Genomic DNA, 1,153,433 nt, shown 5'->3' with positions numbered 1-1,153,433 from the left:
CTTTGTGTTGAGGCCCTAGAGAGCCTAAGTGCTCTAACGGTAAGTTTGCCATAGTAATTTGATTACCACAAAACTCAATCAAATTTGAGAAAGCAGGGTGGAGGAATAAAATTAAATTACTTAGCAGGTCTCCAAAAGTGAGGAAAACACCAGGATCCAAGGATGTGGGCCATCAAAGAAGAAAATTAAAGAATTTAATTAAAAGTATGAAAAGAAAATAAATCTTTTAACAAATAGTGCTCTTTCAAATCACATTGAAAAATTTCTCTCTCGATAACAAAAACTCAGGTCAAATGAACTGAGGTTTTTTGCTATATTTTATTACCCAAGGGCAAAAACTGGAAAAAAGTCTTTAAAGATACTTAAACATTTATTTTATTTTATTTTTTAAATTTAAATTTTTTTTTTTTGACGAAGATTAGCCCTGAGCTAACTGCTGCCAATCCTCCTCTTTTTGCTGAGGAAGACTGGCCCTGAGCTAACATCCGTGCCCATCTTCCTCTACTTTCTATGTGGCATGCCTATACAGCATGACTTGCCAAGCTGTGCCATGTCCACAACCAGGATCAGAACCGATGAACCCTGGGCCGCCGAAGCGGAATGTGTGCACTTAACCGCTGCGCTACCAGGCCAGCCCTGATAGTTAAATATTTTTAATGTTTTAAATCAGATTTAAATAAATTTGGAGATTATTCAATATTACTTAAGTATTTCCATGACATTTCATTTCTCCCTAAATTAAGATCTAATTTAATTAGAAATTTCTTGATTTTCATTCGTTCCCCCTCTAATGAAAATAGTTTTATTTTTTTCTGATTATATAAGTAAGACATTTTTAAAAATCTGAAGACAATACGTAAACAGATAAGCAAGAAAATAAAAATGACCTGAAATCTCATCACCCTGCCTGAGGTAAGCACTATTAACATTTTGGTGCCCATCCTTTTATGCATCTCATATGTCTATATTTATACAAATTCATGTAAATGGAATATCATATGTGCTATTTTTGTTGTGCCACTTAAAAATTTAAGTGGTTGGTTGTTTTTTCATCCTAGGGGATCAATATAAAAATATGATGTGGATATATCCTTTTCTTTCCCATGCTCACAAAATCAGATACATTTATTCTCTGTGTGTGTGTAACAGACACTTGTCTGCATTTCATCTGTCTCACATAAACTATATCATGGAGATCCCTCCAAGAAAACTGGGATAGTTCTCAACTCATTCTTTTTAATGACTGCATAATTTTTTCATTGTATAGATGAACCGTATTTAGTTAATCATTTTTCTACCTAGAACCTAATTTTTAAGTTTTTTTCCAATGGCAAACAAAGATACAATAAACATCCTTGTATGTATTCCCTTTCATGCTGGTGCTTTTATTGAAATGGGAAAATTCTTCCTATGAGTTGGACTGCTAGGAAGAAGGTATGTACATTTTTTCATTTTGCTTTCCAAAATTCTGTAACAATTCACATTTCCACTAGCAATTTATGAGACTGTCCCTTTCTACATGGAAAGCAGTAGCTGTTATCTCTTTTTTATTTTTGCCAATCTGCTGTCTGTAAAGGGATATCTCATTGTTACTTTAATTTGCAATTCCCTGACTCCTCATGAGGTGAGCATCTTGGCATCTTTTTCTGTGTTTAGTGGCCATCTTGGATTTGCTCTTACATGAATTGCCTTTTTACGTTCTTTGTCCGTTTTCTATTAGGTTACCTTTTTTTTTAACCTTTTTTTGTAGAGTAAAACTCCTAACCCTTCATTTTTCACGTACAGTGGAAATATTTTTCTTAGTCTCACATTTGTCTATTGAATTTGTTTGTGGTATTTTTTCCATACTATAAATATTTCTTATGTTTGAATTGTTACCTATCTTTACTTTTACAGTTTCTGGGTTTCCTGCTAAAAGTTTCTCCAACGTCTAGGGCTAAATGTCCATTGTTACATTTTTTACATTTAAATCTCAACTCCATCTGAAATTTATGTTTATATAATATAAGGTAGTGATCTCACTTTGTTGTTGTTGTTGTTGTTGAGGAAGATTGTCCCTGAGCTAGTATCTGTGCCAATCTTCCTCCTCTTTGTATGTGGGACACCACCTCAACATGGCTTGATGAGTGGTGGGTAGGTCCACACCTGGGATTGAACCCACGAACCCCAGGCTGCAGAAGTGGAGCTCTCGAACTTAACCACTACACCACCAGCCTGGCCCTGGTCTCATTTTTTATTCTACCACATGTATAGCAAGATGTTTGTCAGTCATATACGTGAAATAAATCATCCTTAAGCACTGTATTGAAATATTGCATTTTGCATGTACTAAATTTCCATAGGTCCTGGGACCAGGGTATATTCAAAATACAAGCAGTCAAAATAACATGGGCACAGAGCAGTCAGAACAGATGCTGTCTGTAAATCACTGCTACAGGGACACCATGCAAACCTAGTGGATAGCAGTCCTGCCTTGAATCTATTTCTGGGTTCTCTATTCTGTTTCAATGACTTATTGGTCTATTCCCGTGCCAAGATCATATGACATAATTTCTAATTTCAGAAATCATTAAAATTATTAGAAATAATCATCAGAATAATAATAGCTAACACTTATATAGGACTTACTATGTGTCATGTATGTTCTGGGAACTTTGTATATATAAACTCATTTAATTCTTATAAGAACCATATAATGAGGTACATTAAGCCATTTTATAAATGGGAAAACTGAGGACCAGAGAAATTAATTTAGCTTGCCCAAAATAAGAAGTGAAGCCAGGATTGGACCCTAGGCAGTCTGAGTCTAGAGTCAATTAGAGTTAGAGTATTCTTTACCACTATGCAATAAATATGCACTGAAAAAATCATCTCAATACACTCAGTAAAAAACAATAATAGCTTTTCTTTATACTACTAGGGGTTCTAATCACAGAAGCTTTATGTTAATTACTCTGGGGAACTTTCTATCTCCATACATTTGTTAATGAAATAATTAAAATTTCTATGTTTTAAATCACCTTTAGGGATTTTAGTCATGGAAATTTCTAGCAAGAGCCATCACAGTCAACAGATGGTGGGCATTTTGACTTTTTAATTAAATTCAAAGGCTTAGGTATTCTAGATGTTATGGCAACTTGGTTATTACTCATTAGAAAAGGGTAGGTAATATGATAGTATACATATTCAGCGTCAGTACAACAAGGTTTATTTCTCATTCCACATGTCCATGGTGAGTTAGCAGGAGTCAAGGATGAGAAGTGGACCTGCTCCAGATAGTCACTCAAGGACCCAGGTCAATGAGGGCTCCATCATTGTATGATACTACCAGCTCAAGCAGTGTCTTTACGGGAAGAGAGACCAGGGAGAATTCACATCCACTCTGAAATAGCTTGCACTAGATATCACATGCAGTGCTTTGACTCACTGCCCCTTGACAAGAACTAGTCATGAGGCCTCACCTAATTGCAAGAGGACTGGGATGTATATCCCTCCCGTGTTCCCAGGAGAGAGGAGAACCACGCAGAGGCAAAGAGTAGCCATCTCTACCACATCCATTCACCTCACTCTTTGCAGTGATTTCAATCTGTTATGATGCTTTCTGTCCACTAATTCTTTAAAATGATGATATAATGGAGATAATCAGAATTTGGATAAAATTTGTCAATACGAAAAGTATTATAGTTGGGGTTTATAGTCTTGGTAAAGGTCATATCACAATTACGTTAACAACAGCAAAGATAAAACAACTACAATTTGTTAAGGATTTATTATTTAGTCAAGAACTTCTGAATTATCTCACTTTGTGAAATACTTCCTAGTATTATCTGAATTTTATAGATAAACAAGTGAGCCTCCGACAGCTTAAGCAATTTGCCCAAGGTCACAGGTGGTGAGAAGCAGGGCCAGGAATTGAATTTATGAGGGCTGAACCCAAAGTCCAGGTCTTATCCATCAGGCCAGAGAGTAGCAAGTGGCTTGCAGCTGTGCCCAATGATACGCTCCATAAACACAGCTATCCTTCAAAGCCTCTGTAACCCTTTAAAGAGGCACAATTAGGCTTTGGTTCACATACGTTAGCGCTGGGAAGCTTCTTGGCGATTATCTGGTAGAACTCTTCTTGAAAAGAAACTGTGCTCATTAGGATAAAGTTAAGCCTCATAGTGGCTTAGAAGTTTCTTTTTCTCTCATGTAACAGTCTCAGTGTGAATGGTCCAGGTCTTCAGGGCAGCTTTGCTCCTCACGGTCACTCAGGGATCCAGGTCCCTTCCAGGGAATTGTCGTGCCCTCTCCTAGGGCTGGTCCTCAAAGCGAGGCTGCCACATCCAAGTTCCAGTCGGAAATTAGGGCGAAAAGAACACGCACGAGGTACATGCAGGCTCAGGCTTCCAAGACACTAAAGAAAACTGAGGGGGGCAGGAGAAAGAAGACCCAAAAGACACGATGCAGGTAAAGAAAAGGGAAAATGTCATTCCTTTGTTTCTGCAGTAGGAGGAGAGATTATGGGCTCAAAGAAGGGAATTTTATCAGCCACAGGTTAAAAAAATATATGTGAGAGGACAGTACCATTTCCTGCCTATTCCCTCTTTTTCCTCTCTCTCTGCTTTCTCTCATTACAGGTGGACTTATGAGGAAGGAAAAGCCTGGAAAGTGTCAGTGAGCTAGTACCCTCATCAGTCAGCAGAGAAGACGCCTCAAGAGTGGGACAAACTTGTATCCTGACATAGTTAACCAGGATGCCGGGACTGAGGGATTCTGGTTAACGGAACTTTCAATTTAACCCTTAGTTAATTGGAAATATCTTTTGCTTGCTTTGTATTTTAAATTAAATTAAAAATTTTAAAGTAGGCAATGTAGCCACATGGTTTGAAAATCAAAGTGATACAAAAATGTTTACCCAGAGAAATCTCCCACCCCTGTTCCCACGCCTGTTGTGAAAATGCACCCGATAACGGTTACTATAATAGGGAGAAGATTGATTTTATTCTGGCTACTACAACAGGGAGAACATTCGTTAATGAGGGATGTCTCAAAGAAGAGGAAGGGGGCAGAGAAACAAAGGAGCCACGAAGAGGGGGTGAAGATACGTCTTATTTCAGGCAGCAGGGCCGTCCTTTGCTGTTTCCTGAAACACAAAAAAGTTGAGGGATTTCTTAACATTCACTGTTTTCCTGGAACACAGAGCTCATGTAAAGTTCAATATTGTCACTATTTACCCTAAACTTCCTGTGCCCTTTATAGGTGACTACTTTTATTGGTTTCTTGGGTGTCGTTACAGTATTTCTTGATACGAACACAAGCAAATATAACTATATATTCTTATTTTTAAAGAAAAGACTTTTTTGGAGTAGTTTTAGGTTCACAGCCAAATGAAGGTGCAGAGATTTCCCATATACCCCCTGCCCTCATACACACACACACACACAGCCTCTCCCTTATCAATATCCCCCACCAACATGGGACATTTATCACAACTGATGAACATACGTTGACAGGACATAATCACCCAGAGTCCATAATTTACATTAGGAGTCAGTCTTCGTGTTGTACATCCTATGGGTTTGGACAAATGTATAGAGACATGGCTCCATCATTATAGTATCGCTCAGAGTAGTTTCACTTCCCTAAAAACCCTCTGTGTTTCACCTATTCATCCTTCCCACTCACCCCAACTCCTGGCAACTAGTGATCTTTTTTTCTGTCTCCATAGTTTTACATTTTCCAGAAGGTCATATAGTTGGAATCATACAGTACATAGCCTTTTCAGATTGGCTTCTTTCAGTGAGTAATATACACAAGTTTGTTGCATGTCTTTTCACAGCTTGATAGTTCATTTCTTTTAGTGCTGAATAATATTCTATTGTCTGGTGAATATATATTCTTATCCTTCCCTTTCTTACACAAAAAGTAAATAGTAGTACAGTATATATACCTTCTGCAACTTCCTTTTATCTTTTGTGTGTGTATGAGGAAGATTGGCTCTGAGTTAACATCCGTTGCCAATCTTCCTCTTTTTGCTTGAGGAAGATTGTTGCTAAGCTAACAACAATGCCAATCTTCCTCTTTTTTATGTGAGATGCCGCCACAGCATGGTTTAAGGAGTGGTGCTGGGTCCACCTCCAGGATCTAAACCTGTGAACCCTGGGCCACCGAAGTGGAGTGTGTGAACTTAACCACTATGCCACTGGGCTGGCCCCATCCTTTTTTCCTTTTATAATATATCCTGGATATCTTTTCATTTCTATACGGAGAGCTTACTCTCCTCATTTTTTTCCACTGCATACTATTCCATTTTGTGGATAAACCAGAGTTATTTAACCAGTCCCCTAAGACACTTAAATTACTTCTAATATTTTGCTTTTATAAACAATGTTTCAATAAATAACTTTGAATGTATATCATATTGTGTATGTACAGGTAGATCTACAGGATAAATTCCCAGAAGATTGCTGGGTCAACAAGTAAATATATTTGTAATTTCTGTGGATTTTGCTAAATTGCTCTCCATAGGGCTTGGATCATTTTCTCCTCCTACCCACATTGTATGAGCATGCTGTGCCCCCATAGCTTTATCAGAATGTGTCATCAAGTGGAATTTCTCTAATCCTGTTGGTGAAAAATAGTAGTATCTCATAGTAATATTTGAATCTCTCTTAAAAATGTCTTTTGATTCAACAACTATTTTGAAAAATACTTTAGAAAATAGACTCTACTGAAGAAACTGACCCCTTGAATAATCAGCGACCAACTTCCTACCCCACCCCCTTACTGGTATAAACTCCACTGAGTATTGTCATTCTACATGGTGGAGAGTAGCAGGTCTCCAGGTTCATTCTACAGATATTACCAACAGTTCCTCAAAAGAGTTCTGTGCTCAAATAAACTTGAGACCCTGGGGCCAAGAAGGTAAAGAGGCTTCTTTATTGAATGACTCCTCAGAACCTTCGTAAGACTCATGTTCACTGTGAATTTCTAGCAGGCAAGAATCCTAGACTTTGTCAATGGAGCGCTTTTCTCAGAGCATCTGCTGGTAGATTTTTGGAACATATGTCTGGGAATGTTGATGGAGAAGCTTTAGAAGATTAGATTGGATTTATAGCTAGTCAGTGGCCAACCTGAGTGACGGTTCTGGTTTTTTGTTTTTTAACTAAAAATCCCTGTTGCTTTCTTAAAAATTTTTTTCTAAAAATTGAAAAGGGCTGAGCATCTCAATTATTTGAAGGTTATTAATTAACAGGATATTAATATTAATTAATTGGATTAACTGAGGTACAGGAATCAGAATCTAGACTTGGTTAGCTTCCCTGGGGGCCAGCGCAGGGAAATAGGGACATTGGTAAACTGCTCTTTACTAGTCCTCTTTCCCTCCTTGGCTGCTTGCTCAATCCTCCATTGAAAATAGGCTGACAAGCAAAGACCTCAAAACTCATTTGCTCTAAGATGCTAAGTGTTGGTTCATTTGTTCAATTACTCATTGAACACTTCACTGTTTTGTGCTGGGTCCCTAAATTTGTCCCACAAGAAATGTAAGATCCTGCTGACTCTCTAGCAGCCTCTAATCCAGTTAGGAAGATAAGACATCCCCAGCAGTGAGGTACAATCTAAGTGTTGTTAAGCGATAAGATGAGAGGTAGGCTAATGGTACTTCTCCCAGGGAGCTCCTCTCTTGGGAGTCTGCTTTTTAAGCCACTGCTAATGCTTTCCTGGGAGTTCTCCCTGTGGAATTTCCCCGATTCCACAAACCAAGATAAGGAGGCATTTTCTTTCTTTCTTTTTTAGGAGGAGCTGTTCCCTGGCACTCTCCCTTCTTAGTTGGCTAGCTCTGGTGCCTCCTGCAGTGGGACAAGCCAGATGCGGTGGGGACTCCCAGAGGCCTGGCCGGCCTGAGTGCAGTGGGTATTTCTTCAGCAGCCTTTGGCTCCACCTAAGGTTTTTCTCTGTTAATTGCAATAATATTGTCAATAATGGGGGGCGGGGGTGGAGGAGTGAGTCTACCTTATTATTTTTTTCCCCAAGACCTCTTTTCATATCCAAATTTGTCTTTAGTTCATAGTGGCCACAAAATCCTTTTGCTGAAGGCAAAATAACCAGGTTCTCAATTTGAGCACTGGTGAGGAGCTTTTTGGAATCTGTTTTTGGAGCAGTCTAAAAAGAAACATGGTTTTTCAGAGCAGCTAAAAAGAGGACATATTAGAAATGCCAAATTGCTGTTATAAAGAGCTGGCTTCCCACAAGGGACTTAACATTTAGGACTTCAAGGAGATGTCCAAAAATTCTGAAAGTACTTGTTTAAATGTGGTTTCATGAAGTCAGGAGCAGTAAGTCAAGCAAACTGAGTGAACTTTACATATGACCCCATCTTGAATTCTTAACCATGAAAGCAGCTCTATAATCAAATACTACAACCACATACTTAGTCACAAAGATATTCAGCTTAGCATTATTTATAGTGGTGAAAAATATGGAAATAATTTTAATGTCCAATAGATAAATGAAATTAAAAGTTAGGGTTCTGAAGAATTCTTAATGGAATTGATAATGTTTAATGTAAAGTAAAATATAGAATATGAAAGTGATTTCTATTTTCTTTTTGCTTTTTGCAGAACTTCTACAGTGAGCATGTATCATTTTCACAATCAGAATTTTTAAAAAATAACCATTCTATTATAAAGAACAATGTGAATTAAATACAATTAATTGTTATTGCATTTTGGATGTAAACATTGTTCCTGTCCTTGAAAAGGCTAAATATATTTGTAGTAAAGAAAGCATATGTTTTTGTTTTCTGTACTTCTGCAACATACAGATTTTTTTCTTACTTTTGGCACTTATCTGAGGCAATTGAAAACCTGTGCTCCATCACTGTTTATCCCATTTTCACAAATCCCTGTTGGAAAAATTAGTTGAAATCACGGTCATGCTAAGAAAATCTAATTCTCCTTCAACTAACTCTCCTGGGTTTAAAAATAAAATTCAACACTAGGCTGTGTGATCTAAAAAACCCCTCCAGGGCGAAAGATTAAATTAGGAACTCTGGTTTAGTTACCCAGCAAGACCAACATAGGATAGCTTTGCTACTGTTACAGCGGAAATAAAAGTGGAAGAGAAGAGAAAAACCTGGGCAGTTCATAATTAGACAAAGCAACTGGACAAATTCAGCACGTTCTAAATAAGTTAAAAATACACAGGGCCCTGGTCAAATTATCTGGAAAATGCCACTTACTGTCTAAGGTTTTAAGTCAGTATCTCCAAGTTGGCGCCTGGCAATCCTATTTCTTTAAAAAAAGGCACCAAAATCTTTTTTACACAGTTCAAGCAGCAAGGCTGGGGGAGCGTCTTCCATGTGTAGTGAATTCCAAGTGCTTCAGTTCAGAATTAAGTCACTCACCCCAGGGTTCCAGACAGTCTGGAACCCCGAAGTAAGCCCTTCTCCTGGGTGGCAGCTTGGAGTAGAGAAAAAAGAGCTTGGAAACTCAAAAGCAGCCTACAAATATAGGAGCTTGTTATCTTTCTTCCCCAACTATGGAGCAGTCTAGAGAAATTAACCCTCTCATTTGTTAACCTCAATAACAGGCTTTACCAGATCTGTAGCCACGGATGGCTCAGATAATTGCCCTAATTAGTTTGGTATGGAGAGGGAGGCAAGGGCAGGGGGGATTTGGACCTGAAGTAATTAAGCCTAAATTAAAAGGAAAAAAATGAAGAGTTGATGCCTTACAGGTTTGACATGTGGATTCCAGATGTTATGGAAGAAATTTTACTGCTAAGGCTTCTGGGCAACGTATTGTAGTTAAGAAGAGGACTGGAAGGACCTGAGGGCAGAGCATGGTAAGAAGAGTAAAAAGAGGTGCAGAAGGTTCTGTTGACTGTTAAAGCCTCAGGGTGTGTTTGTGTGTGTGTGTGTGTGTGTGTGTATGTGTGTTCAGACTAAAAACTAGCAACAGGGTCTTAAAAATCCCCCTCGCACGTGAGCCTCAGAGGAGTTATTTCTGAGTTGGCTTGCTTATAGCTTTGCTGGCAGATAAGTCACCTCCTTAGGTGGAAGTGATTGTTTTGGTATTTCACGGCAGTTTTTCTCCGGAATTCTAAATTTAAAATGTTAACACAAACTCCCCAGTGTGCCAGGGAAGGCTGCTAGAATTTCGGTCCATTTAGAAATGGAGACAGGTAATTATGCCAGGAATAGAGCTACACTTTACTTGAATAATATGCACCAAATTCTCCGTACCTTCTCCTTTTTCAGAAAATGGTAAACACAGGGAAAGGAAGACGACTTCCAGACCCTGGGAAACCAAAATATGACAGACATACAGGAAACGACTTTTCAACTCCAGCCTGTAAACCTGTCATTTTGTAGGCTGGTCTGTGAGCCTAGAAAAGAGGGGCAAGGATCACACGGAAGACACTCCTATGTTCTGGGAAGGCTGTCCTGGAGGCCTTCTGGAGGCCTTCCCACGCCCAGGTGTTCGGAGTCAAATCTAAGCCTCATTTGAAACGTTAGAGAAAAGCAATGAAATTTGAGGCAAAATTTGTGGCTTAGAGCTACCTCACATTACTTAAAAAAATGTAGACTTTGAAAAACAAGTAAAAAGCTAAAACATATTTTGGGAGGTAGCAGGGTATATCCTCACCTCTGTTGCTTTATTTTAAGGCTTTCGATGAAAAACATTCCAAATATGATACATAAGCTACTAAGTCATTGAAATATGCATTAACTTTCCTAAAGCATTTACATATTCACTTTACTTTTACATTAATCTATCTGAAAGATGTTTCTGGCATATTAAACAAATGCGGTGCTTCTGGTTAGTGAACTGGTTTGGGGTTCATTAGTTCTCCAAATGTGTATTCTGAGTGCCTTCTAGGGGTGAGACATTCTTTGAATCAAACACACAAACTGATAAATCAATCTATTGGCTTGTGGGGGCGCTCCTTCCTCCCCTCCAGCACAGAGAGGAAGCACACTGGGCCTGGAGCCAGACAGACTGACTCTCCCAGCTCTGCCACCTTGAGCCAATCACTTCACCTCTCTGTGCCTCAGTTTTCTCCCTGAAAACTACTATTGCTAGTAGTAACAGCACCTACCTCATCAAATTAAATAAGTTAATACATATAAAGTGCCAAGAACACCACCTGGCACAAAGTAAGCGTTAATAAACGTTGGCTGTTTCATACTGAACATGGAGAAAAGCTATGTCCAAGTGCAGATACAGAGATAAACAGAACAAGGTGCATCCAGGAGGGATGCTTGAACTGCTTCCTGGAGCATAAGAGGGAGTTCACTCAGTAGATGGAAAGGGCCAGGCCAAGCAAATGGTACAAGTGAAGGCACAGAACTATCAAACTAAATAGCGTACCTGGGGAATTGTAAATGGTTCGTTAGGGCTGGATTAAGAGGTGTGTGAGGATGAGGACAGAGAACCCTCTGCCACACTTCCCATCATGTGGGTTTGGTCAGTAAATCCTGAGGGTTCTCTCTCCTCACTCTCACACAAATCCGCCGCTTCACAAGAGCTTTCTGGCAAGCTACACAGTTAGGGAGCCATCAGAGTGTCCCTGACTGTGGTAGCTGTGAACTTGGCTGAAATCCTCAAGAACCAGCTAGAGAATGAGAAGCGAACAACGTAGGCTATGCGGGCATTCGAGGGTCGTTGGAAGAGGAGCCAGAGAGAAGAAACAGAACAGAACCAGCATGCCACGGGGCCCTGGGAGAAAGCTAAGAGTAAAAAGAGTTTCACATCAACTAGGATATGTTTGATGGAAAACGACAGAAAACTTAAACTAAGGTTTAAATTGTCAAGATTTATTGGCCCATAACTGAAAACACAAACCTCTGGAGGCTCACTCCCAAGCTGGGGGTGAGGAACTTGGTTTACCATCAACCCTGAGCAGTTCTATCCAGTGCCTACTATGTGCCGAGCATCGTTCCAGCCAAGGAACAAAACAAGCAAAAAGTCCCTCCTCTGCAGACTGTACATACAAGTGCTTCCCATTGGGAAAACTAAGTGGAGGGAAATGAAGACAGAAAGCTTTAGAATTTAATGAAAAGTCCAAAACATTGGGAATTTAACACCTTTTTGTAGGACTGTCTGGAACCTCTGCCCTAAGTGATAATGGAGGGGTGAAATGTGGAAGCAGTTATGTATGGATACAAAACACTAAAATCCAAAATACCACCAAGAATACATTTTCAAGTCCAGTTGTGGACGTAGTCAAAGTTTTTGATTTATCGAATTGAGTTGCTACGTTCATTCAGACACCTGTAAAAATAATTACATTTTTCAAATCTCTCTGTAGGGCTTTGATTGTGTGGTAACATGTTTTATACGTAGATCATGTCCAAACCCGAGTTAGTCCATTCATATTTTAATTAAAAAATAGTTTGCAATAAAAGAAAATCTCTCAGCCACTATATCCACCCGAGCACTGCCAGTTCCTCATAGCCCTTTCTTCGATGCCTTATTCAGACACATCACTCTGCTGGACTATTGCAGTGGGTCTTTCTGACTCGACCTCTTCCCTATATATCCATCCTCCCCACGGCTACCAAAGGTGATTTGGCTGAAATGAAGATGGATCCTTTGTTCCTAAAACAATACTCTGCACCAGAAAGCACTCTATAAATTGTGCATGGAACAGGATACAGATTCTAGCGTGAGCTCTGAAGCTAACTCATGGTCTATCGATGGGTATGTTGCTTCGTCGTGGGGGCCTATTTTCCATTCTCTAATTTGGAAATAAAACCTACCTCATTAGGTTTCTGGAAAATAAACTATTAGTATGTGATTGAACTATGTGAACTCAAAAGCATCACACAGCATTAAGGGTTAAGATTAGTAAGACAAGTTTGCAAATAATTTCAGATAATATTAGTATTTTAATGGCTAAAAAGCAGTTTTAAAAAAGCAATTTCCTCAGTAATGTTCTTTGATTCCAGTCAGAATGTTTTCCATAAAACTCTACAAAGCTCTTTACACTTTGAATTTTAAAATATGGCCCACAAATGCTTAGTTCTTTTCTCAAATTTTACCCTCGTAGGAAAGAAAGTCATTCATGCCTGATATGGCTCAACTTCTTTATTTTAGAGACAAGAAAACAATCAGAAATATCAAGTGACTTTATTCCCTAAAAAGGAAGCAACTTGGATACAGGATTTTTCTTATCTATATGGATTTTGTAAGATTCTTCTCCACTGGGTTTTCGCTAGCTGAACCAAACAGCTCCTGACTTCAGTACCCACATGGACACTTGTTTCACAAACGTGTTCCCAGGACATCTCTGAAGAGAAGAACCCATTCTCTAATGTGGTGATGGGTGTAGAAGAGTGACATGAAAGTACATTTTCCAACCAGGGATACTTCTGCGGAAGGTTAAGCAATCCATGAGCAAGTTCCTTTTCCCTTCCATTTTTTGGCCATATTTTGAAAAGAAACCCAACGAAATACAAATGGCTGAGTCAGACTACTCCAAAATATTTAGCCTCCTTCTTCCTGAATTCTCTTTTCCCCACTTAAATTAAAACTAGCCTGACCTGTACTAGCAGAGGTGCACATCTTCCAGCAGTTGCTTAATAATCTCCCAAGTGTAGCCACTACCTGTCCTAAAACACAACATACACCCTGCCTGCCAAAAAGAAGTGATGTTTGTTTGCCCTTTCTGTTACCATCTAGAAAGGAGGCTCAAAGCACCACTGTGATTGATTTAGTGAGCTTTTTGTTTTCTGCCATAAACTATTTGATCTAAGTTGGGAGTTGAACCAATGAATGGTAAACGGAGGTTAAAAAGAGTTTCAGGCAGTGGCTTGCTGGACTTCTTGTATAAGGGTTGCTTTCATGCTAATTTAAAAACCTTGTAATATTTCAGTAACTTCTGAGATATCTGCTCCATCAACACATGCATCCAGACTACAGATTTCTCCAGATTTAGGAATCACAACCTCATAATTATCACTGTTTGTTTAGTTTGATGTCACACTGGGGTCATGCTTTACCAGCATAGGATTCCAAAACCCTCCAAATTCTTCATATACAAAGACTTCAATCTTACAAGTTTCTTGATCAATTTCAAGATTCATATACAGTCATGTGTCACTTAATGATGGGGACACATTCTGAGAAATGAGTTGCTAGCGATTTCGTCATTATGTGATCACAGAATGTACTTACACAGATGATATAGCCTACTACACACCTGGCTGTATGGTACTAATCTTATGATGGGGCCACTGTTGTATAAGCAGTCTGTCCTTGACAGAAATATCATTATGCCACGCACGACTGTATTTGTAAACTTAGAGGAGGAGCAGCTGGAGAATTAGTTTTTGTGTCTGAGATAGACTGGAAGCCATCATACTGTTATGTTCCTTTCTCATTCCACAAAACACCACGGCTGGCACACTCACTCTTAATGACTTTTACAAATTTTAATCTACTTGATCCATGTTCTCAACCAAACAAATTTTATATAGTTTTTCAAATGTTGGCTTCCAGCATGTGGGAAAATAATTAGATTGGGAACTTTTTACAACTCAAAGACTGATGTCTTTAATTTTTCATATACACTAAATGTGCAGTGTCCTGAAATGAATCTTAAAGGCATAAGAATCATGGAAAGATTGATGCAGTGTGCAACCTCTCCTTTTTTATCATTCAAAATGTTACAAATAACTGCACTGCATTTTGGACTGTAGAACTCAAATCAAAGATTATATCTTCCAACTACCTCTTGTTCATTTTCTTGAGTATGATTATATGCAAAGCATTAAAATAGGAACTGGGTAGAGAAAACATGTAGAAATAGAGTAGCCAGATAAAATAGAAGATGCTCAGTTAAACATGAAATTCAGAAAGACAAATTTTTAGCGTAAGTACGCCCTAAATACTGCATATACTCAAACATTATTTGTTGTTTATCTAAAATTCAAATTTAACTGGGTGTCCTGTATTTTTATTTGCTATATCTGGCAACTCCTTATAGAAGATTCCTTATCTACAGCAAACCTATTTAACAGGGAATTTAATGAGCAATCATAATACAAGGCATAGATGGTAAGTGCAGTAATACAAACAACCAGGGGAGGAAAAGATCTCCACTAACTGCCACAGCAGAGCACCTGGAAGAGGCAATTACAGTTACTAAAGGCCAAGTCAATTGTGATTGATGGACGGGAGGGTTCAGTGCGATGATTTTGGAGTTCAAGTGTCCTGAGTTAAATCCCAAATTCATATCTCACAGCCATGTAACCTTGGACAAGTTCATCTCTCTTTAATACAAAATGAGGCTACTCATACCTGCTTTACTAGGCTCTCTGAGGATCAGAGACAACATGCACAAAGCACCTGGAACACACAGGAGGCACTCCAAAAATGGTAATACCTACTATTAAAACGTCACATGGCAAAGAGCATACTTGTCACAAATATTTAAATGTTAATGTTATGCTGTAATAGTAATATTGAATAAGTAATTTTATTTCCATGATCTATTTACACTGTACAAACACTGTTGAAAAGCACCCTACAAGTTCACAGTACATTACAATATATTTACTTTAAAAATAGATTCCTTTATAAAAGGTTCATAGAACATTGGCATTTCAACATGTGACAAAACTCTCAAAGCATGTCACCAATTCTGTGATACCAAGAATGCTTCCGAGTATTGTCAATTGCACAATCACAAGTCACCATTTCAGTTTTAAATACAGAAAGTTTTAAATAAGAAATGAATTCTACAGTGGAAAGTTCTTGCAGCAATACTTATAGTTAATTGACACGTACTTTCATGGAGATGTTGGATCACAGTAATTTACAATACCAACTTAATCTGCTGAAAAAAACCCACTTCAATAAGTTTTGCAGTCCAGAAATTCTTGTCATTTGTTTCCTATTTTTTCTTCTTTGCTGTTTCTCCTGGTTCTACTTTGCGCTTTTTAGAAGTATGCTCATCTTTTTCATCATCTTTAAATAGGAAAGGAAAAGTTTCAATCAGTAACTTTAAGAAAACACAACAAAAAACACATTAGGTATTAAAATTTCATTGACGTCACATCAAAATCATCACCCTCATCAACTACTGTTTCTTTCAAAGATTCCCGATAAAGACCAAAGATTAACTTTTAGAACTCTGATTTAAAGTGTAAGTAAAAATAAAGATTTTCTTCAATTGTAGTGTTACATAAAATTCATAAAGTAAGCCTTCAGTACTGTATTAAGGTAGCTTAAAATGAAAAAAATCATATTTCTTCTGAAAAAGCTGCTCCCAAATATTCTACGGTATATATCTTGCGTATATTTAAATATATAATCTACATTTTGTAACAATGGAACATACTCTGTTTTCTTTTTTCCAAAAACTATTAATTTAACCATGACATTTACATGGCTATCAGCTGTTCTTTCCTTTTCAATCTGCTTTCTCTTCCTCCAAAACAACTCCCCTCCCTATCTCACCCCCCTTTCTCCCAGTCCTTATATTCTGAAGTTACAAAAGCGCTCACAGGCACAGACATTTCACTGACACTTTATTTTCACTTTTGTCCTATGTAGTTAGTTCTACTCCTGCTGACCCCCATTCCTAGGAGGGTTGAAATATTCTAATGGCAACAGAAAAACTGACATCTTCCTCCTCTTCATATTATGGAGAATTTGGGGGAGCGAGAGTGGAGAAGAACCTCACACTAAAACAATGTCCTTTACACTTTCCCAAAATGTTATCACTGTCTGTAGCCACAGAAAATTTCTAATTAATAAAAACGTCAAACCTGAAAACGTGGACCCTTTTATTCAATTACAAAAATCCAGCTACATGATGGTGCAATAAAATGCAGGGTAGCACAGACCAGCTGCTAATTCCCAAGTCCCTCAAGAAATGAGTGGCTTTATTTTAAGAATACCATACAGACAAAAAAAATGTAGAGGATGTTATGATTTATAAAATACAAATTTATTTTAAGCACATTACTGAATTCCTTGTAGCTTCTGACTTTATTTTCTTGATCAACAGATACTCAAAGTTCAACAAATGTCATGTGGTGGCCTATAAAATATTTTGACATTGAAAGGGGCCCAGATTAGAAAAATCGGGCAACCAGTGATATGAGATCATGAACTCTTCATGGAGGTAATATATTTAAAACCTTAAGCCTTCAATTCTCTTCTGTGGACTGTACCACACTCAGAATATCTCCTTTGTTGGATGCGGACAATAACTAGTATCAACAGCAGGGGATTCACCTTCACTCATCTTCAAACACAGCATGGTGGTGTTATCCATAAATTTCAAGGAGCATTATGGATTTATGCAGACAGGAAGATAACATACAATTCAGAAGAATGACTCACCCCAGGAGTTTACAAACCAAAGTTTTAGTCAGTAGTTTATCATGTACACACAAAAATATTGGCTCTGGAAACCAAATGATATGGCACATATACCTCAAATACGCCAAGGTTTTTGTTTTCTAATTGGAGTTTAATTACCACCATGCTTGACTTCTGAGATTATTTTCAGTAGCAATAATACAAAAATTGAAATTACTAACTCTACTATAAAATCCAGTTAACGCATATTAAAAAGATGATCTTGAGACATTTCTTGTTTGCCACTTATTATACGTAAAAATGTACTAACAATAAAACCACAAATCACTGAGTTTGGAAAAATAACTTCCTAACAGTGATTTGAACAGAAGAGCTAATGCCATCTAGTGACATAACAAGGCATTGCCTTAAGAAACAGTGCACGAAAAAAATCTGAAATATTCATTCACCAACTTTACTGATGTGCCAATTTACTACCCATGCACTAGTAAGCAAACAATTTTTTTGCTATGGAACTCACGTCACCTAAGGTAAAGAAGTTTAAATTATTAATACGAACTAACTTTCTAAATTCTTTTTTTTTTTTTAAGATTTTATTTTTTCCTTTTTCTCCCTAAAACCCCCCGGTACATAGTTGTATATTCTTAGTTGTGGGTCCTTCTAGTTGTGGCATGTGGGATGCTGCCTCAGCGCAGCTAGATGAGCGGTGCCATGTCCACGCCCAGGATTAGAACTGATGAAACACTGGGCTGCCTGTAGCGGAGCACACGAACTTAACGACTTGGCCACGGGGCCAGCCCCATAACTTTCTAAATTCTTAAAGAAATATTAGCTACTTTAGCTAGCATCTCAGGATTAATTACATGTTAATAAAGCTACAATTAATATCTAAGTCTTACTGATCTACATTTTACCAAAAAAACAAGAAGTGCTGATAAGTAGCAAGACTCAACGACGAGTTTTGAATCTTTCCCAGCTCCTCCTCTAAAATATTTGGAAGATGCTAACTGGCAAAAAAGGCCAAAAGGGAAAAAATGGAAAGAAAAAAGTAAAAACAAATCTAATATAAAAATTAGATAACTTAAAGAGTGTGGAGTTTCCAATACAAAATACTTTATGAATTTAAAAAATGAAGTATGGGGCCGGCCTAGCAGCAGTTAAGTTCGCACGTTCTGATCCGGTGGCCTTGGGTTCACCAGTTCGGATCCCGGGTGCGGACATGGCACCGTTCGGCAAGCCATGCTGTGGTAGGCGTCCCACACGTAAAGTGGAGGAAGAGGGGCACGGATGCCAGCTCAGGGATAGTCCTCCTCGGCAAAAAGAGGACTGGCAGCAGTTAGCTCAGGGCTAATCTTCCTTAAAAGAAAAAAAAAATGAAGTAAAAACGATGTCGGGGAAATTGTCTTTACAGTGATTTTGTGAACATGTTATGGGAATCTGAATTGGTAAAAGCCACTTCTAAAAAGGAGGTACTTATTACAAAAAGAAGACAGTTATGTTCAATAATCAACATTAAAGTCAAAATTGAAGATTCCAGAATTCTTTTAATTTTATGATCCAGCTTTAACCTGGTTCAGCATTGGGTCCTTTTGTTTTTTGATACTGTCTACATTCACTTGCTGATGGAGAACTATCAAATGATCAAAAGGAGAGAAACTATCTATGGGAAGAGCAGTGTGACTTGCACATATTTGGAACTCCGTGTAATTGAACTCACTAGGCAAGCTGGAAAAAAGAGAATTCTCTCCACTTGTTTGTCCTGGTATATAATCCCAGCCTTTTCCACACAGGGACAGACAGAAGAGCAGCAGCCTATGGCAGCCTAGTCTGAGCATCAACTCTAGTGCCCTTACTGCCATTCTCCCCTCAGGACAGCTACTTCTCAATTACTCTAGTCTGGAAAACATTAAGAGACTACCCCAGTTTAATAAGGTATCACTTCGGCTTAAAGACCTGAATTTGAATGCCTATTCTGCCTCTTCTAGCTGGGTGAATTTTTTTGGGCGAATTCTTTAATCCGAGATTGTTTTCTTATCTGTAAAATAGTAATAATGAATCATGTACCACTTCTGTAGTCAGTTGCTAAATAAAAAACTTGTGTGAAAGTACCTATTTTACAGCTTGGCATTTTCTAGTTTTGTGAGCTTGGACAAGCCACACAAGCTCTCATTTCCACAGTTCCCTGTCTGGTTTCACAATGTGTCATAAGGTTTAAGGATTATTTATACAAAGTATTTTTATTAATTATATCAAATACTATACAATTTGAGGTAATATAAATGACTACTTCATTTGGCGTCTCCAAAAAGAAGTCATTTACTGAAGTTAGGCCTTCCTTACTGACTTCTAATCCACATTGGGAAACCAGTGAAATAAACAGAAAAACCAAAACTGGAATAAGAACTCCTACCAGTGAGTTACTCTTTCTCTTAAAACAAAACTCTCTCCATGGTTGTAAAGGGAGGTAAGTAAGTAGCCCTTATATTATGACAAGATCAGAAATCTGTGTAACAAAAATGGTACACACTTTTATAAAAATGATAGTCCAAAATACATAGTTCAATTCAACAATTATCCACTGAATACATACAACGTACTACAAACTGTGATACAATCTTAAATAAGACCTGGACCTTGCTGTTTAAGGAACTCATACACTTATGAATAATCCCATTAAAGGTGGTAAGTGCAATCAACAGCATTAGCACATACAAGGTAAGGAGGAGCAAATAATTCATCAGAGGGAGGTCACATCTTAGATTTTCTTTTCTTCCGAGTTGGATATTGAAAGATGAATGAGTTTGACAGCCAAAAGGGAAGGGAGAATATTCCAGACTAAGCTGCAACATATACTGAAATGCACGGAACCATAAAATAGCATGGCCTACTCACTTCTGAATTCCAAGATCTTAAAGTGCTGGAAAGAGGGCCATGCGAAATGAGGGTGGTAGGGCCCATCACAGAAGGCTTAGACTCTACCCTGTTGGTGAAGGGTTTTGAGTAGACATGACTTTTAGAGAGTGAACACTAGCTGCAGTGTGAAGCGGAACTGGGGGTGGGGGCTAAAAGTGTGGAGGTAGAGACACTGCGATTACTTACAGTCCAAGTAAGAGAGGAAATTACAATATTATGAACATGACAACTAAGTCATCCTCTTCCTATTACTATGTAATAATACTCAAATTCATTTTGTCACACTAATTTTAGCTCTAAAGCACACTGTTTTATTATAAAATGAAGCCTTCAGCACTTTACAGCTGCAATCCCAAGAAGCTGTGAATTAACTCCTGTTGTTCTAATAACAAAGCATCATAAATCACATATACTACTAGTTGAGATACCGACGATTTCACTTTAAAGCCTGAATAATTTACGATCTTTCTCTAAAAGATAGCAAATGCTACTGGTTGAGATATTAGCCTTCACTTTAAAGCCAAATATATACGATCTTTCTCAAAAACACACCAGAAAGTATCTAAAGACCATCAAAATAAGTTTGTTAACTTGCTAGATTTAAATTCATTCATTAAATATCTCGTTCCTTTTAAACCCATCAAAGGGACTGAAAGGTATTACCGCCGAGGTCGGACTCTCCTTACCGGATTCCACCGTCTCCTCCCCTTCCGGTAGAAGCCTAGCTTTCTTAGCATTCTGTGGGGCATCGTCACCATTGTCCTCATATATGTTAGACCATTTTATTGCCATATCCAGCTCTGGAGGCGGAGGTTTCTTCTCGGTAGTGTAGGTCTCCGGAGGTGGTACATAGTTTGACTTCCATATTTTGAATTCCTTTGGAGGCTGTTAAGCAAACACATTGAGAAGCACTGTGACGAACCGAGGTTCCTATAATCTGTATGGGCACATGCACCTCCCTGCCGTTTGCTTATTGTTCAGGCTGATTTTTTTTTTTTTTAAGGTTTAAAGACACATTTTTCCATCAAAAAATCACAATACTGTTAAGTGAAAAGCCAAAGGGTTCCCTATACGAAGAAAGCTAATAACTTTTAGTTACCAAAGAAGCATCCAGTCTCAGAGATACTACGCCAAGGCTGACCCCTTCAGGAGGTTGCAGCAGACACTGTCTTGGAGGCAGCACCGCAGGCACTTCGGCGTCAAAGGGAAGGGGTCTCGGGGAGAAGCTGCAGCGGGGTGGGGCGGGGAGTCACCACCGTTAGTCCTCGCAGCGCGGGGTCGGGGCACCGAGCGCGGAGGATGGGGTCTCCTCACAAGGGGGCGGGGGCTGCGGGTCGGTCTGACACCCCCCAGGCTGGGGTGGGGGCTAGGGCTCCCCAGGGCTGGGGGTGGGAGGGGCGGCGCGGCATCCCGCAGGGGGTGACTGCGTGTGGGGGAATGGACAGCCGGTCCCCCAGGAGGGGGCTCGGGAAGGGGGGGCGGAGGCCGGGACCGAGATAGGGAACCGGGGTCGGGGACCTCACCTCCTCCGGCGCCTTGACGACGTGCCTCTCCCAGTCGATCTGTTTGTTGAGCGGATTGTAGAGAAAGGCCGGGCGAGTCACGCTCCGGAACAGCTCGTCGGGTCCCGGCAGGCGCTTCTCCGCCTGGTTCCCACAGCCGCTCGCCGACTTCGCGGGATCCGGGGCCCTGCGACTCGTCTCCTCTGGCTCGCTGTTATCCTCCTCGTCCGAGGAGCCTGAGCTGCTGCTCCCGTAAGCCGCGAAATAGCTCAACGGGTCCTTCTCCTCCGCTGCCATGACGGCTGCGCGCGACGACCAAACGCTCCGCCGGAAGCCGGAAGCTGCTCCAGGGCCCGCCCCGCCGTTGGCCCCGCCCCCAGGCTCGCAGATGCGCTAGGGGCTTGCGCCCCCTGGCGGCTGTGCCGAGATTCCGCTCCCCCGCGGAGGGATAGAGGCTGGAGGCGGGGCCGCGCCCATCCCCAGGCTGCGGCTTCTTTTGCTCGTTCCTGAGGAGCCCTGAGGTGAGAGAGATCCTGAGCCAGTGGTCCCAACCAAACTTTCAGCGTTCAATAAGAATTTATTAAAGGCACAGAGGAGCTAAGGATTTTGTCTTTTCGCTGCCGCCTCACTTAAGCTCTTGCCCAGAAAGACTAGGCATCTCCTCTTCAAAATAAAAATTACTTTCAGTGTGCTTCCCTGGGTCGTCATGGAAGACGTCTACGGGCCGTGGACTCATCAAGTCACAAACTGAATCCTCTCCTGCTTGACCTCAATCTAGCGCGCTCCGAACAACCTCTCTTTGATGAAACTGCTCTTGGATTGCATCCCACCACTCTGGGGGGTCCTCCAAACTCTGGCTTCTGTCAGCCTCCTTCGATGCCTGTTTTCTCTGTATGACCCTTAAACGTTGGTGTTTCCCAACATATACCTTCTTTCAGCAATACTAACATCTTGTAGAGGGTGTTACAAAGCAAATCAGCCATCTCTTTCCATGGCATTAACTACCTTATGCTTGTGACTCCTAAATCTGGGTTTCCAACCCCCATCTGTCCCCCCAAGCTGTGGACTGGACCTCCACCTGGCTCTTAAACTTTCCCTATGGACATCCTGCTGGGGCCTCAAACCCTCATTTATTGGATCTGTAACTAGTCTTTCCATATAACTTGTTTCTGCATTTGTGTTCCCCCTCTTAGTAAATGACACAACCATGTGCCTAGTTACCAGGGAAACTAGAAATCTTTGAGGATTCCTGGTGAACTAAGAGGGAATAATACTCAAATGAAAGTGATAAAGTTTTGGTATCAGAGAAAAGCTTTATAGACCCTATGTGAAGATACCTGCTAATTCAGATGATACTCCCACTCATTTATAACTTGCCATTCCTGCTGGAGGTAGGCTCCTGGGGGGCAGAGCTATGTCTGTCTTGTTCACTCCTCTTTCCCAGTCCTGTAGCACAATGTCTGTGAGCTCCTTGAAGGGAGGAGCTGGACTGTACTTTGGTCATTTTTAAACTCCTGGTACCCAGCTCAGTGCCTGTCACTAAACAGATGATCAATGGATATTGTCTATTATAATAATTTATGAGAGGGGCTGGCCCCGTGGCTGAGTGGTTAAGTTCGCGCACTCCGCTGCAGGCAGCCCAGTGTTTCGTTGGTTCGAATCCTGGGCGTGGACATGGCACTGCTCATCAAGCCACGCTGAGGCAGCATCCCACATGCCACAACTAGAAGGACCCACAACGAAGAATATACAACTATGTACTGGGGGGCTTTGGGGAGAAAAAAAAATTTTAAAAATCTTAAAAAAATAATAATAATTTATGAGAATGTAGGTCTAGATAAATGTTTCTCAAATTTTTCCATCCAAGTGCCTATGTTGACCAAGGAAAATGATGGTTCCAAAGTGCAAAATTTGGGAGTACCCCAAACCATCCTCACTTTGACACCAATTGCAAATTTTTCTGGAAGTGCTCACAGAACTCACTGAAAGCTGTTTTGCTCATCATTATGATTTATTGGGGCAAAAGGATATGGGTTAAAATGAACCACAGGAAGAGGTGCATGGGGCAGAGTCTAGGGGACTTCCACCTGCAGCTTCCAGTTGTCCTCTCCCAGTGGAGTTGTAGACAGTACTAACTTCTTGCAGCAAAGGTATGTGACAATACGCATGGAGCTTGCCAACAAAGCAGGCTCACTGAACCTTGGTGTCCGGAGTGGGGCTTGGTCATGCAGACATAGTTGCTTGCCTACGTGGTTGACCTCAGTCTCAGTCCCTCCATAGGTCAAACTGATACCATGTGGCCCAAAGCCCCATGAGCATAAAAATTTGGGGGAATACAGCATAATATCTTGCAGATGTATGCAAATGTTATATCCTAGTGGCTAATATAGCTTTTATTTTCATATACAAAAATATTTAAAATTACTTGAGTAAAACCGACACTCTAAGAAGATAATCACATTTATTCTGTTGCTTTTTGAACTGGCCCACTGTTGAATGCCTCTGGGGTTGGAGTACCCCAGTTAGATAGCATGAGTCCCCGTTTTCAAAGCCACCAACAGCCTCCATGTGAGCAAGTCCAAGAGGCACTTCTTACTTGACCTTTTAACAAGATAGGCCTCCTTCATGAGACGCTTTTTTCTCTTGCCTTTTGCTAGATCATAGCCCGTTTAGTTCTCTTTCTATTTCACAGCGAGGGCGCTGTTCAGTTTCCTCTGTTGCCTTCTTCTCTGTGTCACCTCCAGATGTGAGAGCACCTCAGGCTCAGTCCTGGACCTTCCTCTCTTTTCTGTCAACCCTCCGTTTCAAGCTGAATGCATCAAGTACCATGGTTTTAAACATCATTTTACATTAAGAACTCCCACATTTATATAACCAGTCCAGAGGCCTTCCCTGAACATCAAACTCCCGTATCCAATTTCCAACTTCGATGTCTAACAGGTCCCTCAAATTTAACATATTTGCAGTACGTTATCCACCAAGATGGCTGCCAACAATTCCTGCCATCCCTGTGCATGCATGCCGCTCCTTCCATGAAGAGGTGGAGTCTATTTCCTCTCTCTTTGAACCTGGGCTGGCCTGCGACTTGCTTTGATGAATAAAATGCTTCCACTTTTGTTCTCTTGGGAGCCCTGAGCTGCTATGTAAAGAGGTCCAGCAACCCTGCTGAAGATACCATGAAGAGATAAAGAACCTGGCCAGCTCCTAGCTAGTGCATCCATGCCAGTAAGTTGCCAGACATGTGAGTGAAGTCATCTGGAATTATCCAGTCCTAGTTGACCCTTTAGAAGATTCCAGGAATGATGCCATGACAGACCATCAGAAGAACCACGCAGCCAAGTCCAGCCTAATTTTCAGGATCATGAACAAAGAAATGGCTGTTATTTTAAGCCACTAAATTTTGGCTGGTGTGTTATGCAGCAATAGATAACTGAAAAACATGTCCAAAACTGAACTCTTCATACCCTACCCTCAATACTTCCCACTTCCCAGTCTTCCCCATTTCTCTAAATTGTACCATTATTAATCAGGTGCTCAGGAGAAAAATCAGAAAGTCTTGTCATTTCAAGTTTAAAATATATTCCAAATCCAAACACTTTCTACCAATTCTACCTCTACTACCCTCATCTTTCGCTTGGACGATGGCAGTAGTCTTCTTTCTTTATTGCTAATTTTTCTTGATGTTTAATAATCTTTAAATTGGTTCGGATTCATGGATTGCATATAGTGGTCACGTGTCTCAGTCTCCTTCAACCTGGAATGGTTTCTCAGTCTGTAACTTTTATGACCTTGATATTTGGAAGATTGTAGGCCAGTTATTTTGTAGAACATGCCTCAGAACCTAATCCTAATGATTAGATTCAGGTTACGAATCTTTGGCAGGAAGATCATGGAAGTGTTGTGCTCTTATTGAACTCTGTCAGGAGGCATGTGATTTCCATTTGCTCTGCTACTCATGATTTTAACTTTGATTTGTTTGTTTAAGATGGTATGTGCCAGGCTTCTCTACTATAGTTTTTCCTCCTTTCTAATCGATACATATTTTAGAGGGAGGTACTTTGAGACTATGTCAATATCCTATTCTTCGTCAAACTGTTACTTGTTCATTTATTTATATAAGCATTGACTCATGGTTTCTTATTTCATCCAATGAGTGGCAATCTGTTATTATCATTAATTATTTTGATGTTGAAATTGTCCCAGATTTAGCCTGTGGGAGCCCCTTCAAGCTGGCTTCTATGCCTTTTGGACATGCTCCACCATGCTTTGAGCATTTGCCTGCTTTCTGACACAAGATATTCCAGGCTTATCTTATACGTTGCCCTGGAATTAGACATTTTGCCAAGGAATTCTGATTCCTTTTAATGGAGAATGGTACTCAGAAGCCAAGATCTGGGTGCCTAGTGTGCTCACTGATAATGAGGTATTAATGTTCCAGGTTCTCTCAGGGCACAAAGTTAACGAATGTATTTATTTCTGTATCTATTGAAAACTTTGAGTTCACACTGATACTTCTAATTTTAATCCAATACTACTGGATTCCTTTCAGTTTTCTCTCTTTCCATACTCATAACTCAATTTCCAGATTGAGAAATGTGGCTCCCATTATCCTAAATATGTTTTTATTTGATCAGTCCCCAAGTATGAAGCCAATCTTCCATCTTCGCTGCTGGCCCTTCCCTCACATGGATGCCCTGCTTACCCTACTTTGGATCTGATATCCTGCACTGGACTGCCCTTCTACAGATGCCCTCCTCACCCTGTTCCTACCTACAACCTCAGACTCTGATGTTGGACACCCCTACAGACACCTTCTTCACCAGGCTTGGGCTCTGACATCTTGCGAGTGGACACCTTACTCTGGGCCCTGACACTCTGCTGAGCCATGTCTACACCTTTCTTACTGCACTCAAGCTGACAGCCTTTGCCAGGCTACCCATCAGAATTGATACTCTCATTCCATTTGAGTCTCAACACCCTATATCCACCCCCTACCCCATGCCATCCACATCCTATTCAGCCTCCTACACTCTAATCTGGACCCCTACTACTTCTCCCAAGCCCTGCTGGTGCAGACACTTACTGCGCTTGGCCCCACATAACGAATGGCTCGTGGATTGAATTGTTAAAGAAGTGCAGCGAAGAGAATGAAAGGTACAATTAGAGGAAGGGAAAGAGAATTGAAATGTTGCAATAACCTTCTATTATCTCTCTGCTTCCATCCTGTCCCCCTCTAATCCATTCTCCATATAGCAGCCACAGTGTACTTTAAAACACACATCAGTTATCACTCCCTTGCTTAAAACCCTCCAATTGTTTCCCAATTTAGAAGAAAATCAAACTTCTTACAATGATCTGTAAGCCCTTCCACATTTGATCCTATCTGTGAAACGTCATTTCAATCCAGGCTCCCCTCTGTCATCTCTCACACTTCCATTCCAGCCACATAGGCCTGTGTGGTCCTCACTAACTAATTCCTGCCTCAGGGCCTTTGTACTCCATGTTACTTCTGCCTTAACTTTCCCCCAGAACTTCACACAGCTGGCTTCTTCCTGCTTACGATTTAGGTCTCGGCTCAAATGTCACCTGCTCTGAGAAGGCTTCCCTGATAATGCTATCAATACTTTTTCCCAAGTTACTTTGTAGCTCATACATGCCCTATTTTGTATCCATGGCAAACAGAATTATCTGGGTTTCCTTGTTTATTTTTTAACTGTCTCCACCAACTAGAATGTGAGTTCTCTGAGAACACAGACTTTGTTTTGTTTAGCACTGTATCTCCAGCACCTACAATAGGTACTCAATAATTATTGAATGAATGAGTGAAAAAATAGATAATCTCTGCTCTTTCTGTCATTTAATAAACGCTAATAAGAGAGCAAGGACTTGTGGAAAGAACATTGATCTTGGAGTCAATCAGTCCTGGATTTTAATCCTAAAGAGCTGTGTGATTTTTGAGTCTTTTACTTTATTCTGAGTTTGTTTCTCATGTGTACAAAAAGGTGACAATAAAACCTCCCTTGCAGGGTTATTAGGATTAAAAACAAGATTACACATGTGGAAACACCAAGCACGGTATTTGGCATCCAGTAAGTCTGTGGTTTCCAAACATTGTTGCATGTTGGAATCACCAGGAAATCTTAACAAACTTCAGGTGCCTACCTTCCACACCCAAACATTCTGATTTAATTGGAATGGGGTGTAGTCTGGTCTTTGCAATCTTTAAAAGCTCTCCAAGTGATTCTAAAATGGGCAGCAAAGCACGGTATTTGGCATCCAGTAAGTCTGTGGTTTCCAAACATTGTTGCATGTTGGAATCAAACTTCCGGTGCCTAGCTTCCACACCCAAAACATTCTGATTTAATTGGAATGGGGTGTAGTCTGGTCATCGCAATCTTTAAAAGCTCTCCAAGTGATTCTAAAATGGGCAGCAAAGTTTGTGAACCACTGCAATATAGGACAATTGTCCGATAATTAAATTAAATAGCATGGCAAATTCAGAGTGAGGATTTCAGGAGCAGCACTCAAGTTATCCATGTACTATCTGTGCTTAAATTCAGCTCTCCCTTCAGAAAGCCCTCATAAGATTACATTTAACAATTAACCATTGATTTGCTTCTTGGCTTGCTTTTCCCCCCCAAAGTCAACATTTGTACATCTTTATCCAGTGATACAAGATAAGGCCAGACACTGAAACTTCCCGCTCCATTTACATTGCTTAGGCAAAAGACAGCTATGAGACTTGACTTCCACCTCATACCATACACAAAAATTTCTTTGCAGGGGATCACAGAGCTAATTGTGAAACTAACGCAACTACATTTCCAGAAGAAAACATAGGAGAATATCATCATATTGGGATAGGCAAAAATTTCCTAAACAGGAGACAAAAATCACTAATCACAAAAACAAAAGATTGATAAATTGGAATTAAGGAACTGTTTATCAAAATAAACAAACCAAAAAACTCCCAAACAAAAAGATTCAAAACAAAAAAACTGAAAAAAAAAAAAAAAACCCCTAAAAAACCTGCCATTATCCTGGCCTGCCCCTAATTTGTCAGTGTTTGACTTTGCACTAAGAACAACATGCTGACCAAAGATGAATAAGCACCTCACGAAAAAGAGAGCTCACCACGAAAAGACGTGGAGGAACCCTAAATGCATATTGCTAAGTGAAAGAAGCCAGTCTGAAAAGGCTACATACTGTGTGATCCAACTCTATGACATTCTGGAAAAGATAATACTTCAGAGACAATAAAAAGATCAGTGGTTGCCAGGATTGGAAGTGGGAGGAAAGAGGGAGGGATGAATAAATGGAACACAGGGGACTTTCAGGGCAGTGAAACTACTCTGCATGATATTATAATGGTAGATACACGACATTATGCATTTCTCAAAACTTATAGAACTGTACAACACAAAGAGTAAACCCAAATGTAAACTATTAACTTCAGTTAATAATGTATCAAGACTGGGTTCATCAATGCCAACAAACATACCACTGTAATGTGAGATATTAATATGGAAAACAGGGCAAGAGGGGGCATATGAGAACTCTGTACCTTCTGCTCAAATTTTTCTGTAAACCTAAAACTGCTCTAAAAAATAAAGCCTATTGTTTTAAAAGGTAATAAAAGAAGTGAGCTCAAAGGTGTTTGTTTTTACTAACTGACAATACAGTATCTGTGAAGAGTAACTTTTTCACTGCTGCATTAATCAACTTAGTAACCAATTCTACTGTATCATGTTAGTCTATCATTACTAATTGATACATTTTTAGCAATGGCTGCTTTTCAGTGTTTAAAGGAAAAAATTGACTTTATAGGATTCAGAAAACCCAAAAGCCTACGTCTGTTAAAACTGTAATTTTATTGTCTATATAGTTAGCCAACAGTTTGAAAGAAAAGTCAGTTTTATAAACTATAAATATAGGTGCTACAGCATCTCTAAATTATGATCTTCGATTGTGAGTACATCCTATTTAAGTAAAAAAAAAACTAACCACATATCAAATTTCATCTTAATGAAATGAAAAGCCTGCTTCTGTTTTAAAAGGGATTTCTTTAAATGTAATGCCCTTATTTTCTTATGCTATGCTGGAGGTGAAACATGTTTCTCTATAACTCTTATAAAATGTTTATACTGCAAAAATCACCCAGTCTTTAAAAATTTTTAAAGCCGATATGCCAGTTATCTTTAGGATTGATAAATTTATCAGTCTATTCAGAAATACAACTAGATCTCACAACCTGAAATAATATTTTCTATTAAAAATGTGTTTTAGATATTTATTTCCTATTGAAAAATCTGAAACTTCCAAAACTTAACAGTATAATTTAAAAACTTTTATTGTTAATATTCCATCTCTGCTTTTTGCAAGTAATGGAAATATATATGAGATGGATTATTAGGAAATAGGTAGAATTATAATTTAAATGAAAATAACAAAAGCATAACATTTATAAATGCATAAAGTTAGTGAAACTTTGTTATGTAACGAAAAGACAAATCTGGCTAATGGCCTGCTTGTTCCAAATAGTTTTAAAAATAGAATCATCACATACACACCAAAAAACCCATTTTCTTCTAGTTATTTCAACTGTACAGTAGTCCTCATTAAAAGAGAACGAAAAGTACAGAAAGAGTATTTTTTTGAAACATCAAATTCTACATAATAACTAAGGTTTTTGCCAAGATTTTTCTTTAGGAATGAAAATGATAAAGCAAAGAATGTGAAAATCTTAGGAAAGTGGTATTAATTAGTAAGGTTAATAAGAAATGTCTCTTGGCAAACTGAGATCTTCAGTGGCTCAAATTCCACTAGATGTTCCTCCGCATCAGAAGGGGACTCTGGAAGTGCCTGTGAGCCTGACTGAGCGGGGAAAGATTCTTTTCAGTACACTGGCAGTTTTCCCGGGAGTGACTGGCTTTGTTACCGAATGGGAATAGCTTAATCCTGAAAACTTACTGCTGAATGGTTGGAAAGGACTAATAGATTGAAAATTACTAGCACAAATGCACTGGGAAGAAACACTATTCCCAGTCTCAGACCCTATTCTCAAATAGAGAAATGTTCCCTATTAAAATTAGTCTTAAAAAATGTGAAAACACTAAAAACCTGAAAAGTGAAAGAAAATACCAAAAAGTACATGATCAACATGACTAGCTATCTAAAAGTATGCTTTATTCTAAAAAATTCTATTTACAAGGTATGTTTACATTGCATTTTAAAAGACATATATCAAATGTTAATAAGTCATTATAGCAATTTTATAAAAAGATTCATATCCTTTCAAATATCTTCTGTCATTATTTAAAAAATGAAAAGGCAGTAAGCTGTCATTGCCGTGAAAGAGCGCGTGATCTTAAGGGAAGAAACATCTCACTCGAGTTTCCACAGGTTCCTTCTTCTAACTGCAGCTCCGGTGGCAAAGGAGGAGCCCCAGGGTCCCCAGGTCTAGGGAGCGTAGTGGAAGAGAAGGTGGGATTTTCAGTTCTGCCTACTTCTAGAACAGGCAAATTCAGAGAAGAATCAGTAGAGAAAAAGGGGGCTGTGCTGGACTCTCCTTCTGGATGGTATATGACAGTGGATGCTCTCAGTTTTTCAGAGAAATTACTCTCATCTGAATTTGATCTAGAGAGGTTGTTTGTGGCTCCATCTGGAAAAGGCTCACAGCTGTTACATTTCAGTCCTACAATAAAATTATTCAGATGTAAGTAAAAAAGTAATTTAAAAACTCGAGACCATGCCCATCTTGTAACTTTTTAAAGATTACAAACCAGTTACCACACAACCAAAATTTAAATAGTAATTTATAAATTCTGTCATAATCCATTTCAAATTTCATTTGCTTTTCCCAACAATCATGAAATATACTGTTATTTACATTTTCTAGATAAAGAGAAAGTCTCAAGTAAGCTAAACAACATGCATAATTCATATTTAATTTGCATACTTATATTCTTAACCACTGAAGGACCTGGAAAAAATTAAGTAGCACCTAAAATTCTTCATAAATTAAGAAATAGCTTTCACAGCTAATAAATATTCTTTAGCATTCTGGCACAAAAACCATTACCCAATAAAAACAACATTTAAACAGGGCATATGCTAAAATTCTATTATTTAATTAACATTCATTACTGATTCTTGGATCATAGGGTGTCAGAAGTGGAAAGGATTTTAGAGGACATCTGGGATAGCCTCTCGCTATTAGACATGAGAAAAAAGAGCACAGAACAGTTATGTCACGTCCAGCATTCCAGGACTACTTCCTGGGAAAGAGAACTAGAACCCAGGTCGCCCCTTCACAGTACATAGATAACTGTCCTACCTCAACCTAACAGTTTAGTTAAATGACAGCGGTTCTCATCAAAGAATTTTACCATAGTCAAAGGGTAAAGCCAACAATTAACCTCAGGGTGGAAAGAATAAACATATACACAATTTACTTTTCTGTTAGGCTATCTATTGGACTATCTATAGGCACAGAATCTTATGAGTTGACTAATTTTATGTAAAACCTGCAGTCTATAAAGTACATTTATATATCATTTTCCCCACTAGTTCTTCAATTCCACAATGCATTCAACATTTCTGTCCCATGCTACAGAAACTATTTTCTTAAATATGGCTCAGGGGAGGAAACTTCCAGTGTGTTCCAGTATGGACTTACAGACTGAGTTCCTTAAGGGCAGAGCCCTCAATTTACTCATTTCTGTGCCCCCAGTGCCTACAACAGCTGGAGTAGAGCTACATCGCATGCGTGTTTATCTTAAGTGCTCTGGAGAGAGAGACAGAGACACAGTGTGAGATTTAGAGGAAGTGGGGGATTTAAAAAGTAGGGGCAATATGATGCAAGATTCCAATTAGTGAGCTTGTGCTCTGGGGTGAGGGTGAAATGAGAGTAGTGAATTCGCTATTCCTTTAATCACAGTCCCCAGGCCTCTCTCTTCTTGCCAGACCGAGTGTGGTTCTAGTGTTTAAAGTTTTATACAACACGATTCGTATAAACATAAGCTAAGCACTTCAGCTTGTGATCAACTGGTGGGGAAAAACTATCAGAAGTGGACTTATTAAAACACTTTGCCTAGACACTATTCATGATGTGTGATGAGCATTTTCAGGGGCTACTTTTGAACAGATTAATCCTACATTCTGCTGACTTTAGAAACAAACCCCTGTGTATACTGGGATTTCGCTATAGTCAAGTTTTCTATAAACAGTATTATTAAATGAACATAAATACAGAATATTGAGTCATATTCCACTTTTCTAATGTAATGACATCAATATAAAATTAAAAAATGCAAATGGAGTGTAATTCTGAAGCTTAAACCTTTTGAATAAAAAAGTTTATTGTTTTGGATTTTTTGTTTTGTACTTTACTTTTAAAAGCATTGTTACACTTACATGAACTCTTGGATACCTGAGATAGCTTACCTTTCAGATGTTCCAGTTTTATATTTCTAAGTTTCAGCACTTCATCTGTAATCTTCTGTATCAGGAAGTTCTGTGTTTTTTCTCGCCGAATAGATTCAACGAGGGTATCTAGTCCTTTGGGGTTTTCTTGTAAGTAGTCTAACAGTTTTCCAGCCCTTTTTCTACTTGATGTTCGGCAAGAAATTTCTTCAGTGTCTTCTCTACTGAGTATTTTTTTTGCACGTAGATGATCAAAATGTCTCTCAGCTATGATTTTTTCACACAAGTAGACACGCAAATTTTCTAAAGCCTGAAAGACACAAAATATGCTTCAATATTATTTTTTTTAATACCTAAGGAAATCACATAGGTGACTGATTATTAGTTACGAATCTTAGCTGGTGTGAGAAAAGGTCCTGAAGTCAGGAGGATCATGCCTACTATGCATGCTAATTAAGATGAAGGGCCAAGTAGACAGAAGTAGGTCCCAGACTAGACATTCCTCAGAGATTCTGTCCTGTTCTGATCTCATCTTCACATCTATAAACCAAGACCAGGCTACTCTGAGGAGGGGCCAACCAAAGGTAGAGGGCCTGGGTCTGTGGAGATAGGGAGGTCTGCTGAGGGCCCTCGGGGGTAAGGATGAGAGCAGAGGCCATGGACATTTTAATTAACATTTACCAAGGAATCCAGGAGTGGTCAGGACCAGAGAGGGTAAATTAGTGAGAGGTCTCACAGTTTACAACTTTGTCATGTTTGTTACTAATTTTCTATCTTTCGAGAGTAAAACCATGAAAAAAAAAGAAGAAGAACCTAAACTGAAAGGGTCCATAATGTGTCTTATCTTTGGAGTCAGTTCAAGAGACTACAACCTAACTCAGTCAGTCTTGGTGGAAGGGGGATGGAAAGGTGTGGGGGGAAATAAATCTAAAGAAATAGTGATTACTGGAAGAAATTAAAGAAATGAAGAAAAGGAAATCACAGAAAACAAGCCTAGACCTGAGAACTGCTGAGGGTGCTTAATTAGCAGAATATCGATGTGGGTCCCAGTAAACAGCATTAATAATTTGACGCCTGTGACTGTATTCGAGCTCTTCCATGTACTAGATACATGATCTTGGGTAAGTAAGTTAACTTCTCAGTGCCTCAGTTTCCTCATCTGAGTGTTATGAGGAATAAATTAATACATGTTAAATACTTAGAGAAGGACCTGGTACACAGTAAGTGATCAGCAAATGTTAGTGACGATGACAGTGATGACTAATTTGACTTACATTTACAGCGATGAGCTATAGGCAATAGAAGATCTCAGAAGTTCTCTAGTAGTACATGGTGGCAGGAAAGTAGGCTAGGTGAAGGGTTCCTATGGTCCTCAGTCATTTATTTATTCACATGACAAACATTTCGCATATCTAAATACCTAATATGACAGGTGCTGACCCAGGATGTGCAAATATGAACAAGACTTGAATCCTGCATGCAAAGGGCACATGGTCTAGCTGGAGAGTACACATCACACACAAGCCAATAATTATACAACAATGTGGTGTGACTGGGGAAAAAAGATTATAGGTCAAGTACTGGGAAAGCATAGAATAAGCAACTAACTGCCTCCAGGACCTGGGGAATTTACAGAGGCTACACTTGAACTAGCGGCATGAAGGGGCACAGTGGGGAAATACGGAGAAGTATTGGAATTTCTCATTGGAAAGCAGAGTACATGTAAGAAGGCGGCGAGAAATGAAGTTGGGAAGGCAAACTGGGGTCGGATCATGGAAGAATCTTCATAACTTGCTGAGGAACATACAAGTCCCCGTAGCCAAAAGGAAGAGTCATCAAAGGGTTATAAATAAGAGGCAATAAAACTTTTGCAGAGTACTAGGGGAAGCAAAAACTGGACTCAAAGGAGACCAATTAGAAGACTGCTAGGACATCTTACATAAGATACACTGAGTGCATGAATATGAGTTGCAGGGATGGGGAGAGAGGAAACCAGCTTTAAAAGATGAACTCCTTGAAAACCTCGTCTGTTGTCATTTCTACTCCCTACACGCTGATGATTCCTAAATTTGCACACGTGATCAAGACTTTCCCCACCTAGGGGCTTGCCCGGTGGTGAGGTGGTTAAGTTCTCATGCTCCGCTTCAGCAGTTCAGCGTTTGCGGGTTTGGATCTCGGGTGAGGACCTAGCACCGCTCATCAGGCCACGCTATGGCAGCATCCCACACAAAGCAGAGGAAGACTGACAGAGATGATAGCTCAGTGACAACCTTCCTCAAGCAAAACAGGAAGATTGGCAACAGATGTTAGCTCAGGGCCAATCTTCCTCACACACACAAAAGACTTTATCCACCTAGACATTGCAAAGGTCCTTCAAATTCAAAGTGTCCAAAACCAATTTTCTTTTTTCAAAAAAATTAAAGTACAGTTGACATACAATATCATGTTAGTTTCAGGTGTACAACATAGTAATTCGACATTTATACATATTACAAAATGATCACCACAATAAGTCTAGTAACCATCTGTCATCATATAAATACACTACAATATTATTGGCTATATTCCCTATGCTGTATATTACATCCCCGTGCCTTATTTATGACTGGAAGTTTGTACCTCTTAATCCCCATCACCTATTTCACACAACTCCCCACCCTCCTCCTCTCTGGCAACCACCAGTTCTCTGTATCTCTGACTCTGTTGCTGTTTTGTTTTGTTTGTCCATTCATTTTGTTATTTAGATTCCACGTACGGATGAAATGATACAGTATTTGTCTTTATCTCACTTATTTCACTTAGGATAAAACCCTCTGATTCCGCCCATGCTACCTTCTCCTATCCTTTTCCTCTGATATTCTCAACTCATTTGGGAGTATGGCCATCTATCCAACCATGCTATAAATCTGCAACTCATCCTTGACCTTTTTTTCTGCTTTCATTCATTTGCCACATCCAATCACCTACCCACCAAGTTCTGCCTGTCTACCCCTTGTATTTATCTAATCTGCCCCTTCGCCTCAGCTCTATTATGAGCACTGCCCTAGTTCAGGTCCCTACCATACCTTGCATGGACTATAAACAACAGACACCTAGCTATACTTCTGCCTCTTCTCCTCGCCAATTTCTCCTTCACACATCCATCAGATCTTCCCATTTTTCAAGAGAAAATGGAAATCTGGTGTGTTATAAAAATTCTATTAATATTGAAATGTTGTTTGTTAATTTTTAAAAAATTTTAAAACACTATGTTCCACCCCAACTTCAAGGATAAAGTTCCTCAACCATGGCAGAATAGTAGAGAAGTTAAGAGCACGGCTCTGGACTCAGACCAACCTCAAATCTTCAAATCCTGAATCTTGAATCTCCCACATACTCCTGTGAGAACTGAGGCAAGTTATTTAAACTCTCTGAGCTTCAGGTTCCTCATTGGCAAATAATGATTAGTACTTACCTCACAGGACATGTAAGAAGACAAAATGGGACAGTACATACGAATGCTTGACAGTCCCTGATACACACGCGGTGCTCAGTAAATAGCTATTTGATAATGGCAGACAGGGTGCTTCACAATATGGGTCCTGCCTGCCTCTTCTGCTTGATCTCTCACCACTTCTATATGTTCTGGAACTTTATGTTCTACTTAAAACTGCTGTTTGTCACTACATTTCTTTATATTACCTTTGTATTGGTTTCTTTTCTCCTAGCACATGTCCCTATTCATCCTTTAAAACTTAGGACAGTGGTTATCTCCTTCAGGTAGATAAACCTAAACTCCCCAAAATGAGTTAGGGACCCCTCTCCTCTGTCTGTGTAGCACCTTGTGCATACATTTCACTTTTTTATATACCAGGACTCAATTTCTATCTCCCAACTCATTCCCAGACATTTCCATTCTGTCCCCCTACTCTTCTCAAAGTTGCCAGTGATCCCCTTATTGCCAAATCTGATACTTTTCAGTCTTCATCTTACTTCTCAGCAGCATGAACACAAGTGACCACTCTCTCCATGAAATATTCTTTTCTTGTCTTCTCTTAATGCCAACCACACTCTCCTGGCTTTCTTCCCATCTCTGTGGCTATAACTTCCCACTTTTAAAAACTCTTCTACAGTCTCCCTCTTCTCTTCTAGCTCTCAACTTCCTAGGTGAACTCATTCAATCCCACACTTACATTTCCAGCTCAGATTTCTCTTCTGACCTTCAGACTTGTGGGTCTGATTTGGCATTTCCACGTACTAATCTGACTTCACTCTCTTCCTCAGCTCCCACACTCAATCCATCACCAAGTTCTATCATTTCTATTTCAAAAGCGCATCCGGAGTTCTGCTGTTCCAACCATCTCCACTGCCCTCACCCTGATCCACATCACCTGCATCTCTCAATTATATAAATTCCAAGAGTCTCCTCACTGGTTTCCCTCTTCTCACTTTTGCTCTCCTTAGTCCACAGAAGAGGTAGAGGGATCTTTATAAAATATAACATAATTCTTCAATAGGTCCCTACTACACTTGGGGAAAAAACCAAGCACTTTACTACCATCTATAAGACCCTTCATGATCTGGCTCTAGCCCACCTTCCTAACCTCACCTCAGGGCACCCTCTGCCTTCTTCCAAATTCCCCAATTCACCGAGGCTTTGCCTGTTTTAGGTCCTTTGCAAACTCTATTCTGCCTAGAACGCTCTTCTCCCAGTTATGTCATATCCTTCAGGAACCAGTGGATTACTTTTTTTTTTTTTTTGAGGAAGTTTAGCCCTGAGCTAACATCTGCGGCCCATCCTCCTCTTTTTGCTGAGGAAGACTGGCCCCGAGCTAACATCCATGCCCATCTTCCTCTACTCTATATGTGGGAAACCTGCCACAGCATGGCTTGACAAGCAGTGCGTAGGTCCACACCCAGGATCCGAACTGACAAACCCCGGGCTGCCAAAGCAGAATGGGCAAACTTAACTGCTTCACCACCGGGCCGGCCCCTAGAACCGGTTTAAATGTAACCTTCCCTGACCATCCTATCTCAAGTAGATTTCCCCTGTTAGTGTCTCAACAGCTGTTTGTCTCCTTCATAGTACTCACCATAATTTGCAATTATACATTTGTTTTCAACCCTAACGACCTATATGTTTGAAGTAGGCAAGAACCAGGTATGTTTTGTTCAAGTCTGTATACCTCACACTTAGCGGAGTGTCAAGTAGATAGTGTTTTAGATGAATGTAAAATTGCACTTATTTTGTGATTGGCAATTTTCATTTTACACATGTCTCCTCCTGCCCCCTCCCCAAGAAATCAGGCTCTTTTCAAAGTAGGATTGTGTCTTAGTTTTTACTTTTCGAACTGTTAGAATCAACTACAGTATCAGCCTCACAACAGCATCTAATTCATATTTATGAAACTGAACTGAATTCAACCAAAAAGATGAGGCAAACAACTAGATGGGGCCAGTGAGGAGGAGTACAGCGAAGAAGCAGGAGTTTCCAGGCCGCGTGGTGGTACACGGCGAGAGCTTCGGGGGAGGAGGATAAAAAGTTCAATTTCAAACAAGGTGAGGGATCTGAAGGAGATAAAAGTGGATTTCCAGTAGATATTTGGAAATAAGGGCCTCGACTTGAGAGAGAAGGAAGTCCAAATATGTGGATAATAAATTTAAAAACTCCTAAGGTCATAAATCACCCATGATTCCCCAGGGCTATGAATTTCTTATATAGCTGTATAAATTCAAGTCATGGAGATGGATACTATCAATGAACTGATAGAAAAAAATAAAGGCCTGGAGGCCACTGTTCACATCTGTGTTTGTGTACAAACGTGAACAGTGTAACCTCGCACTGCCTGTTTTCTCAGCCGTAAAATGGCAATGACAATTATCTGCCTTAGAGGTTGCTGTAAAGATTAAACGGGAACAATGTAAATGGTGTGACACACCATCTGGAACACAGCAAGCCTAGCTCTTGAAGTTCATGGCTTTACTGGCACAAATCTTGAATAAGACAATGCTCATTTACTCTATGGTAGTTATCAATGTCCCAGTTTTATCTCAACTAGAATGTAAAGCAGAGGCCTGATGGTCTTTTTCTGTATCTTTCCAGGCCCAAGAACGGTTACTTTCCATATAGTAAGTGGTCCATAAATATCTGCTGAATGAGGAAATAAAGGCACAAGTCCCAGTCATATCTAGTTTCCTTCTGCTAATGAGTCATACCAACTGTAAAGATGAGTACAGTGTAATAAACCTTACAGGGGAGGGAAAAGGAAGGGATCTGAAGCAGATGAACATTACATTTAAAAAGCAGCTGTCCTGTCCAGTTCACAAAGATGATTTTGTACAAGCAGAGCAGTGTTAAGCCAGAACACACTTCATGTGGAGTTCCTGCTTTGAATTTCAATTAATATGAAGCATTTTAGTGGTACTCATATAGGCCTCATATGGCAAAACAAGTAACTAAAAGCAAAGGAAAAAGAGAAACAAGTCATACTTCAAGAAAGCCAATCTTTAAGAATAAACACTAAGATCTGTGCAGTTCTGCAGAAGAGCATTAATTTAGCTGCTGAATATTTTCAACGTTTACTTCTAAATTAATTCTCGGCTACATGTATTTATCCCCTCCCTCAATTTAAATATGTGGGCGTTTGCTTACTAGGGGAATTCCAGGTTGTGCTTTCAGCTGTTGAGCTTCCCCCAACCCCCTTTGCAAAAGTTTCACACATCTGCTCCACTGCTTGGGATCCTCTGTCTGGTCCGGCTTTTGCTCCAGGTTGAGCCAGCAGCCAAGGCAATCTGACTCAAGGACGCACTTGAGCCGTCGATCCCTAACAACGCAGCCCAAAGTGCAGCGGGGACAATCACCAGGGCACGGGCGAGGAGTGGGCAAGGAGCTGGCGGCGGAGAAACGCTCCACCGAGCAAGGTTTCAGAAACCCAAGCCCTGCATGGAGCGATTTAAAACGTCGATTAACAGGTCACCCGGGGATCACTTCCACCGAGGTCCCTCGAACTCAGGGCTCGCCGCGGCGCTGCGGTGCCTGGACCTTCCGCTCCTCCGACCCGCAGGCTCCTGCTCGGACTCGGACTCGGACTCCGGGTTTCCGCTTTCCTGGCCCGCTGGGCTGCAGCCCGACCCCGCCCGCCCCCGGCCCACCGCGGCGCCCAGGCTGTGCTGTGCTACTCACGTCCTTCTTCACTTCAGTCAGGTCCTCCTCGGTGAGGGACGGCGCAGTGGGCTCCATGGCGGAGGCGGGAGATGGCGCTTCTTCCGGGTCTGGGAGCTCGGGCTGCGCCGCCCCGCCTAGGCTGGGGGCTTCGGCCTCCGGATGAGCGGGGAGAAGGGGAGGTGGACAGGGCCGGGAGGAAGAGGGCTGCCCCTTCGAAAACAGAAGGGCTCCGGGGTCAAACCGTGGCGCTTCCGGCTCTGCCTCCGGGGCCGACGGCGCCGCAGACCTACGCGTCCCGACGCAGAGCTCGGAGTCCCACTGCCTCCTTCTCCTAGAGGCCCAGGCGCAGGCACCGCCCCTTGGTGGGGCGGGGCCATCCGCAGAGCCCGCCCCGTCTCTGCGGCAGCCAATCGGGGCCAGCCCGAGAGCCAATCCTGTCCCCGCCCTGTGGCCGGAATCTTTCAGTAGTGGCTTCGCCCACAGCCTCCAGGTCGTTTGCATGTGGCCTCCGGTTGGCCTCCCCGAAAGGAATCGTTTCCGTGGGTGGGACAGGTCGCTGCTCCGCGGGCGGGCGCTCCCCGCCTTCGCAGACTGCTGGCTGATGGAGTCTGGTCGCGGCTTGTCTGTACCTTTGGGTTCCTCCCCTTTTCTCAGACCCTGCCCTACAACTTCCTGTTGCTGTGTTTGCCCGCACAAGTCTTTAAATTATTTGGTCACACACCGACGGTCGCGCTTACGCGCTAACTCATACACACACATACGCCCAGACACACACACAGATAGCCTAACTACAATATTAAAGAAATTTTGCAAGATAAAAACCACCTACGATCCCACCACTTTAACATCTAATTTAACGTCCGCATACTTTTTGGTCACTGTTTATTATAAACACACGTATTTCCTTATTAATTCATCTGTGTAATGATATGTCTCCCTCATAGGGCTCCTATGAGAATTAAATGATATGTGTATGTAAGGTTCTTAGAGATAAGTTGGCACATAGTACGCACTCAATTTGTTATTTATTATGTTGCATTGCTCAAACATTTGTGGAGTCCTTGCGAATGTGCTCTAGGCGTCTTATCCTGTAAGAGTTCTCCCATTTTGTTGGGGGAGACGGATGAACAGACAATTATTCCCAGAATGGTATTCTAACAGAGGTGTATGCAAAGCAACGTGAGTAATGCGGGTGAGAAGCTCAAACAGCCCTGGCCCAACGGTTGTTTGGACAGCGTGCAAATTAATCGAGGTGGTATTCGAAGCTACAAGGGAGATAAAAATGAAAAAAGGATGGAAGACAAACTTGGGAATCCTAACATTTTAAAGGAAGAGAAACCAAAAGAACCAGAAAAGAACAGTGTTGCCAAAGCCACACCAATGTAGTTTTGATCACAACACAGGGATTCTGCTTTTAACATTAACATTACATCGTATGTCTTTTTCCACGTTGATACACCGCATTTTTTCTGATTGCTTAAGCTTCCGTCACCTTGGTATAACCCAATTTACTTAACCATTTGTTCTTTCATTTCACAAATAGTTATTGAATGTCAACTATGTGCCAGACACTGTTCTAGGTGCTGGGGAAACAGCAATAAACAAAGTGGATAAAAATCTCTCTCCTCCCAGAGTTTAAATTCTAGTGTCTGTGTGTTTGGGGCAGGGCAGATAGACGTTTGAAAAATGTTATGTAAATTATTTATTATGTTAGAAGATGATAAATATCAAGAGAAAATATAAAAGAGGTAAGTAGGATGAGGCGGTATGAAGTGGTAAAATTTAAAATAGTTGGTTAATGAAGACCTCACTGAAAAGGGGAGATTTGAGTTACCATTTGATGGAAAGGAGGGAATGAGCCATACAGACATATGGAGAAAGAATATATGAGTAGACAGAACAGCCAACGAAAAGGATCCAGTGTGACTGGGAAGGAGCTGAGGTCCTTGTAAGAGTTTACTCTGACTTTGCTCTGAGTCATACTGGCTTACTCTGAGTCAGACAGGGAAGCCACTGGAGGGTTCTGAGCTGAGAGGAGTGACATAATCCGATTTATGATTTGAAAAGGAGCACTTTCACTGTTGCCTTGAGGGGAAGGAGGATGGGAAAGGGGAGACTGGTTAGGGAGCTACACCATAATCCAGCCCCGGAGGTGGGAGCTCAGACCAGGGTTGGTGGCAGTGAAGGTGGTGAGAACGTTTTGAAGAGTAGGGGAGTGATTTCATTTCCTTTTAAAAGGATTGCTCTGGCTCCTGAGTAGAGAGTAGACTGTAGGTGTGAGGGCGGAAGCAGAGAACCCACCCGGGGACTACCACAGAGATCCGGGTGAAGATGAGGGTGGCATGACTGTGACCAGGAGGGCAGCAGTGGAGAGCACTCTCCCATGGTTACCTTAAGTTATTCCCAATTTTTCATTGTTATAAATTTTTTCTCATCTACATAGTCCTCATTCTTATTTCTTTTGAATTATCATTTGTTTTGCATAAATTCCCAGGAACAAGAATACAGCGCCCAAGGAAATGATTATTTTCTGTCTTTTCATAAAAATTTCTACAGGTTCTCTCCAAAGTATTGGTCCATCCGAGTGTGAGAATGAACTGTTTTGCAATAGCCATAGCAGCTCTGCTGATGAAGATGGGGATTCAGGACTCATCAAAGCAAAGTGCTTTGAACAATGCCAACTTGACACCCCCTTTTTGATCAAGCCATTATGAGGTCGCTGTTCTATTGTTGTTCTTTTTTAAATGAAACATTTCAAACACACTAAACTGTAAGGAAAAAATAATATTACAAACAACTTATGTTCATTACCAAGATTTAACAAATATTGATATTTTGCCACATTTGCTTCTGTTATGGCTTTTGATTACCACATTAATGGCAGACGTGTCGGATTCTTGAGCCTTCTTTGGCTCAGAATCCCTTGCTATACATCTGACTCTTTCCTTGTTCTTGACCATCATTTAATTTCTGACATCTCCAACTTTCTTCCATCCTCAATATTCATTCCCTTATTTATTTATTCAACTAAAAAGTTAAGTGTCTGCTATGTGTCAGAAGTAGGAGTTATGGAATGAGGATCAGGGATTGGGTGGGACTGAATGAAGCACTTAGGAATTTTTAAAGGCTGAAAGTTTAATATTTTGAGGCCATGTCTCAATGTTCCCAAGTCAAACTGTGTCAAAGTAGCTATACCTGAGTGTCCCGTGCCTAATCAGAGAGCTAGTTCGTAGCAGGCCTTGCAGTTCCCAATCCTGCTTTCTTTCTAGTGCATTATACTTTCTTCATAAGCAAACTCATTTCCCCTTCTCTGCTAAATCACAGGGTCAGACTGCTATGAAGGTTGGGCATATTTTCAAGAAAATAGCCCTGTCCATTCTCTATCTTGTAATAATTCTCCCTCCCCCAACCTCCAACCCCATCCCTACTTCTAGGTGCACCATCTGCCTCCTACTGTGAAATATGAGGCATCTGAGAAATATGCTGTGAAGGATACAGTTTAGGTGCTAAAAACATAAGGCAGCATATCACAGTGGTTAAGAATGAGGATGTTTGGCATCTGACAGACCTAGGCTGGGGAATTTGTTTCCCAGGGCTGCTGTAACAAATTACCACAAACTGGGGGGCTTAGAACAAGAGAAATTTATTCTCTCACAGTTTTGGAGTCTAGAAGTCCAAAACTGGCAGGGCCACGCTCCCTCCGAAGGCTCTAGGGAAGAATATTTCCTTGCCTCTTCCTAGCTCCTGGTGGTGGCCAGCAATCCTTGGCATTGCTTGGTGGGGGCAGCATAGCTCCAATCTCTGCCTCTATCTTCACGTGGGCTTCTTTTCTGTTTTCCTCCCATGTCTCTGCCCCCAAATTTCCTTCTTCTTGCAAGGACAATGATCACTGGATTTAGGGCCCACTCTAATCTAGTATGACCTTATCTTAACTTGATTACATCTGTAAAGATACTATTATCAAATAAGGTCACATTCTGAGTTTCCAGTCGACATGAATTTTGGGAAGACACTGTTCAACCAGTACAGTTGGATTCCAGATTTGCCAATTATTAGGTCTATGAGCTGGGAAAAATTAATAAGCATTCAATAAAGATAACTATTATAGGAATGCAGAGGGAGGAAATAGGAAAACCATTTCTGACTGATAGACAACATAGAAGAGGTGTATTTAAACCGGGCTGGAGTTTTTTAATAGGTGGAGCTCTAACTGCTGTTTAACGATTTATTTAAAACTTCCTGCCGGATACCAAGTGATGTGTTAAGCAGTGAATTCTATTCCAAGTGGTTGTGAATTACAAACTTCCTGTAAATAGTAGGAGGACAAAAGTGGCCAGTTCTGAGACAGACGGTCCTAGGTTTTAATGGCAAGACAACATGTGGTGGAATTCAGACATTTCAGCTCAGAGACTTTGTGAAGACTCCAGATGATCCTGTCCCCAGGAGTGACTCCAAGCTCTAGGAAGGAAGGACCAGGAGGATGCAGGGTGGTGAGCATGGGCCTGAGCAAATGCTTTGAGGACATTCACAAATGTTCCCTAAAACTAGGACATTGTTGGGGCTGATGAGGGAACCTAAGAGAAGGGACTGTTCGCTCTGCCTTCCTCCTTGAAGACTGTTGGCTTGGAGAGTGAGGACAGGAATTTGGTATTAAAGGCTTGCATGTTTATGGAACAAGGTACCTCGAATATAGTTGAGGTGAGGCGATATCCCATATAGCAGCAGGAGAATCTTGACGGAGGGGCTACATCTCCCAGTCGTACAACTTGCCTGGGAAGAAATCAACACTAGCAATTTATTTCATACCCATTCTGAGCCAAGCACCTTACACCTGCTGTTGCAATTTTATCCCTATGTCAGTCCTTCCAGGTAGGCTTTATCATCCTCACTTTACAGATGAGAAATCCCAGGCTTAGAAAATATGATTTGCCCAAGGTCACTCCTCTCCCAAATAGTAGAATCAGGATTTCAACTCAGCTCTGTCTGATAACAAGGCCAGTGTTCTTAATTACTAGACTGAGCTTACTGCTTCAGGACATAGCGATTCAGAGGAGCTGGGTTAGTCGAACATTTCCTGGGACAAGGAAAGATGTAGAACGCATTCAGGTCTGTTCTCCGTGCCTGAGCTAGGAAAAAGCAAAGCCAGAAAACTTATTTTGGGACTTTCCACATTCCTAAATGCAAAAGAGAACATCCCAAGATTGCTGGAAAGGGAGCTCTCAGGCTCTTGATGGACCCTGAACTTGCAGCTTTATAAGAGCATCCTGCAAGGTGGAGAAGGTCCAGGAATGGAGCCCCTGCTCTAGGCCTAGGGATGTAAGAGACAGAGCCGGACTCTGAAAGGTAGCATCAACCTAGTTAAGCTGAAGCAGAAGCTCAGGAATGTAGTAAGAGGACTTGTCTATACTGAGTTTCTGCAAATGCACTCTCCCCTGGTGAATGAAGAGATGATAGAACAGTTTCACAGGAGTTCGAAGGTTCGTGGTTCCGTCAGATGGTACCTTAGAGTATATAGAAGGAACCTTGTAAATGAGAATGCCTGCTCTTGTTGAAGATCCATGAGGCATTGGGCACCACAGTGAGCCCGAAAACCAGGAATGGTTAAATAATACAAGTTGCAGTAGGAGGAAGAAGGTGATACTTGCCATCTCCAGCTTGGGCTCGATCTCAGGCATAATTCTGGGAAGGAATGTTAAAGGAGTAGCTCGTGAGTGCCTAGAGCGGCAGGGTGGGGTGATCACTGAGAGGCGGCATGGCTTCCCTCAAAGTCAGTCCTGCCCCTTCCGTGAGCCACGGCTAGAAGCAGTGGTTCTCAGACTGGACTGCTTATGAGACTCACTTGGGAGCAGATGTCCAAGTCCCACCACAGACCAATTTTTAAAAAAAATTTCTGGAAACCTGAGTAGCAGTAGGTTTTTAAAAATTTTTCTAACAGTTTTACTGAGATATAATTCACGTAACATTCAATTCACCTGTTTATAAGGATATAAGTCAATGGTTTTTAGTATATTCACAGAGTTGCGAAACCATCATCACAATCAACTTTAGAATATTTCATCACTCGTAAAAGAAGCCTGTACCCTTTAGCCTTCACCCTACTCCTCCCATCTTTTCCAGCCCTAGGCAACCATTCGCCTACTTTCTGTGTGTATAGATTTGCCTATTCTGGACATTTAATATAAACGAATTGATATAATATACGACCTTTTGTGTCTGGCTTCTTTCACTTAGTGTAATGTTTTCATGGCTCATAAATGTTGTAGCAGGAATCAGTACTTCATTCCTTTTTATAGCTGAAAAATATTCCATTGTATGGATATGCCACATTTTATTTATGCATTGATAAATTGGTGTACACTTGGATTATTTCCACTTTTTGACTGCTGTGAATCATATTATGAACATTCGTGTACAAGTTATTGTGTGAACATCTGTTTCCATTTTTCTTGGGTATACACCTAGAAGTAGAATTGCGGGGTCACATGGTAACTCTCTGTGTACCTCTTGAAGAGAAGGGGTAGTTTTGAAAGCTTTCCAGTTGATTCTGATGAGATCATGAGGATCATAGTCAGGGCTGAGAACCAATGATACCGACAGAATGGTGAAACCCAGGACACACTCTGACAACTGTCAGGGAGACATTTGCAGCTTCAGGGAGACATTTCACATTCCTTGGGGATCCAGGTAGGACAGTGAAGGTGGGTCATAGATGGTTTTCCAGTTATACCTGAGATACTAATGATTGCTGTCAACATGCGAGGAAGCGTAGAATGCCTTGGCGCCCTATTCTCAAGTCTTCGGTTCACTATTTATATTAACGACTTTGAGGGATGAATATCTGGGGCAAGAGTTCTCAAATTTTTTTCTAACTACATAATCTTTTCTTCCAATGAAATCCTCTGTGGAAGCTTAAAAGATAAAACAGATCAAGGGGGAGCTGCTCTAGGGACCACTGAGAAGAGGGCGGGTTCTCAAGGCCTGGTCTACTTCCTCTCTCACCTGCCCACCAAGCCCCACCACCTCTGAGCCCTTCCTCACAATACCCAAGGCTTTATAGAGCATTGCTTGAAAACCAGTGATGCAGCAGTTACTTTTAAAATTAATTTGTGGATAACCCAAAACTGAGAACGTAAAATACTTTTAATGGTAGACTCAGGCTCAAGAGGAACTCTAACAGGGATCAATATAAGGTAAACAAAACAAAACAAAAACTGAACTTCTCTGGGGAGGTTTGTATTAAGAAGCAAAAAGTTTTCTTGCCTGCAAGGTATCAAGCATATCCTAGACAACTTTTTCTATGAAGGAATTCAAAAACCAGAAGGCAAGGTTGTTGGCCTAAATGGTTTTGACAGTGGTCGCAGCTCCAAGCCTTTGGAAGACCACGTTCACACTGCCAGAGCCACTTGCATCTTGAGGATCTCTGCTAGCCAGGGCAAGGGGCTTGGCCTGCAGCGTGGGAAGTGGTTGTTTTTCTCCTTTATCTTCCTCCTAATTTTCCTAATCCAGCTCCACTGAGGTTTTGCCTTGAAAAGAGCTGGCTATGATAGCAGAGCATACTGGATCTACTATTTTCATTGTTTAATATTTAATCTATTATTATTCAGCTAGATTGTAACTTCAATAAGGCAGCACATTATCTACTTTTTCAATGCTGCTCCTAGAACAGTGCCTGGCCTAAAGTAGGTGTTATGGACTGAATGTTTGTGTCCCCCCCTAAGTTCAGATGTTGAAATCCTAACCCTCAATGTGATGGTATTAAGAGGTGGGGCCTTTGGGAGGTGATTAGGTCATGAGGGTGGAGCCCTATGAATGAGATGAGTGCCTTATAAAAGAGACCCCAGTGAGCTCTCTTGCTCTTTCTGCCAAGTGAAGATACAACGAGAAGTCAGCAGTGTGCCACCTGAAGAGGGCTCTCACCAGAACGGGACCATGCTGACACCCTGATCTCAGACTTACAGCCCTAGGACTGTGAGAAATAAAATTCTGTTGTTTATAAGCCCCCCAGCCTATGGTAATTCATTATAGCAGCCCGAATGGGACTCAGACACTACATGTACAATAAACACATGTTGAATGACCGACTGACTAAATAAAAGCTATTTGACGGGTATGAAGATTCAGTCAGATATGAATTTTCAGTCGTGCAAGATGAATATGTGCTAGAGATCTGTTATACAACATTGTGCCTATAGTTAACAATACTGTAGCGTACACCTAAAAATTGCTAAGAGGGTAGATCTCATGTGCCTATAGTTAACAATACTGTATCGTACACCTAAAAATTGCTAAGAGGGTAGATCTCATGTTAAGCATTCTTACCATAATAAAATAAAATAAAATAAAATAAATTAGAATAGAATAGAATAGAATTCTTAACCTCTTTATGTCAGCATACTCTCCCCTCCCCCATCGAGTCCTGCATGGTTCCTCTTAGCAGCCATTGGTATTCTATGACATACCAGGACACAGCTAAAGGAGAATTCAGAATCCTGTAACTCCTCCTAGCCTTAGCTCTAACCCTCTTGCCTCTACCCGTCCCTTCCCTTCCTCCAACCTGACCTCCGTCTTTGCGGTGTCTGACTCACACCTCATTCTCTGGTGTTCAGCCTTACTTCACTTGGGCTTGAGTCATTTCTTTACTACTTACTGTTCAAGTTCAAGCAAGTTTCCTAACAGCTCTGCGCCCCAGGTTTCTTATCTACCCAGGAAAACAGCCTATATATGTGAAGAGAAGAGGAGTAAAAGTGGAATGTTGGGAAATACTAACATATAAAGGATATGAAATAGCAGCATCTTATCTCAGAAATTGACTGGAAGCATGTGAACTGCTGAGTTTCTTGCATATACCATGCAGGCAATAAATGTCAGCAATTACCACTTTTATGACTTGAGACTTACTGTCGTTAGGAACTTGTCCTTCAGATCTGATGCTTGTCAGCACCTTCTTGATGATGACCTTGATTCCTCTCAGCCACAGGCAGTTTCTCCCTCGACTATGCTGCCTTGAGGAAATTCAGTCCCCAGGCTGCCTGTCTGGATGCCAGTTTCCTCTGGGCAGCACCCACACCGTGGACGTAGCTTCAGAGCAGAAATCAAACTCACTATTGCTGAGGAGTAGGAATTGACTCAGTGCTTCTGGTTGGGCAGGGTGCCTAGCTGGCTCTCAGTCATGTCAAGCTGCTGAAGGTGAGGATTAACTTGCAGCTCCACAACGTCCGGGCAGGGAGCTAGCTTCACATGCTTTAAACTGCCTGGTGATGGCTCTAAAAACCCCAAACCAACCATTTGTGATTATCTGGGTTGCTGTCAAGATTGGTTTAGCTTTATCAACCACTCGTGGTTTCTCAGAATCTTGCATTTGTTTCAGATACAGGTAGTTCCAACAGCAGTGAAAAGTGTGTAAACCCTTTTAAAATAGCAATAGCATTTTACCCTTGTTTTGAGGGAAAAAAATGATTCCACTGTGCTTTTTCTAGGTAGGATTCTAGTGACAAATGAATCGGTGTCTCTCGGTGTATATATTATCAGGGGATCTTTGGTAAGCGTATTACCAATTTCAGGAGGTCTATTTTAGGAAAAAGACAGTGACAGGATTGGTTTGTATTTTAGGGGATGACCCCTTGGAAGCAATATGGGGGCAGAGTGGAGAAGAGTAAGACTGGATGGAGCTGGAGAGAGAAGACAGCTTGAAGGCTGAGGCTCTGAACTCATACAGGGGGCAGCTCTGAGAGACACGGGGTGTGGGTTTGAGAGAACCAGCAAAATTGCCAGACCTAGAAGTGAATCAACACTCCCAACTTTGTTTTGCACAAGAAACCCAATTGCACTCGGCATCTTGTGATGCAAGGGGGCTATTTGGGGATACTTAGGGGACTGGTGCTTACTGACTGTTTGGGGATGTACTTTAGGTGAAAATCACATGTCCCCCTCAGCTTTCTGTCATCTTCAAACCTCTGACTCACACGCTCCAGCCTCCAAAACCCAAGTCCTTTCCTTTGCTATTCAGAAAGGGCAGATTGGTCTGCATCTTCCAACATACTTCTATGATTACTGAGGCTTCTGGTTTATGGTGTCTCCCCTGCTATAATGTAAGCTCCATAAAGATAGAAGTCTTTGTTTTATTTTCTGATCTACCCAAGGTGCTTGTAATAGTGCTCGGTTTATCATAGGTTATAAATATTTATTGAATTGGAATGAACAAAGAAAAGGTTATTCAATATGTTGAAGGCTACAGAAAATTCAAGCAGAATGAGAAGGGAGAGAGGACCCCCGGTTTTAGGATAAGAGGTGACCTTAGCGAGAGTAATTTCAGTAGAGTGTGTTGTGGAAGCCAAAATGAAACGTTGCTATTGTTGTTATTTTAAATTCCCTTTTGGAAAAGGTAATGAAGGTACATGGTTTGGGGAGGTAATGAAATAAAGCTGCAAGGTTAGACTAGTTTTCTGCATGATATTTTGTTCATTTGTTACGTCTGACTCATGGAAGTTGAACCACGTTGGCCTTTATTTGGTGCGGATGGTGGCTCAAGAAAAAAATGTACCTGGAGATATACAACCAGGTTCTCAAAGGACCGCTCCATTCTGCCTAAGCAAATGGGAGACAGAGTACAAATAAGCAGGAAGGAATTTTCCATTTTCATTAGATAAACGTACAAGAAAAGATTATGCTAATATATGTAGACATTTTGGGGTCAGGCTTCTTCAAGGGATATTTTGGTCCTTGCTCACGTAAAATTGCTCTCTCATCTTAGCTCCACACCCTGATAGAGCTGTTTTCTGTGTTAAGTTTTGTTTGACGTCATTGTAAGTCATACTTTGACTCCTAGAAACAGGCGCCTCTTCTGGGGGACTTTATGAACAGCACGAGAATCGATCTAATTCTCAACTAGCCGTTGTTTTCCTTAGCTGCTTTCAGAGGTATGGATGGAGGATTCTCTGAAGTCATTCTGACTGAGACAGCAGATTGAGACTTAACTCACATGTCACCCAGGTGGTCTACATTTAAATTTTCTTTGAAATATAAAATTGTGGTAGTTTGTGTATTCTTCCCTTGGTTTGGTGGCTGGAAACTGTCCTCTGGCCTGTCTGAGGGTCCTCAGGGCCATCTTGTGTGACAGCAAGTGAGTGCCTTGTGTTCTTCTGTCCCAGCCTCCTTGTCATTCAGCCACACTGCTGCTGGTGACCCTCTTGAAATTGCCCCTCTGCTGGGCACAGCTATGAGTGCTATTGCTGCTACCACCATTTTGGCCTCAGGAGAGGGGACACTGTTCCATCCTTTGCTATTCAGGCTGAAGAATGGACAGACGCTTCCCTTAAGTTGCCACAGCATAGAGCACACCTTGCTGTAACTTTTAGCATGTGTTTCTTCCACGTGAAAATAAGAGAAGGAAAGTTCAAAATTGGGAATATCTTAACAACTAATATGAAATGTGGCTACCCTTAGAGCTCACAGGATTAGATTCCTCATGTCTTAGATTGTGTACCCCAGAAGCTGAGTAGGAGGCACGGATTTGAGTGCAAGTAGTTCATTTGGCAGATGACCCCAGGAAGCACTGTAAGAGAGTAGAGAAGTCATTCGTGGAAGAGAAGGACGTCTAAATAAGGGTGCATAAATAAGATGATTATCACTGTGGGCAATTGAGGCTTAATCCCATTGGGAACCTTTGAGAGAGGGTATAGAACTGCCCTGGCCAATATAGTAACCACCAGCCACATGTGGCTACTGAGCATTTGCAATATGGCTAATCAGAATTGAGATGTGCTCTAAATGTAAGATATACATCGAGTGTTTAACATGTAGAACAAAAAATGGTAAAACATCTCACTGATAATTTTTATATCGATTACATACTGACATAATATTTTAGATATATGGATTAAAAATACTATTTTTTATTTAAAATTAATATTTAAATTATTTAAATATAATTAAAATTATATTTAAAATTAATTTCACCTGGGGGCTGCCCTGATGGCATAGTGGTTAAGTTCGTGCTCTCTGTTTCGGTGGCCCAGGGCTTGCAGGTTTGGATCCCAGGCATGGATCTAGCACTGCTCGTCAAACCATGCTATGGCGGCATCCCACATAAAATAGAGGAAGACTGGCACAGATCTTAGCTCAGTGACAATCTTCCTCAAGAAAAAGAGAAAGACTGCCACAGATGTTAGCTCAGCAACAAAATCTTCCTTAAGCAAAAAGAGGAAGATTGGCAACAGACGGTAGCTTAGGGACAATCTTCTTCACACATACACACACACACAAAATTAATTTCACCTGTTTCATTTTACTTTTTCTTTTTTTAAAAGATTTTATTTTTTCCTTTTTCTCCCCAAAGCCCCCCAGCACATAGTTGTAGATTCTTCGTTGTGGGTCCTTCTAGTTGTGTCACGTAGGACACTGCCTCAGCATGGTTTGATGAGCAGTGCCATATCCGCGCCCAGGATTCGAACCAACGAAACACTGGGCCGCCTGCAGCAGAGCACGTGAACTTAACCACTCAGCCACGGGGCCAGCTCCTCATTTTACTTTTTTTCTTTTTTTACTTTTTTTTTTCCTTTTTCTCCCCAAAGTCCCCCGGTACATAGTTGTATATTCTTCCTTGTGGGTCCTTCTAGTTGTGGCATGTGGGACGCTGCCTCAGCGTGGTTTGATGAGCAGTGCCATGTCCGTGCCCAGGATTCGAACCAACGAAACACTGGGCCGCCTGCAGCGGAGCACGTGAACTTAACCACTCAGCCACGGGGCCAGCCCCTCATTTTACTTTTTTAAATGTGATAACTAGAAAATGTAAAATAACATATGTGACTCACCTTATATTTGTATTGGGCAGCGCTGGTGTAGAATATGCCTCAGAATTTTCTGACCTGAGGATTGAAGGAACTGGGTATATGTATATGTATCCACTTGCTCCAAATCATCATTGGCCAAACAGTCTCCTGGTGGTGATAACTCCTTGGTTCTTCCGGTTCCATGTGCAGAGCAGTGTGTGATAAGCTGGAGAGAGCCCTAGGCAGGGAGTTGATAATAAGCTGTGGGTGCTGAGGCATTTTTTGGGGGGGCACAGACAGTACCTGGTACACTCTCTCCTTTTTTTTCTTTGTGAGGAAGATTGGCCCTGAGCTAACATCTGTTGCCAATCTTCTTCTTTTTGCTTGAGGAAGATTGTTGCTGAGCTAACATCTGTGCCAATCTTCCTCTATTTTCTATGTGGGATGCCACCACAGCACGGTTTGATGAGTGGTGCTAGGTCTGTGCCTGGGATCTGAACCTGCGAACCCCAGGCCACCAAAGTGGAGCTTGAAAACTTAACCACTACACCACCAGGCCTGCCCCTACTCTCTCGTTCTTACCTCCCATAGCAGAGGCCATCTTAAGCACCAAACTCCACCTCCCCAGACAGGGGGCTCCACTCACATTCATCCTCAGAATCTAGGCCCGACCTGCCCAGGGGAGAAGGAGAAGGTATTTGTTTATATTTTCCCCTTGTCTCAGCTTTAAGTCAGCTTATCCAAGAAATGGTTGACAGGGACATCCCTTCAAGCGAAAAACATACCTTTATTGCTGGAGGTGAGGTCTGGCATTATGAGCTTCAAAAGACAAAAGAATGGAAGGCCTAACATCAGTACATTTCCCAAGATCTGGGTTCCTCGGTCAGTTGTGAAGCAGGACATCCCCAGTTCTGCCCAGATTGTTCTAGATCAAGCCAAGTCCAACTGCTTTCCTTGCTTTCTCCTCTGTGTAAGAGCCACGTATCTGTCCTACAGCTCTGCAAGAAACCATGTAACCAAGAACATACAACTCCACAATAACAAGCCTTGTATTATGGGTACAATGCCTCATCCATGCGGATTGGCTAATCCAATTCTTTAAAATATGTTAAAGAATTATTGCTGTGTTCTCACCCGCCCCTCCACCCCCGCAACCCTTCCAACTCTGTGTTGTCTGATTTTCTTCATTTGCACCCTGAGGATCTTCCTTCCAGCCCAGAAAACTAGAGATGAGTCACCCTCTGCTTTAGGGGAAGGATGTCACTCTTGAACCTGAGAATAAAGGAGGTGAATATGTAGCGTTTAAGTTCAAAAGTCACTGGTGCAGTTGTAGGACAGAAAGAGCCGGATGTGTAACTGCATAATTATGGAGAGAGCTCTGCCCCCAGACTAAAGATTCCACAAGTGGGGGATGGGGAAAGAGGAAGGACCTCAAGGACAGAGAGAGAGATATCTGTGCTCCTCTGGAACACAGCCCATGGCCCATCAGCTCACACCTTTGGAGACCTCCACGTGTCCTGAGGACAGAGGTTAGCAGTCCTGTTTGCCCTTGGTATGTATTGCTCATGGGCTGTAGTCACAGTGATAGTCAGCTAGGTCTGAAGACAACTACCTGAGTCCCAGGATTTTGTTCAGTTCTCTGCCCCACCCATGCCCTGTGGGAAGCCCCCCTTCCAACAGCTCAGGACGGTTAGCCCCAGGATAGAAGACTTGGTCACCTAAAGGGTCTTCATGGAGTAGGATCTGGGCAAGTAGTACCATGGGCCCAGCGAGAAAAGGCCCCACACTTCTCAACAAGCCAGGACAGTGGCAGACACACACCTGTGTTACACTTCTTAAGGTGAGAATATTTCTCCAAAGGAAATATCACCTTGGGAAATATGTCTCTGTCTGCAATTACAACAAATCTTACATTGATGTGTACAGCAGCTTCTCTCCTTGAAGCTACCTTATTTTATGTGCCCCTTCCCCAGGGGTGGGGGGGTGGGGGTTTATCGAGTAGGTTTCCCGTAACAGAGGAGCAGTTTGCTCTGAAGTAAATCAATTGAAAATTACCAAGTATTCAAAAAACCCAAGATATGACCTCACCTAGTGTCATCTTGTATCACATACACCTGGGCTGAATAGCCAGAAAACCACTTGAATGAGTCAGAAATGGTCAGCAAGAGGGGCATAAGCTGTGTGAGCTGGCCTCAGAATTACCCATGGAAAGATGTGTTTTGGGTGCATTCAGGAAACACTGTCTTGTTTTGTTGAGGTGGTTAGACTCAGTGGGCACATTCCAGAAGTTGTTTTCTCAGGCCCCAAAATTGATGAAAGAGGAAGGTGGCACATTGCCCACAGAACTGCTGTAGCGGTTGGCTTCCTTAGGCTAATGTAGGGCAGTAAACGTTTCTCTGTCATTGACTCATGATTGCTGCTTTAGATCCACTATCACTGGAAACAAGTGTTTCATGCCCTAGTGACCCAGCAAATATTTCAGAGGGCAGCCTTTTATATTTTATGCTTCCAGTGCTAAATGATTGTGAGTTAATGACAGAGGAGACAAATGGAAAATATCTGGACATTTGAAAGGAAACGATAATAAACTTTTTCTCAGATATCATTGGAGTCTGGAGCATACCATCTGTTGACTAAAGCAAAGACAGTAAACAACTTTTAGGGTGATCCCCAGCCACATCTCCCCTTCTCTGAGCCTTGTACCAGCTGCCACTCCCATACAATGTGACCCTCCCTCCCATACCTGATTGGAAAGGGTGTGGACTCCTGACCCAAGCTGGAGCCATCAGATTCTCCCCTGTGGAATTGGCAAATTGGCCTCTCAACCTCTTGAGCAGCCATATTTGGCTCCTGTGTACAGGGCTGCAGTGAGAGGGGAGAAGGAAACATGCACAGAGCAAAGAAGAGATGAGGACAATGTGCTCAGATGAGCAGCAGCATTGCAGCCTCCGGCTCTTGGCTTTCCAGGTCTGGCTCCAGGCCCTCCCAAGACCTCATTTTGCCACCTGTTCTTGGGTGCCATAATATATCTGAAATAAAGCTTCCCCTGTTCTTAAATGCCACGAGTGCCTGTGCAAACCTTGTTCCCCATCATCCTATCAGAAGCTCAGTCTGTCCTTTACTGTACACAGGCAGTGTGGCTGGAACTGTCTCTAGGACGGCTCTGCATCTCTGGATCGCCACATTCCCTACAGCATCCTTCCTTTGCATCTTGAAGGATAAATGACTTGAGATCTTTCTCACTTCCCTCATGTGTTCTCCCACTCAAGATGCCCCCAGGGCCCTGCAGTCCACGTTGAAGAGCCAGGGAGTGGGTCAACAAAGGGCAGAACAGCTTCCTTTTCCTCTGTGGAGGTTCCCACCGCTCTGCATTTTAAAGTTGACTAAATAGGACAAAAGGCAGAGGGGAGACACTCCCTTCCTTCCTGCTTCTCTTTCTCCATTAGTCATTCAACTGAAACTTGTTAGGCATTTTCCATGTGTTAGGCACTATTTATGACACTGTGGCTATAATACCTCCTGGAGCTTACATTATAGTGCAGAGAGACTGATAGTTTATAAAGGTACAGCTACAACAGTTTCAGATAGCCACGAGCCATAAAGCAGATAAGACAGGGAAGGAAGATAGAGAGTGACTGTGTATATATACATGTATGCCAGTGTGGTGGTTCCTTTAGGAAGGATGTCAGGAAAGGACACTTTGAGGCGGTGATGTTGAATGGACATAGGAATGCTAGAGCGAGGAGCTGGCCATGGGGAAATGTGTGGAACAGCTTTCTAGAGAGGGTACTAGCATATTTCGGGTTCGGAGGCCCCTCCCTCCCCTCCTGACCTCTCTCACTTCTTTCCTTCTTTTACCTTTTCTCAAATATTGACTGAGCTCCCACTAGGAGTCAGGAGCAAGCTGGAACAGATCAAAAGAAGAATAGAACAAAGTTTTTACTTTAGAGGAGTTCACCGAACAGGTGAGGAGAAAGCCAGAGAGGCAAGTCATTAAAATACGAGTGGTGTGTACATAGCAGCGGGAAGTATAAAGTGTTATTGGGAAGATGATGGGAGCCCAGAGGATGCTGCAACTACCTGTCAGGTTTTTTTAAGCATCTGCCCAGAAGCTGAGTCTTCAAGGGAGAGGGCTGAGCCTCAGAAGGATTGGAAAGTTTAGTTCCTTTCCAGTGTGATGCTCTTTACTTTAGAAGCCTTTGAAATAGAGTGTGAAGCTTATTGGAACAGTCCAGCAAACCACGCACACCAAACACTAACAGGGAAACCCAGTAAAAAACTGGAATTGATTCAAGTGCTGAGAAAACAGGAAAGGTGACTTTTATTCGCAGGACTAGGATGCTGACATTAAAACACACGCACACACACACACAGCGCTCAGAGAAGGACTGAAGGCAAAGGGAGGAGTTGGCAGTCATCCCTGGAAATGTGTAATCCAAGAACGAAAGTTTTACAGAATAAGGAAAAAACTTTAACCTCACACAGGGCCAGAGTGAACTGTTTGGTACTTATGTAACTGATTAAAGGCTTAAAGGAAACTGTGTGCTTACTTAATGGTATGACTCACTTAAATGGAACTGAGTAAAAAAACCCCAAACACAATGATTAGGTTTTCCATTTATTGTTGTTGTGGGTCCGTGTGACACCTAATGACATTGAAGTCCAAAAATATGGAAACTGCCAATGGAATGTGTCTATGTAAGGACAAAAGAAGGACTGGTGGTACCATTTAAACAGTTGAAGAGGAAATGCTAACTCAAGTCACTACGTCCCGTGCGCCCTCAGACTACAGCTGGTGGAGAGTAGGTGCTCGGTGGTGTGAGGTAAACGGAAGAAGTAACTGTGGTGTTGGGAGGTGTGAATGCCAGAGGGCAACCTGGGTTTGTGGTAAACACCAGAAAGAGCATGGAAGAGAGGTGTTCAAATGCTGTCAGAATAGAATAGATCATGGGGTTACCAGATGTCTCTCTTGAAGGAAATTGTCATCCTGTAAATATTTGTGTCAAGAAGACTTTGAAGGGAAAGAACAGTTGCTGGCTAGGACTGGTCTATGGCAGAGTTCCTTCCACTTGGTGAATTGGGAAGAAACAGTGGGAAGTTGGCTCAGTGCCTCATTTTTTCCTCTTGGGAGCAGGCTCAGCTGCCATGAGTGTGTGTTCGGCTCAGCTCCTAGGGGTGGGCTCTCCCTGCAGGGGGCGGCTTGCTCTGGTCCAACACTACCTTGAGAAGCTCATGCCTAAGCTGAGGCTCCATTTGCCAATAGATACAAGCTACGTCTTCCACACTAACCTGTATCAGTGCTAAATGTGATATTTTGGTCTGTAACTTACTTGGCTTTTGTTGTATTTCTCAGTAGTTTTAAGAACTCAGGCTGGGAAGCAAAATATCATCACTGAGCCCCCAACAGCGCCCTGGAGGCATCTCGAAGAGTCCTCCAGAGCAGCTGAATTTGAGATTCAGTCAGAGGCCCATGCACCTGCCAGTCTGGAGAGAGAAATCTTACGTGTTAGGAAAAGGAAACACGCCGTAGTTTCTGAGATGATCTCCAAATCAAAAGTCACAAGGACAGACACTGCCTGCCAGGTGTGAATTTGTAGCTGAGCCCATTCTCACCTGAGCAAGTCTATGTAGCATGCTGCAGGGTGAGAATTATCTCTCAGGAGAATCATGTCTCGACCAGCTAGGCTTTTAAAATACCACTAATTCCCTTACGGGCTGGAATGCGCACAGAAACTAGAACAAAAACCAAAAAAGCAAAAAAACCCAAAACTAAACAAAGAAAAAAACCCTCAAAAATAAATAAAACCAGCACATTAACTGGTGGTGTGTGACCCATATAGGCTAGTTCCCGTACTGAAAAATAAAACAATAAAACATTACTTCTGTACTGCCCTTTACAGTTAAAAAAGCACTTTTAAACACATCTCCTTTGACCTACTTAACAACTTCATGGTAATTACTATGATCTCTATTTACATGAAGGGATGAAAGGTAGAAGGAGAGTGGAAAGGCATGGGGGGGCTAGAGAGAGGGAAGCTGGAAGTGAGTTAGCCCAGACCGTGGAGAGAGATGCCCAGGACCACCATATGCAGTTGTGCCAGGCTGTGTACTGCACAATCCCATGTGGAGGTCTCAGAGACATCTGCCAGGTTAGAAAGACCAGAAATTGTGAAAAGGAAAGAAATGTGAGATCATTGTCTTTTATATCTCTAACCACATCAGATTCCAAAAATAACTTACGCTACCGAGTGAGGCAACAATTCTGCCACTCAGCAAGTCACATTGCTCAGGACTCGTGTGAGGTTCTGGGCCTTGAAAGTCTTGCTGTGCCAGCACTGGGGCTTCTCCCCTTACCTGGGCCCACATGCCAATGCCAGATTCTTCCCATATGTGTCCACACGGAGCTCTCTGGGGGCAGGCCCGACCAGGGTGGAAGAAAAGTTCCATCTATTGAATGCCTCCAATGTACCACAATGCACAGAACAGGAACGTGCATACTGTGCTCTGATATTCTCTTAATGACAGATGTGGTAGGTACATGCTATCCCCATTTTATAAACGGAGAATGTGAGCCTCAGAGAGGCTAACTGATGTATCCAATCCAACTTTTGCATCAGATGGCATCTGAAATCTCTAGGAGAACTGGGCAAACATTAAGATTAATGAAACGTGTTTGCAACAGGAAGAGAGAACACTTGCTGAAGATAGGGAGGACCTAGCTAGAGAGAAAGGTGCAGACACATGGCGTATGATGTTATACTTTGAAAGACTAGGAATAAAATTATGTGAATGCTTGCCAATGACTGATGGAGTTTGCAGCAATTCAGTGAAGAGTCTGTCTGAGAAGATAGCTGCTCAAGAGGGAAGTGTCTCCGAGAAAAAGCCACTGAGGGGGTAGTGCCATCAAGACTGAGACCCCAAAGGCAGCAACCACTCAGACACTCAGAATGGGGAAACTTTTGCTCTTGATGTCATAGTGTGGGAAATGACCAGTTCTTATAGAATGCAGAATGAAATTATAGTAATATGGAAATGGGGTATATCATGAGGCAGATTAACTGAGATAAGCAAGTAGTTTTTAAAAAATAACTTTTACTTTTATTTTGGGAATTAAAAAATATGCAGAATTAGAAAAGTGTAGTGGAATCCCATGTGCCCATCGCCGGCCTTAATAACGATCAGCATTTGCCATCCTATTGTCATCTATCTCGCCACACTTTTTTTCTGGAGTATGAATCCCTGTCATCATATCACTTTACCCGTAAATACCTCAGTATGCACTTCTATGAGAAAGATATTTTCAATATAATCACAATGCTATTATCACACCCAACAAAACCAACAATTCCTTAATATCATTCAATATATGTTAAATATCCAATATCCAATCTACGTGAAAATTTGCTGGATTGTCTTATAAACGTCCTTTTATAATTGATTTGTTTGAATGAAGATCCAAACAAGGCTCCACATTGCATTTGGTGGTCATGTCTTGTGGTGGAACTTTTCACCTATATCCATTGAATCCTCACTGGACTACAGCTAAAACCAAAGACCCCAAGGCAGTCTGGGGTCAGGGCACTATAACCTACTTAAGCTAATCACAATGCTACACTAGGAAAGCAAACACTTGAGGTTAAGAGTTTTAATCAATTTAAAATGATGGATTTTTTAAAAAAAGGCTAAGTATTGCACCCAACACTACTTACCAACTACAAATGGAAAGACTGTTGCAGGGGAGAAACTCAGCAGACACCAACTTAACCAAGTGATCGATATAAACACCTCCAGTGATAAGACGCATTAACATTAAGAGTCCTTTGATTTGATGAGAAGAACACAATATCAAAAAAGCATTACATGATTCCAGAAACATCGGGCAAACCCAAATTTTACAAAATAATCAACCAGTAGTATTCAAAAGCGTCATGTTCATGAAAGACTGAGAAACTGTTGCAGACTGCAGGAGATAAGAAGACATGACAACTAAATGCAATGTGAGGTTCTGGATAGGATCCTGAAACAGACAGAGGGCATTCATGGAAAAAATGGTGAAATTCGAACAAGGTCTGTGGTTTAGTTATCATATTGTACTGATGTTAATTTCCCATTCTTGATAATTATGCTATGATCATGTAAGATGTTAACATTAGGGGAATGGGGTAAGGGATATAAGAGAATTCTTTGTACTGTGTTTGCAACTTTTCTACAAGTGTAAAACGAATTCAAAATAAAAAGTCAAAAAAAAAGAAGTCGAGGTCTAGCCCCCTGGCCCAGTGGTTAAAGTTCCACATGCTCCACTTTGGTGGCCCAGATTTGCAGGTTTGGATCCCAGGTGTGGACCTACTCCATTCATCAGCCATGCTGTGGAGGCATCCCACATATAATGTAGAGGAAGATTGGCACAAATGTTAGCTCAGAACTAATCTTCCTCAAGCAAAAAAAGAAAAAAAAGAGGAAGATTGGTAACAGATGTTAGCTCAGGGCAAATCTTCCTCACCAAAAAAAAGAAGTCTGACACATTCTTTTAATGTGCATATTGGTTTCTGCAACTACGAAATCAACCATAAGTGGTCAACAGTTCCTCTAGGTAGTGATAAGTCAGTATTCTGTTTAAATAATTCGGTTTGTTTTTCCTCTTTGCTGGCTTTTCTGATGTATAGGCAGCATGGATCATGATCTCTTTCTGCTGATAGCATGCACTGCCCCACGTCCTTCTCATGGTCACCATCATCATTGGCACATGCACATGCTTTCTGATGAAAAGCTTTCAGATCCAATTCTTGAAGAATTTCCTGTGTGTTTTGCTTCCCTACATCTAATCATTCTACCACTCCTTCGCCAACCCCAAGCCCCCAGGCCCAGGGCTAGTCATCTCCAGTCTTCCCCCTTTCAAGTTAACCAGGCCTCTCCCCACTTCTTACCTGGTCAAGGTCAAGGAGACTCTGGGAGACAACCACCACCACCACACTTCAAATGGCAGTGGGTGGTGTGAGCGCCTGTGTCCAGGGTCGGACAAGAGAAGCCTTGTGATGTGATTTCTGTACCCACTTTCCAGCCAGCAGCACATGCAGGAATTCCCTGCAGGCTGGACTCTGAATTTCATTACCCTGCAGTAATGGCAGCCCTGCCAGTCTTTCAGCAGACAGGAGAGAGGGGAATGGAGGTCTTTAGGGCAAGGCTGGTTTGTAGATGAGGACAATTCTGGCATTTCCATTCCCCCGCCGGACAGGGGTATGCTGATTCTCTGCTTCCACCCTCAAGTCTCTCCTGAGCGGGGCGGCTGTGCTCCCCACAATCTGCTCTCTCTTTGAGGTGGGGTCTCGGGGTGGGCAGAGGCTGTGATCAGGAGAAGGGCATGGGATAGTCCATAAACTCACTGAGGGCAGGGACAGTGTTGTAATCTGTGACCTTCTCTATAACACCAGCACTTCGTCGAGTGCTGGCATATAGTAGAGTGAATGGTGAAGAAAGTAACTTCCATTTAGTGTTGTTTCCTTAGCAACTTTTTCAGTTCATATCTTCAGCGGTCCAGTGCCTGTCTCCCAAAGTCAGTTTTCCCAAAGCCAAAGGCTTTTTGAAATCCTCCAACTCCCTGCTTCCTAAAGTTTGGGGAGTGGCCTAGGGATGCCCAAAGAGGGACCTGTTCTTTAATGGGACTTTGCAGTCCCTTGACTTACAGAGGGACAGTCCCTGAAGAAACTGGCCAAGCAGAGTGAACCCTTGTCTTTCCCTGTGGGTGCCCAACTCTTGCTCTTTGCTGCCAGAACTCTTCCTGTTTTGGGGAGCTCAAGATTTACAAGCCTTATTACTCATTCAATTAATATTCAAGTCAATATTTATTGAGCTCCTTCTGTGTGCCGGGCCAAGAACCATGGACACAGTGGTGAGCAAGCCAGGTCCTGTTTTCCCCAGCAATGAGCTATTCTATGGATCACAGCTCTTCTATGAGCTTTGGGAAACATCATCTGCATCACCTTGAACTTGGACCCAGATGTCTGGGAGGGTGGTTGTTCCTCTTTGCTCTCTCTGATGGGAGCAGCTCATCTCCCCTTACACCTCAGCCATTTTCACCCTGAGCCCCAGAAACCCATGCTCCTTCCTCTGAAACCCTGAGAACTGGTCCCATGATCCCCCAGAGAAGCCCTAGAGCAGCTATCAGGATTTCTTTGGATTTGGTGACCTGCTGTCTGGGATTCTGGCTAGAGTAATCCCATTCTCGGACCTGGATGTTGGGTTCATTTTGGACGATTGACAAATGTGTACAGGCTATGCTGCTTTAACCAGAGAACCAAATAGTTAAGACAAAAGTTTATAAAACCCTCAAGGAAAAGTCCAGAGATAAGTGAGTGGCCCAGGGTGAGGTCATCTAGGAAGCAAGACTCCTTCTATCTTGTTGCTTCGCCAACCCCAGGGGCTTGCCTTTGTCTTCATGGCTAAAGTTGCCTCACCAGGACCAGGTCTGGGCTTCAGCCCATAGGAAGGTAGAAAAAGAAGAGGAGAGCATATGGCCCGTAGATTGTTCACGTCACTTCCATTCATGTCCCATTGGCCAAAGGCTACTCCCATGGCTATAATAAGCTTTAAGGGAGGCTGGGAAATGTGGTCTCTAGCTGAGTGGCCATGTGCCAGGTAAAATTTCCAGGGCCTATTACTAAAAGGAAGAAGGGGAGAATGGATACAGCTGGACAGTTACTAGTCTCTATCACACACTCCTTTAGGCTTTTTATCCACTGCCCAGGTTATTCCAGCATCTTTCCATTCCCATGTTCCCGAAACCTGTGGGTCTCTCTGGATTCTTGGGCCTGGCCTGCTCCAGATTCCTTCTTTCTGCTCTTTCTCTAAGTTCCTGGTAGGAACTTGCTTGGGGTGAGGAGGCCTTCTGATGGTAGGGGGAGTCACCAAGAGAGAAACGAGATGCTGGCAGCCAAGACTGGGGCCATCCAAGGCCAGATCTACCCACTCTACAGGTGTTGCAAGTCCTTCTTTACTTCAGCAGTGTATGGATGAACAAAATGTATGGAGACATTGCTGAAACATTTCAGGTCTTATGGTTGGAAAGGGAGGCAGTTGAGTGTGGGTCCAAGTATAAGGTAGACCCTCTGCCCGCCAGGAGCCATGATTAGGTCTTCCTCATCTTCATCTTCCCTCTCCACCTCCTCATCTGCAGTCTCTCCAGCATCACTATAATCATTATAATTAGCATTAATTGAGCACCACCAGTGCCAGGCAGTCGACACACACCGTCTCTTGTAACCTCCACTCCAACTCTAAGAGGTAGGCTTTATTTTCTCTATCTTACAACTTGAGAAACAGAGGCACAGAGAGGTAAAGGCCGACTTTATACTGTTGTTGTAAAGATTAAATGAGATAATTCACATAAAAACATCTAGCTCATTGCCTGGAAAATGGATAGTACTCCGTAACTAAATTAGCTTTTATTAGTTTAACAGAGGAGGACACTGAGGCTTACAGAAGACAAGTGCTTTGCTAGTATTATATATAGGAGAGCATTAGGGTAGTGGTCCAGTTGGGGGTGTTGCGGGAACTGCTAGAGGACTTGCCTTGAAGCTGCGTTTGCATAAAAAGCTATCGTGTTAACTTAGCTTGTGAATTACAAAAGCACCGTGTTCTAATGTGGTTAGATTCATACTTTACATAAAATTGAGACTACTTCAACTGTTCATTACAAACGATGATTATTATCATTGTTTGGAACAGCTTGAGGTCTGATGGACATCATGGGTGGCTAAAGTCCCTCCAAGCGACCTTTTGGTGACACCACCGTAATGGCTCAAGCTGGTAAATGACAGAGCCAAGATTGGAGAGCAGTTCTGATTCTAGAGCCCAGGTCTTCACTGCTACCCTATACCACCTCTGAGAGCTGGCAGAAGACGTGACCAACTGGGGGTGTGGTTTTCCCTGAGCCTGGCCTCCCGCCTGAGGAGTTGGGGCTTGATGAGCTCCTCATACTTCTGTAACTCTCTGGGACCACAATCACTGTTTCTCACAAGCAAAATCAAGACGCAGAAACTCAAAAGGTAGATTCCTCTTTCTTGCGTTTCCTGAATAGCAGAGACTTACAGTAGGTAAGATGAACTTGGACTGGGTCTCGTCACTCTTTTCCAAATTGCTCTGGAGACGCGTCTCACAGCATTAGGGCAAATCTCCTGTCAGCCGAGCAGGCTTGCTGGCTCTGACAGTCTTCATCTAATCAGAATTTTCATTCTCCCCTGGAAGGGCTCGGGGTGCTGTCATGGGCTCCTCACAGACGGCAGTAATTGTAAAGCCTTCCTGGCTTTCCCCCAGGGCATCTGACGGGATTTCTACAGTTTCTGGATAACTGTGGTGACAACAGGGAAGGCTGAGATTTTACAAACAAGGCTTCTCAAATCTGAGGAGAATGTCAAAGATACCAGCTTGCAGAAAGAAGCCTGTCTCCGATTCTGAGCTGAGGTGAGAGTGGTTCCCCGCACCCCCCCCTCCCCCCGCCCACCCAGAGCTCCAAGTGAAAGGCGTAGCCAGCCCCGCCCTTAGGGAGATGGATGGATGGCTGTTCTCTCACTCATTGACTCCTAGGTCACCAAATACTTATTGAGCACCTACTATGTATCAAACACCACACTAAACGCTGGAAATGCAATGACCTACATTCTCCCTAACTCAGAGCTCACTGTCCTCTGTAGAGGACACAGGAGTGTAATGAGACAAGTACTATATATTTATGTTGGGCCCAAATCTATGACTTCCTTCATTTATTTATTTTTACACTTTTCTTTCCTTTTTTTTGAGGAAGATTAGCCCTGAGCTAACTGCTGCCAATCCTCCTCTTTTCACCGAGGAAGACTGGCCCTGAGCTAACATCCATGCCCATCTTCCTCTACTTTATATGCGGGATGCCTACCACAGCATGGCATGCCAAACAGTGCCATGTCCGCACCTGGTATCTGAACCGATGAACCCCGGGCTGCTGAAGCAGAATGTGCACACTTAACCACTGCGCCACCGGGCTGGCCCCTATTTTTACACTTTTCAAACATCCAGAGCACTTCCTGTGTTCAATGCTGGTGCTATGATGCCAGAAAGGCTGTTTCTGCCTTCAGCCTCTACTGACTAGGGTGAGAACAGCCTGGGCGCCAACAACCAAAGAGCAGTGTACTGACATACGCTGTTCCAGGTATGACGGTTAATCCTACACGTCAACCTGACTGGGCCGCAGCGAGCCCAGGTGTTTGCTTGAACGCTATTTCTGAGTGGTCTGTGAGAGCGTTTCTGGACGAGATTAGCATTTGAATTGGCAGAATGAGTTAAGCAGATTGCCCTCTTCAATGTGGGTGGGCCTCAGCCAATCCCTTGAAGGCTCGAATAGAACAAAAGGCTGAGTAAGAAGGAATTCTCTTTCTCTGCCTTGAGCTGGGACAAAGGTCTTCTCCCGCCTTCAGACTTGGACTCAGACTGGAACTTACGCCATTGCCTCTCCAGGTTCTCAGGCCCTTGGACTTGGGCTGGAACTATACAATCGGCTCTCCTGGACTCCAGCTTGCTGGCTGCAGGACTTGGAGTTCTGAGACTCCATAATCACAAGAGCCATTCCCTACAGTAAATCTATCTATCATCTATCTATCCATCTGTCTATCTATCCATCCATCCTATTAATTCTGTTTCTCTGGAGAGCCCAGACTATACACCAAGCAATTATGGGAGTCCAGTGGGAGCCAGTGAAATGTCTGGTGCATTGAACAAAAATGCCCTTGCAGGTTCTTGATGCTTGCGAAGGCTGGGGCAATGGGGACTGAGTCAGACTGCAGAAGGGTCTGGGCTAGCCTCCTGCCCTCCCTTCCTCTTACTCTCCTCCCCTCCTCTCCCCTCTCCTCTCTTCTTGTCACCTCGCCACCTCTCCCTGCCTCTTCTCTCCTCTCTGATTCTTCTTCCTTTCTTTATTTCTTGTCTTCCTCACCTATGCCCAGCTCTCATTATCCTAAGGTTCTTTCCTTTTCCTTAAAGTATCTGATCCAGATAGGGGTCAGATGGACATATTTCACATGAAGATGTGAATAACTAATAAGAATTAAAGCGTTGCCATCCCCACCCCTACCCCAGGGGTGGTGATTTTTTTCCAGCACTGGAACAAATCCTTAGCTAAAGAGCTGATGCTCCATGGAGGAAATGCAGACGTGGGCCAGGAGTGGGTGGCAGGGGGGCAGATCCCTGGCCATGAAGCTCTCAGACCTTCCCAGATTGCAGTGTATATGGATCTTAAACACCCCTGCAGTGACTTTGACTCCATTTCTGGTTTCAGCCACACTGGGAGAGGCCAGGCCACAGAATCCGCCCAGGCCGGCTCCACAGCCAGGTCCTAGGGAGCTCAGTTTACCCAGGAGTCACGCATACCACAAAGGGCGCTAGGTCGGCAGCCACAGCATTGGTATCCCTTCTCCAGGCCAAGAGGCCTCATGAGAAAACTCAAATGACCACCTGAGGGCGCTGTTACTCCACAATTTTTCAGCAAGAACTGCTGTTAGCAAACAAGGTTGTCAGATTTCCTTTGTTTCTGAGGCTCAGCCAAGGGATGCCTCTGGGAAAGAGGGACAACGCACTCTCCCAGATCTGCATCAATACAGAAAAGCAGAGGTAGGAAAACTGCATACATTCCTAACATGCTTTGATGTGCAATAATTTAGGAATTTTAGTAGGCCACCTGTTTTCAATGTGCAGCATAGACTCATGCTGAAGAGCACAGGCTGAGCTGCCCAAACGGAGGGGTTTGAGTCCCAGAGCCACACCCACTAGCTGTGTGACTCTCTTCAGTGACTGAGTCTCTCTGGGCTTTAGTTTGTCATCTGCTTCACAGGGCACTTGGGAGGGAAAGAGGTGAGTTAACACTTCCTGGCACCATGCCAGGCACATAGAGCTAAAAAAATGTTTTTAAAAGCTCTTATTATTAAATACTATTTACAAAATTCAAAAAGAGACCAAAAAGGTATCAGCTGCTTGCACGTCAAATGGAGGGTGGGCTGGGGTCCAAAGCTGGATAAATGTATGAAAAAGGAAGCAGTGTTTAGACTGTGGGATTGGCCAGGCCAGGCAAGGGAAAGAACATGCCACCAGAGAGGGGAACTTGATGTCTCCCTCCCTTTCTCATATAAAAACGCTGGCTTGGTGCTGCACTCAAGGGCTCACTTGGCCAAGAACCAGTTTCTTTCACTGTTACTCTCATCCTGGCCATTCTGAGCAATTTCTTTCTTCTCTTCTTCTGCTTATTCAGACTGCTGTTCACCCCAACTCAGAAGAGCAAAGTACGGCCAAAAAATAATGCAGGTTTTGGGAAGTCTAGAGGAAAGGAACAATTTTGTTGTTGTTAGTGCTGTCCAGTGGATTCCAACTCCTAACGACCCTGTGGACAGCTGAGCAGAACCCTGCCTGCTCTTTTTGCGCCATCCTCTCACCTTCTGGCGCTGTATCAGACAATCCTCTGCTGCTATTCGTAGGGTTTTCATGGCCAATTTTTTCGGAAGTGGGTGGCCAGGTCCTTCTTCCTAGTCTGTCCTAGTCTGGAAGCTCTACTGAGACCTGTCCACCATGGGTGACCCTGCTGGTATTTGAAATACTGGTAGCATAGTTTCCAGCATCACAACCACCACAGTATGACAACCGGCAGACTGGATGGTGTGGTTCCCTGACTGGGAAACGAATCCAGGCTGTGGCAGTGAGAGTGCCAAATCTTAACCACTAGACCACCAGGGCTAGCTAAAGGAACAGTTACCAGTTAGCAAATTATTATACAGGCCATGTGGACTCCAGGTTGACATAACGAGGAACTTGGTATGTGTGGTAATTATGTGCACTTGAGCTGAGTTTTAGAAAAACATATAAAAGAAACGTTATTTCCTCTTTTAAAAGGGCTGTGATGGTAAGAAGCATTCCATAAGCAATTATTATGCAGCACTATTTCAAGAGTTGGACTCTGTCAATGAATTTTAACCACTAAAGAAAAGGAAATCTAATTGGAGGCTAAGGTAGTTTTAGGAATGGGAGCTTATGAGTTTGTACTGACAGGTGCTGGTGAAAAGCTCATTAATCCCATTCAAGAACATAATAGGCCACATTTGTATAGCACTGCATAAGGTACCACGTACTTTGGTATAAATTCTCTCATTTAATGTTGCCAACCACCCTTTGAGATATGAAGAAGACAAAAAGTATTATTACCGTCGCTAAGAAAATCAGCTTTATTGAGATATAATTCATATACTAAACAACTCACCATTTAAAGTGTAAAATTCAATGGTTTTAAGCATGTTCACAGATATATGCAATCATCACCACGGTCAATTACATAAAAAAAACCAAACCTATCCTTTAGTTATTTCTCCATCTCTCCCTCCTCTCTCCTCCCCCCACTCCCGGCCCTAAGCAACCACTAGTCCACTTTGTGTCTCTACAGATTTGCCTATTCTGGAAATCTCACATAATTGGAATCATGTAGCGTGTGGTCTTTTGTGACTGGCTTCTTTCACTTGGCATAATGCTTTCAGGGTCAATGATGTTGTAGCATGTGTCAGTACTTCATTCTCTTTTATGGCTGAATAATATTCCATTGTAAGAAGATAACACATTCATCAGTTCATATCCATTTAGGTTTTCTCCCCCCTTTGTTCATTTTGAATAATGCTGCTATAACCCATGTACAAGTTTTTGTGTAGACACATGCTTTCATTTCTCTTGGGTATGTACCTAGGACTGGAATTGCTGGGTCTATATATGATAACTCAACGTTTAAATGTTTGAGGAACCGCCAGACTGTTTTCCAAAGTGGCTGCATTTTACATTCCCGTCAGCAGTGTGTGAGGGTTCTGATTGCTCCACATCCTTGCTAATACTTGTGATTGTCTGACTTTTTGGTTCTAGGCATTCTAACAGGTATGAAGTGGTAGCTCACTGTGATTTTGATTTGCACATGCCTGATGACCAATGATGTCAAACATCTTTTCACGTGTTTATCAGCCATTTGAACATCTTCTTCGTAGAAATGTCTCTGCAGTTCCTTTTGCCCATTTTAAAATTGGTTATTTGTCTTTTTTTTATTATTGAGTTGTAAGAGTTCTTTCTATATTCTAGATATAACATCTTATCAGATATATTATTTGCAAATATTTTTTCCCATTTGGTGGGTTGTCTACTAACTTTCTTGATAATTGCCTTTGAAGTACAAACGTTTTCAATTTTGATGAAGCCCAATTTATCTAGTTTTTCTTTTGTTACCTCTTGGTGTCATATCTAAGAATCCAGTGCCAAATCTGAGGTCATGAAGATTTTCTCCTATGTTTTCTTCAAGGAGTTTTATATTTTAGCTCTTACGTTGAGGTCTTTGACCCACTTTGAGTTAATTTTTGTATATGGTGTAAGGAAAGGGTCTAACTTCATTCATATGCATGTGAGTATCCAGTTCTCCCAGCAGCATTTGTTGAAAAGACTATTCTTTCCTTCATTGAATGGTCTTGGCACCCTTGTTGAAAATCAGTTGACCATGGACACAGGGCTTTATTTCTGGACTCTCAATTCTATTCCATTGATCTATATGTCTATCCCTGTGCCAGTACCACACTGTCTTGATTACTGTTGCTTTTTAAGTTTTGAAATTGGGAAGTGAGTCCTCCAACTTTATTCTTCTTTTTCAGTATTATTTTAGCTATTTGGACCTCCTTGTGACTACATGTGAATTTCTTTTTTTTGTGAGAAAGATTGACCCTGAGCTAACATCTGTTGCCAATCTTCCTTTTTTTGCTTGAGGAAGATTGTTGCTGAGCTAACACCTGTGCCAATCTTCCTTTATTTTGTATATGGGACGCTGCCACAGCATGGCTTGATGAGCGGTGTGTAGGTCTGCACTGGGGATCTGAACCTGGCAAACCCGGGCTGCCAGAAGTGGAGCACACGAACTTAACCACTACGCCACCGGGCCAGCCCCTCCATGTGAATTTTTGAATCAGCTTGTCAATTTCTACAAAGAAGTCAGCTAGGATTCTAATGGGGATTACTTTGTAGATTAATTTGGGGAGTATTGCCATCTTAACAATATTAAGTCTTCTAATGTTTAAACATGAGAGGTTTTTTCTATTTATTTAGATCTTTAATTTTTTTCAACAGTTTTGTAATTTTCAGAGTATAAGTTTTATATTTCTTTTATTAAATTTATTCATAAATATTTTATTCTTTCTGATGCTATTGTAAATGGAATTCTTTTCTTAATTTCATTTTTGGATTGTTCACTGCAAGTATATAGAAGCACACTGTTTTTATATTCACTTTTTATCCTAAAATCTAGTTGAACTTGTTTACTAGTTCCAATCAGTTTTTAGTGGCCTCCTTAGGATTTTCTATACATAAGATCATATCATCTGTGAATAGAGAGAGTTTTACTTCTTCCTTTCCAATCTGGATGCCCACAGTTAGCCTTTATCTTCAAGGAGTCTACCAATCTCTTTGCCAGTGCTTTTCACTACCACCTCCACTGTTTTTGAGAGCACCCTTAGACTCGAACTTCTTCACACTCTGTTCCAAGTGCAGTCAGTTCTTTGGTGAGGAATTTGGAGCTCTTTGTTCTATAACCTGCTTCTACCGCTGGCCAAAATCTGTGTGGCATGGATCTGTAGCAGGGGGCAGGGACAGTGGCATCCTCCTCTCTGAGTGACATCTTTGCTTTAGCTGTTGAGTGCTAGATGGAGGCAAGGCAGTAGCCTCAGGTCTTTTCGGCTTGTTTCTCCTGGCTAGAAATCCTGCCATATGAGCCAGGGCAAGGGCATTCAGGGTCCCAGTACTCTCCTTGGTGCCATATTCAAGTTAGGGCCTCTATCCCACGAGTAGGGCTGGGAGGAAGGGGGAGCCCCCATCTCCCGGCCACACTTGCTCAGAACTTAATCTCAGCACCAGGTAGTTGAGGGCAGGTTGAGCAATGCTGAAATGATTGTGATGGCTGATGTGATGCTGAGCAGGGCTGCTGGGAGAGACGGCCTTATGTTCTTAGCTCCACCAGTCCAGAGTGGAGGTCTGTCTCACGGAGCTGGGAGGAGAGGAGGAACAGCGCTGGTTCACATATCACAGATTCTCACTGATGTTACCAAGTATAGTAGATTTTCTTGAATAAATGTTTCTTCATTTGCTGTATATACTCATGACCATTTCCAAAGACTTTAAATGCTTTTCAAAAATAATCTTCATCAGCTTTACTGGGGAGCCGGTCCACAGATCTCATGCTGTCATGCTGGACAAGGAACCCTTATTACCATTATTTAATAAATGAGAACAATATTCACATAATTGGGAGACCAGGGGTGGCAGAGGGGAAAGGAAAGTCACCCAGGATCAGAACAGTACAAATACCTAATCATAGAATTCCAGGGTGGTAAAGGACATCAGATGGCATCTATATCAGATTTTACTGGATAGAATAATCTTTCTACACTCACTCTTAGATGTGGTCCTTCAGTGTCTACTTGAACACTCCCAGTAATGGGGAACTCACTACTATGAGTTTACACTGAATATTATCCCCACGAGCAACATAACTATGTAAAATCAAAAAACCTTGTGCCTGGCAAGGCCTGCTGTATGTGCAAACACAAGGGGAAACAGAGAAAATAGGTTCTTTGGAATCCTAAACAACTTTATGTCACCAGCAGGTCATGGGCATGCTGTAAAAAGGCAACTAGCTGTTTTTGGACACCAGGTGCCCCAGAGACTGCACTAATTTTAGAATTAACATAGTGCTTACTAAAGAGGTCCAGGACTCATGAGTCTGGAATGTGATGTTCTTTCACCCTGGGGCTGTGCAGACTCATGTTCTACCATTGGTTCTGCTCCAATCATTTTCTGATATGGAGAGAGGGAGAGCCAGACCACAGAACTGGCATGTGCCTGAGGAATTTGCCAAGAAATATGATTTAAATGCCAACCTTGAGAGATAGAGTTGGTGATGGCTACTCTCTGACGGACTAAGAGCTCATTTTCACAGTGGCATCGTGCTGATTATCCTCTACCCTCTCCAGATCCTTTCTCTGCCCTTCTCTGCCAGCTCCATGCCCCAGGAAGCTGAACCCTGCAGGCAGCATCAACTGGGCCCCATCAATAGCCATCTTGCAGTTGTGTTCAGTCAATAGGGAGCACCAGCACTTCACAGAGTGAGAAGAGAGAGGCTGGGGTACTGCTTCCCTGCTCTGGAACCCGGTGCTGTGGCCCCTCATCTGTCCTAGATCCAGTAGCACGATTTCCTGTCCTTGTCCTCTTGGGCCTAGGGGTGCAGCTGACAGCTGGTTGCTGGGTGTCTTACCACCTCCTGTCTGTACCCTTAACATCCACGCCTTTGAAACAGACCTTCACTAAAAAGCTCTTCATTTGATTCAAGTCGGGGTGAATCCTATTTCCTATCAAACAGATTCCTTGTTATCATCCTTCCATGGCAACAATGTTCCTTCCATCCTCCCCACTTATTATCAGGCCTAGAAAGCAAGCAAGACCCAGGTTGACATCCAGCATTAACTCTAGTGGAGCTCACATGCTCATGTGGGTCCCATGTAAATAAAACAGATGACTTTGTTCATATCCCGCCCTGGAATTTTAAGCCTCTGTTGGATCCATGAATCTGTTTATTCCACAAGCTCTTTCCAGAGGTTGAAGAGCTAACATTTCTACATAGCTCAACTGTTGCTTGGAATCAGAATTTGTTTAATGCCTGAACTTTTCCTGCATTATGTGAAATATGCAGTCTTTGTACTCTTATGGGATAGTGGGAAATTTTGACACGTGTTTTCCTAGTTTAATTTTGAACAGTTGTCCTGAGCTCTGCCCCAAAGTTCTAGCTAATCAGTAAGTCTCCTTGTCCGTGAGCAAGAACTTAAAAATACATATTTAAAAAATTTTAAGCATAGGAAAAAGCAAACTATCTTCTTATGTCTGTGTTGATTCACTCAAGCTCTTTCTTTGTACTCATAGCCAAATGACTAAGCCTTCTATTTATGAATAGAGGGGGCTTCCCAAGACCTAGATACCCACCATTGCTTTTAGGCATTCATGTCACAAGCCAGCCCAAGCTATATTTTACCAAGTGGTTAGCTGGCATACTGGTTTGAATCTTTTATTTATTTATAGTGACAGTAACATATTTGGCACTTACATGCTCTACAAAAAGCTTGATAATCCCAGGTATCTTGTGCTATAAGTGGCCCAGCTTTCACAGTTAGAAATGAGTGTTTGGAGGGCAAGGGAGATGGGGAACATTCCAATTTGCCAACAGTTCCCTAATGCAAGTACGTCTTTGGAGCAGCTGTGTCGGCTACCAAGGAAACCTGTGAATTCGCCACAGGAGCTGTCAGGCCAGTTTAGAGGCATCAATGGTGAACATTAGGAGTTATTTCTGGAGTAGGTGATTGATGTTTCAAATAGAAGATGACATTTTGATGGGATCCAGACTTGCTGTGATAGGAGTTAATGAGGATAATGATGACGATAATGATATTTACATTATACATTTCTTCCAAAGAACCCTTCAGTCCTTTTATCTCACCTGTGTTGAAATTGTCCCTTTGGAGTTGGAAGAGGAAGGTGTTATTAATCTGTTTTTCAAGACAGAAAATACAGAGTTAATTGCCCAGCTTTCAGGCTCCATTTTGGTGGTGAGAAGAGATGTTTAAATGACACGTTAAACTTGGAAAAGTTAAACTTAGAGAAACACTAGTCTCCCTTCCCATCCATCCTATATAATGCTGCTATATCAAGCTCCAGTAATATCACTCTCTAACCCAAAAGTCTTCAGGGGATCCTCACAGACTGCCAAATTCAGTCCAAACCCTCTACCTTAGCAGCAAGCCCTTGACATTCCACCCACATTGTCTCACTATGCTCTTATATTTGTCCCATGTTTCAGCCAAACAAATCCACTTGCTTGCCCCTACCATCTGCTCTGAGCACCCATTCTCCTTTCATAATATTCATCACACTTGCTGTACCTTGTTTAATGTCCATCTTCCTATTTGGATGTAAATTCTAGAAAAGCAGGGACTGTCACCATTGCATGCCCAGGGCCTAGCAGAGTTAACTGGTACACAATAGGTGCTTCTGAAGCGCACACTATGCTCTCCCACCTCCAGGGCTTTGCTCACGCTGTTCTCTCAGTGTCGAATTCCTGCACTCACATCCAGCCTAATGAAGCCAGCGCCGTCCTTCCAAGCCAAGTTCAAATGCTGATTCCTCCGTCTGGTCTCCCCTCCGTAGGAACCTCTACGGCACTGTTCTTTTTAGTTCTTACCTTACCTTCTGTTGTGTCATAATCGTCTGTGCACTTGTGTAGTCTTCCTTCCCTGCCCCTCCCAGACTGTGGGCTCTCGAAAGACAGGAGCTGAACCCGGAGCTGGCAGGGTGTGGGCACTTGTTAAACATGTGCTCACTTGTCTAAAACTATTGTTGACCAGCATTCTTTGTTCAGCAAAATTCCCATTTCCAGAATCTGCAGCTTGTCACGAGAGGGGATTTTCCTCATTCTTTCCTTCCTCCATTCTTCTGGAACGCTGTGAGGAAAATCAGTCAGGGGACCCTTGCCAACTCTTCCTTTAATAAGTGTCTCCCCCTCCTCTGTGTGGGGCCCTCTGGCACTTATGTGGAGGGGTTCCATCTGCTATGGGGGCCCAGAACAGGTTTGCAGGGCTGACTGTTGGCATTTTGTAGCTTCATCACCCATATCCATGCCAGTCTAAACAATGGAGAACTAACCAATGCACCATCAACTGAGGCAGTGTGATTAAATCAATGACCTCTCCCAAGAATTTTAGTACTGGTCTGTGCTTCTGGTGAGCATTTGCATATACCATTCAGTTACAATAAGAAGATACCAGATTGGACTAACTCTGGGTGTGTGTAAAACCTTATAAGCAGCATATTTTCAACAGCTTGAAGGCCCCAGCAATGTGGGCATACCAAACATCTGTGATATAAACACTCCAGATAAACTAGAAAGAGCCACTTCGACAACGGTGTCATGGAATATTCAGGGCTATTAACACTGATGATGTAAGTCTATACCTACTGACATGGAGAGATGCTCACAATATATTGCTAAGTGAAGGAAGCAAGCTACAGAACAGCAGGATTATGCAAAATTATTCCATATTTGCACCTATTCATAGATATGTGGATATTCTCTGAGATGTTAATAGTGGCTATCTCTAGGTGATGAAATTTGGGTTAATTTTTTCTTTTTACTTTTGTGTTTATAGATTCTTTTGTATTGTGTGAATTTTATTTTTACAGTGAGCAGTTATTTTTACAACTTGAAAAAGAAGCCAATAAAGCTACTTTCAGTTAAAAAAAAATTGTTGGAAATAAAAACCCTCATTAAAAAGACTTTCAAGTTTCCTAAAAGACACTTACTGTAAAACAAGCAAAAACCAAAACCAAACTCTTGCATGAAGGAAGAAAAAGATTGATCAGCTGCCTCCATCACTGAGCCATATAATGTGCTGACCAGAGTTATGAGTTAAGGGAAGAAGGGAAGCCTTTTTTTTTCCCCCTGAGGAAGATTCACCCTGAGATAACATCTGTGCTAATCTTTCTCTATTTTTTTGTATGTGGGACACCTCCACAGTGTGGTTGGTGTGTGGAGTAGGTCTGTGCCCGTGAACCTGTGAAGCTAGGCTGCTGAAGTGGATTTCATGGAACTTCAACCACTCGGCCATGGGGCTGGGCCCAAGGGAAGCCTTTTGAAGGAGGAGCATATGTGAAATCAAGATCTCCTGACCTAGCATGGAGAGTATGCATCCTTTCTAAGTACCTGAAGCATGAAGTACCACTGCAAATATTATTTGAATTCAAGCTTTATGATGGTAGCCAATTTACAGGTACAGTATTTCTAATTCCACAGCTCACAGTACAAGAGAGAAAACTTCCCATCTCTGATAGCAAGGAAACGGCGACTTCATTCACCTCAGCAGTTTCTATTGCAAAAAAAAGACATACGCTGTTGATCACAGTACAACTCACACTTTATTCCATCATGATTGGTACACTTGTAGGATCAGGACAGCAAGAGACTAAAATCAGTGCAGGACTTCTCTGGACTAAAGGGCCGTGAAAGGCATTACTGGTTTTGGCACACAGAGTGGATAACCATACATTGGCTGGAAGAAGATGGTCAGTAAAATAAAATGCACGAATCTAACACCATGTGGAAATCATGTCTGAGGTCTGTAGAATGTTAAAGAGTAAATAATGACAAAGTCTAACATGCAACTCTATATAAGTCACATTATTCATCTATGGACTATCTTCCTGCCTTAGAGATGAAGAGATGGTCTTAGTAATCTGTTCACAGTAGCTTAAAAGAGCAATCAATACACATTAGAGGGCTCTGCCTGCTGATTTCTATAGCAATCCATCATATTTGGAGAAATAATGCTAAATAATGTACTTTCTCTATATTATCTTTATTAAATTGAGTCTTACTGGCCAAGTAATTCTGACTCAACTTTTACTTACTTAAATAGATATTATAATATGTTTATAATGTTGAAAAGCAGTTTCCGTTAGTGTATCTACCCTTACACATCACAATAGACAAGAGGGTTATCTTTCCTCTTCAAAGATAATGTTATGCTGATGAGAACATCAAAGAAGTAATATTTTAGATCTTCACATCATCCTATCACATACGGAGTCCAAAGAAGCCAGTCTAGCAGCTGACGCAGCAGTGCAGAGTAAGATTCTGTGGAAGAGGCACACAGACTCTAAGTGATTTCTTGAGACAAAGGCAAAAGGGAAAGAAGTAAAGAAAAGTGAAAAACAGGCTTCTGTAGAACAAATTGTTCCCCAAAAAATCTATTCATTTGCAATTGACTAAACCCACTAGAGGAAAGTTCTTTAATGTGGAAGGATAGAAGAAAAGATAACGGAAATTTTGTCAGTTAACTTTAATATTAGGCCTAAACTGGTGGATTGGGGTAGTTTTCCCATGGTTGTTTTTGAGATGAACTCTCACAAGGAGACTTTCTGCTTTTGCCAGCACAGGGCCAGATTTAACCTAAAAGGGCAACCATCACTGCAGGGGACAATTTTTCTTTATTAACTTGGCATGTGGGTAACATTCATTCTCTCTGGTAAAAATATATTATTCACCCACAATGAGACAGTTGGAAATATGACAGTGGTCAAGATATGATTCATTCATAGGATGCATATAATTAGACATTTGCATGTGAAATGAATTTTATTTTATTGTATTTTGAGGAAGATCAGCCCTGAGCTAACATCTGCCACCAATCCTCCCCTTTTTGCTGAGGAAGACTGACCCTGAGCTAACATCCGTGCCCATCTTCCTCTACTTTATATGTGGGAGACCTGCCACAGCATGGCTTGATGAGCGGTGCCATGTCTGCACCCGGGATCCGAACCGGCAGACCCTGGGCCACCAAAGTGGAACGTGTGAACTTAACTGCTGTGCCACTGGGCCAGCCCCACAAATTTTAAAGTTAAGCAAAAAGGAAGAGAAGGAATTTCTTCAAAGTCTGGCATAAAACCATCAAATAAATGAAAAAGGCAGATAGTGGTTAAGGATGTCTTGGCTTTCTCAGACGTTTATCATTTCCATTTGCTAAGGGGGAGATGAAATTAATGAAAATCATTCTCTCTTGGTCACCAAACATAAGAAATGTTTGATAACAAACACACAGGTGAGCAGAGCAAAGCTTGAAGCAGTATTTCTTAATCTCCCTGATTCTTAATCTTAAACAAGCCACAGGCAATACAGGAAACGTAGAGATGACCAGGAAGTTTGATAACATGCCTGGATCAGTCACCATTCCTTCGAAAGTACCATTTCCCTGGCTTGCTTTAAAAGGCTGATTCTTTCAGGTTTAAGTAGAAGACAATGATCTCTCCCATCCCTGCGGGATTGTTCTTTGCAAGTTTAAGGTCGTGTAATTTGAAGGCTAAAGAGGAAAGAAGTCTTAATTGAATTCCACAGTAAATATTCATGGATATTTGAAAGCAGAACTGTTCATTATCTGCGGTTGGTTTCAAGCACCAAGCTGATCACTTCCTGAACATGCTCCATCTGGCTTGCACTAGACCATCAATAAACATTTTTAGATGTGATGTCTATTTTGAAAGAAATAACTTTGCTAGACCAGGATAACTGCAGGGAATAGAAGGCTGGAAATAGGGTGAGTCATGATGGGGGAAAACAGAAAGGAGCTGAAGGAAAAAATAAGACTATTCCCCAAGGTCTGGATATGGCTAGTAATGAAGCAAAAATTCATGGAATGTGACTTAAAGACTTTCTAACATGTTGTACCCACGGGGTGTTTCCAAGCTTCTTGATCTACGATCCCCTGGCAAACATGTGAAGCCAAATTTACCTTCCTAGGTGTGGTGCCCTACTTCTTCTGGAATTTAGATTTCTGGAACAAACCCCATCAGGATGTGCCTCTGTGTAGTTAATTCTCCCCCAAACAGTCGCTCTGATTTTGGTCACAGTTCAGTTCTGCTGGGGGGCCCATTTGCCCCTCTGGGGGAGAGTGGGGGTGGTGGCAAAAGATGTCAAGAGGGAGAGGAGACCAATGGCAGGCAGGGTGGACTTGCAGCAAGTTATCCAGAAGGCATTTCACCCTGCATTTTACCCAAGGCCAAGGTGACTGTGACAGCAATGGAAAAGGCAAAGGAAAGTAACTGGAAAGAAAGTCTCCAGAGTTCAGAAAGAAAAAAGAGGGAAAGGGGGGGATCCATGGACCAGGGAATTTCACAGGAACCAAAGATGATTAATGATACAGAGAAAAAAAGACCCAGCTTATCTGACTGATCAAGAAGACATACTTCAGCATATATTGGCAACTAAATGATTTCACACTGATAGTACAAACACCAAAATGAGTGTTTCCTTACTATTATTAATCACATTTCAATAATTCATTAGCTCTATATTTTCTAAATTGCTTAATTCATTTAGCAAATCCATAGCTTGGGTACCACTGTGAGGGGAGGGAGGAGAGGGTACAGAACGAAGCAATTAAACTGAGAATTAAACTTCCCTAAACCAGAGTTAGTGGCACAGTGGCACAGCAGATTGTCAACGAGAACGAAAGGAGTGGGTACAGTTATCGGCCTGTGAGCGCAGTGCTGCCAGCTATGAGGGAGGGACTGCGACTCAGGAGTCTGCTTTCTTGTTAATTAAAATGGAGCAGCAGGTGAGCAGCCCGTCCACCTTTTCCATTTCAGAATGGCTCACGGGGATCAGCATATGGTCCTTCAGCTTTTCATAAACCTACGGCAGGAATCAAGGAAAGGTAGAGTAGAAGGATTATGTTTCTGCCTGTCTTACCCCCTCCTCCCCATCTGGTATAGAGAATTAATTTGGCTTGTGAATTTAGGCTTTTCACTCATTTAACCCCAAGAGATGCATGCAATTGAGACCACACACATGCCCACAGCCATACCCATAGAACTAGCAGCATTGGTTAACCACGAGCTCTATGCTTTAACCTCAAAGCCAAAGATGTGTCAGAAATGTGGTTGTTACTAGAGATGCCTTCACTCTGCCGTTGTCATTGCTAGATTAAGTGATACCCGAAAGTTGGTGGCCGTGTTTTCAGTCTGAATATTACTCTTTCTCCACACTTTAAAACCCTCTCAGCTATACTTAGGTTTCTTTCCTTACCAATGCCGTTGGAAAAACTTGACAAAATAGAATTTAAGTGAAGTATTTCAGGTCAAACTGTTTTTAAATTACAGGTGTGAATTTTATAGCATCTTTTGACACTAATAGAAGGCATGTGTCAACACTTAACAGTCCACAGATTTTTCTCTGATGATCAAACGAAGCACATTTTTGGAAAACAAAATCACTTGAAAACATGGTGTCTAAAAACAATCTACCATGCTTCTTTAGGAAGCACTTTGTTCCTTAAAATTTGGTACAGTGGTTAATTAAGAGTGCTGGAGCTGGACAAAGTTGGGTTCCAAAAGCAGTTCTGTCAACTTACTATTTAAAGTGTGACTTTAGTCAAGTGACATCGCCCCCAGCCTCAGACTACTTTTCTGTGAGAGTGGAAGAATAACAGCGCCCCCACAGGGCTGTTGTGAAGTCAATAAGAGAATGCATGTAGCATGTTGAACTCAGTGCCTGGCACAGGGGAAGCCCTCAGTCAACATGGATGTTTTATAGTTATTGTTGACAGACACAGGGCTGAACGCAGAAGCAGTTAATGATCGTCTCGTTGTCAGATGACCCATGTGGCTGAAGAGGCATGAAGAATCCAGAGCTGTGTTTCTCCAAGTGAGTTCTATGACCCGGGTGTCTGTTGATGCTGCAGATTCTAGGGTGGGGGCCCAGGAACCTGTATTTTCAACAACTCTGATGCACGTTAAAGTATGAGGGCTGGTTAAGCCCCAGTGTGGGGTCAGGAGTTCTATATTTTCCTCATGCTCACACTTTCAGCCATGGAAACAGAAATTATCTACATAGCCCCCACCCTTCTCCTTTTATCTGTCAAGAGGGAGACTGATTATGAAAGTAAGCCTGGTAATTATACAGCATTGCATTCTTAAAAGATGGCATAAAATATTTTTTAAAATTTTTAAAGCTTAAGATGTGAAACAATTAAGATCAGTTATTACTAAAGGCTCTTCAGTAATGCTTAGTATAAATATCTTGTTCCTCTGGCCAGAGATGAAGACGCCCAAATGCCTAAAAAAGATATGGACACTTGAAGGATCTGTGGATAAGAACTTCCTATCTGCTCGGTGGGATTAAATTGAAATTACTAAAGTACACAGATGAGACTACAGAGTGCCCCGAAAGACAAGAAAGGGGGTCTCAGACCAGGAAGAATTCCGTATAGAGGGGCAATGCCCTTGCTGGAACACAAAGGCAGAGACTCTTAGAGGCACCAGTTGGCTGATTCTAAGTGTACTGTACTTTTTCCTGCTCTATCCTTTTGATCCTTCACTACCTAGAATGTGCAGCCTAAAAGCCCTTCTTTTTGCAGCCCTGATAAGGGCACTCACCTCTTTGGGTCATTCATACTTCTCCGCCTTAAGAAACAAATGACCTTCTGATGAAGGGAAGCTCTGATTTGTCAGAAAATAATGATACAGTTGACCATCTAATTGGAGGTCTCTATGCATAAAGAGTATGTGAGTGTGGGGCAGTACATTTGATCAGAGCTGGAGCACTGACTTGTATGATTCAAGGACTTTTTGAAAAGCTCTGAACACCCGGCGTGATCATCTCCATTACTGTGCATGCATTAGTGACCAAGGACATGAAGGAGAAGAGTGAGTTAAACAAACTTTCCTTGTGCCCTAAACTATATTATCCTTTCTGCTTTCTGAATGATTTGATGTGTGGAGAGGAAAGGAAGCCCCTGTTATTTGTCACACCATCATGAAAACCCCCCAGGCAGGAAGGCTGTCAGGGAGGCCAACCCAGCTGCAGTGGCCAGGAAGCTTGTTTTTTTTTTTTACCTTTGCACTTTCTGGATACTCTTCCGGGGTTCGGTGTAGCAAGACATGGCCTTTGCTGGGGATATTTAGATATATACAGTTTGCAGCAATGTCATCAGGCACAGTGAGTTTGTCGTAGCGGTGGTCACTCATCTGTTGCATGATCTATAAAGAGAAACAAAGCAGGCTTAAACAGGTGTCTCGCCACACTTTCAAACAGAAGGAAGGCAGGGCGATGGCAGATAAGCTTGCAACTGATGCCTAAGAACATTCCTCCATGTTGAGGTTCCTGTCTATTACCTCTTCACTTAGAATCAGAAGAGGAGGGGCTGGCCCTGTGGCCAAGTGGTTAAGTTCGCGTGCTCCACTTTGGTGGCCCAGGGTTTTGCTGGTTCAGATCCTGGGCACGGACCAAGCACTGCTCAGCAAGCCATGCTGAGGCGGTGTCAGAGCACAACCAGAATATACGACTATGTACTAGGGGACTTTGGGGAGAAGAAGAAGCAGGAAAAAAAAAAAAAGAATCAGAAAAGGAAAACCTGATTCATTGCAAGAACTGCAAGGGTTCTTGTTGTTCTTTGAAAAGTATGTGTTTATCTCTAATTTTAAAAAGGTTTTAAAACTGTCTATAATTTTTCTAATTTTTGTTCATAAGACCTATCAGTAAGACACAAAATGGCCACATATACAAAAGGCCCAGTTGGGGTTTTGATGATATTCTTGGCCAAGTAAGCAGGGCTGCCCTGGTCTATAGGAAAAAAGGACCAAAGCAGTCATCAGAGTGGGCAATAATCTGACTTTGTTATAAATACACACACACACACCCCCTCTTGTAGGTACATTTAAAGTGAATTCACCTGTCTGTTGGCAAGTGATGCCCTTCATACAATAAGCATAAAAATCACGTGGGGAGAATGTTAAACTCACATTCCTAGGCCTCGCCCCTACAGACTCTGGTCTGGCAGATTTGAAGTGAGGCAGAGAAATTTGCATTCTGAAGCTCTCCAAGTAATTCTGAGGCAGATGGTCTTTGGACCACACTTGGACAGAAGCCGATTTAGCAGGTCTATTCATCAAATGACAGGTTTATTAATGCCTTAGTATGAAATAACTTTAAAAATAACTGAAAAATGAACTCTGAACAAAATTTAAATTATTGATACCCGATCCTCTTCTCCTCAACAAATCAAGACAAAGACCCAAAAAATAATACACTCCTCCACACACACACAACAAAAATATCCAAATACCGAAAACAAAAACAAATATTATTTTGGGCTTAGTTACGTAAACTCTTTCTATTCTTTATCAATATCCACATGTTTTAAGGCATCTGCTGAAATGTCATGCCATGAAGGTCTAACAATCTTTTCCACAATCTGGTTTTAATCCACCTTTCCAGCCAGGTCCCCATTTACCCTTCAATATTTGTGTGGAAATATGTTTCATATTACTAGACCCCAGAGTTAGTAGATTTGCCCACTCAGTCCTGGTGGCATTGGACAGTAAGATTTATGGTACGAAAGAGGAGAAGAAACTGCATGCTTCTGGTAGAAAATTCATTCCCAAGAGAACATGAAGAGTGGCACATAGTAAGCCCCTCCTGACTAGTGAATCAGGTAAACCATTCACTTCTCCTAGTATGGAATATGTCAAGGGCTGAGAGAGGCCAGGAGTAACCTGACAATGGAATATCCTTCACATAGGAGGAAAAATCAGACATGGGGAGGAGCTTAAGTACTATATCAAAGGCTGAGAGACACAAAGATGAGCAAGACATAGATGTAGTTTTTGAAGAGATCACAGTCTAATGTTGGAGACTGTCAGACAAATAGATAATTACATTAGAATAAGTACAAGCAGGGCGCCGTGCTAAACATTTTACATTTATTACATAATCTCAAAATTCCCATTTTATAGATGAAGAAACTGGACTTAGAGAGGTGAAATAACTTGCCCAAGGCCACACAGGTGGATTCAAGCCCAGATCTGTGCAACTTGAAACCTTGATTAATCATCTTACTCTGCTTTCCTTCCTGACCTCTATAGCCGCAGATCTCTGCTACACACTACCATAACATCTACTTTGCTGCACACAGTTGGTACTTATTATTCATTCTCCTGTGGTACCATTAATTCTCTTTTCATATGAAATCCTATTATGACACGGTTACAGTTTGGTGTAGCTACAGGACTTGACTGGACATCTTTCCTGCACTTTTTAATTTAAACTGCTCCCTGAAGGGACAGGCCCAGAGAGTGAACCACCTGCAGGGTAGGTTCTTTAGAGCCCTGATTGAGAAACCTTAGATCTACTCAAACATGCGGGCAATTAAGAAGTTAAAGACACTCCTAAAGACAACTATTTTAAGCAAATTGACAACTTAGCCCTCTTTATAAAATGGATATGTCCAGAAATAATATGAAGAGGCATATTTAAGAGAAAAAAAATGCAGACCCAAGTCACTCTCCTATTATGAATTTCTATTTAATATGCCTTATGCACACTTTCTTTTTGGTTGCTTTCAAAACACGATAATAGGAGCCAGCCCCGTGGCCAAGTGGTTGGGTTCACGTGCCTTGCTTCAGTGGCCCAGGGTTTCAGCAGTTCGGATCCTGGGCGGACACCTAGCACTGCTCATCAAGCCATGCTGTGGCAGCATCCCACACACCACAACTAGAAGGATCCGCAACTAAAATATACAACTATGTACCAGGGAGCTTTGGGGAGAAGAAGGAAAAATAAAATCTTTAAAAAAAACCCAATAAAAACAAACACAGTCATAATAGCTTCTGTTTATTATTGTGTGGACAGGGCACATTAAGACCATCCACTCTGGAGTAAGACCTGAGTTTGAGTCTCAGTTCTAACCTTTATGAGCTATGTAAATTTAAATATCTTGGTCCATCACATTTAGGCTAGTTGCTCCCACTGTTCATAAGCACCAGATAACTGCCAGTTGGTTTTCCAGTTTAATTCATGAATTCACAGATAATTCATGAACTCTTTATCCATAGATAAAGAAATCACCTATGGCTCTCAGTAGATCAGCTGAAAGAGAAAGAAGCGTGGCAATTCCACATCTCACAGGCCTGACTGTACCTTCAATGGAACAGCCTGGGCAAATTCCCCACATCTCAGCCTGACTCATGCATGTCCGGTGGTGACTATGAAGCAGAAACACGGAATGTTGTACATTCCAGAGGAAGTGTTATGAAGGATTGTTATCAGCGCTGACTTCTTGTTTATCAGTGAGGAACAGAATAAAATCTTCAAGGTTGTGCTTACCTCCGTTACCGTGGAGTAACGGAGACCGTCTATTTCCTTTCCCAGTGTGCTTTATTTACTTGGGCTCCAGCTCTCTCCATGGTCCCTCCCATCCCCCACCTGCACGTCCTTGAGTGAACACTCCTCTCCACCCCCATTGGTTCCTATGTGTTTGATTTGTTGTTCTTCAGTTAATGGAATTTATATGAAATTCTAAGCGCTGTTTTTCCTCACTGTAATGTTTCTCTCTTTTCCGGGCCTTATATTTATAATTTATAGCTTCTGGTGGGAGCATTCCTAAAATTACTGACAGAAGGGCCAGTGTCCAACCTAGCATTATTTGAGGATAGTTTCATCTTTTCATTACTGTGGGGAAAGGAATTATCCATAGTGGGGAAATAATTTAACACTGGGAATATATAAAGTAATTCACTGATAAATTCTACTGAGAGTTACTCTTAAAATAAATGTCTTAACAAAACCACTAAAGTCACTTAGGAGAAGCTTTTCAATTAATTTATCAAGGCCCCATGGTTATCATTTTAAGACAGGTTAAAAAATGTGCCAAAAGAAATGACTTTTAATAATAGAACAGGCTCCATTTGGAGCAGTGAGTGGTTCTGCTTAACTGTGGGAAGGAAAAAATACAAAAGCTATGTCAGGTGTAGTCTTTCGAAATGAAAAGGATTTAGGAAGTGGTAACTGTAGATAAACAAAAAATGCATTTTTTTTCCATGAAAAAGCTAAAAGGTGCTTATTCTAAACACAAAGAGTCTCTGTCTTTCGGGACAAAGAACAGGGTTCTTTTCTCCTGTCAGAGTGATCATTTCCCTTTCTCTCATATGTTGTTGTTGTCTGAATAAGACAGCTTGCCATTTATTTATAGCTGTTTCAGGAGACACATGTATATACACAACCCAGGGCGCTCGCCATTCAGAGGGGAACACACAGGAAAAGATTCAGGAGACTGTGTCTCTCTCTGACATCTTTCCCTTGTTGTGTTGGAACCGGCACTGTGGGTCCTCACAGAGCCCGCCCAGCAGGGCATCACCTCAGCTCCAGCTTCAGAGGACCAGGACAGAGCCACCGCATGGCAGAGGAACGGGTTTTGTTTCCCCTTTGTGGACGCACAGAAGCCTTTGTTAAAAGATGAGCATCATTTCAAATATCTCAAGAACGTGGTTGTTGGGCCGTTTAGTCCCATGTTCCAACATTTTTTTCTAAAAAAGGATGGAGGAGGTGTATTGCTCCAGAGCTCTGTGTAAAGTGCTCTTTTAACCCCAGGGGCTGTACTTCCTGCTTCTCACCGTGCCCCAAGCGAGAAGATAAAGAAGGCAGCTGACCCTCAACAGCCACTACACAGGCCTGAGAGGCCCCAGAATGGATGATGCACACGACTTCTCCTGGCCTTTAGGGGAAGATCTGAGAAGTCAAACTGCTGCTCTCAATGCCTTTTCTGACTCGTCATTTCCCAAAAGTTATTCCACTTTATGGAAAATAGAGTAATTATTATTGAGACTGGATACAGTTGGTGGTCCATTCAATTCAACAGTCCTTTATGGAGCGCTCCCTTTGGGCCAGGCACAATGGTGGTGGGAGGTGGGAAAAGGAAAGAGATGTAAAGGTAACTTGTCAAAGGCTCTGCCTTGAGGATAGGATAATCTATAATTTAAGGCAGGACAAGCAGATGAAGGGTATGCTAGCAGTAAAAACGAACTCAACCTCGCTCCTATCACAGGGAGCTCCTTAGTGAAGAAGGCACTCCAGAGAGAGGAAACGGCTCTGAGAATCATCTTGGCCACAATACTGTGGTCTGTTACACAGCTGCTGGTTTGGAGGAACCCGCCTTGCTCCCCAGAGTGGAGCTGTCACAAAACAGAGTGGGAAATGTCTGGCTTTCAGCCTGAGAGAATTTGCATGGCTAGTTGCATTAACAACAAGGCATTTCCGGCAGTTTCCAACAGTTCTGGGAATTTTCTCATCCAAAGGACTGGAAGGCAGCTCCCACTTGTTACTCATGGTTTCTTTGAATTACATAAATTATTAAAAAGAAAAAAATTCCTGGGTTAGGTTGTTTCACAGAACAATTTAGGACTTACTGGTCAAATATTGAAGTGACGGTGTATAGAAACGAAAGATATTTAGAGATGTTTAGGAAATATTCAGAGTACCTTTTTGGCTCCCTCAAAATTGATCTTCCTATGGAATGTACCCATCTCAACATATAAAAACTAAGCCGATATTAAAAGCAACTGATTATCAATTCTATTGATATATACAATATATGATGCTCAAGCATACTTATCGCTATTGGATATCTAAAATCATTCATTTATTTATCCATCCATCAAGAGTTTATTGAGAGTCTGACAATATACCGGGCATCAAGCCACGGCAGTCCTTTTAAGACTGAGCCAACATAGCCATGCCTAACACTCTAGAATTTATAACATGTTTTCATTTTTTATAGTCTTTCCAAGAATCAGCTCAAAATGAACAGGACCTGAGAAAGGTCATCTTTTAAACATCTCCTCTGAATTGATGGGCTGCACAGATCCTAAGAATGAGGTTACACGGCTCTTTTTAGTCAAATCTGGGTAAACCTTCAATGCCAAATATTCCCTTTGAACTAGCTGCCATTTCCTCCACAAATTTTCTCTCATACTTGGTGCTGCTGATTTTGCACAGGTCAAAGGGCCCACGTGAACATGAGGAGGGAAGACTCCTTCTCTTATGCAAACTCCAAGCACAAGTCACATGAACCATTTCTGGAGGGGACCCTCAAAAACAACGGTTTCTGTGGAAGGCTGGGAAAACCTCCCGCACTCTTAGCGGACTGCTCTGAGCTCTGTGGAGGGCTGGGGAGCAGGGCATGCACAGGAGGCAGGAGGGGTGCTTCTCTGGGTCAGTCACAGTCCTGACTATGTTTTTGATTTCAGGGGTGGAGAGGAAAGAAATTCAGACCAAAGCACCCCTTCCAGAATGTAAGACCTGGGCTCCTACTCTCCCTTCTTACCCCTGCCCATGCATTCTCTAGTTTTATTTTTCCCTAGCTTTATTCTTCTATCTTGTATGTAAGTACATTGGACAGCTGCCTACTCGGCTATGGAGGCCAAGCACTGGCTATGCTTCCCCAGATACCTGCACCCTAAATCTCACCATCAAAAATTAACTCCCTCAGGTATTGGGGGCTTGGAGATCTTTTAGGTTCCCTTGGGTCATTCAAAAGCAAGAAACAACTGGAGCATTTATTGAGCTATCTTCTATTTATTGATGGTTCATCTATTCTTCAATCGTTTCTCACAATAATCTATTTTTACAGATGAGAAAGCCAAGGTTCAGAGAAACTCAGAAATTTGGTCAAGGTCATACATTAACACAGTAAATCCAGGATTCAGGTCCAGGCACACCAGCCTCTAAATGCCCACCTTTTTCCTGTCACACTAAACTATACCTTGCCAATATCCCTTGAAAGACCAGACTCAGAGCTCACCAACTGGCAGCCTGTGGGCTAATTTTTCCTGTAGATACAATTTATTTGACATGTACATATTTTTAAAAGTTTGCACTTAAATGCATTTTAGACAGAGAGAGTCTGGCCCCTTGAAGCCATATGAGTTTGCTAATGGACTACCTGGGTTGGTTTCCTCAAACCAGTTATTATGTTCTTTAAGAAAACGAAAGAAGGGCAAAGCCTTTGGTAATGGAAAAAGACAGTGGGTGAAGAGGTTGTACTGCTTCTAGAACAGCAGAGAGGCAGGCTCCAGGGTGACAGACGAGAAATGACCAAACACGCACTTCGCAATGATGTCCAGACCCAGCCTGTTCACTCTGACCCCACCACCGGTGGATTAAAGCTCATTCTCTGAACGAGCAAACAATTCCTTTGTTATCTCATCAGTAGGACATGAATTTATTTATTTATTTGCAATAATTGTGATTGCTTTGCTGTAAGTCATTCAGAATTCTGTGCCCAGTCTGCTTGACCATTTGTGAAAGCCTCGCCTGGGGGTTATGGAAGAGTCTGTGCCCACATAAGAGTGTTCTTTCATCATTACAACGACGAAGAAAATCATCATTGGGACCTCCAATTCTATCACTCTACATAAGTGTACTCAGGCTAGGCAGCTAGGAAAAAAGTCTTTAGCACAAGTTCAGTTCCCTGAGATCTTCCTGTCTAGGCAGTAGTGTGATGGTAAATGTGAGGGAAAATATATGCATAATATATCCATGTAAGTTTACTATAAATTTTACCAATATAAAGGATATGTAGCATATAATATATAAATAATACTAAAATGTTCAATACTCTTGACTGTAAATTTCATATTGCCCATCGACTCTCACAGAATGCTTCTGTTGATTTTTGCAGAGTTTGTGTATCTGAGGCAAACCTATAGTTACAATCGACAAATCAGTGTGGTTCCAACATGGCTGTTGGTTGCTATTTTTGTTTACACTAATGAGACAGACCAGTGAAACAAGGAAGACATATACTGGAACTTCACTTATTTGGCAATATCGTGAGCAATATCTTTGCTGAATTGCATAATAGCTTTTGAATACTGGAAGAATATTTCCTCATTTTTCCCTCGATATAATGGCCACACACAACACACTTTTAAGTTTAATCTGCATGATTAAAATTTTCTATCTCACTTTCTTATGTCTAGATAATCAATAAAAGGATAAATAAAGCCCTGTTTTGTAGCATTTGCTGGTTCCTGTGGTATAAACATTCACACCATGGCCAGTTTCAAGTTACCGATGTGACATTACTGAATATGGAGTTGGGAAGGGATGGCAATGGCACGCTGTTATATAATATTACCATCACACACATACAACAGATGTAAATAACTTTAAGAGAACAACTGATGGTAAGATGTAGTAACATAATTAGGAAGTGACGAGTTTTAAATATTTATGACCTTTGTTTTTAATAACGTTTATTTCATTGTAAGTTTATGTAATTTGATTTTTAATAATGGGTATGTTCAACAACCAGCTGTCAAAATTCCTGAAAATTTAACTGGCCCGACTAAGCTGGTAGGAGCTGGTTCCAGCAAACCCCTGCTCTACGCAGGAGATTTCACAGTCTTACAACACTTGGTTCCCAGATTTCAGGGTAAGTTGGCCTTTCATAGCAAGTTACTTTAAGTCGACCTCCACCCTCTTTGTTAATGCCATGGATAATTTTAGCTTTAAAATTTGGCTCATGTAACTTTTGCTTCCTCCATGGGCAGACAATATTTGGAGCTTAGCTCTCAATGAACTTACGAAATACACTGAAGCGATCATAAATACTCAGAAGAGAGGATGGCAAATTGGATGTGCTAAACAGGAGCCTAAATTCATTGACGTCCTCAAACATACAAGAGAAGATGATTAAGTTTCCCTTTTCACACTGACTGATTGGAAGTTTACAGTCTGATCGTCCCACAGACTTTGTCCTGTGGGTAAAAGGAAATGAGAACTCACGGTCTGCATTTTTAAACTCGGCTCCAATTTAAGTCATTGTTTCCCTTTTACATCATCTTTCCCTTTTATTTCTTGTTATGTTATTTTGCTATACTTTATGCATCTTTTCGAGCTGCTTTTACGAAATGAGGTGAGGTATGATTACATATCCTCAAACAGTTCTTCTAAAAAACATGTTTTTAAATTATAGACAAAAATACAAATTATAAACAAAATTATAAATATGAGCTTCTTGTAAAAGATTCAAATATGAAAAGTTATTCTATTGGACTTAATGCAACTGCATACATTTGTCGAACCTCACTGAACTCACATTGAAAACCTCGTGAATTTTATTGCATGGAAATTATATTTCAATAAAGTAGATTAAAAAAAAGTTGAAGTCCTCTTTCTCCCTGCTCTATCCCATCTTTCTCTTTTCTCTTCCCCGTTTCCCTATGGGTAACTACTGTTAAAAGGTTGATACAGGTCCTTCAGACCTTTTTTTTTACACATGTACACATTCAAAACAAAACCTGTTCCACCCACTGAATTTGTCAGTGAAGGAGCCTGAACACCCCAATTGAGAGACCCCAAACTCCACCTCTCTCAAAGGCTGGTACTGAAGGCCCCCGGAGGCTTTGCACCTATGAAGGTAGTTACATGCTGCCTTGTTACTCAATTTCTGTGACTGTTTCACATTGACAGCATTTTAGCCCACATATACTAAGCAGTTCCAATGCCTGAAAACAATGTTACACAAAAATATAATAAATATTGGGACTGTATATAGCTATTTAATGCCCTGCCACTGAAAAACAGTCTTGCTGGCGTGGGCTACTTGATGTCCAGGAGTCACTGCTGTCCCTAAAAGCATCGGGAATGCGCACCTTAACTGTGATATGCACAGAAGTTGAAGTTCTGTGAAACAGGGTTGACGAATCTCATTTATATTTTAGCATGAGGTTTCTTAACCTCAGCCCTACTGACTTTGGGCTCGGTAATTCTTTGTTGTGGGGGCTGTCCTGTGCATTGCAGGATGTTTAGCAGCATCGCTGGACTCCACCCACTACATGCCAGTAGCACCCGTTTCCCATCTCCCATATTGTGACAAAGATGTCTCCAGACACTGCCTAATATCCGCTGGGGGGGCAAAGTTGCCTCTGGTTGAGAACCACTGTTTTTAGGAGAAAGCCATCAAATCTATTCATATTTTAGAAGATGAGCAGATACTTATGGGAAACAGGAGGAAAAACCATAAAAAGAGAGAAAGAAATCAAACTTCCAAATAAGCATACCATTTACTCTTCTATTCTTCCTCTGAATTAATAAGATCCCTAAAAAGAAATGGATTGGTGTTTAAGAAAACAGCTGTTGACCCCACATATCTTTTATAAGGAACCAAAATCTTCTGTAAATGACTACAAACTATGGCTAAGAAGAAAGCAGCCATCTCTACTTTGCCTGCTCTTGTTTGGGGAGTTACCTGGGCTCTCTGCATTTCAAGTTTTACATTTCTGAAGTGGGGAGGAGAAATCTTGGTTTCCTTCTGGATACGGCCTTTGTGTCAGACAGTGCCAGACAGTGAGTGTTGATAAGGGACTCTGAGTGCTGGGAAAGTGATGTCATTCTATAGAAAACTAAGAATCATAAGTTTGAGAAATAGGCAGGCATTTGGAAATCATCAAGCCTACTTCTCTTTTACAGATGCTCAGATAGATGAACAATTAAGTGATTTACTTAAAATCACACAAAAGTGGTGCACTGCAAAGTCAGGACTAGATCCCAGGTCTCTAGACTCAGTCCAGGCCTTTTCTATCGGTCCTGGTTTGGCGGAAAGAATTTAAGTGGGACAAGGAGGAACAATGTCAACTCCTCTTCAGCCCTCTCCTCCATTCTAAGTTAAGGGGTCTCTCTTCTCCTCAGGATCTAAATATGACTGTCTTGCACCTCTACTCCTTGATTTGTGCAATGTCCTGGGCCAGTGATTCTCAACCCTGCCTACAGCTTCTGAGGAGCTTTTAAAAAAAACTGAGATTTCTGGACCCCAACGACAGAGATTTTTTTATTTACTTGTCTTGAATGGGGCAAATACCTGTATTTCTTTTTAAATGCTCCCCGGGAAACTCTAATACATAGATAGGATTGAGAACCCCTATTCTGTGACGTCTCCATAATCTCTACCAATTTTGGGGGCGGGGGGAGAGGAAGCTTATATTTTCATGTTATCTCTGGCCCCAGCTTCCACTGAATTAGATCCATTTGGAGACACAATTATTTTACAGGTGCTATCCCTTTTTCAAACCATGTCAACATAAGCAGGGACCTCAGTTGTTCTTTGATTGCCTGAAAACCCCTCTCCGCCTAGGGTAATAGATTTTTCTCAAGTTTGGCGGGTTGGAGTAGTGCAGTAATACGAACACTTAGACTCGAATACTAAACGCTGGTGTTCTTCAAAGACCTGACAGCTCTGCTTCGTGGTTCAGACCTCTCCTCACTCCCTTTTCTCTTCTTGCCCTCTCTCCACACTCCTGTTGCTTCTAATGAAGGACATTTTTGCTTTATTGTCTCCTGCTGACCCTAAGCCTTCAAGGGTCTCACCTTTCACCCCAAAGGACTTGTATTTTCCTAATCAAAGACAATTCTTCCCCTAAGAGGAATTCAGGGTTTAGTTCTTCCAAGGGCCTAGTGGACATTGTGGTTGCTTCCCCCATATCTATTCCTCCCTTTCTTAGTAACCACCCCAGTTTTCATTTGTATAGCCACACCTCCCAGTGCAGCCCACCCAATCTGGGGGAAGCTAATTCCACCCCTGTCTCCAGGTCTGAGGCTCTAGGCCAGAGGCTCCTTTCTTGGTTCACAGTACCTGTAGTGTCTCAGTAATGTTTTTATGGTGCCTCTGGCCAAAAAAACCCAAACCCAAACCCAAACAAACAAAAATCAAAACCCCACAAAACCCCCAATCTAACACTTTTGCTTATTAAGTAGTTAGATCCAAACAACTTTTTAGTAGAATTGTGTGTGATATCTGACAGGCATAGCTGCGCTCTTTTTGAAAATTTGAAATATGCCATGGTGCCCCTGCATGTTTGCTGCAGTGCCCCAGCAAGCCTGGAGGCAGTTAGGCAATTGTAGCTCCAGGGTTATTCACCTCCTGGTTACAGTTAGTGGTTCAGGGATGGGCAGGTGACTGATTCAAAGTAATAATGGACAAGACCTGAAAGAAGCTTCCTTACTTTTTTGAGACGACTGATGTCCACTCCCTAAAGGTGGGTGGGGAAGCATGGAGCCAGCAGGTGCTGGCAGTCACTGTGCCTCCCTGAATAGGAGCCAGCTTTATGATGAAGCTCACCCGTGGAAGGTGGAGAAGAGAGACAAAAGAATCTGTTTTTTTGATGGCATCACTGAGCAGACCTATCAAACCTACTCTAAAGTTTGCGTTGCTTCAGAACTATATGGACCAACAAATCTCTTTCATTGTTTCCATCAACTTGAGTTGGGCTTTCTGTTAATAGCTAGGGAAGACAAACAGTCTTTATCAATTAGGACTAAATTTGGCTGTAACAGAAACTTACCTGACCCCAAAAGTGACTTAAAAAAGTTTATTTCTCTCTCATGTGAAAGGAGTTTTGAGGTCATAGTGTAGGGTAGTGACCTGCCTGTCACCAGGGGTCCAGGTTCCTTCTAGCCTTTTGCTGTGCCATACTTGGGATATAACCCCTTGTCCTCATGGTATAAAGTAGCTGTTGGTGCTCCAACCATCACATCCTTTTTTCAAGTAGCAAGATTCAGGAAGGGGTGAAAGGCATAACTCCTTCCTTTCAAATCCAGGCGTCCTGGATTTCATACCCAGCACTCCTACTTTCATCTCATTGGGCAAACCTTAGTCTTATTGTTATACCTAGTAGAAAGGAAGCTGAGAAATGTGGACTTTATTCCAAGTGGAAATGTGCTTATATTTGAAACTCAAGGTTCAACTAATAAGAAGAAAGAGTGGAAAGGAGGCTGGAGAAGGCAACTGGCTGACTGTCATTAACTGATTCAGAGAGTAACATATGTATATATTTTCTTAGGTGAGGAAAATTGTCCCTGAGCTAACATCTGTGCCCATCTTCCTCTATTTTTTTGTACGCGGGATGCCACCTCAGCATGGCTTGACGAGCGGTACGCAGGCCCATGCCTAGAATCTGAACCTGCGAACCCCGGGCTGCCCAAGTGGAGCACGCGAACATAACCACTATGCCACCAGGTGGCCCTGAGACGTATTTCTTTTACATCCCCACTATACATATTTTGACCACTGCCCCTTTAGGTGCTTGACATACTATCTGAATTCAATTGAGTAAAGGTATCCAAGCCATCCGGGAAGGACTGATGATTTTAAAGCTTCCAGACAGGCCCCGTGGCATCACTGGCTCCTCGTGCAGGGCTTTGCAGTTCTGCTTGGCAGGCGGTAGGCACTCAATGCCATTTGTTGAATGTTGAATGAATGAATGATCTTTTAGCAGTGCATTTCAGTAATTCTTAAAATCTCCTGATACAATTTCCTATAAGATACACTCACTCAGAGCTCAACCTTCAGTGAAGAGCAAAGAAGAGCTGCCAATGGGCTCTTGGGCCATATCTTTCTGTGCAGTCAATACTGGTCACTGAATCTCTGACTTTAATCAGCTTGGGTGCTCTCCAGAGGCCCTTCTCCAATCCTCCCTAACAAGCTCAGGGATGGGACCAGACAAACTTTTTACTCAAGTAGAGATCTGGGGTTCTCTCCTCCTTCCACTATTCCTACCTGAAGAATTTAGTATCATGTTTGTTTTCAAGACACAGGACTTCAGAGCTAGGAAGGAATGCAGACTTTTCTATGCAAGTCTGAGGGCCTATGTGCTTAATGAAAATTGGAGCAATAAGCACTCACTGCAGATACATTGTATTTTAATATGCAAATATTATCAACAGAGAGGCACTAGATGGAAGACAATGATAAATATCTTTTATTCTGTAAGCACTTCCCCCTAAAAAGATACGGGATTTTAGAGAAAAGTTAGCTCTTCATAAGCATTTATATTTCAATAATTTACTGGAGTTCTGCATGGTCTTCTTTCATATGAGAGCTATTTCCCTGAAGTGCCAGTTATTTTACTCAATATGATATTATTCTGAGTGCTATTAGGTGGCATTTTCTGTTCAAGGACACACAGCAATTTACTTTTGGAATGAATTTTCTCCCCACGCCCTCAGATGCTAATGCAGGAACTGAAGTCTGGTGAATTCCAGACAGAGCCAGTGTTTCTCCCAGTGTGGTCTACAGATTACCTGCATTCGAATCATGCCGTTGTTCCTGGGCTCCATCCCCATTTTGTTGAATCAGAATTTCTCGTAGTGAACCCAAGAATGTGCTGTGTGTTTCAAACGTGCACTCAATGTGATTCTCGGGTACACTAAAATTTGAAAACCACTCATTGGAGACTTTTCAAATTAAATTAACATGGGCTTCACACCTAAAAGGTATTATTACTGCTATTGATGTTGCAACTACTAACTAGTAGCTAATCTATGTTCAGCTCTTATCATTTGACAGCATGTGGATGGAAAAAAGAAATGAAGGACTAGAAAATGGGCAAAAAATGTAAGAGATTCGACACCTTTCAGTTAGCTTCTAACTGGTTTCTTTTGAAACTCTGTACCTTGAGTCACCTCTGGATATGTGGCCACAGCTTTGAACTGGTCCCATTTCAGAAAGAGATAAAAGGCGATGGCTATTGTAATCTATCTCCAAAGCTGCCTTTTCCATCTGTAGACAAGATAGTGTTTGAGTAACACTGGGCCACAACTGCAGCATCCAGTGACCATAAATGAAAAACAGATTTAGAAATATTCTCAAAGATTGCTGGACTCAGATGACATTTTGAAAGATGGAAACCAGAAGAAATAGTAAGCGATTATTCAGAGCAGGGTAATACTATTGGAATGCTTTTGCAGAAGATGGTGGCAAATTTAATTTGTTTCTCTTGTATGTCACTATTTCTGAGGAGGTCCAAATTCCAGTGTTGTATCAGGTAGTGCTTTCTTCTCCTTAGAGGCTGGAGAATATTTCATGGTTAAAATGTCACTTCTGATTTAGTGTCTATGTTTTACCATATGCTTTATTAACCTTCAGCCAAGCAATAGGATACTCATCAACACGAAGGCATTTAATACATGTGATTTCCACGGAGAAACAGTAACCCAAAACTCAACCATCCTCCCTCCAGCTCAACTGACACATTTCCTAATCCCTTCATATCAAGGGTACTGGTGATGGCATGGCCAACAGGTGTCCCACAGGTCATGCTGTGATGTACAATTTCAGCCCAAGAGGCAGAAATCATCCTGGGTTTTTTTTGCAGTCTTTTGCCAACTCAATTCAGCCAAGAAACAATAGGACACTGCTGGAGACGGAGGGCATGCAAATGTTAAAGTGATTTTTTTGATGTGCCTCAGGAGTGAGTAGATAAAGATAATAAAAAATAAACAGAAAAGGGTGAAGGATAGACACTCCAAATTCGGATGAGCCAGTGGCTGCTGCCAATGGAAACTGAAATGAGAGCCAACCCCATTAGCATCTCACAAGCTTAAACATCGGATGTCTACCAGAGCTGCTGTCAGTTGGATGTGGCCGAGTATAGTTTAGTTACCAAAATGTGAGTCTAGGTCAGTGAAATCCAGCAACGTACTTTTGCTCACCAGTTTTCTATGGTTTGTTCCTGTGTTGTTGGGGAGAGCTGAGTTCATGGTGACGAGGAGAGTTTGAACTCTTTTCCAAAAATTAAACCAAAGGCACCCGTCTGGTAGTCATTTCTGAAGTCATTTTGTTCATCCTTGTTGCCTAGGGCCTAGTACAGTGCCTGGTAGAGAACAGCAGTTCTGTATATACCTGTCGAAGTGTTGATCTGCTCCTTTTTTCGCCCTTGCCCCTTCACGTCCATCAGTCACAATGCTCTGTTACTTCTCTCAGTGGACCTCACCTTCTGCAAGGTCCTTTCTGTCTTCATGGCTACTTTCCTCATCCAGATCCTCCTGTCCTTTATTTCTGGACTGTGTGATGGCATCTAACTCCTTTTATTACTCCTAATTTTTCTTCCTGTTAAATCTTTACAGGCATAACGCCAGAAAGATCTTTCTGAAATACAATCTTCAGCTTTTACACCTCTGTTAAAAAACTGAGTGGCTCCCCAGCCTGCAGATAAGAAAACCCCTATTCCTTGGCCTTTGGACCAGCCCCAACTTAAATCTTGGATCTTAACTCTCTTTCCTTCCCTGCACACACCCCTTGTTCTAGCCATTGTCTCTTGATTATAGAATAGATATCCCCCCAGTTGTCCTGTCTGTATTGACGACTCCTCCTCTGTGCCAGTCTATTGCATGCTGTTCCTTCAGGCCCACTCAGACTCTGACTCCCGCCTCCTCTGGTCACTCCTCCTCAGAACTCCTATCACCTCTACTAGGACCCTGCACTGTTTATCAGCCATTTACCTTGTGTTACACTGTTACAGTGTTTATCTATTAATGTCCTGTCCTGTTTCTCCAGCTAAACTGAGGGGGCCTTGATGGGAGAGACTGTTTCTCATCCATCTCAGTGTTCCCTGTGCTTGGGACAGTATCTTTCATATAACTGCTGCTCCATAAATATTATTGCTGTTTGGTGCTTAAGAAGCTCAAGCTTCAAGCTCAACTATGATCTCTTTTCAATCGTCTTTTTAAATATCTTATTGTAGAAGAGACAGAAATAAAAGGTTTTGGAAACCTTACCTTTTTTTCCTATCAGATTTTTATGTAGGAATTAGACAATGATATTGTTGTTACATATCCAATTTAAAAGTTATATACGTAATTGAAGCCTCCTCAAAGAAAAAGGGAACTAGGTTGGAGTCATCTGTGGTTTTCTATTCCCAAACAGGAACGAGGATGTTCAGCTAAGCACAAGTCTTCCATCACTTACAGCCACTGAAAGGACGGTGTCACAGCGGTCAAGAGTCTACAGCAAATCCACTTGGGAACTATCCTTATCGTGGTGTTTTATAATTAAATGGTTGCTACTGTGTGCCAAGTGCCTGCACACCCCATGTCCAAGACACAGACCTTCACCTTGAATGCTGGTCATGAATTTTCCAGTGGGAAGGAACGAAGCTCTCATTTCCTAGTGAGGCTGATTCAACTTTGTTTTTTCAGGACGAGACTGAGTACAGGAGACAGGGGTCACACAGGGAGAGCTGGAGGCAGAGCCGGAATGACAACCGTGATTTTGGATTCTAAGTTCTCTGCTTTGCCCTCATAGCCATTTTGGCCTTCTAGACAACTATGTTTCTTTAGTAGAATCAACATATGATAATTTTTTTTTTTTTTAAAGATTTTATTTTTTCCTTTTTCTCCCCAAAGCCCCCCGGTACATAGTTGTGTATTCTTCGTTGTGGGTTCTTCTAGTTGTGGCATGTGGGACGCTGCCTCAGCGTGGTCTGATGAGCAGTGCCATGTCCGCGCCCAGGATTCGAACCAACGAAACACTGGGCCGCCTGCAGCGGAGCGCGCGAACTTAACCACTCGGCCAAGGGGCCAGCCCCAACATATGATAATTTTTAAAAGTAAGTTCTTCTTTAATAACAGAATGGTGTGAAGTTTAACATTTTTTTCTCTTTGGCACAAATTTTCACACATCCAGATGAGGTCCTGTTGTTAGATTTTTCTCTGTGAGTGTGTTGGGGGTGGGGACATGGAAATATGAGTCAAATGCAAATTTCCTGTTCTCAGAAAATAATAACATTAGCGATTCTTAGTAACTTGGAATATTTTAATACGGAATTTTAGCATGCCGAATGTGTTGAATGATGGCATCCAAGTTATTACCCAGTTAGGTGTTATATTTTAAGTTTATACAATGTTGAATTCTAGGCAGCAAAAAGGTAAGGAGTTTCTAACTTTCCATGACTTTAATGTGGATACTGTCTACCTTTACTGCTACTTGGAATATATTATTTTGTACCTATATTCTACAGTGGTTGGCTTCTTCAGGAGCACATTATTCAGGATTCTAAGTCAGGTGCTTTCGGAAATTGCAGGAATCCTTGAAGGCAATGGCTCTCAGCTCGGTCTGTGCATCACAACTACCCATGGAGCTTTTCAAAAATGAGGGCACCTATGCTCAATCTTAGACCCAGAACATCAGAATTTTTTAAGACAGGTCCAGGGCAGCGTGTTTTCAGAAAGTGTCTCAGGTGATTTCAAACCACACCTCTCATTAGAACCACTCACTTAAGATCTCTTAGAGCCTTTCTTTTGTAAGCAGCAGTCGTGGATTGAAAGGCCCCTTAAAAGGCCATTTGCTCAACCACCCAACAGATGCTTGAATTCTCCCTACAATATCCTGTGGAGTCTGTTGAATAGTTTTTGATGTCCCATCATATAATGGACAGAATGAACAGCACTTTAAATACAACTTTTCCTTTTTTTCCTTCTGATATTTTTTTGAAAGCTTGAGAAAAAAACCCAAATGTTATTATTCCCTTTCTCCTACTTGGCTGATTTTGCCTCCTTCCTGCCTTGGGACTGGTGCTGAAATTCATCATGGCTGTTTTGGTTTCACATCTTCAGATTATTTATTGCCCTATCATGCCAAAGCATTTTATTTTGGCCACCTCAGTCTTGTTGGCATACAGCTCTGGGAATATTGTCAGATAAGGCAACTGCTGCCAGGAAAAAGAACATAAACAGTTGTTGCAAACTCAGAGGCTATTTGGTTTTGTGTTAATTTCTGAGTTCAGGCATGGGAGATTTAAAAATAAAAAAATCATTGTTTTGTGGACCTGGTGAATACAACTGGAACAGATGACTAGATAATAAGACTAAATTAAACCGACAATGTGTATGTCAGTATGCTTTTCACACATACATCCCAAAGTGGGAAATCTTGTGGCTGCACACTATAATTCCCTGTGACAACAACAACTAAAAATGCAGTCTTTATTTCCTATTTCAATCACCCTGTTGATACTAGTTAGCTCTCATTCTGTCTTTTGGTTTTTGCTACTGCTATTCCAGTTGCCATTAAAGGAAATTCCAGGCAATAAAAAAATATATAAAATCTGAACAAATTTAGGGTTTTTCCATCTTCATTTTTATATGACCATCTATAAAATAACATGGACATTTTTGGACATAAAATCAATGCTGAAGCTGAGTCAAAAGGAGAGGAAATACGGTCTGAGTGACCTCTATTATACAGTTAGTCATTCAACAGAAAAACACACTGTGTGCTATGCAATTTAAATGAGCTGCAGTCTATGTCCTCATTCAAGGAATCTTACAAATGTAGTTATTTCACGAAGTAGATAAGAAACCTAAGACACTTCCATTAAGATGCATTATGAGCATTTTAATTTAAAAGTATAGGTCTAGTGGAATTCCACTTACTATATTTCAGTTCCATTTACATGAGAAAGACACAAAAGACAGAGTGGTGATCTTCTAATTCTTTTCTTACCATATCCTTTTAGTACTTCTATTAAAAGTATTCTTAAATAATAATTCATTGTGATACAAAAGAATAGAATTTTAACAAAATTATTTTATTGAGGTCATATAGGCTTATAACATTGTATAATTTCAGGTATACATTATTATATATCAGTTTCTATATAGACTGCATTGTGTTCATCACCAATAGTCTAGCTTCTATTTGTCACCATACATATGTGCCCCTTTATCCCTTATTAATAAAAAAAGGCCATTAAACAAAAGTGCAGATGCCAAAAAGAGAAAGTAACTGGTCTGCTACACGGGGTTAAGAAGGTAAGACTGCTCCTCTTGCTGCCCGGCCAGCAGATGGCACAGCCCCCCAACTTGTCAGTACTGCAGCCCCTGGAGCTCCAGTAGGTCAGCAGCCTCCTCATCTGATTAGTTTCAGGAAAATTTTAGTTAAGTGTCACTTCCTCTGCTTCCTTCTCCCCTTCCTTCCCTCCTTTCATCCTTCCTTCCTTTCTATTTTTCCCCCTGACTGAATGCTACTCAGGAGATTGAATTATAAAAATCATTACTGCAAGTCCCTCCGGAGGGCAGGAATTACAATCTGTCCTCCTGTGACAGACAGCATGTAATTAATCCAAGTTCCTGGAAAGGAAGTCAACTTTGGAATGCATCTGGAAAAAGAATGGGTGAGATGTGGTACAAATCTACTCTGTACTATGTCTTTTTTTTCCTCCCCAACTTTATTGAGGTATAATTAACTGTTAAAAATTGTATATATTTAAGGTGTACAAGAGCTGGAGGGGGATGGGAAATGGGGAGATGTTGGTTAAGGAGTACAAAGTGTCAGTCTTTTTTTTTTTCTTAGTTAAAAAAATAAAAAACAGGCTAGTCTGTGGAAAAGACAGGCATCATGTAGAAGGTAACGCATGGGTTTGAGAGCTAGACCCAGCTATTGAAGAACTGTTTCTGTGAGTTAATCATAGCCCACTTCCAACAGTACAATATAAGCATTTTTTCCTAAATTTTCAAAATTCAAGTGTAACACATAAAGTGGCCCTCTGGACCACGACTCCCTTTCTCCTTTAAGTAACCACTATTCTGACTGCTAACAGCACAGAGCAGTTTTGTCTCTTGTTTAACTTTAAATGAATAATGAAATATGTACTTTTCGGCGATTGGCTTCTTTTGCTCAAATCATGTTTGGGAGCAGCAGTTCCAGCGGAGCCAGTGCAGTTCCCATCTTCTTTGAGAAGGCAAGCATTCCTTCCGCAAGAGCACTAATAGGTCTCCTGCCTGTGTATGAATGAATTCATCTTATACTATTTTCTTTTATAGCCTGAGGGGCAGGATGAAGGTGGTACTTCCCCAGGGGCATGAAGGGCGTGATGGAAAGTGTGGGAGAAAAACTATAGAAATGGCAGGTTGCTCTAAAGGCTAAATTTGCTTAGATAATAGCATTCCTAGGATATGACTTGATGCTAATATCTTTAGGAATTGTTCAAATCAGCCTAACCTGCAGAACCTTAGCCATATCAATGGTAAAATGCAGTAATAATATGTCTTCCTTTCTTCCTTCCCTATATTAAATATACTCTGTGTTAATGTGTATTAAATGTACTCTGTTTTAAATGTGCTCTGGGCTTTGTTTAACAGAGACTTGCTAAAGTCTTCCTAGATGGATGATTTCATTTAAATACACAACATGTACACTATTACGTCTACTACGACCTAGACAGGTATGATGACTATCTCCGTAGGAACCCACTTCGTTAGCCAAAAATAGATTGCAACCCATAACAAAGAGTTTCAAGTGGACTAAGACTACCCAGGAACCGTTCAGCTCTCAACTTTGCATAAATAGAAGTAGTTTTCAGACTCTGAAGGAAGCAAGTACTCAGCAAGCAGTGACAGACGTGGGAAGTAATCAAGCTTCAGTGTGTGGCACAGGCAGGCACAACTCACCTCCGTTTAAATGCTATGCCCTTCAAAGAGATGCCCAAGTGGCCAGGGGCTTCTCTATGGAGACAAGATTGCAACATCAAGATTTTCAAGGGAAAAATAGATATCTAGGACCAAAGTCACATCTTCCCTGAGACAGGTCAGACCCTGGATACCAACAAAAAATGGGAAGGGGAGGACAGGTGGAGAGAGGGAAGGAGAAAGAGGAAGCTCAGCTAGAACAAATCCATGACAAAATAATTAAGAAAGGTTTTCCAATAGAAAAAGAATGAGTATGCATTAGGGTAGGCAACTGGGGAGAGGAGAATCAGGGCCGAGGAAAGCTGATTCTGAAACCAAGAGATCCTATTCAAAATGCCTTACCAACACATCTCAGTATATTCACCTGCAAAATGGAAACAATAAAATTGATATGCTTTCATTACTTGCAAATGGTGTATTTGTCTCTACCCATTTGTCTTCCTGCCTATCTATATCAGTATTTATATCTCCAAAATAGTAGTAGGACTTACCCCACTATCAATTTTATTGATTGTTTTAATCCAGGAGCCAAAACTGCTCTCAAATAAATAAGCAGTTCAGTCCACCAAATCTGAATTTCACCGACCCACCTAGTTTTGACCTGAGAACATGCCCTCACGGAGATCTCATTATTTTTCGGTTCAGTTTATCCTCCTGCTTTCACTACAAGGTAAGAAGACCTTTTTGAAGCTAGGAACACGGCAGGTGGGCATTTGCCAACTCTGCAGGCCAACAGTTTAGGAAGCACATTTGCTGATGGAAAATACATTCTCCAAAGAATCTCTTTCTAGTCAGTGAGGATTATTTATAGCTTCTGACACAGAAAGTTTCAAGTATAGAGTGAACATCATTATTAATACTAACTCAAATGAACTCTACGGGAAGGGGAACTATAAAGTCCTCATAGGATGCCCTTAAAAGATGTCATCTTAGAGAACTTGACAATGGGAAGGGAAGGACGAATGGAGAAATGGCAGTGAGTTATCAAGGCAACAAAGGGACTTGAGGCTTTCTTTTTCCAGGTCATCAGTGATCTTCCTTTCTTCCCTCTTCAATTTTTTTTTTTTTGCAAAAGGAATGATGGTCCAACATCCCTGAAGCAATACAGACCCTTCTGCTCAAAGTCCTGTTGGTACCCAGACTCCTGCTTTATGGAGATAAAGTTATCTTCTTCCTCATTTTAAGTCCCTACCTCTTCAGACTTCACCTGCCCCATCGAGCTGTATCTCTAAGAGCCCACAAGAAAACTCTTCATTAGTTGGACTAGTTTGCTCATATCACATGTATGTACTTCGCTCAGTATTTGCTTATATCATGTCCCTACCTGGAACACTCTCTCACTGAATCCCACTCTGCCAAATCCTTTAGGATCCACATCCAGCCACATTTTCCTCCACAAAGCTTTCTCTGGATATCTAGCCCTAACTCCGTTAGGGCTATTTTATATAGTGTAGGGCTAGTTAACCACGTTATATTACCTCTTAGTTTGTTATGTTAGTTTCTCCAGGCTTTTTGAGTTAGGGACCTATTTGACTTAGAGACCTATTGAGCTAGGGGCCAAGCTATTTGAACTAGGGACCTAGTCTACCCAGAATGGCAGATGGAGCTACTTTTTCTGATATGTCTATCCAGAAGAGGTTCCTTCTGTTAATTCACACAAAGGCACAGTATAGGTCAGCTTCAGCCTTCTCCTTCCCTTGTAATCAATTTCAGACATATGCAGACCAACCCAGCTGCCATGGATGGACACCCACAGTTAGTCCCTAAGGAGAAAAATAATCTTCCTAGCTCCTCTGAGCGACACCATTCATCAAATGCTTTCCTTCAAGACATCATCTTTTTTACATGCAGAAGGCAGACCTAGCCTTGCAGAATGGGCAGAACAAGAGATTCTCTAAATGAAACAGAAAAAGACAGCAAGTTCAAATTCTGAGGCAGATTGTTCTGCAACAATTGTTAAAAGTCCTAGAAATACAATCAAAGATACAGTTTGAGAAAAGGAAGACAGAAAGACCAGGTGAGCTGGCTGAAGACGCTGCTGATAAAGCAGAGGGGAAATTCAGCAACTGGGAGGCAATGACTGCTTCCCAGACAAACTGCGCCAAGTCTAGCACTGAAGTAGAAGAGTAAAGACCTGAAAGGGCAAAAAAGTAAATTATGCACCTTGGGGCACACATATTTCCTCTTTGCCTAAGAGGAGTTTCTAGCTTGGTCCTTTAGTAAGTCCTGTATCCTGTTGTGTGGGACCACCTGAGAAGAAGGGGCAATGGTCCCAGCCTACCATTTAGCATCAGCCTTGTGACCTGGGGTGAATCACTCGATCTAGTTCTCATCTGCAAAACAGAGATAATACCACCTCTCTCATTCATTTATTCATGCATTCACCAGATATTTATTAAGGGCCCATTAGGGGCCAAGCACAAAGGAGCTCAATGGTGAGCAAAACTGATATGGTCTATGTCTTTATGGAGCATCTATATCTTCTCACAGGGTTGTTAGCTACAGAGAAAGAAAGTGTCTTTGAACTGGAAAGCACTGTGACAATGGAAGGTCTTTTTCGTTATCAATGACTTCCACTCTTGATGTGACCTGGGCAAGTCACAATTTTTCTGGGCTCCCTATTCTCCTGTGTGAAATGAGAAAAGTTCCTGTCCTAAAATTTAAGTATTCCAAATGCAACTGAAGAAGGTAAGGTTTTTAGGTACTTATGAATCATAGCATTCTGAAAGATTATTATGAAATAGCTCAGACCTACAAAAGCATAAGAATAATATGACAACCCCTGTGTAACAACTACCCGACTAAAGAGACAAAACCTTACAAGGAACTCTACTGGTGGCACATCTTCCTTTTCCCCCGAGGAAATAACGGTGATGAGTTTAGTGTTTATTACTGTGAATCATGGTCTTTCGAGGAAATGTGGTGTGTGAGTAAGAATGGTTCACCAGAAAAGAGTTCTTCCTACACTTAGGTGGTCCCAGTTCCTAACGAATGTTTGGTCACAACAGTATACATCAGAGAAAGCTCAAGTACCAGCCTGTTCTCTCCCTGCCACCCCTGCTTGCTGCCCACCCAGCAGGCAGAATTAGAAAAACCATGTGGCAGGCATTGCCTGTTGCACTTAGAAAGAGCATAGTTTTGTATTTACCTTGAGGGCCTTCTGCGCAGATTCACTGGATCCAATTGCAATTAGGTTAGGCCCAGCCATGCTGCAGAAACTCTTCAAATGCAAAGCATCAGCCACAGGGACAGTGGAGACCGCATAGTCCTATGTATATAACAGAAACAAGTGGTTTGTCATTGTAGAATAATTGTAAAACCTATTTAAACCTGTCTGAAACATGCCTGCTCCTCTGGAGGCTGCCAGGGACCCTAAATGTCTGGAAGAAAAGCTGGGACCCACAGGTTTTGGTCTTGCCAGTTAAGTGAAGACTGCTTCTAAGAAAAAAGTACAGAGCCTCCTTCCAGATGTGTGACTGTGCCAACAGCTTTGCTGGTTGATCTATAGAGTGGGCTGCTCTGGAAGGATGTGTCTCAATATCCTGGGCAAACCGGAGCCTCATGTCTTCATGGGGAACAGAGCTTCTTGGGGGTTATATCCCTTCCTGAGCAGTCTGGTGAGTCAATCTATGAATGACCAATAGAGTAAAGGGACCTTGAGAGGATGTATGTGCAATACCCAGCACAGCTTCCAGCACTTAGTAGGCACCCAAGTACAGGGGATCTTTGATTCCAATCTGAAAAATCCACATTTCATCTCAGAATCAATTGGGTCTCCAGATTTTTTTTTTAAGTCATTGATTGTGCCTGGAACATTTGCCAGGTGGTTGTATGATTACACACTTGGAGAAAACCGAAGATGTCCATAACTTTGTCTGTGGTAGCCCAATGACGCCTATTTATTGAGAAATTTGAATTCGATAGCTTCTAAAACTTCTAGCAAACATACACGTTAGGAATTATTTTGTAAAGCTGATGACATATAAATAGCATTATTCATGACATATTGATTCAATGGATCTATGAATATTTATTAAGTAATTACTCTGTGCCAGGCATAAATTATCCTTTACCTACCTTAAAAGTATCAGCCAAGATTTCAGCACCTCGTTGATTTGTCCTTTTGGAAAGGCCCACAAAAAATTCTCTGCCTATAACAAATGTCATGGAACATAGTGAGTAGGTGGCACTGGTGACGGTGTACTCTTTATCTATAAATAATGACCTTAAAGCATCACACAGTTCTTTTTCACCACAGAAGGCAGTTCCACTTGTCCTCTGACCTCTGATCTCCTTACACAAATCTGATTTCAAATTACTGCCCTTAGAAATAAACTTCTTCAAATTCAAAGAAGTGGAAAGTAGAAGGGATGGCAGCGGCTGAGGGGAGAGGGAACCAGAGAGTCAGTGTTTAACGGGTCCGGAGCTTCAGTCGGGAAGGGGAAAAAGTGCTGGAGATGGATGGTGGTGAGGGTTGCACAACAACATGAACGTAGTCAATGCCTCTCAACTGTAGACTTAAAAATGGTTAAATAGTAAATTTTATGCTATGTATAGTTTAACACAATAAGCATAAAGTTTTTATTTAGGAAATAGCAGAGTTAAACACATTCATAATCTGTTATCAGGAATTAAGTAATAGCAATGACAAGTTAGCAGTGCCTCCTTTTTTTTCCCCCTAAAAGAACAATACTAGACATTCTTGATGAAGTTGGATTCCTTCTCTTCTAATGCTGATGTAAGGGCTGAAGAAACCACCTGGGAAAAGTGAGTTTAGTGCTGATGGGGTCTTCAGGTCTGACCTCTGAGAGCTGTCTTTAAAACTATGCATCCATTTATTTCAAATCAAAACATCAAAGATGCCTATCTACAAAGTACTAAAGTTTAGGAGGACGTAACTTTCTACTTACTTGGCTTTTCTGAAATTCTACAATTTTTCTTCTCAGAAGGCAAAACATTAAATAAAAACGGTCTCCTAGTTATAGGGAAACAAACAATTATAGTGGGTAGAGTTAGGCAATACATAAATAAGGGGATTCCCATCCTCCCTTAATTCTTTGGAAAAGAATTCTACATGAAATGTGGAAAAAATATCAAAAGAGAAATCAGTATATTCTTGCCCCAGAACATTAGGGTGAAGTATAAGAAGAGTAGTCACGTAGAAGGAATTGCTCAACAGACTTCACAAATGTTAACTTTAATCTTCACGTTGTCCTTATAAAAGGGGTAAATGACTTAGGTCAAACGATGTTATGATAAACTCCAATGGCTTATGTGTTGGCAGACACAGGAATCTTGGGTGGCACACTGACAGTGTTTTGGTAATGATATGATTGTTTTGTCCTTAATAAAACTTGTTACATACAAATTAAAACTTAAGTAAGGGAAAGGTCTCTCACTTAACAAAAATATTATTCACTTTATTAAAAAAGTCAGCTGCAATTAGAAAACCCCAAATTTCTTAAATTCTTTTAATATAAAAATACTTGTATAAATTAGGTTTATACATACTTTTTAAGAAAAACATTTAATGCATTAAGCAAATTTAAACAAATTTATAATGGGGCTTCCACATTATTTCCATTTTGAAAGACTAAGGTGAGATAGGAAAGTACAAAGAAAAGCAAACTTTTACAAAGTAAGTTGGACTTTTGTTTCTAGCAGTATGACGAACTACATCCCCTAAATGGCCTTTCTGATAAAAATAACTAAAGTGCTAGAACAGAAATATTAAAAAAAATTTTTTGGTTGTTACGTCTCTTTTGTCATTTTCTTCTCTACCAATTTGCTCTCTTTTTCTTTCCCTTCCTCATCTCATTCTTTTATAGGAGAAACCAAGCCATTTGTCCTGTTGACTATCCTACATTCTGGATCTGGCTGATTGCTTCCTTGTGTATTATTGAACATTAAATTGTTCCTTTATTCTTTGTATTTTCAGAAAATTGATAGTTTCCTATAGATGCTTACTTCGATTCTTGTTCAATGGTTTTTTTTTTGATAGGGTTACTGGCGAGGCAGGGCTGTGTTTCTACTGCCTCACATCATGAGGTGCACTCCTGACTGTCACATCTTCAGTGATGCTAGAATGATCTGAGTGTTCAGGTGGTATCAGCCTGACTCCTCTATTATAAAGTTCCCCATTAAGCTTTCATATAATAGTTTTAAAATCCTTTATCATTGCACAGTTCCATTATTGTATTAGGGATCTACATTTACTGGCTAGAATTCTAAAAAGAAAAGCCTTCCTCAATGAAGTATTTGGTCTACTTGAAACAGAATTCATAAAGGAAAGATAGGCTAAATGCTTGAGTCTTTCCTTCACATAACAGCTATCAGAGTAATGAGTTGGTGTCCCAGAAACTTACAATAATGACCAAGACGTTTTTTTAAAAAACTTCATTATCCACTAATGAGTCAAAGAATAAATTATAGTGGAAATCAGAAAACATTTAGAACTAATGATAACAAAAATATTCATACTAAACCACACTGGATTCAGTCTAAAGCAGTTGGAGGGAAAGTTCCATAGCCTTAAATGTTTACATTAAGAAGATGAAAGGTTCAAACCAAAGAGATAAAATTCCAATGTGAAATGTAAGAAAAAAACAACAGAATAAAAACTAAGTTGAAGGAAAGAAAGAAAGATAGAAACAGGAAGAGGAAAGGAATCGTACAACAGAGAGGGCTCAACAAAGCCAAAAGTTGGTTCTTTGAAAAGATAAACAAAATTGACAGACCTTTGGAAGGAAAAAGAGAGAAGGCACAAATAAACTTTACCAATGAAGAGGACAAAGCTTTAGCTGCTGTGAAGCTTAAAACTGATATTAAGAAGATATGAATAACTTTACACCCAACATTTGGAAAACTTAGATAAAATAGAAAAAAATCTTCAAAAACAGAACTCTCCAAAGCCGACTCAGAAAAACCTAAATAGTCATGTAATCATTACAGAAAGAAAGTCAATTTAAAATCTCCCCACAAAGAAGGCCCAGGCCCACAGGTCCTGTTTACAGGGAAGTTCTACCAAGGTTGAAGGAATGCACAAGTCAAATAGTACTGATTTTAGTGGATAGAAAAATAGGAAAAATTCCCTAATACATTCTAGGAAGTTAACATAACTCTTTTACCCAGACAAGGATAAAGAGAAAGAAAAATTACAGGCCACGGAAATAAAAATATTAAGCAAAATATTAGCAAACTAAATCCAACACTGTATTAAAAACAGAATACATCATGATCAAGTTTGATTTTATCCCAGGGATGCAAGACTGGCCAAATATCAGAAAATCAATTAAAATAATTAACCACATGAACAGGTTATAAAAGAAAATCATATAATCATCTCATTGAAGAAAAAAGTTTACTCTATGACCTGAAATTTCATTTCTGGGTGTTTAGTTTAGAGAAAATCTTATCCATGTCCCCAGGAGACACACACAAGAATGTACACAGCAGCCCTGAAGATAATAGACAAAAACTGGAAAACACTCAAATACACATGCGCAGTAAAATGAATACATCGTGGTATATTCTTCCCACAGAATGCCACACAGCAGTGAAAATGAATAAATACTGCTACACGCATTCAGTTAGATCAAAAGCAGAAAAATCACACGAGAGTTCATCCAGCACGACCCCAATCACATCAAGCCATATAACAAGCAAAACTAAACAACACATAATTTACGAACACAAATATTGAGGTAAAATTCAAAGAAAGACAAGGCAGTGATTAACACAAAATTCAGTGCAGTGGTTACCCCAAGCTGGGAGGAGGGAGAGGTTGGGACCGGGGGACCACCTGGGGCTTCTAGAGTCCCAGCAATGTACTATTTATTAAGCCAGATGGTGGGCCCAGGTGTTCATTTTATAATTGGTCTCTAAACTGTACATAAACGTTTTATTACTCTTTTTTATATGCTCCATATTTCACGAAAATAAATAAATAAAAGGAGAGGTAAGTTGATGTCTACTTAAGAGAAATAGGATTAAAACAATTTCTGCTAGTAGCTGCTTGCCTGACTGACAGATTTTTCAGTGGAAACGGAATTGGAAAGCTGCTTTCCTTCTGTCCATTTCCTGGTCAATTATTAATGAAGCTCTGAATTACATAAGGAAGAGGACATGGAGCCCATGGAAGGTATTACAGGTTTTGTTTCTTACCAGCTCAGCCTATCCAAAAATTGAGTGGTAGTGGTTGCAGAATACTGTGTATGTAATTAATGCCACTTGAATTGCACACTTAAAATGGCAGATTTTATTTTATATATATTTTACCAAAACAAAAAAAAAAGAAAACACACTGATAAGTAGGGAATAGAAGGCAGGGCCAGACAGTGGATGTGAACGAGGTGTCAAGCAGAAAAAGATCTTAATATCCCAACACCACCTCAGTTTTGAATAAAATAACTTTTAAGACATTAACATAAGTATTTAACATTACAAAAAAAAGTTTACAGTTGGTGTCAAAGGCAAGCCTCAGTGCTTAGCATCTAATTAGAAGTTAGGGCAAAGACATTAGGCTTCAGATGCTGAGGAAAGACCTTTGACCAAAGGAAGAGGTTCCTAGAATAGGTTGCACCATCACACTGAGAAGATGTTAGGGAATCTGCTCAGCTCAGCTGTTAAGAGAACTACATGGCTGTGAGCCCAGCTTGTTTAAAACCATAAGTCAAATATCATTGGTACCTGCTTACAACAAGCTATTTATTTATATGGCTATGTTCTGGTAAAAAAGAGTTCTACTGTAAGGGAGTGTGATTTACACATCTAGCTTTTCACAAAAGCTTATTTTATAACAGAAACACGCTGTTGTTCTCTGCTGCTAAAAAGAATGAAAGTGCCGTCAATGGGAGACACAAAGAATATTCTAGGGGGAACTTACTAGGCAGATTCAAAGAATGCCTGAGTTTGCTTGGTCACAACTCGAGCTGAGAATGCAGCGTCGGCCTCCTTAACTCCTGTTCTGTGTTCTCATGGCTCAGAGGGTCTGCACACCAAACCCCAGGGGCAGGGCCACTGCCTATGACAGTGGTAGCATACGTTGTACAGAGCACAACTCCAGCGGATACTATTCCTATGGTAGGAATGGCACCTCCTGGAGCTGGGCAACATGGTGGCCCCACTTATAGGTATGTGACACTGAGCAAGGAACTTTTCAAATGTCACAGGATAAATACTCTTCCTCCTCCAGGAACATTAATTATATTAAAATATAAGTAATACAAAACATTATTTTTACATTAAAATGAAGATGGCTATATTTTGTCTATATACATGGAATTCAACATAAAATTCACATCAGCTAAAATATTAGACTTCCAAGAAGCTTCATGCTTTACGTGGGCCATTTGGGGCTACATTTTCAAAGCCCTGGCGACCAGCCGCTGCTGTTAGGGCTGTATCTGTGACACAGTCATTTCTTCTCTGACATTTAGGGGAAAATAATCTCTCACTATAAATTAAAAATTATTCTTGATAATCTTGCTTATCAGTATAACTAAAATAAATCAGAGGATCCAGATTTTAGCACCTGACTTTATAAAACAATAATAATATGATCATAAAGAGTTGGAAAAGTTAAATGCTAAAATTACCATTTCTTTAGTAGTTATGTCATATCCACTGTAAAAACTGATTCCAGTTACATCAATAATAATATTAGCTGTTTATATTTTGTTGAGTTCTGCTATTATTCATCTTGCATTAAGCCTAGGCAATTTGAAAATTATTTAAATTCATCTTGCCATCTGGGAATAAAATTATTTGTAAATGACACATCTTGAATTAATAATCTTTAAAAATAGACCAGATATACTGTTACCCAATGCAAAACCATGCAACCTATAAACTCAGAAGAATATATTAGACACAACCTACAAAGTGATATGTACATCCTGATAACATTTTTGTAACAATATGCAAATACACACATACAAAAGCACTAAAAGGACAATACACCCAAATATTGGAACGATTATCTTTGAATGAAAGATCGTTTTCATTTTTTTCTCTTTTGTGCTTTTCTGTATTTTCCAAATTCCCTGTGCTTAGCATTTTTTACTTTGGGAATTTAAAAAAAGGCTATAATTGAACAAGTGGATATAAGCGAGGTATTAAAAATATTTTTGGGTATAAAAAAGTAAATACGATACCTGTGAATAAGACATCCCCACCATCTAAGGTTGCATTTTCATCTTTCATCTCTACTATATTGAGCTGGAGTTTTTCTAATGCTTCTTTCATCATGTCAACCTGTTGAAAATAAAATGATTCAGATTAATAGCCCACCATTTTCTAACAAGAAAACCAATCATCTAAAACTTCTGAACATTGAATCATGCCCCCGTGGGTACACATGCATGCACACACTCCCACATACACCCTTGTGAATATATGAATATATGCAGTATAGTTTGGACCAGCTGTGATCATTTGCAGGAGAAGAAGTTATCTATCAGAAATTGTCCATTTTGTCCCCTTCTAGTCTATGCTCAAGTCAGTATTATAGTTCTTTTTTCTGTTGGAATGCTGACTAATTAGGACACTGATGGAGGCTGATAAGTTAGGACACTGTTGGAAGGATGACTAATTAGGGCATATAAGTCAAGAAAGTTAGGAGGCAGAACACCCAATCCTCCTACCCTCACCAGAAAGTACAGGACTCAATTCTAAACCTTAAGTCAGTCAGTCAGTCAGTCAGTCAGTCAGTCAGTCAGTCAGTCAGAATTGCACACACACAGAGTAATACACAGAAGGAATATCAATGACAATAACCAGTAACTTGAAATTTCAGTCCACAGGACACTCATTGTTTTCTATTCAAACATTTTCTAAAATGTCAGAACATCTAAGGCTTCTCTGTAAATCTGAACGGTTATTGAAATTTAACCTAAATCCCTAGAGGTGATTAACAAACACAATAATTGCAATCAAACCAAAGAATATTTGAAAATGAATTTCAGGGACGTTCTATGATTCCAGGGTAGAGTCTAAAGCTCAGAGATATTCTGGGCTGAACTGGGGAATACTTCCAGTGAGGTTTGCTTTAATACAAGGAAAAAAATTTAAGACATAACAAATGCCCTCTGAAGTTCACAATTTAATTCAAGCCCTTCCAGTGGCTCAACAAAACAATTTAAATATTTCTGAAGGTCTGTACAATCTTTAACATGATAAAGACACACACAGAGAAGACAGGAATAGGGGCTAAGGGGAAAACAAGAGATCACACGACACTGGGAAGAGCAGACAGTTCTGCCACAATTCAGCATGCCCAATATACATGGTGAACTGTCAATGAAGAGTTGAGGAGACACAAATACAGCAGAGTAACTTCTAACGTAACAAAACATGGAAATAGCTTGACAACAAGCCTGACATTTATGCAGTCAAAAAAATTAAAGAGGATAGGAAATAAAATAAATACATCATCTCATCCTTGCCCTGGAACTCATTTAAAAGTTCCATGAACCAGAGTGACTCAGAACAATAAAAAATTATTTCCATGGACGAAATGGTCTTAACGTTGTAATAAATACATCTAGTGATCTCTTTTAACAGCAGAATAGGTTTTCCTATGTAATAGGAAGTGGAATTGTTGCTATAGCATACAAAAGAAGCAAAATAACATTTACCATGACTTGTTGGGCTACAGTGAAAACACACAACTGTTTCCTTCTGGCATCTGCTTCTGTGCCCATGGAAAATTCACTGAGAGAGATCATGAGAACTGAGCTACTGTTACCTTTTGTTTCTATTATGCATGCTATTGCTTCTACCTGTAATTTAACATCTCAAAGATTACTACGAATGCAGTAATAACATGGTCTGAAAAGTTTGTATGCAATATCTCAACTCAGGAACTTTATTTAACTCTTAAGAGTTTAAAGAGAACAGAAATAGGGAGACATATATGCCAGTTTCAGAAACACTGTATTTCTTTAAGTCCTATGCCTTTCAAATTAAAGTTTTAGAGAATAAAATGCTTGTGGTTTCTTAAAAGTTAAAACAGCTGCACTGACATGAAAAAACTGGCTTTTGTGCAAGGGCAGTACTTTTTTTTTTTTTAATATTCAGTCACACCTATATCAACAAAGTCATCAGGATGGGTGCATACCACAAACTGTGATGATACTATATTACTTTCAGAGTTAAGGTTATAACAAGCTTAAAAAATTTTCAACCTGCAGTAAACAGTTCTGAGACTTGCAGGACCATCCGGCATCAAATTGGCAATGCTAAACCCAGGGAAATTTCTGGAGAAGGAACAAGAGAGGCTGAATCCAGAAGCTGTCCACTGAGAACCACATACTCTTGGCACAGGGGTTCCATGAAGCAGACAAACACGGCTGCAAACAGGGCCTGGCGTAGCCCCTGACACATGGACCCACGGCAAGCCAGCAATTCAGGCAGTCAGAACACTAAATATAACTATAAAGTAGGAATTTTTGCAGGGAAAGATCCAAACCACGAGCCTCAAGAAACTGCCCATTCTGTGGTTACATATCCATGGTTAATGTTGACTTAATTAACTTTCAAGAGGAAAAAAAAAAAAAGAGACCAAACGACACACCCACCCTTCACGGAGACACTAACCTTGCAGAGTGGAACTTAGCATTACTCAGGGTGGAGAGAAACTGTCAGAACAGACACTATTAAGTCCAAAGGCTGAGTTGAATGGGTCAGTTTGGCCCATTAAATTAGAAATAAGAAGGGTAAATTAGAGAAATGACCTTGATTAATTAGAAACTTAACCATATAATTTTCATACTTTAATGATTTACAAGAACTCTCTTTCTTCCCTTTTCCCTCCTCACGCACTTTGTTTCAATTTTTTACTTTTACTCCCATTTCTTTTTGCTCCATCTTTTCTCCTCCCGCCCTTTGCTACAGGTTCCTGCCCTGACCACAGGGGGTTCAGACCACCTCTGCTGCTTCCAATCGTCCAACCCACACGTCTTTCTCTGCAAGAGCTGGTACTAGCTTCGAGGTAATTCTTTCCTCTTCTGTCCCTTTCTTTTTTTTCCCCCTGGAGTACCAGTGTCAAAAAATGTAGGTGTTGGGTTACACATTCACAGTCACTCCACCGGGAACGTCTGTATAACGTAGTGTTATGACGAAGGGCCTGGGATCCAAATCCCAGTTCTGCTACTTATCAGCCGAGTGATCTTGGGTTGTTTAACTTTCTGAGCCTCATCTTTAAAAGGTTTCTCATCTTTAAAATGAGTGTTTAGCCATAATAGTAGCAGCTTCCTAGGCTCCTTCTGATCATTAAATACATGCAAAACAGCACACAGGAACTGCTCGATAAATATTCGATATGACTTTTATTATTTTGATGAATACCAGCTGCGTGCACCTAGTGGCAAATATTTGTACGATGAAACTGACCCACAAGAGAAAGCTGTTGATTTTTCTTACATTTGGACAAGTTTCCTCTGTTTTAGCTCCCCACTGACAGACCCCATCTGCTTTCCAGTGCATTAAAAATTACAGTCCTTTCTGCAGAGCCAATGTAAAGTTAGAGAACATACATCGAGGGCACGTTTAAATTTAAGTCATTCCAATTTGACTTCCTTCCAGCTCCTGGAAGCTGTCAGGCTATGCGGTAGATGTCTTGTCTAATCTCTGCTTTGAAATAGCCCTCTGAGGTACGACATCAGGTGGGAAGTGGGCTTGTCTGGTAAGATGTTCCACAGCACTCAAAACGGAGTCAGCCAAGATGATACAGAACGATTACAGTTACTGAAGACATTACCACTCAAAAGGACCCAGTCAGTCTAAAGAATTCCCCCTTTCTCAATGCCTGGTCTCCTTTTTTGTTCTAGTCTCTTCTTACCTTCTTTTACGGCTCTCATTTTTGCTCCCTCATTTGTCCTGTCATGTTTACATCGTCCGCCTGTCTTCTCATTTCACTCGTTTTGGGTTCTCGTGGTGAATGGGAAGAACCGGGGACTTGAACACGGGCTCTATCATTTATTAGCTACGTGATTTGGGACGAGGTAACATCGCCGAGCCTCAGTTTCCTAATCTGCAAATGGGATAGCATTTTTTCTCTAACAGGGATTATGTGAGTAACAAATAAGCTAATACATGCAAAGCACCTAGTCCAGAGCCTGGCACATGGTGCTCAAAACAAGTAGTTGCTGGTGGTGTCATTATTTGCCTCAAATTAACTCAGTGCTTGGATTCTGGCTACTTTTCAAAAAAAAAAATAAAGGCTAAAACATAACATTTTCAGCATTAAAATAAAACATCTTTTAATCTCAACTCCTCCTTTCTTCTTGCAAAATCTCCCCCAAACCAAAAATAGCAAAACAAATATATAAAGCCTTATGCATTTTTTATTGGGAAGCTATGTGTTTTCACAATAGCTTGCAATGGCACTGTAAGTAGTTTAATACTCTATTTAGATGCCAATATTTTCCAGTTGGTCTTGCCCAAAGTTGACTTTTTCTGAATATTTTCAACAATGCTTAGTTTGAATGTGTCACATCTCCACTTTGGATGTTGTGAATGTGCTCACGAGGCCTGATGAACAGTTCTGTGCTGCGGCTCCATTAAGAACCTGCAGCAACCTCTGCCAGCCAAGCCGCTTTCCTTTAGCTGCTTCTGCTCAGTGGGCTGCCAGATGTTATGACTACAAAGGAGGCCCTTGGTGTTGGCTTGTCTGCCGCTGACGTGTCTCAGTCACCCACAGTTCTGCCATGCACTGGGAGCTGTGCTATCAACTCTAACACCAGTATGTTTTCAATGCCCATTTAAATGTTCCGAGTCCCTTTATAACTCCTCATATCATAAGAGCTCTAAAATTACACTATCCTATTCACACTCTTATCTAGCTCTAAAGAGTTGAATAGAAGCAACATAGCTTTGTGGGTAGTGAGATGGTTTCATTTTCTCAACTTGTCGCTGATTTTGTTTTGCCTTTTAATGTGAAGTGTGACATGTAGATAATGCTGAGGAAGCCACTCAAGAAGCTGATGTGATGTCTCTACCACGGCAACGCACAGCTGGCTTGAAACTCGCTGATGCATCAAAGTTACACTGTGTTGTCGCTGGTCACACTCAAAGGCCACATTTCATTTGTTGTTGCCACCTTAATGTTCTTTGTTACTCAGCACATCTTTGGTTATTGTGGCCACCTGAATGAGTGAATTAGGCTGATTTTATAATACACAATATCCATATCATGCTTTCACATATATTTTCTCATTTGATCAACATTTCAGTTCAAAAATTGCTTACTGAATGCCAACTTTCTTTTCTTTTTAACCAAGCTACAAAGATTAAAAAAAAAAAAAATACAGTCCCTGCCCCTGGGAAGTTAACAATCTAATGGGGCAATATACCTTTTGAATATATAGTGACAATAAAGTGGAATATTTGTTGTGATGCTCACAACTCCAAAAATAGAAAGGGTAGGCATTAGTATACCCATTTTACATGAGTAAATTGAGGCTAGGGGAGGTCGACTGACTTGCCAAGGCAGCCTCCTGAGCCCATCCCCATGTTCATGTTCATGTTCGCTACGCCGCGTGATTACGATTCTCCAGAGGTCTCATCACAGAGCACAGTTCACGTGAGAACTGGAGCTCACACCTTCTGCTTTCCACCTCTGTAAATCTAAGTCCACTGGGTATTCCAAGATCCTATGCCGATGAGACTTTGGATTCCATGATCTCTTCATATAAGAGATGAAAGACATTTCTGTAGACAAGGACCTTAGGATACTAAGGTGCTGTGTGATTACAACGCTAAGTATACGAATAGAGTGTGTGAACCACATCGGGAATGTTCACCAAGGAGCGCCTGCATATTAATTACCCCCTTTAACTTTGGGATGCCTTGGGTTTATTCAGTGGTTCGTTTCTCAACTTTTCCACGTGCTGATTAAATTACTAAAACTAACCAAAACTACCAAAAAAAAGAAAAGGATCAAAAGGGGGTTTAACATGCTAAATAACTCAGTCATAAAAATTCCTACACAAAAACATATTGGAATCCTCTTCTATACTCTAATTTTAGGACAAAGCTCTTAGGAGGAATTTAGTTAGCAATGATAACAGCAAACATTTATATATATGTGCCAGACACTCTACTAAGAACTTACATTTAACTTACGTAACCCTCATAATCTGATGAAACAAACACAAGCATTATTTTGTTTTACAGATGAGGAAACTGAGGCAGGGTAGGTGACTTGCCCAAGGTCATATAGTAGTAGAGCTGAGATCTGCACTTAGAGAGCTTTGCTCTGAAGTTTCTGTTCTTTCCTATACAACTTGCCACTAACAAAAAGATAATTTAGATATCTATTATGCAGTCAAAGGAAAATAAATGTTAGAATAACTATGAGATCTATAATACTCTTAAAAACAGATTATGGTCCCTTTAACTTATTTGTTTGAACAAAAATGTGGACTCAGACATTCCGGAGGAATGGAGGGACAGAGGTTACAAATCACAGAAATCTAAACTTAGGTTTGGTTTCCAAAGATCCATGATTCTGCTTTCCTAAGCATACACAAACTAAAGCTAATGAATTTTGGAAGCCACTACTTCATTCTTCCAATTTCTAGATCAGATTATGAGAAGGAGTTATTTGTGGAAAAACACTTAAACAGTCAACAATGTATTTTAATTACAGTGAGATACAAAAGCATATGGACATGAAGACACATGCCAAACCAATCCAATCAATCTGGAAAGATGAGAAGGGTTTCTACCACATTGAGAAGTATGATAGGCAGAATTCTAAGATAGTGCCCCAAACCACCACCGCCCTGATGTACGTGCTATGCGCAAATCTCTCCCTTTGAGTGTTGGAAGGACCTGTAAATATGATACGATATCACTCCTGAGATTGATACATTCTATGGCACAGGTAAAGATATTTTGCAGATGTAATTAAGGTCCCTAATCAACTGCCTTGAGTTAATCAAAATGAAGATTATCCTGGGTGGGCCTGACCTACTCAGGTGAGCCCTTAAAAAGAGTTTAAAGGTCAGAGATGGAGGAAGTCACAGAGATGTTCTCCTACTGGTCTGTAAGAAAGCAAATAGCCATGTTGTGAACTGCTAATGGAGGGGGCCAACAGGGTGGCCTCCAGGAACTGAGAGCAACCCTCAACAGCCAGCAAGACATAGGGACCTTAGTTCTTCAACCGCAAGGAACTGAATTCTGCCAACAATCTGAATGAGCCTGGAAGAGGACCTGTGCTTCAGATGAGAACATGGCCCAGGCGACAACCAGGTATGCTGTGTGCAGACTTCTGATCTACAAAATTTATGAGATAAGAAGTGGGTGTTCTTTTGGTTGCTATCTTTATGGTAAGTTGTTATACAGCAATAGAAAACTAATACAGAAAGACCCAATTTAAACAGATTTTATTTTTAAAAAATGCATTTGTAAAGGCCTTTGGTCTGAAGCCAAAAAGTTGAACTAAATATTCACTTCCAAGTTGTTTATTCAGAACATGATACGCCAGTTCTTACACTGTTCCGAAGAAATTCCCAAGAAAACAATGTTTAAAATAAGTTTAGAATCCCAGAACCAACAACTTCTTTAATCTATTATTTGCTGAAATGTTGTACGGTTCTATTTTAAAATGCAGAAAACAAGTTGCAATACTGTTTTTTAAGTTACTAATCTAATACACACTCACAAAAATTAAAATGATAAAGCATGTATGTAAATAGTAATACAAAGCAAAAATGTGCCTTGGGCCACCCCAATCTTATTCTCAGTTCCATTCAGTCAGTAAATATTGAGCATCTGTTGTGAGCTAGACACCATGCTAGACAGTGTCTATCAAAAAATAGACGTGACCTCTGCTGTTTGGTGCCTTTAAGGTAACAGAAATTAAACATTCACACAAGTCAATATACAGCTATAGGTTATAAGGGCTATGAAGGAAAACTACAACATGCTTTGAGAACTAAGAGGGGTATATAAATGCATATAGAGGGGGTCAAGGAAGGTCACTTTGAGAAAGTAAGACTTAAGGTATCAAAATGTAAACAGTAGTTATATGTTCCCACAGGTGGGTCATCTGGAATTCTTCCTCAAAAACAAAAGAGGTTTCTGGATTATCCTCAGATCATGAACAGCTCATCTTAGTCTCTGAAAAACTAATGCAGGGTTTACTGTATCAGGAAAATGGTCACTAGAACTGGAAATTATTTAATACATTAAAATCTTCAAAAGTTTGATAACTTTTGATAGAGCCAAGTAAATGTCATTAATCCCGTAATTATTCTGGGAACTCACGACATTTGTAGGATAGTCAACAAGTTTGAAAGTTTTTATAACCACCTAGTTCATTTTGCTCTTCTTGAACTTCTATAATAATAACTGGGACATGAATAAGATCTCTTGAAACATTTCCCACACACTATTAAATATCCACTGCATTTTTTCACGTTGATTTCTTGGATTTCTAAAATTTCTGTTTCATTTCGAGTGACTAGTTCCAAAAAATTAACCAGGATATTTAACATCTTGGTTTCAATATTTGTAAGATAAGGGGGCAGAGCTTAAAAATGAAATCATTTCCAGCTCTAGATTTCTGAGTTTTATTCTCAAAACAATGTTTGGCATTCATAAATGTGACTCTGACTGTAATTCTATTCCCCTACCGTAGAGTTTACTGAAAACATCCCAGATGGTTATTCACGAGTAAAGTATTTTCGTGTTTAAACAAATTCAATCAGAAGCAAGAGGACGGGTATATGGATGGCGGAAACAGAGGACAAAATCAAAAGTGGATTAAAGAAATCTGACAGGGATGGGAACCCTCAGAGGTGAACAGAACGATTCTGCTGCACTGGGAAAAACTCTATCTAGAAAAAAAAGGTGTGTGAGTGTCAACTTCACACTAACTTATGATACTTTTGCTTTGTTTTGTTTTGAGTAGCCCAAGCTGCTGCTAATTACCTGCCAACAGTGAGAATAATTAGACTACGGAGAGCATCCATCATGCCTCTCCTGTGAGAAGACAGATGTCAGGCCCTGCTTAGCTGCTAATCTCTGCATACTTTCTCATATCCATATACAGTACAGTAGGTTCAGCAGCTTTGGGGTCATTGCTATCCAGTTCCCAGGAACAACTGTGACCTGAGGAAGGAGGATCTAACAAGCCCCAGGCCAATGCCGTGGGACTCAGCATGAAGTCGTTCTTTATGCTTTATCCTGCTTTAGACCATACACCTGTGCACTACTGTGGTTCTTTTCTCTGCAGTCTTCTTCTACTAACTTATCTCAGTCTCTTCCTATGAGTAGGGTCCTTCTCTGTGCTCTCCCTAAGGTTCTGAGCCTTGGTCTTACAACCCAGTACTGTAGACGGGCTTTCTAAATCCTGCTAAATGCAAGTGATCTATGTCATCTCCCTCCATCTCCTCAAGGCAGCATTAGTATCACCAAGATCTGAGGAATCTACCTCTTATCTGCTCATAACTCTGGCCTTCTTTTACAATTTTAATGCCACAGACTTAGCTTGTCATCATTATTAATAAGTAAAATATATTACGTTCTAAGTGCCAAGCATTGTTCTAAGTGATTTTATAGGGACTATCTCACTTGATTATTACCACATTCCCTCATGCACCTCCTAGGCTAAATCAGCTATGGAAGTTCCATCCCTCTTGCCAGGGACTGGTGCAAACGACCCAATTCTGGCCACTGAAGGGAAGTCTATTGAGAGGTTCCTGGATGCATAGAAGGAAATATAATCCCTCTTCTTCCACTGGACATTGTCTTGTCTGGATATGGTACCCAGAACTGGTGCTATTCTGAAAATACAACCATCATCAATGATGGCACGGCAGAGAGATGGAAAGAACCTGGGTTCTTGATGACATTGCTGAGCTAATGAATCAACCAACCCTGGAACCCTGGAGTTCTTGATATATCAGATTTTTTATTTCCTTGATCAGTTTGAACTGAGTTTTCTTTTAGTTCAGCTAAAAGCAACTCATTTATTTATATAACAAAACTGACAAGCAGTATCCAAAGAGTTCATATGAATAGGCCACGTTATTAAAACTCATTAAATTCTGATGTAGAAACAACTATTAATGGCAGATTTTTCTTTCTCTAGGAATACACCATCACTTGCCATTCAACAAATTACACAATATATGAGACGTTATTTTAACTGATAATACCTGATATCTTGGCTGATAAGAATGTTGATCAAATGCTATGTGTAACACTAAGACCATCTTGCTTATAGAAAACAGCAGATTACAACGATTTATAAAGCCAAAGGCACCCCAGGAAGTATTATACTACCTCACTTCTGTAGATAAAGCACAACTGTTGGAGCTCCATATGTCAGGGTTGGAAGCAAACATTCCAACACTCTCATCTCTGAACTAGGGTTCAGATCTGCAGGACATGTGAATAGGAAGAAATGCAGAAGGAAAGCCAATGGGGCCAGAGTACACACGAGAAATAAAAACAGCTCTGAGGAAAACTGGGAAAGATCCTCCTCATTATCTGGAGAGGACATGACAACAAAGTTCTAGGCATTCAAAGGCCTCTCCATAAAGACATCACAGTAAGACAGTTTCCCAGAAGAAGGCCGGAGCTTAGCTTTTTAGATGAAAAACAAGGCAGGAACTCTGCTGCTCTTGTCGCTCTCCTGACATATAATGTACTAATTCAAGTGGCCCATTTCCTTGTTGATGATAATGATACAATACATGTATTGAGTGTCTAAGAGCTACTGACATTCTGTCTGCAGAGAACGAATAAAAATATGACTTGTCGCCAAATACCAAATGAAAATAAGTGTCAGCTGCCAAAAGGCCTACCAAATTTAGTATATTAAAAAGTAGGGAACTGACAAGTTTCTAAAATTTTAAACTAATTTTCCCCAGTTGAGACACATAAAAATTTGCTGTGCATGTCATCCAAAACAAGCACCAGACACAGAGCTTGAAGCGCCCATAATTTTCTGTGAGTTCAGAGAAGTTGCATGCTGACATTTATAAAGGCCAACAGATTGAATGTATGAGAAGTATTTTGTATGTTCAGTACACAACTAATATATTGTAGGCATTAAGCTACTCCAGAAACCTTCCAACAGACCCCTGCTCCCACCCCTGGCTGAGTTAGATAGGACTTCTGTGTGCTCCCAGGTCCTCCAGGGCATTCTACTAACAAAAGATCTGGCCCCCACAGACTCTCCCTATACGTTTACTGAATGAACAGCTGAACAACTTTGCAAATTAGATATAATTTCTAGAGATGTTAAAACTAACTTACGTATAAGGCAAAAATATCCACTTTGTTTATCCAAGGCATAGTCACAAGGCAGGGTGACCTCTTCTAGATAACTCTTACAGCATTCCAAGGGTGAGCACATTTATCTTTATTTCTAAAGACCTCCAGATGAGAAAACTACCCCAGGTCTATTCATCACAATAATCACTAATTTTCACTCTTCTTGTTACCTTCTCTAATAATTTACTTAGTCATTCAACAAACATCTATTCAGCAGTTTTAATATGCTTGGTATTATTCTAGGCCCTAAGAATATATGAGTGAAGAGAGAAGATCCTTGTGTATATTCTGGTGGGATATGGAGAGATAGACAATAAATAATAAACAAAAAATATTAGATAGTTAGTGGTAGGTACTATGCAAAGATTTAATTCAGAGGATGTGATATAAAATGAATGGTGGTTACTATAGATTGGGAAGTCAGGAATAGCCTTTCTGAAAATGCAACATTTGTGCTAAGACCTGAACGACAAAGCACCAACCTTGTTGCCATCAAGGAGAAGAATGCTCCAACAGGAGCCAGGGCAAAGGCCTTAAGGTAGGAACAAGCTTAACTTGTTCAAGGAACAGAAAGATAGTGAGCATGAGGCTAAAATGAATAGGGCAGTATTATAGGCTGAATTATGTCCCCCCATATGTTGAACTCCTAACACCCAGTACAGTTCAGAATGTGACTGTAGTTGGATATAGGTTCTTTAAAGAGCTAATTACGTTAAAATGAGGTCACTAGGGTGGCCCTAATTCAATATGACTGGTGTTCTTAAAAGAAGAGGGGATTAGGACACAGACAGGTATAAAGAGAAGACTATGTGAAGACAGAGAGAAGACAGCTGTCTGCAAGGCAAGGAGAGAGGCCTCAGGAGAAAGCAACCCTGCTAACACCATGATCTTGGACTTCTAGCCTCCAGAACTGGGAGAAAACTAATTTCTGTGTTTAAGGCACCCCGTCTGTGGTACTTTGTTATGGCAGCTCTAGAAAACCAATACAGCAAGGTACCAGATAAAGCTGGGGATGTAGGAAAAGGAGAGATCACACAGAATTTATTAAGCCACATAAAGGGTTGGAATTTTAAGTGTTATCAGAAGCCACTGGAAGTTTGAAGGAGGGGAGCAACGTCATCAATTCTGTCTAGCTGTTTCGTGGAAAATGGATTAAAAGGCAAGAATGGAAGCAGGGAAATCAGTTAAGAGGCAGTTTCAGTAGTCCAGGTGAAACAGCATGGTGGCACGAACAAGGGTGGTGATGGCAAAGACAAAAAATAGTGGCTGAATTTGGGATGTGTTTTGAAGGAGAGTTGAGAGGATGTCTTGGTAGATTAGATGTGCAGGTGAAGGAAAAAAAGAATCAAGAATGACAGATTTTTGTCTTTCGAAACTGAGTGGATGGTGGTACCAATTTCTGATACAGAAAAGGCAGAGAAAAGGAATAAGTCTGGGGAAAAAATTCAAGAGTTCTGTTTTGGCCATCTTAAGTTTGAAATGCCTTCTAGATACTCAAATGGACAGGTCAACACATTTGAAAATATTAGTCTAGACTTCTTGGGAGTAGTCAGAACTGGAAATAAGATCTGGGAGTCAATGACATAAAAATGGTATATAAAACCGAGAGACAATGGAACTATCTCAAACTGCGGCCTGCAGGAAGCCAGGTGAGAAATCTGGTCTTGACAATTCCTCTTAACAACAGTATTCCAAGAAAGAGGCTCCCGGAGACATGTCTGGTCCACTGCTATTGCAAGGTATAGTGGCTGTTTGCAGCATAGGATAGAAAAATCTCCCTTTGGCAGGAAAGGACTATTTAGTGAACATTCATTATGACTGCACAGATACCACCAGGATAAAAGTTCTGGAAACACATAAATGGACTGTAATGAATTTTCCGGATGTAATAGGTATGTGAAGGCTTCAAGTGCTATTCTTGCCAATTGCCTGCAAATTTTCTTGTTAAATTCAGTTTTATGGAAGCTATAAAACATAGCAGTAGTATAAGATTTTATTCTTTCAGAAACCATAAATTTGAAGCTGTGATCGCTTGAACCAGAGACAAGGTGAAGTTCATTAACCAAATAAACTGAGTAAGCAAGGTGATAGTGAAGAACAACTTTCACACACATTGTAGACCAGTCAGTCCAAAATACATTCGCACTATAGCATCCTAGGACTGAATGAATGCTCCCTGCGCTAATTAAAACAAATTCTTATTCACTTATTTAAGTAGGTCCATTAAAGATCTTGACTCAGAAACTCTCCATTAGCATATCCTCAATGACCACCGCATGTGCTAAAAATGAGGAAGGCTGCATTTCTTTAAAAAATATTGTACTAATTTTTTGCCATTTGAAATAAGCTTTCTCCAAAATGGGTGCAAGTTGATGTTTTTTTGACTGTACCACATTGCCCAGGTTTGAACACAATATTCAGGATGGTTTTTGGAATGCTAGATTTTACTTTTTTCCTTCCTAGTCCTGGGCTTTTTCATGTGCTGTGACTGAACGCTTCACTGGAGAGGGTTGTGACAGGCTCCAGTCACGGTGAGCAGAGGACACTAATTCACTTGGAGCAGTTTCCTTTTGATTCCGAGCTGTAGTATGGCAAATGATTTTCTATGTATTCACCCTTTGTCATATGCTGAAACATTTGCTTCTCTTGGAGCTTATTTAAAGTATGTTGGTGAAAAACTACCAGCTGAATGTTTGTATGCTCACAGATATTAAACAAAGGCTTACTTCCAATCACAGTTGTATAAAACGGCTAGCTTCAAGAAATTGTCCTTGTTTTTGACAGTAGTCCATATTCTAACATGGTGGTAACAAAAATAGTGAGTAATTTCTTTTCTCTCTTATCGAATCTGGGCATCCTCAGCTGGACTGAGACTGGAACAGTTTGATAATATTTTCCTAATAGAAACATTCCAGTCAATGTTTTACCAAGGAAAACTAATTATCGTCTAGCTAATGAGTTTTACCTTTCCCAAATTACTTTAGAAAAATATGGTAACCTTCTTGCCCTTACAGTTTTTCTTTTTTTTTAAAAAAAAGCTTATTTCTGCTTCCAATTTATCACTAAATATTAACTAATTTTTAAATAAAACATTCATTTGAGAAATAGCTACTAGGGATACAACACAGAAGGGACTGGTTTTGAATAATTCTCAAAGTACAAAAATCTTAAAGCCATCTAGATTCTCTTCTTATGAGAGAGCATGATGAAATTAGATTCTCATAAATGTCACTGCCCCTATTTATTGTCTTTTTCCTTGAACCAGGGCTGAGTTGGCTAGGATCCACTGTCTCCTAACCAGATTTATTACGGATCAGATGCATTCCATTTCACAACAGGAATGTGCTTATTATAAAATGTACGAAGCTTACAGTTTAACAAAGCACACAATCTGTTGGCAAAAAAACACTTTGTTTAACAGTGGGTATAGTTTGTAAAGTTTCCGATGTATCTGAACTAAATTTAATATCACATAAGTTGACACTCAAATCTTGAAATAAATCCCTAGTGAACACAGTAATGTTTATACTGTCAAAACCAAATGCATTTTAGTATTATGCAAATAACTCCCTAAGTATTTCTTATTGACATTATATGGTTAGCCAGATTTTCTTGTTGTTTTAGTTTCTCCCAGATAGAACCTCAGGAACTTTAAAAAGTAGATTAACTCTTTCAGGTTTTTAGAGCACAATTTAACATAGTGCCGTTTGAGTGATTATTGTCACTTAGTATCTGTGCAATGAACTGAAGGGTACCCTTATAAACACCCAGGGAGAAACTAAGATATCTCTAAGAGCAAGAGGAATGTGGATAAATTTAGCAGATAAAAGACTATGCAAAAAACTAGATTATAACAATTTTTTTAAAGTATGACTGTAATAAAGACTAAAAAGAAATGTTCAAAAATGAAAAGAGCCATGGTTGGTTGGTGGATAATGGTCAGTGTCACTGGTGGAAGAAGTCGAGAAAGACTTGAACATTTAAAACTTCATCTGCTACCTACAACTGCACTAACCACTGCCCATTCTGGCTCTCAAGGCAGATCTACGCAGAGAGGACGTGGCTTGTCAATGCATGCTTTCTATTATTTTAAACATCCAAATACTAACGCAAATCTGAGTAAGGAAGAGTGTAGCTTGTAGCTATATTGCAGGAGTCTCTTTCGCTTGGCTTATCAGCCCCTGGTTCATCTGTGGTTCACTCCATCCAGGCTCTCACTTCTGGGGTCCCCTCGCTTCCCTGGGCTAACCCCCTTGGACTGGATTTGAAACAGCCTTAGCCCAGCTTCTGCTTCTGCATGACTCATTTCTAGTCCACCCAAATATTTCCACAAACTCTGGCAGTGCATCTATGCCCAATGCAGTAGCACTCTTCTGGCTCCCTATCCAAACAGTTAGTCACCCAGTTTCTTGCACTCAGGATCTCCTAGACTCCTGGCCAATGTGTTTCCCAACTGCGGGAAATATATATCAATGCTCTGAGAGGTCTCTGTAAAGCCTACTCTCACAGCACATCCCATCCCATACATTCAATGGAGAAAAATTAGTAAGCACAGATAAGTAAAAATAAAACCACTGAAAATCTTCATAATCCTAACACCATGCATAGATACCACTGTTAATAATCTTTCACATAAACTTCCAGAATTTCCTATTAAGTATGTTTATGAGAACATTTTTTGCTCATATCATTATAAAATTATACTAAGCACACAGATTCCATATTGAAATAAAACACAAGACATTATCATGAGGTAATTTAAAAACAAATTCATACTTTAAATTGAGATTGCTTTAAAGTGGACTTCCTGAAAAATTATCTTCTGAAAACAGTCTTTTGTTGCTAGGCAATTTCAAACACAATAAGTAAAGCTCCTTGTACTGAATTTCAGAATACTTCAAGACTTAACCCTAAGCAAAGATTCAGATTTTTATGGTGGTAAAAGAATTTGAGGGGCTGGCCCCGTGGCCGAGTGGTTAAGTTCGCGCGCTCCGCTGCAGGCGGCCCAGTGTTTCGTTGGTTCGAATCCTGGGCGCGGACATGGCACTGCTCATCAGACCACGCTGAGGCAGCGTCCCACATGCCACAACTAGAAGGACCCACAACGAAGAATATACAACTATGTACCAGGGGGCTTTGGGGAGAAAAAGGAAATAATAAAATCTTTAAAAAAAAAAAAAAGAATTTGAGAAGAACTTTATAAAAAATTTAAATATTTAAAGAAATACTTCACGATCAATTAGCACATATGTTAAAATTTGAGGATACGAAGCTATGTTCCAATTCACAGAGCATTTTTTCTCTGAATATACGTGAATGAGGCAAGAGAAAGGAAAAAAATAGAAATACTTAGCTGCCAAAAAATAATTTGTTCTGAGACATCAGTAAAGATTTTCTTCTGCGAGGATATGAAGTTTAAGTCTTGAACTAAATGCTGGGAATGTAACCCTACAACTGCAAAATGATTAATTATTCAATGTGGGACAGAGAGAGGTCCTCTGTTCTTTGTGGATACGCAGAGCAGACTCAGAATGCACCTGGCGAATCCAGGTCCTCATTATCTTGAAGACGCCTGATATCCCGTGACACCCGACGAGGCTGCCAACCCCTTGTTCAGACCGACTACATGCTATGGACTCCATTTTATGACCAAAAAGGATTAAAATCCATGAAGCTTGTTGAAAGCTCAACTGTCACATTTGACTCATTCCAAAGTGTACAGGAAAAAGAGCAGAGCAGACATTTTAACTGAAACTATTATTGTGCTTGAATAACCATATCCCATTAAATTGCTAATAAACCTACCAGAAGATGTTGATCACATCAGCCATACAGTTACATTCCTTTCCTTTATACCAATTTAGCAATTTCATTCTGTGCAGTATTGCTCTTTCTGTGCCCTTTATTTCCAAGGCTGCCCAGAATTCAAAGCACTTATTCAGTAAGTTTGCAATCCAGTTTAATACGTTATTAACAGAATTCTTTAAAGAAGATGATGGAAAAAGAAAATCAAACTTATTTTTGGGGCAATGACCAATTTTAAAGGAAACACATACTAAACCAGTTTAAAGGAAAAGGTCAGGATCCATGAGGTATTAAGGAAAAAAAAAAGAAAAAGAAAAAAACATTGATTTCCACAATTTTCCGACATTCCTTAAAAATAAAAACAAGCCCAAGCATGGAATGGCAAGGTCCTGGTTCCCCTCTACTAATGGTGGTGAACAATACTGCCATTCATAGGAAGTTAGAAAGCAAGGGTTTCTCCTCAACACCAGGGCAGGGCAGTTTTGGCTTCCCTTCCCTTCATTTATCCTGGGGTTCAAAATTGAACCCTATAAATCTTGAGTTAGTCTCTCAGAACAAATAATAATATAGAATGGATTAAATGCTTTAAAGTTTGCTTTTTACCAGCATAACTAATTAACTGTTGCTCCCTTATAAATGACATATTAAGTCACCACTGCATTAATGTTAAATTCTGAAAATAAATGAAGATGAATATATCTCCTATAGACTTAGGAATTTTTAAAGAACTAATATACTATATATACTGTCTACCTGATGGCTGACTTAGTTAAATAGTTTATTCTCCATTTAAAGATTAATTGAAATATATGATGAAAAAAAATTAGAGGTTGGTGAAAGCTTCCATGTGGTGGAGGGTGGCGTACTCCATCTCCATGGGGACAGAGGGCCCTGCCCTGGGGACCCTTCTGGACCTCACCCTATGCACCATTTCATTTGACTGTTCATTTCTAGCCTTTATAATAAACCAATAAACCTGAAAAAAAAATTAAAGTTAAGGGAACAAATGTTTTAATTTTAAAATTCTTTAATCAAACAGGAAGCATTATTTTCCTGTAATTTTGAAAATTCAGTATATCCATCTCAGAGCCTTGGAAGAAAGGATAGGTCTCCCCAACCTCAGGGTAAGCAAATATTTGTCTCTAACCAGACAGTTTTCCAATGGGTAGAGTTGGGGGAGCAGTTCTTTCCATAGGGCAACTGGTTTGGAATAACCTGCCAATGTACTCAGAATGGTATTTTTTTTTTCACCAGCAAAATCAAGCTGAATAAAAGTAAAATTCACTTTCTGGATTACTTTATGATTATGAAAATATTTTGTATCTATCTTTTAGAGTAACCAAGATTAAATGTAGTGAAAGAGTTTTTCCTGCAACTTCCTCTCTGAAACACCTTAGTGAGAACACATAAAAACCAACTCTAAATCATGCACAAAACCATGGTAGGGAGGAAGTAAATGTTAAAGCAACAATAATATCATTCAACAAAAATAAAAATGAATAATAGCCCAATATAAAAAGCTGTGAAATTACAGTAATTTCACGATCCATCAGACACAGCAAAACACACCATTACTTTAACAAATATTTATTGATCACCTAAGAGATGTCAAAGCAGATGCAGATATATGCATGGTAAATTTCTGCACTGGAAAATTAAATGAAAAGAAACTGGCACAGGATATATAGCTCACAGAATCATGGAAGAGTAAAATCAGAAGAGATCTTAGCAGGCATACAGATCAGGGAACCAAGTCCCATTAGGGTTAAGTAACTTTCCCCAGTCACATGGGCAAAACAGGACTACAACCCAAGTCCTCTTATTTACAGTGTAACAAGATGCCTGATTCAGTATAAATGTTTTTGAGACAAAAAGTCAATATTAAGACTACTAATAAAAAATTGTTTCTACTTAAACAGCTTGAGAATAATTAATATGTTATTAGTTATATATACATATAAATTTAAACTGTCTTCTTAGACTCAACTACAAATTACCAGATTTCACTTAAAGCTTTCGTATTGGCTGGGATTTCACTTTTCATAGCATCAAATGAGGAAGCATCTACCATTTGACAAAACCAAAGACCACAGAACAAATGTGGCTTGGCAGTGGAAGACAAGACTGAGGACCATGGCCCTCCATGACGCCAGGCAGCCAGCTCATTTTTAGAGGTTTCCATACAATGCAGAGTTAATGGTCCAGGTGTTTTTCAACTGATAAGAAAAATTTAAAAAATCAAAGCTATTCACAATGTCTGCCAGATTTTCCCTAAAAGGTTCTTTCATGGAGGAACACATTCATTTCTTTCTCTTTCTCTCACACACACACACCCACCCACCCACACACACACACACACAGATATTTGGTAAGACTCTTGAGGAATCTATTTGACGACTGAAGATTTGGCTTCCCAAGTAAGTTGACAACCTCTCTTCCTCTTCTTTAATATTTGAAGCCTTCCCACAGGAAAAACAGGAAAATATATAGTATAAACTGTGACACAGCTTTTGCATTTGATTTCTAATATCTGATAGCTGACCATTTTGAAAATGTATTTAAAGTGAATACAAAACAAGTGTCACATGAAGAAAGTTTTCAGTATGAATACAAGGTAATGAAGTAATTACACTGATTTTTATAGGTTACTTACTGGACTCCATCCTATTGTTTTAACTATATTCTGCATATTGCAATTTACAAAGGACATAAGTGAAAAATGATTTTGTTCAATACATACAGGTGGACGTCAAATTTTGAAAACCATAAAGGGATAAAAGAAGTTAACAAGGGTGAAGGGAATCTCCCCTATTAAAGGCAAAGTGATACAGCAGGTGTAAGCCAGTAAGGGGAAGCCCTCGGGATCTTCTCCTTAAAGGCTGCTCCCTCCTGAGCTTTCCCCAGATATACCAAATCAAAATCTAAGCTTTGTTTACATGCTTAGCATGTACCTATTATTAAAAATTTCTAGACCTAATGGGAAGAGGATTGCACTTTGCTCTAGAAGGCTTACCCAGAAACAGTAAATTAGTACCCTGTCAAAGGAACCTGGGATTCTTTTTAACAAGTGAAAATCCTGGCAAATAAAATATTCTTGCATTTGAAGTAAGCGTCCAGACAGCTGTTTCGTGACATCCATAAGCCAAGCGCAACAGGAGAAGGCTCTGTACATGTCCCTGCACAAAATTTATAGTGAGAGGTAAACAGAAAAAGCCACTAGAATAATGCACAGTTGAAACTCTAAATTAAAAAAACCTTCAGAGGTGAATTTCAAAAAGCTTTTTACTTTACCATGTCTAAATTTCCTACTGTGCTTTTAATGCAAAAATACGTCTTAGGCTGGACACACAGGTACTAAAAAATGTGTTGTGAGCACTCAAAAACATCATTGATTGCTCCATTATCTGTGAATAAATTATTTCCATTATGGTTTATCTGTGGCAAATTCTGCTTTTAGCCTCAACACAATCATACAATGGTAAGAGCTGTAAGCGGCCTTATAGAGAATTTCCTTGTTTTCAAAGATGAACAAACTGAGGTCTAGTTGAATTCCTTGGCCAAAGTCACCAGGTGTTACGGTCCAGAGCTGTATCTTCTGCCACGCAGAGCAGTGGGCAGTGTTTTCTCCATCATGTCCTTAGCACTGTCCTCCCACCACCACCAATGGCCATAATAGCTATATTCAATGATGGCGCCCTTCTAGGCACTTCTCTTGAATGACTTTATATTCAAGCTTCATAACAAATCCATGAAGTAAATACTGTTTTCCCCACTGTTCTACAGATGAGGAAACTGAGAGCTTAAGTAACTTTCGAAGAGTCAGGCTCCAGAGTCACACACACCACACCCTCACTCTTAACCATTACACTCCTGCTGACTTTTCCTTTTTTTGGCATCTTTTTACCCTACATTCAGTGTGCTCTAAACTGAACTTATCTTTTCCCCAAACTTGCTGACGTCCTTACTTACCAGCTCAGTTAATGTCATCACTGTCACCAAGCTTGGAACCTTACAGTCATCTTTGATTCCTTTCTAATTTTTCACCTTCTCTACATTTCTACCACTGGAAAGGCTCTTGAACCCAGGTGCACTGCAACTTCCTAAATATGGTCTCATTCCCTGTTGCCTGGACAATTGTAAAGCCACATAACTGGTCTCCTCCTAATGATGTTCCCTTCTCCAAATCATCATACATACTGTAGCCTGAGTAATTTTCCTGAAACAATGGAAATCTCATTGGTCTAAAAACCTAAGCTTAACTAATATTCAAATTTAAAATTTTCTTTTAAATGTATAAAGTTTTTTTTTCAAAAATTACAATTCACAAATTGTGTGAAGTTGGTAATATTTTCCCTATTTCAAAGATGATGAACCAGGTCCCGTGACATTAAGTACTATACAGTAGAAAATTTAAAAAACCACAAATACTGTCATATAAAAATGTTATTTTATTTTCTTATAACGAACATATTTTCTAGAGACAGAAAACAATCCAGGTAAATGCAGTCAAATCCACTAATTTCTCAATCATTTAAAATTTAAACTCAGTTAAATTGAGGTCCTTTCCCTTCCTCTCCACCCCTTTCTTTCTAGGTGAAATTCACACTGAGCATTTAAAACAAATCCTGTGCTGGTATCTTCCAGGATGCATAATCATCCCACCATAGTCCTGTATTCTTGGTCACTGACACTGACATAGCTGAAATGGTCATACTCCCACTGGTCTCTGGTTACATCATCCATGCTTCCTTCTCTAGTTTTATATTATGGTCCTGACTGTGAGATCCCTTTGCTCTCTCCTTTATCTCTCTGTCCGTCTGTCTGTCTCTCTCTCTGTCACACACACACACATACACTCACTCACACATTCTTTTTCTTTGCTTACTCATGGTGAAGGGACAGTAGACTAGGGATGGGTGTATGAACACCAAGGCCACAAGAGTACACGTGTCACAAGGCTGCAACCCAGAGTTTAGGATAGGATGTTAGTGACTTCTACTCTACTAAAGACTTTCCTCATCAACCCCTGGATTCCACGAGGTTTGAAGTCTCTCTGGGCTTTGCCAAATGCCCTTGGGTTACATGATGGTAGTGGATGGTGTCTTTGATAGGACGAGCCTAGAGGATCCCTCCTCCTGGTTCCCTCAATCATCTCAAAGAGCGGCAGTTCTTCTGTTTGGGAGTGACTCCACCACTTACTAATCTCAGCCTCCACTTGGGTAAAACTGGGATAATAATATATGTTTGGTAAGGATTAGAGGTAAGGCAGGCACAAAATCTCTTATCCACATTTCTGAAATTTCAAATTTCTGAAAACCAAGAGTCTTTTTTATTTTAAATTTGATGGCAAAATCTGACCTGAACTGATGTGAAGGTATTTATAGACTTTATCTCTTTATTTACCCATTCTATGAATGAATGAATGAATAATATATGTGTTGCTGCATATATATTAATGTTTGATTACAAAGTGCTATCTCAGACCCATCTAGACATGTTATGAAGTATAGAGTTTACATGCTCCATTTCTTTTCAAAATCTGAAAAATTCTGAATTTTGAAACACATCTGGCCTTCTGGGCTTCACAGAAGGAATTGTGGACCTGAAAGATATTTTTTCTGGATATAGAATTCTAGATTGATGGTTTTCTTTTTTCCTTTTTAGCACTTAAAGACTGGCATTACATTGTCTTGTGGCCTGCATTGTTTCTAATGAGAATTCTGCTGTTCCTCTAAATGTGATGCATTTTTTCCCTCTGACTGCTTTTCAGATTTTCTCTTCATCATTGGTTTTCAGTAATCTGACTGTAATATATCTTGGTTTGGTTTTCTTTATGTTTCTTGTGCTTGGGATTCATTGAGCATTTTAAATTTGTGTGCTTATAGTTTTCATCAACTTTGAAAAATGTTCACTCATTATTTCTTTATTCTTTAAATATTTTTTCTGTACTCTCTCAATCTCCAACTGTTCGTTTTTTTTAGTCTTTTTTCTCTCCATTTCATTTTGGAGTTTCTATTGCAATGTCTTCAAGTTCACTGATCTTCCTTTTGAGGATGTCTAATCTGTTGTTAATCCCATCCAGTGTGTTTTCCATTTAAGATTTTTTTCCATTTCTAGAAATTTCATTTGAATCTTTAAAAAAATATATCTTTAATGTCTTGCTGAGTTTCCCTTTACATCCTTAAGCATATTTATGAGATTTTATGATGGCTGTCCAAAGGTCCTTGCCTACCACTTCCATTAGCTCTATCATTTACATGTCTCCTTCTAGTGAACTGATTTTTCTCCTGAACATGGGTCATAATTTCCTGCTTCGCTACATGGCTGTAAATTTTTTATTAGATTCTGGACATTGTAAACTTTTACATTACAGGGTGCTAGATTTTACTGTATTTCTTTTTTGCTTTGACATGTAGTTAAATAACTTTTAGATCAGTTTGATCTTTTTGAGGACTTCTTTTAGGCTTTGTTATGGCAACTCCAGAGCAGTGTTTATTCTGGTATTGATTTCCCCTCACTACCTAAGGCATGGCTCTTCTGAGGCTCTATGCAATGCCCTGTGTATTCTGAGGTCTTTCCATTCTGGCTGTGGGAATATGAACCATTCCCATCTACGTGTGAGTTCCAGGAATTGTTTAGCCTATTTTCTGCTAGTTCTTTCTCCAGCCTTAGGTAGTTCCTATTATAAATACCCACACAAATTCTCAGCCAAAGACTGAAGGAAAAGTTCTGTAGATCTCTGGAATGCTCTCTCTATGAAGCCCCCTCACCTCCAGTACTCTGTCCTGGAAATTCTACCATCTTGGTCTCCCCAGACTCTGATCTTTGTCCTCCCAACTCAGTGAGACTACTGGGCTCTGTTCTGTTCCCTCTTCCTCCTCTGTGGCCTGGAAGCTGCCTCCAGAGAGTAAGCTGGGGCAATGGTAGATCTCAGTTCATTTGTTTCCCTTCCCTCAGGGATCACAGTCCCATACTTCCTATTGTACATCATCTGAAAACCATTGTTTCATCTGGTCCAGTTTTCTAACTGTTTACAGAAAAAGGGAAATTTTTGTAGGCTTTCATGGATGGAAGTGGAAGGCTCAATCCTATACACTTAAACATTGTTACTTTGCTTCCCTGAAAACCTCTGGGACGATATTATATAATTTCTTATAACTCAAGTGACTGTTTTTCCCCAATAAAACAATGAGGACCAACATTTTCCCCCTTAACAAATAAATGGATGGTCTAGAAATCATTTCTTTAAGAATAAGCATAGTGACTCTTGATGATATTGGTGACATTGGCATGGGAAAGAGCAGACAGTGAGTGTGATAAAACTCCTTTAGGATTTACTTAAATGTTACTTAAAATGTCATGCTATAATATAGCTGTTAACTCTAGTAGAGCTTGGAGGCTAATTAAGGAGGCCATTTGTAACTATACAGAAGTCTGTCTCTGGACTGTGTTTGGGAGATGGACCTATAGCAAAGAGATTAGCAAGCAAATTTAACCATCCTATTAAAATTAACAGAGACCCAGAAGCACAATTAATAATTGCTGCTGATTCTTCTCCTCTTCTCCTCTGCAATACCTATTTAAGCTCCTGAGAAAGGGAGCCTTGGTATGCCAGAGCACCTTTGCTGAAGGAGTCAAAGCCGTCAGCACAGAGCAAAGCAGCTAGAAACATGGAGCCATGGCTACACTCAGGGAGCTTCTCTCACTTGAAGCAAATCCAAATTTGGAACAGCTTGGGAAAAAATATTCCATTTAGGCCTGTTGAAGAAAACTAAGAACATCTTGGAAGAAAATACAGGTTTAGGAAAATAGGTACTAAGTTTTGTCTTAATGACCATGTACTTTAATAATTTACTTTTAGGAAAGCTGTCTCATTTTAAAACACATTTAAAAGAACATAACCCTATGGCCGAGTGGTTAAGTTTGTGCACTCCACTTCAGCGGCCCAGAGTTCGCCAGTTTAGATCCTGGGTGCAAACAACACACCGCTCATCAAGCCATGCTGTGGTGACATCCCACACAGTAGAACTAGAACGACCTACAACTAGCATACACAACTATGTACTGGGGCCTTGGGGAGAAAAAAAAAAAAGAGGAAGAATGGCAACAGATGTTAGCTCAGGGCCAATCTTCCTCACCAAAAAAAGAAGAAAACAGAGCATACTTTAAAAATGAAAGAACATTATTAAATTGGAAAATGTGCAGATCTCTTCCTCAAATCATTCTGCCACCGGGAAACATGTATGTTTGGACCACAAGGTCTTACCTAATGGCAGTTTACTCAGCAGTCAGGCCAGTCTCGCAAGGTGGCAGTCAAGGAGAGTAATTGAGTGCATGGACATTGGAATCAGCCAGTGCTCATTTTGAATGTAAGATCAACCACTTACTAGTTGTGTGACCTTCAGACATTATTCAACCTCTCCAACTTTTGGCTCCTTGTTTTTTAAAGTGGAGATTATAATAGTAAATGTCTCATAGGGTTGCTGTGATGATTAAACAAAATATTGTGTTAAAAGCCTGTGTACAATGGCTGGCACATAGCAAAATCTCCATTTCAGCTGTTGTTACTGTTATTACTATTATAAAGAAAAAAAAAGCCCTGCCTCTTGAACACTAGCTTTGTAAATACAACTCAGATAAAGACAGTAAATGTTATAAACTACGAGATCATAGAAGTAATCTGAATGGTTGAGTGAAAAGTAATTATATAAAAATTTTAACCATGTCCATTGTTTTCCCTTAGAAACAAAACTGGCAGCATGGAGGAAAACAACATATTCAATCTGCCTCACCACCCGCTCTTTGTTCCCTTTCTAAATGTGTTGTCCAGAATCATTAGGCCCCTTAGTAAAGTATAAAATTATACTTTATATTAAAAACATTTATGACAATTTCATTATAAGAATCCACAGGCACCTGCTCTTTAACTTATCTGCATGTAGCACTCAGGAACATCCCAGTAGATACTACCATTCTAGGACAATCAATGGCTCTTTGAAAAATGACAAAAAGGAAGAATGTATCACCTTCACTGTGCTCCCGATGAAGCTAATTTTATCTACTTTTGACGCAGGATATTTGGTTTCCTGACTGACAGATGGCTTCTTTGTGACGGACCCACTGGCCCAGGATTCACTAAAAGGAATTCAAAGAGACAACCCCTGAGAGGCTGTGCAGCAAAGTGCTTAAGTTCACAAGCCTTGGAATGGAACAACTTGGTTCAAATCCTTGTTCTGATAGTTGTTAGTTGATTGGACAAGTTACCTATACTCTGAGCCTCAGTTCCCTCATCTGTAAAGTGGGCATTAAAAGTTGTTTTTACCTGATAAGGTTGTTGTGATGAACAAAACGGTATACATAAAGCACTCAGCATGATGCTGTGCCCACAGTAAATATTCAATAAATATTATTTACTTACTATCTATTAAATTTTAGTCTGGCAGTCCACACAATCCATATGAAAAACTCACCACACCGACTATGCGCTGCTTCCATCACTAGTGATTTATTCATCCACTGAACTGACGTGTGCGGAGTGGCTGATGCTGGGTCAGGCCTGTGCTCTGTGCTTTACTAGGTTGAAATCTGCTCATCACGAGGGTTGTCACCAGAGTCTGCGAGCTCTCTAAGGGCATCTTTGCTCTCATGTCGACAGCTACATCACTACGGGTCCTGGCATGGTGCCTACCAGAGAGCACATGCTACAAGTTTTTTTTGAATGGATAAATGAATATGGGATGAATGAATGATATGATACAAGGATAATTAAGGTGAACTCCTTGACCTCAGGGAACTCATGTTCTAGCTGGAGTTGGAATTCGGCCCCAAAAAGGGAAATGGAAGCAGGGAGGGTTATGGAGGAAATTTTAGGCAGTGGGGTCACCAAGAGTAAAACACCAAAGACTTCTATTACAGTTATGCTAATTTGGTTCAGCGATAATGGCATAGGAATGTGCAATAGAACTTGGCATTTCTAGATGACCTCTTAACTTCTAACAAAAAACAGAAGTATCTTTATTACTTATCATAGAAAAAAGAAACTGGTTAATTTTATATCTGAAGTCAAAAGATAGAAAGGAATATACTGTCCACGTTAGGTCAAGCCCAATCCTGCCCCAGGGTCCCTTGCCCTATTTGCTGGTGGTTAGGGGTGCCAATCACTATCCCACTCCTCTTCCTCACTCTATAGCTAATTAGCAAGAGACACAGGGCAAATGACGATCAGCTCTCAGCTTTATCCAGGGTCCCCTGGTAATGGCCAAATTAGAGAACTGGCGAGGTCTCCTACCTTCCAGTCAGAACTGAACAGAGCCTTATCTGCAAGCAGGGCAAATCTCTTTTAAAAATCCAATTGCATCATCCTCCACTTCACTGATCTGTCCCAAGACATTCCACAAGGAAACAGGAAACAAAGGGGCAGGGCGTGCTCTGCTGAGCAAACAGGAAAAAGTGGAACCTTCTGAGGTAAACTGACCTGCCAATCCACTCAAAAATGTGGCTGAACAACAGGATTACCCACTTCCTGCCATGGATCAAAGGACCAGAATGGTTCACTGCAGTGGTCTCCCTAAGGAAGCATGAGCAAAAGAAATAAATGGTCCTTGCCTCTTGTACTCTTCGTGCAGCTTTTTATTCAGGAGAGAGAGGATCCTACACTGTTTGTGGGTGAAAGAGATGCCTGTTCTTCTGCTATACATAGCAGAAAGCCCAGTGTTCTGATTTATTTTATCTCTAACTAGGAAGCACTTGATAAGACAAACTTACTGGCTGGTAATAACAAATATCCTAAAACCAAAGTTATTTTACTGTTTATTTTTCTTATAAGTAATCATAAGGGGGAAACTAAATCTTTTGGTTGCCTGGCTGTGCAGTTCTCAAACAGCTCATATTGGAGACAACACAAGGAAATAATATTGCCTAAGTTTAACACATTTTATTGAGATTCTATTTTGGTCATGAGGAGTCTAAATACAGGAACTTATGTTTTTTTGAGATTGCTTCTCTGTCAGCCCTAGGAAAGGAACAGAACTGTGGGGTTGTGAAGGCCTACTGGTTTTTTTTTTTTTTTGTCTATCTGCCTGAGTAGACTCAAAGATTTTTTTTTTCCCTTTGGAAAAGCTTGGCCTTGTTTTGCTGTATCCCAACCACTTTTTCATAATAAAATCTTGGGCTCATTAGCACAGTTTTTCAAAAACAATCAGGGAAATTTTTTGAAGAACGCAGTCCACTCCTTCAGAAATTCTAAAATGTACATCTGAATTAAGAGAGTTCACTTAATGTAACACTGAATTCAGTGAATTGCACCTACTATAGAAATGTGATAGATGATGCTATTTTTAGCATCACACACTGTCCACATGGGGTGCCCAAGAGGAAATTCCTCTCTCAACTTAGTAGTAAGCACATTTTCGCTTCTCCTCAATAACTGATTTGCCTGTATCTTGGGGTTCTTGCAGGCTGAAACACCTACGAGGATCTCCCCTTGATGCCGGCAGTAAGAAAGCTTAGACTGGAATCTGTGACCCACCGATCACAGCGTGCAGATCACGCAAATCATTAAGTGCATTCCCTGTGCGACCTGATGCCACCTTATTTTCTTCGTTTATTCCTATTTTGATTGATTCTATCTTGTATTTTACATATCCTTCGAAGGTGTCTCATATGCCTTCTGCAGCATGATGATGCATAATGAAAAACAGAACAATGCAAAGCAGACATATGATCCACGCCCACAATGTGACTACACTCTTCAAAGATGTGGCCAACAAATGTCTGGGCTTTCTAAAGCTTTACCTATACAACGCCAGAACACTGGGCTGAAAAGTGAACACTAGACTGACACTCCCTTTCATCAGTGAGTTTTGGTGCTGTGTAGAAACTGTCTTTGAGTTCTTAAAAGTAGCTATGATGACATACTGTATTGACACAGTGTGACAACAAACTGACAGGAACATTTCCTTTTTCCAAGAGACTACAGTTCCAAAAAGAGAAGGGAGAATACTATGGAAACTTGAAATTCATTAAAAGAGAAATCTTCCATTATCGACACCTTCTTTTTACCTGGATTTATTCACTTTCTGGAAGCATAAAAGAATGATTAAATAAATCAGAAATACTAAAGACAGGTCTAACAGCATATACAGAATAGCATGGTTAATATTTACCTTAAGGAAAAAAGGTTCCAATGAGGCCAAAATACAATTTTACTTTGAATTTTAAGAGAAGCAGCTTTTGAGTTATTTTTAAACTACTATCACTCAACTGTAGAATCAGATATTGTTATATGTAAATTTTAAAAAAGAAGCACTATTACTATCTTATTTGAAAGAAAATATTTTCATAAATTGTTTTGTACCTAATTCTTTTTTAATGTGTTTTGAAAGTGTAGTCTTTTAAAAATTCACCTCCTCTTTCTTTCTTCCAGCCAGTCTAAGTCTGAATTTTTTCTCAATCAGTCTTTCACCTAATAGCAAAGGAAACTACTTTCCAAAATTTTTTATAGCCAAAATATTTTTAGAAGACAGTATATGTGAATTTCCCACACTGTTTTAGACTCAGATTAATTTGACAATTTCTTCTTAAATCTATAATTTCAGTTATAAATACTAAGATATACCAGTGCTTTGTGGATTTTCTGATCTAAAGTTTCACTTCTAGAAAACACAATTAACTAAGAAAAGTCTTCTCAGAATTGTCGTTTTTACTCCAAAAATATTAGTTTAACCTTAACAGACACCTGCTCTCTTAAGAGAGCTGTGTATGTGCCCATGGAGGAGTGCCTGTTCAGAGTGATAAGAAGGAATCTGTGTGCCTTGGCAGTGGGCTGGAACACTCCCTTAGGGCCTCCTAGGGTTTGATCAGGAGACTAATGATAGTGAGTTTGAGGGAATTATTCCCTTGGACATGTAAACTCCCGGGTTTACCAAACGGAATTATAGAAAAGAAGTAAAACAAAATAAAATAGTTACATCCAAGAAAATCTGAGAAGAATGATTCAAAACGTGCAAGACACACTGTACTTAAAACATACTTGAAGGCTCATTTCTATAAGGGCCGCCTAAACATCCCCAAGCTTTACTATTCAGGAATCTTATTTCCAGGCACAGCATCCTGGAGCATTTGCAATCTTTCAATTGGAACTCTCAGTACTTCAGTTTAAAAATAGTCTAAAGTTAGAAACTGAAATACTGATCTATTTTTCAACCCCCAAGTTGCTCCTTGGTCAATATGTGAACATTTCTGAACAAAGAGATCCCTTAAGCTTGGCTGTGGTTCAGGCGAGTCCTAAACTTATTAAAGGGAAAATAACTTATTCACAAAAGAAAAAATTGTCTCTATCCTCAGTTGGAAAAGATCTATTTTCCTCCTTATGCTGAATTATGTATTAATTCAGTTCAAATTTTATTTTGGACCCTTCATCTGTAATTTAACATAGTTGTTAAAATAAATGGATGCTTCATCTATTTTATGTCAAGTTGTTTACTAGAAAAACAATTTAATGGGTAGAACCATAAAATATAGTTTCCCTTGTGTGATTGCTTACAAATGGATACACGTACTCTTGGCAAAATTTACATGTTACATTTTAACAACATAATTGCTGACAATAAAACACTTTAAGTTAATACAAAACAATTTCTATATCTTAAATCATACTATATTCCTCCTGCTACTTTTAATAGGATAAGAAACCTTTCTATAACTAGTTTTTAACAGTAAATTTCTAGAATATTTCAAAGCCCACACGAAAGAAGGAAAGATTTATGGAATTTTCCTTTAAGAACTGCATATTGTATTTCACAAATAAAGCTAATCAGAAAAATGCAGAGCAACATTACAATTCATAAGTATTAAGAATTCATCCATCTCTCAGATCTACTTCTTAGAGGATGCCACCCGGTCCTAATGACCCATCATTATACATGAAACTGCTACCTATAGGACTACAGGTGACAAACCCTGCAAGACCACATTCTAGAAGGTACTGCTAAGCTTCATTTGTCCTTACCATAGCTGACTGCCATCAAACTGCCATCCAAAACTGCTTTAGGGAAGCAGTTCCTTTGCAATCTTTTCAACAGATCCCCTGTTTTAACATCCACCTGTGTTCCTGCAGAACAGTCTGACCCGGATTGAGCCATGGAGCAAATAATAACACTAACTGCAACTCCAGACAGAAAAAAATCGAAGTTAGTTTTCCAGACTCTTGTGGGAATACAGAGCATGTCTGCTGAAACTGAATCCAAGAGTTCAATGATATTGTAGACTCAAGTATTTCTTTATATTCCACGTAATGGCTTTTCCGTTCTTGGTGTTTTATAACACACGACTGAGCCATGATTTAGAAAGTGAGGAAAATTCTCCCTCTTTCTCCCTCCTTCTTTCTCTCTCAAGTTGAATTATACAAAAATTATAATTGCAAAGTAAAATGCCAACAGAAAGCCACAAGAGTTGTTCCATGTAGTGCTCTCACTGAATGCCACCGCTGCAATTTAAGTCAGCGTATGCCGATTTTCTTTATTTTGTGGGAACGTCATTTCTTTAGGCATTAAGCCTAAACTTCTTTCCTCTGGGTTTCATTTTGCTTCATTTTTGCCAGGGAATGACCAACTCTACAATCCGCCCTAGGAGAGCCTGAGTTTATTACATCCTCACTCTGTCATTTTCAACTCTGTTTTGTCTTCTCTTGGCAAAGACAGACATGTTCTTTTGCTGACACTACTGTTAAGCTACACGAGGCCTCCTTTTTTTAATGCAGGGGCTACCAGATTCTTTATCAGTTCTATCCAGCTGCCATTTCATATTATTCTGAGAGCAGAGATGCTAACGATACTCTTCAGTTTAATTCAATAGATAGGCCAAATGGGTTTGATTCCATTTGGTCTACAATCTAGCATAATAAAGATTGCCTAAAGGAAATAGGGTTTAAACTGTTTCTAAGATTACAGAGGGAAATAGTCAAACACCTGAGAAAAAGATCTTGTTTTTCCCCGAGATTAAAAAACTTACTGCAAAAATAATGTACTTGGTTCTATAAAGGGTGTACATCATCAAATGTTAGCACAGACATGGAGATATTTCCTCTAAACAAACACAGGTGTCAGGAAGCTTAAGCATATAAATAGGGTCACTCCTAATTTTTCTGTAAGTTTGCTTTAAAGTCTTAAAAAGTAATAACGTTCTGGATCAACAGAACAGAGCCAGCACTAAGGTGTGGTTCAGTCCCGGCTCCACATTTGGCTGGGGGAAATAGTGAGTCCTTGGCTGAAATTAAAATACCTTCAATGAAGTCCTGCATTACAGCAGTGACTACTAAACTGGAGATAGCATGTTGGAATAGAGGTCTTAAAAGAAGCTAGGGTCTGCAATGAGAAACAGAGGACCTTAGAGAGAGAGGAGATGCAAGAAGCCAAGAAGCATAATGGTTTGCTTTTCTGCAAGAAAGAAGGCCAGGGTGCACGACTCTTCCATGTGCTACTATCCCAGGCTCTCCAACGCGAGATTCATGATCTCCCCCACTCACCTAAACACATCTCTTTTCAAATTACAAGTAAAACAAACACTAATGTTGCCAACTTAAAACAAACAGGGTTTGGTTGTGAGCATTGAAGAGCATATTGATATTAGCCTCCAATGGTGTTAGAGAAGCTGAGAACTGACATTTATCCAGGACCCACTATGCGCCAGAGCTATGACGCTTCCTCATTTGAATCCCATGACAACCGGTGAGGTGTGCATTATTATGTTATTTTAGAGATGTGTCAGTTGGGGCCCAAAGAAGGTAAGAAACTTGCTCAAGGGCACACCATTTCTAACACAGAGCAGCCAGGACTGCAACGCAGGCCTGTCCAACTTCAAATCCTATGTTCTATCTTAAAAGCTTCATCCTCATGAGAGATTTAGGGAATACAAGTTTATCCTGGGAAAATAAGGAATTGACCCAACTCCAAAGACTTTAAAAATACTTGTTTTTAAGATTCGTTATGCTCTCTTTCTCTTTCTTTCTTTCTTTCTTTTTTTTTTTTTAAAGATTGGCACCTGAGCTAAAAACTATTGCTAATCTTCTTCTTCTTCTTTTTTTTAATGCTTTTTCTCCCCAAATCCTCCCAGTACATAGTTGTATATTTCAGTTGTGGGTCCTTCTAGTTGTGGCACGTGGGATGCTGCCTCAGCGTTGCCTGATGAGTGGTGCCATGTCCGTGCCCAGGATCTGAACCAGCAAAAGCCTGGGGCACCAAAGCGGAGTACGTGAACTTAACCACTCAGCCACGGGGCCGGCCCCTCTTTCTCTTTCTTTTTTTAAAAATTTTTAGTCCAAATTATCCTTTTTGTCTCATCAAAATGAAATATTAACCTCTGTGATAAATAATGGGATTCTCAATAATGTGAAATCATCACCAAGTCCAAAAATAAGATAAATGAAACAACTGTCATACGTTTTAAAACTTGAAATATTCAGGAAGGATACATATAGAATGTAATATACTTTACATATTCAAAAATAGCAAGCTGAAAAAATTATATTCCATTCTTTTACGGTAGTTTTTTATTTTTACATTAAGAAAAACTATTATATCAAAGCTTTAAAATAACATGCTAAGTTACACAGAAAGTCTTTATGACTCAAAGAGAAACAGTGAAAATTAGAGTATATTTTATAAAAATAAAAGAAAACCTTCTTCATTTGAAACATATAAGAACAAACACACATTGTATTTCTATAAAAGAGTTTGGACCTTCCTAGCTGAGTTTTTGTTTTTGGTGCATGTGTCCACTTTTTAAATGCTTCCATTTCCTCCACACAAATACTTCTGAAGAGTTAGGAACAGGAAGTTTTCTCTTGTATTGTCCCGAATAGAAAGTCCTCCAGCTGCACATCAACTTTCCCATTGACCCAGTACTAAAGTTCTAGGCAGTTTTAATTACTAATTTAGGAAAGATGAGACATTTGAAAATTTAATACATTTTGCCCTTTTTATAGACCATGTAGAATGAAGCCTCAGTATGCTTGAAAAATCTCTTAGCAACTGAGAGTGGAGCTGGCCAACAATGGATGATTCATTGATTTAGCTTGAGTGTGCAGGAATGTCTGCCAAAAGGTCTGAATAAACTCACATTGCTAGACACTATGGTAAAACGTACTCTGACCTCTTTTAAAACTCTATCAGAGCGGAAAGTTAAACTTGCAGCTTTCCAGCAATTCACTGGCATCTGGAAATATGTTTGAATTATAATATCTTGCTTTTATAACAATCAATAGATATTCTCACATTATCCTTTTCACCTAATTAGACAATAGCTGCTACTAATTGGAGATTTCCAAGAGGACACCACTGTGTTTTTAAGCACTAAAAATAATGGTTGCTCATTCAATTTAAATCTGAAAGGAGGCTTTTTGAAATCTGAAACTGAAAGACCTGATTGTTAGTTGTTTGTAGTATTGACCCGAGGATTATGCAAGATTACCCCAAACAATAATTTGTACGTTTAAATTGGTAAATATTGTGCAACAGATCCCCGGTATCTGTCAGTATAAGCATATATGTAGAGATTATACCAGAATAGCCTGTCTTATGTTTACATAAAATTCAAAGAGTTCATTTCTTTTGTTTACATCTGTCACTTGTCTCCTCCAACATCCTTTTTAGGGCTAAGTATTATTTCTCCTGCTTTAGAGCTGGAAGATGATGCACAAGGAATTTAAATTGTTTGCTTGACCTCACAGCTATTCAAACACAGATCTAGGATTAGAACATAGATTTTCTAGTTTAAAATTGGGTATGAGATCTATTGTACCACTTCACCAATCACAACTTCAGCAGCATTAATAAAAATAATTCATGAAACTAAATCCTTCTTTTCCAGTGTTGGACAGACTTACTTTCCAATTTCTTTTGTTCTTGACAAACACAAGCACAGAACAAGGAATTTTCTGCCTTGAAAGAACTTTGCTTTTGGCTGCTTCACTTCCTCTTCCTCCTTCTCTTCTTTTCCCTCTTTCTTTTTCTTGCATTTTTGGGGGGGTAAAATATTCAAATAATAAAGATTAACTGAAAGATGCCCCCTCCACATCTGGTCTTTCCCTCAGAGGTAACTAGTCTTATCAATGTAGAGTATTCTCTTTCACACTGTTTTCTAGTCATTTACATGAATTACATCAACACATATAAAATACATAATTTTGATTTGTGTTTTTTTCTGTTTAACATATTGTCACATTGTTCTACAAATTACTTCTTTAAAAAATCACTTCTTGGAAATGTTTCCAAACTTGTACATATAAATCTACTTCATTTTAAAAATTGCTAAAAAGTATTTTATAATACTCACTTTACTTTCTGAAATGGGGCAAATTACACATATCCACTAAAAAGGCAGCTGTTCTTCCAGCATAAACTAGATGGACAAACAGAATGAAACAGAAATATATGAAAAAGTAAAAATGAATGAGGATATTCAGTTTAATTTTTTACTTACTTCACTGATGACAATTCTATGTATCTGACAGCAGCAGAAGCAATGAATGGGCTTGTTACACTGGACAATTTGGACCAACCAGTAAAAACTGAGTAGTAAAGTGGAGAAGATGGAGATTTTGCAAGAAAGGGTCCATGCCAACCTGAGGATCACAACAGGTGTAGAGAGCTTTGTGGGGCAAAATCAAATAAAACACACAAGGTCCCTGCCCTCAGAGAGCTAAGAGCCTAACTCTAAATACATCCCAACTTCACCTCCTCCTCTCCATTCCCATAGTCACTGTTAGTCCAGACTCTCCGCATTTCTGGCATAAACTATTGCAGGAGCCCCTAAATGGCTTCACCAAGTCCAGTGTTTTGACTTTCTAAGCTAGACAGAGATATGCCCAAACAGCAAGATCTGATCATGTCACTGCCCTAATGAAACACCTCCAGTATTTTCTGTTAAACTACAATGCAGCACAAAGCATAATCATCTCAACTAGGCATTCATAGTCTTACCTCCCATTTTTTTTCTCTTGTTACTTTAAGTTCTGCTCACATTAAACTTCCTACTGTTCCATAGAGATTCTCTGTCACACCTCTACGCTTTTTCACATTCTGCCTAAAATATCCTTCAGCTTTCTCCATCTGGAACTTCTACTCAGCATTTTAGACCCAGCTCAAACATTGCCTCTTTCCTGATGGGCTACCTAACTCCCACAGCAGTTACTTACTTCTGTGTACCCAAAGCAGTATGCTTTCACCTCTGTAATGGCATTTCATGCTGTAGCAGCATTATTTGTAATGAATATATGAGCTTTCAACCATGTTTATAGGAAATGGTACTTTCTGTTTAAAAGCAATTTTGAGGATCCTATGCTAAGTTTTTATCAAAACTTAAGCTATCAGTTATGACTCTCTGCTCCACTAGTCTTCATCCCTACTTGAGTTGTTGGATTAAAAGTTAACTAAGGCAGATCCAATGCCTATCGTAATCATAACAATTCTCCTTATGTCTATTCCAACATAGATTATGAGAAGATAGATCCGAAGCAATTTCCTTAATGTTTATTTCCTTTTGAAAAAAGGGAAAATAAGATTAATATTGAATATTTTTCGCTTAGGTACTGAATATGATTTTGTTTAGAATGCATAATTTGAATACATTTTTAAAGATAATTTTACAGAGGTAGGCACTATCTGGTCCTAAGAATATTTTGATTCTCAATTTTACTTACCTTTATCTCATAAATAATTAAGTCTTTGCTTTTCTGATGGAACACCAAAGCAAATAAACCAAAGAGAAATATCTCTTTGCTTCTAGTGTAACAATCTTGGGGAATATGGACCAACAAGGAGCAGGCACTCTGATGAAGGAGACGCTACAAAATTGTAGAGTCACCATCAAAGGGGGGTAGACAGCATTATTCATCCATAGGGCTGAGATAATGTCTTGAGACCCAACTCTATCCAACTATATTCTTCATAGGTCCTCTGACCGAATGCCTGGCAGGGATCCATATCGGCCACACTTGATCTAGCCCACAAGTTATCACGGCATCACAAAAACCACTGCAGGACATGTGAAAATATTCAGCCACTGTCATCCATGAAACAGACAATAGCTAATGGAGATGCAGGAGTCTAAGAAATAGCCATCAATTGTTAGGAATTGTCTGAACTAAATATTCACACAGTTTTTTAGAATAGAATTGTTGCTTAAAGAAAGGTAGGTTTGAGTTGTTGTTTTTGTTGTTTTGGCATGGTTTTAAAAATAGTTACTTGACCAAGTAGTTAGAGAAGCTAGAACAAAGAATTATAAATTAAACGTCTGGAATGATGGTAATAAGTAGCTGAGAGAAAGATTTTAAAAACAAATTACAAGTGTTAAGATCAAGTAGGACCAAGAGAAAAGTTCATATAGCTGGAAAAACAATTATAAAGATAACAGACTTGCCTTAAGTAGGGTGCTCCTTTGCCTGAAAAAGTAATTGTTGACCCTGATGGGGAGACTGATGCTGTGTTGATTATCACATTGTGTTGTCACTGTGTCTTTTATTTCTGGATCTCAGCCCTTAGCAAAATGGCTGCTCAGTGTACATATGTCTAGATCCAGATGCCAGGACAGCAGACAATTAATTCTACTGGTCCCTAAATACAAAGACTGTGAAAGAGACATCTGCAGTTCCTGATAGCTGCCATGATGACAGCTGCTGAGCCATTTGAGGGTAAATGTATTTCACTATCATTCTGAGACTCCCCATGGAGACTGCTGCTGAGGATTCCTTAGAAGTATTCTGGTCATGCTGGCTTCTGCTCTGAAAGGGAGGACTCTTAAGAAACCAGAGAAAGATCAGCTGACACCTCTGCCTCAGCACTGTAGAGGCCAACCAATAGCTGGAAAAGGAATGAGAAAAGGATGAAAGCAGAACCTCTGCCCTACCCAGGCCTGGAGGAATTTTCTGCACTGATATCATCAGGGCTTCCTTCTAAATTATCCTGCCAATGTATAATGTACTTGTAGAATTTAGGAGAGAAAGAGGCATTGGACTGATTTTTTCATTCCTACATGTAGCAAATCCCAGGCATAGTGCCAGTGGTAGGAAATAGAATATATATTTTAAAAAATTAATTTAAAACCTTGTGTTTTAAGACATGGGATAGTCTCTCATTTACTATAAACTGTTTGTATAATTTAACTCTAACTGACAATAAGAATTTATTGAGTGTGGAGGCTACTACCTCATGCTAGATGCCCTAATGCTATTTGTTAAATGATACAAATGAACATAAAAATAATCAGTCTGCTGTTGGAACACACTGAAGTTCACCTTTTAGGATTGTTTCCCCTCCTAACAAACCAGAACGTCCCCTTCACTCAGGGCAGGACTGCCTTCCTATGACTACACTCTCTTGTAATCATTGCCTCTGTGCATTTGCTTAGTCATTTGCCCCATCTAAAAAGTCTTTCAATTGGTGAGATGTAGCTCCAAAGTCTCCCTTCAGTTCTCTCCTGATCTCACCTCTTTCCGCCCTCACGTTGAGGGCATCTGTTGACGATCCCTCTGCCATCAGCTGGAGGGAGATGAGGTGGACAGAGAGGACTTTCTCTCCATTCTTGGGAAAGCACAAAGTTGGTTCCCTAGGGAGTGATAAAACCTCTCAAGAAGAACATGGACAGTGAACATGTACAAAATAATTTGAGGAAAGGTTACTTTGTTAATGTATTCTGGAACATACAGCTGGATTAAAATGTAAAATAAGTTAATCACTGTGAATACTTTGCTAGAAGAATTAATAAAATTAAAGAATTTTTAAATATCTATAACATTACATAATAGAACCCACATATCACCTGGCTCCATGACTATCACCATTATCGAGCTACAATTATTTTTTATGGAATTAAGGAAATTTAGTGCCCTTTAAACAAGTGAACTGAATCTCTGATAATCAGGAAGCAAAAGAAATTGACTTATAGATTTACCCTATCAGGACACTGGATCCCAGTTGCAGGGACCTGTGCCTTCGCACACATTTTTTGCAGCTGCTGATATGCTTCAGAGCCAAAGCTGAGCTTTGAAAATCTGGATTCCTGTGTGTTGTGATAATCAGCTGGGGTTTGGAAACGTCTTCAAAAATCTAATGCTCTGGCACTTTAACAAGGCTTCTGAAAAAACAATTTAACATCTGGAATCAAGTATTTTGTGGAAGTCCAAGACCAACAGAGCAAAGAACATTTCTTTCAGTAACCATTAAAATGTGGCACTTCCCTCTCCTTCATCAAATAAATGGGTTGATTTTGTAAAGATCCTGAGGTAGTTTATAATAAGTAAAATATGGAACAGAAACAAGGTGTAGAAAATTGGATGCTGTAGATACTCATCACTGAAAGTCTTTCCCAAATATGCATCTTTATTCTTTTATACCATTTTCTCTTCCAAAATTCAATTCTGAAAAAGTAACAAGCTACTGAAGTCACGCCTCCTTCATCTAGTCTTTTTAAGAAAGTGCTGAGTGAGGATGAGTAAAGAATCTATAGAGTTCATCTTCCACTTTTTCCTACATGCTTCAGATGAAGGAAAAGACAATGACTGAGCATGTGTATTCCTTAAGTCTCTGGACACCCAGGTACTCAGATCAAATGCAAAAAGTGGCTCTTTCTATTGAATGTTTACTAATGCTCTACAGAGTTTTAGATATTGTTTAAAGCAAGATATCAAAATGTGTTCCTTACTAAAATAATAATAAATGATATCTATTAAGGGTTTAATATGTGTCAGGCACTCTGCTTTTAACTTCCAAAATAATTATTATGCTTTTCCTTTTATGATGAGTAATTAATACAGTGGTAGAGTGGCACTGCCATAGAAAGAGACAAATAGAACAATGAAATAGAAGGGAAAACCCAGAAACAGACCAACACATATACGTAGGAACATGACTCATGACAAAGAAGGCATTGTCGATTAGCAGGTAAAGGAGAGATCATTCAATAATGATGCCAGAAGAGTTAGTTCTCCACATGGGGAAAAAAACTAAAAGGAAAGAAATTGGATCCCTTCTCATACATTATTTAAGAATACGTTTCAAATGGAAGTAAAGTCTTAAATTTGGAAGGCAAAACTCTAAAGCTTTTAAAAGACAATATAAGAAAAGGGATCTGACCACATTAAAATTAAGAGCTTCTGTTCATTAAAAAAATGCCATAGAGTAAAAAGTCAAGCCACAAATTTGGAGACAATATTTGAAAACATATAACCAACAAAAGATGTTTCCAGAATATATAAAGAATTCCTGTGACAAAGGAAAACAACCCAATGGAAAAATGGGCAATAGATAGGAAGATATTTCAAAGAAATGGAAGAGAGACCCAAACAGTGCCTGGCACATGGGAGGTACTCAAACAGGATTTGTTGAATGAATGAAAACACAAATGGTCCATAAACATATGAAAAGATATCCAACCTCACTGGTGATCAGGGAAATAAAAATGAAAATCACAGTGGGATACCATTTCATACTCAGTACACTGGAAAAAATTAAAATCAGATGATATCATGGGTTGGAGGAGATGGGATGTAATGGGCACTTTTATCCACTGCTTGTGGGAACATAAATAGGAACAATCACTTTGGAAAACATTTTGGCTTTACTTAGCATAGCTGAAAATATATGTACCTTACAACCCAGGTCTACTCCTAGATATCTACCTGAGAGAATCTCTTCTGCATGTAGCCTAGGAGACATGTTTAAGACTATAAATCGCAGGACTGCTCATTATAATAGCAAGAAACTAGAAACAACTCAAACATAAATTAGCAGTAGAATGGATGAATAAATTGGATATGTTCATACACTGGAATACAGGGCACAGTAACGTTAAACACAAGAAGTCACACAGAAAACATGAAGTATGATTCTATTTATGTGAAGTTCAAAAACAGACAAAACTAAACACTATTTTATTTTGGAGGAAAATACATATGTGATTAAATTATCAAGAAAAACAAGAGACTAGGTTAATATAAAATTCAGATGAGTAGTTACCTCTGTGGGGAGGACTGTGGTTGAGGCGGGGTCTTCAGGGGCTTTCTAAGTTTTGATTTCTTAATTTGTGTAATAAATACACGTGTTCATTTTACTGTTTTTCTTTAAGCTGTTTAGTTATGTTCTGTAACACTTCTGAGTGTAAAATATATTTTTAAATAATTTTTAAAAATCCTATGTGAGCTGCATTTTTAAATAAATCAAACTCTACCTTAATCCTACCATAGGAATTATCAATTTACATAAATTATATCATAAAAGGCTTAGTAAATCAAATAAAATAATTCCCCGATTTATCTACGTTGATATTCATGCTTTTGAGTTTTGTGATTTTGGTTTCCTTCTACAAATAGTATGTGATTAGTTTATCTGCGGGAAAATGCTCATGAAGTTAATAACACATTCCCAAACGATATTTATTTTAAAAACAGGTATCTCCAATTTCTGCAAAAGAAAGAGTTTAGAACAGTGTAGTCAGATCTGGAGTGGATGAGACTGCTCAACTGGTGTGTTTAACCAAGGTTCTCTCAGGAGCTTTTACTGGCTAGTGTTCCTAGATGTAACACTACGCAAGATGACGTTGGATTTTATCTTATTTTCTAGAAGACAATTTTTGTGGTTGAAACCCACCAACTGTGAAATGATCAAATTACCAGGTGAAAAAAATGTGATTTTAGTAAAGGGACACTGTCAGCACCTGGAGATGAAATCCGAGGCTTCCATAGCCAAGCTGGCTGGGCTGTAAGGCTGTGTGGAGCACAGCGTGCAGCCAGGAGCTGGCTCTAGCCAAGGACAGCTGCCTCCTGGCAGGGCTGGGTCAGTCCTCTGCTGGGTGAGTGGGAGGGGAGGAGAGGGAAGCCAGGCCTGTGGTCAAGAGCCCCATTCACAGAGAGGCAAGTGGGTTCAATATGCTTGCATTCTAGGAATCTTGGTCCCCATCCTTCCCAGCATGCCAGTCTCATTCCCAACGTCACCACTCCCAGACCCTCCAGATGTTGACAGGTCCCCTCCTCAGGGTAGGGCTCCTGATCTCTTAGTCAACTATCGAGTTCAATCATATTTTCTGGGAATTTAAGCCAACCATGTCCTTTGAAGAAAACCAGAGTTAGACTGTGAATCCCATCTTGTTCTAGGGAAATCTTAAAATCTTAAAAATATTCCTCTTTATCAACCTTCATATGCATAACTCCACCTGTAACCAGTAGCATCTTCCTGCAGAATTATCCAACACAAAAAGAATAAAACAATCTGTCACCTATACCCCCAAATGGCATCTATTTAACTTATTTGCACTATAAAAGCCAAATCTCTCAGGAATTGAAGAGCAAATTGAGGAAGTCAACCGCAGCATGTGCAAAATAACGGCGAAATACTCTGATTTGAAAACCAAAAATAAACAAAAAACTCATGTCAAGCTGAGATTCTTTAAAAGATGGTCTTAAATGCTATCTTAGAAATTTAACTATTGAGTATATTTACACACCACATACCATTCTACTAATGATTACAAATAATGGTTGCTTGGCGGAAAGACTGTAGGAAATGGTGGCAAAGATAAGCTTTCAAAGAGTTTGATTAGGATGGGCATAATGAGCAAATCTGCAGAGCTCTTTGAAAACACTAGGGTAAGAGGCTGAAACAGCAGCTTCATCTCTTTGAACCTCATTTGTTATTAAGCTTGCTGCTGCAGGCAGATAAGATCCAAGACCAAGCACAAAAACACACATTTGATTCAGCAGGAGGCTTATCTCAACAACTGGACCTACTGTTCAAAAAAGTGGGCTGAGTAAAGCCTTTTCTCTTTTTGCCCTAACAATTCAAGGTCTCCCTTCAGTGCGGAAAAAAGTGAAAACACGAACGGTTAACTTTTCTTCTGTCCCATTAAAATAAGACTAATAAACCTCAGTAAAACAAGAAATTTATGAAGTTGCTTAAAAAACAAATTTCTTTTTATATGGTTTTCATTACATAATTTGACACATCTGGGTTTATAATTTATAGGAACGGAAAGTGAAAGACCATTAGTTTGGTCTGGAATGGGGGAACTTTATGATCTAAAATCTGGTGGAACATAATTTATGGACCAAATACCAGGGGAAGGCCTCAGTTTCATAGGGATTTAATATTTCATTCACACTTTTCAGTTAAATGCCCAAGTTGTCAGAGTAGTCAACAAAAGTTTTTATCTTTCAGGTTCTCACTCAAGCAAGCTGGAAAATGTAGCATTTGTTCAGATGTTGGAAAAGCCCTTCTCTGTTCAGAAATGCTGCTGCCGCCACTTTCAACACAATTTCCACATTCTCTGGGCTTTTCCGGCCCATTTGGGTTGGTTCCTGGTTCAGGAGGTTGAAGCACCAGGACTGTCATTTGTTCATGCTGTGGTTCCTACCCCATAACCAAGCTCAGAGGTGGGTAAGGCTCCCCAACGTGGCTCCACCTTCCCTCTCTGCCCAGGTATCAAGTGGGTTTATACCTACTTAATAAGAAAGTGTCTTTGCTACCTCTGTCTGAAAAAGGTCGGTCACTGATCCAGCCTAACCTTCCCCTCCTGAGGAAACCAGTGAGGTGATCTGTGATCGACTGATGGAAAGTTTCACAGAGAAAACATAAGTTGACACGAGGTGAACATGACCACTTTTCTTAAGAAAAAGCTACTAAAATTGGAGAAGTATTGCAACCTTGCACAACCCCAGAGGAGACAATTCATACAGCATTTTATATGAATGAGTTTCTTGGAGTTGTGCAATGTAGCCACCCTTAGGTCAGCAGCAACAAGAAAGTCTGGGTAGCATTTAAAAAAAATAAACTTTGTTTTTAGCTCTGCAAAGGGTTCCTGGACCCAATTCCAGTGTGTAATCGTGGAGGCTTTCCCACTCTAACGAGCAGTTCTCAGATGCCAGCAGACCGTCCGAGAATTCAACTCAATTCTGACACTATCTACCCAGACACAGAATCAGACTCTACAGGTAAAGGGCTCAGTCCCACAAGACCACCCTCCACTTCAGACGCCAGTCACAGGCCCAGGTTGTTGCCTGTGCTTCTGACCTACCAGCTACAAGCTGGAGGCTCCAACAACCCCCTCCAACTCAGGATGCCAATCACAAACCCAGGTTGTTACCTGTATTTCTGACTGACTGGCTATAAATCAGAGGTTCCCATAACACCCTCATTGGGTTCAATTAATTTGCTAGAACGGCTTACAGAACTCAAGAAAAGCCGTTTACTCATTAGATTATCAATTTATTACAAAGGATATTAAAAGATACGAATCAACAACCAGGTGAAGAGATACACAGGGCGAGGTCCCAAACAAAGGAGCTTCTGTCCTTGTGGAGCTTGGGGCCCAGCACAGTGGCACATGGAAGTGTTGTGGTTCCCCAACGTGAAAGTTCTCCAAAAACATTGTTATATTGTTAATGAACCAATACTGACAGTTTTATTAAAGTCCATATTTTATTCAGATTGTCTTGATTTTAACTAATATCCTTTTTCTGTTTTAGGATTCCATCCAGGATACCACATTGCATTTAGTCATCATGTCTTCCTAACCTCCTCTTGGCTGTAACAATTTTTTAGACTTTCCTTGTTTTTGATGACCTTGACAGTTTTGAGGAGTGCTGGTCAGGCATTTTGCAGAATGTCCCTCAAATTGGATTTGCGTGACACTTTTCTCATGATTAGATTAGGTTTATGGTTTTGGGGGTGGAGGATCGCTGAGGTAAAGTGCCACACTATATCAAGACTACACATTATCCATAGGACTTAGCACTGCTGATGTTGACCTTGACCAGCTGGCTGAGACAGTGTGTGTCAGGTTCCTCCCTTGTAAAGTTACTTTTTCCCCCCTTTTCCATACTGTACCTCTGGAAGGAAGTCAGTAGATACAGCCACACTTCAAGTGTGGGGAGTTTTGCTCTATCTCCTTGAGGGCAGAACACCTACATAAATTATTTGGAATTCTTCTGCATGAATGATTTGTCTTACCTCCCCCATGTATTTATTTATTCAATCATTTTTGACATCAGTATGGACTGAAGAGTATTTATTTTTTCTTTGAGTTATAATCCAATAGTACTTTGTTGCTCACATTGTTCCATCTTTAGCCATTGGGAGCTCTTCTAATCGGGTCCTGTGTCCCTTTGACATACTCCATCATTGTGTGTGTTTTTGAAAGGACTTCTTCACTTTCTGGCACTACAAGAAGCTCTGGGTTCATCTTGTATATTTTCTGATCTAGTCCTAAAATCAGCTATTTCTCCAAGGAGTCCTGGTTCTTTTTAGTGGAGAGTGATATTAGAAACCAAGATGTGGACGCTAAGCATGCTTGCGGCTGCTGGGGTGTTGTTCTTTCTAGGCCCTCTCAGGTGACAGAGCAAGAAATATATTTCCACATATGAACCCACGTATAAACACAATTTCAATATCTAGAAATATTTCTATATGTAGCCATCTGTATTTATATTAAGCAGAACACGAATTCATACTGATGTCTCCAACTCTAGTCTATTACCATAGGGCTCATTCTAGCTTTTCCTGCTTATCAGTAAACTCTCACTCCAACAGTGAGAAATCTAGTGTCCACCATCTGCCATCCATTTACTCAATTGCTCAATTCCTTGGCAAGCCACGCTGTGGCAGGTGTCCCACATATAAAGTAGAGGAAGATGGGCACGGATGGGAGCTCAGGGCCAGTCTTCCTCAGAAAAGAGAGGAGGACTGGCAGCAGATGTTAGCTCAAGGCTAATCTTCCTCAAAAAAAAAAAAAAGACTTTGTATATTTTGGACACAAGTCCTTTATCATATGTTTTGCAACATTTCCCCCCATCTGTGGTTTGTCTGTCATTCTCTCAACAGTTTCTTTCACAGCACAGAAGTTTTTAATTTTAATAAAGCATATCACATTTGTCTTTCAGGGATCACGTTTTTGCATCTAAAAACTTGCTGCCAAACCCAAGGTCATCTATATTTTCTTCAAGAGGTTTTATAGTTTTGCATTTTACATTTAGGTCTATGATCCATTTTAAGTTAATATTTATGAAAAGTGTAGGGTCTACGTCTAGGTTCAGTTTTTTGCTTATGGACATCCAATTGTTTTGGTACCATTTATTGAAAAGATTATCCTTTCTCCATTGAATGGTGCTATGGACTGAACTGTGTCTCCCAAAAATTCATACGTTGAAGCCCTAATCCCCAATGTGGTTGGATTTAGAGATGAGGGTCTTTGGGAGATAATTAGGTTTAGATGACGTTATTGAGGGTGGGCCCCTCATGAGGGAATTAGTGCCCTTATAAGAAGAGACACCAGAGAACTTGCTCTCTCTTTCTCTCCACACACACGCTCTGAGGAAAGGCCATGTGAGCATACAGTGAGAAGGTGACCATCTGCAAGCCAGGAAGAGAGCCCTCACCATAACTCAACCATGCTGGCACCCTGATCTCAGACTTACACCATCTAGAACTGTGAGAAAATAGATTTCTGTGGTTTAAGCCACCTAATCTATGGGTTTTTGTTATAGGAGCCCAAGTAGAATAAGACAAATGACTTGTGCTCCTTTGTCAAAGATCACTTGACTATATTCTTGGGTCTATTTCTGGCCTTCTTAGTTGGTTCTATTGATCTATGAGTCTATTCTTTCATGAATACCATGCTGTATTGATTACAGTAGCTTTATACTAAGTCTTGACATCAGGTGTTGTGAGTCCTCCAACTTTGTTCTTCTTATTCAATATGGTCTTGGCTATTCTAGGTTTCTTGCTTTTCCATAAATTCCTTAGAATCAATTTACTGATATCTATAGAATAGCTTGCTGGTATTTTGATTGGGAATGCATCAAAGTCTAAGTGAAGCAGAGAATAATTAACATCTTAACAATATTGAGTTTTCCAATTCATGAACATGAAATTTCTCATTTAGGTCTTTGATTTCTTTCATCAGAATTTTGTAGTTTTCCATATATGGATCGTGTACATATTTTGTTAGATTTATACATAGGTTTGTCTTCCTTTCTGCCATCCTTCTTACCTTCCTTTTACTTTTCTTTCTTTTTTGGTGCTATTGTAAATTGCTTTTTAATTTCAAATTCAAATTGTTTGTTGCTGGTATGTAGGCAAGCAATTAACTTTTGTGTATTAACATTGTGCCCTCAGGCTTTGCTATACTTCCTTACTAGTTCCAGAAGTTTGTTTTTGTTTTTGTTTTCGGTCAGTTCTTTGGGATTTTCCTATGTAGACAATCATGTCAACTGCAAACAAAGGAGAGTTTTATTTCTTCCTTCTCAATCTGTGTATCTTTTATTTCCTTTTTTTGTCTCACTGCACAAGCTAGGATTTTCAGTCCAAGGTTGAATAGCAGTGGTGAGAGAAAACATCTTTGCCTTGTTCTCAATCTTAGCGGGAAAAGATCTAGGTTGTCACCATTAAGTATTTGTTAGCTGAGGTTTTTTTGTAGATGTTCATTATTCACTTGAGGAAGTTCTTCTCTATTCCTAGTTTTTGTTGAAAGTTTTTATCATGAATGAGTGTTGAAGTTTGTCAAATGCTTTTTCTGGATGTATTGATATGATCACATGATTTTTCTCCTTTAGCCTGTTCATACAGTGGATTACATTGAGTGATTTTCAAATGCTGAATCAGCCTTGCATACTTGAAATAAGTGCCACTCGGTCATGGTGTATAATTCCTTTTATACATTGTTGGATTCAATTTGCGTTTTTCTTTTTTTGGTGAGGAAGACTGTCCCCAAGCTAACATCTGTGCCAATCCTCCTCCATGTTTTTGTAGGTGAGATGCTGCCACAGCATGTCTCGATAAGCAGTGTGTAGGTCTGTACCTAGGATCCAAATCTGTGAACCCCACCAAAGCGGAGCGTACAAACCCAACCACTACGCCACCAGGCCAGCCTCTCAATCTGCTAACATTTTGTTGAGGATTTTTATATCTATGTTCAGAGAGATATTGGCCTGTAGTTTTCCTTTTGAGATATTGGCCTGTAGTTTTCCTTTCTTGTAATATCTTTACCTGGTTTTAGTATTAGGGTAATACTGGTCTCATAGAATGAGTTAGGAAGTGTTTCCTCTGATTCTATTTTCTGGAAGATATTACAGAGAATTGGTGCCATTTCTTCCTTACATCTTGGGTAGAATTCACCAATAAAAACCAACTGGTCTTGGTGCTTTTTTTGTTTTCAAAAGCTATTACTGAGATCAGGATGGTAAAGAGACTATGAGACTAGTGAGACTAGGGCATTGTATGGGTTATGCAACCTGACATACCCATGGTTTTCCGCACAAATATGAACTAAGGTGATATCTATCAACACATGATATAAGTACAGAAAACAAGATCTTCGTAGATGCAGATATAGTCTACTGAGCATGATTTTTAAAAAATCCATTTCTTTTTTTTCATTCCTTAGCCAGCATTTCCGTTTTCTCAAATGTAAAAATAGGTACCATTATCTCCCTCCTCTTTAGTTCATACGGGCATATAATTAGAGAATATCAGTCAATTTTTCTGAGTTCCTAAAGAACTTAACATAGACATATACACCACCTCTCTAAAGGAAATTTCTAAACTGAGAAATTAAAATTTATCTATATTTTCAAAATTTTATCCAATAAATATATATTAATTAGTTTCATAATTAGAAAAAAAATTATAAAATAAAGAGGAATCCATCTTTGGCTTTCCTTTCTATTTATCAATGTAAAAGAAGAAGCAAGCATAAACATACAGGAAAGAGGTAAGAATTGCATTAATTATACAAACAATAATGAAAATAATCAGTCGTCCAGTCTATTGTCACAGGCTGTTTGTAGGAGAAGGTATACTTTTTTACTGAAACATTTACTTATGGTCTGCTAAGAAGCTTTTAATATTTCAATTATTGATATCATACAATATCATTTTTAAATTAAACATTTCTTTACAGTTCATTTCCAGGTGAGCTGTCATGTCATATTAACTACCGGATGAAGCCAAGCATTACATTTCTCACTGCAATTCTTTCATGTTGAAACCAAAATCTCACTTTGGGATTGTATGTTTTAGGTTTGTAGTTTTCAAAAGCAATCCATCACTTATTTTCTTGTCTTATTTTTCTTTTCAGATTTTCACTGGTTCATCTTTGCAAGCTGGCAACTTCCTGATAACTCAGTTTTTCTTAAGTATTTTATTTTGACTGACACGAATTTGCATTCCTCATCCCCCACCTCCCACCTCAAGCTTCTATGGCTAGTCACACCATCTGTCAGACATTTATATTTCTATGATGGATAAATTACAGCTAGACTTCCCTAGTTTACAATGAGTGCCTCGGCCAACACAAACATAAAATATCATACATTTAATTAGAGAAGGTGTTCTTAAGTAGAAGTACCAGAGTACTTAGTAAACAACTGTTTTCCAAGCCTGATCACCATCAATACATAAGGATTATACATCAAGCCTGGGATTTTACATCAATTAAGTATTTCTCTGCAAGAACCTAAATCCAAGGATAAGAAAAGTTATTATGGTTTTCTGAAGCAGTTTAAAACTCCCCCCTCCCTAAAACACATACACTTGGTTCGGTTGGTGGGTTGTTTTGTTTTAATAGAAGGATAGGTTGTAGTCTTAAAGAATTCTGGATTAGGTGATCTAAGTTCAAATTTTGCATCCACCTTGTATAAGCTAAGTGACCTTGGTCAAGGACAGTCCATTATCCTGTGCCTCAGTTTCTCTATCTGAAAAACAGAGATTCATTCATTCAAAACATTCAGAAGCTTTTATTCATTCAAAAAATGGGGTGACCATTTTGTATTAGGCACTATTCTAACTGTTAGGAATACAGCAGTGAACAAAAATAAAACATCCTGTCCTCGTGGATCTTACATCTATTCATCACTAGTAGGGATAACTTCCCTACTAGTAGGACTAGTACTACTAGTACTACTCGTAGGACTGTCATGAGAATTAAATTAGTTAACACATATGAGACACCTAGAACAGTGTCGGGCACACAGTGAGAGTTCATTAAATGTTAGCCACCATCATCATCATCCATCAGAGATTTAATTTTCATAAAAAGTTTTACTTTTTATTTTCCCCATTCCTTGTCTCCTTCAAACCCAGAAATAATAGGTTGAAATTAGCATTCTATGTGACATCACTGACCCTCAGCGTCCTCATCTGTAAAATGGTGATAATATCTGCCCTCTCCACGCACAGTGTTGGTATAAAAATCAAATGAAATAATTCACATGAAAGTGCTTTGTAAACTATCAAGTGCTACACAGATTAAAGACGTCATTATGCAGCACCTGGCATAAGTCCTTGCACTCAGAAGACCCTCAATACATGTTTAGTTAATTAAATGTTAATTTGTTGCCTAAGCAATTACATAGCCACCGTTCAGGTAGTCCCAAAAACGGTGGAGACCCAAGACACTAACCTCTTATAAACAGGTAACTAGCCACCAATTTACTCGAACAACTTCTGTTAATTTAACATTGGCTATCAACAAATTACCTAAGATCTTAAAAATGTGAAAAACATGACATTTTCTTTGCACACCCACTTGAGCTAAAACTTCTAAATCTTCTTATAATCTTATGGATGATCTTAGTTCAAGTTCCTACTTTACAGTTGAGGCAGATTAGGCTCAGAGAAGTTAAGTAACTTCCTCAGGATCACAGCTAGTTAGGGTCAGCATCAGTTTCCATTTCCTATTTAACCAAAGACGAGTACATGTTAGGTGCATTCACGTACAGAATAGAAAATGGCTCTCCAATTCTCATTCGGCTCTACTCAGTTCTGCAGTGTGTAGAGAGCTCATCATTTGTGTGGTTCTTTTTTTGTTTCTTGGGTTTTGTTTTGTTGGGTTTTTTTTTAAGTGGAAGACACAATGGAAAACAAATTAGAGAAGGCATTCTGTATTATGGCATGTCAAAAAGTCTGTTCATTTTCTGAAATTTTTTATGTAAAGTTTCATATTTCCAGCTGTCAAGGAGCCCGCTCAGAAGAAACAAGCTAGTTATAGAAGTTTGTTTGGGGTTTTTATTCCAACTGGGAATGTGGAGTCAAGTAAGACTTTTACAGTGGTGAGATTTCTATATAGACATGGCATGTGCAAAATGCTGGTGTCTTGCCAGGCTGTACAGGGCCAGCTCAAAGGGACAGACTGGAATAGTCACCTATCTTCTTACATGATCGTTAAATTAGGCGTGTTTACATGGCTGTCTGTTGTCAACCTCTCTTGGAAAACAAACAAATAAATATGGTGTAAATATCTTGTTTCTCTCTAAGGATGTGACAGAAGTAAGAGTGAGAAAAAGTGGAAGCGGGAGAAAAGGTCACCACAGGGGCCCCTGATATTTGAGCATAATTTTTTTCTTTTTGCACCCTTCCCACCTCATAAACATTTATGTATTTCCTAATGAACTGTGCCTCTAAATATCCTAGGCGAGTGAGGGGGTAGGAAAGGCTCTGGTCTTTCAGGTGTCAAATGTCTCCTCCAATATTAGATCTGAACATGAGTGGGAGAAGCCTAATCCGAGACACTGAGGCCCAACCCTGATATTCATGGCACCAACCCATATCCCAGTCTCACTGGTTATGGAAGGCTATAGACTGCTGTGGCAGTCAGGTGTTAACCCGTTGAGTCCCAGCTCACTGCCACTAAGTTGTCTATCCATATTAAGAATCCAAGTAGTTTGTGTCAGCCAAGATCCTTCAAGTTATCCATCTGCCTTTCCAGACTTCTTAGAATCAAGGCCCAGGAGAGGGATATTATTGCATGTGCAGAGGTTTGCTTGGAGATGAAGACTACTCAAGAAGGGTAAGGTTGTTGCCAGGTCAGTGAACGGATATCTGAGAAGGCAGTGGGAATGGTCTGTTCCCCACCAACTTCCTGAAGCAGACTCAAGACAAGTAACTCCAGACAGCACAAACAGCTGGCAGCTTGCCTGTTTACTCCTGCTTGCCTGGACAGCAAAGAAAGCAGTGCTTTATTCAGAATGATCAAGCATTTTAGTTCCAGAGGATCAGGGCCCTACTGGGCTACAATTTTCAAGTGAAGGCTTTTCCTATTGACTATGTACGGTGAAAGATGAGAATCTGTGGCCACAGGCTAGAGACAGCAACACAGGGAAGTAAAAAGGCAGAGGAGGCACCTGCTGAAGTCCAGAGCTACAGACAAGAAGGCTGGAAATGGGATAGGAGGCTTTTGGGTCCTACTAAGGATAGATAGGAGAAGTCTGCAGAGCAGGGTCCTGGGAAAACGCCTAGTGTTCCTTGTCTGATAGCAAGAAGACAAAAGTTCCAGGGACTAAAGGGGACTAGGCTATTTCTCAAGCTAGAATCCTGCTCCTGTGTCTACTAACCAGCAAAACTTTCCTTCCTCCTGCCCTTCTGGTTTTAAACAATGTTCTATGATAGTGTTTAAAAATACTTCCATATGTCTCCCCTTGTGCAGTAACATGTTGACCCTATTAGGCATCACTTGATCAGTCACTGGGTGAGCAGCACCTCCATTCTGATGAAGTTGATGCTTGGAGGCATCAGCGACCTTCCTTACATACATTTACTTATAGCCTCATAAAATGAGCAGAAGAGTTAAGATAGATGAGGTGAATGGTCACAAAGTGTCCGTTGATTTCTCACACATGAGGTTGCTTTTGGAATCAGTACAGGAGGCAGGGTCCTCAGAGGATGATAAACTTTCCTACAACCTCAGGCACTTGATCTGTTCTCACATCCCCAGTGGGTACTATTTCTGTTAACTCAAATGTGATAAGCTTTATAGTTAAATATTTTGTTCATCCCTAAGTACAATAAAAGACACTTCTGAAAGAGCCTCAGGAAATGCAAGGTGACTTTGTGGATTAGAAAGTTTTAAAAGGACCATGTGGGATACATTCCCACTTTTTAGGTCCGTGTCCTTCTATGTCCTCTCCTTGACTGTGAGCTCCTTGAGGGCAGAGGTCTAGCCCTGTTTGGTAGTCCTGGAATGTGAATGAATGAACAAAGGCTCCAGATAGTTAGATTGAGCACCACCAAAGAGGGAACTCCTTGGGGGTGTGGTCTCTCCATCTCCTGTTTTCCTTTCCTCATAGGCTAAGACTGTGCATGGTATGAAGCAGGCCTTCAGCTAACTTATGCTAAATCAATGAAGACTTCCCAATATCCCTCCCAAAGCTGATTCTGAGTTATCGAAGCAACACCTGAACACAAAGATAATGCAAAACTGTGTCATTATGGATGCTTCTAAATATAGTCAAATCTATTTTCTTTGTGTGTGGATTACTCATGGCCAATTTTTATTCTCAGTGGATTCAATGCTGCCTGAAATGATGAAAGAACACCACATCCCTAAATTGCACAATTGAATTGTACTCAGGAAATGTGGTTATTTTAATATTATTGTAAACCAAACATAATTAAGAACGTGACTCTTCCGAGGAAAATATCACATGACATATTCCAGAAACAAATATAAATGAATTTTAGCTTACTTGATGACTTGGTTTATCTACCCCACCTTCTATTAGTTAATTCAAATGTTTGATATTTAAGGCATCTACAAAACCTACAGAATGTTCCACTTTTCATTCTGGTATTTTAGCATCTTGAAGGCATGGTGGTGAAAGCAAATTAGAGGCATGAACTGATCCAGACTTGGGCTGACTCACACAAACCAAAACCAACAGAATAAAACAGTACTCCAGACCTTATAATTCTCCATTTAGTTTTGGCTTAAACTTATTGGTCCAGAGCAGATGACTCCAAACCATGGAATCCATTCTATGACACATATTTACACTAAAAAAACTGGTTTAGGGCCAGGCTGTATATATTTATATAGTATTCAATTTTTTTTGTTTTTGTTTTTAAGCTCCTGTACGTGCCACTTAGTGATTTTCATGGAAAGGCTGAGGTGCCAAGAAGAGTTGTAATTAGGAGGTAAATCATCAAGGACCTGGCAAGGGACCTGAGTTGGCAGACTCCGAGGAATGGAGAGCCAGGGGAGCAGTGTGGGTTTGAGCTTGTCTGGGGAGAAGTAGGGGCTTTGTCCTTCACCTCTGCATAGGAAATCTACCTCTCCTCAATAATTTCTGGAAAATGCATCAAGTATTTGGGTGACATCTGTAGAGATCCCTGTCCTTAATGCTAAACAATGACAACTCCAATAATACACATCTAGCACACAGTCTGAGAACATCATTAGAACGTTCTGGAGAAGCCTAATTAATACACAAAATTGTAAGAAATTTCACAGATATTGTTGTTAATCCAACAACTAGGAAAACAAATAATATACATAAAACTTGTACTAAATTCTTAAGCTGGAAAAAATTGAACAAATGTTTTTAAATCTCAAGCTTCTATATTTTGTACCAATCTTTAATATCATTAAAATCATCCATGTTCTTTCATAAAACAATGTCAACAAGCTAACAACCATGCAATGCAATCTAGATATATGATTTGTAGCCCAAGCTATGCTAATTATGAGAGAGAACTGAAGAGAAAAATATTTTTTCTGATTTAATTCAAAATCCATGCATATGATGTTAAATGTTTTTGATATGTGATTTTGTAGAAAAGAAACACACAGAAACTTCAGATAATGATTTCAGTTATTTAGATCAAACGCATGATTCAAAGAAAATAATTCAACATTTATGTATATTTTTTGTATACCATATTTTTTATCAATTGAACATCAATTTAAGGGATGATATTAGTTGTAAAATGTACTCAAAGGGATTCATTTTTCCTATTGTGCTTCTTTTCCCTACTACACACTCACACAGGTCTTCTCACCACCTATCCTAACAGCACATAAAAAGGACGTTTTTCTATTTTCCTCTTATAATTTATTACTTTTTGGTTTTTACATTTAACATTTCCATTCACCTAGAATTTATTTTGATGTGTCATGTGATACATCAATTTTAAAAAATGATTAATCAATTACTTTTTGATTTGTGATGCCTCTTACCACATTTAGTAAATTCTTCAGTACCCTTGAGTCTGGTCCTAGACTGTTTCCTTAATTTTTATGTCTACTTTTGTGCCAGTACCACTTGAATTATTACTGTATAATATTATGTTTTAGTATCTCATAACAAAGGAAATTCTTTAACCAAACACAATTCCCCCTTCTTCAAAGTGTTCTTGGCTATTTTCATCCACTTATTCCTAAATTTAGATAAACTTTAATTCATTAGTCAAGGCAAAAAAAAAATCTCCTCAGGATTTGACTGGAACAATGATGTATAATATTAAATAATATTAATATTAAAGATTATTAAATATATAGATTAATTTAGAAAAAATGGAAATCCTCACAACATAAAGTGGTATTTAGTGATCACTCAGAAACAACTTTTTCTTTTTCTTGCCTTACATCTCTAAGTAAAGTTTTATAATTTTCCTTATGTAGGTCCCATAAATTTTTTAATATAAGTATTTCCCAGGCATTTTATATTTGCATAAGATTTTAAAAGAACATTTACTAATAGATTATTGATACTGTATGAAATAACAAGTGATATTTCCCACTAGATTTGCCTATTAATTAAATAGTTTTCTACTTGATTACCTTGGGATTTCTAATTAGACAATTTAGCAAGGAAAATAATCATGATTTTGGCCTCTTCCTTTCCAGTAGTTATTCATTCATTCAACACATATTTATTGAGCATCTAATATCCTAAGCATGATACTAGACAGTAGGAATATATGTGTGAGCAATACATACAAAAATTCTCACCCTAGAGGAGTTTTCACTCTAGTGAAGGAAACAAACAAGAAGTAAACACAATAAATAAATATAGCACGTGGGAAGTTGATAAATCCTATAAAAAATAGAGCTGGATAAGGCAGACAAGTAATGCAGGAGGTGGAGGACTTTGCAATTTTAAATAACATGGTCTGCATAGACCTCCTTGATTAAAGGCTTGAAAAGTGAGGGAGTGAGCCATACATCCATCTGAGAGAGGAGTGTTGAAGGCAGATAGAACAAGTAGTGGAAAGCCCTGAGGAGGAAGTGTACCTGGGCAGTGGCTATACAGGAGTGAGTACAGGACATAAAAGTAAGTAAAGTGATGAGGCATCTGACTGTGCTGGGCCACTTATTTCCTCTTTACATTTTATTGCATTGGCCAGCAATTCATGGACAACCTTAAATAAAGGTGAAAGAGGTCTCCTTAACTTGTGATCGTTTGTCATAGGAATACTTTTATGTTTTTATGTTGATCAATTATTTAAGTAGTCATTATTAAATTACATCAATTCACCAGATTGGTAGGATAAAGAAAACCATATGATTATCTCAATGGCTACAGAAAAGCCACATGAAAACATTTAATACCTAGTCATGAAATTCATGCAAACTCTCAGTAAACTAGGAACAGAAGGAAACTTTCTCAATCTGACAGAGGGCATCTGTGAAAAACTTACAGCTGACATCATATTTAATGGGGAAACACTGAAAACTTTTCCCCTAAGTATGAAAATAGGTTAGAATGCTCACTCTTACAAATTCTTTCAGTGTTGTATTAAAGGTTCTAGTTAGAGCAATAAGCCAAAAAAGAAAGAAAGAAAGGAAGAAAAGGCATACCGTTTAGAGAGAAAGTAAAACTATGTTTTCCAAATGACATGATCATGTACACAGAAAGTCCACCAAAAAGTACCAGAATAAGTGAATTTAGAAAGGTTGCAGATGCAAGGTCACTACACAATTTAATCAACTGTATTTCTCTATACTAGCCACGAACAACTGGAAAATAAATTTTAAAAAACAATGCCATTTATAATTGCATCAAAAAATATCAACTAGTTGAGGAAACTACAAGACTACAAAACACTGCAGGGAGACATTAAATAAGATCTAAATAAATATTTGAGTCTTCTTTGTATGATTCAATACTGTTAAGATGTCATTTCTCCCAAAATTGACCTACAGATTCAATATAATATAAATAACCATCATGGGTAAAAGGTGAATGAAAAAAAATTGTGGAATTTTTTTCATAGGTACTCAGGAATACTAAGCATATAACGGAATATTATTCAGAAATCAAAATGAACGACCTACTGATACTGGCAATGACATGAAGGGATTTCAAAAGCTTATGCTGAGGAAAAGCAGCCAGATACAAAACTCTCACCCGGAAGTAATGAAGCAGGCCCTCATCTTTCCCTTGCCAGGGCAGTGTCAGAGGAAGCCAGCTAAAACAGAAGGTTTAAATAAGACATAGAGTCTCATAATATAATACCTAAAATGTTCAGGTTTCGATTGAAAATTACCCATCATCTCAAGAACAAGGAAAATCACCATTTGAATTTTAAAAGACAACCAACAGATATGTAGAATTATACAACAAATATTTTAAAGTAACCATCATAAAAATATTTCAATGAGCAACTACAAACATGCTTAAGACAAACGAAAAAATAGAAAGTTGCAGCAAAGAAATAGAAGATACAAAAAAGAATCAAATGAACCTGTGGGACTATAACAAAAGTTCTAACATTCATGTCAGAATCCCAGATGGAGAGGAGAAAGAAATTGGCTGAGAACTTCCCAAAGTTGGCAAAAACCGAAAACTTACAGATTCAAGAAGGTGAACAAATTCCAAACAGGATAAACTCAAAGAAATCCACACCAATACATATCACAGTCAAACTTCTGAAAACTAAAGACATAAAAAAAAAATCTTGGAAGCAGCAAGAGAGAAATGCAACTTATCTATAGAGGGAAAACAATTTGAATAACAGTGGATTTTTCATCAGAAACTATGGAGGCCACAAAAAAAATGGCACAACAACTTTCAAGTGCTGAAAAAAGTCTGTCAATCTAGATTCCTATATCCATGAAAATATCCTTCAGAAATGAAGAAAAAGTCAGGACATTCTCAGATGAATGAAAACTAAGAATTTGTTGCCAGCAGGCCTACCCTAAAAAAATGGCTAAAAGAAGCTCTCTAAATGGAAATGAAATAATAAAAGAAGGAATCTTGGAACATTAGGAAAGAAGAAAGAGCAAGAGACAATAAAAATATGAAGAAATTCAATACCATTCTCCTCTTGATTTTCTAAATAATGTTTGACATTTGAAGCAAAAATTATAATACTGTTTGAAGTGGTTCCAAATGTATGCAGAGGAAATATTTAAGACAACTATATAATAAATGAGGGAAGTAAAGGAAGGTAAAGTTTCCACACTTCACTCAAACGAAAAAAATGTCAAAACTAGCAGACTGTGGTAAGTTATGTACGTGTAATCTAACACCTGGAGCAACCTTAAAGCAGCTATATAAAGAGATAGACTAAAAAACACTATAGATAAATAAAAATGGAATTCAAAAACTGTTCAAGTAATACACAGGGTGACAGGAAGAACAGAGAAACGAAAAACAGAGAGAACAGAAAACAAAAAATAAAATGGCTGACCACTCTAAAATATTGATAATTACATTAACTGCAAATGGTCTAAATATACCAATTAAAAGACAGAGATTGACAAAGTGGATTAAAAAATCTAACACAACTATATGTTGTGCATAAAAAAACCTCAATTCAAACACAATAATATAGGTAGGTTGAAAATAACATGATAGAAAAAGATACATCACGCAATCCTCAGTCAAAAGAAAACAGTAGTAGCTACATTAACATCAGATAAAGTAGACTTCAGAGCAAAGACAACTACCAGAGACAAGAGAGATATTACAATATGTTAGAATGGTCAATACATCCAGAAGACACAGCAATCTTAAACGATTGTGCTCCAAACCACAGAGCTGTAAAATATGTGAACCCAAAACTGATAGAACTGAAAAGGGAAATTCACAAACCAACAATTATGTTGGAGACTTCAACATCCTTCTCTCAGCAATTGATAGAACAACTAGGCACAAAGTCAGGAAGGATATCAAAGACCTCAACAACACCATCAGCCAACAGCATCTAATTGACATTTATGGAACACTCAACAACAGCAGAACACACATCGTTTTCAAGTGCCCACAGAACATATACTAAGATATGTTTAACCTAGTATATCCTGGGCCATAAAACAAATCTCACCAGATTTTAAAGAACTGAAATTATACAGTGTATTCTCTCACCATGGTAGAATCAAATCTGAAATTAATAATAGAAAGATAGCAGGAAAGCTTCAAAAACTTGGAAACTAAACACACTTCTAAATAGTCAATGGGTAAAAGAGGAAGTCTCAGGGGAAATTGAGAAATAGACTGATTGAATGAAAATACAAAATATCAAAATTTGTGGGACAGCTAAAGCAGTGCTAAAAAGGAAAATTATAGTGCTGAAGGCTTCAATTGAAAAAAAGGAAATGCCGGGGCTGGCCTGGTGGCGCAGTGGTTAAGTTCACACGTTCCGTTTCTTGGCGGCCCGGGGTCTGCTGGTTCGGATCCCGGGTGCAGACATGGCACTGCTGGGCACGCCACACTGTGGTAGGCGTCCCACATATAAAGTAGAGGAAGATGGGCACGGATGTTAGCTCAGGGCCAGTCTTCCTCAGCAAAAAGAGGAGGATTGGCAGCAGTTAGTTCAGGGCTAATCTTCCTCAAAAAAAAAACAAAAACAAAAGAAAAAAAGGAAACGTCTCAAATCAATAATTTAAGCTTTCACTTCAAGACAGACAATAAGAGGAGCAAAAGCCCCCTGAAAAGCAAGCAAGCAGAAGGAAGAAAATAATAAAGAACACAAATCAATGAAATTGAAAACAGCAAACAATAGAGAAAATCAATGTTAACAAAAAGCTACTTCTTTGAAAACATCAATAAAATTCACAAACCTCTAGAAAGACTGACAGAAAAAAAAGAGAGGAAACACAACTATATGTTGTCCATAAAAAACCTCAATTCAAACATAATAATATAGGTAGGTTGAAATGTCAAGAACGAAATGTCAAGAATGAAAGGCGGGATATTACTGAGGACTCAGAAGACAAATAAGGAATAATAAGGGAGTACTACAAACAACACTACACTCATAAATTTGACAACTTAGAGGACATGGACCAACCCCTTGTGAAACACAAACTACTACAACTCACTCAAGATGAAACTGATCATTTGAATAGCTCTATAACTATTAAGAAAATTGAACTTATAATTTGAAAACTTCAAAAAAGAACTCTCCCAGCCCAGATGGCTTCCCTGGAGAGTTCTGCCAAATGTTCAAAGAAGATTTAATACCAATGTTCCAGTCTCTTCCAGAAAACAGAAGAAGATGGAACATTTCCCAATTCATTTTATTAAGCTAGTATTATCCTAATACCAAAACCAGACAAAGACAGCACACGCACACACACACACACAAACTACAGACCAATATCCCTCATAGATACAAAAATCCATATGAAATATTAGCAAATAGAATTCAGAAATATAGAAAAAAATTATACATCATAAAGTTGGCTGGTTCAATATTTCAAGAATAAATCAACATAATCTGCCATATTACCAGGTTAAAGAAGAAAAATCATATGACCACGTCAATTGATGCAGAAAAGCATTTTAAAAAATTCAATACCACTCATGATAAAAACACTCAAAAACACAAGAATAGAGAACTTCCTCCACTTGATAAAGGTTACCTATGAAAAACCTTACAGATAACATTATACTTAATGGTGAAAGACTAAATACTTTCTTTCTTAGATTGGGAACAAAGCAAAGACATTTGCTGTCACCACTCTTATTCAACATAGCACTAAACAAGTTTTTGAAGGTTTCATTTGTCTGAGATAAATGTATACAAACACACACACCTCTGAAAGTAATGAAACTATCTTAAAAAACAAATAAGTGCTCATCTCATTTCAGATGTCACCACCTCTGGTAAGTCTTCCTGGACCTAGCTATTTTAGACGAGATCCCCCATTCCACTCCATTCAGTGTTTCTCTCGATCACAGTTCTTATCATTGTTACACGTGTCTGTCTGTCTTTCTTCCCATCCCCAACCCCAGTAGACTATGGTGTAGTGCCTAGCACACTGACCTCACACAGGACTTTTATCATAAGAGTTGGCTGGATGACAACTCAAGCTGAAGTCAAAAGGAAATTCTCCATCAGAACCTCAACTATCATGAATTTTGTAGGGCAAACTCATCTCATTGCCACCGACTTTAGAGTCAGCCGACGAGGCTATGAATAATGATTTTCACTGCTTCTATGTGAGTACCAACCTGGAAGTCTCTGCTCCCTCCTTTCTTTCTTCAGCAATCTTTGTGTGAGGCAGAAGTGCACTTCATCCTCCAGCTTCCTAATTTCTAAAGGCTCTTCTTGCCTAGTGTTGTTCCTTTTACTAGATTCGCTTTCCCAGTTTCTCACAATTTCTTACCTCACTGAACTCTGCACAAGTCCCCCACAGGCTCGCTCACAAAACAGTTCAATTAACACAGGGAAGAAGAAGGCAGCTGGGTCCTTCCTTGTTGCTCCACAATCCCAATCCAGGGCTAACGATCAGTTCTAATGCTTCCCATGAGTTCGACTGAATTATAAAAAGATATTCATTATGTGGCAACACAACGTCACTGAGCCCTGTGAGGCTTATCCGGCCCTCATGCAAACAAAAACTCAGCAAGCTTCTATTTGGATTCTCTTCTTACTACACATGTTACCTCATGGTGCATGAGAGAAAGGATTTATCTCACAGCAATATCACTGGAAAGAAAGCACATCTTCTAGCAACTGGAGGTTTTCTGCAGGAAGACAATGTGGTAGGAGGGGTAAAAGGATGGAGAAGAATGGTTGTAGTAGAGGATTAGGTGAAAAGCAAGAGCCAGGGGCTCAGAAAACCCAGGTTAGAACGAGTTTTCACCATGTACCACTGTGCAAACTTGGACAAATTACTTAATCTCTTGAAGCCTTGTTTTTGCTGCTTTTAAAGTGTGGATATTAACACCTATCTGAGAGGATTACATGAGATAAAACATCTCAAGTCCCTGGCACAGAGTAAACACTCCCTAAACAGCCACTAGTGATGGTCATAGTCAACTGTGCCTAAACTCAGCCTTAGACCCGAGCATTGCAGTAACGTGCCGGGATCCCTGGTGCAGGTTATGGCATCCTCCTGGATAGCAAAGACTGGAGACAGCTGCTTATGGAAGATTAAGTAGCATAAGACCCACTGCTCACATATGATGAAGTATTTCAGAATTAGGAGTTAAGGGCCATGTCTACACTCCCCAAATCAAGTGCAATATTTTAAAATTAGAAAATGTACTTGGCTCGTGCCTTCATAGACCACTATGCAATTTATAAGATGATTAAAAACAAGGTATAGAGTCATTGGCCCTCACACCATAAATCCTGCAGACTATTTCAGCTTCAAGAACACAATGAAATATGATTGGGAAATAAGGCAGAGGACATTTCAGACAATACAGACAAAACTACAATAATTTCTTTCAGTAGCACATAAAACAGTATTCCCTATTATTTATAAAAGCTCTAAGAAGGTTTATTATTTAAATTTTATTTTCTAACAATGCGTTTTCACAAACTTGAGAAAAATATGCAGCATGATTTATCAAAATACCAAAGTGCTGTATTTTATTTTCCCGCACATTGAAATCATCAGGAGGGCCAAAGAAGAAAAAATCTTGCTCGTCCCTGAAACCACTATATTCTTCCTGGGAAGGTGAACCCACCTCTTTCACATGCCATCGAACAAGTGTTTGCCATACTAGAGCTAATATCTTCTATTAATACCATTCATGGTGTACTAAAGTGGACAATGAAGGTTTTGGCAGAAACATCCTTGGAAAGCCTGGCATATCATTAATACAAACGACGAGCAAGCAATAAAATATGCTTGGTAAAAATGTGGGCTATGGCAATATTGGCACACTGTGAGCCTTGGTCAGAGCTGGTTCAGGCACCAGGTGGTGCTGATGCTGCAGGAACTCCACTGACTGAATTGGTAATGGTGCCCAGCATCTCTCTGGGCTTCACTGTCCTGGGTGAATTAATCAGTTAGATAAGTATTATGGTGGAGGTTAGCAGGATGTGGAGTGGGATAGCTGGAAACTTCTGAACTTGGGAGAGCAGAGAAGCTCTATGGCCACACAGGGCCATTACTGGTGGGAAGAGAGTCCCTGAAAGGAGGTGAGGGCCACAACTGTGGAGTGATGGATGTGGCTGACAACTCACACTTCTTTCACCTTTCTCCCCAGGGCCAGCCCTATCACCTAAAGTTGAGACAGGAGAGGAGCTACTCAAGCAAGATTCATGTTACTGTGGTTCACAAATTCTTTGACATTCTTCCAGCAAAAGGTAAAAACTAATTCCCCTTCCCTTGAATGTGGACCAGCCTTAGCGGCTCACTTCTAAGGAAAAGAACTGATGGTGCGTGATTCCCAAGACTGGGTTGAAAAGGCAATACAACTTCCACCTGGCTCATGCGCGCTCTCTCTCTCTCTCTCTGACTGTGTCTCTTGGGTGCCCTGAGCTGACGTGGAGGAAGCCTGGTAACTCTGATGCCTCCATGCTGGAGAGACCACACGGCAAATGCACAGAGAGATGGAGAGAGGGGCCTGTGAAGCCTCAGCTGTGCCAGCCTCCTGCTGTATCTTATAAGGATAACAAGACAATTCCTTGGTAATGAATAAAGTTTGATGATTAATTCTCCTATTGTAAGACATCAATAATTTTTAAAAGAATGATAGAAAAGCAAAGTTTAATTCATAATACTAATAAGAGCATGGCATTTTAAATGCATGTGTTCCAAAACAGTTCAGAGAGAAGCCTTTGATACGATGTCTCATAGCTCTACATACAGGAGTTTATACTTTTCTGAAAGAAAAACACACTTTTAATTGAAGACCTGGATGATTATCCAGGTGAAAACAAAATGAAAGCTATCACAGGCTTTAAAATCCTTTAGTTCCACATAAATTTTGCATAGCTTATTAAGATTTTATCTTTCCATTATTTTCCACAGTAATGAATACTGAGTAGCTGATGTTTATTAGCATTAAGTAACCTAAAAAGAAACACAAAATATTGTGTTATTATTGGGGCATTTTTCATTTTTATTATACCTTTTCCCAATCAAGAGCATGGTTTTCTTTAAGGCAAAGTCTGATTTTTCTCTTTTTTTTGATCCCTGAGTCAGATCTTCAATCTTCTTTACAGATCCAAACAACTCCATGCTCTTTTGCTATTAACCTCTCTCCTCTCCAACTTTCCAATAGTCCTCTGAAACCAATGTGCAATACGCAAATTGCATTGTGAGCTTATAGGGGTCTAACCAGAGGTGAGCAGCCGGGAAGGAGCACTATATGGTGCCATGAATTGTCTCCTGAAACTTGGAAATTTATTTCTCATCACTGGCCCTACACAGTAATACTCTCAATAATTCTCATCTTTGAAGGGGCTGGAGAATGTTATGTAAAACTATGCAAGCTTCAACATTTCATAGGTCAGAAATACCCAGGGGCTTTGGTTTTTAATGTAACTTCCTTAGATAAAAACCAGTTTCCTTTTTCCAATCCGGGAAATGGATGTCTGTAATACAACATAAATTACACAGTTTCTGATTTTACTGTCTAGACACCATCAACCCCCTTAACACTACCTTCTCTGTCAAAAGTCTGGGCAGGGCCCAAGAAAAACTGATGTCCAACTAAGCTCGGAAATATATTCCTTCCAACTAAAGCTGGCAGGACTCTGGTGAGCACATTTGAAGCCAACAAAAAGCAGGATTGGAAAATTAAGAATGGTTAAAAAAAAGAGAAAGAGGACAAGTACAAAACCCTTTCACAAATTAACAAGGCTCAATGGCATCAAGCACTTGAAAGGTTTCCATCTCCACCTCAACTTCCAAATAAAGTAGTTTATCGGCCTTGCAGATAAATGCAGACATTTTTATAGCCTCGCCATTCTCAGTGGAGGCTCCAGTGTCTGACAGACACAGATAATAAGAGAATTAAAGTGCCTGCTCAAGAGGAGTGCGACACTCACCTGGATTTTTATAGCTCCTCTTCTCTGAGGTCAAAGTCAACCTCACAGCACACAGGTGAAGATTAGAGTATGGAGAAAGGAGACAAATCAGTGGTTTATTCAGGGATAGAGGGTTACAGAAGCCAGAACCATATGAGGACTGATGATTCCCAACCCTTCTCAGATCACCCAACTGCCTTCCTCCGAGCCAGCTGAGGAAATGTTACATTATCCTAGTAATAGCAGTAGTGATAACAGTAATGGCAGGTACCATTCACTGAGTGACTACTATATACTAGACATTATACTAGATGTTTCATATTTATTATTTTCACAAGGGCATAGCTTTCAACTCTATTACATGTTTGCTACAGAGCCGGATTCAGCAGAAGAAACGTCTGTCTTGGATCGCATACAAGGAAGATTATTTTCTGAATTTCCAAAAGGATGATTTTCATGATATCTTGCTTATATATAGCAACATTAGCAGTTATGCTATATATAGCAACATAGCAGTGTTTAACATTACAAAGTCTTTTCACATTTTATTTTTCATTTCATCTTCACAAAAGCCTTGAACAGCAGGAACCATTATCCCTATTTTACATACGAGAAACCATAATCCCTATTTTACATATGAGAAACCGAAGCCCAGGGAGACCACAACCAAAGTCACTCATTCATAAAGAACAAGGCAAGGGCTTGGACACAGGTGTCCTGACTCCAACTCCTGTGCTGTTCCCACTACACCAAAGCTGCCACCTACGAGAAAGGGCCCCGAGAATATTGTGAAAGCTAAACCGTATTCAACGTAGTCTACTCAATTCAACTAACATCCACTGACACCTACAGCCTGTCACTCATTGTGCTCAGTGCTGGAGGCTCAAAAGTGAAAAAGTTACAGATGATGCAGGAAAGGAGCTCATGGATTAGCTAGGGAGACCATCGTGCAAATAAGTAACTACAATACTGAGTGATTTGTGCTGGACAAAGAACAGGGGACACAATAACTCTTGGAACACCTCAAGGAGGAGGACGACTGAGCGAGGTTTAGTAGGATGAATTCAGGAGCTCAGGAGCAGACTCCTTCAACTGTCAAGAAAGTAAAAGATTATTGATTTGTGCAACATAAGCACACTATGCCCAAGAGTAAATATCTCCAAACTTCACACATGTGGTCTTTGCAGGCCACACCACAGGACAGCAAATCAGGAGGGATGGTTAATGTTAGAGGCAAGTGAAGATCCACAAAAGAATAAAGAGATCCTTCTCTCCTTCCTAAAGGGTAAATGCTCAATGAAAATATCACGTTACATTTTAAAGTCAGACGAATTTATCCCAACAGTTGAATGTCATCTGCAACTCTGACCATTTGGTAGAATGGCAAAGCAAAATATTACAGCCCCATAAAGATGTCTGGAATGTCCAGATGCTGGTTTTCTGGTGCATCTCTAATTGGGGCTGATTAGAGGTTGAGACAGTCATGCTGAGCTGTACTGCCCCACAGATTGCTCATGAACTTGTCTGCTGGTGTGGTTTCAGGAAAAGAGAGAGTTGAAAGCCAGCCTGGCTCAGCTGTTCTCCATTTCAAGTCTACCTTTTGTCTTACCTTTTGGCAATATCACTTCAAAGACATCAAAGTGGAATTCCTACCTTCTGAGGCCAAATATCCAAAATCCTCTCCTTCATGTTCTTTTATCCTTGTTTTAACCCTGCCTCCCTCTCTCTTTTTCCTCCCACAAACCTCCAATCACCACCTCCAATCACGATTTATGGCTTAGCATCAGAGAGACGCGTCAAGTTTCTGGGTAGAAACTGAAGATCTCAAATCCCCCATTCTTCTCTTTTTCCCACTTGCCTTTTTTCTTCTCAGTCTCCACTCTCCTTGCAACTTATTATATTATGTCTTAATTTTCACCTGGGGACAGGAGAGATGTGTTCTCACTGATGGAATATAGGGCAGGCCACCTTTCAACAGGCGAGAAAAGAAGGTCATTATTATTTAATTTCAAAACTTGAAGGGAAAAAAAAGACCAGACTGTGGTTTCCTCACCCAGAGCATTTTTTCTTTCACAACAGTTCAGTGTTCAGATTCATTTACTAGCAGGAGGAAACTCGCTATACAGGTGAGGCCAACCATTATATGAGGAATCTGCCCTGTCCAGACTCTGCTCCTCCAAGCAAACTACTCAGGCCTCTGACTCTGAAGCACAGCTGAATGAACCAATATTGGGCACCTGACATAAATCCAGTCCATTCAACGGCTGGCCAACTACTTATGACTTGGTTGCGTGGCTTAAAAAATTAGTATGGGCTCATGAGACTCCCCATTTGGGAATCTGAAATTGAGAAATCGGAAGTCTGAGTCAGATTAATATGACTCTGGACCACAAGGAGGCCAAAGTGATGAGGAAACAGAACAGAATGGAGCAGATCCACGGAGAGAAGAGAGCGCATGAAGAAAAAGAGAGACTCCATGTTGCTAAGGATTTTGTCATCTCAATTTGAGTATATGCTTCCAATCTTCCTCCTTTGTCTTGCAGTAGACGTGGATAGGTCTCTGTTGTTTGCAACAACCCTAAAACAATCTGACTAGAATGCAAAATCATTGACCCAGTAATAAGATTGCTAGTTTTATCCTGGAGGGAGATCCAATAACTCCCTATCTGGTTCCAAAGCGTGCCCAAGATTCAAACTGAGTTACCAGGAATTGTAAGTTAGTCAGTCTGAATTATGCAAAATGTTAACCAAAAGGTATACTGGCCTTTGCTCTCTGAATTTCCTCATCAATAGGCTAATCTTCAATGGAGACACTGAAAAGATTTCTCCTCTGCAAAACCACCCTCTTCCTTCACATTCAATCATCGAAATAAGCCAGCTGTGCCCCTGCAGTCATCACTTATTCTCATTAACCCAAGCCATACACGGAGACCTTGAACAGTGCTGTGTTCAGCGGTAAATATAAACGAATTATGATCAGTAGCCGGAATCTTCATCATCCTTTCTTGTAAGAACATCAAGATCTATTAGTTTGAAGTTGTTATGCTGGATCACCAATCAGAATTCATGTTTTTGTCACTGCTGATCCTGTTTTTAATTCTCTCAATCACCTCTGTTCTAAAAGATAAAGAATGACAGGAATTACTAAGGTTCTGAGAATTCGGTTTATTTTAGAGTTCTATGAAGAATTCATTTCCTTCTCACACCAACTGCCTTTGTTTATAAGTGAATGTCTCTCTATTGCTCTCCTTCAGTGCAAATATTCACATGAAAAACATCTACATAAATGAGTGGTGTCATAAACTGAAGAAATGTGCTGTGCATTGACAGCAGCTCTCAGTTCCCACTGTGGCCCAGGACACTCCACTGACTCAAACGACCTTTCTGCTAAAGGATTTGCATCACTTCCTTTGTTCTCGTTTTGCACTATATGGAATTACAATAATGTGAACAATTTTTCTTCTACAAAAAACAACACAAAACACAGGAAATCCATAGAAACAGTTTTGACAACTGAGATAATCACATTTTTAATCTGCCTAATTATACACAGTAAGATTACTTTTCTACCAGCAAATGCCAATTTACTAAATTGTTCAAAAGTCAGTTTCATGAGAATTCCAAGAACAAATTTATTTATTAAACTGAACCAGAAAAGTAGCATTTAATTGATAGCTAATTACAACAGGAGTTGAGGAGGGAGAAGGAAAATTATGCCTTAGTCAAGTCACCTTACCCCAAACTTCCTAACAGGGTGAACCTAATAAACACTTTAAAACATGTGGGCATGTGTTGAATCTGAGGTCCAATCAGCAGAATGGTCCACTAGGGTAAAGCCTGTGACCAGGGACAGTTCTGACTGTGGGCAGAAGGAAGAAGAGTCAGAGTGGCAGTGGCATCAGAGGCCCCAGCAAAAGGGGCCAGGCTGATGGGTTCACCTCAGCACAAGGCAGGCTGGTGTCTGGCCTGATACGTTCACCAGGCAGACATACGGGAGGGTTTGGCAGTAAGCTTCAGTGATTCTCTCACACAAGGACTAGACATCAGGCTTGAGGTCTTTCTTGGGTGTTTCAGGCAGGAAATCAGCAAAGGCGGTCAAGATAAAAACCCAGTTAATGGAATCAGACCACAACTTCAGCATATGAAACGAGCAAGGGTCATGTCAGAGCAAGGGCAACAGCAGAAATAATGAGGCTAACCCACCAACCTATTGACCAAGGGGGTCCTTTAATTTCCTCTGCTAATAGCCAGACTGCTCCAAGAGCTTGGAACAAGACCAAGACAGCTGGAGAGAATGATAGATTTAAAGTGCTGATGCACAATAAATATATGATAAATTATATTACTATTTATATTGCTTATTGTGGGTAAACGGGGAGAAGATGAGTCACACTGGAGGGGGTTCATGAACCTGAAAACCAGACCCAGACACATGGAGACACATGTCTGGTGGGTGGAAGTCCAAGCATGTGGGGCAGAATCTCTGGAAAGCATGGTGGCAGGAACAAGCGGGAGGTGACGTTGAGAGGCGTGAGAAGGTGTGGTGGTGGCAGAGAGACAGGTAGACCACAGGCTCTAAAGTCAAAGATGGCCAGAGGCAGCTCCCCATGGGGCTGGAGTACAGGGCAGGACTCTAGTCCTCTACAGATGGGAGAAGGAATATTCATGAGAACAAAATCAGAGTTGTACAAACAGGAGCAACAGTATGAGTAATGCATTAATTTCTCTTCACTATGGTAACACTGGTCCCAAGATCAAAGTGAAGAGAGAGGAAGGGTAGGGAGCCAAGGGCTTCCCTAAGCCATCATACAAGTTAAGCATTTTAGTTGTGGGGATAAGGGATGCTGGGACCCCAAACCAGGCATGTTATCCTACCCTCCCTCCTCTAAGACACAGGGAGAACCATGTCTGGGGGTCCTTTACCTGCATCCCCACTCCCTCAACCAAAATGCAGGTGCACAGGAATTGGACAAGTTGCAGATTACTTGTGTTAACGCTTGTAATATTTTCTTGTATTATTGACCTGGGGTCTATGCTACTAACTGAGGCACACACAGAGTTAAGGTAACATCTACTTCCAGAAGAGTGACAGAATAATCCAGAATAATTGGCGTCCCTATCATTCATGTATTTTTCACGTAATTTCCCCTTTTATTCAGCTATGGGGAGACTGAGCAAGAATTAGTGTGGGTGGATGGATGGGATTAACCTTTGTTTTGTACTGCAAAGACCCTTGGGAATTCCTTCCTTGAGTTGATGCCATTCCCAGGATTCCTGTTCAGACTCTTACACAGCATACCCTCCTGTGTGTACAAGTTTAGGTTAAGGTTCTCCATAAATTGCTTAATTATTTGGCAAGGAAACCTGTCAACAAATATCAAGCCCAGACTAAATGCATGGCTGGAGACACTGGCCAGCCCCTCTGTGATTCCCCAGGGTGGGGAAGGTTTCTGGGCTAGCCTCACGGATGAGGGGTAGAGGGACAGGTAGTTGCTGAGCTGAAACCCTGTCCTCAGAAAGAGAAGCCTTTGTCTCCCATCCTTCTTGGTGTCCTCACTAAGGGATGGGACAGCTGTCTCTTGGTGGCATCAAGCCTGTGGCTGTGGTATTTGTATCAATAGGGTCTCACCAACCCAAATTCCCTAATCGTTGGCAAGGCGGTTCATGCCTTCTCTGTGGCATAGTAGCCAAATGCCTAGGCTTTGGAGTCAGAAGACCCGGTTCCCCATCTTAGCTTCACTACTTAGTAGCTATTTGACCTTAAGTAAGTCATATAACGTCTCCTCAGTTTCTGCATCCATAAAATGGGGGGAAACATATAGGTGAGATGAAGTAGGGTAAACGAAGCAGCAAGCATAGCACACAATAAGTGGTAGCCACCTTGCTCCCAAACTCCACTTACAGGGTGCATATTCTGATAAGATTAGTCTCTTGTGTCTCTTAAGGTAGAGAGCTCTCCCCAGGGGTCCCATAAACTAGCTAGTCCCTTAACCTGGGGCAAAAGGCCAGGCATACTCCATGCCACTGCTGTAGATCCTGCTATCAAAGGTCTGAGAGCCATCTCAGGCAGGCCAGGGGACACCAAGAGCTGGTTCTAAGGCTTCTGTGAAGGACTGTGGGGCCAGGGAACCATCTTCAGGTGTCATGGCAGGGCAGGGTGTGGCCTGATTCCCAAGGATACTGAGTTCAGAGCTCTGAGGCAGGCACTACGTAATACCAACCATGATCCTTACAGAGTGCTTTCACCTTTGTTTCTTCATTTAAACTTCAGCATAACAGAAGTTGACTGAGAGCAGCATTATTCCCAGTTTACAGATGGGAATCCTGAAGTCCACAGTGATCACCTACTGGCCGCCAGCTACACAGCTTTTCAGTAGAAAGGTTGTACGACTTCTGGTCCAGGTCCTGCTCAATGCCAACCTCTCTCTTTGCTGCCTGGGGCAGCGTCTCTGGTAACACCATATTACACTAATTATTTATCATTTAATCAACAAACATTTATTGCCTACGATGTGATAAGAGGTCTTATCCACAAGCTGATACTCAGGCCCTTTCCAGCTAAGGTCTCTCAACCTCATGTGGCAAGTCATCCTTTTCCTTTACAGCACTTACCATTGTGTTAAGCACACATATATTTGTGATTATGTATTTTATGTTTATCTCCCCAATTAGACTATATATTCCATCAGGGTAGGCATTATATGTTTACCAGTTTTACAGATAGCAGGCACTCAACACTAATTGCTTGTTGAATGAATAAAAGTCATGTTACCCTTTTTCACAGATGACAAAGCTGCATCCAAAGGTTATTTTCTCAAGTTCATCTTGCTAATAAGTAGTAGATCTGAGTCTTTAGAGTTGACTAAAACTTCCTAAGAGTAGCTTCTCTCTATCAGGGACCCTCTCAAAGGTTTGTCAGAGCTTAGTAGTCATAGTGCGAGCGACACTGGTTGAATCTAGTCAGTCAGAGACACCATCAAGAATAAGCTGGTCACCTCCAGTCCATAAATAATAATGTTACTCCTATCACTCATCATAACAATGTTACCAGTGTAATCACATTTGTATAGGGCATCAGAGTATTCAGAACACTTTGATCTTCAACATCCTTGGGAAGCAGGCAGAGAGATATTTTACTGGAAACTGAAATTTGTGAATTGTCCAAGATGATGTAACTGAGAAGTTGAACCAAGACTCAACTCCAGGTGGCATTTCAGCTTGCAACGTAAGAATTTTACAAGTTCTTAAAAATGGAAAACATATTAAACGTGTAAAAATGCTGGAAATGTGAATTCAGGTCTAAACAGCCATATACAACCAGTGCAAGATCAAATGGTCTGTTTCTCTAAGAATTCATTCACTCAGAAGATCAGAGGATGAGGAGGAATCACAGAAAAGGTAGTATGTTTTGGTTCAGTTGAGCATGGTGACATACTCCTAAAAAAGTGAGGTGGGGAGAAGGCCAGTGCCCACATTAGACCTGCTTTACAGTAGCACAGGTGCTGGGGGGACTGGCCCGCTGCCCGCTGAGGCTCAAGTGGATGTTTCTAACGGTCTTCCCAATCTCCTGGGATGTTTCAGGTGGAGTCAGCATGGGAGTCCAAATATAAGAGCCATCAATTCCAATGGCTAGGCAGAGTCTCAATGTCTAGACAAATCATAGACAGCAAGGCCACAGCCAAAGGGACAGAGATCTCTATTTTCCAGGAAGAGAAAGCAGCAGGAGAAAAGCACAGCCTCAGTCCTTGGGGCTTGAATGACTGCTCTCTAGAAAGACAGAAAGCAGATAACAGCAGAAAGAGGAGGGACTGATCACTGATGGAAGAGCTACTCTTGCTGGTACCACTAGGCACTTATATGTATTAAAGCATCGAGTCAGCATAACAAAGTTATAGGGTAGTCAAAACCACCCCAGTTTCTGCAGATGATGAAACTGAAGCCCAGCTTGCTCAAAGCCACACAGCTAATAAGTACCGGAGCCACAATTTGAATTCACAGCTGTCCTCTGCCACCCCTCAGGGCACATGGAAAGGTGGAGAAAGCACAGCTCAAGGAATGTCACAGGAATCAGACTGCCTCCCAAGTCAATTTAAAAGCACGTGTCTCTAGATACCAGGCTCTGTGTGAGAGGTGTGCATGCTGGGGATGACGATGACTGAAGGACCTGAGACGATTTGGCACCTCAAGCGATGACAGATTTGGGGAGTGGGGCAAGCTGAAGGCGCAGGTGGGCAGATCAGCGGAGAGCAGGAGAGCAGAATCCATGGAAATGAGGCTGGGGCAACAAAACATGAAAATGTGCTGGGCTCTAACGTGGCCCTTTTACTAAGAGGTGCACTTTCTGAACACCTGCCATCTCGGCTGTAAAAGCACATCATAATTTGGTTTACAAATGAACATGTCACTTCTAAGTGTATGGAAATACTCTACAGAATTTATATGAGAGATTCTTGATATTTGATAATGCCTGTTCACTGAGAAAATTCACTAAGAAAAGCCCAAGACTCTCCCTATTTTTTCACTACCTTTCCAGTGTTTGCTTTCCATCTCTTCTTCTCCATCTTCTGCATTTTGCTGCATTTAGATGACTGGCTTTACCTTCCCACTAGGTAATAAAAGAAGTGCCTGAGACCAAACTGCCCATTTGCTCCATGAAAGTCAAGTGCCTTTAACACACGCCAAAATTCTATTGTTACTGCAGACAGCAAGAACATCAATAAAATCTAAAATGATAGTATTTATTTAAGTTTTGTCTTGGTCTTCTAGATACGCAGATTTCAGTGACAACGACCCACAGTAAGAAATATACTTTATATAAGAATCCACATACGGGAATACGCATATGCATGTATTTGTATAAATGAGACGAAAGTTACATGAAAAAACACCTGGCTAGCTTATAGCTAAGGCACACACTCTGATATTTTCTATTCGATTCCAGTTCATTTATAAACCACAAATAAACAAGAAGTGATGTGACCGATTAGGTTGACTTTATGATCCACTTATGACTTAAAACTTGTAATTTGACAGTCACTATCCAGAACCAGAATGTGAGGACAAATTCATGGTGTTTCAGGAACTCCCCAACAAGAGGAGTGTAAAAAAGGGGAGAGAGGCTCCAGGAACCTCAAACACTTTTTCTCCTCCACTGACAGCTCCAGAAAAGGGTGAAATCAAGAGGAAGGGAGGCCAACAGGGAGGTGATTGCAGACTGAAAGAGCCCAGGGAAAAAGCAGAGTGCATTTTAAGAAACACTTCTCCTGGCTAGTGGTTCACCAAAATAATATAACTCAAGAATCCCTCTAATCATTCTTGATGACCCACATTACAACCAAGCATTATGTACAAGGAAGGTATTGTTAGAAAACTGGTTTTATCAAACCTGATTCGGAATGTGTATAAACTGTGTGTGTGTGTGGGGGGGGGGTGTTTTTAAAAGAGGTCAAGGGACAGTAGCTGTTACATTTGCGGAATTTCCAGTCATTAGGCTGCCCTCAGGGCAGACGAGTGTTTCAGGGAGCGTGTATCGAATCATAATTGAGCCCTCAGCCGCGTTGAGGCCAGTGGACTATATCTTGTATGTTTTTCTGCATTTAGTTTCAAGAAAATGTTCTACTTAAATCCCTATTACTCCTCCCCCTCACCAAGAAGCTTCTCTCTGGGGTCTAGTTTAGAAATAATATTAATCCTCAGTTTTCTTGCAAACCACTCAGAGGCTTCAGTTATCCAGCTCAGTGCTCACAAAGAAAAATGCAGAGACGGACATGACAATTGTACTACCCATTTTTTGTCATGTAATTATAGCTCCAGGATGCACAATTCCAAGCCCTTTTCCCACAAACACACGACTTCTCCAGTCACAGCCACACATTGTTTGCCTCTATCATTAATGTCTCTTCTCAAAATCTTCAAAACTCTCCTTTTGGAGCGGGGGTTGGGGGGGGACAAAAGAGCATGTGTGAGGGAGTACACTCCACTCTTAGTACTAGGCTGCTCAGCTGTGAAAAGGGGGTTACTGCTGAAAACCGGATGCTCTGTTTCCCTGTAATCACAATCTAACTCATTACTAACCAAATACACTTTGTCAGGCTGAACCACAACCTACGTGTCAGTCCAAATGTCTCATACTTAATGGGCACCATCACCAACAAATATTGCCGAAATGGGTTACTTGAGAAAGAAAATTAAATTTCCTTTGGGCATTCTTTCATAAAGGCTGGATTTCCACCTATTTAATAGTGTTGCAGAAGCATGAACAAAAAATGGTGAAACCAGTGATTTTCAAGGGTCCTTTTAGGCCTTTAGGCAGTGGTCTAAGAATGACATGAACATTCCAACTGCTTTAGCACATTCTGTGTTTTGACACATTCTGGGCTTCTTGGAACAACAACAGTAAAGTATTCTGAGTCTTCATCCCCATTCCAAGAATGCCCACGGCCAAAGGTGATGCTGGACCCTGAGGCCTCCTGGTGTGGGTGCAGATCTCAGCTCCCACCTGGAGGCCGCTGGTAGGAAGATGTAAGCGTACAACCCCTCCGGATGCAAGGGCTTCAGGCTGTGCTGCCACCACTGAGTCTACTCTCAAAAAAGTGAAAAAGACGTAAGCTCAGACGGAAACTACACTTGCCCGTCTTAGTCAATGTAAGCTTCCCTTAACTGGTTTAGAATGTCATAGAATGAGAGGTAGAATCAGCTTCTAGCGAACGGTGAAGATGACAATCTTCCTTCTCCTCATCTTCCCCAATTATGCTTTTTTTTTCTTCTGGATGGACAGGGGTCCAAACATCCAGGACGTTATCACTGTAAGGAGTCAACCTAGGCAAGTGGAAACCAAGCAGGACCTGACATGCCCAGAGAAACACTGGGGATTTTGGCCATGATTCCCAGAACCCACTGGCCAACAGGCATGGCCCTCTGGAATTTCTATAAAGAGGCTGAGTGGTGCAATCTGGTTGAAAGGAGATAGAGTGGGTTTTCACAACATTTTTTTATCATGACCCAGAGTAAGAAACATATTTTATATACCTAAGTAGTACACATACAAACACAAATGCACACAAATGAAAAAAGTTTCCTGAAGCAATACTGCCTCTACTATGCTGCTGTGTACTCACATTTTCTGTTGAGTCTATTACAATAAAAATAAAAGAGCTGGTCATGACCCATTAAATTGATTTCATGACCCCACTATAGTTGGTGGAAAGCAGCAATTTGAAAGCATACACACAGACACTCGATGGTATAAAAAGGCTGGTCTCAAAGCTGTGTTCTACTCAGAGTTAAACAGCTTATACATTTGGGGTGGCTTGTGGAAGTTTGGAGATTAGGTGAGACCCAAAGCTTTAGAGATATTTAGTTGCAGAGTAACCCAGAGAAAAATGAAGAAATCAGTGCCCTTTTTGACCAGGACTCCTCTCTCTCCCTTCACTGGATCCTTCAGAGAAAGGGGAGGGGCCCGGATGGAAGACTAAGATGGCACACAGAAAGTCAGAACCCCAAAAGCAAGAGCAAAAATGGTTTGAGTACTTCAAAATAAAGCACTAAATTTAAATTTCTCCACACAAAACTCTTGAATTGGAAAATAAGTTTATATCAGAAATGGCCTAAAATAGGACCCAAAGCCAAACTGCTAATTTCAGTTTTTCGAATCATTTCACACTAAAACGTCTAAGTTTACCACAAGTATATCTCCAAGTTGTAAAAATAATTACATCAATATCTTACTATGCTAACACTCAAACAATTTGTACACAGTTTATTATAAAAGGCTACATTTAAATGGGCATCTTTTACTTTTTTGTGTTTATCCAAGAAAATAACTTTATGCAATTTTGGAAGACAAAAGTCAAAATTTGGAAAATGAAACTCTAATTTGAGCACCAGGAATGGAAATCAGTACGTTATGTATGGAGGGTTTATAAGAAAGAACTGCCATGGGCAAATCAAGACTTTTAGTTATAACAGAAAACTCAACTTACAGCACATACCTTGTATCCACTTGCTCTCCATTTCTTCTAGCCACTGATTCACATTTACCAAAGAAACATCAACTGGTGGACACTGATGGTAGAAACTGTGTGGGTCTAGGAATCTTATGGTCTTTCAATGGCTTTTATTTAAAGTTTTCTATAGGAAAAATTACTTGTCAAATGTGCTATAAATGGTTGAATAAGCAGGGCTTTTGAAATAGAGTTAGCAAATTCAACTTCATCTCATAATGGATTATCATTAGCAAAGCATGAGTTTATACGATTGGTTAATTAAGTAGAACAAGTATAATGTCTTGAGTCTAATAAAATCCAGTACTTTTTATTCATCAAACCCCAATCCCATCGCATGAATGTAAGTTATCATAATTTCCCCATCCATTTTTCCGATCTCCTGATCCCTTTCCCACCTTCCATTCTCCATCCCAACACACCCTGAATTCCAAAAGAAAGCACAGCATCTCCAAGCTAGAAAGAATATAAAAATAATAGAATATTTTATTATCACTGCAAAAATCAAAACCAGTGTCCCCTGACCCCTAGAACAGTGTTGTGTCCCTACCACGCTGCCTTCTGTAGCATGTACAAAATTCAACCCATGATGATAGCAGCTCGCTCACGTTAGGCTGCACTTGATTGATATGAGTGTGAGATTCAACAGTGTCTACTGCCAAGATGCAGAGATGTGTGAATAAACGTACATTTCAACAGCAAACTGGAATTAGTTTTCTCTTACCTGACACTGACATGAATAATGTTATATAGATCTATATATTAAAGATGCCAAGCTTGCCTGACACATCCTAATATGGCAAATTTTGGGCCAAATTGGAAAAATTACTACTCAGCCAAATGACATTCTAGAAACCTCAAGAAACAAGTCTAAGATTTAGAGTGGACTTCAGTCCACTCCAAGGTAGGCTATATTGATCCCAACTATGCTAGCCAGAAATCATGGAAGGGGTGTCAAGACCGTTATGGAGTAAGTGGTAGAAGAAAAAATGGGGTGTGCTAGGCAGCTGAATCCCTCTAGGCCCCAAATAGGAAACATGGTTGGAACTGGGGCTCCCAAACCTCAGAGATCTGAGAGGGCACAGGCAGGTGTTTTGCAATCCTGCATCCTTCCCAACATTAATGAAATTAATCTGTACTGTACCATCACCCTCATCCTATCTCATAGTGCTCTCTCTCTCTGAAGGCTGCCCCTCTCTGCCTTCACCCGGTTACTTCTAGCTCAACAGTTGCTTCCTCTGAGAAGTCCTGGTGTGGGTCAGACACACCTCTTGCAGTTTCCATAGCACCAGACAGAGCTCCGTCATAAAACCTGTCCTCTTGTTCTCCAAGCGTCTGCTACTACTCTGCCTCCCCAGCTGGATGGTGAGGTCCTGTGGCAACAGTGGTATATAATTTATCTACATCTCCCCAGCACCAATCACTGGGTCCAGCGTGTAGTAGACAGTCACTGATGCGCAAACATATATGAGTGATACAACTATCATTCCTTCACTTTCAAAATCATGGCACTCATAATTACTGCCATAAGCATATTAGAAAACTTTAAGATTTCTTTTGCTTCATGCAGTAGATCCTGAACTTGATTTTTCTTTTATTGAGGTAACATTGGTTTATAATATTACGTAAATTCCAAGTGTGCATTATTATATTTTGATTTCTGTGTAGACTACATCACTTTCACCACCCAAAGACTAATTATCATCCATCACTGTACACATGTGTTCAGTCACCCCTTTCACTCTCCTCCCTCCTCCCTTCCCCTCTGGTAACCATCATTCTAATCTCTGTATCTATGCATTTGTTTGTTGTTGTTATTGTTCTTATCTTCTATTTCTGAGTGAGATCATAGAGTATTTGACTTTTTCCCTCTGATTTATTTCGCTTAGCATAATACCCTCAAGGTCCATCCATGTTGTTGCAAATGGCAAGGTTTCATCTTTTTATGGCTGAGTAATATTCCATTATGTATATATTATATATACCACATCTTCTTTATCCATTTGTCCCTTGATGGGCACTTAGGTTGTTTCTAAGTCTTAGCTATTGTGAATAATGCTGCAATGAACACAGGGGTGCATGTATCTTTATGCATTTGTGTTTTCATGTTCTTTGGATAAATACCCAGCAGTGGAACAGGTGAGTATGATAGTTCTATTCTTAATTTTTTGAGGAATCGCCATACTGTTTTTCATAGTGGCTGCACCAGTTTGCATTCCCACCAGCAGTGTATGAGAGTTCCCTTTTCTCCACATCCTCTCCAACACTTGTTATGTCTTGTCTTGTTAATTATAGCCATGCTGACAGGCATGAGGTGATATCTCATTGCTGTTTTGATTTGCATTTCCCTAATAATTAGTGAGGTTGAACATCCTTTCATGTGCCTGGTGGCCATCTGTATATCTTCTTTCGAGAAATGTCTGTTCAGATCTTTGGCCCATTTTTTAAATTGGGTTGATAGTTTTCTTCTTTTTGAGATGTATGAGTTCTTTATATATTTTGGATATTAATCTCTTATCAGATTATGGTTTGCAAATATCTTCTCCCAGTTGTTAGTAAGTCTTTTTATTTTGTTGATGGTTTCCTTTGCTGTGCAGAAACTTTTTAATTTGATGTAGTCCCATTTGTTTATTTTTTTCTATTGGTCAGACACGGTATTTGAAAATATGCTACTAACACTGATGTCAAAGAGCAAATTGCCTATGTTTTCTTCTGGAAGTTTTATGGTTTCAGGCCTTACATTCAAATCTTTAATCCATTTTGAGTTAAATTTTGTGTATGGTGTAAGATAACGATCTACTTTCATTCTGCTGCATGTGGCTGTCCAGTTTTCCCAACACCATTTATTGAGAGACTTTCCTTTCTCCACTGTATGTTCTTGGCTCCCTTGTCGAAAATTAGCTGTCCATAGATGTGTGGGTTTATTTCTGGGCTCTCAATTCTGTTCCATTGATCTATGTGTCTGTTTTTGTGCCAGTACCATACTGTTTTGGTTACTATAGATTTGTAGTATATTTTGAGGAGTGTGACATCTCCAGCTTTGTTCTTTTTTCTCAGGATAGCTTTGGCTATTTGGGGTCTTTTGTTGTTCTATATAAATTTTAGGATGCTTTTGTTCTATTTCTGTGAAAAGTATCATTGGAACTTCGATAGGGATTGCATTGAATCTGTGGATTGCTTTAGGAAGTACGGACATTTTAATTATGTTAGTTCTTTCAGTCCAAGAGCATGGAATATCCTTCCATTTTTTTTGTGTTGTCTTCAATTTATTTCAACAATGTTTTATACTTTTCATTGTACAGGTCTTTCACGTCCTTCATTAAATTTATTCCTAGGTATTTTATTCTTTTTGTTGCAATTATAAATGGGATTGTATTCTTAATTTCTCTTTCTGCTACTTCGTTGTTAGTGTATAGAAACGCAACTGATTTTTGTATGTTGATTTTGTATCCTGCAACTTTACTGTATTCATTTATTATTTCTAAAAGTTTTTTGGTGGATTCTTTAGGGTTTTCTATATATGAAATCATGTCATCTGCAAACAGTGACAGTTTCACTTGTTCCTTTCCAATTTGGATCACTTTTATTTCTTTTTTTTGCCGAATTGCTCCAGCTAGGACTTCCAATACTATGTTAAATAAGAGTGGTGAAAGTGAGCATCCTTGTCTGGTTCCTGTTCTTAGAGGGATAGCTTTCAGGTTTTCTCTGTTGAGTATGATGTTAGCTGTGGATTTGTCATATATGGCCTTTATTATGTTGAGGTATTCTCCTTCATATTCATTTCTTTCATAGTCATTTTTAATGCAATCATGGCACTCATAATTACTGCCATAAGCAAATAAGAAAACTTTAATATCTCTTAAACAAAATAAGAACAAAGGAATCAAGGCAAAAATATTTTTCATGAAGGCAAAGGTTTATTTACTTACACATATTCAAATCAAGCAAAATACTGATGTATTCATCTTCACTGGAATGACAACTTACCCCTCTGGGCCTGTCCAGCTGCAAAAGCAGCTTAAAAATTGTATTCCCATTAGTTTACTAACCTAAACTAAGTCAAGCTTGCCCACATTGATTAGGTAGGAAAAATTAAACCAACCCCGTAATAATTTGTACTTCAATCTTCATACTCTGCTATGATTTCTCTGGCTGCATTTGCTTGGATAATCTAGACATTTAGAAACAGGAGTCTAAAGTCCGGTGATTTATTCTTTCCATGTGATGCTACCAGTCCTTCAGCACTCAGCTTCAGGAAGACAATGTACATTATTAAATCATCTGACAACGACAAAATGAACTAGAATGGCATTACACGCACACATTTTTTAATAGGATTTGTTGTTTGAGATTACTCTTACTGGTCCATTTGGATGAAATATGCCTGTTTATGCAATGAGCCTGAGGACTGGCAGATTTAATACCTAATATTAGTTTAGGGAAAGCAATGAAAGCCAACTTCAAAGGTCAGGGGAGCATTCTATTGGAACATTGGGGATTTAGTTATGGTAAATAAATATTTATTGACTACCTGGAGTGAACAATGCACTACGTTCGGTAGAAGGTATAAATGAAGCCTTTCTCTATCTCATTAGATTTCAGCTATTTTAGCTTTAATTATGATACCCCTTGATTAGGGGAATGAATTCTACCACATGTCCAGATCTCCAGGCTTTCTGAAGTGGTTCCAGATTTCACCAGCAAATGCCATAAAATAAATAACTAGCAGTCCTTTTTTAAACATGCACCTCCAAATTTATATTGAGGTTCATAAGAGGCCACAAATAATTATTTATGATGCAAAGGCAGTGGAAGGTAAATCTCTTTGTTCAAAAGTCTTAAGTAGATTTTTCTGTGTTGTAGTTTATATTAACAGGTGGGATACCTACCATTACTATAATAAAACTAATTTTGAAGAAATCTGAGCTCAATAAGAATTGAAAAACATGCCAAAGCAATTTTCCCGCATATCTGAACTATCAGGGATCCATCCCTGTCTTCTTAGCCTTATAATGGCTCTCTAATGATTCTAGGAATCTCTGCAGAAAGCTCATTTGCAGCTAATAGTATCTAATAGAAGTCACTCCCTGCTCATCATTATGTTCTTTATTTTCAAGGCTTTCAAGATCAACTGCATGGGGATAGATTACATTATTGAATGCATCCCAGTTTCCAGGACACAACAATTTGCAAACGTTTATTGCCAAGGCCACGTAGAAGAACTAAAAAGCAACATCCTGAAAAGGAACAGTTGTTCTAACCAGTTGGAGATGACAATTTATCAGGAACCATTAATCTGCTGCCATGTGGAGAGCCTCCAGCCTGTGCACCGTCCATGTTGGTGAGAGGAAATTTCTAATTACGGTTTAGGGAACTTTTCACACCTGAAGTTAAACAGAAGTTTGAGAAAATGTGTGCATTTAAAAAAGCAATCATTCAGTCTGCTGGTAAATAAGACACAATTATGCACAAACTGTGCCTAGGCAATTCTGGGGTTTCACGTAAATGACTGAAAAATTATTTTTTAAACTAAAATGAAACAATCTACTCTTATTTATGAGAGGAGGAAAGTAAAATGCTTCATTTAGTTAATATCCAAGTTAGACTATATTGTTAGTGTGTAAAGTGGAATACAAGTAGTTAGTCTATACTGATTTAATGTTGTGTTATAATTAACCACAACTGGCAACAAGCACTTCGAGCGAAAATGACCTTCACATTTTCATGAAAACCTCAACTCTGCCACTTATTAGCTGTCTGTGACTTTGGACAAATTACTGAACCTAGGTTACCTCAGTTTCCCTATCCTTTATTTTTTTTCCCCTAAAGATTGGCACCTGAGCTAACAACTGCTGCCAATCTTCTTCTTTTCTTTTCTTCTTCTTCTCCCCAAAGCCCCCCAGTAGCTAGTTGTATATTCTAGTTGTGAGTGCCTCTGGTTGTGCTGTGTGGGACGCCGCCTCAGCATGGCTTGATGAGTGGTGCCATGTCCGTGCCCAGGATCCCAACCAGTGAAACCCTGGGCCGCTGAAGCAGAGCGCGCAAACTTAGCCACTAGGCCATGGGGCCAGTCCCTCCTTATCCTTTAAATAGAGCTAATAATATACCATCTTTTGGGATTCACACACATACACAACTTGGCACATGTTAGCTAATCATTAGACATGTTGATGCTCACCTTGCCTCTGGGATCAACATAATTATGCTTTTTCCTAACCAAAGAATAAACCAAGGACCAAAATATGTGGGTCTGAATAGTTAAGTGCCCTAACAGAAGGGGAATTTCTATCCAAATATGTATTGCTCACCCCACCATCTATGCCCCTGTGTTTCCCCCGCCTTGATGTCTGATTCTACTTTTATTATTTATTACCTTGTGCTAAGCATTGCCTTCTTCCTAGAGAGGCCCCTAACAACACAAATGCTCCAAGAAAGGATAATTAAAGCCATTATCACTTCGTGAGAATGAATTTGTGTGGTTTTCCTCCTAGACGGAATATACCACATACTAACACTTGGTGTCTGGGAAAGGATAAAAGGGCTCTGAAAGAGGGCGAAAGGGCACAGGATGTATTTCACAATTTTGTTTGAGGAACCTTTGTCTGTTAATCATTTACTAGGTACTAAAAATGTTCCGGAAAAAACGCAAGAAAATGGCATTAGTACTTGCCCCTAAGAAAGGGAACTGGGTAGTCAGGTACAAGAGCAGGGTTGCGGGCGCAAGACTTACCTTCACCACACACACTCTTGTACCTTTTGAGTCTAGTACTGCAGGCGTGTGTAATCCATACAAAAATTTTATTTAAAAAAAAAAAAAACAATCCTCACACCCTGTCACTCATCTTACTTTAACTTTCAGATATTTATTTATAATATCTAAACATCTGAAGATATCTAAACGTTGACATTTGAAGTTGACTTTTTTTTCCTCTCTAAAAAGTAAGTCGGAGTTGCTTGAAATATGATTGGCTCCTCAAGACTAACTTATTTGTCTTCAAAGTATTAAACATATTATTCATACTCCTGAAGACACAGAGTTATTAGACAATTAACCTTATTTGCTGCTTTCTGTATACACAGAGTTCTTCACTAAAACTCAAGTTTCCCATAGGCAGGGCCTGTGTTATTAATACATGGAGGCCCCATCGTGGCAAACACTGAGCTTTCACAGAAGGTTACTTTCTTGAGTTTGGTTCTCAGTCCTATCTTCCAAAGAAGAAAAGTCATTAAATATAGCACGATGCTTGCATTAAGAAGAAACCTCTCAGGATTTTTATAAGAATAAAACAAACAAACAAAAAAAGAGACAGATACAGGGAATGGGAGAGGGAGAGAAAAACAGTTATAAACTATATTTGTAATGAAACTGTTGGGACTCTACTGATGGGGAATGCTTGTAAAACACCAAATATGTCATAAGGAGGGAAAACTAAGGTTGACCTAAAATCATGGACACGTTTGTTCAACAAAATGGCTGCATAACTGTTGTGCACAAGGCCCTGGGGATAAAATGTTGAACAATGCCAACTTGATTCTCGCCCTCATAGTGTTCATAGTGTGGGGGATGCAGAAAGGTAAATAGGCAATTACCATATGGTAGGATAAACATCACAAAAGGGAGTACAGAGGGTTATAGGAGCTCATAAAAGGAAAACCAGTCCTAGGCATGGGAAGGTGATGCCTAATATCACAGTGCTTGGGATTAGAGCTTTAGTGCCCTGCAAACCTGAGTTTCAACCCTGGTTTCACTGGTTCCACTCTATAACCTTGGCCAATTTATCTAATCTCTCTAGGCCTCAGTTTCATCAACTTTAAAACAGGAATAATGAGAGTATTGAGCTCACAGAGTTCATGTGAGCATTCAGTGAAATGCATGCCATAAATCTGGCACAATGTCTGGCAAATGGCAAGCACCCAAGAAAGATTAGCTAATAATATTAATGATAATAGGAAGCTGAGAACTGAAGCATGAGTAGGAGTAGCCAGGTAAAATGGAGGAGAGGAAGCAGGAAGAGTGCCATAGGCTAAGGAGAAATGTGCACCCAGAAAAGCAATAGCATAATGAGCTTGAGGGGAAGAACTTGGCTTGAGCCAAGGGTTGGGAGGCCCCTGCGGTGGGGTCAGACATGCAGCTGAGGATGGAAAGGCAAGCAGAGCCCAGCTCAACCAGTTTTTCGAGCTCAAGGGAGGCCCCCTCAAGAATTTTAATCAGAAGAGGGACAGACTCAGATTTGAGTTTAGAAAAACCAGCTTGCCTACAGTGTAGGAGAGCGAGGAGACAGGAGGCAAGGGGATCAGTGATAATAACTTTCAAATAATGCCTTGCTGTTGTGGAATTTCACAGTTAGGGAGGCAGGTATCACATGAAAGACATCTATAACAATCCAATGAGAGCTTTGAAGGCTAAGGCAGTGAACTGGTGTGTGAGCGATTTCAAAGAGAGTTAGTTACGCTGCACGGCCCTGCTTTTCAGAAGCACCTCATCCAACGCAACTGCCCATGTTCCTCTCTCTGGCTGGAAGGTCTGTTACTCTGGTGATCTAGATCAAGTGCAACAGCAAAAGCGTTTTGGGGAGAGACCACACACCAGCAGGAAACTCAAGCTGGGAGGACTGCTACATAGCAGATTAGAATGGAACCTAAGGCGTGAAGATGACTCCCCTTCACCCTGGGAAAGGGAAATGTCACTATAACTGCATCAGTGTACAGCAGACTTCTTACTGTTCAAGAAAGAGTACATCTTCCACGACCCATTGTTAAGTAAGTAATAACCAACATTCTTGAAATGTCTTGTTCTATAAACTTCAGATGGATTAATAAATTTATTACAACAATTCTATGAAATTGGTATTAATACGTCCACTTTACAGGTGAGAAAACTGAGTCAAGAGACACTCCCCAACATCACAGAATTAGATCCAGTCTGATGTTCTTATCTATTACACCATGTGGCCTCTGGCAGCAGGCCACAACCCTGATATAAGAATGAAGCCAATTTAAAATGTATGCCTCAAACTACGACAGGGGAGAAAGATCACAGCCCGCTTTAGTATCAGGAAGGCCAAAATCTGGAAGTTTTATTATAGTAATGAAATTAAATTGATGATTAAATATGCAACAGTCTCTTTACAGGAAATTGCACTACCCTCATCGAATGAGTACCATTCTGAAAGGGTTTTTGAAATCTATTTTACTCTTTTAAGTACCAACCACAGCTCTGCCATATGGCCCAGGACACGTTAGAAAATATTCAAATGGGTTTACACACATCACTTTAAAATAGAGTGGGTCATCCCACAACCTCAAAGATAGAGAGGTGTGGCAAAGGAGATAGAAGAGCTAAGAGAATGAGATCTGTTACTCTTGGCTTTCTGCGAAGGTAGAGTGAAAAAAAGCTGATAATCTCAGTGAGAAATAAATGGAATATGCTTATACTCTCTGACCATGTAAGATTCTATCAACCAAGTCGTGAAGCATGTGTACAATAAGTTCTATGAGGCATTTCCAGTGTGAATTGAATAAGGACAAAAAAGAAGGAAAAAAACACCCTAACCCTCCAGACATGAAAGAAAGCACCAGCTTCTTGCAATGCCACTTGATGCCAATAGCAACAGAGAGTCTCCAGCCTGGGCTCTTAGCGGGCAACGAGAAGAATCCCAGGCCAGATGGCATTTTAAAATCCAATCTCACTTTATTTGTCTCTCTCCACTAACCTAGCTTGTGTTTAAAGCAATCCCCATTTTCACAAGCTGCAATATTTTAAAGTAGTCACTAAACCTTGAGAACACAAAAAAGCTCTAATTGCCATGAGTTTGAAAATAGAGAATAAAAATTACGGAATCTGTGAAACAACCATTTCTAATTAAACACCCCCCCCCCATACCCTTACACGGAGTACAGCTTTTCAAACCTAGCCTATTCATGCGCACATTGACCACAGCTCACCAACCAACCACTCTCCTTCGATTCATTCACTTGCCAGTCCCTTTCTGCAGGACTCACTCGCCACCACTGAAAAGTAACTCCGGACGCCCTAGGTCTGTGGGTACCCACACCCTGTTAATTCATCTGGCCCGCCCTGCTCCCAGCCCCAGGCAGGACTTGGGGGCTCCCGTGTCACCAACTGGCGCTGCCCCTGGAGTCCTCGCCCAGCCTGCATCCGCCCGCCTGGAGCGGCACCCTCCCTGCCCCCGCTCTCCGGGAGTTGCACGGCATTGTCTTTGACGCTGTTTAATCTTTACAAATAAAACTGCTGGTGAAATGGATTCCCCACCCCACCCACCTGCCGAGTCCGCACAACCACACTCAATCGGGTCTTCTCGGAGGCACCCAAGCTGCACCGACAGCCGGGAGGCGTGAACAATGAACTTCTCTCTCTCTGACTGTCTCACACACACCCCCTCGCCCCCAAACGGGAAGTTTGGAACTCGCCCGGGGCCCATTCCGCGACTGCCCCGGCAACTCGGCCGCGGGCGGCAGGGGAGGGCCCGGCGCGCTGCCCCGGCCGCGCCCCTCGCGCCGCCGCGCGGGCAGTTACCTCCTTCCTCCGGCTCGGCGCCCCGGGGCGGGTGATGAGGGCCGTCTCCTCGCACACCACGGCCACGTCCTCCACGAACACGCAGTCCGGGAGGCTCTCGTCGGCCGGCAGCTCCACCACCTGCAGCCCCAGCTTGCTGCCCAGCACGCCCACGTAGAGCTGGTACTGCCGCTCGGCGCGGGCGAAATCCACCTCGTCGCCCTTGGCGCGCCTCAGCGCGTGCTGGACCAGGGACTCGGGCGGCGCCCGCACCACGGCGTGGGTGGCCCGGCCGAAGGCGGCGGGGTGGCCGAGCGCGGCCATGGCTCCGGACGGCGGCGGGGCGCGGCGGGGGCGCGGCGGCCGGGTCCTCCCGCGGGCAGCGCGCGCCGAGCCTGCGAGCGCCCGGCGGCTCCTCTTGGCAGCCGCGGACTGCGGTGCAGAGGGAGCCCGGCTCGCGCCCGGAGCCCTGCCCGCGCGACTGAGCATGCCCAGAGCTCCGGGCGCCGGCCCGCGCGCCGCCCGCGCGCCACCCCGGCGCTCCCGTCTGCGGCGGGCGATGGGGCGGTGAGCCCCGCGCCAGGAGTGGGCTGGGGGAGCGGCCGGGGAGGCGGGTAGCGCGGGAGGTGTGCGCAGGCGGGGGGCCTCGGCGACAAGTCGGCGTCCCCGGCCCTGACGGTACCTGTGCTCCGCCGCAGGTGCACACCGCACATCGCCCCCACGGCGGACTCGGAGAGCGACCGGAGGGCTTCTTGGGGGCAGGAGGCAAAGGATGGGATGATTCTTTTCTGGATAAATACTTTGACCTCTCCCTCTGCTCTCCTGTTCCCAGGCTGCCCAGCGCGTGGGAGCACCCCCAGTTCTTAGTGTGAGAATCTGTCTTCGCACCCAAGTCCACGTTACCTTAACTTTCCCTGCAATTAACCTCTCCCCGACGTGAGACTCGACATTACAAAAAGAATGTATTTCTTCCCGTCTGTGAGAAAGAGGAAGAGACCAAGAAACACATGCATAGGGAAAAATAGAGAGAAACAGTATTTCAAGGACCATCGGCTCTCCTGAGCGATGTGATTCTAGCGTGTTCGTGTCCAGGGCCCACAGAGGAAGGGAGGCAAAGACCGAGCGAGCTGTCCCCACGATAGACATGTGCTCACCTTGTGCGCTTGTGCAGTGTCAGGTGTGTAGCCTCACAACTCCTTGTCTTTGAGAAAAATGTTTTCCCACCTTCTCTCTGGCCTCCCTCACGCCTGTACAGACTCCGGGCAATTCCCCTTGTATTTGTTGAACGTTTCTTTTTTGTACCCCTTAGGCAGTCCCTTTCCCTTCTTAATGATACTAAACTTCTCTTTTTTTCCCCTCTCACGTATTACATATGTAATAATCCATGGGTTCTGCTTTTTTGAGAGGAAGACCCACTTCAAAAACCAGTTTCTAACTCCAAAATACTCTCGTGTAATAATCTTCCCTCACATTCTGTAGCACATTTCTAATTTAAAGATTGATTGGATCGTAAGAACTTGAAATTTGCATGGGACCTTAGAGACCCTCTCTTCTAACTTCCTAATCAATGTTCTTGAATTCCAGCCAAAACATCTATGACAGTCATCAGATCTTTACTCGAACATTTTAAAAGCTCACTTACTTACAGTGTATTCCACTTTTGAAGAGCTATCATGGTTAAAAAAATTCTTCATTTTTGGCTTAAAACCCACTGGTCCGAGTTCTGCCTTCTGGCATTACCTAATACGCGAATATTTTTTCACAAGACAGCATTCATGTACCTGAAGACAGTTCTGATATCTATGCTACCTGACATTCTCCTCCCACCCACCATCCTGACCTCTTCCAGTCTTTGAACCACCAAAAAGGAGCTAGTGATTTGGTTTTTAAGTCCCTTCAGCATTCTGGTCGTCTTCCTTTTTGATTCACCTAATTTGTCTCTATCCCTTTTAAATCATAGTATCCGGAAAAGAAGCAATTCTTCCTGTGTGGTCTGACGAGCACAGACTACAGCAGAACCTTTGTTCTCCATGCTAGGCTCCTATTAACACTGCCTAAGATTGTATTCGCTTTTTTTGGTGGTCGAGTGCCAAGGCCCAGGCCACAGTCTTCTTGCCAGAACTCTGATCCCAGTTTTTAGGACATATGGGTTTCTAGGAGCAGATCTATCCGAGGATGGTGGAACAGTTGTCTCAACTGAGCCTGGAGAACATGTGATCCGCCTTCTCCCCCTCTCCCAAGGGTGACCTGAGTTTACCCAGATGACATGGCATTTCTCACCTTCAGAAATGAGGGGTCTTAAGTGAAGGACATCTCTGACCCTGACACTGGAAGTAGGACCAAAAGTAAAATAACAAAACTTTAAGACCTACTAGGTTCTACTTCTGAGGCAAAACTCTAAGAGGACTCAGTCTGCCTATTGGTGCCAGCTTAGTGTCAGAAATCACTGAATGGTGTCTTCAGACGGGGGATTCCCACCAGTGCTACAAATGAAAGTTGACCCATGTGCTAAGCTTGCCCAAGTTAAAATGTAGGACTTTGTTCCCCTCTTTACCCAACACTGAGGCTCCATCCATCTCCAGTTGGCCTCCACTTAGCAACCTTATTTCATGCCTGTACCTAATGTTGGAGCCTGAATGCTTGGCCTACATCCTAGTGCCCTGAGCCTAACTATGAACAGGGTCCTGTGTACCACTCTGGGCTCATGTCAGTCTTGCAAACCATTAAAAGCTGCAAATTTTTTCTATAAATTGGTGTTAGCCATGTCTTTCCATATTGAAATTGGGCCACTGGTTTTTTAAAATCTAAATTTGTACTTAGCCCTATTAAATGTTATCTGCTTCATTCCAACTTGTCTAGTTTTGATTCTGTCATCTCATGCATTACTTATTATCTCTAGTTTTATGTCTTCTGAAATTTATAAGCCTGCCTTTTTTCTCCTCTAAGCGGTTGTCAAAAAATGTTAGAATGTGTATATTGGTGAAAAGAGTAATAAAAACACCAACTCCAGCAAATTATAGTTTGCATGCCTCCCTGCTTGAGCAATGGAGGACAGTTTTTTAGGGAAATGGACTTTATTGAGCCTGATGCATTTGTAAATTCATTTTTCCCACAAATATTTACTGAAAATTCCCAAAGTACAACACTTCAGAGTCATATAAAAAGCATAAAAACATGGTCCTTGACCTTGAAGAGCTCACAATATCACTGGGAAAACAAGACATCCAAAATTGGAGCTATGATAAGGGCATACAAGAGATACAGACAACAAAGTGCTACAGGAAGTTGAGGGAAAGAGATATAACTGTGTCTGATGGGAGTAGAAGAAAGCTGCTTGAAGGCGATTAGACTTGGTTCAGGCCTTGAATAATTTTTAGGATGTGAATAATTGGAAGGAGAGGATGAGAATCCTAAGGAAAAGTATATGCAAAAGCCAGACACATGTTCAAGGAACACTAGATAGATCAACTTGATTCACATATGTATTGGTTAAGGTAATTAGCTGCTGTAACCAAATGACCCCAACCCATATTATGGCACAAAGTTGATAGAAACTTCAGACATTCCTGGTTGGTTCCTGACGCCTCTCCAAGCAACATTCAGGGATCTAGACATCTTCCATTTTGTGGCTCCAGCTTTTCAAAATTTGGCATCCAAGTTCACTGTGCTCACTTTCTTCAAGCTCTAAGAAAGGGAAAGCACCATGTCTGACAGACTTAATGGGCCAGGCTAAGAAGTGATGTATATCACCTCTGCTCACATTCCTCTAGCTAGAACTCAGTCACACAGCTACAATAACTACAGGGAAGGGCAAGAAAATACAGCCTGTGTGAGCTCAGAAAGAAGAGGAAACAGGTTGGGGAAACAGCCAGCTGGTTTCTGCCCCAGAGTACAATGGGGAAAATGGAAAATAAAGGTAGAAAGATGGGCTAGGCTTTCATCACTTGAGCAATGGAGAGACATATGGTGTGGAGACTGAGTGTAGCTTCTGGAGCCAGACTTTGTGGGTGGAAGCTTGGCTCTGCTATTTTCTTGTTGTAAAGTCTTAGACATGTTACTTAAAAGCTCTTTGCCTTAGTTTCATCCTCATCTGTAAAATGGGAAACAATTAACTCATTATCGTAGGGTTATTACGAAGGTTAACCTAATAATGCAAATTGCTTAGAAAAATGCTTAGCATAGGACATAGCACCCAGCACGTGCTCAATAAATATTATCCATCGACAGGTTTGAACAGAAGGCTTTGAACATGATTTCCTACCAATGACCAAACCACATATCCACATCCACTGAATTATCAGAGTCATACGGGTATCCTAATGGTTCCCGACAGAACCCATGGCCTTCCTAGGCCTTCCAAATCTCACCCACAAATATCATCAATACACATTTATTGAACCCTTGCTACATACCAGGTTCTATGCTAGGTACTGGGGATGCAATTGTGAATGATAATGTGGATCTTATGGTCAAATTGCTCCTTTTGCTCTTCCACACATCTCAAGACCTTTGTAATCAATTCCCTGTTTAAATTCCCCCTATTTGAAATACCTAAAGCTTTTTATATTCTCCCAGCTTGACACTGATTGATACAGGGACAATTTTCTTTTCCATTGACAATATTGCCGGTACCTGCATTTGAAGTCAATTTTAGGTAGCAATTATTTCAGGATTAAAACAGACACTCTTGCCTTCCTCCTTTTTTACTCCATTTTTAGCAGATGCAAGATTTACTTTCACTGGGGATGAGTGTTTGAGAGTGGGGGTGGGAATCCTAAAAGAGAATGAGTGCTCAAGGATGTCCTTGTCTACCCCACGTGCTAGAGATACTGGATCAAGTAAGTACCCTAAGTCCACAATCTGACACTAAGTCCTGAGTGTTTCCACATGAGAATCACTAAATTTGACACAAAAAGGTTTTCTGCAGAAGAAACCCATTGCTGCAGAGTTCCTTTGCCATCCAAGGAGTGAGCGATGTTTGGTTGAGAGGGCAGGCAGTGGGTTACAGACTGGGAGATAGTTCTAGGGAAGCCAGGGCTCTGGTTCCTAAAGTCAAGACGTGTAGCCTCCTAACCTCAGTTTCTTCAACTTTCACCTAGGAATTCACTCATTATACAAATATTTACCAAGCAGCTAAAAAGCATATGGTAGAGGAATACATGAAAGCAATGACTAAGGGATGATAAAACTGACTTTGACTCCTGGCCCTCCTACATTCTAGTCATGTAACCTTGATGTGTCCAAGATCCATGCTCCACTATTTTCTGTCTTGCTCTAAGCCCCGGAGGACTGACCTTCATGCTCTGCATCCCCTGGGATCCCATTATTGTTGGCGTTGGCCAATGGGAGGCTCTCATAGGAGATTGGAGGGAAAGAGGAGAGAGAGGTCAATGTATTTATTCCTCTCGTTCCCTTCCTGATTTTTCGTGGTGTAGCAAGAGCCACACCCTTCTATAACCATAGCTTCTGTCTGGTGGCCTCCCTTTGTTGATTCCAGCTCCTGACTGTGTTCTCATAACCCCATGTAACTACTTACACGGAAGTACTAAGCAGCACACATTTCAAAGCCCACTTTTAAGCACAGGTTATTATGAATTTTTTTTTTAAAGGATATGAAAAAAGGCAATTCAGCATTTTCAGAAAAAGCATTGGGCAATATTCAACACTGTGCTTGGGGCCATCCACTCTCTCTAGCTTCTCAGAGTTTTTCCTGGCATTGTGAATGTTGATCAGAGTAGCTGGAGAAGGGATCGATGGATCCAACATAACCGTCATGTACGGATTTAATGTGGAGATGTCAATGAAAGCAGCGAAGTTAGAATTTCTCATTTCCATGCTCTAGAAAGAAGTGGCCAATTAACTGCAGCTCAGCTTGAACTGCTTCATGACGTTCCTTGAATTATCAACATCTAAGAGTGGTAACGTCTTCCCATTTTTGCTAGTCCTTGGGTGGCTCAACTTTCCTTGTTGATTCTCTTTACCCTGGCAGCACCTCTAAAAACTATTCCCTTTGTTAAACATTCTCTTTAAAATTGTTAGATGAGTATGCCATTTATTTTGGACCTTACTTGGGTGAGTCACTTGAATTTATGTGTAAAATAGGAGTTATAATACCTCATTCTCAGGGTTGTTATGAGGCTGAAATATGACAGCATGTACAAAGGGTCTTCCTGGCACCAGGAAGTAGTCAATTAATGATAACCACTAATATTAATAGCTGTTGTACTCTTGTGTCAGGCACTATCATGAATCCCAAAGCAGCCATCTGCCTCTGTGTAAAATGCCCATTTCCACCACTCAACAGACTCAAGTCTTTCAAATGAGATAACACATAAAGTGCCACCTCAGTGATAGGCACCTAGTAAGTGCTCAATAAGTGCTCTTGGCTCTTTAAAGCTCAGCTTTCTCTGCTCCCCACCGTCTCCCACACAAGCAACATTTCCTTTTTGCGAACTTCAGTAGCTCTTTCTATATTCCTCTCTTGTGCTGCTTATTTCTTTCTCTTAGCAGAGTAATAACCCATTGATGCCAGAGTCATCTACTTCATTACAGCCACATTAAGGGCTAATGAGGTATTCAAAGTGTCCCGAAAAGTACAAAGTACTGTATAAATATATTGAGTTTGAACAACAAGTCTGTGATGTATTATGATGATATGCAGAGATTAGTGTGGCCCCAAACTTTTTTACAGTTTCTCAGAGCTTTTTCTAACATTATGTTTCCAGAAGGATTTTTTATGACTATTCCATACGCAAATATATGTCTGTGGGGGAACAAATAAATTGAGGGAAAGCTCTTTCAGATTTTAGGTAATCTAAATGTTGAAGAAAAGAAAAACATTTCTCTACAGTTGAAATTGTTATATATGTATACATATTTATCATGCACACACACACATGCATGTACATGCATGCACATGCACACACTCCAGGGCTCTGAGAAGCCCCATTCATTTCCTTATGAAATGCAGTTGCTTCATTTCCTTATGAAGAACAATGGAATGTCAGTTTTGCAATAACCAGGGAATTGTTACATTCGTTTTTGTGGTATCAACCCACAATTGTTTAACATAGCATCAGAACACACATATGCCAGGAATCCTCCTTCCTGCTTTCCTCTTTTGCATCAGTGATACTGCTCTCTCATGGCTTCTTCTGTCTCTTTCTTTCTCTCTCTCTCTGCTTCTGTTCCACTGCTTTTAAATGTTGGTGTTTCCCTGAGTTCTCTGGCCTCACTCTCTTTTCCTCCAACTTTACATGCTCCCTCCTGTGGGTGAACTAATCTAGGCCCACGACTTCAAATGTCACCTCAATGCCAACAATGCCCGCACCTTCATTCCTGATCCTGTGCTCTCTCCTGAGCTTCAGAACTGCCTAGAAGACATCAGTCCGCTTGACTGTCCCATAGGAACTCCAAAGTCAATATTCCCAAAGCTGAATTTATTGTTTACTGTCCAGGATTGTTCCTTTGCTCCCTTATTCTCACAGAGAGGTGCTCAAGCCAGTAATCTGACTGTTTATCCTTAGCTTCACTTTCTCCTTTGCCTCCACATTTAATCAATCATGTTCTGTCATATCAATCTCCTTAAAATGGCTCAGATCCATCTATGTCTCCCCATCCACTCTGCCACCACTTGGTCTAGAATATAATTATTGGTCTCCTGGATTATTGCAACAGCCCTCCTATCCAGAGTGGTCTTTCTAAACTGCAGATCTGACCATGCCACTCTCTTGCCTAAATCCTCCAGTGGCTTCTCAGTACTATCAGAATGAAGTCCAAATGTCTTGCCATGGCCCTCAAGACACCTCTCCTCATTCTCATTCTGGTCATTTCCCCATTCTTCCTCTTACATGGGCCTCTGCACATGGTGTTCTATTACCTGGAATGTGCTTGACACCATCCCTGCTTGGATAATTCCTAATCCTCCTTTAAGACTCAGTGAAGACATCACCCCATCCCTGAAGCCTTCCCCGGCCCACACAGGCTGGATGTGATACATCTGTATCCCCGATTTCACTCCCATAACAGAGTATTGCACTACTTGCTAGTCTGAGGAACTCTTGACAGACAGACACATCTTTTTATTGCTGAATCTTCAATTCAAGTGTTTAGAGAATAGCTTATTTAAAACAATGGATGGCTTTCACTTCTCTGTACTCTCATCAGCCCACCTTCATGAGAATGGGTTTCAGTTCTTACAAAATAAGAGGATTACACCTGGTCCACTTCCAGCTCCAAGAGTCTATGATTCTATTGCTCCAAATGTCTGTTAATTGCTGCAGGGCAGTAGAGAGTTCATGGTTTAGGTTTGAATCTTGGCTCTGTCCCCGTTGGTGATCTTGCACAATTTGCTTAACCTTTTTGAGACTCAGACACTCATATGTAAAATGGGACTAGTAATACCAATCTTAGATGGATTTTAAGAGGATTAAACGAAATTAACTTAAACAACATAGAAAACATATTCTCGCTATCCTTTCCACTGGTTAAGGTAGTCAGTATTCAGATAGTCCTTTGTTCAAATCCTGGCTTCGCCACTTATTCCTATTCAATCCTGGTCAATCAATTGTAGACACAGAACTTTGATTTTTTCATTTGTAAAATGCAGATGACATCTACCTTAAGGTGTTATAAAGATTAATGAGATGATCCATGTAAAACTTTGCAGGATATAGATAGGGGAAGCATTCAACAAATGTTATCAGCTTCCATGATGATGATGATGATGATGATGATGATGAAGAACAAGGAGGAGGAGAAGAAGAGGAAGAAGAAGATATGCAAAGCCTGACAATAATTGATTTTCAGTGAAAGTTATTGCTTTTCCTCTTTCCCATTCTATTCATGATTGGGTAAAGCTTCATTTACCCAATTTAGGGTCAAATCTCATTACAACAAAATTGTTGCCCAACTTTCCCCTGATGAATGAGAATCTTCTTGTGTGGAATACTGGTGAAAGTTTACTACACTTTAAATAACTTGGGTTACTTATATTCCATATGCTTGATGATGCACAGGTACAAGTCTTGGAAATATAGGTCATGTAAAAAATAGTGTCAGATTATTTCTCTATACTTTTTTTTTTGCTAGCACTGCTATAAAATTTTAGTGGGGGCAAGAGGAGGTCCTATAAATGGGACCTGCATCATGCATAAATAGGGAGTTTGCAAGCTTCTAGTGGTTTTATGGAGAGAGTGTCACCATTCCCATTACCTGAACTCTGACCTCTGAGGTGTTTGTCACCTATTTCCTTATTTCACCCTTCATCTATTTTCTCCTCTGAATCATCTTTCCTCAGCACCTCCTCATTGTGAATTTACTTTTCTCACTCTTTGTTCCAGTTATCTATTGCTGCATAACAAACTACTCCAAAACTTAATGGCTTGAAATAATCATTTTATTTTGACCTCAATTTGTGGATCAGGAATTTAGGAAGGGCTTGTCTATGTGGTTCATCCCTGGTCCATGTGGAATTGGCTCCAAGATGGCTTCCTCATTCACATCTCTGGTGCCTCAGTGTTCCTTGGCCTCTCTCTCTCTACATGAGTCTCTTCCTCTAGGGCCTCTCCAAGTGGCTTAGGTTTCTCACAGCATGGTGATCTCAGAGTAGTCTCACTTCTTAATTGGGAGTTGGCTTCCTAGAGGTGGGAAGGGGAAACTGCCAGGCCATTTGAGGGCTACACATGGAACTAGCATGGCTTCTTTTCCACCATCCTGTATTGGTCAAAGCAGTCACAGGCCTGTCCTGATTCAAAGAGAGAGGAAATAGATACCACCCCTCGATGGAAGGAGTGCCCACCATTAATCAGCCACACTCATTCCCCAAGTTCTGTTATTATTCCAGTGTAGTATTTATACAACTTTTTCAGAGAATTTCCTAATGTTTCCTGAGTTAAAATCAGGGTCCATACATACAGATTCATTTACACAACTAGTACTATTTACTGACTGGTGCTAGGCACTAGTGCTGTCTAGTGGAGAAGGTAGTTATTAATCAAGCAATCACATAATTAAATACTTACAAACAAAATGCTATAAAGGAAAAGGACTGGATTCCCCCAGCATGTATAATAACAGAAATATCATCTCTCTGGGAGATCAAGGAAAGCTTCCTTGAAGAGCTGACTTTTGAGCTGAGACTGGAAGGATGGGTAGGTATTAACTAAGATTGGAGAGAACATTCCAGACTAAGGGAGCATAGGAACAAAGACAAAAAGTGAGAGGGAGCTTAATGTGTTTGAGGAAATAAAAGAAAAATCCATGTGCTACCGGGGCAGTGTGGGTGATATTGTTAATCTCGTTTTAAAAGTGAGGAAACTGAGGGTCAGCACCCAGCTGAGAGCTTGATACAAGGTAAGGATGTGCTTCCCCAATGATGGAGAGTTTGCCCGTGATGCACAACTTGCCTTCACACTTCCTCTACAGCTTTTTACAACTGGAACAGTGTTGCCTACAAACTAATGACATCTGATGTGAGAGTCAGCCAGACTCAGAGAAATTAGCACAAAAAATCACCCTAAGAAAACCTTATCTACAGACACTATAACACATCCTGGTGGTATTACAGATAGGAGTGGAGTTTAAATGTAAATCAAGACTAATTCATATCAAGATTATCTAACTCTTTAGAAATGCTATATGATTCAAACTACTATCTTCATTATACATATGTATATATATATATATATATAAACAACTTTCATATGAAAGCTAGAGGAAAATGGTAATTTGTGTTCATACAGGTCACATATATAGCTACTTACTAAATTTTCCAGATAATTTATTTAAACATTCCAGCAAATCAGTATATGCATGAATATAAAATGCTGCACAGGGGCTGGCCTGGTGGCACAGCAGTTAAGTTCACACGTTCTGTTTCTCGGCGACCTGGGCTTCACCGGTCCGGATCCCGGGTGCGGACATGGCACCGCTTGTCAAGCCATGCTGTGGTAGGCGTCCCACGTATAAAGTAGAGGAAGATGGGCATGGATGTTAGCTCAGAGCCAGTTTTCCTCAGCAAAAAAAGGAGGATTGGCAGCAGTTGGCTCAGGGCTAATCTTCCTCAAAAATAAATAAATAAATAAAATAAAATGCTGCACAGATTATCTATTGTTTACTGGTCTAGGATATTTTATGCTTTTACACGCTAGTATGTAAGCTTCAATTCTCTGTTCAATTCTTAAGTTATTTTTAATGTATTTATTAAAATTGAAAAAATTAATTAACTATGCCATCTGCCAACTCAAAAGTGGGAAAAAACTAGAAAGGCCTTTCAAGAATGACTTTTTCAAAAATATAGAAAGGAAAAAAATCAAGAAGATTGTCTTGGAAAGCAAGTTTTTTTTCTGTGGGAAGGCTGTGATAGATACATCATTTTAAGGAGAAAGGGGGCAAGAATATTATATAGAAAAATCAGAATTGTACTTTTATGGGAAACTCATGAGTTCCCACAAAAGATCACACATTTCATCCTTAAGAAGAAAGAAAAGAAGTTTCAACTCTAATTTGCTTTTTGCCAAGAACTCTTTCCAACATCCTAACTGATTTTAGGGATTATACTTTCCGTTGTTTCCTTCCTTTTGTGACTTAGTTGATGTTTCTTGAGCTTTACAATATTGTCTGCCTCACTGGACTATCATTCTGATCCTCATTAGAAATGTCATTGACTGTATGGTGGAGAGCGGGGAAGAGGCCAGGCATTGTCAGGAAAGACTGATAAATGTCAACTGCTGAAGAATGGGATGATGACATTTGCGGGACTAGTCCTCAGGACTTTACATAACTCTGTAATATTGTATTCTATATAATTTTATACTTCTTCATAATATTTATTCTAAGGAACATGGTGAAACTACGACACCCTTTGAAAGGAATTATATTTTCATTATCTTTTGAAAGTTTAAACATAATTTTTATTTTGCTTTGTGTTTTGCTTTTAAAAGATTCATAGTTTGCTACAGCCCGAGAGGTGGTACCCGAAAAGCTTGAAGTTGGTAATAACCTGAGGTTATTCTTCCTCCCTCCTGTTTTTCTTTTATAAAAAACACCAGAAGGAAATTAAATGCTTAATTAAATTAAACAAATTAGCTGAACACTGATGTTACCACGGTCAGTGTTTGCACCACTAATTGCTTATTGAGTATGATGACAATGTTCACACAGTCTGAAAGTGGAGTAGGTTTGCACAGATCACAACAGGCGGTATTAGTTCTTGGTGGTATGGGAACCGGCATTCTGGAGGTGGAGACCATATGAGTACCATCAAAACACCGGACATTGCTGGTTCAGTTTGCCCAGCCTTGTCTTAATCCCTTTTGGGAGAAAATGATGCTTCTAGCTTCCATCCGCTTGGCCCTGCTTGGCCCTGTTTGGGGGAAGAGTGATGTCGCGCTGGCCTAATCACATTTCCTGGAAGAGTTCGCAGTGATCTGAGTTGGGAATTTCCAGAAATGATGATACCCATCTTAACACATTCTGGAATCTAAGAAGATAATGTTTCCTTGTCACATTGTTCTAAAGCAGACGTTCAACTAAATTCAAAGAGCACGTGTCCGCTCTCATGGAACCAACTGTGAACAACTGTGAGCAATTAAAAGAGAAAACAGAACACGTAACAAAAGAACTACTTCTTGGAAGGGTGGAAGAATGAAACCATTGTGAATAGTTCAGCACTTCCGTCAGTAGGTCACACTGTAACATAGTTAAAACTCATCTTGGGGTTCTTCAATGCTCCCCATCCCCAGCCCACACACTGTTAGCAGCTCCCATCCCTGCGTTCCCTCTTTCAACTTAGGCATAAACTGCTCCCTTCCATAACCAAGATGTATTTGCTCTGGAGTTCATTCTTTCAGATTCCTCCTAAGCATCTAATTAAACCTAACAAACCTGTTTGAGCTAGGATCTTAGTAGACGAAAATAACATTAACCAATTCAGTACTTTTTTATTGAGTGACTAAGTGTACTAGGCACTGTGGCTAATAATCTGCTTAAGAAACAGTTTCTTATCCTGTAGCCACTAAAAATAATGCTTTGAGAATAATGCTTCCATCCATGATGGATGTTAACTAAGCTTATCGTGGGAATCATTTCACAATATATACACTTGTCAAGTCATTATGCTGCATATCTTAACCTTATGCAGTGTAGTATGTCAATTATATCAATAAAACTGGAAAAAAAGAAAAGAATGCTTTAGTATGGTCCTAGTTTTATTTTTTAAATGTGCATAGAAAAAAAGACAATGAAATATAATAGAAACTTTGGCTATCTTTAAGAAGTGGGATTACATATGATTTTTATTTTCTTCAAACTTTTATGTACTTTCCAAATTTTCTTCAAGGAGCCTATACTTGTGTTATTAAAAAAATAAACATTATTTTTTTTTAAGACAACTTGTCTCTGAGAGAGTTGTCAGTGTAGTCCAGAAGATACTGGATTGGAAACCATTAGTATGTTATGCTAAGTGTTATAAACATAGTTTTGTGCAAGGTGTCATGAGAACAACTAACCACTCATACAGGTGATGGATGATTTAATATGCTACTGCCCCCAGTGATTTTGGAAAAGTCTTTGGTATGGTAAGGAAAGGTACAGTTCACAATTCCTTATCCAAAATCTTTGGTGCCAGATGTATTGCCAGATGTGTTTCAAAACTTAGACTTTTTTGGATTTTAGAAAGGTAATGTGATAAGTATATGTGTTTACATAACACCCCCAGTGGATCTGGGGCAGCACCCAACAGTCCAACATATTAATATTCCTATTTAGTGAGGTTGGACTATTGGAATAAGGACTACAAAGTTGTTGGGGTTTTTTCTGCTTTTTCTCCCCCAGTACACAGTTGCATATTGTAATAGTGGATCCTTCTGGTTGTAGCATGTGGGACGCTGCCTCAGCATGGCCTGATGAGCGGTGCCATGTCTGCGCCCAGGATCCGAACCGGTGAAACCCTGAGCCGCTGGAGTGGAGTGCTCAAACTTAAACACTCGGCCAAGGGGCCGTCCCCAGAACTACAGAGTTTCTCATCAGTTTTGGCCACCAAATTGTTACTAAAAAGTATTTCTGGGGCCAGCACGGTGGTGCAGTGGTTAAGTTCGTACGTTCCGCTTCTCGCTGGCCCAGGGTTCACTGGTTTGGATCCCGGCTGCAGACATGGCAGTGCTTGGCAAAAGCCATGCTGTGGTAGGCTTCCCACATATAAAGCAGAGGAATATGGGCACGGATGTTAGCTCAGGGCCAATCTTCCTCAGCAAAAAGAGGAGGATTGGCAGCAGTTAGCTCAGGGCTAATCTTCCTCAAAAAAAAGTATTTCTGTCCATAGCCCTTTGGATTCCTGAATTGCAGATAAAGGATTGGGACCTGGATGAGAAATGTGGGGACTCAGTACACAGTCTGTGGAAGGTGATGTTTGCTATCTACTTCTTAGCTCCTGGGTCATTAAGCCTAACATTTGCTCTGATTGTAGAAGTCACAAAACTAATTTTGATTCACATTAGAGTATGTGATTATATTTAATCATAGATATGCACTCCAGGAGTAAAAATGCTCCAATTCTGTGTCTTGAAGACACACCCACTTAAGGGGTCTGAGATGGTGTTAAAGGAGAAGGACGTGTTATGGTAAACACACTTTACAAACATTTTTAAAACGCCAAGAAATATGTGAGCCTTCTGAGTAGAAGTAATATTACTAGCGCTGGCAACAATGCATTTCTCAGTCCTTTTAAAGGTTGTCTCCGAGCCAAACATTTCCTAATCTCTCTTGGAAGAACACTAGCTGCTAAGTCACCCAAAGACGGTGCTTTCAGACCTTAACTACAAAACTGCTGAGTTTATTGATACATAGCCAGTCCAGAAGAAATTTTGTTTACTTATTTATCTTAAATATGACTTTTTTTTATATATAACATATATATGATGTGGGGTTTTTTTTTCTCAACTGCCATGGTATAATGAATTGTGTGCAGCATCTAAGCTAATATTGCATACCACTGAAGACAAGTAGCAGTTTCCACGAAGTGACAGATAAGCGATTTGAGGGGGAAAAAGTGCCAAGGATGATTCATTTGAAATCAACCTTGACAGTTTTCCTGCTGACAAGGCTGACAGAGGGAGGGCTAGAGCAAAGGTCAAATTCTTCAGTTCTAGGAAGCTGCTTTGTCTTTAAGGCTTGCTCCTCCAAGCTCTGCTGGTCTGTCAGGATGTACCGTTTAATTTTCTCCTGTGGATACGAGATCTTCCACAGACAGACTTACCATACAGAGCTGTTGACAGAAAAAGGAATTTCTCCGTGGCTCTACAAACCAGGCATTCAATGAATGTTGATTTATTAATGCAAGCTGACCATCAAGATCTAAATTCTTCAATAATCCCTAAAAACAATGCTTGAGCAATCATTACCACCTTCTCGTTGAGTAACCTTATTACCAAAACTACCAGTATTTAGAAAAGTGGTTGATTTCACCTCCTGTATGCCTTTTCAGCCTCTGTCTGGAAACATAAAAGCAGAAACGTGGCCCTAGGACAAAAGCAGGTGAGAAACTTAAAGGACACACGTACCCTATGAGTCATTGGGAATTGGCTATTTTGAACATTTTCATCACTGCTTTCACATAACACTAAACTCTTCTTAGCAACTGATACAGGCTACTGTGCGCTATGAATAGCACAGCTAGACCTTCAGTAGGTTTCTTTTTTCATGTCAAATTCACACTTTATCAGTGTACTATACATTCCTGTCTTCATCATCACACTAAAAATAATTATTACCTGCTTAATATCATATAATTCTGTGTAAACTCCATAGAAAATAAATTAAGGATACTCAGGTCTTGTCTTCCGGGACCTTACAATTTTGAACAGATAATAACAATAAAAAAAGACACACATAAGCTACCCAATAAACACTGGCATGAATTAAATCAGGAAAACATCATATTGAGAACAAACAAGACAGTAGCTTAGGCAGACCTTTAGCTGATGAGTGAAGAGGCAATTACAGAAGCAACCCACAGGGACCTGCTGGATTCCAAAAGGGCTTAATTAATTATTTAATTAAGACACTCAGGGCAAATCTGGAGACTTTGCAGATTTGGTGAGTGCAAAATAACTAAAGTTATGGGGTGGGAGAAATATTCCAGAACTCCTATGGTTTTTATCTCCAATCTCTGAAGTAAATGGCATCAGAACTGGCAAATTTTGTTGGATTTAAGTTCTGCCTTCAGCCACAGGTCACTAAGAGCAAATGTGCTATTTGTATTGAGAAAGTTGTCAGGATTGTGCTCAAATGTATATCGAACTCAGGCTTGTGACAGAGCTCATCGCCACATTCCCAGGTGAACACAAGATATTTTTTTGTGAAAAAATAAGCATAATCTCCAAAACAAAAAAATGTACTGAGTGGCATTATTTTACATTTTTGCAAAATGGAGGACAGCCGAACTCTCATATCTCCTTCTGCATTCACTCTATTGCAAATTGTGGCTTTTTTAAAATAAAAATTGCATATATTTAAGGAGTACAACTTGTTTTGATGTGCTTATGCATAGTGAAATGATTACTATAGTCAAGCTAATTAACATACCCATCTCCTAACACATTTACCATTTTTTTGTGTGTGGTGAGAGCACCTAAAATCTACTCTCTTAGCAAATTTCCGGTATACAATTCAGTATTATTAACTACAGTCATCATGCTGTACATTAGCTCTGAAGATGCTGTAGAAAATGAGTACTAACATATTAGATATATCAATGGGCACATTTCAACAGCATCAGTAGGACAATTAAAGTCAACGAACTCTGAAAACAAATTATTAAGCAACTGTGTTTACATAAGCATGTCTGAATAGCTGGAATTCTAGCATTTATTTTCTCTGTGTTCAGGATAAGCTGAATTAACAAAAGATAATGGGCCTAATTCTAGAATCTGTCTCACTAGTTCCTAGTTAGCACAGCTGAAACCCTCCAAAATCAGCCCCTTTAGTTTGGAAAGTGAATTCTTTCAGCTTGAAAATATTAATCATTTGTCTTCTGAAAATTTCACAACATTTTAAAGAACATCTTTGAGAAAGACACAAGAGAAAGATATCTAACCACAAAACAGGAGAGATTAGCCTGCTGTTACTCTTGTTCTCTGGTAAGCAAACGTGCATTTGGGGTTCTAGCGGAAGGCTCACTTCCACAGAGTGATTTCTATAGGTATGTAACTTACTTTACCACAAAGCATAAAAAATCTGGTTTTCTGGAGATAAGGATGAAAATCCACTGGATTGAGAGCTGTCACCTATGCTTTAAAATGTTAGAAATAAATGCTCTTAAACAGAGATCCTCAAAGAGATGCCTTAGTAGAGGGGTGCTAGAAGAGTTTTCAAACCACACACAAGAAATCTGCAAAACCGAAAGCTTTCAAAAAATCAAAAGGCTCATGGAGAATTGGCCTGACAGAATTCAGCTCTTACAAGTCAATCAGGGGCTGAATAACACTTAAAATGCTGAGAGTTAGAATTCTCCTGCGAAGCATTTTCCCTGAACATTGGTTAGGATTTTATTATAGGGTACTATGATATTTTTGTCTTTAACATTTCAGTCAGACTGCATATTTATTCATTCATTCAACCATCAAGTGCCTACTGGATGCCAGCATTGGGGATGCAAAATGAATATGCTATGGCCCCTGAACTTCCTGAATCTGATAGGCAGGAACAAGCACATAGAGAATCTCAATGATACTCAATAAACACAGGGTGCTGTCAGGAAAAACACTCACCTCCATTTGGCAGTGCTTCATCAAAAGGAAAAAATAGAATGGTGGTCCAGGTAATGCAAATGGTATTTCCAAATGGGGACAGAAAGAAAGGTACTTTGAGGTCACGCCAAAACAGCTCAAAATGAGTAGATGGGGCTAGAAAGATAGGTAGAGGCCAGATCACCAATGGAGAAGAAATTTTTGGTGGATGTTAAACAGAAATGAAATGATCAGAATTATATTTAAGGACAACACTCCGGGGTAGCGTGATATAATGTCCCTAAAATAATTCTTCAAGCTCTGCTGGCACTAACCAAAGCAGATGTGAGAAAGGAGTAGTAGACAATAAGAACTGTTTACATCGCCATGGAGCTTATTAAAGAACTGACTGAGAAAACAATTTAATACAACCACTCATATTCCTTCATCTTCTTCAAATTGTGCCTACATCAAATATCAACTTCTGCTATAATTATTCTGCTAGTCAGCAATCTTCTTTCAATATAATCAGTATTTTCCTTATTTCTATATAGTCTTTTTCCAAATAAAAAGTGTGTTATTTTTTAAATAAATTTTATTTATTTAATTTCTTGAAGCAGTAACACATTCTCATAGTTCAAGCATCAAAAAGTATACAAGGATATAGAGCAATGTCTCCTTTCCACCCCTGTCTTCTATCTACCGAGTTCCCATCCCTTCAAAACAAGTAACCAACAGTATTAGTTTCTCATTGATTTCCCAAGACTTTATAAATGTACATACAGGCCAGTACAAGCATAGATTATTTTCTCTTCTTTTTTTCCCCACGCCTTTAGTACAATCTTCTGTCACCCATTTTTCCCCACCTAAAAATAAACTTTGGAGATTGTTCAGTCAGGTTGGGCTGCCGTAACAAAATCTCGTAGACTGGGGGCTTAAACAACAGAAATTTATTTTCTCACAGTTCTGGAGATTGGAAATCCGAGATGAGGGTGCCAGCATGCTAGGGTTCTGCTAAGAGCTCTCTTCCTGGCTTGTAGACAGCTGCCTTCTCGCTGTGTCCTCACTCGGCAGAGAGAGACAGCAAGCTCTCCTACACTGTCTCTTATTATAAGAGCAGTAATCCCACAATGAGGGCCCCACCTTTATAACCTCATCTAACCCTATTTACCTCCCAGAGGCCACATTTCCAAATAACATCACACTAGGGGTTAGGGCTTCAACATATGAATTTGGGGGGATACATTCAGTCTATAACATATATCTTTCCATATAAACACATAAGGAGATTTCCTACTCTTTTTTGTAGCTGCACAGTATGCTATTTGTTACATTATACATCTTTAGTGTTGAAACTGGGAAGACTGAAGCTGTCCTTAATCATTCTTTGTTAAATAGACCTGCAGAAATAAAGTAAGAGGATTTGAGTCCTAGAGATTGAAAGGTGAGGTTTCTGATGAGGTTACAAATAAACTGGAATTATATCATATTCTGATGATTGCTGGAAATGTATTAAAACTCAAGCAATATGTTTAGTGTACATTCAATAGCCCATCATTAAATCCTCAAAACTTCAGCTTTCTAAATCAAATATGGTTGAAATGTTGTCCTAATATGAAGATACTGACTGTATTTGAAAATGCAAATTACATTAATAAAAGACATAGCTATGGAATGTATTTTTTACATCATTGCTTATAAACAATGGTCAGCTTACATTTGTTACTAGGCATGTTACACAGGCCATTCTAAACACACTAGTGGGTATTTAGGTTTTGAGAAGGATATCTGTGTAGAAGAAGATTCAGTGATCTCTGTGAATAAAGTTCAAATGGCTATTCAGCCCAGAAAAGGGAAAGAAGCAAAAATGAGGAAGAGAACAAAAGCATGGCCACAAAATACTTCTGGGAAACCCCACTGAAAGCGAAATAACAGACTGTGTGCTACTCCAGCAACCAGAACTCTCAGCGCCTGAGGGGAGAAAGGGGGAGGGGAGGGACAGAGAGGAGGTAGGTGAAGAAAACAATGTGTCCCTAAAATAAGGCTAAAATTGGATTCAGAGGTAAGGGAGAGAGAGGAATCAAAGATGGAACCAAGGTTTCAAGCCGAGGTGACTGGGTAGAAAAGTAACACTGTTGGCTGAGATAAGGTGGAAGATATTTAGGATGGGGTAAGAGTTTATATTAATATACATTGTATCTGGAGGCTAAAGACATATGTAGGTTAAAATTGTCAGCAGGCATTTAACAGGCTGAAGGGAAGAGAGAGATCTGGGAGCTGTTTCAAGATGTATTTACAAGAACAAGAGAGAGAGAGAGTTAGAGGCAGAAGGAGCAAGGACGGCATGATGGAAACCACTCACATTCAGAGGTAGAAGGAAAAAGATGAGCATTAAAGGAGAGAGAGGAGTGGTGCGAGAGAGAGAAGGTGAACCAAGGGAGTGAGGTTATAGAAATCAAAAGAGAAGGGCATAGTCAACTGTGGCCCATGCTGGAAGGAAGATAAAGATGTGGAACCCAAAAACAGTACTTTAGGAGACAAAGGTCAGATTTTAAGACATTAAGTAATGAATTGAACAGTGAGAAAGTAAAATCAAGAAATACTTTATACTGACAACTTTTTGAGATGATTGTGGAGTGAAGAAGAAAGTCAGGATAGCAGTGCTATTCCATATTTATGCTCCACTTTAGAGTAACAGAGCACTTCCACATACATAATCTCTTATGCTGGTATCTCAGGGGGATAGTCTTGCAGGTGGATAAGTGGAGAAAGATGCAGCAGAGAGGGATAACTGAAGATGAAGTAATGGATGGAATTCGTTTCCTAAGGGGGTAAAAGAGGGAAGAATTTCGTGCTGGAAAAGAGTAGGAATATGTCTAATTTTAAGACAGAAAGAAGAAAAAGTGAGTTGGTGAAAAGACAAGAACTTTTTGAGGAAAAATAATTTAGAAAGATTCTTGACTAAGGACTTGAGGAAGTAATCAAGGTAACCTTGAATCGAGGGCCCAACTGACAGGAGAAATGTGAAACGAGTGACTAAATGATGATGTTGGCATAAAAAGTCAAAACACTGACTCTTCTCCCAGTCACAAGCTCTCCAGACCTCAATACAAGAGTCCTCCCACTAACGTAATAGAGTGGACAGTAAAGTCCTGGAGCCAAGAGGAAAGAGTTCAGTGTCTTAAACAGCCCCAGCAAAGACTTTAAGAGAAGTTCTCCTCTATATAATTCAATTTATGTGTCTGCTTTGAGCTCCCATCCCCAGCCCACTCCACAGGAAATAAAAGCATTAAGCAAGCTGTTAGAATAATGCATTCCCAGAGGACAAGACATCTTGCAGTTTTTCAAACAGGGATGTCAGTCTGTGGTCCAGCCTCCAACCATCCTCTTTGGAGAGTTTTGCTTTTTCTAAGACAGTACCCAAGTGTTTATAACTTTCTCCATTAAAAGATGTGTATATTAAAAAATAAATTTTTGTACTCTATGAGCTAATATATTTGGAGACAAAAGTATGACCGGCTTCCCTTCTTGGCTGAAAAGTCCACTTGACATGTCCACTTGAGCCTTGTGCTATCTTAGCCAGACATCCTGATTCTAGTTTTTTGGCTCTTTTAACCTAGCCCTACCATTAAAATACTAATTTCTCTATTACATTTCATAGACAATAAGGTTCCCTTTTTTGCTTGCCCCATCCACCTCCTTCCATAGGATAAAAAAAACATTCTAATGACAAGGGTGGAGACATGCTCTTGATTGGACCATTCATATTACCCCATCTTCCTGGCTTGGTGATTGGTTTGGAGAGGAGTATGTGACCTAAGTTGATCCAATGCAAGTCATTCTTGGCATTGTTTTCAGGCTGCTGCCAAAGAGGAAGAAATCCTCTTTCTTTGCTGGTAGAAGAACTCTAGGACGAGATGAGAGACCCAGGTTGCTAGGAGCCGTGTTTCCCATGGCATGAAGAAAGCCATCTGCAAAGGGAACCAGAAACACTAGTCAGAAATAAAAGATGTGAGCCCTAAAAGTGTTCCTGCCACTGAATCCAGACATCCCCAAGACCAGTTCCCTACATCCTGTGCTTGAGTTTCACCAGTAAACAAATTCTCCTTTTGTGTGGGCAAGTTGAGATTCTGTCATTTGCAACCCAAAGTGGCCCAGCTTGTGCACAGAATATCTTATACTTACAAGATGCTCAGTAAATATATATTAATTATCTGGTTCCTTCGATGTCAGCGCCTTTTCTGTACCTTTTGCTTCTATACTTCCTTTGTGTCCTACAACCTCATTCTCAATAAGCCTTGATCAAAAGTAAGGCTGAAATTTTCCAAGAACAACTGGGTGCCCTAGTCCCTAACCCTGGCCAAGGTAAGTTAATATGCCTGTGTTTCAGTCTCCTAATTTGTAAAGTATGGCCAATAATAATAGCATCTACTTAACATCCACTATATTACAGGTACTGGTCCAATGCTTAACATACATTATTCTAATTCCTACAGCAACTTTGTAACACACACATAATGGTCACTATTTTATAGACGAGGAAGCTGAGATGCAAGGAGATTAACTGAATTGAGCAAGATCATACAGCTGGAGTGAAAGAATTCTGATTCATATCCAGGTTTGTCTAAGCCTGTGCTCTTCCCAATGCCCTATGATGTCTTACTTATGCAAAAAGCAGGTAAAATTGCTCTAAAAATAAAAAATATCAAAAATCATTCTCCAATTAACAACAAAAAAATGAGCAAGTGGGCCCAAATATTAACACGGAAGATTTAGGTTAAGCAGAGCATTCGGACTACCCTAATTATGGTTTTAGAAACAGTAATTGAAAAAATATATGCTGAATCTCATATAAGCAAGAAATTTTATGAAGAGAGAAAGTGCACCCAAGATTCTATTCCATTTCTGAAGACGCAATAAAATTCCAAAGGACATAAGTAAGTGAGCTTTGCTAAGCTAGGGAGAAGCAAACCTCTTTTCTCATTTTCCTCATTGAACCGTCAATATCTAGGGCTGGCATTTCCTTTGTGGCCCTGTTAATGAAGTGTGCTTTTAAAATATGAACATTCCGACTTAAAGATCTGGATGGTAATATCAGTGGTATTTGAAATGAATAAACATATAGTCGTGCTATGTACCATTAAAATATATGCAAACCCTATTTTTGCATAAGTTTAACTGAAAGAAGGATAAGACCAAGTCTATGTGTTAAACGATATTTTGTAGTAAAACGGTTTTGTTCTTCAAACCATAATTATTATTTCAAACAACTTCAAGGAAACCAAATTATGAACTATCTGTGTCGTGTCCGTTTTCTTCATTGGACTGTGTATGCTTTGGGCACAGAAATTGTGTCTTACTCATATTTTTATCCTTAGAAACTAGTATAGACAAGATTTGGCATAGGTTTCATTATGACTTTCATGGGTCCTGGGAACTGTTGCTGAGGTAACATCTGTGCCAATCTTCCTCTATTTTATGTGGGATGCTGCTACAGCATGGCTTGACAGGCAGTGCTAAGTCCGTGCCCAGGATTCAAACCCATGAACCACAGGCCACTGAAATGGAGCATGCAAACTTAACCACCACACCACTGGGCCATCCCCTTAAAATTGTATTTTATGACTATGTTGATATAAATACTAACATTTAATATTATATATTAAAATATTTTCTTGACCTAAAATTTCATTTTTTTCTTCTTATTTTAAAAGAAATTAAAACATTTCCATAGGACCCTAAAAGTATCGTGGGCTCCAGGTACTCTGCCTACCTTGCCTATGGATAAGTCAGTCCTGATATGTGTTAAATACAATTTTGTTGAATGAATGAAATAAATGATTTAAAGTTAACATTTATCTGGTGGTAATGATTCTTAGAGATTCTATTTTGGAGTAAATTTCAACTTAAAATATTTTTCAAAAGCAACTAATTAATAAAAGCATCACAAAATACTAATATTTATTTAATCTGAAGCCAACTATTGAAATGTACTACTGTAAACAAAATTAAAACCCAAGAGGAGTGTAGAAGAAGCCTGTCAAGTGGCAAAATAAATATTTAAAAAAAATATCAGAGGTTGCTGTAATTTTGAGCAAATACAGCACACCTCTTAAATAGTGAAATTTAAATATTTTCTTTTTTAAACTCTGACATTCCAAGAGAGTCAATTCATAAGGTAGATACTTTAAAAAGTGGGCTTCTACAGAGCTGTTGACTAATATTTAAACATGTACCCAGAATACTAGACCTGCTGCCTTTCACAACATTGCTTTTGGAACTCAGCATTTCTCCACTGTTGTTTCCAGAGACATCTTTTTTAAATGGAAAATTGATCGATGAAATCTTAGGCATGAATAAATGCTAATGCATATAATAAATTAAAATGCTATCATTTTATAAGAAAGGTTTATTGGCTAACCGTGCTATTTCTTCTAGTAATTCAAAGTCTAATGTTTAATTTACAGACTGAAATGCAGAAATCAATTATTCAGTCCATAGAATGGTAAAACTGACTTTCAAAATTATGTTTTGGGAGGCGAGCAGACTGACTTATCCAGTGACTTAAAATGTAGAGTGTCATATCTGAGCAGTGTTTTCCCACTTCAAAATGTATCGAATAATGTTCAAACTATGAGGAAGCATTTTTGCAATGTCTAGACAGGGTTGCGTACAAACTAATATCTGGATAACTCAGATCCACCCTTCCAAAAAGGATATCATATGTATAAAGTAGTGATAGTATTTATGGGATGGACATTTACCAGAACAGCTCTTAAAGGCTATATAATAAGAGTGCATTAAAACTGCCTAAATTAATTAACCATAGATACTGAAATGGATTCAGCTAATGGATTCTCCCTCTCCAGAGAGTGCCCTCTTGCAATAACAAAAAAAGGAAAAAACATGTTTTTCCTCTTCTTTTTCATATCATCTAGCCTCCTGACCAAGAACAGGAGGGGAACTACCCACACTACCCTTGAGCCAGCAGTAGGGAGAGGTCATCTAGTGATCCGACACTCTTGCTTCTCCTCTCCAAGGGCAAATGGGCTGCCTCAGCAGCTGTCATATCCTGCTGCCCTTGGAAACAGGAAACCGGTCTAGAGTTTCAAACTTGTCTTCTCCATTACCAAACTGGCAGTCTTGCCAGATCCTCGTACATGCCTCTTATATATGAAGGTGGTGAAGGCCTTGAGGCTGGTGTATAAGGAGGGCATTTGTGTTTGACAGGGGAGACTACCTGGCTCAGCTATCTGCCGTCTATTGCATGTTTCTGGAGATGGAACAAGCACAGAGGAGGAGGACACACAAGCTCATTTGTCCCTCTCATGCCAGTAGGCAGAATCACATCCTGGTGCACAGTTGAACAAATAAGGAGTCTTATAATGAGGCTTATAGTCATCCAAAGGCACATAAGGAGGAGCTTTAAAGATCTAGATTGTAGACTCACAATTCAGTTATTCAATTTGCTTTTCAGTCAGACAACACCCCTGTTTTCCCACATTTCTCATATGATGTCCTGCCTTGTCTATCTTATTGCTCATTAGCAGTTCCAGCAGAGGGCAGGCAGGGGAAAGGAGAGGAGTAGCACATTACAGCAGATGATTTAGGGTCTTCTGAAGACACTGAGGCAATTTTATGGGTTATTAAGAGCAACAAGGGTCTTTCTGTCCTAATGTTTTTTTCTGTCTACTGTCTAAATAAGATATTACCAATTTTCAGGGAGTCCTCTCTCAAAGAATTTACAGTCCGGTTTAGGAAGGAAAATGAAGATACATGAAACAGTGAGAAAGCCATGCTCTAAAGCCGTCCCAAGCAAAGTCACGGTTTCAAGAGAAGGAAGAGAGGTCTTTAAGCACTGAAGTTGGTGATAGCATTTATAGATTAAAAGTATAAACTGAAGGAAATAGCACAGAGAAGTGAGAGCCAATGTTTGGGCAAATGTAATTGTTGAAAATTCTCTGAACAGGCTTCAGTGACAACTCACAGAGAGGACTTGCACGCATCCTGCTAGAATCTGGTTCATGCAGGGCAGAGTCTCATCCAATCTCAGCACCAGGCCTTTGCAGCAATCAGCCAGAGTAAAGGAACTGGGAAATTCAGGATTGGTTGGCCTTCCAGGAAGAGAAACATCCAGTATCTTTCCCTATCATTCGTGGTCTGTGTGACCATGTCATGAGCAACTCACTATGGGGAGGTCTTCATCAGATAAACAGGGCTATAAAATTCATAGCCAAAGAATGCAGGCTGGAGAGGCACTCCCAGCCACCGCTGCTACCTGAACAACCAGCACTGGCCAGGAACCAACGAGACATGCTGAAACCAGGAGCCTCGGCGATGAATGGCAATGTTACAGCTGCTTAATCCTGAAATGAAAAGTAATTGCTTCTGGCTTAGAGAATAAAGGAAAAACAAGATCAGCCTCAGCTGAATTACATTTTTTTCAAAAACAACCATGCTGTAGACCAGGTTCTAAAACTTGCTTGGTATTTGAAAATGTGAGGAAATGGATGTTTTCTGTCAATATAATTTAAATCCATCCAGGAGTACTGATGTATCAGACCACTTGAATGCAAGAACATTTTGATTAACATGATTAAATCAAATGTGTTTACTTTTAGCTGTAAGGGATGGCATCTAAAATTGACTTACCTGAATATAATTTTAGAAATGCAGTCTACAAAATAGCTGTTGCTTTTTCTTTGTCTTTTTTTCTTTTGGAAGCATTTCCCACTGAAAACTCTCAGCAGAAGCTACCAGAGCTCCTTTTCTATACAGATGAAACTGCAAATGGAGAAATATGGATGAATTGAGAGGAGAAAGGCATTTCAGCACTTCTAACGTATTCCTGTGATGGAATTGTCTTCTCTACAGAAAAATGAATTCATAAAAAATCATAAAGGAACAGCTGCAAGTTTAAATTATTCTTAGAAGGATCGAAAGATGACTTTAACCCACAAATGAGCAAGTAATATTTGTGTTTTTACTTGTTTGCCCCTCAAGGGGCTACAGAATGGCCAAGTATCAGGAGACGTTCCATATACAGACTCTCCATTTCCTTGAAAGCAAAGGAGCAGTGACAAAGAATAAAAAACAGAGCAAGAAGGAGAACAAACAAATCTTGCCTTTCAAGTCCCAATTTTTAAATTATATGTATTAATTTAAAATACTTGTGGCAGACTCACAATGATATAGAGAGAACTAATTAAAATATACCTTGTCTCCTAGAGCCATATAAAATTGCCTACTCAAATAGCAATCTCACACGGTTTAACCTAATACCATAAGCCCTCACAGGAGTATCTTCAACTAAGAATAAGTAATAAAGAATAAAACCCAATTTGTCTTCCTGCCATCATTTTGTACAAACACTGATATTATAAAACTAATATGACACACGCTATCTTCTTGCAGGTGCTAACATGGAGCACATTCCTCATGAAAGAACCAAGTCTATTTATAGACATTGCTCATAGCTTGTGTTTCTCCTTCGTTAATTCAAAACTGAAAAAACTAATTCCTATACCAGAAGTTTTTTGGATACTAATAGTTTTTTGGATTTACTGTAACAGAACACTGCCTTGACATTGACAACCATGCCCACTTTCCCCTGAACTCAGGCAGGTGGACAGCTGGAAGGCCAACCACAGACCCAATAACTTGATGCACACAAATCACAAACATGAGTTCTTATTTTAATGAAAGGTGTCAAACAGCCCGTGAGGTAAAGAAATAGCATGAACAATGCTAAGAGTGCAAAGAATGTCCACAGCTGATGAGTCATGCTTTCTACTGGTATATGACACACAGTCAGTGACCCTGAAAGCCACAGTATTTCCAAAGATGAAGAACTATGGTGCTTAGTAACATTTTGAATATTTCTTTTAAAAAAAGCAGCCCTTTTTATACCAATACTGTACCATTCAATGCCAAAAAAGGGTACTTGAGTGTTGAGACGGCTCCAATTTTCTTTTTTACACTGAGTATGATTCAGATGTTAGCAAGGCTTCCATTCCTGTCATAGAGAAGTCTTAGACAAGCTTTCTATTCTTAAAAAATATGAGAATATCCCAAGGAAATACAGTTTTAAAGTATAATGTAGACGTGTATTTTAATAGGGATGCACAGTGATTGAAAACATTCAGATGATGAGGAAGTGTATGGTATATTGTTGAATGCAATTTTAACCCAAATATGTCACTTGAAGATTTAAGGCAACCTGAGTTTTCTATGTTAAAAAAAAATTTAAAATTATAAAAATGTAATCTTTCATGTTAAATATTATTTTCAAAAATCATCAATGACATATTTTCTTCAAACCCCCTTATTCCCATAACAGGTGGCATTGAGAGGAAGCAAAGGACTTTCTTTGCCCAGGGATTTCAAGTAAAGACTCATTCTTTAGCTTGCATTTTGCTTTCAGCAGCTGGAACTAGTATTACTGACAATTCAAATAAAATTATCAACATCTCCCTGGGTGAACTAACCCCCAAGTGCCCTATAATTTGTTTTCTAAAAAGAAATATATCTCTTCAAATTATACTTCATAAGAAATGAAGCTTAATGAGATTTTAAAATATAGACTTAAAGAGGTTTCATTCTCCCCATCCTCTTAGAGGTATTTGCCCTCCTCTCTAAGCATCCTGCTCTCCTCTTTCACTAGTGTGAATTTTGAAGAGATTCTGAGAAGTAGCCATTGGGACAGCAGTGGTAACTTCACTGACAGATTGCTTTACCCAGCCCAGCAGGTAGGGACTGTAGAGGACTTCTCATACTATGTGTGGAAAATACAGTAAGCAGAGAAAAGTTTTCCAGGATTGCTCTAATATCAACTTCACTTAATTTCTTTAAAAGAGAATTGACTATTTAAAGCAAAAATAGTAAAAACTTATTGTGGGGCATTTTTGACATATGTAGAAGTGTGATATATGAAAATAATAGTGCAAAGGACAAACTGGAAAATAGGAAATATACTTTTGAAAGTTTTTTATACTACACATGTAGTGATATAATATGAAATCATAGTAGACTCTGCTAAGTAAACAATGCAGGTTGCAATCCTTAGATCAGCCACTAAAAAATAAAACAAAGAGGTATAACTTTTAAGCCAATAGAAGAAATAAAATGGAGTACTTAAAAATTCTCAATAAATCCAAAATAAGGAAGAAAAGGAGAAACAAAGGAATTAAAAACAGATGGGACAAAAGAAACACTTGGGAAAAAACAAATAGCAAGATGGTAGACGTAAACTCAACATCAATACTTATATTAAATGTAATTGGACTAAACACTCCAATCAAAAGGCAGAGATTATAAAACTGAATAAAAAGACAAGAACCAACTCTATACACTTTGTAAGAGAGATGCTTTAAATATAAAATATGAGTATAAAGACAATAGATTAGAAGTAAAAGGGAAAAAAAGAATAAATTTCTATTCTACTCCATTGATCTATTTCTCTATCCTTTTACCAATACCACAATGACTTTATTATTGTGGTTGAATTTAACAAGATCCCCAGGTGATTCACACGCACATTAAATTTGAGAAGCAATGGGTAGGTAGCTCTTTTGAGGTGTTTGGCAGTGGTAAAAGGAAACATTTATTTAATGCTTGCCAAGGAGAGAGGAATATGAGGTATTAGAGTCCTACTTGGCCCATGATCAAACCAAGATAAGAATATTAGGCCACTTATCTAAGGTCATAGAAATGGACCGGGCTCCAGATTTCCTGACACTCCAACAACTGCAATGTCCACTAAGAACTCAGCTCTACACTTAAGAATTTTACTCATTCAATAATAAGCAAGAAAAAAAGTAATTTCTATTTACTCACGTATTTACCATGGTCAGCACTCTTCATTTTTCATGTTGATCTGAGTTTGCATCTAGTGTCACTTTCTTCAGCTTGAAGAAATTCCTTTAACATGTCTTATAGTACATGTCTATTGCTGACAAATTCTCTCAGCTTTTGCTTATTTGGGAATGTTTCTCTCTCTCTCTCTCTCTCTCTCTCTCTCTCTCGCCTTCATTTTTGAAGGCTCTTTTCACTAGGTTTCTAATTCTAAGTTAATAGGTTTTATTTCTTTCATCACTTTAAAGATGTTGTTTGATTGTCTTCTGGCTTGTTGAGAAGTCGGATTTATCATTCCTCTAGGTCTTGTGCAGAATGAGTCTTTTTCTTCTGGCTGCTGTTATGACTCTTCTCTTTGATTCTTGGTTTTCAGAATTTGAGTATGATGTGCCCAGAGGTAGTTTTTAAAATTTTTGTCCTGCCTGGGGTTCACTGAGCTTCTTAGATTCATGGGTTAATATTTTTCATCAAATTTGGATTTTTTTCATCCTTTTTTCTTAAATGTTTTTTCTGCCTCAGTCGGTTTCTCCTCTCCTCCTCGGACTCCAGTTTGACAGGTGATAAGCCACCACATACTACCCCACAAGTGAATGAGGCTCTGTTCATTTTTTTTAGCCTTTTTTCTTTATGTGCTTCAGTTCAGATAATTTATCTGTCTTCAAATTCACAAATTTTTATCTTCTGTAGAATCCAATTTGCTCTTAAGCCCATCTAGTGATTTTTATTTTTCATTTTGGATATTTTATTTTTCAGTTATAGAATTTCTGGGGTTTTTAAAAATAGTTTCCATTTCTCTAGTGAGACTGTCCCTCTATTCACTTGAGTCCACATTTTCTTCTGAATCCTTAAGTATGTTTATAAGAGCTGTTTCAAAGTCCTTGCTTGCTAACACCAACATCTCTGTCATTTCTGGGTGTGTTTAATCCTTGAAAATGATACTGAAAGATAAATTAAACCCAAATGAAAACAAAACCAATAGCTCTGGCTGAGATCACACATGCTCACCTGCTGGAATTAAAGGTCTCTGAATCCTTTCCTGTCACCTGGAAGAGTATGAGGGGTCAAATGCCCTCCTTGCTGCCACTTGTTTGTCACTGCAGTCCTTACCTCCTTCCCAAGTCTCTTATGGTTTGAGCCTGGTGGGAAGCTGCTTCACACATCAATACCTCCCTGAGATGTTGTTCTTGTGGCACCATCACTGCTGCCACCACCACACTGCCATCCTTTCTGCAGCACTGCAGCCATGGCCCAGGGCTGTTCCAGGCCAGTCAGTGTCTCACCAATGCCTGGGCCAGCATTAAAGAGCCCTCTCCTGCTGTTTCTCCTTTGGGAGCTCCAAATGATGGCCTTGCCTCTCTTGCTTCCTCCTCCCTCTGTCTGCAGAGCAGCTGGGAAGCCCTAGAGTAGCCATGCCGCCAGAACACTCAGCACTCTCACCTGTCCCTGTCAGGCCTGCTTCTCCTCCAGACAGATTTCTCACTGTCCACAGCTCACTGTCCACCCCATGCCAAGTCAGGGCATTGATTTCCCCCTGGTGGTAGCTCTCATTGAAAAAGGATGCATTAAATTGTTAAGTACTTGCAAAGAACTTTTTATGTGTATAGAAGCCTATTGATTGCCAAGAAATAAGCAAAAAGAATTAAACAAACACATATTAATAATTAAGTATTATGTTTGATAAAAGATTCCTCTGCTTTACAAAACTTGGAATCTACTGGACTCTGTAGATGTTCTTTAGTCTATTTGTAAAGTTCACTCATCAATTTGACAAATATATACCAAGCACATGAAATGTACCAGGTTCTGAGCCCAGTGCTAGGAATACCAGACAGACAAGATGCCTGCTCTCGTGGAACTTCCAATAAACAAGACAGCTAACATCAGCTACCGATATGTGCAATATCAGATGGTAGTAAGTGATCAGAAGACAATAAAGCAGGGTAAAGGGTTGGAAACTAATGGGAGAAAAACATTGGAAAAGGAGGTGAAGCCAGGTCTCTGAGAAGGTGACATCTGGGCTGAATGATGTGGATATCTAGGGAAAGGACAGCGCAGGGCAGGGAACAGTGAAGTTACGGGAATGTGCATCCTGAAAGTGAATGACGGGAGATGAAGTCAGACAGACAGCCTATCCCAGATCATGCAGGGCTTATACAGCTACGGTAAGGAGTTTGGATTTTGCTCTACGTACAGTGGGAAGCATTGGAAGATTTCAAACGGGAATGACATTCTGTGATTACATTGTTCAAAGATCACTTTGGCTGCTGTGCAGAGACTAGATAGCAGAGGAGCAAGAGTGTAGGACCCCAAGACCCACTAGGAGCTGTTGTAACCTAAGTAAGAAATGATGGTTCTAGAACGCTACGAAATAAATGTGTATTCTACTAGATAATACCCTCTGCTAGTAGCCTACTGTGCAGGGTACTGGATCTACTATGTAACAAACGTACATGACAGAGTCACTGGCTTCAAAGACCTTCCTATAATTTAATGGAGGTGACAGGTAAAAAGAAAGAGGACAAAGGATGACACCTTGTTGAGGCAATGAAACATTGGCAGAGGTTGGCAGGGTCCCAGTCTTTGGCTGGGGTAAAATCTTCTGGGTCACCCTACCCTAAATCACCACAGTGTTACAGAATCAAAGAAACCACCATCCAGTCTTTGAATCAGTTATATACTCAAGCAAAGATAAACATAATTGTCAACATTTACTGAGAATTTAGAATGTTCCAGGCACTGTGCTAAAGCTCTAATGCTAATAATGTGAATCACTTAATTCCCTAGAACAACCTTGTGATAGTGTTTATCTTTCCCATTTTACAGATAAAAAACCATGGCTGTTGGACATGGTAACTTAGCTAATGTTGCACGCAGCTAAGAAGCGCCAAAGCCCACCTCAAATTCTGATCAGTCTTACCTCAAATCCTAGCTTGTAAAGAGGAGACCAGTGTTTCCCAAAGTTGCCTGATGATAAGAATTACCTGTAGCACTTTTGAAAAATACAAATACCTGTACCCATCCCCTTCTCCATGCCGGGGCCACCAAATCAGGATCTCCAGGGAGGGGTCTATGAAGCTATTATTTTTAACAATGGCCCTCAAATGATTCTTATTGTCTTATTCTTAATATAATAATCATTCTAATTATATAGCTTACACTGGAGTAAGCCATAGCCAACATAAAGGAACACAGACAAATGGAGAATATATTATAAAGGAACAATCAAGTCAGATGACATTTATCAGAGACTCTATGGAAGAAGTTCATTTTGGGCTGGATTTTGGAAGGAATCGTGAATGAAAGAAAGAAAGCATTCCAGAAAAGAAAGGCATGAAAGAGACAAGAAGGAGAGAATGGATGTGTAGGGCACTGATAGGAATTGATGTCCCCAGGAGAGGAGGAGACTTGAGTCAGCACACACCCCACCACTCAGTTATTCCATAGGTTTAAACAGGTTTAGCACATCGGTAGGTTACTGAAGCCGTCTGGATCCTTGGCCTGATCTTCACCAAGATTGTCCTAGAAAGACAATCCTTGAAACAATGCTGTTATCATTCTTTTGGGCTAAAAGGCCAGAAAGAATCCAATTTTGAGAATTTTTTTCTTTTTAAAACTAAACTTATTTACCTGATTTCCTATATTAGAAAAATGATCCCAGAAGACAATCTTACTTGGAATAAAACAGAAATTTTTCTTCTACTGATTCATAGACATTCTTAAGCACATTTCTAACTGAAAGCCCTAGAAGCCATGTCCTAAATTCTTCTAAAGCATTACTTTTAACAACCCGCAACTCAGTCAACACATGTTCATTGAATGCTGACTTCATACCAGACACTGAGCAGCACAGCAGAGACAGCAAGGCACTAACATGGCTCTTAATCATGAGGTTCAGAATCCAGCGGGAGAAGCCCGACAACCAAATATGTAATTCTGTTACAAGTCCTGGGATGAAGGTTTGTAGGAATGGCTAGGCACTCTGCAGACGGGGTGCCGGCTTTGCCTGGGGGAGTTAGGGAAGGTGAATGCCTTGCTTGCTAGGATTTGAAGGATTTGTAGGATTTCACTCAGAAAAGGATGGAGAAAATACTCCAGACCAAGGAGAAAGAAGGAAGAATGACATAGAGGTTAGTTTGAAAGAGTGAGCATTCAGTCATGGAGGAGTCACACTGCAGCCCATAACTTTTTGTTCAGCCTGCAGTGTTTTAAAAAAAATAAATTACTCATCAGTGTTTAAAATTAGGAGAATGTGTATACAAATCTTTATTTCTAACTTACTGGAAACACAAGGATTTAGCAACACTGGGCCCGCATTCAACTGGTCCTGAGTAATAGCTACCCCTTTTAGAGGGGGTTCCTTCTCCCTTGTCCACCCCAGACCCCACACCCTCTACTATTTTACTCCCAGTCCTCTCCGTGTGCATTTGCGGCTGTGACCCCTGGTAGAGCAGAGGCTATGAGATGGCAGGAGAATACCCTGAATGAGAATGTGATGTGAGAGTAGTTTGGAGTGAAAGTGTAAACAGTCTTGCTTGCTAAGCATATTCAGATGTTACCATGTGGGTGATGGGGGAGGAGGGTGTGACTACTAATGAAGGGAAGCAGGGTAGGCAAATGGTAAGAGCTGACTTTTAGGAAGCTGTCTCTGGCAGATGGCCTGGAGGGCATTTCGACTGCAGATGGAAACTACTTAGGAGGCCACCACAATATTTCTGGCAAGAGATGATGAAGTGTGGTAGTAGGAGAGTACCAATGGGGACAGAGATGAGGGTGGAAGCATAAAAGGAAAAGAGGCATAAAAATTTTCCCAAACTGTTTAATACGAAAAAGTTTAAACATCTGGAAAAGTTGAAACAATAGTAAAATAAATACCTATGCAACTTCTACCTGGATTCAACATCAATTCAATAATGGTTACCGTTTTGCCTTATTTGCTTTATTTTTACACACACACACACACGTATACATATATATAAGTTTTGGAAAATGTACATATAGATACATTTGTTTTGAAAGAAAGTTCTAGAAATGATCACACTTCACACCTAAATATTCACACCCAAATATGCGTCTTCTAAAAATAAGAATTTTCTTATATATCACCACAATGTCATCATGTCTAAGAAAATTGATATTCACTTCTTAGTATCATATCATTTAATATATAGCTCATATTCAAATTTTCTCCAATTTTCCCCAAAATGCTTTTTTAGCTGTTTTCATCAAGCCAAGAACCAATCAAGTTTCATACATTGTATTTGGTTGTTATGTCTCTTTAGTCTCTTTTCAGCTAGAGCTCACCCTACTCTTTCTCTGCCAATGATAATGACTTTTGGAAAAATCCAAAATGTTGTCTTATAGACTATTTCACATTTGGGATTCCTCTATAAGTTTCCCTATAATTTGATTGTTCTTAGAGTCTCTAAAATTTTTATATATTTGACTTAACGTCTAAAAACTTAATTAGACTCAGGTTAAACACTTTTGGCAAGAATAGGTTATAAACAATTCTGTGAGTTTCATCCTCATCACATCAGGAGGAACACAATGCAAGTGTATCCCATATTATTAATGCTTAGGTTGATCATTTGGCCAAAGTGGTAACTGTCAGATCTCTCCTTTGTGCTCTATGCAATTGGTAAGTAACTTGTGAAGTGATGCTTTGTCACTGTGTGAATATCCTGTTCCGCAATAATCTTTCACCATTGATGATACTTGCTTGAATCAATGATTTCATTAGAAGTTGCAAAACGATGACTTTCAAATGTTACCACTCCTTCTTTGGCATTCTTTTCTAAAGATGAGTTTTTCCTGATTAACTAGGATGATATACAATTTCCCCTAAAAAGCCAAGGCAAATGTTTAGTTCTTTCCCTTTTACTACCAATTTCAGAGTAAGGATTTATTGAATAGTCGCCTTCAATGATGCAAATTATTTTTTTTCTCCTTCCCTTCACTCTTTTGTGTACCACTATGGACTCATGGATTTTTACATATTTAATGTTTTACAATAAGTTATAGTTATCTTCAAATTGCCTAAAATCTGGCTAGTGGGAGTCCTTTCAAACTAGCCCTTGGGTCCTGTTAACACGCCTCCATAAATTACTGGGCACTTCCTTTGTTTCTGACACAACAAGATATCCTAAACTCTCTTTGTACTTTCCCTGCTCAACAACTAGAATCAGCTATTTCTCCAAAGATCATTGTTCTTTTTTAGGTAATAGTGAGTAGAAACCCAAATCTGGATTCTAGGTATGTTTACTGCTAGAGGGATGTCATTGCTTCTATGTTCTTTCAGTGGACAGAGCTAGAATAGATAGATAGATAGATAGATAGATAGATAGATAGATAGATAGATAGATGATAGATAGAGATAGACACACGTGCATATTCTAATTCATGAGTCCATGTCAATACTTCTAATTCAAATTTAACATTATAGTTTAATATTACAAGTCTCTTTCCTATCAGATGTTTTAAAAGAAGAACGAACAGAAGTGGTAATGAGTTGGATGTGCAGGATAAGGAAAAGAAAAGATCAAGAATGACTCTCTAAATTCACTGCTTGAGAACCTGAGCCTAGATGGATGCTGCTGCTGCTGCTGCCATTTTATCAACATAGGAAGTAAGATGAAGGAGGAAAATTCATGGACGTAGGGTGAGAAGCGAGAAATCAATTGTATATAGTTCAGTGTTTTATTTTATTAGTTATAAAATTAAATAATCTATTTAAGAACTGACACACACAGGTGAATCAATGACAAGACAAGGATTTTACATAGGTGTAAATATGTAAGCTATATTCAAAGTACCAGTCAAGATTCATTTAACATTGGGTACTTTTCAAATACCATTAATTCTGTGAAATCTCTGTACCCCAGTACATGGATGAAGCTTGACACCTGAGTATGACTTATCAGGGCAAGAAAATCTTGCTTAAGCAAAGGAGGGAAAAAAAAATGAAGGTGAAGATCTTCCGGGAATTAAAGGAGAAACCTTAAAACAACTCTGGATTTAAAACACGGTGTATTTGTTTGCTAGGGCTGCCATAACAAAATACTGCAGACGGGGTGGCTTAAACAAGAAAAGATTGATTTTTCTCACAGTCCTGGAGGCTAGAAGTCTAAGATCAAGGTGTTGGCAGGGTTGGTCTCTTCTGAGACCTCTCTCCTTGGCTTGCTGATGGCCACCTTCTCACTGTGTCCTCACCTGGTCATCCCTCTGTCTATGTTGTCTGTGTTCTAATCTCCTCTTCTTATAAGGAACCAGTCATGTTGGATTAGGGCTCACCCTTATGACCTCATTTTACCTTACTTACCTCTTTAAAGACCCTATCTCCAAATACAGTCACATTCTGAGGGACTAGGGCTTCGGACTTCAACATATGAATTTTGGGGAGCCACAACTCACCCCACAACACATGGGGTAGAAAAAAGCTCTGTGATAGAATAAAGATAAATGCTCGAGAAAGTTAGCATGTCTTCTTGATGGCTGGGTCTCATTTCTGACTGGACAAATACAATCTGGTCGCTTTATTACTCCACAACGGCTTGAGCAAGTTTGAGATGATGATAAATAATGAGCCACACACTCATCCACATTTCTATGGTCAACGATGAATATACACAGAGAAAATTAGAAACAGAAGGATATATCCACCCAGTTTCCGCCAAGATTTTCTAGGCTTTGAACTTGAGTCATTATGCTTAGCTTGCTTTCTGCCAGGAGGGTGGCATTTAATCATTGCTTTTCCCTTCCTTTTTTAGGAAAAGTAGCCTTGTGCCAACCGACTCATCTGATATGAGCCTTCACTGTCACAAATGATATGGGAGTGGCAGGTTTCATGTATCTCAGTATAGGAAAAATTAAAGAAGAGGAAATCAAGTTTTTTAAGGATGCTGGAAGACTGGCACCCTCACAAATGGGAAAAAGGCTAAGGGAAGGGCTGGTGAAAGGACTTGACTGGGGACCTGCTCAGCTAGTTAAGGACACAGTGAGGACTCCCTCTTTCGACTCCTGTCCCAGTGTTCTTCCTACTTCACCACAACTAAGTAGCTCTGTGTTTAATTTTTTTCTGTTTAAAAACATTCTTGGAAATATTGCTTACAAATGATTTGAAATGCCAAAGAACATGATGGCACAGTGGTTAAGAGCATAGACTGATCAAACAAGCCTGTGTTTGAATCTCAGCTTTATTATTTACTATGATATGACTTTGAGCAGGCTGTCTAACTTTCTGAAGCCTCAATTTCCTCAACAGTGGAATGGGCTAATAACAGCACCTACCTTAAAAAATGGCCCTGAGGAGTTTAAGTTATAGCATTATTTCAAAAAAGACTAGTATCAGGCACATGGTAAGTGTTCAATAAATAGGTGGAGTTATTAGTCATTATAATAGCTTAAAATTTATCAGAAATCAAATTTTCCATTCTGGTTTCCTAGGTGAAATGAAGCAAAGATAAATAAATAAGTAAACAAACCCAGAAACATCATTAGTTAGACTTTTTTCCATTTCAAAGCCAAGAGGATGTTTATTACAGTGTCCCAGGATCTAGCAGTTGAGCACAAGGGCAAAAAACAAGCTTAACAATTGCGTCAAAAGGTGTCACAAACCTAAAGATAAAAAAATCACAGCCTAAGGGGAAAATCAACATCTCCGAGGGAGTAGAGTAAGAGAAAAGGAAGTTCCGAAACAAAAGAAAGAGCCTGGGGGAAAAAATAGATGCTATCAGATCTACATGCTCAACAAAAGCATTGGTGCAAGCCAGGAGAGACCACTTTCCAGATAAGAGTGGAGTTAAGATGCCTAAGGAAAGTAAATGTTTATTTCCAGCAAGAAAGACTCCTTTTCTTTCAGAGCCTGGGGTCCCTTAAGGTGACAGGGCCCTGCTGGAAAGCCTCTCATACAAAATTAATGACATGCTATTAGTATTTTAAAGTATCTAATTGTGCACATGGGAAACGCTAGCCTCAGTTGAAGTAAAGAGCATTTTTGGATGGATGTGTAGTACAAGGGATATTTACTGAAAAGGCTATTTATTTTTGTCAGTCTTTATTACTTCAAAGGCCAAAAACAAGTAGTAAAACCAGAAGTGAAAGCACAAAGAATGATTTTATCCACAAAGCACGTAGGAAAGACGCGGCCGGGACACTTCTGGAACAAATGTCTGCAGTTTCTCCAGTTAAAATGAAGAAGGGCACTTTCAGTTATGTGGTCTCTTCAGTTCTTTGCTTGCCTGAAATGGTCACCAGTGACCCAGATCCATCCATACATTTTGTTTATTCTTCTCCTGCTGATTTCAGTTCTTGTCTAAGTGCTACATTGAGAACATTCTGCAAGGCAATTTGGCAGTATTTATAAAAATGTTTAATATGATTATTCTTTGATCCAATAGTTTCACTTTTAGGAGCTTTTCCTATAGAAAGTCTAACTAAAGTGTTTGAAGATACGGATATGAGGAAATCTACTGTCCTATTGCCTGGAACACTGTAAATTAAAAACAATCTAAATTCTCATCAATATGGACTGGTTAAATAAATCATGACTTAGCCATACACATGCCCTGGAGTCAGACCACCTGAGTTTGAGTTCCCATTTCACTACAACTTATTAGTTGTGGCTACTGTAGTTATTTTCTATTGCTGCCATAACAAATTACCACAATTTTAGAGGTGTGAAACAACACAAATTTATTATCTTACAGTTCAGTAGGTCAGAAGCCCCATATGGGTCTCACTGGGCAAAAATCAATGTGTTAGCAGGGCTGGGGTTCTTCTTGTAGCATCTGGGAGAGAATTCTTTTCCTTGCTCATTCAGGTGTTAGTAGAATCCTGTTCCATGTGGTTGTAAGACTAAGGTCTTTGTTTCCTTGCTGGCTGTGTGCTGAGGGCTGCCCTTCACTCATAGGGTCCTCTTGCTGGTCCTTACACATAGACCCTTACATATCAAAACCAGCAATGGGGCATTAAATCCTTCTCACACTGTCATCTCTCTGACCCTGCTTCGACCATCACATATCTCTCTAACCAGGCAGGAAAAGGTTCCACTTTTAAGGACTCAAATGATTAGATTGGGCCCACCCAGATAGTCTAGAATAATCTCCCCATCTCAAGCTCTAACCTTACTGTCAGCTGCAAATTCCCCTTTGGTGTGTAAGGTAATACAGTCGCACGTTCCAGGGATTTGCACGTGGACATCTTTGGTGGCCATTCTTTTACTTATCATGCCTCTCTAAACCTCAGGCTCCTCATCTCCAAAATAGCACTCTCTTCCACCTATGGTTCTTGTAAACTGCAGATGAGACAAAAACTCTTAGCACACAGTAATCACTCAGCAAATGTTAGCTGTTATCATCATTGCTTGGTAGCCATTAAAAAAATGAGACAGAACCATATTACTGACATAGAAAGAAGTTCGAAAGATATATTTAAGAAAAGTAAGCTGTAGAAGAGTGTGTATAGTATAACCATCTTTTTGTAAAATAAGGAAAAAGGAAAAGAAAGATAGACATTTGTATCTGCATAGGGAAAAAAATGTCTAGATGGATACCAAGAAATTAAAATTGAGAAGGTGAGCACAGACTTGAAATTTTTTAAATAGTGCATATTTTTAAATTTAAAATGGTAGCCACATTAGGAAGATAGAGTGTTTATCTTCCAAACCAGCATGAAAACAAAAAGGAAATAAAGGAATGATTACTTATAAAATGACAAGAAAGAAGAAGAGGAAGAAAAGCACTGAAAAGCGTTGGTAAATAAATTCCGAGTAAGATGCTGGAAATAATCCCAAACATGTCAATAATCACAATAAATATGAATGGATTACATCTGTTTATTAAAATACAGAGATTCTTAGATTGGAGAAAACAATAAAATCCAGATGTGTGAAGATAGCATTTAGGTAAAATTTTTAAACAAAAACATTAACAAATATATTGATTATGGAAAGATACATATTTAGTAAAAGTATAGAAACAGAGATGGAAAGTAAAAGTGCCAATTTTAGGCTGGTGGTTGCCTCTAGGAAGAAAAGAAAGAAAATAGTGTAAGAGAAAGTTACAAAAGGGATATCAATTATATCTCTAATATTTTATTTCTTCCTAACAAAAACGAAATATTTGAAATGCAAATGACTGGATATTTGCCTTTTAAAATTCTGGTTTGTTATATTCTGTACTTTTCTGTGTACATAACAAATTTAAATTTTTTTTATTTTTATTTTTTGGTGAGGAAGATTGCCCTGAGCTAACATTTGTGGCAATCTTCCTCTATTTTGTATGTGGGATGCCTCCACAGCATGATTTGATGAGTGGTGTGTAGGTCTGTGCCTGCGATCCAAACCTGCGAACCCTGGCTTGCCAAAGCAGAGTGCATGAACTTAATCACTAAAAAAGTGAGCCCCTAAAAAAAATGTTTTTAATAACTGTACTGTAAAATCAGAAATAAAGATGATGTCTTGATGGAACATGTAATTTGAGTTCTAGAAAAAATTCTAAAATTTTAGAGGTAAACATAAAATTAGGGCAGACAGATGAAAATGCATTTCCACTATCTGTCCATCAGTTAAACTTACCACCTATTGGACACTCACACTAGGTTAAGGATGATACTGTTTGAAAATGCTCAAAATATGTACACGAAAATGTTTAAGAAGACTCGAGCAGAAACATGCATGGAAACCTAACACAGTTCACAAACATCAAGAAACAAAGAAGCAATTGGAATACTGATTAAATTTCTCAGAGAAATTTAATTTTGAGCCAGATTCTGAAGAAGGAGAGGTTCCTGGATTCCTAAGAGGGAAGAACTCAGGCAAGAAAATGGACTGTGCCAAGGCACAAAGAAGGGACCTCATCAACAGAATGCAGGGGACAGTAGTAGATTAAGGTGGTTGGAGGAGAATTTCCTTCCTGAAATACTGAAGAGCTATGAAAACAAATATAGGTATTTACAAGGACATAAGCACAGAAAAATGTCAATACACAATTAAATAGAAGATTTAGGCTACCAGGAGAATAGATCTGACATCACAGGTTTACATTGATCATTGACAATCAAATTCTTTCCTTTATGTTTGCTGGCTCCAATGGAGCCACAGTACAAATATAAAGCATAAAGAAGATATTTATGAACTGCTTTGAAAGAAAGAGGAGAAATGCTGATGGAGAACCATGAGCGAGCCTCAGTTCATGCTCTATTGGAAGTGTTAGAATTATCTCTCTAGGGTTAGATACAACTATTTAATAGATTAACGCAGACAAACATCCTCCCCCCAAAGAGGAAAATCTATTTTGAAAATACCCCACTTAATGCCATCAAGATATTCTATTGTTAGGCTAAATTCATCTTTCTGCTTTCAAATTAATTTGAGTGAGGGGCTGGCCCAGTGGTGTAGTGGTGAAGTTCCTGCACTCCACTTTAGTGGCCCAGGATTCGCAGGTTTGAATCTCGTGCAAGGACCCAGCATAGCTTGTCGAGCCATGCTGGGGTGGCATCCAACATAAAATAGAGGAAGATTGGCAGAGGTGTTAGCTCAGCAGCAATCTTCCTCACATACACACAAAAAACAAATTAATTTGAGTGAAAGGCTCAACCTAAGTTATACTGGGAGGATGTAAGTGGCCATGACACTAACTGGAAACTTGAATTGATCCAGATCTTGTGGCTTACAGCACAGAAAGTGCCCTGTGATCCACCTGGTCAATCACCAGGTCCAGCTGCCTCTGGATCCTCATCAGCTTCCCTGTGGTCTCCCCAACAAACAACTACCAGAGTGAACTCATGCTCTCTCTCTCTACAGGCCAATCTGAACAAAGCCTCGCCATGCTTAAAGGCTTCCCCAGTGGTCCTCGCAGTGCAGTTCCCTCACACTGATGTGTCTCTGTGAGTTGTGAAGTGCGTCACAGGTCACATGTTACTGATAATTAAGCCCCAAAGATTTCAACAACCCAGTTTTCTCAGCTCTGTGTCTAGAATGCCTTCTCCCCCATCGCTCAGTTACTGGCTTTGCTTCCTGGCAAGCTCCTGCTCCCACTCATCTCCGCTCAGTTGCTCTCTCCTCTGTGAATCCATATTCCTGACTTCCCCAGCCAGCTCAGATTCTTCTCCTAAAGCCTTGCTGTACTTTGTATCGACTTCCGTGTAAGACTTGTCTTGTTTGATTGCAACTGTTTATACAACTGTCTCCCATTCCATGGTGAGCTACTTGAGGACAGAGACCACGTCATAGCATTTTTTATATTGCCAGTAAATAGCAGCTTCTGATACATCCTAGGCACGTAGTGAATATTAATAGATTCTGAATGAATAAATTAGTACTACCACTGATATGGGGTTAAGAGATTCCCCAGTTAATTAGATCAACATTTTTTCCCATTCTTGCTATATGTGACAGCAGGGAAAACCTTTCTCTCTAATTATGTCAAATAACACTGTTCCATGAAGTCTCTGCATTTTGAGAGTAAAGGTGGAAGGAATTGTTTTTCCTTTATAAAATTAAAGGCTTCAATTATTGGCAAAGAGAAGATGCTATATTCATTAGAGGAAAGAGTGGTCTGGTAATTCTTTCTATGTTCCTGTAACTAATTACAGATAAGTAATTTTTAAAAAATTAGTGCCCATAAAAATCGACCTCAAACCAATAAGGATGATGAGTTGGATCATAAAAATTCCATGCTATTTACATTTCCTCACACACACTCAGTGCATTTATTCTAAATGGAAAAGGACAAATATTGGGATAAAAACATTTAAACTACAGAAACAAGAAACTCCAAATGCTTATCCTGCCTAAAGGGCAGAATTTAATTCTGTGCTAAACTACTGTATGTGGGATTAAGAGGCGTGGTTAACCAAACATTTGAGAACAAGTAATTACCGCTGAATCGCTCTATCACATATTTGTCTCACACATAATTTACACAACAAGCCCACAGAGGGGAAGGATAAAATGCTGTTTGAAACATTTTTTTCTAGCCGCAAATTTTTCAGGATTACTTTTTTTCCCTCCTCATCAAAGATTATTTATTCCTATGGTCTGGGGTTGGATAACGGTGGGATATTTTCTCTCTGCTATATAGGGACAAAGAAATAACATCTTCAACCTGTTATTCTTGGCTGTGTCCTTCTAGCCCGTCTCAGGCATCTGAATGCGGAGGTGCACAGCCCTTGTAGTTGGTTTATGTAATACTTTCAGAGTGGAGTGGATATGCAAGGGAACATTTTTATTTATTCATTTATATTTTCATTCAATAAACATTTATGAGACGTCTATGCGCCCAGAATTGTGCTGGGCTCTCAGGATATCAGTGAGCAAGACAGGGTCCCCACCCTTGATGAGCTCACAGTCTAGTATCAGAGACAATTAAACCACCAATTACAATGTGGAACAATAAGCCGCCGAGACAGGAAGAAACACAGGGGGTTGTAGGGATCTGACACCTGTCTGGGAGGGTCAGGGACAGCTTCCAGCAAGACCGGCCATGTAAGTTGCATCACACATGACCTGTAGGGCCCAGACAATTGAAGGAGGGTCGGGAAGTGGAAAATTCAAAGCTGAGGGAAGAGTTGGAAGAGATCAGAGTATGAGCAGGAAAGTGGTAGTAGACGAGGCAGGGTGGTGCTTACTAATAGAGCGGAGCAGATATTTACAAAGATGTAGAGTCCGAGCATCTGAATAAAAATTTCCTCTGCTCACAGCCCAGCACCAGCTTCTTCGGCCCTCCGCCCCCTCTCTAGCTGGGATACCTGCGATAAAGAGGACAGTTGAGAGCTCGAGTATATTTGAGAGAGACATGAAGCCTCTGGGCAGCAGCATCTTGGCTGGACTGATCTGGCATTTGCTCTCATTTTAGCATTTTGCATGAAGCAAGGTGATAGGTGCCATCAAACCATAACTTGTCTGCATGTCCAGACGAGCTCTGGCTGTAACTCAGTATTTGGCAAGAGGCTGACCTGGGGCGAGGGATTTAACCACATTGTGCCTTAGTGCCTTGACTTTAGAATGGATTGCAGTGAGAATTAAATAAGTGAGTATATGTAAAGTGCTTAGAACAGAGCCTGGCCCAAAACAAATGCCCAATTAATATTAGCCATATTTATTTTACTCCTCATATGGGAAATGCTGATGAAGCTTAGTTGGCCAGTTATTTAAAGAAACAGCACGCCATTTACAGGAACTGGGCTCAGGAGTAAAGTTGACGTTAATATCTTTAGCCCTAACAGAAGATTAAGACAGGTAACCCTGTGAACACAAAGGTTGAATTTTGGCGGCCATTCAAAAAAGTTACAATAAAGTTTTTTGTTTACGTCCATTCATTGAACACTGACTATCCCCACACTTTTGAGTGTCTACTGAATGTCAGCATGAGGGGTATAAAATACCTGAGATGGACTAACAATCTGTTATTCGTTCAATACATGCTTCCCAAGTACCCAGAAAGTACAAAGTCAATGCTGAGGATGGAATGATGCATTAGACCCTCCAGCAGAAGATGACACAGGCTACAAAGAGGCAGGGACAATAATAATGAATGCTTTCTTTATACCAGGCTCTGTGCTAAGTGGCTTACCTGGAATATCTCAAAGTACTGTGGGAGTCGAAAGGATGGAGACGTGGTTCCCCTCTGGGGTGATGAGGGAAAACTTCATGGAGGTGGAGGCATCAGAACAAGATCTTAGAAAACACTTTGCTTCTGGAGCACTTTGCTCAACCCTGGTTTTACGACAGGACAGGTCCAATGGTCTTTTCTAAAGATGCTTCTTGGTACAAAGACTTTTAAAGGAAATATCCAATAAAACGGGATAGTTTCTACTAAAAACTTTCATCTGACTACAAAATAGAGCCACTACCAATCTGAGTAAGAGTCCACCTGTTGCTTAAAAATTAACAACTTCTCATTACATTATCAACACTGATAGTCATCTTGCCCGCATCACAGTTCCAGTCCCATCTCTCCCGGAATGCTCCTTCTTTTCCACGAGTCACTGGGAATCATGTTTGCAGCACACTCGAGGATCCTGCTCCCAGTTATTGGTTGTGTAATTTATTGATAAAGCAAAGCCAAATATGAGTAAGAAGGAAAGTCTAATTAGAAATGAGGCACTCAGTGTCCCAACAAGGAAAATTCCAGAGCTTCAAAAATAGAAAATCAGTGATGCATAGTTTGAGGGCTTTGTTGCTGAAGAAATAATCCCAGTATTTAATAAGACAGAAAATGGATTAAACAGATGGGGGAAAGTTATCAGGAGCAGAGAATGGGCACCTGAAGAGAAATAGAATGATTTAGAACTAAAATGACTCTAGCACACACTGAAGAATATCTATTTGTATCCCGAAATAAATTTTACAGAAAATCTGTATGGAAAAGAATATAAAACGAGCCACGAAAACATAACAGGTTATGGGCTAATACAGAAATGCTGGCGTCACTTTTTTACTGGATTAAGTGGCCAATTTAGTTAAATAGTTGATTTGTATGACTTTATTTCTTTATTGAATTGACTACTTGAGAGAATCAATCAAAAAAATAACTTCTAGTAGAGTGTGCATGCAGCTTTATTCTGATAAACTTGACCTTAAATATACAGAAAACCTTTTTTTATAACAGAGAAACCACCCCAATGGCACATGTATCTATAGTTTCTTCTCTGCCTATACCTATCTGAACACGTTTTCAACCAGTTGACCATCTACACTTAGTTCGGCTCACAGGACCTGCATTTTGCCTTATAGGAAAAACAGCAGAATCTCAGTATGTTTAAAACTCTTTGAAAATTATAGGACCAAAAACTCAGTTTTGAGAGTCAGTGAGTTGCTGCATGATCCTTACCAGATCACTTAGCCTCCACGCTTTCTAATTATTATATTGCACGATTAAAAGAATGATTTTCACACACATGCACACACCATACTCCTGAGCACAGAGAGACAACAGACTGATCAGGAGACCCTTCCATCTGCTAGAAACAGAGAACTGGAGACAAGAGGAAAACATAGCTTCTGAGTGATGGCATAACAAGTTGCTATTTATACCCCATCTTCCCCCAGTGATGTGAACCAGGGGTCATTCCCTGCCAGAGAACAATTTTAGAGAATGAGCTTCCTGGTGAGCTCACAGCTTAACACTGCTTGTATCACCATCTTGAGTCAGCAGTGGATAATGCCATGCAGAATAAACTAATTTTAGTCATCTGTGGGATCCTTGTAAACACTCCATAGTGACTGTTTTAAAAGTCGGTGTGAATTTGCTATCTCTGCTTCATTTCCTGCTCCCAGTGATCCACTAGGGGTATTTTTAGATGACAACATCCTACAGGACTTGTCTAGGTGAGTTGCTCTGTTTCAGAGCTGGCATTTGAAACTTCTCCTACAGATTCTAAAGTCAGAAGGCCTTCTGGTTAAATGAACCAGAGAGGTGACTAGCAAATATGACAACAAAGGACACAGCAATGTAAGTGTCCTATACACGCTAGAGGAAAAAGCGCTGCCCACATTACTCTCATTTTAGCAACACTTCCAGTGAGTCCCAGCCCACAGCTACATGGAGGGGGAGATGAGGAGAGACAAATACTTATCCCTGAAGCTAATCACATTCCCTCCAACTATTCTACTGTACATTTGGAGTGTGACATGATCCCCAGCTTCTTAATCATCTGCTCATTCTGTGAGGCACCTCTGGGCTCTGAGTCACATTTCACTGGCAGTCAATCACATGCTGAATATAGAGCTCCTCTAATTTGTTCAGCATCTCGTGGGTCACTGAGAAAGAATAGGGCCTGAGGACAAACTCCACTGGTCAAATCGCCCAGGCCCAGGTGTGCTATCACAGCCTACCACACTTGGCCAAGAACTCATATTTCATGGAGTGAGAGCTATGTGTAAGGCCTTGCACTAGGGTTTTGTGTTTCCGAGAAAGACACTGGGTTTGGCTGTATTTATCAAGGAATGTGGAAACCGAGAGGAGAGGCTGGGTTGGGAAGAAGAGGGTAAGGAGAATTCCAGGCAAATGAAACCCCTGAGGTTGGCAGTGAATAGCCCATCAGCCAGAAAGAATGTGAAGGGATCCAGTCATATGTGAAAGAAGTTTCTTGGTTTTTGGCTTCTTCTTGAAAACCTTCAGCACTAGAATGTTTGATATCAATTTGTCCTAGTCTAAAAAGAGAATTAGAGAACTTCAAAGGAAGTGTATGAGGAGCAAAGGGAGGAGAGGTGGAGGGAGGAAAGAGGCAGAATCGGAAATATTAATACGGAAAAAGAGCGAAATGGTGTGTCCTATAATTATTTTTACAAGAAAGGCAGCTAACAAGAGTTCCAGTGTAGAATTTCTATTTCTTGGATTTGTTGAAAGTAACTTTGAGACTCTTGGATTTGGGGGGCCAAGACTTTGCTATAGGAAACTTCATTTAAATGCCTCTTTCCAAAGTAAACACACATCATACCAAGATATACAACCAATGTGTAGCTTCACTGTGCAGCTGGAACACGCAGCCCCACTGATTGATTCTACCTTACCGAGAATCCCAGTGTCCTCAATTACCCCTCTAGAAGCCAGTTTGATGGACTCCCAGTCGAGTAAAGCAAGTCTTTCAGAGCAGAGGCAGCTGCCGCCATCTGACCCATCTACTAATGAAAGGCGTGTCAGCCGTCTCTGTGAACCACGCAGGCAGTTCCCCTGCAGGATCCTAAGAAACCAACCTTTTGAGGAATGTTGTGTTAAGGAATGTCTGGAATGTTTCTAGTCCTGAGAGTTCCCGGGAAGCCTATATGGTCCATCATGAGGAATGAGCAAAGCAGTATTACAATGTTCAGCAAGGCTGATTCACGTCAGAGGGAGATCAAGGGGAAAAGTCATTAAGATGAGGGATCTTTTTTCAACCACTAAATGCAGTTTCAGAATTTCTTCCTGGATTCCAACTGCACCACACAGACCATCTACTATAGTCCCGGGCTAATGAGAGGGTAGGTGCTAAATAGGCTATAAATTTTAAACTACAAAACTAGCAGCTACCTGCAATTTTTCTCACACTGGCCTTTAGCTTAGCATGTGAATGAGTGAACACCGTGAAAATATCAGCACAGCTGTGCCTTTGATTTTATGTTATTAACAACGGTTATTCATGGAATCAGGAAGTTCTATTTCTAATTATATTTTAAAGCTTTTAAATATGTTTAAAAGTTTTTAAAATTCTATTTATAGGTTGAAGTCTGTAGGCACGTATACACACACATATATGAATACCCTTTGCCTGAATGCCTCTTTTGTTTAGCAGAATTGTAAATTTGTTAAGGCTGAAGACTTTGCTTTAATAAAGATATTTAGCATTTATAAAATCCTATTTAGTGTGCAGAGTAACATGGTCATTTATGTTTTACTTTGCGTTTTGAATATTCTCCATCATAGGAGTTCTCAAACTTTGTGTCTGCATTCCACAGTAAGAAATACATTAAAAATTTTGATTGAGTACACTCAGATGTATGCACTTATACGCTATTTATATACATATATAACTATGTAAGACTGTATATATGTGTGTATATTTATGTATCTGAGACAAAATTTCATGAAACAAAATCTACCCTTACAAAGTGTGATGTACTCTGGTGTTTTCTATTTTATCCTATTTCTTCATTTGGATAAAATATCAATCATGACTCAGTTTACTAATTTCCTTACTCACTAATGGGTCATGATCTGAAGTTTGGGAAATCCTGTTCTACCTGATCCTTTAAGTAATTTCATAATTCTATTAAAGGAAATAAAGTGTTGCAATGCAATAATATGGGTATCCATTTGAAATGATTCAAGGAAATAAGTGAGTGCTAAGAAAAGGACTCTGTATCTTTCACTTAAGCTAATTATGATCATTATTATGATGTTATCACATTCTGGAGAACATTAACTTTTTGAAAATGAGAATAGTCATGTTATTATTCTTCTTTTTAGACAGCATTTTTCACAACCTTTCAAACTTAAAAATTAAGCTGCCTCTTTTCCTTAGTCTTTCCACCACCCCTCCACCAACTTTTTTAAAGAAAAGATAATGATATTTAATAGAACACAAAATTAAGACTAAAAGTCTGGTTTTACCATAACAGACTTCTCCAAGATTGCGTCAGGATTATAAAAAGGCCATACACAGCATGAGGATAAACAAAGAATCAGGCTCTGGACGCTCAATGATTCCTGAGAAGTGATCTGTAAATGTGACTTTTGAAGATAAGATCAGACATTAATTACCAAGAAAGGGTAATTATTTAAAAAAATTCGTGGTGACACCATCTGTGAAAATGGAGGTTCATTCCGTAGTGTGAATACTGATTCCCTAATTCAGAGGTCCTCTACTTGTCGATAAAATTGATGGGCTGGGCAGAGCTCAGCAAGTTGAAGACACTGAGGGAACTATTTCTGAAATAGACTGTGTATTCCACCTTAACACATCTGGTTTGTAAATTTAGATTTTTGCCTACTGAGTGAATTAAAATGGGCCCTACTTAGACCTTTTCTGCCCACAGAGTTCACAAATTGGTGTTGAGAGATAGGTATTTTAAAACCACAAATACCACAAATAGCACCACGTGGATTTCCTGGACAGCAAGACAGACAGACTCTTCTGATAAGAATGACCTTTTGAGAATTGCCTCACTGGACTAGCCCCTCCTCAGTAGCAGGTTGGGTGGAAACACTGTACAAATTACTTCCCCACCCAGAGCAGGAAATTTTGACTACACAGCTCTCAACATGCCCTTCTATCCCCCACCCCACTCGGTTCTGCACAGGCCTCCCCTGACTCTCCCACCACAGTGCTCACCACACCCAACTGTGCCTGTTGACTTCTGCCTCCCTCACTAGGCTAGACTCTAAGCTGGAGGGGGCAGGCAGGGTGTCTATCCTGTCCAGTGTTGCATCCCCAAACCAGCATGGTGAACTGGGCACTCCATAACAATGTGTTGAGGGAAAGAATAGATGAGAGAACGAATTTTAAATTAATCACCCACCTGCATCCCCCCTTCAAGAGTCAGCCTTCTCCGTACATCCAGCTTAGCAAGAGGCAAGTTCCAAGCACTCTTCAGGGGAACCCCTCCCTGCAAAAGTCAACAGGGAGCTCACTTCCAGGGGGCCTCCAGCCAGTGTCCGATTACAGCTATAGCCCATGGGAGCAGCCCTAGGAGTCTCAGAGAGGGTGGAAGCTGCTGACCCAGGCATCTGGAAAATCCAGAAGCAGCAGAGGTGGTGACATCCAGGGTCTGATAGAAAAATTCAGACATCATTTTTTGCCTTCTCTTCCTCCAAACTTTTTGCAGCAAGTACTTCACTGCTAAAATGAGAGAAAGGAAGGAAATATTTTACAGGTAAATTGCTATGGACAGCATTGCCCGAGGTATATAATAAGCTTTCCATAAATATTTGTTCAATGAATGAACAAAGAGGGAGAATCCAGTCCCTATACACTAATTGCACTGCCTCATTTCTAGAAACAAGTCAAATCGGAATCCTGCTGATAAGAAGAAAGCCTGAATGGTGTATCAGGCCTTTAGCAGCTCTTTGGGAGAACTGAGGACGCACAATTGCCCTAGGTTAGTTCTTCCAAAGTGTATTCTAATGCACTCCACAAGACATTTTATGAGGAAAGAAGAAAAGGACTGATTTAGGAAATGCTGCAAACAGTATTCCTTTCCTATAGTTTCAAAATTTATATTAAAGTATCAAATGGATATCAAACAATCTGAGTGGTTCTACAGTAAAGTCATTTAACCATGTTGAATCCAGGACATTCCAAATTCATCTGACTAGTGAAATCTTATTTGAAGGTAATGCCTACTATCACAGTTAACAGTTTGGGATTAGCAGGACTACTTCCGTCCCATGACCCAGGCACTTCTAGCATCTTCCAATCTCTGACTCTTGAGGCCTGAATCCACTACCTACTTAACCCTATACGAGACACAGGGGGCCCTGATAGAGGTCCATTACAACTTCTCCTCGCTGTCTCCAAACAATGGGAAAAAGGCAGAAGCTCAGGATACTCTACATGTCAGTACCCAAGCTGCTTTCTACTGATTCTATATTCAGTTCATTCATGTCTCACAATGCCACCAACCCAGCATTTATGGCTTCTAGTGAATAATAATAATAGACGCTGGAGAATAAGAATACCTGCCATTTATTGTATAGCTACCACATACTTTCCATACTGTATTATGCTTTACCTTTTCATTACCTCTTGTGTACCTTACATTGCTCACGATGAGCCAAGGAAGTAGGTATTTTTGCCCCCATTTTATAGATAATCTTTAGTGCCTCAAAGATGTTAAGTTCTGGATATAGAAAGAGTGGTACTCCGAGGGAAGTTTAACTACCTTAAGAAACAAGAAAAATCTCAAATAAACAATATACCATTATTCCTAAAGGAACTAGAAAAAGAAGAAAAAAATAAAGCGTAAAATCAGTAGAAGGAAGGAAATAATAAAAATCAGAGTGGAAATAAATGAAAGAGACTAAAAAGATAATAGAAGAGACTAATGAAACTAAGAGCTGGTTCTTTGAAAGGATAAACAAAATTGACAAATCTTTAGCTAGACTCACTAAGAAAAAAGAGAAAAGATTCAAATAAATAAAATCAGAAATGAAAGAGGGGAAATTACAATGGATACCACAGAAATACAAAGGATTATAAGAGAATACTGTGAAAGGCTATACACCAACAAATTGGATAATCCAGAAAAAATAGATAAATTCTTAGAATTACACAACCTTCCAAAATTGAATCAAGAAGAAACAGAGAATCTGAATAGACTGATCACTAGTAAGGAGATCAAAACAGTAATCAAAAACCTCCCCAAAAACAAAAGCCCAGGACCAGATGGCTTCCCTGGTAAATTCTATCAAACATTCAAAGATGACTTAACACGTAAGCTTTTCAAACTTTTCAAAAAAACTGAAGAGAAGGGGACACTTTCTAACCCATTCTACAAGGCCAACATTACCCTGATACCAAAACCAGACAAGGACAACACAAAAAAAGAAAATTACAGGCCAATATCACTGATGAATATAGATGCAGAAATCCTCGACAAAATACTACCAAACCAAATACAACAATACATTAAAAGCATCATACACCACAATCAATGGGGATTTATTTCAGGGAGGCAAGGATGGTTCAACACTCACAAATCAATCATGTGATACGCCACATTCACAAAAGAAAGAATAAAAATCACATGATCATCTCAACAGATGCAGAGAAAGCATTTGACAAGATTCAGCATCCATTTATGATAAAAACTCAATAAAATGGGTATAGAAGGAAAGTACCTCAACATAACAAAGGCCATATATCACAAACCCACAGCTAACTTCATATTCACTGGTGAAAAACTGAAAGCTATCTCTCTAAGAACAGGACCAAGACAAGGATGCCCACTTTCACCACTCTTATACAACATAGTATTAGAAGTCCTAGTCAGAGTAGTCAGGCAAGAAAAAGAAATAAAACTATCCAAATTGGAAAAAGAGATGTAAAACGGTCACTACTTGCAGATGACATGATTTTATGTACAGAAAACCCTAAAGAATCTACCAAAAAACTATTAGAAATAATAAGCAAATAGAGTAAAGTTGCAGGTTACAAAATCAACATAAAAAATCAGTTGGGTTTCTATATAGTAACAACAAAGCAGCAGAAAGACAAATCAAGAATACAATCCCATTTACGACTGCAACAAAAAGAATAAAATACCTAGGAATAAATTTAACCAAGGAGGTGAAATGCCTGTACACCACACACCGTGAAACATTGTTGAAAGAAGCTGAAGAAGACACAAAGAAATGGAAAATATCCCATGCTCAGGGATTGGAAGAATGAACATAGTTGAAATGTCCATGCTCCCTAAAGCAATCTACACATTCAATGCAATCCCTATCAAAGTCTCAATGACATTTTTCATGAAAATAAAACAAAGAATCCTAAAATTTACATGGAACAACAAAAGACCCCAAATAGCCGAAGGAATCCTGAGAAAAAAGAACAAAGCTGGAGGCATCACAGTCCCTGATTTCAAAATATACTACAAAGCTATAGTAATCAAAACAGCCTGGTATTGGCAGAAAAACAAACAGAGATCAAGGGAACGGAATCAAGAGCCCGGAAATAAACCCATACATCTATGGACAGCTAATTTTTGACAAGGGAGCCAAGAACATACAAGGGAGAAAGGAAAGTCTTTTCAATAAGTGGTTTTGGGAAAATTGGACAGCCACATGCAAAAAAATGAAAATAGACCATTATCTTACACCATACACAAAAACTAACTCAAAATGGATTAGACTTGAATGTAAGACCTGAAACCATAAAAATCCTAGAAGAAAACATAGGCGGTACACTCTTTGATATCAGTCTTAACAATATCTTTTTGAATACCATGTCTACTAAGGCAAGGGAAACAAAAGAAAAAAGAAACAAATGGGACTACATGAAACTCAAAAGCTTCTGCATGGCAAAGTAAATCATCAACAAAATGAAAAGACAATCTATCAATTGAGAGAAGATATTTGCAAATCAAATATTCAATAAGGGGTTAATATTCAAAATATATAAAGAACTCATACAACTCAACAACAATAAAAACCAAACAGACCCAATTAAAAAATGGGCAGAGGATCTGAACAGACATTTTCCCAAAGAAGAGATACAGATAGCCAACAGGCACATGAAAATATATTTAACATCACTAATTATTAGGGAAATGCAAATCAAAATCGCAACGAGATATTACCTCATGCCCATCAGAATGGCTGTTACTAAAAAGACAAGAAATAACAAGTGTTGGTGAGGATATAGCAAATAGGGAACCTCATACACTGCTGGTTGGAATGTAAACTGGTATACCCACTATGGAAAACATTATGGAGATTTCTCAAAAAATTAAAAATAGAACTACCATACCATCCAGCTATTCCGCTTCTGGCATTTATCCAAAGAACACAAAAACCCTAATTCAAAAAGATGTATGCATCGCTATGTTCATTGCAGCATTGTTCACAATAGCCAAGACTTGGAAACAACCTAAGTGCCCATGAACAAATGAACAAATGAATACATAAAGAAGATATGGTGTATACATATATATATAGAGAGAGAGACACACACACACACACACACACACACACACACACACACACAAAATGGAATACTACTCAGCCATAAAAAAGATGAAGGCTTGCCACTTGTGACAACATGGACGGAACTTGAGAGTATTATGTTCAGCGAAATAAGTCAGACAGAGAAAGCCAAATACCAGATGATTTCACTCATATGTGGAAGATAAAAAACCGACAACAAACAAACACATAGATACAGAGAAAAAATTGGTGGTTACTAGAGGGGGAGAAGGGAAGGGGGGGCAAAAGGAGTAAAACGGCACATTTATAAAAAAAAAAGATGTTAAGTTTTGTGGGATCTAATGACACCATTTCTTATGCTCCCTCAACCACATTAATAAGAGTTGACACTTATGTAGTATTTACTACGATCCAGGCACCAAGTTTTCACTCATTTAACTCATAATAAACCAATGAAGGTACTATTACCATCCCCATTCTCCAACTGGGGAAACAGGCTGAAGAAGTTAGCCAATCTGCCTAAGGTCCCACAGCTAGAAACTGGCAGGGCTGGAATCCAGACTGAGGCTGACGATTTTTATTGGTTCTATAATAAAGAAAGCCATTTAACCACATTTGACCCAGGCCTTTCCAAACTTGTTTGACTGGGGAATCATTACTTGCAGGTCCTGCCTATTATTACAGTTAACAACGTGGGAGAACACGGTTTGGGAATCACAGGACAAACTCCGTCCCCTTAATCCAACTACCTCCAGCCTCTCACAATCCCTTCTATGCCCTTTACCACGATGCTCTACCCGCTCTCTTAGGGACCCTGTAGAATCCGTTTGCTGCCCATGTTTCACTAACCACGTCTCCTGGCTACAGAAGCCAGTTGTCAAAAACTGTCCATCTGCAATTTTGATTCTCTCTAAAAGCCTTATAACGTAACCAAATCAGTGTAGCACGTTCGTAAAAGTTAATGTATAATAAATTATTTTAGAATATAAAGTGACTTTTACCTCCAATATCCATATAGAGAAAAACAATCTTTTGTGCTTTGAGCAACTAAAAAATACTAAAACCCTAGAGGTCTCCAGCATTGTGAAGTTACAAATTGCAGTGTGAATATCAAGTAACTCTACGAAGGTCGTGTAAAAGAACCGAGTTCAACATGTCACCTTCAGTCTCACTATTATTGTGACGGATAAAATCTAACATTTATTGGGTGTTTATCATGGGCCAGGTACTCTGCCATGTGCTTTCCAAATGCTATCTTATTTCACAACATTTTTATGAGATCCATACTGTTGTTACTCCCATTCTACAGAAGCAAAACCCAAGGCATTAGTTGTTTAAGTAACTTGCCCAAGATCACACAGTTACCTAGCAAGTGGTAAAGCCCAGAAACGAAGGGGAGAACCTGGTTTTTAAATCTCCCCAGCCATTTTAGATGCTACCCCTGGGGTGCAGAGAGCAAAGCCAAGTTTGAGCCCCAGGATCTAACAAAGTGATCATTTGCTTTTTGCAAGCCCCACATTAAAAGGTACATGACATCCACCAAATGGTTACCCTTGGGGAACCTTCAAAATATGTCAACTGGAAAAAAGATGCCAGAGGGGGAAACCCTAAAACCTTTCATTGCTCCAAGATGATATGTTGGTTTGGCAGATCTGGCTCATCTTAAAAGGAGGTTTTTTTGGAAGGTATAACTGAATAATATGGTATTAAAGAAACATGATTCGAGTTCTCATGCTTATAAAATCATGGTTGTCATTTCTAGGTTTGCTGAAGACTGTTTTGCAATCCCTCACTAAGTTGGAGAAAACCAATACTGTACACACTTAGGTACATTCTGCTCTTTTCTTCCCTCATCAAAGAACCTCATAGGGTTTTTAGTATTTTTAGTTACTCAAAGCACTCAAAACAAGGATTGTTTTTCTCTATATGGACATTAGAGGTGAAAGTCACTTTATATTCTAAAATAATTTGTCTTACACTAACCTTCACAAACATGCCACATTGATTGGATTACTTTATAAGGCTTTAGAGAGAATCAAGACTGCATTAAGAAAGTGATGAAAAATTTAAAATAACTGGAGACTTGAGCAGTTTATGGTTTTCTTAAAGACAACTACAGGTGTATTTTCAAGGAGGTAAAAGAAATGAAAACAAAAGGTAAAAATGATCATCTAATGAGGCACAGAGGCAGCCTTGCGAAGTTGCACCTAAAGAAAATCTCGAAATCAAAAACTGTAGAATAAATAATCCTGGGAGGTGATAGAGCATGGGGTTAAAAAAAAGGCTCAGAGTGGGGCTGGCCCAGTGGCCTGGTGGTTAAGTTCAGCATGTTCTGCTTTGACAGCCCTGGTTCAGTTCCCAGGTGCAGACCCACACCACACGTCAGTGGCCACACTGTGGCGGTGACCAACGTACAAAATAGAGGAAGATTGGCAACAGATGTTAGCTCAGGGTGAATCTTACTCAGCAAAAAAAAAAGTAAAGAAAAGGCTCAGAGGCCTATAGCCTGAGTTCATTAGGTGTGTGACCTTGTACAAGAGAACTATCTTCCCCATACTTAGTTCCTTCCTATTTAAATGAGGTTGTGAACAAGACCTACCTCCTAAGTTTGCTTGCTGTGAAAATTAAATAAGATAATTTATAAAAAGCCCTTAGCACAATGTCCAGGAAGTGCTCAATAACTATTAGCTATTAAAAGCAGAAAGTGTCATTATTGTTGCAGCACACATGAATGGGTGTGAAGGTACTTTAAAACAAAACAAGAATAATCATAGGTTTACTGCTGTAACATAAATAATAGAATTGATACGTTGTAGGTGCTCAGTAAATATTGAATGTGTGAATCAACCAATCAATGAATCAGTGAATGGAGTCACAGGAAGAAAAGCTTACTCTCAGAAAAGCTAAATTCTTTGCCTTCTTCCAGCCCCTTCATCCCCTCTAATATATTCATCAGAGAGAAGTTATCCACCATAATTCAGAATAGTCTTTCTATATTCCTCATGCAGCATCTCAGTTCAGTGCAGTAGATTTTAAACTTTTTCCAAAACTAGATTAATATATACACAAGTGCACAATGAACTTATAAACAAAAACTCTAAGTGATCACAACATCATGATAGGAGAAAAAGATGTTCAAAGATGAAGTTATATTTAACTTTTATTTCTTTAACGTTTTTTAAAAATGACTTTTATTTCTGTCTAAATAGTGTGATTTAAAATGTATGAATTTGTGTGAAAAATATACTATATATATTTTTCTTTATTATTTTTTTTCGCAAAAAGACAATTATAAAAGAAAAGGCAGTGTGTTGAGCTAGGAAGTGGGAAGGAAAAGCAGAGATATTGGTTGTTTTCCTGCCGCTAGGAGAGATATCATTATTTTACGTTCCTTCAATTCAGTCACGTACCTTCAGAAATTGCTTTTGGCCTCTTTCCAATTCTGAACCATGAGCGAAATCACAAACACATTCGACAACAATATGTTCCTCTTGCGTAAATGTCTCTTCTAGGCCACATACATAATTAAAATCCTGTTGACTCAGGAATAATGTCTCAGAACTGAATGTCCAAACTCTGTAACTTTGCTTCCTTTTCTAACCAGACAGCACTGCTGCCAAGAGCTTCTGGGCCCTCTGCCTCTTTTCTCCATGTATAATTATTATACATTATATAGCATATACTTGATTTGCCAAAGCCTGCCAGAAAAGGTTCCTGTGACTACTTATTTGAACTTGTTGTGTATACATGTGATGAAAAACATGGTGAACCAAAGCAAAAGAAAAAGAAGGGGTGGGGTGGGACTGCATGTGCTTAGCAACTCTTTTTTTTTCCATGGAAATGAGATGAAAGACTTAAGGCCAAGCAAAAAAACAAAAACAAAAACAAACACACACACACACACACACACACATGTATATGTATTGCTTTAAAAAGCAGAATTCACTTAAGGTGAAAGAATATTTTAAAAATTAATGATGCCATATTAGAACACAAATTCTTGGTTTCCAATATTTGAGATGAGGAAATAGACCTTAAAAGGTCTTCAAAATGTATATGAGGCATAAAATAAAGCACTTTGGCTTTCCTTTACCTTTGGGCAGCACCAGATTTAAACCAGACATGAAAATCTATCCTATTTTTAAAGACCTCTAGAGAAAGAGGTTGCACAACGTTTCTTAGGAAGTTGTTCCAATATTCCTCCCACTCATAAAACTCTTACATTCTAACCTAAATCCCTCACGCTCTAGTTTCAGCCCATTTCCTTTTGCTCTGCCTAAGTAGGGCTGAAGAACAGTCGCTTACTTACCAAACCAACATTATGAGAATATTCCCAGTGCTGTGCATTTTTTTCAGCAATGGAAATTAAACACACAGCCTGCAGTTGTCTGGATCTCTTCTATTCCTCCAAAAATATTTAGATATGATATTGGCTCTTTTTCAGTTTTCTGAAAGTTCTCCATTCTTCCACAAATCTTCAGAAAGACCTGTCCATCTTTTAAAGGCTTTACTCTGTTATTTTAGTACATATCTATATAAGCTACAAGTAATTGCAGATTTTAGTTTATCTAGCTAATTTAAATACATTTTTCACCAAATAGCTTCCTACTTACGCTCAGTTTCTTGTAATTTATTCTAGAACTTATTTCAGAAAAACAGTGGTCATCAAACTTTGGTGTGCAGTGGAAAATTAGGGAAGCTCCTTAAAAATCAGATGCCCAAGTCTTGACCCCACTCAGTAAAGTATAATCTTTAGGATCCTGACATCTTTCAGTTGCTCTCATTAGGAAGTCTTAACTTGGTTTAGTTAAGAAGAGCACTTTTTAAAAAGTTATCAAGCCCATTATTAAAAAATAGAAACAAATCAAACAGGAAAAACACTAAAAAAATGTCTTCTCCTTCTCTTCAGTAAAGCCCATTCTGCTTTTGCACTTAAAACTGACACATTAACAGTCAAGTATTTGGTGTTCTCCTGGACATCGACATCACAACCCCCATTAGCAGGGAAATCAAAACCAAACCAAATCTGTGCCTACAAGTTTCCCACACTAAAACTAAATGCACTGCCAACAGGCTATTGATGTATAATACATTATCACATGAAAATGAGATTATGACAAATACAAGACTACCACTGTCTGCAAGTATATAATGCATTCAACATAAGTTATGCAGTAACTCTTTCAAAATTTATGCTGGTCTAGGTGGATATGAGCTCATTTAAAGGACTCTAAAAGGCAAGGTAAAGGAAGAACTAATTAATGCATAAAATAACATGGAAATAGAAACATCAACATAGTGGGAAGAGCTGAGGAGGCGTAGGAAGGTTCTCTGCGACAGGGAACAGCATCCTTTCCAGGAAATTTTAAGGTGAAGCAGGTTAGGTCTGTGCTTAGATCCTAAACCATATGGTATTATTATTATTAGTGTTGGATTGCCATGAAAGGGGAGCACCGGGGGCCTGCCTCAATGATTTGCCCAGGTGGGCTTGATTTCATTTCTTTCTCTGACATTCTTAAGCATCAGTGTTGGATGTACCGAGGCAGTTGGAGCTACCTCAGATAGTCTGTGCTCTGCATTTTCCCACAAGTACACAGGCAAAAGGGAAAAGCAAACAAAACAGCACACTCAAAGCTGCTAAAGCAACCACAGAAATGCAGGTCAAAACGAAAGAGTTCAGAAATTGCTGCCAAAGGAAAAAAGTCAAAGTGACAAAAAAGATGGCAGCCAAATGCCAAGAAATATTCAAGGACAACTCAGGTGGGCCAAGAAAGGTATCTCTTGGGATGAGAATTTTCAAGATCTCTTCTCTTAGCAACTTTCAAATGTATAATACAGTACAGTCAGACACTGCATTACACCATTCTGGTCAATGATGAAAGCATACACAATGCTGGTCCCATAAGATTAATACCATATAGCCTAGGTGTGTAGATGTGTAGTAGGCTAGACCATCTAGGTTTGTATGAGTATACTCTATGATGTTCGCACAACAACGAAATTGCCTAATGATGCATTTCTCAGAATGTATCCCCATCAAGTGACTATGACTGTATTATTAATTAAAGTCACCATGCTGTATATTATATACGTAAATATTGAATCATTATGTTGTACACCTGAAACTAAGACAATGTTATATGTTAATTATATCTCAATATAAAAAAAAAGAGATATCTGTTCTTACCAATTTGTCCATGAATGTGTGCCCATGGGGTCAGTTATACTTGGCACTGTTGACTAGCTTTTCTTTTCTTTTTGGATTCAGGATCATCGTCCTTTTCCAGTTCTTCCCCAAACTTTCAAATTCTTTTTCCTCTGGTTGCTCTGTTTTATTTTCAATGAATTGTTTACGTGGTGTTTTTCTCTACAGTTTCCATTCTTAATTCTCTTCTCTTTTCCCTCTATATTCCCTTTGTTTAAAAATCTTATCTGCATCCATGGCTTCAACTATCACCTAAATGAAGATGACTCTCAAATTACATCTGTAGCCCCATCTCTTTCCCAAAATGAAATTACAGATTTTTAAATGCCTCCTGGACATCGTCATCTGGAGTAGGATTCAATGTGTCCCAAATCAAACATATTACTTTTGCTTCCAAACTTACTGCTTCTCCCATAAAATGTTCCTGATCACCAATTCCAGTATGTGTGTGTGTGGGGGGGGGGGGGGGCGGTTTCCTCCTGCCCCCACCGCGTAATTCTCAAGACACCAACTGGGTGTCCTACAATTCAAGTCAATCCTAACACTATTTACCCAGAGATATCATCAGATTCCACTGGTTAAGTGTTCAGTCCTGCAAGACTGTCCCACCCCAACTTCGGACACCAGTCCCAAGGCCAGGTTATTACCTGTGCTTCTGACCAACTTACTATAGATTGGAGATTCCCATGACCTCCTCCTTGGATTTCAGACACTAATTGCAAGTTCAGGTTGTTATCTGTACTTCTGACCAACTGGCTATAAATCAGAGGTTCCCACACCTTCTCCTTGGGTTTGATTAATCTGCTAGAGCAGCTCACAGAACTCAGAGAAATATTTTCACTTGCTAGATAACTGGTTTAGTAGGGAAGGATATAACTCAGGAACAGCCAGCTGGAAGAGATGCATAGCACAAGGTATGAGGAAAGGGCAGAGAGCTTTCATGCCCTCTCCTGGTGGCCACTCTCCCCAAATCTCCCCAGATTCACCAACCTAGAAGCTCTCTGAACCTTGTCCTCTTCCTTTTTGATGGAGACTTCATTACATAGTCATGATTGATTAAATCATTGGTCTTTGGCAATTGATTCAACCTCCAGGCTATCTCCCCTCCCAGGAGGAACTAAAATTTCCAACCCTCTAATCAAATGGTTGGTTCTCCTAGCAACCAGCCTCCATTCTTAGGTGAAGTCCAAACGTCACTTCATTAACATAATGAGTGACACCTTTGTCACTCTTGACACTTAGAGAATTCTAACGGTTTTGGGGGCTGTGAGTCAGGAACTATGGAGGAAGATCAAATATATATAAGAAACATAGTTTGGTCATTTGAATGGCCAAATATACATTTTTCTTATAAATCACAGTTTGACATCCCATATCTTCTATTTCTGTTAATAGCACAATCCTCTCCATCATGTCTATTTCTCCCTTTGCTGTACCCCATAGGCTAGCAAGTCCAATTGATAGCATCTCTAAGGCAAAGCACATGTCACATCCAATCTCGCTGGTTCTCCCCTAGATTGACTCTTCATTAACTCTTGCCTAGTCTATTGTAACAGTGTCCCAGAGGGGTTCCATCCCTAAATCGATTCTTGAAATCATAGGCAGGTGATTTTGATGTCACAGTTTGATTCATCATCTCTCTCCTTTTTGAAATCTTTCTATACTGCTCCATTGGCTATCAAATTTAGTTCAACTCTATTTTTATAAAAATAATAAGTTTATTGAGTGCTTTACATATATTATTTTACTTATTTCTCCAAAAAACTTATAAAGCTTGTTTGTGTATGAAATAGATAATTATAATTATGAAATATTTTCATCAATTATGGATATATCATTGATTCAGTAACCTCTTTTTAGGTGATAAAGAAATATTACACTAAATATCCATATTGACTGTAAGATTCTTCCTGATTTCAAAAAAAATTAAAACAAGAAAAAAATGTGAGACAAGGAAATGCAATATCATCCCATTTTATACCAAGTCAATGCTCTTTTCACTATACTATGTTCCCTTTTCATTTGGCCTAGGGTTCAACTTTTTAGTCTTTTTCCCCTCTTTTCGCTTCGTGTTCCTTGCATTTACTCACTCCTGTGCCTTGGCCTTGATTTAGGAATCTGTGTTCCTCCTTACTCCACATGTCCAAAGACAGCTATGCTTCAATATGTGGCTCAACCCCCTGCTTCTTCATTAACTCTTTCCTGATTCCCCAAATGAAAGCAACCTCTTACTCCTCTGAACCGTCATACATTTTGCACTCTCGTAGGAAACTACTCTCCGTATCTTGTAACAGGGTTATGTATACTCTCTCTCTCCACTAGAGGGTAAGTTTCTTTGAGATCCAGACCGTAACTCACACATCTTTGCACAGCTACCCCCAATGCCTTCCTCCTGTCCTCACTTTATAAAGCCTGGCAACTTCTCACATATGATAGCCTCAAAAAATATTTATCAATTGGATAGCTAATCAGAACACATTTAGTACTTTTCCTCTATCATTCATTATGAACAAATGAAAATTTATGGTCCCCAAGCATTTTGCCACTACTCAGCCAAGAATCAAGGTGTGGTACTTCAAGAAAACTTCATTCTGCTGCCACAGTCAAGTCACAGCTTGACAGGCCTGCAGAGCTCACTTTTTTTTTTTTAAAGATTTTATTTTTTTCCTTTTTCTCCCCAAAGCCCCCTGGTACATCGTTGTATATTCTTCGTTGTGGGTCCTTCTAGTTGTGGCATGTGGGACGCTGCCTCAGCGTGGTTTGATGAGCAGTGCCATGTCCGCACCCAGGATTCGAACCAACGAAACACTGGGCCGCCTGCAGCGGAGCACGCGAACTTAACCACTCGGCCACGGGGCCAGCCCCTGCAGAGCTCACTTTTTATAAGTCATGGTCTTTTTATTTCTCCAAGATTTAAAACTTTTTTTGAAGGAGGCTTTTTAGAACTTAGGCTAAACCAACTTTCCTTTTAAAAATGTAAAATCTTTCCAAGCAACAAACAGAAGAAACGCCCTGTGTGCTAAAGTGGAAATTTTTTGTCATTTTGTTCTTGCCATTGCCTGGAGGGGAAGTTGTTGCGGGAAACCTAAATATTTCTTGGCCTTCGCCCCTGCCCTAGTATTTCATAGGAAAGTGTTACATTAAAAAAGAAAAGTATTTCACAGGAATTTTTTTATTCCTCATTATCATAGTCTCAGACGTTAGTGACGCTACAGAGATTTGTTTGGTTATGTTTTATAGGATACAGCAGAATCTTGTGATGATCTACTACTCAAACTCTTCAATTTGGTAGTGGAGCTTGAAAAAATTTTAAACACATTTTCTCATTTAGTTTTCAGAACAACCCCCTGATATAGGTATTAATATATACATTTTACAAATAAATCAACTGAGGCTCAGTTATTTAAGAATCCTTTCATCCCAGGTCATATTGCTAATAAATGGCAGAGGTTGGGTTTGAATGCAGATCTCCTTATTCTAGGGTCTGAACATTGTCCAGAATACTACAAGGGAACTTATAGGAGAAACAGGTGTTTTTTTAATATGAGACCATTCATGGGAGAGTCTGACAAATTACTCTCATGTCCTGACCTTTGAAAAGACACCAAGAGTGAATAATCTGAAAAGCTTGCACATGCAAGAATCCATGTGATTTTAAAATGTGTTTCCTCAGCTCACTACTGCTTAGATTCTGAGAAAATCAGAATTTTCTATCCTCTTGAACCTCCTCTCTACGTTCTCCTATTTCCAGCTATCTGGCTTGGGATGTCTGTCATAAGAAAACAGGCGGTTTATGTCACCTCAGATCTCAATTTCTGAAAACCTTCCAACATCATAAACCCAGATAAATGGTGATAACATATGAGGATCCAAGGGCTAGATCAATGCTTCTTTAGTTTTTTGAAGGAAATAGCCCTCTATCTATCCATAACCTCAATCAATGTATTGATTTATGAAAAGCCACCCACAAACAGGGAGAAAGTGATGGCACCACCATGCAGGCCCACCTTGTCCAACCACAAAGTCTGCTTGCATACGTATCCCCTCCAGCCACCCTCCATCCCCTTGCCACTATGGCTAGTGTTGATTTTTGGCTAATAATCGTTAAAGATGAAATGGGGAAACACAGGTTTTCAGACCACACCAAGGAAATCTTTGAAACAAACCTATGTTGGTTGGCTTACACTGAGTGATTTCACAAAAATTTATGAAATGTATGTTTAGTCTCTATAACAACCTTGAAAGATGGGCATAACTATCCCCATTTTATGAATGAGCATACTGAGGCTCAGCAAGATTAGATAACTCACCCAAGATCATACAGCTAGAAAGTGGTAGAGTTGGGATCCAAACTCTCTGTCTTCCTTCAAAGTCTATGCTGTTAATGATTCTACTACACTATTTCTCAGATCTATTTTTATGCAATATTAAGATGAAGATGAAGTCCAACATAATATATCACCAGATTATCCTCACAAGGAGCCAGTAAATATGATAACAGAAGACAAAGAATGATACAGAATTCCCAATTTGTTTCCATTTCCTCCCTCCTCACAAGAATTATTCTTAATTAAACTCTCAGTCACAACTATCTGTATACACCTCTAAGACATTGAACCTTAAAAACAACAACAATAAAACAACAACAGTTCAAACTTTCTACTGTTTTGAAGAAAACAAGAATATAGGAACAATAAACTATGAATAAACTACCATATATAAACGATACTCTGAGATCTACCTGGGTGACAGGCATCTCCCAGCAAGACTTGGCTGTATGACGCAGACTTGTTCATAATGGACACAGAAAACAAGCAACTGCCTCTAAAGCTGTCTTCCATCAATTCCTGTGGTTCTGGACCATTGACCAATGCCAAAAAGTTGATCACTTCAAGAAAACATACCCACAACAGCATGCAATCCTGGTATTTGGTAATTCCTGAAATAGTTTAGGCAAGTTGAGAGAACACTAAAGAAAGGAGAAACATAGCACTTAAATTGGTCATGGTGAAATTGGAGAACAGCGGGTACAGTTGTTCTCTTTGGGCAGCATGGTGCCATCTTTGTACAAGAGTACTTGTTTAAGTAATCATTTGAAAATCTTGATGGGTTTTATCTGTATATATCTATAAAAGTGGGCCTGAAAATGGAAAAATAATTACTTATACTATTGATCTCTTATCAATAGTATAGTCTCATAAACTAAATACAATTAAGATGAAGATGGAAAACAGTGGCCAAGCCAAAAGCAGAGAAATCTTTGCCTCAGTTGCATGATGGTTGGACTTCAGCCAGTACTCCATGTGTCCAGCGGTGAAGGGAAAGAGTTAAATTAATCAGCATAAAGAAAATGCTAGAAATATGCAATTAAAGGCTATCTCTAATTCAGGAACTTTATAGCCTTTTTAGTTTGGTACTAGCATGCTGTTTACAATAGGTAAGTCTATTATTTGAGTCTTGCAGGTTTGTTCATCTTTTCAGGAATGCATCACGTCCGGAGGTACGTAGAGGACTGCCGGTACCCAGCTGTTTTGTCTCCATGCCCATTCATTCAAACTAAACAAATTGGATGTCAGAGTGATGAAGGCTGCAGAATAAGAATAAGAAAACTCAAACAACTTCTTTAGATCCAGGAGTTGGAGCAAGCATCCACATTTCTGCACGGAGAAGAGCTGAAGCTAATGCAGCTGCAAACCAACGCCCAACAGAGGCATAGGCACATGCAGATGGCACCGCTTGAAGGACAGATAGCCCTCAGGGTTGCTCCCTCTTTCAGATGTTGTGGGGAAAAGAAACTAGATACATGAATTGCATTGAAGTTCACCATTCTAAAGAACAGCTAAAGAAACAACCACAGAGCACAGGAATTTCTTGAGCGGATGAACAGCTGCCAGTGAGTGCCCAATTCTGTCCACAATTTGCAGGCCATTATTTCCTTCATTCAGACACCCAGAAGCCCTCTTTTAGGTGTGGTTTTTATCTGGCAGCTCTACCTATCTTAATCAGACTGCCTTCCCTCATGCTAAATAAATTGGAGAAGAAATTTCTACCTACCCACTCATCAAGGACTACAAGATTCAACTGACATCCTGCAAACCTCAGAATGGAACATGAATCCTTTAACTACCTGGGCACAGTAGCTGACTATCAGAAAACTGCCTGTGGCCTCCACACATCGCCACACTATTTACACAGCTGATGGAAGCTTGCCCTGGTTGAGGAATTTGGCTCTAGAGGATTCCCTTTAGAATTCCCAAAGGGCCCATTCACCCTGTCACACCCGCACAGATGCCTGTGGAGATAGGAACAGTGGGGTTCATTTTCTAACTTCCTCTGTACACACTATAATTCGACATGTTTATTTAAAAATGGGGGGTCAGAGAAGAGCCGGGGGAGCTACAAAACCTAACATTATATGAGATATTTTCAAAAAATATTTTAAGCAAAGTCAACAACCCCCTTCCCCTGCCACTCAAACATTCCTCTGCTTCATTCAGCAGCCTAAACTCTGCCCTCCACATTCACAGGCGCGAAGCAGGGCCGGGACGTGACTCCCGACAGAAAATGAACCTTTCCAAGAAGCTCAAAAAGTCAACCAACTCCCGAAGCAGAGAGGAGACAAGCAGCGAAGCAGAGGCCCTGAAAAATCTTCTTTAATAATTTAAAGCCTTGCCGTTAACAGGAGAAAAGAAAATATCAGACACATGATTTTATCAAGACAATAAGACACAGCAGAGGTGATGAGGGAGCGACAGAGTAATTTCCTGAAGCCCTTCTTGCTTTTTTAAAGGATCAATTTTTATTCTGTCAATTATTAAACTATGTTAGAAATGACAGTAAGCTATCGATTTCTCCCGCTCTCACTGCTAACCGTGATGGCAGTGGCAGTCCCATCCTGCCAGCGGTGGGGCCTGCTTTTCCCAGCTGTGAATGACTTCTTTCACTAGGGAAATTGGTCAGGAAACAACTCTCCATTCGGGAAAGAGGCACATATGAGATGTAAATGTTATCCAAAATGTTCCCTTTCTTAATTTCCTCCCTTGCTGCTAATTTTCTCCGAGCCTAAATAATTAATCTTCCTACACTCCTCAAATAAACTCCATCTAAATCAGCTCAGCCTAAAGGAGAAGAGGCAGCTGACCCTCCCTTCTTTCCTTTGGGGAAGGCAAAAGGAGAGTGGCCAGATTAAGGGCCTAGGTTTTGATGCCAAGCTCACTGAGTTTGACTCAACTCTGCTAAGTGACTATGCAATTTTGGACAAATTACTTTCATCTCAATTTCTTTCTTCATATCAATTTTCTTATTTGTAAAATGGGAAAAATAGTAGTTCCTAACTTCTGGGGTGGTTATGAAGAATAAACATAACACACCTTCAACAGTACCTGGAACCACGTAAGCACTCAGTGAAAGTTCCTAATTACTATTAGTGGCTCTTCCATCTCTAAAGGGCCAGATTCAAGCAGACCACCCAAGGACAGAAGGCAAACAACACTGATTAGAGACAGAAAAGTCATAGATAGAAGAGTTCTGAGCTCTTCATGGAGCAGAAGCAAATGAAAATCAATGTAGTCATCCTTTTATTAAAAATCTAAATGTGATATGATACTGGTAATTATTTACAGGCTAAGGGTTTACAAGAGGTGAGGAGAAGACAGTCTTCCTATATTCATGATAACGGGCAGAGCTTTATTCGAGAAATTAAGGAGAACTTCAAAAAAAGTAATTTAAAAATAACTGAACAATTAAAAAAGGAAAAAGAAAAGAAATGCCTAAAAAAGAAAAGGTTAATGAATAAGCGACTCATTCCATGATCTCCGTAATGACGCTGGTGTTTAGGGAAAGAAATAACTCATATTATAGGCTTTCTGGGATGCAAGCAGGGAGTTACACTATAAATTATCATGTACTCTGGGGATTGAGTTAGACCCATTGTGTAACTCAATCTCTGCCCTCACCCATCTCAGAAGGTCCAGCTTGAACCCTTTCCCATCCCCTCAAAAGAGAAATTTGGCCTTGTAATTATGAGAAAAGAGGCCAGAGTAGGGAAACCCCAGGTGGGAGGGCTGGAACAACCACTTACTAGCTACGTGGTGGTAGGTGAATAACCTTGCTGAGTCTCAGTGTCCTCATCTGAAAAATGGGGCTACGAATTGTAGCTATCTCAGAGGGCTGTGTGAGCATTTCATGTGACATGCACATTGGGGATAAAGGTCTCCCACCATAAGTGGCAGCAGTCTGAGCCTGATTCAGCTGTTCATTAACAGATAAGAAAACTAAGATCTAAAGAAGTTAAGATCTAGTCCACAGTCACATAGTCAATTTATTTCAAATCTTGGATTAGAACCTAAATCCTGATTCCTAAATCAGTATGTTTGCACTAAACATGCTTCCGCCTCCATGGAGCTTTGCAAAGATTCTCCCACACTGATTTTGCCCTTTTCTGAACATCAACTGCATTTTTAACCAGTACCATCAGTGTAACTCTTGGATAGTCTTAAATGATAAATTTGTTCCCTCAACCATATTGTAAGTTCCTTGAAGTGACAGCAGAGGTTTCAAATGTCTTCTATCTTTCCAAAGGCGTTTACTCAAATTCTGGGCACACAATATTGTTAATTGATTGGTAGAGTGGTTGCTTTAGGAAGAGATTTTACTCCAAATAAAATGTTACTGTTGATGCTGACCAGCTGTTCAGGTCTGCAGAAGATTAGATTAGAGGAAATGGGTTTTGAACATGCCCAAAGAGACCCATAAAAAATTAACTGCAAGGGAATTTAAACACAGGAATAATGGAGCAAAGAAGGCTGAGGGCTCTCTCCTTGTGTAAATGTTTTTAAAAATAGACAGTCTATTTTTAGACAAAAATAGATTGATACAGGCCGTTGGTTCCTAACCTGTAGTTGGTAAACCCCAAATGTTGCAGAGTTACTGCAAAGGATCTGCAAAATGATTTATACATCACACTTTGTAGAATGAATAAATAATGTCTTGTACCTTCCTTCCCCCAAATGCATGTCCAGTCCATTTTGATTTAATAAAATACAAATTCTTTAGAAGCATTGTGGATTTGGTTGTAACTTTTGTCTATGTTGTCTTTTTTAAATTGATCAATAAAACAGTGGCTAACATTTATTGAGCATTACAGTGTGGCAAGCAGAATGCTACGTTATAGAGATTATTTTGTTTACCTCTTATTAGTACCCAGAAAGTAGGTACAGTTGTTATCCCCATATTACACACAAGAAACTGAGATTTTTAGAGTTTAATAACTCATCCTTTAGTTATGCTGGTAGTAAATAATGAAGCTGGAATCGGACTCCAAAGCTTGTGGTATTACCCATTGTGAAGCCACTTGTTAATTGACGGCTGTGAAACATTTTACCTATTTTCATCCATGTATGTGTGTATAGGAGGTGGGTGTTCATCCATGAAATTTGATGTTTGAAAAAGATTCTCATATCTGCACAGGCTAGTAATAGCACAGACCAGAGGTTAGAAGTGGCTCCAGGATCATTAGCTCTGTGACTTTAGACAAGCCAGCGCTCAGAACTAAGGGACTCAACTGGTTGATTTCTTGAGACAGCTCCAAGCCAGAAATTCTATCATTCTATAATTCAAACCATCAGTTCCCAAAGTAGATTCTGCAGAATTCTGGTTGCAAGGGAGGCTCCAGAGAAAAAGATTTCCATAGCCAAACAAGTTTGAGAAACATTATAAACTGAAAGAACGATCATACACAAAAGAATATCATCTTTTGGAAATTCATAATTACACTTTCACATATTAAAAGCTTTGAGAAGTCCTGCAGAGCCCTGGATTACACAAAATTAAACATGTTCTCTTCTTGTAAGACTTCTCAACAAGACAACTCTTTTCATTTTGTGTAACCCAGATTACCCTAAAAATACTAGGGCATTAAACCCCTTCTGTACATAACTATTTCATGGAACTAGTTCCACAGAACATTCGTAGGTTATAACCCAACTTTGGCAGTTAAAATATGTCTGTACTCATGTGGGAGGCTATGAAAAGTGACCTTTTGAGAGTCTTCCAGAAACTGTCATTCCATAGTGGTATTGGCCTTCAGAAAGCTCTTGGGTCTCAAGGTATGTTTATCTAAGGACTATACCTACTGCTAACTTTTTTGTTCCTCTTCAAGTACGGAATAAAATTTTTATAACAATGACACCCTGAAGGTTATGTTCTTCTATTCTTCAAAATCTATTCTAGACTAATGGTTCTCAAACTTTATCATCATCGGACTCATCTGGATGGTTTGTTAAAACAAAGACTACTGAGCACCCCCAACCCCGGAGTTTTTCCTCCAGTAGCTCTGGAATGAGGCCTGAGAATTCACACAACTAGCAAGCTCCCAGGTGGTGCTAATCCTGCTAGACCTCTTGTATTAGATCTACACCTCGAGCTAGAACGTGGAGGATGTTCAACCTCTGCTTCCATCATCAAGGGCTGTTATCTCTTCTCTTGCTTTCTGGAAGTTTGACTCTTTGATATTTAGCCAAATGTCTATAGTATTTTCTTTGTGCTTTAAATTATTTACTTACAAAAATTTCAAAAGCTTCAGGAATCAAAGATGAAGAAAGGAGCTAGGAGAATAGAGAGTGTCTTTGATCAGGCTTTAACAGAAGAAGATATTCTGAAAATACTCAGTTCTCATTTATTTAAGAGCTAAATCTCTTATTTCTCATTTAATCGTATGGATTAAATTTCAGTGGGGTGAACTTATTCTTGTCTCCTTGGAGAAATGATTCAGCAATACTTTGTAAATATAGATAAGTTTTATATTACTGACACTTGGGCTGGGGCTCCATTCACTGGAACCAACAGACCTTTAATTATTACAATAGAAATTTCTATGATGCTAGAGAAGCTATAGACTCAAGGGGCCCTTTAAAATAATGATGATTATAAATGTAGCTACAGAATCACAAAATTGGCACCGCCTGGTATAATGGATGTGTTCCCGGAAAATTGCAAGTTAAATTACTGTCAATTGGATCCTATTTACATATTTACATATTCTAATTTTAGATATGCCCAACTGACACTGTTTCCTAACTCTTTAGTTTGAAGTTTCCACTTCTTTTGTCCTCCCCAGTCCTATTGGCCTGTCCAGGAAGAAAGGACAGAAACCAATCTTTACTGAGCATCTTCTAAGGGCTACCTCATTTCATCTACGTCAAATCTATGATGAGGGATTGATCCCAAGAAAAGCTGAGGCCCAGAGAGGTTCCAGTCACATGGATAAGTGGTAGCATTAGGACTAAACCACTTGTGGCCAGTCCAAAGTCCACTCTCCTTTCACCTCACCTCACCAGCTACTCTGCAAGTCCTTAGTGATCCTTGGATGGAATAGAGGAGCTCAGGTATTAAAGGCCCACCGTAGAGGAGAATTATTTGGTGTTGGGATGAATTACCCACAATCTATAAGCTTTAAAATTACTATTTTCACATATGTGTCACCTTAGAGGTGAAAAGATCTGAAACTGAAATTAAGTGAGAGAGGCAGGGTGGGTGCTAACTAACGGATAAAATTAAATCAGAACATTTTACTCAGAAGGATGCAAAATATTACACATTTACAGACTGTTGTTTCATAAGCCCAGCAAACATCCCAAGGATGTAATAAAAAAGTACAGTTTCAAGGTTCTCCATGAGCACATTTAGATTAATCTGAGGCTTGAGAGGGCACATACAGCATCAGTCGATATGCTCTAGCCATAGAGAAAACACCACCACCAGCTTGCTAGCAGTGCCTTGGTTATATAAAGCAGTTCACGGCAGGGTTCTTGGTAAAAGGGAAAACATCCCATATACCCAGGCTCTGAAACCCTGTGCAAACAAAGTTCTTCCAAGTAAGCTGAGCTCTGGCCACGGAGCATTCTTTAGGGCTTAGTATATATGTAAGCTGAGTTCCCTGCTATTATCCACACTATGTCAGGAAGGATTTTATGAATGTGTGACCTTAGGTTTTAAAAGGAGACCACAGAAGTTGACAATGACCTACACTACCCATGAATGTCAGCCTTTCAGCAAAGAGAACGTTACTGATGAATCCAGGCAACTACATAGGGCTGCTCTGCAACTCTGAAACCAGGCAAGAAATTGTGTTTAAATAGTTGCTAGGGTGTGAGAGATACGGCAACTGGGCTATTCACAATACCTCTGAGAAACTGTTAGAAATAAACCAGGTTTGTGACTAGAGCTGTACTACTCCACGATCTGCTGGTTTCCACCGGTTGATTTCCCAGATTACTTTGGTAACCTTACGTCAACAGAAACCCAGCTTCTTCTGAGCATACCAAACACCACTGTACTGCGTAGAATGGTACCAACTCCTTGCTCATTCAGAGGGTCGGGATTTCTAGATTAGAAACACAGACCAACATGAGTTACTACTTTCCTTCCTTCCTTCATGTAACATTTACTAATCACCCACTTATATGAGAGACAGTAGTGATATAAAGATGATAAGACATGGTCTGTTTCCCCAAGGGGCTCAGTCTAATCTACAAAATAAACATGAAATACACATGACACTACAAAAGAACAGATGTTATAATAGAAGACAGAATGTCATGGGAGACCAGAAGGCAGAGGCCTACTGCATCATGCTTCACAGAGGTGACATTTCAGTTGGGTGTTAACTGATGATTAGGAATTTTCCTGCTGGAGAACAGGGTGATAGAACTCTTCAGGCGTAGACAAGATCATAAGCAAAGACGTGGCAGTGTGATAGGGCATGGCATGCCAGGAAATGGTGAGAAGTTCTGTGTGGTTGCAAGCAAGGGGAGCTGGAGGGAATGATGGAAGAAATAGCAGAAGGTCTAGATCTTCTTACCCAGGGAAGGGTTTGGGGTGGACTTGGGAAATTGAAGGCAGGTTTCCAGGACTGCTGAGGCATAGGTTCACTGGGAAGGGGGAGAGTGGGTGGGATGAAATCCCAGGGGAATGACTAGTCTACCAAGTATCCAATCCAAATACATCTGGATAAGTCTTTGCTGAACGAAGGTCCAAGGACGCCCAGTGATGAACTGTAGCACGTCAAGCCATCATCTCTAGAGAAGGAGTCACTGCTACTGCTTCTCTTATAGATCAGGAGAGAAAGAAAGCCCTTTCCTTTCCTTTCAAAAGGCTACTACATTACCTCCTACACACACTGGCCATCTTTTCTCCCCAAAGCCTCCAATGCAACTTCCGTACTGCGGCCAGAGTTTTCTTCCTAAAACACAACTTTGAAACCTGGCTTCTCAGTAACTTTAGTGGCTGAAGCTCAAATTCTTTAGCAGCCTTAGCTTTTCCTCATACAACATACCTTTCTACACTTCTGTGCTTTTGCTCATGTAGGAATGACATGACTTTCTCCCCTATTCGTAATCTGTCAAAATTCTACTTGCCCATCAAAGTCCGACATAATGGTCACCTCCTCGATGAAGCCTCCCTTAACTCTTCCTGTCACGACTGTTCCTTCCTCTTTGACCTATGTCACCTTGCTGGTTCCAACTAAGAACCTATCTATGCTGCCTTGTCTTTTAGGCGGTCTGTGGGAGGTTTCGATGGAGTGGGCATCTTGACTAGGGAGAAGGGAAAGAAGGGAGGGAAGAAGCTTGGCTTTAGAGTGAACCCAGTAACTGACTCCTAGACAAGAATCAGGCATTCAGAGGCTGTTGAGCAATAAATAAGTGAGACACAGTTAGAAGCCAAAGTAAAAGATGGTATTTTCCAGAGATGGCTGCAACAACATTTCCCAAGCTTTTCTACAATGTGGCCTCCCATCAAGAAATGGAGCCTATTTCCCTCCCTTGAGTCGGGGATGGCCTTATGACTCACTTGTAGCAATAGAATGTTGCAGAGGTATTGCCACATGACTTCTGAGGCTAGGTCAGAAAAGACCTTGCAGCTTTCTCCTGGTTCTCTTGGGATGCTTGCCCAGCCTCCATGTAAGATGTCCGATCACCCTGAGACTGCAGTGCAGCAGAGGCCACATGTAGACAGTCCCAGCTGAGCTCACACTTCTAGCCTTTCCCACCAAGATGCCAGACCTGTGAGTAAAATCTAATCTTAGATCCTCTCAACCAGCCTATCTGCCATCAGAGTACCACTTGGTGACTGAGCCACCTCAGGAGGAGCAGAAGAGCCTCTCAGCTGAGTCCTGCCCAAATTCCTGACTCACAGAATCCATGAGATAGAATTCAATAACTTAACTTTGTTAAGTTACTAAGTTTTGGAGTAGCTTGGTATTCAGCAGTAAATACCAGAAAAGCCAGGGAATGAATCCTGACCCTGTCTTTTATTCCTCAAGCTAATCAATCCTCTGAAAGAGTTATAATCACCAGCCAATTCAAGACGAAAACTTCTGGGACCTCCTGAAAACATCTAGGGTGCTTGGTGAGAACCAGTGAGCAACTTGGGTCCTAACTGTGAACATGAGGCCAGAAGCCACTGGGGCCCAGAAGCTACCTGTAAAGGACATGTCGCTAATCTGACCAGTAGAAGGCGTCCCATCATAGGCCTGCAGAGGTCAGGGGCATGAAAAGGCGCCCTGTGCCTGGCAGACGGTAGAGACTAGAGGCTCGATGAATATCTGTTGTATGAATTGACTGAATCCAGGACCTGAGGCTCTATTGGTGGTACTGTTTATGGAGAGGCAAGAGCAACTGAGGCACGAGGGAAGCCATAATGAGCTTGTAATTGTTTATGTAACACAGATCTCTCCTGAGGCATTTTAGGCAGAGCGCTCGCAGGTTGGAGAGTTGGGGCCAGCCTGCTGGACTCTGTGGGTGGACCTTCTGAGGAGTCTGCCTGGATGTTGTTTGTTTTGCCCTCATCTGGTAACCCAGGCCTCTGTGCCTACCATGAGCATCCTCACTTGGAGGTTATACTTGTCGCTCACACAGTATTTACATTTCTCTTCCCACCATTCCATGGAACTCATTAGCTAAGTGTTAGCACCCACAGATCCCCAATAGTTTTCAACCATTATTCTGAGCACTAAATGAAGCATTCCTCTTTCCTGAGCTCTCAATAGCTTCTTTTTCCTGAGGACCATATTTAATATCTCTCATATGGATTTAAACCTGGTAATGCCTGAAGGAGAGGTTGACTCAAGACCAATGTACAGGCCCTCATAGTTATGCTGAAAAGGACACTGGGAGATTTCTGATCTCCAAAGCAGCTTTCTTCCACTGGGAGAAGAGATCAGAATCACATCCCATGTTTTCAGGAGACCTTTAATATTTTTATTCAAGGAATATTTTTGAAGCCATAATTCTGACTGAGAATGTGCTTTAAGCTAGAATTTTATGAGTAAGATTTTGTTGTGATTTTTCAAATGGTTGGAAATTGTATTAGCCAAAGACCTTATTTTCATTAAATTGACAACAAATTAGATGATTTTCAGGATTATAACTGTTTTCCCTCACATAAATACTAAGATTTCCAGTCTCCTGGAGAAATCTCAACTTTGTCTCTGTTTTTAGAATAAAGTCAGAGATTTGTTAACTATACTGCAACTAAAATGTTAAACAAAAGGGCATTTCACTCCTGGATTCAGGTTGAGAAAGACTTGAATCAAAACAAATGGAGAGACTGGCTTTAGAGCCAGACAGAATCAATTGTTTTTGGGTCAATTTGGGTTTGGGGAGCCTAATGAAGATTGATCACTCAACAAGGACTGGGATTAGCACACTGTCACTCATCATTAACCACCGCAGTACCCCAGATTGCCTCTCTTGAGTCAAGACACCTTTGCTTTCACATGCATTTTTCAATATTCTTGACTAATGGCATACATGTTAATCTATTAGCAGACTAATGCATGTTAATTACCACTTACATTATTATTTAAATATTTAAGAGTGACTGCTAAACCACTTTTTAAATGTGATATTATGCTCCATTATGCAGTCACTTGAAGCTAAATCTACAAAACCAAGCAGTGCATTTCTCAATGGTCTACTGTCTCCCTGGACCCTAAGTTCCTTGAGGGCGGGATCTGGGTAGGATTCATCTTTGAATGCTTCTTGGTGTCTGGCCCAGTCCCGTGCATACTGGAGTGAAGTAAACAGTTTTGGAATGAATGAAAAGAAGCCTCTTTGAATAAGAAAGGGTGGATTCCACTTGAACACATAGACTGGTTCTCTGGTAACATGTGATTTCAAAGGGACATGTGTACAGCCCTGTAGAGTTTGCAAGCACTTCCACACATTTATTGTCTCTAAGCCAAATGTCAAAAAGCTTGTTTTACTGTTGAGGAAATCAACCTTTAGAGAGATTATGAGATTCATCCCAGATTTTCTGATTCTGCAGTTTATGGAATTAGAAAACAAAACCACACATACACTCAAACACAATCTGCCAAAATTCATTCAAGAGGCTCATGTTTTTAACATGGTCTTAATCTACCCACCTCATTATCATCAAAGCTATATTCACAGGGGGAGGGTATTGGACAGCACATCTAAAATAATCAGTTTCTTCAATGGCCGCCAGATATGCCCACACCCCATTCCCACAGAACACACAGAGTGGCTGATGAATGCTGATGTGGCTGAACCTGCCGACCCAATTTCTAGTGCATGCACAGGAAATTCAATGCCTGGCTTTGCAAACACCTAATCATCAGGTACAATGTAGTGAGACAATGAAAAATCAACTAAAAATCTGGTCCTGAAGAAAGCTGAAATTAAGTATTCTTGACCAGAAATGTTTAGACTTTCCTTGCAATATTAGGAATATGGGAGTAAGGCAAAAATCTCCATAATGTTACTTATTTTGACATGTTTTTAAGCATTATATAAATACACTTTTTATCAAAATGATTTAAAGGCTGTCAGCACTCAGCTCGCCATCCTCCTACCCCTTGCAGTTCCACAAGTGGGGTGTGAGTGGCAGGTCGAGCAGAAGGCATGAGCAGGCTGGGAAGAGTTGCCGCCTCCTTCTGTGAGTCAAAGCCAAAAAAGGTTCCTCACCGCTGCTGGTTCTTTGATCTCCTGCTCCCTATTTTTAGAACTCTTCTGTCCAACACCCTCTGCCCCCGTTGCCATGACCTTTCATGACACGCTTCTTCTGGAGGTTATTTTGGGATCATATTCCCTTCCCAAAGTATTGCTACAGCTAGAATTAATGCATGAGGTAGAGCCGTACAAGTCCTCGCTTGAAAAAGTACCCAAAGCACATGTTCCCACATGAGGGTGAGCGCTGGTGTACAAAGGACAGATACATCATCCATATTTTTAGTCATCAAAGCATTCTAGAAGGACTGCTTAATGTAGTTGATACCACAACCTCACAAGACAGCGTTGTCTAGGTGCAGAATCTGGGCACGTGGATTTACAAAATGCGTCCGGCACAGCTAAAGGGATATATGTGTGTGTGTATGTGTGTGTGTGTGTGTGTGTGTGTGTGTGTGTGTGTATTGTTTAAGAGGTAGAGAAAGGGGAGACATAACCATAAAGAAGATATAGGATTTATCACTTCAGGTTTCTTTTTCAGATTTTACTTCTCCCTAAATCTATAAACCATATATAAGGGTCAGTGCCTGCAATGAGGGAAGGGCAGAGAGAACAAGCATGCTTTGACTGCTCAGTATCCCTTAGAAAAGTATTTCTACACACACACAATTTTTAAAAGGAGAACAAAAATTTCCTCATCAGAAATAACAACAACACATAGATTCAGGAGAAAATTCCTCCTTAGCGAAGACAGAGACTATGCTTTGTGTTCATCACTACATTTCCCGTATCGAGCACAATGTTAAACAAACAGCTGCATCAATGAGATAATTCGATATACAATAACAGCTAACCTTTACTGGGTGCTTAGTGTATAGCTTTGTGACAAGCACCGTTCTACAAGATCTGCATAAATTAAACCATTGAATGCTTACAATGAACCTATGAGATACGTGCTTGCATTGCTCCCATTTGAGAGATGAGAATGCTGAAGTACAGAAAGGCTAGATATCTTGCTCTAGGTCAAACAGCTCTTAAGTGGGGGAGCCAGAATCCAACATCAGCTACTTTTGGATCTAGAGCTCATGCTTGCAAAGAAACGAGTTGTCTGCCTCTGCTACACCCATGAGAAGTTTGAAGAGAAGAGCTAAACTCACTCAGTATTATGAGCTGAATTGTGTTCCCTCAAAATGCGTATGTTGAAGTCCTAACCCCCAGTACCTCCTAATGTGACTGTATTTAGAGATAGGATCCTTAACGTGGTAATTAAGTTAAAATGATGTCATTAGGGAGGGCCTTAATCTAGTATGTTTGGCATCCTTATAAGAAGAAAACATTTGGACACAGATATGTACAGAGGGAAGACCAAATGAACACACAGGGAGAAGGCCATCTGCTAGCCAAGGAGAGAGGCCTCATAAGAAACTAACCATGCCAACACATTGATCTTGGACTTCTAGCCTCCAGAAATGTGAGAGAATAAATTTCTATTGTTTAAGCCACTTGATCTGTGATTTTTTGTTATGGCAGTCCTAGCAAACCAATACATTCAGTGTTAAGGTATAAAACTGAGCCAAGGAAAATGCATTTGGGTCAAATTAGTCCAAACAAATAAAACCAATCCAAGGCAGATAGTTGCTTCCCTTCCATGGATACAGGTTGACTAGCTATGCAACTTTTGCAAATTCTCAATTAGGTGGGAGGTGCTGTCAGGACATTCCTTTGGATGACTCAGACAGGTCCATTTTCAGAGGATCCCTGAAGAATACAGTGACTGAAAAATGTGACTCCAGGTATAGTTGGGTACATGGTTTCTACGTCTGAAGATGTTCTTGCCTGCAGGTATTTCTACATTCTGAACAAAGCCATTTCTTTTCTATATACTCATTTATCAGGTACCTCATATTTTAAAGTAGTTTTTAGTATAAAAGTTACACTAAAAAGAAAATAATGAGAATATAAAAATCACTCACAATCCCACTATCCACAGATAAATGCTATTAACAAACATACATATATGATTTTATGTGAAAGTAAAATCTTGATGTATATGGAATTTTTTCTCCTGCTTTTATTCAATCAACACTGTTTTGAGAGATTTACCCCAAGTCATTAGTTTTCAAAAAAACATGATTCTTAATGGCTGCATGATATTCCTTCCAACAGATTACACTGTAATTTATTAAACATAATACTCAGTGCTAGTAAGGATATTGTGAAGGAGGCATTCTCCTAAGCTGTTAGTGGAGGTATAAAATGTTAGGACCTTCTGGAAAGCAGTTTGACATTATGTATCAATATTATTAAAAGAATTTACACCCATTGCTCCAGTAATAAAAGTCAAAAGACAAGCGTTTATGTGTAAACTGTCACCTCAGTGAAGCCATCCTTGACCATTTTATTTTATATTGCATCCCTGCCTTTTGACTTTGACTAGTAGAGACACCTCAGTGACATTTTAGGTCATTCAGTAGAGACACAAGTAGAGTCGCATCTTCATAGTAAGGCTGAACCATCTCTTGAGTGAAGGCTAGTCTAGATCTGCCCCAGAAAAGCATAAGATCTTGAATGGGTCAAACTGATCAGCATGTAACTTAACTAATTGCCAAAATAAAGTCCCACGCTATTTAAAGAAACACAATGAATCCAGAAATTCTACAATGTAATATTTACAATACTCAGCTTCCAATAAAAAATACTAGACATGCTAAGAAGCAGGAAAACATGATCCAGAATCAGGAGAAAAATTAATCAATAGAAACAGACCTAGAAATGACAGAGAGAATTACACTAAAAGATAACAACATAAAAAAAGCTATCATAGCTTTGTACAAGTATTTAAAGTAAAACACATATAATGAGAAGAGGAGTGGAAGATATTTTTAAAAGAATCAAATAAAAGGTCTAGGGATGAAGACTATAATGCCTGAAATAAAAATTTCATTGGATGAGGTGAACAGCAAATAAGACACTGGAGAAGAAAAAATTAGCGAATTTGAGGGCATAGAAATTTGGAATATATCCAAAATGAAACACAGAGAGAAAAAAGACTGAAAAAAAATGGACAGAGCCTTTGTGGCTTGTGGAATAACAGCAGTCTAACACATGTGAAATTGAAGTCCCAGAAGGAGAGGAATAGGGGACAGAAAAGTACATGAAGAAATTATGGTGAGAAATTTCCCAAATTTGATGAAAACTATAAACCCACAGATCCAAGGATCTCAATGAGTCCCGAGCAGGATAACATCAAAAAATAATTGACAACAAAGCATATGATTATCAAATTACTGAAAACCGATGATAAAGAGGAAATATTAAAAGCGGCCAGAGGAAAAAAACTTATTACCTATAAAGCAACAAAGATAAGAATGACAGCTGACTTCTTTTCAGAAACATGAAAGCCAAAAGACAATGGGACAACATCTTTAAAGTGCTGAAATGGCCATGGGGGTGTGGGGGAGGGTAGGGAGCCTATCAACCTATAATTCCAAATCCAGCAAAAATATTTCAAAAATTAAGGCAAAATAAAAACTGTTTTAGATAAACAAAAGCAGAGAGAACTTACCATCAGTAGACATGAACTACAAGAAACGTTCAACATCCCACAACTAGAAGGACCTGCAGCTAAGATATACAACTATGTACTGGGGGGGAGGGGTTGGGAAATAAAGCAGGAAAAAAAAGATTGGCAACAGTTGTTAGCCTAGGTGCCAACCCTTAAAAAAAAAAAAAAAGAAATGTTCGAAGAAGTTTCTCTAACAAAAGGAAAATTGTATCAGACGGAAATTTGGATCTACAGAAAGGAATAATGTGTCAGAAATGACAAATATGTGAGTAAATGTAAAATACTTTTCTTCTCATTTGAAAATTTCTTTAAAAGATAATTGTTTGAAGCAAAAATAATTACCAGGCATTGTGGAGTCTAAAACATTTATAGAAGTAAAATGCATGATACAATAGCACAAAGGGTCAGAGAGGGAAAATGGAAATATATCTTGTGAGGTTTTTACATTATGCACAAAGCAGTATAACATTATTTGAAGAAAGACAGTGATAAGTTTAACAATGCATATTGCAAACCCTAGAGCAATCAATAAAAGAAAATGAATAGCACTAGAATGACTTTCACATTAGAACTATACAGAAAGGAAGAAAAACAATAAGGCTTAACCCCCGTTGAGAAACGAGGAATCCATTCTGACTTATTGGTTGTTGTTTATAAAAAAACCCTGTCAGGCTACTATCAAAGTGTGTTTTCCAAGAAATATTTAATTTACCTCTCAGTAATATTAGTTTATAAACCGTGTTATTTTTTCTATTGATTCTGTATCTTTCAGTGGAAAATAAATTAATGAGCATCTTGAACATAAAATCAACTTAGATTTTTAAAAATATATGTTCTTTGTGCAATAAAATCTATATCATGCTGCTCTATATTATTAAATATTAGTTTACTTTTCCTTACACAACTTTAACAAAAAGATAATGTGACTCTACTTCAGGGAATGTATCACAGTGGTTTATGCATAGGCTCTGGTACCTGACTGCCCAGGTTCCAGTCTCAGCTTTACCACTTACTAGACATGTGGTCTTGAGCATATTACTTAAAATCTCTGTATTTTAATTTCCTGTAATGTAAGGATAATAGCACCTACCTTATGGAGTTGTAATAAGGATCAAATGACTTAATATATTGAAAGAACTTAGAAAAATACCCAGAAGATAGTGAGTGCTATAAGACTGCTATCTATTATTATTCATAAAAATTAGTAAAATATGGAAAGAGAACTGAGATTCAAAGAGATAATAAACATAGAAGATGTTGTAAAGAAAACTACTTGAGAACCAGGAGAGCCAGTTTTAGTTCTACCCTATCACTAACTACCAGTGTTGCCGTAGACATGATGCTAAACTTCTCTGACCTCATTCATTCATCTGAGTGAACTCCTTCCTCATTTCCTACTGTCATCTCTGCACAGATATTTAGTGAGAACCTAGTATATTACACAATGTTAAGTACCAGGATATTTGTTCTCTCAAGGCTTCTGGGGGGAGAAAGTCACATAAACAGACAATTAAAACAGTATAACATATTAAGTATAATGATGGAGATCTCAGAATTTCCGTCCACTGAAGAAAGCCTGTTTTTCCATGGGCCTGATGAACTATTATCACCCTAACAAAAGTCAGTTTACAGTGTAGACTCATATGACTCCTGTTCTTACTTTGACCATGCTTCTCCCATTGGTGATGTTAGCTCATGGAGCTGAACGTTGCTGGAGATCAGATGAGTAGGTGAGTGATTCCTTTCTGACTTTCCTTTAAAAAGAAGTTGTAAATGGAACCAAGGGTCAGCCTATTTGACAGAACTCTTTCTAATCCCTCCAATAATGAAGATTTAATTGACTACATATTTTAACCCTCAGGCAAGAAGCTACTTTTGAGATAGAATCACAACAGCTCATTACTACAATTTCCCAGTTTGAACCCCTTCTAATCCCTAATAATCCCTCTGGTCCAGGGTGAAACAGGAGGCCAAAAAATACACAATGGTTTATTTTAAACAAATGAAAAAACCCAGCAAAAATGAGAAGTTTTAAGGCAATAATTTCATTGTATTAACAAATCATATTTAAGAAAAGAGAAACATGGAGTTGATTTAGAAACCACTACAACTGTCATAAACACTTGAGGACGTCTAAAGATAAAGTAACAATGCAGAGTATTTTAATAGTTTACCATAAAGATCATCTTTGTTCTATTCAAAATATTCTTTAATCAAGAAGGAGAATAAAAGTTATTGTTATGGTTGAATTGTATCCCCCAAAAGATACATTGAAATACTAACGCTTGGTACCTGTGAATGTTAACTTATTTGAAAATAGGGTGTTTGCAGATTGCTATGGACTGAATGTTTGTACCTCCCCCGAAAATTCATATGTGGAAGCCTAAATTGTCAATGAGATGATATTTGGAAGTGGGGCCTTTGGAAGGTAATTGGGTCATGAGGGTGGGGTCATTATGAATGGGATTAGTGCCCTTATAAGAAGAGAGATGAGAGAGATGATTACCCTTCTGCTGTCTTTGCTCTGAAGACACAGTGAAAATGGTCTTCTGCAAACCAGGAAGAGTGCTCTCACCAGACACTGGGTCTATTGGCACCTTGCTCTTGGACTTCTCGGCTTTCAGAACTGTTAGAAATACATGTTTGTCTTTTAAGTGTGTGGTATTCTGTTATAGCAGCCTGAACTAAGACACAGATGTAATCAAGTTAAAATGAGATTACACTGGATTTGGATGGACCCTAAGCCAATGACTGGTGCCTTATAAGAAGAGGAAATTTAGATACAGACACACAGGCACACAGGGGAGACAGCTATATGAAAACAGAAGCAGAGATTAAAGTGATGCATCTATAAGCCACGGAACACCAAGGATTGCAGCCAACCACCAGAAGTTAAAAGAGGCAAGAAAGGATTCTTTCCTAGAATCTTTGGAGGTAGCGTGGTCCTGCTGACCCCTTAATTTTGGACTTGTGGCCTCTAGAACTCTGAGAGAATAAATTTCTGTTGTTTTAATCCACCCAGTCTGTGACACTTCGTTAAATCAGCCCTAGAGAACCGGTAAAGTTTCTTCAGAAAAATTCCAATTGCAGGATTTCCATTTTAGCCAAAATGGAGAAACAGTAACCAGATTTACCTTCCTTCTTGAAACAAATAATAAAACTGGACAAAATATACGAAACAATATTTGTAGACATAGGACATCAAACAGCACAAGACAGCGATTGCTTAGAGTGAGGAGATAAAAGAGATGAGACCTACAATTGCCTCAGCTTCCTGCTTAAAAGAATATCTAGGCAGAGTCCAGTAGTCTCCCTAAGTTGACCAGGCAGAGCTAGGTGTTTAGGGGAAGGCAAAGTGTCTAGAGACAACAGGGCAGAGTACTGGACATGGAAGAGCTGCCCAGAGAGAAAGTCTCAGAGATCTGAAAAGGACGGCCCTCATGCCTTCACCTAGGTAGTGATCAGTGCGTTCAGGTGAGGAAACTACCCGAGGCTGGGAAAAGAACTGCCTAAAAGAAGCAGAGGGAACAATTCTTGGAACACATACAGAACTGGGAATAGTTTATGTTCCCACCAGCCAGAGTGAAAAACTTCATAAATCATGAGACATCAGCTGGAGTACTCAGAAAGGGGTTGCTTGAGTGGTGGGGACAAATTAGTCCTAGAGTAAATGCTGCTCTGGTTCCTGACAAAGCTTAAAAACAAGACGTGAAAGGATTAACCTATTTCCAAGTAACTTAACTATGTTCCAAACAAAATCTAAGAATATTTTTAGGAGTATAAATATATCTAGTACCCAAGAAGGTAAAATTCACAATGTCTGACATCCAGTCAAAAATTACCAGGCATACAAATGAACAGGAAAATATGATCTATACTGAGGAGAAAAAAATTAATCAATAAAAACAGACCAGAAATGATACATATGATAGAGTTAGTAGACAAGGACATTAAAAGAGTCATTATAACTATATTCTGAATATTCAACAAGGTCATAGAAAGATTAACCATGCTACACAGCAACAGGGAAGATATTTTAAAAGACTCAAATCAAGCTTCTAGAGTTGAAAGTACAATGTCTGAGGTGAAAAATACAATAAATCTGATTAATGCAGATTATATACCTATCATAAAAGAAAAGATTAATGAACTTGAAGATATAGCATTAGAGATTATCCAGAATAAATACACAGAGAAAAGAAAAAGACTAAAAATAAAATGAACAGAGTTCCAGTGAGTTGGTAAAAACTTCAAATTTTTAATACACATGTAATTGGAGACTTCAAAGTGCAGAGAGGGGGTATGCTGAGACCAAAAATATATTTGAAGAAATAATGGCTGAAAATTCTTTCCAAATTTGATGAAAATTATAAACCCACAGATCCAAGAACCCCAAACACAAGAAACGTGAAGAAAACTACACCAATGCACACCACAATCAAATTGCTTAAAACTGGTGGTAAAGAGAAAATTCTTAAAAGCAGTCACAGAAAAGATACATTACATGGCGAAGATCAAAGATAAGAATGTCAGCAAACTTCTTATCAGAAACAACATAAGCCAGAACAGTGGAACAATATCTTTAAAGTAATGAAAGAAAAAACTGCCAACAAAGAAGTCCAATATCCAATAAAAATAGCTTTCAAATATGAAGGTGAAATAAATATTCAAATAAGTACATGAAACAACTGGTAAAATATGAATAAGTCTGTAAACCAGTTAACAGTATTGTACTCATGCCAATTTCCTGGTTTTGATATTGTACTACAGTTATAAGATGCCACCATTGGAGGAAGCTGGGCAAAGGGTGAAGGGTGAAGGCACTGACTCTGTGTACTATTTCTGCAACTTCTTGTGAGTCTATATTATTCCAAACCAAAGAGTTAAAAAAATGAAAAGGAAGCAAATATTTTTTCATACATGCAAAAGCTGAAGGAATTAGTCACCAGTACATCTATACAGGAAACATTAAACATTTCAGAAACAAGCAAAAGTTATACCAAATGTAAATCTGGATCTCAACAAAGGAATGAAGAGCACCAGAAATGATAAACGTGGGTAAATATAAAATATCTTTTTTTAGTATTTTATTTATCTTTGAAAAGATAAGTGACTGTTTAAAGTCAAAATATTAACAATGTACCATGGAGTTTATAGCATATGTAGAAGTAGAATATGTGGGAAAAATTGCACAAAAACAGAAAAGAGGAAAATGAATGCATACTGTTGTAAGGTTCTTATACTATATTTGAAACCATACAAAATCACTTGAAGGTAGACTGATAAATTTAAAATGTATACTATAAACCCTAAAGCAACCACTGAAATAAAACAACAGAGAGTTACAGCTCATAAGCCAATAAAGGGAGTAAAATATAACTATAAAAACACTCAATCCAAAAAAGGAAGAAAAAGTAGAAAAGAGGGATAAAAAATAGATGGGAAATATAGCAAGAGGATATATTAATCCTAACTATATCAATAATCACATTAAATGTGAATGGTCTAAACGTCTCAATTAAAAAGTAGAGACTGTCATATTGGATAAACAAGCAAAACAAGAAAGCCACTTTAAATATAAAGACACGAATAGATTAAAAGTAGAGATTAAAAAATACAGCACACTAACACTAACAAAAAGAAAGCTGGAGTAGGGAGTAGATTTCAGAGCAAAGAATATTACTAGGGATAAAAAAGGTATATTAGTAGGAGTTCTCCAGAGAAACAGAACCAATAGAATGTGTATACGTGTGTGTGCATGTGTGTGCGTGTGTGCATATTTATTTATTTATTTATTATAAGGAATTGGCTCATGTGAGTACGGAACCTAGAGATCGAGGAGAGCCAATGATGTAGTTCCAGCCCAAAGGTCAGCAGGCTTATGAGCTGGGAAGAGCAGATGTTTCAGTTCAAGTCCAAAGGCAGGAAAAAACTCATGTCCTAGCTTGAAGGCATTCAGGCAGGAGGAATTCCCTCTTACTCAGCCTTTTGTTCTATTCAAGCCTTCAACTGAGTGGATGAGGTCCACTCGCAGTGGAGAGGGTAATCAACTTTACTCAGTCTACCAATTCAAATGCTGATCTCATCCAAAAACACCCTCACAGACACACCCAGAATGTTTGATTGAATGGCTGGGCACCCTATGGCTCAGTCAAGTTGACACATAAAATTAACTGTCACAGAAAGTCATTTCATAATTATCGAGTGGTCAGTTTATCAAGAGGATACAGCAATCCTACATGTTTATGCACCTAATAACAGATGTTTAAAATACATCAAGCAAAAAACTGACAGAACCAAAGGAGAACTAGACAAATCTTTAATTGTAATTGGAGATTTCAATACTCCTCTTTCAATTATTTAAAGATTAGGTACACAAAAAGATCAGTGAGGATATAGAACACTTGAACAACACTATCACAACTACCCTAACTGACATTTCTAGAACACTCCATCCACAACATATGGTCGATTCTTTTCAAGATAGACCATATTCTATGCCATAAAACAAGTCTCAGTAAATTTAGAAGAATTTAAGTCATGCATGGTTTATTTTGTGACCACAAAGAAATTAAACTAGAAATAAATAACAGAATGATGCCTGGAAAACATCCAAATGTTGGATCCTAAATAACACATTTTTAAATAACCCAAGAGTCAATAAGAAATCAAAAAGGAAATTAGAAAGTCCTTTGAACTGAATGAAAACAAAAGCACAACATGTAAAAATTTGTGGGATGCAGTTGAAGCAAGATTAGAGGGAAATCTATAGCACAAAATGTTTATAATAGAAAGAAAAAATATCTTAAATCAGTGACCTTAGTTTCCACATTGAAAAACTTGACAAATAAGGGAAAACTAAGCCCAAAGCAAACAGAAGAAAGTAAATAACACCAGATGGCACAGCACAAACAATGGTGGAATCAAACAATACTCTAAAATGCCACTAAATGTAATGGAGTCCTGGAGTACAGTTCCTTTACTCAACATGCTGTCCCTTCTTGTCCTCTTCCATTGTGATCCACTGCCTAGGAAAACGGTTTCAAATAACTAGGCTCACCTTTAAGACTATACAACAGAAATCTTGAGATTCACCGTGCACCATTTCAGGTAAGGCCAAGAATATAATTCACTTATCTACCAGCTATCATTAGAACCTCAGAAGATATAAGTTTACCCAAAAGACTATAAATATCAGGAAGCCTGGATTGCTTACCAAAGGAAAGCAGAAAGGCATTCAAAACAAAAATACCCAACCCCTTATTAATGAGAAGTTGTTAGAGGACCCTCAAGGCTTATGCTGATAACGACGTCCTAGGCATAGACAATTAAATTTCTCTCCAAGTAGACAAAAACATAGCTTGTTCTTCCAAGCTTTGCAGAGAAAGCATTGAAAACTCCAAGTGCAACACTGTCCAGTGCAAAGAGAAGCCCTCACCCCTAGCATGGAGGTCATGTTCAGACAGGGATCCCGAAGCAGTTCGTGCACCCTATACCTTTATGAAGGGACTTATTGTGCAGTATTTACACATACACATTATTTACACATGCTCTCATCACGCCAGACTGCATCGTCCTCAAAGTCAGGGACCACATCTTAGTCATTTTTGTATCACCAAACTCTAGCCTGCTGTAATCATTTAATAAATGTCCTTTAAATGGCAAGCTCAAGCCCTTTAGAAATCTAAAAGGTTATAGGTAACAGCCAATGTGATAGCCTGGTGATAACAGAAAACAAGATGAGGCTTCAAATCCAAGTTGAAATCAAGGAACAGAGGCTTATTATCTCTTTTCTTAGTTCAATCAGATTTTTCAAACATTTTAAAAATGGATTTATTTCCAGCAGTTAGTGAGAGTTTGGGTGGGACCAGGTTTTATCTGAATCAGTCTGCCCATCCTTTTCCCACGGTGTTCTGGAAGAAAGCACAGAGCGATGACTCACAACTTGGCGCTCTTCTTAGTTCCTATGTACTGACACCAAATTGTGTTCCAAAAGAGGTGTTTATAAAGGATCAAAACCTGGATGCTTGGCCCTAGGATATGGTTCGTGTTATAAGCTTTCCAACATGGTGCTAAATTAACTGCATTTGGTTCCAGATGGTTAATGACTAATAAATGGAGAGGTGACTTCAAGTGGAAATTGTCTCAGTTCTCACTTTATGTCACTTCAGATGTCTTCCCTAAGTTTGTTCCCACTCCCACCCTCATCTTCTACCTCTTTCCCTGGTCCCAGCTTTCAGGGTTGCAAGTCCTTGAAAATTGTGTTTGCAGTATGGCCCAGCTATGAGAGTAGACCTTTTCTAGTTACCTTTCCTGGACTGAGACTCAAGGACTTCTCTACGCAAAATAGCAGAGCAACGACCTTGACAGTGCAGGAAACCCAGAGGAAAGAAAGGTAAATGGAGTCCAGATTAGTTGTGGCAACAAGAAAAGACAACAAATCCACAGGAATGTCATAATTCACTATGTTCTTCTTATTCCATCCCTCCCATCCTTACCTCCCCCAACACATGAGCGTGCGCGCGCGCACACACACACACACACACACACTCCCCAGTGCTCTTGTCCAAACCCCCTTCCTATAGTCATGTAACTTCCTTCTTGCAGCAGCCTCTCAGGTTACACCTTAGTACTCCAGCACAGCCTTAGGCTGCCATGGCACTTCCCATCTGTCTTTCTAACACAAAATCCCTAAATCATACTTCCTTCACTATTTCTAATTAAACTCTGGACCTCTGGAAACTGTCATCTGTCCCTAGAAAACAGAAATCACCTATATCTAAATCATTCTATATGGTGCCTAGCAAGGAAGCAAATGTCAGTGCAGATTTAATGTCACCATGCCTGTTCTCTGATTATAATGATGATGACGATGTCGACATGATGGTAATGATCCTATTCACTTTAATTTGTACCTCCTTTTAGAACTTAGACTCACCAGTGGCTCAAAGACTTTAGCATCAACGGATCTGCAAGAGCTAAGAAAATGTTAAAGGCCTGGGTCTCTAGAGGCAAGGTGGTAACAAGAAAAGAAAATGGAAAAAGAGTGAACACTCACAAAGGGAGTGGAAACTCAGGGAGTCAGGATGATGTAGCAGAAATGTAGAAAGGGCACTGGCTTTGAGTTAGGTAGGCCAGGATTAGAATCCTTGTTTGGGGAGTAGAATCCTTAACCACTGGCCCCGTGGCTGAGTGGTTAAATTCACATGCTCTGCTTTAGCGGCCCAGGGTTTAGCTGGTTCAGATCCTGGGCATGGACCTAGCACCGCTCATCAAGCCGTGCAGAGGCAGCGTCCCACACAGCACAACCAGAAGGACCTGCAACTAGAATATACAACTATGTACTGAGGGGCTTTGGGGAGAAGAAAACAAAAAAGATTGGCAATAGATGTTAGCTCAGGTGCCAATCTTTAGGAAAAAAAAAAAGAATCCTTGTTTGGTCACATTCTAACTGTCTGATCTTGGACAAGTTGCTTAACTTCTCTGAAGCCCTATTTCGTAAGCTTAGAAAGATGTTAAAATGTTGATCTTAGAGGATTCTGTTGAACATTAAGTGAGATAACCTTTAAGGCATTTGGCTCGTGTCAGTTCCCTTCCCGCCCCCCTCAGAAAGAAGGATCTACAGGGATAATTTCCAACAGCACTCAAAGCGTTTAATTGATGCATTTTTAAAGGCTCACCCTAGGGTCCTCACTTTCAGGTGTTTTCTAATGTCTCACGAAGATGCACATGTTCCCTGCAATCGCCAGCTTCAAAAGGAATGTGTATGATAGGGAATAATTGTGCCTAACCCCTCCCATCCATCAAAATACGTAAATCAAACAAGATCACGTCTTTAAAGTCTGAGACTCGAAGTTAGACGTCCCTGATCTGTATTCTCAAAGGAACTTGACTGCACTGCATCCAGAGCATCAATCACTGTATTATAGTATTTGTTTAAGTATCTGCATTTCCCGTGGGCTGTGAGAGCCACTATGGCAAAGTCTAGATGTTATTTCTCTTTGCATCGCCACCTAGCATGAAGCCTGTCATACAAACCATATTTGCGGGACTGAACTGAACCATCTGTCTTCTGGATCTGCAAGGCTTCAGTACGCATTCTACACTTGATAATTCCCAAGCAGCATTTCCCAGAGCCTTAGAAATTTCAAGCCTTGAACACATATTGTCTTCATCCTTTAAGAATTGACTGTTTAGGTGATCAAAAGGTACAAACTTCCAGTTGTAAAATAACTAAGCCCTGGGGACATGATGTACAGCACGGTGACTGCAGTTAATAATACTGTATTGTATATTTGAAAGTTGCTAAGAGAGTAGATCTTAAAAGTTTTATTTATGTAATTATTTAAATGTTTTGGTGAGGACGGTTGGCCCTGAGATAACATCTGTGCCAATCTTCACCTATTTTGTATGTGGGATGCTGTGTCGGCATGGCTTGACAAGTGGCGTAAGTCTGCACCTGGGATCTGAACCTGCCAGCCCTGGTCGGCTGAAGCAGAGCGCCAGAACTTAACCACTATGCCACCAGGCTGGCCCGAGAGTAGATCATAAAAGTTTAAAAAATTTGAAAATGGCTTTTCTTTTGCTTTTATTTTGAAAGCTAAAACCTAATTGGAGGAGAGATGGTAAAAGATTTTGAAGAAATGCCTGGGACTAGCCTCAAATTACACTATGCTTTTTATTTATTGCCGTAACCCTGGGCACCTCACCCCTACTCCAGCATCTGAGGCTCAGGGACACCTTGCCTAAGGCGCAAACATGGTGTACTTGGTGGGTGTCTGGAGGCCTCTGTGCTTAGTGACTCTATGAGAGTGACCACAGGTTCCGGGAGGCGGCAGCTCCATCTGCCTCAGGTAACAAAATTGCTGGTGATGACTAAGTAACCGTAGAAGTTTCTCTTAATCTCTGAGTTCCTCCTCTGCTCTGACACATCTCGTTTTCTTCAGAGGAGATAGGAACAAGCTCGGGCAAGGGTTCTTGAGGAGGGAACCCTTTTTTATGGTTTAACTTGTTCTTTACCAGACTCTCAGGAAGAACTCGGTGTCCACAGCTACTGAAAACACTAATAAGCTCAAGACACATTTAAAAATGTATTTAAGAGGAAGTCAAGAAGTTGGGAGCCAGTTCCTAAACTTTAAGGCAGATTTAATGAAGGGCAAATACCACATCTTCCCTCAAAAGAATGGCCTTTGGAGACAGAAACTCTGTTCCACCTTAACAGCTCTGTGCCCTTGCAGCAATTACTGACTCTAGCTAAGCCTCAGTGTTCTTATCTTTTAAATGGAAATAAAATACTCACCCTACAAGGTTGTTTACAAACATTAGATGAGATCACTAACTCATCTATATATACTAACTGCCTAGTCTTTGGTTGGAAAAATCCAGGCCCAGTAGATACAACCATCCTCATGGCTCCCCAACACCGAGGCCAAGTGTCAGCTGGCATTAATCCTAAGGCATGGCGTTCTGTACCCGGTTGATCCCTGGGGCACTTGAGTGCATGACCCCTGAGCTGGGGCAACCCCATTGTCTTATAGATGAGGAAACCAAGGTGATATCTCACGTGGCTCACTGCTGCCTGTAGATTTCTTAGATGGTCCCTGGGGCCCCAGTGTAAGCAAGAATCCTGGGCTGGATGGATCTTAAAATCACATCATCTATATACCATTTCTCAAATGATTTTATAACTAGAGTTCATCTAGTCTAAAGAATAGAGCATATTCTCTAGAGAATAAGGCTAGCTCGTTCTATGCTAATTTAGTAAAAGTGAAGGTAATGGTGGTGCTTAGCAGTCAGAGTAATTGTAATTTATTAAGCACTTACTATGAGCCAAGCATCCTGCTAAGCATGAAACATGTCTTTGTCTTATTTTGCATAATCACCCCAACTGCCAGAATCCTCCTTTGCACTAATCCTCAGACCTGAGGAAGCTGGCACGAAAAAATGTCTTCAGTCTCTCCGTAGGATCTATCTGTGTGCTGATGTACTGTGCCCAAATCAAATCCTTTCTAAATTCTAAACGTGCTATGTGTGGTTCTAAGTGGGCAATTGAGAGACAGGTATCTCTGGAAATAAAACACAAGAGATAGAATCTGGAGCCACCCCCATTTGATAGTGACTTATAATTATATAATATATTTCGTATTGCTCAATCACGTCTAGAAGATGGATTGCAGGGTGGAGTGGGAGAGGTGCCTTCCAGTCTATTCCAATGAAATGTTTCTGTGTTATCACAAAACGAGAAGTTCTGGAAGGTAAGGGGGTTAGAAATGCCTGGCTTCCTTGGAGACATGCCAGGTCGAGGAAATAAACAGATATAGTTCCCACTAAACACGGATGCCCTAAAAAAAAGTGTTTCCTATCATGCTGCCAAGGCAATGTTAGCTGCTTACAATATAAATTCAGGGGGAGAAGTAAGAGGGATACTGAGTAGTGTTTGGGGAGTGAGTAAAGCAGAAAATAAGAAAAAGATACTTATTCCAATATTGTTGATAAAGTATAAACTCCTACACCTGAGTCAAGTGGCAGCCCTGATTCTTAAACAAATGAAAGTCTGGTCAACCTGACAATTAAATGGTACCCACAGTACTAGCCCCCAATATTTCATGAGTGGCTAGGGGTAACAGAACACTGGAGTAGGACAGGCTCTTAGAGACGTTCAGTCCAGAGGTCACAACTGGCAGCCCCCAGACATTGTCTTCTTTGGTTTTCCTAAGACTAATTCAGACGACATTTTAACATTATTTACTTAATTGCCAATATTTAAAAAATTTAAAGACTTCAGGGTCAGCCCTGGTTGCCTAGTGGTTAAGTTTGGCCAACTCTGCTTTGGTGGCCTGGGTTCAGTTCCCGGGTGAGGACCTATACCACCCCTCAGTGGACATGTGGCAGCAGCCCACATACAAACTAGAGGAAGATTGGCCACAGATGTTAACTCAGCAATAAATAAATAAATAAATAAATAAACAAATAAATAAAAGACTTCACATAAAAATCCAGATCTCTAGTATCTCTTTAAAAAGATGAGAAAATAGGCAAACACTGGACCTACATTTTTACCTCCCAACCACTCAGCACCCCATAATTGGTCCCTAGTATCCCCATAGTTCCCTAATGCTGAGGCCAACGGTCAGCTAGCATTAATCCTTGAAATGGCACTTTGTTACTTGGCTCATCCCTGTGAGCCCTCATAGCTCACCACTGCCTTTAGGCCGAGTCCCAGTGCTACCACAGGCAAGGCCACTCACAGAAGGTCCCTGCTGACCTCTCTTGCCAGCTCCCCAAAGGAATCCTATGGTCCAGCCACACTAGATGGACCCTCAGCATGCATGGTCGAGGCTCTGTTCCCTCTGTCTCAAACGTCCTTCCCTGTATCAGACTCTTGCCCATCCTTTCAAACGCAGATTAGTTCCATCCTCACTCTCCAGCAGGAAGTGTCCACACAGCATATTATACCCACTTCAGCAACAGACTGCAGAGTCCTCCAGGGGAAGATCAATGTTAAAGTCCTCTTTTTTATACCTCTGGTGCCTACCACATGACGCATCATGAGCTTTGAATAAATCTGGGGTTCAGAGAGGATAAACAATTTGCCGTTGGAGACATAGGTAATTATACTCATAACATATAGTTGGAAAAAACAGGTTAAAAGCATTGTCAGCCCATGAGGAACACTCAGACTGATGAACCATCAAGTAAGTGATACTGAAAACTTTATCTCAGTGACAAATGCAGTTCCCACCAGGCTCACTCCAGAGGTAGGGACTGCCGGATCAATGTGGCTTGTGAGGTGTCAGAAGAACCCCAAGGGTCCCAGATATCTCCCAAACCAGCCTGCCAAGGTGCCTTAACGTCCACCATATAAACTTACCTGCATTAAGATTTTTTCTGTTAAAATGCAGCACCCCCTCTCCTCCCCTCCCCAAGAGCCGGTGCATTAGGCAATTCTTAAAGGTTAGCACAGCTTCAGTTAACTTATCAACTATTTTTCTCTCTGATGCATTTATCCTGGAATATGGGTAAGTTGTGATAGAGTTAAATAAAGGTAAAGTTCCAGGAGAGGGAACAGGCCTGAGCATCTGAAGTTAGAGATGGGAAGAGACAGTGTAACACAGTGGTTAAGGGCAAGGCCTGTGGGAACCAAAGCGGCTGGATCCAGTTCTGCTACCTGCTAGGTGAGCGCCCTTTGCTAGTCATCTTCTGTGCCTCCTTTTCCTCGTTTGGATAGAAGATGGTGTTAACAAGAGGATCTGCCTCAACGGAGCATCCAGAGAATTAAACGAGCCAATATAGAGCAAGCATTCCAACAGCGCCTGACACAGAGGGAGCCCTATATAAGTGTCTGCTTCTGTCACTACTGGGCGAGGATGGCATGAGATTTAGCCCTGAAAGGGGCTGCCCCAGCTCTACTACCTGCTGGTCCTTTCCCAGTTTACTGATGAAGGGTACAAGGTCTAGAGAGGAGGAGCAGCTGACCGAAGGCTACAGGCAAGCGGACGGCAGAGCTAGGGCTTCCTCTGCAGGGCACGTCCCTCCCCGCGCGCCCCCGCAGGGAGCTCACCGACGAGCGAGAGAGGAAGGGGCTGTGGGAGAGGGAGAGAAACAGAGAGCGAGCTCCAGCCTCTCTCGCTTCTAGGGATAGGGGGACCCAGGCCCTTTGGGACTTCTCCCCAGAGTCAATTCCATGTCCCCGCTCTCGGGTGGGCTCGATGTCTGAGCAAACGCCACCCTCTGACACACAAGCCCACACCCCCCGCGCCTGGGCGTACCCTCTAAGTCTGGCACAGCGCGCCAACTCGCTGCCCCGCTGGGAGGACGAGTCAACAGTGGGGTGGACGGGAAAAGTGACACAATCGGCCGTGCTGCGCTCCCCGCCAACCTCCCACGCAGCGCGGGGCGGGCCTCGGCGCCGGCCGGGGTGCGGGCTGGGGCTGGGCTGCGGCGGGCTCCCCGCGCCCGCGTGCCCGCACGCCCGCCACAACCGGGGCCCGGCGGCCCGAGGCCCGAGCGCGGGCGCTGCGCAGCAACGCGGCGGCCGCGCGGTCGCCGGCCCGCTCCTGGGGCCGCCGCCGCCACCGCCCCCCAGAGCTGGATGACGGAGTCTTGAAAGACTTTCACCAAATATGGGCTGGGGCTGGAAACGTCCTGCGCAGCGCGCCGCCGGAAACCTCGAGTCCTGGCAACCGCGGCGACTGGGGGCGCGCAGGCCGGGCAGCCGGCAGGGGGCGGCGGGTAGCAGGCGGCCGCGCGCGCCCCGCAGCTCCAGCCCCCGGCCGCGCCAACCCTGCTCCCTGTCCCGCAGGGGTCCTGCGGGCAGCCGAGGCCCTCCCGATGCGTCTGCCACCCAGTTCCCGCCGCCCTCCCTCCCGGCTTCCTCTGGCTCCCTCCAAGATCACTCCAACACACGGGGTGGGGGCAGGGTGGAGGGGAAGAGGATGGCATGGGGCCGCCACCTTAAAGCTGACCTTTCGCAGTCACCGCAGATTTTTCTGTTCATTAAGGTGGCTATAAAAAGCGGAGTTGTGAGACTGGGTGTGCAGGCGAGTACCTGACTATGAAGACACACGCACGCACACACACAGCCATTACAGGCGCTCCTGTCGTCCAAGACTGGTTCTCAGGGTGTGATTCCCCGAACCCGCAGCATCAGCATCACCTCGGGACCTGTTAGAAACGTAACTAATAGGAAATGCTGAGGTGGGGCCCAGCGAGTCAGTCTTTTAACCAGCCCTCCAGGTGATTCTGAGACGTGCCAGAATTTGAGAACCACTGGTCTGGGGCTAGGAAACCGGAGTCGCCAGGTTTAGGGCGATTATTGTTCTCAGTTGCTGCCAGACAGTGAACCCTTCTTTTGGTGACCTAAAATTCCCTGGCAGCAGTGGGTGAGAGACGTCCCCACCGCTCAGCCCAAAGCTGCAGGAGACAAGCAGCCCCTTCTCCGTGCCTTGCAGCCCAAAGAAACAAGGCGGCCGTTATTCCCTCGTGGGGCACCCGTATTGGGAGGGAGGGAGGAAAAAGAGCAAAGGAGCCATGCAGAATTAGCACCCGAAGACACTTACCCATAAACATTTGCACATTTCCCTTCCAATCTGTCAAGGTGAACTGATCTGCGGCTCTCAGCAGAGGAGGCGAGAAGGCGAGGGGACGACTGGGGTTTCTGGACCGTCCTTGAGCAGGACATGAGGAGCTGCTCTTCCTCTCGCTTGGTGCTGTCCTTTACTAGCAGGCGCACCAGGACATAGTATACGGAAAGGCTGTGCACATAGGTTACTCCAGCCTCTCCGGCTCCCCCACCTCCTGGCCCTGTTTACTCCAGCTCCCAGCCCCCTCCCACAACACACCCCTTGCTTTAAATGGGCAGCTGACGGTAAGGTTCTCTAAGTTTCTCCTCTGGGGCAAACTCATCCTCGAAGATTCCCAGTTGAAGTCCAGAAACGAACCCACACACCCTTGTTAGAAAACTTTAATCTGATTTTTAAAGGAATCTCTGGAATGGCGTGTGTTTGAACGCTGTGCAGCAGGCTGAATCTCTTTGCGCAGCCCCCACCCCTTCAATAAAAGAACAAGGTATATACACGGGCCAGTTGGATCATTCATTGTAATTTTATTTTAAATCATGATAGACAGGTTGCGTGAAAAACAAGGAATTCCAAAGAATTTCCTGCTCTGGGAACAGAAGTTAAGTCTATATTTAACAACATTTGAAGCTGTCAAGAATGCTTTGTGGTTGGATAACAGAGGCAGAAAAATGTTAAAAACGCAGGCTACTGCTATACCCAAATATGGAAATATTGTTACGTCTGGTGTCTGATTCACCATCTGGAAATACTTACAACCATGAAGTCAAATAGAAAAGACGCCACAACAGAAGCCAGGAACGCTCCTCTCCATTCTCTCTCCATCACCTCCTCCCACCCAGCACTGCGCATACTCACCTCGCCCCCCCCATCACTTCATTAAGAAGGAAACAATAATGAAACTCTAATACAGGAAAAGAACGTTTCCTAAATAGCAATTGATGGATTGGCTTGGGTAAGATATAGGGCCCAGACTTTCCTCACTTTTTTGGCATAATACCTGACGATCTATCGTCTTGAGAGGTAAACCCCCCACCCCACATCCCTCCAACAAAGCCTTTGAGATCCTACTCCCCCAAGCAAAAGCCTCTTAGACTTATGAAAGGGCACTTTGGAATGAATGAAACTTAACTCTTTCCTGCCACAGTTCTCCTCACTGGAGAATGTTTTCACTGCAATAGTTTCTCACTGTGCTTATCGGTCATTCACAGAAAAGTCGGCACTAAAGGCCTTCTTAAGTAAGACTTAAATTATGAAGACTGAACAGCCCTGAACATTAAAAAGGACAAGGAGTCCCGGAGCACAAGTAAAAGGGAGACTCCCATAATTACTTGTGTATGTTTTTATTAAAATTACACAAGAAGATAGTTTTTGAAACCTTGAGGGAAAATTTATCAGCACACTATCAAAACGATACTGATGATGACTGATGACATTAAAATGAATTGCCTCATAGAGTCTTCTGCTGAGTATGTTGCAGGTAGAATAGGATCTTAAAAGTTGCCAACATTTTTATTACAGAATATTACGTCCCAAACCTTATTTCTCTGTACTGGGAGAGAAAAGCACTGCAATTCACTTGAAATGGGAGGCTTCTAAATGGTCCCAAGGAAAGGAGCTAAAACTCGCACAAAACTTTCAGCTTTAAGAAGTCTGCCTTTCCCGGAGATCCATTGGGTACAGCGGTGTTGGAATCTGGTTTGGCCTTGCAGTTTACGCAGGGGATGACCTCAGTACAAATCTTTCCATGGTGGTCCCCTCCGCTTCTGGCTGGCTGCTTAGTTATCATCGCCTCCCGCCCGCGGAGGGATGCTGGATGGGCTTACCCCGTCTCCCGCATCCGTAGGAAGTGTAAGCCAGCCTCCCGGAGAACTCCCTGCGTTCGTTTCCTCCCGGACTTCCAACCCAGGCAGTGGGCTGGAACAAAGTGGGAACCTCCAAAAACAAACAAGTACGACACACCAAAAAGGGGAGGGGGGGGGGCCGAAGGGGGAAGACCTCTGATTGGGAAGCTGCCAAACATGGGGGAAGTTGATTTTTTTTTCTCGTTCTCATTCATAAACGCCACTGCGGGTATTAATTTGCAATACACAACTTGGCTAATAAACACCATGCCAAAGCTTTGGGACTTGATCCGAGCATGCCTCTATGAAGTCCACAAATAGATTCCTGTCTGCAGGCACAGTCCCCCTCCCCGTTCGCCTCTCTCAATAGATAACTTGACTCTCACCTTCGCTGTAAACAAGCAAACAGCTCGCTGCCTTCCCGGGTGAGGGCTTCCAAGGCTGCCCGGTCAACTCGGCATCACCAAACAAAACGACTTTTGTTCGTCCCAACCAGGTCCTCCCACCCTCCCAGTCCAAGCAAAGTTCTGAACTCGCCCCCCTCGTCCCTTCCACCACCATCACCACCAGCACGCCAATAGAAGTCGTTATTTAAAGTGGAAAAAACGGGAGATTGTTTTCTTGACGCGTCCAGGACCAGGAAAAAAAAAAAAAAAAAAAAGGTGCAACGGAGCCAGGGGAGGCGCTTGGCAGCAGCCCGCGCCAACCAGCATTCCTGAGATGTTTGAGAATTCTGGAACGCGCAGACAGAGCCGACGTCACTGCAACACGCGGCGCAGCAGCTGGCCCGTATAAAAGGCGGGCTCTGGGCGCTTGGGCAGACCGCGAGCGAGAGCGCCCCCGAGCAGCACCCGCGCCCTCCGCGCCTCCTGCGAAGGATCTCGAGAGAAGGACGCCGAGTCCGCTCCCGCCCCGGCCCTCGCCGCTCTGCCAACCGGCCCAGCGCACCCGCCGCCCCGAGCCCGCCGCGCCGGCCCTCCTGCTGCGCCCCGGTGTGTTGGCGTCTTCTCTTCCGCGCTCGCCCGGGCTCCTCCTGCGCGCCACAATGAGCTCCCGCACCGCCAGGACGCTCGCCTTCGCCGTCACCCTGCTCCACTTGGCCAGGCTGGTGAGTTCTTTGGCCACCGCTTCCCCGTCCGCTCTCCCAGCCCCTTCCCCTTCCCGTAGATTGACCACGGCAGAAAAGAAACTAAACTAAAAAGTCCGGCGGCGTTTCGGGGGAGCTCTTTCCTTAAGCCCCTGAAGACGTGTCGCGGGCCTCCTGGCGCGTGCAGCCGCCCGGAGTGGCCAGGCTAGACGGGATCAGAGACCCCCTGCCGACAGGGTCCGCGACCCCCAGTCCCTTCCCCTGCACCTCTCCTGCGCCCCGCGCCGAGTCTCACGCGTGTCTTCTCCCTCTCCAGGCGCTCTCCACCTGCCCCGCCGCCTGCCACTGTCCCCTGGAGGCGCCCAAGTGCGCCCCGGGAGTCGGGCTGGTCCGGGACGGCTGCGGCTGCTGTAAGGTCTGCGCCAAGCAGCTCAACGAGGACTGCAGCAAAACGCAGCCCTGCGACCACACCAAGGGGCTGGAATGCAATTTCGGCGCCAGCTCCACCGCTCTGAAGGGGATCTGCAGAGGTAAGATGCTTGTGGTTTGGCCCCTTTAAAAAAATAATAGTCCCCGTAGTCCAGAAGTTTAGTAATTTTGAGACCATGTATGGTGATGCTTTGTTGTTGGTAGCTTGGCAGAAAGGCACATGATTTCAGCAGTCTGGAATGCAATTCAGTGTGTCTGGGCCCAACGAAAAGCGCATACGGAAAAGTGATTCCTGACTAACTTATTGTTCTGGTCTGGAGTCTCCGGGGAATTGCAGGGAACTTTACCATAAATTGAATTTAACAGCAGAAAATATGTATGAGTTTCAGGCCGTGTGTAGTTCGGAATCTTAACCTTATCCTCTTCTCCCTTTCTCTTTTGGTGCTCTTTACAGCTCAGTCAGAGGGCAGACCTTGTGAATATAACTCCAGAATCTACCAGAACGGGGAAAGTTTCCAGCCCAACTGTAAACATCAGTGCACATGTATTGATGGCGCTGTGGGTTGCATTCCTCTGTGTCCCCAAGAGCTCTCCCTCCCTAACTTGGGCTGTCCCAACCCTCGGCTGGTCAAAGTTACCGGGCAGTGCTGTGAGGAATGGGTCTGTGATGAGGATGGTGCCAAGGACCCCATGGACGACAGGGACGACCTCCTGGGCAAGGGGCTGCCATTGGATGCCTCAGAGGTGGAGTTAACAAGAAACAATGAATTAATTGCAGTTGGAAAAGGCGGCTCCCTGAAGCGGCTCCCTGGTAAGTGGAGACTAAGCCCATAAGACATTGTACTGAAATACTTTCCTAGTTTGAATCTTTACAGAAATGAGTTCTTGGATCTGTGTGTGTCAGGATGCCTCTGAGAAATCTCCCCTCTTGTTTGTCTCTAGTTTTTGGAATGGAACCTCGCATCCTATACAACCCTTCTTTACACGGCCAGAAATGTATTGTTCAAACAACTTCGTGGTCCCAGTGCTCAAAGACCTGTGGAACTGGTATCTCCACGCGGGTTACCAATGACAACCCTGAATGCCGCCTGGTGAAAGAAACCCGGATTTGTGAAGTGCGGCCTTGTGGACAGCCGGTGTACAGCAGCCTGAAAGTAAGTTCCTGAGGGGCGTGTAGGCTGTTCCCTGGCAGCTGGGTGAGATGTGCACTGCTCTTCCAAGAAAGAAGCCTCGTCCCTAACTTTCCTTCTCTCCTCTTTCTTACAGAAGGGCAAGAAATGCAGCAAGACCAAGAAATCCCCCGAACCAGTCAAGTTTACTTATGCTGGATGTTCAAGTGTGAAGAAATACCGGCCCAAATACTGCGGCTCCTGCGTGGACGGCCGATGCTGCACACCCCTGCAGACCAGGACTGTGAAGATGCGGTTCCGCTGCGAAGATGGGGAGATGTTTTCCAAGAACGTCATGATGATCCAGTCCTGCAAGTGCAACTACAACTGCCCGCATGCCAACGAGGCAGCGTTTCCCTTCTACCGGCTGTTCAATGACATCCACAAATTTAGGGACTAAATGCCACCTGGGTTTCCAGCACAAGGGTGGACGGATGGGGAGAAGAGTGCCAGAATCACGGAGACATGGGTGGGGGCGGCAGGGGTGAAGGGACTCATTGTAGAAGGGATGCATTGCTCATTCTCGAGTAGTATTGATGTATTTCGAAACTGCCAGGTGTGCTGGTGCAGATGGACACTAACACAGCCGCAATTGGAGAATACTTTGCTTCATAATATTGGAGCACACGTTACTGCTTCATTTTGGAGCTTGTGCTGTTGATGACGTTCTGTTTTCTGTTTGTAAATTATTTGGTAAGTGTATTTTTCTCTAGGCCTTTTTCCTTTAGGTTCTGCAAGTGTAAAGGATAATCAGATTAGCTAGACAGCTACAGCCTTCCTCCTTTGACAGAAGTAAATGGGGAAGGGTTCCAGCCCTTCCTGAAGGTGACACTCTGTGAGTGTCCATGAGAGGCAGCTATCTGGCTCTGAACTGCAAACAGAAATCAGGTGTTTTAAGACTGAATGTTTTTATTTATCAAAATGTAGCTTTTGGGGAGGGAGGGGAAATGTAATACTGGAATAATTTGTAAATGATTTTAATTTTATATTCAGTGAAAAGAATTTATTTATGGAATTAATCATTTAATAAAGAAATATTTACCTAATATCTGAGTGTGCAGCTTTCATTATTTTTAGAGACTGTCCAGAATCATTGGGAACAATCTAGCTTATGCATTCCATCATTCGGACGGGATTTCTTGAGTGCCTACTTTGTGCCAGGAACTGTTCTAGGTGCTTGGGATAGAGCAGGGAAGTAACCCACAAAAATAAGACAATGATTGCTTTTTTTATCTTCAGTAGAGAAAAATCTTTGCATTGAAAGTAATCTGTTTAAACAACATGTGTTGAACACCAGGCATTGTAGGAAGCAGGAGAAGGAATCTGAAGCTAAGTTTGTGATTTAAATAATAATGCTTTATTTTCACAAGAATTCAAAACCTAGGGGTCTCCATCACCCGATCACTGTGAGGAGGGTCCAGTTGAGTCATTTATCATTTTAATCACTAGGTTATTGTACATGTCACTTCAGTAGAGGACAGAAACTTTAATGAAAACAGTCCATAACCCAGGCTGCCCAAACTAAATCCATGGGCAAGATTAAGTATGGTTGGATAATGTGTTATAAAAAGCCACTTGTTTAATAACTTTCTATCTTTCCAACATTGTTCCTAAAACTTAGAAAAATAACTTAAAAATGTACCTTTGGTTGGGATCAGAGAAAAAATCTTGCAGTCTATAGGAGTCAGTTTTCACTGAATGAGCTTGAAGCAATGACTTGTGTTAATCCTAATAAGCCGGTGATTAGGTAAACATGCTGTTAAATGCAAAGGAATGCAAGGAATTTCAAGTACTTTTCCAATAGCGTGAGGACCAAGCTACCCCGTACCCCTTTCCTTTTTATAATATACATTATATTGATGAGGGGGTGGTGGTTAGAGAGCGTTGGCTATCCAGAAGGTCAAAGGCTAGATGCAGAGCATTCCTTAAAGAAAAGGACCTGACTTCTCGGTCCAGGAGAGGTTGAGAAGGCTGCATCAATGTTTGTGAAAATGTTGGTAGCCTGTTTTAGAAGAATCCACATCTTTAGAAAGCACTGACAATAAACCTTTTATAGAGAGAAGTTTTTCTTTCATCGACCCTCTTGGCTCCTGTTCAAATCCATAGTGAAATATTTCAGTCTGCACTTGGTTAAGAGAGTACTTGAGTTTTTATGCAATAAGAGAAAGTGCTTTAAAAGGGGAGAAAGGGAACACTTCCAGGGTCCTGTAAGGGTGATTTTTCAAAAATAGTATTGATGCTTTAATGAAGACCTACAGAAAAAGCATTCCTAAGCATCTGTTTTAAAGCCTTACCGAAATGCATAAAGGTTAATATAAACAGGATAGTAAAATCTATCGGCAAAGGCCTTCGCTCTTCTGATTTTGATGATGTCTTGCCTGAAGTCTAACAACTTGTGTCTACTGAGTAGTCAGTTTTTCTTGCCTGAGGCATTCAAATTTTAAGGTATTTGGGAATTTCAACACCACCTGGCTCAGTCTTGGATGCAGTTAAACTTGTCAGTGCAACATAATGCGTGAAACATAGTAAAGGTGTGGGGTTTTTGTGGTGCAGTCTTGTTGAACAAACATCTAAGTTCATAGGGAAGATTTACACATTCCCAGCCACCAATCCTGGGGTATTTTCCCCCAAGAGTAGAGCCCAGCAAATGACTTCTTACATAGAGACCAAGGAGCAATATTTTATAGATCCTTTAAGCGTGTAGGGAGGTGTGTTTGTCCAAATAAGCTTGGATGTGAAACAAAACCTAGCATGGGAAATACTGGATCTTTGGGTCATTGATCTTATTGTAGTAAATACAACAAGGGGACGTGCAAGTGCTGGTTCTGTTTAGATGAGAGTGATCAATTAATGCAAAAAGATGAATAGACACAAATTATGTCCATTTTATTTGGCCATAGGAAAAAAGTGAAGAAATTCCAAGTAATTGAGAATGAAATTATGTGATTTAGAAAAAAATGACTTTTATAGGTAGGGCATAGAGCTCTGTCTACTTCAAATATTTAGAAAACAAAAGAAAAAGCATGCGTCTACATATATGAAATATAAATTACAGATATAAACATTCATCATAATACATATGTACCCTCCACACACTGTAAAGATTTTATGTTGTTGTCACTTTCTAATCCAAAAGACCCTGGTGGTCTTGAGCTGTTTTCTTTTTTTGATAGAGATGTAAGAACTGAGAGTTACAGGGTGACCTCTGAATCTTAGAAATTTAGTGAATTTTCAGAACTATTCTATGGGACATTTAGCAGCACAATAAGTGGTCTCAGCATGAAGATTTTCACATAAATGCATGTGCTATCTATTCCACAAAGAGACGCAACTGAGTCAAAATCAGCAAAGTATATTCTAGAGTTATTTTTCCAGTAGGGAGACAGATTTGATTTGTTCACAATCTCTTCTCCTGCCTTCTGGCACTATTTGAATGTCAGTTGGGCAATAGCAAGGACCCAGTAGGACCATAGTACAGAACAAAGCTGTGTTCTGGGCAGAGTGGCAGGTGATGCAGTGGAAAGAATCGCAGACTGAAATCGAGAGACACGGCTCTTAGCACCAGCTCTGCCATTAATTTATTGAGTGACTCTGGGCAAGTTTCTACTGTTTTAAAATGGAACAGTAGCTTTCAGCATTTTTGTCACCAAAAACATTCTTTTTCATATAATCTTTTTGGTGCATTGACTCCCATACCTTAAAAATTTTTTCTCCTCAAGCAACTGAATGTATGAAGTGAAAAATACTTAGGTCTTTCTGTGGGCAAATGAACTCATCCCTGTGAAGCCTTTGAAAATGTAATGTTGCTAGGCCCTCTTTACTCTCTAAAGCACCTTTGGTTACAGGATGTGGCAATCTGTGGATCCCACAGCCTGTAGGTCCATACTTTCACCTCCCTCTATAGCCCCGATATCTAGGCCTCATTAAATCCCTGCCCTAAATAACTCATTCTTTCAAACAAAGCACATTGTGAAGCATGACAATGATGTATGTGTCCTATGAATAGAACAGACATTTGTGACTTACTTTATTGGTGGTGGGCAACATTCATCTACGTAATCTTATAAAGTGCAGTTCAATTAAAGAAGTACTCAGATGCATTTGTTAGCGCTTTACAGTTCTCATCTATTCTGAATACACCCCTTTCTCACATCCAGTGGGAACATCCAAATCTAAGCCACCATCATCTCTTGCCCGAATTACTGAAATAGCCTCCTCACTTGTGGCCCATTGTATTCTCCAAAGGTGGCTGCAATAATGTCTTCCACCCCACGTGCCCTTCTACAATGTGATCTTGTGGTTCCTCTGTCAATAGATGGGGTCTATTTTTTCCATGTCCGATATTTTCACCATAAGCATCTTTGCCGTAAATATCTTTGCCGCAGCATTTTTGCCTCAAGCCTTTTTGCCATATAACTAATTGGCCGTAGGCAATTTTGCCATAAAAGGTAAAATAACTGGTTGACGGTTTGGTTTGACCATTTGGTTTCGACTAGAAAATACAGTGACAAACTTACTGGAAGTGTGAAATAAGAGAGTGTAAAGCAGATTGCATACTACACTAGAAATTGATAACATATCAGTTTGCAAATCCTGTGAGCACAGTCATCCCTCCCACCTGTCAAAACCAAAAGTTTACCAAGCTATGGCGAATATAAAAGAGGAGGCTAGACATTCACAACGATGTTCGAGAGCACGAATTATCGGTTCTTTAGCTAATTTAGATATAACAGCTTGTTCTCTAGCGCTGTCCTCACCAAATTTACCACTCAATATTAGAAGTTGAAGGCAAAAGAAAAATCAAATAAAAGAAAAGATTATGTGATTCCTGATGGATATAAGTTTCTTGAAAACAGCGAAAATTTGTTGCTATTTGATAGTGGAGAACATCATGTGGACAGAATTTTGGTATTTGTCACAGAATCTGGCTTAGATGATCTGGTGAAATATAAGGACTGGGCAGGTGATGGAACATTTAAATGTAGTCTAGATATGTACATGTTTCATTACGTCCTTTTTAATGTTCCTCTTTTATTTTTCGTTATTTTATCCTTTATTGCAAAATTGACCTACAGCCCATTAGTTATGAGGCAAAGATGTTTGCAGGAAAGATGTCTATGGCAAAGATGCTTAGCGGAAATTACCTAGAACCCTATTTTCCCACCCTCTTGGATCTGAGTGTGCTCTTTGACTGCTTTAACCAAAAATATCCAGGAAGCGATGCAATGTGGTGCCAGTTCCCAGTGTAGCACTGGCTAGGAGCTCCTACTTCCTTCCTCTGAGAAACGAGCTTCCATGTGAGAGGTATAACTACCCAAAGACCAGCAGGTATGAGAAGCCAATGCCACATGGATAGGCCTTAGTGGACGAGATGCCATGTGGAGAAAGAGAAAAGTCAGGGAGTATTGAGTATCACAGGCACATGAAGAAACCAGCTTGGGAGTGGATCCTTCGGCCCCAGCTGCCTCACAAGCTGACTGAACCGCCAGTTGAGTCCTTCCCAGATTTCCTGACCCATAAAAGAGTGAGCTAACTAATATGGTTATTTTAAGGCCCCAAGTTTTGGGTATTATTTGTTATACAGCAATAGTTAACTGAAACATCATTGGTTTCCATTCTTGCCCTGCAACCATCTATGTTCCTTACAGGAGCCAGAGTGATTCTTAAAAAATGTAATCACAACACCCGACTCCTTGGTTTAAAGGCTTCACAGCTTCCCATTACTCTTGCAATAACATTCAACTCCTTACTTGGCACACAGGTCCTGGACCCCGCCCACTCCTTACCACTCACCCTCACTCACCGTAGTCCCATTTGCCTTTTCCTCTTTGAAATAAGCCAAGTAAGTTCCTCCTCAAGGCCTTTGCACTAGCTACTCCTCTGCCTCAAACGCCCCTCTCTTGGAGCTCAGCTGCTTCTTCTCATGCAGGTCTCGGCATAAATGCTACCCTCTCAGTGACCTTCCCTCACCACCCAGTCTAAGGTAGCTCCTCACATCCAGCTCTCTTGTTTTCATCGCGGCACTTTGCACCACCTAATATTTTCTTGTTTATTATGTCTGCCCTCCTAGAATAACCTCCATGAGAACAGAAAATCTGTCCGTCTTTTTCACCACTATAAAAGCATTACTTGACACTGTGCTTGGCATAAAGCAGGTGCTCATTAATGTAGAATAATGTTGTCTTAAGATGAAGCTAAAGTAGGAGGCACCCCCTCACTGGCACAAGGTCTTCCTTCTACTTCACCTTGGGCTTTCCTCTAACCTGTGTCATTCATTCATCCTTTCATTCATACATCCAGTCGATAGACACTTGTCTGGCACTGCTACATTCTAGGCACAGTGCTATGCAGTAGTTGATGAAGAAGTGTGGTTCCTTTACTTTGTGGTAGAGGAGACACACATTTAAACAAAAGCGAATTAAGGTTAGGTTCAGCTGTGAGTAACAGAAAACCCAAATAACAATGACCTAAGTAACATAGGCGTTTATTTTTCTCTCATGTGTAAATCCAGGTAGACAGGGCAGGGCTGATGTGGTGCCGCCAGGTTTTAGGGACCAAAGCTCCTGCTATCTTGCTGTTCACCATGTGTGGCCTCTATTCCCTAGTTCACCCCATGGCATAAGACCTCACCTAGCTACAAAGAAGCCTAGGAAATGTAGTTTTTATCCTGCGTTGCCATGTACCCAGCTAAAATTCAGAGCTCCTGTTACCACAGAAGGGAGAACTAGTGGTCGGTACCACAAAGCCAAAATATGCTGTAATGAGTACAATAGGGCACAGAGGAGGGTTAAGGAGAAAGCTACTAACTGCCTGGGGCTGGGATCGAAGAGGGCTTCCTGGAGGCGTTGTCATCTCAGTTGTGTTTTGAAAGATAAGTAGGTTGGAAACTATCTAAAAGCCTTGGTGCTAATTGGAAATTTCTGAAATAACCAGTGATGGCTTCCTCATCTCATCCATAAAGAGAAATCAAAGACATCTCCACCACCTGGGACAGGAGTCCTACAGGCCGTTAGTATTTGAAACAGTCTGTATTTTTGCTTTGGGTTCAGAAGTATCAGGAAGGGGTATCTGTATTAGGGTTCTCCAGAGGAACAGAGCTAATAGGATATCTGTGTATATTTACACCCACACACATATCAAGAGAAGGAGAAAGATTTATTTTAAGGAATTGACTTATGCAATCATTGGGGCAGGGAAGTCCAAAATCCTTAGGGCAAGCCAGCAGGCTGGAATTCAGGTAAGAGTTAAATCGGCAGGTCAGGCCAGGCAGACTAGAAACTCATGTAGGGTTTCTATGGTGCAGTCTTGAGGCCAGATTCCTTCTTCCTTGGGAAATCTCAGTCTTTTCTCATAAGGCCTTCAAATGATTCCAGTCTGGGTATTTTTGTGAGAAGTGTGTCTATTCCATTTATAATACCACATCACATTTTCCAACCGACACTGAGTAAGTCGATCAAAGATATACACCGCATCCTGAACTGCCGCTGAATTTAACCACCTATTTTTATAGTAACCAAAGAGCCTTCCCAGGAGAATTTCTACAGATAGCCAAGGAGTATGCTCTAGGATTTTTTTAATGGCTCAAAATCTTTCAAGTGCCGTCACATGAATAATACTCATTTTTCGAGGCATTCAATGACCTCCAGAGAGATTGAGAACTTGCCTAAGTAGTTATAGTTAGTTAGCCAGTAGCAAAGTGGGAGGTAGACCTCAGAGGATTTATTCTCCAAGCTTATCCTTGACGGAGGTATTTGGGGCACGGGAAAGCATCTGAGTTACAGGGAGGTTTGGCTGGTTTTTGGTGTCAATGTGGCTCCTGGGAAGACTTCCGCCAATGGATGACCTACAGGTGAGTCAGCATCTTCAGCATCCTATAGCAAGGATGACGCCCTTCTCCAGCAAACAGAGAATGATTCAACATGGTAAAAGTTTGGATCTTCTGTTAAGGAGATTTGCTAGCTTTAAAAAAAAGTTGCTCGTTCATGGAGGGTGTTTGAATTCCGGGCTCATGAGCAAAACCTTCAGAGAAGTCCCTCCTATGGTCCAAATTAGTTTGTTCTTGGAAAGGAGCCCACAGCTTTAATTGACTTCTTGCATTCAAAATGATACTTGGCCATTTAAAGTGCTCTCTTTAATGTTTGGGGCGGGGGTGGTTCTTAACAAAAGAAAGGCATACTTATACAAATTCAACATGATAAGAAACACAGAATGCCAAAAGTGAAGGTCCCTAGTAAACCCTCCCCCTTCACACGCATGCACACGCTCACACACACAGCCCCTCTTAAGTGCAGAGTGTGTATTATTCTTAGAGATTTTGGGGTGTGCCTAACTTCACATTTATTAATATCACTACTATGAACAAAAAAAGGTTAGACTATACATAGGCTTTACGTTCACTACATCTTGATCAATCCATGTTGATCCTTGTAGTTCTCCCACAGTCATTGTAATGGTTTCATAGACTTTCATTGTGTTATTGATATGCCATAATTTATTGAAATACATGGTGTGGCAGACACTATGGGATATCCATCTAACAGCCATCCTCCCAGTTCCTTGACTCCTTGCTAGCAGAACCCCAGTTTTGTTCAGGTGTTCTCCCTCCCTTGTGTTCAAGGAAGGAAATCCCGTCCCAACTCTAACGCCAGGGATTGCATCAGGACTGGCTTCAGCCAGCATGATGGTCTCCTCTCCTTATCTGGGATAGGTTGTGACTTAGTCCTGATCAATAATACACAGGGAGATATCTCCTGGGAGGAGGGGGAGCTTCTGAGAAAGGGTTTCCTTGATAATAAAAGGAGACTGGGAGAGGAAATGCCTTTCTTCTTTGCTGGACCTCATCCCCCTTGAGCCCAGGAGGGAGGGGCATCATTAACACATTGAAGATGACAGGGCAGATAGATGGAAAGCCCCTGGGTCCCTGAAGAGATCACTGAGCTGTTGAATCACCCAACTCTCAGCCCATCTGACAGCCAGAACTTTTGTTTGGTGTGATAATAAACCTTCCCTTGTTTAAGCTATTTTTCTTAAGTCAAGTGTTACAGCTAAAATCATCCTAACTGATGATTTTACACTTAGCCCTTTTTGGTGTCTATAGACTTTATAAATAACATAGTGATAACCTCTTCCAAAGGAAAAGAAAGTACTTTTAGATACGAATGAATGAACCAACCAACAAATATTTGGGAGGAATATAACTCTCATTCATTTACCCTATATTTACTGAGTATATATCACCTGACAGGCTACAGGCCAGCCAGACACGAGTGACAAATAAGGAAATAATGGTGCCTGGCCTGAAGGATGTTAGACCTAGCAGAGATAGCAATGTATATCAATAATTCTGGTGCATTGTAACAGTGCCAGAGAACCTAAGAATATGAGGGCATAGAGAGTAGTCAGAGAAAGCTTCACAGAAGACAAAATATCTGAACTGGGTCTTGAAGGATGAATAGGAGTTTGCTATTTGGAATCACCTCCAAAACTTGAAAACACTGAAGTATTCGAAGCCTAGAAATACTATCAAACTCAGCAAACTTACAGTCTCAGACAAGACCTAAGTAGTACCAGCCATTTTGCATCTTGGTTTTTATGGCTGATAGGAGGAAAAGCAGCCCTCATCAGGGACCTATAGGAGACATGCCCTGGTGATGGGGACAGGCCTGTCCTTTCCATAGGAGTTGCCTTTGGAAATCCCCCACTGCCATAGTAACAAGAGCTGCCAGCTGCAGGGGGTAAATTAGCATTGGCACCACCAGCTGGAACTGGTGGAGGGCAGCCACTGCATCATACCACCAGGAGACAAAGCAGTCTGCTTCTCCCACTCGACAGCCTCAATATGACAGGTTGATATCAGGACCCAGCCTGGGCCTGACCCACTGGTGGGTCATCCGAGGCAGCCCCAGTGACTACTTGGACCCAGTGGCAAAGGCAAAAAGCCCAGAGAGAAGTGGCCTGGATGACTTGGTTACTGCCACCTGACGCTCTTGTGTTTGTGCCACAGGTCAGATTCTCGCAGGAGGCCAGCCCCGTAATGATTTCCGGTTCCTCCTAGAGTAATGCTTATACTTACCACTAGCTGCACACAACTTTCTTATCTAGGGTTTTAAAGCCTGCAGTAATATGACAAGCAAACAAAAGGCCACAAGGGCAGCTCAGGGCGGGCTCCTTAAACTTCATCTACTCTTCCAGACAGGAAAGAATTATCATAATTGCACTCATAAAGCAAATGTCGAGACAAGGCATAACTAAACAGCCAAGAGTTTTTACATTCTGTAAAATGGGCAAGTATTAATAAGTAATTCATAGTCTTCATTCGCTATATCAATGATAATTGAATTGGAGGATTTGTATTATTTTATTATGTCAATGCACTTGGTCTATACCATTCCAGGTATCCCCGTATGCTCTTAAGAACTTATTTAACCCCCACAGTCACTCTTACTGTCATCTGCCTAGAAGCTGCACATTCTCTTTATGCTCCCAAAAGTTAGAGGCCGGATCTCTTGGCACACTGGGGGCATGCAGCCATTTAAATAAATAGAACATGGCAGTGGGTCAGCACCAGCAACAGGAGCCACTGCTTTTTTGGGTGAGGAATGGTGAAGCCAAAAAAAGAAAGGGAAGAAATCCCCTGTAACATTAGACAGACTGTAAGAAATTATTCTGAATTTTGGCCAAGAAATCAAGATTAGCAGTCACATTGAACTTTTTTTGGTAATACATTTTTGGCCTCAATAACAAAAATTCATTCATTGGACATATCTCTGTACATATATTTATATCTATCTGTTGCACTTACACACACAAACACACACACACACACACATGAGCTGTTGTTTATATTCCTGTCTGTTACAGGCCAGGCATGGTTCTGGGTCCTGGAAGGTACAACTGACCAAGGCCTTGCCATGGAGCAGTCAGCGAGTCAACACCAATTCCTCATTCCTGAAGGGCTGATACCCAGACCTGTTCCTGCTGCTTTGCTCCTCTGGCTTTCTCATGACCGGCATGGAAGGGAATCATGGCTAGGCCATGACATATTTCCTGCTCCCAGAATGGAGGAAAGGCAAGGCCACTCTAGCCCAGCTTCCCTGGATAACTGTGGAAAATGGACATTACTTCAAATTTATGATATACATTCTCTGCAAAGGTAAATCCATGAGGTATAGTCACACAGGGGCCCAATTTTATCCTTCAAACATCAAATCCCACTTAGTTTCCTGGGCATTACACCATTATTTAGCACTTTCATATACCTATTTCATCTAAGACACTGACAACTGAAAAGAGACACCATCATTTTACATACCACTAAGAGAAATCCAGTCAATTATGTCCAACTGTGTCATATTATGTGCAGTAAGATGCTTTTTTTTGTTTTTTTTTAGGAAGCTTAGCTCTGATCTAACATCCACTGCCAATCCTCCTCGTTTTGCTGAGGAAGACTGGCCCTGAGCTAACATCCATGCCCATCTTCCTCTATTTTATGTGGGATGCCTGCCACAGCATGGCTTCACAATCAGTGCGTAGATCAGCACCTGGGATCTGAACCGGCGAACCCCAGGCTGCCGAATCAGGATGTGAGAACTTAACCTCTGCACGACCGGGCCAGCCCCGGAAGATGCATTTTGATTTCAGAGCTGAGCAACGGTAAAAATGTACTTTCTAGAATCAACGATATCCAGGAGTTTGTCTAATTAGACTGTGAGGTCCTAGGGGACAGGAGTACACGTTACAGTCTTCTCTGCATTGCTCTGCCCAACACAGTGTCATGCACATAGAAAGGAGGTAGTAAACACTCTTGAATGAATGAACGAATGAGTAGCGGATACAAATTCTATGTTCCCCTTACAGAAAAATGTGCTGAGCAATCCATCAGCCCACTCAATTAGAGGCAAGAAGGCCCAGATTGGGTCTGGCTCTTCCTATTGCACCCAACCTTGGAAACAGCCAGGCTCCATGAGCAGACATGGAGGGAGCTCCCAAACCACAGCTCCTCCAGCACTTTCGGCAGCTCCAGGCCTGTTCACCTTAAGGCCTGGTCAACAACTTGCTGGCCAGACACACTGTGACGTCAGGCTCCCTGGGGACCTATTTATGTTTCTCCTGAAAACCGGTGTGTAATATCAAACTCCTGAAAATAAAGTCACAGTTTAAGTGGACTGTGAGAGCTGGCTATTTAGAGGAACCTGCTGGCGAGTTCTCTTGTAAAGTCAATAACCACCCCAGATTTATCTATTTTATGACTTAGGATTTTTGTGTATCACATTCCCGTAGAGCCAGGCACACCCTTATATTGAGTTTCCTCACAGTGGAGTCTTTGTGCTGGGTCAGTGGCTTGAAGCGTTTTTGTCGTGACTGACCTCTCTCCCTTGAGGGTTCCTGGTCTGTTCAGGCCCCAGTTAGACCAAAACCCCTCCCCCAAGTGCCAGGACTTCCTTGTCGTGGAAGGAGCAAATGGAAACCACATTTTCCTTTGTTCTATTTACTTTAGAATGAAGTTATTTCTGACCAGAGTTGCATTCCAACTTTAGACAGATGGGCCATAGCGATAATGCAGGTATGTACCCTGCAAGAACAGAGCATAAGTGAGCATGCCACATGCATGCAGAGGGAGAGCAAGGGCTCCTCATACATTCGACCCACGTGTACTAAGCATCAGAGACATTCCAGGTTCTGTGCCGCCTCTTTTGAGGATTAAAGAGATAAACAGGTCTCAGCCTCTGGCCTCACGTCTAGGTACGGTAAGCTGTGCTGAACGATACAATGCAGGTCTGAGGCTGCCTCAGCCTGGGAGAGTTAGGGAAGGTTTTACATGGGGTAGAATCTGGAAGTTGGGACTTGGTAGGACAAGGGGAGAAAGGGCAACCAGGGCAGTGAGAACAGCATGTGCAAAGGCCCAGAGGTGCAGGAGCAGGGGGGCCCAGGAATCTGGGAACTGTTGGTCAGAGGGCACTCTGCAGTCCCTCCCTTTTTTCCCACCCAGAGCCCATGACAGTAAGGTAGAAGATGCCCCTTAACTGGGCCCATAACTGCAAGGTTTCCAGGGAATCCTAAGCTTGACCTCCCAGATCACCTGTTTCCCACAGACCTGTGAACCTGCTCTCTCTAGTCCTGGTGCTGTCAGTGCTGCAGGACCCATTGCCAGGAAATGGAGTCCACACCACTGAAAAAATCTTCTCCCCTATGGTTTTGCAGGCTAGAAGGTGAGAGAAGCAGGAGAGAGCCAGTTGGGTTCCCTGACGATGGTTCTAGAATGGGGCCGTAACACCCAATGAGAAATGCCAGGTGACTTGCTTACACTTGCTTAATTGTCTTCCCTTGTCCTTCTTTCCTAACACGCTTGCGAAATCTGCAGGCTCATATTTGCCTGACCTGCTCCTCTGACTCTGCCCCCAGAGAGTGATAAATAATCCCTGGAAAACACAAGTTCTCATGACCCCTTCAAATGTAAGAGACATCGGAGGCAGCGGCTAAGGGTCTTTGAGGCTTGAATTCTCATATCCCTAATCTCTGGGCTCAGTCTCCTGTCATCATCGTTGAACAATTCTCCCACTGACTACTGGCCGGCATGTGTCATCTGTTTTACTTCTTAATACCAGTCAGTTAGGATAAGGATGACAGAACTCCAGGATAAATCATGGGACACTTGAGAGAGACTTAGAGGTTCCTAGCTACACCTGCTGCCAGAACCCCTTCCCCATCTCCTTGGCAAGAGGTGATCCAGGCCTTCCTCACTGACAGAGATGGCACCCACTCTGCCTCTTTCTGCAGTTCTTGCTCCAGAGTGTTAGCCATTCTTCTGAGTAACTTGAAATCCATCTCCCAATAACTTTTAGTAACTGTTAATGGTTCTCCTCCCGACATGCCTCAAATAAACGTAATCCTCTTCCACATGTCATATTTAAGTCCTCTAAACTATGTACTCATCCCCACCTGCACTCTCAGCCTTTCTCTTATTTTCTTTTTCTTTTTTTCCTAGGATAAACATTTATAGTGGGTGCAACATGATCTCGTCTTCGGGCCTTTATTTCCCTGCTTGCTTCCAGGTACCTGAGTTTGTCAAAGTCCTCCTAAAAATGAGATATTAGTGGGTTAACAGGGTCCTCTAGATCCTCCCTGAGCACCAAGTCCAGGGAGTCTATCAGCTCCTTAAGGAACCTAAGGCTACTTCTATTTACATATCTGCCTTCCCTACTGGATCAGGAGCACTTCCCGTCTTGTCTTCCCAGCATCCAACACAAGTACAAGCTTAAACTTCAGAATCCAAGAGATGACATGGTACAGGAGAATTGAGTCTCAACTTTTTTGGTTTCTCCAGACCCCAGCACATAGCCCGGTAACCAGCAGGCACTTAATAACTGTATGGTCAATCAACCAATTCATGTATTTAATGAAAGCAGGCTAAGCTTGCATTGTTTCCTAGCAGTATGTCAATGCTTATGGTTAACTGAAATTTTAAGGAGTATTTCATATAATCTTCTATAAGGATTATCTGCCACTTCTACATGTACTGTTGACTTTCTTTAATGTAAATTTAGGACTTGGCATTTGTGTAACAAACATTTCCAAAATTTGGGGGCTTAAAACAACACCGATTTGTTATTTGTCACAATTTTGTTGACTAGGCTCATCTGGATGGTTACTCATGCAGTGACTCAATTAGGAGCTTGGCTGGGGCTGAAAGTCCAAAATGACCCCTCATCCTCCAGGGTCTCTCTTTTTGTGGCTTTTCATCATTCAGTGGTCTAGCCTGAGTGAGTTTCTTTACTGCCAAAGAGCTGGCTTCTAAGACAGAGTGTTCCAAGAGGACAAATCCAATGTGCAAGCACCTATTAGGCCTCTGAGTGCCTCACACTTACTAATGCCTCATTGGTCCATACAAGTCACATGGTCACACCTAGAGTCAATATGGGAGGGAACTCTATAAAGTCATGGATACCAGGACATGTGGTTCACTAGAGGCATCAACGTTACAGCCTACCACATTGATCCCTATCAAATTTCATTGTGACATTCTTGAGAGGGAGTTTTTTTTCTCATTTCTTTACAAAATCCAAATTGTTCTGGATATAGGCAAGCCTAATGGTGATAAGGACATATCATTTACTGTCTACTGAGTGCCAGGTTGTTCTTTACATTTTATGATTCTTAAAAAAATCGCAAGGATAGAATCGTCACACCCATTTTAGAGATAAGGAAATTGAGGTTCATGGAAACAATCAGTTCCTCAAAGTCTCACAATTAGTTGAAGGCAAGATTTCCACCTGCGTCTCTAATTCCAAAGCCTGCGTATTTTTATCCCCGCACCATGCTGTCTTTCAGAGTCTGCACTTTTGACTCAAAGAAATGTAGAATTCCCTGCAAAAAAATGTTTCTTTCTCTAGAGTTCTTTAAATGTTTAATCTCATTTTGCCCTAGGGTATTTTGGTTTCTTTTGTTTCATATAGCTAATTCTCCTGAGTAGTGAAAGAGCCCTAAAGTGCTGATCATACAGTTGGGCGGGGATGTTTAAAAATCTGAAGGAAGGTTCTGATAAGACTTTACGCATAGCTCTAAGGCGGGCTTCCTATACAAAAAAGCTGGGTTTACGCTTGAAGTCAATCTTAACTCCATCCATACTGTCTGAATTGCCAGCCTAATTGGCCTCCAAGTAGAGAACTATGCTTTTTTCTTTATCTACCCTGGTAAATTATTAAAGGGCTCTTCTGCCCAGGGAGAGATCATTAACCACCTGGGAGGCTGCAGAAGGCATCTGGCAGGTGCAGCAAGGTGAACCAGGGCAGCTCCGGTTAGGATGGCAGAACTGGCTTCCTCATGCAGCTTCCATTGGTCAGACAGAAGGAGGGAAAGGCCACCACTGGGTGGGGAGAGTGGGGCTGAGCCAGTGGGCGAGAATGAAGAATGGCAGAGGGAAAGAGGGACTCCCCTGTCCAGCCTGCAAACAGATTTTAAACTCATTGGGTAATAAAAATCCTATTTGCCTGATTAAATGCGTGCCATATGTACCCGCATTTACCCACATTCCCTCCTCCCTCTCCTGGAGGGTGGAACTACTGCGTGACTGCCCTGTTACATGTAAAAGTAAAGGCTGGGCAGGCGCCAGATTGGTCCTTGGAGAAATGTTTGTGGAGATGACACAGGAGAGCAGGGGAAGCGGCTGGAGTCACAGAGCCTCAGCTAACGTCTTCACCAGCCCAGCCTCTTCATGCCCCAGGTGAGGTGACATGGAAGGTTATGTGACATGGCCAAGGCCACTGACATTGTTAGTGTCAGAGATGGGACTAGAACCCACATCTCCCACCTGTAGGCCAGGGCTTTTCTCGGCTTTTGTGCTGTTGCCAATCTCAATAGCTTTAATGAGTGTATTGGGTGGACAGTTGAAAGCACTTTTCCTAAGAAGTCAGGGGACTAGAGCATCCAAATCTTGGCCTGTAAGGCCAATAATTCACAGCCCGGTTCGTTTCCTGCCCTCATTCCTCCTTCACTGACTGTTCCTTTTGGAAAGTGGTGCGCCTATTGGAGAATTCTCACGCCTGTGAATCTGCTCTCTCAGCATTTGCATCCACAGAACAGACCCCCAGTACAGCCTTTCACTCCTCTGCTCAAGGATCTTGCAAGGATTCCCTGAGGTAACGTGCGGTTCTTCTTTATTCTCCCCGATTCACCTGTGTGGTGCTAGAACTCCGCCTCATGCAGCTCTGTCCCTGTGACACACACACAAGAAATCACCTTTTTTGACTTAGTGGGTGACACGTTCCCTTTGTGGATGACTGTACACCTTGCCAACTGTGGAGTTAAACTCGGTGAGGAAAGGGATGGATGGAGGTGCAAGCCAAGGAGAAAGATCTGTCCATGATTATTTAAACTCATTTAATAGACACGTACCTATTTCTCAGTGAGAACAGAGTCCAGGGTTATAGGCCTGTACTTCAGGATGTCTCCATCCATGGGAGAGGCAGATCAAAACGTGAATCAAAATCGTTTCAATTCATGCAGAATGTGAGCGGTGGGGTTACATGGCATGGCCAGGGCCAAGATCAATACCTCCACCTTGCAGGAAGAGACTTTTTCCTCAACCTTGGAGCTGCTGCCAACCTCAGTAGGTGTAACAGGTCTATTGGGCAGACACATTGAAAGCAATTTTCTCTAGGGACCAGGAGTCTGGGGCTGAGAGAGGCAAGCACAAAGCCCTCTGGAGCCAGACTACGGAGCCTCTGCTTCTGCCTAAGGCAGCCAGAGGAGGCGACAGGTCAGCTGAACCTTGTAGGACAAGCTGACAAAGGCTTAGGGAAAGGCATTCTGGCAGAAGGAAAAGCCTGGCAAAAGCGAGGAGTGCTCTCTGCAGTCATGGGCCAGTCATAGGCTGCTCTGCCTGGTGACTTCCTCCAAGCCCACACAGCGTACACGGGAACCAGGTGCAGAGCGTCTGCGCTCACGTTCTTCATTGTGGGGGGCCTCCCAAGGACGTCTGGAGAGCTCTGCCTCAGGTTCTTATTGTCTGAGGTCACCGAGCCTCCTGAAAGTATTTCAGGAATGTGAAGCCTGACTCATTCTCTTCCTTGAGTTCACAGTCTGAAGTTCATAAAACCGCTTTCCCCTTTAGTCATTCTTATTCAAACAACGGCCCACATGCTTCACAGATGGAGCTGGCAGGAAGAATCCAGGGACACATTTTTTGCTCAGGATGTGGAAGTAGATGAGGAGTTACGGAGATCAAGAAGAGAGTATTCACAAGAGCCAGGCTTCTTTGGCAGGGCCACCTAAACGCACAGAGAATGGCAAGCTTGCTCAGAGAGCAGAGCCTCTGGCAGAAAGGAAAGCCGTGGAAGCCATCCTCTCCGTGCCTTGGTTTCCTCCTCTGTAAACAGGGACAATAACCAAACCCACTTCGGAGGGTTGTGATGAAGAGTCAATGAGTTAATCCATGTAAAGTACTTACAATACTGCCTGACACATAATAAGCACTCAAAAATACTAGTTTATTATTAATATTATTGCTCCTGCTTACCAAAGAGTGAGTGTTCTAAACACAAAGTGATGGAGGAGAGAGGAAGTCTTCCTGGAACAGGACCCTTTGGGTGAAACCTGAAAGGAAAGTGTCCCTGCAGAGTGTGGAGTTGTCTGGATGAAGAGGACTTGGGACACACAGTGGGAAGGGCAGTGCCAAGGCCTGGAAGAGAAGACACTCAAATGCCACATCTGGCCAGATGCTAAAGACAAAGTTTCAACTAAAGTACTTCTTCCAGGTTGGAAACAGGTATCACATGTCCAGGGAATAAACACAGGGCCCACAGAAGAGATATTTAGGGCGTGATTGGGCATAGAGAAGGCCCAGTGCAAGTTTCCAAATTGGTGTTATTCCCCTTATTTCTCCTGCTGCCGTGGAGGCAATGAAATTATCAGTGAGGCATGCAGACCAAGAACAGATCAGATGCTCTGTTTTCCCCCTTTCTGAGTCCAGCTCACTTTAGAGGATTGAAAATGCCAGGAGACTTCCAGATCAAAACCCCCATCCACCCTGCCTTGGAGCTGATTTTGGGATCTGTCCTAGAACACATCCTCAGTTGTCTTGACTCCAAGGTTTGAGTCTAAGTGGTCTGACCACTGCTGGAATTCTATTTGGACAAGGCGAACCTCTCTCTGACTTTCAGAATACTCCCCGAACAGGGAAGCCCACTTCTGCCTAACTTAGACAAGGCACTGGGCAGCTGGTGGGGACAGAGAAGGGAAGCGCACAGCCCCGTGGAGCCTCTGGAATTCGTTTCCCCGGAACAGTGTTCTATTTCTTTCATCTCCCTCAGCCTCTCGGTTTCATCCCCTCTCCTCTCCCACTCCAAAGGGAAAGGCTGAGCACCTGCCTCTGTGTGCGTCTGTCATTGTAGTGACCACAAAGTAAGAATCCTACATGAATTTGAAAGGCCTTTAAAAAAAGTAAGAATAGTCCTAGCAGAAGAGATAATTCAAGGGTTTCACTGAAGGGAATTGAAAAAATTATTACCAGCTCAAAAAGAGAGCTGAAAGATAGGAGGAGAAGGCAATGCCCATCCTAATTTCAGACCAACGAGCAGCTATAACTTACATTACTCTTTCGCTTCATGAAAGTTACTGGAGAGTTGAGACGAGGTGATTCTTGAAAGAAGGAAAGGTTATTAGATTCCTTACTATTAATCATTAAAATTCTTCAATTTTTTATTAACCAGCTTTTTTCCCCCTAATAATAAAATACAAGCGTATGGCAAATAATTCAAAAAGTGTAGAAGGGAATGAGGTGAAAAGTAAAATTCCTTTTCTCCAACCACATCCTCCTCCCCTCACCTCCCTGAGTCCCACTCCCCAGCAGAAACCACTCTAAACAGTTTCTTCCTCATCTTTCTAGAATTTTCTATGAACATTCCAACTCCCTCTCACACAACTCTACTCCTTACCTACCAAAGGTCTTCAAACTTGGGATCTAGCAGCAGCTCTTCTAGTCTTCGTATGGCTGGCTCCTTCATATTCTGCTCCTGTCTACTCAGAACTGTCACCTACTCAGAGAGGTCTTCTGTGACCTCTGTATTTAAACAGGAATCCCATGATCACTGCCATTCTCCACCCTGACACTCCATACTCACCACTGTCTACCCAACCCTTAGCACAATGTCTGGCACGCAGATGGTATTTGACAAATACGTGATGGATGCACGAGTGAGTACATTAGGTGCACACATACACCACACACCTGTATAGATTCTTTCCACGAAATACAAGTGGGATGGTATTATACACAGAATTTTGCAATAATAATAATTATTACTATTAACATTTCTTAAGCACTTATGTTCTAAGGACTATTCTAAGCTTTTAGCATGTATTCTTTCATTTAATTTTTACAACAACCCCATAAGATAGGTACTAATACTGTTCCACTTCACAGTAGAGGAAACAAAGAAATGGAGACATAGGGAGGTTAAGTAACTTCCTCAGGTCACACAGGTCACAAATGACTGAGCTAGCACATATAAGATTACCTTAATCTTAAAATGACTGTTTAGCATTAATTAACATATTTTAAATTTTTTTATTGAGGCAAGATACACATAACATACAATTTACCATTTTAACCATTTTTTAAGTGTACAGTTCATTGGCATTAAGTACATTGACATTGTTGTGCAAGCACCACCACCATCCGTCTCCAGAACTTTTTGCATCTTCCCAAACTGAAACTCTGCACCCATTAAACAAAAACTCCCCATTTCCTCCTTCCAGCCCCTGGCAACCAGCACTCTCTTTTCTATCTCTATGAATTTGACTACTCTAGGCACCTCATAGAAGTGGAATCACACAATATTCGTCCTTCTGTGGCTTATTTCACTTAGCATAATATCTTCTTTAATTAACATCTTAATGAATAATTTTATTGAATAAAATATGTGAACACATGATACAAAATTCAGAAGGCACAAAAGGACATAGAGTAAAAAACCACATTCTCCTCCCACCTCTGTCTCCAGGCACCCCGGAAGCAAACACTCTTCCCAGTATCCTTCCCGAGAGGTCTATGAACATACAATTATATATGCTTACATATTTTTTTAAATAAATAATAGCATATTCTACATACTGTTCTGTTTGTTGCATTTCCCATTTAACTATATACCTTGGAGATTGTTCCAGGTCACTGTACATAGAACTGCCTCTCAGGAAATTATTTTTTATTGAAATATACATACAGAAAAGTGCATATACTATGAGTGTACAGCTGGCTAAATTTTCACAAATCGAATATATCTTTATAACCAGCACCCTCCCAAGAAAGAGAAGATTATCAGTCCCCAAAAGTCTCTCTCCTGCTCCTTTCCAGACACTACCCATCCCCTCACCAAGGGGAACCACTCTCCAGACTTCTTAACAGACTAGATGAGGTTTGCTAGATCATGTAGTTTTTATGAAAAGAATCACACTGCATAAAATCTTATGCCTGGCTCATTTTATTCACCATTATGCTGGTGAGATGCATCCATGTCACTGAATTTCAGCCAAGACTTAACAATATCTTTGAATAAGTGGAGGCCCTGGCTGCTGCTGGTGAGACCATCCCTGCTGGCTTGAGGTTTTGCATGTCATACACACATTCTCTCCATCTCACCCTCGCAAGCCTCAAATTTCTTTAAATGGTTTTGTAAATGCCTTAAAGAGTCCACAGATAGCCAAAATTCACTTCCAGATGTGTCCAACGCTGAAAACCAGTAGCCTCGTGTTGAGATTTGTGTAGAAAGGTATGTCGGAGCTAGGAGAGGGGAGATTGGGGCAGCAGCCTTTGTTTCTGATGAGCATCTTTGCAGCCACAGCTCAGTACAACATGCTTTTAGAGGCCTCAATCGTTCAGCCAGGAACTCAAATCTCAAATTCCCTGAACACGAGGAATCATGACAAAGCACTGGTTTGCGTTCCCTCTGCAAATGTTACTTTTCAAGTGTAGTCAAAACTACTTCCAAGTAAAGAGTAAAGCAGCTTTAACTAATATCAGCAAAGGCCTAAGAAGAGATGCAGCTAATATATTCCATCTGTTTGTTTGCTCGCTTGTGCCCTAAGACTCAGGGCAAAGTACCAGTTTGGGGGAGGAATCGGAAAATAGGGGCAGGAACATGGTACCAGCAGGGCAAAGTTGGACACACTGTCCACTTGTGGGCCCCACTCATGAATTTGAAATTCCAAACCGTCAAATCAGTCCCCATTCCTCGTCTGGCAATGACAGGAGTATCTATTTCCAGATATGAGCTGTTAAGCAGCAGAACCAATCTGCACATTTGTGTGGGGCCAGTCACCACTGCCCTGATTGGCTCAGGAGGCAACATGCAGGACTGCATTCTTGTGGTTCGTCCTTCCAGAAAGGCCTTTCCCAAGCACAACATGTGCCTGCACTGGGTCCAGCAGAAGAGGCGGAGGCAAAGGATGTGCCCTATGGCAGACTCTGTGCTTCTGGTTTTGGTCCATCACATTCCTTCTCCCCACATGGGCCTTCTCTTGGAAGGCTCCACTGCATGGGCCCCCAGAGACCTCTGCCCTATTTACCTGCCAACCTGTAAGAAATAATTATAGCGGCTGCCAGAGAGCCTTTCAAACTGGTCATGATCTCACTCAGTTATGTTAGCAGCAAAAAAAGTTACAGAAGACCCAAGATAATCCAAAAATCATCCTCCAGCTATCAGTTAAGATGTGGAAGGAGAGAAGGGGAAGAAAGAACAAGCATAGGAAAAGAAGAGTAAAGAGCTTATGAGAGAAGTTGAAAATAAACCTTATCCAAGTGCAGAAAGAAGATCCCACTTAAATGCTTTATAAAGACTTCCTTTGATGAGTAGTAGAGTACTATATAAGCTGTGTTACTTTCTAATGACTTTTCAACCTGGCATCTATTGAAAGGTGTTTTATACCCATTGCAGACAAGAGGAAAGTGTGCAGGGGGTGACCACATACTCCCACAGCTAGTCAGGGATGGGGAAGGGTCTGCCAAGGCCAGAGTGAACTCTCAGTCCACATCAACAGGGGCTGCTGTTTCTCTGGCCCAGGAGCTTGTAGACACTGCTCTTGGATAACTACATACCACTCCGTTTGGTGGCTGTATTCCACAAAATTATATCACATTCCTTCCTGGTAACTTCTCTAAAAAGAGAATGGAGATGAAAAATGCCCATAACAAAGGTTTTCATAGGGACCCACAAGCTCAACTGGCTGGAATCTGAAGAGGGCAAATAAATGGAATGTTCACCCTGAACGATTGAACAGAAGATAAGCAAACATCGGGTGCCAGAGCAAACACACAGGAAATCTGACTCACCTACTCTGGGAAGGGCTATCGTTCTTGAATTAGTCCTGAAATGGGAGGGGGTTCTTATTGACTCTAGGGTTTTGAACCCAAATCTGAGCAAAAGCCTCAGTCTTGATTCCTGGAGGAACTGTGTAGAGTGCAAGGCCCAAGGATTTTTAGAGCTGGCTGTGTCTAAGAATCAGCCTCACGTGAATAGAAGTTCCAAGAGTCAACAGTAGCTGGCAGCATTTAACCTCTTCAGGCTCACGGATGGCAGGAGCCTTGACTGTTAGTGCCAGAAGGTATCTCAGAGATGGGCCATGGCTGAGTCCTTCACTCTACAGATGAGGAAATCTAGGTGCAGAAGGGGTAAAAGGCTTGTCCCAGGTCACACAGCTGGTTAATGGCACAACTAGGAGCAGAGCCCAGGCAAGCTGACTTTCATTCCCGGGCCTCAGCCAATGTGTAATCCAAGATCAAAATAGTTGGGGGGCAGGGGGAAGGGGAAAAGTAACGGACTTTGAAAGTCATTAGAAATCCTATCATTAGATACACAGCTAACATCATTAGCCGTCTAAACCTGCTAATGTCCTCATTGTGAGAGGCAATGTCTATTGTACAAATGAGTGACAGGTACCATTAGCTATTTGTGGCAGACATTTTTTTTCAAGTTTAGGGTTCTAGTAATAATACATATATAGAAAGAGATTTACATGACGTAATCCCTGTCTAAACATACACTTTGACCATTTTATTATGTAGACTGAATGAGTGAACATTTGCCCCTTAATTTGCCAGAAAAAAGAAAATAACAAAACTTGAATTATACACAGAATGAGAACAAAGTACGTGGCTTGCAGTTTAAAAACAAAATTGGTTAGGACCCACTCCCCTTTTTCACTGTTTATCAGTTTTTAAAAAGTGACTTGAGTTATAATGAAGGTGTTGAAAAAGCAGACGTAAAGACAAAAGTCCATTCAATCAGCCCTACACATACCGTGGCAGGGTGAGGAACAGCTTGCCCAGTTGTGGGTTGGGGCAAGGAAGAAGGACATGCCTATGAAAAGTACGAGGGGGCTGGTATATTTTAGATGCTTACTTTTGAGGGCCCTTCAAGAGGCTAAGGGAAACTAGAATGCCAGGTTGAGAGAGGATACAGACTTTTTTCCTCATTGTTTCCTAATGTAGGTTAAACATCAACAGTGTAGAATCCTGAAAGAGACCTCTTGTATTCTATTCCAGATAGATGAATGACATACAATCATAGTCAGTCAGGTCTAGAAGGACCCCAGAAATCACCTAATCCAGCATCTTCATTTTCCAGGTCAGAAAACAGAGGTCCAGATAGATTTAGTAACTTGATCAAGGTTAGCACAAGTCTCAGTGTGTTTTGCAGCCTCCAGCGTGTGTATTGGAGAGGGGGCTGGCGTGAGGGTGGGGCAGACGGCGTTCCAATAGGTCTGTGAATCTTTCGAAATGCAAGCCATATGAAAAGTGTATGCAGAGTACTTCCCTGGCAGATTTCAATCTACATGAATCAACTTGAAGATTCAAACGACGATTTTAAAATGTTACAATTGCAATAACTATTCAGCCCTCCAAAAGTGTTCAGAGTGGGGAGCAGGTGTGAATACCTTGGAGATGGGTCTTCTGTCCTCTCAGAGGTGCTAGAGCCTATGAGGGGCTAGACCACTGTTGGAGACATGGAGTCGGGGGAGGGGGGGGGCGGTGCGTGTCAGAGCCAGATACTGGGAGGCCACACTGCTCCACCAGGCAAATGTCACCACCTTGCCTCGACACACCCTCACATTTTGCAGTGGACAACCTTTCAATCCCTTGACAGCTGAAGTCTACAATTTTCAGTGATCCTCCAGTCTGACGACAACTGTCCACAAAACCAAGTCTGGCCAGCACCGCACAACCTTGGCTGCCCCCAAAGTGCAAGTTTGATGAATGAGCCCACACTCAGAGCATAACTGGGCCTGGTATCACCACTCCAGAACAACGGCTACCATCTATTGAGCACTTAACTATGTACAACGCTCAAGACCTGTTGTCTCATTTCCTCTCAACAGCAACAATGCTCGGTCCGGGTATTTGCCCCTTTCAGAGATGAGGAAAGCCAAGGTCAGCCAGGGCTCAGTAACTCACCCAAGGTCACATGGCTACTAACTGGCAGAAATGGTTAAACCCTTGACTCTGATGCCAAAACCTCTGCCTGCTGGGTTAGGGCCCAGGCAGGTGGAGCGGCACCCATGCGCCCATGTTCCAGACTTTAAGTTATTGTCAAGAGCCCTCTTAATGCCAATATTTATTCGGAGGCCTATTGTCTGAAACTTCATGTTTGTCATGCATACATGCAACTTCCTTAAATTTCTCGGCAAATTTCTACCAAATTAAAGCACACACACTTCCATAGCAACACTGCAACACAAACACGGTGTAATCTATGTCCACTGCAGTACACAGCTTGGAAGGCTTTTTTTCTTTTTTAAAGAAAGAAAACCCCTACATCTGTGTACAGTCGAACTGAATCCCATGGCAACAAATACAAACATAAACGTGGGTTCTTTTCTTTAAATCTTCCTTCTTTCGTTTGCAGGGGTATAGTTTTAGAATATCAAGAACTGGTTTGCAACACTTGCGACTAAGCAGGGCCCCAATTCGGTGACAGACGAGCCGCCAGCCCGGCGCGGGCCTCCTGCGGGACAATGGCCCCTGCCCGACGCGCGAGCGTCGTCCCGGCCGGGAGCTCTGGCCGCCTGCTCTTGACGCACGCGGAGCCCCGGGGCCGGGCTCCCGGCCTCCAGGAACCCGAGAGCGCCTTGGGCGACGAAGCTGGGTCAGTCCCCGCGGGAGGCCGAGTGCAACCCGCCCCGCAGGACCGCGTGTGGCTGGGGCAAAGGGTCTGTTGGACTCCCCGCCGGGCAGGCCTCTCCTGCGCGGAACACGGGGATGTCCCATCCCTGCATCACCGCGCACTTCGCAGCCCGGGCACAGGGCGTGCTGCGGCTCATTTTATCCCCGTACGACCCTCCCAGGGCGGTGCTGCTATTAGCTACATGTTACAAGTGAAAACCCAGCCTCACGGAGGAGAACGACTTGCCCAAGCTGACTCTGCTGGGAAGGAATGGCGGAGGGATTTGAAACCAGGACTTTTCCCTCTACTTCGCCTGGCTCCAGGCTCCCCAGGGCCCCAGGGACCCTCTCTGCGCCCCTACGCGACCAGTGCTGTGACTTCCTCCCTGAGCAGCCCCGGCTGCGCCTCCAGGGACCGGCTGGGTTTGGAGGCAGCGGCTGGCTAAGTGATGCAGGTAAAGGCGGGTTTGTCTGTCTGCAGTCCCTGCTTCTTCCCACTGATTCTCTCGTCTCCCCGGAGCCCCAGCTTTTTAAGGCTTCCACGTCTTGACATTGGCGACGCCACCGAAATGAAGACATTCTCAAGCAATCAGGTAACTGGGGTTGTGCAGTGATTTGCTCCGGTTCCTACAGCCGAAGGTCCAGCACTCACTAGCCGAAGGAGGGAGGAATCTCGCCGGGTGAATGCCATTCTCTGTGTTTCACATCCACGAACCAGAGAATCTTGCTATGACCAGGTGCTAAAACCTGAAGAAATGTTCCTTGGCTGCTTCCTCACTGGACTTGTGCTGAGGTATCTAAATGTCTACTGGTGTGAGCCAACGGAGGTGAGGGACAGTCAGATGGTGATAACAAGGACACCTACCATTTCTGGAATACTTACTGGATGCCAGGCGCTCTGAGAAAGTCTTTATAGCGTTTCATCCTCACAAACCCAGGAGGCAGGTAGTATTATTCTTCTCACTTAATGCATGAGCCATCCTAAGCTTTAAGAGGTAGTCTGTCCTGTCCAGGATCCTGCAGTGGCAGAGCCGGTTCCGCCCAGGGCTTCAGACTCCTGAGCCCGTCCAGGAGTGATTTCCCATAGAAGGGGCGGGGGCCGCTCAACAGAGACACACAAGTAAGACTGTGCCAGGAGAGACCCCATTGTTCCTCAGGCGAACTTGAACCAGCTTTAGGATACGGAGGGGAGAGCAATGGGAACATCCCTCGCTTCTTGTCCAAATTCAAAGAGGGGATCCAAGGTTCAGTCAGGAAGACTCTTTTTTTAATCAATTGTTTTTTGTTTTCAGAATAAAGCGGCAATGACCCAGTGAGGAAGGAAAATGAGCACAGCCTGCCCTGGTCACACAATTAAAACATATACGCTGGCCAAAGGTACTTCCCTCCTCCACCTCTTCCTTCAGAGAGAGAAGGGCCCTTTTTGACCTGGAAGCCTATTAAAGCATTCCACTGGGGAATTCTCTGACCCTTCTGAAGGGATGCTGTGAGAAACCTTGTTCCTTAGAATGCAGCCACACAAAGGGTTTTGTGCAAATACTGAGCCATTATTCTGTAAATGCAAAGAAGCATTAGGGATGGTATGTGAACAAAAACTGGACAGAGGATGCACGCCCAGATGCTGTCTTGGCCAGGTTGCAATTTGAATGATCTAATGTTTTCTGGCTCCTTCTTACTTTGCTTTTCCAATTTGGTTTGAATATTTGCATTACTGTATTATTTTCCCTGTACAATTGCTGTTGTCTGTACACAATTAGGTCATTTTTATAGTTGGGTGAGGAGATGCTTCAGACGTGAGAGGAGCTACAGTTGGTAGCTGGCTCCCCTCTGGGATGTGCGCTGAGATCCCCATTCCATTGGTTCCAAAGACTCTACCTGTGCCCAGGTCCTGAAAGTTTTAATGTAGGTCATCCAACCAAGTGGAAAGAACCACAGCATCTCTTTGTAATGGTGGGTAAGCACATCTTGTTTCTATAAGTTTCGGGTTGGTTTGCTGATTTAATCATGCTGTTCCTTGGGCCAAATCTGACCCTGTATTGCTATGCTCCAGACAAAAGAAAGGACTCTTTCTTGGCAGCCTGTGGCTTCTTGTTCTGTAGCAGGTCTGCTGAAGTAGACTCTGGGCAAGGGAGAAGGAAAGAGAAGTAACAGGTGAGGAGGAACAGCAAGCTGCGCCCAAAGGTGAGCTCAGAAATGCATGTAGAAGTTCAAGTCAGTACAGAGGCTGGACTTTGACCTAGGACTTTGAAGAATGAGAGAAAGGGGATCCCAAAGGAAGGGAGGCTTATTTTACAGATGGAAGCTGATTAGGGCCATGTTTACAGAGTGCTCTGCAATCCCTAACTGGTGTAAAATCTCACTGATACACACCCCACTAATCCAGCTTTCTCAGCTCTTGGGTATTTGTGGCCCTTTGGGCAAGGCCAGTGCTAAAGTTTATGTTTGTGCCACCTTTGAAATAAGGTTGGGCTAAACAAATGGAAAGGACAGGCTGTGATTAAAGTCACTGGGGAAGCCCCCTGACTCTTACAGTGCTTCATAATCAGACATGACCGTACCCAGCTCATTGAATGCCCCATTATGGGCAGGACCATCTCTCTGGCTCAACCTTCGCCTTCTTTCCTGCTTGCTTCCTCTCTTGGTACCTTAGATCTGAATCTAGGACATTGGCCTTGTATTTCCCCTCTTCTTTCCTCTTTTTATCCAAATCATTCATTCATCATTTATTTATTAGACAGTTGATCACTTCCCATGCATCAGACATGTGCTACATGCTGGACTTACAACAAGCGAATAAGGAGCCTCTGCTCTCATGGAGCTCATAGTCTCATGAGGGACACAGACAATGAGGTGTGATGGGAATCATGTGAAGGGAAACCTATGTCCGGGTGCTGAGTGATAGCTGAATGATGAGGCAGCTAAGACTCAGAGAGATGGAATACCTTATCCAAGCTCTCATAGATGGCTGATGACAGGGTTGGAACTAAGGAGATCATTCGGGAATAGAAACCTGGCCTCCTGCCACCACCTCCTTCCTGAGGTTCTCCAGAGCCCCACAGTCAGAGCCTTCTCATCTGGTTCTTTCTCATCCAGTCGCACATGGTTCATACTCACCCTTTTCCCAAGACTACGCTATTCCCATGTCAGTAAAATTCACATTTATCACTAAAGCCAGATGTCTGCCCTATCTCTGTCTAAGAATTGATGTGCTGATACATTGAGCCAATAAAGGTAAAAGTGCTTTGAGTGCTAAACTGCAATACAAGCCCAAGCACCAAAGCCACTATCTAATATGTTAATTCAATCAATGAATCAGTGGAGGGATTAATCACAAATCAATACTAGGTTCTGTGAGGATGAGGCATGTCTTCATGTGTAGTGGGGCCTCATCCCTAAAGGAATTATGGACAATTTGGTGGTACAAGGTCCAACAGGGAAGAAAGTAGGCATTTATCAAATGCTTATCATGTGGTAGGCACTGCGCTACCTGCTTTTCCCTACAGTATCTCCAATAATCCTCACCACAAATTAGGAGGTAGGCATTCATTTCTTTCAGGTATGGATGGAATGCCCTACCCCGATCCCTGTCTGTTCAAGCACAATACTGTGTAATAGCTAAAAGCCTTGGATCAGGACTCAAACTGTTTGACTTCATATCCAGGCACTGCCAATTACTTTCTGTATGACTCTGGCAAATTGCTCAAATTCTCTCTGCCTCAGTTGTAAAATCGAGATGATAAGAAAGCACCAATTTTATGCTTTGTTGTAAGGATAAGGTGACCATACATGTGAAGTGCTTGCCATGGTCCTTGGTCCAGAGCAAGCACTAGATAAAAGTTAGGGACTACTATTATTATCCAGCTCCAACCCCTTTTTATCTGCAAAGCCTTCCCAGATCCCCATCAGAATTGGTCTCTTTTACCTCTATATCCTCACATCACTGTGGGCGTGCCTCTCAGCACATTCTTATGTGTACCTGGTTATTAGTGTCAGGCACAGAAAAAACACTCAATAAATATGTGTTTTTGAGTTTTGATTGTTGGATAAATGGATGCTTCTGTCTTCCAGAACTACATCACATGCTCATAGAAGGCAGGGAGTATTTTGTTTCTAGCTTCAAGGTAGACAAAACATCAGGATTTTCTAGATAAAACATAACAAAGACACTTTTGAATACACGGCCAAACTCTCAGCTGAATTAGGGAAATTCTCAAGGAGACACACACACACGCACACACACACACATACAAAGTGGGAATGGAATTGAGAGAGACAAACGGTCACTGAAGCTCTGCTACTTTGGGAAGTCTATCTCTGGGACTTTGAGGTTTGGTTTTAGGGTCTTTATGGGAGACAGGAGACAAAGCTTAGTGCCTTCAAAAGATGGAGAGTTGGAACTGAGACTTCTGCATAAAAGTGAGATTCACAAAGGGATACTACTCAGTGAAAGGGTAGAATAGAAAAACCCCCTGCATATCTGCAACGAAGGAAAGCAAGAAAATCTGTCTGTCTTGGCCTGAGCTCATCAGATGTTAAGATCACAGCCTTCTGCTCTCACATGTTTAGGGTTTGAATTTATACTATCTACATGGTCTTGGAAACTTCAGCTGAAAAGTTAGTTTCAATTGGTCCCAGGGTGGTAGCATCCCAGGTTACCTGGCAGAATCAGGTCTTCTCTGGAAGGATAGCCACTGAGGCCTCACTGGAGTCTAATAGAAAAAGCCCCACTGAACATGAGATCACAATCTAAAATGAGAAACCACACTAGGAACAAGCTACCATGAGTGAAAGCCAGTAGAAACCACAATGAATAGAATTAGACATTATATAACAGTTGTCATGTACCACATATAAATTGTTTAAAATGATTAAAGAAATAAAAAGGGGAAACAAAAACATGAAAAAAGAATAAATAAAATCTAAAAAGACCAGGCAGAAGTGAGAAAGAACCAAATACTACTTCTTGAAATAAAAAAATATAATGATTAAAATTATAAACACACTGAATGAGTAAAAGCAGAGTAGATACAGGTAAAGAGAGAATTAGGGAACTGGAAGATAAATCTGAAGAAATTATTCAGGATACAGCAAAAAAGGAAAGGCAAAGAAATGGGAAACACGAGATGTTAAAGGGGTCCGGAAGAAAAAAATGGAATGTGAGAAAGGCAATATTTAGAGAAAATGGCTAAAATGTTTTCAGAATTAAGGACAAGAAGCAGGATTTGTTTAATGTTTGAATCTAAAGCACCTGGCAAGTGCCTAGTACATAGTAGTTGCCCAGTAAATGTTTGTTGGGTTGAATTGACAAACGTGTTGTAGCATTTGCTTGTCCATTACTTCGTACATCTATTTATTTAAAAAAGATTCACCAGAGATACAGGTGAGAACAAAATAGACAAAATCTTTGTCTTCATTGAGCTTATGCTCAGGATGAAGAAAAGAAATAATAAACAAGAGAACAAATTAATACTGAAGATACTTTTAGACTGTAAGAAGTGCTATGAAGGAAGTAAAAGGGTTATTAATAGAGATACTGGGAATAGGCTTTCACTGAAGAAGTAAGACCTCAATGGTAAGAAGTCAAGTGAAAACTTTCCAATGACATAGCAAGTGCAAGGGCCCTGAGTGAGAAATAACTTGGCATTTTTGAGGAAGGGAAAGAAGCCAGTGTGCTGGGAGTACAACGAGTGACATGGAGAGAGGTATGAGGTGTAATCTGAGAAGTGGGCAGGAGCAATGGGATTTTCTTTTTCCTGAGAGCAGCAGGAAGTCATTAGAAGATTTTAAGCACAGTAGCAATGTGCTCTGTCACTCTGGCTACTATATGGTAATGGATTGTAGTGGGGGCAAGAATGGAAGCAGGGAGCCCAGTTAGTGATTTCAATCTTCCAGGCAAGAGATGAGAGTAGCTTGGACTAGCACCATGGCCGTGAGTATGGAGAAAAGTGGATGGATCTAGATATATTTTGGAAGTAGAAACAAGGTTGAAGCATATACATATATAGATGTATATACAAGATGAAGGAAAGGGAAGGGGAGATCAAACATGATTCCTAAGTTTTTGGACTGAGCAGCAGGGTGCATAGTGGTGCCATTTTCCAAGATGGAGAAGAGTAGAAGAGTAACACTTGGGTGAGCGTGGGTTGGGAACATGAAGCACGAGTTTTGTTTGGGGCATGTTAAGCTTGAGATGGCCTATTAGACATCAGAGTAGAGATCTGTATATAAGAATATGGAGGAACTCAAGAAAATGAGCCCCAAGCCAAGGAATGCTTATATTTTGAGACTTGTGTTTCCTTCAAGATCCTCCTAAGTGTAAACTTGGATAGGAGTACGTGTAGGGGACTGATCACTTCCAGCTACAGACTCTGTGGGAACAGGGTCAATGTAGCTCTGGAGTTCAGGAGACTGCCTGGCCTATTGCCCAATCCTGGAGTCTCCAGGCCCATCTAACTCTGATGCTTTTGGTAGCTGCTGTATTTTAAGCCAGTGTGCTTTCTGAGGGATGCCAAAAGACTGAGTACAGAAACGATTTGGTGACAAACCCAGGCGGAAGGGCGGAGAAGTTGTCACGTAATCTGGCTCCCATCCACTCCCGCCCACCAGCTCAGAGCATTGTATCCAAGAGATCCAAGGGAGTAGAATCAAGAACATGACGCATCAGGAGGTACAAAGAAAAAGGAGATCCCAGCATGAGGTAATGACCGAAAAATGCCATAGCCCATTACATAAGCGAAAGTGAAACCTCTGAGGAACAAATAAACAAAGGGTATCATATTGATATAAAAATACAAGAAGCTCACTCTGTGGTTGCTGACATACATCACTGTGGAAACAAAATCATGTCCAAAGTCACTATGGTTAAACTTGGAACCACATGACAGAAGCTTTAGGAAGTTCCAAAATAATCAAGAATAACTTGACGAAGTAGCATTCTTCCTCAGGCTCGTGGCATTGAGAGAAGGGACAAGCATCCCTCTGGAAAGGAGGGACAACTCAAGGGGGCTAAGTGATTCAAGGTAGTTCATATGAAAGAAGGAAACTACTGCTGCCTTAGAAAAGGACCGAAATTCACTGACATTAGTCAGGATTCAGCTCTCAAGTTCATGAGACTATAGTAGTCTCAGCTACATATACATGTGTATATGTATATATTCATACTCAATGAGAAATTTTTCTCCTTTTATTGCTCAAGAAAACCAAGACTGCCACTTTAATTCTGTACTTGATCACGTCCACCTTGCATTAGTCACTAGGAAACTCACAACCAAATTTGCAGCCCATCCTTAACTTACTAAGTACTTAAAACAACTTTAAGTAGCATGTAGCTTGTGTGACATCTTCACTGTTGGCTTAATCTTGTTTTTCTACCCTTATTTTTCTCTCATCCCCCATTTTCTGATTTTTTAAAAAACAATATATTTGACATGCCATTTGTTTTGGAATGAAGTAGAATACAAATGAATAAATAAAGTTTCTGCCCAAACAAGGCAGCATGAAAAGCAGTCATCTGGTGGTGTTATGACATCTCAATGAACTGAAGAGGTTCTAATTACTATCTGTTAGACACCCACATCAGAATCATTAAGTTCATTAGATAGACAGGAATCTTGCTAAGCCATAATAGGGTAGCAAATTAAACGTTCATGAACAAAAGGAGGAGGTATTCAAGGTAAGATGGGCAGAGTCAATAAAAACAATGCAGTGTGCAATTTCAACTCCATAGGGGTTGATTTCCACCCAGCCTGGTCCGGGAAAGGCTTCCAGGAGGAGCTCCTTCAACCTGCCTGGGTGATTCTCCTACAGAAACTTGGCCATGTCCTGGGCATGGCTGGTCCCTCAGCTTCCCTGTATTGGAATTAACCAGACTCTTGTCGAGATCAGTGGGTCAAAACTCACTTCTGACCTCTGGAAAGGTTACTTTGCCTGCTTTCAGATTATTTATCTATATTTTAGTAGTTTTTATTCCTTTTTTCTGTTTTTTTTAATTACAAAAGTAATGCAATTTTTTTAAAATTTCAAAGGAAATACAAAGGCAATAAAAATCTAAATCGTACCAAAGTATATAAAATATAAACTCAAACTTCCTCTTCGTTCCTCCTCTTCTCCCATTCCATTGCTCCTCACCATTCATCAAGAGTAACCAGCAATAACTGTTTAGGATGAATACTTCTGCATCTTCTCTATGTACATTTAGACATATTTACACACACCTCTACATTTATAAAGTCTGTGTATAGCTTTATTTTTTAAAGAAGAATTTTTCTATTCACATTATTCTGTAACTTGCTTTTTGCACTCATTAAAATATTGTGTATTCTACTTCTCTTACCCATTAACTACATTCTTTATAATGGCTCCCGAATGAATCATGAAATCATAGTGAAAATATACCATAATGTCTCAGCCTATCAAGGAACATTTAGGTTGTTTCTAATATGTTGATAATATAAATTACTGTTGCAATGAACATTCTTACACCTGTATCCTTTTGCTTTTATTTATTTCTAAGAGTAGAACTGTTCGGTCAAAGGGTATGCATGTGTTAATTTTGATAGGCACTGACAAGTTGCCTTCCAGAAAGACTGACCAATTTATGCTTCTGCCAACTATGAAAGAGTGCCCTTTGTTTACATTCTCATCAACAACAGGCATTGACAGTTTCTTTTTAATTTTGGCAAAACTGATTGGGAAGAGCATGATACTTACTTTAATTTGTATTTACCTGATCAGTAGTAAGACTGATCATCATTTTTAGTTTTCTCCTTTTACTATGGCTACAATGAAAGACAAAGCTGAAAGCGTGGTTTTGGTTTATTTCTTTTAGATACAGATGGCCAACCAAAACAGTGATATTTTGAGCTACTGTTTCCTAAGAAGATCCACATTTGAATGTTACACATTTCCACATTAGAAAAGTCAGTCATAATTGAACTCCCAATAAACCCGATGTTTTTTCTGAGATTCATTTAATGGCTTTGGCCCAAAGCATTAAAATATGTCAGGACAATATGCTGATACTGTTCCCTTGTGTCAACATTATCATACTAACAGTTACAAGTAACAGAAACAACTCTGATCAAGTTATGGAAAAAGAAATTTATTAGACCACTATTGGGAGCCTGCTATTGGGCTAATTAATATATGACTGGGCCCCAGGAACCTCCATGGTGGTCTCATATCAGGCACGGTGTGGCTGGGAGGTCACCTCTGCACAGCAAATGTTTTAAGTTTCTTGATCTCTGTGCTCAAGAGTCTAATTCCAGGGAGAAAGCATCTTATTGGCTTAACTTGGGCCTCAAGGGAAGGCAGGCTCCTAATTACACTCTCAACAGACTGAATCCAACAGGAATGAGATTCTTCTTCAAAAGGAAATTGGGGGTATTGTTAGGAAGTGAAATGGATGTTAGTCAGATGAAAACAATACAAAACAAACAAGCAAAACTATCCCCTACACTAAACTTTCCAGGTGCCATTGCTTCCCTTCACCTTGTAAACCTGTCCAGTGCCCAGGGTCACCATGAATAATCTGACAGACAGCATGCTGCTCACATCCAGAATGGGAGCTCAAAGGGCAGAACAGCAGAGACCATCCTACTCCTTGAATTTTGTGCAACACTTGCTCAAGTCCTTTCCATTATTCCAGCCTTGGGATCAAAATATGTGAGTCTCAGAATAAGTACAATTATCCTGAGAAGTTTTAATATTGTCCTTCACTCATTCTCCATTCTCCTTGGTTATCCTTGAAGGCATAGAAATTTTGTGTATTCATTTATTCACTCATTGATCCATGCAACTGCTGTTTATAGAGAGCAAACTTGTGCTAGACATTGTTCTAGGTGTTGAGGGAACAGCAATGAAATGGAAAGACAAGGTCTCTGTCCTGGTAACAGATGAGGCTGGAAGGAGTAAGCAAGGTTGAAATTGGGACTTTGGATTTTATCTGAAAAGCAATAGAAAGCTATTGAAAGGTTTTGGGCAGGCAAGAAATATGATCAGATTATACTGTAGATACATTATTCTAATTGGCATGTGGAGAATGGACTGCAAGAGAATAAGAACAGAGGCCAAGAGCCCTGTCAGAGGACCAATGTAGTAGCTAGATGAGAAAAGCTGGTAGCCTGGACAAGTTTGGTGGCCAAAGAGATAAAGAGATGTGAACAGAATAAAGAGATATTTAGGAGGTAAAACCAACAGGATCAGGTGATGGGAGTATTATAGGAGAGGAAAGAGATAACTCTGATATTTTTGGCATGAGCAACTGGATGACTAGTGATGACAATGGGTAACCTAGAAGGGGCTGGTTAGGGGTAGGTGGAGAAAAGGATGAATTAGCTGTGGGTCACACTGAGTACATGTGTGATTCTCATGTCAAGTAAGCAGTTATGTGTCAGGTCTGAAACTCAGGAGAGAGATTCAGAATGTGGAGTTATTGACGGTCACTAAGCCAAAGAGTTAGAAGACGTTGCCCAAGGAGAGGTTGTAGATTGAGTAGAGAGGGTCACCAACATTGAACTCATATTTTATTTTACTTTTTATTTTTTTTCTGCTTTATCTCCCCAAACCCCCCCTACACTCCCCCCCCCCCCCCCATACATAGTTGTATATCTTAGTTGCAGGTCCTTCTAGTTGTGGGATGTGGGACGCCGCCTCAACGTGGCCGGACGAGCGGTGCCATGTCCGCGCCCAGGATCCGAACCCTGGGCCGCTGCAGCCGAGCGCACGAACTTAACCACTCGGCCACGGAGCGGGCCCCTGAACTCATATTTTAAATAAAGGAACCCTGGAATATTTTGCCTCAAGAACTGTAACTTCTATGTTCCATGGAGCCCCACATCAATTCTTCTTTGCTGCAGTTTCCTATAGTTTTCCACAACAGCCAGCCCCTTCACTTAAGAAGGTTGATAACTTAGGTAACATTCCTGGTGGATCCACCACGTGGCCCAGCTCACAGAAATATTTCCAACTAGTTCCGTTCAGTTCTATCTTATTTGGAGGGAAAGGTGTTCCTCATCATGCCCACATCCTTACCTAAATTGTCCAGGTAAGTCCCCCACCTTGAGTCCAAGGGCTTATAGGTTTCCAGGGCCATTTGACCCAGGGCTACACAGGCTATGGGTTGTTGGTGGTGGGATTGTGGGGTCCACCCTTGAGGACAGCCTAGCCCTGACTGAGTCCCTTCTACTCTATTCCTTGGTCCTCATGGCAGATTTGAGGGTCTCATTCCCTCCACACAGTCTTCTTTGGTCCACTTGGCCTTCGCCTGCTTCTCTTCTTACTCCAGTGCTAGGCTATCCAGTCAGATGCATTTAGTGGATCCTTTGGGTCTTTGTTTCTGTTTTCATCTGAAGTACCCTTAGGTACCAGAAAGAGAGAAGAGAAGGGAAATACACAGGAAGCACATTGATAGGCTGAGCTAGAAGCCTGCCACACTTTCAGATGACAGGTCACCTACAGACAAATGAATCAGGGATCAATGAAGTGGATCTGGAGTTCTTAATACTGCCAGGAGTGCCTCAGAAGGCTGGGAATATGGGTGGAAAGATCAGACACCCAAGCTGTTGAAAACCACGCAGAGTTTTGGTAAATATATACACAATTTAAAAAATGCATTTGCAGAAATCTAGGCATCTCGGGTCCAGCAGTCTTATTAATCAAAGGAATTACTTGAGCTTCGTGGCCCAGTCTGTGATCCCAGCTCTGACCGCTGCTGCCCGTGAAGGCCTCAATGAACTCCTCTCAGAGCCTCCAGACTTGCTTGGCTGGCGACTTGTTCCTCTTGGGGCAGATTTCGCCTGAGCAGAGCGGCCTGGCCCCCAGCTGTGCAGGGCCCTCTCTCCGGTAAGAGGAAACGCTTTCAGCTTAGTCCATTAACACAAACATTCAAAAGCAAACATTCAAAAGCCACAGATCGTGTTCACATAAATAAAATGGGACTGAGAAAAGCTTCACCCCAAGAAACCAAAGCAGTGTTTAAAAAACTGCCCTTCCTTCCAAGGAGGCAGGCAGCAAAGCCGCAGCGATTCCAAAGGCTTGTGTGCTTGGTAGAGCTGGGTGGCTGTGGCCACAGGCCTTTGAAGAGGAAATGCCATCCCTGGGACAGGCAGGCAGCCAGCCCCTGAGTCCTGAAAGTTCCAGAGAGAAGCAGAAAGCAGTGAAGGGGAAGGGGGAGCAGAGTTAGGAAATGAAAGGGGAGGAAGGTATAGAGCAAATAAATGGGGAGATTCTTCTCAGCTCAGTCCCTGCTGCCAGCTTGAAGGGCCACTAGACAGAGCAATTCACTGTGCCCTGAGACGGCGCTGGGGCACGGAGAGTCCTGGGCGGCGGGCACAGCCCTGAGTGACTAAGGCTTCGAGGAGGGGTGTGTGTCGTCGCTGAGGGGTGGAGAGGGGTGGTGGTGTCTGGGCTGAGAGATGCCTTTGCTTTGAAAGCTTTGGAGGAAATTAACTTTACAAGGTGCCTCCCTGTCTCCCAGAGTTATTAAAAGAAAGGAGGGAGCAAAGAAGAAATGGAAAAACGGTAATACTTCAGGAAGGGCTGTGTGATCCCAACCAAAGGAAATGGGAGGCAGATTAAGTGACGAATGTGCAAACTCCCCTCAGGGAGGAAGAGTTCTGAATGTGACCTTGTGCAAATGGAAAAAGAAAAACAAAACACAACAACCAATGTGGCCAAGGACAAAATACACACACACACACAGCCCTTTGAATATCTAGAGATGAATGACTAATTAAATACCCTAAAAATCTCCAAGTACAAAAAGTCTGTTGGTGCTCCAGTCTCAACAAGGCAGCACTGAATGCTGATGTGGCAGAGCTGGTGTAAATCACGGGGTCACCAGGAGCTAGAAATCTGGGAGTCTTTGCCAGTCCCGACAGCGGGGCACATAGATGGATATCTGGGCATTGACTGCTCTCTTGTTGATGAAGAAAAAAAAACCCTAGATCTAAAAACTCTCCAAAAAAAAAAGGGAAGCCAACTGAAGCCGCCTATTTCACAGGGTAGGAAGCCAGGTGTTTTCCTGCATGTTAAAAAACTGGGATTTAATTTTTTAAACCCTCCTGCCTGACAATAATCCTGAGATCAGATGAGGCCACCCTCACCCAGCTCTGGCAAGCCCAGTCAGTGTTTGAAAGCACAATCCTTAGAAGCCTATGCCTGCCCAGACACATGCACTCAGCAACTTCTTTACGTTCAAAACTGTGTTCAGGTGGGATGGCAAGTCGCTGGGCTGAAAAAATATATTGGGAGAGAAACAACCCATCTACTGCTCCTTTTGTCTCTTCGCTCCTAAGCCCTTTAGTCCCTTAAAAACACTTTGGAAGGCAAGTCTAGAAGGACTTTGATGCCTCTGGAGGTGACACTCAGTGAGTGGCCTCCTAATGGAGGGGACACCTCTGCGCCCTCTAGACATGCTGTGTTTAGCTTGTTGGTGAAGGAAACATCTCCAGTTGGTTTCTGCAGGTTTCCTTCATCAAAGTTGCTCTCTAAACCTCTCATAGATCTCTCTGTTCCTCCCAACATGGGAAGCCCTAGGAGGTGGGAATGTTTTCACCAAATTGACAGAACATCCTGATTAAAGTACTTCAGGACAGAAATGACCAATCCAAAGGATACAAGATGATGATGGACAGCTCCAGTGTTCATAGGCTAATTTTTATTTTCAATTTTTCTAATTATTTTGTGTGCATATCGATAGATTTAGAAACAATCACAGCCACGGTATATTGAGTGTTTGCCATGTGCCAGATGCTTTATATATATATTATCTTGTGTAATTCTTATAAGCTTGAGACAGGTACCATATTGTTTTCTTGGTTAATCAAGGCTCAGAGAGGCTGTACAGCTTGCAAGAGGATATACAACTAGTAAATCATGGAGTCAAGATTTCAACTCAGTTCTATTTAACTCCCAAACCAGTTTCTTCAAGGAGTATATACTAGATTGGCTCCAGGGGCCAAAGATAGGTTATTTCTGCAACAGGGAGAAATTAGTAAGAAATTCCATGCTGAGCTAGTACGTTGACTAGTATAACTCAACGTTCTGTCTCTGATACTGACCAGCAGGGACATTAGGTAGGCAAGATTAGGACATTGTATTAAAGAGGTTGAATAATCTCCTAAATTTGTCTTAATCTCTAATTGATCTATGTTAAACTCATTAATATTTTCATCAACCTCTTGTATCCTAGGTTCCATAAGTTTATTTTCTTCATTCACTACATTTTTATGTATCCTGAAATTATTTTTGTTAAGTTTCAAGGGAAGCCCTAATGCTCTATTATTCCCAGATTTAATAAATTGGCTGATAGAATCAAGATCCAAAAAATCTCAACAGACTGATGTAATGGAATGAAAATGAGTAAGACTAAATTGTACGTTGTAAACTGAGGTTCAGTTAGTCAGCCCGTTGACTAGAGACTGATGGTAAAAAAAAAAACGATGGGGGGCCAGCCCCATGGCCGGATGGTTGGGTTCGTGGGCTCTGCTTTGGCAGCCCAGGGATTTGTCGGTTCGGATCCTGGGTGCGGACATGGCATCACTCAACAAGCCATGCTGAGGCGGCATCCCATATAGCAGAGCCAGAAGAACCCCCCACAATTATAATATACAACTCTGTACTAGGGGACTTTGGGGAGAAGAAAAAACAACAAGAATAAAAGAAGATTGGTAATAGATGTTAGTTAGGTGCCAATCTTAAAAAAAAAAGATGGATGCTGTCACTCAGTGATCAACCATGGGGTGTGGTGATCTCAGGCTGCCTTAATAGAAATAGAAGGTCCAGGACAAAGGATGGGATAGCTCTAGGTTAGTCTATACTCTGTATGTACTAAGTCATGTTCTAGACATACAGCTTTAATAGCAACAGACACATTTGAATGTTAAACAAAAAAAGAATGATGAGAAAATGGAGTTATTTGAAACCACATTCCATGAAAAGAGACGGGGTGTGTGTTGAGGGAGAAATGGAGCAGGGCGGAGTAACTGTCTTGAAACATTTGAAGTTGGGAAGTGGCTTCGGAGGGGAGAACCAAATGGAAAAAAATTTCAAGGGTCTGATTTTGGCTCAGTATGAGGGAGAATTTTCTCACTATCAGAACTGCCAAAACGAAACGTGCTGCCTCAAATGGTGGTAAGCTTCCCATCCTTGGAGGTATTCAAATAGAGGCTGGATGACCACTTGTGAGAGATGCTTTGGAGGGAATTCTGACATTGGAGGTGGGTGAGGTTGGGGAAGTGACTTCATGATCTCTAGGATCCCTTCCACTTATAAGATTCACATTTAATCTCTCTCACCCTTCATTCACCATCAAGCAATCCCTAAAAAAGCCATTAATCTCTCAAAACTTCAATTTCCCCTTCAGTAAAAGCATTACATAAAACCAGTGAAATCACAAGTTTGATGTGAAAATGCTAGTTATATTTTACTAGGATTCATTATAAAAATTATATTTGTTAAACTAAAAATATTCATGTATCACCCCAAAATCACCTTGTTTACCCCAAGGCACCTTGGGAGGCCCTGGACTAGTTGATTTCTATGATCTTTTGGTCCTCAAATCCTAAGATTCTGTGGTTCTGCAGATTTCAATCACACATCTTGGAGGTGACCACAGGGGAGCGCTGTTTGGAAAAGATGACAAGACCAGTAAAAGGAGGCGCTCCTTTGAACTTCCTCACATTTTCTATATCACTCGGGGAACTTTGTTATTGTCATTGTTGCAAATGAGGGGAAAGCACTCCAGAATTACTGCAAAATGGAAGCAAAATGTTGTTACTGGGATCCACGTCTCAGCTCTGCATCTAGTTTGATTCTCAGGCTAGAGCCCCTTGTGGCACCAAAAGTGGTTACAGCAGTTCTAAAGCTCACCTCTCCACAGAAGCTAGTCCAGTGAGGCAGAGAGACTGAGTTCCAGCATCCCTAGAGAAATCCAGAGGCTCAGTCTGGTATGGACCTACATGACCACTCGTGAACCAATTACTGTAGCTGAGAAGGTGCAATGGGGAGGGGAGTATCAATCCCAACCAAACCGTACAGTTGAGAATGAGGGCAAGCGGCTCTAAAGGAAATGTGGAGTACTAGACAGGACTGAGCAATGTTGGAGAGTCCAGCTTTTGGCTGCCTAACATCCACACACAACTTGCACACATACAGGTCACATTCCCTCCCTGAAGGAAGATAATATGAAATCTCATCCAGTTACTAAGGCTAGATCCAAGTCTAATATTTCATGTCAATGTGCAAATCATGTCAAGCGACTCTTCCTGGTTCAGTGATCTGTGGGTAAATAAAAAGCTTAACCACACCCTATATTATAGGACAGAGAATACAGAACTGCAATAAAAATTCCAAATTGCAAAGGGGAGAATGTAAAACATCCAGTGGCCATCAGTCCTCACACATATTACAATCTTTTCACACAGAAATGGCAAAGACGCCCTATCTTGCAGTGAAGTGAAAGTCTGGGGCTGGCTCAGTTTCACTCTCCAAGAGGATTTCTCTTGTCCTGTATTTCTGTGAGACAGCCTCTTCAGAGAATCACACAGTGTTAGCAGCTACTGCTTGTTGGTGTAAATGGGAGTGTATGTGTGGTAGTGTTAAGTGAGTAAAAGTGAGGCCATCTTGTTTTGCTACATGGCCCCAGCCCCTCCTCTGTGTGACTACTGGCTGCTCTGCATGTACTTTCAAAAATTCACAGGCTCTCCTGATTTATGGCCTCCACTTACATAGGTTCTCCCCGATACTGTGATAGATTAAAACTTTGTTCTATGAGTGTCTCACCAGGAACAGGCTGACCACAGGCAGGCAACACATCTACAAGGTATCATCACAGCTGACAGAATGGAACAATGTGATGCCTAGAGCCCGTCACGCCCAGAGATCAGCATCCCTCCATCCCCTCCTTACTGCACATTTTCCCTATATAACTGCCTCAAGATTCTGTAATTTTTGAAGATCGGTTTTGAAACATTAGTCACCCAGTCTTCTGATTAGCTGGCTAATCTAATTAAACTTCCTTTCTCGATCTCTAACTTGTGATTAATTGGCTCAGATCACAGTGAGCAGAGTGAGCCCACTGCTCAGTATCAAATTCTGGCGACACAGATGGGACCATAGCCTCTGCCTGCGGCTGGTCGACTTGGAGGAAGCTGTTCTGGGATTTTTCCTTGCAGCTGCCAGGCAGCTTTTTCCATCTGGGGAATTCCTCCTATGGCTTGCTCACCTGCCAACTGCCTCTAACGATTCAGTGATGGGAAAACGAAGAACTGGATCAATCGTAAGCTGAGGAGCTTATATCTGCAGCTAGGTGAGTGCACCTCCTGGGTATTATATCCATTTTTCCTGGTCTGGGAGCCTTGGTCAGGCCAAGGTCCATCTGGTTTAGGTGCCGTTGTTTAGGGATAAAGGAAAGTACAGACTGCCTAGGATATTATGTGGAACACGAGTCTCTGGTTTTTCTGTGGTGCGCCTGCCTGTGTGGTCTGTTCTCCTGAGTGTGTGTGTTGTTCCACTAGTCTGTTTGCCGGGTTTTCTCTGTCAGAATCCCACAATATACCTCCAGTGCTTGTTACGTCATCTGTGGGGACGTGAAGTTTGTGACCTTTTCTGTCAAGTGTCAAGCCAGAATTGTACACCTCAATTTGGGTACTGCTGTTTGTGTTAACCCTTGAGGGGAAGCCATGAGAGCACGGCTTGACCATCTTTCCCCTCTTCATCTGTCTTGTCCGGCATCTTTTTTGCTGTCATTGTGTAAATGTCAGGTTTGGGCTTAAAGTAAGCCAGATTTGGACTTCCTACAAAATAGAAGATCTAAAAATCTTTCTGCCAGGCACTTGACCCCCTACACCGGCATTGGGAAATTTGATCTTTACCCCGCCTTAAGCCCTTCCCTCTTGTCTCTGGCTTGTTTAGCACTGGGGCCTGAACTGTGTGCTCAGGCAGGGCACGGTTTGGATAAGTCCTATAGTTATCTGGACACCTGGAGTCAACCCCTGCACCCTTCTCTGGGTCCGTTAATCGCCAGACACAAACTTTATTACCATAGGCGCTACTCTGTCCATTCCTAGGAAAAAGAAAAGAGGCCTGCTAGGGTGCATGCTGGCCAACTGGGCTGACTTCAGTTACGAGCCCATGACAAAGAAAAAGATGATCTTTTACTGTCAGGTAGCCTGGCCCCACTCTACAGGAGAAAAGCGGCCCCAAACAGGTCACTCAGTTATAGTACCATCTTACAGCTAGAATTGTTCTTCAAGAAGGAAGAAAAGGAAGGTAAAATCCCCCATGTTCAAGCCTTCATGCTGCTGTATCGAGATCAGGGAAGAGGGGATGATGGACTGAGGAGTCCCCCGGCTCCTCCTTCTCCTCCCCCTTTTCCAGGCCTGCCACTTGCCCAAGGGGAAATGCCTGAGAGATTGCCAGGTCTAAGAGAGGGACCCTCTCCTTCTCCAACCCGGCAAGGGACACAATTTGGTCAGGGGGCCCTTCTCGGAGTCAGGCAATGTCCACCGCGACAATATCCCATAGGCATAAATGGGCAGGGGCACCTGGCCAGTTCCCGTGCAAGTGCCACCAGAACAATCATCTTTACGGTTCCAGGTGGCCCTTTAGGTATTCAAACAGCACCTCCAGATCCAGTGCTACTGGAGATTCTCAAGGAGGTAAGACTGAACGTGTGGGCAGATGGGAAGCTTGGGAAAGCAAGGAATGTCTAGCCAATACATACAGTCTGAAACAATATCTGCTGAAACAGGAGGCTCAGAAGGGCATCCAGCCAGTGTTGCAGCAATTCCTGGCGGCAGGTTTAATCAGACCTTGCCAGTCACCATATAATACTCCTATTCTCCCATCAAGGAACCCAATTCAGAGGAACATCAGTTTGTTCAGGACCTTCTGCCGTAAACAAGGTGGTTCAGGACCTGCACCCCGTGGTGCCCAGTCCTTACATCTTACTAACCAACATTCTGGGTGAATACAGCTGGCTTTCAGTCTTGAACTTCAAGGATACATTCTTCTGCATACCGCTCACCAAAGAGTCACAACAACTGTTTGCCTTAAATGGTGTGACCCAGACACTCAGGCTACTCAGTAATATTGTTGGACACTGCTCCCCCAGGGCTTTAAAAACTCCCCGTGCTATTAGGGGAGGCCCTAGCTAAAGAGCTGAGCCACTTACAACTACAAGAGGGACTGCTGTTACAGTCTGTGAATTACTTGCCGATAGTGAGCCCCATTATGAGCAGTGTCTGGCCAACACAATAAAGACCTTGAATCATTTGGCTGAATGTGGGTATACGGTCTCACAAAAGCAAGCACAGATCTGCAAACAAAAAGTTACATACTTAGGATTTACCTAATCAAAAGGCCAAAGGGAACTGCTGCCAGACCGAAAGAAAGCGATTGCATGCCCGAGACCTCCCACCACCCGGCAACAGCCACGAGGATTCTTGGGCATGGCTGGTTTCTGTCAGATCTGGATTTCCTAACTATGGTCTCATAGTAAAGCCTCTCTATGAGGCTCTAAAAGGGCTAGACTCGGAGCCACTAGAATGGACAAAGGAATGTCAGGAGGACTTTGATACCATCAAGACAAAGTTAATTTCAGTTCCAGCCTTGGGGCTTCCTAACTTGGACAAGCCCTTCAGCCTATATGTACATGAAAGGCAGGGAATAAGCTTTGGGGTATTAACTCAAAAACTGGGCATGCCTCCCCTCCCCCGACCCAACCCCAGTGGCTTATTTTTCCAAGCAATTGGATCAGACTGTTAAAGGCTGGCACTCTGCCTCAGGACAGTGGCTGCTACTTATGACATCCAGCAGGAAGCTGAAAAATTCACCCTAGGCCAACCCACCACGGTATATGTTGCTACATCAAGTGTTCACATTATTAGAACAAAAAGGCGGATACTGGTCACTTGAGGAAGGATGGGCAAATACCAGGCCATCCTTTTGGACAATCCAAATGTACGGATGCAAGGATCCCTAAACTCAGCCACCTTGCTCCCTAATAAGACATCAGAAGCCCTAAAACATGACTGCTTACAAGATATCGAGACAGTGTATTCTAGCTGACCTGATTTGTTGGACTCTCCGCTGGAAGAACCGGACTTGTAACTCTTTACAGATGGCAGCATCTTCATGGATCAAGGTAAGAGATGCGTGGGGACTATAGAGGCCAAAGCCCTACCCGCAGGGATATCGGCCCAAAAGACGAAAATCATTGCCCTCACTTGGGCTCTAACATCCAGCTCAAGGGAAATGAGTAAGTGTATACTACATTCCTGTTGTGCCTTTGCTGTAGTTCATGCTCACGGCGCAATCTGGAAAGAAAGGAGACTCAACAGCGGGGAAAAAAGGGAAATCAGATATGGCCCTAAAACCTTAAAATTGCTTGGTGCTATTAATGAGCCTGCTCAGGTAGATATTATGCATTGCTCTGGCCACCAGAAGGAGAATATAATGGGTCCAGAAGTACATCATAGGGCCCTACCTACAGAAGATTATACAACAGGTGACTAAAAATTGCATAATTTGTGAAAAGAACAACCCCAAGATCGCTTCTGGTCCCCCACATCTGGGCACCCAACGTAAAAAAATTTGGCCTAATGAAGACTAGCAAATAGACTTTACCCAGACACCCCAGGCAGCTGGGAATTTTAGGTTTCTGTTAGTGTTTGTGGACACCTTACTGGGTGGGTAGAAACCTTTCCTATTCAGACTGAAAGCATCAAAAGTCATTCGTATGTTGCTAAAAAAAACTCATCCCCAGGTATGGTCTGCCTAATACCTTGCAGAGTGATGATAGACCACCTTTTGCCCCCCAAATAACCCAACAAGTGGACATAATAATAATCCAAGAGCTTAGGCTTCCAATGGATACCACACTCAGCTTGGAGAACTCAATCAACTGGAAAGATGGAAAAAATGAATCACACCTTAAAGAAGACCAAAATCTATCAGGAAACAAAACGAACCTGGGACAAGGCACTTTACTGCTCCTTGCCCTGCTACGGGTTAGAGTTGCTCTCCGAAGTGGACTTAAGTCCTTTCAAAATTCTATGAGACCTTTTCAGGCATCTTCCCCTGGGACTGAATCTCTGGAGGTTTTGAGGAATGCCACGATTGCTAATTATGTTAAAACATTAAGCTCGGTATTAACGTATGTCCATGAGTTTGCTTCTCATACGTCTGCATATCCGTCTGATGTTCCTCTACATGCCTTCCAACCTGGTGATCATGTTTTGCTAAAAACTTGGAAAGACCAGGGACCCCAAAAACAGTTGTTACCCAAATGGATGGGCCCCTTTGAGATTCTTCTCACCACTCACACATCCGTAAAATTTGCAGATGTGAAGCCCTGGATACACCACTCCTGGATTGAGGCAGCCCTCAAATCACAGGAAAGTATCCCACCTGTATCGAAGGGAAAGTGGGTGGCAGGACCCCTTGGAGAACTAAAATATGTCTTTAAAAGAAAACTTTGATCACTTCTATATAACCCTTCTTCTATTTCAAAAGGAAAGTCTATGGTCCCAGTACGACGCCCTGATTCAGCAGGAAGCAGCTAGAGGAATTACAACACCCGGTTTCTCCTTGACCATAAGATTATAGGTTACTGCTGACAGGAGGGGAAATTGTAAGTGAGCAAAAGTGAGGCCATCTTGTTTTGCTAAATGGCCCCAGCCCCTCCTCTGTGTGACTACTGGCTGCTCTGCATGTACTTAAAAAGATTCACATGCTCTCCTGATTTATGGCCTCTGCTTATGTACGTACTTCCCGATACCTTGATAAATTAAAATTTTGTTCTATGAGTGTCTCTCCAGGAACAGGCTGACCACAGGTGGGAAACACATCTACAAGGTATCCATCACAGCTGATAGACCAAGGGAACAGTGTGATGTCTGGAGCCCGTCACGCCTGGAGACCAACAACCCTGGACCCCCTCCTCACTGCCCATTTTCCCTATATAACTGCCTCAAGATTCTGTAATCTTTGAACATGGGCTTTTGAGACATTAGTCACCCATCTTCCAATTAGCCAGCTAATCTAATCAAACTTCCTTTCTTGATCTCTAACTTGTGGTTAATTGGCTCAGATCGTGGTGAGCAGAGCGAGCCCATTGCTTGGTATCAGTAGGAGATGGGGCTCGGAGGACAGATTTAGGGGCTGGGCAATCATTTTTGTCAGAGTTGGAAGTTTCTCTGTGATGTAAATCCCTCATGACTTTAGTTGGCTCCCATCTATGTGTTTCTGGTTGTGATGGTTAATTTTAGCTATCAACTTGACTGGACCACAAGGTGCCCAGATATTTGGTCAAACATTATTCTAGATGTTGCTGCGAGGGCGTTTTTTGGATGAGATTAGCATTTAAATCGGAAGACTGAGTAAAGAAGATTGCCCTCCCTAATGTGGGTGGGTCTCAGCCAATCCGTTGAAGGCCTGACTAGAGCAAAAGGCTGACCCTCCCCCAAGTAAGAGAGAATTCCTCTTGCCTGACCACCTTTGAACTGGAATATTCCTTTAGACTTGAACTGAAACATCAGCTCTCCCAAGTATCTAGTTTGCCATCTCGCCCTGCAGATTTTGGGACTTGCCAGATTCCATAATTGCATGTGCCAATTCCTTATGATAAATCTATTTCTCTCTGTATATATATACATCCTATTGGTTCTGTTTCCCTAGAGAACCCTGATTAATACACTGGTCAATTCCATGGGTTTGTAACAAAAGTGGAGATCTAGTTGGTTGATAGTTTTTCATTTAGAACACAGGTTTGGGATGACTTCTGCTTCCATATTGGCCTCTGTTCGGGGGCAAGACAAAGCAATGGCCTGGAAAGGGGAGGAAAAGCCATTCCCCCTTTGCTGGAAGGCTCCCCATCAGCTGCATCTTTTCAAGAGGCAAAGATGTCCCTTTTGACAGGTTGGAAGGGTATAACAAGAGGATTCTAGGAGAGGCCTGGGAGATCACACTTATTCAGGTCCTTATCTGTCTGTATTGTACTTTTCCCTTCTCCCTTCTTTTGCTCAAACTGACTTAACTTTAGGAAGGAATTTGGCTTTTCCATTCAGTCAAGGACCCGGACTACTGCGGTCCTTGGATTGGAAGTCACAGGCAGAAAGTGTTTCTTGTAGCAAGGCCCTATTTCATTTCTTCTTGGTTTTTAGAGCTATTATTTTCAAAGTAAATCTCTCTTTCTTGTAAGAGTCACAAAGGCTTCAACCTACAGCCTGAACTTTTAGTCCAAGTCCCTTATTGCTGCAGCCTGGGGAGACAGATGGGCTGAAGGTCCCAGTGTACGTACGTTAGGCAATGGAAGAACCAGCTGTCACGGTACCACATAGCAAGAATTCACAATGGCCATCTGTGGCAGAGACTGTTACTTGTCCCCCAATTGCCATTTAATCCTCCTTCTCAGAAGGAAGACCCACAACTTTTAGTTAGGCACCTTGCCACCCAGAATAGACTTTCTTCCATTTCCTTGCCAGGAGGTGTGGCCACATGGCCAAGTTCTACAAATGGGGTGTCAACAGAAGTTCTGTGTGCAACTTCTATAAAATGTCCTTAACTTGGTATCAGTAGGAGATGGGGCTCGGAGGACATCTTAAGATTATTTTTCCTTTTATGGACCAATGTCCATACTAATCCTTACTACTATTCTAGCCTAGGATGTAGAGGTTCTCCTCACTATCTTGCTTCAGCCAATTCCATAATCCAGGGCCTTTATCTTGCCATACTTGATTTCCTGGTATCAAATTATAATATAGTTGACAGAAAATCCAACTTACACAAATGAATAAGAAAAGAAAACAAAGGAAGAAATGCAACTGAACACTCCACATGGATGGATGGCTTGGCTTATTCTAGACCCAATCAGCTTCCTCTGAGTTGTCACCAGTCTCAGTCTCCTTACAGGAGCAAAACCGGCTAACCCACTTTCAGCTTTCCATCTTTACAGCAGGGGCGTCTCTGCCCTGCCTGTTCTGTTCTTTCCTCAGATTGCACCAGTTTAGGTCACCTGCATAGTTTGAACCAAACACGTGATCACAGGGGTGGGATAGTCTGATCTGTCTGGGCTGATGAAAACCCACCCAGGAGCTAGGGTTGGGCTTAATCCAAACAAGATGGCTGAGAATTGGCCAGGGCTGGCAGCTTCCCAAAGGAACTCAAGGTATGGTTACCAGAAAGAAGGGGGAGGCCTGTTTGGTAGCAAACAGCAGATTTTTACCATACTCTTTGATATGATTTATACTTGTACCATCACTTGGCCTAAGTTTTATAGATTCATTACTACTCTTTGGAGAAATACTAAATAGAACTATAGGAGATTACAGAATATTATAAAGTACTTTTGGGCGGGCTGTTACTGAATTTCAAATAAAGTACTTTTTTGATGCACTAAGGGAGCTGAGAAATAACTTTCTTTTCCTCTCACTCCTAAGGGGCATGCAAGTTTGGTAGGGGAAAGAATTTGCTTGCTTAGAAAAAAAAATCAAATCAAACCTCACAACTGCTCTCCTTGTCACTTAGGAAAGTGAGAAAAGAACACCTGGATCCTGCTCTCCCTTCTACTGTCCACACACAGGTCAGCCACAAACAGCAGCTTCCTTCTTCCAGAGTCCCATCAATTCATTTTACCTGGAAGACTGGATGCCCGCGCGCCCTTGGCTTTCTTGGCCACTTCAAGTTTTCCATTTCCAATGCTTAGAAGATTTGTTTGTGAGGGTCCAAATGTGGCAGAAAGTAGTTACAGGCTTCTATGCTGCACTGGCTCTGGAGGCCAAGGTTGTTGGCTGAACAACTGACCAACCTTTCCAGGAAGAGATCTGAGGCAGAGAATTTGAAAAAACACCTTCCAATCTGTCAAGAACATGGAAAAAGTGGCTGTCTCTTCTATGTTGGCGGGGGCCCTAAAGCACAGCATCACAGCATCTGGTTAACCAACCACCGAAACCTCAAAACGCAGAGATCGGACTCCACTGTTTTTCTTTAGGAACACAGAGCAGCAGTCAAGAGTAGGACCACAGGGCTCTAGGCAAAATAAAGAGCTATTGGGCTTGAGGGATAGTCTTTGCACCATGGATTCACACCATATGGACTCAAACTTGAATCAACTGTTCAAGGAGCCAAAAGAAATCATGATACCAAGAGGTGGTATGTGACAATTTCTTCTCACTGCAAAAATAACCTAGAGTGCTTAGCAGAAACCTGGGAGAAAGGAAGTTTTTCTGAAATAAAAAGCAAAACCACTATTTGATAGTCCCTGCATTACCTACCTGAGGGAGACAGAAAATTTCCCTTTTAAAAATCATGTGGCTTAGTTTACTTCTCTTTGGTTATATAGCTCAGAGCAAGAACATTTGTTCCCATTTCATGAAATTAAGAATTAAGATTCCTATTTCGCTGTTTACAAGGGCTTTTATTTGCCTGCTGTGGTCTTTTCATGGATTTTCTCCAACCACCCCATTTCCACTTCTGAAGCCACTCCCAAGATTTCTATCAGGTCCTGAAATTATACTTCCTCTCCTGTGGTTGTCCTGGCTCCCTGTAGCCCGACCCTCAAGCCCATGCTGTCCAGGGGCAATGCCCAACAGCTCTCAGCTGGATTCACCAGTATGCCAAGCACAGGCTCCCCCTGCAGTTCCACATAATGTCAACGTGGTAATCACTAACAGTTGTCTTTACAGCCTTCTGTCCTTCCCACACGGGCCCCTTTTACCTGGTAGTCCTGGAGAGCCACGTTCCCTCTACGCAGCAGTGCACAGTTCACAATGGACAATGAAACAGACTTGATACTATTATCTTGGAACCCACTGAAAGAAACTGGCATTAGCATTAACAGCTGGTTTCAAACTAACTGAAGTGATTGAAATTTTTATGCCCAAACCAGCAAAATATGTAACATGGATGAAAAACTGAGGACAGCAACTACACATGCTAGGAGAAATAGCCTGCTGTCCATCAATGAAGAGAAAAGCCTCCAAGAAAAGCAGTTTCGCAAATTATGAAGGAACTGCCCTACTTTTTCAAAAAATAAGTTAAAGGAGCCTATTAAAATAATTATCCATTTTTAAGTAGCAGTAAATTATAGTATTCACTTCAAATTATCATGAAACATAGTATGACTTCAGGATGGCCAGATGACCTGGGCAGAGCCCACTCAGGAGGCCATGTAGCCCAATGGTTAAGGACATGACCTCTGAAGCCCAACTTGGCCTTGGTTTGAATCCTGGTTCACGTATTTACTTTTGGTGTGACCAGTCTGTTTGGACTTGTTTCCTTGCCCACATAAAATGAGGATGATGGTATTGTATTTAATTGACTCAAGAGCTCACATTTTAAGATCCCTGAAATCTGTAGGGTCTTAAAGGCTATTGGCCAACAGGTTGGTGGCCAGGCCATTCATGATGTAGTTGTCATTGCTTGTGCATATGTAGACTTGGTGGTTGTTTCCGGTGGCATAAATGGACAACTGCAACCCTTTGTTATTTCAGTCCATAAACCATTGTCCTGATTGTTGACAGAAACCCTTCTAGTAACACCTTGTGATCAAAAAAACGTCAGCATCAGAACTTGCAGAATGAGTATCAGTAACTTTGAAGAAAATGACAGACAGTGGTAGACCACCTCATTAAGAAGTGAGGCATCAGGGCTGGCCCGGTGGCACAGCAGTTAAGTTCGCACGTTCCGCTTCAGCAGCCCGGGGTTTGCAGGTTTGGATCCTGGGTGTGAACCTACACACCACTTGTCAGGCTATGCTGTGGTAGGTGTCCCATATAAAATAGAGGAAGATGGGCACAGATGTTAGCTCAGGGCCAGTCTTCCTCAGCAAAAAGAGGAGGATTGGCAGCAGATGTTAGCTCAGGGCTAATCTTCCTCAGAAAAAGAAAAAAAGAACTGAGGCATCACAAGGTCTGAGTCACAAATGTCAGACTGAACGCGAAGTTTTAGAAATGGCTTACCCAGTTAATTTCACTCATTTTTCTTTTTATATCAGAATAGAACAATATAAAAATTTGTCTCAATACCATATTACATCAATTCTAAGATATTTTTTCACACTTTAACATCTCAAGTCAGGATGTGTCATACAATTAAGCTACGTTTTCATGCTTAGTGGTATACAAAATGGTGTGCCTTACAATTGATGCAATCTTAGATTTGTTGAAATAAAATGCCTAAAATAGCTCTTTACGTAAGTGTAAACATTCTAAATTGACTTTTTAAAAAGCACTGTCATAATTTAATTGGCAGGATTTTTTTTTCTTAGTGTTACATAAAATGGCACATTCTACAATTAACGACATTTTAGATTCAATGAAATACAGCAGTACCTACCTCACAGGATTGCGAGGATTCAATGATTAACAGTTGTAATGTGCTTAGAACGGTGCCTAGCTTATGCTAAGTTCTAAGGTTTTAGCTATTAATATTGTCTTGTCGAGGGCTTTGCTACGGATTGAGGGATATCAATCCATAACAAAGCCTTAAAAAATGTGTTTTTTTCCAGAGAGCTAGAAGAGAGTTTCCCTACTCCTCCCAGCTCATCTCAATACTCACTTTAGTGAGGGCTTGCTTTATGCCAGCAACTGTGATGATGCTGTGATGCAAGTATCTATCACAGATTTGGTCCTCAAGACCAGTTAAATACATTAGAATTTTATCAATAATTATATGGACAGGAAGGAAGATAATGCCAGGTACAGAGAGGAATTAAGAGAAGGAAAATATCCAAGCTCCACTATTTAACAGTTTGACCTAAGAATAAGCTTTAACTTCTATGAGGCTTGGTTTTCTTATCTGGAAAATGGGTTTATAGTAAACCCCATCAATGATGCTGCCCACAATAACATGAATCAGTTCCACCCTCCACCTAGCTCCTGTTTGTAAATGCATGTGGACTCAAATTCTTAACTCCTGGTGAGGATGAGGAATATGAAAGGGAGGGTGAAGCCAGGTTTGGAAATGGCAGGCTGTTTCAGGAATTGGGGTGGGGGCGGGGGAGGCAGAGGGTAGATTAATCTCAGATAAGGATGAAATGGGCATCAACTACCCAGGAGATTACTAGAGTCACTCTGTTATCCTGGAATTACAAGTGAGACATAGGACTAACTCAGAATTGTCCCCATCGATATTTTAACCTGAGTGTACATCTGCCACCATGTGGTGCCAAACTATAGGATGGATTTGGGACCCTACAGTTAGATACTAGGAACTCCTAGACAGCTAGTTGTACAGGCACCCTGTCATTCTTTCAGCCTGCAATAACGCAACTCACTTCATGTTACTGAGTTTTTTTGCACCCCACTTACAGCAGGACCTTACTGTTGCATCTATTTCACTGGATGGTTATGAGAAATCTTAAATGAGTTACGTACTTAAATTGCTTGGAATAGCACTTGGTATTTAGTAAGCTATTAACACACATCAGTTCTTTTATTATCAGTGTGATATTAAAAACATTTAACAATCAGTATGGCATTAGTATCAGCCAATCAGGAGACACATAAACAGTGTGAACATAACTGTGACCTCTACATGGGAGGATCACAGTAATTACTGTTCAAGCCAGCTCTGCAAGGATAGGCACAATACACTTATGTGGAGATGATGAACGAGGAAAGCGGGGGAAAAAGCCTAGGATGTATACATGGTAATCTTTATGTTGTTTCATGTGACTGAAGCCAAAGGTGAAAATAAAAGAGAGAAAGAAAGAAACCTATAAAATTAGGCTGGGGCTAAGTCATGGAGGGTATTGGTACTTTAGCAAGAAAATAAAACTGGCAACAATAGAGTTAGGTAGTAGCTCATCCCAGGCAAAGGATGCATCTGCTTAAGCAGTTTAAAATGAGTACAGTCCACCACACTCCAACATGGAACACGTTTACATTGCAGTTCATTTTAAAGAACACAGGCACACAGACTTTAGGATAGCTTTCACTGACCCAAGTTGAATGACCATGCTTTGCAGTGAAGCACAGATCCCCAAGGTTTAAAGAGCTTAGTTTTATTAAGTGGTCTTCATTTTTTGAAGCATTTCCCTCCAGTTATGACTCTCATTTCAAAATCATATTTCTCAACTGTTGATGAAACTGGAAGTTTCCAAATCCCTGATGGAAACAGACTGCTGCTATCTGCATCAAATCAAACCAGTAACAACATAATGTCAAACATTACAAAAAGCCTACAATGGCAACTCAAAGCAGCAACGGCATCAAGTAGGAATTAAAATCTCTTGTTAAAGCCAGTGAGGGTTTGCAGGTTAATTTTGAATTTTACTCCTTATTTTATTTCAAATCAGAAACCTCTTGCTACTCAATTTTAAATAGGGTGCCGTGGACATCTGTTACCTTTGTATTCTCAGTAACCACCTTCTCTCTCCTGTTCCCTACACCCTTCCTTTTTCTGATACTTTCCCCTTTCTTTGGGGGAACTCCTCTCTTGATCAGCTCAGGGATGGAATGTGACCCAATCTGGGCAAAATCAAAGCTTTTCCCCTCAATTTTACATAACTTGCTGCCATGCTTTGGTCACGATGATGTAGCTGAAACTGTCAACGGGTGTTATCCACCATCCTCACCTCACTGCCTCCCACCCCAAAGAGTCTCCCCAAAGAGAATGTCTGTCAGGAAGAGAAAAACAGTGCAAGAAAAAAACATAAGAGCCAAGTATGGGAGATGGGAAGATGGTTTCTTTGGGTGTTTGGACCCAGTCAATGGCTGGACTTCCCTGTATATAAGCCGGTAAATTGCCCTTCATGCTGACACTAGTTTGAGTTGAGGTTCTGGCACTTGCAGCTGAAGGATGATTGGTTAATAATCAAAAGTGTACAATAGCTACCTGAAAATAAACTTAACACATTTAATGCAGTAGCGTGTGATTAAATAAAAGCAGAGTAAGTATGTTTCCTTAAAATTTAATGACTAATATGAAATCAGGTACAACACACTGTATATGTCAACCAAATTAAACAAAATGTATAAAGGAAATCACTGGCATTATAGTTATGTGTGTAACATTTTACTACACATCATAAAACCTGAATCCCACTACTTGCTACAGGGAAACAAATTGGCTCAACTATACTTTGAAATCTTAAATATCTATTTTATAGTAACTCTCTTTAATTCATATTTATAATATGAACAGGTGCAAGCTTTGTTTACTGTAATTTATGGCTATTAATGCTGTATGTAATAATTAGCAATTATGAAAGGCCTACTTTCCCTTTGAAATCATTGTTTAAAAAACAAAGAAAGCCAGGTGGAGTTTTTCTCCTTTTAAATTGTGATTCATGAACAAAATGCAGGATGTTGAATTTAACATGGGGCAGGGAGTGTGCTTATTCATCAGAATTTGTCAAGAATCCAAAATGGAAAGGGCTTCTAAAAAAGAAATTGGGTCTTAATACTACAAACTTCTAAGGCTCTCAATGCATTATTCCAATTTCACCCCCTCTAAGCAGTTGACATGGCTATTCATTAAAACATATGTTTATTGTAAATCCTGTAGGAATAAATGTACATATTAATCAAATGAGCTGATAGTTATATTTATGGGAACTCTGTTAGTTAAATTCTTTCCTAAGGAATAGTCTATAATTGAAAAGTCTAATAGAATCCTAGAAAATAGTGATGGGAAAGATGCATTAGATCATGTAGATATTTTTTTTCCCCTCCTGGGCAGAAAGTACAGGATAAATCCTTTCGTTTCTGTCCAGTTTTCAATTTAAATTTTAGAAGGGATGGAACTCACCACTTTTCTTGGAAATGAGACTACGTCATAACAGATTTCACTGTCAGGAAATTCCTCTCCACTCTGATACTCAGATCACATGCTCTTTTTGTGTACTTAACTCCACTTTTCTCAATAACAATTCTATGACGCATTTGATTCAATTCATCCTTTTCCTTGCCTATTTCAAGAAGACAAATTTTACTTTTAGATTAAATATGAATCCCTTGAAATCCCATTTAGTTGTCTCTCCAGTAATATCACGAACAACATAATTCTACACAAATTTATTACTGTATGAGGGAGATTACTGAAGTTGCTTTAGGAAGTATATGTATTTCTCAAATTGCAGGGCCTTATTTTCTATGAGTCATATTTCCACTATTACTTTTACACTAAGGGTCTTTGCGGCATTATCGTCTTTGGATTCTTTTCTCCAATTTCTATACCAAGTTATATATATTCGTTTGCTACAAGTTTCTCCGATGCTCATCTTCTCATTATTCTTTCATATTTCTAATCTTTCCAAGTCTCTTTAATTAATGCCTCTGGTTTCCTTTTGGTCTAAAACTTATTTTGTAAACTAAAAATGAATTTCACTAATGTCTAATTTTATCATTGTTTTCTTAACCATTAAGTACACACATGCAACACAGATGTAATAATCTTTTATTCTTTTATAGTTATTGCAATTTCACAACTGTATAAATTCCATTAAAGCTAGGAAACTTTTAATTTCAATATGTGAGATCATAATGTATACAGAGCTGCCATAAGGTATAAATTAAGCCATGTAAATACATAAATACACATATACATTCCAATAACACTTTGCAGAGTTCCAAGTGTTTTTTTTTTAAGCTACTGCTAGATGTTTCAAAACACAGCATAAAACTGCTCATCACAACATCCCTGTGTGGTAACGACAAGAGTGGAGTGGGACTGGGATGAAAGGCACAGACTTCATTACAAGACCCAGCTCACTGTGTGAATAAGTAGAGCCAAATTCATGAGCACTGATGGTTCAAACAGTAATGTGGAGGTGCTGATCTTCTGAACTGAATATAAGAAATAATAGTTAACAGTATTTATTCAGCCTTTACACGATACCGTACTGGATGCTACCCAAGTACAAAAGACCCATTCAGTCATCCCAAGAGGATAGGTTACATATAATCCCAAAGGCAAGAATGGGCAACTGATGGATCAGTTCTCCTGTGGCTAGATGGTGTATCGCATGGCCTTTATGTTTAAAGAGAATGCCAACTTGGTGGCTAACACAGGTGATCCCTGGGTTTGGTCTTACATCAAACTAAGTTTTCAGCCTATAGAATTAAAGCACATTAAAAGCCAGGGCCTAATTAAAATAAGCACTATGCCGATCAGCTGCAAAAAAGGGGCTGTTAATAGGAATAAGGGCCTTACAAGTCAATTCAACACCTTTCTCAAAAAAATTTTAGATTGTTTAATTACTTTTCAGAGAAACAAAAAATGCCAACCACCCACTGACAATACCCCAATCACCCAACATCTAGTCAATGTACAGTTCTCAGCATTTGTCTGCGAATTTTCACCTTCTTCCTCCAGAAGTGCTCAATTTTCACTGCCAGTGTTCTTGGTAGATTCACTTTTCACTGAAAAACATAAGCAAACATACAGTCAAGTGTTTACACTGTTTCTGTTTAGCCTGTTCTGTTTTTCCCTCCTCTCTCCTCCCTTCTGATGCATACCAACAGCACTGCTCATGGGGAGAGACAAACCATGTCATGTCCCAGGCAGCTGGGATATACAATTCTGGCCACAATAAATAGAGAAATGATGTCTGAAAGTGGCAATTATATTTTGTGAGGTAACATCCTTCCTGACTCTGTGGAAGACTTGGGAATGGTCACTTCACAGTGTGGTTATGATCCCATTCTCATACCATTGAATAGATCACTATTATCACATAGGCTGGCCAAGTGTGGTTGGAATAAATTTTTCCACGATTTTTTTTAAATTTAAAATTGAGGGTCAGTATATGTTGAGTGAATGTGGGCTGACAGAAGACCAGCTAATCGCCATCTCCTTCCTTTCAGAGGAAAGAAGACTCAGAGCAGAAATGGAGCTCCTTTAAAGGAGCTGTCTTGACTAAAGCAAGACTATGATTCACTCACTAAACTTGAGGATAGAGACTAGACCTTTCCTCTCTATGTCTATCCCCCGCAGCGTAGTATGTTTGCTGAATCAATATAAATGCAGGTCACTCTATCGTTTAGTTTTTTTTTTTAATCATTAAAACAGAAAAAGTAACTAATCTATTTACTTCCTTGTACAGTGACACTAAAAGTAATAATATACAAAAACACCATGAAAACTAAGGTTTTACAGATTATTATTGCTTGAGGCTTATAGCCATTTATCTCTATTGTGTAGATAAGGAAAATAAAACTCAGAGAGGCAGAGTGAATGCTCAAGGGCCCACAGCTAATTAGAGCTGATGCTAGAACCATAAACTTGGATCTTGCTGATGGTACCTAGATTTAAGATTGTACCATCAATCAAACTGAATCCTTTTTATGAGTAAGGCATTGACAGAGGTTCCATCCAGATTTCTGTGGAATTTTATAAACTCTAGCAGTGTCCTTCAAGTGTCTCCAAGGTATCACAAATTAGTTGTCTTCTCCTCTGGCTTTCTCTGTACTTTATGCAAAATCTGTGACAGCACCTATTGCACTATAAAGTTCACACGTGTGTTCTTGTGTCTGAGATCCTCCCCATCCCTCACCCTCCTACTTCACACACACACTGAAGGAGGAAGGAAGAAAAAGAGGGGTGAGGAGGAATGAGGGGAGTAGAGAGGGAGGGAGAATGGATGAAAGAGGCCCAACAAGAGACTGATGTATGAGAAGCTGCTATGCCAGGTATTTTCACTAATTCAAGTAATCAATTTTGAGTTGGATTCCTTCTCAAAAGGCAGAGGCATTTTCTAATTTTGAGTTATCTTAGAACAACAGAGAAATATGTTTTGCTGATATTTTTAAATTAATAGGGCTTTGTACTATTTGGCATTGCGGTTTGGGGAAAACTTTTCCCTTTCTTTGCTTACTGAAGTTGCCCAGTTTTCTTCTTTTCATAGAGTTCCATTCTTTATTCCTTAGATTGAAATGCAGAGTGTTTTTACCAAGGTATTTAAATTTACCAGCTAACTTTGGCAAACAAGGGCCTGTGAAGCAAGTTGACACCATTTTCAGCACTTCTCACTGGACTTATACAAGATGGGTGATCTGCACTCTACATCTCCAATCTAGTGGGCCACCTTAACTGCGTAACCTTTTACAGTCAACCATTTTCATTCCTTAAAAAGCAAAAAGCAAACAGAACGTACCTACTGCCCATCAATATAGGCAGACTTTTGAAAAAATAAATTATGGCAATCTACAATCATAACAAACATTGTAACAACCATCAAGTGTGGAAATGACTGAATCTCTGCCCAGAAACACATTTTCCCCAAACGAGAAGAGAGACACCTTGTGCTATGAACTCAAGATGAAAATCCAACTTTTTTGCCTCTGGAGAGGGAAAGAATTTCAAGGCTTTCCAAAGAAAATGCCCTGTTCTTATATAACCCTCCTCCCGCAGTAAGGGACCACCCCGCAGAACATCCAATTCTCAATCCAATATGAGAATGTACAAAGAAACAGACACCTCGAAGTGCTTACACAAAGAAATGCATGGACAGAAAGAGCTGGCATTATTTTTAGAGTGTGTGTATCTATGACGTGACAACACTGCATGGTCCTTAAAACCCTGTCAGATGCTCCTCAGTTCTTTGCTACAGCACCTCTCCATGACCCTCTACACTGAAAGCACTAGTATCTTGTGCCTCCTGTAAATAAGTCAAACATCATATAACCACCAAAAAATAGCCAACTTTACTTAATAAGGTTCCAACTACACTACAAAAGCGGCCTTTTCTTTTTGCTTAGGTACAGGAAGCTTACTTCAATGTGCATTCCTAAACAAGGTGAAAGAGGAGCTGTGTGTGCTGTGTTTATTGACACAGACGATGTTTGCCCTGGCTAGTAACCCACATTGCTAAACAACTTTCCCTGAAACCAACATTTAGAGAGAGAGCAATACAAACTATATTCAGGAAAAAGGAAGGCTTTACACAGAGTGAAACTGCTCATTTAAAACCAAAATTTCTAACTAAATTTGATAAAATAAAATCGGATATTCTCAAATTGTGAAAAATATAAAGTCAAGAATTAAAGATTTAGAGGTCCATAATTGATTATTAGAAATTTCCTGTTTGCTAATTAAAAATCTAGTTTCAAATTGTGGCACTGACAAAATTTTGGCCACTTTGAAAAAAACATTTCTCCTTTAACTTTTGCCAAGAAAAAAAGCTATTATACACATGTACAGAGAAAGAAAAGTTACTGCCTGTTAGAGTCTATAATGCTGGTGTAATAAAACCTAAACCACATATTTCAAATGATATTAGTTAAAAAAAAAAAAAAAAGAGTTCAATTCAATCCACGGATTCTACGGTTCTCTGGAGTTTGTTCCAATGAAACTTGGCCTGTATCTGTAATTCTTTGCTGAAAGTGATATCTAATGGTTTTGAGTTCAGATGAGTAACCTCTCTCCTTTTTTAAAAGTAATTTCTGAATTGTATTCATCTTTTAGAATCTGCATTTAGAAAAACAATTAGCTTACTTTTATCAGTAGTTGCAAATATGAATGTCATTTTATATACTAAACTTTTACATATACCATTTCCAGTTCTATTACTTCCTTCCAAATTCCATTACTCACCAAAGAGGGAAAAGTATCCACTTTTAACGAATCACAAAAGCGCCAAGCAATATAGCCAAGGAAACAAAATTAAAGAAAATAAAAGCAGTGGGTTTAAAAAAAATGAGATAAAGGGTCACGGCAATGGCACTAGCTTATTCTAAATGCAGTTCAAATTTTAAACAGAATGGTCTTTGCAACATTATCCTTTTCTATAAGGTAGGATACTAAAAATGTTTTGTAATCCCTCATTTTAGGAATCTTTAAAGAAAGAGTTTTAACAAGGGAGTAAATTTATCTGATCAAGAACAGACTGTTACTTAAAGACTATTAGCTTAACAAAAGACAAAAATACAGAGAACTCCAATAAGGCAAAGAATGTCCTTTTATAGCCAGACATTCAAACTGATTCATTCATTTCAAATTGATATTATAAGCTTACATGCTCTCAAAAAGGACAGAAGCAGCAGCTAATTCATTTGGTTCTTCATAAGTATTAAGTGTAGCTATAGAGTAAATTCAGTTAAGTGTGCAAATACAGTGGGAAAACACCTATCAAGAAATAAAGACAGTCATGTAATTGCTTCAGTTTCACTACAGTTATTCTAAGTGTTACAGGAACAAATATATACTTACCTTGGTGAAGAATTTTCATGTCTTTACTGGATTCTTTTAATACCACATGTAATGTTGGGTACTCAATGATCACTTTGTTCCTCAAATTGTCAAGGAGGCTTTTGTAAGGATCCAGTTCATAATAGCTTATAATAAAAAAGTAAAACAAAAATAAAAACACTCTTAATATTCAAAATTAGTGATAAATAAAATGTATCAGAGTCCCTTGCATTAAAAAATTTTAAATGGTGATGACATTAATTCAGTAGTTACTTCCCTATAATATACTAAGTTTAATACCTCTAAGAAAACCAGGTAAAAGAGCTATTATTATAGAGGTTCTAAGCTAGTATCAGATCAATCATCAATAATATTATATCAAATAATTTGATATTAGGAAAGTTCTAGAACAAGTCATTCGTTTTCACATCAAGTGAAGAATAAAGAATAACTTTTATATAATATCTATGTTTAATGTGTCATGAATTTTTCTTGGATAAAACAATGACCAGTTAAAAATTCAAATTCCTCAAATATATTTAGTTTCAGCCTTAAAAGAAAAACAAACAACCATTCCATGATAAATAATTTCTAGTAACAAATGGTGGTTAAATAATTGGCTACAAAATACTTTTATAAAAAGTTAATTCTAATTATAAATAGTTTCCAGAATGTATATTGCCATACAATTAAATTTGGCCTTCCTTTATTTTGAAATTTTAAAAAACCAGGTTTGGATTTCTGAATGAGGCAAAAGCACAAAATTTAAGAAATATGGAGTTTATCAGTCATGGTATCAGGACATAGCTGTCAAATGTGTCACAGGTAATTAGATGCTTAATATTCCTTAAGGTATGAAATTCTCAAGTCATTACTAAAAAAAAAATTCGAGTTGACTAAAGATACATTCCTCTAACATTCTCCCTTGCTTGCTTTCTTGGGTAGGAGACAAAGAGGTGGAATTTGAGCTAGCTCACTAGGAGTTGCATATGGGAATGTGTTGGCATGTGAATATCACATCATGTCAAAGAGGAAAAAGTCGAGAACATGTTCACCAGTGTACTGCAGAAGTTCAACTTTTTTTCTCCATCTCCACCAATGACAGATGATGTTCACATGCAAAACAGACATCCCAAGAGATTCCCAGCCTAACAGCTGTAACTCCATCCTTTTCCTTCCCACTCAAGAAAGCACACTGGAATATAAATGATCAAGACTGAGGTTATCATCGTGATACATTTGAATCTGCTGTAATTTTGTTTTGAGAGTAAATCATTCACAACCCTTGGTATTTCTTAGTTACTAACAAATTATTTGCACCATAACTTGCAGCTGACTGAGACATGTAGTACGCCTATTAAGAACTCCTGGTGTAGTGATTTCTCTATGTTCTAAGTTTGTCCTGTGCAACAGTTTTCAAATGAGGGAAAACAGAAGTGCTTAACAAAATGCAAAGCCAAGCCTGCTATAAAAACTGATTTATTTTTAAGAAGTAGGTGACAAGTGAGAGAACAAATGTAAAACCAAAACTTTACTTATGTTTGTCCTACCCCTAGAATTAAATTTTTCATCTTTAGAATCTATTTTTATGTTGAAAAGAAACTTGAAATGCAAAATACTCAGTTTTCCTAAACCAGCCATGCTAGTGCCCAGAGGCTATAGAAGGCATAATTCTTTTCCTTGTGTAATATAATACAGATGTGCTTACAATACTTTAAAAGTGGTTCCAGCATCCAAGGATTAAATGCGTCACATCTTTTAAACATTATTTCCCTTTGAAATGAGTAGTATTTTTTAAAAAGTTAGCAGTAATTATATAAAACAGAAAAATGAAATTGAATTAGATATTAAACTACAAGAATAACTTATAAAGTAAAATATAAAATGGGATACATGGGGCCGGCTCTGTGGCCAAGTGGTTACGTTTGCACACTCTGTTTCTGTGGCCCAGGAGTCACCGGTTCAGATCCTGGGCGCAGACCTACATACTGCTCATCAAGCCATGCTGTGGTGGCATCCAACGTAGAACTAGAATGACCTACAACTAGGATGTACAACTATGTACTGGGGGTTAGGGGAGGGGGAAAAAAGAGGAAGATTGGCAACAGATGTTAGCTCAGGGCCAATCTTCCTCACCAAAAAGCATAATAAAATAAAATAAAACAAATAAAATAAAAATAAATAAAATAAAATAAAATGGGATCTAACTAAATTTTTCTTAGGAGAAAACAAAATGAATTCTCAAATAGGAACTTTTCAAGTAGCATCCTAGAAACATTTGCCGTAACTTATTTTTGGTGCATTTTAATTGAATCATAGGCTTCTATTAGGAGCCATTTCCCAAATAAGGGAATGTTTTCTACTTATTTCAGTTTTTGTTAAATAATTTTCAGTGTATACTTAACGTTTTAGGCATTTTATTTCTTTTTATAATATTAAATCTTCGTCAGGCTTCTCTAGATTTCCAAAGCTGAAACAATTAAAAAAAATTCTTCAAAAGCCATATGGTAACCAGAGCCTAATATTATTGCTGATACACTTCAAAATATGTTCCTAGAAGAGGCATGTATATTTAGAGACATGTAAAAATTATCATGTAATAAGTTATACATTATTTCAATCTTAAAACTATAATGATGACACTTGTTTAATTAAAAAAACTTTGGTTCCTATTTTATGTGCCAAGCAGGCACTGCACAAAGGACTCAGGATGCAAAGATTTATAAGCATTTATAATGAATTATTTAAAAAATACTTTATTCAAATGCAGTGAAAATCTGGTATGTTATGTAGTTTTGATTAGAATCACTGAATTTTATTGAGAGCTTACTCTAAAATGTTGCAAACTTCTAATCATGGCCTTATTGCTATTAGTGCCAGTAAGCTTCTAGGCCTAAACTTTCTAGTCTGTTAATTAAGAGGTCGGACTTCACTAGATAATCTTTTAGCTGAAATTCTGTATTTCTTTGATTTTTCTAACTGATGGTTACTATTAGTCTATCATTAATATCTGTCAGTGATTAGAAAGTAAATTATGTAAACCGTTTATAAAGAAAGGCTATCAAACACACACGGGGTAACACTGTGCGGACTTGGCATTCAGTTAATTGAAGCAGTAACTTTCAGTGGTTGCTTGGGTTTGGAGTCTAACCCTCTGAGTTAAAAGTACTAGCTCCATCACTCACGGATCTGTGATTCTGGACAAGTTACTCAACGTCTCTAATCCCTAGTTTCCAGGCTTAAATGGAGATAACGACAGTATCATTTCAGAGAGTTATGGTGAGGACTAAATGACAAAACATAGAAACTGTTAGCTCATTTCCTTAAGCCATGGACAGAGTTTTACATTTGCATTTACCTAAAATAACACATCCTCACGGAAACTTTAGTTCAGCACAAAGTCATTGAACTTCTTTAGTAACAAAGAAGGGCACTGATTACATAAGCACTGAAACACATATCTGCCTTTTTATGCATTTTGCATTTTAAATGTAGCCTTACAACTTTCAGCATAACCTTCAAACCATTATTTTATATCACATTTACTTCTATGAGGCTAAAAGTAGTTTGAACGTTTCTGTTTCTGTTATCTTGAGGCAAGCTGTAGAGTCCAGCTCGGCACTGCCTCAAATGTCTAGGCTTTAGCTCCTCTGCAAGCCCTTAAGTCAGTGAATCCTAAAGGAGAGCTTTATCTTTCTGAAATTTTCACAAACTCTGGTATTCCCATTAGTAGAATAACTCTGTTACCATAAGACAAACTACATAGGTTTGGAAGAATTTAGATACTAACATTTGTCTTTTACCCTCAGGGACCCTCTCAGACATTTCCTCTTGTTATTTCACTTGCTGACCCTCACAGGCTGGCTAGTTGACCCTGCTCCAGGCAGCCTCATGGGGCATTATAAGGGCAGCATGGCTCAGCAGGCTAAACAGGTGCTATGCTGACTGACACTATATAAATAAAGTTGTCTTGATAGTCAAGGGTATGCTTTTAATCTTGGCTCCAATACTAACTTTCAAAGAAACAGGCCAAGTTCTTGAACTTCTTTCTCTGCACTTTATTATTAGCAAATTAGAATTTTACAGAAATCCTAATTTGCTCTCATAATTCAAAAGGAGACAGAGAATTAAAAAAAAAATCACAAACCACTTTATTTCCCATCTGATTACTGATACTCCTTAGGATAATCTCCCATTCCACCTCCTAAAAAATACTGACACTAAATTTGAATATTCTCCAAATTTAACAATCTAATAGTAGTCCCTAGGCCACAGAATTTTTCCACTATAAAACAAGGTCACTGTATGAATGTATGATCACCAATATCCCTCCAACTCTAAAATTCTATAAGTTTTGATATTTACCTGTCAAAAGTAGCGCTTATCCTCTATTCTTAATAGTTGTATTTATTTCTCAATCTAGGTTTCTCAGTTAAAAGTGCAACTAAGTGATTCCAAATGTACAAAGGTGAATCTTTGGCTGTTTAAAATCATTAACCTTAATATAAATCAATTTATTGTTACCTGTTAGCTAAACATTTTTAAAGTATGGCTCATCCTGGCATAAGTGAATTCAATAAGATTCCTGTATCAATTATAAACTAAATACTTTATATTCACGCTCATCAAATTCCTTTAAAATAACACAAACTTAAAAGAACTAAACTTATTTTAAGAGTAGAAAGAGAATGAATTAAATGAACAAATTGGCTTTCAAAATCCAAATGAGAAGGAAGAAAGAAACCAGATTGTTAATGAAGACCCAGAATTAGAGGGAAAAAAGATACGTGAACTCAAACTAAAACACAAAAAACCAAACTAAGTACAGGGTCAGAGAGTTTTAACTCTTCTGTTTAAAAGAAAAAGATTTTATTTAAAATTTTTCCAAATAATACTCCTGTGTGACAATTGTTGGAACTCATACTGTCCAAGTCACAGTAGAAACAGATCTTGTCAAAGTAAATTTTTTCTTAATCTCTCTTAGTTTTCATATTCAGAAAAAATACAGTAATTGAGTTAGCGGTTTGCTGCACTTGGTCGTGGGACTTCTATGTACCCACGTAAATGAGGACTACTCATGCTTGACATGGGGCACCAACCATGTGTTACATAGTGCAGACATAGCCTCCATTCAGAAAACTCAGTTCAGAACTGCACTGGTAGAAAAATAATCCCAGTCTAACCATGATATGAAAGCTATGGGACGTGGTGAAATAAAATGATCAATTATACATTATAAACATGCTTTAATGTGGGCTTTCCAAGGCTTTTACTTGTTCTAGATGCCATTTGTTCAGTCTTTTCTTAGCCTCACTGGTAAGTTCAACTACTTTTAAACCTAGAGGCTTGGGTTCCAATCTTATTACTGGTCTTTTTGAGCTGTGAGGACAAGGGTACTCAGTTTTCCTCATCGGTGTAATGATGGAAAGGATATCTATTCATCGGTTAGCTTGTAAAGTTTAAATATAAAGGTGAAAATGTTTCTAAAGTGAAGCTTGCCAAACCAGTATCAGTAATAAGATTTTAGACTCCAAAGGTAATTTAGCACCTCTAGTAGGGAAATGACATACTTGTCAGGAATTAAGTTCATGATCTCTGACAAGACTAGTTAGGAGACAAAGAACGAACTTTGTAGACAAACAGACCTAAGTCCAAATCCTGGCTTTGTAACTGTAACTTGGTTTCTTTGGGTAAGTCACTTTCTTAGAGCCTAAGATTTCTATATTGTAGTGTTACTTATGTACCTCATTAGAATTAATGCACATGAAAACGTTGTAAGCAGAGTGCCTGGAACTTATTCATTAATTAATTCCTCAAATATTTATTTAGTGTCTATTATGTAGTAATATACTATATAAAGTAAATGAAATATCTGAATCACCTGGAAATTTCAATTAATCCAGTCATTATTCCCTCTGAAGAGTATATAAAGTTGGTTACAAATTATTATATAACATAACCAGAATGGATAAATTTAGTCGATTAACATCAAGTTGAAAGTTAAAATATATTTCCCAAGGTTTTAGAAAAAACTCTCATTTTTTATTTCACATAATTCTCTTAACCAATAATCAAAACAGTATATATTTGAAATGAGATGATTACTATGGAAATTGTAGGCTTATAATCTGCTAGGAATTTGACTATCATATCACTTTGGATCTACTCTTCAGTACAGCCTCTCAAATTAAAATTCTCAAGTTCACAGCTACTGAAATTTCAATAGTTGTGTTTGCATCTGTCCTGTAAACACTTCACTAGCTGAGCTTTAGCTGCCCTGAGCTAAGTTTACAATTCTTATAAAACTACTTCAAGCAGAACATCACATATGAAACCCATTCCATCAGCAGATGTATCATCTCCAAGATGATAAAAATATTTAGTACTCTGCTCTACATATTTCCTTTATGTGTGTGGACATTCCTCAGGTTGATTCTAACATGTCTAGTCCTCAAATGATTCCTTGCTTCCTTTGTTCTAGAGTCTAGATCCAAAATGTGGCCAAAGGTTAATACCATTTTGAGCACGTACTCATCCTGATCATGATTTAACTTTGAAAAACAATCAACAATCCTAAAAAGATATAACAAAGAATCGGGGTTGAGTTTCACATAATCTAAAAACATGCATTATGGTAGTTTATGGCACAGAGAAGTATGTGCTATTTCACAAAGAACACACCAAGGATTTTGAGGCAGGCCTAGGTTTGGGATCTTGGTTCCAATATTTAGTGGTTATAAAGCCGAAGGCAGTGCTCTCTATGTAATTATAATATATTTAAAACATATAACATAATTATAATGTATATAAAATGCTTAACACAGTACCTAAAAACAGTAGGAGGCACTCAGTAAGAGGTTGTCACTAATACTCATGTTCCAGAAAGACATCTATTGGCCTCTAGATTTAACTTTGATTTTAACTCACTCTTGCAGCAAACATTTTTTTGTGTTTGGGAAAACTTATTCAGGGTCCTCACACTTTTTGCTTATATATAACCTAAAATAATTTTAGAAAGCAATGATATCTTTGTACATTTTTAAATAGACATCTAAAATATCATTTAAAATCTTTGATCACAAGTTTAAATAGATGCAAAGAACGTAATTTATGGTGTAGTGAAATACTGATGATTTTAAATGAAACTGTTACATCACTCTAAGTAAATCCACTAGAATCTAAATACCATGGCAATTTGATACCAATATCATCCCTTCAAAAAACCTATGAACAAGCTCTTCCTTAACAGTTAGAAATCTTATATGATTTCCTTTTCTCCTGGAATTTGTATTTCCATTCTAATTCTCCAAAGAATTTTATCTTAAATAATACATTTACGCTTGAAAATCTTTTACTGATTACCTTCATAATTCTCTGTAACAAAAATGTGTACATAAGCTAAAAATTTAATTTTATTACTATGACCTTAGGGCTTTAAATGTTAAAATTTTTCTGGATTGAATAATTTTAATATTATTAGTATAAAATTGACCAAAACAAAAACATACTACAAACATTTAAAGTAAAATTTTATTGGGAATGCAACTCAATGTGATAGGCAAGCACTGAGGATGGCATCTTCTACCACATGCAAGTTTATTACTGATTCTTAACTTAAGTGATTTTTCCCCATTTATCTCTGTAGTACTCATTAACAGAATCAAATTCCAAAAGGAAAACAAGAGAAAGTTTAAGTAAGCTCATCTAGAGAGCACACTGCTGTTACTCACTAACCCTTCCTTCATCACAGTTATTTCCAAGTGATCTAACTAAAAGGCAAAAATGGTCTCTGGCTATTCACATAAGACAAGGCATCTGAAAGTAGTTAATGCCGTTCTTAGAAACTCTGGAATTCCTTTAATGTTCTCTGACAGATATTTAACTGTGTACCATTATTATCAAAATAATCTTAACTTTCAAGATCTTCAGCTTTCCAATAGTAGGACATTTTTAAAAATCCTAACTTTTAACATACATATTATAAATCTCCTGTTTAGAATATCTTCAAAGTATATTTTTCAATCATTCTCTGTAAGCCTGAAGCAAGACCATTTAATTTTCCATTTCTAATTCAATTAGGCAAGGGTACAGACTACTATCTTTAAGGACGTAAAAATTTGATTAAAAAAATTCATCCCAGGGGCCAGCCCCATGGTTGAGTGATTAAGGTTCCACGCACTCCACTTTGGCAACCCAGTTTGTGGGTTCAGATCCCAGGTGCAGACCTACTCCACTCATCAGCCATGCTGTGGAGGCAACCCACATAAAAAGCAGAGGAAGACTGGCACAGACGTTAACTCAGGGCTAATGTTCCTCAAGCAAAAAAAAAAAAAAAGAGGAAGACTGGCAACGGATGTTGGTTCAGGGCGAATCTTCCTCATAAACAAACAAAAAAAATTCATCCTAATATCAAATGACATATTTTTTTATACAACTTCAACAATTCAACTGAATAAACATCTATAAAGTACTTATTATACAGAAAACATGTTAGATACTGTATGAGATCCAAAAATGTCCTCCAGGAGTTTACCATCCTGGCCAGTGTTTCTCAAAGTGAGATCCCAGGCATAACTTACATCAGGGTCTCCTAGGAGGCAGAGATTGTAAAAAACACAGGTTTCTGGGTCCTATGTAAGAGTGACTAAACCAGAACTTCTGAGGGTGAGCTGCAAATCTACATTTTCAACAACTATCCTAGATGATTATGATAGGCACTGAAGTCTGAGAAGCACTCTGAGAAAAGAAGAAATACAGGTTAAATAATCAGTCAGGGAGATGTTTATGGTAAGGGAGAATAATTGGCCAGTAGGGGTATGGGCTATGTGAAAAGCCAGGAGGGATTTGGCAGGACTATGAGATGAGGCAGGCAAGAGACCAGGCTCTTAGAATCAGCTAGGGCTGAGAGGTGGTATCTTGCAAGCAGAGCTGAGTGTCTAGGAAGTCAGAATCTGAGCAAGTAACATGAAGTGGGAGGTCAGCTCTGCTGTAAGGTAGAAGAGGGTCTTTGCTTGTTGGTGGTGGGTATTAGTGAAAGCCAAAAAGAGGTCAAGTGGATCTCACTTGAGGCCTTTACATAAGCAAAATCCATTTTTCAAAAGGGCATAGGAAAAAGTATCTCACCTCCTAACTTTACTGTAAATGATTTTTAAATATTTCATGTTACAGGTCCAAAGAAAGTAAAGTAACCTTAGTTTTTTATTTAAAAAACATCCTCTCAGCATGGAAATAAAATCATCCAAGAGAAATAGTTCATACTTTTGTTGGTTGCTTTTCAAAAAAAAGTTCCAAAATTATTAACTACAACCAGCACAGCAGGAAACAACTAATAGAATCTGTACAAGTACAATAGGGTAGTACCCCCAAGAAGAGTAATAATCTTCTGTGATGTTCATTAAATCAAAGCCTAGAAAATGGTTTAATTTGGCTTGGGTTTAAAGTCTAAATTCTTGGCTTTATATGCCAATCTTTGGAAGTAGAGTGAAGGCAATTGGTATGAGCTTCCATCAAAAAACGACAAATCTGCAGGGCCTGCTGCCCATGGCAGAGTGGTCAGGGTTCTGCAGGCTCAGTTTCTGCAGCTGGGTTTGTGGGTTTGGATCCTGGGTGTGGACCTACTCCGCTCATCAGACATGCTGTGGAGGCATCCCACATACAAAGTAGAGGAAGACTGGCACAAATGTTGCCTCGGGGCTAATCTTCTTCAAGCAAAAAAAAAAGAAAAGAAAAAAATGACAAATCTGGCGTATCTATGCAAAGATGCCCATGCCTTCCGTTAGACGTCTGTTATGCCTTATGTATTACAAACATATCTATTTCCACCCCTAGACTGTGAGCTCCTTGAGGGCTAGTCTTTAGATGTATTTGTATCCCTAGGGCTTAGTACCGTGCTGGGACATGGAAGGGGCTCAATGAATATTAACTGAATAAATGAAAAATATAGACGTGATCAATCAACTCATTGATACTTTAGGTCAAGTTCATATATCAAAAAGCCTGTCTTCTGAGCAGGTGCTACTTTTTCTGAAGGAATTTTAAATTATACCAGGGAATTTGTTATAATCTCTCTCTCATTTTATATATTGAGAATTGAAGCCTCCAACTGGTTAAATGATATGAAGTCACAAATGACCAATAAAAAAATCCTTTAGAGCAGGGATTGGCAAACTATGGTCAGTAGGCCAACTCCAACCCACTGTCTGTTTTTATAATAAAGTCTTACTGGAACATAGTCATACCCATTCATTTATGTATTGTCTATCGTTGCTTATGTGCTACAAGGGCAGAGTTGACAATCGCAACCCACAAAGCCAAAAATATTTACTCTCTGGCCATTTACAGAAAAGTTGTTTCAATACCTAGCACATAGCAGGTACACATACATTTAACTGAATTAGTACACTACTTATTAAAAAATTAAGACTGAATTCCTACTATGGGAAAGTCACTGACTCAGCATTGCAGGAAATATAAAGACGAAGATGCTTAAGGCAGTCACTGTCTTCAAAAGGGAGTTCACCATCATATGGGATAAATTTTATTGGGATAACATATAAGACAGGATTGTAAAAACCTATGAGAAGTACAAAACATTTTTTGAGGCTCAAAGGATAAGGAAATTACATCCAGTTGAGGGGAAGGCATTGGCTCCACTGTAGACAGTGATAAATAAGTCTACTCAGAAGAATGGAGAGGAAAGAACATATAGGAGACCCACTATGGAGGCCAATCATGTAAGGCAAGGTGGCAAGGGAGAAGTGAAAGATGGCTCTAAACAAGTCTACTCAGAAGAATGGAGAGGAAAGAACATATAGGAGACCCATTATGGGGGCCAATCGTGTAAGGCAAGGTGGCAAGGGAGAAGTGAAAGATGGCTCTAAGATCTTATGTCTTGCTTACTAGAAGAATGACAGTGCCAATAACAAGGAATGGGTATCAGCATTTGTTGACTGTTGACTAGATGCCAGGAACATAATCAGCCCATTTAATCCTCATTTAAAACAAAACACACAGATATACACACACATCAGGAAGAAATGGATGTGGTGTGATGAGATCTAGACATGTTGAGCTTAAGATTTAATGAGATATGAAAGAGAAGAGAGCTGCAAACCAGGATTTGGAGCTTGGGAGAAAGGCTGAAAATATATCTCGATTTGGGAGTCATTTATACAGAAATAATAGTTGACAACATCTTAAATAAACAAGCTCCTGAAGCTTCGTATTCTTCAAATATCCGATTTATGTAAAAAAAAAAAGTAAACTAAGATGATTGGGTATCTGCCCCCTTGTGGCTAGTAGTGAGTGGCCTGTTGGGAGTACAGCTAATACTGAACTTACTGTACTGCCCAGAAGTACAAGGAAGCATTTGGCTGAAAGAAGTTGTTATTTAAAAAAAGTAACGCACAATACAGTCAACTGCCAGCCATAGTGAACTTTCTGTTTTAAACAGATTTTCTCTTCTAGTAAGAAAGTAATTTCTAGGATTAAAACAACAACAAAAACTCCTATATTCATTGAGTCAATTCTGCAAGATGTTGACCTGAATGTTACAACTTGTAATAGATGAATCATAAACATTTATTGAGAGTGATCTGCTGCTATGTGCCAGGCACTGTGCTAAGTAGCTGCCATGCATCATCTCAAAGTAATCTTCACAACAATGCAATATCGTTTCAGTGTTGATTCCCACTTTCAGACGGGAAAACAGAAGCTTAGTAACTTTCCAAGGTCTGCATCAAATTTATAATGTTATTTTTGACTTCATAGAAAATCTACTTTGATGTAGGTTTTTGCATAAAAGCAAAAAGATTATTTAGAAACATAATGTGGGTTAGGTCTCAGAATCAGTGACTTAACAAATTTAGCATCTGTAATGGTGAGACTTTTGGTCTACAAAGACTTTTTGTCTTCTTAACGTAAAATAAGGTCTACTTCTCCACAGATTATGTATTCTGGAAGGATAATATTACTACTTCTCACTGAAATATGATATAATTTCACTCTGAAGGAATACTAATAATAAAGGATTAGTACAGGAAGTCCATCCTTTTTGAAAATAACGTTCCAAAAAATGATGCCACTTCTATTTGAAACTCAACATGCCCTAAGCCTCCAGGCTTTACTTGCATCTCTCATAAAACAGATCCATACCAGGAACGTCAGTGACCCTTGCTTCATATCTGTTTTCGCCACTACTGTACGCTCTTCATTCTTGTATGGTCATACACTGCATAAGAACATTTCAGTCAACAATGGACCGCATATACAACAGCGCTCCCAAAGATTAGTACCATATAGCCTAGGTGTGTGATAGGCTATACCACCTAGGTTTGTGTAAGTATACTCCATGACGTTTGCACAACGAAAAAAGTCACCTAACAAGGCATGTCTCAGAACGTTATCCCCATTGTTAAGTGATGCATGACTGTATAAACCCCATTTTTTATTTATATGCCTAAAAGATTAAATGTGCTTAATTAATGGTTTTTAAGTAAATTTGGAAAGAATCATCCCACAACAGCTTAAACCACATTTTGATCAAAACCAGGATCTTATATACACATCAAAGAAGGAAAGTAAAATTAAAGAATAGAAAATCTATCTGAACTTGTTTATGGAGAATAAAGGATTCCATTAATAAGTAAAAATAAAATACAAGCCTAAAATTTAACAGATGTGGAAAATTACAATTGAATGGACAGTATCAAAGCTGGTGTATTCTAAATTCTTCATTCAGTGATAACTTAAGGGAGCAGCAATACAATGGCTGCCTCTTACAGTGCCCGACATTACCAATATAAGCTTTTCTGCTTTAAATCATTAATTTACTTTCTGAGAATAGAAAGCTGGTAAGAAATGACGTGGCAAGAGAGTAAGTGTGGACTTGCTAACATAAGCACCTTACATGAAGTCCCCTCCACTGGGAATGTGAGTTTCAGGGGCAGGAACTGTTTTCCTTACTGCTATCACCCTAATGTCTAGAACAGTACCCAGGCCATAGTGGGTACTGTTTGCTGAATGAATAAATGAATTTACTTAAGAAGTCATATTAGCTTTTATAAAAAGACACAAATTCAAACTCTGTATTCTGGAAAGAAAATTCCAAAATAGATCAGCAGCAAATTCCTTAGGATTAGACATGCATTCTATGATCACCTAAATCTAAAAACAACAGCTGTGTATGGGCAAAGCTAAAGCCTGGGAAACATTCAAGATTGCTCTAGCTGGGGCCAGCCCTGTGGCCCAGTGGTTAAGTTCACGTGCTCTGCTATAGCAGCCCAGGGTTTCTCTGGTTCAGATCCTGGGCGCGGACATGGCACCACTCCTCAGGCCATGTTGAGGCAGCGTCCCACGTACTACAACTAGAAGGACCCACAACTAAAAAAAATATATACAACTATATACTGGGGGGATTTCGGGAGAAAAAGTAGAAAGAAAAAAAAAAAGGAAGAAGATTGGCAACAACTGTTAGCTCAGTTGCCAATCTTTAAAAAAAAAAAAAAGACTGCTCTAGCTGAGTAGGTGTATCAAGAGACAATTGTCATAAACCCTCCAAGAATGGAAAACATCACCAGTGAAAATTGGCAACATCAAATGTTTGGTAAAAAGACTTTATTCTGAAGTTACTGAAATGCTATAAATCGTAGGATACTTTTAAAATCAAACAGCCACAAGGAAACTACATGTTTCTGCCTTCTAAGCACTTTTGAGGAAAGAACAAAACTCTCCTATTTAGCATGCTTATCTTAAACTAGAAACCTAACATTTTATAACCTATGATAATCTTACTTAGATGTTGTCTGAATGTACTTTCCTTTAATAATACAACTTGTATTAAGTATAAATCAAATCATCTTAGCCTATGAATGTACTATCTGGAGAACACATAGGTTTAAAAATCTTTAATTAAAAAAAACAAAATAAAAATCTATTTCTAAATGAATCTCCATAGTATCTAATTTCATTATTCATGACTAGAAAATACTTGTAAAACTGGGAAGTTTTGTATAAATTAGGATACCTAAGTCTTGAGACTGACTTAACAATTATAAATATAAGGATGTATCTTACTCCAATTTGGGTCCACCTTCAGGATAAAAGCTACCTCAATTGGGTTTTTGACGTTATTATTGCCTAAAAGTGATGTCATCACTACTCAAAGTTAAGTATGGTGGCCATTTTTAAATCCAAAATTCCAGGACCTGGGTTGTAACCTTCCACTTCTTCTTTGGTAGTATTCTCATATATCATTGAGTTCAACTAAACAACTCAAATGGGGAAATCTGAATGACAAGTTTCCTATGTAAATAGGATAAAGTCAAACTCCTTTCACATTACTCAGTCTACCTCAGGTTTAGTATCAAAACAGCCTATTCTAGGTATTCCTTAAAGTCAACGCCACTCAGCTTTTACTTTAATTAATCCATCATTCCTTCCCTTACGGGGATTAGGAAGGTTAACCCAAGGCCCAGCTTTGGTCCCCTTTGGGTTCCTAAAGAAAGAAGGTCATAAAATAAGAGAAAATAAAGGATCTTAAAGGAAAATGAAGCAAAGAGAAGTTGAGTGTCTACAATTAGGTCACGGACCTTCATTTCAGTGTACTTCTTTGATCGTTTTTTTGTTCAGGTTTACCCTCTTGGTTCAAAGAAACCGTACCAATCTGACTAGTATCCTCCTGTGTTCTGGTCTCTATGTATCCTGATTTCTTTCTATGCAACTGCATGAAATGGTTTTCCCGATTGTTCCCTTTGGATCATGTCATGCTGTAGGCATTGCCGCCACGGCCCTAGAAAACCCTGGTCTGCCAGGACAGGCTAAGATCTCCACCCCCTTTGCCTCTCCGTGGATTTACAGAACACATTTCCAAGTTAAAAATGAATGCGATCTGGGCCCAAGCAGTCCGTTCTATACAATAAACTTTAAAATACTCAGTATCCTATATTTACCTTTTATCACATAAAATTTTAGTTTCCTTGAATTTTGGAGAAAGAGGATATTTTGCCAAAGAGTCAAGTTTGACCAACTTAGTGAGCTGGCGCATTTCTTCACTGGCTACAGACCAGTTTGCCTTGACTTAAAATGGAAATACAACAAACTTTCCCTTTTAGGTAATGGAGGAAATAAAAATGGAAACAACAAAGAAATAAAACAAAACCATAACAAACAAACAAAAACAAAACAAAACAAAAAACCCAAACCTTTTGTTCTTAGCAGTTGTAACAAAATGATACAAGTTGCTTTCTTTAGCTTTAGTAAAGAAGTTTTAATTGTCTGGCTAACAGATTAGGTAAATAAGGTGAGAATGGTCAAGTCAATGCCCAAACTCACCAAAATAAGTAATTTAATTCTGTAAAAGCAATCTGGTGTATCAAATACAGACTTATTAATCAAAAAAATAGAATAAAGACTCCAATTCACACAGCCATTAAAATAGTAGCCAGTGGCTACTATTCACAATTATTCAAGGTCAGATGTACATACAAAGGAAATCATGAGGCAATCAGTTTTATTCTCCCTGCTGCATTTAAGAATAAAACTTTCCTGGGGGCCGGCCCTGTGGTGGTGTGGTTAAGTCCACACGCTCCGCTTTGGTGGCCCAGGGTTTGCTGGTTTGGATCCTGGGTGCGGACATGGCACCACTTGTCACGCCACGCTGAGGCGGCATCCCACATGCCACAACTAGAAGGACCCACAACTAAAATATACAACTATGTACTGGGGGGATTTGGGGGAGGAAAAGCAGAAAAAAAAAAAAAAGAGAAGATTGGCAACAGTTGTGAGCTCAGATGCAAATCTTTAAAAAATAAATACATAAAAATTTCCTGAATAAAGATGGATAGCACTTCTACTGTCTCCCTTCCACATTCCTTCTGGAGCCATTTCTATGTTATCCTCACAGTGGCAATCTATGACAAGGAGTTGGCAAGTGCTCAGAGTGGTACAGAGTGTTAGAATGGCTGAACATGACACTAGGTTGTCAGGAGAAGACTGGGAGAGTACATATTAGTTCCATGGCCCAGAGGAGATGAAATGAGACAACTATCCAAAAAGCAACTTCACTTTTCATGAAAACCCTCAGAGGCGTTCTTCTGACAGGCTCATGAGACTGAAGCCATAGTATATTCATTAAATACGCACTACGGTATGAAACACAAATTATATTTACATGAATTATCTAGATAAAATATGGTGCATGTTAAGAAAGGAACTGATTTTAAAAGAGAAAACACAGATAATAAAAGAAGGAAGAATTATTTAATGAATAACCACAGGTAAATTCCAAAGGAACAATGCAAATTTCTTTGTTTAAACGTGAATTATATGGAATTCACTTTAGGATTTCGCTAAACAAAACTGAAAGAATACACCTTTTACACCAGTATTTCTCATTAATTACATAAACGTTTGATTATCAATTTTAGAAATATTGATTTTGGTTAACACGGATTTTGTAACTCTATGTACCCATCTTTGCAGAAACCACAGAACTTTCTAACCTATTCTCATTTAGGACCCCAAGTCTTTTGGGGGAGGGAGGGCAGTTAAAGCATGATCTGCATGTAAATACATTGAACTAAGAAGTTTAGGGAAAGGACTATGTGACAGAAAACTTGAATTTGTCATCACTGAACTGTGATCAATGATATGACGCTGGGAGTACTTGAGATATGTTGGTTAAAAAAAGTGGTCAAGATTTGCTGTTTAGATCCGTTCTTAGCTATGAAAGTCTTAATCTTATATGTAGACCTTTTGTAAGAATTCATTTATCTGTAGTAGTAGCAACAACATTAATAGTAGTAGTAGTAGTGATAAAAGAATGCACTTACCATGTGCTAAATGAATTATCTTAATCTCTCACAACAATCTTACAGTTATTATCATTCCCATTTTAGAGAATGAGGAAACTAAGGCAAGTGAGGCTATGCAATTTACTCAAGTTAACGTGACTGGAAGCAGGCAGAGCTGGGATTCAAACCCAGCTCTGCTTTCACAACTTGGACTCTTAAACCTGTAAACTATACTAGCAAAGCAAATCAGAGACGAGACTGATCAGATCTAGTCTGAACCAGATCTAGAAGTTTGTTAAGTAAACAGGGGAAAAGCATCACAGGTCTTAAAAGATCAGTGTTTTGTAGTTCAGCATGCTGACACATAACTGGCACTTCAGCAGACTTCGCAGGGACGCGCGGAGATCGTTAGTGTAGTCTATTTCATCGTCCCATTCACAAGGGAAGAGAGCCCAGCGACGCTAACTTTCTCAAATCATATGGTTTGTTAGAACCTGGCTCTCTTCACATTTCTATGCAGTTTTCTTTCCACTGCAATATGTGCAATGGTCAGTTGATCACATGAATTCAGGTAAAAACCTGAACACTAGAACTCTGTTGTAGAGAATATTTCTTGAAATAAGTTAAAATGGGATTTTATGGGGAATCTTTTAGTTGCACATGACGTTATTTTAAAATATTCTAACCAGGGTGATTTTTCAATTGAATTTATCCTATATTATGATAAGTGTGATTATTTTAAAATTTTAGTTTGAAAGTCATATTAGTATTATAACTGGCTACTTAAGCTAATCAAGATACTTAGTTACATTATAGAATTAGCAAATATTTAAAGAAATGGGGAGGGAAGCAATTTTACCTTACTAAATTTTGTTGCATATATTCCACCTTCATTAAAATTTGGACCCCAGTCTGAGAGCGAATGTAGGCTTTCAACCTGAAATAAAAATGTCATATTGAAGGAAATAAAATTGGTTTTTAGTTTATTTCAAGATTATTTTAGTATATTTCAAGATTCAAGTATACCTCAAGCATCTATGGAAGACTAAGCATTTATGAGTAGCTGATGATACTTAAAATCATCTATCCAAACACAGAAATGGGGTTAAAGATATTTTCTAACCAAGGTTCTGAATTTTAAAAAATCACCTTTCTTCTCTCTGTGCAATTAAATATCTTAAATTAAAAATTACCTATTTCAGTAAATTAAATTAATCTTATTTATTTTCTAAAAATGGAGCCAACTTAGCAACAAGTATTTTGTCTTACTGCCAAATATATGACCAATGATAACAACCGGATTATCAGTAATAAGAAGGAAAGAAACTCAACTTTTCTAGCTGTCTTTGGGACATGGATCTGGTTCAGTCTGGGCACTACCTTTTATCAAAAGTAGAAAATGAGGTTTAAGTAGAACTGGATCAGACACTTTAGAATCCACCTAGTCTAAATTTTAAACACTAGGTTACTCTGGAACCAAACCAAGCACTCATATTCCAAGCAGGTACCATCTGGAGAAAAGAAAGTCAACTGGCTTCCTGCCAGGAACACTACTAATTCACACTTTAATAACAGTTTCCTTATTTGAGCACTGCCTACTGTGTGCAAGGCCCTGTATCAGGAACTTCACATATGCTATTTTTTTAAGCTCCTAACAACCCTTTGCTGCTGTTGCTAGTGCCATCGAGTCGATTCCAACTCCTAGCAACTCTGTACAGCAGAGCGGAGCCCTGCCTGGTCTTTTTGCGCAATCCTCTCACCTTTTGGTGGGGTATCAGACAATGCTCCACTGCTATTCATAGGGTTTTCGTGAACAAATTTTTTCAGAGGTAAGTGGCCAGGTCCTTCTTCCTAATCTTTCTTAGTCTGGAAGCTCCACTGAAACCTGTCCACCATGGGTGACCCTACTGGTATTTGAAATATCGGTGGCTTAGCTTTCAGCATCACAGCAACACACGGTATGACAGTATGACAACCAACAGTTGGGTGGTGTGATTCCCTGACCTGGAAACAAACTGGGCCATGGCTGTAAAAGCTTCAAATCTTAACCACTAAACCACAAGGGCTGATTCATGACAACTCTATTTTTTAGATATCATCATTCTCATTTCACTGATGGAAAAAAATAACACGTGGAAGTTCAGTAATTTGCTCCTGATCACATAGCTAATAAAGGACAGAGCTATTTATCTAACCCAGATATTGATGACTAAATCTTTCCACTATGCTATGTTAACCCTTTTTGTCCATTCTGTATTACTGGACAGGAGACAGAGTGTATTTTACTTAGCTTTATCAAGATTTGGCTGAAACAGGATTTCCTGTCTTTGGAAACTCAGATACTTGGAAACTCTTAATTTTCAGAGTTTTTGGTTCAACTTGAAAGGCAGTTTAGTTTAAGGGTTAAGAGTACAGACTCTGACACTAGACTGGCTGGGTTTGAATCCCAGCTTCCTTGCTTATTAATAGCTATATGAAATCACTTAACCACTTTAAGGCTCAGTTTCCCCATCTGTAAAATGGGTATAATAGCAGTAATCTACCTTAAAGGGTTATTGTGACATTTAAATGAATTAATACATTTATTATTATCTGCTTCAATGAGTGTCTGGAACACAGTATAAACAGTAAGTTTTAAGTACTGTTATTATTACTATTGAAAGGTATCATTTCTCACTGCCAAAGCCTTGAGTAAACACCAAGGAAATGGCACAGAAAGTAAACTGCACTGACACATCACATTCCAATAAAGTCACGACTTTACATAATAAATAGATACATAATAAATACCTCAACATTTTTAATAATTTCAGAAAGTTACAAGATTTTTTAAACATACCTTTGACGAATTACAGGATCAGACTTTTCAGGATCAATGTAAGGTCTTAGGATTTCATTAATAGTTTTATCATCTGGTACTCTTCCCAACAAAGAAAACAAAAACAAAACTTTTATTATTTATAATTTTCTACTAAAGGTGTTAACTTAGAATTACTAAATCTTGTGGCTTTTTTGTTTAAACAAGTGAACAGAGACCTTTTATTTCACTCTTGGCAAAATATAACATCCTTTTAAGCAAAAATTACTTAGAAAAAAAAGCTCAAAAAGACTTCTTGGACACACTTAACAAAATCTTAAAAAGCAATATTTTAAGAAGCTCCCTATAAATCAATTATAAAAATAATTAACACACACCTGTGCTCAAAGATGAAAAGAAAGAAGTCGGGACGAAATATATTTGAAAATTGCAGAAATCAAAAATCTGAGAAAAAGTTTCAGTTGAAGCTAGTTTTAGGGCATGTTCAAGTTTATTCATTCTAAATCATAAGACCAGGTTAAAAAAATTGATACTGCTTTCCCTGGAAACAAAGTATTTTAGGTTTTCCAACTTTCCTGTATGTATGCACATTGTTTTAAACTATAAGGCTGTAGAAACAAAATTAAGACACTGTTTTGAACTAGAACTTTCCTCAATCATTTATACAGATTCATATATACTAGTGTGCTATATACCCCACCTCTAAATTTAAGTCTTCTCTCTGTCTTTAGTCTGGTAACAACCTCAAATAATAAAGTTCTTCACTAAAATCCATAGGATAATTACAAAGACAGTAAATTTATGCAAAATGTGGATATGTGCTAAATACATTACTTAAAAAGAAACTTTAAAATTTTCCTAACCCAAGGAATCAAATAGTACACAACCATTAAGATTTTTAAATGATACCTGAAAATGTCCATAATATGAAAAAAGTAGGATAAAAAACTGTGTAAATTAATTACAATTATGAGTATATATCTATACATGTCTAAATTAATGTATTTTCTGAAGGACACAGTGTGACATTAATAGTAGTAATCTTTGAATAGTAGAATTTTGGGTCATTTTTTATCGCCTATGCAACCAGCCAGCTTAAGAAATAGAAAGCTTTCAGCCCTCTTGATTCTCCCTGCATCTCTCCCTAACACCTGCTCTCCCCACTGAAGTAAACACCAGGATTTCTGCATTAATCATTTCCCTCAAAGTACCACCACCTCTGTAGATATTCCTAAAAACTACTGTTTCCTTTTCTGGGTTTTTTTTTTTCATATTTACAAACAGAATCACATTCAATGCATTTTTCCTTAACTTGCTTTTCTCAATCCACATTATTTCTGAGATTCATCCACACTGATGTATCTGTATAATTCATTCATTCTCAGTGGTGTTTAGCATTTCATTGTGTGTGTGTGTATATATATACATCACAACTTAGCTATCCATTCTACTACTGACATACATTTACTGATATCACATTTAAGTTAACAGTTTATTTTAAATACAGAGACATAATAAAAACAAGTAAGTTCTTTCTCTCTTTTTTTTGCTAAGGAAGATTTGCCCTGAGCTACCATCTGCTGCCAATCTTCCTCTTTTTTTAAGTGAGCTGCTGCCACAGCATGGCTACTGACAGACAAACGGTGTGGTTCCACACCTGGGAACCGAAGCTGGGCCACCAAAGCAGAGCATGCCAAACTTTAACCACTAGGCCACTGGGGCTGGCCCTAAAAACAAGTAAGTTCTTAATAGACAGTGGTGATACTATACCTCTTCTCTATGTACACAGCTTGACTCTGAGGAAACTGGAGCTTCACATGCCAACAAAACTGTTGTTTTCTAAGAGGGAAAATAATAAAAGTTTGAACACAAATCAAACTTCCTGAATTTTCATTTTCAGATAATAACTCTAAACTATTCCTAGAATTTAATGTATTTTTTCTACTAAGAGCTATTATCTCTTTTCCAAGATTTTAGAGACTAAGTTTTTTAAGCAACAGACTTGCAAGAGTTTTTAAGACCAAAAAAAATTAAGAGAAGCAGCTCTAAATCCCAAGGACCTCACATCCCTGAATTAGAAGGCAGTTTCTCAGAGTTCAGGGGCTTTTGAGATGAGTGTGCTACTACTTGAAGTTTACAAATAAATTTCCTCACGACTAAAAACAATGAGCTGATGTCTTTGCCTGACTAGTCTGGAAATTAGGTGAATGAAGTATTGTCCAGTTGAGACCAGCTGGCTGCAGATACACTTTTGAGCCATGAGTACGTGCATTCAGTAGCAAAACAGTAGACAAGTTGGTTGCTAAGCAGAATGCACTCTGAGCTACAGTGTCTTAGCTTCCAGTCTAAACTTTGGTTTGATGTAGAATCAACAGTAATAATTCACTAAATGTCTGATTTTAGAAAAATGCCCATATATTCTTTTTAACATATCTAAATTTGGGGACACTAGACATCATTCCTTTTTTTAAAAAATTAAATGCTCAAAATATTTAATCCATTACAGAAATTTAAACACCTTCACTACATGATGCCTTTACACATTTTCCTTACTTAGAAGAAATTTCTAACAACTCATTGGCAAGTTAATGGCCGGCAGCATGTCCAAGCAATGGCCAGCATCTCCTATAAATCTATCCCTTGGCAACATAGCCCAAAAATCTAAAATAATTTTCTTTTCATACATTCTAGCAGAGTATCTCCTACTAAACATTTACATGATTTAGTTCTATTTTTGTCAGACGACAATGACCGTAAAATCAAGTAAAAATCCTTCTACTAGGATAAGTTATCACAGATCTGCTTATGGAAGTTTTCTTTAATAACAAGATAGTTTTTGGTACTAGCTAGAGAAAAATATGCTTAATTATGCTTATGTTGATACTGTTACTTATCATATAAGAAACAATCATGATAAGTTTAATTTATTTTTTAACAAAAAAAGCTGTAAAGCACCCTTTACTAATTTAAAGGCCAGATATCTAAAATCTTAGAGGAAAAAACTTCAAAAAAATTTGCATGCAAATTTAACAGTTACTGGATTTAAGTAAATAATTCTTCCAAAACGAAACACTTTGCAATGTTTGTTATCTGTGAAACAGGCATAAAATAATATCACCATCAAGAGGCTGAGGGAGACCACATTTCTCTCTTAGTAAGAAATAAACCGATTTCTAAATCTGAATGCATAATATGGTTTCTTTCTAAATACATCTGTTTTCCACGTTAAGTTACCAGGGCAAAAAAGAGACTATGAACTTGTCTTGTGGAATTGTAACTCATACTCAATCACCCCAATCATTGCTTGAGTAATTTCAAGAACCATTCACCTTTCTTAACATTCAGTAGACCCTAAATACCTTCAAAAAATACTTAACATTCCAAAAACAAAGAGAGAAAAGCCCTTGGAAATCATTTTATTTGCTGTAGTTAACTAGTTGTACTTATAAGGAAGTCATTCATTACTGTTTTTATTATACATACATTGCTAAATTGTGACTATTATAAAAATCTTTCTATATATAGCCTCAGTTCAAACATGAGCAAATCTGAAAAGCACATTTACCTTTAAAAAACGTAACCTTGCAATATTTCAGAAACAATAAGAGAATAATATAAAGAACACTCAGCGTACCCAAACTCAGATTTAACCAATTGCCATATTTGTTTGAGATTCTTTTTCTTCTAAGAAATAAAATGTTATTGATATGGTTGACGATCCTTTGTACTGTTCCTTGATTCAATTCCCTTCCCATCGTCAGAGGTCACTACTATCCTGAGGTTGTCTGTGTATTCTTGCCATCCTTGGTTTTATATTTTTAATATATATACACACATACTTATAAACAATATTTTACTAGTTCTTTACCAGTTGTTCTTAAACTTTAATAAACTGTAATAAACTTAAAATTATTAAATCACAGTAAAGAAAAAAATAAAAGAATCTCCCCAGGGATGGGGTTATTATTTACCTCTCTACTGGTACACAGAACTAAAAGTTAACTTCATCAAAAAAATGCCTGTACTTTTTTACTCTATGGTAGCATAAAAGGCATTTGAGAACAGTTATTCAGAGTAAAAGATTTAAGTGAAACAGCAGACAAAGAGAAGCTGAAGGGTGTTGTATAAAGAATTCCTAAAATGAGTGAGAGAACTACCTCTAAAGTGGTTTCCAATTCTTCAGTGTTCCTGAAATTGATGTAGTGCTGACAGGTGATCAAATCTCTTCCTAAGTCTCAATTAAGTTTGTTTCCCATTTTTCATAACTATATATAGCGATACATGGCTCACTTAAAAAAATATACACCAAAATTCCAACAATATTACTTGTGAGGAGGACTGTGAGTAATTTTATATCTTTTTTATTAGTTTTCTAAAAGAACATACTTTGCAAAAAAAACAAAAATCAAGTTAATAATGCTTCAGTGAGTATCTTTATGCATATATGTAATTGTTTCTGTATTCTGGATTATTTTTAAAGATAGATTCCAAGAAGTAGAATCATTAGGATAGAGCAGGGTTTCTCAACCTCAGCAGTGCTGACATTTTGGACCAGATAATTCTTTGTTATTGGGAGGTGGGAGAGGCAATGATGACACTGTCCTGTGTATCGCCCGGATGTTTAGCAACATCTCAGGTCTCGACCCATCAGATGCCACCAGCCAACACCCACTCCCCCAGTTATGACAATCAAAGATGCTCCCAGATATTGCAAATGTCCTCTGGGAGGCAAAATCACCACTATTTGAGAACCATGGGGATAGAGGTTTAAACATTTACTATTACTCCCAATGCATTAGGACTACCGTTCCCTAAATTCAATAAATTGCCTTCAACTATAACATCATTGTGTCCTTGTCATATTTATCAACATTCTCAAGAATGGAAATACTGTACCCAGAATATTCTAGTTAACTTAGGGACCCCAAGACACTATGTTTAGAGTTTGATAATAGGGTGGCGAAGTAATGGTGGCAATTATTAAACCTAATGTTCCCTCCTGGATGACCTGACAAAGTAACAGAAACACCTACCTCTTCTGAGTCCCACGAAACTGAAGTAACTATTCATGCATAGCAAAGCTTTTTCTCTTCCTCCCTCAAATACACACACACACACACACACACACACACACACATCATGCATTCTCAATGGAGGGAGCATCACCCCAAAGGGGGTGAAAATTGGTTCTTTGGAGGGTAAAAAGAAAATCTTAGATATTATAATGGTTTATGGCCCTACAAAGGGACACTGTACATAAACAGATATACAGTATATCTGTGCTATCAAAATATCATGGGGAGCAATTAGAGGGAAAATGTCTAAAAAGGCTCCTTGGGAGGTGATAATGAACAAAAAGGTTGAGAAACACTCCGATGGTGCACATACTAAATGAGGAAAATAAACATTATTTTATATTTGGTTTAGTGAGTTAATACAGGGCACTTATTCAACAACTCTTGCTCACTAGAAACTGTTAAGGATCATTTTCTCACACAGTTTCAAGAAAGTGGTATGTGATAAAGAAACAAATTTGGGGAGGAGGGAAGTTCTATACCCATATGGTACTCAATTATTCTCCTGACTCTATAACTTAAAATTGCTAATTTTCATCTCTCGAGTGCTACCACGATTCCAAGAAGCAAATCAAAAGTGATCAGATCCTTTTAAATGGCACTGCTTTCTTGATACAATAAGAGGTGCAAGCTCATTTACAGCCAAAGAAATGTAAGAGAAAGAAAATATTTTCATTTACCAGAGTTACAAAGATGTTGTTAAGATTAGAAATGTTAGGGAGGTGTGGTGAAATGGACACTCTCCATTACTGACAGGAGTATAAACTGGTGCAAGTTTCTGGCAGTTCAATTTCATAAAAGCTATAAATAAAAATTTGTAATAAAAAATACATATATTTTTGCCTCAACAGTTTTATTACTCCAAGGAAATAAGTGGACAAGTAATGATGTATGTACAAAATGTCCACCGCACCACTTTTTATAACAGAAAAAGTCAGAAACAATCTAAATGTATATCATCAAGAAAGTGATTAAATAAATCATGGTAGGTCTACATAATGAATGAAAAGATGAGGCAGAACTGTATGTACTGAGGTAGAAAAATGTGCATGTTGAATGATGGCATTTATATTTGAAATATATATTCATACATGTATTTACAAATATGAAGAATATACCCCAAATTTTTAACTATAGTTACTTCTTGACATTATAAAAGGATTTAATTTTTTTTTTTTTTAAAGATTTTATTTTTCCGTTTTCTCCCCAAAGTCCCCCGGTACATAGTTATGTCTTTTTAGTTGCAGGTCCTTCTAGTTGTGGCCTGTGGGATGCTGCCTCAGCATAGCCTGATAAGTGGTGCCATGTCCGTGCCCAGAATTCGAATTAGCGAAACCCTGGGCCACGGCGACGGAGCGCGTGAACTTAACCACTCAGCAACGGGGCCAGCCCCCAAAAGGACTTAATTCTTACTTTACATGTCCATATTAAATAAATCTTTGACGTAGATTTGCTATTTTTTATAATCAGCAAAGTCAAAGCTGTTTTCATGGGGAAATGCAGGATGGTAGCCATAGAAAGGACAGGAATACTTTTAACTTTCTTTTTAAACATGAAAATATTTCACTATTGGAAGTATTCTTTTAAGATGTTTCCTTTTTATCTCAGAAATTATTACTCAACCAGAACTAGGGTTACTTATCTAATCATTCTGACAGCTTCAAAGCTATTTTTCTCAAGAAATATACTACAACTAAGAGTTACATATGGAGGCTGAATTCTAAGAACTAAGATTTCTCATATGAAGTTTAAATGAGCTTGAAATTTTTGTTCTTAAAAAAAAAATCACCAATTATTATTCTACTCCATCACTGATTAACCAACATTTACTCAAAGAACACTTCTGAGGGCTAGCTAGGCAATAGGGACGCAAAGACACTGAAGGGACAAGCCCAAGCAGACTTCTCTTGAGGCCAGTGAGTCAAGCATCAACCCCGGGCACTGCTCTTTTCCTTCTCTATCACTACGAGAGTATAGAGTTTTCACATGAAAGCCCCCTGTTTATTACTGACACTGTACACAGGAAGAATTCTCACTATACTGTAATGCCCAGAGGTAGGACAGGGCAGAGGTTAAGTGGACTCTGTGTCTGAATCCTACTCAACAATTTATTACTTGATGTGATCTTGAGCAAGAAATACATTTCTGTGCCAGGTTTCTCACGGTAAAAGTATTAAAATGAGTAAATATACATCAAGAGCTTAGAACACAGCAATCAAAAATGTGAGCTCCTGTTATTATTACCATTGTTATAATTCTGCATTCAATTCAATGTCCTGAATTATGAAGCTTAGAACAGAAATACTGACAGGGCCTTTAACTGAGAATATCTCGCCATGAGTTCATAACCAAACTCTACTTGCACTGGACTTAGTGTTTAGTGGCTAGAGATGAAACTGGACATGTGGATTAATACCAGATTGTAAAGGGCCCTGAATGTTTTGCTAAACAGTATGGATTTTATCATGTGGTTAATGCACCAGCGACAAAGGTTTTAATCCTTATTTTTATTTTTTTTGGAGCAAGATTAGCCTTGAGCTAACTACTGCCAATCCTCCTCTTTTTGTCGAGGAAGACTGGCCCTGAGCTAACATCCATAGCCATCTTTCTCTACTTTATACACGGGATGCCTACCACAGCATAGCTTTTGCCAAGCGGTGCCATGTCTGCACCCGGGATCCTAACCAGCAAACCCCGGGCCACCAAGAAGCAGAACGTGCGAACTTAACCACTGCGCCACTGGGCCAGCCCCTGACAAAGGTTTTTAAAGAAGAATGAAATGAAGGGCTTACAAGGAGATCCATTATCCTACTACTTACTCTCCTAGAAAGTGTTTCTGTAATATATTCAGGACATTAACTTTTCAGTCCTTGTTTGCAGTTATTAAGGGAAGTATTTCCCACTGCTTTGAGAAGCACGCCAACATACCATGTCAGTTCAAATATGCCTGAAATGTTTACTTCTGATTTTTAATTACAGGTGACTCCATGAGGTAAGCTAAAGCTAGATTTTCCACATGTCTGATCTTCAGAACACTATACCACTAACTAAATTAGCAAAGTCTACAGGTTATGAAAACTACCAGTAGAGCCTTTTACCAGAGAGCATTAGCAAGTAGCAATGTAATAACAATAGTTTATTAAGTGCTTTTTATGTCAGACATTGTTCTGAATGTTCTACAAGTATTAATTCATTTAATTCTCATAACTCTATGAGATAAATGCTATTATTATATTTTACAGATGAGAACACTAAGGTAGAGAGAAGAAATTTACTCCTCCAAGGTCATTATTCAGCTGGAAAGTGGCAGAGCTGGGATTTGAATCCAGGCAGTACAATAACTCTAGAGTTTATGCTCTAATCTACTATACTCTTATGAACTTTCCATAATTGAAAATTCAATAACACACCATGTATTTTTCTCTATTGCTAATTCTTAAAATCATTTTTAAGAGTTATAGTGGACATTTTGATTGTCTACATGGCAATCCCTTATCACCATCCATCCTCCTTCCTAATCCCTAACCATACTTTGATGAATAGACCCCACTCCTACCTCCAGGGATATGCACTTACTGGTTGGCTTAAGAAAATCACTATCTTATTTCTCCTGGACACAATGGCTCAGGATCGGGCAGATGACCTATGTAGCCCAATCATGGTGAATTTCAGGTTTCCTGATTAGTAATGCTGAGACAGAAGCAGTCCTGAATATTTACTATAACTCAAACTGATACCAGGAACATCATATGACCATCAGGATTCAGGTGACACCATGGAAGAAACAATGAAGAATTAGCAATAAACCGAGTCTGGGATGATATAATTGAGTCATTGCATCTATTAACCCTGAAGTCCATCCTACCTCTGGACATCCAGTTATGACCCTTTTTATATCCCAAAGTGGTTTAAACTGGATATTTTATTTCATGCAACATAAAGCATCCTAACTGACACAAGGGATTAAAGTTTTCTTCTTTCTAGGTTTCATCTTTCATTTCTAAGCAACAGAAAGGGAAGACAGACTAATCTGCTAATTATCAACTGTTATGAAATTTGGAACCAGCAAATAATATCTGATAAAATTTCAGGAAAAAAGCATTTTTGTTGCCCTGTTGTTTATAAAATCTCATTTTAATTTAAAGAAGAAAAAAATCTACCAGATTTTGAAACCCTTCAAGGAAAAAACAAATGTATAAAATATCTACATAATTCTTCCTCACAGGCATTTTGTCTTTTAAAATGTATTTCAAGATCAAAATTTAAAGTTCAAAAGTAAATGTAACTATTCCACATAAAAATAATCCATCAATTTTCTTAGAATTGGTACTATAATAAGTATTTTTGAAGAGTGAATTCAAAGGATCTGTGTAGTTACTTAGCATGGATTGAAATTACCAGAATTGGAGAGAATGAAAACCATAATTTTATATGTCTCACATCCTTATGAAAATACTTTGAAAAGTTGCAGTTACATATTATATTTTGCTCTTTAAAAAGTTAGCTTCACCACTATAAGATAATCATAGGAAACAGTAGTGTGGTTTTAGTAGACAGTATATTAATAAAATGGATGTAGTAGGTGAAGACTGAAATGAAAAGGTACATTTTGCTTCAAATAATTGATAAATACTTGAGCACTCCATAAAGTAGTTCTCAACTGGCAGAGGTAGCAACCTGGAGGATAGAGGCACTTGGAAACGGCTGGGCAGTTGCCATTGTGCAAGACTGAGAGCACTTCAGGCATTTAGTGGGCAGGGACCAGAACTGCTACCTTCCTGTAACACAGAGCAAAGTCCCACACAACAACAAATTGTCCTGTTCAAATGCCAGTAAAGCCCCTCCTAAGAAACACATTTACAATGCAGAAAGGAGAGCAGACATAAACATACCAAAAACTGAATACCAGCACTAAATGCTGGCATCTATTTCATGTCAACTGTGGAGAAAATATGTACCATAGGAACTCTGGCAAAGGAGAAATAACAGAGAAGATGAGCTACCATGTGTACTTTCACAGATGGTGAGGAAATACGGAAAAGAAGCCATTCTAGGATTAAGAATGGTGACCAGCCTGGGTACATTTAGTTAAATACATTAGGAAAGCAGGTAGGGACAGAATATGAATATCCGTATTTAATATGGATCCTTCATAGGAACAGGAAAACTTTCTGCTCAAAGTATGACTCTATCTAAATTCCCTGGCATGGTATATAAGGTCCTGCAAGGTCCAGCCCCAGTGGGGCTCTCTCCAGCCTCATCCCGTACCACTTACCAACTCCCACCCCAGTTTCTAGACACACCAAACTACTTACATTGTCTTAAATTTGCTACTCTATCTTTTTGCATCTGAAGTTCTCACTACAACATCGCCCTTCCCTTCTGTCTTATTAAAAACCTAGACTTAAAAACTGTTCCTTGTCCTTCAAAAATTTGTTCAAATTCTATCTTCTCTGGGAGGTCTTTCCAGTCCCCAGATCTCAGTGAACAACACTTCCCCAGGGCTGGGGCAGTGGGCCCTCCTCTGTGCTCCCACAGCACTTCATGTGCACTCTATCAGAGCATTAACTACATCACGTTGTAAGAGTCTGCTGACTTGTCTCCCCACTGACTGAACTACTCGAGTCAGTCGAGTCGGTGACTTATTGGCATATAGGTCAGAGGTTTTCAGGTACAGGTAAACATCAGAATCATCTGGTGCTTTCTTCTTTTTTTAATTAAAGACAATTTTTTTAGAGTATTTTTAGATTCACAGCAAAATCAAGAGGAAGGTACAGAGATTTCCCATATACCCTTTGCCACCACACATGCACAACCTCATCTGATGCTTTTAAAAATAATGATGCCTAAGCTCTACGCTAGGCCCAACAAATTAGCAATTCTGTTGGTCCAGGCCCAGGTATCTGCATTTTAAAATTGTCCCAGTTAATTCTGACGTGCACTCTAGATTGAAAACCACATACACAAAACTGGCACCATCACTGTCCCCATCTTACAAATAAGGCAACAGGCACACAGAGGTAACTAACTTGTCAAGAAAATTTCTTTACATATCAGGATTAAATTGTGTCATGTTTAACACAAGATAAACAGTCAAGAATTATTAACTATAAGTCCTCTTTTAAAAAACAAATACACTGAGGAAGACAGATTATTTTGCTTAGTGAGAAATACTTGAAACATTATATTTCTAACTACCTGAAAGGTAGCAATTTCAAATAGGGGGGATAAGGAAAGAGAGTTAATTTTAGGCAAAGGAATGGGGTACAACACTTGAGAGCTTCAGACAGTGCAAGGCCAGGAGATGAGATGACAAATTTCACCTACTGGTAATTCCGTCTATGGCCAGTGATGGTATCGCTGAGCTAACAGCTCCTGTGGGCCCAGAAGCATGAAAGGATTCTGAGCAGGTGATCAGCATAGTAAAAATACGTTTTAGAAAGATGTTTCTGGTAGCAGTGTATGAGAGTGATTGAGGTGAGGAGACACTGAAGGTAAAGAAAGCACTTAGAAGTTCCCCAATAGTCCAGGATGAGACAAGATGGGCCTGCATGGGAGAATTCACTGATAAATGCTGCAGTGAAGGAGACGGAAAGCGACACATTCCAGAAGCACATCATGAAGCAGCAGACTTGGTGACTGGGGAAGGACTTCCCTAAGTGAACCAGTTTGGGGACCCCAAGATGATCAAGAGAGTTTGGTTTTCCATTTCCATGAATGCTGGCTAACCACTGCTGTGGAAAGGTACACCCTGTGATGCTACGTCACAAGAACTTCCTTACCACTGTCTACATGGACCCAGTAAGGAAATGCCTTACTGGGAACTATGAGGCTTCTATTTTTTCACACAGTTTTCCTAACTCCCTGCTGTTGCTCTGAAATTCTTCCATCAAACCATATCAAAGCTGGCGTGACAGAGAAACTGTAGGGCTAAACGTTTTCAACTACTTAACAAGTTTGTATTGAGCACCTATTATGCAATCCTCCAACAATCATCGAAAAATCCACTTGTCCCCTCATGACCATAACTGTTGGACCCATCACTTCATTTTCCTTTGCCTTTTTCTAAAGTTAGTTTGTAACAAAGAAAGGATAAACCATTACTACTTAGGAAGATACCATGCCCAAAAACACCAAAACTGTCCTTGAAGAAGTGTATCACTACATAATTGTTTAAGGAAAAAAGTGTGAATGACATTAATACAGAGGTGGATGGGTGTATCACTGCAATATAATTAGAATGCTGTAATTTTACCCAAGGAACAAAAAGTAATTTTTTGAGTCTGCAAAGGCTTACTTCTTTACAAGAGAGACATCTAGTGGCTAGCTTCTAAAACAAGACTGAAGCTCAAATATTAATTCACACTGTTTAATAATGGGCACACTTCTACCATCTTAATATGGTAAGGCTAAGAGAGACCCACAGACAGACAGCTAAAGAGCCCTGGGCCAAAAGGCAGTTAAAAAAACTCAGTTCTAAGCTGACAGTGGTAAAGGAATGGTAAGAATCTAAGCCTGGAGTTAAGCTAAAGATACTAGTGGAAAGGGGTCTCGCAGTCCGATTTTTCTTTCCAATTGACAAGTTAAAATGCATTCTCTACCTCACTGCCAAATCCTCAGACTCAAACAGCCAGGAAAATAAAATAAGGGACTTATGTGGCCAAATGAGACACGTTATCCAGGCACAACCAATACAGTCTCCCAGTTTGATATGCATGGCTTCCTGCAGCAAAACATTAAAACACAACTAAAAAAGACCAGTAGCCCCAGATAAAAACATAGGATTTTATATGATAGCATCAGAATACTTTTCAAAGGTTATATTTACCACTCAAAATGTATAAGTCCTGCCCACATCTATCATGTCTTTTTAAATTATTACTTTAAAAAATTCACTTATTCATTCTTAAAGTAAGCATTACATGCACATGGTCTAAAATTCAAAAAGGTACAAAAGGGCACATAATTCCCATCGCTGTACCTTTCCACCCAATTTCCTTTCCTTAAGATAACCAGTGTTACCAGTTTATAATATAAGCATATATGTATATAAACTTTATTTTCCACACAATGGTAGCATACGGTAAACATGGTTCTGCATCTATCTTTACTTACTTGATATTTCTGGCAAACATTCCCTATTAATACATTTAGAACTGCTTCATCCTTTTCCCATTGTAAAGGCATACAACAATTTATTTAAGGAGTTCACTATCAATGAATATCTAGAGTCATACTACTCTTCTGATATTACAAAGTTGCACTGACTGTCCTTGTACATATTTCATTTTCCACATGTATGGTTATATCTATCAGATAAATTCCTAGAAGCAGAATTGCTATGTGAACAAGTAATTATCATGCCTTCCTGACCCACCTCTTTTCCGCTACAGATCTTACGCTTGGACTGGGGTGAGTGCTTATTTTACACAATTTGGGCACCATGGTAGAGAAGATAATCTGAAAACCCTCTCAATAGCATACATTAAGAAATCCTGGAGAAATATAACAAACATACTGAGGTAATCAGGGAGTAAGAAAAAGCTTCAGGGGCCAAAAGGAAGCAGGAACTACAAACCCCAGTGGAATGGTGAAAAGTTACACTGCTCTGGAGGCCTTTGCCAATTATGGTAACCAAGAGGCTTGTGTTTCAACAGCCAGTGTGACATGAGAGAAGATCTTGGGTCCACATAAGCTGGAGACCTCAAACTGAGATCACTGCATAAAACCAGTGAAAAGGCGAACCAGAAAAATCCACTGGCAAAGGGAGACGAGAAAACTTGTCACCTCAGCATAGGCTTTAGGGAGAGAAAAAGGCTGAGGGGCTGGGGGGAAAGGTTTCAACTGAGAATGCATAAGTATAGCTTCCTCAAATGGGTATGAGGTTCAAATTATTACTATTAGTATAGTCTGAGCAACTTCAGACTAAGAAATTAAAGAAGGTCCTGGATTGGTGCCAGAGAGTATTTGGCATAAGCAAATGCACACCCCTTCTACATGAACTTGAGTTCACAATTACATTTGAAGAAAAAAACAAGGAAACAAGCCACCATAATCAGGAGTCAGCAGGAACAGCAGACAGCAGGAACAGACTTCCAAGAACTTTGGATACTGGAATTATCTACACAGATAATACATGTCCTAAATTCTTGAACAAAAGAGGGTTTAAAACATTAGAAAGGAATATAATTCTATCTAAAAGACCAGATAGATTTGGGAAAGAAATAGAATTTCTAGAAATGAAAAACATAACTGAAACAAACAAAAAAATATTCAGTGCGGGCTAAAGATCAGATTAATTAGACACGACTGAGGGGAGAAAGTAACTAGCATCCATCTACAGCTGAATAAATTATCCAGAATGCAGCAAAGAGACACACAGAAATATGAGTTAAGATAATACATTAAAATTTTCCAGAACTGTCATATTCAGAAAGCACAACTCCCAAGGAAGATAAATAAAAAGAAATCATATGAAAACACATATCACAGTGGAACTGCAGAACTCCAAAGACAAAAGTGAAGAATTTAAAAGCAAATGATAGATATAAAACAACAGTTTTCTCAACAGCGGCAAAAGAAGTCAGAAGGCAGTGGAATAAAGAAGTGAACTGACGCACTAAAATAAATGTCCCCTGAAAATATGACATAGTCAGCTAAACTATCACTCAAAAGCAAGAGTGAGCTATAGGATTCTATTATACGTGAAATTTTAAAACAGGCAAAAATCATCTTCAAGGGCAAAAATTAGAGCAAGTTGTCTCTGGGGAAGACAGGCGCTAACTTGAAAAAGCCTTTTTTGGGGTGACAGTAATGTTCTATATATTCACAAAGACTGGGTTATGCAGGTGTATACATTTGTCAAAACTCAACAAATGTACACTTAAGATTTGTGCATTTCATTGCATGTATACCTTACATCAATAGGAAAAGTTAGCTTCATATCTTTCAGACAACTGTTTAAACTCTAACATTTTTTTTCACTGAACATATCATAGATGTCATTCCATGACAATATTTCTTCATGTAATTCTGTTTTGTTTAATGTTTGCGTAGAATTCCACTGCATCGTTAATTTAACTCAGTCCCATACTCATAGATATCTGACGCTGTTGCCAGTGTTTAAACGATTAAAAATAATGCTGCAATAGATATACGTCTACATACATCTCTGTGAACTGTACTAACATATGTGTAGGCTAAATTCCTTGAGTAGGCATGTATAATATTTTTGAGAAATACTACCAAATTGTCTTCTAAAATGACTACTAGTTTACACTTTCAAGAACAGTAAAAGAGGAAAATAGCCTGCCTAACCCATACCTTCATTAAATTAGATATCATTAATATATGTTTATCAGCCGTATATTATCTATGTATAAATATATTTCTATGATACACGTACATATATATCTTTCTATGACTATTCTTATCCTTTTCCCCTTTTCCTAATTGGTTGCTAGTCTTTTTTCTTATTAATGCATAAGCATTCTTTGCTATACATGTTAAGCATTTTTCAGTCAGTCTTTTGACTTTATTATGGTCTTTTTTTGCCACACGATTTTTTTACAACTTTACGTAAATTTAGTTAGACCCAGCTTTTTCCTTACCAAATGGGAGGCTGTCTCAACCTCATTTACTGAATAAGTAATTACTGGTATTAATTTGAAACACTATCTTGATCATATAATAGAGTACCAAATATCCTTGTGCCTATTTTCTATAATCTAACTGCAGATTTCTATGTCCACACCATAAAACTTTACTAGAATTTCATAAATTTTAATGAGTCCAACTTCATTACTCTTCTTTTTCAGGTTCTTCCTGGTGCTTCTCCCATGTCTATTCTTCAAAATGCACTTCAGTCATTTTATCACTAACTCTTTCCTTTTCAAAAAAAAATCTCAAATTAAAAATAAACAAAATCCCATTAGTATTTTGATTAGGATAACATCACATTTAAAGATCATTCATTTAAGAAATAAGTGTTATAATATTTAGTCTCCTAAGAACAAGGTACTTTTTTCCATTTATTCAAATCTTTTAAGTCATTTGGTGGAGTTTCAGTTTTCTCCACATAGATCTTCCATATTTCTTTCAATAGTTTTTGATTAGCACCAGGCAAAGGTGAACATAAAGTTACATGCCCCACAAAGACACGAGGTAAAGCAGTTACCTCTGAAAGAGTTACTGTTTTAAAGAAGTAGTTTGGGATCTGCTCCAAAGTAAGTAGGGGAGCCTTGTACTGGACACATTCCCCTATCAAGCTCCTCTATTTTTAACAGAGAATGTCAATCTTGCTTTGGCTCAACTTATTCTTAATATAAGCATCCCTTAAGTTTTCTTTGTTCCTTAAAGCTATCCATTACAACATTCCTGCAAACTCACCAGTCCTCTAAAATTCATTGCTATCAAATACATATTTGATTTGATCTCACAGACTTGTTAGGATTACACCTCACTTCGACTATAAATTGAAAATTACAGTTCCTATTCTTAGAAAAACTAACCATTACATAATTTTGCATATGATTTTAGGAAATTCATAGTCACACCGGTCAAAAACTCCTGCCATAAAGGATGCCTAGGTTAGAATGAACCTATGCGTCTCAGGTGCCTATTGCACCTGCTGCTACATAGCCTGCTGGTAATTCTACAGAGGTAATTCAGGCACAACGGCACATGAGTCACACTTTGTATGGGGGTATTTAAATTTTCTGTAAACTTTTTATTTTGAAATAATTCCAGACTTCATAGGAAAGTTACAAAAACACCACAAAGAATTCTTCACTCAGATTGCTCAAAAGTTACTGTTGGAACATTTAATTTTAAACAACTTCAATTTGAGTTTTTTACTATACTGTAGCCTAATCTCCTTAAACAAACAAAAGTTCAATTTAGTACCTAGGGAGTAATAATAACCTTAGTATAGGACCAAAGTCTCATATCAACAATTTCAAAATCCCCAAATCTCTGAAACTCAAAGCTTCTTCCTAACTCCTTCAGCAGCAAAGCCTGACTGAACCCATTTACAGTCATTATTTACCCATTATAATGTGAACATTTGTAGGTTTCACTGTAGAAACGGTGGTGTCTGATTATGCAACAGTGCCCCAGTCCTACTAGGGATGAATATACTATAGTAAATGTACCATATCACCAAGGATTTCAGATAAGAGAATGTAGACATCTAATTGTCATTGAGTACCATTTCATTTAATCCTCTCAACAATCCATTAAATTGGATCTTGCCCAAGATCACCTAACGGGTACCATATGGCAGAGGCAATATTCAAATTCAAGTTTATCTGAGTCAACGCCCTAAACTGAAAAAAGCACTGAAAACAAGTCTCTTAAAAACAGAATATTGGATGCATAGGAGTTGAAAATAATTCTTTGAAAATATTTAGTATCCCCTTCTTCCCTCTTTTTAGTAAATAACACTACAGCTAAATAACTAATAACATTATCTAAAACCTTGGTCATTTTCATACAAATGGCTGAGAAAACACAGGTATGCTGAAGAAGGTACTTCTAAGTGTCTTTTTTCATTTTCTTTCCCTAAAAGTGAAGTACAGGACCTTATATATTCATCTTGTTACTTCTACATCACCTTTTTAGCAAGCAAAATTTTCTGCAATCCTGATTCTGCCATATATTACATTCACTAAGAATGTCTTCCGTATTAATCTAAGTCAGTGGTTCTCAAATAAGGGTGATTTGGCTTCTCCCGTGCCCCTACTCCAGGAGACATCAGGCAATGTCTGGAGACATTTTTTGCTGTCATGTTTTTGTTGTGCCTGTGTGTTTCTGCTACCAACATCTAGTGGGTAGAAGCCAGGGATGCTGCTAAACATCCTAAAATGCACAAGTGCAGCCTTCCACAACAAAGAATTCTTTGGCTCAAAACATCAACAGTGCCAAGTTGAGAAATCAAGATCTAAATCACTGATGAAAATGCTGAACAAGAATGAACAAAATATTGGGATAATACACTAAAGAGATGTCCAAGTTGACGATCTATGATCTAACCAGCAACATTCTTTAAGTAGGGCTTTCAACTAGCTGGGAATTCATCTTAATGCTTTATTATTCATCCAACACCTGAATATAGACATTTTAAATTCAGTTAATGGCAAAACTACTTTCCACTTAAAAATAATCACGGGTAATTTAACAATGAACAAATGGAAAAATTCAGTTTACAAAGATCTGAATTATTTTTTCACTGAACTGACTCCCAGATGGTTCTATGAATGAAAGATCATCTTATCAGAACAAATTAGATCAAGTCAAACTTTACATTTGAATTTTAAGATCTCACTCTGGAACACAGAATGAATATTCCATATCTCAGCAGCAATTGAATAAAAGCAAATTAAAACCAAGTATCATTTCAACCTTTCAAATTAGCAACAATTTTTTTTTAAAAAAGAGACAACTCAGTGCTAGTGAGATGTTTAAATAGATATTCTCATATACTACAAATAGAATTGAAAACTAGTTTAACCTTTGTTTATTAATAGTCCCACTTTATAGATGAGGAAACTGAAGCAAAGAGAAATTAGGTGGTTTAGCTTAAGATCATATAGCTAGCTGATAAGAAATTTAAACCCAGGCAGCCTGGCTCTAGTTTGTGCTCTTGTTTTTCTGAGGAAGGTTAGTCCTGAGCTAACATCCATCGCCAATTTTCCTCTTTTTGCTGAGGAAGATTGGCCCTGAGCTAACATCCATGCCTATCTTCCTGTATTTTATATGTGGGATGCCTGCCACAGCATGGCTAATGAGCGGTGTGTAGGTCTGCAGCCGGGATCTGAACCAGCGAACCCCAGACCGCTGAAGTGGAATGTGTGAACTTAACCGCTGTGCCACTGGGCTAGCCTCCAGTTTGAGCTCTTAACCACTCCATTTTACTATCTCTAGGTTATACAGATTTTTTTTAACAAGTATTTAAAGTGCATCAAAAATAAGTGGAAGGCAAAACTAAAGGATAAACATACTGGTGAAAATATTCACAATGTATGTAACAGACCAAGGTGAGATATGAACACGCACATCTTAAACAAAAAAATTCAAGAGCTCAGCCTCTCTAATAATCAGATATGCAAAAAAAGTTTAATAATATTCAATTAAAGTGCAGGTATAAGTAAAATAGGCACTCATACTTTTTTGATGAAGGTACAAAGTGGTACTTTGTTGGGAGGACAATTTGGAGTTTCTCTAGAAAGTCTAAATGCATGTAGTCTCTGACCCAGCTATTTTGCTTTCTAGGAATTGAACCTACAGAAAAGTCACATAAGCACACAAAACAATCTGTTCAAGGAAGTTTATTACAGAATTATTTGTAATAAGTAAAAACTAGAAATAAGCTAAATGTTCCTGAATATGGGAACAATTAAATAAATCAGGATATAATAGTCATAGTTGGAATACACTACTTAAAAATGAGGCAGATTTGCATTAACAAGTAAAGAGTTCCATAATATATTGTTAAACGGAAAAGAACTAGCTGCAGAGAAAAGTGTGCCTTTATTCATAAAAAATTAATGTTTAACTTGAGGAGAGTCATGTAACTTTTTATACTTTTATGTAAGTATTTAATATTGTGTTTTACTTAATAAATTGAAAAAAGAAGAAAACAGGATGAGAAGGAAACATGAAATGTTCTCACTAGTCAACTCTACATAGTAGAATTACAGGAGCTATTTTTCCTTTAAACTTTTTTATATGAGGATGTATTATTTTGACAATTGCTCCCATATACTGATTCCTTCCTACACTCCAGTTGGTGTCTAGGTAAATTAATACACCAAAGGTCGCAATTTTACATGGTAGCTCTCATCAGCTCCATTTTACAGATGTGCAAGAAGCTAAGAAATTAATTCTAAAGCCTATCGCATACTATGTTGCTAATCTACCCAGGGGAAAACTTACTAAAAATGTATGAAAACCAACCCCAAATCATTGCAAATTCATGAGCAAAACGCATCATGCAAGAAGAGTCCAATTTGCCATTTCAGAGATCTGAAGTGTTCCAAAATAACAGAGTATAAATTTGGGTTCTAAACCCAGAAAATATACTGAATGCAATATTCTTCCAAAAAACTTCCCACATATATTCATGTATCTAGAGACCCCCAAATTTTACATTTGAGGATATCTGCTTTTTAGTACTGAGAAATAAAATCTGATGGCAATCGTGCTGAATGGTTTCCCTCATAAAACAGAAAAACATTTTATATTTGAGAAGGGAAAAGCCAGTTACCTTACATTTCAAATGCATTATGTCAATTTCTAAATATTTCAGCTTCAAAATGCACCAAGGAACCATCTCATATTTGATAAACACAAGGCATTACTTTACTTCTGGACGCCAACCAGGAAAAAGGAAAACCACTTTTACAAGTATTTATGTCTTGAAACATACATAAAATAAATGGAAAACATCTCCTTCTAACAATATAACATCTTTTGAAAAGGTGGAAGGTTCATCAGAATAATGACAGTTCCGATGGTTCTTTCTTTTCAATTTATGGAGTGGTAAAATTGGAAGGGAACCTAAGAGTTTACCTCGTACAACTCCCACATCAAACAGATGAGGCCCAGAGAAATGAACTGCTCTACTCAAGGCCTCACAGTTACTAAGCGGCTGACGAGGGAGGGACTCACTCAGGTTTTTTGATTCTAAATCCAGAATCCTGATTTTTGAAAGGTATTATCCAATAATTTAGTGGGCCGCTTACAGTTCTTTGGGATCCTGTTCTCCTCTGTACTAATGGGGCCTTTTTAATCCAGCACTTTCAGAAAGCAGCAAACTAATGTGTGTTGTATTATCTGTACTCAACAGATTCACTACAGAGTGAATATTTTCAAAGTCCCCTTCTTCCCCATCACTGGTTTACAAATAAAATCTTATTTGGAATCCTAAAGTAGAAGGGATTATAAAAGCCAAGACGCTCTGGTTACAACTGTGCAGAGGGCCTGCTCTGACTCACTGCTCTGTCCCTAAAGCCTCTGAAATACTGCCATGTATCTTGGGTCTCAGAGATACAGACACATACACACAAACAAACACATACACACACACTCCAAGCCCAAATTTTTATTAGAGTCACATGACATAAAATTAGCATAAGTTTCTAAATGCTTATTTTCAATTTGTGCAGTTATCTTGTCATCGCCCAATAACATACAGCTTACAGATCACACTCTGGGTAGCAATGCTCTACAGCAAAGCAAACCTTAAAAGACGTTCCTGACCAAATCAGAAAGAAGTTAGAAACTTACTTCTTATCAAAAAACGTTGAATTTTCTTTCCTCTTGGTGAATCCATTGGGTAGAAGTTTTAAGTTAATACCTTGCTTTCTGGCACGATTTTTCATAAAGTACATCTAATAGCCAAAAACAAATAGACAAATTAATTTTAAAATGCCTTAAATTTCAAAAGTTAATAACACAATGTTCAAAATATAATAGTCAAGATTTACTGAGTACTATGTTTCACAAACTGTGCTAAGCAGCAATATCTCATTTAACCCTCACAATACTATGAGACAGGTACTATTATCATCCCCATTTTAGCAATGAGAATTAAGGAGATGCCAATATTATACAGCTATTTCTGAGAGGCCGGGCTTGTATTCAAACCCAGGTCTGTCTCATTCCAGCTGGTGTTTTTAACCATATGCTCTAGAGGCCAAAAGGATTTCATGGGGATTTCAAAAATACAGGCCACTTAGCAATCATAGTGGCTACCTATACAGTTCTTTCTCTTTTACTGATGTTTGTATAACATAGTTGGCTGTACATATGCCTGATTTTATTACTAGGCAGTTAGCTCACTCAGGGGAGGAACCATGGCACTGCCTAGTACAAGGCCTAACCTAAAACAGCCACTACTGCAGGCTGTACAAAATGGGATATGAGACGTGTGTTACTCCACTGACCACCGGGGCTGGTTGAGCTGAGCTAGTCAATTCCAGAGAACAGCGAAGGACGTAATACCATGAAGAAAGGAGAAAGATCACTCAAAGAAATGGCATAGTATAAATGCAAGTTGATGGTTAAGTGAATGGGGATCTAGAATTTGCAATGCAAAGAGTTAGACAATCAAGTCATAAGCCAAGGGAAAAGAAAGGCCAGCTATTACTGGCTAAGCGGGAAAATGATTTAAGAAAGTACATGCAATTTTTAACTTACGAAACTTTGGTTTCAGTAATGGCATTGATTACAGGGACCAACTCTTCCCCTGAAAACATCTAAGGATGCCAGATAATGGGGGAAATATATACACATAATAAAATATAAAATACATTTAAAAATCACCTTAAAAGCACTGAAGAACTGACAGAAACAGGTTGGAAAATACAGGACAATATTTAATGAAAAGTGAAAACTCAGACAGCTAAGCAAAGCAATGAAGCCACTTTTGCTAATTCTGGCAAATACTGAGTGCCCCTTTCAACAGCTTCCTCAGCAAGTGGGTCAGCGTCAAGACCCAGCAATCTTCTAGGAAGCTTCTGCAAATGAAGCTGAGTCGCACAGTAATACAACCTCAGCATAAGAATGAACCAGAAATAAACTCCACCTCCAGAGCATGCTAGGAAATTTGTATTAGTGTGACTAGAACAGGAAAAAAGAAAAAAAGGAAAAAAAATCCATTAGAAGTTGTGGCCATGGGCCAGCCCTTGCTCAGATATGAAGTGATTTGCCTTGCTTGTGTGGTCAAGAGAATCACACAGCTTCAACTTGGTTTAAGATAGGTGCAGATTTGCAAAGTTCCCAGGTACCTGGTAGAATAAAAGAACGTCCGCTTGTCCTGGTCTTCAAAAAATTCTCACAAATAATTTTTTAAGGGAAAAAAGCAGTACTTGATAAAAAAAAAAAATAAGCATAAACAATACAAGAAAACAAGGCTCAGTGAGCAGGAACCAAAAGAGAAAAAAAAAGGTAGCTGAAAGCTCCCCATATTTTCAGACATGGAAATAATCATACACAGATTATAGAACTCTGCAAAATTCAAAGGAATAAAAGAAAGCTTGAAAATACTGTGAAAAGAAACTATAGAAAGTGTCTCAGCAGGTTTTTAAAAGAATGAAACAAACCAGAAATTTTCAGAATGCATTATAGAGATAAAAAGATGAAAAATTCAGAAGAAAGGTTAAAGGATAGGTAAGATGTAGGGAAAAGGCCTAAGCCACATTTAATGGTCATTTTAGAAGGAGAAGAGACAAAGAATAAGGCAGAAATAACATTTTACATAGTAATCAACTGATAATTTCCCAGAACTGATGAAACACACTCCACAAATTCTAACAGAAACCTAACAATTCTCAACTAAGATGAATAAAAAGAAATTTGCATTTTGCCATTATAGTAAAAATGCAGGGGGGGCCAACCGGTGGCGCAGCAATTAAGTGTGCAAGTTCCGCTTCGGCGGCTCAGGGTTCACTGGTTCAGGTGTGGACATGGCACCACTTGGCAAGCCATGCTGTGGTAGGCATCCCACATGTAAAGCAGAGGAAGATGGGCATGGATGTTAGCTCAGGGCCAGTCTTCCTCAGCAAAAAGAGGAGGATTGGCAGCAGATGGTAGCTTAGGGCTAATCTTCCTCAAAAAATAAAAATGCAGAAATATAAAAAGAATTCAGCCAAAGAAAAAAAATTTCAAAGTCAGTTTAACAATGACAGATGACTTGGGGCCAGCCCAGTGGCATAATGGTTAAGTTTGTGCACTCCACTTTGGCAGCCTGGAGTTTGGAGGTTCAGATCCCGGGCACAGACATACACATTGCTCATCAAGCCATGCTGTGGCAGTGTCCACATACAAAACAGAGGAAGACTGGCACAGATGTTAGCTCAGTGACAATCTTCCTCAAGCAAAAAGAAGAAGATTGGCAACAGACGTTAGCTCAGAGTCAGTCTTCCTCACTTAAAAAAAAAAAAAGATGATGACTTTACAACAATAACAATGGAAGCCATAAGATAATGGAACAATAATTTTGAACCCAGAATTCTATAGAGGAAAATCATTTAAGAGTGAGGATGAAATAAAAATTCAAACAAAAACCAATAGAGTAATCTAAGAGTTGGCAACCAGCAAACCCTCCCTAAAGGATATGCTAAAGGATGTACTTGGGGCAGAAAGAAAGTGATCTCTCAGATGGAAGGTCTAAGATGATGGAAGGAATTAAAGAGCAAAGAAAGTGGGAAATATGAAGATAAACCAAAATAAACACTGACTGGATAAAACAGTAATTATTGCATGGAGATTTAAAAATGACAATTTAAATACATGAAAACAATAAGAATAATCAGTAGAAAGTTAAAGGGAATTTAAGTGTTCTAAGGTAACTGCTGGTAAACTAGGGCCAAATCCTGCCTCCTACCTATTTTCATAAATAAATTTTGTTGGAATACAGCCCCATCCATTTGTTTATGTACTTTTTATGGCTGCTTTCTTGCTACAATGGCAGAATTGAATAGTTGTGACAGAAAGCATATGGCCTGGAAAAAAATATTTACTATCCAGCCCTTTACAGAAAAACTCCTACTCTAAAGTCCCTGCATTGTCTAGGTACAGGGGTAAGGTACCGATTAACTTTAGATACTGGTAAATTAAGTATGCATGTTGTGACATGTAGTCTAACCAATGAAAGGACAGAAAAAGGGTTTATAACTTCTAAACTGGTAGAAAAATTCAAATGATAAAAAAAAAATCAGTCCAAAAGACAAAAAGAAAAAAACAAAACAAATGGGACAAATAGCACAAATAAAGTGACATGTTTAAAGTCAAATATATAGGTAATTTTATTGAAATGTACGTGAACTTAATGATTTAGTTAAAAGTTACAGATTATCAGACTGGAGTCAAACTAGAACCCTACTATATGGTACTTAGAAAAGACATATCCAAAACATAAAGTAACAGAAAGGCATAAAGGAAAAGTAGAAAAAAATACACCATGCAAATACCAAGCAAAGGACTGGTATAGTTTGATCAATATTAGACAAAGTAAACAAAAAAAAGGATAAAAAGGGTCACCGCATAACACCAAAGGTTAAAATACCGAGAAGCAATATTTCCTGAGGTATGCGTTTAATTATTTAGCTTTAAAGTACATAAAGTAAAGCTAACTGAACCACAGGGGGAAACATACAAATCCTTTCAATTTTACCTACTGGGAAACGTTAACATACCTCTCTTGTTAACATACCTCTGATGGAACACACAGACAAAAAAAATCAATAATGTTATAAATAATTTGAATGACATAATTAAAAAACTGACCTAAAAGGGATATATACAATACTATATTCAGCAACTGCAGAATACTTTTTTCCCCCAAGCAAACAGAAAACTTGACTATATGCAGGGCCATAAACACAAGTCTTAACATATTTTAAAGGAAAAAACTCAGAAAGAAAATGTTCTCTGATCACAATGCAATTAAGCTAAAAATTAAAAAGGATATAACAAGAGTCAGAAGGACACTAACAAAATAGAAAAGCAACACATAATAGCAATTATCTAGAAAAAAAAGAAGACACAAGAAAACAATATCACAAATGAAATTACTACAACTCTTACAAACATATAAAGGAGAATGTTATGAAGAACTTTATGGCAATAAATTTGAAAACTTACGTCAAATGAACAAATTCTTAGAAAAATGTAATCTACTAACGACGACTTAAGAAGACACAGAAAACCTGAACAGTCCCACAAGTAGTAAAGAATATACCTCAGCGGCCTAAACTCTAAGCCCATATCAGTTCATTAATAAATTTTACCAAACTCTAAGGAAGAAATAATTCTGATATTAGTCAATGCATCCAAGAACAAAATGGGAACGTTCCCAAATAATTTTATGAAACTAGAATAATATTGACAAGGAAACCTGAGAAGAATATGAAAAAGGAAAATTAGAGGTCAATTTCATTCATGAACAGAATACAAAATGAAATGATGATGTGGACACACATAAAATGTGAATTCTGCAAAGTATGAAAATACACCATGCAAGTTTAGCTTAAAGTAGAAAACCAATTAAAAGATTATTTATATTCTTATTATTAGAATATTATAGATTAAAAGAACAAAAATGAAACAAACACAGAAAAAGCATTTGATAAAATATAACCACCATTCATAATGAAATCTATTACCAAACTAGGAATAGAACTTCCCTAATCTAGACATCAAATTATATCTACCAAAAATTTAAGAGCAAACATCATGGTACAATCTTGAAAATTTTTCCTGTATGATCAGAAGTTACAAAACAAAGATGTACAGAAGAGTTAACAAAGCAGGCCTGAGACTGTTATCTTTTGAAGGTTCTGCTTGCAAGGCTGGCCCTTGGCTGGTGTCAGGGAATTTGACTGACTGGTAAACGGTTCCCTGCACTGACATAAAACATTTCCTAAAATGATAAGAGTGATTCAGTGTGTCTCAATTGTTTGTATACACATGTGGTTTTATCTGCTTTCCTTCTGGGAGTCTGGAATTTGGCACATGCTAGGCAGAGGGTGCTTCTTCAACCAGCTCCCAATAAAAACCCGGGGCAGTGAGTTTCTAATGAGCTTCCCTGATAGACAGTACTTCACACATGTAATCACAACTCATTACCAGAGGAATTAACAGTGTACTGTGTGACTCAATGGGAGAGGACTCTGGGAAGCTTGCGACTGGATTCCTCCAGACTTTGCCTGGAATGCTTTCTCCTTTTACTAATTTTGCTCTGTATCCTTCCACTGTAATAAATCTTAGCCATGAGTACAAGTGTACATTGAGTCCTGTGAACTCTTCCAGCAAATCATCAAACCTAGGAGTGGACTTGGTTTAAGATAGGACTTACAACATAAACATCTACTATCATCACTAGTATCTGATGTTGAACTGGAAGTCCTAGCTATTCCAAAAGGCAATAAAAAGAGATTAAAAAGATAAGGATAGAAAGACAGAAATAAATTGTGATGAATTGTTTATAAAGAAAATTTCAAAGAATCTATAGATAAGGTGCTGGGATAGACTTTAATTCTCACTGTAAAATAATGCTCACTATAAAATAAACAACAAAAAAATCTCATTCCTAAATACTAGAAAAGAGACAATACAAATTTTTTTTAAAATGCTACTGAAAATAGCATGAAAAAACAAAGTGCCCAAGAATAAATCTAACAAAAAATGTGCGAGACCTCCACTGAGAAAATTATAGAGAGATATTAAAGGACCCAAATAAAGGCAGAGATACAACACAGTCAAGGCTTTAAAGATTCATTGCTGTAAACAAGTCCAATGACCCAAGTTACTCTATACAATAAATGCAACCCCAATTAAAATTCCCAGGTGGGGAAGGGGGAACTATATGTGTTATAAATACCTTCTATTCTGTGGCTTGTTTTTTCACTCTAGTGTCTTTTGGTGAACAGATGTTCTTAATTTTAATGTAGTCAAATTTATCATATATTTCTTTTATAGTTAGTATTTTTATGTTTTTGTAAAGAAATCCTTCCCTACCTTGAAGTTACGAAGCTATTCTCCCATAATTATTTTTTAAAAGCTATATAGTGTTCCATCTCACATTCATGTTCAAACTTTCAAAAAGCAAACATGCTCAAACCTGTGCCATGGCTCCCATTTTCACTTAGAATACATTAGAGGTCCTCACCAGTTCCTCTAACTTCATGTTCAACGTTCTCCTCTTCACTCAACTATCCTTGTCACCTTGCCTCTCTTTTAATCTCTCCAACACACCAACCTTGCTCCTGATGCAGTCTTTACTTTTGCTTTTGTCTCTAGCTGGAATAGCCTTCCTCCAAATGTTCACAGGACTGCCTGTTGCTCATCATTCAGATAGATGCTTAAACGTCATCTCTCAGAGAAGCTTCTCCTCACCACTGTACTGAAAACAGTACCCTCACAACCTCCCCACAACAAACATCATTTTCATTTTCTTTAATCTTCTGTGCCATCTTTATTTTCCACGTGCACTTAACTCTGTCTGAAATTATATTTGTTCCTCTACTTATCTCCTGGCTCTCTTCCTACAATACAAGCTCCATGAGGGGAACGACTTTTTTTTGGTTACGGCTGTATCCTTAGCAACTGGAACAGCCCCAGCTCATGGTGGCCACTTAAAACATCTTTCGAGTGAAAAAGTGAATCTAATTGATTAGAAGGAATTCTTACTGGAAGGGATGAAAAGAAATACTTACATGTTTATTGCTCATTGGTCTTTTCAAGAAAGCATCTCTAGAAATATGGTCAGCTGTCCTTGCTACATCTTCCAAAAATCGATAATCTAAAAATTTCAAAATAGAAAAATAAATAAATGACATATGCAAATGGCCAGGAAGTATCAACCTACTATGCATAGGATGGCTTACCACTTAGAAGATTCATTTCAGTAAACTGTTGTATTGAAACATATGCAGTTTTATCTCGAACTCCATTGCATGTCATTTCTGCTTTGTGTTTCTTTACACAGGACAAACTGAAGAGACAAGAGGTACTTTTATACTGAGGGAAGAAGGGTACAGACAGAAGTAATAAGGTAGGAAATTACACATACCTGCAGGAGTATCGCAGACAACGTGGACATCTGTACTTTGCTTCTTCTGTACCACAAGTTTCACATCTACAAAAGCCCATATGAAACTTAATAAATTATCAAATATTAACTCTATTTATTTATTTATAAACTTTTACTGCTGAGTCAATTACTCATCATGATCAATTTACAGATATGTAGTCACGGTGAATAAAGCACATGCAGGAAGTGATGAAATAACTTGACAGCTGTCACACATCGCCAGAAAATTCTCCTCTACGAAACCACCTCCAAACGACAACCACATTTACAATGTTGTTAGTGATACGTAATTCAAGAAAACACGTATTAAATTTTAAAAGATCATCTCACTTTAACAGGAGCTGTGTTTAGATATCTTAAACACACACAGACCAGAAAAAGAACATAAGACCCAGTCAAATTTAGAGAGTAGCAGCGAATCTTTTTCCTCAACTCTACACCCAACCTAGAATGGGCATCAAAATAATCTAGAGATGCTATTACCTAATATCTGTCTTAACTGCTCTTCCAGGATCTTGGGATACTGACAACCAAACTACAGCCACTTCTGTTTGGTCCTTGTGCTCTAGACAGTAATAGTCCCAAGAATCTGACCACTCTTTTTTTCAACTATGCTGTCACGTAATCACACACTATGAGGAAAACAATCAAAAGAGACAAACATTCAGAGTACTCATAAAGAAACTAGACAATTGGGCGAGTTCAAGTGTATTTTTGTCTAATTTTAACTTAATCCACTTTGTTGTTGCTGGTTTTATTAGACTTTTTCATCTCTATCCTCTCTCAAAGGACTATCAACTCAAGAGCATATTAAGTCAAGCCAGAATCTGGTCCAAGGGTTTTCTGGTCCCCAGATTTTCACATCCTTACTTGCCATTGGGCGCTACCAACCTCACATATTTTCACTCATTTGTTGTCATCTGACTCTCTTTACAGGGAAGACCTCGCTTCCCAATTCCCCCTCCTGCCCTCCCACCACTCAGGATCAAGGGACCCAAACTTTCACTTATTTTTCATTATTCCACACCCTGCTGGTAGTGTAGTTTCCTTCAATCTGAACAACAGAGGACTCCACAGCTTTATTCCCCCAATGGAGCTCTCCCTGCCCTACCTTGACATGGCCAGTTTCCGCTTGGAGCCCACTGGGGGATTCACCTGAGGCTCTTCTTTCACGTTTGTATCATCCATCACTTCCTTCTTCGGGAAATACTTCTCTTCTTTTACACACGCTTCGTCCATCATTTCCTCTTTTATGTTCCGAACAATAAATGCCTCCTCCTGTTTTATCTCCAAGATACCCTTCTTCTCTTCCTTCACTTCCAGCCAGTCCATTACCTCTTCCTTCACCTTCACTTTCTCTTCCTTTACCTCTGGTTCATCTGCCTTCTCTTCTTTTACCACCAAACTACTATCCATCTCCTGCTTCACCTCCAATGTGCCTGATTTCTCCTCCTTTACCTCAGGCCCATCCTCCACCTCCTGCTTTATCCACTGGCCATCCAACATACCTTCTTCCACTTCCGACCAGTCCATAACTTCTTGCTTCACAGCTGTTAGGTCCACACGCATGTCCTCTGCCCTTTGTCCACTTCCCTCCTCTCCATCCCCTGTCTTCCCCATTCCTATCAGTCCATCCCTCGCCTCTCCACCGCTGGCCTCCTCCCTCCCCAACTCCGGACTTCGCCGCGCCCCCTCAGCTACCCTTTGGAGACCGCCTCCCGACGTCCCTTCATTCTCAGCAGCAAAATCCATCAGCTCACGACCCCTGGCCTCCGCTGGCACACTGTCCTTCAATGGAGCTAGTCCACGCCAAGTGGAATGAATTAGGGACGGGAACACCAACAGCAGCACACGTGTGAAACCGAGAAGCTGCAAGCAGCGCGCACGCCGGCCAAGCAAGAGCCCCAATTGTCGTAAAGCAACGCTTCCGCGCCTTGCCTCTTCACGACTCTGCTCTTTACGGCTCTTTACGAGCTCTTTACGGCTCTGCGGCGGTCTGGCCCAGATCCTCTGAGTCTGCGTGAGGCCACTCCCACCGTGAACCCGCCTCCAGGGCGGGGCTTCCTCAAACCTTTCCCCCAGGGAGGCCTCCTCGGCCGCTCTGTTGGAGCGGGGTTCATGCTCTTCTTTGCAAAGAGAGTGGAAGAACCTGGCCGAGGGGAGGGGAGAGAAGCCCTCATCGGCTTGGAATGGGAAAACTCACTCTAATCTGTATCAACGGTTAAATCTAACCTTGTATGAAAATGGAAGAAACACCTACTGTTACCCGTCTTCGAGCTTCGGAGTCTAAACCTGTACACTAGAGGCGGTGGTATTAGAAATCTCAGCGTTATTGTGAACATTAAATGGAATCGTGATGGAAATCAGCTAGCAGTGACTGAAACAAACAGTATATGATGACTGTTACTACTGTGAATCTTGATAGGTTTCAGGTAGGAAAGAGGGCATTAATTTTTATTCTTCCAATTCATTGTCAGTAACGTCCACGTCATCCAGTTTCCCATTTCCAGCATCCTGCAGGATTCTTTCTAAGAGAATATATAGATCCCTATGTAAAGACTGGGCCAAAAGTCCAATCTCCAGGACTAGAAGATCAGAAAAAACACACATACAAAAAAAAAAAAAAAACCCTTGCATCTGTTTCAGTTACTTTTAAAAATGATTATTACATACTGAGCATTAGGCATGTTCACTTAATCTTCACATCATCTCTGTGAGATTTTTATTTTTCTTGCTGTATAAGGAGACTTCAAAGGAATGGCTCTTACCTGTGCGCTGCTTTGTGCTACCCCCTCAAACCCTGTTATAGTTCGCAGGGCTTTTAGCTGTCATCAGTCTTTCACAGTTGGTTAAGGAATGGGAATTTTGAATGGGTGAGCAGAGTGAGGAAGAGAGGTACTTGTGAAACCTTAGTTGGGGCAACACAGATTGTGCAGCATTGGAAGAAGCATTGAAAAAGGGCCCCTTTTTCTAGTGTAAAGATGTAATCTAGCCTGAAGATCAAGTCAGGGACTTTTGACTGGGTGGACACATGGTACTTCTAAGTATCTCCAAAAAGATGCTGTCTATATCCTCTGAAAGCTTCTTTCTCACAACCCTATAAGAAGATTATATTAAACTCTCCCAACTTACCTCGACACCTGCAACCTGAAAGCAGCAAGCAGCAAGTTTAACTAGTCAGAATAACGCTTGGTCCTAGAGTCCTCTAACAGTAGTGACTCAATTGTTGGATCCTTTTAAAGGCTATCAATTATGATTTGGCCTCCTGAATCATGATTTATTTGTTTGATCTGAATCATGCTTTTGCCAATAATAGATCTAGCCAATTCTTTGGAAGCAGTTGCTTGTGTTGTAATACTAGGCCCATCCAAATATAGGCCCATACTATGCCATTCTCCCTGCTAAAGAAGAATCACTCCAAGGACCAACCTGTGGTTTCTTCCCCAACCTCTTATTTCTGTGTCCTAACCTCAGAACCCAAGCCCAGGAAATGAATCTGGCTCCTGATCACCTATAGGATGAAAAAATGTAAGCTTCTCAGCAAGGCCTCCAAGGCCTTGGTGACGAGGCTTCTGATGACCTGTCTACCATCTCTCCCTCCTTTCTCATCAGAATGGATACACTCCAGCCATACCTAACTTATCTGATGTTCCCTGAACAGACTACACGTTTTCATTCCTCTGTCTGGAAAGCTCTCCTGCCTTGTCCCCCTGGCCCACTCCTATTCATTCTTCAAGTTAGCTCCTCGGTCCCAGACTACCGCAATAAGGCAAATATCGCAATAAAGCAAGTGACACAAAGTTTTTGGTTTCCCAGAGCATATAAAAGTTACATTTATACTATACTGTAGTCTGTTAAGTATGCAATAGCATTATGTCTGGAAAAAAAAAACAATGTACATAGCTTAATTAAAAAATACTTTAGGGGCCGGCCTGGTGGCAGAGCGGTTAGGTGTGTGTGTTCTGCCTCAGTGGCCCAGGGTTCGCTGGTTTGGATCCCGGGTGCGGACATGACACCACTTGGCACACCATGCTGTGGTAGGTGTCCCACATGTAGAGTAGAGGAAGATGGGCATGGGTGTTAGCTCAGGGCCTGTCTTCCTCAGTGGAAAGAGGAGGATTGGCAGCAGTTAGCTCAGGGCTAATCCTCCTCCTCCTCAAAAAGAAAAGCTTTATTGCTAAAAAATGCCAGCCATCATTTGAGCCTTCAGCAAGTCATAATCTTTTTGCTGTTGGATGGTCTTGTGTTGATGTTGATGCTGCAAATGAGATTTGAAACCAAATGAGTTTTGGCTTCAACTTAAATTCACCAGCTGCATTAGCCTCTAATAGGAGAGCCAGGCTGTCCTTTGAAGCCAGGCATTGACTTCACCTCTCTAGCTACGAAAATCCTAGATGGCGTCTTCTTCCAATATAAGGCTGTTTCATCCACATTGAAAATATGTGGTTTAGTATAGCCAGCTTCATTAGTTATCTTAGCTAGATCTTCTGGAGAACTTGCTGAAGAAGAAGCTTCTTCAGAAGCTGCAGCTTCTTCACTTTGCACTTTTATGTTATGGAGACAGCTTCTTTCCTTAAACCTCATGAACCTACCTCTTCTAGCTTCAAATTTTTCTTCTGCAGCTTCCTCACCTCTCTCAACCGTCATAGAATTGACAAGAGTTAGAACCTTGCTCTGGATGAGGCTTTGTCTTAAGGGAATGTTGTGGCTTGTTTGATCTTCTATCCAGAGCACTAAAATTTTCTCTGTATCTGCAATAAGCCTGTTTCAATTTCTTATCATTCATGTGTTCAGTTGAGTAGCACTTTGAATTTCCTTTAAGAACTTTTCCTTTGCTTTCACAACTTGGCTAACTGTTTCGTGCAAGAGACCTGGTTTTCAGCCTATCTCGGCTTTCAACTTGCCTTCCTCACTAAGCTTAATCATTTTTAGTTTTGTTTTAAAGTGAGAGATGTACAATTCTTCCCTTCACTTGAACACTTAGAGGCCGTTGTAGGATTATTAGTCAGCCTAATTTCAATATTCTTGTTTCTCAGGGAATAGGGAGGCCCGAGGAGAGGATAAGAGACAGAGAATGGCTAGTCGCTGGAGCAGTCAGAACACACACAACGTTTATCAATTAAGCTTGCTGTCTTAATGGGAGCGGTTTGTGGTGCCCCGAAACAATTACAATAGTAAAATCAAAGATCACTGATCGCAGATGACTGTAACAAATATAATAATAATGAAAAAGTTGTAAATATTTCGAGAATTACCAAAAGGTGACAGAAAGACATGAAGTGAGCAAATGCTGTTGGAAAAATGGTGCCAATAGACTTGCTTGGCCCAGGGTTGCCACAAATCTTCAATTTGTAAAAAATGCAATCATCTGTGAAGTGCGATAGAGTGAAGTGCAATAAAACGAGGTATGCCTGTATTGTCAGTCTGTTTGATTATGGGTATATAATAGTGTCTTGTGAATTTACTTTGCATTTCCTTATGTTTAATGATGTTGAGCATCTTTTCATGTGCTTACTGGCTATTTGTATATCTTCATTAGTGAAATGTTTATTCAAATCTTTTACCTATTTTTAATTGAGTTGTCTTTTTATTATCAAATTGTAGCAGTTATTCATATATTATAGATAAAAATCTTTGGTAGACAGCTATCAAAATATTCCCCAATGATCCCCACCCTCTGTATTCGTACCAATATGTAGAACCTTCCAAAATTATCCCAAGATTGGTCTCTGTTACCGATAGCACACAGCAGAAGTAATATTATGTTACTCCCAAGATTAGGTTTGAAAAAGGCTGTGGTTTCTGTCTCAGGCAATTGTTTTCTTACCCTCTCTCCTAGATCACTCACTCTGGGGGGTGCAAGTTGCCATGTTGTCAGTGGCACTACAGAGAGGCCCATGTAGCAGGGAGCTGAAGTCTCTGGCTGTTATAGGCCGAACTGTGTTCCCCCAAATTCTTATAATGAAGCCATAGTCCCTACTACCTCCAAATGTGGCTGTATTTGGAGATAGACCTTTAAAGAGGGGATTAAATTAAAAGGAGGCCACTTGAGTAGGCCCTAATCCAATATGATGGATGTAGTTATAGGAAGAAGAAATTTGGACACAAAAAGAGACACCAGGGATGTATGCACCCAGAGAAAAGACCATGTGAAGACACAGCAAGAAGGCAATCACCTACAAGCCAATGTGAGAGGCCTCAGAAGAAAGCAAACCTGCCGACACTTTGATCTTGGACTTCCAGGCTGCAGAACTGTTAGAAGATAAATTTCTGTTGCTTTAGCCTCTCAGTCTATGATATTCTCTTATAGCAGCCCTAGCAAACTAGTACACTGGCCATCTATCAGCAAGGAACTGACACCTGTTAACAGCCATGGAACTGTACTTGGAACATTGTACATGTAACAAGTCTTGACATGACTGCAGCTCTGGCCAATAGCTGCACCCAGATTCTTCATACTAAAATTGTGTGAGATAATAAATATTTGTTGTTTTAAACAGCTAAGTTTTGGGGCAGTTGTTCCACACCAATACATAATTAGTACCAAGTAGTTGTATGGTTTTCAAATATTTTCTCCCAATCTGTGGCTTGTTTTCATTTTCCTAATTATGTCTTTTAAAGAGCAAAAGTTTTACATTTCAATGAAGTGCAATTTATCAAATGAATTGTACTTTTTGTGTCCCACCACTAAATTTTTGTCTAGCCCATGGCCCCAAAGATTTTCTCCTATGTTTTCTAGTATTATAGTTTTAGCTCTTACATTTTGGTCTATGATCCATTTTGAGTTTTTTGTTTGTTTATAGGGTAAAATAAGGATTTGAGTTCTTTTTTTGCATATGGATGTATCATTGTCCAAGCACCAATTGTTGAAAAGATTATCCTTCCCCCTTGAATTGCCTTGACATTTTGTCAAAAATCAAGTGACCACAAATATAAGGACTTATTTCTGGACTTTCTATTCTCTTTCATTGATCTATATGCCTATGTTTACACCAATACCACAGTCCCTTGATTACCATAACTTTATAGTAAGTTTTAACACCAGGTAATGTGAATCCTCCTAATTTGCTCTTCTATTTCAAAATTGTCTTGGCTGTTCTAGGTCCTTTGCATATACATATAAATTTTAGGATCAGTTTATCAATTTCTACAAAAGAGCTTGCTGGGATTTTGACAGGGATTGTGTGGAATATATAGAATAATTTGGAAAGAATTGGCGTCTTAACAACAGTATGTCTTACAATCCATGATAATGAATGTCACTCATTTATTTAGATTGTCTTTTATTTCACTTAAAAACGCTTTGGAGTTTTTAGTGTACAAGTTTTTGTAGGTCTTTTGCTAAATTTATTCCTAAGTATATTATTCTTTTTTGATATGATTTTGAAAGGAATTATTTAATTTCATTTTTGTGTTTTTCATTGCTAGGATATAGAAATACAATTGACATTTGTATATCGAATTTGTGTCTTGAAAACTTACTAAAATCATTTATTATATATTACATATATATAGCTGGGCCTAATTAGCTAATATTTTGTTTAGGAATTTTCATGTATGCTTATGAGGGGTATTTATCTATAGCTCTTTTTTCTTGTAATGCCATCAGGTTTTGTTATCAGGGTTCTCTCCATATTCTTTAACTTTTATGTTTCCCATCTCTTTATTGCTTCCAGATACTTTCTGGGAGAGTTCCCCAACTAATTTCTACCTTACTAATTTGTCATTTGATGCTATGCAATCTGTTAGTCAACCCATCCACTAAGTTCACTTCAATCACTATATTTTTCATAGCCTGTATTTCCAGCTTATTATTGCCTCATGTTGCTAATATTCTCCCTTGTCTCTTTGGAGGTATTTCTCTTACTCATTTAAAATTTCTCACTTTCCTTCTTTTTTGGTCCATTAATTCTGCTCCTCTAGTACAAATTGTCCAGTTTTCTGAAAAATATTTCTTTTATGGAATTGTACTCCTCAGATGTTGTAACATTTTCCCCCGTGACCTCATATTCCCTTGGGAGCATCAGCAACATTAGCTGTAATTCATATTGAAAGGGAGGATCAAAAGTCTGAGACTTGGACTGTGATTCTTCTGGTGATTTTTTTCTTTTTTGAGGGGGGCAGGTGAAGGGGAGAGTGGATGAGCCTTACCACAGAAAGCCTCTGGTGTTACAAACTGGGCTCCACTACTCCCAGTCTGCCTTTCCCTGAGGAGAACAAGGCCCTCCAGTCACCTCCCAGGACCCCTGCATTTGCCGTCCCTTTTTCAAGAGCTACTGTATTCTGTAGTATTACCTAGACCCCAGGATGGAAGAAAGAGAAGAGGAGAACTGTTCCAAGCCAAACTGTACACACAGTTATCAGCCTCCCAGATGTTATTCTGCCTCCTTGGGAAGCTGCTGGGCTGGCCCTGCTATTTCCATGCCCACTTTGAGTTAGGGCAGGCCATGATCCACCCAGGGTAATATGGGTAGAAAAGGGCATAATCAGAGATTCTAGCCCTCTATTCCACCCCTGAACTCCATCAGTGTTCCTCTTTGACTGCAGGCTTTCCTTTCTCCACCACAGTGGGACCCAATTACCTTTAATCTCCCAGAGAGTTCTCAGAGTTTCTCAGTTAGGCTCCAAGATCCATCACCACCCTCTCACTTACATGGCATCTTCAGGATTAGAGTTGGGGACTCCAGGAGGCAATAGTTTTGTTAGTTTGCTATCTTTTCAGGAACTAGAATTCACCAGATTGAACTTTTTAGAAATAGTGATGGTAATGAATTTCTGAAATGATTTGAAGTGTGTGCCAAATATCGTTCCTACTGCGCTTCCCATGACATTGCTCAAATTTTCCCAGTATGCCAAGATTCATTATATTCAGAACTTTGAGGCAATGCAGTAATTCCTGTCAGCTTGTCCACGGACTGTTGCATCAGCATCACTTGGTGTACTTGATCAGAAACAGATTTCTGGGCCTTTTCTTAGGGGCACTTGATCAAAATGGAGAGAGCTGCTGGGAAATCATTTTAATGAGTGTCTCTGTGTATACTTCTGATGTACAGTCAGGTTCGGGAACCACTGGATGAAAGCATTACAACTGCACTGTCCAATACAGTAGCCAATAGCCACAGTGGATATCGAGCGCTTGAAAAGTGCTTATCCAAATTGAGATGTGATGTAAGTATAAAATATACACTGGATTTCAAGGATGTAGTGCAAAAAAAGAGAGTGTAAAGTATCTCATTAATAATATTTTATATTGATTACTTGTTGAAATGATAGTATTTTAGGTATATTAGGTTATGTATAATATATTAAAATTAATTTCACCTGTTTCTTATAGCGTTTTTAATGTGGCTACTAGAAAATTTAAAATTACAGATGTGGCTCATATTATATCTCTATTGGACAGTGCTACACTAGAAGATGTTATTAAAATTCAAATTTCTGGGGCCAGCCCCATGGCTGAGTGGTTGGGTTCACACGCTCCACTTCAGCGGCCCAGGGTTCGGATCCTGTGCGTGGACATGGCACCGCTCATTAGGCCATGTTGAGGCGGCGTCCCACATGCCACAACTAGAAGGACCCACAACTAAAATATACAACTATGTACGGGGGGGATTTGGGGAGAAAAACAATTCAAATTTCTATTAGATGTGGTTAACATAATTGAGCGAATACTCAAGAATTAGCTAAGCATATTAGTTCACTTATAAATTTGTTAATTCAGTCAATAAATATTTGTCTCTTCAATTCATTCTCCAAATTACAGACCAAGCATTTTTGCAAATCACATGTCTGAAAATACCAGTCACCTCCTTAAAAACTTTCAATGCCTAATTGTTTCTTGTAGGATAAAAAACGAAATCCTTCTTGTAGCCTTGCAAAACCCCTTATTTCTGGCCCATATCTTCTCTTCAGTCTCATCTCTGATTACTCATCCTTCAGATGGCAAGTAAGCACTACTTCCCTAGGGAGGCATTCCTTAGCCACTCCTCCTTCCTCTGCTCCAGCCTAGGTCAGAGTTTTTGTGTATGTGTGTTTCTTTCAGAGCACTTATTTCACGTCGTAATTATACATTCATGAATATTATCATTTCATTAATATCTGTTTCTCTCCCAGATAGTAAGCTCATTGAACACAGGGACCTTGCCTTTTTTGCTCTATTTGAATTGCCAACTCAGAGCACAGTGTTTACTTTACAAAACACAATAAAACATGAAGACAGGAAGGACTTGAGCACCTACTTGCATCATGCACTGTGCTATTTCGTGAGATTATAAACATTAAAATGAACACTCTGCCTTCCGGGAGATCACAGTTTAGTGAAGGGAGACAAACATGTGAAGAGCAATAACAGCACAGTGAAGCAAGTGTAGCCTGTAGAACGTGACCTAAAGAGGAAGCAGCATAGGAAAGGTTTCCCGAGGAGCTAACTTGAAGAATGAGTAGGAGTGGGCCAGGGAGACAAGGCAGGAGAGCTTTCCAGAAAAAGTGTAGTCTGTTCAGGGAACATCAGATAAGTTAGGTATGGCTGGAGTGTATCCATTCTGATGAGAAAGGAGGGAGAGATGGTAGACAGGTCATCAGAGGCCTCGTCACCAAGGCCTTGGAGGCCTTGCTGAGAAGCTTACATTTTTTCATCCTATAGGTGATCAGGAGCCAGACTCGTTTCCTGGGCTTGGGTTCTGAGGTTGGGACACAGAAATAAGAGGTCGGGGAAGAAACCACAGGTTGGTTCTGGGTGTGATTCTTCTTTAGCAGGGAGCATGGCATCCTGTGCTTTGGATGGGCCTAGTATTACAACACAAGCAACTGCTTCCAAAGAATTGGCTAGATCTGTTATTGGCAAAAGCGTGATTCAGATCAAACAAATAAATCATGATTCAGGAGTTTCAATCATAACTGATGAGCCTTTAGAAGGATCCAACAATTGAGTCATTGCTATTAGAGGAATCCAGGACCTAATACAGAAGGCAAACTATTTGCTACAGAGAAGTATGTGAAACAGATTTCTAAAATGATTTTAGAGAAGAATTTTCTGAAAAAAATTCTAGAAAAAATTTATTATTATACTTTTAACACCTGAAATCTGAAAGCAGCAAGTCCCACTAGCTAGAATTTTACTTGGTTATGAAATTAAACTAAGTAAATTCCAATTGTTTTAATTTCTCACTTCCAACTATTACACCAAAATCTTATATGTGTCTACTATTAAGTTCTGTACAAAGTTTTCTATTTTTTCATCGTAGGAAGAGACAGAAAAATATTATATATTTTTAAAATACATAATACATAATAAAACATAATATTTTTCTATGGCATATTGAGTTATGTAGGAAATATCTGGGAACAAATAAACATTATTTTAACAGTGAATGTTTTATATAGTATCTTGGCATTTGTATTGGTAATTAAATGGCTTAATCTGTTTTACAAATTGGAAATGTTCAAGTGAGAAAAATTGAGTGTAATACTAATAAAGTTCAAGTAAAGTTTTATTGTCTAATAGTTGAGGAAGACCTTTATCCCTATGTGAAGAATCTCCTTATCATAAAGCTGGGGTTTCAGTGTTTGCTTCAACTGAGAAGTTTTCTTGAATTTCTACTCTGAATTTGTCCTGAACTAGATATCCAGTAAAATCAAATTATTCTTAACGGATTGTTACTGAGGTTATTTTTTGTACTTGTGTGCGGTCCTAAAATTCCACTGCTAGGTCCAGCCAAGATGATAGCTCAGATTCTCCACCACTTGCTCTTCTCTATAGAGGTGCCATTTTCCTAATGTGGCTTTGGAGTACACCAGGATTCAGAATCCAAAGCAAACAGATTGCATAATTGTGTACCCAGGCTGAAGTGACACCTTCATCATACCTATCACAGCCAATTACTATGTAGGTCATGGGGAAAAGGTATGCTTTAATAGGGCAGGGCATTGTGTACTGACATCTTAGCTTACACTTATATTTGAAACTTTAAAATCTGCTAATCTTGTGTGGAAGGATCAAACTCACACATTTTGGTCAGAAAATGAGATCTGCCAAAGTGCCTGGGCCAAACACCATGTTCCTGTTGCTCAGGTCATTTCTGTGCCACTAACAGCATCCCCTTTCCTTGTTTATTGCAAAGTCATTAAACAAGCAAACCAACAGAACCTTTTTGCTTCCTACTGAAAGAACTACATTCATGTTTCATCCCAGGCAGGAAGCAGGGATAGATCCAGATTTTGTGAGTCCTGAGGCTCATACAATTTAGGTCCTCTTTATGAAGAAGAACTAAAAATTATTGTAATTCTGCAAACTTTACAAACATAAATGCCTAAACAAAGACATTTTGAAGGTCACTTCAGGGCCCTAAGGCTTAAACTTATTAGCTTTACAGTAACTCTGCCTCTATAGAAAGCATATTTTCGGTGAATGTGGTAGAATTTTTTTTACTGTTGTGACTTTTAGGCTTTAGTTTAATGTGCTAAACCATTTCATCAATGAGAAAATATTTTTATAGTGTAATTTGTGCTTTTAAGGATTTTACTTTAGACTTATGGTTACCTGTCTCTATGTGCATAAGCGTTTTGGTTTGGATATTCATGCTGTTGCTGTATGAGAATTAACATAACACAAGAAATTAGGTGAAAAATGTTGTACTGTGATGATATAGAGCCTTTTAGACCTGAACTCAACAAACCCCAGGGAGGATAGCTATAAAGTAAATACCTAGGCATGTCGTAGATAAACTGCTGAAAGCCAAAGAAAAAGAGAAATCTTGAAAGAAGCAAGAGAAAGATGACATATTACATGTGGGAACAACAATATGAATGATGGCTAGCTTCTCATCACAAACAATAGAGGCCAGAGACATTAAATTGACACATCCAAACCACTAAAAAAATAGAACTAAGAATTCTATATCTAGAGAAAATATCTTTCAAAAATAGATGTGAAATAAAGACAAACAGAATTAATCACCAGCCAACCTACACTACAAGAAATGGTAAAGGAAATTCTTCAGACAACAGGGAATGATACCAGATAGTAACTTGGATCTCCAGAAAAAAAATTTATATATATTAAATTTTATTCTCATAATTCAAAAAATATATAAATGTTTAAATTGTTGGATTTATAATATATACAGATGTACTATATATGACAACAATAACACAAAGGATGAAGAGATTAAGTGGAAGTATACTGCTGTAAATTTCCCATATTTTACTTGAAATAATTCAGTATTAGCTATAATTAGATGTGGTAAATTAGAGCTTATTACTGTAATCCCTACAGCAACTATTAAAAAAGAGAATAAGGGTCAGGAATTTTTCTCCCTTTTTATAGATAAGGAAACTTCTGCTTCTAGCTATATTGGGATTGCTCATATCAGACCAAACCTGCTGCTAAGAACAACTCTAAAATCTGGATGAATACAAAAACTAGATGTTTGACAGCATCAATAATCATACAAAGCAGCCAGGCCTAGATGATAAGTAAGGAAGAAGGAAATATACTGAAGTGAATTGGACCTTGTTCAATACTTTTTTCCCTGGGGGAAAATGCTGAACAGAAAAACAGTGTCCTAGAGGTTTAGCCAGTCTTCAAGACTGATGGGGTGTGAGAGTAGGGAGGAGAGTGAAATGAAACTTGGAGTTCAGGACCAACAAAGGAGGATAAGGTCCCTGAACCATAAGTTTTCAGGTGAAACACCTTAAGGGCTACCCCATAAAAGTAATGGAAAACAAGAACTAGAACAGTTCTCAGAAGGCCTAAGGCCTAGTTTTGAACTATCGCAGTCATTGCTTGAATCCAATTGCCTGCGAAATGGAAATTAAATTCTCTCAGGAAGGAGCTATTTTAATTTAGACCTTCTGAAAGTTTTCAGACATGATGTATGACATTTAATAAAAATTGTTATATATGTCAGGAAACAAGACCAAATGACTGGAAACTAAAATTAAAAATAGACAATATTTAAAAAACCTTAGGATGTGCAAATATTGGAGTACTCAGATAAGGACTTTAAGTCAACAATGATTAATATGCTCAATAAGTGATAAATGACAAGACGGAAGATTTCCCCAAGGAAATGGAATCTACAAAAAATTAAGTGAACACATTAGAATTGAAAAATACAATTTCTAAAATTAAGGACTCAAAGGTGGATTTAACAGCAGATTAGACATAACAAAAATAGGGTTAGTGAACTAAAAGACAAATCAATGAAACGATATATAAACTGAAACATAAAGAGAAAAAGGATGATAAATATAAAGAGCATAAAAGATATATGTGACACAGTATATATGTCTAAAATATGTGTAATTGTAGTCCCAGAAGGAGAGAACAGTAAAAACAGCAGTAGAAATATTTGAAGAAACCCTGGCCAAAAGTTTTCTAAAGCTTACCAGAGAGATCAAATCACAGACTGAAGAAACTCTTTGAATACCTAGAAAACAATTACACAGAAAACTACCCTAAGCACATCGTAGTAAGACTGTTAAAAACCAAAGGTGAACAAACAAACAAACAAACAAAAAACCCTTCAAATGAGTAAAACCAAAATTGACAGCTAACTTTTCATCAAAAATAATGGAAGATATAGGACAATAGAACAATTTCTTTAAAGAGAAAATAAATGACAATCTGGAATTCTATACCCAGTGACAATGTCCTACAGACAAAATAAAGAGTTTTTAGACAAACAAAAAACTGAGAGAATTTGTTAAAGAAATACTTAAGTTCTGCAGCAGAAGGAAAATTAACCCAGATGAAAGCTTTATAATGAAGGAAGGAAATAAAAGCAACAGAAAGTGTAAATAGGTGGATAAAACTAAGTAAATACTGTCAGTTTAAAATATTAGGAAATAATAATATCCTGTAGGATTCTAAATTTGTGCAGAATAAAAATACATAACAATATCATCCCAAAATGTCAGAGAGATAAGTGGAAGGAAAGTTTTATAACATCCTTGAGTTGTCTGGAAAGTGGAAAAGTACTAATTTATGAAGTCTCTACAAAGTCAAGGATACTTATTATTGTCTTTAGGGTAGCCACTAAGAAAATTTTTAAAAATGTATAACTAACAAGCTAAAAGAAGGAAAATGGAATAATAAAAATATTTTACCAATCCAAAGGAAGGCAAGAAAGAAGGAAAAAAAGAAAAAAATTAGAGATGAGACAAATAAAACATAACAGTAAAATACTAGATTTAAATGGAAATATAACAGTAATGACATTAACTGTAAACAGACTAAATGCCCTAATTAAAAGTCTAAAATTGTCAAAGTGGATTAAAAATAAACAAAAATACAACTATATGCTGACTACAAGAGATATGGCTAAATAAAAGGATGCAGAAGTTTAAAAATAAAAAGATGGACAAAGATATACCCTGTAAACACTAACAAAAAGAAAGCTAGTATAAATATACCAATAATAGATGAAAAGGCATGAAGGCAATAAAGAGTACCAGAGATAAAAGGCACACATCATAATGATAAAGTAATCAATCTAACGGGATAATATAATCAGTGCAGGAGCCAAAGTGGACCAGCTTGCAAGAGCCAATGCGTCCATCTCTTTCCATTTTCATGGTCAGTAACATCACAATGGTAGCTTAAAATTGGCATAGTCTGAGTAGTTACACCATGGAAATTGGAAAATGCTACAAATTAGGGATTGTTTCCTTTCACCCCTTGGAGAGCTAGCTGTTAAACATTTACCAGTACACCACTGGATATAACAATTTTAAATCTGAATGAAACTAATTACATGTATAAAGCAAAAAGATAGGAGCTAAAAGGAGAAACAGGCACATCCACAATCATGGTTGGAGATTTTAACACATCTCTCTCATAACTGGCAGAAAATTGCCCAATATAGAAAAGGCAACAGAGAATTAGTGACTTAACCAAGTACCCAAAAATAATGAGTTGGCTGGGTTGGAACTGAGTTTAAGTTTTCTACCTCTACGTTCAATATTCCTTCTGCTCTAGTTTTATATTACAGGAAAGATTTGTGATATTTACCTTATAATGACCATTGTAATTTCTACATTAATATACAAAAACGGGGAGAAAAGCAAGGAACATTTTGTAATTATATATAGTTACAGTTGTGCCTTATTTTTAGAAAGGCTTTATATTTAATGTATATAATAAAAATATAAAATATCTATACTAATGAAACAAATTATGAGGATGGCATGGCTTTAAAACAGATGAATAATTTTAATAAGGGATTCACCACAACTTCTTTTGGTGATAATTATCAGGAAGCTTATCATGGAACTATTAAATCTCGAGTGATGTTGACGATGATGACGAGAATGATGAAGGCAATAGCAGAAGCTAACGTTTACAGAGTGGTTGTGTTGTGCCAGTTACAGTTTTAAGTCCTTTCCAATGTTAATTTACTGAATCCACTCAAAAACCGAGTGAAGTTTCATCTTGTGTGCCAATTCGATGGGCCCAGATAACAGATTATTTCTGTGTCTGTCTGTGAGGGCATTCCTGGAGGAGATTAGTATCTGAGCCTGTGGACTCAGTAAATTGTCCTCCTCCGTGAGAGTGAGCATCATCCAATCCACTGAGGGCCTGAAGAGAACAAAAGGCAGAGCGAGAAGCAGTTGGCCACTTTTTGCTTTCTGTCTGCCTGCTGGAGTCGGGACACCTCATCTTCTCTGGTCCCCAGACTGAGTTTTAATCCACTGGCTCCTCTGGTTCTCAGGCCTCTGGAGTTATGTGAATTACAGCAGCTTTCCTGGTCTCCAGCTTGCAGACAGCAGAATGTGGGACCTGACTTCTCAGCTTCCATCATTGTGTGAGCCAATTCATCGTAATGAACCTCCATATAATATATATAATAAAAATACACGATTACTGTATTACAATATATTTATGTATAATATATTTTTATTATGCACAATATATCATGTATATTTTAATATAATAATATATGTATGTTATATAAGATATGTATCTCTATTTATATCTATCATCTATCTATCTGTATCTCCTACTGGTTCTGCTTCTCTGGAGAACCCTAACTAATACAGATTTTTACTTCTATTATCCCCATTTTACAGTGAAGAAACTGAGGCAATGAAGAAGATATAACACACTCAAAGTCACACAGCTAATCCTCAGAGTACTCTTAACCGCTATACTATACTGCCTATGGTTAAGTTGATTAAAATTTTCTTTAAAATGAATATTTCAGAATACAAAACATAGTAAAGTAGTTCTATTTTATTTTATTTTTATATGGAAATCAATTTAGTTCTTTAGAAGAATGAGTTAGATATACAGATGCACAGACATGGGAAGATCTCAAAGACAGAAAGTAAAAACAGTTATTTTGCATATAATACATATAGTATAAACCCATTTATCTTTGAAATAAAAACAATATATTTATTTATGCACTATATATGTATGTAAGTGTTTTTTTTTTTTTTTTAAAGATTTTATTTTTTCCTTTTTCTCCCCAAAGCCCCCCGGTACATAGTTGTGTATTCTTCGTTGTGGGTTCCTCTAGTTGTGGCATGTGGGACGCTGCCTCAGCGTGGTCTGACAAGCAGCGCCATGTCCGCGCCCAGGATTCGAACCGACGAAACACTGGGCCGCCTGCAGCGGAGCGCGCGAACTTAACCCACTCGGCCACAGGGCCAGCCCCTATGTAAGTGTATTTTTAAAGAAGTTTCTAGAGCTAGAACTTAAATTGTCATGCGGTTACTGTGGGAAGGGGGGTGAAATTGGGGGTCAGAGGTGGAAAGTGGACAGGAACTTTTATTTTTTATTCCATTTATTTTTTATCATTTAAAATTTTAATCATGAGAATGTGTTCTTTTTTTTCTCAGAAAAACTCAGAGTTGTGAGGGCACATGTTTCATTCCAGAAATTACAAAGGGGCTGTTGGAACCGTAGGCTGGGGCCAGTCAGTGAAAGACCTATACGTCAGGCTCAAGTTTGAATTCATTCTGTAGGCAATGGCGAGTCATCGAAGGGTTTAAGAAGAGAAGAAAGGGAATCAGACATGCATTTCTGACGGCCGCCCTTGGCAGGAGCTGGAGGATGGAGATGCGACCAGTGTTTAGTATGTGTTTACTGAATGGACAGATGAGTGAATGCCTGATTTCTTATGGAAAAGCCCATGTGTGAAATCACAAGTGCCAACTCTGAGATGATTTTTTTTTCTCTTTTTCCAAGTCAGTTCAGAGAATGTATGAGCAGCTTTGAAGACAGCTTGAAATATGAGGAAACTGGATTGAATACAAGTCAGGAGGCAAACACAATATGCTTAGCATGGTGGTTCTTTTTTTTTAAGCACTTACGGGCCATTCAATGTTTCTGAGTTTTGCTTTACAAATCTATGGTGATCTTGATGACATAATCTATATTTCAAGCTAAAGTTATTGCAGACTTGGAAATAGACTTTTTTCGGGTGCACATCATTATATTTCAATTCTTGTGTAGATTACATCATGTTCACCACCCAAAGACTAATTACAATCCATCACTACACACATGTGCCTAATCACCCCTTTTGCCCTCCTACCTCCCACCTTCCCCTCTGGTAACCACCAATGCAGTCTCTGTCTCTGTGTGATTGTTCTTGTTTTTATCTTCTACTTATGAGTGAGATCATATGGTATTTGACTTTCTCCTTCTGACTTATTTAGCTTACCATAATACCCTCAAGGTCCACTCATGTTGTCACAAATGGCCGGATTTCATCGTTTCTTATGGCTGAGTAGTATTGCATTGTGTACATATACCACATCTTCTTTGGATGGATATTGGTCCCTTGATGGGCACCTAGGTTTCTTCCAAGTCTTGGCTATTGTGAGTAATGCTGCAATGAACATAGTGGTGTGTGTATCTTTATGCATTCGTGTTTTCATGTTCTTTGGATAAATATTCAGCAGTGGAATGGCTGGATAGTATGGTAGTTCTACTCTTAATTTTTGGAGGAATCTTCATACGGTTTTCCTAAATGGCTGCACCAGGTTGTACTCCCACCCCCAGTGTATGAGAGTTCCTTCCACATCCTTTCTAACACTCATTGTTTCCTATCTTGTTAATTACAACCATTCTGACAGAAGCGAGGTAATATCTCATTATAGATTTGATTTGCATTTTCCTGATAGTTAATGATGTTGAACATCTTTTCAAGTGCCTGTTGGCCATCTGTATATTTTCTTTAGAGAAATGTCTGTCCAGATCTTTTGCCCCTTTCTTAATTGGATTCTAAGTTTTCTTGTTGTTGAGATGTATGAATTCTTTATATATTTTGGATATTAACCTCTTATCAGATATATGGTTTGCAAATGTCTTCTCCCAATTGTTAGGTTGTCTTTTCATTTTGTTGATGGTTTCATTTGCTGTGCAGCTTTTTAGTTTGATGTAATCCCATTTGTTTATTTTTTCTTTTGTTTCTCTTGCCCAGTGAGACATGGTACTTGAAGATATGCTGCTAAGACTGATGTCGAAGAGCATACTGCCTATATTTTTTTCTAGAAGTTTCGTGGTTTCAGGTCTATTTTATATATATTTCTTAAACTATATCTAGGAAAAACATTTGTCTCTGAAATAAGTTTTTTTGGGGGGAATACAAGATATAGCACATAGATTGAAACTAGAGTATAAACTATGGTTTCTTTCATTTAGAATCATCCTCTGCTTTTTTTTTTTTTTTTTTGAGGAAGATTAGCCCTGAGCTAACTACTGCCAATCCTCCCCTTTTTGCTGAGGAAGCCTGGCCCTGAGGTAACATCCGTGCTCATCTTCCTCTACTTTATATGTGGGACACCTACCACAGCATGGCTTTTTGCCAAGCGGTGCCATGGCCACACCTGGGATCCAAACTGGTGAACCCCTGGGCCACCGAGAGCAAAATGTGCGCACTTAACCGCTGCACCACCGGCTCGGCCCTTGCTTCTTTTTTATTGAGGAAGATTAGCCCTGAGCTAACATCTGCTGCCAATCTTCCTCTTTTTGCTAAGGAAGACTGACCCAGAACTAACATCCATGCCCATCTTCCTCTATTTTATATGTGGGATGCCTGCCACAGCATGGCTGGAGAAGCAGTGCAGAGGTCCACGCCCAGAATCTGAACCAGCGAACCCTGGGCCGCCAACGCAGAACTTGTGAACTTAACTCCTGTGCCACCAGGCAGGTCCACATCCTGTGCTTCCTTAAAAGAACATTTCTATGTTCCTCAAGCAGGAAATCAGGCATTTTTGCCACAGCCCCATTTTTAAATATTGTGGTAAAATATACAATATAAAATTGGTCATTTTAATCATTTTAAGTGTACAATTCAGGTGCATTAAGTACATTCATATTGATGTGCAACCATCATTACCATCCATCTCCAGAACTCTGTCATCATCCCAAACAGAAACTCTGTATTCACTAAAAATAATTCTCCATTCCCACCTCACCCAGTCTCTGGTAGGCTCTACTGTATTTTCTGTCTGTGAATTTGTTTATTCTTGGTACTTCATATAAATGGAATCATACAATATTTGTCCTTTTTTGTCTGGCTTTCTTCACATAGCATAATGCTTTCAAGGTACATCAATGCTGTAACTTATATCAGAATTTAATTCCTTTTTTAAGGACAAATAATATTTCACTGTATGTACATACCACATTTTCTTACCAGTTCATCTGCTGACGCACATTAGGGTTGTTTCCACCTTTTGGCTATTCTGAAAAATACTGTTATGAACACTGGTGTACAAATATCTGTTTGAATTCCTTCTTTCAATTCTTTTGAGTACATCAGCAAAATAGAATTGCTGGATCATGTGGTAATTCTATGTTTAACTTTTAAGGAACTGCCAAACTATTTTCCACAGTGGCTGCACCATTTTACATTCCCACCAGCAATATAAAAGGGTTCTCATTGCTCCATATCCTCACCAACAATTGTTATTTTCCCTTTTTTGGATAATAGCCAACCTACTGTGTGTGACGTGTATCTAACTACAGCTTTGATTTGCATTTTCTTAATGACTAGTGATATTGAGCATCTTTTCATTTGTTGGCTATTTGGTATACCTTCTTTGGAGAAAGGTCTGTTAAGTCCTTTGCCCATTTTTCAATTGGGTGGATTGTTCTTTTGGTTTTGTTTTCGTTTTTGAGTTATAGGAGTTCTTTATATATTCTGGATATTTATCCCCTATCAGATATATGATTTATAAATATTTTCTCCCATTTTGTGTAATGTATTTTCACTCTCTTGATAGTGTTCTTTGATGCACAGAGGTTTTTAATTTTGATATAGTCCAATTTATGTTATTTCTGTTTTTCTTTTATTGACTGTGCTTTTTGTGTCATCTCCAAGAAATCATTGCCAAATACAATGTCATGAAGCTTTTCTCCTGTGTTTTCTTCTAAGAGTTTTATAGTTTTAGCTCTTACATTTAGGACTTTGATCCATTTTGAGGTAATTTTTGTATATATGTAAGGTAAGGGTACAACTTCATTCTTTTGCATGTGGATATCCAATTTTCAAAGAACCATTTGTTGAAAAAGCTGTCCTTTTCCCATTGAATGGTCTTGGCACCCTTGTTGAAAATCAATTAACCATAAATGAGAGAGTTTATTTCTGTGCCATGATATCATTTTGTACAAATAGGAAATAGGTCCTACAATCCTTCTATAGGTATGCAACAGATACTTTATAATAATGTAAATATGTGTATAGTACGGAGGGCTCTGCCAGAGGAGCTACCATATATAATAAAAGGATATGGTAACAAAAGAAGAAAAACAAATACTACCAAAAAAAGATTTAAAGCACCTTTTTATTATAGATAGGTAAGTGCTGTTTGCTGTGGCTAAAGGTATATTTAGAATGGCTATACAAGATTTTTTATATACCAAAAGGTATAATCTCTTTCTTTTAATACTGAACTAACATTTCTCTGACAACAAGGAACGTCTGAACTGGCTGAGCCTATATTAAATGGCAAAGACTGATGTTTTCTTGAATGTTGCTTTAAAGACTGGTAAATTGAATTCCTTAAAGTTGTAACACATTAAATTTAAGAACAGTGAAAGAAAATCAATGAATATTACAAAAACATGTAATTTCTATGAAGCAGAAATATAAAGTTTTTATAATTTAAAACAGCAGCAACTTCAAAAAATTTGCTGAATTAAAACTTTACAAAATATATATACACAAAGTATCATTCCAGATGATCATGAATTTTAAAAATAGTACGTATATCACAACCCCCAAACTCTAACCCAAACCTACTACCGGATGTAGCTGGCCTATGATATTTTTTACAACAATTTAAAAAATAAAAAACAAAAGAAACCTCCCAATTCTCTTGTGCATAAGCACAGGTTATAATGTGCTGGCTTTGATTCCATATCCACAAAGAGAATTTTAAAATAAAACAAGAACTTCACATAAATAATATTTTACTTGTTATTAAGTATGTGAGCAAACAAGTTAAAATAAGTACCAACAACCAAAACATATCTTGATGTAACCAGTACATACACTCTTAAAGAATGACAAAGACAAAAAAGGAAATAAAATAGTTTACAAAAGCCACAAGCACCTTGTTTTAGAAAAAGCACCAAGCAACACAAAAAGGCAACACATAAGAGGTAGTGTACCACCAGCTAAGATGTATATGCCCAATGGGGACCTGAATACAGCTTAGTATTTGGGAAAGTAAGACATATTAGACTGTGGCTTGTAATTTTTAGACAGAAGCATGCACATTTGGGAGCATTAGCCAGTATTGCTCCATAGTGCTCTGCATCTCCAGCTGTCTAATGGGTACTTTGCTCTGAGACAGTCAAAAAATATACGATACCCTGAAGAATTCTTTGTTTATAAATTTTCACTTCTAGGGAGTTATCTAAGAAAGCTCAGATCAATATAATTTTTAAAAGAATTAAATACTTTATCAATTAAAGTCCTTTAAAAAAATGCCTTTTCTCCTTCTTAGGAGGAAGTCTTTTCTTCCTGAGATTCTTTAAGACTTAGCCAATGCTTTATTGCATGCATTTCATAATGATAGTATCTTTCTGTCTATATTTTCCCCTCTGCAGCAATTACCTGGCCAACAGCATGAATTCTGACCTAATTCAGAGACTTTAGAGAAAGCATACAGCACTGCTTTCAATGTAGAACTTCCGTTTTGTTTTGAGATGGGGAAGTTTTTGAACTTCGATTACTGGAAGTTGATTAGGGTCCTGGGTGTGAAAAAGGAATTTTGCCTTATGCCAGCTGCCATCTTGAATCTGTAAAATAAGAACAAAATCCTTTAAATATGTAAACGTTTCAGTAGCCGCCATTCTCAGCAGACAATGCCCTTCATAGACAACGTAGATTTATTTTAAGGATTAGAGATAATGAATAGAAAGTGCCTAGAACAATGTGTGGCAGAGAGTAAGTGCTCAAAGAATGGTAACAATTACTATGAGTAATTGAAAACACGGGTTTATTCCTTTCTCTAAATGCCATTGTGTGCTCTGACTTTTCAGTTTCGGAGGCTAAAGCTAGGCTTCTGCTTTTGTTGCCTGTGAATCATTGCACCTGATACGAATTAAAAGGCTGAACTGTCCCTAACATCTGCTCTGTATTCCTTTGTTTGGGACTGATTCTTCAGGTTGGGCATTTTTCTTGGATGAAAGGGAATGAGCTGTCTCAATCTCTCTGTACGTTAGGCAGGAAGTAACCAGAATCACTTCGGTCAGAAGTAAATGAAAACTATGTTGAAACATCTTTTAGGTTTCTTTTTTTCCATTTTGTGGTTACTGTTTATATAGTTTCTTTCCTCTCTTCCTTCTAGGCCTTTCTTTTTCTCTTATTACTGTATCTCTTTTACTTCTGATAAATTCTATATGGAACAGAAACATATCATAAAATATCCTGTGATTAAGATTCAACAAGACAAAATAGAGAAACAATTGACTAGATTTGTAAAACTTTTTATTCAGGAGTTTATTCACTCACTCATTCACAGAATTATCATGTTATAAACTTTAAAATTTGAAGAAAGTTTATAGAGATTATTTAAGCTATAAATTCCATTTTAAGCTAAGGCCATTGAAGCTAAGCGAAGATAAATGACTAAAGTCATAAGCTCGGTGTGGTAGCTAGAACTGGGGTTCTGTGTGTAAGACACTGTTGGACTAACTCAGTAAGTCTTTCAAGCAATATTTATTGAACACTAAGTACATGTGTCACAGTTGAATAAGATGTAATCCTCTATTTTCTTACAGTGTTTTGGAAATATAAAGATGAATAAATTAGTTCTGGCTTCTGAATTCTAGCAGCTTATAAATCTAGCAGGAGAGAGGAGAAACATAAATAAATGCTACAATACAAGACCATATATGGTAAGCGCAGTATAAATAATGTAGACAAGGAGTGCTAAATTCTCAGTTCCAACTGGAGTAGTCAGGAAAAGCTTCATGAATTCAAAATTTAAGATGGGTGTTAAAGTATGCCTAAAATTTCCACTTGATTAGAGGGGTAGAGAAGGGCATTTCAGAGAAAGGGAATGACATGCATTAAAAAAAAAAGTTGGAGGGGCTGGCCCCGTGGCCGAGTGGTTAAGTTCGTGTGCTCCGCTGCAGGCGGCCCAGTGTTTCGTTGGTTCGAATCCTGGGCGCAGACATGGCACTGCTCATCAGACCATGCTGAGGCAGCATCCCACATGCCACAACTAGAAGGACCCACAACGAAGAATATACAACTATGTACCGGGGGGCTTTGGGGAGAAAAAGGAAAAATAAAATCTTTAAAAAAAAAAAAAAAAGTTGGAAAAGCAGATGGTGGTTGTGAAAATAAGCCTAGCATGGGGTTTAAGTGCACGGTTTTGGCCTGGAACAGATATTGACAGAAATCCAGGTACCACCATTCTCCTCACATATAAAGTGGGAATAATAAAAAGCTACCTCACAGGCTTGTGAGGATTAAATGAGATTTCAGTTAAAAGTCTAGCAGTATAGTGTGGCATGGGCTTTGGAGTTGTACACAGCTGAGGTTGATTTCTTGTTCCTCCACTAATTAGCTGCATGACCTTGAGCAAGTTACCTAACCTTTCTGTGCCTTCAGTTTCTTGACTATGAAATGAGACTGATAACAACTTCTTGACAAAGCTGTTATAATTAAATACACTAATACATGAATACATGGCATCTGCCATATAATAAGCCCCCAAAAACTAGTAATAGGAATTGTTGTTGATCTTCTTCTTCTTCTTATGAATAGATCAGGCCTCAGTTTAGGGTAGATAGCTGGTGAGCCCAAGCTAGAAAGGCAGGTTGAGGTGTGGCTGTTCTAAGTGTTGACTTAGAGCTGATAAGTTTCAATTGTGTCTCAGAGACAGTAGTGAGTTATTGAAAGTTTCTGGACAAAACTGTAAAAACTAAATGAATTTGTTGGTAATATTGATCTCTTTGCTTACAGAGAATGAGCCACATACTTCTGACCATTTGTGTATGATTTTTCAAATACCCAAGTACTGTCTGGAAATGAAATGTTATGAAAAAGTAGAGTACCCTGGAAATGGTAAGAGATGTAAAATCACGGGCTTCGTAGTATACAAGACCAGGAAATGAAGCTATTTAAAGTCATCAATGAGGGATTGGCCTGGTGGCACAGCGGTTAAGTGCGCACGTTCCGCTTCTTGGTGGCCTGGGGTTTGTCAGTTTGGATCCCGGGTGCGGACATGGCACCACTTGGCAAGCCATACTGTGGCAGGCGTCCCACATATAAAGTAGAGGAAGATGGGCACGATGTTAGCTCAGGGCCAGTCTTCCTCAGCAAAAAGAGGAGGATTGGCAGCAATTAGCTCAGGGCAAATCTTCCTCAAAAAAAAAAAAAGTCATCAATGATACGTGTGTAAAGTGGACAACTCTCTTCTCTGTAACAGGTGTTCGCAAGCTCTTCTGTAAAGGGCTAGATATCAAATGCTTTAGGTTTTGCAGGCCATACAGTCTCTGTCACATTTACTTAACTCTGCCATTGGAGTGTGATAGCAGCCATAGAGAGTAAGTAAACAAATGAGTGTGGCTGTGTTCCAATAACATTTACTTACAAAAATGAGTGATGGGCTGGGTTTAGTCTGTGGACTGTAGTTTGCCAGCCCTGCTCTATAACACAATGTTTTATAATTACAGATTTTTCATAACATTCATTATTAATTTTAATTGAAAAAATGGGATACACTTCAATTATTGATTGGTAGGAGCTGTCAGTCTGCAATTATGCCTACATTTGGTATCAGGTATGGGGACTGACAAAATGAAATAAAACTGACTTGCCTCTATAACCTGTCTTACACGAAGGAATGAGCTGTAGCATCACAGCGGTGAAAATACACGAAAGAAATCTATTTACATGCCATCTCTATCTACCTACCTACCTACCTATCTATCTATCTATCTATCTACCTACTTACCTACCTGTCTATCTATCCATCCATCTATCTATCCAGGTGTGATTTAATTATTTCATATGGGGAATAAAAATTAAATTTACGTATTAACACCTGTTGCACATACAAAAATCCACGAACGACCAATGGGTGTGACAAAAGTTGATAAGTTATGATACAAGCAAATGACAGATTCTGGAAAATGTATGGTACCTGAAAAATCAGGTACATGAAAACTTACTACTTTTCTGTATCTGCAGTTTGCAATTAAAGTCTTAATCTCATTATTTTAATTTTATAGCTTTATCAATTTTAAGTTAGTTATATTGAACAATTCTAAAAGCGTCATTCTCTTACCTTGCAGTCATCTGAAAGCACTTTAGGTTCAAGTAGAGTGTTTTCTTTAAAAATCTGGCCATTCCATCCCTTGAAACCAACAGGCAATCCTGAGCCACTTGTCTGAGCACCCGTCCACACTGGAGCGTTTAGACAGTGAATGGTGACGATGTGGGTGGCTTCTGAGCTCAGTAAATGAAGGAAGTTCATCTGGACTTTCCCAACTCCAAACTCCAACTGATGTCATAGAAACAACATGCAGATTACAAGATGTGGCAACTGAGAAACTAATAGTTTGGGGAAACTTGAGGAAAGCCCTTGGAAGGCAGCCTTGAGAAAGCTGCTCTTCTCGGCATCTAAGTGCTGGTCAGTGGTGTGCTGGTAATGCTTAACCACTGGCTCTTACAGGGGTTGGGTGGGGGGAAAAATCCCTAATTTATAGCATTTTTCTGATTTCCTTGGTATAAATATTCCCACCATGGCTGATTTCAGGCTATCAAGATGGTGTCATTGAACATGGAGTTGGAAGGAGATGTTAACAATAGGCTCTCCTGAGCCAGTATGAGTGGCTTCAGCATGCCACTAGGCTACTAGACATGACCAGAAAATGAAGACAATTTTCAGTTATCTGCATTAATAACTTGTTATTGATTAATGCTTTAATAATTTTTTTCATAAAACCCTGAAATTCTGTCTATACTTTCATTTGAAGAGTTTTTTTTGAGTTTCCAAAGATAAGTTACAAGTTATAATAATAACTCAGTTGAGTCATTTTAACTATGAGAGCCTTTAAAGACAAGGAGAGAATCTTACTCGTTGTGTTGCCAGCCCTTAATGCAGTTCCAGTCATACAGTGAATCATCAATAAATGTTTATCGGATGAATGAATGCATGAACAATTAACTAATAAAGCGATACATAGGGCAAAATTGGAGCAAGGAGGTCTGACTGCACATTTTCCAGGCTTGGACAAGAGAGTAGATTTTTCTATAGCTTTAGACATCATTATTATTATTATTATTTTAGCATTATTCAAGTGGGGGTATGGTCATAAGTGCACAGAAATGCTTCCTGCTGTGGAATTTATACTAATCTACAAACATAAAATTAGAAAAATATCAGTTATGAGGTAACAAAAAAGGAAAAAAAGAAAGAAGGAAAGAAATGACAACAAAAAAAGTAAAGCCCCAGGAAAAGAAAGGAAAGGCAAAGGAAGGGCCTAGGATGAAAACACAGAAGGACCATCATTAGGATCATTAGAGTTTAAATAGTTCAAATTCCTCATTTTGCAGATGAGAACCGCAAACTTATAAAACATTCAACCTTTCTGAGCTTTAGTTTCTTTGTTGGTAAAGCCAGGTATGGAAGCGACATGACAGGTTGTTCTGAGGATGTGAGGTGCCAGGTGTCATTCACCTAGTACAGAGCCTGGCACAGAGTTGGCTCTCTGGTGGCTCACAGGAGCATTTCTCAGGTTAGTAGAGGGACAGAGACTAGAACCCTGGTCCCTGATGCCGAGTCTACCGTTCTCTCCACTGCCTGCCCAGTCTTCCTCAGGTTGAGTTTATGAATAGGAGAAACGGGAGAATTGATTCAGTTAAGGAAAGAACTGGAGTGCAGCTCCTTCACCACTCCTATCTCCTGTGCACACCGCTCCCCACCTTTCTTCCATAGTAATCCAAATAAAAATCCTGGGCCAAATCCCGGGGAGTGGGGAGGATGATGTGGCTTTTTTGGAAGTAGGACTATCATGCTACTCTTCCTCAGGGGTACACGGATTCCCTAGGAATGGAAGCGTCCTGCCCTCCTCTGCTTTGGGGGTAACAATGGTGCATGCCCATTGAGATGAAGCAGGGAAACACCTTAGTGAGCGAAGGGGGATATTTTAGGAGGAGAGTGCGGTCTAACAGTAAGCAGCTAGAGAGACCGAAGGAACATTTTAGCTGCCGCCCTTTTATGAGGGATACAGCACACAATAGGCTTGTATATCAGTTCTTCGTCAAAGAGAAGTAAGTTCTGGGTAATACCAAGCTGGTTTAACCAGAAAAAAAAGAAACGCAGTTTTGATTTCTTCAGTATGTGTTGCGGGTAGAACTAAGCTTTAGGTTTTATAAATGCTTGTTAGAACACCCAGTATTATACCAAACTATCTTTCATTTATTCTAAGCATTTGGTTTATAGAATTGTACTTGAAAGAAGTTTTAAATAATATTCAGTGGATGTTTAAGGGAGGTTATTTTGTGCTCAATCACCAAAAATAGGAAGCTTTGTGGCAAAAATCCTCCTTTAATGATGATGTCACTTTTAGTAAAACTTTAGGTAACTAATTCCTGATTACAAACACTACAGGTGTTTTGGGATTTTCTTTCTTTCTTTCTTTTTGAGGAATATTAGCCCTGAGCTAACATCTGCTGCCAATCTTCCTCTTTTTGCTGAGGAAGACTGGCCCTGAGCTAACATCCATCCCCATCTTCCTCTATCTTATATGTGGGATGCCTGCCACAGCATGGCTTGCCAAGCGGTATGTAGGTCTGCAACCAGGAGCCAAATGGGTGAACCCCAGGCTGCCGAAGTGGAATGTGTGAACTTAACTGCTGCACCACTGGGCTGGCCCCCTGTTTGGGGATTTTCTAATGGATGTGCATGCACAAAAACATAAGTTCCACATTTTCAAAGGAATTTAAAAAGCATAACCAGTAAAGTAAGTCAAGATAAGCCAATCACAAAAACACATAATCAAAATGTCAAGATTTACTAGGATTATTTTTAAAAAACAAAAAATTTCTTTCTTATATATGGTAGAGAATGATATCTTGCTTCCATTCATAAAATTAGTAATTATTTAAAGTGACAGAATTTTAAAAATCATTGTTCATGGATATTGGGCAAGTACCAACATAAAGTCTAAAATTCATTACATACCTTTGTCACAGAAACAGGAGATAAACATGTCTGACCACCAGCACTGAAATTGCAGAAAACCTCAATGGCATCCGAAGGGCATCCAAGATTTGGATCAATCCAGTATCTTCCTATTAGTTTTTTGTCAAACATAAAGATATTTAAATGCCATGCTAAAATACATTTGAAACATCCTTACAAATTATCATAATACTCTAAATATATATTTTCACAGTCTTACCTGTAAAAAAATTAGATTATAAAGCATTTACATTTAGTGAATGAATGAAAGCTGTAAGCATTATGTAGAACTGATAGTGAAAATACTGTACTTTCACATACTTATCAATTTAAGGGCATTTCATAATTTTAATTAAAAAAGATAGAATGGCTTAATTTATTGCTTCATTCTACAGATAAGATGAGCTCAGCAGCTTAAAGTGAATTGTCTAAAGTTACACAGTTAACAAAAAAGTTGTAGTTAATGTGGTGTATTCTTTTTTAATAGGAAGGATTTCTTTCTTTTTTTTTTCTTTTTCTTCTTCTCCCCAAAGCTTCCTAGTACATAGTTGCCTATTCCAGCTGTGAGTGCCTCTGGTTGTGCTATGTGGGATGCTGCCTCAACATGGCCTGATGAGCGGTGCCATGTCCCCCCCGCCCAGGATCCGAACCTGTGAAACCCCGAGCCTGCAGAAGCGGAGCATGCGATTTGAACCACTTGGCCACGGGACAGGTCCCTAGTATATTTCTGTTCTATGTCATCATAGAGTTTAAAAATGAATATGTAAAGAAAAAATAGAGACAACTTCTTCCTGAGGTAAAATATATCTTTATGATAATTAAAATAAAAATAATAAAAGTTTTTGTTTTTAGAAAGAAAATGTACAATTAAATGGTTATCATTTTTATGTTTTCATCAGCATATTTGTAAGCGGGAAAAGCTGAAGTCCCTGTGGCCAAGTGGTTAAGTTCCTGTGCTCCGCTTTGGTGGCCGAGGGTTTCACCGACTCAGATCCTGGGCGTGGACATGGCACCACTGGTCATGCCATGCTGAGGCGTCCCACATGCCACAACCAGAGGCACTCACAACTAGAATATACAACTATGTATTGGGGGGCTTTAGGGAGAAGAAGAGAAAAAGAAAAAGAAGATTGGTAACGGATGTTAGCTCAGGTGCCACTCTTAAAAAAAAAAGAGCATGGGGTCGGCCCAGTGGCACAGTGGTTAAGTTTGCACCTTCCGCTTTTCGCGGGTCTGGGGTTCGCTGGTTTGGATCCCAGGTGCAGACGTAGCACCGCTTGGCAAAACGCCATGCTGTGGTAGGCGTCCCACATAGAAAGTGGAAGAAGATGGGCACGGATGTCAGCAAAAAGAGGAGGATTGGCAGTAGTTAGCTCAGGGCTAATCTTCCTCAAAAAAAAAAAAAAAAAAGAGCAAAAACTAAAGTCCCTACAGCTGGTGTAAGTCTGCCAATCTGTGCCTTCACTGAGTGCCCAAGAGAAGCAAATGGGGCCTAAAGTTAGCCTACAAGAAATACTCAGGCTGAAACAGTATAGAGCTAGCGTATTAATTCCAGAATAACAGGCTTAGAATATTGATATAGCACCTTATTTCAAATGCAAAGGGCAGAAATATTTAAATGAGGTAGCCCTGCTTTCTTGCATTAAAAAGGCAAGACAACCAAAAGGTATTTGTCAATGTCATTTTCCACAATAGGTAGAAATCCTCTGCCGGTCCACCCTTACCCTCGAGCGGATTCCTCTAGCTCATCCTGGGCTTCCTCTGGTTCATCATTTTAGACTTCCAACACATCCTTGACTGTTCTCCCCTCTACTGTTCTACAAATCCTTCAGAATGAGCACTTGCTGAATTGACAGCGCCAATAGTGGGGGACTGTCCTCTTGCGAGGTGGTTTTCAAGCTTCAGTGGCATTAGAGCCATCTGTTAAAGCAGACAGCTGGACCCGACCCTGAGAGCTGCTGGGTCCTTAGTTTAGGGCAGGGCTTGAGGATCTGCATTTCAACAAAACTGAATTCTTGTCGAGGGACAACATTTGCAGAAGCACTGGTTCACTGAGATATGGAAGAAATGGGACGAAAGAGATACTACCCTCTCTTTTTTTTCCATTTCCTCAGAATTTTGAACATTTTGTAAAGTTTGTAGAAATTAGAGCTGGAGTTTTCACAAGGATCTGATGCAGGCTTCCATTCTTTTTTTTTTTTTAGGAAGATCGGCCCCGAGCTAACTACTGCCAATCCTCCTCTTTTTGCTGAGGAAGACTGGCCCTGAGCTAACATCCGTGCCCATCCTCCTCCACTTTATACATGGGACGCCTACCACAGCATGGCATGCCAAGCGGTGCCATGTCCGCACCCGGGATCCGAACCCGCGAACCCTGGGCCGCTGAAGCAGAACATGGGAACTTAACTGCTGCACCACCGGGCCGGCCCTCTATTCTTATCTAATGGGGTAAACACATATCTTCATTCACCATTTCTTCTCTTCCAAGAAAGAGTTTCCTACTACTAAGTGAGGTAACAAATACTTTATAGAAAGTTTTTCATCAAGCAAACTCTCATTGTTGTATGGGGTGGAATGCTTTGAATTCAGGCATTATGTTGTACAGTGGTGAGCTGGTAGATGTTTCATAATTTTTTCAGGATGTGCTGAGCTATAAATAAAGCATTGTACCATAATATATCTTTTGTAGGCATTAATGTTCTAACTTAAAACTGGCTCTCCCCTGAGGGCACTGCTTCCCTTGCTGCCCTTTCGAGTTCTGCCTCAGCCTCTATAGCACTGTGTCCTGGGCGGGAAGGTATCTTTCTTGCTCCTCGTTGCCACCCGCAGACCATTTACCCACTTTTTCCCTAAAACAACTCCATGGTAAAATTACTGTCATCCCACTATGTCCTCCATTATCTCTTCTCGTTGCGATCATCAACTTTCTTTCTTTGAAGATTTTGCTTTGGCTGGCTATGACCTTCAGAAAATCTATTTATGACCTAATTCTTGGTGATTTTAAATCCACATGGATGATACTTCCAACACCATGCCCTCTCAGTTCCTTGAACTCTTTTCCACCAATGTTCTTGTACCCTTTCCATGCTCCCCTCCACCCTATTTACTTCAACCATTAACTTCCAAGGCCCTACCCAAGCCTTTGTTATTATCTACAACTGGAATTCCTCCATAATTTCACCTCCTTTCTCTTTATAGCTCATTCCCTTAAGGGTCCTGACTCTAATAATTCTTCAATTCCACTAGGACTACCCATTGATAGTTTTTCATTGTCCCTCTTAATCATATGGTCACTTTCCTTCCTATCCAGCTTAAAACCCACAGTTCTATACTTTAATCATTTCCTTAGAGACTTTCTTAACATTCCAGCCCTGCCTCACTTCATTGTACTTGTCTTATAAAAGCCCAACCTACACAAGTCCAATTTTGTGCCTAATCTGTGCCTGTTCCTGTACAGTTGAACGTGGCTGGAGAAAAACACAACTATGCTGATGGGCCTCACTTTGAATTCAAATGTTTGTAAGGTTGCCAGACAATAATACTACGTTTCCCTAATTCAGTCCCTCTGTCGCTTTCCCAGTTACCAATTTGAAACCTTTCCCTCTCCCTTCAAATTTATTATACCTATTGCTTCATCCTTATTCCTGACTGATAGCCTTTCAATTTCCCTGACAGCCAAAGCAATCTGAAGAAAATTTATGTAAGCTCCCACAACTACGTCTACCCCCCTATCTGTACTTGCACGCAGAAGTTCTGCCTTCCCTCTTATTATTGTGAATAAACTGTGTTCCTATATAAGGCTTATCTTGCCTACTGTACTTTCAGTTTCCAATTCTTCCTCTCATTTTTTCTTTGAGTCTACTTCTGTTGTCTGCTGTTTCTGCCAGTTCTCATTAATGGCGTTTTGTCAGCTTGTAGGTCTGATTATTATTGATTGTGTGCTGGGCACTATATTTGAGAAATTTTTTGTGGAGATAATTTGAGCCCTAGGATGATGTTATCTTTTATGGAAGATTTTTGTTTCTCTCTGCAGGTAGGGGTACTGGCAGTCTGGAACCCTTTTAGCCCACATTCAAAGTTTGAGATTTTCTGAGCTATTTAGATGACGTGAACTGGGCTACAACCTATATGAACGTCTCATCTCTTCCAGTTTATCTTCATTCTTAGAGTGGAGCCCTTTGAAAGCCTAAGTTCCTACCTTTGGTGGGCCACAGATTCCAACTTTTGACCTGTAGCCCCATGAAGCCACCAAAAGCACTAGTCACGCATCGCTTAACGATGGGGGTGCATTCTAAGACACGCATCATTAGGCAGTTTCATCATTGTGTGAGCATCATAGGGTGTACTTACACAAACCTAGATAGTATAGCCTACTACACACCTAAGGCTACGTGGCTCTAATCTGATGAGAACATCATCGCATATGCAGGTCCATCGTTGAGGTGAAAGGTTGTTATGTGGCACAGGACTGTACTCAGCTTCAGAACGTACCCAGGGCAAAAGGAGCTCTAAGTGTTGTGTTCCACTCTCTGCCGTCTTCTTCCAAATATTGGCTTGAAAGTTCCTCACTACTTTGTTAGCAATTTGCTAATTTTAATCTAAATTTTTTTTTTTTTAACTTTAGCCAGGCAATTTGAATTACCTGCTTCATTACTGGGAGTGGAAACTCTGGCTCCTCCAATTTCTCTTAAAATCTGAGAAGGTTTTAACCACTGCTATTTCTCTAAACTGTTCTTGTGAAGGTCATTAAAGATCTTTACATTGCTCAATCCAGTAAGTAGTCTTTCTCCATCCTCACCTTACTTGACGTTGACCCAGTTGATCCTTTCCTCCTCAGGCAAACGTTTTCTTCATTCCACATTCATCTGGCTTTCCTCCTATCTCAGGGATAGCTTCTTACTTTTCTTTGCTAGTTCCCCTCATCTCCCTGATCTCTAAACATTGGAGAGCCCTAAGGCACAGTTTTTAGATCTCTTCTTTCTTTACCTACTATTTAGGTAGTCTCAAGCAGTCTCAGGGCATTAGATGATTTTTATATGCAAACAACTTCATAATTTTTACCCTCAGCCAGGATCTCTCTCTTGAATAGCCGACTACCTACTTGACATTCTTACTTGAATGCCTAACAGGCTTCTCAAACCAATCATCTTCCAAACTGAACTCCTGATCTTTTCTCCAAACTTGCTTCTCCATCTCTATTAACAGCAACCCCACCCTTCTAGCCTCTTACTCAAAAACCTTAGAGTCATCCTTTATCATTCTATTTTTCTCATAACTCAAATCCAAATTATTAACAGAAACTACTGGCTCTACCTTACATCATATCCAAAGATTTAACCATTTCTTATCACTTCCCTGCTACCAACTCTAGTCCAATCCATCATCATCTCTTACCTGGAATATTTCAACAGCCTTCTCAGTGGCTTCTTCTACCCTTGTGTTCATTATATTTACAATACATCATCCAGAGTAATATTTTAAAAGTTTAAGTCAAATCATGTCATTTCTTTGCTCAAAAACTTCCAAAGGCTTCACATCTTACTCAGAGTAAAAACTAGAGTCTTTTGAGTAGTCTCTAAGATCCTATACAATCTGGCTTCTTGATATCTTTCTGACTTCACTTCCTACCATTCTCTCCCTCATGCACTCTCTGCCAGTCACACTGGCCTTCTTGCTAAGCCTACAACATGCTAAGCACACTCTCAGGACCCAAGGTCTTTACATTTTATTTTCTGCCTGGAAAGCTTTTTCCCTAGATTTCCTGTAGGTTTTTCCCTTAGCCCCTTCTGATATTGCTCAAATGTTACTTTGGCAGAGATGCCTTAGTAACTACTCTATTTAAAACTTCACCCCCAACTCCACTTTCTATCCTATCCCCCTTTCCTGTTGTTTTATGTTTCTCTATAACACTTACTGTCTCCTAGTGATGAAAATATTTTTGGGCATAAAGACCTTTCTGATACCTTGCAATCCACACCACTTAGCTATTTCTCCTACAAGGAAGGCAGACCTTGAATTAGATTTCAGTGATTTGTATATCTTACCATGTCTTTGTTCCTTTCACTTCTACAGAATTGCATTTTTATGCCCTCAAATATGGGGGAAAAACATCAAACTTAGAATTACTATAGGCAGCTATAACTATAAACGTTATTTTAGTTTTTCTGGTAATCTAGGGTAGGAAGTATCTATAGATGTTAAGCATTTTATTAATATAAATAAAATAAATATTTTTATTGCACTTCTAGAATGGAAGCAGATGTTTTTGGACAAGAATATATGGGTTTGTGTGATGTGTGTATGTATATATAAAATTAAAATCAATAAAATATGGACTACAATTCACCCTACAGACTGACATACATAGCTTTTTTTTCAAATCAGCATATGTGTCATTGTGTTGAGACTAGAGTTTTTAGCAAAAAACGATTACTAATATTGACCGCATAGTGACCTGAGACCCAATAGAACTTAAAATTAAATGACATTGTAGCAGATAGGGTTTCCCATACTTATCATCAGATAATAATGACTACTCCACTTGCCGTAAAACTTTTCCTTGATGGTTCCACTCTAAATTCATTTTTGCACCTTTGGTTAATGGTTTTTGGGGTATCAGTGTAGGGATAAGAAACTTCCAAGAATAACAAACCACTCCATCTTCATAGTCACTGATTCTGAAATGAGGCATTTAAATTCCATTTTGTATAAACCTATAAATTTAGGAGGTGTGGTGAAGGGACTCTTTGATATCTTTCTTCATGATGCCAACTTTGGCGGTCCTGACGGATGCTCCTGTCTGTCAACTCAAGGTCAACCCTTCCTATTTTAATTTTTCACATAAATGTGATACATTCCAAGCACAAAATGTAAGCAAGTGATATAGTTAGGAGTGGGTGGATCAGTAAGGCTGTGTACTAGACCTTTGTAATGTGAATCCTTGGGAAAGGATGCTGTGATATCAGAAGCATGTCTCCCTCTAAGAGTACTTGGTTCTTGACGACTTTAAAATACCTTCTGCCAGGGTTTTATCGAAATGACTAAGATTTGGAATGAATACACTGCAAATCTCAAACACACTGAAATGATGAAATGAAACTAGACATCACAGTTTGAGGAAACCAAGAACTTACCGTCTGATACTTTGTGTTCACAGTTAAGCAAATCTTTGCAGATTCGTGCTGGGTTATCTCGTGTGCCAAGAGGATTCTTGATGCTGTGCAGTAAATTGCTAAGGTACTTCAGGGTTTTGAATATCTCTGCACTGTAGTCAATTAAAGTCATTTCAGTATTCTGGTAGCTCTGCCAAGTCATCACAAGAATCATATTAGCAGAAAAGCATGGAGTTGCCATCACCAGTGTGTAAGCCTAATGATTAACACGGATCCAGGTAGAAGGAAAATGTATTCCTATTGTGTGCAATGAGTTGGGAGTAGGATGTAGAGAACAGTTTATATTTAAATATAAGCATATGTGTATGTTTTATAAATCTTGATCCTAAATAGATTACATTTATGCTCAAAAGTCTAGTTTTCAAGCTGACATAAAACTTAACATTTACTATGACTACTATATAATGTTTTAAAAAAATTATACGTTGAAAACTTAGAATTTATTTAAGAAAAATGATTAGTGATGATAGATCCCATTTTAAGAAATGATTAACTTCATTTAACTATTTTTTTCTATAGTATCTAATTCCTTGTTTTAAAAAATCCTTAAGCAATATTACATTTGTGTTTTAAATGTTTTCCTCAAAAAACATCCTATGCATATATTTCTGTTTATTAACATCGCTTACTTTGTTCTTAAAAATGGTTTTATTATTTTCAATCTGTTTAAAATACAATCTTTGAGATAAAGTCACATTTTGGACTCTGAAAAATATTTCTGTTTAATTTGTATATTGAGAGTGCCAACGTAAATAACGTCAGATATATTACCTCCATCTGTAGGGCAGTATGTGACTCGAGCAAGGCTTGAATAGCAGCGTTGATATCCATTTGTTTCTGTGTAAAACAAAACCATTTGAGATTAGCAATAAGATCAACACTGAGTGCTCTAAGTAAAGGCTATAAATTCTGAAAGTACTGCTGTAAAAGTATACTAGACTTATTATCTGAAAGGGGTTTGTAATTCTCATGGTTAGACAGATGGTGCGAATACTGCCTGGCTATCTGAAAGGACAATACGCTGCCTTCACCCAACTCTCAAAGTCTCCTAATTAAAACACAAAGTCTAGAGCCCTAAAATGAAAAACTATTTGTCTATGCTCCATGAAAACACACACAAAAGTTACTGAAATGGAATAAGAATGAGATATGATCCTCTCAGGTAATAAATTATAAAGTGAAGAATAAATAACTTTAGTAATTTTTAACAGTTACATTCTTGGAAGGAAAATAGAATAAAATACTACTGTCCTGAGGTAGTCACCCATTAGTTTAATCTGATACTTCTGCGGTCTTAAAAACAATTTCTGAAGTTGGAAAATGTACCATTAGTCCCAAAAGAAATAATAGAGCATGAGTCCAATCTCCTCCTGCATTTAATAAAAGATATTTTTAGAGAAAGGCTCAGCATAACCATTAGTGAAAGCCTTTTTATATTTTATTTTTTAAAAAGCTTGGAAACTAAGAAACATGAGTTGGGAGAAAGTTCTGTGAAATAGCATCTGTGTAAGCAAATCAAGCAATCTAATTTCATTCTGAGGGATTGTACTGCTAAGATATCTTTTTACTTGGAGGTCCATACAATAGAAACTGTTTTCAACAGACCTTTCACAATTCATGATTGGTATTTAAAAAAACTGTTTAAAATGATGGGACAATCAATACAATGCACTCTTCCTTGCCTTGACATGTGGTTTTCATATTGGAAAATAACTGACTCATTCTGCATATATATACTGCCAAACACTGTCATACATACTGAGTATAAAATGGTAGGCAAAAAAGAAACTTGCTTTTGTCCAGCTGAAGTTTAGAGGAAGAGAAAGGCTTTAATCAAATCATCTCAACACTACATAATTACAAGTTGTGATATGTGCTATGAAAGAAAAGTGCATGAGAGAAATTAGGGACTCAATCAAATCTGGAGGATATAAGAGGTTTGGAGGGGACAGATCAGGGAAGGCTTTTCTGAGGCAGTGACATTTGAGCTGAGATCTGAAGAGTAAATAAGAACTGTTAAGAGAAGGGGTGAGAGAGCTTTCCAGGCAGAGGTAATATCTTGCAAAAAGGCCATGAGATAGAGAAGCATGGCCTACTCAAGAAGCAGAAAGGGTCAGCCTAAAAAGTTCTGTGCAGATTAAATAATTCTGACCATCATATCTGTGTGAATGGGCAGATTCTGGACATGGGTCACACAAAAATATTGGCACTAAATATGGGCAACTGAATTAAGTACTAAACAAGAGCCACCTTTGTACTTTCCATTTGGTTTATGATTAGGGCTTTGATCTTAGAAAACCTAGCACAGCAGTTCTCAAACTCTTTAGACTTTGGACATTTTGTACTTTTAAATATCATTTAGGGCCTTATAGAACCTTTATTTATGTAAGTTATAACTTTTGAAACATCATAGTAGAAATTAAAACACAAATTTAAAAACTATTTGTGTTAATTGCCTTAAATCAACAAACCCATTATATGTTAACATAAATAAAATATTTTTCAAGAAAAATAGCTGTATTTTCCAAAATAAAAAATTACTGAGAAGAGTAGCACTTTTTTACACTTTTGTACATATCTGTAGTGTCTGGATTAATAGAAGAAGCTAAATTCTCATATTTGCTCCTGTATTCGATATTATGTTATTTTAGTTGAAATAAATGAAGAAAATCTGGCATTATAGAGAAAAGTAGTTGGAAAAAGGATTATTTTAGTAGTCTTTTCAGATAAGTGTAGATATTATTTTTTGATACTATACCAAAACTTGACAAATGGTAGTTTCTTAAGGGTTAGTTGAAATGTGAAATCTGAAACCATATCTATGAACTTTTTGTACTCTTTTATACTAAAATCTATTGGTCTATCTTAAACTGTGAAAGAATCTTTACCTATGCATGATTTTGTTAACATCATACATTGGTCTTTTGGAAAATACTGGTTCATGGAATTACGCAGATCTTCCAAATACTGACACGTTTCATTACGTACTATCAAAAAACTATATTCGTTAACATCATCACCAATGTCATCAGAAAAACATAAGTAATAGGAAGCTGTTGAACTCATAATGGTAGATACAAGTTTCCTCCATTCTCATTTTTGCTTGAAAGTTTGAAATTTATCATTTGCATCAAATTCTGTCAGTAATTGTCCTTGAAATGACAGGCTCACTTCATTCATGTTCAAGAAAAATCGGCCAAATACTCATGTCTGAATAACACAGTTAGTCTGTCAAGTAAAAATGGTGTTCCAAGAAAAAAACAGCTAGTTCAGTCTGTAACTGAAACAATTGCGCAAGTCCTTTTATTTGAGACAACAACTTTACTTCAGTATGCAGCAGAAGTGCTTTATATGTTCTTCCATTTCATCACACAGGATTTTAAAAAAGATGTGTACTCAAGATTAGAGATTTAAGAGACAGCAAAAATGGCAAAGTAATGACCTTCCAGATTCTCTCTTCTATAAAAGCAATGAGATAACTGGAAAAAATGTCAGAATGAAGTTTTCCAGGATTATGGAAATTATCAAAATGCTTGCAGAAATCTGGGGAGCATTTATTTAAGAAAAATAGCTGAATCTCGGTAAGGGCAGTGAGCTTTGTGGAGCTTTATCTGCCCTATTCCCATTTCTCTCTTTCCAGCTCTGTGGTAGCCTTAAAAACCAATAGTCTGTAATAACAGTAAAAACAAGAAGCCTAGAAGCTCTAGGGGGGGAGTAGAATGGGATTGGAGTTGCTTCCAAGTCTCATTTCCATTATTTGACCTGTCTAGTAGTTCCCTGGAAGACACCATTTACAAGGCTATCTTTATTTCATCTGACTCAGAGCTTGTCCAATGCCAAAAACTTCTTCCCCAGGAGCATTTTCCAAAAACATTTAGAGGGAATTGTTTAACTTTGTGGCTACCTGAAGTAGTGGAAAACCGTCGTGGAAAACAATAGGCTAAAAACAAAGCTTACGAGGAAAAACTAGGGGATGAAATGTCCACAGAGACCTTGAGAAGCTCTGACATATTCCTTGGGATCTAGAAGTCCACGTGCATGCATAGGGCTGTGTGCACACTAAGAAAATATGTGAGAAGGCCCTAAGCTCTCCCTTCTAGCTGACTTTCAGTCTCTGTGAAATCAGGAAGTTAAGGCTAAGGTCTGGTTGTCAATTGCCTGGCTGAGTATTGAAGGGATGCTCCAACATACACAGAGACACTTGGCAAAAACCAGGAGATTTATTGGTTCTGGCATTTAAGGAAATCTCTCTCCAATCATTAGCTGACCACTAAGCTAACTGTGTAGACACTTAAATGGTCACATGTGTCAAAGAATACAGACTTCATATAATTTAGAAAAGTCCCTAAACAAACAAACAACAACAACAAATAGCAACAACAATAAACTGAGGGTGGGAAGAATTTGGTTTCCAGAGATACCACATTATACTATTTAAAATGTCCAGTTTTCAACAAAAAATTACAAGAAATGCAAAGAAACATTAAAGAATGGCCCACATACAAGTAAAAAGGCAATCAGTCAATAGAAACTGTCACTGAGGAAGCCCAGATGTTGTACTTAGTAGTCAAAGACTTTAATTAGCTATTTTAGATAGATTAAAAGAACTACAGGAAACCATGTCTACAAAACTAAAGGAAAGTATGGAAAGGATGTCTTACCAAATAAAGAATATCAATAAAGAGGTAGAAATTATATAAAAGAATCGAATAGAAATTCTGTAGTTGAAAGTTACAATAAATGAAATGAAAATTTACTAGAGAGGCTCAATGGTAGATTTCAGTAGACAGAAGAAAGATTCAGTGAACTTGAAGACAGGTTTATTGAGATTATCTAGTCAGAGGAGTATAAAGAAGAAAGAATGAAAAAAATGAACAAAGACTCAGAAACCTATGGGATACCAACAAGCATACTAATATATGCATAATGTTTGAATCTCAGAAGGGGGGGAGACAGAAAAAGGGGAAGAAGAATAAATATTTCAAGAAATAATGCCTGTAAGATATTGATGAAAGAATTTAATAAGATACAAATAAATGAAAAGATATTCCATGCTCATGGATTGGAAGAATTACTATTGTTAAAATGTCCACACTGCCCAAAGTGATCTACAAATTCAATGCAATCCCTATCAAAATTCCAAAGGCATTTTCACAGAAATAGAACAAACAATCCAAAAATTTGTATGGAACCACAAAAGAGTCCAAATAGCCAAAGCAATCTTGAGAAAGAAGAACAAAGCTGGAAGCATCATGCTCCCTGATTTCAAACTATTTTACAAAGCTACAGTAATCAAAAAAGTATGGTATTGGCATAAAAACAGATATACAGATAAATGGAACAGAATAGAGAAGCCCAGAAATAAACCCATGCACATATGGTTAATTAATTTAAAACAAAGGAGCCAAAAACATAAAATGGAGAAAGGACAGTTTCTTCAATAAATGGTGTTAGAAAAACTGGACAGTCACATGTAAAAGAAGAAAACTGGATAATGGCTATTATCAAAAAGACAAGAGATAAGAAGTGTTGCCAAGGATGTGGCGAAAAGGGAACCTTTGTGCACTGTTGGTGGGAATGCAAATCGGTGCTGCCACTATGGAAAACAGCATGGAAGTTCATCAAACAATTAAAAATAGAGCTACCATATGATCCAGCAATTCCACTCCTGAGTATTTAGCTGAAAAAAACAAAAACACTAACTTGAAAAGATATATGTACCCCTCCACATTCACTGCAGCATTATTTACAAAAGCCAAGATATGGAAACAACCTAAGTGTCCATCAATGAATGAATGGATAAAGGAGATACGGTACATATACACAATGGGAGATTACCCATAAAAAAGAATGAAATATTGCCACTGCAACAACATGGATGGAACTTGAGGGCATTATGCTAAATGAAATAAGTCAGATAGAGAAAGACAAGTACCATATGATGTCACTTATATGTGGAAGATGAAAATAACAAAAAAACCCCAAACTCACAGAGACAGAGATTAGCGGTTGCCAAAGGGAGGGGCATGGGGGGCTAGTGAAATGGACAGAAAGGCTCAAAAGGTACAAACTTCCAGTTATAAAATAAATAAGTTCATGGGGACGTAATATACAATATGGTGGCTATAGTTAATAATACTGAATCATATATTTGAAAGTTGAGAGAGTAAATCTTAAAAGTTCTCATCACAAGAAAAAAATTTTGTAACTATGTATGGTGACAGATGTTAACTAGATGTATTGTGGTGATCATTTGCGATATATACAAATATTGAATCACTATGTTGTACACCTGAAACTAATATGTTATATGTCAATTATATCTCAATTAAAAAAAAAAAAGAATGGCTGAAAATGTCCCAAGTTTGATGAAAAACATTAATCTACACATCCATGAAACTCAGTGAAGTCCCTTAGATACATCGTAATTAAGCTGTTGAAAGCTAAAGAAAAAGAGAGAATTTTGAAAGCAGAAAGAGAGAAGAGGAAACATCATTCCCAAGAGATCTTCAATGAGAATAACAGCTGATTTTTCAAAGGCAAGAAGGTAGTGGGATGATGTAATCAGAGTGCTGAAAGAAGACTGTCAACCAAGAATTCTATATCCAATAAAAGTATCCTTCAAAAATGAAGGAAAAAGGAAGACATTTCCAGATAAACAAAAACAAAGAATTCATTACTAGCAAACCTTCTCTAGAAAAATAATAAATGGAGTCCTTCAAGCCAAAATTACAGGATATTAGGTGGAAACTGGAATCCACATGAAGAAATAGAGAGCACTAGTAAAGGTGACTATACAGGTAAATATAAAAGAGAATATAGATCCCAAATAGCCAAAACAATCTTGAAAAAGAAGAGGAAAGTTAGAGGCCTCCCCCTTAAATTTCAAAACTTAGTATAAAGCTATAGTAATCAAAATAGGGTGGTAGTGTCATAGACATATAGACCCGTGGAACAGAATAGAGTTCAGAAGTAAATATTCACATATATGGTCAAGTGATTTTTGACAAGGGCATTGCGATCACTGAATGGGGAAAAAACAGTTTTTTCAACAAATAGTGCTGGGAAAATTTGATATCCACATGCAAAAGAATGAAGTTAGACCCCTACCTTACATCATATATAAAAATTAACTGAAAATGGATTAAAGACTCAAACCTAAGAACTAACACTATAAAACTCTTAGAAGAAAACATAGGGGAAAAGCTTCATGACATTGGATTTGGCAATGATTTTCTTTTTCTGTTTTTGGTGAGGAAGATTGGCCCTGAGCTAAAATTTGTTGTCAATCTTCCTTTTTTTTTCCCTCCCCAAAGCCCCCCAGTACATAGTTGCATATCCTAGTTGTAGGTTGTTCTAGTTCTTCTTTGTGGGATGCCACCTCAGCATGGCTTGATGAGTGGTGCTAGGTGCATGCCCAGGATCCGAACTGGCAAACCCCAGGCCACTGAAGCAGAGTGTGCGAACCTAACCACTCGGCCACAGCTCTTGGCAATGACTTCTTGGGTATGACACTAAATGCAAGGCAACAAAAGAAAAAACAGATAAATTGGACTACATCAAAATTAAAAACTTCTGTGCAAAGGACACTATCAACAGAATAAAAAGGTAACACGTGGAATGGAAGAAAATATTTGCAAATCATATTTCTGATAAGGGATTAATATCCAGAATATATAAAGAACTCTTACAACTGAACAAAAATAACAACAAAAAACAAGCCACCCAATTAAAAAATGGGCAAAAGACTTGCACAGACACTTTTCCAAAGAATATATATAAGCCAATAAGCACATGAAAAGACGCCCAACATCACTAATCATCAGGGAAATGCAAATCAAAACAATGTTAGATACCACCTCACGTCCATTAGGATGGCTATTAACAAAAACCCAGAATATAACAAGTGCTGATTAGGACGTGGAGAAGTTGGAACATCGTGCAGTGCTGGTGGGAACGTGAAATGGTGCAGTTGCCGTGGAGAACAGTAGAGCAGTTCCTCCAGAAATTAAACATAGAATTACCATATGATCCAGCAATTCCACTTCTGGGTGTATACTAAAATGAACTGAAAGCAGGGGCTCAAACAGATCCTAGCACACCGATGTTCACAGCAGCATTATCCACATCAACCAAAAGACAGAAGCAACCCAAGTGTCCACCCGAATAAATAAAATGTGGTGCATACATATACAATGGAATATAATACAGCCTTAAAAAGGAAAAAAATTCGGACACATGCTACAACATGGATGAACCTTGAAGACATTATGCTGAGTGAAATAAGCTGGTCAAAAAAGGACAAATATGTATGACTCCACTTATATGAGGTACTTAGAGTAGTCAAATTCAGAGAGATAGAAAGTAGAATGGTGGCTGCCAGGAGCTGGGGAAAGGGAGGGATGGGGGAATTGCTGTTTGATGGGTACAGAGTTTCAGTTTGGGAAGATCACAAAAGTTCTGGGGATGAGTGGCGGTGACAGCTGCACAACAATGTGAATGTACTTAAGGCCACTGAACTGTACACATAAAAATGGTTAAACCAATAAATTTTATGTTATTTATATCTTACTACAATTAGAAATAATAACTAAATGTGCTCATTATCCCTTATCTCTGACCATCCTGTTTCCGGGAATTGGTCCTACAGACGTTCTGTAAAATGATATGTATATGGACAGGACATTTGTGCTGTTTGTACTAGCAAAAGATTGAAAACAAATGCCCATCAACAAAGGACTGGATGAATTAATTGCAGGATATTCTTAAGTGAAATGACCATGTTTTATGCTCTGTGAGTGTGTGGCAGTGAAGAATACAATGACTTTTAGTAGATTAGTAGTGTAGAGTTTGGTACCTGATTCATGCTAAGATACCAGCAATTTTAACATCCATCAGTCTAAACGTCAACTCAATGAAAAGGCAATGTTTTTCAACAGGCATTAGAAAGAAAAGAAATGTCATAACACTTGGACACTCACGAATTTTCTTGGTAATATCCATATTCTTATAATCCCCAGTGTATTCCCAAAACCCAACTCATGCCTGGCACATAGTAGGCATTCAATTTGTTGATTTAACAACTTTCTTCCAAAGGTAGCCTTTAGGCAAAGCAGGCCCAGAGAGACTGTATTAAGAGAATTTGCCTGGGAAGTCATTCAGCAACATCTTAACGCCTACATTTGAGTGTAAAACTTTCATTAGGTGCAGTGAGGGAATCCAAAAAACAGCTTCCTCCACGTACTCTAGTTAGAGAGAACACGTTCTCACATGAAAATCACTTAAGGTATATAAAAACGTGCACATAAAATAGAAAACAGAGAATAAGAAGTAACCAGATTGTTGGGACTAATGAGGGCAATTAGGATTTATCATACCTTGGGGGAATGTAATCTTCACAATTCTCTCCCAATTTATTCGAATGACATGTAGATCTAGTCTGGGCACTCCAGTATTTTGAGGAGAAGTATTACTATCCAGATCACCAGATAGTGAAAACACTGGTGGGATAGGAATCGATTTCAGGGCATGCTCCTCTCCATGGTGGAGTAATTGCTTGTTCTAGGGAACCAAGACTATACTAGCAGCTATAACCTCTACATTCACTAATCCAGGTTTCACAGTTGACCCATTAATTGGAATAAATCAGTTGAAAACTCCTTTTCTTATTTAATAATTTTTAATGATTATTGTTTCCACCCTTACCTCACACACAAACATACCCATCCTTTCTTCCCTTTATCTCACCAATCATTTTTGGTTAACTTTGACATCCTGCTAGAGATTTCTTCGTTACTTTCTAAATATCTTATTATGTGCACGGAGGTCTGGCTACCATCCTGATAATATCGTCACTTTCAAAAGCGCCATCAATATAGATCCCTTTTCCTGAAACATTTCCTATCAGCTATTCTACTTTAGGAACTTGGGCAAATTACTTTATTTCCATAGGTCTTAAAAAGAGGGGGTTGGACTAGATTGGAGGTTTTCAAACTTTTCTTATCTTGATATACAGTAAGAAATACATTTTTACATCATGACAAGGTTTGTGCAAACATACATATATTGAACCGAAAAGATTTACAGAACCATATTTATTCTTACTAGTGGTAATATACCAATTTTTGTGGGGTTTTTTTTGCCTTTTTTCTATTCAGGTAAAATTCACATAAAATAAAATTCACCATTTTAAAGTGTATGATTCAGTTGCTTCTGGCATATTCACTATGTTTTGCAATCATTACCACTATTTAATTTCAGAACATTTTCACGACCTCTAAAAGAAAGCTTGTACCTATTAAGCAGTCACTGGCCCAATTTTTTCCTATTCTATTTCACTTGATTTCATTTCGAAATAATGCTGAATGAAACTCACTGAACTGCTCTCATGATCCACTGATTAAGGAATCACAACTCACAGTCTGAAACAAATGCTGAATAATTACTAAGAGGACTTCTATCTCTAATTTTATGATCCTATTCCATTCTAGACATTGTTTCCTTCCAAGTAAAGTTTTCTATTTTGGAAGATTCCCACTGACATTTTCTAAGAGATGCCACTTGCTTTTTGGACTCATTTATTCATTCATTTAACAGATGTTAAGGGTTTGAATGAAAAAGAAATGAAAAAAACAGTCTTTACCTTCAGAGAGTTCACAATCTAATAGAAGGAGACTGATATAAAAATAAATGAGTATGGATGAAGGAGGGGAAGCGGTCAGTTCTCTCTTGTAGTGTGATGGGGGGGAGGAATTAAGATGAGTTTCACAGAAGATATGATCATAAGTTGACTGTAGAAAGTATATATGTAGGTGTTTTCTCATTGACGTTTAAACTTCTGCTCTAGAAGTCTTATTCTCAAGGCTATTCTGCCACTTCTCTACAATGGACTCTGCAAGTCCCAGAAAGAGAGTACAAGGAAACTGGGTTTCATATCGGCCAAGAAGAAGGAAGACAGGAAGGAGAGAAAGGGAGAAAAGAAGGAAACAAAGAAACTAACATTTACTGAGTACCTATAATGTGTCAAGCACATGTATTTTCTCATTTAATCCTCCTAATAATTACTGAAAGTATATATTCTTATCCACATTTTTCTCAGAGCAAAGACCTCTCACGTGTCCTAGTTCATTTGGTTGTATAGAAACATTTTCCAAGTGAGACAGGGATAGGGTGCCCAAAGCTTGGCACTTCAACGTGCAACTTTTCATTAAACACCTCTGATTTGCCAATGTTGTAAGATCTTTCAGAACTTGTCCTTTCTTAGGAAGGTAGCTTTGATGTATCAAAGTCATTATAAGGTGGGAAGGCGACCGACGAGGGTACTTGTAACTCATGCATTGTGGGGATCCAGAGGACAGAAAGAACAGAGAAGTAGACAGTAATTTGAAAATTTAAAGAAAGACATTCTCATTGATATTTACACCAGGGAAGCTTTCAACCCCCATCAATCAGATGGCCAGAAATGCAGCGTAATTTAAAAAATCATAGAGAAATAGGTCTTCCATTTCCAAGGGGACAAGCTCCCTTGTAGCACTTTGCTTGAAAGTTATTCCTTGCCCCAAGGAAAAGCTGAGGGGAATGAAGAGTTCCTGGCCCGCTGAGAGTAGACCGCAGTGATCCACCAACTAGATGGTCAGAGATCCAAAGGACAACAGAGCAGCATATGGAATAATGAGGCAATAGAAGCATTGCCTCAAAGATACAAGTAGCAAGTTTTGGGTTGTAAAAGGTAACAAGCAAATACATGATAAGTCTGAGGGCTTCTACAGCCATCAGCAACTGAGAAGGATTCATGCCAAGCCTACAAAGTGAAAAACTGGTTGGCAAAAAAGAACATTTGAAAAAGGAGAGGGGCCGGCCCGGTGGTGCAGCAGTTAAGTGCACACGTCCCGCTTCAGCGGCCCGGGGTTCGCCAGTTCGGATCCCGGGTGTGGACATGGCACCACTTGGTAAAGCCATGCTGTGGTAGGCATCCCACATATAAAGTAGAGGAAGATGGGCATGGATGTTCGCTCAGGGCCAGTCTTACTCAGCAAGAAGAGGAGAATTGGCAACCGATGTCAGCTCAGGGCCAATCTTCCTCAAAAAAAAAAAAAAAAAAAAAGAAGGAAAAAAAAAAGAAAAAGAAGAGCTAGGAGCCAGAAGTAGGAAGAAATGGAGGGAGCTGGTATTTTGGGGGCACTCATTATGTCAGGCACTGTGCTGAGTGCTTTACTTCTTATTTAAAACTCAAACTCACCCAAGAGAGTAAGACATACCATCCCCATTTTATAGACAAGGAGTCTGAGGCTTAAACCTTAAGTTATTGTAGTTGGGAAGGCTCTATATCATATTAGCAAAAAGAACAGAGGCAGGCAAGAGGGACGCCTTTCAACAGGGAGTTAATAGAAGGAGCTTTTAAAAGTTAATATGATATAATAAGATAATATGATAAAACCAAGAAAACTTACTTTTGGGCCTGGTGCTCCAGGTGGACCCTATAACAACAAATTTTACAAAGTATTTATTTAGTAGCTATCTCAAACCACGTAAGATACAAGCATCAGTGGTAAACAGATATAAATGTAAATAAACTCACTGGAGGCCCTGGGTGACCTCTTGGTCCTTGGGGACCCTAGAAGAAATAGAGACATTACTTACACATTACGCTTTGGGTTTAGTATAAACAAGGCAATTAAGATTCAACTTCTATCATTGCCTGTCTGTGTGAGGCAAGTCATAAGATTCAAAGTTGTTTCATGCTCTTGCACTTAGCTTATGACTAGCCACATTCAAGAACAAGCTGGATATTTATTTTCATGTTTTACTGATATTACTAGAAACTGAATTTATTCATTTTAATTAACTATTATAAATGTAACATTTAAAAATGTTAATACTGCCTAAGTTTGTTTTTCCTGTTATTTCTATCTTCCATCCACCTAATTGTCAAAGATGGAAACTTCGGTGTTTTTTGACGTCTCCTTTTCCTTCAAAATCCACCTATAATTTGGTTACCTGTTATTGTTGATTTCACCTCCAAGGCTCTCCAAAATGCTACTTCTCCATCCTCAAAGCAACTGTCTTAGTTTAGTGCTAATCATGTGCTATTCACTGAATGTTCATGTCCCCCCCAAATCCATATTGAAGCCCTAATCTCCAATATGATGGTATGTGAAGGTGGGGTCTTTGGGACATAATTAGATCATGTGGAGCCCTTAGGAATGACAGTGCCATTAGAAGAAGAGACACCAGAGAGATGATCTCTCTCCACCACGTGAAGACATAGCAGGAAGGCAAAGGCAGCCGGCCATCTGCAAACCAGGAAGAGGATCTTCAACCAGATGTGAATCTTCCAGCAGCTTGATCTTGGACTTTCTAGCCTCCAGAAGTGAGAGAAATAAATGTTTGCTGTGTAAGCCATCCAGTGCATGGCAATTTGTTATAGCACCCTAGCTGACTGTGACATCATGTTTTGCCTAGACTCCTAATTTGACTTCCTGACTTTATTCTCTCTACTATGCTAACTACATTCTACATTTAAAATGGAAATCTGATCATGTCGTTATTCAGTTAAAATCATTCAATGGCCCTTTACTGCTTAGAGGATAAAGTATAAACTTCTTAACAGTGATAGCTACCAGTTATTGAGAACTCACTATATGCCAAGTTGTGTGCTCATTTACTGAGAACTCACTGTATGCCAAGTTGTGTGCTCATTTACTGAGAACTCACTGTATGCCAAGTTGTGTGCTCATTTACTGAGAACTCACTGTATGCCAAGTTGTGTGCTATAATTACATTTTACAGTTAAAAAATGGAACGGTTAAGTAACCAGTCAATGAGGGGCAGAGCTAGGATTAAAATCCAAATCAACTGGATACAAAAGTACACATTCTTAGTCAAGGCGCATTCCTGCTTCTTCTTCAAGGTCTGGGCCTCGCTTCCACTTACTCTCCCCAACACATCCTACAACCAACTATACGTACATCTCTGAATCTTCCAAGTTCCTTCGCACTTGCACTTGCATTCTCTTTCGTCTGCTATTTGCTTGACCAGGAATGCGCCTTCTTACCTTTTCTATCTGTTTACTTCCACATTCATCTTCTACTACTTCTTTAAAACTCTATACCCACCTTGCCTACCCCCCACGACACCTCCCTCCTGCTCAAGTAACCACTTCTGCACTCTATAGTACATAATACATTGGAAAGCCCCTAGGGGCCCTTAAAAGTATCTTAGTCACCTTTTCATTTTCTGGAATAAGAGCAGTGCCTAATACACAGGAGGCGTTCAAAAACTGTTACTAAATGAATGAGTGAATAATGTTAAAATTAACTAGCATTAATTCAGAAATTAGAATGGTTAAAATGTGTTCAGTAAAATGTGAAAAATCATGTTGACATTTTTCAAATTAAAACAACAGTAACCACTGTTAAGAATATCTGCTCAAAATTTAACTTACTTGATGGTCAATTGAATGGTAAAACTGCATTGAGTCAAATTTAGATTATGGTTGAAAGATGGCAAAGCAAAATTTATCTTCAGCTGAGTTTTGAATAATGTTGATGCTATGCCTGGCTTGTATTAAGTATCTTTTATTGCCAAGTTGTTGATTCTAAATACACTGTGAAAACTAGAACAAACAGCACATATAACTAAAAAAGCATAGAGTGCTCCAACACCATGCCTGTTGGACATTTCTTCGTTTGCATAGTTTATGATTACAATTTAAAGTAGAAATTGTGCAAAACTTGTACCTCAGCAGCTGCATAAGTTTCAGAAACATCATGTTGGAGATAGCCTTTTAAATACACAGAGGCTCAGAGTGAATTTGGCTATGTAAGTTTCTCCATTCTGGATCAACATTGTAAAAATAAACAGCTGACATTTCACCCCACTTAGCATATTTATGACATCTGCAAAATCTCACTGATGGTTCAGTACAAAATATATATCTTATCTTTGACTTTGAAAGAGGAATTTATCATAGAAAGAGGAAACTATTTCTACTGCTGATTTTCAGTTCATTTCAGCTTGTTACCCAGAACAAGTCAGATCACCACAAATACAATCAAATGAAATACTTCAAACCAAACAAGACAGGGCAGGACAACCTCAGTGAAACAGCTACTAGAATAAGGCAATTAGCCAAGTAAAACAAAATATTATTTTAGCAATATGACATTTATTACTTCTTTTTTATTCCTCTAGCTGACCTACCATGAAGGAAAAGTGATTCACTCTTTCTAGATACTATATAAAAAAGTATCTAAAGCAGTTTATAATAAAACTATGATTGTCTATGTTAATTTCCTAAAGGGGAACCAAATTAATGTGAATGGTTATAGTGGTTATTTGGCTATAGTAAGAGCACTACCTCTGAAAATAGACACTCTCTTTATTTATTTTTTTTTGAGGAAGATTAGCCCTGAGCTAGCTGCTGCCACCAATCCTCCTCTTTTTGCTGAGGAAGACTGGCCCTGAGTGAACATCCGTGCCCATCTTCCTCTGCTTTATATGTGGGACACCTACCACAGCATGGCTTGCCAAGTGCTGCCATGTCTGCACCTGGGATCCAACCCTGTGAACCCCGGGCGGCAGAAGCGGAACGTGCGCACTTAACCGCTGCACCACCAGGCGGGCACCGACACTCTCTCTATTTAATCCCAGAATTTACATATGATCCTCCAAAAGTAACATATTTTTTCATTGGACTTTAAAAATACTAATAAGTGTATGTCCTTGAATCTGAGTATGTTAGACTTTTCCTTTATGTAAATATAATCTTTTCCTTTTTTTTTGCTGGGAAAGATTCCCACTGAGCTAACATCTGTTGCCAATCTTCCTCTCTCTTTTTTTCCCCCCAAAGCCCCAGTACATAGTTGCATATTTTAGTTGTAAGTCCTTCTATGTGAGCTGCCGCCACAGTGTAGCTACTGATGGACAACTGGTTTGGTTCCACGCCCAGGAACGGAACCTCGGCTGCTGAAGCAGAGGGCGCTGAACTTTAATCACTAGGCCATCAGGGCTAGGTCTGTGTAAATGTAATCTTGATTTAGTTTCATGATCTTTATGTAAGCTGGCTTAGGTACAAGTAGCTTCCCTTTTCTTATTCATAAATTGAGAAGGTTGCACTGTAGGATGTTTAGCAGCATCCTTGGTTTCTACCCACTAGATGTCACTAACAACTCCCCCTTTTCCCTTGTTGTGACAATCAAAAATGTCTCCACATATTGCCAAATGTCTCCTAGGGAGGGGGGGAACAAAAGGGCTCACTAGTTTAGAGAGTTTAATTGGAATTTTAGTAATATTAAATAAGACTTCTTAGACAGTAATGTAATCAGGACGGAATCAGTGAATTATATGGCATGGTTACCACAAATCAGGAAGATGTTCATGCGGAATCTGTCATGTGGGTGGCTGGGCTACTCTTAATGTAGGTGAGGGGTATGTATACACCATCTTCCTCACCCAAGTTGCTCCTAATCCTTATTTTCTGAGAGGTACTATGATTAATAGAAAAGCACAACGGTGTGGGACTTGGGTGACCTGGGCTCTGGTCTCTCCCTGGACCTAATCAGCTGTATATCTTTGAGTGAGCTGCTGCTCGTTCAGATCTCAGATACCTCAACTGTAACATAACAGGTTTGGTGAAGATAATCTCCAAGATTCACTTTAGAATTGTGATTTTCAAGCCTGTCATCAATTTTCTTCCTCATGTTTTCTATCTGGAGAAAGAAGGTACACACATGCATACAAGTTGGGAATTTTAAATTTGAAGTTTGTACGAATGTAAGAGAAAATGTACTTGAATTAAAAGAGTTTCATAATTTTTCATTTTAATGAATTATACTATCTATGAATTTAAAAAAGAATCATATACATATATGCTTTAAATTCTTAATTTGTTAATATTTATGACAGATTTTCCAATAACTTAGTTTTTCCTTATAATGCTTCAACCATCCTCCTCACTTTCAAATTGGAGGCAAATAAGATAATTCTGGTAATCAAGAATTGTGAAGACATTAACTCAGACGTAATATTTGAGAAAATATTCTCATTTTCTTCAACATTTTACTTTCATTAAATAATATGCTACAAAAATGACACAGCTAAACTAAAAATTCATATGCTGAGATTATCCTCTCTATATTTTTTCTACTTCTAAGGCTTTAAATTATAAGTCATAAAAATGAAGCAGCTAATCTAAAAATGCACACTGGGATTGGTCTCTATTTTTTTCTACTTCTGTGGCTTTAAGTTATATGTTTCAAGTTGTGATGTTTCGTCAACATCCTTTTCAAAGATGATTGACGCTAGGATATTATTTCTGCTATGAGCTACAATTTTATTTTTTACTAATTGTATCCTCTTATTTCTAAAAAGATTATTTAGTATCAGTTATTCAACAATAAACACAGAATAAACTAACAATTCTAACGTGCCAGTTAATTGTTTTTTTCAATGGCTAATTTTACTGCCTACACTAAATGTCACCGTGTCCCCAATTGTGTACTGGGAGTTTGCATCTTATTTATGAAGAGAACTATGGTGACCCACAGGGCCATAGACCAATAAGTATATTAATTCAGGAAACACTACTTTACCAGCTAGAATGGGAAATAGTTAACTTTAATTTTAGGCAACTTTATTTATTTATCAATTCATTTCTCAAATATTTCCTACTACATGATAGGTTCTGTTCTGGACACTGATAACCAGTGTATCAGACAAGGTTCACTGCTCTCATGAAGTTTATATTCTAACAGAGAAGACAGAAAACAAATAACTTCAAACAGTGCCAACTGTTAAGGAGGCAGGGCGATCAAGGAAGGCTACTCTAAGATGATACTTGAGCAGAGACCTGAATAATCACATAAGAACCAGTCATTTGAAGGGTAGGTGAAAGAATTTTCCAGTAAAAGGAAGGCGTGTTCCCAAGAATAGAAAGAAGGTGAGTGCAGTTGGCGGAGAAAGTGGTACATCATGAGTTTGAAGAAGTAAACAGAGCCAGTTCATGCAGACCAAGGTAAGGAATTTAGATTTTCTTTCAAGTGCAAGAAGGAGTCTTAGGGAGGTTTTAAAGAGGAGAGTGATATAATCTGATTTATGCTTTAACCATATCACTCTCATTGCTAGGTAGAGAATGGATTGTAGTGGGAAAGAGGAAGGAACAGAAAGCAGTCAGGATTTCAGGGCAGACATCATGGCGACCTGGACGAGGATGCCGGTGATGAAGAAGGAGTGGATGGATTCGGAATGGGATTAGACCTGACGGGAACTACCTCTGCTTTAAAGAACTCTTCTTTATGTTCTATGCCTTTGTTTGTTCTTTCACGGTGTCGAGGGGCTATTTATTTTTCTTTTGTGTAGCATCATAGGCTCTTACAGCTGGAAAGGACTTTAAGGATATATATTCTAATTCTCTACTCAGTGTAGGAAAACCAATCCAGTAACAGAGAGTCAGTCGCTAGGCTTCTAGTGACAGGCACTCACTATCTCACAAAACGACCTTGTTTTAAAGCAGATCATTATTACATTAGACAGCTCATTATTCTATTGAGCCAAAATCAGCCTCAGCATTCCATCCATTTAGTCACTCAGTATCTATTCTGTGCTAATTACGTGCTAGTTACTATAATAGGCTGGGAATTAGATGGTATCAAATGCTTCATGCCCTCATTGACCTTATCATTTCTCAGGGAGATAAGCACAGAAATGGAAAATTCAATTCAATAAATAAATCATTTTAATTTTATCCTCTAGAGCTACTCACATACATATTCTCTCTTCCTTTCAAATATTTAAAGACAACTATCACGTCCCAACACCTCATATCTTCTCTAATGCATTCACCACTTACTTTATTAAATATTTATTAAATACCAATTATAAGACAGAAACTGTCTTAGGAGTTGAGGACACAGCGTTAAAACAAACAACAGACAAAACATTTGTGTCATGCAGCCTACATTCTGGTGAGGGGAACTATAATAAGCAAAATACCAAATAAATATGTAATATGCCAGGTGATAAGGAAACAGGTTAAGGAAAGAGAGGGAGTCTCAGGCAGGCTGGGGCACTGCTATTTTACACAGGCTAGTCAGAAATAGCCTCTCTGATAAGCGGGATTTAAGGAAAGACTGACGAACAGCTGCCAGGCATTGTACTAGGTCTAGGTACTAGGTATTATGTCCACGGGTGGCAGTTGTGTGAGGCTAAAATACATCAGCAAGTCCACCTTGAGCAAATTATCTTTAGACTGCACGTTCAAGATGAGTATCTCTCTGTTTATGGCTGCTGCTTCAATAAGTTCAGCAGGATCTCTGCTGGGAGAATGGCCGCTTTACAAAATATCCTCTTTAACTCGGAAAAATTAACATCCCAGAAAGGCAGGAAACACAAGTGCCAGTAAAAGCCACTTAAGTCCCAAAAGTGCTGTGGACCTTTTGCCCAGCCTCTCATCACCGTGTCCAGGTGGCTGAAATACACGACTGAAGATTTGCTCTGCAGCCCTTGTGGGTGCTGACTGCCGGCTGGACATAGTGGGAATATACCTAAGCGACTTGGCAATGTCCTTGTTCTGGCACTGGTGAAGAAGGCTCACACCTCCTCTCCTGACGCCTGACAAGACAAATATCCCCTTCCACACAGTCATCTGGGAAGAATGGGACTGGCAGGTTCTTAAACATGTTTAGGGCTTATCAGGTTTCACTGCAATATACCACATTGCAGTGGTATCTACTTCCTTAAAACTATAATTTTATTTTTGTTGCATAAGTATCAGACACATACTAAAGAAAAAAACCAAACAAAGTCCTTGCTTTCATGGTGCTTACAGCCTGGTGACAAGTGATATTATAACCACAAATTTACTTAAACTTACAGTTTCACCTCTAAAGCCTTTTTCACCTCTGGGTCCCTAAAAGAAGAAAAATATTAGTTTAGTGTTATTGATAGTCATTTATACAATGTAGGTGAGGCTGTAAACAGAAACGTTTTTTCTATCTAGCAGACTTGTTCAGTAAATTTATACAAACTCTACTTTTCTTCTTCTAAGTTAAGCAAAGCAAAACAATCTATTGATTCATCCGTGCTGTGTTTTGCTATCCCTAGCTCCGCCTTAAAGGGAGACAAGGATACAAGCTCCCTGTTTATTGGATTAAGTCAGAACAGCTGATCTGATAATCAAATACAAAACAATCTGGAAAGAAAATTACCAAGTTAAAGTCTTCTAATATTTGTTTCCCTCAGCCTTTGAAAACCTTGTTTCTAGGGTGGTTTCCTCTTTCTTGCCCATCTTCTCTTTCGATTCCTTCTTCTGAGCGACATTCCACAAATTTTGATACAATGTATACATTTTCATTCAGTTCAAAATATTTCCTAACTTTTCTTGAGACTTCCTCTTTGATCCATGGATTATTTAGAAGTGTGTGGTTTAATTTTCAAGTGTTTGGAGACTTTCCTATTACCTTTCTAGTTTACTGCTTTTTTAGTAATCTTATTATGGCCAGAGAACACACCTTATATGACTTCAGCTCTTTTAAGTTTAATAAAATTGTTTTAGGACCACAAATATGGTCCATTTTAGTGAATGTTTCATGTGCACTCGAAGAGAATGTGTAATCTGCTATTGTTGGATGGACCTACTGTTTAAAAAATTCCTAATATTTTTGTGATCAACTTTGCAGAAATTATATGTTTTTTAATTAAAAATGAGATAATACCATTCATCTTTCCTGAAACCCAAATTTACACCTTCACAATATAATATGAATGTTCTTCCATACAATCTACATTCCTCTAAATATAATGCTTACCTAGTATTTAATATATCATAATATTTTTATTGAATTTCTTAGATTTTTCCTAATTCTTGTGATGACAAACAATACTGTGATAAATATCCTGTACACTTTAAAATTTTTCATAAAAATCATCCTCTAGAAAGTTTGCTTGAAATTACATGCACACCTGCAATCAATGGGAATTCATATTTCTTCTGATACATGCCATGTACTATCATTCTTTGTTAATCTTGCAGGCTAAAAATACTATCCCATTATTTATTCTCGATTTACATTACTTCTTTTGTGTTTCCTATCTTGTCCTTAACTCATTTTAAACTAGGATATTAACTTTTTAAAACTGATTTTTAAGATAACTTTACAGAACTTTCTTTTTTTTACACTCTTCCCTACCTCCAGTCCAGTATGAACAATTTGGTACATATCTCTTCGTGGTTTTTTTGAATCAAATATTGACAAATATATTTACATATACATGGGATGATTGGTCATATTTTAAAATATTGATAGCACATTATATATTCTTCTATGCATCCATTCAATTTTTCACACTTAATATATCACAAAACAACTGCAAGTCAGCCAAACTAGACATAATGAATTCTTTTTAATAGTTGCATAATAGTTGATGAAAGGCTAGACCACAATTTACTCAACCATTCCTCTACAGATGAGGATTCATGTGATTTCAAGCTTTTTTGCCAATGCAAACAGTTCTGTGAAAAAAATCTTTGAAAAATTTCCTTAGTGTTTTGAGTGCTTTTACTTCTGTGGGACAAATTCCTTAAAGAGGAATTGCTTGGTCAAAGGATATATGTACTTATATTTTAACAAATATCTTTCCATAAAGGCTGTAGTTCACATTTCTACTGGTGAAAACACAAGTACTGTTCTACCTATATCCCCTTCCGAGAGGTGAGATGTAATGTCTCCTTATTACTCTAATTTGCATTTCTCTGACTAAAATTTAGGAGAGCATCTTTTTAAATAATTATTAACCTTTTAGATTTGTTCTTCAATTTTCCATCTTTTTATGCCAATTTGTAAGAGCTCTTTATACATTAATCAATTTTATGTTGTATGCTTTGCAATTACTTTTTCCAAATTTATAATAATTTTTATTTATGGAATCTTTTCCCATACCAAACTTGAAAATTTTCAAGTATTCAAATACATTTTCTGTTCTTTTATAATTTTCAGATTTCCTATCTAATAGAAAAAGTCTTCCCAACCCCTAAGCTACACTTTAGTTTTCTAGATAATTTTTCTAAGATTTTTCTTTCATTTTTTTACAGTAAAGTCTTTAAAAGTTGATCTGAGATTGAAAAAAAAATTGGGCGAAAAAGAGTTCCAATTTCTTACAGCAATAGTAGGACTGAGAGTAATTCCATCTCCCTTCCCTGCCACTGGTGTAGGAATGGGCATACAGCTGACAGACACGAGGAAAAATGCAATGGAGACTTCTGGGAAAAGTTTTATTTTTTCCAAGATAGGGCTATAGATCACTTTTTCACTTTGGATAATTATACCTGGATGTAATTCCTGAGAAATTGTAGTCATCTTGCTATAAGCCTAATTATGAAGGTAATATTCAGAAGAGCAGAGTAGAGAGAAGGAAAGAACCTGGTCTTGGATAATGTGATTGAGTCACTAAATTAACCACATCTGAAGCCCTTCTTACCTCTGGGCTTCCCATACTGTGATATAAATTTCCTTATTGTTAAAGCCAGTTTAATTCTGCGTTTCTATTACTTGCAGTCCAAATCATCCTGATATGCCATTTTGGTTATAATTAAATTCCCATACATTCTGAGATTGAATTCTGGGTTCTAGCCTGTTACACTGATCGACAGTCACGCATCACTTAATAATGGGGATACGTTCTGAGAAATGCATCGTTAGGCAATTGTGTTGTGTGACCATCATAGAGTGTACTTACATAAACCTAGATGGTGTAGCCTACTACAGACCTAGGCTATATGGTACTAATCTTATGTGACCACTGTCATATATGCGGTCCATCATTGACTGTAATGTCCTTATGTGGAGCATGATTGTATTTACTTATTTCTTTGTACTACCATACAGTTTCACTTACAATGACTTTGAAGTAATGTTTTCTTATTTGGAAAAGCCCCATCCCCCACTACTATTTTCTTCACAATGTTTTGGCCATTCTCAAATGCTTATTCTTTCACATTGAACTTTTCTTAGAGGTTTCTTTGCAGAATGGAAAAAACAGAATATGAAAAAAATTTGATGTGCATGCTGAATATTATAAGGGCCTTTAAGAAGTATGTATAAACAAAACACAGTAAGAGATTTTAATTGAGCCATTTCTTTATCATCTTTTCCTTGACCAATTAATATTTCACATTTTTGAGAGAGAACAAGCATTCTGTAATCAGAACAGTATGTGTTCCTTAGCTTGCTGAAGAACCGCCCCCTGAAATATGAGAATTCTCCCACTTACAATCTCCCACTTAGACTATATAGCTCTGAGTGGTAAATGCTGAGAATCTAGAGAAATGTTGAGCTACATATTTCATCTTTTTAAAATTAAAAATCCAGTAACTTTGGTGGTGAATTCTTCTCTAAATTTATCAAAGAGAATAGTTATAATTAATACTTGAAGCACTCCATTTTACATTTTAACACTCTGTGTCTCTATAAATAACACGTTCAAATGATTCCAAATATTGCTTCCCTGCAGGGAACGAATCTTTCTTCTCCAAGTTTCAATTTGCCCCCTTCTACCGTGTTCTGTCTTTTCTATGTTTACACTGTTGTTAATACTCTAAAACTCTTCCAGGACCACCTTCCCAACCACTGTCTTCTTTCTCTATTTTATTTCATAGCCAAATTTCTTAAGGCACTGGCATCTACTAACTGTCTCAATTTCCTCTCCAGACATAGCTTGGAAGGGGTGGAAAGAGCACTGGTCTTGAAGTAAGAAATATCAGCTATGTAATTCATCAGCTGTATCACCTTGAATAACTAGGTGAACCTCTATAAATCTCATCTGTTTCCTCATGTCTTAAAAGGAAATAATAACACCTACTCCAGAAGTTTGCGTACAAATTTGAGAAAAGTTATTAAATATTTTTGTCTGCTTCCCTCCTCACTGCAATCTGTACTCTATCTTCTACTGCAGTTTATTCTCTTAAAGATCACTGTTAACTACTCCTTTCTTGAAACTCATCTATCTTCACCTGTGCTTTTCTGGTTATCCTGCTGTTCTCACCAACTATTTCTTTTTTTTAATAGTGGGCATGTCCAAAGACTCGAATCTTGGCTGTCTGCACTTCTTTTGCTATGCTCTCTCCTTCAGAAAACAGATTCTTTTTATTGCTTTAGTGATCACCCCGTCCTCACGATGCTCAACCTCTGCTCTCTGCCCCAGTTCTGGTTTCCTGTCTCCTCTCCAGTTTTGTTTTCTTTTTTTTGAAGATTAGCCCTGAGCTAACATCTGCCGCCAATCCTCCTCTTTTTGCTGAGGAAGACTGGCCCTGAGCTAACATCCATGCCCATCTTCTTCTACTTTCTATGCGGGACGCCTACCACAGCATGGCTTGCCAAGCGGCGCCATGTCCGCACCTGGGATCCAAACACCTGAGGTGCCAAAGCAGAACATGCACACTTAACCACTGAACCACCGGGCCAGCCCCTCACCTCCAATTTTAGGTGTCTACCTCCCGTATACACCTTTTTCATCATGCATATGATCTAAGTTCTCAGGAATCACCTTCCAGATGAAAATGTACATCTATTTTTGCCTTTTGCTTCTCAAATACACAGGGTAATCCTTTGTGGATTATTCTAGAAATAGGATTAAAGAAAAAAATGTGTAAAAGAAAAAAAGGACCTGTATTGCGACAAACTTACAGTTCTACCTGTTGGGCCTATTATACCTTCTCTGCCAAGGGGGCCAGTGTTTCCCTGTTGGAGTAAAGGAAAAATAGTCAGTCTTATTGCCAGGATAATTCAGAAAAATTCTAGAAAATTTCTTGTGCAATGGTAAAATTGTCTGCATAATTCCAGTTTTTATTAAAAAAATTTATAGTACTAGCAGAAATTACACTAATTTTGATTTGCAGCATGTGACACAATTCTGCATGTTATTATAGTTTCCTATCAGGATGGTTATATCTGCATAATTTCTAACAAGCTGATAAATCAACATTCCACTTTTTATATGGTGATAACGTCAATGATGCCATTTTATATGCATGTTGTTACATAACAAATGCAATTACTTTATATAAAAAAGATTACATAAAATGATCAAAATTTTGATTAAATTTCTTTATGGATGTTGAAGGAGCAGATGTTTGAGTGACATGCAGTGTGGAATTGAGAGAAAGTATGGGAAAGAACCAGATAATATTATATGTGACCAACTAAACTTCAGTTTCTTCATCTGTAAAATAAGAACGCTACTTCATAGGGCCATTGTGATAATTAAATGAAAACTGAATTAAAAGTGAGAAAATAATTAAAAGTGAAAAATGACTTTGAAACTGTAAGCTGCTATTTGATTATAAAGATAACCTTGAATAAGCTGGGTCATCTCCCAAACTAAGTATGGAGCCTATCATTTCTTAACGAACACAAAATATCTGTTTTAGCTATTTTTCCTCAACATCTACTCCCCCTCTCACTGGCTGCAAATTTCAGGCTTGCACTTAACCTGGAATACATAAATGTAGATATCTAACAGGTTTCCTCCTTGTCCAACTCCTGCCAAGGTACAGAAAATACTATCAATTGAGATAGTCATAATGCCACACAATCTATTGACAGTTAACTTTTATATTAAGTTGGCCTAGAAGGAGAGAAATTAACTAATACTCTAAAAGGAAATCTAATGGAATCACAAAGATGGTCTGTAAGCGATAATTTATAAATATTATACCCAAATCTCAAAGATCCATGATCAAACCAAGAGAGCTGATATCTTAACCTAAGTAAATATATCATCTAGACTGGCTTATCACTGAAAAAAAGTCAAGAAGGCTTTAATTTAATAAACTTGACCATGATCTGACTCTCTAAAATAATTTGTTAAAAGAATGGAGAGGTGTACATGGACTCTAGAAAAAGTAGATCAAAAGAGCAAAAAATTGCCATGTTTATCCTCATGTGTCCGAAAGACAACGTGCTATGATTGTAATGGCTCACACCAGTTAACTATATAAATATATCTTTGAATTAGAGCACAATTAATCCAGATTTCCTACTTCTATTAATTTATTTAATCATGGAATATTGATCACTGAGCAAGAACTAAGCACTGGGCCACTTAATATCCATTCTATATTCTAATAATGCAACTGGCAAGCAGAATTCTAACATATTATTTGGTCAATCAGATGTGGATTCAAATTCTGGCTCCTATACCTACTGGCTATATATGGCCTTGAGCAAATTACCTTTCAGAGACTTAGTTTTCCCATCTGCAAGATAGGGATGGTAGCATCTCTCACAGGATCTTTATGAGGACTGAATGATATAAGGGATACAAGCTCAACATCAGTACTTGGGACATAAGAGTTTTGCTAAATATTAACCTATCAAGACTTTTCACTTGTTTCTATAATAACTTAATGAAGAAATATCTCATAAATTAGTATTTGTGAGCTGGTTACCAGAGCTTGACTACTGGTCAGCTCATGAAATTTCTGGAGCTGCAAAGCCCTACAGAGGCCCAGCATTTGGTAAGATTCTGCTTAGGGCAGATGCTAGGCAGGCAGCCAACTCCTCTTTGACGATATCAAGAAAGGATTTAATTAGTTGTGAACTTAATAAAACCAGAATGAATGGATTTAATTAGTGGGGAACTTAATACATGTAAGAACTTAAAAGCAATATTTACTATAGAGAAGCCTAGCCACATACAATTCGCCTGTGGATAATCAAAAACTGGACTTTACATAAAAGCACTAGCTTTCCAGGGTTCTTCAGAAATCATAAAAATAATTAATAAATTTGCACCTGAAGGAATGTTGAGAAGGGTCTTTAAACAAACATTTCCCATGACAACATTGCTCTTTGTATTAGTGAAAGGAGTTTATTGCATAAGAGTTAGGGAAGGGGGTGCAGGACTTAAAAAATAGGACTTTTCATTTAATATTTCACACAAGACAGTAGTTTTCAGTTGTAAAGTTCTCCGATTCCTTTCTCCTGCCTCTGAGCTGCTCTCCTCCTTCCTGTCTCTGCTCTCTCCGCCCTTCCCTTGCCCCAGCAGCTGCTGTTAGTCACAGAGGAGCGATTACTGCAGTCACACCACTGTTTGAGATTTTAGAGCTTTTTTTTCTTTTCAGTTTTACAGGCCATCTCGTCAATTACGAGACTGTGGTTAATAAAAGAATAACAAAACAAAAAAGTAAAAAGACAAACAAAAACAATAACCAGTAACTGTCAGTGGCGTGTCTGCCCTATTTGTATTCTCTACAGTTTGCTATTCCAGGTGCTAAACAGCTAATCGGAGTTCTCCAGACCCTGATCTTTGCAACTTTTTAAGCAGTCCCTCATCACTCTCTGGGGATACCCACCCCTGAGCTGGGGAAACACAGCTATTGGGAAATATTTTTCCAAGTTTAGTCTGAGGAGCTCTGCTCATAGGCAAACCTTGTCCAGGTGGTTCCTGGGGGTGGTCTCTGGTCCCTGCTTGTATTAATGTTTATAACATGAAACTGCTTTATGGTTTTGTTCCTGGTGTGAGTTAATAAACACATTATCCAGTTTTCACATTAATTCTGATGATTCCGTTTAAAATAAGATCCGAGAAGTATGGGTGGTCTGTGGGGTCTTTTGCTCAAACTAATATATGAACTGAAAAAGGTTGAGAACCTCTGCATGAGCTCTAACGAGTTTCTACCTTAAAAGTCATTTTATTAAGTTATTTGGAGTGTATTAATTTTAGAGTTCTTAACCCTAATTCCTACAATCAGCAAAGAATCACAGTTTCTGGGCAGGTAGAATGACTTTGCACTTACTCTCTGTCCAAGAGGACCTTTAGGGCCTGATATTCCAACAATGCCAGCATCTCCCTCAGGACCCTAGAAATATAATAAAAAGAAAAAGTAAAAATCTTTAGCTCTATATGAATATTTTACAAACGAAATAATCCTGTACCAATCTATTAAGAATTGACTTTTAAAAAATAGGATGTGATAGTTAATGAAGTACCTGAGGAGTATTTTGGAGGAATTGTACTGAGGCCTGCAATTTACTCGCAAATACACCAAAAATGGATTGAGAGAGGGAGAGAGGGCTGGACATATGGACAGGTACATGATAAAGCAAGTAGAGTAAAATGCTATGGTAGAATCTAGGTAATCAGTATATGGGTGTTCACTCATTCTCTCAACTTTGCCGTATGTTTGAAAATTTTCATAATAAAATATTTGGGAAAATGAAATGAGAGGGGACAAAAACAAATTATTCAATAAAACGGCTAGGGAAATATGTAGTTTTACATAAGTTTTAAAATTAACATATTCAAAACTCAAATATATAACTCCATACCAACTGAAATTTTTCAGATTAAAAAAAAATAAATGCTCAAGTCAGAGACGAAATATTGCTATTTCGACATCTTTTTTTTCTAGATAGCTAGAAGATAAGCAGAAAACATGTAAACATACTTTGGGGCCTGGGAATCCTTGGAAACCTGTCAAACCTTGCACACCATGTTCTCCCTGCAATGTGAATAGATACAACAATCACTATTGTGTAATGGTGGCCTGTTCTCCAGAACAAGTGCTTAGTGAATTTCTGAGTTGGCACATACAGGCTGCCCTTTCAGGCCAGGCTCTCCACATGGTCCTTGATCACCTTGTGCTCCTCGCTGACCTCTTTTACCTTGAATTCCAGGTTGACCAGTTAGCCCTTGTTCACCCTATGGACAAGAAGAAAGGTGATCTTGACTTTAGGATCTACAAACATACTGATTTTTAAATGAAACCTAAATACAAGCCCATCCTTAGGCATAGTACAAGGCACTGGTAAAATGAAGTTCTGCATGATCATTCTCTCCACCACTATTTTCCACATAAATAACATTTGATTATAAGGAGCAAGAAGTATAGCAGTGGGGAAAGAAAATCCCAGAGATTGTGGTCATAGATGTGGGAAGAGGAGGGCAGGGGAGACCTACAAAACTAGGAGGAGGAGAGTGGGGCTACAGAGAGGATGAGGGTCTGTGGTGTGGAGGGGTGTTTGCTTCTGATGGAACTTGTATTTTATTTGAACTGATATTATTTTGTTGTGTTTTCCTTACTAGACAGAGATGATTCAGCTATCTGATACCAAAAAACAGCAGTGTCTCCTGAAGTGTGAAAGCCGGTTTTTGCCATGATTGTCTTATTAATCCCATCATTAAGAAATTTCCCTTATGTTTTCCAAGGTTCCTTTGATATAAAACCTCTTTATCTTCTAAAAGTTCACTGTAAAGATATACTTAATCACCATTATTTTATTTTAAAAAGGCAAATCTTTGTAAAATTTATTTTTATTTTGTTGTTGAAATGAGTTGCAATGTCGTTCACACCATTTCTAAAAATAAATTGAGGAATCAGGAGGAGTTTAGAGATAGGTTAATGACAAATGATGCTTGGGAGACTTTGACCAAAGATTCTTTACGATTAGCTAATTATACTTCACTGTCTTGAGACAAAGATACAGCTCTGGGACTTGACAAATATGGATCCTTTTATTCACACATAAAGAGGTAGGGATCTTACTTCTTTTCCTAGTTTTAGCATTTGCTCAAGTACCTTGAGTTTTAGTGGAAAGGGATATTCATGGTATAAGCATTAACAGAAGGCTCAAACTGTGAAAAGGAAGTACCATTTTCAGTTTATCCAAATGGGTAGGAATATCCGAAAATTCTTTAGAAGTGGAACTATGAAAATCTAAGAGGTAATAATGGTGAGAGTGTCAATGTCTTAATCCCAGGCTTTTATGAAATAGCTTAGGCATTGGACTAATCTCTGGGTTGTGTGGGTCAATTCTGTATTGAGATATCTCTAAGAGAGGTTTTGTTTGGAAAGCCTTTTGACACGTGACAATACTCTATGCAATGGATGTTAATGCAAGACTTAATTACTAACACTTTAACTCTAGGAAATCATCTGTACTTTTATCAAGTGTATTCATTGGTTGGTTAGGTTCAGACATGGAGGTACAGGGAGTGTATCTGAGAAAGTATGTATCTAGAAGTAAGTAAGATTTCTCTGTTTTGGAGGAGAAGGTGGATGACAGAGAAGGAAGAAGAACCAAATGAGTCAAAGAGTATTTTTTAAAGCATTGCCAATCCCTAACTTAATGAGTGCTTTTGGCAAGTTATATGCTCTGTGGCTATCACAAGAGATGGATCAGTCAAGGCCACATTCTTTCCTTTTTCCCTAATATGTTTTTATTAGCCAAATTTCATTAAAAGCTATTAATCTTACCATCTTGTAATCTAGCCAATGAACTCGGGACCAGTAAGAATGGTCAATAATGCTCATCCATCAGAATAAAGCATTAAAGTACCTTTGGGCCTGGAACTCCTGGGCTTCCTGGCAGGCCTGATGAACCCTTTGCTCCTCGAGGGCCTGGAGACCCAACCAGTCCTGCTCTTCCTGGGCTGCCTCTGATGCCCTAAATAACATAGATAAGAAACGAAAACTGGATTTCCTAGAAAATCCACCCAGAAGCTCAATAAATGTAGGAGGGGCTGGTGTTCTGAAAGGCTGCTGTTGACACACTGCCCAGGTTTGGGAGTTATCCTGGGCTTCTTTCCCAAACATGTGAAGTGTTTAAATAATGTTCTGGCTCACCTAAACTCTCTAATTAAAGTTAATATAATGGTCTTGGGTTTTTAAAATGAAAATACTGAGGCAGGACAAAGTCCACTAGTACCTTCTGACTTAAGTAGCCTAGGTGAGAAGTATGTTTGTTGCATTCCAACTTCTTGTATTATATTCTGGTGTACACGACAACTCTAATAACTGATTAATGTCTCCTTAAGAATATTCTGATGGATGTTAACTAGACTTATTGTGGTGAGAATTTCTCAATAAATGCATATATTGAATCACTATGTTGTACACCTGAAACTAACATAATATTATTTGTCAATTATATCTAAATTTAAAAAAGAATATCTTATTCCTCAATCGCAAGTGATTCCAGACAATTTACTACAAATGGTTTTATGGGGAATAAATTTAAACAAGCAAATAGTATTACCTCAAAGCCAAATCCTAAAACAAGGCTGGCAAACTATGGTTTGCAAGCCAAATCCAAGCCATTGCCTGTTTTTGTAGAGCTCGTGAGCTAAGAATAGCTTTTAGATTTTTATATATTGAAAAAATCAAAAGAAGAAAAATATTCAAGATGTGAAAATGATATGAAATTAGAATTTCGATATCTATAAATAAAGTTTTATTGGCACACAGTCCTGCTCACTCATGTATTCATTGTCTGCAGCTGTTTTGTACTGTAAGGGCAGAGTTGAGCAGTTGTGGCAGAGACTGTGTATGGCACTCAATGCTTTCCACTGCTGCTTGTTGCACTGCAAATTGCAGGGATGCAGTTAAAACTTGACAGTGTTTTGAGTGGAACATATACTGACTAAGTGTGAAATTTTATTTCATTTGTTTTGTTACCAGTGTATACCCATGCGTCGAAACAAGAAAAGAAGAAAAAAGAGGACGTCGAATGTTGTGTTTTTAAGGCACAGTGGAATGTGATTTATTTTGTTATCAAATTAGATGTCAAAGCTTTGTGTTTTATTATGTAATGACACTATAGCTGTGCTAACAACAAAACAAAACAATATACATCAACATTATCAGACCAAGCACTTGACACAATGTTCCAATCCCACTGGAATGTAACAGAAATATTACGAAATTTAAAATGGAATATCTTACCACAACAGAACTTCACAAAAAAATGAAAATGAAGTTGTAACCAAAGTATGTTTTTGAGTAGTTCATCTGTTAGCCCAGCAAGGAAAATTGCTTATTGATAGTGATTTAATTAAATCATGCAGCAAAATAAACTTATTTAAGGTTGTTAGACTTTTGGCAAGAACAGTTTCTTGAAATGTTGAGGACACTGGAGCACTATTAACGGTCAATTAAAAAACAAAGAAAATGCTTTTGAGTGGTTTTCCTTGCTTCTTGATGAATCAATAGATACTAGTAATACTACTCAGTTGCTTATTTGAGGAGTCAATGCTGAGTTTCAAGTGACTGAAGAATAACTTGTATGAATAGTTTGTGGAGTGACTAAAGGTGAGAATATTTTCAAAGAAGTTAAAACACTAAATCAGTACAACCTAAAGTGGAATCTGCTAAAATGTGATAAAGCTGACGATGATGGACTGGAAAAAGACTTACTGGACAAATTTACAAAACTTGTGAAAATGTAAGTTGTTTAAAGCTATGGATACTTACTATATTATCCACCATGAGGTACTCTGAGGAAAGTACTGGAATCTAGCATGTGTTATGGAACCAGCAGCGTCTGCCAGTGAACTCCACTGACTGTTGTAAAATTTACCCTTCACCAGTTCTGTGAATTTTCTTGTCAAAATAGAAACTGAATAGCCTGACTTTCTCTATCACACAACAGTGACAGCTTAGCAGGGATAAAGTTTTATTGAGATTTTTTAAGACTAAGACTGAAATCTTTTTGAATGAGAACTGTGTTCAATCTCTATTCCTGAATGATGAAGAGCTTTAGAAATTGGGTTTGCTGCAGACTCTATAATGTTTATTAATGAATTAAATCTAAAATTACAAGGTCAAACAACGCTTATACGTGAAAGATACACTGTGGTAAAGTCATTTTAATGACAAGCAATGTTTGAATCACAATGTTAAGCAACTTTATATACTTCCTGTGCTGTCAAAGATTAAAACAATAAGTGAGATCTCCATTTCCACACAAACTTGCAGTGGGTAGATTTTTTGAGCTCAGTTTCAGGAGCATTTTTAGACTTAGATGCAAGAAATTTCTATATTTCAAAATCCATTTAACTGTGCAGTTCAGGAGCTTCCACCTAACCTGCAACTGGAAATGACTAATCTACAAGGTAATGACATTCTAGAAGGCAAACATCAAGAGAAGACTCTAACAGAATTTTATAAATTCCTTCCAAGCAATGAATATGCTCAATTAAAATCATATGTTCATGAATTGCAGTATTTGGCAGTACCTATTTGTGTAAAAAGAATTTTCAAAGAAGAAATATGTAAAATATGCAAAATGTCATTATAGGTCAGCATTAACAGATGAAAAGAAAATTTTGATGAAAGGGAAATGTAATAGGCTAAATTTTATCCTCCTCAAAAGTATTCCATTTTTCTCATTAGTAGACTTGTATTACAAAAAATTGTACTAAATTATTGCATTTTGAATTTCACAAAGAAAAATCCCATGGAAATCTATTTTCTCTTGTATTACATAACTTCTTAAGTAATACCCTTAATTTTGTCTCTTGCTCTGCAAAGCCTAAAATAGTTCCCAATATTTCCAGGAGAATTTTGCTGACCCTTGCTCTAGGAGACACTGCTACTCTCTGAGTTGATTCCTGGGATGCTACATTGGGTTGTACAATAGTTCTTCCATATATTCAACAAACACTTTTTGAATATCACCTACGTGTTAGGAAGGTACATGGGAAGCCCAGTGGGAATACAAATATAAATATGACTTTTTTCAAGAAGCTTAAAATTAAGTAAAAAAGAATGTAATATATAAATAGTTCTAATAAAGGCAGAAATGTAAAGAAAACTGCCAGCTGAGAAGAGAGATCCAGAGTAAATACTGGAGAGGTTCTGAATAGAAGTTACTCTTTGTACTAATCAGAAAAGGAATTACTGAAAAGGTAGGTTGGAACTGGATCATAAGATAAAGATACTGCCCTTACAGCTATAAATGCGACAGGAGAGATGAGCTGCTCAGGACAGGTGAGAGTCCTTTCTGTGGAAGGCCCAGTTGGGAGAACAGGACTGAAATGGTAAAGTCAATTTTGAATTTAATACTAGAGCATTTTTCCTTTTTTTTCCCCAAATACTATTTCCTTCAAATTATATCATCATATATATTTTTTCTCTTACTTATGGTAAAAAATAATTCAATATATTTTAAAGTTATATTTTTAAATTTTCTTCATGACAACAAAACTCACTAAAATAATGAATAAAAGTGCATTTTACATCACTAGGTGGCTACGCTGGCTGTTGACAGGGAGCTGTCTAAGGGTGGGGGTTCACATTCCTTAGTTTGACCTTTAAACCTTTTTTTGTCCCGATCTACAGTGACCGCCTTATCTCCCACCATTCCTCTCTATTAGTGGCTCTCAATAGCTGTAAGGAACATTATGAGGGCAAAATCCTTACAGAGGGAGAGAGGAAGGAAGGGGGGAAAGAGACAGAGAAGGAGGGAGGACCGGAGGTGAGAGAGAGAGAGGGAGGGAGGGAGGGAGGGAAAGGGAGGGAGATACACACAGGGGACTTAGGATTCAGGCGGTGTGGTTCTTCCACGTTGCCTGCACCTCATCCTAAGTGCATTAACCTCCTCTGTTCCTTTCCCCTTGCTTCTTACTATGTGTTTTACGTTGACTTGATTTAATTCGGTCTGTGAGCTTTTTTGTTCCATATCTGTGGGATAGATTATCTGGTAGTGTACTTTCCACACGAATGATGAGAACCCTGCAGTCATGAGATGGTGCCATTTTAGAGCTCTTCAAGGCAAATGAATGTCAATCTAGTCATAGACATCTGAGACTCTGGGATATAAAACTTCAAAAACATTCAGAGAAGACATCAATCTTATATCAATGTTTAGGTCTCTAAATAAGAATATGACTTTATGGGAAAGGTAAGTTTAAAAAAAATTCGGATGAACAGTGTCCTCCCCAATAAAAATAAAATCAGGTGAAAGACTGAAAGAAACCAATGGCCTGCAGAGAAACCAGATTCTAAAAGGTCGTGTACAAAATATGGAAGGAAGGGCACGTATGCAAGGAAAAATAAAACCAAATAGACTTAGACCAACAAAGTAGCTCCAGAGTTAAACTAGGTCAAGAGTTATAACTGTCTACTCACTGTAAGAATGTCCCCTCCAGCCACCTCGCTCCCCCAAATATATAAAGTGGGTTGTCTTTCAAGGCTGTGAGTGTCCCACCCCTGGGTGTATTATAAAAGTAATGGATCCATAGGAAGAGGACATGTATCACAGGACAGATTACCCTAGATGATTTTAGAATACCTCAACATTCCAGAATTCTAAAATAGTACCACTTCACCTCATTTAACCTCATTTAATTTTAGACAATTTTTAAGATCTGTATTTTTCAACAGAAAAAAATGTATCTTTGGGGTGCTACATGGACAATGAATATTACTGCTGAACACTCCTGAAGTCAATAGGTATTTTTAGCTGAGAATAATAAGGATCATGAGACTAGTCCTTAGGAGTAACTGTAAATTAGCAACTTTATTTTACTTGCAGTGCTATCAGACATTTAAGACAGAATAATAAATATCTTCCAAGTCATTTACTGTTCATGTTGGTTTCTTAGAAATTTGAGGATAGTAGCAGAGTGTTCTGTACAAAGTTCCAAACAATGTTTCATACAAATAGAGAACAAACATTTCACATTATGAATACACAGATGGATGAGTAATTTTGCTTTCAAGAAAAACAGATGCTAATCCCTAGCCCTTCTTTCCACTGCCTTCTAAATGATTTGTCTAAAACTGATCAGCAGAGGGTAAGTCATTCCAAGCAAATTTTAAAAAGCAAATAAAGTCACAGTTATTATTAACTTGTTCAGAGATGCTGAAACCAATCAACAGCTTACCTGAGTCTTTTTTTTTTGAGGACGATTAGCCCTGAGCTAACATCTGCTGCCAATCCTCCTGTTTTTGCTGAGGAAGACTGGCCCTGAGCTAACACCCATGCCCATCTTCCTCTACTTTCTATGTGGGATGCCTACCACAGCATGGCTTGCCAAGCGGTGCCATGTCCGCACCCAGGATCTGAACCGGTGAACCGTGGGCCGCAGAAGCAGAACGCGTGCACTTAACCGGTGCGCCACCGGGCGGGCCCCTACCTGAGTCTTAAAAAAGTTAACAGAATGGTAAGAATACTTGATGTCTCATGGCCAGAGATTTCCATTAACCTCAGATAGGAGCCAGACTCCCTGTTAAAATTGTTTTTTTTCACTTTAGATATAACTGACATATAACATTGTATAAGTTTAAGGTGTACAACGTGCTGACTTGATACATTTATATATTGCAATATGATTACTACACTAGTGTTAGCTAATACGTTTATCATGTCACGTATTTATCATTTCCTTTTTGTGTTGAGAATAGTTAAGATTTAGTCTTTCAGCATATTTGAAGTTTATAAATATAGCATTGTTGACTTATTATCCTCAATATAATCACTATGCTGTGCATTAGATCTCCAGAACTTATCTACTAGTTGTAAGTTTGTTTTATATTGGTTTTGAACTCTGCAGGAAAGTGTCAATTTTGACAATACTGAAACTGATGGCTGCTTAAGCCTTGAGATTCTAAGGAAACAAGTACTTGGATCAGTAATGACAACAACAACATCAACATCAACCACTACCACAAGAGTTACTTTTTTTTTTTTGGTGAGGAAGAATGGCCCTGATCTAACAACTATTGCCAATCTTCCTGGTTTTGCTTGAGGAAGATTGTTGCTGAGTTAACATCTGTGGCAGTCTTCCTCTATTTTGTATGTGGGATGCCGCCACAGTATGGTTTGATGAGCAGTGCAAAGGTGTGTGCCCGGGATCTGAACCTGCAAACTCCTGGCTGCCAGAATGGAATGTGTGAACTTAACCACTACGCCACTGGGCAAGCCCCCAGGAGTTACTTTTTATTGAGTGTCTTCTATGTATCAGAAACTGTAATGGCACTATGGCTGTATTGTTTTATTTAATCTGACGTCAGTTAAGGAAAGAAGAGGGAGCCTTTTACTTTGACTCTCCTGTGGGGAAAGGAAGGAGTAGTTTAAGTATAAGTCTGCATTCTTTCTGGAACTGGATGGAAAGATTTGGGAAGGAAAATGGGGCTACTTAAACACATTTAGAGGACAGACACAGAGATAGATTTTGGAACTATGCTGACTGGTTTGTATATAATAGTGAAACACACCAAAGAGAATGTCACTCTGTGATTCCCCGGACTCCTCAGTTTAGCTGTCTTATTCTCATTAGCATTGAAACAGATGTATTAAGAAATAAGTAAGAAAGAAATAATATTTGTTCAATACAGGTAACAACAGGAACCCACATTGTAAAGATGATTAGCAAAGGAATATAATGTTTAAAATTATGTTAAGTGAAATGATAAATATTTTTAATGTTAATTTCATTTCTCATCACTAGATAGATAAATTTAAAATGACACTGGGGCCGGCTCTGTGGCCGAGTGGTTAAGTTCGCGCGCTCCGCTGTGGCGGCTCCAGGGTTCGGATCCCGGGCGCGGACATGGCACCGCTCGTCAGGCCACATTGAGGCGGCGTCCCACATCCCACAACTAGAAGGACATGCAACTAAGATATACAACCGTGTACAGGGGGGTTTGGGGAGATAAAGCAGAAAAAAAAAAAAAGATTGGCGACAGTTGTTAGCCCAGGTGCCAATCTTTGGGGAAAAAAAATAAAAAAAAATAAAATGACACTGAACTTCAAATCAGTTTATGTTTTTGTTAAAGTACTACCTTGAAAATTACTAGGAAAATAGTTTTTTCCTTTCCCTCCTGCCAAGCACCCTTTGTGTTCGTAGAATTATGTTTATATATATATATATATATATATATAGTTATTTACTGTGTAAGAAAATAGTAATTAAAATTAATTTACTTTCCATAATACAAAAAAAAAGTAGGATGCCGTGAAATTTTTTTGCATTATTAGGCAACGTAAGTACTGTATTTTTCGTTAAGACAGCAACCAATGAGTTATAAAATTCTGTGCTTCCTTTACTCCAAGCAACTAAAAACACTTCTGTTTAAGTAGGAATTTCTCATTTTATTTAGTTTACTAAATATATCCCTCCTAGGAAAGAATTTGCTGTCTAAAAATATGTGGGATAGTAATTATTAGGTGATTATATGCAAGGCTACATTATACATAAATAATGTAGCATTCATAATACTTTTCTACAGTGCCAATCACAAGTAATGTGGCCAAATGCCAGAAATAAGATTTATGAGTGAGTTGCATACTAAAGTCAGGAGGTAACTTTCGTTTTGAATCTAGACATATTAAAGCTTATGGGACTTGGAGTGGGGTTGAGGCAAGTCTTAAGATAATGAAGACAGGTCTGCTTGACTTAGGTCTGTTCCCAAGAGAATACAAAACTAACTCTTGTTCAGTGGTAATGAATACAGGCATTTCGACATTGTATTACGTTGCAGAAATTATTTACACATTTCCATTCGAACAGCTGGTGGTTTCTCAGTCTTGCAAAATGGACAGTGCAAATGCCACTATAATATTGGACAAAATTAGTACATCATATGAAATCTCCTTTACCCAGGTCTCAGCCCATAATCATAGGACTAACAGGGACTGAAAGAGGATATTTTATCTATACTTAGGCTCTCAGAAATGTCTAGGCTTACACAACAATGAAGAAATAAATGTTCATCTTTTATTTCAAAGGTAACAAATCTATGCCCATACTATCTTATTTGATCCTCCAATAATCTTGTGAATATGTCAAACTCTTTCTTGATTGTAGGTTTTTTTATTTTGGTTCCTTCACATGGCATGTTTTCCCCTCATTCTTTATATACTTGGCTAAATCTTGCCTTTACTCTCCAGCTTAAGCGCAACCTTCTCAGCGAGGTCTCCATAGTCTACTCCATCTAAAATTTATTTCCCATTATGCTCTATCTCAAAACCCTATTTATTTCCTTCACAGCATTTACCAAATTTGGAATTACCTGATTTGTTTATTTGTAGACTACTACTCAGTTATTAGGTTGATCCATATTACATTGTGATTTTCTTTTTAGGTCAAACACGGTCAAATGTCAGAAATTTGTTGCTGTTCCACATATGTTCCAGGAGGGCGAGTCTTTGCCCATCTCATTCACTGCTATATTCTCTAACTCCTGGCTCATATTAAGCACTGAATACATATTTATTGAATAAATGAATGTTAGATTAACCATAAATATTTATTATCATGGAAAGATGATAGTAGTTCAATAAGTGCATGTAGTTTACTGAACACTTCACATAAAATCTCTCATTTGATTCCCATAAAAAACATACAAATCAGATATTATGTATTCATTTTATAGATGATGCTTAAGGTGTCAAGCAGCTAACACATTTTAATTTTAAACTCAGGTCTCCAAAGTCATAGTTGTTATGTAAAGAATACTCATTCCTCAAATATTTGAGCTTCTGCTGTGGGCCTGACATTACATGAGGTGCTAGGGATACAGAGATGAATAAAACACAGTCCCAGTTCTACACGAGTTTGCAATCTCTTGGGGGCAGAAAGATATAAAAATAAGTAATTAGCATCCATATGATCCATACTGTCACGGAAGCAGAGTAGAGTGTACACAAGTTCAGAGTAGGCATGCTTAATTCTGACTGGAGAGTCCAAGGAGTAGTATCTGAAGGAGGTAACAGTTCAATTAAGTCCTGAAAGATCAAGAAGTTGCTTATCCTAAACTTGGAAAGAAAGATGGAAGAGCTTTCCAAGCAGAGGGAATGAATTACATGTAGAAGGGCATGAAAGTGAGGGAAATGCATAGAATTTGGGGGCTGTAATTAAGCGTACTTGAAGGAGAATAGCATAGTGGTTTACAACACAGGCTCTGAAGCTAGACTGCCTGATTTTAAATTCTGCCTCTAGTATTATTGTCTGTGTGACCTTGGGCAAGTTACTTTGTCTTTCTGAGTCTCATCATTCTTTTGTGTAAACTGGAGATGATAGCTACACATACTTCACAGTTTTTTGTGAGGATTAAATAACTTCATATATATATTAAATAACTTCACATATATATTCAGCACCTGGCATAGTGCCCAGCACTTAGTAAACACTGAATAATTGTTAGCCGTTTTATGGCTGAAATGCACAGTACATGTGAGGAGAAAGAATATAAGACTAGAAACGTAAACAAAGGCCAGATCATGAAGGGCAACATTCCAAAAGAGCATGAACTTAATGGATTGGGAGTCACTGAAGATTCAATTAGGAAAGTTACATCCTTTAGCAAATCTTTCATTTTGTTGCTAATAAGCAGCCAAATATACTGAGTCGTCTGTTCTGGAAGAGTTCCTAATGAGCAGTAAATGGGCCAAAACAAGCAGCAGGGTGGAGGAGAGGGAGAATGTAGCAATCATGATAAGCCAGAACTGGATAATCAGTATCTTAATAAGCAAGAGTTGACAGGATCTACTGAATGTAGATCTGGCCAATGTAGGTATGTTTCATTCTCCAAAGTACTGTAAGGAAAGAAATGTATCTTCTTAGAAACAGAAGTTTCTTTAGTGTATTAAGCTCATAAACTAGAGAACACACAGCCCAGACAGTGGCAGGCTGCTGGTGTTCCTAATAGAGGTTTCCATGGGGGTCTTGCTTTCTATGCCTGGATTATGAGTGGGCTGATGAAGCGTGTTTTCCCTTATACCAGACATAGTCCACAAGTAGAAAAATCAAGACTTTCAATGTTCTTTTACGGCAAGCATCTCATTTTAGACAACACTTAAGCCTGTGTTCACCTGACAAAGTGCAAAGTCAAGATTGAAAGGCCTTGATTTGTCCTAAACCAAGTTATTAGTTTTGTTTCTTTCCCTCTTTTCCAATAACCAATTTTATTAGTTGCAGCAATAAAAAATAAAAAGACTGGTAAGTCCTCGTTCTGATGACAAATGGATTTATGATCTTTGCAGGGAAGAGTTGTTTTCCTCTTTCATAAATGACCGAGGCTCTATGCTTATACAGAAGTCCAACTCAATGAAAACAGCATGGTAGACTCATTTACGACAGATGTGCTAAGCTGACCAGTCTCAAAACACTCATTCGTACACAAGGAAATTCACACAGGCAACTGTGAGCCTCCCCAGGACTATCCTTCAAATATAGTCACATGACCTTGAAAAAACATTGAAACTGCAGTGAGAATATGCCAGGAATTCTTTAACTCCTTGGCCACATCAAAAAAAAGAAAGAATATTGTTTAGGAAAATCAAGTAGTTGCATAATGCTAGAAATCCCAGAATAAATATTTTTCTCAGTGGAAAAATCCAGCAATCTTTAAAGGTAAGCCAAGAAACACCATGGTGCCATGATTTAAAAAAAAAAAAAAAAAAGACTAATGGAAAGATGTTCTTATCCTTTGTCGAAAATATTCCAGGGAATTTGCTAGTATTTAGAGACCAATGCTTTGTCTTAAGTAGTTTTCTACTACCATAGCGCGGTTCAGAAATAATTATCTTAGAAATCACTTTCCCTAATGACCAGTTTAGCCATTGCTACCTAATTTCATTGAACAGACTAACTCCTTATAAAGTATTATTATTCTAATTTCATATCAAATATTCTACGAGAGTAGAGACATTTGTAGAAAATATTTCCATATTCATAAATACCAATAGCATATGCAAACCTTGGCATTAAAAAGAAGATTCCTCAAGGGAAAGTTATTTGCTTTTATTTTGATGGATACAAAACATTCAATATTTTTGACATCCTGATATCCTAAGTATGCATGTAAAATTTTTATAACTTATTCTTTGAAAATGCTGAAAAGTAGGAGATGATGAATCATGATCTGATACCTAATTGCTTACTAATGGCAATACCAGAGACCATCCAACTTCACGGCCCTAAAAGGTATACTGCAGCAATATTCAACATTATTGTAATTTATTTGAATTTCTTTCATCACAAAATTCAATAAGCTTTTTATAGTAGTTATAAATAAAGGGACATGTGGCTCAGAATCTGTTTTTTCAAAATGACCCACCCCCCAATTAGAAGTAGAATAATTAAGGGCAAGTAGAGCTGGAAGGTGCATGTTTCGTTGACTGACCAACTCATCCTCAGATTCTCCTTTCCCTTAATTATGTCTTCCGCCTCTCTCCACCAGGTCCTTTGAGCATTTAAAGATGGTCAAGTTTCTCTCATTTAAAGATAATTTGATACCTTAATCACAGCTGCTTCTCTAGATATTGCTCTGCTTTCTCCTTTAAGAGCCAAATTTCTCCATTGAATTGTCTGAATGTGTTCATTTCCTCACAGTGTACTCTCTCCTTAAGCACTCCAATCTTATTTCTGCCCTTATTAATCAAATCAAATGGTTATTTGCTAAAGTTACCAATGACCTTCATATACTGAAATATAATGGTTATAATAATTTTATCTGATTAGAGCTCTGTATTAGTTAGGGTCCTTACTTACAAACACCAAGAAACCAATCCTGGATAATTTAAGCAGAAAATTTACGAAAAGATATTGAGTAGCTCATATAATTACAGATAAACCTGGAATACCAGGTTTGAAAAATGGGTAGGATTAAAGGAAGGTTAAGCAGTAGGAATTTGGACACTGCTATGTGTACCACCCCAGCTGCTGGACATTGACACCAGTCACACCTGGAAACTGAGTGCTGTTGATGTTACTGCTACTGCCACTGCCACTGCCACCAGAAGACAACCTCCATCATCCCTGTTTCTATATATCACTAACTCCTCAATTGAAAGTGTAGGTGAATATAACTGGTTAGGCCTCGGTCATGGGCTTACATCCTTATTTCAAGGAGGGACTGGAAGGTGAGAGCCTGGAATTTTTGACTTCTGTAGTAGAACGTGGCCTCCCACCAAGATTCAAAAAGAGAGTAAACACAAAAACAGGCTTAAGATGCTGAGTAGCCAAAAAAACAAAAACCAAAAGTAAAAAAACTCATGTCCAACACAATCTTATTAGATACAGTTGATGATTTTCTCCTTCTTGAAATATTCTTTCTTAAGTTTCCAGGACATTACATTCTTTTTCTCCTATTTATTATGATCACTCTATCTCAGTTTCCTTTATAGTCTCCTCTTCCTCCTTTACCTGAATTTTAAATGACAGAATTCATCACAGCTTGGTTCTGGATCTTCTTCCCATTGTTTACTTAATATTTGTGTTCGTTTTTCTTCATTTGCTCCCCAAATCCATTCACTGACCCTTCTCTATCTTGCTATTTGTCCTGGGATTCTGACCTTCATAGACTGTAGCACCTGGGTTCTCTAACTTTCAGTTGAGGTTGGTCAATGGGATGCACCACTAGGATACTGAACGGTAGGAGGAGAGAGAGGTAATATATTTATTTCTTCCATTTTTTCCCAGCTTTGGCATTCTGTCAGTGGCTGCGTTGCTTTCAACTATAGCTTCTGTGAGGTGCCCCTTTTCCAACAGCTCCAGCTCTCAACTCGACATTATTTCTTTTCTTTAACCTTTCAGGTCTAAGGGTGGTAACTGTTTCTTACTGTTGATAGTCTCTGGGTTCCCCCCCATGCCTTTGTGGCTGTCTTACCCCTGTCTACACTTGCGTAAATAGTCTCTAGAAAATTCCAGTTGAGTATACCTTCAGCTTCCTAATGGGATTCTGATTAGCACATTTTATATGCTGGTGACTCTCAAATTTATATTTGACATCCTCCCTGAGCTCTAGTCTAGAATATCTAACTGCCCACTTAACATCTCCATTTCAGTGCTATAACCTTGCCCATAAGATTTGGGCCTCCTTCAGCATTTGCTTTTTTAGTGATGGGGATTATAACACATTGAGTTATAAACCTGCACAAGTTAGAAATTTGGAAGTTATCCTTGACATCTCTCTCCCTCCCTCACCTCCCATAATGAAATATCAAGTCCTGTTGAAGCTACCTACTAAATACTACCTAAATCTATCCACTTCTTTCCACTTCCACTTCACCAGTCTAGTCCAAAGCATCAACATACGTAGCCAGGAAAACTGCAATAAATAGTCTTCTTACTAGTCCCCTGCACCTACTCTTGTCCCTTCCAATCCATTTCTCACACTGGAGGCAGAGGGAATCCGTTAAAAACGTACAATTGGATAATGTCCCTACTAAGCATAAACCTCAATGGGGTCCTACTTTTTTTAGGTAATGTTCAATATCCTTAACATGGCCTTCAACATCCTCCATGATGTGGCTCTTGTATACCTCAACAGCATCACACTGCATCACTTTACACGTCGCTCACTAAGCTTTAGCCACAATTGGTCTTGTTCTGGTTCTTCAAACACATTATGTTCTTCCCAGCTTTGTATACGCTGTTGTCTCTGAATAGAATCTTTCTTGTTTTCCCCACCCACAGTTATCATTCCTAACTTACTAACTCCTACTTAGCATTCAGTGTCATGTCTCTCTTTCCCTACCTTCTCATATAAAACCACTTTACTGAAGCATAAATTAACATAAATTATAATAATAATTTGACATAAAGTAAATTGCAAAGTATATAATTTGATAAATCAGCATAAAGGATACACCAATGCATCATCACAGTCAAGATAACATGTCTCCCACTCTCAAAGTGCTCCCCGTCCCTTTGTAAGCCCTCCTTCCCATGTCTCCCCACATGTACTCACATCTCCAGAAAACCACTGATTTTCTTTATGTCACTACAGATTAGTTTGCACTTTCTAGAAGTTTATATAAGTAGAATCACACAGTATGTCCCTTTCGTCTGCTGTTTTTCACTCAGCATAATTATTTTGAGATTCATTTATGTTGTAGTGTTTATCAACAGTTCATTCTTTTTATTGCAGACTAATATTTCATTACACATATGTACGACAATTTGTTTAGCCATTCACCTTTTGATGGATATTTGAGTTGTTTCCAGTTTGTGGCTATTACAAAGAAAACTGCTATGAATACTCATGTGCAAGTTTTTGTGTAGACACATGCTTTCATTTCTCTTGGCCAGAAGCGGAATGGCTGGGTCATACAATAGGTGTATGTTTAACATTTTAACATACTGCCAATGTACAGGATAACTGACATCTTAATGGTATTGAGTCTTCTGATCCATGAAGACAGAATATACACCATTTATTTAGGTCTTCTTTAATTTCTGTCAGTAATGTTTTATACTTTTAAGTATAAAGGTTTGCACTTTTTTGGGGATCAGATTATCCTGTTTTGACACCATTATAAGTACTGATTTTTAAATGTCAATTTCTAATTGTTCATTGTTAGTATAGAGAAATACAATTCATTTTTCTGTATTGATCTTGCATCCTGCAACCTTACTAAACTTACTTATTAGTTTTTTTGTAGATTCTGAAGGATTCTCTACACGGATGATCATGTTGTCTGTGAATAAAGACAGTTTTATTTCTTCCATTCCAATCTAGGTGGCTTTTATTTCTTTTTATTACACTGTCTACAACCCTTGACTAGAACTTCCAGCACAGTCTTGAATGTGTCATATAAACGTGAGAGGGTAATCAAGATGTCTGTGGGCATGTGAGGCTTCAGAAGGTTTGCCTCACAAACATCTACACTGAACATAGTTTTTGGAGGAAGTACTCAAATAATAAGGGAAACAAACTTAGGAGATTTTACAATGGATATAGAAAGTAATAGTGATCAAATACTTCAAATAAGTTTCCTACTCTCTTAAGAGACAAAGAAAATGAAAAGAGAAAGTAAATGCATAAAAGCTACAAGTCAAAATTCAAGGTAATTGAAGGTGAAGAGTGGTTTACAGAAACAGAAGGACATGAGAGCACACACAAGTACAAGAGCACACACAGGTACTTGTTATACAGATAGTGATATGTTAAACCATCCAATGGAAGTCAGAAAAGAAGAAAAAAGAAACAAAAAACCAAAAAGATGGCACAGAACAAGGAAAATACAGAATTAAGATGGCAAATATTCTTAAGGGAGAAATTTCAGATGATTTCTCCTAAGAGCTGGAGCAGCAGAAGGCTGAGCACTACTGCTGCTACCGTCTCACACAGCACTGAAGGCCCCTGCCAGCCCACGTGTAAAGGAAACAACGAGTGGAAGGGAGGAGCTAAATCTGCCATTATTCGAAGATGATATTATTTACCTAAAAATCCAACAGAATCACACCAGCAAATTATTAGAAATAAAAACATCCAGTTGTGTGGAATATAACCTAAATCAGTAATATTTATTTAAAGCAGTAATAACTAGAAAGTAAAAAAACAATACACAAGGTCTTTATTGAGGGACAGTATTGCACATAGATAAAAACAAAGAATATGGAGTTAGACTGCCTTTGTAGCCACGTGATTATGAAAGTGACAATCTCTCAGTATCTGTTTCTTCATGTATTCTAAGACATTATGCACATTCTAATAGGGATGCTAATTGTATCTATCTTATTCAAGATTGTAAAGGTTAAACGAGTTAATACAGTGAAACACTTATGCTACCTGGCACATACTATGCATTATATGAGTTTTTGCCATTATTATGATGAGAAAATCTATTATAAGATGACAAGAATAAATATTTCATCTGTTATATTAGATAACTAAAACGATAAGATATTAATTTTCCCCAAATAAAACTATAAATTCAAGGTAAACCCAATGGTAATTCAAGTTTTTGCTTTGTTTTCAGAGAAACTCAATAAATCTAATCTCAAATGTATGTAGTAGAAGTGTAAAGAAGGGGAATTTGCCCTACTAAATATGGGGACATACTACAAAGCCATAGAAATAAGAACAATGTGACAATATAAACAAACCAGAGATCAGCCATTTTTTCCTGTAAAAAGGCCAGATAGTAAATATTTTAGACTTTGTGGGGCGTTGGTCTCTCTTGCAACTATTCAACTCTGCCATTCTAGTGCAAAAGCAGCCATATGTAAACAAATGACTGTAGCTGTGTTACAATAAAATTAATTTATGGACACTGAAATTTAAATTTCATGTAATTTTCATGTGTCGAAAACATTTTTCTTCTTTTTATTTTTTCTATCATTAAAAATGTAATAATCACTCTTAGCTCATGTGCCATACAAGAATAGGCCGATTTGGTTCACTGGGTGTTTGCTGACACCCAGAACACACTGCAGATACAGACCATGTATAAATGAGACTTAATAGAGTTGGCTAGATGTTTCCTGTTTGCCTGTTGAGATCCAATCTCTGCCCTTCTCCACCCTGCTCTATGACCCACTGGGCTCCCTTACCCTCTAGCTGCTGGTCCGGGATATACCAAGGGGAGGTGGATGGGAGGGAGCCCACCCTTGGTGCAGGCAGTAAGGGAGTACATTGTTGGTAGTGAACTTTTAAAGTAATAGTAAAACTGCTCCCCGCCCCCCCCCCATCATATGCTGGCAATTCTAAACAATTTCAGTGATAAAGTAGTCCTCCCAGCCAGGGCAGATGGCTCCTATTTTCACCTTTATTTTGTCGAGTTTGGCTAATGGGACGTCCTGGCAGATGACTGCAGGACAGGAGAAGGAGACTGAAATATTTATTCCTCTGGCTCTCTTTGCTGGGTTGCAGTGCATTGGCTGAATCTTTTTATTGAAGGTCTCAGCTCCTGCTAAATGGTTCCCTCCGACAGCAATAACTACTGTCTCTATAATTTGATAATTGTTTCCTTCCCCTTGCCTCTTCAGGCCTACGGGTTGTAATGGCTCCCTATTGGTGCTATCCTTTGGGTGCTTTAGCATCTCTTCTGGGTTTCCCTTAGCCTTGCTTGCACCTAAGTATTCCTTTATCAAACCCTCCTTAATTGCCCTATTTGAGTGTGCCATTTTTTTAGCTAGACTCTGATATAGTAATTGGTAATAAGAGTGATGACTGGAAACTAACCACCAAAATGGGATTCTGAGATTGGTTTGCTCATTATCAAGGAATGCTCAGATAACTTCCTTGTTGAGGGTAAATGGACACTAGTAACCTGTGGTATATAGTGGCATCATGATTATTCAAATTAGCACTGGTCATGGTGCTAGATTAAGTGCAGCTGGAGGGCAAAGTTTAGAAGATCATGTGGCCTTGGCATGTATTCACCGTAGCGAACCAGTGTCTATAAAGACTGCATGACCAGAGGCCTGCCTCTAAATGATCTGAGGGAATACACAGAGAAAGGGAAAAATTAAAGGTTTTTCATGCTCAATTCAGAACATAACAGAAAATCAGGAAATCTCCACGGCATCTTGAAGGAGTCCTTTATCTCCTGTAGTCACAAGGCAGATGTGGCTGAGGACACAATCCACCGTAAAGTTCGCAGAATTTACATACTAATACATCTTTCACTAACCAAATCTCTTGTGCTAAGATAAGGGCACTGGGTGCAGAAAGAGTAGAACTCCAAGACAAGGGATGGGGATTATTTGAGCAGACATGGGCAAGACTAAGAACTTTGAACCTCCAATCACTCTTAATTCTCCTTGCTTGTGGAAAGCAGCCTTTGCTCAAGCACGTGGGAGCACTATTAATAGTATGATAGCTTGCCAATTTAAAGCCTGGACTCAACTGTGGGCTATAGTCAATGAGGTTGAAATGCTATAAATTTCCTAGTATACTGTATAGGAAGGGTCCAAAGGCTCAAGAAGACAGAATTGTAGAGATAGATTTATCATGCACAATCTGATTAACCACTTCTAACCAGTCCCTAAGCGATCAAAGAACATTCTTTACCAAGCTGTTAAGAAATGTCATCAGAATAAGATCCCGATTTAAATGGGAATATTGGACTCTCTGAATGGTAGAGTCTAAGTGGTAGTGCTTTACCATCACGGAAAATGTAGAAGTTATTATCACAAGAAGCCACAGGATGGAGTGGAATCAGAATCTTTTGACCCGCAGGGATCTGTGGTGATGGTTAGTTGATCAAAGATCCATAGAAATTAAATATACCATAGTCTACTATTAATATATTGACATATAGGTGGAAAAATTCTAGGTCTGAGGAGCATAAACTTAATTCAGGTCACTGTACTTGGGTTTCATGGCCTCTCACTCAGTTCCCAGATGCAAGCCAGTTCCTAGAGCAGACTCCCTCACTTAAGGGGGAGGCAGGTTCTCTTTGAGGAAGAACCCCTCAATGGTGGTCATAGGTATATACAGTGACTTCTACCCCAAGCCTTCTTTTCTTCAGATGGACCTGTGGTCATTTACTAGATGACTGAACACTGGGGAAAGAGAAACTCTCAGCCTTTCTGGGGGATGTGAGATACTGGATTTGAACCACTGATAATCCCTGGAAATCCAAAATACTATCATGGCACTCTGGATAGAGTGGAAGCTTATCAAGGCCAGGTGATAAACAGAGTTTCCGCCCAATTTCTTTTCCAAGGGGATCCAGTGGGACCGTGAGCCCAGTTTTTGTCATTGCTTTTTCCTCCAACATCAGGGCATAGTGAAAACCCCTAACTCACAAAGTAAAGGCTATTATGGCAGGAAGGGAAGAGACAAGTGGAGGCCCCTGCAACTATCTCTTCTGCAATCCCCCCGCCCCAAACCCCACCAATAAACCTAAGGTATTACCACATCCCTGCAGGAAACTGTGCATACTAACCACATCCCTGTGGAAAACTGTATATACTACTGCCACAAAGACCTGAAAGATGCGGGGGTAGTGATCCTACCACATCCCATATCCATTTTACCACCCGTTTGGTTGGTGTAAACACCAGATAAGTCTTGAAGATAACTCCAAGATTAAACTTACAAACTTAATTGTGTGTTGATGCCACTCACAGCTGTAGTTTCTGATATGGGTGTCTTTACTAAACAACATAGCCATTAGCAACAGCAGCTGATGACCTGGCAGTAATACCCTGATGATCCTTGTTCTATTACTTTACCGCTGTTCCATCAGCCTTCCTAGAGAACACCTTTTACCAGTTAATGGAGGAGTTAAAAAGCTCAGGCCTGATTTATAGATAGATCCGTATTGAATGTCAACATCAGTTAGAAGTGGATAGCTACTGCATTAAAGCCTGAATGATATCAGGGAAGAGAACTCTTCCCAGTGGGCAGAACTTGGAGCAGTCCATATGAATTACGTGATTATATCCATGTGGTGGATATGGGCAATCCAAATATCCACTTGGTTGTTTGTAACCAAACAGCACTGTTGATACTCCAGAGTCCTAACTGAGTTTTGGAATAGCCCTGAATGTGCACAAGGCCTCAGCATCTGGCCTTAAGTCCACTTCATTCCTGCCTATTCTGCATAGAACCAGTGATTTGATTTCATGCATGAGCCTTCACCAAAATAGCCAATAAAAACAGTATGATAGATAAGGCTAGGAATAAGGCTTGGAGTGGCATCAAATGAAATCAGTATCTTATTTGCATTGATTATTTTCTGTATTGTCTTATTCTTAGCAAATTGCTGTCCTTTAAGTATTACCCCACTATTGAAGAAGGATGTAGAGTTGTTGGAAAATGTCTGTTTTCTTGTTAGAAACTAACAGCAGATAACAATCACTTGTCACATTGCTGGTTTTTATACAAGAGAAAATGGTTCATATTTATCTTATCCAAATCAATGTTTTCATTCCATGGAATTTTCAGACCTTTCTAGGGGGAACTTCAGGTGTCACATACTGCCAGAAAGAAGCTGTTTGTCTCAATGAACCATTAAATGACCTGATGTAAAAAATAATTGATGACTTTGACCTGTTACTAATATATGAGGAATATCTTATATAACTGAATATCTGAAATTCCTATTAAACATATATATGTGGAATTCTGGTTTCTATTATCTATATCTGGAATGATTATCTGGACTAGTAGTATTTTAGCCAGAGAACAAATAATTTTCTTTTCCTTGTAATGAAATAAAAATACTTGCTATTATGAGTATGTAGAATTCACATTTTAGTCTCATAAACTACAGGGTACATCAATATACACACCAACTCCATGGTTAAACTTGTGTTCAGCAGCAAGAAATACGACATATTTTCAAATGTGGTTTTCTTTGCTTCAACTCTCAAAATCTTATTCAAAGCAATAGGGTAAGATTCACTACAACATTTCCTAGTAAAACTTAAACCACAAAAATATAGACTCTTAGACCAATTCAAAATGTTTTATTGTTGTATTTTTAATCCACAACCTCATTTTAAGACTATTACATGGTGAGCCTGGAGAGGAGCATGAAAATGAAGCCTCAGTGCTTGAGCTCCCTTTAAGACTGAGATCTCAAATGAAAGCCCTCTTTTAACGAGACTGATGTTAATGGCTGAGGTCTGTAAAATATCTACTTTAGTTAAAGACATCAGCCTAGCTGTCAGTTTTCTAGGCCTTAACCTGATGTTCTGATGTTCTGACATACTGCCTCCAACACAAATGGAAACCACGTTAAGACTCCTCAAAAATATTCACTTTTCTAAATAGAATTTAGCTAGATAATTATTTCCAGTAACTAAATTGGCTGGGTCATAGTATCATAGATTTCTTTTTTTGTTTTTAACAAATGAGATAACTCATCATAGTGAAAGAAGAATATTAATCTGGGTTTGGGTTTAGGTACAGTACCCTACTACCCTGAACAAACAACTAGGATGATTTATTATTTAAGAAAAGAAAAATAGGTCAATAGATAGACCTAGTCAAATAACAGAAATATAAATGGGTACATTTTACTGGGTTCTTGAAAGTATGTGGTTAATTATTCTAATATTTCAAGTGAAAATACAACATGCGATAACAAAAGATACCTGGGTTATGATGACATTAGGGAGGAAAGAGGGGAAATGGATAAGTGAAGACAAAAATATGATTTTTACATTTCTGATCAAATAAGAGAAATTTGCATAAAAGTAACAATCTATATCATTGCATCACCAATAGATGAACACAGAGAAAATATGCACACAATTTTTGTAAAATACTGAGCCTGTGAAAGTAAAGGGAAAATGACTTTTGGCAGAACCCACCTTGGGTTACTGCCAAGCTCTAAATGTTCCAAAGGTGGCTTAAGACATTTGATGAACTCAAAACACAGCCAAGTTGTATACTCCCTAAAATTTTTCTTCTTCGTATTCTTGTTTACAAACTTTTATATTTGTAAAAATAGCATAAATTATTAACAATATGGGTTATTAGATATAAAATAGCCAAGAGAATTACTCATGACATTCTCCAGAAATCATGAACACAGTTCCAAAATAACTATTAAAGAAATGATTGGTTTAACCTGAGCCAGTGTCAAAGCTGAGAAAGATAGCTGAAATATCTATGGTCTAGCCAGGAGACACTTATGCATAAGGAATAAAGAGCAAAGAGATATTCAGTCTACTCACAGGAAGGCCCTGTTTTCCTGGTAGCCCAGCTTTTCCAGGGTTTCCTGAAATGCCATCTGCTCCATGGTATCCTTGCACACCTTTTGGCCCAGGTAGGCCTGGAAGTCCCTTGGTAATTAAAAATTATTTGGATTATAGAGACATGCTGTACAGATGTTTAAATGACAAACACTTTTATATTTATGGGCATGGGGCAGATATTTACATTTTTACTACCCTGTCCCAGGACATTTTCCTGTTTCTTGAATTTCCTAATGGTTTACTCTTTGGATTCAACAGATCAGGTAGCTGTCTTTAAAAGTTCCCTAAACAAAAATGCCAAGCTAATCAGCAGTTTACGGTGTATCCTTTTGAGCTTTAGTGTAATTCTCTGGTATTTCTCATTGTGCCAGCCCATGCTTTATCCAGCTGTGGAAAAAAGATCAGTAATATGCACCTGTGAGCTTATGATACAGGCTGTCATTCACCTTCTGAAAAATCTCATACATCATTTTCTCAAGATACAAATTATGGCTCTTTTTTATTGCCACTTTGAATTAGATAATTTTTTGACTGAGTAAAGGTCTGAACATTTTGTTTCTACTCTTGGGCAACTGAATTTTATCTGTAGGAATTTTGATCTGACTGTGCTTATAATTTATGTTAATTTTCTCTACTTTTTTTGAACCAACACAGGCCACCCAAAGCAGGCATCTAGTCCTTGGCTAAGGCAGGCTAGCAGGAAGTCTTTGCTAACAAGCCAGTCAACACATATTTGCCTGGCCAGAGCAGGAAACTGATGGCTAAGGTAAAATTAATTTTTGTTCTGTGATGAAAGATTTAAAAAATTTTTTCTAAGACTTTCTGTTCTATTTGCCAGGGAAATGAGAGGCTGAGTGCTTCCATTAAAATACAGCTCATGTCTTTTTATCCATGCCTGAAGACCTCTGACCTTTGTCAGCACTCATTCAGTCATGATTCCAAGTCCTTGTTTTTTAGTGCTTCACCACCACAGGGTAGCATGAGTCCACAGAGAGGGCTCCAGAACGTCGGAAAACAGCATCCTTCAAGAGCAGAGGCTTAGATTAAACAGCAAGCTTGGTTTTGAGCTAATGGTCATATTTTGTTCCTTCTGTGTTCCAGGATGGACTTAAATTTTTTTTGAAGACAATCTGATTTATCCAACACTTGTCATAATTCGCCCTAACCTTTTCTGCTTGCTTAAGTTGCCAATTTTATTTAGAAAAACAAGAAAGATGAAAAAGGTCTGTTACTTACAGGAATCCCAGGTTTCCCAGAAGGACCAGGAGCTCCTTTTTTCCCCTTAGGACCCTAAAATGTGAAGCACAGTTGTCAATTGATTGTAATAAACGTAATTAAACTGAAGGCATAGAAAAGAACTCTTAGACCTGGAAGCTACAGCAAGTACTGCCGGTAACCAGTGCATATTATTGGGATTGACTTTTATTTTCCTAGGAGTCATCGTCTTCATCCAAAAACGAGAGAATTTGATCAATCTATGAATTTCCATCTAGCTCCAACTTCTATGATTTAAGAATTTAAATCATAGTTAAAAAGAACTGAAATAGATTATTTGAAAAAAGTCCCCGCTTTCAAGCAAGGCCTTTGTCGCCCTACTGAAAATGGCTAAGTACTTACTTAATTGATCCAGTGAACAATTATTGAGTATTATGTATCAGGGACTCTGTTATGTGCTGTGAATGCAAAGTCAAAGCTCCTAACCGCAGGGCACTTACAGTGTAGTAAGGGGCGTGAATCAATAGCCTAAAATGTGCTTATCTGGAAGCACAGAGAAGAACATACTTGTGAACCAAAGGAAAGATATTTATTTCCCATGGAGCTGTTTGTTTTTCCATGTGTGAGATGTTTTAAATCATAACTGATTCAGCAGTAACTGGTCTTCCAGGATAGTTAGGAACTTTGTCCCTATAAATCATGCCATTATTCTGATGATATCCTAAAATTATTTTAAAAAGAAAAATGTGGAAAAGAGTGACCTAGTTCACAAATAAGAAAAAGAAGCATATTGTCATTACCAGACACATTTCCCAGAAGTCATCAAAAGTTCTCACAAACAGGATAATTCCACCAAAATGGATGTTAAGTTATTCAAATCTGAATATAAAATGTGCCAAAGATTCAATTTGATGACAATAACAAAATAAATAATTTCCTAAGACATTACATCTTCTGAAAATGAGCTTAAACATTTTACAAAGAAATAGTATAGTAGTTCACAGAGAAAAAGGGCATTTTCTGTAGAAGATAAAAAGCCAACTTTGTAGAATTTGATAATGGGGATTTATATGGATCAAGGGTTCTACCTCCAACTTTGAAAAACCATTTTACTTGCTTTAAAAAGTCACTAATGTAAAGTCTTTCTAAGGGTAAGAAAGCCAGAAAATGGGATTGTTGGTGACCCGGGTTTAGTTGAAGTAGATACAATTTCTGGAACATATGATGCCTATCGTAAAATATATCTTTCAGGACACAATAAAGAAGCAAAATAAGCAAATAAAGCCTATTTTAAATATTGAAAGAAATTCTGATTTCAGTTATCTTGAATAGCACTGATTAAATAGTATATGATTTGTGATTATACTCAAATATGTTAACCAGTGTGTTTTCCTTCACAGTATTTCTTTTTATGCAAAGTGATAGATCTGTTCTAGATTTTTGATTTTCAAAATAGACTTTTCCTTAGCTTATGAATTTCAAAATAGTCCTCTGAAACTCCTGTTGGGGTAATACTTTAAAAAAAATATAATAGTTTGAGAAGAATATATTTTTTACATGCAAAAGCCTGATTTTTTAAATATTAAAGGCTATCTTTGAGTATCAAAAACCAAAGTTATGGGGCCAGCCCAGTGGCATAATAGTTAAGTTCACTCATTGCGCTTCGGCGGCCCAGGGTTCACAGGTTCAGATCCTGGGCGTGGACCTAGCTCTGCTCGTAAAGCCACATTTGTGGCAGCATCCCACATACAAAATAGAGGAAGACTGGCACGGATGTTAGCTCAGCAACAATCTTCCTGAAGCAAGAAGAGGAAGACTGGCAACACATGTTAGCTCAGGGCCAATCTTCCTCTCTCTCACACGCACACACACACACACACCCCAACACCTGAGGATATAAAGAATTCAGGTCATAAAATTTATGCCATAAAGAACAGATTTAGAACAATTATAATAATGTAAGAGAGAATGTTTCCTATCTAAGGGGATATGAACATCTTCAAGTTAGAGAAAAGTAAGAAGAGAAGCAAGAGTGTTAGACACTGATAGGTGTTGCTGAGAAGAGCCCTTTACTCAACTCTGCCCTTAAATTCTGTGGTGGGTAGAAACAATAATATCCCCAAGTAAGTTTGGGGATTTGGACACAGAGGTGATGGCTAGGGAGACTAAAGTCTTCATCGAGAAGTCCACATAAACTGCACTGAGTGTGAGCAATAGAGTAGAAACTTCTGCATGGATGTCTAGGCCAGTGGGCTTGAGAAAGTCTGAGTGCCCCAAGCACTCAGCATGGTGTGGGAAGCAGCAGAATATTATTTCCATGTGGCCAAGAACAGAAGCATACAGCCCTTAGAGGTCTATCAAAGGAGACTTTGCATCTGAGATGAGAAAAGAGCTACACATGCAAGCATGGATCAAAGAACTGCCAGGAGGGCCAAGGCAGATGCCAACATGGTGGGATGCCAGCAACTGATGGTCAAAAAGGGATGGTGTGCATTTCAGTGGATGCTAGTGTGAATAGATGATGACTGAAGACCAAACTTACCTCCCATTCCCACGCCCCACCACTGCCACCCAGGATATAACGCAAACTTGACAAGAGGGTGAGTGGGGAAAACTCTAAATCAAACACAGAATATCTGAGTGTATGACACTAAAGGCAGTCAATTGATTAGATTTCCATTGATTAGATTTCTACCACCAGGCATGATGGCATTCAAAACAGATATTAAGTTCCATTATAAAGAATATAAACAAATATATATTTTTAGTATATCTGAGTTTATGGCTTAAGGTTCAGATATGCTGCACATTTACGTGAGTGTTTTATTCCAAACAAATAACAAAATAAAAACAAAGAGATTCACATGTCATCACAAATTGATTACATTTTGGGATGACCGTTCTTGGTGATTATTTCAGAAGAGTTAAATATTGTGTACTAAAATCTACATATATGGGTCTATCATCATGAAAACTAGAATGTTATTCAGACTTGGATGGGCATCAGGAAGCAGTTCCCAATAGAATAAAACTAAAGGAAAATTATTTTTAAAGTACATTTTGTTACTTGTAATAGTACAATTGTGGCAAAATCTATTTATTGAAAACAAAAAGTGTTTAACAAATAACAAAACTATAGTCTCTGCTGTTTTTAAATGTTCAATTCAGGAAAGATTTCCTTATTACAATCGTCACCAAAAGGAAGTAGGCCAGCTAGAAGAACCATAGTCTCTCAATGGAGATTTTAAATACATAACGATCAACAAAGATCTTTTTTTGAATTTGTGCATTAAAAAAAAATAAATCTCAAAGTTGGAATTGCTGGATAGTCTTATAAGTAAATTAAGAGCCAAACATTACTTAACATTAATGTTACACACAGGTGGTCTGTTTGGTAGGAAATTACAGATTGGGCCAAAGACAAAGAAAATATGTTGTTATGTAAGGTGTTAGTAGATGACTAATTGAGTTGACATCATAAGAAGGAAAAAAAGTCACTCTTCAACCAATCCTCAGAAGTCAAATATAACAAAGGTAGAAGTATTCTACACTACTTCCAAACTTAACTTACTCATATTATTTTATTTAAATATAAGTACCTCATAAACCAACCGTAATAGGAAAGGCAAGGGAATTATATATGTAGTCTTCAGAGTGCACGTAAGATTGTGCTTTCTCTTTTGTCTGGCTAGTATTGGAAAATCGAATGGGCCATCTGAAATCAGATCCATTTAAAATAGCTTTCTGTTCACTGGGATTGTACCAGTTCACAGACGACTAGAGAAGGGAGTCTAATTCTTTAGATAATGGATATTTTTAAATGTTCTATTTTAGTCCAAACTCTTGTTCGTTTTTTATTTAAATGAGGCTGAAAGACAGTTACTGCAATACTTTGCTAGTTCTAACTCTGTTAGAGAGAGTAGCTTTCAAATACAAACATAGATTTAGAGTTAGGCAAGAATTACATTTTCTCTTTTCTTTTTTTCTGACCCAGAAATTTCAATTTACTAAAAGCTGGAATTTTGTTTTGGGAGGAAAATAAGATTTTGGCTTAAGTCTTAGTCTTTGAAAGCCATTATAGGACAGTTCACTACATTTGCATTACAAAAGTCTTTTTAAAAAATGAAGTGGTTCCGCAATTGGTTTCGACTTGCTCTAACTTTTTCTTTATAGTTGCCCACAGCCTCATGTCTGAGAGCCCAATGAATGAATTAGTTGGTTAAGTAAGACTAATCATATTTTACTTAATTTATAAAAGACTTCAAAGTAATGGAAGGCTTTTGTATAATGAGAGACAGGAAATGAAGTTTCTAATGTTGGTTCTGTTGTTTACTAGTTCTGTGAACTTAGGTAGCTCATAATCTCTCTGGAATTTAAATTCCTTCATCTGAAAAATGAGAGTTGTCCAGATGATTTTAAAGGGTCATTTCCAAATCTAAAAAACAAATTTAAAGCTCTGCAAAAACAAGACGACAACAGTTGGCCAGGATCCACCTGGCCATTAAAGGTGTCCCTAGTGAATAATACATAGTCAATGGTTGTTCTTATAGCAATTATTACTATTTTAAATTCTAAGAGGCTTTTTAATGTAACCTTGGACTGTATACCAGCATTGCCCAAAAGAGAAAAGAATTAGTTCCCCTGGATTATACAGAATTTAAACCATGGCTCCTCAGCATCTTTCAGCTCCCAACCCAGGGAGAGCTGACCATGAAGGCTGGAGATGCAGTTGTCTAGTAAGAATATTTGATTTTCAGGGCCAGCCTGGTGGTATAGTGTTTACACTCATGTGTTCTGCTTTGGTGGCCTGGGGTTTGCCCATTTGGATCCCAGGCAGGGACCTACACACTGTTCATCAAGCCATGCTATGGCAGCATCCCACATACAAAATAGAGTTAGACTGGCACAGATGTTAGTTCAGGGACAATCTTCCTTATAAAAAAAAATTTTCTTTTCATTGGTTTAATTTTAACAGATACGAATAGACATCAAAAAATTTCTTCTTCCTGGGGCTGGCCCAGTGGCGCAGCAGTTAAGTGCACAGGTTCCACTTTGGCGGCCTGGGGTTCACCGGTTCAGATCCCAGGTGCGGACATGGCACTGTTTGACATGCCATGCTGTGGCAGGTGTCCCACATATAAAGTAGAGGAAAATGGGCATGGATGTTAGCTCAGGGCCAGTCTTCCTCAGCGAAAAGAGGAGGATTGGTAGCAGTTAGCTCGGGGCTAATCTTCCTCAAAAAAAAAAAAATTCTTCTTCCTAAGATATGTCAAAAAGGAAAAAGAAAACATTGCGATTATGAAAGTACTCATTGTAAAAGATTAGAAATTGAATTGTAGGATTAAACCTTGAGAGAGCATTTGCATCCCTGGGTACTTACTGCAATATAAGGAAGTCACATAAAAGCAGCAGCAGTGTCTCAGGTCCACAGCCTTTCTACTGCTTTTCCCAATTTCAGGACTAACAATTCTAAATGAATGAGACAACTGTCTTCTTTCTCTGCATTTTTTCTTGTTAAAGCTTGCCTTCAAAGGGATATTTTTATTTACTTGTTAGTTCATATTTATTAAGGAACCTGACGGAAAGTTACTAGGTAGATGCCAAGACTATTCAAAACGACTTCTAGGTGTGTGAACACCTATGTAATATCAGATTCAACTCAATTTTATTACTTACTCCCACAAGCGTGAAACACAAGTATGAGTGAAGACTGCTTAACAAATTGGAAGAAAGATGGTGTCAAATTCATTACTTTTTATCTATTCTCACCTAATTTATTATTAAAATATAGTAGATTTTCTTCAGAACTTAATTTAAAATCAATAGCATGTAAAATCAAAATGCCATGATACACAGGGCAGCAATGAACTGACAGTACAAATTACAAAGCCAGTTGTTACATAAGTTGAGGTACCTTCTATCAGTGCATGGAGAAAGAGATGGATAAATTCAACAAGCCAATAGATTTTTAGTTTGTTTAATAACAAATAATTGATTTATCTTATCAAAAAACATCTTTAAACCAATTGTGAGTCTGTGTCACATAGTCAATCTATTTCTAACCCTATCTTACTACAACAACTAAACAGGTTTGACTGATATGTCTTCACTCTGCAATGCTGGTTTTAAGGCCCACTGGTATTTCTGCTTGAAACCCCAAAGAGAGACAATTAGTTTGGGACAACCTTAGGCAATTTTCACAAAGCCAGAGTAGGCTGCTGGTGAAGGGAAATTTGGATGGCAGTCAAAACACATGAATTAATCAATAATCATGTTTTAGCACAATTATTGACAAACACTGTTTAGAGGCCTACAGTGATCCTCGCTCTGGAGGGATGAATGATCACTTAAATTACAATGACTAGTAACTCCTAGTGCCTCTGCTTTCTCAAGTCAACAGTACGTTTCAAATTGTTTTCAACGATTTCAACTTACTTCAGATCCTCTCTCTCCTTTTAGTCCTTGTTCACCACGGTCACCTGGCTCACCCTTTAAGAGGAACCAAAACAGAAATCACATATGAAGCAGAGACCAAATAAGATATATTACCACTAATTCTTTTAAATGCCAGAATTACAAAGAATGCTTTTAAAACATACTGGGGGCCCTTGTTGTCCAGTGGCACCTCTTGGTCCTGGTATACCCACATGACCCTAGGAATAGAAAAGATTATATTATTAGAGTAAATAGAGACATATGACTTAGAGAATAGGGAAGTATCACTTAAAATGGTAGCAAAATGTTGCAAAATTAAGTTTAAATGTCATAGAAACTATGATTCTCCCTTGAAAATAGTATAGAACACATTAGCCACTAGATATTGTGATGACTGAGAAAGAGTACAGAGTTTTGTGTTTTTCCCCCCAATGTAGGTCAATGTAGTGGGTTGAATGGTGATCCACCAAAAGTGGTCTGTGTGCTAATGCCCAGAACCTGTGAATGTGATCTTATTTGGAAAGGGTCTTTGCAGATGTCATTAAGTTAAGGATTTTAAAAGGATATTATTCTGGGTTATCCATGTGGGCCTTAAATCCATTGACAAGTGTCCTTATAAGAAACACTGAGAAAGAGACACATACAAACAACAAAGGAGAAGGCCATGTGAAAGAGGCAGAGACCGGAGTGAAGCAGCCACAGGGAATGTCGTCAGCCACTAGAAGCTGGAAAAGGCAAGGAAGGATTCTCCCCTAGTGCCTACAAGAGAGCATGACTCTGCTAACACCTTGATTTCAGATTTCTCGTCTCCAGAATTGTGAGAGAATAAAGTTCTGTTGTTTTAAGCAACCCAGTTTGTGGTATTTTTTTTTTACAGCAGGCTCAGAAAACCAATACAGTAAATAACCACAGGAATAAACAGTTTGAGAACCAATTTCTTTCTTCAACCTATCCCTACTGTGGAAGTGTACTACGGTCTCCATTTTTACAAAGTTTGTAGCCGTTTGAATAGTAGGTTTACTGGGCTGAAGACTGGGAGTTGTTAGCATATATAATGCCAAGCCCCATCAAGTGACTCTGACATTCAGCAATCTGTCATCACCCTAGTTCTCCTAGGAAGGAATGCTGACTTACCACATTTCCCTTTTCAAGTGTGTAAACAGAAACTAGCAACAATCCAGGGGCTTATCAGGCGAGAGTGATGCAGGAAAATTCTGCACGTGATCTCTTTCATCCCCTTCCCTAGTGTCCTCTTCACTTCAGAGTCCTTTCTTCCTATTCTCTGTGTATTACAGAAAGAATGCCATAGGAAAGATAGATAGTTATCAGGCTCATCTCCTTTTTCTGGGCTAGAAAGAAGGGATTCCATATGTAGGCTAACAATATTTATTCTCACAGACAGGTCAACTGACTTCTTCTCTGTTTGCATTCTGTGAGGCAAGCGTTTACGGTTTTGAGATTCAGCCTCCTGATAAAGGCAATGAATCCTGTTTAAGAGACTGAAAAGTGGCAAGAAAAAAAGGCTAATTTGGAAAACTGTCTATATAGCGCATGGACACAACTAAAGAGAAAACCATTACCACACATGACCCTCCAGCAAAACATGAGCAGAGTCAGTAAATAACAGAATCAGGTCAATCAAGAGGGAGCTTGGTGTAAGTAAATATGACATGTAGGTCACTTATTAAATAGGACTCAGGAGACAAGTGATTGGTGAAAAGCTGGAGTTACAGAGTGAAGTGAGAGTGAACATAAAAGCAAACTACAAAACTCAAAACTATGATGGCCAATTATGGCTTTGCCACCAGCCTTGTCTGTAGTTTTACAGAGACCTTTCTAGAATGATCATATAACAGTCAATTGTGTCTCCTGGCTTTGTGAAGTCTGAATACAAATCTCACCAAAACCAAACTTGCTTTCTAGAAGTTTTAACTATAACTCCTCTGGTCCTTTCCATTCCAATAAAAATTGACAAAGACCATTTTTCTCTAGTGGTAAAAGTTAAATATTCTGTAGTAAATATTATTATAAAGTTACGTAGGCAAGGTTATGGGAAGTGATTAATTTTGCCTGATGATATTAGTGGTAGGATGAGTTAAATGGCCGACAGGAGCTTGGAGAGGATTTTATAAGGGAAATGAGGATAAGCTGAACCTTAAAGGATGAGGGTTCCAGGCAGTGAAGTAAAAGGAGAACATTCTGGTAGAGGGAATAGTATGGGGAAATAAGTGGAGATTCATCTGAAAGAACATGTTAAGTGGAGAATGGACTCAAGAGGGCTATGACTGGGGATACGGCATCGAGATAGGAAGCTGTTAAAACAATTCAGGTGAAAAATGATGGAGCCTAAATCAAAGGAAGGCAAAGTGGCTGGATTCCAGAGATATTTAAAAGATCAAAAGAAATGGCCAATTGAATTTGAGCAATGAGAGGAGAGAGAGAGGAAAGAAAAAGAGGAGAGAGACAGGGAGGATTCTTTCACGGGCGTGGACATCTGGATGTTTGGTGGTGCCATTCACACTGAACTGAGGACATAAAAAGAGGAAGATGGGATTTGGAGAGCACAATAATACCGGGGTTTTGGACATACTGAGTTTGAGATGCCTTTGAGGATGCCCAATAGCTATTTGAAAATGTACGTCTGATGCTACACAGTGAAGGACAAGTGGTAATTTAGTTATTGTTATTTTATTGTGTGCCAAACTAAAGTACAAAGGAGTTTGAGATAGAACATAATTTATTCAACGTATTTCTGGGACTTTGTCTCACACAAGTTTAGCTTGACTTAATCTTGGGTATCTGTGTGTTTTGGCTCAGATCTTTAAAAAGCGGATGTTGAACAGTACAATATGCTTATTCCCACCATGTCCTCTGGCTCGCTCAAGCCTCAGATGAATTTATCTTGACCTCTGTAATGTACCGTTTTCTGGACGACAGCTATAATTTACTATGTCTATTTTTATATTGATTAAACGTTCTTATTCTGTACGTCTTCCATATGTGATGTCCATGGAGGGAGGGAATGTGCCTGAGGTTCCCAGTGTTATATTCATGGCACCTAGCTCTGCTCCTGGCCCATGGCAGATACTTAAATATATGCTGAATAACTAGAGATTTTATCATACATAACAAAATGTGTTATGTATAACGACGTCTAATAATATTCATTGATGACAATGAGTGTGGCACTTGACTTTTGTAATTCTCAGTTTCTTCAAGAAGAAAACAGAACAAAGGATGGTGAGAAGGATTAAAAAAAAATCTCGATTACTCACCACCAAATGGAAGCAAAATTTGCATTACCCATTCCATTTTTTTCTCCAACAGGATAATCATGAGTTCACAACAATTGTAAGAATATTTGTGAATGTAAAAGTATTTTTAAAAAGCTTGGTGATTATTCAGCCATAAAGAGGAATGAAGTACTGATAAATTATATAACATGAATGAATTGAAAACATTATGTTAAGTTAAAGAAGCCAGACACAAAAGGTTATATATTTATGATTTATACGAAATACCCAGAATAGATAAATCAACAGAGACAGAAAGCAGAATAGTGGTTGCCAAAGGCTGGGGGAAATAGAGAGCAACTCCTTAACAGGAATGGACCTTCCTTGTGGGGATGATGAAAATGTTCTGGAATGAGATATTGTGTGATGGTTGCACAATATTGTGAATATACTAAATGTCTCTGAACGTATACTTTAAAATGATTAAAATGGTAAATTTTAGCTTTGCGCAGTGGCAGTATCGTAGCCAATGAGGTTTATCCAAGGTGCAATTATTACTAATTAAAATGGTAAATTTTATGTTATGCATATTTTAGCACAATTAAAAAAAACCTTAGTGATAGTGCTAACCATAAGTTTACTAGAGTGAAATGGCAGTATGCACAATATCCATTTGGAAAAGTAAACATTTTAAAGTATCACCTGAGGCTACAACCAAATAACATAACTCGAAATAAAGCATGGTTCCCTTCTATAAATCAAACCTCTGCTTGTGAAAATGTGACTGAGGATAAGTGTGGATATTTCATGACTTTGAGATGTCTAAGCAATAAAATTAGTATGGTTGTCTGGCACAAGACGGTTGTTGAGAATAGAACCCATCAACAAATGATAAAATGATCCCTACAGCCTGCAGACATAGGATATAATAAGACAGAAACAAAGATGTGGGATCAAACTAGCTCATCAAACATCCACAGCTGAAAACGTAATCAGGAGTGTTTGTGGAAGGAGGAGGGAGAAAACATTCCACACAGAATTTAAGGAAAAGTTTTTCTCTGCTGAGGGATTTCTGAAGAACGTCTGACTGTCCAGAATAATGAGGGCAGGACTGCTTCTGCTAGCCAGGTGAAGTGATTCTTTTCTTCTTCCAATAGAATAGTTAACTGCTTGTTTGCCAGTAAATACGCTGATTTAGCTACTGAATGTTCTGTAGTTGGTAGAGGCCAAAGGCAGATATTGCAAGAATCTTACTTTCCTGAGAATATGCGGAGAAGTGAAGCACAGAAAAAGCTAAGGGAGTTTCAGAAGCTTCTCAAATTATGCTGGAAGCAGCTGGGTTGATTCTCAACCTAAAAGTTAATTTCAAGTAAATCTACTGGACTCCCAGGATTAGGAAACCCCTTATATACAAATATGTAAATTGGAAACAGAACACATATAACCTTCTAAAAAAGGTTTCTCTGAAAATAGAAAAAATATAAGATGGCCATCATAACAATTTCACAAATGTTTAGAGCTACCTTCAACATTTGCTTCAAAGAGAGTTTTAGGAAGTGAAAGTTAATTTTCCAGATTTCAGGCTTGAGAAATTCAGTTTATTGATGATAGTTATATACCTACCAGCTTGTCCGTTCAATCTGGCTATTTTATTTAATCTGGCTATTTTATCGTCTCCATTTCGGACATGATCATAGAAATTTTACATGTGAGAGGGGTACACTAGATCAAATAAACCACCAATTCATTATTAAAAATGAATTACGTTTATGTACATATTATGCACTACTATGTACAAGGCTGAGAACAAGACATTGTAGAAGAAAGAAAGAAGTCATATTCAAACTGAGAAGTTAGGATACTTGCATATTAAAAAATAATAGCAAAAAAAATTAGCAACAGGGGCCGGCCCCCTGGCTGAGTAGTTAAGTTCGTGTGCTCCACTTCGGCAGCCCAGGGTTTTGCTGGTTCAGATCTTGGGCGCAGACATGGCACCAGTCATCACGCCATGCTGAGGCAGCATCCCACATAGCACAACCAGAGGTACTCACAGGTAGAATATACAACTATGTACTGGGGGGCTTTGAGGGAAAGAAGAGGAAAAAAAAAGAAAGAAGATTGGTAACAGATGTTAGCTCAGGTGCCAATCTTTAAAAAAAAAAAATAGCAAGAGGAGATGGTCAAACATTTGTGTTGAATGACTTCTACAAATAATAAATATTATAGGACTGCAGAAGAGGGAAAGATTGCTGTTAGAGTGGGTCAGGGGAAAAGGGAATTTGAACTAAATTATAAAGGATAGATAAGATTTATGTACATAAAGATTACATAACATTGTGAGCAGACCGAGAATGTTGTGAGCAAAGGAATAAGACAGAAACTATAGGAAGAGAGTTAGCAGATGACCATTTTGTTCAGCAACTAACATTGTAAACAGAATGGGAAGAGATATAAGGCAGGAATACAGGACAGGAATCCTCAACACATTTGTGCTAATAAAAAATGACACTGAGTAAATTCTACACACAGTCTATATCAGCTAAAATATAATTTTAGCTGATAAAATTGGTCTCATAAAATCCTTTTAAGAATGGAAGAGGATAAGTACTGACATGGGCTTGGGAACATAATGGCGTTCATCCACCCACCTGACAACTCTTCATTGAATCCCTACTATATACCAGGAACTTTGTGTTCTGGAAATTGGGGATATAATGATGAAAAAGACAGATAAGAGCCTTATTCTTATGAATCTTACATTTTGGTGGGGGAAGACAAGCGAAGAAACAATTATATAAAAAAAGTGGCAAGATAATACAGATGGCATTAAACTTCATGAAAGAAATTGAGTAATATGATACAAAGCGACAGATAAAAAGGGCAATTAGAGAAGGCCTCTCAGCAGGTAACATTTCAGCTGAGATCTGAACTGTGGGAAAAAAGCAGCAATGGGAGGAGACAAAGATGATTCCAGAAAGAAGGAACAGAAAGTAACAAAGAGCTACTCTTCTTCTAGGATCAAAAACACAAGACATTACTAACTATCTCAGCCATGCCTATCTTCATTTGAAACTGAGCAGAACCACAGAGAGCAGTATTCAAATTTAGAAGCAAGGTGTGAATTTTCCAGTAATTACCTTATATCCCTCTGCTCCGGGCTCTCCTCTCTCTCCTTGTTCCCCAATTGGACCCTACAGAGACCACACGCAAAAATAACCAGTTTCACAGCTGCAGCTAAGTATTTGTGAATGCAGATGACATAGTTAGTGTGGAATATTTTTCTTCAAAAATATGAAATCAAATGTATAATAATTGGTTTAGTTCCACTAAATACTTTCAAAGGACTGAATTTCAATGACACTAAGAATATCATTAGCCTTGAATTATTTAAAGAGATTCTCTTAATGATTCTGCTAGAAAAAATATTGAGGATAGGAAGTCCAATTAAACAATATGAATGTTCAGATGAGTAAAGTCTGTTATACATGATATCAAAATAATTTACATTTTTACTTAATCTTCAAGTGATTTAAAAAGATGTAAAAGCAGGACCATTCAGCTACTTAATTAATTATATTAATCAGAACAGATTATATTTCATGATCTCAAAAACTAATAGCTAATCCTACTTTACCATTCTTCATCAAAAATTCTATTGTTTATTCTGTAATCTGTGGAATTTTTAATTTTTAAGACATGTTAGCCTAATAAAAATTGCAATTATTAATTTTGATCCTTAAGGCAGAAATTAATGTAATAAACTCACCCTTTTAGCTTTCTGCAAACATTCCTAATATACTATCTTTGATATGTTAAGCTGTTCAAATTATCTAGTCTAAAATGCACTTGAAATATCACTTATCACATAATAGGACCTACTGTCTTTAAAGAAACTCAAAGTGAAATTAGTTGGCAAAACCATAAAATTTATTATGGACCATTAATTGATAAATTTTAATTTATTCCTATGTGGATAAAGATATTAAACATAAAGACAATAATCTCTGACTCTGCTTTAATTATTTAGAATATTCTTGATTTAGGTTTCACACCTGTCCCATGTCTACTAGATAAAAAATGACCATTGTTATGGTAGACTTTTAATATATTTATTATATTTCAGTGACATTCCTGGATCCTGGGATACATGACTCTAGAGAAAACAAGCACTACTGTACTCCATTTGCTCGTTCTTTTCCATTAGCTTTTAAATTTTTTCATTATTTTCCTATTTTTCCCACTCAGAGGTTTAGAGAAACAAGAACATATTTGATAAAGAACCTTATATATTCTTATAGATAAGTTTGTCTATATGTGAGATGGCTTCCTGACTTAATCAGAAAAAATCCAAAATCTCTCCTATTTCTAAAACAAAATATAACTTTCAACCGTCTCCAAAGAGCCAGATCCAAACATCAGGAGTGACAACATATTCTGACCTTCTTCCTTAGGGATTGTTTGATCCTATATGATACCATGTGAAAATAAAACATTTAACCAATGATATTTATTTCTGTGAATTAAGCATTTTCATTGTACCCATTTAATTTACATACACCCTTTAAGATTGTTTTAATCAAACATGAACAGACAGTTCAGATAATCAAAGCTACAATAGCTACTTTTCAAAAATCATGGTTATAGTTAGCTCTTAAAATGCTTAACTAGAAGACTGCGGATGAGTGATCTTTAAAGAGTACTGGATCTAATAACTGGTTAGACGACTTTTGAAGTCATTTGGTAACTTCGTGTAAACTATTATAAAAAAGGATATAAATAAGACTTGTTAAATACTTTAGAAGTAAATCTGAATTTGATGATTAAAGAATTATCTGCTATAAAATGTCTAGAGTATATAACTTTTTGATAAGCTCTGTAAAAATGTATTATGCATTTAATGCTGAAAGTCATTGAATTAAACTTATATATTATGCTAAGGATATGGACCTTGATATAAGTAGTTTTCAGATTTAGATTATGCAACTGCAAATACTGCTCTGCTATAAAACCACGTTATAAAACTAACAAAATAAAACTCCTTGAAAAGATGTGATTGGTGTTGTGAATCTATTACAGTAATTGCATTTTATCTTGAAACATCAAAATAATTTTAGGAAAAGACCTACTGGTTCACCTCGAGGGCCAGGTGGTCCTAGGATCGTGTTGTCTTCTCCTGGATAACCCTATGATAAAGATAATGATTTAGAAACGAAACCAAATTAATAAAATAACCTTTAAAATACGCAGCCTATTATTTTCTAATATATTATGAAATATACAATCTGGTTTTATCTTTTTAAATGGTCAACTGTTAGCTACAAAACTTAGCATACGATATTTTATACACAGTTGTAATTTGAATATGATTCTCTTTGGAAGTGTCAGTCTGCTTTAATTACATAAAAAGTCGCTAAGGAATTATGTCAGTGTCAGGTTTCCAATGGCATTATAAACCAAGAGAAGTACTGTTGCAGTTATTCCTAACTCATAAAAATTTTTACTATAAATATACTATAATCATTTAATCTACAGTTTCAAAATCACTTACAATAAGTAATTAATTTTACTTTTACAAAGTTTTACAGATTGCAAAGTACTTTCACATATATTAGTTCACCTCAATCTTCAAATCACCTACGGAAGACATTTTAATGATTTATTTAAATTTTAGCCACACTTGATATTTCTTTGTTTTTCTTCTAGAATTTGCAAGATCCTTCTCAAGTTGAAAAGCACTTCTTTTATTCTTTGAAAATGTTTCCATGCATACTTTCAGAAAGAATACATAAATTCAATGTTTAACTTTAGGATTAAAAAGTCAGTATTACACACACACCTTTTCTCCTTTAGGTCCTGGCAACCCAGAAAGTCCTGGTTGACCTTGATGGCCCTAACAAAAGGACAAGTAAGTAGACATTCTCTATATTATTTGTATCTGCTTCACTTAATACCACCAAGCCCATCTCATCAGATATTGCACTATTCCGAAAGAAAAATAAGATTCACTCTATACAGTGAATGAGGCCTAAATACATTAGAAGGAAGGGAGATCTCACTCTAATTTGCATATCTTGGATGACATCCTTATCTAAATATTTTCATGCAAATATACATTTTATTTCCAGTTAGAAATGCTTACCCTATATCCTGGAATTCCTGGTTCTCCATTAGGTCCCATCAATCCTAAATGTCCCTAAAAACAAAGTGAATATTAGAGAGAAACCAGACAATTGTTTAAATCATTAAACTTGTACTCTTATTATTTAAATTTTAGATTTTTCATGATATGAAATTCTATCTAATCTGAAATGGGAAAACGAAAATAACACCCCAGCTTTTGTCTTATTTTTCTTCTGAACCACAAAAGTCTCAAACAAAAAATGTGTATTTGGTTTACTTCTGGTATAAACATCCTTAATCATGTTAAGAGAAATACTTTCAGTTGTCAGAATCCTGAAGGTTTCTAGCAAATTCTTGGAAATGTAGTTTATATCTGTCAAAGTGTGTGGTAGATGTGCATCACTGAATATTAGAGTGAAGTCTGACAGTTTCTGATGTTGTCACTATGGGATTAAGGAGATCTCTGTACCCACTGATAATTTCAGATACTTTAATGAATATGGTTTCAGCTCTCATCAAAATTGTTAAAATAGAAATGGTTGACAACTTATGTGTAATAATCACCCTATGATTACTCTTATTATCAGTATTTGATAGATGAGGAAACCATATAAATTAAAAGCTAATCAGTACACGCCCTGAAACTACTGAAAAGATGGCTCAGGCAATTGAGAAAAGCAAAAATAACAATCCTAAAAATCTCCTTGCAAATTATCAAAAAGTTTCCACATGAACTCTCCTATTTGAGTTTGAAAATAAGTAGGAGATGGGGAAATTAAGGCACAGAACAGGTACGGGACTAGCCAAATATCACACTAACCAGAAGTTGTAATCAAGGTAATAAGTCAGGATAACAAATAAGAGGAGGTGGTAAGATTATTTAACTAAAGAACCCACGAGAATCACCTAAATTCATTAAAGTGGATATAAAGTCAAAATATAAAATGTATTTCTCACACAGTACCAATGAGATATAATGGAAAAAGGGATTACATTAGAATAATAAAATCCATAAGAAACTAAGAATTAACCTAACAAGAAAGGTGATAAAGGAAATAACAAAACTTTATTGAGGGATATATAAGAAGATATGAGTCAATGGAAAGACATACGGTGTTTCTCTACTGAAAGATTCAAGATTAAGGGAACTTGACGAACTGGTTCTAAAGTTCACACGAAAGAGGAAGAAACCATAAGAGCCGAACATTTCTGAAAATGAATTATGGAGACTTGCCCTAACGGATCTCAAAAAATACTGTAATAGTATAATAATTTAAATGCTGTGGTATTGACCGAGGAACAGACTAAGACTAGCAGATTGAGAGAAGAAAATAGAGAGAATGAAAACAGACCAATGAATATTTGAGAGTTTAGTTTACAGTAAGGGTAGCATTTCAGAAAAGTGGGAAATTGATTGCTGGTTTATTAAATGATATTGGGACAACTGAATATCAATTTGGAAAAAAGAAAATTAGTCCTCTACAACGTATACACAGGAAAAAAATAAACTCCTCATGCCTTAAAGAGTTAAGGGTAAAAATAAAGCTATAAAAGTATTAGAAGAAGAAGATGGAAGAATATTTTTATACTTTAGGTATGGAAAGTATAACAAACAAATAAAACCTAGAATTGTAAAGGAAAAGACTGGCAAATTTGACTATGTAAAAATTAAAACCTTCTGTACAGTAAAAGATATCATAAACAAAATTAAAAGATAAATGACAGAAAATGAAATGTCTTTGTAACATATCTTGCAAATACTTAATAAAAATATATTAATATACAAAATGTATAAAAATTTATTGCAAATCATTAAGAAAAAGACAACAACCTAATAGAAAAACATGTAAAGTACGTATGAACAGGGAACTTTCAGAGGAAAAAAAACACAAATTACTTAGTTGTAATCAGGAAAAAGTAAATAGAAAATGAGATATACTTTTTCATTTATCAGATTGCAAACATCAAAAGGATTACTATGGAGTATTGGTGGTGGGAGAGTAAATTTGGTGAGACCTCTTGGGAAGGTAGTTTGGGAACAGGTGTCGAAATTTAAAAAGTGAACATTCTTTTCAGAGGAAATCCAACTTAGGAGGCTACTTTGACGGCAATACTCTTTGGATGTATCAGTTCTCATGCTCACTAACACTTAATCACATTTTATAATGTTTTTGAACGTATAAGCCAAAGACAGAGAAACTTTAGTAATTTGAATAAAAGGAAATAAGAAAGATCTGGAGTGGTAAGATGACAGAAATGGAATACTTGAAATGAGCCTGAGGCAAACTTTCCTCAAACAACAAATGTATTACGCAATGCTCTCCAAAAGACCTTGGTGAAAAGTCTAGCATGTGTGACATTTAAATGGAGACTAGGAAATACAAATGCATTTTGTAAATAAGCTTATGAAACAGTCAAAAGACTAAACTGAATAATCTCATAAATATTTCGCATCTCTTTCATGCTGTGACTTTCTGAACAGGTCCAAATATATTAGCAATATAATTTTGCTACTATGGGTTCAGAAGTATCATGCTACCCTTGCTTCCACCATTATGTAAATTCAGCAAAAGATCATATATTATTAGATGTTACGGAGATTTATCACAGCTGGTTAGAAAAATAATCTCCAGATAAGCATATGGAGTCCAAGCATATAAAGAAAACCTATTTTCAAGTAAACCTAATTTTCAAAGCAATTTGTCAACCATGACAGCATAGTTTTATATAGATATTAAATTCTGATTTTAAGTGCAAGGCACATAAACTTTCCTACTTAGGTTAGGAGTTATAATCTGATTTTTTAAAAAACCTTATTTCATATTTTATTTCCATTTTAAGTTTTTTCCTCTTTCTTTTTTCATGTCCAGAAACCACTAAGCCATTTAAGTACTGTGGAATGCTTACAATTCTCCACATCCCATGGAGGTAGATTATTTTCAATGGAACTACTGCTTTCTCTGTAAAATTAATCAAGGGATGAAGCTTTAAGGACATGGATACATTTCTTTTCCATCCACAGTGAACTCAGTTCTGGAAACAAATCAAATACTGACCACAGCACCTCGAGTTCCTCTGGCACCCTTAGGACCACTTTCCCCAATTTTCCCAGGAGCACCTCTGCTTCCAATTTCTCCTGTGGGCCCTATTTGTCCTTTGTCACCCTGTGGATGTTATTAGTAAGAGAGAAAAGTAAGAAAAAAATAAGTTTACACTTAGATTAACTATAATATACCTGAATGACTCCAGATGATATTCTGTGAGCCAAATTCTATAAATAGTAACTTTGCTTTAACTTAGTAGTAATACGGACCACCACTGACAACAATAACAACCATCACCACCTAGGTTATGTTAAGGATATAATTAAAAGTGATTTTGGAAAAAGAATATTAAAAAAATAATTTTGGCCCAGCAAGCAGGGGAGATCTAGTGTTTATGTTGAATTAGATAATAACCAAGGTTTTTATTTTGTATTTTATGTATGTATGTATGTATGCATGCATGCTTGTATTTATTGTTATCATGAGAACGCACAGGCCCTAAGAGAAACCTGTTTCTACAGCGAACTTCAATGACACAAAGCTTCTTGTGTGCGGTTCTGTACATTCAGAATCATCACTTACTGTTTCGGAGTTTGCCTTACAAGATCCATAACATTTTTATGTCATGACAGCCTTCTGAAAACTAACTATCTTCTGTTTTCCGTTAGGCTGACTCTAGCATTCTCTAACTAGCATTCTCTAGTATCAAAACACAGCTGCTCTTAAACAACATTAAATGTTATAACTCATTTTCCCAACATGGGAACCAACTTGTTCTATTATTGATAATCAAGTAGACACAAAGAAAAACTAAACTGTGATCTCGGTCCGTCAAGAAATTTTGGGTATTCATAATAATTCAGTTTTCCACGGGTGCAGGTTGTTGGAAGGACCCACACTGTCCTGCTTCTAATGGTGATTTTAGACATAACATTACGTACAATAAAAAAAGGTTTCAATATTGAGGTTATTTTCATGGACAAGAACGGCAACTGAAATCTACCTCATTCCTTTTTCTTTATCTTTTACTATCCCTTATACTGCTGCCAAATTATGAGAAAGATAGACTACACGTATATTAGCAGAAACAGCAGAAATGGACTTTGGGAACTAGAATATGGTGTGATTTGAAGTTAATTATAGTAAATAAATTCAGAACTGTTGTAGTACAATAAGAAAATCATTTCTATGTCTCACCAATACTTGAACAAATTACTAGTCCCATACAAAGATGAATTTTTCATTATAACGAACTAGAATTTAAACTATATTGGGTTCTTTTAGTAAAATGTGAAGGAAGCAAATAAAACATATTCTTGATTTGTATTTCTTAGCTACTATATAGAAAGATAAAATCAATCAACCTTTTCAATTTGGAAAAACACATTAACAACAAATCAAGAAATACTTCTAATCATATTCCTTTCCCCTAAACATTTTACTAAAGTTGTTACTAGACGGCACAAATGGTATAGTATTTTCCTTTTCTCTCTTTTCCTGCTCAGGGTCTACTAAAGAATTTCTGCCAAACAGAAGAAGGAAAGGCAAAAATCTTTTTAGAAACTACAAGTGGAAAATTTCAAATAATTAAGGTGACAAGCAATCTTAAATGGAATTAAAAATTAGCATATACAAATGTGTCTTTTTAAGCCAAACTTACAGTTTTGTTACTTTATATCTAGGGCAAATAAAAATATCACAGCATTCTACAGAGCTCTGGGCACAACAGAAGAAAGAAAACTAGCATAAAAAGATATAAAAAAAAAAATTACCTTTTTTCCTGGACGACCTCTTTGTCCCAGAATTCCCACAATTCCTTCAGGTCCCTGAATATTCAATGTAAAAAAGGAAATAAATTGTTAATGAAAGTACTTGATGGAATGTTTAAAAATACTTATATCACATAATCACTGAATTGAACGCTAAGTAGAAATTAGGGTTACTTCTCAACAATGTTTGTAGAATTATTTAAAAATAGGTCATGATGATTTATAGGCATAGCTGTTACTAGCAAGTAAAGTTCACTTATACAAACTAGCCAAGATAGATAAAATTAAACTGTTAGTTATTATAGGAAGAAAATTACTTGGTTTTAGTATACCCATCTAATTGATGTGAATGTAATTAAAGTAAACCCAAATGCATCCATTTCAGCAGTGCTATGAGCTACTGTGGGGTCAACATCTTGTTGAATGGGTAGGATTATAAAAAATATGTAATACATGACCAGGGAGAATCTCAAAATCTCACTGGAGTAGAAGATTAATCTTTGATCTGTGGAAAAAAATGAGAGAGGGAAATACATGGAGAAAAAGGAAGTAGTCCTATTAAACTGTTTAAAACCGTTTAAAACAGTGGTTTCATTTCAATCTGTACTTTGTTTAGACAAAAGGAGACAAAGTTTTCAATACGTACACACTTTTTTTTTAGTAAAAAGTATCTAAAATACTTCAGATGTCATGTGAATTTGCAGGTCAACAACAGTTAGACTTAAATGAGATCCACAGCAAGCCAGGTTGCAAGTTCTAAAATGGCTAATAATTAATCACAGCATTCCTTGCCTCAGTTGGAAACGAAAATGGAAATCTCAAATTTGTGTCCCAAAGCTTGGCAAACTGCAAAAATGATGTAGACAAGAAATAAATTGTGGTTTACCACTGTGCTATGTAGGCTCTTGATAAATATTTGTTGAACGAATAAACAGATACCCAAGGAGATGACTCATGCCCCGTGCTCCTGAGAAAATGCTCTTCTAGCCTCAGAAAGTCGCCGGATTTAGAGGTCAAAGCGGTTAAGTTCCATTGCTGTAGTTCGAGCTGCATTCAGAGGTTGAAATGATGGTTGCACTGATAGTTGACCTGAGACTTCTTTGTGGTTATCACGGACTTTTAAGAAGAGGCTGGTTAACCTTCATACAAGTTAATTGTGTGAGCTTTTTAAGTCAGACTGCTCTCGTTTCATATTCTGGCTCTGTCACCTGACAGGTATATGACCGCAGGTAGATTATTTAACTTCTAAAGGCCTCAGTTTCCTGTGATATAAAAGGGTATAATAATACCTCTTCAAAGGGTTACTAAGATTAAATGACATAATGCATGTAAAGCTTAGAAAGGACTGGAATTACACTGAAGAGCTCAACAAATGTTAGTTCCTACTAACTTCTGTTCTCTTTTTAAAGTGTATTATGTAATATTTAAATATACCTATACATATATATATATAAAGATATTCAAAGCTACAACGAATACCCATGTACCCGCCACCCACTTTAAGAAATAGAAGCCATATATACATAACATTGAAGCTGCATGTACCTTTCCAAACACAGCCCCCTCTCTTTCCAGTCAGGTGCCACCATTGTCCTCAACTTATTCATCATTCCCACGCACTTCTTTATACTTTCACTCCATTTGTAGGTATCCTCAAGCAATATATGGTTATTTTTCATCTTTTCAAACTTTAAATAAGCAGAATCATATTTTATATATTCTTTTGAAAGCTTTTTTAGCACAGCATTTTCTTTTCGAAATTATTCAGTGTGTCTTTAATTCACTCATTTTTTGTTTTTACTCCTATAGGATTCCATTTTATTATCAAACCACAACTTATTTAACTATTTTCCTTCCAATGAATGTTTGATGTTTTTTTTTTTCTGTTACAGACAATGCTGCAATAAACACTCTTGTGTATGCCTCTATGTGCCCATGTCAAGAGGTTTTTAAAGGCTATATACCCCAGAGTTGAAATTGCTGGTTTGTAGGATATATGAATCTTCGAGTATACAAGATATTGCTAAATTGTTCTCCAAAGTGGTTTTGCCAATTTACATTCCCACAGCAACGTTTCAGAGTTCTAATTACTCCAAATCTTCTGTAATGCTTATTAGTACTTTCAGACTTAAAACTAGTCCATCACATGAGTGCAAAATGGTATGTTATTTGCGATTTCTATTTGCATATTCCTGATTATTAGGGAAGAATGAATATTTATTCACAGTTACTTGACATCTAAATGTGAATCCATCAAGAGCCATCTCCTCTTCCCAATGTCCAATCTACCAATACACCTACCATGTACCTACATGTTCTGCCGCTCTTCTCTTACAAAGGAAGAAGTGTCTGTTTCCTGTCTAAGGCCAGCTCCTGGACTGTATCTAAGCCCATGTCTTCTCACTTATTCAAGGCCCTCTCTCATGAAAACACCCTTATCTCACTTGCTATTAACTTTTCTCTCCTGACTGGATCACTTCCAACAGCATTTAAATACGCTAAATATTACTCATTAAAAAAAATCCTCCCTTGACCTCCTGGATTTCCTTCCCTTCCTCCCTTCCTTTCTTCCTATCCATTCACTCATTCAATTTCTCAGGTACTTTTCTAGTTCCATTTTCTGTGTCTTCCTCACAGCAAATTTTTTGGAAAGACTTGTTTATGCTCACTGTCACTATTTCCTTACTTCTCATTCTCTCTTCATTCGGGCTGCTGTTCTCACCACACCTCTGAAATTACTCTTTTTCAGGTCACCAACTGACCTCCATAGAGCCAAATCCAATGGTCAGTTATCTGACTCATTTTATCTGAAGCATTTTTTTTTCATTCTTGCAGTTTTTTTACCTTTGTTTTCATGCTTCCCTGATTTTCCACTTACTTTCAACATCTCCTTATTTATCTGCTGGCTCTTCCTCTGCTCAACCTTTTAACGTTGGAGTGCCCTCTTCTGTCTTTTTAAGTGATCTCATCCTGTTCCTGTGCCTTTAAATACCATCTATATTCTAATGAGTCCTAAAATTATGTCACATGTCCTAACTGTACCACTGACCTTCCGATTAGCCTTCCTACTGATGTCTCTTCTTGAATTTCTTGAATTTCAGGCATCTTAAACTTTGTGTCCCAAATTAAACTCTTGAATTCCCTCCTCGAACCCCTAAACTGCTTCTCTCCTAGTCTTCCCTATGTCCATTGGAATGGGGCAATATTTTGAAAACTATTAAAATGCTTTTCTGTTTTGCTTTTTTGAGTACATGAACTTTAACTTGGTCAGCCTGAGCAGTTTGTATGCTCAAGAATTGAATGTATTAAGAGAAGGTTTCTCTATTTTCTTTCTTTCCAACTTTAACATTTTACAAGTTGGGCCTGGAGCACCCAGCACATAAGGCTGTCCTGTATTGTAGAGAAGACACACCTTCCATCTATCACAGTAAAACGGTAAGGCTTTTTAATAGATGGTAGAAGGATGAGGATATTTCATGGGGGAAGTAAAGAGAAAGCCTAGGCTTTTCTTTTGGCTCCAGGAGAATGTGGGAAAGCAAAGAGGGAGAGAGAGAGACACATAGGTGTTCAGATTTTCCTCTTTGTGAGTTTTGGCAGAGAGTGACCCTTGTTCCCCACTACTCATTCAGAATTCAGGAAAGGTATCTTCTCTCTAGATATCACCTGGTTTATGGCCATATCAATTTAGCTGCTCAGCAAAGTCAAAATAAGGAAGACCATATTGTTAAATTTCCCTGAGCAACTTCCTGATTCTTATATGTCGTCGATGGGAACTCATAAATACCCAGGGAGCCTGTGCGTGTGTGTGAAGTGGTTACTACTCTACGAAGATGTGGCTCTCTAGTAAGGCCTGAGGAGCAGACTGCCTGGGCTAGAACTGAATGAGATACTGCAGAACTCAGAGGGATCTACAGGTTCATGGGGAGCTGACAGGCTAGTTGAGCAAGGGAACATCCTCCAAAAAAGAAATGGAAATTGCCAGATGCAGGCATCACCATCAGAGGCCAGCCAGATAAGCAGTAAGTAAATTGACATGGGATGTTACCATGGACCTATCACTATGACTAACACCTGCATCTGGATCCAAGCCTTCCTCATCCTTGCCATCATGAGATATGCAGACTCAACATGGAAAGGAGTAAAAGATGGAGGTTGAGGACTGATAAATTTGAGAGACTAAGCAGCCGAAGAGTCTGATCATTACCCAAAGAGACTGCTAAATTGTAGGGATAGATTGTTCAAGGTTTCAACAGAATTGGATGCAAAATTTTCTGTCTCCCCCAATTCCTCAACCACTCCTCACTAATCAGTAAGTTACAGCTTGTGAGGAAAATTAGATGAACTAAAAATAAAATAATTATATATTTGCACACGTGTAGGTACCAGTTTGTAGCCCTGTTACACATTTAATGATATCATCATGCACTGAGTTGCTCTGACTAAAAATCAGGATTTATTTTTATTCTTTATTATTTTTTCTTCTTTTTCAACATCCAAACCATTAGGAAATCCAGTCAGCTACACCTCCAAAATATGCCTTAAATCTGATCACTATTCACTACCTGTATTGCTGCCCTGCATTCCAAACCACCATATCATTTCTCATCTACACTCCCGCCACAGCCTTCTAAGTGGTTTGGTCCACTCTTACCCTCATACTCCATTTCTTCACAACAATCCAAATGATTGCTGCCAGCATTAATCAAACATCTCTCCCTATTTAAAACCCTCTAAATGGCTGCCCTGTTGCAATTAGAACAACCTCCAAACTTCTTATCATGGTCTACAATCCTCTACATGATCTGGCTCCTCCCATTTCTCTGACAGCATGTTTTCCAGTTATTTACTACACTCTAGCTACTTGGGCTTTTTTTTTTTTTTAAACAGAGCGTTCAATAAACATCCTTTCTGCCTTAAGGCAATTGCATTAGATGTTCCCTCTGCCTAGAAAGCTCTTTTTCTTAGATATTCACAGGACTGGCTTCTTCTTATCCTCAGGCATCTGGCTCATTGTAACCTAAGGTAGTCCTTTTGCCGATCACCCCAATTTAAAGTGGCTCCTTTACACTCTCTACCCCACTACCATGTTGTACCTTCTTCATAGCACTTATCACTATGAGAGATAATTATTCTTGTTTACATTGCCTTTCCACACTACAATATAAGTTCCATGACAGCAGGGACCTTGTCTGTTTTGTTCATGGCTGTAACATTAGTACCTAGAACTGTGCCTGGAATATAAGTGATGCTTAATAAAATATTTAATAAACAAATAAATGAATGATAGAATGCATGCCCAAAGTAGAAAACATTTAGCCTTAATCAGACAGTAAGCTAGTCTACTAGGTATTCATTTCTAAATAACATCTTAAAGAACATGTACTAAATGTTGGAAGTAAAACCAAAATTTGTGAATAAAAGGAAAAGGGTAGCGAGAGATTTTTATAATACTTTTTAGCTTCTAGTAAATGGAACATACAGATCTACTAGGAACCTTTTGCACAATGACCTTCTGCACATACATGAAGAACTCATTATGTGTGAGAAAAGAAGCTGTCTGTGTTCTATATTGCCTTTTCTTTTGTCATTATAATGAGAAAGGTCTCCCTTAGTTCTTTGGTTCACTTTTATTTTCTCTCTTCAAAGATAGGTTGTTTTTCTTTTTAGGGGGAAGAGTAAGTAGGTAAACTTAGGCTGGTTTATTTTAGTGCTTGTTCTGAAATACAAAAGTAATATTTTGCTCCAAAATGCTGGTTTTTAAAAGTTAACATGATCCACTGCAACCCATTTGTGTATTTAGAGACTTATAGAGCAGACTGGAAAAATAGCAACATTTTCTACACTGTGCATGTTTTAATAGATATCTTCAATAATTACAGAAATAAGAATGCTTTTGTATAAATGTCCTATTGACAGAGAAGAGTTGGCTTGATGTTCAGGCTACTCACAAAATAGAGAAAGGAGTTGGTATTCCTATTGATTATTTTAAACTTTGTGAAAGTAGCTATATGGTCAGAAGTAATGCATCACATCTATTTTTTTTAACAACTTTATTAAGATATCATTCACATACCCTATTATGAATCCATTTAAACTGTACAATTCAATGGTTTTTAGTATATTCAGAATTGTACAACCATCACCACAATCAATTTTAAAACATCTTCTCACCCAAAAAGAAATCCTGTACCCACATGCAGTCACTTCCCATTTCCTCCCAACCCCCTCAGCTGTAGGCAACCACTAATCTACTTTCTGCCTCTATAGATTTGCCTATTTGGATATTTCATACAATATATGGTCTCTTACGACTGGCTTCTTTCATGAGGCATAATGTTTTCAAGGTTCATCAATACTATAGCATGCATCAGTATATCATTTCTTTTTATTATCAAACAATATTCCATTGTATGAACATACTACATTTATTAATAAATATTTATTATTTCATCAGTTGATGATCATTTGGGTTGTTTCCACTTTTTGGCTATCATAAATAATGCTGCTATAAACATTCACGTACAAATTTCATTTGAACATCTGTTTTCAATTCTCTTGGGTAAATACCTAGGGGTAGAATTGCTGTGTCATATGCTAACTCCAGATTTAACGTTTTGAGAAACTGCTAAAGTGATTTACAAAGTGGCTCCACCATTTTACATCCCACCAGCAATGTATAAGGGTTCCATCATCCTCATCAAAACTTATTTTCTTTTTTTTTAAAATTATAACCATTCTAGTGGATGTGAAGAGGATACCTCATTGTGATTTTATTTGCATTTTCCTAATAGCTAATGATGTTGAGCATCTTTTCAGGTGCTTATTGGTCAACTGTATATCTTCTTTGGAGAAACATCTGTTTAAATATCTAAATAAATATCTGTTTAAACTTTGCTCATTTTTCAATTGGGTTATTTTTCTTTTTATTATTGAGTTGTAAGAGTTATTTATATATTCTGGATATAAGTCCCTTATCACGTATGATTTGCAAATATTTTCTCCCATTCCGTGGGCATCTTTTCACTTTCTTGATAGTGTTCCTTGAAGTATAAAAGGTTTAATTTTAATCAAGTCCAATTTATCTATTTTTTCTTTTGTCACTTGTACTTTTGGTGTTATCCAAGAAGGCTTTGCATAACCTGAGGTCATGAAAATTTACTCCTATGCTTTCTTTCAAGACATTTATAGTTTTAGCTCTTACATTTAGGTATATGACCCATTTTGAGTTAAGTTTTGTGTGTAGAAGGGTCCAACTTTATTCTATTGCATGTGGGTATCCAGTTGTTCCAGCACCATTTGTTGAAAAGATCATTCCTTCTCTCATTGAATTGTCTTGGTACATCATATGCTTTTGTAATTCAAATTTATTTTGTTCTAGTTTTTCTTCCTGGAATTTATTTCATCCCTTGAGATAGTCAATACCACTAAATACTGTTAAACAAAGTTTAGAAGCTATAGAGTGATTCCCATCAGAGATTATGTTTCTCTTCTGCTTGAAACCTTTCAACAGCTTCTCACTATACTTTGAATAAAACACAAACTTCTTACTACGGTTTAAAAAGTCCTTCATGATCTGCATCTACCTGTTTCTTCAACCTTATCTCAACTTTTCACTACTCACTGTGCTGCAGCTACAATAGCTCCCTTTCAGTGTTCCAAAAATACATAGATCATTCTCACCTCCGCATCCAGGCCTGTGCTATTCCATCTACCTGGAAGGATCTCCCAAAATTCTTTGCATAACTGGTTCCTTTTCATTCTTCAGGTTTCAACTGAATTGTCCCCTATCCAGAGAAGCTTTCCCTCAATGCCGTAGGCTTCTCTACCCTTAATGAGTTGGCTTCCCTTGCCTTAACCAGTTATTCTTTTTCATCACTGTTTATTTATATCATTGCATTTATCATAATCTGTAACGATCTTGTCTATTGTCAGTCTTCTCCATGATATTATAAAATGTGAGATCAAGGATCTTGATAATCTTGTTCCCCTTGGCATGCCCAGTGCTTAGCAGAGCTCTTGGCTCGTAGAAGGTACTCAAAAACTTTGCTGAATTAATGAATGAACAAATATAGTTTATAGAGTCACAGTCTGTAAGGCTAGTAAAAATTTAGAAACATCCAAACTAATGCTTTTTTAAAGCTATAAAACCTTTTCTTCTAAAGAAAACCTATACAGAAGCAAATACATTTAACAGATATACAAGGATCTTTTCTGACTCAAGTAGGAATAGAAGGAACAGAGTCTTGCCAAGTCAGCATCCTCCCTGACACAATCATCTTGGGAGGTTCTGCATAGTTCCAACTCCTGTATTATGTCGAATGTGTAAATTGAGAAACCAAAGAATGACTTACGTAACAATGTACAGCTCTTTAGCAGTAGAGCAGAAGTTTGAGCAATTCAGAGGTCAGTGCAGGATTCTTTCTATTTCTGTTTTGCATTATGACACAAGAGTTCAGAACAAACAAGCCTAACACCAGAGTCATAGGAATCATTCAGAAGATAAAGATATGGATAATCCTTTATTCCTTAATGCCGCTGACCTAAACTTTCCAAATCGATTATTTTTTAGGAGTTCCAAGGAAACTGTCCCAGAAATAAGAGTCACATACATCTTATCATTCTTTCCTAACCATCAATATTCTTATAATCTTTTTGATTTCACTTTTAAGATCCTATTGAAAAAGCTTCTTAGAAAAGGGTGCTTTATTTAGTTTCATCTTCTCTTAAGATATTCATCTTTACCTAATATCATACCATCCTACACAGATGGGAAACATCACACTTCAATAAATCCAACCAAATTTTGTCCTAAAGGAATAAAACAAGACAATTTCATTTTTATACATTCAACTTTGGAGTCCATAGCTTCACATATGGTTAGTTCTTACATACCACAGTGATAGATTTTTTTTAAGAAATGAATGATAGACCATAAGTCAGACAGATGTTTCTTTTCGGATGCTTCCAAACTCTTTTATCATACAGAGTTCCGTGGCATTTAAGCAACTAAGCATTTTAGCACAGAATTCAAGTTTAATGCTTCTATTTTATATATATAATTTTTTCTTCTGTTCAGAGAAGTCTACATCTTGGATTTGGGACTTTGTTACCGATGCTTCCTTTGCCTTATCTTTCAATCCAGATCTCATTTCCCAATCTTCTAGAAAGTAAAAAGAGTATCTCTTTAACTTGAAAGAAAAAAGTTTTATTTCTTTTGCTCACTCTCTTTCTTGTTTATTTTTTTAAGAATCTAAGGTATCATCTTTATGACATTGCTTAAGGAAGGATCTTTTAAAATGCAAAAATAAATCCAACATCAGGCTGTCTGATTAAGCAATAGTTCCTTGGATCATAAAATTCTTTTGAAAAAATATGCCATGGTATTTTTACTGAGTTTATGAGCTGAAAGGCATTTAAAATTCCAAGGGGAACAACAAAAAGAATAAAAAAGAAACACACATGTGTTGTTACTAAAAAAGGCACCAAAGATGTGTACAAGGCAGGATTGTTCCTGGGAAAAATTATGAAGCAGATGAAATCTGTGTTTATCATTTTTCCATGCCTTGTTTTGAGCCCCTTTTTCATCTCTGCTCTACCCATCACCAGCTGTCATGCTGCATCATCCCTCTCTGGATTCCTGGCTGTGTTATACTATGGCATGCTTAGGCCTTTCTTTTTTCTTACTTCTGTGTTCCCTTCCTCACCAACTTTTAGGGTTCTGCTAGAGAACTAGGCTAGTTGATTGAAAAAAATCCATGCAAAAGTATTAATAATGACTTTTTTTTTTTTGAGGAAGATAGCCCTGATCTAACATCTGCCACCAACCCTCCTCTTTTTACTGAGGAAGATTGGCCCTGAGCTCTGTGCTCATCTTCCTCTATTTTATATGTGGGATGCCTGCCACAGCACAGCTTGATAAGCAGTTTTTAGGTCAACACCTGGGATCCAAACCAGCAAATCCTAGGCCTCCCAATGTGTGAACTTAACTGCTGTGCCACCAGGCTAGCCCCAATAATGACTTTCTTATATAAAAATGAATTTGATAAGAATTCTCAGGGAGATAACCACACTTTCTCAGCATCTGTTACTTGGCTTCTCTGTGAGTCTAGCCCCACTGCTAATGGAAGAAAGGAGAGTCCAATTATGGAACACAACATAAGGCACCGCTCAATCACAGAGCTTAACCAGTGGTACCACCCTGCCAGGGACACAGCCTATGACCTGGCCCTACCAGAAGTAACCTCAGAGCACAGATAGTGGCCCCACTTGATCATGGAGGCAGCCAGCATCCCTGCCCAACCAGGGTGCCTGTTCAGTGGCTCCAGTTGAACACAGAGCCTAGCCAGCAGGCACACTCACTGCAGAGACCAGCCAGTGGCAACACTCCCTGTCTCAGGACAGGGGTAGGGACCTCACCCAACTGGAGATCCCAATAGCAATTTGCACCTGCTCATGAACACTACCAGCTGACCCATCCAGTAACCTGAGCTAAGCAGACTGGTGAAAGTCTTTCCCTGCCAAACAAACTTGTAATGTGGAAGAGGAATAGCTTACTCAAACATGCAGATAACAAAGGAGGATACAAGGATCATAAAGAATCAGGTATACATGATAACACCAAAGGAAACTAATAAAGCTTCAATAACTGACACTAAAGAAATGGAAATCTAGAAGCTGTCTGACAGAGAATTCAGAATAATCCTCCTAGAAAAGTTCAATAAACTACAAGAACAGACAGACAGACAACTAAATGAAATTAGGAAAACAATGCATGAACAAAATGAGAACAAAGAAATAGAAACCATAAAAATAAACCAAATGAAAATCCTAGAGATGAAGAATACAATGACTGAACTGAAGAATTCAATAGAGAGCTTCAATAGCAGACTTGGCTAAGCAGAAGAAAGAATCAGTGAACTCAAAGATAAGTCATTCGAAAATATCCAGAGGAGCAAAGAGAAAAAAAGAATAAAAAAGAGTGAAGAAAGCCTATGGTACTTATGGGACAGCATCAAGTGAAACAATGTATGCATTGTGGGAATACCATGAGGAGAGGAAAAAGAGAAAGGATTAGAAAGTTTATTTAAAGATATAGTGGTTCAAAATATCCAAAACTTGGGGAAAGAAATGGACATTCAGATTTATGAAGTCCAAAGGACTCCAAACAGGTTGAACCCAGAAGGGTTACTTTGAGACACATTATAATTAAATTGTCAAAAGTCAAAGACAAAGAGACAATTTTGAAAGCAAGAGAGAAGCAGCTTGTCAATACAAGAGAGCCCCCATAAGACTACAAGTAGGTTTCTCAGGAGAAATTTTCAGTCCAGGAGAGACTGGGATAATATCTTCAAAATACTGAAACAATAACAGGAACAACAAAAACTTGTCAAAAAAGAATACTACATCCAGCAAACCTGTCCCTCAGGAATGAAGGGGTAATAAAGACTTCCCCAAACAAACAAAAGCTGAAGAATGCTTCACCACTACACTTGCCTTACAAGAAATGCTAAAGGGCACTTTTCAAGCTCAAATAAAAGGATGTAAATAACCTCGTAAAAACACATGAATGTGTAAAACTCATAAGTAAAGGTAAACATATACAGTCATGTGTCACTTAACGAGGAGGCTGTGTTTTGAGAAATGTGTCATGAGATTTCATTGTTTCGCAAACATCATTGAATATACTTACACAAACCTAGGTGGTACATAAACCTAGGCTGTATGGTACTAATCTTATGGGACCACTGTTGTATATGGAGTTAGGACCACAATTGTATATGTGGTTTGTTATTGACTGAAATGTTGTTAGGCAGCACATGACTGTAACCAAAGCCAGATTCTCTAACATTGTAATGGTGGTACATAAATTGCAGTCAAAAAGTTAAAAAACAAACATGTTAAAAATAACTATACCTACAATAATTTGTTATTGTATACATAATATCAAAACATAAATTCTAAAATTGAAAACATAAAATTTTAGGGGGGTGATGGAGAAGTAAAAGTATAAAGTTTCTGTTTGCTATTGAAGTTGTTGTCAGCTCAACATAGGATGTTATGAGATATTTTATGTAAGCCCCAAAGGAAAAACATGCAGTAGACACACAAGATTATGATAAAGGATTCAAGGCATATTGCTACAAAAAGTCATAAAATCTCAAAGGAAGAGAACAAAAGAGGAAGCAAAGAGCAAATGATCTAAAAATCTCAGTGAGCAATTAACAAAACGGCAATATAAAGTCCTTACTTAATTAGTTTAATCATAAATGGATTAAATTCTCTAATCAAAAGACACAGAATGGCTGAATGGATAAAAAACAGGATCCAATGGTATGCTGCCAATAAGAGACTAATTTAAGCTTTAACAATGCAAAAAGACTGAAAATGAATGGAGAGAAAAAGATATTTCAAGCAAATTGTAACCAAAAGAACACAGGGGTAGCAACACTTATATCAGACAAAATAGACTTTAAACTAAAAATAGTCACAAGGGACAAAGAAGGTCATTATATATGATAAAAGGGTCAATTAATCAATGACGTAATAATTGCAAATATTTATGTACCAAACATTGGAGCACCTATATAAACAAAGCAAATACTCACAGAAATAAAAGGAGAAATAAACAGTAATACAATAATACTTGGAGACTTTAATACCCCACTCTCTACAATGGCTAGATTATCTAGACAGAAAATCAATAAAGAAACAATGGATTTGAACAATACTATAGACCAAATGAACCTAACAGACATATACAGAACATTCCATCCAATAGCAGCAGAATACACATTCTTTTTAAGTCCACATGGAACATTTTTGAGGACAGATCATATGTATATGGCCACAACATAAGTATCAACAAATTCAGGAAGACAGAAATTATACCAAGTATCTTCTGTTGCCAACCACAATGATATGATACTAGAAATAATAACATGAGGAAAGCTGGAAAATTCCCAAATATGTGGGAATTAAAAAACATATTTCTGAACAACCAATAGATCAAAGAATAAATCAAAGGAGAAATTAAAAAAATCTTGAGATAAACAAAAATGGAAAAACAACATACCAAAACTTATGGGATGCAGCAAAAGCAGTTCTAAGAGAAATGTTTATAAACATCTACATTAAGAAAAAATGAAAGATCTCAAATAAACAATCTAACTTTACACCTAAAGGAACCAGAAAAGAAGGACAAACTGAGGCCAAGATTAGCAGAAAAGAAAACTATAGGCCAATCTCCCTGATGAATATAGATGTAAAAATTCTCAAGAAAATAATAGCAAACCAAATTCAACAGCACATTAAAAGGATCATACACCACGATCAAGTGGGATTTATTCCAAGGATGCAAGGATGGTTCAACATCTGCAAATGAATCAAAGTGATACACCACATTCATAGAATTAAGGATAAAAACCATATGATCTTCTCAATAGATGCAGAAAAAGCATGTGACAAAATTCAATAACCTTTCCTGATAAAAACTCTCAACAAATTGGACATAGAAGGAATGTACCTCAACATAATAAAGGTCATGTACGACAAACCCACAGCTAACATCATACTCAATGGTGAAAGGCTGAAAGCTTTTCCTTTCAGCTCAGGAATAAGACAAAGGTGGTCACTCTCACCAGTCTTATTTAACATAGTACTGGAAGTTCTAGGCAGAGCAATTAGGCAAGAAGAAGAAATAAACGGCATCCAAATCGGAAAAAAGTAAAATTGTCTCTGTTTGCAGATGACATGATCTTAATACACAGAAAACCCTAAAGACTCCATGAAGAAACTGTTAGAATTACTAAATGATTTCAGTAAAGTTGTAGGATACAAAACCAACCCACAAAAACCAACAGCATTTCTATATACTAACAATGAATTATCTGAAAAAGAAAAAAACTATCCCATTTACAATAGCATCAAACACAATAAAATTCTTAGGAATAAATATAACCAAGGAAGTGCATATCTGTACATTGAAAGCTAAAAGACATTGATGAAAGAAACTGAAGAAGATACAAATAAATGCAAAGATATCTCACGTTCATAGATAGGAAGAATTAATATCGTCAAAATGTCTATACCATCCGAAGTAAACTATATATAGATTTGATGTAATCCTTATCAAGATTCCAACAGCATTTTTCACAGAAACAGAAAAAAACAATCCTAAAATTCATGTGAAACTGCAAAAGACCCGAATAGCCAAAACAGTCTTGAGAAAGAAGAATAAAGCTGGAGGCACCACACTTCCTAATTTCAAACTATATTACTATAAAACTATAGTAATCAAAACAGTATGATCCTGGCATTAAAACAGACACATAGACCAATGAAACAGAATCAAGAGCCCAGAAATAAACCCATGTATATACAGTCAACTAATATTTGAAAAAATATGGTGCATATTATATGGTTTATGTATCCAATGGAATATTATTCAGCCATAGGTAGAAGGAAATTCTGCCATTTGCAACAACATGGATGAACCTGGAGGGCATTATGCTATGTGAAATAAGTCAGACAGAGAAAGACAAATACTGTATGATCTCACATATATGTGTTATCTAAATAAACTGAACTCACAGAAACAGAGGGTAGGTTGGTGGTTGCCAAAGGCAGGGAGATGGGGGAAATAAGTGAAGGTGGTCAAAGGGTATAGACTTGTGGTAATAAGATGAATAAGTTCTGAGGGTGTAATGTACAGCGTGGTGACTATACTTCATAACACTGTATTGCATAGTTGAAAGTTGCTAAGAGAGTAAATCTTAAAAATTCTTACCACACAGAAAAGGTAACTATGCGAGGTGATGAATGTGTTAACTAACCTTATTATGGTAACCATTTAGCAATATATACGTATATCAATCATCATGTCACACATCTTAAACTTACACAATGTTATATGTCAATTATATCTCAATAAAGCTGGAGAAAAAAAAAGTTCAATGCCTTGTGTGACACATGGAAAAAGTGTCTTTTCTTTTTGGATGTTAGGAAGGCTGATAATCAGTCCCTGGTTTGTCCCTCTCTCAAGGCACAGGTCCACACCTCCAATTACCCACTGAACATATAAGGTGGTCAGAATGTGTGTGTATGTGTGTGTGTGTGTGTGTGTGTGGGTGTGTGTACCTATACAGAGAACTGAGTTCACTGAGTATTTGAAAATGAACCCAGCAGTACTCACCGGAGGGCCCATTAGACCTGGTCTACCCAAAGGCCCTGTAGCCCCTGGTAAGCCTGTCTCTCCTTTTTCTCCATCCTCTCCAGGAAATCCCCTTTCTCCTGGATCCCCCTGTAACCCAGTAAAAATTTTTAAGAAAGGGAAAGCAGTGAAATAATTATGCCACACAATAAGCAGATTTTTGTTTGGCACATAAAAATAATTGTGTGTAATATTTTAAAGATTTCACAAAAACAACTAAAAAAAGTATAATTTACCTTTAATCCATCTTTTCCTTGGAGACCTTCTTCTCCAGCAGCTCCTGGTTCACCCTATTTTGTAGCAGAAACAGTAAGATTTATTATTCTGCTAAATCATTTATCTTAATTTATGTTTTGCCCATGGTATCTATAGAGAGTAGAAGGTTTATGTACATGTTCCTACTTCTACTGTATTTGTAAGGAGTATTTGACAGTATAATAAGCATGATTTAATTTGCCTAGAATAGCTCTGAAGATGATTTAAAGAGTCATAGACTTGTAAATTCAAATACAAGATGATCCCATAATATTAATAACTTTTAGATAATTAAAGTTAATATATATTCATTTGTTAGCTCTGGAAATTTATACAGCTAGACCTGTGTTTTTGAGCTCAAGGACTGTAAATACTGTAGATCATAAAATTAAAGTACCTTGCCATACTGAATTTACATGGATGAATACAAGTTAACTCAGTCAAAATCAGTATACCAGATTTTTAGGGTCTGCATTTTCTCTGTTACAGAGGAGAGGCAATGTTTAAGGCCCTGGTACATCAAGAAGCTATCTTTCTGATACAGAACTTACAGAAACGCAGAGCCATGCTTTAGGAAGCTATTAAACTAGTACTGACTCTCTTGCTACCTCAACTATTTAACAGTAAATTAGTCAGTCCATCTTCACAGTTGCCTGTTGCTCCCCCAACTGACATTTCCATTACCTTGAGCTCACACTGCCTGCCCCACTGCATAAGAACAGAAAATGAAAAAGAAAGAAACCGGATACAAAATATATCTCCCTACTTTGCCTTTTAGTAAACAAATATCTCTTAAAAGTACTTTGGGCACTGTTATCGTGGGAAAAAACTTACCACAGCTAAAATTAAAGGCTGTTTATATTAGAGCAATTTCCGCAAGCTATCTAATTACAACTATTTACAATTATTTCCTTGAATCTTAAGTTTGCATGACTCTAGTTTTTAGTTGCGGTTTTTTTAAACATAAATTAGATTTTATTCTTTTTTCTGTCTTGTTAGGTCAGGAAACATCCTGAGAGTTGATCACTAGTGTTTGAGAATTTCTTCTTAATGTTAACATTAGTGCCAAACACAGTAACTCCACATATTTGGCAAGGGGTCTGCAGAGCAGACCTGATTCTGAGAAAAGGATGCATGAGGTTAGGACTCTAAATGCTACTAAATTACAATGTGAACAAGGTTTGGCGTGCATCTTTTGAAATTATGAAATAAAAACAAACATTTTCTATAATGCACCATAAAGGTTTATTATGCAATTTTTGAAGTCTTTAGGATAAGTTTGGAGCCTCTGAAATAGGTGGGCCAGAGTATTAAAATGGTTTCCAGTGGGCACTTACCCGTAATCCTGGTTCCCCAGCAACCCCAACACTGCCTGCAGGTCCAACATCTCCCTAAAGAAATAAAGGGAAAGATTAAATTCTTTACTACTAAAACTGAGTGTCTATTGTGGAGGGCATATCATGAGGATAGTGGCTCCAAAATACTTCCTATTTTTTTTTCCTTTCCTCCAGATTAATTTATTGATAATATTTTGCCCCATTAGCTTTATCATTTGTAGTCCCTCCCTTATACATGTATATATGTACATGTACATGTGTATACATGTATATGTGTGCATATATACATATATACATGTATTCCCTCCCTCATATATATATATATGTACACATATCTGTATACATACATAGATACTATTTTTTCTGACAACGATTTTTTTCTGACTCATTTGAGAATACTTCCCATTTTTATCTGCTCTCTTTCACCTGCTTTCAAGGTGATGGGTGTTTGCCAAAACGTGGCAAACATAAGAGATTCAATAGTGAAAGTTTAGAGACCCTCCCCTTTCCTATTTCGGAAGGTTACCTTTGCACCTGGCTCGCCCTGCAGACCAGATTCTCCCTCAATACCCGAAAGGCCCTAGAAGAGAATGATTTGACACATTGTTGGTAAACATTCCTCCACCAACTACAAAGGCAATAACAGCCTCATAAGAAGCCAGTAATAATTTTTAGCTCAAGGCTAAAATATCTATGTCCAAGAAAGGGTCTTTGCTGCCCATTCATAAACTTCATGGCATAGGACCAGATAAGTTCTGAGACCTTTTAAATGTTCAAATGCCAACACAACGTCATCCGAAATCAAGACTTTTAAGACTTGTTTCTTCTAATCTTTCTTTTCACCATTTAATCCTTGGTCAAGGACTAACTAAATCTTGTTTCTTCTAATTTTCTACCCTCTTACTTTTACTATTCTGTTTGTTTTCACGTTTTACTCTTCCTATCTATTTCCATTCAGCCCTCTGGAACACACTTCCTTAAAAAAATTTGGTTTTGTTTACTGGTTTTACAAAATATATTACACAAAGAAGATATGAAATTATTCACATTATAAAAGATAAATATATTTATATAGCATTTTTTCGACTCTCCTTTCATGTGTGGGTCCAGTTGGGAAGCATTTGGTTCCTTTTACTTTGAAAACATACGACTTCTTGCAACCTCTGGCTATTTGTAGGCCTGGAGCTCCTACAACTGCTATTGTATTGGTTTTCATATCTCAGAGATATTTATGGGTATTTTTTTGTCTGTTTTTGTTTTTGAGCATGCTAAGCATGCCTCCCCCTTCTCCCCTTCCTCACTTCCCCTTCCTTTCCGTTCCCTCCCCTCCCATCTCCTGCTTCTCTCTCCCTCATTCTCTGTGTGTGTAGTTTGCAGCGTTAACTCACAATACTATCTTAATCAAAAGTTTCCTGTTTGCTTTCTATCTTTCGGGGATTCCTCAATAGTTCTCATCCATGGTTGATAATCTTCCTTGTAATTATTAGTGATTAAAATATCTTTTACGCCCTTATAGTATTTTAGATAAGAGGAAGTTCAGTTTTCCATTTTGACTCAGCTTTCGCAATCCATATTCACTTTGCTCTTTTTCAAAATAAAAGCTATACACGCATGACAGTACAGATGGACTGACAACAGAAAGTCACAGTCCTATTCCTCAGAGGCAAGATTTATAAAACAATTTTCGTTGTTAGTTCTTCTGGTGGTTGCTTCTATAACTCAAGAAGTATACCTCTACTTCTTCATGTATCACCTTGCCGAAAGTTTAGTTCCCTTACACTCCCTCCATTTTACCATCATTTCACTACTTTTTTAATAGCTATATTATTTAAAGTTTTCTGTTGGTCACCTTTGTGACTTCTTTACCGTCATGGGAGGCAGTATAGCACGCTACTTAAGAGGAAGGACTATGAAGACAGAATGCCTGGGTTTCTGCTCTGCCTCAGAAACCGCAGAATTTAATAATATCCCACGCGAAGATTAAAATTCTAAGAGGGAGAATTGAAACTCTCTCAGGACCTCTTCCACATCAAAATTGCTTTTAAAATCACAGACTTTCTCTAATCCCTAATTTCTCCCAATATGTCAGTTCGTCTTAGCTTCTTTTATCCCTTTCTTATGCTAAATCCAATAGCTGATCTTCTGATCTCTGTGGTACCTCATTTCTTACACCAATCTTGGATTAGCACTTTAAATCACCTTCTCCATTTCTATTCCAAGTTGAATATTGTTGGAAAAAATTACTTATGTGCAAAGTGGCATCATCACCTGTTGAGAAGCATAGTGGCTAAGAGAATGGGTTGCAGAGAGAGATTGCCTAATTTTAAACGTAGACTCTACCAGCTATCACTCTTGAGCAAGTTATTTAACCATTTCATGCCTTAGTTTCCTCATCTGCAGAATGAGGATAATAACTGCATCTATTTCATAGGGTGTCGTGAGAATTCATTAATATGGTAAAGCACATAAATACTGCTAGGCACATAGGAAGTGCTCCACCATTGTTAGCTATTATTATCAATATAATACAAATTCACAATCTCCTACTTCAGCTTGACTTTAGTGAGGTACATCTGCTTTTTTACTTGTCTTTAGTCATTCTCTCTGATATCAACCTCAACCACTATTCTAAACCAGCATATTTTCCTCAACTGACCTACTCAATGCTTACTTCTTATCACAACAGAATTTTTGTCTCCTACTCTATTAAAAATCTTTAAGTTATGAGGTATGACTTCTCTCAGCTTTCTTTAGGCTCAGAGGATGTACCATGATGTAGGTTACCAGCATTAGCTTTTGAGTCAGATATGAATTCAAAGACAGGCTCTGCTACTTGTTAACCATTTACTTTGGGCAGATTAGCAGATTATAACCTTAATCTCTCTAACATTCTTCTCTGGTCTCAGGAAAGGGTATTGCCAACCATCCTGTTGCATGACCTAGAAGTCTAGGAATAATTTTTGACTTCTCTTTCCCGTTTACTTTCCATATCCCACAAAGATGCAGGTTCTGCAGAATTTATATAAAAAACATTTCTCAAATCCATCCTCTTCCTGTCCTTTCTTGCAAGACTACCTTAGTTCAGACTTCCATCATTTCCTGCCTGGCTGAATGCCACAGCCTTTTACATGTCTTTACTCTTGTCTTTTCAAATACATCCTCCACGCGGCTGCTAGAATTATCTTCCAAAAATAAAAATCTGATTTTATCACTGCTCTGCTTATACCCTACAAGATTTTAAAAAGATGCAACTTCTTAACAGAGGAAACAGGACTTTTCATGATCTAGCCATTTCTGTGTAACTTCATCTATTATCCCTCCTTGCTTCGATTTTAAGCATCAAAGAATCCATATTGCTACATGTGTGCATGTTCCTGATTATACTATGCCTTTTCTGGGCTAACTCCTACTCATTAAAACTCACACCATTGCTGCCTCCCCCCGCCCCGCGTCTTCTTTTTCCCCTTATCCAGGTGGGTTAAGTGCCCACTGCTGTACTCCTATATTGCCCTGTGATTATCTCCATCCTTGGGTCTAACACACTACAATATAGTGATCTTTTATATGACTATCTTCTGGAATAGATTATAAACTCCTGAAGGAGTTGGGGACCATATCTCAGTCATCCTTGAATCCCCAGTGGATGCAAAGTGCCTAGCAAGAAAATATGGGAGAATCATGGAATTAAAAACAGGTCAACAAATCTAAAGCACATGGGGGAGGAGAAACGTTTCATTGGGATGTTGTTGAACAGGTCTGCAGAGGTTAGATAATGTAGAACCTTATTTATTATGTTGAGAAATTGGCATTCAAGGCTATGAGAACCCTTGAAAAATTTCAAGGAGAGAAATGATATGACAAAGATGCACTGGCAACAAGTAGCCAAGGAATGATGGGAGTTGGAGGAGACACGGAATAAGAACAGAGGACTAGAGCACTGGCAATAGAAATAAAAAGGAAAGGACAGAGTTGAGACACTAGGGGGGCTTATTCAAAGGGAGAAGGTTGCTGACTGGAGAGGATGAAATAGGAAGAGTAGTCTAGGACGACTCTCAGTTTTGGGTTATTGGGCATAAGGAATATCTTTCAGTGAGATGGGAATAAAAGGAGGAACAGTGGGAAAGTGATAGGTTCGGTTTAGATATTTTGAATTTGAGATGTTTGTGAGATATCCAGGTGTATATGTAAAAGACAAGAGGAAATCAATAACTGGAACTGAAGAGAGAGGCATGAGTCAGAGCTATCAAGCTGAGAGATATCAGAATTATGTTGGTAATTAAAGTCACTGAGATAATACAATTGCTAAACTGAGGAAGAGGAAGGACAGTTTCACACCAAGACTCAGAAAGACTAATCAGAAGGTAAAGAGCGGAACCGAGAGAGAGCGGTTTCACAGACGCCAAGGGAGGAGAGAGTGTGTCTAACTTATTTAGAGCTAAAGTTAACAGACAACAGAAATGAAGTAAGTGGATTTTATAATTGTAGCAAGTGTGGTTTATTATTCCAAAATATATTCTGATACACTTCTCAATCTTCTTCTAGAAAGGACATAGAACATCTTGGAGTGAAGGGCTCTCAAGTTAACTCTAAATCAGAGAAGGGAAGTTTTATTCACTCTGTTATTTAAATGAGGTGTTAAGAGAACTTTACATGTATAAAATTAGGTTCATACAACAGTCATCTCTGCTTTTAATGGAATTTTAGGCTTTATTTTCTGAATATGAAACAAAACACTATAGAATTATTCTCCAAAATATATATCTAATATATCAACTTTACCTTAGGGAAGTCTTACAACAGTATTGAGTACTGACTAAAAAGAGCCACAAAAAAGTTACCTCAGCACCCATTTCTCCAGGAGCTCCAGGATCACCTTGCAATCCTCGTGGTCCCTATATATTAAAATAAAATTTAAGGTCTGAGAATCAAATCTTATTCTAATATTTCAATTGACATATGCATCTAAATATGGAATTTATAATATATCATATGTAATATAATACATAATACATTTATCAATGTATTACTTTATTCTCTGTATAAACATAATATATCTTTAGTTGATTCATCTGTGTTTTTTTGTAAATAATATTAAGTTATGCTTGGATTCAAAAGAAAAGGAAAAGGAAAGAAAGGACAGTACCTGTCATTCTTTCATTCCCTAATACATTATTAAGCATGTAATAACTATGAAATATTGTGGTAAGTGCTTTCAAAAGTTATCTTATTTAATGGGTATGACAATTATAGATCTACTTAATATTCCTGGCAAACATGTGACAAACAAAATAGCACTTTTAAAAAGCAAATATATGGTCTCCAATGAAATAAAAATATGTTGGTCTTTGCCTGATGTCATCCTTTACTGCAGTAGTGCGGCCAGCTGGAGAATTCTTCCGTTTCACATGAATAGATGTAACGTGGTATAATCGACTAAGGTGCAATAAAATGCATGTTGGGACCTTTATGGAAATCTCAGTCACTGTAATACGGAATAGTACAATTTTAAGTAAACAAACATTGAATGATTAGCTTCTTGCATAAACGTTAAATTCTTGAACCTCTTCTTAGTGTGTGGAATAACCCTTCTGTTTATTACTTGCATATAGGAAAACTGATTTTTAAAAAATGTTTATTTTATGTCTTGCCATTATATTACTCTCTCTCGGTAGTTGAAAAAAACAGAATTAAGTCTTTGGGTTTTCTAAGTCTTTTGGGTTTATTTGCATTTTGTCTAAATAATAATGCTTTCCTTTCCTTATATGATCATTTCTGCATCATATCCCACTACACTAGCTATAACTTTTTGAATAATGTTAGATAATACAGTGACAGTTGGCAAGTTTATCTTGTGGTTCCTATGCTTCTAGTATTTTGGTGTTTCCTAGCAGGCTGAATGCAGATATAAGATACATTACCACATTACAGAACATGCTTGACTTTACTACAATATTTTGGTTTAGCTAATAGACTTACAGAGGTTTGAGATTTACATAAAAATTGAAAAGAAAGTGCAGAGAGTTCCCATTTACTACTCCTGCCCAGTTTCCCCTACTATTTAACATCTTGTATTGGTGTGGTACATTTGTTACAATTGATGAACCAATACTGATACATTATTGCTAACTAAAGTTACTCATTTACATTAGTAAACTCTGTTGCACAAGTTCTATGAGTTTTGAGAAATGCACAATATCATGTATTCACCACTACTGTATCATACAAAACAGTTTCACTGCCTTAAAATTCCCCTGTGTTCCACCTATTTATCTCTCATCCCCTTCCCCTAACTCCTGGCAACCAACGATTTTTTTTTACTATCTCTATAGTTTTGCCTTTTCCAGAATGTCATAAAGTTGAAATTATATGGTAGTTAGCCTTCTCAGAGTGGCTTCTTTCACGTAGCAGGATATATTCAGAGGTTCCACTATGTCTTTTTGTGGTATAATAACCCATTTCTTTTTATTGCTGACTAATATTCCATTGTTTGTTTATCCTTTTAACTTTTGAAGGACATATTGGTTGCTTCCAATTTTTGGCAACTATGCATAAGCTGCTATAAATATTAATGTGCAGATTTTTATGTAGACATAAATTTTCTACTAATATGGGTAAATACCAAGGAGCATGATTGCTGGATTGTATGGTTAGCATGTGTTTAGCTTTGTAAGAAAGTGCCAATTTGTGTTCCAAAATTACCATACCATTTTGTATTCCCACCAGCAGTGAATGAGAACTCCTGTTGCTCCACATCTTTGCTAGCATTTAGTATTGTCAGTGCTTTGGATTTCAGCCATTCACATAGGTGTGTAATGGTATGTCATTGTTTTAATTTGAAATTTTCTAAAGACATAAGATGTTGAGCATATGTTCATACGCTTCTTTGCCATCTGTATGTCTTCTTTGGTGTGGTATCTGTTTAGATCTTTTGCCCTCTTTTTAGTCAGATTGTCTTTTTTCTTACTGTTGACTTTTAAGAGTTCTTGCTGTATTTTGGATATAAGTACTTTATCAGATATGTGTTTTGCAAATATTTTCTCCCAGTCTGTGGCATGTTTTTTTCATTCTCTTACATGTCTTTCACAGAGCAGAAGTTTTTAATTTAAATCAAGGCTAACATCAACTTTTTCAGTCATGGATCATGCTTTTGGTGTTGTATCTATAAACTCATTGCCAATATCCAAGGTCACCAAGATTTTCTCCTATGATATCTTCTAAGAGTTTCATAGTTGCATTTTATATTTAGGTCTATGATTCATTTTGAGTTAATTATTGCGAAAGGTGAAAGGTCTTTGTCTAGATCTACTTTTTTTTTTTTTCACCTGTGGATATCCAGCTGTTCCTGCATCATTTTTTGAAAAGACTATCCATAGAATTGCCTTCGCTCCTTTGTCAAAGATCAGTTGACTATATTTGTGGAGTTCTATTTCTGGGCTCACCATTCTGTTCCAATTATCTGTCTATTCTTTTGTCAGTACTATACTGTCTCGATTACTGTAGATTTACTTTAAGCATTTAAGTTGGGTAGTGTCAGTCTTCTGAGTTTGTTCTTCAAATATGATGCTGGCTATTTTGGATCTCTTGCCTTTCCATGTGAACTTTGGAATCTCAATATTGACAAAGTAACTTGCTAGGATTTTGACTGGAATTGCATTGAATCTATGGATCAAGTTGTAACATACTGACATCCCAACAATATTGAATCTTTGTACCCACGAACATGGAATATCTCTCCATTTATTTAGATCTTCTTTGATTTTCTTTGATCAGAGTTTTGTAGTTTGCTCATATTCTGTATACATTTTGCTAGATTTAAGCCTATTTCTTTTTTTTTGATACTAACATAAATGGCACTGCATTTTAAAGTTCAAATTCCAATTGCTTATTGCTGGTATATAGGAAAGGAACTAACTTTTGTATATTAATCTTGTATCCTGATATCCTGAAACATTTCTATACTTTCTTATTAGTTCCAGGAGTTTTTTTGTCAGTTCTTTGGGGTTTTCTATCTAGACAACCATGTCATCTGCAAACAAAGATACTTTTACTTCTTCTTTCCCAATCTTTTATTTCCTTTTCTTGTCTTATTGCATTAGCTAGTACTTCCAGTACAATGCTGAATAGGAATTGAAAAAAAAGGAACATCCTTTCTTTTTTTCCTTGTTCTTAGAGGGAATGTATCTAGCTTTTCACCACTGAGTATGGTGTTAGCTACAGGTTTTTTATGCATGTTATTGATAAAACTGAGGAAATTCCCCTTTATTCCTAGTTTGCTGACAGGTTTTATTCTGACTAGGCATTGGATTTTGTCAAATTATTTTCTGCATTTATTTTATATGATCATAATTTCTTTTTTAGTCTGTTGAAGTGAAGGATTATAATTGATTTTCAAATGTTGAACCAGCCTTGAATATCTGGGATAAATCCCACTTGGTTGTGGTGTATAATTATTTTTATATATTGGTGGATTCGATTTGCTAGTATTTTGCTGAAGATTTTGAATCTGTGTTTATGAGAGATATTGGTCTGTAGTTTTCTTTTCTTGTGATAACTTTGTCTGGTTTTGAGATTAGGGTAATGCTGGCCTCATAGAATGAGTTAGGAATAGTACTCCTTTATTATTCTTTCAATGTCCCTGGGATTGGTAGGGATGAGCCCTCTTTCATTTCCAATATTAGCAATGTGTCTTCTTTTTTTTTTTTTTCTTGGTTAGCTTGGCTAGAGTTTGACCAATTTTATTGATCTCCTCAAAGAACAATTTTTTTTCATTGATTTTCTCTATTGTTTTCCTGTTTTTAATCTAATTGATTTCTGCTCTGATTTTTAATATTTATTTTCTTCTAATTACTTTGTGTTTAATTATCTCTTCTTTTTCTAGTTTCCTAAGGTGGAAGCTTAGATTATTGACTTCATATCTTTTTTCTTCTCTAATATGTGTATTCAACACTATAAATTTCCCCCTGAGCATTGCTTTCACTGCGTCCCACAAAGTTTGATAAATTGTATTTCCACTTTCATTTAGTTCAAAATATTTTTTTAATGTCTCTTGAGACTTCCTCTTTTACTCATGTATTACTTAGAAGTATGTTGTTTAATCTCTAAATATTTGGGGATTTTCCAGTTATGTTTCTGTTATTGATCTCTAGTTTAATTCCACTGTGGCCTGAGAGCATACTTTGTATGCTATCTCTTCTCTGAAATTTGTTAAGTTGTGTTTTATGGCCCAGAACATGGTCTATCTGTCTATCTTGGTGAATGTTCCATGGGAGCTTGAGAAAAATGTATATTCTGTTGTTATTGGATTAGTCTATAATTGACAAGCTTATCCAGTTTACTCATGGTGCTGTTCAGCACAACTATCCTTAGTGATTATCTACTTGCTGGATCTCTCAATTACTGACAGATGGGTGCTGAAGTCTGAGAACTTCAAAATCTCTGCCATATCTGAGTCTGTTTCTGATGCTTGCCTTGTCTCTTCAAAGTTTTCTCTCTTTTAGCATGTCTTATAATTTTTTTTTTTGAAAGCCAAACATGATGTATCAGGTAAAAGAACAAGAGGCAAACAGGCCTTTAGTGTAAGGTTTTATGTTATCTGGCTAGGAGTTAGGCTGTGTTTACTGTTTACTGTACTGTGGTGTCAGAGGCTAAAATTCCCTCCTACTGTGACTGTCATTGTCTTGTCTGTTATCCTCAGGATTTCTTGAGGTTTCCTGAGATTCCTTAAAAGAGTCTGTGTATGCAGTTCTTTTAGCTGTAATCCTCTGCTATTACACAGGAGCCCTATTAATGTGGTGGTAAATTATGGGGGATTGGAAGTTTTCTGTAGTTCTCTGATTAGGTCTCACTCTTTTAGTGAGCCTGAGGTGGGTATTTCATTTCCTTGTGTCAGAGGCTAGAAAGGCCGGAGATGAATATTTTTCTTCCCCCACTCAAGGGCTAGAGGGGGCTCAAGCTGGGAATTTCCCTTCTCCTAAGCTCATTAGGCTTTGGTAAACCCCACTAGGTTAGGCTCTGATAAAACAGTTTCCCTGAGGGCAAGCTTTGTTAAGGAGAACAGAGAACTCTGGATGTGTTTCACAATGGTTGCTTTTCCCCTCCCAAGGTTGGAAGTAGGAATGAATTTTCCTCTGATCTTTATAGTGAGAATCTGGCAGGTCTCTTGGTGGTTAAAACTCAGGAACTTGTGGGGTCCCACCCAAGTTGGGTCCCCTCTGAGTTTTTTAACATTCAAGATAATCTACACTGTATCTCCAGCAAGCTGTCCATTACAGTTTAAAGTGCTCCTCTCATCCAGCGATGGGCTTCTGCTTCTGGTAAGCTGTGATTCTCTGTATCTTCCTGTCTCTCCAGGTTTCACGGAAGCAGTTTGTCCTGTGACCTCATTTCTCTAAAGGACCGAAGAAGGATTGCTGATTTTCAGTTTGTTCAGCATTTTCCATGTTTTAAGGAGGGGAACAATAGCTTCCAAGCTCCTTACATTTCAGATCAGAGACCATTTTACTATGATTCTTAATGAATCAAAAATGGTTGTTGAATCTTTAGTACCTGTTTTTAGGATTTTTCACTATATCTGTGATATGCTACATTATGAATTTCTTAATATTAAGTAATTTTTCCTTTTTTTGTATTTCTTGTTTCACTTCACTGAGGTGGATAATTCTTTATATATAGTTGAATTTTACTTGATTTTTTGGTATTTAGACTTTTACAATCATATTGTAAGTGAAATTCCTCTAGCTTTTTCTGTGGGTGCTATTTTTGTCTGATTTTAGTACTGTCAAAATTCCACTGAGACACTGATATACGGTCTTCTTTTATTTTTTATTTCCAGAGCTGTTGCCATTTTGTATATCTTCATAACTAATTTAATGTGGAACTGAGTGAGATTTTATTATACACTTTTAATTAACCTGAGAACCCTGTTAATTATCTTTTGAGGTATGTGGAAGTGACTTCTCATACAACTAAGGAAGAGCACCTTGAAAATAATAGTTTTCTAAATTACAGGGGATATCCTGAAGCAAGTTTACCAAGAATTAATTGTTTAAGATTGTAGCATTCCCTTCATTCTCTTTTTTAAAGGCAGTTTTCAACGTTTAGAGATATCAACAATATTTATTTGGGTCAGGAGAATTTTTTTCTGCTCAAGCTTTCTGAGTAAAAGAAACTAAGAAAGAAAAAGAAAAATTCCCACCGTTTTCCTCTTATTGAAGCCCACTATATACAGTTCTGCACTGAACAAACCTAGGAGCACTAGGTATCAGTTTTGCATTGATTGGACTTTTTTTTGGTAAATGTGATGAAAATCTAGGTCAGAAGTCAGCAAACTTTTTTCTAAAGTGCCAGATAATATGTATTTCCAGCTTGTGGGTCATGTGGTCTCTATCACAACTACTCAACTTTACTATTATAGCGTGAAAACAGCCATACATACATAAATGAATGGTTGTAGTTAGGACTCAGTACAACCTTATTGAACCTGCCGAGGGCTGTAAATTTGATCTAAATACATAGTCTTGCCTACATACTTCTAAAGGAATCTAAGATTGTCACAAAGAGTTTAAGGTAGGCTGTGATTAGAGCTGAACTCCTAACTTATATATCTGATTTTCCTCTTACCTCTTCTGCAGTTTCATCCTCTTCTACCAATATTTATAAAATGTTGAATTTCTTCAAAGCTCAGCCTTAGATCCTTTTCTCACTTTCATACTCTCTTGCTAGACCAATGACTCCAATATTAACTTTGGCACATTCCTCTGCTCTGAGCTCCACACCCAAATGCCAACTTCACATTTCTCAAAGACACCTCAAATTCAACATAGGTAAACTGAATTTACAATCTTCCATTCTCAAATCCAGATTTCTGTTGGTATTCCCAGTTCAGTAAGTGATATCATTATCTCATTAATTCTTCAAGCCAGAAACTTAGGAATCACACTTCAGATACATGATATCTATGTCCTGTTGATTTTATCTCCTTTTGAATCTTTTATATATATCTACTTTTTTTATCTGCTAATCAAAAGGGTTCTACCATCTCTTATCTGGATTATTGAAACAGAAGGCTGTTCTTGTCCATTATTGGTCCCTGCCAATTTGGTTTGTGTCATCTTTACAAAACAATAATATGATCATAAAACTAGCCCTATCCCCTCAACGACATCCCTTTGTTCTTAAGATAAAAATACAATCCCTTGGGAACAGGGCTTATAAAGCTGCATGTGTTTTGTCCCTTGCCTCCCTTTCCATCCTCATTTTGCACTTACTTCCCATCTGACTCTCTGTGCCACAGCCATGCTGGCCTTCTTTTAGATCTTCAAATATTTAGGGCTTCCTCCCAGCTCATGGTTTCTCTCTGGAATGACCTTTTTCCATCTTTGCCTAGGTAAATACTATTCATCCTTCAGATCACAGCTCAGAAGCTTTTCTTAACCTCAGATCAGGACAGTTTCTCTGTTATACATTCTCTTAGAACTGAATTCCTATACTTTACAGCATTTATCTCAGTTTGTATTACCCATTTATCTCTGTGATTATTTAATGAATGTGTACTTTTATCATTAGATTGGAAACTCCATGCTTACTACTACAATCCAAGTGCAGGTTCTTTTTTTTTGAGGAAGACTGGCCCTGAGCTAACATCTGTTGCCAATCTTCCTCTATCTTATCTGGGATGCCACCACAGCGTGGCTTGATGAGCAGTGTTAGGTCCACACCTGGATCTGAACCCGTGAACCCTGAGCCTCTGAAGTGGAGCACGTGAACTTAACCACTACGCCACTGGGCTGGTCCCCAAGTGCAGGTTCTTAATAAGTATTTGTTGATTGAATGAATGAATGGTCAACTATCCAAATCCCAATACTTGCACTGCAATGAGCAAACCAGTTTTGCATCTTGTCTGGGAAAAAGAGATACTCTAAAAGGTACTGGCTATAGAAAAGCTGTAGTCCTATTTTATTATTTTCAAAATATAAATATGTTTCAACATCTCTTCTGTGTCTTTCATTTTACCAAATTATTTCTGTTCTTTTCTTTTCTATGATTTGACCAGGCAGCTCAAATATATGAAACAAATCATAAATTGATTTCTATTTACCAGCCCCAGTGACCATGTGTGTGACCTGAACGTCAATTTTAAGTGCTATGAAGCCATTTCATCATTTACAGCTACAGTAATGAATCTTCTCTTGTATAAAGCCTGAGATATTGTCTCTGCTGTTGCTATAGCTTTACTGACACACTTTACTTAGATGTGTTGTTTATTAAGATTAAATTAGTTTTCATTCCATTTCATTTCATCTAATATGGCTAATGATTATGCCTTTGTATATATGACCTTTGGTTAATTCAGTTTAACAAACATACATTAGATAGATACAATATGCCAGACATTATGCCAGGAAAGAGGATTACAAAGGTGAAAGAAATAATTCTGACTTCAAAGAGCCACACACTTTTTGGAAGAAAGAGATATTTAAGTAAACAATGCTAAGGAAAGTTGCATTATTTTTGATCAAATAAATATTAGAATTGGGATGGGAAGCTAAAAGATGCAAAATAGGGAGAAAACCAAGAAAAATTCAGCTTGATAAAATCAACACCATGTCTAAGATTCTTTATTTGGAAAGAATTATATAAACAGCTAAATCTTTACTTCTTGTTTGGAGCGCTTATACTATAGATTAAATATGTGAAGGAGGAAATGGACACAGTTTGCTAAGAATAACTCTTTGTTAGAATTTTCCACTTGCTACCAGCTGAATGAATAACACAAAGGCCACCTGTAAACCTGTGTATCAACTCACGGATAGGATCAGCCCAATAGTCTGAAAGACTACATTGTATTGTAAATCTTAGAAGCATGTTACAGCATATTACATCTGATACCATTAACCAGAAGAATGACTTCATAGGCAATAAAGAATAAATTGTGAGAAAGAAGGTATGTGACAAGGTCTTTCCCTTTCACAATCTATTTTCCATGGAAACTCTATAAGTGAATCACATTTATAAAATTGTGATGTAAGTTTTTGTATTACTGATGTAACAGCATCTCTGTTTGTTTGTACATTTTGGCCCATGAGATGTAGAGTTTGGCTTCTCCATATGGTCTTTTATTACAGAGTTGGCCTCATAAATGTGATTGTGCATTTGTGTGTGGCAGTGTCATAATTATTATTATGAACAGCAAGCCATTCAGAAAGAAAATTTCTAATATTCAATAAACAGAGTTATCTTTGTTGAAAATAGAAATTTGTGAAATTTTAACAGTTCCAGAAAAACAGGACCAAATCTGACTATATGAAACCAGGGAGGCACTAAAGACTAAGTTCACAGCAAAATACTTGTTCTCTATAAATAGGTGTCCATGATAAATGCTGCTTGCAAAAACATACCAGCCACAGCACAAGAGAGCAATAATAGCAGAAAGGTAAAAGCGCATTATGGGAAAAACACCATTAGAAAAGTTTAAAGATCAACTTACTGGTTCTCCGGCAAGTCCTCTGTCTCCTGTACTCCCAGGGGGTCCTTGTAAACCCTGAACAAACAAAGGCAAAACGGGAAGAAAAAGTGATGCATGAAAATGTTTCAGTCAGTTTCCTTACCCTGGCTTTCCTTCACAATCTTCTCACCTAACTTTTCTGTCTACCTCTATTCTATTCTTCTTTTTTCTTTTGTGGTAAAATATACATAACAAAATTTACCATTTTAACAATTTTTAAGTGTACAGTTCTGTGGCATAAAGTACATTCACACTGCTGTGCTATCATCACCACTATCTATCTTTAGTCCTTTTTATCTTCCCAAACTGAAACTCCATACCCATTAAATAACTCCCTGTCCCCGACCCTCAGTCCCCTGGGGACCACCATTCTACTTTCTGTCTCTATGAATCTGACTACTCTAGGTATCTTATACAAGTGGAATCATACAATATTTGGTCTTTTGTGTCTGGCTTATTTCACGTAGTATAATGTCTTCAAGGTTCATCCATGTTGTAAACATGTGTCAAGGCTTATTTCCTGTTTAAGGCTGAATAATATTTCATTATATGTATATCCTACATTTTGTTTATCCATTTATCTATCAATGGATACTTGGGTGTTCTACCTTTTGGTTATTGTGAATAATGCCCTTATAAACACTGGTGTACAAGTATCTGTTTGAGTCCCTGCTTTCAATTTTTTTGAGTATATACCTGGAAGTGGAATTTATGGATTACATGGTAATTCTATGTTTAACCGTTTGAAGAACCACCAAACTATTTTGCACAGTGGCTCCACCATTTTACCATCACTGCATAAGGGTTCCAACTTCTCCACATCTTTGCCAACACTGGTTATTTTCTGTGTGTGTGTGTTTTAATTAATAGTCATCCTAATGGATGGGAAGTGGTATCTCTTTGTGGGTTTGATTTGCATTTCCGTAATGCCTAGTGATATTGACCATCTTTTCATGTGCTTATTGACTATTTGCATATCTTCTTCGGAGAAATGTCTATTCAAGTCCTTCTGCTCATTTTTTCATTGAGTTTTCTATTTCAAGTTGTAGGAGTTTCTATGTTTACTTGTATTTTTATATTTAATTTCTCTCCTGCACAGTGACAATTATCCAGAATTATTTTAAATTTAGATTCTTTTATACTTTTAATATATATAGATAGAAATAAGTGTTTATTTTCAAAAATAATATCCTTGTGATGTGTCAATAAGTACGACGTATGCCCTTAAAACCTGGCAAGGCACAGGGGTCTCAGAACCTAGATCACTAGAAATGACCAAATTGAACCTCTCCAATGTCCTTTATTTTGCCCCATTTTTACAACATGCTGTCTATGTTATCATCAAATTGAGTCTTAAATATGGGGTACATTCTAAAATGGTACATAACTCTAAATACAATTCCAGGTCCTCTTTAAAAGATTTCCTAAGCATGTAATGTGTACTAGACACTGATGACTACTAATAATATATAATATACTGCCTTTTAGTATTTGCAATTTGCCTCTTCTACATTATTGCCCTTGAGATGGTTGGTAACTATACAGTGGATGACAATTACCATTTTATCTTAAAACTAAAAGCTAAGAAAAAAATATGACATTAAATTAGAAGTAAAGATATTCAAAATTCTTAGCAATACAATCTTCTAAGTTATAATCATCAATGCTATATTTAGTTACACATGATTCACTGGTTAGAGAAGGGAAGATGTGTAAAACCATGAATTCCTATCTGACCTAGGCCCCATTTCAGTCATGGAAATCATGTGCCACTCATTCACTCCAGGCTCCTAAATTAACAAACAGGATCCATAGAAGGGATCTCTCTGTGCCTGCTTTACCAACTGAAACATGCAGTAAAAGTTCAGAACCTTAAATAAGATCTGCTCAATTTGCTCTGTAAAGCATGTTAGTACACGTCAAGTTTAATACATACTTTTAATGTTAATGGTGCATAAAAGCTATTTGGCAAAGTTATGAAATTATCTAAATGGACTCTATTTTTATTGGAGATGAAGAAAAGCACAGGCTGGAGCAAAATAAAAATTCTCTTTAAGGCTTTTCAGATGATATTGAAAATATATTATTTGAGTAGAACTCCTTGCTCCATGACTTCAACTCAGCAATTATAATGATGACCAGGAAGATAATGACTACCATGGTTACTATTTATTAAGAGCCTGTACCAAGAACATAATGAACATCACTTGTTATAACTGTGAAAGGTACTTCATTTTAAAGATAGGGAAAGTGAGGCTCAGAGAGGTTAAATAATTTGTACAAGGTCAAAACAGCTAGTAAGTGGCAGAACCAGTATTTAACCTCCAATATGTCTGACTCTAATGCCGTGCTCTTCCACTATACTGAACTGCTTTCTACTGATTCCAATGAGAAATCAAGCATTCAACGCCTTTTCCATTTTCAGTAAACTTGTGTAGTGCATCCTCAAAGACTTTTTATGAGAATAACCAAGGGAATATATAAATGTTATTTCTGTGGCTACACTTTCATTGCAGTATTGTGAGAACTGTGTGCATTCTGCTTCCTTATCTGAAGAAGGGAAAGAGTAGAGTTAATACTATATACCTTTTCTATTACAAGGATTATTAAGTGAGTGTTTCTTAAGTATTCTGAGTTACTTCAGAGAAAACTCTATTTAAAGAAGAAAGGTGAAGAGTTTCCACTTCCAATTTTGGCCAATTAGCTCCTATCAAAGACCTAATGGTCTAGTAGTTAAGACTCAGCACTTTCACCACCTCAGCCCAGGTTCATTTCCTGGTCAGGGAACACCACACCTCTCATCTGTTGGTTGTCATACTGTGGTGGCTGTATGTTGCTGTGGTACTGAAAGCTATGCCATCAGTATTTCAAATTCGAGCAGCATCAAGTGTGGTGGACAGGTTTCAGCAGAGCTTCCAGAACTAAGACAGACTAGGAAGAAGGACCTGGCTAACAACTTCCAAAAAAAAAAAAAAAGACTGTGAAAACCATATGAATAGCAGCAAAGCATTATCTGATATGGTGCTGGAAGATAAGAGGATGGTGCAAAAAGACTGCACAGGGTTCCACTCTCGTGTACACAGGTTCCCTAGGAGTCAGAATTGACTTGATGGCACTAACAACAAAGCAGAACTCCCATCAAATCAACTTATATACAGATAACTACAAACCCAGGACAAAATATTAAAAAAACACATCTGAAGGCATTGGAGAAAAACCAAAAATAGGCAAAAACTAGAGTTGAGGCATCTACACTTAGCAGAAGGGAATAGCACTGAGTTTCTGATTCTTTTTATATGGCTTTTAGCCAGAAAGTAAGCCATATAGGATGATTGAAAAAAAAAACAGGCTAGAAACCTGCAGTCTTACTGGCATAGAGAATCACAGGGCAGAATTTGGAGTTACCACAGCTGCTGGAAAGTCATGAAAGAAAGAGCCAGAGAGAGGGAGCCCCAAATTCTGAGTATAAACTCTGTTTAAATCTCTTGGTGACATTTGAAGTATGTTTTGTTATGGCAGGACTCTAAACAGTCCACCCAAGGCTTAAAAGACTGAAAAGAGATTTCAGCAGCCACCTACCATGGGGGAGAGAAAATTTGGAGTGTGAATACAGCCAAGTTAATCGTCTGCCAAATTAAAAAAAAAAAAAGTAATAGTCTTCAAAGAAATACAACAGAATTTGGAGTCTATAATGAATCATTCAAAATATCCAAGATACAATTCAAAATTACTGGACAGAAAATTTTCCCATATTCATAAGAAAAGGCAATCAAGGGAGACAAAACTCAAGATTATCCAGATATTAAATTTCTCATACAAGGATTTTAAAGTAGCTATAAATATGCTCAATAATGTAAATAAAGATATACTCATAATGAATAAACAAATAGGAAATTTCAGAAGAAAAATAGCATCTGTAAAAAAAAACTAAAAATTATAGAACTGAAAATTAAATATCTGAAATAAAACTTAAAAATACAATATAAACAAAATTTCACTAAAGGGTTTAACAAGTGAGTGAAGATAGAGCCAGGTTATCTGATTAAAAAGAGAAAACAGGAAAAAGAAAGATTGAAATAGGAATGACTAGAGCCTCAGGGATCTAAGGGATGATATAAAAATGTTTAACATATATTTAATTGGAATCTAAGAAGAAAAGGAGGAAAATGGGACAGAAAAAATATTTGAAAAAAAAGTTGAAAAATTTCCAAATTTAGTGAAAACACAAATTTACACACTCAAGAAGCTCAGCAAAACTTAAGCTAGATAACTACAAAGAAAATCTATCTAGGCACATCATAGTCAAACTCGAAAGCCAAAAATAAAGAGAGAATCTTGAAAGCAGCCTGAGAAAAGTGATACATTATATGCAGGGGAATAATGATAAAGTATAGATTTCTCATCAGAAATAATGGAGGCCAAAAGAAAATGACATGCATCTTACAGAGCTGAATGAAAAGAAATAAGAGAAAACCCTCTCAACCCAGAATTCTATACCCAGTGAAAATATCCTTCAAGAATGAAAGTGAAATAAAGCCATTTTCATAAATAAAGACTAAGTGATTTCATCACTAGTAGAAGTTGTCTATAAGAAATCCAAAGGAAGTTCTACAGGCTGCAGGGAAATGACACCATTTGGAGATGCAGATCTACAGAAAGGAATGAAGAGTATCAGAAAGAGTAAATGCATGGATAAATAAAAAAAAATCAGTTTTCCCCTAAATATCTCAAAACACATATTTCACTTACATTAAAGCAAAAAATATTTTACTTATATTAAAGCAAAATTTTAACTTTGCCTTATGGGGTTTATAACATATATAGACATAACACATAAAACAATTACAGCATAAAAGACAGAATGTCGGTAAATGGGTCTGTATGGTTGCAAGTTTCTTCCGATTATGTTAAGTATTACTATATTAACTCTAAGTAGACTATGAAAAATTACAATGCATACTGTAATCCCTAAACCAGCAGTTCACAAACTACAGCCTGGGGGCCAAATCTGCACCATCACCTATTTTTGTAAATAAAGTTTTACTGGAACAAAGTCATGCTCGTTCCTTCACATATTTATGGTTGCTTTCACACTACAACAACAGAGGTGCATAGCTGTAGTAGAGACCATATAGTCCACAAAGCTGAAAATATTTATTTTGCGGTACTTTACAGAAAAAGTTTGCTGACTCCCAACCTAGAATAACCACTTAAAAATAATAATGATAAGTACAGCTAAAAAGCCAATACCTAAATTAAAATGGCGTCCTCAAAATTAATCAATGCCAGAAGAAGGCACTGAACAACACCACCACCATCACAATGAAAAAGCAATCATAAGATGATAGACCTAAATGCAACCATATCAAGAATTGTATTAAATAGAAATGGGCCAAACACTAATTAAAAGGCAGAGACTGTCAGAATGAATAAAAAAGCAACACTCAACTATAAGAAACTCACTTTAAATATCAAGACACAGATGGGTTGAAAGTAAATGAATGGAAAAGATACACTATGCAAACAGCAAGCATAAGAAGGCTGGAGAGACTTATATATCAAATAAAGTAGACTTCAAAACAAATAGCACTAGCAGGAATAAAAAGTATTACCAGAGATGGAAGGGAACATTTGTAATGATAAAAGGGTCAGTAGATCAGGAAGACATAATTATCATAAATGTGAATACTCTCAAAATAGATTTGCAAAACAGATAAAGAAAAATTTGACAGAATTAAAGAGATAAATAGAGGAATACAAAATCATGGTTGGAGATTTAACACCCCATCTCATTAACTAAAAGAATATCTAGATTAAAAAATCAATAATGTATGAACTGTTACAGTTTTTATAAGATTTAGAAAACTATAAACAGTTACCCAGGTTTTATTACCTTCATAACACAACGATCATGGCCTTTCCTCTTGATTCTCCCTTTGAGTCAGATCTATGTGTGGATGGAAGGCAAGTATAGGAAACAATGTTGGCCCACAGACAAATATGCTTTTCCTGGCTATCTGGACTGGCAGAGTACTATATGTGTTACCATTTTTTATTTAAGATCTGGCTTTAGAATTATGACAATTTAGAGATGTCTCTTTATTCACACATGAGCAAAATATGATACAGAGAGCTAACCAATTTAGCCATGACTACACAGCTATTAGGAACATGCAGTAGAACAAAGGTCAATGTGACCTCTCACACATCTTTCTATTATACAACACTGTCTGCTTGCTGACAGTGCATAAATAACTGGAGACACTGAGATTATTGTGCAGGATCAAATAAATCTTTGGGGCCATCTGGATTTCTTGGATTGCTTGATCTTAGCTTCCCTAGGATCTCAAAAGTCTTTCAGTTCAATCATGAAGGAGGTAATGTAGACATAGAGCTAAGAAAACCTCCACAGCTATTATAAACTCGTGATTTAATGTTCAACCCATATCATCCACTAAGGTAACTTTACGCTTCTAGTTGTCTATGAAACTTGCTTCTAGAAGTGTCTTTTATTTGATTGAGGAAATCAAATACCATCTGATAGGTTGAAAATGAAGGTAAAATTCTAAGGAATGTCAACAACATACAAAACCAATAAGTATTTTATTTCTCTAGGCCTCATTTTTCTAAAATAAGAGGAATGAACTAGACAAGCTCCAAATTTCTCCACTCATTGCAACATATTAACTTTATATACAATGTAGCAAAGTGGAAGGAATCCACAGAAATAGCATTTACACTGATATAACAGAAACCTAGATGATGAATATTAATACTCAAAATATTCCTTGGGAATGACTTCAATTAATAATACAATGTCACACACAACTTCTTTCCTCGAATACAATTTTCTTTCTCTTTTAGGTCTCTGATATTTTAGGTTTGACCACTGTCACATATAATGCTATTATGGGAAACAACAGGCAGGGGGCAGCAGATTTCAAAGAGGAACAAGTAAATGCAATGACATCAATGACAATTACTATAGCAGCTAAAACATTTTTCTCCTGTTCTTTTCTGACTCTTAAGTTGCAGTCTATTTAAATTATCTAATTTTATAACTTTAAGTTATATACATATATGTATATGACAAATCAAAATGTCATCATCAAAAATTTGATTAAAAAAGAAAGTAATTAAAAATTCTCATCCATTTAAACTTATGTGCTCAAAATTATATATATATGTAATAGCATATATATGTATGTATGTATATTTGTATACATGTATGTATGTGTATGTGTCTCTTTCTTTTTTTTAAACATTTTTTCCCCCTCAGTTAGTGATGAGAACCACAGAACTTGTTACCTCATAGGGAAAAAATTGTATACTTCTGAAAAGATTTTTTCTTTTTTTTTTTCTGCTTTTTCTCCCCAAATACCCTCAGTACATCCCCTTTCTAGTTGTGGCATGTGGGACGCCACCTCAACATGGTCTGATGAGCAGTGCCATATCTGTGCCCAGGATCCGAACTGGGGAAACCCTGGGCCCCTGAAGCAGAATGCGCAAACTTAACCACTCGGCCATGGGGCCAGCCCCTGAAAAGATTTTTTGATGGTAGGGAAATATCCAGCATTACATAATGTTAAAAACTCTTAGAGCTGTGCCATGGCAAAGCATGATGACACACACAGCTCCACACTCCAAGGGTATAAAAAACACTCAAATCTAGTTAAAATGATACTAGGCAAGCAGCCTAAAAGAAGTTTCTTGTTATGTTAGCTTTATTAATATTCCATTATATTTATATGCTATCACACCATTTTATTTTGAAATGGATTTTACAGAATAGCTAATTTATCATAACTAGGGTGAAGTAAAAGTAATAGTTATCACCATCAGTTTACAGATAGAAACAACCAAGGCCCAGAATGAATAAGCAATTTGTCCAAATAAAACAGTGACCTAATGAGTGAAGGAGGGAAAGAACTTGTATTCTCTTAGTTTAATATACTGAATACTAAACAAGTATTCAGAAAATAAAGTGAATAAAATTTGTTCATAGCTTGATTATTTTTAATTACTTACTGGTTTCCCTTGAACTCCTCTCTCTCCAGGGTTTCCAGTCTTACCCTATATAAGAAAGAAAATGCTTGGGTCAATAGCTGGCTCCTCAAACATTAATCACACATCAAGAAAAATGGAAGATTATCAATGTTTATTTTTAATGTGAAATGTCTTCTACTTACAATAAGACCATAAGGCCCTTTTTTTCCTTGATCTCCTTTTTCACCCTAAGAATCAATACCAGGTGAGTTAATAAGAATGTGAGTTATAGTCTTATACTTGCTAGGATACACTCACATAAAAAAAAAAAAAGACATTAAGTATATAGTTCAATACTAAGAAGAAAATCTTTCTGTGTATGTAGTTTATGCACGTTTCATAATTTAACTAAAAGAAAATTTAGAGTCATACTTTTGCAAATTCATCACTCTTTAGGCAGGCAGAGGCTCCAAAGAACTTAACTGCAGATGAAATTAGAAAAATCAATGATTACCTTGGCACCTTGTATACCTTGTTCCCCTGAGAGACCATCTGGTCCTCTTGGCCCCTAGAGATGGAAAAAATATCCTGCTGTTAATTTGAAATGTTCCCTTTTTACGGTTATGCATCCTTGCAAATGACACTGTGCTCCTCTTTAATTGACAAACTCCTTGTTTCCGTGCCATGACCACAGAAAAGAATACAGCTGAGTGTATGGATGAACCCTCTTGCATGGGAGAATCAAGCCAGTGTTTTCCAGATTTAACGCCAAATAGTAAATCAGATGATCACAAAAACAGCTGACTCAGTTTGAGGTAGCTATAATTTAGGTTTATTATTTAATAGAGTATTTTGTTCACCTTATCACTTACTCAGCAGTCATCCAGGATTTAGTCTAAAAATAACTCTAAATTAACTTAAAAGTGGCTGGTTTGTTTGTCCAAACAGTCTTCTGAAATGGCACTCTTCACTTTACTAGAAAATGAGTGCTGTGCATTACACCTGCTGTGTACCTACTTGACAATAGTTACCGGAAGATGGCGGGGTCACAGAAGAGGGATAGAAACGCTGCTGGGAATATTTATGCAAACTTAAAATTTCTCAACTAAGTTGCTACCAATATTCATTCAGTAATTAGTTGTGAAGAAGTATTAGTTGCAAAAGTCATTCTCTAATAAAGTGACAGTATATGTTTCCCTGCCTAAATTACAACTGTCCTTGGAAGATCTTAAAGTCCTTTTCAGGGGAATTAATTCAATTCCACAACCATTAGCTGAACATCTACAGTGGAAAAGGCACTGCATTAAATGGTATGAGGATACATAATTGTAAGAAAGTTTCTCTGTTATGAAGCTTATAGAATGATAAGCAAATTATACAAATGACTGTAATACAGGGAGAGATACGGCAAGTTAAGGGCTAAAAGGGTTCAAAGGAGGGAGAGAGCTTTCACATGTTTGTAAAGGGAATAAAGATGTTATTTTGACACTTGGAGATCATGTTCTAGAAGGAACTCTAGATAGAGGGACAGAATGAGAAAACGGTACAGAGGTAGGAAAGAAGATACCCAAGAATGAAAAAAACAGTTTGTTTAATTGGGCTATTGGTTCTATTGTTGAAAGACTGGGACTTAAAAGGTAAGGACTGGAGTTTATATTTAAATCAATAGGCAATGAGACAACACTGAAGATTTCTATACAAAACAGTGATATAAATCTCCCAATACAACATGCTGATTTGAAGGGGCCCCCTAGACTTCAGCACCTTCTCTTGTGTCCCATCTGAAGTCAGCTTGGTTCAGCGTTACATGATTAAAAAGCTACTTCCTATAAAAGGACTTTCTTCCTGAGTGCTTTTAGGGTAACTCCACTCCCTCACCCTCTTGGGCACATTCATGGAATTGAAGAGAAGACTCAAACTCCACAAGGATCTATAGCTCCACTGGTCACACTACTGTTAAATCGATAGCTCGAGCCCTACAATTTCTCAGTCTGTATTGAAGGTACTCCATGATCTGTTCCCAACTTCCTGTTCTGCCCTATTTTCCCATGAAAGACTGCAAAACTAATTTACAGTCTTACTGTGCAGGATTTTGAATGTCAAGTGGAGGAGTATGGACTGAATTTAATAGATAAGTGATTTTCAGAGTGTGTTATTCATTTAGCAAACATTCACTGGGTGCCTACTACAGCCAGGCGCTGTTTCAAGCCCAGAGGATATGGTAGGGAGAAGAGACAAATCCCCAAATTCATAAACAAGGAAATAAATATATAAAATTAAAGTATAAAGTGACAATAGGTAGTCAAGTGTAATGAAGGAAAGCAAAGGAGGTTAAGGGACTGGAGAATCTGAGACGGAAAGCCCTACTTAAATAGGCGATCTGAGAAGTCTCTCCAAAGTGAAGTGTGGGTAGACACCAGAAGGAGGTGAGACTGCAGGTGCTGGGAATAACTTGGGGAAGATCATTCTGGTAGAAGAAAGAGCAACTGCAAAGGTCTTGAGGCGGGGGGCATGCTTGGAATGTTTGGCAATTAAATAACTGAAGATGAAAAAAAGAACACTGATTAAAGGACGACTCTGAAGTTTAAAGTGCAAGGATCCCTCAGGATCCTGCTCTAATAATCACCTCCATCTTAAAAATTCTGCAGCTTGTATTGATTCTCTTTCTCTGGCACCTTCTATGCCTATTTTCCTTTTTCTGCCCTGTAAGAAAACACTTTGCAAAATTTTTTTGAGTAGTAACAGAAGGTGGCTGAGAAAGTATTAAAAAGAATGAGTGGTTAACATTCTAAAACACTGCAGAAAACAAAAGATCTAGACTGAAAATATGTCCACTGGTAATTAGGAACTTAACTCCTTTGCAACCTGAAATTTTTGTCTTTCCTGGATATTTCGTTAGAAAGTAACTGGTGGAATGAGGACAGCATTAATAGAAAAACATATTGAAAATGTAAGTTTGGGGTGGATTGGGGGGAGTAGGGAGAAGATAATGAGTTTGGTCTAGACAATCAAGTACAATGAGGCAAGTATCTCCAAGGCCAGTGCTAGAGTTAGAAGTCATTCCATCTAGGTTTAAATGGTAGCAGCCATGAGGATAAAGCTTGAAAAAGCCCTAGATGCAGAGCGGTTAATTAGAATTTTTAAAAAAGATTGTTTTGTCCAAAGATGGCAATTAAGTTTCATTTCTTGGATAAAATCAGATTAAGTGGCTGTCTAGATATATATGTAGAAAAGGCTGCATCCAGCTCTGGAGGAAAATCTCATAATTAACTGCCAGTTTCTGCCTCAGCACATAAATCACCTCCTGTCAAGGCTGGACTAGTCCAAACCTGGCATTTTAAGATGAAGATACTGAAGCCTACAGATACAAGTGAATGGTCTGATGCACATGATGTGTAAATGTCCAAAGACTCCGAATAACTGTACTCTATTAAGTTCATAATATTTTTTTCAAATGTTAAAAAGGAATAAAGGTTAATTCTGTTAGCAAGTGAATTCAGGCTGAAACAAAGGACTTGAAGTTTAGAACAGGTTTACAAAATAAATATTAAAGCTTAAAAGTAAAGCGCTGACTGGTATTATAATTGAAAGGAACTCCCTCCAAAATTAAGGAATACATATAGTAATGATAATCAGCCATTTTATAATGCTTTACTTCAAAAATACCTTTTACTTAAAAGAATACTTTCACATTTATTACTCCATTCACTAAACCAGGACTACAGAGGGAACAAAGAAAGAGAAGTTTCTGCTCCTACAGTGACGACAAAGATTACCACAATCAGTTAAAACAAAAAAGATCTAAGCATAGTAATTACATTAATTAAAGGCTATAAGGCCTAAGGTTGCTAGTTAAGAGGTTAAGGCTGCCAGAACTCTAAGAAAGTTTAGTACTCTTTATGCTCCAGTTAAGGGTCAATTAACTAAAAGCTCAGCTTTATCAGCATAAGCTTCACTTTGATATTGGTTGTAGGAGTTAACCGTGGGTTAGCCTACATGCCTTCTCTAGTTCCTGAGACAAAAGAAGCTTTAGGATAAGCCCTGAGAAAATTAGACAAATAGTATCCTAACAGGCCCCTAATTAGGTATAAAGTTAGTATTATTTTTTTTGCTGAGGAATGTTCACCCTGTGTTAATATCTGTGCCAATCTTCCTCTATGTTTTAGCATGTGGGCTGCAGCACAGCATGGTGCTAGCAGAGTGGTGTAGGTCTATGCCTGGGAACCAAACCTGGGCTGCCCAAGTGGAGTATGCTGAACATAACCACTAGGCCACTGGGGCTGGCCGAAAGTTATTTTTTTAACACCTGCTTTACAATATCTGATTATCTATAAAGTTCTTAGAGAATGTATGCTAGCTATATAAAAAATATAATTTTTTCCTTTATCCTCTTTTAGAAAAGTTAAATTGGCTACAATGAGTGGCTATTAGCTTCTAAAAGCTGGAATAAAGTCTGATAGCTCAGCTATATAAACTAAGCATGTCTGTAAAGTAACAAGTACTTGAATTGTAGGCAATAATCTTAAAGAGTTAACCAAATCCCTGGATAATCAATATAATCCTAAAGGCATTAGATGATAGGAGACAGAAGCACCACTTCATATAAATGCTACAATTAAGAGAAAAAAGCCTGTGATTAACTAAAACATTGACATAAACTGTAGACTAGTTTATTTAGGAAGGATTTTATGAGAACTTCAAGCCCATCTTTATAACCCTTGTACTCAATTTTAATAAGCTAAAGTGTTTATGAATGAAAGAAACAGCCCTTATTTACAGAACAAATATCTTTCTAACATGGATTCAGTATATTTATATTTCTTTTTAACCATGTCTGTCTTTGGTTGCCCTCTCCATTAATGCTAAATTACTCAGATGCCTAATTATCCCTAGCAGGCTTCTTCTGGCTGTTGATTAATACAGCTGGAACAAAATGTTCCTTTAAACAAAAACTAACGTTATCTTTGATTTTGTAGAAAAAAAAAAACTTTGGATTCTATTCTTGGTATAAACTTTTTTTCTGGAGAAGAAACCACAGAAGAAACTCTTCTTCATCACTTGGCGTACTCCAGGTATCACCAGTATCAAATCTGAATGCAAATACTATCGGCTGCTTTCCCAATATGATACGCATTCCCTTGAAGGGGCCACAATTCAAAAAGAATTTCTATAGGTAACATTGGTTTATTACCTTATATAAATTTCAGGTGTACATCAAAATTTTTATAGTCCTAGCCATTCTACATCTTGCATAGAAAATCTTAAAACATTACATATTTCTAATACAGTTACTTCAATGTTTTCTTTTCTTAAATCTCAAGCAGTATAGTCAGAACAAAAAATTACTCAGTTGCATGCCTCTATTCCACCCCTCTAGAGAAAGGGTACAAAATCTAATGGTATCTCATGATCAAAGGCTCAATCCCTGGGTAAGAAGGGAGATGAGGTTAACTTTGCTCTGTGCGTCATCTCTTCTGTCAGGGCAGCTGGACACAGAAGTGGGTATTGGAGACACACCAAGAGATCAGTCACCTAGCCTCAGAGAGTTAAATGTACACATGAGTGACGACAGCTGAGATTGTGCTGATTCCTAGTGACCCAAAAGGCTAAGCCACTATCTCTCTGCTACCACAGAAAAGAATCTGCTAGCCTATATTGTCTATGTGAGGAATATGATTGTTTATACTATATTAATTAGCTTTGGTATATTAAATTATTTCACTTCACTTAAGTAACTATTCTTCAGCCAAACTTGGTAGATGGAAACAAAGTTTAGAGTATGTAGGATAAATAATAATACTTTAAATTGATACCAATTTTCCCATATAAGAATCTCAAACTATATGAACTGTATTTTCAGCCAATCTTGTTATCTTTTTCAGCTATATATATATATATATATATATATATATACACACACACACACACACACACACACACAAAGGGTAGGATTACACAACCTACACAAAGCAGGTTAGAAAAATCTTCATGATACTAAGTTACTTAGGTTGTTTCTTGAGATGGCAGGCATTGTTGCTTGCCTGAGCTTTTCCTATCCTCTGTCAATACTGCATGATACTTCAAAAGCCACTACACTGTCATTAAACTATAAAATCCATGTGGTCTAGATCTAAGGGATAATTAACCTTGAATCCTCCATGGTACTAGCAGGGTATTTGACAAACTGTAGGCAAATAGTAAATGGTAGATAGGTGAATGGCAGATAGATGGGCAGGAAGCAGATGGGCAGGCAGACTGCTCCGAGAGCAGTCCTACCATTCATGAGGTTCACCTTTGACTGTAAGGGTGTATAAGCATGAGTTCATATAGACAGTTCTTTGTGTGGTTGCCTGGCAAACGTGCCTCAGGCATAGTTCCCCTTCAATGTACTGCCACAAAGATGTGTGGCACAAAGGGGTTACAGATGTGCTGGAAATATCAACTCCCTCAGCCTTTGGGGCGGCAGAGAAGGGCTGGGGCACAGGAACTCCAGCCACATACCTTTATTATTTATTTCAGCAGACGGGACATACATTCTCATTTTTTGTGAGTGAAAAACATTTGGAAGGATGGATTGATGATAGAAGACACTAGGTGACTACTGGAATAGAACTTCCTAATACTATGTTCTTTCTCAAATATTGTGGTCTTCAGTTCTTTTTTGTATTCCCAACGTTCTTTGATTACCTGAAATATTCTCCTGTAAAGAAAACGATTTGTTCTAAATAAAGCGCTTATTTTTAACAAGGTCTCCTTGTTTAGAAAGTACTAGGTGAACTTTAAATAATTATGAGAAACCATTTGGGAAAGAATCAGTATTTGGAGGCTGAGAGGAAAATAGATCTTTGAGGAGGTGATAGTTGAAGAAAAAGTGGCAAATCAGGAAAGAGTAATAATTTACCCTGAGATCATGGGTGGGGTTAAAACACTGCAGAGCAAATGAGCTTTTCACTTGACTTATGAGATAGCACAAGTGCTTCAGGAGCAGATCTTGCTTAGGTACATGACCCCTGCCTGGATAATCAATATGACTTCAATTACTTCACCAACAAAAGGTGGCAGTAAAGTATTTCTTCCTTTTTTTCGTCTGCCACAAAACTGGTTGAACTTTCCCACTATGACTAATGCAAACAGATCTGACCTGACCAACGACTGAATGCTGGCAGGGCACGGACCACTGAAGACGGTTTGGGTACAGATCATCTACCATCATTTTTATTTTATTATTTTAAATCTCATTTGGGCTAAAATAGATGTGGCCATCAGGATTAATTATAGACTGTAAATCTATAACCCAGAAAGGAAAATAGTTTTTCAGAAAAGAAATAATAACAAAGACAAATTTGCTCTCTTTCTTCAATCTGTATCTAAAACACAGGACATGAAACTAAAGTTGTTATTTCAAACTGGGGATTTGTAACACTTTTCTCCCATTTGCCAACTGGAAAACAGCAGTCTTTCTTTTGCTTTTAACCTTTGTTAGTGGAGGTGCTTCTTTTTAGAATTTTTATATATTTTCTTCACTGGCTCTAAAAGTCAAAGTAAAGCCAAAGGAGAAAAGAGAATTCTGAAAGCCCCATATTCAAGTTAATCAAGGAAAAACAGTCCTTAATATTCCATGCAATCAGACACACTAAGGTTTGAATCCTGATTGTATCATTTCTCTGTGTGTCTACAGGCTGTACACTTAAACTCTCTGAGCCCATTTTCCTCAACTAAAATATCTGAGATAATACCTCCCCTTTTAGGGTGGTTTTGAGTATTCACTAAGACAATATATGTAAAATCGCCTGGCATGTGACAGGCATGAAATAAATGGTGGTTCTTGTTTCTTTAAAGAAAATAAAAGGATTTAATGTTTAAAAGACTTAAAGAGTGCAAGGTTTTTAATCGAATTCTTATACATAATTATTAGACAATGATTATATAATCTCTGATTTACAATTAATAAACTCTTTGTCATTCTGTGTATCTTCATTCCATTTCCTATTGCTCTTATTTTGTCACGATGTTACTATTCTTTCTATGTAAGTCTCGTGTTAGTAGAAAGACAATTTATTTAAATATCTTTGCATTTACAACTTCTCCAAAAAGTGGAACTGGAAGTTGGGAATAAGAAAAAAGAATTCTATATGAATTAGTGAAATCTGTAAACATAAAATGGAAAAATATGATTTTATAAGCACATACAATTATGAGTCACGTTTCAATTAATGAAGGCAGTTCAGCTAATACAATGAAAACAAGAGAAAAACTCAACAATATCTAAGTACAATCTAGAAGATAGCTATTTTAGGTGAATACATCGCTATTTATGAAGTTATGTTTTTGAGGTTAATGTACTTCCTTTATTAGATAACTTACTCTTCGTCCTTTAGGACCTTGACTCCCAGGTGGTCCTCTTGCCCCCACATGACCCTACATGTTGAAAATTTAAAAATAAGTTATAGAATTCACAGGAATGTTATCAGAATAGTAGTTATAACCTTTCTTATGACATGCAATTCTCCGTGGGAATTCTTACAATAAAACTGATTAGTCTCCTTAAAAAATATGCTTTAATTATTAAACAAATACCATACTTCTCTCCCCAAGTATTCTGCTTTTGACTTTTTCTACTATTCGGAGAAATTTCACTTTTACTTGTTACACCCTGATTAACGGAATGGGTGTTTCTAATATTCACTGACCAAGTAGTTTTCAGGAGGAACACACATGGAGTGATGGTGGAGGGAGACACTCACTTAGCCAGTCTGACCAGTTTAATCTGCCTGGTCCTTCAAAGGGCAATGACTATTGCTGTAAGACTTCTTTCTCATTATTCCAGACATTTAGGATAATTCCATTACATAAAAAATAGATTTTTTTCTGTTACAATGAAAAACGCCACAAAATGTTCCAAACTAATACAACACAAAAAAATAGCCTACAACAAAGATTAAGTTATTTTTTACTAAGTCAATTACAAAGAATTATTTTTATACCTGATAGTCTTCAATAAAGACTTAATTAGTAAACAAAATTTATCTATATAACATTAGGTAGATAAAAATAGTGAATTTTTTCAGGATCTCAAATTTACTCATTATCCTATGTGAGTAAAAAGATTGGCAACTGTCCCCTAGATCAGCCTTCCTAATTTTAGAAATCAACAACACGTCTATCAATATACTGCAAAATCAGGTTTTTCTTCAAAACAGAAGCTTCACAAAATGCCACAAACCATTTCTGAAAATGGTTCTGTTTAGGGGATCATAAAGGCTGATCTTTTTCATATTTAAGTTCACACTTACTGTTAAATTTTGATAAGCAGACTTTACTGTTTTTTTCTTTTTTAAATTGGCTCCTGAGCTAATATCTGTTGCAATCTTCTTCTTTTCTTCTATTCTTCTTCTTCTTCTTCTGCCCAAAGCCCCCTAGTACATAGTTGTAATTCTAGTTGTATAGGTCCTTCTGGTTGTGCTATGTGGGATGCTGCCTCAGCATGGCTTGATGAGCAGTGCCATGTCTGTGCCCAGAATCCGAACTGGCCAAACTCCGGGCCGCCAAAGCAGAGCGTGTGAACTTAACCACCTGGCCACAGGGCTGGCCCCAAACTTTACCTCGTCAGAGACAAGATTGCATTATCTTTCTGTAAATAACAAATGGAGTATTTTCAAAACAATTTTTTATTAATAAAGGTATATTTTCTATGAATTTTATCTGGTTGTTTGAGAATGTTTACAAATTTCTAAGAAAAATATGTTGGAACTTATGGATGTGACATGTTTATCCAATTGGCTCACTTCTTAGCTTGAGTACTAACTCTATTTTCTTCTATGTGGTTATTCAATAGAAAGTTTAAATGTTTTTAGTTTTAGGCTACAGAATTGTACTGACTACTAGAAGTGAGCAGTAAATAACATGGCAAACAGAGGTGAGGAAGTTCAAGATACCATGATTCCACACTGTCTTGCACTGACTGGGGAGAAAAGCAGCCTAAGTCAATTTATAAATTACTTATTCTGCACAAAAACAAAAAAATACAGCATAACCAAAGTCATGGATTTAAATTTAAATAGACATTCTAGAAGGGAATATAAAGTCTTTTCTGTACTTACAGGTAACCCCAGTGGACCGATGGGTCCTGGAACCCCAGGAGGACCTGGATATCCCTATAATTTGAGCAAAAATATGAAAGACATCAACTCTCCATCATATTTAATTATTGTCATTGAAGACAAAGCAGTAATTACAGATAGTAATAAAAAGTGATAATTTGACAAGATCTCCCTCTTCCATCCAAGAGAGAAGAGGCCACAGGAAATGTTCCACAGACAACAGAAATAAAAAATGTTTACACAGAAGCTGTGTAGCCTTTTATTAGAAATTCTTTGCTTAGAAATGACATTTGCTAGCCAGAATCACATAACCTATTAAAAAGAGAATATTCATCTTATCTTTCTGTAGGTTATATTATGCTGTGAATAGATTCGTCATCTAGAGTATGAAAGTGTATCATTTTCAGAGGTCAGAGAATTCTATAATTAAGGAATATGAATGCACACAAACACTCTAGCCTGTCATAAATACTCTACCCTTTATGGTGTTAACAGTGATGCAGAGAATATCTTAGGAAGTAATCATTCCTGAAATTGATTAGCCTTTTGGGTATATTAAATTTCCTAGTTGACACCAACTGGAGATAGGTAAAAAAAAAATAATCTTATAGTGCTTTACTGATAAAATAGAAGTTAAAAATGAAGAACAACTTAAGTAAAATGAATTTGTAGACGGTATTATGTGCCACTAGATCCATCACAACATATTTTCTGGAAGCAAGATTCTTTTATTGATAACAATCTTTTTGTTCTAGTTCCTGTCACATTTAAAAACTGTTTAATAAATTAAAAAAGGCAATCTAGGTATAAAATTTATCAGCTATTACTATCTTACAGATACAAGAGAACAAGGTGAATTCTGGATTCTGATCTTTCATATACCAAAGAATTACATCGTGACCACAAACTCACGGAAGAGTGGCAATGATGATATGTGCTATATAAACTATAAGCTGTAAAAGAAAAGTAGACTCCTAAAAGAATTTTCTTCTTCATCCATTTTAGCTAATTTATGGTGATTTAATTCTTCTCTTAAAACTATAGACTCATTTGACCACCTTCGGATTCGTACGCTTCTTAGTGCCAGTCAGCATTCTGAAAGGAAAACTGTTTAAAGGAGAAGAAAATTCTAATGGAAATTTACTACAAAATAGCATTTCTCACTTACTTAAATTCCATTCAAGGCAATTCCACCTCTGGAATGCCTTAACTTTATTACATTCTTTGGAAACATATCTTTCAAATCACTGAGCTCTTACCATAATACCCTTTTCCCCCTGGGGACCCTGTGGACCTGGACTTCCGCGCTCTCCCTTTTAAAACAAAGAAAAAAGAGAAACATTGAGGCATGTTCATTAACCATGACTGAGCTAAGCCTAGACAGGAAAATTGTCAGTCAGAATCATACCTTACATGCATATCTCATCGCAATTTTCAATAATTTTTAAACTTACAAATTTTGCATTTTTATCCTAAAGTTGCTAGTCTTTTAATACAATAAAAATCCTCAGGATATTTTTCAAGGAATAAATACTAAACATCTTATTAAAATGAAGAAAATAGAAATTATGAATAAACAGGATTTAAAATTGAGCATGCATCATATGCTAAAGTTTTGTAAGTAGAAATGCTTACAATTTTGAGACATATAAAGTATAAGAATAGTAAAAGTATCAAAGTACATCGTAAAAATTAACTGATCTGTATAACCAGTGAACAAAGTTTTATCTCTGTAGTCTGTACACTACAATTAAGTGTAATCATGATAACAAAATATGCCACAGCAGATTAAAAGGACTAAACTGATTCACATTAAAATTCCCAGGGTCGTCAAAATCTTAGTGTAGAAGATTTGACCTAGGTCAGAAGTATCTAAATCAGAATGAAAAAATTATAAAACTATCTAAATTTTTTAAACTGAGCTCACTTTATATTATTGCTACAAATCAGTAAGTATATATTAAGCACTTTTAATGTACTAAGTGAGAGCTGGAGAGACAGAACAGAAATTTGACTTTGAGTTTACCTTCAAGTAATTAGAGACATGACATATGACATTAACAAAGATAAATCAGTTAGAGGACAGTTAAATTTTAAATTGCATGGTACTTATTCTAAATCCAGGAAAGGAAGAAATCCGGAAGGATTAAAGGAATCTGGGAAGACTTTGTGGAGGAGATGGGAATTTAACTGAGTCCCACAGTTTGGCTTTGAATAAATAGAGGGAAGAAGAGAGGATATTCTAAACCAAGAAAACAGTAAGAACAGGAATAAGAACAAATACAGAATATATGAGACAGGGGAGAGAAAAAGTTTATAAAGGAGAATATTAGAGAATTTGTTGGACGAACTGATAAAGCCAAAATGATGTAGTATCTTAACAGCAAAGTAGAGGAGTTAACAGGGTCAACAATAGGGAGTCAACGAAAGTATTCCAAAATGTTTCACCATGACCCATCAAAACGAGTCTTTTCTCATAGTATGTAGAATGGATTAAAGGATAGGAAAGGAAAGGTCAGGGTAAATATGATAAAGGATAAATTTAAGAGAAACTGATAAGAGTACGTCTGAGAAGGTGGCTTTGTAGTGACCATTAGAAAGAATGAATTGTAAGGAAAAAAATTCTAAGATCTGCTAAAAGATTAGGCATAGAGGACGGAGGAAAGGGGAAACACAAAGATGAGTTCACTCTATCTATTCTGGAAGATTGGAAGAATAGAAACAGGTATACGACACACTAATAGAAATGAGATAGTTGGAAAGAGACCAGTTTGAATGCGGGAAAAAAAAAGATACATTTAACTTTAGATATGTTGAGTTTGACTTAAAAATTTCAGATGGAAGTACCCGAAATATTATTTAGTAATTTACTTTTAGTCTTAGCTCTTCTTAATTATTCACAAAGAGTAGCCTTGTATAGCAACGGCACCAGACTATCAAGCTTATAATTTATATTCAGCAAGTCAGGTTTCAGTTGAAGATCCAAAGTTTCTGGTTTATTACCTACTAGTCCATTATAAGATTCCATTCAAAAAATAAAAAATAAAAAAATGCCCTTGCTGGTTTCAAGTAAAGAATTACTTCTTTATTTTTTAAAAAAACTTCCCTAAATTTGAAACTCAATATGGAAAATCACTCCAGAGGTAATCTTTAAACAAATTATGATTTCCATCACAATAGCCAGGAATCTCCACAAATAACTGCATACTGGATTCCAACTGGAAATAATGAGATTATGACTGAGATTTGGCCCAGGTAAAGTGATAACTTATACTTCTCTTTTAAAACTGCTTCCTTTAGGGAGCTTGCTCTCATAAAGTAGATTTAAATATTTTCTTGTCATAGACCTACGCCATAAATTTCCTCTTTTCTCTTCAGACCATATCATTACAACCAAAAGAGTTCTCTGCCCTTTAAAAATTGGAAATATATACGCTATTAGTTATATTTCAACATATTTAAGAGCTTCAGTATAGGTAATGTGTTTTAAGTTATGAGTGATTTCTAATTAACATAAATATCATACAAATATTTCTCCTTTGAGTTTAGCCTAGTCCAACTCTTATTACTGAACAAAATAATGAAAAAATTACCTTTTCACCAATGCTTCCAGTCATTCCAACTTCTCCAGGTAAACCAACAGGTCCCTTTTAGGAAAAAATGTAACAGAAAACACACATATATTGCATTGCTGTTACAGCATCTTAGTTTTAAATCTCCTGTAATCATTATGTTTCCAACTCATCCTAAATTTTATCTTACAGTAAAATTCCTCTGAGTATAGGTGTCCAGCCTATGACTTCATGTCAGAATTAATCTATTCAGTCAATCAACAAATATATATGGATGTCTAATATGTGACAAGCCTTGTGTAGGGAGGCACTGAGTTTCAAATCCAAACATGGTTCTTGCCGTCGTGGAATCTACAACCCAGTGGATTACAAAAACTCCTGCAATTTTCATAGCTTCTTGATGTGAATACATCAGTTTAAGAAATCATTTCTGTGACTTCCTTCCTTGAAAGTTCGTCAATACATGAGGGAACAGCACACACCCATTCATTAATTCATTTATTCACTCAAGAAATATTTGTTGCCTACTCTGTCCCTGACTATTCTGATTACCGAGATTTCATTAGTAAGCAAGGCAGACCTAGGCCCTGCCCTCACGAGGCAAAAAGTTTTCTACAGAACAAAAACAACTAAATTAAAAAGTGAATAATTACAAATTATGATACAAGCTCATAAAGGAAACAACTATGATGCTGAGGTGGAGAATAAAAGAGAAGATCTATTTTAGGAAAGATGGTCAGGGTAGACCTAAGGCCTGGCATTTAATCTGAAAGCCGAAGAATAAGAAGAAGCCAGCCAGCAGAGCAAAGAAAGGAGGAAGAGCGTTCCAGGCAGAGTAAACAGCTTGACTAAAGAAGGAATTTGGTGTGCAGGAGAAGCGAAAGAAGGTAATGGGTAACACTGTTTCAGAGTGAACAAGACTCGGGGTCATGGACCTTTGTCTTTATGGATTCTACCTCAAGCAGTAACAACAAGCTTTACAAGAGCATAATCCTTCTCCTAACTGTCTTTAATTATGAAGAAGTTATTTTCTACTTTTATTTAAAGATGTATGAAACATTTTCTTTTTCAACAGCTACCAAGCAAAGACCCTGCTTAAACAGATTATCATACAATAATATACACTAGCATATAGAAGGTACCTGAATCATGAAAAAATGGTTTGCTGTGTTGAAGCAAACTGAAGTTAATGCTTGGGGCATAATTTTATTTACATATATCTATACCCTTACCTATCTACATACCTACCTATCTATCTATCAATCTATCTTGTGATCACGGAAACACTAACAGATGTTAAGCACTTTCTGTGTGTCTGCTTTAATCTTTACAACAGCCATATTTGTAGAATTATCAGGATTCTCCTTTTACAGATGAGGCAAATGAATCAAGCAGCTTGCTGAGGTAGATGAATTTAAGTAGTATGGATGAGTTTAACTGGCTATTGAGTACTTGAAATGTGACTAGTCCGAATTGACAAGTGCTGTAAATGTACCAGATTGTGAAGACTTACTACAAAAAGAATCCAAATTTTTAATTAATGATTGTTTACACTGATTATATATTAAAATAATAATTCTTTGGATATATAGGTTTAAATAGAATATGACTAAAATCAATTTCAACTGTTTCTTTTTATCTTTTTTAATATGGCTACTGGAAAATTTAACGTTACATTGGTGACTTGTATTATATTTCTATTGGACAGCATTGATCTACAGTCTTAAAAATTATGCTAATATTAGTGGTTATCTCCAGTTGGAAGTGATCTAATAATTTATTTGTATAGAAATTAATTTAAGACAGTGAACTCTTTCACTCAGGCAATCAATAATCAATGGTCAGTTAATCAAGTCTGAGCAGGAACAATGAAATAGAACTCTTTTATGAGACAATAAACAAAATAGCAGAACCTGAAAGCATTAGTCCTGATTAGTCAGATTAGTCCTGATCCAGGAATAAAAACCTTTTCTTGACACATATAATCTAGATGAGTGAATGGAGTAGGCCATTTGGCTTTAATTCCATAATCCTAATATTGACCATGTGTATTGGAGTAACATCACCTACAAAAGTATTCTGCTTAGCCCACAGCATGTGCTTACTAATTTTTAAAAAACTGAATTAGGTGCCAAGATTTAAAAACCTGGAGATTTTATATAAAAAGATTTTACATATAAAGATTTATAAGATTCCTGGCTTCAGATGACCTAGCAAGTATAGGCGAGCATACTCCAAGGCAAATATTGGATAGACCTAAGTAGCAGTTGCCACTTAGATGCACTCTTGAGTTCACCACAATCCCTACCAATTGCTCTTCTCTTTTATTCTGACCCATTTCACTTATTTATACTACCTGCCTGGTTCCAATAGGGCATTTGAGTTTGTCACCCTTGATGTAGGAATTAGAAGGTGCAGTCTGTCAAAAGGGAATATTTGGAAGAGACAGGTTCTTACTGGAAAATACACAGTCTAGACTTACATTCATGTCCACAGAGAACCTTTAATGAAACTTAAAGTAGGAGAACATAGATTTAAAATGGTTCCCTTGCACCACTCCAGGATCTCAAAAATTCTAACACAAACGTGCCAAATCTGATAACACCACGAGTGCTGGCTAGAATATGAGGAAAGAATTCATACATAGGAAGGAGTATAAATTGGTACATCATTTTGGAGAGCAATTTACTGTATGTAGTAAAACTGAAAATGCACTTAACCTAGCACTTTCATCTCTGATTATTTACATGAGTTTCTATTCTCACACATGTACACTAGGAAACATACAGAAAGATGTTCATTGCAGCATAATTTAAGTATAGAAGTAAAATCATCTGAATTATCAGTACGGAAAGAGATAAACTGAAATTTCTTCATAATGGAAAAACAACACCAGCTAAAATTAATGGACCACATAGATAAACGTGTATCAACATGGACAAAACTTTTAAGAAAATAATGTTGAGAAAAAAGCATACATCCTTTTCAAAGGAAACATCAGTATGAAGCCATTTTGTGCAAAAGTTTAAAACATAATAGTCTATTGTTAATGACATAAAACACACATGGGAATGATATGCACAACTTTAGGATAATAGCTTATGTATATGTAGAGTGTGGTAGCTCATTGTTATTTTAACCTGCATTTCTCTGATAACTAGTGAGTCTGAACTCTTCATATACTTGTTGAACTTTTGGATTTTTCTTGTGCAATTTCTATTCATATTCTTTGCTCAGTTTTTGCTCTTGAGGTTTCCTGTATTTTTCATGATGATTTTCAGGAATTCTTATATATTCAAGGTATAAATTCCTTGCTGGTTTTAGATATTGTAAATTCTTTCTCATGATCTATCATCCATGAGATTATTTTTGACTACCTTCATTGACAGAAATTCTAAATTTTGATGTAGTCATGTCTAACAGTTTTTTGCCTTACGATTTGCATTTTCTTGGTCTTATCTAAGAAGCCTTTCCCTACCTTTATGTCATTAGGCAATGGGCATTCTTTTCTATTAGTATTTAACTTTCCCATGTAGGTCTTTAATTCATCTGGAGTCCACCTTTTCCACAAGGTGTAAGATAGGATCCAACTTAATTTTTTTCCATACAGTGACCCGGTTTTGCAAATACTATATACACTGAATAATATCTATTTCCCTCATTGATTTGTGGTGCCATTCTTAAACTTTTTTATTGAGGTATAATTGACATACATTATATTAGTTTCAGGTTTACAACATAATGATTTGATATTTGTATATATTGCAAAATGAAAGAAAGCATCTGTCACCACACAAAGTTACAGAATTGTTCTTTCTTGTGATGAGAACTTTTAAGATTTACCCTCTCAGCAAATTTCAAATATGCAACATGGTATTATTATAACTATAGTCATCATGTTGTACATTATACCCCCATGACCTACTTATTTTATAACTGGAAGTTTGCACCTTTTGACTCCCTTCATCTATTTTGCCCATTCCCCACCCTCCACCTCTGGCAACCACCATTCTGTACTCTGTATCTATGAGCTTGTTTGTTTTTTCCACGTTCCACGTATAAGTGAAATCATATGGTATTTGTCTGACATTTCACTTAGCATCCACTCAAGGTCCATGCATGTTGTCATAAATGGCAAGATTTCATTCTTTTTTATGGCTGAATAAAAATCCACTGTCTATTCAGATCCTCTGTCCATTTTTTAATCAGGTTGTTTTTCTGCTGTTGAGTTGTATGAGTTCTTTATATATCTTGCATGTTAACCTCTTATCAGATATATGATTTGCAAACATTTTCTCCCATTCAGTAGGTTGTCTTTTCATCTTGTTGATGGTTTCCTTTTCTATGCAGAAGCATTTTAATTTGACTTAGTCCCACCTGTTTCTTTTTGCTCTTGTTGCCTTTGCTTTTGGAGTCAGATGCAAAAAATCTGTGGTGCTGTTCTTACAACATTTATACATGCTTATTTCTAAACACTCTATTCTATTCCATGGGTTATTTCTCTGCTTTTTCCTCTTTGCAAGTTTCTCTCACTCAATTTTTTCTAATGTTTTATAGCTGTCTCTACTACAGAACTGAAAATAAGCACTCTAAAACAGGCTTAGGTCAATGTTAAAGAGTCTGAACTACACAAGCTTTAAATCTACTTACTCTTTAAACCTACACAACTCTTCAATTTGAAACTATCTACCTACTTGGAAATCAATAGGTGAATTAGATGAGTACATTTACAGTTGAGGCCTATCAAATTTCCTTAAATCTAAGATGTTGTTGATTGTAAGATGCACCATTATTTTTGTATCTTTAAAGGGAAAAAAAGATTCTGTCAAGTAATTGTAATTCACCACTGATTATAACAAACATCCCAAATCTTACAGATATTAAAATGTGAAAAAAATGTGTGGTTAATTGTATTATCGTTGAAAATATTCAGTGCTCGTTTCGGTGGAAGGATCATACATCCCTATGCTATTGATGTCTGACTTGGCCATGTGATTTGTAGCGTCAATGGGAGGAATATAATCCGCCATCTGACATTGGGCTTCTCTATGTAACTTACTTTGACCAGATAAAACTGAGTGTGTGTGGAAGTGACATGCACCACTTTTTTTTTTTAAACCCAGTTTCCTTTTTCTTTCTACTGCGAGGCCAACGATGTCCTAGACAGGAAGTGCTCCTGAAACGTGAGCCTCAGAATGCAGAGGAGATGGAACACAGCCAAAGCCATCTAATAGTGGATAGAGTGCAAGTAAGAAATAAACCTTTGTTGTTATAAGACACTGATATTTTGAGGTTGTTTCTTACTGCAGCAAAACTTAGTCTAAGGTGACTAATGCAATGTGTACTTTAATATTGATGAAATCTGACATTCATTTACCTAAGAAACATGATTTTCCCTTCTTTTATTCCATGTGCTAAAGGTTCTAGGAGATGGTGGAGCCACAAGAAAGAAGGAACCTGGACTTCTGAATCACTTTGTAGGGGAGAGTTACTCTGGAATACCTGTATTGGACCATGAACATGAGCAAGAATAACTTTCTTTCATGTTAAGTAAACAAAAAACTTTACATTTATTTGTTACAGCAGTTAGTACTATCCTAATAAGACAGTGAATTAAAATATAGCTTGACATAAAATTGAAAAACTTTGTAATTTAGCTCAATTGGTGTATTCAAAAGTCAGTCTCACAGAAATCATTTTATAAATGAAGACGGCATAAAATGCACTGAACCAACTTTTGGATTAGATAGCAAATCAACTTGTTCAATAAATGCAAAACGATCTGAAGAAAATACAGTTAAATGTATATTTATTTGTCCATGTAACAAGCCCTCTGCTAAGAGTTGTAGAGGATACAAAGATGAGTAAAATATAATATGGAGTTCATAATTTAGTAAATTGAGTAAGGTAAGTGCATATTTTCCGTAAGTTAAGAGAAGAAAAAGCAAAATCCGATATAATGCAAAGGCAGGGGAGATTATATCTGGTTGAGAACATAAGGAAAAGCTTTACAGAGAAGGCAATATTTGAGGGATGGCTAAAGGTTGATAAGCTAAATGGTGAAGGTATATTCAAAGTAGAGGAAATGATTTGAACAGAAGGTGGGAGGTAGCAAACGACAAAACATTTGGCAAGCATAAAGCAAATCCATACTGTCTGAGATGTAGGACATGTGTAGGAAATAGACTAGGATAGATATGTTGGTGATATACTATTGAGGGTTTTGAATGCCGTGAAACATTTGTGTTTGTGGTATTTGCAGAAGAATCTGTGTTCGTAGAAGAATCATTGTTGGTTTGAGTAAAAGAGGAATGCAATTATATCTGTACTGCACGGACAGTAATTTCACAACACTGTGTTCAGTGTGTGGAAATGGCAAAAAATAGAAAACGGGGTGAAGAGTTAGAAGATATTGTATTAGTCTAGGTTAAGTGTAATGACTTGTGATAATGATATCATGATTCAAAGAAACAGTAGCTCAGAGGAGATGCCAGTGTTAGAACAAAGAAGATCAATTAAGCCATGGGACTGTTATGGTTCCTACGAGTCTATCCTGAAGTATTAATTTGTGAGTCAATAGAAAAATCAACTGAAACATAAGTATCAATCAGTGCACACAGTAATAATAGAAGAGAATCTTAATGACGATTCTTTGGAGGCAAGAGATAGAAGCCAAAACAAAAGGAAGAGTCAGACAGGAGGAGAACCAGGAATATACAAAGGAAGTTAAGGGAGGGAAAAGTTTCAAGGAGAGAGAAATCAGCGTCACATGAGAAGGACTGAGGAGGACGAGCACGGAGACAAAGCTTAGGATTTGGCAATTAGAAGGTTGGTGGTGACCTCTAAGAACAATTTCAGCAGCTTTTGTGCGTTTGGATATGTTTGCCAAAGGGTTAAGACGGTACAGGTGAAGAGAAAGTGGGAAAAAATTGTGTAGTTTTTTTTCTTTTAAGAAGTTTGGCAGCAAAAAGGAGGAAGCACAACAACTACTTGAAGTGTAGTTTGAAAAATTATTCTATAATTTTTGTTCTGTTTACCCAATAAAAGAAACTTACCTACAGTAGAAAAATACTCTTCTGAATAGAAGGAAGTTATATTCAAAACCTATTTTTTAAAATTTGTTTCACAGAATGAATTTTTTTAACTGGCTAACATTATAGCCTGATCCATCTTGATTGGTTGGGAATCAACACGCTTGTATCAGAGAGAAGATACTGGCAGGATTCATCTGCTCCCAAGGACTCTGTTCTAGCCAGCTCCTTATCTCTAGAGAGCTTCCTGGCACTGGGAATGCTTTGTGAGTGGCAGAACTCATAGCAGAGAGACAAGTTTTGGGAAAAATTGCCCTATAACTTATCAGCAGAAGTACTTCTTCCTTATCAGCAGAAGTACTGTTTAAAAGGACAGACTATGGTGCAGTGACTTGTTCTAATTTTAATCTGTGAAACCTCAAGTGCCACATACGTAAGCGAGAGCCATGGAAAGAAAATTATATTTTCAACTTTAAAGCGCTCAAGTGCAAATCATGTGTATATATAAATGGCTGTAATTTATTCATATTTTTTACCTATGGACCCTCAGAATAAAAATATGGATGACTTCTGTTTCTGTTCCTTTCAATTCACTCTTCTTCATTTCAAAACAAATGTTGAAATCTTTTATACTATTGTGTGAGTTATTTATTGCTGCAGAACAAATTACTCCAAAAGTTAGTGGCTTAAAACAATAAACACTTATTATCTCACAGTTTCTGTGGATCAGGAATTTGAAAGTAGCTTAGATGGGTGATTCTGGCTTAGAGTTTTTCATGAGGTTGCAATCAAGATCTGGCATGGGCTGCAGTCATCTGAAAGTTTGAATGAGGCTGGAGAATGCATTTCCAAGAAGACTGTTGGCTGGAGACCTCAGTTCCTCACCCCTGTTGGCAAGAGGCTTCAATTCCTCACCTTGTAGGCCTCCATAGGGCCTGACTGCATGGCAGTTGGCTTACCCCAGAGGGAGTGATCCAAGGGAGAGAGTGAGCATGGAAGAAGCTGCAATGTCTTTTATGACCCGGTTACACACTGTCACTTCCTCCATATCCTATTCATTAGAATTGAGTCACTAGGTGTACTCCACACTCAGAGAGTGAAATTAGACTCTACCTTTCAGAGGGAAGAATATCAAAGAATTTGCAGACATATTTTAAAACCATCACAATGACTACATTTTATTCTTGGCTTGATTTGATACTTTATTAAGATCTTGATTCCTCTCAATAATTTTCTTTAGTTTCTTATACACTCATGTTTTGCTTGATGATGGGGATGTGTTCTCAGAAATGTGTCATTAGGCAATTTTGTCATTGTGTGAACATTATAGAGTGCACTTACACAAACCTATATGGTATAGCTTACTACAAACCTAGGCTATATGGTACTAATCTTATGGGACCACCATTGTATATGCAGTCCATTGTTGGTTGAAACATTGTTATGTGGCGCATCACCGTATCTATTTTCAAGTTATATAGTTCTGCAGGAACATTTTAAATTAGTGTTGTTGGAATGATGTACATTTTCCCCAAGACGGAATGCATAAAATTTCATTCTTATTTCATTAGTTACTGATTGTCTATCATATATAAGGCACTATACTAGACAATTTAGAAATAACTAATAATTAAAATTTAAAGTAGACAGCAAAAATAGCTAGAAGATTAAGTACTACAGGATATCAGATAAAGGAAGAGTCAGCAAACTACGCCAAGGGCTGGCTGCCTGTTTTTGTAAACAAAGTTTCATTGAAACACAGCCATGCTCATGTTTAGCTATTCTCTATTGCTGCTTTCCCCCTGTAAAAGGCAGAGTTGAGTAGTTACGACAGAGACTGTCTGGCCCACAAAGCCCAAGCCATTTCTGTTGGGTATTTAAGGGAAATACAAAACAGTCATTGAAGCCATAGCCTTCACTTATAAGAATTATCAGCAATTTATAACTTTTTACCAAGAATTTTCATTATAAATGTTTCAAAACACTAATTCCACATCTAACACATTAAAGAAAATGACTTAGTTTTTAGCCAGAACATGCTGTGTGTTAAGAGCTAGACAACTCTATAATAAGTGAAACATTTCACTTTTTGCAAAATATGATATGTAATAGTCTATTTAAAGATTTTGTCGGCTAACGTGGAAATTCAGAAGGCTAAAAAGCCTTATGTATAATAAATCACTTGCTGGAATTGAAAAGAAATATTTTTTTCCAAAAGTCAGTGAAAACTCTAAAATACTCTAGCTCTATTTTTTTAAAATAACCACTTCCTACTTATTCATTAAAGACTGATACAAAATTAGAATGTTTCCTAGTTGAAACTAAAATGTTTTTGAAAATTTTTATATAAAGTTTTTAGACTTGACAATGATCCTTAAAAACTCATTGTGCCTTACCACCTGTCGTTTTAGAACTTGTCTATTTTGTTTCAATTTTTTTTTCAATGTGGAAACAAGTACATTTACAGGATAAAAAACCTCAGACCCCAAAGCTCTTAAAATTTACTTTAAATTGAAAGATACAAGGCTAACTCTCTAAGGTTTAGTTCTGTTTTGTTTTAGAAACATATTAACTTCAAAGTTTGCATTAGTGTTATCGAGTTTATTCTCTGTTTAAAAATCAAAGAATTTTAGAAGCCACGTTACCTCAGTAAAGGTAGTATTAGGTTGTATCACATGAAGTTGCTGATATTTGACTATTTTTCCTTAAAAAAATGTTAATTTTATATGGTTCAATTTAGTATAAACTTCTAAGGGCAGGAGAAACCGAAGATCAGCCAGACAGGAGAAAAGGACAACTTCAAGCACCACCTGGGAACGTGTCCTCCCATATCTAATATTTGTTTCTCCACCTTAGGTTCTTGTACTTCCACATTTTTGTCCAAGAAGATGATGACACAGACTGTTGTCAGTCTAGACAGATAAGGGGAAGATGCAGAAAAACAGAAAGAAAGCGTGTATACACGGGTAAGAAAGAGGAATTCTGATGATGAATATGAGATACCTATGGGACATTCTGGTAGAAATATTCACTATCACTACACAATTGAGCATCTGTGTCTAGAGCTAAGGAAAGATAATTTGTGAATCAGTAGCAAATAGATGACAAAGACCTGGGAAGTAGATAAGTCACCAAAGAGAGTATGTAGACCAAGAAAAGGAAACGGCCAAGAACAACAACATTCAGAGAGCAGGATGAAAAAAAGTAAACTTATGGAGTTGACTAGAAAGTGTACTGCCAAAAGGAGGATATTGTCTATTTATTTATTTATTTATTACCCATAAAGTTTCTTCAGAGCTTTTCCTTTGCGGGTAATTTTATGACCTGACAAGAATGAACCTTTTCTGTCTATTTGTGAATACACCACTGTTTCCAAATAGCTAACCTTTGGATCACTTCACTCCTATTTTCAAGTAAAATCTGTGAGCTAAGGATATATTCCTTTGACAGTGTGACTTGGAGTAAACTACTTTAGCTCATTGTGCCTCATCCTTCACCATTTGGGAAGATACGACTTTAAGTTCATTAGTCTGCATGCTCTGTAAAGCAAGGATGATGTCTTGTCTGATACTATAGGTGGAAACAGAGATGAGCTTCCCACATGACTCTTCAAGAAAGATCTTATTGCCCCTGCAATCAATTCCTTCAAAGTTTAGGATTTAGCAAAGAGGCCTACATCCAAAGACTAATTAAAGCGAGAGTATAAAGGCCTGGCCACTTTTGCCTAATATGGGACTACTCTGATGGGCCATATATGCCCCAGAGCTCCCGAATGGGTTGTTTGGGCTCTCATCCCCTCCAGTGGAAGGACAAAACTGAGCAAAAGCCCAGGACTTACAGTCGGAGTGACCAAACTCCAGAGAAGGTTGAATTCCTAACTAAGACAAGTCTGTTATACCAACGTCAGGGCCTTGGTTGGGGGAAACAAAAATGGGACACCAACACTTGTGACAGGGACATCTGGACAGAGGTTCCTGAAGATTTTGAAGCACCAGACTCCTTCGAACGCTACGAGCTTACAAAAGTAGCTGACCCCTCCTTATTAATGCTAGCACTCTCCCGTGTAAGAAAATGTTCCTCAATTAGGATTTGTCCATATGTTCTCCATTATGTCAATAACTGGCCATTATGTCAATAACTAGTGGTAAGTCACAGCATAACCCTCTTGGGAACTTACTAGGGCCTGATACAGGAAGAAGGGATTATATCTCAAAGGAATGAAAGATCTAGCCAATATATATTGCTAGGAGCTGGGAGAATATGCGTGGGATCTGATTCTATAGGCACTTGATCAAAGAAGCCATAACATAATATAAAAACATAAATATAAAATTAGATATGGAAGAGTTTATTAATTTTGGAACACTTTTCCAAGATATAAGATTTAACATCCTGGCAAGGACCTAAGAGATTTCAACCCAACTCATGCAGCAGGTCTAAGCTGTGAGGTAAGCAGCTCTGCCACTTGGGCCATACGACCTGGTAGGCCCTAGGGTATTAAAGACATCAGTGGTGGGAAAGGAAGCCATGTAGACCTTATGGCAAGCCTCAATGGGAAGGTCACAACACAGGCTTTTAGGATTCTGCAGCAAGGCCATGCCATTTGTGGCAGAGAATTAAGCATTTGGAAAAACAAATTCTAATGTGCTACTGGGCTCTGGTAGAGACTGAGCACCCAACCATTTGCTGGTCAGCAAATGACCATGCATCTGGATCGATCTATCGTAAGCTGAGTTGTATCAGACATAAAGTCAAGCAGTTCTAGTGCAATCTGGGATGGAACACGAGCAGGACAGAGGGACAGGCAAACTGAATGAACAGGAGATGATGCCATTCTTTGAGGAGACCATTCAGCCACATGGGGGCAAATTTGCTCTGGAAGGGCCAAAGATTTATTTTAACAGAAACGACATATACTCTGGGAATGGGTTGCTTTCCTACACTCAGGCCTCAACTAACAGCAGTATCCAATGGCTTACAAAATGTCTAATCTACCATACAGGATCTCAAAAAAAGTGTCAGACCAAGCACCCATTTTATAGCAAATAAGGTGTGGAAGTGGGTCTATGTTTGTGGGATCTAATAGTTATATCACAAGACAACAAGAAGCTTCCAACCTGACAGAGTACTGGAATGGCCTGCTAAAGGTGCAGTTAAAGTGACAGCTAGGAAGTGATACTTTATGAGGATAGGGCCCCATCCCATAGGATGAAAAAGTATATACATTGAATCAAAGACATTTATATGGTGCTGTGTCTCCAACAGGAAATATTCATTGCTCTTGGAACCAAGGGGTATAAACACACTTAATCCTACTTACTATAACTCCCAGCGTCTCTGTGGAGGAAGCTGTACTTTGCATCACCACAAAATGTGAGCTCTGCAAGAATGGAGGTTCTTGTCCCCAAAGAGGATATATTTTCACAAGGTGACACAGCAGGAATTCTATTGAACTATAAGGTATGGCTGCCCCCGAACACTTCAAGTTCCCTGTATCCAGGTATCAGTAGGCAAGAAAAGAGTCACCATGTTGGCACAGTTAATTCACCTTGATCATAAGGAAGAAGGAGGATTGATATAATTTGTGGTCCTAAAACTAGCTGTAGTCTTAGGGGTTATAATTTGTACTACTAACTTCTCCTCTAAGTTTTCCCTTAGGAAGAGAGTCCACCAAAATCCTAGGAGAACATCTCCCTAAAAGGATATGAAGAAGTGGGTCCAAGTGACATAGCAGTAAACTGAACAGCAAGATGGGCCACCCAGATCCTCCTTCAAGGAAGAACGTATTGCCCAAGCTGTCATAAGTTTCATGGTTTGCCTCAGCTTCGAAGAGCCTTCTTGACCAAAGGCACACCCTTCCCAGGGTGGCCCTTACACAATGACTGCTTGAGTTAGAGTTTAAAAGCTCAGCCATTCAGCCCAGCATGATGGGTTATAAAGGATTCAGAGCTTCCTGGAGGGATGGTTGAGACTCGGTGGGGCCTTTACCAGTTTGACTTCTCCCTTCTACCCAATCCTGCTTCCTCTGCTTTTTTCTACGTGTTGCTTCCTAATAAATACCCTGTAGCAAAATGTCATCTCAGCAATCTGCTTCTGGAATATCCAACTTATGCTTGCAGTTTTTCCCGAACTGCAAGCCTCAATCCACTGAAGGCCATGGAATTACTGCAAAGCGTCAGTGAGTCCATATACAGGCACTGAGAGTATACTGAAGACACACTAGCACAACTACTACTTGTTGGTCTGTAAAAACAATCTTCATTCTTGAAGATATTGGAAATTACTAAGATTAGAGTATGTCTGAATTAATAAAGAAGGGCAGATTCTCTTTAACCAAAGCCTGAGGTTCTGGAAAAACATGGCTAATTTTACCTGTATTCACTGTTCTTTTATGTTTGATGAACACAAGATATAACTGTCATACTCAGTAGTGTGATTACTAAGGTACATACTCTAAACCTACTTTTAGTGCCTGGGTAATAGCTGTTATCATCCTTAGGATCAATAAAATGTTTTATCCTGTTTTATTTAGGAGGAAATTGTTCCTTGTCTATATGTGGTGTCTGGGGATTGGCTCCCAGGTCCAAAGCATAAGAAAGCAGCATTTGGAATGTATCCCGAATCCAACCTGAAGGAGACTCTCTCAGATAGCATCTGGACCGAGTGATAAATCTTTTCTTGATAGGCCGGGAATGGAAGATTTGGAGCTCACCAAAGACTGAGGACACAATGGGCAGCAAAAATTATAGCACATTATAATTTGTTTTCCAGAATATTTGACTTACTTTACAAAAAATTCTTTAAGCCTACTTCTTTTCTGAGTTGTGCTTACATGATCCACAGATAATTTCACTACACCAATATCTAGTGCATAAAGAATTAGAATAAACCAAATGAGGAAATGATGTAGCACACAGATTATACTAAATCATACCTGTTACTGAACATAGGAGATGGACAGCTCTATTAATTTTTTTCTGGGATGAGGTACAGTATAAGTTAATAAAAACAATGATTACTCACTTGTGCTATCTACTGAGTTTGAAACTAAGAATGTGCCTAATTAGCCTTATTAATTTAAAGTTTCTGAAAATTGAAGATAAACTCTCTATAAACACTGATGACTAAAGAAAAGACAATTATATAGAAAGCCTACATTAACACTTTAAAAAGTACAGAAGCACCATAAAATAAATTCATTTATTCATTTATTTAGTCAAACATTATTTGAGAATATAATACATGCCAGGCATTAACAAATGTGGAATATTGTATATAGCCAGTAAATTTAGAACATGGCCAAGCACTTCATTATTTTAGAGCTTTCTGACTGGACAATGGTTTATTTTGGTGCCACAGTTCCTCCGCTTCAGACTCCTGACATGTGGATATGCAGGTTTCCTAAAAGATGTAACTGAATGGTCTGCTCAGTAACTGAATAAGGATTTCAATCTCTGACATTTCCCTAACAACTATTTGACTCTTATTCCCTTGGATCATACATGTGGTCATGAAATAAAAGTTCAGAATGAAGTTTTGCCACGGAAAGGTCTGGCAATGATTAAAAGAATATGCCTGGAATGTCTACTCAACAGATGCTTTTACTCACGCTTATTTTATGGGAAGCTTGAGAACAGAAAGGCAACTGTGCTATCCTCCCTGCCCTAAATCGCCCGGCAATGTTGCTCACATGGTCTTCTCTTCTGAGTGAGTCTCTTGGCAATAAATCAAAGGTGATAAAGTGAATATCATCTCAGGGCTACCACCTATCTTGGTTGAACTTCTTAGGTTATTAATTTTAAAAAAAAAGTAAGTTGGATAAGAAATAGGAATTCTCCTGCTATGACACTCGTGTTGCAAAACATTTGAATTGAAAACTCTTCCTAAGACTCTAATAACTAGCAAGATCATTCACAGAAGAGAATACATTCTTATAATTACTGCACACTTTTTTCACATATAAAGCATTAAATTAGTTCTACATCCCTTTCATGGAGACCTCACAGGTATTGAATTTTTTGTGGACTCTATCTGAAGACAAAATTAGAGTCAGAAAACCTATTGTCTGATGCCTTCCATCAACTCCTTCATCCACCAAAATCTCTGTACCTAAAAATGAAAAGAATAACAGCATGGTATTGGTGGGTTACGCATCCAAAGGCTTGAGATCCAGTTTAGATCTTCAATTCTGAAGCAAATCATGGATCCAGTTTGGGTCTCATTTTCCCAGTTCTAAAAGCCAAAGAGGATGGACTGGATCATCCCTCTCATACTTCCCAGTTCTAAAATTCTGTAATTTAACCATAAAGAAGATGAAAAACACTTAGCTATTTAAAATCTTTTAAACAGGTGAGAAGGAGATGTATTTTCCATTTTTTAAAAATCAGAATACTTTTATTTCATAATGAGGATGATGTATTTAGCATTCTGGATCTCCAATATCACTAAAGACACTTGTTGCTGACAACATACACAGGAGGCAGAATTCGAGAACTCTCATAGATCTTACTTTATTGTTTTCTTTAATATCACTGTTTATTAATTTTTTTAGAAATTTATCTTTTAAACTTAGGTGAGCTCTTTGAGAGTAGAGGCTGTGTTCTGTTCATCTCAATGTTCATCTCAATGCTCACTCATTGCCTAGCACCTCACCTGGCACACAGCAAGTGCTCAGTAAATATCTGTAGAATGAATGCAGAGTATAAATTGGATGCTGGAATCTAGTTAACATATGGAAATTGTGGAAGTCACCATGGTTTATTTATAGATAGAAATGTGATGATCTTTACTTCTCTGGTTTAAGTTAAAAAAAAAAAAAGGAGGAAAAGTGGAGATCAGAGAGAGAGAAGGATGTCCTCAAGAGACTGTCTTTATTCTCTCCTTAAGCAATGACAAACTGTTTTGAAGTTCTCTGCCAACTGGCTGGACAATGGTTCTTTGCAAGACCACTTGATTGACACATATGACATTTTTAGGACTCCAGTGTGGGAGAGCATCTTTGAGATATGCTGTAGAAAAACCTGGAAAGTTCTCCTGTAAGGTAAAGATATCATTTTGCAGAATAAAATTATACTGAATCACATTTCTCATTTCTTTCTTGCATTTTGATCTCCCCTTATATCATTTACTCCTGCTACTTCTGAGGATCTATCCTATATAGTTTTGGTCTTACTAAGTGATTGGCCTATTTTTGGCTTCATTCTCTGCCTTTCAGACTGTGTATGATGTTGCTCACTAATTCTTTAGTATTGACTTTTAGAGACCTTTGGTTTTGGTTGTCTTACATTGTAGAATATGCTGAGTAAATTAGTAATTTCACTAGTACCTTACAGGTAGAAAACTCACTCTGGGGAGAGAACACGTCCTTGAACATTTACTGTGCTGAGGATAATCATAATAACATTGTGCTCAAAATACTGAAGCTCAGGGATGCCCTCACTCCCTGTTTGAGAAGGTGCAGCAATTTCACACAAATTCCATGTGAGTTGTTAGGTTCCTCATACTGTAGACTTTCCGTAAGGAGGCTGGCAAAGTAGCCCTGCATACCATCATGCTGGTCATTTCATTTTCCCCTTTACTTAACTCAGGGAATGTGGAAATGTAGCAGGCCTGTACAAATAAACACAGATTTTCCTTATAGAGAGGCATGAAGCTTTCATGCCAGAATACCAGCAGATCTTTGGAGTCCTTAACAATGTGAAAATGCCACTCAAGGTATATGTCAACATTGCCAAGTGCAGTTTACAAATCCTCAATTTATAAGAATATAGATATTTGGACATCTGGTGTCAACATGGCAGTGTAGGCAGATTGTGAGCTCACCTCCTCTCATAAACACAATAAATTTACAACTACTCTTGGGAAAATTACCCCTGAGAGAGAACGTAAAACTGGATAAAAAGAACCCCCCAAAAAAGGGACAGTGCTGACTGAGGTGGAAGAGGCAGAAATTCTTTTCTGGATAGAAAAAAGTCCCCTTCTAGCCGTGGCACTTCATGACTGGCTGGGAGGAATTTTAAGGTCCGAAGCCTTCCAGGAGGAGTGGAGAATCTGAGCAGAGGAGTGTTACCACAATAAGCAGCTTTTGGCCTCAGCACAACTGAGACAAGTGTCAGAATATCTGGCTTTCCTGGCTTTTAACAACAATGGGGAATATAGCCAGAAAAGCTAGCGAACATAAGGGAAAAAAATAAAGGCTGCTCTTAAAGGGCCCAAGCACAAATTCACCTAGTTCAGAAAGCAACCTAAAATCACCAGAAAGACAGGTATACAGTCCTTTGGTGAAAAGAGACTCACTTGATAGGCTCTGAGAGCATTTCAGTAAGAGGTGAGACCTCCCCAGGCTGGGACCACCTCCCCAGGGACTGAAGTGCTTCTCCTCTATTTGTGCCACATAGGGGATCAGCCCCACCTTCCAAAGCCTGAAACAACTGAGTGCTACCACACATGGGGCCAGCCCCACTCAGCTGCAATCCTGAGAGAGCTGACAACAGCTTTGCAGGCTGGAGCCCTACAGCAACTGTAAGCTCCTGAGCCTAGGAACAAGCCACACTGAGGGCTTACTCGCTTAAGAGAAAAACTGAAACAGGAATGCGCTATTGGACCTTGCAGCAAACTGCGCTGGGGCTCCCCACACCCAATAAAGTGACTGAAGAGACCACAGCAGCCACACACAGCTGAGCATTACAACCAGCCAGCCAGGAGGAGAGCCTAGACTCCCCAGGGACCTGCAGCAAGAGCAACCCTGTTACAACAGAAGGAAGCGTGTAGCCCAGACAGGGGACACTCCTGGAACATTTGGAACTGGTGATGAGAGGGAAGCACACTGCTGGGCATCTCTTACATAAGGCCACCTCTCCAAGATTGGGAGACACAGCTGACCTACCTAATGCATAGACATAAGCACAGAGAAAGAGGAAAAATGAGGAGACATGGAACACATTCCAAGTAAGGGAACAGGATAAAATCTCAGAAAAAGAGCTAACTGAAAGAGAGATAAACAATCTTCCTGACAAAGAGTGCAGAGTAATAGTCATAAGAATGCTCACTGATCTTGGGAGAAGAATGGATGAACTCAGTAAGAATGTCAACAAAGAATTGGAAAATATAAAAAAGAATCAATCATAAATTAAGAGCACAATACTGGAAATGAAAAAGTCACTACGGGGACTCAATAACAGAGTGGATAATACAGAAGAACAGATCAGCAAGCTGGATGAAAGACTAGAGGAAATTATGCAAGCTAAACAGATAAAAGAAAAGAGAATTAAAAAGAATAAGGACATTCTAAGGGAGCTCTGGGACAACATCAAGCTCACTAACACCTGTATTATAGGTGTCCCAGAAGGAGAAGAGAGGGACAAAGGGGCAGAGAACCTATTTGAAGAAATAATAACTGAAAACTTTCTTAACCTAAAAAGGAAACAGACATCCAAATACAGGAAGCACAGAAAGCAACAAACAAGATAAACCCAAAGAAATCCATACCAGGACACATTATAATTAAAATGTCAAGGAATAAATATAAATAGAGAATACTAAAAGCTGCAAGAGAAAGGCAACAAGTTCTATACAAAGGAAACTCCATAAGGCTATCAGCTGACTTCTCAGCTGAAATTCTACAGGCTAGAAGGGAGCGCCATGATAAATTCAAAGTACTAAAAGGAAAAAACCTACAGCCAAGAATCTCTACCCAGCAAAGCTACATTCAGAATGGAAGGACAGGTAAAGAGTTTCCCAGACAAACAAAAACTAAAGGAGTTTATCACCAAGAAACCAGCCTTACAGGAAATGTTAAAGGGAGTTATTTAAGTGGAAAAGAGAAGCCACAAATACGAATAAGAAAATTATTAAAAATAAGAATAATAAAATCACTGGTAACGGCAAATATACAGTAAAGATAGCAGATCAACCACCTTTGAAGCTAATATGAAGGTCAGAAGACAAAAGTACTAAAATTATCTATTTCCATGATAAGAGTGTAATGGATATGCACGCACAATAAAGAGGTTAGATATGATATCAAAAACACAAAATGTGGGAGAAGGGGAGTAAATCAGTAGAGCTTTTAGTAAAAGGTCAAACTAAAGAGACCATCAACTTAATATAGATTGCTATATAAGCAGATTATTATATACGAACTTCAGGGTAATCACAAACCAGAAACCTATAATAAATACACAAAAAATTAACAGAAAGGAACCCAAACATAACAGCAAAGAAGGCCATCAAACCACAAGAGAAGAGAGCAAGAGAAGAAGAAAGGTACAGAGAAGAACTACTAAAAGAGCCAGAGAAAAACGAACAAAATGACAATAAGCACATTCTTATCAATAACTACTGTAAATATCAATGGAATAAATGCCCCAATCAAAAGTCATAGGGTGGCCAATTGAATAAAAAAACAAGATCCATATAATTGCTGCATACAAGAGATACACTTCAGATCTAAAGACACTCACAAAGCGAAAGCGAAGGGATGGTAAAAGGTACTCCATGCAAATGGCAATGAAAAGAAAGCTGGGGTAGCAATACTTATATCAGATAAAATAGACTTTAAAACAAAAACTGTAACAAGAGACAAAGAAGGTCATTACTTTTTTTTTCTTTTTTGAGAAGATTAGCCCTGAGCAACATCTGCCACCAATCCTCCTCTTTTTGCTGAGGAAGATTGGCCCTGAGCTAACATCCATGCCCATCTTCCTCTACTTTCTATTTGGGACGCCTGCCACAGCATGGCTTGCCAGCGGTGCCATGTCCACACCCGGGATCCGAACCTGCAAACCCCGGGCCACTGAAGCAGAACATGCAAACTTAACTGCTGCACCACCAGGCCAGCCCCGAAGGTCACTACTTTCTGATAAAGGGACTCCAACAAGAGGATAAAACACTTGTTTATATCTATGCACCCAACATAGGAGTGCCTAAATATATAAAGCAATTATTAACATACATAAAGGGAGAAATAGACAACAATACAATAATAGTAGGGGACTTTAACACTCTACTTACACCATGGATAGATCAAGCAAACAGAAGATCAATAAGGAAACACTGGCCTTAAATGACACAGACAAGATGGACTTAGTAGACATATACAGAATATTCCATCCAAAAACCCACAGAATACACATTCTTTCCAAACACACATGGAACATTCTCCAGGATTGATCACATATTAGGCCACAAAACGAGTCTCAATAAATTTGAGAAGACTGAAATAATACCAAGCCTTGTTTTGGACTACAAAGGTATGAACCTAGAAATCAACTACAGGAAGAAAATTAGAAAGGCCACAAATATGTGGAGATTAAAGAAAATGCTACTGAACAATGATTGGGTCAATGAAGAAATCAGAGGAGAAATCAAAAACTAACTGGAGACAAATGAAAAAGAAAATACGACATGCCAAAATTTATGGGATCTAGCAAACCTGGTTCTAAAAGGGAAGTTTATAGCAATACATGCCTACTACGACAAACAAGAAAAATGTCCAATAAACAATCTAAGAATTCACCTAAAAGAACTGGAAACAGAAGAACAAAGGCAAACATCAGTAAAAGGAAGGTAATAAAAAAAATCAGAGCAGAAATAAATGAAATAGAGACTAAAGAAAAATACAAAAAAACAGATGAAACAAAGATCTGGTTCTTTGAAAGATAAACAAAATTGATAAACCTTTATCTAGACTCATCAGTAAAAAAAGAAGGCTCAAATAAGCAAACTCAGAAATAAAAGAAGAGAAATTGCCATGGACAACTCAGAAATACAAAAAATTATAAGAGAATACTAGGAAAAGCTATATGCCAATAAATTAGATAATCCAGAAGAAATGGATAAATTCTTAGGATCATACAACCTTCCAAAAGGTTGAACCAAGAAGCAGCAGAGAATTTGAACAGGCCAATCACTAGTAAGGAGATTGAAATGCTAATCCCAAACCTCACCAAAAATAAAAGTCCGGGACCAGATGGCTTACTTGGGGAATCCTACCAAACATTCAAAGAAGACTTAATACCTATCCTTCTCAAACTGTTCCAAAAACTTGAAGAGGAAGGGAAGCTTCCTAACTCATTCTATGAAGCCAACATTACCCTGATACCAAAACCAGACAAGGACAACACAAAAAAAGAAAATTACAGGCCAATATCACTGATGAACATCAATGCAAAAATCCTCAACAAAATACTACCAAATCGAATAACAATACATTGAAAAGATCATACACCATGATCAAGTGAGATTTACTCCAGGAATAGAGGGATGGTTCAACATCCACAAATAAATCAATGTGATGTAGCACATTAACAAAATGAAGAATAAAAATCACATGATCATCTCAACAGATGCAGAGAAAACATTTGACAAGATACAGCATCCATTTATGATAAAAACTCTGAATAAAATGAGTATAGAAGGAAAGTACCTCAACATAATAAAGGCCATGTATGACAAAGCCACAGCTAATATCATTCTCAATGGAGAAAAACTGAAAGCTATCCCTCCAAGAACAGGAACCAGACAAGGATGCCCACTTTCACCACTCTTATTTAACATAGTTGGAAGTCCTAGCCAGAGCAATCAGGAAAGAAATAGGAATAAAAGGGATCCAAATTGGAAAGGAAAAAGTAAAACTGTCCCTATTTGCAGATGACATGATTTTATATACAGAAAACCCTAAAGAACCCACCAAAAAACTCTGAGAAATGATACATGAATAAAGCAAAGTTGTAGGATACAAAATCAACATACAAAACTCAGTTGTGTTTCTACATACTAACAAAGTAGCAGAAAGAGAAATTAAGAATACAATCCCATTTACAACTGCAACAAAAGGAATAAAATCCTTAGAACTAAATCTAACCAAGAAGGCGAAAGACCTGTACACTGAAAACTATAAAACATTGTTGAAAGAAACTGCAGAAGACACAAAGAAATGGAAAGATATTCCGTGCTCTTTGATGGGAAGAATTACCATAGTTAAAATGTCCATACTTCCTAAAGCGATGTACAGATTCAGTGCAATACCTACCAAAGTTCCAACAACATTTTTCACAGAAATAGAACAAAGAATCTTAAAATTTATATGAAACAACAAAAGACCCCAAACAGCCAAAAGAATCCTGAGCAAAAGAACAAAGCTGGAGGCATCACACTCTCTGATTTGAAAATATACTACAAAGCTATACTAATCAAAATACCATGGTACTGGCACAAAAAGAGACACACAGATCAATGGAACAGAATCAAGAGCCCAGAAATAAACCTACACAACTACAGACAGCTAATTTTCGACAAGTAAGCCAAGAAATTACAATGGAGAAAGGAAAGTCTCTTCAATAAATGGGAAAACTGGACAGCCACATACAAAAGAATGAACGTAGACCATTATCTTACACCATACACAAAAATTAACTCAAAATGGATTAAAGACTTGAATGTAAGACCTCAAACTATGAAACTTGTAGAAGAGAACGTAGGCAGTATGCTCTTCAACATCAGTCTTAGCAGCATATCTTTAAGTATCATGTCCGCCCAGGCAGGAGAAACAATAGAAAAATAACCGAATGGGACTACATCAAACTTAAAAGCTTCTGCACAGCAAAGGAAACCACTGACAAAACAAAAAGACAACCTAACAACTGGGAGAAGATATTTGCAAACCATATATCAGATAAGGGGTTAATCTCCAAAATATATAAAGAACTCATACATCTCAACAACAAAAAAACTAACAACCCAATTAAAAAATGGGTAAAAGATCTGAACAGACATTTCTCCAAAGATATACAGATGGCCAACAGGGACATGAAAAGATGTTCAACCTCATTAACTACCAGGGAAATGCAAATCAAAACTACAATGAGATATCACTTCACTCCCATAAGAATAGCTATAATTAACAAGACAGGAAACAACAAGTGTTGGAGAGGATGTGGAGAAAATGGAACTCTCACACCCTGGGGGTGGGAGCGCAAACTGGTGCAGCCACTATGGAAAACAGTATGGAGATTCCTCAAAACATTAAGAATAGAACCACCATACGATCCAGCTATTCCACTTCTGGGTATTTATCCAAAGAACGTGAAAACACGAATGTGTAAAGATACATGCACTCCTATGTTCACTGCACCATTATTCACAAGAGCCAAGACTTGGAAGCAACCCAGATGCCTATCAAGGGATGAATGGATAAAGAAGATGTGGTCTATATACACAATGGAATACTACCCAGCCATAAGAAATGATGAAACTGGCCATTTGTGACAACATGGATGGACCTTGAGGATATTATGCTAAGCGAAATAAATCAGAGGGAGAAAGTCAAATACTGTATGACCTCACTCATAAATAGAAGATAACAACAACAACAAACAAACACATAGAGACAGAGGTTGGACTGGTGGTTACCCGACAGGAAGTGGGGAGGGAGGAGGGTGAAAGGGGTGTTTAGGCACATGTGTGTGGTGATGGAGTATAATCAGTCTTTGGGCGGTGAACATGATGTAGTCTACACAGAAATAGAAATATGATGATGTACACCTGAAATTTATATAATTGTATAAACCAACGTTACTACAATAAAAAAATAATAATATTAAATTAATAAATCCAAAGATGATAATATAATAATAATCAAAATAAATAAATAAATAAATATTCTGACTTCTTATTTAGGAAGTGAACAGTGATGGGATAGCTCCACCAGAGTATGCTGATATTTAGAAGGCATTTAATTTTCCAATGAGAGACCAGGACTCCAACTCAACTATTTCTCAGCTACCTGGGGTACCAAGTCTAGCCAAACAGGCTTACTCCTTGTTATTACTCAAGATGCAAGCTTACTGGGAATTTCTAAGCAGAAACCTTGAATGTGGTTTTGTATGACCCTTCTCTTATACTGGAGTCCTGAAATATATAAAAAAATAAGCAATGCTCTCATCCTTTAATGATTGGAACCTCAAGACAATCGCCAACTGATTTGCTAACCACTGCCACAGATGCCACGTAGGTTGATCTAATTATGGGGTAACCAGATATATAATAAACTAGATCTTAGAGAGAGCGAGGGCAGAGGACAGTTCCAGTTTTGGGTGGTTCTGAATTTTAAGAGTGAGCTGAATGGACCCACTTTCAGACTTCCTATAGGCAGTCTATGTGACTATCTACATCTTTAAGTTGCTAAAATGTTCTCTAGAGGGATATTAGTGTAGTTCTTCATGATTTATTTGTTTGGCAAATCCCTGGTTACTTGGATGATATTATGATAAGTTCCTCAAATACTGCCTCTTGTGAACATTGCATCTGCATGTCAGTGCAGAAAACAGTCAACATAGCAGGCCTGAGATTGCTGTCCTTATAATGGCCTGCTTACAAGAAGTGCTATCCTTACAATGTCTCCTGGCTGGTGTCTGGGAACTTGGATTTTGGGAGGGTTCCCATCATTTCTGGAACTGATAAGATTGCCTCTTATCAGAGTGTCTAAACTGTTTATGCAAGTAATATGGTTTATGCTGAACACCTGCTTTCCTTCTGGAAGTCTAGAATTTTGGTCTGTGCTAAGCAGAGGGGGCCTGTGTGACCAGCCCCCAGTGAAAACCACAGACATTGAGTCTCTAATGAGCTTTTCTGGTGGATGATATTTCACACATGTTGTCACAGCTTATTGCTGGGAGTATTAAGCGAGTTCTCTGTGATTCCACTAGGAGAAGACTCTGGGAGGCTGCAATGGTTTCTTCCAGACTTCACTCCATGTGTCTTTTCCCTTTGCTGACTTTGCTCTGTATCCTTTCACTGTAATAAATCTTAGCCATGAGTATGACTATATGCTGAGTCCTGTGAGTCCTTCTAACGAATCATTGAACCTGGGAGTGGACATGGGGACCTTCTGACACAATGTTCTCAAGTACCTACGTTAATACTATCTCCATGAGACACTTGAACAAAAAATAAAAATAGAACTGCCTTGGTATCCTTCTTTTTTATGCAGTAGCAGCAGCAACAACAAATACAACCATCACCATTTATTCAGCAGCTCCTGTGTGCAGGATACATCTTAGGTAGTTCTTATTTTCTAACTCTGACAATAAACATGATTTTTCACCCTAGGTTTTACAAATAAGGGAGGAAAAAATCCAGGATTAGAATTAAAATCTACATTACCTAAAAAAATCATGCTCTTTGTAAAATATCACATCCACTCCTTCTCCTTGATATGTAACATTTGACTAAGAGAATCACATTTTTATATTGTAGTTTCTGTTTACTCTTAAACATTCAAACTGAAACAAAACTACTACTCGGTGGAAATTCCTATTTTTTTTCTGTGTTATTTGTGTACTAACTAGTCAATATGGCAAAATAATGACTACAGAAAGAAAGAAATCAGTTAGCGTGTACTTCATGCTCTTCCCACAGGACAAAAGCGATAATCCTGGGTTCCAAATACTTAGGATTAAATGAGATTTTAATGTAAAATAGTTAACACACGGCATCAACAGATGTTTCAAGAATTATCAGTCCCTATATCCTCATAGGTGAGTAATTGCCTTGGTGATTGGATAGATTCCTTAACATCCTTGTTCCCACTCCTAAGTGACACTAACATGTTTTAGAGTTGCCTACCATAACTAGAAGAGCACACAGTAGTTTTGGTAAATTCATGAGGAACTGAGCTAACTCTAGTTGCCACCAGGTTGGCAAGTATTTCAATCCAAAACTTATTTACTGAGTTTCTGCCATATGCCAGGCATGTGCTAGATAATTAGGAAACCAAGATGAAACCCCCTGTTTACAATCTACTGCCCCCCAACAGTGGAAGACATGCAGGTTAGTCTAGGAAGCATGGAGAAGAGAAATCTAAATCAGCAAAACTGCCTTGCACAGAACACATAGTCTCTCAGTTCTAGCTAAGTTATATTAACTAGAAATTTAATGAAAATAAGATAAATGACTATTGGACAGGTTTTCATGCTGGGCATGTCATGTCAGTATGTCTATTGACATCAATGAGGAAAAACAACTGATACTTTAACAATAAAGAACCTCTGGTAATGCTGCTATAGGGAAACAAGACAGAACCCCTAGTAATTCTGCTGGGGGAACAAAATCATTATCTTAGAGAGCTTACTTTTTTTTTTTAATCAATGTAACTGAACTGCACTTGGTATGTCACATTGATATCTCATTAAAAAGGCATTAAATTACACTGCTTCCTAAAAGATAAAAGTTCTAATCCAGGCTAATAGTCATTTGTAAATTTCTTTGCATATTTTTAAAAAGAGAATTATAGAAGTATAGAAGAATATTTTTATAGAAGAATATTTTATTTATATCACTGGTACATGAAACTCCACCTCCTGACACTTTTCTCCATCATGGAAGTTTCATGGAACTTTGCAGGCATGCATGCTACAGCTATCTGAGATGTTTCTGTTAGAATTAAATTCAAGGTCATGCATTTTAAAAAGTATGCTGTAAGAATTTATTTCATTATGTTTCCCCCTAGACCATTGTATTTCTTTATAAATTGACGTTTTTGAAATAGGTTGTTCCTTTTTCTTTCCCTCTATTACTTGTTTTACTGTTAAGATACCAATTCTTCCACTTTGGTCTTGGTGGTGACTTTTTGGATCTGACTCCAAAAACAATGGCAACAAAAGCAAAAATAAACAAATGAGACTACATCAAACTAAAAAGCTTCTGCACAGCAAAGGAAATCATCAACAAAATGAAAAGGCAACCTATTGAATGGGAGAAAATATTTACAAATCATATATATGATAAACGGTTAATATCCAAAATATATAAAACTAACTCAAACAACTCAACAGGAAAAAAAGAAACTACCTGGTTGAAAAATGGGCAGAAGATCTGAACAGACCTTTTCCCAAAGAAGACATACGTTCACATGAAAAGATGTTCAACATCACTAATCACCAGGGAATGCAAACCAAAACCACAATGAGATATCATCTTACACCTGTTAGAATGGGTATTATCAATAAGACAAGAAATAGCAAGTGCTGGTGAGAATGTGGAGAAAAGGAAACACTTATGCACTGTTGGTGAGAATGTGAATTGGTGCAGCTACAATGGAAAACAGTACGGAGGTTCCTTAAAAAACTACAGACAGAACTACCATATGATCCAGCAATTCCATGACTGGGTATTTACCCACAGAAAATGAAAACACTAAGTAGAAAGGATATACACACCCCCATGTTCACTGCAGAATGATTCACAATAGCTAATGTATGGAAACAACCTCAGTATCCATTGATGGATGAATGGATAAAGAAAATGTGATATATACATATAATGGAATACTACACAGCCACAAAAAGGAACGAAATCTTGCCATTTGCAACAACATCAATGAACCTTGAGAGTATTATGCTAAGTGAAATAAGTCAGAGATAGACAAATATGATCTCACTTATATGAGGAATTTAAAAAGCAAAAAACAAACAACAACAAAAACCAAGCCCATAGATACAGAGAACAGATTGGTGATTGCCAGAGGGGGCAGGTAGGGGCTGGGTGAAAGGGGTCAAAGGTACAAAGTTCCATTTACAAAATAAATTAGTCATGGGGATAAAAAAAAGATATCAATTACTCCATGAAGTGTGATGCATGTATCCTGAGCAGAATAATCAATCTGTCGCTGCTTTTTAAGAGTTAAATCAGGGGCTGACCCAGTGGCGTAGTGGTTAAGTTTGCACAGTCCACTTCGGGGGCCCAGGGTTTGCCTGTTCAGATCCTGGGTGCAGAACTACACACCAAGCCATGCTGTGGTGGCATCCCACATACATAATAGAGGAAGATCGGCACAGATGTTAGCTTAGCAACAATCTTCCGCAAGCAGAAAGAGGAAGATTTACAACAGATGTTAGCTCAGGCCAATCTTCCTCACCAAAAAAATAAAATAAAAATCCATTAAAAAATAAATTAAAAATTAAAAAAAAGAGTTAAATCAAGTCTTAACTTTTTCAGGAAGACTTCTTGACTATTTTAAACCATGCTAAGCTCTCATTACTCTGATCTTCTTTAGTAAATGAATTATTTATCATACATGTTTTGGTAGCTAATAATAAACCATTCATTATTATCCTATTTCTTCTATTACAAATTTGTTACTTTTTGAGAGTCTATGATCCTTAAGGAGAGGCATGTAGTCATGTCTTTTTGTATTTCCACACTATGCAGCACCAGCACGGAGTCAAAAATCTTGTTTAATGAGAGATACAACATTAAAAAACACAAAAACTGCCAATTACTTAATCTTTATGGAGTTTTCTGAAACTTTTGCTTAACATTCTTTTCTGACACTCTTTTGACAATTTTTTACCTTATTGTATCTTCCTTTCTACTTGGGTTTTTACTTAATATGAGTATCTTCTACTAGACTGAGAAAGCAGTCTGGTTCCAGAGTCCTTACTCTTATCACTTCATTATACTGATCTAGGGTATTTTGTTTCCATGGTTGTAGTTGATAGGATCTTCCCTATTTCACTGAACAAATATTTACAGGATAGCTAGCAAGCAAAAGATTCTTGCGTGAGATAGTATGAGGGATATAAATAGAAATATAAACATGAATTCTTCCCCCAAGACATTTATAATCAAAAAGAGAGCCAAGAGATATACATTAATATCTAACATACAGAGACTAAAGTGTTAAATATGACAAAAGACTACATTTAATGAAATTTAATAGGATGGGAAGCTTAATTTCAGCTGAGGGATCTAGGGAAAATTTCCTACAGGCAGTGTCAGAGCTGGGCCTTTAAAGGATACATAAGATTTCCATGTACAGAGATGAAAGGGTATGGCATTTCAAAAGGGGCCTAAGATACAATCTATCTCAATCATTAATCTTTGAACAAATATTTATTTAACACATATAATGTAGCAGGCACTATATATAAAATATAGTTCCTGAGTTTAGGGAGCTTTTACACTATTTCCTGAATATCTTTCATAACTTTCCCCTTTGCCACTGCTCTAGTTAAAGTACTCCGATGTCATCTCTCCTGAATACTACTGCAATCACTTCTCTATTGGTATCTCTTTATCTCCAACTTATCCTCCACCTTGTAGCCGGCATGACATTTCTAACTGGCTAATATGATTGTTTTACAATATTCATATAAATTTAGCATGTCCTTACTGCCTACAGGATAAAATGTGAACCATTGTGGATGGCATATATGTGGGGCTCTTCATTATCTGATCATTGCCTACCTGTTCAGAATCCTTCTTACCTTTCTTCCCTTTTCACTGTACAATCCTAGTCGTACTAAACTAACAGCAATTCAGTATATGCTGAGTTCCCTCATGATTCTTGGCCTTTTTGCAGGTCTGGCCTGCTATCTGGAGTGCTGCCTAAGGCCCTGCTCTATTTCTAGGAAAACTCTTTGACATTATTCCAGGTCCCACTCAAATGCTGGTCCCCTTCAAAGCCTTCTCCTGGATCCCCCATACAGAATACAATGCTCTTTTCTTATAGCTATACAATTATTGTATTGTAACTGCTGTTTTACATTTCGCCACTAATATATCAAAAGCAAGAACCATTTATTTCACCTCTTATCTGTAGCACCTAGCAGATTATTTGATAAATAATTGGTATACAATTAATATTTGTGGAATAGTGAGAGCCTCAAAAAGTCAGTGGATTAAGGCTGTAGAATAAAGAACAGATATGAGATAAATTGCAAATGTAGAATTTACAAGAGTTAGTCATTTATTAAAGGTAAATGTAAAAGAAGAGAGGGAATACAAACAAAATGATGAGCTTTCAACACTGGCCAACTGAAAGATGGTGGGGCCACTTACAGAAAATGATGAGAGGAATAGAGAGTCGACCAAGATGGCAACATAGGTAGCTCCTGAACACATGTCTTCCCACAGACACACCAAATCTACAGCTATACATGGAGCAATTCCCTCAGAAAGAGATCCAGAAACAAGCTGAGCTACTCCTACACATTGGGAAAATGAGAAAACACCTATATCAAAACAGGTAAGAAGGGCTGAGACACACTCTCACCATAAACTCCACCCTTGGCACAGCATTACACAATTAGGAAGGAACCCCCAACTCCCAGCTTCTCCCTGAGGAGTGAAGGGTTTAGTCTCCACATCTACCAACCCAACTTTTAAGACTCCTACCTTAGAAATGAGCTCCAAAAACACCCAGCTCTGAAAACCAACACGGCCTGTGTCTGCAAGACCCATAAGACTATAGCAAATGAAGAAGTAATACTTAACGAGTACAGGAGCACTCACCACGGCTATCCCCCCAAGTCTCAGCATAGAATGAGCAGGCAAATCACCCATCTCCCAGTCTTTTACTGAAAGATGTTTACCTGCATACTATAAAAGCTGCTTTCTGAGGACCAGGATTCTAATCTAGCAGGCTTTACTAGTTACAAGAGCTTGCATTCATGAGTCCCACAGGACTGAAGGAAAACAAGAAAACACATTTTGTTTTTTTCCTGAGGAAGCTTTGCCTTGAGCTAACATATGTGCCAATCCTCCTCTATTGTTTTTAGTATGTGGGCCACCAGCACAGCATAGCTGCTAACAGAGCAGTGTAGGTCCATGCTCAGGAACTGAACCGGAGCTGCCAAAGTGGAACATGCTGAACTTCACCACTAGGTCACTGGGACTGCCCCCAAGAATATTTCTTAATGGGTACAGGAGCACTCCCCTATAGGTATACAACCAGGCCAGTACAGAGAGAACAGCCAAAAACTTTCATCTCCAGTTTCTCCCTGGAAGGAGCTTAAACATACTTTCTCAGCTGCTGCCTGAGGGTCTAGCTTCTAATCAGCCTGCATATCGGTGCTGACTGCAATCCTCCCCTCTGGGACATTGACAGGTCTTGGCACACCCTCAACTAATAGGAGTCATTAAGAACAAAGAAAGAGGTTTGGACATTCACAAATTTGAGAGACATTCAGGTGTTCATCTCCTATAGGAGATCACTCTGTCAAGCTGGGGAGAGGTGACCATTTTATCTAATGAACAGAAAACAACATAGAAAGTCAAGTAAAATGAAGAAACAAAGAAATATGTTCAAATAAAAAAAAAACAGGTGCTCACCGAGGTCAGGAAAGCAATGCATGAACAAAGTAAAAATTTCAACAAAGAGAGAAAATATAAAAAAGTACCAGAAATCACAGAACTGAAGAATACAATGACTGAGTTGAAAAATTCATTAGAGGTGTTCAACATCAGACTGGATCAAGCAGAAGAAAGGATCAGCAAACTTGAAGACAGGGAAGTGGAATTCATCCATTCAGAGGAACAAAAATGAAAAAGAGTAGAGATAGATTAAAGGACTTATAGGACACTATAAGAGGGACCAATATACAACATTATGGGGTCCCAGAAGGAGAAGAGAGAGAGAAAGAGGTAGAAAGCTCATTCAAAGAAATAATGTCTAAAAACTTCTGTAATCTGGGGAAAGAAACAGACATTCAGATCCAGGAAGAACAGAGAGTTCCAAACAAGATTAATCCAAAGAGACCCACACCAAGATACATCATAGTTAAATTGTCAAAAGTTATAGACAAGGAGAGAATCTTAAAAACAATGAGAGAAAATCAACTTGTTACATACAAGGGGACCCCCATAAAACCACTAGCAGATTTTCAGCAGGAACTTTGAAAGCCAGAAGGGAGTGGGATGATATATTCAAAGTGATGAAAGAATAAACTTCCAACCAAAAATACTCTACCTTGCAAAGTTGTCCTTCAGAATTGAAGAAGAGATGAAGAGTTTTCTTGACAGGCAAAAAGCTGAACGAGTTCTTCACCACTAGACTAGGCTTACAAAAAATGTTAAAGGGGTTTCTTCAAGCTGAGACAAAAGGCTGTTAATTAGTAAAAGGAAAACATATCAAAGTATAAATCTCACTGGTAAACCTAAATATATAGTTAAATTCAGAATACTATAATGTAATGGTGGTGAGTAAATCACTTATAATTCTAGCATGAACGTTAAAAGACAAAAGTCTTAAAAATAACTATGACTACAATAATTTGTTAATGGATACATACTGTAAAACCATGCAAATTGTGACATTAAAAACAGAAAACTAGGGGGAAGGAGCTTTCGTATGTGTTGAAAGTTAAGTTATTATCAGCTTAAAATAGACTGTTCTAATACAAGATGTTCTATGCAAGACTCATGGTAACCACAAAGCAAAAGCCTACAGTAGATACACAGAAGATAAAGAGAAAGGAATCAAAGCATACCACTACAGAGAAATCATCAAATCACAAAGGAAGAGAGCAAGAGAAGAATAAAGAAACAAAGGAATTACAAAAAAACAGAAAAAATTTTAAAAATAGAAATAGTAAGTCCATACTATTAATAATTACTGTAAATGTAAATGGACTAAATTCTGCAATCAAAAGGCACAGAGTAGCTGAATGGGTAAAAAAACAAGACCTAACTACATGTTCTCTATAAGAGACTCATCTCAGCTTTAAGGATACCACACAGACTAAAAGTGAAGGGATGGAAAAAGATATTCTATGCAAATGGAAACTAACAGAAAGGAGAGGTGCTATACTTATGTCAGACAAAATAGACTTTAAGCCAAAGACTATAACAAGAGACAAAAAAGGTCATTGTATAATGATAAAGGAATCAAATCATCAAGATGATATAACATTTGTAAATATTTATGCACTCAACATAGGAGAACCTAAATATATAATATTAATAGATCTGAAGGCAGAAATAGACAGCAATACAATAATGGCAGGGGGCTTCAATACCCCACCTTCAACAATGGATAGATTATCCAGACAGAATATTAATAAGGAAACATTAGATTTAAACTACATGTTAGACCACATGCACCTAACAGACATAAACAGAACATTCCACCTAACAGCAGCAGAATATGCATCTTTCCAAATGTGCAGGGACCATTCTCCAGGACAGATCATATGTTAGGCCACAAAACAAGTCTTAATGAATTTAAGAAAAGTGGAATCATATCAAGCATCTTTTCCAACCACAATGGTATGAACTAGAAATCAATTAAAAGAAGAAAATTGGAAATTCACAAATACATAGAGATTAAGCAATATGCTACCAAACAACCAATGGGTCAAGGAAGAAATCAAAACACAAATCAAAAAATATCGAGACAAATGAAAATCAAAACATAACATACCAGAACTTATGTGATGCAGCAAAAGAAGTTCTAAGAGGGATGTTCATAGTGATAAATGCCTACATTCAGAAAGGAAGGAGATCCCAAATAAATAACCTAACTTTACACCTCAAGGAACTAGAAAAAGAAGAACAAACTAAGTCCAAAGCTAGTAAAAGAAAGGAAATAACAAAATCAGAGTGGGAAAAAATGAAATAGAGTCTAAAAAGACCACAGAAAAGATAATTGAAACTAAGAGCTGATTTTTTTAAAAGATAAAAAAAAATAGACAAACTTTTAGCTAGACTCACCAAAAAAAGAGAGAGAACTCAAATAAAATTATAAATTAAAGAGAAGACATTACAACCAATACCACAGAAATACAAAGTATCATAGGAGACCACTCTAACCATTATACGCCAAAACATTGGACAACCTAGAAGAAATGGATAAATTCCTAGAAACATACAACTTAAACTAAGACTGAATCATGAGGAAACAGAAAATATGACCAGACCAATTACTACTAAGGAGATAAAATCAGTAATGAAAAATCGCCCAAAGAACAAAAGTCCAGGACCAGATGTCTTCACTGGTGAAGTCTATCAAACATTTAAAGATCTAATACCAATTCTTCTCAAACTCTTCCAAGAAAGAGAAAGAGAGGGAACACTTCCAAACTTATTTATGATGCCAACATTACCCTGATACCAAAGCCAGAAAAGAAGGCTACAGGAAAAGAAAATTACAAGCTAATATCCCTGATGAATGTAAACACAAAAATTCTCAGCAAAATATTAGCAAACTGAATTCAACGATACATTAAAAGGATCATGTGTCACGATTGAGTGGAATTTATTCCATAGATGTAAGGATGGTTCAACATCTGTAAATCAATCAACGTGATACATACACCACATTAACAAAATGAAGGATAAAAATCATATGATCATCTCAATAGATGCAGAAAAAGCATTTGACAAAATTCAACATCCTTTCATGACAAAAACTCTCAATAAACTATGTATAGAGGGAACACACCTCAACATAATAAAGGCCATATATGATAAGCCCACAGCTAACATCATATTCAATGGTTGAAGGTTTATTCTTTTTTGTTTTATTTTTTGAGGAAGATTAGCCCTGAGCTAACATCTGCTGCCAATCCTCCTCCTTTTGCTGAGGAAGACTGGCCCTGAGCTAACATCCTTGCCCATCTTCCTCTACTTTTGTTTTTTAAGTATGTGGGATGCCTACAACTGCATGGTTTGCCAAGTCGTGCCATGTCCACACCCAGGATCCAAATTGGCAAACCCTGGGCCACCAAAGCAGAATGTGTGAACTTAACCACTGTGCCACTGGGCCAGCCCCCAGTGGTTGAAGTTTTAAAATTGTTCCTTTAAGTTCAGGAACAAGGGGCCGGTCCTGTGGCCGAGTGGTTAAGTTAGTGTGCTCTGCTACGGCAGCCCAGGGTTTCGCTGGTTCAGATCCTTGGTGCAGACATGGCACCACTCGTCAGGCCACGTTGACGCAGCATCCCACGTGCCACACCTAGAAGGACCTGCAACTAGAATATACAACTATGTACTGGGGGGATTTGGGGAGAAAAAGAAGCAGAAAGAAAAAAAAAGATCAGGAACAAGACAAGGATGCCCACACTCATCACTTTTATTCAACATAGTACTAGAAGTCCTAGTCAGAGCAATTAGGCAAAAAAAAAAAAAAAAAAAGAAAGAAAGAAAGAAAAGGCATCAATTTGCAAAGTAAGAAGCAAAACTGTTTCTATTTCCAGATGACATGATATTATAGAAAACCCTGAACATTCCATTAAAAAAAACTGTTAGAACTAATAAACAACTTCAGTCAAGTTTCAGGATACAAAATCAAAATACAAAAATCACTTACATTTCTGTACATCAACATTGAATTATCAGAAAGAGAAATTAAGAAAATCTCATATACAATAGCATCAAAAGGAGTAAAATACTTAGGAATATTTTAACCAAGGATGTAAAAGATCCATATATTGAAAACTGTAAGAAACTGATAAAAGAAATTGAAGAAAACACAAATAAATGGAAAAACATCCCATGTTTATGGATTGGAAGAATTAATATTGGTAAAATGTCCATACTACCTAAAGTGGTCTACAGATTCAATGTAATCTCTACAAAGATTCCAATGGCAACTTTGTACAGAAAATTTTAAAATAAGTCCCCAAATTTGTACGGAACCACAATAGATCCCAAACAGCCAAAGCAATCTTGAGAAAAAAGAACAAAGCTGGAGAGATCATACTTCTTAGATTTCAAACTATATTACAAAGGTGTAATAATGATAATACAATGGTATTGCCATAAAAAGAGTCACATAGATCATCAGAACAGAGAGCCCAGAAATAAACCCATGCATATGTGGTCTATTGACTTCTGACAATGGAGCCAAGGATACTCAACTGGGAAAAGACAGTTTCTTCACTAAACAGTGTTGGGAAAACTGTATAGTCACATGCAAAGAATGGAACTGGACCTCTATCTTACAAAAACCAACTCAAAATGGGTTAGAAATTTAACTATAAGATCTGAAACTTTCCATAAAACTCCTAAAGAAAATATAGGGATAAGCTTCTTGATATTGGTCTTGGTAATATTTTTTGGATTTCACACCAAAAGCAAAGGCAACAAAAGCAAAAACAACAAGTGCGACTACATCAATCTAAAAAGCTACCGCATAGCAAAGGACGCCATCACCAAAATGAAAAATGGAATGGGAGAGAATATTTGCAAACCATATATCCAATAAGGGGTTACTATCCAAAATATACAAGGAACTCATACAAGTCAATATCAAGAAGAAATCATCCAATTAATAAAACGGACAAAGGATCTGAATAGACATTTTTCCAAAGAAGAAATTCAAGTAGCCAACTGGTACATGAAAAGGTGCTCAGAATCACTAATCATGAAGGAAATGCAATTCAAAACCACAAAGAGATACCACCTCACATTTGTTTGGATGGCTATTATCAAAAAGACAAGAAATAACAAATGCTGGTGAGGATGTAGAGTAAAGGGAACACTTGTGCACTGTTGGTGCGAATGTAAATTGGTGCAGCCACTATCGAAAACAGTATGGAAGTTTCCCAAGAAATTAAAAATAGTACTACCCTATGATCCAGCAATTCCACTTCTGAGTATTTATCCACAAGAAATGAATCATTATCTCAAAGAGATATCTGTACTCTCATGTTCACAACAGCATTATTCACAATGGCCAAGATATGGAAACAACCTAAGTGTGTGTCAATATATGAATGGATAAAGAAAATATGATACACACACACACACACACACTGGAATCTTATTCACCCCTGAAAAAGAAGGAAATCCTGTCATCTGGGACAACATGCATGAATCTGGAGAGGACTACGCTAAGTAAAATATGCCAGATGGAGAAAGACAAATATTGCATAGTATCACTTACATGTGGAATCTTGAAAAAAAGAAAAAAAGTTGAATTCACAGAAACAGAAAGTAGAGAACTAATTGCCAGGGGCTAGGGGTGGGGGCAGTAAATAGAGAGAAGCTGGTAAAAGGGTACAGACTTTCAGTTATAAGATGAATAAGGTCTGAGGACCTAATGTATATCGTGGTGACTACCGTTGATAACAATGATTGTACAATTGAAATTTTCTAAGACAGTAAAACTTAAATGTTCTCACACACACACACACAAAGGTAAAATATGTGAGGTGACGGATGTGTTAACGAACTCGACAGGGGAACCCTTTTACCATGTATATATACAGTCATGCATCACATACGATGTTTCAGTCAATGATGAACTGCATATAGGATGGAGGTCCTGTAAGATTACTACCATATAACCTAGGCTATACCATCTAGGTTTGTGTAAGTCCTGTAGGAGAGCAAGACATTTTCCTCTACCCTTCTAGGTTCTTCTTGCTCATCTAAGAATTAAGTTGACATGAGACAGATTAACAGGAGAAAAACAAACAAAAGTTCAATAACACATATACATGGGAGAAACCCAGGAAAACTGAGTAACTTGCCACAATGGCTGAAGCCCTCGACTTAAATACCTCAGCTAAAGACAAAAGAAGATGTTGGGGGTGGGGAGAGTCAGGGACCTTAAAGGAAAGGAAGGCAATTCACAGGTAGGTGAAAAGGAGCAAACATTTGAAAGACAAGTGTTTGGTCACACAGAAACAGAAGAACACAGAGGGGAGAACGACAAACAGGCTTTTTAGGTGCCTCCCTGTCTGGCACCTAGTTCATGTTGTGCTAAGGTGACAGGTTTCTTCCTGAGACAGGTTTTTCTAATCTGAATTCTTTTAGGCAGCTAAGGGGAAGGTAACAAGAAAACCTGTCTGAGTCTTTTGTTTCTTAAAAATAAGTCAGCCTAAAATAATCCTCGTGTTAAAGAGACACATTTTGGGGTGGCAAATGTTGTTCCCCTTCAGTACACTCCATTATGTTCACATAAGGAAAAACCACGTAACAACCCATTTCTCAGAATGTATCCCTGTCACTAAGCAAGGTATGACTGTATACCAAATGATGACATTCTACAGTTTACACACCCATTAGTCAACTGCATCTCAATAAAGCTGAAAACAATGAACTGATATAATGGAAAATTTTATTATTTGACATTCTGAATGATTTTTGATAATATAAAGAAGTGGAAGACCTCAAAAAAAATGCTGAGAGGAAGAGTTGTAATGGATTTTGGAAGAGAGGTGACAAATACAGATTTGAACTCAATGAGTTTGAGGCACAATTTTTACCTTTAAAGAAAACTACAGATCAGAGGAAGCTTTTGGATTTACCTCATCTATTATTGATTTCTTAAACAGAAGTTACACTTCATGATTTATGTTTTGCTTCACAAACCCTGGTCCTTAAAGGACTTAGTTTAGTACTGGAAAGACATGTAAATAAGTAAGGGCAATAAATGATAGATACACATGTAAGATACAGAGCGTAATGCAAATCAAGGCTTGGAGGAAGTGATGCTTGAGTTGACTTGTGGAAGAAGAGAAGGTATTTGTGAGCCAGAAAAGATGGGAAGGACATTAGAGATAAGTAATAAGAGGCAGGTGAGCTGTGACCCATTGTGCCTTACCTTCCTCCAGCCATTGTGAACTGCTTACAACACAGTTCTACAAATATTCCAGATCTTTCATGCCTCCATGTTTTGTTCTCATGTTGTTCCCATTTGAAACACCCTTCCTTACTCTGACTGTCTCACAAGAATATGTCCTATTTTCAGACTTAACTCAAGCACACTAAAGTCCTCTTAGGACACAGCCAGTAGCAAATAAATTAGAAAAAATACCTTGCATTTCTTAATTTATCTCAGTTCATCATATAAAACATACTTTTTGTCAATGTACAATATATAAAGCATGTGCTTATTGCTGTGGGAGACAGTTTTCTGCAGAGATAGTTTAAATAAAAAAGTAGCTATGATATAAAGCAAAATAAGCTAAGGACCATAATAATGTAGATAAAGTGCTGAAGGACTTAACAAAAGAAGAGATTGAATCTAATTGGGCAGGGAGACCAGAAAAGACTTCATGGTTGAGCAGGTGATTTAAGATGGATACTGAAAGTTGATGCAAGGCAGTAAGGGAGTGGGAAAGTGACGGTCTTTAGAGGTGGCAGAAACAATCTCAAACAAAGGCATAAGTAAGTGGATTTCATTCAAGGAACATCGACTGGCCTGGTTTGGCCTAGAAAGCTGGGAAGTGTGAGAAATAACGACGACAAAGATAGGTGACAGATATATCATGGGAAGTCTTAAAAGTCAGGATGAAAAATTCTTACAATCTATCTTCTGCAGGCCACTACAGACTCATCTCCCACTTATAATCTACTACGGCCCATCCCCCTAGCATTTTTGGAGGAGCTTATATCATCTAGGCCTTTTCTGGTTTTAGTGATCGTAAATTGATTTTATTTCTAATGGTATAAGCAACACACCAGAGAAACATAGATTTTGTCACATAGAGTTTTTCCAAAACTCATTCATTTAAAAAACCCCAAAAAACTGAGCATATAATCTTTGTATCTCAGCAGCTAGTATCTTTCTACTTGGGCCTGAAGAAGTGAAAAGGTTACATATTTATAAAAAGTTTTCTATAAAACAAAGCTGGCTCTATTTGTGGTAAAAATACAATCCAGATTGTAGCTAATTGCTTTTCCTATAGCCAAAAGAAGAACATCAAAGGTTCCATATATCTTTTTGAACAAAAATGTTGCGATGCTCCCCCATCAGGCTGCTTTGTTGAACTGATGAAAAAAAACAGATGTTTCATAAACAGAAAATAAAGCGCAAATGGAAAATATCTCAACCTAATGGGAAATGTAAGTCTAATGACATTGTCTTAGAAATTTTTCCAAAGTAATGAAAGAAAAACTCACTATAACTTAATATGTGGAAATCCTTTGACCCTTAAAATAGGACTTGAAAAAAACATGTATAATGTTTATAAAAATGTTTCTAGCGAACATGTGCACATAAAGAGTAGATTTCATTGTTTTTGGAAAATATTTGTTGGTAAGATTCTTAAGTGTTTGTTAAGGAAAAAAAAGATAAATTCCAGTGGAGTACGTTAGATATACATGTGGTCTACATATAAATGCAAATTAATTCCTTATGTTCACACTTAGTACACAAAATCAATGCATGGTAGCAACACAACCTCTTTGCTAGTTTGAATCTGTTCTCTGAGTTGAAGAAATCACATTTGCATTTAGTGATTTTTTTCATTAATAACAGAAGACTAATGAAGCAGAATTGCATATGGCAGATTCATTTAATAAAAACTGGTGTACCCCATGTAAAGTATAACTTTCTAGAAAAGGAAAGAGCAAACTACAGCCTGTAGGCCAAATCCTGCCCACTGTCTCTTTTTATAAATAAAGTTCTATTGGAAACACAGCTAGACTCATTCACTTACAAATTGTCTATGACTGCTTTGCACTACGACAGCAGAGCTGAGCAGTTGTGACAGAGATCCTTTAGCCAGAAAGCCCAAAATATATAATACTGGCCCTTTATAGAGAAGTCTGCTGACCCCTGTTCTGGAATGAATGTAACCCTTAAATTTCAAAATTTAGTACATTGGTTATGTAGATCTTAAATAATTAAAAAAAATAAGAACCACAAAGATTTTTCACTCGCCTTTCTCTCAGATTCTAATTCTGCATTCATCTTCTGTAAGCGTGGTAGTGCCAACAGGTAGCCCAAGGTGACACCTGTACCCTGGTCTCACCATTACTTCCATCAGTCCATCTTATTCTTTGAGATGAGCAAGTGATGTATTCTTCATCTTATAAATTCTGAGCATAAAAGCATCATTAGAAATCTTTGCTATTTTTACTGATGTGCAAATATCTAAATAACAATAAAATAGTGCACTAGTAACAAATGAAAATAATGTAGTTTCTATGAAAGTACAGCTTCAAGGGGAGTCCCTTAGCAGCCTCTTCCAATCAAAGTGCCACCCCCAGACTTCTTCTTATATAGAAATTTAGAGCTGCTCAAAAGCTCCTCAAAAGCTGAGATCACCACTTCGTAGCATTCCTCCCTAAGAGAACAGTAATATGCTTTTAGCCAAACAAAACCGGAGTTTCTCTATAGACATGCACATCCTTACGGTAGTTGTCGAAACAATTTTTTACTTCTTTTTCTTAGAGTATCTTATATAACAGGACTAATGTTTTGACAAAATTATTTGTAGAATTTTTTAGCCATTTACTAGATGGTAAATCATGTAAGGATCAAGCCTTATTTAGCACATAGTAAGTGTTCAGTAAGTATCTTTCGAATGATAGAACAAATAAATGAAAGTTAGTTTGCCAGTGTCTTTCACTTTTGTTGGCTATAAGAAATCACAATATCCTTCCAGAACACAGAAATATAAGTACATGAAGAGAAACATGTGAGATACACGTACTTTTAGACAATTAATTTACTTCAAATCATAGGATAATAATCTTTAAACCTATTTGTATTCTGAATCTTAACGATCCAGGCTCAAATACAGAATTACATTGAGTGTGATTTTTAAAAATAATCTCTAGGAGTAAATCCTTAAAAACCAGGAACTAGGACATAATTACTTCTATCAATTCTAAAATAGGTAGAGTGACCAAGTTCATGTTTCCTTAGGAGGCTAACAAGCTCAGCACCCCAGGAAGTAAGCACACTAAATGTTCACATCTGAAAGAGGCTGATGTTATTATTTTATATTTGGAAGCATAAAGTTCCATTTTAGTTTCTCTTTTATTTGATTCCTTTGAAGCAGTTTATTGCTATTCTAATTTGGGCAGTCTAAGAAGTTTTATTAGACTAAGAAGGGTACTCTTGTTTATTATTCTTTTTTTCTTCTCCTTCTCCCCAAAGCCCCCCAGTACATAGTTGTATATTCTAGTTGTAGGTCCTTCTCGTTCTGCTATGTGAGATGCCGCCCCAGCATGGCCTGATGAGAGGTGCCAGGTCTGTGCCCAGGATCTGAACTGGTGAAACTCTGGGCCACGGAAGCAGAGCGTGCAAACTTAACCACTCAGCCACAGGGCCAGCCCCTGTTTATTACTCTTTAATATGATACATATGAAAAATACTGTGTTCCATATATTACTCTATAAATGTTGGATCTTATTCTTTTTCCTAGAATATTTTACTTTTTAATAGTCACTAAATGCATATTTAATAAGGATAAAAGAAAAATATACTTAATATAAAAACAAAGTATGTCTCAAACATGTTTGGCTTTCAATAACTTCTGTGTTTTTAACTTGTAGCACAGCATCATGTGTATCATTCATTTTTCCCATAGATAGAAATTTTGACTTTTAGCTTTTATCTTAGGCATATGAATTTTTTTTCATTTTTGTTGGTTTCTCCTTAATAACCACTTACATGTAATTTAATCTTGGTCTACCTCTTATCACATTTAGTTTTGTGATATGAACAATATTCTGTAGTCTTCATTTCCCATGCTCCCTAACTTCCACAGCTGTAGAAAAAAAGTTCTGTAGGACCACATCGAACACAATATTTGTTATTATCCCAATAATTTACTTTGCTTTTTACAAAGAGATGTCATAAATGTCAAGAAAATAGTATATCTTATAGCTCAAAGGAGCTTCCATCTTGGTAAGCACGTCAACTGTTCCTAGAATTTGCTGACTCTATTTTCTTAGATAAATCTCTTGTGTCTGCAATTAAAAAGTATTAGCATCATATGTATAAAGTAATAGTTTATCTTGGAATTACCTGTACCTGGTTTACAAGGAATGATAGGTTTAGTAGAATTGTCTTTTTTAATTCACTTCCCTTCAATTTACTTGTAATTGCAACGTCATGAATCTTCTCTGTCCATATCCATTGATAGGTCCACACACTTTCTGTATCTTCCTTTTTGATTTCACTCATTTATACTTATTTCTGATTTTCTTCACCATCATAGACTTAATACCATAGTGAAATTAATTCACTGTGGCTTCTTAATCAAATAAGAGATACTAGTTAGACATTTCAAACATGAGAAATGTCAAATACATGATCCTAAGACATAACAATTTTAACACATCCATATTTTTGAGATGCTTCTCGAACTACAGTGTGGCACGTGGGTCCCCATAATCTCTAACTTCACAGAGTTATGACAGGACAATATATATTTGTTAAAAAGACAATTGGAAATGTTCACCTCATTGCTAAGAGGAAGCAGGGTGACATGGAGAAGTTAGCAATCACCCCTTTGCAATCCCAGCTCTGGTACTTCACTATCTGACCTTGGACAAGTTTCTTAACTTCTCTGAAACATGTTTCCTTTTGTATAAAATAGGAATAATTTTTATTTCCCTGGGTCTCTGTGAGAATTAAATGATATAATATATGTAAAGTATCTGGCATATCACAGATTTTCAAGAAATGGTAGCTATTTTTATCATATTCAGGTAAACATCCTTCTCATGATGGAATGTATCATGGATATACACTTTGTATAACTTTCCATTCTCTGAGAAAAATTACCACTCCCTGCCACGTAGGAGATACATGACAGCTTTGAAAGCAGGAGATAGATTACCCTTTATAAGACAAAGGTACTGAGGCTACAGAGGCCCTGCATAGGGGCAGTTGATAGAGTTTTACTTTGTTCTTCCTGTTTGGCTAAATGGTACTGTCCTGTCAGCTTCTGGGACTTTTTGTCAAGAAAATATGAGTCACTTTTTATGATTTAGATGGGTCCATCTAAAGCTGGCATTCTGCTCTTAATGAAAGGAAAAATGGACCTCATTAAACCAAATCAACTTGTATCAAGTTTGACAATAATATCATTGTAATGCTACCAGAGAAAAGCAAAACTAACCACTGTATCAAATGAGGTTTTGTGTTGAGCATTTCTAAAATATTTGCTTCCAGATCTTTCAAAATCTGTGCTGATTGCATTGTAAATATGTTAAATTGTTTCACTGAATCTCAGAAACTAATAACATTTGACAATATTTTAAAATTTAATTGCCAGCTTGACTTAGGAGATTACAGGGTAAAATTTTATTTTGCCCTTTTCCAAATCTTTCTAACCACTGATTCCCAAGGATGCACTTCAAGTTTCCACTTAAAGACAGGACAAACTAAGTATTGCTTGACACAGAAAAGAATCTTGGAACTGGAAGCAGAAAATTCAGATTTGAAACCCAGATATTCTGTCTACTAGCTGTAGGAATTTGAACACACCACATAACTTCAATAAATTTCAGTTTCCTCACTTACAGAGTGACAGTAAGACTTATCTTACAAAGGTTATTTCAAAATTAAATGAGATAATAGGTCTTCAATAAATAGATTTCCTTCCTTTTACTTCCTCCTCTGAATGAACTTGAATGAACTGGCCATAATTCACCTTAGAATCAGCCATCAGAAGCTCTATGATTCTAAAGGATTTGTACTGAGAAGTGGAATATCTGATTTTGAGGATTACCCATGGCCCTTCCTCTTCCTCTTCCTCTTCCTTTCTGTCATCAGTCTTTTACTATACACTAGCACACCAGAGGGCAGGCAGAAAAACAGAAGACACAGTAGATTGCTTATGAAATCTTACTAAACTGATAAATTAAGGAAGAAATGAGGTGGAATCAAATGGTTGGGTTATATTTTAAGAGAGAAACCAATGTGGCCAGACTATAGGACAATCATAGGAACCTCTTCAAGTGGGCAGAAAAGTGGCAACTGAAACTTAATGTAATAAAGGTCACTCTATGAAACAAAATTCAAATTTTATACATAAAGTAAGAAAACAGAAAAGGATCTTAGGAGTGACTGCTGATTGTTTTCCAAAGACATCTCAGTTTCCTGCTATAGGAAAAAGCCTGCATGGTTTTGAGGAGAATCAACAATAAAGAAAACATAATAGAAGTTATTATCCTACTCATGGAGAAGGCTGTGGAGCTGTTGCCTCTAAAATATTTAGTCTAGTTCTGTTTGCTCCAACTCCAGAAAGACATAATTAAACTGGAGGAGAGCCAGACAAAGGAAGCCAAATTGGCAGGTAAGAGGAAGACTGGAGAACATTAAAATTCTTAGAAAAGAGCTATAGATTCTCAGAATTGGAATTATCCTTAGACATCATATATACCAATCCTTTATGCTTCCAGAATATTCCTGATAAATCATAAATAATTTAGTTATCAAAGGCCTATTACACGCTGGAGACTAGAATCTTTCCCCTTTTTTGCAGACTATGTCCAAACTATCACCTCAGATATATTTCAAATACATCCACTTCTCTTATCTCCATTGCCATCCCCCTGGCCCAAATCATCTTTCTCTCTCAGTTAGATTACTGCCATAGTGTCCTAACTGGCTACCCTCTTCTACTTCTGCTCCTCACAGCCATGTTCCAATTTCCCAATCTACTGCAACCAGAGTGACCTTAAAACACGAATTAAATCATGTCATTGGCTTACTTAGAATACTTCAATGATTTTCCATTTACATTAGGATCAAGTCCAAAGCAATGAACATGGCCCTGAATGACTTGGCCCCTATCTCCTTCACTAATATCACTTCATGCTGCCTTTCCTTTGGCTCACCAAACTCTATCCACACTGGCTTTCTTTCAGTTCCTCAAAACAGCTAAACATTCTCCCACTTAGGACCATCACATACAACCACCACCACCACCATTACAGCTAACATTTATCAGGTTTCTACTGTGACTGACTCTGTGCTAAGTGCTTTAAGTGTACAACCACGTTTAATCCTCACAAGAAACTCTACAAGGTAGTTATTTTCATTCTTTTACTGTTGAGAAAACACATAGAGAAATTAAGAAGTTTCTCTAAAGCAAGGTAAGTGGCAAAGGTTGCATGTTACACTGCATATTCCAGGAATGTTCTTTCTCTCCACTCTTCCCTATCTAACTCATATCATTCTTTTTTTTTTTTTTTTTTTTTTGAGGAAGACTAGCCCTGAGCTAACTACTACCAATCCTTCTCTTTTTGCTGAGGAAGACTGGCCCTGAGCTAACATCCATGCCCGTCTTCCTCTACTTTATACATGGGATGCCTGCCACAGCATGGCTTGACAAGCGGTGCCATGTTTATACCTGGGATCTGAACTGGCGAACCCCGGGCCGCTGGGAAACGGAACGTGCAAACTTAACCGCTGCACCACCAGGCAGGCCCACTCATACCATTCTTTATGGTCACAATTCATGTCATTTCCTCAAAACAGTCTTCTCTCATCTCCTGCTCTAAATTTGGCACCCTTGTCATAGTCCCTTAAACTCTTCCTCTACAGAATGTATCACAGTTTATAATTGTATATTTCTTCATGTGATTATTTATTTAATGTCTGTCAAAACTCCAAGAGACTAAGTTTCATGAAGGCAGCGATCATATGTTCAATGAATGTGATTGAATATAAATATAAATACCCGCTGAATAAATGATTGAAGAAAGTCACCAAAACCTTCTAAGAATGATGTGTTGAGTTACTCTATGGAAGAGTCTGTTTCAGCCAGTGTCAGAAATTCTATTAAAATATTCTTGCCTACAAAACAAATTCGTTCCCTTATAACGTCTACCCCTTACATGTCTGTTCCTCAGTAACGTCTGTCTACTGATACTAATTCTGGTCTCTTGAAAAAAAAGTACAGTCCTTTCTCTTTTACAGTTCTTCAATACTTTCATACTAGAAAGTTAAAGACAGAGAGGACTGGCAATTAAGGTGGGATAATTCCAGATTTATTTGTAAAAAATAATGCTAGAATGAAGATGATGAGGGGGCATACTTGAAATTAGAGACTTATTTAGGGAACAATTATAGACATTAATTCTTTGCCTACAGTAGATGAATCTAAGAGGTATACACGCATGAAACATAGATGGGACTGCTGTGCTCTGGCACAAATTGACTTCTAATTAGTATAAATCTAGAAAGAAACAAATAAAACTTGAGGAGCTCTAGTTAAAGGCAATTAAATGACTGTACAAAAAGATTGGGAAAAGTAAAAATTAGCTATGTGATTACAATTAACCTTAGATATCCCAAAATTACACGACTGATGTCACGAAGTGCAACCATATCTTCCCATATCTCTTGAGAGTTTTGTTTTAACAGAACTCTGGATTAGAAGAACTATATTTCCAAGACTTTGAAATTAATAAGATAAAACAGAAGCTGGGAATTATCAAGAGCCAAAAATATTCTTTAGGCATTTTATATATTTTAATTAACTCAATACAGCCACTGAGGTTTTTTAAAAGCCTCTATCTCCTATCCTTAATGAGAAAGATGGAATCTCAAAGTTGGTAACGTTCTTTTGTTTGAAAACTTATTGGATGCTTATAACCTCTCTACAACATCTAAGCCAAGTGGCTGTTCAACTAATATTTAAACATCCCCAGCTGTGTTAACAACTTGATGGGGGCGGGGGGCATATCCTTTCACAATGTATACGTGTATCAAATCATCATGTATGCTTTAAATATCTTATAATTTTATTTGTCAATTATATCTCAGTGAAGGTGGGGAAAAAACCTCCCAGCATGGTAATACTGGCTTTTGAGATTTGGATTTTGAGTTAGAAGTCTGGGTTTAAATCTCAGTTCAGCAATTTATTAGCATGTAACTTTGAACGTGTTATTTACTGTGCTTCAGTTTCCTTATTTCAAAAACTGGAATAGCAAGCTGCGCCTTTTAAAATTGTTTAAGAAGTAAATGAAATGCCACAATATGAAACATCTCCTAGCATTATGCTTGGCAAATAGCAAATGATCAATAAATGTTAATTTCCCTCCAACAGAAATCCACTACCTGCCAAGACAGTCCATTTCCTCTTTGGACAGCACTGGTGATGGGTTCTGGCACTGTGTGGAACGAATCCAACACTATTAAGTAAATAACACTTTGTTGTTGTTAGTACCCTTGAGTCAATTCTGACTCCTAGGGACCCTATGTACAGCAGAGAGGAACCCTGCCTGGTCTTTTTGCGCCATCCTCTCACCCTCCGGTGCTATATTAGACAATACAATGCTCTGCTGCTATTCACAAGATTTTCACGCCCAATTTTTTTGGAAATGGGTGGCCAGGTCCTTCTTTGCAGTCTGTCTTAGTCTAGAAGCTCCATCATGGGTGACCCTGCTGCTATTTGAAATACTGGTGGCATAGCTTTCAGCATCACAGCAACACAGAGCCGCCACAGTATGACAACTGACAGACAGGTGGTGTGCTTCCCCGACTGGGAAACAAACCCAGGCCTGGACAGTGAGAGTGCTGAATCTTAACCACTAGACTACCAGGAAATAACACTTAGAAGCTTGATAAACAAGTGTTATTTTAAGAAAAGATGCTCTTTATTGGTATTTTAATTTTGGCTATTAATTATAATTTATATGTATTTCTTAAGCAATTTGTCACTCAGAAATGGCAGCATTTAACTTCTTTGAGTGACCTTAGAGAAATATGAGTAACAATTATATTTGATGAGAAATCTTGAATAATCTAATTGATATAAATACTCCATCGAAATTTCCCTTCTCTGTAAAAACAAGAACAAAAAGTTCGCGTTCTAGTGAAGTCAGCATTAATTGGCATGGTAATGATCTTTTAACACTAAATGAATCCTCTGTTTTTATTAATAATTAATGACAAAAAAAAGGTATCTGAAATGTATTGCTGTTTTATTACAAGACCAGAAAATATAACTGTTTACTTAAGCTTATAAAACAAGTTTTTAGAAAATTTTACTTTTATTTAAGTTATAAGATAGGTTATAGGGAATTGAATTTGCTCATTTAACCCATTAAATGGTACCACTTGCTTTGTGACTCTTTGTAAACAAATTCACTTCCCTTGTGTTAATTTAAGTTACCACTTTATATATGTTATGCAGATTAATTTGTTAGAGAATATTTTAGCTGGCTCTCCCCATTGTAGAAAATAAATTTGCTTGTAAAATATCTAATTCAAATAAAACACGAAGCCTCCTACTTTCACAGTAATGTAAATTTAAATAAGTCAAATTTTTTTGAGGAAAGAAATAATAATATGCTTTCCAATTCATTAACTCTTGGTTTACTCCAATCTTTCAAAGCTAAGGAAAAATATCTTCAAACTATTAAACTATTTTATGGTTTGATAACTTGTAGCTTTTTAATACTGAAACATGTTAATGTCAAATTTAGATTGAAATGATCAGAACTAAAATTAAATCAAATATTAGAAACAGAAATGCTCTTGAGATCATAAAAATAACTTACATTGGACAAAAATATCAGTACTGTTTTCTCTCATTTCTCTTTTGTATAGGTTTTATTTGTCACTCAAGTGAGTTTAAATTTGCAGTGGATAAGAATTTTGTATTCTGAATTTTATAAGCACAGATCATGGCTAACATGATTCCTAAAAATACTTATAAATGATTTAAAAAATGAAAATAAGAGTATAAAATAAGCTTACTGTTTCCCCAATCTTTCCAATGTTTCCTTGATCTCCTACTTCTCCCTGTTAGTAAAAAACGTAAAGTTGCAAAAATGATTATTTTTCAAACAAGATTACTCATGACATTACTTCTGTTTTTATTTTTAATGTAATTGTTTAGTCATAACTTAGAAAATGGCAAAGAAAATCTCAGTTATTCAAAAATGTTACAGTATTTCTATGCAATGCTGTCTTTCCTCTATTTTCATTCAAACAGTAATAATCTATTTTCTTAAGTTACTTTCTTCTATTTATGGCTTTTAATCACTTTTAAAACACTTTCACAAATCAAATTTTTTTTTTAAGATTGCCACCTGAGCTAACAATTGTTGCCAATCTTCTTTTTGTTTTCTTGCTTTTTCTCCCCAAATCCCCCCAGTACATAGTTGCACATTTTCAGTTGTCGGTCCTTCTAGTTGTGGCATGTGGGACGCTGCCTCAACGTGGCCTGATAGTGGTGCCATGTCCGCGCCCAGGATCCGAACCGGCCAAACCCTGGAACGCCGAAGTAGAGCGTGTGAACTTAACCACTCGGCCACGGGGCCAGCCCCACAAATCAAATTTTCAAAATAAAATATTTATTGGGGTGTAATTTTAAAAGGCAGAGTGGTAGGCATTGTGGAGGATACTAAGAATAAAAATAAAGCCTTTGCCCACAGGGATGCTCTACTTGCTTCAGGAGCTAAGACATCTCATGATGCCGAGCAGAACAGAATACATGCCACGGGTAGGTAATAATGGAGTTCACAGGAGAGACACCCCATTGGCTGGTGCGGCTGGGGCTGACTTCACTGGAAAACAATGTACATTCATAACCTTAACCACAATTTTGCAGTCCCTAAAGGTCTGAAAAGCCAGTTTTTCACAACTCATTTGGTGGCAAACTTGACCTAATCTGAATTTATTTGGCAGCAATGCTTTAACTGATCTAGGTGAGCCTATTTATAGTCTTGATTTATTTTGATTAACCTGAATATCCTTACATTTCACCACAGAAATATTAACCTGTCTACTTATGGTGTGCTGTCCCATAGCCTGCTGGCAGTATTAAATAAAATACAGTACATGCACCATATTACTTTTTGAAAATCCAAACACTAACGATTTCAACTAATGGATTGTGGAATTATATTTGGGTTGGGCCCTGAAGAATAGGTGATAGCTACACTGGTGATGAGAAAGGACCAATTTTGGTGGTAAGGAATGGCATGAACAGAAGCTGAACAAAAGCGTAGATGAATGAAAGGTAGAAGATTAAGTTCAGGGTACCACGTATAGTTATTCTGACAGGAATGTACAGTAGACCCCCCCTTATCTGCAGGGGATTCATTCCAAGACCCCCAATGGATACCTGAAACCGCAGATAGTCCTGAGCCCTATATATACCATGTTTTTTCCTATACAGATAAACAGACCTATGATAAAGTTTAATTTATAGATTAGGCACAGTAAGAGAGTAACAACAATAACTAATAATAAAATCGACCAATTATAAGAATATACTATAATGAAAGTTCTGTGACTGTGGCCTCTCTCTCTCTCTCTCACATTTAATATTTTTGGACCACGGCTGACTACGGGTAACAAACTACAGCAAGCAAAACCACAAACAAGGCGGGACTATGTATGATTAAATCACCAATTGCTGTCTAAAAATTAATAATTATATTGCAGTGTGTAGTAGTAAAATGTGAAACTGCACTGAACAATATTGCAGCCACTAATAACATATGGCTACTGAGCATTTGAAATTGGCTGGGCTGAACTGAACTGTGATGTAAGTATAAAATATACACTAGATTTCAATGACTTTGTACAAAAAAAGAATATAAAACATCTCATTAATAATTTTAATGTTGATTACATGTTGAAATGATATTTTGGTATGCTGGGTTAAAGAAAATATATTACTACAGTTAATCTCACCTGTTTCTTTTCAATTTTTTGTTGCGCTTCGCATCTGTGGTTCATATTATATACTCTATTGGATAGCGCTGATTTTAAGCACTGAAACCTAATATTCATAATGAGAAATCAACTTGAAATAAACTTTCAAAGACTAAACAAAGTTTCTTTTCAATTTCTGTATGCATTTAGAGAAACAGTAAAGAGTAAAGCGTTGCAGTAGGTTGTAAATCATAGTTTTTAACTGACAGTTCATTAGACAGCTTTTATAGAAAATCTGTGGTGGGATAATATATAGATGATTAATTTTATTATATTTTCTCCTCTTTCCTCAATTGCCCTCTCAAATTCCTACAAGGGAGATGGACTCTGTGCTTTGTAGTCTTAGGGGAGGTCTGCATTAACAAGGAGAAAGCAGAAGTTGCTTGCAGATTACCAGCATTCCTGCTTTAGTTTTCACAGAGCCTGAAGACCGGAGAACTGTCCTTGAGGGCCACGAGAGAGAAAGAGAGAGAGAGAGAGAGAGAGAGAGAGAGAGAGAGAGAGAGAGAGACTATTTTCCGAGGCCTGAGGAGAGAAGAGAGATCCTAGGGTTCTGTGAAAAGTGGTGGTCGTTAACCAATTCCCAAGTGCTCCCCCAGGAGTGCCAGTTTCCCCTAAAGAACTTCCCTCATCTCCTGGGTAACACAGAGGACACCTACATGCTGGTGTGATTCTGGGGAGGAGTCAGGATGTCAATAATCACTGAGATTCAGTTTCTTACCAGTTTGACTAGATGGTAGCTCATAGATGGATTTTTTAGAGCTCTCTGGCAGTATGTAGACTAATCTCAGTAAAAGAGAATTAAGTCTTCTGTTTGTCAATACTGTGCTTTGATTTTCTGGGGGTTTTTGCATGTAACTTGAGGGTCAGGTATACTTATTCCCTCAGGATAACTGCAGCCACAGATAGACATGCTGATAAATTAAAAAATATTTTACCTCATATTTCTTTATTAATTGACCTTGAAAAGAGTTTGGCTTTTCCTTAGATTCCAGAGTTATAAAAATGAGGAGTTTAACATAAATGATGAACTCTAGCTTTAGGAAATTTAGCAATAACGCTGTGATACTTTTTAATCTTTCACTAAATTTTAAATCTGTATAAATCATCAATTCTTCAGAGTTAATTTCTTTCAGACCTGAGTGCATACATATAAAGCTACTGCATTACTTTGTTGGTGTTACAAAAATCATACAAAACTTGGAAACAAGGCAAAAAAGTAGGTGACATATCTTTTCAACATCATAAAGGGGTGAAGGCCACACAGTGACCATCCACAGAATGTACTTATTCAGACTCACTGTATACTATTGGCTAAAGGACCAGGACCCAGACTTAGTGAAGATATATATATATATATATGTGAGTGTCTGTGTGTAATTTTTTTTAATGGAGTTATATTGACATGTAGATTTCTGACCAGTGGAGTAGACAGCCCAAAAATTTACCGTTTATTGTCCTGCATCTAACCACAAACTTTAACATTTCTTTATTAAATTGAATATCTATTAAAATACAGATACAGACAGCCATAGATATTTATAGACAGATGTAGATATAGATATATAGATAAACAGCTTTTCATATGCTATTTGATGCAGTTTTAACATATTACTGGTTCCCTCATTAATGAGTTGAATAAAACCTTTGACATATGGTCATTTTATACTTTTATAAGAGCCATAATGTTATCTTTTTACAAATTATACATTATAATGGTAATAAACTCAGCTGCTTTACCTTTAAGCCTTCTGGTCCTGGTTCACCCGCATACCCCTTTTGACCTGGTTTTCCCTAGAAGAGAACAGAAAAAAAGAGATATGTTTAATCATTCTCATTTTTGAAAGTTTCCTAAGATTCACGAAATTGAGACTATTCTATGAGATGAAACACTCAAAAATTATTTGATAAATGGATTTTATCATACTCATTAACCATTTACCCTATGATGTTTGTCTACTATGTGCAATAATTACAATGTTTTAAGCATGCTGAGGAGGGATGTGAGATCACGAAGGAGAGAAGGAATAATAGAATGGTGGTAGGATCAATAGATTGAAATTCCTACCAGGACTGTTAGATTTCATCACAAGAGACAATGTCTTAGGAAGAAAGGGGATGATGGCTGGGAAGTGAGAAGTTTGAAATTGAACATAAGGAGAGGCTGCTGTCACTGGTAATGACAAGGTAAAGGGTAGGACCACAACAGTTAGTAGTGGAAGAGAGTAGAGGATAAGATCACTGGAGGAGAGAAAGTTAACATCCTGGATATTGGGTGGACTAATCCATAGTACATGGTTTCTAACATCAAACAACTTATACCTCACTACACAAGATTTGCTTAAGGAGATTAATATGCCTCAACCAATGTGTGTGACAAATTCATATCTAGGAGTAGTGCAAGTGTGGCGAGAGATTGCTAAATAGAACACTAATTTATAATATCTACTAGGCATTACAGGTTTGGATTTTATTATTCCTGTCCATTAACAAATACTCTCATATTTTCCTTTCTTAAAACAAAATAAAACGAAACAACCCTCTATTTCTCATTCTGTTTTGACTACATATAAAAACTGCAGCAACTTAAAATTATATTTAGGACTTTCACCCAAAAAGTTGTTCTAATTTTTCCCTCTATCTTGCTTGAAATTATCTAGTGGTTTCCTACCAAGAACAACAAAGAATAAAAAATCATCCCATTATTATTAAATGTCAGTTGCTCCTAATCAATTTGCACATATAGAAGAAATACAGTTGCCTAAATTATTAGATTTGTCTATAATTACAAAAAATTTTAATAATACGTTTTATTCACACTGTTGGAAAAAGCCTTAGTAAGAATATTTCTTTCATCTTTAATAATGCAATATTCCTCAGGAACTGCAGTATATTAGAAATTATTATACATCATATCTACATTATGGAAAGAATCTCACTGGAATCTGATATCAGCACATTCATAACCTCTTTGAAATCAAGCAATTCAGAGCATAAGTACTGGAGTCATCATTTCTGGTCCTGTTTAAGTTCTGTCAGACTAGGTTTATGTTGAGCATGTTATGCTTGAGCACATAATATTAAAGCCTTATTTTTATGCCTAAAAAATATGGACAATATCTTGCAGGGTTATTTTCAGGATTAGAGATGATTCATGTGACATACTAACAGCAATACTAGCCCTAAATTGATCTTCAACCAATAGTGGCAGCAATAATAACAAATGTTAAGACTGAGTAGGCAAGAAATGAACGTGGTTCTCCTGTTTTCTAGAAAAGTAAATTTTAAATAAGATCAATTATACTGGGCTCGTATAACAATAGTGTTTCTGTTATATAACTCACCTCACAAAAAATGAAATAAAAATTCTTCTTTCTCTTTCAATGGGATAGTAGCAGTATATGCGCTATGAGGTAGAGGTGCGAAAGAAAGAATTATTGTCTCCTTAAATGTAAAAATGTTTTAAGAACCTGTATGTTATGATGGCCTCAAGAAAAAAGAATGAAATGTATTTCATGTGACTCTAATAATGTCTCTTAAAATGAATGTGATGCACACACCTTCATTACTTCATGATAATGTAAACTTTTGGGCACGCATACCCAAATTCTTAAATAATTCATTTTCAAGATTTGAAAACAAGTAATTCACACATTACCACAGAATATTATCTGAAGACAAAATTTGGCAGAATTTTGTATTTGGCAGAAAATACATCTTATTAGCTTCCCATAATTTTACTGACACACTTAGAAACAGAAATTCCCAGAATTTTACTAAAATGGCTAAGGTATTTAGCTTCCTATTACATTTTGAGAAACTTTATAAATAATTTGCACAAATTACTAAAACCATAAGACTACTGAAGGAACAAGTAAATTAGTAAGCATAATATCATTTAAAATATCCCTAGAAAATTCCAGTTATAGGCCTATTTTATCTGAAGGGATTGTATGGCTATAGTTTGTTCTTGTTTCTGGTTTTGATTTTTTTGCTGAGGAAGATTAGCCCTGAGCTAACATCTGTGCCAATCTCCCTCTACTTTATACGTGGCTCACTGCCTAGTGTGGCTGACGAGTGCTGTAGGTCCATGCCTGGGATCTGAACCCACGAACCCAGGCCACCAAAGCAGAGTGTGCCAAACTTTAACCACTGTGCCGTGGGGCCGGCCTATATAGTTTGTTTTAATTTTTGTCTTTTGCTATAACTTAAAATTTGGTGCTATTAAAAAACATTTACAGAACAGTAGTTTTATTAAGGAAGCAGTTTTTAAAAATTATTTATATGATACCTACTCTTGGCCCCAGCTCTCCAAAGGGTCCAATTGGTCCTTCTTCTCCCTTAAAAGAAAATATCAGAACATATCATGGCCTGAAATAAGTATTTAAAATTGTAAACCCTTATGCTCTCTATTTATTCTGAAATCTGAAGCTCATTCTGAGATAAGATGAAAATAATTCTGTGATTTTCTTGTATTTTAGAACTGTGTCACCCCATGATATTTTACTTTTTTGTGTGACAACCCCACATCTACTGTAAGGAGGACATGTACTATTGGGTATTTTAAAATTGGTAGATGATACAGATTACATACAGACAATTGAGAGTGAATAAGAGTGAAAGCGACTAGGGTATCACACAATCAGGATTAGGAATCACCGAGACCATGAATTAAGGATAACCTTTACCTTCTTGGGCTTAATATATCTCTGACACAGAGAGGAACTCAATAAAGTTCTTGATAGATGGAAATCAAAACACATTGATATATTAAACAATTACTGGTACAGAGCATGTTTGCTCTTGGGAGATTCTGATACTTCATTCCCTCAACAAATATGTTTTTGAGTCTTAGTTCTGTCTTAAGCCTTAGAGATACAAAAGTATATCAGATCCTACCCAAACGGGGCTTAATGTCTAGAGTTTCTTGACTAATTTACAAGTCCAATATTCTTGGTATCAAATCAGTGATATTGTTTATAAAATATGAAATCTTGTGCATTCTTCTAAGGATCAAAACTGTATGGATGGATAAGAGAATAGTAGAAAGTAGAAAAAATAAAGAATTTTTATACATCATTCTTTAAGAAAATTTAAAAGTAATATTTTTACTCTATTTATTGACATATTTTCTAAATATGCTGTTTTTCACCTTTAAAGGTTGATGTTACCACATCTGAACAACATATACAGACCTCTCTAGAATCACATATTTCATTCTATTTATTTGATTAATGAACGTTTTGCTCAATTCACAATTCAATTAAAATATAATTTATTGGGTCATAAATATAAAGTAGACACAAATAGTAAATACAAATTCTAGTGCATCTGATGAAGATTCTAGGCTCAGGTCCCTCATTCCATGGAGACCACTGATCAAAATCTCCAAAAGCATTCAGAACACTGCAAAATGATTCCAAATCCCATTCCACAACTGTCAGCAGGAAATGGTAATTTGAAACCCTCTATGGAAAGAACTGTCCACACTAAGGCAGTATTTTCTTTAAGCAAAAACTAAATTCCCACAAAAAATAAAAAGGGAAAATTTGAACGAAAAAAATTGCTGACTGGATATTGATTTCCTTCATACCTGAGTTCCTTTGAGACCGGGAGGACCAGGAGGCCCTCTATTTCCAAGGAGGCCCTACAAAAGCAACACAAGCATGTATGGTAAAAACTTCAGCTCAATTAACATTGTTTCAGTCGGCATTAATCTGGACATGGGCAATACTACTTGGCACCATTCATTTCCCATTAGGAAGTTATCAAAATAGGGTGGGTGGGTAGGCGAGCAGAAAACTACAGGGCATCCAAAAGCTGGGAAACAGGATAAACTTATCTTTAAACAGGGTGTTAGTGTTCAAATAACCTGCTCAGTATGTTACTCTTCAACAAGACACTTTTTCAGAAAAAGTACTTCTAAATTTAAAGCAATGAGTTCAGTTGTTAATCTGATAACAGTACAATAAATACATAATAGAGCGTCCACCAATCTGCAAACAGATGGAGGGCATACATAGAGTTATACCCTCTCTTCAGAGACTAGCGCGGTCGGGAACACGTCAGTTGTACTAAATGTTCTTCAACTTATTTCCCTTCTTGGTACAAGCAGGTAAAAAGAGAGGGCAATTTTCAGAAGAAAGTACCAATCTGAACATGATTAAGAATTTCGAGATTAAGAGAAGTCTTTTGTTAAACGGCATGTTGTTAAAAATTACATGCTCACTGAACAAAAATTCATGGAAGTAACTAAAAAAAATCTTCCTATTTCAGAAAATACCCTACAATATCTACTCAAGATGGCAACACTTTTGTTCCTCAGTTCTGTTCTCCCAACTATGCAATGTGCCAGCAAAGTGTTAAGTAAATCTCTTTTAAGAACTACCTTTTGCATTATTGGTTTTAGTTTTATCTAATTTTTAACCATGGTAAATAACTATGCCAAACAGCAAAACTACCCAGATGACTTTGAACTTTACTTTTGGAATGCAGTGGAGTGACAAACTGCATGACAATCCTTCCTTCATGTTATATCTTGCTCTCTCATTGCTTTGTTCTAACAAAACCAAAAAATAAAAAACTCGGTCAGTTTAAAAGTCAGTAATATATTATCACAGGTTTATTATGTACACAGCACCACTCAAGAAACTGCATTGCTTTAGGCAATAACTTAACATTTTTGCTCAGCTTTCTTATTTTTAGTGGGAAGAGACGGATTAGATTATTGAAATGGGCATATGTTGTTTTACGCAAGTCCAAAATATGTTCATCTTTTTTCAGGCAAAAGCATCCTAATTTTCCTCAGGTAAACACTCTTTCTTCACTCCTAGTCCATGTGATTTGAGGGGAGGTGACTCTACCAGTGACTAAATTTAAGGGTGGACATGTGACATGGACCTAAGTCAGTTAGCATATTCTACACCCTAGAAACAGTAACTGGTTCAGTAACGAGCCAAGAATCCAAGTCAGTCTACCTAAGCAAATTTCAAACTACAGTGGAACAATTGAGAAAACAGAATAGCATTAAGGATGATGTAAACCTAAACAGCAGAAAACCATGAAGGGGAGAGAGCCTGAGAATGAGATGAACGAATTAACAAAATGGAGAGAGTAGGAGTGACTGGGTTCTAACATTGTTTGGGGTCTTGGATTCTGTTGTGTTTGAATTCCTAAACTTTTCTCATATTTATGTAATCATGTTTAAGGGTTTTTTTTGTTTGTTTTTTGGTGAGGAAGATTGGCTCCGAGGCAACATATGTTGCCAATCTTCCCCTTTTCACTTGAGGAAGATTGTTGCTGAGCTAACATCTGTGTCAATCTTCTTCTGCTTTATGTGGGATGCCACCACAGTGTGGCTTGACGAGTGGTGCTAGGTCTGTGCCCGGGATCCAAACCTGCAAACTCCAGGCTGTCAAAGGGGAGCACGTGAACTTAACCACTACACCACTGGGCCAGCCTCTGAGTTGTGTTTTTATTACTTACAACTGAAAGAATATTGATTGCTACAATGATTTCTAACTCTTTTTAATGTCGAAAATACTCTTCCAGCTCTCTAAACGATAGGTTTTAAATGTTTAGATAACTGAAGGTAAGGCATCAGAATGCTGTGATATTTAAATTCCACCACAGGACAGCTAATGTTTAATTAATTCGTCACTTCAGTTTCTCATCCAACATTTTATTTTCTACTATGTGTAAGCTTCAATAAACAACACAACGTTAGGCCCTGAGTATACAAATACAAGTAAGACACAGTCCCTGTTCTCAATCAATTCATAATTTATTATGGATGATGACACTTTAAAATAAAAATTAGTAAATAAGAGTTCTAGTAGAACTAACAGTATAAGAGAATGTAAATAGGAACTTAGATAAAGCAGCAAAATGTTTTCTGGGAGGGTCAGAAAATTTTTAATGTAGGCAAATAATTTTGTATTGAGTTTTGATAAGCTAATAAGGACTTACAGCTAAAATTAAGCATACACCAAAAACTTATAAACAATACCTGGGGCTCAGAAGACACTGATGAACACAAAGTTTCAGGTTAAAGTGTAAGTGTAAGAAACTGGCTCAGCTCCATATCCAGGGTGTAGCCAGCAGAGAGGGCTGAGTGAGCACAGAGAGCTCGGTTCCCTTAGGCTCTCACGGCAGCTGTTTACCCTGCAGAGTGGCATCCCTGACCAAGAACCAAAAGGGAAGCAGACAAACCTGGGTTCCTTTTTCCTTCATCGTCTAAGACCAATTTATAATCTTAAGGAAATAATAAAAGCTGAATTAAGAAAAGAAAACCCCATTCATATGCTATTTACAAAAACACACCTAGAATAAAAATACAGGAAAATTTAAAGTCCAAAAAATGGAAAAAAAAAAATATGCAAGGGATTTACCCACCCCAAAATAGCTGAAGTAATTATGTTAATGTTAGATCTAATTGACTTTAAGATAAAACAGATTATTAGAGTTAAAAGGGTCACTAAATAATGATAAAAGGCTAGGTTCATCAGGAAGGGATAAAAACTCTAAATTTTTACGCATCTAATTACATAAATTTGACATTTATAAAGTAAAAACTGATAGATAAATAAAGATAAATTGAGAAATTTACTATTAGAGAGGGACATTTTAACACATCTCTCTCAGAAATTAGTAGGTCAAGCAGATAAAAATTGTAGGAATAGAGAAGACTTAGAAAGCAAAATTAACAAACTTGATTTACTGGCCATACGCAGAACACTGAATCCCTAAATTAGAGTTTACAGAGTCTTTACAAGCACACGTGGAAGATTTGTGAAAACTAACCACAAGAAAGTCCATAAACGACTATCAATAGTGTTAAAAAATTATAGTATATCTATACAGTGGATTACTATACAGCAGTTAAAATGAACAAGGTATAATTAGACACATCAACCTAGAACAAGTTGAAAGGACAAGATTGAGTCAAGGAGCAAGTCACAGAAGAATATGTCTAGTATGATTCCATTTACATGAATTTCCAAAACAAGTAAAACAACAAATATTATAAGGGTATATACATAGATGATAAAAGTATGGCAAAAACAAGAGAGTGGTTACTTGCAAAAGCAAGAAGGGAAGAGAGAGATATCATTAGTGAGGGACACACGCCAGGCTTCCAATGATCTACTTCTTAACATTAATAGGGTTTGTTTTATTATTGTTGTTTGCACTGCACATATTTCATATTTATCATATGTTAAACACAATTGTTTTTAAATTTAAAATGAACAGAATCTAAAATCGAGTCTGGATTTGAATTCTAGCTTTGAAGCTTACTAGAGATATGACCTGAGTTCCATTATCCATAGAATCATGTTACCATCAGCACCATAAGGTTGTTGTGATAAATAAAATGGTGCTTGGAATACAACAGAGACTCAATAAATATTAGTTTCCTTCTCCTCGTGTAGCACACATTGATTAGTGTTTGCAACAGTCTCTGAACTGACATTTCACTTATCTGCCCTATACATTTACCACATTCATACGTATAATTTACTATTATTATTCTTCCTAAAACACCTCTTTCATCATCTCACTCCTCTCAAAATCTTCCATAGAGTAAAAGAGTAGACCTTTTTTATGCTACTAAAGTTAAGTTGTTATCAGCTTAAAATAGATTGCTATAAGATATTTTATGTAAGCCACATGGTAACCACAAATAAAATATCTATAAAAGATACACGAAAGAAAATGAGAAAGGAATTAAAGCAAGTTACAAAAAAATCAACAAAACACAAGGAAGACAGTAAGAGAAGAAAAGAGGGTCAAAATAGCTACAAGACAGAAAATGATTACAATTAACAAAATGGCAATAATAAGTCCTTCCTTATTAGCAATCACTTTAAATGTAAATAGATTAAAGCCTGCAATCAAAAGATGTAGAGTGGCTGAATGGATAAAAAAAGATCCAACTATACGCTATGTACAAGAGACTCACTTTAGATTTAAGGGCACACATAGGATGAAAGTGAAAGGATGAAAAAGATATTCCATGCAAATGATATCCAAAAGAGAGTAGACATGGCCATACCTATATTAGAAAAGATAGATGTTAAGTCGAAAGCTGTCACAAGAGACAAAGACATTAACTCGTGATAAAAGAGTCAATTCACCAAGAAGTTATAACAATTATAAATAAATATGCACCCAATAGCAGAGTACCCAAATAATGCAGCAAATATTGATAGAATTGAAGGGAGAGATAGACACCAACACAATAAATGCAAAAGATTCCAATACTGTACTTCCAATAATGGATAGGACGACCAGACAGAAGCCCAATAAGGAAACAGAGGACTTAAATAACACTACAGACCAAATGGACCTAACAGACGTATACAGAACATTCCACTCAAAGCAGCAGGATACACATTCTTTTCAAGTGCATACAGAACGTTTTCCAGCATAGATCACATATTAGGTCACAAAACAAGTCTTAGCAAATATAATAAAATTGAAATTATACCAACCATCTTTTCTGACCTTAATGGAATGAAGCCAGAAATCAATAACAGCAGGGAAACTAAAAAATTCACCAATAGATGGAAATTAAACAATGCACTTTTGAAGAACCAATGGATCAAAGAAGAAATCCAAAGGGAAATTAGAAAATATCTTGGAAGACAAAAAAAACAAAAACACAATATACCAAAATTTATGGGATGCAGCAAAAGCAGTACTAAGAGGGAATTTTATAGTGGCAAACACTTACATTAAAAAAGAAGAAAGGAGGGGCCGGCCCCGTGGCTGAGTGGTTAACTTTGTGCACTCTGCTTTGGTGGCCTGGGGTTTCGCTGGTTCAGATCCTGGGTGCGGACATGGCACCACTCATTGGGCCATGCTGAGGCAGCATCCCACATGCCACAACTAGAAGGACCCACAACTAAAAAAACCCCCCAAAAAACTATAACTATATACCAGGAGCTTTGGGGAGAAAAAGGAAAGAATAAAAAAATCTTAAAAAAATAAAGAAGAAAGGGGCCTGGCCTGGTGGGGTAGTGGTTAAGTTCACATGCTCTGCTTCAGTGGTCCAGGGTTTGTGGGTTTGGATCTCACATGCGGACCCACACATCACTCATCAAGCCATACTGTGGCAGTGTCCCACATACAAAATAGAGGAAGACTGGCACAGGTGTCAGCTCAGTGACAATCTTCCTCAAGCAAAAAGAGGAAGATTGGCAACAGATATTAACTCAGAGCGGATCTTCCTCACCAAGAAAAAAAAGAAGAAATCTCACAGAAACCACCTAAATACACCTCAAGGAACTAGAAAAAGAAGAACAAATTAAGCCTAAAGTTAAGAGAAGGAAGGAAATAATAAAGACTAGAGCAGAAATAAATGAATAGAGAATAGAAAACCTAAAGAAAATATCAACAAAACTAAGATTTGGTTTTGTGAAAAGATCAACAAAATTGACAAACCTTTAGCTCGACTAAGACAAAAAGAGACAAGATTCCAATAAATAAAATCAGAAACGAAAGACAGCACATTAGAGTTAATACAACAGAAACAAAAAGGATCAGAAGAGACAATACAAACAGTTATACACCAACAAAATTGATAACTTAAAAGAAATAGATAAAATTCCTAGAAACATACAACCTACCAAAACTGAATCATGAAGAAATACAAAATCTAAACAGATCTATAACCAGTAAGGAGATTGAATCAGTAATCAAAAACCCCCTTAACCAAGAAAAGCCTAGGACCAGATGCCTTCACTGGAGAATTCTACCAAACATTTAAATAAGGATTAATGTAAATCCTTCTCAAACTCTTCCAAAATATTGAAGAGGAGGGAACACTTCCAAACTCATTTTATGAGACCAAAGGCAGACAAAGACACTACAAGAAAAGAAAATTACAGGCCAATATCTCTGATGAATACAGATGCAGAAATCCTCAAAATAATGCTAGCAAAATGAATTCAACAGCACATTAAAGGATCATATGTCATAACCAAATGGGATTTATCCCAGGGATGCAAGGATTGTTTAACATGTAAAAATCAATCAATGTGATACAGCATGTTAACAGAATGAAGAATAAAAATAACATGATCATCTAAATAGATGCAGAAAAAGCAGTTGAGAAAATTTAACACCCTTTCATGATAAAAACACTCAACAAACCAAAAACTGAAGGAAAATGCCTTAGCATAATAAAGGCCATACACGAAAAGCCCACCGTTAATATCACACTCAACAGTGAAAAATTGAAAGCTTTCCTCTAAGATTAGGATTAAGGTAAGGATGCGCACTCTCACCACTTCTATTGAATTCTTAGTTGGAGCAATTAGGAGAAAAAAGAAAAAAAGACACCCAAAAGAAAAAGTAAAATCTCTGTTTGCAGATGACATGGTTTTGTGTGTGGAAAATCCTAAAGATTCCACAAAATCTGTTAAAACTAAAATGAATTCAGCAAAGTTGTAGGATATAAAATTGACATTAAAAAATCACTTGTTTTTCTGTACATTAACAACAAACAATTTGAAAAGGAAATTAAGAAAACAATCCCATTTATCAAAGCATCAAAAAGAATAAAATACTTAGGAGTAAACTTAACTAAGGAGATGAAAGCCTTGTACACTGAACTACAAAAGATTGCTGACAGAAATTAAAGAAGACTCAAACAATGGAAAGACATCCCGTGTTCATGGATTGAAAGATTGAATATTGTTAAAATGTCCATACTACCCAAAGCAATCTACAGATTCAGTGCAATCCCTAGAAAGATCTTAAAGGCATTTTTTGCAGGTACAGAAAAAACAATCCTAAAATTCGTATGGAACCACAAAGAACCCTGAATAGACAAAACAATCTTGAGAAAGAAGAACAAAGCAGGAAGCCTCACATTTCCTGACTTCAAAACATATTACAAAGGTACAATAATCAAAATAGTTTGGTACTGGCATAAAGACAGACATAGACCAAAGGAACAGAATAGAGAGCCAAGAAATAAACCCATGTGTATATGCTCAAATGGTCTTTGACAAGGGGGCCAATACTACACAATGAGGAAAAGACAGTCTCTTCAACAAATGGCGTAAGGAAAGCTGGATATTCACATGTGAAAGAATGAAATTGGACCCTTATCCTACAACATAGACATAAATCAACTCAAAATGGATTAAAAACTTAAATATTAGACTTGAAACCATAAAACTCCTAGAAGAAAACACAGGCAGAAAGCTCCTTGACATCAGTCTTGGTCATGATTTTTTGGATTTGAGACAAAATCAAAGGCAACAAAAGCAAAAATAGACTAGTAAGTACTTCTTCACAGTAAGGAAAACAATCAACAGTGTGAAAAGACAACCCATGGAATGGGAGAAAATCTTTGCAAACCATAAATCTGATAAGGGTTAACATCTAAAATATATAAGGAACTCTACAACCCAACAGCAAAAACCAAATAGCTTAATTAAAATGAGCAAAGGACTTGAATGGACATTTCTCTAAATAAAACATACAAATGGTCAACAGGTATATGTAAAAATGCTCAACATCATTAATCACCAAGGAAGTGCAAATCAAAGCCACAATGAGATATCACCTCACACGTATTAAAATGGCTACTGAAATCAAAGAGGAGCTGGCCCTATGGCTGAGAGGTTAAGTTTATGCACTTCCCTTTGATGGCCTGGGGTTCAACGGTTCAGATCCTGGGCACAGACCTACACACTGCTCATCAAGCCATGCTGTGGCAGCATCCCACATAGAAGAACTAGAGTGACCTATAACTAGGATATACAGCTATGTACTGGAGGAAAAAAAAAAGAAAGAGAAAGATTGGCAACAGATGTCAGCTCAGGGCCAATCTGCCTTACCAAAAAGCATACAAAACAAACAAGCAAACAGAAAATAACAGATGTTGGCAAGGATGTAGATAAATTGGAACCCTATGCACTGTTGGTGGGAATATAAAATGATGCGGCCACTATGGAAATCAATATGGAGGTTCCTCCAAAAATTAAAAATAGAACCACCATATGATCCAGCCATCCCACTTCTGAGTATTTATCCAAAAGAACTGAAAACCAGATCTCAAAAAGACATCTGCACTCCCATGTTCACTGCAGCATTATTCACAATAGCCTATAGATGGACAACCTAAATGTCCATCAGTGGATGAATGGATAAAGAAAATGTGGATTTTTGAACTACTGCACAATGGTCTATTATTCAGCCTTAAAAAAGAAGGCCTGACATATACTACAACATGAATAACCCTTGAAGACCTTATGCTAAGTGAAATAAGCCAGTCACAGAAGGACAAATAATGCATGATTCTACTTTTATGATACATCTAAGTAGTCAATACTCATAGAAGCAGAAAGTGGAACAGTGGTTGCCAGGGGTTGGGGTAGGTGGAAACAGGAAGTTGCTGTTCAGTGGGTATAGAGTGTCAGTCATGCAAGATGAAAACAGTCTAGAGACATGCTGTATGACAATATGCATGTAGTTTACAATACTGTACTGTAAACTTAAAAATTTGTTGAAAGTAGATTTTACGTTATGTTTTTACCACAATAAAAAAAAACCTTCCATTGGGCTTACTAGCATTCGAACTTCTCAACTTTATATTTAAGATCTGTCACAATCTGCCTCCTAACTTTTTTTTTTTAAAGTTATGTAGGTTTACTCCCAACCTCTATTCTTGTGTTCATTTTGTACTTGTTGTATAGAATTTCTCAGCCCTTGACTTTACTTGGCCAAATCTAACCCATCCTACTTAAATCTTAATATCTCTATGAAGTCTTTCAGAAAATGGCCACATAAGTTATTCTCTCCTCTGAGCTCCTTATTATTCACTTATCATATGCTGCCTAGTTACGCTTTTTAACTTTTCTGGAAATCTAAAATTTCCAGAGGATTACAAATTCCTAGAAGATAAAAGACCATGTTTTAATCTTGTTTTCAAGTAACTACTTAATACACTACATTGCTTATTGTACAAACTCAACAAATATTTCTCAGCTGACTAAATGCTGCCTGGAAAATAAAATGATTAATATAAGAAATCTGTGTATAAAATCTTGATCTAGCTTATGCAACGTGAATCTTCAGGGGTGGGGTGAGGTGATCTCGGAGCTCTATTTAGAGTTATGCATTTTCCTCTTACCAAGATAGCTCACCTCTATTCAGATAAACACATGACATATTTTAATAATTCAGTACAAAAGTTATTTCCATATATTCTATAACACAACTTCACAAATGGTAGTTTCTCTCTAAAAATTTATCAGGGATGATATACAACAGGCAATAACAGCCTGTTTTACCATCCTTAAATCCATAGCCAAAGTAACAACACAAATCTTATGGCAACAAATAAATTATTCCTCTGTTTACAAAGAAGAGAGAATATTTATGGGGTACTCACTTTCTGCATTAAGCAGAAAAGGATGTGGTTTTGCTAATGTTATGGGATGCTTGAAAGCAGACTGCCAAATTGGGTAGCTCTCAAGAAGGCTTGCTGAAGTATGTTTTGTATTTATATATACATATACACACACACACAATCCCACAATCAACAGAACCATAATTAACACAAGCTTCCAATCTTAGTTTGAGGTTGTTAGTCAACTGGCAGAAAATGAAGAGAAAATAAAAGTCTTTAGAGCTGTGCCAAATTGCTCTGGAAAGAACCCAGTTTGTTTGCAAACAGGATAACCAAGTACTTCGAGTGCACATGATTTTCTTGATGACCACTTCGTATAGCCTCAACAGAGCTGTAGTAATTCGTATTGTCCCCACTTTTCAAAGAAGACACGTATATGGAAATAAAGGAAGTTTTAAGATGCTTCCATGATATAGTGTACACAACTAAAAAAACACAACATGCTAAAAGGGTCAGTATGTTTGACTCTGTTTTTTTCTTGTTTCTAGAAACAATCTCAAGGCAAATAGGAAGGACCTAGAAGAGAGATAAAAACATAAAATTGTACTGCTGTTCCTTGAAGAATTTTCTGGTTCTTTTGATAAAATTATCTCTTCTAAGATATTATTTTAAAATTCAGTGATGTGTACAAAGTCAATCAGTACCATCATGTTGGTACTGATGAGGGTACAAGCTCGTGTTTATGGAATAAATTTAGATAAAGTAATCCACAAAGAAATTATTACCCACTGGAAATTCAACCATTGGTATCTATTAAAATGTCTGGCTTTCTGGTCTTTTGTCCCACTTTTAAAAATCACAATTCTAAGACAAAAAAGAAGTAAGTAATGAGAAGGAAGTTTTAAAGATCACTATTGCAATAACATACAAGAGATCAGCTGGTTTTCTTCAGTTCTCTGACTTTTTTTTTGCCAAAACTTCAAGAGAAACAAAATTTCCAAATTGAAAAGAATTTAGAAAGCTATCTGGTTCTTCATCCACTATGATACGCATACTTAAAAACATTAAATTCAATGATCACTTCCCCTTGAAGTAATTCCCAGTTCCCTCAGGCAGAATCTGTTGTTCAATCCTCCAGGCTCTCCTAGCACTTCACCAGCTCTTTTATACAGCACTCCTTACATTTTGTGATGATTTTTTCGGTATCTCTCGCTAAACTGTAACCTAATCCAGGGGAGGGACCATAGTTTAGAAATCTTTACAAACCCACATTTAGCACTTGGCCTAACACACAAAAGAAACAATAAATCCTAAGTGAATGAATGGATAAATGAATGTGTTTATATATGCATCAAGTTCAAGTTCCTAAGCATACAGTAGGTGAAGGGCTAAACTGGACATGAGAAATTCTCAACTCCATTCTCTATAGTCTGTCTCTCTTTCTCTCCTTTTCAACATCCATTCATAGTACTATTTCTACTTTTGGCCTTGCTTTACTATTAGATATTGATTATTTCTACCCTGAGGTCAACCAGGTACCTCAAACTAAATACACGTAGAATCCAACTTCTTCCCTTCCCCATCCTCCAAACCTGCTCCTCCTCCTGAGTTCCCTATTTAAGTCAATGACATCAGTAACCCAAAGTATAGTCTCAGTTTTATCTTTGACTTCGCTTTCTCCCATCACTTTCATTTAATCAGTTACCAAGTTGCATTGTTTCTAGTTCCAAAACAGCTTTGAAATACAATCATTCAATCAATCATCCATTCAGCCAAAATCTATTGCTTTTTTATTATGTGCTATGGATATTATTATGGTTATTGTGATGTATATAAAATCACTCTCTTCTCTCAAAAAACTTACAGTCTAATAGAGAGATAAGTAGATCAGTAGTTATATAAGATAAGTGCTTGATAGTTTTTTTTTAGGGACTACAGAGAAAGGATATCTCAATTACATTTGGGAAGAACAGGGAAAGCTTGCTGGACAACGTGGTATGTAAGGTGTAGGTGTTAGGTAGATGAACAAGGGCATAGAAAGGTAGAGAGATATCCAGACAAAAGGAACAGCACACAGGAAGCTGTTAGATTTAAACAGGCATGGCATGGTCTGGTATTGTAAATAGTTTGGCTGGAGTAATGCTTTTGGAAGAGTGATGGTAGATGTGACTATATGACTACAGAGTTAGAGAGAGAGGGTAGGTCATAAAGAGCCTTGTGTAAAAAGTAAAGAAGAACAAGCCTTAACCTGGAAGCTGTGGAGATAACTGAAGAATTTAAGCACAAGAGTGACGTGATGTGATCTATACTTCACAAAGATTATTCCATCAGCAGCTTTGAAGTAGATTTGAAATGTCACACCAGAGGCAGGAAGAACTGGAGGAACATTACACTAATCCTGGTGAAAAATAAAAAGGACCTAAACTACAAATTGGCAGTGAGAATGGTTTTAACAGCAAAGAGGGGAAATTCTGAGTCAAAGGAAAGATCAGGGTAAAGGTGATAATTGATGGCATGAGGTCATTCAGGAGTCAAGAGAAGAGTCCGATGCAAAACATATGTGGAACTTGAATACCAAGGAGGAGGAGGAATTCTACCTCTCTGCAGACATAAAGGAAAGAAGAAACATCGCTGGATACAGGGAAAGTTTGTAGGTGGCCAGTAGGGTTGCCAGATAAAATACAGGATGCCCAGTTAAATTTGAATTTCACATAAACAACAAATAACTTGTAGTACAAATATGTTCCAAATATTGCACCTCCATCCTCTCACAATTTCCTTTTCCTGAATGCCATACAACCCACTTGTCTGTTTGCAAACTCCTACTCATTCATCATGTCAGCTCAAGTGCTACCTTCTCTACAAACTGTCATCTGAGTCCCCTAACCCAATGCTTGCACAGTACTACATATTATATATTATCCATATGGTTATTATAAAGGTTTTCCTGCATATCTTTCTCTAGATTGTAGGTTTCTTGAAAGTAGGGATCAGGACTTTTCATCTTTGTAGCCCTAGGGTCTAATACAATGGCTGTCACATGAGGCAGCCAATAAATATTTGCTGATTGAATGAATGTCCTGTTTCAGATCTTCATATTTTCTTTTCTAGCTTTTTCCAGCTCTTCTCCTTGGCTTCAATTTCTCTATTTAAACTATCCTACATACTGATTATAAGTATATTTTTAAAACATAAATCACCTAGGACACTTTACTACTGAAATATCTTTGATTACTTCATGATGCCCACGGATAAAGTAGAAATTCTGCAGCATGGTGTTGAACGTTCTCCACAATTTAATCCCAAAGCTAAGTGGTTAAGAGGTAAGACTTTGAAATAATATCTGGGTTAAAATCCCGGCTACATCACTTGATGGTTACGTGACTGTGAGGGAATGACCTAACCGTCTGTAGAACGGGGATAATATCTATCTCACAATGCTGTTGTGAAGATTAAATGAGACGTCTGTAAAACATTTACTATAGTACTTGACACCGTAGTGACCTAACAAATATAGCTATTATTAATATTCTTTCCAGCTTCATCTCCTATCATTTCCGCTCTACTCATAATGATAACCTTCCAAAGCAGCTATACTTCATAACCTGCCAATTCTCCAAACTTCAGCCCATTTCATCCTTCCATGTCTTTATTCACAATGCTCTATTTGCTTACAATGCTCATTCTATGTCAGTTGCTTGGCCAAGTCTGGTATTTAAAACTTTGCTATAGATAATTTCTAGTATATATACACAACAACAGTAAAGAAAGGTAATAATTCTTAGGTTTCTTCAGGTATTTTGTGCTATGTATAACTTCCAGGACACACAGGCTCTCTTTTATTTTAACTAGTGGATAGTCAATGGGCCCTAGAGTGTTTTAGTGATCAGAAAACATTTACTGTATGCTGTAACTTTTTAGTTTTTTGGGGTTTTTTTCCATCTGCTCCAAGAAATCTTTTTTTCAGTGATTTATGTGCTTTGCAAATACGGTCACCCTCATTTAAGTCCATACCACACTAGGAAAATCATTTTCAAACACCTGAATCCAGGAGACTGGATAACATACTCTAACTAAGCAAAGGGCACCAAAGGAACAACCAGACATGCAAACTTCTTAATTCTCTTCAAACAAGCTGTACAAAGTTTATTAAACGCACCTGAGACAGGACAAAAATATCCAGAAATATGATATTCCTAAAATCTTTACCCATTCTTTGAGATTTGAGATTAGACAACTCTAGGTATCATAGTTTTTTGTTTCTTTTTTTTTTTTACCTTTGATCCTTCAGGGCCATTTTGTCCAGGAATCCCAATATCTCCTGGAAAACCCTAGGGAACATAAAAACGTACAGAGTTTATTCCACAGCAAATTACTTTGCCTTTTTTTCCCTTTCAAATTTCCCATTGCCTTTCTTTCATGCCCAAAGCAATTCATACTCCTCAAAAACTCAGTATTAAAGATTTTTAGGCAGTCATCTAACATTGGAATACAAAACTTACAAAGTTTATTAAAAGAGAATTTACTTTACCAGTTATTCAAGAACAATCCTCAGACCCAAAGAAAAGCCTCTAATCTAAGAGACTGGAAGTCTAAGAGTCTAAGAGATTGAAGGTCTTATTCAAACATCTTCCACAACTTGGAAAAAATGCAAAAAGGTATGTAACAGGTCCTTTCAACATGATGTGGGAGGGACACAGGGTCGCTAAGAATTAGGTAAGTGTACTCTGTTAGACTCATGCCTTACTAACTTTATGTTAACTTGTAGATTTTTTGTTAGGTAGAGATACAAACAATTTCTGTCCGGTGAAAAAAATAACCCCAAAGGTTATGGCTTAATATATAGGATATTAATCAGTTATGTATCTAACTCAACTGTATTCTAACATTCTCACATTTAACTATCTGTAAATACTTAGCTCCTCAAATGCTGTTTGAACTCATCTTAACATCTTACTGGTTCCATCATTAATGAGTTGAATAAAATCTTTGACCCATGTTTACTTTATATTTGCCTGAGAAGCATAATTTTACCCTTTTGGAAATTATACTTCAGCAGTCTAAAACAGTAGCTCAAGAAACAGAAATGGACTATAGTGTTAAATAAAATCTGTACCGAGAAGAAGCCTAGAATTGTTGCTCTAAAATGGTTAGATCAATATTCTTGCTGAAATAATGAATAAGAATGTGATTCATCATGATTTGTTTCAATAATGATAATAAGCTAATGATTGTAGTTTTACTTATATTAATTTTGTCACAGATAAAGCTGTTTCAGAGTTTCCCACTGACATGGACAAAGGAATAAAAAGTAAGACAAGTACAAAATTAGCATCTTTAAAAGTAAAGAAGGCTGCAACTAAAATAAGAATGTCAGCCACAAAAGGTAGTTCAGTGGAGGGGTAAACATCATGGGAATAAAAATGCCCACAGTAATATGGAACAGTAAGGTTGATTCTGGAATACTCATCCTGGAAAGAAAAACAACTCAAAAGAAAATGATACCAACTCATCCAGTCTGGATTAGGACAGAAATGCCTTGACTCCGATTAAAAACTTGGATTCTGTAGAGAAAAACATTACTTGGGGACATTTCTGGCAAGAGAAAAAGCAATAGTATCAGAAAGCCTGGTTACAGGATCAGATTTCTGGAAGTTTTGGAATAGAAGATGTTTAACACAGACTTGCTGATGGCTTTTCTAATTAAAGGAAATCAGATTCACCTATGCTAATATTTGTATATATGACAACTTAAAAAACTTAGATTCTTTTCCTGATAATTTCATATCCTTTGTAACACATCCTTTGTTAGTAAGTTTAGTGAGGGAAAATCCCTGTCAACTTGAATCAAGACATTTCTGTTCTAGTTCCTGGTGTAATACTAACTAGTCGTCCAAAATAGAACTCATTTCTTTCTTGCATTATAGCCACTCTTCACCCTGTGTTCACTATTTAAGTAAAACTTACCTCTATCCACCAGTGTCCAAGTCAAAAATCTGTACATCATTTTAAATGTTTCTTTTTCCCTCACCACCACCACCTTCCAATTGTTCACTAAAGTCCTGTCAGTTCCATCTCCTAATGCCTGTCAATTTGAGCCACTTTTCTCTGTACCCTTCTCTACTACCATACAGTAAGTCACTACCCCTAGCTTCTAAACCAGTCTCCTTTCTTTTCTTCATCTTTCCATCCCCTACACAATTCATTTTTCACTCTGTAGTGCATTCTATGCAAATCTGATCATGCTACTTTGTTAATGGCCTCAAAATAAAATCCAAATTCCTAAAAACATAACTTATAGGGGCCTTCACAAATTGGCCTCTACTTACCTCTCTATTCTATCCTCTTCCACCCAAAACTTCAGTCACTGAACAACTTTCATACCCTGAAAGTATACATTCTCTTTCACTTTGGGGCTTTTGCACATACTGTTTTCTCTGCCTTGAATTATTTTCCCTTATCTTTCTTCACCTGGAAGGCTTATGTTTTAAATAGAGGATTGACTATGTTACTTGCAAATCTTTCTTTGACCTCTAACTTTAAGTCAGATTCCTTCTAAGAACTCTCACACCATCCTGGGGTCCTACAGGTCACTTAATGTAGCATTTTGCCTTGTTTCATTTTCCTCATGAGATTGTAAACTCCTTGAGGCAGTTTTATATCTTATTAACAACCATATTCCCAGCAACTAGTACAACACTTGGCATAAAGTAAGTGCTAAAAAAAACGATGTTTTTGTTTTTGTTTTTGTTGAATGACTGGCTTGTTTGTTTCTTTTGGAAAAAAAGAAAAGGAGATGTCTGGTGGCTATTTTTAGCCCCCAGGGTACTGATTTACAACCACTGGTTCAGAGTGTCCCCATGGATAAATTCATAGCTTCTGTCCATCCTCCAGATGAGCCTGGAACACCCTGTCATAGCAGAAATCAAGGAAGCTATCAAAGGAATCAAACTAGAGTCATGTTAAAATAACTCTGGGAGCTTGAAGAGGATCCCACCGGCCAGACATGGGACAACATGAACTTTAACAAGGATAAGAATTGCAAAGGATTGAAACATGTCAAATATGTTTAAATTCATTAACTCATGATGATAACACAATAACAAAAAAACTGTCCATGTTTAGAAGACGAAAGGGAGCCAACTCATTATTTCAAAAACTGGTAAACAAAAGTGAAGAATCAAGCATCTACTCTACATTTCCTATATATACTGTACCACTACTAAGCAAATAGTAGGTGAGGGTATGTATTCTAGCCAATAAATGAAAAATAAATGATAAAACCAGAATATATCCATTTTGCAATTCCCTAAGTGATCTAATGGATCTAGACAGTTGAGTAATCAATGTTACTAACATCGCAAAAAAAGAAATAACTAGACATTATGTGCTTCCTGATGAAAGAACACAATACCACCTATAGTCTTGCCAAGAACAAACAAATAAAACTGAATATGGCCAGACTTCTGTACATGACTATCAATTTGCAGGAAATACAGAGGACTGAGAAATACGCATAACTACAGCATGAGACCACAATCAGCAAAAGCCAGGCTGTGGGAAACTCTACAGGTCAAATGACTGGAAATCTTCAACAACTAAATAGTCAGGGGGAAAAAAGGAAATAGAAAGAACTTGCAAATTGAAAGACATAGTGAATAAAACAAACAAAAAAGCGTAAACTATAGTTTTAAAAGATGCACACTTGAGTGCTAAACCATAAAAGAAAAAAGAGGAACTGCTTACTTTTGGGAGGGAGAGGCTTGTGGTTGGGTTGAGATCCCTAACAGCTTCTGGGGGTAAGTGGCAGTTCTATTCCTGTCGTGCATGGTAGTTACAAGAGCGTTTGTCTTATACTGCTGTGATATGTAAATACTGTTTGTGATACACATTTGTACATACAGTGTGTATGTATATACATATATATATATATATATACTGTTTGTGATATACATTTGTTTTACATAGTTTTCTGTCTTTTATTTTTCAATAAAACAGTAAGAAAAAATTTACTGAGGTGACTTCTGGTTAAACATGGAATATTGAGTATAAGCATGAATATCTGTCCCTTCTTAAATGTTAAAATAATAGTAAAGGAATATTAAAAAGAAAAAGTGACAGAGACTACGGGAATGGGAGACAAAAGACGTCAACAAATCTGATATTATATTATAGTCATGTAAGCTGAATATTTTCAAACTAAAACTTTAAAAGTTCAGAAACATATCAGCACAGTTATTAAAAGGAGAAAAAATAATATTTATTTCCTTCTTAAATAAGATATCTTAGAAACTTTGCCAGAGAACATTTTTATTATTTTAAAAATTCATACCTGGGTTACTACCAAGTAGAGATCTTGCCTTTTAAATAACACATTTCAAATATAAAAATCAGAGTTAACTGGATCAACTGACTTTAATGATAGCATACGTCTATAAAAGAAATTTTTTAAAAACTCTTAAATTTTCCATTCAAAATATAATCAAATGACAGAATATGGCTGTTGTTGCCAAGCAAAGTTTCAGGGTGCTTACAGATTGCAAGATAAAAAGTACATCATTCAGAGTCTATAATTTTTACTTTAATAACTATGTTGCCATGAAATTATACAGGAAGAAAATTTTAAAATCTGATGAAGATGCTCTAATTCATATTTTTTTAATTTAAAATAATTTGGAAAACATTGAAAAGTCAAAATGGTTTGTCCCAAATGTGCTCCACCATCTCCATTAAGTCACATCACAAATGACAACAGAACACCTTAGTGAGGGGAAGGAAGAGCAATCTGACTTTCGGGGCTTGCTTTTTTAAAAATTGAGATACAATTGACATACAACATTACATTAGTTTGAGGTGTAAAACATATTGATTCAATACATGCATATTTGTGAAATGATCACCACAATAATTCTAATTAACATCCTTTACCACAAATTTTTTTTCTTGTGATGAGAACTTTTAAGATCTACTCACTTAGCACTTCTCAAATATACAATACAGTATTATTAACTATGTCACCATGCTGTACATTACATCCTCATGACTAATTTATTTATAACTGAAAGTTTGTACCTTTTGACTGCCTTCACCCATTTTGCCCAACCCCTACCCCTTGCCTCTGGCAACCACCAATCTGTTCTCTATATCTATGAGTTTGCTTTTTCTTTTGTTTTCTTGTTTCAGATTCCACATATAAGTGGTATCATGGTATTGTCTTTCTCTAATTTATTTCATTTAGCATAATGCCCTCGAGGTGCATCCATGTTGTCACAAATAGTATGATTTCCTTCTTTTAAAAGGCTGAATACTATTCCATTATATATATATACCACATTTTCTTTATATATTCATCCATCAATGGACACTTAGGTTGTTTCCATGTGTTGACTATTGTAAGTAATGTTGCAATGACGTGGCAGGTGCATATTTTTTTTCAAGTTGGTGTTTCATTTTCTTTGGATAAATACCTAGAAGCGGAATTGCTGGATTGGATGGTAGTTCTATTTTTAATTTCTTTTTTCTGCTTTTTCTCCCCAAATTCCCCCAGTACATAGTTGTATATTTTCTTTTAGTTGTGGGTCCTTCTAGTTGTGGCATGTGGGATGCCGCCTCAACATGGCCTATTGAGCGGAGCCATGTCCGTGCCCAGGATCTGAACTAGCAAAGCCCTGGGCCGCTGAAGCAGAGCATGCAAACTTAACCACTCAGCCATGGGGCCGGCCCCCTCTATTTTTAATTTATTTTATTTTATTTTATTATTTTTTTTTTTTGAGGAAGATCAGGCCTGAGCTAACATCTGCCAATCCTCCTCTTTTTGCTGAGGAAGACTGGCCCTGAGCTAACATCCATGCCCATCTTCCTCTACTTTATATGTGGGACACCTACCACAGCATGGCTTGATAAGCAGTGCCATGTCCACACCCGGGATCCAAACTGGCGAACCCCAGGCTGCCAAAGCAGAACATGAGAACTTAACCACTGCACCACTGGGCCAGCCCCTATTTTTAATTTTTTGAGGAACCTCTATACTGTTTTCCATAGTGGCTACACCAAACTTACATTCTCACCAATAGTGCACAAAGGTTCCCTTTTCTCCACATATTTGCCAAGACTTGTTATTTCTTGTCTTCTTAATAATAGTCATTCTAACAGTTGATATCTCATTGTGGTCTGATTTGCATTTTCCTGATGATTAGTGACATTGAGCACTTTTTCAAGTACCTGTTGGCCATCTGTATATCTTCTCTGGAAAAATGTCTATTCAGATCCTCTGTCCATTTTTTAATCAGGTTTTCTTTTTCTATTGAGTTGTATGAGTTCTTTACATATTTTGGATATTAACCCATTATCAGATATACAATCTGCAAATATTTTCTCCCATTTAGTAGGTTGCTTTTTCATTTTGTTGATGATTTCCTTTGCTGTGCAGAAGCTTTTCAGTTAGACGTAGTTCCAATTGTTTATTTTGGCTTTTGTTGCCTTTGCTTTTGGTGTCAAATCCAAAAAATCATCATCAAGACCAATATCAAGAAGCTTTTCGCATTTGTTTTCCTTTAGGAGTTTTATGGTTTCAGGTCTCATGTTCAAGTCTTTAATCCATTTTGAAGTAATTTTTGTGTATGGTGTAAGATAGGTTTCATTGTTTTGCATGAACCTGTCCAGTTTTCCCAACACCATTTATTGAAGAAACTATCCTTTCCCCATTGTATATTCTTGGTTTCTCTGTCATAGATTAATTGACCATATATGGGTGGGTTTGTTTCTGAATTCTCTATTCTGTTCCATTGATCTATGTGTCTGTTTTTAAGCCAATACTATACTGTTTTGGTTACTACAGTTCTGTAATATAGTTTGAAACAGGAAGCATCATGGCTCCAGCTTTGTTTTCCTTTCTTGAGATTACTTTGGCTATTCGGGGTCTTTCGTAGTTCCATACAAATTTTAGGATTGCTTGTTATAGTTCTGTGAAAAATGCCTTGGAATTCTGATAAGGATGCATGGAACCTGCAGATAGCTTTGGGTAATATAGAGATAATATTAATTCTTCCAATCCATGAGCACGGAATATCTTTCCATTTATTTGTGTCTTTTTCAATTTCTTTCATCGTCTTATAGTTTTCAGTGGGGCTGTTTTCCTAATTTCTCTTTCTGATAGTTCATTATTAGTATAGAAACACAACTGATTTTTGTATATTGATTTTGTATCCTGTGTCTGGTGTCTTCTTAACAGAAATACTCTAATCAACAGTTTTTATCAAGAAGCAGAAAACTGAAGTAGCTTTAAAAATAATGAGAAAATGTGTCTTCTATTTTCAGATCCTCACATCTGTTTACTGCACTGAGAAGAGTGACTCAGCATTCTCTCCAGTAAAAACAAAGTTTTATTATTCTCTAATCACTAAAGGCTGGAGACTAATTCGCATGCATTTTTAAGCAAAACCTGGGAACCAAAGCACTACCAGATTCCATTAGTTTCCTGGGATATCATAAAAGTAAAATATTATCATTCTTATTCTGGCAGTAGTCAGAAGCTTGAAGCTAGAGTGTCCTGATACACTTAAGTATATGATGCTCTATGCGCTCTATGGCATACATGGCGCACTGTGTCAGTCCCTCAATAAGAATGATAGAGTCTGTTTTCTCTTAAAATACATAGCCCTTGTGTTTTAAAAAAATGGTTAAAATGGTAAATGGATAAAAAATCCACAAATAAATCCAATGGATAAACTAATTATGGTATACTGATGAAATGAAACTACTGGATGTGGTAACTGGGATGAATCTCAAATGCATTTTACTAAGCAAAAAAAGCCAGATGAAAAAAGAGTACATACTATATGAATTCATTTATATAAAAACTTTAGAAAAATGCAAATTAATCTATAGTGACAAAAAGCAGATCAGTGGTACCCTGAGAAGGAAGGGCAGAAGAGACAGATTACAAAAGATGACCAGAAATTGGTGTGTTCAACAGATAGGTTCACTATCTTGATCTTGGTGATGACTTAACAGGTTACACATATATGAAAAACTATAAAATAAAGTAACTTAAATATATGCAGCTTATATATCTCAAATATACCTCAATAAAGCTGTAACAGAAAAAAAAGGGTAATTGGCATTGGGTATTTTAGATAATCATTTGCTTTTGGGTAGCAACAGTTTGTAACAATTGGAAGATTTTTTAGAGAGAAAATAGAATTTATTCATTGAACTTGTTCCCAGGTGAAATCAGTGAAGTTCAGATTTTGGACTGTTTTGGAGGTAACAGCATGTTCAATTATAATAACAGGTTGAAAATAAAGTACATATTTTTGGAAATTTAAACTTTTCTGATATTTTATAAGGTAGCTTTAAAATACCCTGCTCTTGGGGCTGGCCCCGTGGCCGAGTGGTTAGGTTCGCGCGCTCCGCTGCAGGTGGCCCAGTGTTTCGTTGGTTCAAATCCTGAGCGCGGACATGGCACTGCTCATCAAACCACGCTGAGGCAGCGTCCCACATGCCACAACTAGAAGGACCCACAACGAAGAATATACAACTATGTACTGGGGGGCTTTGGGGAGAAAAAGGAAAAAAATAAAATCTTAAAAAAAAAAAAATACTCTGCTCTTATAGATGAGTGGCATTTAGGTCATTTGATTCTCATATGAAATTTCAAATTTTCATTGATTTTTTATATTCATTGTAATTTAAATACACAAGAACACAATATGGTTTGGCTTAAATTTATCTTCTGAGTAGTTTATAAGTCTGAACAAAGGTGGAGATGAATATATCTTAGAAAAACATATTAAGAAATGATAAAATTAATGTTATTTAACATAAGGCAACACGTAAATTATGAATTACTAGAGGGCGAAGTTATGCAAAGCCTAGTCTAGTGTTGGGCATACAGTACATTCAATAAACATTTGATGGCCTAAATTGATGACCAAATTAAAAATGAATTGTTTGAATAATTATATTTTCAGTTTTGCAGTTTCAAAATTTTCCCTTTGCCTGAAAAAACAAACAACTCCCCCTGACCCCAGCAAAAAACCCAACTAGCATAGATTCTAAATACAGGATTGAAAGTTTGCATATGCAAACAAGAAAGAATGCATCCAGAGGGAGAGAGGCTTTGTAAGGGGAGAATTTGGTTTGAGACATGGATCCAAACAACAATCATAAGATTTCATTCTTCAGCATTTGTGGAAGTACTGGCCATGTCAGTAACATGGTGAGTCCAAGTAGGAAAGTCATAATAAAAGATTAAAATGACCTTTTCTGAGTGAGAAGAATCCATCCAAAAGCTAATGCCAAAAAAAATATTTGAAAGGGCAAAAGTAATAAATTCGCTTTCCCAGTAAACTATAGAAACTAAACTTTAGCACGAGGCGGCATGCAACTGCAAATTAAAGAACTGTTCTGTCTTCTGAGAAAACCACAAACAGAAAATATGAACTTCTGAAGAAAATAAGTGTAAAATAAAGAATTCATCTAGGTATCTGGCTCCCTTTCATTCTCTTTTGCTGTTTTAGATCTAAAAATCCATCAAAAACAGATTTTTTTCATTATGATACTATTGAAATCTTTGCAAATGCTTACTGCTAGTATTCATATATTTTCCCTTTTGTAGTTCTACATATTTGAGCAGTAATATAGGAGATTTGAATTCCATAGGGATGGCACCCTAAAAACTCAGCAAAGAAAATACATAAACAACAAAGAAAAGAAAATTCCACATGACACGACATAACTCTGTTCTAAATAGGACTTTGTTTAAATAGTATCACAGTATGTTTGAAGTCATTCTTAAAAGAACCTACAAAGTCAGCTGCAAAGTTCATTTTTATTCTACTGAAATCCACAAAAAATTATATTAAACTTATAATTCAAAAATAAACTACTTTGACCATTATTTGATACTTAGGTTTGGATGACCTACAGTGGCAACAAAGCAGATCAGTAGTAGACTCGGGAAAGGAGGGGCATGAGGAATAGAAAGGAAGGATAACAAAGGGGAACAAAGAAATTTGAGAGTTTTGATGGATGTGTTCAGTATCGTGATTTTGGTAATGGTTTCATAAGTTATATAAATATGTCAAACATTATCAAATTGTACAGTTGAAATATATGCAGTTTGTTTTATGTCAATTATGCCTGAATAAAACTGTAAAACAAAAAGGTAATTGGTACTGAGTCTTTTAGATAATCACTTGCTTTTTGGTACGCAACCACTGAAGATCTTTAGAGAACTTGTCCCTGGATAAAAATCAGTGAAGCTCAGGTTTCAAACTGTTTTGGAGATAACAGCATGACTATGATTTGATACTTATCTTTGGATAAGTATTATTTTAGGTAGTTAATGTCTATATATTTGACTCATTTAGAATTCTTATGAGTGTCTTAAATAAAGAATTGAACATGTAGATACTATGTGTCAGGCATTGTTGTGGCACTGAACATACACTGGAGAAAAAAACTGCCTGGTTTCATCGTATATTCTAGAGACTCTTTATCTCAAAGACTCTCCCCCTTTCAGTGTGTGTATGTTTGTGATACGGAGTGGGAAATTAGGTGATTAAAAAAGCTGATTTATACCGCTATGAAGAACTGGCATGTACCAATTATCTACTTTTGTTCAAAATGCACAGCTATGTGCCTGGGCTGATCTATGTTGTTCACCATTCTCTCTTTTCCCAGATGAAATGAATATTGTGGCTATCTTGTTTTCTTTCCAAAATCACATACTGGTTAGTTGAAATGTAGACCTGTATTCAGGCCTCACTGAGAAGAACATACCTTACCCCACAAACATGATCTTGGAGCTGTAGGCAATAACTGACCAATATGGTGACAAGGGACACCATATTGGACAAGGGAGTGTATTTTCAGCTGTGTGGGTGGCTGCTCTATGTTAGGAAGAGGTTTTTGGTTTTTTTGTTTTTTGAGGAAGATTAGCCCTGAGCTAACATCCACCACCAATCCTCCTCTGTTTGCTGAGGAAGATTGGCCCTGAGCTAACATCTCTGCCCATCTTCCTCTACTTTATATGTGGGATGCCTGCCATAGCATGGCTTGATAAGTGGTGCGTAGGTCCATGCCTGGGGTATGAACCAGCAAACCCCAGGCCACCGAAGCAGAGTGCATGAACTTAACTGCTACACCACCAGGCAAGGCCCAGAAAAAGGTATTTTTAAAACTACATAAGTGGGAAGAAGGGTATATGCAGATATTGGGCACCAAAGATGTGAAATATAGAGGGCATTATTTTTAAATCTGCTCACCATCTCTATGGGGAACCACTCTTCCCCAATTTGAAGTTCCATGTGCTTCTGCCCCTATCCTAGTTTCTAGGGAGTAGGTAAATGACCCAAATCTTGCCACTTACGGGATTCCAGTTACATGGCTCATGCGACTGATTTAAAGATGATCATGTAATCCAAGTCAGAAAGGCTGGAGTCCATCTTAGAATTCTTGCTGGAGCTATAAGGAAAGAAGAACTCTCTCTTTTTGCTAAGATTGCTAACTCAAGGGCAATATAAGCCTAGAGTTGCCAAAGGCTACCTTTTCCACAATGTGCTCCTGTGAATGAAGCCAACAAAGATAAGTAAGGCTAAGAGATGGAGAGTGTCTTGATTGTATTTGTTGAGCTCCTGTATCTAGCCAAACCTCTAGGCACATGCACTGAATGTCCTGATTACGTTAGCCAATCCTGATTTTGGCTTAAAGTTGTTTGTGTTAGGTTTCTGTCACTTTTAATGGAAAGAGACCTGACTAAAACACTGAACTACTTGCAGTTCTTTAAATACACCTTGTTCCTTCATATATCCGTGCTTGAATGTCCTTGCCCTCTGTTTCCATTTGATAAATCCTTACTATTTCTTCAAGTCTTTGCTCAAGCAACCATGCTTTTGGAAGTCTTCCTTAGACTCCCTGCCCAAGGTTCCTTCATCATACAATTTATTACCAACTCAAATGTAACTGATCTGGGAAGGCTTTCATGGATTCCCTTAGTCAGAATCAGTAGCTTGTTCCTTTATATTCCTACAGAACTCTGTTAATATGGCTAATTTAGTACCAATCATGCTATACTGTAAATAAGGATATGTTTCTTTATTCCAAAGAAATGTGAGCTCAAGGAGGAAAAAGAGTATAACCTATCTTTATACCTCCAATATTGAACTTAACATGCTGTTGGGAGATAATTCTCTGTGGTCCCTTACATTTCTGCACATCATACAAATGAGATACTATCCATTGTTCCAGTTTATCTTTTCAGGAATTTTGTATAGCAAAGATAGAGACAGTGTCTCCCTCTGTCGCAAAAGGTAGGAATGTGTACTGTCTATATAATTGTGTATCTCTTTCTGGAACACATTTTTTCATAACTGCCTAATATAAAAGACTCTGTTTCCCTAAGCTCAAAGTTCCTCTTAGGTAATGCAACCAACTGCATATACAAGTGTCATCTAGCTCTCTTCACATCACCCTAAGAGAACTGAGGCTCAGCGAAACAGTGTAAAAATGTTGATACTCCGGAAACTGCTATTACTGAGAGTAATAAATTGTCCTTTGTCTATGTCCCAGCAATCTTGTGTCTTCTACCAGAATCCGTGAAACTGTCAGGCTGACTTGTTGGCTTGCAAATAAAATAAAATATCAGATCCTTCACAGTCCCTGACAGTTCTGGTGATTACAATGAGATATTGACAGACACAGCTTTCTGGAAGAGGAAGTATGAGGGCCTCACCAGATGATTAACAGGATTTGAGGAAAGTCCATGGGAATAGGCAGTAAACATATTGACCAAATTCTATAGTTAACCAGGCAATAAATGGTCTCCCATTTATTGTTTATTAAGAGGAGGAATTGGGGGAGATGGCTGTAGGTCAAGTACTAGGAACCAGAAATATCTTCAAAGACAATTGCCTTAGTCGTTGCTAACTCTCCTCTGGGTGGAAAGATTTCCTCATCAGTCTACTCGAGCAACTTCAGGTCCACATCACTATAACCATAGTACTAAGTATTATTAGTAATAGTAACTAATAGTACTAAAATTCATCCTGGGTAGGCAGAAGATTCTGTCCCTTTCAGACAACAGTTGTAGAGACTCCCACCAACACTGAGCATGAAAGGATAGAAATTTGTTACCACTGTGGGCAGAAACCAGGCAAATCAATAAAACTTTGGCTGATTCACTTGGGAGATGAGGGGGCAGGTTCCATATCTTTTCACAATACAAGAATTGTGATATTAGGCCAAGCTACACAACTACTGAATACTCTGCCACTGACATAGCTTGGAATCAAAGGTCTTATGCAATTTGGCACCAACCTAATTTCACTATCTGTCACTTTATAGCAACAGAAGGAATCTGCATCAGCTAGCCAGTTTTATTCACTTTTCTGTAAATCCACCATACATAGTATCTAGATGCCTAGGCTCTGCTCATGTTATTTACCCTGCCTGGAAGGCCCTTCCCTTTTCCTGCCATTTACTAACCAACAATCTAATTCAAGATCCATCTTTTCCATGAACTCTTTCCTAATCCTTCTGTCTCATAGTTAATCTTTCTCTACTAACACCGACTATAATAACTACTCATTTAATTCTTATGTGATGCCTTTACCATTATCTAACAGTAGACGTATATATCTTGTTTGTCCAAATTAGATGATAAATTTCCCCAAATTGTGGATAATATATTATTATTATATATTGTTTACGAGGCACAGCTTTGAACACAGTAGGAACTCAAGAAATAATCTTCTATTGACTGATTTAATCATGTTTTCTTTCAACACCACTTTTTGAGTAACGACTAAAAACATCAAATTACTCAACCAAACCCAAGCGACAAAAGATAATAAAGAAGTAATTGGTTCAAGTGAAGGGAATCCCTCAGCACTAAGATCTACTCAACTAACACAGCTGGCCACAGGCTGGCTTACTCCACTTAAGTCCACTAAGGTGCTAAAATGGACATTTAGAACCATGCCTTTGCTTGATTGAACAGATTCTCCAAATGAACTTCAGTCTTTGCCTCTAATGAACACCACTCTGGCCGAAAAAGAGGACCCACTGCTTGGCCACTTCTGGTATCTCTGTGATTAGTGGTCTCAGCTCATCTTTGTAGTAAACAACTTGCCCCATTTACCAAGAATATCATCCAAAATTCAACTATCCGGCAAATCTCTGTAGCCCACGGAAGTTAACAGCTGAATCAACAAGCATTCTAACTATCCTGCTACCACATTTGAAGGTTGTTTGATGTCAGAACCGTGAGGAAGCATGGGGTTACTGCTCAAAACTGATACTATAACGCTTAAAAAATAGAAAAGATTTCCATACAGCATTTTCCATATGTTTTTATTAAAAGCAGACAAAAACCGGTATGGAAAAAAATTTTTTAATATTATGTTTTAAAGCACGTGATGTTTTATCTTGGGACACCTCTAAATATTTACAATTCTGTGAACACATATGCACAGATATAGTCAGTTCTCTGTTACAGCAATTTAATAACTGACCTAGAATAAGTAAAACATTAAGAAGCAAGAAAAAAGCTTTGAAGTGCTTTGAAGTGACATTTGTTCGGACGGTCTTTAATGATGAACAGTTCTCTTCAATAAAAATGGCAAATAACTTAGCATTTACAGGAAAAACTTTAGAGTGCTTTGCCTTCACCAACTCTTACGAAGATCTGAGCTTCTGAACAAGAAGGCACCAGCAAGAAATGTTGGCCAGTCTTGTCCTACCTTGTTGGTAGTATAGATGACCACTTGTACAGTATGATTAATTTGAAGAGTATCAAAGTTGCTAATTATCCACAAATTTTTCCCTGCTTAATAAATGACACCCAAAATTCTACAATTCAAGACTCATTGCATTAGTTTCAGGTTTCTGTTTAACGTTAAAAAGTAAATATCCTTGAAAGGGGATTATATTGCAGTCAACCGTTTTCTGCTCGGAGTGAAATATATTTATCAGGTCTTTCTCTAAAAACAGGCTTGACGGGAAGGGTAAATTATGGAGGAAAAAAAGAGACACTTTGCTTGAGAGGGACAAGAACTCATGTCCACGAGGGAAAGAATACAGAAGGGTGAGACCAGGGGCCTCAGGACATAAATTCTTTGGCTACTTTACAATTTTCTCTGAGGACTACTCTGATTGCAGACTTTTAAAGAATAATCTACTCTTTAATTTTTTATTTTATCAAACTTAAACAATCTTGATGTCTGGGAAAAATACAAATAGAGACAGTGGAGTATTTGACATAGTCTGAATTGAATATTGATTTCTTGAATATAAACTCCTTGAAGTCAGGACCTAATCTAATTCACCTCACCATTTTTTTAGTGATTAAAATATAATAGATGTCTCAGAAATATCTGTTGAAAATGAACAATTAGAATTGGGTTGTCTAAAGAGGAGACTAAAAGGCAGGGATACTCCTATAGTTAGACGGACCTTTGAGCTCTGAGGATCAGCCAATCACTCACATCTACATGACTGCCAATCATATTGTATGTGGAGAGAATGTCAGAAATTAGTGCTACCACTAAAGACCTAAAATATGTATGGGTGTTGGTCTCTATCAGAACATTGTTTAATTCACCAGACTGGCCCATACAGAAATCAGGGGGACTCTGGAGGACTGTAGACTACCATAGGCCCAAGTGTAGCTGCTGTGTCAGATGTAGTAGTATTATTAAAGCAGATTACTAAGGCTTCCCACACATGGTGTGTAGTCACTGATTTGGAAAATACACTCTTTTACTTTATAATTAAAAAAGAGAATCAAAATAGTTTGCATTCATGATAACTGGACAACATCAATTTTAATACTGCTATGTTCTTCTTCTGCTTCTGTCATAACACTACAGTCTGAAGAGATGTGGACCTTCAAGACATGCCATAGAACATTACTCCAATCCATTATATATATGACATCATGCTGATTGAATAGGATGAGAAAGAGGTGGCTGTAAAATGGAGGACTTGGTAAGATACACGTGCTCCAGATGGTGAGATATAAACCCTAGAAAGATTCAGGGGCTGACCACTTCTCTGAAGATGTTAGGATCCCAGTTATCAGGGGTATACTAGAATATATCCCTTCTAAGGCAAAAGCAAGTTTAGAGTTTTATATACTCCACTACAAAGAAGAAAAGACAGTGCCTGGTAGGCCTTTTAGGGTCCTGGGAACAAAACATGGCACATCTAAGAATACTGCTTTAGTCCATATACCAAGTGACACTGAAGGCTGTCAGCTTTGATTGGAGCCCAGAACAGGAAAGGGTAGCACCATTAGTCCAGGCCATGGTACAATCAGCCCTGCCACTTAATCCAGAAGATTCTGTGGTACTGGAGGTGTCAGGGTGGGAAAACATTCAGTACAGAGCTTATGGAAAGCTATGGGGAGAGAATCAAATAGTGTCCCCAGGATTCTGGAGTAATGCCATGCCATCAGCAGTAAAAATTATACACACTTTGAGAAACAGCTCTTTGTGTTACTAGACCCTGGTAGAGGCAGAATGCTTGATCATGGGACATTAAGTGACTATGCATTTGGAACTTCCTATAATGTTGCAGATCCTGTTGGAGCCACCAAGTCATAAATTCAGATGGCCCAAGTCCATTATAAGGTGGAAATGTTATATCCAGGATTGAGCCCAAACAGGACCGGGGGCACAAGCAGCACAAATAGATAGCCCAGACCCCCATGTCACCCTTCACTGTTGTACAGCTGCACCAGCTCTACTCTCCTGGCCTTTACCTGAGGGTATATGGGTCAGGACGGGGAGGCAGGTCCCATATGATCAGTTGGAAGAGGAGGAAAAGCTTGAGCTTGGTTTATAGATGAGTCAGGTTGGTAAGTGGGTGCTGGTTGACAATGGACAGCAACTGAATAACAGTCACACTCACAGGTACCCTGAATAACAGTGGAGAGAAAAAAAAAATCTTCCTAAAGGGTAGATCTCTGAGCAGTGCACCAGATAATCCCCTTTGTGTGGGAAGAGAAGTGACCTGAAGTAAGAATGTATAGGTTACTGGACAGTAATCAACGGTGTGGCCATCTGGTTGGGGGTCTGGAAGGAAAAGAAATATAAGAGAGACAAGGAAATCTGAGATAGAGTCATATGTATGGCCATGTGGGATTCAGCACAAAGTGTGAAGAATTTGTATCACACATTCACTCCCACCAGAAAGCATATACCATGGAAGAGGCACTAAAAACTAAAGTAGATAAAATGACTCAGCCAGTTGCCATTAGCCAGCCCTCATCATTGACAATTCTGGACAGGCAGGGATAGCACATGAATAGAGTGGACACGATGGCAGACACAGAAGCTATGTATGGGCCCAAAAGCCTGCACTTCCACTTGCCAAGGATGATTTAGCTACCACTGCCTCTGAAAGTCCAATTTGTCATCAATGGAGACCAACAGAGTCCCAAATAGGACATCATTCCTTGAGGAGACCAACCAGTCACTTGGTGGCAAATTTTTTACACTGAGCCACTTCCAATCTGGAAGCCTCAGCAATTCATCTTCACAGATATAGATACATATCTTAATTAACAGCTTGCCTTTCCTTCCCTTAAAGCTTCAACTAGCATCATTAACTAGGGAATTACAGAATGCCCGATTCACAGGCAAGGAACCCCACAGAGCACAGCATCTGAAAAGGAGATCTTCTCTACATCAAAGGAGGTGCAAGAGAGGGCCCATGATACGATTCATTGGTCTTAACCCATCTTGTACCATCTAGAGGTAGCTAGCCTCACAGAACATTGGAACTGTCTACCAAAGTTATAACTAAAGCATCACCTTTGAGGAAACAACATGAAAGGATCAAGTATCACCATTTGGGATCCAGCATTTTTGTTAAATCAGAGATCTCTATATGGTGCTTTGTCCCTAATATGAAGGATATATGAGTCTGGGAACCAATGAGTAGAAGCAGGTGTGGTCCTATTTACCATGGCTCCCAATGACACACTGTATTTTGTGCTTCCTGTCCCCACAACCTTGTACCCTTCAGGGTTGGAGATCCTATTTTCTAAAGGGGCTCTCTTTTGACAGAAGACACAATAAAGTTCCCACTAAACTAAAACTTATGGCTGCCACCAGGGCACTTTGGACATTTTTATGATGATATATGAGCAAACAAAAAGAGGAGTCACCATACTGGCATAGTTCATTGACCCTGAAAAGCAAAGGAGGCAGACTGCTTTACACAAAGAGGACAGAGAGGAATACACATGGAACTCAGGTGATATAGTGAGAACCTCCTGGAACTCCTATCAAAAGTTCGTGCTCTCCGGTTATAAAAGTTTAGGTTATAGCACCGGATAAGCCACCAAGAACTAGTGAGGTGAAGCTGAGGTTGAGGAAATTTAAAATGGATAATGAAGGAGAGAAAAAGGAGTACCAGCGTGGCCCCAAGAGCAACTGGATCAACAGGGGCCATAGTTCACCTTAGTAACATAGACAGATCAATTAGACTGAAAAGGAGTGAAGATAGAGAAAAACCTAAAGGACATAAGCAATAAGGAAGAGCAAGTTGCTATATACTAAACTTTACATCTGATGATAAAAATACACCTCTTGTCAAGTGCATATTAAACATTCACAAAAAGTCATCATATATTAAGTCACAATGAAAAGATCAGTAAGTTCCATACAACAGAACAACAGTCTCTGTTACCAAGGCAATAAAATCACTAATTACTAACAAAATCAAAACCAACAGTCTCTCCCACTTGGAAATTTTAAAATTCTTTTTTAAATAACTCTTGGGTGAAAAAGGAAATACAAAGTGAAATTACAAAATATTGACAAGATAATGTCAATAAAAATACTCCATACCAGAATCTATGGGATACATTTTAAGCAGTCATCAGAGGGAAAGTCATAGCCCTTAATAGTTTAGGAACAAAAATAAAAGAATGAAATAAATAAAAATAAATTCCCGATTCGAAAAGAACAACATAAACCAAAAGCATTTCAAAGAGATAATAAAGATAAAAGGAGAAACTACATATGTAAATAAAGAAAAACAGAAGATTTAAAAAATAAAAATTTCAGGATTTTTTTTTGAGAAAAATAAACTAGACAAACTGAATCAAGCTGAATCAAGCAAAAAAAGGAAAAAGCACGAATACAAAAAAAATTTTAATTGGTACATGGGAAATAACCACTAAAACAAAAAATTTAAAAATCATAAGGGACTATTTTGCAGATTTATATGGAAGTAAATTTGAAAACATAGATGAAACAGATAATTTCTTAGGGAAATAACAATTTAACAAAACTAATCCCATTAGAGATAGAAAGCTTAAACAGGCTAGATTCCACAGAAGCAATAGAGAGTGTTATCAAGGAATGACCCTATAAAAAAACATTCACAGATAAGATAGTACCGATGTTCCATAAATTATTTCAGAGCACTAAAAATGTAGACTTCCTAATTATCTTGATGAAATAAATACAGCACTAATATCTAAACCTGATAAAGAAGTACAGAAAAAAGAATATTATAGAACAATATCACTTATAAATACTGATGCAGAAGTACTAATAAATATTAGTAGAATTAGCATTATATTAGGAAAATAATACACCATGATAAAGTAAAATTTTTTCAAGAATGCAATAGAAAAAAGTCATTATATAGAAATGTCAATATATAGAAATTATATAGAAATAGTCATCATATAGAAAATAATCAAAAATCCATTAGTATAATATACCACATAAATAGATCTAAAATATATATATAATCATCTCCATAGATGTTGAAAAAATAATAAACATTTAACAAAATATATATATTTGACAAATTATAAAAACTATTTCTGATTTAAAAACTCAGGAAATGGAATTGATGAATATTTCTTAAAACGATAAAATATATGTATGTTTTAGTTATAATTCCAGCATTCTACATGAGGAATCACTGTAATATTTCCACTAAGATCAGGAACAAGGCAAGAATGCACACTGCTTCCAACTCTTCAACACTGCACTAATGTCATTAGACATGAGAATTGAATTCGAGGTAGGAGAACTGAGAGAGAAGAGCTAAAATGACCTCTGTTTGAAAATTACGTAAGAGTATGCCTGGAAAACTTTAGAAAATCAATGGTAAAACTAACTCAAAAATAAGAAACCATTAAGGTAGTAGGATGTAAAATTAACATTCAGAAATCAATAATCTTCATATACATACAGAAACCTGTTATAGAATATAATGGTAGTGAAAATCCCATTTACAATAGGAACAAAAAGGATAAAATACTTAGGAATAAACTTAACAGGAAATGTACAAAAACCTAGATGACAAAAACTTTAAAACATTTCTGAAAAACACAAAAGCAGACCTGAACAAACAAAAGACATCCACTGTTCTTGGAAAGGATGACTCAACATCATAAAGATGTCACTGCTCCCTAAATTAATTTATAAGAGTAAGTCAAATCCAATGAAAATAATATATTTTAGTGATGCTAGATAGATTGATGCTAAAGTTTATGTGGAAAAATGAGTATGCAAGTATAGCCAGGAAACCACTGAAAAAGAAAAGCTAAAAGGACATACAGCCTTTCCAGATGTTAAAATATAGCATAAAGTACTATTACTCTAAGGTACCAAAGAACCATAACAAATAAAGTTTTTAAGTACCAAAACTTTAGTTGTTTTGAATACTATAGTTTTGTAATATAGCTTGAAATCAGTAAGTGTGATGCCTCTAGCTTTGTTCTTCTTTCTCTGGATTGCTTTTGCTATAGATCAGAGAAACAGAATAGAAAGCCTGGACATAAACCCATGCATATACAGTCAACTAATTTTTGAGAAGGGTGCCAAGAACATACAATGGAGAAATGATAGTCTCTTCAATAATTGGTTTTGGGAAAACTGGATGTCCACACGCAAAAGAATGAAACTTGACCCCTAGCTTACTCCACTCACAAAAATTAACTCAAGATGGATCAAAGACTTAAATATAACACCTGAAACCATTAAAATCCTAGAAGAAAACATAAGAAAAAAGATCCTTGAGATTGGCCTTGACCATGATTTCTCAGATAGGACACTAAAAGCAAAGGCAACAACAGCTAAAATAACCAAGTGGGACTACATCAAACTAAAGAGCTTCTGCATAGCAAAAGAAACAATCAATAAACTGAAAAAGCAACCTACAGAATGGGATAAAATATGCACAAACCATATATTTGATAAGGTGTTAATGTCAAAAATACAAAAGAACTCATATAACTCAATAGCAAAAAAACAACCTGATTAAAAAATGGGCATGGGATCTGAATAGACATTTTTCCAAAGAAGACAGACAGATGGCCAGCAGGTACATGAAAAGGTGCTCAACATCACTAATCATCAGGGAAATGCAAATCAAAACCACAATGAGATATCACCTCACATGTTAGAATGCCTATTATCAAAAAGGCAAGAGGGGCCCAGCTCCATGGCTGAGTGGTTAAGTTTGTGCACTCTGCTTCAGTGGCCCAGCATTTCACTGGTTCGGATCCTGGGTGCAGACATGGCACCGCTGATCAAGCCGTGCTGAGGTGGCATCCCACATAGCACAACCAGAAGGACCTACAACTAGAATATACAACTATATATTGGGGGGCTTTGGGGAGAAAAAGAAGAAAAAAAAGCAGAAGATTGGCAACAGATGTTAGCTCAGGTGCCAATCTTTTTTAAAATAATAAGACAAATAAGTGTTGGTAAAGATGTGGAGAAAAGAGAATGCTTGTGCACTACTGGTAGGAATGTAAATTGGTGCAGCCACTGTGGAAAACAGTATGAAGGTTCTTCAAAAAATTAAAAACAGAACTACCATACAACCCAGCAATTCCCCTTCTGGGTATTTATCCAAAGAAAATGAAAACACTAACTCAAAAAGATATATGCACCCCCATGTTCATTGCAGCATTATTTACAATAGCCAAGATATGGAAACAATCTAAATGTCCTTCGATGGATGAATGTATAAAGAAATGTGCTATGTAAATACAATAGAATATTATTCAGCCATAAAAAGGAAGGAAATGCTGCTTTTCACAACATGGATGAACCTGGAGGACATTATTCTAAGTGAAATAAGCCAGACAGAGAAAGCCAAATATTGTATGCTATCACATATATGTGGAATATATATATATACAAAACCCCAATTTCATAGAAACAGAGAAAATAATGGTGGTTGTCAGGAGCTTTGGGGAGGGTGGAGGAGGAAATGGGGTGATGTAGGTCAAACGGTACAAATCTTTAGCTATAAAAATAATAAGTTCTGAGGATCTAATGTACAGGATGGTGACTACAGTTAAAAATATGGTATTATATACTTCAGTGTTGCTCAGAGTAGATCTTAAGCATTCTCGCCACAAAAAAATTTAAAAAGAGTTAATCACATGAGGTGATGGATGTGTTAATTATCTTGATCTTGGTAATCATTTCACAATGTATAGGTATATCAAATCATCATCACATTGTACACTTCATACAATTGTATTTGTCAATTATTCCTAGTTATTCTCAAAGTTAAAAAAATACCAAAAAGCTTTTATCATTAAAACAACATATTTGTGCAGGAAAAAACAGCCATTCAAGTAGAATAGAAAACGAAGTCCAGACATAAACCCAAGAACCATGGAAATTTAGCATATGATAGAGATGGTGTTTTAAAATCACTGAAGCAGGGGCTGGCCCCGTGGCTGAGTGGTTAAGTTCGTGAGTTCCGCTGCAGGTGGCCCAGTGTTTCGTTGGTTCAAATCCTGGGCGCGGACATGGCACTGCTCATCAAACCACGCTGAGGCAGCGTCCCACATGCCACAACTAGAAGGACCCACAACGAAGAATATACAACTATGTACCGGGGGGCTTTGGGGAGAAAAAGGAAAAAAATAAAACCTTTAAAAAAAAAAGTCACTGAAGCAAAGACAAATTGCTCAACACACGCTTCTGGGACAATTGATAAGCCATTTGGAAAAAGATAAAATTAAATATATATCACTATATTGACAATAAAAAAAACTCCTCATGTATCACCTAAATGTAAAAAAATGAAATTAGTCAAGTATTAGAAGAAAACATGGGTGGTTCCTTTATAACCTGGGCATAGGAAAAGGTTTTCTAAGAATGATTCAAAATCCAAATTCAATAAAAGATTGACAAATTTGGCTAAAAAAAATTTAAAACTTTTATATGTCAAAAAAAATACCAGAAACAAAGTCAAAAGACAAGTGACAAGTTGGGGAAAATACTTGCAGTATATATCACAGGTAAAGGACTAATTTCCCTAACATACAAACAATTTGTAAACATTTAGGGAAAAAAAGACTAAATATTCAACAGAAAAATGGGCAAAAGACATGAATAGACAACTCACAAGAAAACAATAAAAATAGCCCTTAAACATATGAAAAAGAAACATTCAGTTTCACTCATAATTAGAAAATTATCATAATTAGAGAAATTCTGATGGGAATGCAAATCAGAACAATCCTTTTGGAGAGGAATTTAGCAATAACTAAACAAAACTAAATATACATTTTTCTTTTGACCCTGCAATCCCAATTCTAGGAATTTACGATGAAGCTATACCTTCAAGAAGATGAAAACACATAAGCACAAGCGTATCCACTGCAGCAGTGCTTGTATTGTAAAATGCTGGAAATAACCTAGATTCCCCCACACAGGAGAATGACTAAACAGACTATGATATATCCACACAATGATGTTCTATGCAGCTACAAAACGGGACCAAGAAGAGCTCCACGAACTGCTATGCTATCATTTTTTCCAGGATATATATATATATTTTTTTGATACATGTATATATTGCAAAATGATTACCACAATAGGGTTAGTGAATACTTCCATCACCTCACATGATTACAATTTCTTATTTTTTGGTTGTAACAACATTAAGATCTACTTTCTTAGCAACTTGCAAATATATACTACAGTGTTCGTAACTATAGTCACCATGCTATACTTGCATCCTCAGAACTTATTCATCTTATAACTAAAGGTTTGTATGCTTTGACCATCATCTCTTCATTTCTTCCATCCCCAAGGCCCTGGCAACAACCATTCCACTCTCTGTTTCTATGAGTTTGGCTTTTTTAGATTCACATATAAGTCAGATCATACAGTGTTTGTCTTTCTCTGTCTGGCTTTTTTCCCTTAGCGTGATTCTCAAGGTCCACCCATGTTGTTTCAAATGGCAGGATTTTCTTCTCTTTTATGACTGAATAATATTCCATTGTATATACATACCACATCTTCTTTAACCATTCATTTGTAAATAGAGTCTTAGGTTGTTTCATATCTGGGCTATGGTGAATAATGCTGCAATGAACATGGGGGTGCAGATATCTCTTCTAATGTCCTGATTTCAATTCCTTTGGATAGATATCTAGAAGTGGGATTGCTGGATCATATGGTACTTCCATTTTTACTATTTTGAAGAACTTCTGCACTATTTTCCATGGTGGATGAACCAATTTACCTTCCCACCAACAACGTGCAGGGTTCCCTTCTCTCCACGTTCTCACCAAAACTTGCTATTTCTTGTCTTTCTGATAATAGCCATTCTAATGGGTGTGAGGTGATATCTCATTGTGATTTTGATTTGCACTTCCCTGATGATTAGTGATGTTGAGTATCTTTTCATGTACCTTTTGACTATTTGTATGTTTTCTTTGGAAAAATTTCTATTCAGGTCCTCTGCCCATTTTTTTTTTTCTTCTTTTTTTTTTTTTTTTATTAATGTTATGATAGATTACAACCTTGTGAGATTTCAGTTGTACATTTTTGTTAGTCATGTTGTGGGTACACCACTTCCCCCTCTGTGCCCTCCCCCCACCCCCCTTCCAGGATATATTTTTAAGTAAAAAAAAAACAAAGTGCAAAAGAGTATCTAACCTTTTATGTAAGAAAAAAGTCTTGAAAAGAAAATATATGTAAATGTGCTTATTAACAAACAAAACACACACACACACACATAACACACACACCAAGGATAAAACAAAAACTAGTGAAACAAGCCCAGGGGGTGAGTGGGAGCACTCTGAAAAAGAAAACAGGAATGGGGACAGACCAGAAAGGTTGGGAGGTAGTATATTTCTCTAAGTATAACTTTTTATATAGTTTGAGAACAACTTTTACATAGTTTAGAACAATTTTTGCAACTTTTCTGGAAGTCTGAAATTAGTTTTAAATATAAGGTTAAAAGATTAGTGTTTGCTTAACATAAGTACTTGTTTAATATTTCCTTATATGGTTTTAAAGAAAAAAACACTCATTATTTTTCTACATCTTACAGTTATGCATGAATAAACTTGGCCTAACCATCGGTGTCTGTGAACCCAAGACCCCAACGTGGTAACAGTGGCAGCTACTGAAGAAGGCTTGGCAGCTGATCTTAGCCTTGTATAATTTAACCTAATTCCTCAGTGGAAACATAATTGTGAATAACAAATACAATTGTAAAATATTTCATGACTATAAAATATTTGCAAAATATTGCAATAGTTCACTGAGCTAACTCAGATAACTATTTTTTCTCTCTGTTAGACTGTGTTCCACAATGATGGTGGTGGTGGTGATAGCGGCCAACACATATTGAGTGCTTCATATTAACCAGACACTGAAGTGTTTTACATGTACTAATGCATGTAATAGTCACAACAACTTTATGAGGTTGGTACTATTAATATTTCCATTTTACAGATGAGGAAAGGTACAGAGAGCTTAAGTAATTTGCTCAAGGTACTCAGGCTAACTCCTCAATTCTCATTCAGAAGATATTAATCCCCAAAGTACAGTACTTTTCAGATATAAATTCAAACTTTTTCTCACCCAGTAAGTAACAAAAGCTATCACAGAAGTAGATATGTAGGTCTCATCGTTTTGACCCCTAATAGAATTACTCTTACTGAAACGTACTTTGGTTTTATGCTATCAATTTATATTGAAAGATGGAAGCCGCACAATACCATGAATTGCTGCCCTTCTTTTGAATAATTAATATGCTTTTATCCAAGAGAGAGAGACGCATATAACTGATCACGTTTCATTGTTTTGGCCAGTAGGAAGTTCAGACTCAAATTTGCAATCCAGTCCTAATAAAATGTACAGGACTTTGTGGCTATATTTTGGGGAAAAAGTCTTCCAATCTCAACTGAGTTCTTAACACAACTCAGAAATTATTTTATTACCCCCAGTCACTCCTCTGCTTACTCTTCACGAACTCCTCAAGGGCCCTCCTTCTGCCAGCACATATTCCTCTCAGTCTTGGGATTTACTCTCCTACTTACAAAGAAAATGGAGTCTATCCTATTTGACCTCTTTCAACTTCTTTCTCCTTTCAAAACAAATCCCTACACCACTTATGCTATACATAACATTTATTCTTGATTTTCCTTGCTTCTTAGAGAAATGCACTTAAGTCTGTAAATTTTCCTCTAAGTGTTGCTTTAGTCACAACACTCAAACTTTTCTAGTGATTTCTTCTTACTCATTTCTAAATATTTTCTAATTTCCATTGTGATTTTTTTCTTCTATCTAGACCATGAGTTACTTAGGAGTACGTTTTTAAGTTACCAAAGTTTATTTTACTGCCCTCACATTGTCAATTTAAAACTTACTTGCACTGTAGACATAGAATGTAGGCCTCTGGGGATGAGTGCCCAGGTGTAGTATTTTCAGATCTTGTTTCATAAACCCTCCCTTAGTGATTTCATCTACTACAACTGCTTCCCCTAATACCTCTATGTGGATGACTATACAAATACATATCTCTAGTCCACTCTTTTCTTCTGAGTTTAGAGCCTACAGTTTTCTTTACCCTTATGGGACTAATTTCCTGTAGGTCCTAGAGGCACTTCAGCCCTGAAAAATTCAAAACCAAAGCATTATCTCCATCCACCATGAATATCTTCCTCCTTCTTCTCTTTTATTCTCTATTTTTAGAATGGTGATCCACATTTTATCCAAATGTTCAAGCAAGAAATATTAAAATTATCTTTTATTCCTCTTTCACACAAACTGAATGAATGATTCAAGTGCTGTGGATTATATTTCCTAATTATTTCTTAAAGCCGTCCTTTCCTCTCTATTGTCATAGGCCCTCATCGTTAATCCCCTGGGCTTGCATTATCCTCCGTATAGCCTTTAATTAGTCTTGTCATCTCTCCCTCCCTCCTTCTTGTCACCTTTCCCTCTCTCCTCTTTTACCTTTGTTCCAGCTACAACACATATGTCGAAAACATAAGTCTGATAATTCCATTCCCTTGCTTAAAAATCCTTGATCATTCTCTACAGGATAACGCCTAAATTTAGCAAAACATAGAAGACTCTTTATCTGAGAAAATACATCCTCCGTGCAAGTATAAACTTTTCAGGCTTGATATACTATTAAACATACTATTTTAAATTCTTCGACCTGCAGTTCTATTAAAAGCCTAATGTTGAGAACTTTGAGGATTTGAGGATTTGGATAAAAGCGTTGCCTCATATATGGTTGCCTACGTATTACCTTCTTAAGATCAAGAAGTTATAATTTTTGGATTAGGCCCCATTTCCCAAAACAACCTTGCACCACCTCTTGAGAGAGTGCAGGTTCCATTTCTAGCCCCATGAAAAAGTTTAATGTAGGTGAGGAGGAAGAATGGGCACAGGCTGACAAGGTTGAGATTCAGAAACTTGTATTAGTAGTGCAGCAATCAAAGATAATGAGACAGTGTTTTGAATGGTGATTGCAAACCATAAAACCTCAAAGACAACAGAGAAAAAAGAAAGATTTTGAAAGACCAAGTGAAAAAAACATGGCCTAAGCATCCTTTAACCTGGCTTTATGAAAAAGAAGCAAAAGATCCAAAATCATCCTGATGGCAAGGAGGTGACACAGTCCTTTCCAGCACGCATACCATCTGTAACTACAGTTACAAGAGAACAATGCATGTTCATAATAATCTTTGAACATAATGAAAGATGAATTAGGGTCTGCATCTTCAGTATGAGAACAGGTAAATATGATTCATTCCAGAAAGGTTTTCATGAAAAATTGTTGAAAGAATGTAGGTTCATAAAAGAGATAAACTTATATTAACCTGTTAATTATATGTTAATTGTTTTAGTTACTCAAAACAGTTTCCTTCTTTCCATAATGAAGACACAACATATTGCAGCATTTTATACCCTATTACCTCCCTTATTAATAAAACTAAGTACAATGTAGTTTTTTAGATTTTTGAACTATCAATATCCAATGTGTTTTTAAACTAGACAATAAGTAAGAACAGGTATTTGCTAAAGAAATCAGCCAACCCTGAAAGACAGCTGTGGAGTACAAGGAGATCTCACAGTTCACAGAGAGGGAGAAAGCGTCAGTACAGCACTATGCCCAGAAACTCTTGCCTAGTGCCCTGACAACATGGAGACTGATTTGTTTATGCTGATTTATTTATTCTGAAGCCAAATTCATTTTCTCAGCTTTACTGCTATATCTACGACTCTGAATTAGACGTGTCTCTGTGTGTGTACGTGTATTTATATGTATATATTTGGGCTTACATTTCTGAACTAGAGTGAGCTTCAGAAACTTTACCTCCATGTGATATACCTTTGACTCACAAAATTATTTTAAAAAACATGTCTCATCTCAGAAGTTTATGTACTATATGGTCTTGTAGGAAAAAAAAGCCACTCTATATCAAGCAATAAGCTAAAGTTTCAAAGAATATACAAGCAAATTTGATATATGTAACATAGATTTAATTGCATTTTATTCTAGAATATGAAATCCAAATGATATTTGCATATAGCAAAAATTGGAAGCACTCTGAATTAAAATTCTGTGGATTTTAGGTCCTAAAATTTGATTTCAAGCCCCAAGTATGTGTTATTAATATCTTTTGTGCAGAACAAATAAATCGGCTTGATCTAATCAGGATGATAATGTGACTAAAAGTTTTTCTGTTTCCTTGGGATCACTGCTGCATACCTCCCAATGTAACAGAAAAAATTTAGTCCAGACCATGAAGATATAAACTTTAAAGAGAATCTTTATTAAGACTATTGTGTAAAAACATATTTTACCTAACAAGTTTAATTTCTAGGATTTTTGTTTCAAATTTATTATCTTCCCACCAACATTTTACCTCTGGTCCTGGAGGGCCTAATGGTCCTTGGGGTCCTGGGTCACCTATTTGGCCCTAAAATGGGGGGGGGGATCAAAATATAAACATTAATTTAACAAACATAATTTAAAAAGGAAGCAGACATATGGTAAGCAAACAGCACTCAAAATATTATGCTACACAAAGTTGTAATGACTTTTCAGCAAACAATGGTCAATATATTATGTCAAAGAAAGTTGTAACAACTTTTCAGAAAGAATTTGTAAACATCATCATTGTGGAAAACTTATTTAAATAAAATGTGTACAGATGTAATATATATTTATTCCTAAGTGTTAGAGATACAAACAAATTAATGAGTTTAAGTGCTCAAATAAAGAAAAAAAATTGTGTGTGTGCATTTCCCAGAGATAAGACAACAAAGTTTGACTCAACAAGGTGGGGAACTCTAGATGAGGAACTGCCTTCAGAAATAACCAGGGTCCTGGGGCTGACTGAAAATTCCCCCTCCTCTGCTACTATAAGGGGCTAATTTAGTAATTAAGAATCTTGTTGCTTAATCTCTCTAAGCTTCAGTTTTCTCATCAATAAAAGGGGAATAATAAGAGTGCTAACATTCTCACAGAGTCACTGTGAGGATTAAACGAGGCAATATACGTAAAGTGAGAAAGAAGCACAGTGCCTGGCACATAGAAAGTCCTCATCAAATGTTACCCAGATTTATAACCATTGACCCTTCCCTTCACAGCCTCTCTCCTCACTTGAACGAGACCTAGAATTCTAGACTGTTTTGATCCTTCAATTAAAATTTTGAGGAATTGGTTTCAGTACCTCTGAAGTCACTTTCTGACATACAGATTAAGAATTTTAAATCTGGGTTGGAGAGGAAGATCAGAGGAGAGAGAAGTGGGTATAAGGCCTGAAACTAGAGAGGGCTGGCAATGCTCGCAAGAGACGATAGTATAGAACAGGGAAGGCCAGTAGTCTGATATCCTTGTTTTCCTAAGAAAAACTATTGAATTCATTATTTCTGCCATGTTAAATTTCTATGTGAGCTTCAATTTTGATTTAAATAGGCCTCAGATCACATAAAATTTCAAGATACAATATTAGTTTATCCACTTTGCAAGAACTAAGCACAGTTTCCTATATGCACTAAATCCATTGTCATACAGCACTGGAGAACCTGGACATGAAACAGTACACAGTACAACTGCTGCAACCAAAGCTAGAGAAAGGTCACGAAATAGCATTCAGAAATTCATATAAGTTCTCCTAAATAAACAAAATCATCATCCATCATAGTCTGTATCTAGGGGAGTCAAATTCTGAAATGACAAGTACCTCTCTTAGAGAGAGATGGAGTGCTCACCGGGGCCCTCTTGTGGCAAAATACAAACAAGAAGCTAAATTTACAAGCTTTGAGGAAAAAATAGCATACCCTAATCCTTTGTTTTCAGAAAAGTTTATTGACAACCAAATATATAAAAACATAAATTGTGAAACAATTTTATTCATTCTTCAGAATAATTTTTCATTTTTAAAAACTTCAATTGCAAGTTTCCTTGAATGCCAATTCTCCTTTACAAAAACTGAGTTTTCAAGTAACTTTTAGAGAATTCAATAATGATTGAGCAAACCTCTATAAATGACAGAAATTCTAGTAAGAAATGGAAAGGATATAATTGTCATTGTTTTCTCTGTGTTAAGGAAAAAATATTTCTTAACAACTTCAGATTGGTAGTTTTTTCTAGTTTTTAAATACTTGCAGAGCAAAAGCTTTCCTGTTTCAATATGTAAAAACCTTCCAGATCAGAACACTCTTTTATCTTAAAAATATTCTTACTCGTTACAACTCAGATCCATTTGGAAACAATATCAGTAACATCAACATTTTAGATAACAGAAAACCAAAAGTAGGAGATATAAGAAAAACATGCTTACGATTTTGGCATTCTTTCCATGATAGTACACAAATGTTTTAGGTAGGCACTAATTTGTATAATTGAATGTGGAAGTTTGTTTCATAATATGATAACTGATTCTGTGTAAGCTATTTTACATTAAACAGATGTCTCCTTCTATAACTAGGGAAGGTTTCCAGGTCAAACCTCTACAATTTTTCTATTAATAAGATATAAACAAGTGATAAATAAAGTGAGAATCTAAAGACAAGGCCATCTCACAAATATTAATTCATAAATCTATCCTATCTTCAGTCCAAAGAATGTATTTTTCAAAGATGATAAAACAAACAAAAAATGGTTAACTATCTCCTACCAAAGTAATCCCTGTTGACATTAAAAATGGTTTTTCTTTTTTTAATTAGAATACAGAAAGATATAAAATAAGCAAGTAAGAATCTCACTCTCACTGTCTCATGCTCCCAGCATCCCTGCCCTAAAAAACCCACATTAGAGTTTCTGGTGATTTATTCCAGGAAAAAAAAATATTAAGGGTTTTAAGACAATGTATTAAAGGTGAAACAGGCTCTCTGCCTTTTCTCTAGCTTAGACTAGAGAAAATATTGGTAACCACTATTTAAGAGAGAAAAAGATCATAGAGTCACAGAGCTGCAAAGAACCTTTTAAATATGATGTAGTCTGACTCCCATTTAAAACATGAGAAACTGGATACCATGACGGTTAAATGCCCACGGCCATAGCAGGTCAGTGTCAGGGCTGGGACTAAAATGCAAGTCTCTGCTTCTCAGACCAGGGGCCCTCCTGCCCCCAGTAAACATGTTATCAATGTAAACTGAATCAAAGAGTAAGAGAAATGTCAAAAAGGTTTACCTTATAAAAGCATGATATTTGACTCTAGTTTTCTCAACTAACTGTAAAGCATAAGAGAATAATATTGATATCACTTATTACTCTGCACTGGCCTTAGAAAATGTGTTGAACCATTTCCTTCTATTATTATCAAAAGTTAGGAAATCCTCTCATTATAAAAAATTGAAGGTGTAAGAAATTATGGTCTTATTTTGCCAAGCACTGCACATATCAGAAGTCCCTGTTATGTGGTTTAGGATCATCCTTGCAAACCAGAAGCTTTTTGCTGTCTCATGACCTATTCTCACGCCCCTTATGTATGCACTCTGAGATTCAACTCCAGGACACAAGTCTGAGTACATGGCTGACCAGGCTTACCCCGAGTCCAAGGTGAAAAACTAGTAAAACCCAAGTTCACCACAAACATGTCACTAGACAAATGGATGCCAAAACCTATTCTTTGGATTCAGTAATAACTGAGAGATGTATATGAAATGCTCCCTATTAGAAGTCATAAACTAGGGGGGTATATAACGTTCTGTAACTTAATGCTGCTTCCTTTGATGTGAAAATTAATAATCCTGAGATGGGAGGGTGGAGTTAGAGAGAACATGATGAATTGCTCAGGAAAACAACATTCTTTTTTTAGGTATATTTTAATATTATATTAATAAATTATAATTTTATATCTATTTTTCCTAACTACAATCATCTTCACAGAGTTATAATCAATATTAAAATCTACAAACAATCTTAAAATGTTAAACCCTAAAACAGTAATGCACAGTGGCCAATATATGATCTGATATACATGATCACCTAGTGTAGGGCCTTGCTTGCTCAACACCAGCCTAAATGCCCTATCACAGCCATGTAGACTTCTGGCCCCCTCTGGGGAGGACAGCAACCACCTGGCATTGTTATGATCCAGGACCTGGCCAACTGGACCTGCTAATCTCAAAGAACATCATGTCTTGAAGAACACAGAGCCCTTCCACATGAGCTACTGGTCCTTGAAATGCTGGTCATGCAAGGTCAGTCCCTCTTGGCAAGCACGTAGCCTACTGAGCACCCTGCCTACTTGAGCGACTCCCTCTCTGTTCGTGGTAGTGGTGCACAACTCCATCGAGCCAGTTGCTCCTGGACTCCCTGTATGTAAGTTCCCAATAAACTCTTACGTCTTGTACATTATCTCTGGGTTTTTTTCTTTGGTCTCTCTGCTACCTATCCCACACTGCTCACATAATTGGGCGTGTGGTCAGAAACCTATTTTTCCCAGGTGACCACCAACTAACTATGGGACCTTGGGCAAGTCATTTAACTCTCTGTGTCTCAGTTTCCCTAAAACGTAAAATAGGAATAATAACAGTACCAACTTCATATGATTGTTTCGAGGGTTAAACTACACGTACGGTCCTTAGAAAGGTGCCTGGCACTTGGTAAACACTCAGTAAATGTTATCTATAATAATTATTATGATTTTTAATATGCAGATATATACTTTTAACTCATGTTTTAATCATTTGATTTAAATTAGTCAGTAATTTTAGTTTTATAATTTTTTGGTTTCATGGTAACTACAATATAAGGTATCCTTTTTTTCCAAATAACTGATGCCCTAACTGGTTAAAAAAAGACACGGAACTAGAATATTTGGGCCCACAAAAGTGTGTGACATGCTATCTTTTCTTCAGAATGTTTCCGTAATGAAACAGATATTCGGAAAAATTAAAATATTATTTAAGGTGCTTTATATTTTCTGACTTAAAAGTCCACTACTTAACTTAAATACTGTCTCTAATAGATCAACAAGGTCTTTAGGACTCGTGGAAATTTGGTTTTGGCCTGGGATGAGAGGCGTGGGGCAGGTGCGGTCCAACAGTCTATGAAATGTGAGCTGAAAACTTGAAGGATTAGCTTTATTCTAGAACTAAGAGAGAAAATGCCAGGATACAGGCTTGCATCCTACCTCTTATATTCTACTAATGCCAACAAGCGTCAAGACTCATGCCATGGTGTGTACTCTGTTAATCAGAAAGAACAAAGCAAAAGTTCAAACCTACTGAAGTTCCTGGCTTTCCTCTCATCCCTGGTGGTCCTAGGAAACCAACAGCACCCTAAAAGAGGAGAATAGTAGAGGGAAGAGAAAAGCCATTATACTACAAATGGCAGATGTCTCTATCACAGACTACTAAAAAAATTCATGGAAATATTCCAAAAAAATTGAGAAAACCTGTTTCAAACATGTAAAGCCATATTGCTACCTTATCCTAAAAAATTCCATGGTTAAAACAATGAGTACTCCTTTCTTTTTAAAAAGTTTATACTTTTTCACTGTTTTTTTTGTATTTATACAAAATTAATGGCAAAACAGTTACCTTGTCTCCAGGATCCCCTGGTTCTCCGGGATCTCCCGCAGTGCCTTGTTCACCCTGGAGAGCACAATACCACACAAAGACACTTAAGCGTGGCAAACATGACAATAGTAGAAGAAAACAAATACTAATTATAGAAAAATCATTTCTCTAGCTTTCCTACTTCTGAGAAAAATTATATAATGGATAGTACAGATTAGATCTCATATATAAAAACAAAATATTTTATAAGTTGTGTTGATTCAAAAGAAAAAAATTAATGTGATAAGAAATGATCTCTATGATAATATAAATATTTAAATCACCTTATCACCTTTGATTCCAGGTAGGCCCTTATTCCCTGAAAGACCCTAAAAGAAAAAATGATATTTTGTGACATCATAGAGAAATTAAATGGAAATATCCACTATGCAAACAGAACCATACCATTGGGCCAGGAGTTCCAGAAGGTCCTATTGGTCCCATTGGGCCAACACTGCCCTGAAAAGCAGTAAGAAAAAAAGGCATCATTAAGCATCCATTAGGATTACAAAGAGAATGTGGTAAAATTAATTCATTAATTAACCCAGAACAGTTCATCTCACTAAGCTCCCACTCATGCTTTATTCTTCAACAACAACCTCTTTTTCTCTCCACATTTATAAATCACACAATCTTGAAACTTTATGAAGTCCGTCTTATTTCCTGAAGCTTCTCATACTGATTTCATCCACAAGGACCTTTCCCTTCCTTGAGCTCCTGTAATACTTACTGTCCATGACATTCATCTCCAAATATGTCTCCAACTACATAATATCTTGAAGACAGATGAAATATTTTAGTGCCATGTCCCCAAGAAGTATTTAATAAATACTTCCTTTGATTGTCTTAGATTTTTATTTCACTCATTTATCTAATAAATATTTACCAGGCAGTTACTACGTGCCAGGCATTCCAATGATTTTATTTTATGATTTGAAATTTGCAGAATGAGAAAATTTACCATAATTTCAAGGATAAACTGAGAACACAAGACTCTACTTTTCTGGGCTTCTCTCACTCATTCATCATTTAACATTTATTGGGCATAATATGTGCCAGACACTGTAGTACTGTTGAGGAAACAAAGATGAAAAAGACGTAGTCACCAATGTCAAGGTTCTCAGTTTTAATGCTCCAATGCAAGATTCCTCAAAAACATAAATACCACTATCATCTCCTGCAAGCAAGAGACTTAGAAAAACTCCTTCAACATGGCATTTTAGAAGACAAAAGACAGTAACAACAATAAGGGTATTTGAAAGTAAAATTTGAAAAAATGGTGGACATCTCTTGATGGTTTGGGGATCAGTTATAATTTCTGGGTCACTGACACCTCAATTTTCTTTCTTTCTCTTATTATTTCTTTGTACCTGGCTACCGTATCATCCTTCATCCTCAAAGACCAAGTTGGTTTAAATCTTCCTTTAATGGCTTTCAAACAAGGAACTTTTAAAGGTATATTTGTGACAATGCAGAAACTTTACAGTTACAATCCAAATTTCTTAGGACAGCATCCCAGCCCTTCCTACCAGGCTCCACCAATCCTTCCAGTCTCATCTCCTCCCATTTGTCCCTCCTCTTCTACTTCTCCTTCCTCCAAATCCAACATTTTAGCCACAATGGACCGTTCTGCATTCTCGGAACACGCTCTGCCTTATCTCATGCTCCAAGCCTTTGAAGATATGGTTACACTACTGGAATGCCCTTCTTCTACACTACTGAGTATACTGTACTGTACTTTTTTATTCTGTCTTTCTAGTCTGTGCATTCTGTGAGAGCAGAAGCATAATTTAGTCATTTTTTATTTCCCAGACCCAACATAATAAAAGGTACATGATAGTTTTAAAAGAAAGTATGGAATGAATACTGGAGGAAGTTACCAACTTTAAAAATAAAATTTAAAACATTGATTTTTAGACTTGTATCTCCCGACACAACAAAGTATTTCTAATAGTCTACATTTAAATACTACAAATTTCAGAATGGAAAATATGATGTCTTTACTTTTCAGTGAGTCCTAAAGTCTGTGAAATATAACTAACATAAATTATTTCCAACATGTTTAATCCTGAAACATATGGGACTGTGAGAGGCAAAGAGTAATACTTTCCAACCTAACAAACAGATATGCAATATTAATACATCGTTGACAAACTCTGTCAATAGGAAACAAACATTCTTATAATTACAATGGCTAGTTTATTCAAAGTTCATAGCTTTAAAATTTATGATAGTTTCAAAAAACATAATAAACATCTGTTTGGAAATTTTGCAGCAATAATCATGTAAATATGGAAAGGAATACCTTACAAACAAATATTTCTTTGTTGTCCTGTTGTTTTTTCTATAGACAATATAATATTTTTAACTTTTGTTTCAGTAAATATATTCCTGTGCATAGTTTGGCATCTTCAGATGAATGTACTTTGTATGCACAATATCCTATTTTACTTTTTAATGACTCAAAGAAAAATCACAAAATAGCAAGTGTTGGGAGATATCAAAAAACATATACGTTATGAAAGACTTGCTAAAATAGAGAATTAAAAAATAAAATGATATGGATATAGAGATTTCCGAGAAACATCAAACATTTTGTGGCATGTCACAAGTTGTGTGGAAAATCCTACTCGTCACAAACTACAGCCTTCCGAAAGCGATCCATGATAGGTTAAGAGCAGTTTTCAGTTCCACAAAGATAATCAGAATGCCCTTCAGTACTCCCAACTTATCACACTCTTCTTCCATGGGAAGATGGAGTAGACAGAAGATATACTTTCATGCATGGGAGCTTGAGAGCGTCTGGGATATATCACTAGAGGGAGAAGAGCCTCCCACACCATCATAAATAATCGAGAACTTTTAAGTCAAAGTCAGTCAAAGAAACAGACACAAAGATAGGTTCTTTATATAAAAACAGCAGCCACTGGCTAATTAGAGTTCACATGAGTGAGCATATTGTGGAAAAGACTATGTTGGGTTTTTTTTTGAGGAAGATTAGCGCTGAGCTAACATCAGCCACCAATCCTCCTCTTTTTGCTGAGGAAGACCAGCCCTGAGCTAACATCCGTGTCCATCTTCCTCTACTTTGTATGTGGGATGCCTACCACAGCATTGCTTGACAAATGGTGACATGTCCACCCCAGGGATCCAAACCGGCAAACCCCAGGCTGCCGAAGCGGAACATGCAAGCTTAACCGCTGTGCCACCGGGCCGGCCCAAGACTGTGAGTTTCACATTGTGCTTTTCAACCATACCCACCCACACTGACAGGTAATAATCACTGTCACTAGTGCAGTTAAGAAAGCAAATGACAATAACAATCAACTGCAGGGAAAAAATAATTTAGAGAAGGCAATACCATTTCTTGTCAGAAACTATACTTGCTGGAAGGTAACTCTTGAGAGAGAAAGCAGAGGCTGCAGTTCTGGACAAGTAGATAAACTATTTAATATGAAATATAAAGGTTCTACATAATCTCTCTCAATTACCTTCAAAACCTCACCTCCTTCCACGCCACTCCCATCCTCCCACACCTCCTAGGCTACAATCCTGCTGCTCCTCTTTCCATTTCCCAAACATTCCATTTTTCCCCCTTCGGTGCATTTGAATGAGTCTTCTTCTGCCTGAAGAGCCCTGTCCCCTTTTCCACCCCACCCCACTCATACACAGTCTTTAAGACACAGCTTAAAAGATGTCTCCTTTGTGAAAGCTACTCTGACTTTCTGAGATCACACAAATTGCTCCTTACTCAGTGGCTTAATTTTAGTCCATTATAGCAGTAATCACATTGTATGATACTGCTTCCTTTCCTTCTACGCCATTAGATTTTATAATGTTGTCAAAAATAGAAATCTTACTTGTATTTTTAGGCCTAGTGTCTAGTTCAGCATTTGATACTTCAGTAGGTGCACACATTATTTTGATTAAAAAATTAAATAATATACACTGGAGGTGGTAATACCTGCTCTACCTACTTTACTACTTGTTGAGGAACAAATGAGATAGATATGCATGGGAAAGTACTTCAAAAAGTATACAGTGCCATCTGTATCAATGTAGAAGAGAAGAGGATTACAAAGATGACTGTTAGTGTCCTTAGTCATTTTCTTTTCTGTAGAATCTCTTCCCATCTACCAAAGGGTGAGTAGAGAAAGAGAAAGGACAGAAAAAGCAGTTATTTTTACTGAGCACTATTATGTGTCAGCACTGTGCTAAGCCCTGGGACTGAAAGGTGGATAAGAGTTAACGACAAGGCAGAAAAGTAGAGGTAGAGTGTTTCAGGTATACAAACCAGTACAAAGGCCATGTAGTAGGGAGGCTGCAGGGCATCTGAGAAGGAACAGCTTTGCTAGTGCACAGACTATGTTCTCGAGATGTAGATAAGAACCAAAACAGTCTAGACATCTTAGGCCATGTTAAGAATTTTGGTCTTAATCTTAACTGTAATTGCAGAAACTCTGAGCTAAATAACTTGATGTTAGTAAGCTAAATGAAGAATGCATGAAAAATATTTTTGGAGTCCAACTCCCTTCCTCTGCTTCCTTTCTCTCCCCATTGATAAGGCCACTGACTACCACCTACAGGTTTAACCTTCTTCTAAGTTCTGAGAGAAAAAAATTGGCCCTTTGGATTCCACCTTCACATAGAGCTTCTCATGAAGCCTAAAGAAATCTCATGAGAGACGGTATACATTTTCAAGTAATCTAAGTTCTTCGGAGGTGGCATAGCACAACGGGTAGAATTTTGGACTCTGGATATAGATAATCTGGCTTCAAACCTGGGCTCAACACTTATAGACTAAGTGGTTCTGGGTTGTTCTGAGAATTAAATAACATAGCACTTGTGACTAGCACATACTAGTTACAGAAAATAGAAAATACTAAATAAAAGTGAGCTGTCCTTGCTAATTTTATTACTATTGCTATACTAATATTATTATGTAAGAGAAAAGTTTAAATGTCTTAGACTCACTCAGGTTTTCTGACTCTTAATTTTATACTCATCATCCCCAAATGGCAAGTTAAAACTTACGCTGATTTCTTCAGAGTTCCAATAACTGAAATCCTGACTTATTCCTTTGGCCAAGTTGTCACCTTCTGCCTTAGGGCAGTGAAGGTGGGGAAAGAAGGTTAGATTTGGAGTCAGAAGACCTGTGTTCAGGTACCAACTAAAAATATTGTGGCTATAATTTACAGCATAAAACTCTGGGGTCTTAATTACCTATTTCACACGTTAGAGCAAGCTCTAAATTGATTTTTAAGGAACATCTTACCTCTGCTCATGGTCACATCCTACTATTTTATGGATATAAATAGTTTACTTTTAAGATTCTATCTTCATTAGACTCCTTACATTTCATAAAGGTTTGTCAGTCTTGCTTTCAGCTCAGCTGAATGCTAAAGCACATGCCTCTACATACATAAATACATATGTACTCATAAATCTGTAGAAATTTGTTATTTTAGTTTATCATAAAGTATAATTAATTTCTTGGTTTATATTATTGGTCTAATTCGTACATCTGGTAAGGAAATACATTTGAGCAAGTTGATATCCAAAAATGACACTAAAACTTCTCGTTTTTCTAGTTTTAAAAACACATCTAACAACTATAAACCCACAAAAAATATTTTATAAGAATGATGATATTTGATACTCACTGTAAGTCCAGGAAATCCCGGAGGACCAACGCTACCTACGAGTCCCTATGTAAAATAAATGTGCAAAATCGGTTAGAGATGATGCCAAACTACTAAGTGTAGTTTCTAAAGACGAAGACAAAAAATTCTAGGAAAAAATATATCAAATTTTATTTTCTTCTACAGCTAACTTCTAAAATTTCCCTACTCTTCTGCATCCTTCTAAGAAGTACAAATCTCTGGTGGCACTTTATGTTCTTCAAAAGTGCCCCTGGCTCCACGCTTTTGGACGAGAGAACTATCGCCCAGCCTAGGATATAGACTTTTCTACGTCTCCTATGTATCTTACGTATCTAATAAAGGAAGTAAATCCCATTAGTAATCAGCATTATAGACATAACCAACCTATACACTGTATGAAAAGACAGGTGGTCAGCATATAGGGTTAGAAGAAAATATTCAGATGTTGTAAAACACTATCAACTCTTTTGAAGTATATTATTTAAATTCTCTAAACTTCAGTTTTCTCATTTATAAAACAAGAATAATAATATTTATTCTCATTGTAAAGGTCACAATGAAAACTGTCATATGTATAAAAGGTTTTGAAAATTATCATAAAGCACTATACAAATGTAAGAAATTACCAACACTGTTAAATTATTTATATAAACATTTTTATTTATTTTAAATTATTAATATTAATTTTTCCAGTTGATTTGTGATGGGTTTTTGCGACAGCCTTTTGCACTTGTCATTATAGTCTTTATGATAATTCTTAATCCACTCCAGGTCATTGTTACATTATTTACATGGTACAAGGTACAAGAATAGTTCTTTTTTTTGCATTTCAAATTCTGTTTTGAAACTAAGGCATAGTATAAAATAAAGAGAATTATAAATCGACAAACTAAAAATATCCAGTTTATTTTTATAGGTTAAAGATTTTAAAGGCTAAAAATGCTCTTCAGGAAGGACTATGTTATATTTAAATAAAGAGCAGATTTCAAAAAGAAAAATTTTAAATATGGTAGGAGTCTAACCCTAAGAAACTTCATGTATATCTAATTGATAAAAAATTAAATCACATGGCTTCACATCAGGTATGCAAGTACATAAATGGTATTAAAGAAAAAAGTAAATAATGCTTACTCTGTTATGCTTGAAATAAGAAGCTCCCCAGAATCACGGGGAGAAAAGGACCACAAGCATTCTACTTAAAACATCATTCAAGTTTTTAACAATTTATTTGGAAATCAGCTCTACTCTTCTTTTACCTGCCAAGTCTTATAACAAATAAAACCTTGGCTAAATTAACTGAATAAGCTAATATAGTTATAATTCAGAAAAAGGAAATAAAAAGAAATTGTTTTTCAAACATTTACTTTAAGTATAAACGTTAGTAATTTACCTATATCTAAACATAGGAACTATTCCTATTTTAGGCTACAAGGATTTTGTGGTCGATTCTAATTCACCTTAAAATCTTATGAAAAGATTGATGCATGGCATAGATTGGGGAGTAGTTCCTGGATGATCTTTGAGAGCAAAAAGTGAAGATTTTTCTATCTAGTATCAAAAAACAGCAATCCATCACCATTCTTTGATAATATAATTAAATTAATTTTTGAATGGTAACTCCCAGATCTGAATATTGATATCTGAACCATCCCCCAAAAGACTTCTCTATAAAATACTCAAAAGTAAGGCAGATGAATGACAAGTTTGAGTCCAAAAGAGCAATCACTGAGTGCACAATTTTTGCATGAGGCTTGGTAGTATATTCATGTAAATGAAAGCCTTCTTCAACACCTCCCCAGATAGACAAGTCAGTATTGTGATCATATATTTCTAACATTTTACTTAAGCAGTCACATTTAACATGGTCAATATAATTAATTTTAATGATGATCTTTCAAGATAGAGTTTATTTATGACATTTTTGGCTTATTTCCCATGTTGAAAAATCACAAATTGAAATGTGCACAGTGGTATGGAAACTGTCTGGCCAATAATACTTATTCACAAATGTGGTAATGAGGATGGCAAGTGCAGCTGCTCTGGAGTCTCAGTGATGTCATATGCAAGACTGCACCACCACATTGTACTCACAGGACTGCCATCAGGACCAGCAGGGCCTCTGTCTCCAAAGTCACCTGGAAAACCCTGGCCCAGGGAAAGAGGAAGAAATGCTGTTAAAGCCAACATAGATAAAGAATTCACTTTTGCTATGTTTCCTGATAAAGAATTTAGTAATAGAAAATATTTATTTCCTAACCCCTAAATTGTAGTCCAATAAAAACTTGTATTTGTATTGCATAACACTTCATCGATTTTGTTAAATACAATATTTCTATATTTTGTAAAAATTACTTTAAATGCCACATAATATATAAGGAAAGCTAAGCTGGAGAAAATAGGAATTTATTCATCATTATATAAAGATTCACTGAATGAGAGGGAATATATGCAAGATTTCTGGCTGATCAATCCCTTAGTTATCTCTGCTATTTTATGCTGTTCCTATACCCACACCACAAAGAATGAAACGGCTGATATTATTTAAGCATGTGTTTAGCACACTTAGCATGTGCTAAGGGCTTTATACAGATTATTATATACACACTACTTCATTTCATCTTCATAACAGGTCGAATCAATGAGTACTGATATCCTCACTTGGTAGTTGAGGAAATTAAAGCACAGAGAGGCAAGGGCACTCGCACCCATTGGTGATGGGTGGGACTGAGATGTGAATGGAGGCAGTCTGACTGCAAAGTCAATGCTCTTTCTATCATGCTATACTTTAACTCATAATTCCAAGATACAATACAACATGTAAAAAAAATCATTTAAGTACTATTTCATTGGGGAAAGGCATAAGGCACATAAAAAACTGCAAACATAAACTGCGATGCCACTGAAAATCAAGCTTCTCAAACACCTAGCAAGAATTCTACACTGTAAAACTATGAAGGTTAGTAAAGTAACACACTTTCTCATTATAAATTATATTGTAAAATAACTCACTTACTCAGTTACTCTTACTTTATATACTAAAGTTTTTCTCTAAAGATTTACCACTGGGTTTAACAATTTTAAAGCTCACTTAAAAGGTTACCTTTACCAAATGGTTTACAAGATTTATTATTATCAACATTTTGAAAATTTATAAGACACAAAAATAAAAGTACATTATCAGATTCTTATAATCTCTTTATTTAGGCAAGCCAATATTAAATATTATATATTTAACAGATTGCCAAAAAACTAGTTTACTAGTACGAACATGAATAGGCTAAGATTAAAAGATGGTTTAACAACAGAAAAAAAGTATGACGTTTCTTAAGACAGTTAACTCATACTAGAAGCAGTTTCCCTTATTCTGTAATCAGAAGATAATGCAAAAACCATCTGTGTAGTTGAACATATTGTAGCCATACCCCCTTCAAAGTTAGCTGAAGTTCAGGCAGGCGTTTTGCTTTCATTGTCCTTGGAAGTCAAATTCTATTGTCAACAAGCTCACAAATCTGCAATACATCATTCTATTTGGTATGAGCTAATATGGGTATTTGAAAGTATTAATGATGCACAGGTAATGGAAAAAGTAGAGGATAAATTCTGTAATAAATCTGAAACACAAGAGATGACTGATTTTTTACATAGATACTAAGTAGGTTTTCCAGAAACCTCGGTGAAATAATAAAGACTTGGGGACATAGTGCATGAGTCCATTAACCTGTAATGTTCAGAATAGGCAAATGCACAGAGATAGAAAGCAGATTAGTGGTTGCGTAGGGCCCGTGGCATGGGGAGAAATGGGGAGTGACTGCTAATGGGTACAGCGTTTCTTTCCGGGTGATGAAAATGTTCTAAAATTAGTATGATAGCTACACAACTCTCTGAATATACTAATAACCACTGTACTGTACATTTTAAAAGGGTTAATTTTATGGTAAATGATTGTATCTCAATAAAGTTTTTCTTAAAGAATGAAGACACAATCAGTCTGAACAAGATGCGGAGCAGGACTGCTGAAAACATCCTCGGGGCTCACTCAGGATTGCCCAGAGGATGCACTCTTTGGGACTGATTGGCCCCCATCCTCAACCAGTGGGAAGACCTGCTCTCCAGTTCAGCTTCCCACAAAACTAGTGATTTCTCCCTTAGAAGAGGGGAAAAGGGAGAGAATTGTGATCAGTTCTCCACTTATCACAAAACCTGTACTTTCTACAATCCAAATAAAAACAATGAAATACTCGCTAATTTCACTCCCTATTCTTCTGCTTGTTCAACAAGATGTATAATAAATATTAGTTCCACTTGACTTTGCCACTGAAACAATTTAGTTGAACTAAGTAATATCTACTTTTAAAATCTTTATGTATTATTTTTCTTCTCACTTTACTACCCATTAAACATTTCATTTTATTCTTAATTCTGTGTTCTAGATAGAAATCATTTATTATTTTTTTATCCTTCTTACATGTGGACCATGTGTCATCAATTTTTGAAGTAATTTCTACTAAATCTAAACATACTTTGTTTTATGAAAAGTACAGTCAATGCCACAAACAACATCATTATATTTGGCTATATAATGAATATATATTTTCTTCTTAAAAAACCTCATGCTGGGCCAGCCCCAGTGGCCTAGTGGTTAAATTCGGTGTGCTCCACTTTGGCAACACAGGTTCAGTTTCTGGGCACGAACCCACACCACTCATCTGTCAGTGGCCATGCTGTGGCAGCAGCTCACATACAAAAAAGAGGAAGACTGGCAACAGATGTTAGCTCAGGGTGAATCTTCCCTACCAAACACACACACACACATCATGACAATCTTTTATGTTGTTGAATACGTCATTGCTTGTTTGCTATTTAGTCAGTTATTTCAATTCTAGTAACTACATGCATGATTTTTTGTTTTTTTAATGCAAGAGAGGGTCTGTCTTCCTTTAATAATGAACCTATATGTTTGCAGCCACAAATCTTCACTGTTGAAAAACAACCTTCAAGATTGGTTGTGAAATACAGAACAATAGAGACAAAACCCTTTGCCTTTGAACTCAGAAGACAAAAGATAGCTTCTACAGTTTCTTTCTCCACTTGAAAGAATTTGTTGAAAAATGAAATACTAAATTTTCTCTCATATTTACCTAGTGGAAAATGATAACCATTACTTTAAATCAAGTTGTGTCTTCCTAGAAGTCTCCTCACACTGCCAAAGAATATAATGGCCATTTTCCAGGATTATCATCCAGAAGAAAGTTCAAGTTTTTGCTTTTCTTGCCTAATTGCCAATTTCATGAACAAAATAATCGTCTGCTAATGAGCATGCCAGAGTTACACTGTTGCTTCTGCATTGTGCATAATTCTAATTTTTACATTTTCATTGTTTTGATCAGTTATAAAATTTTATTTTATAGAGAATATGATATTTCAGGAATTTCATTTGACCTCTTCAAGTTGTGAATAATTTTGTTGCTACTTCCACTGTTTGATCAGTGTAGTGGACAGACTTTAAGACCCCCTTATGATTCCCACCTCCTGCTGTTCATGCTTTTGTGTGCTACCCTCCCTCTGAGTGTGCGTGGGTCTATGACTTGCTTCTTCCAACAAACAGAAAATAGTAAAGGTTATGGGATGTCACTGATGTGATTATGATTATGTTACACTATATAAGACTCCATCTTAGCAGCCTGGAGCTAGAGACTTCTATGATGAAGTAAGCAGCTGTGTCCAAGATGCCCACATGGCAGGGAACCGTGGGTGACCTCTAGGAACTGTGGACAGTCCATAAGACCAGAGGTTGGCCTACAGCAAAGAGCCAGCAAAAAGCCAGGGCCCTCAATTCTACAATCTCAAAGAAGTGAATTCTTCTCACAGCCTGAATGAGCTTAGAAATGAACACTTCCCCAACAAAGCCTCTAGATGATCCTGCAGGCAGCTGACACTTTGATCGCAGCCATATGACCCTGAGCAGAAGACCCAGTTAAGTAGCAACTGGATTCTTGATTCATGAAAACTGTGAGATAATAAATGGGTGTTGTTTTAAGCTGCTAAGTTTGTGGTATTTGTTATGCAGCAATAAACAAAAAACTAATGACATTGGTAATTAAATCTTTAAATAGAGGATATGTAAAGTCTTATTTGCAAATTTCACTATGCGGTAATAATGCTCAATATGACTACTCACACTGCTTCTAGATTTTTAAAATTTAAGTAGGTCACCTCTTTGAAGATTTTCTACTGCTTTTTATTTTCTATTACAAATTATAATTAATATCAATATTAGTTACATAAATTAAACTTTTTATATTTCCTTTACAAACTGTCTAATCTAAATATCTATATTTTTAAAACTTCACCATTCTAGCATTTCATATCCATCTAGTTGCTAACGTAAAGAATTTTTATCATGCTTCCTGAAGTCTGTGTCTATACCTATGAAATGTAAATTCAAGAGTAATATGAATTATTTAATAATGCAAAACGTTTCTCAGTCTCTGGATGTAGCTGTTGCAAACAGCACTAATTCTACTTCCTCTGAACACATAAATCAGAACACAAAGACAAGCAAAAAAATAGAAGCTTTCGATTACCAGGAAACAGTACTATATTATACAAGATTATACTGCATTCATGCTGAAAGGAGAATTAGATAATTAATTCATCTTTCCTCTTACCTAAGTGCTTCTACCGTCTGCTGAGATACTCACTACAATCTTGAAAGTCTCTGTCTCTAATGTTGGCACTGGTGCCACCTACAAACCTTCATGGCATCAGACATGAGGTTATAGGCAAGAGATGTGGAGAAGAATTTCTCCAAGATCCGAACATAATTAAATTGTGGTAGCTAGAATCAAAGATGGACCCCCATGATTCTCACTTCCTGGTATTAATGCCCTTGTATATTCCCCTCCCATTTCGAATCATAGCAGGCCTATGTGACCAACAGAATATACAAGTGACAGTGTGACTTCTGAGGTTAGGTCATAAAAGGCACTATACCTTCCACCTTGCTCTCATGGACCACTAACTCTGGTGGAAGCCATCAACTACGTCATGAAGACACTCAAATTGCCATGTGGAGAGTTCCCCTGGAGAGGAAATAAGGCCTTCCATCAACTAGCACCAAGTTGGCCAGCCAATAAGTGAGCCACCATAAAAGCAGAGCCTCCAGCCCCAGTCAAGCCTTCAGATTACTGTGGTCCTGTGTAAAATCTTGACTGTAACCTCATGGGAAACCCTAAGCTAAACTCACCCTAAGAAGCCACTCTCAAATTTCCAACCCAGTGAAACTATGAGAAATAATATATATTTATTGCTGTTTTAAACCACTAACTTGAAGTAATCTGTTACATAGAAATAGATAACTAATACACAGTAACAAGAGGATGTCCAGGATTACACATCATACTTTGCCAATGCTAAGTGCTGGATCCTGAGTGACAAGGGCATGCATGTGTTTTTTAAAATACATTTATTTTATTTGTTGGTGATATGTAGGGCTCTCTAAAGTGCAGAGCCCAGAACAACTTTCTCTTTTGCCTGGGTCTAAGAATGGTACTGTTATCAAATACGGTAGTTAGCAAACACTAAGAACAAAAGAAGTATTCTAGACTTGGTATCCCTAAATATATATGTGGTGTTAATATTTAGACCACACACAGATACTATACTTGGTAATATATCTAAATATCTTGGAAGAGAGGAAAACTTATTGCTTAGCAAGTCTACTAAAAGGATTATCTTCCTAGTTCTACAAAGAATTAGAAAAAATACTGCATGTAAAATAATTACAAAAATATGAGGACCAAAATAACCATAAAATGTGAATGACTACATTTATAGAATTTTTAAAAATAAAAGCAATGCAAAATTTTTCTGTTAAAGACTACAGTTAACTAAGAACATATTTTCCTCTTTTCTAAAGAACAATAATTTAGAAACAACATATTCAGTCTAAAGTGAAGATAAATAAAAATGATCATAAAAGGCATATTCACTAAACAGGCATTACCGACAAAAACAAATTCAACTTTTTCCAAGACTAAGCAATAAAAAGAGAAGATCAGACTAACTTGCCTAGGTTTATAAATGCTAAAATAAAACCTAGTAGTTACTTCTACATAGTCTACACATGAATACATCTTACCAAGAAATCCTGATATTTTAAAATCCTTCAAAAAAGAAACATGATTACTGTAGAAAAAGGCTACAGTGATGATCCAGTCTCTGTCCTTTTCTTTTCCTTACAGGTAGAAAAATTTAGGTCAACCATGTCGTGATAGCTGGACAATTTAATTTTAAACTTAGGTAAGAATTTAAGGAGTTCTAGCCCAATTCTCGCAGACTTAGCTTACTGTTAACCTAGCTATGATCTGGGCCACAGTTCTCAGGTTTAAGTTCCTGCCTTGTTCTTAAAGACTGGTTACAACCTTGTACTCCAGTTCTGGGAATTGGAATCTGCCTTATTCTTGCATCCAGAAACAAGTTTTGGTACACAACGTCATGTTTTATCCCTTAATCATAAGGGCCCCACCTTATTCTTGCCATTTTCTCACACAGAGAATACAGTCCCTGAACCCAAGCCAAGCCTCACTGCCATATTTGCATTCACATTTCTGATTTTGATAAGCTATAAGACTCTCTTAGTATTCCCTTCCATTATCTGCCCTGAAAATAAGTGTCTGCCTGAATTTCCACCTGCTGGTGTCCTATCTCTGTGAAATCACGCTCTGCCTGGACTTCCCCCAGATTATCAGCTGTAGTTCATTGGGTGTTTCTTTTCTCAGTAGCTGTCTCAACTTTGAAAATGGGTTTAATTCAAAGTCCTGGGCTCTTTTCTACGTCTTGTCAAGCTTATCATTAGCCAAATATAGTTACTACAGACCATGCGCAGTAGAGTAGAATTCAGAAGATACATTTTTCGTGAAAGAGGCAGAATCACTTAAAAATTAATGGCAATTTTTCATAATGCTCTAGCAACAGTAGTACTTTCTTTATGATCAAATTAACGGCAACCTTCTCCTGGGACAAAGAAGACACTGTCTCTAAATTCTCCATAAAATATATGTATTTGAGACACTACCGTGCAACACGTATTTAAAATTGTCTTAGGCTAAGGATAGAAACTAATAACAGATGTCAAACAGAAGAATTTTACATTTTGAAATTCTAACACTGGAGTTAGAAGTTAAAATATAGTTTACTTTAAATAGACTCTTCTAACTGAAAGACATATGAGAAAAGAGGAGGAGACACTCCTTTCTATACTTAGAAAAGTAAACATCTCTGAAGTCTGGTCACCTTAAGGGTGTTATTTTGTCCATCATTCTAAGGCTGTGATACTTTGATTTTCATAGGAAGAAAACTGAGTACACTTTCTCTCTTTGTCAAAACTTTAAATGTAATATGATTTAATTATTTATAAGCTATTCCTATCGAGTCTGAAAAAGTCCTTAGAAAAACCTCTAAATTTTGACAACAGTTCTGTCAGTGTTGTTGAGAGTAAATCCCATCTCCAATTTCACGTTTATCTTCAATCGCAGCTGGTCAGTTCTGGTATAAATATTTTGGGCTGTGGAGTCATATAAATTTTCACAGCCAACTCAGTGCAAGAGACTACTGATTAAATTAATTTGGGAGCTCTGTAAAATGCTTTTTTAAAAAGCAACTATGGAATTTCCTAACTGTAGCACTACAGAATGAAGTTTGGAAACTTTGCATTAAAATGGAAGCCACTTGGAATTAGGTAATATATATAAAATCTGAAGTTAATAAATGCATAGGAATCCTCTCTCTCTGCCTCCCCTACTTTTTTTTTTTTTTAAAAAACAGCATTCTTCTTTTCCATTATAAATCAGTGGATGGTTTTATGCTTTTAAAGAATCTGGCTCATATCAGATATGTTCCAAGAAGCTTCTCAAATATATATAGACAGTAAAGCACGTAAAATAGAACAGTAGTTCTACAGTGTTCAAAAGAGTCCTGTTCAGTAAAGACTGCCTACTACCTTGTTTTTATCTGAGAAAAACCTTGAGATGAATTCAAGTTGTATCTACAGATAGCAAAAAGAATGGATTAACAGCCTCTTGGGCTTCCCCAACTTCAAAGGCTGGGTTTATTGAAGGTACCTAGAGCCCCATGGCTATCCTCTAATATTAACTGACAATAAGGATTTCGATCTAATTGTGACATATGGGGAGTGTAGGAGGGAAGGAGAGGCTGAGGTAAAAACTATATTTCAGTATCCAAAAGCATGAGTAAACAAACATTAACTAATACGTAACTGACTACAGGAGGTCTTTAAAAATGATTGTACTGATTAACAAGTACCTTATACTAAGACCCTGAAATCAAAAATAGCCATAATACAGGGAAGAAAAAAACTTCTAAAATAACAACAAGCTAAGACAAAGGAACAAATGGATTTGTTAATATAACGACTTTTACATATTCTTTGATTCTATCCCAAAAAAACCAGTTTTCCTACTTTTCCTGGTTGAAAAAACAAAACACATTGTGTTACAAATGTCAACTCAATCTTAAACACAGAAGAAACATAATGTTTTATTTGGCGGAAAAAGGAGTTTTCTGGGAAATAAGGTTTAAAATGAAATAACTTTTAACACAAACATTAAATTTAAAAATACCAGTATGTGGCTCAATAATAAATAACTCTTAAATAACCAAAATAATACGTTATTTTAAAATGTCTCCATTTTCAATAGCACTCATATAATATTCATACTGTCTAGGAGAAGAGATCTCTTACTTGTAAGTCTATAATTTCATTTAAAAAATACAGACATCACTAAGGAATTTGGTTCACAACAACTTAATTCCATGCTTAGTGTTTACTCAGGGAAATAAGTGATCATTTAGCCAGCGGTATAAGCATATGATTTACAGCAGCATGAGCAAATGATTTATAGCAATATCTTTCCAGATCTAAGCTTAGCAATGTTACTAACTCATTGAACAATTTTGGACAAGATTTTTACTACTCCTCTATGTTACTGTGCTATATGTATATAAGATATGATATATATGTGTACGCAAAAATTTCACACACAAAAATCTTAGTATTTTTGTAAACTATACACATCAAACACAGAGCTTTAGTTCACAGGTTAGAAATCAACTCAGTAGTCCAAAGAAGCTCATCCTGATTAATATTTAGAAAGACTTGAACTTGGATTTTGAACTTTCTATGACTATTACCTTCACTATTTTGATTGTCAGAGTGTTTCATGTCATACATAACAGAGAAAGTAAAGTAATTCATTTTAGCAGTTTCTGGCCTATATTTCAGAGATTTACAAAATCTAAGTGTAAAATGTTACATAAAACTTAGGGAGTTATCTAAAAAGAGTTACTATTGTTCTACAAATCACGTTATAATAAGTATTTAAAACTGAATCATATTCTATGATCATAAGATTGACTACTTCTATCTACCTAAAATTTAAGGAAACAAGCTCATTTAACACACAGAAAGACTAACTGAGTTAACTAAAAGGGAGTGATCATTTTAATAAAGTACATCTTCTAATAATATTCATACTAATGAAAGTAAATGAAATAACATGGGATCCACAAAGGAATACCCTAAGCACCAACCCACACTTCTAATTAGCTCTGAAACCAGCAGCAAATTGGAAGTAACAGTCTGACATCTGCATAGCCAAAAGCTTCTTAGATATGGGTACTTTCAGATGTCAGCATTTCCAGGTTTCTGTCATATCCTTTCAGATGTATAAGCTTCTGTTGTCTTCTTTATAATGGACTGGAATCCTTTAGTTCTGCCTCTGTATTTGAATATCTACTTCATATATAACAACAAATAGCATACATAATTGAATAAATTACCAAGAGAAAGTGGTCATATTTGTATTCCACACATCTAATAATTTCCACATCAAGAGAGTGGAAATAGTATCAAAGATATTTTCCTTTTACTGTTATTAAAACAGTAATAAGTGATCATTCTGCTCATGGAATTTAACCTTCTAAACTGAAATCCAACTGTACCATGATGCCTAATATCCCATGCTAACATGTTTGCCCTTACTTAATGTCAAAGTTATTTGAAGATGATTTTACTTATAATAAACAGGACATAGGGGAGCATTTATACATAGGATAATATTCTGGAAAAGTCTCTGAGGTCAGCCTTGGCATAATTTGACTTGCGGCTGTAACTGTATCTTACTCTAAGTACAACGATTTCCTCATAAACATGGCCAAATCATTTTGTGGTAAAAACAAGAAAAAGTAGATATAGCATACATGACATATTACAGCACCAGACAAATTTTCTATTATAAACACTATTTAGGAAAAATGGGATACATGTGTTTTTCAAATATAATTTCTCTAAGGATCTAAATCTATTACAAAGGAATATATTTTCAAAGCCAAAGAACTTTACAAATTCTGTAATATAAAGAAGAGTGCAATCAAACAAAGAACCCAGTAATCATTCCATTCACGATTTTTCTACAGTTTTGTTAAACTCCCCTTTTGAATTCAACAGCATCTGTTGGATAATTTTATAATTCTCTATAGGGTAAGAAACCAGAAGTTATCTAAAACTTTCCATGGATAATTTTACAGCCCACTACAGAGTAGAAAACTAGAAACTAGAAATACATTGCCAAGACAAAATTAATATCTATATAAGACCAGCCCATATTAATAAATGAAGTTGGTAGCTACCTAAGTGATATACCACAGAGGCTTTACAAAAACATTTTCTCACCAATGCCTAAAATTCCACTATGCAGATTAAGGTAACACTTAAAGCACTTGATGTAATTTATATAGTAGCATAAATAACTTTATTAGTTCTTTTACTGATAGCATACTTCGATAAGAGGAGGACAAAAAAATAAAGACACAGAATGGAGAAAACAAAAATAAAGAAGATAAACCTCACCTACTGTCAATTTTGAGACAGCCCACATTTGCATATTTAGATGAGCTATTTAACACACGATGAGTCGATAAATAGAAAGGTATTTCTGTTGGGGTATGTGCATGAGGGCTAAAATGTAAAGAAATAACATACCAACATTTCAAAGTATAATAGAGTGCAATTAAATGGGATGGCATACAAAATATTTAGCAGAGTGCTTGAGAATAAAACATGGTGATGATGGTACTGGAGATGGTAACAGTTTGTCTTGTTATAATTGCTGTAAGGTCAACTTTAAAGCTGAACATAAATACAAGAAAACAAAATGGCTTATTTTTTATTTCTTGACAGTTTGGTAAGTTTATCTTAATACTACATTAAAAGGCTTAAAGTGAAACCTTAAAATAATTCTATCACATTTTGGCCAAAGGGTATGAAAACATAAATCATGCTCTTTTAAACAATGTGAGTAGAAGACAGACAGCAGAAATATCTAAGGAGTAAGGAAAAGGATCCTGCAGGATCCTTTCTATTCAGAGGAACTGGACTCAATTCTTGATTTTTACCAATTTTAACTATGTGACTCTGAACAAGTCTTTTTTTTTTTTTTTTAAAGATTTTATTTTTTCCTTTTTCTCCCCAAAGCCCCCCGGTACATAGTTGTGTATTCTTCGTTGTGAGTTCTTCTAGTTGTGGCATGTGGGACGCTGCCTCAGCGTGGTCTGATGAGCAGTGCCATGTCCGCGCCCAGGATTCGAACTAACGAAACACTGGGCCGCCTGCTGCGGAGTGCCACGGGGCCAGCCCCTGAACAAGTCTTTTAACATCGCTGAGCGCATTCTCCTCACCTATATAATGGTGACATTAATACCTATTCTAATCTGTCTTCAGGAAATGTTGCAAAGCTTAAAGTATAAAATGCTTTAAAAGGATATAAATATTGTGGTGAGATTTGTAATCCTTTATTTAGCATTATCATCAATATTTTATTTATATACACCAAAACCTTGGAAAAGCTGTTATGAAAAACTCAATTTCCTTCCTCAGAGACTAGGGAGCACAGTGTAGCACAGAATGTCTTACCCTAGGAAGTACCGTTGAATAGTGATAAAAACAGCACAAGCGAAAAGCAGATAGCTAATGAGCTATACCAACTCAGCCAGGATAACCTGAAGATGCTTCACTGAACCACAATTTTCTCATCTGTTAGATGATGGGGTATTGGATATGTCAAAATTTCCTCCCATCTCTGACATTACTATATCATCTGGCAAAATTTACTTTCTTTGACTTTTCTTTTTTAATATGAAAATATAAGAAGCTGTAGCAAACTAGTTTCTGACCTAACATCTGAAGCAGGCATTTTAAGAACCTCTAAAATGTGAGGGTGAATGATGTTACTGCCAGTGTTTTAAATTGTTCATCTATTTTCTGTGACACTTTTGTGCCTTTTCAGGGGAATAAGGGTCTCTTCCACTGGTGTATAAATGGATTAGAAGTGTTAAGTTTCAAGTTATTTTACTTATTTATTTATTTTTGACAAGATTAGCCCTGAGGTAACTGCTGTCAATCCTCCTCTTTTTGCTGAGGAAGACTGGCCCTGAGCTAACATCCATGTCCATCTTCCTCTATTTTATATGTGGGACACCTACCACAGCATGGCTTTTGCCAAGCGGTGCCATGTCCCTGCCCAGGATCCCAATCAGCGAACCCTCGCCCACCGAGAAGCGGAACCTGAGAACTTAACCACTGCGCCACGGGGCCGGCCCCTCAAGTTATTTTTTAATTTAAAGTTTCCTTTACATTCTCAGGTATTATTTGATAGACTGTTAAAATAGCAAAAATTCAACTCCATTGAATGAGATGGATTGTGGACAACAAGAACAACAACTACCTTCATATTTTAATAGGTGAGAAACATGCAAATAATTAGATTATGTTGTTCTAAACGGAACCTCAAGAAACAAGAATCGAATTACCTGTCTTCCCTTAAGACCTTTCTTTCCACGGACCCCAGGAACACCCTAGAATGTAGAAAAGTCAAAAGTAAATATTTCTTGAATAAATGATTGAGTGAGCTATTACAGATCTTTTTTTTTCCAAACACCAATTAATGAAGTATGCCAAGGAGAGAAATAAATTGATCTTTAAACTGGTGTGATATTCGGAAAAGCTTCAATATATTAATTTAACTGAAGTGGCCCCTTTTCTTCTTCATAACAGAATCCTGATTTTATTCAGGAATCCATCCCATCTGTACTTCCAAAGGGGAGCCTGACATTCCTCTAATGATAGTTATTTGTTGAGAGGTAGGAACACGACCAAAGTTGGTACAACCAGACAAACAGGAAGGCCTTATTTTCCATACCTAAGGGACAATTACCTCCTCTCCGTCTCCCTATCTCTGGCTGGACATAAACAAAGGCACATTTAGCCCTCGCACTGCCAATCTTGCAACCAAATGGGGAAGCAGCCTTACAGTAAAAGGCAAAGCAGAGAGAAGGAGATGATATCACTGTGCTCAAGATCATGTTGTGCCTAGATTCCACAGAATCTGTGGATTTCTGGTCATGTAGAAAGCAGTAGGGCATGGTACTTAAGCACTCAGGCTTTGGAGCCAGAATATCTATGTTCAAATCCTGCCTCTGCTCTTACTACCTGTATATAGTCTTAGACAAGTCTCTCTCTCCATGTTGCAAAGCTTAAAGTATAAAATGCTTTAAAAGGATATAAATATTAATTAAGAATAGAACTAACATATGATCCAGTTATTCCACTTCTGGGTATTTACCCAAAGAATATGAAAATACTAATTCAAAAAGATACAGGCAACCCCATGCTCACTGCAGCCAACCCTGGTGGTCTTGTGGTTAAGACTCAGCACCCTCACTGCTGCAGCATGTGGTTCATTTTGTGATCAGGAAACCACACCACCTGTCTGTCGGTTGTCATACTGTGGCAGCTGCAAGTTGCTGCGATGCTGAAAGCTATGTCATCACTATTTCAAATACCAGCAGAGGCACCCATAGTGAACAGGTATCAGTGGAGTTTCCAGATTAAGGCAGACGAGTCATAAGGACGTGGCCACCCACTTCTGAAAAAATTGGCCTTGAAAATCCTATGAAAAGCAGCAGAGCATTGTCTGAGTTAATGCTGGAAAGTGAGAGAATGGTGCAAAAAGACAGCACAGGGTTTCACACTGCTATACACAGGGTTACAAGGATGGCACTAACAACAAATGTGCAGTGCAGCATTATGTACAATAGCCAAGATATGGAAAAAACCTGTGTCCATCGATGGATAAATGGATAAAGAACATGCGGATAAAGAACACGAACACACACACACACACAGGAATACTACTCAGCCATAAAAAAGAATAAAATCTTGCCATTTGTGACAACATGGATGGACCTTGAGGGCATTATGCTAAGTGACACAAGTAAGATAGAGAAAGACAAATACCGTATAATTTCACTCATATGTGGAATCAAAAAAAAAAACCCCGAAAGAAACAAAATAAAACAAAAACAAACTCACAGCTATAGAGAATAGATTAGTGGTTACTAGAGGGGAAGGGGGTTGGGGGGTAGGTGAAATGGGTGAAGGGGGTGAAGTGTATGATGGTGGATGGTAACCAGACTTGTGGTGAGAGCACTGTGTAGTGTATACAGATGTCCAATCATAACACTGTACACCTGAAACTTATAATAATAAAGAAAAGTTCATAGGTGAGCAATAGGACTCATTTCATTACGACTTTATACTTTTTTATACAATAAGCCAACTTTTTTTTTTTAAAGATTATTTCCTAAAACTTTAGTAGCTTCACTAAATCTCAGCAGGAAACCTAATAATAATGCAGACAGAATTATATAAGCACTTTTTTGACTTCCAGAAAGGACTTTTTCTTTCCATTTGTTTTCAGGAGTGGTTAGCATTGTATTATTTTCCTTTGCCTTTCTCTACTTAAATGTTTTATAACATAACAACACCCAATTAGCCATATCATTCACAGTTTGAATGAGAATTTTAAAGTGGCCAAATAGTATTAGGACACAGTACCCACGAAAGGTACAAAATCACAGATGGTCTTATATTTATAATTTGAGACAGGTCTTGATATTTTCATATTGACTGATCAAAATTACTGAGTATGACTACAGGTAGTGTGCCTATTGATGGTCAGTGTCAATACTGTGATTCCTAAATCCAAGATGATAACATTTCACAAGGATATATAACTTTGGTTTATTTATTACATCATTTACTAGAAACAAGTTAATGCCAAAAGGTCAGGAAAGGATTGCATCATGAGCAGCAGAGTAATTAACAACGTAAACTATACACACTTCTTTGTGTCAACAAGAAGCAATTCATTCTTTGCAGGGTGAATTGGAAACATCATCTATAAGTTTCATATGGTGGTTAAGCGGTTTGGTTGTGGGATCACACTATAGATATTTTTTGCAAGTGAAAAATATGACTTGTATGTTCACCAAGGGAAAATCTTCACCTTGTCACACCAAAGCGGACTGGACGTTTTGATCGTCATTACAGCACATTTAAACTCTGAATATTTCTTCTCCGTGGGGGCATTCATGTGTAATTATAAGAAAATGTGATTTACCTCACTCAATAAACTATACACGTGAGAAATTCATCTAGCAAAAAATAATCTGGTTTACTTTCATTTAAAAAATCATTTTCCAGAAATGAAAACTTTGGCCTGAACAGATTCATATAACAATAGAGTTGAACGTTAAACTCTGATTATGATTCTCTATTTTCAAACCGCATAATAAATTAATATTGTTCACTTCTACTTTTTCAATTAATATTGACAGTGAAATGCATATGGCACTGAAAACTAGATATGATGAAGTTGGAATGCCAGAACTCTTTACATATCTTGATTAACTTTTTTAAGTATAACAAACCATTTTGCAAAGATTCTATATTTGTTCACAAATACCTACATTTATGAACAGCCATCTTGCATTATTAAACAAAAATATATATCTTCTGAGGGTGAATTATTTTCTGCATGTTGCATTGTAAAACACAAGACCTGTCAAGAGTTGACACTTAAATTAAAGATTAATGAATTACAAAATAAAATTTTCATAATTAGATATTTTAATATTTCAATTTGTGTTTTTGAAAAAGTGAATTTAAAATAGCTAACCATATATATTTCCATCACCTTACTTCCTTAAAACAAAATTCAAGAAAGTCTAATTATATTTCTGGTAGGTGATTTTTCTTAAAGCTGGCTTGCTTCACTCAGTGAGATGACCTGCCTGACATGAATTTATGACCCCTGTTGTATATTATCATAAATATATCACTTTAGAAATAATATTTGAAGCAAATGAACTTACTCTTTCTCCTTCAGGTCCTAGTTGTCCTACTTCTCCAGGGGAGCCAATGAAACCCTTAAAGTAAGCAAATAATCTTTGTTATTTCATTTGAATATTCACCCAGTAATTCCAAACAGAGATACTTAAAATGCTTTCATAATAACATGAAATTATAAGGTTAATGGTATGAATAACTTCCCCTCACCTTATTACTTTTCTTCCAGAAGTTATAGATCAATCTTTTCATTAAAAAAAAGGTGGGGGGGCCGGACCCATGGTTGAGTGGTTAAGTTTGCACGCTCCACTTTGGCGGCCCAGGGTTTCGCCAGTTCAAATCCTGCGCACACACATGGCACCACTCATCAAGCCATGCTGAAGTGGCATCCCACATGACACAACTAGAAGGACCCATAACCAAAAATACACAACTATGTACCGGCGCTTTGGGGAGAAAAAGGAAAAATTTAAAAAAAATCTTTAAAAAAACTTTATTTAAAAAGGTAGGGAATGTAACTTAAGATATGGTGGCTAATAAAAATCAACAAGACCAGGGGCTGGCCCCGTGGCCGAGTGGTTAAGTTCGCGCGCTCCGCTGCAGGCGGCCCAGTGTTTCGTTAGTTCGAATCCTGGGCGCGGACATGGCACTGCTCATCAGACCACGCTGAGGCAGCGTCCCACATGCCACAACTAGAAGAACCCACAACGAAGAATACACAACTATGTACCGGGGGGCTTTGGGGAGAAAAAGGAAAAAATAAAATCTTTAAAAAAAAAAAAAAATCAACAAGACCAAATCCTTTTCTTCATTGAATTTTATAGTGGGCAGAAAAAATCTATATCTATATCTATATAATTAAGTAAAATGTAAGGCAGAATGGAAGTATCAAAAGACTATAAGAAGTACAGAGGAGAAAGAGATTCATTCCAACGAATGAATTGGAAGGTTTCAAAGGAGACTGACACTTGAGATAGGCCTACAGAGAACATAAAATCTTGGTAAGTAGAGGATGGAGAAAGAACACTCCAAGCAGAGCGATTAAAATAAGCAGAGACATAATAGAACTCAGGGAGCCACAGCAAGAGGAGCACTTCTCCTTGACAAAGAAAAACGCCTTTAAAATTCCCTGTGTTCTACAGATTGTATGAATCAGCAAAAAACAAAATAAAAGAGAAAAAAGAGAGAATTAGCTTCTTTCTACATAACTTTAATAAGTGAAACATCTGTAATTTGTTTGCTTGAAAGCCAAGCATCTGGAGGATGGGGAAGCTTTCTTTTAAAATGAAGCATCCAAAAGTATTTCTGATACCAAAACATTTAGAATAATGATGACAAGCTGCATATATTTTCAGAATCATCAGCAACAGATGGCTTTAAGTTTAAAAACAGTTAACTTTTGTTTTAATGTATACAACTGGAGTTTTGTTTATAAATAAAACAGACACCCTAACTAGTGTACACTTATCACTGAACTAAATATCAACTGAGAACTCAGGAGTTGAAAAGTCAGACCGCTACTCAACATAGCCTGTACAGGGTAAAGACATAACATTTTACAAATAAAGATTTTAAAGGGAACAAGGGGCCGGTCCGGTGGCACAGCGGTTAAGTGCACACATGCCGCTTCAGCAGCCCAGGGTTCGCCGGTTCAGATCCCAGGTGCGGACATGGCACTGCTTGTCAAGTCATGCTGTGGTAGGTGTCCCACACATAAAGTAGAGGAAGATACACATGGATGTTAGTTCAGGGCCAGTCTTCCTCAGCAAAAAGAGGAGGATTGGAAGCAGTTAGCTCAGGGCTAATCTTCCTCAAAAAATAAATAAATAAAATAAAGCGAACAATCCCATGAGGAATTATGTAGGCGTTTCACAAATGTGTCTTGATAATTATTACGCTGATTCTAACAGAAATAAAATGTCAGCAGTACCCAGCAAAGAAATCACATGGGGTTTTGGTCATTCTCAAAGCATTACCCCTAACCTAGAATTTAGTGTGTAATGAAACAAAGAACATAAAAAAAATGACATATATGTTTTTGCTTTTTGGATCGAAAGTTGTATATCCACTTGGAGGCAATTTTGTGTCATCAGTAGGGCCACTAAAAGGTCAGGAAAGGCCCTACACACTTCTATTTTTTGAGACACCTACATATTATGACATGAAGAAACGCCAAAGGAAGGTTAAAAAATGATAGTCTATTTTAAACATTTACATTTAACAAAGTAATTATCTTAACACAAAAAATGCAATCAAACAACAGTGTCAGTCAAAGGATCATTTATCACATAATTTATAAAAATATAAATTTATAGTGCTAGCACACAATATAGTCCAGCAACAGGGGACAAATTAAATGCAAAACATCCTATAATTCTGTCAGTGTGTTTCCGATATTTTTGTCTTTTTAACACATTTGGGGTTAATGTCAAAGTCCACACTTGAGACCCTTTGTGAATGTGAAAGCTAGAGCATTAAATGGTCCTCCTGATTCCTCCAGCACTCCCAAAGGAAAAGGAAAGAATTAAATCAATCACAAAAAGATTAGATTTGCTTCTTTTAAAAAAATCCTCTTATGAAGCTGGCCATCAAAACCTAAAAGTACAACTTAAAAAGGGTTACAGCCTTTAATTTAATTTTCAATAAAATGGGGAAAAAAGCAACAACAAAAGGCTGGACAACATAGTGCAAAAATGGTATAAAGAAGAACTTAGACAAGTTACAGAATCACTGAAGCAAGATGAGAAAATGCAGCGAGAGCAAACTGCGCAGAGCCAAGTAACACATCGCGGAGACACTGTTCACTCAAGGAAGAAACTCCCCAATTCCAATAACTCTGATAGAATCGGGGACAGGTCCCATGGCCGAGTGGTTAAGTTCACATGCTCTGCTTCGGTCACCCAGGGTTTCACCGGTTCAGATACTGGGTGTGGACCTAGCACCGCTCATCAAGCCATGCTGAGGCGGTGGGTGGCCCACACAGCAGAAATAGAAGGACCTACAACTAGAATATCCAACTATGTACTGGGGGGCTTTGGGGAGAAGAAGAAGAAGAAGAAGAAAACAAAAGATTGGTAACAGATGTTAGCTCAGGGCCACTCTTTAAAAAATAATAATAATAATGATAGAACAGCAGAGAAAGTGTATGCTGTATGCTAGGCACTGAGGCTCAGGCAGTTCTCATAACTACCTGAAAGCTAAGTTTCATTATCACCATTTAATAAGAAAAATGAAGCACAGAAGGGTCGAATGACAACTAAAGTCACAAAGCTAGTAAATGAGGGGTTAAGAAAAAAAAGGCAGGCCTGCCAAACTCAAAGCCCATATTCTTTTTGTTTTTTTGTTTTTTGGGGTTTCTTTGTTTTTTTCTTTATTGAGATCATAATAGTTTACAATATCGTGAAATTTCAGTTGTACATTATTATTTGTCAGTCACCATATAAGTGCACCCTTTCACCCTCTGTGCCTACCCCCAAACCCCCTTCCCCTCTGGTAACCACAGAACTGTTCTCTTGGTCCTTGTGTTTATCTTCCACTATGAGTGAAATCATATGGAGTACATCTGGCTTATTTCACTTAACATAATACCTTCAAGGTCCATCCATGTTGTTGGGATTGGGACAATTTTGTCTTTTTTATGGCTGAATAGTATTCCAGTGTGTGTGTGTGTGCGTGTGTGTGTGTACACACACCACATGTTCTTTATCCAATCAGTCTGTGGGTACTTGGGTTGCTTTCGTGTTTTGGCTATTGTGAAGAATGCTAAAACGAACATGGGGGTGCACAAGACTCTTTGAATTGTTGATGTCAAGTTCTTTGGATAAATACCCAGTAGTGGGATAGCTGGGTCATATGGTATTTCTGTTTTCAATTTTTTGAGAAATCTCCATTCTGTTTTCCATAGAGGCTGCACTGGTTTGCATTCCCACTGGCAGTGTACGAGGGTTCCCTTTCTGCCACATCCTCTCCAACATTTGTTGTTTTTTTATCTTGGTAATTATAGCCATTCTAATGGGTGTAAGGTGATATCTTAGTGTAGTTTTGATTTGCATTTCCCTGAGGATTAATGATGTTGAACATCTTTTCATGTGCCTATTGGCCATCTGTATTTCTTATTTGGAAAAATGTCTATTCATATCCTCTGCCCATTTTTTGATCGTTTTTTTGTTGTTGTTGTTCAGTTTTGTGAGTTCTTTATATATTATGGAAATTAACCCCTTGTCAGATAGGTAATTTGCAAATATCTTCTCCCAATTGCTGGGTTGTCTTTTTGTTTTGATCCTGGTTTCCTTTGCCTTGTAGAAGCTCGTTAGTCTGATGAAGTCCTCTTGTTTTTCTTTTGTTTCCCTTGTCTGAAAAGACATGGCATGCGAAAAGATCCTTTTAAAACTGATGTCAAAGAGTATACTACCTATATTTTCTTCTGGAAGTTTTATGGTTTCAGGTCTTACCTTCAAGTCTTTGATCCATTTTGAGTTTACTTTTGTGTATGGTGAAAGATAATAGTCTACTTTCATTGTTTTGCATGGGCTGTCCAGTTTTCCCAACACCATTTACTGAAGAGAATTTTCTTTCTCCATTGTATGCTCTTGGCTCCTTTGTCGAAGATTAGGTATCCACAGATGTGTGGTTTTATTTCTGGGCTTTCACTTCTGTTCCATTGATCTGTGTGCCTATTTCTGTACCAGTATGATGCTGTTTTGATCACTATAGCTTTGTAGTATATTTTGAAGTCATGGATTGTGATGCCTCCAGCTTTCTCTTTTTTCTCAGGATTGCTTTAGTTATTGGGGGTCTTTTGTTGCCCCATATGAATTTTAGGATTCTTTGTTCTATTTCCACGAAGAATGTCATTGGGATTCTGATTGGGATTTCATTGAATCTATTGATTGCTTTGGGCAGTATGGACATTTTAACTATGTTTATTCTTCTGATCCATGTGCATGGAATACCTTCCCATTTCTTTACGTCATCATTGATTTCTTTCAGTAATGTCTTATAGTTTTCATTGTATAGGGCTTTCATCTCCTCAGTTAAATTTATTCCTAGATATTTTATTCTTTTTGTTGTGATTGAAAATGGGATTGTATTCTTGAGTTCTCTTTTTGTTAATTCATTATTAGAGTATAGAAATGCAACTGATTTTTCTGAGTTGATTTTGTACCCTGCAACTTTGCCGTAGCTGTTGATTATTTTTAATAGTTTCCCAATGGGTTCTTTAGAGTTTTCTATATATAGAATCACATCATCTGCAAACAGCAAGAGTTTCACCTCTTCATTTCCTATATGGATTCCTTTTATTCCTTTTTCTTGCCTAACTTCTCTGGCCAAAACCTCCAGTACTATGTTGCATAAGAGTGGTGAGAATGGGAACTCTTGTCTTGTTCCTGTTCTCAGAGGGATGGCATTCAGTTTTTCTCTACTGAGTATGATATTGGCTGTGGGTTTGTCATATATGGCCTTCATTATGTTGAGGTAATTTTCTTCTAGCCCCATTTTGTGAAGAGTTTTCATCATAAATGGCTGTTGGATATTGTCAAGTGCTTTCTCTGCATCTATTGAGATGATTATGTAGTTTTTATTCTTCATTTTGTTAATGTGGTATATCACATTGATTGATTTGTGGATGTTGAACCATCCCTGTGTCCCTGGTATAAATCCTACTTGATGATGGAGTATGACCTTTTTGATGTATAGCTGTATTCGGGTTGCCAATATTTTGTTGAGGATTTCTGCATCTATGTTCATCAGCGATATTGGCCTGAAGTTTTCCTTTTTTGTGATGTCCTTCTCTGGTTTTGGTATCAGGGTGATGTTGGCCTCATAGAATGTGTTAGGAAGTATTCCATCTTCCCCAATTTTTTGGAATAATTTGAGAAGTATAGGTACTAAATCTTCTTTGAATGTTTGGTAGAATTCTACAGAGAAGCTGTATGGTCCTGGACTTTTATTTTTTTGGGAGGTTTCTGACTACTGTTTCAATCTCTTTACCTGTGATTGTTCTATTCAGATTATCTATTTCTTATTGATTCAGCTTTGGAAGGTTGTAAGAATCTAAGAATTTACCCATTTTTCTAGATTGTCCAATTTGTTAGCATATAGTTTTTCACAGTATTCTCTTATAATCTTTTGTATTTCTGTGGTATCTGTTGTAATTTCTCCTCTTTAATTTCTAATTTTATTTATTTCAGCTTTCTCTCTGTTTTTCTTTGTAAGTCTGGCTAAAGGTTTGTCAATTTTGTTTATCTTCTCAAAGAACCTGCTTTGTTTCACTGATCCTTTCAACTGTTACTTTTTGTTGTTTCACTTTATTTCTGCTTTGATTTTTATTATTTCTCTCCTTCTCCTGATGTTGGGCTTTGTTTATTCTTTTTCTAATTCTGTTAGGTGTAGTTTGAGATTGCTTACTTGAGATTTTTCTTGCTTGTTAAGGTGAGCCTGTATTGCAATGAATTTCCCTTTTAGGACCACTTGTTGTTTAGTCTCCACATCTTTGTCCCTCTCTCAGCTTTTTTCTTGTAGTTAATTTCTAGTTTCATAGCATTATGGCCAGAAAAGATGCTTGATATTATTTCAATCTTCTTAAATTTATTGAGGCTTGCTTGCCTTGTTTCCCAACATATGGTCTATCCTTGAGACTGTTCCATGTGCACTTGAAAAGAATGTGTATTCTGCTGTTTTGGGATGGAGTGTTCTATATATTTATCTATGAAGTCCATCTGGTCTAGTTTTTCATTTAATTCCACTGTTTCCTTGTTGATTTCAGTCTGGATGATCTATCCATTGATGTGAGTGGAGTGTTGAGGTCCCCTATTATTACTGTGTTGTTGTTAATATCTCCTTTTAGGTTTGTTAATAGTTGCTTTATATACTTTGATGTTCCTGTGTTGGGTATAGATATTTATAAGTGTTATGTCTTCTTGGTGGAGTGTCCCTTTTATCATTATTTAGTGCCCCACTTTGTGTCTCTCTACCTGTTTTATCCTGAAGTCTACTTTGTCTGATACACATATGGCAACACCTGCTTTTTTTTGTTCACCATTAGCTTGGAGTATCATCTTCCATCCCTTCACTCTGAGCCTGTGTTTGTTGTTGGGGCTGAGATGTGTTTCTTGGAGGCAGCATATTGTTGGGTCTTGTCTTTTAATCCATCCCACCACTCTGTGTCTTTTTATTGGAGAATTCAATCCATTTACATTTAGAGTGCTTATTGACATATGAGGGCTTCATGCTGCCATTTTATTGCTTGTTTTCCAGTTCTTCTGCAATTCCTTTGTTTCTCATCCCACATATCTCAGACTACCAATTTGGTTAGGTAGTTTTCTATGCTGGTTTTCTTATTTTTCTCCTTATTTATTATTTGTATCTCTGTTCTACTTATTTGGTTGGTGGTTATCATGAGGTTTGTATGAAAAATCTCATAGACGAAATAGCCTATTTTCTGATACCTCTTATTTCCTTGGACTAAGCCAATTCCATCCCTTTCTTCTTCCCCTCCTAAGTTGTGTTTGTCACACTCTGTTCCATCTTGTGCTGTGGGTTTGTGGTTAAAATGACAAAATTATATTTATTTTTGGTGTTTTCCTTCCCTTTATCTTTAATGTTATACTTGAATGTCCGCTAACCTGTTCTTATGGATAGCTACAATTTCCTCATTTTCTCTACCTATTTATCTCTTTACTCAGGGTCCAAAGCCCATGTTCTTTTTCGTCTGTGTGTGAGGAAGATTGGCCCTGAGCTAACATCTGTTGCCAATCCTCCTCTTTTTTGCTTGAGGAAGATTGTCACTGAGCAAACATCTGTACCACTCTTCCTCTATTTTATGCCGATGCCGACACAGTGTAGCTTGATGAGCAGTGCTAGGTCCATGCCTGGGATGCAAACCTGTGAACCCCGGGCCACAAAAGCAAAGTGCACATACTTAACCACTAGACCACCAGGTCGGCCCCCAAAAGCCCATATTCTTGACCACTAATCTCTTCTTGCTTCCCAGATCCAAGTCAAAATATGCTTTCAGTGTGGTTTACAATAAAAAATACATGACTTTTCCCCATTATATTTTCACTTAATGCAAGAGTAGAGACAGGATGGGATAGACAGTTAAAGGAGAGAAGACCTTGGTTCTAATTCTAACTAGCTATGACTTTGCCAACTCACATAAATTCCTTAGCTTACTATTTTCTCATCAGTAAAATGGAGATGATATACCTGCTTTCCTACTTCACAGGATTGATGGCAAAACAAAAAAAGAAGAAAATGCATGTGAAAGTATTTGAAAATGTTTAAGAATTTTTAAAATTTAAAGAATCATTATGGCACATACTGTTTAAATACTTTATGCTTTATTTATTTCAAAAAGGTATTTTAGACAACATAAGGCACAGTAGTAGATTCTGGAAAATAACTGGCTATTAAAAAGAAAATTTTAAAAAGTTCTAGTTTACTAATTTTTTCTAGAACCAGCTTTGATTTTAATGTGTAACACACTCCATAACATATCAAAGTAATTTTCTTTTTATTCCCTTCATGATTAAAAGTGGCTAACAACTCCTTTAATGGTTTGGAAGTATAATGGTGTGTTCTTGATTTGACAAGCTTATTTCCTTCTGTGCAGATATTTCTTCACCCTAGGTAGTTTGTGTATCATAATATTGTCTCAGCCTTGAATTGATATGAATTGTTTTTTGCCCCTTCATATTTTTTTAATCATGATTTTTTAGGCCTACATATGTTCATATAGAAATAATGCAACAAATGTTTATAGAGCATATTCTAACACACGAGATATTATATAGGAGCTAGAAATTAATAGACAATAATGATGTAAAACCTACCACTATAAGACTGCTTTCTGTGGTCATAACAGTGAAAATATCTATTAAACAAGTGCACTTCTTTTCAGGCTAAACCTGTATTACATTCAAAGTTCCTACGAAAATGTGGAAACAAGTATTTTTGTATATTTCATCCTACTTGTATACAAGCATGCTTAACAAAATGATGAAAATGTTGACTTACTCGTATACCTTTAGGACCTGGATTACCTTCTGGTCCAGCTAAACCCTAGTGTGAACAAAAGACATCATCATCATACTACAGTATTTTTTAGAGTTGTTGACAAATCGATTAATTAAAAAAGCATACAAAGAGGTATCATTTTCATAAATATAAAATTCAGAACTCTATTTACTTAATGAAGGCTACTATATGTTCGAGGAATTTTAGAATTTCACAACCAAAAAAGGCACTGTACATAATATATACACAAATATATTTTAGATATCTAAATAAAGTAGATTAAAACACATTGTCAGATAGAAAAAATAATTTTTCATTAAATTATCTCTCATCGAAAACTGTTCTTTTAAAAGATTTCTAATTAAATTATCTCAAATATATTTGCATACACTTAAAAAATAAATAAGTACATTTTTAACTTCAGATCAATGTCCATATGTTTGAGTATTCATATTTTATGATAACTCAGATAACACAAATCATCACTTGGTGGTGAGACTCTAATATACAACACCCTTCATGCATTTTTAAAGCTTAAAAATACGGAATTTTGTTAAGAATAGATTATTTTTTGGCATTTTTATTTCTCTCATTCTTGAGAATAAAAAAATTAGAAATGTAGTTTTCTAGTATGCTAAATGAATAATTATTTCAAGAGTAAGCACTCAATTCATGAAAACCTAGGAAAGAAAATTTGTTCTATTATTAGTCTACATGAAGTAGTTAAATTTAGGAATTGGACAGAAATAAATATGAAGTGATTAGAATGAATTTTCAAAACAGTATACAAAGACTTGAATTCAGTTCAGATAAACATATTTAGTAGTGGTATACGTGGCAATGCCAACTGTGTCCTGATTTTTTTAACTGTGTTATTAAAAAATGATGGTTATTACACAGAGTCTTAACTCTGACCATTACTTCATTTTAGTCGATGGCAGTATTGTAAAATCAGTAGCAGGGCTATTTTAAGACCTTATTAGACCCTTGGTCATTTTAATTTTGAAAGTATATCATATCAAACACATTTAAAAATCCATTTCTATTTTAAACAAAACTTTCTGCAGTAAAATTTTTGAAATCTTTTTAAAGTTTTGATTTTGAAATTATTTTCCTATGAGTAATTCATTATTCAATAAAAATAACCCAATGATCATTTGAATCAATATCACTGGAAATCAGAATGTACAAAGTAGTAATGAAGAGGAACATAAAAGGAGAAGTGTAAATATAGTTACCTCACCTGCCTGCCAGGGTAACCACGTGAACCAATATTACCAGTGAGTCCTGGAATTCCCTGAAATGAAAAATAAAATAAATAAAACAATACAACACAGTCAAAGGAAGTCCAAGGAAACAAACTTGGTGCAATTAAAATACCCAAGTTTGGAAAGATCTTTTCTCCATAAAAATACTAAGTGTCCTGCACATTGATTATCTAATTGAAATAAAAATGAGCCAAAATTGCCAAATAAAAATGAATAAAACTGTTAGATTAGGGCCCCAAATAAGACACTGATTATTAATAACGATAAATCTAGGATGGAAAAATCCAGTGCTATGTAAGTAAGGATAAGACTTTTTCTAGAGAAAGAGTTGGTACATTTCTTAATAACCACTATCTTTTTGGAAAGAATTCCTTATCTCAATCACCCTGCAACTCTCCTTTACTGTCTGAGCATGAGCCCCAGAACACTAAAAGGGGCAGTGAACTTCAAAACCAACCTCTTCTTCGTTTCTAAAGTAAACTTATTCTTACAGAAAGTCTGATTAAGTAAATGTATATTAAGTGGTAAACACCTGTATCACGACAGAGATCTTTCTAAATATTCACATAGTAATTTTGGATGGTAAATTCATTTTAAATTGACAACTCTGTATTCTTCATATAAAACAAAGTTCAAAGAAGGCTGATATATGAACACTCAAACTTGTAAGAAAGGAAATTTGCAGCAGAACCAGGTGGAAAAGTGAGAAGAAATACTCCATTTGTTTCTACTGTCTTTCATTGATACATTCTTCATTCATTCATTCATCAGTTTATCCAGAGTTTAGGTATATTAAATAATTCTTGAACCAAGGAAATTCCAGAAGACTGTATATTGAGCTGCCTTTACTTAACCTCAAATGCTGACAGCAATGGTAAATTTCATAGATTCCTTATTTATTATGTAAAGTTCATTTCTTGCTTGTTGTTTGTAAAAGAGACAATAAAAGACACTAGCCCTTTGCCCCTCTGCTCTGAAGTAGACAGAAGAGTGTAACCTCCAATTAGAGTTTAGAAACCTTATAAAACTCCTAAAGATTTGGAAAATCTAGAGAAAGAATAGACTAAGGAAAAGGCAAATGGAAAATGATAGTTGAGAGTTTTTGCCCTCCCAGTCTATTAGACATGTAGGCTCCTCATATGTCTTTCTCTCCACTTTCCTCAGAATCCACTTCTCAATTTTGTTCTCTCTCATTTCTCTCCATCATCTCTCCCTATCTTCTCTTGCTTTAACAATTACCATTTCCTGACCACTTTTTTATGTGCCAATCACTATGCTAAGCACTATACATCTACTTTACATGTATGAGGGAGATACTCTTCTTCATTCTACATATAAAGGAACTAAGACACAGGGAAGTTATGAAACTTGCCCAAGATGCCACAGTAAGAAAGTAGTAGAGACTGGATGAGAACCCAGACAATCTGACAAAAGTTATATATGTGTGGGTGTGTGTGTGTGTGTATGCACACACACACACACATATATACATACACATACAGACATCTATACGTATATATATGACAATGTACAATTTAACAGACTGTGAATAAACAGTGGCCTTCTGAAAATTACAGAATAAAATTCTTGTCTACATGAGGAGAGATTATGTCCTATCAATTTCAGAAACCATATTTATGTACTAAACATTATCTTGTTAATATTCTATGTAACACATAATACTTTATTCCTTTAATAACATTTATTGTCTACCTATCATGTACCAGGCACTATTTCAAGTATTTTATATGTATTATCTTATTTAATGTGCTCAAATACTATAAGGTGGGTATCATAATCCCTATTTTACAGATGAGAAAAATGAAACATAAAGTGTTTGTCACCAGTGGAAAGTTGCTCAGCTAATAAGTGGGAAGCCAGGATTTGAATCAGCAAGTCTATCTCCAAGAGATCACCATTCAAGGTTGCCTCCCTGGTGTAGATCTGAAGTGCTAATGACTTCCAGTAGTACTCTAGGGAAAGCCCTCTAATTATAAGATTTGCTCCAGTTTACTTACATTTGCTTCCTTTATGCCCCATCCAATTCTAAAATACACAGGCCTATATCCAGAGAGTCATAAAACCTTATATTTGCGTATGCCAATAGAAAGGAGTGAAATAAAGCGAAAAGGTTGTTTTTATTCTGTAGGTCACTATCTGGCTACTGTCAACCATCATCCCTTTCATTCCTTTCCTAGACAAATTAGGTTAATTGACCTCTATTAAAAAGCAATCTGTTTTAAGACATAAATGAAATCTGATTTTGAACAGATTTTCATAGAGGGCGTTAAGGCAACATGTAGAGATCTAACACATTCCAGCTGCACAGAGAAATACACAAAAGAACTCCACTTGATGGCTAAGTTCTGCTTTACTGGAATGGCAGTAAACAAGTAAACGAGGAAGCCTTCAGCATAGTCTTACATGGCATAAACATATTCTAAACCAACCACATCCTAAAATCATTGTGACAACCACAGAGGCTCAAAAGAAAATCAAAACAAATACTATGACTCAATTTACTATGCACTTAAAAATGGTTAAAAAAAAAAAAGTTGGGCCACTTAAATTTGTAGCTTGAATGGAGGAATTTAGACACAAAGTTATATGTTTAGCCCCTGGAGAAATTAGGAATAGGAAGCCTTCTTCAATCCCACTTGTAAGTCTAAGCATAAAAGCACATGCTCTGAATCAGTCAGACTTCAGTGAGAATTCCACTAGTGCTACCGTGGGTCCTCTCTATATCTCAGTTTTTTCATTAATAAAATAGAACAATAACATCTAGGTCACAGGATTATTACGTGGAGAAAACAGAACAATGTGTAGAAATATATTTAAGAGTGGGGATAACTGCAATAATTCTTAGTGTTGCTGAGCATTAAATTAGTCAACATATGGAAACATTCAACAAATAATTCTACTACTAGAAGCTGTAGTTAACAGTAGCACAGTTTGGCAACTAATAAGGACTCAGTAAACAACAGTTCTTACTACTAGAGCTTGCGTAGATGAGAGAATTACTTTTCCAAATGTTTGCTGACCAATTTCCAAATATTTGCAAATTTTCCAGAAGTGAATGTCTCCTAACAAATTAGTTGTGCTCCTCCTAATGTCCACAGTGTTTTCATAGTTAAAACGCAAAATGATTTTAGTTGTTCTTCACAGTTATCACCAACTTTGCCTTTTTTCTAGAAATAAATAGAATAGAAAGGAATACCTGACTCCTAAATATGTTTTCCAACCTTTAGAATTGATTTTAGACTATTCCAAACAGGCAGAAATAACACCTCAGAACACTAACAAGTATACTAACAGAACCAGGTTAGAGAGCAGTCATGAGAGAACTGTTCGCTCCTGACACACAGTCGATTTGTTACTTACTTGTGAAGTATCACGTTTTCTTCATTGGAATACACACATTTCTGCCAAAGCACTATTCTAGGGATTTTTTTTTCCTCCCCAGGGACCAATCCCTCCTGCTCTTCTGATTTTTGCCCAAAAATGCCCAAATGCTTTTCAGAACTTTGATCTTCAGGAAACAAGAACTGTACCTGTTACAGATACATATATCACTTTACTTGCCCTGTCTAATAATTAGTAATCTTGAAAAATTGTGCTCAGGGACTGAACAGAGCGTACTGCCCCAGTTAACATAAATGAAAGAGAAAACTGACTTTATTTCTTCATTTACATCCTTCCCTCAGGGACAATCCATCACATTTCTTTCTGGAGCTCCCTTTAGGGCTTCCTGAAGCTCTTTGTTGTATCTCCAATTACGGTATCCTTCCCTCCAGTTCATTTCCTTTTTTTTTTTTTTAAAGATTTTATTTTTCCTTTTTCTCCCCAATGCCCCCTGGTTCATAGTTGTGTATCTTTAGTTGTGGGTCCTTCTAGTTGTGCTATGTGGGATGCCGCCTCAGCATGGCCTGATGAGCAGTGCCATGTCTGCACCCAGGATTTGAACCAGCGAAACCCTGGGCCGCCAGAAGTGGAGTGTGCGAACTTAACCACTCAGCCACGGGGCCAGCCCCCCACCAGTTCATTTCTAATCTCCTACCCTTTTCACTGCTTTATTTATACTGACCTAGTACACATTCTATTGAAACACAAGAGCTGTGACTTTATTTTTTTCCTATATTATTTTCTGGTAGGAGGGAGAAGGAGAAACATGATCGAAAACTAAATAGTTCCCAATCTATTTGACTTTTAAATACAAGAACATGTGCAATTCTAACTAGGATTGCTATTAAAATTTATTTGCATTTCCTCACGCAAGGGACGGGGAACTAACAGCTATGGATAAGCTTTAGTAAACAGGCACGCCCCTAAAATTGTACAACAAAACAGATGTGTGTATGTGTGTAGACACACACAGGGGCATGTACGTGCGTGAATATGTGTATTGTCTGGGGAAAGGATCACAGCATTTATGAGATTCTCGAAGGGGCTCTGGAACATTTTAGGCAGAGAGTAAACGTCAGTCTGGGATTTGGAAGAAAACAACAAAACTATAAGAGATGATCAATTAAAAGTTTGTCCTGCACTAAACAGACTGAAAATCATTGAGAAGAAAAACTGAAATAGTGGAGAAAAGTAATCACTCAGCAGAGTTCCTTAATGTGTGTCTTGTTCACTGGAGAAGATACTGGTTTAATGAAGGAAGTACTTACTTGTTCACCTCGGAGTCCTGGGAGCCCTGGATGTCCTTTGGCACCCTGCAAAGGTAAAGGTGAAGACATGCCATTGAAAAGTAAACCCATTTATGCCAAACAACTAAACATAGGTTCTAAGTTGTCTTTTACGCCAACTTTTGGTTTCTTCATCAGTACAAATTTAATTCTTATTAAGTTTAATAAGAATTTAATTTTTATTAACTAGTAAATTAATTTTATTAATAATTCTTAATTAATTTTGAGTGTCATTTGAATGATTTGTTATTATGAACTAAAATAGTAGCATAGTACTGACAGAGAATAAAGAACAGCATCTTTTAGAAAAGGCTGGTATCTCACAATGGATCTGCTACATTTTGCTGAAGCTTTCTAAAAGTTGGTTTTAGTTCATTAATGCTGAAGCAAAATGCTCTCAGACATAATCTGTTTGTAATTATTGAAAAACTGGACCATATCCAGGCAGTTTCTTTAATCCAAATCATTGTCATAACACTCCATGAATGAGCTAAGACAAATGAAAGAGGTTGCTCACAGGTCCATCAGAAGGGGTTTTATAAAGCTGTCTAAGAAATTAGCAACAAAAATAAGTTTCCAAATAATAGAACCAAAATCAAATCTTAATCCGTATCATTAACACCCAAAGATATAAAATAAATAATATCCCTTTTCCTCCAGAAAGATCTTCTTCTATGAGCAAAAGGGAGGAAGCTTAAAGGAAGGACAGAAAGAAAGAAAGAAAGGAACACTTTGGAGCTTGTTTGTATAGCTCTAATCAACAATCAGTAAATCAATCTATTGTTTACTAGATTTTAGCATACATAGAAGAACAAAAAGAAGATCCTTTTTTAAGAACCTCATAGGATATTAAACAAATTATAACTCAAAAACCTGAAATAAATTATAGTTTACAAATACAAAAAACTTCAAATTAATATACTGCAAACTGAATACAAGGTTTGGAGGTTTCAGGATATAGAATAATGGAGTGAAGAGTTATTCAGGGATTAATCACTGAGGGTTTTATTAACTTGGATTAATGAATTGGAGAAGAAAATGATGTTTTGGTTAGACAAGGGGGAAATTAGAAGAGACATCCACCTGAAAAATAAGGGAATGATTTAAGTAGTTTTTAAGATATTAAACTTAAAATAACTGTAAAATGTTTAAGTAGAGAGGTCTCTTGGGAACCAGAAAGAAGACAGGAAAAAGCAAGCAGGTAAGTTTGGAGACAAAGATTTTTGTGTTATCTGTACACATATTAGTAACAAGGGAGTAACAGAAAGAAAAAACAAGGCAGCACGGGAAAAGGCCTGTCCCCTGGGGGCTATTAGAAAGAGATCAGAGAAGTGGCCATGAGAAAGGAGGGACAAAAAGTAAGGGAGAAACAAAGGACTTCATCGAGCTGCTTACTATGTGCCAGACATTGTGCCAGCCACTTCCAAATACCTCAGTTAACTCTACGGCAGTCCTATAAAGTAGGTATTTTCTCCATTTTTACAGATAACTAAAGTGAGCTCTCAGAAATTAAATGATTAGACCAAAGTCATGTAGGAAGTAAGGTGGAATCATATTGGTTTGATAGTTAGATTCACCAAGAAGTGAGTAACCTGTCCTTGTATTTACTTTATATGCCTACAATTGTTTCAGACTCGGATACAGGCTGGGTTGTCCTCATTCTCATCAATATGTTCAAGCATTAATTATAGACCACCAAGAGAAATCAACCAAACGAATTATATTTCATAAATCATGGTATTATTAAAGTTACTCATTTGCCAACAGCGTCTAATATATCCAATGTTTTGACTCAATTTCGCTGTTTATACTTTTTTCTAAGATAGCTAAAGATCAGCCTAATTACAAAATATGAAACATATGGTTCTCAGTTGTCCAAATGTTACACAGGATTCCACAAATAAAAATATCATCAAAGCTAAGTTTTTTCACTTTTTCTAACAGTAGATAAGAAACTTCCTCAGCGCTAAGACAATGGCAGTGGCTCCCTGGGATGAGGCAGCAGCTATAGCAGGGTGGGAGCTAAAAGCTCCTGGGAGAGCATCAGGAGGATGAGGAATGAGGAGCCAGGGTAAGAGGCACATAGGCAGAAACACTCCCTGCCGTGGGCCTACTCCTTTTGCCTTGTTTTTTGTTTTTTTTTAAAGGATGTGTTTATTTACTTATTTACTTTTATTTCTGTGAAGACTTGAGTCTAGCTACATGCTCCTCTTTCTTTGGCCACCATCTGTTTTTCTGACCAGAGTTTCTTCCCTCCCTAGCCCATGGGGAAATGGAATGCAGTGGTGGTACAATTGCTTCTTTAGCTTACTTTCCCTGATGCACTTGATAATAGTGAACTAGACATATTAATCATGGTATCTCTTGTATGTACAATTCCCTTTGAAGGAATTCTTCCTCAGTCAGAGACTCTGATAAGGGGGAAGCACCACACAGTCATGATCTTTCCTACATGAACTCATTCCTATCTATCTCAGCCACAAGAGATGGCACTTGATCTAAGGGAGGCCAATACAAAGTCTGGGCAGTAGCCTATAAGGTCACTTGGAATCAAGGGTTTTGCCTAAAGGAATGCGAAAGAAGCAAATTTCAAGCATATACCTGAACTTCCCCAAGTAATCAAAATTTGGATACATAAATAAAGGGTTTATCCATAAAGAAAATAGTGGTACATAAAGAAAACAGGTCATTTTCACTTTGCATGGCAGCATAGGACCATAAAACTCCATACAAGCTGAAACCAGGCAAAGCAATCTTAATGAGAAAAATTAAATTGTTCCCTGATTTTTAAAAATTTTTGTTAAAACATTAAAAACTCTGTCCGTTATAATTGTATAGGAAAATGAAAAAAAATGTTAAACTAACATTTATTTAGAACAGTGCAATATAAAACATTAGAAACATTGAGAACTAAATTGTCATCTCTTTGAAAAGATTTATGAAGAGTAGTTTGAATAGTGCTTGCCGCCTTCTTGTATAAATTACCATCCTGAGAAAGCAGATTTCCTACGCTTTTACAAATTGTCATATTCCCTTCTAAGTCTGGATCAACTTACAACATTTTATCCTTTGCACTTTTAATACCATGAAATAGCTCTAACAGTTCTTATGTGAAGTTTTTTTGCTGGTGTCACCTGCTCTAGGACATCTCTGTCCTCTTTATCACAATTCTTTCCTCATTTATGTCAAAGAGTTCGCCTTCACTAAGTTCCTCTGGCTGCATATCGAAGGTCTCTCAAATGGCAGCAGTATCTCAGGGTCAGAATTTTATAATTTCATTTACGTTCGATTTTAATTTCAAGTCTTGTGTAAGCTTTCTAGACAGCAAGCTACTTGAAGGCAGGAACTATATCTTACTTACATAATACGACTTTCCTGAATGAGTTGCAGGACAAAAGAATGTGAATAAAACACTTTAGAGATAGATTTTATCTCAGGAAGGAAACTGCTCTTTTGTTTGAAGCAACTTCCCTGGATCTTTTGCTTCTGTCTAGTCTCAGGAAGCTGAGGCAAAGGTGGGCTACCCTTGTACATAATCTTGTGAAAAGCAACATCACTAAGAGATTAGACTTAACTAATCCTACTCAGTCTACCTAAAATAGGATGAAGGGTGTTTTGAGCCAGAGAACTCAGGGAAGATAAGACAGGAGACGAGACACTGATTTGAGAAGCAGACCATTGGAGGAAGATGACCACTAGGACCCCGTGAAAGGCCACACAGTCAATTAAACTTAAGAGCAGCAATGTTCATTCACTCGCTAATAATATGTGCTTGTTATGTGCTGGACACTGGGCTGAGATACCGCAGTAAGTAAAATGAAGTGCTTGCACTTTAGGGCTCCTAAATCACTCATATATTTCCCTTTAGACACTGCTATTGCACTGTTGTCTGAAAGCCAATATTAAATTTTCTTTTTCTATAACGCAACAGCATTAGTTTACAGATTAGGTAATTCCATGTTTCTAATAAAATTTGTCAAACACTGCGGGACTCATGTTAGCAATGCCTTGGGGAATACAAAGGCTTATAACCATGTCATGACCAAAATAACCAGAGAAAGCTATGGCAAAATTGAGAAATAGTGAAATAGTGAAAAGACGGCCACAGTTGATCAAAAAAGAAACCCAAGCAACAATTCAAAATGAGACAAAAATCAACAACTATGAGAATGTAAACACTTCTTGAGGGAAGGCAATAAATTTCCTAAAGTCCTAAGAATAAGGACTTTAATTACTTAAAAAAAAATTAAATAGAAGAATGATCCCAAATAACTGGAGAGCTTGACGAGACTTAAATTATAGGATGAATACTGCACAAACCTCTCTTCCCCTACTTCTTGGAATGTACTTCCTTCAAGCACACAGAAGACTTGTGCCAAGCTTTGTCCCAAACTCCTCACAATACTGACCCACTAACCTCCTTTAATTAGTACTCAGTTTTTACTTTGGTCCCATCAACCCAGTTGTAGTCCTTCTCAACTATTTCTCATGGAGATATAAACTAATTCTCAAAATGGTGCTACATGATAGATAATAGCTTTTTCTGAGAACACAGAAACTTTTTTAAAAACTTCTGGAAACTGGAAATACGTTTACCCAAAACAATTTATACCATTATTGTTAGAATGTCAATCACAAAAGCCAGACTGACGGAAATATCTTTGGACACAGGGAAGTTTTCAAAGTCCCACAAATTAGACCTCTTTAGCAACCATTGGCTTGCCTGTGGGGGATTTCAGTACCGTGTTGCCTTGTTCTCAGCTTCCCCTACCATTAGTGGGAATGGTGGATTGCAGGGGAGATGGCAACAGTGGTGACAGCACAGCCCCTAAGCAGCAGCATCTGCATTAGACTTTCAGTACCACACTTGAATCAGGAACCAACCCAAAGTAAAACGTAGCTCTGCAGAGTTTCACAGAGATAACGGGCAGGTAAAAAGATTATCTACAGAGTTAACTATGGAACAATGGAACTCTCCTTATTTCTCTCTCCAGGCACTGATTTTATGCCAATCCTGGCTTTTTTTAATTGTTCTTCTCAGTGACATTCAGTATTGTTGTAGCTCCTTAGTACTGTCCTTACTTTAAACAGCTTTTGAGGGAGTAATAAATCACAATGCATTCCACTATGATGCGTTCAGTTTTTCCTTTCCAACTTTATAAAGACATTTACTGTGTACATTACTATGTAATGGAAAGATTTCTTTTTAAATAACTGATTTATAATTATCGCTAAACTATGGTAGCTAGTATTTTTTGATATTCAGAAAAATACTGCCATACATTATTCATAAAAATCTGCTTTAAAATGTGTACATCATAGTTCACAATTGCTCTGAGTTATACCTTCATGCTAAGATGTACTTAACTGCTCCCATCTGGCTTATCCTCTTGATCCTAGAAAAATTGCTCCGATTGAAATCACTGTTGATATTCTTACAATTTTAAATTGCAGACTTCCAATATTAATATAGCAACTGATCAGCCATATTAAAAACCAATTTAAAAATCCATCTGGAATCCAAGATCAGAATTATGAGGCTTGTCATCCATCCAACCCAGCATGCACTCTGGATCCAACTTATCTGCTTTTTGGCACAAATTTAGACCCTTAGTGAGAAGTGAAAACATGCTTCATTCCTAGGAAAATAAGAGTTACATGAAAGTGGCTAGCTTGAGGCAATGTGACCAGTCAACCTGGGGAAACACATTGCTTGTTAAAGATGTTAATACTGGTTAAAAAAAAAAAAAGTCAGGGGGAGAGAGATAAAAAGAGGAAAAGAGAGAACTAAAACATCTACTGAAGAGTGAAAAAAATATTGCTGCCAATTTACTTGCTTTTTTATTTCTGTCTCAATATTTTAGTCTTCAGAATGTTTTTTATATTAATCTTCTGTTTATTTATCTCAACAGTTTTCATAAGCTGTCAGTGTTCTCCACACATGACTTTAAGAATTCATCTAGTACTTTAGGGGTAGAACTGCAAGGATGAAGGAAATGGGAGTTCTTAGGTATAGCTAATATAAGCCATTCTCCTGGCATGGATCCTGTTTGCAGGAAATAACTGAGAGTGACCTAGGTGGTTCAAAAAATGAACCAAAATTAGTAAGGTCCATAAAAACAGCTCATAACTTACCTGAACATTCTACCCAATAATGGGTCTTGCCCTTTCCCCTTCCATACAAACTACGGGAATAGTCCATCAAGCTCATTTTAAATGTATTTCTATTGTATATTCATATAAAAGTAAGACATGCACATAGATGGTGTAATGGAAACTTGTCCCAAGTCTGCTATGTGGAGAATTAGTTTAGGTTTAGATTGAATCCTTATGTCCTTTCTCCAGAAATATTTGTTTTGTAAAAATCTGTACATAGTTTCCATTAACAGACACACTCTGAAAAGGGGGAAAACATTCTCAGAAAAACTACAAAATCATCTCAAATCTTTCAACACTATTCTGAACTACTGTCAAACCAGAGTAAACCATTTATCAGGAAGTAATTCAGTTTCTAAATATTTTCAACTAAACCTTCTCTGGAGAAAATTCAGCTACAGCTGCTAATTGATAATATGTCAAGATCCCTGGCTTCTAAAGGATCTACTCCTATTAAGTGACTATAAAAGCCAGATTTAAAAGTTTAAAAAATCATATAAGAGAAAAAAAGTCTGTGAAAGATACTCAATCCATGTTCCCTTTTGTTTAAAATAATACAGTTATTTCACTTTACTAGACTTACACAGACCAAAAAGAATATATTAATCTTAATAGTTTAAAATACTGATGTGCCAAGACTCAGATAGCATGTGCACCGGTCTTTGGAAACTAGTATCTTCTGTCTTTAGTAAGTATACTTCCAAAGTTAAAATGATAATCTGCTGTAAGGGTTAGAATCAGCCTGTTTAGGGGCCGGCCCCATGGCCGAGTGGTTTAGTTCACACGCTCCACTTTGGCGGCCTGGGGTTTCGTCAGTACAGATCCTGGGCGCGGACATGGCACCACTCGTTGGGCCATGCTGAGGCGGCGTCCTACATGCCACAACTGGAGGGACCCACAACTAGAATATACAACTATGTACTGCGGGAATTTGGGGAGAAAAAGCAGAAAGAAAAAAAATCAGCCTGTTTAAATTGTCTCTACAAACACAGAGACAATAATTCTTTATATGCTCCTCTGCATAGTAACCACTCACCCTTTACTTAGTGTTTCCTTTTCTGCATTGCTAATTTCGTGAACCACAGGCATTGTTTAATCTTAGCAAGTAATAATTTTTCTCTCACATGTAGTGTCATTCTTTCAGATGCAATAACTATATATGGAATATCAAATAACACAATTAAGGTAATTTCTGTATTATGAGATCTTTTTTGTTGATCCTATTCATCAGTACAGTTTTCTTGGAGGAATACTTAATGGTCAGAGGCATACTGAGTGGCATTAATCAAATAGATTCGTGAGTGTATTTCAAGACCAATTCTGTTAGAAACGATCACTCTGCAGTTTCACGTCTCAATGGGAGCAACCAACAACCTCAAAGGAGCTAACAGATGCTAAGTACTATCTAGGATGAAGAGTAGTCTGAAGACCATAAAAATAATGGTGTGGTGTGGTCATACTCCATGAGATCAAAACCTTTTTCATCATTTTACAATTCAGTCCTTTAACAGGGGCTATGAAGGAAAGCAAACAAGGTCAGGATCCTATCCAAAACCAGATAAACAGCTGATGGTTAACATTTATTAGGGGTTGCTATTTGTCTGACACTGTACTGCATAGATTATCTCATTCCATGTTCCCAACAACTCTCTATGAAGTGGGTAGTATCTTCACATTTCACAGAAGAGGCAACTGAAGCTTAGAGAGGTTAAGCAACCCATCCAAGGGCAATGGGACCTAGAAAATGGCAGATGGGATTTGATCCAAGTAACCAGCCCCTAAATACCTCCTCCAACCTAAAGCTCTCAAGAGGACAGGAATACGACACTAAGACACCAACACAGCTCATTTTCATATGTATTTAGACATCCACATCAAGTCAAATATTGCCCTCCAATATTGCGGGGCCAGTAAAACCTTAGAAAGAAATTTTGTGTCTTCCTTATCGCCTGTAAAGATAAACAACTCAGTGTTTAGGAAAAAAAGCTGAACATATAGAGGAGAATTTAGACCTGTGTTAACATGCTAGACTTGTGTTAATATGAGTTATCCCCAATCCTCACTTCGACCCTACCCTTCAGGCCTCACATTCATACACATATCACGGCACAGATTATTATTTCCTAATAAAATGAGAACCCCATAGAAAAGGCTAAATGTATTACCTATAACCAAGTGTACCTCACTTTGGACGTAAAAAAGTTAAAAAGTGACTTCAAAGTTTCAGAAGTAGGTTACTGCCTTAATACAATAAAAAAAGAGAAAAGCTTCAATATTCTATCAGTGATTTTTTTACTTTCTCCACCATGTGAATTTTGTTCCCCACCATTAATTGAATTGAATGTTTTATTTTTCCTAAGACCCTGCCTTCTGTGGTCACCACTTTCCTGGATTGGGGCAGCATACTAATTCCTTTCGCTGAGAAAAGGAATTTAAAACATTGGCTTTGGGCTCCACTTCAAAATGAGATTTTAGGAGTTGAAGAGCTCCCAGACCCATATGACATCAATTAAGTCAAAGTAAAACTAACTTCTTACCTTATCACCTTGCATACCAGGGGGCCCCATTAATCCAGAAAGGCCTCGGTCACCCTAAGAACAAAACACAAATAGAGATTTAGTGTTATGAAAGAGAGTTGAAAATTAGAATTCCCTTGCTGCAGGATTTCATCTTCGACGTCATGACCTAACCGCACTCATGTCTGATCTTCACAATCTGGCTCAAGTTTCACCTCGTTTCTGACACCTTTTGAGACCGTTTCCGAGGCTCCCAGCATTTCTCTCTTGCGGGGCTGAAAACCTGCACTGTACTACACCACCTCCATGCCCCGCTCCTTTTTCTCTGATGTTTTTTTCTCTAGGAATGCCCTTACTCCCAAAGCTCCTGTCGTTCCAAAGTTGACCCTGTTTTAAAAAACTCAGAGATTACTTAAAAATTCTACAAGCGCTTTGTGGGGCATCCGTGGTGGGCTCAAGCCTGCCCTTTTCAGGGAAGACCTGCAGCCTAGCGGGACTCCGACGCGGAACCTCGACGCAGGGCTGTGAGGGGGCAGGGCTAGGTTCACGAGGCACACCAGGGAAAGGGTCACTTCCGCTTCCGGGGCGGTGCTGGTGCTTTCTGCGGTACCACCGGGAAGTAACTCCAGGGAAAATTTCTTAGAAGTATCGTGTGCTTGGCTCCAACAGACGAGACTTCGCCGGTTCGGGCCGGCTGCCTCTCCCTCCACCTGACTCTGGTAAGAGCCCGGAGCCCATCTTGCGGTAGGAGGAGAAAGTGTACCGGTGAGGGGGAAGGAGTGTCTGTGGCGGGTGGAAGCAACGAGGAGAGACACAGAGGAGGCTGTGTGAATTGACAAGGAAAAACATGTCAAAAAGGAAGGAGGGGTAATCTTGAGCCAGTGTACACCAGGTGCACTTTCCGTTTACCTCCCTTCTCTCCCTTTGCACTGTGACAAATTTATCGTGCGTGAAAAACGTAGTGTTGTTTGAAAGAAAAAAGGAGTACTTAGATAATAATCCTAAACTCCTTAGCGACTGTTAATGTTGTTTAATTTTTAGTGCATTATCTACTTGAATATGTCATCAAATTAAACAATCAGCAGAGAAAAGGATGTTTCTGATTATTAGCAATGGAATGCTTTTCCGTTTGTTCTAATATTCATTTTAATGCTTCTTAACATATCTTTAAGATGGCTTCCATTGACAATGGGATGACCAATTTATACAGATTTTTTTTTTTTTTTACATTTATTACTCTGATGGGGGGCTGGGAAGGGAAGCTGCACTAGGAGACAGGAGGCTCATCTCCTTCCACTAGCTCTAATTGTGGGTGGATCACTTGTTCTCCCTTCACAGTTCCCCCGTCTAAAAATGGGAACAATAATAATATCTCACATGTGGGAAAAGAAAAATTACCACTATTTAAAAGTTATTTTTGCATGTCATTGAGGTCCCAAAAGGGCTTAAACACTTATGTATGCTGTATGAGAGATGTTACTTAGTGGATGTTACATAGTGAAGGACTAGCCCCTGCATTTCTTTTAGTGTTTCATCATTAACCATATATTTATTGTAAAAATGGCTAAATGGTTAAAAATAAAACACAGTTTCCCAATCTCCCTCTACTCCCACCAATGTTTGTATTTATTTGTATTCATTTGTGTATATATATAACTAATATCCTGCATCTGCAGATATTTGAACCCAATTTACTGTAAATATAATTTCTTTCCTTTCCTTTGTTTTTTCTTTGGTGAGGAAGATCAGCCCTGAGCTAACATTTGTGCCAGCCCTCCTCTGTTTTATGTGGGTCTCAGCCACAGTATGGCTGACTAATGGTGTAGGCTAGTGCACAGGATCCAAACGAGCAAACCCAGGCCGCCCAAGCTGAGCATCCAAACTTAACCAATAGGCCACAGGGCCAGCCTTGTAATACAATTTCTAAGAAAAGTTTTTGAATTTTACCATTTTAGAAATATATCTCTCAGTTTTAAAAGTTACTTAAAGCTCAATGGCAGCATACTATTAAATCCTATATCTTACTACTTTTCTCCTACATAGCATTAACCACAATTAGTATATGAGTAATTCAAAAAGTAAAAAAAGACTGACATACTTCCAACCCTTAACTCCCATGCTGAGCCACCCTATATTGTAAATATACAGATACTGTACACATACTGAACCACTGTATTTTGTACAGGAAAGCCACAAGGAAAGATAAAACCAAGCATTTGATATAAATGTGAATGTTTAATTTGAGGAGTTTATTTAAAAGCAATCACCAAAACAGAGTGGACCTCTAATTTCTAATTTTTTTTTTTTCATGAGGAAGATTGGCCCTGAGCTAACACCTGTGCCAGTCTTCCTATTTGTTTTGTATGGTGGGACCCTGCCACAACAGGGCTTGACGAGTGGTGTGTAGGTCCACACCCAGGATCTGCACCTGCAAACCCTGGGTGGCCAAAGCAGAGTGCGTGAACTTAACCAGTGCACCACTGGGCCAGCCCCTGATTTCTAAATTTTAAGTAAGAAATTAAATGTCCTGTATTTAGATATTTTAAAAGATGGCATTTATATTTCTTTCTCAAATTGCAAGGTTGTTTTTTTACTTGTAATAACTAAGGGGCCAATGAAAATATTGTGTTCCTAATAGTAAACTTCCATTGCCTTGTTAAATTATTTAGATTCAGTGACCTCAGTTACATCACAGCAATAAAGTTCTTAAGATTCTAGATAAATTTTTTTTTTGTGGACTTACTTGTTAGTATATCTGTAAAGTCCATTAAGATAATGTGATGTCTTTTTAAGTTTTACCAGAGTTTCTGTAAGCCAATTAAAAGATCAGATTTCAACCTAGAAACCAAAATTATTCAGGGATTTTAAAAGTTTGTGACTGTATACCACCTAAACAAAAACATCCTATAATTGTATCACATTCATCAAGTGCTTGTGTAAATAAAGCTTCCCAGATGTATTCCTAAAGACTCCATTTGTAGACATCCTCACTGGAAAACAGAATCCTCCTCCTAATAAAGATTTTGTTGCTATCTTTACTTTAAAATGGTAGTTTCTTTTTACCTAAATATTTGTTTATTTCACAGCATTATGATAAAATCAAAAGCATACTGGACTAAAAATCAGAAAACTTAAATATATCATTAACTCTGCCACATACCATGAGTCAATTAAATTCTATGAATTCTGTTTTCTCAACTGGAAAACAAGATAATAATGACTGCCTCTCTCACAGTTACTGTGGGACTTAAACAAGATAAAGAATGTGGAACTATCCTAAAAAAGGTGTAAAATGGCATTGGAATTTATGTATTATTGTGTACATGCATATCAAGAGCAAATTTTTTATGTTAGGACCACATCTTGCTCTAATTTTTTGCCTCACTCATCCCTAATTGTCAGGTAGTATGATGGTAGGCCACAGTAGACACTCAATAAAATTAATATTAAGATTTAAATTGATAAATTAAGCTGATGATATAATTCACTTAATTCTTCAAATATTTCTTCCTTCATCAAAATCCAATAGTTCTCTATCGTCTCTGTCTGATACCCTGTAAATTCTACATTTAAAAATGATTTTAGGGGCTGGCCCCATGGCCAAGTGGTTAAGTTCATGCACTCTGATTCGGCGGCCCAGGGTTTCACTAGTTCAGATCCTGGGCACAGACCTAGTACCACTCATCAAGCCACGCTGAGGCGGCATCCCACATAGCAGAACTAGAAGGACCTACAACTAGAATATACAGCTATGTATTGGAGGGCTTTGGGGAGAAGAAGAAAAAAAGGATTTTAAAATGCTTGAAATATATCACCATGATATTATTTCACGGACAAATAAATACCTTTTCTCCAGAAACAGCTTGACCTGGGGAAAATCCTGGATCTCCTTTGGGGCCCTAGATAAAACAATTAGAAAACGCTTGGTGAAGCATAAATTACAATATAATATATCACACTTTCTCAGCTGTATGCATCATTAGATGCTATACACATTATATAGTATTAAATAAAATTATTTTAAATTGAGATAGGCATAGATTATTTACTTTCTTAACATATATATTTGTTAGACTTATTTTTAAATGCTGAGAAGATTCCTAAAAATTCCCCAGACATAGCTGATTTTTTAAATCTAATAAAGTTATACTACTATTGAAACATCTTTCTTTAAGGGACTTACATAAAGGCTCTATTAACTTTTCCATTTTTGTGACATCTTGAGTTATAACTCCTATTTTAGCATTGGAAAGCTAGTTACTTTTATTAAAAGAAATCTGTTAATGCTAATTTTTAAAATTTTAAGGTATCATTCTAAGTTTAAATATTTTCCAAAAATCTTGCAATTTACATAATTTTTATAATAAAGAAAAAATAAACCCTAATAATACCTCTAATTGCCAAAATACTTTTCACACTCTGGGAATCTTTATCTTTTACATTTCGAGAGAAATATGACATTAGCTTTCAACCAAATTTTTTGTGCAATATTAATCTTTCTTATTATGCATACTAGCAAAGCATCTCTTTTTCTAACTGTTTCACATCTCATAAAATTAAGAGGCCAGAACTGACACTCTGTATAATTCATATTCTGATTTCATTACCATTATTAACTAATAATAAATAACTTCTCATTCCTAGAGATTTCTAAATGCTATTTTCACTCTCTGGGAAATAGGGAAATAGTCATGTCTTCTTTCACATATTCAGGAATGCTCTCAAAGAGCACTCAAACTGACTGATGAAAGATGGAAGACCAAAAGTCAAGTCCTTCATGTTCCCCAGTAAGTCATTTCATTTTACAAGTTAGAAATCAGTCTTCATTGGCAAAGAGTCCTATGTTCCAGAGAAAAAGAAAATTTTTAAGGAAAAAGTTGTTTTCCAAGCTGACCTCTTCCCTTCAATAGCTGTCACCACTTCTACCTCTAAGGCTACAATTTTAGATCATTGATTACAAAATTATGGGACTCGAAAAGCAGCTTTAGTGATATGTCAATATTTAAGAACTCAACTCTTTATCAAAAAAGAGGTAATATACTTGGAATTTATGAGATATTAGAGCTTATCTAGTAAATCACATTTTTTAGATAAAGAAGCAATGAGGTCCAGAAGGTTAAATGATTTGCTTAAGATTGCTTAGAAAAGTATTGGCAAATCAGGTCAATTTTCTTTCTTATCTCACAATGTCTATAAAATAAACATCTTATTTATTAGTTTTAATCTTTTATTATAACACCTAACCAATTGATTTGAGGCAATATTTACGAAGAAGTTTAGAAAAACTTAAGAAATGATAGCTCTTGAGAAGTTTAAATATAATAAAATCTTTTGTGACCAGTGTTTTTACTTATAAATCTCACATTTAAAATCCTTATTTTTAGGTCCCATTTGAATTTGCTATTATCTTTCGGCTTTCTTAATAACATCAACTAATTTAACATTTCACCCTCCATTTTAAGAAAAACAAAGAGAGCAAAAGTAATCAATTAAGAAATAAAAATTAGATTTAAAAACAGAGCTTTTTCTTAGTCATAAGCTTTATACGTCGGGCAACATATTTAAAGATATTTGTCAAATCTCTTTTATTTCCACTCAAATATGTTTGCTCAACTCATGTTCTAGAACCAGAATTGCAAGTCAGCATGAAGGAAATGCTCTTAACCTGGCCAGTTGTATGTTGATCCTTCCTAGTATAAAATGCATGAAGCAGAGATTATTGAACATGCCAACTTCACCTGAAATGTCACAGAAGTAGGGCATACTTCCCACCATTGAAGAATACTCCAACATCTCTTACTTTCTCCCTCATTTCGTATTAATTGTATGACTTCTGATGCACATTTAGTCAGAACTGGCTTTCCAAATCCTCTTTGGAATTAAATATAATGTTTATAAATTGATCATAATTGACTTTGACCTTCAATATGGACTTCTACTCACTCCTATATGACTTTTGTTTAAGGAGGTATATATCCTTTTGAGTATGAGTAAGAGGAAAAGGAAGTTGCCAGTCCTTTATTACTCAAAGGATTGCAAAAGTCCCACCTACCCCACTGATCTACTCCAGAGTCTAAAATCCTCATTATCAGAGTCTGTCTTTTAGTCTATCTTTTAGATGGTTATTGGATCTCCAGAGGTCCCTCTGTCTAGGGAGGGAAACTCTTTAAGGTACTACACTCATTAACATGTTAGAATAGATTTATCAGATTAGAATCCATCCAACATAATGGAAAGAGCATTGGAATTTGGAGTGAACAGACTGAACAAGTCATTTAATCTCTGTGAATTTTAAATTCCTGTTTTGTAAAATGGCAATAAGAATAATACCTACCTAGATTACCTTGCAAAATTTAGGATCAAATTCTCTATAGATTATAAATATGTCAGTAGTTAGTATGAGAAATAATAAGACTAAAGACTATTAAAATCAATTTTATAATTATTGCCATCTTGAAAGCAGAGAACACAACTCTTGAATGAATGATTGATGGAGCAGCAAAATTTTAATGAAAAGAATTCTGAATTGAGAAATTCAGAGTATACATGAGCTAAATTGGGAGAATACCATAAAAGAAACTCGAAATGACATGATCTTGTGGTAGCGCCACTTGAATATTCTTGATGTTAACATTGCTAATAACTACACAAGATACATAATCTCAAGTTTAAGCATTACACTCTATAACGAGCACTTCCTATCTTTTTAGTTTACTCTCTCTAAACCCCCACAACTTTAATAATTATTTGACCCAGTGGAATTGTTAGTATGTGATCCCATCACAGTTTTACTGTCTTGTCCCCCATGTGACCTCCCTTCCAATACTTAGCCAGCCTAAATATCAGGGTCTGACATTATAATCACTCCCTTGCATACATAATGACACCATTGCTTCTTTCTCTCTCTGTCTTGTAAACTTACCTGGCAATTCTTAAATCTGCACTCTCCACCTGCTCTGCCCTGTCCTTCTAGCAGCTGAATGTGACTAAGAGAAAACAATCATGCTGACGAATCTCACTTTAAATTCCTGACTGCTTACATTGATTGGTTTGTTTTGCTTTTTGATGTGTCCAGTAATTGCCTTAGTCAGTTCACTTTCTCATTTTCATAGGTGACTATTTCATAACTTCTCTGTCTTCACTCTAAGCTGATGATCTTACTTTCAACTTTCACAAGCTCTCATGACCAAATCCACTACCTCACCTAAATCTGTTCCAAAATAGTCTTCCTTCATAACCAAACCCCCTCTCTCACCAGAATATCATTGGTGCACTGACTTCCCTGAATTATTTTAATTTTTACTTCTCTCTAGGATAACTGCCATCACCAACTAAACATACTGTAATTCCTCTCATCTTAAAAAACAACTTTCCAAGCCCACATCTCCCTTCTCTGCTCCATTACACTGTTCCCTTTTAGAGAAAAACTCCTAGAAAGTTGTCTATGTTAGCCAGGAGACTTCTATTCTCTCTTGGACCTACTCCAGTCAGGTCTTTGTTCCTACCACTATCCTACCTCATTGATCATTCTTTCTCAGTCTCCTTTGCTAGTTCCTCTTCTTCTTAATGTATTAAACTCTAGAACACCCCAAGAGTACCCTTGGGTACTTCTCTTCTCTGTCTACATTCATCCCTAGGTGATCTGATCACTTCTGTAGCTTTAAATTTCATATATATACTGATGTCTCTGAAATGTATATTTTTAGCTATGACATGTCCCATGAATTCCAGATCCATATATCCTTTTTATATCTCTACTTGGGTGTCAAATAATCATCTCAAATTGAGTATGTCCAAAAAGGAACTCTTGGGACTTCTGGTTCAGATAGTGGCAGAGTAGCATGTATGTGACAAATCCTCCTACAGATACAAGATGCATAAAACAAGTATTTGAATACATAGGAGAACAATCAAAAACAAGACACACTGGAGGGGATTAAACTCTTGAAAGATGAGAACCACACTTGGTGTAGTACATATTTATACAGCTTTTCTCCTAAAGACACTTCTCAGTCTGCACAGAGTGGCTATAATTCAAGTAGAAAACCATAGAACTTTTAGCTAATGGTGTTAGAGGACAGAGTGTGGGGCTACCAAAATGACTGTAAACTGAGGGAGAAAAATCCTAGAAAGAAAGAAGATAACTTCTCCCCAAACCTGGCTATAGACTCTTCAATTTTTGGCTGACCCTGACATGTGCCTGCATGAGATAGATTCCAAAGAGCTCAGCAGAAAGCAACAACTAGAAGGCTGAAAGAATTGAACACAAATTTCAGCTGCGGGCCATCACAGGAGAAATAGTTTGGGATTTGTGCCACATCACTTTAGAGGGACATGGCAAATGCCTTGGTAAACACCTTTCCATTGAAATTCAGGAAAGGCCATACTTTAGAGGCAAATGCTATATCCTTGGGGTAATGGACTCACACCAAATCTATGAGCAAAACTGAAACAAATCTGTACTTTTAAAAAGTTACCAACCCTGTACAAGGGTAAGGTGATGAGCCATTTATTCAACTACCTACAGAACAAAAATGAACAGTTGTCAAAAGATTTCAAAGGAAGAAGACAGAATCTAAAGTTCTTCCACATATCATGCATCATATCCAGCATAAAATCAAATTTTCCAGACATACAAAGAAAAGGAAAATCTGACCTGAGTTAAAGAAAAAAGTGGTCAATACAAACAGACCTCAAGAGGAGCCAGATGTTGGAAGTAGCAGTTAAGGATTTTAAGTTAACCATTATAAATGTGTTCAAGGACTTAAAGGAAAAAATGATCATAATGAATGAACAGACAGAAATATCAGCAGACAAATGAAAACTATATAAAAAGAACCAACTAGAATTCTAGAACTGATAATACAATATCTGAAATAAAAAATTTACTGGGTAAAATTAACAGTATATTGGGGAAGGCAGAAGTAAAGTTTAGTGAACTTAAAGACAGATCCATAGACGTTATCTAATCTGAAGAAGAGAGAACAAAAAACAGCAAAAACAGAGCTCTAGTGACCTGTGAGATAATATTGTCATCTAACTTACATGCAAATGGATTCTCAGAAGGAGAAGAGAGAAAGAATGGAACAGAAAGATTGTTTGAAGAAATAATGGCCAAAAATGTCCCAAATTTGCTAAAAACAAAGCAAAAAGAAACAAACAAAAAACCACTTATAGATCCAAGACATTTAGTAAACCCCAAAAGAGAAATACTTATGAAAACCACCCCTAAATATATCATATTCAAACTGCTAAAAGCCACACAAAGAGATAAATCTGAAAAGCAGTCTGTGAAAAATGACACATTACTTTGAGGGGAATAATAACGTGAATGATAGCTAACTTATCAGAAACAGTGGAGGCCAAAAGATGAGAACAACAAGCCTCTCTAAAGTGCCAGAAGAAACACTCTCAATCAAGATTTTTATACTCTATAAAAAATCCTCCAAAACATGTAGACAAAATAAATTTCAGGTAAACAAAAACCAAGAGAATCCATCACCAGCAGAGCTGCACTCCAAGAAATACTGAAGGAACTTCTTCTAGCTAAAGGAAAGTGACAGACCAGATAGAAACTCAGATCTGTAGGAAGGAATGAAGAGGCCTGGAAATGAAAATAAATGAGGAAATACAAATGACTCCTTTGTCTCTTCTCTTAATTTCTTTAAAAGGTGGTTTCTTTAATAAAAAAATTATTCCATTGTACTGTGAAGTTTATAATGATATAGACAAAATAAATGACACCAAGACACAAAGGATGGAAGTAATGGGTAAATAGAACCACAGTGTCACAAGGGTCTTATATTTTACATGAAGTGCTACCATATTAACTCTAAGTAAACTAGAATAAGTTAAGGATGCATATTGTAATCCCTAGAGCAACCACTGAAATCAATCAATTAATCAGAGATACAGCTGAAATTCCAATAGAGAAATTAATGGAATACCAAAGAATATTTGATTAACTCAAAAGAAGGCAGAAAAGGAAGAATAAAGGAACAAACAACAAATGGGATAAATGGAAAAGAGATGACAATGTAGAAGGCCAAGACCCAATCATACCAATAATTACACAAATGTAAATGGACTTACTGTGCTCCAATTAAAAACCAGAGATTATCAGACTGGATAAACAAGTAAGATCCAACTATACATTGTCTATAAGAGATGCACTTTAAATATAGATAGGTAAAGGAAAAGAAAAATATATACAAGGCAAACAATAAGCATAAAAAAGCTGGTGTGGCTCTGTTACTATCAAACTAGACTTCCAGAAGAGACATATTAGTGAGATAGAGACATTTGATAATGATAAAAGGGTCAGTTTATCAGGAAGACACAACAATCCTTAAACATGCATGAACACAGAGCATGAAAATACATAAAGCAAACACTGACTAACTACACATTCCCTAAACAGTAAATAGAGAAATAAATCCAAAATCATAGTTGGATATTTTAACACTCCTGAAACAACTAGACCAAAAAACCAGTAAAGATAGAGAAAATTTGACCACTACCATTAATCACCTTAATCTAATTGACATTTATAGAACACTACACTCAACAATTGCAAAATATACAATCTTTTGAAGTGCATATGGGATATTCATCAAGACAGATCACATGCTGGGTCATAAAACACCTTAATAAATTTTTGAAAGATTGAACTCTTCCATTGTATGCTCTCTGACCGCAATAGAACTAAATTAGAAACCAATAGAAATAAAATAACTAAAAAAGCTTCTAATAGATGGACATTAAACAAAACAACGTATTTACATAACCCATGAGTCAAAAAAGAAAGCATATATTTTCAATCTGAATGATAATAAAAGACAACATAACAAATTTTATGGGTTGCAGTTAAATCAGTCCTTAGAGGGAAATTTATAGCTCTAAATGTTTATATTAGAGCCAAAATCAATAAAATATTGAATGGTCTATGGAAAAAATAATAAAGTCAAAAGTTGGTTCTATGAAAACACTAATGGAAATGAACTCTTCATTTCTTTCCAGGCAAAAACAAAACAAAACAAAACAAACAAACAAATAAAAACCTGAAATCCTGTTCCTCCTCATTCCAGGTGCTCCCACAATATCAGCCATTTAACTGATTAAGCCTTAGATTATCTTTGACTCTTCTCTCTCACACCATATATGTAATCCACCAGCAAATCATGGTGACTGTACCTCAAAATATATCTAGATTTTGACTACTTCACACCACCTCCACTGTTAACACTCTAGCCTATGCCATCATCACCAATGGCATGGGTTTGAGTAGAACAGTGAAGTAGTCTCTAAACTGGTATCCTTATTTCCATCCTTTTCTTACCCCAATTTATTCTTCACCTGACAGCCAGAAGTATCTTCTTACAACATAAATTGGATGATGTCAGTTATCTACTTAGAACTCAAGCAAGTGAATCTCCAACACAGAGTAAAATCTAACCAGAATCCTTACCTAGAAGGTCCTACATAATCCAGCTCCTGCTCTCTCTCTGATTTGTCTTCTACCACTTATCCCATTCATTTACTCCTCAAAGGCTGTCAAGCAGCCTCTTGCTCAAGGCCTCTGGACTTACTGAGGTGTTTTTTGTTTTTCAACCTTTTCTTCATCAGGATTGCAAAAAATGGTGATTTTTAACTCTAGCATTCTTTCTTCAGTTACTAGCTTTTTCTATAAAGAGAAATTTTCCCTTCATAAATTATTTGGTTGTCCAAATAATTGGTTCAATTATCCAGATTATCCAATTATCCAAATATAGGTTCAATTCTATAGGAAAAGCAAGGAATTTCATAAGAAAATTTTTATTCTTTTCCTTTATTTTTCTTCTATTTACCAGTTTTCCATATAATGACATTGTGGTATAATAAAAAATATATTTAGTCTTTGTCCCTAGTTCCTGGCACAGAGCTCCTAAAACCCTTGGAATTTCCTGAGTCATAAAAGTGTCTTTTGTTATTCCTAACAAGCCCCTTTTGACCACATCTGAGTTTATGCTAATGAGGTGACTCAGGGTGGGGCCCCCAGACAGCTTCAGGATAGGGGGTAGTCACTAGAAAGGCAAACAAGTGATTATTGGGTAGGAACTTAGTCCCATTCCTTCCCCTACCTCCAGGGAGAGGAGGGGAGTGCTAGAGATTGGGTTATAAAAGACTCCTGTACAAAGAGATTCCAACGCTCCAGGTTGGTGAACACACTGATGTGCTGGGCAGGTAGCACACCTAGAGAGGGCTTGGAAACTCAGAGCCCCCACCCTCCAAACCTTGCCCTGTGCATCTCCTTCCATTTAGCTCTTCCTGAGTTGTATCCTTCAAAGTAAACAAGTTAACCTAAGTAAAGTGTTTTCCTGAGTTCTGTGAGCCATTCTAGCAAAATATCAGACCAGCTGGCAGGGGGCATGTGGGAACCCCTGAATTTGTACTCAGCCAGTGTGAGTAGCCTAGTGAGTAGCCTAGGCAACCTGTCTGTGGCTGGCATCTCAAGTGTGGGCAGTCTTGTGGGACTAAGCCCTTAAATCTATGGAGTCTGACACTAACTCGGGGTATTTAGTGTCAGAATTGAATTGAATTGTTGAATACCCATTTGACGTCAGAGGATTTGACAGTCTCACAGATGTAATAGCATTCTCTAAAGGTGACCAGTGAGGGTTTGTCTGTCTGTTTTTAGCATCATTATAACTTAGGAATTTAGAGATGTTCGATGTGATTTAATCCACTGTGATTATTATCCTTAATGATGTTCAAATTACATCAATTTTTACCTAGTGGAAGCCTTTTCAAATTGGCTCCTGAATCTTTTTGACAAGACCCTAATAGTCTTTGATAGCTAGAAGGAAGCATTTTTAATACATTTAAGTCATATTTTAACCGTGAACTCACAAGCACAGAATCAAAGGAAAGGATCATATTTTGTCTGGTCCTTCACAAGAAGCTCCCTATGTTGTCTATAATAATAGGAGCACCTCAATATTCAGCATTTTATCACTTTTTACATTTTCAGAATGTTGGACTTAAATTTTTCATAGCAATCTGACTTGGTAAAAAATTCTTAGAATGGGTCAGCATCTATATTCAATATATTTCTGTAATTCACATGCAAGGAAAACTTCTAGTTTAGGGACTTCTAGTTTAGAAAAATATATAATAGAGACATGGGAGCATAGGATCAAAACCAGGAATAGAACAGAGCACTAAGATATGACTCCTTGGGATTCAATATTTAATATTATTAATAACATTTCATTTAATGTTACTAATGAGTCATTGTTATTGCAACTTATTAGAATTAGATGTTTTCATTTAACTGGATTAAATTTGAAGGAACTATTGGACTTGACTAAAGTAATATAAACTCTGAATGTTTGTGGGAAGGGTTTAAGTTTCCTTTAAGCAGTGTTTTTGGAAAGGAACTATCTTGACCACAAATAGACTGCCTGGACTAAAATTATAAGTAAGTGGGAGGCTGAAGATATAGACTGCGTTCATTACTCACATTCAAAGATGTACTGCACAATTAATCATGTTTAGTTCATACTAATAAAAATTTCCTTCACCCTGCAAATAAAGTTCGTTAAATAGATAAATATGATACAGTGTGGACCCAGATGGCATGTGGTGACAAGAATAAAGCCATTCTCGTAGCAAACAAGAAATGGAATTTACTTTCTTGTGATTTTTTGGGAAGGACTTTATTTCTACCGTCTCCTCATTTTAGCTAATGATTTCAGCTGGTTTTTAACAGGCTAGCTTAAAAGACTTTCCTTCTCTGTTTTAAATCATTATAGTCTAATGCTAAAAAAAAATGCTATAGATCCACTAAAAATTTGTGTGGCACTTTATTCTTCTATTATTTAACAATTTAACAACACAGTTCTCAGGGACTAGAGATTAGTTTCATTCTTCATGGAGTTTATCTTTATATGTTATTATCAATATCCACAGGATAAGCTGGAGCCTTGAAATAAACATGTTTTGTTAATATTATTAAAGGAACTCAAAAAGTCTTTAAATTCCATTAGGTCACCCCACCCCCACCCTTTCTCCTTAAGGTAGTGTTTTATAAATGAATTTCTCACTATGTTAGGAGACACAATCTGGTGTAAGGGAAAGAGTAAGACAGAACCAATTCTTAATCCAGTTCTATCAGTTACAGACTGTTACTTTAGTTAAGTACTTACCTACCTCTCTGAGTATGTTTTTTTCTATGCAAAGCAGAAGATAATAAAGCCTACTCTGAATAGTACTCTTAATTGAAATGAAACAATGAGATGTCATAATAAAATAATTGTCAGATATTAGGTGCTTAATAAATGTTAGTTCTCTTTCCTTTATGATACCAGTGCCTTGTCACTAATATTAAATCAGCTTATTGGTTCAGTTTAACATTTATTGAGTGCCCAGCACATGCTGGGCACTGGGCTAGGCACAAATGCAAGGATGAATAAGATCTGGCCCCTGCACTCAAATTACTAAGAGCCTATTAAGGAAGATAGACTCATAAGTGAGAACTCATTTCATCTGAACAGAGTTGAGAACTACCAAGATCAGCTTACACTTTTTGTCCCTTATGATAAATGCTAATTTGATTGTAAAAGTATAGCAAAATAAAATGGATTAATTTTTGCATCAGTCTAGACTATTTTATCAAAATAGGCTTTATTCTTATAAACTTTAAAATAGCCTCATAAGGCGGCTGGCCCTGTGGCACAGCAGTTAAGTGCACAAGTTCTGCTTCTGGTGGCCCGGGGTTCAGCAGTGAGGATCCTGGGTGCGGACATGGCACCACTTGGCACGCCATGCTGTGGTAGGCGTCCCACATATAAAGTAGAGGAAGATGAGCATGGATATTAGCTCAGGGCCAGTCTTCCTCAGCAAAAAGAGGAGGATTGGCAGCAGTTAGCTTGGGGCTAATTTTCCTCAAAAAAAAATAGCCTTATAAATAGAACATATTTCTATACTATAAGGTATTTTCATTCATAAGAGCCACAAGACTGTTTTTGTTTTATTTAACAAATAATAAATGTTGTATTTTCAGTAAAAGTTGCTTTTCTAATTGACCCAGTCTCCTCTTAAGTAGCTCCTCTGAGAAAAGGGAAGTAACATTTTCTTAAGTGTCAACTATGTACAAGCATTCAATCAGCTGCTTTATGTGCTTCATCTCATTTAACTAATATAAGCTACCTTTTGGTTCTAAAAATTTTTGTAAAGTACATTAATCCAAATATATCTGTATATAGGTTCCGTAATGCATTGCAGTTCCCATTTGAGTTAAACCTTTCTAAATTTGCCATTGACTTAATTTGTTCTTTCCATCCGTTCAGGTAATCCCCTTTTGAAATGGACAGATGATTTCTTGTGCAAGTGACAAGATGACATTTTATACAATTTTCTTAGAAGCCAATAATTCTACCTATGTCATTTTTTTTTTTTTTTTGAGGAAGATTGGCCTTGAGCTAACATCTGCTGCCAAGCCTCCTCTTTTTGCTGAGGAAGACTGGTCCTGAGCTAACATCTGTGCCCATCTTCCTCTATTTTATGTGGGACGCCTGCCACAGCATGACGTGCCAAGTGGTGCCTAGGTCTGCACCCAGGATCCAAACCAGCGAACCCTAGGCCGCTGAAGCAGAACATGCAAACTTAATTGCTGTGCCACTGGGCAGGCCCCTAACTGTGTTATTCTTGCTAAACAGTAACTGAGAAAGGAAAAATAGCTGGATTTGTCTTGATACTCTAAAATCCCTTAATTTAAAAGTAATCTTTATTCCTTGAAGGAAAATAAATCCTGTGATTACATGTCAAAATTTATTGTCAAGAGCATGCAATCAGCATTGTTTGCATTGTTTTGAATAAATATTATAAGAGGATTATAAGGGAGAAAACTTGAATGTTCTATTAATTCTGATTACTCTAAACCACATATTAAATATCTGGAAAAATTGCTTTCAGAAAACCACACACCACGAGCTTTATTTGATGCATTTAAGACACAGTGGTAATTTTTGACATAAATCTAATATCCTCCACAAGTATGTGCAGTTAAAACAAACCATGGTCAGTTTTGGCTATTTTGGACACAGTTATCAAATTATTAAATTAAATATGAATTAAAGACTAATATTCAGGTTTATAAGATTGTCTCCAAGAGGTCTAATGAGCTGCTTGCTAATTAAAAGTAGGGTTTTTAAAAAATCCCTCATATATGGGTTCATAAAAGTATTTTACTGGCAAATAGTTATAAATGGTCAAAATCATATCCGTATTACTAAATATAATATTAAAGAGAAATCTTGAGATTCAAATTTTCATCTCTCCTACATCATTTTACCAAAGACACATATTTATACTAGTAAATACTGAAAAATACATTGTTTTTAATCTTGGGACAATGATAATTTTTATTTGATACAAAGTTCTTCACTTTCTCAAACATTTTCTCTGAATATGTATACACATTTTAAGAAGTCAATTCAGTGGAAGGTTTTCCACTATCTCTATCTACACCTCTCCCCACCCTATTCATATGTTTTATTGGTTTATTTAGTTGAGTGCCTAACTGTGTACTACTGGCTTTGGCAGGGAAAGGGGTAGGAGAATGCAGCCCTGTGGAAATGCTGCTCCTATTGTGGAAATGAGGCTGACAGGACTGAAAGCCCCTGGAAATACAGCCCTTTGGAGAAATATGAGCTAGGCCTTTACAACTACTTTAACCTTTTACTAGTCTAAATAACCTTTAAGTCCCCAAATAAAGCTTGAAGGGCTAGGGAATCACAAATTCAAATCAAACATCTAATTTCTTTAGAAGTGATCTGTTTTTCCTCTCACTGTTACACATCTGGACTTGAGTTAGAGTCTTTTTTTTCTCTCTGAGACATTTTTGTTGAACTCAAAAAATCGTTGGCAGTTAGCGATATGTTATCATTATTACCTATTAATAATAATGATGCCACTTACGACACGTTAGCACCATGTTAAGTGCTTTACTCACATTAATTTACTTAGCCTTCTCTGCGACCCTATGAGGATGGACCGTGATTTTCCCCATTTCATAAACCAGGAAATCAGGAAAATGAAGCTTAAAGAGGCTAAGCAAGTCATTTGCTTTTAGTCACATAAATCCAGAGAGCTAAGACTTGAACCCAAATCTGTCAGACTCCAAAATCTGTGTTCTTAACCCTTATCCTATGTGGTTACATGTTTACTTCTGAGTGTGATCATTATAAGCAGAGGGGCTATTAATAGACCTAAAAGATTCATGAAGTCCTGGCAACCGAGGCCCTAAATGCTCACCTAATCTCATATATATACATAATTTAGTTATCTCTCCATTCCCATACCTCCTCCCAAGGTAACCAGCCTGGTGTGTATTCTTCTATTCTTTTTTCTATGCTCATACTACTATCTATCACGCTATTATCTATCACACTACTATCATACAACTATGTATGCTGATATATATAGGCTTTCAGGTTAGCTGTTTTCAAAAAAAAATATTCTGGAAGTGTGGAGCAGGGAAATGAATGCTACTTTATTTCCTCAGTATTTATTTACACTCTAAAATGGCCTTGATTTAAGATAAATTACTGAACTCAAAATCTGTATATTCCAGAGGTTTCCATGTATTGCCATCATATTTTGACAATAAAGACTTTGGAATACCAAAGCAGGCCTGTACCTGACTTTACCACTAAGTATATAAATCCAAGTGTGGTGGGCTTTCAGAGGAACCCAGCTCTGTGCCAGGCTAAGACAATCCTGTTGAAGAATCATGCTCTTCAACATGAGAGAGATCCTCAATGTCCCAAGGTTGGCTTTAAAGGTTAAGGACCTCCTTAATAATGTCAGAAAAATCATGCAATACTCACTAGTAATCACTCACCTTTGCACCTGGTAATCCAGGTAACCCAGGATTTCCATGTGGCCCTGGTATGCCCTGCAAATAGTAAAAAAAAGTCAAAGCATTCTTAGGACAGATCTAGATACAAATAACAGACAGTGTTTATTATATTATTCAAATAAATATTACATAATATAATTTCATTAAAATGAATATTACTTCATTTTTTTTACAAAATTCTGTATCTTTTCTGAGATGTTGGATATTTCAGTCTTGGAAAAGAGAGCTACATTAATTATAGAGCAGAACTGTGGTTTCTGTCTTTTGCTTCAAACACTGCCTTGAGGTATTTACCTCTCTTATTTACCACCCCTATTTCCAGCCATATTACTTAGTGCTACTTCTAAAAGCTGTGCAGAGTAGGAACCCTAAAAGTAACATGGTGCAATTGTCTAGTTACTCTCCTCTTGACATGTGTTAACTCTTTCTCCACCTAGGTTTTTGTTTATGCTATTACATATGCCTTAAAGACTTACTTCATTTAACTCTTTCCCCTTATACCTACCCAAATCATTCTTCAAGTGTCAGCTGAGATCCCACCTCATTTTAAAATCCTAGCTACATCAGCATGAATCATTTCTCTTTCCTACTAACTTCTATAGAAATTGCTGCATGTAAAATTCATTTGCAATTAATTATACATTGCCTTGGGACATTTCCTACACTGTTCTAATCTGTCATTTAAATATTTTATTGCTATTTTAACTGCCTATGACATGTGCTGTTTAGTTCCAGGATTATAAATTCTTTGAAAAGAGATTTTTTTATATTACCAATGTAGTACTTAGCACATATTAGCCACTCAATGAGTATTTGTCATTTAATTTCACTTGGCTGATAAATTTCCCAATCTGAATTCAATAATTGCTTCTACTTATTAAGTACCTTTTCTGTGCCAGTACCTGTATTAATGCTTTATAATTTTTATTACTAATCCTTATAACAATCCTACAAAGTGGTTATTTTTACTCCCACTTACAAATAGGGAAACTTAAGCTCACACAAGCAGCAAGTAGAAGAACTAAGATTCACTTCCAAAAAGCCTTCCAGGTCTCCAGGCCTCCTATACTCATCTGGGTTTGGTACCCACCTCTGTGCTCCTCAGCCATACCTCTATCGCAACACATAACATATAGTTAATAGTATTTATTTATCTATCTTTTTAGCTCCGGATTAATAGAGGGGATATTTAATACTTCAGAATTATTAGTTCTGAATTAATAAATGTTTCAGAAAGGAGAGGGATGTCAGTAATGAAAATAATGAAGATTTATCTATCTAGGTTAAAACTAAGGAAAAAAATTAGATTTCATGATATATGTCATTTGCAACCTTCAAAAAATAAATTTTAATAGAAAAGAGGGAAAAAATTTATGGGGTAAACAAATGAGTTGTTGATGTAGATGTAAGGGCAATGTAAATCCATCATATAAAGCTCAGTAGTTCAAGAGTGAGGCAGGATGATAACTTAAGGAAAAATTAATATCAATGAAAGTTTGGGATTTTTTGAAAAAAGGATAATTTGTTGGTTTTCACCAAATGAGATAAAATCTAGGGAGAAAAAATGTAAGTACAAGTTTTAAGTTAAATAATTGAAAGGAGATAAAATTAGGAACACAAATGTAATAACCTTGAGAAGAATACTGATCCTTCTTTAAAGGGAGGAGAACTGGACAAATAAATGAAAAAAAAAAAGATGGAATTTAGGGAAGGAGACTGCTGTATGATGAGAATAGATGGAGTTTCAGAATGTGGAGGTCATGCTGTGGGAGAAGAACAGCCTTAGTGGAGGAGAGAAAATGGAATTAGTACAAAGATAGACTCAATCCCTCAGAAAAGTAGGATCCAAGGTCTCCTGACAGAGAGGTAGAAGGATGGAAACGGTTTGCAGGCTAGAGGAGAGTGGGCAAGGTTTAGAAGAGACTCTGGGAGGAATGTGATAGGTCCTCAAGTATAGAGGAACCAAAGGCATGCTAAAGAACACGCAGAGCCCAGTGAGCATTCACCTTAGGCCTCACAGGGACAAGAGTTTGATGTGAATACGGGCAACTTAAAGTAAGATTTTAGGATGATTTTTCATTAGATTGTATGAGAAATAAGAATCAGGATGCAAAGAAAGTATATATGGTATTTGTATTTGTCTTTATAACACAAAATCACAATTCTTTTTCTAGTTTTTGAAGGATTTCTATTAATAAAAGCCGACTTTTTTTTTTAGGTTTGAAAGAAACTCATTCTAACACAGCAATAAATCTTTTGTTGGACCTGTGTAATGTGAGAAACTACTGCTGATCCTTAAGGCAGTTCTATTCCTCAGGACAATTATTTTTCTGGTCAAGAGCTCCAATATTTTCCACTGTGTAATCCAGGAATGCACTCTTTTGAGGCAGCCCACTCCTCTTCATTTCCCAAAGCAAATGAACCCCACCTTGGACTAGCAACTACAGATGAGATCACTTTATAACTAAGAATAATGTTACAAGTAGCACCAGAATAGCCACTAATCTACAAATTTGATAATCTCTCCTGGACATGTCCACAGAGAATGCTTTGGCTGGGTGTTCACACTCAAAGAAACAAGCTGCACATGTTCCAAACCTTTTCTTGAATTGGCAAAGGTAGGGCTAAGTCTGAAGATCCAGGCAGGTTTCCAAAGGAAGTACATACTGTACAATATTAGGAAAAACATACTGGAAAGTTGATAATTCTAACAGCACATGGGAAAGAGAGCCCATCTACTCACCCGTGGACCTCTCTTTCCTGATGGACCTGGGATACCTGCTGGACCAGGTGGACCCTTGGAAAACAAGTGCCAAGATATTAGGCATGATAATAGACACATCTGTTCTCACAAGTCTTATTAATATTCTTACTCCAGGGATCTTTTTCAGTCCCCAGTTCCCAGCTGCTGATGATTTTAAAGAAACATGAATGCCCTCACCCTAATCAGCAGGGGTGACAGTTGAAACTCAAGTGTCCTCTTTAATCTGGCCAGAAAGGGCAGCAGGAAGTCTACGACATATAGTTAGAGCCACTATATCTGGTTTTTACAGGAACCATAACTAGTAGTTTTGTGGGTAATATTCACCTAAATTTACTTTTACTACTGAAGGAGGAATTCAGTTTAGGGTTTGGAGACCAATGACTACAGGTTTTTTTCAAAGACATTTCAAAAGACTTGCCTTGAAAAATTAAAGCGGACTATTTTATGTTCTTTTAAAAGACACACCAAGGATCTGTGTAATGTGTTAAACTGCTATAGCGTGCTCTCTTTAGTATATTCAGTAATAAATGTGCCTTATATGAAATACAGCATACTAGGAAGTCACTAATAGAGTTAAATGGTTTGTAAAACAAAGTGTGAAAGTAAAAACGGATCAGTTTAAAGTGTTCTGAGTTCGTTAAATGTTACTTAAGTATATCAAATAAGACATAGAAACCTACTTCTTTGCTCCGCATATAATGACTTATGTAATCTTTTTTTTACTTACTTTAACAATCAACTGTGGAAGAATAAATGTTCATTTGGGATATGGTTAATACGTATTCATTCATTCATTCATCTGTTCATTCATTTAATTGTTCCTGAGCACTCTGCTGATAGGGCATTATTCTTGATATCTATAGAGCATACACATACTCCATTTTACAAAACATTCATTCATGATCGCAGTAAAAATAGTGCAAGCTTTGAAATTAGACATATCAAGGCTAGCCCTACCATTAACAAGCAGCATAACCTAATGAGCTTTATTTTCATGTAGCATTTTTCTCTTTGAAACTTTCTCCTTTATTGATATTACAGTTATTTTGCAGTTTTCTAATGCTCTTTATATATTTCAAAAGGTCCATTTTCATTTAATTTTATTTTCCTTCTCCTACCCCTGTAAAATTTTCATATATTTCCTAATATTGAGAGGGAAATACTATTTCTATTCAACTCCAAACTGAGGGCATTCTCCTTCCTGAGCCATTCAAATATTTTAACAGGTATTATTACATCACTAGCTTCTATCAAAAACTGGCTTTCACTTATTTAAAAAAAAATCAAATTCTTTTCAAGTTGGTTCTGGTTCTGCTGTTGTAATTAGAAGTTAACAGCTGTTGATTTCAGTTAAAGTTCCAGAATATAACAACTAAAAATTAAAAACTAAATGGAAAAGTAAAGTAATAAAATGTCTAGTTTGGTTTATTGCCCTATCGTACTACTTTGTGACAAAAGAAAACATTTTTCCATTCACACTGAAAAGGCAGTTAATTTTACAGTTAATATTAGATACTGGAGAAAAAAGAAACTATATTTTATATCACGATTGAAACATTTGACTTGTTTAATAAGCACTAAATAAAAGTCAATTTAACTTGTCTTCACAATTTTACATTTCCAAATCTTTGAGAACAGGTTATTAATAGACATTTTCTAGAAACAAGAGAAGCAAAGTAATTTTATATGGTATGAATTTTTTGAGGAGAATAAATTATTTTCTATAAATAAAGTTAAGTACTAGAAAAGGCCCTTTAACTTTCAGATTTTTGGTTATTTAGAGAAAGTATAATTCAATTAAAAGAGCAATGGTTTTGTAATCATCCAATTTAGATTCAAATGATGCCTCAATCATTTACTAGCTAAATGACCTTGGACGAGTAAGTTACTCTTTCTAAGCCTTAGTTTTCTCATCTTTAAAATATTGGTGATAAAAATCTACCTTTCAGGGTTATTATAGGCAATAAAGATACTGTATATGAAATACTTGTGACTACGTCTGATATATAGTAGTAAACCAGTAAACTACAGAGTAATTAATACCTTTTTAAAGGTATGCATGGGGCACAGCAAGCACTGAATTAATGTTATTTATAATATTATTATTACTAGGGTAATATATATACTAAGACAAGTGTATTTAGTAGATCAATACTTCTAAGAGATAGTAATATCTGGTCAATTAATCTTGGAAGTCCTGTATCTAAAATTCCATTTTTAATTCATTTACTCACTCATTCATTCACTCACGCAATAAACATTAGTTAGTAAGCATCAAGCCCTCCTGGAGCTTACAGTACAGATAGAAAGGCACACATTAATTGGATAAACACATAATTATACATTTTTCATAGTGATATGAAGGAAATAAGCAACCAAGAGAGAGATTGACAGATGTGTCTAATTTATATTGTGGTAATAGAGAAGGCTTCTCTGCAGAACTGTTAAGGTAGACTTGAAAGGTAAATGGGAGTTAGAAAAAAAGAGAAAATAAAATTGAAGAAAATAGGAATAAAATGAATGAGTGTGTGAGTAAAACAAAACAAAACAAAGGAAAAACATAGTCTTATTGAGGAACTAAAAGAAAACTAATAGTGAGAGTAAGTGGAACAAGCAGAGGGTGCAGTGATGAGCAGGGCCAGATCCCATTTGACAGAACAGGTCAGGATAAAGAGTTTTTAGTTTATTCTAAGAGCCTTATGCTTTTGCCACTGAAGAGTTTAAACAGATAAATAACATGATCCAATTTATGTTTTTAAAAATATCACTAGAGAATTTATGTAAAAGATGGCAGAATGAGAACATTCTTTAAACTACCCTCCCTCCCTCAAAACCCACTGAAAACAACAAAAAACACCAAAAGAAGAAGACATCATCTCCAATGAAACAAGGAAAGGACCGCAGCCACAAACCACAAAATATGAAGATTATCTTCCAAATACTGAGAAACTTTGAACTAAGGAAGGATGTTGAGAGATGACCAAAAACAAAAAAGAAACAAAAAACTTCCTCAGATTTCAAACACTGGACAGGCTACAGATACCTGAAAGTCTATCAGTCCTGAAAGTTCATTCCAACAATCCTTTGATTACAATGACGAGGTTTGAGGGAATGGGAAAGCCGTAGGAGATAGAATTCATGACCTAGTAGAGACCCAGTTCCAAAGGGCCAAGAGTAAGGAATGTAGAGCTGAAGAGGAAGAACTGTTGTTGTGATCTACAACCAAATCTCCTAACTTTGGGAGATTTCTAGTGGTGAGAGGGGGTAAAAGACAACAGCGTAAATCACGATATTACTTCTCAGAGAGTCTATGATATAAAGGGCTTCACAACAAATTGTACATAAAAATGAAAGGAGATATGTCTCTGGGTAAAGGTCAAAATAAATATGGTAAGATGGTGTTTAAGGCAGCAACCTAAATTTGACACTCTATCACTCCACCTTACTTCCCTTTGTCTCTCCCTATACTATTCTAAAAACAAGAAAAAGTTGTCTTTATTTAAGATAAGAGCAATAACCAGAAAGAAACCAGCATGAGACCTATACATAGATATTGAGAGAAAGGGGAAGTATGAGGAGAGAAACATAAATTAAAAGTAGGTGTTGGGGGCCGGCCCCATGGCCGAGTGGTTAAGTTTGGGCACTCCGCTTCAGCGGCCCAGGGTTTCACTAGTTTGGATCCCAGGCACGGACATAGCACTGCTCATCAGGCCACGCAGAGGCAGAGTCCCACATGCCACAACTAGAAGGACCCACAACTAAAAATATACAACTATGTACTGGGGGGCTTTGGGGAGAAAAAGGAAAAATAAAATCTTAAAAAAAAAAGTAGATGAAAATCATTTGCCAGAAGATAGATGAAAATCATTTACCAGAAGAGGAACTACCCCATGCAACAGAAAAAAAGTTCAGTCATATAGTTCACTGTAGCTTCAAAGAATTTCAAGATGACATTTCTCTATAAGAAGAGAGCTAAAAAAAAAAGTTACAAGAGGTAAAAAGAGCAGCCAAAGGTAATGAAATGTGAATGAGAAGAGCTTAAAAAAGATATGAAAGAGCAAAAACAACAAAGAAAAAAAAGAAAAGAAAAACATTATAGATGGAAGCCACATCAGAAGCAATAAAAACTGATTAAATACAATTGAAAAGTCTTTATAATAAAGGAATATGGATGTTGGATAAGTGAATTCACACAAAATGAAAAAGAGCACTTTGACATGATTGTAGACAAGACAATAAATACTATGTATCATCCCAAAGGACATTCAACGTATGCCTATTGGTGTGCCTGAAAAAGAATACAGAAAAATGGAAAAGAAAAATACTTGAGGATATATTGGAGACTTTCCTGTAATAAAATAAAAATAGTCTTCAAATCAAAAGAGTACCAGAAAACACTGATACAGAACCTAAAAGATTTACTGAACTTCAGAGATAATGAAATTACTGCCTGTGCACACAGTGGAAAAAACAGTCACCCACAAGTAGGAAAAATCAAGCTGGCCTCAGACTTCACACAGTAACATCCACTTCAGGAAGCAGTGAAACAATCCCTACCAAGTTCATCATCCCATCACCATTCACTCGCTCATTAGCTTTCTAAAATCTACGTTTAATCTTCTACACTGTGCTGAAGTTGGAGTCTCAAAGTTCAACAATGACTTTCCCATCAGAAGGTTGAGTAGATCTCCTCCACTTTTTCTCAGTCGTCATCCCCTGTGACTTCCCTGTAGCTTTTTTGCTCTGCTGATCGATTTCTTCTCAGAACTCTCTTCTTTGGCCTTTGTGATAGTACAGTATTCTCTTCCATCTCCCTGACCATTCCATCACCTTCCTGCTTTTTTCCTTCTATAAGCCAAAAGTAAACATTCCCCATAATGTGGGTCTTGACCCTATGCCAAACTCCTTTCCTTAAAAATATTATTCAATCCTGTAGCTTCAACTATATTACTGACGAGAGGACTCCAAAATCTATAGCCCCTGCCTTGACCTCTCTTTTTCACTTCAGCTTCTTTCAACTTTCCCAACAGCTTACTGAATTGCCAACAGTATCTTAAATGTTTTAACTTACTTTTCTCGTAAAATTGACTTTGTCTCTTAGTTACTGTTTTTAGTAATGGTATCACCATTCTCTCAATCCACAGGCTTAAAACTTGAGAGTCATCTTTGATTCGCTTCCTTTTTTCTTGGTCCCTAGCACCAAACCTTCCTTCAGAACATCTCTGGAATCCTATCTTTCCTTTGCATTTTCACTGCTGTCATCCTAGATAATGTCCTAGTCTTGTAACATCAAAATGATACAGGAACTTCTTATCTGTTCTGGGCCCTACTTCCAGACTGACTCCCCTATTAATGTCTCTGCTTAGAAATCTGCAAAATTCTCCATTGAGAACAAGATGAAGTTAGAACTATCAGTTTGACGATACTCTCTACAACCTGACAACGTCTAGCTGGTCTTATATTTGTCCAACATTATTCAGTCTAATATTAGGAAAGAGTTTGAGCTTTAAAGGCAGAAAACCTAGGTCCGAATCCTGGCTCTATCATTTATCAGCGATGTGGTTATGGACAAGTAAATTAACTCTTCTGGGCTTCAGTTTCTTCACCTGGAAAATGAGGATAATAATACCAACCTTACAAGGTTCTTTTAAGATAAGATAATGAATGTAAAGGTCATGGTAGAACATCTGCAACAAGGTAAAAAGCCCAGCAAATGATAGCTACTATGCTGTTTTTCCTATATAAAAAAATATGCCAGTTCCTTTCACCTATCAAAATCATATCCATTATTTGAGGCCTAGGTTATAACTAACTTTGTCCACAAGAACCTATCCTGAACAGCCTACCCTTAAGTGATCTTTCATGGGGATCCCCTCGAAAAATATTTTTCTTACCTTTAACATCTGTACTCCATACACTTAGTTTGTATCTTTCAGTGGCATTCATTATACTTTACTGTGAGGTAGAGTTATAAATGAACTTCAATTTTTGAATATTGAATTTGAATATCAATATTGAAATGAATTTCAATAATGGGTATCCCCATTATTGAAATGTAAGCTCTTTATACATACTTTGTGTTCCTGCTTTGCCCATAGCAGAGACTAAATAATTATCTGTTGAATATTAGTGCTTCACCTACCCATGCTGAAATGACTATTTTGGATTTACAGAAGAGATCAATGCTTATTTCATCATACTGACTCTTTCCAAAGAAAGTAAATGACTTCCATAGCTATTTGTTTAATATGACCTGCCCAGTGGCACAATTTTTTTTTACTAATCTGTTGATAATTAATTGTCATAGCTGAAAAGAGTTTATTTCACTATAATAATATATTCTCCAAGTTTTATTTTAAAGACTTTAAACATTCACTCTAATAAGAGTTGCTCAATACCTATCAAATCACTTCGAGTAATAACCACAAAGGAAACACAAGCTAAGCAAGTGGCATCATCTTTTCCCATTCTATGGTTTCTGGAACTAAACCAATGACTCAAATTTTATTTTCATCAAATAAAGAAGTACTTTAAGATACAGTTTAGTCTGCTTGCAATTAAAATAATTAATTTCTGAAGACATATAGGTTGATTATTTAAAGTAATCAAATAAGAAAGGCAAAAAATAATGTTTCTAATGTGATTTTAAATAGCTTTAAATGAGTTTTAAATGATTTTAAAATTTTTCAGATGTTAATCTGTAATTGTACCTAAACAAAAGAATTTCAGAGCTGAAAAAAAAATCCATCTATTATCTCATAATTTTGTTTATACATTATTAAATAAGTGACTTGGCTGGTTTTTTCCATTGAGTGGACTGATGGGCTGACTGGCTAGTTTCTGTATTAGGTAGATAGAGCTTTTATTAATCCATATATGTAAACTGACTAAATCATTGAAGATGTAATGAAATATGTTACTGTTCATGGAAATTAAAATATTTCATTTAGAATGATAATGTAAGGGTTTGCTTTTTCCCAGTCAATGATTCACTACAAAATTATCTCTATCTAAAATAAATTTTACACTCTATTTTAATACATTTGATACTATTTTTCTGAAAGGCTATTTAGTTGATGTACTTAATGTATTTTCCTTTAGTCTACTATAACTTTTATATCTTTCTTTTAACATGACTATGCATTAAGTCTACGGTTTTTTTAAATAAAGAATGCTGATCTATATTTGGCGGTTGGATTTCTGGTTGAATTTCAACTGAACAAGAAAAACATATAGCTTACTTACATTTTACCAGAATTAAATAACCTTTTCAGCCTGCCAATAAACACAACAAAAAAAAAGTACAGTCTTTGAGCCAGGATTGCATTCTGGTTGGATATGTTACAGCAACCATAAATTCACTCACTGTAGCCAGAATACATTTCTGAGACAGATTTGATCTGTTTTAATTGTTCGATCTAGAGAATTCTTTTTGCAAGGTATGGTAAGTTACTGCATTATGATACATTTTAAAAACAACAACAACAACTTACGGGAGGTCCAGGGTCCCCTTTTGGCCCTCTCAGATTCTCCATTTCAGGCACTGCATTAAGATCCTCATAATAATAATAATAATCATAAAGTCCAGTTTCATAGCTATTTTCGATGGGATAAGTAGCATGAGAATCAGATTCACCTTCCTTCCTTAGATCAAGGTGATTATCCACAGATGGCTCATCTGTCACTCTGTATAAGGTTGTGTTTAAAATCTCTTGCAGTTCCATGAGTTCATTAGTATGTAGATTTGTTGTAATAGCCTTCTTGAGATTTGTAATTGTATCTTGTTTTATATGTGAAAGAACAGATGATATCTTCTTAAATGGTGACAGACCACTCACTTTATTATTATTCTGTGTGATATTGTCGGACACAGTTAGGAGAGAACTAAGTTTCTCCTTGCTATTTGTTCTTGCCTGACTGAGGTGATGATGGGTCATTGACAGGTTTAAATTTGTCTGAGTATGTTCCTCTGTGATTACTTCTCTGGCCTGAATCCCATGGTTCACAAGATCCACAGCAGAGACATTCCCTGAATGAAGAGACGTTAACTGAGATCTTGATATCTGGAGTTCTTGTTGTTTATGCACTGTTGCAGAATTGTTATTTATGATAGTTGGAATGCTTTTGCCTTCAGTAAGTGAGTCCTCTGACAGCACTCTTTGACCAAATTGTTTGGGCAAGGGAGAGTTTTCCAGTATCCTAGCTGGTACGATAGTTGTATGAAGAAGGCTTGTCTCAGGGCGACACTGTTGTTTCACATATCTGCAATAGTCTGCAGATGCTTCTGATGAAGGAATAATATCCAACTGACACACTATTCCTTCAAAATGGACAGAATTATTATTCACACTTCCTAAGGTAAACACACTGTTAGAATCAAAGGTCTGAACTTCCAAAAGAGTCTCTTTGCTAAAATATTTCTTTCCACACTCAACAAACATTGAGACAACTTGGTTTCTAATAGTAAGAGCAAATGAGTGCCATCGCTCATCATGAACACTGTAGTTGAAAAATACAGTCTGCTTTCCTCCAAGGTACACCACTAACTTTTTAGGTAATAATTGTATTCCTAATTGCAGTCTATTTTTATTTCTAATGCTGAAGAGAAATGCATTGTTTACTCTATGTGACTGTAACCCGATTAATATTGTAAATGGCTGTTCTAAGTTGATTGGTAAAATTTTCATGAGAGGTGACTCAATGTAAGCATCATTTGTTAACATGACACCTGATTCTGTTAAATGGACCCCCTGAGGGAATGGTGTAGATGATGATGGTACAGCAGTCACTGATGATGAGTGTCTTACATCTTTGCCTCCAAGGCCTAGTTGATGAAGAATATCTATGCCTGGAAATTAAAAAGAGAGAGAGAAAGAGAAAGAGAAAGAATCTTACTCTTATGCATTCATGTGTTCATATAAATGTTTGAGTATGAGAAAATCTTCCTTGTCTCTATCAACAGTAATCCCTAAAATAAGCATGCTCTCTCAATAACTAATTTCCAGGTAATGAAAGATACGAAGAGGGAGAGTAAAATGTTACACTCAATGTGAAAAACACATACACATACACACACATGCACACACACACACACACACACAGACACACACACATCCAAATATCCCTAAACCCAAAATTTAATTAATAAATGTTCTCTCATTTTTACCAATCAAGTAGAAATCTTCTTACTCCAATGAATAGACATATTCAAAGATTCCCAGATGTCATTGACTTCTTTAATTTAGAAGTTAGAATTTTATGACTTCTATGTTAAAGACATACTTACAAAATGATATCTGTAATTTAGAAACCATTTTACATATTAAGTTCACATAGTCCTTTAAACTATAATTTTTCAGACTGTTTTCCCTTCTAGCCTTCTGGGAATTTACAAGTCACATAAAAGCTCTCTCTATGCATAATACCTTAAGTGTGTGCTATATACATAGAGTACCTAGTCACCTTGATATCTCTCCAACAAGATAATGTGAATTCCTAATGTTGGTGATAAACATACTTTTTCTCTCCCTTCCAAGTTTCTTTCTCTTCCATTTTTTCTCAGTCCTCCACAATAATTTTTATCCAAAGAATTTGTAGACTCTTTTTCAATATTTATTATATAATATGGATTTTATATAATTACAGATTTTTCTGGTTTATGTTTTATTGTAATGTTACTAATAGTGTACTGCTTATCTCCCTCACTCAATTATAAACTCTAGGAAGACAGATTCCAATTGATTATTGGATATCTACTACATCTGCCTTGCAAATAGTTCTATAATGTCTGAATGAATGAATTTGCCCCACTAGAATCTGGTTAGATGTCACATTTATCTCTAGAGTCCTATAAAATTAAATACTATTTGTAAAGAATGATGAATCCTTTCTTAAAGATATAGAACAGTTTAGTTAGCCATATGATTTTTGTTATTCTTTGGATTATAAATCTCCCATCTGTATCTTTGTACATATATAATCATTTCCAACAGGAAATGTCAAAGAATTGTTAATTTGAAACTGTGATAAATGAGGAAAAAAAGTTTTTGAAGATTAGCCAGCAACATTGTACATCATCTTAGTTTTCCTTTTACGGGAAATTAATAGATATTTGATAATTCATGTTTATTACAAATAGTAAACATAATAGCAAATGTCAGACCCAAGTCTGAAAACTATATACAACAATGAAATAATAACTGAATATCATTCATGTGTAATCTAGAAGTACAATTAAGATGTTTTCTTATTAGAGAGCTTTACAAAACACTGTTTTAAGGTTAGAACAAGCATCATTTCATTTATGAAGTAGTTGTAATTTGATAACAGTTTTAAATGTTATAAATGTTTGTATCTAACATATTGTATGACAATATCTGTCAAGCTTTTCCACCAAAATATTCCTAACAGAAGTTTAGAATTATATGCATCTCCAGGGATTTGGGGGAATATTTTTAAGAGGCCCCGTAAAAACACACAAAAAAATCTTTCACTTCTCATGTTTTATAATTTTAATTTATGAAAATTTTAATTTTACTCCATAATATGACTATGTTTTATTATAAAACATGAATTACCAGCTAAATCAGCTAACTATTCCCATCCACAATAGTCAATGAAAATTTATACTCCTGAAACATATACCATACTTACTCTATGACTTTGGATAATCTTGCTCAATGCTACCTGCTTCTAAGGGTATGCATATCTCAATCTGAGAAGTAAACTATGGAAGGAACATTGCTACTATGAAATCACAATGCTTAAAGTACATATAATCATAAAGTATGTGGAAGTTATTCTATGATGCACATAGACTATTCTTACACAAAGGAAGAGTCACAGTTATGTGGTATGATATCAAGGGCTGCTCCTTGCTTGAAGAAAACCAACACTAACACCTGCTATCTACTGCTTCAAATTTCTGATTCTATTAAAAGGAAATATTATTGGAAAGAGTATTATTTGAAAACTTTAGAGTACATATGTGTGTTTTCAATATTTCTTTACATATATATCAATACGTTTCCTTCAATTCTGTTTTTATTTGAATTTGTATGACAGATAGCTGAGATTTTTAAACAAACAAATGACTTTGAGCATTTACTGTTCAATACATTTCCTGTTATTGAACCATCTTTACATTCCTAAAATAAAATCTATATATTTGATGGCTGTATATTATTCTTTTGATATCTTGTTAGATTCTTGAAGAATAACTTACTTAGAATCATTGTGTCGATATTTATGAGTTAAGACTGGTCTGTGGATTTTCTTTTATTGTCCTATCTTTATCAGACTATAATATTGAAGTTTCACTATTTTCAATGGCCTAAAGCAGTTTAAATATGTTTAGAATTATCTTTCTCTTTTTTCAAAAGTTAGGTAAAACTCGGCTGCAAACCAAACTTATCAAGTTGGCTTTTTCATTGATAAAAATGAATTTCATTCACTTTCTCAATCTTCTATGTTAATAGATTTATTCTAATTTTTTACTGCATCTTGAATCAATTTTAGAAACTTACATTTTTCTATGAAATAATAACTTTCTTCTAGGCTTTCAAATGTATCAGGGATCTTCATGTAATAGCCCCTTACAATTCTTTTTGTTTTCCTATTTCCGTGGTTATCTATATAATTTTCCAATTTTGAATATTTTCCTCTATTTGTTTTTAAGTTAGTATCATTACTGGTCATTTGAAAAGTATACCCTTTGGGTTTGTTTATCCTTTCTACCTTTTTTGTCTATCTAATCAATTAATTAATTTCTGCATTTATCTTCACTAATTATCTTTTTATATTTTATCTAGGTTTGTTTTATTCTTGTTCTAATTTCTGAAGATGAGTATTTAGTTCTTAATTTATAGCATTTAAGCTATAAATTTTCTGAGTATTGCTTTAGCTGTACTCCATAGATTGTGTGGTATTTTCATTTTTGTCGTTTACTCTAGAAACTAAGCAATCTTTATTTGTATTTTCCCATTGACCAAAATGATTTAAGAGGAAATTTTAAAATTTCCAATTAGAAGGTTTTTTGTTTTGCTGTCTGAGTTTGTTATTAAAATCTAACTTAATAGCATTGTAATCAGAGAATGGTGTCTAATAGGCACTTTCTGTTTTTGAAAGTTAGCTAATAAGTGGTCAATTTTCAAGTGTTTGATAAGCAATCGCAAAGGTGTTTCAGGGTACAGAATTTAATACCAGTTAGCTGAACCTCTGTTTATGTTATTTATATTCTCTGTATCCTTGTTTATTTTTATACAATGAATCCGTCATGGACTAAGAAGTAAAAGAAGTCTCTCACCACTAGTGTGTCTATTTGGTCTTTTCTCTTGTGTGGTCTTAGCTTTATGAATATTGATGTTATGGTTATTATACACAGATAGTCATAAAATTCATATAGTCGTTGGATATTGCACCTTTCTGAATTATATAAAGAACTTGCATGTCTGGCTTTTTTTTTTTTTTTTTGGTAAAACTTCTACCATATCTGGTAAGACTAAGCCTCCTTCCCCCACTTTATTTTTGTTTGTGTTTGTCCAGTATAGCTTTGTCCACGCTTTTATTTTCATCTACTTTGAAACACTGTGTTTTAACTAAAGAGGAAGAAGTTTTGTTTGCTTTGTGATCTAATCTGAACATTTCTTTATTTGAATATAAACATTAAATCTATGTACATTTTCAGTGTGATGGTTCATTTAATCTATCTGTTGTATTATTTTATATTGGTTTCCCATTTTAACTTTTTAAAGTCTTTTCACTGTGTGCTTTGTTGCCTTTACCTTGTTTTTGTATGTAGTTCTTCTGAGATTTAGAAAGGTTTGTATTTTTATTCTAAAGGGTTACCTTTAAAATTGTGAATGTATACAATGTCCCTAGTTCTCTTTACTTCGACATATCTATTCCTTCTTTCCTATGAAGAATGTTTCCTTTTCCTTTTTCTTCCTTTCTCCCCTTTCCCTTACCATCTAATATTAGTCAATAGAATTATGTTTCTCAGTATTTACCTCTTTATTATTAAATATCCTTATAGTATTTTTTATTTGGTTTATCAGCTTTGGATAATATGATTTAATTCCCAGCTTCTACAAATAAGCCAATCAGCAAACAATCTATTTCCTGTCTTTTTTCCCTTTCTCCTCACGTTTTTTGGTGATTGTACCATCCCTATGCTGTTAGTTCATATGACATTTATATTCTGTTCTCTTCCCACGTTTTTTTCTGATAAATAGAGCTAGTCTTCTGCAATGGTTTTCTCAGTCATTTCCTTTTCTGCTGAAGTTTACCTCTATTGGTTTCTTCAATAAGGATTCGTGAGAACATTTCTTGAGTGTTTGACTTTTTAGAATTGTTTGTTGGTAGGCTTGTGTCTTAAGTTTCATTGGATATAAAATTCTTTGTTGATACTTTCTTTCCTTGAATATCTTGTGGATATGGTTCCATTGTCCTTAGGTGTTGAATGTTAGAGTAGAAAAATCTGAAGTTAGGTAATTTTTTTTTCTCCTTCTACGTAACTTGATCTTTTACTAGCATGCCCGCAAAAAGCTGTTCTTTAGCTTTGAAGTGCAGTGATTTGATTAGGATATGGCTTCGTATTGACCATTCTGGATAAGTGTTTCCAGGCACAAAGTATGTCCATGTGGTGTACAGATTCAAGTTCTGTTGCTATTGTTGTTGTTGTTTTTACTTTAGCAAAGTTTTCATGAATTATATCCTTGAATATTTGTTCTATTTTATAGTTTTAGTTTTCTTCTTCAAAAATTCCAAGTATGAGTATGTTGAATCTCCATGACTGTATTCTAGCATTTCTTTGTAATCTTTTAAAATATGTTCTTTATCTTCAGTTCCATTTGTTTGATTGTCTCATTTCTCCGTGTTTCCTACAATGTCTGATCTCTTTTTGTGCTCCTTCCAATTTCATCTTGATTTATACAAAGGTTTTTTCTCTGTGACTTCCTTTCTGAGTTCTACAAGCACATAATTCATATCCTTTTAATACCTTGCCATCTCTTCATTTTCCTGAGTTCTTATATTTCTGCTTTATGATCTTCCTTCATAGAGGTGATTGTTTTATGTGTGTCCATTCTCATTTTTGCTGCTTTTCTCTACATTTTACCTTGTTGTATCTTTCTATTTATTCTGTGCCAACTGCTTTTAGTTCCTATTATTTCGCAGCTCAGCAATTTGTAGAAGGAATCTGGGAGGAGAAGACAGAGGGCCATGCCTTCCAAATATAAAAACTCAAGGGCTCTATTTCAGCAATAGCAGAGTCTCCTCCTCAAATGGCTTCTTGATAAAGCCCCACCTTCTTCTCTGAACCAAACCTAGCCCAGGAAAACTTCTGTAGCCAGCTCTGCTCACAAGCCTGCACTGTCTTTACCCTGGATCCACTCCTATTGGTATATGCTTCAGAATGAGTCCTTCACTTCAGGATGTAGATTTTTGCATTTTCTGAGATTTGTCCCCACTGAGCCATTTAGCCTGTTTTTGTGCTTCTTTCTTTTGTACTTCCTTCTGGGAACTTCTGTCCTCTCCAGATCCTGTAGCACTTGTTTTGTATAAAGGCTAAAGGTAAAGTACCTCGAGGCGTGCCCCTCACATTCAGGAAGTTTGGTTTTGCTGGCGCTTTCTGAAATCTTACTATTGACTTTACTCGATATGGCATCTGTTTTTCTCAGCATATTTTAGGAATTTGCAGATTATAGCAGTCCCCTAGTTTGATGAAAATGGAGTTTTCAGGTTTATTTATTATTTCATTCACCTTGTTTCTTTTGTATGATATCCAGAAACAGAAATGAGGAGGTAATATCTCATGGTTTCAAGTTTATACTTAAAGCCCATACCCATTTCACAGATGAAGAAATTGAGCCCCAGAGAGATTAAATAACTTGGTCAAAGTCACACAGCTGATAAATGGTAGAAATAGATTTGAGCCCAAGTGGTCTGACTTCAAAGTCTACAGTCTTCACCCTACCACACTGCCTCACAGCCACTGTATTCCCCACACAACCTCACATCTCCCTTGGCAAGCCTAATTAATCAAGGCAGGGTTATTTCTTCCCACAGAAATCTCACAGTGAGAAATATTCTGTAGATAGCCACCAGAGTTGTTAGGTGATTTCTAATTGTCATTCTAGTTTTAAGCTTTCATAGCTTAGTGTGAATATGTTTAGCAAATGCTTTGAGCAGATGTTGATAGAGAGAAGAGAGAATTCTTAAAGAAAGAGACACAGATGAGAGGGGGTAGGGAGAAGAGGGGAAAAAAAGGAAAGGCTTCTATCAGAGGACAGATTCTTTAACATTAGCTTAGACCTGGATATCACCAAATTGCAGTTTTGGGGTTAAATTTAGATATTTGGTACCAATGAATAGCAAGAAAAAACTTAGTTGTCTATGGTAAATTACTTGTTTCATGAGTGGCCCTAACCACAAAATCAATCCAGTTGTTGTCACTCAGGAAATCAATTATTTAAAGAATATTGATTATCAACCAGGTACTTATTAGGTGCTTTGCATTTTTTAAAAGAATAAGAATAGCAGTATTTATTAAATTCTTTCTATGTACCAAGCACTATTCTAAAGAACTTTACTGTTTGAAGTCACGTAATTCTCACAACAACCCTATGAGGAGGCACTATTGTTAATCCCATCTGACAGTTACGTAAACTAAGTCATAGAGAATTGAAATAATTTTCCCAAGGTCACCCAACTAGGAAGTCCAAAGACAGAATTTGAATGCAGGCAGTCCTCTAGAGCCAACACCTCAGCATGACAACTTTTAGGAATGCATATGTCGCCTAACAGCAGAACTGGCTGTATGTCCTTCACCTATTTGCTTCTTAAATGGAGAACAAATGGTGGTGTCACCAAGACAACGCTTTGCTCTTTTTACTGTAAACACTAAGCCTAATGACTTCATCCAAACCATGATTTCAATAACCACATATGCTGACTCACAAACCTCTCTTCTGGGGTTGCATATCCAATTGCCTATTGAATTCATCCAGTAGAAATTAGATGTCTCGTAAGCACTTCTAACTCAATATATTTTCCTCAAAGTTTGTTCCTCTTATTTTAATGTCTTTCTCAATGAAGAGCCCCAGTACCACACCAGCAGCCAGAGTTAGTACTTTTATAGTATCAATTATATCATGCCACTCTCCTGAACAAAATCCTCCAATGGCTACCCATTGCACTAAAAATACAATCCCTCCTCTTCACATTGTGTATGAAACCTATGTCATCAGCTCCCTTCTTACCTCTCTGATCTCATCTCTTTTCATTTCATCTCACCTTACTTGCTCCAAACAAACTGGCCTTTTCTTATTCCTTAAAACCACTAAACTCATTACTAACTCATAGTATTTGCACTTATTCTCTCTGCTTAGAATGCTCTAAACCCTTAGTTCATTCAGATCTAGGCTCAAATGTGACCTCAGAGAGGCCTTCCCTGACCACATTACCTAAAATAGAAAATAGTCATCCTCTTTGCCCCAATAACTCTCTAACTCTCTAATGTCTTATGGTGCCTTATTTTTTCTTCATAGCACTGAAAATTTAGTAAAAAAAAATAAAAATATATGTAGATATATATATATATATATAAACTTGCCTATTTCTTGGCTTCCTAGTTGAAATGTAATTCTGTGAGGGCAGGACTTCATCTTGTTTTACTGTTACCTTCCAGCATATAGAACAGGGATTAAAACAAAGTCATTTACTAGGTCCACAGTAAGTATTGCTTGAATGAATGAGTTAAAATCAATCCAATTATCCAACCTGGTAATCATCTCTGATACTTCCTTCCCACCCATTCTCCATAGCAATTCAGTCACCAAGTCCAACACAAGCCTTTGTTAGGCCCTCTTTACTTTTAGTCAGATGATATCAGCCTCCTAATCAATTTCTCTGCCTCTTATAACACATCCTTGTCCAATCCATCACCCACACTGCTGCTAGAGAAACCTTTCTAAAGTATAGAACAAAATGTTTAGTTCATGACACTCCTTCCTATAACACATCAGTAGTTCTCACAGCTTTTAATACAAACTCAAACTTCTTATTTCAGCCCTCAGGGCCTTAATGATCTAACCCCTTCCTACGTTTCTAGTCTCACATCTCATGCCTTCCTAATAAACTTTCGTCTTTTTAGTTTATACCAAATGTCAAAGTTGATCAAAACCCAAACAGCAGAAGAGAAAGATTTATAATGTAGGAAAAAAGGATCCCTCTCAGTAATAAATTTCATATTAGAAATAAAAGGGAACATTAAACAAGGAATGAAGTATCTATCCTCTTTCAACCTTGTGATCCCCTGTTTAAAAAAGTCTTTTTACCACTTTCCATCCCCTCACTCCCTCATTAAGGGATTTTGACTTCATCCTAAAATAATTTTTACATTGAATTTTGCATAGAACTCTGTGTGTCTATGATACAGTTTATGAGGCTGAACAGATTAGCACACGGAAGAAGATCCTTATAATTGTGAGTGATACGATGGCCTTATTGCAAAACCGTTAAGTAATGTAAGTGAGTCACTGGGACCCTCATCTTGATTCCACTTTTTCAAACTTTCTGCTATGGCACCCAAATCCCACATGCTACCTGGGTAGTAAAGAATTTAACCTTGCCCGAAGAGCTCTCTTGCCTTTATCCTCAGCGCCTGGGAGGTAATCTCAAAGCCCTTGACTATGTTGCCTGATAAAAATATCTTTGTTTACCTGGGGGCCCTGGGCCACAACAGAGAGTCTAACAATGTGATTTATTGTTAGGATTTTGGGTCATGTGGTATCAATTCAACTTCAAGAGGGACTAGAGACTGAGGTCAGCTATGTGGGCAGTCGATCGTGTCTAAATGATGAAGCCCCAGTAAAGACTCTGGACAGGAGGGTTCAGGCAGCTTCACTGGTTAACAGTAGTCGGTGGATATTGTCACTACCATCGCTGAGAAAGTTGGCACTGACCATGACTCCACTGGGAGAGAACAACTGGAAGCTCCACATGTGGGACTTTCCTAGACTCTGTCCCATGTGTCTCTTCCCTGGACTGATTTTAATCTGTGTCCTTTTGTTGTCATAAACCATAACTGTGAGTGTAACAGATTTCACTAAATTCTGTGGGTCCTTCTAAAGCATTATTGAGCCAGAAGGTGGTCTTGGGGACTCTCAAACTTGCAGCTGGTGTCAGAAGTAAGCATGGTCTTGGGGACTGCCCCTTAATTTACACTAGCCCTTACACATTTTTCTTTTCAATGCTATAACTGCTTATTCCACGGCATTCTCCACTCCCAATATTTTTTACTTCTCCTTGAATTTCCTGCCATATCAAAACTTATCTGTGTTTTATTTTTTTAAATCCCATTCTTTTAGAGCCCTGCTAAGTATATCGTTTCATGCCAAGTTTATTGATCTTATAAGACTGAGTCCAAGTAATACCTCCTCTTTAAGCCTTCAGTGCAATTTTTGTTTGTTGTTGTTTTTTATACACTAATGACAAATAGATCTTCTCTCAGTATGCTAATAAAATCAGCTTTCTAAGCCTGCAAGGCTCATGCTGAGAAATAAGCACAGACACTCCAACCTTGCTTGCCTTTTCTTTGAAACTTGTATAGTAAACAGCACTGATAATATTATCACTAGTTAGAAGAAAAGAAAGAAGGGGAGAGGGCAGAAGAGGGAGAGGTAGAAGGAGAGAGAGAGGGGGGAAGCATGGAGAGGGAGGGAGGAAGGGAGGATGGGAAGATGAGAGAGAGGAAGGGAAAAATGAGAAATTAAGTTTCAGTAGACAATAAAACTATGGTTCATACCCAAGTATTTGACTCTAAAACCAGTGACTATATAATCATGAAGAATAATACATACCTAAAGAAATAGATATGGGAGAGCCAATGGTTACACTTGTTTTACAAGTACAGAGAGCCAAAGAACCATTTTACTTGTCAATACTCAACAATATTCCATCATAAACTGGAAGAACAAGGGTAGTAATATGTTTATCCCTCAAAATGTAAGGATTCTTACATTTCTTAGTAATCATAGCTTAAAAGATTTAAAAGAAAGTCATCAACTTTTAGATAAAAAGTAAAGAGTAATACCACTTAACAGTGTAATAAATTATGATGTTAACTCATTATTAAATGACTAAATTAATATAATATAGCACTTGATTTTAATAAATTCTCACTGTTTAAAATTTTTATATCTCTGGGTCAGTTAAGTCCCCAAAGCTATATTCTTTCTAGTTTGTAGGAATGAAAAAATAAAACGATGGTTTAAAATAAAATCACCAAAGTTGTAAATGAGAAAGATTATACAGGCCTCAATATACTGTTCTTGTCATTGCCAATTTACCCAAATTGACTAAATTAACTAGATAATTGCCCAATATCCACTTTCTGTTGTTCTATATAGTCTCAGCCAAATAGTTAGTCAGTGCCAGAATCAAGACTCAATTTCAGGATTCTTGGCTTCCAGCTTACTAAGGAACTAAAGGAAGTTATTTAAAGCCAATTATTTTGATTTATTTTATTTTTTCAATATTATGAGTATATGGAAAAAGAAAAGAATCTGGAATACTCTTTTTTTCTACTAAAATTTATTGTATGCTCATCATATAAGAGGCACGCACTAAGCACTTGACATGAGTTACCTCATTTTATCCACACAACAACCCTATGTAGTCAGAACTATTATTATCTCGACTTTAGAGTTGCTGAAAATGATGCTCAGAGTATTTAAGGAACTTGCTCAAGGTCACATGACTAGTAAGCATTGGAACCTGGACACAAACCCAGGCTTCTGGCTCCAGAACACCTATGCTTTAGCATGACTGTCACACTGGGTATGCTAAAAGTGGCAGTTGTGACTTTAAAGTACTCTTAATGTAAATAACACATTTATTCTGGATAAAGAGATAAAAGTAAACTTATTTATAAAGTGATAATGAAGCTTTAACCTATGTGTAAAATTGTTGGTTGTGTCCTTAAGGAATTTTGGCAGAAAATACTTGGAGTTACTACAGCTGGAATGAGCTGCTTCTCCATTAACAATAAACACATTTTGGATAAATTTCCACAGGAAATATTCTTCTTGGAGATGAGTATTCTACACAGAGATTTCTGCACATGTGGTTGCCACACCTAGGGATCATGGACCTGAGAATGCTGTGCATGTTGACAATTAGTTATGCATCTCACCGGTGTAGGTTATCATGTCGAGGTGTTGCAGCTATGCCAATCTCACTGGCAGCCAGCCCACCAACACAGAGTAATACCGAAAGTAGCCTGTGTCAGGTAAGAAAAGGGATCTATATCTGTCAATCCTTAGAAAACTCAGCCTTAAAAATAATTTTTTCTTGAAATAGAATCATTTATTCATTAGGTTATACCTAAAACCTGGTTATAAAACAAATACAAAATTTATATTTATTAGTAGGCTATTTTAATTGGTTTTCTTAGCTGTGTTAAAATTTAAAGGAATAACTGAAAACATAGCAACCACCTGCCTGGTGGTGCAGTGGTTAAGTTTCCACGCTCTGCTTCAGTGGCCCAGGGTTCGTCAGTTTGGATCCCAGGTGCAGACCGACGCACCACTTGTCAGGCCATGCTGTGGCAGGAATCCCACACGTAAAGTAGAGGAAGATGGTCACGGATGCTAGCTCAGGGCTGGTCTACCTCAGTGACAAAAGAGGAGGATTGGTGGAAGATGTTAACTCAGGGCTAATCTTCCTCAAAAAAAAAAAAATCTATATACTAAATGGTGAGACAGACTCTCCTCGCTCCCGGCAAGAACCTTTTTATATCACTTAACTCCAATCATAGTGGCAACCAGGATTATATTCTATAGGTAAAATATTGGAGAATTCTCCTCTAAAGAAACTGTACAGCCTTAGACATTCACGGTCCAACAAGATGGTCAGCTAACTTCCTACCTCATCGCCCCATATGTAAAATATACCAGTTAACAAGCTTACCCATGCAAACAGAATTTCTGAGCCTATTTTTAGTGCCTTACTTTTAAATGATAACACAGGTACTACAGACTAATAAAGAAGTTTTCCAACATAAAAGACAGACCAAAACAAAAATTTGTAGGATACAAAGACAATTCAGGGAGCAGAAGAAAAGTTCAAAAAAATTATTCTTATCTTTGGAGAGATAAGAGTAGATATTGCATCAAAGAAAGAAGAACAAGATGTTATTTTTTTTAAAAAAAGGGAACAATCTGAGTGAGAAGGCTCTTAAAAATTTAAATACAGCAGAAATAAAAAATTTAAATGTTTGAAATAGTGACTCATGAAAATCTAATATAAAATAGAACAAAAAACAAAGATGGGAATTAGGAGCTGAAAATAAGGAGCTCAATCAAGAAGAACCAACATCTGACCGGCAGAACTTGCAGAATGAGGAAGTAAATATATCAAAGAGAAAGAACTAACACAGGAAAATTCCAGAAAATGAAAGCTGTTTCCACAGTGAAAGGGTCTACTGAGTGCTCAGCACAATAAATTGAAAAAAGACTTGTACCAAGGCATATTATTGTGAAATTTCAAAGTATCAAGGATAAAGAAATTATCTTAAGGGTTTAAAGAGGAAAATAAAAGGTCACATGTAAAGAATCTCAAATGTGTATAATATTAGTATAATGTAAGATTTCTTAACTGCAAGCCAAAAGACAACAGACAAAAGCCTAAACTTCTATACCCACCCAAACTACCCTTAAGCTTATGGGTAAAATAAAGACATTCTTAGAAATGCAGTGTTGCAAACAGTGTACCACCTAAGTACATGTTTTTAGGATGCTACTGGATGATATGCTCCATTCAGATAATGAAATGGACAATGAAAAAGGGAAATATGAGTTCCAAGACACTGGATGTAACAGAGGTGAGAGACATCAACTCTACAGGAAGCTTAAAGAACTACCAATCCACAGTATAACAGGAGAATTTTAGCTTCTAGAAGGAATATCACCAAGAAAAAAATATCAAATGGTTAGAGTATTTGTATACTTTTTTGGAAAATATTTTTCACAGAAGTTTTAGAAGTCTTACAGAGTATCTGAGAAGAATTAATGATAGTGACATAGAACACAAAGCAAACAAAAAAAGGAGACAATAATCTTGTAATATTGTACAGGAAAGAAAATATAAACTTACATAGTTCAGGGGTAGAAAAAAGATACACACATGGTCGTGATAAGGTAAATTATAAACATTAATTTAACCAAAAACTTTGATAAAAGTATATTTGAGAGGATATGGGGCCAGCCCTGTGGCAGAGTGGTTAAGTTTGGTGCACTCTGCTTTGGCAGCCCAGGTTCATAGGTTTGGATTCTGGGTGTAGACCTACACTACTCATCAGCCATGCTGTGGTGGCAACCAACATACAAAATAGAGGAAGACGGGCACAGATGTTAGCTCAAGGCTGATCTTCCTCAAGCAAAAGAAAGAGGAAGATTGGCACCAGGTGTTAGCTCAGAGCAAATCTTCCTCAGCAAAAAAAAAAATTTTTAAAGTATATTGAGAAGATAGAAGAAAGGGAAGAGGGGGGCATAAGATAATATAAAAATGTGAAATCCTCATCATCAAAAATAGGAAGGCAGTACAGTATATAGGCATCTTATTAAGAAATATAGAGGTTAAAATCAAAAGACAGTACTAAAAGAGGTTTGGGTAGAGGATTGCAGGAGTGGGTAAGGTCAAGGGATACTGTTTATTGTTATATGTAGTACAACTTGACTTTTAAACTATATATTTGTACTTTTTTTAAGTTTTGAAAACTCTCATTAGCAGAAATAAATATACTCTGAGAAGTATAATTTGGGATAATCTCTAGCTCAAATAGATGTATTCGTCAGTATTAAGATGGTGATATTTGTGATCACCATAAAAATCACAATGTCTCTGAAAATGTTTTTCTAATCTCCTGATTAGATGTTATTGATCATTGTATCATGTATCATTGTATCATTATTGTATCATGCCAATTTAACAAAAAATATATTTTAGGAAAAAAGTACTTCCAAGTTTCTGATAACATACTACTACTTTCATCTCTTTTTTGTGTTCAAAAGTATCCAATTTTCTAAAGTCAAAGAGGTGTTAAAAGATTTTTCTTTTTTTTAAGAACTCACAATAAGATTTTATGGTTATAAGAAGACTAAAATTATGATGTTCATCCTGAAATAAAAGCACATTTTCTATTCTGTAAGTGAAATCTTAAGGTTGAAAGAAAGATATTATTCCTTTCAATTACTCATTTCATTATTTCTGAAGTTTTAAAAATCTATTCATAAATATTCAGTTTTCCTTATATCTTTCTTTGCCTGAGCTTTTAATATTTTGATGATACATTTTGTAAATTATTAAATTCATAACACCAGTGGACAGCAATTGTGAAGCAAGGGTATGTGTAGTGGGAAGAGGGTTTTTTTGTCATTAAAAATGGACAGACCTAGATTCTAGTCTCAGCTGTGTGGGCCTGGGCAAGCCCCTTCTTTGAGCCTCAATTTCTTCATCTGTAATACCTACACTGCAGACTCATTATGAGGATTAGAATAATATATGTAAAGTACCAGCAAAGAACAAAACAAAAACTATATATTTAATTAATAATGGCAATTCTCATCCTCTTTCTTATCTTCTCTATGGCCCAAGAGGCTTAATTTTAAAGAATTCGTAGACTTTGCAGTCAAAATACCTGAGTTCAAATCTTGGTTCCTCTTAGGATATTTACTTATTCTTCTTAATCTTGGTCTCAACAATTCTATCACAGGCATAATTATAAAAACCTTGTGATGAGGAAGTGGTGAAGAAAATACATATTCTAGGGACTGGTACATAATAAGTTCTCAGAAGCTAATGATAATAATAAGAAATTAAGAGAGAGAGTTTATCTCCTCTTCATGGATACTTAAAGCAAAATAAAGTAACAGAAATGACTTGGTCAAGAATAGCATTTCATGAAGTTACATGTGACATAGGACCTAATTTCCCCATAAAAGAGAACTAGAAAATGCCTTCCAAAATATATTTTAATTCATCTGTGTGCTATTTGACAGAATATCTATCTATGTCCCCTTGTCAGCTTGGTCAATCAGATAGAGTACTACCCCTTCCTTTGTGCCATCTCTCTACCTACATGTATTTCATTTACTTGTCTTTGTACTTGTCCGCCCAGTACATAGTTGCATGTTCTAGTTGTGGGTCCCTCTAGTTGTGGCATGTGGGACACTGCCTCAGCATGGCCTGACGAGCAGTGCCATGTCCGCGCCCAGGATCTGAACTGGCAGAACCCTGGGCCACCAAAGCAGAGCACGTGAACTTCACCACTCGGCCATGGGGCCAGCCCCCACGGTTAACTGACTATTAAGTTGTATTATTTTGTGTAAATTTCTATTACTTTGTATAAAATTGCCTGTATGGCAATTTAATGTAATATATGATAATAATAATAATAAGATCATCTAAACTAGTTCACATTTATTGAGTGCTCCCTATGTTCCAGGTACTGTTTTGTGTTCTTTACAGGAAGTTTTTCAATTAATCTTCAAAAAACCTTAAGAGGCACCAGCCCAGTGGCATAGTGTTTAAGTTCACGCACTCTGCTTTGGTGGCCCAGACTTCTCAGGTTCAGATCCCAGTTGCAGACCTACACATTGCTCATCAAGCCATAGTGTGGCATCGTCCCACATACAAAATAGAGGAAGATTGGCATAGACGTTAGCTCAGGAACAATCTTTCTCAAACAAAAAGAGGAAGATTGGCAACGGATGTTAGCTCAAGGCCAATCTTCCTCACCAAATAATAAATTAGAGTATACATAGATTTCTGAAATTCTATCTGTACACTATCAGAGCAACTAGCTAGCAAGCAAAGACAAAACAAAACATTGAACTATTTTCTAAACTCTCCGTTTGAATTAAATGAAATCCCACTGGTATGCAAATTTTATTTTGTTTTGTAATGATGTAAATCTAGATGGAACATTTAGTATATGCTTGTGTTGTTTCAAGAAGTGCAAAGGTAATTCAGTCACAGTTTGCCACCCCCAAGAACTCCCACTGAAAACGAACTCACAAGCAAAGCCTTTTTACTGTACAAAACTTCCCTTTTGTAGAGAGTTTGCTTAAAAATGTAAGCAATTTCACAGACGGAAGATCTGAGTAATTTCTTAAAGGTCATATTTCCCCCCAAAATTGGTTTCTTCACCCTTACATTCTCATTGTACTGGGTAGAATTTTTATCATTTAATGTTGAATTTAGGGTTATCATGACATTAAAGTCATGTACTTTTGCTGTCTGGAAGCAGAATTTTTATACAAGCAAATAAGAAGGTAACTTTCTTACCTTGTTCTTGTGCATGAACAGTGCCCACTGCCACACATAGCACAATAAAATGAAGAAGCAGTTTCCTAAAAACAGAAAAAGAATTGGGAAAAACTTAGTGGGGCATTTACAACCTGTAAATCACATAAAATCCAAAATGAACCCTAGTGCAAGATTAGGAATTAAGCTATTATTTTAATTAACACAGTATTTCAATATCCATATCGGTTAGGAGCAAAGGCTCTGCATTTAAGTTCCAGCTTTGCTACTTATTTTGTGACTTGGGCACACTTTTTATCGCTTTATGCCCTACTTTCTTCATCGTTTAAATAGATCTCAGAAAGGTTTTCTCCCCTTTTTTGGTGAGGAAGAACCACCTGAGGTGCTTATGAAAAATGCAGACTCTGGCCCTTGCTGCAGAGATTACGATTGATAAATTTGGAGTGGATCCTCAGGATGCATACATTTTTAACTAGGCGATTCTAATATAGATTGTGTGTGTACCAAACTCTGACAAAAAACAACTTAAACTATTCACTATCTATAGTTACATTGTGTTTAAAATAAACTTAAATAAATATTATTTTGCCTAGATCACATATATCTAATTTTATGGCATGACACAAATAGGATTATTTGACCCTTTTTTTTTATCCTTTTCTACTGCTCTAGATCGGTGGTTTTCAAACTTTAGTGTGCATCAGAATCATCGGTAGGGCTTATTAAAGATTGCTGGGCCCACCTTGAGAGTTTCTGACTCACTAGGTCTGGGGTGAGGCTTGATATTTTGCATTTATTTCCCACGCAATGCTGATGCTGCTGATCTGGGGATCACACTCTGAGGCCGTTATTCTGGAATAGATGATGCTCAAGAGATGTAAGAGATGATCTGTTTTCACCTCAGCTGCACAGGGGAGTCACCTGGGGAGTTTTAACAACTGCTAATACTCGGGCCCTGCTCTCCTCACCACCACTCCCAGAGATGCTGATTTTAATTTGTCTATGGTACAGGGACTTTTAGACACTTCCCAGGTGATTCTAATGTGTAAACAAAGTTGAGGACCACTCTATGAGATTAAAATGATTTCTCTTGGTTCTCCAGGGTGGATCCCAATATGATCTAGAGTTTGAGTAAAAAGAAGCTCTTTTCCTTTCAAATTTATACTTCCAACAAATAATCGGCAGGATATATATCAGTGAGACTAGAGAATAGCTCAGGATTACACTTACTGAAGAAGAGTGTATTTCAGTCACTGAAGGAGACAGAATTATCCCATCTTAGTAGAAAATGGAATGTGAAAGAAAGCACATCTCACCTGCCCAAGGTAATCTGGCTCACTTAGAGCTTAGAAACAACCCAACAGGCACTTTTCCATTCAGAACAAAGCTAATTAATGAATGTTACAACAACCAGCACTATTCACTTAGCAATTCAGCCAACTCATAGCTTCCCCAATAACCTTAGGGGAGAAAAATGGAAAATAAAGTTCTTTTTAGACATGTTAACAAGTCCATTCCTGGTGTGAGGAATCAAACATCAAACATCATCCCTTAGCCAGGTGATTTTAGGGGATTATGACAAATCAGTTGAGCCATACCTTATGTAAGTTTACCTATGTACTAAAGCTGATGACTAATGGAGAGGTAGAGATCGATGATTAAAATAGATTTTCTGTCTCTTTTTTAATTATGCCCAAAACTAATAGCCAATTAAGGAAGAACAGGAAAAGTCAAGTTCCTCAACTGGTGTTCAAGGCCCTTATCATTCTGCTCCTATGTCCTTTTTTTAGCAATATGGATCCTACTACCCCCAACAACCCCAAAACTTCAGCCATATCACGTTATTTTCTTTTCCCTGGACAGACTTTGTAAGTGCCCGAAGTGCCCCCTCAGTCTCCACCTGTCAGAATCTTAAGTATCATCAAAGTCCAATTTGAACAACACCTGCTCCAAAAAGTTTCCCATCAAGCCTAAAGAGAACTGGATCTTTCCCATACTCTTGATGCTTTAATTGTAACTTTATTATAGCCCATATATGTTGTACGTTTTATGATTAATTAGTAAGTAAATATCTGAGAAAGCAATAGGTCTTCATCTTTTATCCATTTCTTACATGAAATTGGCATGATAAATATTTTTGAACAGGAAGGGAGTAACAGTAACATCTCCCAATGACTGAGGAATTCAGTTCTTCCCTATGGACCTAATTCTTTTAACACTTGAGAAAAGTAAAGGAAAATAAGGATGCTTTTAGTTGGATGTCCAAAAAAGAAAGAAGAGAAAGAAATTTTTTTAAAAAAATGTGCTATGGTAGGGTAAGTGGAAGCCTTCTTCTTTTTCTTGTTCTTCTTTTTTTTTTTTTCATTTTAACTGTTTTTCTTGTCTCTGAAGTGGGAACACAGAGAAGACATCAAGTTTAATTGACATAATCCTTTGATAAAGAGCCAAATTCCATCATTGTATAAAATGGATGTCTAATGAATTTAAGCTTTCTGGGAAATGTCTAGTTGGGCCAGGCTTGTTTATTTCTTTGGTTTTTTTCCTCCCTTCCCATGATATTACATTTACTATACATTTACTTAATAAAGAAAAAATATCGCAATTCGACATTAGCAGTAGATGATAGAGTTCTTAAGGGCAGCAACTGTGCTTTGCCCTTCCCCCCTGTTGTGCTGTACATACAGTGCTGAGACGTGCTAGAGTCCTCATGTAAGTTAAAATTAAAACTGTAGTAAGTTGGAGAGAAAACAACATGGTTAATAAAAAGGTAACAATAGACTGAGAGTCAAAGACTAATCCTGGTTCTATTTCTAACTCACTGTGTGACCTTGGGTGGATCATTTCAATTTTCTGAGTCTCAGCTGACTCATCTATTACATGATGACATAATATAAATTTTATATTTTACATTCCAATTATAAAACCCTAAAGTTTGTGTCTATGGTGGGATTCCATTGATAAACTGGCATTAAAGGACAAAGATCAAATTACTGAGCAAGATGTTCTATAAATCATTATGTATAAAGGACAGGTCATTTAACCACAAATCCAGGTCTTCCTACAGTTCTGGCCAATACTCTTTTAATTAAGCAACCTGAAATAGTCTACTAAATTTGCTAATTTGTTCATATATTTAGTTTACTCTAACAAGAAGTCTAGCTAATGTATTAAATATGAATATTTTTCAAATATTCAAAGCACGTCTGTTTTTGTTCACTTTTTTGTCTGTCTGGACCATGTGTCACTAATATAAAGTAACAGAAGTACCTATGCTCAGACATTTAACAAAATCAGACAGGTCTAAAAGAAGCCAACAGTATGGTAACAAACATTCAATAAAGGTTCAGAAAATATAACTCATGATATTAATATTTGAGGATATCTAACAAAATATGAAATACTCTGTGTGTCTGGTCTGCTAGCCACATTTTCAGTTTGATATAAGCCACAGTCAAAACATAACCAGACATGTGAGGGGTGAAGGCCTAAATGGGATCAAGCCGGAAATAGATATCCGAAGACCATACTCAGAATATTTAAGGAGCTAATATCCATCCCAGGCATCTTCCCTAAATAGTTCTTAGTGCTATTCAACTTTCCCTTTATCTGAAGGGTCTGAGTTACTTTAGGGGAATCTCAGGCATCTTCTTGTTTAGGGCACCCATGAGAGACTCAGATATTATGATATATGACTTCAGGCTACTGATGCTTATGCCTATATAGATGCAATTTATAGTAGTGAGAAGACCTTGTGAAATCTTGTGAATAGTGAACTTTTTTTTAATGAGGTGGTGATTTTCATTTAAACCAACTGGAAAGAGTGAACTAATCTGAAAAACACACATGATATACATCAATAATTTAAACAATTTCCATCACACTACATTTACAAGCCAAAAACTTCAAGTCGTGATAGCTTTACAGATTTTCCTCTTTACTAGCTGCTAAGATCCAGATAGTAAAATTTCCGTCCTTTGTTCTCAAAATAACTGAAAAACAGTTCTCATCCCAGCAGTGGGGATAAAGTTAGGTGATTCAGGGAGTAAAGTGTTGTTGCTAACTTATATACAATGAATTTCTTAGACTATCAATTCAACTCACTAGGTACTTGTATAACCAATCCAGTGTGAAGCATACCAGAACTTTTGATTAAATTCCAAGCATATGGGCAATTCATGAATGCAAGGGAGGAAAATGCTTAAGGACGTCTAGTGAACAAAATGCCTAGAGTCCAGTCAGTTACAGGGAAGAAAAATGATCTAAACTAGTCTGTCCTCCTAATATGGCAGAGATTGTTAAACTGGTTGCTGCCTAGCCTAGCAAAGTTCCTGGCATACACTACTGTTAAATAAAGGTTTTTAAATGGATGAATGAATCCGTCAACCTTCAGTCAATAAGACTATCAGGTGGTCTTGAGTTTCAACAAATATATGACTTCTCCAGCATCTTCTACCTGCACACTGATCCCAAGATCAAGAAGTCAAGTCTTCCTAACCTCCATTTGTTTAGCTAAGAAAGTAAGCTGGTTTAAAAGCCTTTTATGATCTAGTCTCTGTTTATCTCTCTAGACGCAGCTCCGGTCACTCCTCCCCTAGAATGTGTGCTCCAACTAACTTCGTTTCTCTCAGGCCCTCAAATGCCCCGTGCTGTCTCACCTCTGGGCCTTTTACTGTTCTCTCTGTTTGGAAAGTTCCAAGCTTTGGAACTTAAGTTCTCAGTCTAGACTTCATTTCCTTTGGTCAGCCTTTCCTTCCAGTATTACCCCTCCCTATCCTCCCCACGTACCCAGGACTGCTAGGTGTCCTCCTGTAAATACCCTTATCTCATTTTGTTATACTTGGTTTTTTTGTTTTCTGTTTCCTGTACTGAACTGGCTGCACTGGGAGGGCAGCAACTATGCTTCTGTCTTGTTCAACCATTGTATCCCTTCTCCCTAGAACTATACTGGGCACAAAGTTGGAGCTCAGTAAACATTTATTGAATAAATGATTGAATGAATGATCAGTGAATGATTGATAGAATAACATTAGCCTTTTGTAAGAATGAAAATGAAATGGTCTTCACTTGTTGCTCAGAGTTACAAATTCTAAGTTATAGTTGCAAAGTATAGCAAGGTAACTAGCACAGCTATTCTAATTCCTCTAATAAAATTTATTTTTCTCCTGCAACTTCACAGATTACCAAGCAGAATATCTAAACAACACTCAAAATTACTTTCCAGAAATTACAATCTCTCTCCCTGAGACATCAGTTTATTTTAAACATTTATTTGAACACAAAGTTAACTAAGCAACTTTAAAAATAGAATTTCATGCCAGCTAGGAAATAGATCTTTATATCCAAAACTCTCCCCCCACTTTGATTATAGAAACTCTTTAATTACAGTAATAGCCTGCCTGGGAGACTTTCTGATAATATGATAAATCAATGTATCTAACGCTGACTTTTGGTTTTAATTTCCTTTTATTAATTTCATGGATTCATATTAGGTAACCCATCTAAAGGCAGCTCCATGAAATAAAAGGCTTTTAAGGATCCATTTTTAAAACTGTAAATGTTTTTGAGTGACTAATCATAATTGTGACTTTTAAAAACTACCCCTGCTCTTATAAAACATCACCACAAAAGGATGGTGGAAAATGAAAACCTCAGGGATTTCATTAGGGCCCCACAGGTTTAATTCAGAGGCCTGAGATTATCATCAGCTAATCAGCTGCTTCTCCCAAGCCCCTTTCCTACAGGGTTATAGCGTTTTTTTTTTCAAACTGAAGAACTCTGAATTCTTTATGGAGACTGGATTTTTTTTGAGAAACAATGTTCTCAGCTCAATCAATAACTATGTTTTCCCCGCTTTGCACGTGTGTGGCTGGAGCTGTGAGGGGCTGCAATCTGATGTAACCTTGAATTACCCTTATTCTTTGCAGCCCACCCCCACTGGCAACTGTGGTGGAACAAACTGGATGTAGAAAGAGGCTGCAAGGCCCCTGGTGGAGAGGCTCTCTGGGAGGGCAGGGAAGACCAGCGCCTTCACCCAGGACCGGCTACCCACCCAATGTCTCTCCACAAGGGTTCTTTTCCCATTCCACACAGTCTGATTTTTCCTCAGAAGTTCCTCGGTATAAGCCATTTCTGTTTGGTTTCTCTGCCTCCCACCCCCCAATCATCTGGACCCAATTTACAAACCCCAAACTGCCCAAGAATTTATGCAAGACCTTTTCTGGGAGCGTCTGGAAGGGAAGGGTAAACCAGACAAGACAGAGGCCAGGAGCAGATCTGCTTTAATCCTTGAGGTTGGTCACAACTACCAAGGGGAATGTTAGGCAGCGATGTAGGCCTTGCTCAGTGGCGAAGAGAAAGCCCTCGGGGCCGAACCTGGCAGGGAGGCCAAGAAGGGCACACGGATGGACGCAGAGGCTGCGGCTCCACAGGAGGTAGAGGGCCTCACCCAGCCTCTCCTGGTGGCTCTGGACCCGCGGGGGCCCGAACCTCATTCCATGGGCCCCTCTGGGATCAGCGGGAAGATGCTCCCGGTCCTACAGGATGGGCTGCGCCCCCTGCCCGGATCTCCGGATGGGTCCACGCGGAGGGACTTCTATGGAGAGAAGGGATGGGAAACCTGCCTGGGAAGCCACTTCGACTCCGTGAGCCGCTCGGGGGAAGGCGGCTGGCAAAGCTGACCTCTTCTCGGACCTGGGTCTCCTGGCCCGGGCACCTCGTCGCACGCGCCGGGTGCGGAGGGTGGGAGCTTTCCTCCTCCTGATTCGTCCAGGTGCGGGCGCGTGGGGAAGGGCATCCCCGCCGGAGTGGAAGCCCGGCTGCCAGGGAGTCCAGGGGTCGGAGGAGAGAGCGCGCGAGCCCCAGCCAGGCTCGGCCGCACGCGGCTGGGAAGCACATGTTCACACAAACGCTGCCACAAGGCGGTCTTTCTCCGCACCCCGCCTCCGCCTGCCCTCGGCTGGCCCAGGCAGTTCTACCCCCTGCCCTCCTCCTACCCTCCCGGCGGGCACCTACTCTCCCGAGGAGTAGCTTCCCGGCAGAGAACGACCACAGCCGCTTTTGTCCCTCGCCTCCCCGGGCCCAGAAGCAAACTTGCGTAATCCATTGACCTCTTCCAGGGGGACCCGGGCAGCTGGCCAAGGTCTTTCGCCCCATACCCACGCTCTTTACCCAGTGAGGGGGTGGGAGCAGGTACACTGCCCAAAGTGTAGGTGGGGTGCCAACCAGGGCCGGCGCGAACACTCCCCGGGAGCAGCAGCCCCGCCCCCTAGTCCGGCCCCTTCCACAGTGACATGCCAGGGATCAGGGCGCAACCTTGGCTCCAGATGGGCTGCACGTTTGTTGGCCTTCTAACGACGAGTCGACTGCCTCTGAGTCCCGTAGGTCTAGCAGCGCCCTGACGCCCGAGGTTCTGCGGGCACCCTCTCCCCCATTCGGCAACTCTGCCCCACGCCTGTGCCCCGCGGTCGAGGCTGCGCGCACAGAGCCCAGGGGACCGCTAGCGCCCCAGCAGTCCCCAAGCTGGACGCCCCGAGGAGCACCGCAGGGAAGCAGGACCTCAGCTAGGGCCCTGAGGGAGGAGTAGGGAGGAAGGGCCCCAGGGCAGCGGAAGCTGGAGCCGGGGCGGGCGTCCGAGCCCACCTCCGGAGCCGCGGGAGCCGCCGCCGCCGGCGTCGGGACGCGCGCCAGCGAGCTTTTCCTCCCGAGCCGCAGGATCTCTTTAGCATAAACTGTCTGAGGGACCCGCTGGCAGGAGGCTTCCTTTCAAACACGGTATTTTACAAATTGAGGAGACAAGAGGAAGATGCCACAGCTGCTCATCGGCTCCCAACTTCAGAAAGTGCCAAGGAGCAGGAGCACAAATCTCCAACCGGCTCGGCGGATCCGGGGGTGGGGAGAGGGGTTGGTCTAACCCCTGCCCTGGCGGGTGGGCTACTTACGTTTTTGCTGTGTGGGAGACCTTTCCACGCCTTGTCCTGTGGGCTCCTAAATGCATTTGTATGCATTTGTCCGTGCAGCAAAGCGCTAACGGAAAACAGAAGCCAACTCCGAACTGCTAAGGGTGCAGGTACTGTCCATGAAAAAGGAAAAAAAAAATCACATGAAAAAGATGCTCCAAAACCGCAACAACAACCAAAAAAAAAGGGAGGGGGGCGACGGGGAGAGGGATCACAATAGCACCCGAAGGGTGGACAGCTAGGCTTTCTAGCTCCCTAGCTCGGTAACGGACGAGCCCGGGGCGGGGGGGCGCTCCCCTGGGAGGGCGGGCGAGGAGGAGACCTCACTGGCAGGCGGCGGGGCGCCGGCAGCAGCGGGAGCTCCGCTGCGAGTGCAGCCCGCGAGTTCACTTGCGGTTCAAAGGCGACTCTGTGACTCCAGTGGAGTCCTCTGCTTTGGGCCTGGGAGGAGAAAGGGGTGGGGGAGGGAAGGAGATGAAGAGAGAGAGGAAGTCCTTGGAAACAGCCCGCGCCGGAACATTTGTCAGACAAGCACACACACCCACTTCGGAAATCTAGTCGGTGCGAGGGGGCCGGTGGCAACTGCAGGCGCTCGGCACGGACTGCCGCCGGCTGCTTCCCCTGGAAGAAGAGGAGCCAAGCGAATCCGGCCGGTGTTAAATTTCACCGCTCACTGACTTGCAATGACATCACCAAACATAGTGCACACCTCCCCCTCCGCCCCGCAACCTTCCCCCACCCCGCGCCCGGCCGGGGCCCCCTGTTCGCAAGCCCCTGGGCCGACCGCGCCCCGGGCGCGCACGCAGCCGCTTGGCACCGCCCGGGCGCTCTCGCTTCCCACGCCGTCCTCCCTCCACCTTTCCCAAGCTTGTAGGTGACCAGTATCCTTCCTTCCTCGAAGTCTCCATGCACCATTCCCTTCTTCAGCAGTCCCCAATTTGATGTTTCCCTCTTGCGTGTCTCCCATCCCTAATCTTTTTCTTTAACCTCTTCACACACACCTTCTGAAACCACACTTGGCTCAGCGGAGTCCTTCCCTCTCCTGCGACTTGTCTTGCTTTTTTCTCAGTTATGTCTGTGGCCTAAGTCATGCTTTTGACTGACTGCCACGGTTCTCATTTCTACCTTTCCTCCCTTCCCTCTTTCCTTTCAGTCTGTCCCCGTTACTACTTTCTACTGATTTTTCTCTCCTGCAATCCACTTTTCTGCCTTCTGCCCTTCTCCCGCTTACAGCAGGGATTAATGGTCTGCAGTTAAGCATCACGAGCACGCTAGCACACCATGGCCTTGCCGATGTGAATGCCTTCTCCAATTTTTGTAACAAATTTCTTTTTTGACGTAAGTCCCCATCCTCTACAGCCTTTTCATAAAAGTCCACCTTCCAACTTTTGCAAAAAATAAGTTCTGATTTTCTCTTTCTTATTAGTAAGACTGGAAATTTCAGGAGGCCAGGAATCTATTATCTTCCTCATTGTTGTATTTTCAGCACCTAAAATACTACTTGGCGTGTCTATCCAATGAATGACTGATGTATACCAATGAATATCATTTCTCCAAATTTTCCTTGTCTATTCTGTGCGGCTAATAAGCATTCCTCATGCTGAAAGGCATCCCACATTACACACATATTACAAGGGTTAAAGTGACCGTATAGACGAATAGAAATGATTGATGTGACCCTTGGAATTTTTTCTCCAAGAATATAGAATTTAACTCATCTTCCTCTCCCTCAATTTTTCAACTTTTTATTTTGAAATAATTTTAAATTTACAGAAAAGTTGCAAAAATAGTACAGAGAATTCCTGTATACCCTTTACCCAATTTCCTCTAAGGTTATTGTCTTATATCACTGCAGTACAATTATCAAAACCAGGAAATTAACACTGATACAATACTATTAACTAATCTGTAGATCTTATTCAAATTTTGTCAGTTTTCCCAAATGTCTTTTGTCTTCTCTAGGATCTAATCCAGGATCCCACATTGTGTTTGTTAATTAATTAATTAACAAAGAGATTAATTAAATTGTCATATCGCCTTAGTCTCTTTCCATCTGTGGGGTTTCCTGCCCTTTGTCTTTCATGACTTTGATACTTCTGAAGAGCACCGGTGAGTCACTTGTAGAAGATCCTTCAGTTTGGATTTGTGTGATGTATTCTCATAATTAGATTCAGGTTGTGTATCTTCAGCATAAATACCACTGAAGCGATGCTGTGCCTTTTCTCAGGGCATCCTTTTGGGTAAACATAACATTGTTATATCTTATTACTAGTGATGTTAACTTTGATCACTTAGTTAAGGGGCCACATGCCAGCTCTAGCCTCTGTAAAGTCTACCCCTTCCACCCCCGATTTTTGTAACAAATAGCCACAGCTTTCTGGAATCCTCCTAGAAATAAATCCAGGGCTGAGGAAAGATAGTCGTTCTTAAATAGCCCTAAATTACAGATTTTCTATTTTTGACTACTGGCCAGCTAAAGGAGGACAATTAATTGGGTTTGGGGGAAAGCATAGATAACAATTAAGCAGGTCTTAAGTAACTCACCCAACTCAGTTTCTCTCTCCATTTCCCCATCAGTTACTTAAAGATTAAAAATATTTTTCTATTTACAATATTGAGTCCCAATATTTGAATACTGTTTGAAATGGAGTTATTATTAAAATGTATCTCAGGTTCTTCGAATATAAGAAGAAAGCAGTTGCTGGTTAGAGTTAACAGAGCCCTTATCATGCAGGAGATGCCAAAGAGTGCGTATACCCTCAAATAGAGTTATGTTCATTTGGGGGAGAGGAAGCATTTGCCCAGTAAAAAATAAACAGTGTAAGGTTTAAATGCTTTTGACTTTTTAGGATGGAGATTCGCATAGCTCAAATTTATCAAGACAGATTAACCAGAGACCTTGGGACTTAGCTGGGCCTTGAAAAGTGAAGAGGATTTACACAGGTGGAGAAGAGAAAGATATTATGCTTGGAAATGGAGAGTAGGAGACTAACAGCAAATGGACAAGAGGAAGGCCTCTGAATTAATATAGGAGCAGATTCAGTAGCTTGGGTTAGAGGTTGATGCCTTGGAAGAGAAGTTGAGGGTAAGCTATGGAAACTCCTGAATGCCAGGATAAGAGTTCACTCAGTCATTCAATAAACATCTATCATGTTACCTACTATGTGCCAGGAATTATTCTAGGCACTGAGGTACATCTGTGAATAAAATGCATGAAAATTCTTCCCTTCATTGAGTTTACATTCCATGGGTTAAGGTTTAATCTATGGTCAATAGGAAACTAATTAAAGAATTTCAAACTGATAAGTGATTATGTTCCAAGTTCTCATTTTAAGAAGATTGATCAGCACCAGATGCCAAGATGGAAAAGAAGGAAGGCTGGAGGATAAGGTCGGTGTAGGTGTTGAAATATTTTAGTATCTTGAACTATAGTAGGAACAATAGAAAAGCTAAATAAGAATCATTATAAAAAGGAATCAAGGGGCCAGTCTTGTGGCACGGTGGTTAAGTTTGCACTTCACCTTCGGCAGCCCAAGGTTGGCCAGTTCAGATTCTGAGTGCGGACCTACTCACTGCTTATCAGGCCATGCTGTGGCAGGCGTTCCACATACAAAGTAGAGGAAGATGGGCATGAATGTTAGCTCAGGGCTAATCTTGCTCAAAAAAAAGGAATCAAGAAGATCTGATAACTGGTTAGATTAAGATATATAGAGATGAAATTTCAACTCTGAGTGATTAAGAAATTATACCATTGCCCAAGGTCGAAGGAAGATAATTAATTCCATTTGAGACATACTACATTTGAGATCTTGGTAAGACGTTGTGTCGGAACTATCCAAAGATCTGTTGGAGTTGGAAGCTAGAGTTCAGGAGAGCAGCCAGAGCTTAGATTTCTTCATTATCTGCATAAAATGGTACTTGAGGCCTTGACAGTGGAGTCTGTTTTCTAATAAGTAAATATTGAAATGAAGAACAGAGAGCCAAGGACACAAACTTAGGTGACAGAAAGTGGGAGGAAACAATGTAGACTCAAGAAGATAGAACAAAAAGCATATAGCATTATTAAGTGATAGTATAGGAGTTCAAAACAGAATAATATAACAAATACTTCATAATGCTTACCGTGCTTGAATATTGTTCTAAGTATTTTATATATATTAACTCATTTTATCCTCTTAATGCCATTAAGTAGGTACTATTTATTATCTTTATTCTGCAGAGGAGGAAATCAAGGCAGAAAAAGGTTAGCTAAATAGTCTGAGATCTCAAAACTGGTAATCAAGATGTAAACCCATGAAGACTGACTCTGCATAAAGTTGATGCTCTCGATAATTCCCCTTCCTTCCTTTTTCCTCCCTCCTGTCCTCCTTTCCTTCCTTCGTCCTCCTCCTCCCCTTCCCCTTCTCCTCCTTCTCTCTCTCTCTCTGCCACCCTCCCTCCTTCTCTTTTTATCAAAAGAAGAGTTTCAGAACAAGGGGCTACTGAAACAGAATACATACAACCTTGCTACAGCTCCTCGTGAGGATATAAGATTCAGTATATAATGAAGGTGGCATTTCAAAACTCCTTAGAAAAGAGGATCTTTACAAAGAGTGCTAAAACTATTAGTCTTAATAAATTTATCTCCACCTCATTGTGTACAACCAAAGTAAATTCCAAATTAATGGGTTTGTAGAAATATTTGACTGTGTGACAATTTAGAAGTAAATATATGTAAAAATGTACTTCTTTAGAGGTAGGTAAGATTATTTATATTTATCAATTTATTTATCAAATATTTATTGGGCAGCAATAGGTTCCAGACACTATGCTAAGAACTGAGGACAAAATCATCAGGCAGACATGCCTGTGCTCGAAGACATGCGGTCTCTCAGAAAGACGGACGGAAGTATGATTTAAATTTTCCAAGTGGTAAAATAAAAAAGAAATACAAATGTTACACAATATAATCAAATGAAGAAACAAATGAAAAACTGGGGAAAATATTTGCAGTGCATAGCAGACAATTAATATCTTTTTATAAAACATTTTATGTTGAAATAATTACAGACTTATAAAAAGTTACAACACAGAGTGTGAGGATTTTCCAAATACCATTCCGCCATGTTCTCCAAATACTGACATTTTTACCATGTTGGCTTTATCATATTCGCCCTGTTTCTCTCTCTCTCCCCCCCGCAATTGTTTGAGAGTACTTTGCAGACATTATGCCACTTTATCCTAAATACTTCAGTGTGTATTTCCTAAAAACAAGGATATTCTCTTCTACAGCCACTGTTCAATTATCAAAATTGGGAAATTAATATTGACACAGCACTATTCTTTAATCTGTAGACCTATTTAAGATTTACCAATTATTTCCATATGTTACAGAAAATCTATTTTTTCCCACTTCAGGATCACATGTTGCATTTAGTTGCATTTGGTCTGCTTTCATCTGCAACAGTCCCCAGTGAGGGTGACCAACTCATCTCTATTTACCAGACTTTCCTGCTTTTAGCACTGAAAGTTCCATGTCCTGGGAACGCCACGCAGTCCCAGGAAAACTGGGTGGTTAGTCACTTTACGACCTTGGTATTTTCGAAGAGTTCAGGTCGTTTTTTTTTTTTTGATAGAATGTGAAGATCTTTAATACATGGAGATTTCTTATAAATCAGTAAGAAAAGACATGAATATGGAAATGTAGAAAAATGAACAGTGGGGATATGCAATTTACATGGGAAGAAATCAAATTGTCCCGCAACATATTAAAACATGTAACAAACTCAGCTCAAGAAGTACAAGTTAAAATAATAAGTTCCCATTTTTTAAAAAAGGCGAATGACAAAGATTTTTAAAGAAAGTGTAACATGCAGTGTTGATGAAGGTAGAGTGAAACTGGTACTCTTATACCCGCTAGAGAAGTGTAAATTAGGTACAACTAGAGGAAATTTGCCAATATGGATTAAAAGCCTTAAAAATGCTATATTTTTTGATTAGTGATTTTGATTCTAGAAATATATCCTAAGGAAATAATAATCAGATGTGCCCATGAAAACATATGATTAAGGATGACCATCGCAGCATTATTTTGCTTCTAAATAGACAACTTATGGTACATTCATATAACGTAACTTTATGCAACAATGAGAAAAATAATATTTTGAAGGATATTTCCTAGCATGGCAATTTTTAAAAATATTTTAAGTGGATAAAACACGATGAGAAACTACATACAGTAAAATATATATGGGTATGTTTGGTGTATATTAAGCATCCTAGAATAAAGATTAAAGGGAAATATACCAAAATATTAATAGTAGCATAAAAATAATTTCTGGGTGGTGAAATTAGTGATGATAAATTCAATTTTATTATTAATTCTTTTTTATTTTTCCATTTTTATATTTTATAATAAGCATGTGTTATTCACATAAATCAGAAAAAGAACTAATAAAAGTTTCAAGATTGAGGGAAATAGTTGGATTTGGCTCCTGAGGAGTATGTGGATGGTTTGGAATAACTAACATGGAGAATATGCTAGGGAAGAAGCAAAGACATATAAAAAATGAGTTAAGATGAGTTTGTGTAGCTAGAGGAAGGCAGATCCACAGACTGAGCTGGACTCGAGGACAGTCAAACAGCTGGGTAGATAGATACACATTTGCAGAGTCAGCCTAGGGGAAAATTCGACATTTCAAATGTAATATGGCAAGTTTCAAAAACCACCCTATGATTTTTCCTCCATAAAATGTTGAAACAAGCTGGAGTCCTCTCCTGGAATGGTCTTCTAGGAAGCGTAGCGTTTATATTTGAAGAACAAAATGACAGGGTTACACGCCTCCATTCAGAAATGAACTTAGTGTTTTTCATATTCACTGCTTCTGAGACTAATTTTCTACTAACTGTATGTTCTCTCAATGTCATGTAGTATAAGGGGAAAGTTACTGTTAGCTAATGAAAAGGATAGGCTGAATGGAAGTGGACTACAGAAAACTCATAATAAGGTGAAATACTTGCTCAGCAACTGGCAAATGTTTGCTTGAATACCAGGGAATCTTATTTCGAAGGTAACCTCGGAGTGAGGAGGCTAAGGTAAAAATATAGTAGGGACAAAACAATCAAGACTTTGAATTTTAAATGTAAAGCAGGATATGATGTACACTTTTCCTTTACAATGTATTTGTATAATAGTTGCCATTAGGATGTATTTGAGGGCCAGCTAAAACGTCTTGCTTCTCTCATGTTTCCTTACATCTTTGGTTCTTTTATAATAAGGTTTATCTTCCCCATCTGAAATCAGCACTACAATTTTCCAACAATTTGTGTCAGGTATTTGCTATATTGTACATGGATACTCATACAAAACGCTCCAGACTTTAACAGAGAACCTAAATTTACAGTAACTAGGGATGGAATCACATCATCGAAAGTCAGACCAGAACTGATTGTGGATAGCTGTCTGCCTGAGGTGGTACATCAGAACTCTAACTCACACTCATGACCCTCTACCGGCACCCTCAGTGAAAATTCCTCTCACCCTACAGAGAACATTAGAAAATTCAATATAGAACATTTCTATTTTATCTTTTCAAAGAATTTCAAAGTGAATATAGCCCCCACGCTTTTTCAAAAAAAGAAAAACAGACTAATGGTAAGAGTATTTTTTTGTGGTGTGGAAATGGAAGAAACTTTCCCACATTTTGGAACAAGATTCTTGCAAGAATAGTGGCAATATTATGAAAGATCATTAAAATATCTGTTTTTCCATGGAAGAGGAGGAAAAGTTAATTTGCACCAGGCCAGTCTCAAAATTGATGGGGAGGCAACAGATGCCTACAGATCCTGTCAGACATTGCAAGTCTTGGCGTACTTTAGAAAGGGAATATCCATTTATGCAAAAGTAAAAATTTAATATAACCCATATCAAAGTCTGATTAGTTCCATGAGGAGATAAAAAAGCAATATGAATATTTAGCTTGTGTATAGAGTTCAAGCAATCATATTCAAAATTATGACAATGATGATAAGCTTGCTTGGTCTGCACAGAGGATATCTAAGGGACAGGTGTGGTGCCTATCTTCAGGTATTCCGATTGCTGAAGATACCTTGGGGAGCAAAGTGAAGCTGGAGCAGGAAGACAAGGAAGGAACTGATACTACCAAGCACTTCTCTGTAATGGGCCAGTTCTAGGTGCTTTAACATATCTTACGTTATAATCTTCTCAACCACCCAATGAGGAGACATTATTATATTTGTTTTATAGGTAAGAAAACTGAGGCTTTGAGAGGTTAATTTACTTTTCCAAGGTCATGCAGCTAATAAATGGTAGAGCTGGAACCCTGGTCTAGATCCATCAAATTCCAAAGCCTGTACTCTTTGGAATCCAATGATTCTCAAAGTTTAGCATGCATATAAGTCACAAGTTGCTTTGTATAGTTACAGATTCCTGAATTTTATGCCTAGAGGCTCTGACTAAGTATGTCTGAGGTGGGGCTCAGGAATCTGCATTTTTAACAAGTATTAGAGGTAATTGTGATGCAGATAGACTAGTGATCATACGTTAATATGTCCAACCATTCCTGACTTAGTTACTGAACACAGTACTTATTTATTGACTGCCTGTGATATCTCTTAGTAAGTACTCTTGTTCATGTAATTATGAAGACAAATAATTATGGCTTAAAGTTCCATGCTTAAATATTTATTGAATGAGTGAATAACTACGTACTAGGTACCAGGCACTGTTCTAAAACCTGGGGTTATGAAGATATATGAAATAATTACTACCTCTAAGGAGCTTATAACTTGCTAGAGATAGAATCTAGTAAGAAAAATCAACCAGTATGGATGATAGAAAAAAGTAAGAATAACCAGCAGGTGATATGGGGCAGTTAGGGCACAAAGCAGATAAGACACAATTCTATTGAGAGTGAGTGGAAACATATAAAGCTTAGGTCTTTAAGAATGAGTGTGTATTTGCCAAGTAGACAAGAAAGTCCAAGCCAGTTGGGGTGAAGGTGGCAATGTGGGCAATAGAAAGGCCCTGGCATCATGACCGGGGGCCTGCAGTTGGAATGGCTACAATGTAGAGAGGAGGCTGGAAAGATCATGGAGCCTCTTTCAGGAATTTGGACTTCACCTAATTTTCTTCTCTATCCATTAGACTAGAGAAACTTGAAGGATTCTTGTATGCTGGCCATGATTCCTTGGAAACTGATGAAATATTTGAGAGATGCATGCTTGAACTTTACTCATTTTAAAATATGGGTACTGGAAGTTAAGATTTCTTTTTGTGTTTAGCACATAGTTAGACACACAGACTTTGCTAAAGTAATAAGGGATGCGTTCTCTGGCTGCAATAAGGAGGTGGGGGCTCCAGGCCAATACCTGGAAAGATTCTTTAACTGGGGACTTTGAAAAGGTGACAACAAAGATTCATGAAATGACTTAATAGTCACTTTGGGAAGATAACTATATACACTTATCACATAGCTAACTAAGGCATGTTTATAAACAACAGATTACAAATGATAAACTCTCTCAATCCCTCTTCACTAGGGAAACTGATGAAAATCTTTAGCTTGGATGGTGACGAAATTTTTCCAGCTCTGATCCAACATGAATTCCCTGTCTTTTATTCCTCAAGCTCTCTTGATCTTCTTTGCTGCCACTGTTTCCTTCCCGAGTCTGTTTATGCTAGGATCGTTCTTCCTTTGTTCTGGTTCTTTACTCTCAGTTTCAATAATTTACTCAACTGTACATCCAAAACAGTTTGCAGAATGATCTTCCTTTCTTGATTTGCTGGTCAAGGAGCTACTGAACTCTATATGATGTGTTCTTCTTCCACTTGGCTTCCCAGGTTCTTCAAGGCGCTTTTGGCCATGTGGTACTGGAAGGGTGTTTTATTCTGACTTTTGGTGGGAACTGTAACATATTTATTGGGACTGGACCTGAAAACCAGACAGAAACACATTTTGGATAATACTAAAAGTCCACCATTCCAATCCCACCCAACCACATTCCCTTTGAGCAGAATCTCAAGGTTATCCAGTTGATAATTTCACATCTACTGTAGCCTAGCTGACCTGTTGAAACAAAACTTGGAAGTACCAAAACAAATATGAGCCACCGTCTATTAACTACTTGTCTCTGACATCCCAGTTACCTGTTTCTCATTCCTCCCGTATAATGGCTCACTATTCTATTCATATAGCACTGATTCTTTATAGTTCATTTGTCAAGTGAAGTAAATGGACACTACCAACTGATGTGAAGGCAACTTACTTTTCTCTGGCAGGGAACCTTAATCAGTTTTAAGTTCATAGCCAAAGCACTAGCGTAATCTCAGTCCGAACACCAGACAAGATAGAATAAAAGGGACACAGATGTACAGAAGATTGTCCCACTAAGTACACTGATATTTTATTTTGGTCTGCCCTTCAAACAAATGTGTCTGTGTGTGTGTAAAGTTTTTAAAAAATTGAAATATGGCCACAGGGATGTCTGTTACAATCGGCATCATGCCTGTGTAGTAAAGTGTTACAGCGGCACCATTCATACCACTGAAGTTCACAATCTGTCAGCATTTCCATTTTAACCCCCTTCTGAGTGAGTTCCAAAAGCTACAGCATTACCAGAGAGCCCATTAATCTTCAAATGTATATAGAGAGAGTTAAATTAAAACTGGTACTTTCCAGTTTGCCTTTAAAACTTTAGGGATTTCACCCCGACTCCCTCTTCCCATTAAAAAATAATTGCTACAAACAATGTGCTCCTGATACAAGATATAGTAGCATGTTGGAGACAGGAGAAGGACAGATTGGGGGAGAATTCTCTATAGAGATATATGTTTTCTAAACCTTTCAGCATATCTCCACCCAAATACCTTTACAGAACTATTATTTGGAGCCATTCTATGGGAGTAACAGGTTCAGGAGTAAAGGAAAGTTTCTACTCAAATTTAATTTTCCTGAATCTCTTCTGGCAATTTTCTTCATTTGTCACAAGACAAAACTGTAGTCTAAAAGTGGTTCAGAAAGGAAAGTTTAATCTTACATCTTTTAATTAGAGTGTGATACTGTAGTAGATGTACATAAACAAAATAATTTTCAAATAATAGGATGAAGATATGTTAACAGATAAGCGAGGTGCTTAGAATCACAGCAGCATACTAAATGGCATCTCCTAATGGTAAAAAATTTTTATCAAGAAATATATCATTCAGGGGTCAGCCCGGTGGTGCACTGGTTAAGTGTGCACGTTCTGCTTTAGCGGCCCAGGGTTCACCGGTTCGGATCCCCCATGTGGACATGGCACTGCTTGGCACACCGTGCTGTGGTAGGTGTCCCACATATAAAGTAGAGGAAGATGGGTATGAATGTTAGCTCAGGGCCAGTCTTCCTCAGCAAAAAGAGGAGGATTGGCAGCAGTTAGCTCAGGGCTAATCTTCCTCAAAAAAAAAAAGAAAGAAAGAAATATATCATTGAAAGAGAGTACATCATGTGTGCATGTAAAATTTAAAGAATAAAACAACAGTATCATATAAGAAATGACATTATTGGGGCTGGCCCGGTAGTGTAGTGGTTAAGTTTGCACGCTAGGCTTTGGTGGCCTGGGGTTCATGGACTTGGATCCCGGGTGTGGACCTACACACCACTCATCAAACCATGCTGTGGTGATGGCCCACCTATGAAATAGAGGAAGATCAGCATGGATGTTAGCTCAGGGCCAATATTCCTCACCAAAAAAACCCAAAAACAAAAACACAAAAGAAAAACAAAGAAAAAGAAATGACATTATTAGTACCTTTAAGCCTCTGTGTGCCCCACTCCCCTCCATCAACCCCCACCCCCACCCAGTCACAACTTCTAACATTTAAAGAAATATTTTAAAAAAGGTTTAGGTTGAAACAATTTTGTTTTCAAGTATATAAAGAATTACTATAGTGGGGCCAGCCCTATGGCCTAGTGGTTAAATTTGGCATGCTCTGCTTCAGCAGCCCAAGTTCATAGATTTTGATGCCAGGCGCAGACCTATACCACTCGTCAGCCATGCTGTGGCAGCGACCCACATATAAAGGTAGAGGAAGATTGACACAGATGTTAGCTCAGGGCTAATCTTCCTAAAGCAAAAAAAAGAGGAAGATTGGCAATAGATGTTAGCTCAGGGGCAAATCTTCCTCAGCAAAAAAATAAAAAATAAAAAAAAGAATTACTATTTACTCAATAGCTTTGTGAAAGATTATGGTGGGGGTTAATTTTTTTCCCCACCAAAAATAAATCCTTTTGATTTTTAGCTTCAAACACCTCACATTTCTCCAGTCTGTCCATGACTCCTTCTCTGAGGCTCATCTAGGTCTTTTCATAGAAAGGGCTCTCCTATTTCTGATCTCTCCATGCCAGCTCAATCTGTCTGCCACAGTTGTTTCCCGGCAGACCTGAAAATAAGAGCGCGTGATTAATAGCAGGATTCAGTGTAACTACACTTGATTCCACTGGCTCTCATCCAATAGGGAAAATGAATCCAAATGATTATATTTGACCCTCTTGTGCTCTAAAATAAGATTTCCAACACGGTCACACTTTTGTTTATTCAAAGATCTCAAAGGTTTCAGATTGGCATGAATTCCAAGATAAAACTTTCTAAATTTACCCTTTGAATTGCACCTTCTAAAATTATTTTTCCTGACATACAATTCTTAGGCTTTCACATTCACTATGATATAGTACTTGTCTCCCATTTTGTTGAAGCAAACACTAAAGCTTATACTAACCACATGAATTAACCATGTAGAGCTATTTTTCTATTTTATTTTGTTTAGTGTTTGCACACAGATTATTAAATCAAAATTCTTTTCCTGTGCACCTGTTGTGTGTGTGTGTGTGTGTGTGGAGAGAGAGAGAGAGAGAGAGAGAGAGACAAGACTCAAGAATCAGTTTCTTTCTCTTTCATTGCTGCTCCTTATTTTAAGTCTATCTATTCAGCTCATGTTTCCACATTTTAATTTAGGAAATAGATTGACCCGAAGGCATTAGTTGGATGACATACAAATCATTTCTCTCCTCGGAGGAAACTTTAGTCACGTTTAAAGACTCTATAACAGTTCCAACAGTCCTTTAAATTAAGGGACTAGTTTGTGTTAATATTGACTAGAATGAAAAGAAATGCAAAATCACTTTGATGTTTAAACTGTCTCAAAATTAGGAATTTAGGATAGTATCTGCCCACTGTAATCACTGATCATTTTCTTCTCAGAGAGTATTTAATTTTTTAAATTTCCTCACCCTCATAACCACTATATCCAATGTGTAAAACAAAATATATGTATCCTAGGACCAGAACAATATATTTTGGAGTATATATTCAAGGGGAAAGTATTCAGAATTCCATTAGTGCCAGCCCAAGAGTATGGAGCATTACTTTGGTTAAAGAAATACTAAATGTGGGTAGAAAATATTTAGGAAATACAAGAAATGGAAAGAATTAGAGTGTGTCTTCAAGAGTAACCAGACTAATTCTAGGAGAGATGAAAGTTCTTCCTAAAAATTTTTGGTTTGAATAAAATGCAAGAGAAACGGTGTTGGATGACAGTAGCTGAGATGAAATTTTTCCCCCATTGAGATTTTATAAAAGAAGGCATATAAAAGGAAAGATTTTTTGAACTCATGGACCAGATTGCATAAACAATTGTTTCCATTATATGAAGGTTAAGCAGTACTTGAATATCATGAATGAATATCAGCTTTGTGTTGAATGCTTCTTTTAAATGCATTGACATTAAGCACATTTATGTAAATAATAGGTGATGCTTTTAATATTGTATAAACATCAGCTTTGTTATGTGATACTTCTGAAAGATTCCACTAACCTTGTTACGTTTGGCTTAAGAAATCAGTGAAATCATATAGGGTTTTTAGGAAATCCACAGGAATGTGTAAAATCCCCATCTCACTCTGGACGAGAGAACCAGTGCTCTTTTCATGTACCTACATTTCTATGGTAGGTCTATAGCTTATAGCTGAAAAAGTGCATGCATGTGCTATAGGCAGGGTGGATTCAGCTCAGTATGGGATCAAATCCTGGAAGCCATGGGATCTCAGGTACATTATTTAATCTCTCTCAGCATCAGTTTCCCAGTTTGCAAAATGAGGGTAATACTACCATTCATGTTCATGGGGCTGCTGTGAAGATGAATGTAAAGTGCCAAACATTCTGGCACACAGAGCACGCTCAGTAAATGTCACCAACTCCCAAGCATCCTTTGAGGTTTACAGTCCAGGCACTGTTTATCCCAATTTTACAAATCATGAAACAGACTACAAGACAAAGCTAATCAGTGGCAGAGTCATATTAGGGTTACAGGTCTTCCTGATGATAACAATAATAACAACAGTAGTAACGTTGTGATTTTTACTATTCTTAGGTAATGACTATCATGCTGGTTGGTTGACATTTTACTCTAAGACAATGTACTTCAGGAATGGTGTCATGATGAGAAAACTGAATCCATTTATTGTTCCAAAATAAAGAAATAGAGCAGAAGTTTCTGGGATTGAACATATTGAGCAGCTAAAGATTTCAATGCCAGGAATTTATCTTGTGTAATAAATACAAACTCGTTTTCTTCTTTGCATTTGAAATTTGTTTCTTATTTGCAACTCTCATGAAGCTTGTACTGCAGGCAGGCAATAAACTAACCTCTCACAGAGGGAAAGGGCTCTCTTCCCTAGCTGCATGGTGCAAACCCAGAACAGCCAGACACAGCCCTGTTTCCACTTGGAAACAAAATAAAACAAACGTTGCAATTATTTAAGCTATCAGTTTAAACTGAGGTGCATCTGTCTCCAAATCCCTCCACAGGGTAGCAATTACTGGTTTTAATGTGGATGATTTGCCACTAATCAAGACCTGTATTTGTCTCCCTGTAAATAAATGTGTATTCCCATGGCTAGTTTACACGTGAAACAAACATTCCTAAGAATCCTAGATTTTGTTTGCTTCAGACTCAGCCAGTTCACCAGGTCCTAGCAGGTAGATCCCAAGTCTGTGCTGTGAGAGACATATTTCAGTAACAAAGACACTGCTTATAGTACTGGCTTCTAAATCTAATACAGTCAGGAGAAGAAAATCTTTCATTCCCTTTATTGGCTTCAATATTTTTGAAAACTTATGAAATCTGTGGCAATGTGGGTACAGAGTAGAGTAGGATATTTCTTTATAAGTCAATCAATGTTGGTCCAAGGTAAGGTTCTAGAGGGGTTAATTGAAAGGATTATTCAGATACGCATATGCACTCCCAAGGGCACACACACATATACACACCCGCACACACACTATGACCATGTGAAGCCAGTATGCGTTCACAAAGAAAATCTGTATTGGACAGGTTGGCAAAACTGGTGGATCAAAGGAACAGAATGCATTTTGATACAGTGTATCTGGATCTCAGCAAGGCATTTGACTAGATTTTTATGATACTCTTATAGAGAAAAGAAAGAAATATGTTTTAGATGATAGCACAAGCCAAAGAATATATAATTGCTCAAGAGATGTCAATTAATAAATAGATATGAATCTGCATAAATATCTTCCAGCACATAGAATTCTGATGTTGATTCTTTCCAAGTTGAAGTTTTCAAGTTTTTAAACAAGGACACTCAGAATATTTGCGGATGCTGATCAAATTTGCAAATGGTATAATGTTGGGATTTGAGTGGGGTGACCAACTTGTGCCAATTTGCCTGAGACCTTCCTGATTGGAGCACTGCAAGTCCCAAATTCTGGGAAACCCCTTAGTTCCAGGCAAATCAGGGTGATGGTTAGTCACCCTAGATTTGAGCAGTAACTCGAAGAAGGAGTAAGAAATTACCAGGCAACACACAGGAAAGCACTGGTTCATGAGAATCAGAAACTCCTAGTGTATTTGAGGAGTTATAAGCGGTTCAGGACTGCTGGAGCAAGTGCTGTTAACAAGAACGGATAGTTAAGAATCAGGTTCTACAAGATCTTTCTTTTTTTAAATTGTAGTGAAATATACATGACATAAAATTGACCATTTTAACCATTTTTAAGTGTACAGTGGCTTTAAGTACATTCACATTGTTGGACAACGATCACCACCCTCTGATCCAGAACTTTTTTTATCTTCTTAAGAGGAAATTTTGCACTTATGAAACATTACCCCTATTTACCCCTCCAACCAGCTCCTAGCAACCACCATTCTACCTACTGTGTCTATGAATTTACCTACTCTAAGTACCTAATATAAGACAAGTTGTACAGTATTTGTCCTTTTGTGATAAGGTTATTTCACTCAATATCTTCAAGTTTCATCAGTGTTGTAGCATGTGTCAGAATTTCCTTCCTTTTTAAGGCAAATTGTGTGTATATACCACATTTTGTTTATCCATTCATCCACTGGTAAGACACTTGGGTTGCTTCCACATTTTAGCTATTGTGAATAATTTCACCATAAACATGATTGTACAAATATATCTGTTTGAATCCCTGCTTTCAATTCTTTTGGGTATGTACCTAGAAGTAGGATTGCTGGATCATGTGATAATTCACTTTTAATTTTTTGAGGAATCACCACACTGTTTTCCATAGTGGCAGCACCATTTTACATTTCCACCAGCAGTGCACAAGAGTTCCAATATCTCCACATCTTTGCCAATATTTATTATTTTGTGGGGTTTTTGTAGTAGTCATTTCAATGGGTGTGAAGTGGCACCTCATTGTGGTTTAATTTTCATTTCCCTAAAGATTAGTAATGTTGATTATCTTTTCATGTGCTTATTTGCAATTTGCATATCTTTTTTTGGAGAAATGTCTACTTAAATCTTTGCCCATTTTTTAATTAGGTTGTTTGTTGAGTTGTAGGAGTTCTTCATATATTAAAAATAGCCATCATGATGGATGTGTCTATAGGATCTTAAAAGTCATCAAATGCATTTAGGATTATCCTCTCACAAGATGAAACCATTTAAGAATTTTGAGCAGGTGGTGTCAAGAGATTTAAATTTTGGGTGGTTCACTCTGGAGGGGTTAAGGAAAAAGACTGAAGGGGGTGAAGCCTGAAGCAAGGAGACAATATAATTAAAAGCTTTTATAATTAACAGTCAAGAAGCAATGAAGACCTTTGGTAGTGAATTTGGGGAGAAAGAGATATATGACATTTTAACAGGGCAATATCAAAAGGGCTCAATAACTGATGAGCTGTGAGTGGGAGAAATCCAAGATGACTTCCTGGCTTCTGACTTAGGATATTGGGAGGATGGTAGCATCATTCACCAAATTCTGGAGACTAAGGAAAGGTAAAAACAGTTTTGGATAAATTGAATATGAGGTACCTGTGAGGCAGCCAGGTGGATATGACCAGTTGGTGGTTGAATATATTTATCTAGAGCTCAGTGTGAAAGTCTGGGCTTGAGATATCCTTAACACTGAGTAGGTGAACCCTGAAACCATAGATTGTCCAAGGACAGTGTGTGAAATAAGAAAGAAACACTAAAATTTATGGGCCTAGCAGAGAAAGAGAAGCCCACAAATAAGAGCAAGAAAGAATATCATGAAGGTGAAATCTGCAGGGATACAATTTCAGCGCCATATGAGAAGAATGTTCTAAAAATTAGAGTCCTCCAAAAAATGGGGAAAAAAAATCCTTTTGTTCAAAGTGAATTCCCAGCCCCTGGGGCTGTTGTCAGAAGCAGGACAACCACTTGTCTGGATGTCCCAGGAGGGCTTCATTCCCTGCTGAGGATTTGTTTTCCATGCTAGGAGTATACTTTTTAATGATTAGAAAAACCTACTGTTTCATCATAAAACAACGTGAATTAAAAAAACCCTGGGAGACTTTTACTTGTTTAATACTTGAGGTTTCCAGGACTGATTGAATTCATTAAGGAGAAATACACGAGCCTTTTTTAGTCTTCCAAGTCAAGGGCTAGGCATATCCTACTTAGAAATTGCTGCAAATATTTTGGGAATATAGGCCAATATAATAACTATGCTCCTCTTATAAATAATGCTTGCTGAAAGTCTGAGACTTACTAGCCAAAACATTTTGGTTCCAGTAGGATGAGTAAGAGAACTTGCCAGCACTTTGGAAGACAACTCCCCCTGTATCAAAGGAAGGCTCTGTGTGTGTTACAGTTTTATTTACAGTTATTAAATATGAATAGGGAACAAAACGAATAAAGGAAATATGAATAAGAACATAAACCAGAATTATTCTTGTTCTGTGTCCCAAATCACAAGGCTTGCAGAATCCCGGGGAAATGGAAAGCGACAGAGTAAACCTCTCTAAAGAGACACTTGATAAATATTCCATCTTCTGGCTGGAAGGAAAGAGGAACCTTTCCATTGGGTCCTTTATTTGGTTCCGTAACTCATAACAAGGCCCACCTGCCTCAACATGCTGACTGACAGCACAGCTGCATTCTCTCAGACAAGGCCTGCTCCTGGGACACACCAGACCTGGATGAAGTTCAGATCACCAGTTAATGTAATCCCATTGCTGCTCTCTGAGGAATGGTAACTGGCTTTCCAAGCAAATACGAACAGTCTGGGAATCATCTCTATAGTCTTTACATAGGCAAAGCTGTTTGGGAATGAAGGCAATAATCCTTGTTGACTTAAAGCCTGAATTATTCATTTTTTGACACCCCACTCATACCCGTCCCTGAGAAAGTGAGGTTTCTATAAAAACTGCACCATTCTAATATCCTTTCAGGCTCAGACAATAAGGATCTGAACTGCATCTCTATCATTTATTACCTGTATAACCTTGGCTATCTTTGCCTCAGTTTCTTCACCTGTCAAATGAGATTATTATGAGAAATGTTGTAATACATAAAGAGCTGATAACAGTGTAGGTACATAATGCTCAAGAAATATATGCAGGATACGCAGGGTTTCTGTACCTTTGATTTAGAGAACTCCTCAAACTAACTGATGTTCTTCCTGAGCAGGCAATGGAAGAGGACCAAGGATGCTTAGTAAATTAGCCTTTGGTTCAAAGTCTAAATAGGTTGCCTCACTTGATGAACTATTAGTGTGAATTCCCTTTTCACACCTCTTCTCCAGGGTCTGGGGTCTCCAGTCTTTTTCTGATGAGGAGCTATTTGTGATATAATGACATCCCCAAAATCTTCAGCAAGCTGTGTGAGGTCCTTAAAGTTCCAGGTGATGAGAGGTTTGGAGGCAGGAGAAAACCAATTGCTAAGAATTGACATTATCTAGTTCATTGGCTCAATTTTTGAACTAAAGTATCTTTCTATCATAAGCTATCACCATTATCATCAAATCATAGAATTTTAGAGCTGGGAGGGGCCTTTAATTATTAATCTTACTCCTTCACTTTATATATATATGAAGAAACTGAGACACAGATGCTAAGTCATTTGCTCAATATTTCTAAACAAGTTAGTGGTAGAGAACTAAAATCCACCCTTCCTGGTTCAGTTCCCTCATTTGTACTTTTGTCCTACAAATATTTCTTAGACTCTTAGGATGTGCAAAATATTGGGAGTAAGGAGATGCATAAAACATTTCAGCCCTCAAAAATCTTATAGCCTATGGGGCCAGCCCTGTGGCCGAGTAGTTAAGTTCCCACACTCCACTTTGGTGGCCCAGGGTTTCACTGGTTCGGATCCTAGGCGTGGACATGGCACAGCTCATCAGGCCATGCTGAGGTGGCATCCCACATAGCACAACCAGAAGGACCTACAACTAGAATATATAACTATGTGCTAGTGGGCTTTGGGGAGAAGAAGAAGGGAAAAAAAGAAGATTGGCAACAGATGTTAGCTCAAGTGCCAATCTTTAAAAAAAAAAACAACTCATAGTCTAGAGGAGAATTCTTCCAAGTAAAGGGACCATTATCATACAGTGTGGTAAAGATGGAGTGCTGTAGTGTTAGTTGGAAAGATGTCAGAAGGACATGTTATACTCTACCGATAACATCTCATCATCACTGAGGAGGATCTACTCCATGTCAACACTGTCCTAGGCTCTAGAGATACAAATGTGAAAAGGCACAACTGCTGCCCTCCGAAGGCTGTAAAACTTATCGCAAATACAGTACCAAGTTGCCCATTCCATGCTATATGAGTGTTCCAGACAGTATGGAGCTAAGGGGACTTTAGAAGATAGGGAGCTCACCAAGGGATGGGACAATTGGAGGAGATGCCATGGCATTGGTCTTTGAAGGAAACAACAACCACAGGAGGGCATTTTGTGCTAGGAAATTATTCTATGAATTTATTCTTCCTTATATCAAATCTCATTCCTTCCCCCAATATGACGGCTGTTCTCATGACAGTCTTTTTCAGAATTTACAAGAAAGTACTTAAATGTGATGGAAAGCATCCTTTCCTCTGCCAGATGTCTTGTTTTCTCTATACTTCCTAGCTTATCCTCTCTCAAGGATTCCTTTTAAATTCAAATGCATTTTAAAGATTATTACCATATTCTATTCTCCCTATCCTACATCAGCTGTCCCTCAACAAGTCCCTTTCCAAGTCCAGCCTCTTAAGAAATATTTCAAAATATATTTTATTTTTCATATTAAACTTTGACATTTTCCAAACATAGCTCAATATGTTACTTTTAAGTAAAAAGAGTTTTCCAAACAAAATTGTCACAATATGCTACTATTAAATGTTTTCCAACCATACATGTGTGTGTGTGATGTGAATTTTAAAATTACTATTAAAGTCTACTGAGTAAATGAATAATGAGAAAACATTAATATCAAATGCGTAGACATTATTATCTAAACTTAGATAAACTGGGATTTTTTCCAAATCAAATGTGAAATCATCAGTCCAAGATGATTAGGAGAAAAATGATGTAATAAAATCAACTTTTAAATAGCTATGGCATGTTGCATTTCCTAGGAATTGTCAAATGTTTGCTTAAGAACTGCCAAAGCAATTGAAATAAAAGATAAAGTACCCAGACAACTCCTTAAAATCATATTTCTAAAAAATTATAAATTTCCACAATTCTGTACATTATTTAGGGGAAAAGTTACTTTCCCAGGAAGAAAACTTCACTTTAAAAAACCACTCCAGTATTTCCCTTGCTAAGAAATAAGCCAGATGGTTCCAACGTGTGGAGTTTTACTTGGGAAAAAAATCAGAAATACAAGGAAACTTTAGTAACTGTTTGGTACTAACTACCATTGTGTGACTCCTACAAGTTTTCTTCTTGATGAAAGATGATGGGATAATAATCAATGTCTACCAAAAAACAAAATGAAAAAGCAAAACCCTGGAAACCATCAGCAAGTGATTATACGGGGTCAGTATGACATTCTAGAAAGAACCCGGACTGGTATCAATATGCCTGAAGTTGCCACTTAGCAAGCGGAAGAGAATAGATTCCATAGAAGTGTTTTTAAAATGCTTCATTTTAAGCGTACCGTTTGATGTCTTTGACAAATGTATATACCTATTGACACCATCACCTCAAACAAGATATGGAATATTTCCATCACACTAGAAAGTTCTCTCATGTCCATTGCAGTCAATCCTCTTCCTCATCCTTGCCCCTGGCAGCTACTGATTTTATTTCTAGTACTATAAATTCGTTTTACCTTTTCTAGAACTTCATACAAATGGAACCGTGTAATATGTTCTCTCTTGTCTGGCTCCTTCCGTTCAGTTGTTTTTCAGAGTCATCCATGTTGTCAAGTGTGCTCCTTTTTTGTTGTTGCACAGTGTATTCCATTGTATAAATGTATGATTTATTTATCCATTTCCTTGTTGGTGGACATTTGGGTTGTTTCCAGTTTGGGACTATTATAAATAAAACTGCTATGGATAATGTATGTATCATATTACTATTTGATTTCCATTTGTCCCTTCAAATTTTTGTTCCTGTTTCTCCTTTCCTGCCTTTATTTAGGTTAATCAAATATGTTCTTAGTATCCCTCTTATTTATTCTATTGGCTTCTTAACAATAACTTTTTGTTTTTAATTTTTAAATGGTTGCTCTGGCACTAACAATAGGCATATTTAATTTATCAAAGACTATTTATAGTCCAGTATTTTACCGCTTCTCTCTTTATACCTGACTCTTCATACTTCCCATGTCACAATTGTAATAATCTTACAAAAATATAACTCCATTTGCCTGCCCTCCCTTTGTGTTATTGTCATATCTTTTACTCCAACATAGCTGTCAATCTCACTTTACAATGTTGTTATTTTTCTTTTAAATGGTGAGTGACTTTTATATTTACCCATTTATTTACTATTTCCAATGCCCTCCATACCTTGCTATAGACTGGAGTTCCATATGGTATCATTCCCGTTTAGCCTGAAGAATACCCTTTATCATTGCTTAAAATACAGGTCTTCGTTATAAGAATTTTTGAAGATTATTTCCACAATTCTCCCAAAATTGGATCAACAATGTTTTTCTTTCAGCAATTTAGAAATATTATTCCATTGCATTCTGGCCCCTATTGATGCTGATAAATTTGCCATTATTTGTATCATTATTCTCCTGTATTTAATGTCTTTTTTCCCTCTACTTTCCAGATTTTCTCTCTTTGGTTTTCAACAATTTGATAGTTTTTTTTCTTTAATGCTGTTTGTTTCTTGGATAGAAATCAATGTTTTTTAAACAAATATAGGAAAATTTCAGTGATCATGTTTTCAAATATATATTCTTCTCTATCCTTACTCTCCTCACTTTTGGGGACTCTATTACATGTATGTTAAACCATTTGATATTATTCCACAGGCCATGGGGCACTGTTAATTTTTTTTAATTTTTTTTCTCTGTTCTGCAATTAGAAAATTCCTGGATTTTTCTTCAAGGTAACTGATTCTTCAGCCATCTATAATTTGCTGTTAAGCCTATCTGGTGAATTTTTAATTTTAGCTGTAATTTTCCATTCTAGAATTTCTGTTTGTTTTTGTTTTTGTTTTTTACAGTTTTTGGCTCTCTGCTGAGATATCTTATCTGGTCCTTCATTAAGACTATATATTCCTTTACTTATTTGAACACATTTTCCTTTTGTTCTTTTAACATATTTCTAATAGGTATTTTAAGTTTTTTTATCTGCTAAAACTAACATGTGAGCACTCTCGGGGTTGGTTCATATTAACTGACTTTTCCTTGACTATCAGATTTCTTTGCATGTCTAATAATTTTTTTCTATATAAAACTTTGTAGATGATTCATTGAAGAGACAGTGGACTTTGTTACTTTCTTGTGAAGAGTGTTGATTTTTGTTCTAGAAGTAGTTAAATTGCTGGCTGAACAACTTGAACTTGGGTAACCTCAGAGTTACACTTTGTTAGCATGGTTCTGTGGAAAGTTCAAGGTGTTTTCCATGTTCCTGTCACTTGGTCATATTTATCTCTACAGGGGACACAGAGTTTGGAAGTTAAGACTTTGTTACAGTAGACCTCAGGTAGGTCTTATTCTAGAATGTGGTTCTTACTCACAAGGTATGGCCTTACTGGCATTTCAGCTAAATGGCTGGGATGTTAATGAGATATTAACTCAGTCTCTCCATTTTGATTGGGCTGGAACTCCAATATCCTCCAGCACTGCTTGGACTCCAGCCTACTGGGCCAGGGTCAAGAAAGTTTCCCTGAGGAGGGCAAGAGTGAGGCTCACCTTGTGAGCTTTCCTTCTCTCAGAGATTAGTTTTGTGCTACCTCTGGTTCAATGCCTAGAAAGAATTGCCTCATGTATTCTGTTTAGTTTTATAGTTGTTTATGGCAGGAGGCTAGTCCTGTGCCAGTTATTCAGTCTTATCCAGAAGCAGAAGTCCTCCACAAGCATACGATGACTTTGCCTTCTGGCTTGGATACTAGATGGTAATTGTCCCATCAATTTCCATAGGAAATCTAGGAACAGGAGCAAGTTTGGAAGGAATGATGATGACTCAGGTTTTGTTCATGTTGCATAGGAGGTGTGAGAGAGGCTGGCAGAAGATAGCGATAGTTCTATTCATTCACTAACACTTGTACTTAAAATTGATCACCACTTATTCATGATAGTGATAATTTTATTGATTCATTAACACACTTAAAATTGATCACGACTTATTCATGCACAAACTATTCCTTTCTATTTTATTACCTTTAAATAGCTTCATTAAATTAAAAAAAAATAAATGTGAATAGCATTAATTTTGACTCTTCCTTGAGTTATTTTAGAATTGGAATCAAAGTTATGGTAAAGAAAATGTTTGTTTCCAAAGTGACTTATCAAAAACTTCAAGGTTTTTTTTTCTTTGAGGGGGGAATGAGCATCTGTTTAATCTTGTGATGAAATGATTTCTTTCTTTTTCTTCCACCCTGTGTAAGCATTATCTCTCGGCTACAGTAGGCTAGAAATAACTCTGTGCCACACACGTTACACTGAAGTAAAATGCCTACAATGTACCAAACACAAACATGAAACTGGTGCTGACACAACTGGAGGAACACGAGCAATAACAATGAGTATGTTTGGGTGTTCCTGTGGGCTGTCAGGAATCAAAGTAAAAAGCACTGTTGCTGTACAACTCTGAGCCATCACTATTCCACTAGAGGTTTCAGTTTTACCAGTTGTGGAATGAAGGGCAGTTGGGGATTAGATTGTGAAATTCTTTTGGCAGTCATTCAGGGGCAGCCACTGTTGGAGAGAAATTACACTATGTCCATTGCTGCATAACTCTGCAGAACAGCTTCCTGCTTTCATCCAGTCCGTGGCATTCCTCCTATATGGCTGGGGGCTAAGGCGGCTGCGACCCTGAACCAAAGATCCACAGTGATTTGTATCCTCCGGCTTCCCCTCTAAATGTGTTAAATACTAGCCCTCATCTAAAAGAACATTTTGGTGCTGCAAGTTTACCGATTTCACTCCCTTCTCCCTCTTCCTCCCCACCCTCTTTCCCTTCCTCTCCTGGCCTTCCTCTCCTCTCCCCCTACTTCCCCACTCTGACCTGTCTCTGACTATCTCATGTTCTGCTATTTGTATGATGTGGATGCGTATTAATTTGAACTAATCTGGGTTGCACAAAGACAAACAGAAAGTCCTATGGTTTGCTTTGAGAGTTATAGCAGAAGATGGAAGAATTCATAATGATTTAACATCCTTTAGCTAGCTTGGTGACCATTAGAGGGTAGGCTGCTTTAAAGTCTGTATCTTATTTATTTATTTATTTAAATCCCTAGTGCCTAACCCATGGAAAGTGTGCTTGACAAATCTTCGCTATCGAGTGAACACCGGAAAAAGACACCTGTTCCAGTTACTTTGGCCTAGGAGACTCCAATGAAAGGTAACATGTTGGCATTCCATCTTCTTCAGTCCAAACTGCCCTCATGTGCTTTCCTGACTCAGTGGAATGAAATAGGCATTCTTTACCAAAGAAATAGATGTTGGCCAACTTTAAAACTTGAATCCTGGCCTCATCAGTTACTACTTACCTGTGTGACAATGGACAAGCTACTTAACATCTCTGGGCCTCAGTTTTCTCATTTGTAAAGTGTGGATAATAATTGTACTGACTTCACAGAATTATTGTGAGGATTAAAAATCAATAGCATTACATATTTGCTGGGCAAAAAAAGATCTTAATATATAGTGATTACTACAATTATTATTATTGAATAATTTTTAAGGACATAAAGAATGGTAATTTTTATAAATGCCCATCAGAAGCAATAAATATACATACTTTGGTTATTAACCAAAAATCTAACTATAGACCAAGATTTTTTTCTAGAAAAAAATTAATTCTCATATAAGCGAAGATTTTGAAGTACTTGTAGCTTATTCTTATGCCTGAAGTAATGTATAGGTATGTTTATTTACTTGATAACTGTAGTTGTCTGAATTGTGTCCCCCCAAAAGTTATGTTGAGCTCCTAACTCCCAGTACCTGTGGATGTGACCTTATTTGGAAATAGGGTCTTTGCAGATATAATCAAGTTATGATAAAGCATAGGATTAGGGTGGGCCCTCAATCCAAAGACTGGTGTCTGTATATGAGAAAGGAGAGGGATGTTCAGACACAGAGACACAGACACACAGGGAAGAAGGCCATGTGAAGATGGACACAGAGACTGCCGTGGTGCAACTGTAAGGCCAGGAGCACCAAGGACATCGGCCACCACGAGAAGTTAGGCAGAGGCAAGGAGGGACTTCTCCCTACTCCTTCATGGGGAGTACAGCCCTGCCGACACCTTGATTTTGGACTTTAAGGCTCCAGAACTGTGAGAGAATAAGTCTCTGTCGTTTAAGCCACAAAGTTTTTGGTACTTTATTATAGCAGCTCCAGGAAACTAATGTAATAACTGACAGAAAAGAGGGATCATTTTTTCTCCATTTTTTAAGTTGCTTGTGAAACAATGCTTTAAAAATATCTTCAGTTGGATTTTGTTTAAAATATATGGTTTGTAGGCAGGAACTTCACACTTCATTTTCCTTTTTAAATTTTTTGGAGGGGAAGGATATTTATAAACTATGGAAAAGCAACTACAGGAAGAGGTGTTTTAAACATGGGGATATGTTTAAGTAATGTTACTGATGTTTAAGGAGTGTGAGTTACATTCTAATACTGTGGAAGTTCTTTATAATATTTTCCAGGAGATGGGGTTTTTGAACTGTATGTGCAGGAAACCATTACATGGGGAAAATATTGCTTTAAGGGCCCCTGGCTGGGACTTTTAAGAGTTATGTATGAGAAAACACTGAGACTGGGGGAAGGGAAAGATGTTATGACAAAGTGATCTTGTATTATGCTCCAAAACACCAAATTCTGGGGAGTGTTGGTAAGCATCCTTCAAATTCATTCGTATTCATTGTTTTTGTTCACATTTCTGGAGTTGATTTTGTTTGCATTAAAAAAACAATCTCCTTTGAGGTAAAATCAAAATTTAAACACAAAACCTTTCAACCAAAAGCACACTATTTTTGGGATATCGCAACTCTATTAGGGTAGAGGACACATGACCAGCTCTCTAAATTATGAACTCACAGCTGAGGTCATTAAGTAATAGGAGGCATCTGGGCTTGGACAGCAGCAGCATTGGGGAGAAGCAAGGGCTTTGAGGTTACAGAGCCCAGACAGTTGTAGGACATGGGCCAATTCAGTTACATTGATTTTACCTTTTGGTTTTCTCACCTATGTAATGGGATAATTCTTACCTCATTGGTTCTTGAAAGGATTATTTGAGCTAATATATGCAAAGTAGATAGAATAATTTCTAGCATTTGTAGAAAGTCAATAAATACCTTTCCTCATTCTTCAAAAAATTTTTAACACACATTTGAGATCACCTCTCTGCCTTTACATCCAGGAACTGGGGAGACGCTGGATGAAATTCCAGCACTATGTTCATGGACCCAAGTTATGGGGCGATGACTAGACAGTTCCAGCATCTGCCTTAGCAGCATAGAACCTGTTAGATTTCCCTTGGAAGGAGTAGAAGCTTTCCATCATTCCAGGCAGTGCCTGGAATTGCCTGTTTAGGTGTAATCACATTCTGTTCCAGAGCTTGAAGGGGATTTCTGCTCACTTTGCAATTCCAACATCGTGCAAAGGAAAGACTACTGAATTGGGAGCAATGAGAAATAGGCTGGAGTAAATCTCTGGAATTTATTTGGTCCCTAATTCCTTCAACTGTAAATTCAGCAGGTGAGAATAGATTCATTTCCAAGATTATCTTGAAGCTATGTTAGCTGAGGTATGTTTTGGAGTCAGGCAGCCATTGCTTTGAATCTCAGCCCCACTATGTAATTGTTGTTCAATTTTTGCCAAGTCATTTAACTTCTTGGAGCCTTAGTTGCACAAATTGTAAAAGAGGGAATAATACTTAATTGAAAGGATTGTTGTAAGGATACTGTGAGGAAAAAATAACACCTGGCACAAAGCAGCTATTCAATGAACGTTGGTTCCCTTTTACTAGATCAATGGTTCTCAAACGATAGCATGAATCAGAATGACCTGGAAGGCTTGTTAAAACACAGAGGTGGGGACCCTAGAGTTTCTGATTCACTAGGTCTGGAATAGGGGTCCCCAAATTTGCATTTCCAACAAGTGCCTAGACAGTGCTCCTGATCATGCATTGAAAACCAATGCTCTGAATCAGGAGTCGACAAAGTACAGCACCTGGGCCCAATTGACCCGCTGGTTGCATTTGTAAAGAAGTTTTATTGGAACACATCCATGCTCGTTGGTTTACATATTGTCCATAGCTGCTTTTGCACTATAATGGCGGAGCTGAGTGGTTCCAACAGAGACTGTACAGCCCACGAAGCCTAAAATATTTACCATGTGGCCCTTTACAGCAAAGTTAGCAGACCTCTCCTAGACTATCACGCCGTGTTCTTCCTGAGGAGTTTGGGGCTCTGAAAATTTGTTTAAAACTTCTTTTCGGTCAGGAGGCCTTAATATCTTCCCAAATATTAGAAAAGTGAACTTTGTAGGCCTAAGACTTAATTAACTGAATCAGAGAAATATAATGGTGTTCGTGCACAGCTGAGTTGTTAAGGGGCCTTGCAGTTTGACCCTCAGCTCCACCGCTTACTGCTGTGTGGCTTTGGATAAGTTAGTTCACTTCTTATATGTTAAATGGGGATAATAATAGTACTTATCACATAGAATTATTATGAGAATTAAAAGGAGTTACATAAGTTGAAGCATTTAGAAAAGTCCCTGGCATACAGAAAGCCCTAAATAAGTGTTAGCAGCTACTACCACTACTATTAAGAAAGAAAGAATCTTCAGTCTGCTCTGTTCTCAGAAACATTATTTCCCCTCTCCAGGTTTTTCAATCTTTTTAATTAGTACAGGAGATTGTTAAGTGTATTTGTTGTGTGTTTATGATAGCAATGCAGCCACTTTAGTTCAAAATATTTGATCACAAATGTTTCTTTCTCTAATAATTATCAAAACAAAGTGAGAGAATTGCATTTTTATGGGGATGATTCATTAGAATTAATGACAAAATTAATAGGACCGACCTTACCAAAATCCTTGCCTTCCCAGCAGTCCTTTGTGGAGCCTTAAAAGCTTTTCTGAAGTGGGAAGGAGATCAAAGATCCTTTAAATCCAAAAACCCAGCATAGCATACTAAGGAATCTCTGTGGTCAAGCTGAAATTTCTATCTTGAATTGTTTGTTCTGAGTCTGAAGCTCTCCAGAAAAGTCTTGGGAAATAAGTTCTCTTTGGGTTCTGTCATTGGGCTGTCTTGCTTGTAGAACTTTGCCTTCTAATAATGTCTGAGCTTGAAGCACCAAGCACATAAATGATGAAAATTAGCGGCTCCCTCTGTGACATGAACACGGTATCAGTCAGCTCTGCTCTTCCCCGTCTTGTCCAGACTGTCATCCTGCTCTCACTCAATGTCCTATCACCACTCTTTTCTCTTACCTCCTAACAGCGCATGGTCAGAGTTGGGCACACGTAGATTTTATTCCTAGTTTTCCCTCTTGGAAGCTGTCACCAGCCAGGTTTGTTTTGCCCGCTGCTCGATTATCCCAATCACCAAGAGGAGGCGTTTGCTATTCATAAGCAGCCAAGTGAGGAGACCAGAGAACCAATCTCAAATCCACCTCCCAGAAAATGGGGACTAGGGAGATTTGTGGTATAGAGGGGCAGGTGGTCTGAAGTGTGGAATAGATGATTGGAGGTGAGGAGAAGTGAGGTAATTGATTGGTGATCTGCGCAAGCGTAGTCAAGCTTCATGGCACTTCATAAGACACATGTTCACAAGATGGTGACGTTAGTATGATCTGAGGGTGGAGTTTTCGGCCCCTGATGTCAAAGTGTCATCCGTGCAGGTCCACTTGATGAGTCAGTGGTCTTAACCAGCCTGAACTGGACAAGGAGTTGACTCTCAGTTCCTGAAAAATTTAAGCGCCCCATCCGTTACCATGGTGACCCAAGCAGCAGAGATGTTCTGGATAGGGTGGACTTTAGTAATGCATTAGCTACCTACTTTTGCAAATAGACAACTGAGTATAGTTGAAGCAAATTGGCCCCCAGTTTCAAGTTTGGGCCTCTATTTCCTCTTTTCTAAATTGGGATAATTGTATCATGTAGGTATTGTGAATATTGACTATGAGAGCATATAAGTGTTCTGCACAATTCCTGATGCGTGTAAGGGCTTTATAAATGCTGCAGCCTTGTCTTCCGCTCTCACCACACCCGTCACTTTTTGAACTATGTAATGAGACCTTGTAAAATAATCTGTCTTTACTTGGTCCTTTAAAAATGGTTTCCTAAATAATAAGAATCTAGGTCCTTTAAGCTGAATTGTAGCCCTCACTCGGGGGAAACAGCCATCAGTGAAAGAATTAAAAGCAGCTGGGGCTAACTAACCACAGGCGTTCCTTTAAAAAGGTAGTTCTGGGAGATCTGGAGAGGGCCAGAGGCCAGAGGAATCCCTTAGGCCAGGATAAATTAATTGCTGCTTGGAAGTGCTGAATAGCTGTGGGAGAAGCTTTGTGGTGTTAATGAGGCAATTAACACTTGGGTTAAAAATAGTAGCTAAATTCAAGTTGAAACAGATGGTATTGAAAGCAATGAAAATGGCCTGGGGCAGTTATAGGTACAAACAAGGTGAACACACATGTTTAAGGAAACTGAACTGCTAAATTAGTGACAGGACATACAAGATTTTTCAAAACAATTGTCCTCTAACCGTGGTATTGCATAGGGAAGAGAATGTAATATGAAGATAGTATTAAAGAATTTATTTTGATTAAAAACATGGGTGGGCGGAGAGCTTATTCCTCCATCTGTACAGTACTTCTCCACTCTAGAAGTCAAATTATCTTACTAATATTTTCCTGATTCCATATTTCCTGGTGACAGCCTTGGAATTGCTGGTAAAATCTCCACAGGCCTGTCCATCATTACAGTGAATCCAGCGTTGCAGAACAAAACCATGCTCTGTGCCTTTCTCTTGAGTTAAAACAAAACTCTGCACCTTTAACCTTGAAGACAAAGCTCTACAGTTCAGCCTTCATTTTCCTCTGCTTCTCTGCTCTCAACCAGATAAAACTTTTTCCCACTCCCCAACCAGTGACCCTGTATTTCTTGGTTCCTGGTTACAGAAATTGACTTTGTCTAGAGAGCAGCAGCAGCAATTACCTTGAGGCTCAGTGTTCCTGTTTATCCTGGTAGATGATTGAGAAGTGATCTGCAGAAGTCTTGAACTAGTACAAAGATGTGTCATTTTCACTAGCACCTGCTGGAAACTTCATAAACAAAAGCTTGTTGCTTAAAAAAAATCAAAATGATGATTAAAATGTAATCATTTTCTGCTAAACAGAAAAGTGTTCAAATCTGAGGGCAGAAATACTTTGAATTAAATATTAACTTTATAGCTGATTTTTCTCCTGGTCTTATAGATAATATCTTTGAAAGTTTCCTGTAACCCTTGAATAAACAACCAGAACCTCTTAAAGGTGCTAAATTAAGGATAGAATGTTCAAATATGCTTTGTCTGCTAGAGAATGTGGTACTTATACGAATTCATCTGGTTTGGAGTTTAAATTTCCACCCTAACTCTAATTAATGAAGAATTCAAACTTCAGAAGACAAGAAAAATTTGACTAGGTTGGTTTGACCAAAGTTGGTCTAAGATTTTTTTTAAACCCAATTATTCCTAATTTATTCCAGAATCTTTCTTCCTGAAAAGGACTTGTGTTCAATTGGCTGTGAACAAGAATCAGTGAGGCTGACTATAAGTAATTTAGCTTATTTACTGTTTAGATGTTGTAGAAATATCCTAGAAACATTTATGAAACATGAACAATGGCCACAACAAATAGTTCAGAATTTATCTAACATCCTCAGGAATTGAATTATGGTTCCAGGGGACAGCTAGCTGGTGTGGATGTTGTGACACTATTGGATGAAGGAGGAAGGCACTGAGAAGCTGCTGAACAGGACTGATGGAGAAGTACCGCTTTGTCCACCACCGATGCCTGCCTTGCATGGCTAACCATTTGTAAAACTCATTCCTTCTTTCAACATTAAATCATGGATGTTTAATTTCTCTAAAGAACTGGCTCAGTGGCAGAGAAGAATTTATCAAGAGGGTCAGACAATTACACAATGATCTTAGGACAATGTGTAAAAAGCATCCTGATGATTACAGCGATGTCTTTGTTTTATGGCAGAGCATCTTAATTTTATTTGGCCTCCTTGATGCTGGTGTTGGAATACACAAACAGCTGTTTTACATCAGTGCTCATTTGGTACATTCCACACAGTCTATCAGTTGTGAAGTGCAATCAATCAATTCCCTAATTTTCCAGCAACCACAGGGCCAGATAAGATATGCTTTCTTAAGACAAAACAGTTTCAATTCTGTAGCCAGCAGTATTTTACACTAGCCATGTACCTTCCTCTTTCCCAGGTATATTTTTTCCCATTGCCTTTAGCACCCGTGACTAATAATACCCTGTGCCTAATTTCAGGCTGTGTGTTGTCCTCATCTCAACTTTATTAGTTCACCCAAATCCTGTTTCCTTGAGTGAACGTCACAGATGGCGTCTTTTATAATTAGCATGTTGGTCATACAGATTTAGTATTGTTTAGTGTGTCATAGGACAGAATTTGTGTCCAGTGGCTCAAGTCCACTGCCTTCTTTTTCATCCACTCTGGGACCCTCACCAATCAAAATATTATGTTTCTATTATTGAACAAGCTGAAAAACATTTTCCATCATGTATATGTGTGGGTAGATATTCTGAGGGGAAAAGTTGACTATATAAATCCATCATATCAATATTCTCATAACGCATTTTGCATCTCATCAATATGCAAAAGCATCAATATACAAAATGCACCTGATGATGCAGAAAGGTGAAACATTGTAGCAAATTCCTATTGGTTTTCAAAAAAGACCTATTGCTGTTGATGTATGGTTTAGATAGTAAAATACCAAATAAACGTTTATCAAATACCATTTAAGTTGCAGTGAGTCAAATTCTCTTCAACACAAGCCAAACTCAAGAAAAAAAATATATGATCTAATTTAGGTATTAATTTTTCCAAATACTGATTAATTTGGCATGATGTGGATAATTTAATCCTGTAATAGAAACTAATGAAATTCCAAAGAAAGGTATGACCTATGAACTTGGCAATAAGGAGGGAATAGAGCTGACACTGACAAAACAGCATAAATTCAGGCACATGGGAAACTACTGAACTGAAGCAACCTTCCAACATTGAAGAAATCCCATGCAAACTGTACATCAAATAAACTTAAGTGTGCCTCATTGTATTGGACTTGTAAGGAAGAGAATTCTGACATTGGTACTAGAGAGCTTAGAATGACTAAACTATGGCTAATGACTCCTGTTTCATGAGAGGATAATATTCATTAACTATTATTAGTGATACTTGTCGACACGACATCTTTCTTTCATTACTTAGCTACTAGAAAAATAAGACAATTCTAAACCAATTCCTCTGTAATAATGTAGTTCATGGTGTTTCCCCAAATCCACATCACTTGAAGAGTTCACCCTGTGTTCTTAGCGTAATGCTGCCTCTGATCAAGGTAATCTGAGAATGTTCCTCTGAATTAAAAACTCTAGTTCGCATCAACTGGGCTCTGATTTTGGCCCCTAAATGGCTTGATCTCCTCACCAATTTCATGTGAACTGTCTCCACCAGCACTTGTTCCTCAGAGACCGGATTTCTATCTTCATGCCAGCCTTTATCTGATCATGGTGCCTAAAAGAGTTCCATTCCGTCAACTGCATACCTGTACTTAAATGAAAAGGGATTTATTGTTTTTAATTGCTCGATACAAACAGGATTTAATTGTTCCTCTGACTACTAGCATGTAAAGAAAGGCTAGTGAACTTGTAGTCTGAACTTTAGGCAGCAAGCCAATTCTGCGATAGGTTTCTGCAATCAAAATTAACTGCAACCTTGATTGGAATGAAGAAAAAGCACGGAAGTAGAAGTTAACATGTCATAAAAAGAATAGAAGAATCTAAGGGGGAAAATACATACCCCCTTTTCTTTCCTAAGATGTCTCTCAAGGATCTTTTTGGACTAGGAATCGAGAGCGTTTTCCTGGTTGCAAAGGCTCTACATCACTAAGGCAAAGGGTGCAGTGGACTTTCCATTCCAGAAGACTATATTGGCAAATGTGAAGCTTTGATGTTGTGTGTGTAGTGTCTGTGCTGGACAATTTGAAATAGGCCCTGGAGTCTCCAGTGCTATCAATGACTAGACTTCTTTCCCCTGAACATGAGCATTGACTTCTGAAAACTGACTTTTGTTTTCTGATATCTCCTGTCCTACCACCTGGACTTTGGCAGATGATTGTCTCTTCTGTTTGAGTGAAAATCCTGATTTTGGCCTGGGTTTAGACCTTATCATCAATCCATCAGCTACCACTCTAACCCATCAAACCAAGGAACCCAGCTGCTTCTTCCCGGAATAACAGAATGACTCTCCTGGGACCCCACTGGCCTTCCCGGGCCTCTGAGTCGAGGCCTTCACTCCGTGTCTTCAGTTTCCTGCTGCTGCCTCGCCCATCAACATGATTTATGAAAACCCTAAATGTGACAAGCTCTCAACACCTCAGGCTTCAACTGCCAAGAATCCTGCTTCAGATTGGTTGAGCATGCTGGTTATCCTGCCTCCGTGGATTCTGCCTCTGAAGAAAAAATGAACTACCTTCTAGTCAGAGCTGAGAGCATCAGTGAAATAAAAAGGTTGAACTAGATAATTTCTAAAATCTCTGTCAGATCTAAATTCTGGGTTTCACATCTTATGGATAAGAAAACTGAGGCTCAGAGAGGTTGACTTTTCAACAAAAAGAGAAAATGTGAGGTTGCCTATTGATAAATGTGAAGGTACTATCAGAGATGTGCTGGTAAATGTCTAACAACCAGATCTCTGGTGGAGGGTGGAGGGGTACGTCCTGAATTGTAGCATTTCTGTGGTGTAATTCTGTGGTGCTGATTTCTGTAGTGTAAATACTCCCATGACAGCTGGTTTCAAAGTACCAACGTGAGTCAACCAGCAGCCAAATTCCATAACACTTAACAGTCAGCTCTTGGGATCTGGGCCAGTCAGCTCCAGTACGCTTCTGACAAAGTTCTGGTATTATAGTGATAATGAAAGGACCACTTATTTGGTTCTGTTGCCCTGAATTTCTCTAACCTTTACAGATAAGATTACTTATTCCCAACCTGAGGGCATGGCACCATTTCAGATTCTGAGACTAATTCTGTCCCTAGACTCAGGGAGTATAGAGTCTCTAAGCCAGTGATTCACTGATTGAGCACTAATTCCTCAAGGCCTCCTCTCACCCCCGTTCCTGCCCTGTTCTTTAGTTCTACAGTGAGAATATCCAGTCTCCTCAATCTTAAACCTTGGTTTTCCAGATATGGTAACCAAAATCCATCCAAAGACACAATTATGTGTTCATGTTACTCTACGTTAGCATTTTATCCAGTTTTGCAGGTGAGAACTGAAACACTGAGAGAGGCAGCTGCAGTTGAATTGGGGAAAGTAGGCATGGGGGTGGTGTGAGAAATGCTCATAATGAATAAGCCTCCAGATCTATAGCCACTATAGAAATGTGCTATTTCTAAAGACATTGAGCTCCTTTATCTTCTTTTGCTTCTGACTTAAAAAAGACTAAAAATGCATAAAAGCCTTTGATGCTGAGTCAAAGAAACATCAGAAAGAGTTATGTACCTCCCTCTTGAACAAAAGACATTTCAGTATGATGTCATCAAAGATGTATTGAATTCAAAATGTAGCCTAGGAAACTCTTCATGAATAGCTATGATTTTGAAACCAGAGTTTAAAAAATAATGACTCTGGCACAAAAATGAATGAATAAGCATACACAGTCATGATCACAAATCAAGTTCACTGAGCAACTTATTAACAATTCTGAGAAAATCAGACCAAGAACAGAGAAATAAATGAGGATGCATCCAACAAACGAACTGTTATGCAAAACTTTAAAATTACAGCTATGAAGACCATATAGCCACATGAAGAATGTTTATGATTTGTTGAGTAAAAACATATAAAATTGTGTGTCACTAGGAGAATAACAATATTTGTAAATGTACACAGGAACGAAGCCCTAGAAGGAGACACTCCTAAATTGTTACATTAGGGTAGGAATTTTCTTTTCCTTTTTTCTCACTTTCCAAAGTTTCTACAGTATAGTTACATTATTCTTATACAGAAAGAATATCTAAGTTAAAAATGAATAATTAAATAAAAAATTCAAAAGCATCCTGGTTCCCAACCAGGACCCTGACCATGCTTCTGAACACTGAGAAATCCCTTGTCCTGAATGGGACTCTCCCCGTGCTCTTGCAAGCCTTGTGGCAGCCCTCATCACATCTCAGACCAGAAATACCACTTGAAATACCAGAAAGACTTGCGGCAAAGTGAGGTCGTTTGAGGCCAATGGTTGTCATCTGGGCATTTTCCTCAACTTCCCCATTGAAAGGCCAGGCACAACTTCCCTGTCGTGCTCTTACTGCTATGGAATGCCTCACCTCAGGGACCATCTACTATTGACCACCCCCTTTCCCTTTTACTATGGCCTCTGGATCCTTTATTCCATCACTAACTCACTTCCTTACATCTTCAAATCTTTGGGCCTAAAGAAGGATTTGGCCTCCTGGCTTTCCTCAGTTGTATCCAAATCGCTGATCCTTCCCACTCTAGTAAAAGCTTATCCTTCCCAGGCTGTTATTCCACTGTTCCACTTCTATCACTCCTTGGTAATGTCACTTACTGTCTCCTGGTGACTTCCTCTCCTTCACTGAAGACTTTGGCACATGGCTTACTATCTCCCTCTTTACCCCTACAAGTAAAACCCAAATCTGGATCAATACTATGTCCACATGCTTTATTCTTGTACTGCAGTGGCTAAAACTGCTGAAAAGTAAACAACTCTGCAAAGTGGAGCTGCTACAAATTTGTGATCTCCCAACTTAGTGCTTCCTATATTCCATTTCATTCACCTTTACCGGACACAGAAAGAAAGGTCTTGGGTAAACAAAGTAGCAAGCTGCATATAGTCTGTGCCACTATCAACTGATTGTCAGCTCCAAATTCACCCTTCAAATATGTGCTCTGTGATCATGGATGGAATTGCTTTAAGCGTTTCTCCTGTTAAAGTGAGCATGATGTTAAGCTTTCTCAGTAGAGAGCGCTGGAGGGACATTGAGGGAGGAAGGGGCTCTCCCAAGGTTTCTGGCTGGAGCATGGTGGAACAGCAGTGTGGGTGTGAGGACATCTGGTGGTACTTGGCCTCAGCCATTCACCCAGAAGGCAATGTCCTCAGGGACACTACAGCCCCAGAGTGGTATGGTGGTCATTTTCCTGCTGCCCTCACCATACAGACATCCTGTGCTCCAGGCCTCCTGTCAGCACTGGCTCCCAGATAGTTTGTGCTCACCCCCTCCCCAGGTGTGTCTCTCATAGTCCTCTTGATGCTGTGCTCCTGCCAACCTCACATTCCTCCCCATAGGGACACCAGACCTCCACTTGAGCTGCAGGAGACCTCATGTCCCACTGCTACTGCACACCCATGCACTGGCCACCAGTTGTGGCTCGCCAGTACTGCCTGCACTCCAGAGGGTTCGTTCCTGCTCATCCTGTGACTGCAGACCAGCTCTGGCCAGTAAATCAGGCAACTTCTCTGGCATCCAGTGGGTTCAAAGACACATTTGTCCAATGAGATTTGAACCACAGCCTCGGGGAAAGGGTTCCCTTCCAGATTTATCAGTCTCCATCTGCCCTACGATACCATAAAGAGTATTCTTATGTCCTAAAGTTATTCTACTATCATAGTTTAATAATTTTTGTATTAAACTTCTGTGTTTAAATCACTGTGTGTTCAATCTTCTGAATGGATCCAGACAGCTAGAACCCAAGAACCAATCTCTTTATTGACACCAAGAGGATGGACTTGGTCAATGGGAGATTGTCCGCCTTTGCTGCTTCCACTCCTTGATGTCCCATCCAGTCTCCATCCTATGGCACTCCAGCTTCCACCCCTACAACTTCCCTGAAAATATTTTCTCCGAGATCACCAACAACCTGTTGCTAACTCTAATGGACAGCATTTTGAACTCCATCTTATTTGACTTCTCCGCTCCATCTGACACTGACTGGTTGTCTCTATTTTGTGACACATTTTCCTGGTTTTCTTCTACATCTTTGACATTTGTTCTCAGTCTCCTTCAGAAGCACTTCTCACTGCCTGTTTCTTCAGTATTGATGTTTTTCTAGGATTTTGCCCTTGGTCTTCTCACTCTGTGTAATTCCCTGTGTGACTTCTCCCATTCTCATGGTTTCAACTCTCTTTTACGTAAGACACATCCCAGATCTGTATGCTTAGTTCAGGTCTCTGTCCTGTGCACTATATTTCCTCCACACATTTTCACCAGGACTCACAGGCAACTCAATGTGTCCAAACTTAAATGTTCATCTTCTCAGCCAGGTATATTTTTCTCCTCCATTTTCTGTGTCAGTAAATAACACCACCAGTCACCTTTCCCAAGGCAGGCACCTGGCCATTATCCCACATTTTATTTCCCTCTCTCACTTTCAAAATCCATCAGTCACAAAGTCCTATTGATTTTCCCTCCTGAATAGCTCTTGAATTTTTCAACTTCTTTTCATTCCCATGGCCCATACTTTAGTAAGGCGGGGAAGGGGATAAAATCTGAATTAGTAAGTAGGAGGCTTATTCAAGGAATAAGTGGACAACGTCAGGGGGTGCATTCCAGATGGTGGTTACAGCTCGTACAGGAGCATAGAGGCATGAAGGAATATGGTCTGAGTCCATGATGTTCTTTACCATACCTGCCATGTGTTTAGTTTTATGTGTCAACCTGGCTAAGATATACTACCCAGTTATTTAATCAAACACTAATCTCAACATTTCTGTGGAGATATTTTGTAGATGTGCTTAACACCTAAAATTAGTTGACTGTAAGTAAAGGAGATTACCTTAGACAATATAGGTGGGCCTCACTCAATCAGTTGAGAGCCTTAAGAGCAAGAACTGAGGTTTCCCGGAGAAAAAGAAATTTTGCCTCAAGACTAAAGCATTAACTCCTACCTGAGTTTCCAGGCTGCTGGCCTGCCCTACAAATTTTGGCCTTGTCAGCCCCAACAATTGCATGAGTCAATTTCTTAAAAAAAGATATGTGTGTGTATATATATATATATATATATATATATATATATATAATTTATATATATTTATATAGGATGTATTTTTTTATGTATCATATATATATATATATACACACACACACACACACACACACACACATAGTTTCTGTCTCTCTGGAGAACCCTGACTGATATATCTGCAAAATTCCTTCACTTGGCCTACTTGAATACTTGATGGCCAAGCCCACGGATGGGTCTATCTCAGAGTTTCAGACGTTGCCATTTAAATCCTCCTACATTCAGCTAAATCACAAGATATGAAAACCAAAGATCATGTTTTTCATATTCCATGTATGAAGTCATGTGGCATTTGTGATAAGAATTATACTTTTTAACAGTTGGAAATATACTTTGTTGAAATGTGTGGTTATGAGAGAAGAGAAAAAACAAAATATGTCAGGAGAAAACCAGTTTAGTTATCAGTCAATTAATTGGCATGACAGCTTCAGCAAAGATTGGTAATGAACTTCTCCTTTGGATAGAAACAGAAAAAATTAACTAGTTCAACACATAGATGCGAAGATATCAAGAAATAAATTCTGTTTTTGGCTACTATCATAACACCCTTTTTTTTAAAAACAAAGAGAAGCTGTGGGAGCAAGGAGACAGTGAGAGGTAACTTCTTGCTGGCACATTTCATTTAATTTCTGGTCTTGAGAACTAGTATAAAGGAAAGGTCTTTGTCAAGTTAGCATCTGTAGCAGACAGGAGAATCCATTTATACTGTCCAAATAGCTAGTGATTTGAAAGGGATGTTCTTGAATCAAATTTCCTTCCAGAGATGATCTGGGTTAGTTCAGCGATCAACATTTCTGAAAATGCAAAGAGGTCTCTTTGATAACAGCTCCCTATCCTGGGATGGTGCATCATATCGACACTGAGAGGGCATCCTTGAGCATGTGCTGTTTACTCAAGAAGATTTAGCAGAAGCAATGACCTCCCCAAATGGTGCTATGACTCATGCTAGCCCCACGTGTCTGCATAGAGCTCAGAGGAGTCATTCCTTTGTCCCTGAGTCAAACAAATATTTTAAAGACTTATTTTTTGCTCCACTTTCGGGATAAGGTAAGGAAGAAAAGCACAGGAATTCTTTTTTTTGAAAGATTTATTTGAATAAAGACATGCCAGTTTTGAATTAAATGAGTGTACTAAAAAACTTCAAGTTAAGAGACTAATATCGTATGACTTAGATTTTTTAGCTTCTTAAAAGTTCCCTGCACTTAAAATGTGCATTAAAATAATTCTGGAACACATTACCTGAAATGTAATCCAATTATCAACTGAATCGCGTTGGGAAATCACAAAGTAACCTCAAGAAAACCATAATAATAGCGTAACAATGGAGAACTGAACATTCGGCGTGGGATTTAAACACATTAATAACTCTGTCTCAAAAAAGACCTTCCAAATTCAGTTTTCAAGTAAAATTTGACTTGACCTCTTTCTTAAAGATCAAAATTTGCCAAGCAACCAAGTTTGTAGGTCCCCTGCTAGTCTTTATGACAAATTTTAGTGGTATATGATTATGAGAGTCAGAATCTACACAAAAGCCAGGAATTTTTCTGGTTTCCATTGTGGAAAGTTCCACTTCTGAGTCTCATCTTAACATTACCACCACTACATCACCATTTTAATGTTACAAACATCCTGAAAAGGCACAAAGAGTTAGCAAAATAAGATGTCAAGCACTTTCTTAGTACTCAAACACGTTAAGTTGAAAAAATAAGAATTAATGAAATTTGGGTGGTGGTGGGAATTCTAAAATGTTTTCAATAGAGGCAGTGGATTATTAGCCTAACTGGAAATTCAGTTACCATGAAGGCTATGGTGCTGAATATAAATAATAGGCTTATCTCAAGACTCCATTCATGGATCTGATTCTACTTCAGACAAGGGCACAGATGATGCTGCCTCAGTTTTAACATTTGTGGAAAGTAAATAATATTGTGAGAGATTAAGAAAACAATGACACAGACTTAGTTATATTGTAAATATCACAAATATTCTCATTTAATGGGATAACATATATTGTCCTTAAGAATAGCATTTTGACATATTGGTAGCATACTGACACACAATAGGCAATTGAATGTTTTCTAAAAAATGTTAATTAAATAAGCATGTGATTGTTTTTATGTAATAGAGAAAACTTATTCAGATTCTTTCATTATTCAGCAGTTGTTGGTCATATTTAGCACAGAAATTGGTATTTCAGATTGGTTCCAGTGGAAGTAACCATCCTGTATTGGAGGTCCAGCCATGCATTGGTTTTGCTTTAGTTACGCATTAATGAGGCATTGTTTGGCAGTGGTGTCAATTCTGGACCCTCAAATCATTTATAGAGAGTCACTCTATCCATTGCTGAGTTAAAAATGCTACAGTTGGATTTGCAACAGAGAGGGAAAGAGAGACATTCCCTCTCTTTTTATGACAGAAATGAGGGAGCTGCAGGGATGGGATTTGCATCTCGGTAGCAGCCAAAGCCTTCCCAAGCACCGGTCTCGGGAGTGGCTGCTGGGAGGACTAGTCATCATCCCCACTTGGGAAGTGGTGGGGGTGGTGGCCCGGAGTCCCTCAGCTTGGCCCACGTCCCAGGAGGAGGGAGGATACTGGAAGTGGAACGAGTGTGATGGGTGAGAATGAGGCAAACTGGAGTCCTGTAACTGTGGTTGTCAGCTCCTAAATGGTTGGGTTCTTCTCAAGTGTCACCAAAGGAGAACCAAACGGCAAGGTCTATAAAGAATCACAGACACAATAAGAGGCTGGGAAATAAGACTTGGTCAAAAAGTTTAGGGAATTGAGATGATTTGTTCTAAAGAAGGAAAACCAAGCAAGATATATTAGGGGCTACATATGACTCAGTAGGAAGAAATAATTCTACAGTTGACAGAGCACTTACGCAATGAGCTGGGCTTTCACATACTTGATCACCATGTTTTCTTAATAGTAGCCCTGTGAAGAATCATCTTACGCATGAAGAAGCTGAGGTCTCAAAATGTAAGCAACTTACTCAAGTCACAGAGCTAATATGGAAGGAACTGGGATTCTCTTCCACGTCAGTCTGACTGCCACAGTCTTCCTGTACATGGCAGTGACTGCTCTATAAAGTATCCTACTCACAGATGGATTTGGTTATAATCCCAGAAGAGCAAGAGAGTGGTCTATATAAACATCGAATGCCTCTAGTTGCCTTGTGTCTGCTAATGGCAATACCAATTGCAACTCTCTTCATCCTGTCCTACCCAATGCAGATGTCACAATTGTTGACAGGCTATAGAAGGACTTTCAACTCAAATCTCTGAGTGACTCCAGGACATAATGTGGTTTTTACAGACACACACACACACACACACACACACACACACACACACACACATATCCCCCTCTCTCAAAGCTTTTGGGTTGAGGTAATATACTTCAGTAAAACAGTTAGCACTTTCCGGTAAAGTGGCATAGGACTCGGACTTGGCTAGTGCTGCCTGGAGAGTTACAGAAGAAAAGAAAAGAAAATAGTCCCACAGTAAAGATGCTTCAGGAAGACACCAATAATGGTCACTCCATAACAGTCCCCCTCACTACCTTCTGGGGCCATAGTGGCATCATTACAGAATGATGTTAGCTTATTTCTGACATGTATAAAACCAGGGAAATGCAGAGAGGGAACTTGGATGGCCTGGTCTAGTTCCTACATCGTTCATGAGGAATCTGCCACCAAACAATCTTGTTTCAGACAAAACCAGGATTAGACTCTGTATTTCCTTGCTACTCCAGGATGCTCCCATTAGGCTCCCACACAGCACTAATGCTTCCCAGGTCCTACAACATGTCAAGACGCACTCCCATTTATTCTTATTTATTTAATTTCTTCCTATGTATCCTATGCTCCAGCCCCACCCCACTCTGTGCTGTTTCCTGAACACTCCATGCATGCTCACACCTCTGGACTTTTGCTCGTGTACTTTCCTGGATCTGGAATTTCCCTACCGCTTAAACTGGCAAACTCCTATTCATCCTTCAAATTCCAGCAAAATAGTCATCTCTGTGAAAACATCCAAACCTTATGCTTAGTGGCAATTAATGCGTAAATGCAGTGTGGCATTTATCAAAGTGTACTACAATTCCCTATTTCAAAGAAGTCCACACCTTTATTACATAATCTGATACAAGTGCCTGTGCCACTTTCTCCTCTCTGTGTTCTCTTCCTATCTCTGTCGTTTGACATAAGGGGTACTTTCCCTTAGGAAGTATTTATGATTCTGGAACTCTAAGAAGGGTCATGTAGGGTCCGGAAGATGCGGAATGGGAGGCTGATCTCTTGGGATTTTCTCTGGGTTTAAGACAGAGAGAAGTAATGGGGACCTTGGCTTTCCATCTAGATTATACTCCCCAGGTTACCAGACTTGTAAGAAAGGCAGCAGTTGAGTGTAGAAAGCATTTCCAGAAATGAATCCCACATTTGTTTGAACTGTCCTGAGAGTTGAACTAGAGCTTTCATGAGAGCGAAAAAACTTCAACCCCTGCCTCACAATTGCACTTCATTCATATTTTCTATGTTGGCTCAAACGGAAGAAAACTCTCTGAAAGTATGTAAATTTAAGTTCTTCATCCAGACTTGGTCTTACGTTTAACTTGCTTATGCAAACCCCAAAAGCCCCTCTTCGCCTCCCCATTAGATTCTTGGCGTGAAGTCCCTAGGGTCCCTATTATGTGAGAAGGGTTTAGGCTGTTATGAGTCATTGTCCCCATGGCCCTGATTTGTTTCTTCAACTGAGTAGTTAGCTAGCCAGCATGATGATGAATGTGAATGATGAAAGTGAAATTCAGATGCTAGGGGAATAGATTTGAAAATATCTGAAAGCTCGGGCCTTACGTGGGGAAGGAAGACACCATGGAAAAAGGTTCTGAGAAACTCTAATGAGAAAATTCTGCAGTGTACATGAGTGATAGAAAGGTATGAGGAGTCTGGAGGTGACTAGGAAGGAGGTGAGCCAAGAAATGTAAAAACTGAAAATTGAGAAAGTACCTAGATCAACTTTGCTTCTCCAATTTTCTCCAGATGTGGCCTTGCTCACCACAAGTCTATGCCACGTTTAGCTGCAAGAGAGGCTGAGAAATATAGTCTTTAACTGGGTAACCACATGCCCAGCTAAGACTCAAAGGGAAAGTGGATATTGCAGGTCAACATTTAGTACCTGCTGCAAATAGAGAGGTGGCTCTCTCATGAAGGAAACTAGCCAACCAGCTAGAACCTCACAGATAGAGGAGCCTCACAAGACCATGGATGAGAATGGCTCCACTCTTACATGTGAATATGTTCCTACATCATTCAGATACATGCTGTTTGCATTAACCATGTCATAGGGCATGTACTAAGATATTTTCAGCTTTCATTAGAAGAAGAGGACGTTTCATCAGCAAAATACATTGAACTGGCCATTGCCAAATATCTATTTAGAATTAAAAAAAGCTATTATAGCCACTTGAAATGCACATAACTTCATTGCAAAGAGAGTTACTACAACCTGTATTCTTGTCTCTTCTTCTTCTTCTTCTTCTTTTTTTAAACTCAGGAAGGGATATTTATTGTCATTGTGTAAACACGATCATTTGGCCTTTCCTGGATTCAATTACTTGTGCCATTGTCATTGTTAGCATCCTGTTCTAGACCTTTTTTTTGTTTTATTGAGGTAACATTGGTTTACAATGTTCTATAAATTTCAGGTGTACATCAATATATTTTGATTTTTGTGTAGATTGCATCATGTTCACCATCCAGAGACTAATTACAATCCATCACCATACACAGGTGCCTAATCACCCCTTTCTCCCTTCTCCTTCCCCCTTCCCCTCTGGTAACCACCAATCCAATCTCTGTCTCTACGTGATTGTTTCTTGTTGTTTTTATCTGCTATTTATGAGTGAGATCATAGGGTATTTGACTTTCTCCCTCTTATTTCACTTAGCATAATACCCTCAAGGTCCATCCATGTTTTCATCATTTCGTCCCTTGATGGGCATCTAGGTACAACCTGTATCCTTGTCAAGGAACATGACTGACTAACTCCTGGACTCACTGGACGACAAGTAATTTCTACCAATCAGATCTCAGTGACACATCAGAGTTGTTGGTTTACTTCATCTCTCAGAACAAAACCATAATAATAGATGATGTAGGATTTTATATAAGCAACAAACTATTCACTGATACAATGAATTAGCCAGTTGTCAATTATCAAAATAGGTATGACTTTTACAAAATTATCTCCCAGTGGGGAAACAAGACCAGAACATTTGACTCTATTTACATAAAAACACAAATTTAGATGACTTTGGGCAAACACGATGTGGCTACTTGTATAACCTTCTCTTAGGGCTTTGCCAGCCTCAGAGTGGCTCCTATTTGGCTAGTACTATTTAGCTGTTGACTTGAATTTGAAACTGTATGGATGCCACAGGAGCATTAAGTTTCCTATCATGGCATACTAAGGCCCCACGACATAATCAACAGTTCACATTTATTGAACTCCTACTATTCCAAGCACTTTATACATATCATTTTATGAAATCCTTACAATAGCCCCATGAGTTATATATCATTAACTGATTTTACAGGTGAGGAAATTGACCCACAGAGCAGTTAGATAATTTTCCCTGAATCATTCAGCTAAAAGGTCACAGAGTCTGACTTTGGAGGCCACACTCCTGACTACCACACAACATTGCCTCTTAAACATCAAATGTCCTCTGCTTACCCCTTTTACCTCATTTCCTGCCACTTCTAATTCTGCAAAGTAAGGTCCAGCTATACTGAGCCACTTGCATTCCCTGACACTTGTCCAATTCCCCTTACTTCCTCTTCCTGAAATGCTCTTCTTCCAGCCTCTTTACCTGGATAACTCCCACTTAGCCTTCAGATCTTTGCTCAGACAGTGTCTCCTACTAGCAACAATTCTGCCTTGCCATCACCTACCCCCAAATAGCGTACAGCCCAGGATGGGTCTGCCTTTTACGCACCCCATTGCCCCTCTGCGTCCCCCGTCTGAATCCCTATCCTGAATGTGAATTTGCTCCTTTACTTATCTGTACACTCCCTGTGACAGAGAGATGCTTACACAGCAATGTACACAGGGATGGAGCAGGAGACCTGATGCTTAAAAGCGGCATCTCCCATGCTTCAGGAGATACTTTCTATTTTCTAAAAAGGTTCCCACTTAAAGAATGTAAGTTTCACAAAAGCGGGGATGTTTGTCAGTTTTATTCACTGATATACCTCTAGAGCCTAGAACAGGGCCTGGCACCTTGGAAAAACTCAATCAATATTTGTTGAATAACACAACAAAACAAAATTCATCTATATTTGTTAACAATGCCATTTAGTTGGAAAAAATGTTACATTTAAGAGCATTTTTACAGTACTGTTTCTCCAAAGTTTCCCAAAACCCATCCTCTTATTGGATATAGATTTGAATGTTAATTACTGATTCTATTTTTTGCTGTGGTTTACAAAGATGCATGTATGTAGGCAGATTTTGTGAAATGCATATTATTCTACATGTTTGAAGAACTTCCCAGAGTACATTCTAGGTTATTTATAATGTTTGTTCAAAATAATACATGCAGACAGGAAAAAGTAGGGCAATTAAAAAACACCCATGATTATCTCACCAGAGTGACAACCACTTTTTACATTTTGGTATCCATCAAGTCCTCACATTATTTTCATTTTCTCTCTCAATCTGTACACATACATGATATATGTGTGGTAAATATACCAAGTATGTATGTACAGATTGAGAGAGAAAATATATATTTACATATATGTACATACACATATATTTGAATATATATACACACATATGGTTTTATAAATGTATTATGCATACTTGTAAATTCCCTTAACAATTTATTATGAACATACTTCTCTGCCAGTAAACATTTTTCCACATTGCCATTTAACCTCCTCTATGGATTTGTCCTCTACTAGACAGTAGGCAACTTGATATGTCTGGTTCAATGGTTTATTCCAAGTGAGGGAAAACAGAGTAGCCCTCAACAAGTACCTGTTGAATGGATGAGTGTTGTATTTAAATCTCTAAGCATATCCTTGATGATTTACACTGGATACATTTTTTCAAGCCTGATGCCTCAGTGAGGGATGGTTCACCTCGGAGTGGTGGACAGCTACCTGAACCACCTCAGCCACAGAAAGAGGAGACTGCTAACAAGGCAACACGAGCCAGGAATAGCTGGACCTCCTGAGGGGTGGGAAGGAGAAGGCCCCAGCTCCGGAACTCCTGGTATTCTGTGCTTGCTCCTCTGTGTGTCCTGCTTAGTCTGGCCTCTCACTGCAGATCAGTTTTTCTCTGCTCTGTGGACAAGCAGAGCTATGGCAGAACTGGACTCTCAGCTCACATATTTTTGCTCAAGTAATGAATAGAGTATAGCTAGCATCTTCAAGTCCCATCTCCACCCTCATAGGAGAGAGAATCTGGGTCAGGGGTCCACACTGGGTTCAGTCTGCTTTTACCAGGGAGACAGAACAGGCAGTGACAACTCTGTCAGAGGAAAGGAAAACATCAGAGAAGGAGGATCATGAGCCAGTTATGTTAGAGGCAATTCAATATAATTAACCCCAGGCGTATGTCTTAGAGAGCAGTGGAAATGAATAGAAGGGTAGATGCTACTAGAATTGAGGCATACAACAATATTTCACAAGCATTTCCAGCAATAATGTATCTGATGGCTGTTTGTCTCCAATGGTCCATCCTCTGCAGAACTGTGAAACAGGTCAAGTGGTCATCTGTGATGTGTCAGCTTCAATTTCAGAGTCCTTCTCCCTCTGCTCAGTGAGCCCCCTTCCTCTCTGAGCAGAATCCCAGACTATTGTCCCCCTCCCCTGGAAGCCTTCCTCCAACTCGCACAAAATAATGTTCTATTCCCTCAGCACTCTGTTCTCTCTCTGCAAACGGAATGAACAAGGTCTCTACCAGGTTAGGAACTATGGTGACTTACTTATATATACCTCTTCTCATTCCAGAAAGGCTTAAGGGCAGCTTATGAGGATACCTAAAATAAAGTAAGATAGCTTAAGTAAAAGTAGGGAAGAAAAACAATGGTAGGAACATGAAATGAAGCCAGGGATAAGATTAATTTTAGAAAGATTTCTTTCTACCCATAAAGGCCTGTGAGTTTTCTATGAATAGGTTGTTAATTTTGCTCAATGTTGAAGTGACAAGCACTAAAAGAGAATTTAATCAGTTGCCCAATTCATAGTGTTCCAAAGGTAAAAACTGACCAGTTGCTTAGAAGTAATTCTTAGCATTAAAACTAAAATGGAATTACTCTTATGTCCCTATAAAGATGACACAGTTTAATATCATTAAAAAATTGTCCTCCCCAAAATAAGTTTATTCGGGCTTCAGTATAACTGATAATAACATACCCAGAGCTGAAGGAGGGAGCCAGCCAGCTAGGCATTTTCCAGGATTGCTAGTTTACAAGGATCATTAAAACGTTGTCTTTGATAAATGGGAAAGCCAGTGCCAGTTGAGTCAGATTTTTATATGACTTCAAACATATCTGGTCAAACATAAATTAAACTTACCAAATGGGAATCTGCTGAAGAAAATTGTGCTTTTGGGTCAAAATTGGGGTGCGGGGGGGACCACACTTTATCTCTAATTCAGTTTAGTCTTTTGTGGTACATACGAGCAAGTGTTTAGTATAGTTATAGCTGAGACCAGCAGTCTCTCAGGCCCTTGAAGCTGAAATTCTGAATCTGAGTAATTCATAGCTTGATGCATTTACTGGGATTTATGTTAGTCACATTTTAAATAATTTAACATGCCTCCTAAGAAGTTGCCTAGTTCAAAAAATTGTGTGTAATAAGTGTATGTTATAAATTCCTTATTTTAAGCATAAAGTCAGTTGTATTCTATTTCCATTATTAGAAACCATTTTTTTCACCATCTCCATTAAGTAATTATTGAAAAAATACTTAAAAAATATTAGTTTGATGGGGTGCTCCCTTACTGTCTTACCTAGAGCTCCCACCTGTCTCAGTCTAGACCTGATATGCCAAGGCTCAGTTGAATAAAGCAGCTCTACAAGAGTGCTGATGACTTAAGGTGCTGCTTCTCCCAGGAGAATCTAAACCAGTAGAAAGAAAAGAGATTCCTACTGTATGGTTGAGTGCCTCTACATCCATTTACTTACTAGTGCTGAAGTCTAGATAGAATATAGCTTGATCGTGGTCAAATGTTACCAACCAAATGAGAACCTACTTTAGAAAATTATTAACAGCTGGCTGGAGCCAAAAAAAAAGAGAGAGGGGGAGAGAGAGCCCAAATAGATAAAAGGGCAATGCAAAGAGAGCCTGGAATGCCAAGAGACATTTCCTATTACTCTGCATTTGGCTATAATTGGGTCAGCATTTAATCCCTCAATCTACAAGGAAGAATCAATGAGCATTCATCAGCCCTTTATCCTACAAACTTCACAAACACCTTGTAGGGAAGGATGGTTATCATCTTAGAAAGAGTTCTGTCTTCTTTGCAGAAAGACTAGATGTTACAATTAAAAAGTCAAGGAGGTACAATAAAACTAATCGTCCACAGAGAAACTGGAAGTCCAGAAGACTAGCTTTATGGCCTCAGTAGTAAAATTATGCTGATTGGAAAGTATAAACTATTTCTGAAAGAGGAATAACTTCTCAAAATTTTTAAGGAAATTTAGCCAACTTAAATAAATATATTTTAGAAAAGCGTCTGAGATTAAAATATCTGAATCTTTATCCCTGAAAGAATTTTAGGGCCCCTCAAATCTTTTTAAAAGTGCTACCACTCTCCTGAGAAATGCTACCTGCAATAACATGCCCTATGTTTTCATACGCCAAACGCTGAGAAGAAAAATAAAAACATATGTGGCTGGGATTTCTTTTTTTAAGAAAAGAAAACCATATTTAAGGTTTCCTGTCCAGATGCATCAGTGAGACACATCTTGCTTGTCTGCCTCTATAACATCCGGTCACGGTGCACAATTTTATGTGAACTGACAGATTCCTACCACAGGAGAAAGGAACTCAAGCTCCTGAACTGGGAATTAATTTATGCCACAAAGTATATAAAGGTAGTTTAGGATCGCATTTTCCCCCCTATTTAAGTCTTTTAATTTAAGACCATCACAGTTCTTGTTTGGATAAGAGGAAGAGATAATTGTGGCACTTTGGGCCCACACTTGAGTCTGTTTTTGGCCCTGTCTCAGTCATTTAAGCAAATAAAGAAAATGTCTCTGTTCTCTTCTTCCCTTTTAAAATTGTTTGAATAGACTAATAAGTGAGACTGTCCATATAGGGTGCTTTGTGTCTAGGCTATGAAGATAAATGTGAGAAACAGTACAGCTCAGTGTTTTAATGCTAGGCTTTGGAATCAGACAGACCTGTGTTGACCTCTGCTTACTGCTGTATGACCTTGGGCAAGCTACTGAACCTCACTAAATTTTGGGTCTCCAACTGTAAAATGGGATGATAATAGTACCTAACTCATAAGATAGTTGGAAAGATTAAATGAGATGAAGCATATGAAGTGCTTAAGTGGTGCTAAGAATGTAGTAAGCATTGACCATATGTTAGTTTAAAAATAAGAAGCTACCACTGGGGGATATTTTTCCCTCTAATGGCAGACTAGATAACTTGGACCAGCCATCCTAGTGATAATAACTAGGATACCTTTAAAAAGTTGCTTGAATACATCAGAGAGCAAACATAGTAGTGAAGAATTATGAGGATAATATCTGGAAGAAATAAAATCAGAAAGCCTGACCTTTGGGGTCCTTTTTCCTCTAGGGGTTTCTTCCAATTCTGGACAGATTGCTGAGAACGCGAGAAGCTGAGCAGAATTGTTGCCAGCCTCATGGAGTTAGGAGAATAAAAATTGAAGTTCAAGGAGTTCCAAAAGGAAAGGCTTTCTGTTAGAAACTAGGAGGAAGGGTCAACTAGAAACAGGTCTTTGTAGTGTTGGAAACCTACTTTCAAATCATCTCAATTACAAGCTTTTATTGAGGTGAACTAGCATTGATAGCGTCCCTAGTTGCCTATAACAGTGTAAATACCCTCCGAGGGAATAAAATAGCATCCTGGGCTTCACATTATTTCTATAATTTTGCATATACAATGTCTGGCACTGAAATAAAAAATAACTAGACCTCTCTTCCTTTTCTGATAATTTAGTTCATAATCCATTAGGTAGGGCCTAGCAAAGTAGGTGTTTTTGAAGGTGATGGGGCATAGCTTTAGCATTGACTGATGGAGACTGAGCAGGATGATGAAGGCATCTACGAAGTCAGGGAGAATGATGAAGATGATGGGAGATTGTTTTCATGTAGAAGGAATTTATCCAATAAGTAAACATATTGAAGATGATAGGAACCAGGTTTATTCTGTCAGAGAAAAGAATTAAAAATATGCAAAGAAAGAAAACTAGAATAAATCCTCTGGTGCTGGATTAGAAGGGAGGTTTTCAGTGTGAACTTGTGTTTTCCAATATATGCAGACTGATACAGAAATATAGCTATAAATGTGAATGGACACACACACACACACACATTCCCCAGTTCTTTACAGTGAGAAGGGCTAGGAACAAGACATCACAATGATATTGAGTACACCTAGCACCCAGGTCTTGTTTTCTTTTTTTGATGTTTGTCTGTTTTTTTAAGGAAGATTAGCCCTGAGCAAACTGCTGCCAATCCTCCTCTTTTCGCTGAAGAAGACTGACCCTGAGCTAACATCCATGCCCATCTTCCTCTACTTTATGTGTGGGACGCCTGCCACAGCATGGCTTGCCAAGCGGTGCCATGTCTGCACCCGGGATCCAAACTGGCGAACCCCGGGCTGCCAAAGCAGAACGTGTGCACTTAACCGCCGTGTCACCGGGCTGGCCCCCAGGTCTTGTTTTCTAAATTCCATTTTCCACTAAAAGGAACCAGAGTTCCTTGGAAAAAATGGTTAATTCCAGGCTTATTCAGAGAAAGTATAAGCTGAGCCTGGAATATCTTCTTGGACCACAAAGTAAAGAAGTGCTCAAATAATGAAAGGCCATGTCAAAAAACACAGAAAGTGTATTAGTTTTCTATTGCTATGTGAGAAATTACCACAAACTTAGAAGCTTAAAACAATACATATTTATTATCTCATAGTTTCTATGGGATATTGTCCAGGGACTATTTATCTGTGTTCTCTGCTCAAGGTCTTACAAGGCTGCAATCGAGGTGTCATCTGGCCTATGTTCTCATCTGGAAGTTTGACTGGGGAAAGATCCACTCCCAAGTTTCCACGGGTTGTTGGTAGAATTCATTTCTTTGCAGCTGCTGGACTGAAGCTTCAGTTTCTAGCTTGTCACCAACATTAGCTCCTAGAGGCGTCCTGTTGTTCCTTGATATGTGAACCACTTACATCAAGATAACTTACTTCTTCAAGACAGATGGAGCATGAGAATCATCTACTGGGAGGCCAACATAAACTTGCCACCAAAACCTGATGGCGACATTACAAGAAAGAAAATTTACAGACCAATCTCACTCATGTCTTAGAGATAAAAATCCTAAACGAAGTGCTAGGTATACAGAATCCAAGAGTCTATGAAAAGGATAATACATCATGACCAAATTATATTTATAGAATTATAAGATTTATTTAACATTCACCATATTACTGATGTCATTCACCATATTAATAGAATAAAAGGCTAAAAACCCCCCACATGATTATCTCTGTAATGTGTAGAAAATCTCTTGATAATATCTAACATCCATTCATGATAAATACTCCTAGAAATTGAAAGAAACTGTCCTAATTTGGTAAAAGGCTATCTGCAAAGGAACCTGTTGCAAACATCACAATTAATGGTGAAATGTTGAAATTGTTTTCTGTGAGATTGCAAAGAAGGCAAGTATACTCTCCACTACTACTGAACATAAGGTATTCCTAACCAGTTCAACAAAGCAGGAAAACCAAATAAAAAATATACAATTGAAAAGGAAGAAACAAAACTCATTATTCTTAAGACAATATGATTGTTTATATAGAAGGTAAAAAAAATTATAGATAAATTATTACAAATAATAAGTGAGCTTAGCAAGGTCATTGGATACAAAGTAAATTTTTAAAATTAATTGATTTGGGGCCAGCCCTGTGGTCAAGTGGTTAAGTTCACATGCTCTGCTTCAGTGGACCAGAGTTTCACCAGTTCAGATCCTGGGTCCGGACCTAGCACCACTCATCAGGCCATGCTGAGGTGGCATCCCACACAGCACGACTAGAAGGACCTGCAACTAGGATATACAGCTATGTGCTGGGGGGCTTTAGGGAAAAGAAGAAGAGGAAGAAGGGGATGGGGAGGAGAAGGGGAAAGAGGAGGAGGGGAAGAAGAAGAGAAGAAGAGAAGAAGAGAAGATTGGCAACAGATGTTAGCCCAGGTGCCAATCTTTAAAAGAAAACTTAATTGACTTTTATATTCTGGCAACCAACGAAAAATGGAAATTTAAAAATTTCTATGCACAATAGCAAAGACAAAAAATTGATATCACCACTTTAGAAGACTTTTAAACATTATCTGCTAATGTTGAGTATAGGTATACACCATGACCTTGCAATTCCACTCCTAGATATATACAAAACAGAATGCATGCACATGTCTACCATGAAACGTTTATGAATGTTCATTAGCAGCACTCTTCATAGTAGCCAAAAATTAGAAACAATCCAAATGTCCATCATTAGTAGAAAGAATAAAAAAATTTGCTGTATTCACACAGTGGAATATGACATAGCAATGAAAATGAAAAAAATGCAGCTACATGAAACAGCATGGATGAATCTTATATCCATAATATTGAGTGAAAAACCCTGTCACAAAATAGTATAGACTCTGTGTTTCCACTTACGTAAAGTTTCAAACCTGGAAAAACTAAACCACAGTGCTAGTATTTAGGATAGTGGTTACCTTAGAGGAGGAAAGAGGGGGTGGTGATTGGGAGAGAGCACAAGATGGGTTTCCGGGAAGATCATGATATTCTATTTCCTGAACAGAATGTTAATTACATGGTTTTTAATTTTGTGATGATTCTTTGAGGTCTACATTTATATTTTCCTCACTATCATATGTAAATTATACTTTAATTAAAAACAAAAACACTAGCAACAGAGGTAGATTCTCCCAAAGTCTAATTCTAAGTAACTTATAAAATTATGCCATAAGGACATAGAACGTACTCTACAGTTTCTAGACATTTTCTTCATTCGTGTCAAGGGATGGACTGAGCCTCAGATAGAACCTAGTTAATGAATATTAATACTGCTTCACCACCACTATCTAACCTTTATATTTTTGGATGTGCTGAATTTCTTCCTAACTAGTACTGCCTAATTCTTCATAAGCAAAGCATAAAAGATAGAGACTTAGAGAAATCTGAAAATGACCCATCCAGACACAGATTTCCTGGAGTAAGGCAAGGAAAATGGAGCAGTGAAACTTGAGTTTTATTATCATATTGATCGCTTCCTTCCTGTTTGACTTTGGGGAATAACACGTCTTGGAGCTAAGAATAATATTTATCTACTTCAGAGTGGAGTAGTATGTGCTAACTCTTGAAAGAATGTAATATTTTTAAGGAAAGATGATAAAGATGCTTACAACCCAAATCTCTGTATATGTTTTGTCCACATTCACTATCAAATGAAAAGCTTTCTGAAATTCTCTCTTTCAATTATTGTTTTTCCTTTCTTCAAAGTGAACCCATGGGATGATGCCAAACATACACATGCTACAATGTCCCACATTTCTTTTTTAGGCATTTTATTTTCCCCAAACCTGCTTCCTTTGTTGTAATCAGTCAGATCTCCCAGGTGACACCAATGGTTCAGGTCAATGAACGTTTCAGTTATGTAAGATGAATAAATTGTCGAGATCTGCTGTATAACATTGTGCTTATAGTTAACAATATTGTACTGTGCACTTAAAAATTTGTTAACGGGGTAGATCTCATGTTAAGTGTTCTTGCCAAAAAGAAAAAATTATTTAATATAATAAAACCACATATTGACCATTTACTGTATTCCAGAAATCTTGCTTCAACCTCTATGGGACGGCCTGTGTCCTATTCATAGGCCCAGATATTAGACTTTCTTCCATAGGAATTTCCTGATGACTACAATGCCAAAGCTTATTTCGGGATTTTGCTTCACTTTATGGTGAACTCTAGAGTGAATGTTTTCACTCAAGTTTCAAACAAATTGGAACAATGTTGTATTCTATATGTATGCATTTTGACTTTCATCTCCCACAAAGGGGGTTGGAAGAGCAGGGTCAATAGGAAACATGAGAAACAAAAGTGGAAAGAGCATGACTTTTGTATAGTTTAGTCAGTAAAATGTAATTGAAGCCAAACTAATGAATACATCAAGTTATACAAATGAGGCATCCATCATTGCACCATAGGGTACGTATAATAAGGCACAAAAGAAATAGCTTCCTAATTTACTGGATTAGGGATAATTGGACTGGATGCCTCTTCACATAAGTAATCTCCTTGTATGGCATGAAAGTACTTCTGGAAGTTTCTAGATTCTGTAAGTAATAGAAGTGAAAAGGAAACAGGAAAACAGGATATGCTTGATTCCTTCGGAAAACATTTTAGCATAATTGAGTGTATAGCTTTGCAAGCACTGAATAATGTACATCAGTGATTGGACTATTTTTATAATCTGATTAAGGCTATGAATTTCTACAAATGATTATGAAACATCCTTGCTAATATCCAGATATGACACAGCAAGTACAAGTGGTCAGATTAAAGTTTTGAATATAAAGCCACGTTAGGCTAAATGTCCCCAACAACACAGAGTCAGTAGTAAAACCCCACCACAGCCTGCTACAAGCCTGATGGCAGAAATGGCTTTTCCATTTCATTTCCTGATCTCACAATGCTGAGTTATATAACATGTTTAAAATGAATGACTTTGTCTTCTTGATGAGTTTCCCAGCCTTCAGTTTTAAAGAGGAAATGGAAAAGACTGTGGTTCCCGCATAAAAAAGTTTACATGTGTAAGCTTCTCACATGCCTCATTTTTATTTAATCCAAAATAAACTTTGACCCTCTGATATGTAGGTGGCCCCTTGGGGAAAGACTGCTGGACCAAACCAGAACATAACTGTGGCATGTAAGTGAATGCCCTTGGTCAGCCCCTTTCAAAACCACAGTATCCCTACCCCTTCTGCACAGGGCAGGTCAAAAACACTTATCAGAAGAATCAAAACCCTTCCACTTTGTTTGGATCCCTTAATGGGGAAAAACTATGCAAAATAACTTATCCAGACTCTATTCATAAACAATTTGTTACTGCTTTTTAAAAGGCCTGCAGTGTTTTGACATTTCAGTTACACAGTCCAAAATAATTTCAGAGGGCAATGAATTTGAACGCCTTTCCATCTAGCTTTGTCTAACTTTAGCTTCCTTTAGGGTATATGCATGGGCTTATTAAGCTGTGGGTTCCACGGAAGTCCAAGAGTTATGTTCCATGTCAATCACTGATCCTACCATTTAACATCTGTGTTTTAGGCAGTGAGTCACTCGCAGCACATGTCCTGGGAGATCTTGGACCGGACTGAATTTGAACTCCTGGCCCAGCTCCTGACGCTGTCATCAAGTCGCAGTTCCCAGCTCTGCCAGTTTGCAGCCTCTACCTCAGCATCCAAATCTGTAGAAAGGTACCCATTTTCTTCCACAGAGAAAACATCCAAACGTGTCATTGTGCTGAGACATCATTAGAGATGATAGTGTCTTTAAAGGAAATTAGCCGATCAATCAAGCAAAGCTATTGCTAATTTTCTTTTTCTTTCCTCACCTCCACCCTCCTCTTCTTTCCTAAATTCCTCAAAAGCAATACCTTTCCAAAGCAAAAAGGGCCAAGGACAGGGCCTGGTCGAGAAACTCCAGGCTTGACTTTAGTGTTCTCCAGAAGGCTCGGGGGACCTCCAAAGTAGCCAGAGTGGCTTGAGATTTTACTTTGTTTTATAATTGCAATTATAACGAAGATAGTAATAATTACACCTACTATTTGTTGAAATGGGTACTAATATCATTCCTACTTGACAAGTAAAGAAATAGAAGTTTAGTAAATTCATCCACTTGAGCAAAGTGGATTCTTAACCATAAAGTTATATCATCTTATATTTTCTTTTTTCTTCTTTACTTTTATTTCTTGCCTTGTTCTAAACAGAGGGTTTGAGGTAGAGATGTTATTTCAGTATACCAGTAGCAAGATATTGATTAAAGTAGTATTTTCCCCTGTCTACCCATCATAAACACTTATGAGAATATTATTAATAGCTTTAGATTATCATTACCAGATTATTGGGTCGAATAAGTTGTAGCAAGGAAAACAGAGGAGAAATGGTCAGAACCGTAGCTCTAGTCCTAGCTCTGTCACTTCTTTCCTCGTTGCCTGACCTTGGGAGAACCACGTGACCTATCTGAGCCTTAATTTTGTTATCTGTAAGATGGATGATCACATCTGTCCTGACCGCATTATGGATAATTGGAATATGTTATACACTCCAAAGTGCTACAGAGGTGTCAGTAGACTTATCACTATGTGTACGGTTCTAGATGCTGGGAAATCCCAGGAGGTCTTGCTCCCACCTTGAAAGGGTCAGCAGTTCCTGGTGGAGGACTGAACATGGCGCATATTCTAAGTTACATATGCTGAAGATTCAGCTCATCAGACAGTGTGAGCGTGGCATGGGAGTGTGGTTTCCCATGGTTGAATTGGCATTTTCTCAACTCATTGTCTGGGGGGTAGTGAGCCCTAGGATAGAAATGATGCTTTGTTTAACTGTATCCCCAGCACCTGGCACAGTGCAGTAGGTGTTCAGTAGGCATTAGTTAAATTAAACACACTAGACAAATGAAATCTGATCATAGATCCAGAGGTGAAAATTAACTTTCTTCCCAAACTCGTGAGTGAGGAGCCTGCTCATTCACTCCCACAGAAATATTAAACTTGGCAAATTAGCAGAGTTTTGAAGATTTGGGATTTTATTCCTGACCACTCTGTTGCTTTCTCTCTAATTTGGGCCAGCTCCATGCCAGAACAAGTCTGATACTTTAGCTTAAGCAAATATCAAAAATAAAGAAAGCAACTGTGACAACACAGTTTCTAATGAGTGTAACAGCAAGGCAGAAAAGAAAGCAGAGTAGCTTTAAGCTGTACAAGAAGAAGAAAGAGTGATTGTGAGAAATCCTGGGAAACTGTCAAACCCATGGCTTCTGTGAGAGCCAGAATTCTCCTTGCGAAAATAATGACAAGTGACACCCGAGCTGCCTTTTTACAGCTTTCTATACAAGAGGCATTTGTGCCTCTGAGCACAAGGGCTGAAACACAGGCCAGGCAGTGCAAGAGGAGGCAGGCTAGGAAGTCATGGATGGCCAACATGGAGGCGGAGTCCAGAGGCAAGAGGGCTGTGTGGCGCAGTTTACTGTAATGCTTCAAGGTGGGATTGTCTCAGTTCACAGTCTCCTGTGAAGGGGTTCATCTCTACCCCATACAGGCACTCTGGGGTTTGAAAACTTCACTCCATCCCCTAAGTACCCTGTGAATGGTCCAGGAAGCCTTTCAGATGAAGTGATCATGGAACAGTCCTTTGGAACTCCAGGACCAAACCAGCCTTTATCTAGATCATGTTCCCCTTCCAAACTGAGCTTGGGTTGGTCATTGGGTGTGGTGAGGTGGGAAGGGGTGGGGGAAAGGAGAGGTGGAAGGACTGGTCATGTCTGATAAATCATTTATGTCATGTTTGACATTTGGTTAGACTCCAGAAAATCCTACCCAGGATAGAGAGTTTAACAGACTCCAAATGTCACTATGTTCTCTCTTCCAAGGACATGCCCCATATTCAACAGCTCTGAGACACAGGAAAACTAGAAACAAAATGCAGGCAAGCAGAGAGAAAGCCAACACCTATTCTCTCCCTGGAATATAATGATTCTACAGCATTTTTAACCTACGGATAGCTCTCTATGTAGCACACCTTATATGCGTGCTACACGTATGAAGGAAATCTATACTCATATTTAGAGTCAAAGCTATCACTCAGCTTAAAATTATTTCAATAAATTCATTTAGTCAATGAACAAATATCAACAAGAGGATGATTTATACTTTCTTACTCATAGAGGGCCTAAAACACCTTCTCTTCCAACCTCTTCCAACCTATGAGATAGATTCTATTGTCCTCCCCCACTTTAAAGACGAAGGAACTGAGGCTTAGTGAGCCTAAGGAATGTGACTAGAGAATCAGAATTAGGAACTGTGGGCTTCAAGAGCACACTCTCCTAACAACTCTACAGCATGGCTGTTGAAGCCTGAGAAACTTGACTTACACGTTTTACAAATGTGGAAACTGAGACTCAGGAGTTGTCCAAGTTGAAAACCAGAATTCAAGGTACCGAGGTTCAAACGTATGTCTTTCTGATTCCTGAACTGATGCTCTTTCTACTGCATCACGCTGAATTACCAAGCTTCAGGGTAGAAATAAGGAGAGTTTTAACTTCTAAAGCTGCCCTCTAACAGCCAATATAATTTGAGTCGACATATGCAAATTAGGCACTACTGTTATGTAAATATCCTCTTCCGCCATTCCTAACAATTTCTTTCCCAGCTGGCTGTTGCCCTTGAGGAAATCCTGGTTAACAGCAGTGCCATAAATTGGATGTTTGTTTCTCATCTCCTCAAACTTCAAGTATTCACCAATGACTAAGGTGTGTGAGGGAGTTCTGAGGACAAACACTCCTTCCTAAGAAAGGCCTTAGTGGTCTTTTTTTCCAGACAGTCAGAAAAAAAACATCTGGCAGTTTCTTGCCCATCTCTCTTTCTAATAGCCTCAGAGCCATAGTCAACTGGCTGGTATGTGAAGTGTGAATGGCTTTTATCACAGGGAGACACGACCTTGGCAAACAAATTGGAAAGGCAGATAAAAAAAGACATACTTTCTCATTTCCACTGTTGGGCTCACTCAGAATAGTAGATTTTCATCCTGAAGCCTGAGTCCTTGGAAGTGGTAGCAGACATTAAGTCTGGGTCAATAACTCCCTATAGATATCAATAGAAGCTTTCTTTCAGTTGAGAAAGCTTTGCTCTATCACCATTGGGTGGTAGTCTCTTTTGTACACCATTACATGGAGAAGAGTCGATTGTGGGGAATAGAGGAGTATGAGTGAGATACAGTTCATGTAGCCACGTGTCTCCATCCCAGTAGAATATTATTAACATAGAACTAGGTTCCATCACAGAGGAGATAGTTTCTTTCCTCTCATCTCTGGCGTGATTACTGTGGTTGCCCACATGAGGGTTCTTATGGGTTGAATTGTGTCCCTCCAGAAAAAATATGTTGAAGTGCTAACTCCCAGTACCTCAGAATGTGACCCTATTCGGAAATAAGGTCATTAGAGATGTAATTAGTTAAGATGAGGCCATACTTGAGAAGGGTGGGCCCCAATCCAATATGACTGGTGTCCTTATAAGAAGATGGTCATGTGAAGACAGAGACACACAGGGAGAATGCCACGTGACAATAAAGGCAGATATTGGAATTAAGCAGCTGCAAACCAAAGAATGCAAAAAATGCCAGCAAACCACCAGAAGCTAGGAAGAGGCTAGAAAGGATTCCCCTACAGGTTTCAGAGGGAACATGGACCTACCCACAACCTGATTTTGGAAATCCTTGCCTCCAGAACTTTGAGACTACAAATTTCTGTTGTTTAAAGCCACTCAGTTTATGGTTCTTTGTTATGGTAGCCCTAGGAAACTAATGCAAGTGTTCCGTCAGAGGCAATGGGTTCAGCTCGGTGGTATTGTGTTTTCTTGAGGCTATCGCTCTTGTTTTAATGGCATACACCCCGTATAGACTATAGCCATGGTAGAAGTCTTGAAGTGTCAGCATCATAAAAGGAGGAGGGTTGTAGGGAGCTGGATCATCCCTGGGCTTCAACCAGAAATCTCCTTTCTCGTTCCTCACTCTCCTCGCCCTCCAAGGACCCCAGAAAAACAGAGTTCCACGTGAGATAGTCTCACTATTCATTTTACTAAATCCCTACATATCACAGTTGAGATTCTAAAACTGTCAATTCTAGGTTACCTACCAGGTGTGTTTACTCCTGTTTATAATGTTTAACCTTTGAGCTGTTGATAACCAGCTCTACAAGGGGGAAGGCAGTCCCATCCTAGCTTTTAAGATTGTTTTCTATGTGTATGTTAGTGATCATACCAGATATCATGAAAATTTTCAAAGAGGGAGAAGGAGGAGAGATTTATATTGTAGGAATGTGAACAACCTTAACTGAAATAGTAGGTGCCACCAAGGCATTTCACAGGTCTTACCTGTTACTAGTCACTTTGAGGTTCTGAAGCAACCTGAAAAAACCCTCCAGTTGACAAGAAGCAAGAACCCAAGAAGGGATGTAGAAGTGTATGGGGCTAATGCAAGCTTCAGACATCTGGAGATGGATATGCTTTCCCTCTTTTTCTTAGGTCAATGTTAATTCAAGTTGCAGGACCTACAGTAAGAGAGCAGAATGCTGCCCTGGGCTTCTCTTAATCTTTTTAAACTATAAGATGCTCACAGCAAGTATTTTTGTGTGTTGTTTGTTTTTTTGTTTGTTTTTCTGAGGAAGATTAGCCCTGAGCTAACATCTGTGCCAGTCTTCCTCCACTTTATATGTGGGTTGCTGCCACAGCATGGCTGACGAGTGGTGTACGTCCATGCCTGGGATTGGATCCTGCGAACTCAAGCTGCCAAAGTGGAGCGTGCCAAACTTAGCCACTACAGTGCAGGGTCAGCCCCCCGTTTTGTTTTGTTCTTACCGTTTCAGCTGGCTTTGATTTGAGTTCACATTTAGCAAGTTCAACTGCTGGGCCAGCTGGTTCCTCTAATCTGCAATATTTCTAACTCTAAATTGCCAACAATGTTTTTTGGAGTTTTCTGACTCTTCTTAGCTGTGAAGGAAAAACCTCAGTCCAGTCTACCTCCTGTGTCTTTCTCCTTTACCTTCACACAAAACACTTCCCTTCTGACACTTCTGGTCACCAAATGCGTGGAGGTTTTTTCCGTATCAAGCAATTCTCCACAATACTTGCTGATGGTGTCCTACAATTTAACTAAATTCTAACACTATCTACCTGGAGAGAGTGTGAGATCCCACAGGTTAAGGGCTCAGTCCCACAAGACTGTTCCCACCCCACTTCAGATGCCAATTGCAAGTAGTAGGTCCCCAGGTTACCCACAACTTCTGTCTAACTTGGCTACACATCAGAGGTTCCCATGACCCCCTCCTCATGTTTTGTTTTGGTTTTGGTTTTTTTTTTAAGATTTTATTTTTCTGGGGCCTGCCCGGTGGTGCAGCAGTTAAGTGCACACATTCTGCTTTGGCGGACCCGAGTTTGCCGGTTCGGATGCCAGGTGCAGACATGGCACCGCGTGGCAAGCCATGCTGTAGTAGGCGCCCCACATGTAAAGTAGAGGAAGATGGGCACAGATGTTAGCTCAGGGTCAGTCTTCCTCAGAAAAAAGAGGAGGATTGGCAGATGTTAGCTCAGGGCTAATCTTCCTCAAAAAAAGAAAGAAAAGATTTTATTTTTCCTTTTTCTCCCCAAAGCCCCCCACTACATAGTTGTATATTTTAGTTGTGGGTCCTTCTAGTTGTGGCATGTGGGATGCCCCCCCAGCATGGCCTGATGAGCAGTGTCATGTCCACACCCAGGATCCAAACCAGCAAAACCCCGGGCCGCCCAAGGGGAGTGGGTGAACATAACCACTTGGCCACGGGGCTGGCCTCCCCTCCTCGTGTTTGATTAATTTCCTAGAAATGGCTCACAAAACTCAGGGAAACACCTAATTATGTTTATCAGTTTATTAAGGGATATGATAAAGGATACAGATGAACAACCAGGTGAAGAGATACATAGGGCAAGGTCTGAGAGAGTCCTGAGCACTGGAGCTTCTGTCTCTGTGGAGTTGGAGTATGTCATCTTCCTGGTGTGGATGTGTTCGCCAACCTGGAAGCTCTCCAAACCTCATATTTTTGGGATTCGTATGGAGGTGCTATTATTTAGGAATGATGTATTATTAACTGGATTTTCAGCCCTTCTCTCTTCTCAAGAGAATGGAGGATGGAGCTAAAAATTCCAAGCTTTTAATCATGGCTTGGTCTTTTTGAGGACCAGCCCTCACCCAGGAGCCATCCAGGAACCCATCCAGAGTCACCTCCTTAGGACAAAAGACATCCTGTCACTCAGGAAATTACAGAGGTTTCGGGAGCACTTTGTCAGGAACTGGGCTCAAAGACCAAATATTAAAACCAAGATGCTCCAGTGCTCTTATCACTTAGGAAATTACAATGATTTCAGGAGCTCTGTGCCAGGAACTGAGGGTAGATGCCGATGTATATTTTCTATTATCTCACGTCAGCTGAAGTCATTTTTTTGCAGGGTCACTCTGAGATCATTGACCAAAGAAGTGAAGTGTTTAACACTGACCCACACATTTTATGACATCGTCAAAGCCATCCTTCATACTCCATTGACCTCAGTTTCCATTTAAAACCAGTTCAGTTAGATAAATACCCCAAAGCTTAGACTCATACAGAGAGATGTGATATTAAGTTATTTTTTTTTGTTGGAAAGCTTTTTATTAATAGGCTATAGTCCTTTTTTCATTTCTGTAAAATATTACTGTTTGCATTCTTTAGGTCCCTCATTTGTTCTTTTGCTTGATTTTACTTATCCTTTTTTTTTCGTTCAGATAACACTGGTTTATAACATTACATAAATCTCAGGTGTATATCATTATATTTTGATTTCTGTGCAGACTACATCACGTTCACCACCCAAAGACTAATTACCATCCATCACTGTACACATGTGCTCACTGCCCTTTCGCCCTCCTCCCTCCCCATTCCCTTGTGGTAACCACCAATCTAATATCTGTATCTATGTGTATGTTTGTTATTATTGTTTTTATTTTCTATTTACGACTGAGATCATACAGTATTTCACATTCTCGTCAGACTTATTACACTCAGCATTATACCCTCAAGGTCCCTCCATGTTGTTGCAATGGCAAGGTTTCATCTTTTTTTATGGCTGAGTAGTATTCCATTGTGTAGAAATACCAAATTTTCTTTATCTATTTGTCCCTTGATGGGCATTTAGATTGCTTCCAACTCTTGGCTATTGTGAATAATGCAGCAAGGAACATAGGGGTGCATATGTCTTTAAGCATTCATGTTTTCATGATCTTTGGATAAATACTAGCAGTGAAATAGGTGGATCATATGGTCACTCTATTCTTAATTTTTTGAGGAATCTCCACATTGTTTTCGATAGTGGCTGTACCACTTTGCACTCCCACCAGCAGTGTATGAGAGTTCCCTTGTTGCCACATCCTTTCCACACTTGTTTCCTTTCTTGTTAATTATAGCCATTCTGATGGGAGTGAAGTGATATCTCACTGTAGTTTTGATTTGCATTTCTCTGCTAGTTAATGATGGTGAACATCCTTTCCTGTGCCTTTGGCCATCTGTATATCTTCTTTGGAAAAAAGTCTGATCAGATCTTTTGCCCATTTTTTAATTGGGTTGTTTTTTATTGTTGAGATGCATGTGTTCTTAATATATTCTGGATATTAACCCCTTATCTGATATATGGTTTGCAAATATCTTCTCCCAATTGTTAGGTTGTCTTTTCATTTTGTTGATGGTTTCCTTTGTTGTGCAGAAGGCTTTTAGCTTGATGTAGTCCCATTTGTTTAGTTTTTCTTTTTTTTCCCTTGCCAGGTCAGACATGGCATTTGTAAATATGCTGCTAAGCTCGATATTGAGGAGCCTATGTTTTCTTCTAGGAATTTTAGGGTTTCAGGTCTTACATTCAAGTCTTTAATCCATTTTGAGTTAATTTTTGTACATGGTGTAAGATAATGGTCTATTTTCATTCTTTTGCATGTGGCTGACCAGTTTTTCCAACACCACTTGTTGAAGAGGCTTTCTTTTCTCCATTGTATGTTCTTGGCTCCCTTGTCGAAAATTAGCTGTCCATAGACATATGGGTTTATTTCTGGGCTCTCAATTCTGTTCCATTTATCTGTGTGTCTGTTTTTGTGCCAGTGCTATGCTGTTTTGGTTACTATAGATTTGTAGTATACTTTGAAATCAGGGAGTATGATACCTCCAACTTTGTTCTTTTTACTCAGCGTTTTTTTAGGTATTCAGGGTCTTTTGTTGTTCCATATAAATTTTAGGATTCTTTCTTCTATTTCTGTGAAGAATGTCATTAGAATTTTAATAGGGATTGCATTGAATCTGTAGATTGCTTTAGGAGGTATGCACATTTTAACTATGTTAATTCTTCCAATCCGAGAGCATGGAATATCCTTCCATTTCTTTGTGTCTTCTTCAATTTCTTTCAACAAGGTTTTATAGCTTTCAGTGTACAGGTCTTTCACTATTTGGTTAAATTTATTCCTAGGTATTTTATTCTTTTTATTGCAAGGGTAAATGGGATTGTATTCTTAGTTTCTCTTTCTGCTACTTCATTGTTAGTGTATAGAAAAGCAACTGATTTTCGTATGTTGATTTTGTATCCTGCAACTTTACTGGATTCATTTATTATTTCTAAAAGTTTTTGGTGGATTCTTTAGGGTTTATATATATAAAATCATGTCATCTGCAAAGAGTGACAGTTTCACTTCTTCCTTTCCAATTTGGACCCCTTTTATTTCTTTTTCTTACCTGATTGCTCTGGCTAGGACTTCCAATACTATGTTAAATAAGAGTGGTGACGGTGGGCATCCTTGTCTGCTTCCTGTTCTTAAAGGGATGGCTTTCAGTTTTTCCCTGCTCAATAGGATGTTGACTGTGGGTTTGTCATATATGGCCTTTACTATGTTGAGGTACTTTCCTTCAATACCCATTTTATTCAGAGTTTTTATCATAAATGGGTGCTGTATCTTGTCAAATGCTTCCTCTGCATCTGTTGAGATGATTGCATGATTTTTATTCTTCATTTTGTTAGTATGGTGTATCATGTTGATTGATTTGCAGATGTTGAATCAGCCCTGTATTCCTGGAATAAAACCCATGGAGTGTATGATTGTTTTTAACGTATTATTGTATTTGATTTGCTATTATTTTGCTGAGGATTTTTGCATTGATGTTCATCAGTGATATTAGCCTGTAATGTTCTTTTTTGTGTTGTCCTTGTCTGGTTTGCTATCAGAGTAATGTTGGCCTTGTAGAATGAGTTAGAAAGATTCTCCTCCTATTCAATTTTTTGGAAGAGTTTGAGAAGGATAGGTATTAAGTCTTTGAATGTTTGGTAGAATTCACCAGAGAAGCCATCTGGCCCTGGACTTTTATTTTTTGGGAGGCTTTTGATTACTATTTCGATCCCCTTACTGGTGATTGGTCTATTCAAATTCTCTATTTCTTCATGATTCAGTTTTGGAAAGTTGTATGAGTATAAGAATTTATCCATTTCTTCTAGATTATCCAGTTTGTTGGCATATAGCTTTTCACAGTATTCTCTTATAATCTTTTGTATTTCTGAGATGTCCATTGTAATTTCAACTCTTTCATTTCTGATTTTACTAATTTGAAAATTTTCTCTTTTTTCTTGGTGAATCTAGCTAAAAGTTTGTCAATTTTCTTCATTTTTTCAAAGAACCAGCTTTTCACTTCATTGATTTTTTTCTATTGATGTTTTAGTCACTATTTCATTTATTTCTACTCTGATTTTTACTATTTCCTTTCTTCTACCGATTTTGGGCTTTGCTCGTTTTTCTTTTTCTATTTCCTTTAGGTGCACTGTTAGATTGTTTATTTGAGATTTTTCTTGTTTGTTGAGGTAGGCCTGTAGGCTATAAGCTTCCCTCTTAGTACTGCTGTGGCTTTTTCTGTATCCCATAAATTTTAGCATGTCATATTTTCATTTTCATTTGTCTCCATGTATTTTTCTGACTTCTCCTTTGATTTCTTCATTGACCCAATAATTGTTCAGTAGCATTTTGTTTAATCTGTGGTTTTTCCAGTTTTCTTCCCATAGTTGATTTCTTGTTTCATACATTTGTGGTTAGAAAAGATGCTTGGCATTATTTCAATCATCTTAAATTTATTGACACTTGTTTAGTGGCCCAATATGTGATCTATCTTGGAGAATGTCCCATGTGCATTTGAAAAGAATGTGTATTCTGGGTTTTTGGATGGAATGTTCTGTATATATCTACTAAGTCCATCTGGTCTAATGTGTTATTTAAGGCCAATGTTTCCTTATTGATCTTCTGTTTGGATGATCTATTCATTAGTGTAAGTGGAGTGTTAAAGTCCCCTACTATTATTGTGTTGCTATCTATTTCTCCTTTTATGTCTGTTAATAATTGCTTTATATATTTAGGTGCTCCTATGCTTGTGCATAGATATAAACAAGTGTTATATCCTTTTGTTGGGTTGCTCCCTTTATCATTGTGTAGTGCCTTCTTTTGTCTCTTGTTACAGTTCTTGTTTTAAAATGCTTGTTGTCTGATATAAGTATTGCTACCCCAGCTTTCTTTTCTTTGTTATTTTCTTGGAGTATTTTTTTCTATCCCTTCACTTTCAGCTCATGAGTGATTTTGGGCCTGAAGTGTCTCTTGTGTGCAGCATATGTGTGGGTCTTGATTTTTCATTCAATAAGACACCTTGTCTTTTGGTTGTAGCATTTAGTCCATTGAAATTTAAAGTAGCTATTGGTAAGTATTGCTTATTGCCATTTTGTTACATTTTTTCGGGATGTTTTAGTAGTTCTTCTCTGTTCCTGTCTTCTTATCTTGCTCTCTTTGCTTGTAGTTTGATGGCTTTCTTTAGTATTATGTTTGGGTTCCTTTCTCTTGACTTCTTCTATACATATTACAGGTTTCTGGTTTCTGATTATCATGAGGTTCATATATAATAGTCTATGTAAATAGCAATCTGCATTAACTTGGTGGTCTCTTAAATTTGATCTCTTGCTAAAAGCTCTACTCTTTTACTCCTTTCCTCCCATGTTTTATGATTTTGATATCCTATTTACCTCTTTTGTGTGTGTGGGTATCCATTACCTCTTATCATGGAAATAGATAAGTTTAGTGCTTTTGTCTTTTGACCTTCATATTAGCTTCATACATTCTTGATCTGCTACCTTTACTGTATATTTGCCTTTACCAGTGATTTTATTTTAGTTTTTTAAATCATTTTCTTATTCCTTCTTGTGGACTCTTCTTCTCCACTTAAATAAGTCCCTTTAACATTTCTTGCAAGGCTGGTTTATTGGTGATAAACTCCTTTAGTTTTTGCTTGTCTGAGAAACTCTTTATCTCTCCTTCTATTCTGAATGATGACCTTGCTGGGTAGAGTATTCTTGGCTGTAGGCTTTTTCTTTTCAGCACTTTAAATATATTGTGCCACTCCCGTCTAGCCTGTAAGGTTTCTGAGTCAGCTGATAGCCTTATGGGGGTATTTCTTTGTTATAGCTTTTATATTAATATTTATACTGTTGATTGATCAGTTAAACTGACTATGTGCTAGATACTGTTCTAGATGATATGGATATAGCAGTGAATAAGGCAGAGAAGTCCCTGAGGTTTTCAGAGTTTATAGGCTGAGGCAAATTGTTATAAATTGTTAAATCTAAATAGAATTGTAAACCACCAGCAGTGGTTCTCAATCTTGGCTATACTTTAGAATCCCCTGGAAAGCTTTAAAAAAAATCCCAATGCCAAGATTTCTGGTGCCACACATGATAGAGGAGCTTGCACTGGTGTAATTCTTCCATTGAAAATAACCTTAAAAGCTAAACAAAGTACACAAAACAACTGTGTGAAGTCACTGGAGAGCAACCAACTCTGGTAGGACTTCAGGGACTCTGATGCCTGAGAGAAGGGAAGCTAGGCCTGTATTCATGCTGGCTTTTTTCCTTGAAAGGAAAATCCCAGAGAGGTGAGAACTGCAGGAAAGCACATCTAAAAGTCTTGTGCAATTTCCCCTCAAAGTATTGGATAACTGCTAAGCTCTGCATGTACAGGGCAAGGCTCCAAGAAACTCAGCAACCAGGAGATGAAGGCTGAATTGCTGAGCAGAAACTTCAGCAGCCACACAGTGCTGGTGAGAGGGAGGTTGGAATTCTCCACCAAGATGCTGAGACTGAGGTAAACACTTTGGAGTTTCTTAAGCCACAGAAGGGCTACACTTCATCGGTAAAGGATATACCCAGGAGTGACAGCAAAACTGAAATAGACCAGCCCTAACAAAGCCTAAAACCAGAGATTCTGTAATTTTAATATATAATGTCTGACACTTAGTAAAAAAAAAGAAAAGGCAACACAATTATGAAAAATCAAAAGAAAACAAAAGAAAATAAAAACAAATCTATAGGTGATTCACCTATTGTAAAATACCTTTCTAATATCTCTATTATCTTATAATTAATATGTTCAAGATATTAAAGATAGAGAAGAATCAAATGGAATCTCTAGAACTGAAAGATACTATAACTGATATTAAAAATTCAATACAAGATTTAATAGTAGATTAGATATAGGTGAAAAGAGAATTAAGGAACTGAAAAATAGGTCAGTGTAAAATATCAAGATTAAAACTCAGAAAAATATCCTGATGCCCAACTACATCAGAATTTTGGGGACTGGCACACAGACATCAGCATTTGTTTTTAGGCTTCCTTATGAATCCAATGCACCACCTAGTCAAGAATCTCTGTACAAGAGCATTTTAAACAGGGAGGTGATATGCTTTGGATTTATGTTTTTGAGTGACCACTGCGTCCAGTGAGGAGGATGAATTGAAGGAGATGGTGTAGAAGCAGGGGTGTCAGGTTGGGTGATTTAGCTGTTGATTGCTGTGGTCTAGAGAGGAGATGATGGTGGCTTTGTAGGTGTAGAGGGCATATCTCAGGGCATATCTTATGGTACAAAATAAGATCCAAGGTATGCAAGAGTGAGACACTATCGGACTTGCTGTCGGATCAATGGGAGGTGGGGGTGAAAAAGAGGATTTCTTGTATAACTAAGTGATTCTCATCCAGGAGCAATTTTACCTCCCAGGGGACACATGGCAAAATCTGGAGACATGTTGATAAACCTCCTACAGTGCATTCAGACAATCCTGACAACAAAGAATTATCTGGTCCAAAGTGTCAATAGTGCTGCTGCTGAAAGACCCTGGTTTAACCTCTTAAAAAGGTATGCCTTGCCCCCATAAATGGGCTCTTCCTTTTTGTATATCTGTATTTTCAACTAAATTGTAAAATTCTAGAGACCAGAGACCATATCTTTTACTTCTTTATCTTCACCTGTACTGCCTCATACATTTTTTAAAAATTAATAGGCTTTATTATTTTACAGAAGTTTTAGGTTTACAGAAAAATTGAGTGGAAAGTAAAGAGAGTTCCCATACACCTCCTTTTCCCCCTACATACAATTTCTCCTATTATTAACATCTTGCATTAGTGATACATTTGTTACAATTGATTAACTAATATTAATACATTATTATTAACTGAAGCCCACAGTTTATATTACATTTTTATGCAAATAATACCTCTCAATAAATAATCAGTTACTGACTAATCCAATAATTTGTCAAGGAACATTATAATAAAAAGAGAGAAAGAAGGGAACTACCAATTATTGAACACCTATTATACACCAAGTACCATGCAAGTCAATTCATTTATATATAATTATGTATATAATTCATATATATACTTCATATATATTTATATGTAATATTATTATTATAAGTAATAATATCAATAAATGTAGGTTGGGTATTGTAAGCTCAACCTTAAAGATGAGGAATTTAAGACTCAGAAGTTTTACATTATTTGCACAAAGTCACATAGCTATTAAGTGGAACTATTAAGCTATGTAGTTCAAACACAACATCAGGGCCCACATTCATAAGTTACACCAAATACTCCTTTTTTCCTTACATTTTCTGTTTTAAAATGTCTTCACCTGCTTCTGGTGAACAGTCCCAAGGAGTGAGTAGTCCCATAAGTCCTTTTCCAGCCTCATCTCTCAACTCTACCACTGGAGGTCCATGTGGTTCCACTCTGTGCCAAGTGGCTGCCCCACCCCTGATACTTTTAAGCCAGGCTAACACACCCACACGAAACCATAAAATCAAACTGCAAATACTAGCAGATGTTCAACAGTCTCTCAGCTCCCACTGTCACCTCCCTTTTGATCTTGGTCTAATTGTGCCTGCTCTCCTCAATCCAGTGTTGAACTATTGGCTCTCTCTGTACTTGCCCTGTACCCCAGATTATGACTCTGACTCACATGTCCTTGGAGGCTTTCTTCTCTGGGTTTCCCCGTGTGTTTTCTGGCTTAGTTTGAATCCTCCACCTTGGCATCTCTCCTTGTCTCAGATGTGTCAGGGAAAGACATTTTTATTTCCTCTCAGACCTAGGTCTGGTCTGGAATCTCAGCCCAGGGCAAGCTTTGACTCTCAGAACATTATAGATGTTAAGATTGGATGAGGGTGACTTATCAGATGAAACGTGGGAGGAGGCTGGAAGGCCTGCTCTAGACCAGAAATAGTTCGTAAACATTCTCTCTGCCCTCGGCCTCAGGAACCTCAAGAGGTGCTGAAATTTAGAGACAGCCCACAGCAGAGCTCCAGTGCTCCAATTTGAACGGACTGCCTGGGTAGTACCATATTCCCACCCACCTCTTCGCTTCTTTGCTTTTGTATGTATTTGTCTTCTCCCTCTAAATTATAAATTCCAATGGGGGCAAGAGTCATTTTCATTCCTAACCGTGGTTTCCTTTCTTTAGAATTCCAAGATCTTTTGAACTTCCGTAAAGCACATTGTTCTCTTCTGTTTCTTTTGAATGATATTGAAAACCCCAATTCTTTTCCTCTCTCTCCGACATCATTTCACTATAAATTGATTCACCATCATTGTCAAAAGCACAATTGAATACTCTACAGGAACTTCAGCATAGGGTCCCAGGGATAGATCTTGTTTTTCTTCCCTTTCTTAAGCTTCTCTCTTGCCCTTTTAGTAACCCTGGAGAAATGAAATTTATCTAACAGAAAATTTCTCCTCATCAATGATAGCTTTTGCTTTGGCGTCGTCTCAGCAGAGCCAGCAGTGCTTTGCATTTTCCTTCTCTCCATCCCTTTCTCTCTCCTTCTTACCCTTCCTTCAACTTTCCTTCTCTTCTCTCCTTTCCTGTAGCTGCTGATGTCCCCTTACATATGACTAATTTCAGGAGAATGGTGGGGGAAAAAATCTAAATGCTAAGGAAAGACTTCTGTTCTTGAATCTTCAGTTTCCATTTATTCTAGACATTTTGATTCTTTTTCTCCCAAGTCTGTCTACTCACTTTGTGCTATTTGGGACAGCTCTTATCCTTGGGGGAAAATGCAATAGGAAGGAGGGAAAACAGAATTTTCTGTTTAGTGAAATAGGATAAGAAGGTAAAATTTGGTTAGTCGGGCTGCTGAATTAAACACCAGACTTTGGACGGAACATGTTCTCTTAAAAAAATTGTTAAATATACCAGAAATAAAAGTGTATAAAATATAATATACAATTTTGAAAGTGATGTGTAACCAGAAAACACATTCCTCTCTTTAAATGATGCTCAGGGCAAAAGCTTTACAGTCATCCTTGGCTCTCATACCCACATCCACTCACTCTGTCAGCAAATCCAGTTACCTCTACTTTCAAAAGCGGAGAAATGGATCCCTTCTCTCTACCCCAATTGTGCCATCAAGATTCAAGCCACTCTCATTTCTTGCCTGATTACTATAAGAGAAGAACTCCCTTCTTCTTCGGCACCCTCTACAATCTACACTCAACACAACAGCCAGAATTGTCCTTTTAAATGACTAAGTCAGAACGTGCTGCTTTTCTGCTCAAAACTTACAATGGCTCCCCATGTCGCCTAGCACAGGCTTGGCAAACAGCAGCCCGCAGGTCAATCCACTCACCATCTATTTTTGTAACATTTTATTGGAGCACAACCATGTCCATTCATAACATATTACCCATGGCTGCTTTCCTGTTACAACAGCAGAGTTGAGTATTTGCAATGGAGACCCTATGGCCCATAAACCCTAAAATATTTACAATCTTGCCCTTTACAGAAAAAGTTTGCCAATGCCTGACCCAGCATATAATGCCCTATATTGTAAGGCCCTACTGACACCTCTACCTCTCTCACCATATTTCTTATTCTTTTTCAGCTGCAGTGCCCTTCCCATTTCTCCCCAAAGACACTAAGCACACTGCCATCTTCAGACCATTGCATCTTTGCTTAAAATACTACTCCCCTAGATATCTATGTGGCTACTCCCTTATTCCCTTCAAGTCTTGGCTCAAATTCACCTTCTCAGTGAAGCCTACCCTTATCATCCTATTTAATGCCGCAACCCATAAATCCACTCTCATCTGCCTTAACTTGCTCACCTTCTTATTTTTTTCATAGAACTTATCACCTTCTAACACAATAATAATTTGTTACATTTGTTGTTTACTTTTTTGTCTTTCCTTGTAGAACATATTCTCCATGAGGCCAAGAGTCTTTGTTTTGTTTTTCTTGTACCTGATGTACTTGTAGCAGTGCTTGACACAAAGTAGACATTTAATAAACATTGGTCAAATGAAATGAGACTGAAGAACTAGAACATTACCATTCCTTTGAATCCCTCTCTGTGTCCTGTGTGATCATACTCTCTACTTTCCCCCATCCCGTGTAAATACTCTTTGGATAATTTGTTAGTCATTTCACACCTGGGAATGGAATTATTGGGTAGTAGGGACGTGCATATTCAACTTCATTGGGTAATGTCAAATTTAGACTCCTACTAGCAGTATAAAAGAATTCTGTAGCTGCATATCCTCCATAACGTTTGGTTTTGTCAGACTTCCTAGAGTGCTGGTATATGGTGGCAACTCATTGTGGTTTTAATTTGTAATTCTCTGGTCACCAAGAAGTTGAGAATCTTTTCCTATGTTTATGAGCCATTTATTATTCCTTTTCTGTGAAATGCCTATTCATTTTTATTTCTATTTGGTTGTTTTGTTTTTCTTTACTGAGTCACAAGGAACTTTTTCTCACAAAGCATAATTTTCTCAAAGCATTATATTTAGGGCCAACTGTCCTACGCAGCTCCACGGTGCCTGAGGGCAAAACTGTCTTGAAGTTTAACATAATCAATAATGTAGATGATGATCCTGAGCCACCAAGAAAAATTTACATAACACTTGTGGACTAAGTAAATGAAGGAATAAATAAATATTCAGGAAAATCTGTTAAAAGTGTGGTTCTGGGTTAAGTTAGCCAAGTAAATAATATCTTTGAGGAAGATTTTAATTAAAACTAGGTAAAATGAAACTAAAGGTGTGTGTATACATTTCTTCATGGAACTGATGATTTCCTAAAGATGTCCAATAAATGAGGTTGAGTTTCCATAGAACAACTGACCTCATAAGCATAATTAGTGAGAGCATATGTTAGATGTACTAATCTTTAACTCAACTTTTTCATTGTATTAGAAAGACTTTTTCCTTTTACAGTTCCAGACAGAAAGAATGATGAAAACTGGCATTAAAAAGTCATTTGTAAAGTAAATATCAACATTTTTTCCAAAAGTTATGTTAATGCACACCCCAGCCAAATTACATTTACAATTCCAAATGCAAATCTAACCGTTCCTCTGTCTTAGAGTGAATGATGCCTATTCATTGCTAAAATGGAATATTGTACTAAGGAATTGAGAAATAAATCCCATGACGCTCTGTTACTGGACATATTGTTCTCACTTGGGAAACATTTAAACTATTCATGCGTGTCCTCCATTTTGTTTAGTTGAAAAGGAATTTCCTCTTTATGTATCTGTGTTAGAAAACAGGATAGCCCTTATCCATTACATGACCTAAGCCAGGGAATTTTATTGTCTTTATCCCTCATAGCTAGTAAAGACCTTGTTTTATAAGAGGTTGAAGAAACTTGTCACAGAAAATTCAATATCTCAATATTTACTGAGAAATGCCTTTCCTATTCTCTGAACTCTAGCCTCTTCATCCACTTAAAATAATGTCAAACAGTAATTCTAATAAGAAATAAAACAAATCTGAAAGTGACTTTTAAACTTGTGACTGGGCAGCATATTAGAAAATATTATTTAGCTAGGAATACAGTTTGAAATGGTCCACCGACAACCTATTTTCATAGGTTGAAAATAGACCTACACCACGACATATAACTATAAAATTTCAAGACATTAGAGTTAAAGAGAAAATATTTCAAGTTTACAATGATTTTAAAAAAATGAAATAAAACAAAAAATAGTTCACCTAGGAATTATTGAAAATCATAGTAACACCTGACTGTAACAGTGACACTGGGAGCTGGAAGACAATGGAACAATGCTTTAAAATTTGGGGAAAGAAATATTTCTGATCTGTAACTCTGCACCAAGTCAAACTACCAATCAGATGTAAGAGTGGAATAAAGAGATTTTCAGATATGCAATGTCTCAAAAACAAAAGCCATTCTTCCCTTTTTAGAAAACACTCCTGAAGAATGTGCTTCTCCAAAATGAGGGAGTAAAACAAGTGGAACGAAGACGTGGAATCCAGGAAACAGAGAGTGCATTACCAGAGTGAGGGGCAGAGCATCCCAGGAGGATGGTGAAAGGAGATAAGATCCCAGGAATTCCACTACGCAGTAGATCTAGGGAGCATCTGGTCCAGTTGGAACAAGAGGATGAAGGACTCCTAGAGAAATGTCTTCCATAAATGGAGAGATTACAGATGTGTTTAAACACAGCTAAAGAATATTTATACTTTCTGTAAAGATTTTGGGATGAATTAATGATACTAGGAAGAAAACTAAGCAAACAGAAAAGCAATGAAATTCTTACCTTCAGGGAAACAGAAAAGTTGTAGAAGGAAAGGAATGCAATTGTTTGTAGTCACATTCAGGATCTGACTTAACTGTGAATAACAATGTAAAATTTGAATATCAGGGGGCCGGCCCAGTGGCACAGCAGTTAAGTTTGCATGTTCCGCTTTGGTGGCCTGGAGTTCATGGGTTGGGATCCTGGGTGCAGACATGGCACCGCTTGGCAAGCCATGCTGTGGCAGGCGTCCCACATACACAGTAGAGGAAGATGGGCACAGATGTTAGCTCAGGGCCAGTCTTCCGCAGCAAAAAGAGGAGGATTGGCAGCAGATGTTAGCTCAGGGCTAATCTTCCTAAAAAAAAAAAAAAAAGATTTGAATATCTAACCAAAATTTATGATCTACTACCTAGGAAGGATGAAAGAGGAGGGGTGTGTGTGTCTGTGTGTGTTTGTTTACAACAGGAGTATTAAGTCCTTCTTTCCCATAGTGGGAAGTCAATAAATAATAACTAAAACTTAAAAGACAATCAAGAATTGTAGTGTAAGGATGTTATTTAGGTATGTGGAAGTAAATTCCTAAAGAAACAGTTAAAAGTACTGAACGTGGTTGACTGAAATTGGGGGTACTTATGGAGAAGGGACTATAACTTTTCCATTATGAGACTCATACAATTACTAGTCTTTTAAACTTACATGTTCGACCTAGATAAAAATTAAAACTAAATCATTCAATAATAAAATCAAGTCAAATAAAAGAAATATTACATTATGGCAAGTATGAGGTATCTCCTTTTAACAGGAGAGTTTCTGGGGCCTGGAAAGATAAAATTCTAGGCTTGGAGATAAATAAGGAAATCAGCTGACAGTGTAAGAGGTTTGCTCAAGGTTAAATTACCCACTGGAGACAGACACACTGCTAGGACCAATGTTCTGACTCTACTCACTTCAGCTTATCCTACAGAAAAGAGTTTTTAGGGCATGATTAAATATTCATCCATAGAATTTCATTCTTTCTCGATGATACTATCTAAACATTAATGAGAAATAGGAATACAGTCTCAGAATTAACTTTTATTGAATGCCTACTGTATGACATCCACTTAATATATCTTAATCAGTTTTATTTTCACAACAACCTGATGAAGCAGTCATCTCCATTTTACAGACGATGAATCAGAGGTTTCTAAGGATAGACTGCCTTGCTCGAGGTCACACAGGTAATAAACGTGGATCTGGGCTTGGAACCCAGATTCGTCTAACTGCAAAGCTTAAGTCCTCTCAGTTTCTCTTCCTCACCTGCCTATAAAGGGGCATGGAGGTGGCAACAGTCAAGGATCAGGTCTGTTGTATTATAAATAGGTCCAGTGGTGGGTGTGGCACCATCTGGCCTACGCTGGTGAGTGGGTGGTAAGGGTGCCTTGCCCCCACCTAGTATGCATTTCTATCATAGGATTTATCATATTTTATCACAGTCAGTCATTTGCACATCTGTCTGTCCAGACTGAAGACCTTCACCAGGACAGGCAATGAGTCCCATTCATCTGTGCAGAGTAAGTGCTGAAGAACTATGCAGAGAATGAACCTATGTTAGTTTCAGGCTGAGGCATGGTCTTTCTGGACAAACTCGGCTATACCTAATTCTCTGTCCTGAGTCAATCTAGATGGCTGATGGCTTAACTAGAAGCCATTGGAGGGGCATTACTAATCAAACACCAATGTTTATAAATCCTTCCTCTGAAGTAGTCATTTTTATAATTTTAGTGCATGATAATCAGCTTCTTTTATTTTTACCTGAAGTCAGCAGTTTCATAGATCCCTGCCCCTGCCCCCCATCCCCCGGCAATCTACTCTACCTTCTCAATTTTGAATCACCCAAGCTGAAGGGCTGGAACTCATCCTTGATCCCACCCTCCCCTTTCCCTCCACATCTGCTCAATCTTGAAGGCTCACTAATTCCATGTGTTTAATCTGTCCCTTCTCTCCACTCCCACAGCCTTAGCTCCAGACACTCATATTTCACCTGGATTGATGCCGTGTCTTTTTTCAATCTGCGTTTCCCCAGGTTACCCCCACTCCAAACAATGAGGGGAAAAAAATTAATGGGAAAATGGAGGAGAGCAATTAGTTCTGACTGGAGGTGATTTATGTGAGAGAACTCAGCATAATATCTGGCACATAATAGATTCCTAAAACATGTTTGAGGATTTTCATTTGTTTATTTGTTTTGGTGGGGGGTAGGAGTCAGGGAGTTAATCTAGACAAGGCGAAATAGAAGCAGGCCTTGAAAGAGAAAATTCCTTTGCTTATCAGATGTATTTTATATTCTTTGATAGAACGGGTGCCATTTGCCAAAGGTTGAATTTTGCTTCTTTGCAAAATGAAATATGTTACCCCTCACAAAACTGGACTGCCATCACCAGTGCATTATATCATTTATAACAAGTACGCTGTATTTTTCTGTGGAACAAACCTTTTCTCATGTATAACAGTCATAAATCATGAAGCAAGAATGTATTTCAAAAGAAAAGGGACAGCCTACAATTCAAAGGAAGTGGCTTTCTGTTTAAGGGAGTGAACGTTTAGGACAAAAGTTTCCACGTGGGAGGTTGCCATTTGTCCACACTTTTTCCTGCTAAACATCAATTCTTCATTTAGCTAACCTCTTCCTGAGTAGAAATGTTCTGTCTGTCCTTTAAATAGTCCTCACTGTGTCCTGAGTAACCCCGGGAACCACAAAAGGACATTGAAACTAAGACCTCTTTCTGATTATAACAAAGGAATTGAAAATTAGTTCTTTCTTCCTCATGCTCATTCACCTTAGCACATAAAAAATTATCATATAAAGGCTTCTGCACTGGGAATGCCAACAGAAGCATGGCAGGTTCTATTTTGCCTCAATCCATAAAAGGGGAGTGAGGCCGTTAAGAAAGGAAAGTTGAGGTTATGAGCCAAGGTTAGATAAAATACAAAAATATGTGATACTGTGTGGAACGTGTGGGTATTTCCAGGACTTGGGGGTGTCCCTGAACTGGTGAGCAGCTCACGCCAGCCTTGAACCCTGGCCAGGTTATCTCCTTCCTTCTGAATGTCTCCGTTGATGCATATCGGAGTTCCCTGAGTTCTTAGAACATGAAGTTATTGTCATCAGTAGAATTATACTAGTAGTAACAGTTGTAGTGATAATTAACATCTACTGAACGCCCACTCTGTGCCAGGTACTGTGACTGTGTCTTTATATGCCTAATTTAATTCAGACAACAATCCTATGAAGTAAGTTCTATTATTATCTGCATTTTGCTAATGAGGAAACTGAGGCTCAAATAGGGTGATTGACTTGCCTGGAGTCACTGAACAATCAGTAGCAGAGCCAGAAGGTGAATCCTCAGGATTTTCATTCCCTGATCTCCGTGTTACTTGAATGAGGTGAATGGTGTTGCCGAACGTTAAACTTGGAAGAAGATTGCTGCCACCATTCCTGGGGACTTGACTTTGACTCCGGAAAAATTTTCAATTTGGATTTTAAAACAACAGGGCTGCAGGCATTCTACTGTCTTACAAAAAAGCAGGTACGACTGAGTGGAGTAACACTCAGGCTGGGTGGAGTGGGACTAAGCCGAAGCATCCTCTAGGAGTAAGGTTAAATGGGAACTCGTAAGTACTTAACTAAATATTGGGCTAGAGGTGGTGTGACATTGGGCAGGTTCTAAGATAGTTTTAAGAATGAAAGTGGGCTGATGAGGTAGGAGAGTAGAGAGCAGACAGAAAAGTTCAGGGCACTAAGGCAATAAGGCACTAAATGAAGAAACAGAAACATTATGTATTTTAAATAATAGAGATGAGTAACTTTAAAATAGCAGATTTTGGCCTCACATTGGAATCACATTTACCACTTACCCACTTGGGGAGCTATAAAAAAAATGCAAATGCCTCAGTCCACTGAGGCGCTGAAGCCAGCTAGTACTGGCCCAAAGGCTGAATATTAGCAAATCTTCCCAACTCCGCATTCAGTGGCATCATGTTTGTTACCTGAAATGATGGGAGTATTTACATCATGGAAATTGGCAAATGCTACAAATTAGGGTGTTTCTTCCTAGAAGACCCTGTTGCTAAACATTTACCGGCATGCCATTGCTTGGATCTATCTCGAAGATTCTGATTTAATTGGTCTGGGGCCTAGGCATCAGTATTTTTAAAACTCCCCCAGGTGACTCAAATGTGCAACTAAGGACAGCTGCTCTAGCCTAAAGCTGGGTAGTCAAGGTACAGACTTCAGCACTGGCATCATCCGGGAGCTCATGAGAAATGCAGATTCCCACCCTACCCACTACCCCTGGGCTGTTAAATCAGAATCTGCACTTTAACAACATAAACACATTAAAGTTTGAGAAGCGCTGGTCTAAAATATTTGTAAGAGGCAGGTGCTTATCATTCACTGACCTAATCATAAAAAATGAAAAGAAAGAAGTAGAGTAGTGAAAAAGAGAGAAAAGCATGTTGGTAAGCATGAAGAGGCATCACAAGCCCACAGAACAGATGTATTTGGGTACTATCTGCACAGCTGATCCCATGGCTTATTTCTCTGCTCTTGTTATCTACAAGCATCCCACTCATGTGTCAATCATCATCTTTGATGGTTTCTTTAAAGAACTGTGAAAAGATACAAAAGAAAGATATGTAGCTTAATTAATCAGTGCTACATTTCACAGCATTGCCTTTTTAAAGCTTTCCAACTAAGCTCATAAAATCTGACAAGACAGAAATCCCAGGAGACAAAGCTTCAAAAATGAGGATAGGCATGCCAGTGATAAATAATGACTTCCTATGACCATTCACATTGTCTTTACATAGGTTCTAGAGTTCAGATGTTTTTAGCAGGCATCACTTCACACTCAAACAACATTTCTTATTTGGTTTCAGACAGTTGGGCTCTGCTAATGTTAAGTTGATGAAAGCCTAACATGAGAGAAGACCTCTCCATAACTTTCTGGGGTTTGCTCATAAGCAGTTTAGTATCAAGATCAAGAAGGCTTTTTCAGTGAAAAGGTTTAGAAATGCTCCAATGCACATCCAATGAAATGAAAACTCAATATTGAAAAGAACTAAAGAATCATAAGTCTGGGAGAGACCTTAGAAATCCAACCTGAGTCATCATTGAATCCCCGAAAGGTCAGTTTCCCTCAGGAGCATGCACATAATATCCTGGTTCTTTTGACATCTTCCACTGGAAGCCGGAAAGGAAAGTCTTCATCATTTATTCATGCGACAAACCTTTATTGAGTACTTGCTCTATGTGAGGTGCTGAACTGGATACCTGGGTACAAAGATGAATGAGATGTGTCTCACTTTCATTGATTCACGGACAGTCCAAAGAACACACTGTTGCAACCATCTCTTCCTGTACTGCTTCAGTATGCCCACTGAAACTTTCAAAACAGAAATCTGAAATCTGAAACAATTTCTCATTGGGAAAAGATTGTGTTTTTGGACCAGAATTTCTAGTGGCTGCTTACTTAAAGAACTGTATCATTTTAGCAGAAGAGAAAACTTATTTTCAAAACAGTGGAATGAATGAATGAAGATATAATGACTCTGGGTTATTTCAAGAGAAACATTTTTAGTTAATTGGCCAAGTGTGGCAGCATTGAGTCTTAATCTGCATGTTGGCATTTTCTGGTTGGAAAATATAATTCAGCTTGCCTGACTTTTAGATCCTGAGACAAATTCTACCTAGCATGAGACAGCTTGTAGGACCAGAGGTAGTTAATGGACAGGAATCCATTCTACATGCCAGACGGGTTTAGAAGCTAAAGGGAAAACCAACCAGCAAACAAGCAGGTTCTCATTTCCAAAACTGAAAAATAAAAGACTTCTATTTTGTCACTACAGTCTTTCAGATGAGAGGAATTTAGAATTTCATCAGCTTTCTACACAAACACGTTGAAAACCCTCCATTGACTTGTGCCATCAGCTATTGGACTTAAGAACATGGCCTTAAAACTTAAAAAGTACTCAGTCCTCTAATACTTTTCTATTTGTTTATACTATAAAGTCCATAATTGTTTTCTGCTTCTAGTGACCCCAACTGTGTGTCTTGGACCACTTAAGAAGGAAAAGTCTGAGATCCCTTTCTTAAAAAAATGGAAAGTCAGCATTCCTGCGTGGACAGAAAGGAATGGGCCAACCAACTCCCTCCTCTTATTTGCACAATTCATTCAACAACAACAACAGAAAAAAAAACGAAACACTTTTTTCCCGTAAGTAACCTCGGATGAGACTGTAGATGCCTAAACTGTTTACAACAAAATGTGAAATGGTCTTTAAGCCAGTGCAAACGTGCATTGCCTGGATCATGTCAAATCATATTCTTTCCCCCCAGGGAGCAGAGGCCTAATTTGGCCTGAAGTTTGGCTTGGCAGGCAGAGGGGACGTGTTGCTCCAGCTGTGTCTGATAAGCAGATGACAAGATAAAACGTTCTCTTCATTTGAGTCTTTCACTAACTAGCACAGTGTAGAAAATCAAAGGCCTCACTGATACAGGGCCCTGTATCTGTTCAAACTTGCTTGGAGGCAATAGAAATATTCTTCATTTTTAGCAAGTCTGTGACGTAAACTTCTAATTCTTCTTGCTTATAGTCTATGATGAGTTATAAACATGTTGAATAATAAAGTATCCCAAAGTCCTTGAAGACTTTTTTTTCTTTAGAAGTATTTACAGAAATAGTCAGAAATGAGATTAATTCACTGATAGTGAATTATTATTACCAAATAGCTACTATTTTTCGCTGTTTTACATTCTGTAAGTCATGTTTGTATCCATTATGAGCTCTCAGTTTTCACAAACCTGTCAAGTGTGTGGCAGTATGACACAGGCTGTGAATTTCTTTAAACACTGATACGGAGCTTACCAGATGAGTGACCTGAAGCAAGATACTTAACTTGGCCAAAGGCTAAGTTTCCTCGTCATGAAATGTGGGTTAATAAAATTTACCTCATAGGAACACTGTGAGGATTAAATGAGATAATCTTTGCTAAACTGTCCTGTGAGGATTAAATGAGATAATTACATAAAGCTCTTAGAACAGTGCCTGTCATATGGCACGGGTTCATTAAATGTGAATTCTTACTCTTTTTAGACTGGCCAGGGCAGATGACTACATTCAGAGAGGTTAAATGTTTGCTCAAGGGGGTGTAATCAGTTATTCCAAGCACAGGGGACTAGAACCTGGGCCTCTGCCTCCTACTCCTGTACACTTCATCTGTACACATGGAGTTTTTCTCCTGAAAATGGTGCTATACCAGATACAGCAAGAGATGAAAACAAATGTTAAAAAACACAGTCCAGACTTCCACTCCAAGGCAAGATGAAGTCATAGGAACTAAACAACCGGAAAACAGACAGATGTATAAAATAACTGTTTTTAAGACACCAGGCATCAGGCAATGAAGGATAGTGGTCTCTGAGAGATCGAAAGAAAACAAAGTGAGCCCTTCAATTACCACAGGTTTGTGCTTTGAGAGTCCAGGGTGTGGTACTGGGAGGGGAAACCCAGGAGGCACCCAAATGACATCCTGAGTTAAGGAGATGTAGCTAAGAGCCTGGGGAGACAAGGCAGTGAGAATTCAGAGGACAGACTACTAGGGAGGAGACAGCTGCACAGAGAGGAAACTCTGGAAATCTGCAGAGGGTTCCCCTTGGGTAGGCAGCTGATAACTGATCAGTGCACATATGTAAAGAAATCAACAAGAGAAAGATATCTGGCAAATTCTCAAATATTGGAAACTAAATAACACACTTTGAAGTAACCTAGGGGTGAAAGATAAAGTAAAAAACAATTAGAAATTATTTTCTTTTTTTTTTCATTTATTTATTGTTTTTATTGAGGTAACATTGGTTTATAACATCATATAAATTTCAGGTATACATCATTATACTTTGACTTCTGTGTAGACTACATTGTATTCACCACCAAAAGTCTAGTTGCCATTTTCCACTGGACACACGTGCCTCTTTTGCCCTCCACCCTGCCCTCTTTCCCTTTGGTAACCACCAATCTGTTCTCTGTATCTATGTGTTTGTTATTGTTGTTGTTTTATCTTCTACATATGAGTAAAACCATAGTATTTGGCTTTTCCATCTGACATTTCTCTTAGCATAATACCTTCAAGGTCCATCCATGTTGTCACAAATGGCAAGATTTCATCTTTTTTATGGCTGAGTAGTATTCATATATGTATATATATGTATACATATACACACACACACACAGACACACGAACCCCACATCTTTATCTATCCAATCATTGATAGGCACTTAGGTTGTTTCCAAGTCTTGGTCATTGTAAGTAATGCTGCAATGAACATAGGGGTACATATATCTTTTTGAATTAGTGTTTTCATGTTCTTTGGATAAATACCCAGAAGTGGAATAGCTGGATCACACAGTAACTCTATCTTTAATTTTTTGAGGAATCTCTGTACTGTTTTCCATAGCGTCTGGACCAGTCTACATTCTCACCAGCCGTATATGAGGGTTCCCTTTTCTTCACATCCTCTCCAACACTTGTTATTCCTTGTCTTTTAATAATAGCCATTCTGATGGGCGTGAGGTGATATCTCATTGTGGTTTTGATTTCCTTTCTCTAATAGTGATGTTGAATATCTTTTTATGTGCCTGTCTGCCATCTGTATAGCTCTTTGAAAGATGTTCAGATCCTCTGTCCATTTTTTAATCAGTTTGTTTGTTTTTTTGTTGTTGAGTTGTATGAATTCTTTATATATTTTGGATATTAACCCCTTATTGAATATATGATTGAAAATATCTTCTCCCAATTGGTAGATTGTCTTTTCGTTTCGTTGATGGTTTCTTTTGCTGTGCAGAAGCTTTTTAGTTTGACATAGTCCACTTTGTTTATTTTTTCTTTTGTTTTCCTTGCCTGAGGAGACATAGTCAAAAACTCACTGCTAAGACTGATGCCAAAGAGCGTACTGCCTATGTTTTCTTCTAGGAGTTATATGGTTTTGGGCCTTATATTTAAATCTTTAATCCACTTTGAGTTAATTTCTGTGCATGGTGTAAGATAGTGGTCTACTTTCATTCTTTTGCATGTGGCTGTCCAGTTTTCCCCATATCATTTATTGAAGAGACTTTCTTTTCTCCATTGTATGTTCTTGGCTCCTTTCTCAATAATTAGTTGTCCATAAATGTGTAGGTTTATTTCTGGGCTCTCAAATTTGTTCCATTGATCTGTGTGTCTATATTTCTGCCAGTACCACGCTGTTTTGATTACCACAGCTTTGTAGTATTCTTTGAAATCAGGGAGTGTGATGCCTCCAGTTTCATCCTTTTTTCTCAGGATTCATTTGGCTATTCAGGGTTTTTTGTTGTTCCATATAAATTTTAGGATTCTTTATTCTATTTCCATCAAAAATGTCTTTGGGACTTTGATAGGGATGGCACTGAATGTGCAGATTGCTTTTGTAGCATGGACATTTTAACCATGTTAATTCTTCCAATCTGTGAGCATGGACTATCTTTCCATTTCTTTGTGTCTTTTTTTGATTTCTTTCAACAGTGTTTTATAGTTTTCAGTGTACGGGTCTTTTCCCTGTTTGGTTAAATTTATTCCTAGGTATTTTGTTCTTTTTGTTGTGATTGTAAATGAGATTTTAATCTTGACTTCTCTTTCTGCTATTTTGTTGTTAGTGTAAAGAAACAACTGATTTTTGTGTGTCAATTTTGTACCCTGCAACTTTACTGTATTTGTTTATTATTTCTAATAGGGTTTTTCTTTTGTGTGGATTCTTTAGGGTTTTCTATATATAAAATCATGTCATCTGTGAATAGTGACAGTTTTACTCCTTCCTTCCAATTTGGGTCCCTTTTATTTCTTTTTATTGCCTAATTGTTCTGGCTAGAACTTCCAATACTATGTTGTGTAAGAGTGGTGAAAGTGGGCATCCTTGTCTTGTTCCTATTCTTAGAGGGATAGCTTTCAGTTTTTCACTGTTGAGTATGATGTTAGCTGGGGTTTGTCATATATGGGCTTTATTATGTTGAGGTACTTTCTTTCTATATCCATTTTATTCAGGGTTTTTATTATTAATTGATGCTGAACCTTGTCAAATGCTTTCTCTGCATCTATTGAGATGATCATGTGGTTTTTAGTCTTTATTTTGTTAATGTGGTGTATCACATTGATGGATTTGCAGATATTAAACCATCCTTGCATCCCTAGAATAAATCCCACTTGATGGTGGAGTAAGAAAATACTTTGGTTTGAACAAAAGTGGAGCCACAACATATAAAAATTTGTAGGATGATATTTAAGCAGTACTAAGAGAGAAATTTATAGCATTAAATGCCTACATTAGAAAAGAAGAAAAGTCTCAAATCCAGGACCTCAGCTTCTAGCTAAGTAGACCAGAAAAAGAAGGGCAGTTTAAACCCAAGGTAATTATAGAAGAAAGAAAATAATAAAAATCAGTGCAGAAATCAATAAAATAGAAAACAGCAAACAATAAAGAAAAATCAGTTAAATCAAGTACTTGTTTTTGACATCAATAAAAAATATATATCTTTAGCTAGACTGATCAGGAAAAAAGAGAGAAGACACAATTACTAACATCAAGGAGTAAGAAGGTGATGTCATTACAGATTCTACAGATGTTAAAAGTATAATAAAGAAATGTTATGACAATTTTATGCCAATCAATCTACCAATTTAGATGAAATTGATAAATTTCTTTGAAGACACAAACTACCAAAGGTTACTCAAGAAAAACAGATAACTTGGTTAGCCCTATACTTAGTAAATAAATTGATTTTGTAGTGAAAAACTTTTCCACTAGATAAACTCCAAGCCCAGGTAGCTTCATTGGTAAATTCTACCACATATTTAAGGAAGAAATAATACCAATTCTGCAGAAACTCTTCCAGAAAATTGAAGAGGAGAGAATACATACCAATATATTCTAAAAAGTCATAAGGATACAAAGATATTGTAAGAAAAGAAATCTACATGAACAACAAAAACATTTAGCAAATTGAAGCCAGTAATATATAAAAAGGATAATACTTATGTCCCAGGAATACAAGGTTGGTTTAACATTTAAAAAATCTATGTAAATCACCATATTAATAAACTAAAAAGGAAAAACTATATGATAATTTCAATAGTTGAAGAAAAAGCATTTTCCAAAATCCAACATCAATTATAGGCCAAAACACTCAGAAATCTAGGAATAGAGGGAACTTCTTGACTGGATAAAAGACATCTACAAAAAACGAAGCTTTAAGTAAAAATCTACTAAGTAAAACAGACAAAAACAAAGCTGTTTTGACCAGAGAAAGTTCAACTTTCCATCCCCAGCCCTTCGTTCATGTGCAGCCTAGGGCACTGCCACTGAATTCTGAGGGTCCAGAGGACATGATTTGAAAATCATCTCTATAGCCCATGGAAAAACAGGAAACCAGGTCGTCGATTAGTAGTTATTGAGATCCCACTCTGTGTGGGAGCTGTGTTAAGAACATGGCCAACAATCATCCTCAGGCCTAGTCCAGGACTAGAGTCTGGCTATATGACTTGCATATAGCGGGTATTGTATCAATATTGGCTGGATTACAATGAATGGGTATAAAAAGTACTAGATCATAGAGTATTAACTCATCCATCTCAAACTGAAGAACAGTTCTCAGCACCAGGGGTGCATAAAGCCATTGAATAAACATCATGACACTTTCTCGAGTTTTAATTTGACTTGAAGATTCAAGCAAGAATTATTTTGCTGCACAAGTAGATATGTTACAGAATATAATGCAAATTTACTTGTATTTTTAAGAAAAAAAATGTGACAAAAAAATTCAGGCTTACAGCAGGCAGCCTCAAACTTAGGGAGTAGGCACTCATTTTCTTCTATCATCAAAGGTTCCAAAGTGAGGAGGTTTGAGAAGCACTACACGATTCTAGACACATCTTCACGTTGCAGATAAAGAAACTCAGGCCCAGGCTGTTTATAAGGTTTCTTTGAGGTTAGAGTTAGATAGTGGATAACTCTTCATGAGATATTGTAGGGCCTATTCCTTCCGAAGTATCTGGAAAAATTATGATCTGTTCAAAGAGTAAAAAATAACATTTAAGAACTTTCCATAGACCAGCTGACCAAAGGACAGGGTTGGGGGGGCGCTGGGCACCAATGCAGCCAGAGTTAATGTACTTATATTTTTGAATTAATTAGGAGGATCAAATGCACATGTAAAATCCTACAATTAACACCATATAAAATAAATGCCACATAAGTTTTAAATACACTGACTATAGCAGGGGTACAGCGGAGAGAGAAAGACAGCACTTCCAGCTGGGATGGAAACTTTCAGTTTGGTGGCCTCCCAAGGAAAAGAAGGGGAAAAACTTATGTTTTCCTTCCTTGAAACATGCATAGCTGATTTGAAACACCTCACATCCTGCAAAGCGCATTTTCCCTGTGTACTTAAGCTGGAGGTATTCTGCCAGGTAGAATGGAGTTTCCATGGCGAGGACTGGATTACATGACCCACTAGGTCCCTTTCAATTCCTAACTGTGTATATTTCTACAACGGCACAAAACTATCCATCTCTGTCGCCTATCTGACAGAAATTCATAACATGTATTTGCCTAATGCTGGCCTTGTGAAATGGGTCGAATTTATTACTCACTTGTTTGATTTCAAATGAGACTTTCATTAAGTAGTTTAAAGAAATAAACTCTGAGAACCAATATACCTGTCTCACATACCTGCATGTGAATGTTAATAATGACAAAATGCATAGTTGCTCACGCAGGAATGAGTAGAGGGACAGACTCTGTGGGAGGCAAGCTATGGCATCACTTGCAATACTGCAACAAGAACTAATGGAAACAGCTTTTGGAATCCCACATCAAGAAAGTTCTTCGGTTATTGGAAGAGAGATGTTGTCCGTATAGCTGAGTCTCTTACTACCACCAAAACAAACACTTTGTTCACCCAGACATTTTTTAAAAGGGCAAAAACACTGTCAATTAACAGCATTTCCTTTAGGGCTTCCACCAAGAATCTTCTTTGGTCTTCTGTCATGCAGAAGTTCACTTGGTTAGCACTCAAGAAAGAAGCAGACAGATTCATTAAGAGACAGGCAGACACACAAACTCCTCTTTGGAAAATTCACCACAAATTTTTCTTAAGCCTTTGCCTTTTATGATTACTGTCATGGACATTTCAGTTCAGATTGCAGCCATGCCTCTTTCATTTTGAAAGCTACTGAGGGACTCCATCATGTGCCAGACCTCCACAAGTAAAGCATTGGGCAGGGCAGGGTTGAAGAGCAGCAGGGTATGCATTCTGGCGCCTGATGCCCTGTTCTACACTATATTCCAGTCTTCCTGGCATTACCCCCTTTACCATGAGTTGTCATTAATTCCTTCCAGCTTCTACTCCAAGCAAATCCTACCTCTCTGATTATATTCTGGGATTCGTTTGCTGGGTCAGTGCCTAGCTTGGTTACACATGTGTAGCTACTGTTGAAATCTAATATTGCACAGTAGAATGCTGGATCCTGAATTGGCTTTCTATTCTGTGGGCTGATTAGGCAGAGAAGAAGATGACTACCTCTCAACTAAAATCTTGTATTTTCTATTATGGCTTGAAGGGCTTCTCTGATTTGCTCCTAAAACCTGAAGGAAGAAAACAAGGACAGCTAAGCCCATTGACTTACCCCCAAACCAGCACATTTTGCCCTACAGAGTCAGCAGACCTCTGCTTAACAGCTTCTTAAAACTCTCTCTGGATGTAGTTATAGTCTGTGTGGCCTCAGCAAGAAGTTCCACACTAAATTGTGGGCTGCCAGGGAGATGGGAGTAACCATTGATAGTTAAGGGAGAGAGTTTGGACACTTATAATCCAGATCACAAGGAGGTTCAACAGTCTGATTCAGGCTGGTGGTGATATTCCAGAACTCTCTGGGCAGAGGTAAGGCTCATCTTCATGTGGGTAATAGGGTCTTGGCACAAGCATTGTGTCCAAGTTGAAGCAAGAAGCTTCAGCCAACTCCTAGGAGAGAGGTGCTGGAAGGAGTGAGGTCGGTAAGAGATGGAATATAAAGCAGGAAGCTGAGTAGAGACCCAGGAACACATAGACAATGGAGGGCAGTTTAGCAGACTCCCAGGTACCTATGCATTCACATCACATTAACTCTAGAACCCTCCTTCAGGTCCAGAAGTTGCGCCTGGTAACCTGCCAGACTTGGATCACAGCATGCAGATCTTTTACCATCATCGTGGGATAGGACTGGGGCAAGTAGGATCTGATAGCTATTTTTGCATTATTGATCAAATCGTAAATGCATCAAGATCATTAAGAAATTATTAAGGCTAAAGAAAGGAGGAGAAATTAGCCAGAGTGGACATCAAGCATTTAACTAACTTAACCAAAATTTTTCAGTTTACAAGGAGCTATTTTTCCAGAGGGCAGTCTGGGTCTATGATTTTGAAACTTTCCTAAGTAGTTTTGGTTTACTTCCTTTCTTTTGTGTTTTCCTTGGAAAAACTTGACCATTTGGAAGGCTGCCTGACCTGAAAAAACTATACTCACAACCTGCAGACACGGAATCACCCTATTTATCTTGCCACATTTCTGGTACCAGTTGTGAAGTTGTTACACTTTAAAAAGTACCAGTCCCTTTCTCTCTTCTTCAGCCTCAAGCAGAAGCCCTTGATGGAAATGGATGTCGTTAGCAACTCTAAACAGACCCTCAGAACAGCTGAAAAAGAACAAAACATAGGCTTCCTCCAGATGTTTGTATACCAAGGGGCAAGATGACTTCCATTTATTTTTCTGTTTTGAGTGAATTTATGAGGTGGTAGAAAAATGAACTGAAGATAAAAATCTTTTATTTTGTAGATTACATATCATGTTTACCTTTGCCAGATTATTCTTTCACACATTCTCTTGCTAAGGAAAGAACTTCCCCCAAACAGAATTGTAAGAGGAGACATGTATGGGCTATTTATGGTAAATAGATTTGGGAGAGGTTGTTTGAGCAATTGGGTTGAGTATAGAGGTTAAATGACTAGAAAGCTTTGCATTTGGCAGGAGAGTAATTTGGAGGTTAAGGGATTTAAAAAGCCACTTGGAGAAAGCCTGGAGACATCTTTATATCCTCAAAGACCAACACCATATTTCAAGATTCTCCTTGGTTCAATTTCAGTAACTATTTATAGTTAAAAAAATCTGAATGCATCAGAATTGTAGTTTATCAGCGTAAAGGGCAAGGTGAGACTCTGGAATATCACGTTGGTTTCTGAGGGATTTGAGCATAAGAAAATTAAATAGAAAACAACAAAAAAAGAGAGAGACAATCATTGAAAGAAGCAGTTTGTTCTTTGAAAAGATCAGCAAAATTTACAAACCTTGAGCTGGACTGACCAAGTGAAAGAAAGAGAAGACAGAAATTAACAAAATCAAGTGGAAAGGGACATCACTACTGACCTTACAGAAATGAAAAGGAATGACTTCCTGCTAACATATTAGACAACTTAGATGAAGTAGACAAATTCCTAGAAAGACACAGTTTACCATGCTGACTCAAGAAAAATAGAAAATATAAATAGACCTATAACAAGTAAATAAATTATATTAGCAATTAATAACCTTCCCACAAAGAAAAGCCTGTTTCCTGTGGCTTCATTGGTGAATTCTATCAAATATCTAAAGAGTATATAATACCAATAATTTATAAACTCTCAGATAATAGAGGAGAAGAGAATACTTCCCGATTCATTCTATGAGGCCCATAGTATTTTGATACCAAAGCCAGAAAATTCTGAAAATTTCTGAAGAAAAGAAAATTACAGACAAATGTGCCACATGAACATAGATACCAAATGTATCAAACTGAATCGAGCAACAGCAACATATAAAAAGGATGATACACCATGACCAAATGGGATTCATGCCAGAAATACAAGATTGGTTTAACATATCAATTAATGTAATGTACCCTATTGATAGAATAAAGGACAAAAACCACATGATAATCTCAGTAGATGCAGAAAAGCACTTGAAAAAAATCCAACACCCTTTCATGATAAAAACTCTCAACAATAAGACTATGGGGACATATTCTCAACCTGATAAAGGACATCTGAAAAAATCCACAGCTAGCATCATACTTAACATTGAAAGACAGAATACTTTCTCCCTAAGATCAGAAACAAGGCTAGGAGGTCTGCTCTCACCACTTCTACTCAACATTGTACTGGAGTTCTGGTGAGTGAAATAAGAGAGAAAATATTAGGAGTCTATATTAGAAAGGAAGACTTAGAACTGTCGTTATTCACAGAAGACATGATGCTATGTGTAGAAAATACCAAGAAATCCAAGTAAAATTCTATTAGCATTAATAAGTTAGTAAATTCACATAATGCAAGGTCAATATACAAAAATCTGTTGTATTTCTATACTAGCAACAAACAATCCAAAAATAAAATTGAGAACAATTCCATTCACAACATCGTCGAAAAGAATAAAATACTTAGAACTAAATTTAACAAAATAAATGAAGGATGTGTACACTGAAAACTGCAAACCGTTGCTGAGAGAAATTAAAGAAAATGTAAATAAATGGAGAGACATCCTATATTCATAAAGTGTGAGACTCTATATTGTCAGGATGACAATTCTTTCCAGATTGATCTATAGATTCAAAGTAATTCCTATCAAAATCTCATTTGAAATTTTAATAAAATTTGATTTGTTGCTCTTAAAATTTATGTGGAAATGCAAAGGGCGTACATTGATCATAACAATATTTTTTTTTAAAGTTAAAAGATTTATACTGCCTTACTATGTGATCTCAAAACTTATTTTAAATACACAGTAATCAAGACCCTGTGGTATTGATATAAGAGGGCACTCTCCGCACAGTTACAAGACACTTGTGAGGATAGGCATATAGATCAATGGAACAAAGTTGAAAGTCTAGAAATATACTCTTACATGTATGGTCATTTGACTTTTGGCAAAGGTGCCAGATAATTCAATGGGGAAAAGGATAGTCTTTTCAACAAATAACTGTAGGGACAATTGGATAGCCACGTGCAAAAATATGAATTGAGATCCTTACCTCATACCTTATACAAAAATTATCTCAAAATGGATCATAGAACTAAATTTAAGCACTAGAAGTAAAAAATTTCCGAGAAAATAATAGGAGAAAATCTTGTGGCCTTGGATTAGACAAAGAATTCTTAGATATGACACCAAAAGCATAATCCATTAAATCCACTAAAATTGATAAAATTAGACAAATTTTAAATTTTCGTTTTAAAATTTAAAACTTTTCATTTTATTAATGGCATCTTTTTTTTTTTGGAGGAGGATTAGCTCCAAGCTAACATCTGCTGCCAATCTTCCTCTTTTGACTGAGGTAGATTGGCCCTGAGCTAACATCGGTGTTCATCTTCCTCTATTTTATATGTGAGATGCCTGCCACAGCATGGCTTGATCCACATCCAGGATCTGAACCTTCGAACCCTGGGCCACCAAAGCGGAACATGCAAACTTAACCGCTGTGCCAACGGGCTGGCCCATTAATGGTGTCTTTTTAAGTGCAAAAGGTAAGCCACAGACTAGGAGAAAATATTTGAATTCATACGTCTTCTGATAAAGGATGTGTATGCAGTGTGTATAAAGAAATCTTACAACTCAATAATACAAACAACGAAGATTTAAAAAGATTTAAAAGATTTAAAAAGATTTAAAAGATTTAAAAAGATATTTTACCAGCAAAGATGTATAGACTGCTAAGTACATGAAAAGATACTCTACATCATTACTCATTAGGGAAACACAAATTAAACCACAGTGAAATACTACTACATACCTACTAGAATGACCATAATTAAAAAGACAGACAATTCCAAGAATTGGTGAAGGAGTAGAGACACTAGAACCTTCTTCCATGGCTGGTAGGAATGTAAAATAGAGCCGTTTGGCAGTTTAATAAAATAAATATAAACTTATCATATAACCCAGAAACTCCATTCCTAAGAATCTACCCAAAAGAAATGAAAATATATGTCCACACAAAGACACGTATGTGAAATGTACGTAGAAGCATTATTCGTAATAGCCAAAAACTGGGAACAATCCAAATTGACTGAAAACAATCCAACAGCTGATGAATGGATGCACAAAATGTGATATATCCATACAATGGAATTCTATTCAGCAACAAAAAGGAATAAGGAACTGATATGTGCTACAATATGAATGAATCTCAAAAATACTATGTTAGGTGAAAGAACCCAGATGCAAATGACATATTGTATGACTGCATTTATATAAATTGTTCATCAAAGGCAAATACACAGGGATAGGAAGCAGATTGGTGGTTTCCTAGGCAGAGATCAAAGAGACATGCAGGAATTTTTTTGTGGTGATGAAAATGTTCTAAAATTGGATTTGGATTGCAGTGATGGTTGCACAACTCTATAAGTTTACCAAAAAATCGTTGAATTATACACTTAAATAGTAGGTGAATTTTGTGGTATGAAATAATGTCTCAATAACACTGTTTAAAACAAGAGTAAAGGGCAAATTGTTCTTCAGTTCTTAGCTATAACAAAAATGAAATTTTTTGGACTTCTATTTGCTGAGCACTAAGTAAGTGTCAGGTGCTGCGTTAAGAACTTTATGAAGATTGTTTTTATTTAGTTATCACAATAACTCTAAGGTTGGAATTATTTTCCCATTTTACATATGAGGAAACAGCCACAGAAAAAATAAGCAAAAATCGAGGGTCACTCAACTAGTAATCTGAAGGGTAGCAGGGATCTGAGCCCACGTTTGCATGGTGGCAAGGCCCAGGCTCTTAATCACTGCACCCTGGTGTCCGTCTGTAGACTTCTAAGCAAGATAATTCTGCTTTGTTTGATATGTGAAATAGACTGCCCAACTTCCTACAATTCCTTCCTTTAATATCTTCACAGACACGTGAGGTTATTTTCCTCCTTCCTGCCTGGGCCATCCACTCTCCCGTCAGTTACTGTGCTTCAGTGTTTTTCGGTCTTCAGCTCTGTTTCAGCTGTGTTTTAATCTTTACTTGCATCAGGTAACTGCAGTAGTGCCTGACATCTTGGAGCAACAAAGCAGAGGACTCCAGGCTATGAGGGGAAATTCTTTCTTAGTGTTTGGAAAAGCAAGTTTTCCATAGCTTAAATTTTGCAATAACAGGAGGCCTTTTGAGTCCAATGAATATGGCAACTCTTTGGAGAAATATAAATTGATCTCACAGTGCACATTATAAAAGCCCATTTGTCTCTAAATGGGTTCACGTGAGACATAGTTTATTCCACAGGTTAACTTTCTAAATTAAACCCTTCTCTAAAGTCAAAACACTAAGAAGAACCAGGCTTCGTAAACGAATAAAGGATTTTTTCACTAAATAACAAAAACAGCATAAAGTTGAAAGGTCCACTGGGCAGATCCAAAATGTGGGAACAATTCATAATTGAGGGCCTAATGTTCCATTTTTAAAAAAGTCTCTTTGAGGTATCATCAGACAAACTTAAAAATTCTCCACCGCTGGCCATTTCCAAGTACAGATGCCAATTTGACCACACATTTTAAACATGTGTCTGGAGAATTTTATGTAGCTCCTTTTACAAACTTAAAGAGAAATATATTCTCTGTTACCAAGAAAATTGGTCTATTGGGAGGATTTAGAAATGGAAAAAATGTAGAAAATAATCCGCAAGTAAATACGAAGGCAGTTTCTATTTGTATCTATGCCTGCGCTGGTTATAAGTTAGGCTCTTTTGAAGACTACACATACACATTAAGCATAAATGCATTTTGGAAGAAAGATAAGAAGAAAGAAGCCATCACTAGAGGATGGCATAAGAAGAAATCTAAGCCATCTCACTGAGCAGTTGTTGCTAAAGCATATCTTCAGCTAAGACTGCTATGTGGTGAGCCCTGCCCTGTAAAAAGGCATATTGATGGCCACTCAAAGGGACAAGAAATCATAAACCAAGATGATGATGGTGGAGCTCAATTGCAACCAGAGACGTATGTTTTCCATATACACATAGAAGAGGTACTTGTTAATTTTTGCTTTATCCTTTATCTTTGAAATTTAAATTTAAGTCTTTTAAATTTTGCCTTACTTATTAGATAATTCTTTAATTATCAGACGATTTTTCATTTATCTCTCTGTTTTTACATTTATCTCTATTTTTTACTTAAAGCTCATTATAACCAACTTTGAACCTATATATTGCCTGAGTGTTTAAACCAATTTCTCTGTTTCAGAGAATGGGAATTTCAAAATGAGCAAGGTCGACTGTTGTTGGAAGATAAAAATAACCCACTGCGACTGTGGACCAGACTTATAGGAGTTGGTCCATGACTAAGACCACAGGTTGGCAGTGGCAAAGGGCATTCAGCCTGTAGGCACAAGGCCATGCCCCCAGCACCACAGCTCCTGGAGTAGGAAGGGTGACTGAGGCAGTGACAGGTTTGTCTTTCTGGCATTGTCTGACCCATCTGAAGGCAGGGGTGGTTGGCACAGACAACAGGAGAATTATGTTAGTGCCCACATTGCAAGATAATTCTCATCTACTCTAGACACGGCCCAGAAAAAGAGGAATGGAGGATGGGTCATAATGTGGGCTCCAGAACAACTGTGTTCTCTCTTCACCAGCACCCCAGAGTCTGAGTATGTAGAGGGGCTGGGCCTGGGTCTCTCCTTCTAGTACAGAAAGCCTAAAGTAATACTACACACATGTCAGTGTGCTTTCCTCACCATGACCTCTGAAGTGGATGTAACCGTTAATATCCACCTTTACAGATGATGCCTCTGAGTCTCAGAAAGGATAAGGGGCCTGCTGCAAAGCGTTTAGTTCATTGATGGTGGAGCCAGGCTAGAACCCTGTCTCCTCACCCCCACTCTGATGTTCCCTCCGTTGAACAACACCAACTCTCTGAAATCAATAGGGTAAGAGAGGTTTATTGTTTCTTCTTTTCAATGCTGTCATGGGAGGGAGACTGAATGCCAGCGAAGATGACAAGAAGGACCCTGTTGTACCAGCAGTGTATAAAACCCAACTCTGTACAGATGGTTTTAGCATTTTCCCTCATGTTCCTTCCCTGTTCTTTTTCTTGGTTGGTATCCCACTGCATGTGTCCTAGGAGACCGAGGTAGAACTGCCAATTGCCACTCTGGCTAAGGGGCTCCATGGTTTCCATTCAGAGGTAGGGGTTATAATTCCACATTTGAAATTTGGTTTGGATTGAATTTTGGGTCACAATTCTTATATTCAAAAGGAAAAAAAAATTCTTCTCCACAAGAGCTTTTTTTTTTTTTTTTTTAAGTTTTCAAGTTTTATGTAGAAAGAAGAAAAAAGTCACAGGTCCAAATAATTATAAATTAGTTTTGGTGATGATCATAAGCATCTTTTTTCAAAGATCATTGTTCTAAATAGCACAGATCAACTATTGGAATGTCATCAGGAACTAGTCTTCTGGAAACTGTAGGAAATCTGATATGGATAGAAGAGGAACTCACAGATCAGAGCATCTATGTTGTGAGTACTCTTCCAAAACATCTTCTAGTGACCAAACTGTCCATCATTGGTGTCCGTGGGATTCTGTGTATGAAAGGCTCTTGGGAACATAACCTGTGATTACTAGCTAAAGGAAATATTAAGTATCATTGTTGGTATAACATTTTAAAGTTTGAAAAGTACTTTTCCTATTTATTTATTTATTTTTTGAGGAAGATTAGCCCTGAGCTAACTACTGCCAATCTTCCTCTTTTTGCTGAGGAAGACTGGCCCTGAGCTAACATCCATGCCTATCTTCCTCTACTTTATACGTGGGACACCTACCACAGCATGGCTTTTGTCAAGCAGTGTCATGCCTGCACCTGGGATCCGAGCCAGTGAACCCCAGGCCGCTGAGAAGCGGAACGTGTGAACTTAACTACTGCGCCACAGGGCCAGCCCACTTTTCCTATTTATGCCACAGTTAAACCTCTTATGAAGTGGCTTTTATTATCCCTGTAACATATGGGGAAACTGAGGCTCAGCAAAGCAAAGCACCTTGCTCTGCTGTTCCCATAGCTATGAAGGGATGGAACTGACTCAGAAGCATGAGCTAGATTCTTGACACCTCAGTGCTGCTCACAAATAACTCTTTAGAAAATAGAAAACTTCTTATTAGTTATGTGAATGTGCAGTGTCATTGGAACTAAAACTCTCGAATTTGCTCAGTGCTGGATTTGGTACCACCCGTATGGTGGAAGGCAGGTATTTCCTTTCATGTCACAACTCCTGGGATGCACTCTGTGACTGTCAGCTTACCATTCTCTGAAATTCAAAAGGGTGAAAATATTGGATTTTACCTAAACATCTATTTCTCTAGTTTTTGAGAATGAGAAGTGAATCAGAAATTAGGGAATTGCAAATGCTGAGGAGAGCGTTAGGTGGACTCTGAACTCACCTCCTCCTATGGACACAACCAATTTACGACTACTCTGGGAACAATTACCCCTGAGAGAGAAATTAAAACTGGATAAAAAGAACTCCTGCAACAATTGACAGTCCTGACTGAGGTAGAAGAGGCAGAAATTCCTTTCTGGAGAGAAAAAAAGATGCCTTCACAAGCCATGGCACTACTTGGACAGCCAGGAGCAATCCTAAGGTATGCAGCCTTTCCTGGAAGAGTGAGGGATCTGAGTGGGGGAGCATTACCACAACAAGCATCCTTTGGACTCAGCACAACTGAGATGAGTCTCATAATATCTGGCTTTGCAGGCTAATAACAACAATGGGGAATATCCCTAGAAAAACTATGGGAAATAAGAGAAAAAAAGCCAGCTCTTAAAGGGCCCACACACAAGTTCGCCCATTTCAGAAAGCAACCTAAAATCACCAGAAAGAAAGGTGTTCAGTCCTTTGGTGAAAAGAGACTCAATTGATAGGCTCTGGCTGCATCTTGGTAAGAGGTAGACCTCTTCAGGGACTGAGACATTGGGGCAGTGATTATTGTGACCTAGTACAGGCGTGCTGACACAGATGCTGGCAGACACCATTGGAGTTCTTCCCCTAGCCTGTTAGCCCAGAGTCTGCCCCACTCACTAGAGCACTGACTTAATTCAGCTTAGCTAGGGTAGAGAGCCCACCCTAGGGAGTGGCCCCACCCAACAGCAAGCCCTCGGGCAACTTGTAGACCTGCATAGGCTGGGTGCTTGGGTCCTCTGCAGCTATGCAAGTGGATCTGCCTCTGCAGGGCAGGATGTACGTGAGGAGCAGGTGAAGTGTGTAGGCCTTGGTGGAGTGTGTGTGGCCTCTGCAGTGGGAGACTGGTCCACTTCTCGGAGCCAGGACACGTGCATGGGCCAGGACTCTGTTGGGGGTGTTTGTGGCCCTGTGGGACATGGGACTTATCAGCTACAGAAGACTTTTGCTTCTCAGAAAGTCACATAGGGGATTGGCCTCACCTTCCAAAGCCTGAAACAAATGAGTGCTCTTGTGCCTGGGGCAAACCCCACTCAGTTGCAATCCTTAGAGAGCTGACATCAGCCTCGCAGGCCTGAGACCTAGAACAATTGTAAACCCCTGGGCCTAGCAGCAAGCTATGCTGGGTGCCCACTTACTTAACAGAAAAACTCCAACAGGAATGAGCTATTAGACCTTGCAGCCAACTGTACTGGGGCTTCCCAAACATGATAAAGTGACAGAAGGGTCCATAGCAGCCACGTGCAGCTGAGAATTACAGCCAGCTGGCCAGGGTGACAGCCTAGCCTCCCTGGGCACCTGCAGCAACAGCAACCCTGCCATAACAGAAGGAGACACACAACCCACACAGGGGTTACTCCTGGAACATCTGGAACTTAGAACTGGTGACAAAAAAGAAGCACACTCCTGGGCCTCATACGGCATCTCTTAAATGAGGCCGCTGCTTCAAGAGCAGAAGATGTAGCTGACCCACCTAATACATAGATATAAGCACAGAGAAAGAGGCAAAATGAGGAGGCAAACAGACATGTTCCAAGTAAGGGAACAGGACTAAACCTCAGAAAAAGAACTAAATGAAACAGAAATAAACAATCTACCTGACAAAGAGTTCAAACAAAAAGTCATGAGGATGCTCACTGATCTTGGGAGAAGAATGGATAACTCAGTGAGAACTTCAACAAAGAACTGGAAAATATGAAAAAGGACCAATCAGAAATGAAGAATCCAATACAGGAAAGGAAAATTTCATGAGAGAGACTCAAAAGCAAAGTCCATGATACAGAGAATGGATCAGCAAGCTGTAAAAAAGAGTAGAGGAAATAACCAAAACTGAACAGATAAAAGAAAAAAAATTTTTAAAAATGAGAACAGTCTAAGGGAACTCTGGGACAATGTCAAATTCACTAATGTTCATATTATAGGTGTCTCAGAAGGAGAAGAGAGACACAAAGACACAGAGAATCTATTTGAAGAAATAATAGCTGAAAATTTTCCTAACCTAAGGAAGGAAATAGATATCCAAGTACAGGAAGCATAGAGATCACTAAACAAGATGAACCCAAAGTGGCCATGATATATTTAAAGTGCTGAAAGGAAAAATCTACAGCCCAAACTACTCTAACCAGCAAGGTTATCATTCAGAATGGAAGGAGAGATAAAGAGTTTCCCAGACAAGCAAAAACTAAAGGAGTTTATCACCAATAAACCAGCCTTGCAAGAAATGTTAAAGTGACTTATTTAAGTGGAGAAGAAGAGAGTGCAAGTAGGAATAAGAAAGTTATAAAAGAAAAAGTCAATAAAATCATTGGTAAAGTTAAAAACACAGTGAGGGTAGCAGATCAACCACCTATGAAGCTAATATGAATATCAAAAGACAAAAGTACTAAAATTACCTATTTCAATGATAAGAGGTTAACAAATACACAAAAAAAGAGTTCAGATATGATAGCAAAAGCATAAAATGTGGGAGGAGAGGAGTAAAAGAGTAGAACTTTCAGAAAGAGGTCAAACTAAACAGATCATAATTTATATAGACTGACATATACATAGGTTATTATATATGAACCTCATGGTAATCACAAACCAGAAATCTATAATAAATACACAAAAAATTAAGAGAAAGAAACCCAAACATAATACTAAAGAAAGCCATCAAGCCATAAGGGAAGAGAGCAAGAAAATAAGAAAGCAACAGAGAAGAACTACTAAAATATCCAGAAAAAAGATAACAAAATGGCGATAAATACATACTTATCAATAGCTACTTAAAATATCAATGGACTAAAAAGCTCCAATGAAAAGGCATAGGGTGGCTGCTTGGATAAAAACACAAGACCCATATATATGCTGCATACAAGAGACACACTTCAGACCTAAAGACACTCACAAACTGAAAGTGACATGATGGAAAAAGATACTCCTTGAAAATGGCAGTGAAAAGAAGGCTGGAGTAGCAATATTTATATCAAACAAAATATACTTAAAAAAAACTGTAACAAGAGACACTACATAATGATAAAGGGAACAATCCAACAAGAGGAGATAACACTGGTAAATATGCACCCAACATAGGAGCACCTAAATATATAAAGCAATTATTAATAGACATAAAGGGAGAAATAGACAGTAACACAAAAATAGCAGGGGACTTTAACCCTCCACTTACACCAATGGATAGATCATACAGAAGATCAGCATGAAACATTGGCCTTAAATAACACATTAGATCAGATGGACTTAGATATACAGAACATTCCATCCAAAAACCGCAGAATACACATTCTTTTCTAATGCACACGGAACATTCTCCAGGATTCATCACATATTAGGCCACAAAAAAAGTCCCAGTAAATTTAAGAAGACTGAAATAATACCAAGCATCTTTTCATACCACACAGGTATGAAACTAGAAATCAATACAGGAAGAAAATTAGGAAAGCCACAAATATGTGGAGATTAGACAAAATGCTACTGAACAATGATTGAGTCAAGGAAGAAATCAAAGGAGAAATCAAAAAATACCTGGACACAAATGAAAATGAAAATACCACCTACCAAAATTTATGGGTTACAACAAAAGTGGTTCTAAGAAGGAAGTTTATAGCAATACACGCCTACCTCAACAAACAAGAAAAATCTCAAATAATCTAACAGTGCACCTAAAGGAACTGGAAAAAGAAGAACAAACAAAGCTCAAAATCAGTAGAAGTAAGGAAACAATAAAAATCAGAGCAGAAATAAATGAAATAGAGACTAAAAACCAATAGAAAAAAATCAGTGAAACAAAAAGCTGGTTCTTTGAAAAGATAAACAAACTTGAGAAACCTTTAGCTAGACTTAACCAAGAAAAAAGGAGAGTTGGCTCTAATAAATAAAATCAGAAATGAAAGAGGTGACATTATAGCAGACACCCCAGAAATACACAAGATTATAAGAGAATACTATGAAAAGCTACATGCCAACACACTGGATAATCTAGAAGACAGGGAAAATTCTTAGAATCATGCAACTTTCAAAAACTGAATTGAGAAGAAATAGAGAATTTGAATAGACCAATCACCAGTAAGGAGATCAAAACAGTAATCAAAAATCTCCCAAAAAATAAAAGTCCAGGACCAGACAGCTTTCCTGGTGAATTCTACCAAACATTCAAAGAAGACTTAATACCTATCTTTCTCAAACTCTCTCAAAAAATCGAAGAGAAGGGGAAGCTTCCTAACTCTTTCTACAAAGCCAGCATTACCCTGATACCAAAACCAGACAAGGACAACACAAAAAAAAGGAAATTACAGGCCAATATCACTGATGAACATCAATGCAAAAATCCTGAACAAAATACTGGCAAGTCGAATACAACAATACATTAAAAAGATCATACACCATGATCAAGTGGAATTTATTACAGGGATGCAGGGATGGTTCAACATCTACAAATCAATCAACGTGATACACCACATTACAAAATGAAGAATAAAAATCAAATGATCTTCTCAATAGATGCAGAGAAAGCATTTGACAAGATACAGCATCCATTTATGATAAAAACTGTGAATGAAATGGGCATAGACGGAAGGTACCTCAACATAATAAAGGTCATATATGACAAACCCACAGCTAATATCATTCTCAAGGGAGAAAAACTGAAAGCTGTCCCTCTAAGAACAGGAACCAGACAAGGATGCTCACTTTCGGCACTATTATTTAACATAGTATTCTAAGTCCTAGCCAGAGCAATCAGGCAAGAAAAAGAAACAATGGGACCCAAATTGGAAAGAAAGAAGTGGAGCTGTCACTGTTTGCAGATGATATGATTTTATATATAGAAAACTCTAAAGAATCCACCAAAAAACTTTTAGAAATAATAAATGAATACAGTGAAGTTGCAGGATACAAAATCAAGATACAAAAATAGGTTGCATTTCTATACACTAACAACAAAGTTGCAGAAAGAGAAATTAAGAATACAATCCTATTTACAACTGCAACAAAAAGAATAAAATACCTAAGAATAAACTTAACCAAAGAGGTGAAAGATCTGTACACCAAAAACTATAAAACATTGTTGAAAGAAATTGGAGAAGACGCGAAGAACTGGAAAGATATACTGTGCTCTTGGATTAGAAGAATTAATATAGTTAAAATGTCCATACTTCCTAAAGCAGCCTACAGAGTCGATGTAATTCCTATTAAAGTTCCAACAATATTTTTCACAGAAATAAAACAAAGAATCCTAAAATTTATAAGGAACAACAAAAGACCCCAAATAGCTAAAGGAACTCTGATAAAATAAAGAACAAAGCTGGACATGTCACATCCCTGATTTAAAATATACTGCAAAGCTACAGTAACCAAAACAGCATGGTACTGGCAGAAAAACAGACACAGAGATCAGTGGAAAAGAATCTAGAACATCTACGGACAGCTAATTTTCAACAAGGGAGCCAAGAACATACAATGGAGAAAGAAAAGTCTCTTCAATAAATGGTGTTGGGAAAACTGGACAGCCACATGCAAAAGAATAAAAGTAGACCATTATCTTACACCACACACAAAAATTAACTCAAAATGGATTAAAGACTTGCATGTAAGACCTGAAACCATGAAACTTCTCAAAGAAAATATAAGCAGTACATTCTTCGACATTGGTCTTAGCAGCATATTTTCAAATACCATGTCTGACTGGGCAAGGGAAACAATAGAAAAAATAAACAAATGGGACTACATCAAACTAAAAAGCTTCTGCACAGTGAAGAAAACCATCAACAAAATGAAAAGACAACCTAACAATTGGGAGAAGACATTTGCAAACCATATATCTGATAAGGGGTTAATATCCAAAATATATAAAGAACTCATGCATCTCAACAACAAAAAAACCTAACAACACAATTTAAAAAACGGGCAAAAGATCTGCACAGATATTTCTCCAAAGAAGATATACAGTGGCCAAAAAGCACATGAAATGATGCTCCTCATCCTTAACTATCAGGGAAATGCAAAGCAAAACTCAAAGGAGATATTACCTTACTCCCATCAGAATGGCTATAATTAACAAGACAGGAAACAACCAGTGTTGGAGAGGATGTGGAGAGAAGGGAACTCTCTGATGGGAGTGCAAACTGGTGCAACCACTATGGAAAACTGTATGGAGATTCCTCAAAAAATTAAGAGTAGATTTATCATACAATCCAGCTATTCAACTGCTAGGTATTTATCCAAAGAACACGAAAACATGAATGCGTAAAGATACATGCAACGCTATGTGCATTGCAGCATTATTCACAATAGCCAAGAACTGAAAGCAATCTAGGTGCCCATCAAGGGATGAATGGATAAAGAAGATGTGATGTGGTATATATACACAATGGAATACTACTCAGCTGTAAGAAATGATGCAATCTGGCCATTTGTGACAACATGGATGAAACTTGAGGGTATTATGCTAAGCGAAATAAGTCAGAGGGAGAAAGTCAAATACCATATAATCTCACTCATAAGTAGAAGATAAAAACAACAAACAATCATACAGAGACAGAGGTTGGATTGGTGGTTACCAGATGGGAAGGGGAGAGGTAGGAGGGTGAAAGGGGTGATCAGGCACGTGTGTGTGGTGACAGATGTAATTAGTCTTTTGGGGATGAACACAATGTAATCTTCCCAGGAATTGAAGTGTAACAATGTACACCTGAAATTTATATAATATTATAAACGAATGTTGCTGCAATAAAAAAACAAAACTAAAAATGAGAAATTAGGAATCAATTTCTTTTTTTTCTGAGGCCTGCTGCTGGACCAACATAGAGAAGACCTACCCTGGCTCTACTCTATTTTCCCTGAGTTAGAGGCAGTTACAAGCTCCCTTTCCTGCATCGCCTTTGCACTTTATTCAGAATTTTCTCATAACATATTCCATGTTTTATTATGATTTTTTGTTTATACTGTAATTCCCCACTATATTGTGACCCCTTCTGAGGCTAGGACTGTTTATCGTCTAAACAGCACAGCACCTGGCACAGAGTACAGGCTTAATGAACATCCATTGAATGAATGCGTATCATATAGGGAAATTTGCCATATGAATGAACTCAGAGACTCATGGAACATTTGCACTAAAGCATCCCCATGTGGCAGGGATCTTTCAGATTGGAGAGGTGTGCTAGCTAGATCAATTGCCTGATCCATTTCTGGCCAGGAGAAAATATTGTTCTTGAGTTAGAAAAATTATATTCCTGTTCATTTAAATTTTCTTTTTCACGTCACATAGAGTCTGTGTTTATAAATGTGGTGCTACCTTTGTATTAACTAGAGGGCAGGCGTGCACTCCTGTTCCAACAGTGGGGATGTGCTGGATCAAACCACTCACGGTCTCTCACCTTTCCCCTGCTAATCAGTTGTGTATTTACATGTTGACAACCCTGGAAAAAAAGTGTAATCTGGAGTCAGCATGTGAGAAAAGACTAAGATGAAGCTCTAGCTAGTGGCTCAAGGAAGGTGGAACACTTGTTACAGATCAGTATTGAAAGAAAAGGCTCTCAAACCATGAACAAAGGTGAGCTGGTCTTGGGTCTCCAACTTGGTTCCCCAGTACTGTGAGTAAGATTGGGATACAAGCATCTTCTTGACAAAGCTTACGCTGAGAGCTATTAACTGGTGGAATGAGTCTGCTCTTCTGACTCCAGAGCCCGTCACTAGCACTTCAATAGCATTTGCTGCTTCCAAAACACTTTTACACACATTTTCTTCATTAATCCTCCTGGAGGAAATAGAACATAGCTGTTAATAGTTTATTGCATAGGTTTCGAGTCAGATTGACCTGGGTTAGAACCCTGGCTTCCATGTACTTGCTATGTGACCTTGGGCAAGGTTTAACCTCTCTGAGCCCCAGTTACCTTCTCTAGTGAAGAAATAATGATAGCACCTATCTCAAGGGTTGTTAAGATTAAATAAGACAATGTACATAAAGTATTTGCCAAGTGCCTGACCTGTAATAATTGCTTAAGAAAAGACAGTTGTAAATGATGTAAATATTATTCTTATCCTTTTGAAGACCCTCTCTGCTTACCCACCCCTGGGAGCTGTTCTAATAGGCAAACAAAGGAAGGCCTTCTGAATTAAATGCTTGCTCTGCACCAGGTCTCAAGGATGTTGGCTCAGAGGCAGGCATGACAGTCTCTATTTAGTCATAGTTCCCACTGACTTGAGTCAGCCTCCTGCCCATGTCAGGACCAAGCCTGCAGTTTCTTCTCATCACATGACTCCTTTCTCTAACCTTCTCCTCTATCTCATACTGCCTGGCCCTGGCCCCAGGCAAGACATGACACAGGCCATTGGAGCAAGATGTTTCATGAAGATGTCCGGGAAGACAGCTTTTCTTAGAGAGACTTTTTTTGGAAAAGAAATTCCTCCTTTCAAGTAAAATAACACTGACCAAAATCATTGAGCTATGCCAGCAACATCAGGGCATTGTTAAAAGAAAAGCCTTGACTAAGCAATGTTTATAATTTCAGAGTTGTTTGGAGTTTACGGTATAATTTATGCCATGTGTTCTATCATTAACAGTTTTTAAGATGGACCTATTTCTTTTTTTTATTCAACTGAGCAAAAAAACCACCCACGTGTGATGCGGCATCTCCCATAATAAAAAAGACGCACTCTTTCATTGAACTGGGAGGTTTCCTTTGAAAACCGTTATTTGTTGGTTAGCATTTCCCTTCAACCATCTAACTGGCTGGCTGGAGACAACAAAGACAACTTAGCGAAGAGTTCAATTTCAGAGTCTACTTGCCCAGAATGCGTATTGCGAGCTATCTGTTGTAGGATAGTCTGGTTTGCTGGTAGGAGTCTGCCTTGATTCCTGTTTAAGAACCAGGAACATCTCTGGGGCTGAGCAGAGCCTCAGAAGTATCTTCAAGAAAGTCTTCAAGGGAGGCAAGAGTGTTGCTTTATGTGGCGTGAAAGAGAGGCAACAGCTGTGAGGAGATGAGCTCTGATTCCATCTCGGAGCTGCCAGAACTACATTGTTAACACACAACAGAGACCCTTGAAAGGGCTCAGTTCCTTCTCAGAGGTTGACTGTGTGAAAGACAGGCTGTGTAGAATGAGTAAGTCATGAAGGAATAAGGAACTAGTTGAACATTTATTGCAGCTTTTAAAAATCTACCAACAAAACTCTGTGAAAAATAAAATAAAACAATGCACACACGCACACACACACGCACAACCTAACCTCTTTCTTGGTTATACAGGAGAGGACTAAGACTTGAAACGCTACTTCTGAAGCATCAGTGAAAACATGACTAAGTTTACAACATGGAACTATGATGGGAGGAAGCTATTGGTTCCTGAATTATTTCCATGTTAGCGCTTCATATTCCTGATGTAGCGTGATCTTGGTAACCACCAACAGACCAAAGACTTCATGTGCTGACTCTCATGCCTTCCCACTTCACAGAGGAACTGCAGGCGTGAGTAACGTGGCTTTGAGAATCCTACGACAAACATTGGGATTGGGAGTACATGAAGGATGCAAGATAACAGACACCTAAATCATACATCCATCCCTGAGGCATGCTCAGCACCTCCCTCCTCTACATCCATAGCCACTGGGTTGCTAAATTCTATCTGCCTCCTAGGAAATCTTTTAAATCAACCCCTCTTGCCTTTCTTGGAGTCACCACCATGGTCTCTTGCTAGGAGTGTTTAACAGCCTCCTCACTGAGCTCCCTGACTCCCCTTTTGTCCTCTTCCATTTTATTCTCTATACTGTCCCATAATGATCTTCCTAAAATACACATCAGCTCTTGCCTGATAATCTTCAACGTCCTGTGATTGACCACAAGCTCCTTGCAGAAGAGCCTTTGACGTTGAAGGAATCTATCCATCTGGGTTCTGTCATTGACTGGTATTTGCCCTAAATGTCTCTTAGCCTCAGCCTCATCATCCATGAAATGAGGATAATAATGGTACTGATCTCAAGGGTTGTCATGGGGGTTCAATGAGAAAACGTTAAGTAAAAAGTCTTAGGTAGTGCCAGATGCAGAAGAAGTGTTAATGAATGCTATTATCATTGTATATAGACCTCAGCACATAGCCCTTACGTGAAATAACCTGCAGTTCCTGGAATAGGCTATATTATTTTGTATCTCAGTGACTTAGTGCCTGTTGTCTTCATTAACTGATTTATGGATTAATTACTCATTCATCAGATATTTATTGATCACCTACATATGTCTGTGGCCTCAGCACCAACAATTTTTTGAATGTCAAAGGCACAGCAATGATGGGGCCAGCCCCATTGCTTCATGGTTAAGTTTGGCACACTCCGCTTCCATGGCCCCAGTTCAGTTCCCAGGCATGGACCTACACCACTCATCAAGCCATGCTGTGGCAGTGTCTCACATATAAAGTAGAGGAAGACTGGCACAGATATTAGCTCAGGGCAAATCTTCCTCAAGCAAAAAGAGGAAGATTGGTGACGGATGTTAGCTCAGGACAAATCTTCCTCAAAAATAAAGACACAGCAATGAACAAGATAGGATAGGCACTGGCTTTCCTGAAATTTACATTCCAGAAGTGAAGAGCCAGACAATAAAATATTTTTATAAATAATTTGATATTTTAATGCATTTAATATTTAATACTAAAGAAATATCAAATGTAGTTTTGTGCTTGAAGACAGTAAGATAATGGGACTGGGGGGCAGGCTGAACTACTCTTTTTTGGAGATCAGAGCAGGGGCCTCTGAGACAATCACAAGGAGCCTGGAGGCACTGATGTCACTATAGTCCAAGAAATGATGTTTTATCAAAGTGAATGCCAAATGTACATACAAATTCTTGGGTTGTATTCTTTACAAATAGAGTTTGCTAATTCATTTGAGATTCTCCCGGGTCTTTATATAAAATGCTCAAAACACTACTGTCAGATGAATTGTGAAAATCTAGCAATATACAGCTAGAAATCAACTACATCTGGTGTTTTTATTTTGATTAGCATAGATCATTTACTCAGATCTTATAATTTGCCAGATAGTATGTAGGAAAAAAGTTCACCTCTTTTAATTATAGGTATGAGTGGAGGTAAATTAATTAGATTCATATAATTAAGTTTTAATTATCATCACTTACTGAACTCTTACTAGTAGGCACTGTGCTAGGGGCTTCATGATTATTTAAAATCACAAGACAATCCTAGAGGATAAGTATCATCAGCCCCATTTGTAAAGCTAAGAATAACTTGTCCAAGGTCATAGCTAGTAAGTGGCAATCAATGTCTAAACTCAACTTTGACTTCAAGGCCATGATATTATTACTGTTTTACAAAAGATTTATGCTCTAGCTAAAGTTTAGCTCATCAGTAAGTAACATCGAATATAATGTTTAAGTTTAATATTAACCAATGAATAATATCAAACATTATAATAAAAGGCTATCCTCAACTTCCTTAACCATGAGGGAAATGCAAATTAGATATCACTAAATACCCACTAGAATGGCTAAAATTAAAAAGATTAATAATACTAAATGTTGGAGGGGATGTGGAGCATCTGAAATTTTCATACATTGCTAGTGGGAAAGTAAGTGGTGTAACCACTTTGGAAAACAGTTGGTAGTTTGTTACAAAGTTAAACAGGCACTTCCACACAGCCCTACAATTCTAATATTAGATTACTAATCAGAAGAAAGGAAAAGCATATGTTCACACATGTAAAGATTTCTCCATTAATGTTCATAGTAGCTTTATTCATAATAGTGCAAAACTGGAATCAATCCAAATGTCTGTCAACAGGTGAATGGATAGAGTGTGGTATATCCCTATAATGGAATACTGCTCAGCAATACAAAAGAATGAATCAACTGATACATGTGACAACGTGGATTAATCTTGAAAAAATTATGCTGAGCCAAAAAAGCCAGATATCAATGAATATATACTGTTTGATTCCATTTATATATTCCTGAACAGGCAAAACTAATTCCTAGGGACAGAAAGCAGATCAGTAGTTACCTAGGGTCAAGTGTGCATCGGAGAGAGGGAGAAGAATTGGCTACAAAGAGTGAACTATTTAGAGTGATGGAAATATTCTGTTTCTTGATTGGGGCAATGGGTGTGCATATTTGCACACTTAAAGTGGGGATTTTTTATTAGATTTAAATGATATTTCAGCAAAACTGAATTTTTTTAAAAAAGATTTTCAATGTTTATTACCTAAGAAAGATTAAATACAAAGAAATCTATAACCCACATGAAGAGCTAAATCAGACAATTCAATCATTAAAGTTACAATCATGAACTTAAACATGATTTTACACTTCAAGTGGGTATTTTGGGTGTTTGAATTTAAATTGAATACAACCCAGGTAGTTTGGAATATTTTCTAGAAATCCTGTGTTCTGAGGTCATTTAATGATTTCTTCTGTGATGGGCATTGTGCTAAGTCTTATGGAAACAATGATAAAAGAGTCTCCTAGGTAAGAAAGATAAGAAAAATAATGACAATGCAGCATAATAAAAGTTTTAATAGAATAATATGCAATGTACTATGGGGCTTGTATGGGGTGGAAGAGGAGTGAGTTTGGGTGAGATGATGATCTCTATTTTGAACATGTAAGCTTGAGGTCTACAATATATCAAGTAGAGATGTTGAATAAGAGTTTAGATGTGAAGATTTGGAGTTCTTTTGCTGCCAAAGAAAGAGACTTGTGAACTGTTAGCATGAATGTGGTAGTTGAAGTCATGGAAATGGACAAGATTTCTAAGAGAAAGTGTAGAATGAGAAGAAAGCTGAGGACAGTCATTTAAGGGTGAAGAGGAAGGGGAGGAACCTTTAGAGGAGTTAAGAGTCGTCATGTGCTGTCCTGGAAACCAAGATAGAAAGAGTTTCAAGTTGGAGGGAGTATTCACTGTGTCAACTGCTGTGAACAGATCAAGGAAGATAAAAGTTCGACAAATAGTTAGACACAGGCAAGGGCAGTGGACGTGGAGCACAGGCCAGACTGAATGGTGAGGAAGTGGAAACAATTAGCGCTGGATGCTGTGGAAGGCAGAGAGAAAAAGAATCAGAGAGGACCACTGTGTGGGGAAGTTTTTATAAACATTAGAGAGACTGACGCCCAGAGAGGTGAACAGCTGATATTTCCGATAGACTTGACTGTGGAATCCAGGCAAGTGTGCAGATTTCACCTCTATCCACAAGAATTCAGTTTGCAAAACTAATTCTAGTATGAAATGAAAAATGTTAGCTTGGCACCAAGTCTAGAGATTGCTTCTACAGCTGCCCTTTTCTCCCATAATATAATGGCTACTATTATTGAGTGCCTCCACATGCCTGGCACCAGGCTTTTGCCTTCCATAGATTTGGTCTTTGTGGCTTGTCAGCCTCTGGATACTATGGTAAGTACAAATCTGAGACACATTTTTTTTTAAAGTTCTTTGAAGTGAATGAAAGAAGCTGAAATCAGAAGCCAAACACTCATGAGAATAATGTTGTTCCTAGAAGGCACTTTGATATAAATTATTTTCATTCATAAACCCAGCTCCTTTTTGGTGCTGCTCATGCACGTGAGATATCACACCAAACCTGCACTTCCCAGGGTCAAGCCAACAGCTGCACTGAACTGCCCTTCGCCAGCACAAAATTGCCACAGTGTGTTGCCTTCCCCATGAAGGTGACCGTGAGGCTGCTGCTACTTCCGCTTCGGTGGCACAACACACAACAGCAGAGAGTCCACATCAACTTGGAGAGTGAAACGTGGATCAGTTTGGTTGCATTTCAAATCCTAAGTAGATTGAATGTTCTACATGCTCTGCTATCAAGACCTTAATTCCAATATTTACCACCCTTGCCAGGTCCCAATTTCCAACTGCTAAATGAAAGAGCCTTGAGAAGCACCCTGCGTTTGTATATGGCTATTGGTGAGTGCCATGGTACATACCATCCAAATGCCGTTTAGGCTTCATGATCACAGACATTGCTCAGTTTAATTTATATGTAGAGATTGTTGACTTTGAAAAAAGAGAGCTGATGATTTTGTTTGACTAAATCATGCAGTTTAGAAAAATTTCCAAGAGAGTCAGTTCTCCATTGTACTTTTAATTTAGTCTAATGCTATCTACCTTAATTCGCATTTGTTCTTTCCATGTGGTTCAGTTAAAAATAAAACAAAACTTTTATCTGAGACGATATCTTTGATGTAAGGTCTTAATGATTCCCTGAAAGAAAAAAACAAAAAAAATCCTCAACCACAGCCCATTAAACATTTAAATCAAAACATTTATAGACCAAAAAAGAAAATGAAGTCATATTCTATTCAATGGATTGCACAGGTCAGATTAGGAGCAAGTCCTATTTTATCTAATGTGAATAACCGCAGAGTCACCTGTAAGCAAAAGGTTCCTGTTGTTTTAAGATTAGTGATCTATCATGATGCTTGATAGAATAATTCTTAGAGAATGATTCTTCCAAACTGAAGTTCTGAGAGAACAAAGGAATTTTATTTTACAAAGAATATTTCAAAAATGTTAATTTTACCAAAATAGCTATAGATATGCCTTTTATTTCCTTTATTTCCAAAGAACCTATAGTAGGATATAGGCACCAATTGGATAGAAGTAAAATAGTGGAAAAATTAGAAACAGGTTTACAAGGAAACCCCCCCAAGACAGTTGATACGCTGCTTCTTCAAATGACTTGCATAATATAATTCAGGTTTCTAGTGTGTCTGAAGTCTGCAGTAAACATCAGATGTGCAGGACTCAGGAGCCAGTGAAAGTGAATCCAGCTCAAAGGAAAGAGGAGAGGCACACTGGAGCCCATTTATGGACTCACGGGACTTAAGGCAATAAGAAACTTCAGAAATCAGAAAGTCTGACTACCAGTAGCAACATCCCTTGGCTGGATGGCTACAGGCTTCTGAAAGAGAGTCTTTGCCATATTTTCTTCCGTTTCAAGCCATTAGAAACTCTGTAAAAACATTAGGATGACAGCACCACAATGAAGTTAGGCTACAGCTTTGTGATATGCTCTCTGGTCTAGAAGACTTCTGAAGACCCTCTGTCCCTAGAAACAGAGTTCTTACCGTCGTCCAATCAAATTTTCCTGAGGAGTGAAAAGGAACAGTGAATGCCTATTACACTCTGGGTGCTGTTAGATGTGTTATCTCATCTAATCCCCACAACAACCTTGTGAAGGATTATTATCTCCAGTTTATAGATGAGGAACCTCAGTCTCAGAGACATTAATTAACCTGACCAAGTTTACACAGCTAGTTAAATTAGTGGCAGAGTCTCAATTTGAATAAAGTCTTGCTCCTTACAAAACATCATGTGACCTCCCAGGAAACCTTGTTTATTTGGTAGATATTTTTTATCATATACTTAAGCTACTTTTAAAAAGAAGATACACCTGAAATGCAAATACTTATTAAACATATAAGAAGTTGTTGACCTTGGCACATATCTCATGACCCTACTTTGCTCCTTGTGGCAATGAATGAAAGAGAACCTCCGTGAACACGCCAGCAATTCCTGGGGAGTGGGTCTCAGACTTTGCATTTCCCAGATATCTCCATGGACTTATCAGGTTCAGTTCATTCTCTGTGGATTCAGGGGAGAGCAGAAGGACCAGCCACAGGGAACACTTGCCCTTGCTGAAGCCTAAGACAGAGACTATGGCTGCTCTGACTTGGTGCAAATACTAGGCCAGTGGTCACCAGCAGGTTCCCCAGGAGAGACACATCTACTCCATAACTACTCAGTGTTATTGATAAAAAGCACATCTAAAAGAAAAGGGCAAGGCAGTCAGCCCTGGTGGCCTCGTGGTTAAGTTCAGTGAGCTCCACTTTGGCAGCTTGGGTTCAGTTCCCAGGTGCAACCTACATGGCTCTGTTAGCAGCCATGCTGTGCTGGTGGCCCACATACTAAAAAATAGAGGAAGATTGGCATAGATGTTAGCTCAGGGCAAATCTTCCTCAGCAAAAAAGAAAAGGGAAAGGAAAAGGCAACCATAAGTGATTATTAAAAATACACCAGGAAAACACACACAGACAAAACATAGCTACATTATTAATATTAGACTAAACAAATATTCAAGGAGAAAGAGGGTATTATGAAATCACAAAAGGTATCATTCACAAAGAAGATACAATGTTTTTGTGCCAAGCTACTCAATTACAATATTGAAAATAAAGACAACTTTAGAAATATAATATATTTTATATATCTGATAAACACAGAGAAATATGTATTATACAAAGAATTTATATTCCTCCAATTGTGATATTTGATTGTGTACTTGCCAGAAATAAACCTAATACATTATAGAAAACAGAAACTTTTCCAGGACGTATTTTCTGATTATAATTAAATAAAATTAGAAATCAATAATAAAAAGAAAGGTAAAAACTTAACTACTGGAAATTAAAAAAACACTCTAGTTCTAAACCAAAGTAAAAGCAAACTATTCAGAAAGTAATAAAAGACCACTTCATATTAAAACAGATGAAATATAGCTAAGGCTAAATTCAGATTCAAATTTATTCCTTCAATACTTTTATAATTAAAGACAAATTAAATGATTTAACCTTAAACATTAACTAAAGAATATCAAAATAAACTAATAGAAAGCAGGAGACATGAATTAATAAAGACAAAATATTAAAATAATGAAAGAAATAGAAACTAACAAAAAAGGTGGAAAAAATTGAAAATTGATAAAACCCAGTAAATCTCATTAAAAAGAAGACAAAACAAGAACATATCAGATTAGCAATGAGAAAGATATCATAGATACTGAATAGATTAAAAGAACTATAAGAGAATGTTATGTGGGACTATATGATAATCACTTTGAAAATCTGGAAGACCTATATGATTTTCTATAAAAAAAATAAAGTGCCAAAATCATCCAAGAAAAGGTGACAAAAAACCTGAACAGACTCATAACTATATATTAGATTGGAAAGATAATTAAAGATCTCCCATAAGAAAAAAAGATATGCCACAGAAGCATGCACCAGGGCCAGATAGTTTGTAATTGGGTTCTACTTAACCCTTAAAAACAGGTAATTCCTATATTGTTTGTGTTATTCCAAGACATAGAAAAAGTTAGTACACTCTCCAATTCACTTTAGAGAACATAACTGTAATCTTAAAACCTGATATGTACAGTGCCAACCATAGATATATTTATTGAAAAATGAACTTAAACCTATAAAAAGATCAATGGGAACTATAATTTGCAACAAACATGTAAGAATAATATCAAGATGTCCATGATCTAACTGCTCTCTTACTGCTGAGACAAGTTAGGTGGAAGCACTCCACAGCGTCTGAGTAGGAAATCCTTGGATCAGGCCAGGAGACCTTACCTGGGTGAATACTATTGAGTGTTGCTAAGATGAAATGGAGAAGCCAAATTTTGTTCAGAAGATGGCAGTTATCACTAGGAAAGTTCAAAGGCTTCCTGACCTATTGGTCTTATCTTAGCTAAAACTTATTGAAAACTGAGTATGTGTCAGGTATTGGGCTCGGCCCTTTTGCGTTATATTCTCATTTAATCCCCACAATATCGCCATAAGGTAGATACTATTATTATCCCCATTTTAAAAATGAGGAAACAGACTTTCTAGTGTCATACAGCAAGGAGTGGTGAAGCCAGGATTGAATCTGGATGAGCATCCAGTCCTGAATCACTCTGTGTATACTCTCCTTAAACTCACCCTGCTGGCTTTATCACTCCCACCATCTTGTATATGTTATTCCTCGAACACTTAAGCAAAATAATAATACTGGTGATAATAGTAATAAAATAACGGCTGCCATCTACGAGGAAGGAATATGTTCCAGGCACTGTGTTAGCATGTTGTATGCATCGTCTCATTAAGTCCTTCTAACAACCCCATGAGGTAGTTATTATAAGTTCATCATTCAACAAAACATGATGGACTATGTGTTCCAAAGACACAGTGGAAGGATTTGGGAGCGCAGTGGCTGGTGAAAGATGGGTTCAAATCAGTGTTCTGAAAGAAAATGTCTTGGTAGGCAGCAACATATTTTATCAGCCTAAAATATTTCCTAATGAAAATAAAAAAAGAAAAGCCTCACTTTCTAAGATTACATTTTTAAATATAATTTTACTACCCTTAAAAGGTCTTTAATCAAGCTAACAGAAGCTGTTGAAAAGAGTTGGTGGAGTAGCATTAAAAAGATTTCACATGTAGCTGGGAAGATAGATGAATTAATTAATCACGAAAGAAAACCCTGCTTAGAAAAAAGAGAGACATCCATCTTATCTGACCTCAGCAGTCACATCCTCACACAATTTCAGTATCTTCAGTTAAAGTTAGAAGCAACTAAGTGACCAATTTGGGAGAAGACAAACACTACATATTAACTACTCGATTCTCCACATATGTAATTTCCTGTCTCCTATGAGTCTGATAAATTGGCCCAAGATAAGAAATCCCTAAATAAATACTGCTTGATCCAAGACAATGTTACCATATCTAAACTGTAGCATTATTTTTGGTAAATTTGGGGGAAAAGCACAAAGGTTTTAACTCCACACAGCAAATAAGAGAAATACAATTCTTTAAGAATTGTCAACTTACATGGCTTATTGATATTTAGTTTGAATGAAGAAATCTATCCTTACAACTAAACAGGAGCCTCTTTTAAAATCTATGTCAAGATAGAGAGTTATAAAAGAGCTTTTGATTTCAATAGTGAAAATTTGAATATGACTTGTATATTAAATTTCTTGATCGTGACAATGCTATTACAGTTATGTAGGAGAATGCTTTTGTTCTTAGAGACACAGACTGAAGTATTTTGGGGTGAAAGGCCATAATATCTACTTCTTTCAAGTGGTTCAAAGACAACAACAAAAGGTAAGAATATAGCAAAATATTTAAAAGTGGCAACTGTATGCAAAGCGTGTATGGGTTCCATTGTACTAATTTTTGAACTTTTCTGAAGGATTATAACTTTTCAAAATAAAAATTTAAGAGAAGAAATGTGATTACAGAAAATTACCTGCCTTTATATCTTGTATCTGAGGAGCTGACACACAAGTCATTGCAGTGCTTTCATGTTCCTACGTTGCCATCTAATATTTATCCTAAGGTGAAGATAATCCCTAACATTAATCAAGACCCACCAATGTACCAGGAAGAGACTGTTATAGATAGATACGATGGTCCAATATGGAAAACTCAGACAAATGCAATTTCTTTTAAGCTGTAGTTCAAAAGTACTTAGAAAATACCACAGACCTTGGTCTATTATGTGACTTGGAGAGCTACATGGAACATTTTTGGAGTGGCTGCATGAATCTGATGACACATGGATTCTTGACTTTCATCATCTTTCCAGGCAACATGTGAAATCCCCTGGCCTGGAGAGGAGCGGTCCTACTCTAAGCATGTGGGGCTCCCTCTTGACCCCTATCGATTGAGGCCAGGAAGCCTGAGGAGGGATTAAAAACTCCAAAATTCTTGTGTGGGGTGGGGAGGAGAATTTTCCACCCGTAGAGACAGTTGGAGGCATCAAGATTTTTTAAAATTCCCCAAGCAATTCTCATATGGAGCCAATTTGAGAACCACTGTGCTAGAGACTTGTTTCTCACTGTGGTTTGTGGAGCAGCAGTATCAGCATCACCTGAAACCTTGTTAGATATCGAGAATCTCAGGCCCCAGCCCAGACGCACTGATTCAGAATCTGCTTTGTAAGAAGATCCCTGGGTGATTGAAATGCACATGAAAGTTTGAGTACAACAATGACTGCAGTGATCCAACAGGTAGGGGCTGATCCAATACTTTGATGATATTTTACATCCTTACCCTACAGCCAGGCTACGATAAAATACAGTTTTGTTCTCAAAGAACTCAGTTTTGAACTTACAGATGTCCCATTCTTACAACTAGATAATAAAACTTTATAGGACAAGGATGCTTCCAATTTCTTTCAGTAATTGCAGTCAAGCGTGTGCTTCATAGATAATCAGTGTATAATGTGTCTCTTTATTATGCATAGAAATGAGTGCTTTGAAATTAGGAACCATATTTTCTCAAAGGACTACAGATCTCCTGGTATAAATATAATGCGCCAGGTCTTCCTTGAAAACTTATAGAATATTAGGTAAAAAAGAACAGCACTATTGGCTTCTTCACACTCTCTGGACTTTCAGCAAATAGAAACAGACTTCACAGTTCCCCGTGATCACTACATCTACCAAGTGCCCAGTTATTTCCTTTATCCAAATACATTGAGAAGGTCTGTGGATTTTCACTGTTTCATTCTTTCCTCTTTAGCATGTAAATTGAAAATGAACTTTAATGAAAAAACGTTTTTCTGAAACTACTCTCCAGAGAAAAGGCAATGAAAGGTGAGATAAATCACAGAGTGTTTATTGATAGCAAATAAGTGATTTTTTTTTCCAGCACAGATGACTCATTAATTCAACTAACAGTGAAGATATGCCCCATGAGGAAAAGCTTTCCAAGGGTGGTTATGGATGCGATGATGAAAATTTTGTGCATTTTGCTTCTTTGGGTTTGTTGTTGTTGATGCACCAGTACATTGTTCTGAAACTTTCCCCACAGCAAATTTGACACATACCCAACCAAATAAATTATTATTCCCAGCTTGACTGCTTCTGGCAAGAATAAGAATTTCACATGCCAAACCATGGCTAAGCCATAGTATGTCTTTATTAAAGATATAAAGAATAGTTGTCATTTAGTGAAGCCTTAGTATGTGTTAGGCACTGTGTTAAGTGTTTTCATGCTTCATGTTACTCAACTCTCAAGCAGCCCTACGGCAAATATATATCATTAACTCCATTTTTCGGTAAGAGGAAGCTTAGGCTTAGAAAGCTTAATTTAGTTGCTCTAAATCAGCCAAGAGAGACCAAGCTCTTCTCCTCTAATACTTCGCACAGTTATTGAGGCTCAGAAAGGTTTTTCCCAGCAACAACTCTTGACTTGAGCTGGAATTCTTCTGCGAAACATGTAGAGTGGCAGAAGCCTGGTCTGTGGGGCTTATGTACTTTTAGCTCATCCTCCTCTTGCCCAGGAGGAACACCCTGTTGGCAGGATCATCTCAACAGAAGGTGCCAGTATTTGGCACCAAGACTCCTTACAATGCCAAAGATTTCCAGGAAGGAGCCAGCTTCCTTCTTACAGCTCTACCTCCTAATTCCCCACACCTCTTGGTCCTCTGAGAAGGGGATGGAATACAGGAAAGTTTGCAGAAATTAATAATTTATTAGGACAAGTCTCTTAACACGTACCCATTTAACAGCAACAAAAATCCTGATTTAATGTATTGCTTTTGGCATATATAGTCATTGCATATTGCCAGAAATAGTATATGTTTTGCCTAAAACTTAAAAATACTGTAACTTTTTAAATGTATGGGAATTTAGGTATTCCTTTTTTAAATGGCAGAATCCCTTACATTCCCAAAGTCAATTATGAGGGCAAGATGACCTGCCTAGCAAATGGATAACAAAGAATACTATTTATCACAAATAGAATAGAAAATACCCATAGAAAAGTAATCACATTTTAATCATTAGAGAAACTTTGTAATCTCCATGCCTGGATATAGATTGTACAAGCCTTACATTTAACAGTCACATGGTAGTGGAACACAGAAATGCTCTCTCATATCGACTTCAAGAAAGAAATCATCTGAGTGCATGGACCGTAGTTTATTGAGCCACTGTCTGAGTTTTATATATGCTCAGCTTTAGGCAGCAACATGTCTGCATATATCTATGTGACCAGTGAACTTCAACAGATGTCTATATTGAACTGAAAATACATAGTATATCAAATCAAATTAAATACCTATGAGAAATTTTATTTCAAGGCAATCAGATTACATGCAGGAACAGATAAACTCTGTAAGATTAAAACTAATAAAATATTTATTACTAACTCATGTTCCTGTCAAATACAAAATTAGTAAAACTGATATTACCTTTTTTTTTTTCAGTGAGGAAGATTAGCCCTAAGCTAACATCTGTGCCAATCTTCCTCTATTTTTTTTGTATGAGGGACACAAGCATGGCTTGATAAGTGGTATGTAGGTCCGTGCCCAGGATCTGGGCCTGCGAACCCCAGCCCGCTGAAGCACACACTTAACCACTATGCCACAAGGCCAGCCCCTGATATTACTTTTTAAACTCGTTACCTTCCATATACCAAGATTGGAAGTGAGTAAGCCCAATCAGAGATCGAAATCACACTGCATGAGTTGTGAGCAAATTGAGATTCCTATCCTCTGAGAGGCTGCTGGTGTGCAAATACAGGATTTTGAAAGTCTTTTCACCTAAAGAATTGATTGCATTTCCAGGAGGAATGTGTTTGGTTGGATGGTATGCCAATAAACAACTGCCTTGGGTCAGCAAAAACTTGGGTGGTTCTTTTTCCACATTTTTCATCTTATATATTATCCTGAGTTCAACATGTTTGTGTGTTGAATGGATGTTTGTGAAATGTCGTCATCTACTGGGAGTTATGAGGACTCAACTTTGGCCTAATGCAATATACATACATACATACATATCAGAAGAATTCTTCAAGTCAAATACAAATACGAAGTCTGAAAGTCAGCATTTGCTCTCCAAATGTCCACATTGTCCATATGTATTTACTCAAATCTTTATCTTTCTTAAATTTTTGAAGGAAAAGTGATTAAGTTCTGCCATGCCACAATATTACAAAGCCTAAATTAATAAAATAGATAACATGCTTAGTTGAAAGAATTTGGGGACATCATGATTCAGAACACAAGCTCTGTGGATAGACCTTAATAGTCACTTAAGCTTTCTGTATCTCTGTTACCTGATCTGTGAAGTGGGGTAATTATACTTACCCTTATGGGGTGGTTAGGTGATTATATGAAATAACATATGCCAAATACATAGTACACTGCTTGACTTACAATAGTAAATGCAGTGTTATCAAAATATTCTTATCAGTGATTTTAATTATAGAAAATGAATGACAGAATACCCAGTCTAAGTGGTCTTTGTCACCTTCATGTGTGGTTCAGGAGGATTTCTGGGACTAGTTGTTCAAGGCTTTCAAAGTCTTGGAAACTAGACTTCTTGACTCACTCTCACCTCACCCCATGAATGATCTCAAGAGAAATTTAAAAGGCTAGGATTTTGCAGGACTCCCAGTTTTTATTAGCAATTCCTATCCAAAGCTTGTGACACAGTTTGTGTACGTTAACCCTGTTTCTAAAACATGGGTGCCGAGTACCTTTAATGGAGGAGAGGCATGTCTGCTGGAGGGCACGTCTCAGAAACTTAATGGACATTCAAAGCCAAATCAGAGTAGCCCAAGTCCGGTGCAATAGAAAAATGTCACCCAAGTGTTAGGCCTATTTGAATTATAATCCAGTTGGTTCTGAAAATCAGAATCAAGGTTTCAAAGACACAATGATTAGAGTCAAACTACCAAAATTCACAAAATAAAAAAAAATCTACTTATAATCTTTTACACACCATTGTATTTAAAAATTTGTTCAAAAGTTTGCCTTGCTACTGTGTGCCCATTTGGCAATAGTTTTGTTAGGTCCAATAAAAACCCTATTCACTAGATTTAAAGCATTTAAATATGGCTGCCTTGAATATTTCTGCAGCCACAGCTGGTGCCAATGTGTTGATAAAAATGTCATTCAGGAAAGCAAGTCCAAGAATATGGTTGGCATTGACATTCTCTTCAGACCAGGTATGTAGGTCAAATGTCAGGCTACACTGCCAGTTCTGATGTATAATTAATAGAGACTTGGACATTTAGCACTTGGCGCTATGAAACAGAATCAAAAAAATTCAACGCAGTTTTAGAAGCTTACCACGTGCTCTCTTTCACTGGTTTCTATTGCTGATGCTACAGGATAAGTGGTTTTGTGCTATCTCCTCCCCTCTACCTGCCGTCAAACAAAATTAAATAGTGCTACCATTCTCTTTGTTTAGTATTGTACAGCTTATACACTATTTTCACATGCATTGCTCATTTAACTCTCACATCTGCACAGAATGGAATTTGTGAAACTAGCAAGGAAAGCATTACTATTCACATTTTAAGAGCTAAGAAAGGTGAAGTGACCTAGCAAAAATACAGAGACAAAAAATAAAACCAGAACTTCCTCTTGAAGAGCCCAAACTGTCAGAGCACCAAAAAAATCAGGACCACTCTAGGACTTATCAAACATCTGGAGACCTTTGGCTTACACCACTGGTGGCCAGACCAACTCCAGAGGTACCAAAGAACAAGATTTAGGTTGGAATGGGCCCCAGAAGCCAACTTCTCTTGTCAAGACCAGTGGACTCTGGACTGGCTCTTGGGACCTGAAATAAAGAGCTGATATCAATTCTGGGGTATTATGTTAAATTACAATGGTGTATTCTAGTGGGTGGAACTGAGAGTACTTCTAATATCATCCAACAGAGTTAATAATGCTGGTACTATCAAGTAAAAAAAGAAGTTTAGCATCTGCCTTTGCTTATACATGGCTAGGTCTCAAATATTCCAAACCATATGTGGATTTAACATAGATTTGATGATACTGTATAGCTACTTTTTGATTTCTTGGTTGATTTTTTTTTTCATGTTGGAAAGAGAACACAAAAGACCAAATGAAAAGAATTATTGATGGAAAAATGTTTTAGTTCATCTTTCTTTTGAAAACATTGGATTCATGAGCTCAATCTAGTTTTATTGAGTTTATAATTTCCTGATGTTTTTACTTAATTTTGCTTAAAGCACATATATAGCTGGATGCCTGCAAATTATCCTCATAACCTCATCCATAAATGACTTAATACAAAATAGGAACGTAGGTTTATATATAAAATGTCCCATCAATGTCAGAATCGTTACACTCCTGAACAATAGAAAAAAAAAATCCTGAGATCCAGTAGGAACAGGGCTGCATACACTTGGTAGTCTCATTATTCTTGCAACACATCCAAAGGGAGCAGGGAGAACAGGAAACAAAAATTCAAACCTGTATTTGGTGGACCCAAGAGCTCAGACTCCAAAATATTTGTAAACTCTGCCAAAAGCAACTGAATTTGCACAGGAGTCCCATAGTAAGAAGTAGAATGAAGCACAGAAGAGAAGGAGTCCAGCAGTGTGGCAAATACCAGAAATTAAAGAACAAAGAAATACACTTTTGAAGTTCAGAAACACATTCTGAGGGGCAGAAGCTACAACCCTTGTCTAAACCAGAGGGTGCAAGAATGGTGATGAGTTGAATGTCAGAAGCCATCCTGAACCTTGTTCATTCAGGAAAATAGAGGAATCAAGGATAGCTAAAAACCACATAGATAAGCCATATTTGCAGGAAGCCTAGTGTCAGCTAAGAAGAGGAGAGTCTTTGTTTTGTGAAAACTATCTAGTGTGGAAGATCATCCTGGCCTCTTGCCCCCTTGGGAAACTTTTGCAAAGAGCTGATATAGGAGAATTCAATACATTCAATGAGGAATGTATCTTTGTTTGATACAAAACTTTGAATGTATATTTGTATGAATCAAAATTCAACACACTCAATGAATTCAATAAATTCAATAAGTAGCACAGCATCAGTACAAAGATGTTATAAAAACAAGGACTAAAGCTGGACACCTTACTAACAGATGAAGATCGCTCACCAGAGCAGCCCTGCCACAGAGCATATAAAGTTGTGCATGAAAAAGAAGCTCCTCTATAAGAAAAAGCCGCAAAGCAGAAATGCAAGATCTTAAGAAGGAAATGTTGAAACAGAGAAGGTGAAGCATGAGCTATAAGAACCAAGGAAAGCAGAGGAATAAAATAAAGCCGTCACAGAAATTAGAATAAGACTAAAAGAAGCTCAAGCGTAACACATTACGGAAAATATGAAAAGGATATGGAAGATAAAATGAGAACAGCAAATACAATAAAAATAAAGAGAGAACTAAAAAGGATTGCAGAGAAAATGAGAGCTGTAGATGATAGGTATAGGAGACCCAACATATACATAACTGGAATCCCTATTAAAATCTAAACAATGGTACAGAACAAATATTTAAAGACATAATTCAAATAAGCTCTATGTAATGAAAGGCCATAGAGTGTGCCGTGGTGAATTTACCCAAAATAATCTACATAGAGACATAATCTAGTATACTTTCTCTCTTCAAAGATAAAGAAAAAACCCTATGGGCAATCAAGCAAAAAGATGAAGTATGTTATAAAGAAGGAAATAATCAGGGTGATCTTGGATTTCTCCAGAGCAACACTTACCACCAGAGAATATAACACAATCTAGAAAATACTCAAAGAAAGAAAGCAAGAACTGAGAATTTAACATCAAGCCAAACCAGGCTTTAAATTTACAGGCTACACACAACAGATTACCAGGTCCAAGGATTTAGGGAATATTGTTCCCATCCCTTCTTGTGCAAACTTCTGGAGACAAAGGACTGGGAGTGAGCTTTAATACACTTAACTGTAGAATTAAGACTAAAACAGGGGCCGGCTCTGTGGCCGAGTGGTTAAGTTCGCGCGCTCCGCTGCGGCGGCCCAGGGTTCGGATCCTGGGCGCGGACATGGCACCGCTCGTCAGGCCACATTGAGGCGGCGTCCCACATCCCACAACTAGAAGATCTGCAACTAAGATATAGAACCGTGTACGGGGCCAGGGGAGCTTTGGGGACATAAAGCAGAAAAAAAAAAAAAGATTGGCAACAGTTGTTAGGCGAGGTGCCAATCCTTCAAAAAAAAAACAAGACTAAAACAAATATGGAGATTAGAGTGACGTGAGAGAATAGAAATATTTTATGTCCTAACAAAGTAAAAATTATACCATCAACAAAAACTGGAAGAAAAATGGGAAAGGAAGTGGGAGGGAAACTACAGATTTCCTTATGTGTAGTATCTGGAGTAAAAAGATATCATTTAAAGATAACATGTTAAGTAATATCTGTATAAATATTTAATGATACAAAGGTAAATTCTAAAGCTAGGTGATAGAGACAAGGTAGAAAAAGGAAGAAAAATAGGAAAGATTTTAATTTTACCATTGCTCAAATAAGGGAACTCATAGACAGTGTCTAAAAATATGAAGAACTAAGAACATTAAATGAAGCTATAATCACAGAAGTAACAATGAGAACAAACTTCCAGACCTTTCTTAATATCAGTAGAATCACATACAGAAAGCAAAATGAAGAAAACCGACAACAGGCCTTACGCTACACTGCCTTCTCCCTCCCAGCCTGCACCTGTGCTTTCCTACAATCAGTTGACAGAGGAAGAGAAGACCTGGGCGTGGTTTACAGATGGTTCTGCACAATATGCAGGCACCACCCGACAGTGGACAGTGGCGGCACTACAGCCCCTTTCTGGGACATCTCTGAAGGACAGTGGTGAAGAGAAATCCCCGTAGTGGGCAGAACTTTAAGCAGTGTACCTGGTTGTTCACTTTGCTTGGAAGGAGAAGTGGACAGATGTGCAATTCATGGGATGTGGCCAATGGTTTGCTGGATGGGTAGGAATTTAGAAGGAACATGATTGGAAAACTGGCAACAAGGAAATTTGGGGAAGAGGTATGTGGATAAACCTCTCTGAATGGGTAAAATATGTTAAGATATTTGTGTTCTATGAGACTACTCATCAAAGGGTGACCTCAGCAGAGGAGGATTTTAATCATCAAGTGGATAGGATGACCCACTCTATAGATACCAATCAGTCTCCCCCTAGCTACCCATGTCATTGCCCAGTGGGATCTTGAACAAAGTGGCCGTGGTGGCACGGTTGGAGGTTATGCATAGGTTCAGCATCATGGACTTCCACTCACCAAGGCCAACATGGCTATGGCCAATGCTGAGTACCCAATCTGCCAGCAGCAGAGACTGAAACTGAGTACCCAATATGGCACCATCTCCTGGTGTGATCAGCCAACTACCTGATGGCAGGCTGATTACATTGTATGCCAATCATTATGGAAGGGACATTGTTATCTTCTTACTGGTATAGATATTTCCTCTAGATATGAATTTGCCTTTCCTGCACACAATACTTCTGCCAAGTCCATGAATTTAGAGAATGCCTTATCTACCAGCATGGTACTGTGCACAGCATTGCTTCTGATGAAGTAACTCACTTCACATCGAAAGCAGTGAGGCAATGGACCCATGCTCACGGAATTCACTGGTCTTACCATGTTCCCCACCATCCTAAAGCAGGTGGCTTGGTAGAATGGTGAACTTGCCTTTTGAAGACTCAATTATAGCACCATCTAGGTGGCAACATTGCAGGGCTAGGGGGAGGTTCTCCAGAAGGTGGTATATGCTCTGAATCAGCATCGAACAAATGGTGCTGTTTCTCCCATATCTAGGATTGAAGGGTCCAGGATTCAAGGGGTGGAAATGGGAGTGACACCACTCACTATTAACCCTAGTGACGCACTAACAAAATCTTCCTATTCCTTTCCTATTCCTATCCTATTCCTATTCTTATCTTATGCTCTACTGGTCTAGAGGTCTGAGTTCCAAGGGGAGGAATGATTTCACTGAACTGGAAGTTAAAACTGCTGCCCAACCATGGTGGACTCCTTGTGTCTCTGAAATAACAGGCAAAGAGGGGAGTTACTGTGCTGGCTGGAGTGACTGATCCTGACTACAAGGGGAAATTGCACTGCTACTCCACAATGGAGGTAAGGAAGAGTATGCCTGGAATACAGGGAATCCTTTAGGGCGTTTCTTAGTATTACCATGCCCTGTGACTAAGAGCGATGGAAAACCATAAGAACTCAATCCAGGCAGGACCACTAATGGCCCAGATCCTTCGGGAATAAAGGTTTGGGTCACTTCACCAGGCAAAGAACCATGACCAGCTGAGGTGCTTGCTGAAGGCAAAGGGAATACAAATGAGTGGTGGAAGAAGTTAGTTATAAATACTAGCTATGACCATGTGACCACTTACAGAAACAAAGGCTGTAATTGTCATGAGTATTTCCTCTTTATTTTGTTATGAATGTTTGTATCTGTATGTATAGCAAATATCTTTGTTTTCTTCCCTCTCTTATTCCCTTATCATGTAACATAAAATGTATTGACTTAATATTAAAGTATTTAAATATTTTTAATTTTACATCCTAGTATTTAAGTTTCAAGATATCAAGGAAAAGCATAAATATCACTAAAGGACTTTACTCTTCTTCTGGGGAAGGGGTTAGCACATTTTTTGGTTGTGCTCAGGAGAGTTCTATCATATTAGGCAGAATTATGACCTTGTTATTGTCCTTATTTAGAGATTAAGTGTGGTTTAAGGAGATTCACATGGGTGCCAAATTCACAAGGGGTGGATTTGTGATGGTTAATTTCGTGTGTCAGTTTGACTCGACTGGACCATGGGGTGCCCAGATACTTGGTTAAACAGTATTCTGGGTGTGTCTGTGAGGGTGTTTCTGGACGAGATTAACAGTTGAATTGGTAGACTGAGTAAAGCAGACTGCCCTCGCCAGTGTGAGTGGGCCTTACCCCATGTATTGAAGGCCTGAATAGAATAAAAATAGGATGAGTAGGGAGAATCTGCTCTCCTCTGCCTTACTGTCTTCAAGTTAGGACACTGGTCTCCCATGCCTGGGGGCTCAGCCTCAGACCGGAACTTACCCCACCAGCTCTCTGTTTTCAGGCCTTGGGACTTAGACTGGAACTTATACCATCAGCTCTCTTACTTCTCAGGCCTTTGGACTTGGGCTGGAACTACACCATCGGCTCTCCTGGGTCTCCAGCTTGCCAACTGCAGATCTTGGGACTTCTCAGCCTCATAATTACATGAGCCAATTCCTCATAATAAATACATACATATTGGCTCTGTTTCTCTGGAAAACCCTAACAAATTCAGATTTATGGAGAACCAGGGATATTAAATAAGGCTCTAATTATAAAAGTAATGGTGAGAAAAAAACTGAAAACCTTTCCTAATATCAGTTGAATCACACACAGAAATCAAAACAAAGAAAACAGAAAACGGGACTCAAAGTCAAAGACCTAAAACCAATCCATAAATTCAGGAAATACAAAACAATAAAACTAAGTTCAAATACATCTATCATACTGATAAATGTAAGTGGACCTCAGATTAGATTACTAAACCCACTCTATACTGTCTTTAAGAGGAGCAGCTAAAATAAAATAATTCAGAGTGGCTAACAGCAGAAGAGTGGTATACTAGACAAATAAGAAAAGAAAAGAAAGCAAAGATTACAATCTAAAACAGAAAAGGTAGAAGTCAGGTTGAAAAGCATTAAATGAGGCACAGAAGGGAACTTTAAAATACCAAGGGTAAACAATAAAGATGTAACATTTATGGCTATTTATGCACCAAGTAACTAGGGAATATACAAGGAGAAACAAAAACCTACTAATAACAGGAAACTGAATTCACCTCTCTCAGGCCATGACAGAACATGAAGAAAAAAATTAAGGATATGATATAGACAACTTAGATAATACAATTAATTACACCAATCTGATTATAAATATCACACTCTGTATTCTGAAAAAAAGAGATTACACCTTCAGTTTAAGCGCCTATGAAACACTCACAGAACTTGATGGTACACTGAGATCCAAAGAAAATCTCAACACATTGCAAAAAGTAGAAATGGTATGGACAACATTCTCTGATCCCTATGCCATACTAGAAATTAACAATAAAATCAGAAAACAAAAAGCCAATATCTCCTGGAATTAAAAAAAAAAATCTCACTTAACTCTTGAATATGAGGAAGATTCAAAACTAAAATTGCAGAACATCCTAAAAAAAATAAGAAAACTACACATTGCTAAAGCAATGCTGAGAGGAAAATCATAGCCTTAAGTACTTAATAATAAACATGAAAGACTAAAAAGAAATAAATTAGGCATTCAGCTTAAGAAGTTAGAAAAGAGACAAAACAAAATGGAGGAAAGCCAAAGGAAGGAATCAATAAAGATAGAAGCAGAATTTAGGAAGTTGGAAAATGAAAACTGAAAGCTGGTACTTTGAAAAAAGTCAGTTAAGTAGATAAACTGCAGCCTAACTTATTCATGAAAAAAAAATGAAAAATGTGCTAATAAAGTAAGTGAAAAGGGAGAAATTCATCAAAGAACTACTGCCACCTCTGGCCCATTTCCCCAGCCAAAACATGAGGTAGAAATGAGTTCCCAGGGGAATTCTACCAGACCTTCAAAAAAAACCAGGTATTTCCAATGCTATTTAAACTGTTTTTAGAGTCTAGAAAAAGAATTTCAGATTATGTTTTTAAGTAAGCAGGACACTGATGGTAAAATCTGACAAAGCACATAAAAGAGAAAACTATCTCCAATCTCATGCATAAATAGTGAAGAAAACGCCTAAATAAGTCCAGGAGCACATTAAAAAATAATGCATCACTTCCAAGTAGAATTTATTACAAATCTGCAAGGGAGGTTCAATATTAGAAAATCTATTAAGCTCTAGATATAATCTATCAATTAGTAGGTATAAAAAGAATCGTATGATCATCTTCATATATGCTAAAAAAAGGCATCTGACCAAATTCAAGATCCATTGTTGGTGAAATTCTTAAGAAAGCATTTATCAATTAATATTCTTAAAATATTACAATATTTTAATTTCAGCCCCAAATCAGTATTTTGCTTAAGGGGGACACACAAGAGCATACCCACTCACGAACAAGGCAAGAACTGTCCTGTGACCACCATTTTTCGATACTGTACCAGAAGTACTAGCCAATCTAATTACACAAGAGAAAGAAATTAGAGATGTGAAAACTAAAAAAGAGTCAAAACTATCACATATGCAGATGGTATGACAACATACGTAGAAAAGCCAAGGAAGTCAACTGAAACACTCCTACAAACAAACAAAAAGTTCGGTAAATTAGAAGGTGCAAAACTAATATACAAAAATTTTCATGTTCACCATCAATATTAATTGAAAACATAATGGAAGAGAAGATCTCATTTCTAGGTTAAAAGTCTAAAAGAAATGTTCAAGTCCTGGTAATCTAAAGAAAAAATTAGTAAAATATTCTTTGAAAGACAGAAGGAAGTCTTGAACAAATGAAAAGGCATTTTGGATAGGAAACCTCAACATCATAAACATGTCGAGCCTCCCTAAGTTAATTTGTAAGTTTAAGGTGATTTCAATAAAAATAAAATCTAGGTTTTTTTTTTTTCAGAACTAGACCAAGTGATTTTAAAATTTATATGGAAATGTAAACAAAAAAGTCAGGAAATCTCTGCAAAACGAGAACACTAAAGAGGAATTTTCCTTGTCACATAAAGACTCAGTGATTAATAAAGTATACTACTGAGACATGAATAGGCAAACAGACAAATGTAACAGAATATATAGTCAGAAACAGACCTAAAAACGTATGGAACTTTAGTATATAATAAAAGTGATATCTCAAATCAGTGAGAAAAAGAAGTGCTGTCGATGAACCATCTGGGAACAACTAAGGAAGTCACGTGAAGAACAAATATGGCTTGAGCTATACCTTGTATCATAACACAAGATAAACCCAAATGGGCTAGGAACTTATCCTATAGATGCAAACACGTAGGAATAAAATGATTTTTAAAATTATTCATTGAAGCATTGAAACAACATATTGGCAGCAATCTAAATACTCACCAATTGGGGACTAGATAAATACCTTAATAATATATCTATAAAATGAAATACTATGATTTTATTAAAAAAATTTTTTATATCAATATATTATATCAAAAGACCTTGAAGCTATAAAATGTGTATAGTATGCTATTATCTGTACTTTAAAAAGAGAAGAAAAAAATAATATATATTTGTATTGGCTTGTATATAAGTAAAAATTCTTATCAAGGATAAACAAGAAAGCAATACAAGTGGTCATCCATTGGTGTTCTATGGGAATCACTTGGCTGAGGTCAAGGATGTGAGGGAGAATTTTGGCTGTATACATTTTACACTTTTTGATGTTTAAATCACATAAATGAATACTTAAAAAAGATGTAAACACATATTTTTAAATAACAAAAGTCCTAATCTGATTATAATTAAATGGTAAAATAGGAAGGTCTGTAAACAATTTGCCAACTAACAGAGATAAATTTATTTTACTAGTAAATCTGTCCATATTTTTTTTTTGTAAATAAATACTACTAAAATTGCAGAACATCCTAAAAAAAATAAGAGAACTACACATTGCTAAAGCAATGCTGAGAGGAAAATCATAGCCTTAAGTACTTAATAATAAACATGAAAGACTAAAAAGCACTTTAGGAAACCAAAGAAATATGAACATCTGTAAAGGAAAAAGATTGGAGTGAACCTGTCTTTTTTACTTTTAATACTTTTAATACTGCATTTCTGATCTCTGCAGCCTAGGCCAAATTCCTGTGTTATACACTCACACAGCCAGCCCTGGTGGTCTAGTGGTTAAGATTTGCGCTCTCAACACCATGGCTCGGGTTCCCTTTCTGGTCAAGGAACCACACCACCTGTCTGTCGATTGACCTACTGTGGTGGCTGTGTGTAGGTTCCACTCAATTGTACACATCGTCACTAGGAGTTGGAATCCACTTGACAGCACTAACAACAAACACATACTCATATACACACTGTGCTTCCTTAGAACACTTATTGTAATTAAATGATCAACTCATAATAAATTGTTCAGTGAATGTCTTCCATTCTGTAAGGTAAGCATCAGGAGGGCAGCAGCCAGGACCAGGACTGTCTTGTTTACTTCTGTATCTTATAGTGTTGACACATAGCAGGTATTCACTATGTTAAATGAAGGTGTTGTTATGTTTTTCTATTTTATTCAGAGTCAAAATAACCACAGACATCTCATTGTTTCACTGTCCATTGCCACCTAGACAGAGGGGTTGAGAAAGATGCTTTGTGACATCCCCACCGCTGTGCTGCTTCTTGCAGGTATCCTTGCTTTGGGAGAAAGGGTTAGAGGAAAAGCCCATTTGCAGGGAACCTCTGAGGTTTCAAAAGCTTGATGATGTGCTCTTTTAAAAAATTTTGGAATTTTCCCCATATCCATGCCCCCCTTCTTCTTTTACTAGAAGAACTCCTCACACCCAAGTTTTGGCTAGACTAATGGCCACTCCAGTTAGAGATTACATTTTCCATCTTCTCTTGGATCTTGGTGATGCTTTGAGTCTTGGTTTTAGCTAGTAGGTTTTAGCAACAATGTCTGCTTCATGTCCTTCAATATGAAGTTGTTTTCCCTCCACGTTTTCTCCTTTTCCTTCCCATGGGCTTGAACGTGGATACAGTGCAGTGCGGCTGAAGACAACTGCAGCGGACACCTTAGAGCCAGAGAGAAAAGCCAAGTGGAGCAGATGTCAGCATCATCCCACCAGCCTGGGTCTCTAGTTGAGTTTGTGGAGCACAGCCCGATTACCCATCTTGAGCTGTGATGTAAGAGACAAAGAAGCTTCTAAAACATTCCACTGTACTTGGAGTTACTTTTTTACAGTGGTTTAGTTTATTCCCAATTAATGGCAACAATTACTGGCGGGGTTCTTAGTTGCAGGATCTGTTTTGCAGAGAACAAAATCCACTCAAGCTAGTTTAAAAAGGAAGAGATTTATTGCAGCCCCTTAGGTAGCTTATGGAACTTTTTGGAAGGCCAAGGAAACAATCTTGGATTATACACTGTCAAGAGCATTCTAGCCAGAAGAAAATTCCAACTCACTATAGACTTATTCCAGAGGAAATCTCACTGTTGCCAGCACCTTATACAGAGCACCCCACCAATGTCATCCATTTCCTTGGGTTCTATGCTGACCTGTTGAACCCTGAGAAATGAGCATGGGAGCTGCCCAGAGAGCTCAACTGAGCCCTGTCTGTCTCTCTGGGCTATGCCAGGAAGGGCTCTGGCTGTAATATATTGATCTTCTTAGCTCCCTTTCCTTTCTGGCATTAATGTCTCCTGTAAAAAAGCTTTTGTTTCAGTCTGTTGGAGTGCTGGTCCTTTCGCGTTCTCTGAGTGATGTCACTGAATGGCCTGTTTCTTCTTTAGGGGTTCTTAGAAACATGATCTTTCAAAATTTTTCATTATGGGTTTAGCATACCAAAATGCTTTAAACGGTGGATGTAATTTTCAGTAACAGAAGAGTCATCCTGTCACAATTCTGAGCCTAATTCCAGAATCGTCCCTGAAAGGACAAGATTTATGGTCAAAGAATGAGTTTAAGTCATAAAGTTGGCAAGTAGTCAAAACAGATCAACTTTCGATTATTAACACTCAGAGCCATATGTGAACTGACCGGAAACCAGATCTTGGAACCATAAACATTAACACTTGTTCTTTCCTTTCTGTCAATTTAAACACCAAAAGCACTTTAGGAAACCAAAGAAATATGAACATCTGTAAAGGAAAAAGATTGGAGTGAACCTGTCTTTTTTACTTTTAATGCTGGGATCTTCTTGCACATTCTTTGCAATGTTTTGCTTAGTTTGAACACAATGATTTCCATATTTTTAATGACTCTCTTCAAAGGCACTTCACGGTCAGTCATTAGATATGGCACCTTCATAGATTTTGATGTAACTGAAAATTACCTTTTCAGTATTTAAAACACTTTTCATTTTATTTTTGTCAGAAATCTTTCTATAGCCGATTATATCCTTACCTGCCTTATTAAACCGAAGATACTGTCTTCACTTATCTCAGTGAATACTCACCACTAAACAATGCTTTGCGGAGTGAAATTCTATCTACTTTTCAAAGTTCTTTTCTCTTCCTGTAGTATTGGCAACCACTCTTCACGGGGACGCCATCAAATATATTGATGTCATCTTCTCTTTTCAAATGTATCTTTACAACTATCAAGATTAAATGAAGTTATCTGTTAAGTAAAATCAATCAGGCTCTGAATGAAGGTTTTATAAGTTCACTAGGAAGTTAGAAATTTATCAGGAGTGCTGTGGCTTTGTCAAAGCCATTTCATCATGCTTTAAAAAATTTTCTGAGTGAATATCTATGCACCAGAGACTTGAGGATTAGAGAAATCTGACCCTCAAAAGAGAGTGGTTTTACTAAGCTTTTAGATACAATCTTTTTTAAAAGCAGTTTTACGGAGGTATAAGGAGTATAATTGACATGCAGAAAACTACATATATTTAAAGTGTACAGTTTTATAAGTTTTGACATACACACACACCCAGGAAACCATCATCACAATCAAGATAATGAATACATCTATCGCTCCATAAAGTTTCCTCAGTCCCTTGTGTAATCCTAAAACCCATATCCCCAGGAAATCACTGATCTCCTTTATGCCACTATAGATTAGTTTGCATTTTCTAGAATTTAAAATAAATGTAATCATTACAGTATATATTCTTTTTTGGCCATTTTTTTTCACTCAGCATAATTATTTTGAGATTCCTCTGTGCTGTACCATATATCAATAATTCATTCCTTTTTTTTATTGCAATATGATTACCACCATAGCATTAGTCAACACTTCTGTCACGTGTGGCCTTTATTATGTTGAGATAGTTTCCTTCTAATCTTAGCTTTTTAAAAAAATTTTATTGAGGTCATATTGGCTTTTAACATTGTGTAAATTTCAAGTGTACAATAATATATTTCAGTTTTTTGTTTTTTTGTGTGTTTTTGTTTTGTTTTGTTTCTGGTGAGGAAGATTGCCGCTGAACTAACAGCTGTGTCAACCTTCCTCTAATTTTGTATGTGGGATGCCACCACAGCATGGCTTGATGAGTGGTGTGTAGGTCTATGCCTGGGATCTGAACTGGCGAACCCTTGGCTGCTGAAGTGGAGCATGCAAACTTAACCAGTATGCCACCAGGCCAGCCCCCTATTTCAGTATTTGTATAGATTGCATTGTGTTCACTACCAATAGTCTAGTTTTTATGTGTCACCATACACATGTGCCCCTTTACCCACTTCGCCCTCCCCCACTTCCTTTTACTTTGAAAAACACTAATCTGTTCTCCTTAACTATGTGTTTGTTTATCTTCCACGTATGAGTGAAATCAAACAGTATTTGTCTTTCTCTGTCTGACTTATTTTGCTTAGCACAATACCCTCAAGGTCCATCCGTGTTGTCACAAATGGCATGATTTTGTCTTTTTCATGGCTAAGTGGTCTTCCACTGTGTATATATATATATATATATATATATATATATATATATATATATACCACATCTTCTTTATCCAACCATCAGTTGTTGGGCACTTGGGTTGCTTCCATGTCTTGCCTATTGTGAACAATTCTGTGATGAACATAGGGGTGCATAAGTCTCTTTGAATTGTTGATTTCATGTTCTTTGGATAAATACCGAGTAGTGGGATAGCTGGATCATATGGTATTTCTATTTTTAGTTTTTTGAGAAATCTCCATACTGTTTTCCATAGTGGCTGCACCAGTTTGCATTCCACTAGAAGCCTTTTTATTGCTGAGTAGTAGTGTATTATATGGATATACCACAGTTTGTTCACCTATTCATCTATTTATAGACATCTGTGTTGTTTTCAGTTTTTAGCTATTACTAATAAAGCTGCTATGAACTTTTATGTACAAGTGTTTGTACAGTGTTATGGACTGAACTGTGTTCCCCTAAAATTCATATGTTGAAGTCCTAACCCCCAGTACCTCAGAATACCACATTATATTTCAGATAGAGCCTTTAAAGAGGCGATTAAGTTAAAATGAGACCATTAGGGTAAACTATAATCCAGTATGGCTGGTGTCCTTATAAGAAGAGGTGATTAGGACACACAGAGAGACCCCAAGGATGGGCATACACAGAGAAAAGACCATGTGAGGGCACAGTGAGAAGGCACCCAAAGAGGCCTCAGAGGAAATCAACCCTTCCAGCACCTTAGTCTTGGACTTACAGCCTCCAGAACTGTGAGAAAATTAATTTGTTGTTTAAGCTACCTAGTCTGTGCTATTTTGTTATTGCTGCCCTAGCAAACCAGTACATGTGGACATACACTTCCATTTCTCTCAAGTAAATACCTAGGAGTGGAATGACGGATCATATGGTAATGTTTAATCATTTTTAAGGGAAAAGTAAAAGGCTTTTTTGTAAACTGAGACACTGTTTTTCAGAGTCGTTGTACCACGTTACATGCTTACCAGCAGAACCTGAGAATTCCAGTTCCTTCACATTAGTAAGGTCAGTCTTTTAAAACTTAGTGATTCTACTAATGTGTAGTGCTAACTCATTGTGCTTTTGATTGCATGTCCCTAATGACTGATGATGTTGACTATCTTTTCATGTGTTTACTTTCCATTCATATTATCTTCTTTGGTGAAGTGTCTGGCTAAATCTTTTGACCATTTTAATTAGGTCGTTTGTTTTCTTTTTATTGAGTTTTGAGAATTCTTTATCTGTTTTAGATATAAGTTTATCCAAATATATCAGAAATATGATTTACAAGTGTTTTATTCTGTGGCTTGCATTTTCTTTCTTTTGAGGAACCTAAATTATTAATTTTGATGAAGTCCAATATATCACTTTTTTCTTTTATATATCTTGCTTTCAGTGTCATATCTAAGAAATCTTTGCTTAATCCAAGGCAGCAAAGATTTTCTCTCCTATGTTTCCTTCTATAAGTTCTATTGTTTAGGATTTACATTTAGGTCTATGAGCCATTTTGAGTGAATTTTTGGAAATGGTGTAAGGTATGGATTGAGGTTCCTTTTTTACTGACCATTTGTTAAAAAGACTATTGAAAATCAGTTGTCCATAAATCTGTGGGTCTACTTCTGGATTCTAGTTTGTTCCATTGATATATTTCTGCATCTTTACACTAGAGTCACACTGTCTTCATTACTATAACATTACAGTAAACTTTGAAATCCAGCAGTGTTAATCCTCCAACTTTGTTGTTTTTCAGTTGTTTTGGCTATTTTAGGTCCCTTGCATTTCAATAGGAATTTTAGAATTGGTTTATCAATTTCTACAAAAGAGCCTGCTGAGATTACGATTGAGATTGCATTAAATCTATTGTCAGTTTCAATTAATTGATTTGTTTTCTAACTTTGGTTCATATTTTCCTTCTTCTTTGTATGACTTATAACTTTTTACTGATTAGCAGATATTGTAAATTTTATCTTGGTTGGGAGCTGCGTCTTTCTGTGTTCCTATAAATATTCTAGAGCTTTGTTCTAGAATGCAGTTAAGTTACTTGAAAACAGTGTTATCCTTTCACATCTCGTTAGACTGGCCCAGAGCAATACTCAGTCTAGACCTATTTATTCCCCACCACTGAGACAAGACCCGTCTGTGTACTTACCTAATGTCCTGTGAATCATGGGGTTTTCCAGTCTGGCTGGTGAGAAGGGCAAATATTCTCAGCTCTGTGTGAGCACCAGATCCTGCTACCCCTAATATATTTAGGGGTTTCTTTCCCCAGCTTCAGGTAATTTCCTCACAGACAGGTACTAATTAGTACTCAGCCGAATACTTGAGGGGAACCCTTTGCAGGCCTTTCAAGTTCTCTCTGTGCAGCTCTCTCCTCTCCAGCACTCTGTCCTGTGAACTCCAGCCATGACAGTCCCCTGGACTCTCAACTTTATCTCAACTCCCAGAGTCCCTGGCACTCTACTGAGCTCCCCCTCCCAGCACTGTGGCCTGGAAACTCTCCAAGATGGGAAGCAGGGTTACTCAGAGGATTCGTCTGGCTTATTTCCTGTCTCTTAGGGATCACTATCCTTTGTTGACTGCCCTCCGGTGTCTTGAAAACCATTGCTTCCTATATTTTATCCATTTTGGGGGTTGTTATTGGTAGAAGGAGATTATAGTCCCTGTTACTTTATCTTGGTCGGGAGTGGAAGTTCCCACAACCTTTTTTGACCACTGTTTTGTAACCTCAAGGTAATACAGGTAATGCAATTTTTAAAAAATTATGTCATGGATCAAAACCTTTTAGTCAAAAGTCAGCTACTCTAATTCACTTCTTTTTCTTGTATTATGTCAGTCAGGAACTGTGTCTTCTGTGTCTAACCAATGCAGGGTTCCTCTTCCATCTGTAACAAACAATGTTAAAAATAAAGGAGAATGACTGAATCAGAACTGGATAATAAATACTTCCTCTCCTTATGTGCCAACTCTGACTAATTTGTTATGGCCACCAGATTGTGTTGGCTCATTAGTAGAAACCTATTTGCTACCCCTTCACCAGTGATTTGAAATGAGTGAAGAGGAAAAGTTTTAAACTAAGAAGAAGTTTCAAATTTTGTTTAGAATGCTAAAACATTCTCCAAGAAGCACAAGGCTCAGTGTGTGCCAGACACTGTGCTAAGTGTGCTATGTCCCTTATCTCATTTAATTCTCCCCCAAGCCCTAGGAAGTAGACAGCATTCTTAATATCCAATACTTAGAAGAGAAAACTGAGACCTGAAAGGATAAACTTGCCCAAAATTTACTAGCTAATAAATAATGTAAATGGAATTCTAGACTAGACAGTCTAACTCCAAAGGCACCATCACAAACACTATCAGCATAGTTTTGGCATACATAAAAAAGGAAGAGCAGAACAGAGGAGAGTTCAAAACAAAACAACCATATCTATGGGATTTTACTGTATGATAAAGATGACACAAATTAATAAGTAATTATTTGTAGACAATTGACTACACATTAAGAAAAATTGTTATACCTCACACACACAAAAATATAATTCACAAATTTTTAAAAATTAAGGTAAATATAGGAATAGTACTAAAAGGAATGTAGAACACAGGAGTAATAGGCTCCTGTGTCAGTCAGGGTGGGCTAAGTTGTGCTGCAGTAACACAGACAACACAGTAACACTCAGTGTGTAAATGCCTTGATACAACAAGTGTGCATTTCTCCCTCCTCTACTGTCCAACACAGATTGATGGGTGCTTGCTCATCGTTGTTGCTCAGGGACCCAGATTGATGGAGACTGCATTTCAACATTCGCTTCCACAATCACCACAGCAGGGCGAAGCAGAGGTCTCCAGCTGGAAATAATTAGTCTGACCTTGAAGAAGCCTCATGACCTCTGGCCACAACCCACTGGCTAAAAGAAGCCACACCAAATGTTAATGTCAAGAGGGTTGAGAACAGTGCAATCCTATCAGAGGCCTGGAAGGAAAAGAAATGAAATATTCTGAATAGCCTTCATAACTGTTTCCTTGTCTTATTCCTCACTTTCATGAGAATGCCTCTAGATTGTCAAACTAGGCATGATTTTTGTTTTTGTAGTTGCTGTTGACTTGTGCAAAATTCTTTCTATCATATTGGGCAAGTTTTCTTTTACTACAAGTTTACCATGAGTTTTTATCAGAAAGGAATGTGAAATTTAATCTTTTAATATCTATAGAAATAAGCGCTTATGTTTTCCCCCCTTTAAGTAATTATTACAGTTTATTGTATTAATGAATTTCCTACTTTGGACTATTCTTGCATTGCAAGGGTAAAATACTAAATCAGAGTTTATTATTATAGCCTATTATTTTGTTTAAATGCTCTGGATTTGATATATTTCAACAGTTTATTTTGAACTTTTTTGCTATCATAGCTGAGATTGGGCTACATAGTTTAAGGTTTTGGTGCCATCTTTGTTGATGACCTATAGAACTCACCAGTGAAAATTACTGATTCTGAGGGCTGGCCCAGTGGTGCAAAGGCCCAGTAAGTCTGCACACTCCACTTTGGCAGCCCTGGGGTTCGCCAGTTCAGGTCCCGGGCACAGACCTATGCACCACGTATGAAGCCCTGCTGTGGTGGCATCCCACATATAAAATAGAGGAAGATGGGCACTGGTGTGAGCTCAGGGCCAATCTTCCTCAGGAAAAAGAGGAGAGTCAGTGATGGACGTTAGCTCAAATCTAATGTTCCTCAAAAAGAAGAAAATTACTGATTCTGGAAGTAAATTTTTAAACCTTTTAAATTTCTTCTATGGTTATTGGTTTGTTCAGATTTTTTATCTTAACTTGATTTTAGATAGCTTAAATAATCTATTTAATCTAGCTTTTTTTAATGACAAAGTTGTGCCTGGTCTTTTTCATTATATTTTTTATCTCTAGCTATGGTTCTGTAGCCTTTATCATTCATAATACTTGCATTTGTGTTTTTTTTCTTGGCTAGAGCTTGCCAAATATTTATCTGTTTTATTGGACTTCTATAAAAATTGGCTCTTGATATTACTTATTAATTTTTGTTTGCTTTATTGTCTTATTAATTAATTTCTGCTTTTTATCCTCCTATTGTAATTTTATTCAATTTCCTGGATCTTTTGCAGCTTCTTCAGACAAATCTTAGTTTGTTTCATTTCAATTACAATTTTTCTATGCTCTCGCTCTACTGTTTCACTAACTGTCACAACTCATATCCAACATCTAAAAACTTTCTCTCTGGAGTGTGTATGTGTGTTTTAAAACCAACAATTTGGCAGACATTTACACAAAAGAAACAACTTAAGCTTCATGGGGGCAGGACTGTCCACTCCCCATGGGCAGGTTGTGTGCTCTAAAACATTCGGTGAGTGAATAAATGTTCCTCTTCCTGCCAAAATTATTTCTCCTGTTTTTGTCTCTGTACCTGGAATGCTCTTGTCTATTTTTGCTAAGTAAATGCATGTTAATTCAAGACTGGTTCTGGGTCAATTTGCCAAAAATCAACCACAGAAAGCCAACTTTCCATAAGGCCAATTTGCCAAATTTTCTTGTTCCTTTGAACTATTTATAAAGTTTACAACAATTCACATTGGATGGGATAGTTTTAATGGCTTTTAAAATTTATGTAAACATTTAGTTGACTAGTTCTCCTTTTGTTTTCATAACAGCATTTTAAGGAATGTTTAATTTGTCTCTACCCAGATTCCTGCTCTTGCAGTTGGAAAAGGCCGGGACAGAGAAAGAGGATTCTGCTAGGGGCAAGACGAAGAGCAGGGTCAGCAAACATTGCTGCCCAGAGAGAGGCAAGATGTGGTCATAAGAAAAAGGGCACATTCATAGAACACATATTCACAAAGAATATATTCTCAAGGAAAACGACCTTTTTATAAATACATTCTTCTTATAAATAAGAAGCTACCCCCAGCTTCCTCCTTTGTTCCCCACACATTTTGCCCCATTTCTTCTCTTCTCTGTAGTCTCCTTCCTCGCTGGGAGGGCTGCGCTGTGTGCTTACCCTGCTCCCTGTCTCTTCCCAAGTAGTCATTCATCCCTGCTCCCTCCAGCGCCCTAGCAAGGAGCTGGGGCAGAGACAAACCCGATGCTCCTTCGAATGCTATTAGGGAGACAAAATGAAAACTAGCCCATTAGAACTAAGTAGTGACAAGAAATAGTAAATTCATAGAAGCGGTTATGCAGTGAATCAGACTCATTTCCTCCGGGCCCCTGCTCACATGACTACTTTTCTACAAAGCCTTCTCTGACTCTCCTTGGCAGGTCCCATTACACCTTGTTCACACCTCTATTACATTGCTTAGAAGTGACATGAAAATAGAAGCATTCTATCTTAGTTACTTGACTTCATAAGTAGTCCAATTTCTAGACTGTTTATCCCTTTAACAACTACTTAATAAACAAAAATGTCTTCGTTAAACAGACATTTGTGGGGAGGGGGGCAAAAATGGGTGAAGGGGGTGAAAAGGTACAAACTCCAGCTATCGAATAAATGTCATGGGGATGTAATGTACAGCATGGTGACTATAGTTAGTAATACTGTATTGCATTTTGGAAGCTGCTAAGAAAGAAAGTAGATCTTAAAAGTTCTCATCACAATAAAAAACATTTTGTAACGATGTATGGTGATGAATGCTAACCAGACTTATTGCGGTGATCATTTTGCAGTATATAAAAATACCAAATCACCATGTTGTACACCTGAAACTAATATAATGTTATACGTCAATTATACCTCAATAAAAAAATTTCTAAATAAAACACTGACATTTACTGTGAGCTGACTATGTGCTAGAGAGTAAAATAGATGCTGGAGATTAAAATTAAGTCCCAGTCCAGGTCCCAGTTCAGAGATCCCAGTCTGGAGGAGGCAGACCAAATCTTAGACGTGTTTCTATTCACCTGGCCCTGTGCGTTGTGCTTGGCATGGGGTCTGTGCTCCCTAGAAGTGTTAAGTCTCTTACAGGCACGTTGCCATGAGAAAAACTAAAACTACAAGTGTTAAAGCTAACATTTACAACAACAGCAGAAAATAATTTAAGGCCAAGAGAGTTTATGAGGTGGCTCTGAGGCTACATTTTCTAATTCCCCAAAATATTTAACAAAAAAAGGACAAACAAAATCGTTTAGTGAGACCCACGGTATTCAGAATGTCATGACAAGGAAAAAAGATGGAATGGCCCTTGTATTTAAAGTTTGGAGCCTGAAACAAGGTACCTGCCATTTCATTTAAACTTCAGCAATAATAATTTAATAACTATGCTCCAAGTCAGTTAGGATGTGTTAAATGATCTGTTAGGGGTAAATTCATTGAAAAAAATGTATTAATTCAGCCACAATCTGATTCAAAGTGTAACCTCTCAGACCCAGGGTGATAAAAACTATCAGTGTTGAGTCCTTCCAGATTTAAGGTCTTATAGCTTCCACATGGCTGATCAAAAATATGCAGAAACACATGAAAATTGAGGACGTTCAATAACATAGACAAAATGATCACACTAAAATTTAACTCAAGTCTGACCCTCAGGATCTTTGAAGACTATCTCTAAATTAGTCTGGATGTTTAAAAGCAGATTTGTGTTGTCAGATGTTCCCCCAAACAACCCTCTTTTAAAATAAACTTCTTTAGATCCCTAGGTTTATAATTGCTAGTCAAAAAGAAAGTAGGTCTTCGGAATCTCCAGCCTTAGATGTTCTGCTCGGGGGTAGTAGGTAGGAACTAGGTCTGAGTTTCAGCAAATTTTCAGACTGCTTACCCATTAGGCTGAATAATGTCCCCCTGCCCGCAGAGCTATTCCTGTCCCAATCCCTGGGAGCTCTGAATGTTGCCTTACGTGGCCAAAAAGGACCTTGCAGATGTAATTAAGTTAAGGGTTTTGAGATGGGAAAATTACCCTGGATTACCTGGATTATCCTGGATAAACCTTTATTGTTACAATTTATAGATGTATTATAGTTACACTTTGTCAATGAAACTATTTAATTTAGAGGGAAAATGGATTAGGATAAATCCTGCAGTCAAATTGATGTGAAAGACAAGGTTACCCGGATAGTGAAAGTCAGCAGCCTCTGCTCCAGCTTTCCTGAACAAACCAGGATTCCCTCATTCCCCACTTTGGCTCAAGGGTCAGACTGCGCTTTCAGGCTACCACAACCAGTTACTCACACAATTGCCTCACTGAGGCCAGCTAAGCAACCCAGGTGCTCTGAGTTATAGCCAGATCTCATTCAGGACTGTCAGCCTGCCAGGCCAGATCTCCGTGATGCAGTCCTCTAAGGATGGAGAGTCCCAAGACCTCTTTTATCCTATTAATTTAAAGAATTTCTGGACTAAGCCCTGCACCCCACACCACTTCTCAGACAGCCAGATAAGTTCCAGGAGGTGCAGCTTCCCGAATTGCTGTGGATGATCCAATCAACCTACTCACTGTCCTCACCATCATCTAACCCATAGCTCCACAATTTAGACTGTTAATTAACTCTCAGGGAAAAGCTTCAACTTTATATCTTTGTAGTTGAGACAGTTTTATGCACACATATGTCAAAAGCCTTTTTAATTAAAACTTTTTGGTGGAAATACTCTTACTTTCCATTTTGGAGATGGTGAGAAGTATATTAAAAGTCTGATTTTGCTCAGGCCGTTCCTGTTGTAAATCTAAGTAATTTTTTCACAGAATATTCTGTGATTTGCCACTCTTAATACACTTCAGCCAGACATGTTCCCTTTGAAATTAATTCCAGCTTGTGAAATTCAAAAGGTGAAGACTAGAAGGAATGTAATTTCATATCGGTGGTTTCTGTGGCTGGGTAAACATTATTAATGTTTTCATAATGGCATAGTAAGTGATTTAATCGGACATGCAGTACCATGTTTGTGTTAGCTATTCCCACTACACAAAAAGAAATCACTTAGTATAATCCATATACCTATTCTTTTTTTTTAAGCAACTCACTGCATTTTAATATGAATTTGTCGCTAGTAATGAAGATCTCCAGTTAACATGGACTATGGTAAGAAAGAATATACCATTATATGTATAGGCTAATAACTAGACCATATAAAAACAGGCGATTAGTGATTCAGTTCTACAAATATTGTGACCTTACTGTGTGACAGGCCCTGTATCCTGAACTGGGGATACAGGAGTGACCGAGCCAGATCCAGCCCCTGCCTGTGGAGCCTGGTGTACAGACAAGGCACCACTCTTGGCAGACTCACAATGTAGGTGATTGTGGCAGATAAAGCGGCTGTCTTACTCAACATCTGTTCCAACCTCCTTCCTGTCCTGCCAGTGCCCTTCTGTCACCTTGCTCACAATGGAAAGCTAAAAACTACTCTCCCAGATTCCCTTATAACCAGAGTTTAGGATGTGATTTGGATTCCACTGATCAGGTGCACTTAGCAAAGACCTGGATTCAAACTAAATTAAGTGGAGACTGGCCTAGCTGTAGAATTTATGGGACCCAGTACAAAAAGAAAATGTGAGGCCCCCCATACAAAAACGAAGAACAAACTCTTTTTCCTCCCGTCTGTGGTTTTTCCCCCAACTTGTCAGGATGGGTTTTTTTTTTTTCTTTTTTGTTTGCTATTTAACGTTGCACTCTCAGAACGCGGGGACACTCAGATATGAGAGCAGACACTCAGTGGCGCCCAGGGGCCCTGCCCACGACTCAGCGTAGGTACGGCCTGGTGGCTGCTGGGTTTCCCCTCCCATCTATTGCAGGACCGAAGCATCCAGAAGTCCAGTCAGGCATCTCTCTTCCCCAAGGCCTGCCACCTCAACCCACAGAAGATGGGCGAACCCGGAGAAGACTGCCATCTCCATGCACAAGCGCTCTCAGCACCTGGATTGATCCGGGTAGGAGGCTCCCCATCCTCCTCCCACCCCTCCTTCCCCCATCCCCCTCCACTCCTTCCTCCCTCAATGCCTAAAGTTCCTTGCCCATGGATGCCCCAGTGCTCATGCGCCTGACTGGAACCAATCCCAGTCCTCCTCTCCCCCAGGCCCCAGGCTGGGGTCTGGGAGGCTGTGGTCGCAGGGCGGTGACAGGGAAGGGGAGGTCTGGGGTGCCAGGGCGTAGGGGACACGTTGGCCAAGAACTTGTCACAGGGAGGTGGCAGGAGGAGGCAACTGAGGCTCCATTCTCCCAGTGCAAAATTCACTGTCCCAAAGGATTTCACTTACAAAATCTGAATTTAAAGATAAATTATTAAAAATTTCAATATGGCAACCGCAGACTGCTAGACTCCAAGAGTGGTGCCCTTCTAAACGTGGGACCTTGCCTGACTACACAGGTTCTCTACCCGCGAAGCGGGTCCTGAGTGGAGAGAAAGGTGGGAAGCTTTATTTTCTGCCTGCGGATTGTAGCAAGGGCGTCAAGGTTCTCTTGTCATCAGTTTCCCACAAAAATGTTGGGAAGAGACTGTGAGGTTCTGGGATGTAGAAGTGGTGTGATTTTGGAAATTGGGAGTTGTTCCTAGAAGCTTAGCCTAAAATCTGCTCTTATAGCCCTTTTTATAGTTTTGTGAACCGTCTAATAGCTGACAATAATTCCCTTAGCCCAATCAGAAGGGTTCAGTTGCAAACAACAGAAACCACAATAGGTACAGGAGTAGGATTCTCTCTGGAGAGGCATGAAATAGGGAGATCCAGGGAGTAAACTGACTGTGGTGGTTCAGTCTCAAAAGAAAGCATTTCATATTGCAGAAGGCCATTCAGTGCTAGAAGAGAAACCAGTTATACTAAAGGAGAGGCATCATACAAATGGAATAGCTGTGTCATTCTTCACTGCCCTTCATATTAGGAGAGTTGGAGAGGGTTGTTGAAGCAGAGCAGTGATTAGGTTTGAAAGAGGGGAGTAGAAGTAAGTCGTGTACTTGCTCAGAAAGAAGTAGGAATTGTCTTCATGATATGGTAGGAAAAACATGAGCTTTCGCTTTAAGTGGATCTACGTGCTCTGTTCCCTTGGGTAAGTAAATTAACTTCTCCAAGTCTCAGGCTCTTCATACTATTCCTCTAGGGTGGTTAGAAATAAGATATTTTAAAAACCTAGAATAACCTAACACACAGTTGATACTCAATGATGACTGTTACAGTGATAATAAAATGGAAGTTTGTGTATAGGAACATGTGGATGGCTTTCCCAGCTTGCCTCTACATCTGGTACATCACCCAAGCAGAACTTTAATAAAGCAACAGCACCCCAATTCTCTGTTGAATTCCTTGGCATCCAACTCTTATCCTCCCACCTATCCATCTACCAGTCCAGTCAACTCAGCCATCCGCTCTCTCACCCACCGTTCATCCTCTCTCCCTTCTAAAACTGACACTGTCATAAGAGTGGGAATTCAATATTCAGAAGCCTCAAGATTGCCTAGTAGTCATCTATCACAGCAAGCCATGAATTAGAGAAGGGATTTACTGCAAAACAAAATTAGTTTAAAAGCCATATAAAACTTTCTCCTCAAAAAGTCGCATCAACTTCGTAACAATCACAGCCATCCTAAAGGTTTCTGTATGTGTGGTAGGGGATGGAGACAGGGAGTAGTGGATGTCAGCTCCATCCGCCATATTGGATATCAGTGAGAAATCTTTCTGTACCTTTGCAGGTGCTCTTTCCTCAGCTTGGAATTTCTTTTCCTGGTTGATTTGATAAGTTTAAGTTCCATTTCATATTTCTACTCCTCTTTAAATCTTCCGGCACGCCCGGACAGCTGATCATCCCCTCCTCATTGCCAAAATTGTACCTTGCGCACACCTCTGGATAGCACTTCCTATGGTGAAGTACAAGTATTTGTTTATACATCTGTATATTTGAGATCCTTGTTTACATATTTTTAATCTAATACCTAGCTCTGTCAGACTCATAGGGGTGCTTGACACATGCTGAATTATTCTAGAGCCTTAAGAGTGAGCCCAAGTCCTTCACTCCTGACTCCACCCCCTGTCGGCCCAGTCTGAGATTCCCCTCTTCACTTAGGATCAGCAGCTCCACCCATCCTTCCTTCCTCTTACCAGAGCTCTGAGGAACCCAGCTCGCTCTGTGGGGCAGCAGCACCTCACCCGGATCTCAGCTACCCATGCCCCTGTTCTGTCCTGTACTCTCTCAGACACATCCTGACATTTAAAGGTATGAGCAGAGGAAGACAAGGAAGCAAAGGAAAAAAAAGAGAAATTTTCAGGAAGAACAGTGTGGTCAGCAATGACAAATGTAAGAGAGTGGCTGAAGTTTCTGGTGAATTGAGCCTTACCATGCTCCAGGCTCAAGCAAGGTGCAAGGGGCAGAGAAACCGACAAGAGAGAGGAGCTCCATGTCCCTTTGGGCCTTGCATGCTACCATGCTACACACAGTAAGTGAATAAATAAACAATGTAATCACAGCTCACATGTAGGACAAGGGAAGAAAACAGGGAGATGAGATGATGAGATGTTGCCTATAATAGTAAGCAGTTGTCTATAATTAATCCTAAATTACTGCTATACATCAAGTCTTGTTCTAAATTCTACATGTGTATAATTTCATTTAATCCTTACAACAACCCTTGGAGATAGGTACAATTATTTCCTCAGTTATAGATGAGAAGCTGAACCACAGAGAGGTTAAGTGACATTCCCAAGGCCACACACCATGCATGGTTCAGGAGAGGCCTCTCTGAGAATGGGTATCTGAGCCAAGACCTGAGGAATGAGAACGAAGTGCCCTGTGAGAGCTGGGGGAGAGAATCCGAGGCTATGGGAAGACCAAGTACAAAGGCCTGGAAATGGGGAAGGGTTTGGGGATTTGGAGACTGAAAAGGAGGCAGGCAGAGCCGGATGACTGGGAGTGAGGGGGAGAGCGCAGGAGGTGAGGCTGAGCAGGAGGGGGGCCGGATCACATGGGATGCCAGGCTGCAGGAGGAGATTGCTGCTGAAGCCGGAGTGGCTTGAGCAGTTGCAGTGGAGCCATGAGGGCAGAAGGCAGGCTTAGTGGGTGGAAGAGCACACGGGAGGTGCAGAAGTGGAGACAAATATTCAGAACTGCTTAAAGAAGCCTAGATTTAGAAAGGGGAGAGAGGATGGTAATAAGAGGCAAGATATGGGGTTGAGAAACCTTAAATACATGTAAATACTGTAGAGAATGAGAAGTTTAAGATATAGGGGAGGGGAGAGATGATTTCCTGAGCAAGATCTGAGCATGCACCAAAGGACTAGGATTCAGGGCACAGTGAAGGGATTAGGTTCTGACACGGGTAGGGACAGTGATTCCAGTGTGACAAGAGCGATGGGAGGACGGATGAGCTGGATGCATAAGCTCATAGGTGAAATGGAAGAAAGCTGGAGAGCTCTCATCTCATTCTTCTGTTTTCTCTGTGAAGTAGGTTCCCCAAACGCCGCATCCCACTCATCTGACTGAATGCTTACATCCAAACTTTACTGGAATCAAGGCTGAGACTCTTAGTCCTGTTGGACCTTGTCCTGGTCCTATCTGCCTACTCCCATGTCAGGCTCTTTATGTGGATCACTGCTCCTGCTGACCAAAAGGTATTCAGTACAACATAATGCTTTGTGCCTGTGTTTTCCTGAGACCTGAGCATACCTGAACTCTTAAAATGGCAGTAATATTCACTCAAAAGTTTAAAATAATCCACGAGAATTGATCTCTTTATCAAGGAACTTTGTAACAGATGGCTAACTGTACATGCAAACCTCACACTGTGAGATGATGCCAAAGGAATTCCCCAGCTCCAGTGTCAAGGAAAACATTTCTGTAGAGGGTGGAGTGAAATCCTATGAACTGTCCCCTCGGGCAGCATTGATATTGCCGACCTCTATTTCACATAGACTGAGTGGGGATCATGGATTCTGACAGATATAAAATTCCGCTAATGCAAGACAATAGTGAACATGTTCCATAAAGCTTTTATGCTGAAATGACATGTTCATTCCAGAACACCTGCTCACAGCTCACCCATCTCCTTTGAGAAAATTGTAATGGTTGTGTTTCTCTCCATTAATAATAAAGATAAAAAGGACAATCCGTATAGGAAAGAATGGCTTACTTGCATCACTCAAAATGACTTTTATATAACAATTTACTCAGTTTTGAGAAGCAAATTCTCTCTTCTTATGAAAAGGCTGAAATTGTTCACTGATAACAACTATAAAAGAAAATTTTCTCAGGCTTTCAGCTATAAGATGAATAAGATCAGAGGATCTAATGTATAACATGGTGATTATAGTTGGTAACATTGTACCGTATAATCAAAATTTGCTAAAAGAGTAGAACTTAAATGTTCTCCCCATGCCCCCCCCCCCCAAAAATAAATGTGTGAGATGATGGATGTGTTAATTAACTGGATGGGAGGAGTCCTTTCTCAATGTATATGTATATCATTGTCATGATGTACACTTTAAATATCTTACAATTTTATTTGTCAGTTATACCTCAATAAAACTGAGAAAAAAAGATAAAGTCAAATGATTGGTATGCATCCTTTCTGCCTGCCCACCCCCAAATTTGATCTCTCAAAAGCAAAGTAAGCTCTATTGTGTAGGAAAGACTAGGGTTTGTAATATTTTATTATTAAAGAGGAAAAGGGGCCAGCCCCGTGGCGTAGTGGTTAAGTTCAGCTTGCTTCACTTCAGTGGCCTGGGTTTGCTGGGCACAGACCTACACCACTTATCAGCCAAGCTGCGGTGGCAATCCACAAACAAAATAGAGGAAGACTGGCACAGATGTTAGCTCAGGGCTAATCTTCCTCAAGCAAAAAAACCTAGAAAGATTGGCAACAAATGTTAGCTCAGGGTGAAACTTCCTCAACAACAACAACAGAAAAAAAAAAAAAAGAGGAAGAAAGAGGAGTTGTATTTAGTTAAGTTCTGCGTATTCTTAAAAGATAAACTGAGGCATGGTGAGACTTTTAAGAGTTTATTTGAGCTGAAGTTGATTCTAAGTGGGTGGCACCAGACTGGAAGTTGTTTGGAGTTCTCCACTAACGGGAACTGAGGGAAAGACTTTTATAGAGAAGCGGTAGAAGCAAATTGGGGAAATTATTTGATTGACTGTAACCTAAGTATTTGCTTTATTTGGAAAAACCTAGTTGGCTGTTCTTGATTGGTTGTCTTTAGGTTTTGATTTCTTAATCTTGAGGCATTTATAGGTTTAGGTTTTAGTTTGCTTGCAATAGGCTGCTAAGGTCTTAGACCAACCTCAGTCTAATTGCCTGCTTGTTTAATTATAGTCATGTCACTTGTCTACAGCATAGGTTCTGAGAAATGCATCGTTAGGCCATTTCATTGTTGTGCAAACATCACAGAGTGTACTTACACAAACCTGGATGGTATAACCTACCACACACCTAGGCTATGTGATACTAATCTTATGGGACCACCGTTGTAGATACAGTCTGTCATTGACTGAGACGTTATGCTGGACGTGACTGTAGTTTAACAATAGATATTTTTAGTAAGAACTTAGTTAATTTGAGATAAGAATGGAAACTAATTAGGGCACAGAGACAACACCACACATGACTAGCCTGAAAAAAAATAAAATAGAGCTGACTTAGAAGATCTTATGTAGATTCCCTATTGGATTTAATTAAATTGACTGAACATTACTTTGCTTTCAGAAACTTTAAATTTGTTTACCTATGGTTTTTCAAATAAAATAACAAAAAATACATTATTATTTCCATGTTTTGGCAAATGTATCAGGGTCTCCTTCAGCTGCTAAAAAAAAAACAGCTAAAAGTAGATTAAATAATTAAGGGGCTAAGTCTTTTATGTAATTAAATGTTTTAAGTAATGCTGTCGAGTGCTGGTACATGAGTTCCATGATATCATCCAGAACCCAGGCCAGCTCTCCTACCTTTCTGTTCCACCATCCTTGGCATGTGGCTTTTCTCCACATGGTCATGAAATGGCTGTTGTACCACCTCAGGACTTATCTCCCTTCGTGGTCAGGGCAGTTAAGTTTATCCTTTAAAAAAAAGCTGTTTCAAAGTTTCTTCCAACGACTTACATATTACTGGCTAGAATTGGATCACATGGTCACCTCCAGTGGAAAGATTGTTAGAAAGGGGAATGTTTTCAGGGCCAGCCCAGAGGCGTACTGCTTAAGTTCCCACGCACCGCTTTGGCGGCCCGGGGTTCTCTGGTTTGAATCCTTGGTGTGGACCTAGCACCACTTACCAAGCCATGCTGTGGCAGGCGTCCCACATATAAAGTGGAGGAAGATGGGCACGGATGTTAGCTCAGGGCCAGTCTTCCTCAGCAAAAAGAGGATTGGCAGCAGATGTTAGCTCAGGGCTAATCTTCCTCAAAAAAAAAAGGGGGGGGGGAATATTTTAGCTTTCAAGCCACTATACATAGAAAAAGGCAAGAGGAATAGATTGTGAGTGGCTTTTAAGCCACCGTCCCTGCCTCTGTGGCCAAGGGGATGAGGAAGTTTATAAAAAATTTTAAGAGGCCATCAAAATAATTTTCTAAATCACAGAAAGAAAACATTTCCTTTGAAATACTGACTTTTTTTTTTTTAAAGATTTTTATTTTATTCCTTTTTCTCCCCAAAGCCCCTCCGGGTACATAGTTGTATATTCTTCGTTGTGGGTCCTTCTAGTTGTGGCACGTGTGACACTGCCTCAGCGTGGTTTGATGAGCAGTGCCATGTCCGCGCCCAGGATTCGAACCAACGAAACACGGGGCTGCCTGCAGCGGAGTGTGCAAACTTAATCACTCAGCCACAGGGCCAGCCCCTGAAATACTGACTTTTATAAGTATTATTGTTTGATGCAACAAGGCAGATCTTACTGAGTCAATGTAAAGTAATTTACTTACCACTGAGATGGTTTCTCAATATGCTACGCTCCTGTTATGAGTCGACCTTCAGTAAGCTCGATTTTTCAAATGCTTTTACTTAAACTCTGAACAGTTCTAGACACTCAGACTTCAGGATAGCACAGATCTCCACCCCAATATTCCCTTTCCAATATCAGGAAAAACAAAACAGTCTGATTCTCCTAAGTACCAGCCAGGGGAGCAAGACAGAAATGGTCTCACTTGCACAATGATTCTACATATGAGAATCACCTAAGGAGCTTTTAAGAAATCCTGACAAGCTGATTTTTAAGAGCTCTCTAGATAATTCTAGTGTACAGCTCAGCTGAGAACTACTAAGTTAGGAGAAAGAAGGGAAAAATCTGGTAATAGCATGGAAAGCCTTGAGCAAGTTATTGAACATCTTTAAGCTCAGTTTTCTCGCCTGTTAATTAAATAAGTTAATCCATTTAGACACTTAGTTTGGTGCATGACACATTGTAAACACATTGCATATTAGTTATTATGCTTTGCTGAAAAAAATCATTGTATTTGTGAGCAAATGGAGTTTCTGCCAGGTGGGCAATAATATGTAAGGGCATAGTTTTTTTTTTCTCCTCCCCAAAGCCCCAGTACATAGTTGTATATCCTACTTATAAGTCCCTCTAGTTCTTCTGTGTGGGACGCCACCACAGCATGGCATGATGAGCATTGTGCAGGCCCACGCCCAGGATCCAAACCAGTGAACCCTGGGCTGCCAAAGCAGAGCACGTGAACTTAACTACTCAGCCACCAGGCTGGCCCCCAGAGCATAGATCTTAAAGACAGCAAAATTTGGTGTTTAAATCCCAGCTTGGCCACTTACTAGTTAATTTGATGTTGCGCGGGTAAACTATTTGATCTGAGTCTCAGTTTTCTCATCTATTAAATGTGAATAATACCTCCTGGGTTGTGAAGATTAGAAGATAACTTTGTGTGCTAAAGAATAATTTTCAAAAGAAGTAAAATCATGACTCTTATACAAATATAAAATGGACATGTGTCAAAGATTTTATTCAACTCTTTAATTACTGAGGGAACCAATAAGATGGTACAACCTGTTCAAATGAGAGTTTGACTCACAAACTTTATAATCTATCAGTCAAAATTCATTTGCATTGGTGTGAACAGGAATGATTTGCATTGCTATTTGTTTCTCACACTTTAACAGCTACCCCTACAGAGCTGTAAAATAATCTAGTCAAAAGAAGGTCAATTAAACACGCACATTCCTGGAGTCAGATAATCCCCTGAGGGTCTCCTGGACAGTGCCCAGCACTCCACTGAAAGACACCGTAATCTTCTTCGCCCATTTCCAAGTCCTGACGTGTAGACGAAGCACTTGGCAGAGTGTGCCTGCCATTCAGTGAGTACTGATTAAACGGTGGCTCCAGTTCTTGTTATTCTTGGGTAATATGATTATTTACCTAGAAAACCCAAGCAAATCAACTAAATTTATTAAGACAGATTTATCATTACTATGACACTATACATTCATGCTTTACATTTCTCTCTCTACCGTAAACCTAGCAATGATAGATTTTTTTTATATGGAGAGAAGAGTCATAGTCATATACAAAAGCAGGATAATAGATAACCTGTAGCAACACGCAGGAGCTGAAGCCTCGAGCAGTCCAGAGTGGGACTTGTGTGGGGTGACAGAGCAAGGTGTCCTTCCTAAACTGGAAGCAAGGACAGTGTTAGCCTTTGCCAGCTCAATGACTGGATCTCCGATATCTCCAGTCACCAAGGGGCAGGAGCCCAAGCCACCAACTAAGACCATGCCCTGGGCTAGAGACAGTGGAGGGAGCGATGATGGAGGCAACAGAAAAATTCATAGGCAAGGAGGCTTGGAGGAAAGGAGGATGGAAACTCTCACATAAGATAAACCTTCAAACGAAAATTTCAAAGAAATTAAGGAAAATGGACACTAAGAAAGACAGCAAACAAACTTAATAACCAGAGCATTAATAATTAATAGAGACTGTGATGCAGCCATTAATTGTGGAAGAATATTTAACGACATGGAAAACACGTTAAGGGAAGGAAAACATTTCAAGGGAAGGTGAGTGTTTTGAAGACCGGTCTGTTCGTTGGCCATTCCCTTCCAGCTCCATTTCCACCCCTCTCTGCCTTCCCTGCTGTTGCAGCGAGCCAGGAGTCTGCACACTCCAGTCTTCTCCACACTCCCTGTCCAGCTGTCCTCAGAGAGAATCCATGGAAGGGAGACTCTGGCGGAGACTGGAAATGAGGAGGATTTCCCTCCTTCTGGAGGGAGCCCCTACGAAAGTGGCAGCAGCAGCAAAGTCTGAGCTCCTGACAGGCAATGCGGTTTGGACAGCAGGGCTCCTGGATTCCTGTAACATAGGCAGGATTTTTTTTTTTAATATTAATTATTTTATTTCCATCCAGGCCAAGGGACAGCTTAGAAAAGGTTCTATTTTAAGTACACAGCCAAAGAAGTGTGGAAGGGCAGTTGACGCTGTTGTTTTGAAGTTAGCTTGTCAGTCATCGTGATTGAAACATAAGCCCGATGGCTTCCGCAAGTGTAAGAAAACGCTTTGCAAGACGTTGCAGAATTGCAGGATGTAGTCCAGCCTGCTCAGCTTCCCTTCCAGTGCTGCGGAACTCCCGCTCCCTGTAAATCAGCTGCAGTGGGGTTGCAACAGCCGCAGGAGCGCAGTGATCCTGGGGTCTCTGCGGCAGCATCTTCCTCTCTGCTCCTCTTGGCTTAGGCGTCGCGGTGGCTTCCAGCAGTTAATAATCTTTACGTAAACACACCTTCCCTTTCTTGCTTCTTCGATCCTTCCAACATATTTGCAATCGCTTTTCCGTACTGCATTCCCTCTGTTGGTTCTGATTGCCTGAGTGGACACTGACTGATAGAGTTGGCTACACCAGCAGAATAGGGATGACATTCAGCATTCTCGTATATGCTGAAAAATCCGAGGAGCAATGACACTTAAGGAACTGTGAATGCCAGCAGGAATTGATTTGTTAAGCTGAAAAAAGTAAACAACTTACAAATTACAAATATGTATGCATATCTATAGAAAGGAGGCCAGTTCTCTCTGGCCAGTTGGATTGCAGGTGACCTTTATGTGGTGAGAGGATCTCAAATGCTGGAACCAGCCTAACCTCTCAGCTCTGCCGTGTCCTAGGTGTGTAGCCTTGGGCAGGATTTTTAACCCTCCTGCCTCAGTTTCTCCAAATGCAAAGTGGTTTGAAATAATATCTCAAAGAGTTATTTGAAGAAAAAAAGCGAGTTAATGAATATAGAAGAAAACCTGGTATGTAGTATTATATAAGTGGTTTTTAGCATTTTTTAAATATGTCTTTGTTTTCCAAACAAAGGATATATGGTATAATTGACCAGGAAATATATCATATATAAAAAGAAGTACAGGACATTCCATTAAAAAGGAAATATAAATTATCTTAAAGTTATTGTTAAATTTGTAATTTTTTTAACTTTTTATTAAGATTATGATAGTTTAGAACCTTGTGAAATTTCAGCTGTACATTGTTGTTAATCATGTTGTAGGTGCACCATTTCACCCTTTGTGCCCTCCCCCCACCCCCCCTTTCCCCTGGTAACCACCAATCAGTTCTCTTTGTCTCTATGTTTAACTTCCACCTATGAGTGGAGTCATACAGCGTTTGTCCTTCTCTATCTGGCTTATTTCACCTAACATAATACCCTCCAGGTCCATCCATATTGTTGTGAATGGGACAATTTATCCTTTTTTATGGCTGAGTAGTATTCCATTATATATATTGGTATATAGTATACATTATATATATACACCATATCTTCTTTATCCAATCATCAGTTGATGGGCACTTAGGTTGCTTCCACGTCTTGGCTATTGTAAATAATGCTGCAAAGAACATAGGGGTGCATGGGACTTTTGGAATTGCTGATTTCAAGTTCTTTGGATAGATACCCAGTAATGGGATGGCTGGGTCATAAGGAACTTCTATTTTTAATTTTTTGAGAAATCTCCCTACTGTTTTCCATAGTGGCTGCACCAGTTTGCATTCCCACCAACAGTGAATTAGGGTTCTTTTTTCTCCACAACCTCTCCAACATTTGTCACTTTTTGTTTTGGTTATTTTTGCCATTCTAACAGGTGTAAGGTGATATCTTACTGTAGTTTTGATTTGCATTTCCCTGATGATCAGCGATGATGAGCATCTTTTCATGTGTATGTTGGCCATCCGTATATCTTCTTTGGAGAAATGTCTGTTCATGTCCCCTGCCTATTTTTTGATTGGGTTGTTTGATTTTTTGTTGTTGAGCTGTGTGAGTTCTTTATATATGATGGAGATTAACCCTTTGTCGGATAAATGACTTGTAAATATTTTTTCCCGACTAGTGGGTTGTTTTTTTGTTTCAATCCTGTTTTCCCTTGCCTTGAAGAAGCTCTTTAGTCTGATGAAGTCCCGTTTGTTTATTTTTTCTATTGTTTCCCTCATCTGAGGAGTTATGGTGTCCAAAAAGATCCTTTTGAAACTGATGTCAAAGAGTGTACTGCCTATATTCTCTTCTTGAAGACTTATTGTTTCAGATCTAATCTTTAGGTCTTTGACACATTTTGAGTTGATTTTTGTGAATGGTGAAAAAGAATGGTCAATTTTCATTCTTTTACATGTGGCTGTCCAGTTTTCCCAGCACCATTTGTTGAAAAGACTTTCTTTTCTCCATTGTAGGTCCTCAGCTCCTTTGTCAAAGATTAGCTGTCCATAGATGTGTGGTTTTATTTCTGGGCTTTCAATTCTGTTCCATTGATCTGTGCACCTGTTTTTGTACCAATACCATGCTGTTTTGATTACTGTAGCTTTGTAGTATGTTTTGAAGTCAGGGATTGTGATGCCTCCAGTTTTGTTCTTCTTTCTCAGGATTGCTTTAGCAATTTGGGGTCTTTTGTTGCCTAAATTTATAATTTTTACAGTGTCACAGGGCTTTAGAAGCCACATCCTATTGGTCACATGAACTGACCCTGGCAGTGTAGGAGGGCACTAACAAGCGTGTGAAGGAGGTGGGGATCACTGTGGGCCATCCTGGAGACTGGCCACTACAGTTTGCAATAGGAAGACCATGGCCATGCTTACTGCCAAATTAGTTTTTTCTGAGTCAGATAGTAATGCAAGCAGCTGAGAGTAACAGGAACCCCAGCAAACGGTGATTTAAACAAGGAAGAGGTTTCTTTATTTCATGCCACAAAATGTCCCACAGTAGGCAGTCCACAGCGGGTATGGTGGTCAAGGACACGTTCAAGGACCCAGGTTCCTCTGCTTTTGGCTCTACAGCCCTTAGTGACAATGGCTTCACATACAGAGCCCCCTGGCGGAAGGAGACCACACAGCACCAGCAGCCTTCCCTTTGCACCTCACTGCCAGAATCCCGTTGTGCAACTTCTAGTTGAAAGGCAAGCTGTGGAGTTGAGTTTTTAGACATTCCAGCCTCTAAAGTAGATGAAGGCAAGGAAAACTGTGTTCCCTAAATTCAGATTTCGAACACTGCATTTTCCTAAGGTGGATTATGAGCAATAAATTATTGGAGCTATGGTATAACATGAAAGAAGTCAGGCCTTACATGTAACAGGTTCTCATTAACTATTTCTTGATATGTTACACAGCATTAGGTGTTTAGCATCTAAGCACTAACCTTATACAAGCATGCCCTAAAATGACTTTGTATTCTATTTGCCTTCATTGGGAAAAAATAGATTTTCCGTTATTAGGAAGTAAAGAAGCAAACCAACATCATAATTCCATGTCGTTTCCTTTTCTCTTAATTTCAGGATTTGTATTCCAGGTTTTGCTGTGCATGAATGCTAAGCCCAGGGACACTTCAGCTCTCCGCTTCCCCTGCCACTCTCTGTGTCCCAGACCTTTTCCTGCTACCCTAAGCCTTGTCCTCACACATCTGTTCTTTCTCCATCAATGTTCTTGATTCAGAATTTTCCATTTTGAATAAGATAAAAATAAGAAGTGACAGGGCAAGATGATTAAATATATTCCTTTTAGGAAAAGAACTGATGTTATAAGAAACTAACTTTGTAAAAGAGAAAACCCCCCAAACAAACTGCATTCTGAAAATACCATGAAATGCCAACATAGCACTTTTGTACTTCAAAAAAATGTCTTCAATTTTATGCCAAAATTGACTTTAAAATTGAAGTTGTTAAAAATACACACTTAATTTAGTAGCTTTTAATTCGCAGGGCTTTCTTATGGGTGGGGTTGCAAAGTGGTGAGTTGAATTTTGCCACAGAGGAATATCCTGCCTCTGTACAAGTCAGACTTTTACTAAGAATAGACTTGTGGGCTGCAGCATAATTAAAAAGTGCTTGGCATAATTGTAGTTCTGGTGAGGAAATGATTAAAGTCATGGCCTTGCATGTTGGATGTATACAAACTACTTTAAAACTTGGATGCTGGAATGTATGGCCTCAAAAGGATTGCATTAAGATGAAAAACATATAAAATGCCTGATAAACCATACTGTCATTTTGAGATAGAATTAGAATCACTAAGATTGTATATTGATTTTACATGAACAGTGAGACTTGCTACACCTATTAGAAATATAGAAAACATCTTTTTTAAAAGCATAGCTTATGCTCTTACTCAAAACAGACAATGGAAAATAAATTACAGAAAAATGTTTATGTGGCCAATTCAGCATTAACACACATTTTCAATATTATTCAGTATCTCTAGTTTTGTGAGTTACCAAAATTTAAGAGTATTGAAAATTAATTCTTATTATTTTCAAAAGAACCAGACTTCCTTGGACTAAATCATTTAAAGTTAAAAAATTTCACTTTCTTTTAAAGGTCAGGCAGTACGATCAGGCAGCCATTACCAGTGGCTGTTTTGGGGAGTGGAATCTGGGGTGAGAAGCAGTGGAAGCAATACTTTTCACATGATATTCTTTGGTATTGTTTGAATTTGTTTTTAAATACACATTTATTACCTTCATAATTAAATTATTAATGATAAAATTCAGTTGAAAACCTTAGAAGACCAAAAATCACTAAAGAAACTGAAAAATGAGTCTTGAAAAAACAATTACTTTGACTGAAACTTGAAAAGTAGCTTCACATATGATATGAACAAGTTTCAAAACAGTAAGACCCAACCTAGATCTAGAATTGTCATCTTAAGACCAAAGAGGAAAACTGAAATGATTACATATTCTTTTGGTATGGGTTTAAAAAAAAAATCTATCCTAAAAATCAGGAAACCCCAAATTCCTTCTTACTAAATATCATTTGACTTGTTAACAAAAGGAAAGACCGTCTTCCTCATCTTTTTCATAGTGATTTTGGAATCTCATTTATATACTTTTATTACCAGTCTCAGGTTCCCAGGATAGGTGTGGATCCCATGAAATCAGTTAAAGATAAAAATATAAATTTAAATGATTATTTTACATATAGCTACAACATTAATTTTTATTTTAAAGTAATACTTATAATGCTGGGGATAAAACCAATAAATGATGGGATTCACAATCGCAGACAAAATTATCAAGGACTGGGAAGGGGAGAGGATGGGAAAGTAGCAAATTCCTTATTTCCAAGGAAAGGCACTGAAACAAAAACAATGAAATAGGCACAATTTATCAGGAAATATGAAGAAAAAAGTATGCGGAGGTGGCAATATTTATACCATCTGATTATAATTCAAGGCAAAAAAGCATCAGATAAGACAGTGAAGCCTATTTAAGTAGTATAATTTGTGATAAAGACATAAATCATCAACTTTGTGGCTACTCACAAAGGATTAAAAAGTGAATGGCCTCAGACATCTTTTGATAGAAGTAGATAATATCTAAATAACATCAAATTATGTAGAATAAAATTATTGCATGTAGAAGGGAAAATGGGCAGAAACAAACATGCAATGGGAGACTTTAATATATGTCAGCGTTAATCTATGACAGGTAAAACAGACAAAATAAAGATGATTTACAAAATTGATAATGGCATAAACGAAGATACTTAAGAAATTCCCAACAGCAGAAATTACAAAGACTATATTTTTACTATAATATAAAAATGAAAGCAAGAAAATATTTAAAAATACATATATGTAATTAGAAAAATACAAACATAAATGGATGCTGTTTCTTATCAAATGCTTTCTCTGCATCTATTGATATGATCATGTGATTTTTATTCTTCATTTTATTAATATGGGGTATCACGTTGATTGATTTGCAGATGTTGAACCACCCCTGAATCCCTGGAATAAAACCCACTTGAGCATGATGTACGATCTTTTTAATGTATTGTTGCATTCAATTTGCTAGTATTTTGTTGAGGATTTTTGCATTTGTTCATCAGTGATATTGACCTGTAATTTTCCTTTTTTGTGTTGTCCTTGTCTGGTTTTGGTATCAGGATAATGTTGGCCTCATAGAATGAGTTAGGAAGCCTCCCCTCCTCTTCAGATTTTTGGAAGAGTTTGAGAAAGATAGGTATTAAGTCTTCTTTGAATGCTTGGTAGATTTCACCAGGGAAGCCATTTGGTCCTGGACTTTTGTTTTTTGGGAGGTTTTTGATTACTGTTTTGATCTCCTTACTGGTGATTGGTCTATTCATTCTCTACTTCTTCTTGGTCCAGTTTTGGAAGGTTGTATGATTCTAAGAATTTATCCATTTCTTCTAGATGTCCAATTTGTTGGCATATAGCTTTTATTAGTATTCTCTTATAATCTTTTGTATTTCTGAGGTGTCTATTGTAATTTCTCCTCTTTCATTTCTGATTTTATTTATGTGAGCCTTCTCTCTTTTTCTCTTGGTGGATCTAGCTAAAGATTTGTCAATTTTGTTTATCTTTTGAAAGAACCACCTCTTGGTTACCTTAATTTTCTCTATTTTTTTTTAGTCTCTATTTCATTTATTTCTGCTCTGATTTTTATTATTTGCTTCCTTCTGCTGATTTGGAGCTTTGTTTCATCTTCTTTTTCCAGTTCCTTTAGGTGCATGGTTAGCTTATTTATTTGGGATTTTTCTTGTTTGTTGAGGTAGGCCTGAATTGCTATGAACTTCCCTTTTAGAACCACTTTTGCTGTTTCTCATAAATTTTGGCATGTTGTATTTTCATTTGTCTCCAGGTATTTTTTGATTTCTTCATTGACCCCATCATTCTTCAGTAGCATTTTGTTTAATCTCCACATTTTTGTGGCTTTTCTGATTTTCTTCCTGTAGTTGATTTTGTTTCATGCTTTTGTGGTCACAAAGGATGCATGGTATTATTTTGATCTTCTTAAATTTATTGAGACTTGTTTTGTGGCCTAATATGTGATCAATCCTGGAGAATGTTCCTTGTGCATTTGAAAAGAATGTGTATTCTGCAGTTTTTGCATGGGATGCTCTGTACATATCTATTAAGTCAATCTGGTCTAATGTGTAATTTAAGGCCAGTCTTCCCTTATTGATCTTCTGTTTGGATGATCTATCCATTGGTGTAAGTGGAGTGTTAAAGTCCCCTACTATTATTGTGTTGCTATCTATGTCTCTTGTTATGTCTGTTAATAACTGCTTTATATATTTAGGTGCTCCAATGTTAGGTGCATAGATATTTACACATGTTATATCTTCTTGTTGGATTGTTCCCTTTAGCATTATGTAGTGCCCTTCTTTGTCTCTTGTTACAGTTTTTGTTTTAAAGTCTATTGTGCCTAATGTAAGTATCACTACCCCCACTTTCTTTTCTTTGCCATTTTCATGGAATATCTTTTTCCATCCTTTCACTTTCAGTTTGTGAGTGTCTTTAGGTGTGAAGTGTGTCTCTTGTATGCAGCATATACATGGGTCTTGTTTTTTTATCCAATTGGCCACCCTATGCCTTTTGATTGGAGCATTTAGTCTATTGACATTTAAAGTAGCTAATGATAAGTATGTATTTATTGCCATTTTGTCACTTTTTTCCCTGGGTGATTTAGTAGTTCTTCTCTGTTCCTTTCTTCTTCTCTTGCTCTCTTCCCCTGTGGTTTGATGGCTTTCTTTAGTAATATGTTTGATTTATTTCCTCTTACTTATTATAGGTTTCTGGTTTGTGATTATCATGAGGTTCCTATATAATATTATATATATATAGTGATCTATATTGAGTGGATAGTCTCTTTAGCATGACCTCTTTCTAAAAGTTCTATTCTTTTACTCCTCTCCTCCCACATTTTATGTTTTTGATATCATACCTAATCTCTTATTTTGTGTGTGTCTATCCATTACCCTCATCATTGAAATAAGTAATTTTAGTACTTCTGTCTTTTAACCTTATTTAAAAACTCTAGATACAGTGGGTATAGAAGGAAAATACTTCAACATAATAAAGGCCATATATGACAAACCCACAGCAAATATCATTCTCAATGAGGAAAACTGAGAGCTATCCCTCTGAGAACAGGAACAAGACAAGGATGCCTACTGTTGCCACTCTTATTTAACATAGTATTAGAAGTCTTAGTCAGAGCAATCAGGCAATAAAAATAAATAAAAGGGGCTCAAATTGGAAAGGAAGTGAAACTGTCACTGTTTGTAGATGACATGATTTTATATATAGAAAACCCTAAAGAATCTACCAAAAAACTTTTAGAAATATAAATAATAATAATAAAGTCAAGTTGCAGGATGCAAAATCAATATACAAAAATCAGTTGCATTTCTATACACTAACAGCAAAGTAGCAGAAAGAGAAATTAAGAATACAATCCAATTTACAATTGCAAAATTAAAAAAAGGAATAAAATACCTATGAATAAACTTAACCAAAGAGGTGAAAGATCTGCACACTTAAAACTATAAAACATTGTTGAAATAAATTGAAGAAGACATGAAGAAATGGAAAGATATTCTGTGCTCTTGGATTGGAAGAATGAACATAGTTAAAATATCCATGCTTCCTAAAGCAATCTATAGATTCAGTACAACCCCTATCAAAGTTACAACAATATTTTTCACAGAAATAGGACAAAGAACCCTAAAATTTATATGGAACAACAAAAGATTCTGAATAGTCAAAGGAATCCTGAGGAAAAAGAACAAAGCTGGAGGTATCACACTCCCTGATTTCAAAATATACTACAAAGTTATAGTAATCAAAACAGCATGGTACCAGCACAAAAACAAACATACAGATCAATGGAACAGAATCAAGAGCCCAGAAATAAATCCACACATCTATGGACAGTTAACTTTTGACAAGGGAGTGAAGAGCATACAATGGAGAAAGGAGAGTCTCTTCAATAAATGGTGTTGAGAAAACTGGACAGCCACATGCAAAAGAATGAAAGTAGACCATTATCTTACATCATGCACAAAAATCAACTCAAAATGGATTAAAGAACTGAATGTAAGACCTGAAACCATGAAACTTCTAGAAGAAAATATAGACAGTACACTCTTTGACATCAGTCTTAGCAGCATATTTTCAAGTACCATGTCTGACCAGGCAAGGGAAAGAAAAGAAAAAATAAACCAATGCAACTACATCAAACTAAAAACCTTCTGCACAGCAAAGGAAACCATCAACAAAATGAAAAGACAACCTAACAACTGGGAGAAGATATTTACAAACCATATGTCTGATAAGGGGTTAATATCTAAAATATACAAAGAACTCATATGTCTCAATAACAAAAAGCCAACAACACAATTAAAAAATGGGCAAAAAATCTGAACAGAGATTTCTCCAAAGAAGATATACGGATGGTCAACAGGCACATGAAAAGATGTTCAACAGTATTAACTATCAGGGATATGCAAATCAAAACTACAGTGAGATATCACCTCACTCTGGTTAGAATGGCTATAATTAACAAGGCAGGAAACAACAAGTGTTGGAGAGGATGTGGAGGGAAGGGAACTCTCATACACTGCTGGTGGGAGTGCAAACTGGTGCAGGAAAACAGTATGGAGTTTCCTCAGGAAATTAAGAATAGATCTACCATATGATCCAGCTATCCCACTGCTGGGTATTTATCCAAAGAACTTAAAAACACAAATGCATAAAGATACACACACCCCTATGCTCATCATAGCCTTGTTCACAATACCCAAGACTTTGAAGCAACCTAGGTGTCCGTCAAGGGATGAATGGATAAAGAAGGTGGTATATATACAATGGAATACTACTCAGCCATAAGAAATGATGAAATATGGCCATTTCTGACAACATGGATGGGCCTTGAGGGGATTATGCTAAGTGAAATAAGTCAGAGGGAGAAAGTCAAATACAATATGACCTCATTCATAAGTAGAAGATAACAACAACAACAACCAAACACATAGTAACAGAGATTGGATTGGTGGTTACCAGAGGGGAATGGGGAGGGAGGAAGGTGTTAGGGTTGATTAGGCACACATATGTGGTGATGGATTGTAATTATTCTTTGGGTGGTGAACATGATATAAGTTACACAGAATTCAAAATATATTATGATGTACACCTGAAAGTTATATAATGTTACAATCCAATGTTACTGCAATAAATAAAAAAGAATGAAAATTAACAATAAATAAATAAATGAAATAATGAATGCCAAAAAAGAAAGAAAAATACAAACCAAAAAATGCAAACCACACACCTCCACACCCCCACACACCTCACTCTCTCTTATGGGAAGTGGCCAGATATAAATTGAAAGCATTAGAATCTTTCATTAGTTAAACACAATAAAAATAAATTACTGCAGTGGGTTAAAATAGACATATATATAATCTATGTGTCTGTAAGAATACACCAAAAAACCCAAAAAACCTTCTTTGTCACTTTTGGAGGCAGTTAGGCTCTCACTCATCATTCCAAACAATGAATCAAGGAGCTAGTTTCGTGGTCGAGTGGTTATAGTTCCGCACACTCTGCTTCAGCGGCCCAGAGTTTGGATCCTGGGCACAGATCTACTCCACTTGTCAGCCATACTTTGGAGGCATCCCATATACAAAGTGGAGGAAGATTGGCTCAGAGAGAATCTTCCACACACACACACACACAAAATTGAATCAAGCATTTCAGCTATGTCAGGATAATTAAACAGATGATGAAGTAAAGTTTTTTGTAGAAAGGTAGTAATGAATAAATTCAGAAGAATAATAGAATTAGAAAATCACTATTTTGAGATTCCCTAATGAAATAATAGATCTTGACAATGATCATCAATGACTGCTTAAAAGCATTTAGTAAAAAGTTGATATAATTCTTTTTTTTTTTTTTGGCGAGGAAGATTGGGCCTGAGCTAACATCTGTTGCCAGTCTTCCTCTATTTTGTATGTGGGACATGGCCACAGTATGGCTTGATGTGCTGTGCGTAGGCCCACGTGAGGGATCTGAACCCACGAACCCAAGGCTGCTGAAGCACTGCATGCGAACTTAACCACTACGCCACCGGGCCAGGCCCTGTTATTCTTTTTAATGAATGAATCAATCTGACATCACCTGAATCCACTGATCCATTTTAACATTAATACTAGGACAGCCAGACATTATATTGCTCCTAATGTGATGCAATTGAAAGTATACACCATCACTAATGAAGTATTCTTGCCAAAGATTTAGAACCGAATTCAGTTAAGATTTTGGACATAACTACTGGTTTATAGGAAACACAGGAGGTGGAGAAACATGTTAAATAATGCTATGAAGATATAATCACCGAAATACAGATTGTAGAAATTCTATAGGGCAACCAATCCAGTTTATTCCATTAATAAATGTCATAAAAATAAAGGAAGGGAAACAGTTATAGTTTCAGGAGACATGTCCACCAAGTGCAACGTGGAACTTGTGTGGATCCTGATATGAATAAGTCATTTGTAAAAAGACATTTTAAACATGAATGATACTTTATAAAAGTACAATGTTAACTATTAATATTGCTAATTACAATCTTATACTGCCTATTTAGAAAAGGCAAGAGAATCAATTGGAAAACTAACAGAATTAATTAGCATTGTGATTAAATACAAGATAAAAATTATGGCATTCAGACATATTATTAATCACTTGTTAGAAGCTAACAATTCCTGATAGCTACACAAAAAATCCAAAATACTTAGAAATAATTTTACAAAGAAATATATGTTAGCAGTTTGAAGAAAACTATAGAACTTATACTGATAGATACAAATACTTAAATTAACTGAGAACTAGAGTAAGGAACTCTGTTTTATACTCTCTCCCCATTGCCTTAATAATCGTTAAACATTAAACATGCTTTAACTTATCTTACAATACACCCATTCTTTATTCTCTTATGAATTTTTTAATCATTAACATATGATAGGTAATTTGATTATTTGTTTATTTTAGTAAAAATGTCTCTATTGGGAATCCCAAAGTCATTAACTAAGTATGTGATTACAGAATCACTTCATTATTAGCTGTTGGATAAAGAATCATAACTGGATCCTTTTGCTTTTAATGATTTGGGATTTGCTAATCCATTTCTGAACTGTTTAGGATTAGGAAGTTGTTACAGCCTCATAAAGTTTTATTATGGGGGCCACAGCCTTTATCATTTCCTATGGCTTAGCCTCATTAAACAGTTCTGTTTGCCTAATTCTCACCACTAACATACATGCAGCAGCCTATCATTTGTAAGGCTCCCACCACCAGCAGCAACCTGATGATTGCAAGTCAGCTTAGGGAATCTTGTTGTCCTGGCCATTCCAGTTACCCCAACTTGAGTATTTACGGTGATTACCTTGTCCAATTATAATCTAATCATAGAAGGAATTAATGCCATGATCATAGGCCATTTCTCTCTCTACATATTTATCATACCATAAAAGGATATCACATTGAATCAATTAAACTCTAATATGTGAATATATTCCAATAATCTTCTACAGCATCCCTGAGCTCACAGTAAACTCTCAATTTATTATTGGTTCAGTTACTTACAAATTAAATAAAACATATGTTTGTGAACTAGACATAAGTTTACACTTTTTATAAACCAAGAGATTTTCCGAGAACTGTACAGAGAATATGCATTTACCAGCTTTAAAATACTAAGAAAGTTACCCTCAGGCTTAGAATAAAAAAAGTTAATAAAATTACAAATAAGCATAAACTCAACTATACATACCATTTTGCTTCAGTCATTTTCTCGTTGCAAATGATAACTTTATCTCAGCTATTTCAAAGCCAAACTACACTGCAAATTATGTGTTCCTCTTGATAAGAAAAACTATGTAATACACAGAGAGAAAACAGAAGAGAAACTGAGGTGGTAAATAGGCTAACAAGACACAAATTTCTGCTTCTATACAACAGGTTGAGGGTAGTCTAGATGAGTCACGGAATAGAGACCCAGACTGAGAAAGGGTACAGGGATTCTGGCCCACCTACCTATCATCTCAGATCTCAAGGCATCTGGAGTCAGCACAAGTTCTCCCCCAAAGAGCATGAGAAAATATTCACAGAATCTTTCACAAGAGAAAGGCTAAAATATAAGAGGAAATGCCAGCATAGCATGAATTTCTTAAGGCAAAGGGTCCCACCCAACCAGTGCCACAAATGAGATATAAATGTGGAGATACTGATCTTCTCCACTTGTAAAGTGGAGTGATCTGGTCAAGACTATGTTGACTAGAGCTCTGGGCCAGAAACTTCTGGCAATAAGCATCCTCCTCTGCCTGGTATAGTTTGACATAAAAAATATTATTTTCTATCTGTGTCATGGTTTTAAAAAGGTTAGGAGTCACCGTTGTAAGGGAAGGAAATAGGTCTTAATCATCTTTGTATGTTCAGCATCTAGCAGCCACATTTTCTGAGGGGACAGTTACCAATGCTGGACATGGCTAGTAGTTGAGAATTCAAGCTTGGCCTTTGGCAGAAGACTGCTTCTGGGGGTCAGAGAAACCAGTAGAGCTTTTTGGTGGTCAGCGGAAAATGGAGGAAAAAATTGGAGACTGAACGGTCTCAAACATATAGCATGTTTCCTCATCAAGCCATTTTTTGAACGTTAGAGCCCATGTGAGGCAATTGGCTAAAATCTTAACCTAAAAGCCTGTGAAGAACAGAGCAGAATTACCTGTAGTTATTCAATACTGGAGACAAAAGGATCCATCAGACGCTCAGTTCCAAGTCCAAAAGAGAAATGCCATTGGAAAAGGGATGACCAGAAGTGGACTGAATGTTATCAAAATAATAACCTAGGGGCTGGCCCCATGGCCGAGTGGTTAAGTTTGTGTGCTCCACTGCGGCAGCCCAGGGTTTCACTGGTTCAGATCCTGGGCGCCGACATGGCACCGCTCATCAGGCCACGTTGAGGCAGCGTCCCACATGCCACAACTAGAAGGACCCACAATTAAAATATACAACTATGTACTGGGGGAATTTGGGGAGAAAAAGCAGAAAGAAAAAAAAATAGATTGGCAACAGTTGTTAGCTCAGGTGCCAATCTTTAGGAAAAAAAGAAGATTGGTAACTGTTGTTAGCTCTGGTGCCAATATTTAAAATAATAATAATAATAATAATAATAATAATAATAATAATAACCTAGCCTCAAATCAGCTGATTGAATTAAGGCGACCAGCCCATCCTCATTCAGTCTGCTTAACAGCAAAAGGGTAGAGCCTCTCGGGTGAAAAACAAATCATCCTTAGCTTCCACAGCCTTTTTAATAAAAGGAAATTTGGAATAAAATATTTGGTCTAGAAGAGGAATCAAAGGAGAGAAAAAGGAACATAAAAAAAGTGGATCAAATAGAAAAAAAAGAAGATCAATATAAACCCAACTATATTGGAAATTACATTAAATGTAAATAAGCTAAAATATTCAGATGAGGATTATTAAACTGAAAAAGCAATAAGCAAACAAACAAAATATATTTTGTGGCTTACAAAATAAAATATAAAGCCATAGAATGGTTGGAAGTAAAAGGATGAAAAAATATACTAGTAAACACTAAATAAATGAAAGCTGGTATGACTATATTAATATCAGACAACATAGATTTTAAGGCAAGAAGCATTATTAGAGATAAAGAAAGACATTTAATAATGATAAGAGGAGCCAACCCATAGGAAACTTCAGAATAAGAAGTAGAATAATAAGTAGAATAATAAGTAGACTTCAGAATAAGAAGTGGTACCAGAAATAAAGACAGACATTATATAATGTTGAAGGGTCAATTCACCAAGACATCACAATCCTAATTATATATATACCTAACAACAGAGTTTAAAAATATAGAAAGCAACATCCCCCAACTAGAAGGACCTGCAACTAAGATATACAGCTATGTACAGGGGGGGTTTGGGGAGATAAAGGAGAAAAAAAAAAAAAAGATTGGCAACAGTTGTTAGCTCAGGTGCCAATCTTTAAAAAAAAAAAAATATATATATATATATAAAGCAAAAACTGATCAAACTGAAAGGGAAAATAGGAAAATTCCCAATTATAGTTGGAGTTTTCAATGCTACTCTTTCAGTAACTGAAACAAGTAGACAAAAAATAGTAAGGATATAGAAGACTTGAAAAATACTATCATCTAATTTGACCTGAAACAAATATCAACAAATTTCAAAGGATTTAAACCATGTAAGGTATATTCTCTGATCACAAAAGAACTAAACTTGAAACTAATAGCAGAAAGAAATCTGAAAAATCTCCAAGTGTTAGGAAATGAGATAGATAATTAGAAAATACCCAACTGCCCGGAAATTAGAAATGCATTCATAACTAATCCATGGATTAAATATTAAATCAAAATAGAAATCTAAAAGTATTTTGAACTGAAGGATAATGAAGATATGATATACCACACCTTGTGGGATAACCACTGCTTAGGGGGAAATTTCATATATATGAGAAAAGGAAAAACACTGAAAATCAGTGTGCTAAGATTTCACTTAAGAAGCTAGAAAAAGAACAAAAACCCCAGGCCAAAATGAGAAGGGAATATCAAAGATAAGAGTTAAAACCAAAAGGGGGCTGGCCCCGTGGCCGAGTGGTTAACTTCGCGCGCTCCGCTGCAGGCGGCCCAGTGTTTCATTGGTTCGAATCCTGGGCGCGGACATGGCACTGCTCATCAAACCACGCTGAGGCAGCGTCCCACATGCCACAACTAGAAGGACCCACAACGGAGAATATACAACTATGCACCGGGGGGCTTTGGGGAGAAAAAAGGAAAAAATAAAATCTAAAAAAAAAAAAAAAAAAGAGTTAAAACCAATGAAATAACACTCAAACACAGAGAAAAGCAACATCAAAAGTTATTTGAAGATGAATACATTCATTAAGAAAAATACAGAAAACACAAATTATCAATATCCAGAAAGAAAAGGAGGACATGACTACAGATTTTAAAGATGTTAAAAAAGCAAGAGATTTTGAACAACTTTATGCCAATAACTTTGAAAATTTAGACAACATTGACAAATTCCTTAAAGAATACTGCTACCAAAACTGACAGAAAAAATGAAAAATTGGAATAGTCCAATATTCATTGAGGAAATGAAAACTGTTAAGAAACCTCCTCCCAAAACACACACAAAATAAAAACCCAGGCCTTTCTAGTGATTCTTGTCCAAACCTTTAAGTAAGAAATAACATTATTATTATATAAATCCTTCTAGAGAATAGAAGAGGAAATGCTTCTCAACATTTTTTATGAGATCAGCATAACCTCAATAACCAAAACATGGCAAGGACACTTTTAAGAAAAAAAAATTACACTCCAATCTCTCACATGAGCATAGATGTAAAAAGCCTAAACAAAATATTAGCAAGTTTAATCCAGTAATATACACAAAGGATAATATAGATGACCAAATGGGGTTTATTTCTTAAGTCTAAAGGTGGTTTAATATTTTAAATCAATTATTCTAACTCAACGCACACTGTTTACCTAAAAGAGGGAAAAATCACGTAATTATTTTGATAGATGTGCTAAATAGCATTTCATAAAATCCAGCATCCATTCATAATGAAAACTCTTAGCGAAGTATGAATAGAAGGACATTGCTTAATCTGGTAAAATATCTACAACAACCTACAGCAAACATCATATTTAACAGTAAATTACTGAAAACTCTCCCTAAGATTTCAAGTAAAACAATATCTGCTCTTGCGATTTCTATTCAAAATTGTACGGGAAGTTCTATCCAGTGCAATAAGGAAGAAAGAGAAATGCATAAGAATTGAAAAGGAGAAATAAGAGAGTCTTTATTTGAAAGTGACATGTGTACATAGAAAATCCAAAAGAACATATAAACTATTAGGATTAAATAATTTCATCAATATATCTGAATACAAGGTGAGTATACAAAAATTAACTCTATTGCTGTATAACAACAAACACACAGCAAATGAAATGTAAAAAGTACCATTAATATGAGCATTGAAAAAATCAAAACCTAGAACTTACAAAATATGTACAAAGCATTTCATTGAAAACTACAAAACATTACTGAAATTTTTCTAAAAATTCTAAATAAATGGAAGGATACACAATATTCACAAAGAGTAAAGATGTCAGTCATCTCTCCCAAACTGATCTATATAGATCTTTAAGTTCAACACGATCCCAATCGAAAGCCCCAAGGTTTAACTTATTAGGTGGACAATGACAAGCCGAATCTAAAATTTACATTGAAATAAAAAGAACGAAGTACAGCTAAAGCAATTTTCAAGAACAAAGCTAGAGGACAGAGTGGTATTGGTGAAAAGATAAAAAAAATTGAACAATGGAACAGAATAGAGTTCAAAAAGAAACCACACATCTGATTTAGACATCTGACTTATCTGCCTCATGACAAAGGTGCCTCAGTACAGTGGGAATGAATTTGATTTTCAATAAACGTTGCCAGGTCAGTTGGAGAGCCATATGAAAAAAAAATCTTATCTCCTACTTCGAACTTCTCCCAAAATCTATACAAGATGGATTGCAGGTTGAAATATGAAAGGTAAAACAATAAAGCTTTTAGAAGAAAACATAGGAGACCCTCTTCGTCAGCTTGGAGGAGGCAAAGATTTCTGAAATAGGACACAAAAGGTGCTAATCAGAAAGGAAACAATTGATAAAATGGACTGTATTTACAAGTTAATTTTATGTGCCAACTTGACTAGATCACAGGATGCACAGATATCTGATTAAACATTATTTCTGAGTGTGTCTGTGAAGCTGTTTCTAGAAGAGATTAGCATTTGAACTGGCAGACTAAGTAAAGCAGATTGCCCTTCCCAATGTGAGTGGGCATCATCCAATCCATCGAGGGCCTGAATAGAACAAGAAAAGGTGGAGGAAGGGGCTGTCCCAGTGGTGTAGTGGTTAAGTTCGTGCACTCCGCATTGGTGGCCCAGGGCTCATGGGTTTGGATCCCAGGCTCAGACCTAGCACTGCTCATCAAGCCATGCTGTGATGGCATCCCACATATAAAACAGAAGAAGACTGGCACAGATGTTAGCTCAGGGCCCATCTTCCTCACCTAAAAAAAAAAAAAAAAAAAAAAATAGGCGGAGGAAGAGAGGATTCACTGGCTCTCTGCCTGACTGCTGAGCTGGGACATCAATCTTCCCCTGCCCTCAGCACTCCTGGCTTTCAGATCAGACTAGAATCTATAACACTGGCTTTCAGGCCTTCAAAGAACATCACCAGCTTTCCTGGGACTCCAGCCTGTAGATAGATCATGGGACTTCTCAGACTCCATAATCACATGAGCCAATACCATATCTATTCTATTTCTTTGGAGAATTATAAAACAATATTAAAATTAGGAACTCTCATCATCAAAAGTCACAATTAAGAAAGTGAAAAGGCAACCCACAGAGAAGTAGAAAATATTTTATATATCTATCTCCAACAAAGATTAATATCGGAAATCATTCTATACTAACTAGGACCTGACTCTTAACAACATAAGAGATTGAATACAAATGGATAATCAAATAAATAGAGATGTAACATCAGCTACAAATAATAGAGAATAAACATCAGCTTCTGGTATTTTCTGAACTACCATCAACTAAATATTAATGAGAAGTAAAAATACAGCACTTTTAAAATTATGAACAAATACTAATATTTACAATTTCAGAACTCCTTATAATTTTAAAGCATGTTCACATTCCTATGTTACTTATAACTAAAATTGTGAGATGACTTGACCAAATTGATATTCATTTGAATGTAGAATGACAAGATTTAATTGTTCTTACTAGGTGCCAGGCATTGGCTAAGCAATGGAGTGGCATAACAGAAGTAGTTCCTGCCAGCATCTAATTATTGCTTTAGGATAAATTCCTAAGTTGCAAATTACTTTAGCAAATGGCATGAACAAGTCTGTGTTTCAAGAACCTTGAAATTTTTCATGGCATTTGACATAATAATTCGCGTCTATGCATTTATCCTAAAGTAATAATTAGATGCAGACAAGGAATTGTGCATGATATTCACTGCAGAAAAATTTATAACACAGAAAATATGGAAACAACCTAACTATCCAACAGTGGAGCAATAATTAATGCACGATGGTGTATCCAGAGATAATAGAACAATGAATCCCATTCAGTGTGTGAGAATTCTCATTTTATCCCATCTTTTCAATACTAGGAATTACCTCTTAAAATTGTTTAAAAACAAAAAGAGATTAATTTTCATTTACATTTCTCTACTAATTAATCTGAACATCTTGTAAACATGTTTATTAGCCATTAGTAATTCTTCTGAGTTGCCTGTTTTTATCTTTTTGCCATTTTATCTGATGGGCATTCATATTTTATTAATTTGTAAGAGCTCTTTATATGTTGGCAGGAGAAAGAAAGTACAGAAATCTTTGTGTCTACTATACTCTCAAGTGTTATGCTTGGTGTTTAAACATGAGTCAGCTCATCTGAAATTAAAATTCTTTTTTTTTCAAAGATTGGCACCTGAGCTAACAACTGTTGTCAATCTTTTTTTTTTTCCTGCTTTATCTCCCCAACTCCCCTCCCCCCCGTACATAGCTGTATATCCTAGTTGCAGGTCGTTCCAGTTGTGGGATGTGGGACGCCGCCTCAACGTGGCCTGACGAGCAGTGCCATGTCCCTGCCCAGGATCCGAACCCTGGGCCACCACAGCGGAGCGCGCGAACTTAACCACTCAGCCATGGAGCCAGCCCCTGAAATTAAAATTCTTATTTCTTGAAATGCTTCAGCTTCTAATAGTGTTCAACTTCACGAACACTATCAGAAAGGCTAAAATATAATTTGTCGAATAAGACAAGTTAAAATAGTAAAAACCACATTAGACTTGTAGTGTAGAAATGAAAATTGATAAAGTTTTAAGGTAATTAACTGTGCTTGTCTGTAGAAGTAAGAACAAATCTCTTAAAAATAAAGTTTTACATAGTATTACATTCAGGTGACATTCAAGAAGTTTTCATTAATTTTTAAAATGAAATTATTTTTTCTTAAAGATCATTTACATATGTCTTACCACCTTGGGTTTAGATGTCCTTTCCGTTTAGTTCTTTTTTTAAAAAACATTGAGCTCCTTTTTTTTTAAAAAGATAGGAAATAATGTTTTCTTTTTACAAAAATGTTGCAAAAAATAAACTTTAAGCTTGCAAAAAGCAGTCACAGTGTATAATTAAAATGTTTCTAATCAAATATTGTATGATAGTTAATCACAGGTTTAATTTTTATAGTTTTAACTGCAATCTGTTGTCAATATTAACTCCATCTAATAACAACAAACTAGCTATAGAGGGCTCCTAACAGTTCTTCCTCCCTCCAACCCCACCCCAAACTATGCCAAAGAAGAAAACAAGCAAGATACTTGAGCTATTTTTAAAAGTCTAAACTTTACAATTTTAAGGAAATCATAAATTAAATGTAAGGAAGAAAAGTTATTTATTTTTAATATTTATTTTTTCTTCTGTGGAAGTGTTGTCTGAAAGTACCACAACTAGTTGTAATGTGAAATATATCAAAGACACTAAGTTACACTTAGGATTTAAGCAACTTCCCCAATTCAACTGTATCAAACGAAAAGAAGACAACACATGAGATTTTTATTAATTCTTTAGATAAGAAAAGAAAGGGAAATTCCTCTTAAACCATCTGAAGCCAACAGCTGTAAAGTAACCCATTCTACCTTCCTGATCCACTCCCAAAGCCAGCTCCCTCCTGTTTCCCACTGCGGCATCTGGAAGCCGGCTGATTATAAACAGGTCCCCTGCACCCTGCATCTCTTCAGTCCCCAACTCCACCTGAAAGGAAACCCAACCCTTCACCCAGGAAACTTTCCCGCACAGCCCTCAGGAGTGAAAGCTACTCATTCTCCCAGACTTTCTATTTCCCTACCTTTCTTAGGCAAATCCCCTCTCCCTACTTGGAAGCTCAGCACTAATGGCAATATCACCATCCCTCCATCTATCCATCCAATAAATTTGTACTTAATGCCTGCTATGTGGTAGCTAACAGGCTCCAGAACAGTAAATCCTCATGGGGTTAAAATCTCGCGAGACAAACATGAAACAAATAATCACACAAATAACTAATTGCCAATTATGAAAGAAAAGAAGAGGAAGGTACACAAGATAATGAGTAGGATTTAGTTAGGCCATGAGTAGGGGAAAGAGCATTTTGAGATGCGAAAAAGAAAGGAATGAACTCGTTCTCAGGAAACCAGGTACAACTGGGCATAGTGGGTGAGGGGAGCGGTATGAGAGGGCAGGGAAGAGGTGGGCAGGGCCTTGAGGTCATGGATGTGAGGGTCAGAACACGCAGGGCCTTGAGGCCATGGATGTGAGGGCCAGAACACGCAGGGCCTTGAGGGTCATGGTGAGGACTTTGGATTTTACTCTAAATGCAATCAGAAACCATTGATAGAGTTTCAAAACTTCATTCCTTATCACAGTCATCTACTCCTATGCTCACACTTAACCAGGATGCTTGTTCCTCAGCTCTATCCCAATTCCTTCCACATCCTAGATAGCTTCAACATCCAAGCCTTCTCAGGGACTCAAGCTCCTGGACTCCAGTGACCTCCATCTCTACCTCCAGCACACTTCTCTTCACTTTTTCCTTGTCCACAACCACTCCACCTCTGAAAATCAAATTCCAATATTTCATTCTCAGACCACGACCTCTCACCAATCCTACTCTTCCACTCCCTACACCTCTCATGCCTGTCCTCCAACCTTTTAACATTTTTTATTATCAGATTAGAAAAAAAATTGAAAGCAGAGAAACTCATCAAAATAATTGAGAAGTTTTTACTATTTACCCCATCCCTACCACAGCATGTAGGCTTCCCTTTCTCCATGCTTATACCAACATATGTGAACTTACATACACAAATAGAGAGATGCTTGTTTTCATTACAAAAGGTGAACCATAACAAATACAAAATTCTGTGACTTTTCTTCACCTAAAAATAAACATCATGGACAATCTCAAGCCAGTAGATACAGACTGAACTAATTCTTTAAACTGCTCCACCTCATTCAAGGTACAGATGCTCCCTGGGTTCCCCTCCAAAGAGACTTTACTTGTTTTTTGCTACGACAAACTTGCTGATGCCAGAAAACCTTGAAGCGGGTTCTCCAGTGGAATGAAGTGTTTCCCATCTTTGTAGTTGGAAAAGAGCGGCTGCTTGTGACTGAAAAAGTCTGGGAGCAGAGTGGGTTCTCATAGCAAGCACTTCAGCAGAGGGTAACAGGTCCAGGCGCACAACAACTGAAGCCCTCGTACCTTTCACCACTTGGCCTGCTACTGCCCAAGAAATGTGCCAGGCGGCTGGCAGGTAGTGAGGGAACCACGACCATGGGGAGAGAAGGAAAATCAACACTCACATATGGGGTTTGGAAAGAAAGACTGTCAGCAGAACAGAAACAGGAGATGCCTAGTGAAGCAGAACCAATGGAAGAAGAATGGAAGAGAATTTTAATGAAAATATAATGGAATTTCAGTTCTAAAAGACAAAAAAATTGAGGACGAGCCCGGTGGCGCAGCAGTTAAGTGCGCACGTTCCGCTTCTCGTTGGCCTGGGGTTCGCCGGTTCGGATCCCCGGTGCGGAGATGGGACCGCTTGGCAAAAGCCATGCTGTGGCAGGCGTCCCACATATAAAGTAGAGGAAGATGGGCAGGATGTTAGCTCAGGGCCAGTCTTCCTCAGCAAAAAGAGGAGGATTGGCAGCAGTTAGCTCAGGGCTAATCTTCCTCAAAAATAAAACCCCCCAAAAAAGCAAAAACAAAAAAATCCCACAAACCCCAACACTTTTAGGAACTAAAAAATATGGTTTCTTAATTATAAATTCAATATCCAACAGAAAAAGAGAATGACTGCCCTTGAGAACCACATTAGTGGTCAGAAAAATCAGGTGGAAGAAATATCTCACAAGAAACCCTATGACAGGCACCCCAAGGGAAAAGGCAAGTTGCACAGAGGTCAGATCCAGGGGACCAAATGAGAAGGAAAGGAATATGTAGAGAAGTAATAATCACATAAATAATGGAAGAAAACTTTTAGAACTTAAGAAAGTCATGAGGCTCTGAATGTCAAGGATAGAAGGAAAATCCTGCCAGACTTTAGTACTGTGGGACAAGGGCTTTCTGGGATGGTGGAAAGCTGGAAATGGAGACACTCCTCAGGGACACCAGGGCACTGACTCTGGGCTGAGTTTGGTTCACACCCCAGAAGAGCCCAACGTCTGTGCTTAACGTCCACATGGAAACAGTAAGCACAGGGACTGTTAAAGTTCTTCTAGGGTCTAGCAAACTCCCTTTGTTGTCCCATGTCTCTAGCATCTCAGTGCCAACCTTAGGGACTTTGTGATAGCCTTTTCTTTCCACAGTCTATCTAAAACATTGCAAGTTCCAATTTTTAAATGCCATATACACAAATTACTGCAATAAACATTAAAAATATTAAAAAAGAGAAAGTATTTGTAGATGAGGTAAATGCATGACTGTTAAAAGTAACCAATACCTTTATTTATGAAACATATATGAAAGTAGTATGGTCAGAGTTAAGAGCAGAGGCTCTGGACGACTGCCACTTACTAGCTGTGTGACCTTGGGCTGTGTTTTGGTTTCCTGAAAAGTAAATGGAATTAATAGCAGCTGTCTCATCAAGTGTAAAGACTACATGGGTTAATACATGTACCATCCTCAGAACTTTGGCAAGTAGCGAGGACTCAATAAACAACAGCAATGTTGCTGCTGGGCTGCTGCTGCCACTGCTTGCAACAAGAAAACAGCCTGGTACACAGAACTTTCATTTTGGAGTCAGAAGGCATGAGTTCAAATGCCCACTTTAGTGCAGCACTGGTGGTACAGTGGTGAGCACAGTTGCCTTCCAAATGCTGACTTCTATACCATAGCCATGGTAGTTAATCCCTCTATGCTTACATTTTTTCCTATCTAAAACAAGAATACGAATACCTGCATCTTTCAACTTCTATTCATTTATCCCCAAACATCAAATGAGTCCCTACTATATCCCAGGTATTGTGTAGGGGCTGAGATAGAAATATGAGTCAGACACAGTTCTGTCCTCAAGGAGCTCACAGTCTAGTAAGCAATGCTCAGGAACCTGTTTCCTTTCACGTGAGTATTTGTTAAGGCTCCTTTCGCCTTAGGAGATGAAGAAAGGACCACAAGGGTCAAGAATGTATGTGTTTCAGTACTACAAGTACTATGATTTAAAAACAAAAACCACAGTAACACTAATATTGTTAGCTAGCAATCATTGGGCAGAAAAAAAATGTGGCCAGTTCCTTATATTATTATTTTACTATTTTAAGAAAAATACTATGAAGCACATGGGTCATTGGAAAGTAGGCCCCTACAGATGATATAGCAGTCTTCACAGTGAGGGAACCAGAGAAAAGCAGGGCCCCATTTTTGATCGGAGAAGAGGATCAAACATCTTGGGGAGACTGGGTTTTGTTCATAGGCTGGACTGTGTAGTACACAACTTCTCTCTTGAACAATCTTTTGAGACCTGAGTGTTCCTTTGAATAAACAGCTCTCAGCCATTGTCCAAGAGGAGTCACTATTACTTGACCCCTTATCAACTACATCCATTGCCTTCTAGGGTATCCTGCCTTGGCACACAGCATAGGATGGGAGATTACAGGGAACAAGTTCATGGTATCTTCTCTATCTATATCATCCCAATAATAAAGACCTTATCCTAAAGCTTCTTGGTATTGGGAGTGCTTATTTTGATCATCTCATATGAGTTGGCCGTGGAAGGGCTGGGACCAGGTGTTCCCCCTTAAGCTTTTAGTTAACTCAGGAGCTTTAGAACATCTACACTAATTACATCAGATAATCACTAATATAAAATGAAGAACAAAGATACTATGAATTCACAGGAGAGTGTGAATGCCTATCCTTTATAAAGAAACAATGCATGCCAATATATTTTCATCTGTCACCATCAGTTGGCATTTAATAGCTATGACTTCAAATTCTATATTTAAAACCTCACAGAAATTATAATGGCATCTTAGCATATACTTGAAACAAGAGTAAGTACATTGAGACATTTGGTATCTTTATAAAGTATGTAATTATACCATTATTAAAAATTAATATCCAGAATATTTGCCTTTATTATATCTATATAGCACCACAATGAAAAACAATTATATACATTATTTACGATCGTGTATTTGGGTCATAATTGGCCTAGATTTATTACAAATTCATTTGAATGGTGGCTGCAGACAGTCACAAAGAATGATTCGGGCTTCTTTTGTGTGTATGTGAAAAATATTCTAAAAACCAAAATAATTTAAATAGGAATTAAACCAGAGCCAAGTGAAAATTATCCAGCAAAAAGGAATACTAACATCTATCTTGTTTTAAAGTTTCCAGTGGATAATAAAGTATGTTTCAAAATCTTTATATAAAAACTCTAACACTACCACTCATAAATCATCAAGTGTAACAACAGATAGTATATTTGTTTATTTTTTACCTGATCACTTTTTAGACTCATAGTAAAAACTCATTGCTTATAGAAAATAAGTTCAACAATTTATCCAAACATTGTTACATAAGAAGTTTTAAGAAACTGTAAATAATTCTTAATACTCTCATTTTGATTCTCCGACTTTTCAAGAGTCTGTTCTATTTCTTTCAAATATACTTCCTGATGTTGTGCTTTCTAAATAAAAAAAAGAAATAAAGATAATCAGTAGTGACATTCTAGCAAAGAACAGAGTCATAATATAAAATTTATAATATAAAATAATTTAATACATGATTTTTAATTTTTTCAAAGAATCCTAACATCTGATGTGTTCATTAACTTATCTTACAGTTCACTTGTCTTTAAAACCCACAAAACTAAAGCACATCCACGGCTACCTAGTGATCTATTTAGTGACAGACACGTGATCTAGTCTGTGGTAATGCACATTCACTTAGCCCCAAATTATTACATATTTAACATGATTAACTTAACAAATGTGTTTATTGTAAACTGTCATAGTTTCCACTATTTAACAAGACATTTTAATACTAGTTTTTGCCATTTCCTCTGCCTAAAAATTCATATTCTATACCATAAAAATGACTTCCCTGTTTTAAAAATGGACAGACTTCTAGTTTTGATAATATGAACATTTTATTTTTAGAATTCTTAGAATTATAAAATTCTAAGAAAGAATTCTTAGAAAAATAAAAAGAACTCAATATTAAAGGTGTTCTTCATTCGAGGAAAAAGTAAAAACTTAATATATTTTTTAAAATATTGAGTTGCATTTAAATTCCCAAGTAGATCTGTTCACTGAAAATCATACTTTAGATAAAGACAGGCTGAAAATATCATCTGGCTTCCAAATGAAATGTAGGCACCTTATTTCCTTCTCTCAGGTGTTGAGTGATACCTGATAGGTTCTGAAACTGAGTGATGCCCCTCGGGGGAAGGGGGTGGTATGAAGCAATGTGCTAGGCCGGGCTACACACAGTCACAGAATTAATATAGTGAATCTCTGTGAAACATCAATTTTACTCAACAATTTGGAGGGAAAAATATTAATCAAACACACATATTGTAGGGTAGAATGCAAAACCTATATGGACTTTAGCATAATACATGACTCCAAAGACATTTCAGGCTTCAGGAAGGCTGGCCTGGGTTAAGCTGCTGAGGTCACTCTTGGGTCTGTGCATCCACTCTGGCCCCCACTGGGGCACCTGGGCAGAAAATGTGAAGAGGCCTGCTACTGTGGGCAGACACCAGGCTACAATCAGCTATGAGACAGGCCCTCAGAGTGCTTATCGCACAACTGGGCTAAGGCATGTATACAAAATAAATACTGAACTGCTCACTGAGCTAGCTGTTCCCTGGAATGGACAGAACACATGAACTCATTTTCCAGCAATGCCTAAATCTATGCTTAGAATTCTACATTTTTACTATTGTAAAAATTATCAGGTTTAATAAAACACCAAATCTGAAACCTACGTATTTTGGTAGCTTTGGCAAAGTACTGGTAACACTATAGCAAAACCCACCTGATCTTAGTAAATTTACTTTATTTTTTCAGAGGCTTAATTACACAAAGAACATCACACATACTTTACAACATGAGAAACTGTGATGGTGAGTAAAAAAAAAAAGTTTAGAAATAAAGGGAAGGCCTGTGCTAAATTAAAAGTGAGAAATGTTTTGTTCTGATTAAACTGCCATGGATCTTTTGATGGTAAATATTAAACTAATGATGCATGCCAAAAATCATTTAACTTTTGAACCTGGTTTTCAACTTTTAAGACACTTAGGAATGAAAAAAATAGTTTTCATGGAATCTCTGGCTCCTGGAAAAAATAAAGTATAATTATATTCTACGTCACTGTTAAGTAGATAGTTTTAAGTAATTTAGTCACAACTAGTGCTAGATTTCATTGTATCTTATGCCAATTGACTATTTCATGAATATTTAGGAAAAAACATTAGAAGACTAATTAAACACAGCCAATTTGGTATTCTCATTTCATGGCTGAATGGACCAAAGCATCCATCTCATATGCAGATATAATAATACTGAGTATTTACTTAATACCAACTTACTACTTCCTAAAATATAATATTCATTATTCCAGAGAGATATCAAAATCTAACTCATAATAATAGTTTAAATTGTGTTTATCTTCAAAATTGAAAAGTTCATAAGAGAAAGAAAATAAGTAGATTATATCTGTAATTTGCATTAAGCAGCTGTCATGCAAAAGTAATATGCAGGGGAAGGGCCTGACAAGACTTTGGGGGAAATGTAACAGAAGCAATCAAGGATGCAGGATAATTCTTTGACATAATCCTGACATTTTTATTTTTTATGATTTATATTATTTGTTATTTTTAATACTATCAGTAAAGCAATAGCCCTGATTCCCCTCACTTCGTATTTTAACTGTTTAACTAAACTACATGGTAAGAATGTTAAATGCTAACTTATTTTTTATGAAAACACATTAAGCCATACTAATACTTACACTGTTCATTTTGCAAACAAGTTGTTTTTGTTCTTCATTTTTCTTTCTAAGCTCAGTTTCCAGATCTAATATTTTAATTTGTAAAGCCCTCTCTCTAGATGACATTTTCTCTATTTCTTCAGAAACCTGTAATTTTCATTAAAAGAGTAAAATAACTAAATGTGCTTTCTTTAAAGTATGATTTAAAGACTTGACATAGTTATACTGGGCCTCTTTTTTCCAAACACACATTAATTGGATATTAGATAATTTAATTAGAAAATGTTTAAAGATGCTCCGTCTTGAGGAAGCACATAGAAGTATGGATACTTCTCTTTGGAGTATAAGTAGCTGCAAAACTAGCTTGAGATGGAAGAGATGTACGCATTTGCACTGCTCTGTGCCAGGTAGGTGTCTTCTCCAATACTATATTTTTATATCCCACTGAGACCAATTGCCATGTTTTACAGTATTTATATTCACCATGGTGTCTAAAGCAGTGGCAGAAAATACAAAGTTCTCATTCAATGCTGATTATAGACTTGGATGGAAAGACTTGGGGGCAGGGCAGGTGATATACACACACACAAAAGAGATTGGTTTTTCATTCATTCACCTCCAAAGTGGACTGAATTCGAGTTTTCATATTTTTCTGACTGCTTTGTTTAGCAGAAAGTCTGGCTCAGCCATGCTCCTCCAAAGATTCAGATGTGTGTGAGCCTATCTGTAGGAATGCTGGGTTGGGGCCACAAGAACAAGAGTGGAGGCAGCAAGGAGCTAGTGGGAAGGATTGTCTTCTAACTTCTTTGGACTCAGTTCTAAGTTATCCTAAAGTGATTTACAGAGATTTCTTGTGCACAAATTCCAAGGGCGATTGTGAGTGAGAGATGTTAGCAGGATCTGAAACTGTGGGAGAAAGAGCCCTCAGGACAAATACCCGTGCCCATGTCAATGTCCCTCAGTGCGGACAGTGGTGACAGTGTAGTGACGGCACTCCTCATGTGGTGGGAACTAAAATTCCATTGTAGCAGGAGAGAAAGGAGAGGGCAGACACATCTCTGGAGACTCCAAACACTTTCAAGAGGAAATCTGAGAGCACTTAGCATTTCCAAAGTCCACTTAGGCTGAAGTCGGGGTAAAGTCACTCTTATTTTCCTCCCAAAGGTTTGTGGAGCTGAGAAATCTGGATTACATTTCTACCACTGGCAGTGTATTTTACTACTTAGCTTTTATTCAATGATGTGTCTTTGAAAGTCTATTTAAATTGGTTTCCCAGAGTTAAAAAAATCAAAATATACACATGTGACACTTGTGATGTAAGGAGGCACATTTCAAGGTATCAGATTTTATCTGACTCTTGTGAAATTGCCATTAACAGGCATGGGAAAGACCATAGGTGAAAGAGAGTTTAGAGGAAAAGATTCAGAGTTGGGTGTCGGACATGTTAAGTTTGAGATGCCTATGTTAAGTGGAGATGTCAAGTAAGCAGCAGAATATATGAGTCTAGATTTCAGGGGAGAGAAAAGTCTGGGGTGGAGACACACACCTAACAGTCATCAGGGGATAGATGATCTCTTTTTAGCATCATCAATCCTATGAGAAGACTCATCATCCCCATTTTCCAATTAAGAAACTAAAGTTTAGAGAAGTAATTTGTCCTGGGTCAGGGTATAATGTGTCAGAGCCGTAATTCAAATCCAGTTCCTGTTGGACTCCAAAGCCCAACTCACGTCAAGATTACATTTTCAAATCATTTGACAAATTTACCTCTTCTTTGAGATCTTCCTGAATCATTTCCCCTCACCCCCAGGTTGAACTAACCATGCCCTCTGGTGTACCCTGTACCCTCCCTCTACTGTAGCACCGACGTGCTGGATGACGTCTGTCCGCATGTTATCTCCCTACTGAACTGTGAGTGTCCTGAGAACTGAGGCCAGGGCTTACTCGTCTTTGCGTCTCAAGCACTAGCAGAGTGCCTGACACACAGTGAGATATTTATTAAATGCTAACCAAATGGATTTAACTGGAATTTAATTCTTACAAATATTTATTCAAGCAATAGTATTTGCCAAAAGAAAAGGGAGCTGAGCTTTACAGCTCACCAGATCCTGATCAAAGCCAAAAGGTTCAATAACTTGCACATTCACTTTGTTTTTATAAAAGAGGGGGGAACTCCTTTAAAGTGTTTTCCATCTCTGCCCTTTACCCTGACACATCATCATTTATCTGGTGAAGTAACTCTGGACCAGTAATATATCTATTTAGCTCCAAAAGGGAAAAGTAGGTAAAAAAACAAAAATGTAATTGCTCCCTTCACCCCGTCATCAGGATAAAAACAATAACTATAGGTTTCGCAAGATGAGATACTGTCTGTTTAAAAAGATGACTCTTTGGTAAACTAATTAAAAAGTTTCTAAATAAAGGCCATCTGTACCTTTTGTCTTCCTTCTTCTAAAGCAGCTTCCAGCTGTCTGGCCAATGCTGTATATTCTGCAGATTTCTCTTTAAACTTAAGATTGCTTTGCTTTAGACATTCTTCTTGGTTTGCCAGCTTCTTTTCAAGCTCTTTATTTTCCGCATCCATCTGTTCTAATTTTCTTTTCACAAAAAACATATATTTTAAAATTATTGTGCATATAGAGAAAAGTGTAACACCAATTTTAAGTCACTTTAATACTTACTGTTTAAGATTTTCACACTTCAACTGAATAAGATAATTTTCCTCTTCCAGAGAAAGCTTTGTCAGAAGATTGTGATTTCCATCAACCTAAAAGAGAAAAAAAAAGTTTCCTTGGTTGTTTTCTTTATAATCAACTTTCAAAGAAATCTATATATGTTGTTAAAAAACAAGAGAATATAAATATTATTATTATTACTCCTACACAGAGAGACACCAAGAAATATTACATTGTTAAGGCATAAGTTCTTAAATTCTTGGTTAAGTTGAAAAAACTATGTTGCCTCATGGAAAATCATCTACTAAAATTTTTTTTGAAAGACGAAAGATGGCAATTAAAACATTCTGAACAATGTTTTATTGAAAAAGGGGATTTAGTAAGTCAATGTGAAGGTTTTAAACAATATTAATCTCCTATTGTTAGATACTTATTAGGGTTTCTCTTATAGTTTTCCGTTTCACCTAAAGATAGGGATTGATAATTGAATATCGGTGAAGTTGTAACTATGAGTAAAAACCATATTTGTGAGAAGCAAAATAAAATAAACAAGTAAATCAACCAAAGACACACTTGTCCATACTGAGACAATATTCTTCCCATTGCTTCAAAAGCTATACATAAATAGTTTTTAAACATCTTTGAAAATAAAAAAATTTTTTCTCATAATTTCAATTAGTAATTTAGGTTATCTATGTAATTTGACATTTTCCTAGAAAAATCTCTTCTCAGGAATTTAAATTCAGTAAAATTTTATTTCCATGTTTTTAAAAACAGGATATAATTCCAAATTAAAATCCAGAGTATGTTTTGTAAGCGACACGGAATCAGTCCTTAAATTGTTTTGTAAATGAACAAAAAGACTGACTACCATCCTTGGGCGCGCTTCTTTGGGAAAAAGTAATTAACTAAAAAAGTACTTATTCAGTGCTTACTATGTGCTAGGCATTGAATTAGGAGATGGCTATGTGGTGACTAACAGGGCACCCAGGATCCCTATTTTGATGAAGTAAAAAAGTGTTATGTTGAAAAACGTAATTTTTGTTCAAATAATAATCCAAATAAACTTGATGGCACAATTCTAATCAAAATAAATTCTAATTTTTGTAAGGTAAATTATATTAATTTACCTTATCTTGACATAAAAAAATACATATGTAAACACAGTATCACTTCTTTCATGCTATTGCCCTGTCCTCAAGTCTCTAAATATAGATTTGTATGGAGAAACTAAACCAGCGATTTTATTTACCAGTTTTTCACCATAAAATACTAGATTGCAAAATATTATTATAGTATCTGCATGAAACTGCTATTTTATCAACTGATTTAGATGAGAGTAAAAAAATCAACCCCTGACATGAGTGCCCTCAACTGGTGAAATCATTCCTAAACATTTCTTTACCACCTCTAGCAAAAATCAGAACGACAGCTGGACACCTGGCCCTGCAGCTCCCTAACGGTGTGGGCCTGGTCTGCACATCTCCCCTGGTAGTGCTGCAGACTCTCCTGACACTCCCGAAGCCTCTGCTCCGCCGTCGTCAAGGAATCGCGGATGCACTCTAACTCCTTCAGATGAGACTCCATCTGGCCTCTCATCTGAGTTGTGGCATTAAGGAAACAAGTGCAAGATCACACAGTCAGCATTAACATTTCTACTATCTTAAACACTAGATATGACTGTAATATAATAAGTATTTTAGGTATAATGTTTTTAAACAAAAAGATTCAACTAAATAAATATGAATAAACATTAAATTAGACTCTGCTAAATAAGAACATATAACTCAAAAGTGGGGTGAACTTCAGTTTTCAAAAAGTGTGTTAAGCAAATGAATATAGTAATATTAGCTTGCAGGGAGAATGTTTAACCTACTGAGGAAAGCAAACTTTTTTTCTTCTTTTTTTGAGGAAGATTAGCCCTGAGCTAACATCCGCTGCCAATCCTCCTTTTTTTGCTGAGGAAGAGTGGCCCTGAACTAACATCTGTGCCCATCTTCCTCTATTTTATATGTGCGACACCTGTCAAAGCCTGGCTCAATGAGCTGTGCACAGGTCAACGCCCAGGATCCGAACCAGTGAACGCTAGGTCACTGGAGCAGAGAGCACGAACTTAATCATTATGCCACTGGGCCGGCCCCAGGAAAGCAAACTTTTTGAATCCTGTCTTTTATATTCAAGCATAGATGTTACTAATAAAGCCGGTATGGCAGTTTTCTACTGTCCAGCCATCATTCTAAAGTAATTGTCCCTTTTTATCATTCAACCTTGTAACTCAGGTATTTCAATTACAGTAGCCTTGCTACACTCATCTTAGACCAAATCAGTGGGGTTTACTGTATATTATTTCAAGACGGCTAATATCATCAGGCATCAATAGATGTAATTTGATCATTAATGTTACTATGAACAAATCTCTCAATTTTATCTATATTAATCTCTTTGGTTGCTGCAGTTTCTCAACGTGGCACTTTTGTGGAGATGTGACAAGAAACAACACTAAGAAATGCTTGTGCTGTTAATTAAAAAATTACCAGACATATGGCATTCAGGATGCTCATGGAGAGGAAAAACGAGAGCTAGACTCTAACACCTAGAGCTACTGTGCAACATCTGGCATTCTTGATCCCAAAGACACAACTAGGACAAAGCATCCCTCTGAGTCTCCCAGCACCTAAGAACCTGCGAGAAAACCAGGACTTAAAGGAGCAGAAAAAGGAGAGGAAGGCTTCATTTTAAAAAATGACCTTTCTGGTTTAAAATCAGTAAGAAAATATTGTGACCTCAAAGTATTTAAAAAACACAGGCTCCTGCCCCATCTGCTTTCAACAGGTCTCTTAATAGGCTTTTATTTACAGTGCTGCCTAGCAGAAAAGGGACATTTGCACTGGTATGTCTTCTGAGAAAAAGGGATCAAGAGGCATGAAATGATGTCTCCTCTGGTCTGCTAAGAAGAGGTGAAGAGAAATTCTCAGAAAGCAGTAAGTTGCATGTTTGATGGGCTCTTTAGCTTTGTTTAACCAGCAGAACGCCTGCTCCCGCCGATCTCTTCTTCGCTGGTGCCTCACTTTGACTTCTTAACCCCAAGACACGAGGACAACCCAGAGACAGCCACCTCATTACACTCAGTCAGAACTGTCCAGTGACATCCCATGACCTCTCCGGCCGGGAGTTAGCATCCGACGACTTTCACTGCTTCCTTACCAAAACATGAAAAGACCCAAAAAAGGATACGGTTTCATTTAAAAACTTAAAAATATTCACAAAAACATCATAACCTGCCAATACTGGCCTTCCCCTCATTCTGTTGCAATAGGGTGAAAAAAGGAAACGATACTGGGTTTTTTTAAATGATGCTATTTTTCTTCCACAAAAACATTTAGCAGAGAATACTTGGTTTATTAGACACAAAAGATTTACTACTAGGAAAAAAGGTGAGATTAAAAATGACAGGTACTCAAGTTTGCATACTTATGGTTATTTAAGTCTGCTCTTGTATCAGAAAAATTAAACATTTATGCTATTTTCCAAATATTAAGAAAAAAAGTAAAAAACATTCACACAAACAAACAACATTTCAAGCCTGGAAGAAACATTATTTCCTCAGAAAACAAACTCCTACAGAGATTGACAACAGATAATTCCTAGTTCTAAATGAGATAAACTGACAAAAATGAAAGAATTTGTGTAATATGCATAAAATACAAAACATATAAACAAAATACTATTATTTAAACGTCAAACTCAAACAAAATACTATTATTTAAACGTCAAACTCACCTTCTCTAATTTTTTACTTTTGTTTTTTGTTATTAGCTTATTTTCATGTAGTAAATTTTCACATCTGCTTTTCACCATTTCAGCTGCTTCTTGCAACTTTTGTATCTGAAAATAAAATATATTATTAGAGTAAGATGTATTATTTCATTATTAGGACCATAACGAAATAAAAAGCCAAAAATTTGAATTTTCAATTTTAAACAAATAATTAGTTCTCTATCAATACCTTCCTTATGTTTATCTAACGTTATCCCTTCTTTAAATATGGGAATCACTCAATGCTCTATGCTAATCCACAATCCTTTTATGATTAACCTGTCTTTTCCCATCAATACTTCTAGACTCTTCACTGGAACTCTGAATATTAGAGATCTTCATTTGCAGGTCAATGTCACTTTAAAGAACCAGACTCCCATACCAAACTAGCTCCTATAGCAATTATTTTATCTTCCATATCAAAATCTGCTCAAAAAATATCTGACAGAGCACTTTATACAAGGCCCAGAGCCTATAATATGGTAACTCATCCACAGAATTCTTGCCAAAGGATTAAACCCAAACGACCAGCTGGAACACCCAGATAACGTTCTTGTTAACACGTCCCACAGTCCACCGCAGTCTCCATTCTTACCTCCCGATGACTGCAATATTCCAACTGGAGGTCTCAACTCCATTTTCCCATCTAAACCATCCAGATGCAGCCCCTTCCTATTTATCTACACTATGCCCACCTTATGTTTTTACCTTTAGTTCATTATTCTGTAATTCAAACACTCTCTCCCAATAAAGTTTTATTTATTGACTAGTTTATTGACTAGCTCTTTATTGACTAGTTTGTTACCCATCATTCAAGGACCTGCAAGAGTCTCATCTTTCATGAAGTTTTTCTTGAACACTATATTTCCAAAATATAAGCTTTTCTATAAATTAACATTGAACACATGTTCTATTCCATCTGTATTGTCATATGTTCTTTTTCAGGTCTTTCATGTGAGTAAATCTGAATTATACTTTCCTTATTTATTGGGAAATAGGGCATATGGGGCTTTAATGACCCTAGAAGGGAGTCACTGTTCCAAAACAATACCATGAAATATAGAAGATAACAACTTTAACCAAGATTAATGAGATTATGCATAAGGTTTACATTTCACCTATATAATTAATTTTAGATCTACTTTTAGGAATATCCAATACATACACAGACAATGTTTGAATCAAGGATCAGCAGAATCATCTATTTATAAAAGTATTTGGAACATTAAGAAATATTTGGGACATATCATAGTCTATCACAAAATAATAGCTGTACTTTTCTTTATTTCTGTTTATTTAGATCATAAACAAATGTGGTATTTTAAATTGTCTACCAAATTTAACAAACGTTAAAATAAATGCAATGGTCACCTGAGTTTTATACACTTCAATAAGAGTTTTCTGTTGTTTTTCTACTTCTTGCAATTCTACGAGTTCATTTTCAACAGAAACGATCTCGTCCTTCAAAGCAGCAAGTGTAGTCTAGCAAAGAATATATAAATAGATTTTATAAATCATTAGAACTCATTTGTACTTCATGCTATAGGATTATGAAAACATAACTCATTTATCAACAAAATCATAAAATACTTTTTTTGACTGTATACAATTACTAATCTAAAAAAAGAATTTCAAAAAGTAATACCTATGAACAACGTTAATAAGAATTATTCAAGAAATGTGTTTTTGAAACTTTTAAAATTTACTGACAAAAAAAGAGTTGGGGGGCTGGCCCGGTGGTGTAGTGGTTAAGTTTGTGCACTCTGCTCCAGCGGCCCAGGGTCTGTGGGTTCTGATCCCAGGCATGGACCTACACACTGCTTATCAAGCCATGCTGTGGTGGCATCCCCCACACAAAACAGAGGAAGACTGGCATGGATGTTAGCTCAGGGATGATCTTCCTCACCAAAAAAAAAAAAAGAAAAGAAAAAAGACTTGGAAAATAGGAAGACCATGTTTCTGGATGGGAAGACTCAATACTATTGACAGATAAGATTTTTTTCCAAATCAATAAAACTTTAATGCAATTTCAACCAAAAGATAACAGTTGGAGGAAGAGGGAATATGACAAAATTAATTTAAAATTCATATGGAAAAATAAATAGAAAAGATTAATAAAAATTTGAAAAGAATACTAAATGGAGAATCTCAGTATGTATTATATATTAAAATGTATAAAGAACTAAAATTATTAAAATACTAAATAAGAATACAGAGATCGATGGAACAGAAAAAGAAAAATACACACACTAAAATTATATTTAGTATATGACAAGGGTTGGATTTTTAAATCAATGGGGAGAATATGGATCAGTAAATAATGGTAATAAGATAACTGTTTACTAGGCAAAAAATAGATTTGCCTCTACCCAACATTAGTTTTTTATATTTGTTAAATATAAAAAATAAAGCTTTAAAAATTTTCACAGAAGATCCAGGTAAAATTTTATTTGAGTTTAGGATAGCAAAAACCCTATTAGGCATAAAGCCAAAAGAAGATACCAAGAACTGTACGTGTCTGAGATTTTACCCTCCAAGTTTATAAGTTAGCCTAGCACAGTTTCTTGGATGCTAGCAGAAGATATGAGACTTCTGGGTCAGAGACACAGGACTTTATTACTCACTGCAATAGCAGTAGCCAGATGTCAGAATGTGTGTTAGTCTCCTAAGCCCCAGTTCCCACAGGGCAACACAAAGAGGGCCAGATGATACCTGTACATGCAGTCAGATAGATTACAGAGGAGCAACCCTGAGTTTAGGGAACCCAGATCTCTTAAAACAGCCAGTAAAGCACACCTATCCTGCAATAGAATGAAGCATTGCTACCTTCCAAGGATGTTCATTATAGAAACACCCTTGAAAAGACAGTCTGGCTTATAGGCAGTCAGTGCCTCTGCTTGCAAGATGTGCAAAAATGTGAGAGACTCCCAACAGATGCCATAAAAGAAAAAAAATATGTCCAAAATTTCATAGCCCCCTCAGAAAGTCTGAAGCAATCAAAATGTGAAAAAAGTAACAAATTATGACAAAATATAATATACAGCAAGTTCTTATATATTAAGAAAAAAGACATACAAAAGATAATTAGTAAGTAATTAAAAAAGGCAGAAATGTAAAGGATCAATGAATACATAAAGAAATATGTTTACTAGTTATTAAAAAATGCTCTAGGCACTGGATATTTTCTAGTAGTGAGAAAAGAGCAAAAATTCCTTCCTTCATGGAGCTTACATACTTCATGCATAAACAGAAAAAACAAGGGATAGATGGACAAAAAACAAGAATAAGAAATAAAATATATCATACATGAAAGCAGGCTAGGAATGACAAGCTGGGGCTGGGCCAGGGAGGCCTCCTGAGAAAGAGACTTTGGAGCAAACAGCGAAAGGAAGCATGGCTCTTTGAGAGGAGAGAATTCCTGTAGACAAAGGCAATGGTGGGGAAGGCCCAGCCATTAGGAGAAAACAGCAAGAAGGCCTGTGTGGCAGAAGGGAGAAAAGAAAGGGGAGAGCGCAAGGTGAGGTCAGAGAGGAAAAGGAAAGCCAGATGGTGCAATGCCTTGGAGATGTTTACTCTATTAACCAAGATATCACTGGGGGGTTGAGCAGAGCAGTGACACGTCTGACTTACATTTTTATAGGAACTACTCTGGTGCTACACTGAACGCTAACTGCAGGGGCAAGGGCAGAAGCAAAGGGAAGAGTTAAAAGGTCACTGTGACGACGAGAGATGGTGGCTTGAACCAGGGTAACGTAATGGCAGTGGTCCTGGAGAGAGGTGGTCAACTTCTGGATATATTTGAAGGCGATTTGCTGACAGACTGGAAGAGGGTGTAAGAGAAAGGAGTGAAAGATGACATCAAGTAATAGAAAGGATGACTGCCATTAACTGAGATGAGGAAACTGTAGGATGAACCATTTGGGGGCATACAGGAGCTCTATTTTGGACATGGTAACTTTGAGACACCTATTAAATATCCAAGTAGGCAGTAAAATATATGTCTGGAATTCAGGGGCAACGTCTAGGCTAAGAGACAGAAATTTGAGAGCCCACAGGGTACAGATGGTATTTAAAGCCCAACATTAGATGAGGTCAACTATCAAATGTGGAGAGATTTGTTTCAAAATTGCCTAGTATGGGAAAAAGTATAGGGACCCATTTATGATAGGTAATTTGGAAATATATACCAGCAACATTAAGAATGGGTCTCCTTTTTGACCATATAATTCTACTTCTAGAAGTTTATCCTCAGATATGCAAGAAGACTCAAAGAAACTATCCACATTTTTCTTTATTAGCAAAAATTGGAAGTAGTCCAAAATCCCAAAAGTTATATATATGCTAAAATAGTCACTTTAGTTATCTTTCAGTTGTGAAGTTACAGGTGATTTTTTACTTTTCCTTTGTGATTTTCTGTTTCTCCAACTTTCTATAATCAACAAATAGAACCTTATAACCCTCCAAATAAACTTTTTTTGTTTTAATAAAGGAGGTCACTGGGCCTTGGAAGCAATATCAGCTAGTTTTTCATCTGTAACTTTAAAATCTAAAATTAATCTAAAGTAATTAAAAGTAACAAATTAGACCATCTAGGCAATTTTACATTGTAAATAACATATGCCAAACATATCTGGATTTTTTCCTTAAACAAAATCCATAGAATAATGCAGTAAAAATACATGTTTCTGAATTAATACAACATGATAAGATGTAAACTTTAACTCAATGATTTTTATATCTATGTGATTTAAAATAATTCCATTATCATGTGATTAAAAACTAGACTTATAATTAATAAGATATCCTTCTAATCTTTTCTCTTTGAAGGATATCAAGGAAATTAAGAAAATAAACATAATAAATAAAATTGCTTCCTCTTCCTGGATAAAACATTTTAAGGATTCAGTCAATAAATATTCATTGAGAGCTAAATGTATGTCACACCTTCCCTGGCATCCTGTGCCTACAAAGATGGGAGTTTATAAGGAGAGACTCACCCTATTTGAGAAGACTTTGTGGGGAAGCAGGATTTGAGCTGAACTTTAAAGAAAAAGGATTTAGATACTGAGAAAAATAGCATTCTACACCGTAAGAATAGTAAAATTATAGGAATAGATAGAGGAAAACATGAACAAAATGCAGGAAATAATGAACACTCATATTTGGCTAGAGCTCAGGATAACTAGAAGACTATATTCCCTAGTCTCCCTTGCAGCAAGGTGGGGCCACATGCCTAACAAGTAGAAGAATCGAGTGGTATGGAATTTTCAGAAGTTTCCCTATAAGAGAGGAGATGGAAAAAAAGAGGGAGATAATCCATCTTTTTTCCCCTCCATCTTGTTGCTTGAAACTTGACTATTATTGGCGAGAGCTCCAGCAGCCATTTTGGATCATGAGGATGGGGGTCACAACCTAGGAACGGCAGAGTAGAGAGGTAAAAAGAGGCTAGGTTCTGTGATGCCCTATCGGCTTTGAACTGTCAACTCTGGCCATCTTTTACATAAACAGATTCTTTTCCGCCTTCTATTTACTATCTGCCAAAAAGAGTATTATGGAACTGAAAATGATGCCATGAGACTTTAGTAAAGTCTCACCTGGTTACTTGTATCTCTGCTTGAAAACTCAAATTTATCTTTTTTCTCAGAAAGTATGAAAGTTTCTCCCCCATCTTTTCTCTGGTACACATACAAACCAATCACCCCTTGGATTTGGTTAAATTGGAAAATTCTTTCTGGTTATGAAGCAGCCAAGAACATACTTTCTGGTTTCAAACAGATCAGGCCTGAGGTTATATTCTATCGTAACGATGACACCTAGAAATAATCTCATGCATTAAAGTTAATGTAACTGTGGATGATTCACTTAACTGCTAAAATTGGAGTCAATAATTTTTTTTGCATTGAGGTACAGTTGTTCAACTTCATAAATCTTAGTTAATGCTGCTGAAAGTAATTTGAAAATGTATCTGTGTATACAACTATAAACATTTAAAAATCTAGTTACAAATGTGTGTATTCATGTGCATACACAGGCATGTACATATAAAGTTTTAGAAGTTACCTGTTATAATGATACTCTAATACTCTGAGAAACATAAAAGACAAAATGATATAAGAGCACTTTTCTAAACATGCTGTTATTTGAAGCTACTTTTACTAAGTAGACTAGGTTGTCATTACACAATCATGCACACACATGCAGACACAAAGTACCTTTAATTTTGTATTCTCAAGATTCAGAGTTTCATTTTCATCTTCAATTGATTGAAGTTTTCTAAGAATTTCTTCACATGAATTTTTTCCATCGTCTTCCATTTTCTTCAGGTCTTCCAAAAGAGTACTGATTTGCCTTTATAAAAGAAACGATATATTTTATAAAAGTCATAGAAGTTTTCATTCAACTTACACATTTTAAGTGTGTTTCTGAAATTATTTTGTTAGGGTGCACTGTTTCAAAAGTTAATAGAACTCATAGAACAAGTGAAATAGGAAGCAGTAATCTATACGGTTACTTGAGTAACTTTGATTAGAAATAATTACTCATTGATGATGCCAATGAAAATTTACACAGCATTCTCTTTGCTATTCAATAAAACATCTAAACTCATCCACAGGTATGTCTGTCTGTCTGTCTCTCATCCACAGGGATGTCTGTCTGTCTCTCATTCACACATGTGCACAAACATATGCACAATTTCAGGAACAAGGTTAAATAAAAGGATCAAGTGAGACAATAACTAATCTTAGAAGCAAATTGTATATGCTAGTTTTCAATAATAAAACTGAAGAGAATATACAGAAGATAAAACATTTAAAAGCAAATATTCAGGTTTCATTATTATTAGCTTATTATTAATAAATTTCAAAGTGTAAAGTATATGTATTTTTACTCATTGATTTTCTTTGTTATGTATTTAAGGCACTTTAAGGAACAATAACTTTAAGGATTTTGAAAACATTTACGCTTTTATTCTAAACTATGTTATATATTCTTACTTAGACATTCTTGTTCAGTAGAGAAATATCACTTCCATTTTAAGACAAAGTTGTTATTAACATTTACTGTAAATAGATGACACATACTCATACCAAATACTAACCTAAAAGTCCAAAATTTCAGAATGTGAGTACTTTCAACTGGTAATCATTTTTATTGTATTTTTAGAGTAAGAAAAGTTTATAGAATTAAAAATGTCAAATCATATAGACAATACCTTTACCACATGTAATCGGAAGAACCAAAATACAAACCACTCGAAGAGGAAAGAACTGAAAACACTTCTTAGTAAACAGTAAAAGGACTTTAAATTTTTTTCTTACTTTTTCACTGTTTCGATCTGAACTTCCAATTCAGTTTTTTCTACTACAATTTTCTCATAATGACTTTTCCAGGCATTGGAAGCTGAGATTGTTTCAGACAACTTGGCTTCCTAAAAAATACATCAAGTACTCATCTTATAATTGAGTAACACTTCGGCTTTGTTCACGGCCCTAAACACAAATACAATATAAACAAGGAAACACTCATCCTACAAAGTATGGAACTTTTGTTAAAGAAAACTTCAGTGTACAGTTCTGAATATATGGAAGTTTTAAAGCAAACTTTAATAACAACATATTTATATTACTCATTTTATAGGCACATAGTGGCAGTTCCAACTTAACATGTTAAGGATGTTGAAGTAACTATTTTCAAACAATGTTTCATAATTAATGAAGATAATTCCCTTTCTATTTACTGAACTTTTCATTTTGCATTCTCTATATAGAAGATGCTAGCAACGACATAAGCATCAGAGGAGAAAGAAGCCCTCTATGGCATACATAGAAGCCACCTGCAATTCCACAATTCCACAGCATTTAATAATACAGCCTTATTTATCTTTGTTTTAATGATGTCAACCTGTTTTGTAGAGGTCACCCTGTCGGCCTTCAAACACTGTTTCTGTCAGCAAAGAGATGAAAGTGGTAGTGGTTGCTTATCCACTTTGAATGTGAGCTCCAAGAGGCAGAGATTTTTATCTGGTTTGTTCATTACTAGGGCCTTGAATAATGCCTGGCATAAAGCAGACACTCAATAAATAACTAATTGTGAAATGAATCTACTCTTTGCAAATCCACCTGGTGAGCTGTGGCCATTATGTCCCCTATCTACATTCTACCAAAAATTAGACTCACTGGAATGGCAACAGTGCCCATAATCACTAACCAGAAGACCCAGAAGTAGTAATGACAACACTTAACACTCATTGGGTGCCTCCTTCTTTCCTTCATCATTCAGACACTCACTGATCAAGTATTTATTGAGTATTACTATGTGCAAGACATCTTCTGTTTACATTTTTTCCACAGTAACATTTTTGATATATCGAAGACTAGTATTCTGTTTTCATATTTTATGTACATGAATTCTAATATACACTATGAAGTGTAAGTTGTGCAATTCTAATATAAATTAAGATATTTAGAAATTTTATGAATATCTCAATAAAATTAGAGAAAAAGTGGAAGAAAATAAATTTTACCTATAAAGTGGATGCTATGAAGAAAACTTGATACACTGATATAATTAATTGTTGTGGGACTACTTCAAAAGGACTGGTCAAGGAAGGCCACTAGGAAGAGGTATCAATTAAAAAGACAACTGAATGATTTAAAAAAGAACCAGCTATTGTGAGCTGAGAAGAACATCACAGTCAGAGGGAAGAGCAAATAAAACAATGAAAACAAACTCCATGGATTAGAGGAATAGAAAGGAGGCCAATATAGGAAAAATGTGGAATGGCCAGGCACTGTGCTTTGACATATATTTTCTTAATTATTCCTGCCTACAGTCATATAAGATAGACAGTATTATTATCACCTATTATTAGACAAGGAAACTGACACTTAGAGAGGTTAAGTACCTTACCCAACGTCACGAGGTAAACAAGTGGAGGAGCCTTCCCAGACCATGATCTGGGGCATGGATGACATGACACTATTTAAAGAGGAAAATCCCAAGAATGCTGACTCGATTAGTTTTTACCACTCAAGACTATTTTCAGGCGTAGTTCTATAACCGAGGTACACAACCTTCTAGATTTTGAACTTAGTCTTCAATTCTTTTATCTAGTTAAATTCTCCTGAACGTAGGTTAAATATTAAGGCCTTAAAATCTTAACAGGAGCTTATAAAATATTAAGTTGTTTTGTTTACACAAGTGTTTATGCAAGTCTGTTTTCACTTCTAAAAGCCTCTAATAATTCTATAAGCCTGAACACTGGTTCTTAAGAGATGGGATACCAATGAGACATTAAAAACAGTAAATATTTTACTAATTGCTAATTGAATAAATATAATAATTTGTCAACAACAACAAAGCACTAAGTCCATTTTCCAACTTTGTACTACACTCAAAAGATAACTTTCACATGGTGTGTTTACGTCATCGTATGGTTTTAAATGCGTTACAGAGTTTAATGAAATGAGTTACTGAATGAAGGCATATGACCCAATAACATAAATCAGCATTTCAGTGTTGCTCAGAACCAGTTCCAAGAGTTGCTTTGTGGGTGAAAGAAGAGTTCTGTGGTTAAATAAGTGGTGGGAAACTCCGAGTTCAATACCCTTCATTACACTGCTCTACTGAAGGCCTCCTCAGGGCCCTTCACATGCTAATGCACACTGTAAACTTCCAAGGGGAATCTGTATACACTGTTACCTTTAGTTGGCCACAGAAGGTTTGTGACACACTTCACATAACCTTTAAGTAAAGTTCCCAAGGAAATGTTGATAAAATTCAATATGCAAATTTGACATTTTATGTAATCTTTCAAAATAAAGACTAAAACAAAAAAGTATGAGTAAAGTTTTTCTAGTATTAATAGTATTAAGAGAAGAATAAAACTATTACATTAAGCATCATGACATAAACTACACAAAGTAAATACATAAAACAGTCATTTAAGAAAGAATGTATATACTTACCTGATCTCTAATCTGGGAAGTAAGGTTTTCAATGTCTCCAGTAAAATGGTCAAGCCTTTGTTTGTAAATTTTAGATGCTCTTTTTAGAGCTACTGCTTTTTGCTTACTTGAATCTTTCATTGCTACAGTCTCATGCTTACTTTTTCTCAATTGCAAGTTCCATTCAGCTATCTTGGTTTCTAAGCTCTAAAAAAATACCGGCAGCAATTAAATTATTTTAGAACTCCAATGTTTATGTAAACATTGTAAAGATATGTAAATAAGGTTTAACACAGATTTTATCAAAAGGAGTAATCATAAGATTACTAAAAAGCAAAACAGTGATGACAGATGATTTCACCATTGTTTATCTGTAACCAGTTATAGAACGCAGATTTAAAATATATAAGCCTACATAAAACTAATGCTACTTGTATTATAGATGTTGGTGATTATGGTACAAACACTAACTTCCCTAAAACTTTTGTGATTAACTAGGACTTACACAAATTTCAGATCTAGAATATTATATAGTACTAGTATTGCAAATCAAAAAACCATAACTTAGCCAGACAATTCAAACAGGTACACAAAGCTCAAAGGAGTCGGCTGCATCTCAAAAATATTAGGACTCTAGTTTGAATGATAAAGGCTTAAAGGAGGTATCATAAAAGTATAGATCATGAAGGGTATAGATGAGAGAAACATAGACTTATTTACCAAATTTTAATTTACTAGAATTAAGAGACATGCCTTGACACTTGAAAGAGTTACATCAAGGACAATAAAAATACTGCTTTAGGGGCTGGCCCGGTGGCGCAGCGGTTAAGTTTGCACGCTCTGCTTCTGCAGCCTAGGGTTTGCTGGTTCGGACCCTGGATGCGGATGTGTGCACGGCTTGTCAAGCCATGCTGTGGCAGGCGTCCCACATATAAAGTAGAGAAAGATAGGCACAGATGTTAGCTCAGGGCTAATCTTCCTCAAAAAAATAAAATTAAAAATAAAATAAAAAACACTGATTTACCCAATGAGTAGTAAGTTTGTAGAAGTTGTTATTCTAAGACCAAACAGGTTTAGATAAATGAATGACTCCCTGATCCATAAGAGTGAGTAAGGGTAAAAAGATGTTTGAGGGCATATTTCTATCCACTGTGTTTCATGGTGTTCATTGGCATGACTGTTTCCTTGACTTGTCTCTTGGTGACATAACGAGAGACAGAATATTAGGATGGGTAGATGACAGACATGATTTAGTGTGATAACTCTCATGTTTTTATTTCAAATTATTTTAAGACTTTGTAATTAAAATATTTGACTATTAAGTATCTAAGAACTTAAAGATTTAAGATTTTAATGCTTTTACATTTTTTTGAAAGTTGTGTATATACTGAAAAGAACGTAAAATTACTACAGAATTTAGGTTTTAGTCTCCCATTCACTGAACAACCATTTTAATTAAGAAAAAAGTCAAAGAAGTCACAGTAAAAGATAGGGCGCTTTTCTGCTTAATTCTATGATGAACAAAAACTATGCAACTTAAATTCCACTAAAATTGAGATTAAGAAGTACATCTTAAATAAGATTTAAAGACTTGATCTCTTTGAAAAGTGATTAGGTAGACTAGGAAAAGAAGCAAAACATTCTTAAATTGTCTTTAAAAACCTATCCTAACTAAAAATATCCCAGGAAACACCTTAATAAGTAGTTGGGCAAAACCAAATAAGAGCAGTACAGTAATCCTACTTAAGAGAAATGAAGACCCACAGGAAATACAGCTGTCATTCCTCCACACAACCACAGGGTGTCACCATCACACAGTGAATGACTGCTACACCTTAAAAAAACCTTTTTAAACACCAAAGGTGAAGTAAATTTTTCTGAACAAGGTTCTAGTAACACTTTCTCACTAGATTTATCAAATCCCACACTTTAGGACTATTAGGGAGTGTACTGAAACTATCAAATTATTTTTAAAGTTTCAAAATAATTAATCCCTCACAGTCATTTGCCAAATGAATGGACACCTATTTAAAGTCAACTATTTGCCTTTTCCTATTTACAAAGAACTATATACGCTGCATGTTAGAAGATAAGTATTCTCTATATCTTCTAAAATGTGAAAATATTCTAATTATGATTGCTATATTATAAAGAGAGAATATATTATAAAGAGAGAAAAAGTGGTTCAAAGTATCTTGGGGATAGTTCTCAGAGAATCCTAATGTAATTTAAATTTTTACAAGACCCAATATAATGCACTGACTCAACAATATTAAAAAACTGGATTTATGTTGCCAAACTGAGTTCATTGTGTTTGTACTCTAAAAAATAACTTGTTAAACCTAAATCAAAGAACTAAATTCTGACCCCCAATTACTTAATGCCTTAAATTCCAAAGGGTGTATGTTAGAGGGAATGTAGAAAAATATCAGTAACCTAATGCAAATTCTTTTAATCGTTTATAAACAGTTGAATTTTTGTAAAGGAATGTCAACTCAAAGTACTAGACAGGAGAATGTCATCACAAAATCCTAGGATTTTAGCCTTATATTCTTTCTCCAAATTATCATGGATATAGAAAGTAACTGTTAAACTTAATTTTAAAAAATCATTTAATATTTCATTTTTAAATTGAGGAGACTCATTTCAAAAACTTCCCTAACTGCTGTTTGAGGATATAACTAAAAATTGTGTAAGTAAGATGTACTTGTGTAAGTAGATGATTATCTGAGATGTTAAATCACATGAATTCTCCTGCTTTTAACAGAACAGAGCAATGCAGTACCAACTCTGGTTTATCTGCTGTGCCCCAGGACACCTATGCAAAGGACACAGGGAATCTCTGGGGGAAAGTGCTTAGAAGCACATGTTGAGGACACAGGACAAAATTTACACCCCCTCATAAGCCTGCTTAACGTCCCTTTGATGGGTTTCTTGTCACTGAAGGGAAAAAAAAAACACCCCAAGTGCAGTCTTGAAACATGTGCCGCAGGTTGCAGACATCTACTATGACCCAGGAGTGTAAAAGCAAACAGAATTTAGCACAGAAGTCCTCACACACAGTGGGGTTTGTCTTTGTACACTTATCTTCTAAAGATGGGAACGATGCTTCTTTTCCTTTGGCAAAAATGACAGTGGGTCCAATTAGCCTATGTCATATCATAGCATCCTCAAATTCTTTTCCCAAAGTGACTGTGAGACTTCCAAAAGAATATTTAAACCATTCAATTTAAATCAAAAAATTCCTCTTAATTATACTGCTAAAAAACTGTATAACAAAGAGATTACTCGATTATCTAAACACTAACCTAAAACCCTAGGTTAACCGATTTTAAAGTTGTTACCATTAGTACCAAACACAAAAATAATAAACATTTATTGACTGCTTACTAAATATGTGTGAGAGTACTTATATGTATGTATAAATGTAAAAAAAAAAGACTGGAATACTATCTACCAAAATGTTAACAATGGTTTCGGTGTTTTTATTTTAATTTTCTCTTTTATATTTTACAAATTTTCCACAATAAACATAAACTAACGATATAATGGGAAAGATTTTTTAAGTAATTCAAGCTCTACAAATCCTTCCTAGATTGGCACAAAAAAAGACACAGCATTTTTATATTGGGATTTGGAGACAAATCTTCAGATGGGCTAGAAATCTTAAAATTAAGATTTGCCTCAAATATGTATTTCCCATGGCAACACTCAAACTGAATTCTTTCAAAACCACCAAATTCCAGAATTAAGGAAAGGCTTTATAGTTGTTCATTAATTTTATCACTTCAACTATTAAAATGGATGGATTTTTACAACCTTTATGTGTTCTTTTAATTTATCATTCTCTGCTTCCTTTTTATGAATTTGGAGCTGTAGTCGTTCATGCACTACTTTTACTGATTGTGAAAAACGGTTTGCTTTCAAAGCATTTTCCTAAAACAGAGAAAACAAAAAAGTGTTATTTCATGTATTTCTCCACAATCTTTAACTTTACCCATATTTAGACACGGACTAAAAAGCTGATAAAAAGCGAAGTACCACTTTATATAAACCACTACCCCCCCATTACAAATGTATTTTTTATAAAACTATCAGGATGTTTTCTCCTCCCTCCTTTCATTTAATGGCTCCTGATAATTATCTTTGTAAAAAGTCCCATCTACCCTCACTATCCTCATAAGTAATATTATGGGTATGTCTAAAATGCTCCTACGAACACTGAAATTCCTCAATTTATACTAAAATTAAAATACGATACAAATTTACACAGTTCCTAACATATAGTGATCTATGCCAAGTACGCTGAGTGAAACACCATAAAACTCTTAAAAAAAAACTTTAAAAAATTAGATGTTTGATACATAAAACTTGTAAAATATCCAAATAATCTAAAAACCTTTCTGTTTCTATTTCTGAGGATATGGGGGCCAGGATGGAAAGAAGGTGAAAAGGGAGTCAATATTAAGAAAATATGGTGAATTAAGCTCAAAACTTGCTTACCTTTTCATTCTGAAACAGACAAGAAAGTTCTTGGATATAGGTCTCCTTTTCAAGTATCTTCTTCTTAAGATCCTTCAGCAAATATAATGTAAAATTTAGAAATATCAAACTTAGATGTACTGGCTAATTTTATAAAACCAAGCAACATACAAACAAAAAATGTCAGAAGAACAGACACAAAGTTTGAAAAGACTTACAGTGTTCTCACTTTCATTACCAGTTAGCTTTTCTAACATGCTGGATAAACTGTCCCCTCTCTGTGAAAAAAAGATATTACAAATCAGTGTTCACAAATTTTATTTCTCTACATAAAGTAGGAAGTGGAATAATCATCACTTAAGAAATTAATATGGAGGCCGGCCCCATGGCAGAGTGGTTAAGTTCGAACACTGCTTTGGTGGCCCAGGGTTTCACTGGTTCGGATCTTGGGCGCAGACAAGGCACTGCTCATCAGGCCATGCTGGGGTGGCGTCCCACACAGCACAACCAGAGGCACACTCACAACAAGAATATACAACTGTGTACTGGGGGGGCTTTGGGGAGAAGAAGAAGAAGAAAAGAAAAAGAAGAAGATTGGCAACAGTTGTTAGCTCAGGTGCCAATCTTAAAAAAAAAGAAATTAATATGGACAACTACTATGCACAGTTCAGATTTTTTATAAAGTGTACCATCAGAAGGATTTTTGCAGAAGTGTTCCAAGTCATTTTTTGTCCACGATTTACGAAATTACTTAATTTACTAAATTAATCTCTAAAAAATGCCTCAGAAAGTACAAGCTAATGACATAAAAATCACAAAAATAGTGTATACAAAGGAAGCTCACAGTGTTTATAAATAGGTAAAAATTAAAAACAACCTAAATTTTGTAATATGAAATTTTTTAAAGAATTACAGCAAATCAATAGCAGCATTCTGACATTTTAAATGAGAACACAGAAGAACGTTTATTCATTTTGACGGTCACACTCCTGCTTGAGAATGTGAAAAAGCTAAGAATTCCTTTCACTCCAAAGCATACATGCATGTACATATAATGCAAAATTGTACACACAATTTCAGAGGGCTCATGGACTTCATGAAACCCATCCTTGGACTCTGTAAGGATACACAGTGGAATCACTTGGCATACATATATGTTTTCATTTCTCTTGGGTATATACATCTTATAAATGAATGTTCACAGCAGCTTTTTTCATAATAGCCAAAAAGGAGAAGCAACTGAAATGTTCATCGACTGAAGAATGGATAAATAAACGGTTATACCCATACAATAAAATATTGTTCAGTAATAAAGAGGAATGAGGTACTGTTATGTGCTACAACACAGATGAACCTTGAAAACATTATGCTAAATGAAAGAAGGAAGTTATGAATAACCACATACTATATGATTCCATTTATATGAAATGTACAGAATAGGGAAATCCATAGAGACAGAAAGTAGACAATGGGCAAAGGAAGGGTGGGTGGGGGAGCGGAGGTGAACTTCTAAAAGGGCGTGGTGTTTCTTTTTGTACTGATGGAAATGCTCTAAAATTTATTGTGGTGATAGCTGCAGAATTCTATGAATACTCTAAAAATGACTGAATTGCCTACTATAAATGGGTGAATTGCACAGTATGTGTTTATAATCAATAAAACTGTTACAAAAAAGAATATATGAATGTATAAATACAATGTACACAACAGCTTAAATTCTAAGAGTATTCTACTGTAATCAGCTGAATGAAGTATGACAAACAGTGAGTTTTTGAGATAGAGAATAAAAATACATTTTCTATTAAAAAAATGCTGTTCTCATGTAGAACTATTTATGAAACATTTAAAAAGTAGAGATTAGTTTAAGATTGTCATTTCAAACAAAAATTCAAGAATTATTTCCATTTCAAATCTACCAGTATTTTAACTTCTATAGTTTGAGAAATAATACACCCTCCAAGTGACAAATATCACTATTAAATTAGTGCTTAGTGTTCCTTATGTGTTGGTATTCTGTCTTCCTAAGATGTTCTAAAGCTTGTTTCGCATGTTTAAAAGTGTCTAATTCTTTCGTTAATGTTTTCTTCTGTTTAGAAAACTTCTTCAAATTGGCTGCAGAAAGATTAGCCTGACAAAACATAAGAACCACATACACATTGTAAGACATAGCATTGACACTCTAAAATATAATGTTATTATTATCAAAGAATACTTTTTCCTAGTAACAAAATCATTCTTTTGCAAATACTAAATTTTACCAAGTTTATCAATAGTAAATAGGGCCTGTTACATAGCACATTAAAGTAAAATGAAATCAAAATAAGGGCTTAAACCCTAAAATGTTTTTTGGACATTTATTTTAATAAAACGAATAGAAAATAATCTATTTTTTGTCCCCAACTCAAACTTTGGTACAATGAAACTTTAGAATACAGTTTTCTATTCTGCATAACACTACAGAAAATAGATAATTTCATTTCTCAGAATATTTTAGTTTTAAATTCACTCGAGAAAAGTTGACTCTCTTAGTTCAACTCCAGATAAGTCAAGTACCAAGGTACACAGTTTCCAGCTCAGCCTCTTATCAGGTGCCTGCCTGAGACCACCTTTGAGGAAAAGAATTGCAGTTAATGACACAGAACTAAGGAACAGTGATAAATGTGCATTTTTCGGTATAAAATACCAGTACCGCCTTAACTACTTTAAGATATGAGACCTCAGTTAACGCATTCCGGGTATTATAAAAGCTTTTCATTTTATTAGATGTTCACAAGTCAAATACTCACATTTTCAAAACTCACCTCTTCAATAGTGTCCTTAAATAATGGCAAAAGTAATTCTACAGAAAAGGTTGCCAACTCAGCTTCCTTAAATGTTGCTTCCAATTCAGTCTTTTCATTTAGGATGTCCTGCTTTAGGCTAATTACATATGCACAAATAAAATTTAAGTTAAATCTGACATATAAACTAGTTATACTTTTTATGCAACTATAGCATACTTTGACTAAATATTATAGTTCCATAAACTGTTGTGCAAAATGTAACAGTAAATTGTCACTGAAACTGTATGAATTTTTTTCTATACATCCACATTTTTTCTACACTTACTATACATGGGAAAACAGTTTTTAAAATTTTAAAATATGTAAAACACAAACCCAATAGCAGTGTTTCATGTGCTATTTGACAATTATTCAATATCCCTTGTCTGGTTGGTAAACGATTTGTTTAAATGTGTATATGCATTTTTTTCTTCCCTTCCTTCTTCCTTACTCCAAACCGAAAAGATTTGTTTTTCTAAATCCTAGTCTCAAATCCTTTCTTGAAATTTAACTGTTTTTCACAAAAAAATTTCCTCTAGAAGAACGAATAAGCTAAACAAATGGAACAAAAAAAAACCTAAAGCTCTCCAGGTGTCTAAAAGGCCTTCACATTCGACTTTAGGATACATTATCATTCAGAACAAAACTGGTATTTGCCATCTTGATTATGTTTTACCTAGACACTATTGTGTAACACTGTAAGATACATTTCTTTTTTTTGGCCACATTTTTACATCCTGAAATCAGGATGCTTCTTACAATCTTTGTCAGTCAGGAGGCAGTCCTGACCTGTCTTTCCTGCACAAAACCAAAACACACAGAATGGGCATCCAACGCTGTGGAGGATATCCCAGGGCTAGGGAGCAGCACCTTCCTAAGCCCTGGGAACGAAGGCTCCTAGAGAGGGGTTGAGGGAGTTGGTGAAGTAGGAATGTTTAGCAACATTCCAGAAGCAAGACTCCAATGTAGGCTTGCTGTATGTTGTAATTAAGAGCTCAGCATAGATAAGTTTTATTTCATTTAAAGATGCTCCTGAGAAATGCCATCTCACCAATACTCAATAGCAAGGACAACTCTGAGTCAAAGAATGACTCCAAAGAGTTGGACTTTGAGTATAAAGAAGTTTTGAGAATACCTTAACTAATTTATTTCACTCACATTTTATTTTTATATAAGTACAGAGTTATTTGGATTAAAAATCTATGTGTAATTATGTTTGAAGGAGCTTTTTCAAGATTTATAAATAAAATTTCAAGTGATGAGATATAATTTTGTCTTTAATTGGCAGCTCTTTTCTTTCTTTATGGAACATAATGGCTCATCAACAATTGATGGCGTCTGAGTGGTTATGTCAAATACTAGATTTGGTTCTTAAACACCACTGGCTTAAAGTGATGGGCCTAAGAAAATATTGACTATAAATGACACCAGTCCATTACTAAAAGCCAAGGGCAGAACATCAAAAATGATTATAGATGACAAAATATCATTTTCATTTATAACAAGCTAAATCAGAAGCTGGACTATACCATCCATACTGACAATAATGGTATTTTAAGATTGGCATTTTTGGGGGCAATGAGTCATATAAATAACAAGTGTTATTCTCCATACTAAAGAAGCAAAATATGATAGGTATTTGTTATACAGCAATACACCAAAGGACAGTGACTTATCACTTATTAACTACATTTCCAATATTCCAAAGTATTTATATTTTAATTTACCGTAAAAACCTTTATACATTACAAATTCTTAATAGGTAAGGTTTTCATTTTTAATTGCTTTCATTAAGATTCAAAAAAACTAGTCAAATTCTGCTAAGCGAGTATATTTGTAATCAGATTAAATAAATATATGAATTATTAGCTTTGAAGAAGATATTCTCAAAAGAATGCTGTATTTGATTCAAACAATTTACAATATGGACAAAACATGAAACTCTGAAATCAGAAAATGAGATATCCCCTGCTATTGTTGAGAATACCAGCAGACTTGACTTTCACTGGCGTGCTGTGGTAAATGTTCTTTCTCTCGTCTACTTTTAAAATGGGAAAACAGTTCTTCTGAATGACTTCCATCATTTGAGGGCTTCTCCATAAATTCACCAAATGGATTCATAGGTGGCTTCCACAACTTCTCCACATAAGCTGAAAGCTAGGAAATATTTTAGTAATTAAACATTATTTCAGTAAAGATTCTTTTTTTCTGTCATTATAAACAAAGATCCTAAAGATGTCTAAAAGAATATTTCACAGACAAAATTGAAATTATAACTGCTATTCATTGTGATATTAATGCAAACTAGTATCAAAATTGCATAGCACACCCATTCAACAATTTCCAAACACAGTTTCCAAAAGACCCACTATTGTCTACATAACCACAAGAATGTAGAAATTTTTATTAGTCTATTTCTTGTTTTTTTTTTTTTTGTCCTTTTTTTGCTTAAGGAAGATTGTTGCCAGTCTTCCTCTATTTTATGTGGGATGCCACCACAGCGTGGCTTGATGAGTGGTGCTAGGTCTGAGCTCAGGATCCGAACCTGCGAACCCAGGCTACTGAAGCACAGCATGCAAACTTAACCACTATGCCATTAGGCCAGCCCCATTATCAGTCTATTTCTTGAAGTATTATAGTATTACCTTAATCCAATCAGACTAGAAAATGGATATTAAAACTATGGGTTGATTATGGTCCTCAGTTTCAATAGATCCACCCAATAGGAAACGTACGCTACTTATGCCTAGAACAGTAGAAATTTAACATACTTTTGGAACTATCTGGCAAAAGTAGCTACAAAGAAAATAGGATATTCTTTTGAAAGTAAACCTTTCAAACTTAAATTCACTTATTCCTATTTCTGAGCTCAATCTGGGATATTCTTTGGTGATAAGGAATAGACAGATGATATTACTTCTAAATTTTACTAAATAATCTAATTGTTTTCACTCAAACTTGGAGATGTCACTTAAAAAATATGAATGTTTATGAATTTCTTCAAAACTGTTTCATTTTAAGTAATGAATTAGAGCTTTAGCGATCATTAAGACTGTATTTCACAAATCTAATACATGGTAATGTGTCTCCCTGACTTCATGTTTCTACAAAACTAAATGTTATATTTAAAGTTTCCGGCATTTTTTTCAGAGCTATTTTACCTCTTTGTAATTTATTTTCATATTTCTGTATTATAAAATACATATGTTTAAGAATTTTCAATACTTTAGGTAGATGCTGAAAATTATTCACAATATTTAATTAGCAATTCAGAAACCTTCCAAAGTGTCTGTAAAAATGTGTTTATTTTTGTCTGAAGGTTCTATATACTACAGAGACAAATATTTAGGATGTAGGCCAATGAAAAGTATGCTCATATTTTTGAAATACCAGCAACTCATGTCCAAAAGGAACTGCTGAATAACCTACAGATAATCTAGGATGATCTTCTTGAATACTACAAACATGTAACATCCGTTATTTGGACATAATATTTTGAGCTATCTGTAGTCTAGAAAAATTAAAAATATACAGATACACAAAATCAAATGGAAAACTAAGGGTGAAAAAGAAGATGTCTGGATAAGTCACTGCAATTGAGAGAACTGATTGGTTCAGCTGCAGTAGCCACCCCGCTCAGAAAGGGACAGGTATTTATCTTTCATCCATTCAGTTGTTTAAATATTTGTCTTTCTGTACACTAGAATCTCAATAAAGAATGTCTTACTGATATTTGAATCCTCAGCACCTATAAGCCTTGTAAGAGCTGAGTAATACCTGAAGGAGAGGACTCAAGGCTTAGAGCAGCTAACGAATATGATGAATGAACACTGCTGCTTTTTAGTCATCCCTTGATTCATCATTAGAAGAAAAATGGCTCCTATATTTGGAATAAAAGCTCAAAAATCATTGTGAGAGGATAAGGATCCTCAATTTGTAGAAAATATTTTATGAGATAAGACTCAATTTGGTATCAGTATTTTAAATCAGTTCTAACTTGCCTTTGTGGACTACTGCCAGCTACATATACAATTCTTCTAAAAAGTTTGTCACAAGATAAAATCATACAACATTTTTCTGCTTCATCACCCAAAATAAGTAACTGTGTCTTATCTTAAAGGGTAAACAAATAAAATTAACAAAGTGGAAAAACATGGATGTTAGTGATTCTTCAAAACACGAAGCAGAGCACTATATAAATCAAGTCTCAGATATTTCCATGGAAATTATTAGCAATCATATTCTTACAATCTAGAAATATTTTCCAGGATAAAGATTGTTCAGAAGTTTCAAGGCTCTGTACTATTTTCGTGTTGTGACAATACTATAATCAAAAGCATATGTGTGCTGAACAATGTAATAATTTTCTTTAGCTTAAAAAAATCCTGCCTTTATAAAAAATGCTATATTTTAGTCAACGAAATGTATTCTTGTATGGAAAAGCAGATATTTCACAAGAAAATGTTTTCAATTATGTAGAATAAACTGCCAGTTGACAAATGTATTACATTTTTGTACAACTTGTTAGTGGTGAAACAAAGACACATTTTCCACACACATACTTAATGATCAAATCCAAGATGACCAATTTTAAAATACTTTAAATGTTTAAAGAATTAAATTTCCTATACAGAGATGACTTTACCAGTTCCCTCCCCAAGAGGCATGTACTTAAAGCTTCTTCCAAGAGTGGTCATGGGCTTATGCTGATCCCGTTACACTCACTAAACTATGTTCAACTTTGGCCCACAACAAGCGTTTGGGGGATGGCTGTTCAGGGACCATGATGCTGGCCATGGTCAGAGAAAAGAAAGATCACAGTCCATGACCCTCCTTAGCACCTAGATTGTTCTAAGTAAACTAACCAGCTGCAGACAAATATGTATCTAAAATTAATCTCTCTGAAGAGAAAAGCATATGAATCTCACAGGTTTCAATTTGTTTTGCCAAACACTAATTCTTGGAAAATTAGCTCCCTATGGCTTCAAACAAAAGCACAGAGTTCTACTGAGAAATTCATCATGAAATATTCAGCAAGGAACACAAAGCAGATGCAGTAATGCTGCGCACTCCTCTCACTATTCCAGACACTAGCCAAAAATTCACTAGAGAAATAATTGTACGGCTTTTGAGACTCCAAAATGAAAAAATTGTATAGAAAATTTGGAAATAGGTAAAAAGTAAAAAAAAAAACACAGGTGGAAAATAGATCTCACCAGTAAAAGTTACCAAAATTGGAGAAAACATGTTCTGATATAGAGAGGTTAACTTAGATAAATAATTAGCTAAAGCTTCTCTCCAATGAATACAGAGAAAAAGAAATTTAAATTTAAAAGACCGTTGCAGATTGGATAATATGGAGAAAAAAGTCGACAGCAAGTGACTGATACGTAAATACAGGATATCTACTTCAAGGCCCAAGTTCCCCTCCTGCCCAAAATAGTCCCCTGATTGCTCCAGCGCACCAAGAACCCTAAACATCTAATAGTATTTTCAGCATCACACAGTTGAGAATTTAATTACTCCATAAATGCTCATATTTTAGTTTTCTTTTAAACTTGCTACTAAATCTGTGGGGGCAAATATCATACCCATCATCCTTTGCCCTCAAAACACAGTGAACACAGTGAGGGCATAGGTTCGGTTCTAACAGACAACTTAGGGTGACCAAATAATTTATTGTTTAAACTGGGACAATCACCCAGAAGAAGAGTGGACCAAAGACATCCAGAATATTGCCTAATCACAAAATTAGCATCCTTTACCACATAAACATAAAGCATCGTCCTTTCCTTCAACATGAGGACAACAGCCGCCATTTATTAACAGAGCACTGACTGATCTTATAAACACCACCTCACAAAAAGCCTTATGAGTTTGTTATTAACATCTAAAAGCTACGGATGAGGAAACCAAGTCTTAGAAAGGTTAAGGAGCTTGCCCATGATTACAAGTAAGGAAGTGGTGAAACTCAGTTTTGAACCAAAAGTCATCAGATATTAAAATATAAATGAATATAAGAATCTACACAACATACAAACTTGCTTCGATTCACCCAGGTTTTAACAACACTCTTACCGATTCGATTTATACTCCAAAAATGAAAACTGTTCTGTGCAAGGAAATGGAGGATGAATAAGATTGAGCTCCTTGAAGGCACAGACTATTATTCTAAAGAGAGCAGACGGTGAACAGACCACTAAAATCCAGTGTGCTAAGGGGCTGTGACAGTGGACTCATGGGGTACCAGGAGAGCGTACAGGAGGATCCTAATGCCAACTGGCAGGATCCTGGGAGACTTCCCAGAGGACGTGGAACCTCAGTAGAGTCTTGCAGAACAAGTTTGAGCTTGGCAAAAGGGAACCGGAAAAGGCGCTTCAGGTAGAGGTACAGGACCAGCAAGAGCAAGGAATTGTGAAAGAACATGACTTGCAAGGGCAAGCGGCAAAAGATGAAACTGGACACTCTCAAAGCTGTCACTGTCTGCCAAGCTCAAGAGCTTAAATTTTCTCCCAAAGGTTAAGATAGACCATTAAATAATGTTAAGCAGAGGAATAACAGCTCAGAAGTGCATTTTTAAAAGATAAATCCAGTGCTAGTTTGGAGAATGGGCGAGGCATATGGAGAGGAGGAGGGTAGAAGCAGCGAAACTAGTTACTAGGGTCCCAGAGAGATGAAATTTCAACATTCTTTTCCTATAAAAAATTTTGAAGGAATCAAATAAATGCTGTTTCCACTGGTGATAAAAACAATGAAGGAATGAGAATTAAAACGCCAGAATAAAAAGAGATCAGTACTGAAAGAAGTGATCAAATATAACACCTCATTTACCCATGACCATATGAATGGATTGCTCCCCATATAAATTCCACATAATAATAGCTTATCCGTTTAAGTACCAATATTAACTTAGACCAGTTTGAAAAAAACCTTTTAAAAATATTTCTTCCTTCCTTCTTAATCAGAGCATAGACAGACTGAAGATAATTTAACCATACCTTGATGATCCAGAGGCAGCACATTAAAACGAAAGAATATTGGGCCAGACTCATCCATTCTTAGTCTTTATGAGTCACCTGACATGGACAACCCTTAGCCACAAGGAGCCTAGGTTTTCTCTTCTACAAAATGAGAACAATTTTGCAAGCCAAAGCTGCGGTGAGGTTTCAACAGAAAGAAGTAGAAGCACTTACAGGTGGGGTTTTTTGTTTATTTATTTTTTTTAATTTAGGGCCCCTTTGGCTCACTCTATTGGAGCTGCTTTCCGACCAGGTCTTCTCTTTAAAATTTTTCATTTCTTTAAAAAAAAAAAATCCTGAGTCAATCACCATTCCTGAAATTACCTGCAGACCTGAGTTATTCGTATAGAACCAACTCTTATCTTCAAAACAACACTTTCAAGAGGTATTCTTTGCAGAATTGTTACAAAGCATCTTCAGCGTAGTCATAAATTGACAGTACTACTAAACCAAAGCCCAGGGGAAAACAATCATTGACCTCCAACAGAAGTGTGCCCAGTGGGTAAATGTTATTTCAACCTTATAGCTATACCCAACTCTTTGGGTCTCATTCATTTGCACAGACCAAGCACAATGAATAAGAGCAATAGAAACAAAGCCATTTGCTCATACCTTTGGGGGTCTGGGATACAAAAACTATGTTATTAATACACACCAATTGTGAAAATAGGAGAGAAAGAGAAGCAAAAAATGGATATCCAGCTGTTATTACGAACATGAGCATGACATTCTTATTGCAAGCAGAAAGGTATCAAACTAATTCTAAAAGCAGAGAGCCTTTCTGTGGTTTGTTCCTTTAACCACAACTAACCAAGCGGGGCTTAAAACCATTCCAAGAACCTCATTCATTGAGTAACACCTGAACCTGACCATGCCTGTCGCCGCAATACTTCAACCCCAACACCAGCCAGTCCGGCTATGGTCGTCTCAGTGAACAAGCACCGCTTAACTGACCACCCATCCGCAAAACCTAGCACTGCGTTTACTTAATCTCTTTTATTACAACCTCTCCAAAGTGACTATTATCGTCCTCATTTTACAGAACTGAAGCCAAGGTTAAGTGACCTGCCCAAGGCCACACAGCTGGTTCACTGGCAGAGCCAAGACAGAACCCAAGTCGGCCTCCCGCCAAGGACTGAAGGGGTCTCCTATAGAGGCTGGCACCTAGAAGGAGTCCGGAGGAGTTATTTCCTGAGGTTTTCTGGAGTATTCTTCAAACATGGAGCCCCAGGGCCTACCACACTCTAGGATATTAGGTGGTGGGCACTTAAAAGCCAGCCGAGTACGAGAGCACGATTTCGCTATTTTGGAAAGGAATGCCGCCAGGCGCCGGGCCGGCCCGGTCAGGGCTCGGTTCTGAACAAGCCCACCTCGGCTAAGATCCGCCCTGCCGCCCCAGGGACCACCCCCTTCCTAAGAGTCCGGGCGCCGCGGCCTCGTTCTAGCCCAGGCCGTCGGTGTGGGGGAAGGGGAGGGTGCGGGCAGAAGGGGGCTGAGGTGTACTCCGGGCCTGCGCGAAGGGCTTCCACTTCCGGGACCCACGCCCCGCCCCGGGCCTCCGGGGGCGCCCCCGTAACCGGCCAAAGGCAGCCCAAGCTTCCCACACAGACCGCGCTCCCCGCCTAAGGCGCGCCTACGCCCCCGCCGCTGCATCAGCACGGCGCCGTGACGTCAGCCCGCCGCCGCTCCGCTATGAAAGGGGTCCGAGGGGCCGAAAGGGCTGAGGCTTCCAAACGTTAGCCGAAAGCCCGAAGGGCGTACCTGTGCTCTCCAGCCCTGGTCGGTCGGGAGGGAGCGGGACGCGGGGGGCAGTGCAGGGGGCAGAGCTAGGAAGGAAGCCGGATTCCTGGACCTGCTTGCGGCGGAAGGGGGCGCGCTAAAGTGCACCGGGAACAAAAGCAGACCTGGTAACCTGCGAGTGGCTTCTCTGGCAACGGGCGCCCCGCCCCTTCCGGCGCGGCGATTGGCCAGGTCGGGAAAGTGAGCGCCGGCGCCTGTTGCTATTGGCGGGAGTGAGGGGGCGGGGCCTGGGAGAGGCGCTTTGTCTCTTGCTTCTACGGATAAAGTTTTCTTCTGCAAACCTTTTGTTTTACGAAATGGGCAGTGCCTGTATGTAGTTAACGAGAATCTTACTTGTGCTCAACCAGAAAGGGAAATAAGACAGATAGATTCCGAATTTTTTGACACTTCGCCTGGAAGAGCCCTGGCTTTGCTTTTTAAAGGGGAGATTTGAAAAGGCGAAGGCAACTGCAAGAAACCTCGTTTTAGGTGTATGGGATTGCTCTTCAGCTGAGATCTTCCCCTGGGCCTCTCTTTGCTCCTGTTAAGTGAGGGAGCCGGAGGGTGATCGCCTTTCGGGTCTCAAATTCTTTGGATCTGTGCTATAGCCAGCTTGTATGGTTTATAAACTCCTGAACAAGACGAGATTTTTATTCGGAAAAGTAAAAAACTTTATCCAACGCCTCAACTTAATGTTCATGTTAAGAATCGTACGCCATTGTATCAAGTTCACAGATAGAGCAACTATCAACCGAGCAGTTAACCATGATGCACCTCCTGATTGATTTTACTAAGGAATAGTTTCCAGTGATGAGTCTAGCAATGCTTTTTCCAGCCCAGAACTGTGATTGTCCAGCAAAAAATTCCGGAGAGTTAAAAATTCATTCAACTGTTCTATATATGCAAATACTAAAAAGCCCAGGGGACTGAGGATTTAAGTACCTACTCGCACTGATGAGGGATTATGACCTCTAGCAGGCTAACTAACTTCTCTGGGCCAGTCTTCTCATAGTGGGTCCGGGCGTGGGGCTGGGGGTGTGTTGGCTGTTTAAGGGACAGGTGGAGTTGGGGCAAGGAACATAATTCTAAGGACCTTTTCCAGCACTAACCTAGGATCCCAGTTAACCTTGCTAACTTGTTATAATTAGAAATAATTGTACACGGACGTTAGGCTCCTCTTAGGAAAAATACTTAGTTTGATTAAATTGCATTGGTATTAGGTGTAACCACCTTTATAAGACATTCAAGAGGAAACATTCACAAAATCTCAAAGCCAGACTTCTTGAAAATAATCATATACGATTCTCATGTTGACCATTTTAACCGACTTGTCCAGGTAAAGTAAATATGGCATCCCTCATCCTCTGAATCTAACTGTTCCTGAAATCTGGTTGGATAGTCAAGTTTTGGATAGAAAAATCCGTTATTCCATTATTATTTAAGGAGAAAAAATAATGCATTCCAGCCCAACCCCAAACCCCCAGTTCTCCAAATATTATTAAACATTTGACCACCTATGAAACAATCCACCAAAGATTTCTGCATAATTTAAAGCAGGGGCCAGCATACTTTTTCTGTAAAGGGCCACATAGTAAATATTTTAGATTTTGTGGGCTGTACAGTCTCTGTCATACAGCTACTTAACTCTACCATTATTGTACAAAAGATGCCGTGGAGGATACATGAACACATGAGCTTGGCTGTGCTCCAATAAAACTCAATAGGTAGCAGGATTGGTGAGGCCACAGGACATAGTCTGCAGACCCTGATATAAATCATTTAAAATATCAAGTGCCTAATAAACATTGAATTCATTAGTGGTACATTTGTCTGTAGGATGCCACGATACAGTATTGGATGGAAATTGTGTTTCCCTTCCTCATGGTGACAAATATGTCTTATAATGTAAAAATAGCAAACAATGAAATAATAGGTTAAAGTTACCTGATGAATACAAATAGTACTTAGCAAAATAAAAAAGCAATTTAAAAAATGGTTTGGTGTCATGGTTAACTGTTTCCGAAGATGGCCTCCAAACAATTCTCATTGCTGTACACACATCAAAAGTGGAGCCTATTTCTCCTCCTCTTGGATTTGAACAATAAATATGGTGAAAGTGATCTTAGACCAGTTCCAGACCTGGCCTCAGGAGACCCAGTAGGTCTCTTGGACGTTTAAAATGTGACTAGTCTGAATTGAGATTTGTTGTAAGTGCAGAATATACACCGATTTTGCATATGCAAAAGAATGTAAAATGTCTTAATTTTTATAATGATTACATGTTGAAATGATAATACTTTGGATATATTGAGTTAAGATATATTAATAAAATTTAATCTTGCCTATTTCTTTTTACTCTTTTGAATGTGGCTACTAGAAAATTTTGAATTACGTTTATGGCTCACATTGTATTTCCACTGGGTGGTGCTGGTCTAGAGGTATAAAGAAGTAATAGTGAATTATAAGAAGAATCAGCAACTCCTTACAAGGAGTAAGGAGATGAAGTTATTTCAGAATTTTCAGAGAAGACAAGACCAGCCTTAAAAGACAAGAAAGGAGTTCTTCAGAAAGCAAAAAGCTCTGTAGGGTCTGTCTATCAAGATGATAGAATTATCCTAGTCCACCCAAACAGCTCCATTATAATTCTCAAGATCCAACTCCTTCTCAGTCAATGCATTAATTGTTCACCTAAAAGACCTGGTGAGTCTGTTTATTCAGGTTTCTTTGTAATTCAGCTGTGCACAGGATTAATAGTTGATTGGATATATCATCCTTGCAAACCATAGAGATATCTTTTTAAGGCAATATAGAAGCTCTCTGGACCTCTGAGCTTATTACATTTTTCTTTAAGCATCTTAGTGCAGTTAAAAATAGCAAACCCACCCCACAATTCCTGTATTCTTCACTTCTGCCATTCTCATCAAAGGCTTGCCTCCCAAACTACATACTTAATCCCTGATGACTACAGACCATTTTTAAGTCAAGGTATAATTTGCATTCAATAAAGTGCACAGATATTAAATGTTCAGAATATGAGTTTTGACGACTATATACAGCCAAGAAGCCACTACCTAAAACAAGATCTAGAACATTTACACGAACCCAGAAAGTTTATTTGTATTCCTTTCCAGTCCATTAAGCAAAACTATCTTCACCACCCTCACACACACACGCATACACACACCAAGGCAATCACTTTCTAATTTGTCACTTGAGGCTAATTTTACCTATTCTTGATCTTCCTATAAATGGAATTCCTATAAACTATACAATATATATTTTGTGGCTGGCTCCTTTCACTCAATATATATATTTTTAGATTTCTACATGTTGTTGCATATGTCAGTAGTTTATTCTTTTTGTTGCTGAGTAGTATTCAGTTGTATAAATATACCGTAATTTGTTTATCAGTTCTCCTGTTGATAGACATTTAGGTTGTTTGCAGGTTTTGGTTATTGTGAATAAGGCTGCTATGAACATTCTTTTTTTTTTTTTTTGGTGAGGAAGATTGTCCCTGAGCTAACATCTGTGCCAATCATCCTCTATTTTGCATGTGGGATGCTTCCACAGCATTGGTTGATGAACGATGTGTAGGTCTGTGCCCAGGATCTGAACCTGCGAACCCGAGGCCACTGAAGCAGAGCATTCAAACTTAACCACTATGCCACTGGGCCAGCCCTGCACATTCTTGTAAAAGACATTTTATGACCATATATTTTCATTTTCTTACCTATAAGTTGAATTGCTGGGTCACGGGATATACACATCCTTGACTTTATAAGAAAATGCTACTTCCATACATACATACCAGCAATGTATGACAGTGCCAGTGGGTGTAAGGTGGCATCTCACTGTGATTTTAATTTACATTTCTCTGATAGCTAATGATGTTGAGCAATATACATATTGACCATATGTCTATCTTTTATGAAGTGCTGTTCAAGTCTTTTGCCCATTTTTGTGTTGTCTTTTTATTATTGATTTGTATTTTTCTTTATATAAAGTTCTTTATATTTTCAGAAAAATCTTTTTGTCGAATGTGTTTAATGGGTATTTTCTCCCAGTTTATATCTTGCCTATTCATTTTCTTAATGATGTCTTTTGATGAGCAAAAATTTTAATGTTGATACAATCCAATTCATCAATATTTTTCCTTTTATAGTTTTGTGCTTCACAACTCCACATTTGTGAAGATATTGTATGTTTTCTTCTAGAAGTTTTACAATTCTAAGCTTTTATATTTAAATGTACGATCCATCTTGAATTCATTTTTTGTCAGCAATGAAGTAGGGGTTAAGGTTTACTTTGTTGTACACAGATATCCAATTGTTCCACCTTTTATTTAAAGGACTTTCTTTTCCACATTGAATTAACTTAGTGCTTTTATTAAAAATGATTAGACTGTATATGTGTGGGTATACTTCTCGACTTTCCATTCTATTCTAATAACCTACAATCTAAACATATGCCACCTTTACATTCTCTCAATTTCTGTAGTTTTGTATAAGTCTTAAAATTAGGTGGACTCTGTTTACCAACAAGGATGGTTGTCCACAGGTTATGTCATACAAGGACTGAGCAAAGTCTTAGGGAACAGACAGGCATTACTTTTACTAGATAGTGTTAGCAGGTATCTTAGTCAGTTCGGGCTGCTATAACAAAAATACTATAGACTGGGTGTCTTAAACAAGAGAAAGTTATTGTTGACAGTTCCAGAGGCTGGGAAGTCCAAGATCAATATGCCTGGTGAGGGCCCTCTTCCTGGTTTGCAGATGAACGAATGCCTTTTTTGCTGTATCCTCACATAGGAGAGAGAGACAGGAAGCAAGCTCTCTCACGTCTCTTCTCATGAAGGCACTAATCCCATAATAGGGGCTCCACCCTCATGACCGAACTGCCTCCCAAAGGCCTCATCTCCAAATACCATCACACTGAGGATTAGGGTTTTAACATGAAGTTTGAGAGAACACAGACATTTAGTCTATAGCCGTGGGCAACATGCCACCTGTTGTTGAAAGGAGGTGCTTACCAGAAACCACCCAGAAAGGCAGCTATCCCAGTTCTGCACTAACTAACTAAACCATTGGAAATTGGGCTGGGCATAGGCATTGGGTGAGGTTGAAATGGATTGTTACAATAACGTAGTGATTAGCAGCAAGGGCTGTGGAACCGTACCAACCTGTATTCATTTTTTCTAGCTACAAGTCTTGGGCAAGTTACTTTACTTCTCTAAGCCTTGTTTTTCTTTTTTAAAAAAAGAAGAAGAATTCCACCTATCTGATAGAATTGTTGTGATGATCAGCTTCATATTTGTAGAACACAGAGCCCTGTCTCTGATAAATTTTAAGTGCCTTATCAGTGGTAGGTATTAGTAAACAATGATTGTTTTAAGGTTCAAAACACATGACATAAAATCAAGAATGATTATCTCTCTCTTTTCTTTTTGACATTTTTTTAAGAAACATTTTTAGGTTCACAGCAAAATTGAGGGGAACGTACAGAGATATACCATATATGCCTACCCCCACACATGCATAGCCTCCTCCATTATCAACATCTCCCACCAGATGGAACATTTGTTACAGTTGATGAACCTAGATTGACACATCATGATCACCCAGAGTCCATTATTTACATCAGGGTTCACTCTTAGTGTTGTGCATTTGACAGGTTTGGACAAATATATAATGACATGGAGTCACCATTGTGGTACCTTGCAGAGTACTTTCACTGCCCTAAAAATCCTCTATGCTTTGTCTATTTCATCTCTCCCTCCTCCCAAACTCCTAGCAACCACTGATCTTTTTACTGTCTCCATAGTTTTGCCTTTTCCAGCATGTCATATAGTTGGAATCATACAGTATGTAGCCTTTTCAGATTAGCTTCTTTCACTTAGTAATATGCAGTCAAGTTCCTTCCACGTTTTTTCATGGCTCGATAGCTCCTTTCTTTTGAATGTTGAACGATATTCCATTGTCTGGATGTTCCACAGCTTATTTATCCATTCACCTACTGAAGAACATCTCAGTTATTTCCAAGCCTTGGCAATTACGAATAAAGCTGCTATGAACATCCATGTGCAGGTTTTTATGTGGACATAAGTTTTCAGGTCTGGGTGAATACTAGGGAGAGGCATTGCTGGATCTGATTATCTTTTTTCATCTATATATTTTCCACAGAAGTTGTAGTCTGCAGACAGGAGCTTTTTCAAATACAGTAATAGCATATATGAATCTACTTTTCCCTCTAAACCACAAATGATTCCAGTAATTACCATAACCTGCAAAAATCCAGAATGTTTGACCAGTTAAATAAACACTGTCAAATTTAGCCCAAGTTGTAGCCAGAAGCTGAAAGCACTTTTTGGCTGCCCTCCTCACCGTTCACCTGATGGCCGCAGAGGCTCCTTCAGCTCCTGGCACTATACTAGGAGGAAAGAGTAGGGTTGTCCTGGACATTTCTCTTTTTTCCAAGGAGGAAAATCTTTTCTATAAACCAGCTCAACACCCCCACCTGCTTCTCCTCCGCCTCCCTCCTGCCTGTGGACTACTCCTTAGATTATTGGCTGCGATCAGGTCGCATACTTATGCCCTAACATGAGGGGGGCATGGAAAAGTGATAATCAAAACTGAGCATTTTTGACCTCTGTCATGGAAGATGGGTTCTGCCAGCAAGGAAGAGCAGTAGGCTGACTATTGGGTAGGCAACTAACAGTGCCGAAGCAGGTGCCACACGCACCACAGAAAGGTCATAATTAATATGGATTAATATTTATTAAACTCTTACTCTGACGTAGACATGGTTTTAATCACTGTTTATTAATAGTTTCATATACTAGTTTAATTTTACACCGATTTTACAGATGTAGAAACTGAGGCATAGAGACGTTTAATAACTTACCTAAGGCCCTGCAGCCAGTAAGAGGCAGAGCTGGGATTCCAATCCAGGCAGTCTGACTTCAAAGTCCGGTCACTTAACCATTTAAACCACTGCTTCTATGTGATTATTGCAAGGCAGGGTTAAAGGTGAATGCCAATAAAAAATTATATAATTGAAAATAGAAGTGGCAGAAAATTTTAACATATTCTTAGACTCTGGAATTTTAAAATTTTGACTTTAGTCCATTCTTAAGTAATCTACAATGTGTGTAATTGCTGTAATCTACATTGCTGTAATCTTCATTGCTGTAATCTACATTGCCGTAATCTACATTATGATAACTCATCCAAGCAGAGATAAAACACGTATGTGATATAATGACATTTAGGATAAATTATGACACGTTAAATAGATAATGTTCATTCCTCTATTCTTGGTTGAAAAAGGCAAAAATGCTCCCTGAAAAGTTTCTTTTAAAAAATTTGTTAGTTGCTCATAACCATTGCTTTTAAAATACTCTTAATATTTTTATAATATGAATATTTGACCTTGCTAAAATGTGTCATCCATTGTACATTTTTTGTTTTTAAAATATTATATTTTTAGTAACCAATTATAGCATTATATTAAAGAACTGATTTATTTTTCCTTTTCCCTGGTTATGTAATTCTAAAGAATCCCTACTCAAAAATCATCCCATTACTTTCTAATAGAGAAAAAAATAAAAACAGCTATGTATTAAAAGATACATACTAATAATTTGTTTTAAAGAGGAGAAAATAGACATATGGGAGACACAGAAAGAATTGGTAACAAGGAAAAAGAAAGAGATCAAAGACGGTCTCAGTTTAAGCAGGGCCTTCACTGGGACTTTTGAGCAGGCCACAGCTAAAACTCTTGAAATAGTCACAATAGGAGGTTATTCAAGAAAACTGGGATCCAGGCAGGGTGTTAGGCTCTGTAGGATATGGGAAGAACTCTGGAACCTTGACTGTGCCCAGCCAGTTAAAGGAGAAATAGCAACTTTAGGAAATTGCCACGACTGTCACAAGAAAAGGAATGGGAGAAAAATAAATATTTTGTCTTTGAATTTAGAGGAGGAGAAACAGAAATGAGCTGGCATGGCTTTTGAAGCCAGCCAGGAAGACGAGCACCTAAGCCAGAGGAGTGTTTAAAAACTCTTACTGGTCAGAATTTCTGTCGGGGGGAACACTTCCTAAATAAACGTCTGAGGCTGGAGGGGAGCCCTTCTAACCCTGCCTGGTTTCTGGGGGTGCCAAGGACTCAGAGGAGCAGGGCACTGGCTCTGTCTGAGGCCAGGCAGGGATTTTTGTTGTTGTTGCTTAGTGGGTTAATTTTGTTCTTGAAAGTTAGGAAAAGAGAGAAAAGAAGTGAGGTGAAGATTTCTCAAAATAGAAAGAGGCTGAGGGAACTTGGGGACCAAGGGAGCTCCACATTTTGTGGGAAATTATTTAAAGAATGCTAATGCCTTCAGTGACTGGTAAAAGTTTTGTTTTATTTTTTCTGTGACTCATACCTCTTTAGCTACCTCTATGAACTCTTCAATGAAGCCTAAATTGTTCACAAACACAATATGTACGTGTTTCTTTGGAAAACTCAAAACACTCAAAACGCTACATATGAGACAGTATAGTCTCAGCACAGAAGCAGCACATGTGGATCTAGGAAAGAGGAGTTTTAAGATGTCCAGTGTTGGGGCCCGCCCAGTGATGCAGTGGTGAAGTTCTTTGTTCTGCTCTGGCGGCCCAGGGTTTGCAGGTTTGGAACCCCAGGCGCAGGACCTACACACCACTCGTCACGTGATGCTGTGGTGGCGTCCCACATACAAAGTAGAGGAAGATTGGCACAGATGTTAGCTCAGGGACAATCTTCCTCTCCAGTATATATATATACTGGACCAGTGTCCAGCTAGTTGCAGAAATCTAGAAGGAGGGCTTGGTCTTCCATAGGCGATGGAATTGACATAGAAAAAAAGCCAATTATATGTAGATCTCTGAGGAATAAGGGCCCCAGCTGACAATAACTGATAATTATATTAATAATAATGACTATAGCTACCATTTTTGGACCAGTTACAGAGGCACAGAGAACCATGGCCTTATCTTATAAACTTAAACTTGGACTATATTTTTACATTATTTGACGACAGACAACTACAGATCTCAAATTATTTTCATGTCATTGTTTCTCACTTTCTCTCTTCTGTTGTCAGTCAGAATTGTGCTAGGCACTTCTGGGAAGGTGAGGAAGTATTCCTTGCTTCCTCTTTTAATAAGCTTACAAGCCGAAGGGCTTTTATTTCACCCTCTCAGCAAAAATGTTTGATAGAGAGAGGAATGGAAACCCCTAGAAAGCTGAAAGAAGGCTAAAAGAAGATAGTCAAAACTGCTGTCTGAGATCTGTCCATCTCCACTGTTTCACCTGCATTCAGCAAGAACTCCCTCACTGACCCCTGCTTCCACCCGTGGCCTCCTCACAATAAAGAAGTCTGAAAGTCAGAACGTGTCACTCCTCCACATCCACCACTGGTTTCCCATTTCACAAGTAAACTACAGCCTTTGCCATGAGCTGCAAGCCTTATGTGATCTGTGTGCTAGACAAGGCCTCCATGCCACAGCTGCCTCCTGTCCAGGGACTCTCCATGGCCTCTCTGACCACTCTCTCCTGTGCTCACTCCACTCCAGGCACCCTCCAGCCTCAAGGGCTTCCCACTTGCTCTTCTCTCTGCCTGCACTATTTCTTTCTCAGGTATTTGCATTTCCCTTGCTCCTGATAATCTTATCTGTGAGACCTTCCCCGATCACTGATGCAAAATAGCAAACCCCAACCTCCACCCTCTTGTTGCCTCTCTCCCTTCCCTGATTTCTTAGTCTCCATACCACTCTCACTAGATACCCCATTATATTTGTCTGTTGTCTCTCTCCCTTCTCAAGAATGTCAACTCTGTCAGCACAGGGATGTGATCCTGTGTCATTCACTCATGCCCAGCACTTAGACCACTGCCTGGCATCCAGTAGGAACACAGTTTTAGATTTTTAACAGCTTTATTGAGGTATATTTGCCACAATTTTATTCTTGAATGAGTAAATAAATGAATGAGTAAGTGAAAAAAGAGTAAAAGTTAATGAAGCAGTCCCTGTTTGAATAAGGTACATCCTTGGGAATTACTTGCTTGAAGCTATATATTAGAGATCATTAAAGAAATCTTACCATGGCTCCCATAATGATCAGTGAAAAAATAGAGATTGAATTTGAGGCAGGGCCTTTAATAATAGAGAGGAGACTATGACTTTTAAGAATCTAAAACCTACATTTCCGTGTGTTGGTTTTTTTGAACTCTGTACTCTGTAGTTATTTCTTTACAAGGTATATTTAAACAATGGTGTCACCTTAAAAATGCACAATTAATGCAATGTTTTTCTCCTGAGTTCTGAAGAAAACACAGGCCTTTCCCATAAGAAGGTAAAAAAAAATATGTTTAAAGACTAGGTAGACTGCCTCTTTTCTGGTGTAAGGGCTGTAGTCATGAAGTAAATCCCCGGACACTCCCGGGAGCTCTTCTGATGCGGGCTACTGCAAGGGTGGCCCAAGGACCAGCAGCCTCAGCATCACCTGGGAGCTTGGTAAACGTGCAGAATATTGGCCTCACCTTGACCTACAGACTCAGAATCTGTATTCGAACAGGTGATTCTTAGGCACATTAAAGTTTGAAAAGCACTACTCTAAATAGCTTTTGGTGACTCTGAAAGGGAGGTGTGTGCCGGTGGATTCTGTCTGCGGAGAGTTCTGTCTGCGGAAATTCGGAGCCCCAGGTACCTGCACCCTGAGAACAGAAGGGGGAGCCCTAATCCCCCAAATGCCAGATCTTTCAACTGGTTGGAGTTGCTTCCTGTTCTTTGCAGGTCTGCTGGGTGAAATAGAGTCTTAGAAGCCGCAGAAGGAGCGGAAGGAAAACCAACAGAGCTGCCCCCCTTGTTAGCAGAGCAGGAGCCGCGGGAGAATCTGGCAGAGCCCAGGAGCATCCGAGACGTACTGCGGACAGAATCAGAGTGGGAAGGAAACAGGGGAGACCAGGGAAGAACAGGGTCAAGATTTTGTGCTTCTACTTCCATTTATCGTTCTCTGAGCCTCCTTGGTTATTTTTCTTCTCTTTAAAAAATTTCCCCTACATTTCTGCTTTCTCTTTCTCTTTTTTTTCCTTCTCTGGAAAATAATGTATAATAAGTAATAATGTAAATAAGTAACAATGATAATATCTTATATCCACATGATGCTATATAGTATCTGGAGTATGATAGATATAAAAATACTTTATAGAAGGCCATTTTGTGTCTGTTTTGCAAATGAGGAATATTTCATACCTTTTCTCCTATTTTCTTTATTCGGTTATCATTAAAAGTAGTTCTCATTTTCCATTCATTTTGGCAGATTCTGTGTATAAGGTCATCTGCAGAATTCTTGCCACAGTGAGGGTAGGGGAGAGGCTTAACAGCAAAAGCCCAGAGGTGAAAGACTGCATGGGGAGAATTCAGGAAACTGGAAATGAAGTGAAGCGCCCCGGGCTTTGGCACGGTGGTGACAACCAACACGGATGACTTCCCAGACCCTATCTGGACCATCCGCTTCACTCCTTTGCTTTGAAAATAAGTCTAACTGTGAAGAAAATGGGATAAGGGACGTATGAAATGTGCCATCCGGGTCCTTGGCAAACTCTGTGTTTTATTCAAATTCTTAGTCTTTACAATTTGTCTCGCTTTTTTATCTTGATCTATTTCATAAATATTGCAAAGCCAAAGTGGCGCATAATCTTTGTAGCCCAGCCACGCAGTGGACTATACTTCCCTCTTCTAAATGAGATTGCTGAAGAGCTGAAAGAAAAGCCCGAGAGGAAATAATCCAAAACTTTCCTGGACTCCTCGAGATGCCAGATCTCTTGACTTCCTGACACCAACTGCGTGTTTTACTCGCTTCGACTGTGGGGCTCTACCTGCAGACTCTGTGAAAAGAAACAGAGAGGCCTTCTGGGGCCAGGTTAAACTGCAGATTCAGACAATGAACAAAGATGTGCTTTAGATTCTTCAGTTACTGAAATTGAATAACTCTTATTTTCTTGAATGTGGATAAAAGCAGAGCAGATTCCTAGAATTTATATAACATTGAAATAAATGCTTGAACATTGTATTCCCATTTTTATTCACTTCGGGTATATTCCAAATCTCAGATATCAAAAAATCTATAGACATGAGAAGTGAATATTTTTTTGAATGAAAAGGAGAAACTGTTCTTTTTGTTGACAAAGTCACACTTTATGAGAAGGAGACTCTCTGCTCAGGAATGACTTTTAATTCATTTAGTCAAGTCAGTTTTCGCCAGCTTTTTAGTTTTATCTCCTGTGGGGTCAGCCTGGGCAGTGGAGAAGGCAGTAAGAGATCTTCAACTGGCCTGGCCCCAAGCCTGAGTCGCTTAGACCAAAAAGGGTTCTGAGGGTAGGTCAGAGCAGAGGTGGTGGGAAGAGGCTTTGAGGACTGCATGTGACACCGTCAGAGAATGGGTCAGTGACAAGGAATCTTGTAGGGAACAGATGACGAAAGTGGAATCCAGTCAAGTGGCCAGAACTGGAGATTGGATTCCAGACCCAAGGAAGCAAAAAGCAGACAGACAGGAATGGATGTCATGCCTGGACTCAGCCTGGGGTGAGCAATGAGTGTGCTTGTTTAGGTTTTAACCCAGGTGAAGTTGGACAAGCTGTTCACTTATGGCTGTTCTTTATAAAGCCGCATGCATTCTCCATCCCCACATTCTAAGAGAGCCTGTGTAGCTGCTGATAAGAACAAGTGGAGAAAGAGCTGGGTGTCCGCCCTCAATGCCCTCTCAGCCAGTGAATGACCTATATTAAGTGTTCAGGGTAGAAAGAAGAAATGCTTCCCCGCTTGTTGGTGAAAAGTTACTCTCTTTTGGTAACTGTGTGGTTATGTGGTAATGGTGTGGCTTATGAATTTCATTTTTGAGCATATTGCTCTGCTGATGGGCATAATGTTTTACTTCAAATCACAAGAGATTGGCATAAGAAAATAAACTGCCGAGGAAAGCTGAAAATAAACTGCCTTGTGCTGTGTAATGAGTCACAGTTACAGGCAAAGCCTTCAGAGGTGCCACACCCCTGTGCTTCCCCTCCGTAGACATAGAGTGAGTGAGTGAGTGGAAAAAGCCACATCTGGGAATCAGCCCCAGAAGATAAGACAGCTAAGCTGACCTCTGAGCTATAGGGTAAGCAACTTCGGCAACCACATGGTGACCAGTGACATTCCATTCTCCTACACACCCGAGGGAGCACCAGTACCCAAGCGTCATTTGCCAGAGGGAGCAAGAGGGAAAGTGCCCCAGAATAGAGGAGACATCTCCTTGAAGAGAGACATTCAAGGGGAGGCAGGGCATTTTCACACTATGATCCAGAGCTCCTTTGTGATCTGGCTTTTATGTACTTCTCCTGACTCGATTCATTCATTGAACCAACACTTATTGACAGTTTTCTGAGCTAGGTGCTGAGGAGGTGGAGATAAAAACAGACAGGGTCCCTTCTCTTATATGCCCTTCAGCTGGAAGCAGCAATCAATTACACAATGTGAATATGACACTGTAACCAGGATCATGCTTCAAAGGAGAGGTATCGGATGCAGTGAAAGCATGACAGAGGGGATTTGACCTAATGAGGGAGCTCAGGCCAGGCTTCCGGCCAAAATTGGAATTTGAAGGAAAAGCTGGTGAGAGGAGGTTCCAAGCAGAAGGACAGCAAGAGAAAAATTCCCTTCATCATGTCTCTGTAGCTCTTACACTTCATTTGAGTTTCTCGAATTCTCCCACGCAGTCTTTCACCTCCAGGTGCTTGCTAATAAACCTCCTCCCCACTCTCTCCCTTTTTCTCTTGCTTAACTCCTGCTCATCGTTTTTGACTCAGCTTAGATGTCACTTCTTCTGGGAAATCTTCCCTGCAGCCCCCTCTCAAGCCTAGGTTTTAGATGCTCCCCAACGGGTTAAAATTTCTCCAGTGCTTAATGCTTACATAACCTGTCATCTGTTTGCCCGTCTTCCCTGTGAGGTGGGAAGCTCCTTGGGGGCAGGAACTAAACCTTGTTTACTGACATTCCCAATGCCTACCACAGCGCAGTGAATTAATGAGCAAGAAATATCTGAGGAAGGAAGAAAGAAGGGAAGGGTTCTGTAAGCCAGCTATGGTAATGATAATAATGTTAGCTAATATTTAGATGTCACTTAAGCTATGCTAGGTACTGTTCTAAGCACTATATCAGCTAACAATTCTCTCAATAAATCTATGAGGTGGATATTCCTTCCCCCATTTTACTGAACTGGTTTAAGCCCCAATTCCTCATCTGTAAAATGAAGATCGTAGTGATACCTGCCTCATAAAATGAGGATTATAGCAAATAAGCAAAGTGCCTGCCTGCACGTTGGGTGCTGGTTAAATACTGCCTGGTGTTATGATTGTTTGCCAGGACAGACAGGGCCCAAAGTGCTGCTTCCGAAGACTCCAGCATTTGGGGGAGGAAGAGTGACATTAGCCTGACCCTGAAGATGGCCAGTAAAGCAGAAAAGAGACTTAGTGTTGGTGAGACTTAGTGTTGGGAGCAGGGACAGACCCTTCTCTGCCTGCAGGCTCCCCTCCCCAGCAGCCTTCAGAGGTGGGCCCAAGGCAGGGAGGGTGTGCAGGTGGACACAAGTCTCAAGGTTTGCTTGCTGTGGACCCCTGACCAGTGAATACACCTTTTCCTTTACTTCAGGCATAATTTTACAACATCTTTCCCTGTGTGTGGGGTTCTTATACATGAAGATAGGAGAGGAAGAGGGTTCCTAGATAACCGATATCTGAGAGAGGACCTGATATAATGGAAAACAATGGAATTTGAGGTCAGGTGGCCTCATTCTAGCACTGTGGTAATGCTTACATGACCTTGAACAGGTTACTTAGATTTTCTGAGCCTTAGTTTTTTACCCATAAAGTAGGCACGATAAAACCCATCACTCCATAAGTGTTAGTTCCTTCCCCCATTGGCTGATTTTCATAATCTTTTTGAGACTCAGTGTCTTCATTGAAAAACAGAAGTACAAATTATACCTGCATCAGGGAATTGACATTTAAGTGGGTTCATCTGTAAACTCTAAAGACTATAGAATTATTAGGTATTATTCATCAGTCATGAAATATTTGTGAAGCCTGCTATATACCAGATCCTGTGATAGGTACTGGAGAAATGGAAGGTTGAGGTAGAGTCTTGTCCTCAAGAGAGAGTTGCTGAAAGAGAAATTCATTCTTTCCCCTTGTCCTGGGAGAAAAGGCAGTGAGCACAGAGGGAAGGGCCTCTGTGGCCTGCACAGGTTTCCCAATTCCTGGCACTTGGCCCTCCCTGGGGGATATCTGATACCTTTCCCCAGGCATCAGCTGAGAGCTCGCCTAGACTACCTTACCCAAGGGCCCTAGGGACAGGGCTGCAGGATGGATTTCCAAAGCCTCAAAATAAGCAGAAAAGAGAATCTTACAACAAACAAAAAATGACTTGACCGTAGTAGGGAAGTAGTTGTGCCGACCGATGGAGGAGGTTGTCAAGGATGGAGAGAGAAAAATCACTGTAGATTTCTGTGTTTCTACTGAAAACGGATTGAATAATCCAGATTCTCAGATTTCCAGCCCAGACAGCCAGACCTCCCTCTTTCAAGCTCCTTTTGTCTTATTTCCCTCCTCCTTCTGAGAAGATATAAAGTGAGTAAGGGGTGGAAGATTTCTTGCCCAACCATGATTCAAGAGGAAGCTCAGCCACAGAACAGGCAAGTGCAGCTTTGCCTAGAGAAGAAAGACTTGTAGAGGCAGGTCTCAGAGCGATCCACCCCAGATTTTGCAAAGAAGGCACCTCCTTCATCACAAGTTCTAGGACCTTTCAAGTTCAGGAAGAAACTATCTGCTTCCCTATAGACAACCTGGAACAATGTACCCAGCAGGACCAGTGTGAATAAACCAGAGGCCTCTCTACAACATGACCCACAGGGACAATGAAGGTCTTGTTTGCAGCCTGAAGTTTTTGATTCTCCTTGTGGCCCTAAGTCCAGAACTCCTATCCCTGGGAGCCGGAGTGCAGCTTCAAGACAATGGGTATGATGGATTACTCGTTGCAATCAATCCTCAGGTATCTGAGGATCAGAACCTCATCCCAAACATTAAGGTGAGTGGCGAGTATAAAGTCAAAACCATTATCTCATTAGAATAGACCTGTAGCCTTCTTTAAGGAGCTAACAATTCTGCCTGGTTTGTATTTGAGCAGTAAAGAGAGCAGCATTTCTTAAAGATCACATCATAAATTGCAATTATGGCCAAGCCAGTTTGTTTAGCTAATTTTGTGTAGTCTCAGCTCACAGAGTGTTGATCCAGTCCTCTTTTATTTGTTGTTGGTTGCTAGTAATTTTAGCTTTTTTGTTTTCCTGCATGACTGTTTTTGGGGTAGCAACTTAAAAAATCACCCACTGTGGCAACAAAGACCAGACGCTTGACTGATGAATAAGCATGAGTGTGCTTATTAAAATCATGTTGTTGGATTCCATCCCGAGAGTGAGAATTCTCAGACAGGAAGAGTGAGAGTCTGGATGGAATGCCAAAGAGCAAACTTCTTTATTTTCACCAGAATGTTCTGTAAACATTTTCACTTTAACATGATAAGGGAGGATCCTGGTTCCATTACTTAAGAGCCTCCTTTTGGAATTGCTTTGTGAAATCAGTATCCTCGTAAGGTGTGGTCCTGAACATGCCCACAGGTGTGACATGAAAAGGATTTGTTCTGTGAAATCTTAAAAGCCTTTCACAAAATTGGGAAAATTACATAGGCAAGTCCAGACACACAATTAGTGTCCCACAATCTCTCCCAGATAACCATTTGAAGTTTATTTTGCTCCTAGGTTTGCCCAAAGACTAAAGCTGTCTCTAAAAGAAATGGGCTCCTTCAAAATATTTTCATTATTTTTTATTGCTATGTATTCATGTGTAACCAGAAAACCAAAACAGAAAGGATTTACACGTGATAAAATAAGTTTTTCTTTTATTTGGCTATAGAAAATGATAACTGAAGCTTCTTTTTGCCTATTCAATGCTACCAAGAGGAGAGTGTTTTTCAGAAATATAAAGATTTTAATACCTGCCACATGGAAAGCTAATAATTACAGCAAAGCAAAACAAGAATCATATGAAAAGGTAAGAATTCAGGATTTCATTTAATGAGCTTAACTCTACTTAAGGGGGAAAAAACAAAGTATACTGTGTTCGAAATTTAAAAGTGAGAACTTAAGCCGGAAAAAATCACTGACATTAATTCACAAATAATGCTATTGAAAAGATTGTTATCTACAAAATATATGGAAATATAATAAATGAGTGCAAATTATGGAGTGAAAAATAAGCAAAATGCCATTGCCATAGTAGCTTCTCAGAAGACCTCTTTACTTTGTAACTTACAGGGTCCTTTCTGAAATTTTGGGTTAAGAACCACAAACTAGTTTTATCCCACAGAGTAGGAGTTTTGAAGGGAACAATTCCAATTATGACTATCTTCATTTCCCATCCTCTCAGGGGCAGTAAACATGCGTGCCCAGACAGAAACAAGCTACTCAAGCATATAAAAATATGACTGTCTTCTCGTGCTAGAGTGTGAATTAGCAGAATTTCACATTGGCCCAACTCTAGGATACTGATGTCAAGGAGTATGTTGCTAAGAAGGCAGGCAGAAAGAGAGGAGGGGAGGAGTGGCTACATTTCCTTTTCCAACCAAAAAAGAACTTGAGCTTTGAAGGACTCTCATAAGCTGTAGATCATAGTTAAGCATCCCTCATGCAGTCTGGCACATGCTGGTATGCACACTATAAATAAATGTTAACTAAATGGGGCAAATGACTGAAGTTACTGTGAACAAGAGTCCTGGCAGCTACCAGAAGGGGCAGGAGCAGAGGCATGGAGAACTTAGCTCAGGCCTTCAGCGATGGAGTGGGTTTGAGAACTGTAACTACAGCTCAAACACAAGGCCTGGAACATGTGATCCAGTTTCCTGTTTTCCTTATTTGTGTCATTTGGTATGAAATTCCCTAAGATTGTTCTAATTCTTAGCTCTCCCTTGAAGTCACTCTCTCAGTAATTGAATGATAAAGCAATCTAGATAACACCCCACTGTCCTGCAAAAAGCTAAAGAGGCTCTTAAAAGCATTTATGACCAGATGGAAAGCATTTGACAATGCTTGGGCACGGAGATAGGAGAGAGAGAGGAACTGGGAGAAACTGGGAAGACAGCTAGTGTTTCCAAACTGCAACTAAGTGCCAGGCATTCTACATATATTGTTCAATTCTCACACATCCTAAAATTAGTTGCTGTTATCACAAATTAGGAAACTGAGACTCAAATAAGGTAAGGATTTTGTCCCAAGTCAAATAATCAGTAAATCACAGAGTCACAATCTGAACTCATGTCTGTTTGATTCTAAAACACATATTCTTTGCACTCAGCTATGCTGTCTCTAGCTATCTATATAGATTGCATTGATCAATTTGGCCTTCAGTGGAACAAGGAAGTATCGGAGATGACCAACACCACAACCAGGTAGTAGTCCTGATCCTAACGGAAAGGAGAGAAACAAATAGCTAAAGGAAAAATGAGAATATGACTGAACAGAAAGATTAAAGGAAAGAATGTTTGATATGACAGCTTGAAGTCTGTTCATATGTCTATTGGATACCAATTCCTTTAACCTCATAATGCCAATTAAGCTAATAGTTGGTGAATGATCATTATGTATAGGGGCCATACTAGGCACAGCAGAGGACACCAGGACAAGTAAGGTAGTTCCTGTCCTTTTGAATCTACAGACTAATGTAGGTAGGATGGAGGGAAGAGGAGGAAGGGTTAGTGAAAGTAAGTAAGAACTGTATTACTATAGTCTATAAAGTAGAACGTAACCCCAAACTGCCTCTGAGTACCCTGACCCATGCAGGGCACTCTTTCCTTGTTGCTTCAGGACAAATTTCCAGACACAGGAATGAGGTTTTGCCCAACTGAAGACTATCCAAGGGCATGACATCTGTAGCCCTTTTTGTGGGAGTTACTCTGCAAAGCCCTTGGCTTGAATTATCTTTCTAAAAATAAATATTAATTTTATTAAAGGTATTCATACTCATTGCAAAAAAAAATCAAGCAATGTAGAAATAATGGGAAATAAAAATGAAAATATTACCTTCCTCTACTCCTCAGTGGTGTGTACACACACACACACACACTACACATAGAGTACATATAGTGATAACTATATACATATTTAAAGGATCATATTAGATCTATTTTTCCAAAATCAGCTTTTTTAAAGAAAATTTAACATAAACATACATAGTTAACTTCTAAGGGCAAGTCCTGAGACAGCATGTTACCTTTCTTCCTAAAAATAAAAGAAACAATGTTGTACTTAAAAATCACGCTGTCTAGATGTTTGTTTGAATAGATATTTACTTTAATTTTTGGACTTAAAATGTTGTGTTTTAGCACTAGTAATTGAAATTGTCAGGGTACAAGATGAAATGTAACTTCATTAGAGTGATTGTTTGCTGATCTAATTGGTTATGGGAATGAAAGGACAAGGGTTAAAAGAAACACAACCTATTGTGCACTGATGAACACACAGAAAGTTGTTCACAAAAGGCTGTAACATCTTAAAGCGCGTTTCTGAATGATACGTAAATGTTCTTCACATATTTTTATTACATTTTATGGTATTTTATAATGTCAGAATTTTACAGTGTTGACTTTTGAGAAAATTTTAATCTGGAAAATGGGAAGGTCAAATGGAAGTAACAGAGCTCCATGGAAATTTGCTAAGCTTTTAAAATAAAAGTGTTTTTGAAAGTGCCAAATAATTTTGTTGATATTTGGTTGTGAATGCATGTTAAACTTCATTTATAAGGCATTTCTTTTTTTAAAAATCTGCTATTAAATTGAAATATAATTCATACATCAAATGCACAGATCTTAACTATACAGTTCAAAATGTTTTAACAAATGTATGATTGTGTTACCAACACCACAGTCAGGATATAATGTATTACAAGCATTTCTTTAAATTTAGGCAAATGTCATAGTGACTGACTGGTATGGGGCACATGGAGATGACCCATACACCCTGCAATACAGAGGGTGTGGAAAAGAAGGAAAATATATTCATTTCACACCTGACTTTCTACTAAATGATGACTTAACAGCTGGCTATGGATCACGAGGTAAGTGTTCCCAATCAGGGAATAGACATTGGATAGTACTATTTACAATATTTCTGGGCTTGGTGCTGAAAGGGACTCAGAAAACCTGAAACCTACCAAGGACTTACCATTTGAATGGGGAGAGAGGCCCACAAAAGAGAGAGTCATCAAGGTTGAATATCATTCTGAAAATTGAAAGAAGAGAGAGAACAGTGGGAAGAGGATGGACAAAACTGTGGCAGCAGAAGAACCCAGGGTATGTTTGAGAGATGGGAACAGTAGACCCCACTGATGTGCAGACAGACTGTGGGTAGTGAAGTAGTGGGAGAAAATGCTGAAATGCATGTGGGGGCTAGGTGATGTGGGGCCTCCAAGACTCAAATTAGTGAGACACCTGAAGGTTTATAAACACTGGAGTGACACCATCAAGCAGTATTTAAGAGGATGACTCTCGCTGTGTGGATAATCTGGCTCCCTCAAATCAGTGAGGGAGAAAACAGATACCAGAAGTCCAGGTAGGAGGCCGTGAGACTTGAATATGCATGGAGGCAGTGAGTTGAGGACAAGAAGGATAGTAATTAACAAGAACAATTCAGAAAGAGAATTTTTTTTTTTAAAGATTTTATTTTTCCTTTCTCCCCCAAAGCCCCCCGGTACATAGTTGTGTATCTTTAGTTGTGGGTCCTTCTAGTTGTGGCATGTGGGATGCTGCCTCAGTGTGGCCAGATGAGCGGCACCATGTCCACGCCCAGGACTCGAACTGGCGAAACCATGGCCGCTGCAGTGGAGCGCACGAGCTTAACTACTTGGTCACGGGCCAGCCCCAGAAAGAGAATTTTTTATGTGCCAGGTGCTGTGCTGTTTGCTTTTCAAATGTTATCTTATTTAATTCTAACAACTCTAAGTGATAAGAGCTGTTCTAGAAGGAATAATAAAGAAATAAAGGTGTGAACTGCTACAGAGTGCAATGCAAGGAGGGTGTGTGTGTAGGTGGCATTAAGGAACATACCAAGTTTTCGTCGAAAAGAGAAGGGACCAGATTAAAGGTGAAATCCACAAATCTGGATTTAGGCAAATTGCTTGGGAGGAACAGCAGACTGTCCTGATAGAAAGGCCCAGCCTGTGGCTGGATACGGATGGGGATGGCTGGAGTTTGGGAGAGAAGTCAGGGTCACAGGTTTGGAGACTGACATTTAGTGGATGAGATGTGAGAGAGAAACGGTAGAGAGAAAAGATCAGCAGGTCAAGGGCTAACTATCCCATTCTTGATTTTTTGTTTTTGATTTTAACATATAGTAGTACCTTTCAAATGATGTTTTCATTTTTACCCCCATTTAAATCTAAATAGATTTTGTTATCCTCCATATAGCTAGCAAGAAGTGGAGTGACACACTCCATAAAACACACTTTATAAAACCTTATAGAAATGGTTTTTTCCTGGTAACTATGAGGTGCTGATAACTTCTGCACAAATATATGCCTTCCCCAGCACTTCTAAATTCCATGAGCAGGCACAAACTTTTCCTTAATACCTTCAAGGGGTGTTCCCCTCCCTTCCTTTGTCCCAAGGTCCAAAAATTGCATAACATGCCACAGCGCAAGTCAACTCAGCAAATGCTTCCTGGATCCTCAGAACGTAAAACAATTCAGAAAAAAAAAAAGTGCACTTTGGGAGGAGAGTTTATCTAGAAAGCTTCTATCAGGGAGAAGTCAGTTTTGACCTGAATGTTGAAGGCAACGCAAGATTTAGAGAGGTAGAAAAAGTTATAAAGGATTTGATGAGGATGGGGGTTTCCATGAGCTAAGAGTTGGAGATAAAAACATGGAGAATCAGGGATAAAATAAAAGAGAATGGACCATGCAAGCTGGAGAGGAGGTTTAAGATCTTTTTTGCTCCTTCCTCCCTCCCTGGCCCCCAGGTTTCGGTCATTGCTGTAGATTGGAGAATTACTTACAAGAAAAAGGCATGTGTGCTTGGATAACACAGACTGAAGAATAGGAAAGCTTTATTTGCTTGTTTGGTGTCCTAGTCCATTCAGGCTGCTATAACAGAATACCATAGACCGGGAGCTTATAAACAACAGAAATTTATTTCTCACAGTTTTGGAGGCTGGAAGTCCATTAAGGCACTAACAGATTTGTTGTCTGGTGAGGACCCACTTCCTGGTTCATAGAAAGCCATCTTCTTGCTGTGTCCTCACATGGCAGAAAGAGGAAGGGAGCTCTCTGGGGTCTCTTCTATAAGGGCATTAATCCTATTCATGAGGGCTCCACCTTCAAGACCTAAGCACCTGCCAAAGCTCCCACTTCCTAATACTATCACGTTGGGGGTTAGAATCTCAACATATGAATTTTGGGGGCACATAAACATTCAGTCAATTGAGCTTAGATATGCTGCTTTCCCTTTCCCGAATCCTGAAATTATAGGCTTATGTGAAGCTAAATAGAAACCTGTTAGGCAGCTTCATTGGGGAAGTGAGAGGATGTGGGACTCCTCACTAGTTTCAAATAGATGTGCAACAAGTAAGTCACTGGTTTTCATTTATAGGACTAAACATATTTTCACATTGTCTCTTTTATGATAGTAGGGAGTAAAGCAGAAAGAGATGGAAATGGGGTGGGAAAGAGGAAAGTGGAAGAGAGAATTGCATTTCAATCCTTCAGATGAATATATATAGTCAAGTGATGTCACATCTGCACCAATTAACAAGGTCCATCACTGAGATTTTAGGAACTCAGAACAAAAGCTCTCTCTTCCATAGGCAAAGTGTTTGTCCATGAATGGGCCCATCTCCGTTGGGGTGTGTTTGATGAATACAACAATGAGAAACCTTTCTACATAAATGGGCAAAATCAAATTAAAGTAACAAGGTGAGTAATTTTTCTCATGTTTAAAATTCATTGTTTATTTTTTGACTCTAAAATTGAGTTTACAATGGCATCTAAAACTTAGTTGGCAATTTTTAGTTTTTTAATTTTATTGCATTTTAAAAAAATTGATAAATATTTATGTGGTTCAAATATAAAAACAATGCAAAAAGTTATGCTCTTAGATATGTTGCCCCACCACTCTCTTCACTCTGTGTTCTCTCCTCCCCTCTAGATAACCATGTTTATTAGTTTCTTATTTATTTTTTCAGTATTTCTTCAGGAAAATTCCAATAAATAAGAATATATATTTTTCTCACTCTTCTTTTATCCTTGCATAGATTTCCTTTGAGTGGATATATCATAATTTTTTAACCAGTCCCCTATTGTTGGACAAGTAGGTTGTTCCCAATCTTTTGTTATTACTAATAATACTACAGGTCATGATGGTATAGATATGTCATTTCTCATGTAGGCAGGCAGATCTGTGTATCTATTGAATAGTTTCCAAGAATTGCTGGGTCAAAGGGTATCTTTAGCTTTAATTTTTGTAGATATTGACTGATTCTTCTCCTAAAGTTTGTATTGTTTTTCAGTCCCATTGACAGCATTTGAGATTACTTATTTAGAAATACATTCTTTTAAATATAATCATTACGTGTTCATTCTCTTCTTCCTCTGACGTCCAACAGCAATGGGCTCAAAGGAGCCCTGACTCAGGAAACTGCCGCTCATTGTCTTCCTTGGACCTCCAAAAGTTCACGTTGATTTCCTGGTGTCTTTTACTTTGATCCTGTTTAGTTGGTAAAGCCCTTGGCAATACAGAACCTCTCATCAAGATCAAATGCTTTAAAATAAAGTGGAGTGCATTTCTAAATTAACGATCTTTCTTAACAGAGCAATTTTTAAAATATTTTATGTGTATCTAGCAATCTACAACCCTCGAAAAAAAATTATTATATGAGCCAATGAAGAAGAAACATACGTATTTCTAAAATAGAGCCAATTTCTGTTTCTATTTTAGGTGTTCATCTGACATCACAGGCATTTTCGTGTGTGAAAAAGGCCCTTGCCCTCAAGAAAACTGTATTATTAGTAAGCTTTTCAAAGAAGGATGCATGTTTATATACAATAGCACCCAAAATGCAACTGCATCAATAATGTTCATGCAAAGCTTATCTTCTGTAAGTATGGCCTTGGAATGACAAACTCCTACAAGATTTCATCTCTTCCCAAGATAGACTGATATGTTTTAAGTATTTAAACAAAAAGACAATTAAGATTCACTACATTTTAGAACTTGAGGGATCTTAGAGTTCATTTAGTTTTTATTTTACAGATTAAAAAAAAAAGGAGGCCTCCCTGCAAGGGGATCACCAAAAATAGATTCATTTAGAAAAATGATTATTTGCTTTCCAGGGAAGGTGATTTAACAAAGGAAGCCCTGGAGACTGTAAAAGAAATTGCTCATGTGGTAGTGCTCCTGTATCCCTTCATAGGAAAGAGAGCAATGTAACACAGGATTATATTTCTTGCATTTGAGGTAGCAAACCACTCTTATTTTAATTGAATTTCCTAATTCTCTTTCCCTTGTTCTGCATAATCTAGAACCTAAAAAGAAAAGTCAGGTGTCACCAAGGGAAGCCAACTAACCCTTAGCTTTGCAGGTTCAGAAACTCTACCTTGTCGGTATTCCACACTAAAAGACAAGAGACTAGTGTATGAATACAGAACACCATTTTTAAAATTATTATTTCAAAAGAGTATCCCAACTGCCATGAGGTCTGAAACTTGAATCCTCTGGCCAGTTCATCTTCTCTCTGAAGGAAGTGGCATGGAACAGCCAAATTCTCACCAGAAGCCTGCTCTGAGAGCATGGAATCAGAGAGGAGGGAGTGAAGTGGTGCAGAGATTCAGTGGCATCAGGCTTCATGACCTGATATATTTATCCATCTTTGTCACACCTGTAGGTCATCTCCTCTTCATGGGGCTGCAAATACTGTGGGCACGTGCCTCTGAGGTTTTCTGTTTCCATGCTGACCAATGCCCCTTGGATTGACACATTCTTTTTTTACATAATTTTTTTCTTCAGTCTGGTTTTAGTCAAGGCTAGGAATCATTCCGTAACTTTGAGGTGATTTTTCATATTTCTTGTCTGATCCATTGTGTTTTAAATTTATACCTTTAATATCTGAAGCCAACCTAATTCCACGTAATTCATCCACATTGTTTGTGACTGGGTACTGTCTTTGTGATCCTTTGAAAGGCCTACTCATCAATAGTATCTGGTCAGAAAAGTTTCATGATCCCCGAACCATAGTTATGAAGCATAAAGAAAAGAGTTAAAAACAAACAAGTAACAACAACAACAACAACAAAACAGGTTCTACTACTATCTCCCCATCCTACTAAGAAACTCACATGCTGAAGTAATTATTAACTTTTTGAAGCTCAGCTTCCTTTTCTAAGAAACCGTAGTTGAGACTAGAGAGTCTACAAGGTTTCTTCTAGCTCTAAGCTCCCAAGGCTCTGTTAGCAGGAAGCACCTGCTCTTCGTAGGATTATAGCCACTAGGAAATAGATGGTAACATATTACTTTGCAATGCAAGCCATACCTTTAAAAGGGATGCTGACATAGGTTTAGCATTAGCAAATAAATTATATCCAAATTTCCAAATGGGGAGAAAGATCAGGAAGTAGATTTATGTTGGTTTTCTCCATATCCTGTTCTTACAGAGATCAATATTTGAGTTGGATCAATATATATTGAATGGTCAATAAATAAAGGTGCAGTGGTTATTACATATGATTCCAAGGAATAGGCTGACCAAGATAAATAAGATCTCCTGTTTTGTTTAACACAATAGCATGCTAAGGAAGGTAGGTGATGATCTTGTTTTTTTAAAACTAAAATATATTTACATAGTCTGTTCTCTGTTATCCAAGTGCAAATAACTTTCGTAGAGGTTGATCTCAGTACCACGAGGGTATCAAGCAAAGGATGGTGCTTCTTTGTAAATTCAACATCATTCCTGAAGGAAAGGACACTGCTGTGGCACTTCTGATTTCCCATGTTCCAGCTCACCTTTTCTTTTACCTTTAGTTGCTTGAGAATGAGAAGTGTGTCTAGTGTAAGAGGAGTGACTTTATTCTCTGATAGGCTTTTTATTTTTCCAGGTGGTTGAATTCTGTAATGCAAGTACCCACAACCCAGAAGCTCCAAACCTACAGAACCAAATGTGCAGCCTCAGAAGTGCATGGGATGTAATCACAGACTCTGCAGACTTTCGTCACAGCTCTCCCATGAGCGAGACTAAGCTTCCACCGCCTCCCACCTTCTCACTTCTACAGGCTGGTGACAAAGTGGTCTGTTTAGTTCTAGATGTATCCAGCAAGATGGCAGAGGTAACATTTTGAACCAAAATGGTTGTCAACCATTCATCATTTTTTTCTATCAGTTTTAAATTCTTTTTATTTTCAGAGGGTCAGGGCAGAGAAGGAAGAGGCCAAAGGTTTGGAATCGTCATGGTCATCGTCTTTTCTTGGGGACAAGAGGAATGAATTCAGAATGTGGCCCAGAAGAAATTGAGATAATGCAGATAAATCAAATCCACAGAGAATTCATAAGCCTCATTTTTGTTACTAATTGCAACCTTTTCCAACCAAAACCCTTTTCGAAAACTCTTACAGGTGATGAAAGTTTTCTGTCTGGCCACATTCTACTTACTGGTAAACACCCCTGGCCGAGGCAAGAGACTGAGTTTGCAATGAGTGTGCATATCTATTATGTGTATATTTTCTATGTCAGTGTGTATAGAAAACCATATCTCAGTCATCTAGCAATCTGGCAGCTTTCTAGAAACCCGCACTCAAAAGCTCCAGAACTCTAGACAGCGGTTAAAGCTTTCATCTCTGGAATCAGGCAGATGTGCTTTAAGTCCCAGCTCCTTCACTTACTGTCTGTGTAATCAAGAGCAAAATAACTTCCCTGAGGCTCAATTTTCTCATCTATAAAATAGGGATAATAATACCTTCTTTCAGTGCTGTGACGGAACCATCGCATACTGGCTCACAAGAGTCAATTGCTAAATTTTTAGGAAATTTGCAAGCCAGTTGTTAAACACAGCCATTATTCAAAATTAAACTATGTAGAGTTATAATGAAAACAAACATAATAACTGCTCAAACTTCATCACTTCATAATTATTTTTCTACTAATTTTCACTATTATCTATGCCCAGACTCAGTAAACTACAGTCCATGGGCCAAGTTTGGCCCACTACCTGTTTTTACATAGCCCATAAGCTAAGAATGGGTTTAGGGAAAAAGCAAGAGAATAATAATATTTCATGATGTATGAAAATTATATGAAGTTCTATTTTCAGTGTCCATAAATAGTTTTATTGGAGTACAGTGACACTCATTTATTTACATGTTATCTATTGCCACTTTAGTGCTAAAATAGCAGAGCTGAGTAGTTGCAACAAAGAACATGTGACCCGCCAAGCCTAAAATATTTACTGTCTGGTCCTTTACAGAAAATGTCTGCTGATCCCTGACCAATGCTCTCGAGGTTCTTTCTGGTCCATCATATCTCTGTGGGTCTGCTACGACACATCTCTGCGTTCAATGACTTCACATTGGCAGCTTAAACCAGCTGTGGTGGGAGTTTCTACCCCACAGAAATTGTAACAAATTAGGGTTCTCTCTCTCCTTTTTTACCAGAAAGCCAGTTTTTAAACACTTACCAGCACACCACTATCTACTTCACAGAGTTATTGAGGGGGAATAAATGAGATAATGAAGTCTTTGGTTCATCAGTGGGAGCAATTGTTTTATTATAGCACTTGGTCCTAAGGGAGAGTTTATCCTCTTTTATTGTCTGGATCAGTAGTCCTGGAAAATTTGCCTGTTTTGTCTTGTCTCTAAAATATTAGGAATGCTACTAATACATTCAGAGTCTAGATAATTTTGTAATGTTGCTTACCTGCGGTTGACTAGGGCACAATCTTCTCACATATGGTCTCAAGGTAATTTATAGTGGCTGTCTGCCTCTGATGAGCAAGAACAGATGGAGTGAAAGGGAAAGACAGTTGTACTTGAGAGAAGACCTGAAAGAAGTAGTAGAGAAATAAGCATAAAGTAACAAACTCATGACAAAGCAAACTTGCCTCCCTTTTCCTGTCAATACTGTCACTGAGTCATCATGGCCATTCTTTCATTTATCAGGTGCCTATAGTGTGCTGGCGTGGGGGATACAGAGAGGAAAGAACAGAGTCTTTGCTTTGAAATGCTCTCAATCTGATGAGGGAGACATAACACACACAGTGAATAAACAGAATCTGACCAAGCTCCACAGAGCTGTGAGTTGCTGTGGAAGCATTGACAGGCAGCATCTAGTGCTGTAGGAGAAAGCGACTGAGGAAAACTTCACTCACAGGGTGGACTTGAACTCTGATGATTCCCCCTGGCCTCCAGCTCCAGTACGTCGGTCTCAGAGTCCTCCGCACCTAGGCCTCCATTGTTCCGTCTCCTCTCCACTGCACAACCCTCCTTCCCAAAACCCCTGTCCGCAGACAACACCTCAGAAGCCTGTGTCCTTTCACAATTGGTTTTGATCCCACTCTCTTCTCTGCCAGAAAACCAGCTCCCTCCACCTGTCAAACCCTCATAGTCTCAGCTTGTCTACCAGCCCGTACTGTCTCTGCAAGGAGAATAAAAAGTCTTGAAGGACGAGTAGGTATCTGCGAGGTTGAGTGAGGTGAGGGAGGACTTTCCGGGGAAGGGAAGAGTATGCCTTCCCCCTTCCTCTTCCCACTTTCCCGCTTCCTCTCAGTGGCTGAGAGGCAAAATTAGAAGGATTTGTTCAGGGGAAGTGCATTAACTGGTATGGCTGTAACTAACATTGGGTAGGTCTAAGGAAGTGGCAGATAAGACGGAGAGATGGCACGAATTTAAGAGAAATTTAAGACATTAACTTGATAGGACCTGTTCAAGGATATGAGGCCTGGTAACTGAGGAGTAATAAGAGTTCCAGGTTTCTGGCTTAACCATTTGCGGGTAGAGGTCATGATTGAGAATGATGATTTCAAGATCCTGATCTTAGCAATAGCTACTAAGTGCTTACTATGTATCCATTTTTCAGATGAGAAACCTGAAGCTAAAAAAGATAAGTAATTTCTCTATGGGCACATAATTAACAAAAGTTGAAGGCAGGATTCAAAGTTCCTGTTTCAACCACTCTCCCAATTTACCTCCCCATATTGTAAAAGAAACAATTATTTGGGAAGGAAGGCAATGAATTCAAAGTGTGTAGAATTTGAGATACTTGTGGGACATTAAGTTGGTGATGTTCCTATGCAGTGGGACATGCAGGTCCAGATGTTAAGGAGGAGATAGAGACCATAGTCATCACTGATGGGGGGAGGGGTCACTGAAGCTGAGCTTGCTGCTCCCATAGCCTTCAAAACAGGTGACCCTAGAGAGTTCATCAGTAGCATCACCTGCCCAAACCTGGTCACTAATATTACTTCATACTTAGTACTTCAAGGTATAACTGTATACTGTCATATACATATCTCAGTTGATCCTCACAGCAATTCTATTTTAATAAGTAAGAAAGGCATTATTGTCCCCACTTTACAGATGAAATGCCCAGCCTCAGATGACCATGATAACAGAGGATAGTGCCTGGATAGATACCTCTAACTGCTATTCCTCTCTTCCATAAGGCCTCTTTGCAATGTTCCATCTTACCCAGACTGAATTTTAAAAGCAGTAGTTACAAATCTAGTCTCAATTGGCTCCATCGATCTTTGAATTCTGGGTTGGAGAGAAATAGTGGGGACATGCGTTCTTAGAGAGTTGTCAATTATGAATAGCTTGTTGGGGGCAGAGTTCTAAACCACACCACCCTCCCCGAAAAGCATTCATTTTTGAGCCTGCAATTAGCTGAACAATATTCTGGTATTGTGTCACTCTTTACAACTCAAAAAGTTACAATCCGACATCTCTAAAGAATTAGCAGAGATATTTGCTAATTGAGTTATTTAGTCACACTTTCGCCTACCAGGCACATGTTGTTACCTTTCTTTTTTCCTTTTTGGGACATAGGCTGACAGACTCCTTCGACTGCAACAAGCAGCAGAATTTTACTTGATGCAGATTGTTGAAATTCATACCTTTGTGGGCATTGCCAGTTTCAATAGCAAAGGAGAGATCAGAGCCCAGCTACACCAAATTAACAATGATGATGACCGAAAGCTGCTGGTTTCATATCTGCCTGCCACCGTGTCAGCCGAAGCAGAAACCAGCATCTGCTCAGGACTTAAGAAGGGATTTGAGGTACAGTAGAGCACCCAAGCCTCGGATCACCATCACTTTCCTTTCCCTCATTTTGTATCTGAGGTTGCTTCTGATTTTGGGCAATCTGTTATAGTGTGGTCATACAGCTTCAACTATGGGATTGTAATGATGGATTATCTTTAAGGTCAGGAAGCACGTCTTGTTCACCATTGAACCCCCTGTGCCTAGCAGAGTCCCTGGCATGTAATAGTTGCTTAATAAGTGCTTGTTGAAGGAGTGAGTAAATAAGTGAATACAATGGCCAATGCTGGGGGACTGTAGAATCATCTGGACAATTTCTAACACTGTCCCTATCCATTCTGGAACTGTCCATCTGTGGCCATTGTCACCCTTGGGTTTTCTGGTCAAAATCAGTATTTCTGGCTCCTGCCTATAGTCATACTAGCCCTCACACATGAGAATCAATTAAGGCCAGAGGTATGTTTCAAGAATAATAGAATAGAGTTCACGTAGATCAGTGTAAGTTTGGATTCAAAATATAAGATGCAGCCATGTGTCAAACATCTGGTAGCAAGGAAGACGTATCAACTGCAATTGTTGATGCCTCTGGGCAAGAGTTTCTCAACCTTGGCTGCCCAATGAAATCACCTGGGGATTAAAAAGTTCTGATGCCTGGGTCTCGCCACTAGATATTCTGATTTAATTGATCTGGGGTATAGCCTGGCCGTTAAAAACCTTTAAATTAAAGCTCCCCATCTGATTCAATGTGTAGCCAAGGTTGAGAACCACTGCTCTAGGGCCTCTTATTGGTCACTCACTGGATCTCAGGAGCAAGGACCTCACACAATAATGTTTCTCCACATCCTTTATGATGGACACTATTCCAAACTCAGGGCACATAATGGTGATTCAAACAGGAAGAGTCCCTGTCCACAAATAAGCCAGCATGGCGTGGAGGGTGACAAGTGCTATGATGGGGTGAGGTGAGGACTGAATGGGGATGAGCATGGAGTGCAGGGAGCTACAGAGGACCTGGAAGAGACATATACCCCATTGGTGGGAAATTTGAAATGAGAGTGAATTCTGCTCAATAAGACAATCTGAATTACATTTCCTTCCAAATGACTGATACTCTATTTTCAGGTGGTTGAAAAGCTGAATGGGAAAGCCCATGGCTCTGTGATGGTCTTAGTGACCAGTGGAGACGATGAGCATGTTGCCAATTGCTTACTCACTGTGCAGAGCAGTGGTTCAACCATTCATACCATTGCCCTGGGTTCCTCTGCAGTCGAAAACCTGGAGGAATTATCACATCTTACAGGTAAATACATTTCTAAAAACTTATATTTTAGAGCATTTCCTATCAATTTGAATATTCAAAGCACAACCATGAAACTCAGACTATGTCAACAGAATACAGGACTTAATTGAAAAAAATAGGAAGCTTTCTTAAGAAAAAAACACAAAAATCATTGCTGAAATCTGCCAAAGTTTTGCTGACTTTTTTACATTTTCCTTAGAATGTGCCAATTACATACATCCAATGAAAATACTATTTTTATAATATTTTGTTAAACCAGGCTGAGCATGTATAATCATGGAGCTGAAAAATGTGTTTAAGATTAAATGCACTAACTTCTATGTTAAGGACACATATAGTATTGTAAGATACACATCGTTTTTGTTCTAAATGAGGCACAAAATAATTTTATCTTATACTCCTTATATTCAATAAAAAATGGTATGCTGCTTTAAAATTTGAAAGTTAGATTTTACTGAATTGTTATTATTATTATTATTTTTGCTGAGGAAGATTGTCCCTGAGCTAAATTTGTGCCAATCTTCCTCTATTTTGTATGTGGGATGCCGCCAAAGCATGGCTTGATGAGTGGTGGGTAGGTCCGCACCCAGGATCTGAATCCATGAACCCCGGGCTGGCAAAGCAGAGCGTAGGAAGTTGACCACTACACCCCTGGGCCAGCCCCCTGAATTACTTTTGAAAATAATTGTTCTCAGAATGTAAATGTAAATATATAACAGTGTAAATAGGTAGCAATTAACCTAGATTGTCTGGGGCTTATCTTTACTACAAGACTATTTGATAAATATTTATTGAGTTTTTTATGATGTATCGGGTAGAGTTCCAGACGCAAACATTACAGCCATGAACAGTGCAGACAAAACGCCTGCCATGTGCTGCTCACCATATGGTTGTGTTGGATGCCATGCACAGCTCCTACTTCCCCAAAACTAACCCTCTTATGCAAAAAAAGTTTGTTAAAGGCCTATCATTTTATTTTTTGTTTTAGTTTATACGTTTTAATAGCTAACATCCAAATCATGTATTTCAGGAGGTTTAAAGTTCTTTGTTCCAGATAAATCAAACTCCAATAGCATGATCGATGCTTTCAGTAGAATTTCCTCTGGAACCGGAGACATTTTTCAACAACATATTCAGGTCAGAATTTCTTCAATGTTATACTTACAGATGGGGTCTGGGAGAGGGGGAAGGAAGCAAGGAAAATAGACGAATTGTGCTAACTTCCTCATTAACTATATTTGAATATGTAACGGTCCTTGTGTGGAAGGCTTACGAGGAGTTCTTGGCATCACCAGAGCCTGGCTTCATCGTTACTGATGTCTGTACTTATTCTTTTTTACCTAGTGTCTGTACTTCTCAGCCCCAGGAGTTATTTTCTGTAATTGCTACTTCAGCTTTTCAGGGTCTATGAGCAGAGCTTGCTCCTTCCTCACGGCTCAAAATAGGGGTTGGGGGTGGGGTGGAAGCAAGGCCCAGAAGAAAAATAAGAAACTGTGCATTTCGTTTTAGTTCCATAATAACTTTCCATCAGTCAGAATCCATTTTACTTTTGCTTCCTTAAAAATGTCTCTGAAGCTCCTCCCTTATATAAAAAGTACCAACTATTTCATTAAATTCTAAAAATTCCTAAATATCTCTTAAACTACCATGGTTTACTTGACTGTGTTAACAAAAGCTTCCTCTAATCAAGACATTTTTTAAAAGGGTCCATTATTTTTCTTTCTAAGTTCTTTAAAGATATTTCGAACATAACAATAATGTTTTGAACAAAATTTCATCTGCTGTTTCCTCACAGATGGTAAGTGAACCTGCTAAGTTAGTGGCTTTATGTAAACAAGGGAATCAGTAAATTATTATTTGGAATATATAACATGAAGATCATAAGTACAAAGTAAAGGCAATAACCACAATTCCATCACTAGAAGTGAAAAAAGGTGAATTATAAATGACAATATGTATTACAGATTAGACTACAATGGATTTTTCTAAATAATATTTCTACCCCGTGATTTCCTCTTTAATAATATGAAATAAAAACAAATGTTTAAAAAATTAAAAGGAAAGCATTAACAAAATATTTGGTTCAAATTACCCTGATGTTCCCAAACTCAGCCACCTCTCCCCAGTTGTTTATGTCATTAGTGCCAACAGACAGGGGCAGAAACGACATTTAAGCACCTTCAGAAGCTCAGGGCCCCACAGAGAACGTGGCTCAGGAGTCAGCAGTCCGAAAACACTTGTTAAATTGATTTGAACAAATAATCTACAATGTCTTTGCTGTCATCCACCAACAAAATTTTATATCCTTTCCAAGTCTGAGCAATTTTACAAAGTGTTACTGTGTTTATTTAATAAATATAATTTTTCGAAGTTATTTACAGACTTGTATCCATAGTGAATACACAATAATTAAATGCAGGGGCTCTCGTGTCAGCCCGCCTGTGCTCTCTCCCAGTTCCATCCCCTTGCTGTGTGACATTGGACCAATTACTTCTCTGAGCCTCAGTCTTCTCATCTGTAAAATGTGGATGACACTAGCACTCACCTTAGAGGGGTTTCATAAGGATTGAAAATGAGATAATATATGCAAAGCATTTAGCACAGTGCCAGGCATTAGTACATGTTACACATACATGCACATACACACACAAGAGTGTGCACACAGCTTATTGTGAATGATTAAATGATTTTTTTAATGTACCCAAACCGCCTGAAACCTAGTGTTTTATTTTTTATTAGAATACGTAACAGTATATGGACAGATTATACACAAATTAAACAATTTAAGCACATTCACAGACAAAAATCAAAACGCCTATTTAATTGCTGATCTGAGGCTCATGTTGATTTGGATAAGAGATAAGTATGAGAACAGCTAAAATCTCCTGATAAAGAATAATGAAGTGACACTTGTTAGCCATAACAAATATTTTATATCTACTGTACTTATTTAATATACAATGTTTTGCTTCAGCAAAATATTTTTATATTAAAAATAATTTATGTAAATATAGTACATACCAGAATTAAATGATTTGTATTTTTGCCAGTTCATTTTTATTTGTCATAAAAGTAAGGAAGAAGATGGCGTGCTTATGCATACACTGGAAACTTTCACATACCTATTCTCTTGAACAGCTAGAAAGTACAGGTGAAAATGTTCAACCTCACTATCAACTGAAAAACACCGTGACTATGGATAACAGTGTGGGCAACGACACTGCCTTTCTAGTCACATGGCAGACCAGCGGTCCCCCTGAGATTGTATTAGCTGATCCCAGTGGAAGAAAATACTACACAGATGATTTTGTCACCAATCTAACTTTGCAGACTGCTCGCCTCAGGATTCCAGGAACTGCGAAGGTGGGTGTTGCGAGCTGATTCATAAGGAAAACACTTAGTCAAGTACATGACTTTCAACTGAACCACATAATTTAATGCATAGTGAAAAGGAAATCCTATTCTGCTATATCAAAATTTTACTTTAAATTTATTAGGGCGTTTTGTGAATGTTAAAAATTTAAGAGGAACAACAAAGGTATGTTCAAAGTTTTAAATACTGATGGATACCAAATGCTGCTCACTTCAACAGAGGAAATTAGTCCTTATGTAGTATAAATAATTTTTCTTGCTTCCTTCCTTCCTTACAAAATCCATGTAGACATACTCATCTATATGCTTACCGAAAAACCTCTGCTTAGAATTTATAATATGCATACATGCAATATGTCTGTTTTTGAGCACCTACTATGTGCTGGGTCTTGTTCTAGGTGTTTACAATAAAATGCCATGATAGGAGTAAGAACAAGGTACTCAGAGCACACAGGAGGGATGCTCAGGCTGGGGGCGGGGGGAAGGAGAATGCTTCCTGGAAGTGAAGATATCAAAAATGGAAATATGGAGGATAAAGGGATCAGAGGTGTGAATGACATGCTGGGCAGAGGAAACAGCACATGGAAAGGCTCAGAGAAAAAGAATAGGGCTCCTCATAGAACTACAAGTAGTTTAATATGGATGAACTACAGAGTAGCATGTAAGGTGGAGATTTAGGAAAAGGGAGGAAATGAAGAGGCTAGACAGATAACCAGGAGCCATGTCAGCAAGGGCTCCGTATGCCAGCAAAGGGAGTAAGAGTTTGAATCCTAAAGGTAGAGGGAATGACTAAAGGCTCTAGGCAGGGTGGTGAACTGACCAGATCCACTCTGGCACTGCCTGAATGTGGTCCCTCCCTTTCCCCAGACTGCTGTTGGCAGCCTCTGCTCAGCCTCCCTGCCTCTGGGCTCACATCCCTCCTATCCATTTGTCACTTCTATCAGAGTGATCCTTCTGAAGCACAAATCTGATCAAACCTGTCTCCTATTCAGAACTCTTTGTTGGTGTCAGAATAAAATCCATGTGGTTCTATTATATACCAAGCCCTTCTTGTTCGGTCTTCCACCCAAGCTTATCTCAACCCTGCTCCCAAACACCTTATGGTGTGCTCCTACCTAACTTTTCTCCAAACTTATCATGTTCTCTTCAATCCTGTGCACAAGGGCCAGGAATACTTTACCTAATTCTTGCTGCCTTTGCTTGACCTCTTCATCTAAATTAGGTGCCCTGTATCAAAACAATTATTACACCCAAAGGGAAGTTTTTCACGTGGAGGTTCCTGCCATGTGTCTGTTACTGATGTTATGATTACAAAACAAACAAATAAATAGATAGATGATCTTGATACCTGACTTATGACTTCACTGGAAAATGGTAAAGCACACAAATCCCAGGGAAGAAGGCTAGGTAGGGTGTGGGGGCATCTTAACTTTCCACAGAGAGTCACACCTTAACCCGTTGTTTTCTGTCTTCTTCCTCCTGCTCGATTGTGTGCCTCCTGTTACTTCCAAGGTTTAAGAAGGAGCAGCATCAGGAATGAGGGAAAAAGAAATATTTATGCACGGTTTAACCAAAGGAGCAAATTCTGCTCCATTGTAGTTCAGGCTTTTTTCTTTCAGACACCGTTTTGCAGGTTTCCCTCTGGAAGGCTAGACAGGCAAAAGAGAATGGTATTTAGCAATATTTCTATAAATTACTCACCATAGACACTGTAGAATCCCGACTTATTAGATAATAGTGGTCCTTTTCTTGGTCCCTAATCGCATATGTGGGTTTTGTTGCTTGACATTTCTGGGCATCCAGGGTGGGGGGTGGGGGAAGTGGAGGGAAGGAAGGATGCTGTTGACTTTCAGTCCAGATTATCCATATGAATCACAATTGTCGACTTAATTTATTATAATTTTCTCTGTTATATAAAAGGAATAAAAGTGCTGAACCTCCTTTGGGTGAAGGGGCTCAGATTAATATTTGCAAAGTACTTTGAAGCTGGACACTGTTATCATTGTCTTCTAAAAATGTGAATGAAGATGTGTCCCTCCCCACAAATAAATTCAGGGTATAATTCCCTAAAGAGTTACCTTAACAATTAAAGTGGGTTGTGCTGCGAAAGCCTCGTAAATACTGAATTTAAGTATCTCTTAATCAATATTACTATTCCTATCATTCTTTTGTGGTATTTTAGAAAACGCAACATCAACAAAACAAGAACAAAAAACTCTAGGAGCTTAGATTTATGCTTCAAAATTACAGATTGATCTTTTTCTTCACACTTGACAAAACACAAGCCTTTGTTTTGCAGCCAGGACTCTGGATGTACACACTGAACAATACCCACGATTCTCTGCAAGCCTTGAAAGTGACAGTGACCTCTCGCGCCTCTCGCTCAGCTGTGCCCCCTGCCACTGTGGAAGCCTTTGTGGAAAGAGACAGTACCCGTTTTCCCCATCCCATGATGATTTATGCAAATGTGAGAAAAGGGTTTTATCCCATTCTCAATGCCACAGTAACTGCTACCATTGAGCCAGAGGCTGGAGATCCTGTTATGCTAAAGCTTTTTGATGATGGAGCAGGTAACAAGTAATGTCATGTCATTTTTCATGTTCTCAAGAGCTGGTGCGATGCTGCAGTATGAATATTAAGCTTATCTTTAAAATTCTTTCAATTCCACTATTTTTCTCATTCAATCTTATGAGATTCTCAAATTCTCATAGAATCACTGACCTCCTGAGTAGCTAAAGGTTGCATCTGCACAAGGAAAGCACATGTGAACTTGAGAAAAGAGAGTCTTCATGAGGCTCCTCAGAGTGGCTGGGCATGAGCCAAATGATGGAAGGAAGTCACTTGACACCTAGGTCTTCGCTTCCATTTGTCTGACGACACTGGCCACACTCAGTGAGGTCACACAGAACAGGCTTATATGTCTTTGTGACATGTCCATATTCCTCTCAGATTCACCAGCTTTATTATTCACTGAAATAATCAGATTGGACAATTGAAATAGCAAATAAAAACCCAAGAAGGGGGAGGCAATGACAGTTAATCCATTTTTTCTCCTTGGACCCAGTTGTGAAGAGAAAATTGGAAATTGAACTTGTGACCCCTGAGATGACCCTAGACTATTCTTTAGCTAAGCAGCTGGATTGATAAAAGGGCACAGCCAGTGCCTTTTACGTGTGTGATTTGGTCACTGGAAGACCAGGCCAACAGGCCTAGTGGAATCAGGATAGAGATTTTCCACCACTGGGAAAACAAAGTAAAACAAAGCCCTACCTCAGAGCGCTCAGTCTGCACATGTCGCTCAGAGCTTCATCATCCATCATACATGACAGACAGCACAGCACCAAGCTGGGCAAACAGCAGCACCTAGGCTCTTTCTGACTAACTCTATTGACTTTTAAAAACAAACTCCTCTGTCGTTTTATCTTTCCTGATCTATTCTTTTCTTAAGCTAAATTCCCAGAAGGACACTAGACCTCAAAGTTTATGTTGGCAGTCCTAAGTATTTGATCCACTAATAAAATTATATTCCTTTCCTCTCTTGTTTCAAAGATAAATTCTTTTCAGGAGTCTTAAGTTTGGCCACCCATTAGTATCTTGTCATGACAATCTTGTATGACATTTCTGAAACAAAAGTTTATTGAAAGGATTTTAGTTCAAGTCCACCTCAGAGGCATACCAGAGAAGTCCTCTTGTTTTGCCTGTTGGACTAGATCCTAATGAACTTCTCATCCGCTGCTTATCCGTGGCCACACCTTTCATTTTCTGTGTGCAGTCCAAAAGTGCCCTTTGCATAATGTTCCTCCCTTGCCCCAGCCTGTGGGCTGGCCTGGAGGACAGATACAGCTATCTTAGGAACGATCACTCCAGGAGGCTCAATAGGCTTTTATATTTGTTTCCTGGAACCACTTCATTTATTTGATGTTTAAATTTATGCTCTAATGAAGGAAACAATAAAAAAGATAGTTTAGGCATCAAAGTGTAAATTTAGATTTTTTCCCCCAATACTTAACACACATGTACATAGTTGTCTAATACTTATTTTTATAATGAAGTAGTACTTATCTTCTAAATAAAATTAGTGAACAAAAATAAAATTTATGAGCCAGCCCCAATGGCCTAATGGTTAAAGTTTGTTGCTCTCACCACTTCGGCAGCCCAGGTTCTTACCCAGTCGCAGAACCACATCACTCGTCAGTCAGTTGCCATGCTGTGGCGGCGGCTCACATAGAAGAACTAGAACAACTTACAACTAGGATATACAACCATGCACTGGGGCTTTGAGGAGTTAAAAAAAAAAAGAGGAAGATTGGCAATAGATGTTGTTAGCTCAGGGCGAATCTTTCCCCGCAAAAAAAGAAAAAAAAAAACTATACTTGTAAAATGCTTTATCAGTTAAAATGCTTTATCAGTAAAATGCTTCATCAGTTCACTCTCATGAACATTGTCAAATGATTATCACAATAACCCTGTGAGATAAGTTATCTCTATTTTATAGATGAGAAAACTGAGGCTCAGAGAGATTGTTTCACAACTACTAAGTGGCAGATCTGATTTCTTTCCAGTAGAAAAAAAGAATTTTCTAAACCCACTATGATCATAAGTTGCTTAGCACTTTTTATTTTAATTAAATATACTCCTCTTCTTCTCCTGTTAAGGAGCAATCCTGGCTCTGTAGTGGGGATTCTAGAGCACTCCAGTGACGATACACTGCCGGAGTGCAGTGGGGTGTGTGGTGTAAGACTGAAACAGAGTCTAGAATAGGACAAGCTGCTTGCCCACTGTGGCCACGGGCACGTGAACAGTGAATGTGATCTGCACTTGGGCTAAGCCCTACCTCCCACTGCTGCCCGGGAGCCTAGGCCTTCCTGCCATTCAGCCATGGACTTGGTTTGAAACTAAACTGCTCTCTGAGGATCAATGCAAAAGGAAACATGTCTAGCACTGGTCAAGCTCTCAGAATGCCTCCTGAATCAAGGCATGTTGGACAGAACCAATGCTTATCAAACTCCAAGTCAGCCAGCCCCACTGAATCTAGAATAACAGTTCCATTGGCTCTCTAATGAGGCAATTAAATAATTTCACCCTATTTTATCAACTACTAAAGATTTTTTCAAAGTGGGTTTTTTTCATTAGGGCTTCAAGGAATACATAAACCCCTTGAAATGTATGAAATGTGTATATGTACATATATATTTATTTCCTGGGAACAGAATAACTTTTATCTCAAAAGGGCCTGTGACTATAAACAAGTTTGAGAATGTACTTGGTTTCTGTGAAAAACTAGTTTTATTTTCAGTGATAGGAAGGAGAGCTCTACAGGTCATTATTAAATGCTCTGAAGCAGCTACAACTCCTTCAGTATTAGAAAATAATTTCTCAGAGGTTACGGAATGACAGGGAGAAATTATGGAGTCATTGGATTTTTAATCACCTGTTAATATCAAATTAGTTATGACCATGACAGCATATGCTAGAATGGGAAGAATAAGGGGACTAAATCTTATTTTTAATGATTTAATTAAACATTAGTAATCAACAGTGATGACATTTTGACACTGAGTTTTTTTATATATACAGGTGCTGATGTTATAAAAAATGATGGAATTTACTCGAGATATTTTTTCTCCTTTGCTGTAAATGGTAGATATAGCTTGAAAGTGCATGTCCGTCACTCTCCCAGCATGAGTTCCCTAACCCACTCTGTTCCAGGGAGCCATGCTATGTACGTCCCAGGTTACATAGCAAACGGTAAGAATCATTAGCACTGTTATCCGAGTGACAGCATTTAATGTATATATCTCTGATGAGTGTTTGTGTGTGAGTATTAGAGAGAGAGAGAGAGATGGAATTTCAAAACTCTTTATACTTAAGTCAGTGCATAATTTGTTGACTATCTCTTCAATCCTCAAGGATTCACAGCAGTAGACAACAGGAAGTCAAGAGGTAATTCCCATGGATTTCTCCTACCTTCATTTTAGTCATTATTTTGACCTCTTTCTTGTCACTGTTTCATCAGAATTACTAACAAAGAGACTCATTGAGTTTTCTCAGTTCCAGCTCCTGTATTTCTTCTACAGAGGTTTAGGCAAGAGAAACAGGCAAAAGTTGTTAGCAGTTGAAAGAAGGAAGAAAATAGCCCAAACAATCCACACAGGAAATGAGTTCCTGAAAAAATATGAGTTTGGATATTACAGACAACTTGAGTGCTTCCTGAAGATATTCTGTCTTCCTTCAAGATAAAAGTGACGAGCAAATAGAAGACACACCTCTTTTTTAAACATCATTACTATAGGTCTTGATGGGAAGCGTGGATTACGGTCTAACAGACAAACAGAAATATGCTATAGTCTTTTAGGATAATCTCAAAGAAAATTCCAAACATTCTTATTTGCAAAACTACAGAATCTTTATGAAGACATTTTCTGTGTTTTAGCAGCTATCACTAATTATTTGGACTATTCCATAACATAATTCTACATGTTTGTTCCATATGTACTTTTCACTAGAAAATAAGATGCTACAGTGGATTTGTATCTTCTAATATTTTTAGTGTTGTCTAGAACACAATTTACTCTTACTTGTACTTAAAATAATTTGGATTACTTCAAAACCAGTATAAATCAATTTGCAAAGTAAACATGGTTTTATTGCATAGATATGACTTTGTATCTAGATATAATATTTCATTTCTAAATAGATATTGCCTTTTTCATTTATATATCAAACATTTTTGAAGGCTTGCTAGGTGACAGGCTTACTCCTAGGAACTTGAGATAGCGGGTAGAATAAGACTTGATTCCCATCAAGGACCTTGCAGCCTACTGACTGGTCTAGTATCTTTTTAAACTCATGAGTTTAAAGGATGAAAATATCAGCATCTAGAGTACAGTGAGATTAGAAAAGTAATATTCAACTGTGCTTTTATCTTTGTACTTCATATAGGCCCTTAATAGCATAGAAAGAAAAAGTTAGGTTTCCCTAGGCATGCTGATGGTACATAACATTCACTTTATCAGCTCATTTTCAGGTGATGACCTTGAGCAGACACTTCATTGAAAAATGGGACCGGCTCTATTTTCACACCATGAAATCTCCAGACACAGCAGCATCTGCTCCCTTTCCCTCCTCCCCAAAGGCCAGTGTCTCCACTGGATCTGCTCTGGATCCTACCCAGCCTGCCCATCCGTGGGCCTGGAGAGCTCTCCCTTGCTTGTCCTGACACTACTGAGCCCTCTGAATAGCATTCAAGCATTGTTTATTACTTCCCATATTAAAAACAAAATTTTTGTGGGTCCCCCTTCAGCTACTGTCCACCTCTCTATTCCCTCTTGTCCGGTTCCTTGAAATTAATCTAAATCTGCTGACTGTAGCTTCTGACCTCCAATTCACTGCTCTGCTCACGACAATCTCACGTCCACCCAAGTCACTCCACTGGAATTGCTCTGGCCCTAGTCACCAATGACCACTCTGCTGTTAAATCCAAAGGACACATTTCAGTCCTCCTTTTACCTGAACCCAGCAGTCTCTGACACAGCAATTGATTTCTCCTGTGTCATTTCCTGGCTGCTATGATACTATGCTCTCCTGAATACCTCTTAAGCTCTGGAATTTTTTATCAGGCTCTTTTTCCAGCTCCTCCTTTTCTACCAAGCCACTGAATATTGGCAATCTCAGAGCTCAATCCTAACCTTCCCACAATACCATCTGGAACCATACTGTCTTGGTTTCAAACCTACCTCTTCCATTTACTAAATGTGTGAATTTGACAAGTTACTTACCTTCTGTGTGCTCAGTTTCATCATCTTGAAAAATAGGGGCAATAACTGTAGGCTTCTTGTAGCAGTGCTGGGAAAATTAAATAGCTGGTCCACATAAGACAGAAAAGTGCCTGACACGTGGTAAGCCAGGCACTCAATGAATGTTATTTATTCTTATAGTTGAGATTCTTATTAGGTAATCTCATTAATTTATATGGACTTAATAATATCTGTATGCCTCTAATTTCCAAATTCATAACTTCAAAATTATTAAATCTAACTAAAACCTCTTTTTTGAGCTTAAGTTCCATATCTAACTGGCTCCTTGGCATCTTCAATTAGATATTTTGCAGGAATTACAAATCTCATAACTTACATTTTTAGTCTACTTCCTCTTAGCCTGCTTTTCCTCCAAGTTGCTCATTTTAGAAACCTGGGAGCTATGTCCTTTTTTTTTTTCCACCAACTTTTTTGCCTTCATCATTCCATATTCAAATCCATCACCAGCTTTTGCTGATTTCATCTCCAAAATACATCTCAAAATGCCTACTTCTTGCCTCCTCTCCCCTGCTCTCCCCCAGCCTGAGCTGCCATCCTCTCTCACCTGGACTATTGCAATGGCTGTCTCAGTGGCCTCATTGCTTGCTGTGCTAGAATCTGTCCTCCACCTGGAGCAGCCAGAGTGACCTTTTAGAGAGCAAACGTGATCAGGTCACTGCCCTGCTTCCCCAGAGCGTGTAAGATAAACACTAAAACTACTACAAGGGTCCATGAGGTCCCACATGAACTTCTCTCTCTTGTCTCATCTCAAACTACTCTCCTCCTGGCTTTAATTAAGCTTTTCTAATTTGCAAAGCCCTTCCGCACCTCAGGGTTTTTACACAACCAGTTCCCTCTGCTGGGATAATCTTACCACCACTGTTTACCTGGCTCACTCCTACATCCTCTAGGAAAACTTTTAAATGTTACTTCCTTGATACCACTCTAAATAGGTACCTGTGTTATTTTCTTTCATAGCACCTTGCCTTTTCCCCTCCTTACATTATTGCTCCTCCTTTATCACAATTTGTAAATATTTATGTTTATTAATATGATTATAAATTCCATGAGGGCTACTGTTTTGTCCATGATTACTGGCACAGCATATGACTTCAAAATACTGAGTGAAGGAATGGAAGAATGAATGAATGAATTGTTTAATAAACAAACTCAGTGTTTCTAAAAACGTAGTAAAGGAAAAAAGGTTTGAAAATGTCTCACAGTAATCTGTCAAAAACAAGCTATGGAGGAGATTGTAATTTGTCATCTTGCTATTCTTTTCTCTGGTGTCCCAGGTAATATTCAGATGAATGCCCCAAGAACATCAGTGGGAAGGAGTGAGGAGGAGCAGAAGTGGGGCTTTAGCCGAATAAGCTCGGGGGGCTCCTTTTCCGTGCTGGGAGTTCCAGCTGGCCCCCACACTGATGTGTTTCCACCATGCAAAATAATTGACCTGGAAGCTGTGAAAGTGGAAGACCAGGTGACTTTATCTTGGACAGCACCTGGAGAAGACTTCGATGAGGGCCAGGGTAGGTTTGTTGGTTTCATTACCTATTTTGTTACAAGGTGGTATTTCAAATAACTATATCGGGGTTAATCAGGTGAAATTAGTTTTGAGGGCTTAGAGCTGACAAAGCTGCAGAGGGTTGTCATGAAAATCTCTGAGTTGCTGATAAGGCCATATATCCTGGAGTCCAGGAATGAGAGTGTGTCAGCTCCCCCAGGATTGGAGAGGCCCTAGGGACTGACTGACAGTAATCATACAGAAACCTTGACTGGAAACATGAATACCACAGGTAACAGTGCTCTAGTCAGCAGAAATTGGTTCTGCGTTACAGAGCATGGACTTCTAAATACTTGGAAGTACTTAATTGTTGGAAGGTTGGATAGTGAATATTTATTCAAAGATTTACGAGTCAGGTTTAGAGGAATAATTCCACAAGTCATGTAAAACTTGGTGCATTTTCCTCTCCGACTTCTGGCAATCATTTTTGCTAGGGAGACGGAGACCAGTTCCCTGATTCAGGCTTTCTTTCCCTTGCTTGAGTGAACATTGATAAGTTCCTTCTTTCCTTTTTCTAAGGCCTATGCCAGGCTTCAGTCTTCTATCATTTCTTGATCCTCATAGCAACTCAACAGAATAACTTTTCTCAAAGAATAACCTTTCCAACATCTTTGCCAACACCAAAACATGGTTATCATTGACTACACATTACGTGGTTTATTTTCTGGTGCCTCTGATTCACATTTCTGTAGAAACAAACCTTTTCTATTGAGAGCTGATCTTGTCGGTATCAATCAATCATAGTGGTCACTTTGAGCCTTTGCCAGTCTTGCTTCCAACTCAGATCATCTTTCTTTGGCTTATAATTCTCTGTTCACTACTCTCACCAGAAAAGGGCTCAATTACAAACAATTCTGTGCTGCTGAAAAACAGTCAATATTCTAGCTTTGTCTTCAAATTCTTTTATCAAAATCTATCTACTCTTGCCAGAGAAAAAGGAAGTGAAATACTTTACATTCTAAATTAAGAATTCTCCTTATTTAAAGTTTGGAGATGCGAAATGATTGAGACTGTGGGATGGACATGTTGCTTGTATAGTGGAAACAGCTTTACTTAGACATTAGAAAGAAAACTGTTCCCTCTGGCTTTAAGTTTAGCTGTTTGATCTTTGGCAGTTTGCTTAAACTGTATTGGCCTCAGTTTCCTAATATGGAAAACAGGACTAAGACTACCAACTTCATAAGATATTATAAAGAAGAAGTGATATGACGCAAATAAAATCAGAGAGGGAAGAGTAAGTATGCCCAGTAAGTTTCCTGGGCTCCTGGTTTGCATTGCTAGAGACTTCTCTAGCTTCTCATTTGGAGTCAGGAGCCATAAGTCAGGAGTCACTCGCTCCTGTCTCTATTTAAAGCTAAGAGTGGTGTCTGCTGTCTGGTATTTTCCCTCTTTCCTCACTGCCTCAGAAGTGCTATGTTCAAAGAGACAAACAGAAGCTGCATTGCATAGTGTTGAGGTGTAGGAATCAAACAGACCACATTTACCTGTGTAACTTTGGGCAAGTTACTTAATTTCTCTAAGCTTCTGGTTTCTGATCTGCAGAAGCAGTTAGTAAGAGTACCCATCTCAGAGAGTGGTTGAGAGAACTGAATGAGATAAGGCACAGAGAGAGCTTGAAACAGTGCCTGGTCCATACTAAGTACTCACTAAATATCAAAATAATATTTATGATATTTTGGAACCAGAAAAGTTCTTAAAAATGCACTAGTACGACCCCCTTGTTTTAAATGTAAGGGAATGGCCCTGAGAAGTTAAGTGTCTTGTCCTTGGCCCTATAGCTAATTTCAAAGGCTGAAATATACTGTGAGAGTAGAGTTAGAGACCAAACCTAGAGATACATAGCTAAGAGGTCCAACATGCAGAACCAGCCCGGTTCTCTTTTCACATGAAGGAGGAAGACAACAACTATAGCAAATGGAAGGAGACCCTCCACGAATGTGTGAGCTGAATTAGTTTTGAGTCTTTGCAGTTGTGCAGCTGTCCTGCATCATTTTTAATAGTTGCTCATAGTAGAAACACGGAATTTAGAATTACGAGAAATGAGTTCATTTCTAGCACTATGACTTCCTAATTGTTAACCATGGGTATCGCATTTAACCTTCTGAGTCACAGTCTTTTTTCTTTTAAAATGGGATGATCAGCATCACAGAGGGAGAGCTGTGTATGTGGGAAATCTTTGTAAATGCTAAGGTTTATGAAATACTGCTTGTTTCATTATCTAGGAGAAGACTCTGGGAGAGCCCCCTGAGGAGGGCTTTCTCCATAGTAAAGGACGTGTTCCACTGTCAGTGTAGAGAAGACGATCAGCCTAGCTTCTCAGCCATATCTGTCCCATTGTATCTGAACCACAGTAAAAAAGCAACTCAGCTCCAAGTGGGTTCATTCAGAGGAAACTGGCTGATTGATAAATTTGAATATGAAGGTTATTTTGTTTTGACAGCCTTCTTTAAGAGTGCTTTAGTTTAATTACTACTCAGGATAGAAATAGTCTCATTATTAAAAATTATTATAGGGCTGGCCCCTTGGCCGAGTGGTTAAGTTCGCGCGCTCCGCTGCAGGCAGCCCAGTGTTTCGTTGGTTAGAATCCTGGGTGCGGACATGGCACTGCTCATCAAACCATGCTGAGGCAGCGTCCCACATGCCACAACTAGAGGGACCCACAATGAAGAATATACAACTATGTACTGGGGGGCTTTGGGGAGAAAAAGGAAAAAGTAAAATCTTTAAAAAACGTTATTATAAATTTGAAAACTGTTCAAAACATAGTCACCAAAATATTTCTATTTTTTAATTAGAACTTAGAGTGTCCTATGGCTTTTATTCCTCAGAACAAAATCCCCTTTTGAAGTTGCTCTGTTCATTGTTAAATATATTTTCCCATTTTAGATAATAATTATGATATTATTAGAGTAGGTTAGTGACACAAGTGGCTTTCTTTCTTGCATCTAGTAATTATTTGTTATTGATAATTTTATTTTTGAATTGACAATACATTCACATGGTTTGAAAATCAAAACAGCATCACAATACAAATGTACTTAACACTACTGAAATGTACACTTAGAATATGTTTAAGATGGTAAGTTTTATGTTATCTGTAGTTTACCACAACTTTGAAAACTCAAAACAATATAAGGAAAATCAAAACAATAAAATTCCTACCCTCATCCACTCCAAATTTAGCTGTTCTATGACAGGCATTTTTTTTTTTTTCCTGAGGAAGATTCACCCTGAGCTAACATCTGTTGCCACTCTTCCTCTTTGATGCTTAGGAAGTTTCACCCTGAGCTAACATCTGTTGCCACTCTTCCTCTTTTTCGCTTAGGAAGTTTCACCCTGAGCTAACATCTGTTGCCACTCTTCCTCTTTTTCGCTTAAGAAGATTCACCCTGAGCTAATATCTGTTGCCAGTTGTCCTCTATTTTGCATTTGAGCTGCTGTCACACATGGTGACTGATAGATGACCGGCATAGGTCCACGCCCAGGAACTGAACCTGGACCACGAGAGCAGAGTGCACCAAACTTAACCACTAGGCCACTAGGACTGGCCCTATCACATGCAATTTTCTTATCAGTCTTCCTTGAACTAATATTATAGCACTTCACATATAATGTGAGAATCTTTCAAAAGTATAATTCCATGTACCTCTCTTCCACACTTTGTGCTCTTGCTGTCATATATTTTACTTCCACATTTGTTATAAACCCCACAGTGCATTGCTATGGCTTCTATTTGAAACAATCAGTTGTCTTTCTAAGACATTTTGAAGAGATGATCCTTTTCAGTTACCTCATAGTCACCATTTCTGGTCCTCTTCCTTCCTGCAGATCTGATTTTTCCCTAGCATCATTTGCCTTGTAGTTCAGGTCTTGGGTGACAAATTCTCTGTTTGTTTATCTAAAAATGTGTTCATTTCACTTTAATTTTTAAATGACATTTTCTACTAAATGTAGAATTCTAGGACAGCAGGTTTTTATTTCAGCACTTTAAATATGTCATTTCATTGTCTTCTGGCCCCAATTTTTTTCTGATGAGAAGTCAGCTATCATTCTTACCATTGTTTTCCTGAGTATAGAGTGTCCTTTTTTCCTCCAGCTGCTCCAAATTATTTGTCTTTATCTTTGGTGTTCAGTTGGTTGATCACGAGGTGTCCTGGTGTGATTTTCACGATAACGTATTCTGTTTAGAATTGGAGAGCTCCCTAGATCTCTGGAGTGTTCTTCTTGATCAAATTTGGAATATTTTCAGCTAATATATCTTCAGAAAATTTCTTCTGTATTCTCTTTCTTCTTTCCTTCTTGGATAATATTTGTATTATATTATCTTAATTATATTTATTTTATTATATACACTCACACTAAATGGATATGTCAGTGGATCTCAAAGATCATTGAGATTCGGTTCAGTTTTTCTATCTTCTTCTTCTGAGTGCTTTAGTTTGGATGATTTTCGTGGATCTATGTTTAATTTTACTGATTCTTCTGTTGGGTCCAATCTGCTATTAATCTTCTCCATTAAAGTTTTTCATTCATTGTATTCTTTCCAATTCTAGGATTTCTATTTGCTTCCTTTTTAGTTTCTGTATCTCTCCTCAAATTTCCCATGTCTTCATTCCCTATGTCCAACCTCTCCTGTAGACCTTTAACATATTCATCATGATTATTTTATTTTTTACTTTATTAAAGCATTATAAGGATTTCATGAAGTGAATTTTTTATTGAGATATAATTGACATATAACATTATATTAATTTCACTATTCAACATAATGATTCAGTATTTGTATATATTGCAAAATAATCACCCCAGTAAGTCTAGTTAGCATTTGTCACCATATATAATTACAAAGTTTTTATTTCTTGTGATGAGTACTTTTAAGATCTACTCTCTCAACAACTATCAAATATGCAACACAGAATTATTTACTATGGTCACCATGGTGTGCATCATGTCCTCGTGACTTATTTATTTTATCACTGAAAGTTTGCACCTTTTGACTCCATTCACCCCCACCTTCCACCTACTGCCTCTGGCAATCACCAATCTGCTCTCTGTATCTGTGAGCTTGTTTGTTTGGTTGTTTTTAGATTCCACATATAAGTGAGACCATATGGTATTTGTCTTTCTCTGTCCCACTTATTTCACTTAGTATAACACCCTCAAGGTCTATCCATATTGTCGTACAAGGCAAGATTTCATTCTTTTTTGTGGCTGAATGATATTCCATTGTATATATATATATACTACAACTTCTTTATTCATTCATCCATTGATAGGCACTTAGATTGCTCCCATATCTTGGCTATTGTAAATAATGTTGCAATGAACATGGAGATGCAGATATCTTTTTGAGTTAGTGTTTTTTGTTTCCTTCTTATAAATATCCAGAATTGGAATTGCTGCATCACATGGTAGTTCTATTTTAATTTTTTTAGGAACCTCTCTACTGTTTTCCATAGTGGCTGTACCAGTTTATATTCCCACTAAGAGTGCCTAAGGGCTCCCTTTTCTCCACATCCTCACCAACACGTGCTGTTTCTTGTCTTTTTGATAATTGCTATTCTACTAGGTGTGAGATGATATATCATTGTGGTTTTGATATGCATTTCCCCAATGATTATTTTAATAATCTATTAATTTCAAATCTCAGATATTTGTGACTCTTTTTTTATTTGCTGATATTTTTCTTGACCATATATAACATTTCCTGTTTCTTTGTATGTCTAGTGATTTTTTATTGTATACTGGATGTGTGGTAGTAAATTAAAGACTAGAATCTGTTATTTTCCCCTGGAGAGTTTTCAAATTTTTCTAGTGGATATCTTGAATCACCTTGAATTTGAGGAGGCTTGGTTTTACTTTTGACTAGGGATTGTCTATTTCAGTTTTGCTCCTAATCCCAGGGCATATCCCTTAATTCTGGAACACAATCTTTATTTCTAAAGCATTGCTTTTCTACTGTTTTAATGGACATCTCAAGGTACATATCAAACTCCTCTAAGGTGGCAAGACTCACACTCCAAATTCTCTATCTTCCCTGTGGTGAGCATTAGCATACAACTCTGCTCAGTTCTTCAGCTTTCTAGCTTTTTTTGTCTTTTTCCTTTGATTTCTTGATCTTTCACCCACACATGCTCAATTCAGAGGTCTTTCAGATTTGAGATAAGTTAATACATGGATTTTGAGCCAATCTCTCTCTGGCTCCCTCAATTTTCAGCCACTCTGGCAATCCTACATTCGGTCTGCTGGCTTCTCAGACCAAGAAGATAGTAGTTTCCTGTTCCAGCTATCTGTATTGGAGTGAGAAGTGTCTTCAGGGGAATGCACGTGTAAAAACACGAATCATTCTTGGTCTGGTTCCCTTCTTCTAAGGATTGGATCTGCTCTGGTTTCTGCCTGTTTTTTTTATCTGAATCCAGGGCTTCAGTGGTTTTTTTTTTTTTTTGGGTAGGGTTTTTTTTTTTTGCTTTCTTTAGAGTTTATACCTATTATCTGCTGGAGAATTAGTCCAATAGAAGCCACTCAGCCATTTACCAGCAATAAACTTACCTTTGACTTAAGTTTACAAATATTTTTGTCACCTAACATTTATGTTTGTATTTTGTTTGGGAAGTTTTTTCTCATGTAGAAGTTTTTCATTTTATGTATTCTATTTGTCAATTTTTTGTTTATGGCTTCTGAATTTTGAGTCTTACAGAAGGGCTTTACCCATTTCAAGATTATACTGGAATTCATCTATCGTTTCCTACTAAATACTTAATATTTTTATTTTTTTACATCAAACTTTTTGACCACTTTTGAGTTTATCCTGAAAAAAAGGTTTGTGGTACAGGTCCAATTTTATTTTTTTCCAGCTTTTTACCCAACTTTCACAATACCATTTATTAAGACATTTGTATTTTCTGCCATTAAGTTGAATTTTACCTCTATCATATGCTAAGTCCTGGAATGTATTTTGGCCTATTTTTAGAATAAATTTATTCATGAAATATTACTTAACTTTTTTTCTTGTTATTGAAGCGTTACAGTGTTTTTATATCTGATAGGGTTAGGCCTTCCACATTGCTATTTTTTAGACTTTCTGTGGCCAATCTTGATTATTTATTTTCCATTTAAACTTTACAATAAGCTTGTTAAAATAGAAGCTAGAGACACTTTGAATAGAATTACATAAAATAACTTAAGGAAAAATAACATCTTTATTATGTTAAATCTTGCTATCCCAAAAATATAATGTCCTTCTTCTTGTTCCAGTTTTTAATGAGTTCCTATGTAGTGTTTTAAAGTTTTGTTCATAAGTGTATTTCTTGTTATGCTTATTCCTAGGTATTTGGACTTTTTTGTTGCTATTCTCATTAGTCATTTCTAATAAACTAGAATACTTACTCAAAGTGACTTAACCCACCCATTTATATTTTTTAATTTCAGCTAACAGCTATGAAATAAGAATGAGTAAAAGTCTACAGAATATTCAAGATGACTTTAACAATGCCATTTTAGTGAATACATCAAAGCTAACTCCTCAGCAAGCTGGCACCAAGGAGATATTTACATTCTCACCAAAGCTTTTCACAGAGGGACCTAAATATCAGCCCGAGGGAGAGGCACAAGAAAACCACAGAATTTATGTGGCAATACGAGCAATAGATAGGAACTCCTTAAAATCTGCTGTATCTAACATTGCCCAGGCATCTCTGTTTATTCCCCCAAATTCTGCTCCTGTACTTGCTAGAGATCGTCTTATATTGAAAGGAATTTTGACAGCAATGGGTTTGATAGGAATTATTTGCCTCACTATAGTTGTAACACATTGTATTTTAAACAAGAAAAAGACAGCAGACAACAAAGAGAATGGAATGAAATTACTATGAACAAAAAGTAATTTGAATAAATGGAACACATTATTATGAACAGAGTTCTTTCCTTCTTAGATATAAGACCCATGGCCTTTGTACTTTATAAAAACATACCAATAAAGTCAAATTAACCTCAAAACTATTGAAAATGCTTTCAGTTTTTGTATACTACAGATCATATTTTTACATGGTAAATAGACAAAAACGTCTTTAAGAACATTCATTTTTGGGGAGAAATTAGAAAACACTTAAGTTTGGCTACGGACAAAATAATGAAAATTATTCCCCAAGGTAATGTCTTTAAAGGCAAGGGCAAAGTTGAATCAAAGAGTCAAGAAAAGCTTGTTTTACTGAACAGGAAAAATAGCCCCAAGTAGAGAAAAGGAAGTTCCATCTGAATTATTTCGTACAACTGTCTGTATGATGCAGTTGTTTAGTTACTTTGATTAATTTTTAATTTCCCCTTATCTGTTCAGAACAGGTTGCTTGGTTATGACTAAAGATCAAGCTGAATTTTATATCTGAAGCTCCTATTGTAAAGTTCTTTACCTCCTGCCATTTGGTTAACTATACCACTGATCAAATTCTACCACTAATGCTCAAAGATGCCTTTATGCATTGTAAAAGTTAACCTTAAAATGTGGGTATTGCTAGCAAATTGAATGCAATACATTAGAAAGATCATATACCATGATCAAGTGGGATTTATTCCAGGGATGCAAGGATGGTTCAACATCTGAAAATCAATCAATGTGATACACCACATTAACGAAATGAAGAATAAAAATCACATGATCTTATCAATAGATGCAGAAAAAGCATTTGACAAGATAAGCATCCACTTATGATAAAAACTCCAAATAAAATGGGTATAGAAGGAAAGTACCTCAACATCATAAAGGCCATATATGATAAACCCACAACTAATAATCATTATCAAGGGAGAAAGCTGAAAGCTATCCCCCTAAGAAAAGGAACCAGACAAAGATGCTGACTTTCACCACTCTTATTTAGCATAGTATTGGAAGTCCTAGCCAGAGCAATCAGGCAAGAAAAAGAAATAAAAGGGATCCAAATTGGAAAGGAAGAAGTGAAGCTGTCACTATTTGCAGATGATGTGATTTTGTATATAGAAATCCTAGAGATCTCATCAAGATGGTGGCGTAAGCAGACTCTGAACTCATCTCCTCCCATGAGCACAGCCAAGTTACAACTATTTATGGAAAAATTACCCTGGATGGAAAACTGAAAACTGGATAAAAAGAACCCCCAAAACAAGGGACAGTCCTGACTAAGGCAGAAGAGGCAGAAATTCCTGCTGGAGAGGAAAAAAAAGCCACCTTCAGGAGCTGGGGAGTTTTTCAGCTGGCCAGGCGGGAGCCACCCTAAGGTAGACCAGCCCTCCCTGGAGGAATGAGTTCTGGAGTGAGGGTCAATACTGCTATAAGCATCCTTCAGACTCAGCACAACTGAGACGAGGGTCTTATTATCTGGCATTGCTGGCTATTAACTGTAGCAGGGATACCTCTAGAAAAGCTATCGGAAGAAAGCTGAAAAGACCAGTGTCTTAAAGGGCCCACAGACAAACTCACCAGTCTCAGCAACCTGAAATCACCAGAGAAAACTAACAGTCCTTTGATGAAAAGAGACTCACCTGGTGGGCTCTGGGGACATCTCAGTGAGAGGAGGGACCACTCTGGAGACTGAGACATTGGTGGGGGCCATTGTTCTGACCTGGTCCAGGCATGCTGACACTGGCCCCAGTGGATGCCATTAAGGTTCTTCCCTTGGCCTGTTAGCCCAGGGGCCAGCCACACCCACTAGAGCACAGATTTAATCCAATTCAGCCAGGGCAGGCAGCCTGCCCTAGAGACCATCCCTGCCCAACAGCAAGCCCTCAGGCTACTTGTTGGCCTACATTGACTGGGTGTCTTGATCCTCTACTGGTAGGCGAGTGTATCCACCTCTTTAGGGCAGGGCCTATGTGAGGACCAGGTGAACTGTGGGAGGCATTGGTGGAGAGGTGAGGGCCTCTGCAGTGGGGCATCGGGGTACGCTCCAGGGGGTTGGGAAGTGTGCATAGACCAGGACTGTGTTGATGGTGTGTGTGGAAGGTGAGGCTTATCAGCAGCAGAAGACCTATGCTTCACAAATAGCCATAAAGAGGATCAGCCTTACCTTCCAAAGCCTGAAACAATTGAGTGTTCTCTTGCCTAAGGCCAGCCCCACTCAGCTGCACTCCTCAGAGAACTGACAACAGCCTTGTAGGCCTGAGGCCTATAGCAACTGTAAGCCCCTGAGCCTAGAAAACAGCTACACTGGGTACCTACCCAATTAAGAGGAAAACTGCAACAGGAGTGTGCTGTCAGACTCTGTAGCCAACGGTGAAGCTGAACCTCTCCAAACTGGATTTACAAACAGCTGGCCAGGGAAGGAAAGACTAGACTCCCTGGGTACCTGAAGTAAGAGCAACCCTGCCACAGCAAGTAGTCCACAAAGGGGTCACTCCTGGATCATTTGGACTGGTGACATGAGGGAAGCACACTTCTGGGCCTCATAAGGCATCTCTTACATAAGCCCACTTCTCCAAGATCAGGAGACATAGCCAACTCACTTAATACATAGAAATAAGCACAGAGAAAGAGACACAATGAGGAGACAAAGGAATACATTCCAAGCAAGGGAAGAGGACAAAACCCCAGGAAAAGGACTAAGTGAAACAGAAATAAGCAACCTACCCAAAAAAGAGTTCAAACAAAATCTCATACGGATGGTCACAGATATTGGGAGAAGAATGGATGTACACAGGGAACTCATTAGCAAAGAACTGGAAAAATATAAAAAAGAACCAATCAGAAATGAAGAATACAATACTGGAAATGAAAAATTCAGTAGAGGGACTCAATAGCAGAGTAGAGGATACAGAAGAATGGATCAGTGAGCTAGATGAAAGACTAGAGGAAATCACCCAAGCTGAACAGATAAAAGAAAAAAGAATTAGACAGAATGAGAACAGTCTGAGGGAAATCTGGGACAATATCAAGCACGCTAACATTCATATTACAGGTGTTCCAGAAGGAGAAGAGAGAGACAAAGGGGTAGAAAATTTATTTGAAGAAATAATAGATGAAAATTTTCCTAACCTAAGAAAGGAAAGAGACATCCAAGTACAGGAAGCACAGAGAGCTCCAAACAAGATAAGCCCAAAGAGACCCACACCAAGACATATTATAATTAAAATGCCCAAAATTAAGTATTAAGAGAGAATCCTAAAAGCAGTAAGAGAAAGGTAACAAGTGACATACAAAGGAAAGCCCATAAGGCTATCAGCAGACTTTGCAGCTGAAACCCTCCAGAGGAGAAGAGAATGGCATGACGTATTTAAAGTGCTAAAAGGAAAAAACCTACAGCCAAGAATACTCTATCCATCAAGTTTATCATTCAGAATGGAAGGAGAGATAAAGAGCTTCACAGACAAGCAAAAATTAAAGGAGTTTATCACCAAGAAACAAGTTCTACAAGAAATGTTGAAGGGACTTATTTAAGTGGGAAATTGATGACCACAAATAGGGATAAAAAAATTATCAAAAAAACACCGCACCAGGCAATAAAATCACTGGTTAAGGTAAAAGTATAGTAAAGGTAGAAGATCAACTACCTGTGAAAATAATACAAAGGTTAAAAGACAAATGTACTAAAATTACCTATTCTGATGATAAGAGGGTAATGGATTGACACACACTAAACAAGAGATTATATATGATTTCAAAAACATAAAATTTGGGAGGAGGGGAGTGAGAAAGTAGAGCTTTTAGAAAGAGGTCAAGCTAAAGAGTCTATCAACTCAATATAAACTGTTATATACATAGAATATTTTATAGGATCCTCATGATAATCACAAATCAGACACCTATAATAAGTAAGCAAATAAGTAAGACAAAAGAAACCAAACGTATTACTAAAGAAAGCCATCAAACCACAAGGGAAGAGAGCAAGAGAAAAAGAAAGGAACAGAGAAGAACTACTAAATCACCCAGGAAAAAAAGTGACAAAATGGCAATAAATACTTATTTATCAATAACTACTTTAAATGTCAACAGACTAAATGCTCCAATCAAAAGGCATAGGGTGGCCAATTGGATAAAAAAACAAGACCCATGTATATGCTGCATACAAGAGACACACTTCACACCTAAAGACACTCACAAACTGAAAGTGAAAGGATGGAAAAAGATATTCAGTGAAAATGGCAAAGAAAAGAAAGTGGGGGTAGAGATACTTATATTAGACACAATAGACTTTAAAACAAAACTGTAACAAGAGACAAAGATGGGCACTACATAATGATAAAGGGAACAATCCAACAAGAGAATATAACACTGGTAAATATCTATGCACCCAACATAGGAGCACCTAAATATATAAAGCAATTATTAACAGTCATAAAAGGAGAAATAGACAATAACACAAGAATAGTAGGGGACTCTAACACTCCACTTACACCAATGGATAGATCATGCAAACAGAAGATCAATAAGGAAACACTGGCCTTAAAGGACACATTAGACCAGGTGGACTTAGTAGATATATATAGAACATTCCATTCAAAAACCACAGAATACACATTTTTCAAATGCACATGGAACATTCTCCAGGATTCATAACATATTAGGCCACAAAACAAGTCTCAAAAAATTTAAGAAGATCAAAATAATACCATGCATCTTTTCTGACGACAAAGGTATGAAACTAGAAATCAACTACAAGAAGAAAAGCAGAAAAGACACAAAAATGTGGAGATTAAACAAAATGCTACTGAACAACTATTGGGTCAATGAAGAAATCAAAAAATTCCTGGAGACAAATGAAAATGAAAACACAACATGCTAAAATCTATGGGATACAGCAAAAGCGGTTCTAAGAGGGAAGTTTTATAGCAATTCAGGCCTACCTCAACAAAGAAGAAAAATCCCAAATAAACAAGCTAGAAGTGCATCTAAAGGTACTGGAAAAAGAAGAACAAACAAAGCCCAAAATCAGCAGAAGGAAGGAAATAATAAAAATCAGAGTAGAAATAAATGAAATAGAGACTAAAAAAACAATAGAGAAAATTAATGAAACCAAGAGCTGATTCTTTGAAAAGATAAACAAAATTGACAAACCCTTAGCTAGACTCAACAAGAAAAAAAGAGAGAAGGCTCAAATAAATAAAATCAGAAATGAAAGAGGAAAAATTACAACGGATGTCTCAGAAATACAAAAAAATAGTAAGAGAATACTATGAAAAGGTATATGCCAACAAATTGGACAATCTAGAAGAAATGGATAAATTCTTAGAAACATACAACTTTCCAAAACTGAACCAAGAAGAAGTAGAGAATTTGAATAGACCAATCACCAGTAAGGAGATTGAAACAGCAATCAAAAACCTCCCAAAAAATAAAAGTCCAGGACCAGGTGGCTTCCCTGGTGAAATCTACCAAACATTCAAAGAAGCCTTAATACCTGTCCTTCTCAAACGCTTCCAAAAATTGAAGAGGAGGGGAGGCTTCCTAACTCATTCTACGAAGCCAACATTATCCTGATACCAAAACCAGACAAGGACAACACTAAAAAAGAAAATTACAGGCCAATATCACTGATGAACATCGATGCAAAAATCCTCAACAAAATACTAGCAAATCGAATACACCAATACATCAAAAAGATCATACATCATGATCAAGTGGGTTTCATTCCAGGGGTGCAAGGATGGTTCAACATCTGCAAATCTATCAACGCGATACACTACATTAACAAAATGAAGAATAAAAATCACACGATCATCTCAATAGATGCAGAGAAAGCATTTGACAAGATACAGCATCCATTTATGATAAAAACTCTAAATAAAATGGGTATAGAAGGAAAATACCTCAACACAATAAAGGCCATATATGACAAACCCAGAGCAAATATCATTCTCAATGGAGAAAAACTGAAAGCTATCCCTCTTAGAACAGGAACCAGACAAGGATGCCCACTTTCACCATTCTTATTTAACATAGTTGGAAGTCCTAGCCAGAGCAATCAGGGAAGAAAAAGAAATAAAAGGGATCCATATGGGAAAAGAAGAAATGAAACTGTCACTCTTTGCAGATAACATGATTTTATATATAGAAACCCCCAAAGAATCCACTAAAAAACTTCTAGAAACAATAAATGAATACAGTCAAGTCTCTGGATACAAAATCAACACACAAAAATCAGTTGCGTTTCCATACACTAACAATGAAGTAGCAGAAAGAGAAATTAAGAATACAATCCCTTTTACAATTGCATAAGAAGAATAAAATACCTAGGAATAAACTTAACCAAAGAAGTGAAAGATCTGCACAACGAAAACTATAAAACTGTTGAAAGAAATCTAAGAAGACACAAAGAAATGGAAAGATATGCCGTGCTCTTGGATTGGAAGAATAAACATAGTTAAAATGTCTATACTTCCTAACACAATCTATAGATCCAACACAATCCCTCTCAAAGTTCCAACAACATTTTTCACAGAAATAGAACAAAGATTCCCAAAATTTATATGGAACAACAAAAGACCCCGAATAGCCAAAAGATTCCTGAGAAAAAAGAACAAAGCTGGAAGTATCACACTTCCTGATTTTAAAATATACTACAAAGCTGTAGTAAACAAAACAGCATGGTACTGGCGCAAAAACAGACACACAGATTAATGGAACAGACCTGAGAGCCCAGAAATAAACCCACACATATATAGACAGATAATTTTCAACAAGGGAGCCAGGAACACACAAATGAGAAAGGAAAGTCTCTTCAATAAATAGTGTTGGGAAAACTGGAAAGTGACATGCAAAAGAATGAAAGTAGACCATTATCTTACACAATACACAAAAATTAATTCAAAATGGATTAAAGACTTGAATGTAAGACCTGAAACCATGAAACTTCTAGAAGAAAACATAGGCAGTACACTCTTTGACATCAGTTTTAGCAGCATATTTTCAAGTCCCATGTCTGACTGGGCAAGGGAAATAATAGAAAGAATAAACAAATCCAACTACATCAAACTAAAAAGCTTCTGCACAGCAAAGGAAACCATCAACAAAATGAAAAGACAACCTAACAAGTGGAAGAAGATATTTGCAAACCATACGTCTGATGAGGGGTTAATATCCAAAATATATAAAAAACTCATACATCTCAAGAACAAAATAACTAACAACCCAATTGAAAAATGGGCAAAAGATCTGAACAGATACTTCTCCAAAGAAGATATACAGATGGCCAAAAGGCACATGAAAGGATGTTCACCATCATTTACTATCACAGAAATGCAAATCAAAACTACGAGATATCACCTCATTCCAGTCAGAATGGCTATAATTAACAAGACAGGAAACAACAAGTGTTGGAGAGAATGTGGAGAGAAGGGAACTCTCATACACTGTTGGTGGGAGTGCCAACTGGTGCAGCTACTATGGACAACAGTATAGAGATTCCTCAAAAAATTAAGAATAGAACTACCATATGATCCAGCTATCCCACTGCTGGGTATTTATCCAAAGAACATGAAAACACGAACGTGTGAAGATACATGCACCCCTACGTTCATTGTAGCATTACTCACAATAGCAAAGTCTTGGAAGCAACCTAGGTACCCATCAAGGAACGACTAGGTAAAGAAGATGCGGTAAATATACACAGTAGGATACTACTCAGCCATAAGAAACAGTGAAATCTGGCCATTTGTGACAACGTGGATAGACCTTGAGGGTATTATGCTAAGCGAAATAAGTCAGAGGGAGAAAGTCAAATACCGTATGATCTCACTCATAAGTAGAAGATAAAAACAATAATGAGCAATCACCTAGAGACAGAGATTAGATTGGTGGTTACCAGAGGGGACATGGGGAGGGAGGCGGGCCAGAGGGATGACTACACAGATGTGTGTGGTGATGGATTGTAATTAATCTTTGGGTGGTGAACCTACACAGGAATCGACACATGATGATGTACACCTGAAATTTCTATGTTATAAACCAACGTTACTGCAATTAAAAAAAATGTGGGTGTTATCCTTGTCCCCTGACAACCGTTTTGTAGCAGCACTCTATTGAATTTATTGTTTATAAGTTTCTGCTCTCATTGCATCAGCTTTCCAAATTATTGCCTTGGGTGTTATTCAATGGAAATGGTTATAGCTCTTATAAAGCTTGAGGAATAGTTTTATTCATTTTCAACCACAGAACCGGTCACATGGGAGAGACTGACCTTTGGAAATGACTAACTGATTATGCTTTTTTTGTTTAAATAAGACTCTAAGAATCCTTTCCCCATCAAGGGCTATTTACCTACCCAGGGTGGGGATGAATAGACAGAGGGAACCGGAGGTCACAAGGAAATAAAAATCTTTCATCTAACCTTACTTTTCCTATTTTTTAAAAAGATTATTGAGCCATAACACCATTTGCTTTGTGTATTAAAGAACTTAAAACATTATTGGATAAATACAAACAATAATATGGAACAGATCTGTTTTATAACCAGGACCAATTAAAAATGAAAATTAGATTAAGTTTTGGGGGGTGGGAGGGAATTGTAGAGAACTGGGACAAGAAAAAAGGAGGCAGAAAACGTGAATTCTTGAGTAAGAGACTTAGAACAGTGCTGGGGAGGAAACCAATCAGCAAATCTCTCTGCCTAGGCTGCCTCCTTGCAGTTCACACTACATCCCAGACCTGGTCTGTTTTACTCTGTCTCGTGGCGCCTAAATTTTCACAGGTAGGAGCTTCAGGTCCCTACTTGGCAGTCAGTCCTTTCTCCGTCTATTGACATTACACACGCTAGCCTGGGATTTGTCTCTCTGTAGCTTCAATGGGATGGTAAAATACTGAGATGGAGTGTAGTGAATTTTAATTCCTCAAATATTTTCCTCATTTTACAGACAGAAAAATGGAAGTTAAAGGAGTAATTCAAAGCACTGTGCTGGTGAATGGCAGAGCCATATAGGAGGAGAGCCAGGTTCGTTACTGTCCCTTCACTCCTGTCTATTTAAGATGTGGAAGATGCTGGGGATTATGCCTAGAAATATTTAACTCTTTCAAGATCCATTAGCAGGAGGGGCTGGGCTGGCCCCGTGGCCGAGTGGTTGGGTTCGCTCGCTCCGCTGCAGGCGACCCAGTGTTTCGTTGGTTCGAATCCTGGGGCGCGGACATGGCACTGCTCATCAAAACCACGCTGAGGCAGCGTCCCATATGCCACAACTAGAAGGACCCACAGCAAAGAATATACAACTATGTACTGGGGGCTTTGGGGAGAAAAAATAAAATAAAATAAAATCTTTAAAAAAAAAAAAAAGATCCATTAGCAGGAGAACAAGTCTAGCTTCATGTCACTGTGGTGTTGTATTTTTTCCATCTTGTGGGTGCAAGAACAAACAAATGGAGTTAAGTCCAGAAATTAGTGAATTAGAAGAGGCAAAACTAAGACAGATTAAGGATGTTAAAGTGACAAAATGAAATATATTATAGCAGGGTAGAAAGGGCAATCTCATCAAATGGATAGAGGAAACAATGTTCAGTGGTTGTGAGAGAGTGAAGCAGCAGACAACAAGAAAGATATAAATGTGGGAAGATATTGATTTAGAGATCCCAGCAAGCATCAATACAACAGGGCCACTGTAAAGGAGCTGACATTGATCCTGAACAAATGGTAAAGAATAGAAACAGACAAGAGTTGGGCCAAAGAGAACAAGGAACTGTTAGGCATTGGTCACTGGTGGAATATCACACAAATAATGACATCATTGAAGATTTGATCCAAGACTGCAAGAGGAGGACAAATGTTAGTCAGATGCTCAGTTACCTGGGAGAGGGGAGAGAAGGCTAGGGAATGAAGGTGATATATGCAGGTATTATTATTATCTTCAAATGCCAGAATGGTGGTTGTTATGCAGTAAACAGAAATTTGTTCTGGAAATTAAGGAGAATATCCCCTCCGTTTTTTGCCTTATTCTCTTATGGATAGTAAAAGAAGGTTAAGTCTGAATGAGAGAGAGAAGCAAGAGATAGGAGATTTTGAGGGCACGAGTTGATACAGCCTATGCACTGAGCAAGTTGCTATTTATGCGTGCACTGTTGACTGCCGCAAAAGTGCCTTTGCACTTGCATGTTAGTACTAGAAAGTCTACCCAAAATTCATTTTATTTGCTTAGGCTTTGCCTTCTGCTATAACGTAATTATTCTTAGAAGGGTTGACCCCTAGATATATTATTTCTTTAAAACTTAATGTGACAGATCCAATTGCACTAATGGCAGAGTTGTTAATATCAAACTAATTCTCTCGCTGACAACAATTGTAACTCTGGAAAAAAATTAAAACGAAACTCTTTGAAGGCATTGGACACTGACAAAGCAGGTAGAAACTGGAGGAGATGTGACCCTTAAAAGAAAGGAAGCAATCTAGGTGAGATCCACATTGAGCCAGCTTTTCCCCTGGAAGGCATTCCCAGTTTGCTCAGGACATCCCGAGAGAACCCAGGCAGAAAGCAGCAGTCTTACTGGATTGACAAGCCGGAAGTAAGAGTTTGGAGGTGCCAAAGCAGTTGGAAATTGAGAAAGAAAACCCTAGAAAGAACCACAAAGTATCTTCATCCTTTCAATTTTGGGGTGAGTCTTAAGCTGCAAAGGAATCTAATAGAAAACAAAAGCTTGGAGGCTAAAAGAGCAGAACAGAGATTTCAGCAACTGCCAGTTCTGGAAAGAAAAAGTTTAAGGTTCAACCCCACCCAAGTCACAGGGGCTTGGTAAGCACCTTGTGTTTCCAGTGAAACTCTAGAAGGGTCACAGTCGGGGTAAGGACCATGTCCCCGGACTAAGAGTTATTCTCTAGAAACAAGGGCTAAACTGAAATGGATCTGCTCTGACAAAGCCTAAAACCAAGTGTCCATAGAATCAAGATGATGCACCAATAATTCAACTCCTGCTGGAACATAACTCAAAGGAGGATAACATAATACAGAGTCTCTGCAACATTTCATCCAGTATATAATAAAAAAAATTACTAGAAATGTCAACAGGTAGGAATTGTGTCCTTTAATTAATAAGAATAAAAATCTGTCCATAAAAGAAAATCCAAAATGATCCAGACTTGGAATTAGCAGACAATGAGTTTACAATAACTACTGTAAATATGATAAAGAAATTATAAATTATATAAATTACATCTTTTTCTATCCTTAGTGTTTTCTCTGTTCTAAGAAATTTTTATACACTATAGTTGTGAAGATATTATCTTGCATTTTTTCCAGAAGTGTATACCTTAACTAATATTTATATTTATGACCCATCACGAGATCACATTTTTATAAGGTAGGAGTAAAATTATTTTCCAAAACATTTGTCTGGTTGTTCCAATATCATTTATTGAAAAGAGCTCTCTTCTATGCATTGAGCTGCCCTCTGCCATTATTTTACACATACCTTTGTAGAAAATCTATTGACTATATATGTGCAGGTCTATTTTGGACCTATATTCTATTCCATTGATCTATTTATCTATCCTTACATCAATACCACACATCTTAATTATTGTAGCTTTATAGTAAATCACTAAATCAAGTAATAAGCTCTCTAACTTTGCTTTTTCAAGAGTATTTGGCTATTCTAGATATAGATGTATTTCCATACATAGTTTAGAATAAACTTGTCAGTTTCTATAAAACCTTGCTGGAATTTTTAGGAAACTTATTAAATATAAGGTCAAAACACAAAAATCTATTATATTTCCATATACCAGCACTAAACAATTAGAAAATGAAAATTTATAAAAATACCATTTACAATAGCACCCCCCAAAAAACCTAGAAGTAAATCTAGTGAAAAATGCACAAGCCCTCTGCCCTGAAAACTATAAAACATGGTTGAAATCAATTAAATAAAACTTAAAATGAAGAGATATGCCATGTCCATGAATTGAAATACTTGATATTATAAAAATGCCAATTTTCCCAAAACTGATATATAAATTCAATGCAATCTTATAAAACTCAGCAGATTTTTTTTGGTGGAATTGACAAACTCATCCTAAATTTTATATTGAAATGCAAAGGACTTAACCAAAATGATCTTGAAGAAAAACAAATCTGGAACGTTTATACTATCAGATATCAAGACTTACAACACAGCAGTAGTTAAGACAATATGCTCCTGAGGTTAGGGTAGTCATATAGACCAGTGGAACAGAAAAGAGAATCCAGAAACAGACCTGCACATTTGCAGTCACCTCATTCACAACAAAAGCACAACTGCAATTCAGTGGGGGACAGTATGGTCCTTTTAATAAATGGTCTGGGCTATTGGCTATCCATAAAAGAAAACAAAACAAAAATATTGAATCTCACCACACACTCTACACAAAAAAATAATTTGAGATAGATCACAGAGCTAAATGTGAAATGTAAAGCAATAAGGCTTTTAGAAAAGAATATTGTATAATATTTTCATGAACTTGGAAAAGCCATCTTAAATATGACCCAAAAATATTACCCATAAAAGAAAAGATTAAATTGGACTCCAATAAAATTAGGAACCTCTGTTCATCTAAGGGAACCATTAAGGTAAGCCACAAATTGGAAAAAGATATTTGCAATATGTATATCCAACAAAGCACTCAACACCCAGAACATTTAAAGAACTCCTATAAACTAATAAGAAAAAGACAGTGTAATCAAAAATTGGGCAAAAAGACTTGAACAGGCCCTTCACAACAGAGGATATCCAAATGACCAAAAGGATATGAAAAGGTGCTTAACAACATTAGTCATCAGGGAACACGCAAATGAAAACCACAGTACAGTGTGATTACGTTCCCACCAGAGTAGCTAAAATTATAAAGACTGACAGTACCCAGTACCGGCAGAAATGTGGAGCTACAGGTACAACCACTTTGAGAAGTGTTTGGAAGATCAACTAAAGCTATGCCTATGTATATCCTGTGATGTAGCAGTTCCATTCTTGGTATAGATGCAACCGAAACGAGTGCTTATGTCTATGGAAGTTTTATTTACAACAGTCCCAAACAGGAAATAATCCAAGTGTTCATCAACAGCAGTTGGTAAGTAAATCGTGGTATATTCTTACAATGGAATGCAATAGAAAAAGAACATATTACTTTATATGCATATATATGCATGGCTGAATTTCATATATGCATATGCATGGCTGAATTTCATGCAGAAAATGTTACGTGAAAGTAGCCAGACAGACACTGTACTGTATATTTTTGTTTATATGAAGTTCAAAAATAGGTAAAATTAATCTACGTGCAATGGAGGTCAGAATAGCAATTACCATTTGGGGGTTTTTGACTAGAAGGAAGCACAAAAGAGACTTATCCTACGTACCCTGCTGGAAATACCTTACACCTTTGGTGAAAGCTTGTCTCTCAGGGTATTAACTACCTGAAGCTCTGGGTTGTGTCATCTGGCCCATCTAGGCTGCCTCTGACAAAGCCAGACCCCAGCTGCCACAGGGCAATGCTTTATGTGAGCCAAAGCCTCTGTGAATCTGTTTAGGCTGGACTTGGGCACCAGACAGAGTGGAACTGCCACTCCAGCCCAGTGGAGGCCATGCTAAACTGGGCCCTCTCCCTGGGAAAGCAGAGAAAAGCCGGTGGTGTTAGGAGATGAGGCAACTGTGGCAGCAGTATGGACTCCATTGAGCAAGCAGCCAAGGCCCAGCCAGCTGGGAATGCCAAGCAATTCTGGGGAGGCGCCTAAACTGGGTCCCTCACGCCAGATGACTCCCGTCATAGGCAAATGCAGCAGCCACAAACCAACAAGGGCAGGGCAGCTAAGGGCTCAGACCCCTCAGGAACAAAGGGTTGGGTTACACCGACAGGCAAACAAACACCACAGATGAGCCAAAATACTGGCTAAAAGTAAGGGAGATTGGTGATGAAGGAAGGAGATAAGAAATATCTATTTGCCTTGAGCTCTAGCAGCAGACACTGTAATTTATTTCAACAACTCTCTTGCTTTAAGTATTTTAGGAGATTGCAATTGACCACCACTTCGAAGGAGATTCTATGAATGATTGGACTTGTACTTTCTCTCAGGGAAAAAGGGAGAGAGTGTGTGCTCACAAAAAAATGCAAACTCTACATTATAATATTGGAGCTAGATAGTGTGAAAGAACATGAGTGGATGTGAGCAGTTCAAGGGGTTAATTGTATTGGACTCATCTTATTGACTTCCTTAGATTTTCTTAGTCCCACCAGTCTACTGGACCCTCGGTCAATTGCTCCTCCTCAGTCACTACCCACTCCTTGCAGGGCCAAGTGGTTCCACTGCCAGAGGTCAAGCAGACCGCTTGGCAGCCTTAGCTCCTCATACACCTCATACATACATAGGGCATGGTATCCCTCTTTCCAAGCAACTGCTGAAGGAGCTCGTTGACACAGCCAGGAAGTTCAGTGGAGTTGATCACCTATAGGAGATGAGAAGGAGCCAAACATTTTCCCTTCCTCCCTCCAATGGACTGTTCCAAGGCATGGTTTCTTTGCAACCCATTAGGAGACATCCTGGGTGGCAGGGCAGGTGCACCTGCAGGGTGGCTTACTGGTTCTCTTCATTGTTCCACAGTGGCCAGCTTAGTAACACTTCACCTTTCACTACTTCCCAGCCATCCCTGACTCATTCCCCCCTTTCCTCACTCTCATGGCTCTGTTTTCTAGGGAACCCAGGAAAGATACATATAGTTGGGGGTCTGAGATATTTTAGAATCTAAATTTTTTATGTCACATGTACAATAAATGCATACATTTAGTCAGTAAGCATTGAATAAATTATCTTCATATAAAAGCATATTTGGATCATCTGGACAACTGCTTTATAATTGAGTACTTCCACTCTATGTTGCTTGCTAATGCTTTTGGTGCAAGTGGATTGTCTAAGGGGCGCACCAGAGGTGCTGAGGTAATGTCAACATCAACGAGGATAAAAACAAAGACCACCATGAGGGATAACTGGATATGGTTTACACTTGACGAATGCTTACTGAATATGCAGAACAATCAGGCCTCCACTGGGCAGGTGGGGGCTGGAGGTGGCATTGGGCAAGTCAGTGTCCCAGGATGGGCAAACATTTGTAAGAAGCAAACATCTTTCCATAGCCAAGCTGCTTATCACCTGTGAGTCCTTCCAAGGAACCGGATGTGGGCTCCCCACCCTCATTCTGGCACAGGTGAAGTCAAAGTAAATGATCCGTTTAAAATGGAATATTTAAAAGTACACAGAATTTGAGACTAAGCTATCATTCCTCATATCGGAGATAAACACAATAGTGAAACAATTTTGGCTAAGAGGTTAAAGTCCTTTGATAAACTACCTCTGATAACTTGGAAGAACGTATGCCAATAAATTCATATAAATAGGGGTATAGAAGGATGCCTCCAAAACCAACGTTTTCCAAGGAGAGAAATCCAAGCAATGGGGTCATTTAAGAGTTCTGTTTTCATCTTGGTCCTTCACCTTCTGGAAGGGGCCCTGAGCAATTCACTCATTCATCTGAACAATAATGGTTATGAAGGCATTGTCATTGCAATTGACCCTAATGTGCCAGAAGATGAAACACTCATTCAACAAATAAAGGTAAGTTCAAAATGGCAGTTACCCATGATTTAAAAAAAAAAAAAAATTAAGCATAACGTTATGATACAGTGAACATGAGTTCTCTAACTCCAGCTGTGTGACACTGGTGAGTTATTTTCATGTCTGAGTCTGTTTCTTCAGCTATAAAATGTTAATAATACTTGACCATTAGGAGTCTTTGAGAGAAGAGAAAATAAAGGCAATGTATGTAACTTAGAGTTTGATACATGGTTGGCACTTAAAATGATGTCTACATTTATTGGCTGTGGATGATTTCACTGAAAATTATTTTGTTCAGCACTAAGGCAGAGCCTACAACATTTGCCAGATATTGTGAGATGGGCAGAGGATACCCTCCTTTGCCTGGTTTTACCGTTGGCTCATATCAAATTCTCCTTTTATTCTCCTAATTGTAACCCCCTTCTCTGTGATCCTAATAAAGAAGCCAAGGATAATATCTGCGACTTAATAATAACCCTGACCCTTCCAGTGGGAAGAAACCCTGCATTTGACCAGCACTAATGCAAGGATCCTCTCAGGGCTACTGAGCGGCCTCATCTCGTTTGTTACTTCTTCTATGGGGGAAGGAAATCCAGGGAAGAAGGCTCTTCCTGTCCTGGCAGGGGTGTCTAACTGTTGTAAGGTGGAGGGATTAGAGAGGTCGTGTACAACACTGAACAGTTAAGAATAAGAGGTAGATGCCTTATAAAAGACACCCTGGGGTCTGACTGTAGCGTATCAGTAGACTATCACTGATCAGTAGCATGTCAGAGGCAGTATCGTGTAATAAGCAAAAGTACTGTCTGTAAAATGGGGGTAAACATAAGTACCTTCCTCGTAGGATTTTGTGAGGATTAAATTTAATAGTGCACGCATATACAGGAAGCTGGGTGAAGGATATATGGGAATTCAGTACAATTTCTGTAGATCTTCTGTAAGTCTAAAATTATCTCAAAAATTTAAAAAAAGACTATAAAAATGCGCGCACAGAGCCTGGTACACAGTAAGAGCTCAGTAAATGGTGGGCACAGAAATCAGTCATCAGTCCCCCTTTTAATCCTTCTAGATGGAAAGGGCTCATCCATCCTAACCAAGCCGAAGGGACTGTGCCTTGTTTCTGGGCAAAATTTCCAAGTGTGAACTTGGAAGTTAAGACTGCAAGGACCCCCAAGGGTTGCCCCAAAGGTTCCTTGCTCTGAGCAGGAGCAAACCCAGAAAAATGCAGTTTGGAGAGAAGCCACCAAGAGGAGGTTAGCGGTGGAGAATTGCAGTAGTCGCGGGGTGAGGGAAAGTTTAATCGTTTAACTCGAAGACTGTCAGATATTACTGCCATCGGTAAAAGGAAAATTCATACTTTTTGAAATTTCTTAACAATCAGAAACGTTGGGTGAGTTTTTGATTGCTTCTAAACTTAGAAATGGCATCAGCAAAAATGAAGGAGCCACTTGGAGCAACAGACACGGAAAATGTGGGAGAAAAATGTGGCCAGCAAGTTTCTGTCTCTGGCTAGACAGTCAGTGGGGCTCAGGAACATATCAGAAGGAGAAGAGAGATGCCTTATCTCTAATGACAATGCCAATTTGTATTTATATGGTGCTTTAGAGCTTTCAAAGTGCTTTCACCCTATTATTTCTGGGGATTTCCTTCTGAGAAATCTACTTCTCACTACAACTATTAAGTTGGCTTTCTGGTTTGAGTCCTAAATGAGCATGGTATGAGATAAGTTGGTTTCCACACTTGCTTCTCTGTAACTGGAACACGTTCACGGGCAATAGTGTGGTCAGAGTCCCAAAGTGAGTAGTTCATCAAAGTGAGTTCCTCCCTCTTTGATGTTCCAGATCTGCAGAGTTAAGGGATCTCATCTTGGGCTTTGCTACCTTGCCTGGCCATTCCTCACTGTCTGCTCCAACAACCTTCTTTCTGAGGGGAGACTCTCCCCCTGGTGCCCTTATGGGGACAGAAGTCTCTAAGTCAGCTCTTAAATACTTCCTTCGGCAGCACAATCCTCAACGTTTCTCCACCTACAAGTCCAGCAGACGGCGCTGCAGCAGTTCCGTCCGCTGCACCTGCGCTCCTGTCAGGTTTAGTTGAAGCAGTGAAAGCACACTTCATAAGATGAGGGAGTGAGGGTCAGGGAGAAACAGGCTCTCTCTCTGTCGTGCACACAAACACACACACACACAAGACACACAGTGGGAGTAGTCTGGGGTCTCCTCAATTCGTGTGAGCCCAGGTACCTCCTGTCTTGGCACTCCCGGACAGTTCGCCAAGCGTCATAATTGCTTCATTCATTGATTTGTTCGTTCATCCAGCAGGTATTTACAGAGCATCTACATTATGTCAGGTAGCAGGAATCTAGTGGTGAACAATATACTAACCCTATTCTTAAGGAATCTCCAGCCTATCCCATAAACTGTCATCTTCAACCTTCTCTCAGCCTCGAGTCTATTTGAATATGAGGTCACTCTCAAAATCTGGAACAGATGCCAAAGCAAAGATCCCTAGTTAATGTTTCCATTGAAACACGGAAGACAACAGCATTCCTTGCTGCTTAGTCTCCCTCCTGGGAGGCACTGAAAATTCACATTTCACAAGCCAAATTGTAATATGATACTCCAACATAGGAAGTTTTATATCTACTTTTCAACTTTTTGGTGATCCTGATTCAGTGTTTTTATTTTTCAAAATGATACAATGTTAAATTCTCCTAGTGATTGTTAAAAATCTGGCTTTTTGGAAGAAGAACATGCAAATCAATATGAGAACTTTTATAAAACTAGCAAGGCAACCATTATTATCACTACTGGAAAAGAGGGAAACTGAGGCTCAGAGAGACAAAATAAATCCCCCAAGTTTATCCCGTTAGGAAGTGGCACAGCAGGGCTCACCTCTGCATCAACACCTGAGTCCTGCTTCCCCACATAATGATGAACTGTCTCTGCCCCTAAGGCCGACCCCACTAGGCACTGGAGTCTAATCACTCTGGTCTGCTCCAGGAAGGACTTTCCTCCTGCGACATCCCTTTTTCCTCTTGGATTATTGGGGATTTTTCCATTAGCATATACATATGCTATAATAGTTCTCGTTTTTTAAAGAACCAAACCAAACCAAACTCCCTCGTCCTGAAGTCCTCCTTCAGCGACTGCTTCATTCCTCCATTCTCCTTTACTTTAAAGAAAAACTTCCTGACCTCTTGTCTGTATTCACTGCCTCCACTTACTCACCTTCCCCTCTCTTGAATTCACTCATGTGGAGCTGTCATCTCCATTCCACTAAGTGGCTCATGCAGGGCGTCAAATCTATCGGTCAGTTCTTAGTCCTCATCTTACTCGATTGCTTAGCAGCATTTGACACCGATGATCACTCTCTCCTCCTGGAAATACTCTCACCCCATGCCTTCTGATTTCCTTCCAATGCACCAGCTGCTCCTTCCGAGTCTCCTTTGCTGGCTCCATGTCTGCCCACCTCTAAAAGCTGGTGGCTCCTGGCACTCAGTCTTCAGTCCTCTTCTTCCTCTGTCTACACTTGCTTTTGAGGCCAGTGGTTTCAGTTCTAATGGACCCAATGCCCCTTTCAATAATAAATATCTTTTAATTCTCTCTCTACTATCTTGTCATGATGCATCTCAGCTCTTTCATTGTAGAGAAATGAAGTTAGGTGTAATTTAAAAAGAAATTACATAATTTTGGCACTTCCTCATATCTGACACTTAGTACTAAACTAAAAATAAATACTATCCTAACATTTGGTTAGCCCCTAAATTATTCCAGGAGTCAGAGGGTATTGAAGTCATATTCATTTTCATTTGAATTTCTCTCCCGGTACTACTTGGTGTGAGACCTTGAGACTTATACTTTCTAATTCTTAGTTTCTGTCTAAAGGTTTATTGATCCTCAAAGGATCAAACGAGATGAAACTAATAGCTTACATTTCAGAAGCACTTGTGCTAAGTAAACACGGTTCCAAATGCTTTTTTGACTTCATTTGATCCCACAACAAACTTATGAGCTAGTCACTGTAATATTTTCCATTTTATAAATGGGGAAACTGATGCTCAAGAGGGCTCAAGGAAATCGCCTGATGTCCCACAGTAAGTTGTGGAGCCAGAATTAGTGTCAGCCTCAGGAATCTGCATTGTCAACCATTATACTGTGACACAGAGTGTGTGGCAAATGCTAAAAAAAGGTTAGTTATTATTATCAATGAAAGGTATTTCCACATTTTCCCCTCCCATTCTGATGCAAAATACAATGCAAAATAGAGATGTAAATTTGAATGATTGGTAAGTTTGTCTGTTTTCAGTCACAACTGTGCTTTTTATGTATGTTTTCTTTTGTCCCAGGACATGGTGACCCAGGCATCTCCATATCTCTTTGAAGCTACAGAAAAAAGATTCTATTTCAAAAACGTTGCCATTTTGGTTCCTGAAAATTGGAAGACAAAACCTGAGTATGAGAGACCAAAACTCGAGACCTACAAAAATGTGAGAACATCAAGTTCCTTTTTCAAATTCAATTTTCTTTTGTGATTCAGATTTTTTCCATCAAAATGTTCTAGAAGCAAATGAAATTGATTCAAAATATTCCAGTGTGAATAAGGTCAATTCATTTACTGAAATTTTGTAATGATAAAAGCTTTTTCTTAAATTTTAGGCTGATGTTCTAGTTGCTGAACCTAATCCTCCAGGCAATGATCAACCCTACACTGAACAGATGGGAAAATGCGGAGAAAAGGGCGAAAGAATTTATTTCACTCCTGACTTCTTAGCAGGAAAAAGGTTGGATGAATATGGACCACAAGGTATGGGTAGGGGTGAAATATTCTGTTGTGTTTCTCATAATTGAATAATTTTATGTTCCAAGTAGATCAAAATTAGCATTATCTTTCTGAGTAAGCACATATAAGCCAAATAAACTATTTTGGCATGTGTTTTCACTTAAAACAGGGATTCAGAAGGGTGCATTTCTGTTAAAAATGTAATTTCTTCATATTCTGCATACTTGTGTAAATATGGCATTTTTAATCTTTAGAAATTATTATCAGATAGTATTAGTATCAGAAATTAATTGTAAAATAAGTTAATTTGTAGTATCAGGTTTCTATGAATCTGTGGGGAAACTCATCTGAACAAATTAAACTTCCTGCCTGAAATTCAGGTTGTAGCCACTAGATGACAGACACAGATGCACAGTGCTCTCAGACTTTTATGTGCATTCATATTTATAAACGGATTGTTAAAAATGCAGATTCTGATTCAGCAGGTGAGGGGTGGGACTCAAGAATCTGCATTTTTAACAAGCTCCCAAGTGATGCTGATAATACTCAACCATGGACCACATTTTGAGTAGCAGAAAGAACATCCTTGGAGTTCAGCTCTCAAAACCTATAACTAAGGAAAAAAAGTCCAATTTTCCTTCACAAAATGAACTCTTTTTCATTCCCATATGAGCTATACAGAGCAATCTTTGGAAAACAAACAAGCAATGGAGTATATATAATATATACTTTCCAAGTTGAATCAAATGTGATTAATATTAACTAATAAGGTTAAGTGATAACTAGTAGTAGGTTTCTTTACTATCTTGGACAGGTTGGAACTAGTTTGATTTACTTCATTTAAATAGTCAAAGCAGAGGAAAGAAACAAGCAAACGAAAGAGCCCTGCGCCTTCTGACCTCACCCCCAAATCCTTACAGACCTTATCAGAAAGATAAAGCCTTGCCAAACATACTTCTTTATTGTTCTTCCACAACACTCCATTTCACCTCCATGACGGGAACAGAAAACTCCCAATGTATGGCTCAATAAATAGGTGTTGAATTGATTTACCTAACTGCCCCATCCCACTCCTGGGCATCGTGGTCATCATATATAATGTCATTCCTTTCTAATCTCTCCTTTCTGTACTGTAATCCACATCTGCTCTCTCACAATCTTGCCTTTGCTTTAAGAGGCCACTGGGTGTTCCCCAGCACCTACAGAATAAAGTCCAAAGCCTTAGTGTGAGATACTAGGGCCTCCTTACTATGTACCCCCTCACATAACCCTCCAAATTCAGCCTACCCAGGAATTTACCTTCCAGAAAAACTGAGCATAAGTCACTAAGATTCATCCAAATTTAACAAATACTCATTGAGTGCCTATTACATTCTAGACACTATGTGCCCAGACATGACAATGAAGTCATGGTGCCTGTCCTCATGGAGACAAGTGTCTAGTGTGAGAGACTGGCAAGTAAGCAGTAATGACAGTATAATGTGACAAGTGCCATAATGGAATATAATGAAAGTGCAAAGGAGGGTGACCTGGACTGGTTTGGGGATGTCAGAGAAGGCTTCTGGGTAGATATAAGCTTGATTTTGAAAGAAGAGTAAGAGTTGTTCAGGCAGAGATGGGGAGAGAGTATTCCAAGCAAAGAAAAAATATATAAAAAGACCAGAGATAAGCAAAAGCATGGTGTGGCTTTAGAAAGTAAAAGAAATTCAGGAATTCATTATAGAGTTTTGGAACTGGGTGGAAAACTGTAAGAAATCTGGCTGCAAAGAGGAGCAGGGCCTGTATCATCAGGGACCTTGTGTACCATGTTGAGAAGTTGGACTTAACCCTGAGTACCATAGGGAAGCCATTGATAACTGAAGACATGGAGGCCAGGTGGGTGGCTATTGCAGTAATTCAGGAGTAAGTGGCAATGAGACTGGAAAGATGAGAATAGGTCAAAGCAAACGCAGAGGTAGAGTAGGCAGGCCTCGAGGTTTGACCAGATATGAGCCATACGAGAGAAGACCTATTGGGGATGCTGCCCTGGCTGCCCTGTGAGTGCTCTGGCTCCTATAAGAGGTCCATAGTGACCTCCACGATTACACCTGCATCATTAGGGATTTTAGTTATCTGATCACGTGTGTCATCTGCTAGATCATGAGCTATGTCAGAACAGGGCAGCTGTTTCATCTTTGTATGAACAGCTGTCTGGTGCTTACTTGGTGCCTACTTAACATTTGATGAGCCAACACAAGTAGTTACATTTTACAGAAGTGTGCCGTTGTCATATTAGATTTTTCTTTCTAAGGAACCTTTAACTTTTCAAACCTTTAACTAAAAAAATTAACATAGCAAAGCATAATAATGTTCAGAAGAACTGCTTTCTCCCAGTGTGAGAAGCTAATTTTGCCATTCTTATTGTAATCAGGTGTTTAAAATATTTTCTCACAGGAAGGGTATTTGTCCACGAATGGGCTCATCTACGATGGGGACTATTTAATGAGTACAATGATGACCAGAAATTCTACTTATCCAATAAAGAAATCAAACCAGTAAAGTATGTATTATATTTTGTTTTAACTTTTGCCAAACTATTCTAAATTGCAACCAATTTTTTCCTGAATTGATTACTTCAAAAGTATCAGTCTTTCAGGTGTACATCCTTGTATTTCAACTTCTGTATACATTGAATCATGTTCACCACCAAAAGTCTAGTTTCCATCCATTACCATACGATATACAGAAGTCAAAATGTAATGATGTACACTTGAAATTTATACAATGTTATAAGCCAATGTTACCACAATAAAAAAAAAATCAGTCTTTTGTCTTATTTTCTATCTCTCATTCTCTCTTAGCACCTTCCTTTTCAGATTCCCACAAAACTACCACTTTTGCTCACTTTACAAGTGCTTCAGTTGAATTCTTTACTCTGTAGCTACAAATCTTTTGCCTCTTTTTGTGTGTGTACAACCATAAGAAATCCACAGGGGTATGTTCGGTGTCTCTATCTTCCTCTATCAGAATCTGTGACATAAACAAAGCTAGTGGGCTCTTCCATGCCTTGGGGGCAGAATGATGTCTATGTGGACTTTGTCAGTATGAATGGACCTGGGAGAGATTGTGGAACTTACCTGAAAGACAATCTAAATATTAAAACAAAACAGAAAACATCTCCCAATTTGAATTAAACCCTGTACAGTGTCAGTAGAAAGCAGATCGAATCCTTGGAAAATGCTCTTGTCTGCAATGATTTTATGAGCGAGTTCTTGCAACCAACAGTTTCAGTGAATATAAATTGCTTTAGTACAAACATAAAAGATAGGGAACATCCTAATTTATTTTAGAGAGCTAACATCACTCAGATACTAAAATCTGACAGATGGCATGAAAAAGAATTCTGTAGATACAGCTTTCTAAGAAGATTTTAAATAATAGCATAGTAAATTATATCTCGTAGAATTAAGAGAATAACAAACATGCTAAGGTCAAGTAAGAAGTCTCCCAGAAATCCGAAAACACTATGGTATTAGGTAAGTAATTAATATAGGGCATTGAGTAAAGAAGAAAAATAAATGATTATTCTAATAGATTCTCAAAAGGAATTGGATAACCTTGCATATTTATGCCTAGTTAAAAAATAGCAATCTCTTTGTAAAGACTAGAAGTTGGTACAATGCCCCTCCACTTCTGCTTTCAGTTCTGCTTGCCTGATGACTCTTTAAGGAGATGCACTCAGCTTTGGTTCTGTTCTTGTCTTTACTTGGTACAATTGTTTCCAAGGGGAGCTGTGCTGGGCTCAGAGCTCAGCTTTGGCTTCCCATTTCTCCCACAGGAACATTACTACTCTCCACTTTTCCCTTTCTTTAGTACATTCAAAGTCTGTCAGCCTGGTTCACTTCCATTATATTTTCCCTGATTGTTACATCATTTCAGGCATAAGTAGACACTAAATGCCTCCTGGAGCCATGAATACCAGATTCCTTTAGCTTGTTCCCTCTGCACTACATAGACCACACCTTAGGGTCACTTCCCCAATGTGATCATATGTTGGATGGACCTTCCAAATCTCAGCCAAGATGCCATTTCAAACCTGATGTCTACCTTTCCCACTACTCTTTTCTATGCTTCCAGACAGTTAGACACTGTATACTCCCTCAAGAGAAAAGCTGATCAGTACATATTCCTTTCTAGAGATATTTTAGAAATATCTACATATACAGCATGTTGCTTATTTCATGGATAACATTAGGAAAGTTGACATGATGACCATGCCCTCTTAAAAAGAAATTTTATTATAACATATTAATAATATTGCTCCTTATCCAAATTTTTTTGATTATTTTTAAGGCCTAGAAGCAATCACAAAAATGACAGCACCGCCCACAATAGAAGGTTACTTCCTTCATATGATATAGAACATTAATTAAAAGCCAATAGCCTACATCATATTTAACAGGGAAACATTAGAGACATACTCAGGAATAAGAAAAGGATGGCCACTATTAGCACAGTTATCTAACCTTATTTAGAAAGTTGTAGCCAATGCAATAACACATGAAACTGAAGAGGTAAAAAAAGGAGCCACTAGAAAAGAAGAGAGAAAATTGCTTTTAGGCAGATGATATGTGGTTCACTTAGAAAACCCAAGGGAACAAATAGAAGTTAGAATTGATAAGGAAAGTCAATCTTCTAACTTTAGGAGATACAAAATGAATATTCAAATTGCCTTCCCATATATGAACAGTAACAGGTTCAAAAATATAATGGAAAAAATACTTCATTCAAGATAGCAATTAAAGGTGTAGGGAAAACTAAGAAATGTGGAAGTCATTTTTTAAGAAAACTACAAAATTCTTCTAAAAGATTTAAAAGAAAATCAAGATATATTGAGAGACTTTCAATTCACGGAAGCTGTAAATTCAACCCAAATTAATACAGGTTTTATGAAACTCTAGTCAAAAGTACATCCATTTTTACCACATTTTTAAAATCTGTGAGTTCATTCAGTAGATAATAGCTAAGAACATTTTTGAAAAAGAGTAGTAACAGAGGGAACATTTACTTATTGAATTTTAAATATACTATAAAGCTACATTAATTAAAACAATGTGGTCTGACAGACATACATAAAAACTTACTTTTTAATATAACTAGAATTACAAATCTATGAGGAAAGGCAGAATTTCTTAAGATATCAGGACAATTTTTAACTGTGTTTGGGGAAAAAATTAACAGACCCTCTTCCAATGAGATTGACTCATTAAATATAAAAAACAAAATCGTAACAACAATTAGAATATTAATAAATATTAAAATCCTATATGGTGAACATCTTCCTATGCATTCAAGAATTGGAAAAAGACATAACTAAAAGAATAATACATTTGACTAAATATAAACCAAAAATTTTGTTGCACACAAATCAAACATAAACTAAATAAAAAGATAAAAAGCAGAAAAAGATATTTTCAAAAATTAGAAAACGAGGCTTTTAAAAGCTTAGTATTGTAACATATAAGGAACCTTTAAAAACCAGTAGGAAAATAATAACACCCTAATAGAAAAATAGACACAGGAGAATAATAAATAATTCACCAAAGAATAAGTAAAAACAGCCAGTAAACATATAAAAGGTGTTCATACTTGCTAGTAATGAAAGAGGTGCAAATTGGACAAAGATGAGAATCATTGGTTGCCTTTCAGTTACTCTCAGCGGGATGAGCGCTTTCACAGATGGTTGTGAGAAGCATAAATTAGCACAACTTCCCTGGGAAGCAATTTTGTGACACATATCTAATCTCTAAAATTTTTCCTATTTCTTGATCCTTGATTCCTATTTCGTATTTGAAAATCCATTTTAAGGGAAATGATGGAACCAACTGTAGCAACAGACTTTAAACCACTCACACTTGTGGTTCTGATAATTTACTCTGGGAATCAATCATGCAGCAAATGTGGAAATAGAGCCAAAACTTTATACGAAATTTTATTTATTCATTGGAGTTTTATTCTTAGATCTGACAAATTGGGAGGAAACCAAATTAAACAAATTAGGCTAAATTCATATTATCGTATCTAAACATGAAATTATTAAAATCGTGTTTTGAAAGAATATTATGAACTATAATAATGTATTAAATTTTTAAATATACTAGCATACTAAGTTTTTAAAAGCAGGAAGCACAGCTGCATGTGCAAAGGTACGCTGGTGCATAGAGAGAGAAGGAAATGCTTCAACCTGTAAGTTGTTTATTTCTGATCATGGGACATGATTGTTTTTCTTTTCTTCTTTACACTTCTTTGCTATTTTCCAAATTTTCTATGGTGTTCATATATTGTTTATATATTCAAAAAAGTAAGATGTAAGCAAAAAGCATTATTATAACAGCAACAAAAGTCTTAAGCATGCAACATAAAGAAAAATCCAAAATACCTATGAACATACAAGAACTGTGCAAAAAATGTATGACATGAACTAATTAGAAAAAAACAAATCAGAGAATGTGAGCAAGCCTTTTGAGGGAAATCAAAGAGGGCTCCTGACGTTCCAGGAATGAGGGGACTCGATTAGGGGGTGCCTCAGGACGTTGATCCGTATTCATTCTAACAGCAACCATAAACCAGACTTAGCTTTCCTGCTGCGTAGAAACAAATTCTGATACCATTTTGGGAACCCCTCAGATAACTGTCTGGCAAACAGAAATGACTCTGATGAGAATTGATTAATTTTGCTCTGTAAGGGGATGTATTTGTTTCTTGGATTATGAGAGGAGATCAGAGACAAGGCCATCTGTCAGAAATTGATCACAGAGTCTAACCTTTTGAAATGATTACATCACCTAAACATCTAACCTTCATGTATTTTCAGATGTTCAGCAGATATTGCTGGTAAAAATGTGGTAAACCACTGTCAGGGAGGCAGCTGTGCCACCAAACCATGCAGACGCGACAGAGTAACAGGGCTGTATGCGCAAGAATGTGAGTTCATACCAGATGAACAGCAGACTGAGAAGGCTTCCATAATGTTTTCACAAAGTATTGATTCTGTAAGTACCTTGTTCTTTTTTTTTTTTTTTTTTCTTGGCACTTATGAATTTAGTGAGGTTTTTATCCCAGAAGCTGCAAGAGAGGATAAATCTCAGGAAATCAATGAGCAGCTGATTCTCTGGGGGATAAGCTGGGAGTATGGAATCAGGGATGAAGTCTCATCTTCCCTCACCCCTTCCATAGATCCATTCTTGCTTCTCTGTTACCTCCCTTCCACTAGCCCTTAGTTGAAGTGCTTAGAATTACTTCAAGTGTCCTTAAAGGCAGACAAGCACAAAAATTCTTAGTTAAATAAGAAATTTACCCATGGGCATCAGGCACTTCTCTTTGTTAGTTAATAAGGACGTGATCACTAGCCTTTAATTTAGCTTTTAGGGATCTCTTTCCAGCCTGCAAATTGGCTTTTGGTTGTTAACTGAAATTTTCTATCTTTTTAAGAGTCTTGGTGCCTTTAGGGAGTTTGTACATAGTTTTAATAGCTTTAAATAGTTTTAAAATACTTAATCTTTTTAAATGAGTAGCTGGTCATAAAATGAAGTTGACTAATTATCTATATTAGTGCTAAATATATACTTCAGCAGATTTGCACAAACTGAGATCAAATGCATCAGGCAACTGACTTTAGCAGCGAGCCCCTCCCATCACCCAGTCTCTTACATAGAATTACGTGTTTCTTTTGGAATAAAGGGTGAAGTATCTTGCAAGAGTCTGTCAATAACAATATGGTGTAAGTTTTTAAAGGGTGTAAGTTTTTAAAGTGTGACGTACTGTGGTTCACGAGGCCCAACCTTCAGCCTGGCTTTGCAATCTGTTCCCAGACTTACTCAGAAGCTTCCAAGCTTCCAAGAGGCGGCCCAGATTATGTGTTTTAAATTAACCACAGAGTTAAATCTGATGCACAGTTGGGTTTGGGAACCTCTGCCTGGGGTTTACACAAAAGTTTTTCAGGTTTCCTTGCTCAAAAGGAGCCGTACTGATAATATGGAACACTACCAAAACAACCTGAAAAATGCAAATAAAGACAAAAATAAGCATTTTACAGCTAATGATCACTTTCTAAATTACCAGCATCCCAAATATCTGGGATTTTTCATTGAATGACAATACTGTAAGGTCACTGAGAGGAGGAACTTCTTTGTATACTGTGCCTCATTTTTTCATCCCCCAAATGCTAGATGTAGATTCAAATTATTAAAGATTTTCGTAAGTAGTTTACTGCTGTCTCTATCATTTTCTATCAATTGACAATTTCAGGTGGTTGAATTCTGTACAGAAGAAAACCACAATAGAGAAGCCCCAAACATGCAAAACCAGAGATGCAATCTCCGAAGTACATGGGAAGTGATTCGTGATTCTGAGGACTTTAAGAAAACCACTCCTATGACGGCACAGCCACCCCAGCCCACTTTCTCACTGCTGCAGATTGGACAAAGAATTGTGTGTTTAGTCCTTGATAAATCTGGAAGCATGGCGGTACGTTCAATGAGTCTTGCTTGGTCTTCTGGATGCTGGTCTCACATTTGTGCACCATATGATCTGCACCACAACGGGGAACTGGCTAGGAAGAAATACAGTCCCAAAGGTCACAACAGTTATGATAACGTTGCCATCAGAATTGCATATCTCAACTTTCTTCAACAAAAATTCAGCATCAAGTGTCTCATTTGACAAATTAGCTTTCAATTTATGAGCAAAGATCTGATGAATCACTTAGCCTTAACATTTTTTAAGTTTCACTGACAATATGTATGTCTATGGAACTATTACTAAAGCATGGAACCAATAATTAAAGTAAAGCCTAATCTGGCTTTATTTTTTAAGGCTATTTACACAAAGACCCTAAAATTCTACCCAGAGATGCTATTAAATATAAAGAAGAAAATTTCCCCCATAGAAGGATATGCCTTGAGAAAGCTTGTTGTACTTTACTCTACATTGAGGCAGCCACTTCCAAATTCCCTCTAGCCTGTTTCATTATTACTTCTGCCTATTTTAACCCAAGCCGACTAATTATTTTCTGATTCTCCATTCAGATTGGTGACCGCCTTAAACGACTGACTCAAGCAGGCAAGCTTTTCCTGCTGCAGACGGTTGAGCAAGGGTCCTGGGTTGGAATGGTGACGTTTGACAGTGCTGCCTATGTACAAAGTGCACTCAGACAGATAAAAGGTGGCACTGATAGGGACGCGCTCACCAAAAGCTTACCCACAGTGGCCTCAGGAGGAACGTCCATCTGCTCCGGGCTTCGATCAGCCTTTACTGTGAGATAAGTTCCCCTATCGTAGTTTGCCAATGTTTACAATTTATGCTTCCTAAGAAATTCCCCTTTCCAGTGTTTCCATACGTGGCTGGTATCTAATTGAATTAGACAACCAAGGGCAGAGCAATGGTTCAAACGATGCAAAGACACAGGGCCCCAAAGCTATTGTTAATTCATTCACTTGTGCTTTTGTGCTTTTGCTGCATCTGTGCATTCATGCTCTTCTGCATGCATGCCTACAGTAAAAATATTCATGGTGTGCCTTCTGTGCTAGGCATTAAGTACACCAGGAGGGCCAAACAGACACCACACCTCCTGTCGCAGAGCTTATAATCTTATTGGGGGAGATACATTAACCACGTAGTCACACAAATAAGTGTATACTCACAAAGTGTAATGAGTGCTATGAAGGAAAGGTCCACAGGGATATAAGAGAGTATCTTCCAAGAGGAAAAAGAATGAGCTCAGGAGTATGGTTAAACTTTGAGATAACATAACACTCCAAACTTAGGGTACATACGACTTCCTTTTGGGCAAGAAAATGGTTTATTTATTGAAGCAGGAGCCCTTAGGAATTGTAAATGTAATTGTATTGGTGGTGTATCCAAAGATCCCACCTGACCATCCAATTCCATCATTCCTCTACTTAGATATCAATGTCTGCCCATTTTCAACAAAATTAAGTAAAAATTTCTGTATCTAGCATTTAAGTTCTTTCATAATATAGCTCCTTTCCAGGCTTAAGTACCAGGGACTCTCTTCCAGGTAGCCTATACTTAAGCAAATTGGATACCGACATTGAGAGTTTCCACACCTTTGCCAAGCTAGCTCCCCACTTAGAGTACTTTCTCCTCCTTCCATTGTGTGTCAGATCGCACACATTCTTCAAAGATCCATCACAGACACCACCTACTTCTCAACATTTTTCCTGATCCTTTCAAGTGTATAGAATATCTCTCTCTCTGAATCCTATGATCTTTTTTTGGTGGTTTTTTTTTTTTGGTATCTCTTGTGACTTCTAGGCTCTTCTGTCTTGTTTTCTAATCACGTGCTTCAATCAAGCAAAATTTCGTGAGAGATAGGACTTATCTTTTTACCTTCCAGGCTGCTGGCACAATAACTTTTACACAGGTTCTCAATAAATAAAAGTGAATTGAGCTATTTGATGCAGCTGATGCTTAATTGCTCCAAATGTAGAATACAATATTATATATGTATTTAGAGGCTGGTTAGCTCCGTGAAACAAAGAACAGGAGATTGAAAGAGGCTGGCTGGCCTAGGGTCTCAGAATCTCCACTGCGTCTTGGGCAGGTCTGCTCTCTGCCTGCTGTGGATCACAACACATGAATGGGGTTGTTCCAGACTCCCAAGCAGCGGCAGGAACATTTTGTTTCCAGCTCACACTGTTTCACGTGGACAACAGACTCAACCATTTCCTCAAATGCAATCTGTTCCTCTGGCCCTTTTATTCCACGTTGAAGGTCAGTTCCCTAAAAGTGGTTTCCAGCATGTACACACTCAGCTGCAAAACCCCTCTCTGGATGCCTGTGTGCATCTGGATTCTTTTGCCTCTGCCACTCATCCAAGCTTTGACTAAAGAAGCAAATGAGGGAGGGAAACTGACAATGAAATCACTGAACGTGTCGTACTAAACTCCTGCTATGCAAAACCCAAGGGGAGATGCCTAATGCCAGATGACCTGGTGGTGAAGAGGGAGCTTCTGGTCTTGCATTTTTTACTCAGATGAGTGAGAGAGGGTGTGAGGGATACTTGTGAAATTTAGAAGCTCCTCCTGCCCAATGGAGTCCAGGTGTGGTGTGGGAGGAGCCTGTGTGTGACTTCAGGGTGATGAGGTAAATGGTCTTGGATCCTACACTGTCCTCAAGACCCCCACTGATCCATGCTGCAGGACCCTCCCTGGTCAGGTCTGTCCTGGGCTCCTGGCAGTGATGTCTGAGGAGGTGTGACCACTGGACTTTGCTTGTTTTCTTGGCTTGAGCAGGACCCAGTGGTCCTCCTGGGCTGACTCAGTCCCACTTCAGCTCTCACTGCTGGAGCAGTGCCTTAGCAACCCCATGTCCTCCATGCAGCCCCCGGACAGGCTGTACATCCCTCAATCCCCATGGCAAGACAATCTGTTCTCTTGCCTGCCAACTCTCAAGTCAGCTGCCTTCTGTCTTCCCTCTGGGATATGTGGGAACTTCTGCATGTTTTCTAGGACACGTAGCAGTGATGGGGAGAGGGGCAAGTGAATCCAAATTGAGCCATTTCTCAGGCCTCCCGGGCCCTTCAGCTTGGTCAGTCTGAGGCCATGGCCACACCTGACAGGCTTTGGGCTCTGGTCCCCTTCACACAGTAGCAGTCACAGTTCTCTCTTCCCTTGTGTGGCAGTCCTTTCTCAGAGTTCAAACAGAGTGGAGTGGGAGTCTCCTCTGCTCTCAGCTTTCACTTCAACCTACTTAAGATGTCTTCCCTTTCTGAAGGTCTGGTCCAGAGAGGGGAGGTTACTTAGGCTTGACTGCTTATTTCTCCTACTTCCGAGTGTCTCCTTCCACTCTTTTTAGGTGAAGAGTGGATGTCTGCCTTCCTCTTCTTTTTTTTTTGAGGAAGCTTAGCCCTAAGCTAACATCCGTGCCCATCTTCCTCTACTTTATATGTGGGATACCTGCCACAGCATAGCTTGATAAGTGGTGTGAGCTCTGCGTCCAGGATCCAAACTGGCAAAACCCAGGACCCCAAAGCAGAGCGCGGGAACTTAACAGCTTCACCACCAGGCTGGCTCCTGCCTTCCTCTTCTTAAATGGATAACATTATTCTTTTACCTAATTTTCCTTCTATCATAATCTTATCCAATATTGGCAGAAGGACCATCTTCTCTACACCATGTAAAAAACTGTAATCTGTATCTATTAGGAATAGTTGAGACATAGCTATCATAAGATAGTTAGGAACTGGGGGTTAATAAGAACAAATATTTCCGTTTAATCAAAGAGGATATTAAAAATTTTAATAACTCATGTGACCTGGGTACTGACCAATCAGAAACAATGCCAACCACAAACAGCTGGCATGGTCAGACTGGGGAACATCATACAAGCTAACATCTGCCCTGAGTCTAATATCCCACAAATATTATCACCTTTAAATGACAGTGGTTTCTGAAGGCATCTGGGAACCTCTAAAAGTCTGCCAAGGAGGGATCATGTGAAGGAAACTAGAAAGACCTTCTATGCTGCTCTTCCAGGCCTGTCCCTCCCTGGAAATGCCCTGCATCCTCTTTATAGAGCCCTCTCTGCAGCAGGCTAACCAAGAAAAAAGACCAGCCTCAGGTTCCATGAACACTGCTGATTTAAAACTGTATCATTTCAAGACAAAGAGATGTTTGACCATTCCCAGACACTTTTGTTTATTCCCTCTGGAATTTTTCTTCTCATTCCCTTTAAGTGTGGTTTTCCCAAACACCTTGGCCACCCTGAGTCTGATAACTCATGGCCTGAATTATGTCCTCAGGTAATTAGGAAGAAATACAAAACAGATGGATCTGAAATCGTGCTCTTGACTGATGGAGAGGACAACACTATAAGCTCATGCTTTAACGAGGTGAAGCAAAGTGGAGCCATCATCCACACAGTGGCCCTGGGGCCCTCTGCAGCAGCAGAACTGGAGGAGCTGTCTAAAATGACAGGTGAGGGATGGTCCGCTGGGTCCCACTGTATTGTCTTTTCCACAGAACTGTGAGCTCCAGTGAACTGGGGAGCAGAGGAAGGGTGGGATGGGGAGAGACAAGGGTAATCTTATGGGCCAACTACCTGCCCTCACCCCACATGACCATTAGAAGTGACTCCACCCATTTATTTTAAGGCCTTGGTTCTAGGATTAGGGCAGTCTGGTGAAGATGGGACCAGCATAGCACTCCAGTGAGAACTTGGGGCTCTCTTCCCAGACACTTTATAAGGACTGGAAAGAATCTAATAGGTTAACCACTCACTTCCAGTGGGCAGCTGGCCAAGAGACCCAGGGACCACAGATGACAAGCGACTAACCACATACTACCACAATACAAGTGCTCTATTAGCAACAGAAAGTACAATGAGGCACAAAGTCGGGAGCCCTTAACTGTGTGTGGGGAAGGAGAAGGGTCCCGGAAGATGCATCTGAGTTGGGAGTTTAACAAGGAGTAGCAGGAGAAGGGAGAAGGGCCTGCGGAGCCTCACGGGTCACTCCGAGAATGTAGAATACAGTACAGTTTCTCTCTCAAACATTAATATATTGTGCTTCTAACTCTCATACACAGTCAGATGGTTAAAATAGATCCCATGTGTCCCTGGCTTCTGTAGCAGAATAGTGGACATATTTTTCTCTTTTTTTTCCTCAGGGCCAGCATGATGGATATCAGTTATTATGCCGAGTTGCCTCCTGAGGCAGCTAACCGGCAGAACTGTTTGCTCCTAATACTGCCTGTCTCAGGCGGGGCTTCCTGGAAGCAGAGGCTGGGACAGGAATTTGCGTATCTGTGATTTGTATCGGAGAGCTCTCAGGAGAAAGGGAGGGAGGGAAGCAGGCTGGGACAGGAAAACGAGTGCACAGTCTAGCTGAAGCTTGACCCCATGAGGGCTCTGGATTAGGAATTGCATCACAGAGTTGGTCCAATCTTGAAGCAAGAGAGCTGGCCTTTTGTACCACTGTGTCCATCAGTCAGTAGCTGTGGATTGTCAGGGCAGGGCAGAGGTGAGAGGCCATGCTATTTCTGTCACTAGGGTGGCCCCTTTGGGTAAGGCACTTCTCTGGAAAAGAGGTAGCTATGTGCCATCAGCAGCTAACACTTAAAGCAGCTGGGGAGAGAAGCACTTGCATAGATAAGGGGATCTGGGTAGGGCACCAGCAGCATTATTGAAATACCTTCCTTAGACTTCAGATGGCATTAATAGTTAAATGTTCTTTCACATCAACTATCTTAGTTGCATCTGTTCTAAACAGCCCAGGATTGCTGGTCCTGTTGTATAATCTCATTTTTACTATATATTTTACTTTTCTATAACTGTGCCACGTCAGCTGTTATTTCTTGCTGTTGTCACATACACATTTTTTCTAATTTAGGAGAAACTCAAAAGTCAAGCTTGTTAGGATTATGTTTAAAATAAGGATAAATCAATAGGCTTGGAGTAAGGCTTAATGGAGTCTCTCATATGAAGTTGCATGATCTTTAAAACATGAATTTTCTGACATTAATTTTGGCCTATCAGAGATTCATGGCTGCTTTGCAGATAGTTGAAGTAGCCAGACGACTGAGATGTTGCTGACGCTATTATTCAGCAGAATTAAAAAATTAGTGTCAACTTCTGAGTTAATCTGGACACATATTTGATGTTGGTCTATTAAGACTTTACTAACACAACAGTATTTATTTCATGTATTATGCTACCTTAACAACAGCTAAAATGTTTTAAATACTTGCTTTCTAGAAAATAACTTCTGGTAATGTAATTGCATCTTAGGAGGGTTACAGACATATGCTTCGGATCAGGCTCAGAACAATGGCCTCATTGATGCTTTCGGAGCCCTTTCGTCAGGAAACGGAGCTGTCTCTCAGCACTCCATCCAGGTCAGAGCTCCTCCTTGGTTTTTTGTGTTCATAAATATCATAGCAAAGATGGAGAGTTGGATGGCTAAAAGTTTTAGGTTCTACATTCTTCTAGTAGTGAATTAAAATTAGAATAGAAGTTTTAGCCTGATATTAGATGACATTCCTAAAATGCAATAATGCTCATTCAAACAAGGCAACTAGTGTTTACTTGTTTGGAAACAATACTAAATAACTGCCTCATAAAAATCTGCAACATAAAATATAATGAGTCCAAGAATTATTTTTTAACATCTGTTAACAAGCACCCATAGCAATATAATTGACTCGAAATTTTCTCCAAAGTAGATCATCTTGACACAAATTTTCTGGGACATATGTTCAGGGATTACTTGCTCTATTTTCCCATTACCTCAACTCCCTGAAATATTTGCCAAGATTTTCATATAATGGATAGGAAGTTCTTTGTACTACGAAAAGCCCATGGTGTCAGTCCAGACAGCTGGATCCTGGTCCTGGGTCTGCCATTAACTCTGTGACCCTGGGCAAAGAGCTTCACCTCTCTAGGCCACAGTTTCTCAGCCAGATATGAACCATAAAACTTTTATGGGGCCTTCTGGTTCCAAAATTTCAAGAAATCCAAATTTTCTTTTAAATGTCTTGAGATTATTAAAAAAAAAGGACAGGTGTATTTTAAAATGCTCATCTCTAACATTTGCAAAAATTACTCACATGAACTTTTAAACCAGAGAGAGTGAACAATCAGTACTCACATGTGTGAATTGTAACTTTTATTGCGAAAGTTTGGATAAAAGTAAAGGAATAACATAATATCAAAGCCAAATAATAGATTTCAAAACAATAAGCTTTCTGGCCTATCAATGTAGTATTTATTCAATCAAAGGAGACAGCAATTACACTCATTTGGGTTATCCTACTTCAGATTTGGAAAACTAAACTCTTCAGCCTGATTTGGAAATGAGAGAAATGCATCTTAGAAAAGTAATAAACTTTTGATGAAAGGACAAGTTCACAGTCAGGCAGTTTCTGACCATTATTTTTGTATTTAAGAAACCTAACAGGGAGAGAAAGAGAGAAAAATAAGCAGGACTCATTTACTCACCTGCCATAAGAATGAGATCTAAGAGGCTTCACTTTCTCCACATCCAAGATCATAATCTACCTATGAAACTAGAAAGTCTGGCCCCATGACAGGCCACCTTGTCTTCTAATAAATATCAATTTAAGGATAATAAATAATTATCTAGGAGATAATCCTCAAAAATCACACTTTCTACAAGTCCTGTTACCCCTTTGCCACCTCAATCCCTGCTCCACAGCTCCTTCATTCTACTCCAAACAAATCAGCCTTGGCCATTGACTTCTTTCATTTGTCATCACAGAGACTGCAGTGATACTTGACTTAGCAATTAGTTATTTGCAATTCAGAAAAACCATATGTGGGTGAAAATAAGTCCTAGTCAGCCCCCTTAAGGGTGTATAGTCCAGTAAATGAGATGAACTGTGTACACTAGTAGGTATAAAGCAAAACACAATGTGAGGATGTCAAAGGACTGATAGAAGTAAGATTCTATGGTAGCTCACAGGAGGGAGAGATCATTTTCAGCTGGTAAGTGAGATGGGCATCAGAGAAAGATTCATGGAGAAAGCGATTTTCCTACTGAATTTTGAAGGACGGGTGAGGCTTAGACAAATGAAGATGAATCTACGGACTTACAGGAAAAGCAGAGAGTATGTTAAAGTCATAGAGTCAAAGGATCATTTGGGGAGAGAGTCTGGTTTGGGTGTAGAAATCAACATTGTAGAAACTAAGGCTGGAAAGGTAATTTGGAATTAGATCATAATAGGTCCTAAATACCAAACCAAGGACTCAGGCATCACTGGAGGATTTCTAATGGCGCAACTCAGAGTTGGGGGCAGAATGGAAGAGACTATGTGATGAAAGCTGTATTCTCCAGAAAGTAAAGAGTTGTTTTTTTTTTACCAGCTTGTGAGTAGGGGATCAACCCTCCAGAACAGTCAGTGGATGAACGGAACAGTGATTGTGGATAGCACTGTGGGAAATGACACTCTGTTTCTCATCACCTGGACATCACAACCTCCTCAAATCCTTCTCTGGGATCCCAGTGGAAAGAAACAAGATGGCTTTGTAGTAGACACAAATACCAAAATGGCCTACCTCCAGGTCCCAGGCACTGCCAAGGTATGGGGTCAGGTTTCTTCCTTGCCACTATTTGACAAGATAAAATAAAGTTTTTATTGAATAATTATAGCTTTTTAAATGTGGGTGGTTGCCAAAAGGAGAGTCTATGTTGAATGAAAGAGAGAACAAGGAAAAATCTCCATCCAACAGAAATCACTCAGTATAACAGCGAGTCAAAAGAAAGGAAATGGGTATTATTTTCTCCAGGTATTAAAAGGAGAACCTTCAAATTATGTAGTAGTCAAGATGCAAAATGATCCTTGAAGCTTTGGGATCATGAAAACTGTTTTCTCTACCTCAGGAACCCATCAATTTGATCCTGCTCTTGAGAAACCAAGACGGAGAGAAAGACATGGCTTTCAGACCTCATTTTCCCCAACTAGGACTTTTGTGATGATAAGAACAATGTAGTTAGTCCAAACATACCCAAGTTTCCCTTGGCTGACAGCGTATCAAAGGTCTTCTTAGATATGCTTGTAAAGTGCTTGTATCAGATGGGCTGTTCCTATAGATGGCATTGAAGTCAGATCTGTGTCACCTATAGTTACTACCTGGAAATGTCTCCATTTGTTTTGGTTAGGTTGGCACCTGGACTTACAGTCTGCAAGCAAGCTCCCAAACCCTGACTCTGACTGTCACCTCCCGTGCATCAAGTGCTACCTTGCCTCCAGTTACAGTGACCTCGAAAGTGAACAAAGACACAGGCAAATTCCCTAGCCCTGTGGTGGTTTATGCAAAGATTCACCAAGGAGGCTTACCAATTCTCAGGGCCACTGTCACAGCCCTGATAGAATCAGTGGATGGAAAAACAGTTACCTTGGAATTATTGGACAATGGAGCAGGTAACCACCCAAGAAATTGGAAAATACATCTTTCTTTTTCAAGAAGCAACCATGGGACAGCAAGAGGGCATGGTCTGGTGAGGACAGTTAGAAGCAAGGAGTCCAGCACTGGGGCATTTGGTTGGGAGAGCTCTCTACTTCCCCACAATTCCTATATTTCAAAATGTTGGAAAACGTGAAGACGAGCCTACCTTTAGCTTCTGCAAAGCCCACACACGTTAGTGGCTCAAGCTCCATAGGCTCAGAGACTCTGAGAGCTGTCAGAGGGTATTCTACACTCCCCCAGAAGGGAAAGAGGAAAATTAATAGCTATTTTGTGTTAAGTGTTTTGTATGAAGATATATGTAGATACATATCTTCATTTTTATCTTCACCACACACGTCTGAGATATTATTATCCCTGCACTACAGATGAAGAAACTGAGGCTTTCACATGTAGAAAGCAGGACAGGGGGAGTCAAGTACAGTCCCATGGGACTCTTATATCCATATGGATTCTTTATTATCTTGCCCCCAAAATGAAAATCCTGCCCATTATCTTTGGACTTAGGAAATCTAAGAGGGAGGGAGAGAAAGAGAATTCTACATTTTTCTTTAGAAGGAACTTGACTGCTTACTGTGATGCAAGTAATCTCATTAGAACAAATTCTGTAAATGAATTTCCTACCTAAATCTACCTTGGGAAGTCATGGATTTTTAAAAATAATCATATAACATTTTTTTTTCTCTCCAGTAATGTACAGCAATTCAATTCAGTTCAACAGATACTTATTGAGTAGTTACATTGTGCTATATTGGATGTAACAGAGACATATGACGTGATCTCTGATTTCACAAAGAAAGACAAGTCAGGAAGACAAAATGTACATATATGAAACTATACATACACACACACCCCACACACTGGTAAAAGAAGAAGTAGATCTCATCCCATCCTTAACATAGTCAAATCCTAAACTGTCTTGGAGATAATGCTGGATTATCTTTGCTTCGAAAATTTGCTTTTTTTACCCACGTATGACTTGGAAATATACAAATCCCAAGTTACCTTTAGGATATTCATTAATTCCTTCATTTCCGTGTCAAGGTGCTGATGCTACTAAGGATGACGGTATCTATTCAAGGTATTTTACGGCTTACAATACAAATGGTAGATACAGTATAAAAGTGTGGGCTCTTGGAGGAGTGAACGCAGCCAGACAAATGGGGATATCCCAGCAGAATGGAGCCATGTACAGAGCTGGCAGGATGAAGAATGGTAAGTAATCTGTAATAACACCCCTGGCTTGAGTAAGAGGCTTAGGATCAAGAGAAAACCATTAAGCCTATGGGGAGAATGGTGCAGGCTTAAATCAGGGTTTCGCAGCCTTGGCACTATTGACGTTTTAGGCAATGTAATTCTTTGTTGTGGAGGGCTATCCTGTGCACTGTAGGGTGTTTAGCAGCATCCTTGGCCTCTACCCACTAGATATCAGAAGTAGGCCCCCAGTCATGACAATCAAAAATGTCTTCGGATATTGTCCACTGTCCTCTAGGGGGCAAAATAACCCTCAGTTGAAAACACTAGATTGAACATAGTTTTGATTGCCTTGGTTCAAAGCCCTGGCCTCTACTAATTAAAGTATTTTAGGTGATCTCTTTGTGCTTCACTTTCCTCACTTATAAAATAAGGATAATAATAGTAACTACCTCATAGGATAGTTATGAGGAATAAACAAGGAAATACATCTAGTAAGCTATTGCTGGTAAATAGTAAATAGTGTTCAATAAATGTTTGTTATTTAATTAACTTTAAAACATTTTGTAATGAAGCTCTTTTCACTGATATAGGCTTTTCCATAGAATAAAAAATAACAATTTAGGGCTTGTCAACTACATCAATATCACCACAAACCCACTGTCTCCTTTTTCTCCTCTCTCCTCCTGCTTAGACCAGGGAGAATAGTAGACGAAACTAACACCTGCCAGCACACAGCCCACGTGTAAGCAGGCGGGAAAATTATGCTTCAGGAAACAGACAGTCCCACACCACTCTTGGTGATAAACACTTGCCCTGGACTAGAGCCGGAACTGGGACAGAGACTGGGTCCTGATGGCTTCCAGGACTTGTCTCCCATCAGTCTCCACTCCATCCGGGCGGGTCTTCTCCCAGCACCGATGTGTAATAAAAACAGCTCCTTCAAGAAGCTTCCCATTGTTCTCTTTACTTAGGTGTGTGCTCGATAAAGAGAGGACTGGGAGGCAAGAGGTGTCTCCTCATGCCAAAGTGATTATAGGGAAAAAATGCTTTAAAAGACAGTGTTGCTTCCAAAGCTCTTTCAAATATTTCACTCATTTTTCCTTCTTTTTGGGTTAGGGGAAGAAGGCAGGAGGGGACTGGTTTGGGGGCTATATCCAGCCTTATGCTCAGTGGTTTATTTACATTAGTACATCTCATTCTCCTAGTCGTCCCATTTTACAGATGGGGAAACAGAGGCTAGAGGGATTATTGGTCCTCATAACTAATACAATAGTACCTGGCTTGGCATTAGGAAGCCATGTTCCTCCCTCTATCCCTTGATGAGCCTTAATACCAACAGAGATGGTCTCTATTGTTGAATTGAATACTAACCCTGATCTTGCTAAAGAACTCACTTCATAGTTGCCCAAGACCAGATTAATGGTATGGAGATCAATTTGTCTTTACAGCAAAAATTTCAAGGGCTAAAGACGTAGAGTTTATGAGAAAACAAATTCTAAGTAATGCTATGTTAGGGTATTATGGAATATTTTTATTGAAAAGAGAGTCTGAGAACTCCACTGATTGAGGAGTTCAGGGTATTTTTGAATTCCAAGATTACTTTTACACAATATTTCAACAAGAAGGTGAAGGAAATTGGTATTGCTACAAGAACTAGGTTCCCGTTATTTCATTGACAAAATCAGAAGTTTTTCAAAAGCGTAAAATTTTAGAACCCATAACATAAAGCATTTCATGAGAAATAGCAATCGAATAAGAAAGATAAAACACAAACGTGGGGAAAGAGAAAGAAAAATGCACAGAATAAATAATGAATGAAATTCTTGAAGGGCCAGATGATTAATTCTGAATAAATAAGAAAGATAATGAAACCTGTAGTATTATCTGAGTGGAAGAGATTTCTTGAGGCATTCTGACAAGGTTTGGAACTGAGATGGTATTGAAACTCACGTTTTAAAAGGGTAAGATCAGGCAAAAAGAGAAAGGGTAAAAAAAGGGTAAGATCAGGCAAAAAGATGGAGAAAGAAACAATTCCAGGAAAAACATCACGAAAAGAAATTATGAACGTTATTCCACTAAATATCCAGGAAATGCCTGTGAGCTAACTGTGATTCTCTCTTTGATTTTTTTCACTCTGATTCAACTTGATTTGGGATCTTTACACCAAACAGTTGAAATGAATTTTGTGTGTGGGAGGAATGAAGGGGAAAGGAAGAGTAGGAAGAGGATAACCCGGTAACAAAACGGAGGGAAGTACAGACATTTGGTGGTGTTGCTTACCACATATTGAGGAATTTTTTAACGCAGGTGAAATAATATGGAATCCACCGAGACCTAAAATCAATATCGATGACCTTCTGAGCAAGCAAGTGCCTTTCAGCAGAACATCCTCGGGAGGTTCATTTGTGGCCTCCAACGTCCCAAACGCTCCCATTCCTGATCTCTTCCCACCTTGTCAAATCACCGACCTGAAGGCAAAAATCCAAGGAGACAGTCTCATTAATCTGACTTGGACAGCTCCTGGGGACGATTACGATCATGGAAGGGGTAAGCTGAACGTGGTGTGGACTCTCTCTAAAGGAGTTTAGCAGCCAAGCAGAAGTGCAGAAGGGAGTGAGGCCGGCAGGCACATTGTGATGCATGTGGAGAGCAGAAGGCAAGAGGGATCTCGAACTTCCTCTGAAATGAAAGTTTTTAATATGAGAGGTTTAGAATCTGAAAAACTAGTATACTTTAGGTGTAAGAGGTTCCAACCAGGAAAAGGCAATCCTCAGCCTTTTTCTGAAATCTTGCCAAACTGTCCTTTAATAAACTCCATTTTTAGTAAAGACTCCTGGAGAGGATTGGGAATAGAACATAGATATCTGTGGAGCAGAGCTGTCCTTTGGAAGAAAGCTCTCAAAGTATGGTCTGTAGACTGCAGCATGGGAATCACATGAATGCTTCTTAGAAACGTAGGACCTCAGGCCCCACCCCAGACCTACTGAACCAGACTCTGTATTTTACGATCCCTGGGTGATTCGTATACACATTAAAGTTTGAGAAGCACTGATACTGAAAACTGCTCTATAAATAATAAAATGATAAGCAGTAATTAAACAACATCCTCTCTCAGCCAGGCATTATGCCCAGAAATTCTGCCCAAGGCTTTCAGTCAAGCCCGATCCAGTTCTACATTTATCCCTGTGTTGAGATACACAAACAAGAGTGTAAAAAGGATACGAATGCTTATAAATACAGACCATCGATTACATTTATTCATTGGAAATTTATGGGATGGTGATATAGTTTCTAACAGACTTTTAAAACTTCTTTAAGACTTAAGAATTACAAGCCATGTCCTTCTTTTTTTTTTTTTTTTTAGCTGACAGGTACATCATTAGAATAAGTACAAATATTCTTGATCTCAGAGACAAGTTCAATGATTCGCTTCAAGTGAACACTACTGATCTCATCCCAAAGGAGGCCACCTCTGAGGAAGTCTTTGTCTTCAAACCAGAAAACATTGCTTTTGAAAATGGCACGGATCTTTTCATTGCTATTCAGGCTGTTGATGAGGTCGACCTGGAGTCAGAAATCTCCAACATTGCACAAGTATCATTGTTTCTTCCCCCACAGACTCCTCCAGAGACACCTAGTCCTTCTCTTCCTTGTCCTGATAGTAATATCACCAGCGCCATTCCTGGCATTCACATTTTAAAAGTTATGTGGAAGTGGCTAGGGGAATTGCAGCTGTCAGTAGCCTTGGGCTGAGTTTTCATGAGATAAATAAATCACCCATCCTTCTTTTGATTATAAAATTTTCTAAAATGTATTTTTGATTTCTTGTAGGGGGTAATAGAATGAAATAAAGTGCTAAACAACTGGATACGTATGTATTAAAACTATCCATTCCAATCTAAAATTTAATCGTCGCTCAGTCATTTCTTAATGATTTTGAATACCAAAAAGAAGGGGTGCACGTATCAACAAATGGAATTATGTTTTAATTTATGTTAAGGATCTTTGCTCATTAAAAAAGAACATGTAATTGTATGTGAAAGATGCCAGAAATGCCCAATCAGGTCAAACTGTATAAATATAGAAGGCATGGCTTGTTAGAGGAGATTTTGACCAACATCACCAGGAAGATGTATTCTTTTCTCTAGGTTTGGGCAAAGATTATGCATTTAGGGAAGAGATTGCATTGTAGAAAGAAATAGCAGTGTGGTGAAGGCTCCATAGGCATAGGAATGTCTGTCATCTGGATGAAATTACAAGGGTCAGTCATGATTAAAGCCACAGTGGTGGTAGATGAGGTAGGAAAGGAAGGTTCAGGCCAGGTGTGAAGGGAGAGTGATTAAGAAATAAACATTTATTGTGTACTTTGTGCCAAGTGCTCTGCCTTGTATGCATTATCTCCTGTAATGCAATTCAGTTCATTTAACAAATGTTCGTCAGCTGCCTACTATATTCCAGGCCTATACTAGATTATCCAAGAACATGTGTAAGATTTGGCCTTTTCCTGAAGGCAATGAAGAAGATCTGAGGATTTTTTTTTTTTAATAAATCTGGAGGCAGATATAATCAGAGCTGTGCTTGAGAAGTGGGCCTTTGAGGACCACGTGAAGGAGTGAATAAAGGTGGAAGAGGCTAGGAGCACGACAGATGAAAGGGGAAGAAGACGGAAGGAGCCACATAGACTTGACAGTGTGGCCGTCCCCATCAAGGACTAATCACAGATTCCAGTGCCTCCAAGGGAAAGTATTCTTGTGAAAGGTGTTTCAAGTTCTCAGTTCATTAGCATAATGAGTTCAAGATATGGGTGGCTTTCTTACTGAAAACAAAATATCTAGGAGATTGTTTCCACATAGACTCCAAACTTGTGTCTTTATTCATAGACTTTCCTTATTTCAAAGCAGAATTTGAGGCATCTTAGAGATACATACAACAAACATAATTTTAAAAATATAGAAAATAAAGAAATGGATTGTAGTGGACATAGAATAAAAACTAGAGGAAAGTTTAGCACATGCAATGCCTGATATAATGTTCTGTACAATTGCTACAGTCAGGTCACACATTTCATTTTGAGCTTCCAAGCAGGCAGAACAAAGCAGACATATAGATCAACAAAATTAATAGAGTCTAAAATGCAAAACAAACCAAACGCTCAAGAGAAGCATGGCTTTTCCCAGTTGAGACCCAAGTGAAGTTTCACCTATGAATCCTCAATAAGTTAGGATACTGTGATGTCAAGGGCTGCGGCCTCATCAACATACATATAATAATCACACCTAGTTTAATGTAGTGCTGATCACAACATCCTTCACTGTAATCACACTTCACAGTGGTGTTACAATGGAGTAACACCCCAGCATTGTTCAGGAAAAGCAATTACACAGGGGTCCAAACAATGCAAGTTTAGCAAGTACCTCTTGAGTTTGCTCCAAAGATAAAATTTGGAGTGAAGGGATTGCCTGTCCTTTAGGCTATTTTCTATGACCAGTTTTTCAGGGCACATCCAGGTGTTTTGCCAATCAAATAGACAGAAGGTCAGATTGAAGTCTTCTTCTGAAATTACAAAACCAAACTAGGGCACATGCTTGATGAGAAGGCTGCTAACCTGCCCCATGTGGACAAATGAGTCTGAGGCCTCTATCTCATTCGCATAGAACATGACCGCCATGGGTTTAGCCCAGAAAATTTCTAAGTAGTCACTCACTGAGATTTTAATATCCCATTTGGGTGAACTCAATGGAATGTAGTAGGGAATATTGTTGGCAACTGCATAGGAATGTGTGATGTTACTTCAGAGAAAAGAGGTAAAAGTCATCATGGAAACAAGACACAAAGTAGAGAACAGCACAGGAAAACATTCTTACGTACTCTGGGTTATAAGGCAGCTTGTTGCAAAATGGATTGGGATTGTCATATGTGATAAAATAAGCCAAAATTTTGCTTTATGCCACCACTACTCCACAATAACCTTAGTTCTTTTAGTTTCTGATAGGCCGATTAAGTGATTGGGTAAATCTGGTGAATATATCCTAGACATTGGTAATTTAGGACTTTCAAATAAAGGTCTACATCCTACCCAGGTTTTCTCATATGGAACCACAGCTTTATTCTGCTTCCTCTGTGAGTGTCTTCTGTGCCTTTTTACTTAACTGAGCCTGAATTCTTATTGGAAGGCTCCCTTTCCTCTAGAAGAGGCTGCTCCTTCTGCCAGTACCCAAGTGCCAGGGGTTGGTGGGGAGAAATTTATTCTCCAAGCTCCCATTTGCAACTTCCAACTAGACCATTACTCCTAGTCTCATGTCTGGTTTTTTTTAAGCCTCCATCCTGTGCCGTTGATCTAAGCCATCCTTCAATTCTTCTCTTCACTGTCATCTACCAATCTCACTCAAGACAGGCACCTGAGTCATAAGACTCCTCCTCTCTTACCTTCTAAAATCACTCTGCCTGGTATGGGAATCTATATAAATGAAGCAATACATATCTTATACTCAAAATTCCTTGATCTTCATCCCATCACCACTAAACATTAGCAAACTATTGGATTGGATCATGAAAGTGTCTTTTTATAAATTAAAAAAAAAAGGAGGAATATGGGTTTGACCTAATACTTCCAAGGCCACAGTCTAGACATAGTAATGACCTAGAATAGTTCCACCTATGAAATCTTAAAATCTAATATCTGATTCTGGCCACAGCCTCCCCTGAGTTCTTCACTTACTACTCCCACTGAACTGGCTTTGTAATTTCACAATGACCTCTCATCATTTGATTGCCGTTTTTTTTTTTTTTTTACCCAGTCCATTATTTCCTTCTCTAAACATCCCATACATGTCTTGGTGTGTCACTTGATGTCCTCCTTTGACAACTCCTTCAACTCCTGTATCTCTTTAGCTTCTTATCACAACTGCCCTGAGAATCCCTAACTTTGCATTAAGTATATTGTCTGTGTGCTTAAGGCATTCATTTATTCATTCACTAAATATTTTTAGGTACCCACAGTGTATCCCAAGTGCTGTGTTAGATGCCAGGGAAACAATGGGTAAACAAGGCAGGTAGGGTCTCTACTCTAAAGGAGTTTATACCCAGCCAACATATAAATAAGCAAGCAGACAATTAACAGTGCACAGTTGTAGGCACTATTTTAGGGGAAGCATCTATTTTCAGAACCCATGGTATGATATCTAATCCACATGTGGTGACTGCCAGAAGAAGTGATGCTTGCATTTTCTTGATGTCTGGCTATAAGTATAAAATAAAGAGGGAAAACTAAGAGAACAAAAAGAAGCAAAATTACTCTAATCAAATCTCCATTCCAAATATTACTACATCTGGCATGTTGGGAAAAATCTACTGCCAGATGCACTCTGCAGTGACTCTAGGGATCCAATTCTTTTCACTCACTTGATGATAATCCAGTGATATCAACACCAGCAAAGGAATAAGAGAAAGAGAGAGAACATAAGAACTATGTTTTTAAAATTATCCTTTAAAAAATGACCTGACATCTGGCCTCAGTGCATTCTACCCACCCCCAAATAATTTCACGTGGTCTCAGACTTTTGAAGAAGTGCCAAACTCTTTCCAAAGAACATGCTTTCTGAGCATGTTTGTGAGAGATTCATTAAACCAAAGAAAAGACAAATCAACAAAACAGTGTTCAAGCAGGCTTACAGTAAAATTCCACAGAAACAGTCAAACATGACAATCCAGGTAAGACTTAAATAATGAGACAGGAAAATTTATTGAATTAGAAAGCCTAAGCAATGATAGTTACTGTAATTGAGAAAAATCTATTTCACCCAGTTCCTGGCACCCAAATGCAAAAAGGGAAACATGTTAAATGGTTCTTCTTAGCCTATTTTAACTGTAACTGGAGATGAATATTTTTTCTAAATTTCAAAAGTAATTCCAAATCCATTAGAAAAAAAAACAAAAACAAAAAAATATGTGATGAACAGCAGAATGGACAGCACAGTTCAGACTGCAGAGAGCAGAACAAGCTCATGCAAGATTCAGGCAGGCACAGGACCGTAGTTAATCCCACTCGTAGGGCGTGGCTGTGGGACCCAGGGCAGCATTTCAAGGGTCTAGGCAACCAGTCTATTTAGAGCAAGGCCTTAGTATCTGGGAGTTAGAAAGCAGAATACTACCATTACCACCATCGCTCCATCTACTAAGGGGTGATGGAGAGCTGTAAGGGGAGGGAGAAGTGAGCAGGGTTTCAGGGCCTTGGCAAAGAAGAGAATCACATTATTCAGGTTATATTATTACCATCATTATTTGTTATATAAAATATGATAATAGCCACTATACACTGAGTTTTCATTAAGTGCCAAGCACTAAGTTCTTTACATACTCACAACTAGGTCCTCTTCTTGAGGGGTCTGGAGCAAAAGTACAAATGGAGATCCACATACTACATGTCTAAATATGCAAACATAATGAATCAGGCTAACAAGCTGTCGAAATGTGTTGCTCCTCTATCTTGAAAAAATACACCTTCTTAAAGACTTGGAAATCCAGGTCCAAATTTCAAATTGTTGGACCCCTCTCAATATCATGCTGGGACATGACAGCTCAGGAACAGATGTCCATGGTGTACTCTTTTTTCTTCCTACCCTCCCTGACTCCAGTCCTCACTCTGAGGGGCCTCATGTTCACAGGTGTGGCCCCTTCAGCCCACACACCACATCAACAGTGGCCTTTTATCTATCTCTCCAGCCTGAAAGTGTGCACACTTTCGATGCAATCCACACTAGGAACTACTAACCCCAGCACCCAAGTCAGTTCTGGCCCATGCAGGCCATGGAAGTAGGATCAGTTATTTATCAGGGAATTTCAGCCTTCAGCCATGTGAAGTGTGTTCTAAAAGGTGGGGAGAGGGAGCGGGCACTCAGTGCATGGGCACAATCCCTTGGCCCTGTGGACGGATCACCCCATAGAAAGAGGATAGGGCCAGCTACATAATTCAGGGAACCCAGTGCAAAATGAAAATGCAAGACCCCTGTTCAAGTAGCAGTAAAAACAATGTTGTTAAAGCTACTAACATATAAAGCTTTTTCCTTTTTTTTTTTTTTGTTGGTGAGGAAGATTGGCCCTGAGCTAACATTGGTGCCCATCCTCCTCCATTTTGTATGTGGGATGCCACCACAGCATGGCATGATGAGCACTGTGTAGGTCCATGCACAGAATCCAAACCTGTGAGTCCCTGGCCGCCCAAGTGGAGTGAAACTTAACCACTACATCACTGGGCCGGGCACTTTTTCCTCAGTTCCGTAGTCTTTCTCAGCTTGTCATGGTGTTCCTTATTTGTTATTTAAAGCTGCTCTAAATACAGAAAAATTACAATTTTAAAGCACTCATATGAACTTTACCATTCATCTTTATATCGTACAATGCCAGTTCTAAATGCAAATATAATAACATTTAATGGGGCTGGCCCATGGCCAAGTGGTCAAGTTCACGCGCTCTGCTTCAGTGGCCCAGAGTTTCACTGGTTTGGATCATGGACATGGACCTAGCACTGCTCATCAAGCCATACTGAGCCGCTGTCTCACATAGCAGAACTAGAAGGACCTACAACTATGTACTGGGGGGTTGTGGGGAGAAGAAGAAAAAAAAACATTTAACTTGTATGTGGAATACACAACATGTATTTTGTAGCTCATACATGCATACGTATTTGGTTTTTGCCAGAACAACGAGAATATTGCACAAGACTGAGTCAAGTGTTTTTACTTCAGTCTTGGTATATGCCCTCTACTTGTGGCTCAGCACTGAGTAAGGAAGGACTAAAAGGAAAAGAAACTATGGGTAGCCCTATTTCCCTCTGTCATCCTTTACAATGTAAGTAGTTGGCTAACAAAGAGAAATAACATTATAACAAAGGATCCGATACAGTTTCTTGGTCTTTTGTGTTTCTCAGAATGTCATTGTCTTCTCTCTGCATTCAAAGAAAGCTCTGGGTCAAACTGAAAGCACAGCCTCTCAGGACTGTCAGGGTACAGCTTACTCAGTCACAGACATAAAAATTTTACCTTGTGCTTACTTTGAATCTCCCTGAACTCCAATGCATTGTGGGTCCACCTGAATTCTGTGCTCACGGGACATCATGAATGCTATATGCAAACAGTGTAGCAAGGAACAACGAACACATATGTTGCATGCATCTCCTTTACTTAAATACATGATCCATTGTCCCATCAGACTTCACTTATAAGACCTAACTTCAAAGACAAAATTATTGAGAATTTCAAGACATCTATAGCAGAGCATTAAATTAAGCACAGGGCCTTTCTGAATTCAGGGCTATATGTGACCACACAGGTCTCACACCGGTGAAGCTAGCCCTGAGAGAAACAGCATTAAAACAGAAAAGCAAAACAAACAAGCAAGCTAGGCAGTTAACTCTGTGGGTTAAGTTAGCAAATTTGATTGTCACTCAATTCTAAAGTTAATAGCTATGTTGAGAACAGTCCCTTGTTACAGTTCTTCTGTGAGTCGGCAGGGTTTTCTTCTTTCCTGCTTCCTGCATGTACCAGCTAGCAAAGGGCCAGTGCAGGGCCCTCTAAAGGGGAGGGATGTCATATCAAAAGACTGTATGGATGGGTAACTAAAGCTCAGACTTATATAATCCACCTACAATCTCAATTGGCAAGTTACTTAAGCATTATTTAAACTGAAGTCGCTCAAAATCCAGAGACCAATCTCTTGAATCAGTTTACTATACTCCCACTTGAAAAGAAAAGCCCAGTTTTATGAACTGGGCTAACACCATGCAAGCCTCAAATTCTCAGGTGTTCTTTTCCCCATAGCCAACAAGCACTTCCAGGTTGATTCTTTGACAGGCTGGCTCCAGAAACTATTATCCTAATGCTATTCATAAAACATTAGCTTGATGAAGAGAGAAGAGGCAAGCTACTGCTCTTAGTAGTAATAATTGGAATACATAGAATAATAAGAAGAAAAATACTTATTATTTCATAGTAATAATAAGAATAGCTAATATTTATTTAGCACTTACTATGTGACAGGTACCACTCTAAAACCTTCTGCTATATTATCTCTTTCTTTTCAGAGAAACTCCATAAAGTTGGTAGTATTATCATTCACAGTTTTCGAATGAGAAAGCTGAGGCAAAGAGTAGGCCAACAAATTGAGTGAGATCACACAGCTGATTAATGACAAAATCAGCTCTGGAACTCAGGCAGTTCTGCTCCTTTGAACCATCTCTCTCTATACATAGACCCATCCCTATATTAGTGAGGTCTACTTGCAGCCAAGTGGAACTAAGCCAACTGACCCACAAGATGACCAGTAAATATTTCTAGAATAATAGTACAGGGAAGTTTAATAGCATTTTAGTTTACCTGCCATAACTAACTAAAACCTCACATTAACCAGTTTTTCCTGCATTTTACATTTCAGAAAAAAATAGTTAAATGCTCCTGTTATAGACCCAATGTTTTTTTATCACCTAGCCAAGGTTCCATAGGCAGGAAACATTTTATATTTAATTCAATGTCCTGTGTACCTTCCTTATCTACACTTATGGTACATCCAGGAACCAGGAAAGAAGAAAACCCTGCTGACTCACAGAAGAACCGTAACAAGGGACTGTTCTCGACATAGCTATTAACTTTAGAATTGAGTGTCAAACAAATTTGTTAACTTAACCTACGGACTTAACTGCCTAGCTTGCTTGTTTGTTTTGTTTTTCTGTTTTAATGCTGGATAACCTATGAACCAAGCTAATAGTCTCCCTTTATTCATGCTTGTACAACCACATCAGGAAATATTAAATGGAAAATTCCAGAAATAAACAATTCGTAAGATTTAAATTGCACACCATTCTGAGTAGCGTGATGAAATCTCGTGCCTTCTCACTCCGCCCTGCCCAGGCTGTGAATCATCCCTTCGTCCAGCATATCCACACTGTCGAGTGAGTCACCTGCCTGTGAGTCACTTCGTAGCTAGGTTACCAGTTTCACTGTCACAGTATCACAGTGCTTGTGTTCAAGTAACCCTTATTTTACTTATTAAGGTCCCCAAAGTGCAAGAGTAATGATGCTGACAATTCAGATATGCCAAAGAGATGTTGAAAAGGGCTTCCTCTAAGTGAAAAGGAGAAAGTTCTTGAATTAATAAAGAATGAAAAAAATCATATGCTGAGGTTGCTAAGATCTATGGTAACTTTTATCACAGTTTATTGTTATAATTGTTCGATTTCATTATTAATTTGTGTTGTTAATCTATTACTGTTCCTACTTTATAAGTTAAACTTTACCACAGGTATGTGTGTACAACAGATAGTACATATAGGGTTCCGTACTATCCACGGTTTCAGTCATCCACTGGGGATCTTGGAACACATCCCCTGCAGATAAGGGGGGACTACTCTATAACATAACCTAGTTGTCTAGTTAATTTGTTTTGTTTTGCTACTAGATAGGATTGGTTCTATGTGGAAACTCATGTATCAAATACGCATACCTAACATTCCATCCAAAAACCACAGAACACATGTTCTTTTCAAATGCACATGGAACATTCTCCAGGATTCATAACATATTAGGCCACAAAACAAGTCTCAATAAATTTAAGAGGATTGAAATAATACCAAGCATCTCTTCTGATCACAGAGATATTAAATTAGAAATCAACCACAGGAAGAAAATCAGAAAAGCTGCAAAAATGTAGAGATTAAGCAAAATGCTACTGAACAATGATTGGGTCAATGAAGAAATCAAAGGAGAAATTAAAAAATGCCTGTAGACAAATGAAAATGAAAATACAACATACCAAAATTTATGGGATACAGCAAAGTCAGTTCTAAGAGGGAAGTTTATAGCAATACAGGCCTACCTCAACAAACAAGAAAAATCTCGAATAAACAATCTAACAATGCACCTAAAGGAACTGGATAAAGAAGAACAAACAAAGCCCCAAATCAGAAGAAGGAAGGAAATAGTGAAAATCAGAGCAGAAATAAATGAAATAAAGACTAAAAACACAATAGAAAAAAATCAATAAAACCAAGAGCTGGTTCTCTGAAAAGATAAACAAAATTGACAAACCTTTAGCTAGACTCACCAAGAAAAAAAGAGAGAGCACTCAAATAAATAAAATCAGAGGTGAAAGAGGAGAAATTACAATAGACACTTCAGTAATACAAAAGATTATAAGAGAATACTATGAAAAGCTACACACCAAAAAATTGGATAATCTAGAAGAAATGGATAAATTCTTAGAATCATATAACCTTCCAAACCTGAATCAAGAAGAAGTAGAGAATTTTAATAGACCAATCACCAGTAAGGAGATTGAAACAGTAATCAAAAATCTTCCAAAACATAAAAGTCCAGGAGCAGCCAGCTTCCCTGGTGAATTCTACCAAACATTCAAAGACTTAATACCTATCCTTCTCAAATTGTTTCAAAAAATTGAAGAGGAGGGGAGGCTTCATAACTCATTCTATAAAGCCAACATTACTCTGATACCAAAACAAGACAAGAACAACACAAAAAAAGAAAATTACAGGCCAATATCACTGATGAACATTGATACAAAAGTCCTCAACAAAATACTAGCAAATTGAATACAATATATTAGAAAGATCATACACCATGATCACGTGGGATTTATTCCAGAGATGCAGGGATGGTTCAACATCATCAAATCAATCAATGTGATACACTACATTAACAATATGAAGAATAAAAGTCACATGATCATATCAATAGATGCAGAGAAAGCATTTGACAAGATACAGCATCCATTTATGATAAAAACTTAATAAAATGGGCACAGAAGAAAAGTACCTCAACATCATAAAGCCCATATATGACAAACCCACAACTAATATCATTCTCAAGGGAGAAAAACTGAAAGCTATCCCTCCAAGAACAGGAACCAGACAAGGATGCCCACTTTCACTGCTCTTATTTAACATAGTATTGGAAGTCCTAGCCAGAGCAACCAGGCAAGGAAAAGAAATAAAAGGGATCCAAATTGGAAAGAAAGAAGCGAAACTGTTACTATTTGCAGACGACATGATTTTATACATGTCCACCAAAGACTTTTAGAAATAGTCAAGAATCTACCAAAAAGCTTTTAGAAATAATACATGAATATAATAAATTTGCAGGATACAAAATCAACATAGAAAAATCAGTGTGTTTCTATACACTGAGAACAAAGTAGCTGAAAGAGAAAATAAGAATACAATCCCATTTACATTGCAACAAAAAGAATAAAATACCTAGGAATAAACTTAATCAAAGAGCTGAAAGATCTGAACACTGAAAACTATAAAACATTGTTGAAAGAAACTGAAGAAGACGCAAAAAACTGGAAAGATATTCCATGCTCTTGGATTGGAAGAATAAACATAATTAAAATGTGCATACTTCCTACAGCAATCTACAGATTCACTGAAATCCCTATCAAAGTTCCAACAATACTTTTCACAGAAATAGAACAAAGAGTCCTAAAATTCAGATGCAACAACAAAAGACGCCAAATAGCTAAAGGAACCCTGAGAAAAAAGAACAAAGCTGTAGGCATCACCCTCCCTTATTTCAAAATATACTACAAAGCTATAGTAACCAAAACAGCATGGTACTGGCACAAAAATAGACACACAGATCAATGGAACAGAATCAAGAGCCCAGAAATAAACCCAGACATCTATGGACAGCTAATTTTCGACAAGGGAGCCAAGAACATACAATGGAGAAAGGAAAGTCTCTTCAATAAATGGTGTTGGGAAAACTGGACAGCAACATGCAAAAGAATGAAAGTAGATCATTATCTTACACCATACATGAAAGTAACTCAAAATGTTTTAAAGACTTGAATGTAAGACCTGAAACCATGAAACTTCCAGAAGAAAACATAGGCAGTATACTCTTCGACATGGGTCTTAGCAGCATATTTTCAAGTACCATGTCTGACTGGGCAAGGGAAATAATAGAAAGAATAAACAAATGGAACTACATCAAACTAAAAATCTTCTGCACAGCAAAGGAAACTATCAACAAAACGAAAATACAACCTAACAAGGAGAAGATATTTGCAAACCATATATCTGATAAGAGGTTAATATTCAAAATATACAAAGAACTCAAACATCTCAAGAACAAAAAAACTAACAACCCAATTGAAAAATGGGCAAAAGATCTGAACAGACATTTCTCCAATGAAGATATACAGATGGCCAAGAGGCCCATGAGAGGATGTTCACCACCTTAACTATTAGAGAAATGCAAATCAAAACTACAATGAGATATCACCTCACTCCCATCAGAATGGCTATAATTAACAAGACAGGAAACAACAAGTGTTGGAGAGGATGTGGAGAGAAGGGGACTCTCATACACTGTTGGTGGGAGTGCAAACTGGTGCAGCCACTATGGAAAACAGTATGGAAATTCCTCAAAAAATTAAGAATAGAAATACCATAAGATCCAGCTATTCCACTGCTGGATATTTACCCAAAGAACATGAAAACACGAATGCGTGAAGATACATGCACTCCTATGTTCACTGCAGCATTATACACAATAGCCAAGACTTGGAAGCAACCTAAGTGCCCATCAAGGGACAAATGGGTAAAGATGATGTGCTACATATACACAATGGAATACTAATCAGACATAAGAAACAATGAAATCTGGCTTTTGTGATAACATGGATGGACCTTGAGGGTATTATGTTAAGCAAAATAAGTCAGAGGGAGAAAGTCAAATACCATATGATCTCACTCATAAGTAGAAGATAAAAAACAACAATCACACAGAAACAGAGACTGGATTGGCGGGGAGGGAGGAGAGCAAAAGGGGTGACTAGGCACATGTGTGTGGTGATGGATTGTAATTAGTTTTTGGGTGGTGAACATGATGTAATCTACACAGGAATAGAAATATAATGATCTACACCTGAAATTTATATAATGTTATAAACTAATATTACTGAAATAAGAAATGAAAAAAGTAAAATAATAAAAACACAAACAAATACTCACACCTGTTAATGAGTCAGCAGGCCTGAATAACAAGTAGTGACAGAGGTCACCAAGAATGACAAAGGGAAGATCCTAAGTACTAGGATTGATCAGTTCATTCAATTTCCTCATCTGAGAATGAAAGTATCTTCTAGCCCTAATTTTCTGTATGCTATAAGCATCCCATTGATAAGCAACAACAACAATAAAATCCATGTTATTAAATTAAAAATATTTTTAGAACACTTTACTTTGCAAACCAACAAAGATATCTTTAAATGTTAATACTGATAAAGTGAAATGAAGTGTATACTCTCATATACTATCTCATGAACTATAAATAGGCACTGTCTTTCTAGAAAGCAATTGGCAATGTAGAGTCCATAAATATCTTCCCCCCTTGATACATTAGCTTGTGTCCAGATTTCAATTATGAGGAAATAACTAAAGTTGTCAACAAAGAGGTTCATGGCAGCATTATTTAAAAGATATTCTAATTGGGAACAATATCAGTATTTAACAATACTACTAAATTATCATATATTTATATGATAAAATTCTACTCAATCGTTTAAAATGGGATTTATGAAATATCTTATTGACATAAAATGTTTTAAAAATATATATCTACTCACTAGTTAAGGAACATTGGGCAAGTTCCATATCTCTCTGTTCTACAGCTTCTTTATCTGTAATGTGGGAATAACAGTCCTGCATCACCATAGGATTGAAGTGAAGATTAATTGAACGAATATAAGCAGAGAGGTTAGAACAGTGTCTGGCACAGAGGAATCACTAAGTCAATATTTATTATCTCATCACCTCCGTCATCATCTACATCCTCATTCAAAACCGGCCTCTGGTAGAATGCTTATAATATGGCCAGTCTTCAGATGTTTACAAATTGAATACATATTTTGTCTTAATGGTTTAAGAAAAAAATACACATATATACACATATGTATATATATATTTATAAAACAATAGGAAACTAAAATTTCCTTCTTTTGGAGATGTAATGTACAGCATAGTAACTATAGTTAATAATATTTTATTGCATATTTGAAAGTTGCTAAAATAGTAAATCTTAAAAATTCTCATCATAAGAAAAAAATTTGTAACTATGTGTGGTAACGGAAGTTACTAGACTTATTGCGATGATCATTTCGCAATGTACACAAATACAGAATCATTATGTTGTAAATCTGAAATTTAAAATTTTCTATTATACACATGTATTACTTATAATCAGAACAAAGAGTCTTACATACAAAAAGAAAATCTACATAGTACAAAAGGCAAAACATATTGAGAAACAGAAAACAGAAGGGTGATGCCAGAAATTCAAAATGTTAACAAAGAATAGACACTGGGAAGGTAGAAAAGAACCAGAAATGAGGGAAATGGAGAATATACAGCTCTACAACATAAGGACAACATATATCCAGTGTCTTCAGGGACCACTGTCCCATGCTAAAGGCACATGGGACATCACACACCTCTACAGACATGAGCAAATTTCCAAGAACATTGTATTGGTCTCCAGAGGAGACCCCAAAAGTTGATGTACAGAACAGTGATCCAGAGTTTGCAGCTAAACTAATTCTAACATTAAATAGAAGATGCCACAGAAGGGCAAGCCCAAGAAACACTCAGAGAAGATGCCAAGTAAATGGGCTTTCTCCACTTTCTTTCCCCATAACTGATTACTATATGGATATATTTGGAATTGATTACTAAAAAATTAGAAAATCTGACACTTCCCTTTGAGAAAACATTTGTGTGCTTCAATGAAAATTCATCCCTTTGGATAACGATTTGGATTATACAATTCTGGTGCCTCCTGGAGGGCATTCATAAAGACTCTTGCCACTTACGCTCACTCTCAGGTCCCATTACATCACCCAAGTTATTGTTAATATATGCTAGTCAATATAACCTCTTTTAGAAAGACAGGCATGAAAATACTTAAAATTAAGTTTTCAAACTAAATGAGTTAGGCTTCAGCTATCTGGAAAGTTCAATGATATTATTTATTCCTCACTGATGCCAGACAATCAAGGCTACCATAAACCCATACAAAGAATAGTGAGAAATATCAAATTAGCTAAGACTGCTTCTCCAAGAACAGCCTATATAGTAGCCTAATGCATCTGCCAACCAGGGTGTTTTCACCTGAGACCATCTCAGACTTTAGGAAATCATCCCCCAGATAGTTTCAGATTCTGATATAGATAGAACAAGTTGTCCGCAAACTGATTCTGTATCAGTTCCTGAAAAATCTGCTGTAGAGCTGGTTCTGCGTTCTCTCAGGGACTTCCCAAAGGAAAAACAAGTCAGCTGCCTCCAGTAAATCTTTGGACCGGATGGAGAGGGCCTTTGGCTGCTCTAGTTTCATCACGATTCAAATGGATAAGTGCTGCTTTGAAACAGTACAACCATGTGTTCAGAAAATGAAAGAGAAATGCTTCAACATAGACATGACAAACCATATTCCTCAAAATTACTGTACCGCTAAAATAGTCCAGGTCAGTGAGATTGCAGAGTCAGATAATAATAAGCCCAGAAAATATATCAATACCACCACAGGACCACTCTAGAAGTTACCATGGTCAATGTCCAAATGTTTAATCAAGACCAACTGTGAAAAACATAGTGAGAGTGGGGGCTGAGGAAACAGGTCACTGGTATAGAAATGGGGATTTCTAGGAGCCAGTTATTAGTCTTTGGGCTGTGAGATTATAAAAATGATACCACAGTAAAGGAATTTGAAATGTCTGTTTCTTTACACACGTGACAAACTCCCAGAGGAAAATAGGGAATAAAATTTCTCTGTAAAATTTCCTCCAAAAGAAAATTCCCAAACTTTTCAAAACATCGTATTTTATGTTTTAAACACTTAGGATGATCTTGCAAACATTTCCTTGAAATTCTTTCTGCTACAAATTAAAACCAGTGCTAATTTTCCCAGCCTCAGAAGAAATAGAGAACAGTCCTTTCCAGTTAATGTGTCCTGAGCTTCTCAAATTTGAGTGTGTATACAAATCACTGGAGTAGCTGGTTAAAATGCAGATTTGTCGCAGTAGGTTCAGGGGCCCAAGAGTCTTCATTTCTTTTTTTTTTCTGATCAGAATTTTTTTGTGTATTATTGATGTAACATTAGTTTACAACATTACATAAATTTCAGGTGCATATCATTATATTTTGATTTTTGTGTAGACTACATCATGTTCACCACTCAAAGACTAATTACTATCTATCGCCATACATAAGTGCCCTATCACCCCTTTTAGCCCCATTGCCCCCTTCCCCTCTGGTAACCACCAGTCTAATCTCTGTATCTATGTGTTTGTTTGTTGTTGTTGTTATTTTTATCCTCCACTTATGAGTGAAACCAAGATTCGTCATTTCTAACAACCTCCAGATGATGCCAGAAGACCTCACTTTGAGTGGCAAGGATCAAGACTGCCCAGACTTATCATATTTTTTCTATCTGACCTTGCCCTCTTAGCTATCATTGATTCACCCAGGGTGGACACCTGACCAGGCAGATCAGAGTCTTCTCCGGACTACAGCTGACTCATTCAGGGTGGGCACCTGACTCAGAACAAGCTATCAGTGATCTTCTCCAGGACTTCTGAACTAGAACCAAGGAAGATGATCAATGTCTCTCTGGCAGCAAAGCTATGTGTGAGGAGGATCAGGACTAGTCTGTCTGTTTTCCCTAATGAAAGGGGGAACCTGGTATGAGATGATGAGGCCAATAGGCCAAGAGGTGGGCAAAAACCTGGCTACATTCACATCCCTAGCTTCCCCAGTTCCCACCGAACCTTTGCAGTGCTATGTGAGAAATGCCCAATACCCATCCAATATACAAATATAAATATAAATATGTTGAACTAACTTATTTGAGTTGGTTTTTCTCTCACATGCAACCAGAGTGCTTCCTCAAACAGTCATCCAATACAATTAATATTTCTGAAAATGACTTCTTTATCTCGCATCTTTTTTTGAGCTGAAGGAACCATCCATTGTAACCTTTCTAAACAGAACCTATTTCCTAAATTTTTGTTTCTGTCTACTGGTCTGAATCTAGCCCCATCCAGGACCTGGAACATAATCTTTGCTGCCTTGGATCCATTTATTCACTGAGCACAGTTTGTACTATGCTGCAGGCACTGTGCTGGAGGCTGGGATACATGGTTGCTGCTCTTCCAGTAACTTATGGTTTAGTCAGAGGGACAGACAAAGTAATTCAATGTGATGTGATAAGACATCACATACTCACAGGAGCACAAAGGAGAAAGCATCATGGAGGAGGTGGCACCTCATATGAGTCCTGAAGCACAAATAGAAAGGGAAGAAGGAAATACCAGTCAGAAAGAGCCGAATACGCAAAGGCATAGAAATGAGAGATGAATGTTCCATTTGGAAAAATGTAAATGTTTCTATATGCTCAAAGGAGGAAGAGGAAAGGGCAGGAGGCTGAGGAGCAGGGAGGTGATGAGGAAGCACTAAGCTACAAACCAAGGAAGGCCTTGAATAAAATGCCAGAGACCCTGGACTTTATCCTGTAGGCAATGGGGGAATGGCAGTAAAAAGCTGCAGCGGGGCAAGATCAGCTGTTAGTAGAAAGATCATGCTGCGGATTATAGTGGGAGGAATCAGGACAGAGACAAGGAGCTCTGTTAGGACAGAGATTGTGATCTTTGAGCTAGTGAGTTACTGTTCAAGATTTTAACGAGGCAAAATAAAACCTTTCAGGGTCAACTGATTTCGTCTTTTTCATTTGCTATTGCAAATATCCCATCTTTCTTACATCTTCTTTTACACATAGATAATATTGGAATTGTTATAACATTATCATTTTAAATGTTTCTCTATAGACAGCACATTGTTGCATTTTACCAAAATCTAGGCTGTTCCCACCTTACTAAAAGTGAGTCTAACACATTCACATAGGTTTATTTGTTAGAGACTATTTCAGCCATCTTCTTTCATATGTTCTATTTCACATATCTCCTTTTTGTTTCTTCTGTTGCCCACCTTTCCTAACTTCCATTAGATAAATTAATTTTACTCTGCTGATTTGAAAATCCCACATTACAATTTTGGTCTTCTGGTGGTTATCTCAACTTATTAAGACCCATTCTTAGCGGCTGGCCCATGGCTGAGTGGTTAACTTTGCGCGCTCCACTCCAGTGGCCCAGGTTTCACAGGTTTGGATCCTGGGTGTGAACATGGCACCACTCATCAGGCCACGATGAGGCGGTGACCCACATTGCACAACCAGGAGGACCCACAACTAGAATATACAACTATGTACTGAAGGGCTTTGGGGAGAAGAAGAAAAAGAAAGGAAGATTGGCAACAAATATTAGCTCAGGTGCCAATCTTAAAATAACAAAGAAGATCCATTCTTATATTTATTATTCATGTATTTATTTCCTATAGTAACAGAAGTCAAAAGCTTATCAATATCTCTGGTCCCCTTATCCCCTTCACTCCCAACAGAAATGTCTTATCCGGCTCTTGTCTCTCTCTGGACGGCAACACCAACTTTCCTGATGTTGGTATTTTCTGGAGTTTAAATTATGAATTGACAGATTTTTGTTGTTGTTTGTTTAGATAAGAAATTTTACTAAATTATTTATTAATATTTAGTTCCCATATCTAGTTGATTCCTCTTTATTTATTTTGCTTCTTGCTGGCGAATTTCCTCAAAGAGATTTTTTAGAGTATGTATCAGGTGATCTGAGGCCTAGTATTTCCAACACTACTTTTATTTCACTCTAATATGTAAGTGATAATTTAACATATTAGGTTTAATAGTTTTTGTATAAATCTTTCGAAAATAGTTTTCTATTGCTTCTTGTAGCTAGGGTTGCTGTGGAGAAGTTGGACTAGATGTGTAGTTGGTCAGAGGACAATGGAAGCTGATTGTAGGGGTGATATCACCAACTGGAACATTGAGAGGGAGAAGGGAAGGGAGCCAAGAACAAACTCCTGAGAAAATCCAACATTTATGGGGGGATAAAGAAAGAGGCATTGGGGGGGCTGGCCCCATGGCCTACTGGTTTGGCACACTCTGTTTTGGTGGCCCAGGTTTGGTTCCCAGGGACGAAATTAAAATACTTGTCAGTGGCCATGCTGTGGCAGTGACCCACATACAAAATAGATGAAAACTGGTGCTGATGTCAGCTCAGAGCAAATCTTCCTGAGCAAAAAAAACAAATAGAAAAAGGCATTGTGAACTAGATTGAGAAGGAACTGCCAGAGATTTGTAAATGTCATCAGGAATGTGTAATGAAGACCAAGAAAGGAGGCAGTTTCACAAAAGAAGGAATGATCAACAACATCAAATACTACAGAGAGGTCAAGTAAGTTTAAGTACTCCAAAATGTCCACTGCATGAAAGAATACATCCAAATCACCGAGTTTTCTTTTTTAAGATGAGAAAGTTTTCTATCACTTTCCAATGCTGCTGAGAGGGAGTAGAGAGGAGGAGAAAGCCAATAGGGAGGGAGAAACAGGAAAGAGAGGGCACAAATGATGCATCTTTAAGGTGCCGAAGATAGCCTGGAGGATAAAGAGCACTAGTGTGTGGAGATTAGCCTTTAAAAGGTCATTATCAGTGTTCTCTGAGGCTGGGGGGAAGGGACAGTCCAGATAAAGAAATATTTGCAGATGCGAAGTCTGGCCTTGGAGGGATTTCACCTCCAGTAGCTTCTGTTTTCCTGGTGAAGTAGGAATCAAGGACTTTGGCTCACACACAAGGCATTAGGTGAGTTAACAGAAGACCAGTATTATTGGAAACCCCTTTAGATTAGGCCAAAGAACAAAACCACCTTCCTACAGCAAACAAGAGGTTCTTACACGTGCAGTTGAAGCATTATATTTCTTTTCTGTAACTCTTGAGGGGAATTGAAGCACTATTTCTTCCCTTTAGTCTCTTCTGGGTTGTGTTTCTGGTGAGAGAAGCTTTAAAGAGTAAAACTTAGTTTTTTTCTTGGCTCTGTTTCTTGTCATATGGACAAGGTCAGCCTTCAGAGGAGAGAATGGAAGCGACTCTGAGAAGTCGAAACAAAGGAAGGAGAGAGAATGTTTAAGTCCCTGGTTTTGGTTGCTTCTGAAAACTAGCTATATTTTAACTTTCCCACATTCCTAGTTCAGTCCTTTTTTGGATTCCCTGAGTCAATAACTTCTACTTAATTCCCCAAGCCAATTTGAGGTAAATTTCTATTTGTTGGAACTGAAAGTTGACACGAGTGAATGATTAATGCAAATAAATGGGACAGGTAGAAGCATTGTAGGAGTTCAAAGCAGAGAGATATTTTGGACCGGAGGTCAAGGAAGATGTTATGGCCTTACTTGAGGTGGGACAAAGACCGGATCAAGTTTGGAGAACTAGGTAAGCAACCATTATGACAAGTTAGAGAGGCATCTAAATTCTAAAAGTGAATCCATTCAAAGTGAATTTGAGCTCTGCAAATAAAAGTGAAATTGAAAGGCAGAAAAATGGCCTCCCAAAGATGTCCATGTCCTAATCCCCACAACTGTGAATGTTTCACCCTACATGGTACAAGGGACTTTGCAGTCGTGATTAAACTGAGGATCTTAAGATGGGGAGGTTATCCTGAATTTGCAGGTGGGCCCAAAGTAATCACAGGGGTCCTTATAAGGGAAATAGGGAGGCAGGAAAACAGAGAAGGAGGTGTGATGATGGACACAGAAGTCAGAAACAGAGACAGAGAGAGACTTGAAGATGGTATACCTTCGGCTTTGAAGACGGAGAGGCCAGGAGCCAAGGAGTGCAGGTGGCCTCTAGAAGTTGAAAAAGTAAGGAAACAGATCCTCCCCTAGAGCCTCCAGAAGAAACCAGCCCCACCGACCCCTTAGTCCAGTGAGATGCATTTTGGACTTCTGACCTCCAGAAGCATAAGACAACATGGTTTTAAGTCAGTAAGCTTGTGGTAATTTGTTATAACAGGCTAATACAGCGGGACAGGAGTGATTTGCTTTTAAGATATGCCTTCCACCTCGTCATATTTCATCCTGATTTGTGAATGTCCAGACTTTGAGACCTGGGCCAAGATGCCACACTTATCCAGGGCAAGGATTTCACCTACCCAGCTTTGAACACAGAGCCAGGTTTATCAAAGGACATTAATAAATGTTTGTTAGTAAGTAAATGTGTGCTGTATTCTAGTCTGATTAATCCCAGGACTCTGTCTCTAGGAATCCTCCCCAAGTACCTATGTATACTCTCACACGCACACACGTATTTATTTACCTGTGTGTGTGTGTGTGTGTGAGTGTTCTCCTTACAGGTCTTTTCTATCTAGATGTGCCTTTGACACCTCACACTCAATTTGTGCAAAACTGCATTACTGAATTTGTTTCTGCATCCCTCTCCCTAACCCTCTCCCTTTCTTCCTTGAGTGAGTGGGAGTAGGGAGTCCCAACTCTCCACCCAGATAGCCAAGCAAGAAAAGTGGGAGTCATCTGATTTTCTCTCTTTCTTCACCCTCAGTCACCAAGTTCTAGAGAACGTATTCTGTAATTACCTCTCAAATTCACATCCTTCTTCTCTGTCCCCACTGACACAACCTTAGTCTGGCCATTATACTCTCCTATCTGGATTAGAGCAAAATCTCATCACTAGTTGCCCTCCAGGTAGCACCAGCAACAGGACCCCCAGCCCCTGCCGGGTCCATCCTCTGTCTGCTGCCAGAGTTCTATCCCTCTGCACACTCTAAAAGGTCACAGCTTTTCCTAAAAGCTTTTCAAGATTCTTCCTCAACTCCGTGGTTGACTCTATAAATTCTAATCTTGTTGCACAAACTAGAATGTGGCACACATTTACTTACCAACAAATACGTTTATTAACGTCCTTTGATAAACCAGGCTCTGTGTTCAAAGCTGCGTAGGTGAAATTAGTGTCACTGGAGATGTGTGGCATCTTGGCCCAGGTCTCACAGTCTGCACATCCATAAATCAGGATTAAATACGATGAGGAAGGAGACATATCTTTTAAAATCAAATCATTGTTCAGGTCTTTCCTATAAGCTCCTGAGGACTACAACGGTGTCAGGGTCACTACTGCTATCCTGACACCTGGCATAGTATCAGGCATATAGCAATTACTAAAGAATTTTTAAAAAATAAACTTCTCTATCTTTCCAGCCTCCTCTCAGGCCATTCCTCATCTTATCCTTTACAATCTAACAAGATCAAACTGATCATTGTTCCCCAGACGGTTGATGCTATTTCACCTGCATGACTGCAGTACTGTTCCCTCTGCCAGCAATGCCTGCCCCTCAGTGTCAGAAGGAAAACATAGTCATCTGTCAAAATCCTGTTGAAGCATCACTTCCTCTTGAAGTTTTCTCTAACAACGTATCCCACTGGCCTCAAACTCTCTTCTCTGTACTTGTTCTGAGCCTCACTTTCCTCATCAGTAAAATGAAAGCGTTTCTTAAGCACTTACTCTGTGTCAGGTGTCTGCTGGGCACTGGAGGTCAGCAGTGAATAAAAAAGACAAAATCTCTACCTTATATTCCACTACTATGACTGCCGTATGCGTGATGCCGGTCCTGGCTAGATTGAAAGAGTTTGCTGTGTTCCAGGCCCTATTTTAAGTACTTTAGAATATGAACTCCCTTAATTCTCATAATAACACTGTTTGGTAGGAACCATTTTACAGATATGAAACTGACGCACAAATAGATTTAGCAACTTAAGATCAGACGACTGACAAAAGTGATCATTCCAGCATTCAAATTCAGGCATTCTGGTTCCAGAGCCTGCAGCCTCAACCACAGTGTCATATATATTTCTGTCATATATTGCACTGCACTAAATCACAATCATCGATCTCTTTGTCTGTCTCCCATGCTAATCTGTGACTTCATTAAACCAAAGGACTATATTTGATTTGTTTTTGTATCCCTCAGCCCTACCACAGTGCCTGGTTCATAGTCAGTAGGGACTCAACAAATACTCGTTGACCTATTGGCAACCCCAGCTTCAGTCAAGCTACATAATAAAGGAAAGAACACTGTGGTTAGTGCTAAACTTATTAACTTAAACATGTGAGATAAGAGAAAAATGTTAAACCTTCATCCTTTTAAATTTCTGATTTTCATTCATCCTTTCTGATTTTTTTATTGTGGAAAAATATAGAGAACTCAGAATTTACTATTTTAACCACTTATAGATATCCACTTCAGTCCCATTATTAGGCACATTCACATTGTTGTTCAACTATCACCGCCATCCGTATCCAGCACTTTTTCATCTTCCCACACTGAAACTCCATAGCCATTAAACAATTCCCCATTCCCCCCTCCTCCCAGCCCCTGGAACCACCATTCTCCTTCCTGTATCTATGAATTTGACTACTCTAGGTAACTCATGTAAGTGGACTCATACAGTATTTGTCCTTTTGTGACTGGCTTATTTCACTGAGCATAATTGTTTCAAGGTTCATCCATGTTGTAGGACGCGTCAGAATTTCTTTCCTTTTTAAAGCCTAATAATATTAATCCATTGTATGTATTCACTACATTTTCTTTCTCCATTCTTCCGTTAGTGGACACTTGGGTTGCTTCCATTTTTGGCTGTTGTGAATCATGCTGTTATAAACATGGGTGTACATATACTGTTCAAGTCCCTGCTTTCAGTTCCTTGGGGTATACACCCAGAAGTGGAATTTCTGGATCACGTGATAATTCTATGGCTTAATTTTTTCAGAAGCTACTGTACTGTTTTCAACAGCAGCTACACCCTTTTACATTCCCACCAGCAATGCACAGGGTTCCAGTTTCTCCACATCCTCACCAATAGTGATTTTCTGTGTTTTTGATAATGGCCATCCCAATGCGTGTGAAGTCGTAGCTCATTGTGAAGTTCCTGGGCTTTTTGTCCAGCGTGTATCTTTCTGGTCACTCTAGATCCTCTCTAAATCTCATACTACTCCTGAGTCCTAAACTGAAAGAAAATGTTCTTGAAATCATATGAATGAGGGATACTTCCCACAGGATAATATTCTCTTCATTTATGCATGGTGATATGGAGGTGCTGACATACTGGAGATTTGTGGTTACTATGCAAAATTCACAGCTTTTCCTACTGTGTTTGCCTAAAATTAGTCTCTGTTCTCTATTTAATTGTATAGTTCATTTTGACCCTATTCTGTTTATACTTTCATTCTGTTTATCCAGTTCTCCAAGCAACGCTATCCAAGAGTCACCAGCATGTTAATAAAGAAACGTATTACTTGCCAACTTCATTTTTAAAAATCTCGGGGCAAATTTTAAAACACTTTATATTACGCTATTGTCATTATAACTTTATGAAGTCACAGATATATTTCCTTTAATCGCTGTCCCTTCCCAACTTTACTCTTAAAAAGGAATGGAACAAATTTTTATTGACTCATGTGTGAGAGGCTCTTTGCCTAAAAGAAAATTAAAATTGATCTGTTTTTTGACAACCTCCTAAATAAAAGTATCTCATGTGTGCAGGAAACAAGTTAAATTTTTGTGCTCTATCTAGATGGAGAATCCAATGCACAAAGTAATATATTTCACTAAATAAGGACCCCAATAATAACTTTGAACTTGATTAATTTGAAGCACATATAGGTAGAAAGAAGAAAAACAAGCAGCCCAACCAACAATTAGTTGGGCAAGTAGTTCACTGAAAGAGGAAACTCAGCTCCCAACCATCCCTACTCCAGGTGGCAAGGAGCAGCCAGGACAAGAGAAGCATCAGAGCAGGTTTTACAGGAATTTTTAGAGTCATGATAAGACATTAATGGTGCAAACTGACTCTGTACCAAGATCAAGTCCACGGCTACAGGAAATGCAAAGGTGTAAATGTCTAGCAAAGAAACTAGGTTAAGCATAAAGGATTATGTGGGTGCCAGGGCTGCCACCATAAGCCTATTTTACCTTTTCGGAGAGGTGATTAATAAAAATGCATTTGCATCCACATCAGACGCACAAAGTAAAAATGTGTCAACTATGGTCAATACGATGAACCCCAGTGCTTCTCAAAATTTAATGTGCATATGTGTTACCTGGGAATCTTGTTAAAATGGAGATTCTGATTCAGAAGCTCTGGGATAGTGACCGTAGATTCACCCAGGTGGTGGGAGAACAAGCCCCCAGGTGGTGCCAACGCAAGTGGTCCATAGCCCACACTTTTAGTGCATGATTTAAACAATCAGAAGGTCTGGCAAATTAGGCGGAAATTGAAATCTCTGGGGCTGTTGGCAAAACTTTTGCTCTCCCGATAAAAGAGCAAAGATTGTTGGGGCCACCACATTCCTCTGTTTACAGCATGGATATGGGGCCTGTAGCTGCAGCAGCTGCTTATGATCAGGAGTAAAAAGCCACCAATCTAAGGTTGGTGGAGAAGAAATATAGAAAGATCCTGTGTCCTTGCTGCCATCATTAAGCTGCTGCTTAATGCCTGGACTGCCTTGTAAGGAAATAAATCCATATTTGGTTAGGCCACAAATAATTCGGTTTTACAACTGAAAACACTTGTAATGAATACATATAGGCTGGAGGTACCAATATATGAAGTATGGACAAAAAAACTATCAGGAAAGGGAGTGGGAGGAGGAGCTAAGGATCTGGGTAATCTACTGAGATAAGCTTCTTTCAATAAGCAATGATCTACTGTCGACTAGTGATCCCTAGCTTTTTCAGAAATAATCCAGAAAGGATTATTATTATTATTAATGTCAAAAGAATGTGAGTGATCTGCTTTCCCAATTCACATACATAACAATAGCTGATATTTATTGAGCATTTATCATGTGTCAGGCAGTGTTCTAGTGTCCCATATGTATATATATTTAATTCATTTAAGACTTATAAGTATTCTTTTTTTTTTTGAGGAAGCTTAGCCCTGAGCTGACATCTGCTGCCAATCCTCCTCTTTTTGCTGAAGAAGACTGGCCCTGAGCTAACACTTGTGCCCATCTTCCTCTACTTTATATGTGGGAAGCCTACCACAGCATGGCTTGCCAAGCAGTGCCATGTCCCCACCTGGGATCCGAACCGGCGAACTCCGGGCCACTGAAGCAGAATGTGTGCACTTAACCGCTGTGCCACCGGGCTGGCCCCAACTTATAACTATTCTTTGAGGCACATTTATTATTGTCCTCACTCTACTAATGATAAAATTGAAGCACAGAGAGTTTCAGTAGCTTAACCATGTTCACCCACTTAATGACAAAGCTGGGGTCTGAACTCAGACAGCACAACTCCAAACTCATATGCTCAACCACTTTGTCTCATTGCTGCCCCACAAGATAAGAGCTCTGATATCTGTGACTTGGAAAGGAATGCGTGTATGCATGTGGATTTGAATGTCCATCTCAATAAACTTGAGTCCCCCAGAAAAACTTAATCCACAGGTTGGAAATCATTCTCCTTTATCCAGGGCTGCCATTAACATCTCAAAGTTCTCATGTCCAGATTAGAAACATTTGAAAAATTGAAACCTCGATTTTAGAGTCACATGTTGAATATAGCTATGAATATAAATGATCACTGTTTGGAAGCGAAATTCTAATTGGAAAACAATTCTGGGTTATTTAAAGACAACAGTGACTCAGCCCACTCTACCGATCAATCAGAGAAAGGAGCGCTGCTATCCTGCCCACCAGAGCAAGCGCAGCAGGATCTAGGTCTTTGTGTCAGAATTTTAACTACAAGTTGTGATCATTTTCTACCTCTGTGATTTTGGCCTCTATTTCAAACATAATTCTGGTATGTGCTCTTCCTTCATAAATAACAAATTAAGTTAATTAATTAAAATAGAAGTAAAATACAACTAGATTAAAATAAAAGAAAAGAAAAATGTTATAATCCTATCCATTCTTTAAGACCCAGTTTAAATATCATTCCTAACTCCACCATCTGATTCAGAATTCTATGCTCCTTCCTCCTTGCTGTCATATATTTTTATTACAGCATTCCTCAAATTGTATAATAGATCTTCATATGTCATACTCTTCTCCTAAACTGGGGATTATTTAAGGGCAAGCCCTTTTTTATCTCCTAAGTTTATCACAAAGCAAATACTCCATAAATATTCAAGGGACTTCTGTAAAGACTATACGATATGTTCATAATATGCTATGCCCAGACGAGATTTCTTGTTCTTCCCACTTACAGAAATCTAGGTCTTCTGGATTAGGTAAAGAAAATTGTAAAATATGTGAGAATTTGATTTTTGCACTGGAATTTTCTTCAGTTGTTTTTACTATTCTTCCACAGATGGAGGGCTTGACCCACTCGGCCTCCTTCTCAGCAGAAATGATGTGTCCTCAAGGATTACAGCATAAGGGTTATAAATACAGCTTGAGATTCAGACTAGGGTTTTAGTTTGGTTCTGACATCTTCTGGCTGTGTGACTTTGAGCAAATTATTAAGGCTCAGATTTTTCAATAGTAAAATCAGAAATGGTATCTATTCATAGGGGTATTGTGTGGATTAAATGAGTTGATAGATTTAAAAAATGTCACATGCTTGGCATATAGTAAGTGCCTAATAAATATTATTATTTGAGAAGTTAAGATATGACACCGTATCTTAGGCTGGGGTCCAGAAGCAGACCCTGAGACAAGGATTTGTGTACAAGAAATTTACTAAGGAAGTTCTCAAGGGAAAAAGGTATGGGAGGAGGGGAAGCAGGACAGGGAAAGAGAAGAAGGCAAGTGCGGTGTTGATTACAGGCAAAGTCCCACGGAGGGGGCATCAGGCTGATCCCACAGGGATCTCTAGTGTGTAACTTACACCTCGGGACTTGTCTCAACACAAAGCAAAGGCACAGAGATTTCATATCCCTGCACCTGTCAGTCATTGGCTAAGGACAACCTGGGAGGACGGAAGCACCCTCTAGCTCTCTGCACAAATGGGCAAAGCGGTTCCAGTAGCCTGTGGGCCATCCTCCAGAGAAGAGTTGCTGGTGTGGGCCATTGGAAGCAAAAGCACCCTGACCCAGGGAGAAGGAGCATACAGGAAGACTAGAAGGGATATGAGGGGATTGGGGCAGAGCACCAAGAATGTCCACTACCATACCCCAAGGTGTAACCAACCAGGCAAAACACGGCCGCCCATAGCAGGATGTAGAGACAGACACAGGTTCAAATCCTACACTCTCCCTTCTCCAGACAACGTGAACTTGGACAATTTACCTAACATCTCTGGTGTCTATCTCACCATTTATAGTCGGGATGATAGTACCTGTCTTGAAGAGTGATTATGAAAACTAAATGAGTTAAAGCAAAGTAACAATCAGAGCATCTCACATGGGGACTCAGTAAATATTAGTTCTCCCTAATCCTTATAGGATTCCCTGTATTCATGAAGAATGGATTATAGAGATCACTGTGAATAGATGAATCTGTACGTACTCACTCCTGGGCCAAAATTCTTCAGACAAACTTTCTGTTTAAAGAAAAAGGGCCAAAAAGAACCCCTGAATGGTGGGATGTCCCAAAAATGTACAAGAACATGTGATTTCACATTGTTCCCTATGTAATATACTGGGATTTACAATGACAAAATAAAAATAACGAAAAAAGGTATTTTCCTTGCAGAGTTTGGAACTGACTTGGAAATAGACATAGGAGTCAGATCATCAAAATATTGGCTATATCAATGGTGAAGGTGGATTAATAAATATCACAACTGAGATTTCTAATGCTTCTCTCCAAGTCTGGAACTCAGAAAGATACTCCCTCCACCATCCCCAAAAGACAGTCTGCAAAGCAGATACTTTTCTGCCTAGGTACAGAGGGAATCAGAACCTCACACAAATTGGACACCAGCAGCAGGGAAAGAGAGACTGCTTTCCAGACCTGCCTCTAGAAGGCAGGACGGGACCCTGACCTATGTCTGCTTAGTGCGAGGAATCTAGAACAGGACACACACACTGTGGACAGGGAGATCCAAACAAGAAGGAGGAAGAAACTAAGTCTCACATGATGAATTCCAACCTAGTACACCCCAGATTCTGTGTTCATAGTGAATAACTCATAATAACAGAAATTCAGCATTGCCTTCAGAAAATTACATAAGGTTAACTCAGCCTTGCAGTTCAAAAAGATGTTCTTTTGATTTTTTTAAATGAAAAATTGACAGATACCATTCCTTCCAGGAAATCAAAAGTGAGATCATAGACTGTATGCCTGCCTCTGTAAAAATAATCCAAAGCCACTTCTCATAAAAAAAAAAAAAAACCCAGCAATTATTCTCTTGGTATGTAACTGACTCATGATTGAAAAGTCCTATAACAGGACACCTCTCTGTCACCATGGTAATCAGAAGTCTGACTCTCCCTGGAGAGTTCAGTGTTGTTCAGCTAAATTCCCAGAGAAGAGGAGAATCTGGGAGGTGATGTTAAAAAGAAAAAAAGAACATATAATTAATATCCTATTTTCTTAACTTGCCATATTCATTCTCCCAGTAATTTGATAAATTTCTTTTACGGCTTTTATGTTTCTTTTATGGCTCTTGGAAAACAGTGTTACTCATTCAAATGTGAATCCACCATGGCATATGACAGCCAATAAAATATCTGTGTGAGATAGAAAGAGAGGAGGGTAGGGAATGGTTAACAAAGTACAGGTAGGTTCTCCTAAAATCCTAAATGCCCACCTAAACTGCGAATACTACATAACAGAGCCTGTTACCCGCTGGAATCAATTACTAATCAAATTTACCAACTATTTTCCTTTTGGGGTTATGATCTGAAAACTAAACTTAACAAAAACTGTACTTTAAATTGAATAAAGGTTTGTGTACATAATAAATGTTTCATACAGAAACAGTGCATAGTAATTTTATTTGCAAAAAAATATATTTTCCAATCTTGTAATATTGCATATATCAACATAGAGATCTTATAAGAAGTGAAATAAAAATTAACAATCAAATCTGAAATTACTGTAAGATATTTAAGGACATTGGGAGAATTTAAGAAAACAGGTTCAGCATTAAATGTTCCAGATATCCCCAGTCTGGTGTACAAATAAAGAGGAAATCAAAATCAAAACTCAGGGGCTGACCCAGTGGCATATTGATTGAGTTTGGCGCACTCTGCCTCAGCGACCCAGGTTCACAGGTTCAGATCCTGGGCGCAGACCTACATCACTCATCAGCCATGCTGAGCCAGCGACCCTCATGCAAAATGGAGGAAGACTGGCACAGATATAAGCTCAGGGTTGACCTTCCTCAAGCAAGAGAAGAGGAAGATTGGCAACAGATGTTAGCTCAGGGCAAATCTTCCTCGCCAAAAAATATATATATATATCAAAATTAAAATTACAAGTATGAGGTAATAAATGTCAAACACATCAGTGGAACAACACAGACTGTCAGGACTGGAACATGATTTAGTAAAACTTACAGGACATGGCCAAAACAGTACTCAGTGCACTTGTTTGAGCATTTATTCTTAAACAACAATAAAATAAAATAAATTAGCTATAAATCAACTTGAGATGCTAGAAAAAGAGTTACATTATAAATCTAAAAGTAATGAAAGCAATGACTAATGATAAGAGAAGAAGTAATGAAATAATGAGCACCACCAACAAGAATAACTCAAAGCAGCAGAAATAATTTTTAAATGTCTAATTTCCAGGGCTAGTGAAGGTATAGGGAGTACACTTCGTCTTACATTGTGAAATCCCCAAACTGGAAATCTAAATACTTATAAATGTTCATCAATTAGGGAACTCTTAAATTATTGTTAATCTATATTATAAAATTATATTTACTATTTAAGGTGAATTGCATAATTATATGAGCTACCATACACATGATTTCCTAACCTCATGCATGCACATACCAACTTCAGGATTGTTGCCATGTTCATCGACTCAGTCTACTATTTTCTTTATATATCTTAACTCAACTCATTGAAAAAAGAAAAAACAACCGTGGTATCGTTATAACAGTAACATTAGTGAAATCATAAGTTTGATATGTTGGATAACAACTAAATTTTTTCAAAGCCCCTCCTTGTCCCTTGTCCCAAAAAACAACCTACAGTTGGGTTTTGAGTGCGCTGCCTGAGCCTGTTTCCATGAGCAGGATTCGATTTGGACCCACTTAGCACAGTCCTTTCTGATTTGTGACCAGCCAGTGTCTGTCCAGAATGTCTACCTGAGGTTGAGGTGATGGAGACAGTGGTCCTTGTAAGAGGCAGACTAGTTATGGACAGGGATGGCTCTGAGACACCACGGCAGCTCCCACTTCTCCCTTTAGGAAGAATATTACACACTCAGCAAGGGAGATAGATGGAAAACCAGCCAAGGGCATACATTTGTCACCAATTCCAAGAAGATCCTTTTTCAGGCTCCACGAAGCATCACTCCTTTCTGTGCCCCCAGGAACAAGTAGATGGGGACTGTTATAAATATTCGTCTATTTTCATGGGGCTGCATGTGCCCAGTGCTTGAAAGGAGCTTTTTCTAACTCCTCTGGCAAAGAGGAAAGATCTCTCTTCTAACCTCACAACCATGAGCTTCCTGATTTTACTGAGGGAGCAATGGCATCTCCTCAAAATAACCTAGATACCCCCCAGGCAATGGAGAGGATCTGAGTCCCCAGGTTTCTCCAACATTTCAAAGGCCTTGGACAAGTTTCTGTTTAGGGGTTGTGATAGGTCGTTAAAATGATAATCATTTGCTCAGTCAGTCCCTCAGTCAAAACCACTTTCCTGAGCACCAAGTCTATGGGATGGCAGCACTCTTGGTTTGCTTGAAGCCCCCAAGCTGGAATTTAGGGAGAGGCAGAGGGCATAGGAAGCAAGGTCAGCGAGGCAACCAGGACAAGACTGCCCAGGATGTATTTGATAATACCCAGGCCCACCCACTCCAGGTAATCACGGTCCTGCTGGGTTTGTCAGTGTAACAGCTCCATCCTGTATCTTTAAAAACATATTAATTCCATGAATGTACAATTATCCCATAATGTACTTGAGGCCTGGAAGGAAGGTGTGGGATGCAGCCTAAGAAGGCAGAGTCTGGGCAGGTATCATAAAGCCTCTATCTTAGAATGGGACAAGTTGTTCTATTCTATTTTCAGTTCTTTTTTGGGATTTTGGGTACTGGCTCCTTTTGCTTTAGGACTAGACACTCTTGATTTATCATCAAAACTCCTAACCCAGCCCCTGTTCTCTTTTCTTTTAAATATTATTACATTATTTGCCTTTTAAAACAATACTCCCACTCCCACGTAAATACGTGGGCTCATCAAAACTCCTAACCCAGCCCCTGTTCTCTTTTCTTTTAAATATTATTACATTATTTGCCTTTTGAAACAATACTCCCACTCCCACGTAAATACGTGGGCTCAGGGTAAGAAGTAGGGTTCATATCCTCACTCTGACTTTTACTAACTATGTGATCTTGACAAGATACTGAAACTGTGTGCCTCAGTTTCCCCATGCATAAAATGAAGATACTATTCAATCTTACCTTAACAGTTGCAGTGAGGATTAAGTGAGAGAATCTTTGCCCTGGTAAGCACTGAGTAAATGTTCACTATTAATATTATTCACTCTGCCTCAATAGTAACCAACATACTCCCAGACATTTTTGATATGTTTGTATAAAAACAAGCAGCATATATGTATAAAAACATTCTTTATTGGGCAGGATTTTTTTTAATTTACTCTAATAACTTTATGAAATCTTCTTTTCTCAAAGTATTTAAAACTTTAATTTAGGTTTCAAAGCCATCTTACCTAATTCGGTGTTACTTATATTTAATAATCTTACATCCTCTTCCATTATTTAAATCCTTGGTAAATAATCTAAATAATAGTTAAATTTCTTTGTAATACTGAAGAACAACATTAACATTACTGTTTCTGTTCGTTTCACTATGAAATTTTATTAATTTTCACTTTACACTCTATAGAAAATAAAAGAATATGTCTACCTTTAGGAAATTAGCAAGAATAGAAAAGAATTCCCAAATAAAAACGTGCAATGTATTTTATACAAGGATCTCATATCTTCTATATTTTATCCACTTTCACAGTAACATACAATAAAACCGTTCTGTAAACTAAAGTCAAATATTTTCCCATACATGTAACATTGACCTTTATACACTCAACATCCCACAGTAGTAAACAAAGATAATGGTTAGGAGTGTACATATATATATAGAGAGAGAGGTGGTGAAAGAAAAGCCTCTGGAACAAACCGACATTGGGCTCAGGACAACTCAGAGGAACGATGAGGGTATTCAGAAGTTTTCTCTTCCTCTTAGTCCTGCACCTTCTGCAGGGGTCCGATACTTCCCTCGTTCAGCTGAATAACAATGGCTATGAAGGTGTTATCATTGCTATAGACCCTGCTGTGCCAGAAGATGGAAAAATAATAGAACAGATAAAGGTAAGGAAGAAATGGGATTACTTCCATTAAAATTGTGGAAAAGACAAGAAGTTAAAAGTTAATTATTATAGAAAGTTCTGAATGGTTCAGGGGGCTTAAAAGCAGTGGGCTGCAGTGAAGACAATGATACAATGTCAGTGGGAATTGAAGGTTCTAGATGGGGTTCTACCTGTCTCAGCATAACACCAAAGACAAGTCACAGGGCCTCCCTGATCCTCAGTGTCTTTATCAGTAAATAAGCAGTTGGACTTGTCCATTTTTAAGCAGTGATTTATTGAATGTTTATAGCATGTCAGGGGGAGACAAGAGTGAACAAAAAGCCCCTGCCCTCGTGCAGTGTACACTCTTTTCACCCGCTGTAGATAATAGAGACATGTAACTGTGTAGCAGGTCAGACGGTAGTAAGTTGTCATGGAGTAAAATAAATCAGCCAAGGGGGATAGGGAGTGTTGGTGGGGCTGGGGTAGGGGAGAATGTGGGTTACTGTTTCACGTCGGGTACTCAGGGAAGGCCTCACTGTTGCTGTGACATCTGAGCAGAGATCTGAGATGAGTGAGGGAAGAGCCCACTGAAAACTCTGGGGAGGGAACGGCAGGCGCAGAGGCATGGAGGTGAGAGCATGCTTGATGCGACCAAGGACACAACTGTGAATGAGCAGGAGGAAGGGCGGAGTGGGCTGAAGTTGGAGAGGTGGCAGGGCCCAGAGCACTGGAAAGACTTTTGGGGCTTTTACTCTGAGTGCCATGGGAATCCATGAAAGGATTCTGAGCAGAGGAGGGGTGTGCTGTCTCCTGCATATTCGGGGATCACTCTGAAGGCAGTGTTGAGGAAACTCTGGAGAGGGTTTCCACTTGTCCTCATCCTGTATAGGATCTGTTGCAGCAGAGAGGTGCAGAAGGACACTGGGTAGGAAGCTGTCGCAGGTCAGAAGTGATGGTGACTAGCAACAGGGCTATTGTGGTAGAAATCATTAAAGAGGGTGATTCTGAGCATATTCGGAGGGTAGCATAGACGAATTTGCTGATGGTTTAGATGTGCGGGGGGTAGAGGTGGAAGGAGGGAAAGATAGAAGTCACAGAAGACTTCAAGGGTTTTGGACTGAACACTTGGAAGGAGGGAATTATCAGCACTTGAGAAGAGGAGAAAATTTGGCAGTTGAGAGATCAGCAGTTAGTTTTGGACATTTTGAATTTGAGATGCTTATTAGACACCCACGTGGATAGAGACAGGAATCAGAATTCAGGGGGAAAATCTGGGGGGAGATGAAAATTTGGGAGTCATCAGTGTGTGGGCGAGATTGGTAGCCATGAGAATAAAGTTCACTAGGAAGTGCAGATGGAGAAGAGTGAGTCTCCAGGACTGAACCAAGGACTCCGATTTCTACAGTTTCTTCCACCTCTCACATTCCATGTAAGAAAGAGATTGGTGTTACAGACATGTGAATTAGGTCCCCCGTCCCTGACATTTACTGCTTCCTTATATTCAATTCCTCCACTACTGTGTCCTTATGCTCACTGCTTTAGCCCTCTCATGGGTGTTATTATCCACCAGAAGCTGATGGGCATGACCTCAGTGGTGAGCAGGTGATTCTGTGGCTACCATTTGTCACTCATTCTATATAAACTCTGGCAGCATAGCAGGGTTCATTTATTGTTACCTTTTGAATTCCAGGGGAAGATAAAGATTCCTTATACTGAAAAACACAGGCTTGAATAGCAATTAATATAGCTGATTCTGATTGATGGGTTTCTTAGTGTCCAGGGACAGCCAATCAGATTCAAACTTTTCTGAACCTCTGAAATTAATATTTGGAAGAATTATTTGCAGGGGCAAAAATTTGTGAAATGATCCTCTCTTGAACACTACAAGTAAAAGATTGATTTTTAGTGGAAATGCCTAGATTACACAAAGTTTCCTGACAGTCTCCTAGCCCTCTGCAACGTCCTTGCATTTATATCTTCAGGCAACCTTGAGAAATATTCTCATCCACTTTACAGAGGAGAAAATTGGTATTTGAAGAAGTAAATAATTTTCCCAATGTTCCATTAAAAAGCACAATCACAGCTGTGATCCAACACAGGGACTTTGAAGGCTGACAGACCTGGGTTTGAGTTCTGGCTTATATAAGGTGACGAAAATCACTGCATTTTGTAACTGGTGGACCAACTTGTGGAGATAACCTTACTGTTGGGATACTCTCTGACCATAATAAGAATTTTTGTTGAATTGACTCATAATTCATGACCTAAGATGTCAATTGTCAACTTTCATTATTCACTTTATTAATGTCTTTTTGGTTTGAGAGTACTTGTTTATGGAAACATTGATGTCTTAATCTTCTTTGATCCAACTAGGATATTAGAGGAATTCTGGGAAGGAATTTCGAAGGAATATTACAGGAATTCTGCTGAGAAAGACTGTGAGAACCGTTATTAGGCCCCCTAGTGTATCCCAGGGTATCGGCCATGTTATATAGGGTCTGTGAAATCCCTCCTTGAACTGAAAACATTCCATTAACCAAGGGAGCTGCACAGAGCCATGGAGACTACAAAGAAAATGGAATCCCTTGGAGTTGTACAATGTACAACACAACTGTATGCAGCAACACTATTTTCCAATCAGTAGCACAATTCAAACCACCACATATGCTTTCATATCGTAACCACAGAGAGAGCCATCACTTCAAGCAGAAGGTAACTGGTTGAGACCTAAATATCCCTCAACAATAAAGGAGAGAGGCCTCCTTAGGGAACAGGTAGAGAATTCTTTCATCTGCTCTAGGCCAGTGATGAAGTAACCTCCTATCTAGATTAGGAGCTCTCTGAAGCCCTTTTCCTGACTCCTAGCCAGTCCTCTGGGCCTTCAGTTCTCTGTACTCTGGCTTCTGATTGATCCCATGGCTCTGAACCCAATCAGTTTGCTGATCTCCTCAGTACATTACAGTCAGCACGCTGAACTCTCTTCAAGAACACAGGGTAGAGAGCTCTGGAACTCCTGAAATAGAACAGCTCTATGATGGGCTTATGTTAGGTCAAGAAGCACCCTGGAGGACTGGAGCCTGCCTTGAAGAAAACAACACTCTTGACTAGGATGTTGCCAGTGAGATGAAGAGGATGACACCGTCATCTAGCATCCAGGATCCCCCAAATATTCAATGGGTTTGATCATCTACCATAGGACTTTTTCACCCATTTATTTCTCCCACTACATAGTAAGCTCTAGGGAAGGACTATTTCTCTTAATAATCGTTGCATCTTTGGATTCAGGATATGGAACAGTATAAGGTGATATTATTTTCAGCTTGTTGGCAGAGCAATAAGCTCTGCCTAGGATCAAAAAGCTCTGCCTCTCCTATGAATTTTCCGTCACCCCCACCTTCTAGGATCCCAACCCAGCTGCCTCTCCTGCGCAGTGGGAGTATAATGAAAATCCTCTCCTATGACCAGTCCCTACAGAATGTTCTCCTCAGCTTGCATCAACTAAGGCTGTTCTCTACTACGACTTATAAACAGTAATGATATCAACCGGTTTGTGACTGCCTATGTGTAGAGTACTATACAACTCATTTCATATTTATGCCAACCTTAAAGATAGATTGTAATACTCCATTTAAGAGATGAGGGAACTGGGCTTCAGAGCGTTACGTAAACTGGCGAAGCTCTATCAGCCAGAAAGTGCTGATGCCAGTATTGGAACCAAGCAGATGATGCTAAGGTCTATGCCTTTACCATTTTATACAATTTCTCTTAACACCAAACACAAGTATTTGCCTTTTGATGAAGGATTATGGAAGATTCAACCTTTAATGGGCAGGATGAAGCTATAATTTGGATTGACAGGTGGTAGAGTTGGAATTGTGAGGCAGAGACCCTGCTCATCAGTAAGTTGTTTTTTCTATCCACTCTTTTTTTTTTTTTTAATGATAACCATCATCAACACTGGGTTAAAGGTCCTTTTCTTTTTTCTTTTTTTTTTTAAAGATTCACACCTGGGCTAACAACTGTTGCCAATCTTTTTTTTTTTTTTTCTGTGTTATCTCCCCAACCCACCCCATACACAGTTGTGTATCTTAGTTGCATGTCCTTCTGGTTGTGGGATGTGGGGCGCCACCTCAACGTGGCCTGACAAGCGGTGCCATGTTCGCGCCCAGGATCTGAACCCTGGGCCGCCACAGCAGAGTGCGTGAACTTAACCACCGGCCATGGAGCCGACCCCTCTATCCACTCTTAAGTTGGGAAATGCTTGTGCTGAACCCCTGCTCATTTAATCCACTGTCACTTCGCCATCCTCACATGTGTTTCCTTTAACAATAGGACATGGTGACTACAGCTTCTACTTACCTGTTTGAAGCCACAGAAAAAAGATTCTTTTTCAAAAATGTTTCAATATTAATTCCTGAGAATTGGAAAGAAAACTCTGAATATAAGAGGCTGAAACATGAAAGCTATGAACACGTGAGTCAAAAAGTTTCTCTTAAAAATTAGTTTTTGCTGCTCCTCAGTTTTACAGCAAACCGATCGTTTCAGACTTGTTCTGACTAAATGCTGTCATTTCTATTTCTGATCTTTTAAAAATATTTTTAAACATTCTCAGGCTGATGTTTTAGTTGCACCACCTACCCTCCCAGGTAGAGATGAACCATACACCAAGCAGTTCACTGCCTGTGGAGAGAAAGGAGAATACATTCATCTCACCCCCAACTTTGTACTTGGAAAAAACGAAAGTGAATATGGACCATCAGGTAGGAATTTTCGTTAAAACACATATTTTGCAGTGCTTCCAACAAGCAGTTTTGTATCCAGCTTAAGTGTCCAAGCCTTGGAGCCAGAGTCCCTGGGTTCAAATCCTGACTCCCCTACTTATCAGCTGTGTGTGACTTTGGACAAGTGACCTAGCCTCTCTGTGTCTATTTCCTGTAAAATGGTGATTAGAGGAGTTTCTACTTTATACAATTGTTGTGAACATTAAATTAGATAATCCACTTAACTATGCTCAGTACAGTGTCTACAGAAATTTGAACACAGGGCAATGGTAATAAACGTTTTCTTTTGGCATATTTTTAGGTTTTAATTTTCCAGTTCTTCACAGCCAGATATTAATCAATCACGTGCTGCTTCCATGGAAGGCAGATGCCTGGCAAGCTGGAAAGAGCCAAGAGGCCCGTTTCTGGCCAAGAGAAAACACTCACAGGCTGTTAGTTGCTGATACTCTTATTCAACTTATTTGGTTGAACCAGATGAACTTGTCATTAAGTCATCATTTTCACCTATAAAAGTGACAGTTTCATCTACTTCCATCTAAAAGTTAACATTATTGGTTCAAATGAACTAAAGCATATTATTTTTCATTTAAAATGCAAATCATTGTTAAAGGAGGGCCCAACGCACATGTCACTACTCAGTGAAACTTCCTGAATCTGCATACTCCAGAATCTCCCTCTTCTGTTGCCCTTTCAACGAGCACACATGAAGTCTCTTGTCTCTGTTAAACACTCAGCTGGCCCTGGTCCTCATCATTACCTGGGCCTGTTCCCCACTGCAATCTTGAAAGCTACATCATGTCACCCCATCCCAATCTTACATTTCCCCCACACTTTAGCCTGACCATGTTTGTTCTCCTTGGCACCTCTAATGCCTTGTGCCCTTCTAGCTATACTTTCTTTCCTATCTGGCATGTCCAGAAAGTCAATTCAATTACAAGTAAAAATAGCTCAACACTCTTATCCTTAAGTTTCATTTGACTTGCCAAGTTCTCTGCACTGAGTTTCCAGCTAGTTTCCTTTGGTTCCTGTTAATATGCTTCCAAGATGTAAAACAAAATTACAAAACTAATTGGTATCATTACAAAAACACATCTTCCAAGCTCAGGGAAGCACTCAAAGCTACTCAACAGTATTTTTACTTGCCTCTTCTCAGCTCTCTCTCTCATTCCCCACAGCAGCTGTTGTAAAACTTCTACCAGTTTTCTCAAGATCTCTAGTCACTCTTGTCAATCCCATCAATCAACAGATGCTTTGACTGAGAAAATAAAGGCCCTTACCTTCTTCCTCTTTACTTTCAAACTCGTGTCCATGTTCATCTCTCCCCACCTCCAGCTGTCTTAGAAGAGGAGGATGTTCTACAGTTTCTAAAGCCAAGGTCCCCACCTGAGTTTTGTGGTTTTCCCATATCCCTCAACCTCAACCCAAGCCCATAACTGACAGTTTCACCCTTCCCTCTTACACAGGTCTTTCTGCCATAATGGGATCCATGTGTTTTTGAAAAAACTCACATTCTGCAAAACAATGCCCTAATAACAACAAGGCTTTTGGTAAATTAAGGTTAAGAAGACAGTCCTAAAATCTATGCAATTTGTAATAAAAATGATAACAATAATAATAATAGATACCTGGGAAGATCATTTAGACCACCCTGGGCAACAGCTCAGTGTGGCCAGATGCGGCCATCATAGCAGATATTAAAAGTACACACACATGCACACACAGACACACGCACGAAGGAAATGCTTTTAGAAATGAAAATAGGATTTGTGGGAACTGAGACAATATACATGGGAATGGAATTCTAAGTCAGAGGGGCTGCTTTGTTTTTAACAAAAACTGTAGAGCTGTAAGGTCTACATCATGATGATTTATATTCACCTACGTAGTGAAATGATTGCTAATGTCAAGCTAATTAACATTTCATTGCCTTACATAGTTACCTTTGTGTACGTGTGTGTGGTGAGAGATCCTGAAATCTACCCCTTTAGCAAGGTGGGCACTGGGGGCAGGACAACCTGCCATGACCTAAGAAGGAAGCACAGCTCTGTAAAAAGTGAGCCACTTGTGTAGGCAGTTTTAAGTTTTCTAAAAATTCGCCAAATTCTATAGCAATAGCTAATATGAGGGCTTTTTCCTCCCATACTGAAGGTTTCCAGGCTCACTAATCTGCCTCCATTTGCCTAGGAAGCCTGAAACCAGAGTTCCTAAAGTTTAACGTGTAGAGGAATAACTTAGGGATCTTGTAAATAAGCAGATTCTGACTCAGTAATCTAGAGTGGGCTCAAGATTCTGCAGATCTTGTTAGCTCCCAGGGGATGCTGATGCTGCTGGTCCCAGGAACACACTTTGAGAAGCAGGGATTTGAAGAAGAAACGTGACTTTTGCATAAGACTGAATTTTCCCCCTATTTTCAGGTCTCATGAGTTGATCTGAGTTAGAGAAACACACATTGTAGCAGAATAGGCCATATTTCCAACTTCTCCTCCACTTCTATTTCCTCTGAAGTTTTTACTAATATTCCTAAAACAAAAATTCCATTTGTTTTTTCTTCCCGCATATCAAGCTTGGATTTACCTTTATTCTTACATTCACTCTAAAATTCTGAGGAAAATCTTTTTATTCTGATTCTTTATCTCCATGCTTATCCTAGTCAAGGACTATATCTTACTCATCTTTATATTTCCAATACCTACTATAGTGCTGAATATGTATAATCAATAAAATTTTTTTCATATAATTAATGCTTATATATGCTAAGTACTATACATTAATCAGTTCACTTAGACACCCACAAGATTATGTACAGTTTATCACAGTGTTTTTCAATCTTTTTTTCGTTATCAACCTCCTAGGGAGCATTTTATAGACACTTTTTAACTAATCACATCCTCATGAAGTTTTAATGCCACAGATTTGTTACACATCTGTTTATGTTGTTGGTAGGAGTGAACATTGTAGAGCCAAAAAGCCAAAAACTACTGTAATATCTAAGAGTTTTTGCCTCCCAAGAATGAAAAGCCAAAGCCCAGTCTATTCTGCCCATAGCGTATACGTCATAAATATTTTGCTGATTTAACATGCTGTGGAATAAAAAGATTATATACTATATCATGTAACATAATATAATATAAAGCAATGAAATATACTTTTGTATAAAGAAAAATATAAATGTTGGCAGCTATTTACAACCTAAATATGAATATTTTTGATTGGAAAAAAGTTTCTTAAAATAATTGCAGGGCAAAGTTTGTCACTTGAATTATGATGACATATTTGGAATATTTTCCCACAGGGAGGTTGTTTGTCCACCAGTGGGCCCTTCTCCGCTGGGGAGTGTTTGACGAGTACAACGAAGATGAGCCTTACTACAGCGCCACGTCAAAAAAAATTGAAGCAACAAGGCATGACCATTTAAATTTTCTTAAATTACCTCAGGCTGTAACTTCTTATTTTCCTTAGTTTGATTTCTTTCAAAAGCCAGTCATTCATTTTTGTCCCAATGCAGGTAGTGGATGCTATATCACAAAACAGTGCTTTTTTTTAGAAAATGTACCTTAAATTAGCTAATTGCCCTTTTAAAATACAGATAAGGTCAAGAGCATTTGGTTGCCAATTTGACATGTTTTTATCTCTCTCTACGACAGCTTCCAGACTCATTCACGCCGAAGTTGTTCTCTGTGTAAAAGCTTGTACTATAAGAGCAGATCAAAATTATTTACACTACACAAGAATGAAAAAAACAATGGTTAGAAGTAGCGGTAAATGTGGGCTAAGTAAGAAATCAATCAGCTTCCAGGGACCAAACAGGAATTTCTTGGGATTTATAAAGATCACTTAAAATACCAACCTAACATCACATTTAATAATAGACAATCCTCTTGCTTCTGAGATAAAGAAAGCAGAATGTTTGGAAAGAGTCGATCTAAAATTAGGTACCTTCAGCTTAGTCAATCTGAGCTGCCCTGCCGGGGCTGAGGACTTATCAAAAATGTACAAACTGGGGGCTGGCCCCCCAGCCAAGTGGGTAAGTTCGTGTGCCCTGCTTCGGTGGCCCAGGGTTTTGCTGGTTCGGATCCATGGTGCAGACCTTGCACCCCCATCAAGCCACGCTGAGGTGGCCTCCCACATAGCAGAACTAGAAGGATCTACAACCAGAATATGTACTGGGGGGCTTTGGAGAGAAAAAGAAAAAAAAAACTGGCTGCAGATGTTAGCTCAGGGCTAATCTTTAAAAGAAAAAATTGTACAAACTGAAAAATACATAATTTCAGCAAAGGCGCTTCTGACTACATTTGTTCACATCATACTCTTCCTAAATGTCTAGTCTCTGCTGCAGCATATTCACACGATTGTTAATAGATAACATCGTTATGTTCACTGAGTTTGGGGCAATAGAAGCATGCACATATGTAGGAGTCTCCCTAAATGACTGAATAAAATCTAGTCATTCCTTCTGGGATTAAAACTGGAGAAACATTGAAAAGATGGGATATATTCACATCCCAGCATACTTGTTGTAATCACTGCCACTGTGGCCAATTCCATGCAGTAAAACATACGCATAAAATGCCTCCACCATTCTTTACTCTGCTCTCCTGGGCAGTACCTCAGTCTTTCCTTCAAGCCACATTTCACCTTGGATACAAATGCTCCTTGAATAATCAAACACTTGTAGTCATGCCTCATCCCATTCTTTGGGGATATCTTCTTGAACAGAAATCTACAAAGAACCTTAAGCTAAGGTGGTACCAAGAGTAACTGTTTCACAAGTCACCTTGTCCAGACTCCTGCAGTGCATTTACCATCACAAGGCCACCAGGACAGGTGTTTGGAAAAGGGGAGCCTCCAGCCATTAGTGTGAGCAGGACAGCAGGAGCTTGAATCCCAGCAGGGAACTCAGCCATTGCCTGCACTGGAGATCCCACTTAACATTTCCCTCTGCCACTTCTTGAAAAACAGATAACTGCTCTGGTAGGAACCCTGAAACTTTGCTGTCAAAACAGGATGTGTGTGGTACATAAATAAGAATAAACACCTTGATATAAAAGTCATTATTAAAAAACCTTGATATAAAGACACAAGATATTTTAAAAAATTTGAATTGTTAGGTTGCCTCAAAGACTAACTGTCATATACTTTCAGGTGTTCCACGGGTATTACTGGTATAAATAGAGTTTATACATGTCAAGGAGACAGCTGTATAACCAGAGGATGCAGAATTGATTCTAAGACAAAACTGTATGAAAAAGATTGTCAATTCTTCCCTGATCAAGATCAAACTGAAAAAGCATCCATAATGTTCATGCAAGGGATTGATTCTGTAAGTATACCAATCATTGCTTCAGACTGTATATTTATAATCAAAGGACATGTTATCATGTTTATAAAAGATCTGTGCAGGTGATGTGAGAAATTAGATGTGTTAGTATAGAGTTCTTTGAACGCTGACTAGTACATAGTAAGCACTCAAGTAGCATTACTTATTATTGAAAATCCACTTTACTATTATATGACTCCTCGGTGAATCAATTTCATTCAATAAACAACATATTTGGAGAATAGATTTTTAACTTTTTTCAGATTTGTACTTGATTTCTGAAGGCATCATATAGAAAAATTTTTTTAATTTTATCAACCCCTTAGGTCGTTGAATTCTGTAAGGAAAACAACCATAACCGAGAGGCTCCAAGCCTACAAAACAAAATGTGCGATTTCAGAAGCACATGGGAGGTGATCAGCAATTCTGAGGATTTTAAAAACACAACATCTATGGTGGCACCACCCCCTCCACCTGTCTTCTCATTGCTGAAGATCAGTCAAAGAATTGTGTGCTTAGTTCTTGACAAGTCTGGAAGCATGGCGGTAAGTTTCTGATCCGATTTTTCCTGGATGTAGGGACAGGTAGGTGATTGAGGGCCTAAGAACACTCTGAATGCTATCTGCACCTGGATTGTTCTGAATTGCATGGTGACATAAGTACCAACAATTCCTGTTATCATGACCTCAAGCAGGGCAGTGAACATTGTAATGAAAGAATGACGGGAATAGAGTTTAAAAGACCTAACCCAAGAGTCTCTGTCTTTTCCAGAAAATAGAAAGTTTATTGAGGAAGACTTTTTGGCCCTTTAGTAAAGCTTTAGTTAGAAGATCAGAACTAGAGGTTGAAAGATGAAAATGTTTTCTAACCTTGCCCTTGTTGTCTATTGGAGATACTTGACAGACATGAGGAGAAAGTAGATTCAGGGCTTCTGAACTCCATTTAAAGTCAAGGGACAAGATCAGTCACAAGAACTCTTAACATGGGTTTACCTTATTTTCATCATCTATATAAATGACCTCTTTATGCTCAAAGACACAGACAAAGAGCATCACCATAATGAAGATATGACCAGATTCAGCCATTTATTCCTTCTACTACCATTCACTGAATGGTAGGCATTGTGCTAGGCTCTAGGAATAGAAGCCCATATCCTTAAAGAGTTTATAGTTCAATAGAGAAAATTTTCTCCGCCTTCCCCATCAGCTGGTTAACTCATACACAATCTTTAAAATTTGGTAGAGGCACCCAGTTCCCTGGAGGAGATGGGCTATGTTTCTATGCTGGGCTAAGGTCTCTTCTGCTGGTCTCCCACCATGACCTGTGCAAACTCATATTACTATAAATGATATTGAAATTACACATTTCTCTCCACAAGACTGGGAGCTCCTCTAGGACTTGGAAGCATGTTCTCTAGGAATCATGTCCTCTAGGACTTGAAATAGTGTCTTATTCATCTTTGTATCCCTTTTTCCTAGAATAGGGTTTATCACATATAGGCACTCGGTAAATAATTGTAGAAATGAATGGACTACAAACAAGCAGATGTAATGTGATAAGGTACTCAAAAGAATGGCACATTTGAGGTAGAACAGACCATGCTGAATATCAGGAATAATGTCTTTAACAAATGGGGGATTGGGTGGTTACCGAAAAGGGCAAAGGATGAATGAGACAATCCACAATAGCATAGAGTTTCAGAGTGCTAGAAACCAGCACATAGAAGTGTCTAGGACGTGTCGCTGGGGAGAGATGACATTCCTGACTGGGAGAAGATGAGCAGCCTCCCACGTCAGGGTGCAGATAGAGCCAAGTGTAAAGGTAAAGCAAGGTAGTAAAGAGAGCCCTCAAAGATGGGATGTAGGAGGAGGTTCTCACTGTGATTTGGTTCTGGGGAGTTCAGAGGGAAATTTGGGCATGTGTTGGGGGAAGGTATCACAGATCAACTAGTATTGAGGGAATGGAAAAGACAAATGTATGAAGACACTCACATGGTGGGCATTCATGTAGGAAAGAGAGATGTGAGTCTTAATAAGTTATCAAAGAACCAATTCCAATTAATCCATTGGTGGGGAAATGGTGGGAAGACGTGGGAGAAGAGGAAATGGGGGAGGTAGGGACTGGGCCTCTAAGAACATAGCTGCCGCTTGAGTAAGTTCATCTTTTGGCTAGTCTAGTCCCTGGTGATGGGGAGATTTTAGTCTCTAGCTGGAGTCCCTGATAGTCTGGTTAGACACTGTAGGATCTGGGGAGTGGTTTCATCTCAACGCAACTAACAGAGGTTCCCAGAAGTAATCAGGCAGAGTCTAAGATGTGAGTCATCACCCTCCAATTCAATCCAGCCCCCACACTACTCTCCACCTCTAATTTGGGTGCTTAGCAGTCAACAATCAGCTCTACCCTAAAGCTTGTTTTCTTTACTATCTATATGTTTTCCATAGTACACATAACTATACTTTTTTATTTTATGAATTGAAAAAATTAATTGTTGGTGCCAGCCTGGTGGCACAGCAGTTGTGTTCGCACATTCGCTTTGGCAGCCCAGGGTTCACTGGTTTGGATCCTGGGCACAGATCTAAGCATTGCTTGTCAAGCCATGCTGTGGCAGGTGTCCCAAATAAAATAGAGGAAGATGGGCATAGATGTTAGCTCAGGGGCAGTCTTCCTCAGCAAAAAGAGGAGGATTGGCAGCAGATGTTAGCTTAGGGCTAATCTTCCTCAATAATAATAATAATTGTTTTCTTTAATAACACCAATTGCTATTTATAGAAAATTCTTAAATTCTATTCACTCATTTTATGTGATCTGCTGTTATTTTCCAGTTGAAAACCACTTGGTTGTTTTTCTTGTCCTTTCTTATTCAGAGTTTTAATCGCCTAAATCGAATGAATCAAGCAGCAAAACATTTCCTGCTTCAGACCATTGAAAACGGATCCTGGGTAGGAATGGTGCACTTTGATAGTATTGCCCTTGTTATAAGTAATTTAACTCAAATAATAAGCAGCAACGAAAGAAACAAGCTCTTCGAGAGTTTACCTACAGAAGCTGTTGGAGGAACTTCCATCTGCGCTGGAATTAAATCAGCATTTGAGGTGAAAATCATACTACAAATACAGTTTATTCTTCTAGGACATTTGTATGTTAAATGCCACTGCACTAATTTGCTCCCTATTTTTCGCATAATTAATCCTAAGAAACACAGGACTAAGCCCATAGAGAAATTCACTAGATGATTTTTTAATGGATCACTAAGTCAACATATAAACTGGTGAGTGAATAAATGACTATTAAAATGCCCCTAAAGTACAAGCCCAATGGGGTCGGGACTTTGTCTGTTACCATGCAATAGTCAGTGCCCAATAAAGGTTAGTTAAATAGGTGTACTTGGGCAGCAAAAGTCATCAACATTTAATGCAACGAAGCAAGCTAAGTGTATGATTCCACTTTGGGTCAATTCTCATTTCAGTGTCTGTGACATCTGGTTACAGAAAAGTGATGTTTATCTCTTAAAGCAGATGTGGCAGGGACTGTTAGTCAAAGTTGGGTAAGGAAGACTGGTCAGAACATGAGTTTTGACCTCAGAGAGCTGGCTCTACTACGTACTAGCTATGTGACCTTAGACAACGTTTCAGTCTCTTTGGACTCTCAGGGCCTTAGCTATAAAATAGAGGAAAACAAGAATGCTACTTCACAGGACTATTATGAGGAGCAAATGAAATGATACATTTACATACTCAGAACAATATCTATTTATACTAAATATATAATTCACAATAACTATTATTATGAATTTTATTATTATCCGAATGGTCACCTTGAGCTTGTAATTAATGTCATTTGCATCCTTTTCCTGCTAAGGAATCTTCACTGTCCCCTCAGGGTCTATAAAATTGAATCTGAATTCCTCAGTCCCATGTTATATGAGTCTCCTGTCCCCTCAATAAAATTGCCCTCAGCTCTCTTGCCAGCCTTTTTTCTCAGTTCTCCCCTCCTGAGGCTCTGTGTGTCAACCAATTTACTGCTCACATCACTCTCCAAGCCCACGATGTACTAGCAGCCTCTGGACCTTTCTCCATGCAATTCCCCTGCCTAAAACATTTCCTTCTTTCCATCTTTGCATGTTAAAATTCTACCTATTCTTCAACCTCCTTGCTCCTTTGTGCAGCTTTTCCTGCTACTCTCACCCCTGTTGAATCGCCCCCTTTTATGAATTGCATGGCATTTCACTGTAGCTTTCTAACATGAAGTCCTGGGTTCAAACTCCATTATCACTTACTAGCTTTGTGACCCTAAGCATGACTCTTCACCTCTCTAGTCCCCTATTACCTCATTGGTAGAATGGGGCAGTGAAAGCTAGCACATAGGACTGTTCATGTTTTAATTTATTCAATATACGTTTATTGTAGGGAGTGGGGGAAAACACGTAATTTAACTTATTCAACATATATGTATGTGCCAAGTAAAGCTTCTCTGCCCTGGTGGTGCACTCTGTCTCAGCGGGGAATATGTTATACATCCAACCATCCATCAAACAATTAATCAATTTAAAACAAGAATGAAGATTGTGGAGACAGTGTTGTGAAGGAACCAAGCAGAGTGAAGTCATAGCATAACTGGGCACTGGCTACCTTAGGTAGAGATGCCACTGGGGCTCTCTCCGAAGAGTGACATTTAAGATAAGATATCAAAGATGAGGAGTCAGTGGTTCAGGCAGAAAGGAAAGTGCAAAGTCCCTTGGGAAAGAGGTGGAAAAGAACTGGATTATTCCAAGAAATGACAGAAGCTAGTGACACTGGAGTCTGACAAATGAGGGGGTACGAAATGTGATTGGCAGGTAGACAGTAGCTACATCTTTCAAAGCTTCGAAACATAGGATAAGAAGTTTGTATTTTATTTTAAGCGCCACAGAAAGCTACCGAAGGGCTTTAAGCATCAGAGACTGAGATTCAATTTACCATTTATGAAGTTGACTCTGGTTGCCCCACAGGAAATAAACTGTAGGGAGCAGAGTGGTAGTGCGGTTGTGATCTAGGGATGTGTTCAGAATTGGGCCTTGAGGTAAATTATACAGAGAATAAAACACATGTAACCTGGAGGAAGTATTCAGTAAATGGTGGCACTGTAATATTTGGCTGTTTCTCTTGAACCGTAGAATACAGAACGCTTGTCAGAGGGTAGTGTGGTCAAAGAGCAGAAAAATATTTAATGCCACATTCTACAATTATATTTTTCATGCCTGGTTGACCTGAGATCCTCAGAATGGGAAGTCATTGTCACTTAGCCCAGGTGGGATGTTCCAAAGCCCTGCTCCCATATAGCTTCATTTGAACAGAAATTCCCTGCAGCAGGTGGACAAAATAGAGAGTCATGTTTACGTTCCCCCAGGGACTGCTGATTGAAGATTCTATGATTTTAAAACAGAAGCTATTTCTTCCTTTCTGCACATTTTTGTTTTCTCCGTACATTTTTTCTAATCTCCCATAAGTCTTTGATCTAGGAACACTTGTAATTATGCTCTGATTATATTTTCAGGTAATTACAGACATGTACTCTCAAATAGATGGATCTGAAATAGTGCTGCTGACCGATGGGGAGGATAACACTGCAGGCAGTTGCGTGGATGAAGTGAAACAAAGTGGGGCCATCATTCATTTCATTGCTTTGGGACCATCTGCTGATCAAGCAGTCATAGAGATGAGCACCATAACAGGTAAAAGGTGACCCATATATTCTAGTCCTTTGATAGCAATTCACAAGTGTAGAGGCTGACGATCAGCAACTTCTCTCAAGCTCTTGCTCTGCAGGCACTGTGCCAGGAGCCTGGGACCAGAGTTAAAGCAGACCTGATGTCTGTTCTCAAGGGGCTCACAGTCCAGCTGGCTGGAAAGACAAATAAAACTATTAATCAGATAGCATAAGCAGATAACCGTCCTCCACGACAAAAGGAATATACAGGAATAAAGCACGATGTGAGCAGAGGAAGCCATTAATTCTCGCAGGGTTGTACAGTGTCAGGAAGGAGGCGTGAGAGACGAGGCGTGAGAGACGAGGCGTGAGCTGGGCCCTGTGCAAGGTGTTGAATTTCTCTGGAAGGAAAAGGGGTGAGAGATGATCAGGTCATGAACAAAAAGACCATGTTGGAACGATAATGCCAGGCACGTGGAGGGATAGTGGGAAACCCATGAGACCAGAGCAGAGGCTGTGGGGCGGGGGCATGGGATTAACAGAAGCTCAAACTGAAAAGGTCTAAATAACAACAGAGTTTCTAGATAAACATTTACTCTGGTAGCTGTCATCTTAGATACACAGACGTGAGATGGAAAAGAGCTACATGTTTTCAGTGACTTCTTAAACATAGAAAATACATAATTTATAAATTATGAACATCAATGATTGTGTTGGGTTGGTTCTAATGTTACCAAATAGATACCCGCTTTTTAATGCTTAGATGTACAAACTCTCATCATTTCAAACTGCTTTCACAACCAGTGTAAAATTTATTTTTATCACAAGTATCCCCCCAAAAAGTACTGCTCTTTTGAACTTGTCTCTCTTACTTACCATTTTTCTGTCTCCTCACTGCCAGCTATTGTCAGGATAACTCAATATAGGAGCATTTAACCTTTCTGATTTTCTGATTCTGATCTACTTTGGCTGGAAAACCTGAAAGCCAATGCTGTTAAAACTATTTCTTACATACAAGTGATTAATTCCCCTAAAGGGCTGTGTGAAGTCTGTGAGCTTTAGTACAACTTACAACATCATTTTTAATATTCTATGGTTATTTGATGAGTTTCAGCCAGCTAACGTTTCCGTAAGTGAGGTGGAAAGGTCACTTACACTTTCTAGTTAGGAAATGTTGAAGTTAACATTTAGAGTTAATCTTTACACCTATCTGGTTTTAGTCTATTTTAATAATCTATACTGCAACTTTGATTTTGTTATTCTGTTATCCTATTAATCACTAAAATGTGATAAGTACTTGTTATCTAGAAAGCAACCTAGTTAATGCACTTACATTTTAGGAGGAAAGCACAAATATGCTTCGGATGAAGCTGCGAACAACGGCCTCATTGATGCTTTCGCGGCCCTTGTGTCAGGAAATGCCGATCTCTCCCAGCAGTCTCTTCAGGTCAGAGCTCCCACTCCTCAGGTTTTCAAGTTTCCACTGAGCCATAACCAAGGATATGATTTGGTTGTTCTAAGTCTTCAGTTCTATATTTTTTGTGAAGTAAATTTTTAATTAAAATCAAAACTTCAGTCTGAAACACAAATTATTCTTTAGATATTACCAAATGAAATAGTGAAATAGCAAACATATTTTTTCTTTTTCTTTTCCCATAGAGTTTGGTTGAGGGATAACATCAAAACTTAAAAATGCTAAATTATCCACCAAAAATACATTTTGTCCAATAATAGCATCCCTCTTTCTATGAATGTATTAAAAAAAAAACTCATGCTTCCAAGATTTTCTCACCCTTCACTGCTGTGAAATTGATTTAAAGTAGACAAATGAACTCAAGTACCTGGTTTAAAAATGGAAGAAATGTAACTTGGAAATAAATTTATCAGGAGAAAGAAAGTGAATGATCATTGCATATCTACAAGCCTAGGGCTTCTCTTATTTGTTCAGCAACTTTTTTCACTAGATTTCTATTTTATTACATCTCTTATGAACTCAGCTCCTTTTCTCGTCTGTGTTTCACTAGCAACACCATTTTTGATTACTTAGATTCAAAAACTTTGAGTACACTTTGATTCTTCTTGGTTGATTCTACATAAAATGCCAAAACAGCCTGTTTCCTTCAAAATATTTTTAGAAAATTCTATTTCTGTCCATATCCATTCCCACCAAGGCTATATCACATCAAGTTATGCCAAAACTTTCATCTGCTATTTTCCAGTTCACAAATCACTAAAATTTGCATTACATTAAAACTTACCACGATCACCTAAATAAACCTATTTTCCTCTACTGTCCAATAACAAGGAGCACAGAAGTTACAGAATGCAGGGTTAGGACAACACAGGCAGATCGCTTTGAAGATCTGGTCTGTAGATTTACCCTGCAAACAGATTAAAAATTGGTCCAAGATCTAGCTTGGCAGTGTATGGAGAATAAACTGAAAGATAATAAAGCTCACTTTTGAGGTTTTTAATCGGGTTGACTGGGAGAATGATGATGCTACTGTCTAAAATTGACACGTAAGAAGGAGAAATGGTTTTGAGGATATTATCTTGTGTTTCCTTTTAACTTTGGTAATTTTTAGTGGCTAGTGAGACATGAAAATGGAATATTCCAAAAGAATTCAAAATATAAGAGCAGAACACGGGAAATCAGCTAGAAAGGAGACATCTGACTGCAGGAGCTGCTCAAAGTTTCGAGAATGGACTTTTTAGATGGTGTGGAAGGGGCAGGAAGAAAGTTTTCTTCCTCTCACTTAAAGGCCTTATAGGTTCTTGAATAGAGAAATAACAAAAAGCAAGCAAATTTGTGAAAGATTAATGTGGATTCATGTACATGATGGGTAGGTCTTGGGAGAGGATACTGACAGGTTAGAGGTATGTTCCAATAATCTGAGTAAATGGGAACTCAGATTTGGATGGTGGCAGCTGGAATACAGAGGAAAGGCTGCATCCTACTCTTTACTCAGTTGTTTTCCCCTAGTACTACTATGTAGCCAAAGCCTTCTAACTTTAACTTTCCTGATAAGAAGTCTAAAAATGTCACTCACATTCTGATTTAACTTGATCATAATACTTTGTTCACTCAAAGACATGTCCACTTAACCTAGGACTGAGATTTTTGTCATGGCAATGATGTTTCAATGGTAGAATCACTCCCTTCTATCAGCACTGCAGTGAGGTAGTTTTGTTTCAGGACTGGGTTGGAGTAGAAGTGGGATTTCCCATCATTCCTGAAATGACACCTCTGCAGGATGCACCTTCTGGGTCAGTGGAGAAGCTGTCTCTCCTTGAGTAAGAGCTAGCCACAAGGACTTGAAAAACTTTCTTTGAAGCTCCTCTCAGAGAAGGGTCCTCTCTTTTACTTCCTCTCTTCTCAGGATTCCAACCTTCATGGACATCAGTTTGCCCTATTTCCACTCTTGTTGGACATGATTACTGTCTGGTGCTACTCACTATCCTGTGTGAAACATTATTTCAAGATTTCACATCAGGAAAACATCCATGAGTGTTTGTCTCAGTATTGCCTAGTCCTGATTTTCTCTCGAGGCCCCCGTTAGGGTGTTTCTCCTCAAATACTCCAGTCACACACACACACACACACACACACACACACACACACACATGCCTCTTACAGCTAATTCTTCACTGAAGTTGTAACACCCTTTCACGCTAAAGCCCAGAGTGGCTGTTTGCCAAGACAACTGGGAAAAAATAATGTGGCCGTATCTCCAACCATAAAACCCATTCTTCTGCTCTAATGCTTTTATTATACCCTGTCCTTTCCTCAGACCCTATACTTCCACACTGACAACTGTCACATCCCAATCAGCTGTCAGAGAGATCACAAGCTAACACGGCAAGCCCTATATAAGCTTGTTCTCAGGCCAGAAGTTAAAAACTATGTGAAAAAAGAGAAAAGAATAAAATTACTCTCTTCTCCAGTCACTAATTTTAAATATATTTAAACAGCTTGAAAGTAAGGGATTAACACTCAACAATAACCTCTGGATGAATGGCACTGTAATAATTGATAGCACCGTGGGAAAGGACACATTCTTTCAATTCACATGGGAGAAAGAGTTTCCCAACATTTCTCTCTGGGATCCCAATGGAACACAGATGGAAAATTTCACGGTGGACACTCTTTCCAAAATGGCCTATCTCAGTATTCCAGGAACTGCAAAGGTAAGCCTTTGTCTTTTAGATCTCCTCGCAAATTTGTTTTACAGCTGAAAATATATTTTTTAATATCATCTATGTGGTGTCAATACTTGTATCATCTTCAAAACTAAGATAAAATAGAATGAACTTTCTATGCCTGTATGGTCCTAAGAATTATGATGGTGGAAAAAAGAACCTATGCATTAGGAGGAAGGAAGAGAAGGGAAAAAATTAACTAGTCTAAGAATAACTTTGAAGAGGCAATGTAGGGAGAGTCTGGGCAACATTGTGCGTAGATACCTATAGACTCATTCCTAATTAGCACTATCAGATAATAGAACCTGTGGACTTCGAGGTCAAAGAAAAGGCCTAGACCAAGGCAAACTATCCAAAACTTACTTTTCCAAGCGGAGATTACGCAAAGTTTGGACACAAAGCATGGCAATAGCCAGGATGCAATGTCGGAATGGCCTCAACTCTCATCCTTTTACCATCAAAAACCACAAAAGCTTGTTTTTGATGCAACAGAGTTGTAAGATTCATTTTAGTGTTGGATAATGGAAACACAAAAAATAACTTGATCTTGGATCCTTACTAAATTTCCCTTGAATTTGCAGGTGGGTGTTTGGACTTACAGTCTTCAAGCCAAACAAAACTCAGAAATATTAACAATAACAGTAAACTCTCGGGCAGCAAATCCTTCCGTGCCTCCAATCACAGTGAATGCTAAGATGAATAAAGACACAAACAGCTTCCCCAGCCCAATGATTGTTTACGCAGAAATTCTACAAGGCTTTGTACCCATTCTTGGAGCCAATGTGACTGCTTTCATTGAATCAAATAGTGGAAAAACAGAAGTTTTACAACTTTTGGATAACGGTGCAGGTAATTCACAGGTTTTTATGAATAAGCCTATATTTTCATAACTCAGGATATGTTTTGGGTCTCTGGGGCAGTGTGGGCCAGTAGAACAGGCACCAGAAGAAGTGATGCAGATTATGCATGAACAACAGGACCAGCAGAAAATTCTATGCAGGTAAAACCTACAAGGTGCTTAGCAAGTGTCTTGCACGTGGTAAGCAGTCAATACCTGGTATTTACTATCATTATTGTTTGTCATCCAGACAACCAATGTCTGTCACCAGATAGGAAGGTCTCATTCAGAAGGCTGAGGACAGCATCAAGAATTCTGAACAAGTCAGTCCTAGGGGGACATCATCAAGAAAGTCTGGCCAGAAAGGGTGAAAGACAAGCAACCATATGGGTAGAGTTAAGAGGTAGAGTTCAGGTCTCTGGCAGGAAGGAGGGGACAGGCAAGAGTACTTTCCAACAGCTGGAACAAAGTGCACATGTAGTCCTGGGAACTGAGGCCCAAGGGCAGGCAGAACTGCCACGAGAGAGGAGGGGACATCACTGGAGCATCAGACACCAGGTCTGACTGGCAGGAAACAAGATACAGTGTTGGCCTTACTCTGTCTCCTTGTCCGTTTGGGTGAGTGGTGCTATAAGACCTTTTTCCTGACTCTGGATCTTTGCAGATCTGAACTTTCTTTTGATAACCAGCTGAGTTAGCAGGTTTTCCATTCATATATTTTGCAGTGTAATTGATTCAGTCAATTTATAATCCCATCCTCACTATTTTTGGCCCTGTGAAAAATGTAGAAGGTGAAATCTTTCTTCGGTACACCTCAACGCCTTCATCTGATATGCCAGTATTTTCCGTAACTATCCCTTCCTCCTCCCCGTTCTGAACCCTTTCCATACCACATTAAATCTTACCTACAACGTGCTTCGTTTCTCAAGGTTTTACCTTAGACTGCTTAGCTAATTTGGAATGCCTTTACCTAAGAAGGTATTGGTGACTAACAATGACTTGGAGCAGGGGTTCTCAAACTTTAGCATGCAAAGGAATCACCGGGAGGGCTTGTTATAACACAGAATGCTGGGCTCTCCCCTGGGAGGTCTGAGAAATTTACATTCCTAATAGGATCCAGAGAGATGCAGATACCTCTGGTCCAAAAACCTCACTGTAAAAACGTCTCTCTTAGTGTGTTGGACTCCCTGAGAATTGTGTTTGCAATTTAACGAATGACTCCACTGCAACTGATATCAAGAAATATAATATAGGATTCCTGAGTTCCCCAATGTTTATACTAATAGTAGATGGGGTGTCCCCTGTCAGACCAGGGACGAAATGAATCATAGAGCAAGAGCTGAGGATTAAAAAAAAGAGTGGTTGAAGATAAGTCAAAATAAGTAATCTGTATGTGACTATGGTGAGAATTAAATCCTATGCAAAGATGCTTTTTCCTCACTGCTGATCCTTTTGATTTGAACACAATGATGACACATTCTAGAAGAAGAGCACCAAAATAATCTGCATATAAGTTCATAAGGTGAAGGTATTCATGATACATATATAGATACCAGTGTGTGTATATGTGTATATAATCTACACCTAAATAAAGATTATACCTATATATAGAAATTATAAAATAATATATAACATTATACATATATGTAATGTGATATTTATATGTATATAAAATAACTCAAAAGATCAATTCAACAAGATACTGGCTGGCTGAGCATAATGGAAATATTCCCAAGGGGTCAATCCAAACCTATAGAGCCCAATCAAGAGGATATGCTTATAAAGGCCATATGCTTGGCTTTGAAAATGAATAAATTTCTCTTTTTCTTTACAATAATCACTTATTCCTTCATTTCTATAACAAGGTGCTGATTCTTTCAAGAATGATGGGGTCTACTCCAGATATTTTACAGCTTATTCAGAAAATGGCAGATACAGCTTAAAAGTACGGGCTCGTGGAGGAACAAATGCTGCCACACGAAGCTTAAGGCATCCACTCAATAGAGCCGCATATATACCAGGCTGGGTAGTGGATGGTGAGTAACTCGTGGTATCTGAAATCCAGTGCTGGCTTGACTAATTGGGAGTTGATACGATTAAGCCTTCAAACATTTTAACTCAAAACATAACTTTCCCCATTTCTGGAATGAAGTTCTCAGTCATCCTGGGATTTGCCTCCAAATTAACCTAAGCTTTGGCACAGTGTCTGGCATCCAGTAAGCACTCAATAAATGTCAGCCATTACTACGTTAGGTTGAAGTATTTTACCTATATCAAAAGCAATATGCCAAGTTTCGGCTCAGAATGACAGAAACAGGCTAATATATTTATGTACCTAAGTATAAACCAGTGGCAGAACTTATCCTTCAGCTGATATACTCTGTAAAAGATACACAAATGAGTAAACATTTATTTTAAATGTTTTTATTAAATCAGAAGAAAAACAATAAAGTAGAGTAAGTTGAGGATAAGGATTAAGAATGCATTCTTTGTTAACTTTCCTTTCTCTTGCCTCTTATCTTGTGACTTTTAGGGGCTTTCTGTCAGCAACTGGAATAAATCCAAAGTATTACTCCTTAGCACTTGCAGCCAGGAAGGAGGAAGTGATCTAGGGCAAGTAGAAGGAAGGGAACTCCCTAGGTTTACTTCCAGTCTGGAGATAATTTCAGAGATTAGTAATTATTTTTTATCACAAAGGCATCTATTGATTTGTATAACATTATTCACACTCACTGCAGCCTTAATTCCACAGAAATTCATTATCTGATTCTATCCCCCAATATCCTGGTCAGGACATAAAAGAAAGAATTCCCTCACCAACTAATTGGATGCTTACGACTTTGTCAACAAACAGTAAAATGTGACTGTATATGGAAATAAAAGGGAGTGAAAGATGTGGGACAGGAGTTCACTTCACCGAGTTCTGAAAATGCTAGTAGAGATTTCCCCACTAAATACCAGGAAATTTCTAACGCAGGGAAAATTGAAGGGAATCCATCAAGACCTGAAATTGATGCAGATACTCAGACACCCTTGGAGAGTTTCAGCAGAACAGCATCCGGAGGTGCATTTGTGGTTTCAAATGTTTCAAATCTTCCCTTGCCTGACCTGTACCCACCAAGTCAAATCACAGACCTTGAGGCCACCCGTGATGGGGACGATATCAGTCTAACATGGACAGCACCAGGAGATGACTTTGATGTTGGAAAAGGTAAGGATGAGGTGTCAGGTGGTGTTGATTAACTTAGAGGTGCTGGTTACAAAAGCAAGAGTGTAAGGGGGGGTTGGAGGGGAACAATTTTTAACTGACAGCTGCTCAGCAAAGCATTAATTTTATAATCTGATAGTTTTGAATCAATCAAACAGGACACTTTTTAACTGGCCCCACCTTTCATACAAAGAAGTAGTATTTGGCAGAGTTTAAAAATCAGAATTCAGCTTTTCTTGAAAAATTAGTAAGGCTTTGGCTATGAATATAAGCTTTGCCTAACTAAACAACATTTTGAGGAGAATGACTAAAAAGGAATTTAATAGGGTATGCTCTGGTTTCTAAACTACATGTAACTTTTTTCCTTAGCTCAACAGTACATCATAAGAATAAGTGGAAGTCTCCTGGATCTAAGAGACAATTTTGATGACGCTCTGCAAGTAAACACTACTGATCTCTTACCAAAGGAGGCCAACTCCGAGGAAACCTTTGCATTTACACCAGGACACATCTCAGAAGGAAATGCAACCCACATATTCATTGCCATTCAAAGTGTGGATAAAAGCAATTTGGCATCAAAAGTATCCAACATCGCGCAAGTAGCTTTGTTTATTCCTGAAGCAGATTCCAGTCCTGAGGAAAATTCCGCTGGTTCTGGAGCTAACGTTTCTCCATTTGTGTTGTTGGTGTCTGGGTCTGTGGCAATTGTTAGTATTATTTCAAGTGCCACCATTTTTTCTTAAACAAGAAAAAAAATTCAAGCAGACCCATAGCAACGTTTTTAAAAACAACAACAAAAGTGAAAGATATTTCTGAATTTGAATTCATCCTGTGTGATCACGAACTCATCAAAATAATTTTAAGAATTCTAAGAAGTATACTTTGATGAAATATAAACATCCAGGAGTATTTGAAAAATTATAAATCAATGTTACAGTTTATTTACACATTATTTTGTTTATCATAAAAAGTGATGAATAAAGATCCTTTTTCATGTTGATACGTATTTCTATTATCTGATACAAAAGCTTTCTAGAATTATAATTCAAATTTCATTGAGAAGTTAAAATTGCCTATTTGAGTAATCAAAATACAAGTGTAAGAAAGCAAATAATATTTGAGAAAAAATGAATTTTGTCTTGGTACTTTCAGGTATAGATTGATGCTGCTGTATTCACCCAAAGTTGCCAACTATATACCACTATATACAACACGAATAAGATCATGATTATTACAATTCATTGATAGGGAAGATACTAGCAAAAAAATCAGTTACCACCTGTCAAACCACAGATTTTCCTTATTTCAGTTCAATATAATCATATATACATATATCTTTTCACTTAAAACACAAATCTGCCTGTGAACATTTTCCTTCATTGAAGGAAAGAATTACTGAAGCTACTATCCATTACCCTTGTTTCCAGATACAGAAAGAAAACTAAAACTTTAAAAATACAATATTTTAATTACCGCTCAGAGTCACAGCCTAAAAGTCTCAACCATAGTACTGAATGGGGTCAATTATAGAGAGAATGTAGGCTGGGAAGAGCAGGTTCACACGGTAGGTCACGGCAAGACCTGCCAGAGACCCCACTGATGCAAAGAGAATGGAACACAGAGCGTGTAACTATGCACTACCAGGTGCCACAGGAACTTCCACTCATGAGAGTAGGGAGACTTTGAAGTCCAAGTTTATAAGCATATGATGACGTCGTTCCTCCAACTGGTGG

At 38.2% G+C, this 1,153,433-nt stretch overlaps 10 protein-coding genes, 6 long non-coding RNA genes and 1 pseudogene across 75 annotated transcripts; 9 read left to right on the top strand and 8 right to left on the bottom strand.

Moving 5' to 3' along the window:
* Window positions 1–3,754: 3,754 nt before the first annotated feature.
* C24H1orf52 (chromosome 24 C1orf52 homolog) lies at window positions 3,755–22,451 on the bottom strand. Of its 3 annotated transcripts, XR_011532556.1 has the most exons (5): window positions 21,758–22,079; window positions 20,921–21,119; window positions 15,780–15,959; window positions 8,820–8,887; window positions 4,965–5,125 (listed from the first exon to the last, which is right to left on the bottom strand). XR_011532556.1 is itself a non-coding variant. In XM_070592692.1 (3 exons), exons 1-3 carry the CDS (start codon window positions 22,031–22,033, stop codon window positions 15,886–15,888), a joined length of 549 nt encoding a protein of 182 aa, XP_070448793.1. In that variant the 5' UTR covers window positions 22,034–22,451; the 3' UTR covers window positions 13,062–15,885. The 3 variants fall into 3 exon arrangements, 1 of the variants encoding a protein (XP_070448793.1); XR_011532555.1 differs by lacking the exon at window positions 8,820–8,887 and having other exon boundaries at window positions 3,755–5,125; XM_070592692.1 differs by lacking the exons at window positions 4,965–5,125; window positions 8,820–8,887 and having other exon boundaries at window positions 13,062–15,959; window positions 21,758–22,451.
* A 5,233-nt stretch (window positions 22,452–27,684) lies between these two features.
* Window positions 27,685–40,925, bottom strand: BCL10 (BCL10 immune signaling adaptor). The gene is made up of 3 exons (XM_008516959.2): window positions 40,323–40,925; window positions 33,182–33,470; window positions 27,685–31,430 (listed from the first exon to the last, which is right to left on the bottom strand). Exons 1-3 carry the CDS (start codon window positions 40,803–40,805, stop codon window positions 31,078–31,080), a joined length of 1,125 nt encoding a protein of 374 aa, XP_008515181.2. The 5' UTR covers window positions 40,806–40,925; the 3' UTR covers window positions 27,685–31,077.
* A 36,157-nt stretch (window positions 40,926–77,082) lies between these two features.
* Window positions 77,083–202,199, bottom strand: DDAH1 (dimethylarginine dimethylaminohydrolase 1). Of its 7 annotated transcripts, none has more exons than XM_070592071.1 (6): window positions 202,029–202,199; window positions 113,912–114,011; window positions 107,835–107,908; window positions 106,906–107,025; window positions 82,574–82,717; window positions 77,083–80,372 (listed from the first exon to the last, which is right to left on the bottom strand). In XM_070592071.1, the coding sequence occupies exons 2-6, from the start codon at window positions 114,003–114,005 to the stop codon at window positions 80,256–80,258; spliced, it is 549 nt and encodes a 182-aa protein (XP_070448172.1). In that variant the 5' UTR covers window positions 114,006–114,011; window positions 202,029–202,199; the 3' UTR covers window positions 77,083–80,255. The 7 variants fall into 7 exon arrangements, with proteins under 7 accessions (XP_070448172.1, XP_070448167.1, XP_070448168.1 ...); XM_070592066.1 differs by lacking the exon at window positions 202,029–202,199 and adding an exon at window positions 201,368–201,904; XM_070592067.1 differs by lacking the exon at window positions 202,029–202,199 and adding an exon at window positions 201,113–201,338.
* A 17,450-nt stretch (window positions 202,200–219,649) lies between these two features.
* On the bottom strand, window positions 219,650–299,233 carry LOC103548951 (uncharacterized). 2 transcript variants are annotated; one of them, XR_011532398.1, is made up of 5 exons: window positions 298,842–299,233; window positions 230,905–231,860; window positions 227,722–227,853; window positions 227,057–227,435; window positions 219,650–223,040 (listed from the first exon to the last, which is right to left on the bottom strand). It is a non-coding gene; the product is annotated as an uncharacterized lncRNA (long non-coding RNA). The 2 variants fall into 2 exon arrangements; XR_011532399.1 differs by having other exon boundaries at window positions 227,348–227,435.
* Window positions 299,234–301,102: 1,869 nt separating this feature from the next.
* CCN1 (cellular communication network factor 1) lies at window positions 301,103–304,434 on the top strand. Its single transcript, XM_008516956.2, has 5 exons — window positions 301,103–301,811; window positions 302,107–302,320; window positions 302,674–303,030; window positions 303,162–303,373; window positions 303,486–304,434. The coding sequence occupies exons 1-5, from the start codon at window positions 301,749–301,751 to the stop codon at window positions 303,786–303,788; spliced, it is 1,149 nt and encodes a 382-aa protein (XP_008515178.1). The 5' UTR covers window positions 301,103–301,748; the 3' UTR covers window positions 303,789–304,434.
* A 55,989-nt stretch (window positions 304,435–360,423) lies between these two features.
* On the bottom strand, window positions 360,424–415,406 carry ZNHIT6 (zinc finger HIT-type containing 6). Its single transcript, XM_008516955.2, has 10 exons — window positions 414,562–415,406; window positions 413,430–413,495; window positions 413,245–413,351; window positions 413,074–413,159; window positions 406,142–406,245; window positions 386,550–386,618; window positions 384,801–384,881; window positions 382,821–382,898; window positions 365,193–365,317; window positions 360,424–361,405 (listed from the first exon to the last, which is right to left on the bottom strand). The coding sequence occupies exons 1-10, from the start codon at window positions 415,200–415,202 to the stop codon at window positions 361,365–361,367; spliced, it is 1,398 nt and encodes a 465-aa protein (XP_008515177.1). The 5' UTR covers window positions 415,203–415,406; the 3' UTR covers window positions 360,424–361,364.
* Window positions 415,407–435,232: 19,826 nt separating this feature from the next.
* On the bottom strand, window positions 435,233–784,307 carry COL24A1 (collagen type XXIV alpha 1 chain). Of its 18 annotated transcripts, none has more exons than XR_011532521.1 (62): window positions 784,176–784,267; window positions 783,957–784,075; window positions 783,617–783,747; window positions 775,701–775,765; window positions 757,847–759,201; window positions 750,333–750,386; window positions 747,572–747,625; window positions 733,533–733,586; window positions 729,709–729,762; window positions 720,998–721,042; window positions 716,303–716,356; window positions 715,060–715,104; window positions 706,068–706,121; window positions 702,663–702,707; window positions 689,868–689,921; window positions 687,777–687,821; window positions 682,519–682,572; window positions 682,398–682,442; window positions 682,096–682,149; window positions 681,781–681,834; window positions 676,965–677,018; window positions 648,058–648,111; window positions 634,007–634,060; window positions 632,709–632,753; window positions 630,154–630,207; window positions 626,446–626,490; window positions 577,255–577,308; window positions 574,921–574,974; window positions 573,662–573,715; window positions 571,926–571,979; window positions 564,076–564,129; window positions 563,765–563,809; window positions 563,604–563,648; window positions 555,558–555,611; window positions 545,911–545,964; window positions 541,599–541,652; window positions 541,073–541,126; window positions 539,717–539,770; window positions 539,463–539,570; window positions 524,276–524,329; window positions 522,516–522,623; window positions 519,479–519,532; window positions 519,176–519,229; window positions 518,466–518,522; window positions 516,477–516,530; window positions 510,271–510,324; window positions 510,107–510,160; window positions 503,693–503,746; window positions 502,436–502,543; window positions 480,622–480,729; window positions 478,877–478,984; window positions 478,731–478,784; window positions 478,080–478,142; window positions 474,967–475,020; window positions 470,160–470,195; window positions 462,867–462,902; window positions 462,739–462,765; window positions 451,061–451,126; window positions 450,251–450,381; window positions 443,118–443,227; window positions 440,217–440,432; window positions 435,233–436,713 (listed from the first exon to the last, which is right to left on the bottom strand). XR_011532521.1 is itself a non-coding variant. In XM_070592562.1 (62 exons), the coding sequence occupies exons 3-62, from the start codon at window positions 783,670–783,672 to the stop codon at window positions 436,567–436,569; spliced, it is 5,130 nt and encodes a 1,709-aa protein (XP_070448663.1). In that variant the 5' UTR covers window positions 783,673–783,747; window positions 783,957–784,075; window positions 784,180–784,284; the 3' UTR covers window positions 435,233–436,566. The 18 variants fall into 18 exon arrangements, 16 of the variants coding, with proteins under 16 accessions (XP_070448663.1, XP_070448661.1, XP_070448664.1 ...); XM_070592562.1 differs by having other exon boundaries at window positions 450,251–450,419; window positions 784,180–784,284; XM_070592560.1 differs by having other exon boundaries at window positions 450,251–450,419.
* LOC139079196 (U4 spliceosomal RNA) lies at window positions 513,840–513,951 on the top strand (annotated as a pseudogene).
* On the top strand, window positions 514,359–573,771 carry LOC139079170 (uncharacterized). Of its 2 annotated transcripts, none has more exons than XR_011532529.1 (3): window positions 514,359–514,467; window positions 519,190–519,244; window positions 573,664–573,771. It is a non-coding gene; the product is annotated as an uncharacterized lncRNA (long non-coding RNA). The 2 variants fall into 2 exon arrangements; XR_011532530.1 differs by lacking the exon at window positions 573,664–573,771 and adding an exon at window positions 524,009–524,100.
* Window positions 582,357–583,027, top strand: LOC139079171 (uncharacterized). Its single transcript, XR_011532531.1, has 2 exons — window positions 582,357–582,481; window positions 582,654–583,027. It is a non-coding gene; the product is annotated as an uncharacterized lncRNA (long non-coding RNA).
* Window positions 680,779–691,882, top strand: LOC139079169 (uncharacterized). Of its 2 annotated transcripts, none has more exons than XR_011532527.1 (3): window positions 680,779–680,872; window positions 685,226–685,339; window positions 691,747–691,882. It is a non-coding gene; the product is annotated as an uncharacterized lncRNA (long non-coding RNA). The 2 variants fall into 2 exon arrangements; XR_011532528.1 differs by having other exon boundaries at window positions 691,735–691,873.
* Window positions 730,257–926,315, top strand: LOC139079168 (uncharacterized). Of its 3 annotated transcripts, XR_011532525.1 has the most exons (8): window positions 730,257–730,406; window positions 808,805–808,908; window positions 840,450–840,598; window positions 910,889–911,064; window positions 916,217–916,325; window positions 916,679–916,823; window positions 920,494–920,560; window positions 925,237–926,313. It is a non-coding gene; the product is annotated as an uncharacterized lncRNA (long non-coding RNA). The 3 variants fall into 3 exon arrangements; XR_011532524.1 differs by lacking the exons at window positions 916,217–916,325; window positions 916,679–916,823 and adding an exon at window positions 902,679–902,752; XR_011532523.1 differs by lacking the exons at window positions 916,217–916,325; window positions 916,679–916,823 and having other exon boundaries at window positions 925,237–926,315.
* On the bottom strand, window positions 916,976–922,448 carry LOC103548947 (uncharacterized). The gene is made up of 3 exons (XR_544397.2): window positions 921,684–922,448; window positions 918,093–918,233; window positions 916,976–917,563 (listed from the first exon to the last, which is right to left on the bottom strand). It is a non-coding gene; the product is annotated as an uncharacterized lncRNA (long non-coding RNA).
* An 11,056-nt stretch (window positions 926,316–937,371) lies between the features above and the next one.
* Window positions 937,372–999,554, bottom strand: ODF2L (outer dense fiber of sperm tails 2 like). 28 transcript variants are annotated; one of them, XM_070592533.1, is made up of 17 exons: window positions 998,956–999,044; window positions 997,565–997,687; window positions 992,554–992,723; window positions 990,531–990,663; window positions 987,963–988,022; window positions 987,766–987,837; window positions 987,082–987,198; window positions 983,284–983,469; window positions 980,635–980,744; window positions 979,528–979,663; window positions 974,687–974,797; window positions 973,280–973,384; window positions 970,940–971,098; window positions 969,506–969,591; window positions 969,259–969,421; window positions 966,846–966,971; window positions 963,768–964,515 (listed from the first exon to the last, which is right to left on the bottom strand). In XM_070592533.1, the coding sequence occupies exons 2-17, from the start codon at window positions 997,616–997,618 to the stop codon at window positions 964,387–964,389; spliced, it is 1,917 nt and encodes a 638-aa protein (XP_070448634.1). In that variant the 5' UTR covers window positions 997,619–997,687; window positions 998,956–999,044; the 3' UTR covers window positions 963,768–964,386. The 28 variants fall into 28 exon arrangements, with proteins under 28 accessions (XP_070448649.1, XP_070448660.1, XP_070448657.1 ...); XM_070592532.1 differs by having other exon boundaries at window positions 998,750–999,000; XM_070592534.1 differs by having other exon boundaries at window positions 963,941–964,515; window positions 990,546–990,663; window positions 998,750–999,196.
* A 10,654-nt stretch (window positions 999,555–1,010,208) lies between these two features.
* Window positions 1,010,209–1,051,770, top strand: CLCA2 (chloride channel accessory 2). 3 transcript variants are annotated; one of them, XM_008540802.2, is made up of 14 exons: window positions 1,010,209–1,015,494; window positions 1,016,376–1,016,513; window positions 1,019,420–1,019,570; window positions 1,022,312–1,022,420; window positions 1,023,442–1,023,601; window positions 1,025,595–1,025,822; window positions 1,029,531–1,029,761; window positions 1,030,866–1,031,043; window positions 1,032,074–1,032,180; window positions 1,034,182–1,034,406; window positions 1,036,715–1,036,985; window positions 1,039,993–1,040,163; window positions 1,043,507–1,043,740; window positions 1,051,204–1,051,770. In XM_008540802.2, exons 1-14 carry the CDS (start codon window positions 1,015,309–1,015,311, stop codon window positions 1,051,644–1,051,646), a joined length of 2,832 nt encoding a protein of 943 aa, XP_008539024.1. In that variant the 5' UTR covers window positions 1,010,209–1,015,308; the 3' UTR covers window positions 1,051,647–1,051,770. The 3 variants fall into 3 exon arrangements, with proteins under 3 accessions (XP_008539024.1, XP_008539025.1, XP_070448794.1); XM_070592693.1 differs by having other exon boundaries at window positions 1,015,196–1,015,668; window positions 1,016,328–1,016,513; XM_008540803.2 differs by lacking the exon at window positions 1,039,993–1,040,163 and having other exon boundaries at window positions 1,015,027–1,015,494.
* A 15,172-nt stretch (window positions 1,051,771–1,066,942) lies between these two features.
* Window positions 1,066,943–1,095,151, top strand: CLCA1 (chloride channel accessory 1). The gene is made up of 14 exons (XM_070592795.1): window positions 1,066,943–1,067,292; window positions 1,071,635–1,071,775; window positions 1,071,945–1,072,092; window positions 1,074,502–1,074,607; window positions 1,078,922–1,079,099; window positions 1,080,355–1,080,573; window positions 1,081,134–1,081,361; window positions 1,084,871–1,085,045; window positions 1,086,856–1,086,962; window positions 1,088,950–1,089,165; window positions 1,089,746–1,090,007; window positions 1,091,095–1,091,265; window positions 1,093,555–1,093,794; window positions 1,094,612–1,095,151. The coding sequence occupies exons 1-14, from the start codon at window positions 1,067,131–1,067,133 to the stop codon at window positions 1,094,998–1,095,000; spliced, it is 2,742 nt and encodes a 913-aa protein (XP_070448896.1). The 5' UTR covers window positions 1,066,943–1,067,130; the 3' UTR covers window positions 1,095,001–1,095,151.
* Window positions 1,095,152–1,127,506: 32,355 nt separating this feature from the next.
* LOC103564889 (calcium-activated chloride channel regulator 4-like) lies at window positions 1,127,507–1,152,557 on the top strand. Its single transcript, XM_070592152.1, has 14 exons — window positions 1,127,507–1,127,690; window positions 1,132,004–1,132,144; window positions 1,132,284–1,132,431; window positions 1,135,745–1,135,853; window positions 1,137,595–1,137,772; window positions 1,138,096–1,138,314; window positions 1,140,634–1,140,861; window positions 1,143,302–1,143,479; window positions 1,144,795–1,144,901; window positions 1,147,427–1,147,642; window positions 1,148,236–1,148,503; window positions 1,150,358–1,150,528; window positions 1,151,470–1,151,703; window positions 1,152,070–1,152,557. The coding sequence occupies exons 1-14, from the start codon at window positions 1,127,532–1,127,534 to the stop codon at window positions 1,152,441–1,152,443; spliced, it is 2,730 nt and encodes a 909-aa protein (XP_070448253.1). The 5' UTR covers window positions 1,127,507–1,127,531; the 3' UTR covers window positions 1,152,444–1,152,557.
* The last annotated feature ends 876 nt before the right edge of the window (window positions 1,152,558–1,153,433 follow it).

The sequence above is a fragment of the Equus przewalskii genome, chromosome 24 (genome assembly GCF_037783145.1).
Source record: "Equus przewalskii isolate Varuska chromosome 24, EquPr2, whole genome shotgun sequence".
NCBI classification, from domain to species: domain Eukaryota; kingdom Metazoa; phylum Chordata; class Mammalia; order Perissodactyla; family Equidae; genus Equus; species Equus przewalskii.
This window is presented reverse-complemented; position numbering and strand designations above follow the sequence as displayed.

Excerpts from the sequence above, each read along its gene's own strand:
- DDAH1 (XM_070592066.1), bottom strand. The coding sequence starts at position 201,835 with ATGCTCAGTCGCGCGGGCAGGGCTCCGGGCGCGAGCCGGGCTCCCTCT. Across the intron at positions 107,026-107,834 it reads TCTTGGCTGATACTTTTAAG|GACTATGCGGTCTCCACTGT; the intron begins GTAGGTAAAGGA and ends TTATATACATAG. Across the intron at positions 80,373-82,573 it reads AGTATCCAGAAAGTGCAAAG|GTTTATGAAAAGCTGAAGGA; the intron begins GTAAAAAAAAAA and ends TTCCTGCCGTAG.
- CCN1 (XM_008516956.2), top strand. The coding sequence starts at position 301,749 with ATGAGCTCCCGCACCGCCAGGACGCTCGCCTTCGCCGTCACCCTGCTC. Across the intron at positions 301,812-302,106 it reads TGCTCCACTTGGCCAGGCTG|GCGCTCTCCACCTGCCCCGC; the intron begins GTGAGTTCTTTG and ends CTCCCTCTCCAG. Across the intron at positions 303,031-303,161 it reads CTCCCTGAAGCGGCTCCCTG|TTTTTGGAATGGAACCTCGC; the intron begins GTAAGTGGAGAC and ends GTTTGTCTCTAG.
- ZNHIT6 (XM_008516955.2), bottom strand. The coding sequence starts at position 415,202 with ATGGATTTTGCTGCTGAGAATGAAGGGACGTCGGGAGGCGGTCTCCAA. Across the intron at positions 406,246-413,073 it reads GACCAATGAGCAATAAACAT|ATGTACTTTATGAAAAATCG; the intron begins GTAAGTATTTCT and ends TTTGGCTATTAG. Across the intron at positions 361,406-365,192 it reads CATGAAAATTCTTCACCAAG|TGAAAAGTGAATCTACCAAG; the intron begins GTAAGTATATAT and ends TATGTTTTTCAG.
- CLCA2 (XM_008540802.2), top strand. The coding sequence starts at position 1,015,309 with ATGACCCACAGGGACAATGAAGGTCTTGTTTGCAGCCTGAAGTTTTTG. Across the intron at positions 1,040,164-1,043,506 it reads CCCAGGTTACATAGCAAACG|GTAATATTCAGATGAATGCC; the intron begins GTAAGAATCATT and ends CTGGTGTCCCAG. Across the intron at positions 1,043,741-1,051,203 it reads AGACTTCGATGAGGGCCAGG|CTAACAGCTATGAAATAAGA; the intron begins GTAGGTTTGTTG and ends TTTTAATTTCAG.
- C24H1orf52 (XM_070592692.1), bottom strand. The coding sequence starts at position 22,033 with ATGGCAGCGGAGGAGAAGGACCCGTTGAGCTATTTCGCGGCTTACGGG. Across the intron at positions 21,120-21,757 it reads TCGTCAAGGCGCCGGAGGAG|CCTCCAAAGGAATTCAAAAT; the intron begins GTGAGGTCCCCG and ends TTTGCTTAACAG. Across the intron at positions 15,960-20,920 it reads GGAGGAGACGGTGGAATCCG|ATGATGAAAAAGATGAGCAT; the intron begins GTAAGGAGAGTC and ends TCCTATTTAAAG.
- COL24A1 (XM_008516954.2), bottom strand. The coding sequence starts at position 783,672 with ATGCATTTAGGAGCCCACAGGACAAGGCGTGGAAAGGTCTCCCACACA. Across the intron at positions 541,653-545,910 it reads CTGGAGAAATGGGTGCTGAG|GGCCTTTCGGGTATTGAGGG; the intron begins GTAACTTTTTTG and ends ATTCTCTTCTAG. Across the intron at positions 470,196-474,966 it reads TAGGCCCAACAGGTAGAACT|GGACCCAGAGGTGAAAAAGG; the intron begins GTAAGTTTGTCG and ends TTCTTCTTTTAG.
- BCL10 (XM_008516959.2), bottom strand. The coding sequence starts at position 40,805 with ATGCAAACGACCTGGAGGCTGTGGGCGAAGCCACTACTGAAAGATTCC. Across the intron at positions 33,471-40,322 it reads TGACTGAAGTGAAGAAGGAC|GCTTTAGAAAATTTGCGTGT; the intron begins GTGAGTAGCACA and ends TGTGTCTTTCAG. Across the intron at positions 31,431-33,181 it reads AAAACTGGAACATCTGAAAG|GACTGAAATGTAACAGCTGT; the intron begins GTAAGCTATCTC and ends ATTTTATTGTAG.
- CLCA1 (XM_070592795.1), top strand. The coding sequence starts at position 1,067,131 with ATGGGGTCATTTAAGAGTTCTGTTTTCATCTTGGTCCTTCACCTTCTG. Across the intron at positions 1,086,963-1,088,949 it reads TCTCTCAGCACTCCATCCAG|CTTGTGAGTAGGGGATCAAC; the intron begins GTCAGAGCTCCT and ends TTTTTTTACCAG. Across the intron at positions 1,091,266-1,093,554 it reads AGCTGGCAGGATGAAGAATG|GTGAAATAATATGGAATCCA; the intron begins GTAAGTAATCTG and ends TTTTTAACGCAG.
- ODF2L (XM_070592533.1), bottom strand. The coding sequence starts at position 997,618 with ATGAGTCTGGCCCAATATTCTTTCGTTTTAATGTGCTGCCTCTGGATC. Across the intron at positions 983,470-987,081 it reads AATTAAAAGAACACATAAAG|AGCTTAGAAACCAAGATAGC; the intron begins GTTGTAAAAATC and ends GTATTTTTTTAG. Across the intron at positions 969,422-969,505 it reads AAGTGTGAAAATCTTAAACA|AAAATTAGAACAGATGGATG; the intron begins GTAAGTATTAAA and ends TTTTGTGAAAAG.
- LOC103564889 (XM_070592152.1), top strand. The coding sequence starts at position 1,127,532 with ATGAGGGTATTCAGAAGTTTTCTCTTCCTCTTAGTCCTGCACCTTCTG. Across the intron at positions 1,132,145-1,132,283 it reads AACATGAAAGCTATGAACAC|GCTGATGTTTTAGTTGCACC; the intron begins GTGAGTCAAAAA and ends AAACATTCTCAG. Across the intron at positions 1,137,773-1,138,095 it reads TCATGCAAGGGATTGATTCT|GTCGTTGAATTCTGTAAGGA; the intron begins GTAAGTATACCA and ends TCAACCCCTTAG.